Source organism: Ambystoma mexicanum, chromosome 1p, assembly GCF_040938575.1.
Source record: "Ambystoma mexicanum isolate Mex_15411 chromosome 1p, UKY_AmexF1_1, whole genome shotgun sequence".
In the NCBI taxonomy this organism is placed as follows: domain Eukaryota; kingdom Metazoa; phylum Chordata; class Amphibia; order Caudata; family Ambystomatidae; genus Ambystoma; species Ambystoma mexicanum.
Window position 1 is genome coordinate 932,004,859 of NC_090921.1, and position 1,153,433 is coordinate 933,158,291.

The window sequence follows — 1,153,433 nt, forward strand, 5'->3', positions numbered from 1 at the left end:
GGAAGCGTTAAAGATATTAAATGAGGAAGGTCGAAAGCTTACTGGAGCAGGTGGTTCCTCAAGGTTTGCTGCAAGACTCGTCAGAAGAGAGGCGTCTTTTCTTAAAGAGTTTACATGACAAGTATGTTTTAAATGATCACTCAGTTGGTCGTGAGTAGGTTGTGCCAATTGGGTTGGAGCAACGGCAAAGATGTCGGGATTTGAAGGGGCGTTCTCGTTGGTTGACACAAGTATTAGTTCGTCGGACTGGTGTCCGATGTCCTTTGAGACTGAAGAGGAATTTTTTAGACATGATGGTGTTGCATGCAGTGTGTAGTTCGAGGTGACGTTTTTTCGCATCCATTTTACTGCGTCTAACAGGCCTTCTGTAAGTGTGTCATTTTGGCAGTGGTGTCTGGCGGCCAGGTCACCGAGCCGCTCTTGCCATCTTGTTGTCTGGTCAGCATTTTTCTCCATTTGGGTTTGGAGGAAGCCAGTAAAGCGGTCGAATTTGTCTACTTGTTTGACCAGAGTCTGAATCATCGCCCCTTGGTCAGATATTTGGCCTTGTAGAGTTTCATATAATTTGGTAAAAGGCGCCAATGCAACAGCAGATGCTGCAAGAACGTTGTTGTGAATTTGCATGATAGCTTCAGGTAGGATGCTTGCATGTAGGGTGTTTGCAGAAATGGCGTCTTGTTCATTCGAAGATGAAGTGGAACAATCCAAATGAAACTTCGAATTAATGGGAGACAAAATTCGAGGTAAGGTAGGTTGTAAAGTTTCGCCATAGGAAGACTTGTTTGTAGAAAATGGTGTGCTAGCTTGGGCAGATTGTTGATCGTGTAGAGGTGACGGATGTTGAAGGTTTGACTTTAGTTCTGCGATTCGTTGTAGGCGTCGTGCTCTAGCTAGCGAACTACATTCCAAGCCGAATGGCTTCTGAGTTGTTGCTGGTAAAGACAGAGTTGGATGGGGTCCATTCGGAGGTCTCAGCGTTGTTGGATCTTCGGGTGCTTGGCATGCATAGCTACTACAGTTGCCTTGACCCGGGTGCTCTATTGAGCGTTTTGCAGACATCACTGCCAAGTTAGTTGAAGGCAAAGAGATGCAAAGGCTTGATACTGATTTTGGGGGGTGTAAAATTTGAGACAGGTTTTTTGTTGAGACCGTTATCAGGGATTTCTCCAGTGTAGATGGAGCTATTGGGTCCACAGTATGTATGCAGGTTGAGGAGCGGAACGCTGCCTCATCATTTGGCAGATTTAAAAGCTCATCGTCGCTCACTGTAAAGTGCTGCCGGGGTTGGAAAGCTGGTGCGTCAGGCGCTGTAGGAACTAGATGATTCAAGAGATCACCAGTCGTGACCGAGATTAAGTGTGCTGCGGCTGCAGCTGTGCTCGACGTAGAATACGCTGTCATAGCAAGAGGAGCACTGGCAGACTGAACTGCCAGATTTTCGCCCTTGTTGTTGGTTGGTTGAAAAGGTAGCATGGTGACAACAGGGACGGGAGGAGAGGTAACTGACACGGAAGCTTCTGGAACGTCGTTGCTAGTAGCGTCGAGGGGATCTTGACTCAGTGGATGATCCAGTTGACCGTGCCTTCCCTGATGGATTTGCTTCACGGGTAAATTTACTGCAGTGACAGTGGCTAGGTTGGTGTTTAGGGCGTGATCGTCTGAACAGGAGCGCCTAGAAGGTCGCTCTTTATTTGTGCATTCGTGTCTCAAAGCTTCATGGCATGTATTAGGTGGTTGACAGACAGAGGGCTGTTCTGAGTGGACCTCGGATAGAGCTGCTGGTGGGGTGAGAGATGCAAGCAAGGCTCGGCCGGCAGTTTTGCTTACTTTTATGCTGGCTGATGATTTCATCCCTGTCCATGGGTTAAGCATGCGGCGATGTTGGAGAGTTTTCTTCCTAGTCTGAGGACCTTCAGCTGTTAGCGTCATCGGTGGTGGATGGTAGCCAAGCTGAGGTTGGTCCGCTGAGGCGCTGAAGCGTCAGTGCGGGTCCCGATGGACAGACGGGGTTCGCCGCGGGTCGGGATCAAAGAGGGAATACCTCCGCAGTCTCCCGGCCACTTACACGCCACCAGCGGACAACAGCCGTATAACAGCCAGTGGACTTATTTCCACCGGGCTTACAGCCACAAGGGTGGTAGCCTCCGGCCTTTCAAGTGTTGTCAAGTCACGTGATGCGGTCACGTGATGTAGGACACGCCTCCTCCAGGAAGCGTGTACAAAGTCCGTGCCTGTAGGAGCCTCAGGCGGCTCGTATTTCGGGTAAATAACCGAGTAGAAATGAGGGCTGAAAGCTGCTGCTGCACAGGTCACCGGCTCAAGAGTGTTTCCAGCAATAAACTCTCACAATGAGCGGGCGGCAGCCTCCGGCCTTTCAAGTGTTGTCAAGTCACGTGATGCGGTCACGTGATGTAGGACACGCCTCCTCCAGGAAGCGTGTACAAAGTCCGTGCCTGTAGGAGCCTCAGGCGGCTCGTATTTCGGGTAAATAACCGAGTAGAAATGAGGGCTGAAAGCTGCTGCTGCACAGGTCACCGGCTCGAGAGTGTTTCCAGCAATAAACTCTCACAATGAGCGGGCGGCAGCCTCCGGCCTTTCAAGTGTTGTCAAGTCACGTGATGCGGTCACGTGATGTAGGACACGCCTCCTCCAGGAAGCGTGTACAAAGTCCGTGCCTGTAGGAGCCTCAGGCGGCTCGTATTTCGGGTAAATAACCGAGTAGAAATGAGGGCTGAAAGCTGCTGCTGCACAGGTCACCGGCTCGAGAGTGTTTCCAGCAATAAACTCTCACAATGAGCGGGCGGCAGCCTCCGGCCTTTCAAGTGTTGTCAAGTCACGTGATGCGGTCACGTGATGTAGGACACGCCTCCTCCAGGAAGCGTGTACAAAGTCCGTGCCTGTAGGAGCCTCAGGCGGCTCGTATTTCGGGTAAATAACCGAGTAGAAATGAGGGCTGAAAGCTGCTGCTGCACAGGTCACCGGCTCGAGAGTGTTTCCAGCAATAAACATCATATTAAGAGATTAGTCTAATATGGTACAATAGTGTTTTTCTATTTTTGCTTCATGGTGATCCCTTGAGCACAGGGACATATCTGTCTATGTTGTGAAATCGCACGTGGTTCACACGATGACATCACTGTTGCTACTAATACCTTGCTTGAAAATGCTGGCTCCGCAAGCATGCGGTATGCCAGCACTCACACCAAACCTGAATGGAAAGGGACATAACCCTGATATAGTAGGTAACACTCTTGTGAATATAGATTGCACTGACATAACACCGTAGGACTTGTTATAGAAGCTTAATAGCACATTTCCTATTTTCAGGGAATCTGTTTCTGCATCTAATTTGGTTTTGGAATACTCAAGTTTGTTTTTGGGAACTTTGGTCCTAAGTGAGTATTAAGTGGAAATGTTGAGCTAATGGTCTTTTGGATAGCATCTCCAGCAGCTTTGACATCCTTGCCCCTGCCGTGAGGATCTGCAGGAAGCCTACTTCCAAGTGCAATAGTTGGTATGACTGTGACTTAGCCTTAATGACATGCAAATGCAAAGCCGTGGAACTGGCCAATCCTACTGCAATTTCCACCTCTCCTCTCCATTCTCAGGCCCTCTGCACAGCGTTGACCACACATTTCACAACCAAGACCCATGATATCCTGTTCTCTCTCTCCTTCACACCTCACACTCCAACCTGCATGCTGCCCCGCACCTGCCCCACCCTCCCCCCATAATCTACTCCTTTTCACCAATTACACTAGATGAGGTCACTAACACAATCTGCTCTATGGAAGTCTCCTCCAAACAGGTGCTTCAGTGCTCCTCTAGAAATATCAAGGACAGCATTGCCTCTCTCACTCCATCCATGGCTGAGTTCTATAACCACTCTTTTGCCACTGGCTCCTTCCCTTCACCCCTCAAGCACTCCCTCCTAAAAAAAGAAATCTGCTGACCCTTCTTGCATGGCTTACTACCATCATATCGCCACTAAAACCTTCTTGGGCAATCTCCTGGAGAAGTCATCTCCCAACTAATCCATCACACTGAATCTGCTGTTTCAGTATTTCTGTTTATAATTTTGCCTTGACTATCTATGGTTTACACATATTTTAAGTTTCAATAAATTAAGCATTTTTTGAATCTGTGACTGATAAAATGATCTATTTGTTTAAATAATTGGGAACTATTCATGACTACCGTTCACTGTTGTATTGATGAATCATTTCAAAAAATGGAATCTATGAATTTTAGAACCTGTATATTTATCCCATAGAGAGTACTGGGTGATGGGTGAAATGTTCTGTTCCCCAGCTCTCTGTGGGATATTGGGACACCCTAGAATTGTTGTTGTGTTCTGTATGTGTTGCATGAGGAAAAGAGTTTTGTTGGGGAGTCCAGTGAGGATAGTGCTTCTGTAGTGCATATTTGAGAAAACTAGCACCTACAATGGTGTACAGAATTCATTAGGGGAAATAATGTGTCATATCTTGCATATGAGGTGTAACTTTAAGTTGTATGTTTTGATGACAGTGACTATTTGGTGTTGCAGGATAGGTGGTGGATGATGGTGAAACTTAATCACCTGACTGGTGTCAAGAGAGATATATGTGGTTTGTACATGGTGAGTTCTTGAAGCAGTGGGGTGAAGTTAGTTACCTTTGGGCACATATGAGGAGATATTCTGTTTTGGATGAGTTTGCCAAAGTGGGTAGACGTCCAGATGGTGAACTCTGAGAGACCGTTTTTGGGGAGGTGTTGTTGTGATGGGGATATTTGGAAGTATATGTGTCTGTCTTCTGTATATTGGTGGAAATGGATTTTGTAGATGCTAAGAGTCATTGTGAGGGATTGAAGATATAGGTTGAAGAGCGGAAGACAGTGAGGATCCTTGAGGTGATGTCTGAATGATAAGGGTACATGGAGACAAAGGCTCTCAATACACATTTCACAGTACCCCACCCATAATTCCAGAAGGAAACTGGGAAACTGAACTACCGTTACCAGTGCCTGATATCCCAGTAATAACAGGTGCCAGCAATGGCGGTCATTCCCCATAGGACTCCAGGGGGGAACTGCAGGTATTTTCAGGTATTTCTGGCACTGGTAATATCAGTGCCGGAGATAACTGCTGTTTCATGCCAGTGGGGGCCTAACTTACTTCCAGCTCTTGGCTGAAGGTAAATCAGGTAACCCCTTCCAGACAAACATGTAGTTTTCTGGTGCAGGAAAAGTGACAGTCATGGAATTAGCACCACTTTTACCAGCACTTTTCCTACAGCACAACACGCAGTCTATGCTGTTACTGCAGAAGGAGCTAAACCATTCAAGAATGATGCCTCATAGTGCTGTCATGTTGTTTAGGATGTTCAGGAGGATGGTGTGGTTTATAGTGTTCAATGCTGGAGGGGGATCCAGTAGGACTAGAAGGGCTTTGTGTCCTTTGTCAATGATGTTGCAGAGGTCATCCTGGATGTGAAGAGTATCAGTCTTGGTACTGTGTCATTGGTGGAAAACTGATAGAAAAGGGATGAGTAGGATGTTAGTGGTGATGTGTTGTTGAGGTTGACTTGCAAAAAAGTATTTTAAGATTCTGGGGAAGCAATGCAGGATTGTGATAAGATGGTACTTCTCAGGGAGTATGGGGTTCAGGGATGGTTTCCTGAGGAAAGGAATATGTCACATGTTTGTGTTTGAAGGGATGGTGCCATGTGAAATACAGGTGTTGATATTGTATACCCAACATGAAGCCAGTTAGGCAGTGTAGTTATATGCATGCTGGGCTGAGCATGTTCATTCTAGACATGTGCTGGTTTCATATTGGCAATAAAGGTGTGTGAAGAATTGACTTCTGACACTGTTATTAATGACAACATGATATGGGTAATTCTATCTCTGATAGGGTGGTCTGCTTACAAGACTTCCCTTTCAATAAATTGCATGCCAAAAACATAGTTTGCACCTGTGCCCTGCTGCATTAGCATCCTGGCATGCAGTGTTCCCCGGTATCACAGAGCAGGTTCAGCAATCCAGGTGCACTCTTGACAGTGGAGTGACAGGAAAGTCACTTCAGCACAAATGTTGTATTTAAAGTCTGCATCTCTTTTCCAAAATGACATATTTATGGTGAATGACCATCTTGGTGACAGTTTAATCATTAAACATATGCCATAGATGAATTTGGTGTATGGTGGCTGGTACTTTATATCATTATTAAAGCTCTCTCTGATCAATATCATACATATGTCAACCCTGTGAGCCCAGGCCTGCCATGGACAGGCTGCATATAATCTACCTAGACTGGTTGTGTCTGCTGCACCCAGCAAGACCATAGCCAGTGGGGTCTGCATCTATTTTGCTTATTTGTGAGGTCAGGTAACAACTCTCTCCAGCTAGACAGCACCTCCGTAATAGCTGCCAATGGAATCAAAGGGCACACCCTAAACAAAAAAATCAGCCTCACATCAGGGTGTTGCTTACCAAAGATGGCTGGGTTAGTGTAGACAGAGGGAGCTCAGCACAGTTGGGTAAGAATGCTCCCTTCTTGTTTCTCCCTGTACCTCTTCTTCAATCCTTTTCCTTACAATTCCTTTAGCAAAAACACTTTGGGTATGATGCAACAAGACCACTTGTCACAAGGACAAAACAAAAAGAAGGCTTGTTTTTGTCTAGCTCCTTCCCCAGTAACAGCATAGACTTTGGAGTCTTGTGGTGTGGGAAAAGTGCTGGTGAAAGTGGCGCTAATTATTTGATGGTCACTTTGGCCTTTTCCTATAAAATAGGGGATCGCCCACATCTTCTTTGATTCACTTTTGGATCATCCAGGTCTCAAGACAGAATTAGTTTGTATCTATTTTGGGAGAGCTCATCTTTCCAAAGCCCTGAGCCATTGAGGTGAAGAAAAAAGTACTCCAAGGAAGAGGAAAGCTATGCTCCCTACCGACCCCATGGCTGCTCTTTCCACACTCTTACCTGCCATCAGACCTTGTAAGTCATGGAGGATATGCCCTCCCAGATGTCCCTGTCATTGTGTCATCAACACTGCCATTGACCCTCCCCTTGCCGTCACGTGACAGCGCTGTGCACCTCATTTGACTCTTCAAGTTACTTACGAATCAGGAAGTGCCTTCCCCACCCTGCCAGAGAAAACTGCTACTGCCACACTCTTACCTAACATCAGAACTTGCAGGTCCTGGAGGATCTGCTACCGGAGGTGCCCCAGTCATCGTGGCTTCATCACTGCCATTGGGCCTCTCCTGTGCCCACCAGTGATGGTGCTCTGAGCTTCATGTGACTCTTCTTGTGACTCAAGAAGTAGGAAGTGCCTTCCTCAGCCCACCAGAGAACAATTCTCTCTATCCCTTGTATATGCTGCCACTATTCACAAATCACAAGGTCTAACCCTTGATCACGCATTGATTGACATTGGTAGCAAGTCTTCAAAGACAGTATGAGTTACATAGCACTTTCACGTCTCTGTACACTCAATGGTTTATTCCTAGTTAACTTTAATTATTTAAATAATAATTATTTAGCATTTATATAGCGCTACGAACCCTCAGGTATCTGAACGTTGCTTAATATTACCCACGGTGTGTGCTGCTCATTTATGGACCTCGAAAGGATGAAAGGCTGAGTTTGGCCCTTCCGGGATTCGATCCTGCGTCGGCAGGCTCTGCACAGATGTCAAAGTGAGCACTCTACTCGCTGTGCTATCGGACTGGCTTTGATGCAAACAAAGTATACTAACTCATTCCTTACATCCTAGAATACAACATGCTATGTGCACTGTACATCCTCCACCTAGCTATGTATCCTGCACCTGAAAAAGGAAAACCTTTAAAAAGAAATTCAAACAGAACCTATACAAGATATCTCAGCAATATCGCTGAAAAAACTAAAAACTGATAGTCTACCAAATAATACAACCACAAAACTCTCTAGTCCAAAAACAACTGTACATCTATCACAAGAGAAAAAGACAAATGTCATTTCTCAAAATATAACTGCAGGCCCATTAAAAGATACACAATCAAAAAATGGTCGTCCAGTTAAATTCAAAAACACAAGTGGAGTAACTTGCTATGCAAAGGTAGAAATGTAGAAATCTCTTCCAAGTGCCACCTTTTGTACAAAACATTTAATTATATGGCTCCGACCAGTTGTGTTTACAAATCTTCCTCATTCATAGAAGTGCCACAAATAATCACAGTGTTTCAGGTATAAGGCAAGAATTAGACTACTTTGCAGAATGGACAAATTCACCTTAAACACACAGGAAGATCCATGACTATTTTTGATGTACTTATTACAAGTATTAGAAAACAAAAGCATCCCTCTATATGAAATCTTCTAGATTTCCTACACTTGGAAACATAGACTCTCTGCAAATGTTTCACAAGGACACATCCCTAATGAGCGATTTGTGTATGTATCCATACCAAATTTTGAATCCATTCCATTTCAGCAGCTTCTCCAAAATGCAAATCATAGCATATTATGCCTGTTTTGCAATTCAGACAATCGTTCCAGTCTTCAAATAAACTCATGTGGCCAATATGTCATACTAATACTTCTAATGAACAATGTAGACAGTATTAAAAATAACTGTAAACTCACTAACGTCAACCTTCATAACAGTAGGCATACTCTTCCACACTGGTGCCACAACCACTTCAGGCCACTATACTGCATATGTTAAAAAAAACTGGTGGTTGGTTTGAATGTAACGACACAACCGTTACTCCAAAATATCGGTTACCAGCATCTCTAACAAATGCCTGCTTAATATTTCTTCAACCCAAATTTGGCCACTAAACTAACAGTTAGAATACTCCAAAGGATATCTAACTACATATAAAATACCACAATAGTAATTCCAATATCCGAAAGAGTTAGAATACACCAACACGTATCTTACTACTTTAAAAATTCCTTTCATTCTTATACACTTTAAACATGCCATAACACTTATTGTTACTCCAATACTTCATCTAAAATCCAATATAGTTAGAATACGCTAACGGGTATCTAACTACTTTAAACATATCCGTACATAAAATACACTTCCGAAAAACGTTTTATCACACCCACACTCACAATATATATCAATGCTACCACACACATGTATTCTGTAACATGTATATTCTTTAAAATGTAGTCGAGTTTTTTTAATCCACTACTGATTTTTTTCCCAATGACCCAATGATTATTTGAAGTTAATACAACAATAGTGTAACACACACTAATGTTGTACCAAACATACTGTTTATGAGGGTCTAAAAAGTAAATGTATATGTACAATTGAATGCAAATTTTTTTAGAACAAATTGTACTGTTTTATTTACAGAAAATGAACCAGAGATTCCATCTTTATTTCCATATGCAACTAAGTATCTTGACCCAGTGTTATCTTTAATTTTTATCTTCTTCACCTACAGATTCCATCACCACTATACTGCAATCATAAATACCATATACACTTCCAATTATATCATCCCACCATATTACTAATACTGTATTCTCCCCCTAGAGCACCTAAAATTACTATACACATATTACTATAATGTTTGTAACCAGCTGTCAAGGGGTTCCCCCGTGACTCCCACGTACCTAATGTTTTGCTTTTTTTGGTCCAGGGTAGGTCTTCAGCCTGATGTCCAATCTGGTCCTATATAGGGCAATGTGGGAAAAAACACACGGAACCCAGGTTTTTTTCCCAACACCACATGGAAGGATCAAACATGGATTAGCGTGGTGCCAGGCAATGCGAGGCACTGATGTGGATGCCCCAAGAGAGCAGAAGAAAAAGAAAGAAGACAAAGAAAAAGAAGAAGGCAAAAGGGCACCCAACGGGGGTGCAACTTAAATGCAGAGAACTTCAGATATATGGAGGATATACCAACTTCACTGTACACGCATGGAAACGGGCTGCTGGTCCCACGCGCATGCGCACATGGCGAAAGATGGCAGCCTCCATGAACTGGGTAGCGTCGCGCGAGCCCCTGCGCTTGCCTGTCCCTGAGCTAGCCGGTCAAGTGGCACAGCGAGTAGAGCGCTCGCTTTGACATCTGTGCAGAGCCTGCTGACGCAGGTTCGAATCCCGGCGGGGCCAAACTCAGCCTTTCATCCTTCCGAGGTCGATAAATGAGCACCACACACCGTGGGTAATAATAGGCAGCGCTCAGATACCTGAGGGTTCGTAGCGCTATATAAATGCTAAATTATTATTATTATTATTATTATTATTCAGGTAAATCTCCAGAAGGGCATGGTGCGCTAAGCATGGTAACGACGCACCTTGACACCAGTAGCCAGATTCTTAGGTTCTCAATACAATCTACCAAGTAAGTACAGTACGCCTTAAAATAACAAGACTCACCCATAACCTCCCCAATTCCAATGACGTCCATTGACAACTTGTCATGTCCCAGGCCACAAACAGTGCCACGTGCACGACAGCAGCTGCACTGCTTTTTTTCACCTATCAAACGACTCCCTATTAACTTGGTCACACTCTACTCACTTTCCAGCCCCTCTGTCGAGCACAAAATGACCTTAAATGCATTCGCCAAACTCTTTCCCAATGCACTGACTGCGGATGACCGTGTTAATCTGCAAATCCAATATGGCGACCGTTTTAAAAATTCTTCTGCACCTCACATTTTTCACCATCCAATCACCGCAGGTTTTTGTTATTCATGGACAATCATGCCATAGCACTTATTTTTAATCCAATACTTCATTGAAAATCCAATAAAGTTACAGTACAGCAACGGGAATCTAGCTACTTTAAAAATATCCTTACTTACAAGACACTTCAAACACCTGTACTCACAGCATATACCAATGCTACCACACACATGCACTCTGTAACACGTATATTCTTTAAAATGTCATCTTTTTTTAAAATCCACTATGTACTTTTGTTTGCAATAACCCAGTGAAGTCCATGCTGACTTTTGTTTCTTTTAATGTTTTTTATTGAATAAAAGTTACATTTTAGCACTATTCTGGGATTGAGTGCTTTTGCTTCAAGCTGTATAGTGGGAGTGTGTTTTTTTGTTTATTTTGACATAAAAAGTGCACTTCACTGAGATACTGTGTAGTTTGTGAGAATTGTGAGGTTTTTATGGTTAGTTATGGTTAAGTTGCTGAACCCATAGGAAGAGCACTTTTTGGGGGGCTTATAACTTTGCTCCCCGTGGACGAATCCCCACCAAACTTTGCAAAAAAAGTATATGGCCCACTCTGAATTTTTTTCTTTTCAAAGTTTGGTGAGGTTTGGTCAAGGGGGGGCAAAGTTACAGAGGGGTCCCAAAATGTCTTTTTTTCCCATAGACTGAATGGAGAAAAAACTTTGCTCACGCCTACAGCCCAAACGCTGGATGGATTTTGGCCAAATTTGCGGAAGGAGCGGTGGCTTGTTCCCAAAAGCGTGCTTTTGTAAATTTGGTGGAAATCAGTCCAGTATTTTTTTAAAAAATGACCAAAAAGTAGGTCACAAAAAATGTGTGATATCTATGTCTGCTTCGCGGACACACTTCCCTGTTCGCTCCGCGGACAGGACACTGATTGGCTTAGAGGGCAACGTGGTGTCCATGGACATCGTACGTGCCTACTGATTGGATGGTCAAAAGCGTGAAGTGCGTCAGATTTTTATGAAACGCCCGCCATCTTGGATTTGCGGACTTCGGCCGCTGTCCACGGACATCACGGTAAAAACATATTAAACACAACATTGAAACTTATCAAAAAATCTCTGGGGAGGTGAGGGGTGATGAGGATGGGATGGGATATGGCTGCAGGAAGCACAAAACCAGGTTTTTTTTGCCACAAAAGTCTGCCAACGGTTCGGATGTTCGCGAACAGTCCTGTCCAGTTTGCGGACACCTCAGCATTACAGGGTTGGTGAAAATCAGTTCTTGCATGGCTTATAACATTAATGAAACTGCATGAAATTTTGCAATTTTATTCCTAACCTGATTCTGAATGAGTTTGTAAAGTTTGGTGGGATTCTGTCAAGTGGGGGCAAAATTAGAGGGGTGGTCCCAAAATAATGTAAAGGCTTATAAATGAGGTGCAATTTGACGATTCTACACTTATTTTGTCAAACTGATAATAGATCTAGATATTAATGTTTTCCCGAAGGTAGGTGGAATTTTGTCAAGGCGGTGCAAAATTAGAGGGGGGGTCCCAAAATAATGTAAAGGTTTATAAATGAGGTGCAATTTGATGATTCTATGCTTATTTTGGCAAACTGATCTAGATATAACTGTTTTTATGGTTAAGTTGCAGTAATAAAAACCTATGAAATTGTTAAAGGGACGTTATGGTTACAAGTAAAACCGAAAACCCCCTGAAATTCACCAGTTATGGTAAGCTAAGCAACCATAACTCGCGCCACCACCGTGCACTGCTAAGAATAACACCCATGACATCAAATATGAGATCACAAATATGATTGATGACATCACTGATGACCTCACATGTGCACTTAATTTTCATAGGAAGTCCCTACAAGGGGTTGTGAATGTAATGTTGGCAAAAAAGTGTCAGGGGTCATGTATAGGGAACCCATGAGTGGTCCTCGGGACCGTATCCCACCCAGTCCACCAGGTATTGCAGGCCACCCCTGAAGACACATGAGCCCAGTATGGCGCGTACCTCAAACACATCAGGAGAGGAGACAGAGACCGGAGCGGTAGGAGCAACCAGTCGGGTGGGACCCAAACAAGGCTTGATCAATTAGATATGGAAGACTGGGTGGATCCGCCAGGAGGAGGCAAGCGCCAGGCGTAGGGCCACCAGGTTCAGGATCTTGGAAACCCGATAAGGACCCACAAAACGAGGGAACAACTTGCGACAACCAGGGATATGCAAGTGGCGAGAGGAAAGCCAAACCCGATCCCCACCCGGTAGTTAGGGGCATCCACCCATTTTCTGTCGGCCGCTGTTTTCATGGACGCCTGTGCCTCGTGCAGATGGACTAGCGTCTGGGCATGGACTGAAACCAGATCACAAGCACAAGCCGTGGCCGCAGGGGTATTGGAGGAAGAGAAATCTGGAAAAGGAAGGGTACAGGGATGTTGACCATAGAGGGCGAAGAAGGGATAAAATCCAGTGGAGGAGTGTAGCGTGTTATTGTATGCGAATTCAGCAAGATGCAACAGATTGAGGCAAGTGTCTTGGAATTGGAGAGACAGACAACATAGATACTGCTCCAATGCCTGGTTAACCCTTTCTGTCTGTCCATCACTCTCTGGGTGGTAGGCGGAGAAAAATCGAGCATCGATGCCAAGTAGTCTGGTGAGGGCCTGCCAGAATCGGGACGTGAATTGCATTCCACGAACGGATACCAAGACATGGGTAACCCAAAAAGGCAAAACACGGACTTGAAGAATAGCTTGGCCAATATTGGAGCTGTGGGTATCTCTTTACATGGTATAAAGCGTGCCACCTTCGTATAGGAGTCAACCACCACCCAGATGGTGTCATAACCCCGAGTACGGGGTAGGTTGGTGATCAGATCCATTGAAACAAAATGCCAGGGTCTTGGGGGAATGGGGAGAGGTTGAAGAAGACCTAGAGGGTGACCCCTACGTGATTTACCCTGGGCACAAACAGAACAGGTGTTTACATAGTTCTCAGCATCGCGTTTCATGGTTGGCCACCAGCACCAACGTTTGAGTAGGTCTAGGGTACGTTGCTGTCCGGGATGACCGTTAATGGCAGCGTCATGGGACCAGTCTAGTGCCTGATTTTGTGTCTCAGTCGTGGGTAAATAGAGCTTCCATTGTACGAAAGGTAGCTCGTCTTGCATAACCGGATCCCAGTCTGCTACCGTGTGCGGATATTGAGAGACCCATTGACGTATGGTGGACAACATGCAACGCGATGGTGTACAGGAGCAAACATGCCCCTTTCCCAGTAGGGTATCAGGAAAAGACAGGAGGGCCTCCTCCCCAGGGGAGTGAGACAGGGCATCCGCCTTCCCGTGAACCTCTCCGGGTCTATGCTTAATCATAATTGAACTTCCGTGAGTGGTATGCCACGGGGTGCAGTCGGCCTGTAGTTGGACAAGGTTGTGAGAGCACAGCACCCAATGCGTACGAAGAAGCATCCGCTTCCAAGACAAATGGGAGCTCTGGATCAGGGTGTTGAAGCACTGGTGCTGTAGAGAACATTACCTTAAGGGAATCGAAAGCAGTTTTCTGTTCTGCGGACCAGGAATAAAAGACTAGAGGGCTGGTCAGGGCAGTGAGAGGGGCAACAATAGAAGAGAAACCAGCAATGAATCGCCGATAAAAATTGGCGAACCCCAAAATGATTGCAATTGTTTCAGGTTCGCTGGAACCGGCCAATCGCTGATCGCTCGGACTTTGGATTTATGCATGGACAGACCCCCAGGTGATATGTGAAACCCCAAGAACTCGACCTGACTGGTGTGGAAAAGACATTTTTCGGGTTTGGCAAACAACGCGAAACAAGGACAGCACTTCATTGACATGCATAATATGTTCTTCCAAAGAAGAGGAAAAGATAAATATGTCGTCTAAATAGACCACCACGTAGACGTTCAGGATGTCACTGAAAATGTCATCCATGAAATGTTGAAACGTGGCTGGGGCGTTGCAGAGGCCAAACGGCATCACTGTATATTCGAACAATCCCTGTTGAGAGCAAAAGGCCGTTTTCCACTCATCCTCACTATGCATGCAAATCAGGTTATACGCCCCCCGGAGGTCTAGTTTAGTGTTAATAGAAGCATGGGTGAGTTTATCTAGCAGCGTGGAGATGAGAGGGATGGGGTAACGTTTTTTTTACAGTGATGGAGTTCAGCCGCCTGTAGTCCACACAGGGACGGAGGTCCCCCTCTTTCTTCGGGACGAAGAAGATTGGCCTCGCCGCTGGCGAAGTCGAAGGGCGGATGTGGCCCGAATGTAAAGCCTGCTGAATGTATTACTGTAGGGCTCGTTCTTCTGCCTGTGTTAAAGAGTAGATCCGGCCTTTTGGAACCGGGGCCTCGGGGACCAGATCAATGGGGAAATCGTATGGTCTATGTGGAGGATGGCCTTCCGCTGAACCCTTGTCGAACATAGATTGAAAGTCATGGTACATCGAGGGGATTCCTGCCATGACCGCTCCTACCACATGTGGGCCCAAAGACACAGGATTATCCTCGAGGACCAAAGAAGCTACTGCCCCAAGAGCATTCGCCGGGTTGGAGATCAGAGGGGACTCTATTAGACAATAGTGTTGGCATTTCTCAGACTCAAAGAAAACCTGGCCTGTGCCCCAGTTGATTAAAGGGTTGTCCTTCTTTAACCATGGAATGCCTGGGATAATCCCAAACTGGGGAGTAGCAATGAGGTCAAAAGACAGAGTTTCCTTGTGAACTTCTTGGATTACGACCTCCAGCGGGGATGTTTGTTGCATAATTGGACCTGAAGCGAGAGACATCCCATCAACCGCCTGAACCGGCTCTGGATGTCTTTTGGATATCAGTGGTAGATTTAGCGAGTTGGCTAGTGCGATGTCTATGAAGCATCCTGTAGCCCTTGAATCAATCACTATGTGCACTGGATGCGTGTTGCCTGTGGTAGGATTCAATGAAGCCTGGACCACCAGGGCCGGACAGGACCAAAGGCAGGGTCGAAAGGGTTTTGTGAAGGACTCGCCCCAACCTCTGATCTCAAGGGCGAGTTTTCTGAAAATCCAGAGTCTTATTTTTTGGGCGACGGGGACACTCCTTAACGAAATGACCATTGAGACCGCAGTAAAAACAGGCATTGTCTGTTCTCCTACGTTCTCGTTCGGCCTGGGTGATGGGACTGCGTATCCCACCTATCTGCATGGGTTCACATGTAGGGTCCGGTGTGGGTGGTGGTAGGAGGTGTGACAACCCTGATTCCGCCCTGCGTTCGATCCATCTCGCGTCCAACTGTAATGCCAAGTCAACCAGGTTGGCATAGACGGCGGGGAGAGATGGTACAACTGACAATGCGTCTTTCATGGCGTTACACAGACCCCGATAAAACACTAATGCCTTTTTGTTTTCAGGCCAAGAGGTTTCAGCAGAGAGTTGGTTAAACTGAGTAATGTATTCTATGAGCGACTGTCTGCCCTGAGTAAGATCCAACAATTCCATATACCGGGACTGCGCCTTGTACCTAGTATCGAAAACCTTGGCCATTTCACTGACTAATAGATCAAAATCGTAAAGGACAGGGTGATCACTCTCTAACAGAGGGTTAGCCCAGGTGGCTGCCACACCTGATAAGTGGGAAAGCAGAAATGCAGCCTTTGTTACTGAGTCAGAGAATGCCTGAGGTCGACACAAAAAGTGGAGTTTACATTGCTTTAGAAAAGTGCGATACTTTCTGGGGTCTTCCTGGTATCTTTCGGGAGCAGCAAGAGGAAATGCCATTGGAATAACCACAGGGGCAGCTAATGTAGGGGGTGGCGTGGCAGGAGTCGGGTTCTGAGATAGGGAAGGATCCCCAAATTCAGAATCTGCAGGCAGAGGATGACGGGAGCTTTGTAGGGTGTCAAGGCGGTTATGTATAGCAGTAGTAGCGGCAGCCATGTCAGTCCTGAGTGCAGTGGTGGCGGCGGCCATGTCAGTCCTGAGTGTTGTAACTGCTTGCATTAGAGCAGTCACTGTCTGTCCTGACTTGATGGTCGTGTAGATAAATAATACCTCCGTCCCCAAGTACCACACGAGTAAGAGCAAAAACACTACTCGAGCAATCTTTGAGGCCACAGGTGTAGAGTGTCGTCAGCCTGGAACCGGGAACACCGGAAGAACCCCCTGACCACTGTAAGGCAATGAAGGGTTATGTTAAGCAGTGATAATTGGCAACAATGATAGGGACAGTAGTGACAATGCAGCAGCAGCTTACCTATAGTGGGCAGATGGGAAGCTGTAAGCGTAGGCAGGTAGTAACGCTGACAGCAGCAGCAGGCTGAGGTGTTCTGAAGGCACTCCGGGAGACACCTGAGTTCAGTTGGGAACAAGAACGTAATCCGTGATCAATCCAAAGCACAATCCGAGGTCAGGAGCAGAAAGTCAGAACTGGAGACAGGGAAATCCAAGTACCAAGTCCAGTATCCAAGCCAGTGGTGCATAATCCAGGTAGTCAGAGAGCGCGCCAAAATCCAGGTAGGGAAAATCCAAAAGACAGTCCAAGCAAACGTTCCGGGATCGAGGTAGTACGAGAATAACGAGAGTAAACAAAACGCCAAGCAGTTCTCTGTGAAGAAGCTGTGAAGCAATGTTTCTGCGTTTGCTTGCCCTTTTTCAAATACAAGCGTAGTCATGTGACGCGGTCACGTGACCACAGCTGCGTGTCACGTGGAACGCAATGCAGACAGGGATTGGTGTTGCAGGCGTCTTCGGGGCATGTGATATGTGGGTTTCCATACGCCCTTGTTTCGCGGCGGAGCGTGAAGGAGTCGCCATGGTAACCGCCACCGTGGAAAGGGGCGCAAAGACACTGGTCCACCAGCCGGGAAACCCCTCCGACTGTGCTGCTGCCGCTGTCGCTGCCGTTGGGATTGCATGTGGGAACGGGGACAGTAGCAGGTGAATGTGTGGGAGAACAAGGAACAGTAGTAGGTGAGTGATTGGACATGACATCAGTATTACAAGAAAACTTATCCATATGGTAGAACAATGGTTTTATACCACAGTAACACACAGTGGCTTGTTCTTCTTTGGATTGTAGCTGTTAATGGTCGGTTATAGGGGGGGGTCTCCCCCGGTGAGGTCCCGCTAGCCTCTGCCCTTGGTGAAAAGCTATTGTAAGGGATGTGCTAAGGTCACAGAATTTCAGCAATGGCGTAAACATGCCTTCTAATTCCAACCTCCATTTATTTTCTAATAGATCAAATTCCTTGTGTTTTCCTGTATCTTTTCATTAAGACACTATTGCTAAATTACTAGTCATGGATTTTGCTGGCTCTCTCATGTTCACGAAATAGCCATTGGCAAATACAAGAGGTTAAAGTGGATGTTCACAGAACAAAGCATTCTCTAAGCCTGAAGGCTGGTTCCCACCATCTTACTCCCACGCTCCCCTGTCCTCCGGTCATCGTTCTTCCCCTCCACACTCTCTTACCCCACTCAGCCTATTCTTTTAGCTGCAGCACAACTGCTGCCTGTCACTCCTCCCTCCATCCTGGGCTGCCATGGAAATGGAAGAGGGACTCAGCATGTAGCAACTCCTTCCATCTCCACAGCTGCCATCTTAAGTCAGTATTTTGTTTGAATTAATGGGTGGGGAGAAAGCTTCCAGTTTATTCCAACAAAGTAAATTGCTATTAGAACCCCAGGTTTCTGGAATGGAAACCTGAGACACTACTGGCAATAACACAAGATCCGGCAGTCCGGATCAGGTGGTAATGGCAACTGGGCCCATAGTTGAAGCCCTCACTGCTGCGCTCTGGCCTAAAACATGGGCTCATGGTGTTAGGCAGAATCATATGCAGTACAGTTTGGGAACACCACACACAATTAAGACTACAAGTGCAAGTAAAAATTCACATTTGGTACAAACCTGTACTACACAGTAAAGTGGTAGCGATGGCTGAGCAGCCAGACTTATCTCAAGAGTAAAGTGAGCAGTATCAGAGGTTACACAAAGGACAGCAATTGCTATGGTTCAAACAAACATTGACTCAAGGTTTCTGAGTAAAAGAATATACATGTATTTACACAATCATTTGTAAAACAGTTCACTAAGTAAAGCAGCAGAAAAATCACAATCTAAATATACTACACAACACCCAATCAATTCGGGACAAGTTAAGCTCAAAATGAAGTGTGAGCAAAATGGCACTCCGGCAATTTAAAAAGGGAGGGAAAGACAAGGTTATACAAAATTAAGCAGCACCAACAAGTAAGTAAGCAGGGCAATCTAGAATAGGCTTACTACAATGAAGATTCAAATCAATAGGCCTGGGCCAATGTTAATGACTCAGAGTCTTTGAAGAGGATCACACAGTTCAGAGTAGTTTGCGGTTAAGTCTTTGCCAAGAGTTTGAAACGAAGTTAGTTGGAAGAAAAGTTACTTAAAAGAGTAGAGAAGGACAAGCCCTCGGATTGGAGAAAGATTTAAAACACTTTCACCGTAGTCGGACGGAACGAACATCCGGGTTTCAACAGTACCTTAGAAAAAGAAGAATGCTGTAGCTGAGGCAGAAGTTCCTGGAAGATTCTGCAGGCTCACGGTTCCTGAAGCGACTGTCAGACTGACACCAAGGAGGGAGACTGGAGGGTCCTGCACTGCCCAGGGAAGAAAAAAGCAGCAGAGCAAAGCAACAAATAAAAGGTGTGCTCCTTAAAACCCAAACAGGGTCCGGTCCTCATGGCTATCCAGTTAGGAGATTTGGACCTGCAGTAGGGCTTCACCAGGAGGTTCAATAGTTGCAGCAGTCCTCTTCCTTCAGCTTCCCTTTGGTTCTCTCGATCCAGTGGTGACTCTGCCTTCCAAGTCCCAGAGACCTGTTTTTAATGCAGTGTTTTCCCCATTCACACAGGCTGCCTGTCAATCACACAGCATTGACAGGCATAGCCTATCAAACAAGAGTGTGACTTGGGTCTCCAAGGAGTCCCTGTGCAAGGGCCTAAAACCCCTCCTTCCCATCCTGTCTAGCTAGACTCTCAGGCACCTAAGGAGGGCCAAGGAAGGCGAACAAAGGAACCAAACCTGGTTTGGCTTGCAGAGTAAATCACGAGAAAGAACTTTACAAAAAGAAATGGCGAATAAACCCAGCTGGAACCAAATAAAAGTAAATGGGGTCCAGCGGATTAAAGTTCGAGACTACTAACTTAGCCTAAAACAGTACCAAGGCTATTTTCATAGACCGCGGTAGGAAAAATATGGTAGATACCACAGCCACATCTTAAAGAAAGGGGAACAAAATAATGTTCCATGAGAGACAGATAAAAAGGGTAACTATTAACCCTTTCCAGTACTCTATGTAAGATAGTTTGTACTAAGTCTGTGAATTTTAAAAAGACTAATAAAGTCAATGGCAACTTTACATGTTCTGGGAGACAGTAGTCCATCCCAGAAAATGGAGTTTAAAGTGGGAAGTCTGAAAAAGACAACCCTGTGTCACTGCACTAAAAGTGACGCATGACACACAGTAAAAAGATGCCTATGGAGTATGTGAGGCTCCACGGTCTATGAACACAAAAATGTTAAACACAGAGCAAAACACATGTAAGAGTGGGAAAAAAGGCTCACACTCTTACCGGGTGAAAAAAATAAATCCTAGAAATCCAGCAAAGCTGCTGAGGGACTCAGTAGGTAAGGGAAATTAGCCATTCTGGAAAAATCTCCCTAACACAGAGCCATTGCGCTGTGACACCTCCGGCTTTGGGCGTATAACAAATGCAATAAATAAAATTGCCACACAATCTGGCCCACCAGATCTGGTGTTTTTAGCATATTACAGTAACATCTGTGTAATTTATGTCTGGTCTGTAGTTTTCGAACAAAACACAAAAAAGCACTTTGGGTGAGTGATTTTGAGACCAATGGTCAAATGGCAAAACATCTCAACATTAATAGTAAAGTATGTTCCTTGGATTTGAGATGAAATCACACTTTTCTCTGTCGGTTCCAAGGTTTCAAAGCAATTGCCAAAAACCCATTAAGAATGATTGTTATAAGGTCAAAGGTCAACACTGATTGCCACTTGACTTAGATATCACATTCTTGGGATAGTACATACCAATACATTACTCATAGCTTCATATTTTTATCAATCACCTGAAGAGTTTTGAAAATATAACTAAAACTCATATTTAGAATCGCTATTCTGAGATAAAAAGTCAAATTAAATATCCACTCGGAATATCTACAACATTTATGAGAGCACATACCATAACCTTTACAGTGATACACCACTCATCCAAATGTAATGAATGGTTTCTGACAAATTACAAAACTCACTTTGCAAATGCTAATTTTAAGGTCAAAGGCCACATTTCTTACCCGTCTATGCCCTACTTGATGCATAGAAGACAAAGTACATGACATGACCATTCCAACGTCACCGCTCTTGTGTAAATGTTCTACATGGTAGCAGAAGAAAAACAAAACACATTTTTAGGTGAATGATTTAGAGGTCAAAGGTCAAATCATAAAGCATCTCAACCTACCTGTATCTTTTATACAAAGGAATGTACAATGGGTTTGAGATGACACCACATTTGTCTTTATCAAGCCCACAGTTACAAAGCAATTGCAAAACACACATTGAGAATGATAGTTCTGAATGTCAAAAGTCAACAATGATTTCCACTTCACTTAGATAGCCAATACATGTAATAATACATACCAATACATTAGTATTTCTTTTATTGGACCTTTGTATGACACCTATAAAAAAGTGTTTCCAGGCACCACAAGACAAGATGGTGAGGGGACATGAGAGTAAAAAAAGGAGAGGAACAAAGACGGTTGTATTGGCCTTGTGACAATTCTACCATGCAAGTGCATGACAAGGTGGTAAGTGCAGGGGGGGAGTGGAAAGGGAGAAGTGCAGGAGTGGGGTAACCCCAATGGTCGAGGTAGGCAAGTGTCTAGGCAGGCAACTGCAGCAAGTGCTAGGGGAAAAGAGGGGAGTGTGGTGGACAGGGAGGACCCAGTTGGGCTAGGGAAGGGGGCCTGATGGCAAGTGCTAACAAAGAATGCTAGGGGGACTTCTAGGGGGTTGCCTGGTCCCTGTATGACTCTGGAGGGACCAGGCCCCAGTCGCAGAAGCATATAGAGAGTTAGCAAGGGAGGGGGAGAGGGAAGAAAGAGGAGAAAACAAGTCTTGAGAAGTTTACGGAACTTAATAAGATGCGGCTCAAGTCTGAGCAGGGAGGGAGGCCGTTCCAGAGGGAGGAGCCAGCTGAGGAAAGAGATGTACCTCCCACTTTCTGCTTGGAGAAGCATTTGACCTGCTGAGCATTTTAGCCAGAAAACCAAAGGACTATGGGCGGGAGGTATTTAGGGGGGGAGAGCTGGATGTAAAGAGGTCTCAGGCCACAGGCAGCCTTGTGAGTGATGCAAAGGGTCTTGAATTTGATCCTTGCATTCCCGGGAGCCAGTGGAGAGATTTTAGGGCTTGAGAGATCCAGTCCCTGGGCTAGAGGCCAAGGATAAGTCTTGCAGTCCTATTCTGGATTAGTTGCAGGGGGCTAAAGGAGGAAAGAGGCAGGTTGGGAAAGAGGCTGTTGCAGTAGTCAAGCCTATAGAGAACCAGGGCTCTGGAGAAATTGAGCTTCTGGGGGAAGGTGAGGAAGGGTAGAATGCCCCTGAGGAGGTGCAGCTGAATAATTGACTTCTTGGCAAGGTCTGTGATGTTTGGAGAGAAAGGGAGCAAGGAGTCAAAGATGATCCCAGGGTTTTTAACCGCTCACAAGAGGGTGAGGGGAGAGGACCGAGGGAGTCTGGCCAGAGAGTGGGGGGGGCAAGGAGTAGGTGTCCCAATGAGAAGGATCTCAGTCTTACTGGCATGAAGGCAGATATCACTGGCAGAGCACCATGGCTGAGTAGCAGTTAGGCAGTCAGGTATGAGGGAGGAGAAGGAGTTAGAGGAAGGCAGCTTGAAAGAGAGCTGTGTGCCACCTGCGTAACACTGAAAATGAGGGGAGAAAGTGGAGATCAGGTGGGCCAGAGAGGCCAGGTAGATGTTCAAGAGCCAAGGGGACAGGATAGAGCCCTGAGAGATGCCACAGGTAGAGAGAGAGGTGGAAGAGAGAAAAGGCCCCATTTGCAGTTGGAAAGGTCTGTTTGAAAGGAAGGAGGTCAGCCATGCCAGTGCCCAGTCTGTTATGTATAGGGTATCATGGAGATGGTTTATGAGGATGGAGTGGTTGACTGTGTTAAAAGCACAAGAGAGATCAAGGAGGATCCAAACCGAGGGACTGTAACAGTCCAGGTTGGAAAGTAGGTCTTCACAGTTGTTCAGGAGAGCAGTTTCCATGCCCCTGGCAGCCCTAAAACTGGACTGGTAGTTATGGAGGCAGCCAGCCATTTCTGTGTGGAGGGTCAGTTGAGGGATTACCAGCTTCTCCATGAGTTTGCCCAAGAAAGGGTTGACAGGGATAGGGCAATAGTTAGTCGGGCAAGAAGGGTCAGCAGGCGGCTTTTTTAGGAGAGGGTGCACAAGACAGTCCTTGAGGGGCTGAGGGAAAGATCCGTTGGTAAATACGTGTTTGCAGTGGTCAGCCAGGGCTGGAGCAAGAGGGGCAATGTTGTTCTCGATGGTCCTGGAGGAGCAGGGGAACACCTGTTTAGAGGAGACTTTCTTGGAGCAGACATTGTGATGCTGGAAAGGTATCAGGTAATATTATCCCCATATATATGGTTGCTGTACATAATATCGCCGGGAAAAGGTTGTGGTGATATTATATGGGTGATCATATATATGGGGATAGGGGCAGCCAATAATGTCCCCACAAAAAACGGCAATTTTTCGGCAATATTTTTGCATGGCGATATTTTTGTGGGGACATTATTACATGGAACCGCTGGAAATGCATTAGAGGGACAGGGCCTCCCTGTCCTTGTCCTGTAGTCCTTTTTCATTTGTGTTCTGTATTGTTTTCTGCCCAGGAGTCCATGTGGGACTCCTGGCAGTGCAGCTCTTCCTGTTTCTGGTTTGATGTACAGACCCATGGGAAACCCTTATGGCACCCATGGGTGGAGGTACAACCCTGTGCCCCTAGTGTATGTTTTTGGGCACCTGTGGGTGGCCCACAGAGCAGGGTATGGGCTGGTGGCAGCTCGATGCTGAATTTGACAGGTGCTCTGAGTATCCTCCATTTTGGGATACCCAGGCCCTGCCATTGGAATCAGTTGATTCCTGATAGAAAACAAGATGTCTCCTGTGGCCTCCTGCTTTCTATTGCCTGTTACCTTGTTTTCCCAAAGTCCTGGGACGCCGTGACTCTGTCCCTTCCCCCTGACTGGCTGTTGGGTGGAAGTTCCATATATGGTGTTGTTGTGAAGTCCAGTCCAGACTGGCTGGAGCCTTCCCAGTGACTGTATGTTGTGGGTACACCCTGTGGGTGGGACCTGGGTGAATGGCGTGTGTGACCAGTATGCACTTCTTGTTGTGGCTGTCAGGTTTCTGGTATGAGAGACAAAGACTGAGACAGCCCTGCCCGTAACTGGCCTGAATGCAGTGTGTAGTGTTGAATGGCTGGCTACTTGTCCCAATCCACATTCCTTGTTGTGAGTGTCTGAGAGGGAGGAGGATGGCCTGAATGCACTGTGTGCCTGATTGGCTGACTGACTGCATGAATGCCCTTCTGTATGATTGGCTGCTGAGTGTGACCCAGCAGTGTGGATGAGAGACAGGATATTATATCTGGGGACCTCTCACCACTGGAAATTGTTCAGAAGCTGTGTCTACACTTAAAGAGTAACTGGAACTGCTGATCCTTGAAGCCCAGCTGGAAGAAGAAGACTTGCTGTTGCATTTGCTTCGACCTGATCTGAAAGCTGCCGAATTCGTCGAAGACTGATCCGAGAGAGGACCTGGTAAGGCGCCCTCTTCCCGTGCTCCGAGGGACCATCGATCACCGCTGACCTTTGCCGAAACTCCCTGGGAGCCAGGCCCTCAAAAGGCTGCCGACTGGAGACGGGACCGCCGAGGAGATCGAAGTGAAGCCCCCGGACTTCGCCGCCCTCAAAGTCCATTGCCGTCGACCAGGGTTCGCAGGTTTGTGTAACCGCTGGAGGCCCGTTGAAGTTTTGTGTTGCCCCAGAAGAGGGGACCACTTGACGCTGTGCCACCGACGACCAGAGCCGCCCGCTCCTTTGCCTAAGAACATTTGAATCGAAGGACTCCCTTGTCTGCACCGACGACCGCTTTGTCCTGCCGGAGAAAGTCAAGGCCGCTGACGCGCCGAGGAGAATCCGCCGGTGGGTTTCCCACCATCTGAAGGCCACAAAGACTTTGACAACTCAACGCCCTTGCCGGGCCACAGTTCTTCAGTAACTCTTTGCGGTCCTGAACAATCAATCGCCAAGGTGGCCCGCACACCTCATCCTCCCAGGACATCGCCGACAAGCACCGCCTGGATCGACGCCGTGGTCTCGGCACCCTCGAACTTCTCATCAACGCCGTCGACGCCAAGTTCACTTTCTTCGACGCCTCTCGACGATCCTTGACTCCTGCTTGAAAGGGGTTCACTCAAGAAGGATCCGTCGACGCTTCTTTGAAGAACTCTACTCCACCAGGTACATTGAGGGGGTCAAAACATTAAAGGAGAGAACAAGACTATTGAGCAATATATGGACTGGGCTTGTGCTATATATCTTTATTTTACAGGTTGCCCAGGTGGGGGGATCTCCACACAGAACTGTGTCTAGGTAGCTAGGCCAGTAGTCTGCCAATCGTGTCAACCATCTTGCTTTCCTTCCTATCTCTATTGCTGGTTTCCTTGTTATTTATCTGTGTGACATTCTAACAGTATAGTTGATGCACTTTAATGAGATCTGATAATATTGGTGGTACCACTTTAGAATTGTATATATTTGCCATTGTTGATTTCTGAGTACAAAGTGCATTATTGTGATAGTGTACATACCTTTGAATATTAATTATATAAAGACGGTGTTTTCAGTAATACAGTGTGTGGACATTCCTTTATGGGGGTTGGGGGACTACACTGTACTTAAGAACCAGCCTGCATCACCTCCTGAGAAGCTAGGCCTTGATTGCTCGTCCATTGCTACCTTATAGAGAATCTTGGCTGGGGTCCTCTGTGCCTCTCCTCTACCATATAGAGAGCAGAAGTACAGACCCCCCCTACAGTCTTTACAGACACCACTAGAGATCTCATCTGGCACAATAGGAGAAAAAGTATAGTATGGGGGAGGAGGGAGCCAAAAGAGGTAGGACAAGGGGCGAGTGGTGGGTTGTGAGCAGATGACGGAGAGGACATGTGTTAGAGAAAGAGAGATGGAAGTTAGCTAGACCAGAGTCAGAAGGAAACGCTAAAGAAGTGCGCAGAGGATGGATGAAGGAAGAGGCAAATGAAGCAACTGACGCACCTTCATCGGTCGAATAACAGAGAAGGAGACTGAGAGTGCTGGCAGAGGTGTCAGGGGATAAGTTAGGTCAAGGTTGGAAGAACAGAGAGAGTGGTCTGATCAGAAAAGAGGGGTAGTGAGAGGGTTAGAGAGTGGGAGGTCTGGTGAGATGAGAGCATCCATGGTGTGACCAGCAGAGTGGGTTGGGACAGAGGGAAGGATAGAGAGGGAAAGAGTGTTGCAAAGGTTGTGGAAGATAACAGTGGCCCCATCGAGAGAGTAAAGGTGGATATCAAAGTCCCAGAGGAAGATAGGCTTGGGGGAGGAGGCGAAAGGAGAGGATGACAGGTCAGCCCATTCTGAGAGAAAGAGGGAGGAAGGTCCGGGGGTTGAATAGATGGTAGCGAGAGTAAGCGAGAAAGTAGGTGAGACAGACAGCCTGCAGACTAGGCTTTCGAAGGATGAGTCAGTTTGAGTGGCGACGATGGAGTCAGGAACCCATTTAGGAAAGATCAGAGCCACTCCAGCCCCAGTCCAGGAGGGCATAGGATTGGACAGGATCTTGTAGCCATCAGGGAGAAAGTGTCAAAAGCAGTGACAGAGCTGGCCTTGAACCACGTCTCAGTGAGAGCAATGATGTAAAGGTCAAGGTCTTCTAGGAGGTAACAGATGTCAGAGGAATGTTTGATAGCGGAGCGAGGATTGAAGGTAGGTAAGTGAAGCTGGTTACCCCCTTTAAAATATTTGTGAGGGGGCACAGGGGTTGGCTGGTACCACTGGGGTACAGGATGGATGAGGGAAGGAGGAGTGGAAAGAGAGGCAGGGAAGTTGAAGAGAGAAAGAAGGTGTCTGTCATGAAGGCAGAGGTTGGGCTGAGAGCCCTGGGCCATGGTAGTGCCATTATGTCAGGATTGGCACTCTATTAAGAGTGGCACAGGACACCCAGAAAGGGTTTGGGTGGTTGTGCCAAATAAAGTGGACAGATAAGAACACACACATAGGAAAGGAAAGAGAACGAAGTGTAAGGAAGAGTAGCAAGGGAAAAGATACAGAATGAATACCCTCTTGGGGTGTATGCAGATATAGGAAAAGAGTATTCCACGAACCTTGGAAATACTCTAGCCTTCTGCACAGTTTTCTATAACAGAGGCCCACGCTGTTTGCTCATGACTTGGAACAGCAGCTCTGGGTGTCTGTAATGTAGAAACAGGACAAGGGAAGGGGCAGAGGTTGACTGAAGGGAACCAACAGACAAGCTCTGTACAAAAGGGTCTACAAACAGTACAAAAGAAGATACTACAGACAAATCCAGGAAAGGAGTTGATAGCAAACTAGCAGAAGGAAATGAAAGGAAAGTCGTGTAACAGGATAGGATAGCAGAGCACAGTAAGGAACAAGGTTGAAAGCTCAGAGGAGCAGGAAAGCAATGAGTAAGCCCACAGGGGTAGGACTGTAAGGTAGAATGTGGAAAGCCCGGTAGGACAAGGGCGGAGGCTGGAAGGCAGCAGAGCGTGATCGGCTGCAATGTGGAGGGCCCGGTAGAACAAGGGCGAAGGCTGGAAGGCAGCAGAGCGTGATCCGCTGCAATGTGGAGAGCCCGGCAGGGCAAGGGCGAAGGCTGGAAGGCAGCAGAGCGTGATCCGCTGCAATGTGGAGAGCCCGGCAGGGCAAGGGCGAAGGCTGGAAGGCAGCAGAGCGTGATCCGCTGCAATGTGGAGAGCCCGGCAGGGCAAGGGCGGAGACTGGAAGGCAGCAGAGCGTGATCAGCTGCAGTGGGGAGAGCCCAGAGGAGCAGGGCTGTGAGGCAGGGAGCCTGGAAGGCTATGGCTGGAGGCAGCAGGGTGGAGCAAGCAACAAGGCAGGGTCCAAGCAGGAGTGAAGGTAAGCAGCATACAAGATCCGTAGAAAGATGCAAAAGGTGGAGGAAGAACTCTCAGATGCAAGAGGCTGAGCCACTGCAGGCAGCAGCCTTTATACTGCCTGGCCCAGCACAGAGGCAGGCTAATTGGTTGCACCTGGCTAAGCACACCTGCAGGCAATCGGCCACCTCCCTTTCTGTTCCTGGGCTGGTGGAAGCAGGGCAAGTCCCTTGGGCTTCTGGGGGGTGTAGTTCCTTTGATAACCCATAGGAACAGCCAGGAACCGATGCTTGTAGCCAGGTGCATTATGGTATGCGTAGTTTGTTGGAAATAATAATTAAGCAGCAAAGTCTCGCAAATGGGAAATAAAGTTTCCAAAGTAAATATAGATGGATCCAAGAGTCTGTTGTAAATAAATGATAAACATATAGTCCAAATTGAGCGTAAATGGATGCGCCCATGGCGCAGGCATGACACAAATAGCACATCCCATCTGGTGCCAACAGTAATGGGTAAGAAAGAGAAAGGGGAGAGGAAAGAGACCATATGGAGGGTCCATAGGTTAGAAGAAGAATCAGCAAAGAGAATGTTGGTGACAGAGGAAACAATGATGTAGTTGTCTGCAATGGGCAGACCAGGGTTGGAACTCAGGAGTGCCTTTTTTAATTTCCAGACTTTGTGAAAGACAGAGGGAGCATAGGAGATGGAGAAGCCATAGGGCAGAGAAAGAGAGGGAGGGGGCAGCCAGAGAATAGCAGGGGAGAGGATCAACACTATGCAACAGTAGAATAACACCAGGTGGCGAAGCAGACAGAGATCAATGAGCATGCTGGAAAGTCCCAAATATACAATTCATTAACAAATTGGTAACACCTAAATTTAAATTTAGACAAAAGCACTTTTGATTTTAGCCAAAAGACTCAAAAGCAGAACAAAATTGTGGTGATACACCGTTGGAAGCACACCATAGAATAGAAGAGTAATAGGTCACATGTTTTCATTTTCTTTTTTCTTTCTTTGAAGTAAGGCATTTAAGAGAGCCATAGCAGTCAGTAAGGTACACACCAAGATGCATAGTATTGTTGGTACAGAGACATTAGGTGTTACAGAATGGGACAGGTAGGAAAGGAGCAGGCAGGAAATGGAGCTGATATAGAGGCCATAGAAGGTGGGTGGACCAGAGAGATCCAAGAATTGCTTACCAGGGCAAATTAAATCAAAGTTTATGTTCATGGACAGAGCTTGTGGATCACCAGAACAGTAGGAATCCCCTCAGAGTGATGCTGGAGAGGTTCTCCCTAGAGCTCCGGATAGGGCCAGACAGGTGCCTAGTGGTGGGCCTTTGTTTGTTTCAGCCTCCTGTTCCCCTGATTGGTCTAAAATGGCTGAGGGAGGCATATCGCTGCTACTGCAGGGCAGACTGGGGAGGCATTTGTGTGGCAAAGATCGTGTTGGCTATGTTGAAGTAGATGGGACACACATGATTCAGCAGCACAACTGGACTACTGAGATGGTGATGCAATCACAGTGTGGCCGAATTGCACAATGTGTGCACAAAACAAAAAATATAGCCAATTGGCCCCCGTAACTAATTAAAGTCAATGTTGCAAAAAGGTCGAAGGATCCGATTTTAAAATCAACCCAAGCCCATCTGGGCTCACCTGCTTCACACTTTTCTAAAACATTTAAAGAGTTGTCATAATATAACAAAAAGATCATATTTTCAATCCTTTTTCTGAGGTCAACGGTCAAAAGAAAAGCCCACTTTGACTATCGGCCCCATTGATGAATAGCACATACCATGACCATTGCGGTGATACCCCACACATCTAAATTAAATGAATGGTTGCTGAGAAATTACAAAAACACTTTGCTCATTCTAAGGTCAAAGGTCAAATATTCCCACTACACACTACTTGATGCCTAGAAGGCAGAGTACCTAACATGACCATTCCAATAACACCTCTCTTATATAAATGTGCTGAATGGTAGCTGAGTAACAATAAAAAAAACACTTTTGGGTGGGAGATTCTAAGGGCAAATGATAAAACCCAAGACCTTATCTGATCCATAAATTAAAAAAGCACAAATCAGGTCTTTCAAGGAGACATCTAACTTGTCTTAAACAATACCACGATTGTACATCAATTAACAAAGAAGCACTTTGCACTTTATTATTGTGAGGTCAAAGGTCAAATGTCATAACCTCTCAACCTATTCAACTGGATTATGGACAGCATGCCATTCATTTTCAAAAGACACCACAATTAAGACTAACAGATCTAGGGTTAGAAAGAGAAAATGCCAAACACGTTTCATGTAGTTTATTTTAAGGTCAGAGCTCAGTTATATAGACCATGTGACCCATTGGCTCACATACAGAGATAACACGTCTGAAAATTGTCTGATAGCTAAACATACACAGCAGAACAAATAATTTACTAGACCTTATTGAATTCCAGTTCTGCAATAGAGATTGTTGCAGGGAAAATAGTAAGGGAAATAAAAAAGGTTGGCCATTTTTAAAAGAATATAAGACTACCCAGGACACTGAAAACATTTATGTTTTCTTTGCATCATATTGCCACTAAGCAAAACCTGCTTTCTCTAATGATGCTTCTAAATTATTGTTCTTTTCCTTTTCCTTTTTTTAAAATAATATTTGTGGATTGGAAAACAAGTTTACATATGGCACTCATTGGATATTAAATACATAAAACAAAACATGAACATTCTGAATTGTATCTGAGCAGCAAACATAATATGCATGAAAGTTGGCCATCTACCTACAAGTTTTCTGAAAGTGCTACCTTTGTGGTCATTGATTTTATCTTATGCTTTTTGTAAAAAATGTGGAACACAAATTGTCACTTTAAAAAGAAACTAGCAATGGCAATGCACCTGATGTTGAGAGAGACTAATTTCCCAATGGGCTAGTGTGGCACCTCCTGGAACAACCATATTGTGCCATATTTTGCAAAGAATGTTCAGTTGTGCAACATTGGGTGCTGGTAAAATAAGATCAGCTGGGTGTTGTTGTCAACTAGAAAAAGTTGTGCCTTGCGTTGAAGTTGAAGGAGCTGTAGAAGAAGAGGAAGTTGGAGGTGATGATGTAAGAGGTGCCACAGATATATAAACAGCTGTAGAAGTATGACGACGAAGTGAACAAGCCCCATGCATTTTCACCTTGTGGTGTTCATGGGCCTTTTTTTATACTCATCATCCGCGTCATCCCAATGGACCCATACCAGATGATTTATTAATACACATGTGGCCAAACTCTGGGTAGTGATGGTTGATGGTCTTCGTCAGAGAAGCTTTTTGCAAAAGGTACACTCTACCTCTTCTACCTCTTTCAGTGAATTGTGCTCCTTTACCAGAATGAATCTCCAGTTTGTTTCATGCCACAGAGCTTCTTTCTTGGTGGCGATGGTTTTGGTACCCATACAATGTCATTGTCACTGCTGTCACTTCCGCCAGATATGATGGAAACAATCTAAGAAGGGAGAAAAATGTTAAAAAAGAAAAATGATAAGTCCAAAAGGACAATGCCACAAAATAGAAAATGTTTAAAAAAGAAAATAATACATTAAAACAAATAATTTACAAAGAGAACAAATCACAAGACAAGGGAAAGAGGTTTAGGAAAAAAGCAGGTAAATAACGATGGGAAAATAAGGAGTAATTAGCTAAAATTACTTGTAGTATAAGTGAACAACTGTATACTGACAAGGACCAAAAGCAATAACTTGAATGAAGAACTTTGACATGGGGTGCTGATTATTATTCAGAGCTATAAAACAAGCCAATAGGGCATCACGTTTTTTAGCTGTGTATTTGGGAATTGTAGCCACGCCCACGCAATCAGCAAGCATATTGAGTGACTTTGCTGACGCGGCTATATAAAACGTGTACCCACATGCCGTGGCACATGCCCTGATAAGTCAATTCCGCATGCGTAGATTTCATCATAGGGCTTTGGCATAGCCATGGGTAAAAAAACACAAAAACATTGTTGCACGTACCAACGGCTACAATAGGTCATCCAAGTGGAAGGATCGCTGCAGCTATGCAAAATGATTTGTAGATTAATATGTGAAGAGTAGTCCTTAAAAGGACTTTTTTGGGGTATGCTGTGTGTAGTATTTTTAGCACATTTGGAGTACTGCTTTGATGTTATGAAGAAACACTGCATTTCCTTCATTGGTTAGGTGTACTCCTTCATGGTTACAAAAATTGGTCATGCAGAAATAACTGTATGTTGTTGTTTGAAATACATAATTTGTTGTGGTCTGTCATGAAAGCCAAAACTACCTTATTAAAGTGTCTCTGTGACTTTTCAATTTTACAATTACATCTGATGGTCCATCTATACTGTTGCCTCTGAGACAGATTGGAAAAGATAAAGATGATGTGAAGAAAAGTTCCATTAATTCTTTCAAGTCTTGTTTCATCATTAAAGTAAGGGACACATGTCATACATTACCCAAACCATTCCCTCCAACATAAATGAGTATGATGTCTGGCTGCCCTGTACTTCTCAGATGGAACAATTTTGGAAATACTTGGTACCAACGCATTCCCCACAATCCAAACCATTTAAATGTAAAATCACTCAAACCTAGTTCCATGTTAATATTTAGTTTCTCATAAAAAGCTGTAACCAAAACAGCCAACTATCTCAAATAAGCCACACAGTATTAAAACCAGCCATGATATCTGCAGTCTTTCTCTGTTCGCAGCAACAACAAAAAATTACTCCTAGTTTGAATTTCTAGTAATTTGTAAGAATAGGGTATGTATGATGTCTGTGTTTCAGTGTTTGTAAGTGGTTGATGTTACTGTTGTAATGCTGTACTTGTCTGTGATAGGTTACAGTCAAAATGTGTCATCCATTTTAGTTGTTTGCTTACTAGATATAGTCCTCTTTTTGCAGTTTTGATTTTGGAAAGTATAAAAGCCACCATTTTGTGCAGTATTGTTCTTGTGATTGCAGAACTCACTCTGCACACATGCTTATAGTATGGAGGATGTGAGTAAAAATGTAAAGGTTTATATGAAGTGTTGTGTGTGTTAGTTACATTGACTCCTTAAGTGCCAAGGACGAGCCATCTCATCCTTGACATTACTTTAATGTTGCCAAGGACGAGATAGCTCGTCCTTTTAGTCACGTCACTTTATGTGATCTCTGCAAAGCAGGGCTCACACAAAAGTGTAATCCAACCCCCAGGCTATGTGAGGAGGAGGTTCCTCCTCATGGCCAGTGGTTTGGATTTCTTTCAGTTTCACGTTGGTGTGCGGATAAATCGGCCAATTCAACCGTGGGTAGGCAATTTTCACTGTAGTGGTGGCTCTGGAAAGAGCCTTTTTTTAAAGGTGCTTGTAAGCAAACAACTTTTGTTTTGTATTTTTTTGGGTGTTTTCCCTTCTTTTCCCCCTTACTGCCTTACATCAACCTCTGCAAAGCATCCCTTAGATTACAAAAGAAAATTGCATTTCCCAGGGTGGACAAAGAAAAGCAATTTGTGATGAAATAGTGCACACTAAGGGAATCAATGTTCTCATTGTTGAATACACATGCCTCTGTTAATGAGGCACCTTCTGGCATTCTGCTGGTGATAGAGGACATTGGAGTTGTTCCATAGTGCTCTAGAGGGTATTTTTGAGAAAACCACCTTTGCACTGGAAAAACTTGAAGCACTGATGTAACCCAAATACTGTCCTCCACAGTGCACCACTACAACATCAGGAGTACTGAAACTGGTCATGTCTCTGCAAAGTGCGAGCACTCCTTGCAAATTGCGGCCTGGCACACTGTAGCACAAACCCTGCACTCCTTGAAAACCAAGATTGACAGAAATGCCTCTTCCCTCTGTATACCTCTTGGTCACACACAAAGGAATCTCCCACTATCCATACACTAACTCTATGCATCTCTCCAACACCAGCCATATTCTCTACACAACCAACACAGCAATGAAAAAAAAGTGTTACCCTCTCTTCCTGTAAAGCATAATCTGAACACCTGATTGGATAATCCCCATAGTCCCATGTCCATGCCGAGCATGCTGAGAAGCCCCGAATGAGGCAAGCCCTGTCTGTGGACTACGGTGTTGTCTGCAGACCCCGTAACACAGGGGCGGCCCTTCCCTTTCCACTTCACTCTTTGCAGTACTCCCTCATTGGCTTCTGTTAAGCAGTTACACAACCATCCACCAATCACATCCAAGAACTCTGCATCTAACTCTGTCATCACAGTTCAACACTTTAGATGTACTGTTGAACACCTCCATCAAAAGTACTGCACAACTCTCCAAGATTTCTGCTTCCAGATTCATTCATTTATCCCGGGATGATAGCTCAGCGGCAGCGTGCTCGCCTTGGAAGCAAGACGACACGAAGCAACACAGGTTCGATCCCCGGGGCCGCGCTTAGAAACCGCTGGGTAAATACGCAACTAAGACAAGCGACTATGCAACTAAAAACAAAAAAAGATTTCCTGTAACAACGCCTCGATGCCCGCGGGCTGTGTGAGCGCTTTAAAAATGCAGAATAAATAAAAATAAAATTCATTCTGCATCCATCAACATAAACTACTGGTATGCATATATTGTGTAGTGTACATTTGCAACTCTTTTACGAATGCATATGAACAGGCTGCCTGCCTCTTACCCTGCATAACCTACTCAATGATCATACTCTCATTTGTCCCAGCTCCTGAAATCAAGTGGCAGTTATTTACAATGCTGTGTACTTTCAAAGTTTTCTTTTAATGCCCACTTGCATGACAGTTGAAAACCACATATTTTGATTTTAGCAGCATTCTCTGTCATTTTTTGTAAAAAGAAAAAGAATCCACATTGGGAATATTTGCACAGCAGGTTCATTTTCCAAATCCTATGTGAAACTTCAATGTTACCACGACATGCACGTTTGCCCATATCACCCATTCTAATGAGCAAACTGTTATTTTCTTCTTTCCTTCTTTCACTTTTACAACCACTTCTCCCACTGGCACGCCTGCTGTTAAATGCCCAGAATGCACACAGAAAATGATAATTGTATGTATGTTACCAAAGCATGACAAGTACATAGATTGCACAATAAAAAAAAAAACTGCTCTTACAACTACTAATTTCAGCACCATTTGAAGGAAAGCAAACAAATGCATGTGTACATTGGCAAAAGTGCTATCTGTAAATTCTGATAAATAAATGAAAGCAGCAGGAAAGGATTTCTGCAACATACTGCAATGGCACTTATGTAGCAAGCATCTATGTGTGGGAAAGTTAATAACATTCCACACACTAACATTCTTCTTTCTAATCTGTACATCTTTATGGGCTGCTGTCTTTTTATCACACCTACTAGGACTTGCACTACTCCATTTCCAATGAAGTAGTGCAACAACAACTCACACATGAAAATGTGCAGCCCCGTAGGGCATACTTATCACTGCACCACTGGCCCCATACCAACGATGCTGATGCTCCCAAGACCCCACTACTATGCAATGTTGTACAATTGCACACAGATTCTGACTAACATGTTTCAACACCTGACTTTCCCTGGCAACATCGCCTGTAATATCCTAGTGACACTGGGAAGCTTACTGCCAAACAAGGGTTAGTAATCTAGTGGCAATCTTTCTGCACCAACAGCAGTGTTACAACCGTATTCATAATCACGTGCAATGTTACTAACTTTTCCTCCCAACAAATCCTCCTACAATGTCAAATAATGTTTTCTACTAGTGCAATTATTGTACCATTAACACACATACCCACTAATTTCCTTCTTTTGCAATTGCAGTGAAGAACAGCCTCCTGAAAGACAAACATCTCTACTGGAAGAAAAAACCAAGAAGAAACCTACTCTTCACATCCAACAAAGTAAGTGCAGTACTGTAGTAGTATTCTTCCTGTTGCTCAGAAAGTGCAGTGTTGTTGTATTGTAGCCTACAAAATGATATCTGACCCAACAGCATTTGCATCACTTTTACTCATTGCACCTCAGCAGGTCCACTCTTTGTATTCTCATCTGAACACCAGTATCGTAACACCCACTAGTTTTGTGAAAACATTGTAATGTCCTTACTTATTCATGCACAGTACACTGTCATACACACTGAAGCAAACCTTTCACACATCAACACACACAGATACCAGTAGAACCCTCCCAACCAGAAGTAGCAGCCCATTTCACAATCAAACACCCCTCTATTTATGCCTACCCTGATATTCAGACATTCATGCACAGTGCATGCAAATATATTGCACAAATTTGAAACACACAATTTCCTTTTTTCTCCAACAGACAAAAGAGAATGCCTACCAAAAAGAAACTTTGTAGAAAACAACGTACAAATATAGCAGATAAAGCTAAAAGCATGCTAAATTGTCATCCGCCTCTAGCAGAGTTTGTATGACATGTTCAAACAAACAGCTAATACAGTCACTGATCAAAACTGAACCAGCTAGCAGGAAAAAAAGTGTGGCCCCTCTTCCAAAATGTAAAACTAAAAAGAAATGTATTAAGAAGAATACAACTACCAGTAGCGCTAGCGCTGCATCTACCAATGTTAACGTAGCCACAGATAAGCATTCCAAAAAAATGTATTTTACCAAAAATGTTCCACCGTATAGTACTTCAGAACCTTATAAAACAGCAGAGAAATCACACTCAACCCTTAAAATATACTGCAGAAAACTGATCCTGGAAGCTCTCATAGAAAGTGCAATGCTCCTCAAAAGGAAAATGTTTATATTAACCTTACACATCAAGTATTTCAAAAAATTGCTTGACTTTTTGCCTAATGTAGATGTGCAGAAACTATGGAATTATATTTTTTCGTATTTACTCCATATCATTAGGATATGTAACTGTTAACTACTTGCAAGAATCGAAATTAGAAAATGTTGAATCTGTGAAATATCTATTGCATATGGTGCTTTTTAAAAATTTTATATTTAAAATTCCCAGATTTGGTGGGACGTTTCATCTAGAAATAGTTTAATTTTACTTTTTGCTATTCTGCTGTAATGTATAACATACTGTGCTTGAGTTATGTAAATGTTACTATAACTGTGTTATTTTGTATAAATGTTTTGAAAGGTTGAATGTTTCAGCCAAATCAATAATAATATATATATATATATATATATATATATATATATATATATATATATATATATATATATATATATATATATATATATATTCATTTTAAACAGAATGAAACCACTAACAAAATGAATTAGTAAACTACAAAAAGTACTTTGCACCATGCGCAATATCAACACAGATACCTTTGCAAACTTCTGTGCGGGTGAGTGGATTCACACATCCAGCACCAAGCCATATTTCAATGAAGAGGCATACAAATAAGAGCAGAGAAATCAGTAGCCATACATAACAGTGACGAGGGTATGAAATGGTAAACAACAACATTATGGCAGAATAAACGCTCATTGAAAGAATATCCCCAACAGACTTACAATCAACGATCCATCCCATCTAAAAAAATCCCTGCACCTCAATGTGTAATATACATAAACAATCCTTTAAATCTTTACGGCAATTCCTCAATCACTATGGGAAGGCGAAAGAGAACATGAACATGAAAATGTTGGAAACCATGGACTCCGGTCCAGTGCACAAATACACAGGACTGCGAGGACATTCATTAGCCTGCATTTCCGGGCCTGCTTGCAGAAGCACCTTCCACCACATCACAATGTTAGCAAAACACCATTCCACTATATGGAATCTCGTCCAGAGACTGTACTATGCAAAAACTGGAGCATGTATATCATGTCCCCCTACATGGCACAGCAAAATAACTCCTGAAAGAAATAGACCACATCCAAAGCAAATATTTGGAAAGTGAAGAGCACTTACAAAATCCAGTACCTTTAGAAAAGAGTAGCAACAACCTCACAGATGCCAACCTTCTAATACACCCGTACAAAAAAGAAATAGCAAAGTGTAAAAGCACATCTGCTGAAGTACCAAACCAAGTATGTGTGTGTTGTCGCAGAACTTTTTGTACAAAGAGCACCAAAACTGCAGATATAGTGTACAAAATAGAAGACAATGAGGAATCCCAATGGTTCCAATTAGCTCTCTACCTTATAGCAGAAAACAAATATAAATGACTAACCCCTCAATACTTTGCACACACTGCACTACAAAGATTGATAATAACCAAATGCCTTCACAGGCTATCACTAATAACTTGGAAATGTTCCCACTTCCTAAACCACTCCAACAGCTTAATTTGTTTGAGAGCATTATAATTCAAACAGTACACCTATTTCAAGCTATAATACACCTCAATCTAAAACAGCCAAGTTGCCTCCTTCTGAAGTAGTAAAAGGCATTTGTGGCAAAGTAGTTTATTTGCCATTAGATCTTAAAGAAAATGCAGACACTCTGAATGTGCAACGGCCAATAGATCAATCTTTGATTATCCTAGTGAATGGTGAACCTACAAAAGACACACATCTGCCCAGACATTCCCCAAGACACAAGGTTAACCCAACAGTATGTCAAGATGTGTACTGTTTGCAAATACCATGTTGATCAATAACACATGACAGTGCACATGCTTACCTGCTGGCTGAGCTGGCATAACACGATTCCCTCATCACCTCCACCAGGAACTGTGCCTGCAAATGTTTGAGAGGATGGCCAGTGTCTGGCAGAGGGCATGGGGACTAGGGATGTGAAAGTGTGCAGGATGGACCTTCCATGGAGTGCAGTCACTGCGTTATTCTGTAGCACTGCAAAAACATAGGACAATGCATTACAACAGCCATATTTCACAATCATGCATACTGCACACATGCGTTAAGATTCACTCAACCCAATGCTACCTGCACATGCCCTCCTGTTCGCCACGATGCAACCATGGCAATTCATGTCACTGTGCATGGTTGGTTGTCCACACTGCATTCATCATGCCCCCGAGAGTGCAACTACACATCTCAAGGGAGCCCAAAATAACATGATTCCACATTGGAAAGCGCAAAACAAAAACACATGCCAACATCCAGCGGAATAGAAAAAACAACAAAAATGTGTCTATGACGAATCAAGTGGAACCAAATAAATAAAATAAACTCTTGCCATGGACAACAAGAAAAAGAAAATGTCCATCATGGATGGGGGTGGGAGAAGTCCACCCTGGAGTGGGGATGGTAGGGTACATGTAAATTGGACAAAAAGAAGAAAGAAAATACCCTGCATGGGCTCATGGACTTCAGGGCAATGGTAGTCCGGGAGGCTGGTATGTGCTGGGACCCCCATCCTGCTGTTGATCTGCAGGAGGACATGGTGTTGGAGCCACACCACACAGTGCCCAGGCCTGGTCTTCACTGGCCACGGACAGCCGTGACACAGTTGAATGCACCAGAACAGTGAGGTTGGTGACGTCTCCATGCATTTCCTCACTGGTGGCTGCAGTCTGTATGCATGCTCACCCGTGATGCATTGAGTTGCTCAGAGAGTGTCTGCCTGCAGCCATCCATCTCCTCATGGATCAGTGACCTGGTGGCTGAGAGGTCTTCATTGATAGCAGTCCTCATGGCGAACATTTTACAACTCAGGGCTTCAATGTGTGCTTGAAGATCAGCCCGTCAGCCCTTAATGATGGCCTCCATGTGCAGTCTGTTGGAGCGGCATGAGGACCGCATGATCTGCAACTGTTGCTCTACCTGGGCCGATCTACTCCCACTTGTCTCCCCAGCCTGCACACATCCCCCACATGTGCAGGGCCCACGGTGGCCAGATGCAAGGGACCATGCCAGTTGCTATGGTGCTCATGCCATTGGCTGCAGGTCTGCAACCCTTCCTTGGACATCAGCCCCAGGACTTGAAGCCAAATCTTGGGAGGGCGGCCTTGCAGCGTAACCACCGCAGACGGGGGGATGGTCACTGACTGGCCTTGTGAAGTCAACTGCCCCACTGTAGACTCACGACCACATATGATCCACTCATTGGGCCACTCACCTTTGCCCTCTTTGAGGTATGCACATCAGAGTCAGCATCAAAGCCATTTGAGTCAGAAGAGTCCGAAGAGTCTGCAGCATGACTCAGGATTGTCTGACGCACCATCAACCCTTCCTCCTCCACCTCCTCCTCTGCATCTGGTGGATCACCTATATTGATCCGTGTTCAAAGAGACAACAATGCACACATGCTTCAAGATGCAGTCTAACATCAAATGGCAGAACATGCACCCATCAGACATTGTTCATTCACACACTTTGTTCAGTAAGAAACATAATCATGGTTTTTGCTGACAAGTGACCCCCCCTACCCATCATGTCCATGCCAGCCGTGGACACATTAACATTCAACAGTGGGGTAAATGCAAAATGACGGGCCATTCAACTGTCAAGTCGCCACACATACCAGGGGAAAAGTAATTCACATGTGACATTTGAATGTCCAATGACATCTCATGGGAACAGCCAGGCATCTATGTCCACAGATAACACCACGGTCAACACATGACACACTAATCAGGTCTGGGACAGGGAACTGTATACAATGAGGACCTGCAGGAATGTGTTGAAAGGGGAAAAGGCCAGGAGTAAGTACAGCCGAAAGTGTGCCTTCTAGTCAATGTCCATGAAGTGCAGAAAGAGGGTGAGGGGATTGGCCCGATGGAATGGGCCCAGAGTGTGGGTGGGTATGAGGGAGCAGGCGTCACAATGAGTAGTCTTTCTGTGTCAGTGGCATTGTGCCACAATGGATGTGGTCTGTGGACACTTATGCAAATTCACTATTGGAACATGACAAGGTGCGTTAACAGACAGCTCAGATATGCATTGTGACAAGGAAAACCGTAGGAGAAGGTGAAAAATGGAACATGCAACTCTGCATGACATGGCGTGGAAGTAAACCTTTGTCTGCATGCACCTGTCTAACAGTGCAGAGTGACACACAACAAGAATGTAGCACTCAACAGTACATTGATGTGTCACATGGTGCACATGTACAGGGGAGTAACCTGTGGGGGATGTGTACTGTCAAACAAATGGCAGCCACAAGGGGTACTCCCAGTATGATGCCCATTTGACATGAGTCAGTATGTCACATGACATGCTTTACCCAGGGCTGTCATACAAATGCAGTCAGATGGGCCAATACACACATTATGTGGATGATGCATAACTGGCAAAACACAGGAGGCACAATGACAGACACCTGATGTGTCCTCATAAATCTCCAGGCCTCCTACCTGCTCAAGGAGGATGAATTGGCTCGTGACCTCTTCATGCAGTGTCAGATGCTCCTTCTCTGCTGGACCCCCTCCAGTTGCCAGTGCAAAGGACAGGTTGATCAGGTTGATACTCAGTTTGTGCTTGTTGTGATGGGTGAGATCATTCCAGTGCTTCTGAAACTGTTCAGGAGTGCACATCTCCACCCCTAAAATGTGTATCTTGTCCGTGACACTCTGCCAATGCCTCATACATTCTGCAGGTGTATGTGTTCTCCCCTCATCCAGGTACATGTCACAATGGTGATCGGTCATGTAGTCAATGAGGATCTGGAGCTCCTCATCAGTGAAGTTCTTCTTCCTCTATGGGCCAGTGTACTCTGCCGTGTCTTGGGGTTGAGCCTGTTCCTGCTGTGCAGGGCATCCCTTCCTGCCACGAGTGGCACAGGGTGATGGTGCTGCCTCTGTCTGGCTGGAACCACATTGGCATCCAGGTGCAAGGCCACCTGTAGATTGGGGCCTGCCATGTCCTCTTGGGGCCAGGGCAGATGTCTCCAAACTACACCCTTGACCCACTGGGGCTGGGACAGGTGTCTACACACCATGTCCCCCACCCCTTAGGGCTGGGGCAGATGTTTCATCACCACGTCCCCGACCCTGTCTGCCCACTTTCCCGCTTGGGGCCTTTCCCCTCATGTCACAGGTTTAAGGGATGAATGGCAAAATGAGTAAGGGAACAGTCTATGTGATGTGTGGCGTAGATGTGTGTTCCACAAATGCTCAAGTGTACCCCAAAGTGAAAAATATGTGGCACGCAATACACATTAGCACCCAAGAATTGAAAAAATGCATACAAAACCCCCCGAAAGCTTCTGATGATGGAAAAATAAGGTATGCAATATGCAGTGGCACCCAAAAACTGAAAAAGTGCATACGCGACACCCGGGAAGCTTCTGATAATGAAAAAAGAGGTACGTGTTATGCAGTGGCACCCACAAACAGAAAAAGTGTGCATGCGACAGACCCTGGCCTCAAAATGGGGATAGAAATTATGCACATAACCCCCCCAAAAGAAACATCACGCTACCTGAAGGGAATGGGTTGCATGGCAACCCAAAATACATGTAATCTTTGTTCTTTCACATGCACAGCCAGTGTTGCATTTCCACGTCCTTATGTATCCCCGACAATGCCATGAGCCGCGTAGAGATGTTGCGTGCAGCATGTGTCACGTAACTTGTGCACTGAGGGCCTTTATTATGTTTTCAGCTGACTTCGTAGTGATGCCACTCTCCTGCCTCCATGCCATTTGGCTTGTGTCTGATGACGACCTGCACCGCGTTGTGAGTGCCTTTTGTCCTGCCATTGTCTGTGCTCCTGTCTTTGGCCATGTGACCACCTCACCTGCTCTTCCAGACTCCCACCTCAGCATACCACCACCACTGCTCCATGGCTCATCTGCAGAACCACCTTAACCACCCACACTTGCCCCAGGGGTTACCATGTCTGCAGCATCTTCCTCAGACCACAGTGGCAGCCCCATGACAGCGAGGCAGAGGGTTGTCAATTTCAGCTACAAGGAAGATGGCATCCAGGTAGAGATGGTCCTGGAGGACTATGAAGCCCTCTTCGACACAACGAAGCAACACGGCAAGGAATGACATTGTCATATCTGTGAGGACATTAAGGCTGTTATCAACGCAGAGGGGTTGGCAGTCGGCTGTTTCAAGAGTGTCCACAAGTTCTGGGAGGACTTCAAATCCAGATCCACACCAAGGCCCGGCACACCTTGAAGTACAGTGCAACCCTGGAGGTGCACTGTACAAGCAGGTGCTGGTTCTCTGCAAACAACATGCAGGTCTTAGCCAGGTTCTACCGAGAGCTGCATGCCCAGGTCTGCGAGAGGCAACAACGTCTGAAGACTGCTGGTGAGTAGGCATGTGGTGTGTTGTGCATGTGCATGCATGTTTGTGTTTTCACCTTTGTGTTGGCTGCATGTGTTTTTCAGTGTTCAACAGCAGCATGCAGGACCTGGACAATGCACTCCATATGTGAGGTGTGATGTCTGTGGATTGGACATTTGCTGCTATTTGGAGTTTGTGTCATACAGTTAAGACAACAGTGCACATCCCATGTCAAAAGTGGACGAGATGTGCTTGGATGCCAACTATGCCGGATGAGTCTGTGGTGCACATGTCATGTGCATGCATGATGCCAATGATTTTCTGTCGTGTGACTGTGCATCCCCATGTGTGAAGGTAACGCTGCATTTGGATGTTTGGCTTTGTTACATTCCAGCCTTGCTTTTTCCGGGACTCTGATGTGATTGTTCATGGCGTTGCTTGTGCACTTGGAGTTAATGTGTGTGCATGCCATGTGAATGTGCCTGGGGCTATAGCATGCCAGAGTGTGGCTGTGCTATTGAGGCATGTAGGTGTTACATGCGCGCTGGATGGATTGTGATGGAAGCATGTTGGTTGTTGTGATTATATGGAGAGGTGCCCATATAGGTGTTTGCATGGTGTGAGAAACCTGAAGATATCTCAACCGCTAGATCCCAGAGATCTGTCAACCAGGTGGCCAGGACACGGCCATCGCTATTGGATCCAGTTCCTGGGGGTGGACCAGTGCGGCAGGATCACCTGGATGGGAGTCTTTGGGGAGTGAAAGTGGGACACCGAGGGTGAGATGAGGTGTCCCCTTCCTCATGACAGCATTTGCCCATCCTGCCCAGTAGGATATTAAGAAACTCACCCCCCCCTTTTCCGACACAGTTTCTCACACTGTGAGCAACAATGGACTAACACCAGAGCAATTTACCTGACATGTCCCTACTTAAAGGTCAGATAGAGTCAGGCAAGTACCGATAACTACAAACACCTGACTGCCCTTTCCCTTTCGCAAAGGGATAACAGGCGGAGCTCGAGAGTACACTTTGAGCAAGGCCGACTGCATGATGAAGCAGCTATTCTGGGACAGCAGTTAAAATGGAGGAGAAAGGCGGCGAGACCTGAAAGGAAGACAAGGAGGGAATTGCCCTTTACCTTTTCAACCCAGACCCGCAAAGCCTCAGAGAAAGGAAACGTAAGACAGAGATCGCAGTTGACGAATGGTGTGACGGATGTCAGCAGTACTTGGGACCCTCCCACACTGATAGCTAGGGCGGGGAGTAGCAGTTGCCATTGTAGTACCGTCCTTGACTCCAGCGGCAAAAGAAACCCCAACAAGTTCAGCACAGCCGTTGAGTTGAACGAGACTGATAGTGGACCGGACTGTGTTAGGCTCAAGGCTGCAGTGGCAATATTGCACTTGAAGAAAGAAGATCATAGACAGAGGTCTTTTGTGAGTGAATTTTGTACCAGAAACAGAGTGTGCCAGAGCAACATGGGTGCTCATCCGAAGGACTCTAGCTGGTACCCCTCTCCTGTAGAAACAGAATGTTTTGAGCAAAGCTTGTGGAAACTACAAATACCAAGAGGCCTTAGCGAAGGCCGACATGAGGTATCAAAGTGGTCATACGAGGGTCAAGCCAAATCCCTTCTACAGTCAAAAGTCTTTGACACTTTGTGGAAACTAAGTGAACTGTAATAAGTGGCAAATGTGAACCTGCCTGAGGGATGCCTGCGAATTGCAGTGAAAAGTAACACACCCAAAAACATTGTGACGACAAGCGTGAAGCTGACTGAGGGATGTTCACAGTGAAGTTGTTGGTCTGAGCCTGACTGAGGGAGGCTACCGTTGAGAGAAGGATCAGAGCTCAGCTGAGGGGGATCCAAGGGTGAAGAGAAATCGCCCAACATGAAGACTAACATTTGGCATATCAGGACCTATGAGGCAACAGACTTGGGCATAGAAGGCCCTGATATCGAGGAAAGGAACTGTACGCTCAGGCCCAAGACCCAGAGAGTGCTCAAGAGTCCCGTCTTGTCCCGTGCTAAAAACATGGGGAAGGGAGACCACGGCCTTAAAATCATGACTTTTCATTTTGTGAACACTCTTTCTTTTCTCGTGAACATTATCCAACACTATTTTGTAGCATAGCTGTAAGGATTGGCAGTAGTTTATTTTATTATAGGCCCTTTTTATTTGACTAGACTCCACTAGGACTGTAATATTATGATTTGATGGTTGTAGCTTGCTCCCATCTTAGATTTAGGTTTAGATTAGTGATTTATCACACCCATTTTACAGTTTAATAAACACCTTTAAACTGTGATCACTTGTGTCTGTCTTACTTTGATAACTTGCCTTCCTTACATAGGCCATATTGGGTGCAGTGCAATTATGGTTGGCTACTGGTGGACATGATTCCACTGTGTGTCTTTTCCAGAATGTGTCCACTGCAGTGTACTGGCACATCAGTGCTCCCATCAATGTTGTGTGTTTGCATCCTACCAGTTTACTCCCTGCCCACCCTTGTGCCCCTTTGTCAAGTCTGATATGGATGTGCATCAGTTTGCAGTTGTGTCATGTTCACTTTCCCATTGGTACATGTCATTCCTGTCTTAGTTTCTGTCTGTGCACTGCCCACATATAAAGGCCTTTATATGTGTATGTGTCATGACTGTGTTTTGCATCGTGCCTGGGTTGTTTTGTCTATTTGGATGTTGATTGCATATCCTTTTTGTGGGGTTGTGGATGTTGTTGGTTGTGCCTTTGACAAATCATGTTCCTGTGAATGCTTTTGCTGCTGCACCAGCTTCAACGCAGTATACTGATGTTGATATTCTGTGTCTCCTTTACCACAGTTGCTGCAGCTGATTAAGAGGGCAGAAGCGGTGCTGTGGAGCATGGATGCGGGGACCCTTGCACCAGACAAAGGCGCAGGCCCTAGCCACTCCCCTTTAAGAGCTCATCTTTAGGAAGCTGAGTTAGCGCCTGTTCCATCGGGTGTGGCTGGGGTAAGTCCATAGCAGAAGACACCCTGGAGGTATCCAGGTTGATGGAGGGGGAGGCGGAGGAGGTGGCCGTGGCAGCACAGCCCATGGGGCCAGGTTGGGTGTTGAGGAGGGAGTGTATGCTGCAACCCTGTCCCAGGGACATGAGGTTGTGCAGGCCACAAACAAGGTGTATGTGCAACATCCTGTACCTGGGCCATTAGATGCAGCACTACACGCCTTCCAGGATGCCTACACCCAGACCAGCATCCCATTACCGGCTGGTGTGTCCATCAGGGATCATGTGCTCCCGTGCTGGTGGGCCTGACAAGGCAGAATGCAGTCATGTGTGATGTTGGCCAGGATACTCATGACCTGCTTGGCCATCATCACAATGAGTTGAACTGCTTTGTGGACTTGCTGGCAGTAGGCCTGTTCCCTGGTGGACTCTGTGTTCTCTTCACTGCTGCAACCTCCTCCTCGACTTCCTCCTTTGTACACCAGTCATACTCTGGGGTGCCTTCCGGGCCACATTCCAGCACGGCCCCCTGTGCACCAGTCCCACTCCAACACCCTGTTTGGTGGATCTTATATCAACACTCAAAGTTGGAGTCACAGGTACAGCAGTTGAGGTGGTCACCATGCCTACCCAGGCACCAACAGGGGCACAGGTAATGGGGGGACAAGAGGGGCCTCACAGAAGTGCAGCTGCCTTACACCCCCGATGAACATCATCAGGTCATAGGGCGTACCAAAGCAGTGTGTACAGGGCTCAGCAGCACCAAGTGGCAACTAGGAAGTGGTGGAGTGTTGCAGGGCAGTCTACCCCAAGGAGGCAGGTGGCTACTTCGAGGCAGACAGACCATGTGGCAGCGCTTCATGCTATGACTTCCGTGTTCCGTAATTACGAGAGGGAGCTTCTGGCAGAGAGGTAGCGAGCAAGGGAAGCACTGTTGATGGTGATCAGGGCTGAGGTTGTGCTGTATTGAGCGAGGTGGCGGGCTGAGATCCTGGAGGCCATTTGCAGGGCTCTGCAGGACACAAAACTGCAGATGCTTTCCACCCTGAAAACCCTCCAGGAATCAACAGAGGCCGACATGATGGAGGAGGACGTGGCATGTGACTCAGCCCGGTTGACAGGTTGAGTGACAGTGGGGATGAGGACTAGCCCACTGCCTTTGTATATAGTTATTTACGTATAGGCTTCATTTTTTATTATTTTTTTTACTTTTGCCCCGTACTTTGGTGACTTTCCATCCCTTTTTATCATGTATATAGTTATTTAGGTATAGCGATCTTTTTATTTTTCATATTTTACCCCAGACTTCTTGGACCTTCATTCCCTGATTTAGTTGTATATAGTTGTGTTTAATAAAGGTCTTATATGGTTCCATTCCACGCTTCATGCAGTTCATCTATGTGTCTGCAACTTTCATTATTGATGTTTCACACAGTGCACCTCACCATTACAGGTCATGTGTATTGTGGAATGCATGTGTGTGATGTTGTTGCTGTGATGGTTGGGGGTAGATGCTTGCACATGTGTCTGATATGTGGCCGTGGGTCCATCAGACAACTGGGGGTTGCACAGAGTGTTTTGAATTACATGTACATGTGCAGCTTCACTATGTGTTTGGCGTCAGTATGGTTGGCGAGCAGGGTTCTGGTGTGTGTGAGATGATGTACATCCGGGTATGGTTGCATTGATGTGTGGATCTGTTTTGTATTTTGTATTTGACCGTGATTGTGGATGTAATGCCACATGTTCCTGTGTGTATTTGCACAGTTTCACATTGTTTTCATATCAGGGCCACTGTTGTTCATGTTTCCCCTTTGCACATGCTTGAGATTGTATATGTGCCTACACTCTTTTCACTGCATTGTGTAATTTGCATTGTGGTTGCTGCAGTGGGAGGTGGGCTCACTGTGGATGGGTGGCCTGGTCACGTCACTTGCACATTGGTTTATCATTTGTTGGGAAATTGGAAAAGTTCGATGTTCGCACGCCATACCACTGACTGGGTGGTGGACGTGTCATCATCATCATTTCTGTCACTTTCAGAAATTGCTACAAATGTTGCAATATTTATGGTAAATGGGATAAGTGTTACATTTAGGTTACTTTGTGTTATTTTGTGTAGAGGTGATACATTTCTAGATTTGCATACTTGCAGAAACTTAACGATAACACATTGTCACACAGAGGGCCCTTCCCCACTCAGGTGAAGCAGGCAATCAATATGTCCACCTGGAGTTTAGCTGTATGAATTGCGGTCATGAGAGTAGATCATTATAGGCATAAAATGCCCACATAATGGTATACATGTATGGGAAGTATTTTTCAAATTTGCTAAAAGATATTAAATATATGAGGTGTGGTTGCTCTGTGTATCATGGGTCTCCTTATTGTCGATTAATTCAAAGGGTGTTTTTGCAATCGTGGCGAAGGCCCGTCAGCAGTCAGGGAACAGGTTTCATAAGCTGGTCAACAGGGTGGCTGTGGTCAGGTTGCAGATGGCTCAAGTGCTGGAGGGCAAAGGGAAGATATGATCTCTGGTAAACAGGAGAGATTGTTGTAAGGGAGAGGCATTTGTTAAACATGTGTGGTTGTTTGAACAGGTGGCTACTCCCAGGACACTTGCTAAGATCAGTAATATACATTTCAGGAGAGCGATCATTTTGTCAGAGAGTGTGTGGAGCTCATGTGAATAAAAAAGGTCACTAGTCATAGAAATGGGACACTGGACAGTATTGCGCAATGCGGTTAGCATACACAAATAGGTCAAAAGGGAATCTACATGTCTTTCTCTCTCAGGTCCGTGTGCATCATTAATAGGAATTCTGTTATTGTGTAACTAAGAGGCAAGGCTGCCACCAAATATGGAGAGGTTTTTGTGAAGGGGTGTGTTGAAAATGTAAACCTTGTAATTATAGGTTTTTAGGGGATTGTGTTATAATGTCTGTGTCCAATGAACTGTGTGGGTTTTAGATTTCTCTGTAAAAGGCAACCAATCATGTTTTGGGGGATGCCTTTGTAACGGTACCTGGGAGAGTGTATTAACTGCTGCAAACTACATATAAAATGTGTTCTTTGTGTGGTTCAGGGAGACCAGGGTTAGTGTGACTGTTAGATTTCATCTAAGCTCCCGCCTGGCCGTTTGTACAATAAACCTGCATTATGGACAAAAGCTGCACTTACTAATTCTAGACGTGGGCCTAATTTGGGTAAATGGGTGGAGTTAAAGGTCCATGCATGCAGATTTCTGTGTCACTCCCATGTCATACGCCTACCAGCATGTGCAATCACACACTCCCTGATCTCATGTCCATGCCCCTAGAATGTAGTTGTGACCCATGTTTGCTCATTCTTTTTGCCAGCACACATTTCCTGTCTCAGTGAGTCATGCACTCTGACTGTCCTCCCACCACCTGCGCATGGGTCGGTCGTGTTGTGGTCCTTGACAGGGACTTTGCTACCCCTTCCAACCAGCTCACTTATGTTCAGGCTGTAACATGCATGGTGATTATTTGTGGATCTGGTCAATGTTTCTATGGTTTTACTTCTGTCCTCAGGTCACATTCAGTTGCTATGCTTTGGTGCCTTTGCAGTGACCCATGGCCAACATGCACATGCGACTTTGCATTGCATTCACTTCTCACATATGGATGGGGTGGCCACAATGTTGTTGGTGCAATATAGTGTGGTCTGGCTGGGGTGCTGCAGATTCAGGTCTGCCAGGGAGTGACAGTGGATGCTCCAGTCCAGGAATGATGTTTGGTGCTTCCTCTTGATTGTGTTGGTGGTGGACATGTTGGGGCTTAGATTCATGGTGATGTAACTCTCACCTGATATTCACGGGGACGCCACTCAGCCTGACTGGACCACTTGTAATCTCAAACTCCTCCCTTGAACTCTGTTCAGCCGAGGATTGGGTCTGAAATTCAGGAATTTCGGGTTTAATCTTACTGGCCCTCATTACGAGTTTGGCGGTAACCATGCCGATATTGGCGAAATCACTTTGGGGTCCGGGTCCTTGGAATGAGGACTTACCAGGCCATTCCGAGTTCGGAAGGCCCGGTAATTCCTCCCTCCAAGGACCCGGACACGGTCCTTCCCCATTCCCATTTCAGCCCCCATACGGCTGAATGGGAGAAGGAGCAAACAACGGGCCATTACGAGATGGCTGTTGTTTGCTCCCTCTTCCCCTCGCTGGACCCGGTAAGCACGCCTGGTTTTCCCAGGTGTGCTAACCGTGTCCCGCAAGGGGAACTCGTAATGCGGCGGTACGGAGTGAACGGCACCGGCACTTTTTACGGCGCCGTTCCCTCCGTACCGCCAGGGTCGTAATGAGGCCCACTGTCTCTTGCTGCTTGGATCCCACCTCTATTGTGGACCCAACTTTCCCCTTAGTTCTCTCCTCACCTTGCTTCCTTGTATGATGCGCTCTCCGTCCTGCTTCTCGGTGCAGGGGTGCGTTGTTGGTGTGGGCGTGCCACGACCTAGTTGCTTCACTGGTGCGGGCATAGAGTCCAGAGTGTCTCCAGTCCATCAAGGTAAGTTTGCTGGTTTTTGCAGTTTGTCCTTTTCTTTCCAATTGCCCCTGTTAATGTCTCTCCTTCTTCCTCTATGTGCAGGAAGAGCTCATTAGTGATGTTGTGCTGCTTGGGGCTAAGCACAAGATGGTAAGTGAAAGCGTGATGCGTGGCGCTATCTGCCTTTTCTTGTGCTGACCTGTTTTTCTCTCTTTCTTGCAGACCGCTGCAATGTCCCAGAATGAATGCTGGCTGAGAAAATAGTGAGCAGTGCGTAATGAGTAGCACGCGTCGCCTTCTTGACTTTTCGTGTGCTAATTTGTGTTTCCTCTCTTTTGCAGGTCGGTGTTATGGCCCGGAATGGATGTTGACCAAGAGTGACTCGAACCAAGGTAAGCATGCGATTGTTTTAGCTGTTTTTGGAATTGGAATATAAACTCTTACTAATGCTGTTTCGTTCTCTTCTTCTCAGGTTGCATCATTTTTGAAGTTCGGGGGGACGTCGCCGAAATGCGTGTTCTCTGGACCAAAAGAGCAATGGATGGCGAGCAGGATTCACTCACAGGTAAGTGTTATACTGATGGTGTTCTTGTTGTTTCAAGTACACGGCTCCGTGAAGGCAGGCGAAGATCCGAGCAGAACGTGGTGAGCGTCACGCTGCAAAGAGCAGAGTAACGCGAACTGTGTTTCTCTGCCCGGGCGTGGCTTATATAGCCCCCAGGTATCCCAGGTATCCCTAGGCCTGACCACACCTAAAACACTAGACCACATAGCACGGTTCATTGAACTGAGCTATGCGGGGGCATCCAAATTGTACAAAAGTCCATTGCCAAGTCCAGTTTTCAAGTCTTCCTCACTTTATATAAGAGCCAAAGGAGCCAGGATGACTCAAGGAGAGTCTTGGATGAGATGGCAAGGGCATTAAGCGCATGATGGAGGGTCGTAGCCTAGCCCCGATACCTTGCCTATTAGGGCCAGAGGCAGGGGTCATGACAGGTGAAGGCAGACCACAGAGGTGCAGGTGAGTTGCAGCCATGCTTGTTGTGTGGGAGACGGTCAGGGGGCTGGCTGTTGTAGTGTCAGAGGTGAGGGGGGCTGGTGAGTGGTGTCTGGACTTGAGGGGGATGCCTGGTGTAGTATCAGAGGTGAGGGGGACTGGTGGGTGGTGTATGGACCTGAGGGGGCTGCCTTGGGGTAGTGTCAGAGGTGAAGGCAGTGTGGGGAGGGGAATATACTGTCAGGGGGCTGACTAGGGTGGTTTCAGATGTGAGGGGGGCTGGTGGGTGGTGTCTGAACTTGAGGGGCTGCCTGGGGTAGTGTCGGAGGTGAGGGCACTGTGGGGGGGGAGGGGAGTGTACTGTCAGGGGGCTGGCTAGGGTTGTGTTGGAGGTGAAGGGCGCTTGTGGGTGGTGTCTGGACTTGAGCGAGCTGCCTGGGGGTAGTGTCAGAGGTGGGGGTGCTGGTGGGTGGTGTCTGGACTTGAGGGGTTGTTGTGCATAAGAGGTATATGCTGGCACATTGGGTGCCTAGGGTGTAGGTGGGTGGACTCGTAGTTTTGCATGGGTTCCGCATTGACTTACGAGGAAGTCCACGTGTTTTCACAGTGGTGCAGCCTTGACTTACGAGGATGGTGCGCTTTCGCAGGGTTGCAGTCTCGATTTACATGGAAGGTCGAGCGTTTTCGCATGGGTGCAGCCTCAATTTATGAGGAAGGCAGTGGCTTTTGCAGGGGCGCATCCTCGACTTACAAGGGAGCTATTGTGTTTTCGCAGAGGTGAGGCCTCGACTTACAAAGAAGTCCCGTGTTTTCACAGGGGTGCAGCCTCGACTTACAAGGGAGCTCTTGCGTTTTCTTAGGGTTGCCCCATTGACATACGAGGATGGCTGCGTGTTTTTCATTGGGTGCAGCCTCCACTTATGAGGAAGGCTGTGTGTTTTCGCAGGGGTGCTGGATGGTGGATCAGGGGTGGACACACAGGTTTGTGCTAAGATTGGGATATGGCTTCGTTTTTGGTTTGCTTCGGGCGTGGCATGGGCGTTCCTCGCACAACTCGTTTTAAATTGCGGGTCGGCTAGAAATGTGCGTTTGGATCCATGTATATGCAGATCGAGCACATTTACTTATGCATGCAGGCTCGCGCAGTCGTTCTCGGTGCACGGCTCTTGCAGGATTAATGCATTCTTTTCCATGGATCAGGGCATTCATTTTTACATGATCCTAGCTCAAGGACGCTCCTTTACGTATTCAGGACTCTGAGGGACAGAGACATCCCCTGTATTTGATCTACCTGTAGGTTTACAATGCATCTGGGCACACCAGCACATCGCGTTGGCTAAATGTGTTGATTTTGTAGAAGCTAAAACATCTGCAGGGTTTTAAAAGTTAAACGGTTTCTTTTAATTTAGGATTTTTTCTTGAACTTCACACTCCATATGTTCTAACAAGCTCTTTTGAGCTTAACCGTGTGAAATGGGACTGCTAAGTGACCGCGCAGTCACCCTTGAAATCGGAACCCGAGGGTGATCCCACAATTAACCAATGAGGCCGCCAGTCCCACTAATACAATTTCGCCCACAGATAAAATCCCATCTTTTTCATTATCTGGAAATGGTTTGACAAATGATTATGTCTCGCTAAAGCAGGGACAGTATAATGCTATCATCTTTAGCCGTGCCCTCAAGAGCCGGGCTCATTTGCAATTTGCTCAAAGCTTCAAAGTTCTCGTTTTGATGATGGCATTTAAAAATGTCCCACAGTTCATTAGCTGATTAACTTTGAGAGCTGAGCCTCTTCTGATGTATGTATAATTAAATGGACCTTAACATAAAATAATAACACATCTGCACGGATATGAGACGAATAAAAATGCATCTTGTGTTTCGGAATTGTCTTGGGTTATCCCCACACCAGGCATCAACGGAAGCACAACCACCATCCACAGTCCCCTTTCTATTCACAGTAGCGTTCCACAGTCTGCTTTCTATTCACAATAGCATTCCGTAGCAGGTCCTGGCTAGAGCAAGCGGGTGTCAGCAGCCTAGGGTGAGTGGAGCAAGTGCACTTCAATTGTTGGTGACAGTAACTGTGTGCTAACCTTCTAAATTCGCCACTGAAGGGATTGTCCATTTTTGTGTTGAATTATGATTGTGTTGACTCACACAAACTGAACACGTTTGTGCACGACTTTTGCAGGCCAGCCTCAAAACGGCATTTTCGCGAATATTCTAGGAACTTTTTTGAATTACATTTAGCATGCCGCCTCATTCGGTGGAGGAAGGTCGGGCATACTGCGAAGACAAATATATATATATATAAAAACATTGACCAGCTCGGTGGCCATTTTTCTATCCTCTCCTTATCTGCTAATGAACGGACCCGACTGTGATGAAAGAAAGGCAGAGATCTAAATGAGTTCTTCAAATAATAGAACGTTTTCAAATATATAATTAGTTTGATTAATCAGTTTTCTTATAATAGCCATTCCTCATTTTGTTCTGCTATAGTGTGCCTGCTAATGTCCAAAAGGATTTTTGACAAGGAAGTTATTGTTCGTTCATTCATGACCCGATCCGTGGTTTCTTCTGGAAGAAAAGAGAAAATACGGCGTATGCTGCACAGCTGGTGTTATTCCTTTTCCACTATTTTGAACACTTAATCAACCATTAAAGTTGTTTGATTTCTGTTAAAATTGCGGCTGTTAATGAATTGGTAGTGCGACAATCATTCCTATCGTATATCTGTTGAATGAGAGTTTGGTGCATCTACGTTGCACACAGTGGTGCCATCAAGGGGTGGCTAAGGGGGGGGCCACGGCCACTCTTATAAAGACGCTGCCCCCCCACACTTGCCCGCCTGCCTCTTAGTCAGTGAATGTGCCACCCAAGTAAACTCATCAGGCCACCCCTATGAAAAATGTCTGGGGGCGCCACTGGTTGCACATATCCTCCAACAGCGAACCACAGTCCACGGAACAGAATGGGGCCTGTCAGAAATGCACCCTTCCCGAATGCACCCTGTGCACCCCCCCGCCCCCCCACAGCTCTGTACCATATTTCATATTGCATGCCATAGTTTCCATAACGGCAAAACAATGTCAAACTCATTGATCGGTACTGAACATCTCAGTCATCTGAGCATGTACATCTTCCTTAGGGGAGATCTGTCATCTCTCTGTTATGCAGCTCACCGAGGAACTGTGCCTCTATCTGTTGGGAGTTTGGGCTTCTCACTCAGGAGAACTTGTGCATTGCGCTAATGGAAAGTTTTGCATATCACAAGACCCAGGAGTTTGTCACATTGATTGGATGAAGTCCTTCCCTACGCAGATCCTGTGCACCTGACCAAAGAGAGCATGTGTGTGTCATTGAGGGCAGCATGAACAACTCACAGCAGGATGAGGTTGGAGATCTTACTGTTTGAGGTACGTCGTTCTGAGCGGGCTTGACATTTAGGCATGCTCAATACCCTGAATGAGTCACTCTTTAAACATGTAGTTACCCAGGAATATTTGAGACTCACTCAATGAGGTGAATGTGGCTATCCCCCCCCCCCCCACCCTTACTGCAGAGCATCAGCATGGCACTTTCCCTTCGAGGAAAATCTGTTGTGCTATGGTAGACCCTCAAAAAATACAATGCTTTGTTTTGCATTGTTAGCATGGGAGGGCTAACCCACTCAGATAATAGTATCAGTGTCTAGAGCGCATGCACATTTTATTCTATTTCGAGCATTAATGTGAGGGAAATTCAAAAAAAGTTGAACATGCTGCACTGCCCGTTGGGATAGTGCAGCACGTTACAAGCCTTTGTGGTTAGCAGTCTTCCCTTCATTACTGTCTCTTGACACATAGTTGAACCCAATCCTTTTCCATACGTATTTCTGGAGCTGTTTCAAACATTGTGGGGGGTCTCAAAGCACCCACAATTCAAGTCTGTGTTTCCCTTAAACTAGTTTGCCCATGATGATTGTGCATCTCACAAGTAAGTTGTGCATCATAAGAATAACGTTTGCAAATCTGAAATCCCACTGTTGGTGCTTGCACTTTTCCTGAGATGGGGCTGTGCATCGGAAATCTCGATGTGGATGCTTGCACTTTTCCCAGAGAGGGGACTGTGCATCTGAAATCTCACTATGGGTTCTTGCATCTTTCCCTGAGAGGGGACTGTGCATCTGAAATCTCACAGAGGGGGCATGCACCTTTCCCTGAGAAGGGACTGTGAATCTGAAATCTCACTGTGGATGCTTGCACTTTTCCCTGAAAGGGAACTGTGCTTCTGAAATCTCACTGTGGGTGCTTAGACCTTTCCCCGAGAAGGGGACTGTGCATCTGAAATCTTACTGTGGGTGCTTGTATTTTTACCTGAGAGGGAAATGTGCTACTGAAATCTCACTGTGGGTGCTTGCACCTTTTCCTGAGAGGGGACTGTGCATCTGAGATCTCACTGTGGATGCTTGCACTTTTCCCTGAGAGGGGACTGCATCTGAAATCTCACTGTGGGGGCTTGTACCTTTCCCTGAGAGGAAATTGTTCATCTGAAATTTCATTGTGGATGCTTGCGCTTTTCCCCGAGATGGGACTGTGCATCTGAAATTACACTGTGGACGCTTCCACTTTTCCCTGAGAGGGAACTGTGCTTCTGAAATCTCACTGTGGGTGCTTAGACCTTTCCCAGAGAAGGGGACTGGGCATCTGAAATCTCACTGTGGGTGCTTGTATTTTTACCTGAGAGGGAAATGTGCTACTGAAATCTCTCAGTGGGTGCTTGCACCTTTTCCTGAGAGGGGACTGTGCATCTGAAATCTCACTGTGGATGCTTGCACTTTTCCCTGAGAGGGGACTGCATCTGAAATCTCACTGTGGGGGCTTGCACCTTTTCCTGAGAGGGGACTGTGCATCTGTAACCTCACGGTGGATGCTTGCACTTTTCCCTGACAGGTGACTATGCATTTGAAATCTCACTCAGGGTGCTTGGACTTTTCCCTAATAATGGACTGTGCATCTGAAATCTCACCTAGTTGCTTGAACTTTTCCCTGACAGTTGACTATGCATTTGAAATCTCACTCAGGGTGCTTGAACTTTTCCCTGAAAGGGGACTGTGCATCTGAAATCTCGCCTGGTTGCTTGCACTTTTCCCTGACATAAGACTGTGCATCTGATTCTAGATAGCTTGCAATTGTTTTGTTTTGGCTATTAGATGCTGCTGCTGAAGTGCCACCTAAAAGTCCAACTATTGTATTGGAGTACAGCTAGGGGGAAATGGCAATTAAGGAGCGACACAGAGCTTATAGGTGCTGTTTGGCTACTTACCCACCCATTAACTGACCATGGGCATGTTAATTCTGTTGTAATTCCCACACAATTTCGGCCCCTCTGCGCCCAACACACATCCTACTGGGATCTCGATGAGCTAGCTTTTCAAGCCGTGAAAACATCCTTTGCACCCAAACTGCCTGCATGTGTTATTTCAAATCAGTCTTCTGAGAGTTAATGGCTTAATTGGAGCTGTAAACAGGCTACTGCTGTAATAAGATGTCTTAAGCAGGTCGTCCTCCAGCCCCTTGATTTCCAATCAATGTGTGTGCCCTGCAAGAAAACAGTCATTGACTAAGCTAACACTTTTGGTTTGTTTTCGCGCATTTGCCAGTGATTACTATAATATGCCCAGGTACTTGGCATTTGCTAACATTAATGGTCAGTTTATTTTGGCAGTGCCTGGCAAATGCCTTTCCCCGGCCAAAACTGTTGTCATTGCCAATGCTTGTTAGGAGTGTCATTGGTTTTGGGTAGGGGGTTTAGTTTTCTCCCTAACTTTCTCCTTTAATTCTCCCCACTTCTCTCCTCATGTCTCCTTTCCTCTCCTCTCCACACTCCTCTCTCACCCTGAACACTCCCCACTGTACATCTTTCCTCTTTCCTTCTGTTATATCAATCGCCTTTTACTCTGAATGAAAGGTGGGACTTCTTTTGGGTATGTTCACACATGTAGGACGGTGTGTTATCAATGTTTTCATTTATCTGCTTTGGAGGCAGTTCTAGATGCATAAGCATCCCAACCTATCATCTCTGCAAGTTGATCCCACAATTTCCAAGAAATTACAACAACAAAAACTCGAGAGAATAATGCCTACCATTGCCAAATCACAATGATGAAATGTCTTTTAAAAATAAGAGAACGTGGGTGTGTATGCAACATGCATGACTCCGGGAATCATCTGTGAATGGTTGACGACATGAGCGTCAGTGGCAGAGAGTCTGAGAAATGTATTGATAAGAACAGTACTTATCCTAATTTTATTTTATTTTATTTATTACATTTATTACATTTGTTACTCGCCCAGACCCATGGGTATCACAGCGAAAATTCAATAAATTGAGGCATTTTTATACAATTACAGTTACCATCACACAGAACATATTTTAAGATACAAATAAATCATATGATCACAATTCTTATACTCAATTCAGTTGGTCAAAGTAGCAGGTCACGTATTATTTAACGCATTCAGTTAAGTTAGTATTTGTTAAATAACCAAGTTTTCAGATTTTTTTGAATCTTAGTGGGGAGTCCTCATTTTTGATACTACAGGGTAGTGCGTTCCAGTGCGAGGGGGTTAGGATTTTGAAGCTACCTAAATACAGTGTAAACGATACCAGGGATAAGATTGCGAATTAACTGTATAGAAGATAAAGCCAGCCAAAGAGACTTTTAATTCAGTAGCACTTTCTTGGGGGATAGGTAATTGTATATGTCTCTCTCTCTTAGCTCATGAATGTCACAATGTGCGGCTGCCATCTGCCTTTCTTCTCCTCTCTCTCCCTCCGTTATTTCTGCTAATCTTTAGTCTTATCTGCAGGTACAGCTCGTGGTTTTATCTGACAACACAGCACGGTTTTGCCTTTGCAACCGTTAGCACTGCTGGCCTCCTGTTGTCAATTCAAGGAAGGCTTTTCATATGGTTACAACTTCAAAGGGGCCCACCTTTTAGGACATTAATGGGAGTGGCTAAGACAATGGAGGATATGCAACATAAAGTGAACACGTGAGACTGTTCCATATGGTGGCAATGCTTAGCAGAACAAACTACCACTTGGCAAATATACTGCATAGCTGTTAGAGCCAGGGCAACAGCCTTTGCAACTACTATTAAGAGGTGGGGCCTCTAGATTTCCCACACTGTGCACTTTCAGGTTACCAGGGGAAGGAAGGACCTAAGCAGCCGGCATCCGGAGAGGATCTTTACCCCCAAACCTGCCCAGAGGGAGCAGATCTGAGGCAGGCGAGGTGGACAGTGTGATTTCATGTGTCGTGTAGAAATCAAATCAATACAGTGAAATAAAAGCAATTACTATGGGGACGCCACTGCTGATATCAGCGCCTTCAGAAGAGTGCGGGCACAAGGATGGGTGTGTCTTCCGTACGTGCTTTCTCCAGGCGATAGCCCTATACGGCTACAGTAAAAGCTTGTGCAGCAATGAAGTGTGGACAAATTGGCAAACACAAAGGGAGGAAGATGTGGACTGAAAATGAGAGAAGTTGAAGGAATACAAGGACATCACTGCATCACGGCCAATTCTGTTGAGAAATTGAATTAATAATAGTATGTAACATTGTGTACATAAGTGTTATTTATCGAATTTAGCATATTGTATGGGTTCTGCAAACCTGCTAACAATAATATTAATAATAATAGTGATAATAATAATACTATTATTATTAATAATACAATAATCATTTATAAACTAGGGTGATAACACTGCCATTGTCATTCAACTAGAGTAGGGCAGTCATTGAGATGATCAGGCTGGACTGTGTCCTGTAGTTTGATGGTTCACAGTTTATTGGGTATGATATTTTCTAATGTTTTTATTCAATGTACAGATCCATGCTAAGATCTTGATCCTGCAGCTTCACAACCGCAGCATGGATAATGAAATTGAAGGTCAGTACAGAGTTTTAGAAAGTAATGTCGCTATGGGCTTTGTGAAGGCCATTCATTTGCAAAAACCCTGAGAATGCTGCATCGCAGAGCCTGGCTCCCCAGTAATTTCCAGTCATCCTCACAGGCACATCTTCAGCAAAAGGCTTTGGGCGGTATCTGCCCAATTCATCTAAACCCATTCTATCTAATACCATTCCATCGAAATTTGTCCATCTTAAAAATGTCCATCTAATGCATGTTTTGGGGGTTAAAGGGTAAATTTTTGTTCAGGTGTACTTTAAAAAGTAAAAAACACGTTTTTTTTGTTTTTTTTGGGGGGGGGGCCAAAACAAGAGAAAAAAATTAAACGAAAATGCATTAGATGGACATTTTTTAGATGGAAATATTTCGGTGGCATGGCATTAGATGCAATGGTTTTAGATGAAATTACCACAAACCCTTAAAACATCATGACAAGTTCATCCCGTTCTAAATGATGTAACAGTAGATGTTATGTTATGTTCTGTTTCGTTATGTTATGTTCTTTCATTGTGTACCATAATCCACTGCCATGTGTATGTTCTACATGTGTGCTGCTGGATCTGAAAGAGAGGGGGTTGGTTTGATAAATTGAGAGGAGAAGGAAAAAGCAAGGTTGGGTGCTTTGTATTGCTGGTACCTGTCAAAATTACCCAGCGTTCTGCATGCACGGTAGCTTTTTAGATGTGATGTTGTTAGCAGCAATAAGGCTTTATGTCCAGGGAGGCAACTTCACGCTTTCATTGGCTGGGGCTTTGTGTGTCTGTTGGTGCTAGAGCTGTAGAGTTGTGTTATTTGGAGTAAGGGGGAGAGTAATTTGAAAGCCAGGTGTGGTTGGCTAATTTAAGTTTGCGGATGAAAGGCAAGGTTAAGAAATGGAGACTTAGTCAATAGTATGGGTTGCTGGTCATGCAGGATTTCCTTGTCAAGTGCAAGTGCATGCAATCATTATGGGTTGAGTTGTAGTGAGAGCTGTTGAGTTTCTTAATGATTGTAACAGACTGCTGTCCGATGTTTATTCTTTTTTCTTTTAAATAAGAAGGGGTGATGTAGGCTCAGTGTCTTATCTGCTCCTGAAGGGGTTGACATATTCTTGGCATTGATATGCGAAACTGGCACGGCATTTCCTCAGGTTAAATTTGACTCTGAGGGTTGGTTGGATAATAGGTGCTTCAGGGGTGGCTAATTCCCAGTGATTATGGATTGAAAAGGCAGTTCTTTAGATTTTTCTGACTTTCAAGTGGTCCTGTAATGTGTGGATTTACCCTGGTAAGTAGTGTGTGTTCACAATTTAGCCACACTATACGTCCTTGTGTATTACTCTTCAGATCATCCTGCTTATTAATAGCACAACATTTCTGGACCTTACATCTCCACTTGGTTGCTATTGCTTAAGACAAATTTTCCATCAGAGGAGAATCAAAGTTTCTGCAGGTGATTGATTAATGTGGGTTTTTTCCTCGCCTTGATGAAGCCTTGGGGAGGTGAGGAATGATGGCATAGGTAATGGATTTAAAGCAGGACCAGGTGTCTGTGTGTATTTGTGGTGGCACTGTTGTTTGCACACATACCTCTTTACTGATGGGACTCCATCTGAATTTTTACAGAGCGGTGTGGACCCGTCTTCTCAAAATTCTTCTCAAAATTAAAGGAGAGCTGGAGGAAATCAATCACTAAGAAGAAGGTATTTATTACCTTTTTGAGGCCCCCATAAAACATGATGTGTTGGTTCTAATTGATTTAGGTCATTAATAATTGTGAAACATGTCATCTGCAGTTTTTTAAGAGGATTTGGGCTTTGAACTATTTACAAAAGAAAAGAAGAAAGGAATGTTTTTAAAGCAATATCTTTTGTCTGGTTTATTACTTTCATCTGCATGCTGGAGGGCCATTTGTCTTTTTGGTTAACACTTTCGGTGACGTTAGTGGATCACTCCTGATGAATGTTCGTTATTAGATTTGTTATTTAACTAAAACATGTAGAGTATAAGACGGCATACATTAAATAAACGTCCGGACGAAGTTACATTTGCAGCATGGAAAAACCTTTGATTTAATCAACCATGTTTAACAGTACTGCAGATTCATAGACTTTGTGTACTGTTGCTTGGTAAGAGATCCGAAAGCAGCTGTCAAGTTTTTGAAGCTATTTTATTTTGCCTTCAAAAAGATTTTGCACAGATGAGTATTTTTAAACATTTACAAAACTTTCGATAAGCACGAAAGGTTATGTGGACAGATATTTCTTTCTTTGCGAAATACAAGTGAGTATCGTCCTCTTTTCTTGTGGAGGAACAATTTTCACAGTGATGCACGAGTATACAGTACAAGTAGGTGATGACAGAGGGTGTCAACAGTGTGCAGCCCAGGACCGTAATAGGTCCGGGGGTACTAGAACAAAAATAGTGAACACAACACTATTTTACAAACACATATACACAGGGGTTGTGCCACAGAACATCGACACGATGGTGTTTCGGCCAAGCTGGGCTGGGTTTAAGCCCGAAGTTGTAGTGGCCTTCATCAGGATGGTCTCTTAATAAAGGTTCTGTCCGTAAAGGAAATCGTCTGCTGTGGTGCAGCGGGGACGCTGTGCTGGAGTCCTGTTATGGTTGCTGGACTCTTGGAGACATGAGAGGACTCGTGTGAATCGGGTCACTTGGGCTACTTATTGGCGCCTTTTGGTCTCTGGGAGCGAGTCTTGTTGTGGACGTGTCTGCGCTCCTCGCGGTAATGGATGCATGTCTCCAAGAGTCCAGCGACCATCGCCTACTTGTACTGTATACTCGTGCATCACTGTGAAAATTGTTCCTCCACAAGAAAAGAGGATGATACTCACTTGTATTTCGCAAAGAAAGAAATATCTGTCCACATAACCTTTCGTGCTTATCGAAAGTTTTGTAAATGTTTAAAAATACTCATCTGTGCAAAATCTTTTTAAAGGCAAAATAAAATAGCTTCAAAAACTTGACAGCTGCTTTCGGATCTCTCATCCTGATTTCTATCTATTTACCTACAAATACCCTCCTGGGCATATCAGGACTCCACCAGGCACCCTTTAAATACTCCTGTTGCTTGGTAATCCTTTGATGGATTTGTTAGATGGAAGGACATACAGCTAGGAAATGTCTTGTAGTTGAAATAGATTTTTATAATCAAGGTGATTTAATGATATGCATTTTTTTATTAATTCATACATTTGTATCATTGATTTATATTTTGGATAATACATTTTTATTTGTCAACAAGAATTTCGATATAATTGATAAAATCATACACAAAAATAGACATGTCCATAGTGTGATCTTAAGTCATGGTAGTGACTTTAATTCTCCTACGGTGGAGGTTTGGTGTTTTGATTGTGTTAAGATGCTTTGAGTAACTGCACCATAGGGTTTTAAATCTTGGAATCCTCTTTTTGTTACTTAATAAATCCCCCTCCTTGACCTTGCAGGGCATTTCCTTTTTGGTCTAGTAGCCAGTTCATGCTCTTAGAGCTGGTTTTATTTGTTCCCTCCGTTGAGTCTGACTACTAGTCTAGACATTGCCATTTGGATCAGTTTTTGTCTTTTTGTGAGCTAGTCCTGCATACCTAGATATTGCTTTTGGCATAATCCAGTCTTGTGAGAACTAGAGAAATTGCAACAAGTGCTCTGTGTCGACAAGGTTAATAGTGCATAATCCAACCAACTGAATGTGTGCAGGTGATAAATGCATGTTTTGATTTTGGGTTCCAGAGTGCGGCCATTTTCCATTAGTATGCTGAGATTTCTGATCACTTTATATGTCATAGGGCAGTTACAAACATCGGGAATTCATGGTAGAGGTGTTTCTGTGGTGGCGTGAGGCAAGGATATCAATATTACTGTTTTGTCTGGATTGGGTTTTAGGTTAACTGGCATCCAATCACTTACTTGTTTGAGAAATTTGCTGAGGCTGGTGCTGGAGTTTTCCTCACTGTTCCTTTTGTTTATGACTTGAGTGTCATTGCATAGTTTTAACAAGGGAACCCCATATGTTTTTATGATCTTCATCAGTGGGGCTGTGTAGATGTTAAGGAGAAGTGGTGTGATTCTTGAGGAACTCCTCAAGTTATGGTCTGTGGGTTTGAGCTGAAAGGAGGAAGCCATTAATTTCTGCCAAGCCAGTTTGCAAGGATCTCATTCATTGTAAAGAGGTGCTATGCAGTGCCGTTTCTTGACATCATATGACTAATGTGCTCTGGTTGGCAATGTCAAAGGCTGCTGACCTGTAGAGGAGTATAAATGGTGAGGTGGTGTGTTGAGGTCCTCCCACGTGGACCCTTCTGCTGATTTGGTGCCTCTCACAGGTCTAGAATTGACAGTGATTCACTAGGTGATTAGATTCTATATGCTCCAAGTATTGGCTGTATACAGGATGTGAGTGGTATATGTTTGAGATGGGTCAGTAATTGGAAGGGTCTTCAGAGTTCCCAGCTGTGTTTGGTAGAAGCGATTTGACCTAGGCAGTTGTATATGCATTTTCTTTATTAGTTCTCCTATTATATCCTAAATTAAGGTTACTCAATGTATTGACCTCAGAATATTGAAGGGCTGAGGAATCTCTGACAGGTTCGACCTATGTACTTCAGGCTGAACTCGGATGTCTCTGCAAAAGCTTCAATCTTTCAGCGATCTCCACCTCATCTCGATTAAAGTCTCACTGGCTTGGTATGGCTTCCATGTTATACATGCCTTCTCCCACATTAGTACCAGGCGTGCAGGCGTGTGTGTGTCCACTGGATACACGTAACATGATTGGCTCGTTTCCGAGCCATACTATGGTGTAATCCCGTGGATGCACCTACGTGCCTGAGTTTGTTCCCGGCGGGGGGGCGTGGCAGCCTTAGCCAATGAAGAGGCTTGAAATGGGGCTATCCCTGCTCCAAGCCTCCCCAAGGCTGGGGGCTGCCTTTCCCCCGCGCCCCGGGGACTCGGGTAAGTTTTTTTTTTCCTCTGCTCCCCATCCTCCCAACCCCACTTACCTTCTTTTTTCTTGTTTTCTCAGGAGCGAACGTGCTGTGAACACTTCAGTTCCTAGCGCTTCCGCTCCCGATGGCCACCATGGAAAGGGAAAACAGACTACGTTTTCCCTTTCCCGGCGGCCATTTTATTTGACTTGACAGTGAGTGGAAAGATTGCATGTGTGTATGAAGGCCACGTGGCTGTTAAGGAGAGTACTTTGACGTCTCTTTGGTTGGTGACCATGCTCTGCATCTAGCTGCTGATTAGTACTGAGCCTCCCCATGTCGGTAAATCCTAGTTTTAAATCCCTGGCACTGGTACTGCTGTTTGTGGGGCTTGTCCTGATCCTATGGGGTTTCTGCTCATGATTTGGGGCTTGTCTGCAGTGTTAAACTCTGCATGTGGTTCCACTTCATTTCCTCTGCATTTGCTACATACAACTCAACTGTGAGACCTTTGCCAAAGCTCTTTTGGCATTCCCTCTTCTGGAAAGTATTTTGTAATGTTGCAAGGCCTGTATGGATTGAACAACTACCTGTGATTTCAATTGTTTTCAGTTTTGTTAGATGTCAGCACAACTGTGAGGCTTGTGCTGATGTGACTGGGGTAAAATGTGGCTGACACGATTGAGTTGTGTCACCCATGAACAGCACTTAGGCATGTCCATCTGTTATTTGCTGACAGATAGCCAGTTGGAGTCTGTGCCCCACATCTCTTTTTTATATTAGTGTGCTGTGAGGATCGGGATATGGGTTAGGCCTGCTGCCTATGCCTGGGCACCAAAAGAAGAACACAAGTCATGCCAACCCACTGCTCTAGTCCCTGAAAGAACGCCACATGGAGTTACACCTAGATGACAGTGAGAAGATGTCCTGAGTTTAAAGAGATTCCTGCACAGTTCCCCCTTTTGACAACATACTCTACTTCTGTAGGGCATAAGTAGAGAAGAAGAGAAGAGGCTGGCAATGACTGTTACTGGAGGGATAGAACAAGGTTAGCAATAGGTATCAACTGAAACATGTGATACCTTACATTCGAATAAAGAGCATTACTCATCCTTAAAAAAAAATTGAAACATGTCATACCTGTTGCTGAGAGACTTGCGAACATTTGTTTGTACACATTGCTGATATTGATGTTTATTTTGGAATTGAGTATTTCATCAGTTTTCTTGAAGCTGCACATTGTGGGAAAGCCAGACTTGCCTTGTTGCAATGCTTTGGTATAGGAAGACGCGATGGTATTTCAACTAAAGTGAGTGCCAAGTTTGCATGTTTGATAAACACCGTACTGCATGCAGTGTGTATTCTGTAAATTATTGCGGAAACCATGACACCTGACAGAAATGTACATTAAAAAATATTAAATGGGTCTTTTATATCGCGCTTCATGCCGGTGAGTGCGGGGCTGGTTATCGAACCCATGCTGCTAACTGTTGTCTTGCTTCCTTGACAAGCACGTTGCCAGCAACCTATCCTTCATGTCCTTCCACATTTAAATGTTGATTATTTACGGATAACCCAAAAAGAAGCCCTTGACCTGAAATGTTGTGCATGGCAGTGTGTGGTGTTATTTCCTTAAATGAATTATACTTTGGCACATATATAACATAAATGTTCATAGAAGGCAGGTGGAGTAATGGTAATACTTCTACAATATTGAATGTTCACCCTGAGTTGCAGGCCCACCACTAAATGTACCTAGGAAATAAAGGGGGTAATTCATAGAAATCAGCGCACAAGTGGCGCAGGGGTGCACTCATGGCCTGTTCCAATTCCCTGCGAGTTGCCTCGAGGCACTCAGTCTGCCTTAACGCCCGACGCATGGAGAACTCCGCCCTGACCATGGTGAGTCGCGCCTCTTCCGCCCGCCGCATACGCTGGCCCAACTACAGCCACACTGAAGACACTCCCATTCCAGGGTTCTCCTGCCCTCTGGCCGATGCCTGCCCCTCTGATGTTGATGGCCCCGAGCCATCATGTCTCCCACCTAGAGCCTGCTGCTGCTGTCAATGTGCCCTGTCCGATGATGCCTGCACATCCTCCATCTGCTGGTCTCCAGTTGTTGGCGTGTCCACCCCTGCTGGACCGCCGACTCCCGACTGTGGCAGGGATGGGATCTCCACCAAGCTGGCTGTGTTGGTCGGGCCAGGTCCACAGGGGGCCCTGGTGGAATCTGGGCCGGAAGACGGCAGGGAGAACGACTGGCACATAGTCTCCACAGAGGAGGCGAGGTCCGCCAGAGTGCGCAATACATGTAGGAACCCACCAACCAGGGCCCCTCCCAACAGTGCCACGTTGCCACTCAGCTCTTTGTGATGGCGTGTGTGCTCCCCCCAGGAAGCACGCACGTCATCACAAATGTCACGCGTGTGCAATGCGACACCAATCAGGACGGAGCCCATACAGTCATGGGACCCCTCGTCCGCAGGTAGGGGAAGAGCCAGATGACGTGGGCCTCCACCCTACCTGCGGACGGGCCTGGGACGGGGCATCCCTGCTCGTGCATGGTGGTGCAGTCACAGGGTCAGGGACAGCGACATGCACAGGCCCCTCCACGGTGACCTGTGCTGCCTCCTGACTCTGGCCCTGGACTGCACCACTTGCACCAGTGGTACTACCCCCACAAGGCCCCATGTGCGGCTCAGTAGCGGGCTCCTCCTCCTCTGTGGAGACCACCAACCTGGATGTCTCTGCACCGTCTTCTGCCATTGCAAGCTCCTGTGTAGGCTCACCCAGCCCTTCCACTACAGCTGTAGTGGCAGACGCGGCACCAGTCCCCTCGCTCCCGGGTGATGGCAATTCCTGGGAGGGTGGCTGGGCCTTGCATCACCGCCCGGTGGAGGCATCCCCATTGCTTGGCTCCACAGCACCGTCTCCGCCCTCTTCTTCACTCGACGCTGCATAGAGGGAGACATAGAACACAAGCATCAGGGCACTGTACAATAGTCCCCTAGACAGGAAGCAATAACACATGAGTGGCACAGTCAAAAGTCACGTCCATCCTGTCCCTCCAGAACACATGGGTCAAGCACGCAACACACATGCAGAAACAGGCACAGCGCATGCAATTAACATCAGCATCCATGTACAAGGCCCTCCATGGACATAAATGTTGCCTTCAAACTCACATGCATCATGGCTCATACTGATCCCATGCACACACATTACTGCAGGGTCATGCATCATGGCTCGTATACCATAGACACAATGGATACAACGGTGATCAGACTGCATGAGTGAACCTACACATCGTCACAGACATGTGTCATGCATCCATGGCGTTTCAAAATCACACACACGCTTCTCAGACACACAGACATGCACACCATACATGTACATGAGAGCAGCACCCATCTCTCACCTCCCACCCATGTCCAACAACAGGGACTGGCATGCGTTCATGTGTGCATTCCGCATGCAGCTCCCCATGTCTCATTGGAACACATGCACCATCCATGTGGTTCACGCATTACTGGTCTCACATGCATTACCATGATGTCCCGGCGCACACACATCCATACATGGCCTATGTTACACATACAGGCAAGTAGTTGACTACCAGCACACTGCAACATGCACTGTTTCACACAGCAATGCATGGCCACTTACCTCTCGACTCCAGATGGGCCTGCATCCTGAGGATCTGGTGGCGAAGCACTGGGCAAATGCGCTCCAGGACCCTCATCTGCTGATTGGTAAGCTGGCCCCGACACCCCACTGCATCTTCTGCCTCTAAGAGGTGCGGGGCCTTCCTGAGGGTCCTGGACTTGTAGTCCTCCCAGCGCTTCTGGACGTGTCTCAGGTCTCGGGGTGCCACCCCCTCCGCGTTGATGGCACCCACGATATCCGTCCAGATCCTCCTCCGTCCTTCCTTGTCGGCACGCGATGGTGTGAAGAGGGCATCATAATGCCCAGGACATGCTCCACCAGGACACCAGGACACCAACTTCCTTCTCACTGAAGCTGGTGGCCCTCTGCTTCTCTTGCTGGGGGTTGCCAGTGGTCTTGGATGGTGTTTGCCCTGACATGGCGACAGGCGTGGGTGGGCAACTGGGTCCTGAGGCTGGGCTGTGGAGCGATGGTATCCCAGTCGGGAGTCTCCTGTTCCAGCAGGGGTGGACACAGCAACTGGACCCCTGCAGATGGCTGACGTGCAGGCACCAAATAGCAGGGCACGTGGGCAGCAGGCAGGCAGCAGCAGATGGCAGGTGGGAGCGTGCTCGGGGCTCTTGAGGGCAGGAAAATGGGCTTTTGGGCAGGAGCGTGGTCTTGCGTGTGTTTTCGCGTGGCCAGCTTGATATGGAGTGATTTGGCACGTGAAAAAAAAGTGGACGTCAGCGTATAATTCGAGGAAAGGCCCTTAGCGCGTAAGCGCATCTGTGAGGTTACGCGCGCGGGCGTTTCCCACAACACGGGTGCATTGTGAATGAGCATGTGAGAATAATGCACATCAGCGTGCTATTGGTGGAAAGGGCCTTAGCGCGTAAGCACATCTGTGACGTGAGATGCGCGGGCGTTTCCCACAACACGGGTGCATTGTGAATGAGCACGTGAGAATAATGCACATCAGCGTGCTATTGGTGGAAAGGGCCTTAGCGCGTAAGCACATCTGTGACGTGAGACGCGCGGGCGTTTCCCACAACACGGGTGCATTGTGAATGAGCATGTGAGAATAATGCACGTCAGCGTGTAATTCGAGAAAAGGCCCTTAGCGCGTAAGCGCATCTGTGACGTGATGCGCACAGGCATTTCCCTCATCACGGGTTAAAGGTGAGCGGGTCCCGGCAGTTCGCTGTACGTGCCTTTCGTGGAGACCGACGTGTGTGTTGCTGCTACTTGTTGTTTCACGCACCATCACTACTTCACAGCTATCAAGGACGTATCTCTTCTTTTGGCGGGGGTATTTGCTACGTGTTTTTCATTATCACGCTAGTCTGACGGTGAGTCGCACACACTATTTTTCCCTTGCGGGTGCCCCTGTGTATCGCATACCCGTTTTCGAGGTCATAGTAGCCTGCGTGTCCCACGCGTACGTGTTTTTTGTGTCCCTGGGTGCAGCAGCACCTTGGGGGTTAATTCCACACACGTTGGATACCGGGGTGCATGCGCGGTTTTACTGCAGTATTAGGGTGCTTGAGAGTTGCGTGACCCGTCACTTCATCACGGGGTCACATACAGCCTTGCAGGTGCAGGGGTGCTTATAACATCTTGTATCCCACCCCCTTCCCCCAATTGCCCAGGACAATTGTGGTATACACCTCCTATTGGCACTTCTCCATCTGTGCTGGCACTACTCCATCTGTGCCATGGTTGGGAGGCTACCAAAGGTGAGGGGCGCCTCAGCTGGGTGTACTCCTTGTGGCGGGCGTGGTCAGGGACGTGGCAAGGGTGACCAGGGAGTAGGGGGACTCCAGGGTGTCCAGGGTGGCTGCAGAGGGGGAAGAGGCAGGGGTTCACCAGCTCGGGGCGATGTTGAGCCACGTGTTGCTGCAGTCATGACACCATCCCCTGCGGCTCCGGTAGATGCAGTTCTTGCATCTGGCACTGGCGCCCGTGTGACCCGGCAGTCTGTTTCATCAACTGCCACGGGTCCAAGGGTAGTGGTAGCTGCAGGTGCAGCTGTGGACACCACCACCCAGGCTCAGGGTCTGCCAGCGCAGGCTGCGTTGGCATTTGAAGAGTCACTGGAAGATTTCCAGCAGGTCAAGAGGAACACTGTAGGTGAACGCAGGGCTGCCCTGACCAAGACACGTGTCTCTGGGGCAGCAATGTCATCTGCTGCCCCGACCAGCCGGTTGTTGGCAAGTGCAGGGGCAGATGCAGCCAACAAAACCCCGGTTGTGAGTCTACCAACCAAGACAGTAGCGGTCAGTGACCCTGGCACAGCGGATGTTGCTGCGCAAGGTCCATTCCAGGGCACCCAGCTGCCACTGACGCAAGTCAGGCCTTCGGTCGTCCTTCAACCCGCCACTCCCTTGGTTCAATCCACCGGTCCCACTGGCCATACTGATCAGGGTGGCATTCGCCAGCCAGGGTCCACGCCACCATCCAAGTGGAGGACGGTTGCATCTGCAGCACAGGCTGGGACCCCAGACACAGCCACAGCCTCCTGCATGTCAAGGAAGAAGCCTTTCTGCAACCAGGAACTGGACTCCCTTGTGGACTACGTGCAAGCCCACAGACGTGACATGCTAGTGGGGCCGAATTGTCAAACTACGGCTGCCCATTGGAATACCCACTGGAAGCATGTCGCGGATAATGTGAGTGCATTCGGCCATGAGGTGCGTACAGCTGCCGAGTGCAAGAAGCATTGGCCACCACCTGAGGAGATCACCTCACTCCGCACGAGGCACTCATTGAGGAGTTCATACCACAAGAATCGGTCGAAGGAGTGGGAGAGATGCAGGACTTTGATGCCAAGTCCAGTGAGTGTTGTTGCCCTTCTGGCCCCCTTCCACTCCTCTAAGGCAGTGGTCGAAGTGCACACAAAGAAGTAGTGTAACTATGTTCCCTACTGGCCTGCACTGCTCCCCATCTCCACGCCCCCTCCCACACACAATACAAACCCCAAAAAACATAATCCTGCTGTTTAGGGGAACGCTCAGTGCAGTGCACTGAAAGTGAAAGTTTTAACTTCTTCCTACACTTTTGTTTTAAAACGAAACCGTTCCGGAATGGTTTCTTTTTAAAATAAAAGTATAGGAACAGTAAAACTTAAATAAAAGAAGTATTGGAGCACCGCTCCCGACCGCTCCCGCCCACTTCGACCTCTGCTCTAAGGTCATCATTGAAGTTTACTTGAATGGGACCATCTTGGTCCAAGGCCCTCAGGCCAACCTTCACCCCTTTCATCAAAGCTTTCCGTGCCTCATCAATTTCCTTTCTTCTCCTGCTGTCCCCTCCTCCCTTTCTCTGGCTACCTCACCTCCCTCTTCTGCCTCCAGCTTGGCTACCTTGCCTTCACCTTCTCTCTCTGCCCCCTCTCGGGCCCCTTCTACACCTCTGAAGGACGTACCTCTGAGCTGTACCCCTCCTCGGAAGTCCTTCAAGGATGGCAACCTTCTCCATATTGCCACTCTAAACTCTTGCTCTGCTGTCACACTCCTCTGATATCTGCCGCCTCCTGTAAGAACTTGACCTCGATTTCCTCGGTCTCACAGAGACATGGTTTCCGACCAGTTCTGTCACTAGCTTTGACACGCTCCTACCTCTTGGCTACAAGATCCTCTCCGCGCCAAGGCCCAACCGCCCTGGAGGGGGTGTAGCCCTGATCTTCCCCGAGTGGATTCCTGCCTCTGTCACTCCCACGCTGGTCTATTCCTCCTTTGAATGCCTCATCTGCAGGCTCTCTCTCTCCCCTAGCCATTCCCTTACTGTGGATACTATCTATCGGCCACCTGGTCAGATCTCCTCCTTCCTCTCTGAGTGGGTGGACCTCTCCTCCTCACTCCTGGCCTCAACCACTCAACTCCTCCTCCTTCTTGGAGACTTCAACATCCACCTGGATGCCCCCTGTCCTCCCTCTGGACTCTTTTGCGACCTTTGCGACTCTCTCTCACTCACTATTCTCCCCTCTGGCCCAACTCATTCTGCAGGACACACTCTGGATGTCCTGATCTCCTCAGACCTTCCCCTCTCTGTCCCTCTCTCCACCCCTCTCTCCTGGAGTGATCACTTTCTCCTCTCCTCCCACCTCACCCTCCCTACCCTCCACGCCAAGCCACCTCCAGCACTGCCACCAACCTTCTCGGTCATCTGACCCATGAAGCGCGTGTCAGTTGAGGCTTTCTCCGCCACATTCTCACCTCCTCCTCCCCCCTTGGCTGACTCTCACCCTGACACAGCCCTCTCAATGCTCCACTCTGCTATATCTGATACTCTTGATATCCTTTCCCCTGTCATGAGAATCCGCCTGAAGTCCAAAGCCAAGTGCAACTCATGGTATGACTCGGACCTCGTCACCCTAAAACGCAAGTACAGGCTGGCTGAGAGGAAATGGCATGCTTCGTGTTCATCCTCTGGCAAACTGGCCTGCCGTCTGCTCCAAAGACAATACCGGCTCTGTCCTAACCAAGAAGAGAGCCCATATCCAAGCCCACAACTCTGCTGAACTCTTAAAAATCTGCAAGGAACTGGCCAATCCTGCCGCCGTCTCTACCTTCTCTGTCCCCTCCCAGGCCCTCTGTATGGCACTGGCTTCTCACTTCAGTTCTAAAACTCAGGACATCCTGTCCTCTCTCTCCTCCTATCTCCCACCTCCCCCCACTCTCTGCTCCTCCCCTGGCCTCTCTGCAGCCACCTGACCTCCCTCCTTCTCTGCCTTTCCCCTGTTCTCCGCAGACAAGGTTTCTAGACAAGTCCGATCTATGAAAGTGTCATCGAAACAGGTTCACCCCTGTTCCTCCAAAACTATCAAGGACCACATTGACTCCCTGGCTCCTGCCCTGGCTGATTTCTGCAATCACTCCTTCACCACTGGAGTCTTCCCATCCCCCCTGAAGCACTCCATTTTGCACCCTCTTCTTAAGAAACCCTCTGCCGACCCCTCCTGCCCGGCTAACTATCGGCCAATCTCCATCACCCCCTTCCTGGGCAAGCTCCTGGAGAAACTGGCCATCTCCCAGCTCAATCTCAACACTGAATCTGTTGGTTGTCTTCATGACCATCAGTCTGGCTTCAGAGCTGCCAGAAGCACGGGAACTGCTCTCCTGAACATCCGTGAAGACCCGCTCTCAAACCTTGACTTTAACACCCCTTGTGTTCTCATATTACTTGATCTCTCCTCTGCCTTTGACACTGTCAACCATGCCATCCTGCTCAACCTTCTACATGATAACCTGGGTATCACTGGTCAGGCTCTGGCATGACTGACATCCTTCCACTCCGACCGACCCTCCCAGGTTCAGCTGGGGTCTTTTTCTCTCTGATATTTTTGTCTCTACCTGTGGTGTCCCACAGGGATCTAACCTCTCTCCCTGGTTGTTCAACCAATACCCGGCACTCCTTGCCCACCGCATTGCCACTCTCTGCCCCAACTTTCTGTGCTATGCAGACGATGCTCAGCTCATTTTCAGGCTACCCTCGGCCTCCGCCTCTCCTTCCCTCATCTCTGACTGTTTGTCTGGCATACAGGAGTGGTGTGCCGGCAATTACCTCTGCCTTAATGCCAGTAAGACTGAGATTCTGCTCATCGGCACATCCACTCCCTCCTTCCCAGCAGCTCTCTGGCTGGCCTCCCTTGGCCCTCTTCCCGCACCCACCTGCATGGCTAAAAACCCCGGGGTCATCTTCGATTCCACACTCTCCTTCTCTCCTCACATCTCTGATGTCTCTAAGAACTCTAATTACCAGCTGCACCTCCTCAGAGGTATTCTTCCTTTCCTCTCCTTCCCCCAGAAGCTCACTGTCTCCAGAGCCCTGGTTCTCTCTAAGCTGGACTATTGTAGCAGCCTCTATCTAAATCTGCCTGCTTCTACTCTCCGACCTCTGCAACTCATCCTTCTTGACCTCTCCGCTCTTCCTGTTCTAACTCCCTCAGCGTCAGTCGCTTCTCCAAGCAATGAGTTGGTGGTAGATCTCTCTCTTCGGCAGGGGCCTCCCTCTGGAACAGCCTTCCTGCCTCCATGAAACTTGAGAAGAACCATCTCCGGTTCCGGAAGCACCTCAAAACCTTCCTCTTTGCTTCTGCTTTCACTCCCCCTCTCCCCTGTTGATTCTCCTGAAAGATACTGCACTGGATACCTGGCCTCCCTTCTGATCTTGGGCCAGGCCCACCAGTTGCCCACCTGCACTGCCTCCCTGGCAACCCCTGCACCTGGGGGCTGTTTTTCTGTATCCTTACAGCCCCCCTTACCAGCACTTATGTTCTACACTTACCATACACTGCCACATGCTGGTCGTTTTATTTATCTTATTTTATTGTACTATCCCTTGTACTGCACTTCCCCCTCCTCTGCCCCCCGCACTTCTCCCTCTCCCCTTTCCCATGCACTTGCACGATCCGAATGTCACCTGGCCTTGTAGGATTGTTGTCCGTCTTCCCTTTGTTCCCCTTCCCTTGCCTCGTCGCGCGTTGAAACACTTGTGTATAGGCACGTTATGAATACCATATCATATCATATGTCCAGCCCATGTGTGTTTTGCCTGTGTGATGTGTTGTGCTTGACTGCCACTACATGCTATGTGTACATGGTTTTCATGTGCTAGTCATGCTATGCTTCACTGATGTGTACTTGCTGTGCAGGATGGTGGACATGTAGAGCAGACGGGGTCTGTCCTCATCACCACACGTGGACCCTACTCACATGTTAGTCACCCAGATGCCAGTCTGGTCCATGTTCCTGCTCTCTGGCCCTTCTGGATGTAGCCAGGGGTGGTATTCCTCTCAGCACTGGGACTATGTCATTGCATGACTGACATGCATGTGTCCTCTGCCTGCATGCTGGTACTCCAGGTAGGCATGCCCCCTGGCCCCTCCACCCCCCCTGCACCCCAATTACACCATTGCACTGTTGTGCATCATTTTGACATACTGCAATGGCCTATTCAAGCCTCCTGTGTACATGCTAACTTCCACCAGCCAACCTGCCAGACACATGCAGTGGGGTGCATCCTCTGCCCTTCATGCAGGGTGTATCACTTGGACTGTGCAGATGGCAGATGCTCTGCAGGGACATGAGTGCCCATTCATGCTCCATGTGCATTCCATGCATGCCCCTATGTGTCCTTGCCTCAATGATCATTGTAGTACGTGTCTTGTATGAGCAACATTTCATGGGATTTCTACAGCCATCCCATGCCCACTCTGGCCCTGTCCTGCATCACACACATGTTTAGGGTGTCACAGTCTGTGTGGGGCACAGTCCTCCCCCAGTTTCAGGCCCACTGACTGTGTCCAACTGGTGTAGTGGCTTTTGCACACTTGGGTGTACTACTGAGGGTTTGTCATGTGTCCTGCTTACTGTCCCGTCATCATCTGCTGTGTTGTCAGTTGACTCAGATGATGCCATTGATGCTAGTCAACACTGTCTGCCAATACACAGGTCTTTGCTCAGCCTTTTGCTACAAAGCAAGGCATCCCTGCGTTTTCACTGAGGGGGGGCTTTGCTTGTAGCCATACAACCCATTGCATACACATTGCACTTGATGTCTGAACTAGCCCTTCCACTGGCTTCACGATTTTTGATATGCATCATGAAGTACTTGTTCATGTAGATAGTGAGTAACATACACATGTTCTGCACTGCATCAACCCGCTTCTGAGCCGTGTAACACCGTTCTACATGCCTACTCGCTGATGCAATGTCAAATTGACCAGGCATGCATGGCAGGTTCTGTTTTGTGTGTGACATGTCTGCATCATGTGTTGGATGTCTGTGTGATGTCTATGTGTATGTGTGTCATGTGCTTCTGACATGTGTACTAATTTGTTTTTCTCTCCACTTTTCAGGTGATGACGCAATGGAGCCAGAGGATGGTGTTGTCATGCCAGGCACAGGGTTGTTATCACAACCACAACCCGACCAAGTGGGGGTCGTGGGGTGGTAGACCACGAGAACCCATGTGTGCTTCAGTCCATCTTGTCTTTGGCTGGCTATGAGTCCAGCCCAGATGACCACTCTAACAACCATGTTGAGTTTGACGTGCATCAGGTCCATACGTCAGGGGTGAGTGATTCTGATGTGGACACTTCTCCGTCCACGACACCTGCACTGAGGGGCCGGACAGTGGTGGGATCTCCGCCTGTGGTGGATCGGGATGCAGGGTTACCCTCCACACCAGTCGCTGATGTGCCTAGGGCATCACGTAGATGGGGGTATGTAGTCGTGAAGCTGCGGGCGGTGACAACCCAACGAGGACGCACGGTCCTTGGGTCCCGCAGGTGTCAAGCCCAGCAACGCGGTGGCCGCGCGCCACCGAGGTATAGTGAGTGGTAGCAAGACATGACTGCCAATTCAGAGCGTCAGGGGGCAGCACTTGATGACATCGCTGCGAGCATGGAACGTGTGGCCCAATCCGTGCTCCCCCCTGCTAGGCAGGTGCTTCTCCAGCGGTAGGCGGCGCAGTCCACGGCCCGCTTGCTCAGGCTGGGCATGGCGGCATCTGACAGGGCAGGCCATGCGGAAATTTTGTCTCTGCGTCAAGCAATTACTGCTCACGCAGAGGCACACATGGCCGCCGGCCCTGAGGGCTGAGTCTCAGTCCCTCAGATCCACTCTGGATGCCCTCTTGACATCCCAGGGGGTGCGGTCAGAGGAGAGGTTTGAGCAGCTTGAGCGTACCATCTCGGCTGAGCTACATGCTTGCCTGGAGGTGCATCGGTTGTCCAGCCAGACCACGCAGGAAGAACTCTGTGCTACACGTGTTACCTTGCAAGAGGAAGCACGTGTATCACTGGAGGTTCTGCATGCAGACCTGCGTGTCATTGCCGCACAGAACCAAGATCACCCGCCCGGCAGACTTGCTGCCGACGAGGGGCAAGCTGCGCCTAGGCGTGGTCAGGCTCCTGTGCCACATCGTCCTTTACAGGATGAGGCAGACTCGGACGACGGATTATCTTGCACACAGGTCGTGGTGTGCAGGCGTTGAGCCCATGGAGGTTTTTTTTTGTCTCAACATAATCCCATGTGGGTGTTGAGGTGCACCCTGTACCTCCCCCCTCCTGGGTGCCTCCCCCCCCAGGTCGTATGTGGCCATTTTTGATTTTTCCTTTTAGTTTAATTAGTTAATATTAACTATTTGATATTTTAATTAGGTAATGTAGGTTGTTCATTGTTAGTTTGATTAGTTAATATAGTTTAATATTGTTTGTCTATTGTGCATTCATGTGACAGTGTGGTGCTTTGTGGCTTTTGAAAGCATCCACTGTCTGTTCCAGTGGTGCCCTTCAAGCTTGTTTTGTGTATGTGTTTGCAGCTTGGGGTCCTGACTCACATAGGCCACTCCTGCTTCCCTTATGCATGGGCTCGCTAGGATGGGTCGATGTTACAAAATATTTCTCAAGGGCTTTGGACTTCATCAATTACTGTGGTCTTTCTGCTGCTGTTCTACTTGTGTTAACACCCCTAGTGGGGATTGGTTTTTCGTTTCATGCACCCCATGTCTGTAATGAATTTGGGTGAGTATGTAATTGATTTCTCCATTAATTGATGTGGATTGTGATGTATGTTATTTTCTTGCCTGTATATGTGCTTGATGCACTTCATGCCGTAGATAGTAGCCTGCAACCCTGGCCTGTCAAAGTGACACTGATGGTGGGAGGAGTTTGGATGTAGCTCTGTAACCTGGCCCAGTGACAACCAGCATGTAGACACACACAGGGAACTGTCAAGCCTTATTAATGTATTTCATGCCCTTTCTGCAGGAAGATGAGCCTCCAGACTACCTTTGCCAGCAGACTCAGTGGCGACTAATACAGAAACTGGGCACGTTCGGTGGTGCAAACGTGTTGATGTGTGCGCAAGCAGATGCACAGGGCTTGTGCTCAGACGTCCGACAGAAGCAGACGTGTTTCCAGGAGATCCTGGCAAGGTGAGCAACACAAGGGCCCACACCGCAGACTACCTTCCACCTGGCCACTTGAAAATGGATGCTAAGTGGCACCAGTGCTGTGGAGCTTTATCATGCGTTGTTGGAGAAGCACACAGTACAGCTGACATGCGTTGAGAGCCAAATGCCAAGTGCCTTTGCTAGTTGTCAGGGGCACATTCAGGGGCCATCAAACATATCCTCGAGTACCCCCTGCTCCATTGAAGCAGAGTAATTAGGGTAGTAGCGTTCCTGGCCAGAAACTGATAAAGCACACAGGGACAATCAGCGAGGCTCAGACTTGTGGTGAGTGCATGTCATTTGCAAATTGCCACGTGCACTACCTATTTAAATCTGCGGTGGCCAGAACGCAACTTGTACTGAAGTTGCACCTTGCTATATGCGTCTAGAAGCTCACCCAGGGACCATTGTATCATGTCTGATTCTTGACCCATTGTTCTTCCATTTCCCATGCGGGCACATGTGCCGGCATTACTGCATTAATAATAATAATAATAATTTGGCATTTATATAGCGCTACGAACCCTGAGGTATCTGAGCGCTGCTTATTATTACCCACGGTGTGTGGTGCTCATTTATCGACCTCGGAAGGATGAAGGGCTGAGTTTGGCCCTGCCGGGATTCGAACCTCCATTAGCAGGCTCTGCACGGATGTCAAAGCGAGTGCTCTACTCGCTGTGCCACTTGACCGGTGTACGGACGCATTGACAGTGTATGTACCATCGGTGGGCCAAGCTAACGTATGGGTACATAGCAGCAGACAGGGGTGTTTGTTTGTGGAGATGTCACTTACACATCCCCATCCATGCCCCAAAGTGTGTGTGTGTGTGTGTGTGTGTGTGTTGTAAACACACATTCAGATTAGTAACTCACGCTCTCTTTGCAGCATTGAAGTGCTCCTGTTACCGGACCTGAGAGTGGGCAGGCAGGAGGCCAGCACTCACCCCAGAAATAAGTGTCTCTTTGGCTTTCATTTGACTGATTTGGTACAATGTGCATGATGAACATGTTTTCTCTGATTGAGTATGTGTTTTTGTGATTAGTTGTATTTTGCCTACTTTACCTTGCAAATCCACATCCACTCTCCTGCCCCTCTTTCCGGTTATCCTGAATACCAATGCCTGTCCATGCAACATATCCCTGACCCTCCTTCCCCGGCGGGTTCTCAGAGGCCTGTGTTAGTTTGACCTTGCAGGCACCCAGACCACGGAGGGGGAGGTTGGTTCATGCCCCTTCTGCGCCTGGACACCGGAGCTGTGACAGTACCCATCAGTTGTTGCATCATCATTGTATGTTATGTACCATGAATGGTACCCATCCTGTTGAACCATTGTTCAACTGTGCTACATTGGTTGTTCTACCATTGTGCTTGTACATGTGCTTTGACATTTCCTGCTTCCTCAAGTCATCTACTGGAGACTCTTCCAGGGTTTTTTGGTGCCTACAGCCTTTTTCACTGGTTTGTGGGTTTGCCTACTTGGAGTTCTCTGTGATTTGGCATTTTTACCAGTCAAGGTGGCCTCTGAGGAGGCTGGACCATATTTACACGCAAGCTGGAACATGGAGCCCAAGGGGTAGGGTGATCCTGTAGCCAGGTAGACTTGAAGGAAGAAGGCTACATACCCCAGAGACAGATGTTCAGAAGGTCACAGTGATGTGTAAGTGTGGGCATTTTGTTGTTGGACAGTTGGCTTGGCCTACAATGTTTTGGGCACTCTGACATTGTAATTGTGGGGTACTATGTACATGATGTGTTGTGCTGCTCAATGCCTGTTCCTGTGTTGTCTTTACTTTTCAGGTGTCAGGGGATTGGTGTGGTTTGACATGCTGGGGTGTTCACATGGCCAATGTTCACATGTGATGTGTACAGGACACTGAAGGTCACTTGATTTCACATGCATATATTGAGTGCATGTCCCTAATGACACACAGTTGCACAATGATCCACCGCATGTACATCCACCCTTCCATGGCCACAGGTGCACACAGATTGCATTTTCAGGCCCACGGTGTCCATGCAGCACATGATCTATTGCCATTTGGGTACCCTGTACATGTGTCATTTGGTTCTAGATTTCATTAGTTTTTTTTCATGTGATGCTCAAGGTGTATCTGCAACACAATGGCTGCTCAAAGTGCTGTGTGCTGTGCAGTGTGTTGCAGGAGACACACACAGCACATGGGTTCGGGAGTTTGGATTTTGCCAGGCCCAATGTGCATGTGAACGGGCATTCAGTGTTGTGTTCATGCTACGACTGTTTGAAAGCATTTGTGTCTGACTGTGTATGTGTGGGAGGTTGTTGGTCAGTCATTTCATCTGATTCCATGTCAGGCATCATTGTCTCATGCCAGTTTTCATTTATGACATGTCTCTTTGTATATTATTGGTCATGTGTTTGTCTTTTGCTATTGCATGCCATGTCATGGTGTAGCAGACAAGGGTGATGTGGTCTGGGAGGGTTTGGGTGACATACCAGGGATTGTGATGGACTGTTTTGCAGGGGTGTGTGATACACACCTTGCATGTGTTCCTTTTGGTCACACAGGATTGGTTATTTTTAAGTAGCTAGGGATACACACAATGTGGCACTTCCGTGGGAACATTCTCAGGTTGGTAAGGTTGTGACAGTCTCTTTTTCATCATTGATTGTAACCTGGTATGTGCCAGGACTGTGTGCACTCCGCAGGGGTGGGAGTTTAGGTGAAAAATGTGGCCACAAGCTGGTTCCGGGCTGCCTCGCCATGTGCCCTGACCCCTCCCATGGACAGCGCCTGTGGTTGTGGATGTGGGGGCACCACCATGTCCACCGGTACCTCCCGCTGTGTTGCAACATTGTGCAGGACACATACTGCCACAATGATCCTGCACACTACTGGGGGTGCATATAGTAGCTGACCACTAGAGCGGTCAAGGGAGCGGAAGCGTGACTTGAGCACTCCGAATGTGCACTCCACTATGCCCCTGGTTGCAATATGGGCATCGTTGTATCTTAACTGGGGTGGTGGGTGGGGTTCCGGATTGGCGTCATCATGTGGTTGCTCAGAGGGTAGGCACTGTCCCCTGGGGAGGTGATAATAGTTGAGATTATTAGGGTTTGTGTATTTGTCTGTGTGTGACTTGCATGCATGTGCACAGGCATTTATACTCACCTAGGAGCCATGTGTCGCCATGCTGCCCAGCTTCCAGGGCCCGGCTCAGGGCAGACATTCTGTATATGAAACTGTCATGGGTGGAGCCAGGTAGGTTGCATAGACGGAGGTGGTGATTCCTTCCACATCGCATACAACCTGCACGTTGATGGAATGCCAGTGCTTGCGGTTTCGATAGATGTGCTAAGTGGCCCTAGGTGGACGTAGGGCCACATGGGTGCAATCTATGGCACCAAGCACTTTGGGGAAGTGTGCCACCCTGTATAAGTCCTGGACCAGGGCCTGCCTTTCCGCGGGTGTTCTGGGCATGTATATGTGCCTGCGTACTGAGGGGCGTACAGTGATGATTGCCAACACCTGGTGTAGGGAGCGTGACTGCGTGGCCTGTGAGACCCCCCCACTATGGCAGTGGTCCGCTGAAATGAACCAGTGGCCAAAAAATGCAGGACATTGAGCACCTTTTCCAAGGGGCTCAATGCTTTGGAGCACAGGGTGGGGGGAGTAAGGTAATCTTCCCACTCCCTGACGAGGTCTAGGATGATACGGGGTGGAAACCTATACCTGCCATAGACGTGGTCGTCAGGCATCCCAAAAAGGCTGGTCCGGTTAAAAAATGCAGGCCCTGGCTATTCTCCTCCTCCTGCGGTGTCCCACGATGAGTGCTGCAACAAATGGGGCATTTATCGTAGCTGTATACATGTGTTTGTTGTTTGCACGCACTTTTATACTGTGCGCGGGGACGCTTCTGCCTGCTTTCGGGTGGCGGACGTGTGGACGCCTATGTGCCTCTTTTGCCGTGCGCGGGTTTCCTGTATTCGAATGCATGAATACGGGTTGTTCGCGTGCGTGTGGGCGTTCCGTGCATTTCCCTGAAGTACTTCCCCACTTACGCCTTCTTTTTCATCCGTTGTTCCCCATTCCGCGTGTTACGCCCCGTGTCCCGCCCCCTTTTTGGTGTGTGCGCGGACGTTGTGCGCTTTCCCTGTGCGCGTCACATTCGGATGTTGCAATGACGTGTGCGCCCCTGTGCGCCACGCACAGGTTTGGCGCACATCCCGAGAAAAACACGCACAGGGACTTCCATGAATCGCACGCGTGTGCTTCCTTTTTCACACTTGCACCTGCTTGCGCTAGCTTGCGCCACTTTTTTCAGCACATGTTTGTTCCATGAATCGGCCCCTAAGAGTGCAGCGCATTCCACTAGTCTTTGACATGTGGTCTATAATAAGCAACACCTTTCCCTCTTGTCTCGGGGGGGAGGGGGGGGGGGTGAGGGCAATATCTGAAAGCTATAGCAGTGCCCCCTACCAGAGATCTAAAATACCTGGTACTGCCAACAAGTGGAAGCTTGTAATAGTTGACAAAATGTAAAATGTTGAATATGGAGGCTGGTCACATCCCTTACTAATGATGTTTGAAGCCTGGCAATATGTTATTAAGGGCATGTGGAGGGTTTGAATACATGGTACTGGGAGAATGTGGGGACTGGTGAAAATCAGTATTGTCCGCGTGTGACTGTTGGCAATAGATGATGCTGGGAATACGTGGCATATGGAAATACTTGACACTTCAGAAATATGAATGCTGTTAATACCTGCTGCTGGAAGAAGGTATGGGATGGAATCACTATTTATCGAGAAAGCATAAATGGTCACATTATCTCAAAGCAGGTGTAGGTAGAGGATGCCAAAAATTGGCAGTGGATGGCAATCATTGTTAAAGGTGGCAAGTGAAGCGCCCGAATGTGGAGGTTATCCATAACTGGAAAATTGTCTGTCATTACCTGTTGCAAGGGTGACTAAAGAAAACTGAACGGTAATGGCTGAAAAAATGTTTACTAATCATAACCACTGGCCATATTCTAGGCAGCCTTCCAGACCATTGTTCTTTATGTTGCAAAGATGTTATAAAAAGAGAAACGCCATATGCACATCGGGCTTAGATCCCACACCAAAAGGGGCAGTGAAATCTGAAATCACACGTTCAATACCCTCTGCACGAGACCACAAGCAACCCAACATATGTTTTAGATACATTGCCCCTTTTCAGTGAGGTGTAGCTTGGGTTTCTAGGGACAACGGCTCGGGCCCACCTCTGTGCATGCTCATCCCACTGGCTGTAACTTTAATCAAAGCTGAAGAGTGATGACTGAAATGTTTTCAATTAATCATAAGCAATGGCAATGCTCTCGGAAACGGTCCAGGCCATTGTTGTCAGGCTGCCAATCCATCTCAGCAGGTGAAAGGCCATAGGCAAATCAAGCTTTGTCTCAACCAAAAAGTGTTAGTGCAACCAGAACTGCTTAGTCCTATCACTTCTGTAACCAATCACCACAGGCATCTCCAGATATGTTTCAGGCTAGTTGTACATTTTCAGTGAGGTGTAGCTTGGGTCTCTAGGCTCAGTAGAACCTATGTCTTGACATACTCATGCCAATCGTGGTGACTTTAAACAAAACTGAAGGGTCATGGATAAAATAAATCACATTGTGTATTGTTCTGGGCAACTGTGCAGGCTATTTTTCCACCTGTCAAGCCGTTAAAGCAGGAAAAATACCATTATCAAATCATGCTTGGGCCAACTAAAAAAGTGTCAGTCCACCCTGAACTGCTAGGTCCCATACCTTCTGCATGGGACCACAAGCAACCTGGGTGGGATCATGCCTGCCTTTCACCTATTATATTGGAATGTCAGGATGAAAAATGATGGTCTGGAGGACCACCAAGAGCAATTACCATTGGTTATGATTAAATCATAACCTTCCAGCTTTCAACCTTCAGTTTAGTGTAACCTTTTGCAAGAACCATATGTGGCTACCAATGCCCTATAATTATGACATATGTATGTTGATATTTCTTGGTTCTGAAATATGTATGTGATGCATGATGTTCCCTGTTACAGGTAGGCATTTTAGAGGCTGGTACAGGCTGGTAAAACTTGTAACTTGGAATTTGTGGATGTTGTCAAAAATAGTTACTTGCGGAATTTGGATGCTACCATTTTGTGCCACTTAGGGCATTGCGATTATAACTATCATGTTACTGGATTATGGCATGCTGATGATATCAATGCATTTTACTTGGGATATTGGGTGGCTAGCAATGACTGCCGGTAAAGACACACATAAGCTAGCAACGCCTCTTATTGGGGCATTCTGACATGTGTAATCTGGAAATTCCATCCTACCGTAGAACTGCGAATGTTAATACTAAAAATGTCTGTTAGCACTGTGCTTGTGGGAGCTGGCAATGCCAGTTATTGGAAACACGAAGGACTGATCTCAATATTAGTCCAGGTTGAGGGTTCCATGTCACTGTTAGAACAATCACATGACATACTCTGTGAGCACAATCACATCACATGTGGACAGTGGGTTCTTTAGCAAAGACATTACTTGTCTCCCTCAATCCTGGTGAAACTCTTAATGTTTGCAGAAATTAATGTGAGAGAGAAGCCCTGTGGGTCAGGACATATTACCATTAGATGTTTCCAATATACAGGCTTCGAAAACAATCCCACTTGCATGGCAACAACCAGAGAATATACTACTTTGGACGATTTGGTTGCTCAACATCTACAGTTTTGACTAGTGATCTATGGCACAGGTTAATGATGACTTCTCAACTGTCATTATTAATTGTGCTGGTAAAAATGTTAATCGTTATCTTCACTGAGATCACCAAAGTCACTGAGCAAGGAATCGTGGATTTAAATAATGTGTATTAATGCAAAATCAATCAATTGAATTAAGGGGTACCAGAATTGTGACTGTGTTTTGTGCATGGTTTTTACTTTTAATTTGTTATTTTCTTGATTTGTCTAGTTGTTTTTAAACATTTTTTATTGACAAGTGATGTGTTGATTTTCTGTTTATGAATTGTTATAAGATTGTGTAAATGTACAACTTGTATAATTGACACAATACAAAATAAAAAAAATAAAAAATAAGCCAATTAGACTTCTTTATAATGTTTATAGTCTAAAGGGCCTAGAGATAAATACAATCATAATTCAATGTCCTAAAATCCCCAGATGTTGGAACCTTAAAATGTCAAACATAGAGAGGCAAAACTCCAAGAAGTCAAGTTTTTAAATCTACGGTATGCGGATATACATTAGAGGCACATGGGTTAATCAAATTACTAAAACTTAAACTTAACTTTGTGTCAGATTTCTTGTCAATAAAATTCTTTATTCCATGAAGGCACACCCTCGAACTTAACATTCCATAGTAAACAATCCCACCACACAATTCTGGCACAAGAAAACAACTGTATTTGGAGTTAACACTCTAGTTTATTTAAATGAAAAATTGCACTCAAAGGCGGTTGCCTATGTTTAGGCTGGAAAATTCAACAACAATACCATATCACAGAAAGTCTGTCTACAAAAAGAAACTGCTTGTCAAAATTCTGACTACTTTACACACAGAGAGACACCTGATACTATGTATCTAAATATGTATCTCCAAATAGCTCGACACATTTGTGGGCAGTGCAATGTAGCTTATGATGACATTGCAACTAGTTGGCTAGTGTATTAAAGCTTTCTATTCCACTTTGGAAAATGTTTGTTTGTTTTATTTGCTTATATAGCTCACCAAACCCAAAGGTATCTGGGCACATTTATTATTGTACAACATAGTTACAAAAATATATACACGGTGCAGTATGTTAAGCAATCATGTACACAGCAGCAACTAGTTACATAGAGGTATACAAAAAATATAGTGCTATACAGAAAAATGTACATGGTGAGGAAATATACAAGATTTACAGATGCATAGCATGGCAACGGACAGGCTTGTAAAAGGTCTGGGTGATCAAGGGAGAAGCAGCTAGCCTAGGCTGTGGCGTGGTGAAAGGGTGGCAGGGTCAAGGAGTCACTGGGTTACGTGGGAATCTTAAGTTTGATAGCGAGAGTAGCCATGTTTTTACTTTATTCTGGAATCGCCGGAAAGCAAAAAGGTTGTTAGTTAGATTATGAGAACAGCCATGTTTTTTCTTTGTTCCGGAAAGAGAGGAGAATGGGATCTGTCCTTGGTGCAAGTGGCAGTTTGTTCCATGACTTGGCCGCGAGCACCAGAGAGCTGGATCCTCCCGCTTTGTCGAGTTTGAATTTTGGAATGTTTAGACAGTGGGCGTACTTAGATCTGGTGGGTCCGATGGACTCTTTCCTAAAGAATGTGTCCAAAAGATACTTTGGGGCTGAATTATGTAGGCACTTATGAGAACTCATGAGAGTTCTAAAGGTGATCCTATGGTGGACCGGGAGCCAGTAGGTGTTGCGTCGGATTTGTGAAATGTGGGTGGAGCGCGGAACATTTAAGGCGGTTCTGGGAGTGTTGTTTTGCAATACTTGCAGCTTGTGAAGGTTCCTCTGGTGGGTGCCCAGGTAGGTGGTATTACAATAGTCCAGTTTGGACAGTATGAGGGCTCTCGCAAGGATGATGCAATTGTTGGTGGACAAAAATGGTCTGCAGGCGTTTATCAGTTTTGATGTGTAGGCCGTTGAGGATGAGGTAGCGCTGATTTGCCTTTGAAGAGATAAGGTGGAATGTAGATAAAATCCTAGGGTTTTTGCTCCTTTGTCTACTTTGATGAGGTTGCCATCAATACTGAAAGCAGCATATTTGGGCCCTAGCTTGTTGAGTCTTCATTTTGATCCAATGAGTAGGAGCTTGGTTATATCATTGTTAAGACATAAGCCCTGTTTGGCCATCCATGCCTGGATTTTACTGTAGATTTCATTAAGGATTTTAAAGTCTGATTGATAGCCGCCTGATAAAGTGATACGTATTTGCGTATCATCTACATAGTTCATATATGATATGCCAAGATCATCAAGATGGTCAAACAGGAGCTTGGTGAAAATATTGTAAAGGGTAGGGGAGACACAAGCTCCTTGTGGGACTCCAGATGTGATGGAGGAGGGATCAGCAGAGGCGGTGGGGGAGAAGACCCTCATAGATCTGTCCAAAAGGAAGGAGTTAACCCATGCTGCAGCTTCGGCTGAGAAGGAGGCAGCTGTGGTAAGATGGTTAGTTAAGATGTTATGGTCGACCAATGCATTACACTTTCTTTTTGGATTGAAAATTACTTGAAATGTGGTCTCCAATGGTGAATAATAAGTTATTTGTTTATATAATACACAGATGCAAACTTGGATTAGACAACGGTGATGTGTTGCTGCACAGAAATGAACTATTGTAACATGATGATATTAGATTAAGAGATGTGTGGTAAAAATAGTGGGGACACAAAATGATAATGTGTAATGTCATTTTGATATGATTATAGATGATGTAATATACATTTGTAAAGTTTTTTTGATGAAACTCAACAAATAAATTTAAATAAAAATACATTTCACAGCCTTAGCATTTTGTAAAGCACATGGAGCTCCATACTTGTATAGACAGCCACCTCTAAGCGCCAGTCGCTCTGATTCAGTTGGTCTCAATTTTCATGAATCTTCCCCAAAACATGAATATAAAGTAGCTGGAAAAATGTGTTTTTAACAATGTTTTTGAGTAAGAACCATATCGCCACCTAGGATGTGTATAATTCTCAGGTCTGCTTGCTTACTCTTTATTGGTCTCAATTATGGGGAAACACTAATATAAAAGCTTGTTAAAAGTGCAAAATACATTCCAGGAGCAACTATTATGTCTACCTTTTAACTATGCCTAATATCCCCTTTGCCTTGAAAATGTATACAGTAGCATTGAGTATGATGCCCAATTAAGACCACTTCATTGTTGGGCAACGTCCCATTTTATTTATTATTGTGAGGCCCTAAAGGAGGTAATAAGAAAGCCAGAAGGAATTCTTCAGGAACGGGTGAACTATTTAAATTGGTTTTATGTTGCTAAAATCTTAATAGTTTGTGTCTCAACCTGATGAGACCAATGGTAATCTCAATAAACTAGGCATGTAAATGCTGGTCTTATGATGATATCCTGTCCCCGTGCTCTGAGATACCCTGAGCTAAAGTCATCTGTGGAACATGAGAAGTACATTTATCAGATTGAACCATTTTATGTCAAATGGTTGTATGTGAAATGTTGCCCATGCACCTTATTGCTTGCCTCTGTAACTTGAAATTGGCAGTAGCGAGAAGAGCTGACCAATGTGGCTTTTGCAGCCATCGATGCATAGGGAACAACATTTACTCATACATTGTCTATTATATGGAAGTCTACATTTTAAATTGCTCCAGCCCTTGTTTCAGAACTCTGGACTTGTTAAGGCTGCATATGTAGTTACATTTTGCAAATTGACTGTGCCTCCCAATGTGCTCTCAGGAGTATCGCAATATCTATATGGCTCGTGGGGGAGGCAGAAGAAATGTGTTGAGGTTGCATTATGAAGGGCAAGGCCATATTCAAATTGGGTTATAAGCTGCATGGCACTAGCATTATATTTCTTTTATGGATATATTGAATGTTTTTTTTATTAGCTTGCTCTTTTTTCAATTGTTATACTGCATGTGTATTGTGAATGGATATTGTATTGGTGGTTTTGTGTTTTTCAACCAAAATAAGCCAAAACGTAAATTATAGATTGACTGAATGCAAATTGTTGTAGGAGTTTCTTCAATTAGAACATTTGACATAAACATACTAAGGCAAAACAAAAGAGGGGATGGCTTAATGGTTTAGAATGCATATTAACCTCTGCATTGCTCTGGGCAATCTTCCAGACCATTGGTCTTCACCTGCCAAAGCTTTACAAAAGGGGAAAGACCATGTGCAAATCAGTCTCTGTCCCACCAAGAAAGAGCTTGGCAAAATAACTCATGCCACTCCACCAGAACACCACTCAAACTCTGCTGCAACAAACACTAAACAGCCACACACATTTCTATAGCCAACCTATCACTCCAATCCACCACCATTAGTACAGAGAAACTATTCAACATTGTCAAATCCTTCTCCAAACTTTCATCCACAACTTCCACACCCCAATCCACTGCAGTAGGTGACTCCCTCATGGACTACTTCATCTCCAAAATACAAAGAATTAGGCAAGCTGTTCCCTCTGCGCTCACACTCCCAGCCCCGCTTACAAATGATCCAACACAGGAGTCACCTTCAACCCCATCAACACACACCCTCATCACCCTTCCAATCAAAATAAAACCTGAACACTTCCTGCATGATGCATGCCTCCTAAGATTGCATCCAATTCCATCACCACCCTCACTCCCCACTGGTTCAATATCATCAACTTTTGTCTCTCACATGGTACTATCCCCTCTGCTCCTAAAACAGAACAAATGTCCACCCTGCCCAAAATCCATTTCTTGACCCCCACACTCCTTGAAAATTACACTATCCTGCCATGTTTCACCAGAATCATGGAATGCTTTATTACTACCCAACTGCAACAATACATCATACTACTCAACCCCTTCAAATCTGGCTTTTTACCTGGACATATCACTGAGACTGCTACACTTCACATCCTCCATGACCTCCACAACATCACTGAAAAGGGACACACAGCACTACTTGTACTTGCCTTTCACACCATCAACCACACCATTCGATGCAACATCCTCTTCCACTGGATGAAACTCTCAGGCACCATTTTCATTCACCTACTTCATTACTGACAGGCCACTCTTTGTCTCCATGCCCCCATTTCCATCTGATCCCACCCCGGTCAAATATGTGGTGCTGCAATGCCCCTCTCTGTTTACAAACCTCTTCAATCTATATGTTGAATCTCTTGGACAGACACTCAGAAAACACAACAACCATTCCCACCAATAGACAACATACAAATATACTTCCAGATCTCATACCCTCACAACTCTACATCATAAAAGCTGTATTTCCACCATCACCGCCCGGTTGGCCACCCACCTCTCAATCTCAGAAAAACGGAATACCTCATTTACCCCACCCAGATAAAAAAAAACAAATACCCTGCTGGATAAAAGAACTACACAAAGGGCCCACACATATTCCTCTTCACACCTGTCAAACCCTTTGGCTACAACACAGACCCCCACACCTTTTGTTCACACACCATATTGCTGCTGTTAGCAAAACATGCAATATACAACTACACTTCCTATGACAAATCAGACATATTCTTTCTCCTGATGACTTTCGCACCACAGTCCAAGCAATGGTTTTGTCCAAGCTGGACTACGGTGATGCTCTCATGACTGCATTCCCCAGCAGCACACTTTCCCAACTACAAGACATACAAAACTCAGCACCCAGACTCATCTTCCATCTCCCAAAGCATTCACACACCCCTCAAGCTCTCACACAGCTCCATGGGCTCCCTGTAACAAAAATAATTGATTTCAAAGGAATCTCTATTTTTTTCCAAGCCATCCACCCCAAAATTCCATCTTACCTTGATGACAACATCGAACCCATTACCCACACAAACACAAGACAAGCAAGCCAGTATCTCCTACATTGCATTCTGCAAACGAATTTGAATACAACATCAAGCATTTACCCATTGAGCAATCAGAGCATGGGTTGCCATTCCCCTTCACATCTGCACTGCACTCTCCAGCACCGTTTTCAGAAAGAGCCTTAAAACATACTTGTTTTCCTACACATAATCCAGCCAATCCATCTCCTCTGCTAACACTTGTCTATCCTAATATTTCTATTCTATCGTGAAAACATTTTGTAACTTATGGTTTACCTCCCACCTTGTTAACCTAGGAGCAATGGACAATAATAGTCTCACTGCCTATCTGAGCTATAAAATGCATACAGACAACATGTTGCAGCCATCAGAAGAGGATTGGAGGACATGCCCCTTTTGTCCAGCAAGACACTTTGCAAGGTCTTCATATTGCAGGACAAAGAACAACAGCATCTTGACACCTTTCTCTCTCTGCAATAAAGCTGTGTCCCATGGAAAATCTGTAACCAAGTTGGATACCATATCTCTGAGATGCTGTTTTATGCAGTACCTTGGAGGTTCTGTAGGAAAAACACATACAACTTCTACTGCAACCATATCACAAGTAGCCAGTCATCATGCCATCTCCAATCCATTCTTGGGACCGCAGGTGATGTGTGCTGCTATTCTGTCAAAAGTGACAAGGTCAGTGATCTGACCTGTCAAGAGGGGTTAGATACCCTTCCCAACATAGGGTGGAAGTCCTACTAGTGTTTTCAAAAGTGCCCGTCCTGACACACAGGCTGAATGTGGGTGTTTGAATTGTGCCAGTCCCTGTAATTTATACTTGTGTTTTAATGACTGAAATCAGTCCCACATTTTCGCGCCTCATAAATGCTTCTGAGTTTCCCTCCTTGTGTCCATTAGACTGTGTCATCCAGAAGTACTGGCAGTGGAGTATCAAGCATGCAACCCAACAGGGAAAAAGACAATGAGTAACTATGAACCAGCGGAGCAGTCCACACATCAGACCAGCGATTCCAAAACTCCACTTGAGAAGGACTTTGGCATTTCTTTACCTTCATAAGGCACACAGAGCAGACGGTGTACAAAGCTAGCATCAAAGGTGCTTCGCAGGACATGAACTACACTCCTATTCATACCTTTGGCAGGACCAGGAGACATCCCCTTATCAGACCGACATGGCAGAAGCTTTGATCAGCCCTCATATGAACTCCGACTTTGATGATAGTGTCATTACCAAATACTGGTGGAACCACGTATGAGGAGAGGGTGGGGCTTAAACCCACTATGTGTTTACCTACCTGGGGAAAAATAAAGCCAGTGGTTGGCTTGGGGAACCAGCTGAGGGAGAGAACCAATGGAGAGACAAAAAGGTGCAGAAGAAACAGGAAGGTTGGTTCAGTGAGGTTATCAGAGTATAAAGGGTAGCAAAAGACAGAGGAAGGATGGTGCAAAAGAGAGCATGTAAACAGATTACCAGAATGTGCAAGGTGTGGCATTGGTTGGTGGGGGAACGTTGTCATTCGGTGTAAGTATCTTTTCTAAGTGTGTGAGTGAGGCTAATAGAGGGAGAGTAAAGGTTGACTGAGAGTGAGTGTAAGGAGGCAATTTGGTGAAAACACATTAACCCCTACTCCCACTGCTGGATTGTTCTGTGGAAGAGGCGTCACTGGAGGTTGACAAACATGCATAACGACTAGTCGGACTATGCTTCCATTTCCCATGACTGCTCAGGAACATGGTCACCGAGCAGCAAGCCTTTATTGGCATACCCTGATTTACTATTTTATTGGACTGTTGCATATTACAGTGCATTCCTGATCCCTCACAGATTGTTACTCTAGCAGGTTATAGTTATTCAGGCCTTTAACGAGGTAGATGCCAAATGGGCACAGGGTAGCGATGCCCCTGTCTCATCTGGACACCTGTGTCTACCTTGTAACTTCTGAATGAGCAGGCACTTGTGAAGTGGCCTTATTTTCTTGCTTTTCCTGAGACAGATGCTGAGGGAGCACCTCTGTCTCCTCCATTGTTGCCCTTCTGCATTCTCCTGTTCCGCCACCTGCACGCTCTTCTAGTTTATCTCTTGGCACCCACAGCTGCACCTTCTCCATGCATAAACATTATCTCCTCCTGTATTCCAAATGTGGTTAAGACAGTGCCCACCCATAACTCTAGTGTATCCACAATTGAAATGCCCTTCTCTTGCATTAAGTGAACTACTGCCTCCCATCCCTCGCCTATAGATATGTACTACCTGAGGCATAAGGACCCTCTGCACATACCCTGCCTGAAACACCGTCTCTACCATCTCCTCCGGCTGCATTTGCAAACCCTCTGTTGTCAGCCCTGCTCCCTCTTCTGACCCCCCCAAACGCCACAAGTGACAGGGACACACACTTGATTCTCATCTCACCTTCTCTCCTGTTCCCAAACCATCCCTCAAATGAGTCTCTTTCCTCTGGCAAAATATGATCTGGCTGTGGAAATGTGTTCCCTACAGGGCTCACAACCTCAGGGTGTGCACACTAATCCCCAAAGACCGGCACATGGCAATTGCCATCTTTATGCAGTGAGAAGTCAACCTCCTCTTTCTATTTCAATGCATGCTCCTCTAAAAACAAATCTCTGCATGCGTCATGCCTCTCATTGCTCTCTTAGGAAGGATTAACATTAGATAATAACAGCAAAGACAAGTGACATACCCACTGGCGTAACAGGGGTGCCTGCACCTCGGGGGGGGTGCGGGGACCCCTGCGCACGGCCACATGTTCTGGAACATTTTTTTTTTTTTTTACATTTTCTTTTTTAATTCACTCTGCATTTCTAAAGAAATGATTTCTGTAAAAGAAATAATTTCTTTATGAAGGCAGAGTGAATACAACAAGTCTGTTGGCTGCCCCTACCCCATGACATGAAGACCCTAGGCTGGAGGCCTCCATGTAATGGGGTGGGGAAGCCCTATGACTTCAAAAATAAATAGTTTATTTTTGAAGTCACTATGCCTTCATAAAGAAATATTTCCATTATGTTTCAGTCCTTAACAAAAGAATTTCTTTATGAAGTCAGAGTGACTTCAAATAGAAACAATGGGCCTTATTACGAGCATGGTGGTAGCTGTGCCTGTATGGCAGGCACGGCTACCGCCCTGCTCGCTACCGGCACAGCCTTTCGCGATTGGGCAATAACCGGCCCATTACGAGATAAATGGGCTGGTAATTGCCCATTCGCCGGTGGCGGGATTGCCGGGCTCCCAATCCCCATTCTGCCCTATTCCTGCTAAGTGTAATTACCTAGCTAGACTGCCAGTCTAGCCATTTCTTACTGCGGCACTGTATATTTTTCTGGGCATCTATAATAAAATGATATGTTATGATATGATATGTCATATATAACGCATCTGTACACAAGTGTTTTTAGGCACGACAAGATAAGGGAAGGAAAACTGAGGGAGGACAAGAAAAAAGGATTTTACTAAGCCTTGTGTCATTCAGGTCTTGCAAGTGCGAGAACGAGAAGTGCAAGAACGAGAAGTGCAAGGGGAAAGGGAGGAGGGAAGTGCAAGGGAGAGGGGAGGCAGCAACAGGAACATTTTGAGCTGCTTGCAGAGCTTCAGGTGGTCCGGCTCAAGTTTGGGAGGGTCAGGGAGACCATTTCAGAGGGAGGCACCTGCAGGGGAGAAGGATCTACCCACCCCACTCTCTTCCTGGGGAAGCATCTAACCCTTAGGGCTCGAGAAGGAAGATATTTTGGAAGATAGCGTTGGATGTAGTGCGGATCCCAGCCCCAGAAAGCCTTGTGGACAATGAAAAGGGTCTTGAACTTGATCGTGCAGCCACTGAGAGCCAGTTGAGAGATTTCATGGCTGGAGAGATACAGTCCCTGGGCTTGAGGCCAAGGATAAGTCTTACAGTCCTGTTCTGGATTAGTTGCAGAGGGCAGGGAGTAGAGGAAGGCAGTTTGAGAAGGTGGCTGTTGCAGTAGTCCACCCTAGAGAGAACCAGAGCTCTGGAGACAGTGAGCTTCTGCGGGAAAGTGAAAAATGGAAGAGTCCCTTTGAGGAGGTGCAGCTGGTAGTGGGACTTCTTGGTGACATCTGAGATGCGCGGAATGAAAGAGAGAGTTGAGTTGAAGATGACAACAGGAATGAGCGAGAGAGGAGAATAGGCTGAGGGGAGCCTGAAGGAAAGCTGAGTGTTATCCGCATAACACTGTAAGTTAGAGGAGAAGGTAGAGATCAGGTGGGTCAAAGGGGCCAAGTAGAGGTTGAAAAACCAGGGAGAGAACGCTACATGTAGAGAGAGGTGGCAGAGTGAAAGGGGCCAAGTTGGACCTGGGAGGGGCGGTCCAAGATGAAGGAGGTCAGCCACTCCAGGGCCTGATCCATGATACCCAGGTTCTCACAGAGTCAATTGATCAGGATGGTGTGGTTGACTGTGTCGAAAGCAAGAGGAAAGTTCCAGGATGATGAGGACATAAGGAATGCTGGAATCAAGGTTAGAGATCAGATCTTCACAGGTGTTCAGGAAAGCAGCTTCTGTGCCTCTGGGAGCTCTTAAGCCAGACTGATGGTCATGGAGCCAACCAGCAGATTCAGTGTGGAGAGTAAGCTGGCAGTTGGCCAGCTTTTCCAAGAGTTTGGGAGAAGGGAAAGTTCCAGTGGCAAAAGAATGATTACAGAAATTGGCCAAGGCTATATCAAGGGTGTCAAAGTGGTCCTTAATGGTTCTGGAGGAGCAGGCGAGCACCTGTTTCGCCGACACTTCCATAGATGGGACTTGTCTAGAAACCTTGTCAGGTGTTAGAGAGAAAGAGGAGAAAGGAGGAGGAGAGGGAGAGATGCCCAGAGGGGGCCGAGGGAGGACGAGGGAGAGGAAGAGGAGATAGTGGAAGCGAGAGGCCAAAGCTGAACAGAGGGCCTGTTGAGGGAACAGGAGAGTTAGAAACTTCAACAGGACTGGCCAGTTCCTTGCAGATTTTAAAGAGTTTGGCTGTGTTGTTAGAGGCCGCAGAGACGCAGGCTTGAATGTGTGCTCTCTTCTTGATGAGTCTTATTGCTTTGACTGCCATTTTGGTACAACCATTTTAGGCATGTCTTAATGTGGCCTGGCATGCTTTACTGTAATGTTATTATGTGTCTACACTGGTCTACATTGTGCAGCCAGTTGGACATGTTTTCATTGTGGCATGGCATTTTTAATAGTAAAGCATTGATGTTCATGTGCACTGTTGGTGACTTGCATGTATTGGATTGCTGTTACCCTACACAACAATAGCAAACACAGTGGCTTTTTAGCCAATTTTTCTGAGAAAGTGTGCTGTATATTGCATTAAAACACATATTTATATCTTTCTCCTAGTGAAGTGTGTGGCATACCCCTTCAGCAGCACGCTTGTGCGTATTGCGCTAGCATGGTAATCTAGGACGGCCCAGAGTGTGGTGCTACTCGTGATTTGTTGCCGAGTTGGGGGGCCCCCTCAACATGGCTTGCAGGGGGGCTCCCAGGCCTTGTTACACCACTGGACATACCAGTGCAAGCAAATTGACAAATTGGACACACAAAGAAACGTGAAATAAAGCATGAAGGGTACTCTGGTTCACAAACAGGAAGGTTTATTTGTGTTATCGCAAACAAGATGAAAAGTAGTTTTAATTGTGTTTAAACATTATTGCCGAGGCAAGGTAATGGAAACTAATGGCAACATCGCACTAGTCTTACTAAGAAAAAAACATAGCAGCACATTTTATTTGAAAACTTAAATTGGCCGAAGGGGACGGCTTATGAGAGACACAGTCTCAGTCAGCAAAACGAGCTGGGTGTAGATCTGTCTTCGGCTGGGGCCTCCGCCTGGAACAGCCTCCCTGCCACTCTGAAACTTGAGGAGAACCATCTCCAGTTCCGGAAGCACCTCAAGACCTTCCTCTTTGCTTCTGCCTTTGCCCCCCTCTCCCCTGCTGATTCTACTCTCCCTCGGCACCATGCACCTGGCCACCCTCTTTCCTCCGGGCCCAGGTACCTGCTCCTCTTGCCACCCGCACGCACAGCCTCCGGGTCACTCCTTGCACTGGGGTCTGTATCTGTACCCATACAGCCCCCATCCTCTTGTATTTTTTTTTCTTCCTGCTCTTATCAGATCTACCCAGCCTGCTGCCTTAAACCCAGCACCGCCACTTGTGGCTACACTCCCTCTGTTTATTGCCTTTTTATTTATTAATTTATTTATTATTATTTATGTTTTTTTTTCCTCCTTGCTCCACACTCTCCTTTTTGTTCCCCCTTCCATGCACTTCTCCCTCTCCCCCATGCACTTGTGTGTTCTCAGTGTCACTGGGCCTAGTAAGATCGTTGTTTTTGTTTCTCCTCTGTTCCCCTTCCCTTGCCTTGTCACGATCTGAAACACTTGTGTATGAGCACGATAGAAATAAAGTATCAATATCAATATGTGTGCACTTAACAGGTCCCCTTTAGGCAATTTTCATAATGTCACTGAAGAGTGCAAATGAGAAGTGAAATGAGACGATGGAAGGCTCTTTACACTTCTTTTTTCGCTATGCAGTGAAAATAGAGTAAACGTTGTGCACCATGTATGCATGGCAGGCAGCCTTTACAATGATTTCTTACGGAATCCGCCTGATGCAGGTGAATTCCATAGGAAATCATCTGGCTTCACGTCAGCATGAAAATCTGATGCTGGGGTAAAACCAAGTTGCAAACGTAACTCCTGTTATGCCCCCATCCTCTGCCTTCAAAAACAATGAAAATCGTAAATGGGGGCCTTTAGACAGGAGTAAGTCCTATCCTTAGCCCCTCCATTTATGCTGCGGGGATATTATAAGGAATGCAGTAGGGAAAAGGTTTCCTTTAAAGGTCGGGGTTACTCAAAAAGGGAAAAGGGAGTGCTTTTGTTAGGAGGCAAAACGAGAGGAAAAAAAAGGGAGGGTAAATAATAAACACACACACAGACATAAAGATGAACTCGAGATCAAAACACGCTAACATCTAATACCCTTGCAAAAAGGTTTGCCGCTATGAAACACAGGTTGTGGGAATGCCGTGTACTCTTCTGCCCTAAAAGCCTGACATAACCCACAAAGAGAAAGTGATCTGGTCTAGGGCTCACCCCCCTTCCCCACCCCAGAATACACCACGTAGCACAAGCAGATCTCTGACTGGCCTGCTGCACAGCACCCCGTGCCTCAACCCGCCGGATTGTTTAGGCAGCATGTTCGACTGGCAGCACCCGGTTGAGCTGCCATAGGAACTCAAGCTACCAAAGGATGCACATGGGTGAGTCAAAAGCATGGCCGGGCTGAGGTTTGCCCAGACTTACGCCGTAAGAATCTGACATATGATAAGAACATTGCACATTACAATTGGGGTCTCCTACTCCTTAAGCGTTAAAGATAGGGGCACTTGTGGGGGACACTGCAGGCTGTGTAGTCATTGTTTCTGGAGCACCTGAGACAAAAGACGCTGGGGCAGCATTCAATACAGATGTGTGACGAGATTCAACGCTGACCACCCTGCTAACCTCACCAATGTGGTTCAGTTCAACTGTATTCCAATGTCTTATGCTCTTTACCATTCCTCTGACCCACGTGTTCCATGGATGCATCCTGTGAGGCACGAGACTGTGCTTTAGGTTGTAAAAAGACGTATATTTCTGTAAGTTTATATTGAATCTTTGCATGCGCATAGTGGTGTATTTGATTCGATTTCATTTTAAGCATTTGCGCACAGACAATGCACAGCATCCTAACTTTCCCACATGGAGCACAATGAATCCTTTCCTAGCATGAATGGACCTGCAGTGGAACATAAACCTGTAAAAGCAAAAGCTTTGTTGTTAAAAATGAGCAGCCATAGGCGCAGCTGCCATAGTTCCTGTGCTCATATTATGATGCATGGTGTTGCTGCTGCCTGTGCTGTTCCTGGCTGCCGCACAGATGGAGGCTTTCTGCAGACAGTTACAGGGTGCAACCTGCCCCATTGCTTTTAGCATTCACAAGTCATCTCTTGCATTAGCCCATACATGACACATGAGCTCAGGCTCCTAATTCAGTCAAGGACAGTCCAGGCATCAAATGTGTCATTGATCCCCAAGTGATGCGCACAGTGACTACAAAGCAGCTGCCTAGGTATGCAGAACAATGCAGAAAAAAACCTGTCTAAAATGACGATTTCTCCACATGCATAACATATTGATTAGGTGCCTTCAAAATGGGACTTTAGGTGTATCGCAGATGGTGCGGAAGTGACAGGCAGGAGGGATGAAGCGCGGTGTTTCTTCGCCTTGCCATGGTCCTGTGCTTCTTGAATGTGAAGCGGGTTCATTAGTGTGCAGTGAGAGGCATGGCTCTTTTGACATTATAATTGTCTTGCTCCGGTTGCCTTTCTTCTATGTCTTCAGTAAAAGCCAAGAGCAAGATCAAACTCTATTTTTCCTTTGTCCATGCTCCTTATGGTAATATTATATGGAAGAAAGGCCCCAACGCTGCATCATTTGAATGATAAAGTCATTGAATATCCCTGAAGATTTTATCGGCCTCATAAATCAGTGCCTGGGACAATCCCTCCCTGTGTCTTTCAATTGCCGGCATTTAGCATGGAGGCGCACACTGTACTCTCTTCCCCATCGAAAACTGTAATATTACAAGAGAACTGTGAGCAATGCATTAAGCAATGAGTGCCTGAAGTTGCCCATTGCTGCCCATTAAAGTTCCCTGGCCTTCCCTCTGGGCCAGCATGGCAAAGGGGCAGAGCGTGATGGTATGTATGAAGCAGAGCGATCACTCCGGAGCAGCAGACATAGAATGTATGTATTTATTTCAGTCTTTGTAGGGCACGACATGCCCGTAGGCCTCAGAGTGCAGCATGGACGATACAGAGGAGGCGATTAATGGCCAAGAGAGCTCTATTCAGGTTGATTATAAAGCAGGGTCTTCTTCACGAATTTCCTAAAGGCAGATAGTGAATGGGTGGCTTTAATGCTTCCGGGCAAAGCGCCCATTCGCGTGGTGCGTTACATTTGAGCTGGTAAGCCTGCCCCCCCCCCCCCCCACACACCTCCCAAGTGCAGAATTATAGAAGAGCTACAATTGTGCCACTGTGGACAACCGAGCTTTTATGGTATCAACTGAGATTGGAAAGTCACAAAGCACTCCTACCACATGCGCTGCAGGCACATGGGAGCATAGGAACCATGCATGCCACTGCTGCAACTCCATGAAGCCCCAAAAACTGTGACTCCAGTGACAAAGGCCCATCAGTAAGAATCGTGGATAGAATTTGATGTCCCTGAAGGCTCCAAAATGTCATGCGTTCCTTGATGCAGGATTCGGAGTGGCTGCGCAGAGGGCCTCTCATTACCCCAGTCCACCCCTAGCCTCATGTGTTCCACATATTCCAGATACTGACCCAGCTTAGTGGCAAAAGCACCCTGGGGAAATGACCAACAGATTGCAGGAAGAAAGAGGACATTGGGCCTCATTATGAGTATGCCGGTCCAGTAAGAACGGTGTCAGTAATTTACCAGCACCTTTGTTACCGGACCGGCATACTCCGAGTTCTACAGGTGGGAGCCTTTCCGCCCGCAAGGTCTAACCAGGCGGGCAGAACGGCACACGCCCGCAGACTGACGGTCTTCCGTCCTCCACCATTCCCATTGAGTCCAATGGGACTCGAATGGGAATGGGGAGTAATTTTTTTCCAGCACCCGGCAATGGGGAATTATCGGGACCGCCAGGGCTGTAATGCCTCGGTAAGTCCCCATTGCCGGGCACTGGAAAAAATTACTCCGGGGACATAATGAGGCCCATTGTCAGCCACACTAGAATAACACACAAAGAAGCAATGTTGAGCTACTGCAGAGCAGGGGTCCAGTCATAAAAATAAAAGTGGGGGGACTCATCACAAACACAGTGAGATTTGACGTCACCAGAAATGTGCATATAATGGTCAAATATGCACATTTAATTGACTTGGCTTTGCATAACCACCCAAATTCCACAGGACAAATGGTATTTGCCTTTCATAAAATCAACGCACACAAAACCAAGAGAGGATATGTTCTTCAAATAGTGTTTTTGCAAACGTTAAAAAGGTGTGCATGTATTAAACACCAAGAACCAATACAAATGTTTTCCATGGAAAATGCAATACCGAAATGGGACATTTCACCTTTAGTTGTCATTTTTCATCAGATTATATAGTGCAATGGTGAAGTGGCTGGCCTGCAAACCTGCAAAGACTGTGGTTCGATCCCTGAGGTTGGCTTTAATTCATACATTCAAAGAAGACATTCAATGTTTCTAATTTTAGCTGGGGAGGGGACTGAGTCCACCCTCTGAAAGAAGTAGGTGGACTCTGTGTACCCTGAACTTGAATCCTGCTTATACGAGCAGCATCTGCTTTTTGCAAAGGGAGCAGTACAGAAAGTAGTTGATCTGTAGTCCTGGCATGGTAGGAATGCTAGCTCATGCTAACTGTTAGCTATATGAATCGGCCAAACAGTCAACGGGAGTTTCACATTCTATGCCCCTGTAGATGCAGAGCATGTGAAACCAGCATAGCACCATGGCCGTTTGACACGGCACGTCTTCAAACTGCAGTACACCCAGGTGTCGATTTCTTAGTTCCGATGGATTTTGGCTAACCACACAATATACACACAGCATGTATACTTAGGCCCTTGGCAACCCTTTGCCAGTAGCTTGGCAGATATGAGAGAGGTCTGTTCAGGTAAGAGTGTGTAGCAGGAGTACAGGAGGAGAGGTATGCATAGCATGGTGTTAGGGCGCGCAGTAGGGAAGGTGGTAGAGTGAGGCAGAAGTAGTGAGAAAGGCGATTAGAGGAGGGAAACAAGAAAGAGGGGTGATCCAGGAGAGCGGTGGCATTAGACACGGAAGAGGTATAAGTAGAAGCCACAAGAGGAAAGGTGGCAGAAATAAAAGGAGGACATGTAGATAACAGATCATATGCTGAAGAAAAAGCAGCAGGCCTGGGAACAGAGGAGAACAGTTGAAGCTAGAGGTGGAGGTGGGAAACAGTGGAGTGGAGTTGAAAAAAGTAAAGACAAGACCAGAGGGTTAAGTGTAACAAATAAGACAACAAGGAGGGGAGGTGAGGCCACAACAGTGAGGGAGATTTCTTCAGTGGAATAAGGGAAGGACTGAGGCCAACAACCCTAAAGAAACACTTCCTCATTTTCTGAATTTACATTAATAAATGTTAATGTAACAATTCATTTCCTGCGAGAACTATGAAGTTTTCAGACTGCACAATAATACAGCTCATTCATTTTGTTTTTGTTTTTACTGTGCATATATCCTTCTCCATGGAAAAGCACCAAACAGCATGCATTTCCATCTGTGTTTACCGAATTGCTTTATAATGTTAATTGGGGCAATTAACTGGTTGCTGGGCTTTTCTTAATAGAACAGTTAGACTGTTATATATGTTATTTCCCAATGCAGTACTTTACGGATAGAAATAGACCTAATGTGTGTATATGCACATTGAACCTCTGTATTTTTCTGCATTCTGTTTTTTTTTACTTTTATGTAAAACCTAATGTGGCATTTTACCTGCTTCATGTACTTTTCCATCTCTTCTCTGCCTTCAAGCCAACCCCATTAGCCTGCTGATCTATATCCCCATATTGTCTCCACATGCGGCCATTTGCATTTTAAAATGACTGCACACTTTGTTGTGTGTTTCTTAAAATGAGCACCAATTTTACCGGTTTATTACTGAACACATCTTGCTGAGTGCTTTTAAAATGAACAACTAATTTTACTGGCTGCTATTGAAACACAAAACTTTCATCTACACACCTTTTGCAATGGGCTGCTTTTAAAACACTGCCAGCATTTAACCACATTCTGTTGCTCCCCTTGGAAACACTGCTATCTATACACATATGATATTATTTGTATGTGTAATGCAATATATCCCTACAACCCCTGTCTGGTTTCAGTCACTCCCGCACACACATACCTGTGGGACACACTACCTTATTATTCAGTCTTCATTGTGCCTAGGTCTGAGTGTACAACAGTGAGTGGTCAACCTCTGTAAACATGGTGGATGCATATATGAGTGACACATGTCAATGCAGTATTAATTCCTCCAGCAGCCTATTTCGACAGCAGCCCTTGTTTTTTTTTTATTTAGTTACATGGTTTGGGTCATGACCTTGTCAAAAGCGAGCATGGACCCCTCTCAAGCTAGACAGGTGGGCTTCCGGGGCCTTGGCAGAGCCTGTCCTACTGCAGAGGTGTTGTGTGGGAGTTGAGAGGGTCCCCATTCCCTGACTCCCCTGTACGTTATATCACATGAAAGAATATTGGTCCTAGTTGCCCGAGTCCAATACTTATCAGCACCTGTTCTGGCAAGATCTCCAGTCTCTTCCTTGCAGGGATATCATTTACAGATGTGCCCCAGCAGCAGAAAGGAAGACCCAGTACAAAGCGGCTTAAACAGATGAGCTGCCACAAAACACCCACCACCACCCAATGCCCAAGCCACAAGATCTCTGAGCTGCAACCCACCAGGACACATCAAAGCACTTGCAAAGAGTAAGGGACAGGTTTGCAGAGTGCAGGAAGGCAGCAAGAGAAAAATAGTTTCCCAATGCTACAAAGAAAACAATGCCATAAACCAAGGGGAGAGCAGGGCTTAGGAGACTATATGAAACCCATGACATGCATTCCCAACCCCTTCAGAAAACACAGCAGAGGAATAGCCCATCAGTGCAGGTGAATGGGGGAGAGGGTGAGCAGTGGGTGCCAGAAGACCTAATAGAGCAGCGTAGGCAGGAATGTAAAAGCTCCTAATGGCCGGAGCTGAATGAAAGGTGTTTGGGTGAGGTCAGGAATGGAGTTAGTGGATCAAGTTGGGCAGTGGTGGAGAGTGGACAGTGGAGAGGTGTGCTGAGGAGACTGTAGCTGTGTTGTGAGAGTATGCAGGTAAGGTATTGTGTAAGAGAGAATGGTACCAATTGGATAGTGTTGATTGTAGTGGGTGTGAGAGAGCGGCATACAGAAGTAGTAGGGGCAACGGTAGCTGGGCCAACCCTCACCTTCTTGAAACATTTTTGCTTGAATTTCTATAAAGCACAGAAGCACATACATGTGGATTCCTGATGCCATCTGTGACATTGTCATAATCTGAAACCCAGCTAGTTTGCTATCAGAACATTTCTCCAGTGATGCTGGTACAATTGTTTACAACCATTGGAGACATCTCTATGTACCTCATTTTGAACAACTGACATTCATCCAAACTAATGAACCTGATATCCCAGTATCCTCTGTCTGGAAGAAGGCAGGTGAGCCAGGGAAATAGTGTCGGCTGATGGTTACTGCCATTTCCCTTATACTACTAGTAGACTACGCTCTTATAAGGATATGGTACGGTGATGGTGAAGATGACTGAGATGATCAGAATTAACAATGTTAATGAAGTACCAGAGTGTGATGTACAAAGTATGTTACATTTCGCATTTCTATGGTCGTAAAGCAGCACAGGGTATGTGAGGAATATCTCTGTTTGAAAATACAACTCGAAGTACTGAGACACTCGCACTACTTAGAGTGTCCATCTGTGCCTCTGGGTTGGCCAGGTTTTTGTTTGTTTTTAGGGACTGATTCGGCACCCCTTTTGATAACAATGGGACCCTGCCTCAGCCTCATGTGTTCTGCACTTTTTCAAATGCCAGTTATATGTTCAGAATATCCTATTAACAAAGAGTATTTGGTTAGAGAAAAGCTAAAATAATTTCTCTCTAAATCTCTGTTTTAAGTACCCTCATTGGCACTGATGTGATTTTACTCAGTGTGGTTGTAGTGATTGGAGGTGGCTGCGGACAGGGAGATCTGTCTCCCTGGCATGTGCACTGTGCTTCAGAAAAGGGCTGTTGCCAGTCCTAGGAAGACTTGGTTTGGTTTAATCCCAAGCCTGTAAAAACCCTAGCAATTGGAGATTATAAATTAAATGTATATCATCTGATGCCAAACAGATATAATTTTAATTTTATTTTCAAACTCAAAACCTATAAGAGCATAACAAATTCACCGTGCACTGCTAAGACTAACACCCAAGACATCAAAGATGACATCACAAATGTCATTTATGACATCACTGATGACATCACATGTCTGACTCCCAATGTTTTCCTTTGCTGACATATCTAGGCCAGTAACAGTCAGGAACTAAACATTCATATACTCATAATTCATATTCAAGTACTACATTTGTAGAGTTATACTTCAAATATGTTCTTAGAATAATTCACTTGGGGTTCACTCACAGCATATGAAACATATAAATAGGGGAAAATACAGATTTGGAAAACAGCAATGCTTTGTGTGTATAAAGATAATCAGTTAGGTTATCAACACTTTCTTATAGTTCAGCCTTTTTTTAATTACTTTGCTTTCCTGGATATGCTCATATTTGTATACATTCTATGCACACTACTCTCCTTAGGGTCCAGTCTTAGTATATGATAGTTATACATAACAAAGTAGTAGCTTTGAAGCAGAGCGTTCATTTCTGTGTATAAAGTTAAGCAGTTGGGGTATGAAGATTGGCTGGTAATACTGTTATTTACTTCGTTTTTCCTATATATGCTCATATTTGTATGTGTTTTTATTTGTGTTTTGTTTCGAATAATGCAATTATGTAGTAAGTGGGTTTAATTAGCTCGTTATTAAATGTTGCACAGTAGACACAACTGTAATAAAAAGCATTTATCATTTTACTATTCAACATGGTAAGATTAAAAATATTGCACATCCATCATGTATGTTGCACTCAATGTCTATTTTTCTACATGAGTAGCTTAGTATACTGGAAAGAACCTGACAATAGAATGTTATTCGTATCAATGCATTACTTAATGCACTACGTACCTCATGATATTTATTCCAATAATCCTTCACACTTTTGTATCAACAATACTATAAGATTCCCTTGTACAGACTTTTCATGAAAAGTAAATGCACAAGTGATGTCATCAGTGATTTCATCAATGATATTTGTGATTTTATCTTTGATGTCCTGGGTGTTAGTCTTAGCAGTGCACGGAGGTGGCGTGAGTTATGGTTGCTTAGTGTGTCATCACTGGTGAATTTAAAGGGTTTTTAACAAAGTTTTTTTTCACTGAATTTCATAGGTTTGTAGTAGCGCAACTTAACCATAACGTCCCTTTAACAAAGTTTTTTTCACTGAATATAGATATAAATAATGTAAATGCTATAAATGTTTACTAAGACTCCCTTGCTTACATACATATAATATAGAAAATACTGAACCCCCTGCCCCGCTAGTAATTTTGATGTCCGCGGACCACGCGCATGTCCGTGGACTGGCGCGGTCACCATCAACACTATCCAAAAACTCAGGGGGTATCTTACATTATTGTATCATACAATAAAAACACCAAACATGTTCAAAAAGCACCACATAAATACATTTAATTTAATAATGAATATGAAGTGGAAACTCTATATGTAAGACACCAACCATCCACTGACATAGTGTTTCTAATATAATGGAATATACCAAAACAAAATAAATATGCCTCCAACAGAATTACCTCACAGAAACTCTGCAGCAAAAAACAAGAGCATACCTACACAGCAGTAACACCAAAAGTTTGTAAGAAACTACGAAGTACACCATATTTATTTCATATAATTATACACTTTCAGTATTACGTACACTAAAACTAATTTTTTTTTTTTTACACAGAAATGTCCAGTACCTTGAACGGCTGGAAGAAAAATTCCCACAAGATGAAATGAGTGAAGACAGTGATACTAATGGTAGACACAACATTTCTCTATATAAGCCATTTAATAACCATTACTTTATGTGTAGTTAACACATTTTTTTTTTAACAGACCATACAGACAATAAGTGTAATATACAAAAAGACATTAGAAGATCCTCTGAAATGAATGGAACTAAAAATGGATATGTTAATGAATAATTTAAATCTTCTAAAACAGTTTATTGAGGACCACATTCAATAAAAGATTAAATATCACTGACCCACATGTACCTGTTCCCCACTCCATGTCCCAGCCAACTATCCCCAAACCCTCCCCAGCAAATACAACGTTACAATGAGATTTTTTATCCCTTCCTCCCCTCCCATACATCATGTCCAAACCCCTAATTCCCCTGTTTTTATTTGTTTCTGCTTCCCACTCTTTCGTAATTTTTCTACTGTTAAACAATAATAACATTTTAAGTGTTTTCTTAGTATATGCCTGTGTCTTAATTTTTTTTAAAAGGTAGTATGTAGTGTCCTAGATGTCCGCAATTAACAAAAATGGGGGTGTCCTAAGGACACTGTAGGTGTCCGTAATGTTCATAATAAAAATGGTGCTCTCCGTAGAACACACAAGTGTCCGTCTGTCCGCAATTAACCAAAAGGAGGGTGTCCTATGGACAATATACCTGTTCGTACTGTTCGTTATAAAAATGTAGGTGTCCTTATAACACACAAGATGTTCGCCTGTCTGCAATCACTCAAAATGGGGGTGTTTTAAGAACACCCCCCCTGTTCGAAATGTCCGCAACCAGAATTAATATATCCGTAGAACACATATTCCGTCCTCCTGTCTGCAAAGTTTTGATGCACATTTATTTTATTCGGGGACTTCAACACTGTTCGTAGAACACATGCACACCACACCCATGGTCCTACAAACATTGCCGCCTGTCCATAACTGTCACCCGCACGTGTGTCGCACTTTTAATTAGTTCAGGGACCCAAACACTGTCAGAAGAACACCCGCGCCCATGCGCACAACCATCCCTGCACATTTGGTGTCCTGTGGACAGGCGTCCCATTCATGAACGTGTCCGCGATGTCATCATGTGACCGCACCCACGCTGAACGTGTGTCCTGATTTGCGGACACTGTCCAGGCCTACGAACATTTAAAAAGTGCTTTATTGAGCAATCCAAGGTAATTTACAGTAAAAGTTCACCATTGCACATGTCCCAGACAATGTTCCTGCCGATCTACATACTTTTTGGAACTTTTGAGCCCTTTCTTGGTGTTTGATGTGTCCGCGACCAGCGCGGATCTCCGTGAAGCACGCTCCTGCACCCTTATAAAAGGCACACCCCAGAGCCGATCCTCATTCTGCTTTTGGATTTCCAAGATTTACAACAGGACAATTGTGCAGGTTCCTGGTTATTAACCTTCAGGATGGCATCCCAAATTGCTTCTGCTGCTACTGCCTCGGCATCAGCACCCCCACTCCCTTCACCACCACCACGTCGCCAAGGGCCTTCAGAGGGGAACAGGCGTGAAGATGCAGAGGAGAGGGATGAAGAGTGTCAAGATCTCTGAACTTAAGGGAGAGTGGGTTTCAATCCTCTCTCCCGAACCACAGAAGCCGAATGGATCGACCCCTCCCACCGTGGTTGGCACGGGCGCCTGACTTTAGAATTACAGGTAGCCACATGGCAGCCAATGGGGGGAAGACGGAGTTAGGGAAAGGGGATGGATAAATAAAGGAAAGGAAGGGAAAACAAGACCTATACAAAATAAGAACACCTATTACTCCTGCAACCTGACCTGACTCCTGAATTCACGTAACCTTACAAAACCTTGTGCGTATACAAAGAAAACCATTTGCATTAGAGAACATGCCTTGTCAATATTGTGTGCATAACCTTGTCCCACCCAGATACTTCATAATTCATGAAACAATATCTCTCTTGCATTCAGCAAAATTAGCTTCACAAAGATGGGGGCATCATTTGTATTTTACAAATCACTGTCTCAGACCAGCGTAAACATAACTGCATTGAAAGTCAGAGATTCCCAAAATCCCCGCCGTATCTCTGCAAGTCACTAAACTTAACACAACTTAACTTTATGGCCCGGGGAGTCATCCGTGACTGACCCGGACCTGAAGAGAATGAGGCAATAAACAAGTTTTCACCGCCGCAGCCCAGCAAGTAAAATAAACATAGGCACCACTTAGCTTTATGGCCCGGGGAGTCAACCGTGACAGACCCGGACCTGCAGAGAATAAGGCAGTAATCAAGTCTTCATCGCCGTAGCCCAGGAATCAAGATTTCACACGGCATAGCAAGCGTGATTCCTTCACGCCTTCTCAGCCTTCTGCTTTGCTCCTGCCTGCTGCCGTCGCCGCCGCCGCCCGTGCTCTCCATTCATTAATCAACAGCACTGAAGCATGGGCGAGCGGCCGTTATGAAGACCCGCACTAATTGCAGATCACTAGCAGCTGTGACCTAACGGCCCCCTGAAACTACAATGCCTACTGGGAAGTGTAGTTTCTCCGTACCTGCTTTCGTTTGCTCCACAATCCTTTATTTCTGACATTACCTCCCCTTCCAGGGCTCTTCCCAGGACCTGCCTTTTCTGGATACTTTGCATGAAACATTCTTACCAGACGAGGTGCATGTACTGCACTAGCAGGTTCCCAGGAACAATCTTCCAATCCATATCCAGTCCACTGGATGAGGTACCATAACACTTGTCTTCTTCTTTTTGAATCCAAAATCTTCTTTACTTCATATTCAACATGATCCTTTTTGTGAATGGCAGGTGGTCTCCTCATGCGTGTTCCAGGTGCTGCAGGTTTAAGGAGACACACATGGAATACCGGGTGAATTTTCAGAGATTTAGGTAAGTCTAATTTCACTGCAACCTCAGACACAATCTTTACTATTTCATAAGGTCCAATGTATTTAGGAGCAAATTTTCGAGATCCTACCAGCGACAAGTTGCGTGTGGATAGCCACACCTTATTTCCCACCTTGTACTGAGGAGCCCCCCTTCTCTTTTTGTCTGCATACATTTTATATTGATGTTTTGCATATTCAAGATTATCCTGCGCCTTTTGTCTGATGTTTAGAATTAATTGCCTTCTGTCTTGCAGTACTGGAAGGTTTTCAATCTCTGGTAACTGTTCTGGCAACATTTCCTGTATCTGCCCATATAAGCACTCATTGGGGGACATTCCCAAGGATGCATGTTCAGCATTGTTATATGTGAATTCAGCTAACCATATTGCCCGAACCCACGACTCCATACCATCATGTAAATAACAACGCAGGTATTGTTCAAGCGTCTGATTAACTCTTTCAGTTTGTCCATCCGTCTGAGGATGATAACTAGTGGACAAAGCACAATCAATTCCCAACATCTGACAGAAAGCGCGCCAAAACTTGGATGTGAATTGTGGTCCTCTATCAGAAACAATAGTACGTGGTAGCCCATGCAGGCGGACCACATGCTGTAAGAACAATTCCGCCAATTTCCCTGCTCCTGGAATTCCTTTACAGGGCACAAAGTGAGCTTGTTTAGACAAATAATCCACTATCACCCATATTGTGTCGTACTGATCATCTGGTGGTAAGTCTGTAATAAAGTCCATTGATATGTGTGTCCAGATTTTAGTGGGAGTGGGCAATGGTTTAAGTAACCCTGCCTTTTTTGTATGATCAGATTTACTTCGTACACATGTTTCACATTCCTGCACATATTTGATCACCTGTTGTCTCAAATTCGGCCACCAAAAGTATTTTTCCACTAGAGTCTGTGTCTTTTTACTCCCTGAATGACCAGCCAAAGGGGAGTTGTGGCACCAATGCAAAGCCTTCTTTTGGAGTTCCAAAGTGGGCAAATACAATCTTCCATCATAGTAAGGAAGATTCCCTTTAAATGTTTCCAAAGGGTTACTCATTCCCCAACTTAGATTCTTTTGATTCTGCATTGCTTGTTTCACTTGTGTCATCAATTTAGAAATTACTGCCCCTACCACTTTCTCTGCAGGGATTATGGACTTTGTTTCCGATACCGGGTTGTCCAGGTTTTGTTGACGGGATAAGGCATCTGCCTTACCATTTCTTTTTCCTGGCCGAAAAGTCACCACGAAATCAAACTCATTGAAAAATTGAGACCACCGTAATTGTCTTGGGCTCAATGTGTGGGCAGTTTTAAAGTACTGTAGATTCTTATGATCTGTCACAACCAACACCTGATGTTTAGCTCCCAGTAGATAATGTCTCCATTCCAGGAAAGCAGCTCTGATAGCTAATAGTTCTTTATCTGTAATGGAATAATTTTGTTCGCATGGAGTAAGTTTTCGTGAATAATACGCTACTGGGTGCCAACTTCCTTCTGAATCTTTCTGCGATAACACCGCCCCTATAGCCACATTGGACGCATCGGTTTCCACTTGAAACATCTTATCCGTGTCTGGGTGTCGCAACACTGGAGCTGATGTAAATGCCGTCTTTAATTCCTGAAAAGCTTTTTCTGCATCCTCATTCCAACAAAAACTGGTTGCCTTTCTTAATAGTCGTGTTATAGGGGCTACGACCTGAGAGAAATTAGAAATGAATCGTCTGTAAAAATTGGCGAAACCCAAAAAAGACTGAATATCTTTGACACACTGGGGTTTGGGCCAATCCAAAACTGCCTGTACTTTGTTTTTGTCCATAATTATACCCTCTGGGGTCAATATGAAGCCCAAAAACTCCACTCTTTTCACATGAAAGGCACATTTTTCCAATTTCACATATAACTGATGTTCTTGTAATTTCTTTAACACTGCCCGTACATGACTCACATGTTGCTCTTGTGAATTTGAGTAAATTAGAATGTCATCAATGTATACAATAACAAAAATGTCCAAAAACTCACTCAAAACTTCCTGCATAAAAAATTGAAATGCTGCAGGAGCGTTACACAAACCAAAAGGCATCACCAAATACTCAAACAATCCAAACTTAGTTCGAAATGCAGTTTTCCACTCATCCCCTGCTTTGACCCGAATCAAATGATATGCCCCACGTAAATCAAGCTTGGTGTAAATCACCGCTGTCTTCACTTGGTCCAACAATCCAGAAATTAAAGGGAGTGGGTATCTGTTTTTAACTGTCACCTTATTTAATGCACGATAATCAATGCATGTTCTCAAGGTACCCTCTTTTTTAGGCACAAAAAACAATGGGGATGAAACGGGTGATGTAGAATGTCTAATAAACCCTTTCTTTAACATATCATCCAGATACTCTCTCAAATGTTGATTTTCAGTTTCCGTTAATGCATATATTCTACTACATGGTAGCTTAGCCCCAGGTTCCAACTCTATGACACAGTCGTATGGTCTATGGGGGGGTAGTTGTTCCGCTCCTCCTTTATCAAACACATTCACATACTCTTGATATTGCCCTGGAACCTGTGCTCCCACCGCCCCCACTACTTGTGCTGCTGGTGGTTGATCTGCCAAAAACAATGCAGGGCTCACTTCTTCTTCAATGTGACCCATACATTCCGTACTTTCAAAAAATATCTCTCTAGCTACCCAATCAATTCTTGGATTATGCTGAGTTAACCAAGGAATTCCTAAAATAAGACCGAACTGGGGAGCTGCTATGAGATCTAGTATGATATCCTCCACATGGCCAGACTGACACCTCATTTCTAGGGTTTGAGTTTGCTGACAAATGGGTCCCGAAATTAAAGGTGACCCATCCACCGACTGTACCCCTTCCACTTGAGTCTTTTCTCTCAAAGGCAACCCTAGTCTTTTGGCCAAATCAATGTCAATAAAATTTCCAGTAGCCCCTGAATCTATCATGGCTGACACCATCTGTTTATTACAGGCAAAAATCAAAGTTACTAGTATATACAAGTGAGAATTACCTTTTCTTGAAGTATTTGCTACCCACGTGGGGAACTTTTCTACCACTGAGCCCGACACCTTTGTTCCCCCTAAGGCCGGCCCACTCCTTTTCCCGACTCGACCTTGCTCTTATCTCCATTCCCTACCTTCTTAGGAGTATTTGGACAAGTACGGATATAGTGTCCTGGCTGGCCACAATACAAGCATAAATTATTAGCCTTTCTCTGTTCCTTTTCTGTGGTCGATAATGGTCCCCTAACTCCTCCAATCTGCATAGGTTCCCCTTCACTGTTTCTGTTCACCCTACCTCTATCCAATCGTACAAAAGGTACCACCTCGGATTTTTTCCTATCTCCCTTTCGCTCATTCATTCTATGATCCAACCTTAATGCTAAATCAATCATAGCTGTACATGTGTTGGGTTGAGGCTCCACCTGTGCCATGGCGTCCTTTAGTTCTTCCTTCAATCCTTGATAGAATAGAACAGTTCGTTTATTCTCTGGCCAATCTGTTTCGATTATCAGTCTATTAAAGTGGGTCACATACGAAACTAGATCTCTGGTACCCTGTTTTAAAGCCAATAACTCCTTGTCTTGCGCCAATGACACTTCCCTTCGATCAAATAATCTACCGAATTCAGCCTGGAAATTATCCCAATTATACAATAATTGATCATCTTTTTGTACCAAAGGCATCGCCCAAGCAGCTGCATCTCCTGTTAGGTATGAAATCACAAAGGCAGTTCTTGCTTGAGTAGTCTCAAAGGCTGATGGTTTACACAAAAAATGTAATCTACACTGGGTCAAGAACGTCATGTATTTTTTTGGATCCCCAGAAAATCTTTCCGGTGGTGCTAACGGCACACTACTGGGTGCTTGAACCACCACAGTGGGCGTTCTACTTGTAGACGACCCTGCTTCCTCCAATGGTGTCCCTTGTGCTACCAATCCTTGCACTTGATTCTTCAACGTACTAGATTCCTGCCTTACATGTATCAATTCCACCTGAATATCTTGTAGTACCTTTAACACTTCTGCTAAAGAAGGAGGGTTATCCATTTGGCCTGGGTGGTTCAGTACTCCCGAATTCGGGGGCTGTTGATTCTGTCAAGATCTCTGAACTTAAGGGAGAGTGGGTTTCAATCCTCTCTCCCGAACCACAGAAGCCGAATGGATCGACCCCTCCCACCGTGGTTGGCACGGGCGCCTGACTTTAGAATTACAGGTAGCCACGTGGCAGCCAATGGGGGGAAGACGGAGTTAGGGAAAGGGGATGGATAAATAAAGGAAAGGAAGGGAAAACAAGACCTATACAAAATAAGAACACCTATTACTCCTGCAACCTGACCTGACTCCTGAATTCACGTAACCTTACAAAACCTTGTGCGTATACAAAGAAAACCATTTGCATTAGAGAACATGCCTTGTCAATATTGTGTGCATAACCTTGTCCCACCCAGATACTTCATAATTCATGAAACAATATCTCTCTTGCATTCAGCAAAATTAGCTTCACAAAGATGGGGGCATCATTTGTATTTTACAAATCACTGTCTCAGACCAGCGTAAACATAACTGCATTGAAAGTCAGAGATTCCCAAAATCCCCGCCGTATCTCTGCAAGTCACTAAACTTAACACAACTTAACTTTATGGCCCGGGGAGTCATCCGTGACTGACCCGGACCTGAAGAGAATGAGGCAATAAACAAGTTTTCACCGCCGCAGCCCAGCAAGTAAAATAAACATAGGCACCACTTAGCTTTATGGCCCGGGGAGTCAACCGTGACAGACCCGGACCTGCAGAGAATAAGGCAGTAATCAAGTCTTCATCGCCGTAGCCCAGGAATCAAGATTTCACACGGCATAGCAAGCGTGATTCCTTCACGCCTTCTCAGCCTTCTGCTTTGCTCCTGCCTGCTGCCGTCGCCGCCGCCGCCCGTGCTCTCCATTCATTAATCAACAGCACTGAAGCATGGGCGAGCGGCCGTTATGAAGACCCGCACTAATTGCAGATCACTAGCAGCTGTGACCTAACGGCCCCCTGAAACTACAATGCCTACTGGGAAGTGTAGTTTCTCCGTACCTGCTTTCGTTTGCTCCACAATCCTTTATTTCTGACAAAGAGGATGAAGAGGATGAGGTAGTGGAAGTCCCTACTACTAGCACTCATTGTGAGTCTTGGGTGTGGCGGTTATTTACCACTGTTGATCAAAAGGCAAAAGCTGATGCGAGCAAGGTGATCTGCACTCAGTGCCGCATGGTGCTCAGTCGTGGTAAGCCTGGTTTGTATAGCTATTGTACTACATCAATGAAGCGACACCTAAAGTCGTTACACGATGGGGCTATTCATAAGGTTGGACCTTGCAATAAATGTAGTAGGTTGAGTTCCAATGCAGCATCCTCCGTTTCCGCTCCTGTCACCACAAAAGATACTCCTGTGGGACAGCGCATCCCTCTAGCTGCCTCACAGGCCATCCATGATGCAGTTAACCCTTACCTATCGAAGGTCACAATATTGTGCATGTACTTCGACGCAGTACTCTGCAGGGGGGTAACCTTCAGAGTGCTTTCGAGATTGCGGCAAGGAACATCAGAAGGTTTGCAAACTACCTCTATAAAGTCCACCCTACATCTTCCTCTCTCCACCTGCCCTTTCTTATCCCTGTGGTTTGTGTCCCTTCCTTACACTTCTTTCCCCTCCTTTCCTTGTGTGTCGTGTTTTTAAAAAATCCAAAAAATATAAAACAACAAAAAAAAACAAAGGTTCTTTTCAGAGCCACCTTTCACTGTTTAAAAATAGAAGTGACAAATAGTGCAGGGCCCTGTGCATTTTTTAAAAATCTGTGGACAGTCTGCGTACATCTAAAATTTTGGGGCACTGCCCTATCAGAACCATTGCACTTGTCTGTAGGGGGAAGTGGTGGCTCTGAAAAGAGCCTTTTTTGTGTTTTTTTTCTTGTGTTTCAAAAACTTCAAATGGTCCACAAATGAATTGCTGTCATTCCAAAAAAGGTTGTAATGCATTTTGTATATTTTGCAGAAAAATCTGATTGCCGGCATGAGTAAGATGTACTCCATCTCTGCGAAAAATGTGTCTGCTACAAAACATAATGTTTTCATTCTGAAAAGAGGACATACCAACATCTCTCGAAAAGGCACAAACAGCCTTTTTAACATTGCACTTTGCTTTCTCCATTTGTGGGCCAAATTTAAAAGAATGCAAAAACATTTGTCTCTGCACAATACGGGATAAAATTACTCTGGAGTTTGGAGACATGTCCATGGCTTTCACAAGTCCTTCTTTCATTGCAAATTGCAAAGATATTCCAGACACATGTCCTACACAGTTCCCTCCTAAGTGAATAATATTAATAATGTCTGGGTGACGCTGTGTCACCAAAGAACCACAGAGAGGTACCAAATCCACCCACTTCATTCGACGCATTCCATGCCAGGGAACTTCCACACAAGAGAATCCAAGATGTGCAGCCACTACACAGCGATCTGCATGCACCTCCAACCAATTTATCCAAGAATCTCCCAAAATCCAGTCAATCCGCTTTCTGAAACACTCAGCCATAGCTATCTGCTCTTTTCTCAGGAAAAAGACCTACTGACAAACTCTCTCCTTACAGAACACACCCAGTAAACCTTCTTAACCAATCCCTTGCTCTGCTCAGTCTCATTTGCATGCCTCTCAACCCCAAAATCCCCGTATGTAATACACGTTATCCGCAGACAACCGCGGTGTCCGCAGACAGTTTTATAAAGGTAGCGGGCGCCCCTCTCTCGCAAGAACAGACATAACCTGTTCAGTGGTTATTAACCACGAGAGTTCGCAGCCACTGCTTTTACTCACTGTGCCTTTCACAGATGGGAAATATCCATTTGCATATCAGTCTTTGTCCTGCCCAGGGGCAGTCCAGCACCGAAATACAATGGCAACTCCAATCTGAACGAGAGTACCACCAGCAACCCCATACACGTGTTTCACCCTTGTTGGGGATCATCAGTGAGGTGAAGCTGATGCCTCTCTAAGCACAGTGTCCGCAGACAGATCAAAAAATCCGAACATGCGTGAAACTTTAAATAGTGTGCCCCATTGCCCCTTTGAGGTTGGCTCTGAAAAGAGCCTTTTTTGTTTTTTTTTGCAGATGCTTCAGAAACACCTTTTATTTAGTATTTTTATTTTATTTTTCCTCCAAATAGCTTTTTCAAAGCAACCCTTATATTCCAAAACAGCATGGCATATCCCATAAAAGCTAAAGAAATGCCGTTTTCTTTAAAATAAACAACATAACCAGAATCAATGTTCTCATTATAACAAAACAACGTATCAGCTATAAGCATGAAAGCAAACATGCCTTGGTTGATTACACACCTAGCAATATTTTGCTGAGGACAAAAAACAAAACAATTGTCCCATACAGCCCTAGGTAACAAAGCAGAAAAACTAACCTTGGCATTTGGAAGGACTTTCATGATTGCATGAACCAAGTTTTGCAGATTATGCAACAAAGTAGGGGCACTGACATAGACCAAATGCACAGCACCACAGTGCAGGACAACTACATCTGGACTATTGAACCAAGCCATATCATGACAAACTTCCAGAATTGCCTGCAAATGAAAAGCAGGCACAGTACTCCACACCACCTCCACTCCTTTTACATCAAAATTATTTGCCACATTCCTACATTTAGCATAGTGCTCCAGACTATCAACAAACATATCTCCGAGTAACAACACCCTGACTTTCTCCACCTCTGCCATCTTCACTACACACAGCCTCTTTCAACAGAAACCACAACCTCAGCATCTGATTGGCTGATCCCTACAGTCCCTTTTCCATGCTGGATTTGCTGAGAAAGCCTGCATGTGGCACTCCCTATCCGCGGACAACCGCAGGGACCGCGGGGCACGTAACATGGGGCAGCCCTTCTACTCTTTCCACTTCACTTTCTGCACCATTCCCTCATTGGCTACTGTTAAGCAGTCACAAAATCATCCACCAATCACATCCAGGAAATCTACATCTAACTCTTATCATCACAGATCAGCACTTTAGATGTATGATTGATCACTCTCAGTACAATTTTCCTGTGACTGCAAAGGACCTACAGCAACAACTACTATAAAACTCCCCAAGACTTCTACTTGCAGATTCATGCACATCTACATACATGAACACAGACTACAGGTATGCATATGTTCTACACAGTGCATGTATAGCTCTTCTAGGAATACAATAAATCCCGGGAGCATAGACACGAAGCAACACAGGTTCGATCCGCGGGTCTGTGCTTAGAAACCTCTGGGTGTTAAGTGCGTTATAAATACGCAACTAAGATAAAATATTTACACAACTAAAAAACAAACAATTCCTGTAACAGTGCCTCGATGCCCGCATCGATGCCCTGTGTGAGCGCTTTAAAAATGTAAAAGAAAATAAATAAAAATATAAACAGAGTAACTGCCACTTACCCTGTAAAAACTGTTAAATGAATTTACTGTCATTTGTCCCATCTGTTATGATGAAGTGTCAATTGCAAACCTTTCTGCTCTCCAAATTTGTGTTTGCACACACACCTATGTAAAGAATGTTTTTTTCATATTATAAGATGGGAGAAATAACAGTCTAATTATGAAAACAAAAGTGCTATAAACACACATATTCACTAACTTCTTTCTTTTACAATTGCAGGGAAGACCACTCTCCTGAAAAGCAGCAGCGTCTGAAGTACGAACAAAGACTTAGAAGAAACCTACTCTATCCATACAAAAAAGTAAGTACAATGCTAACATAATGTTCTAACTGTTATTCAAACACACTAGCATTTTAGTATTGTAGAACAAACGAGTGTATTAACCCTTTACCATTAGATGTAGTATTAGTGCTTCCCCTTACCAGTTCCATACTTTATATTGTCATCTGAAGCCCAGTATAGTAACACACAAATACAAATACTAGCCTTCCCAAATTGATGTAGCTGCCCATTGCACAACCACACACCTCCACAATCATCCTTACCATCATACTCAGACACTCATGAAGAAAGCATGCATACACTGCACAACAGCTGTAACCACACTTTCTTTTTTTCTCCAACAGACCCCAAAGCATGCCTACCAAAAGCAACTCCATAGAAAGGAACACAGATGTAGAGCAAATCAAAATAAGTGTCCAAAATAAGCATCCATCTCTAGCAGATTTTGTACAAAAAGTTCAAACAAAACAGCTAATACAGTCATTAAGCGAAACAAAACAAGCTTCCTGTACAGAAACGTTCCCTCCTCTATCAAAATGTAAAACAAAACAGAAAGTGATTAACAAGACTTCAGCTACCACTACTGCTAACAGTGCATCTATACATCTTGATGTAGTGGCAAGTAAGCCTACCAAAAAAAATATTTTACAAAAAATATTCCGCCACAGAGTCCTTCAGAACCTTATAAAAACAGGAGAGAAATCATGTACAACCCTTAAAACCTACCATAGAAAATTAATCCTAGAAGCTCTCAAAGACAGTGCAATCCTTCTCAAAAGGAAGTTATTTATTTTAATTTTAAACAGAATGAAACCACTAACAAAACTAACTACTAAACTACAAAAAAAAATATCAATAAACGGAATATCAACAAAACTAGCTTCTTAAACATCTGTCGAGGTGAATGGAGTCGCACCACGACCACAGAACCATATTTTAATGAAGAAGCATATAAACAAAAGCAAACAAACCCGATTGCCATACATAGCAGTGGACAAGTGTATGAAAACTTAACAACACTATTATGAAACGAGAAACTCTGCTCACAAAAATATCCCCAGAAAACTCAGAATCACCTCTCCATTCTACTGAACCAAAACACCTAGTCTACAAATGGCCGTGCACATCAATGTTTAACATTGCCAAAAAATCTTTTCAAAGATTTTTTGGCAATGTTACACATTGATGTGCACGGCCATTTGTAGACTGGGTGTTTTGGTTCAAAGATTTTTGGGCAATGTTAAACATTGATGTGCACGGCCATTTGTAGACTGGGTGTTTTGGTTCAGTAGAATGGAGAGGTGATACTGCAATATCTAAAAAACAACAATGAATACTACAAAGAAATTAAAATTGAAGAAAACCTGAGAGAAACCATTGAAATAATTCAAGACTCACCAGAAACTTGTCAATTTGAACTTCTAAATCCTGCTACAGAATCCAATATTTTAGACCATTTTACAATTCATCCTTTACACTCTAAAGGCACTGTAGAAGATGCACTGGAAACGCACCAAATGTGACAAGCCAAAGGATCTCCAATCAGCATATGGGAACAAAGTATAGAAGCATACGCCTTTCCTTTACTCTTTCTTACTGGAAAAGGAGGAAGGTACGATGATAGACCCACACAGATAACAGCACTAGAATATCGCTCTTTACGAATGTATTCTGACGACCCCAGATTCAGACAAAACGTGGAATACATATTCCACCTTCTCTTTGAAAGTGATCTGGCAACTCTATGCTACAGAGTTGCACACACATTAAAATCAGGTACCCATTTTCAAAATATGTCAGCTGTGCAATTATTACAAAAAGTGCATTAAAAAAATGAGGTTTTACAGTCAAGTATTACAAATATTTTAGCAAACATGCGTGGTACTAAAGAATACTGGTTCCGACATCACAGAGATGTACGCTGTATGACAAGAAACCTTGGCCCACCCACTTGGTTGGTTACATTAAGTTGTGCAGAAAAGGCATGGGAAGATTTACAAGATTTCCTACGCATAACAAACAAAAATAAAACAAACATAGATATAAAAATACCACGAGAACTCTGCTCTCTAGATCCTGTAAATGTATCAATATATTTCCATCATCGATTCATTTCTATGCTACACTTTATTTGTAGTAAGACTGTGCCTCCCCTCGGAGAAGTTCAACACTTCTTTTGGAGAAAAGAATACCAAGCCATAGGAGCACCCCACATCCACATGCTATTATGGATTAAAGATGCTCTTAAATTTGTTCTGATCAGTGTTGGCACTGTTTTGCAGTTCATCCAAAAATATGTCACTTGTGAAATCCTTTCACAAACAACACATAGTGACCTTCATGCACACATTTTACAATTTCAAAGACACAAATGTGGGAATTATTTTTGTTGTAAATATAAAAAAAAGGGAAATACTACACCAAATGCCGCTTTGGTTTCCCTAGACTAGTTTCAGCAACAGGTCAAGTAAACAACTTCATGTCTTCAGTCAGACATAGTGTCGAAGGTAATTCACCTAAGAACACATATTACATAAAAAGAACAGAAGAATCAAAATACATCCATGATTACAATGTGATCATTGCCCTCCTATGGAATGCAAACATAGATGCGTAGTACATTGCAGACAATTCCACTGCAGTTTCATGATATGTCACAGCCTACTTAACCAAAGCAGAGAAAACAGAGCTTCAGGACCTCTGGGATGACATATCATCTGACAAAACCCTATCACAAAAATTGTACAGCTTAGGCATAAAATGCTCTCTCATAGAGAATGTGGCTGCTATGAAGCTGCAGACTGTTTAACCGGTACTGCCTTGTATGGAAACTCTGACAATATAGTATCGCTAAGTCTTGGTCCTGCTAAATCTAGAAAAAGAGTTCTCAAATCATATGAGGCCATAGAAACAATAACCAAAAATGATCCCAACAGCCAATACATTTTGAAAAACAATTTAGTAGACACATACTAGCCAAACATGAGTACCACTTTGGAAACCATGTGTCCCTACCACTTAGCCCAAAGCTTCACATAAAAAATAATGTTAAACCAGATGAAAAGAAAGGTAGATACAGCGTTGTAAATTGTGACGGCATTTTAGTGAAACTTACCAAACGCAGCTTAATTAATCATATCAAATTGTCATTAACAACTCCTCAACATAATGAACTGTATTACATGTCCCTGCTACAACTTTTTAAACCATGGAGAAACGAAGAAGAGTTACTGGATGCATATGACTCCTTTGAAGACACTTTCAAAGCAAATGAAAGCACTATAACAGACGTGAACTGTTAGAACCACTTGGACAGCCACTAATAAGCAAATGAGGCAGAATTAGCCATGATAGAAGTAGAAAATACTATGTGTCAGTATGAACAAGCTACAGAAGACTTTGCTGTACTGAAATCACAACTGAACAAGGAGCAGTGTAGCATTTGCCAATATATAATAAAACAAATTGAACATGGTGTGGAACATGAAAATAAAAAAAATTTACCTGCCAATAGGCTGGTTCAGGCAAAACATTCTTAATCAAAATCATCAGCAAGTTCCTTCAACAATTGACAAACAACAAACTATCATCTATTTAACTGCCTCCACAGGTTTAGCTGCCTACAGCTGTAGGCAGTGTCACTTTACACTGATTACTACTCCATCCAGTTGCCAGGTTCTGCTAGACAGATTGAGTGTGGAAGGATGAATGTTCCCTATGTGATTGGTTGGGCCTTAACTTTATTGTTCAGAGTGATTAGAGTTTCCCTGGCCAAGATGGAGGTTCTCAGCTGTCTCTCAGATTGGATGGGGGTGAATGAAAGGCAGGATCCAAACATTCTAAACTGTCTTTCATTGTCAGCAGCCCAGCTGATGGGACATTTGTCAATAGCTCCAGTGAACTTCAATCTGGATTGGGCCTTTACAGTTTATCTTGGATTTAGGAATTACAGGAAGAAGTCAGGAGATCCAACAACCTTGTCTTCAGGAAAAGAAAGCTAAGTTGTTTTACTTTAATTTGGAACTAAGTATGAGAAAACCATTTTATTATAGTTCATATTTTCAATTGAAAAAGGTTAAGAAACTTTGGTTAAGAAAACTTCAGTTTGAATAATAGTATTCATAACAGTGGCGCTTAGTATATTCAGTCACTAAAGGGAGGAAGGTTTTGCCTAAATTTACTTTCTCCATTCAAATCCATTTAGAGAGAAGGAACCTGCACGTTCTGTTGCTAGGCGACCGTTCCTTCAGAGCAACTGATTACAGAGACGCTTTTCGTATAGTGAACAGTTTGGGCACGTGCCTTTCTGAGAACTCAATATACGATTAATCAATTCGCTGGTTAGATGTCTTACACTGAAGGCACAAGTGTCAGTGTGTTAAGGGAAGATTGCTGTGTTTGCGCGTTATTTCAGTTTGTTCATCTGATCGTTTTGTATGTTTAAATTTGAGACATCAGACTTGTTGGGTGCTTCCATGTATGACTTTTGCAGTTGCGGTTAGTTACGGAAGTAAACCCTAATAACTTATCCGTCGCATACTAATCTACTAATACTCTTTTACATACGGGCGTGTGCAGAGAAAAGACTGCCTGGAGCTTGTGGAGAGCATGCACTGTAAGAACAGAGAATTGGAATGTTACAAGCATGCGCAGAAGAGGATTTTATTATCAGCACGTCAAGCCTTCTTTAAAAATCTCAGCCACATGCACAGAAGCGTGAATTTACTAGTCAGGTACATTTAAAGGGAGTTTCTTCGTGTTAAATGAACAGAAGAGATTTACAAAGGAGTGCAATCTTCAGATGAAGATTGAACTAATTATTCCAGTGAATCTCTTTAAAGCTAAACTCCAATAATCCAGGCTTCTTATTTAGAAGGGATAATTGAGTGAAAAGACAAGTCAATTGCTTCATGGAGTTCAAGCATAGCAGTAAGAGACGTTATTCCTGTTACTAACTCCAATGTAGAAAACTCCTCTAGGCAATCAGAAGAGGAGAGTCAGATATGATGTTTTAATGTATTAATGGTGTGAGATGATAAGAAGAGTGAAAAGTAAGAAGAAAAGGTTAGTGATCCAGAATTGTGATTTCTTTTTTTCTTCAATAGGTTGTGAGTTCAGCAAGGGATTCCTGACCTGACATTTATTATTTTGTCCCATTTCCCCCTTTCCCTTGGGGTTACACCCAGTTTAGCTGTTCACATTCAGTTTGGAGGACTGCATCTCTGGGGGATTGTGGGGGTTCAGCAGCTTCCGCAGACAAAACCATACGATATGCAAGCCTGACACCAGTAGAACACCAAAACAAATTAGACTATTACAAACTTTCTACAGAAACTGCAATGGAACTACGGAGAGTTTTCAAACAAATGAAAATGCTGCTAATAGATGAGATGAGCATGGTCTCCAACCTAATGTTGGCTTTGATTCCCCTCAGATTACAAGAGGTCCTCAAAACAGACTACAAAGAGCTCTTTGGAGGAAAACACATTATTGTTTTCGGAGATCTTCTTCAATTGACACCAGTGAAAGCTGAACCTATTTTTAAAACCTTAGGGCACAAACTGTGCCGTAAAACTCTTGGCAGCATAGGAAATGTCAACAGTTGGAACATTTCCAATACAGAGAATTAACAGAAAACATGTGCCAGTTTGCAGACCTCACGTACGTCAACATTTTAAAAAGTGTTAGAGTTGGTCTGCTATTTCAAGAAGCACAATCAATATTAAAAACCAGGCACATCCATGCACTCTATGGCCATAATTCATGTGCTACTGATGTCATGGAACGATTAGCACAGAAAAATGTCAATTGTATGTCCTTGATTCCAACTCTTGGAAGCTGTTCAAAATTCAATGAAACAATGTTGAAAAAAGAAATGCAACCAATAATTGAAATTTACTCCACAGATAAATTGCACGTACATGGTATGACCCTACCCATGTGTCAACAAGCCACAAAAAGACTAAATACCCTAGAATAATCTATATCCAACACAGCTGGTTTGGAGAAAATATTAAAATTATCTTTATACTGTAGAGTAATGCTTAAATGTAACCTTGACGTGGAGCAAGGACTAGTTAATGGAGCACTTGGTACAGTTGTTGGCTTTCGAACATACCCATGTGACAACAACATTACATTTATCAATATTCTCTTTGACAAACCATCAGAAGTTAAAAGGATAGGACGCTCAACAGCCCGCTTCCTTCTTTTCAAAGACATGTATGTACGCAGGGAACAATCTTCACAATTTTCACTAACTGATTCACAAATCACAAGGTCTCACCATAGATAAAGCATTAATAGATATTGGTAGCACAGTCTTTAAAGAAGGCATGAGCTATGTAGTACTATCACGCTTACATACACTTGACAGGCTATTTCTAATCAACTTTGATGCAAGTAAAGTAAATGCAGATATTCCTTGCATTCTAGAATACAATAGGCTATGTTCACTCTACACACCCATCTAAAAACCTATCCTGTCTCACAGAAAGCAAAACGTTGTAAAAGAAAACTACTTCAAACTTAAATGATACAGGATATCACTATAAATCCTCCAAAGAAAAAAAAAACTAATACTTTATCAAGTACCACAACCAAAGAAGAATCTACTGGTCAAAATAACTCAACTACTTCTTCAAAGAAGCAACACACACTCCGATCAAATGACTTTGACACAGAACTGTCAGGTCCATTCAAATTTTCAAATATAACTGCTGTAAATTGCTACGCAAATGTAGCAATAAATATTCTATTCCAATTGCCACCAATTATTGAGAACATTTACTTACACAGTACAGACCAATTGTGTTTGCAAATGTTAGTCCTTCATAGAAATGCAACCAACAATCCTGACAACACTTACAGTGTTCATGGAATAAGACAAGAATTGGACTACTGTGCTGGAATTGTCAAATTCACTATAAACTCACAAGAAGATCCACAAAAATGTCTAATGTACTTTCTACAAATACTGGAAAACAAAAACATACCTATAAATTAAATCTTACAGATTTCATAGATGTGGCAACATACATGCACTCTCTGCAGCCTTGTGGCACAGGAAGAAGTCCCTAATGAACGCTTTGTGTATGTATCAATACCTAACTGTCCATTCCATTTCAGCAACTTGTACAAAATGCAAACCATGGCAGATTATGTACTACCTGCAATTCAGATAATCGCTCCACCTTACAAATACAGACAAATAGTAAATATGTAATACTAATGCTTTTACATTACAATGCAGATGGTACCAAAAACAACTGTAAACTGACTGGATTCACACATGGTGAAGTATTACTTGGTGAGAAAACCTTCACAACAATAGGTATAATCTACCACACAGGAACCACAACCAATGCAGGTAACTACACTGCATAAATAAAAAAGAATTGTGGAGGGTTTGACTGTAATGATAGTGCCATTACTCTAAAGCAGAGATTACCAGCAAATCTTTTAAACGCTTACTTAATATTCTTAAAACCAAAATTTTATACATAATCTGTGTGTGAACATAAGCAAAACTTCAACTTCAAAACTGTGCACAGTTAGAATACACCAACATGTATCTAACTGCCCCAAGATTCTGCAACAAGCAAACAGATAAATAAATACCACTAAAATGTAACAAGAAATACACAATTAGAATACGCCAACAGATATCTAACTGCCCCAAGATTCTGCAACAAGCAAACAGATTTATAAATACTACTAAAATCAAACAACAAATATACAGTTAGAATAGGCCAACAGGTATCTAACTGCCCCAAAAAATCTATAACGACCCAACAGATAGATGAATAACATAAAAGTAGAAATAAACAATTAGAATATGCCAACAGGTATCTAATTGCCCCAAAAATCTGCAACAAGTCAACAGATAGAAGATTAGCAAGAAACCAGAAATAAACAGAAAAACAATGAAAGAAATATATTGTACCCCAACATAGATGTTTTTTTATTTTTAATCCAGCATGGATTTTATTTCGCACAGACTCAATGATTTAGAAAAGAAACACAGAAACTGAGCACATTGCGCAGTACTCTGGTTTGAACTATAGTACTTGGAAAGTAATAAATATGAGGGTAAAAAAAATACAGATATGTCTATTATGAAATGCAATAACTCATTATGAACTAGCTACTCTAACATATGATCTTTTCTTTTATCACAGAGATCGAAAAAGTATTTCTGGTCCAGTTACCCATGTCATGAAAAAAGTGCATACAACCACAAAAAACTCAACCAGTAAGTATAAAATAAATAGACTCACAAACACTGCAGTCCTTGTTACAAACTCTCCATTCTTAACTGCATAGCCTAGCCAAAACTTCACATACAAACTCTACAAATGAAACAGTACACAAACTTTTGGGTTGTGGATATTTGATGGGTGTTTGATTCGGCCATGCACCCAAGACTCTAGGCCCTGGCCACAACCACCACAGCATAACACACCTATGCTACCAAACATTTTGACTGTGGTATGTGGGCTACTTATAGGGAATAGTAATTACAATCAATGCTCTACTAACAACCCAAAACCAAATTCATGCTAAAATAAAATAGCAGTAGTGCATTTATTATGTCCGCTGACATCCGTGAAGACTGTGGACATGACAAACACATCAGGGGCACCTGACCCATCTCTTACTTCCCAACCCTCCCCAAGCACTCCTGCACAACAACCCACTCCCCAAAAATGGATTTTGCCTATGTTGCCACGCTGTTGGCGGATCCAAGATGGCGGGCGTATCTAAACAATGTGACACACCTCACGCAACACTCCAGCCAATCAGCGGACGTGTTGCGTGTGCGCAGCCATGACGCAAGCTGATTAGCCAATCAGTGTCCTGTCCGCAGAGCGAACAGGGAAGTGTGTCCGCAGAGCGTACCTAGATATCACCAATTTTTTTGCCTTACGTGTTGGTCATTTAAAAAGAAAATACTGGACGGATTTACACCAAATTAACGAGCACGCTTTCGGGACTAAGCCACCGCTCCTGGTGGAAATCCGTCCAGCGGGTTGAGCTGTAGGCATGCGCAAGTTTTTTTTTCCCATTACGTCTATGGGATAAAAGACATTTTGGGACCCCCCTTATAGCGTTGCCCCCCCCAGACCAAACCTCACCAAAATTTGCAAAAAAATTCAGAGTCGGCCATATACTTTTTTTTTGCAAATTTTAGTGAGGATTCATCCAGGGGGAGAGAAGTTATAAGCCGCCCAAAAAGTGCTCTTCCTATGGGATTAGCAACTTAACCATAACTCCACAGCCACTACCGTGGCTGTGTTTTATATATATATATAAAAACGGAGAGAAAAAAACGCACTCCACGTGTGAGATCAAGAAGTCCCAAAAAATTAATAACCAGACAATCGAGTGGAGTAAACAACACAAGTTTAATATATGGTAAACATTTTTAACAAAATGGACAAAACACACAGCAAAACAAAACAGGATGCCAGAACAGTGTCCTGAATGACGCGCTTTGCGCTACACACAGCGCTTGCTCACGTTATATTACACAGCCCAAAAAGTGCACTTCCTATGGGATTAGCAACTTAACAATAACTACACAGCCATCCGATACTAGGTGCACTACCTTGGCCAGAGCCCTCATCCTGTCTCGCTTGGACTATTGCAACGGCCTCTATCTTAGGTCAACTAAAGCTACCATTAGAAAACTCGAAATTCTACAAGATAATGCCCTCAGGGTGGCATTGGGCATCTCTAGAATAGAGACCACATAACTGAGAGTAGCCGACAGAATAACTGGCTGCCAACCATGGATAAAATCCACCTAAAAACCCTGTCACTCACCCACAAAACCCTTAATAATGCTACGCCTTCCTACCTGGTCAACATATTCCATAGACAGATCTCGCTGAGACCCACTAGAACAGTTTACAAAGACTGCCTTGCTATCCCTAATTTCAATCGCTCTACTATTGGTGGCAACAGCTTCCCGGTGAAAGCAGCTAAATTGTGGGACTCCCTACCCCACACATTAAGAACTGACCTTCCCTACCAAAACTTTAGGACCAACACTATCCTGTGGTTGAAAGTGAATGCTCACTAAATGTAGTGCTGATTGAAGTGACTGCTCATCAAACCTGTATATTGTGCTATTGTAAATATGTTGTATTTGATTTTCCTGTATATACCCTTTTACTAAATACCTGTATGTATGTAAATATTAATTCTGTGTATCTAAGCTTCGCATATTCTTGTATCTGCTGCGCACTGTTACCTTTTGGGTATGTTTGTGCATTATAAATAATAAACAAACTCTTTGGGCGGCTTTTAACTTTGCTCCCCCTGGACGAATCCTCACCAAACTTTGCAAAAAAAGTATATGGCCCACTCTTCATTTTTTACAAAGTTTGGTGATGTTTGGTCCAGGGGGGGCAAAGTTATAGGTGGGGTCCCAAAACTTCATTTTTTCCCATAGACTGAATGGGGAAAAAACTTTGCGCACACCTACAGCCCAAATCGCTGGATGAATTTTCACCAAATTTGCAGCAGTAACAGCGGCTTCGTCCTGTCCAGTAAAATCTGTCCAGTAGTTTTTTTTTAAAATGACTAAAAAGTAAGTCACAACAAATTAGTGATATCTATGTCCGTTCCGCGGACTCACGGACTCACTTCCCTGCTCGCTCCGCGGACAGGACACCGATTGGGTAATCGACTTGCATCATTTCCGCGGACAGACGACTTGTTCGCTGATTGGTTGGGATGAACCGTGAGATGCGTCGGATTGTTTCAATGCGCCCGCCATCTGGGATCCATGTTTGGTGTCTGCGGACATTGCGGTAAAAACATATTAAAAAACACAACATTGCACTTGTCAAACTTATCAAATAATCTTTGGGGAGGTGAGGGGTGATGAGGATGGGATATGGCTGCAAGAAGCAAAAAACAGGTGTTTTTTTGTCGCAAAACTCACACGGTACATTTGAAGGTGTTCCACAATATGTGCCTAAAGTACAGGCGAAAGAGATTGCATTTTGGCATTCAAGGGATGGAGATGTATAATCATGGAATTGTGGACTTGTAAACAGAGATTGTTGCTTCTGCAGTCTGCAACCCCAACCTTACCTTGTGGTATTACAGAGTAATACTACATTCCGAATGCCCATTCCTCTATATTGTTTATATTGGTTGCCCAATATTTATTAATATTAAATATAAGCAATTTCAGGTAATTGTACACTCTTAATTAAAATGTTTGATGTTTATAAATTGATGTGCTGGTACTACACTCAGAGCGTGGCAAATAGAGGGCTAATGTGTCTGTGTTAAAATGTAATTAAAATAATGGATAGTGCCCCCTGGAGCCTGGCACCTCAGACAGCCACCTGCAGTGCCTGATGGACGTGGATAAGAATAACAGTTCTCATGGATGCGGTGAGGAAAGTTGCTGCAAAGTAAGAATGTATGTTGATTGTGAGTGAAGGTCACCAGCTTTGAATTTTTGTTTGCAAGCTAAGGAAGCCCACGCATCGGACACACAGTATAAGGTTCAATTGTTTTTTGACCTTGAGAGAAAGGGACCATTCCGAAAGGAATTGAATGAAAGGAGGTTTGTAATAATGAAAATATGATAAGGTTATGCATTCCAAAAGTGGGTAAGGAACATATAAATTCAGTTTATGAAGAATCGCTGGTGCGAACGCACTGAGCGTTACGGTCTGAGTTATGCCAAGAGAATGGAAATGGTGAATATAATGTAAGTTTGATTTTCGACTATTGTATACCGGAACAAGCATGAACTTATTATTATCTGAAAATTATTTCTGGGTTACATTCTATTTGTTTGTTCTGTGTGGCTTATTGCAATGAAACGCAAGTACAACCTTTGTGTGTAGTGGTCTTTTTAACGTGCTTATGGGGAGTCCAGCATTGAGGTTCATGTAGACCACCACTCGGTTCCCCCAAGTTCAACGCTTATATTTCATTAAAATGTCATGTATGACCATCTCGAATTGTGCACCACTTTCCACGTTTTCTCTCTGTTGAGATTGTTTCATGTCTATGCTAATCTTTAGTTTAAACTCTATGACAAATTAATAAGTCAATAGACAAATTGTTATAAAGATCGGGTAGTGACACACATTTCTGTTATGTTTTCGAAACAGATACATTCTGCGATTGTCATAGATTCCAGATGCCAACTGACAGGTTCTTCAACTGGCAGCTAAACATAGTGGTGAACAACTGGATCACAGTAACTCTTTTTTGGGACGATAGCCAAGGACCCATATGCCCTTACGCAGTACTAGTGATTAGGAGCAACATAACATCCTTTACGGTGGTCAAGCCCCAAGTTGATGCAGACGCACTGGAATTCATTGTGCGACCCAATCGCTTCTTTAACCGAAAACGAACACCTTGTGTACACAAAAAGAACAATGAGTGCCTCACGATAAATATTTTGGATCGCGAGCGAAGAAACAAATTTGCAATTTGATTGAATATGGCAATAGTCGGATGTTCTCGGAGCGTTTATTGTGAAATAAAAGTACTTTACAAATTGTACAGTGTTGTTGTTTTCTTTTAAAGTACGGTTTAATATTCCGAATTGTGATGTGCTGTGTTGTGAGTCGATGTGTGTTGATTTTCGGGTTCTGCGTCACATCACGTAGGTGATGACTGGGTGCGTTTGGCTACGCTGCCAAGTAACATCACAGAGAAAGGCGGAGAATATAACTAGATTTGGTGATGTCAGGCTCAGGGGTGGGTCATAAGATTTAGTGACGTCAGGGCAGTTTACCTTAGGCAATCATTCCATCAAATTCTCAAGATTTTAATCAAAGACGCTTTGATGAAACCTAACTCCCTTCCTCCCCTCATGATTATTGTACACAAATACCTAATTCTGCCATTTATGTTTCCCATTCTGATACCTCATCCCTTTCTTGAAGAAAGATATATCTTGCACTATAAATGTATATCGTTATGTAAAATTTCCTATTTTTTTTTAAACTCCCATTCTGATTCCACGGACAGTGCGACTATCCGGGGTGTCCACACTCAAAATGAAGGTGCCCCTGGACAGGTGCGATGTCCGGACATGTCCAGTTTCACATGTTGCACTTTTAATTAGTCCGCGGACACCTCGCCTGTTCCATGGACACCCAGCCTATACACCACGTGATTCCCAACGGAAGGGTGTCTGCGCACTGCGGACATCATCATGTGACCGTACCCGTGCAACGTGACAAGGTGTCCATGAACGGTGTTCATGGCCGTAGATAGTTTAAAAGTGCATTTCCAGCCAATCTAGGGTGTTTCAAGCAGAAACATTACAATTCCACAGCTCCCAGACCCATTCTTGGTTGATCTGGCAACTTTTAACAACTTTTCAAGGCCTTTTTGCGACTTGGTATACTGCAGACAGTAGGACTGCTTGTGGATGGTTCCTCTAAAGGGACCCACCCATTACTCTTCCTCACTCTCAAACTGGCTATCCAGGAGAGAGCACCTGCTTTACTGCTGTACAGATTTGTTTTGCAGAAGTTGTTGGGGACAATGTCATCTGTTACAGCCATCACTTCTTCCTAGCCACCCCCATCACCACCACCATCATCATCTCGAGGGTCAGGAGAGGGAAACAGGTGTGGTAATACAGAAGAGGAGGATCAAGAGGAAGAGGACGATGAGGTGGAGGAAGACACTGTCGCCAGTACCCGGAGTGAGTCCTGGGTGTGGCAATTTTTCACAACCGTTGTATATGTCCGAAAGGCTTGTGCAAGCAAGTTTCGATGCACCGAGGGCAAAGTTGTACTCAGTCACGGGAAACCTTACTTGTATTCCTACAGACTGCATCCATGAGGCACCACACCAAATCGACTAACCTGACTGCTCTGAGAAAGGCAATACTTATATTAGCTAAGAGTAGGTTGACTTCCTCCAACCCATCATCTTCAACTGCTCCTGTTACCAAAGTGGATACTCCTTTGGGGCAGAGAATCCCAGTGGCGGCTTCACACGCCATAGAGAACACTGTTGACCATTACATTTCAAGGGTCACAGTACTATGTATGTACTGTGAAGCACTGATTTGTAGGGGGGAGCAGTTTCGAAGTGTTTTTGAGGATGTGGTCAGGAGCATGAGAAACACTGCTGCCGACCTGATTAAGGCCTGCCCAACATCTTCCTCTCTCCACCTGTTGCTTTGTCCCTTCAATATTGAAAAATATCACTGTTTTGGGCCCACCCTCCACCCTTTATAACAGGAGGTTCCACCCCTAAACCACTTTTGCTCTCCCCGTGCCATTAACATGCATACACAAACCCACCCTAACCACACAGACACATTCACAAACAAACAGAAACACACACTTACTCGCCCAACTGCCCCCTCCCTTCCATGCAAAAAGTTTTCCACCTCGATCCACACAAACACTTACCTCCTCCTCCACCCTCTCCCCTTCATACTACAAACATTCCCCCTCACCATTCGCACAGACACCCAGAGAACACTTAGCTCTCATGCCGGTAACTTTCATCTTTCCCTGCCCAGCTTCGTCTGTCAGCCCTTGTGCGCCCTAGTGTGCATCTGGGGCATGACAGTTCTTATTTCTGAAAAAATAAAATAAGCCCTTTTCACTGAAGACCCTAAACCGTTGGTGCTACAGACAGGGGGATAGATAGAGGACTGATGTATGCATTTTGGTGAGTGCTATGACATGATTTAAGCAACCAGTGAAGGAAATCAGAAAGCGGGTGTTTGAAAAGCGCTCATGATTTCATGCCAGCAAACTGCTGATAACCACAGTTGCGTGCAGTATGCTCTGATTGCTGTATGCACATGATTGGAACTATCAGTGATGGAAAAAAGTAGGAGCCTGTTTGTTTAAGAAGCCCTCGAGATTTTGCACTAGTGAAGCACTGATAAGCGTAGTTGCATGCAGTTGAGTGAGGAGAGTGAGCACTGTAACTCTGCAAAGCTGCCAACGAAGATCTGGTGAGTCCCCTAAAATGTATAATCTAAGGAGTAGAAGAGTTTCTGATGAACCGCAAGCAGGGGGATTTGTGTCACCTACAGTTCGTACTTCGTCCTGTGCCAGACTTTCTCCTAGTAAAATCTCTCAACCAGCTCCACAGGTGGAGCACGATATGGCTAATCAGAGTGATGGGAGCGGCTATATCGACGTTTGTTCTTTGGATTATACCCTGACTTCTACGAACATGAAAAGAAAAATAACAGACTTCTTTGCATGTTATGTAGACATCACCACGCGAACGTGGTGATGTGTAATGTGTAATAAACACTGCGACGCACTTCAGATAACGGAAGGGCAGTCCCAAGCTAACTCAGAACCCATGTAGAGATATGTTTTATGCTGCGCGCCGGCTCTGGGCCCCCCTACAATATGGGCTGTAATGCCGTTAACAAGCTAACGCAGCCGAGGAGCGGGATCGCAGACCAGGCACCAACAGTTACACAAAAAATAAAAATCATCGACACAGAACACGGTTCACAGGACAGCACTAGCACAGCCGCGCATGTGCACCACACTGGAGAACACATCAGTCAGCAAGCCAGGCCCAATGCACTGAGGTAGAACAGGCATCCACAAGGCAAACAAGTAAGGAAGACAACCCAAGAGAGAAACACTACACTGAACACAGAGAACCACACATCAACGAGGTGAGTGAAAATAAAAAGGAAGATCTGCCATGATCAAGGAGTGGCCATCTACCCCACATAAATCAAGATGGCTGCCATCCCAGGTCCAACCACTCCTGCCAGACTGGCACCAACATTCAACTCAAATCTCACACCACATATACAAGGACATCTGGGAATGCCCATTGCCCCTTTTGACCCATACCTAGAACCATCATCTATAGGACCCTGGTGTGCACTATGGATACAGAAGTTTGAAATGTCCATGAACTGCAAAGAAATTACCACATCAAAAAAGATGCAGTCTCACCCGTTGTTAAATGTTGGAGACAAGACGCTACATATTTTCAACTCCTTCCCACGTGCATCTGACACGGATGCCAAAAATGCCGCAACTCAACCCAGATTATGACATTTTCAACTTTTGCACAACAGTCCAAAGCGAGGTAGAAACGCATACCACACCTGGCTGGTATCAGATGCCAAATGAGTTAATGGAATGTACTCAGAGAAACTGAGGAGAATTATACTAAGCAAAAAAGGAATTCCCCTATGCCACATCCTGGCACATGGTGATCAGAGAGAACTGTTGCATGTACGTGCCACCCACATGAACATGTCGCTTCAAAGACTACAGCTGTCACCAGCTCCAATGGATGCAGCAATTACAGATGGACCACCACCATGAGGAGATGACCATGGCCCCACCCGCACTTCTGAAGGGCGAACCAGAATCTCTGGCTCCAACAACTACGGCTGGTGTGGTGGGGAAACAACACAGTAAGCAAAACTGCCAAGCACAGGGTACAAAGTGCAGCACTTGTGGTAGTCTTGATCACTGCACAAAAGTCTGCTGATGTTTGGGTAACCCCACAGGCCAACACCCTACCATTGGGAAAAGGACACCCAGGGACAAGCAGCAAGCAAAAGCACAGCAGGTCGAGGCTGAAAACAACTCCTCATAAGCAGTCGGAAGATGAAGACAGAAGGGCAATGGTGGTGATTGCAGCTCACCAGATCAAGAAGAAGAAAGGAAAAATACACTTAATCTCTGCAATAGTGCCAGATGACCAGAAAGCAAATAAAAAGAAGAAAAGGCTGAGCTGCAACATTCAAGTGGGGGAACAGGAGGTTACTATGATAATCTAATTGTGGTAACTTGTGCCTGCCACTCACTTCCTGTCTGCGTGCTCTCGTTTCGTCTGTCCCCCCCTCCCTCCTACTCCATGGTGCTCTCTGTCTCGCCTATCTTCTCTAACTGCTTCTCCATTGACTATCCTGCTCTCCTCACTAAATCTGGTAGGAAAAAGTTTAAAAAGGACATCCTTGTCTCCAATCCAGGCCTCCCTATCTCTGACACCTACACTAGTGCCTGCTCTAAGGAAACTCTCACTGACATCCTCTTTTTCGTGCCTTCGCCTGACCTATGGACCCTTCATATGGTCTCTGTGCTCTCTCCTTTCTCCTCCTCTCCCATTAATGGTGGCACCCGTTGGGATGTCCTCTTGGCCCCCTTCCGCTCCTCTAAGGCCATCATTAATGTCTACGCTAATGGGACCATCTTGGTCCAAGGCCCTCAGGCCAACCTTCACCTCTTTGATAGACGCTTCCCACACCTCATCAACTTCCTCTCCTCTCCTGCTGTCCCCCCTCCTCTATCCTTGGCTACCTTGCCTCTACCCTCCCTCCCTGCCCCCTCTCATGCTCCTTCTTCACCTCCTTCTTCAACACCTCCGCAGGGCGTACCTCTGATCTGTACCCCTCCCCGGAAGTTCTTCAAGGATGGCAACCTTCTCCACATTGCCACATCTCGCTCTGCCATCAAGCACTCCTCTGATATCTGTCACCTTCTTGAGGAACTGGACCTCAACGTCCTCTGTCTCACTGAGACATGGTTCACAGCCAGCTCTGCCACCAGCTTTGACACACTCCTACCTGACGGTTACAAGATCCTCTCCATGCCCAGGCATAACCGTGCAGGGGGTGGTGTTGCCCTTATCTTCCCTGAGTGGATTCCTGCCACTGTCACTCCTACGCAGACCTACTCCTCTTTTGAATGTCTTGTCTGCCGACTCTCTCTCTATCCTAGCCATTCCCTTACCGTGGCTACTATCTATCGGCCACCTGGTCAAATTTCCTCCTTCCTCTCTGAGTGGGCTGCCCTCTCCTCCTCACTCCTGTCCTCAACCACTCAACTCCTCTTACTTGGCGACTTCAACATCCACCTTGATGCCTCCAGTCCCCCCACTGGTCTCTTTCGTGACCTCTGCGACTCTCTCTCACTCTCTATTCTCCCGTCTGGGCCTACTCACTCTGCTGGGCACACTCTTGATGCTCTGATCTCTTCTGACCTTCCCCTCTCCGTCCCTCTCTCCACTCCTCTCTCCTGGAGTGATCACTTTCTCCTATCCTCCCACCTCACCCTCCCTACTCCACAGGCAAAGCCACCCTCTTCACTGCCACCCACCTTCTCGGTCATCTGACCCATGAAGCGTGTGTCAGTTGAGGCTTTCGCTGCTACCTTCTCGCCCCCCCCCCCTGCCCCTTCGGCTGACTCCCACCCTGACACAGCCCTCTCCTTGCTCCACTCTGCTATATCTGTTACTCTTGATATCCTTGCCCCCGTCATGAGAATCCGCCTGAAGCCCAAAGCCAAATGTAACTCCTGGTATGACTCGGATCTCGTCTCCCTAAAACGCAAGTGCAGGGTTGCAGAGAGGAAATGGCGTGCTTCATGTTCATCCTCTGACAAACTGGCCTGCCGCCTGCTCCAAAGGCAGTACCGGCTCTCCGTTCTCACCAAGAAGAGAGCCCTTATCCAAGCCCGCATCTCTGCGGCATCTAACAACTCCGCCGAACTCTTTAAAATCTGCAAGGAGCTGGCCAACCCTGTTGCAGTCTCTACCTCTCCTGTCCCCTCCCAGGCCCTCTGCACTGCACTGGCCTCTCACTTCATCTCTAAAACTCAGGACATCCTGTCCTCGTCTCCTCCTTTCACCTCCCTCCCTCCCTTCCCGGCTCTGCCTCTGGCCCTTCTGCAGTCACCCCTCCTCCCTCTTTCTCTGCCTTTCCACTTTTCTCTGCTGACGAGGTTTCCAGACAAGTCCGATCTATGAAAGTCTCGTCTAAACAGGTTCACCCCTGTTCCTCCAAAACTATCAAGGACAACATCGACTCCCTGGCTCCTGCCCTGGCTGACTTTTGCAACCACTCCTTCGCCTCTGGAGTCTTCCCTTCCCCCCTCAAGCACTCCCTTGTGCACCTTCTTCTCAAGAAACCCTCTTCCGACCCCTCCTGCCCGGCTAACTATCGCCCTATCTCCATCACTCCCTTCCTGGGCAAGCTCCTGGAGAAACTGGCCATCTCCCAGCTTAACCTCCATGCTGAATCTGTTGGTAGTCTTCATGACCATCAATCTGGCTTCAGAGCTGCCAGAAGCACGGAAACTGCTCTCCTGAACATCCGTGAAGACCTGCTCTTGAACCTCGATTCCAACACTCCGTGTGTTCTCATTCTGCTCGATCTCTCCTCTGCCTTTGACACTGTCAACCATGCCATCCTGCTCAACCGTCTCCGTGAAAACCTGGGTATCACTGGTCAGGCTCTGGCGTGGCTGACCCCTTTCCTTTCAAATCGACCCTCCCAGGTCCAACTGGGGTCCTTCCTCTCCGACATCTTTTTCTCCACCTGTGGTGTCCCCCAGGGATCTAATCTCTCTCCCTGGCTGTTCAACCAGTATCTGGCACTCCTTGCCCACCGCATCGCCGCTCTCTGCCCTAATTTCCAGTGCTATGCGGACGATACCCAGCTCATTTTCAGGCTACCCTCAGCCTCCCCCTCTCCTTCCCTCATCTCTGACTGTCTGTCTGCTATCCAGGAATGGTGTGCCGCCAATGACCTCTGCCTTAATGCCAGTAAGACTGAGATTCTACTCATCGTTACACCCACTCCCTCCTTCCCTGCAGCTCTCTGGCCTGCCTCCCTTGGCCCCCTCCCTGCTCCTACCTGCAAGGCAAAAAACCTTGGGGTCATCTTCGACTCCACACTCTCCTTCTCTCCTCATATTTCTGACGTCGCTAAGAAGTCACACTACCAGCTGCACCTCCTCAGAGGGATTCTTCCCTTTCTCTCCTTCCCCAGAAGCTCACTGTCTCCCGAGCCCTGGTTCTCTCGAAGCTGGATTACTGTAACAGCCTCTATCTTAATCTGCCTGCCTCCACTCTCCGCCCTCTGCAACTCATCCAGAACAGAACTGTGAGACTTGTCCTTGGCCTCAAGCCCAGGGACCGTATCTCTCCAGGACTGAAATCTCTACACTGGCTCCCAGTGGCTGCGAGGATAAAGTTCAAAACCCTCTGCATTGTCCACAAGGCCTTCTGGCGCCTGGGTCCTAAATACCTTCAACTCTCTCTTCCCAAATATCTTCCTTCCCGAGCCCTTCGCTCATCCGCCTCCAACTCCCTCAGGGTCAGCCGCTTCTCGAAGCAACGAGCTGGGGGTAGATCTCTCTCCGCGGCAGGGGCCTCCCTCTGGAACAGCCTCCCTGCCTCCCTGAAACTTGAGGAGAACCATCCCCGGTTCCGGAAGCACCTCAAAACCTTCCTCTTTGCTTCTGCTTTCTCTCTCCCTCTCCCCTGCTGAACAGCTAATATCCTTCACTGAAACTGCACTGATTCTGCAACTGGACCACTCTTAACGGCCTCGGTCCTGGGCCCAGCCACTCTCCACTTGCACTGATGCACTGGAACCCCTCTGCACTGCGGGACTGTCTCTGTATCCCTACAGCCCCCCCCTTTCCCAGCACTTGTTCTGCACTTACCTTGCACTTGCCACCAGCTGTCCCTATTTATTTATTACTTTACGCCACTTACCTTGTACTGCACTTCCGCCCTCCCCTTCCCCTTGCACTTTTCCCCCTCCCACACCCCTGCACTTGCGCGATCTGAATGACACCTGGCCTAGTAGGATCGTTGTCTGTCTCCCCTTGTTCCTCCCCTCCCTGCCTCGTCGCGCCTTGAAACACCTGTGTAAAGGCGCGTTACAAATGCCATATCATATCATATCATAATCGACACTAGAACTTCTGTAAACGTAAGCCCCTCAACACCCTACGTGCAATGAAGCCCCAACCAACACTGAAGGCAACTAACACATGGCTTTATGTGTATGGCAGCAGGAAACCTCTCCCAGCGGTTGGGTGAATTTGAACCACACTCAGCAGGAGTGGGGGACGAAAGATCCAATCAAACATATACTTTGTATACATAGGCATCAAATGCCTACTCAATTAGGACTCAGCAGACGAACTAGGACTGATCAGGTTCATCTGTGAGATCTAAAACTACAACGAAATCCTCAATCTCCTGTCAAATTAACTTAAGCCATTTGAGGGGATTGGGTGTCTGACACGCAAGGTGATCAAACTACATATAGACCCAACTATACAGCCGCAAGCAGTACAACACTGTAGAACACCTTCCCACATGCGGGACCTAGTAGCCAAAGAACTACGTGACCTGGAGAATGCAGGAATAATAGCGGAGGTGACAGTACTCACAGAAAAGGGTCTCCCCAATGGTAGTAACAAAGAAACCAAAGCAACCAGGGAAAATCAGAATAGTCATAGACATTAGTCTTCCCAATGTGGCCATCATCCGGGAGAAACATATCACTCCAACACTTGATTAAATAATCGCAGACCTCACAGTGTGCAAAGTATTCACCAAAATAGTCCTAAAGGCAGGCTATCATCAGCTCAAGCTACACAAAGACTTGAGATATATAACCACATTTTTGACGCACCTAGAGCTGAGGAGATACAAGCGATTACATTTTGGAATACCATCTTCTGCAGCAAAGGTTTTCCAACAAACCATACACACCATTCTGTAAGACCTCCCTGAGTGCTCAATGACAGTGATGACATCCTGGTACATGCCAAAGACAAGGAAGAGCACATGGCTAACTTGGCAGCAGTCTTCAACATGTTGGAGAAAACCGGTTTGGTCATTCACAAGGAGAAATGTGAGTACTTTAGGGAGGAACTAACATTTTTCAGATATGTATTTAACAGCAAGGGCATGTCAGCAGACCCACTCAACGTGGCTGATATCTATGGAGCTACGCCACCTACGACACCCACAGAAGTCCACAATGTTTTGGGGATGGCCACATACTGCAGGAGGTTTATCAAAAACAGAAGAAGATCTACTGAATAAAGGATTTGGATTTGTACCTACTACGAACTATGACGGGTTTAAATTAAGAACAGAAATACATCAGTTATTTCGCAAAATCCATCTGAAACAGTATTTCTATGACAAATCTTAAGATATGGAAAAGAACAACAGTGGTCTTAAGAACCCTTCGAGTTTTTGTCCACCATCAACAAGTTTGACACCTGAAGCACTAGTCTTTGAGAAAAGAGTGCTGACAGAACTGAAACTGTTAGAAAAAAACAACATCCCCACGCACCAGTTTCAAAGCTTATCACGAGTAGAACGTACAGCTTTGCAACAACTGAAAGACAGCGCCCAAATAGTAGTGTGTAAAGCAGATAAAGCCGGAGCAATAGTGTTATTAGATAGTGATGCTTACATTGCAGAATGCGAACGACAACTAGAAGATAAAACCTTCTACAAGAAAACTCAAGAAGATCTGACACCGCGATTAAAGACAATTATAGAAGTAAAAATCAAAAAAGTGCTTGCAAGAGGCTGGATATGTAAACAAGAACATTAATATTTACTTGCAAAAGTTCCGACCATACCACAGTTCTACATCTTACCTAAAATTCACAAGTCATTATCCAACCCACCAGGGTGCCCTATTGTGTTCGGTTTAGATTCACTTTTAGAACCTTTGTTAAAATGTGCAGACACCTACCTCAAACCATTTGTACGAGAAATGTACTCTTACATTCAGGATACCACTGAGATCATAACACTGATAGAGAACTATACATTTGACGGCAAAACACAAATGCTAGTCGGTCTCCATATTGTATCTTTATACACATGTATTCTGCAGGATCTAACTTTAGTAGTGCTAGAAGATGTTCTCCTGACTAAAAGAACTACAGGTGAATGCCCCAATAGTTTTATTTTATGGTGCGCTTCCATGTCTCTGAAAGAAAATAATTTCAGCTTCAACAAACAACTGTTCCACCAAATCCATGGGACAGCCATGGGTTCCTCGGTAGCCCCGTCGGCAGCTAATTTATTTGTAGAACATTTTGATAAGAGTGTTATCTATGACCTCTCCAATCCATTTTTGTCACATCTATAAATTTGGAGGAGGTTCATAGACAACATCTTATTAATTTGGGATGGAAGTGCTCTAGAATTCGAGACTTTCTTGAATTGGCTTAATGGACAGAACAAATTCCTGCAATTTACAGCCACAACGAGTGTGACCGAAATTAACTTTCTCGATTTAACTATCTGGGCTGACACCACCGACAGTACACTCAAAGTGAAACCTTATCATACAGCCACATATCGCAATTCCTTACTTCAATTTGATCGTTGCCATCCGAGACATACAAGAGAAAATCTACATGTAGGACAATTTTTCAGACTAAAGCGGAACAGTTTATACCAACACGTTTGAACAAGAAGCAGCAGTTCTAGGTGCCAAACTAACAGTGAGAGGCAACCCAAAAAAGATCGTAAAGATAGCCTGGAAGCGCAAGGATAAACGGCAGAGAAGATCTATTAGAGTACAGAACAAAACCTAAGACTGAAGATCAAATAGGTTTTGTGAGTACCTTCAACCCCCTTTCTAATAAAGTGAATGCCATTATAAAACGGAATTGGCACATACTAAGCAGTGGTGAATGCCCCCTTAAACGCCCGTTATGTGCATTTAAAAGATACCCTAATATTAAGGCTCTTGTGACCAGGAATGACATCGCTCTGAAACAAGTTCAAAAGACACTCACAGAATCTTGGGGTATGAGTAAACCAATGGGGCATACACCATCCGGCACGTGCAGCTGCTGTGCGAGTACGAAACACACCAAAGAGGTTGATCTGGGCTTGAAGAAACCGTGGCTGCAACGTCAATTTACAAACTGCAATTCGAAAATGGTAATCTGTCATTTGGTGCCCTTGCCAAAGAATGTATATTGGTATGACAGAAAGAAAAGTTAAGCAGAGAATTATTGAGTATAAAAGCTGTATACGTAACCAGAATCTAACAGCTCCAATGGAAGGCCATTTTTTAGCCATGGGCCATACACCAGAGTCACTCACGTGGAGTGTACTCGCACAGCTGAACTCAACAGAAGATTCATCAGTCAATAGGAAGAAATTATTTAATCATGAACAAAGGCTAATTTACCTGAGTAACTCGGTAGAGACCAGTTTAAATGAATTAATAGATTGGAAATCTTTATAAGTCAGCATGAGCCCAGTGAGTGTATTCTCTAGGGAAATATTACAAACATAGAGCCACACTGCACGATCTGCTTGTTAGTAATTTTGCAGTACAGTACTACCCTAATACACCACCACTTTTCAAAGATTTCCATGATAAACTAGGTACCTTAATATGTAGCTGTGCAGCAGAGAGTAGGGCTGCAGTATGTACCACCTCCGAATTGGGTACAGGGTGGCAAATGACACAGCGAAAAAGCTTATTAATTTGGCTCCAACGGAACAATGATATAAAATTCAGGCATACAAACAACAACTTACTGTGGACACATCAACTGGATAATGCAGTGTTAAACATATTATAATTTCGTGTGTGGCAGTTGCACTACACGGTAAGGATTTCTCTGTTTTATGTAATGGAGGCACTTTAGGTGCGCAACACGAACCATGAAGCACATTCTAGCCGTTCACAGAGTTGACAGGTCACAGAGTTTCACTTCCGGTTTCTAGTGTAGATCCCAATGCGTCTTCTCATAGGAAAGCACCACAGCGGACCTGACCGCGAGTACAGCAGATATAGAGAAAGCCAGTAGCTCATGTAGACCGCCTTCTTTTTTAAAGAGGTAAGGAATTGCATGGCAGATACGCCCGAATGCATAAAATCTAGAGGCCTTTGAAAATGACTGCAGTGTAAAGATACAGAGCTTTCTTAGTTGCTGTAATAATGGAAAGTAGGCTCACTTCGCACCCGTACGTGTTTAGAGCCACTTTGGCTGCAATGCACGATTGTATAGGTGTTAGCTCCTGAAGTGGTTTACTGTGCAGAGTATCCATCAATCATAATGTACATACTTAAAAACACCTATTTGTTAAAGCGACCCAGAGAGTTTACATGAAATGTCTCTCTTCATTTAAAAAAAAAAAAAAAAAAAGACGGTTTAGATCCATGTCCCCTGTTCTTTTTAAACAGCTGCCTTAGAAGTCCAACAAGTGCGACATTGCAGCAGAATAAAACAGAAGCCGAATTCCTTTGTGCGTGCACAGCAAGACTGGTAGCAAGGCAATTCCATGGCAAGTCCACAATGAACAACAACAGTGCACGTTAATGGTAAGAGTTTGGTAAATGTATGAAAGCACATGAATTAATGCGAGTCGTACTAAAGTTAAGCACTCGATGGTGTAACACCAGTAAACCGGTGGGAGAAGAAAATGTAAGCCCGATTGTCGGGCTTAATTAGTAGTTCTTGTGCAATCCACTGTTTTAGAAGTATATAGTGCAACTGACATTTTTAAAAACAAGGGGACCTAGTGTATTTGATCTTCAGTAGGTTTTATCTAGATTCTAACACAGACAAGGTTTAGTACTCAGTCCAAGCTTTTTTGAGGTCTGCAACTTCGGTCCTACAAAAATGTTTTTAGAGAATTTACACTAAACAAGTTGTGCTAATGATACACCATTTGCGTTTTGAAGCAATCCCCTGAAGAATTTCCCTTTACAAGATCTAGAGGTTTCGGGAATGAAACATGTTGAGATAAGGATACTGTGTGATTGTTGGCACGTGAATAACAGAGCATTTAAAGCTTATAGTCATCTAAATATACTAAGTAATCCTATTAATTAAAAAAAGGATTAAGTACTAGACTGCTGAATATTACTTCTGTATAGCTCTGCTAGTAATGGAAGTTGCTTTTTTTCTGATTTGGATAGTGGTGTTTTAATGTGTTGTCATGCCAATGTGCATTGTCTTTTTCTATGGTTTTTGCAATAATGATTTTTTGGAAATTTGTATTTAAGTTAGAGCTGGAATTCAAGTTGGAGGTTTAATTGTGCCCACTTTTTTCCTAAAAAAATATTTTTCTCTTTCTTTGTCGTTTTGTACTGTTCTTTGCTTTGATTGATTTTGTGTTTTAACTTTTATAAAAAGATTGTAAACCTATTTCAGGTTATGTGAATTTTAAGAACAGGATGAAATTTGATACAACAAAATTAAACAAAATATATATATATATATATCGTTTTTCGAAACTGATGGGTACAATTCTGTACTATGTTGTCTGATGTGATGTTGCATATCCTCATGGTGGTAGTGTGAGAAATTTCTCATCGGAAAGGGGAACTAAAGAGAGGTGACAGGACCAATGTGTAAATTCCAAGTGTGTGTGAGGGGCATGGTCTTGTCCTCTGTTCCAAAAAAACCCAGTCCTAATTATGTTTGAAGGTTATCAACAACCTGGCCACAATTTCACAGCCACTGTGGGACCTAACCAATTGAGGCACACATTGGGAGTGGGACAAGGCTTGTCAAGAAGCATTCAACAGCATTAAAAACTCACTATCAGCCAGTACAAAAATGACCTACTATGACACCCACTTGCACACAAAACTGTACATGGACCAAAGCCATGTGGGCTTGGGGGCAGTGCTGGTTCAAAACACCAAATGGGAGACATGCGACCAGTGTCATACACATCCAGAGCCCTCACCCCCAGAGAACAATGGTACTCACAAATCAAAAAAGAAGCCATCACCATCCTGTGGGGGTTCATACATTTTCATCTATACCTGAATGGGTGGAAATTCAAAACTGTTATGGACCACAAACGACTAATCCCCATCTATACCTGAATGGGTGGAAATTCAAAACTGTTATGGACCACAAACGACTAATCCCTATCTTTACAGACTCAGCACCACACCCACCAGCATTATTTGGAAAATATTTACTTCAACTGCAACAGTAGGAATTTGACCTTGAGTACAAACCGGGAGCAGGCAGCCCCGCAGGTTTTCGATCCAGACCCCCAGACTAGCCGATGCTAACAGACCAGCCCAAAAACAAAAAGAGACACATCCAGTCATCCCTCCGCCAGATCCAGCGGGCCAGCACCACAGCCAGTACTGCCGGAGGACGGAGACGGAGCCTCTAGACAAGGTAAGTGACCATGCAGGTTAATAAGGAGCTGTTGGGTGTACAGTGAAACTTTGTATGTACATTTGTGTTTGTTCAATTAAAGGGAAAGAAGAGAAATGTTATGTATACGTCACCACGGGAACGTGGTGACGAGTAATAAACACAGCAAAACACCTCTGATAACGGAAGGGCAGTCACGGGCTAACTCAGGACCTGTGTAGATGTATATTTTATGCTGCCCCATTTTGGGTGATCTGCCAAATGAACTTTGTGTTGATGTACCAAGGGGGCAGCAGCAAGGGAAAAGTTGCACGGACTCAGGTGAGACCAGATTTTGGGGGGAAATTAGGCTGAATGCAGGCTTTGGAAATGAGAAAGCGCTGGTAATAAATCAAGTCTGGGCTCCTTTGACTCGCTTTCTAATAAACCAGCAATCTTTGAATCCCAACCCCAAGACACTCATGTGCTTTATTGGATTCCTCCTCTTCTGGATCTACAGGGTATTCCCAGCAGCCTATGGTGACTCAGGAACATCATTCTCCTACTTTGTCTGCTTTAAACTTTGGTCATCATTCTCTAGTTAAGGTGTTTGATAAAATAAAAGAAGAAGTTAAAATGAATGCAAAGCAATTAAATGAAGTTCAAAGCAAACTTGATAATGTTGTGGAACAAACTAAGTGGAGAGTTATGAATCAGATCTGCACTTAGGAAAGATTACCAGTGCGCCTGATTGAACTCTATGAAACCCCTGATGCCCCACCTTCAATGGTAGTCTTGGAAGAGTTTCAGAGTTTAGCAGCCCTTCCTTGTGCCAACGACGAGGAACAAGTTTCCGTCATAGTTCTATCAGAGGTTACTACCAACAAAAATGTGAATGATGGTACAACTAGGAAGAAGGCCTGAAAGCTAAAAAGAAATCATGAAAAAGAAACAGTGCATGCAAATTAACAAGAGATTTTTATGAAAATGTATTAGATCTCTAAATATCCAAGAGCCAGACATTTCTATGGATCAGACCCTAGCACCATCCTGCCCCCAGTGGTAAACCCGGCAGGGAAACATCTTGCTCCAGTTTTTGCTAAATTTGCGTGAAGAAACGCACTAATGTAAAGAAAGTAATAGAGATTGGAACTAACATTGCTGCAAAGGAGCAAATCCCAGACTCGCCAATGAGGTCTCTGCTCGTTTGCAGGCCAGTTTGTAATAGCGTATCAGTTCAAACATTACCTCTATGAGGAGCTCAAATAAATGACAAATTAGATGCCTCATCCACAGTGATGGTTTGGGGAAAGGAAGGCGAGTATGTAGGATGCCTTGTGAAGACTGGGCAGCGGTCTGTCTCAGGGTCACTTTTCTCTTCTGAGCCAAAGGCCCTGTAATGTGTTACTCTTCAAATATACCAGGATCTACCTGCCATGAGAAATGAATTTCCTCGCATGAGCGGTATATATAACCCGCCAGTCCTCACTCTGAATATTTTTCCGGCGGACAAAGGATTGAATAATTCCAGGCTAATTTTGAAATCAATGTTTCCACAAGAGGACGACATCACCCTGAACCATAGCACAATTCTTGCTGTAATGCTTGACGACATCCCCTCACTGCGATTAATTACCATGAGCGATATTGAATCAGTGGATTTTTTGGAAGATCCCAGGACTGATGTGGCTTTTGACATTCCATCCAAACAGGTTCAAAATGATATTCTTTCTTTGGTGGATGGGTTTAGACTCAGAGGCTTTGACATACATGTATTGGATAAATATAGGCAAATGACTGTCATTATATGGGATGATGGGATGGTGCAGGATATAGAACAGGGTAAACTTATAGTTGCATGTTGTTTCGTTCAGACTCAGTCTAGATCAGTCACCATGACCACGTTGGACTATTTAAACTTCGAATAGGTCAGCGTTTCACAGGTAGCAGGGAAGCACCAAGGCTTTTAGCATATTTTCGTGGAACTCCAGAGATGGTAAACACCTATTACAGAATGTTTTTTTATGTGCCACCTTCACTAAGGGGGAGATTATTCTGCTTCAGGAAACCTTTTTTTACAGATTTTGTTTCCATAGATCGCTACCGGATTGCTGCTAGCAGCTAAAATTACCTGGGCACTGAATATGAGGGTGGTGGATGATTCAATGCGAGGTGGGTTAGCAATTCATGTTGAAATTCAATAAAGTTGAAAACATTGATTTTATGATAATTAATGTATATTGTAACTATGCAGATTTTCCAAAAGAAAAATATATCTGGATAATATTGATAAAGTTTTATTGGACTGGCATTGCGAAGTTGGATTATATTTGATGATGTCATCACTCCTTCCCCAGGGGGAACCTCTCTCCCTGTGGCCAAGGGATGGCAACCATTACTAGATCCTGGCCCTGGTGACGGTTACATTAGGGAGGACCACATAGGGGTAGGTGACCCTCGGAAGAGTGATGCATCATCGGATGAGGCATGGCATCCCCATTTTCCTTTTAGGGACCCCTCCATTCTGCATGCCTTGATGGCATATTGTGCTATTTCCCTTCAACCATCCACAAGATCTATTGGTAACACCTTCCAATACTCTAAACAAAAAAACAAAAACTTCCTACAATTCCCATACATCTAGAAATACTGGGATAAGGAGGCTAAATGGTGTACTGCCGATCACCAGAGACAATAAGCAGCAGATACGCTCTAGTAGTTGTGAGCATATGATATGTGCCAGGACATTTAAAAGCTCTACCCAGCATGGAGTGGGAGAACCCTACCTGGGAAAGCTGAGCTCTCTCCGTTTTGATCGAGAAACAGTGAGAACATTAAGATGACCGTGGAGCCAGCAGGCCCAGTGGAAAGGCAGGAGACAGAGGACTACACAAACCAGTTCACTCTCCGGAGAACGCGAGAGCGAAGGAAGAAGAAATGTACTAGTAGCCACAGGAACATGGAAGCAGCCTCACTCCCATCCGAACCCAGTGCGAGATCCCAGGGGAAAGCGTGAGCTGCAAATGTCGTAGAAGCTGTTTGGTTAAGCTGGGGAGGCCACGGGGTGGAGAGAGAGAGAATGGGACACTGGGGTGCTTCGGCAATGCTGTCAAAGAAAGACAAACGTTTATTAAGTAAATGAGAAGGAATATGAAATCCAATCTTAACTGAAAAGGGTTTACAGAACAAATGTGAGTGAGAGTACAAAGTAAATCAGAAGAATGTGAGAGAAAAGCAAGTTTGAAACTGTATAAGTGAACCAGATGAAAAGCTTTGGCAGGAGAGTAAACCAGGCGAAAGCAAGTTTGCAATTGTATAAAGTAAATCAGATGAAAAGCCCTGGCAAGAGAGTAAGCCAGGCAAAAGCAAGTTTTCAATTGTATAAAGTTGCGGTTGCATTTTTATGAAGTAAATCAGATGAAAAGCCCTGGCAGGAGAGTAACCTAGGCCTAAGCTAGTTTTGAATTGTATAAAGTCAAGTTTGCAATTTAATTAAGTACATAAGATGATAGCCCTGGCAGGAGAGTAATCCAGGTGAAAGCACGTTTTCAATTGTATAAATTCAAGTTTGCAATTATATTAATTAAATCAGATTAAAAGTCCTGGCAGGAGAGTAAACCAGGCAGAAGCAAGTTTTCAATTGTATAAAGTCAAGTTTGCAATTTAATTAAGTACATAAGATGATAGCCCTGGCAGGAGAGTAATCCATGTGTATGGGGTTGCTGTGGTACTCTTGTTCAGAGGAGAATTGCCTAGCATTTCGGTGCTGGACTGCCCCTGGGCAGGACAAAGACTGATATGTGGGGAAATTTCTTTTCTGTGAAAAGAACAGTGAGCTAAAGACTTGGTTGAGACTCTCCCAGGGGCCATCCACCCAAGAACAAGTCAATGGGCTGTGTTCGTGCTGGTAGAGAGTTTCCCAGACCCCCCTCTGTTTTGCCAGGTGAAAGCACGTTTTCAATTGTATAAATTCAAGTTTGCAATTATATTAATTAAATCAGATTAAAAGTCCTGGCAGGAGAGTAAACCAGGCAGAAGCAAGTTTGCAATTGTATAAAGTAAATTAGATGAAGACCCCTAACAGGAGAATAAACCAGGCAAAAGTAAATCTGCAGGTGCGTGGAGTAAATCACATGAAAAGCCCTTGCAAGAAAATATACCAGGCAAATTCAAACTCTCAAGCCTACAAAGTAAATCCTATAACAAGTCCTGGCAGGAACGTAGACCAGGCCAACGTTAGGTTTTGCAAGTGTGCAAACCGAATCATATAAAGACGGTCTGGCAGGGGAATAAAACAGGCAAAGCCAATTCTGAGAGTAAAGTTGAACAAAGTGGAAAAAAACCTGGCAGGGGAGTACACCAGGCATCCAACAAGGATGGGACTTACATCCAAGTTGGTCTTTATACTTAGTTGAACACAGAGCCCTAAGGAAGATGCATGCCCCTATGAGTTTATTGTGTCTTGAATAGAAACCTCACGAAAAGGTGTTTTGCCCTTTATCCATTTGGGAACATTTGTGTTGGAGGTATACATTTCTTTTGAACTCGAACATTTGGGCACTTACACGACCACATACATTACCCATCACATATTTCAGCTGTTTTGTAGAATTTGAGGGTAATGACAGGATTTTGGATACAGGAGATTTTGCTTTGGACATCTTGACACTGTTTAGTTTTGCTTAAGGTAGGCAAATACCTTCTTGAGTAGGGATAGTGAGGCCTTTTCCAACTGCCTTTTGCTTTGGATATATGTGTATAGCCAAATCCATTAGCTCACTGTATCCGCTTATCATTCCCGACTCCTCACAAAAGGTAAAGCAGAGTTTACTATTGTTGCAGTTGATATTCATGCAGAGTGCTTACAAAAAGTGGGAGTTGGTAAGTCTAGAAAGGCTCCTTAACAAAGGAGTCACGATCAGCACAAGAGAATGATATGATATGATATGGCATTGATAACGTTCCTATACACAAGTGTATATAGGATAAGGCTTGGATCAGTTTTAAAACATTTGAATTTAAAAATGTTGCACTGAAATATTGAAGGGGATCTAAATGGTTGCCATACTTGTCATCTTGGGCGCCTCCAGTCGAGAATCGACAACATATACATATATATATATGTATCTGAAAAATTGTTTAAAGTCTGCTGTTTTTGTGTTTGTGATAGGACTCCTAGTGACCATCAGATTTTGTCGACAGATTTTAATGGGATTAGTATTCAGATGCAAGGTGGAGTGGTTCCTTCTATTTTGGTCTCTGGGGGAAGAAATAGATTAATTTGGACCACTAATTTAGTCACAAGGTTTAACAAAATAAATTGAAATAAACTACAATGTGAAAGCATGCACTTCCGGAATGCTATATGCACACTGCATCTGTTTCTGTTTTGTGCAAAAAGCTCATTAATATATCAGAAATGTTGTCCTTGCAAAAATTGAAAAGGCCATGGGGCCGATTCATGGAATAATTGTGCGCTGAAATCGGTGGCGCAAGCAAGGAAAATCCAGCGCAAGTGTGCAAATCGCATGCAAGCGATTCATGGAAGTCTGTGTGCATGTTTTTCCTAAGAGCTGCGCCGAAACCGTGTGTGGCGCACACGTCACTTCAACATCCCGAACGTTATGCGGGACATGCACATTTAAATCTCACAATGTTTAGCGCACGCACTAAAAAGGGGGCGGAACACACGGAATGGGGAACAACGTGTGAAAATGAGGGCGTAACTTGGGAAGTAACTGCTGGGAAATAAATGGAACACGCACACGAACAACACGTATTCCTGGAATCAAAGAGGGGAAACCCGCGCACACCAAAAGACACGCACAGGCGTAAACGCGTCCCCCACATGAAGGCAGGCAGAAGTGGCACAGAGCAGTATAAAAGTGCGCACAAACATCAAACACGCATATACAGCTACGATGAATGTCCCATTTCTCGCAGCAGTGATCGTGGGCACCGCATGAGGAGGAGAATAGCCAGGCCCTGCATTTTTTTTGCCCAGGACCAGCCTTTTTGGGATGCCTGATGACGAGGTCTCTGGCATGTATAGGTTTCCACCTCATATCATCCTAGACCTGGTCAATGAGTGGAAAGATGACCTCACATCACACACCTCGTGCTCCCAAGCACTAAGCACCTTGGAAAGGCTGCTCAATGTCCTGCAATTTTTGGCCACTGGGTCTTTTCAGCAGACAACTGCCATAGTTGGGGGTGTCTCACAGCCCACGCAGTCACGCTGCCTACACCAGGTGTTGGCAATCATGACTGTGCGCCCCTCAGTCCGCAGGCACATATACATGCCTAGAAAACCTGCAGAAAGACAGGCAGTGGTCCAGGACTTTTGCAGGGTGGCACACTTCCCCAAAGTGCTTGGTGCCATAGATTGCACCCAGGTGGCCCTACGTCCACCTAGGGCCACTGAGAACATCTACCGCAACCGCAAGCACTGGCATTCCATCAACGTACAGGTTGCATGCGATGCCCATGGAATCATCACCTCTGTCTATGCAAACTATCCTGGGTCTACCCATGACAGTTTCATATGCAGAATGTCCGCCCTGAGATGGGACCTGGAAGCTGGGAAGCATGGCAATACATGGCTCATTGGTGAGTAGAAATGTCTGTTCACATGCATGCATGTCACACACAGACGAATACACAAACCCAACTAATGACAACCATCATCACCTCCCTAGGGGACGGTGCCTACCCTCTGAGCACCCACATGATGACGCCAATACGGAACCCCATCACACCACCACAGGTAAGATACAAGGCAGCCCATATTGCAACCAGGGCCATAGTGGAGCGCACATTCGGAGTGCTCAAGTCACGCGCCCGCTCCCTTGACCGCTCTTGCGGGCAGCTACTATATGCACCCCCAGTAGTGTGCAGGATCATTGTGGCAGCATGTGTCCCGCACAATGGTGCAACACGGCTGGGCTTACCGGTGGACATGGTGGTGACCCCACATCCCCAACCACACGCACAGGTGATGCTCATGGGAGGGGAAAGGGCACATGGCGAGGCAGCCCGGACCCAGCTTGTGGCCCCATTTTTCACCTAAACTCCCACCCCTGCGTAGTGCACACAGTACTGGCACATACCAGGTGACAATAGATGATGACAAAGAGACAGTCAACTGTCACAACCTTACTACCCTGAGAATGTTTCCACAGAAGTGCAACATTGTGTGCATCCATAGCTACTTAAACATAACCAAACTGGTGTGACCAAAAGGAACACAAGCAAAGTGCATATCAAACAACCCCCCCCTGCAAAACAGGCCATGAAAATCACTGGTATGTCACCCAAACCCTCACAACCCCCATGACCCCTGTCCTCCATGCCATGCCATGCCATGGCATGCAACAGCTAAACAGCCAACCAAATGCAAAAAACATGACACTATCATCATTAAGTGCAACATGAGAAATGTAAACAGGCACGAGACATTTACACCTGACATGGAACCTGATAAACTCACTTGGCAAAAATCTACCACACATACAAAGGGGGTCATCATGAGTAAGGCGGTACGCCATAGACGGTGCCGGTACATCACTGGCACTGTCCATACTGTACCGCCATATTACGAGTAACCGTGACGGGTGGCAGGCTATGTGGTGGTCACCAGAGCTGCAGCTACCACTACCGGTGGGCCTGTGTCAGCACATGTTACTGACTGTCAGGTCGCAAGGGTGCCAGGGTCGGATGCAACAGCAGCATCACCTGGAGCCGCAGGGGATGGTGGCATGGCTGCACCAGCACGTGGCTGGACATACTGCCCTTGTGGTGCAGCCCTGCCTCTTCCCGCTCTGCAGCCACCCTGGCCTCCATGTACTCCCTGGTCACCCCGGCCACATGCCTGACCACTGCCAACACTGGCAGGATGCCCAGCTGAGCCCCCCTTAACCTTTGGTGGCCTCCCAACCATGGCACGGATGTACTAATGACAATGGGAGGTGCACTGAACAATTGTCCTGGGCAATTCGGGTGAAGGGGGTAGGGTACATGATGGTAGACGCACCCCTTTGTTCCTGCAAGGCTGCCTGTGGACTATGGGGATGAATGATGGGTCACGCAATGCTCAGGCACCCCAAAAATACAAGAAAAACATATAAGCAACCCCTGTAGTTCACGTGTGTGTAAAAAAAACCTCACACAGTACGCTCTGGCACCCAGGAACACAAAAAAGCATACGAGATTAACATGTGGGCTACTATGACCTCAATAAATGGGGTACGTGACAAACAAGGGCACCCGCAGTGGGAAAAATAGCATGCAATAGCATGTGCGATGCACCGTCTGCCTTGCGTGGAAAGGAAATACGCATAGGCACTGTAACCGCTGCGAAGTAATCGCATGTGAACCCCAAAGTAGGAAAAATACACACATCGGTCTCCACGGAAAACACGTACAGTGAGCTACAGACCCGCGTGGACCATTAACATGTGCAGAGGGAAACGCCTGCACGCGTTACATTACTTACGCACTTGCACGCTGAGGGCCTTTCCTCGATTTTCGTGTGTGGATTCACTCTGCATCAAGCTGGCCATGCGACAACACACGGAAGACCACACTCCTGCCCAGAAGCCATTTTCCTGCCCCGCAGAACCCCAAGCAGCCTCCCACGAGCCATCTGCTGCTGCCTGCCTGCCTGCTGCCCACGTGCCCTGCTATTTGGTGCCTGCACATCAGCCATCTGCAGGGGTCCAGTTGCTGCGACCACTCCTGCTGAAACAGAAGACTCCCGACTGCTGTTCCATCGCTCCACAGAAAAGCCCCAGGACCCAGTTGCCCACCCACACTTGCCTTGGGGGTTGCCATGTTGGGGCAAACACGATCTGAGACCACTGGCAGCCCCCAGCCAGAGAGGCAGAGGCTTCTCAACCACAGAAGTTGGCATCCGGGTGGAGCAAGTCCTGGGGCATTATGATGCCCTGTTCAGATGACCATGCGCGCCGACAAGGATAGGCGGAAGAGGACCTGGTCAGACATCGTGGTTGCCATCAACATGGAGGGAGTGGTAACCCACGACTTGTAACACATCCAGAAGCATTGGGAGGACTTCAGGTCCAGGACCCTCATGAAGACCCGGCTCCTCTTGCGTGCAGCGGATGCAGGGGGCGCCAGGTCCAACTTACCATCGACCAGATGAGGGTCCTGGAACGCATCAACCCAGTGCTTCACCACCCGGTCCTAGAGAGGCAGACCCGCCTGGAGTCGAGCAGTGAGTGTCTGGGCTATCCCATGCCAGGAAAAAACAACAGGGTAAATTAAAGCTCAAAGAGCCGGAGTGGCAACTGCCTTCCCACAGTGCATGTTGAGGTGTGGCAGGAGTGTGCAGCTTGGACATATGTCTGACATGGCCCATGTTTGGATGTGTGTGTGCAGGGACATGCCCGTGCTGCATGTGAGTCCAGTCTTTTGTGATGCATATCAATGGTGTATGTGTTAAAATGCATGATGTCCAACTGCATGTGGAGATGCACACATGTTTGCATTTCTGTGTATGTAGTGTGCTATGGTTGGGGTGTGACACATGGATGCTGGTCCCACCTTCATGTGTGTGCACAGTGTACATGTGCGTGTGTGTGTGTTTGGCATGTGTCTGACTGTGAGACGCCATGGATGCATGTGACCCGGACATGTGGGTACCTGATTGGCAGATGTGACTTAGTTGCCGATGATTGCACTGTGACAGGAGGTGGAGATGTACAGATGCATGTCTGTCTGGTGGCGTGGGTGCATGTGATCGGCACTCCCCATGTTGCTTGTGACGGCATGCCAACCTTTGGTTGTTCATGCAGTTACGTGTGTATGGATGCTGATGCCTGTTGCACAAAACCAGTTTATTTTTGTATGTGTGTGGGTTGAAATGATATGAGTGTTGGGGAGTCTGATGCCATCTGTGATGTCTGACACTGCCACTCATGTTCGACTGTCATGTGTGTATCAGACCATTGTACAGTGCCCTGATGCCGAGGGAAGGTCTAAGAGACGGAGGTTGGAGGTGGACTCCTCAGCAGCAGAAGGGGGAGCTAAGCCCCTGCAATGGCCTATGGAGAAAGACGGCACAGGGTCATCCAGGTTGGTGGGGGTTTGGTTGAGGAGGAGGCCGTGACAGCCCCACGCACAGGGTCTGGAAGGAGGGATTCCACTGGTGCTAGTGGTGCAGTCCAGGGGCAGGGACAGGAGGCAGCATAGGCCGCCTCAGAGGTGCCTGTGTGTAATCCTGTCTCCGATCCTCTGACTGCATTATCTGGTACCAGCAGGGATGCCTTCGTCCAGACCTGTTTTCAGGGAGGGGATGCGTGAAGAACAACTGGCCTTCCTCTCTCTGCAGACGTGGTAATCCTTGACCGGGTTGAGCCTGTCCAAGCTGGGTTGGCATTGCATGCACGTGGTATTCGGGATGATGTGCAGGGTTCTCATCAGGATAATGCACGTCATTTCGAATACCTGTTTGGGTGCGTTGACATACTAGGACAGGTCGTCTGCACTGGGTTCCTCGTGTGCTGGAGGGTGTTGCGACCCCCTCCTCTACTGAACCCCCTATGCACCAGTCGTCCACCGTGCCGTCTTCCTGCCCAAGTATCACCTGGGCTCATTGTGGAGCCGTGTTAGGGAGAATTCTCTGTTTAGGCTGAATTTCCTAACCTAGTGAGTCCCCCAGCAGCTTTGCTGGATTTCTGGAGTTTGTTTTTTTCCATCCTGCCAAGAGTGAGACTCTTTTCTCCCACTCTTGGACATGTAGGTGCGTAATTCCTTTGAAATGTCAATGTGTTCGATGGGCTATGGGGTCTTTTAGTCCATAGGGTCTCATATGTTTTTCTATGTGTGTTACACCGCACCCTACGTGCCGTAACACTGGGGCGTCCTAGCGGACCTCCACCATAGACTCCATACCCGGGGGCTGACAACTGTCTCCCCGGGTATGTAAAGTCACCATTGGCTTTACTAGACCTAAATTTACTAACAGAACTAGTACAAACCATCTTATTTTGGACGTACTAGTAGGGGTAATTCGATTACTCCTAGGTCTGTTACTCGAGGGGGCACTGTCCCGTCCCCCCTCGTCGAGTTTTGGCTGGTGGCAGTGGAAACTACTTGTTATGTTAGACCCCGAACATAACCCTATGGGATTCGTCCCATTGTTAGAGATTGATACTTTTTCTCGTTAATCTCTAACGTACCACCGGTCTACCTATCTTAAATAAGTTTATCGGATGGTATTTTCTGCCAGAACTCGGTTTTTAAAATGGCGTCTGTGTTCGTCTCTGTGACTCCTAAACCAAAGGTTGAGCCCTTTGTTCCACTTTTGGCGGGCCTCTGTACAGAGACCCTCCAAAGTGGTGCCATTCTGTCTAGGTTACCACACGGGTGTGGGAGGGGGTTTAGGCACCCTGCACCGAGTTGCCTTGCCAACTCCGGTCGCACTGTGGTGTGATTGGCCCAAGTGGTGAGCCTCCCCGCTCACCACTTAGCATGTGTTGATTGACAGCTAGGCTGAATGAATGGGGGTTTTCTGCATAAAAGCAGGGCTTTTGGGACTGGATCTTCAGAAGTCGCCACAGGACCTAAGAATCCGACGAGGGTAACGCTGAGCCGACCTGCAACGACGACACCTCCGGTGGAGCCCTGCAGAACCGACTCACCACTTCCCGACGACAGAGGAGATCTCCCTGCCGGAGAGTCTCTTCCGCTGACTGGTGGGAACAACCTGTCCCCTTTGCTTTTTCTACGCCTCAGGACGCGGTGGTCGAATTGCCCGTGCAGAGCACCCCGGCAACCGGATAGCCACTACCCCTGTACCACGACCAAAAGGTGGTGCCTTGTGACGGAGCACTCCGCGGCTGGTCTCTTCCCTAGTGGTGCACCTGACTTCACTTTTCTTCGACGACGAGATCATCTCTACTCTTGGCAAAGACCCGACGTGCATCCACCACCAGGAACAACTGCCCCCGCCGGAGCTGTCTCTCCACAACAAGGTACCGTGTCCGCCTGGCTTCCCTTTCGATCGGTTCGAGTGAGGTGTCTTAATCCTCGCCTTTCCGTTGGGTCGCCTCCAAGCTTTTTCTAGCGTGTTGTTCTGAACTGTTTCAATCTGCCGATAACAATTTGCTACAAAGACTCGAACGCATCTCCACTAGAGACTTTTTGGGACATATCGCCTTGCCCCTCTGCGAGTGGGCCTGGCCTCTGAACTTTATGATATATTGTGGTTCTTGCCTTCCTGCCTTGCATTTTATCCGTGAAGTATTGAACTGTGTTGATTTCGTAACCTGCCTATTTTTCTCGCCCGTCCTAACTAATATTAGAGTGCCATCTAGGTTGAGGTATACACCTCTGTCTGAAAATAAGTGATACGGTAGAACCTAGACTTGTCGAAATATTGTTAGGGGGATTGATCGTTTTTTTCTTCGTAGAGTAATTGTAATTGAATTGTTTGCTGTGATAGTGCCATAGTGTTTTCCATAGATGTTCCGTTATAAATAAATACCTTAATATCTTTACACTGAAGCCTTGTTGCGTGTTTGCTTGTCTTACTGTGAAGAATTGTCCTAGATTGTATACTCCACATACTGCTCAACTCTTCTTGAGGGAAGTCTGACTGCTCAGCCACAGCTACCAAGTGAATCTGTGTGGTACAGACTGCTCCCAAGTGGGTTCACCGCCAAACACCTGTAGTCCTAAATCTTTTGCAGTGGTCCCAGAGGGAACTGCACAGGTTTCCGCCTAACAGCCGTGATGTGCCAACTCCAGCAAACTTCTCCTCACTCCTTCTGGTGTAACAATGCAACTCCCCCCTCTGAACCTGTTTCCCATCAAACTCAACTCTTCTCTTAATTCCCACCAGGTCTCAAACCTCTTTTCAAGAGCCTCCTTGTCAGGCCTCCCATCCACAGTCCACTGCTTAATAAGTTTAAAATCTTGATCTACAAGCTCTGCCTGATTCCACTCCTCACAGTCCACACTTACTAGCTTGGAAACAACACACTCTTCACAATCCTGAGATTGTGCTAGTTGACCCTGTTCCACAGGCAATCTTGGCAGACAATCTGCCACCAAATTATTTTTTCCCGGCAGATAGCTAACATCAAAATTGTACAACTGAAGACCGAGACCCCACCTGCTTATCCTTGGAGATCCCACAGCCCATCAGCCACTATCAAACAACTGTACCAAAGGTTTGTGGTCTGACCACACGATAAACCTTCTTCCCCAGAGAAAGTATTTAAAATGATTGACAGCCCAGAACATGGCCAATGCTTCACACTCTATTACCAAATAATTCTCCTCAGCTCCGCTGAGGGTCCTGGAGGCAAATGATATAATTCTCTCAACCTTATTGGTATCCTACTGTATTAACGTAGCCCCTAAACCTAACATACTGGCATCAACCACTAGTACGGTGCAGTCATTGGCATCAAATTTCCCAATGGACGGAGCTCATACAATTCCTTGTTTAATCTTTTTAAATGCTTCCTCACATTGCGTGGACCACTGAAACTTCACTCCTTTTTTTAATAAAGCCCTTATAGGAGTGGAAATGCTAGCAAAATCTTTCACAAACTCGTGGTAATACTCTGCTAACCCAAGGAATGACCTAACTTGATCCTTATCAGAAGGACCTGGAGCTCTCTCAATGGCATCCACGAGACTCAACTTGGGTTTGATACCTTGACTCGACACAACATGACCTAGGTACTCAACAATATCTACTGACAGTTTACATTTGCTCCTCCTTACTGTTAGTCCAGCCTCACCCAACCTTGACTGTACAACTCTCAACAGCGTGTCATGTTCCTCACTAGACTCTGCATATACTAAGATATCATCTTGGAAAATTATCACATTCGGAACACTTGCGACAAGTCAATTACTGAAAAGTTATTTGCCTTGCTCAACGTAGCCAGCTTCTCACTGATTATAGCTAGGGGATGACGTTCTACCAGAATGATCTTATTAAGTTCCCTCAAGTCCACACATAGGGCCTCATCACGACTTCAGCGGTAACCCTTAAATCCGGCGGTAGCGCTATTATCGCCGTATTTAAGGGTCCGCCGAATCAGGGCTTCGGCTGATTTCGCCCCAGCTCTGAGCTGGGGGGAAATCCGCCGAAAATTCGCGCTATTACCGCCGGCGGGAAATCCGCCGGCGGTATTAGCGCGAAGATTCCCCATTGAGCCCAATGGGGAATGGTGCATTCCCGAATGGGCTCAGTGGGGAATGGGGACTTACATTACCACCGAACTCGTGATCCGGCGCTTTTAGCGCTGGGGAGTTCGGCGGTAGGGCTAATACCGCCCGCGCTAATAGCGTTACCGTTACCGCCCAAGTCGTGATGAGGCCCGTAGTCTTATGTCCCCACTGGATTTTGTACCTATGACAACTGGCGACAACCACTCTGATCCTTCCATCCTATCTATGATGCCCCTCTGGAGTAAAGCTTCAATCTCCTCTTTAACTTTGTCTTTGAGATTCTGTGGAACTAGACTTACTTTATGTACTTTTGGGACAGCACTTTTCTTTAAAGATAAATGTGTTCAAGACCAAGGCATTAGTACTCGAAGCAGGGCCCGACATTAGAGATCTAATTGGGGCTATCAGGGAACACATTGGCAGTAGTATGTGAAATTAAAAATCTGGGATTTAAAATGAGTGTGCATCAAAATAAATTGGCACTAATTGCTTATTTAAAATCAAAAGCCCAGAGGTTTTTTTTACAAATGAAAAACACAGGAGTGGATGGCTGGAAGGTTTAGAATTATTCTTAACCTCTGACATTACTCTGGGCAACCCTCCAGACCACTGTTCTTTGCCTGCCAAGCCATTACAGAAGGGTAAAGACAATATGTAAATCAAGCTTGGTCCCACCCCAAAAGGGGCAGTCCAGACCAAACTGCTTTGCTTTGCATCTCAGACATGTTTCAGCCGTGTTGGGCCTCATCAGTAGGAGTAAGTTGGGTATCTGGGCCCAGCAGGCACAGGACCCACATCTGGGCATACTCGCTCCACTCAGGGCGACCATAGCAAAACACAAGAGGGGATGGCTGGAAGGTTTAGAATGCATCTTAAACTCTGGCATTGCTCTGGGCCACCCTCCAGACCATTGTTCTTAACCTGCCAAGCCATTACAGAAGCACTTCCAGAGGTGAATCAGAACATGTACTCTGTTTCCTGTTCTTAAATTCTATGTGGGTAACATTTTTCCGACCATCATATATGGTCTTGATAGCTACCATTTACTCTCAGAACTCGACCTAGATTTTTTTTAGAAGGGTTTATGTGGAGAGGAGTGTTGGCCATGCCGCTAGCTACATAAATGACGATTTTACACTTTGAACTAGGAATTGCATCCTTGAATTTAAAAGTATTATTGAGGCGTATTATGGTGTGTAAAAGAAAATCATGTTTCTCCCTTTGCAGTCTCTTTATGAGGAGGCTAAGATGTATAATTCTTATCTTAATGAGTGCTCTGTCATGCTTGAATCAAGGGGATGCTTGAATCAAGGGGTTTCGATTTTACAGAATTTGAAATGAATTCAGCAGCTAATAAAAAGTCCTTGTAGTGGCAAGTCTGGTGCACGACTGCACAGATTTGAGCAAACTAGAGCAATGCAAGCTCAAGTAAAATGTTGGCCACTATAACGCTGTATCTCAAAAATGTTCCATCATAGCTCTTTGCTAGGTCGATTCTTAGTTTTGGTTTAAACATTTTTTATGGACGACGGGGTCTTGCTAGCCTATCCCCTTGTGTCGTTATTGTTTAACTGAACATGCAACCATCAGCCATTTAGTACTGGAATACAAAGCTTGGAAAAACGTGCGTTCTTTATACTTTGCAAGTTCTGTGGCTGATATGAGGTTAGATCCTTGGAGAATGATGTGGGAGACATTGTTTGAAGCTACCTCATTGCCACTTTTTAATGCACTGATCCAGTTTTTATGACAAGCCAGTTTCATAAAGATGTAGGTTTTAGATGGTTTATGTAGATTCCTGAGATGACTATAATGAATTTTGTTTTTTCTGGAAATGCCATTTGAGATTGATTGATTAATTGATTCATTGTTTTAAGAATGTGTAAAGTTTTTTATATATAAAACCATGTGACGCAAATAAATACATAATTTAAAAAAAGACAATCAGGGTATCATATCAATTATTCGGAAGATTAATTCTAATATGAGTTGTAGAGGGCATAAAATGACAAACTTGAATTTACTAAGCCTTGGGTGGTAAACAGTACCTAATTAATAGAAGAATATCTTACAAGTATTTGTGCACTGAAACAATTTTGATAACATCACAATTCGGTCTGACTTGTCAGAATGAGTTTGAACAGATTTTAGAGAGGCAACCCTTCCTGTGGATCAGTCAGTGCTACACTATTCAGCAAATAGTCTCCTTGTCCCTGGACACCAAGTGTTAATGTGGGTATACCTGTGGCAGAACATTTTAGTTGAATCTGTAAGAGTTGGAGTTCAAGCTAGCAGGCCATAGTGTTTTGGTTGCTTTCCTGGAATCCTTTTTCAGGTGGTACTTGATGGATACTTCACATACTTAGGACCCCGAGTGTCAATGCCTGGAAGCCCTGTGGGGTTGTGTTTGTTGGTAGCATAATTGGTAATAACTAGCAACACTTGAGGGATGGTCTGGGCGGATACAGCATGCCCTGGTGTCCTACAAAATCATTGCGAATGGGGCATACTTGCAGCAATGCTAGACTTTGATATTCATGTTGTGGCCTAAACACAAACTTTTATACAAGCTTGGGTCACACCACTACTAAAAAATCTTTACTCAGGATCCAGAGCATTGTGTCCGTTACCAGTCTATTAGTAACTCTCCTTTTTTACAGAAAATATTTGATCGATTTGCTGCAACTTCTGGAGGATTGTCAATCTGCCTTTACACAGGTAGAAGCGCTGAGATGGCACTGTTGGATATTCCAAATGTACTTCTTCAGAATCTGGTTCGGGGTCATGTAGGCGTTCTGATGCGGCTGTACCTTTCAGTGGGGTTTGACACTATAGTTCATGTATTGCTCTGCTGACGTTTTGAGATAGTGTCCTTAGTTTCCAAAAACTCAGTAAAACAGGCTTACTTCTTTTCTGAGCAACCGAACATCATGAGTAAAAGTAGATTTTTTCAGGTCATATACCGAAGTGTGGTTTATGGTATTCCACAGAGTTCCTGTATTTCGCTCATTCTTTTTAACATTTACGTGAAACTTTTAGATGGCTTATTAAAGAAATTAGGCATTAGGCCTCATTACGAGTTTGCCAGTTCGGTAACAACGGTGCTGGTAAGCTACCAGCACCGTTGTTACCGGACAGGCAAACTACGAGGTCTGCTCGCGGTTGCCCATTTGGCAGACCTAGCAGGAGGACCGGCACCCGCAGGCAGACCATTCACAAATGTTGCCGGTGCATCTGGCAAGGCTACCGCCGGACTTGTAATGAGGCCCATTGTCTTGAGAATTTTTGCAGATGACACACACGTTATTTACTGCTGGGGTGGACATGCCTATTCTAATATTGCACAAATAAAAATGTATTTCAGAGGCATAGAACAATGGATGGAACAGCAATGGCTTGGTCGGAATCAGAGTGAAACAGAGATTCTCCTGGTAGCCGCTCCAGCCATTTTGACTAAATCATTGGAAGATGTGCTCAGGTATTACTTGTAAGAGGATTCAATTCAACACTACAGCTAAGTCAACGCCTAGTCTATAATACTGAATGAAAACCCTTATTGATATATCTTTATGTCCAGTTCATGCGTTCTGGATGACTACCCCTATATAACACCCCTCTCTTGGAATCCCCCTGACCCCACTGAGCCAAGAAGTAGTTCTGTTTTGCAAGTTAAAAGGTTTATTTGATAATTTAAACAATATATATTATATCACGCTTTATAATAAATTAATAATTGAATAGCACACTTAATCTGATATGATAAAGATTAACAACGGAGAATCTGGCACTAACACGCTTCTCTATAATCAATAAGGAGTTGACATGAAATGGATAAGGTAGCACAGTGGTAAATAGGTACAGAAGTATAATGTGGTAGAGAATGCTTTACAGGGTTCAAGGAAATGCAAGGTTGAATGAATGAAATGCAGTATAGAAATACTCAATATGATTTCAACAAAACAATGTAATCACTTTTCTCTGGCAATCCCCTCCCCCCCTTGATGCAAGGCAAGGAAATGGAAGGAAAACACACAGTTCTCAGAAATGCAATCAAATGTGATTCAGTTCACCCCAGCAAGCTTAGACTACAGAAGTTTGAAAACACAGGCCCAAATTGCTTTGATATGTGCTGGCAATGAATTAAAAAATATGCTAAAATGCTTTTAATTCCCTTTCAGAGGTTCAGGGTGAGTGGTATCTAGTTAATATTAGCTCAGGCTCACTCTTGCAATGATGCAGGGATAGTTAGCAGGTTAAACGAATTTCTGGGAAATGGAAGGCAAGCAGCAGCTGATTTTACATGTGGAGAAATTTGCAAATCGCGGTAAAATTCGCGGATGCCTGTTCCACGATTGCGGTAAAACTATAAGGGGTAGGAAGGTGGTTCTTGGTGCGATTCAAAGCTAAGATTCCAAGCTTTCAAATGAAAGTTACTGCAAGTCTCTAGCACAAACGGTTGCGGAGATATGAGCGATTGAATAAAGGTCGTTTCGTTTTTCAGATTTGAAATTTTAAAAGCTCAAAAAGACAAGTGCAGCTTGCAACTAGAAAATGACAAGTGACAGCTATGCAAATGACAGGTGACAGTTAGGAGACAGTTCTACTTAGATTAAGCTAGATTGAATTAGATGAATTTAAACTAAGAGCTTTGGTTTGGTACTGTTTGGCGGTACTCACAAGAGATTTTAAACAGGAAGGCGGCTTTGTCACGATCTGGTCAACAGGTCTGGACTTCGGACGGTCTCTGGGCACAGCGTCTGGTCTCTGGAACTGCTCACAGCATCGGGGTCAGCACTCTGGATACAATGGCTTGGTCTCTGCTAGGCACCGGTTCTCTGGGTCGAGTCCTGCCTTCTCTTTGGATATTTCTGTCACCGGGTTCTTGCAAAAGTTCTTGGCAAAATTCAGACGGCGTCAGCCGGCTGTCTGAAGAGTTCAGTTGCAAAAATATTTTTAGGCCTGCTGACAAATACTCTTGCTGGCAGTGACCTTTTTGGTTAAGGTTCTGAAGTCTCTGTTTATCTTGGAGTCTAAGTGTTGGCTCTTTGAAATTTGATGGAGGTAAGTATGGATTTTTCCGGCAGAGCTTCCAGCGGCAGATGGAATTGAAGGTCCCTATCTGTCCTGTCTGTCTGCTTTTATGTGTTTAGAATGTGGGTGTGTTCTAGCATCACTGACCCTACCTCTCTCTCAGCTTCTAATTGGTCAAACTTCCATTTCTCATTTGATTGGGGAAGGAAGTGTGTGTCAGCGTGATGTCATTTTATGGCTTGCAGAGAGTCCACTCCTCCTGTCAACTTACACACAAATCTAGATTTGAAACAAATACATATTTGCAGAGGTACATATTGTTTTAAAATCATATGCACCCATCATGCATTACAGGAGGTATACCCTGTTCAAACTCTGCTCTTCCTGGGAGCTTGCATTCAGAAACGGCACATATTTCACTTTTTAACTGATTTTGCAATTTCTGACATTGACCCAACTTTACATACATGTGCGCAGGGAGTATGGACATTAACTGATGAAGTTTCAGATTTTTAACATGCATACATTTAGAGTAATATCCACTTTTCCGCTGACACCCCCCTGAACATACCACCGGTTCTAAAAACCTCTTAAACTGTGGGCAGAAAAATCACAAGAATTATGGTATCATTTATAAAATTTTCACATGTCCGCTCTATGAATGATCCATCTTTTTAAAGTTATGTTCTGGCTCCAAAGGGGTGTGGTTTACCCTCAGCACAAGGTTGAATTTCTGGTTTTTCCAGTTCTGCCAAGCCAGCTTGCTCTCACAGGCAGTGCCCCTCCCAGCTTCTGCCAAGAGGAAGCTACATTTTACGACCGCTGTAATAAAACCTTTGCATGAGTCAAGACAGGCTTTGTTCAGAGCTCCTGTAGAGCACAGGTAATTCAATTATCAGATAGATGGCATATCCTTAGTGTGAGCAGCAAAAGGGCAGCTAGGCCTGGGAACACAGCTGTGACTCAAGTTTCACTCCTGATGGGGGTAGTTGCCAGGCAGAATTCAGTTCCTTCAGCCATTTTTTTAGCTACATGTCATTTCTGTTCCCCAGTTTCTGCATTCAAATAAACTAAACATTTTTACATATGCAGCTAGAATGCTGATTCTAAGTTTAAAACTATGACATTTAAACAATTGCAACCTACGTGACACTCAAAAGTAGGTCACTCATTTCTCTTAAACCTTGAGATTTTTAATGTCTTTCAGTCCAAATTTACTTAAACTGTTGAAATCCCCAGCTCAGCCAGTCTTGTTATAAACCTTCAAGTCACTTCAGAATATAGCTTTACATTGGATCCACCTCTTAAAATGTCTTTCTTTGGCATGTTTTGGGTTCATTTATTCAGTTTTCTACAAAAAAGTAAAATCTGGTGTTGTTTTAAAACGCCGGCTTTTGGATAGTGGTGAGTACTGGTACTGCACCCCTTTTTGGGATTTAAGAAAATGAATTCTCCACAGTTATGGGTTTGCTTTTGGCAATCAGCATTGCCATTCCCAATGGTTTCAGACTACTGTGTGGGTAGTCCAATGGTGGTTTTAGGCAGTGTCCTTCTGTGCCCATAACATCGGCAAAAATGAGTGGCAGCCTATTCTTCATGCATTTCCCTGTGCATTTTCTGGGAAGCTCTGGCCATCATGATGTTTTCCATGTCAGTATGGTAAATACATCCCACAAGCCCCCCTCTTGCGATGGCCATTCTATTTCACGAATGGGACTCGCAAGACCTGGGATGTTTCCTCATCTTCTTCCAATAGATGGCACAGTTCAGCATCTTTTCCTCCATCCGGTACTGATCGATCGGTTCTCCTCGCCGGTCCTGATGGGAAGATTGGGCGGTACCCCGGGCCCGTTGCGTCTCTGCTCGCGGTCTCCGGATCGTCCTCCTTGGTCATTCTCCATGGTTTCATCTCTCCTAGGATGATAAAGCAAAAGCGGCAATACCTACTCATAGACGTTTTTCCACCACTGTTGAGATAGTGGGGCAGCATATGCATTTCATCATAACAAAACATTACATTCTTATTTTGAAAAAAAAAAACAGTATAACTAAGAGACAGTTTCATGCAAATCACAATATTTTAGAGACTAGATGTGGTATGTTTTATGGTTGGAACTGAATTAGTCTGAGACAGTACCTGCTAGGATTCCAGAGGATTCCTCCAGTTGTTGCAGAGCGTGCCTGGGATGGCAACACTTCAACTGGTTTATGTGTACCCACTTGTCTTCCCCCGCTGCCAAAGGACCTTTGGGGATGTGGATTTTGTAGGCCAGAGGGGAGATCTTGTCGATGATCTCCAAGGGTCCTTTCCATGTAGGCAAACATTTTCGCTGCTTGGCCTGGTTCCTTTGGAAGTTGTATAGATAGACCCGGTCTCCCACCTGATATTCCTTCCTGGAAGTTTTCAGGTCATAATGGGTCTTCATGCTATCAGCTGATCTTTCTAGATTCCGCTGAGCATAAGCAAAAGCATGTTGGAGGTGTTTCCTTAAATTCTCTACATACTCATGAGTAGTGGAGGCATTTATCAGTGTCTGCTCTTGGGTCCTGTAGAGCAAATGCTGAGGAAGCACCATCTTGCGCCCAGTCATCAACTCAAATGGTGACATTTTGGTTGCAGATGAAGGGGTAGATCTGATGGCCATTAGGACCAGAGGTAATCTGATATCCCAACTTGGCCCAGAATCTGCCACAAACTTCTTTAATATGCTCACAACTGTCCGGTTATATCTCTCTACTGCCCCAGAAGAAGCTGGTCTATAAGCAATATGCAGCTTTCTCTTGACCCCCAGTATCTCCCACATCTTTGTCATTACTTCACTGGTGAAGTGGCTACCTCTGTCTGACTCAATCCTTTGAGGTAGACCAAAACGGGAAAAGATGTGGTTAATCATCAAGGCAGCTGCCGTTTCTGCCTTGCAGTTTGGGGCTGGGAGACATTCCACCCACTTGGTAAACAAGCATGTCACAGTCAACATGTACTTATTCCCCCTAGCCGAGCGAATCACAGGGCCTACAAAGTCAATTTGTAAATCTGACCATGGCAGTGTCATCCCCCTCTTTTGGAGAGGCGCGCGGTGTGTGAGGGATGATGGCTGAAATTGTGCACACACGAGACACCCCTTCAAGTATTGGTCGAGGTCCTGCCCCATGTGTGGCCAGTATGCAACCTCTCTTAAGATTTCCAGTGTTGTGTGAAACCCCCTATGACCGGCGGTGGCCGCATCATGGGCGTGACTTAACATCAGGCTTCGGAATGAGGTAGGAACCACCCACTGATCGTGGCCAGCTTTGGATTTCCTTACCAACAAACCGTCTTGGATTCGGAACATTTTTGGACATTTCATCAACACTCTTAGGTCCTCTTTCCCAATGTAATCGGTATCCGTCAGGGGAAAGTTCTCAGGGTCCTCAAGGTGTTGGTAAAACTTACCAATAATTGGATCCCCCTTCTGAGCTGTAATCAAATCAGCATCAGGGGTCTCCTTACTCCATTGTGCAATTGAAAGGTCGTTGTGAGCATTTGTCTGGGACCTAGTGATAGCAGTGACCTGGATTTCCCCCAACAGGGACTCAATCTCAATTAGATCCCCTTGGATGGCCCCGGTTTTGGCCAGCTGATCAGCTAAGTCATTTCCAGTTTTGTCTGGTCCCTCTACTTTGGAATGACCCTTGATCTTTTTCCAATAGATGGTCATCTCATTCGAGGTGACCAGATCATCAATGTTTTGGATCAACTTCCCATGTTTCAAGGGTTTGTTGTTAGCACATAACATGCCTCTGGTTTTCCAATTAACCAGGTGCTCCACGAACCCGTTCCGTACATAATCCGAATCTGTGATTATGACCAGTTCGTGGAGTTGATGCTGGACAGCAGTGAGGATGGCCTGATGCACAGCCATCAATTCTGCCACCTGACTACTTCGGGGACCAATTCTGTATCCAGCGGAGGGTTCTGGGGACTCATTCACCCATGCATTCCCTACGCCGGCCACCAGTTCTTTCTCCCCGTTGTTGTCAACATGGTAAGAGCATCCATACACATAGACAGTGGGCATTCCCTCACACTTGTCCTCTTCAAAGACTTTGTGTGGGGAATTAAGGTATGCCTCCATGTTGTCCTTGATTTTTAGACTTTCGTCCTCGAGACAGTTTTCTCTGGCACAATCATGCAAGTCAGCCAGACCTTGCGCGAGGGGACTCTTCTTGTTTTGGCCATATCTGACCTCCACAGGAAAGCCTTGCATTGACAGAATCCAGGAAGTAATTCGGGAATTACTCACATTTCCGGCCCGGATTCTGTCACTTTGGAGATATTGCAGAGGCTGGTGTGGAGTCTCCACTATGATGTGTTCCCCCTGGATAAACGGGCGGTAATTCTTCAATGCCCACACCGTTGCCAGGAGTGCCTTCTCACAATAGTTGAATTTTTCCTCCACAGAGGATAAAGTTTTGCTCGCATAGGAGATTACTTTATTGACCTTGTCATGCTTTTGGTATAATACTGCCGTCAAGCACGTATTAGAGAACCCCGTCTCCAGGAAGAACTCCTTGTTTCTGACAGGGTACGCTAGGCAAGGCGCTTGTGAGAGGCTTCTTTTGAGTTGTTTTACTGCATCGGCTTGTTCTGGACCCCATTCCCACTTGACCCCCCCCTTCAGGAGATGAATCAGGGGTCTGGTGATCTCTGCGTAGCCCTCAATGAACTTTCTGCTGTAATTAGTCAGTCCAAGGAGGCTCCTTAGTTCCCGCAGAGTTGTGGGGTCTTTCAGTTTCTGAAGTGCTTCCACTTTCTTTTCCTGGGGACAGAGGCCCTGAGCAGTAATCTCATGCCCCAAGAAATTAACACGGGTTCTACACCACTGTGCTTTCTGAAAGGAAAGTTTTGCTCCGGCGGCCCTCAACTGTGTCAGAACATAACGGATCTCCGCTATGTGTTCCTCCACAGATGAACTTTTGATGAGGACATCATCTACATAAGCCAGGTTACCCCTCGCACCCAGGTCGGGCATGGCCTTATGTAGGAAAATGTTGAATTCATTGCCGGAGTTGAGGTATCCGAAGGGAGTCCGGGTCCATGTGTACTGCTGGCCCCCAAAGGTAAAAGCCAGTTTGTATTGGTCCTCCCTGCTGACAGGCACGGTCCAGTATCCATTGGTCAGGTCTATTGCAGTGAATACCTGTGACCCCTGAATCTGGGCCAGCCCTTGGTCAATGTAGGGCAGAGGCCATCGGGAAGTATGGACCCGTTTGTTGAGCTCCCTAAGGTCGGCGCAGAGTCTCCACTGGCCGTTTGGCTTCAATATTCCCAGCACCGGATTATTGAAGGTGCTGTGGACTGGACGGATTATTCCCCGGGACTCAAGGTTCTTAATTATTTCAGTAAGGGACTCCATTGATGCGAGAGGCAAGCGATATTGCTTCACAAACACAGGAGTCATGCCAGGGTCCGTGGGGATTGTTGTTGTGTGGATGTCGGTGCGACCACAGTCATATGAGTCTACCGCAAAGAGATCTTGGAAATCCAAGAAAACTTGTTTCAACTTTTGCTTTTGTTCCAGAGTCACACAGGCATCAGCTAGGTTGACTCTCTCTTCCACCATCTGCCTGAAGCCTGGAAAGACTTCTGGTTTGGCTATTTCAGCGGCCTCCTCCAGCTGGGTGGAGAAGTCCCTGGTCAGAGTGCTGATTTGGACTGGAGGCTTCAGGTGGGAAAGGCAGCCCTCATGGACCTGGAAAATCACCTCATCCCTCCTGAAGTCACAAGTCACATCTTCCTTACCATAGGGGCAGGAAGTGTACACCAGGAAGTTCCCCCCATGCCGGGTAAAAATCCTGTCTGGTGTTGTATGGTCCTCACTGTCACTGTCAAAACAGTCCTTGGGGATTGGTCCTAACAGTTCATTACCAAGATCAATGGAGAAATGTCGGTCATCAACCGCCATTCCAATAATGGTGCCTGCGGCTAGAATAATACTCTTTAAGTCGCTGTTATCCACCTCTATTGGAATGGTGTCATGTTCTATGTTGACTAATGGTGTTGGGTTTACCCCCAACCCTTGCTGTTGGAGAGATGCATTTAGATGTATGTAAGCATCAGGGTTTTTCAACTCTTGTCCCCTTTTAACTTTCACTTCCAGGGAGAATTGTCGGGTCCTTTCTGGGATGGTGACTTCCTCTTTAACCTGAATTTCAACTGCATAAGGTAGCAATTGAGCTGACCTAAATGCTTTTTCTGGATCATCAAAGCCCATGGGATTATCCGCTAATCGGGACCAAGCTTTGAAGTTTATTAGGTCCAAACTAATGGCAAAGCGATTGAGAATGTCACTGCCTAAGTAAAAGGCGGCAGTGACGTCTCGCACGACCCAACAATTATGGACTATGCTCTTGTTGCCAATGGAGATTTTGAGCATACACCTGCTTGGCAGGAGATGTTTGAAATTAGGTGCTTCCAGGTCCATTTCCCATTTGTCTATCAGTTTGAAGGTGGGAATGGCTGGATCCTTTGGGAGTTGGCGAAACATGGCTTCGCTGATGAAGCTCTTACCGTTGTTCACACACACTCGAGCGAGAACAGAGTACTTCCTATCATTTAACTGAAGAGGGATGAACAACTGCTCTCCAATTTGCTGAATATCAGCCAGGCTCTGAGCTGATTTCACATCTTCCTGGACTATAGAAGTGGTAGTTTCTGATTGTGGATTAGTAAAGAATTTCAGGGTGTTTCCTTCCAGCGTGGAATACCACCTTAAACTGGAAGGAAGGTTGATTTTCAGAAACAGAGAGGACCCTGCATCACCAGTCTGTTGTCCTACTGCTATTACTGTCACGTCTGGAATTTGGCTATTCTGGAAGTGAAATTCTACTTGGTCAGATTTTTGTTCAACCATGTGGCAGGTGCCGTTTAAACTAACATGGTTGACACTCTGTTTTAATTTTATTGGTCGGCTAGTCTGGGTCCAGAGGACCTTGTTTACGCAATCTATTAGGGGTGACAACCTTCTCAGGAGGTCATTCCCTAGTAAACAAGGGGTGCCCTCTGGGGTCACTACTATGACCGGGTGTTTCAACTTATGTCGCCCGATCTTTATGTCCAAGTCTGCAGTCCCCTCAACGGGAATTTCCTTCCCGTCAAAGTTCTGGAGTTGTCCAGGAAGAGAGGTGAGAGGAATTTGGTAATTCCCTCCCCTTCCTGCATTCAGTTCGTCAAAGGCCCTTCTGGACAGAAGGGTAGCTTGAGATCCAGTGTCCACCAGTGCCGAGATTGTACCCTGCCCCTGTACTTGTACCGGGGCATAATATCTTCCCTCCTTCTCCTCAAGGGGGCACAGGTAATGTACATTTTTGGACAACTGGTGGGCTAACTTTCTGGTTTTGGACATTGCTAGCGAAGAGATTTGGGCAGAATTCTGTGGAGAGTCTTGGGAATCTGAAAGAAAAATTTGGCATCTGGAGATCAGAGCCATTGTGGGTTCCCCTGGTTCCAGTTCTGGGCCGCCCCCCCCCTTTTTGGAGGCAGTCACCAGGATGGGTTTGAACCAGGGGATTTTCTTGCTGTGGGTTCTGGGATGAGATGGTGGGCGGCGGTAGCTCAGTCTCCACATCTCCCCAGTCTGGATTTGCATCCCTAGGGACCCATTTTTCTTTGGGAGGAGTTCCCCCCTCTCTGAAGGAGAAGATCCTTTTCCCCGGATCCTCTGAGGATCCCTCTCCCTCAAATTGGAAGACCTGTACCTCCTCCTCAAACTGAGTCTGTTTGGGTCTTTTGTTTCTCCTATCCCCCCTCTGCTCCTTAGGAGGCAGACTTTCAGGGGCAAGAGATTTTGTTTCCGGTTCCTGGGTTTCCAGGGGCTGTTTACAAGTGAGTAAGGAAGCTTCCTCCAAGGCTTTACACCCCCCTTCCCTTTGTGCCTCCTCCCTGGGAACCGGTGAGTTATCGGGGTGCTGCCCCCGTCATTGTTCTGGAGTACCAGGTCCAGAGTTTGGGGCATTCTGTTCCGGCATGCCCATCTGGGGGTTCTGCTGCACCCTCAGTATTTGACCCAGATCCCGTGCCATATTTTGGACCTGGCGCTCTAACTGGGAAACCCGCTCAGGCTGATACGGGGCCCTGTTTTCTCCCCTGGGCTGATCCCGGGAAGGGTAGCTGTCCCTCCTCTGGTAATACCCCGGGTTGGGAAGATTTGGGTACCCCTCCACCCTTGGCCTCCCCTCTCCCGGATTCAGTGGTCTGGGCTCAGGGAATTGGGGAAAGAAGAATGGATGGTTTTGGGGCTGAAAGTCGGGTGGATATCTGGGGAAAAAGTTCTGCCCAGGGTTTGGTAAATTTCTGCCCTCCTGTGGGAAGTTTGGAGGGAAGTTCCCTGGGTTAGGTGCTTGGCTGGATCCCCCCCCTTGGGCTGGAGGAGTCCACACATAACCCAGGATGGGTCGATTTCCCTTGTAACGGGGACTTACATAATCAGGAGAGCGAGGGACCCCATTTGTGGGGCTGCCTCCTTGGCTCCCTGTCTGTGACTGACCCGAGGACCTCCTGGGCCTAGCATTATTAGGTGCAGGTAGGTTTTTAGGCCCCCCCATCTCCAAATCCAAAACGGGGGTGACCTTTACCTCTGCCACCTTGGCAGCAGCAGGGGTGCTGTTGGCTTTGGGGTTTTTCTGGGCATTACTTTTGCTATCTACCGGTTTCTGCACCTCATAGATCCGGGTAGCCTGTTCAATGACCCAGTCTAAGGATCTTTTCTCGTGAAAGTCCCTCACGAGCTGGGTCATGATGTATTTGGGCAAGGCATGAAAAAATGTATTAACGAATTCTCGACTGTCTGTGCGCACCCTTCTGGTGGTCTGCGCAAAAGCACGCTTTAACTCCTGCACAAATTCTTGTGGGGCCTGATCCTCCCCACATTGCAAATTGTAGGCCGCCTTGCGAGCCTCTTGAGGATTTCTGTGAACAGAAAAATGTTTCAAGATGGCCGCCTTATAGGTGGACCATCTTAAATGATTTTGGTCCTCCAGCCCCGCAAAGAAACTGGAGTATTCCGGGGAGAAGGTCCACTTTACATATTGAATACAGCTTTGGCTGTCCTTCAAATGGAAAGTCTCCATCATTTGTTCAAACAACTCTAAGTGCTCCCAAACAGAATACTTAGCGTTCTTATGGTAAGGCGTGATGACGCTCCTGATCGCCTTAATCTGCTTTAAGGGGTCCTTCAGCAAGGCCCTTTTTGCCTTATTGGCCTTTTTGGTTCGGGTAACCCTTGTCCATTCGTCCTCGGACTCAGAGGCACTGCTCCCAGAGGTTCCCGTCTGTTCTTCCAGGTTTTCCCGGATTCTGCGAGCCTGGGAATGGCTGGCAGAATGTGGGGACCTGGTCTCCTGTGTCCTGCGCAGTTCAGAGGAGTCTTCAGATTCCTCCTTGCTGCCAGGATTTGATGGGTACCCCCTCCACTGACCTAACTGGGCAGAGGTTTTCAGGATGCCCTTAATGGGCCTACTCTCCTGGGGTTCCCCACTGAACTGTACTGTACTTGGGTGCCCATACCCGGATGCCCACCCCTCCATTCCTGAGTGGTACTGGCCTATGAGCCCCATACTCTTAGCTGGATAGTAATCTGCCATCCCTGTGGCCCTGTGCTCATGTGCGCCAGGGGACATGGGGGTGGTAGAGTCCAGGGACTGGGGGAGATGAAGGCCCCTGGTGTTAGGGCTCCTGCGGTTATGGTCAGGAGTCTCTCTTTCCCAGCGGACCTCATCTCTATCCGCCCCTGCTCCCTGTTGCAATGCAAGAGCCTGCATTTGTGCTTTCAGTTCCTCTGTTAAGGCCTTACTCGACTCTATCAGTTTCTCCTGCATCGCTACCTGTTGCTGGAGCCTCTCATTGTGCTGGCAGAGAGCCTCATTTTCCCTCTGTACTTCCTGGTTGGTCCTGGAGAACTGGGCCAGTCTTTGCTGCAGGAGGGTTACCTCCTGAGCTGTGTCCCTATTGGCCTGCTCCTTTCTTGCTAGAGCATCCTCCACCCTCCTGGTGTGCTCTAGCAAGTTCTGGTGTTCTTTTTGGAGGTCACCCAGTCCCTGGTGGGCCAGGTGATTTTCTTCCATTTTTCTTTTTAAATGGCAGACTTCCTGGCCTAAGGTATCCCTTTCCTGACTAAGAGCCTGCATCTGTGCCGCCAGGTCGTCCCTTTGCCTTTGGAAGGCACCAGCATTCTGGCGCTCCTGATCAAACTCTGCCTGGGTATCCAGGTCTTTCAGAATTAGTTTGTTGCTCTCTGCCTTCACTCTATCTAGGTGGCCTTGCAGGGTGACTACCTGCTCAGCACATACCCTGTTGAAGTCCAGTTGTTGCTCCAGCTTTTTCTGGTTTTGCAGTAGGGAGTCCAAACCTTCTTGGTATTCCTTCTGCAAGGCCAGAAATCTGGTATCCTGTTCTTCCTTTTCCTGTTGCAGCACATCCATATCCTTCTTTATTTTAATGATGTGCTGCCTACTATCATCTTCTGACTCCTGGCTCCTCTGCAGCCTCTGCTCAGAAGAGACCAGGTCAGATTGGACCTTCTCTAACGCCATCTGTTGCCTATTTGCCAGATTTTGGCTTTCAGCACATCTATCCTGCATGTCTCCCATATATAGGTACAGGTATGCCGCTATCCTAACAATCTTGTCGTGTTCATCTTTGGCCTTAGGAGCCATATATAGTTCACTCAGGGCCACATGTAATGGACCCTGATCTCTCCATAAGTCTGACCCTGTTTCAGTGACCTGTCGCGTGATGGCCTGCAACCAGGCATCCTGGCCCTGTTCGGTCCATTCACCTCTCACAAATAGCTTATGCAAGAGGTGCTCTCTGGCTATTTTCATATCTACCAAGGTCGTCATTCTAGAGATTGGTCTCTGTCCTGATTTACAGAAGTTAGTATTTTATTTTTGCAGAACAGAACTTTTCTTGGAGTGTCTCTTTTGAGGAATGCTTTACAGCGTAACACAGCGTGGTGATCAGACCGGATATGTGTATCTGGTCAGCTGGCACACTGTATTAATCTGCACAAGTGGTATTCTAACCCAGAATCCCGGATACGAGCCCCCACTTTGTAAGAGGATTCAATTCAACACTACAGCTAAGTCAACGCCTAGTCTATAATACTGAATGAAAACCCTTATTGATATATCTTTATGTCCAGTTCATGCGTTCTGGATGACTACCCCTATATAACACCCCTCTCTTGGAATCCCCCTGACCCCACTGAGCCAAGAAGTAGTTCTGTTTTGCAAGTTAAAAGGTTTATTTGATAATTTAAACAATATATATTATATCACGCTTTATAATAAATTAATAATTGAATAGCACACTTAATCTGATATGATAAAGATTAACAACGGAGAATCTGGCACTAACACGCTTCTCTATAATCAATAAGGAGTTGACATGAAATGGATAAGGTAGCACAGTGGTAAATAGGTACAGAAGTATAATGTGGTAGAGAATGCTTTACAGGGTTCAAGGAAATGCAAGGTTGAATGAATGAAATGCAGTATAGAAATACTCAATATGATTTCAACAAAACAATGTAATCACTTTTCTCTGGCAATCCCCTCCCCCCCTTGATGCAAGGCAAGGAAATGGAAGGAAAACACACAGTTCTCAGAAATGCAATCAAATGTGATTCAGTTCACCCCAGCAAGCTTAGACTACAGAAGTTTGAAAACACAGGCCCAAATTGCTTTGATATGTGCTGGCAATGAATTAAAAAATATGCTAAAATGCTTTTAATTCCCTTTCAGAGGTTCAGGGTGAGTGGTATCTAGTTAATATTAGCTCAGGCTCACTCTTGCAATGATGCAGGGATAGTTAGCAGGTTAAACGAATTTCTGGCAAATGGAAGGCAAGCAGCAGCTGATTTTACATGTGGAGAAATTTGCAAATCGCGGTAAAATTCGCGGATGCCTGTTCCGCGATTGCGGTAAAACTATAAGGGGTAGGAAGGTGGTTCTTGGTGCGATTCAGAGCTAAGATTCTAAGCTTTCAAATGAAAGTTACTGCAAGTCTCTAGCACAAACGGTTGCGGAGATATGAGCGATTGAATAAAGGTCGTTTTTCAGATTTGAAATTTTAAAAGCTCAAAAAGACAAGTGCAGCTTGCAACTAGAAAATGACAAGTGACAGCTATGCAAATGACAGGTGACAGTTAGGAGACAGTTCTACTTAGATTAAGCTAGATTGAATTAGATGAATTTAAACTAAGAGCTTTGGTTTGGTACTGTTTGGCGGTACTCACAAGAGATTTTAAACAGGAAGGCGGCTTTGTCACGATCTGGTCAACAGGTCTGGACTTCGGACGGTCTCTGGGCACAGCGTCTGGTCTCTGGAACTGCTCACAGCATCGGGGTCAGCACTCTGGATACAATGGCTTGGTCTCTGCTAGGCACCGGTTCACTGGGTCGAGTCCTGCCTTCTCTTTGGATATTTCTGTCACCGGGTTCTTGCAAAAGTTCTTGGCAAAATTCAGACGGCGTCAGCCGGCTGTCTGAAGAGTTCAGTTGCAAAAATATTTTTAGGCCTGCTGACAAATACTCTTGCTGGCAGTGACCTTTTTGGTTAAGGTTCTGAAGTCTCTGTTTATCTTGGAGTCTAAGTGTTGGCTCTTTGAAATTTGATGGAGGTAAGTATGGATTTTTCCGGCAGAGCTTCCAGCGGCAGATGGAATTGAAGGTCCCTATCTGTCCTGTCTGTCTGCTTTTATGTGTTTAGAATGTGGGTGTGTTCTAGCATCACTGACCCTACCTCTCTCTCAGCTTCTAATTGGTCAAACTTCCATTTCTCATTTGATTGGGGAAGGAAGTGTGTGTCAGCGGGATGTCATTTTATGGCTTGCAGAGAGTCCACTCCTCCTGTCAACTTACACACAAATCTAGATTTGAAACAAATACATATTTGCAGAGGTACATATTGTTTTAAAATCATATGCACCCATCATGCATTACAGGAGGTATACCCTGTTCAAACTCTGCTCTTCCTGGGAGCTTGCATTCAGAAGCGGCACATATTTCACTTTTTAACTGATTTTGCAATTTCTGACATTGACCCAACTTTACATACATGTGCGCAGGGAGTATGGACATTAACTGATGAAGTTTCAGATTTTTAACATGCATACATTTAGAGTAATATCCACTTTTCCGCTGACACCCCCCTGAACATACCACCGGTTCTAAAAACCTCTTAACTGTGGGCAGAAAAATCACAAGAATTATGGTATCATTTATAAAATTTTCACATGTCCGCTCTATGAATGATCCATCTTTTTAAAGTTATGTTCTGGCTCCAAAGGGGTGTGGTTTACCCTCAGCACAAGGTTGAATTTCTGGTTTTTCCAGTTCTGCCAAGCCAGCTTGCTCTCACAGGCAGTGCCCCTCCCAGCTTCTGCCAAGAGGAAGCTACATTTTACGACCGCTGTAATAAAACCTTTGCATGAGTCAAGACAGACTTTGTTCAGAGCTCCTGTAGAGCACAGGTAATTCAATTATCAGATAGATGGCATATCCTTAGTGTGAGCAGCAAAAGGGCAGCTAGGCCTGGGAACACAGCTGTGACTCAAGTTTCACTCCTGATGGGGGTAGTTGCCAGGCAGAATTCAGTTCCTTCAGCCATTTTTTTAGCTACATGTCATTTCTGTTCCCCAGTTTCTGCATTCAAATAAACTAAACATTTTTACATATGCAGCTAGAATGCTGATTCTAAGTTTAAAACTATGACATTTAAACAATTGCAACCTACGTGACACTCAAAAGTAGGTCACTCATTTCTCTTAAACCTTGAGATTTTTAATGTCTTTCAGTCCAAATTTACTTAAACTGTTGAAATCCCCAGCTCAGCCAGTCTTGTTATAAACCTTCAAGTCACTTCAGAATATAGCTTTACATTGGATCCACCTCTTAAAATGTCTTTCTTTGGCATGTTTTGGGTTCATTTATTCAGTTTTCTACAAAAAAGTAAAATCTGGTGTTGTTTTAAAACGCCGGCTTTTGGATAGTGGTGAGTACTGGTACTGCACCCCTTTTTGGGATTTAAGAAAATGAATTCTCCACAGTTATGGGTTTGCTTTTGGCAATCAGCATTGCCATTCCCAATGGTTTCAGACTACTGTGTGGGTAGTCCAATGGTGGTTTTAGGCAGTGTCCTTCTGTGCCCATAACATCGGCAAAAATGAGTGGCAGCCTATTCTTCATGCATTTCCCTGTGCATTTTCTGGGAAGCTCTGGCCATCATGATGTTTTCCATGTCAGTACTGCACAGTTTTGAGGTATGGCTCGGATGCATGGGTAAATACATCCCACATACTCTTACCTGTTAAAGCCCAGACTAAAATCAAAATGCTTAGCATGACTCTAGAATCCTCTCGTTCTATGCTTCCTGGCATAAATCAACTTCTGAAAAAAATACCCATTTAGATTAATTGGACCCCTTCTCTCTGAACAACATCCTGCCACGAAAGCAGGTGTGATCATGGGCCTGCATGTCTGAGTCTTCTATTTACCTATTGAAGATTTAGCAGAACACTGTGTATGGGATTGTCATGAATGTGTCAGGATTCTCACATATCTCCCTACACTTGGTCCTTTGCATTGGCTACCCATTAGGAGCAGAGTCTCAGTCAAGCTATTATATTACAAAGCAGGGGAGTTGCTAGGTCTGGAAAAGACCCGGGGCTATGCCGATGTCGGAACTGGTGGGACTGGGGGCTAGCTAGTCTTTTGGCTGTAGCTCCTGAGATTGTACCCGGGGCTACAACCAAAAGATCAGGGGCTATAACCCCCTTAGCCCCCCCCTAGCAATGCCCCTGTTACAAAGCCCTCTTTGGGTTCAAACCCGAATATCTAAAACATTTGTTGAAGTGTCAACACACAACTACATGTACACATAACATTTTAAGCACTCAAGGAATTTTGGTAGATCCAGTGAAGTCATTGTGGCTAAATTGTAGAACTCCCTCCCTGTTACTCTGAGTGGGAAGGACACATGTGTCTCTCTGAGAAAACTGAAACCATACCTTGTTCCTTTATATTTTTTTATAACATTTTTCTTTCCAGGGTGTTGAGTCTGTTTTGGAGGTGCAGTTAGGTACCTCTGGGTCATAGTGCCTTTGTGATACCAATATCAACAATAATATTAATAAAGAGCTCAGAAGGAGCAGTCACAGGTGTTAAAAATGGTATAGATATAGGATTGTTGTAGGCCTTGTCATAGAAATTAGTATGCAGTGTATTACAATTTCATAATTGATTATGTACCAATTTAACTTCAGGCATTCATAATTCATGGCACATACAAAGCTACACAATGCAGCTGTTGATTCCTGTTCCCTGCAACTTATAATGGGTGAAGTAAGGGGGATAGTGCTTAGGCACTGCACAGAGATGAACGAAGGTGGGTGAGAAGCAATGTGCCTTAACGCTCCCATTTCTTCATTCAACATCTGAAGAGGAGATAGTCCCTTGTGACATGGTACATTACTCAACGGACAAGTTCAGCGTTGTGCCCCACTTCCAGGCCTTGGACATATAATCTCTCTGCCATAGCAAACCTTCCTGGGTTGCTTGATTTTGGGGCTCCTTCGATTAATTTACTTCAAGGACAAATACCGTTTAGTTTGCGTCAATGGTGCTATAGCTGCACTAGAAGATGGAACTTCCTTCTTGACTTTATTTCCTCTTTAGTGTGGAAGGTTGGACCATAGCCTCCTTCAATAGTTACTTCCTCTTGAGACTTATCTTTTCTTTTAGATCACTTAATAGCCTCATTGAGTGTGAACTTGGGATCCGTAGATAGGAAGGTACTCTAATTTCTGAGGCAGTGCGGCGTTATAGGAATTATCACATTGGCCTTCACCATAACACCAATCATTTATTTAAGGGAGACAAGGGAACAATTAGACCTTGACTTGCATTTGGACATCTTAGGGAGTGCCACTAAGTGTGATTAAATATGACTAACTAAAGATGAATTATTAAAATAAAATAAAATAATGAATTACATACAAAATAATATTAAAAATTGCTGAAAGCAAAAATCCTCCAAAGTGCATTATAGCTCAGGGTATTGAGCCAGAGACTGAGGACACTCCTGTGGCTGGATAGCTTTGTTCAAGTCCATCATCCATGCCTAGTAACATATTCGAGTCTGTTCACAAGTTGAGACATTGAAGACTATTGAATATTGTTGCAAATTGTTTTAATCGTGGAAATCCAGTGAAGTATTACTGACTCATAGGTGCCCACTCATCGCAGATAAGAAAACTCCAACAAGTACAAAACAAAGCCGCAAGTCTCCTCCCAGCCCTAGGTCCAAGAGATCACATCACCTCTGTTCTCTGTGTCCTTCACTGGCTTCCGATCAGGCGATTATCTTCCTTCAAGGCAATGTCACCACCCTTTGAGCTGTATACAACAACAAAACTTGAATACCTGCCTCATAAATGTATATGCTACTGGCCTAAAAGAAACCTCAGATCAATCTCTGCACTTCTTCTCGTCATTCCAATGACAAACTCAACCCACACGGGTGTTTTCTCCTTCACAGCCCACGCACCCACCACCTGGAACTCCTTCCCATTAAGAATCAGCAGCATAGAGGAATGCCTCACCTTCAGAAAGGCTCTCAAAACCTGGCTCTTCCCATCAGCACCCTCCCAGACTTAACCTGGATCGAACTTATGTGCAAACTATTGCCCTCCCCCTCTCGGGGAAATCGGGCACACGTGAAGAGGCTAGGTGGGACATGGCTCTTCTTAACCAGGGCTTTACGAAACACTCTGCATGACTAAATCGAACTATGCTTCAGTCTTTCTTCATCCCGACCCTCATACACTGCGTCCCAAGGAATACAGCTGTGCCCCACCAGTGGTTCGCATGCACAACCAAAAATATATGTGATACACACAGTTTACTACACCCACCCTAAACATACATCACCATCGGCCTGTGTGGCACCTCCACTAGAATACAGCTGAGTGTCAAGGAAAATTCAGTCCAACCATTCACATAGCCTAAATCTTATGAACCCTCTGACTCTTTGACATTGGCCATAGCACCGTCCGCTCACACGGAAATGACTGGCTGCTGTTAGGGACCCAGCCACTCCCTATCTACCTACCTCTTTATGGCTATAAATGCAGACGTGCATTTTACAACTCCTTTCATCACTTCTCAATCCCAAAGGGGATTCATCCTCGCAGCACTTCAAGGTATTACAATGGCAGTAGGCGCTATACAAATACCAAATAACAAAACTTAACTCAGGCCTTCAGTAATGTAGGATTACAGCAACAATTTGACGACTTATCAGGCAATATGAAAAAAAGCTGTTAAAAAACAAGAGCACTGAAACGGCGACGGAAAATACATTTCACGACATTGCTAAAAAAAAAAGTAAATATTGTAATAACTCTTCCACTGCTTTAAAGTCTGCTCAAGCCAGCACGCAATATGGAATAGACACCAGAGGCAAACTACTAATTCCCGCTGCAGGCCACTTTCTGGACAGCCTGAAGTTGTCTGGGGTAGCCAGTAGGAGGCCACCACTTTCCCTTGTTCCCGATTGCTGCTGTCCTCTATGGAGAGATGTTGCCTTCAGTGCCTCTCAGCTGCCCAACTCTGCCACAACTGCAAACTGCTGCTGTGCTGGCATTGCCATGAGGGCCACTGGTTTGCGAAAATGGTTCTGGGGGGATAGCTTGTGGGTGTGTAAAGTGCCTCAGGAATGAGCAACATCCTGGCAAGTTGGTGTGTTGCTTGCACCCTAAGCCACACTGGCTTGACCAGAAGGCTGTCCTGCAGGAAAACATTATAGGGGCTGTGTCAAGCACAGTGCTGCAGGAAAGAGTGGCATACTGATCACTGGTATCTACAACCGCTGGCACCATTTGTTACAAGGGCCACTGCTGGCATGTAAGAAGTCATTGCTTGAGGTGTGGCCAGCAAGCAGGCAAAGTGGAGCACGGAACAGTGGCTTCCTGTCTCCACAACTTCTGGCAGCCTTAGCCACAAGAAATATCTGTGGCAGCCTGACCAGCAGGCTGGAAAAGTGCTGCAGAAAAGAGAGACATCTGAACAGTGCTCCACCTGTAGGTGCGGGGAGGGGGGGGGGTTGCTCCTGTTTCTAAGCCTGATCCTCCCTGATGTTTGATTACTTTTCCAGTCCCTCACTTCTTCCTCACTAGCAATTCTGAAGTCCTCTGAGCTGGAGATACCTCTATTCACAAATAAACCTGCCTGCTATTCTGTGCTTTCACTCCCCCCCCCCACTCGCTCCATGCTCTAGCACAATGCTCTTTCCCAGCTGTTTCACTTTTCTCTGGCCTACCTGGAGAACAGGCCCAACCTAAATGGGCTGGAGGAACAGCAGTTTATCCTGTTTTTTTTTTCTTCCTGCTGTGAGTCCTCGTGCTGTAGGGCAAACTAAAAATTGCGAGTAGACGGCGAAAGCAATTGTTCCACTCCACCCCCACACACAAAGGCGAAAAAACTGTAATCCTGTCCTTCCTCTACCCAAGAAATACCTTCTTCTGCAGAAGCTACAAATTGTTAAATTACCCTTTGCTCCACCCCTCTGATGAAGCAACACAATAACTCTATGACGATGCAGGCAAAACAATCAATGAAGGCAGAAGTTCAGGGATGTCATTTAGGGGTCGCCAGAGGTCGCAACTCTGACCTCTGAGGTCTCCCTTGCAACCTCTGTGGTCTCCCTTGCGACCTCTAAAAAAAAAAGAAGAAAACATGTATTTATTTATTTATTTATTGGGAATGCAAGCTCTTGGGCTGAGACCCACTGACCCTAAATAAGAAAGAATAGGAATACCAAATAATGTGTCTTTCTGGAATTCTATACAATAATTGCTAGACTCATTAAAGGTTTATTTCAGGCACACTTCAGGGGATGAGTCAGTCTGTTCTTAAACGCCTCAACTCAGCCTTTTATCCTTCTGAGGTCGATAAATGAGTACCAACACAGGTTGGGTGATACTGGGTGTATATTTTTTCTATATAAAGCGTTTAGGCGTAAGTGCTATATAATAACACATCATTATCATTTGGTCATGAACGTCTGCTTGCATTCACAGTAATTTGGTAATATGGGCCTATACACACTGATCTTAACGATACACATGGCGATCCATTCTTGTATGAAATGTACATCACATTATAGTGAGATTGTAACCATATTTTTCTTTGTCTACAATGCTATGTGATGCCACTTCCTATTTTGTCAATGGGTGAAAGGTTGTGTTCCATCGCTACCCGCTATCACTTTGGGGTGGGGTCAAATGACATCACTTCCTGTGATGTCATCAGGGGGTCAAGGGTCGTGTGATGTCACTCCCGCTACCCCTTGCATTTTGGTGAAATACGTCCCTGGGCAGAACATGATAAAACACAATATAAAGGTGGCAATACCCTTTATTTCTATGGGCAAATCACAGTATTAATTCGGGCAAAACAAAATATAAATGGTGCATCAACCCCTTCTTCTGAACAGCTTCTTCAGAAATGTAACATCCTTGGGTGACAGTACTCCCTCCTGAAATTCACTGCCTCCACACTCCCTTCAAAGTTGTAAAAGAGCTTTTGTTCAAATTAATACTGATGATCTGTTCTACGGAACAAATGCTTTGATCCCCACACCTTACTTCCATGTGTATGTATTGATATGTTTCAATCACTTCAGCATCTAGTGGCAGGCTCCCAATAGGCCATGGGCCTCCCTCCCATTCCTTAGCAAGAAATCATCTCCTGGTCGCATGGAATGCCCCAATAAGGAGATGCTCCCATCTCTTTGCTATTCTTTTTATGTCTCTTGTTGGTCTAGTTGGTTGGTCTAGTTGGAGTGACCTTCCCAATGCGTTAGTTCCTTCCCCACCCCCACCTCTATTCTGGCAAAGCCCAGCTCAATTCCTCTAGTGACTTTGTTTGGGGGAGAATGGCTGGTGAAGGCAAGCTGGGACGAGGAAGAGAGGACATGGAGGTAATGGCACTATGGCATTCCCGCCATTTTGAACGAGTCAAATGCTCTGATGCAACAGTTCCAACCCGGCTGACCGGCTTTGGTGGCCTGGCATGAGATCTAAAAAGCGCATCCGATTATATTGTTCACGTAGCTTTCTTTTTGCAGGATTTCTGTCATGTGTTCTTCTTTTTTCGTTTTCATCATTTTTACTGAAACTTAATTCAGCGCAGAATGCGAAGGATATAAAGCAGTCACTGTCGCAAATACAAACCATGAAAACACTCCATAAAAGTGATCAACAACTTCAATGTTAAACCATAAATAACTGCCAAACGTGCTGTCTCTTGCTCTGATGCAAATATCAGAGAGCTGCATTTTGGAGTGGGGAAAGGAGTGGCGAAGATTAGGTGGACGTAAAAAAGTGGAGCCGATGGGATCCAGTATTCACGAATGTATTGAATAATCTCTCAGACGCCTTATACTCTGATGGCCTGATTCATGGAAATGTGTGGAGAAATCCCACCAGGGCTGCATGCCCAGAAGGACACTTTGCAAGCCTATCCACAGAATAAACAATGTGCGCCCCGTGTATTCATGGAATCGTTCACGCAAAGTAACCGTATTCACAAGTCAGGGCCGGAATGCCCCTGACACGCCCACACACAAAGCAAAAACAGCCAGAATAGCTACCATTGCGTGCTCCCATGGGTGCAAATTCATGCACCCTTCAAACAGTGCTTGGGGTCCCAATTGCGCAGGCCTGCATCTCGGGGACCCTGCGAAGGGTCCCCAGTAACTGTATGCGGCACCCCGACAACATGCATATACAAAATCGTAACTCGGTAATTAATCGGAAAATCTGCGTACGAGCCCCTGTAAACCGTTCCTGCACCCTGCTAAACTGAGTATGCGTACTCCTAAGTTACATCGGAACCTCGGTAGAGTACACACCCCCCGAAATCCGACATGCAACCCCGCATCTGTGATGCAAATACTATGCGCAAGTGTACTTTCACCTGCCTTTCGGTGGCGGATAGAATGAAGGACTTGCTTGGCCATTTCACGGCCGAGAGGTTATGCAATAGAATCCATGAATATGACTCATGCCGCGCAATTGTTGGTATGCGAGGGACAGCCTGCAGGATGTCCCTCAGAATGCCCATTTTTTAACAATTTCTTCCGACCCCCTTCCCAACCCTCTGCGTAAGCCACGCACACCATCTTCATGGAATCTCACACACGGCCATCGATGGCTCGCAGAGACGTGCCGAGCCTGTCGAAATCCATGCAAGTCCAAGAAAAGTGCTGTGCTATCCATTCCCTGAATTGGCGAACAGAGATTTACGTGCAGAATGGCACACAAGTACCCTATTTTCCACACAAATAAATCCATGAATCGGCCTCTAAGGGTATTTGATTCATGGATTTTTTTTGCACGGTGCAAAGTGACTTTTCACAGGTGCAAAGTTACTTTGCACTGCCAATAATTGTTGTTTTGCACCAGTGAAAAGTCACTTTGCACTGTGCAAAAAATACCATGTAAAGGGCCCAAAGGGCCTGATTCATGGAATTGTTTGCATGGATCCAAAGTGATTTTGCACAGACTTTGCTCTGAAAAAATGCACTTTGCACAGTTTCTTGAATCATGATTTGTATTAGCAGTTCAAAGTCACTTTGACCGTGCACAAAATTGCATGAATCGGACCTCGAAGGAGAAAAGAAACACACATATCACAAATCCCAGATTGGAAACGTGCATGCTAAAAGACATTTTGATTATATATGCTTCATCTCGAGCCCACACGATGAGACATAACAAGAACTATATTTTGATGCCAGCTAAAAGCAGGGGATTTCACATCGAACACGTGTTAAGATGGCCTTCTTTGTGCTTCTTCAATGTCACAGAGAGATGGCGAGTGCGACCTAACAAACTGAGAGAGATGGACTTTTCTGCCATTGGCTGTGTAGCCTGACTGTGATTCCACTGTGCCTCTTGCAACAACAGGAAAAAACACTTGTCAGGGGTTCTCATTGGCTTCTGAGCTGGCGGATCTGTTGCCATAGCTTCCAAATGTCACTTTCAAAATGCTTGCACATTGTTTGGAAAATAATGAAATTCAAAGTTCACACATTGAAAAACTAATTTTCTTTTTGATGCAAAGCAGCTGCTCTCGGCTGAAGTAATGCAATTCAGAACGGGTACAGAGGAGAAAAACAAAACTTCCAAGCCTTGCGAGGTCATCTTCGGGTTTCATCCTTTCCCCATTTTGCATTTTAAGGATAATGAGGAGGAATCCATTGGATGCCATTTCGGATGTATGTAATTCGCCAGGTTTTGCCTCACAATCTTCTTTGTTCCGATGCAGACATTCACAAGTGTAAGCTCTAATGAATGCATAGCTGGAAAACGCATTTTAAACTCCCACTGTTCTTTGCCTTGTGTTAGCAATGAGTCATTAGGGGCCTGAATGGAATTTCTCTTCATGTACAGCGTGCACGTTGATATAAATCGCCCCATGCTTACACACAGTGACAGCATATCCTCATGTGCTGCCGGAGACATAATTGCACAGGAAATAGACAAGTGGAAGGCCGTGAGAGATGCTCCCACGTCAGAATGTATATATTGTGTTTCTGGATAATGTACCCCTATGGTCTGTATTTCAGTCCCCTTTGGTGTTGTGAAACGTCTTCTATATATTGCGGGCTTAATGGCCCCTGTGGCAGGTAAAACTGGCCAATAAACTCGCGCAGAGAAACAAGAGGCGAGTGGAAACATTGTTGCAGCTCCGAACCCATTATGCTCAGATCTGAAGCAAAGCCTTCCTTAAGGAAAGAATCACATGCAAGGATAGCTGCAATGAAGAGCAGAAAGGGAGCGCCATCACAAAGTACATGGCCCGCTCTAGATTACTATGGTGTTACCGTTATGGGCACTGTGGCAGAGCCGGGTTGGGAGGAGGCTGTTAAGGAGGGTGCCCGGTTTGCCCCCATGTTGACTCTCTCAGGGCTGGTGGGGCGCGAGCGCTCCACTCAGAGAGTGTTCAACCGACGTGTGCTGTCTCACGCCCCTGCTGCAGCCAGGCAGCCTTCATGATTACTTAGTCTACTTGCATTGCAGCATCCGTACAGTTATAAAACGGCTTATATGTTCTTCAGTGCTCTTCGCACGAGCAATCTTCATTCCACACATGAAAGGTTACTCCATTCGTTAATTCGTCATCAGATTCCCTAAGGTCTATACGCTTGCTTCTTTGACCATTCTTCTTGGTGCGTGCTCTTCACCTCATGTGATGCCATCCATCTTCTCTTCTGTTCCCCTTTACACATCTTCAGGGATCTCTCTTAAGAGACCGTCTACTCTCCATGGGTACATTTGATAGGGCTTTCTCAATGGATACCTTTATCACTGCGTCATTGTGCATGTCGCAATTTCCGCCTTCCAACATATAGGCAGAATTGAGGCAGGACTTCTGGTAGAGGCATTTGGCTCCTCCTCTACACTGCCCAGGAAAATATGGAGAGGGGCATCATCAAACAGAGACATTAACATAGCCAGAAGAAAACTGAACGGGAAAGTAGAAAAAGGTTGCATAACCAGGGGGTTGAACTTTATCAGACACAGGAGCATAGTTTCCTCTGACCCGGATCATTTCTATAAAGACAGAACCTTCCTGTCAGTAAAAGGGATGGAATTTTTCCACACAGGGATTTTGAACATGTTTGAACTCAGGTATGGCGGCATGGGCCTGGAAGGAAGCTGCCAGGAGGCTCAGGAGTGATCACCAGTCAATATACAGTTCCCAAAAGCACAGACTTGGGAGCCCACGCTGGGGTTTACCTGGTGAGCAAAGAAGGGCAACTTCCAGGTCCCGGGCCAAGTGATCAAAAGTACAGAACTATAATAATATTGCATACCTGTTTGCAGGGAAATAAACACAATACTCCTGTTTTAGGTCATTCGTATTTTAATAAAAAGCCACTGCCTTTTTATTGCAAACACAAACAAGAGTCTGCATATTTTTTATTGTATATGATGTATGATTTCCAGGTCCCATAAGGTTAGCAGTTTCACAGCTTAAAGTCCCATAGCTGCTGGCTGAACACATCCCTCCGAACAGTCTGCTCTGAGTGCCAGTCTCTTGCCCTTGGTGGACTGGATACAGGAGCACCTACAAGCCACTCACTCATACATGCAACATACTCCATTTCAAGCAGGAAATGCCTGTCCAGTGTTAGGTTAATGTATACACCATTGCACGCAGTCACATTCCCAAAGGCATAGATTCTGCATTGTCATAAACCTCTATAATGGGCGAGCACGTTTAATATGGTATGAAATGTTATGATGTGACATTTATAATGCGCCAGCACACCAGTGCTACTAGGTGCAACAAGACAAGGAGGGGAAAGCAAAGAGGGATAAAATAGCGATCTTACAAGGCTTTGTGTCATTCAGATTGCGCAAGTCGGAAGTGGCTGCGTTAGGTAGTGCAGCTTGATTTTCCGCCTACTGAGTAGGTTTCTTTTAGTCCCTAGTGTCGGAGCTGCAAGTGTTTCGGCGTGCTTTCCTGCAAGCAGTGCGGGGTTGTTCTGAGTTGCGGCAGTGTCAGCAGCGGGACACTTGGAGCCCTGCGATTCATCTCGGCTCAAAGTCCTGGAAGACGTAGTGATTTCAGAGGTGTGCAGAGCACCTTCCCACGCGTTTAGCTGTTTTATCGCGTTTTACTGCGTGGGCGGCTTAGGCGTTGCAACATGAGTAAGACTTTTCTAGAGCCCCACATGTGTTTCTGATTTTTTTGGGGTGACTCCTAGTAGAGTGCGCCGGGTTTTCCTTTTCGAGATTCCCTTAAGATTGTGGCTATGCCAGTCACTAGACTGCAATCCGTGTCATGCAAAGACATAGACACTGTCCGCTCTTTAGAAGCGGAATTGGACTCACCTCCACAGCCATCTGTAAATCAGATGAACGCGGTGGAGGACGTGGGTTACTCGCCATATTTTTCATCCTCACCTACAATGGGCCTTCAAAGGAGAGACTTATGTTTCTTGGAAGTGCTAGCATTAAGCGTTAGAGGACGTCAGATGCTCCAAAAGGAACAGAGCATCCTCTTTGAGCAGCTAGGTAACAACAAATAGTTCAACAGTGACATTACCAATAGTCCTAGTGTTACTCCCCGGCCATCTTGTGCTTCTCCTGTACTGCCACACCTTTCTGACATGCCACCTGCACTGGTGTCTCTGTGTGTACAAATAATTAATAAGACCCCAGTAACTCCCAGTTGTGGGACAGATACACCTTTGGCTCCCTTTAACTGCAGAGCCTGTAAGGACCAGTTACTGAATGATCTAGGGGTATGCCCTAATATGGAGGACTTCATATCTTGGGTCAAGGTAGTTGGGAGGAATTACAAACAGATGCAATAGAGACTATTTACCTGGGAGGTCTTGAGGCAGGGAATTAAGCATTTTTCAGGCCAAAATTAACAGGGCTCAAGTCCTATAAAATGGGGCATGGGGACAGGAGGAAGGCTCTATAATATATGCAGAGGCGCAGAGTACATGGGGCAGAAAGGCGTTGGAGTGAGCAGCACTTTTTCTCTTTGCAGTGCTCATCTAAATAGCTGGTTGTGGCAGGATTCTTTCTTTCTCCTCTCCTGCTGGGTTCGGGCTTGGTATAGTTTTGGCATGCATCGTGCAAAATTAGCAACAACTAACTTTAAAATTGGAAACAAGCCTCATTAATGGACCACCTGCCCTTTGTAGGGGCTGTGGGCAGGCCAAATCTGCTTTGCAGGTGCGGGAGTAGCAGGGGGTATTATAGCAGAATGCTGCAAAGACAACTCAGCCAGTTAGGTGACTATTGCTGAGATGTTATACATTTAGACCTTCCTCTAAATTATATAGCGTTTTTCTTTTCCTGTTGCCAAATGTGCAGTAAAATGTGTTGTGTAGAAGCATCAGACTTCTGTTTAACTAACCTCCCTTGCAATGCATACTGCTCTGTCCCAGCCTACAAGGCACCAATCTCTCTCTCAGTCTCTAGTAACAGTTATGTTTTATGTTTGGCTCGGCTCCCCTCTGAAGCGAACACTTCTTCCACACAGCCCAGAGACAAGGCTAAGAAAGGTGCTAAATTGTAACTTAATTCTGGTAAAAAGAAAAACTTAAACTGATACATTTGTAATATCTTTCCAGTAGATTGAAGTTCAAACCATCCATCCAGGGAGGGCTGTGCAGTGTGCTGCCAGTCCAAACTAATGCACAATGGGCATATCCATCCCTTAAAAGGACGGCACTGACTATTTTAAACTGTGGGATTTATTTACACTTGCGGACGAAAACATCTTGCTCATCAAGATATCAGCCCTATGATGATGAATTTTTCAGCTAATAGTCTGGGGTGGGGTAACGAAAGATGTAAGCCTTAAACTGCACCATGAGTCGGGCAGCAGCACATGATGTACTTTAAAAAATGAAGTGACTGGAGTCTGTTAACGTGTTCTGATTCAGCCTAACTGTCCTGCCTTAGGCTCGGCACACGGACAACGACTCAATAATGAATTTAACATTCTGTTTAACTCATCACTTTATTAGAGAGAGACAACAATCTTGTTGCAGTTCAACTTGAATCATTGGTAAGTTAGATGTGTAAACCTCATTGAAACATGCATTGTCCAAGCAGTTGATTATGCTGAAATTGTGGCACTCTCAGAGGTACTGACTGCGGCCGATTGCATAATTGTTAATTATTTGGTATTCATAAACCGCAAACCTAGCGCAGCAGTGTTCCATGGGCAAATGTATGTTGAAATTGTTCTTTCTTGCCTTGCTGGTGGATCCGATAACTAAATCTCTAGATTTAATTGTCAAATTCAAATAACATTTTAGTTGGACCTTCCCTCCATAACAAATGTCTACTGTGTAACAGTTTATAGATATGGCGTATACGGTAAGGTTTTATAATTGAAGTATATATATATAAGGTAAAACACCCTGCCAGTTTTGCCTTGAATATGAAGCATCCCAAATAGCAATTTGCAGACAGTGAAGGAGGAAAATAATCTATAAAAAATGAACAGCCTGGGCTGTTTATATAACCACACAGTTTGGACCATTATAGATTTGTACTAAGGCCTGTGTCTGGGTTGGATTATTAATGTGAATGTATTTGTTTTTTCTGTGGAATTGTATATCATATGTTGATGTGTAGTGATTTGTAGGTGGTGTTACATTTTTTGCAATATCTGTTTTAATATATTCATTTTATAATAAAATTGTATTCATAACTTCGAAACTGATCTGGTGTATGATATCATTGGGGAGAGGATGAAAGCCACCAACATTTGTTGTTTGTAGTGTTTGGTTTTTTTCTCCTCTTTATATATATCGGTGAAAAAACTTTGTTAAAGGGACGTTATGGTTAAGTTGCGCTGCTAAAAACCAATGAAATTCAGTGAAAAAACGTTGTTGTCCTGGGTGTTAGGCTTAGCAGTGCATGGTGGTGGCGCAAGTTATGGTTGCTTAGCTTACCATAACTGGCGAATTTCAAGGGTTTTTCGGTTTTACTTGGAACCATAACGTCCGAATAACAAAGTTTTTTCACTGAATTTGAAAGGTTTTTAGCAGCGCAACTTAACCATAACGTCCCTTTAACAAAGTTTTTTTCACTGAATTTCATAGGTTTTTAGTAGCGCAACTTAACCATAACGTCCCTTTAACAACGTTTTTTTCACTGAATTTCATAGTTTTTTAGTAGCACAACTTAACAATAATGACTTTGACTTTATATACATGTCATATGGAACTGACTAGATCTCTTCTTATGAACTTGATGTCCGCGAACTTATTTAATGTTCGCGGACATGTTCTGAGAACAGTACCACCACCTAAAAACCCTGGGGAGGTATGTGTAATAGTTATATCATAACATAGGAACATTTAACAAATTCACAAAGCAGCACACATACAAAGTATATGTAATAATACTTAAAAAATGTTACCCATATATGTAACACACTAACCATTCATGTAAATACAATATGTTTTAAAAAGGAATATACCAAAAGAAGATAAAGTGGCTTCCACCATAATTACCTCACAGGCGCTCCACAACCAACAGCAAGACCAGACGTATACACTACTGATTACATATCTCACCAGACATAGTAAGTGCACTTCTTTTTACTCATATATTTATAAACTTTCTATATTAGAAAAAAAAAAACATATTACTTTTTTGTTTTCTCACAGAAATGTGTAGTACTCTCGACTGGCTAGAGGAGCATTTCCCACGAGAGGAAATGTTAGAAAATAGTCCACCTAATGGTACACACTTTACTATATAAACCAATTAATAAATATTATTTTGTATACATTTAACATATACATTTTTTTTTTATTACAGACCATACAAAAATTCCAAGCATCTCACAACAACAATCAGAGGATATCACTCTACAGCAGATTCATCAAAAAATGGACGACCTTATGCAACATTTTATGGATTTGAAAAACTTTGTGGAAAATTATGTGAAACCCCCAACAGCACACCATTGTCCAACCTGCAATTGTCCCCCCTCACCCTATCCCACGCAGTTAACCCCAAACCCTGTCTGTGGACCAGAGCGTTTCGATGAGATTTACTTCCCTTCTTCACCGGATCCCAGTTATCTAGAAATCCCTAATTCACCTGTTTTTGTTTCCGTTTCTGCCCCACCTTCCCAGTCATAATTGTATATATATATGAAATAAAGTTACTTTTCTTATATTGTGTTGTAATTACTTTCAGTTCCTTGTAATAAAACCAATTTAGGTGTCCACAGACACCGCGGTTGTTCGGAAATGTTCGTAAAGAAACGAAAATGTAACTGTCCTGAGGACACTACATCTGTCCGTAATGTTCTCATGCAAGTTCAAAATGTTCTAAGAACACTCGTAGTGTCCTGAAATGTTCGTAAAGAAACAAAAATTAAAGTGTTCTAAAGAACACTATATCTGTCCGTAATGTTCGCTATCAACTTAAAACTGTCCTAAGAACACAATTGGTGTCCTGAAATGTTCGTAAATAAACAAAAATGATGTGTCCTGAACAACAGTACAACTGTTCGTAGTGTTCGCTACCCAATTGAAAGTGTTCTTAGAACACAATTGGTGTCCTGAAATGTTCGTACATAAACTAAATTACACGTGTCCTGAAGAACACTATATCTGTCCTTACTGTTCGCTACCAAGTTTAAACTGTTCTAAGAACACACGCGGTGTCCTGAAATGTTCGTTTCACGTGTGACGCACTTTTAATTACTTCAGAACCCGAACAGTGTCCGTAGGACATCAATGCGCATGCGCTAACCAATCTCTGTGCACTTGGTGTCCTGCGGACAGGCGCTTCCTTCGCAGACTAGTTCGCAAACAGATCATATGACCGCGCCAACGCTCATCGTGTGTCCTGAAATGCGGACACTGTTCGTGTCCCCGAACAATTTAAAAGTACATTTTCAGTTAATCCATAATATTTTTCAATAAAATCTCACCATGCCACAAGTCCCACATAGCAATCTTGAGTTTCTATATACCTTTTGAAACTTTCCGATCCTTTTTTTGTGTTTGATCTGTCCACGCACAGTGCGCATGTCCGCGGACCGCGCACAAGCACCCCTATAAAAGACCACGCCCAAGAGCTTATTCCCATTGTGTTTCTGGCTATTCTTCAGAACACAGTGATTTTTGCTGCCACCTACTGACTACACCATCATCGACATGGCATCCTTGGCTGCTGAACTGCCACTTGGTGCTGCACCTGCTTCAGCACCACCACCACCCCCTACACCACCACCACCTCCCCAAGGGCCTGAAGAGGGGAACAGGACTGAGGATGCGGAGGAGGAAGAAGAGGATGATGAGAATGAGGTAGAGGAAATCCCTACTACCCGCACTAGGCGTGAGTCTTGGGTGTGGCGGTTATTTACCATTCATGGGAATGGTCCTAAGGCTCGTGCGAACCATGTTACCTGCAATGAGTGCAAAATGATACTCAGTCGCGGGAAGCACGGTAACTACAGCTTTGGGACCACTACTATGAAGCGACACCTGAGGTCATTTCACTCTGGGGCTATTCGTAGGGTTGTACCTTGCGAAGAACGTAGCAGGTTGATTTCCTCTACTTCATCCTCTGTTTCTGATCCTGTCACCACAAGGACCACCTCTGTGGGACAGCGTCTTTCTCAAGCTGCCTCACATGCCATACAGAATGCTGATGACCCTTACCTTTTGAGGGTCACAGTTGTATGTATGTACTGTGACACAGTACTCTGCAGGGGGGAGCGACTTCGGAGTGCTTTTGAGACTATCGTCTCAGAGCACGAGAAGACCTGCTCACTACCCAAATAAAACCCACTCTACATCTTCCTCTCTCAGCTCGCCCTTTCTTATCCCTGTGGTTGGTGTCCCCCCCTTTACCCTCCTTTACCCTCTTCTCCTAGTGTGTCGTGTCTGAAAAACCAAAAAAAATACAAAATTACAAAAATCAAAAAAAAATAAGGCTCTTTTCAGAGCCGCCTTTCCCAGTTAAAAAATAGAAGTGAAAATAAATGAAGCAGGGCTCTTTGTAATTTTTAGAAGTCTGCGGACAGTTCGCGAACATTAAAAAAATTGGGTTACTACTCCATCACAAACATTGTAATTTTCTCTGGAAAGAAGTGGTGGCTCTGAAAAGAGCCTTTGGGTGTGTTTGTAAGTCAAAAATTGTAAATACTTAACATCTACATCGTTGTTGTAATTCCAAAAAAGGTCGCAATGCATATTGTACATTTCTCAGAAAAATCTGATTGCCAGCATAAGTAAGATGGACTCCATCTCTGCGAAAAATGTATGTACTACAAAACATAATATTTTCATTGTGAAAAGAAGACATGCCAAAATCTCTTAGAAAGCCACAAACAGCCTTATTAACATTGCGCCTTGCTTTTGCCATTTGTGGACCAAATGAAGAAGAACGAAGCCACATTTGTCTCTGCGCAATCCGTGAAAATATCACTTCAGAATTAGGAAACATGTCCATAACCTTCCTCAGTCCTTCTTTCATAGCAAATTGCAAAAAAATTCCAGTCACATGTCCTAAACTGTTCCCTCCACAATGAATTACAATTATGTATGGATGTTGCTCTGTCTCCAAAGTAGCACAGAGAGGTAGCAAGTCCAACCACTTCATTCCACATACTCCATGCCAGTGTACTTCCACATGTGGGAATCCAAGATCTACAGCTACGCCACAGCTTTCTGCATGTACCTTCAACCAATGTATCCACGAATCCCCTAAAATCCAAACAATATGTTTTCTGAAACACACAGCCATAGCTATCTTTTGTTCTCTCAGCAAAAAGAGTATCTGAGAAAATCTCTCCTGGCACAACACACCCACCAAACTTTCCTGACCAATCCCTTTCAGTGCTTATTCTCATTTGCATGACTTCTGTACCCAAAAATCCCCGGATGTAACTCCTGATGTCCGAGAACTACCGCCATGTCCGCGGACATATCGTAACATGAACAGCCCTTCTACCATTTCCACTACACTCTCACTGCCATTCCCTCATTGGATGTACCTCAAAAATCACATGACCATGCACCAATCACATTCAAGACCTCTACATCTAACTGCATCATCATAGATCAGCACTACAAATGTACTCTGAATCTCTCTGAGTACAAGTGTCATATCATTGGCAAGCAGCATCTACCACAAATACTGTACAAGTCTTCAAGATTTCTACTTGCAGCTCCATGCATATCCATATGCATGACCACAAACTTCAGGTATGCATATTTTCTGTATAGTAGATGACATAGCTCTCAACCATTTTTGTTTTACAGGCGGGTGAAATCAACCGATTTTGTTTTTGGCGGGTGAGACGCCCATTGGAATGAATGGGCGTGCAGGAGGCTTGGCGGGTCAGTCTGCCCTTTACAAGGCGTGTGACACCCGCCAAAAGCGTGTGAGTTGAGAACTATGGTAGATGAACACATTTTCAAACAGACTTTTACCTTGTAAAATCTGTAAAATGAATTTACTGTACTTTTTTCAATTTCCTAAAATCAACTATCACTTATACATCTTTATACTTTTTACTTTCTTTATACACACACACTCAAATCATGTTAAACTAACATTTTTTAAATGAAATATATAGACTACATATATTCAAACAAAATTGCATGCAAACACAATCTATGTTTAAACCTTTATAAAAAATACTTATACAATTTCATATTTTTTGTTTTTATTTATTTATTTACTTAATTACTTTAAATTAGACATGACATTGAGGCGCTATTACCTAGAACAGTTTACTTACAGAAATAGTGGTATTCACTAATATATTATAAATTTCACAAGACATAGTAAAGATATTTTATTTTTGCTACAGTTAGTCATTCAATACAATTTGTTCATTAAGAACATATCATATGTACTGAACTGATGCAATGTATCTTATGTAAATAAATTAGTTTAATGGTTTTACAGAAGGCACTGAGGATTTCAATTAAAAAAATCAATATCTAAATTAAAAACAGTGCTATATACAAACAAAGTTACTAATTTGAAGCTTTTACAGTTGCAGTGAAGACCAGTTTCCTGAAAAGAAGCAGCCGAATTCGAAGAAGAAAGACAAACTAAGAAGTTACCTGTTAATTTTAAAAAAAAGTAAGGAAAATATCACCATAATATTTATATTATTAATCAAATATACTATAACATTAATACGAGCTATTTTGGTTTCTTAAAATAGAGATTTTGTACCATTTTGTCCAAAAATTTCCATGTCTTAAACAGCGATTTACAACCAGAATGGCCCACAAATTTCTATTTTTGGACACACAAATTAGCCAACTGAACCACTACAATTTTCATATTATAGAACAAACAACTGTTTTAATTGTATACATTAGATTTACTATTTGTACTTTTCCACACCACTAGCTTACTTTTTTTTTTTTCATCTGAACCCCAGTTTAGTAACACATAAATTCAAGAATACCTATCCCTACTAGTTTTAGTTCCCAATGCACAATCACACACCATTACATACATCTTTATCATCTTACTCAAACACTCATGCACACAGCACACATACATTCCAGAACACCCCAACCCATATCTTCTTTATTTTGTTCAACAGACCCTAAAGAATGCCTACCAAAAGACAACTCCGTAGAAAGCAACGCAAAATTAGAGCAAATGAAAATAAAGGTGTCCAACATAAGCATCCATCTCTAGCAGAATTTGTAAAAAAAGTTAAAACAAAACAGCTAATACAATCATTTAGTGAAACACAAGAAGTTTCAAGTACAACAACTTCGCTTCCTCTATCAAAATGTAAATCAAACCAAAAAACAATTAACAGAAAATCAGCTATCAGTACAGATAAAACTACTTCTTCAAATTTTAATATAGTGCAAAGTAAGCATACCAAGAAAAGTATTTTAGCCAAAACATACCGTCACAAAGTCCTTCAAAATCTTATAAAAACAGGAGAGAAATCAGGTTCAAAGCTTAAAACCTATCGTAGGAAATTAATCTTAGAAGCATTGATGGACAGTGCAATTCTTCTCAAAAGAAATGTATTTATTTTACTGTTAAACAAAATGAAACCACTAACAAAACTAATAACTAAATTACAAAAAAGACTTCTCAATAAGCGAAATGTCAGCAGAAAGAACTTCTTCAGTATCTGCGGAGGTGAATGGAATCACACTACGAGCACAGAACCATATTTTAATGAAGAAGCATACAAACTAAAGCAAACAAATACAATTGCCATAAATAACAGTGGTCAAGGTTATGAAAAAGTGAATAATACCATAATGGAACAAGAAGTACTCCTTACAAAAATATGCCCTGAAAACTTAGAATTACCCCTCCATTCAACTGAATCAGAACGTCTAGTGTACAAATGGCCATGCACGTCAATGTGTAACATTCCCAAACAATGTTTCAAATCTTTACACCAATTCCTCAATAAATATGTAAAAAGCAAAGACAAAATCAAAATTAAATTACTGCAAAATATAGATACCTGTCCAGTGCGCAAGTACACAGGACTACAAGGACATTCATTGGCCTGCATTACAGGACCTACTTGTAAAACCACTTTCCATGATATCAAAAGGATATCAACACATCATTCAACTATAAGAAATCTAGTCTATAAACTGTACTATGCTAAAAGTCCTGCTTTAGCACTAGCAAAGTTAAATAACATCCTTCTACATGGTACAGCAAAAGACCTACTTGAAGAAATTCACTATATCCAGAAAAAATATTTTGGAAGTGAAAGCCATTTACAGAATGAAATAGCTTTAAACCAATTAAGCAACAATTCTACACATGGCAACCTTTTGCTAAACACATACAAAAAAGAAATACTAAAATTTAAAAGTACATCAGCTGAAGTACCAAACCATATATGTGTATGTTGCCGTAGAATTTTTTATAAAAGTAACACAATAACTGTGGACCTATCATACAAAATAGAAGACAATGAAGATTCTAAATGGTTTGAATTAGCTCTCTACCTTCTAGCAGAAAACAAATATGAAATAACTGAGCCCTTAATACTTTGCAGTTATTGCACTACAAAACTTGACAACAACCAAACTCCTTCACGTTCTATCACAAATAATTTGGAATTATACCCAGTACCAAAACCTCTACAACAACTTAATTTATATGAGAGCATCATAATTCAAACAGTACACCCATTTCAAGCAATAATACGCCTTCAACCAAAAACAGCAAAATTACCTCCCTCTGAATTGGTAAAAGGCATTTGTGGAAAAGTAGTTTATTTACCATTAAATCTAAAAGAAAATGTGCATACTCTAGGAGTGCAACGTCCAATGCAGCAATCTTTAATTATATTAGTAAATGGAGTACCTACAAAAGACAAAAAAATATGGCAACAGCTGGTAGATTTATATAAAGTTAGACAAGCCTTCCAATATCTTAAAGAGAATAATGAATATTACAAAGAAATTAATATTGAAGAAAACTTGAAAGATACAACTGAAATAATTCAAGAAACACAAGAAGCTGGTCAATTTGAGCTACTAGATCCTGCTACAATATCAAATACTTTAGACCATTATACAATTCATCCTTTGCACTGTAATGACACCGTACAAGATGTACTAGAAACTTACCAAATGCGTCAAACAAAAGGATCGCCAATCAGTATATGGGAAAAAAGTATAGAAGCACGTGCTTTTCCTCTACTCTTTCCTACTGGCAAAGGAGGAAGGTATGATGATAGACCTATTCAAATATCAGCTTCAGAATACCGCTCATTACGGATGTATTCTGAAGATCCCAGATTTAGACAAAATGTGGAATACATATTCCACCTACTCTTTGAAAGTGAACTAGCAACTTTATGTTACGGAGTTGCACACATATTAAAATCAGGATCACACTTTCAAAATATGACAGCTACACAATTATTAGAGAAAGTGCAACAAAAGGATGAGGTTTTACAATCAAATATTACAGATCTATTAGCAAATATGCGTGGTACTAAAGAGTACTGGTTTCGACGTCATGGAGATGTACGTTGTATGATCAGAAACCTTGGCCCACCCACTTGGTTTGTTACATTAAGTTGTGCAGAATATGCATGGGAAGATGTACATGATTTCCTACGCATATCAAATAAAAACAAAACAAACATAGATATTCTAACACCTGGAGAACTTTGTTCTTTGGATCCTGTTAATGTTTCAAGATATTTTCACCATCGCTTCATTGCTATGCTACATTTTATTTGTAATAAAACTGTTCCTCCCCTTGGAGAAGTGCAACACTTCTTTTGGAGAAAAGAATACCAAGCCAGAGGAGCACCACATATCCACATGCTTTTATGGATTAAAGATGCTCCTAAATTTGGTCAAGACAGTGATGCCACTGTTTTACAGTTTATTGAAAAATATGTCACTTGTGAAATTCCATCAGAAGCCACAAATAGTGATCTTCGTGCACAAATTTTACAATTTCAAAGACACAAATGTGGAAAATATTGTCGCAAATACAAAAACAAAGGCAAATACTACACCAAATGCCGATTTGGTTTCCCTAGACCAGTTACAAATACAGGTCAAGTAAACAACCTCATGTCTTCAGTTAGACATACTGTTAAAGGAAAGTCACCTAAATATACATATTACATAAAAAGAAGAAGAAAAATATATCAATGATTATAATGCAATCATTGCCCACTTATGGAATGCAAACATAGATGTGCAGTACATTGCAGACAATTTTACTGCAGTTGCACGATGTGTCACAGCATACTTAACTAAAGCAGAAAAGACAGAGCTCCAAGACCTCTGGAATGACCTGTCATCAGATAAAACAGTATCTCAGAAATTATACAGCTTGGGCATAAAAATGCTCACCCATAGAGAATGTGGATCTTATGAAGCAGCTGATCGTTTAACTGGTACTTCATTGTATGGTAAATCTGAAAATATAGTATGGCTAAGTCTTGGTCCAGCTAAATCTAGAAAAATAGTTCTAAAATCATAGGAAGATATAGAAACAATAGCCAAACATGATCCCAACAGCCAAGACATTTTAAAAAACAATTTATTGGACACATACTACCCAAACAGAAGTAATACTTTGGAAAACATGTGTCTATGCCAAATAGCCCAAAACTACACATACAAAAATAATATGAAACCCGATGAAAAAAAGGTAAATACAGAGTGACAGACTGTGAAGGCAGCTTAGTTAAACTCACTAAACCAAATTTAATTAATCATATCAAATTGTCATTGAAGACTCCTCAACATAAAGAAGTATATTACATGTCCCTGCTACAACTCTTCAAACCATGGAGAAAAGAAGAACAATTACTAGATAACTATGACTCATATGAGGATGCTTTCAAAGCAAATGAAAGCACTATAACTGATGTAAACTTTACACAGTACAAAACAATGTTGCACAATGAACAGCAACATGAAGAAGAACTCCAAGCCCAACTAGATAAGGATACTCCTGACAGTAGTCAACCTTCTGTAACAGGAAGCCAAGAACCACTGGGAGAACCACTAATAACAAATGAGGCAGAATTAGCTATGATAGAAGTAGAAAACACCATGTGTCAGTATGAAGATAAGGAAGACTTAACTATGCTACAATCAAAACTAAACAATGAGCAAAGTAGCATTTTTCAAGAAGTAACAAAACAAATTGCACATGGTGTAAAACATGAAAATAAAGAATGTTCCTGCCATAATTATAAACCTATACTACTGTACGTCAGTGGTGAAGCTGGTTCTGGCAAAACATTCCTAATCAAAATCATTAGTAAGTTCCTTCAACAAGTGACAAACAACAAACTGTCAGCTGTTGTCACTGCCCCCACAGGTTTAGCTGCCTACAACATAGGTGGTGTTACATGCGCCAATCTGCAGATCTAACTTATGCCAACATTTTAAAAAGTTTGAGAGTTGGTATACTTTCTAAAGAAGCAGAAGCAACATTGAAAACCCGGCACATTAATGCACTTTATGGCGATAATGCATGTGCTACAGATGTTATGGAACAATTAGCCCACAAAAATGTCAATTGTATGGTCTTAATGCCAACTCTTGCAAGCTGTTTCAAATTCAATGAAATCATGCTAAGTAAAGAAATGCAACCAATAATGGAAATTAGCGCCACAGACAAACTAGATGTGCATGGTATGACACTACCCATGTGTGACCAAGCCACACAACTAAATAATTTAGAAAAATAAATCTCAAACACAGCAGGCTTAGAAAAGATGTTAAAATTATCCTTAAATTGCAGAGTAATGCTTAAACGTAACCACGTTTCACTGCGCTGTACGCGGTCGACTGCGAATACAAGATGGCGGGCGCCACAGAAAATCTGACGCACTCCATGCCCCTCGCCGTCCAATCAGCGAACACGTTGCATGTCCGCGGACATGACGCAAGGCCATGGGCCAATCGGGGTGCTGTCCGCGGAGCGAACAGGGAAGTCCGTCCGCGAAGCGAACGCAGATATCACTAATTTTTTTGCCTTACATTTTGGTCATTTTTAAAAAAACTACTGGACAGATTTACACCAAATTTACAAAAGCACGCTTTTGGGACCAGGCCGCCGCTCCTGCCGCAAATTTGGTGTAAATCCGTCCAGCGGTTCGGGCTGTAGCCGTGCGCAAATTTTTTTCCCATTCAGTCTATGGGGAAAAAAAAAGTTTTGGGACCCCCCCTATAACTTTCCCCCCCTGGACGAATCCTCACTAAACTTTGCAAAACAATTCAGAGTGACCCAACTACTTTTTTTGCAAAGTTTGGTGAGGATCCGTCCAGGGAGAGCGAAGTTATAAGCCGCCCAAAAAGTGCTCTTCCTATGGAAACAGCGAGTTAACCATAACTACATGGCCACTACCGTGGCCATGTAATGAGTAGTATTGTCATCCAGACAGTAGAGAAAAGGGATCTGTATGCCCTATTACAGAAAAACGTGGGTTGTTTAACCTGTTTATATCTGGTTGTATTCCAAAAACACGGCTCTGCTTTTATGCAAGACAGTCTTTTTAGTTTGAACTACTTGGTGGTGTCACCTATTAGGCAAATCTATTGCGTTATAGTACAGCGTGTGAGAAATGGCATATGAGGAGGGACACAAAGCTTGTAGGTGTTGCTTGATTATTTACCCACCCATTGACTGTCCTAAGCCATGTGTATCCCTACAGACATTCCCACCCACTTCCTGGCCAGCTCCCCCAAAGCACACCCTCCTCGGATCTCTTTGAGGCAGCTTTATCAGTCCTTATCATCAAATATTGTGCTCAGAGTGCCTGCAAGCGTTTTTTTCAAAGCAGTCTTCTGAGAGTTAATGACTTCATTGGAGCTGTAAATCAACCATTTCCATTGTTCATAATTAACATATGTTACACAAAACATTTTTGAATTACCTCCCCTATTTACATGTGTCCTCGTTTGACAGAACAAAACGTGCTTATATTTGTCTGTAGAATGTACCGTTGTCATTTCATAGGAGGAATGCCTTTGTCAATGAAAAACCTCCATATTACCTTTTGACGCATTGTCTTTTCTTGTGAACCCACTCAGTATTATTTGCAGTCTTACACTGAAAGGCGTTCTTGTATTTGCAGCTGGGGGGATATAACGCAACAATCTTACTCTTGTAGCTTAACATATGTCTACACGGATTCACATTTTTGTAAAAGTACATTATATGATGTGCACTTTTCAATTCATCTTTTAAAACAGTATTGTTGAAAGCACACATGGGATCAGGAGGGGAAAGGGGTATAGATCAATGGGTCATGAAGATTTGCCATCCTGGAGACTGGAGAGATGGTTTGTCGGAACTGGCCCTGTGTTGATTTTATTAACATTTGAAGACCTTCTAAATTGCTTGCTGTCACTGCCTGAAAACCTAACCGGTATGATGGCCCTAATTCAATCTGTACTTTAAGGAAATTCTGCTGTACAGCCACTTTGCACTGCCTGACCTAGCCCAATCCCCTTGCCCTGACATCAATGGAACCTGCGCTCACAGTGGGAGGCATAGGTAAGTAGGTGCCCTTATGTTTTGAAAATAATCAGAAGTATAAGTATTCCTCGGAGATTCATTCCTTGTGGCCAGAAAAATAATCCTCATCTGTAGCTTCTGAATTAAAATCCTATAGCTAGTTTCGATAACCGTGAAATCATTCATGAAAACAATGTGTTGCACTGCATTCCACAGTCAGATGTTTTGAAGCAAAAGTTGTAAAGGCCGATCATAAACAACAATTCTACTGACTACAGCTGAGATGTGTGCTCAAGTGCATGAATTACGGTCTGTTTTCAAATCTCGGCAGCACTCACTTAACGAAAGTGTGTGCTCCTGAGCAAATTGTTTTTATTTTACTGAGGCTGATCTGCCAGCATTGGAAGTGTCTAATATGCACTCAGATCACACTGCTAGATATTAAAAGAATCCACTCATTCATGTAGTGGACATCACAGAGTTTGTCTTTTGGATTACTTATGGAAACGTATTTTAATGCAACTTCCCTTGATCACTTCGAGCATTTGACATTATGTCCTGTGACAGCACTACATATGCAAATGAGACTCCCCCCACCACCCCTCAGCACACTTTGTGGGACTGTGTGCCCTCCCCCTAGTCTCTGGGAAGCATCAACACTCTGGGATTGGGAGGAAAACGCCCCTGGCTTCTTTGTGAGCTGGCAGGAGCAGCAGACTGGCCACAGAAGATGTTTAATTTCTCTTTATCTCTGCTATGGCACCTGCTTCTTCAGCCTGTTCTTGAAAAGCCAACGTGCCACTGTAAGTCGGGCTTAGTGAGTTGGATAAGTGGGGGGACTGAGGGATCCAGACCGTGAATGTGATCACCTTCAGGCTTGGACTGGTCTATAGGACAATAGGACAATGCCCGTAGTGCAGGTCTGATATGCTAGCTTGGGCACATGTTTGGGTTCAAAGCGGGGCAGTTTGTTTCGTCAAAGTAGACCAGTCTCATACGTTACTGCATTGTGCTCTTGTAGCTTTGACCAGTTTTATAGAATACATATTGTTTTAAAACGCTCTAGTTACAACATATTATACCAAAGCACTTCCCCCTGGTTGATACTCAGTCCGTTATGAAATGAACGAATCGCCATTTGCAACTGTGGACACTTTTTCATTGGTTTCCTAGACACTTTTAGGCCCCAGTCTGACCCTGACGACTTGGTTTCCACTAATGCTACAAAACGTTCCTGGCCATTTAAAAATGCACATCTTAAGCCATTGTGAACATGTCACATCATCTGGGACGCGTACATTTAGGGTACCACCATTTTCAATGTAGGACTGCCTTAGTATCCTGCACAGGATAAAGAATCGGCGGGCAAGTTGACATGCCTCCCAGTCTCTCTTGGGCAGAAGCAATCTGGTTGTTAAAATATTTCGTTTCGCTTTGTATGATCTCAGATTACCATACTGTTTTAGTGTTTTTCTAGCTGTGATTATTTCTTAGTATGGGTTTAGGTACTATTTATTTTTCCATCTTCCATTCTTTAATCTTTATCAAATATACTTTTGAACATTGCCTCGTTTGCAATGTCCTAGAAACTACATTGAACGAAATCCAAAGAGCTTTTTATTAAACAGGGAATTTAAACCCTAAAAGACTGTCTCCACAGCTTGACCAATGGATACATGTTTCCATTGGCAAACTAATTAAGTGTTAAGGTCTCAGCGTGAAGTGCGATGGATGTCTTTAGAAGTAATGTGGGGTCAGAAAACGTGTGCAGTATGTTTTTACTGTATATTGATAGCACTACTGTTCACTATGGTTTGGGACTGTATTAAAATATACTGCATGTGATCAGTACTACACAGATAGAAGGTGGAATATTATGCAAAACACTTGGTATGTCCTCAACGTTCGGCATCCATCAAAAAATGTGTAGGTAAATTCTTTTTTGCCTTAAACCATGATGCTCCACCTAGGGCCGAGAGGATAGCTCAGGGGCAACCCGTTTGCCTTGGAGCGTAGGTTCGAATCTGGTGTCCTACCAGTGCTTAATTTGTGGGGGTGGTTGCCGGTGCCCAACAGCGGCACTCTTTTATGGGGACCGGAACATGACTGGGGCATGTGCAATTACTTTGTTTGTTCAGTTTCCAAAGTTCCAAGATCATAAATCATTCCGAGTCTGCTCTGCGGCTCTGCTTGCAGTTTCAGGCTATGGCTGGCTGCTGGGCCAGGAGTATAGCAACAAACAGCCAATGGAAACCAACATTCTGTTGTTACTATGCAGTATTTGATACATTCTGTATAGTAACACAGAATGTACAGTTTTCATTGGCTGTTCATCTGAGTCTCCAGCCAGTGAAATGACATGATGACGTGTGGGGGTGGATCACGTGGGTCTGTTCTTAATGCCGAGGCAGGCCACCTTCACCTCACGAGGCACACTTGCTTTGTTAAGGCGTGGCGTGACTCGTGAGGAAAGAAAGCCTGCCCCTGCACGTGTGGTCCCGTGTGTGGCCCACTTGCAGGCAGCTTAAGAAGGCCTGGCTGGCTAGCTTAGTGTGCGGTGTAAATTCAACTCAACTCAGTAACGTAACGGTAAGTACTAAGCCCCCTCACCCCCCAACTTTGATTGCGGCCAGCCGGTGTGGTACGCTGTGGTGACTGGCGCGTGCAGGAGGCAGGCAGCTGCTTGCCTGCTCCTCTCGTCGTGTGCCCACGGCCGCCGCAGGCTCAGGATTTGACCCAAGCTGGCAGGCAGGCCGGGGGCAATGCGAGCGTAGCGGTGTTATGGCTGCTGCTCTTAGCATAGTCCTAGCAGCGGGATGGTACGGCAGCTGGGTGTGTGCGAATGTTTTCTGGGCTTGCCGATGGGCCTGCCCTGCTCAAAAGGTGGCTCGGCAGGCAGGTGCGACGAAGGGTTAAACATTAGTTACACCCTGGGTGATGGTGAGGCGGCCGCGGGTGTTATTTGGATAACCTGTGACATCTGCTTTCCGGGAGAATTAATTAGGCTAGCGCGTTAGCCGCGTTAATTTAAAGCCATGTTGTGAATTGGCCGTACATGGGCAGTTGGGCATGGCTGGCGCAGCCGCGCGTTGCATTTGATTATTTATGTTATTGTAAAGTTGATGGCTAGTTGCGCATGGGATATCAGTAGCTCAACGTGTAGAGCATCAGTCTATCAGAAACCACATGCAGGGTTCGAGCTACCTATCATCAGGCATGTCGCATTTGACCTCCGGGACGCATGCCTTTTCAGTGTTCTGAAAATGTTTTATAAAAAGTGCACCGTTGGGTTTAGCCCCTTTCCCCCCACATATGTATCTTGACAATTATCTGTTGGCAGTTAAGCTCAGCTGTGCATTTTCTCCATGCTGCAGCAGCCATTGCAGGATTAAACTTGGAATCAAACTTCTTTTTTTTTTTTTTTTTTTTTTTTGCAGGCCGATCGCCATACTGGCTACTAGTGGCCATGAACAAGACAGGCGTTTTAATTAAGCTCTCTAGCAAAAGGAAACAAATAATGTTATGGGACTGCAGTCTAGCATTGCAAATTAATTAATATTAACGCATTAATATCTGTCACCTCGATTAAGGTCATATGGGAAATGGGCGCCATAACCGTAGTTTCTTTCGAATTCAATCGTGCATGGGGTTTGTTATTACAATCACTGTAGTGATGGCCGGGACACTTTAAGTTACGATGTTTCATTCAGATGGCTTTGGGCCTGCTCCCATTTTTCACTCAGTGTTAAAGATCCCTTCTTGGGTAGGATTACATGCGCGCGACAGAGAGGCATGTAGAGTTTGTTCCCGGCATCACCATGTCTTCGTGTGATTTATTCACGCTTGTTTTCCCCAGCTGGTGTGGTTGCCTAAGTGGGGGTGGGGAGCACGCCAGCATAGCACTATGTGGATGGACACCAAGCCGCACTTGTTTTAAGACCATTTAGCCATATGGATTACGCCAGGCGGGTTATTGCCAGGAATTGGAATGAGAGGGGTTTATGTGCTGCGTTACAATACATGCTTGGATTGTGATTTGCTTCGCTTGTAGTTCCATCCAATGCGGTGCACAGGAACAACAATTTTATTTGACACAAGTTTTTGTGCTTAAGGGGCTCCGGCTGGTAAAATAGCTCAGTGAGTTGGGCGCCCGCTGTGCCAATAGGGACGTGCCATGTCTGTCACAGGTCCAAACAGGAATTGCTTTACGGGGTGGCCCAGTTATGGCAACAGCGTGTGTGTGTGACGAAATTAGTTTTAAGAGGTGGTTTTTATCACGGTCCGTTCTACCGACACTGCGAGGGAGGTATATTAGGGGTTCAATCAGAAACCTCCTATTTATTGTCTCGGTCTGCTTAAAGAGAGGCGCATTTGAAGGGGGATGGCAGTAGGGCTCCATGCCTGCAAGTTAGGTGGCTACCCTACCGTTCACGTCATTATGCAAGCAAATATATACAAACAATAATAGCACTAACTGGCCATTTTGTGTTATCTCTTGTCAGGTGCCACTAATTCGACCAGGCCATTATTAAACATGGTGATGGTATATATCAGTGGTTCAGACGTTCATCTTGGTATGTGGCTTTCTTTTTAATGTGTGGTGGATGTGAGCCGGCATCAATGACGCATTAATATTTTCAGAAAAAATGAAAATGAAGCAGTTGAACATGTCACCCAGTGCAATTCATCCCCATCATCCACAATATTGTCTTGTGCACAGTGCAGTTTAGCACCAGTGGAGCAGAATAGCCAAAAAATGCAATGCAGCACTGCATTCTTCATTTGTGAGTTTGTGACACTGGTGCAGTTGCCCTAATTTGGCCCCCTGCCGGTAATGATCAGAAAGGCCAGAAGGGGGGACTCAAATAGGCACCGGGACTTAAAATGCCTTTTTAAACACAATGAACGATTTATCGATAGCAACATTTACTTCATGGAACACCGAATAATGTTCAGTTTGTGCATTTTGGATGCCAGTGGCACGTTTGAATAGTTAATCTGTATAATTCACCAATACATATAATAATGTACACCTTAATTCATAGCAACTGAGATTTTAGTTTGGGGAAAGTGCGTGTTTAATGTTGCTTTTTCATGCACACTGAGCAAGTGAAATTGGTCAATACTGCCGACAGCACGTTGCACTAACACTAAGTGATGAAACATGCCCACGGTAGCATACAAAAGAGACCCCCATTTCCCTGTTGGACCAGGCCTTTGGGCATTACCTTATTAACATTTGGGACAGTTGAGTCTGTGGGTGGGGGTGAGGAGGAGCAGGCGTTGCTAAAGCAGGGATTGAGGGGGCTATAACCCCACTCTTTTGCCTCTGGCATTTTTTGGCACTCTTTTGCCTCTGGGGTTGCCGGAATGCTGGAACCACTACACCTACCATAACAAGTGTTTTCCAACTTTAAAGCATTATACTTTCTCAACCCATGTGCGCCCTTCCCCATCCATCCCACTACTAGCCTATGCCAGCAGTTGCTCATGCAACATGTGACATGAAGCAGCAGCAGTGTGATGGGAGGGTGGTGGGCCAATCTAGGTCTAGCACTGAACTGGTGCGGGCGGCGCACCCGCACTGCCGCCTGCGCCGCGCCCGGTATTATAGGGCCAATATTTTTTGGGGACCGGCACTTAATTTTTTACAAATTAAGCACTGTGTCCTACATAGAGACTGTCGGTGTCGACAGCCTTATGAAGGGTACATTAATTAATTGCATGATTTCCTGCATTTGAAGGGTATGCAGTCATTATATGCCTATTCCTTTAGCCCTGTGTGTGATTGGGCAAATGCAATGGTAGGAAGAGTTTGCAGGCATTCTAATTCACTTTCTGTGTTAACAAATTTCATGCACATTGAAATGGCTACAAAAACATAGAGCCTGATTGCAACAACCCCAGAGCAAGAGCCAATGCTCAAAGTGGTCATTTGATCACATATGCCCAGCCAGTGTCATGAAATAAACCCTCCCCTGTAACAACGCCTCCACCTGAAGATTTTATTCTGAAATAAAGTCCCCACCCCTAGGAGAATTTATTCTGAAATGGAAACTCACCCTGTGAAATAAATTCTCCCCCATGGCAAGAAATTAATTTCCTCTCATCTTGAACCGTTCAGCATCTGACATTTGTTTAAACTGAGTCTCCACTCTTCTAGGGAGGGTTTTGGAAAAGTCGAGTCAGGCGAGGGAAGTCTCTGTTTTGAAATATTGTTGAGCATTGACCTTGATGGGGAGGGAGTCTGAATCAGAATAAAGTCTACCCCTTGAAGGGGAGAGAAAATAACCAAAAAGGGTGAAAATATTGTTTTTTTTTCAAAAAATGCCAATAAAATGATGTACAAAGAAGCATGTGTTTTTTTTCCTTGTAACAGGTAGGAACAAATGGTTTGCTGTGCTGAATTTCCTAATTTCCTGGCTTTCAAAAACAGGTTGAGTGGAAAAGAAAAAAATATATTTTAATGTGGTTATCAACCGTTTTGTGAGTGGTAGGGGATTTTGGCCATTTTTGAAAAATTGGACATGCGTGGTCGGAATGGAAGAAAATGGTAGGAAAGTCGAATTGGGGGACAGAAAGGCATACATTTCTGAAAAGTAGACAAAAGTCCAAGTTTAGGAAGGGGTGATTTGCACAGGTCAGGCAACAACTAGGTAGGGGAAAATTCCATAGTTTGGGGAAAAAGCAGGAAAATGACCGAAAAAAGGTATGTGGTGGACATATTTGGCTTGGTACGGCAATGGCTCCTATGAATTTTGAGAAAAACAATGCTCCGCTACATTCCCCCCGACTATTGCAGTTAGGAAATCACACATTTCTTGAAGTGTTTCACAAAACAAGCATTACCACAAGCCAAAAACTGAACCAGGGTACACAGGAGTTTTATGCTTATGGCCTGAACAGACTAATTTAGCATGTGTAAATCAGGAAAACCAATGTGGTGAGGAATGGCAAGCATACATTTTTCTAAGAGCACAGGCAGAACTTTTCAAGGTTAGGTGACTTGTGCAGGTTACAAAAGTGCATAGTGCATATAGCAGCGACTAAATGTAGGGCACATTTGGGAAATTAAAGGATTCTGTGATAAAGGGCACCAGCAAATGGGTCAAAAAATTATAAAAACCATGCAAACACAACAAATGTCATACCTTCCCGCATTCCCACAGATGTCCCGACGAAAATGGTACCTCACATGTGTGCGTGCAGCTACCTGGGCACCAAGGAGAAAGCCTAAAACACGGCTAACTCCAAGTCTTTTCCGACAGCAGAATTTGTGGAATTCTGTTCAAGCGCACACCATACAGATATGGGCCTAGGTTGTCCAAGCAACCAAGAAAAACAGGGAACCCCATGCATTTCTGAAAAGAGGACACCTGTGGGAATCCGCAGAGGTCTGCCTTGCGCAAATCGGCCCAGAATTTATTATCCAGAAACCCTGGCAAATTCCGAAATGTGCAGAGAAAAAAACAATATCTGCATTTTTCACTCGGCTCACCCACTGAATCATGCCGCCAACAACACATGGCCTACCTTCCGGCGTTCCCACACTTATACAGACGAAAATGGTACCTTACATGTGTGGATGCACCTACCTGGGCGCAAAGGGGAAAGCCAAAAATGCAGCTAACCCCAATTCTTTTCCGACAGCTGAATTTCAGAATTTTTTCAGAAGCGCACACCATACAGATCTAGGCCTAAGGTGTCCAAGCCACCAAGGAAAACAGAGAAACCCATACATTTCCAAAAAGAGGACACCCATGGGAATCGGTAGAGGTCTGACTTGCGCAAATCGGCCCAGAATCTATTACCCAGAATCCCAGGCAAAGTCTGAAATGTGGTGGAAAAACACCATATTCCGCACATTTCACTCGGCTCACCCACCGAAACATGCCTTCAACAATACATGGCCTACCTTCCCGCATTTCCACACGTGTCCTGATGAAAACGGTACCTCACATGTGTGGGTGCACCTACCTGGGCACAAAGGGGAAAGCCTAAAACACGGCTAAACCCAAGTCTTTTCCGACAGCTGAATTTCAGGATTTTTTCAGAAGCGCACACCATACAGATATGGGCCTAGGGTGTCCAAGCCACCAAGGAAAACAGGGAACCCCATGCATTTCTGAAATGAAGACACCTGTGGGAATCCGCAGAGGTCTGACTTGCACAAATCTACCCAGAATATATTACCCAGAAACCCCTGCAAAGTCCGAAATGTGGCTGAAAAATCCCATATTCCGCTCATTTAGCTCGGCTCAGCTACCGAAACACACCTCCAACAACACATGGCCTACCTTCCGGCGTTTCCACACGTGTCCTGATAAAAACAGTACCTCACATGTGTGGGTGCACCTACCGGGGGGCGCAAAGGGCAAAGCTGAAAACACGGGTAACCCCAACTCTTTTCGCACAGCAGGATTGCAGGATTTTGACTCATGTGCACACCATAAAGATTTGGGCCTAGGGTGTCCAAGCCACCAACGAAAACTGGGAACCCCATGCATTTCTGAAAAGAGGAGCGGCCCAGAATTTATTGCTGTGTACCATTTTCATTTTTTTGCCTTATTTACCCAACTCCCCTTGGCACAGATGGGCACAATAGTGTGCTATTCTGCCCACAGGGTGCCCTAAACCTACTGTCCCACCCATTGGGGGACCTGTTTGACATTTTGTGGTGGCCCTCTCCCCCCTCACTCCAAATAGGTGGGGGGGTGCTTCATGCAGGCCTCCCTGGGCCTCCTACGAACAACTACATGAGGTACACCCCCCTCCATTTGGGGTTGGGGGGGAGGACCACCAAAAAATGTGGGACAGGCCCCCCAGTGGGTTGGGCAATAAGGTTTGGGCACCCTAGGGGCAGATTGGCACACCAATGTGGCCATCTGCGCCAAGGCAAGTTTGGTAAACAAAGAAAAACATTGAAAATGGCAGGCTGCACTTTAGGGGGGCTGAGGGGCACCCTAAACCGCAGGGGAATTCTGTAATGTGAAGGGGGTGCACCTCGCCACCCCCCCAATGAAGGGGTGGGGCATCTCATGTAGCCCTCCCTGGGGGCATATAAGGGGTCCCTGGGGTCAGGTGTCCCTTCCTAGGAGCAGATATCTGCCCCCAGGGAGGGCTGCATGACATTGGCCCACTCCTTTGTGTGTGGGGGTCAAGGGGGCCACCACCCCTTTCCATTAGAAAATTCCCTGGCGGTTTGGGGTGCCCCACAGCCCCACCTAGAATGCTGTCTAACATTTTCACTTTTTTCCTTTTTAACCCAACTCCCCTTGGCGCAGATGGGCACAATAGTGTGCCATTCTGCCCCCAGGGTGCCCAAAACCTACTGCTCCACCCATTGGGGGCCTGTCCGACATTTTGTGGTGGCCTTCTCCCCCCTCATCCCAAATGGGTGGGGGGGCACCTCATGCAGGCCTCCCTGGGCCTCCTACAAACAGCTGTGTGAGGTACACACCCCCTCCATTTGGGGTGCGGGGGAGAGGGCAACCAAAAAATGTGGGACAGGCCCCCCAGTATGTGGGGCAGTAAGGTTTGGGCACCCTGGGGCAGATTGGCACACCAATGTGCCCATCTTCGCCAAGGTAAGATTGTTAAACAAAGAAAAACACAGAAAATTGTAGGCTGCACTTTACAGGGGGCTGAGGGACACCCTAAACCACAGGGGAATTTTGAAATGTAAAAGGGGGTGCACCTCTCCATCCCCACCCCAAATGGAGGGGCAAGTCATCTCATGTAGTGATCCCGGAGTGCAGATAAGGGGAACCTGTCATGCACTCCTCCCTGGGGTCAGGTGTCCCTTCCTAGGAGCAGATATCTGCCCCAGGAAGGGCTGCATGACATGGCCCCCACTCCATTTTGGGTGGGGGGGCAGAGGCCCACCATCCCTTCCCATTACCAAATTCCCTGGTGCTTTGGGGTGCCTCACAGCCCCCCTAAAATGCTGTCTACCATTTTCACTTTTTTGCTTTGTTTACCCAACTCCCATTTGCACAGATGGCACATAGTGTGCCATTCTGCTCCAGGGCGCAATAAACCTACTGTTCCACCCAATGGAGGGCCTGTCCAACATTTTGTGGTGGCCCTCTCCCCCCTCACCCCAAATGAGTGGGGGGGGTCTCATTCAGGCCTCCGTGTTCCTCCTACGAACGTTTGGTTCCCCTTTTTTTTCTTCATTTGTCCCCTTCCCTGGGGGCAGATGATCACTCATCTGCCCCAGGGGTCTTCATACCTGCGTCCCCATGCTTTGGGGCCTCTGGGGGGAGGGGGCCGCTTACCTAGTAAGCAGCCACCCCTCTCCCCACATTGAAAAATCATCCCTGGTGGTCTAGTGGCATTGCTAGCCACGGATCGAGCACCCTGCGCCCGATCCGTGACGGGCAATGCTGTCACACAAGATGTTGTTGGAAAGGGGAGAATCTCCCCTTTCCAATGACACCTGCCTCAACCTCTGGCTTGAAATACAGCCGGAGATCGAGGCAGAGCAAGGTGGACACTAACCTTGTGTTTTCACCGCAGCAGCCGAAAATGGCTGCCGCAGTGAAAATACTTTCAGTTTCATGTCAGCGTGCATTACGCACGCCGACGTGAAACTGAAGGTAATCCAGCCCCCGTGCAGTGAGTGGGGACCTCCCCCTCACATAGCCTAGGGGTTGGATCACACAAAGCAATGTGCCAAAAAGGGCAAGGTATCTCGTCCTTGGCAACATGGAGGTAATGTCAAGGACGAGATACCTCGTCCTTTCCACTTAAGGGGTTAATGGGGAGACTCTCTATCAGAATACACTCTCCCCCATAATGGGGGAGACTGTATCAGAATAACCTCTACCCCTTGAAGAAGGGACCCTGTATTAGAATATAGCGAGTTAAAATAGTCTGAATGTGAAAAGATGATAGCAATGATCACAGAGACTCTATGTGGGAAGGTCAGGTAGGCAAAGATGCGGTGGAGAATGTGCACGTGTAGGTAACAGCTCTTTGTCACAGAATTGATGTGATTTGATAGGGTCAAGTCCATGTTCTTAATGCATACAAGGTTTTTTACTGTGTTGGAGGTGGAAGGGGGTGGGCCTAGAGAGAGTGGGAAGAGGGTTGTCTTACCGCAGAGTATGATGTCAGTTTTTCCTGGATTGAATAGGAGGTGGGTGGTAGTCACCCAGTGTTCGATATCTGTGAGACACGATGTAAGATCGAAGGAGGTGGCAAAGGGGTCCTTTGGAATTTAGAACATGATGTGGGTGCCTGCGTAGTTGTAGCAAGTAAGGCTGCGGGATCAAATGAGTTCTGTGAAGGGCGCAGGTAAAGGTTAAAGAGCAGAGGGGATAGAGAAGCAGCCTGCAGCACTCCATGGGCAACTGATGAGGAGTAGAGGAAAAAGGAGGCATGGGTATTATTTGGGATCTGTCGGAGAGGAAGGAGAATATCCACTTCAGGGCTGCTTCCCTGATGCTGAGAGAGTGGAGCCTATCCATCAGAGTCGGGTGTTCAATGATGTCGAAGGCTGCCGAGAGGTCGAGACAAATTAGGGCTGTTCAGACTTCCAACTCTGTGTGTATTTTAAAAGAAACCGTCCCAGATGTATACTAGTCATGATTCAGTTCCTCTTAAGGGTATGAAACTAGATTGGGCGGGGTTGATGATCTAGTTGGATTCTGAGAAATGGCATAATTATGAGTAAACTGTTTCATTGATTTGTTTAGCTATAAATCAGTTGTTAGTGATAGGTCTGTAGTTGGTCGTAAAAAAAGGGGTTGAGTGAGGGCGTTTTGAGCAGTGGCTTGATGTAGGAAGCTTTGAATTGACAGTTGATTTTGGGATGTCCCCTACGCAGGTGGAGGTTGGGATTTATTTTAGAAGAGTTTTGGAGGATGCCAGGGGATCATGAGGCATGGTTGTTAGTAGTTTTTAACATTCGGGGTGGGAGAGTGGAGTGAATTAAAAGAACAGCGGGAGGATGGCAGGCTGTTCAGGTGTCACTGTCGAGACCACCGGGAAGGGAGGGGTTAGTGCTGCTATTTTATTTCTTGGGCTATGTTGGGTTATGTTGTGGAGGTAGTCTCAGAAGGAGTCAAATAGGGTTTGGGTGTGGATGGGGGTGGTGGTGGTGCTGTAGAATAATGCTGTTTAAACTTTGCTTCTTTCTCATTTGGGAAGCCGTGAACTTGTAGCACTGTATCCACAGAATGTCTGAGTTGGCAATGCCTTTCCCAAGCTCTGCAAAATGGCTTCTATGATGTTATATTTGAGATAATACCTGCATCGAAATACAAACTATTGATGTCAAGTGTATGGAACTGATTTCCCTTAAAGGGAAAGGCATCTTTTTGTATACTGGAGCTTTGGGTCTGCTCGGAAAGAGAGCTTCAGTGTCTCTCAATTGTGGATAAGGTGTGTTACTGTTTCCCTGCATGATCTAACAAGGGATTTGGGATGGCTGAGGGTCTTAAAGCTTGCCTGCCTTAATTGGCTTGTGCAGTGAGCAGAATACAAGCCTCCATGATTAGCTTGTAATGAGACAACGAGAGTAGTTCCCTGCCCTGTGACAAGGATTAAGGCAGGGTAGTGAGGGGGCCATCCCCTTCCTGCAACTGGTCCATGTAAGTCACCAGCTTGGTGGGAAACCGAGCCAGAGAGGGGACTTTGTTATATGCCCCAGAATCCTGGACTCTGAAAGGCTGAAAAGAACTGGCATTTCCTCCAAAGCTCCAGCTCTTGATCTCTGGTGTAACGACAAACTGCTTCACAGCTTAAACATCTGAGCTACGTCTGTTGGCAGCAGGAACAATGCTTAAGGGCAGTGTGACAGCTTGCAGTATTCAGATTGGGAGTGGATTTTGTATGTCACCTCTTATCAGTGATTGGGTTGATTGTGAGACAATGATCAACATTCAGCCTCTATGACCTATAAGAAGCCCACTTCACATGACTAGAAATGTGTGTCACTTATTCCATTTGTATGCACAAATACTCAGAAAATGATGAGAAATGGAACTATAAGTTGCTGTAAGGCAGTGGTCTTCAAACTTTTTTGGCCAGGGCCCCCCTGAGCAAAATTTGGGCAGGTCGGGACCCCCCAGAAATGCCAAATGGACAGTATATATTGCGCGCCGTCACCTGCTCCCATCAAAGTCGCTGGGCTCCCTCATCCCACTCCTACCCAGTCGCTGGTCTCTCCCCACCCCATCACACACCCAGGGCTCTCCCCACTCTGCTCCCATCACTATCCCATGGTTCCCGCCCATTGTGCTCCCACCATAGTCCCTCGGTTCCCCCATCCCGTTCCCAACACAGTCTGAGGGCCAGTGGCGGCTGGTGAATCTTTTTTAAGTGGAGGGGCATTAAGGGGAGGTTCGGGGGGGTTTCCCCCTGTGAATTTTTTTTTAAATAATAGGTTAAAATGTTGCATTGTAGAGCATACTTTTAACAAAAAATGGGTAAATAGCCAAACAGTTTGCAATTGTTGCTGGGAGTCCAGGGGGCAGGCATTGATATTTTATTTCTATCGCGCTCGTACACAAGTGTTTCAGAGCGTGACAAGGCAAGGGAGGGGAACAGAGGAGAATAAAACAGCGATCTTACTAGGCCCAGTGACATTGAGAACGCGCAAGTGTGAGGGGAAAAGTGCATGGAAGGGGGGAGAAGTGGAAAGTGCGAAGCAGAGGAGAAACAGATAAATAACAATAAATAAATAATAAAGGCAACAAACAGTGGTAGTGCAGCCAGCAATTTGCAAGTGCTACGTTTAAGGCAGCAGACAGGGTAGGTCTGATAAGTGCAGGAAGAAAGATGGTTCTTCTCAAGTTTTAGAGTGGCAGGGCGCTGTTCCAGAGGGAGGCCCCAGCCGAAGACGGAGATCTACCCCAGCTCGTTTCTTTGATAAACGACTGACCCTGAGGGAGTTGGAGGTAGAGGAGTGAAGAGCTCGAGAGGGGAGGTATTTGCGGAGGAATAGCTGAAGGTATTTTGGACCGAGGCCCCAGAAAGCCTTGTGGACAAGGCAGAGGGTTTTGAATGATAGATGTCCGGTAAAAAGATACCATCCCTGTCCCCTGGGCCCCACTGGTCCTAACACAATGAACATGATTATGTGTGTATGCAAGGCGCTGCACATTCATACAGCAATCACTCTATCATTCACATGAGCATCCATCACCATACACTCACTCATAACGCATCCATACACATGTTTAAATAAAAACAATGAACATAAACGTACCTTCTGCATTGGCCTGTGTGTGGGTGCTGCTCCAGCTGCTCTGCCCGTATGTGCGAGGAGGCGCAGGAGCTCCCCCTCGGACATACAGACATGCAGTGCCCCAGCCAGCATTTCCAATGAGCTATGCAATGCTGGCGAAGCAAAACGCCCCAGCACTTGCATGGCTCAGTGAGCATGTGCGGCTGGGGAACTAAACTGAACTGTCAAAGGGAAACAGTGTTTCCCTTTGACAGTTCAGCCAGCCCAGGAGCACTCCATTAGCTGGATAAAGCAGCTGAGGGAGTGCTCACTGTTTCACTGGGCTGGCTCCTTAGCTCCTCCATAATGGGTGAGGGGCCACTATGCAGTTAGTAATGTTGACCATTGTTGCTGAATATATCACAATTTACTTACATTTTAACACAAAGCACCCCTTTGGGTACTATTGAAACAGTGGGCTTCATAACTACTCTGGCGGTAGCTGTGCCGGTAAAACCGGCACGGCTGCCACTGGAGTTGCATCCGGGTCTGGCACCCGCGAATGGGCAATTACTAGGTCATGCCGAGTTAGGCGGACATGATAATTGCCCTTTCGAAGGTGCCGGTAGATCCCCATTCCCATTTGAGCCCCATATGGCTCAAATGGGAAGGGGGAGCTCGGATGCACCGGCACCGTTAATAACGGTGCTGGTGCATCCGACGAGCTGAGGTCAGACCTGGCGGGGGCTGTCAAGCACCCACGAGCACAACTCTTACTATGGCGGAACGGTAGCAACGGTGCCGGTAGCTTACCAGCACCGTTGTTACTGGTCCGCCATAGTAGTAATGAGGCCCAGTCTGTGACTAAAGGAATGAATATCCATTTACAACTGTGGGCCACTTTTTCATTGTTGCCTGAGACAGTTTCATGCTTCAGCCCGCCCATGTGGGCCACCCCTGCCCATTTCTTCCAATCTAAAAAAAAAATAAAATCTTTTTTCATGCTGAGCTCTCAGTGCCCCCCTGGGATGCACCCGCGGACCCCTAGGGGGTCGCGACCCACAGTTTGAATACCACTGCTAAGGTAATAATGGGATGTGAGTTAATTTTGAGAAAATTAGGCCTTCATTTAGCGAAGAAAGTGAATCCATTTTAAATAATGTGAATGCAGGCAAAAGAAAAGAAATAGATTTGCAATTTGACAATGTATTTATTCCCACATTTTGAAACTACTGTACAAGATTAGGGTTGCTTCCAGACTAGCACTGTTAATTCTTAATTTTCAATTGTTTAAGTTGTGTACAGCTGGAAATGTTGTCATGAGGGATTGGTTTTGGCCTTGGATGTTGGATGAAATAGACAGGCATAATACAATGTTTTCACCAAGCCTTTATTCGACAACCTCAACTATCTGGGTGTCATCTATACTAATTATGCGGATGACACCCAGATACTCATAGCTATCACTGGAGACTATGACACTGATACCAAGGTACTGAATGACATCTACAGCTTCATCCAAGCTTGGATGGCTAAACACAGACATTGTCTCAATGATGAGAAAACCAAGCTTCTCCTCCTTGGCTCTAAGCGCAAACTAAATAAACTTAACAAACAATTAGACTTCTAAATGTAGATGGCAACTCTATCAAGGTCTCTAAGGATGTCAAAACCCTTGGCATCTACATTGACTCATCCCTAAACCTATCTAGGCAGGTTAATGTGTCGGCCTCTGCAACAGCATACACATGCAAGCTAATTACAGCCTGCAGACCATTCCACTCCACTCCCAACTGCATCTCCATTGCTAGAGCACTAGCACTCTCCAAGTTAGACTACTGTAACGCACTCCATCTCGGAACCAGTCAACAGTACATGAAAAAGCTGCAAGTTCTCCAAAACAATGCTATCGGGGCAGCTCTGAATATCCCTCGATTACAACATATATCTGAGGTAAAACGTAATCTGAATTGATTAAGCTAAGGATTACCTTCAAAACACTTTCACTTACCCACAAATGCCTTGCTAACTCAGCACCAAGCTACCTGACTAAGAAATTCTCACGAAATACATCAGATCACCCGTCGAGATCAGTGCAGGCACATTGCCTCAAAATCCTGAGCTTCAAGCTTCAAAAGGCGGGAGGTAGTATCTTCCCCATCCTCGCAGCCAAATTATGGAACACTTTTCCTCTACCACTTAGATCTGAACTCGCCTACCACCCTTTCAGGAGAGATGCCAAAATGTGGCTACTCGCACAAGAATTTTAGTTTAGTTTAGTTAAATTTCTTTTTTTATACTGCGCACTGAACCCTGGGGTAACTGGGTGCATATGAATTAGATGAGGTTACAGCATAGTATAAACATACAGTATAATAACAGTAAGTGCAGTTGACCGGGTTACATGGTGGTCAAGAGGAAGACATAGAATAGAAGTACAATAATTAGTGTGTCAGACAGTGGTGGAGTTCTTGTTGGCAAGCCAGGACTTCGCATTTGCTCTGAAGGTCCAGAAGGATGGTTCTTCTCTAAGGTTCAGGGGTGTAGCGTTCTATTGTTTGGCGGCTAGGACCGGGAAGCTGGAGCCGCCTGCTCTTTTTAGGGACAATTTGGGGATGGATAGGCGGTGAGAGTACAATATTCTGGTGGGTCTGGTTGAAGTGTGTTTGTTGAAATTGTCTGCCAAGTATTTGGGGGCGGCATGAGATAGGCATTTGTGAACAATGACGAGGGATCTCAGGGTGATTCTGTCTCGTACAGGGAGCCAGTGGGCATCTTGTCTGAAGCTGGTGATATGCGAGTGACATGGGATACTCAGAGCCGCTCTGAGGGCATTATTCTGCAGTACCTAAAGTTTGTTCAAATTGCGTTCTGAGGTGCCCAGAAAGAGAGTGTTGCAGTAGTTTATTTTTGAGAGCACTAGTGCTCTGGCTAGTGTAATGCAGCTGGAAGGTGAGAGGAAGAGTTTGCAGGCATTGATGAGCTTATTTGTATAAGCTGTGGAGGAGGCTGTAGCGTTCACCTGTTTTTTTAGCAAGACTGTGGAATCTAGATAGACCCCTAGAGTTTTAATTTCTTTGGCCACAGTGGTTAGGCTACTGTCTATGTTGATAGAAGCGTAACAGGGGTCCAATTTGTATAGCCGTGGTTGGGAGCCGACGAGAAGGAGCTCTGTTTTCTCGTCATTGAGGCATAGGCCATGTTCTACCATCCAGGCTTGGATCTCCAGGTAAAGGTTGTTTATCCGTTTGGAGTCCTCTTCATAGCAACCTGATAGGGAGATTAGAACCTTTGGTATCATCAGCATAATTTGTGTATGTGACACCCAGGTTATCAAGGCGGTCAAACAATAGCTTTGCGAAGATATTGTATAAGGTCGGCGAGACGCACACGCCTTGTGGATTACCACAGAGGATGGGGATGGGATGGGCTGAGTCCCGCGGTGAGAAGACCTGGGTGGTCTGGTCGGTTAGGAAGGATTAGACCCAGGCGGTCGCTTGGCTAGAGAAGGCAGCTGAGGCCATTAGATGTTCCGTGAGGATCTGATGGTCGACGAGGTCAAATGCTGCTGAGAGTGCAAGCAACATGAGAATGGCTAAATTGCCCTTATCCTTTGCCTCGTCCATCTGGATTTTTAAGTCCAAGAGGTGCTGTTTCTGTTCCATGCCTTGGTCTGAAGCCCGATTGCCTAAGGCCCAGGAGGTTGTTCTCTTCCAGGTGCTTGTGGATTTGGAGTTAGGCACCTCTGTCTAAAATCTTTAGGATGTATGACACGGTGGTAATTGGCCTGTAGTTGGTTGGGTTGTTGGGGTCTAGGTTCATTTTTTTTAGAAGGGGCATGACCCCAGCCTCCTTGAGGCTACTAGGGACTGAGCTTGTATTGAAGGAGGTGTTGATCAGGGCTGTTATGAAAGGGGCCAGATTGTTGGCACCCTCCAGGATGATGGGAGCTGAGCAGGAGTCCCCTTGGCATCTGGAGGGTTTGATGCCTTTAATGATGCTTTCCACTTCTTTCGTTGACACCGGGGTGAAAGAGAAGGGGAGGCATGTTGGAGTTTTAGAGGTGGGTGGCGGGTTTGCTTTTTTGGCTAGGCTGAGTATTTTCTGTTCAGTTCTGGAATGTAGCATGGAAATGTTGTCTGCCAAGGCTTTCTGGATCCTCTCACACCAGTCTGTATCTTTCACACAGGTTTCTGAGGGTGTGGTGGGGGACTCAAGTTCACTGAGGATGGTGGAGTGCTCTTTAGTTTTAGATTTGGCGTTCTCAATTCTGTTGTCATAAGTCTCTTTTTTGGCCCTAAGGATAGAGGTTTTGTAGGTGGTGGCTGCTACCATGAAAAGTGTTTTGTTGGCCTGGTAGTGTGTTTTTCTCCAGGTGGCTTCTGTCGCCTGTTTGGCGTTCGAAGGATTTTAAGCTCTGGGGTGAACTGTTTGTTCAAGTGGGCTGCTGGTTTGGCTTTGGTGAGTTTGATAGGCGCGATAATGTCTACTGCTGATTCCAATGTTTTATTATAGAGGGCAGCAAGTTTATCCACATCTAGGTTGGAATAGTTTGCAGGAGCAAGGATGTTGTGGATTAGAGGGTGAAGGCTTTGCAAGGTGATGTTGTGGTTATTCCTGGTGAGTGTTTGCAGGATAGTAGCCGGGATATTTGGTTGTGTCCTTCCTTTGGAAGGAGAAGGAGATGGCCTGGTGGTCAGACCAGGTGATAGGTTCATTTTTGAGGCTGCAAGTGGAGCATTTGTGCTCTGCCAGCCAGTCCAAAGTTCTACCTTTGTTGTGTGTTGGGGCTGGGATCCTGTGCTTGAACCCTAGTTGGGAGATAGCGTTTTCCAGAGATAGAGCATTGGCGTCATTAGGATCGCCGAGGCACAGGTTGAAGTCCCTTAGGAGGATGACTTGAGATCCTGTTTTGGTATTAGTGGTCAGAAGGCCTGATATTTCTTCCTCAAATGAGGAGATGGGGCCTGGAGGTCTATATATGAGGTGCATAAGGATGGTTTGAGTAGCGGACAGTTGATGTTTAACAGACAGGAGTTCAGAGGACCGGAAGCTGGACGGAGAGGTCATTCTAAGGCCAAGGGATGTTTTGGCGATAAAGGCTATGCCTCCTCCTTTACCTGAGTTCCTGTCATTCCTTAGAATTGAATAGCCTTCTGGGATGGTGAAAGATAGATATGGGCCTGCTGCAGCCAGGTTTCAGTGATAGCCAGGAAGAGCAGGTCATTGGTGGATATGAAGTCTACGATGTCTAGCACATGGGAAACCAATGATCAAGCATTGATGAGAGCGCCTTTGATCAAGGGGTGTTCAATTGTGCCAGTGGGGGCTTTTTGGGTGTTGTCCAAGATTTGTGAAGAGCTGGCTTGTGCTTGGTTGTGTTGAGAATGAAGGGGGAGCTTTTTGATGGGGGGACCAGTGGGGTAAGAACCGGTAGCCGAGTCTCAGGTTTCTGTCCTTTACTGGGCATGGGTTCCAAGGTGTGGGGGGAGCAGCAAATCGGCAGATTGGCTGGTTGAGTAGTTTATTATTGACATACCCCATAGTTCTGGTATTTGAGAAACATTGGGGCAGAGGAGATTGAGGTAGAGGATTTGTGAGGAGGGATGTGTTGTTGGGGTTGAGTAGGTAGAAAGTTGCTGTCAAGGTGAGAGTGGTTAAGTAGAGGTTTGCCATGAACAGACTATTTGGGTTTGGGGTTCACTGGTGATAGTTCTGTCACAGTAGGCTAGTATGGATAGGCACAGTTGGCTATCTTCAGGAACATAGGCTTGTATAGTTTAGTCACGATGTATAGTGTAGATACAGCAGGTTGGTTCAGTTGGAGAGAATAGGCTGGGTCAAAAATAGGCACAATGGACTACAACCAGCTAGTTCAAGATAGGCACAGTGGGCTGTACAATAGGCACAGTGGGCTGCAGAATAGGCACAGTGAGCTACAAAATAGGAACAGTGGGCTGCAAAATAGGCACCGTGGGCTGCAACGGGCTAGTTCAAAGTGGGCACAGTAGGCTACAAAAGGCTAGTTCAAAAATAGGCACAGTGGGCTGCAGGATAGGCACAGTGGGCTGCAGAATAGGCACAGTGGGCTACAAAATGGGTACAGTGGGCTGCAGCAGGCTAGTTCAAAGAAGGCACAGTGGGCTGCATAATAGGTACAGTGGGCTGCAACAGGCTAGTTCAAAGTGGGCACAGTGGGCTACAATAGGCTAGTTCAAAAATAGGCACAGTGGGCTGCAGAATAGGCACAGTGGGTTGCAGTATAGGCACAGTGGACTACAACACAGGCACAGCGGTCTGCAGTATAGACACAGTGGGGTGCAGAATAGGCACAGTGGGCTGCAGAATAGGCAAGGTGGGCTACAAAACAGGTACAGTGGGCTGCAGAATAGGCACAGTGGGCTGCAGAATAGGCAAGATGGGCTACAAAACAGGTACAGTGGGCTGCAGAATAGGCACAGTGTGCTGCAGAATAGGCACAGTGGGCTGCAAAACAGGTACAGTGGGCTGCAGAATAGGCACAGTGGGCTGCAGAATAGGCACACTGGGCTACAAAGCAGGCACAGTGGGATACAATGGGCTGGTTCAAAATAGACACCAAAGGCTGGAATTGTCAGGCACAGTGGGCAGATTAATTGAGGATACAGTGGGATGATACCGGAACAGTGGGCAGATTAATTGAGGATACAGTGGGATGATACCGTAGTGGCCTGAGGGTTTGGCACAATTTAAGGCATGAGATGCGCAGGGAGTAGCACGTGGAATACGTGCATAAAGTCATATGGGTAGAGAAGGGGACCATAATCATACATTACAATAGAGTTGGTGAAAATACTATGTATTGGTGGGGGGCATCCTTGTAGTCATGTAAATTACTTAAAGTGTGTCCAAACTTGCAAGTAGGCGTGGATGCATCTGACGGTCATGGAAGCAGATTGATAGTTTTTTGCAATGGAGCGATATATGGAGGAGCCTCTCACCACGGTGAACAGGGGCAAACAGGGCTGTGGTCTTATAATGGCCTTTGGGTGGCGTCTGGCTCTTCCGCCTGCTGGAGGATGTTTGCACTTAAAGTAGAAAGCAAACAAATGTTGCCTAGTATTGAGGAGGACGCTCAGCCTCGCTTTCAGGCTGCATCGTGCCCGACATTTTGTTTTTGCTAATGTCGCCGCGTGCGGCCCTGAGGGGCAAAGAGGGCCAGAGAATGCACAGACCTGTACCAGAGGGGGTGCAGGATGGTGCCCAGGTAGTGCGGGGGCAAGATTTCCTGGATTTATCCATGTGTTGGGCGGAGCGCCGCCGTGTTGCAGGAGCTTGCAGGGCTGGCAATGTGAATCCGCTGGTCCTGGTCTGGTCGTTGTGGTCTGTAGTGGGGAGGCTCCTGCCCTCTCCATGCCAAGGGAGGAGTGTTGGGCAAACAGGGCTGTGGCCTTATAATGGTCTTGGGGTGGCCGCCGGCTTTTCTGCCTCCCGGCGGATGTTTGCGCTTAAATTAGAAAGCAGACAAATGTTGCCTAGCAACGAGGAGGACGCTCGGCCTCGCTTTCAGGCCGCATCGTGCCCGACATTTTGTTTTTGCTAATGTCGCCATGTGCGGTCCTGAGGGGCAAAGAGGGCCAGAGAAGGCACAGACCTGTACAGGAGAGGCGGCAGGATGGTGCCCAGGTAGGGCGGGGCAAGATTTCCTGGATTTATCTGTGTATTGGGCAGAGTGCCGCCATGTTGTAGGGGCATGCAGGGCTGGCGATGTGGATTTGCTAGTCCTGGTCTGGTCGTCCTGGTCTGTAGGGGGGGCTCCTGCCCTCTCAACGCCGTGGGAGGAGACACCCAAACCTCACAACCTCTACCCTCGGTTGTCCTAGGCATGTAGTTATTTAAGAAATGTCACTGTAATTATATTCACATTTTGTAAACACTGTGAACTTTTATTACACCCAAATGTATATTATTGTGTGTATATTATTGTATATTGCATATCATTATTCTTGTCACTGTGCCTTCTGTAACTTGTCTATGTAAGAAATGCACCCAGATGCCCTTGGGCTTGGAGCGCTATACATATAAACAAAATACAAATAGAAATTGTGCTAATTGGAAAAGATGAACCTCCTTGATGAGGTCATAGTAATATTCTTCTTAGTGCATTGAAAGTAATGGGATGAAAAAAATATAAGGAGATGTTGATTTAGGGGATGGTGGAACACGGTCTAGGATTCCGTGGGAACCTTTATATTCTTCTTGTGTGTCTTCACCTGAAGTGCTGCTATTAATGATTTGACAAAGTAACATCACCCTAGATCAAGGCGCATGCTTGTTTTGCGCAGCAAGAAATTAAGTCACAAACCTTAACTTTGCTTTTCTTTCAGAGGTTTGGAAACAGGATTTCAGGGAGGCCCTCATATCAACTAGATTGTCATACAGTGTTTGTAATGCATTCAACCCAAAAAGCATTTATAATTATCCTATTTTCAATACATTACTAAATTCTGTGTGTGTTTGTGGACAAGTCAAACTCTTCCAGCTTAACTTGTCCATGAGACAACCATAAGCTGCAGAATATTTCCTCACAATTCAGGTAGATACCTTTAAATTCAGAGTTAATTGTCCTCCAGCCAAAGAGGCGAGTAAGGTGCATACCAAAAGTAACACAAGTGTGGCATTCAAAAATAAGTTCGTTTTAGATGGTTGGCCATTCCTCAGATTCATTGTCTATGTCAAAATATGGCTTTTTCAGTCTATAGATCCTGCATACGAGTGAAGAGGAAAACCTGGAAAGGAAAATAAACATACATTTTTTTTAATGTAGTGCCAATTTACATGGGAAACTGTTCCAAAGCTCTTGGCAACAGATGTTAAAATGACCAATTAATATTACCCCATTGTGGTACTTATTTCCCATTTGAATGAAGTGCGGTGAGTCAAAAGAAGGGGACTGACTCACGTTGGTCATTTATAATTGTTTTATTTTAAATAATAAGAAAAATGCCCAACTCGCCATACTACTAGGGGAATGTTCCCTACTGTGAGAAACCAGAGGGTGTCTCACCCGCTAGTTTCCGGGCATCTCTCTCTCAGGTAGCCAGGACAGAGCCATCCCCTTTGGATCTAGACCCTGGGGGGGACAAGTGCAGAAGGATCACCTGGGTGAGGGGTCTTTGGGAAGTGGCGGAGAGGCAATCTATGGTGAGACGCAGTGTTCCCCCTATTTTGTTTATCCACCCTATCCTATGTTTTAGTATCCTCTGAGGTCCCAACTCCCACCCCTTTTTATGCAAACACTGGGCCAAAGAAGAGGGTGTCTGAGAGTCATACCATTAAATCTCACACATCGTACTGGGCATGTCCGAGGTTGTGATAGGCTTAAGGGGAACATTTAGGTATACTTTCTATGGAGGATAGGATTGTGGTTGGCTCTCTAAGGTCAGGTGGACAGCTATGTCCACCCCTAGTGCAAGTCATCTTCGCTGTCATGAAATACACAATATTTCATTGTCTTTCAAACTATAGGGCTCTTTGCTACGTGGCCATCTACAATTGGTTGGGAATATTCCACTCCCTAGAAGCATGCAAGCTGGTACCCTAGGTGCTGGCCGGTTGGACTTGACAATTCCTCCCCACACAATTAGCCCAACATCCATCATTACTCCTGCTGTCTGCCATTGCATTAGTTCTTTGAACTCGGTCTTACAAGTATCACTGTGCCTGAGAATAGAAGGGTGTGTGAGCATGGTCTTATCTTCACGTCTCGATGTAGCTTGCCCAAAGTCTATTTCTTTTTTCTTTTGTTTTTATTGTTTTATTGGTTAATCACGTTTTCAACCTTTAACATATACCAAATTAAGTCTGCTAAACTTTAGTCTTTAGTCAATTAGTCAATTATGCTATTAGTCTCTCCACCATTAGGGCCTTTGACTGCAGACTTCAGACCTCTATGTCCATCAACAGGGATTGTACACATTTTTATGCGTCAATGGTCTGCCCAATTTTGTCCACTGGTAATAGTCTCTCCCAGTATTATTCTTCCTGGGTCAAGTCACACAACACAACATAGCCCCCCATAGCGTTTCTCTTCGTTCCCTCAGATAAGGACAATTCAGCATCAAATGTCTGATAGTTTCTAGGGAATCCAGATCTTTGCAGAAACAACAACTTGCATCTTGTATTTTAATCTGTTTTCTGATTAGCTGCACCTCTCTCTCTTTCGGGCAGAATATTTAAGTCTATTTTTCATCTTGACCGTGTTTTGAGCTCCTTCTTCATATTTAACACTATTAAATGAATAAGACCTGGTGCTTCTATTGTTTTTCCATTACACCTCAACAGAAGCTTGTCTCACTTCTCACGTTCATTGTATCTTCTCGAGTAGATAAGCAGTTTCTAGGCTGCCCCAACCCTTGACACCGGGGCACACAACCTTTCTTGATTCTTCCCTCGTTGTCAGCTGTTTTCTTCTACTGCACCACACTTTCAGCTCTTCTATTCAAGGGGGCATAGTTTGCTAAAATGCGTTGTGGAGCATCCAGATTCTATACATATAATGGCAGCACTGCCTGACGTCTATTCACGACATATAGCCAGTCTTATGATTACTGAGTCTACTTGCATTTCAGCATCTGTACAATAATAAAATGATTTGCATTTTCTTCAGTGTTTACATTTCGCACGTGAAATGTTACTCATCTCTTTACTTCACGATCAGATTCTATAAGGTCTATATACTCTCTTTATTGGCATCTCTTCTTGGTGCATAATTTCTGCTTCATGTGAAGTCACCAGTCTTGTCTTTCATTCATCTTCACACTTCTTCCGTAATCTCCTATAAAAGACTGTCATTTCTCTGCGGGTACATCATATAGGGCTTTCTCAATGGATACCATGTTTTGAGGACTCTTCGCAGTATAGGGACCATTATTTGCATTGTGCTTGTCACATTTTCCAGTTTCCAACATATAGGCAATATGGGGGCGGGACTTCCGGTAGAGGCCCTTGACTCCTCCTCTACACTCCCCCTCTGGTTGATTAATCGACCACTCTCTCATCAGTCATCACATCTGGACACCCTCATCTGAAAAAAGTGCTTCTTCAGAGTCCATATCTTCATTACTCTCCTCAGAGATCCTGCTGATTGTACATGTTCATCAACACTCCAGGTCATGAGACTACATTGTCCATTCGGGCTGCAGTAGATCATCTTCTGACATACTTCTTGTGATTTCTTGGATAAAGGAACTTTGTCCCCTCAGGTGCTAGAATACTTGCTTCTATATACGTTTTGATTTCTTCATCTGTCAGCCCTTTGGGTCCAAACCCTGACTCCACATCGATCATGATCCTCATTCCTACTGCTTTCTTTACTGTCTTCTTGCACTGTGTGATTATTATTCTGATCACACAGAATCCAGACATGATCATCACCAATAATTCTGCAAGGAACTTGAAGATATTTGCCATCCATTGTGGAAGGCATGAGAAGATTGATGTAAAGCAGCTGTCTTCTGCAATATTTGCTACTTCATCTTACATCTTAATGTGCAAGTTCGTCAGCATCCTTATGACCTCTGTCAAGGTCCCAGTCTTTTCATCATGAGAAGGTATGAATGTGAATCAAGATTCTCTGATTTTGGCTCAAACTCCTCCATCCATAGCTGTAATCATGTCCAGGACTGATCTATTCTGAAGAGTCATCAGTCTCATGGCTCTCAATTCTTCCTTGATAGCATTGAATCCCTTTATGGTAGTGTTGATCGTCTGCAGGAGCTCCCATCTGGTAATCTGTAATCATTTGGCATTCGCCATCGTCTGGGTCCCTGGCATGAAGATTGTCGCAAATACTGCTGAAGTCTGACTGAACATCCTTTGTTCATACGGAATAGAATTAAAGGTTTCTATTGATTTAGCAGAAAAGTATTTCTCCTTTTTGTTTGATCAAGAAATTCAACTGATCTCCTCTTTCTCAGGTGAGCATCTGCTTTTGGAAACTCCCCAATGTTCAGGATTCTTTGGAATCACCAATGCTGGAACATGGACAATCACTATAGAACACAGCCTCCACCAGTGCTTGGGCAACTTCATGTAGGCTCTGGATCCACAGGCCCAGTAGTGGTCAATTATCACTACTGTTCCACCCTTCATTCCTGGTAAATCGAGAATACCACTGTACTGTTGATTCCTCCCAAACTTTCTTGTGCTATTGTTTCTGAAACATAGTTCTGTGCTGGCTAGAGGCACTATCTGCAGCAGGCCTCCTTTATCATCAACCCATGCCAGCAATTTTGCAATCTTTGACCGATGCTGTTTGCATTCTTTCTCTGCAGTTTTTATAGCTTGTTCATAGCATCCTGTAAGTGCTAATGCCTTACTTACAATCAGGTCTTCCTCCCATCCATCTGGAGAAAGCACCATTCCCTTTACTTGAAGCTTCCCTCTCTCCTTGCATTTGTATTTCTTCATCATTTTATCTTTGACAATTGACAATTGAGCTTTCTGTTTATTTCCGATCTAACTCCTGCGCCATTCATTCCCGGCTTTTCATATCTTATCACATGATCTTTGGTGTGTGCTCTCACTCTTGTCTTCGAATCTTCCACATAATCATCTTCTTCTGGAGCTGTACACGTGGTTACTCATACAAAGGATGTTGTTCAACCCTGGAACTGACCTCTCGCATGGCAGAGTGCAAGGTGCATCAGGCAATGAGCTTTCTGGGTTTCTACTTCTATAGCTATGAATATCTTGGAATTCCCCATAGTATAAGGTAGGAGAGTACAAACATAGCACTCTCCTAGATGTCCTTTTCCCACCTCGTCCATGTGCTGATACCACATGTTATTTCCCAAATGTGCTGTACTGTCTAGATAATTATTTAACTCATAATCACCTTCACTTGTGCTTCTCCTGTGTCTCCCTCTTGCAAGGAGCATGTGTGCATAATGCTCATGAAGTACATCCATAAGAGTCCTTCCTACAGGGGACTCATAGGAACACTTGTCAGAGAAATGGGGGACCTTATATGTGTCACTGGTGTAGGGATAATCACAAATGGCCTTGGTCTCCTTGCAACAGGTAATTCTGCATAAGTCACTGGAGCGGGAAGAATCAAAGGGACTCTTCTTTTTTTGGACCAATGAAGTAGACAATATGGACTAGCCAAATTAGAAAGCCAATGATAAATGCTGAGCATGCATATATTATGCACCAATACATCAAACCCCACCATTTTTACTCCCCACAAGTCGTTGAGTTTGCTTACTTTCTGAAGCTGTATGACTGCCATCATTCCTCATTGTACCTGTGTACTGCTTTAAGGAAGAAAAAAAACTATTTAATCAGGCAACTCTGTTAGATGGTCAGCTAGCTGCAACATTTGCTCAACTATTGCCATAAGCAGCCTCCTGATCGCAGGGGCATTTTTAGGATTGTGCAGAAAAACACATATATTGGTACTGTGCCCAATAAGAGCATGAGTAGCTTGCAAAATAAAAACAAAAAAACACAGAGAAGGAGCCTATGGACATCGACATCAGATAAGATCATGGAGCTAACCAAAGAGAAACTCAGTGAGGAATGAATCGGAGAAACTGCTCCCTTTTCCAGTCGTCGAACTCGAAGCCTAGATTTGGCAAGTCAACTCTTTCTAAAGTCCAAGTCAAAGATTCCTGTGATTCTAGAACTTTGCTTACCACGCCTGCTATAATATCTATAAAGAGTGTCTGGGTGAGCCACAGTCCAAATGTGTATCCATGCATGTCTTTCTTGGACTTTTACTGCTGAAGGAGTAACATTCTCAAAAAGAAAGGGACCACTAAAAGGGGGCTTTTGCCCCTTCCTTGTGAAGTTGTGCACTAGGAATGCATCTCCCACAAACAGTCTAGGTACAGGAAGTAGTTCTTGAAGTCTGGTTGCTGAATGGTCTTCATCTGTGTCCTGAGATTGAAACCCCTTGTGCTTGAGTTGATCTGAAATGACAGAGATACTAGCAGTCATACATGTCAAATAAGTATCTAACTAATTTCCTAACAATTCTGCAGTCTTCTGGGCATCGCTTCTGCTCCTCGATGGAGGAGACAAGGGTGTTCTTATTTGCCTCCCTGTCACTATCTCGTGGGATGTGAGATGGTGGTCTGACCCAGGCTGATTCCTTAATGCATATAATGCAAGGGGCAGGCAATGCCGCCATCCCTTCTTTAGTGACAATTTGAGTTTAGCAATTCTCTCTTTGAGAAGACCGTTGAGTCTCTAACATTTACCGTTCACTTGCCGGTGACAAGCAGAAGAAAACATGTGTTTTATACTAAGCAATAAGCGAATATGTTCAAATACTTCATTAACAAAATGGGGCCCATTGTCGGATCTCAGCACCTCGCATACACCCCATCTGGGAAAGACTTCCAGGGCTAAAAACTTCACTGCACAAGTGGCATCAGGGTGTGTACAATGACCTGCTTCGATCCACCTAGAAAACGGACACACCACCACTATCATATACCTGTTTCCACTACATACTTGCAGCATATCAACATAGTGAATATGTAAATGCTGAAAAGGACCATTCGGTCAAGGAATCACTCCTCCAATTGTTCCTACAATTGTTCACAGTGTGTGCCCTTCTGTAAACTTTTGACATACAATGCAATTTACTACAAAAAATGCAAAGTGTTCTAAATGGATCAGTACAAACCAGTCCTCTGCAATAGTTGCTGCAAGGCTTTCCCTAGTTACATCTGCAGGGTAGTGCATTTGTTCAAGCGCTACCCTTAACAAGGCTACAGGCATCACTGGCTTTCCAGTGATGTCCTGTCGCCACAATGCTTCAGAGGGGGATAAAGAACACCACCTTTGTTTCCACAATTCTTGCTCTTCCTGTGGAGCACTGCCTTGAATCTCTAACAACTATGTTCTGGACAAATGATTAAACCCTCCATTTACAATCACAGGTGTGACTACTTTCTCCTTTACATCTGGAGTATCAAAACCTGAAATATCTATTGAATATGCAACCCTTTTGGCCTCTTCATCTGCGACTTTGTTCCTGCAGAGTTTGCTTAGTATGTGCTTAGTATGTGCCGCGCATTTAACTATTGCGATGGCTACTGAGAGTTGTAGTGCCTTGATAAGCCTGTCTAATAATGCTACGTGTTGCACTGGAGTGCCGTCCGCTCTGAGGTAGCCCCTCCTTTTCCAATGTGCTAGCCTTGTGTGCACTGTTGTCGTCACATAGGCGGAGTCACTGTACACCGTCACTCCCTGCCCTGCATGTTTCTCAAGTGCGACAATAAGAGCGACTAATTCTGCTGCTTGTGCTGAAATGTGAGACAGTACTCTGTGTCTTACCACAGCCGAACCTGAATGCCTTTCCCCATCAGTTTGATACATTTTTGAAGACCAGTCACTAAAGAGAACCTCCCCTCCTGCTATTGCATTCTCCTTTAAGCGAGGACTATCATTGTAGAACCCCTCGTAGTTATAGTACTCACCCACCTGCTCACCCTCTGCCACAGGCTCGGCTACAAATGCGGCAGGGTTCACTATTTTACACCTGACTATTTAGATTTCTGGATTCGATATAGCTACCTCATATGCGGAAGCCCTTTGAGATGTCAATGTACCCTTAGGTTTCTCCAAAATGGCAAGAAAAGCATGTTCAACAAATAACGTCATAGAACACCCCATCACAATGCTGGTGGACTTCTTAATGGTGAACGTGGCTGCTGACAGTGATTGTTCACAGGGAAAGTGTCCTTTCTATAATCCCACCATAATATGCCAGAGGTTTGTACCCTAGTGTAGTCCTCTGTGTAAGCACTGATGTCATAACTGTCCCATTTGTGTGCGAAAATAAAAAGGACTCCTCAGAATAGTTGGGAATTGCTAAAACTGGAGCTGTACAGATTGCTTTGTTGAATTCTTCAAACCCTCCATCCATTTCCTCAGTCCATTCTATTTTTTCCTTGTTCACTTGTGCTTTCCTTAGAGCCTGCAAAAGGGGTCTTGTATATGATCTATAATCAAATACCCATGTTCTAACATAGTGGCACAATCCCAAAAACTGCTGCATTTGTTTTATCGTGTGCGGTTTTGCTGTTTTCATAATCGCCTCAGCTCTTTCAGCTGTAACTTTCTTCCCTTCATGTGAGATTAAGTGACCTATATACAACACTTATTCTTGACAATATTTCAAGTACTCCTTGTCCACTTTATATCCCTTGTCTGCTAGAATAATCATTAACAGAATTGAATCTTGCCTGCAGTCATCTGCTGTTGTGCTATGAACTAAAATGTCATCTACGTACTGCAGCACAACACTTTGCATGTCAATATTGCTTAGGTCCATCTGCAGGACCCTATTAAAGATCAATGGAAATTCACAGTACCCTTTGGGCAAACAAGTGTGTTAAGCTTAGTCTGACGAAATGTAAATGACGTAAGGTCTTGATAATCCTTATGCAACGGAATTGAGAAAAATTAATTTTTTAAGTCAATCACTGTGAAATATCGTGCCACTGTGGGGATAATATATAGTATTGTCGCCATATTCGGAACTAAAGGAAACTCTGCGTCTACAATCTTGTTAATTGGTCTCATGTCCAGAATTAGTCTCCACCTTTCCAACCCCCTTTCGATTTTTTTCACAGGGTACACTGTGGTATTAGCAGGTGACTCTGACATCACTAAGACACCCTGTTCCATCAGGGCTGATATAGTCTTAAAGATACCCTCATCCATCTCTTGATACATTGGGTACTGCCTTGCACCAGGTAAAATTGTTCCTGGCTTCAGCTTAATCTTAACCTCCCTTACCCCTTTCAATAGGCCTACGTCATAGGGGCCTGTAGACCACAAAGAGTTTGCCACTTTTTCCAATTCTTCATCAAAAAATGAAGTGTGCTGTTGCACTATCACCATTTGCTGTGGGATTTCCCTTTTCTCTATTGTGATCCATATGTAATACTCATCTCGAATATTATCTCTGAACATATCCTTGTCAATGACATCAGCCAATCTCTACCCTTCCCCAATAGCAATTACTTTTCTCCATGGCTTGCCCTCGTCATCAGTTCCTTCGAGCATCGCCAGTCCCCCTCACACTATGCAGTTAACCCTAGGGGAATAGTCTGTCCCCCCCTCTTCATCCATAGGTATCTGTGGCCTGAACAAAAACTCATCAGATATTCTCATAATCTTTCCCAAGAGGCTGGGTATCCACGTCAACAAAATGTGCAAACAATGAAGAAAGACTTCTGGCTCTAATGGCATTCCTTGCAGAGCCATTTGCCCTCTAAACGCCAATATAAATCTGCCCACGTTCAGATAATGTATCCCCAGAGTGGAACACACTATGCCTTTATCAGTAAAAGAAATTGTTATATTTAGGTTCATCATTACATCTCAGCTCAGAATATTAACCAGTGTCTGCCTTGAATACAATAAAAGAACAGACATGTCACACTCTCCTATAGAGACTGGTAATTCATCAGTAAAAGGAACTCTGCTTGTAGCTCCAGAGAAACCTTGCACATTCATGGCATTTCCTGACAATGGGGGTCATTCCGAGGTTGGAGGTAAGGGATTACCGGCGCCTGTAAGGGCACCAATGGCGGTAATCCCTTACCTCCGTATTCCGAGTTCCCTTTGCGGGTCCCTCTTTACCTCCTGCTTTTAGCAGGAGTAAATTACGGGACCCGCAAAGTGACCTTGGAGTAAATTACGGCACCGTAATTTACGGTGCCGTAATTACCTCCTTCCCCATTCCCATTGAGCCCTATGGGGGCAGAAATGGGGATGGGGAAGGGCTATGGTGAATGGGGAATTACTGGTCCATCCAACCTTGGAATGGACCGGTAATTACTCCATTCACCATGCCGGTATTCCATGGAGTAAATAGCTCCATGGTTGCCAACCATGGAGCTATTTACTCCATGGTGTAGTCCTAACTCGGAATGAGGGCCAATGGATGTTTGCCCTCTTGTGTACATCTACTAAAAAAGAAAAAGATGTGCCTCCTATGGTAACATCAACCCTTGGTTTCTCTTGGTGGTCTGGTGTCACTGATAGTACTGAACACATCAAGTCGCCTTGTGAGCTGTCCTATTGTGGATACATACTTTTCCCCTTACCTGTAAAATGGCTTCCTCCCACCATAGTGACACCACCTACTCTAGGTGTCAAGCATAGTCCTATGTTTGCATTCTGCTGTATCTGCATGGTTCTATTATGCAGGACTGACAGGAAGAAACTCGATAATCAGATGGGGGGGAGCATAAGTCAAACATACATAATATTTCTGTTAAATCCCTGGTCGCCCAACATTTCAATGAACAAAAATACACAATTGCGCAGATACAATTTGTTTTTCTGAAACACGTTACACTACCAAGGAGAGGGGGCAACCTGAATAGGTTACTCCAACAAAGAGAAATCTATTGGATCGAGACACTTGACACGATGCAGCCCCATGGAATAAAGATGGAATGGGATTTAAATTGTTATCTTTGAGTGATATACAGGGTTGACAATTATTACTCACATTTTAGAATATGCATTTGATGTCTTCGAAAAGTGAAAAACATGTATTTCAAAGGGTCTTGTATTTAATCTATGTCGTAACTTTCAATGAATAATCTGATGATGTATTGAATGACCACCATCTGTGGAGTATATGCCCATTTTAACAATGAATTGAGCAACCCACCATGAGTTATGCCACAGCAGAAGATTTATTCATGTCCAGTTCTAGAATCAAAATCGTTGTAAGTAGGCATGAACTGTGAAATCTGCTAACATGAATTGTAAGAAATGAATCCACCTGAATATCTGAATGACTAATAGATTAACCATACAATTATTAAATCAATGTATATAGATTGGTTACATCCCAAAAAACATATACTTCACAAGTGCAGGGAACATAATAAAAAGGTTCCCCTTTTATAACACAGAGTGACACAATAGTAATCGTCATTTATTGTGATGTCTGTGAATAGCCACACCCCTAAAATTGCGTCTACACATAGCCACAAGAGAAACTAGAGTTGTACCATAAATGCAGACAAATCACGGGGTTGCTTAGCAATGCATTGATGCTTAGCCCGAATGGAGATTGTCCCGTGTGGCCGCGAGGCGGGGCTCACTAAGCTGGGCTGAATGAAAGGTATGTTAAGATCTAATCCTTTAACATGAACACAATAAGTGCAGAATTAGTAAATGCATCACTGATAAGCAACTATCATTTTACATACAGAGAGGACCTTGCGAATGGAATATAAGTTTCCGATTGACTTGTTTGCTAACCGCCGCCAAGGGTGACGCTGAGATGTTGCAAAACAACACGGCAAGGAGATAGGGAACACAAAGAAAAATCCTGTACCCTAAGGTAGGAACCAATAATAGTTTATTGCCTGAATAAAAGGGTTGAAAGCGATATATTTTGATATAAATAGCACTTGAATGAATACAAAATATATATACTAACAATATGCCATTGCCCTCACAACACAGTCAAGAAAAAGGGAACACAAGTTAAAAGTCCTGCCCTGAAAGGTAGGAACTACCAACAATCTATTGTTTTGGCAAAATGGTTTAGACTGTTAAATGAAACATCAACAGTATATCATGAATATATGACTGACATAGATAACTCATTTCAGCCATTCAAGAATCTCCTGGTATCATTTGATTCCACAAGAATTATAAAACACCTAGCGACCAGCAGGATACCAGTTAGGTGAGTTTATACTACCCTTATATATGAACACGTAATTCCACATTGAAATGCATGGGTCTCACAGAGTGACCCAGCGCCTAAACAGCGCTGTGTCCCTTTGGAGACCCAAATATTTAACTATAACATCACGAGTAATACAATGTTATCCTTATCAACAGAAATTGGACTTTCTCTGACTATTAAAGAAGAGCCTCATCAAGAGGCTGTCCACTGATTCAAAGGTTAGTGCATGGGAGCATTGAGAATTGATGTAATTTAGTTGGAAACTTCAAGAGATAATTAAGATAATTCTTAATCAATCTCTATTTTATTTTTCTAGAAAAACATTAAAAACCTGATATCTATACCTGAAGAAGGGTAAAGGAGGCCCGAAATGCATAGTCTAAGGATAGGATACACTAATCTGAGTGTTCTCAGTGTAACCCACCAATCACTCCTATCAAGATATCTGGATAAACAAAAAAATCATGATGACAGCTTGCTTTTTGATATATATGTGAATGTAAAAGTAACTACTTTGTTGGTATTTCTCTATAATTTATTTCACATATTTATTTGTTTATTTAATTTGGAAAAAAAAGCTTTTTAGAGTTGTAAATAACAATGTATAAATAAATTCTAGAATACAAGAAATTGAAACTTAATTACATGAAAAGATTGAAAATGTACAATGATATTGTGATAAGTGTGCACCTGTTTGCCCCCCCGTTGTTTTCGTGGGACCCCATTTCTTCATTACTTTCCGGCTTCAGGTAGCACAGTGCAAACAGGGAGAACCTGAAAATCATTAACTATTCATGCTATCAAGTATTTACCACAATCAATCTGGAAAAACTAGTGAGTGCACCTCTACAATCTAACAATTTTGCATGCTGTGACTGCCCTTGCAGTGGATTCAATGGTAATTGCTGTGGTTGCAATGCCTGTTGCATTTGCGGTGCTTGTGCATGATACACTGTCTGATCTTGGGCAAACCCAGCCCTATTTTGTGAGCTATATGCTGGAGGATAATCTGTCCGCCTCTTGAGATTTGCCCATTCTGTTCATATTGTTGGCTTCCACATGTTCGCACGATGTTCCCTTTCATTCCACATGTCCAACATATAGGAGAGGCTCTTCTGACTAGCTACACCTTGCCCATTCTGATTGTCATTCTGTATATTCTGAAACCTGCCTTGGTTATTTTGAAAACCACCCCTTTCTCTGTAGCCTATTGCTCTGCCTTGCAGTATGAACCCATTTCCTCCTTTATCCATCTGGCGTTGATTATTTGCCTGGGATGTACCCACTGCTTGCTGCTTTCCCAATCCTTCTTTACTTATCAGTATCGCCCCTTCTATGGTGTACTTTGACAATTTCTTCTGAACTAACTTGGCTTCCGCAAGTTTTCTAGCATCTTCATTCTTCTTATTTTTCTCTTGTAACCATCGGCAGTGATGCGTGATAGTCAACTGTATCCCTGCCCATGGCTTTGCTTCCATTCCCTCTAGTTTCTTGATCTTTCTCTGTACCTGCTCTGATGATCCCTGACACAGAATGTGGTAAAATGCTGCCACTGATTTCTCCCACGGCTCCCTTGTTTCAAGAGTCCAGCGTTCCTGAATACTTTAAATGTAAGCAAGCAGATCTTCATCGTCTTTCATCTTATGTGCGATAATTGACCCATATCTGATGTATCAGGATACTGTACCCTAAGTGTCTTTCAGACATCTGCTCTACAATTAATAAATGGTGCTCTGTCATGTGCTGTGTTCTGCACCGTGACACTTGAGTAGCCTGTTCTTGTCCAAATGTCATCAGCCCTTGCCCCAAGAATGGCTGCTAGGAGACCCGTAATGTCCCCTATTGCCAGAGTATTTCCTCCTGTCATCTTTTCTAGCTCATAAATCCATTTCTCTGCACCCTCCGTAACGTGGGAAGTTTACGACTTAAATTATCCTTATCCATTTGTGGCCAGGGAATATACTGCGGTCTGGCCCCTCCTTTCTCCAATAAATGGAATTGTGTGAACCCAAATCCGCAATCGGCTCCCATCGTCTGCCTATGCACAGTAGGGAGAATGGTTCCCGATCACCTTCTGTCTGGCAATGGCTCCAGCCTGCTCACATGTGGTGGTGACTCTCCCTTGTTACTATGTGACCATCCTTTAAGGTGCTCTGGATATGCTATAGAAGCTGCATACTATCCTTAAGCTGCTCTAGATCAGACCATCTCAGTTCCTCATGGGACCGCATGCACTTTCTCCCTCCTCCACACAGAAGGTTTCTCTCTCTTCGCCTGACACATCTGGTCCCCAGCTAGTATGGTTTTCATCCTCATCACCCTTGTTTAAAGTCAGCCTATCTAAAGACAAGGCTCTATGCTCGAGACTGAATGGGTCGCTTTCCTCGCTTCGTGATTGAAGGACCAGGGATTGTTCTCCCATCGCTCCAATCCGCTCCTTTCTCTTTAGTCTTGATAGACTTTATCGATTCTCTCCCGATGCTCCCTATGCCATAATTCTCTTCTAGGGTTATCCTAGATGGTCTTGCCATTGCTCCCTGTTATGGGAGGAACTTCTCTATATGGCCCCATGATAATACTGGACTCTGTTCTATTAACTCTTTCTGAATGCGATCAATATTGTGCTCCCTGTATCTTCATTTCCACTCTGTTTATTTATCTAATTCTCTTTGCTTTCTCGCCTCGTGTCTAACCCTTTTCTCTTCTTGTCTTCTCTCTTCCCTTCTTTCATTCTCTCTACACTCTTCTTCTTCCCTTCTTCTTTGCATTCTTTTATCCCTTAATGTATCTGCTTCCTCCTCTTCTCTCTTCTTTTCTTGACTATCTGGTTCTTAAATTGCTATCTGCCTGTTGTCATACTTTCGAGGCTCCTCTGCCCTTTCTTCTTTCTTTTGCTGTTCCTCTTGATACATCTGTTCTCGTTTTTCTCATTTTGTTCCCTTATGCTCATCTTCTTTTAATCTTTTCTCTTTTTCCCTGTCTTTCCTATCCTGTTTGTCTTGATCTTTCCTTTGCCTAACTTCCTTGATACTTTTCCCATCCAGTTTGAGCAATATCTTTCCACCCATCCATTCATTCTATATGAGTGTTACCTCGTCAGCTTTATCCTTTTCTCCTTTCCATCTTTTAATCTCTCATTCTATGTCTGCATATTTGTTTGTTCACTTTTCTCCTCTTTGTCTTGCAAGACCATAAAGATCTCTGCCTTTCTTTTACTCTCTTCTGGACTATCGTCACTGCTATAAGTGGGTGGTTCATATATCGGATTACTCTATCCTGTCACCACTTTTAATTCCTTTAATGGATATAATACCACATCTTCTGTACTATTGCCGTACTTCCGACAAGGTAAGGGGAGCAGAAGGCTTAACACCTTCCTCCCTAGACTGATTAAGCATCCAATCCTCAGGAGGTGGATCTTCCCGCTTCTCCTGGTATATTTTCCAGACTCTAAAATAGCTAACCATTTTTCCAATTTCTTCCCTGTCTACGTAGCGCGTAAGTATGTGGTTATGTGTTGTAAAATCACCTTTGACAGCGATCCCCCTTGTGGCAATGGCATGAACATTTTATCTGCTGTGCCCTTTACCCACTCCCCACTATACTGTCTGAGCTTAGGTGTGTGTTTTGGCAGCGTCTTGCACAAATGTATTAGTGGAATTATCCCCCATTGTGACAAGTCTCTATTGTCTGTCAGTACTTACCATTAGTTACACAGATACGTTTCAGAAAGACATCAAATATAAGCGCACTACAACCTTGCCACTCAAAGCTTCTACTTCTCAATTATCTGAATCTGTCTATTCAGTCGGCGCTGACAATGACCTTATGATATGATATGATATGATATTACATTTGTAACGCGCCTATACACAAGTGTTTCAAGGCGCGACGAGGCAGGGAGGGGGGAACAAGGGGAAGACAGACAACGATCCTACTAGGCCAGGTGTCATTCAGACCGCACAAGTGCAGGGGTAGGGGGAAGGGAAAAGTGCAAGGGGAAGGGGAGGGGGGAAGTGCAGTGCAAGTAAGTAGAATAAGTAAATAAATAGGGCCAGCTGGTGGCAAGTGCAAGGTAAGTGCAGACAAGTGCTGGGAAAGGGGGGGCTGTAGGGATACAGAGACAGTCCCTCAGTGCAGGGGTTGCCAGGGAGGCAGTGCAAGAGGAGAGTGGCTGGGACCAGGACCGAGGTCGGTGAGAGTAGCCCAGTTGCAGATTCAGTGCAGATTCAGTCGAGACTTTAGCAGGGGAGAGGGAGAGAGAAAGCAGAAGCAAAGAGGAAGGTTTTGAGGTGCTTCCGGATTCTCCTCAAGTTTCAGGGAGGCAGGAAGGCTGTTCCAGAGGGAGGCCCCTGCCACGGCGAGAGATCGACCCCCGACTCGTTGCTTCGAGAAGCGGCTGACCCTGAGGGAGTTGGAGATGGATGAGCGTAGGGCTCGGGAAGGAAGATATTTAGGAAGTGCGAGTTGAAGGTATTTAGGCCCCAGGCCCCAGAAGGCCTTGTGGACAATGCAGAGGGTTTTGAACTTAATCCTCGCAGCCACTGGGAGCCTGTGTAGAGATTTCAGTCCTGGAGAGATACGGTCCCTGGGCTTGAGGCCAAGGACAAGTCTCGCAGTTCTGTTCTGGATGAGTTGCAGGGGGCGGAAAGTGGAGGCAGGCAGATTAAGATAGAGGCTGTTACAGTAGTCCAGCTTCGAGAGAACCAGGGCTCGGGAGACAGTGAGCTTCTGGGGGAAGGAGAGGAAGGGAAGAATACCTCTGAGGAGGTGCAGCTGGTAGTGTGACTTCTTAGAGACGTCAGATATATGAGGAGAGAAGGAGAGTGTGGAGTCGAAGATGACCCTGAGGTTTTTTGCCTTGCAGGTAGGAGCAGGAGGGGGGCCAAGCGAGGATGGCCAGAGAGCTACAGGGAAGGAGGGAGTGGGTGTGCCGATGAGTAGAATCTCAGTCTTACTAGCATTAAGGCAGAGGTCATTGGCAGCACACCATTCCTGGATGGCAGACAGACAGTCAGAGATGAGGGAAGGAAAGGAGGAGGCCGAGGGTAGCCTGAAAATGAGCTGGGTGTCGTCCGCATAGCACTGAAAGTAGGGGCAGAGAGCGGCGATGCGGTGGGCAAGGAGTGCCAGATACTGGTTGAACAGCCAGGGAGAGAGATTAGATCCCTGGGGAACACCACAGGTGGAGAAAAAGATGTCAGAGAGGAAGGACCCAAGTTGGACCTGGGAGGGTCGATTGGAAAGGAAAGAGGTCAGCCACACCAGAGCCTGACCAGTGATACCCAGGTCATCACAGAGACGGTTGAGCAGGATGGCATGGTTGACAGTGTCAAAGGCAGAAGAGAGATCGAGCACAATGAGAACACACAGAGTGTTGGAGTCGAGGTTCAAGAGCAGGTCCTCACGGATGTTCAGGAGAGCAGTTTCCGTGCTTCTGGCCGCTCTGAAGCCAGATTGATGGTCATGGAGACTACCAACAGTTTCAGCATGGCGGTTAAGCTGGGAGATGGCCAGTTTCTCCAGGAGCTTGCCTAGGAAGGGAGTGATGGAGATTGGGCGATAGTTAACCGGGCAGGAGGGGTCGGAGGAGGGTTTCTTAAGAAGAGGGTGCACAAGGGAGTGCTTGAGGGGGGATGGGAAGACTCCAGAGGCGAAGGAGTGGTTGCAAAAGTCAGCCAGGGCAGGAGCCAGGGAGTCGATGTGGTCCTTGATAGTTTTGGAGGAACAGGGGTGAACCTGTTTAGACGAGACTTTCATAGATCGGACCTGTCTGGAAACCTCGTCAGCAGAAAAAAGTGGAAAGGCAGAGAAGGAGGGAGGAGGGGTGGCTGCAGAAGGGCCAGAGGAAGAGTCGGGAAGAGAGGGAGGCAGGTGATAGGAGGAGAGTGAGTACAGGATGTCCTGAGTTTTTGAGATGAAGTGAGAGGCCAGTGCAGTGCAGAGGGCCTGGGAGGGGACAGGAGAGGTAGAGACTGCAGCAGGGTTGGCAAGCTCCTTGCAGATTTTAAAGAGTTCAGCCAAGTTGTTGGATCCCGCAGAGATGCGGGCTTGGATAAGGGCTCTCTTTTTGGTGAGAACAGAGAGACGGTATTGCCTTTGGAGCAGGCGGCAGGCCAGTTTATCAGAAGATGAACATGAAGCACGCCATTTCCTCTCAGCCACTCTGCACTTGCGTTTTAGGGTGACGAGATCCGAGTCATACCAGGAGTTACATTTGGCTTTGGGCTTCAGGCGGATTCTCATGACAGGGGCAAGGATATCAAGAGTATCAGATATAGCAGAGTGGAGCATGGAGAGGGCTGTGTCAGGGTGGGAGTCAGCCGAAGGGGTAGCGGGGGGCGAGAAGGTGGCAGCGAAAGCCTCAACTGACACGCGCTTCATGGGTCGGATGACCGAGAAGGTGGGTGGCAATGATGAGGGTGGCTTTACCTGTGGGGGAGGGTGAGGTGGGAGGTTAGGAGAAAGTGATCACTCCAGGAGAGAGGAGTGGAGAGAGGGACAGAGAGGGGAAGGTCAGAAGAGATCAGAGCATCAAGAGTGTGCCCTGCAGAATGAGTAGGCTCAGACGGGAGAATAGAGAGCGAGAGAGAGTCGCAGAGGTCACGAAAGAGTCCAGTGGGGGGACAGGAGGCATCAAGGTGGATGTTGAAGTCACCAAGAAAGAGGAGTTGTGTGGTTGAGGACAGGAGTGAGGAGGAGAGGTCAGCCCACTCAGAGAGGAAGGAGGAAATTTGACCAGGTGGCCGATAGATAGTAGCCACAGCAAGGGAATGGCTAGGAGAGAGAGAGAGTCGGTAGACAAGACATTCAAAAGAGGAGTAGGTCTGCGTAGGAGTGACAGTGGCAGGAATCCGCTCAGGGAAGATAAGGGCAACACCCCCGCCTGCACGGTTGGGCCTGGGCACGGAGAAGATCTTGTAACCGCCAGGTAGGAGTGTGTCAAAGCTGGTGACAGAGCTGTCTGTGAACCATGTCTCGGTGAGACCGAGGACGTCAAGGTCCAGTTCCTCAAGAAGGCGACAGATATCAGAGGAATGCTTGATGGCAGAGCGAGAGTTAAGAGTGGCAATGTGGAGAAGGTTGCCAGCCTTGAAGGACTTCCGGGGGGGGTACAGATCAGAGGTACGCCCTGCGGAGGTGTAGAAGAAGGAGGTGAAGAAGGAGCACGAGAGGGGGCAGGGAGGGAGGGTAGAGGGAAGGTAGCCGAGGACAGAGGAGGGGGGACAGCGGGAGAGGAAAGGAAGTTGATGAGGCGAGGGAAGCGTCTATCAAAGAGGTGAAGGTTGGCCTGAGGACCTTGGACCAAGACGGTTCCATTTGCATAGATTAATGATGGCCTTAGAGGAGCAGAAGGGGGCCAGGAGGACATCCCAGCGGGTGCCACCATTAATGGGAGAAGAGGAGAAAGGAGAGAGCACAGAGACCATATGAAGGGTCCATAGGTCAGGCGAAGGCACAAAAAAGAGGATGTCAGTAAGAGTTTCCTTGGAGCAGGCACTGGTATAGGTGTCAGCGATAGGGAGGCCTGGGTTGGAGACCAGGATGTCCTTTTTAAACTTTTTCCTACCAGATTTAGTGAGGAGAGCAGGATAGTCGGAGAAGCAGTTAGAGAAGATAGGCGAGATAGAGAGCACCATGGAGTAGGAGGGGGTGGGGGGGGGAGACAGAACGATGCGAGAGCCCGCAGACAGGAATATAGCGGCAGGCACAGGTTTACCACAGTTCAGAACAACAACAGTAATGCGTATTAGGTACACAGTGGAGAGCCCACCTAAGTTTGAGAATCCTGCGAGGGGAGAAAAACCCTAGTTTACCACATTTCAGAAACAACAACAGTAATGCGTATTAGGTACACAGTGGAGAGCCCACCTAAGTTTGAGAATCCTGCGAGGGGAGAAAAACCCTATTTTACCACATTTCGGAAACAACAGTAATGCGTATTAGGTACACAGTGGAGAGCCCACCTAAGTTTGAGAATCCTGCGAGGGGAGAAAAACCCTAGTTTACCACATTTCAGAAACAACAACAGTAATGCGTATTAGGTACACAGTGGAGAGCCCACCTAAGTTTGAGAATCCTGCGAGGGGAGAAAAACCCTAGTTTACCACATTTCAGAAACAACAACAGTAATGCGTATTAGGTACACAGTGGAGAGCCCACCTAAGTTTGAGAATCCTGCGAGGGGAGAAAAACCCTAGTTTACCACAACTGTTGGACACAGTGAGGTGAAGACAACCAATGCGAATGTAGTGACCCGGTGTAGGTGGGGTGGGCTAGGAGAAGGTGGAGATAGCAAGTGATGCTGGCGCCTGGCGTCCCCTGCGGACACCTGCAGACACACAGGGAGCCGCAACTGTAGGAGTCGCCCTTGGCCTAGGGGCCTTTAGCCGCAGGGGGCTGCCGGGCAGAGGGCTGCCCAGGAGAGAATGGTTAAAGGAAGAGGAAGGGGAGGGGGGGAGTGGGCGGACAGGGAGGCGGGAGGGAGAGGAGGACCAGGAAGTGGGAGGGGAGGGGAGAGCAGGCACAACAACGCGCTCAGAGCGCGGATGCAAAAGGCATCGAATGAGAAAAAAAAAAAAAAAACACTTCTTACTCACGGAGGCCCGCTAGGGCCAGGCAGGGCTTCCAAGGCCTATCCTCCAGCAGGGCTACCGGCGTCCGCTCTCCCACTCTCAGCTCAACAAAGAAGCGAGCAGGGGGAGCGGGCGTCGAGTAGCCCAGAACGGAGGCAGCCGGACAGCCAATCAGAGGGGGGGGGGTGGGCGGGCAGGGAGGCGGGAGGGAGAGGAGGACCAGGAAGTGGGAGGGGAGGGGAGAGCAGGCACAACAATGCGCTCAGAGCGCGGATGCAAAAGGCATCGAATGAGAAAAAAAAAAAAACACTTCTTACTCACGGAGGCCCGCTAGGGCCAGGCAGGGCTTCCAAGGCCTAACCTCCAGCAGGGCTACCGGCGTCCGCTCTCCCACGCTCAGCTCAACAAAGAAGCGAGCAGGGGGAGCGGGCGTCGAGTAGCCCAGAAGGGAGGCAGCCGGACAGCCAATCAGAGGGGGGGGTGGGCGGGCAGGGGGGCGGGAGGGAGAGGAGGACCAGGAAGTGGGAGGGGAGGGGAGAGCAGGCACAACAACGCGCTCAGAGCGCGGATGCAAAAGGCATCGAATGAGAAAAAAAAAAGAAAAACAAAACACTTCTTACTCACTTACTTGAGTAGATAACAACTTGTATCTCTTCTACAACCTCACAGTTTGCTTCTGTTGCTCTTTGACACCTCTTTCCAATTACAAAATACACAAACAGACAAACTAGTCATTAGTATTTTACACATATTCACCATGGTACTCCTTTTCTCCTAGCCCCTAAAATACCCTGATTGGAGTTTGAGTCATTTCCTGTTTATGTGCTGCCTAATTACCCCTTGGGGTTTTGGAATTACTTCTTCTAGACCTGACTTGTGGTAAGAACTGGGCTCTTTAATGCTCCTCGTTATATATCGCTAACGTTCCTTGTTACTTTTCTCTGTTACCAAAATCCCGTCCCCACATTTTGCATTCCCCTTAGTCTACTCACCATTTGCTCTTCAGCTCTAGGCATAGGTATCCACTCCCCTCCTCCAATCGACCACGGTCGGCTTCAGTCCGCTCGGCACCAGTGGAAACCAGGAGGGATTTTGTCAAAGAGGAACCCGTACCACCTGTCTCGATTTTCTTGCAAGAGTTCTATATCGGCAGCTCTCCACAGGAAACTTTGCAATATTGCGGCTAAATGGCAGAGGTTATTCGATTATCAGAAAATCTCGAGACTTACTAATCGATGGATCTTATTGAACCATCCTCCCTCTGCTACCACGTGAACCTGAAGGCCCTTTCAGAGAGGTGACTCTATGGGATGGATGGGGATGCAGATCTTACTCTTACACCGATAATGAGACCGACTCAGGAAGTTGGCAAAACATAACTGCTTTAAATTGCAATTGTCTAAAACAGGGAGTACAGCGGGTGTCAACAGACGTCCCACAGCATATGTCTCAAAGCATTTAATAAAAAACATTACTTTTATAGCAAAAATGTGTCATACGTGAAGTCATACTACATGGCAAAATAATAAAACCTACTTGAGGTTGTGATAGGCTTAAGGGGAACATCTAGGTATACTTTCTATGGGGGATATGATCGTGGTTGGCTCTCTAAAGTCAGGTGGACAGCTATGCCCACTCCTAGTGCATGTCATCTTCGCTGACATGAACTACACGACGTTTCATTGACCTTCAAACTATAGGGCTCTTTGCTCGTGGCCCTCTACAATTGGTTGGCACGTTTGTGCCCTTCTGGGATATTCCCCTCGCTAACAGCATGCAAGCTGGTACCGCAGATGCTGGAGGGTTGGACTTGACCATTCCTCCCCACCCAATTAGCACAACATCCATCATCACTCCTGCTATCTGCCATTCAATTAGTTCTTTGAACTCAGCCTTACAAGTATCACTGTGCCTGAGAATAGAAGGGAGTGTGAGCAGTTTCTTGGCTGCCCCAACCCTTGACGCTGGGCCAGACAACCTTTCTCAAATCTTCCCTCGTTGTCAGCTGTTTTCTTCGACTGCACCACACTTTCAGCCCTTCTGTTCATGGGGTCCTAGTTTGCTAAAATATGTGGAACATCCAGATTCAATACACATATTTATAATGGTGGCACCACCTGCAGTATATTCACTATGTATAGCCAGCCTTATGATTACTTAGTCTATTAGTGTTTCAGCATCTGTACAGTTATAAAATTACTTGCATTTTCTTCAGTGTTTTCCGCACCTGCAATCTTCATTTCACAGGTGAAATTTTGCTCATTTCTTTACTTTGCCATCAGATTCCATAAGGTCTATATATTCTCTTTATTGGCATCTCTTGTTGGTGTGTCATTTCTGCTTTATGTGATGTCAGCACTCTTTCATTCATCTTCACACTTCTTCCGGAATCTCCTTTAAAAGACTGTCATTTCTATGTGGGTACATCATACAGGGCTTTCTCATTGGATACCTTGTTTCTAGGACTCTTTGTCGTATAGGTACCATTATTGGCGTTGTGCATGTCGCATTTTCCGGTTTCCAACATATAGGCAATGTGGGGACGGGACTTCCAGTAGAGGCACTTAGCTCCTCCTTTTAAAACACTCTGAGCAAAGCATAAAACAAGTACAAGCAGGGCTTCCGGGACAAAGGCAAACCTACGTGAGCAGAGCGACTATATGACGAGAGCAGCAGGTCAAGAGCCCCAGGAGTTCCCTACTGGAGATTGTTGCCTCAGAGAGGCCGTGAAAGACACATGGAGAGGGCCAGATCCCACAAGTGAAGACTGCATTCTGTTACAAGGATGCCAGCAACCCCCCAGGGTGAACGGCAGAGTTGGGGAGGCTAGGCCAATCCTGTGGTACTACCCTTGACTCATGAATTGGGAATGGCAAAACCAAGAAGGGCCCACACAGCCAGTGAGTTGGTAAGCCACCTGACAGACCAGTGTTTCAACGTTTTAAATAGCAAAACTTTATCGCAGATGAAGGCTACACGTGTGTGAATGAAACCCCAGAAAATGCAGACCTGTGAATGAACTTTGAAGTAAAAGGCAGCAACAAAATCAGCGATACCTAGTAACGGAGTGGACCGATGAAAGGAAGTAGCCCACTCGAAAGACTTGGTGAAAGGGAAATTGTTGAAAGCAAAAAATCAAATTAACACCAATAGTAAAATAAAGAAGTTTAACTCCTAGAGAACAGCAGAGAGATAGTTGAACTGTAAACTTTCAGTTGAAGTGGTCCTGCAGTGGTCTGTAAAGAAAGCCATGCACATTCGAAAGCCTTTGACATCTGAAAGTGGTCCGAGACCTACAGAGCGAGACCCAAAGTTAAATGCACTTGCCAAAAAGAGCACCTTTGCAAGTTTGTGTTGAACTTCATTGTGAGACGTCTGAGCTCCACAGAGGGAGACCTAGGATGAACTGTATCATGAGAGGTCTGAGCTGACAGAGGGGGGCCTACAAGAACTGTGTGGTGAAAGGTCTGAGCCCGACAGAGGGTGACCTTTGTGAACTTTTTGGTCGAAACATTATTCTGAAAGTCAAGAAAAGAGACTTTAACATGGAAGACCAGACAGGCCTCGATCCAAGTTTTGGAACTGTTTATTGTATTGGAAACCGAGCCAGAGTGGCTCATCCTACCTACAGGGGCATCCTTAGTTCGTGAGGTCTAACGTGGGGAGGAGAGCTGGATCAACCACATCTATTCATTTGAACACTGATTGTTCTTTTTGCATACAATTCTCCTATTTACACTTTTTTGTACAGGAGATAGGGCAGGCATTAGGTTTTTGTTACCATTGGCCATTTTGATTTGATGGACTCCACTAGGACTATGTTATTTATTGTTTGATGGTCAAGACTACTCCCATCTTAGTTATAGGGCAATGTAGGAGTTTCTCCAACCCCAACAATTTCAATAAAGGTTTTACAAATTGTACCCATTATGTCAGTTTCATACTAGTGATACCATGCCTCCCCTAAACCACCCAACCAAACTAACTAAGGGTGCTCATCTGTCATCAAAAGGCCAAAAACATTTCCGAAGTCCAAAACCTACTTCTATCTGACCCTACCACTAAAGCTAATAACTAAAGTTTGCCAAAATATATATCTTCTGGCGCCTTGCCTTTGGCCGTATGTCCTGGAGATTTATTTCAGGATTTTTCCTATTACAACAAGTCTGATTTTGCCACTAACTGGACAGAAGTTAGTGGAAATTATTTATCCTGGTTCACAATGGCCCTCATTAGGACCCAGGCGGTAAGGGGTTTACGCCGGCGTAAACCATGGCGTACCTTACCGCCTGAGTACGAGTTCCCTTAGCGCCATGGTGATTTTAACGCCTGCTTTTAGCAGGCGTTAAAATCCATGGCGCTAAGGGACCTTGTTGTTAATTACGCCACCGTAATTTACGGTGGCGTAATTAACGCCTTCCCCACTCCCATTATGCCCTATGGGGCCAGGAATGGGAATGGGGAAGGGTAAATGGGGATTGGGGACTTACCGCCCCGCCAACCTCGGAATGGGGCGGTAAGTCCGCCAACCCCCATGGCGGAGTTGGCAGCTTAGCGCCATGGACCATGGTGCAAATTGCACCATGGTCCTCCGCCAAGGTCGTAATGAGGGCCAATGTCTTTTTCATGAGCTGCTGCGGTTTGTGCTATATTTTCATAGGGTGGCTCTACTGGAGTGTGCTAGACCTATCAATGTTTTTCTTACTGTGTTTTTGGATGTAGTCTTTTACATTGCTTTCTCTGTATATTAGTTCTTTAGACTTGTTATACTTGACTCTCTTTTCAGTTGGGGTTTGGTATACCCTTCACGATTGTGTGGCACCACCCATCATGTGGCCTCTCTACTTGTTTCCCCTTTTCCTGTCTTTGATTTTCAAGATTGATAATTGAACTTACATCAAAGTGGTTTTCAATGGCTTCCATTCCTAATTATACTTTCTAGCTTTTTAGCTGTTTCCCAATCAATATATTTGTGCTTTCTTAATGATTCACAGTCAATGTAGGGGATGAGCCTCTTTGGGATATCCTAGCCCCTCGGTTCATGCTTTCTCACTGTACTCCAATCAATATTGGTAAAACTCTCTTTGGTGTTGTCCAATAGGTATGGTCAGGCTTTCTCAGTGCTTCACAATCAAAATTGATTATAACTCTCCTTGGTATCGTCCAATATGTATGCTCAGGCCTTCTCAAGGCTTCACATTTTATATTGCCGACAACTGTCCTGGGTATCGCCCAATACATTTGCTCAGGCTTTCTCCATGCCCCTGTAATCACTATTGCAACTTTGGCTACTTCCTTCCTTTTCTCTGTTACACCCACCTCAGTACCTTTACTTGTGGTGGGTGGATTTTTGAGGCTTGGCATTGGACTACTTGGAATCCTCGACTCTCCGTCTCCTTTCTCTTGACTCCCCTGTGGAACCGTTCTCAGCATCTCAGTGGGTCTGTGTGTTCGGCATAGGTTTGAGGATGGGAGGGTTCGTACCTCCAGTTCCTTCTGCTTTGGGCATTGTTAATCAGGCACTGGGCCCACCACAACCTGTCCATAGGATGGTTTCCATGACTTCGTCATGACAGCAGTCACCAACTGTTATCTATGCCGGCCCTCCACCGTCCTTCTCAGGCACTCTCTCTTTCACAGGATGCTGCGGGCTCTGTGGCTCAACACTTCTCTGCCCCACCAGGATGTCGCTATGTCAGAGGGCTTTCCCTGCATATGGCTCTCTCTCTCTCTTCTCGATTGGTTTGTCTCTGTTACATAGAAGTTCACATTCAAAGGGGCGTAACATTTTTCTTCAGGTGTTGTATTTGATCCAGCATTGCCTGAAGCCAAACAAAAGGAAGCACATTACTTGTGATTTAAGGCAATCCCATATAGGCAGACAGGGTTGCTTGAATAGGGAGTTGCATGTGGGAAAGAGAGTCCTTCTCCCCTTGATGTGAGTCACTCCCAGTGAGGTCCCACATGTCTAGGCCCCTAGAGAGGGTCTTGCAGAGTGAACTCACCTCCCTAGCCTCAAAGGGGGTTACTCACCCCTGGGGAGAAGGGCCAACACTCTTGATTCATCATAGTAGCCTGAAAGAAATGCAAACAAACATCAGTGTGCAACTCCTCTACATCAGCGTTGTGTGGTTATGCTATCCTGTTCCCTTCACATGTCACATTTGAGTTTTTAACTACCCTTATTTGCCGACTTTTGCATGTGGATGTCTCTCCCCTGAATACGCAAGCAGTGTGGGTTTGATTAGTTCCCCTACTTGACCTGCAGTATAGCAAGTGGCAGCTCATCCATAATATAGTATATGTATAGTAAATAATTGGTGGGGCTGGGGTAAGGGCATAAGTTATGGTAGGGTGTGGTGAGGAGGGGTGCATTTCACAGCAATCTGTAATTATACATACAGCCAACAGATGTCACTCCCCACTTGCACTATTTCTCCTTTCCCCCTAATGCTGTCCCTCCTCCTCCTCTTTTGATGTCCTTTCAGACCTTTGCTTGGCCCCTCATCCCCCCTTGCTCTGTCCATCCTCCCCACCGCTTGCCCCGATTCTCCTTCCCCCTTGTGCTGTTGCTCCGTCCCCATGTGCTATTGCCCCTATCTACTCTTGCCTGGTCTCTCATCCCTCCTTTGCGCTGTCCGTCCTCCCACCCTTGCACTTTCCCTCCTAGCCCTCTTGTGCTGACCCTTCTCACCCCCCTTGTGCTGGCCACCCTCCCCCATGCACTGTCCCTTCTCTCCCTGTGATCTCCCTCACCCCTTGCACTGTTGCATCAGCCCCTTGCACACACTCTCCTCTTTGTGCTGTCCTTCCTTCCTCCTTGTGCTGTCCCTTCTTCCTCCCTTGTGCTGTTGCTCCTCCCACATGTGCTGTCACTCCTCCAAACTTGCACTGTCGCTCCGCTCCTGATGTTCTGTTGCTACTCCCACCTTGTGCTGTCACTCCTTCCCCCTTGTGTTGTCACTTCTTCCCTCGTTAGTGCTGTCGCTCCGCCCACCTTTGCGCTGTCACTCCACCCATCTTTGCAATCTTGATCAGTCCCCTTTTGCTGTTGCTCTGCCCCATTTGTGCTGTCACTCCTCCCCATTTGTGCTATCACTCCTTCATCCAAATATTGTAAAATTGCTCCTGTGTACTGTTTGTAGCCTATCTTCCATCGATTGGATTTGTTTATTGTTCCTGTGATGCCATTTATTTCTTATTCCTCCCCACACCTTGCTTCTCTCACCCATCAGCTTTGCCCTTAATTCCCTTTCCCTTCCAAGCTGTCAACCTCTCTGGGCTGTCGTTTCCCATTCTTTTCCACCTTGCTAAATGTTTAATGGTATAAACAACTACAAAAGTCAGAACTATCCGGTTTGCCAATGCTTGTTTTGCTGGGCATCTGTGTTACAGCAAGCATGATGTGTATATCTATGTAGCTAGATTGGCATTTTGGTGCAGCCAGTCTGGTTTTTTATTACTGTGGCATGATGTTTCAACTCGACATTATGATACAGCAAACCTGAGTGTCATTACATGGCTAGACTGGCATTTTGCTGTAGCCAGTTTCTGCATGTTTTAGTATTGTGGCATGGCATTTTTAATGGTCGAGCCTACAGGAGCATATTGTGATGTGGGCATAGTGCCCTATATTGCCAGAACTAGCATGGACATGTTTTCTTAAAGTATCGTTACTGATATTATGCACAAAGCAAACATGAATATGTTGATGTATGTGAATACTGGGGATGAAGCCACACGGCCACCCCTTGATTGGTAAAGGGTCCCTCCCAAAGCTCGCACTGCTGGTGACTTGCATCCTTTTGTTTTTTTCATGAGGTACCCTACAAAATCAATTGCAGTCTGCCTGCCTTTTCAACTAATTCTTCACCCTTGAGGGATTGGTTCAGGGTTCCTCCTAAAGCTCAGTCACTGCTGCATGTTTGTTGTTGTAAATATGTACACCCCTCCAATAAAGAAATTCACCAGCCACCACTGAGTATAACACTACATTTATGGCACTGTCAAGCAGGAAAATGTAAGCATACTGTTATTTCACAGCAGTACAATGCCTGGGGAGAGTTGCCAATGGCACCACATCTGGTCATTAAGACAGGTCTGTGGCATGTGATAAATTGTAAAAGCAAACCAAACTTGGTTGTTGCGTTAATTTACTGTTCCATGAAAATACTGTTGGACTGCTAAACTTGCACAAATATCCATTGCGCTGAAATCATAGTGCCCATGGCCAATTCAAATTGTCGTGAAGTTTGGCCATGGGCACTATGATTTCAGCGCACCGGGTATTTGTGCAAGTATATCAGTCCAAGTGTATTTCAAAATTGGCTTGAAGTTGCAGTGCTCCTGCTGTATATATAAAAAAAAATCAATTAAAAAAGAAAACTGCCATCAATGACTCTGTAAAACCCTTGCCAAAGCTAGGTTTATGCTCAGTAAATCAATACAAACAAATAAATACAATGAATGCTGGGAGAAGAGCTTGGATCATTAGGAGTATAATGTTAACATAAAATAAACCATACCTGAGGTCACTGCTGGACTGTTTTTGTATTTGCAGAATTCATAATGTTTGTCACAAAATCAGCTCAATGGACTAAGCTCCAGCTTGGTATAACAACATGGCACGATACCCAGGTTTGAATCCTACATCAGACATTTTAAGACAATGCTGTTGATAAATGCACAACAATGAAAAATCCTGCTGTTGAACACGGATGCTGGGGGTAGAGAATTCATTTCACAGGGAGCACAAAAGTATTTCTTTTGTCCCTGGGAGAGAATTCATTCTTAAATGAAATCGCCAGGAGTGGGGGGGGTGGTGGGGTGGTATGTGCAGGGGCAGATATATTGCAGTACATTCCAGTGACCTAGACCCAAGAGGTGATGACTGCAGTTTCTGGGAATACGACATATCTAAATAAATAATGACTGCAAAAGTCATATTGGTTATTTTTGCATGTATTTGTTCTTTCAAGATGCATGCAAAATATGTATATTTAAGCAATAAGCCCCGAGCAGTGGGGGCATTACCACTTCAGGTAATGCTCCGTGGCCCATAGTTACAGGCCCGAGTGAAGCGAGGGCTTTAACAAAGGCCCCTGGCCATTACCTGTTGTGGTAATGCCCAGCTTGCGAGTGGCTTATTGCTATTACTACCCAGCCTGCAAGACTGAGGCAGTAGGAGCATTTTGTTCTGGTCCGAAACGCTACGCTGATTCGGAACAGAAAAAAAAAATTCAAAAAAATGGCAGCCGGGCACTGGAAAACAGAGTCCATTTTTATTTTCCATGGCCATTCAAAATGAATGGAAACATGTAATCAAACAAAATGGCTGCCATTCAAAGGAAGAAGGGACTATGAGTAGTCTCTTCTCCCTTTCAATGGCTGCCATTCAAAACAAAGGGAAAATGTATACACAGAAAATGGCCTCCATGAAAAGGAGAGAAGTGGCTACGTGTAGTCCCTTCTTCCTTTCCATGACGGCCTGTCGTGGATCGGGAGCAGACACGCTGGGGACAGAAGTTTTTTCGGAGTGAGTGCGCTCCCGAAATGGACCATAAAGAAGGTAAGTGGGGTTGGGAGGGGATTGTTTGAATTGGGTGAGGGGTTGTGGGGGGAGGGAAAACACTTACCTCGATCCCCGGCAGGGGAGGATGGCAGCCTCCAGCCGTGTGGTGGCTCAGAGCGGGTATTACCCCATTCCGAGCCTCCTCATTGGCTGAGTGGTTGGCACCACCTCCTTGCCGGGTAATGAAAGGAAAGGAACATTGGCAGAGGGATTCCCGGTCGGGTAATGCCCCGGCGAGGGCCAATCAGATTGCATGTTACAATCTGCAATCTGATTGTCCTTCGCTGGGTACTAATTAAAAATGTGAAGTAATCATTGTTTGGAATTTTCACAGCTATGGACATACCAATATACACATTGCAGGACTAGAGTTTATCTTAACTAAGAAAGGACACAACCACTGCAATACAGAAAGGTTACACTCACTGTGAACATATAAAAGGGCACCCCCACTGCAGTAGAAAATGGTGTCATTTACTACAAGCAGGACAGGTACATGCAGGGACATCATTTGGGGGTCACCAGGGGTCGCAGCTTGTGGGTTTTGGCCAGAGTCATGTGGCTCTTTGTTTCTGGGGTGGCTGGCTTTCTTGTTCAGGCCTCTTAAAAAAAGGGGGTTCCACAAGTGTAATACTTTGAGCAGTGACCCTAATTAAGAAGGAATAGGGATAACAAATAATTAGTCTTTCTGGAATTCTATACAATAATTGGTAGAGTCATTTAAAGGTTTATTTCAGGCACACTTCAAGGGTTGAGTCACTAATTTATTCTGTTTGTTAACACCTCAAATTCTCAATGCTGATAAAAACTTCCAAAAAGCATTTAGAGTAGAATAAGCATCAATTTCACAGTATGCATTTTTCCTTTCGCAAGTTGCAGTTGTAGTATGTTTTTTTCCGCCGCTGTCTTTGTTATGCTCATCACAAGACATTCCACCTCGGTGTCCTCGGTCACTTGACAAAATCCTTGTGTCTAAAAGCTTGTGTGCAGTGTGGAAACGTTTGACCATAGCACATAAAGTGGCTCTTGATTTCATTATGCCACAATTAATGCTTTGTTGTAATATGTCTATCTCTCCTATCTCCCTGGCATGCTGTTCAGGATGTTTGTTTGCATGTATGAGGTAAAAAGTGCCCAGCGTATGGGATACCATGTGAGTGCGCTGCCTTCCTTGCGCTACTCTAAATTCTGTAATTATGAACTCTCCCAATGGTATGTATTTTGCCAATATCTGAAGCATGAAAAGTAGAACTACCCAGGCTTGACATGTAGCCAACTTTGCACCAGACCTACGGATTAACTTGCCTGCTGTTATTTCTCAGTTACCAGTTTAATTATCGGCTACAGAGAGTAATTTGCTTTCTGTCTTCGAGAACATTCAGACATGTAATTGCTCCTTTTACTATAGCCGGTAAGATATCTCAGTGGGTTGAGCGTTCATTGCTGCAATGTGTGTGTGATCTGTAGGTTCCAATCCCGGCAAGGCCAACTCTGCCTTTCATCCTTCTAAGGTTGATAAATGAGTATCAACACAGGTTGGGTGATATTGTATGTATATTTGTTCTATATAAAGTGCTTAAGCTTAAGTGCTAAATGATAACACATCATTATTATGTGGCCTTGGACGTCTGCTTGCATTCACAGTAATTTGGTAACATGGACCTATTCACACTGATACTAAGGATACATTTGGCGATTCATTCTTGTATGAACTGTAGATCGCAATACAGTGATATTATTGTTAGGGAGAATTCTCTGTTTAGGCTGAATTTCCTAACCTAGTGAGTCCCCCAGCAGCTTTGCTGGATTTCTGGAGTTTGTTTTTTTCCATCCTGCCAAGAGTGAGACTCTTTTCTCCCCCTCTTGGACATGTATGTGTGTATAATTCCTTTGAAATGTCAATGTGTTTGATGGGCTATGGGGTCTTTTACTCCATAGGGTCTCATATGTTTTTCTATGTGTGTTACACCGCACCCTACGTGCCGTAACACGGGGGCGCCCTAAGGGGTCCCCCACCATAGACTCCATACCCGGGGACTGACTACTGTCTCCCCGGGCATGTAAAGTCACCATTGGCTTTACTAGACCTAAATTTACTAACAGGACTAGTACAAACCATCTTATTCTGGACGTACTAGTAGGGGTAATTCGATTACTCGTGGATCTGTTACTCGAGGGGGCACTGTCCCGTCCCCCCTCGTCGAGTTTTGGCTGGTGGCAGCGGAAACTACTTGTTGTGTTCGACCCCGAGCACAACCCTATGGGATTCATCCCATTGTTGGAGATTGACCCTTTTTCTCGTTAATCTCTAACGTACCACCGATCTACTTGCCTTAAATAAGTTTATCGAGTGGTATTTTCTGCCAGAACTCGGTTTGTAAAATGGCGTCTGTGTTCGTCTCTGTGACTCCTAAACCAAAGGTTGAGCCCTTTGTTCCACTTTTGGCAGGCCTCTGTACAGAGACCCTCCAAAGTGGTGCCATTCTGTCTGGGTTACCACAGGGGTGTGGGAGGGGGTTTAGGCACCCTGGACCGAGTTGCCTTGCCAACTCCGGTCGCACTCTGGAGTGATTGGCCCAAGTGGTGAGCGTTCCCGCACACCACTTAGCATGTGTTGATTGACAGCTAGGCTGAATGAATGGGGGTTTACTGCATAAAAGCAGGGCTTTTGGGACTGGATCTTCAGAAGTCGCCACAGGACCTAAAAATCCGACGAGGGTAACGCTGAGCCGACCTGCACGACGACACCTCCGGTGGAGCCCTGCGGAACCGACTCACCACCTGCCGGAGAGTCTCTTCCCCTGACTGGTGGGAACAACCAGTCCCCTTTGCTTTTTATTCGCCTCAGGACGCGGTGGTCGAATTGCCCGTGCAGAAGCACCCCGGCAACCGGATAGCCACTACCCCTGAACCGCAACCAAAAGGTGTGGTGCCTTGTGACGGAGCACTCCGCGGCTGGTCTCTTCCCTGGTGGTGCACTGGACTTCATTTCCTTCGACGACAAGATCATCTCTACTCTTAGCAAAGACCCGACGTGCATCCACCACCAGGACAACTGCCCCGAGAGGGGGCAGGGAGGGAGGGAGGGTAGAGGGAAGGTAGCCGAGGACAGAGGAGGGGGGACAGCGGGAGAGGAAAGGAAGTTGATGAGGCGAGGGAAGCGTCTATCAAAGAGGTGAAGGTTGGCCTGAGGACCTTGGACCAAGACGGTTCCATTTGCATAGATTAATGATGGCCTTAGAGGAGCAGAAGGGGGCCAGGAGGACATCCCAGCGGGTGCCACCATTAATGGGAGAAGAGGAGAAAGGAGAGAGCACAGAGACCATATGAAGGGTCCATAGGTCAGGCGAAGGCACAAAAAAGAGGATGTCAGTAAGAGTTTCCTTGGAGCAGGCACTGGTATAGGTGTCAGCGATAGGGAGGCCTGGGTTGGAGACCAGGATGTCCTTTTTAAACTTTTTCCTACCAGATTTAGTGAGGAGAGCAGGATAGTCGATGGAGAAGCAGTTAGAGAAGATAGGCGAGATAGAGAGCACCATGGAGTAGGAGGGGGTGGGGGGGGAGACAGAACGATGCGAGAGCCCGCAGACAGGAATATAGCGGCAGGCACAGGTTTACCACAGTTCAGAACAACAACAGTAATGCGTATTAGGTACACAGTGGAGAGCCCACCTAAGTTTGAGAATCCTGCGAGGGGAGAAAAACCCTAGTTTACCACATTTCAGAAACAACAACAGTAATGCGTATTAGGTACACAGTGGAGAGCCCACCTAAGTTTGAGAATCCTGCGAGGGGAGAAAAACCCTAGTTTACCACATTTCGGAAACAACAGTAATGCGTATTAGGTACACAGTGGAGAGCCCACCTAAGTTTGAGAATCCTGCGAGGGGAGAAAAACCCTAGTTTACCACATTTCAGAAACAACAACAGTAATGCGTATTAGGTACACAGTGGAGAGCCCACCTAAGTTTGAGAATCCTGCGAGGGGAGAAAAACCCTAGTTTACCACATTTCAGAAACAACAACAGTAATGCGTATTAGGTACACAGTGGAGAGCCCACCTAAGTTTGAGAATCCTGCGAGGGGAGAAAAACCCTAGTTTACCACAACTGTTGGACACAGTGAGGTGAAGACAACCAATGCGAATGTAGTGACCCGGTGTAGGTGGGGTGGGCCAGGAGAAGGTGGAGATAGCAAGTGATGCTGGCGCCTGGCGTCCCCTGCGGACACCTGCAGACACACAGGGAGCCGCAACTGTAGGAGTCGCCCTTGGCCTAGGGGCCTTTAGCCGCAGGGGGCTGCCGGGCAGAGGGCTGCCCAGGAGAGAATGGTTAAAGGAAGAGGAAGGGGAGGGGGGGAGTGGGCGGACAGGGAGGCGGGAGGGAGAGGAGGACCAGGAAGTGGGAGGGGAGGGGAGAGCAGGCACAACAACGCGCTCAGAGCGCGGATGCAAAAGGCATCGAATGAGAAAAAAAAACACTTCTTACTCACGGAGGCCCGCTAGGGCCAGGCAGGGCTTCCAAGGCCTATCCTCCAGCAGGGCTACCGGCGTCCGCTCTCCCACTCTCAGCTTAACAAAGAAGCGAGCAGGGGGAGCGGGCGTCGAGTAGCCCAGAAGGGAGGCAGCCGGACAGCCAATCAGAGGGGGGGGGTGGGCGGGCAGGGAGGCGGGAGGGAGAGGAGGACCAGGAAGTGGGAGGGGAGGGGAGAGCAGGCACAACAATGCGCTCAGAGCGCGGATGCAAAAGGCATCGAATGAGAAAAAAAAAAAAACACTTCTTACTCACGGAGGCCCGCTAGGGCCAGGCAGGGCTTCCAAGGCCTAACCTCCAGCAGGGCTACCGGCGTCCGCTCTCCCACGCTCAGCTCAACAAAGAAGCGAGCAGGGGGAGCGGGCGTCGAGTAGCCCAGAAGGGAGGCAGCCGGACAGCCAATCAGAGGGGGGGGTGGGCGGGCAGGGGGGCGGGAGGGAGAGGAGGACCAGGAAGTGGGAGGGGAGGGGAGAGCAGGCACAACAACGCGCTCAGAGCGCGGATGCAAAAGGCATCGAATGAGAAAAAAAAAAGAAAAACAAAACACTTCTTACTCACTTACTTGAGTAGATAACAACTTGTATCTCTTCTACAACCTCACAGTTTGCTTCTGTTGCTCTTTGACACCTCTTTCCAATTACAAAATACACAAACAGACAAACTAGTCATTAGTATTTTACACATATTCACCATGGTACTCCTTTTCTCCTAGCCCCTAAAATACCCTGATTGGAGTTTGAGTCATTTCCTGTTTATGTGCTGCCTAATTACCCCTTGGGGTTTTGGAATTACTTCTTCTAGACCTGACTTGTGGTAAGAACTGGGCTCTTTAATGCTCCTCGTTATATATCGCTAACGTTCCTTGTTACTTTTCTCTGTTACCAAAATCCCGTCCCCACATTTTGCATTCCCCTTAGTCTACTCACCATTTGCTCTTCAGCTCTAGGCATAGGTATCCACTCCCCTCCTCCAATCGACCACGGTCGGCTTCAGTCCGCTCGGCACCAGTGGAAACCAGGAGGGATTTTGTCAAAGAGGAACCCGTACCACCTGTCTCGATTTTCTTGCAAGAGTTCTATATCGGCAGCTCTCCACAGGAAACTTTGCAATATTGCGGCTAAATGGCAGAGGTTATTCGATTATCAGAAAATCTCGAGACTTACTAATCGATGGATCTTATTGAACCATCCTCCCTCTGCTACCACGTGAACCTGAAGGCCCTTTCAGAGAGGTGACTCTATGGGATGGATGGGGATGCAGATCTTACTCTTACACCGATAATGAGACCGACTCAGGAAGTTGGCAAAACATAACTGCTTTAAATTGCAATTGTCTAAACAGGGAGTACAGCGGGTGTCAACAGACGTCCCACAGCATATGTCTCAAAGCATTTAATAAAAAACATTACTTTTATAGCAAAAATGTGTCATACGTGAAGTCATACTACATGGCAAAATAATAAAACCTACTTGAGGTTGTGATAGGCTTAAGGGGAACATCTAGGTATACTTTCTATGGGGGATATGATCGTGGTTGGCTCTCTAAAGTCAGGTGGACAGCTATGCCCACTCCTAGTGCATGTCATCTTCGCTGACATGAACTACACAACGTTTCATTGACCTTCAAACTATAGGGCTCTTTGCTCGTGGCCCTCTACAATTGGTTGGCACGTTTGTGCCCTTCTGGGATATTCCCCTCGCTAACAGCATGCAAGCTGGTACCGCAGATGCTGGAGGGTTGGACTTGACCATTCCTCCCCACCCAATTAGCACAACATCCATCATCACTCCTGCTATCTGCCATTCAATTAGTTCTTTGAACTCAGCCTTACAAGTATCACTGTGCCTGAGAATAGAAGGGAGTGTGAGCAGTTTCTTGGCTGCCCCAACCCTTGACGCTGGGCCAGACAACCTTTCTCAAATCTTCCCTCGTTGTCAGCTGTTTTCTTCGACTGCACCACACTTTCAGCCCTTCTGTTCATGGGGTCCTAGTTTGCTAAAATATGTGGAACATCCAGATTCAATACACATATTTATAATGGTGGCACCACCTGCAGTATATTCACTATGTATAGCCAGCCTTATGATTACTTAGTCTATTAGTGTTTCAGCATCTGTACAGTTATAAAATTACTTGCATTTTCTTCAGTGTTTTCCGCACCTGCAATCTTCATTTCACAGGTGAAATTTTGCTCATTTCTTTACTTTGCCATCAGATTCCATAAGGTCTATATATTCTCTTTATTGGCATCTCTTGTTGGTGTGTCATTTCTGCTTTATGTGATGTCAGCACTCTTTCATTCATCTTCACACTTCTTCCGGAATCTCCTTTAAAAGACTGTCATTTCTATGTGGGTACATCATACAGGGCTTTCTCATTGGATACCTTGTTTCTAGGACTCTTTGTCGTATAGGTACCATTATTGGCGTTGTGCATGTCGCATTTTCCGGTTTCCAACATATAGGCAATGTGGGGACGGGACTTCCAGTAGAGGCACTTGGCTCCTCCTTTTAAAACACTCTGAGCAAAGCATAAAACAAGTACAAGCAGGGCTTCCGGGACAAAGGCAAACCTACGTGAGCAGAGCGACTATATGACGAGAGCAGCAGGTCAAGAGCCCCAGGAGTTCCCTACTGGAGATTGTTGCCTCAGAGAGGCCGTGAAAGACACATGGAGAGGGCCAGATCCCACAAGTGAAGACTGCATTCTGTTACAAGGATGCCAGCAACCCCCCAGGGTGAACGGCAGAGTTGGGGAGGCTAGGCCAATCCTGTGGTACTACCCTTGACTCATGAATTGGGAATGGCAAAACCAAGAAGGGCCCACACAGCCAGTGAGTTGGTAAGCCACCTGACAGACCAGTGTTTCAACGTTTTAAATAGCAAAACTTTATCGCAGATGAAGGCTACACGTGTGTGAATGAAACCCCAGAAAATGCAGACCTGTGAATGAACTTTGAAGTAAAAGGCAGCAACAAAATCAGTGATACCTAGTAACGGAGTGGACCGATGAAAGGAAGTAGCCCACTCGAAAGACTTGGTGAAAGGGAAATTGTTGAAAGCAAAAAATCAAATTAACACCAATAGTAAAATAAAGAAGTTTAACTCCTAGAGAACAGCAGAGAGATAGTTGAACTGTAAACTTTCAGTTGAAGTGGTCCTGCAGTGGTCTGTAAAGAAAGCCATGCACATTCGAAAGCCTTTGACATCTGAAAGTGGTCCGAGACCTACAGAGCGAGACCCAAAGTTAAATACACTTGCCAAAAAGAGCACCTTTGCAAGTTTGTGTTGAACTTCATTGTGAGACGTCTGAGCTCCACAGAGGGAGACCTAGGATGAACTGTATCATGAGAGGTCTGAGCTGACAGAGGGGGGCCTACAAGAACTGTGTGGTGAAAGGTCTGAGCCCGACAGAGGGTGACCTTTGTGAACTTTTTGGTCGAAACATTATTCTGAAAGTCAAGAAAAGAGACTTTAACATGGAAGACCAGACAGGCCTCGATCCAAGTTTTGGAACTGTTTATTGTATTGGAAACCGAGCCAGAGTGGCTCATCCTACCTACAGGGGCATCCTTAGTTCGTGAGGTCTAACGTGGGGAGGAGAGCTGGATCAACCACATCTATTCATTTGAACACTGATTGTTCTTTTTGCATACAATTCTCCTATTTACACTTTTTTGTACAGGAGATAGGGCAGGCATTAGGTTTTTGTTACCATTGGCCATTTTGATTTGATGGACTCCACTAGGACTATGTTATTTATTGTTTGATGGTCAAGACTACTCCCATCTTAGTTATAGGGCAATGTAGGAGTTTCTCCAACCCCAACAATTTCAATAAAGGTTTTACAAATTGTACCCATTATGTCAGTTTCATACTAGTGATACCATGCCTCCCCTAAACCACCCAACCAAACTAACTAAGGGTGCTCATCTGTCATCAAAAGGCCAAAAACATTTCCGAAGTCCAAAACCTACTTCTATCTGACCCTACCACTAAAGCTAATAACTAAAGTTTGCCAAAATATATATCTTCTGGCGCCTTGCCTTTGGCCGTATGTCCTGGAGATTTATTTCAGGATTTTTCCTATTACAACAAGTCTGATTTTGCCACTAACTGGACAGAAGTTAGTGGAAATTATTTATCCTGGTTCACAATGGCCCTCATTAGGACCCAGGCGGTAAGGGGTTTACGCCGGCGTAAACCATGGCGTACCTTACCGCCTGAGTACGAGTTCCCTTAGCGCCATGGTGATTTTAACGCCTGCTTTTAGCAGGCGTTAAAATCCATGGCGCTAAGGGACCTTGTTGTTAATTACGCCACCGTAATTTACGGTGGCGTAATTAACGCCTTCCCCACTCCCATTATGCCCTATGGGGCCAGGAATGGGAATGGGGAAGGGTAAATGGGGATTGGGGACTTACCGCCCCGCCAACCTCGGAATGGGGCGGTAAGTCCGCCAACCCCCATGGCGGAGTTGGCAGCTTAGCGCCATGGACCATGGTGCAAATTGCACCATGGTCCTCCGCCAAGGTCGTAATGAGGGCCAATGTCTTTTTCATGAGCTGCTGCGGTTTGTGCTATATTTTCATAGGGTGGCTCTACTGGAGTGTGCTAGACCTATCAATGTTTTTCTTACTGTGTTTTTGGATGTAGTCTTTTACATTGCTTTCTCTGTATATTAGTTCTTTAGACTTGTTATACTTGACTCTCTTTTCAGTTGGGGTTTGGTATACCCTTCACGATTGTGTGGCACCACCCATCATGTGGCCTCTCTACTTGTTTCCCCTTTTCCTGTCTTTGATTTTCAAGATTGATAATTGAACTTACATCAAAGTGGTTTTCAATGGCTTCCATTCCTAATTATACTTTCTAGCTTTTTAGCTGTTTCCCAATCAATATATTTGTGCTTTCTTAATGATTCACAGTCAATGTAGGGGATGAGCCTCTTTGGGATATCCTAGCCCCTCGGTTCATGCTTTCTCACTGTACTCCAATCAATATTGGTAAAACTCTCTTTGGTGTTGTCCAATAGGTATGGTCAGGCTTTCTCAGTGCTTCACAATCAAAATTGATTATAACTCTCCTTGGTATCGTCCAATATGTATGCTCAGGCCTTCTCAAGGCTTCACATTTTATATTGCCGACAACTGTCCTGGGTATCGCCCAATACATTTGCTCAGGCTTTCTCCATGCCCCTGTAATCACTATTGCAACTTTGGCTACTTCCTTCCTTTTCTCTGTTACACCCACCTCAGTACCTTTACTTGTGGTGGGTGGATTTTTGAGGCTTGGCATTGGACTACTTGGAATCCTCGACTCTCCGTCTCCTTTCTCTTGACTCCCCTGTGGAACCGTTCTCAGCATCTCAGTGGGTCTGTGTGTTCGGCATAGGTTTGAGGATGGGAGGGTTCGTACCTCCAGTTCCTTCTGCTTTGGGCATTGTTAATCAGGCACTGGGCCCACCACAACCTGTCCATAGGATGGTTTCCATGACTTCGTCATGACAGCAGTCACCAACTGTTATCTATGCCGGCCCTCCACCGTCCTTCTCTGGCACTCTCTCTTTCACAGGATGCTGCGGGCTCTGTGGCTCAACACTTCTCTGCCCCACCAGGATGTCGCTATGTCAGAGGGCTTTCCCTGCATATGGCTCTCTCTCTCTCTTCTCGATTGGTTTGTCTCTGTTACATAGAAGTTCACATTCAAAGGGGCGTAACATTTTTCTTCAGGTGTTGTATTTGATCCAGCATTGCCTGAAGCCAAACAAAAGGAAGCACATTACTTGTGATTTAAGGCAATCCCATATAGGCAGACAGGGTTGCTTGAATAGGGAGTTGCATGTGGGAAAGAGAGTCCTTCTCCCCTTGATGTGAGTCACTCCCAGTGAGGTCCCACATGTCTAGGCCCCTAGAGAGGGTCTTGCAGAGTGAACTCACCTCCCTAGCCTCAAAGGGGGTTACTCACCCCTGGGGAGAAGGGCCAACACTCTTGATTCATCATAGTAGCCTGAAAGAAATGCAAACAAACATCAGTGTGCAACTCCTCTACATCAGTGTTGTGTGGTTATGCTATCCTGTTCCCTTCACATGTCACATTTGAGTTTTTAACTACCCTTATTTGCCGACTTTTGCATGTGGATGTCTCTCCCCTGAATACGCAAGCAGTGTGGGTTTGATTAGTTCCCCTACTTGACCTGCAGTATAGCAAGTGGCAGCTCATCCATAATATAGTATATGTATAGTAAATAATTGGTGGGGCTGGGGTAAGGGCATAAGTTATGGTAGGGTGTGGTGAGGAGGGGTGCATTTCACAGCAATCTGTAATTATACATACAGCCAACAGATGTCACTCCCCACTTGCACTATTTCTCCTTTCCCCCTAATGCTGTCCCTCCTCCTCCTCTTTTGATGTCCTTTCAGACCTTTGCTTGGCCCCTCATCCCCCCTTGCTCTGTCCATCCTCCCCACCGCTTGCCCCGATTCTCCTTCCCCCTTGTGCTGTTGCTCCGTCCCCATGTGCTATTGCCCCTATCTACTCTTGCCTGGTCTCTCATCCCTCCTTTGCGCTGTCCGTCCTCCCACCCTTGCACTTTCCCTCCTAGCCCTCTTGTGCTGACCCTTCTCACCCCCCTTGTGCTGGCCACCCTCCCCCATGCACTGTCCCTTCTCTCCCTGTGATCTCCCTCACCCCTTGCACTGTTGCATCGGCCCCTTGCACACACTCTCCTCTTTGTGCTGTCCCTCCTTCCACCTTGCACAATCTCTCCTCCCATCGCTTCTCCATATCCCTTGCACTCACTCCTTTGCACTTGGGCTAGTGCTTCATCCCCCTTATGCTATTGTGTCTTTACCCCTTACCCTGTCCCTCCTCCCTCCCTTGCACTCTCTCTCATCCTTCACTTGTACTGTCTTTCCTCCCACTCTTACACTGTCACATCTCCCTCCCTTGCACTACCCCTTCTCCCTCCATTGCACTGTGCCTCCTCACCCCTTTTCAATGGCCCTCACCCCCTTGTGCTGTTCCTGCTACCCTTGCACTGTTCTTCTCCCTCTTGTGTTGTCCCTCCTTCCCCTTTACACTGTCCCTCTTCTTCCCCTTGCAATGTCCTTCTTCCTTGTGCTGTCCCTCCTTCCCCTTTGCACTGTCACTTATCTCCCCATTGTGCTGTCCTTCCTTCCTCCTTGTGCTGTCCCTTCTTCCTCCCTTGTGCTGTTGCTCCTCCCACATGTGCTGTCACTCCTCCAAACTTGCACTGTCGCTCCGCTCCTGATGTTCTGTTGCTACTCCCACCTTGTGCTGTCACTCCTTCCCCCTTGTGTTGTCACTTCTTCCCTCGTTAGTGCTGTCGCTCCACCCACCTTTGCGCTGTCACTCCACCCATCTTTGCAATCTTGATCAGTCCCCTTTTGCTGTTGCTCTGCCCCATTTGTGCTGTCACTCCTCCCCATTTGTGCTATCACTCCTTCATCCAAATATTGTAAAATTGCTCCTGTGTACTGTTTGTAGCCTATCTTCCATCGATTGGATTTGTTTATTGTTCCTGTGATGCCATTTATTTCTTATTCCTCCCCACACCTTGCTTCTCTCACCCATCAGCTTTGCCCTTAATTCCCTTTCCCTTCCAAGCTGTCAACCTCTCTGGGCTGTCGTTTCCCATTCTTTTCCACCTTGCTAAATGTTTAATGGTATAAACAACTACAAAAGTCAAAACTATCCGGTTTGCCAATGCTTGTTTTGCTGGGCATCTGTGTTACAGCAAGCATGATGTGTATATCTATGTAGCTAGATTGGCATTTTGGTGCAGCCAGTCTGGTTTTTTATTACTGTGGCATGATGTTTCAACTCGACATTATGATACAGCAAACCTGAGTGTCATTACATGGCTAGACTGGCATTTTGCTGTAGCCAGTTTCTGCATGTTTTAGTATTGTGGCATGGCATTTTTAATGGTCGAGCCTACAGGAGCATATTGTGATGTGGGCATAGTGCCCTATATTGCCAGAACTAGCATGGACATGTTTTCTTAAAGTATCGTTACTGATATTATGCACAAAGCAAACATGAATATGTTGATGTATGTGAATACTGGGGATGAAGCCACACGGCCACCCCTTGATTGGTAAAGGGTCCCTCCCAAAGCTCGCACTGCTGGTGACTTGCATCCTTTTGTTTTTTTCATGAGGTACCCTACAAAATCAATTGCAGTCTGCCTGCCTTTTCAACTAATTCTTCACCCTTGAGGGATTGGTTCAGGGTTCCTCCTAAAGCTCAGTCACTGCTGCATGTTTGTTGTTGTAAATATGTACACCCCTCCAATAAAGAAATTCACCAGCCACCACTGAGTATAACACTACATTTATGGCACTGTCAAGCAGGAAAATGTAAGCATACTGTTATTTCACAGCAGTACAATGCCTGGGGAGAGTTGCCAATGGCACCACATCTGGTCATTAAGACAGGTCTGTGGCATGTGATAAATTGTAAAAGCAAACCAAACTTGGTTGTTGCGTTAATTTACTGTTCCATGAAAATACTGTTGGACTGCTAAACTTGCACAAATATCCATTGCGCTGAAATCATAGTGCCCATGGCCAATTCAAATTGTCGTGAAGTTTGGCCATGGGCACTATGATTTCAGCGCACCGGGTATTTGTGCAAGTATATCAGTCCAAGTGTATTTCAAAATTGGCTTGAAGTTGCAGTGCTCCTGCTGTATATATAAAAAAAAATCAATTAAAAAAGAAAACTGCCATCAATGACTCTGTAAAACCCTTGCCAAAGCTAGGTTTATGCTCAGTAAATCAATACAAACAAATAAATACAATGAATGCTGGGAGAAGAGCTTGGATCATTAGGAGTATAATGTTAACATAAAATAAACCATACCTGAGGTCACTGCTGGACTGTTTTTGTATTTGCAGAATTCATAATGTTTGTCACAAAATCAGCTCAATGGACTAAGCTCCAGCTTGGTATAACAACATGGCACGATACCCAGGTTTGAATCCTACATCAGACATTTTAAGACAATGCTGTTGATAAATGCACAACAATGAAAAATCCTGCTGTTGAACACGGATGCTGGGGGTAGAGAATTCATTTCACAGGGAGCACAAAAGTATTTCTTTTGTCCCTGGGAGAGAATTCATTCTTAAATGAAATCGCCAGGAGTGGGGGGGTGGTGGGGTGGTATGTGCAGGGGCAGATATATTGCAGTAAATTCCAGTGACCTAGACCCAAGAGGTGATGACTGCAGTTTCTGGGAATACGACATATCTAAATAAATAATGACTGCAAAAGTCATATTGGTTATTTTTGCATGTATTTGTTCTTTCAAGATGCATGCAAAATATGTATATTTAAGCAATAAGCCCCGAGCAGTGGGGGCATTACCACTTCAGGTAATGCTCCGTGGCCCATAGTTACAGGCCCGAGTGAAGCGAGGGCTTTAACAAAGGCCCCTGGCCATTACCTGTTGTGGTAATGCCCCGCTTGCGAGTGGCTTATTGCTATTACTACCCGGCCTGCAAGACTGAGGCAGTAGGAGCATTTTGTTCTGTTCCGAAACGCTACGCTGATTCGGAACAGAAAAAAAAAATTCAAAAAAATGGCAGCCGGGCACTGGAAAACAGAGTCCATTTTTATTTTCCATGGCCATTCAAAATGAATGGAAACATGTAATCAAACAAAATGGCTGCCATTCAAAGGAAGAAGGGACTATGAGTAGTCTCTTCTCCCTTTCAATGGCTGCCATTCAAAACAAAGGGAAAATGTATACACAGAAAATGGCCTCCATGAAAAGGAGAGAAGTGGCTACGTGTAGTCCCTTCTTCCTTTCCATGACGGCCTGTCGTGGATCGGGAGCAGACACGCTGGGGACAGAAGTTTTTTCGGAGTGAGTGCGCTCCCGAAATGGACCATAAAGAAGGTAAGTGGGGTTGGGAGGGGATTGTTTGAATTGGGTGAGGGGTTGTGGGGGGAGGGAAAACACTTACCTCGATCCCCGGCAGGGGAGGATGGCAGCCTCCAGCCGTGTGGTGGCTCAGAGCGGGTATTACCCCATTCCGAGCCTCCTCATTGGCTGAGTGGTTGGCACCACCTCCTTGCCGGGTAATGAAAGGAAAGGAACATTGGCAGAGGGATTCCCGGTCGGGTAATGCCCCGGCGAGGGCCAATCAGATTGCATGTTACAATCTGCAATCTGATTGTCCTTCGCTGGGTACTAATTAAAAATGTGAAGTAATCATTGTTTGGAATTTTCACAGCTATGGACATACCAATATACACATTGCAGGACTAGAGTTTATCTTAACTAAGAAAGGACACAACCACTGCAATACAGAAAGGTTACACTCACTGTGAACATATAAAAGGGCACCCCCACTGCAGTAGAAAATGGTGTCATTTACTACAAGCAGGACAGGTACATGCAGGGACATCATTTGGGGGTCACCAGGGGTCGCAGCTTGTGGGTTTTGGCCAGAGTCATGTGGCTCTTTGTTTCTGGGGTGGCTGGCTTTCTTGTTCAGGCCTCTTAAAAAAAGGGGGTTCCACAAGTGTAATACTTTGAGCAGTGACCCTAATTAAGAAGGAATAGGGATAACAAATAATTAGTCTTTCTGGAATTCTATACAATAATTGGTAGAGTCATTTAAAGGTTTATTTCAGGCACACTTCAAGGGTTGAGTCACTAATTTATTCTGTTTGTTAACACCTCAAATTCTCAATGCTGATAAAAACTTCCAAAAAGCATTTAGAGTAGAATAAGCATCAATTTCACAGTATGCATTTTTCCTTTCGCAAGTTGCAGTTGTAGTATGTTTTTTTCCGCCGCTGTCTTTGTTATGCTCATCACAAGACATTCCACCTCGGTGTCCTCGGTCACTTGACAAAATCCTTGTGTCTAAAAGCTTGTGTGCAGTGTGGAAACGTTTGACCATAGCACATAAAGTGGCTCTTGATTTCATTATGCCACAATTAATGCTTTGTTGTAATATGTCTATCTCTCCTATCTCCCTGGCATGCTGTTCAGGATGTTTGTTTGCATGTATGAGGTAAAAAGTGCCCAGCGTATGGGATACCATGTGAGTGCGCTGCCTTCCTTGCGCTACTCTAAATTCTGTAATTATGAACTCTCCCAATGGTATGCATTTTGCCAATATCTGAAGCATGAAAAGTAGATCTACCCAGGCTTGACATGTGGCCAACTTTGCACCAGACCTACGGATTAACTTGCCTGCTGTTATTTCTCAGTTACCAGTTTAATTATCGGCTACAGAGAGTAATTTGCTTTCTGTCTTCGAGAACATTCAGACATGTAATTGCTCCTTTTACTATAGCCGGTAAGATATCTCAGTGGGTTGAGCGTTCATTGCTGCAATGTGTGTGTGATCTGTAGGTTCCAATCCCGGCAAGGCCAACTCTGCCTTTCATCCTTCTAAGGTTGATAAATGAGTATCAACACAGGTTGGGTGATATTGTATGTATATTTGTTCTATATAAAGTGCTTAAGCTTAAGTGCTAAATGATAACACATCATTATTATGTGGCCTTGGACGTCTGCTTGCATTCACAGTAATTTGGTAACATGGACCTATTCACACTGATACTAAGGATACATTTGGCGATTCATTCTTGTATGAACTGTAGATCGCAATACAGTGATATTATTGTTAGGGAGAATTCTCTGTTTAGGCTGAATTTCCTAACCTAGTGAGTCCCCCAGCAGCTTTGCTGGATTTCTGGAGTTTGTTTTTTTCCATCCTGCCAAGAGTGAGACTCTTTTCTCCCCCTCTTGGACATGTATGTGTGTATAATTCCTTTGAAATGTCAATGTGTTTGATGGGCTATGGGGTCTTTTACTCCATAGGGTCTCATATGTTTTTCTATGTGTGTTACACCGCACCCTACGTGCCGTAACACGGGGGCGCCCTAAGGGGTCCCCCACCATAGACTCCATACCCGGGGACTGACTACTGTCTCCCCGGGCATGTAAAGTCACCATTGGCTTTACTAGACCTAAATTTACTAACAGGACTAGTACAAACCATCTTATTCTGGACGTACTAGTAGGGGTAATTCGATTACTCCTGGATCTGTTACTCGAGGGGGCACTGTCCCGTCCCCCCTCGTCGAGTTTTGGCTGGTGGCAGCGGAAACTACTTGTTGTGTTCGACCCCGAGCACAACCCTATGGGATTCATCCCATTGTTGGAGATTGACCCTTTTTCTCGTTAATCTCTAACGTACCACCGATCTACTTGCCTTAAATAAGTTTATCGAGTGGTATTTTCTGCCAGAACTCGGTTTGTAAAATGGCGTCTGTGTTCGTCTCTGTGACTCCTAAACCAAAGGTTGAGCCCTTTGTTCCACTTTTGGCAGGCCTCTGTACAGAGACCCTCCAAAGTGGTGCCATTCTGTCTGGGTTGCCACAGGGGTGTGGGAGGGGGTTTAGGCACCCTGGACCGAGTTGCCTTGCCAACTCCGGTCGCACTCTGGAGTGATTGGCCCAAGTGGTGAGCGTTCCCGCACACCACTTAGCATGTGTTGATTGACAGCTAGGCTGAATGAATGGGGGTTTTCTGCATAAAAGCAGGGCTTTTGGGACTGGATCTTCAGAAGTCGCCACAGGACCTAAAAATCCGACGAGGGTAACGCTGAGCCGACCTGCACGACGACACCTCCGGTGGAGCCCTGCGGAACCGACTCACCACCTGCCGGAGAGTCTCTTCCCCTGACTGGTGGGAACAACCAGTCCCCTTTGCTTTTTATTCGCCTCAGGACGCGGTGGTCGAATTGCCCGTGCAGAAGCACCCCGGCAACCGGATAGCCACTACCCCTGAACCGCAACCAAAAGGTGTGGTGCCTTGTGACGGAGCACTCCGCGGCTGGTCTCTTCCCTGGTGGTGCACTGGACTTCATTTCCTTCGACGACAAGATCATCTCTACTCTTAGCAAAGACCCGACGTGCATCCACCACCAGGACAACTGCCCCCGCCGGAGCTGCCCTCCACAACAAGGTACCGTGTCCGCCTGGCTTCCCTTTCGATCGGTTCGAGTGAGGTGTCTTAATCCTCTCCGTTCCGTTGGGTCGCCTCCAAGCTTTTCTTATTCGTTGTTCTGAACTGGTTCAATCCACCGATAACAATTTGCAATACAGACTTGAATGCATCTACACTAGAGACTTTTTCGGACATCGCGCCTTGCCTCTCTCCGAGCGGGCCTGGCCTCTGAACTTTACGATCTATTGTGATTATTGCCTTCCTGCCTTGCATTTTCTCCGATAGGAACGAACTGTGTTGATTTCGTAACGTGCCTATCTTTTTCTCTCCCGTCCTAACTAATATTCGAGTGTCATCTAGGTTGAGGTATACACCTCTGTCTGAAAATAAGTGGTACCAGTAGAACCTAGAGTTGTCGATATCGCTAGGGGGATTGATTATCTATTTCGTAGAGTAATTGTGTTTGATTTGTTTGCCGTAATTTGCCATAGTGTTTTACATAGACATTTTGTTATAAATAAATACCTTAATATCTTTACACTAAGCCTCGTTGCGTGTTTGCTTGTCTTGCTGTGAAGAATTGCCCTATTTTGTATACTGTACATACTGCTCAACTTTTCTTGAGAGAAGTCTGACTGCTGAGCCACAGCTACCACGTGAATCTGTGTGGTGCAGACTGCTACCAAGTGGGTTAACCGCCAACGCCTGTAGTCCTAAATCTTTTGCAGTGGTCCCAGAGGGAACTGCACAGGTTTCCGCTTAACAATTATGACCATGTTTTTCGTAGTGTACTTAGGCACAATGCAATGCGATGTCACTTCCTGTTTTGTCAAGTGGTGAAAGGTCGTGCTCCATCACTTCAGGGTGGGGTCAAATGACATCACTTCATCAGATGTCAAGAGAGATCAAGGGTCATGTGATGTCGATTCTCCTACACCTGGCATTTTGGTGAAATGACGTGCCTGGGTAAAAGTGCACTTAATAAAGGAGTGCTGTAAGGCAAGCCACAATCATAGCTCTCAACTCACACGCTTTTGGCGGGTGTCACCCGCCTTGTAAAGGGCTGAATCACCCGCCAATCCTCCTGCACGCCCATTCATTCCAATGGGTGTCTCACCCGCCAAAAACAAAACCGGGTGATTTCATCCGCCTAGGCAGCACAAATGGTTGAGAGCTATGCCACAATGCATTACTAATGGAAGGATACCCTCAAAAAGACAGAATTCCAGCACTGTAATACCAAATGTTGACCCTCACCACAGGACTGAAAAAAGTCTAATACACAGAGAGACAACCCTCGGTTCCGACTGAAAGCTACTTAGCATATGAATGGGTTTCCCTGTGCATTTAGCAAAAGAAAGCCCTTCACTAACACCTAAGAGGACTACATACGGTCGTACACCGAACACATGATCCTCCACTGAAAGACATCATCTCCACCTTGAGAAACCATGCTGACGTTCAGTGTGAAACTCACTTTTAAAATGGTATCTTGTTTGCGCTGTTAGTGATAGCTTACTGTAAAATAAGAATAGAAAAGCTGTATTAGTTGCAACGTGCAGGCGCTTCTGCTACTCGCTTTCATGTTTTTTTTTTGCACATCGCTTCAATCCTTTAAAAGCACCTATTTTAATATTTTAAAATATTTATATTGATTATATTTTTAGCTTCTAAATTTTGATCTTGTGCAGTTCAGTGATCTGTGTCATGAAACGAGGCCTCTGTACCTCTGTTTGCTGCCTATATTCTCCCTAGTGCATTGTGCTAGACTCCATTCCCCAGTAGCCTTTGCAGCCCGTCGCCGTACTTAATTTGTTTGAGGCGCGTCAGTGCCGGCGCATCAGTGGTAAGCTAGTCTTCACTAGTCCTCGCATCCTTGTGCTGGCACTGGCGACATCCCTGCTTATGGTAAGAGTTCCTGAGATAAAATAGCCCCCGAAGGTCAATTTTATAGTAATGTTAACCGTGCACCTTTGCAAACCACAATGATTATCAGAATGGTGCTGGATATCTTCAAAATTATGCAAAACAAGTATGACACTTTGAAAATGGCCATGCTTAATACAAGGTTCTTGGATGTTAAGGACTATGGGCCTCATTATGAATGTGGTGGAAAGGCAACAACAACGCCGGTAGTGCTACCGGCGCCATTGTTACCTCTCCGCCACATTACGAGTTCTGCTTGCCGGTGCCGGACTGCACGCCTGGTCTGACCAGGTGTGCAGACCGGCACCCACGAGCAGAAGTCATGATTGCACCAGCACCGTTATTAACGATGCTGGTGCAACCATGCTCCCGCCCTATGGGGCAGAATGGGGATCGGGAGGCCAGCCATACCGGCACACGCGAATGGGCAATTACCGGCCCATTCATCTCGTAATGGGCCGGTAATGGCCCATTCACGGTTGCCAGGCCGGTAGCGAGTTTGGCGGTAGCCGTGCCCGTATTAAGGTAATGAGGCCCTATGTCTTAGATCAATACAAAGATAGTATCTTCCCTACAGAAACATGGTTGCAGGACTGCAGCGGACCAAGCATATATTTGGCCACCCACCCAGGTTACACTCTATTTGTTGATGACAGGTGGTCTGGCAGGGGTGGAGGGGTGGCTTGTCAGGCATGAGAGGACTTCAGCTTTTTCAAGTTCCTATTAAATTTTGAGGCTGTGAAATTATTGTCCTGAAGACCACACCTAGTCCTCAAAACTGTGTCAATATAGTGTTGCTTTATCATCTGCCATGTGATACACCCATTTTTTACATGGAGATCTCTGGTTTTGGGCTTCCCTTTATAAGCCCAACAATTCCACGTTGGTGTTGGGGGACTTTAATAGATGGTTAAATAATCCACAGGATATAGAGGCCTGTCATTTGGAGCAACTCTTCGTGGATATTGAGTTTGTGTTTCTTAGTAAAGAGCCGACTCATAACCTAGGAAATACCCTAGACTGGGTCATTTCTAGAAACCTGTCACTCGGCTTGCCCTGTATTCAACCTTGTATTTGGTCTGATCATTTTATGATAAACTTCTCCATGACACTGCCATGCCCTCCAACTATGTGTTTGAATATTGGCAAAATGGTGACCAGTAGGAATTACAACAAAGTAAATGAAACTGGACCTAAACAGTGCTTGGTGGAAATAATGACAGCCACCTCCGATGGTGCTTCTCCCCATTTTTTAGTGACCAGATACAAGGAAGTGATATTGAATTACTTGGACAAGGTTGCACCAGCGAGAAGCAAGCATCGTCATGAAGTGTCTAATGAAATGAAATGGTTCACGCCAGCCTTATCTGCTCGTAAGAAAGAAAAAAGGAAAGCAGAAAGGTTATGGCACAAAGATCAGATGCAAGCACATAAACAGACCTTGAAGTCTCTAGACAAGCTGTATCACCTGACTGTTTTGCAAGCAAACACCTGTTTTTTTTTACCATCAGATACAGACTGCTGAAAACAACTCTAAGAAATTGTTTGATATTCTGAGAGAATTAGACAAGACAAAATCTTGGCTGCCCATTCCCAAATCAGAGAACGCATAGCCAACTCCATACCAGTCCTTTGTACCAATGATACATTTGAAATCAATCAGAAGCCACGTTCTATTTTCTCCTTTAAACCAATCTCTGTAGTTGTTCTTGCCAAGTTGTTAAGTAACATGAAACCTACAACCTGTGAAGGGGAAACTCTTCATGCGAAAATAATCTTGGAACATCTTAGCCTTTTCTTGCCTTTTCTGGTATGCTTTGTCAATGCTACTTTCAGAGATAGTTGCATACCTGATTCACCTAAAAAAGTGTCAGTAAGCCCACTGCAAAAAAACAGGTCTGAATCAGAATGTCTATGTTAACTATAGGCCTATAATGAATGTACTGTTCCTCATGAAGGTGGTAGACAAGGAGGCCACCTCACAATTGCAAGAACATTTGGAAAAATTAGAAAGTCTGCATTCCAGACAATCAGGTGGTAGATCCCATCATGGCACTGAAAGTGCTATGTTGGATCTACAGAGTGAAATGCTAAAGAACATAGACAATAGTAAGGCCAGCTTGTTGATGCTGCTGTACCGATCCACGGCTTTCGATCTTGTGGATCATTGGAAGCTAGTGGATCATCTAAAAAATATTGCTGGCTGCTCTGAGAGCACAGCCCTTTGGATTGAATCATTAGTACATAATAGAATGTACACTATTATCTGGGGTGAGGCTAGATCTAAGCCACAGAAGCTGCGATATGGTGTTCCACAGGGTGCTTGCCTGTCACTGGCGCTCTTTAATATTTTCTGTCATCCCTTGTGCGATCTTCTCAACTCTCTGGGAGCGAGTTTCTCTAACTACGCTGATGATACTCAGATGGTCATCAATCTCAGTGGTTATTATGAAGAAGACAGGGACCTTATCACCAGAATTTACAACAGCATTCAGAGTTGGATGGCAAACAATAATATGTGCCTCAACGCAGCCAAAACAGAACTACTAATTTTTGGCTTCACTCAAGCGCATACCAAATTGAGTATTTGAGTAATCAACCCACCAATGTTTCGCTAAAGTTAAGACAATTGCAGTTGTTCTAGAAACCTCACAAAGTCCAGAAGCTCAAGTTCAACATACCATATATAAGGCACAATACTGTAAGACTACTCAGATAGTTAAACCCTTGGTCTCAGAGACAATCTGCACCACCATAGTTAGGGCTTTAATTATGCCGCGCATTGATTACTGCAGTGCTCTCCTGGTTGACGCTGGCAGGGGCTGTTGGAAAGGCTACACATTTTGCAGAACGATGCTGTGCGCATTATTAAAGGGGTCTCTAGAAGAGAACACATTACTGAGCACCGCAAAGGCCTGCATTGGCTTTCAGTGACAGCCAGGGTTCGCATATGGCCAGGTGCCCAGCTATCTTAAGGACGCAATTAGAGTCCAATGCCCCACGAGAGTGACTAGATCTAGTGATATGGTCTGCCTGGCTGTTCCGAAGAGCAAATGTGTAAAGGGTCTGGGTAAATCTTTTCTGGCAGGTGGCAGCTCTGTGGAATGGTCTCCCTAAAGACCTAGCTGTAGAAGAAAACCATCTGGCATTCAGGAAAAGACTGAAGACTGAAGAATTTCTGTGTTACTTTTTCTTCTCTGCTTCTGCGTCCTGATGCCTGCAGGCTTTCGGCGCATTATAAATGTGAAAAGAAATAAATAAATTATGTCAGAAGTGGGATATGGCTCATCTGAGACAAGTTGGGGATCCCATCAGATCAGAGACCAATACCCTTCAAAAACCAGTTCCCTAACCAACATAAATTGTAAGGAAACAAACACAACCTCCCTCCATAATCCAAGACCCTTCTCTACTGAAGGTATTCAGTCTCACAAAGGTTCCACCTTTTAAATGGGGGTCATTTCCCATCCCTTGAAACCACAGGCAATTTCCCCCGAGAGGAAGGACTTAGAAGGCAATGCCTATTACCTATTTTGCACCAAAGATTGCTGGATACCAGGCAAGGACAAGATGATAATAAACTTACAAATAGAACATCCTCCTAACTGGGCTCTCTGTGTTTTAGCCTACTACCCCTGAAAGTTGAAAACCTTACCTCTCCTCTCCTGTGGGGTGGAATTGAAATGTATTACTTTAAATGTCACTCTTGCTCCGATAGAAATACATTGAGGAGAAAAAGCAGGGAGATTACTATTTGAAACTCCATGGTATCCATATATTGAGAGATGCAAGATAGAACAAAGAAATGATCAGCCCCCTAAAAATGTATTTTGCCATCTGGAGGAAAAGGACATGGTGAAACCTTTTTTGGAATATCAAACCTAGGTACCCTTTAAGCAACACCCTTGTTTATCATAATATACCTTCCCAATACCACGGAAAAAACAAAAAGCTTAACAAAAGGAAAACTCTATATTTCCCCAGGGAAACAAGAAAGGAAAGAATAATTCCCTGAATGTGTAAACCTTTTTTCAGGTGAGGAGGAATCTCCCAGTTTAGAAAACTGCTTGTTCTGCGGAAATTGGGTACATGTCATGGAGCTTTGCCCTAAGAACCTTGAGGATGAGAAAATGTATGCCCACAAGAACACTTGAAAAGGAAAGCAAATCATTCCTCTACTTCCCCCAAAAAAGTTATACTCCAAAGTTTTATACAGTCCCCATAACACTGCCAGAGGATAATACCTATAATCAGGTTGAGAGTTATGCCATCCCAACAGTCCCCTCAGAGAATGAAAACTTTTGAAAACCAGATCTCGGGACACCCTCCGTAATCATTTCAAATGGAGACATTTTAGTTGCAGAAGATGGTATAGACCTAATAGCCATCAGGACAAGTAGTAATCGAATGTCCCAATTCGGTCCAGAGTCTGCCATAAACTTATTTAAGATGCTCACAATTATTTTGTTGTATCTCTCTACCCCCCAACCACCTGTTCAAGGCCAGGCACTAGGCAATGTGGAGTTTGCTTTTTATCCCTAGAATCTCTGACATCTTTGCCATCACCTTGCTTGCAAAATAAAATTCCTTGGTCAAAAAATATCCTTTGCCGGAGGCAGCATGGAAAATTATGTGGTTGATCCTTAATGCAGCAGCTGTCTCTGCCTTATAATTTGGGACAGGAAGAAATTCTACCCACTTTGTAAACACGCATGCTACAGTCAACATGTACTTGTTATATCTATAGGAGTGAATCACTGGCCCGATGAAATCAACTTACAAATCTGACCCAGGCAATTTCATTACCCTATTTTGTAGGGGAGCTTGGTGTGTGGGGGAATTTGGCTGAAATTGTGTACACACAAGACACTCCTTTAGATATGTTGAAGCCCTGGCCCATTTATGGTCAGTATGGAAACTCTCGCAAGATATCTAATGACTTTTAAAACCCCCTATGACTGGCAGTGGCCCCATCCTGGGCTTGATTCATCATCAGGATTCAGAATGTGATAGGTACCACCCACTGGTCACATCCATATAGGATCTCCGTACCAACAAATCGTCTTGGATTTGAAACATTTTTCCAAAATGTTATCAACACCCGGAGATCCTCTTTACAATCTTTATAATCCGATTCAGTTGGAGCAAAATTCTTGGGGTCTTCAATGTGTTGACAGAATTTTCTGATAATAGAGTCCTCTTTTTGTGCAGTGATCAAATCTGCATCCCAGGTGTCTTTACTCCACTGAGCAGTTGTGAGTTCACTGTTGGCACAAGTTTGAGACCTGGTCAAAGCTGTGACTTGGATTTCACCTAGCAAGGATTCCATATCTATGAAATCCCCCTACAGAGACTCAGATTTAGCCAACTGGTCCCAAAGGTCGTTCCCAGTGTTATCCAGACCCTCTATTTTGGAATGACCCCTAATCTTTTTCCAATAGATGGTCATCTCAATGAAGGTCACCAGGTCATCAATAGACTGGACCAGTTTTCCATGTCATAATGGTTTATTATTAGCATACAGCATGCCTCTATTCTTCCAGTTGATCAAGTGTTCCTCAAACCCATTCCTGACATAGTCAGTGATTGTCACCAGCTCTTTGAGTTGGTGGTGTACTGCAGTGAGGATGGTTTGATGTACGGCCATCAACTGCCACCTGACTACTTTGGAGTCCTATTTTGTAACCAGCAGAGTGTTCAGGGGTATCATGAACCCAGGCATTCCCAATGACAGCCACTAGCTCTTTTTTCCCTATCATTGCCAACATGGTAGGAGCACCTGTCCACATAAACTGTGTATATGCCCTAAAAAGTGTCTTCTACATAGACCTTGTTTACCCCTGTCAAAGTCTGTCGTACCTCCCCATTCCCTCTCCTCACCTGAATATTCTTCTAAGATGTCCAATACCCTTTTTCTTTCAGTTCCTTTCAGTTTCTTTCATCTTTCTTCCCTTTTTCTCATGCAAGTAAGGGCGAGCTCCCTCAGAGGCCACCTTGACCTGCAGGGAAACAGCATCAGGGGGGACCCCAAGGAGCAAGCCCCCAAAAATGTCCAGGGAAAAAGCACATGTGGCAAAAAATAAACCTGGGTGGGACAACAGTTCTGGGTTGACAGCAGAGGCAGTGCTTTTGATGTTTGAATTCTTAAGAACCAGAAGAGAAAGGTAGCTTCCCTCTTCCCACATTAGAGATTCCTCCAAAGTTCACCCCTGAAACACAGTGGCAAGGGAATGGTCTGCAGTCCTTTGACAGAAGTGAATACAGCCCTACCAAAATCTCCCTTAAGAATCTTGTTGCAGGTGTAGGATCCACAAGATACAGAACACAGGGAGTTGATAGTAGGAAGGTCAAGAATTGAATGATGGTGCAGAGGTGAGTATGAGTACGAAGAACAGGAACCTCGAAGAAAGAACGGATAGACGGAACCAACAGGAAAAAGGTGAGAAATGGGCCATTTTAGAGACTAGGTCAACAACCACTAGGATAGTGTTGAACCCTTGACAGGGAGGCAGAACTGTGATGAAATTGAGGGTGTGTGCCAAGGTGCAGGTGGAATTTCCAGGGTTTGAAGAAGGCTCGCAGGTCTTTGCTTCTGGGATTTATTCAGTACACAAATGCCACATGGCAGGATAAACTGCGTAATGTCCTTTCGCCAGGTCGGCCACCAATATTTTCTTTTCACCTTGGCTAGGGTTGTGGCAATTCCTGGATGTCCTTCTATCAGGGGGTCGTGATAACCAGAAATGACTTGTTCTTGTAGTGCCTTATTCGGTAGATATAAACGCCCTCTGAAATACAGGAGTTGGTTCTTTGTTGTGTAATGTTCACCTTGAGTGGTCCAGTCTTGTAGAGCCTCAGTGTTCATTAGGAGCCAAATTTCCTTTTGGAGTTCGTCCAGAGATAACGTTGTTGTAAGTCCTAGTAGTTTGTCACCTGGAATAATGGCCACCGGGTCTGGGGTTGAACATGCGTTATCATCAATACCCACGCGGGATAGGACGTCGGCTTTTCAGTTCTGGACTCCAGATCGGTACGTGATTATGTAATCGTATTCTGCAAAGAATAAAGCCCATCGGAGTTGACGGGATGATTGAGCCTTTGCCGTCTTGAGGTATTGTAGGTTGCGATGGTCGGTGATTACTGTGATGGTATGTCTGGCACCTAGGAGGTAATGCCGCCAAGCCTGAAAGGCTGCTTTGATCGCTACGAGTTCCTTCTCTGTTATTGCATAGTAAAGTTCAGGTGTAGTCAATTTTCACGACCAAAAGGTCACGGGTGTAACTGGCCTGTTTCAGGATCCCTTTGGAAAAGAACAGCCCCCATTGCCATGCTGGAGGCATCTGTTTCCACTACATATGGGAGATCCGGGCACTGGTGTCATAGCACCGGGGTTGAGGTAAATCTTTTCTTGAGTTCCTGGAAGGCCTTCTCTGCCTCTTCTGTCCATTGGAACAGTTGTTTTTTCGTAATAAAGAAGTGATCGGGTGCACAATCTGGGAAAAACCAGAGATGAATTGGTGATAAACGTGTGCAAAGCCGAGCATACTTTTGACACCTTTGACTGAAGACGGTGATGGCCAGCTAAGGATGGCGTCTACTTTGTGCATATACATCCGGACGCCTCAGGGAGTGAGGACAAAAGCAAGGAACTAGACTTCGGTGACATGGAAGGAACATTTTTCAAGTTTACAATATAGCTGGTGCTTTCGAGAGTTTTGCAAGGACGGAGCGAACGTGCCTGACATTGTCCTGTTTAGAAGAGGAGTACACCAAGATGTCGTTGATGTAAACTAGGGCACATACGTCGATCAATTCCCATAGTACATCGTTCATGAAGTACTGGAATACGGCGGGAGCATTGCAAAGCCCAAAGGGCATCACTTGATATTCGTACAGCCCATACTTAGTACGAAAGGCGGTCTTCCATTCGTCTCTTTTGTTTACATGCACAAGATGGTGTGCCCCCCTGAGGTCCAATTTAGTGTAAATCTGGGCATCCTTGACCTGGTTCAGCAGTTCTGGTATAAGTGGTAGAGGATAACGTTTTTTAACTGTTACTTGGTTTAGTGCGCGGTAGTCGATCCACATTCTCAAGTCCCCCTCCTTCTTGGGTACAAAGAATAGGGGCGAGGCTGACGAGTATTTGGACGGGTGCATAAAACCGTTTGCCAGGTATTGGTCCGGATATGATTTCAAGTGGAGATTTTCAGGTTCAGTGAGTGCATAAATTCGACTACATGGGATTTGTGCACCAGGTACGAGGTCGATCTGACAGTCATATGCCCTGTGAGGGGGTAAAGTATTAGCCTGTTCTTCTTGGAAAACGTCTTGGAAATCGTGGTATTCGCTTGGTAGTGTAATTGTTACACCTAGTACCAACGCCTCTTTATCTTGGACAGGTGTCTCTGGGTCAGACAATGGCATTTCCACTTGGTAGTACGCATGAGCACACTCATTGAGAAGGCTAATTTCTTGGCTCGTCAGTCGATGTTAAGATTGTGAGCCACCAACCACGGCATCCCTAGAATCACTGGGAACTGAGGGGCATTTATAAGGTCGAAGGCAATGGCTTCCCGATGTCCGTCTTGGCACAGAAGGGTCAATTCTCCTGTGCATTGAGTTACAGGACCAGAAGCTATCTCCGTGCCGCCGACAGTGGTGACCTTCTCAGGTGTCATTTTCTGACAGAGGGGAAGACCCATCCTTGTTGCCAGGCATTGGTCTATGAAGTTACCAATGGCTCAGCTGTCTATGTGTGGCTCCACAGCATGCATCTGAGATGATTTTTGGTGACTGATCAAAATCACAGGCAGGGCAAGGTGTGAGGTCTGTGGCTCTTTTCCTTTGCTCGACAAACGGACCTCTACGCTTGCCGGGCTTGGACGTTTTCCGACTCTTGTTCTCCTCCTTCTTTCTCTGTAGCTCCAACTGTTCTCCTAGGGGGTTTTACAGGACATTCTCTGAGGAAGTGACCTGATTGCCCGCGATACAGGTATAATTGCTGTTGTCTCTTTCGGCATTGGTTAATAGGCTCCATACCCCCCTAATTTGCATGGGTTCCGAAGTGTTTTCTGATGAACGCGAACTGTTCTCCTTTGAGAGTACATACACAGTCCGATTCTCCATTCTGGCTTGATCTGTCCTTCGATCTTGCAGCCTGTGGTCTAGCTGCACCACTAGGTTGATGAACTCTGCACAGTCTTGTGGTGGGTTTACCACCTGAGCTAGGACATCTTTCAATTTCCCCTGTAATCCTTGATGGAATAACATCGTTCGTTTCTCCTCAGGCCACCCAGTTTCAACAACTTGGCTAGTTGGTCAATATCTGATGTTTCTATGATGCCCAGGTGGATATTTTTATTGAGGCTTCACATTCTGTTATGCTCACCTGGTATCTACGGGGCGCCACACGATATTGGATGGAGGTCTAAGCACTATCCCGGACCCCTCTCTGCTTGGTTATGTGCCAGATGTTGTGTAGCGCCTATAACAGGAGAATGGAGGGTTAAGATCACTACACTGGCTCCCAGTGGCTGCGAGGATTAAGTTCAAACCCTCTGCATTGTCCACAAGGCCTTCTGGGGCCTTGTGCCAAAATATCTTCAACTCTCTCTTCCTAAATATCTTCCTTGTCGAGCTCTTCGCTCATCCACCTCCAACTACCTCAGGGTCAGCCGCTTCTCCAAGCAACGAGCTGGGGGTATATCTCTCTCCGCAGGAGGGGCCTCCCTCTGGAACAGCCTTCCTGCCTCCCTGAAACTTGAGGAGAACCATCTCCGGTTCCGGAAGCACCTCAAAACCTTCCTCTTTGCCTCTGCTTTCTCTCCCTCTCTCCCCTGCTAAAATCACTGAACCTGCACTGAATCTGCAACTGGGCCACTCACCGATCTCGATCCTTGGCCCAGCCACTCTTCCCTGCACTGCCTACCTGCACTACGGGACTTTCTCTGTATCCTACAGCCCCTTCTCCTGGCACTTACCTTGCACTTGCCACCAGCTGGCCCTATTATTTATCTTGTATTCTACTAACCATGTACTGCACTTTCCTTGCACTTGCCACCAGCTGGCCCTATTATTTATCTTGTATTCTACTAACCATGTACTGCACTTTCCCCTCTCCCCTTCCCCTTGCACTTTTCCTAGTCCCCGCTACCCTTGCACTTGCGCGATCTGAATGACACCTGGCCTAGTAGGATCGTTGTCTGTCTCCCCTTGTCCCCCCCGCCTCGTCGCGCCTTGAAACACTTGTGTATAGGCGCGTTACAAATGCCATATCATATCATATCATATCATATCATATCATAACAAGTCTGTTAAAAGTGGCGATATATGTTAACAAATCTTGGCTGCCTTGGCGGAGGGACAGAAGTTCTTTATCCAGAGCTTGGCCCTGGGTATGTCTGGCGAACAGCTTCTCCATCTCCTGTTGAAACCCCCTGAAATCCTGCAGGAGTGGGTCATCCTGGGTTACTAACGGTATGGACTAATCCATGGCACTGCCACTCAGATATGACAGAATGAAGGCATCCCGAGACTGATCGTTAGGAAAGGCTCCGGGTCTACAAAGAAAATGGAGGCAGCACTGGTTCATGAATACTGCATATTTTCTTGGGTCGCCCGTAAAACGCTCCGGTGGGGCCAAAGGAACTGCCCCAGGGAGGGCCACCGGCACTGGATTGACGGATGTGGCTGGAACCGACTGAATACTTCCTGGCAACGGAGCCTGCCCAGCCTGTGTTTGGAGAAATGTCTGGCTAATTCATCAGTGAGGTCCTTGGTGACAATCAACTCCCTCCTAAGGGCGGGGGTTTCTTGCCGGGCGGAGTGCACCTCAGCCCGTAATTCTCCCAGTAACTGGGCTAGTTGGTCAGTATCTGATGTTTCTATGACGCCCAGGTGGATATTTTAATTGAGGCTTCACTTTCTGTTATGCTCACCTGGTATCTACGGGGCGCCACACGATACTGGATGGAGGTCTAAGCGCTATCCCGGACCCCTCTCTGCTTGGTTATGTGCCAGATGTTGGGTAGCGCCTATAACAAGAGAATGGAGGGTTAAGATACTGGTTCTGTGATGGGTGGACTTCCACCTCCCTCTGGTCCAAATCCCCTCGCTTGGGGTTATTGCTCATCTTAGGTTTTTGTGCGTTGAACTCTCTGTCCTGCGTCTCTGTGCTGGGCACGTGGTTGGTGTGGGCGTTCCCTGGACCTAGTTGATTCACTGGTCCGTGTGCCCTTATGTCGGGTCCAGACCGGCTGTGACTCCGACTCTGCTTGCTGTCTTCCAGGTGAGTTATAATGTCTTTTCCGTCTTTATTCTATCTTTCTTTCCCTCCGTTTTCTCTGTCTTCTCAGCATCTTGCTCCACTACGCTGTTCCCTAACAATGTCTCTTTTTGTTTTCACAGGGATGGTTGCGATCTCGGCGTTGCCACGCCGATGGCAAAGACCACGGTGAGTTATTGATGCGGGGAGCGCTGCGCTGTTTATTGGTGTTAATTTCTAACATGTGTTCTTTTCTCTTCTTTGTACAGGTTGCGGTGGTGTTCCAGAGTGATAAGCGATTGAAGCGCTGCTTGCCCAGATAAGTGCTTTGTTAATGCTGACCTTGTTCCTTCTCCCTTGCAGGTTGTGATGAAACCCGGATATGGCGAGGTAAGAGAAGCGCAGGGTGCTGCCAGGACTCGCTGCTTGCCCAGATAAGAATTGTTATTAATGCTGTCCTTGTTTCTTTACCTTTGCAGGTTGCGGCAAACTCCGGAGAAGGGCGAGGTAAGTGAAGCGCAGGATGGATTCAAGGCCGGTTACTTCACAGGTAAGTGTTCTTGCTCGCTAATGCTGTTCTTGTTCTTCCAGGTTATTAATGGAATCTGGATCTAGGGCTTCAGGATCGGGCCACCGGAGAAGCAGATGAGAAGGAGCTGGACACACTGAGCATTACGCTGCAGGAGTGCAGAATAACGCAAAGCGTGTTCTGCTGTTTCGGTGTGGTTTAAATAGCCTAGGTAAAGTAGTTCCAGGCCAAGTAGTTCCAGGCCCAGCCACACTCAAAACACTAGACCGCATGGCTTGGTTCTAAAGAACTGAGCTGTGTAATAGGCCTCCATGTTGGATTAAGGTCCAAAACTGGTATTGCTTTATTCCTGATAATGAGCCTGGCGCCAAAGCCACCAGGACTGACTCCATGTATGTTTCTGATGGAGTTTTAAGGCCCTTGGGGCCGGTGTGAAGGGCTTTAGCCCCACTGCTGCCAGGGGGCTGTTATACTTGAGGGGGTCACGGGCATGGATCGTGACAGTTCTTTGCCCAAGTGACATATATGAAGTTTCCAGTCGCTCCACAGTCCAGCATGGCATGTGTCTTGAGACTCTGTTGAGAGGAAACCTTCAACTGTATCAAAAACACCATTAAACGATTGTCTTCTTCTTCTTCTAGTGATCTGGTGTGGTCACAGGGGTTGGTGCACAGCTCCCCGATACCTCTACTGCATAGGTACTGGGTTGAGCGTTTCCCTGGCACTTAAGTAGAACCACTGGGCAGGAACTGCGTTGATGTTTAGTAGACCCCCAGTAGGCACACAGACCTTTCTCCCTTCTTCTTCTCTCATCAAGGACAACGGTCCTCTAGTAGCCCCTATCTGCATAGGCTTGTCCGACGCTCCACGATTTCTTCGGTTGGGTGAGAAGGTAGTTAACGGGGAATAGTACCTTCCTCTTCTTCTTTCCTTCTTCCTTTCATTGCACCGATATTCGATCTGGAGGGCAGCTGTGGCGAGCTCTTCTAAAGGGTTGGGTCTGGGCATTCTTGCCAACTCATCCTTGATCTCCTCATGCAGTCCTCTTTCGAAACAGCGTCTCTTGTGCTGAATCGGACCATCCTGATTGTGCAGAATAATGTTGGAATTGTGAAACATAAGTCTGAACATCTTGTGTTCCTTGTCTGATATCCACCGTTGCTTCAAATGACGAACATTGCACCTCAGGCCGATCAAAACGGCTTTTGAAGTTTTGTACAAACTGCAGATAATTAGTAATCAAAGGGTCTGTGTTAGTGACCAAAGGGGTTGCCCAAGCAAGTGCATTTCCTATTAAGTTAACTACCACAAAGCCAACCTTGGATCTGTCCATTTCATAGGTATTTGGTCGAAAGGAAAAGTATAATTGGCAGGCATCCAGGAATTCTTTAATTTGTTTTGGGTTACCATCATACTTCCCATAGGGAAATGGAAGAGAGGGGAGATCGCCTCGGGTGTCTTCTCGAAGGGCTACTTGTTGACTCAGTACAGCGTTCTGATCCTTAAGTGTCTGTACTTCCAAACGAAGGCCCTGAATGGCATTAGCTAACTCCTGGTACTGTTCCAGGGAAGCCATGGGAATTGTCGGGTGTTGTATACTGTCAAAGTCTGTGGTACCTCCTGGTTCCCTTTCCTCACCTGAATCTTCTTCTAAGATGTCCAATACCTTTTGCTTTCAGTTCCTTTTAGTTTCTTTCATCTTTCTTTCCTCTTTCTCAAGCAAGCAAGGGCGAGCTCCATCGTAGACCACCTTGACTTGCAGGGTAACAGGATCAGGGGTACCCCAAGGAGCAAGCCCCCAAAAATGTCAAGGGAAAAGCCAATGTGGCAGAAAACACCCTGGGTGTGACAACAGTTCTGGGTTTACAGCAGAGGTGATGCTTTTGATGTTTGAATTTTTAAGGACCAGGAGAGAAAGGTAGCTTCCCTCTTCCCACAGTAGAGATTCCTCCAAAGTTCACCCCTGAAACACAGTGGCAAGGGAATGATCTACGGTGCTTTGACAGAATTGAATACAGCCGTGCCAAACCTCCCTTAAGAATCTTATCGCAGGTTTAGGATCCACAATATACAGGACACAGAGAGTTGATGACAGGAAGGTCAAGAATTGAATGAGAGTGCGCAGGTGAGTACGAAGAACAGCTACCTCCAACAAGAAGAACGGATAGACGGAACCAACAGGAATAAGGCGAGATCGCTACAAAACATGATATCTAATCCCTGTAAAGAAGATGACAGGAAACATAGGAACTGGAGTCAAGTATGTCACAGGTAAGAAAAAATAGGGATAGATAGAGATGGCGCAAGCACTGTGATGAAAGTAGAAATGAGTAGATAGCTAGAGTCTGCGACTGGAAAGAATGAATAACCCAGAAAGAAGTCAGGTAGAAGATAGACAGAACCCGGAAGTACCGCAAAGCCGGTACACACACGAAACAAAAATAAAAAATGCACAGGTAGCAATCGAAGGAACAGAAAGCAACAGGTCAGGGAATGAGAACTGAAGTAGATGAAGTAGTGAAGCGGACAGAGAAAAGCAGAGTAATTTTAAGCAAGCGAGTTGAAGCAAAACGCTAGCATGAACAAGACTCACAAGCAATGATCGTCCTTATACGGGTACAACGCAAAGCCTATCCGGAAGTAACCGACTATAAACTTGCGGTGGTCATTTTAGGGGTAAACTAGACCACTGCAGCCGGTTAGAGCAAACAATACCCCCCAGCCTCCACTGATGCCAACGCTTCCGGGGACGAAGTGTGACAACACCTCCATATTGTCTTTGGCTATTAGACTCTCATGCTTGAGAAAGTTTTCTTGAGCACAATTTTGCAAGTCCACCAATCGTTGCGCAAGAGGGCATTTCTTGTTTTGGCCATATCGCCACATGAAAGCCTTGCATGGTTCGAATGCAGGAAATTATTCTGGAATTACTTATATTGCCAGCCCTGATTCTGTCACAATGTAAGTACTGCAGGGGTTGGTAAAGAGTCTCTATGATGATGTGCTCCCCCTGGATAAACGGGCGGTATTTTTTGCAATGCCCATACCATTGCCAGGAGTGCCTTTTTGCAATTGTTGAATTTTTCCACCACAGAGGGCCAAGTTTTGATCGCATAAGAGATAACTTTGTTGACCTTGTCGTACTTTTGGTAAAATACCGCTGTCAGGCAGGTATCTGAAAACCCAGTCTCCAAGAAGAACTCCTTATTCTTAATGGGGTAAGCCAAACAAGGAACTTGAGAAAGGCTTCTTTTTAGTTGTTTAACTTTCTCGGATTGCTCCAGACCACACTCCTGCTTGACTCCTGCCTTTTATAAATGGACCAAGAATCGAGTTACATCTGCGTAGTCTTCAATGAACTTTCGACTATAATTAGTGAGTCCAAGAAGGATTCTCAATTCTTGCAGACTAATAGGGTCTTTTAATTTCAATAAGGCTTCTACTTCCTTCACCTGGGGCGCGAGGCCCTCAAGGATGACTTTGTGTCCTAAAAAGTTCACTCAAGTCTTACACCACTGTGCCTTCTGAAAGGACAGTTTTGCTCTGGTTTTGTGCAACTGGTCCAGAACACAGCACATTTCTGAAATATTTTCTTCCACAGTTGAGCTCTTGATCACTACATCATACACATAGGACACGTTTTCTCTTTCACCCAACTAGGGCATGGCCTAATGAAAGAATACATTGAACTCATTTCCGCAGTTTATTCATTACCACATTTAGTGCTGTCCCCCAAAGGTAAAGGCAAACATGTATTGGTCTTCCCTGCTCACAGGTACCGGCCAGTAACCGTTAGTCAATCACTGGCTGTATTAGTTTTTTTTTAAAAATGTATTGTGCATTTAGTGACATAAATTGACTTTTTACACATTTGTTTTTTTTTATCAAGTCATGTTACAAATTGTTCAAATCCTGAATTACATTTATATTAATCATTTTCTAAAAAGAAATTCATAGTAACATTATAAAAACATTTTTCTTATAATAACACAAGTAGAACAATCCTACAACATTCATTTCTTATTCTTAATGTATTATAGACAAAGAGATATACATTTTAATTTGTTAGTAAAGCAATAGACTGTGAGACTCCCTTTCCTGATGTTAATCTATGCCAAAAGTCCTGTGTTGTGATCCATGCAATATCGTGTGCATATGTTGAAAGAAAAATCCTCTCAGGGTTAGAGTGGATGAACTAGAGATCAATATGTGATGTATATGTTGAGGATATCCCTCTCCACTAAGGTTACATTCATCCATAGTGGGATCAGATTTGTTCCAAATTCATTCTGTCTCTTTAGTTTTTACCAGACCCAATCGAAATCGCAACAACTAATTTCGCCACTTGGTATTTGGAAACCTTCTGATGTATGGTAACACGTACAAACTGGGTTTCTCGCACAAGGGAACATTTTTATTGCTTTTTAAGTTACTAATTAATGCTCTAGTCTTATTCCAATCTGAGCGCATTAGTGCTTGTTTCACTTTCTCCGGATTTTCCATTAAGTTTGCTGAAGTTCATTCATATTGTGATAGAATGTTTTGAGCGTCATCATGTAAATTACTAAGAAAATTATTTATTTGACTGTTCAAACATTTTTGTTTATCTTCATACAAGGATCGATCTGGTGGTACTAAGATCAATCTTTGAATAGTTAATCTTTTCCAGTAATGATGAAATTGTAAAGAATATAGACTGAGTTGTGTCGTAACTTAGTGATTGGTAAGTATCGTGGTAAGTTTAGTGTTTTTACCCACAATCGACCTTCCAGGTGATCCCAATTGATGTTACGTGAGTGTGGAGTGCACTCCATTCCATATAACAAAGCAGGTATAATCTTTCCCTTATATAATTTACTTAGAGGTATTAAGGAGAAACAGCAATATGTATTTAGTCGTTTTTTCAATTGACATACACATTGCTGTATTTTCCTTTCTAACTCTTGGGTCAGATCTTGTAACAATGGCTTTGATCTAAGATTTCCCAAGTATTTCACATGTTTGACAATCAGAATTGCTTGGTGTATTATGTGCCATTTTGCCATCTGGGACCTATTATTTGGTTTTCCAAGAATAATTATATTTCATTTTGTTGGGTTGATTTTTAGGTTGTTTATTATAACATGTTCTTCCATAGCTAAGAGAAGGTGTTTAAAACCTATTGGGGTGTTATCTATTAATGCTACATTGTCTCCGTAAGCAAGAAATTAACTTTATAGTTTCTGTTTATAGGAGATGCAAATATATAGTTTTCGAAGAAGGGAACCAAATCAGCAAGATACAAATTAAACAGTAATGCTGCTTAGAGACACCCTTGTAGGTTCAATCTAACTCGAATCAAAGTCTCACTCTGTAGTGCTATCATTATTTGTAATAGGCCTTCTGGAATATTCCAAGCTTTTAATTTTTGCCTTAGTTTAGTCCTATTCACTAAATCGAAGAAAGGACATGTAAGTTGGAAGGGATTGTCTTATTTGACTTTGGGCTTGTAGGATGTTTATCACCAACCCATTTAAAATGGTGGATAACCCTTTTTTAAATCCCACTTGAAATTTGGATAGGATTTGATATTTTGTAGCCCAATTCTGCAGTTCCTGAAGAACAAGCTTACAATCGCAATCTTTAAGAGCAATTAAGCGATAATTTGCAGGGTCAGATATGTTACCCTTTTTGTCAATAGGAATAGCTATGGCTTGTTTCCAGGAGTTTGGTATTGCTTTGCTTGTTATAATTTTCTTAAATAGTTTCATGAGAATTGTAGACCAAGTATGAGGGTCTAATCTGAATATCTGTTTTTTTAAACCATTAGGTCCAGCGGCACAAGATTTGGAGGCAGTCCTTATAAAGTTCAAAATGTCTTCTTTTTCAAATTGCAAGGTCCACTCAATTAGTTTATCAATATAAGAGCAGTCTAATGAACCCTTAGTTGTTTGGATTTCATAATAGGTCTCCCATACAGCTGATGGAAGGTTGCATATGTGTTGTATACTTTGGGATTTGTTTTGATTATTTATTCATGGGCAAAAGTGTTTTTTGTTTCTGATGGCAATACAGTTTTTAGCATGTTCTGGCCATCATTAATCTTCTGCATCAGTCGATGTCAACGTGACCAATATTTATAGCTGTTATTTAATTTAGTGCTCTCAATATTCAGAGAGATTATATTACTTTTCTTTTTTTTAACTCTCTCAGATTCCTGCATAATTTTGTTTTTGTATATAAGTTTGTTGGTCAAAGGTGTTTGTATGGTATTTTGTTTGTGCATTTTTTTAGTTTGTGGTGGATTTAGTTCCCACCAAAATTCTACTCATGATCATTGTGCACCTAATGTATCTATTCTCTCTTTTGGCCCTTGTAAAAGTATGTTTTTCAATTTATTATTAAGCTGTTGACCTTCATTTGCAAAGCCAACTATTCAGTTTCCTTTTAAGTTCAGGTAAAGTTTGGGGTTGTAAGTCGCTTTATTTGTGTATTTTTCTAGAGAGAAAGTGATTTGTAATGATTATGATCGCTTTGTCTCCAGGTGAGGACTCCAAACCATTTGCCCCGATAGAATAGTTCTGGAGATACAACTATATAGTCTATTGTAGATGATTTATTTTTATTTGACCAGGTTTTTGCAGGGGGACTTTCAAAGCTAGTATTACTATTAATTATATGTAGATTCCACATATTAAATAATTGCTCCCATAATTCACCATTATGATTGCTGATTGTGGATTTGGAGAGTAGTCTTGCTGCTGGTACACAACATGCATTGAAGTCCACTCCTATGAAAATTAAGTCATTTGTGAACTTAATATTTCTCTCAGTTAAGATGACATAGATCTTCAAGGAAAGGTGACAGTGTGTGAGATGCACAATTCCAATATATGTCAAATATTAAAAGCCCTTTATATCCACTTGATGTTACATCTAGACACAATATCCCTTGTATTTCATTACTAATGCATTCAACATTATAAGCTGTTATATTTTTCACTGAACTCAACAAACCACCTGATGAACGCCCAAGCAAGGTTCCAACAGCTAATTGAGAAAGAATTGAAAAACCATCAAGATGCAATTCTGTCATCAGCCACGTTTCCTGAAATAGTACAATATCATAGGGCCTCATTACATGGTAGGCGGTAGGGGATTACCGGCACCAGTAAGGGCAACGGTGCCGGTAATCTGCTACTGCCCTACTACGAGGTCCCTCAGCGGGTCCCGTCCTTAACGTGTGGTCAGATCACACATTAAGGAAGGGACCCGCTGAGGGACTTCAGAGCAAATAACGGTACCGCTAATAGCGGTACTGTTATTAGCTCTTTCCCCAATCCCATTGAGCCCTATGGGGGCTCGAATGGGAAAGGGGAATGGCAATTGGCATGGGAATTTACCGGGTCCTCAAGGGTCTGAATGACCCGGTAAGTCCCCATACCGCCTACCCGGACTCAGAAGGTGGTAGGGGGTAGCCATGGCGCTAATTGCGCCATGGTTACCTCCTACCGTGTAATGAGGCCCACAGTCTTTAAATACTATTTCAGCAATGTCATTATGCTGGAACGATAAGGGGCCTTGAGTATTCCAGCTCAGTAGTTTTATACAGTCTGAGGTCTGCAGCTGAGAATCCATCTTCGTCAGTCGTTGGATTACTTGTGTTATGATGTCTGTGTGAAGAGATAGTAATTGATAACTTTTTTTGTTTGAATGAATCACAGGTATTCCTTTTCAATGATAATTTCCAACTCTTTTACTTGTTTTTCTTTTTTGGATTTTTCTTTGTGATATATCTCAATACAAATAGAACTTGGATTTCCTCTTTGTTCATATTGCTCTGGGAAAATGTTAAATATCTCAATTCCTACTTGCTTAAATTCTTTAGAACATGCCATAAGGGCATGGGCCTCATAGGTTGTTTTCAGGATTAGTTCTGCAATGTATGTTGTTTTTTTCATATGGAAAGGACAGTCTCTCTATGTCATCTGAAGAGAAGAGGTACAGATCTGGAATTCTTTGTGTGTATGTAATGATGTTGCTTCTTTTTGGGGCTTTTTGTTTTTTTGTTTGATTAATTGTTCTTAAACACACTTTATGAGCTGCAAACAGTTTCTTCTTGATAGCAGCTTCACTGCTTGACTCAGTTGGAGGAAGATCGTGTGACATTGATTAGCACAGCAGGGACGCGGGCAAGAAATAAGAATAATATACCCTCCACATCTTTATGTGACTGGGCTTCAAATCCTTGTTGCAAGGTGACCAAACCCCTAAATGACAAAAAACGTGTGTACCTTGTGCTGGAGGCCATATTTATAGGGAAAGGGTATGTGAGGACCCTGAGGGCGTCTTCCTTCTCCCCATCATCCTCTTCTCAGGTGACATGGAAGGGCCATCGCTCTTAGATCATGACGCTGGGTGTGGAGATGTGAGGGAGTATCTTCTGGGTAGGGGAGACTTGGGGAATGGTAGTGGGAAGTCCTTGGGTGAGACGCAGTAGTCTCCATTTCCATTCCATGATTAACCCTCAGTCCCAGCTGCATTTATGGTACATTGTTACCTTTTTACCTCTGGCCTCGATAACACCCGAAGACATATATGGGGGTCATTCCGAGCATGGAGGTAAGCCAAAAACCATGCCAGTAATGATTTACCGGCATTGTTTACCGCTACATGCTATTCTGACCCCTCAGACTGCTAATTACGGCACCGTAAACTACAATGCCGTAATTATCGGTCTTGGGTCGTGCAAGCGTCCCACAATGCCGAAATTAGCGGCATGGCGTAAACCGGAGCTCATTGCAAGTAAGGAGCACACGTAAATAACGGCCTCCTCAAGCCCGTAAAGTACCTTACCGGCATGAAGTACATACAGGCATCTCAGAGAAGGAGTAAAGAACCCTGAGCAGTGGTTCCCAGAGCCACAGGTGCACACAATCAGCACAGGTGGAGGCAATGGAGTCTGCCACAGCAGAAAAGGAACACACCCACACACCACACCCCTCCCACACCAAGATGACACCAATAGAACCAGCAAGGGCACAACCACAAAAACCTCAGCACCAATACCAGGCCCCCCCTTTGAGGAGACACAGTGGGAGAAGGAGGGGGAGACAGGCCCTGCATGCAGCACCAGTGCAGCCTCCGTCACCACCCCAGCAGCCCCCATGCACACGCAGCATGTCCGGCCACTCAAGGAAAACCCTTAGCAGATAGACACCCCTGACCACCTTGACTGTGACATCGTCACCACCATATTTGGCCTGAGACATAACGAGATAAGCGAGCAGCATACAAATATACACTGCTAACCTGGCACAAGTGACGGTGTTGCCTGTGCCCCACACCCATGCCACAGGCACCTACCAGCACACAGTGGTGCCCATGCATGGCATGTCACAACCGTCCATTACACGGACACACAAACAAGTGTGTTTCACCTCCCCAAGCACACAAGGGCCTACCAATCCCCATCTTGGACCACCCGGAGATACACTACAGTAAAGCTGGACCTCATGCATATGGAGGCATGCCAAATGACATTGGTGACCCTGACAGCACCCACGTGTCGTATGTGGACCAGCATGGCATGCAGGTGGCGGACAGCAACTGTAAAACAATACCACTCCCCTACCTGCAGATGGAATGCAACGCAATCAAGAACCGCACACATGGGTGGGCCCGACATCAAAGAAATACACGTGACTCAAAGGGCCAGCAGGTCACCACACTACCATGCCACATGGTGCAACATGCAGGATGACGTGCCTGGCTGCCTGTTGAGTCGTTTGACTGTGTCATGCAAGTGCATTGGTGCCATGAGGTGGGTGCCTGCATGAACCAACTGGGTTGAAATGATGAAGCCATCGTACGATGTTCACTCCAACAACCAACCTGCAACAGAACCAGTGCAACGGCACATGAGACAGATTACCACATCGATGGAATAAGCACTCACAATACACTACATCTCCACCATCTGACAAGGGCAAATCTCACTACACTTGCACCACTCATTGGCGGCCACCACAACTGTAAGCGCATATAGGAAGACACACTGCATATGCACAATGTGGCTGCCCCCAGCATGGCACCACATCGGAGACCCATCCCTGGGAGTGGATTGAACTAAGGGCAGCAGGGATACCACACCACGTCACCGGCATGGCACACCCATAGGAGTGTTGGGATTCACCATAGTATGTATCAGAGCAGGATGATGACCATGAGCCAGTGACTACAGCCATCACACCCAAATACGATTCTACACAGTACACATCACCACATGGATCTAACATCAGGACAGCAGCATGCATCAACGGAACATGTACCACGAGATGTCCATGCCATCGTTCACGGACCATCTTGAAGACGAAACCCCCCACAGCATTACATTGTATTGGACACATATTGTGTCCATGAATGTGCGGAATTCATCCATGGACATGTGCATATGGCCATCAGTGAAACCCTGCCATGTCAGCCAAGTTCAGTTCTCCACCATGACAGTTCAAACACTCACCTTATTTGGCTAGACATGCAGCTGTTGGTGGCTGTCCCTTGACACCTTGGTACATGACCCCTGTCAGTAACCCACAGAACAGGCCCAGGGAGCACTAAAACACTGGCCATACCTGTGCATGCATGTAGATGAAGCAGTCACCTGGCTTGCGTAAGGCACATATGAGTTGGCGAAGCAGGACTGGTGGGTGACCCATCCACTACTATCTGGTGTCCAAAAACCCCATGTCATATGTGTAGCTGAACAAAATGTGCATCCCTACCATTGCGCCTCTCTCCCCTGACATGGTACTGCTACTACCACATCACGATGTGGTGAAGGTGGAGGAGGAAGTGGCAAGAAAACATCATGGAAGCAGTGCACTTGAGGGACATGTAATGTGCCAAAAAAAGAGTGGACAAGATGTCCAGAACACAAGTCAGCAGAGGGTGGCATAACATGGGCACACAGGGCACAGGATGTGTGTATACTTGTACACCATGCACTGTCAGACGTCATTATACACATGCTCAATGATGAATGTCCACAAGGGTTGAACTTTGCAACACCAATAGTGTATTGTGAAAAAGGTATTAGTGAGAACATTATCTGCAGCCCCCCCCCCCAATTACACAACAAACCATCACCCCCCTAAACCCCAACACCACAACAAACCCCCATCCCCCAACCTCCTCCCCCCAACTCCACAACAAACCCCCACCCCCCTCCCCCCAGCTCCACAGCAGTGGTCCCATGTAGGACGTAAAGGCCACATGTGGCAGCAATGACTATTGTTTCTTGCTCCCCTGGCCCGGGGAGGCATATCCCTGCGCTGCATGGAATGCCAAGTGCGTCTTGCTGGGCTGCCTTGTGTGGCCTCACTGGATGCGGGCGTGTCCGCCTGCTCTGGCTGGGCATTAGAATGGCCTGCCTCAAGGGCATTGGCTATGCGGCCAAGGATGTGACACAGACGGGTTGTGCTGTCAGTGACAGGGTCACACAACTCGGTGCAGTTGGTGAGTGCCTGCCGCATTTCCCTTACTCCATCATGCCATTGAACCCTGGCCTGGCGGTTGTCCTAAATGAACTCCGTTATGAGGTCTGCCAGCTGATTCACTCGACTGTGCCGAATGATGGAAAACCATTGCTGAAACCACTTGCCCTTGCATGCTCGGGCGAGGGCTGTACGGGTGGACTTGGGACATCATCATCATACCCCTGCGGGTCTATTTGAGGACTACAGACAGGTGTTGGTGCATATCCACAGTCACTACATGAGGCCAGGGGTACAATGCAGGACTCCGGGGTGTGGACTGTGTGTTGGCCCTCCTCCTCGGACGCCCCACAGATGGGTGACGGGCTGTCCACACACTTGTCAGGGCCGGTAGCAGCAGCCTCCCCAGAGATGCTCGACTGTGCCGATGTTGTGGTTGGCATTGTGGCTGGCACCAATGCTGGGATGGATTGTGGTAGGGCAGCATCCAGTTGCCTTTCTGGAGCCGGGGGGGCTGTTCTTTTTGGTGCAGGGATTCGCCTGACCCTGCCACTACCCATGGCGGTGCTTGGCCCGCTTGATTGTGGCTCGGCGCTGTCATGGTCAGTGCCTGTGGGGGTAGAAGAGAGGGACAACATGAGTGATTGTAAGATGTCCTATTTGCATACATGGCTGCATTCACATTTCAGTCAATTGCGGTTTGTGGCCTTTTGGGTGTAGCTACAGCAGTGGTACATGTGCATGAGTATGTCATGTACGCATGTTTGGGAGTGACTCATCATGGCCTGGTTATGTGCAATTTGGCTGGCACAATGCCGAGCCGGCTGCACAGTTTGCATGATGGGATGTGCAAGTTAATGCACTGTGGTTGATGTGCGTTATGTACTCGCACTTGGCCCTGGATTGCGTGGGACTTGCCACTGCATTAGTTGGATGGGGGGATGAGTTGGATGGGGGGAGGGCAACACGAGAAGGTGCCTTCGATGGCCCTTGGGGCAGTTTGAATCATGCAATGGACATTGGCAGGGTACACTGTGGACACTCACCTCCTTCGGCAGAAGTCATTGCCCCGCACTCCATGTTCCCCATGCCCTCGATCGATTCTGTGCCAATCAGAGCCGCACATTTCTCCTCTCACGGCTCTAATTGCACAGGGGTACTTGGACCGCCTCCCGTCTACATGGCCTGACTCCGGTTGCTGGAGAGGAAACCCTGCACCTGCACCCGCAGGTCATCCCACCGCTTGCAGCAGTCCATGGGGGTGCGGGGGGTGTTGCCTACAGCGCTCACCCTCTGGGCAAGTTCAGCCCAGATGTTCTTTTTGCGGAGGATAGTCTCCCTCCGCATGTCGTTGCTGAAAACGACATCTGCATGCTCAGCCAGGAAGTTCACCATGCCCTGGAGATCCTCTGGGCTGAATCTCCTCTTGCGGATGCGGTCTGCAGCCTTCTTTGGAGCTTTCGGCATGTTGGTAGTGGTCTGGTCCTTTTCCGAACTTTAGTTTTCTCCCAAGGGTGCTGGCGGATGAGGATGGCAATGGATTGTGTTTTTAAAGATGGCCGCCGCTCTCCTTCCCGTTCCTGTGCGATGACGTAATTTCCGGTCCCTTTTTTTGCGGTGACCGTAATTTACGGTATCCGTAAATTACGGTCACCGTTATGTACTGACGCTACTGCTTCCAAGGCGGTGTTGTTATTTACGTGTCGCAGCATGCCAGTAGGGGGTTTGCGGGTCGTTTAGCGGCAGGCCGCTCGGTTCTTTTCCGGCATGGTGAAAAGCACGTGTCCGTGAGGTCGGAATGGGCCGCAATTAGCGGTCTGACGCCAGGGCGGTGTTGTACTTTACGCCATGCCGGAAAATACCGGTACTTACCTCCGATCTTGGAATGAGGGCCAAATTCAATTTAGGAACACTAGGAAAATGGTGAAAAGAAGAGGTCCACAGGTGACAAATGCATCCCCCTTTTTCTTGTGAGAACCAACCCCTGCCTTTATTGGCTGTTGCAAACCATTTCCCCTCATTTCCCCTGATTCATATCATTATAGTACTGGGACCAGGAAGAGGTGACTAGTAGTAGTGCACACCAACATGTCATTTCACTACTCTAGTACTGAGACGAGGAAGAGGCCTACACACTGTGCTAAGGGTCACCCATGTCCAGAATACTCCACTAACTATGGTCAGGCAATTGGGCCTGATGACTCACACCTGCAACCTGTCAAATGGCATCGAAGTCAGAAATTGCATTAACTTGACGGAAATCTATGCAAAACCTCCAGGACCGGTACTTTAAGAAGGCGTGATAATATTTGCTTGCAACATTTTGTTTACTTCCTCAACCCCTATCTGTTTACTGGCCTCCGGGAGTCTATACGGTTTTAAATGAACCACCTTTCCCTTTGATTCTTCCAGTTATTTTCTGAAAATACATCAGGGAATGACGCAACTACATCTTTTAGATCTTCTTGTTTTTGCATAGATAGTTCTGGAGGAATTAGGTCAAGGTTGTCCATATCTTTTGGAACCAAACAAGATAGTACTTTGGCATGGGTGGTGGATGGGTTCTCTTTCCAGTCTTTTAAGGGATTGATGTGAAATAAATGCACCTTTTTTTTTCTGTCCAGTTGGGCTACTTTATAAGTGCAGGATCCCATTTGTTCTAATATTTCATAGGGCCCATGCCACTTAGAAACACGCTTGTTTTCTGAGGTGGGTAATAGGACCAGTTCTTTATATCAATGGAAGGTGATCTTAAGTTTACTTTTCTGGTCGTAATGGGATTTTTGTTGGCTGTGGGCTTTTATCATATGAGTGCAGGCTACATCTGGAACAAGTCTAATATGTTCGAGCATTCGGGTAGCTGTTTGCGAGATGGGAATGGATGCTTCTTCTCATTCTTCCCAGGTTTCCTGGAGCATTACCAGGACATCTTTGGGCTCTCTGCCATAATGTAGTTCAAACAGGGAAAATCCTATAGTAGCCTGTAGGGTTTTCCTCACTGCAAATAGTACCCGCAGGTTAATTTGGTCCCAGTCTTTCCCGTCCTTGTCTACCTTTTTTCTCAGAATTAATGTCAGGGATTTGTTGAATCTTTCTACTTTGCCATGCTTTGGAGATGTTACTCAGAAGTTCGTAAGGTGGTAACATGGAGTTGCTCTTCGACTTCGGCCATAAGCTTGCTCATAAAATGTGGTTGATAGGATAGTATTTTCTTGGGAAAGCCGACCCTGGAGAAATACAGTAGGAGGGGTTTAAGGATTTGATGTACATTATTATTTTGCATTGGGAAGGCTTTGGGGTATCTAGTTGCATAATCAACTATAACGAGGATGTATTTATTGCCTAGTCTGGATGTTTCTAGAGGTCCAATAATGTCCATCCCAATTCGTGAAAAAGGCACTTCTATGACGGGTAAAGGATTCAGTGGGGCAGGTAATGGAATGTGTGTGCCTGTTTTTTCACATATTTCACACGTCTGATTAAAGGTCTTTTAATCTGCTGGGATACCTGGCCAATAAAACTTCCCACTAATATGTGCATGGGTTTTGGATTTTCCTAAGTGGCCCCTGCTAAAATGGGAATGTGCAATCAACTGTACCACCTTTCGGTGGGTCTTGGGAATTACCAATTGTGTCTTTACTAATCCTTCTGTAGATGTATCCCTTCTGTACAACAATCCCTGCTTTAGGAAGAAAAAGGGGCTCCCTTTCTCTATACCTTCTGCTTCCAGTATAGCTTGTAAAAAAGCATCAGCGTGATCTGGATCATTTTGCTGGGCGAAGGCTAGGTCAGGATTGATGGTAATTTCTTCTCCCTGCTTTTCTTCAATGTTATAGGGTTTATCAGCTTCCCCAAAGCCCAATCTACCTCTTCCTGTTTTGTCTGGTTCATTTTCTTCAAACTGAGGGAACAGCACCCTTTCCAAAATTCCTTGGCCAATTTGATCCCCATGATGTACTTCAAATGGGATTTCACCATTACTCTATAAGAAAAAACTTTATGTCTCCCCAGAAGTCTGGTTTGATGATGCCTGCTAAAACCTCTATACCGAACGTACACGCCAGGCCATATTTTGGGGCTAACCTTATGTAATACCCCAGAGGATGTTTCAAAACCAGATCGGTAGGAATCATTCCTATTCCCACAGGAGGGATGACAGGTTCCCTACTGCTACAGATATTGAAACCTATTGATTCTTTTGTGGCAACAGAGGGGTTGGAAGCTCGATGACTATGTTTTTAAAATTTTAGGGTTCCCCAATTTGTTTCAATTGAGTCAGATCCCTACTTCAGACACCATATGTAAGGAATTCATTGTGGCAACAGTAAAGTCACACACGTGATCACAGTTCAAGGGTGTTTATTAAACTGTATAAAAGGGTGAGAAAAACACCTAATTTAATACTAAATCTAAGATGGGAGCAAGCTATGACCATCAAATAATAACAAGGCAGCCATAGTGGTGTATTGTCAAATAAAAAGTGCTTATACAAAAAAACCTATTGCCAATCCTTACCGCTAAGTTACAAAATAGTGTGGGATAATGTTCATCAGAAAAGAAAGAAGTCTTCTCAAAATAATAAGTCTGGGTGGTATGGCTGGGGTCTCCATTCCCCATGTTTTTAGCACTGGACAAGGCAGGACTCAAATGTTCCTTCAATAAATCTTCACGGAGCGATTACTCTTCACCTCAGGATCCCCCTCTGCTGGGCTCCGAGCCCTCATACAATATGGGCCTCCCTCCGTCGGGTTCACTACGGCCTTTCATTCACAATGTAACATTCAAGAGTCTCAATGTCATTTTAAACAACCATTCACTGTGGACAACCTTCAGCCGGGGTTCACAGGTGTATTACTATTCACCCCAATTCGAAAATGTAGCACTCAGCCGGGTTCACGTTTGCCAAATACACAGTTCACTTTGCTTTCTCACAATGCAGGATTCACTTCCCTTTGCTCTCTTTCTTGTCAATGAGTCAGAGACTTTTGATTGTAAAAGGTGTTTGACTCAACCCTTGTATGACCCTCTCACAATCCTCACCTGAAGAGGGCAATTTGTCGTCCTTTCGGGAGGTCTTGCCCTTGTCCTGAAGACGCTCCTTGTAGAGGTAGGCCCTATCCTCTGTGGCCGCTACGCGACCTATGATTCTATAACAGATAGTTTGCTGTGGCAGTAAGGGGGGTTAGTGTCTAGAAGTAGAGGGACAAGCAATGTGGCATAAAAACCCTTGTAATGTGAAGTCATTATCTGCTGTGGTATTGTCTGAATTGATAGTGAGTCCAGTCTGTGTAATCTGAAAGTAGCTGATTCTTGATAAACTTCGGAGAAGGTAAGAAGCCAGAATGGCAGTAAGGCAAGGATTATGGTAGCGAGAGCCAAAGCCCTAGACAGAGAGAATCTAGAGGGCAATTCTCGAGGTATGTTACAGCCAGAGGAATGTTCAGGCGAGATGAATCTTGTTATGGTAAAAACTAGCTGGGATTAGCAGCAGGTGATATTCCCAACAAGCGTAGTCCAGGGAGGAGTAGCAGGTAATATTTTCTAGATGCGTGATCCCAAGGAGTGACCCACACAGGGTTCGAGAACTACCGACACTAACGTGCAGACACAGGGAATGCTACAATTGCATTGCACATAGGATGACACACAGGAAAGTCAGAATGCCCGCCGTGGTCAAAAGAAAAAAAGGCAGGGTGGCCCGCAGTAAAGACTCACCAGACAGAGGGCTACGCTGGCAAAAGTTCCAGAGCGCAGAAAAGTTGCTACCAAGTAGCGACGAATGCTACAGGGTAGCCAGGGGAAAAAAAAACGGAGAAAGGAAAGGCAGAATGCACAGAATAGATAAAGGGCCTAGCGTGGCTTAGCGTATTAGCCGAGGGCTATCCCATTTCCCGGCGGTGGCCATCTTAGAAAGGACTAGACCGCTGAGGTCTGGAACGTCATGGCACTCCCGTATGTGGTTTGATCTCACTGAAAGGAAATACTCGGCCTGCGGCACCAGCCTCTTCATAGTGACCACCGCAGAATTGTGACATACCCCTCTGACTTCTCACGCCAGCCTCTCTTAGGGCCTCCTGGTACTTGTAGTTTCAACCATTGTCCATTGTCTTTCATGGTGTAAAAATGTGTTTGTGTCAGAAAAGGGAGGGTAGAGCTTCTACATATCCTACGGGTTAGGATGGGGAACAGCTGTTAATGGGAAGAGGGTACCACATCTCAACCTTTGGTGTCCCACTTCCACTCCCAAAGGCCCGCCATCCAGATGATCCTCCCCCACTGATCCACCCCCAGGAACTTGATCCAATAGCCATGGGGTATCCTGGCTACCTGTACGACAGTTCTCGGGAGACTAGTGGGTGAGACACCTTCAGGTTTATCACAATACCCACTTATTTGAAATTACTATACCTTTAATCAGTGTTAAGAGAGATATAGGAGGTTTCAAACTCGCCTGAGCTCAACCCACATTCTTTGACTATATGGCAGTTAATTAGTAAAAAAACTAAGAATCTACTTGGTCTGACCTTCCAATCAATAGCAGAAAGATTTTAAATCAAACAGGTCCCCACAAGACTGGTTTGGTTGGACAAGTTTACTTATATAGAGTATTTATCAGTTTTGTGCTCAGGAAAGGAGATCAAGGCTTCTGGATACTCAGGGGGAGACACAGGGACTTGGATAGACAGCTTCTCTAGGTTCAATCATGGAGACCTCCAGAATCCATCCCTTCATTTGCCTCTCCATGTTCCCTCCAGATTTTAGTCTTCCTTCTAGTCTCATCCACCTCCCAGACAATGTTGTTACTCCAGCAATTATTTGCAGCAGTTTCCAATCAGATGGTTTCAGACAGCTCTCGCTTTTTCCGATTGTGCGTCTCCTCATACATCTTTAACTGCTCTCCCAGAATGTTCATAAACAAGGCCTAACCGCTTCTCTTTTGATTGGTTCCTATATTTACTAAGCTACATTCTTAGGAGTTTATCACTGCACCACCTTGAATTATCATTTTGAACAATTTTACAGTTGCTGCAAAATGTACAATGTAGCCTTGTTTTTCAATTTACAAAAAAGCATCATAAAATATATACGTCTGAATTTGTCTGACCGTGCTGGACTAATGAAATGTGTCTGTCATCAGCACAATGTTGCAAGTTCAAATGGCAGTTTTTAAAATGTATTCAACAAATATAAAAGTTATTAACGCAAGATTTCCTATACAGATATCTAATTCAATAAGCTATCTATCCGAATATCCACTTTGCAACATTTTCTGGGAAGCTATCATCACATTTCAGCTTACAACTTCAATTCCCAAGGTCACATTCTTATGAGAGTTGGATCATTGGATGGCGCTATCCATGATATATTCATAGATATTTGAATGATGTCTGTGTGAGTTATGGGTATTAAGAAAATGGCCAAATTATGATCCTCCATACAATCCTACATAGAAATAATGACATGCATATTTTAATGTCAATTGCACATCATATTTATTTTCTTAAAACGTAGACATTGAATCATTTACATTCTTTTCCCAGGGCTAATGCCCATTTCGGTCCTTATCTTCGTTGAGCAGAGGTTAAAACTCTGCCCCCTTACTCATGTGGCGGTCTCTGTAACATGTCAGTTGTCAATGTAAGACCACAGACTTCACCAGGAATTACATTTTATTTCTCTGTATTTTTAAGAGTTCATGTTTTCACAGTGGTCATCTGTTCACCTCATAAAACTTTAGTCTGGCACACACCCTGTCCCTTTCTTGGCTCTGTGAGTGTCAAAGAAATTCTTAGATAAACAGAAGAACAGAGCTTGACCTTGCATCTGACTGGGGAAGGTGAGCAGTTGCAGGCCTTTGAATCTCATGAGAAAAATGTCTTTTGGGCTAAATACAACTTTTCTTCATGCACAGAAAACTGGTATTTTTGAATATTGCAATTCCATACACTTGAGGCGTGCTTTAATATCTCGCTTCAGGCCATCAATGTACAACTTCCCATTATAATATACATTTGAATAGTTCAGGCTAGGGAGTTTCCTCTGTAAACAGTTGCTTTTACCCCTAACTGCCAAATGTATTCATTTCTATGGCAGCTTTCTCTTTGAGAAAAATGCATTTCAGCGTCTCAATAGCCTGTTAAGACAGTAGGCCTCATTCCTTTTCAGTGTTGTCATTCACACACAGGACACACTTAAATGAATTCTTCCCTTTTCTGACAACACTGTTAGGGTATTTGGCAGTGTTGAAATGTCCATGCTGGCCTTTTGGTCTGTCAGTCAACAGAGTCCCTGTCGCGCAATACAACACTCTCTATCAATAAATCAATCAATCCATCAATCAATCAATCAGTGTGCTTTCAAATTACAGGAAATTACTTCTGCATTTTTAGGCCCCATTCAGCCAGACACAGTTTCCTTTTGTCTTGGGCCTGAACCTACCCCACAACAATGAACCCTAAATATGGGTACTGTGGACCTGTGGTTGTGGTGTAGAGGCATGGAAGTCCATGGCAGATGAGTTGATGACAGAGCTCGACAGCAGATCCAGAGGGAAACAGTCTATGGAGGAAAACCAGACACGGCAGTACTAGTGACCAGATGCCAGTGACATACTATTAGGCAGCAGTAGATGGGGAGGTATAGAGGCAAGAAATGGCTGAAGGAAGTAAGATATGGTATGAGGCAGAAGGTTCAGCAAGGCACAATGTCTCCACTCTATGTACCAGGCAGTATTGATGGAATCAGAGGAAGGGCTCTATGCATGTAAATTCGGCACCGCACTCAGTGCTCCTATGCGCGCAACTCTGTATATGACGTGACTTTGTGCCCTACTTGCATGCACAAAGGCAGAGACATTTAGGGAGTACTCTGCAGAGCTCCTGGCATGTGCGGAACATTTAGGGGGTACACCACAACGTTTCTGGCATGTGCAGAGGCAGCCATATTAAGGGGGTACACCACAGAGTCATCTCGGGGTCATCTTCGACTCCACACTCTCCTTCTCTCCTAACATATCCGACGTCTCTAAGAAGTCACACTACCAGCTCCACCTCCTCCGAGGTATCCTTCCTTTCCTCTCCTTCCCCCAGAAGCTCACTGTCTCTAGAGCCCTGGTTCTCTCGAAGCTGGACTACTGTAACAGCCTCTATCTAAATCTGCCTGCCTCTACTCTCTGCCCTTTGCAACTCATCCAGAACACGACTGCGAGACTTGTCCTTGGCCTCAAGCCCAGGGACCGTATCTCTCCAGGACTGAAATCACTACATTGGCTCCCAGTGACTGCGAGGATCAAGTTCAAAACCCTCTGCATTGTCCACAAGGCCTTCTGGGGCCTTGGGCCAAAATACCTTTAACTCTCTCTTCCTAAATATATTCCTTCTCGAGCTCTTCGCTCATCCGCCTCCAACGCCCTCAGGATCAGCCGCTTCTCCAAACAACGAGTTGGGGGCAGATCTCTCTCCGCTGCAGGGGCCTCCCTCTGGAACAGCCTTCCTGCCTCCCTGAAACTTGAGGAGAACCATCTCTGGTTCCGGAAGCACCTCAAAACCTTCCTCTTTGCCTCCGCTTTCTCTCCCCCTCATCCCTACTAAACTTCTAAAACTGCACTGAATCTGCAACTGGGCCACTCACCGTTCTCGGTCCTTGGCCCAGCCACTCTCCCCTGCACTGCCTCCCTGGCTACCCCCTGCACTGCGGGACTGTGTCTGTATCCCTACAGCTCCCTTCCCAGCACTTGTCTGCACTTATCTCGCACTTGCCACTAGCTGGCCCTTGTTATTTTTACTGTATGCTATTAACCATGTACTGCACTCTCCCCTCTCCACTTCCCCCTTGCACTTTCCCTTCCCCTCTACCCTTGCACTTGCGCGATCTGAATGACACCTGGGCTAGAAGGATCGTTGTCTGTCTCCCCTTGTTCCCCCCGCCTCGTCGCGCCTTGAAACACTTGTGTATAGGCGCGTTACAAATGCCATATGATATCATATCATATCAGAGTCTTTGACATGTACAGAGGTGGAGACATTTAGGGGGTACATTGTGGATTTTACACAGAGATTTGTGGTTCCCTTGCCAAGAACGCCACTTGCAGCATGACAGGGAGTGCTCCGCAAAGGGGGAGAGAACGAGGATGGGGACAAGGGCAGAAGAAGGAAGCAACTGCTAAATGAGGTGGTAATCCTAGAGGTTCCCCTGTACCATAAAGATTCACTAGGGGCAGGAGGGTACAGCCTGCAGAACAGGAATAGGTAGCGCCCCATGAAGAGGCATGGGTGAAGGAGAAGGTTCAAGCAAGGAAGAGGTGCTTCACAGATAAGGAGCTGACAGTCCTCACTGATCACCTTAATGAACACCATGATGACCTGTAAACTTGGGCTTGCAGCACCCTTCCTGTGACCCAGAAGTAAAGGATTTTGCAGGAGGTCACAGATCACATAAATGTCTGTGGGGTGGAAAGGTGCACTGCAGAAGAGGTCCACAAGAGGATGAGGGACCTTATTTGATGGACCAAGCAGAAGCTCATCAGCACTTTGACCTCTGCCCTGGCTACTTGAGGTGCATCACCACATGTGACTCCAAGAAGAGGTCTCCAGTGGACACATTAGATGTGAACAGTTGGATGGCGTGGGATTCATGTACATCTATGCAGCCTCATCAGGTAGGTGCCATGTGTGCATGCCACGTATGTCTTCATCATCAAATGATATGCTGTTCAATGTTGCGGTACAGTTGTCCGTCGGTACTTCTGACCCATCCATGAGTACTAAAGTAATGCTTCCAGGCCCACTTCCATCACATGTTGTGCATCCTACAAGGGGGATGTTTGAACACTGTGTGCGATTGACATCGATCTTATAGCACACATGAGTTTATTCATTTTTTTTTACTACAACAATACACCTTGTGATGAAGTTCCCTTGAAAGACCAAAGAAATATTGAGGCTTAGTACCACAAAATGAAATACGCCAGTCACGGGTCGAAAAGATACAAGTATTTTTTATTACTGTACAGTTTCAAACCAAACAAAGAGCTGTCTGGCTCCCAACACCTCGCAGTGTGTACCAGCAGACACAGTGAGGGGTGAGAGTGCTGGACATCTTAACATGGACACTTTTATACTGTTTTTCAAAACATGTCAAGCCCTTCTCCGAACTAATAAGTTACATGCTAGGGTGTGTACCCAGTTCACAATTCTATTACAATATTGTACAACAGATTTAACAAGTTTGCATGTCCATGAAGTTACAATGGTGATATTGGTTCTCTGATCCACAGTAAGCCTTGTTTCAAGAATCGCTACAATGCAGTTCAGCAAAAACACACAATCTGGGTTTGTTCTACATTGTCTCGTTGCTTATATGAGGATGAGGCTTGTGAGCATAGACAACACTTGGATTGCAGTTCATACGAGTCACAAGGTTTCTTTGGATAGAACACACAGTCTGCTCTCGGTCTGCCTAAACATTAACAAAACTCAAAGGTCGTTCAGCTCAGCTGCAAGTTGAAAACACAGACCACCATTTTAGGACACAAAGCAGGAGTTGAAATCAAAATGGCGAATGAGTCTTAAAATGGCGGCGAAGTTGATCAAAAATTGAAACATTTCAGATGCGGTTTTATGTGCAACACAAATGGGCTTAGGCCAATATTCATAATAAGGCGGTATTATACGAATACACTTTAACAAATCCTCCTTTTGGCATAAGCCAAGAGCATTACTCAACCATTCGCTTTACTCAAAACCCCATACGTCAATGTCCGTACATCCTGAATCACATTCTTCAGAAATATCAATCGCCATAACTTCCTCGATAGTGCTATCTTTCATTACAAAAGCGTTTGCAGTTTTCTTGGGCACATGTACTTTTGGTCCTAATGTACCTATCGTTTGTGCACAACATCCTCCATACATTGAACATATGGCAGGAAGACATTGTACACAACAACAACAAAACAGTAGAATACCAAGAGCTATCATTAGGACTGTAAAGTGTTTCCAACCCCACGTTCATATTAAGTCCCAGAACCAAGCGATAAGATTCCAATTTCCCTCTGGGACATGTACTTCCGTACTCAAGGTATGTCGATTTTGTATTGCCTTAAATATGGTAGGGCAGGAGTCAGGGTCGAAAACACAGCACGCAGATCCCACCAATCTACATACCCCACCACGCTCAGCTAGCATGATGTCTAACACCATCCTATTTTGAAGGGCCACTAATCTAAAGGCCTTTTGCTCTAGCGTCATGTTGTACAGTATATCAGTGGTTCTATTGATGGTTTTCTCCAATACCCTTGCTTGTCTTCTAATATACTCAGAATTTATTATTTTTCCCCAAAATGGCACAACGGATTTTGCTACATCACCCAAGACTTGTGAAGGAGTATCACCATTCTTATCCTGCCTTGGACAAGCTCTAGAGACCTCAGAATTGGTAGCCACATATACTCCTGGTAAAAAAATATCCAAATAACAAGTACCCTGGCAATCTCTAGGTAACCAAGATTAAGCTTCATTGCCACAGACAAAGTAAAAAGGGTCGCCTACATACAAAGGTATTTCCTCACTGGTTAGATCCGCAATGTTAGTACAACCCTCGAAAGTACCCATTGGCTGAGAACCACCCCTTTGTATACAGAAGGAAACAGAGTTGGGGCTATGATTAATAGTATAGGAAGGAAGCATGGCATCCCGGTTGCCTACGGGAGCCATCTTAAAAGAAATCAATGACTGGAAAGGTCTAGAGAGTCTATCGGAAGGCCTAGTAGAAGCAACATTAAGTTCGCTCCTATTTTCAAAGAGGGAACATCCCAAAGGTGTTAGGACTTGTTTCTCGAATTCATTCAGATTAGTCCCATCGAAGTTCCCAGAAACACTATTGTTCCAACGGCCAAAGAAAAGTGCCCTTAGTGAAGCATAGCATGTGGTAGTTAAAGGAAGAGGATGAATATACCAACCCAATCCCTTTTCCCCATGTTGTGGCAAGTGTGAACACAACTATCAATTCACTCTGTTTAGAATCGCATGGGACGCATTCATGATCCATAGAAGAGTTTTATTATGATAACCCTGTCTATGTTGGGAGTCTCAAGGAGGAAGTGTGTGCAGATGCACGAAAGGTGGAGACACAGTGGAAATAACTTCAGTAGGTAACAAAATCTCAAGGGGACGCACCCCTTCCGAGTACCAGAACCCAAGCAAAAATACAATTGTTAGGCAGACCAGTACTGTGATTAGAAAACAATGGGTCCTCAAGGACCATGATCTTTGATGAACAGACTCTTTGTCGGCCACAAGACTAATAGCTTGTTCCGTTCAAGTAGATTTAGGAAGGGACATTGTTTCTCAGAGTTCATTTAGAAGCCTATCCATTAGGCTCTTTTAGTTCATCCATCGGTGGCTCTGGCCACGTGGCCTATCTTGCTTGAAGGTAACTTTGCTGGTCCCTTCCTCTTATTTACACTTCAGTAAAAGAGTGGCTGGATCAACAATGATTCCTTGGGGGCACAGCCGATGCTGTGCTGTAAGTCTGGTGTCTCGGACGCAGATCGTTCCTCCAGACTCCAGGTGCGATGTGAAATGCGAACAGAGTGTCATCGCTTCCTGATGGAAGTGGTGAAGAAGAAGAAATATTGCTCAACGATGCAGAAAGATCCAAAGAAAAACTTGAAGGAAAAGCAGCAGTCTCCCGGGCTCAGGAAGGGTTTCCTGGACACCCTTGGTGTCGGTTAGAACTGATTTGTGATGCGTATCAGAGTGAACAATCTCCTTCTCGTCCCCTTCATCGTGGGGCAGAGGAAAAGCTATCTTCTTGATGTGCATTGCCTGGATCCAGTGTCGTTTTCCTTCTACTTGTACAACGGTCTGTGTGGCCAATAGGACTTGAAACAGTCCTTTCCAGCGAGGTGCGAGACAGGATGCTCTTTCAAATCCCTTGATGAGCACCCAGTCGGCGGATTGGAGTCGATGACCTTACGCCTCATATTTAACTCGAAGGGCTTCTCGCACCTGTTGGTAAATCAAATACAAGTTCTGAGTTAAATGGTCACAGTACTCAGAAAGGAGCAAGTGCTCTACATCTTTCAGCTGCTTAGGTTTAGGTACATTCCAAATAGTGGCTGGTCTCCCCATGATTATTTCATTGGGAGAGAGCCCAGTTTTCGTTTGTGGGGTCATCCGCATGGACAATAGAGCTATCGGTAAGGCATCTGGCCATTTCAAATTGTTACTGGCACAAATTGTTGCCATTTGGTTCTTCAATATACCCTTATGGCATTCTACAAGTCCGGCACTCTGAGCGTGTCTGGCCGAATAGAACCGTTTATCGATCAGTAATCCTGTGCATACTTGCAGGATAACAGCAGCGATAAAATATGGACCATTGTCCGACCAAATGACCCTCGGCAAACCAAACCTAGGAAAATATTCCTTCAGCATGGTTTTCGCCATCATCCTTGCTGTGGTATCTTTTAAAGGGAAAGCTTCGACCCATTTGCTAAAAGCACAAATGTCTTCCAGAACATATTTGTAATTCTGACAATGCTCCATTTCAATGGAATCAAAGTGTATAACCTCAAAGGCAGAGAGGGGGGACCAAAACTACCCCTCAGTGTCAATGTACCCTTCCCCACATTATGCTGTAAGCATACCATGCAATTTTGGACTAATCGCTCAGCAGTTTTCAAGTTATTTACATTCACCCAGACAGGTTCTAACAGTTTACAAATCTTTCTAGCACATACATGAGTTGGACCATGAGCCATCGCAACCAGAGCGGTGACATAAGCATTGGGTAGCATCCATCTTTGCTTTGTATTATCTACCCAACAACCTTCATCGTCTAAACTTGCTAAACCCTGAGCCCATTTCTTAAGCTCTTCTTCAGTGGCATCCTCCTGAATGTTTTTTATACAATCAATGCTTCATCCATTATACAAATGTTAGTGACTTCTTTTGTTATATACATTTCGGAATGCAAATCGGTGGCAGTCTGTTTGGCTGTCCTGTCAGCAAAAGCTGACAGGACAGCCAAACATCATCTGTTACTTTCTGGTGTGCTGCACGCTTCATTATTGCTAGTTAAGTAGGAAGCGCAAGTGCTGAGAGTAGCCGAACTATCAAAGTACCATGTTGTATCTTAGTTCCATGTGAGGTCAAGGAGCCTCTCTGCCCATAAGATGTGAAACACCCCAAAAGCATACTTACTGCCTGTAAATATATTCACACTAAGCCCTTCGGAAAGTTCACAAGCTTGAGTCAATGCAATAATCTCCGCGGCCTGCGCAGAGTTATGCAGAATTCTTTTGGTCTCCACAATAGTGCTTAATGTAGTGATGGCATCAGCAGCAGTGGATGTACCATTCAGAAGATTGAAGCAGGAGCCATCGCAAAACAGCTGCCCTTGTGGATCTTTTAACGGTGTATCATTTAAGTCAATTCTGCCTTTAGTTTCTTGCTCTGTGGTATAAAGGCAGTCAGGCGATATCTTGTCATTACAAGCAATTTCTTGCAGAAGAGGCAATAGTTCGGCCGGATTTAATGATGCAACATCTCTTAATTAGGATATGCGGTGCAAATAGAATCAGCATGTATCTTGTTAATCGTGCTGATGTGAGATGTTGCGTTTGCGTTCTGTTTAATAGATTGTCTAGAGAGTGAGGTACCATCACGGTTAACGAGTGACCCAGAACATTACCCTCACTTTGTTTTACCGATGCAGTGGCAGCAGCAACAGCTCTCAAACATCTCGGCAAAGCACTTGCAACAGGGTCAAGCATGGAGGAAAAATAACTGCACCGTATATTCTTCCCTCCATGTTCCTGCGTTAACACAGCCAAAGCACATCCATCACATTCATGCACATACAAAACAAAGGCCTTATCATAATTTGTGTGCCCAAAACCGGTGCTGAACACAACGCAGCCTTGAGCAGATCAAAAGCTTTCTGGCAATCCAAGTTCCATGGTAAAGGCAAAGAAATGCCCTTCTTTGTCAATGCCAACATTGGTTTTATCATTAATGAAGAATTAGGGATCCACTGTCTACAATACGAAGCCATGCCTATCAAGGCTCTGACCTCTTTCTGTGTATTTGGGACAGACATGCTAGAGATGCTTTTTATACATTCAGGTGTCAATCTTCTCCCCTCCTTTGACAGGAGATAGCCTAAATAGGTGACCTCCTGTCGACAGTATTGCCATTTTTTTCAATGACGCCTTATGCCCATGCTCTGCTAAATGAATAGGCAGCAACACAGTGCCCTGCTTGCAACTAAAAGAAGATCGTCAACATACTGCAACAACGTACATGTGGAAGGCAACTCCAGTATATCGAGCTGTTCCTTCAAAGCTATACTGTAAATGCTTGGACTCTCAGTGTACCCTTGTAGCACATGAGTGAATGTAAACGAACATCCCCCTAGGGTAAACATGAACAAATATCTACTGTCAACATGTACAGGAATACTAAAGAAAGCATTCTTTATATCCACAACACTAAAATGATTAGCTGAAGCTGGAATCATTGTTAATATTGTAGTCACATCAGGCACAATTGGAAATTGTGGAGCAACAATCTTATTGATAGCATGTAAATCAATAATAAAACGGAAAGGAATCGCATTATCCCCTTTCTTATACACCGGTAGAATCAGACTATTGCACAAACTTCCTGCAATTTCCTCAATCTCTCCTCGAAGTACAAAATCAGAAACTATACTCTTTAAAGCTTGCTCACCATCAACTGAAATCTTATACTGTGGGATACATGTTAGTTTAACACCTGGTTTCAACACAATTTTAACAAGTTCAATTTGTAAAATACCAACGTCATTATCATCAATTGCCCATAAATATGCCGGAACTTTATCCAATTCAGTCGGTAAAGGCCGATTCAAGAATTGTGAAGGAGAAATTTGCTGAGGTGAAATTGTCAAATGCAGTCCATCCAGAGAACAATACATTACTGCATTCAATTATTTCAACAGATTCAACGCCAACAAATTTTCGCCACAATTCATCGTCAAAAGAAATGGACATGAATCAGTGATTGGCCCCAGTGAAATCGGTACCAGCTGAGAAACTGGACTAACCACTGGCGTACCGGAGAACCCAACTGAAATGTTGTTCTGCCCTGACACTGGAATATCTGGAACCCACGAATGATCAACGGAACACTGCTGTGCTTCTGTATCTATCAAAAATAGATGCCTCCTATTCCCCACCTTCATTTCTACATAGGGCCCTTTCAGATCGACGGGTATATGTACTGGTTCCAGACTCTGCTTCGGGCTGTCCTAACAGAACAGTATATAGTAAAATGCAAGATCTTCAGAAAGATAAATAGTTGAAGTATTATCAAAAATGTTCCCATTATTTGTACTATTCTGCTGACTATCCTGTGGGAACGACTGTTGATTCTGAGCGAACTGACTTCTATCAGGACCCCCTATCTCAGGACGGCCTCTGGATCATCTACCCAAGGTACCATATGTGTTATTCGATCTCTGCTGAAGGATCGGGCATTGTGCTCACCAATGACCTTCTTGTCTGCAATAAGCACATTGGTTTATGTGTACAGGACCCACCTGCGCATTACTCTGTGGAGCAATCTGTCCTCTAAACTGTGTATTCCCACCTCTAGTTCCTCTTACTATTTGCTGCAATAATACTTTGGTTTTCAAGTCTCCCTTCTTCTTTTCTATCCTCTCTTTTTCATTATCAACCCTATTTTCATAATACTGAGCCATGTGCAATACTTCAAACTGTGATTTTGTTTGCCAGGTGCTTTCGGAAGTCATAATTTGTGATTGGATATCAGGCAACAATCCACACACAAATTTGTCCAGAAACAGCCTTTTTCCTGCCTCATTACTTAAGTCCTGACCGCTAAAATCTGAAAAAACTTGTTCGAACCTATCAAAAAATTTGGTAGCGCCCTCAGATTTTCCTTGGATGCAAGCTGTAAGCTTGTTCAAACTATTGTTCTCTCTGGAACCAAAGTCTTCAATTTAGTTACTCTTCTGTATGGCAGTGTCAATATCACCTGTGGCGGCTTCTCACCAGTTTTCCTATCTCCATCTATCTGTACCAAGTTAAGCCATGTGTCACCCAGTCCTGCCAGATCATCTATAGTTCTAATCTGTTTCCATAAATCAGCCGGTAGGATCACAGTGAACAACAAGTCTATATCTCCCAGCGTGAAAACTGACGAATGCAAGACAGATTCAATTTTTTTATGAAATCCTGTTGGATTTTTCCTAATATCTGGAATCGCCTGTCTAATGGTATTCACTTCCTGTCTAGAAAATGGGACGTGAACAAACTGTCAAACATAATGAGCTTCAATAGAAGCGGCTGATGCGCCTGTAGCGGTATTAGCTGGAATCTCTACTTTCGGAACAAATGTCGGAGGAAGCTCCCTCATTGGCAATTGAGTAGTAGGCAATTCTGAACGTTCATTAAGAAATTGGGATAAATCGAGTGACAAAGCAGTTAAAGCATTATCGGGTGAAAATGCTCTCTCATAAATGACCATCAAATCTGTGGGACAACAAACATTTTTCTTCATACACTCATCCTCCAGGTACTCTACCATTACCTGTAACACTTTCCTTTGCATATCTGAAGTATACTGACTAAACGTGTCATATACTTCCATGGGAGATATTGAAACATCCGAAATCCATCTAAGCACGTCTCTTGTGCAAATTACGTGTCTCTTCACTCATTGGTTTACAAGAGGGAAGAAATTGTTTTTGCACATACACAGCATTCAATCAATCACCATCCATATCATCATTATGTAACCGATCTAACTCCCTCTTAAACTCAAAAACCCTCTCAACATGTCCATATACTTTTTTCTGCAGTGTCCCTTGAGTAAACTAAGAAATTCAAATCCCTCAACCCTGTGGGACATCCATGTCCGTCAAATCACTCCACATTTCGGCCAAATGCATTCCCATCCCTTTTATCAAAATATTCTGTTGGTGAATACTTTCTTGGTCCGAAATTGCAGCTAAGACAGCTGATATTTCACCTTCCTTTATACATCTCTTAGCTCAGGCATACAATTCTCTTTTTCTAGCTTTTGATACTGTACGATTAGTCACTACTTTTGGATCGGCAGTCACCCCTTCAATCGCTACAAGGTGAGCAGGACCACTTGGAAAAGAAAGTTCAGATAAATCTTGTACAAGGGGTAGTTGAGACACTACCGCTGGCGTTAAAGACGGAATTACTGGAGCAGCGACTGTTGGTAAGGGCGGAGATGCAGAAGGGGGAACAACAACAGGAAGAGGAGCAACAACTGGAGGAGGAGGAACCCCGGGAGGAGCAGGAGCAACAACGGGAGGAGGTGCAACTGCGGGAAGAGGTAAAACAACAGGGAGAGTCACATAAGGAGGTGGTGCAGTGGCAACAGTCCTACACTCATTTAAAAGCTTATCAATTAGCTCGTCTGAGGTATGAAAATCCTGAGACGGATATATTTTCTGTACCTCAAGTTGAAAAGCCATATCCATACATCCAATAGATTCCGACTGTTTTTGTTGATCATACACTAATGCTTTTTCAGAGTTAGACATATGTCGACATGTGTGTTTCTCTTTACTCTTGAGTTGCTGCTCATACAAAGGGGCACCCTTTTTCTCACTCTCTGATCCTGGTCTGATAGCCGCATCTTCTTTTCAGCGAGGAGACATCAATCTTGAGGGTCCCTATTTGGGCGCCATCTGAAAGACCAAAGAAATATCGAGGCTTAGTACCAGAAAAAGGAAATACGCCAATCACGGGTTGAAAAGATACAAGTATCTTTTATTAGTGTACATTTTCAAAGAAAACAGATAGCTATCTGGCTCCCAACACCTTGCAGTGTGTACCAAAGACACAGCTAGGGGTGAGAGTGCTGGACATCTTAACACAACACTTTTATACAGTTTTTCAAACATTGTCCAGCCCCTCTCCGAACTAATCAGTTACATGCTAGGTTTTGTACCCAGTTCACACTCAGCATTACAATATTGTACGATGGATTTAACAAGTTTACATGTCCATGAAGTTACAATGGTGATATTGGTTGTCTGATCCACAGTAAGCCTTGTTTCAAGAATCGCTACAATGCAGTTCAGCAAAAACACACAATCTGGGTTTGTTCTAAATTGTCTCGCTGTTTATATGAGTATGCGGCTTGTGAGTCACAAGTTTCTTTGCATAGAACAAACAGTCTGCTCTCGGTCAGCTTAAACATTAACAACAATCAAAGGTCATTCGGCTCAGCTGCAATACAGTTTAACACCCTTGCGGGACTTCTATCTAGTAGCCGTGAGCCAAGAAACTCAGGGGGCTGGATTCTCAGAAAAACAGATAATAGGAAAGAACTTTTCCCACAATTCCCCAGAGAAACAAAACCAAAACCTGCACTGGATCAGGGAAGCAGAATGAGTTGCTAGAAAAACAGTAAACATGGAAAACCATCCATCCCCTTCTTTCAAGACAGAGAAGTGACCAGAAAACCATTCACTGAACCGAAATTTGAAGATCACACAAGACAAACCACCCTCAGAGGGAATGGATCAAGTAGGTTAAGTTGTCCCTTCAAAGCACAGTAAGCCCTAACAAAACCTCTCAAGGACAGGGGGACACTAGGAGAAACAGAAACACCCCTAGAGATCCCTTTACCCTCTTAACTGCGCAACAGCAGTACAGCATGCCGTCTGTCATACAAGCTGCCTCCTCAGCTTTTGCCTGCATACATAATTTCAAAATGGCCACCAGGTTTTTATTTTTAATAGAATCAGCCCATCCCTCCAAGCTTCAATCTGAATACCAGGAAGTGCGAGAGACCAGCAAATCCCAACACTCACACCCTTTAATCTCACAGCTGCCGACTATTAGCCCTAATTCCAATCAGGGGGAGTGGGGTTGTTTCTATATAAGCACATCATCACAGTCCAGTGGGGAGTTGACAGGAGCAGGCAGCTCTGGTTTGGAAAAGGTTGTAAGAGAAAGACTGCTGCACGGGAGCCGTGCCTCCGAGATGTTGAAGATTGGAGACAGGTGACGGCCAGAGAGAGAAGCTGCAGAAGGAGCAGCCGGAGAAAGGAAAAGGTGATCCTTTGATACCAGAGAGGAACGTTTGGAGATTTATAGGTGAGGCAATCCCAGGAGGGGTTTCCAATACCAATACTTGAAGTAGAGGAAAAAGGGGCTGAGGCAATCCCAGGAGAAGCTTGTAAGCCAGTACCTGAACTAGAGGAAAGAAGTGGTGAAGCAAAGTGGTGTAGCAAACCGAGGAGGGGCTTGTAGGCCAGTACACAAAGTAGAGGAAAGAAGGGGCAATGAGGGGGTTGTAACCCAGTACTCAAAATAGAGGACAGAAGGGTGGAAGAAAAACCCAGATTGGATTCTAAGTTAATATGGGTAACAGAAGAAAACATGGAAGAAGTAAACCCATGAGATGGTTGGAAATCAGTAGTACGAACAGGGAACAGAAAGGGGGAAGGAAACCCCAGAGTGGATTTAAAGAGGGAAGAAGGAATAACACACACAGGGCAAGGAAAACCCATAGTGAAGATAAAAAGGGAAATAGGAACAATACAAAAGGAGGAAATACAATTTGAAGTGGAGTTGTAGGATGGAATAATATTAGAAAGTTGGCAAGAGAAAGTAATGCACAAAGTGGAGCAGGAGGCACTGACTTAAGGCCAAAGGAGTAGTAAAAGACCTTGACAAATCATCAGGAGTAGGGCGTAGCTGAAAGTGAGGAAATTGAGAGTGATATAAATTCACTTGACCAGAGGGAAGAAGATATTTTAAGGGTTGATTTGCTTTGGGGAATAAAACCGTAAAGAAAAGAGGTCAAAAGTATAGTAAAATACTGAAAAGAGATGTAAGGACGAGAGAAAAACTAGGTATTTAGAAGTAGGAGGTTCCAGAGTGCCAGATCAGGCCCTAGGTAGGTTTTTTCTAGGGTCTAGTGCAGAATAGTCCTTTTTCCTCTCTCCTTGCTGTCCCCAACAAGATCACTAAATCACTGCCAAACATTAAGGACTGGTTTAGTCTTGGGGTACAGGCCCCTGGAAATCCTTCAACAAGGCTCAGAGGAGCAGAAGAAACATTTTCAACATATTGGACTCTGGAGTGAGGTATCTTCCCTGAGACATTTGGAAACAGTAGCTGAGATCAGACAGTTTGAACTTGCATCCTGACATTGAGAATACCATTGTAAGAAACACTGAAGAAGGTATTTTGACTGGTAAAGATCCTGTTTACATTTCAGTTGTCCATCCTCTACACACAATCCCTGATAAACTTAGTTAGCTTTGAGTACAGATCTTGGTGTACTTCTTGCTCCCAAACGTCCAGTTTATGACAACCTGTATGTGGCAATGGCCTGCAAAACACATGTCACTGACACACTCACAGTGTCATGCATGTGGATAGTGCGTTGTGAATACAAGTCTGACTCACATGGGGAAAGTCAGCAAGCAGTGGGTGACATCAAAGTTATCCATTTACTGGCCCTTGCGACCAGTGGGCATGTATGACTGACATTGTCGGTGAAAAGTCACATGAGGGTGTGGTTCCAGGCAGGAATTGCAGTGGTTGGCCATGAGATGTTTGTGTGATGTTCATTCCACATTGGGAGTGTTGATTGTTCAGTGTTCATGCAAGTACACACTAGTCATCTCCATGTTGCACTCTCCTCACAAATAGTTGATATACATGTGTGCGTGGGTAACCACAAATCTGGCCTTGGGAAATGTGGCTAAGAGGGTGATGGGGATTTCAAGTACACTAATGTCTGCAAGTAGGTTTGTTGAGCACAAATAAAAGTGATACTGCCATATGCTGCACGTTGGCATGGTTGGTGTAGAGAGGGGCTCTGCAATTAGGCACGGACTTCCATTCATCTACTGTTAGGCCTTCCATTCCCACCCATGTCTGTCTGTATGGATGTATGGTCGCCCACTCCCCCAGTCCGTGGCTTGATACAGGGCCTGTTATGCAGTGGCATGATTGCACAGAGAAGTGAATGTCAGTTACCTTTTCCCATTCACATTTCAGAGTGCCCAGTTTCAATGTGTGATGTATGCGTGACTGGCCATGTTGTGTCTGTGTTCATTGGAATTCACATTTGCATGTTCAGTCAGATAGGTAGGTCTCGGAATATTGTTGACAGACTTGTGCAAGTGAGGATGCAGCAAATAAGGAGGTGGAGCAGGAGGAGGCAGAGTTGGGTGAGGCACACAACCATCCACCAATGCAGCCCAGGGTGCTGTGCATGGTGAGAATCCCCTCATGTTGCATGCCATCATCAGCAGGCCTGCCGACTTTTCAGATGATGCTGCCAAATCCAATGTGGAGTGATAAATATCAATGGGTTTCCAATGACAGAATATGTGCTATGTTTGTGTGGGCTCAGGCCCCTCTATGGTGGAACCACCACAAAGCCAGAAAAAGCAAATGTTTTTGAAAATAACGTTTGGGTTTGCTTGTTTACTTGAAAAACATCCTTAGATTGTGTATTCCTTGGATAACAATAAAGCACAGAAAATTAAATATGAGAGAACACAGTGAGACGTCGTCTCAAAATGGCAGTCCTTGTGAGGTAGCCCACCGATTGTTGTGTTAGGTGAGGAGACGTTTCGATCTTTCCTCGCCTTTGTCAGGACAATGGTTTGTCAGTGAACCCTGTGTAAACGCGTTGTCTATGTTTAAAATCTTACTAAAATATATTCTTACCAAAGGTCTTGAGCTTCATGAATCATTCCTGTAGGCACACTAACCTTGGGCTGTATGTCGCGTGCAGTCCACGCTCAATATCAGATACTTTGTACTGAATACACTAGCTTCTCAGTGTGTCGGGAGAGGGACCAAGTTTCCTTTCTGTTTTAGGCAGAGTTGCAACACAGGATTGTGTATATAGTTGGTGCTAATTTTAACCTCTTATACTGTCAAGAGACATATATGTGTGTGTGTTCTTACCCACCTGGAGGTTCATTCAAGTGTTCTTAATTGTGGTGGGTGCTGGGTCTGGACATTCTGGTTAAAGAGAAATCCAGTACAGCAAATGTGCTCAGTCTATCCACAACGTGAAGTGGAACCTATTTGTAAAAGCTGTGTAGTTGTAGTGAATATTGTTTTGGATTCTTAAACAATCAAAACTAGAAAGAATTCCTGGTGTAGTCACCAGGAGGAGACATCTTACCCGAACTTTGTAGGGCCACTTCGCATCAATTTTGGGAAGGTGGTGGGGCTGGAGCTTCTCCAATGCAGCGTGCATTTGTTACTTTAAAAGGAAAAATTGGTTGTATTGTTTAAATCAGAGTGCAGGAGGATATGTATTGCGCTGGTTTTTAAACATGATGTTTGTATCATGGAGTGGAATGTAATAACGGGGTAAAGATTACCTCTGTTCTATTTCAGCATCTGTTCATGGTAAGTGCTCTGTACGAGCATGCATCTCTGGTTACTGTGGGATGTAACCATGGCACCCAAGGTGTAATAACCAGACGCATTGCTACGTGCGTGAATGCAGACAACGTAGCACACCAAAACACTAGACTGCACTTGCAATGCGTCATGGCCTGATGCTATGTGTCAGACAGTATGTGGATTAACATGCCCTTAGCTGCCATCAGGGAACTGACACATTTGAGGTACACCAGTATATGCATGCATGAACCCTGACTGCAGTAAACATACTGAGGGACCCTGTGGAGTGAGTGGTAGGGTCCCTGGAATTTCTTATGAGTCCTATGTAAGGCACTTATGCTAACTCATTGGTGTCTAGGATCAGAGTGGCAGTGCATGTGGACTTCATTATCAGGTCAATCAATACATTACAGTTAAAAAGTGCTTATACCCAGTACATTGTTGCCATATCTTCATACAACATATTTGTGCACAAGAACCCCATCTGTTTGTGTATCTCTGAGACAAATGAACTATATTAAGGTGCCTCTGCATTCTAAATTACTTCTGGATGGAGCGCTCATGCGGGCTGACAAACCGTTAAGGATGATAAAGGGACAATATATGAAAGCACTATATATTAGGGCAAGACTGTGTGGTTTGAATGTACCCATACCTTGCAAGATATATTCACAAAATATTGTTGATCATATTAGAAATGTAGGCCATGGGTCGAGGGTTCATCAAAAGGTAAGTCTTAATTGAAACCTATTGCAAGTGATTTCATTGTGTAGATCTGCCATAGTTCCTTATGTGCCAAAGAATCTGCCACATTAGGTCCTGCCTGTGCCACATCGACCACCTACCATGCGATGTCATCAGGTGTGTGTCTCTGTTGAATAAAATGACCCACCATCAATCCTTCCAATTTTTACACCTAATCCGAGATCTGTGTTCAGTTATTCTCTTGTGTACAGGCCTGCTTGTTTGACCGATGTATGACTTTCCACACATGGCAGAGAGCAGTTTATTTGATACATGATATGTGCCTGATTTGCAGACACATGGTGGGGTCCTGATAGCACTTTTTACATAACAGATGTTTTCTGTGCATGCATGCACACTCACTTGTCTAATTGGCGATGCTGGAGAGCAATGTATTTGATACATGATATATGTCTGATTTGCAGACATATAATGTGTACCTGATAGCACATTGTACTTGTTCCCATAGGTTCTACACTGAATACAGTGACACGGACACGCAACTCTCCATACAGCTCCAATTTGTATTTTTTGTACTTGTTGAGTGTGCTGGCTACTTGCACCCTTTGAAGGTAGGATTAGTTAGTCCACCACACATGATCTAGTACAGTGTTTCAGGAGACTTTAATCACTGTTTTACTTTGCAGACAGCTGGCGCTGAAGTCATACATTTAATGGATATTTCCAAGAATAGGGGATCTCCACCCTATGAAGATTGGACTGGGCTACTACACAATAAAGTAGGAAGCCACTCCATCGGTTGATTCATTAATATCTGTCGAGATGCAGTTATATGTCCTCCTCTAAGAAATACGTCACCTCCCTTTTTTGTTCCCCTTGTAGACACATTACACATTTGACTGTGTACTCTAGAAATTATATTTCGTCCTGATGAAGGACGCATACTTGTGACACTGCAGTGGGTGAAGAGACAGCCGAAACACACTGTGTCAACCTTTATGTACAGCTACCACCAGCACTACTTAAGATAGGGCAGGTTCTACACAACAAAGAAAAGGAATTGAAATAAGACACTGTAAAATACCAGTGTCTGTATTATGTGTCTAAAACAGATGTGTTGTTATTTTGTACAAATACAATGTGATGGCCCTGTTTGTGGCCAATGAATGTGTATAAATGAATTGTATGTAAATGTATTGTAAATTAAGAGAAATAATAAAACAGATGTTTTTTATGAGAAATTAAAAAGTTCCATGATACTGTTTGAAAAAGACTAAAAGAGGGGAGTGTGATACAATAGCCTTGGCGATTTTCTGTTTGCTTATCGCTTTCCACGCAGGCATTGTATTCAGTACATTTCTTTACTCTTTTGCAATTTGAGAAGTGTTTGCATTTCCACATTTTTCCATGAACTTCAAATGATTTGCACTTGACAGTTAATGTACATACTGTACACGAGCCGCAAGTGTGGTGGCCCACAATTTCCCTGAGGTTCCAAAGTGTTTTCTTTTGTGGTGTTTTTTGCAATTGGGAGTGGGTAAGGTACTCTTTTAAGTTTTTCACTCTATTAAGTGGCATGCGTGGGAAAGGTTCATTTGGAAGAACCAGACGAACCAGTGGCCAAAATGTTTACATCCACCTTTGAATTTGTGTGGTGTTGGGACAACACATAGGCCCTCATTGCGACCTTGGCGGAGAACCATGGTGCTATTAGCACCATGGTCCATGGCGCTAAGTTGCCAACTCCGCCATGGTGGTTGGCGGACTTACTGCCCCATTCCGACCTTGGCGGGGCGGTAAGTCCCCAATCCCCATTTACCCTTCCCCATTCCCATTTTTGCCCCATAGGGCATAATGGGAGTGGGGAAGGCGTTAATTACGCCACCGTAAATTACGGTGGCGTAATTAACAACAAGGTCCCTTAGCGCCATGGATTTTAACACCTGCTAAAAGCAGGTGTTATATCCGCCATGGCGCTAAGGGAACTCGTACTCAGGCGGTAAGGGTCGGCGAAGTTTACGCCGGCGTAAACCCCTTACCGCCTGGGTCGTAATGAGGGCCATAGTGACTCATGTCATCTTTCCTTCCTCACTGGAATGTTCATGGGGCTGCAATAATGTTTCACATGGTGTGAAGCGAGCACTTTTGCGTGATTTGAAAATGATCTTAGTAGGTTATCCCGTTGCTTTAAGGGTCTGATCTAATTTGCCTGCGTGAATGTAGAAGTCATCCAGATTGGTGCAATTGCATCTCAACCGCAGGTATTGGCCTAGGATAGATTATCTTTGATTGTTTTTAGATTTTTAGATGAAAACTACTGTAGTGTAATAATGTGTTGCGATCAGTTGTTTTTTTATATAAGCAGCACATTAGCTTGCCTTGTCGGTTAAAAATGGTAACATCTAAAAAGTGAATTTCTTGGGGATCCTGAGTAATCATGAACTCAATGTTGTTGTTACATTGATTGATCCACGTGTGGAAGTTTAAGAGTGACTGTGTTGAATCATTCCATATAAAGATGACATCATCAATAAACCAATACCATTTTCTGATTTGATGTTTAAATGGGTTGACGTTGTCATACTCAAATTTCTCCTCAAACTATGCCATGTAAAGTGTACCAAGGCGGGTGGAAAAGCCACTCCCATAGCCGTGCTGCATTTTTGCATGTAGAACACCTTGTCAAATACAAAGATGTTTTTGGTCAGGGCTATATCCAGTAGATCTAGAATAAATTCTGCTGGTACCTGAAATATTGTAACAGGTCTGGTCAAAAAATCCCTGGCACATTCAATAGCATCTTATGGGGGAGTGCTCCTATAGAGTGATTTGATGTCCATAATTACAAGCAGATCGCTACTAGGAACAAAGAATTCACCCTCAAAACATTGAATTGGTTGCATTGAGTCCCACAAAAAAGATGCAGTTTTGGCACTGATAGGTTTTAGAAAATAGTCAATACATTTACAAATAGGTTCTAATTTTGAGCCGCAGCCTGAAACAATGGGTCTCCCTGGTGGGTGGCCCTAGTCTTTATATAATCTGATGTAGAGGACATACTGAGGGACATGGTGGAGGGTCTTCCACTGAGTAGTTTGGATGCCATGGAGGTCCTTGAATACCTTGATGCTGCTCAGTCTGAGTAGGAGAGCCAGGAGACCCTGTACCCTGTATCAATAGTAGCTTCAGTGTCTGAATGATTGCCTTTGCCCATAATGGAGCCAGCAGCAGAAGCCAATGGCCAGCCGATAACAGTACACTCATTGCATCAAGCCCAGCTATTTGGAATCCCACTTGGTAGGCCCCACACATGTGTTGGATATGTGCCTGCCAGACACTCAGAGTGGGAGGAGCAGTTTCTGTGTGGAAGTTCCCAACAGGGTGAGTTCCTGCAGATGATAGCCAGGGACATCCATTGCCTGCCAGAAAATGCCATCTCCTCAAATGCTGCACATATTGCCAAACTCCTCCTATCACGGCAAGAGAGGAGAGATAGCATGCAACAACTGAGGCAGACAATTCACGATGATGGTTTGGCTTTAAGACAATCCCTGCATGATGGGTTGTTGACCATCAAGGAACCACCAGTGGCACGAGATGGCACCGTGAGGGAAACACTGTATGCCAAGATGTTGCCTCAAGGGAATCCCAACGTCAAGGAGCAGAATCCTGGTGTAAATGCCTGCAGGTGGATATTCTGGCAGTAAGCGAATCCGGCCATCAAGTCACAGAATCCCACAGTAAATGCCTGCAGGAGCCGATGTTGACCTTAAGTGAGTCCCACAATCAAGACATGGATTCCTTAAGGCAATATCTGCATGATGAAATGTTTGCCACCAGGGAAAACCTCCGCCAAGAGATAGATTCCTTGAGACGATCACTCAACATGCAGTTGGAGACGTCAAGGATCACCATGCATGATGACTCTTTGTCCACTCGCAACATACATCAACAGGATCCTGTAGCTATTTGGGCCCTCATGCATGCATCCGTCTCATGAGTGGCCGCAATCAATGAGGACCAGGCTTTTGCATTGCATGGTCAGATTGCACCATCCCAGGATCCACCACAGGATAGGGGTTCCAGTTGAACCACACAAGTGATGCCATTGCCATGCCCGCACAAACCCCTCCTAGTTGGATATGTTGTTGTACCTTTTGACTATATTTACCCTCATCCAAGATGGACTGTATTTGATTTAATCCCCCATCCAAGGTGGACTGTATTTGATTTGTGTCCTCATCCAGGGTGGACTGTAGTCTTTATTTATGTCCTCCACCAGGTGGACTGTATTATTTTTGGATCCTCATGTCAGAGCTGTTGTGCTCATGAGGGCAGTGAGTCAACAGCTCATGGTAGTGGGGACAATTTCGGATTGGGTCTCAGGACATGCAGCCATGCTCTGTGGAGTCAACTGTCCTGGTGTTGTGGACTGCTACAGCCTCCCACATATGATATGATGAGTCATTTATAATGCGCCTGTACACAAGTGTTTCTAGTTGTGACAGTACAATGGAGGGAAGGCAAAGGGAGGAAAAAACAACGATTGTGCTAAGCATTGTGTCATTCAGATTGTGCAAGTTCACATACAGATGAACATTCCATTCAACATCAATGTGTATATGTGCAGTCTGTCAGACATTCTCCTTTAGCTAGTCCAAACAAATGCCTGATGTTATTCAAGGTATGTTGCCTCATCTAGTCCCCACGCTCTCTGAGAGGAACCTCAGCACCCTATTTTCACCTGAGTCCCCATTCCCTCAGATGGACACTGGCCCTCCTAGCACCAATGCGGAGGCCCAGGGTTAGGTGGATGTGGTGAGGTATTCAAAGCACCACAGATGTACCACCATGTAAGGTTGTGCACTGTCATTCATTTGCATGGATGGTGACATATGCATCCCTATTGTGGCATGATGTGGCACACATAGGGTTTGCATGGATGATGTGATTTGATGATGATGGTCACTGTTACTGAAGATGTGAGTTGTCATACATACATACATACATAATTGTGTGTGTGCATGTCTCCTTGATCAGCTATGCATATGCTTTGGATTGCTGTATGCACATCTGCAACTTGCTGCTTGGAGTCAGTCTCCTTGGGATGTCCCTGTGCACATATTTTTGGTGAGGGCTGATGCAGTTGCTTCATTTTTCGTGTAGCATTACATTTGCACTCCTGTCATGTCAGCTTTGCATTCCATCTCCAGACATGCGTCATTTTGAGTAGCCTCTCTGTGATCAGGTGTGAACTGGCGTATTGGGTACTCTGTTTCATTCATGGTAGGACTTTGCACCCTGTGCCTCTTTTGTGTGGTGTTTCCACATTTTCTCATGGGAATAAGGTTGGCCTTGTAGTAGAAGTGTGATATGGGTCCAGTTTGAATATTGTTTCTCAGGCTACTTTTGGCCCCCAGTGTCACAGAGAAATCTCACACAAGTGCTAAATTCCCTCTACCTTAGAGCCCTCCAGCTCTTTTGCTATATTTTGGGGCTTTGAACTTTTCATTTTCAATGTGTTTTACTTTTGTGTCCTTTGGTTATGGAGTTTTAAAACAACTCCAGTGGCATCATCTTTTTCTGTGAGTCACACAGCTCCTTCAGTGCAGTGGCACAAAGGTGTCTTTCAGACTCCCCAAGGTTTAAATGCCTTGACTGGGACTGGCTACTGCCTCCCAGGGCAAATAAAGTTAAATTGACTTTACTAGTCTCTTTAAATGTACTGAGCCAGCACACCCTATCTTACCTTCCCCTGAGTCAAAACACTCATGTAACAGTAAAATGTTACCTTTTCCTATTTTAAATGGCTGGTGGCAGTGGTTTAGATCAACTACCATGAGCTTTCGCGACCGCTAACAACGGTAGCTCAAAATCTGGGGTAGCCATGTTTTTCAATATGGCACCCCAGAGCTATCTGTAAAAACAGACTCTGGTCATCTTTTTTCGCCATTTCTTTTAGGAAAAGTCCTTATTGTGTGTAACTCTGCGCGCCAAACCAGGTTTGCTCCCTTTGTTCATGCCGTTTGGCAGGCTTCTGTGCTGAAGCCCTCCTCTGGTGCCAGAGTGTCTGTTGTGGACAGAGGGAGGTGCCCTAAACTCCTTGTGCTTTGTTTCCTAGGAGACCTGAATGCACTCTGGCGTGATTGGCTGGCTGACTGTCCAGCAAGGACAGCCACCCTGCTGGGAGATTGACAGCCAGGCTGAATGAATGGGGGAACATTGTTTTAAAAGCGGGTCTCTGGGACTTGGAAAGCAGAGTCGACCACTGGAACGAAAGAACCAAAGACGAGCTGGAGGAAGAAGACTGCTGCAACTCCTGGACGACCGGTGAAGCCCTGCTGCAGGTCTGAATTGCCTGAAACTCCAATCGACAGAGAATCTCTTCAAGGTTAACTTCTTCCCTTGAGTTTGGTGGGAACAACAAACTCCAAGCCACCTGGACACCGTACTATTCTGGTCGAATTTTCTTCAGAGTGCTGTTGAAAACTGGATAGCCACAGGGAAGGAAACCAGAGGGACTTTAAGGCACTTAAACCTTAAACCGACGTCTAGCTACAGCTTTTGGCCTCTTCCCTGGGCAGTGCAGGAGCCTCCCGACATCCTTCTTGTTCCCACGACTGAAGCACAGGAACAGCCAGATCTCCTCGAACATCCAGGAACACCAGCCTCAGTTACAGCTTTCTTCATTTAAAAAGGTACTGTGAAAATTGTGGTCTGGAAATCTTTTCGGCCATCGAGAAAGTGTGTGAAACTTTCCTCAACTGAGAAGGCTTGTCCTTCCCTAACCATGTGTCAAACTTTTCTCCTAGCCAAATCCTTTAAAAATCTGTGGCAAAGACGTAACCGTTACTTACTGCAAGTGATTCTGCCTAACACCCAGTCCACCCCTGTCCATGTTTCATGGGCATGCTAATCATCTGACTGTCATGATCCACATAGGTGGATGATCCAGTTGACACATATGATCTGCATGATGTTTGTAGTATTGCTGGTGAGTTGCATGTGTCGGAGGCTGACATGTCTTTCTCATGTGTCATGTGTAATGTTGCTGATGTGTTCCCATTGATGTGGTCAAGGCCTGTTGATGGAGAGGGGTGTGTCACCTTTCTTTTCTTTTTACCTGTTTGTGGTTGGCTACTTTTCTTTCTGGAATTCCTGGAGGGCATCTTCATGACTGGAGAACGGACATGGTGAGGCAGAACAAACACTGATATGTTTGGGATATTTCTCCTCTCTGAAAGATCGTGAGCTAAAGAATCTGGGCAAGGCTCTAGCAACCAGGACTAATGTTACTTTGCGCTGCACAAAACATTTTGTAAATGATGACCTCTATGTCTGCACTATTAAACCTAGTTATTGCAATTGATTCTGCAAAAACAGAAATGCAGTCTTTGTCACTGTATTTTCAGGATTGGCAAAAATAATATTATACCGCTCGATTACAGTTGAAAGTTGCAGGCACCAGTTTTACAATTTCTTGGATAATACAACAGAAAATGTGGAAATGCCTAGTGTTCAGGGAATCAGAGATATTACACCAACAACATGAACTTTTGGGAAATTAAAAGGATTATCTGAGGTCAATTTGCTTTTCACTGATCGATAAAGAAGTTGGCGTGCTCATTGACAGATTTCCCACAAGCAGCTGGCATTGCCCGGTGCAAGTGGTTGCTAAGTGAATGGCTGAGGAAATTGTTCCATTTATTACCATTTTTGTTAATAAATCGTTAGATCAAGGGTCAGTATCTCAGATGCTCAAATACACGATACTAACACCTTTATTAAAAAAGAAATAATAATCTGGACCCTTTGGTCCTCAGAACTATCGCCCCATTGCTGGCCTTCCTTGGCCAGGAAATGTTCTGGAAAAAGTGGTGACCCAACAACTGCAGGCCTTTGTTGAAGAAGAATCAATTTTAGATTCCTTGCCGTCTGGGTTCCGTCCAAAATTTGGCACAGAGACAGCTTTGCTGGTGGTCTATGATGAACTGTTGAGGGTGGCTGATCAGGGCACGCTTTCACTTTTGGTGATGCTTGACCTGTCATCCGCCTTCTATACAGTTAATCATTCTATCCTTCTAGACCGATTGAGGTCGGTCGGTAGAGTATCAGAGCACGCCATCCGTGATTTAGCTCCTTTTTTGAGAATTGCCAACAATGCATAAGACTGGGAGGCTCTACTTCAGATCCCAGCAATATGGGATGTGACGTCCCACAGGGGTCGTTGTTATCACTGTTTCTCTTTAACTTGTATATTCGACTTTTGATGGAAATCCTGAGATGTCACGGAATGAGTTTCCAATCTTATGCAGATGACACTCAGATTTTCATTACAATTAATAATGTCGAAGAAACCTTTGCCAGGATCAGTGAATGCCTCCAGGAGATCAGTGAGTGGATGGCTTCTAATGCCGCAAATACAGAATTTATCTTGTTTGATCCTGAACATCTTCCCACTACCACAGCCAATTCCCAATTCATTGGGAGTTAAACCTACATTTTCTGCCGAAGTAAACAAAACCTAAGCTGCATCTGGCAGAACAATCTGGCCTGTGAAAGCCAGGTTGGAGCTAAGGTGAAAGCAATCTTCTACTCCCTTTCTTCAGCAGACTTGTCCGTATATTCCAGAAGAGGATCATGCTTTAGGGTGGGAGCACTCACAAATGCCCATTTGGATTACTGCAACAGCCAATTGATGGGCATCTGAAAAAAAACAACTTTATAGGCTTCGAAAGGCCCAGAATGCAGCAGTCAGGCTGGTCTGTGGGCCGGACAAAACTTCTCATGTCTCTCCCTCACGTTGATTACTCCTTTGGTTAGCGGTTGAGGATCACATTAAGATCAAGGTGGCATGTCTGTTGTTTAAGTGTTTGAACAACCTAGCACCTGATTACTTGAAGGATAAGTTCAAGCAATATCAGCCCCCCAGATGTCTACATTCAAGGGACCAGGCTATGCTGGTTAGTCCTCCATCCACATTCGTATCAAGAGGGGACAGAAGATTTGCATTGTTTGGCCCTAGACTCTGGAATAGTATACCTAGGGAAATGAGGACCCTTGATTCACTCTTCAAGTTCCTTAAGGCCCTAAAAAAGGTTCTTGTTTAAATAAACTCTAAGCCATCTTCGGGTCTGTTGAGAATTGTTTGGCCCCTAGGATTGGATGCAGGGTATCTATACAATTCTGGTAACTATTTTTTTTTATGCCATCTGCGCCATTATACAGTTTAGTCCGTTTCGAGCACGTTATAAATTCTTCAAAAATCTAATCAAAATCAAGACGCAATGTTGAACCCGAATCAAAAGAACTGCAAAATACTCACTGATTTGCATAGCACTGATCTTGATTGCACGTCATTTAGAAATACATCCAGCAATGATTCGTGATGTACTGAAACAATGAGGCATGCATGCAAATGCATGTACTACTGCCAAAATGAGTCAAAGCTGTGAGGTCAATACTGAATTTTCAAGTAAGGACATGTTCAGTAGCAGGAGCATGCTCTTCATTGAGGAGAGTGCACGTGTGATTAGCAGTTGAAATGGCAATGTACTGTGTTTAAATGTTAGAATGCCTTCGTTGTATTATTCTTCCTGAATGCAATGTGAAGTTTTCTCCTCCCAAACCTTCAAAAAGAACCCTGCGATTTAAATAACTAAGTTAATTTACAACATGCCGGTGCAAATCAGGATACTTTTACATTATGCGGACAATAAAAACAAAAGTACTCCCACAGCGGAAATCTAAAATCGGCACCCATTAAAACAATAACGGAGCCATAGCGCAATCCGCTACGTTACTACAAACGGTGCGGTTGTCTCCCAACCTGGGCCCAGACACACTATTGCATCGTTACCCTTATTAAAACTGCACACTGCTTCAAGAATACCAGGGGGAGTCAGGTCTCTGTGATGCACCGCAACTGCCAGCGTTAACGATAGCCACAGGATGGCACAATGACACGACGTCATCATACATCATTCATAAGATACGCAAAGGCATAGAGATGTGCACTATGATTACCTCAAAGTACAATCCATGCTCAATGAGCAATTCACCACGAGGGACTTTGTGACACCTAAAGAACTATATCTACACTGATCATCATAAAATGGCTTCCTAGAACCCTTTCCCGTTGTCACCTTCCTATTTTACAGTTCAATGAAATAGTACAGTGGGGGGGGGGAAGAATGATATTTTCCAGCTGCTGTAATCCATCAAAGCCTGGGAGAATACGTCCTTTTTTTTCAAGGCTGCCAGCCCACAATATAGCTGGTGATTGTTAGAAAAAGAATAGAAAATATCAATTGGGTTCTTGGCAAGTTAAGCAGTTTTAGAAAAGCCCACATAATGGGCCATTGCTTCTCTCACTACTGGCCTATTGTATTGGGGAACAAAAATGTTGAGCAAACATTTCAAGGGTATTATGTAAAGGAAGCATCTTTGAAAGAAGGGAGCAACCACCGAGCTATATTCTTTTGGAAGTAGATAAAAGGATGTGACCCTGTGGAAAAACAGCTATGAAATGGCTCCCATCTATAGCTATTGAATCGAATCCACATGCACAATTTAATAAAAAAGAAGAATACCGCAGATAAAAAGATCATTCACTGAAGCATAAGTCGGATGCCAGTACAGTTTTGTACAATATCCTGACCTGCTGCTAAACAGTGGAATATCAATAATCCTTTTTGATATTTCTTTCAGGACGTGGCTTGAAAGGAACAAAGGCATTCCAATTCCAAGTGAACTCCACTCACATTGGACCACATAGTGTTGCCAGTGTATGTAACTGTCGCAATGTCTGCTGTGTGATGACTTTGCCCATAACTTGCTATAAAGTAGTGAGAGACGAGAAGCAGTGCTCAACATATCGAAAAAGGTTAATTCGTGCTCGCCGCCATTGTGAATGCTCCATTCCTTTTTGCTGTGCTTCCAAAAATAAAATCTTCCATTGCCGTTTCTCATCTAATGTGCTCTGGGTATGAATTTCAACCTATTATAATGTTCTACTAAACAGCAACTCTTTATCTATGAAAACAACACTTTTGTATTTTAAGTACACCTCTGGAACGCAGATCCTAAAACGCATGTAATGATGTGTTAATTAAAAGAACCCATATTGTTCGGTTTTAATGCATGATGAGTTCCCTTAATGTTTCGACAAGTTTTCTGATGTTCATAATATAATACATTTGAAACGTTGGTTAAAATGTTGTTAGGCCCTTCTCGGCTGTTCTGCTGTAGCTGATCATACATACCTTAAGTTTTATTTTTAATGCAAGAATGCCAATTGAGGAAGCTACAACGAATACAGAATGTAGGGCAAGACTTCTCCTTAAACTCACCAGAAGAGGCCAGATCACACCACTCTATATTGGGTGCCAATCAAAAAAGGAATCTTCTTCAAAACGCTCTGCATAACACCTATAGCGATTCACGGCCAAGGAGCAGAATTTATACAAGAGAAAATCACCATCTGCAAACTAGCATGAACACTAAGATCCAGCAACGACATCCGCCTCAAACCAAAACTATACTCAAAGCAAAAACTTAGAGGAACAGCATTTTCCAGCATAGCAGCAAAACTTTGGAACTAAATTCCGGAGGAAATACGAACAACAAAGGACCACCTCAATTTCAGGAAACTTTTAAAAACATGTCTCTTTAACAACCCAAGATGAAGAAAACATGTTAGAACTGTCCACAAACCCACTAACAATCCTCAAATGCTCTGCTTACTCACCCTAAAACACAGAACTATATACAACAAATGTCTTACACAACAAAACACAAGACCATCACTAACTGCAATAAATGACACGCACCACACAACACCAAACAAGAAACTAAGCAAACCCATACTACACACACCCTCACACTTAGCACAACATAACTACCACCAAATACTGCAAACAAGCACACAGTGACCGGTTTCTCTGAACTGCAGCTACCAACAGCACATCAAAGCGCTTGCGCTTTCCTCTTTGGATCCCACTAACAAAGATCCTCTCCCACCCTCTTTCCTTTTCAGATCCATCAGAGTGCCAAGAAACCACGTAACTGGCAGCAGTGCACAGTACAAGAGCAAATAACATAACATAAATACACCTTTATGCAATAGTGATGTGCTGGAGTGGAGACATACTGCATGCTTGGGTATCCTGGCAGGGCATCCAGAAGAAAGCATAACCTCTCGAGGGTGAAGAATTCAAGTCATTGAAACATTTTACAGTGCACTGCAAGGTTTGCATGTGTCCACCACATCCCTCCCTATATTAGAGGAGCACATATTGTTGCTTCAATTAGACTTGGATATAACAGTCCACTCGTGGTGGGTAGGTGCAAGAACAGAAGGCGGTAGGAGTCAGTAATGATGATAGAGGAAGAGGAAGAAACAGAGAAAGAGAGAATGAGAGATAGAGGGGGACGAGAGAGAAAGAGTGAGAAGGAGAGAGAAAGAGGGGCTAATGTAATTCAAGATGAATTGGTGTGGAGGTTAGGCAAGATAATCCTACTAGTGGGGTTAATGTTTTTTGTGTTTACTGCCTGTTGATTCTATGCTATGCTTGGAGGGGGCAGCTGCAGAGAATGCATTTATTGGGTCACCAATGATGTATTTCCTGTCTTCAGTACTTTTGATGGTGTTTGGGATAAACCCTTTTCAGCTTGGTCGGAATGTACTGTGGTATTGGTGGCTCAGTGTCAGTCTGGTTCTACTGGCAGTATAGTAAGCTTTGATCTTGGGTTTTCATATTTATTTAGTAAGATGAACATTTCGAAAAAAGGACACAAATCTTGGCAGCATGCGCCACGTTTGGGGCAGGGTTCATGCCCACCGTAGAAACACTACCATGCATAGACTTGCATCACATATTTTGAATAGGTTAAAGTAATTGGATATATTTATGAACTATTACATTGTCCCCTGATTGCAACAACATTGGCATCACCTTTTTTGTTGCAGGTCAGCATGGGTTACTCTGGGTTCTCCAGTCCAAGTTGTCTTGCATATGAGGAATTTTTAAGCAAAAGTTTGAATTTATGAAGAATTTGGGAAAGGATGGAACAAGTTCAATCCAGTGTGGAGGCAGTAACTGCTTGATTGCTGTGGCAAAAGAATGGATGTTCCTCATAATGTGTAATTGTCATGCTGGAAATGCATTGGAGGGACAGGGCCTCCATGTCCTTGTCCTGTACTCCCTTATCATGTGTGTTCTGTGTTGTTTTCTACATAGTAGTCTATGTGGGACTCCTGGTAGTTCTGATTTTCCTCTTTTTGGTTGTGGTGAACAGAGACCCTTGGGATACCCTTATGGCACCCATGAGTGGGGGGACCAACCCTGTGCCACTAGTGTATGTTTTTGGGCACCTGTGGGTGGCCCACAGAGCAGGGTGTGAGCTGGTGGCAGCTCCATGCTGAATTTGACAGGTGCTCTGAGTATCCTCCATTTTGGGATACACAGGCCCTGCCATAGGAATCAGCGGATTCCTGATAGGAGACAAGATGGCCCCTGTGGCCTGTTGGTTTCTATGACCTGTTACCTTATATTCCTAAAGTCCTGGGACGCCCTGACCTTGTCCCTTCCCCTGACTGGCTGTTGGGTGGAAGAGCCATATATGGTATTGTAGCGAAGTCCAGGCAAGACTGGCTGGAGACTTCCCAATGACTGTATGTTGTGTGTACACCCTTGGGATGGGAACTGGGTGAATGGCGTGTGTGCCCAATATGCATTCCATGTTATGGGTGTCTGGTATCTGTATGTGTGTGACACAGAGAATGAGACAGCCCTGCCTGAAACTGACATGAATGCAGTGTGGTGTGCTGAAAGGCTGGATGTGTGATCCAATCCACATTCCTTGATTTTGGTGTCTGGGTGGAAGAGAATGGCCTGAATCAATGTGAGCCTGATTGCCTGCCTGCCTGCATGAATGCCCTTCTGACAGGTTGGCTGACAGAGCTTGGCTCAGCAGTATGAATGAGGGACAGATTATATCTGGGGACCTCTCACTTACCACTTTTTTTCAAATGCTGAAGTTGAAACTTGAAGCTACTTATCTTTGAAGCCCATCTCGAAGAAGGAGGTTTGCTGCTGCTCTCCGTCGACAAGGGAACATCGTGCAGAAGCTGATCTTCATCAAGATACTCTGGACATAAGTCCCAAAAGGTTTTCAACCGGAGACGGGATCTGCAGAGAAACATTGAAGTAAAAGCACCAGGACATTGAGGCTGTTGACGTTGTTCACCGCCGACCGGGGTTCGGAGGATTTCTGTGACCGCCGGTAGCCCATTGAGTTGTGTTGTCCAAAAGTGGGGACAGCTTGACGTTGTGCTGCTCGACCACCAGAGCCGCACCACTCCTTCATTGCCTAAGAACATTTCAACCAAGGGCTCCCTTGCCATCACCGTCGACTGCTTTGTCCTGCTAGAGAAAGTTGCTGTTGCCGACGACCAAGGATAATCCGCCAGTGGGGTTCCCTCCACCTGAGTCCACAAAGACGCAGGCGAGTGAAGATCTAGCCGTGGTCAAATCCTGAGCATCGTCACTGACACTGACAGCCGCTGCTGGGCCTACGCTCATCACTGAGTCCTCTTTGCGGCACCGAACTCTATCATCGAAGTGCAGCGCATGCCTCGTCTACGCAGGACGCTCACGATCGATAGTCGACAAACACAGCAAAATTTGAAGCTGCTGTCCTGATGATAGTGTTCACCATTTCTTTATGGCATCTCTATGACAGTGGCTCCTGCTTTAAAGGGAGTCCACTTACAAGAAACCAGTCAACGAGCCGTCGATGAAACTCTGCTAAACCTAGGTACATAGGGGGAGTAGAACATTTTTGACCAGGAAACAAGACTATTTAAGAATGAATGGACAGGGGATGTTAATACACTTTATTACAGGTTGCCCAGGTGGGGGTATCCTCACACAGAACTGTGTCTTAGTAGCAAGAGAACCATTGTGTCATTGTTTAACCTAATGTGCCTTCCTTCCTATGTCCTATGCTGATACACATTGCTGCTTGATTTGTATGCCATTAGAAACTATCAGCAGTTGGTGCATTTTAAAGCACTCAATAGTTAAGATTGGTACCACATAGACGTTGTATATATTTGTCAAATTAGATTTGCCAAAGAACAAAGTGTGTTATTAATTGTATATATATATATATATATATATATATATATATATATATAGAACCTTATATTTATATAAAGAACTGTGTTAGCACATAACATAGTGTGTGACATTCCTTTGTGTGGGGCTTGCGGACTACACTGTACTAAAGAACCAGCCTGCATCAGCTCCTGAGAGCTTAAGCCTTGGTTGCTCATCCATACTACCATAAAGATAATCTTGACTGGGGTGCCCTGTGGGCAGGAGTACAGATAACCCCCTCCAGTCTTTACAGTAATGCACAGTGTCTTTTGCATGATGCTCATGAATGGTGAGCACACATTGCACAACTTTAGAATTAGATTTCGTCATTCACAATTATTTTGTCTTGTGAATACGGCAGCATTTGTGCAAATAAGGTTGAGTGGTTACTGGGCAAAATAATCTGATTGAGTTCTGGATTTCTGGTGTACATCCTTCAGCAAACATTTTATTCATTATTGTGACTTCTTCTACTGTTCGGTATTTTCACAAGTCTAAAATACAACATGCACACCTGTGTAGAAGGGTTAATTACAAGAGGAAGGTAATTTATTTACCTTCCTCTTGTAAAGTAGAGTAGAGTGCTCGCTTTGACATCCGTGCAGAGCTTGCTAATGCAGGTTTGAATCCCGGCATGGCCAAACTCAGCCTTTCATCCTTCCGAGGTCGATAAATGAGCGCCACACAACGTGGGTAATAATAAGCAGCGCTCAGATACCAGAGGGTTCGTAGCGCTATATAAATGTGAAATTATTAAATTATTATTATTACTTAACATCAACTAGGGTTGCAGGGGAGAGAGGAGCAACAATGGCACAAGGAAGATTATTAAATAAGGAAGATAAGAGACCTAAGCTTAAGAACCCTTGTGTCCACTGCATACCACTGTACTGAAAACAGTCATACATAACAGTGTAGATCATTTTTTAAGAATAGGTTATAAGAGACAGAAGTGTCAAAATACAACATATTTAATCAAACAAAATATAATCAGAGGTCACGTTGAGAGCTCTATGCGTTGCGGGGTACACTCTTCGTCAGGTGCAAGTATTAAACATCATCATTCCAGAATCCTATATTCATCATATACAAAATGAGCAACATTTTGAAAAGAATATATAATCTTTAGATCACTCAGCTGAGCTAAGTTCACAATAAGTACACAGTTGGCTATGTTAAAATAACATTCTCCCATGGTAAAGAGTTGTCATTCACCTGGATGATGTCAGGTTCAAAGACCAGATTTCTAATGGACTCATTGGGCCTCATTACGACCCAGGTGTTAACCATGGCACTATTAGCGCCATGGTTGACGCCGGTAACTTACCGATTCCGCCATGGTGAATGGCAGAATTACCGCCCCATTCCAAGGTTGGCGTGGCGGTAATTCCCCATTCACCCTTGGCCCTTCCCCATTCCCATTTTTGCCCCCATAGGGCTCAATGGAAATGGGGAAGGCGGTAATTACGGTACTGCAAACTGCGGTACCGTAATTACCTCCAAGGTCCCTTTGCGGGTCCCGTCCTTAACGGCTGGTAAAACCAGCAGTTAAGTGAGGACGCGCAAAGGGACCTCGGAATTGGGTGGTAAGGGATTACCAGCACCAGTGCCCTTACTGGTACCGGTAATCCCTTACCGCCCGGGTCGTAATGAGGCCCATAGTAGTAAGTATGCATACCCTCCACTCACAGGGGATGCAAGTCCTATAATTCGAACTGGAGAACAAGATAAACAATCATATAAGGGGATTTAAAATCTATCTTACATGAAAAGGAGTCTAAACTATATGAATCTTCATAGTGCAAATGTAAGAGGCATTAGGCCTTACCTCCTTTAGAAGGGCCTCCAGCCACGGGCAGTATTTAGTGTGGTTATCTTGTCAACATGGTTGAGAGTCCTTAGCAGGAATATCAGCTCAATGTATCTGTATCAAAGTATACAGAAAAGAGGTGTAATGTATGTAGAAATAAGGACCCAGATGTACTATAAGACCAGTTACCTCCTATCCAGTGGGAAAGGCTCACCTGGAACTCAAGATCAGTGTAGGACAGCAGGGGTAAAGACCTTCATCAGAAGTGTGTGCTTGGTGTATCTGTATCAATACGAGATACAGAGAGAGGATGTACTATTTGTAAAGATAGCACAGGACCTAACGATCGCCAACAAAAAAATGTAAAACCGATAACATCATGGACCTGATTCATGGAACATTTTCCTGTGGGATTGCGCCATTATAAAAGACATCCATGAATCAGGCTCCATATCTTTTGGGGGGGGGGAGGCTCACCTCAAGCTCAGGATCAGTCAAAGACAGCCAGCATCTGGCTGCGTGGGACCCGGCATGTCTAAAATGTCCACCATTAATACTGCATGCCTTGTGATGTCATCATGCTGCTGTGTGATGACGTCAGATGTAAACAGTGTGGCGCGTAAGAATACCACTTCAGGAGCAGTCTGGTCTACTATTGTATGGGTAGGTATCAGACAAGTGTATATATAAAGGCTAACTTACGTCAACAAATAGCCACATTTCCAGTGAATAATTGCGTGTAATGACAATAAACATAAGAGTTGTATTGTAGTGCTCTCCAAATACACTAAAATCATCTTCCAGAAGATGCCCTCCAGCATGTTCCACAATGATTTAGGTAAAGTCAGGGCAACTTCCACACCATAGGTTAGGGGTAGTACTACTTTCATCTTATAGAACTGAAAAATTGGTAAAAATGAAAATGCATCAAACCTATTATGAACCATCAGACCCTGCGCTATGCGGCTTGAGATTCTGCTTTGAGGCGCAACGCTGAAACATTAAAAGAATCCCTTGGGTTTCTACTAAAACTAAAATGCAATATTGGTATTTTTCCACAATGGAGACCCAGGACACATGTATTCTCCACCTAAACCGAGTCCCCTTCTTCATTTTACCAGATTTCAGGGTTAGAATATTACATCTAAGCACATTTTTATTTAATTTGTTTTCGTGGGTGTAGCTCTGCAGTGTGCCTACTTGTCTTTGCAGACCTACCCGTGTTTGGTCTAGAAGGACCAAATCATTTGTGTAAAGCAACCAGAATTGTGGGGGAAAGTATTGGACAGGCTCTTTTTTATTTTTAAAATTGGAGATATAGAGGCTAAAGAAAGAAGTAATCAAGGATTACTTGCAAGCAATCATCATTACCTCCACTCCTCTTCTGCAACCAACAAGTCCTCCTCCCAGTACCTCCACTAATCTATACCCCAGCACCTTACATTGAGGCTGCATCCACAAGTCCTCTGTCATCCAAGTACCTTCACTTATCTGTGCTCCAACACCCTACATTAAGGCAGCACCCATGAGTTCTTGATCGTCCCAGTACCTCCACTTATCAGTGACCTAAAACCCTCCATTAAAGCAGTACCCACAAGTAACCTGTTGTCCCAGTACCTACATAAATCTGCACCCCAACATCCTACTTCAAGACAGCACCCACATGCTCTCCCTTGTCCCAGTACCTCTACTAATCTGTGCCCCCAAATTCATATCACTCTATTCCCACTCCTCTTGCACACAGTACTTGTACCAACAAGGTGCAACATCACAATAATGCACGCCAAATAATCATCACCCCTAAACCCACTCTTTCTCTTTCTTTGCATAGAACTGACACCAGGAGTTGGATCAAATGTTAAATGTCTGAGTAAATTCCCATTGAATCAACGTGCTTGCAGGGGTGTATGATGATTCCCCAGTCCACCTTAATAGACCACATTTACTCCCACATAATTTGCCATCAACATACTCTTGACAACAGCTCAGTGCCCCTTGCACTTAGGAACACAACAATCAGCCTCCCACAGATGTACTAATCTTGTTGGATGCTGCACAGACTGAATTGCATGCTTTCACACATGCATGACCTGTTGTGAAAAGGGTACAGTGGCCTACCCAACAGTAATGGATACCCACACCCATTCCCTGTCACTACAGAGTGATGAACAGCCTTGTGGGCCTTGCTCAGTATGATGGTGATGTTAGCCTTACAATCGTAGAACATGCAACAGCACTTGCCAGCTATGCATCCATGGCTCAGTTTACTTTGGAGTACCTACCTTTCTCAACTCGTATGGCTTGTGTCTTCCATGAACTACACGTGGCAGACATCCTATTCCAGCATGATCACTTCGAAGCAGTGCTGGGGATTCCAAGACCATCATCTATTCCTCAGCTGCACAACAACAGCCAACCATATTGTTTGTGCAGCTACACTTTGGTCTCTTGGTGCTCAGGTGACCTAATCATCATGTGAAGTGGGTAGCCCAGTGAATCAAAGTGATACCACATTCCTTTTCATCACCCCAAATGCCAATAAGCTTTATCCGTTGTGGAAGTGTGATCACATCCACATGGACAAGCAGATGCCACAGGGACACCTAAACTGCTGTGGCAGCATAATGAAACACTACGGAGAAGAATCTGAAATGTGGAGAAGTGAACGGGCAGATGCAAAAGAGCTGACTCCAGATACCTCAAATATTCCTGCACTGGAGGGCATCTGAACACTTCAACAAATGAGTACCCATCCTCAACAAGAGACCCACAACCTCATCATAAAAATACCTCTTTTCTGCGAATGTCTCCCCACATCACCACCAGTAGACACACAATCTATAACATACTCAACCAACACTGATACACCAAAAGCAAACATGCCATGCCCCTGCACCATAAATGGCATCATCCAACCATACCTTGCTATCCCCACCCTAGTTATGGTCCCTTCCCTACTTGTGAAACACAAGTCCACATGGCCATGTGGGCAAGTCGATCAAGGTAATGCCACCATGCCAACCTCAAATAACCCACAGCATGACTGAACACCCATGATAACATTTATAAAGGAAGTGCCATGCCAACCACAGCATACATGGTTGACACATGCAGTCACGCCATGTGCATTATTGATCATCATGTCTGAACGGCAAAACCCAGAAGTAGCTAAGCCACAGATGTGTTTGGTAAACACATAACACACATGCAATTCCATGGATGCCATGGTGGTAGCTGGCATGGAGGACTCACTTAAGGTTGACTGGAGCACAGATAATGTGAAGGAGGAGGGGACCATTGCAATAACCTGTCTAGAGAGGACACTGAAAAACAGTGCTTTTGGGTGGCACATCTGGCCCTACAACAGCTCATGAGTTGCTTGCACAGCATCATAGACAGATGCCTGCTGCCTCATTCCATCCACCAGAAGTGGCAGCACTGCATCCCGGATGGCCTCATCAGCCAGAAGTGCAGGCTGTGTCTGGGTGGAGGCATCACCAAAGGTGGGTAATGCAGCAGCATGTGAACTTGGACAGGATATTGTGCAGACCCCTCCATGGTAGACTGTGCAGCCTCCTGTCTTAGGGCCAGGTGTGTAGCCTACACATCCTCCTCGGCACCCCCACCTGACACCATGGGCAGGCATGCATTGGCCTCCTCCTCCATGAACCCAGACACCTCCAATGTGGTCTCCATGACTTGGGGCCCCTGTGTGGTAAGGTCACCAGCACCACCCTGTCCTTCTGCTGCTGAGGTGTACACCACAACGATGGGATCCTGGGACTCCACCTCAGCAGCATTGCCATCTGAATTGGATGCTCCCCCAGGCACATTGTCCTCAGAGGAGGTGAATACAACTGGGTATTTGTTTGCACCTGTGTTTGGAGACCTTGCCCTGGAATGCAGCTCCACAGCACAGTGTGTACCCTCTTCTACAGCCTCTGAATCTGTGGAAAAGGGAACAAAGGACATAGGTATCAGTCATAAGTGGCAATGCATGTGTACTCTCCCCAATTGTATTAGTATCATGTTATCAGCATAAGGCAACAAACAACAGACTCAAACACACAGGCCCATGCTCAGAAATAAATTGTAAATAATCCAGTCTCATAACTGAAGACAAAATGACAGGTCACATTGATGAGACATGCACATGTAAACATAACACATGTATGTCTGGCTACATACACATGACGACAACTCACTTCACATCACAATCACAGTGAAGTAGTGACCCAAGTGCTTCCTGCAGGCAGGGTTCCTGACCACATGTGGCCATCTGCACAACTCCATTCAACCCCAATCTAGCAACATGAACCCCTGACAGTACAACATGAAAGTATGCAGCACACACGTAAAACTGTTGCTGAGGATCAAGCAGCAATGCTCTTGCTCCCAAAACGAACACATTTCATGATTTCATGCATGTATGACCCCTCATTCTGTGGCCTGTTAGGTCCCAATGTTGATATTGGTCGTCAAAGGCACTATATTGCAATGAGCACACATTCATATACATGTGTCAGTCTTAGCTACTGAGCGTAGATGATGAAATCATGATACACAATTGAACAACCAATAGAGCAGTGTGCATGAATGCACCTCACATGTGCTATAAAGGATAACAATTTGGTAACTAAGACACAACATGCCCTCAATATCTAAATCTGGCAATTGTTCTTGTCAGAGACCTTGCTGTCAGCATCTCACAGTTCATGCACACGAGTATACATTGTCACCAAGAGCTGACTGAGTTAATTCCTACACCTGTCCACTTCACAACGTCAGCATGAGGCTGCATGCAGTTAATAATTGTGCAAAACACTTGCCATAAAAAAACACTAACTTGCTCAAGTCATGCATACCCATGCAGGACATACTACATCTGTGGATATGATAACACTGTGAGTACTCATTAGCAGCTTGGATACTTGCCTGCAGGTCAAGGACCTAGGCATGCACCGCTGGGTTGATCCGCTCCAGGATCCGGAGCTGTAGGGGTGACACCCAATGGCAGCCTGCAGAGTGCACCTCCAAGGAGGAACCTGCCTGAAGGGCGACCTTGGCCATTGCCTGGATCTGGATTCTAGGGTCATCCCAGCGTTTCTTTGTGTGGTTCACTGTATGGACTGCCACCCCTTCCGCGTTGATGGCAGGTGTGATGTCCACTCAGATCTTTTGATGGCTGCTTCTGTAGAACAAAGAAGGCATCATATTTTGCCAAGGCTGTTTACCCAGGATGCCAACTTCTGCAGCTGAGAAGTTAACAGCCCTCAGCCTCATCTTGGGGGTACTGGTTGTTTGTGCAGACATGGTGCACCTGTGGCTGGTGGTTTGATGCTTGGCTCTGAAAACCCGTACTGTGGAACTGTGGTGGTGGTATAGATGTGTGGAAGTCTTTATATGGCCGACTAAGTGATCACAGTAACTGACAGGAGAGCAACAGGAGAACAGGCTATGAAGTGTGGTGAGCGAGAAGAAGGATACCGACTCTCAGAGGACATGATATACTCTTTTAATTAAAGTAAAGGTAGAATGCCAAACTTTCCCTATAACTATGGGTGGTCCCTGCCTATATTACTAACCAAGGTGCAGTCGTGAATGTACAAAGAAAGAAGTCTGCAGTCCAAAACTACCCTAACTGATCGTACCTCCAAGAGAAATCTGACCTAAGTCAGGAAAATGACTCCTTTCTCATGAGGTTACTGCTAGTGCAAGTGCTTAATGTACAATCCACAAATAGTCTCTTGTGTCTTCTTGCATTTATTTATTTAATTCCCCAAGTACGCTGTTACACATTTTCTCTTCACTTTGAATCCCTTTTGGCTCTCTCTTAGCCAGTTTAAAGTTTTGATTGTAGATCTGGTTGTACCCTTTTCCTGAGGTAATGTTTTTCCTGGGCTTTTACATTTAGGTTATAACAATTCCACTATTCCTGGATCACTAAGGTTTGTATCTGGATTAGGTCTGTAGGCTCGTAGCCCTGTCTTTACCTCTCTTTGTTACTATATTGTTCTTATGCAGGATAGTGCTTTGTATTACCCCTTCGCCAGGATACTTTATCCCACTGTTTCTCTCTCGTATAATCCAGCTTCTTATCAACCTTTTCTTATGGATCGCAATCTTCGTATCTACTTGTTTTCCAAGTTAAATCTGTTTCATATCTTTTACTGCTACAAGATAACTTTGTGTATTAATGATTTTCTCTTGATTCGCAAAATTTGTATCCATTTACCTTCAAAGCTTACTCTGTTTCATTTCTTCTACTGGAACAGGTTAACCATGTGTTATGATGATTTTCTCTTGATTCAATATCTTTGTATCAGTTTGCCTTCAAAGTTAACTCTGTTTCATATCTTCTACTGTGACGAGTTAGCTGTGTGTTATAAGGATTCTCTCTTCATCCAAAATATATGTATCTCTTTGCCTTCGAAACAAACTCTCATATCTTCTGCAGTGACAAATGAGCTGTGCGAAAAACGAATTCTCTTGAATCTCCCCACATCGCCCATTCTACCGGTTATCTTCTTTCTTGAAGGAGAATGTTGTTGGAGGGTTTCAGTCTCTGGGTCTCTTTTTCTTTCTCGCTCTCTCTGTATCGTGGATGCCGTCTTCTCCCCGGCGTTCGCATCTTTGGTCTCTCTCTCTCTCCTCTCTGAGTCCCTGTGCTTGCCTGCACTCATGGGCACACTACAGTCCTCTGTTGTTAGCAATCTCTGCAAGGTTGTTCGAACATGCAGTCTACCACAGATGAATCTCTTTGGTCTCACCACCACCTCCAGTTGGGCTTAGGTTTCTGACCTGTCGGCTTCTCGGGTCTCAGGACTGCTGTAGCTTTGGCGTCCTGTGTAGCAGCTGCAAGGAAGTTTGAAACTCACAGGTTTCCTTATTTTCATTCTTGTGTGGTGTTGTGCAGCTTGGAACCTCCAACTGCCTGTGTCTAGGATCCTCTCTCTCGTTCCCTGCTTCTCTCCCGTCCCTGTTTGGATGAACGCGTTTTAAAATATTTGTCCCAGTAAAGTGGGGGTCTGGATTTAAAGGGAAACAACCTTTTCTCACAAGGTAACAATATACCTTAGGAGTTTCTTCATCCCAATCTTAACAGTTCATATTTCCTTGTGTTTTTAAAGATCCCATGTAGGCCATGGTATGTCCAGCTGGCGGGAGTGCCTACTGGGAACAGGCGTCCTTGTCCCCTAAGGGGGAGTCTCTCCCGGTGAGATTCCACTTGCCTCTACCGCCAGAGAGGGTATTGCAGAGCAGGCTCACCTCCCTAGCCTCACAGGGGAAGCTCCACCTTTGGAAGAAGGGACAAATTCCCTTGATTCTCCAGGAAATAGTGCAGTACCACTATGAGCCACAGACTGTGCCCTAAACCCACATGACAGCCATAGGACATACTCAATTGGAGATAATTTTCAAACAAAAGGTGCACAAGAAACAGAAAAGCATGAATATACCAGAATGCCAAGACATGCAGCACATCGCACAAAGAGAGGGCACAAGGTGGTACTGAATATTAAAATATCAATGTATTCATGATAAACTATGTACAAAAATAAAATGGATAAAAAATTATCCTTATGGAATAAATAAAATTAACAAAAGGAAACCTACAACTACAGAACTATGTACAAGAGTCAGTGGGCCAGTCTACTGAAATCTCTGACAATGGCTCAGCCAAGGCTGAGTCCCCTTCTACATCTGCCTCTTGCAGATAGGCCTCCATTGTTTCCCGGAGGGCTTGCAGGGCCTCCCTCAACTTTGACTCTTTCTCGTCCACTGCCCAGTAAGACGCCTCCAGGATGGCAGCCCACGCCCGTGCCAACCTCTCTGCAGCTTTAGCCCAGGCTCTAGCAATTTCTGCCTCATGGCCTGCTGCCTCTCCTCGTTGTGCTGTTTCACAAATTCCACTCGGGAAGACGCTAGGGACTGCAGGTGCCATCATGCCTCCTGCCTCACTTGCACCCTGTGTGCACCTTCTTGCCTCCTCCTGCAAGCTATGCCATCAAGGATTTGCTTCATCACCAAAAACATCTCCTGCCTGGCATTGTGTCTATGGTACAGGTACCCCCTTTGACTGAATGACAGCATGCATTGGCGGAGTACAGCACCTGCACTGCCATCAATTGGATGGTATTCCTCTATAGCCTGTTCCCCTGTATGTCCTGGGCAGGATCTGTGGCCACCTCATCTTACACTTTACAGACTTGCACCTCTACCAGGTCCACAGGCACATGCAGGCTCCCCAATGGTGGTGAGGTTGACTGGGGTACAGATGAAGGGGCCATTGAAGTGGCCTGTCCAGAAAGGCCACCTCCAAGCAGTGCTTTTGCTAGTTGGGACTAGAGGTGGCCCAACTGACCATGATGCTGTTCAAACAGCACATCAGTCGCATGAACTGCATCACAGCGAGACACCTTCCGCATCAAGCTACCTGCCACGACCCATGACCCAGAACCCCACTGGCATGGTCACATGCCAGGTAGGACCAGGACTCAGGGTTCATTTGGGGCCCCAAGGGCCTTGAATTATCATCATAGACTCTCCTGGAGTCAGTCCTGGCGCCTTTGGTGCCAGGCTCATGTTCAGATTTTTGGACTTTACCTTGAAGGGACTACTTTTCCTGTGAAGGCCTGCAGCCAACATGGAGGCACCCATACAGTCTAGTTCCTAGGAATCAGACTGTGCGGTGCAGTGTTTTAGGGTGTGGTAGCCTGGACTACTTTACCTGGACTACTTTACAGAGGGCTATATAAACCGCACCCAAGATACAGAATGTGCTTCACGTTATTCTGCAGCGAGCAACGTGAAACTCATCGTGTTCAGAGACCAGCACCCAGCGATCCTTGAATAGCGAACCTGCAGAGGAGACAAAAGAACATCATTAACAGTCTCTGCTTACCTGCAACTTTCCATCTGTCGTTTCCTGCTGCTCGCGGTCTTCCATCCAGTTGGCAGCATCATCAGGACACCACGCTCGCACCGGAACGAAGCACCTGGAGGGAGAGAGAAAGAAGGACAACGTTAAACAGGTCACTCACAGCATTTGCGGCAGTAATCACAAAATCCTCACCTGGCTGGGCATTTCTTGACTGGTTCCGCTCCGGAAATCTTCACACGCCCAGAAAAACCATTGCGACCTGAAAAGGAATAAAGAATACAGGTTAGCAAGAAAAGACATTACCGCACCGCACTTCGCGCTTAACCTACCATCCATCATACGCTCCTGCGTCCATCATCCTGGCAGGAGCCTGATCCAAGTAGCACACCCACCGAACCTCCGTGCACCTAAGAGAAAACAAACAAGAAAAGACATTATTGGCAAGAAAGGAAAGCAAGGACATTTAAAGACTGCTATAACCAGATTTACCTCCTTAAAGACACTTGAATGGGTTAGCACCAGTGAAGTTAACTCGGTCGCTTCAACCCGCAGAAGACTACGCGCCCCTGCACAGAAGGCAGGATGGAGAGCACGCCAGATATTATAACAAGGTGAGGAGTAGGCCATCAGGTCGAGTCCAGGGGGCTGGTGGGAGGAAACAAAGTCTGTTCCTAAGCCGAGTCCTCCTGTGTTTTCAGACCCGACCGCCACAGAAGGCAGAATTGGGAACGTCCAGGGTGAATCCGGCAACCAGGGCATAAGGGCGTCCCCGTGGATACCAGGTGAGCGTAACTCCACCCAGCAGTAGTCGCAGCACTGCATCATGGATGGCCTCATTGGCCAGAAGTTTGGGTTCTGTCTGGGTGGAGGCATCAGTGAAGGTGGGTAGTGCTGCTGCAGATGGCCCTGCGATAGGAGGGTGTGCTGCCCTCTTCATGGCAGACTGTTCAGCCTCCTGTGTCAGGGCCAGCTTGGCAGCCTGCACATTCCCCCAAGTACCCCCACCCGACACCGTTAGCAGGCTTACAATGGCCTCCTCCTCTTTCATAAACCCTGAAACCTCCAATGAAGTCTCCATGTCTTGGGGCCCCTGTGTGGTTATGTCACCTCTACCCTACCCCTCTGCTGCTGAGGTGTTCACCACGAAGATGGGATCTAAGGGATCCTCCTCAGCAGCAGTGCCATTAGAATGTGATGCTCCCCCAGGCAAATCACTCTCCGAGGAGGTGGATGAAAGTGGGCATGCCTGGGGTCTGCGCTTGCGTCTGGAGTCCTTGGCCCTGAGTTGCAACTGCACAGCACAGGTTGCACCCACTTCTTCAGCTGCTGCAACTGTGGAAAAGGGAAGATATAACATAGGAATCAATCATAAGTGCCAATGCATCTGATCTCCCTTCAACTGTATCAGTAGCATGAAGTCATCATAACTCAAAAAGCAATTGCCTAACACACACAGGGCCTCATTACACGGTAGGCGGTGAACCATGGTGCAATTAGCGCCATGGTTCATACCGGTAAAATACCGGCACCGCCTTGGTGGAAAGGGGAATTACCGCCCCATTCCAATGTTGGAGGGGCGGTAATACCCCCTTCCACCATTGCCCTTCCCCATTCCCATTTTTGCCCCATAGGGCATAATGGGAATGGTGAAGGCGCTAATTATGACACCGCAAATTACGGTACCGTAATTAGCTCCCTGGGTCCCTTTGCGGGTTGGTTTTTAACGCCTGCAAAAAGCAGGCGTTAAAATCCCCAACTCGCAAAGGGACCTCGTAGTAAGGCGGTAAGGATTTACCGGTACCGGTAAAATACCGGTACCGGTAAACCCTTACCGCCTACCGTGTAATGAGGCCCACAGGTTCATGCTTTGAAATCAGAATGAATCCAGTCACATAGGTCAAAGGAAAAGGACAAGTCACAATGCTGAAACATGTAAGCATAGCACATTGACGTGCGTACAGATGCACATGACAACAACTCATTTCTGTCGAGGAGTTCCCCCCTTCTCACCTGAGTCCGATCTTTGCTGGATTTCTTGGTCGATGCCTTCTTGCGGACGGATTGGGTCTTGAATAAGGCTGCACAAGTCTCTTCCGACTCCAGCTTGCGTTCAAAGTTCCAGGATGCAACGATCCAGGAATCCAGGAAATGAAGAAAGTGCACTACTTAGCACACGAGTCCAGGAAGTAAGAAAGAAAGGAGAGGGACTAGGAATGGAGATAGTAGGGACAGAATCAGGGAAGCAATACCGCGAGCTACGGAGCACACGTATGGTCGCTATTTCGCAATAGCATTGAGACGCACGGAGCCACGGGGGGCGTGGTCTATTAATAGAACTTGCTACGTCCAACGTGTAGAGCGAGGATAGTGTTTCACGCTGGAGGGCCATGTTGGGAGTACCAGAGAGTGCAAGCCCCGTTGAGACAAGGACCAGGAAGTCCAAAAGGGGCGCGTTCTGCAGGTCATGACAATTTCACATGCCAATAGCAATGAAGCATTGACCCAAGTCTATCCTGCAGGCACGGCCCTGGAAAGGGCACGTGGCCACATGTGTTCGTAGTATCATAGTCACATCTCCATCCAACAACCTCTTGTGACATGCACCCCTAACAGTCCAGAATGCAAGCATGCAACACGCCCATTAATCCATCCTGAGGATCAACCAGCAATGCAGTCTGTCTGGTAGGTGAATGATCCAAAATTCAAACGATAAAAAACTATTCCCAGTAGGCCTAATAATTGATGCACCATTTGCAAGATAAACATATTTTTATTACATGCAGAAAGTATCTGATGGTCCTGTAGAACGGAACCAACACAGAGCTCCCCACACTCAAAGGAGTTAAAATGGAAAACCACAAATTAACAAAACTATGCATAATAAAGATTACAGCATGATCCAAAACTCTCCATTGGCTAGCACCTATATACAATTCTAATTATTCCCTATAGTCCATTACTTGAGGAGAACCATCTCTGGTTCTGGAAGCACCTGAAGATCATCCTTGTTACTTCTGCCTTCGCTCTTCCTCTCTCCTGCTGATCTGTCTGCTTCAGCACTGTGCACCTGTTTACCCTCTGATTCTACCACCTGGCAACACTTGCTCTTGGGCCTGTATCTGTAACCCCACAGTCCCCTTGCCTGCACTTATCAGACAACCTTTGTCTGTGCTTTAAACTTTGCTCTTGCCACCTTGCTGGCTGCACTACCAGTTGTTGTTTTTATCCCCTGCTCAGCATTTTCCACTTCTCCCCTCTTCCTTGAACTTTCCCCCTTCCCTCTCCCCTGCTATTGCATGTTCTCAATGTCACTCGGCCTAGTTAGATTGTTGTTTTGTCCTCTCTTGTTCCCCCTCCCTTGCCTTGTCGTGCTCCGAAACACTTGTGTATGAGCGCGATACAAATAAAATATCATGTCATATGATATGATATGATATCATATCATACCCTATTGGTCACCCATTATCTAAAACACATTCCCTTAACATGTGACATACTACATCATCACTATGAAACTCAAACGTTGATTTACAACCAGGTATATTGTTGCGAGTAAATGTTCCAAACCACCATGTGATGCACACCCCTCTGTCGGAGCCTGAACAAAATGTGAATAGCGAGGTCGACTCTGTTTGGCTAATACAATGGCTACCTCATTATAGAAGATATTGTGGCATGCACAGCCAGCTCCTCCCCCTTGTAGATAGATGCATTGGAATCACTTCTGTTCCTCCCAACCCAGATCATGGTACAGCCCTAGCACTTCTCCCCCTTATTTCTCTGGGAACCCAGGTGCCCGTCAATGACATAATCAGGGCACCACTCTTGTGTTTGAATTTTGTGTATTTATTGATCCCTAGAGTGCAGCACCTGCAGTTCAATAAGGATGAGCACTCTTCGGTTGAGGGCAGTAGCTGTCATGATGTCTACCCCCGGGCATCCGGATCAAGCCCATCAGCCCCGGGAGCAGGCATCCAGATATTTAATAAAACCCCAGCAGCCCCGGCTGGGGGCTGTCTGGGTTCAGTCCTGGCGCCTTAGGAGCCAGGCTCATAACAGAAATCAGTCCTGGCGCCGTAGTCGCCAGGCTCATAGACTTTACTTACCTCATGCACACCATGCTGCAAATGAATCCAAGCCAACGTGAGGCCTGGATGGGACTATTTTACTACAGGGACTATTTTTTACTCGGGTGTGGTTCTAGGGACTTCTTACCTGGAACTACTTTGGAGGCTATTTAAACCACACCCGAAAAGCAGCACATGCTTTGCGTTATTCTGCATCCAGCAGCGTAACGCTCACCGTGGCTGCAGTCAGCATCCAGTCTTCTGCCACGCCCGTCTCGAATCCAGAGCTCCTAGCAATAGAACAAAGAAGAAGGAAAGGTTAGAATACAGATATTATTTCTTTCCTTACCTGAATTCCGGATCCATCACGTAGTTGAACTTGAAAAGGACATTATTCTACATGCGTCGCATCACCAGCTGCAGCGCCGTGCCATACTCACCAGTCCTCACAGCATTTTTCGATCCGGCGCAGCCTCCATCATTTTCTTCGCTGAATTCCACCATATAGGGGATAAAAGAAACATAAGGTGAGCCGAGAGAGCCAACAAATACAACCTCTCCACCATAGACTTACCTGATCAACAACCAGAGGCATTATTCTGTAACAAACCGCAACTTCTTACGCCGCACCTGTAAGGAGAGAGAAACCAGCAATTTAAATACACGCATCTTTTACCGGACAGTGTTGGGTAATACAGACTCTTACCTGAACACCATCAGCTGCCACAAGACAATCTTCCCTTAGATCCAGCTGCAACACAAGAAAGGAATGTACAAGAGTGAACATCGGACATATTGAACTCTTTGAACTTTATACTTGCGGGTTCTCGCATGGAACCTCGGAGTCAATATTCATCTGGAACTCTTCCAACACCTTCAAACCAGTGAAGTAACTGGTATCTACACGTCCCTGCATTCTACGCAGGATGGAGAGCTCATCATTTAAAAACATAAGGTGAGCTTACTGAAAGTGAATATCGGTGGTGATTAGTGGGGATAACAGTGGGGTGCCATTACTAGAATCCACGGGTGGCTAAATCCCTTTCTCCACTTGCAGGAGAATACTTCTACGGGTCAAGCAGATGAGATTAGGCGGTCCAGTCCAGTCGATCATATCTGCACTAGGCTTCACGTTGGAGGAGGTCGCAGCTGTCCGGGTCCGATCGACGCCCCTGTGGGAGCCAGGTGAGCGTAACAGTAGTGCTGTTAATCGTCACCAGGCCTTTTGCCATCTAAGAACCCCATTCCCTGCAAACATGAATTCAACCGTCAAAGGGTGCATCTCCACCCTTGCTCCGTGGACTTAACATTCCTTTCCCAGCTCTTCTGAGCTGTGCAGCTGCAGTCAATTAACTGTTGAACACAGCGTGGCTGCATGCGTCCTTGGTAGCATACCCTTTTTTTCTGGGGGGTGGTAGAGGAACTCATCTCTGTATCAATTGGACAAAGCCACATTTCCACATTACCCCTATGTCTCTCACTTTCACAAACACATCCTATAACAAGCCCTAAAATTCAACATGGGGGAACTCCTGGAACCTTAGTCCCTAGATCTCACCTTTAGTGCAATACTCCTCTGACTCCATCTCACACTACTTTCTATGTCGGCTGCCTACCAGCACATCTCTTGAAACATAACATTGTATACTATGTCTAATGCAAAATATCTCACCCTATCTTTAACCTCTGCATCCACACCATGGATAGATTGTTGCTCCTTCTCTATTGCTATCCACCAGCCACCAGCTGATATGTTTTGCACAGTTTAAATCTCTTTGTCTGCTTGGGACATTGCACTTGCATCCCAACAGTCGCCACTTTAGTTAATACTCCATTAATTAACCAAGTAGCTACCCATCTTCTATAAGCATCATCTTTGGGCACCTGCACTTTACACACGTGATGGAAACTTTCCCGCATCCGGTCATATCCTTCAGGAGTATGTGTAATAAAGCAACATCCCCCATCTCCTGCCAAATCTACCCAATGTTCCACATAATTTTCTGGATCAGGTCAGGGTAAGACAATGTTCCAGGCCTGTTCTATTAGTGCCATCCTGTGCCCTATTTAACCATTCCACTTATCTGTCTGTGTGTACGTATTTTTTGTGAGGGGAGATGCTTTAACTGTTGTTATAGATACCAACATCATCATCACACTCTTAGGCAGTGTCTTGGAGCAGCACCATAGGAACAAGGAACAAGAATTACAAGAAAAAATACCAGCATAGGAACAAGAACCTTTACCGCTATCCCTAACCAAGATGGGGTCCATGAAATCATTGAATTGAACCAGTCTTCAGCACTCACTTCAGCTTCTTTTTCGATGGCAATCTACAATTTGTGACGGGCCCCTTCACCATGGGTTAAAGATGTATTGTCCGCATCATTTGGGTGTGTGTATGTGTAGCATGAAGCTCCTATCTTTTTGCACACACCCATTGCCACGGCTGTAAGTAATTCCAGAACATACCGGTTCTGGAGGGTCATGAGACGATTAGCCTGCAATTGCATTTTTTCTGACTTGAGACCCTGCTCTGTCTGGTTTGCTATTTGAAGCATTTCCCACCTGGTTATCTGCACCCACTTAGCATTGGCTGTAGTTTGGATACCAGGCACAAGGAGGGAGGTAAAAAATGCTTCTGTCTTTGTGAAAAGACAGAATTTTTCTTGGATCGATTTGAGCTTGTCAGGGGATTCTTGGGATCAATAGTTCAATCTATTTTGTTGTCAGGCTTTTAGTGAGGGATGAGAACGCTGATAGGAAGGGGGTTAAGTTGCAACTAGGGGTGGCACATTTATGACAGTCAAATGCAATGTAAGGCACTATGAGAAGGGACAATAGCATGGTGGTGATTGAACAGACACTCTCCAGGATGGGGGCAATGTGGAGACAAGCATATTGTCTATTAATGCAGATGATCTATTAGTCAGATCGGGAATAAACAAAGCATTATTGCACCTTTCATTTGTACCTACAAGTATAGTGCAATGTCCTCTGAAGCAAAAGAAGAAGTTGGCAGTAATTGTACCTTAGCAGGCTTTTCATTCAGTTCCATCCAGGTAAGATTTGACACATAGGTGCTTCATGTTTAATAACATTTCTGGTTTATGAGTGCCAATGCATCCTCAATGCATCCTCCGAGAACCTCAGTAGATGCAAAGCTGCACAGTTCACGTGTCCTTTAACCCGTCTGTAGTTGGAGAACAGTGCATCTTCCAATTTCAGTGATGACCTTATTTGACATTGTGCATGTTCTTTATTCTTGACACACTCACTTCCATCTCTGTACTTTATGACTGTCTGGACCATGTGTCTTTGAAACAAGCTTCATATCTGCAAAGGGCCAGGTGCAATAAACGTTGGGCCATAAGAGGTGGCATTTCTTGCTGGATAAACAGTTTGGGGGTGCCTGTTGGATGGTGTAGTATGGCACAAACATAGCAGCTCTCATTTGACTTAGCTCTTTCCACCTCCCTCATGTGGTTGTACCACATATTTTCTGTTTCGGGGTGATGCACATCCAGAACTATATCTAAGAATCCCCCCCCTTATATTCAATATATTCAATTTAATGTTCTGTTTCCCTTTTATTTCTTGCCATCCCTATACCTAATATGTCTGTGTCATTGTCATTAACTTGACCCCCTTTAATATGCACAAACCATACAAACCATATAAAATAACCTACAAGAAAGGAAAGAAGAAGACAGAAACAGAAGCATGCTATGCACAACAATATATACATTGCACTATTTCTTAATGTTGAAAGCAGTGGGGAAAATTAAGACATAGGGCCTGATCACGACTTTGGCGGTAGGGCTAATACCACCAGCGGTAATACCGCCGGTGGTGTTAGCCCTACCGCCGAACTCCCCGGCGCTAATAGCGCCGGATCAAGAGTTCGGCGGTAATGTAATTCCCCATTGAGCCCATTCGGGAATGCCCCATTCCCCATTGGGCTCAATGGGGAAAATTTGCGCTCTTACCACCGGCAGATTTCCCGCCGGCGGTAATAGCGTGAATTTTCAGCAGATTTACCCCCAGCCAAGAGCTGGGGCGAAATCTGCCGAAGTCCTGATTTGGCGGACCCTTAAAATCCGGCGGTAATAGCGCGGCCGCTGGATTTAAGTGTTACCGCCAAAGTCGTGATCAGGCCCATAGTGTCATGGTGCCCGCGCGGGCACAATTGTTGCAAACATGACACTAAAAAGGTAAGTACATTTCTTCAGTGTAATGAGTTACTGTCACCTGTGACAGGGTGTTCTTTTCCCAAGACTGAGATGTAGGCTGTGGGGTTTGCTGCTGTATATACACCTGTGCAGGGTTTTGGACTTGGGTCCTGCATTTGCTAGTGTAGAGGTGTTGGATACTGATACTGATACTGCAGTGGTTGTCTAGGGTAAGGCACTTTTGGCGGTCATGGGGGGTCAGGGGGACTTCATCTGAACTAACTGTGCTTCAGCCTTCTGTGCCTGCTCTGCTGTTTCCTTTTCCTGCTCCGGTCTTTGCTGGCAATGATGCACTATTTTTGCCTTTTGCACATCTTTGGAAGGCTCCCTTTCATAACATGTAATCAGATATTGCTATATTCTTGTCCCAGGTTTTCCCTATCTCAGCGCTCCACATTTCTTGAATCTGGTTTATATACAATGCAGAGTCTTCATCTAACTTCATGGTATGGGCCATAATCGAATTGATGTCTGGTGTGTCTGGGTATACTGACATTAATGTGTTCCACATTCTCATTTGACAGTCTTTAAACAGTGTTCTATCATGATTGTTGCTATGTATCTGTACCCCTGGATACACCACTTTCCCTCAAAGGGCATCTGCCTGTTCTCCTAGCAGCACAGCAAATAGACTTTTCATGTCCCCAACTGCCAATTCCTGCAGTCTGCTTTTCTAATGCACATATCCATTTACCTGCCCCCGCTGTGAGTAAGGCTAATACTTTCATTAAATTGTTTCTGTCCATGTCTGGCAAGGGCACACATTGTACTCTCCCCTGTCCATTGTGTAGTAACGGAAGTTGTGTTCCCACCCATTTAGCCTGTGCGGTTCTCCCTCCTCTCTTGACTTTTGTTACAACCTTTCAATCTGGGTGTGCTCTAAGCTTTGGCTCCCATAGGCTCTCTACCATCGGAATGGGTACTTGTTGTATAGCATCCTCCTCATTCTCCCCCTGCTCTCCGTATGATGCCCACTCATATTACTCCTCTGCAATCTATGCCTCACAATCCATTAGAATCGAGTCATAATCGACGCTGACAGCAAAGGATGGATGCTCGTTGCTTGCCACTACTTGCACGTCCTTCATCACTCTGCTATTGTTTCAAAACAGAATATCACCTGCTATCCATTCATCTGCATGTATCGTCACTTTCTGCCCCTCCCTCTGCTATTACAATGCCCGTATTAGCTTAGCTGTTGTCCAATGGGGTGCCGTTTTGAATTCTCTCTGTGCCCTATTTTCTACTTCCATAACCAATGGGTCTTGAGTAGCATTAGCCACTGAAGTCCTTGCGGCATTCACGCTAGCTATGGGAGCTATCTGCCTTGGTGCTGGTTGGGGTACATACTGGGGGTTGGTATAACCTGCTGCAGGTTGCATGAGGAAACACCTGTATGGGGCAGGCTGTGGGGAGGACACTGGGTATAGGCAATACCACCCTTTGTTATTTGTGTTCCTCCAGAACATCTTATAAATCTTCGACCATTCTCCATAGTTTGAGGATGCCCTGATTACTTTTCAACGTTCTTCCTTTATACTTCACTGACAGATATGTATACATATGTCCCAACACATCCTTGTTATTCAAACCCTCTTTGGACCATGGCTTGTACATTCCCGCCTTTGGTATCCACAACCCAATGACAATGGTATTTGAGAATCTTTCCCTTGTACTGTGGAAGCACGGAACACATATATTCAAGTGGGGAACTCATAACTCGTCCCACTTCTTTCCTTACCAAAACAGTGTTCTACAATCCCTTGTTCACCTTCCCAATGCTGTGCACCCTCTGAGCATCACCTCCCAATATTCCCTCAACCAAAACCACTGCACCTTGTCCCTTCCCGTTCAAACACACACTCACCACCACACACCTTATTCATACAACTGGGCAACCATCGGCCCATACCACAACAATTCTATATACAAATTAAACCACAATTTATACCAAACACATTGTAAAAAAAAAATACACTTATTTACACAATGGTATAGAACCTTCCTCTGTCTCTTTGTCTCTAAGTATCATCAGAATTTCACAACAGAGGGTGAGACATGATACATTCACATGATTGAAAGTTGAAAGGAATCGCCATGTGTTAACCCTAAATTCTATGACCTCCAATTCGGGCAACTGTTGCATAAACAAGCAATCGTGGCTGTTGATATGGATGCTGCCTTAAATGTTGATATGTTTTTATGGTTATTCGAACCAACAGATAATTGGCCTTAACTATTCACAGGGCATCCAAATTCAATGTTTGACCACTGAGTGAAACTGGAAGTGCATGACAAACAAATTGGCAGACATTATTTTCAATTCATAAGGCTCAATATTCTTGAGACAGACATTATTGGTGTTCCTTCTAAGATTCAAGTTAATATGCAGTCCAATCACTTTAAGATTCTCTTGGAAGAACACATCCATATATACACATCCTATCAGATCTAACTTGGTTTCTGGCTGAGTACATGGCCCTTTTGATAAAGTCTTCATTCTTGCCATTCAGAGCTGTAGATTAATGAAATCCTCCCTTGTCCTTAGAAAGCAGATTGGCAGTGTGTTGAGTATCTAGGGCATCATTACTGAGTTTTACATGAGATCTGTAAGCACATATAATTGCTAGAATGGGATATCAGATAGCCACTGAGCATCAAATCCACGTGATGGTACAGGCTATCTCTTGGGTAGGCTATGGGTAACACCCAGGCCCTGTCCGCTATATATTTCCGATCTGAGTTTGTGATTTTGCATGCTAGTTATGGGCTGTTGATAAAGTCATGCTATATAAAGAGGACTGTTGTTGTGTGAGTGTGGCCAAAGGAAAGACTTCCTAAAACTACTGGTTTTCTGTGCTCATTTGTGCAAGGGGATATCGGGAAAATATCAAGTTCGGACCTGGCCCTTTTTCAACATACAATATGCAAATGCCATGTTTTAGGAGATATTCTCCCCATTCAGTTCCCTGGATTCATGAAATCCCCCCTGCCCTTATAGAACAGACGGGCAGTATTTTGAGTATCTAGGGCATCATTGCTGTTCTTCAGAAACAGCACTATATAAGATATGCAAGCAGACTTGACTTATCGGCCGCATTTGATAATGTTGACCACTCCATTCTGCTCTCCAGTCTCTCTCATCTTGGTCTACGGGGATCTGTTTTTAAATGGTTTCATTCCTATCTATCAACTGCAATTTTTCTGTTACTTGGCTGACCAGTCCTCCCAGGTTCTCTCACTTTCTCGTGAAGTGACTGAAGGTTCTGTACTCATTCTTCTCCTTTTCTCTTGAAACCTCTCGAAATGGATCCATAATTTCTTCCTTTAGTTTCTCCTATCATCTTAACACAGACGAGTCACAGATTTGTCTATCCTTCTTATCCATCTCAAACTGTGGCCACTCTTCGCTCTCAGCCTGCCTACGTTCTATCCAATCCAGAATGTCTTCCCATTATCTGCCTCTCAATCCATCAAAAACGGAAGTTCCTTTTTTTCTTGCCTCTACCATTTCTCCTCCCCTTCTCCCTTCTGCCTTCTCCCTTCTGTCTCCTTCCCACTCACTATTTCTAGCTCTAACAGCAATCTCTGAGTCATTTCTGACTCCTCGCTCTCTTTTTCATCCCACATCCTCTCTATTTCTCATTCCTGCTGATTTCAATTATCTAACATTTGTAGAGCCCACTGGTTCTTACCCTTTCATGCATCCTGACTCCTTATTTCATCCTTAGTCTTCTATCACCTGTTTTGTTGTTCAAGTTTATTACTTGGTCGCCTGGCTAACCATCTTTACAAACTTCTGCAATCTACCATTCTACTATCCGAGTCATCTGTACCCTATTTCCCTATTCGTCTTTCTCCACTGCTTTGCACTTTCTCTGGTGGCTGACTTTCAAAGCCCAATTTCTGTTCTCCTTTATTTGTTTGGCATTCACATGTCTCTTCGGACATGCACCCCCCTTCCTCTCCTCTTTGGTCTCCTTTTACTCTCCCTCCCGTTCCCTTCGGTCTCAGTCGCTTTTCTCTTAGTTGTTCCTCGTCCACCCTGTGCTTCTGATCCTTCTCTCCTCTTGACTCAAAGCACTGGAATGCCCTCCCTCTGTCTTTTTGTTCTCTGTCATCTCCCTCCCTCTTCAAAACTCTACTGAAAGAGCTCCTGCTCTCGAACTGATGTGTATACTTATCTAGTCTCATTTTTTGTGAAGAGCTCAGGTGATATGCTCTATGTAAATGAACTAAAATACAAATACACATACATTCTTTAATGGCCAGCCCCATCTTTTGCAAATTCTTTTTGACTGTGGCAATACCCATGTTTTCCTTATTTTAAAGGATGTTGCGGGTCCTTGATGGGGCATCGTTTTTTTTCTCTTACGTAGACCCGTGCTGAACAGTCTGTTGCAAAACCTATTGAACTATTTCATTTATATAAGGAGACGAGTCTATCATGTCAGTCACAATGTTCTTAGCTGCAGCCATGACACATGGTTTGGTCATCGCAAACTGCCATTTCAAGAATGTCATGGCTATTCGGAATATGTTTTTAAATATACCTTCCAAATCGGATCTGTAGAGAATGGATGCACTGTGGAATGTATGCATGCCGTGACCTGCTTGGACCATGTAATAATCCCTGTAATGTGGTGGATCCCTGTAGCTTTTCATCACTACCATGATCAACAGTCAACATTCTTACAAGGACGCAGATGTTTTGTGAGCACCTTTCCAGAATTGAATGTGAAGGGAGCTGCCTGATCATCCGTTATCACAATGTAGATGGTATCATAATAGTGTTTACAAATGGTCACATAGTCCCTTTTAATATACTGAATATTCACAATGTACAATCCCATTGTTGGAACCGTTGATTGACATTTGTCTGATAAGGAGCACGTCATCCACGCTCTGTGATTCTACAATGTCACAGCACAGAAAAAGAGCATATCATTCACTCTTAACATGCATTCAAGCTTTATCATGTAGATCAGAGCTGTATGTGTTCTGCACAGTTCCTAAAAACATAAAATAGTTTTCTGGTGCAACTGAGTTTGGTATCAGGATAAGGTGATTCAATAAATGTGTTCATTTGATATCTCAATTGATTTGTACGTTTTTATGTGTCTTAAAGGTTGCAGCATCTTGTTGATGCTGTTTGTGACTTTGGATACGCTCTATTAATACCTCTGAGTGAGTGCCCCCTGAAGCATTTCTGCAGGATTTGTATGGCTGATTGTAAATGTGTCTTTGATTCTCATAAAAGTGTTCCATAAAAGTGTTCCATGTACGGCAATACCGGACTTCATAGAGCACAGTTTACCAGGGGCTTGGTCTAATGATTTATCCAGTGGTTTGGAGGTCTGTCAATAGAGGCATTTGATGGTAAAGTCACATAAAAAGACTTATTGTACATGCTCTCCTTTGTCACAACACATATGTTGTTTATTAGACAAGCCAAAATCCAGATATCATAGAGGCCTTCCATCTGTTCGCATTCACCAAATACTCGCTCTTAGATGTCCTTCTGCCCATTGCAGTAATCTTCTCAATGCTGTTTATTCTATTTCATTATTTCATGTATTTTCTTCAATTCCTCTTAATAAAATACCTTTTAAGGTTTTGTCAATACAGTCCTTCAGATGCTTGATGGGTAAACTCTTCTTGACATCTACTTTATGTACTATTAAAATCTCTAACCAACTTGTTTGCTGGTATCACTTGGTAAACAAGACTGAGGGCCTCATTACGGGTTTGGCGGTAGCCCTGCCTCAAAAACCGGGTCCGGGTTCCCTGAATGGGGAATTACTGGGCCGTTCCAAGTTTGAAGGGCCCGGTAATTCCTCACTCAGGGAACCCGGGCCCGGAACTTCCCCATTCCCATTCGATCCCCCATAGGGCTCAATGGGAATGGGAGAGGGAGCTAACAACGGGCCGATTACGACCGGCCTGTTGTTAGTTCCCTGGTTCCCTCACGGGACCCGGTAACAACGCCTGGTTTTACCAGGCGTCCTTACCGAGTCCCGCGAGGGGACCTCGTAATCAGGCAGAATGGGAATAACGGGTCCGCACCCATTAGTGGACCCCGTTAACCCATTCCGTCTGACTTGTAATGATGCCCTGACTCTTTTGGGATCCTCATGTAGTCACCTTTTTTAAAACTAAATGTTAGGCTTTATCAAGAGGCATCTTGCTGAGTAAACCCTCTGCCATACCATCAACATATTATCGGTCTCAATTGCTGGGGGAGAATTATGATAGACCTATAGTATTTAGTAGTGTACATCTTTACAAACCCATGCAGAGTGCATGTGTTTTGCAGGTATTCCGTCTGCTAAAATGAGGCCATAATATGCTTTTTAATGTTACATTAAAACGCTCAACTATAGGTGACTGGATATCTGTGTGAATAAGACTGTGTGTTATATGTTACATTTATTGTATCAAGACCCTAAATGGCGTATTGAAAAACTGTTTACCATCGTCAGTCTATATAATTACAGTACGCAAACTTGTTTGAAAATGACTTTGAAAGCATTAGTCACAGCAGTCCTCGTCTTATCTTTCATAATCTCTGCAAAGGAGTACTTGGATAGGATGTTGGAAGTTCATCTGTACATATTTACAACTATCGTAATACTGTGCTATTTTGGGGGGTAATCTCCTCGAATTGGTTTTTGGAAAGTGTAAGAATTCCCCGATAACCACTTGTCAAAGATGGCTTAAAAAACACTCCAACACCCAGAGAAGCTTAAAGAGTTTTAAAAAAAATATTTAGCTGGGCGCTTGGGCGGACTCTCGCTTTCTCGTCTATTTACATGATGTTTCACACTAATCCCTGGGTTAGTATATAGAGACTATTGACCCCTACTCTCAAGTCTCTAGATTGCTTTTAATGAGAAACTAAAAGCAAATGTCTTCTCTATCTTCTGTAATTTCCCTCTGGGACTTTCCAAGCTAGTCTTACACTATCAATGTCATTAGTAACTAAAATAGATGAGGGTGTGAGTCTTCCAGACATTCTGCCCATCTCCTTTCTCTCATGCCCTTATGTTGCTCTCCCTATCTCTGATTGCTGTTCCCCTTTCACTACACTCCACAATCCAACTCCACCCGCCATCTCCCTTTTTCCTGCCTAGTCTTCCCCTGCTGTCCCTCCAATGGCACTCTCTTCTTCTACTACATGTCTCCACCCTTTGGTATAATAATTCCCTCCTCCAGACTAGTTTCCCCTTCTTCACACCACTACACCCACCTCAACACTACTAATCCCTCTTTCACACTACTACTCCACCCCATCATCTACTCAGCCACGCTCTTTCACAATCACTTTCCACTCACTCACTACTCTCTCTATAACATTCTCACACGCTCACGTTGCATGCACCCTCGCAACACTGTCCACTTGCTCTGACCAACCAAACATCACCTTTTACCCAATTAACCTCCACACACTATCCTTCCGCCTGTTGGTCTCTTGTTCTGCCACATCCTCCTTATTTGACTTCTCAAACAACCCACTATATACTGTTCCATGTTGGCCCTTTTGTTGTCCCCTTCTCCCTCCCATTTAGTTACTGGCACTGGCTAATCTGGTCCTGTCCTACATCACCTGGAGATGTTACAATCACTGGAAGTTAAACATAGCAGATTAGTCCTGCCCTTTTATGCTGCACGTGGCTGCTAGGGTGCAACAGTGGTGTAGAGCGTCCCAGTGTGTGTTAGGCAGCCATGATGCAGCAATCACCAAGATAAGTGGAGTTTTACTAGGCGAACATCCCTCCATGCCAATTCTTTGATGGAGTAAGTCTATTGCAGCTGCACGACTAAACTGTGCGTCAGTGCTGGGGAGTGGTGCATGGTGCCTCAGGTGACAACGTAAGCTCCACATTTCTTCATCTGCCGGCTCACCCCTTTTGCTGGTTCGGGGGCACATTTTATTGTAGGAATCTAGCGTGTGGCGCAAATGGGTTGCATTCAAGTGGGTGTTCCCTCCATACTGCTGCTGCTTCATCAGTCACGTTGCTCAGAAAGTCAAATAACATTAAGCCAGCATTTTTGTCAAGTGGTATAGGGTTTCGCACATTGGTACTACACATATGTAAACTGGGACTTTGGGAGGGGACAGGAATTATGGCCCTCTCAACTGCCAGTTTCCTGCTCTGTGGTAGGACCGACCCTGACTTCCAACCTAGTACCCCTTCCCACCCCAAGCTGAGAGGAGTTCCTAGCCTCTTGATGACAAGGTCAGATACCTTGTCTCACACTTGATCATATTCTCTCTTTTGATTTTCTTACCAATGGCCCCTGCAGCTTTCTGTAGCTACTCACACGCTTGTAATCATAGGAGTTTTTGTTAAGAGCGTATCCGACATGCTCCGCTTTCCAGCACTATATCCACACGAAACATGTAAAACGTAAACTTGTTCTAATTTTATTAATTTTGTTTTCAGAAGAAGTTTACTTTGCATTTTGTAGGAATCAGGGTAAGTGTTTGTGCTAAATGGCACACCACATTTTTGACAGTTTTATAAAATGTCTTGCACTCACACCTCTTGAAGGCCTGACTACATAATATTCTAGTCACATTCAGCAGATTGTACAATTGGTTCTGGTACAACACATGTCTATTACAACCTAAAACAAAAATGGTGCAATCGATCCGGTGACATTTCTAGTCCTATATACAGTTGCAGCACCAACTAATGCATAGCTTGTTCATACCTAGCCGAGTAACCATCCGTTACCGGTCCGTAGACCCTGCTTTCAGATACATCCACGTACTTAACAGTTCTCCAAATTCGGAAAGTCTGTGTTCTTAAGAGATACTTTTCTTTAATGAGAAGACACATGACCTTGAAAACACAATACAGAGTGGCTTTTCACTTTTAGAAACACTATTTTTCTTCTAAAAATAATGAGGACATTCGTTCATTCAATGCCTGAAACATTATACATTAGCTTTCTGGGTTTTAAACATCTGTTACACACCTTGTAAGTGCATAATAATCAGCCTATTGTTCATTTAACAATCCCTCCACCATTGCCCTTAGTTCATGGCTACATCTCGGGTGTTGGTTTTCAATATTATAGATCAGATGCCTTGCACTCTGTATCTCTCTCAAGATCCTTCTTATAGTGTTAACCATAGTGTGATTCAACACCAAACTAAGTATGCTATAAACAACATTCAGCATCTAAAAGACTATACCAAGATCTAACATGTAATATATGTTTCTAATAGTATGCCCCATATTTGAGTTATTGAGATATTCATACACATCTTGCTGCTGATCCTGGTAATGAAGGCCGTGGCCATAACAGAGACAAATTACCTTCTGCCATGCATGATTAAAAGTGTGAGTAGAGGCTAACACGTCTAATCAGCCCTCATGAACCAAAAAGGTTAGAGAGGCTATGTTAAGTTTTTTACCTCCTTCACCTTTTGTGGGAACATGGGCCAAGGGAAGGCTATGCTCTCAAGAAGGTTGTGAATGTGATTCAGTAGCAACCCATAAGGGAGGTATAACTGTCCAAAATAACGGAATGTTCAATCAAGGTACTAAACAAATATATATACTTTGATTAAACACACCATAAGCAATAATAACAAAATTGAACCCACTACACAAAGCCCACCCCTGAGGAAAGAGCACAGAACAAGCAAAGATAGCAGCATGCAGCACTCTGGGTAGTGAATCATGGGACAAGGCAATACATAACCACAGAGTTCTTCAAAGGTTATGTTCTTGGGTGCACAAAGGGGTCACAGTAACATAACCAGGACCCACACATGCACTGAGGGGGCAGTCCTGTAACACTTACCAATTCATGATGGAGACAAAAAAACAGATTACTCTACCAATGGCAGAAAACATAAAATCAACCGCTTCATAAACTGCAATTCCAAATTTGCAGTGATTGCAATCAAATGTATTGCCCACACATGGTATATAGGCAGTACAATCCTTAAGTTAAAGTCAAGAATCCAAGAACATAGAAGATCATTTAAGAATAAAGACAATAAATGCTGCGGTTACCAGTCCCATCTCCAGCACTTCCAACGTGCTACTACCCCATTGATGCCTACCTGGCCATGGGCAATGGCCTAATAAAGGTAAGCCCCACTGTACCTGCTACAGCAATGTTGGAACATCGGCTCAGCTTCAATATAACCACCGCAGCCTCTTAAGCGCTTCCTCGGTCCCATGCTGTGGATTTCCCGCCTCTGCAATGGACCGATTGGACAGTAACATTCATTTTTTATGCAGATACAAGGAGCCGGCAGGCGAAGCCGGCCATCCCCAAAGGGCCACCTCTAAGTGGCATGATGGCTCCTGTCTGGGCCTATCAGGGCCGGGATGGCTGCCCGAAGAAAATATGCTTCTAAGGTATGGGCCCACACTCCCCTTTGATTGTATGGCTACTCTCTTCTGGCCCCAAAACCTCCTGCACTACTTCTCAATCCCACCCACCACCTTCAGATCACCTTGCTCCTTTCTACATCGGTGCAGTATTGCTCCAGTATCCAACCCTGCACCTACAGGCCTTCCAAAAGAAAACCTGGTCACACCAGCTTTGCGGTGCATCTGTGCGGCATACCTTGGGTCTTCCAGACTGGCATGCCTTACAACCCGCACTGTCCCCACAAGTGAGGAATCCTCACCTGTGGTCATGCATGAGCATGTCCATCTTACCTATTGTCAGTTGAACAGCGTACGTATCAGAGATACCCTTTATCTTTATATATAAAACGGAAGGTATGTATGTGTGTATGTTTGTCTGGCTATACAAATACACCCCGTTGAACCCACGTCTACCAAATTCTGCATAGATTCCTCTTTTGTCTGGGGCAAGATCGTAGTGTATGTTTGGATGCAAAAATCTTATATGGGAAAAAAAAACATTGATGTGTGTCTGTATGTTAGTCTGGTTATACAAATCCACACCGTTGAACCCATTGCTACAACATTTTGCATGGAATCCTCATTTGTCTGGGGCAAGATTGTAGTCTATGTTTGGATGCAAAAAATTCACTAGGCAGACACCCTCATTTACTGATGCTCACCCCGATTCACTACAATAGGTACTAGAAGGAGGGAACATTTGGAAAAGTGTCTGAAGCAAATCCAAACATGTAATAGCAGTGACTCCCCAGATTTTGACTCTAAGCAACCTGCCTTGCAGCCACGCACCCACCACCCCTGCTAACACTATCACTGCCTACTCACCAGCCACTATTGCATTGCCTACACAGAACCCCTTGAGTTCCTCTATGCTGCCTCAAGCTATGGCCGCAAACAACAGCCAAGCCCCTAATAGCCTACTACAGCTAATCCACAAAGCTAGGCCACAAACCAGCACCATGGACAGTGTCTCCAGCCACAATCTGATCACCACTATCATGCCTAGCCTGCCCAACATGCTGAAAAAACACCAGGACTACACCTCCAGCACCACTCCACCTATCATGGTCCCAGATGCACAATACCCAAGCAACCCTCCCAACCTCACACCTGACTGCACTCCCATTACTGAACATCCACAAGAATGGCACTCCCAGCCACAGACTACCCAACATTAGCGAGCGCCTAACTAACTCTTCACCCCCTCATTAAAATAAGCTCTAGTGAATGCTAGGTCTGTTCCTGTCCTACCTTGGACATCTCAAACATCATCACATCCAATAATTGCAACCTACTAGCCATTTCCAGAAACATGGCTACATGCCATCTCTGGCCCATCACTATCCATTGCCTTTCTGCCTGAATATACCATCCTTCAAAAAGATAGACAGGATTCTAGTGGTCGGGGAGTAGCACTAATATTAAGAGAGACTCTCCCCATTAGAGAAATCTGCACCTCGACAATATCCAGTGGAGAGATACTTACGAACAAACTTGAAGAGGATATGATGCACGTCCTTTCCCTTTGCACAAAACAGACATCCAAGACCCTACTCCTTGGGACCTCAATCTAGGCCTCAACGACAAGGCTGACACCCACACTTTAGCTAGCTCCCTTACTGCACTGGGCTTTATCAATGAATCCTAGTCATATGCATACCAAAGGTTGTATCTGCATTGCTCCTGGACTGACCACAACAAAATCTCATTCACCATACCTACTTCAATCCCCTCACCAACATATGCTATGCCTTTGCCATCCATATTAACTTAGAATTCTCGTAACGTAACTAAAGATCGCATTCTGCCAATGCTGACCAAGTTGCTTTCTCCCCAGCCATCTCTATGCGGCCTTCCTTGTAGATATTTACAACAAAACCCTCAAGTTTGCAGTCGACAACATTGCTCCCTTCACCCAACACAAATCAAAACCTGCCATGCACCTCACGGTGTGGTTCACCGCCAACATCAAATCCAATGCCTGTGCTTGAAAAAACATGAGGCTGAAACTAAATAGAGGAAAACCCTGTCCAAACCCAACACAGCCTGCGTTGCCTCCATAGCGAGAGAAGATGAAAAAGCCATATTTCAGGCAAAAAGCACCACTTAAAACACAATGATTTCCAATGCCAAATTGTGCACCCGTGAGCTCTTCCCAATTTTCAGAGAGCTGGAATCTTGCATTCCTCCACCCACCAACAGCACCAAGGATGTTACCTGGTGCACTAACATCCAAAATGCTCTCCTAGATAAAATCGACACTCTCCGGAAAAATAGTGTACTAGAAAAAATGCCCTCAGCAGTAACACATCACTTCCACAAAATACCCCTCTACTGGTCAACCCGCTGGACCTACCTCAATCTCACTTCAAACCATTCTCAGAAGCTGAGGTCACCCTGTTGATGAAAGGCCTCAAACCCTCCCGCTGCCAAGGGGATGTGTGCCCTGCCTCTGTCATTAAGGACTGCACTGTAGCCCTCTCTCCTTTCATCACTACCCTTATCAGTGCCTCTTTCGCTGGCTGCTCTCTGCCAACCAGCCTGAAGGAAGCTTGGGTTCTCCAACTGCTGATAAAACCTACCTTAGACCCTGCCATCCCTACCAACTACCACTCAATAACCACTGTTCCCTTTCTCCTCAAAATCTTGGATCGGCCAGCTTATCTGTAGATCCAAATATACCTCAAATTTAACGAAACCCTTGGATTACATCAATCTGGCTTCCGGCCTGGCCATGCTGCTGGATTAAAAAAAACTATTGCATGAGATCAAAGATGCAGGCAATCCAGCACTTCTTCTCCTGCTAGACTTATCTGCAGCCTTAGCCCTTGTGGACCACCATATTCTGTGCCAGCACCTTGCTCTGTACCCCGAGGCTTGTGCATTTCCCCATCAATCTACAACCTATTCACTAAACCTTTATTCAATCTCCTGGATGAACTGGGCATCTCCTACACCCACTACATGGATGACACACGGATCCTCCTCCCTCTAACCAGAAACTACACTACTGACTCTGACACACTCCACGCAGTTTACCAAACCGTCTGGCTTGGATGGCCTCTCATTTCTTCTGCTTCAATACCAACAAACCAGAAATTCTCCTGGTCAGCTCTTAAGCCTTAGTCAGCAAGCTAGACTAAGCTTACAGTACTTTCAAAATGGATGGCATCTCTATTCCAGTTTCCATCATTGTTACGACCTTGGGCATCCACCTAGTTGCCACATTGTCACTTACATGTCAAGTCAATTCCATTGCTTCCTCAGCTGCACACACCACAAAGTTAATTAATACCAGTAGACCATTTCCTTGCACTGACAGCTACCTCACTATCGCATGGGCACTTATTGGATCCAGACTTGATTATTGTAATGCCCTTTTGCTGGTACCTTGTAAAGACTGGAGGGGGTATCTGTACTCCTGCTCTCTATATGACTGAGTAGAAGCACAGAGCACCCCAGCCAAGATTCTCTATATGGTAACTTTCGATGAACATTCAAGCCTTAAGCTCTCAGGAGGTGATGCAAGCTGGTTCTTAAGTACAGTGTAGTCCCCAACCCCCCACAAAGGAATGTCCACACACTACGTTATTGATAACAAAGTTCTTTATATATATAAGATTCAAGTCATATACACACACAATAACACACTATGTGCTCAGGCAATACTATAATGTTAAATATGTACAATATTTTTGTGGTACTACAATTCACTCTTGACTCCTTTAAAATGCACCAACTGCTGACAGTTGTAATGACATACAAGTATAATAGCAATGTGAACCAACACCAGACATAGGATAAAAACAAGTAGGGTTAAACAATAGGCAGAATACTTTATCCCTACCACAATACACAGTTCTGTGTGAAGATCCCCCCACCTGGACAACCTGTAAATAAGATATATTGACAAGCCCAGTCCATATATCTTTTATCAGAGTCTTGTTCCCTTCTAAAAATGTTCTACTACCTCAATGTACCTGGTTTAGCAGAGTACATTGACGGATCGTCGACAGATCCTTCTTGAGTGAACTCCCTTTAAGGCAGGAGCCACAGATCGAGATTCCTCAAAGAAACAGGTGAACTATGTTGTCGAGACGGCAGCTTTGGCCTTCGCGGTGCACCTTGATGCAGATAGTTTGTTGCTGCAAAGAGTCAATGAAGAACGTAGGCCCAGCAAGGGCATCGGGTCATCGGCGGTTGGTGTCGGCGATCGGGACTCGACCACGGCTCGCTTTTGGATCTTCGTCAGCGTCTTTGTGGACTTTGAATGGCGGAAAACCCACCAGTGGATTCTCCTCAGTTCTTCAGCGAGCTTGACTTTCTCCGGCAGGACAAAGCAGTCGACGGTGATGAGCAAGGGAGTCCTTGATTTTCTCAAAGTGTCTTAGGAAATGGAGCTTTGCGGCTCCGGTCGACGAGGTTACAACGGTCCTCCAGACCTCAATCAAAGGTGGCAGTCGTCAATGGCCTTATTCCTCAGCGGTCTCTGTCTCCGGTCGGCAGCCTTTCAATGACTGACTTCCAGGGAACCTTGGTGAAGGTTAGCTGGTGCACGATGTTCCCTCGTGGCTCGGGAAGCGGTGTCCTAGCCAGATCTTCTCTTGGATCAGTTCTTGGAGACACGACAGCTTTTGGATTGTGACAAAGGAAATCAGCAGCAATGCCTTCTTCTTACAGCTGGGCTTCAAGGATAAGCATCAAGTTCCGACTTCAGCTTCTGAACAATTCCAGTAAGTGAGAGGTCCCAGATATACTGTTCTGTCTCTCATTCACACTGCTGAGCCAGGCTCAGGCAGCCAATCATTTAGAAGGGCATTCAGCAGGCAGGCAGCCAATCAGGTTCATAGTGCATTCAGGCCATTCCTCTCCATCCAGACACTCACAACAAGGAATGTGGATTGGGACAAGCACCCAGCCATTCAGCACTCCAGACTGCATTCATACCGGTTTCAGGCAGGGCTGTCTCAGTCATTGTGTCACACACCAGAAACCAGACGCCCATAACATGAAATGTATATTGGGCACACACTCCATTCACCCATGTCCCTACCAAGGGCGTACCCACAACATAGAGTCACTGGGAAGGCTCCAGCCAGTCTGGCCTGGACTTCCCCACAATACCATATATGGTTTTTCCACCAAAGAACCAGTCAGGGGAAGGGACAAAGTCAGGGCTTCCCAGGACTTTGGGAAAACAAGGTAAGAGGCAATAGAAAGCAAGAGGCCACAGGGGCCATCTTGCTCCTATAAGGAATCAACTGATTCCAATGGCAGGGGTTGGTTATCCCAAAATGGAGAATACTCAGAGCACCTGTAAAATTCAGCATGGAGCTGCCACCAGCCTATACCCTGCTCTGTGGGCCACACACAGGTGCCAAAATACATTCAATAGGGGTACAGGGTTTTACCCCCACCCATGGCTGCCATAAGGGTATTCCAAGGGTCTCTTCACCAAACCAAAAAGAGGAAGAGCTGCTCTGCCAGGAGTCCCACATGGACTTCTGTGTAGAAAATAACACAGAACACACGTGATAAAAGGAGTACAGGACAAGGACATGGAGGCCCTGTCCCTCCAATGTATTTCCAGCATCGCTCACCTCCACACGTAACATCAACAAACTCCAGGTTATTCAGAACAATGCACTTAAGGCTGCCCTAAATATCCCGAGGCACAAGCACATCTTGGCTGCTAGAAGAAACGCTCAATGGTTATTGTGAGTTCATTATCTATGAAACGTTAGCCATCACCCACAAATGCCCATCTAACTCCACCCAAACTTACCTTACCTACATGATACCATTTGTCAGAACAATGCAGACCAATGCATCCACACCTATTTGAGTACACTTATCAAGACACATTTTATATTTAGTCTTTTCAACACTTATATCAAGCCCTTAACTATATCAATAAAGATTATCCACATCATTACAATTTTCTTCATTCTTTTTCAACAAAAATGTCTTTGTGAATGTTACCATAATTACTCTATCTATATTTAGCCCTTCCAGAACCGATATTGAATCTACAAGTATACCAATAATGATTATTGACATCATTATCTTGAACCACAATCCACTATATTTTTCCACCCAAAATGTCAGATATCAGTGCTTATAATTAACACATTTGTTTTCCATAACAACAGACATGAAAAAATAGCCGCTGTGTGCATGTCATCATGTTTGTAGTCACGCAGTGATGTTACCGTAATGCAACATTAATAGCAGCCATTTTTTTTAAATAAAAAAATAGCAGCCATTTTGAAATGTTTACATTTTCGTGAATGTAAGTAGCGCAGAAGAAGCACCAATCCATGAAATAGGGAGACAATCTGCTTCATCCAGCAACCAAACTTAAATGCATCATTACTTTTTTAACCTTTGCCATTAAAATCAGGCCATCAATGACTTTGAGATAGATATTAAGATTACTACCCTCTTTTTATCTTTATCATTCACAGATACTGCATTTGGAACTGCTTAATTCAATGATATTTTAGAACATTCGATGAGTATACCAACCGACACTTCAAGGTCAGTCCAAAAATTAGCCTTAAACATTACTCACATTCACATCATCAGTGTACATCTCATTTCACATTTGTAATACACTGTTACTATATACATTTTCTGACAGTCCTGTCACTTTATTACATGCATTCACATCATGATCAAGATAATTAGCATGTCCAAACACATGTTGAGGAATTGATCACCTGAGGAATTAAATGAGGAATTGATAACATGTGGAATCAGTTGAGGAAATCATCTTATAAGGAGCGAGTTAGATTAAGTGGAATGTATTGCATGAAAAATTAATTTCCTTAAAAATTAGTAATTAACCACAAGAATTGGACCACATGAGGAATTTTAAAAGGATTTCATCTCATAAGGAATTAATTACTTTAAAAAAATGAGCAACTGATTATGGGAAATTCAGAAATTAAGTACATGAGAAATGAATTACATAAAAAGGAACAGACTACAGCCCATAAGGGGATCGTTTTCAAATATGAAATTTTAAGAATCTCACTTCTACAGAATTTGACTAATTCAGCAATGTTTGAGAACAATTACATTTACTAATGGAACCTAAGGACGAAGACCTGTTGGAATGTTTGCTCCAATTGTATAAATAACTCATACTTGAAAGATGTTTTGAATAATAACTACATTTGTTAGAATGTCTTTGTAAGGATATTTAAAAATATTGGTAGTAAAGCACACAAGCAACCACACTTATTTTTGTTCTCTTTGTGGGAAATAGTGTAGGAATCTCCAGTAGCTAAAGTGTAGCAATTACAACCAGACTAAGTTCTAAACAAGTAGCGCAAAAGTAAGAATTATTTTCATACAACTTTAAATATTATAGCAGTCAATTCTCCCTTGTTGTGGTTCTTGCAGGTTAAACAACATTGAACCATGCTTCGGACTATTGTGCAAGTGGTTCATGCCAAGTTTGGGTACGTTGAGTCATCGTGATCCGAGCAGTGATCTGGCATCAAGTCGGGTTGAAAGTGGTGGCTCAGGGTGGTTTAAAGGTGGTGTTGAAGTGATGCAGGTTAGAAAGCTCTCCTGGATCAGTCTGGTTTCAAGCCAGTCTGAGATGTGTAGTAACCACTGGGTAGGGTCAGCGAATGACATTCCTGTGGTTCGAATCAAGGTCTGCAAAGGATTGAATTGGTGATCCTGATGCTCCAGTGTGTGGTTCGACAAAGTACCAGTTAGAGGTTGAGCTGGTGTGAGGCATTTGGTAACTGTTGGTTCTATCAAGCCAGTGACACTGCAGCACCTCGAGTCAGGGGATCGGGTGGAATCGAGTTGGTTCACACCGCAAGTATGCTGGTTCAAAGAGTTCAGTTAATTGACAAAGGCAGCACCAGTGTGTCCTATGGTTCGAAATGCAATGAACCCAGTTTGAAAACAGTTATATCAGTTTGAAGTGATGAAGACAGGGTTCCTGTGTCTCTTGGCTCTCATGAGGCTGTGAATCCAAATCCAGGGATTCAAGGATTTAAGGAGCAGATTAATCCTTGTTCTCAGGCTCCCAGACACAGGGGAGGCTGACACTCAAATGCAGGTGTATTTCAACACAGTGTGGACCTGGGTACCATTGTGTGTGACAGAGAGGCAGTTTAAACCCCAATGTGCCTTGGTGATGGTTAGGGGCAGAGCGTGTCTCTTCACCTCACTGGCGGAGGACTTTAGAATTATCAACAACAAAGGCCCAGGTAATTCTTCCTTAAGTGTTTGGCCAAAAGTGAATCAAAAAAGGATTGGGGGACCCTTTTTCTAAAGACAAAGGTCAGCAGGTAATTGGACTAATGCAAGCTTGCATTAAGGATCCCATTTGTGTTCTTGAAACAAATGGAATTTGCTTACCGATAACACAACTAAAGTGCATTGTGCTACAGGAATGGTGGGGACAGGAAGGAAAGATAGAGGCATCCAGAAACAAGGCTGTGTAACCGTCCTCCTGCTGTAAGGAGCGCCATCTGTCTACACAAATCCCATCCCCTTACCTTCTCAATAGAATCAAGTGCCCTTTTGGTATGCATCACCCGGGTGTGAGGGCACTCTTTTTGTGAATGGATGTGCCCTTTGATTTCTGTTTCCATGACAGCTACCAGTGGAGAGGCTCTCTCTCTGCAGAGGGTGTTATCTTTCCTCACAAAGGAACAAAGAGAGGCAACTCCATAGGGCTACAGTCTTGCTGGCAGCAGCAAGGACACCCTGGCTGGGGAAACACACATAAACCTTTCACAGCTAAACTGAGCTCACATGGCTGACACATTTGTTCTCAAATTGCCATGGCTTGGTTAATTATGAAAGTTGCTAGCCACTATACCATAAACTCAGGTATGGCTGATATTTACAGCTGAAAGTATCACCAGGATAGCAATCTCGTAGAGATGCAGTTTCTGGAACAGAGGTGCATATTTTGACAGATTTGGCAGTTCATGCAGCTGTACCATGGGCATCTCAACAACAGTGTCTTGTGGGTTTCTTGCTGAATCTCACATTCCACAGTGTATATAGTCACCTCGCTTTCCCATTAAAGATGACCTCGCCGGGCTGGTATACTGATTGACAATATCTATTGCTCTGTCGGTTTAGAAATAAAGGCATGCATTCAAAAGATAAACTCTCCTACACCTTTCCCACACATGCCACTGGTGTCTCCAGTGAAGGAAGCTTATTGGTCTCTGGACATGTCCAGGCATGCTTGTTGGGGCTGCAGCTGTTCAGACAAGTAGGGACGGCCCATGCTGCTCATCAGCGCAGCAGCTGTTTGGACCGGTGGGGACTGCCCGCTTGCATTTGAATGACATACCACACCATGCAGGGATGGGTTGAGGCCACAATATAATATGTCTTAAGGTGATAAAATATCCTTGATAAAAACAATTAAAAAGCAAATAAAACAATAAATAATATTAAATTATAAAATAAAAACGTATTAAAAATCAAGAAGGAATACAAAAAATAGATATGTTCAAAAAGGAATCAAAAACAAATTAAGAAGGGGGTGGGGGGTTGTCATGACATATGTCAGCCAGCCCCTCGGGAGCATTTGCCACTTTGACAAAATGTTTACTGATATACTACAGACCTTCATTCTTTCAAGATGGACACAGTGACTTGCATTACAACACTTTGAAGCCTGAGGAATTAGAGCTGATGTACTTCATGACAAAATGTTTAGATATTGTAGAAATAAAACAAAAAGAGCACTTATGTTATTCACAAGTTAATCAAGCATTTCACATGCATGACTGCACATGCATTTATTTAACTATTTTGAAGTCTTATGTAGCATATTCTTGGGGCATTTGCAGGTGCTTGTGGCACATGATGTTAACATGTGCACATGTGGGGTTTTACATTACCATGTTGTGACTGTGCAATGTGTATATGATGTGATTATTGACACGTTTCACGCTACACAGACACAACCAATTTCCTTTGCGAATGCATGTGTTACCTATGAATACCGTTGTTTTGTTCTTGATTACGTTTTTGCTGCTTGATGAAATTTCAAGTTGAATGAAGCAATTGTAATTGTTTTATGCACGTGCAAAATGGAAAAATTAACTCGAGTGTTATTTGAAAAATTAGAAATCTGTTCAGTACTGCATAATTGAGTTTCATTCCGTGCCTCTGCGTGTGCGCACTGCCCCGTACACACATACATCTTTGCGACGGGATGCCATGCGTTATTACAATTGACTGTACACATTGCACCTCTGGCAATGTGCGTCAATGAACGTCAATGGCTAAATAACAGAAAGTCTTCATTGGATATATTAAATCTGTTTAGGGGCGCTGTGTACTTTTATCACAGACTGCTTTCCTTTGGTGCTTGTCAGATCTCAAGTCATATAAACACGTTGTTGCCGTTCTTTCAAATTTGAAACCTCTAACTTTATTAGGCACAACAGGGCTCTTTTCTAAAGCCTTCGATTAAATTAGGTACCAACGCCATTTGATGTTTCCCTGCAAGGGAGAGCAGCACGCTCACGGCGAGTCGAGGCAGAGCTCCTGGACTGAAGTGTACATTCTGAACTGGATGGCTCGGATCATGTTCGCCAAACTTTGTTTATTGGTCTGTCATTGTCTTTTTTTAACTTCAAAGGCCTTTTTAAAAATAGGCCTCCAGTCTCACTCCTTCGCCAAGTGTAAATATTAATTCTGCGTGCTTAGAGAGTCCGTTAGCAGGGCCCCGTGGCCTACTGGTGCGCGTTGTCCCTGTGGCATTTGTTCAAGAACTAGTCTGTAATTAATGAACAAAAATGCTGAGGCTAAATGTAGCCTTTTTACTTCATACGTTTCTACCTATTAGATATTGAAACCAATGTAGGACACTAGCTTCCACTGTTCAAAAACCACACTTGTGTTGCAAATTATTATTGAAGTGGTAACATGCATTTTGAACGGGGATAGCACAAGGGCAACGTGCTGGTCTTGGAAGCAAAACCAAGCAGAGCAAGAGGGGTTCGAATCTCGTATCTGCGCTTAGAAACCCAACTCAGATATTTAGCACGTTATAAAGAAAATTTAAAAAATGACTTTCTGTGTTATTTTGTTCAATTGGTAGGGTGATATCAGACATGGTGGTACATGGCACTGGGTGAAATGTTCTGCTTATGTGCATTTTGGTTTTATATATGTATAGTAAACAAGAGCACAAATAGACTACGCATTTAAACAAAACATGACGTTTGTCTGGACACATATATTTCATCAACAAATGCATCCTAAATCTGGAAAGAAATGTCTTTCTGCAATGCTCTTGCCGCCCAGCCGACGTAGATGATACAACCAGTGCAGTCGACAAAGTCATAATTCATATTTTTACTTTTTGCAATTAACATGATCTGCTTCGAGGACATTTGCTTCACTTTTACTTTACCAACAAGTGCCGAACTGAAATCAAAGCCATCTGTTACACAATTTGACAGTGGTTGCTAGGTAACGGTTCAATGTCAAAAACAGGAGGTGTCAAAAATGATATGGTAAGAACGTAAATTACTGCGAAAAAAAACCCTTAATTTCAATAAAAAACATCAGAATCACTCGAACATTTTAATACTTAAGATACGCAGATTCAGGCAGGCCCCACTCAATCTTGGAGCATTAGCCTCAGCGATTAAATACACCCAACTACCATTGGTGTAGGCAAGCCCATGTGACCACCCGTTGTCTTCTCTTCATTCACACTCCAGGGCGTCCAGGCAATGACGCAGTGATGCAAAGGAAATTTGGAAAAGCTTTGCACCTGTTAGCCTGCTACCTGGGCCACCATCCTTTCACTTTTCCAAAGATGGTACAATCTCTTTAAAGGGACTCTTCTGGACTGTTTCACTGTAATCACCACGTATTTGTTTCAAGTAAGATGCACTTCTATTTGTAATTTGCTGCTTTGTAGTCCCACATTTGTGGGTTGGATAATAGGTGCCTTTTATTTGCAAGTTCATGAATAGAGGCCCATTATTTCTAATTTTGTCGTGAATGACCCTGCATCTGCATTGTGGTCATTGAGCCACCCTGTAGCTCGACATCAGATGATGTCAAACCTGCTGGCCAATCACTACTTGACCACCACCTCAATATCACCACACATCCATTCTCATATTCCTTCCTTTTCATCCTTCTCCTTCAATTCATCTCCCCCCTATTCCCTTCCCCACTTGTCATTCCCAACACCCACAGACAACAACCTTGCAAACTAACCATCATCTAACCTTACATATACGCTTCACAGCCCGTGTTTAAATGTATTCACTGCTTCCTCCTCCGTTGATGCTATAACTCTTGGGTTATAGATAACCCAGGCTATGTGTAGGACAACATCCTTTCTATCCAACCTCATAGCTTGTGATCATGGGTAAGATATGCCACCAAACTCCTTCGAGACATGATCTTCACTATTTCTTGTAGTAAAGGCCTCCTGCCTTCCTAACTGCTTTTACCTTGACCTTGATCTCCTTGACTCCCTTGCTCCATCATCTTGAAAATTGACTGTGTCCTGTCATACCAATCTCTGAGCATGCTCCATAATCTGCCTGCTCCTGCCAAAAGCAACTCTCTTGACCTCTGTGATGAATTGAGCCCTGGACTTTTTGATTTTTATTAAATAATGAAATGATGCAGGTAATTCCATCTCTGGAAGAGAAATCTGCGGATCAGATTCCTCTTTCATAAGGTCCATGCCAAAAGTGTACTGTATACTTGTGCCTTGCTACATCAGTATCCTGATGAGAAGCACCTGCTCTACTAGAGGCACAGAGAAGGTTCAGAGGTCACAGATGCACTTGTGACAGCTGCAGTGACACCAAAGTCTCTCCAGCACAGGGGCTGCATTTAAAATATGCACCCAGGATCCACCACACACTACATATCCCTGACGATGTTGTCCTGGTGGCACATCAAACTGTACATATAAGCCATACATGAGGCATGGTTGCCAGCATCTTTCAGGGTTCTCCCTGCCACATTAAATAGATTTTGCACATATGTCAGCCCTGTGGGCCCAGTTCTGCTGTGGAAGGATTGTGTGTATTCCTCCCAGACATGAGCCGCCCCTCTCCACTGACAGGACTAGCCATGGGGGATTGCTTCTCTGTGTTCCTTATTAAGCCCAGGTAACACCCTTTCTCCCAGGGCAGCCACTCTACAGGGCGCTGGCATGGGAACAGAAAGCAAGAGGCACACCCATTCAAGGGTGACATTAGTCACCTCCTTGAAGACCTTGATCTTGCTATCCTTGCACTCACTGAGATCTGTTTCAAGGCCAGCTCTGTCACTTGTTTTGACATTTTTCTCACTGAGGGTTACAAGATCATGTCCAATCCCATGCCCTCCCAACCTGGTGGGGTAGCTCTGATCTTCCTTGAGTGGGTTTCTGCCTCCATCAACCCCACTCTAACCTACTCATTCTTTGAAAGCCTAGTCTGCAGGCTGTCTGTCTCACCTACTTTCTCTCTTACTCTCGCTACCATCTACAGACCCCCGGACCACCCTCCCTCTTCCTCCCAGAATGGGCTGACTTGTCATCCTCTCTTCTTGCCTCCTCCCCAAATGTATTCTCCTTGAGGACTTGAATATCCATCTCGAACCTCCTGATATGGCTGCTGTTTTCTTCCATGACCTCTGTGACACTCTTTCACTCACTATCCATCCCTCTGGACCAACCCACTCTGCTGGACACACCTTGGATGCTCTCATCTCAACAGACATCCCTCTTTCCAATTCTCGCTGTACCCCTCTCTGCTGGTCTGACCACTCAGCCACTTTGTCTCGGGAGGATATCTCAGGGGAAACGAGCTCGCTTTGGAAGCAAAATGACATAGAGAAACACAGGTTTGATCCCTGTGTCCGTGCTTAGAAGCCTCTGGGTATTAAGCGCGTTATAAACAACCTATCATATTATATCACTCTCTCCTCTCTTACCACCTGACCTTCCCTGTCCCCGGATGCCTCTGCCGTACTGCCAGTCTCCTTCTGCATCATTCGACCAATCAAGCGTGTGTCAGTCACTGCATTTGCCTCTTTCTTCATACCTCCTCTTCCACTTCAACAGACTCTCCTTCTGACTTGGTTCTAGCTAACCTCCATCTCTCTATCTGTAACACTCTGGGCATCCTTGCCCCCATCATGAAGATTCATGTGGAGCCTGCCTCCAAAAGCAACTCTTGGTATGACTCTAACTTGGTCACTTTGAAGCACAAGTGCAAAGCTACAGAGTGGAAGGGGCAGGCATCCAGCTCATCCTCTGACAAACTGGTCTGCTGCCTACTTCTAAGGCAATACCGCCTCTCCATCTGCTCCAAGATGAAGGTTAATGTCCAAGCCCACATCTTTGGAGACACCAATAACACATCTGAACTCTTTAAAATCTGCAAGGAACTGTCCACCGGTCCTGCTTCAGGGCAGCCAGAGGCACGGACACTTCTCTCCTGAACACCTGTGAAGAGAAGACCTACTCTCTAAACTCCCTCTGTTTTGATTATCCTCGATCTTCTGCTTTTGACACAGTCAACCACTCCATCCTCATAAACAGTCTCCATGATACCTTGGGCATTATGGACAAAACACTGGTGTGGGTGTCCTCCTTCCTTTCAAACAGACCTTGCCAAGTGCAAATGGGTCCTTTTGTCTCCTCCACCTCACTTTCTACCGGTGGCATCCCCCAGGGCTCTATTTGACTGCAATGGTTCTTCACCATCTACCTGGCCCATCTGGTCATCTGGATCTCCACTTTCTCCCCTCATTTCCAGTGTTATACAGATGACACACAGCTCTCTTTCCAGCTTCCTTCCCGTACCTCCTCCTCTTTCTCCTCCTCCCTCATACTGGAATGCCTGACTGCTATTCAGGCAGTATGCTCTGCCAATGATGACAGTAAGACAGAGATATTTCTCATTGGGACACCTGTTCCTCACTCCCCTCCCCACTCTCTGGCCAGTCTCCCTGGGTCCTCTTCTCCTCACAACACTTGTGAGGCAAAAAACCTTGGGAATCATCTTTGACTCCTCTCTCTCTTTCTCTCCTCGTATCATGGACCTTTGCCAAGAAGTCCAATTTTCAGTTGCATCTCCTCAGGCATTCTACCTTTCCTCACCTTCCCCCAGAAGCTCAACACCTCCTGAGACCTGGTTCTCTCTAGGATTGACTACAGCAACAACCTCTTCCTCAACCTGCCTCTGTCTCCCCTTTGGCCCCTTCAACCAATCCAGAATAGGACTGCAAGACTTTTCCTTCACTTCAAGCCCATGGACTGCAGCTCTACAGCCCTAAAATCTCTCTACTGGCTCCCGTTGACCACACGGATCAAATCCAAGACCCTTTGCATCATCCACAAGGCTGGCTGGTGCCTGGTAGCTCTTTACATCCCTCCCTAAATACCGCTCGGCCAGAGTCCTTCATGATTTCTGGCACCAAATCTCTTCAGGTCAAACGTTTCTCCAAGCAGAGCATGGGAGGTCGATTCCTTTCCTTGGTTGGCTCCTCCCTCTGGAACGGCCTCCCTCCCACCCTCAGACTTGAGCCTGATCTTCTTAAATTCTGGAAACATTTCAAGACTTCCCTTTTCTCCTCTTCCTTCCCTCTCTCGCTCCCATGCTAACTCTCCATCTGCCACTGTGATTGGGGCCTGGTCCCTTCAGAGTCTTACAGGGGCCAGAGCACCCACTACCAGTCCCCCCAGCATCCTTTCCCAGCACTTGCCCTACGGGCTCCCTTTCCCGGGCTAGTCCAACCTGGTCATCCATGTCCACCACACTCATCCCCCCTCCCCCACTTACAGTTCTCACTCAACCTCCTCCCCCTTGCCACCTTGTCATGCACTTGTATTATGGCACCTGGAAACACCTGTGTATAGGCATCATACAAGTGTCCAATAAATAAAATTAAATAAATAAAGAGCCAAGCCTCACACCAGGGGGCTACATTTCTAAGCTCATTGATCCTGTTGAAAAGTGAGGGGGTGCAGTTAAGATGAGCCTTAGAGGCACACAGTTTTGGGAGGGTCCTGCCATCTTGACTCTCTCTGACTTACTTTCTCTTTCCTGTTTCATCCACTTCCTCTGTAGCAAAGTGCTTTGGGTGTGACATCATAAGGGCAAAGTCCACACATTTCAAGAGCAGGGTTTGTACCCCTAAAGCAGGCTAGCTTTAGCCCAATCACCCGGGGACTTTTACCTATAAAAGAAGGGGGTTACCACCACTTTTTAGAATCATCCGGAATCATCTTGAACCATTCTGAAGATTTATTTGCACCCTGCTGGGAAAGCAGTCCTCTCTAAATTCCTCCAGTTGTGTGGTGAAGGCGGAGATCCAAGGCAGAGACCAGCTCTGTGCCCTAACCATCCCAAGGGACCATTCAGGTTGATTTGTTGCTTGTACAGGACCTACCTGCCTCTCTGCCAGCCACAGCAGTTCCGAGGACCTCACCATGTTGGAAGACCCCTGCAGTTGTGTGCCAGCCACACCCCTGTTTGGGAGCACGAGAAAAAGGGCTCATCTTGTCCCTGATCCCCTGGCTTCAGACTCACGGCACCCTCAGAGCAAAAGCAGCCAGGATCCTACAGTTTTTTGCCATTGAACTGCATTGACTGTGTTTTAACTAACTAAATAAGTCCATATATAGTGCACACTAACCCAGAGGTTTCAGGGAGCTCAAATAACATAAACAAACAGAAAACAATAAGGAGTTGCTAGTGCAACTGTATGGACTGAGTATGACAGTAATTCTAGAATGTCATTTGGTAGAATTAAATGTTCAGTTGGAAGCCAAAAAGAAATGTTTTGAGACACATCCTGAACTGCTGAATGGTAGCACATTCTTTTATTTTTAGGGCAATTGACTTCCAAATGAGTGGAGCCCATGCATTAAAGCTTGACCCTCCAAGCTTTTTCAGGATAGTGCGTGGTTGAATCTGTAGCATTTGGTCATTTGATCCATTGTGACATGGATTTTTAAATTCTTGATGCAAGGTAGTCTGGTGCTTCACCTGTGAGGCATTTGAATACGAGGACTGACCCTTTGAAGTTGATACATTGCTCTATGGAGAGCCAGTGTAGCTTTCTTCGATATTCCTTGATGTGGGTTTGACGTCTAAGCCCACAGACGGCTCGGACTGCGCCATTCTGAAGGACCTGAAGTCTCCTAATGTTGCCTTTAGATGTTCCTAATAGGAGACTGTTACAATAGTCTAACTTTGTATTGACTATAGCTGCCGCAATCAGGGCTCTATTTAGTTCGTATAGATAAGGACGAATTTGCCACAGTAGGTGTATAAAATATGAACAGGATGATTTGACATATGATACGTGTTTTTGGAAGGAGAGGTGGGAGTCACAAAACACTTCCAAAGTGTTTACAGAATCAGACACTGGGATAGAATTTCCATTTATGACGAAGGCCTTGTATCATGTATCTAGATTCTTCAGTCTGTAGAGGGTGCTGACAATGAGCACCTCTGTCTTTTTTCATTGAGTGCCAGCAAATTGAGGGCCATCCATTTCTGATTGCCCCAGAAATGTTATTGATCTTGGCCAGATCCTCCTCATAGATCCCAGATTGTTTAAAAACTATCTGGGTGTTGTCGGCATAGTTGGCGAACTTCACACCAAGAGATTGAAGGTGGTCACACAGGCATTTAATGTATATATTAAATAGCAGAGGGTATAAGCATGATCCCTGGGGAACAGCACATGTTACTGATATTTTCTGTGATTGTGATGTTCCCATGGCTACACATGCTAATCTAAGGCCAGGAAAAGATTTTAGCCAAGACACTGGCGCAGGGGAGCATCGACCTATATTTTTTTCGTCTGTCTGCCAATAGGTCGTGATCGACCAAATCAAATACTGTAGACAAATACAGCAAGAGCAGCAGGGCAGAGCTTCCCTCTTCAATAATCTCTGTAATATTTGTTTTTAAATCCAACAGGGCTGTTTTGGTCCCAAGGTTCACTCGAAACCTGGATTGCTCTTTTGCCAAAATGTTATTTGTCTCGACAAAAGCTTGAACTTGTGAGTAAGCCATCTTGTTGAGAATTTTTAATATAAAAGGCACATTTGTTATGGGACGGTAATTTTCAAGAACCAAATGATGAAGGTTATCCTTTTTTAGCAGGGGTGTGATCCATGCTTCCTTAATGGCTCCAGGCACACTTGCCTCTGCAAAAGAGCGATTTACAAGCTCTGTAATCCAAGGAGCTGGTGTGCATGCAAATTCCTTAAAGAGAGTGGATGTCAAAATGTCGCCCTTAAAAGATGTTGGCTTAAGCTTCTCTGTGACTTCCAATACCTCTTGTTCAGAGATTTTTGTGAATAAGAAAAGATTAGTATTCTGAGAAGGATTATCCATATTTATGATGTCTATGTCCTCTTCTAAAAGCTGTGAATTGAACATTTTCTTGATGCGTATTTGGTGCTGTTGAGTATTCTGATAGAAACTGTCTGAAATATTCTGATACCAGCCATCATCTACGAATAAATCAGGGTTTTATTGTAGGGCCTTTAAGTTCTCTAAGGACCGAGAAGAGTTCTTTAGATTTCAAAGGAGCTCTTTGTATTCTAGTATTAAGAGTTGAACGTTTTGCTTAGAAAATTGCGTCCTTATGCACCTTAACTGAAAGTTTGTAATCTATCAGTGTGAGGGGGGACGGATGACTTCTCTATCTGCGCTCAGATTTCCTCTTTTTCTTTTTGGCCAATGTTATTTCTGTAGAAAATCATTGTTTGTGTCCCTTTTGTTTCCTAAACTTAGTTGGGTGAAGAGGGACAAGGGAGTCAAAAGCTTTGTTAGTAGCTGCCCTAATGATGGCAAATTCTTCTAGGGGTAGCCTACCAACCAATGACGGTAATAATGGATTTATAGTAGATTGAAAAGCTTTCAAGGTAACATGTTTTAAATTGCACAATACGCTAGGTAAAATTGTTTCTCTAGGCATATTACAAAGATGTAATGACATATTAAAGTGAAGCAAAGAGTGGTCGGACCAGGGACACTTCTCGATATGGCGCAAGGCTAAAGTTTGATTTTTGGAAAGTATCCAGACAAGTATGTTTGCTGTATGTTAAGAACTGTTCAGCACATTTGAACCAGCAGGACCCTCCACTGTTTACCTTTGCTCTCTCCCAATCTTCACACAGCATGGTGCAGTGCTGCCAAACAACCAAGAACTTCAAAGAAGGTACTACTGACTGCTAACTGCCCCCTTGTCCACTTTTGGGCCCTGGAGAATGGATAGGTCACGTTGAACCCTTTTGGCTCACAAGTACATATCCTTTTTCAAGAAAATTGTTGCTTTTACTTACCTTTCATCCCTGATTCATTACCCAGAATGCTGCATCTACTATCTTTGCCTATTCTGTGATTTTTACTCAGTGTTGGGTTTTGTGTAGTGTTTTTCTAGTTAGTTATTTTATATCATAAGGTGCTTAATTAAAGCGTATATATTTTTTATTGAACCTTAATTGGGCATTCCTTTATTTTAGACTGTTATACTTCGCTATTTGGGTTTGTAGTGGACCACATTCACAACCCTTTTAAGAGTATACCTCGACCCACGTTGTAACAAAAGGCGAAGAAAGTATATCTCTTGACTGTGCCTATTTTACATTTATCATTGTGTTGGCTCTTGGTGTGTACAAGTGTGAAGGCTGAAGAGGCATTTTAGTCTCTAATGATCCTTGTCACAACCTTATCTTCCTATCTTCCTTTCTTGCCACAGCTTGCTTCACTATTCACCTCTTCTTATTTCAACATTCTTTCACCCATTTCTACATCTCTGTTCCTCCTCCTCACCCCCTCCTCCTTTATCTCCAAAGTGTGTTGAAGCAGGACTCTCTTGCTTCCTACCAAGTCAAGGTAATTTCCTTTCTCCAAGATCTGTCTCCCCTTCAAGTCCTCCCCCATTCAACAATCCTCTGATATCTTTAACCCTGTCTCTTAATGCCACATTTAAAAACAACGATCCCACCGATACCTGTACTCTCTCTTCCCATCACCTCCAGCCGTAGATTACTCTCAAGATGTGCCAGTTTAAGACTAGTATATGACTTCACCTTCACTGGTGGCACAAATCCTGCACCCTTACAATCTTTACTGTATGCAAGAAGGGCCCTCTGACCTATACTACAGCTCTGGATGCCACCAAGTCAAAGAATGTTCTTTACCAACCTCATTTCCTCCCTCTGCTCCCATCCCTGCAACATCCTCTCTACACTCTAAGCCATGCTAGCCCCACCAGGGTCGTAAGCTATTTCCTATTTTCTCTCAGCTGATTTTTATGGGTGCAGGATCGCCCCACAAATAACTGGACTGTGGTAAGGGCATACCGTGTTGAGTGGGTTCACCATGCCCTATGGGATTACCACAGGTTTAACAAAGGGTTCAACCCCACCTTGGGACAAAAGGCAGGGCTTGTGTCCCAGCACGCAATCTTGATGCTTAAGACTTGGAAAAGAGTTTAACCAACCACTCAGGTTTTGAGCCATTCCAAAACCGAACATGTTTGAGGGCATATATTGCATGTAGCTTGCTATCTGCTTCCTGGGTGGGATTTGTTTGACTGCTGAGAGAGAGGTGGTCAGGACGGACTCTCAAATGGGTGGTTTTGGAGGAATTTCTGAGTTCTTTTGCTAGTTTTAGGAGAATTATGAAGGGATTTGGAGGGGTTTCTTAGTTGTTTTTAGCATGTGCAGTATTTGTTGAGCCCGTGTGTTTGCTACTGCTTCCAATTCATTATAACATTTGCAATATATTTCCACAGTGCCATACGTGAAACAGTCAAATTACATAAAAATGGTAAGCTTATAATGCAATGGTTTGAACGTGTGTTGATTTCCCAGTGCTTTAAATACGTACAGTGTCTTTAATGGCTGTGGCCAAACCCCAGGTACAGTTGCTTTACCTGCAGTGCCAGTAAGGCATGGACACAGGACCCAGGACATGGGTATTCTGTGTTATCAGTGAACCAAGAACGTGCTAACAGTTTATGCTCCAAGTACAATGACTCTGTCCATACTACCTGAATTGAATGGGTGTATGGCATGACCTTTTGTTCTGTGCACTTGTTCACAGTGCCTGCCGGACACAGCATGTGACACTGCTCGAGAGTGCAGTGTCCCAAGCTACAGTGAACAAAGCACATGGCCTACAGCCTCTATCTGGGAAATGGTGCCTATAGCACAGTACCTGTGCTGGGGCATGTCCTGCTTCTGTGTCCAGGCAAAGTGTCCATCCGCTCAGGATTGAATCCAGTCAACTATTAGCAGTGAAAGCTGAGAATCATTTATGCTAGATATTGATAAATGCAGTGAATCCGGTAAATAAGGCTGCTCTGCAGTCTTTGGTTGACTGAATGTGAACCAGCATGATCCAGGTGAATGGCCAACCTCCACATTATTTGGTTGCTGCCCCCCAAGTCCCTTACAGCTTCTGGCCCATGGTTGTTCATTGCAAGACGCCTCAGGTATATATGAAATGAAATGAATCTCCCTATTTCAAAGTTTTTTAAATTTAATGTATTTATATATTTATATAGCACTGGAGCCAGCAGGAATCAGGGCTCATTAAGACAAGAGATATGGCCAGAATCATAATTCAAACAAGACAGTCTTAAATTGTTTCCTACATTTCAGGGGATATTTTATAATACGTAAGGTGGCTGGAAGTTTATTCCATTCCTGGGCGCCTTGTACTGGCAATGAACAGCCGTTCCCTTTAACCCACTTACTCTTGAGGCAGATCAGCCTCATGGTATCGGTAGACCGAGCAATTCTGGTGGACTTTTGCACGGATATACATTCTTTAATATACTGAGGGGCTTGACCACGAGACATTTGTGAACATAAGTAAGGGCTTTAAAGCAGATTCTGGCTTTCACAGGGAGCCATTGTAGTTCCCTTCTGTATACCGAGATGGTTTATGCCAGTGTATGTTCTTCACTATCTGAACTGCATCATTTTGCAGCACTTGGAGTTTACTTACGCAGCCCTTATTTGTACCGACCAATAAGGCACTACAATAATACATTCTGGGCATTATAATAGCGCAAAATATCACAGCCAACATATTGGGCCTGAAGTTTGTCATGGGCCTTCGGGGAGCCAAAGTTCAAAAGCTTGGTTTTGTTTCTATTCAGGCAGATGCCATTGAGTGTCACCCAACTCTTTATTGCACCATAAACTGTGGAGATTCTTTCTTTATCTTTTTCATAGTTACCACTGAGCTCCGTAATGAGCTGAGTGTCGTTCGCATAGTTGGTAAAATGGACTTCAAGGGAATGCAAGAGGTTGCATAGTGGACATCAAAATACGTTGAACAGGGCAGGGGAGCTACAAGCCCCCTGCGGAACTCGGCACTCAAGTATTTCAGACCCAGAGATCACATCTACCCAAACAATCCTCGTCCTTCGGTTAGTGAGTACAGATCTGAGCCAACAGGTCGCAACCTTCGAGCAGTTGCCCACACTACTCAGTCTTACCAAGAGTTTTTCGTGATCCACAAGATCAAAGGCTGCTGATGGATCCAATAAAATCTGCAGCCCTGAATAACTTTTATCCACACTCTTAAGCATTTCAGTTTGAAGATCTAGAAGTGCACTTTCTGTACCATGAAATGCTCTAAAAGCTGACTGCCTGACATGTAAAATATTAGTTTTTCCAAATGTTGCTGCAGCTGCACAGTGGCTAACTTGTACACAATCTTTAAAAGAAATGGCACAATCTTTAAAAGAAATGGCACATTTGTTATGGGTCTGTAGTTTGTATATGATTTGTGATCTAGGCCAGGCTTTTTAATGAGAGGTGTTAATGACACATTCTTTTTTAGAATGTCTGCTACTACATTCCTTTCAAAGGAGGCATACACAAAACAAGTAAAAAAAGGTACAAATATTTCACTAATATCCCGGATAATCTTAGATGAAAGTATTTCTCAATAGCAAGTGGTAGGTCTCACGATATTCAGGGTTGCTATCATAGTGTGAGAGACGGGTTCAAATGAGAACATTAGTTTTTCCTGTTGAGTTATAGTTTCTATACTCTCTACAGTACCCGCATGAGTTGATTTTCTTAAGTTATTTCTAATATTATTCTGTGCTACTGTTGAATGGGTTCACAATCCTTTGTCTGCGGGGCAAAGGTGTCAAGTAGTGCCTTAGGCTTCTTGAGATCTCTCAAGATTTCAAAATGTTTTTTACAATCATGTTTGGCTTTGGCTATTTCATTATCGTAGTAGCCTTTTTTTTGCTAAGATGATTTCTTTACGATAGTGTTTCTGTAGGGATTTCCAAGCATTTGTATTTTCCACTGACTGCTCTTTTACGCAAATCCTTTCTGCTCTTCTTTTTTCTTGCTTCTGACTGTTCAGGGCTGTGGTGAACCACTCTTGCCCATTTGCTCTTTCTCTGAGTATTTTCTTTCTCACTGGTGCTGCTTGATCTATAAGGTCAGTAAAGGACCTTTCATGTTCAGCTACCAGCAACTGTAGGCTGTCATTCTCTGAGGAGTTGATCATAATCTTGTTCAAGCAGCTTTTCTGGTCAATGCTACACATATTATAGTTTCTACTGGTCACTTTCTTTAGAGCATTTATCCTATTCTCATGTGTAGGAAGAGAGAAATTAAAAGGCACAAAGAAGTGGTCAGACCAGATACAGGGGACTACCAGTAAAGGACTTAGGTTGACATTTTTAGTAATATAATAACCCAGTCCAATGTGTTGCATAGATGATGAGCAGGGTCTTTACTATGTATGATGAAGTCATGACTTTTAAGAAGTTGTTCTAATCAGTGGCATCAGGGTCTTGAGAATTCCCAATCAATCTGTTAAAATAACCCAATACCAATATGGCACTATTGGGTTTATTTAGGGAAGTCATGATACTTATAAATTCATCAAAAAAAACCTGCCATATCTCGTGGTGGCTGATACACCAGAACCAGGTTCAGGCAGTTGTTGGGTGTAGGTGTGATCTTAATAAGAATAATCTCGCAACTACTACATGTGATATGTGAGCTAAAGAATTTAAGTACATTTTTAACTAGGATTCCAGATCTGCCTCATTTGCCAGATTCCCTATTTTGTCAAAATAATCTGTAGCCATCGGGTATAGCTAAGTTAATATTCGGACCATTTGACTCACTGAGCCATGTTTCTGTCTGGCACATAACATCTATATTTTGATCCACAACATGATCGCATACCTTCGGGAATGCCTATCTAATGATCTAGTATTCAAAAGTGTTGTCCTAATATGGGTCTTGCATTTACCACTTCAATCATCCCTAGACAGAGTATGATGTTTGTTTGATGCCACCACCGGATCCTCCAGAAGATATGTGGGGCTCTTATCTGTAACAGCGTAAACAGTAGGTTTCGCATCCCTGCTCCCTTGGGGTGCTGAGGTACATAGGCTGGCCACTGACTGGCCAAGTTCAAATGTTGCCTGCATACTCCTAGGCTTACCAGCGGTACAACAATCCAGGCTCTAATCCGTTCCACAGTGGCATGTCCTAGGGGCGGTGGGAGTCAGCGTTGGCTGGTCCTACGCAGACTTATGCAGACTTGCTTAGTCCTGACGCGCCTGACCTAAGCAATTATTTCCTCACAGCCTACAATCCCGATGGGACTTGTAGTTCTAAGTAGGCGTGCGGGCTAGGAATGTTACCCACTCTAACACGGTTTTGGGGGTTTCAAATTTGGCAAAAATGCAGTTAATAACAACACACAGGTATAACATTGCCAGGAAACAACTTTAGAAGATCTTTAAAAAAATATATTGAGTCAGCATAAAAACAATTTTTAATAACAATGAATAAAACTTGATCATGAGATAAAGCCAAAGTAGATTAGACTGTCGAGGTGCAAAGAATAATTACAAACTGTTGGCTATACCGCGCGCTGGGCAAGCAAGTCTCTTTAAGTACACGCAGAGTTGCTTAGCCATGACGCACCGGTGCTGACGCGCCTGACCCAAGCAATTATCTCCATGCATCCTCCAATCCCGATGGGACTTGTAGTTCTAAGTATGCATATGGGCTCGGAACGTTACCCGCTCTAACACGGTTTTGGGGGTTTAAAATGCGGTGAAGGCACAGTTAATAACAACACAGAGCTATAAAAATGCTAGGAAACGAATTTAGAATATTTTTATAAAAAATATATCGAGTCAACCTAAAAACAAATCTTAATAACAGTCAATAAAACTTGATCATGAGATGAAGCCTAAGTAGATTAGAATGTCGAGGTGGAAAGAATAATTACAAATTGTTGGCTATGTGTAGGGGAACATAAGAAAGTTATTTTTGATGCCATTTAGTGGGCTTAAGCATGGCTTTGACTCTGCTACATGCAAGAGCTGTCAGAATACTGCTGCTATTGAATTACTAATAATTTATGAGTTTAAGAAAGCTAACTACATTGTCATCTGGCAGAGGACTGAAACCTCTGGGTCAATAGTATGCCCTATCACTTGGATCAGGGAGAACTGTACAATACCCAGCAGGAGGTGACCTCTGAGCTAATGGAAATCTTAATGCATCCACATCAAACTAGGACATGTGAACTCCTTGCAATGGTAAAATAAAACTCCCATGAAACTGCAGCAAAGCCCATAAAGGTCCTGGTGGAAGATAATGTCAGTTGATATGGGCAGAGTGGATTTTCTGATACTGCACATGCCAGAATACTGTGAAGATTTCAAGTGCCCTTATTGAGTGAGGTGGACCATCTGCTCTAGCCGTGTTGAACAGGCGGTTGACATGAAGAAACGTGTTGGTGAATGTTGAAATTCCTAAATATAGTTTGACAGAAAATGGGCCTAGGCAGTCGAGTAGTTTTACCGTGGTCACAATTTCTCTGGAATGTTATGATGAATGCAACAAATATTACATGCATTGGAGAAACTATGGCTTTTACTCTAGGATATTTTACTAGTCTCTTTTTTCCAATAGTGTCCCTAAAACAGAACAAGAAACTGCTATCAAGTATTGCTAGTCATGTGTCCGTTTGCCAACTGTTGCAAGATTTACAAGTTATGCTTTATTATATAAAACAGTTGACAATCATTTTCCAACCCAAGTGATCTTTTATATTAACACTTGTAAATATTCCTCACTCCCATATCCTGTCACATTTACATTAACCTTCTTCCTGCACAATTTTCCTACCACATCTCTTTGTTTTCTATAATTTCTCACCTCTGGCTTGGGAGGATAGCTCAGCGGCAAAGTGCTCGCCTTGGAAGCAAGACGACACAGAGCAACACAGATTCAATCCCCGGGTCCGCGCTCAGAAACCTCTGGGTATTAAGTGTGTTATAAATAACCTATGATATATCTCCTTTGCTTGTAAAGGATTACAACAACTCTACGACTGAATTGTTTCCTCCTCTTGTGTTGAGGATAATGTGTATACTATCTGACTGTCAGGAACCATATTACTCATTCGCATGAGCAATACATTGGCAAACCATTATTTTCTGGGCAGGACTTATTTAATTTACTAAACATAAGGGAAACACTATTAAAACAGGTGCCTAAAACACAGGATTCATACGCTAAAGAAAGACTGATGTGATCTAAATTAGATAAGGTGTTCATGTCATGCAACATCTCTAAATGGATAGACTCGATATGTGTCTTGCTCATATGGTCCCTCGTGGCTCCTGTCACCTCTCTACCCTACTGGGTTGTGTTTCCCAGTCAATTGCAGTGCTGCTAGTGTTCTCTCGTCTCAATTCTTTGACCAGATGCTGCATGTCTCCTTGCGCCTGCTTGCATGGGATGGTTGTCAGTGCCCCATAGCTCATATTCCTGGGTGTTTCTTCCCCTGGTCCCCTGAACTGGTTTTGGGTCCCTTCTCCCCCTCTTCTCTTTCCTTCCTCTCCCACACCCATGTTAGTATTGTTGCTTTCTAGAGTTGAAACTAATCTTTGAACACACTTGTTTGTTTTCCCTACCGATATAATTCCATCACTTCTTCAATAGCTAAAGCCCAGAAAGGGTTTACTACCATCGCTATGTTTCTTTAGTAAAGTCTTTTTCTCAAACCACATTTTCTCTGCTGTCATGAATACATTTAAAAAATGACTATGGTGTTTGTAATAAACATTAGCCTGAATGCACAATACACAAGTTTCACTCCGTCTGCCTTGATATAGACGAAAGGGCCAACATGGTACTTCTTATCCAAGATCACTAAGATCCATATGACCCTCACCACCCTTCTCTCACTCATACTGCTTCATTCTCCTAACAGCACTCACTACTTTACTTTCATACTTTCACTCCCTCTATGTTACTTTTCCCATTTAGAGGGTTCCCATTCTTTTAAGTACCAACCAGGTGGACCTCTCCTCTTTACCGCTCAAACCATCAAACAAGTGGTATTCAGCAGGATCACCAGTTGCTTGAAAGCTAACATGTCAACCCTCTCAAATCTGAGTTTCTTAAATCACTTTAAGAAATCACTTAAATCACTTAAATCACTTTAAGATCTCCTCTATCTCATCCTACTTAACCTCTCTGCAGCCTTTTCCATGATCGATCATCCCTCTCTCTGTTTGTGTCTAATTTTGGGTTACAGCACAGTACACTTTCCTAGACTACCTTTTACTTCTCTGATTGCTTCTTCTCTATTTCCTCTACCAGTAAGAGTAAACCAAGGTTCTGTCTCTGCCAAACTGCTCTTTGTCCTCTCTACATATTCCCTTGGCAAACTCACCTTCTCCCAGTTCGCTCTGCTAGCTATGCTCAAGCCTTCTTCTCTTTTCCTGTCTCCACCCCTTACCAGTTTCTTTTGGTATTTGTCTTTACGTCGTTTCATATGATAGTGCATTCCCTGCATGGATATTTCTATCTTCTACCAATCTTGCCATTGTTCCCTTCATTTTACCTCTCTCCTCAATCTCTCTGTCACTTGCCCACCCCGTGCATAGTCTCACTTATACTCCTTTTCCTCCCAAGTCTGGAATTCACTACCCCTAATAAAAACAAATGAGCAATCATTTATTTAAGTCTGTCGTCAAACTCCATCTCTTACACCTTGAAAGAACTGCCACATTATCCAGGATTCTTCCTGCCCCCATAAACCCTCCCTCTCGGAATTACATTATATACATCATGAAATCACCCCGGAGATACTGCTCTCTGTTTTGCATCTTCGATTCAAATGTTGCATTTAGATATTATCACCTGATTCTTTGAGCATTGCACTACATTTTGTTGTAAAACGACCATGCCCTGAATTGCCCTGGTTACTGCACGTATCTGTCATGACTTTGCCTCTCCATAATCCTCCCTGGAGAATACATAGTCATATTGTTGTCTTTACTTTCCATTTGCAAGACTTTGGAAACTTCTTATTTAATTCCTCAAACTGCATGTCCCATAATGCACCTTGTGGCAGTTCCCAGTCCCTGACTATTCCTATGCAGAAGTCTTAGAACTACGATCCCCAGAAGCCTTATAGTTCAGTGCAATTATCACTTTCCCAGGACCAGAAAGAGAGGAGGCGAATTACCATCAAATGTGCTGCTCCAGGTGCTTCTAATTAGCCTGCTTCAGCACAGGGCATCTCAGTATTTAAGCAGCTGCCTGCAGGAGCACAGGGCTCTTGCATTGAGCTCACTTCCAGCCCTTTGTTGCCTTGATCCTTAGATTTCTGCTGTGTCCTGTTGTTTCCAGAACCTGCTCCTGTTCCAGAGCCTTGTGCTCCCTGCCTTGCAGCCCTGCTACTCTGTCTTCACACCCCTGCCTTTTGCCCTGCACCTCTGTGCTTCCTATACTGCAGCCCTGCTCCCTTGCTTGCAGTCCTATATTCGCTGTCTACAGCCCCTTGCTCTCTAACACTAATTATCTTGTTCCCTACCTGCGGTTACTTGTTCTGTGCCCATTTTATCCTACTTCAGAGCTCCAGTTTCCTTGTTATCAGTCTTCCATCCTGCCCATGTTATGACAATTCAGAGCTCCAGTTTCCTTGTTATCAGTCTTCTATCCTGCCCTTGTTATCCCACTTCAGAGCAACAGACTCATTGTTTTCTCTTTGCAGTCCTACTCTTATTATTTCATTACAGAGTGTTCCTTGTTACCAGTCTGCAGTTTCCAGTCTCCTTACCCCTGCAATTAGATTGGGGTTTTCTTGCTTTTCTTCTCTCTTCTTCAGGTTCTCTGTCCTGAAGCTTGCTCTCTTTGACTTCCTTGGATATTTCTGTTACAGTTCTTGTCTTCATTTGTACCATGTGTAATTCCTTTGTTCAGAGTTTGGCTGCTGGGTGTCCAGCCCGCAATCTCTGCCCCTTTCCTTTGTTGCGTTTCAGTATTGTACCGTGTGTCATTGTTAACGGTGTGCTGGTTCCTGTTTCAGGAGGCAGTCAATGTTCAGTTCCTGCTGGACCCGTACAGGCTTCAGTCTTGTGAGTACTGTTACCTTGTTTGTGTCTTAGGGCCCAGACACAGACACCCACTACTGTTGCTCCTTTCCATGAACATTCAGAGTGGGCCCTGTAATAGTAACCTGCTCAGAAGGCTGGAGTTTCCCTGGTTCTGTAGAAAACTCTTACCCCATTCTCTGTGCAGCCCAAGAGGGAACCTGACGTGTTTGTTTTACTTGTACTCCCTGCCCCTTACTGTTTCTGGTCACTGTCTCTGTTACCTATCCTTTCTTGTCTGCAAGACTCCTTGAACTCCTGCTTCTTGTGTACTGTTCTCCCTTTGGCATTGCGGGCATGCCTATACCTGTAAGCCCTTGTGACAGTATCTCTGTACCTATTTCTTGTCAAAATACCATATCCTTAATAAAAACACATTCAAAATATAAATACAAATGAGACAATTGCAAAGCTGCACAACTTTAAGATCTACATCAAAATCAAACCCCAGTTCCCCTTAACTAATTTTGCTTTCAAATGTGACAGGTATCAGTTTAAGCAAATGAGGGTGCATTATGAAGAAACTCAGTACCAAGAATAAATCAATGATGGTCCAACATACCTTCACTCCTCTTTGTATTGTACTCTAAAGGGGGGAGCTAGTGAAATTGATAAATCCATGCATAATTATATATCTCCACCAATAGGTACTCCCAAATGGCCTTTCGTTGTTGATGACATGCTAGAGTTTGAGTCATATGGTGGAATCATTCACTATTTATGAATTTTCTTATGAGTGAGAATTGCCCTTGTCTTAATTCAGAAAAACAAAATCTAAAGGTAAACAGACACCAATGGAATGTCTAGTTTACCAGTGCCACTAATTCTAGTTGTGGCATGCATTTCTTTAAAAAATGTAGACTGACTAAGAGTAAAACAAGGTACATGGAAATTCTACTGTCTAAATAGAAGTATTGTCTGACAAATAAATCAGGGATGTACAACCTGCAGCCTCACAGATGTTTTGGACACTGTGGGCCTGATCACGACTTTGGCGGTAACGCCGGCGGTATTACCATCGGCTGTATTAGCCCTACCGCCGAACTCCCCGGCGCTAATAGCGCCGGATCACGAGTTCAGCGGTAATGTTAATCCCCATTCCCCATTTAGCCCATTCGGGAATGCCCCATTCCCCATTGGGCTCAATGGGGAATTTTCATGCTCTCACCGCCGGCAGATTTCCCGGCGGCGGTAATAGCGCAAATTTTCAGCGGATTTCCCCCAGGCTCAGAGCTGGGCGAAATCCGCCAAAGTCCTGATTTGGCAGACCCTTAAATCCGGCGGTAATAGCGCTACTGCCGGATTTAAGGGTTACTGCCAAAGTCGTGATGAGGCCCTGTGTCTCCCATGATCCCTCTCCATTGGCTTTGCTGGTTAGGCCTGGTAGGATGTGTAGTTCAAATGGTCTTGAGAGCCACATGTTGCAGACATCTAATGTAGCCACTAGTAACAAGGAATCATCTACAATGAATGTCCCGTTAGCACAGTTAATTGTATTTCTCAAAGTCTATGTGGCCAATTCCCAAAGAGGACACACTGAGTAACTTTTATTTACACTTTATTTAATCCTACAGCAATGTTGTGGTATTATTATGATTATTTACTTAGCGTACACCTAGCTTTGGGAAGCAATGGAGTACTTTACAACCATGGTGGAAGAGCACAATGAGAGAAACAGAGTAACAAGGGAACAGTGATTTTGCAGCAACTGAGTGGGAGGACAGACAATTTGGCAGCAAGGGATCTACAAGCAACCAGCAGAGGGAACAGTGGGCATCAGATCATCCAATCTCAGGTAGGGTGTGGCATTGAAGATATGTAGACATTGGTTTTAACATTCCTTGATCAGGAGAGGCTTGAGCTCTTTCCCGAACTGTAGAAGCGAGGTGTCAAGTCTGATGTTGAGTCGTAGATTCCAAACTCTTGGCTCATAGAGAAAAAAAGCCTGTCTTCTGGTTCTTTCCTTCCTCCACCGGCGAATTACAAGTCTACCTTTGTCCTGACTTCTTGTGGATGAAAGGCCTGCAGAGAGTCTGAGTTTCTCTGTGAGGTTCCTTGGGAACTTTAGAGTGACACCCTTGTAGATGATACAGCAGGATTGGGAGATGATCCAGGCTCGCAGTGGGAGAAAGTGCAGTTTATTAGTGGTTGGAGTGATGTGGTCAAACATGCAGAGTCCTTTGATGAGTCATGCTGCAGCATGCAGGGCACATTTCAGGTCTCCCAGTGTAGTCAGGGGTCCTTCTATAATGGCATTACCCCCATTCAGGTGGGAGAGGGCCAAGGCCTGGACAGCTGTACTAATTTTGATTTCTGGAATGAAGGACTTGATTTTCCGCTGCTGAGAACTTTGGCAGCAAGATGTTTGTGTCTTCCACTCCATGTGCTGATTAAAGGAGAGGTGTCTGTTGATGTCGAACACAAGAGACTTGTCACAGTTTGGCAGCTGGGCTATGAAGCCCTTGGTGTGCATAACAGAGGGCCAGCTCTGGATTTCAGGGTGGTTGGTGTTGTTGCCCTGCAGTAGGAATTCAGTCTTGGAGGGGTTTATTTTCAGATAAGCACTGGACATCCACGGCTAAATCAATTTGAAGATGGTCTTCAGCTTTTGGATGTCTTCAGTGACGGAATTCTTGAGATACAGCTGCATGTCAACTGTATGTTGGTGGATGCGGATGTTGTGTAGAGAGTGAAGGTTTCCAAGCAGTTCCATGTAAAGAATGAAGATCATAGGGGAAACAATGGATCCTTGCAGGATTCCAGAGGTGATGGTAAAAGTTGGGGATCTGGGGGAATACAATTGTATGAACTGTTAGCGACTAGCAAGGTAGGATTTGAGCCAGCTGAGGACTATCTCGCTGGTCCCCATGCAGAGATGTAGATGGTCTGTGATTGTCGCGTGGTCTACTGTGTCGAATGCTATTAGCAAAAGAAGTTCTAATGGGAAATTCTAACTTACACCTGACTTACTGTAGGTACATTGATAAGTCAGCTATAAGTCATATTTACTCAGGATAGCTTATTTTGTGAACATCACAGTCCTCTACAGGGGTAAGGCAAGGGTAAATTAGAGTTACACAGTTTAGAACCATTGTGAAAAGGTCCCTATGTACTCGCCATTGTTTTGAGTAGAAATCCTTTGCAGCTATCTGTACAGCATTCCTGTATCGACATTGTATGCAGGATGTGTTCACAGACCTAGCAGTGAAAAAAGGCGAGCAACTGTATTTCTTGTTATGCAACTGAGCACATGCCACCGCACTGAATTTATTTATAGGAGCCAATTTGCATCTCCAAAGACATTTCAAAACAGTTTCTGTGAAATTAGTTGGTGGTTCAGATGAAAAAGCAGTGTACCATATGTGTAATTAAGTGAAACTGCCGGTCTGACTTTTCTCGGCTTTTTGTGGTAAATGCATACACTTTTGCAAGTGTTTAATAAGGACTGAGGATCATTCTAAAACAATGTAATTGAGAGTCTTTTAAAAAGGCCACTAACTCATGGAAAAGAACAAAAAAGGACGTTTATTTAACGATCTGGAAAATATTGATTATTTATGGGTGTAATGTTCTTAATGCATGTGTGTGTTTGGTACAAAGTGCTGAGTTTAATCTCAGCTCCCGTGATTTATAGGCTCGTGCGATGTGTTCAACTAAACAATATTGACATCACGTTCGTATAAATTACTTCATGCCAAACTTATTTAAGCACTGTTTTTTGTTAATGTTGTTATTGTCGAGTGTCATGGTCCTTCAACTCGGTGGCAAATAATACATTTTTTCATTTTTTGTTTTGTTTTCATTTATGTTTAAAGAGTGGAGACCGCACGCAGGGTGGCATTCAGTGATGCTTCTGAGCTGCAAAATGGCGCACTTTTCGATCCTTCTATTTAGTTAACCCTGATTTGCTGCTACGGTGCCACAGCTAAAGCAAGGTATGCAATTGGCCATACTACTGGAGATTGTGGATATCAAGCACCAGGTGGGATCTCATGAATATACAAGGCACGACCTTTAACTTAGAGGATCACTGGGAGCTATGTCACATGACAGGTGACGTCAGCGATATAAAGGGCTATTTTAGTTTCAAACTCTGTATGTCAATTAGGAAGCTGATTTAATAATCCAAGAGTGTCATCATTATACCACTGGTAAATAGTGCATAATCTGCACTATTCACTTTAAGTCTTTGTTGCATACTCATACACACAAAAAAAAAAGGAATAAGGTGGCGCACAGCTGAGAAGAGGGGGTTGGTGGGGAGCTGCATGATATGGGGAATGGTAGAATTTAAGCTGAGCAAGACCACTTTGGACCCTCTTACAGTTAAATGAGTATCTTGTATTTGCTTTGCTCATGTTCTGTAAAAGTCTATAAGTCATAAACCTCTCCAGTACTGGTAAACACTAGTAAGAGGACTTCCAAATGGAGCAGTGCATATCCGTACCCTTTTGCATGCCCATTGAGAAGATTTGAGAGCAATTAAGGAAACTCGGCCTTTAATATTCACAAGTTCAAAACATGCACACCTTCAACAACTACTATTTCAGCACAAAGAGATGATTGTGTGATTGGCACTGCTGAATGATCCGTATTATTATTGACAGAGAATCCACATGCAGGACCTGATGTACATGATGTGGCAGCTTGTGTGTACTGAGGCATGTCCTAAGGTGAGTCGGGCACCATTTTCAAAAGTCAATGTTGCAGAAGAGGCAATACTTCTGTGGGGTGTGCAAAGCTCTTTAGTTGTTCACACGGGTGATGCTTAACGCGTTCTATTTAAGGCCCTGAGAATCCATAACCCACCCATTCAATATTGCTAATAATGAACAAGGAAAGACAACCAGACCACAGAAACAAATCCATCTGCCAAATTCAAAGGCACCCAGGGTGGCATTGAGACAACTTTTCCACCCTTCTATTTCGATAGAGCTAAATTGCTGCTATGTTGCCACAGCTAAAGATTGCGGACATCAAGCAGTAGGTGGCATCTTATGAATTGACAAGGCATGACCTTTGACTCGGAGGACGTCACAGGGAGTTATGTCACATTGACAGGTGACAATCCGCGATATAATGGCTATTTTAGTTTCAAGCTCTTTCTGTCAACTAGGAAGCTTATTTAATAATCCAAGGATGTCACCATTACACCACTGGTAAATAGTGCACAATCTGCACTATTTACGTTGTGTCTTTGTTGAATACTCGTAGATGTATGCCCCACCAGTAGGTCTATTGTGAATATGGTTGAATATTTTATTTATCTAATGATGCTATGCTATGCATGCATCTTTGATTCACCCTTTGTCACAATCTGTCAAAACCAAACAATCCAACCAAAGGTGCAAAACAAAAATCGTGTTTTCATGATCGAACAGTATATAAAGCTAAGCAGGGTAAGTAAATGACAGTACACAGATGGTTAATTGTTGACCTATATAATGACCATACACAAAATAAAGTTGTGTTAGGAAAGATTTCCCTCCATTGATTTCTATGTGACACCCTTACAATTTGCTTGTTTGGAAACCTATCCTTACTCTATGGAGGTAAGTGAATCCTTCTGCTTCACTTCCCTTGCCTGTTTTGTTCATTCTTACATAGAAACTAACTAGTCCCTTAGACGGTATCCAGTGAGATAATCGCTGGAAATAACATCAAGGGGACCATGATATGTTTTTTTAAAGTCACTATCCAACACTTTCCCCAAATATTCTATGACTGGAGTTTGTTGGTATAATTGCACCAGTCCTAAAATATACTGAGAGAGTAAGTCCCGATTTGCAAAGCGTTTTTCAATGGGATTGCATCATTGTAAAACACTTTTGTAAATCAGGCCCTATGTCTCCCTTCATGAATTCTTGTATTGTTACAATTGACCAAATCACAGTTCTATCCTTATATCTTTTTCATATAATAGCTTTTGTTTACTTTTACAATGTACGAGTTTTCTTAGCTCGATTGTGTGCACTTGCCTGTTGTATCCAGTGGGGTGAGGTCCAGTGTCACCTTATTATGGCCGTTCCACAATGTGTTAGCAATATTGTTCTTTGGCCTTCTTCCTGCATTCCCAAGTCAGGAATTCCCTATATGGAAATCCCTTTGCTGGCAAAAGTTGCCACTTTTGAGGGCTAAGGGACGTTGTTTGTGTGTGCCAGAGATGGGGGCTGGGACTTTCTAGTCCCAAGCCACATCTCTGGTGCCAGATAGACTGCTGTTGTTGGGGATGTGACTAATGCCTTTCCATGGTGGGATTGCCAATGGCTGTTTGAATGGTGCAGGTCCTTACCATTGTTAGGCTTGGGCTTGGTCCCAGCCTGAATCTTGGATAAAAGGAGGAATTCTGTGACTGTTTGGCAGCCCATCATTAGAACCAAGATTTCTATGAAGAAGAGCAGCCTGCTGACAACCTGAAGATGACCCCTGCAGCTGATGAGCATCAACTCCAGTGTTGTGCCCGTCAAGCCCTGCTCCTCTGTCCTGATCTCACATAGATCAATAGGTGGACTGACCAACTCTCTCCTGTGCTACCTCGCTGCAGTTGTTACTGTTCTGAGCAGATCCTTGGAACTTTGCAGATCTCGACAAGTCACCTGCACCTTCATTTTCTGCCATCTCACACCAAAGGAAAGCTGTGCTGGATCTGTTCCTGTGCTTGTTGTCAATGTAAAATCATATCTAGCTGTCTGACCATTGTGACGGTGGTTACAACAATCCTACTTCAATCCCATCAGGTGTCCTGAGGCGTTCTGCTCCATAGATGTCCTCATCTTTTCTTGTTTGGGTCTTCTACTGGAAGCTGTCTGGAACCGATTCCTGTGGACTGTAACTGACTGAAACTAAAGTCTGATAACGAAAGAGACTTATGCACCCACAACCTCTTGGCCTTCCTTTATCAGGCATAGTGCTGAGAATTGTGTCACCAAATGGATTCTGGAACACCTGCATTGGTCCTTGGAAAAATCAGAGTCAGTGGGCTGTGTTAACATACCTATGCCTGTCCCTGCCTGTCCTCCATAAGGTTACCTCAGTGTAAAGTCCTAACTCACTCTTATCTGACCTTTGATGGTGCATCCTGTGTTCAGGAGCCTTCCCAAGGCCTATCCTAGATGGTTGGCTTGCCTTGAGTACTTACCTGAACTAACTTGAACTTATATCTAGCTTCAGAACCTTTCATTAATCATAACCACTAGCACTACACATCTCCATATAAACCCACCTGATCATGTATATGCTTTGGAACTGATGACATTTGAAGACAAGGCACCATACCATCTTAGGGTTGATGTATACGAAATAGGGGAGCTGTTTTGTGTTGATTCTAAGAGTGTTTACTATCCTTATGCATCAGAGCTACCTGTGTTTTACTGGTCATTGTATCAAATGTGAATCTATCTTTCTAACGGATGAATACATATCTCTGTTTTGTATGGGGTTTTCTGTGACAATATTTACCAAGTATTTTTATCTGCTTAGTGTGTAAACTAAAAACCTAATAAATAATTGTACTTTCATAGATTTAGCTGTCTAACTGGAATTAATGGTGTTGCTCTGTGTGAACACATTGTAGCCCTAGACCACTCTCAAATAATTTCTGAGACTGAGCCTTGACCGCTCTGCAACCTCACCTTGATTGGGTTTGGCTAACCTCTCAGTGTCTTTCCTGTTTACCATATTAAGGTGGCCTCCCAAAATTCACCCATCATAGCTGATTTTGGAAATCCATCTTAACATGACTTTGAAGACCTGAAATTTGAAACTCTTTGTTCACAGGTATCATATAACCATGCTGCATCTCACAATCATGTGCACCCTGCATTGCACATTTGTGCTACAGATTAACTATTTGTAGCTATTTTTCACATTTAAAGATGGATTGATAAATTGGAGCACAGTTTCTACAGCAATTCAAGAGCATGTGCTACCCCATGCAACCCAAGAATTACTTCCATGTGTTAAAAGCACACACATTGCCCATGCTTAAATGCCTCACCCCTTCAACGAATGCTTCATAACATGGCTGATCACTTGGGATATTTTGTACACTTGCGTGAATATCCTCCCATACGTAGCCCTGTAATGACCCGGATACACATTACAAAAAATGAGAAATGGTCCTCCTATAGACTCTTTAGAGACTCGGCGCCTGATTCTGAGCTTGTGATAAAATGTGTGCCGAAATACAATTGTCTCCCCTCCAGTTTCCAGCACCATCATTCTGAGGTGGGTGGAAATATTTGAGGGGCGATGTTGTGCTTTCCAGCAGTAAAAACTGCTAAAATCAAATGTTGTGGGGGAAACGTGCTCCAGTGACATTGCAAGCATTTCTTAATAGACTGCTACTTTTATAGTTTAAAAAGGTTTTCTTAAACTTTCATTAAACTAGAAAAGTTGTGCTGCAGTAAAAGAAATTGTGTATAAAGGGAACAAGTGTGCAGTGGAGTTTAATGGCACCTCAAAGGTACAGAGGCTGGCCTGCCTCCAGAAGGGGCATTAGAGGGACAGCGTACATAGCAGGCGGCCCCTAAAGGTCACTCCTCCCAGTGTCAGCCAACACCTCACCTCCTCCTGCCCCCTGTAGGTGGAAGTCGGCGTCCCCAGGTCTGACACATCTGGTTTCAGGCCCAGGGGAACGCTCATAAGGCGGGGGGTGCGTAGGGTTGGCCACTTTTTCCTGCCGCCCCCACCACTTGAAGTCATCTCTTGTCGAGGAAGGAGTTTCTGTGGTGTTCCGGTCGAGGTCGGCATTGTAGTTTTGTCATGGGAATGTATTGTCAATTGGGTAAATATGTGGTTGAACCTGTCTGGCAGCGCAAGCGGGTCAAGACCTCCTTTGTTCAGGGCCCGTGCTAGTTTCGGCGGGCCATGGTTTTGAACGTGAGGGCGGATGGGCAGAGCGGTGTGCATCACAGTAGTGTTTTCTTTGTTCCCTCCGAGTCTGCCATGCCACGGAAGGTTTGCAACATACCTACTTGTCCTACAATGGGTTTTGAATGGTGTACTCTTGCACAGGTAATGCATTGAGTTGTGATTTTCAAAATGGTTTTGTTTTGAGACGGCCGCTGCGCGGCAATCACATCCGAATGTTTTGTTTTTCAACAGCCTCTGCGCTGTACTCCTGCCACCCAACACATGTAATGCATTGTTTTGCGAGTTTCAAAATGGTTTCGCACCCGAGTGTTTTTATTTCTCTATGCCACTGTGCTGCATTTGGAGTGCAAATTAAATATATTAGTCCTTCAAACTCACCCCGCCATTTCAGCTATTTTTCTTTGAAAACTGCCACCGCGCAGAAATGTTTTAAAATGTATGATTATTCCATATGGGTTTCACTGTGTGGATTAATGAGGTGTTTTCCCCAGGCTAGTAACTTTGTTGTGCGCTGCTTGGTTATGAGTTTTCTTACGCTGTTCATTCCAAGGTTGCCGTGGCCTAATGTTTCCTTGAGTACGGCTCTAGTCCTGCTGCACGTTTTTAAATAAATGTTCTTTGGGGTTCCTGATGCAGTGGCATGTGTAGTTAGATTGTCACAGACTACGGGCATATTTGATGTGGGTAAAATGTATTATGCATTTGTATGGTGCACAGCAATTTTGGTAATGGCGTGCATAATGTGCCGGTTTATTTGCGGTGATGTTAGCCTCTCGATATGGAGGTTTTGCTTTGTGTTGCAAGTGAGGATTTCAATGTAAATTGTGGGCGGTTTTAAGCAGCATGCGGCAGTTTGCATTGCCAGCATTTGCCAAAAATGCATGCTGTCAGTGGTGGGATGGAATTTAGAGCAGTACAATGGTGAGGAATGCAGGTTTCACTTCCCCGCTTACCAAAGCGGGTTAGAAAAATGAATTAGATTGATTTACTGGAAGCCTCGTGTGAAGGGAAATGTATTTGTTTGCTGGGTGTGGCTGTGAAAAGTATGACGTGTTTAAGCAGGGATTATTCCGACTGAGGGCTCGATTCTCAACTGGGTGGTAATTGCCGAAAATGTTGTAGAAAGGGCTAATGACATTTTCTGTAATTACACCCTATTCTAAAGGTGGCGCAATATTCCGAAGTCAGAATGATTGCATCACTTTAGGAATATGGGTGCCGGTTGCTAGAAAGGGCTGGAAACTGACATAGCAACCGGCACTCTTGTTAATCATCCAATAAAAAGGGCTGGAAACCGACCTAGCAACCGGCACTCTTGTTAATCATCCAATATCGCAAGCGCTCGAAATTGGCGCTGAACTACGGCACACAATTTGTGCCATATGGAGGAGTGCCATAAGAAACAGTTCTTTTTGTGTGTGAGGTGGGTGAGATGTTTGCTACCATACTTGCCAACATGTGTGCCCGAAGAGATGTATACTTTTGTTGCCACCACTGGAGCAATCTTGCACATGTTGAAATGTATAAAATGTATAACTTATTTACCTAACTTCACGAAATTTCACAGAGCTGGTAGGCAACGTTTGCCACTGCTCTGTAGTAGCAGCATGGCCATGACATATTTATTCCTGCACAAAAATGCATTAAAATGCAGTAAAACCGGTAGGCTGCCACAGCCGTCACTCCACTTGCAGGGCTCCAGGCAGCACATGCTTTTGTTTTGATTGTCGGCAGCAGTTTCGTTAAACAACTATTTCCTCGTTATTTAGCGAAACTGCTGCCGAGAATCTTCATCCGCCTGTTTCCAAAGGAAACAGGTGGATATTAACGAAAGCACTGTTGTGCTTTCCGATGACGCCCAGGCCCCCTTCAGAATAGCAGTGGTGCCTGGGCGTCACAAAATGGCGCAGTGAATTGTGCGATTTAGCACGTTCACTGCGCCATGTTGAGAATCGGGCCTTCAATGTGCAATTTGATGGCGCACACACAGCATGTAATGTCTGCGAGTTGCTAGTGGACTATGGAAACTAGGATCTGGGATTGGGTTTCTTGCAGGTGGTTGGGCTTGCAGACATCAGATTGTATTTTAGGCATTACTGGCACAGGGCGCTGCGGTGCAAGCAGCGAATGCAGGTGCCAGTTAGCGGGGGGCTACGGGGTGAGCACTCCAAGGGGATGACAGAGATCTGACCAAGGGTGTAAAATACGGGAACTACTTTGGCCGGTGGCACAAGGTGGGGAGATGACTACCGTAGGATGGGGCCCATTCAAGCTGCAATACCAGTACGGCTTCTGGGCATATTACAGGTACTGGTCAAGTTAGAGGTCATACGATCACACAGCAGGTCAACACTGATTAAGGTGAAATTGAGGATTTCCGGTAAGGCAGAGTACACATTGTAAAGCACAAGGACAGCAGAGGAATAGAAGTGTGCTACGGAGTGTTTGGTTGGGGCTTGGGGTACATCAGGACGTGGAGTGGGGCATACATGGCCACTGGGGCCACGCATTTCCATATTTATATGTATTTCTAAAATAGTAAATATGTAAAACACGAAAACGAGAGATATGTTAAAAGACATGGTTTAGGCGTGCATTTCATTCACTTCATGGCCAAAGGTCCCCTGTATGACAGACTGGAGGATTTTAGACATTCCACGATTATAGTGCCTATTTTCAGGTGATTCGGCAAGGCGTCAAATGCTGGAGTAGTGCACGTGTGGAGTTAAAAGATCACATTACTTGTCCTCTGGACCCGAGTGGGCATCCTGATTGCGGGAAGACACAGGAGATATCCCCAAATCATAAAGTTATGATGTCTGAGGTTGCTCCAGTTGCTCAAGGTGTGGGTAATTGGTGGAATTTAGTTCCAAATTTCCTTGAATAGAATATAAAGTTAGATAAAGTTATATAGATCTGTCATAACAATTTAAATATAGGTTAACTTGGATATGGTGGTGTACTATACATGGAGCAAAATATTTACATCCATGCTCACTTGTATTCACACCTGCATGCGCTACGTTGAAACGGATGCATTTGCTTGAAGTCCCAGGTGTGATGTTGATTGGCTTGTCTGACCTGCGAGCAGGCCCTGGGCACGACACATAATCTTTGTTTAATTTTCTTTTGTTGAATTCAATACATGTTTGCTTCATTTTGGCTTCACAAACCCGTTGTGTGCTAGTCCTGTGCAGTTTGAATAATAGTGCACCGCAGTGGTTGTGAAATCATTACTTGAGGTACCACACATGCCTGTGCGCATGGGGGTTGCACTGTGGGGCGTGCGATGGATGTAAAACAATGATTTTTTCACGCTGGCTGGAGTTGAGTGGGTAAGCATCCCCCTGATTTCGAGTGCTCGGGCAGGTTTACTGAGGGACCACGTGTGCTGTGCTAGTAAGAAAGCTCAGGGAGATTAGCACAGGCACCTGCCAATTGAATTGTGTTGGTATTTCTACTCGGATGGAGATTATGGGCCTCACTACAAGGGTGGAGGTAATGAAAATAGCATATAGAGAAACAGAAAGAGTCAACAGCTGCCCCTGTTCAACCACGCAAAAATGGTAGGTATGAAGAGCAGCAGGCTAGGTTTAACAAATGCTAGCTGTAGGTGGTCACAGAAAGGGCTGGAGAAATTTGAGGAAGATAATTCAATGTAATCATAAGTTTAGACACACATCTAAAATCTGTAGGTCCATAAACAAAAAAATGGACCTTAAAAAGCACATGTATGCCCTAGCGGGCAACAAGGAAATTTCAAATGTTTACACTCCACATTCAAGTGAGGGGTAGTAGCATAGATATATTGTGCAAATTCATATACTACTTTCAAAATAGTAGTATGCTATTGTTGTCGACACATAAACTGGTAGGTGTTTCTGGTTCAGGATATTGGCAGCCTTCACCGAGAGCTAGAAATTAGCAGATGCGGGGAAAGGTCCAAACTGTCATCAGGACGTGGTCACTTGTTGTCCAAACAGTATGAACGTCTAGGGAAACAGATGACAAATGGCAGAGTGTGTGTCAGGGAAGGGTGACCGCACAGTAATGGGCTGTGAGAAGGAGCTGCATAAAGAAAGCCTACCTTTGTAATGTCATCAGTGAATTTGAGGTTATTAGGTTCAGCCTGTTGATAGTACTGGCAGAGGAGCAGTGGATCAGTAGGGGTGTGGTATCTACAGGAAGGGGTACTGACAGGGTTACCTAGAAATCTAATGTTGATTCATAATATGTTTAGATAGATTGGTTGCGGAATAACGTGGCTCTGGCTATAATTGACCAAGGCCAGAGACGGTGGCTGGAGTTGTAACGGTAGGTAAGTAGAAACCGGAGTGTCTGGATGAGTAGAGAGAATATGAAGAATATATGAAGAACCTAGGCTAGTGGAGCACTGCTGAAATGCTTGTGCTCGCCGTGATTGGGTTGCTGCTATTAGGGATGGTATATATGGGCTAGCAAAGCGCATTTAGGATAATTAGATTGGTGGGTGCAGTGTGAGCACTTATACAAGGCCTACTATGTAGTGCACAGTATGATGGCAAACACTGGTGAATTGTCCATGTCTGAAGGGTAAGTGCCTCGGATTACACAGTGAGTCTAAAATACAGGCATGTTAGGGCTCGTGGCAACGGGGTGAGTCAAAGACTAAACTTTTCTTTTTTTAGTGTCTTACCTAGTAGCGAGGATCCTTGTAACTCAGATCGGTTCCCAGGCGTCTGGAGCTGAGCGATGGTGTAGCAGGCTGTATTACGGCTAAAATGGCAGTGATAAGACCACTGCGCGTGCATTGTGAATACCAGTAGCTGAGACACCATAAAAGAGACTGGTGCACATGCGCAGTTGAGGATAGCATGAATTGAAAAGTATTTCATTGAGATGAGCTGGGGACGTACACTGACGCCGGCTAGACCCAGTAATGAATGAGTCATTGCGCATATGCGGTAAATGCAATGCTAACTCGGAATTCGTGGTTGGTGTAGCTGTCAGTTGAAAGAGAATGTTTAAGGCAGGAGATGGGCAAAATGTGCATAAAAATGTGGGTCGTTGCGCTCACCAAAGGGATCTGAATTGTACGGCTAGTGACACAAATACCACATTGTTGAATATAGAATTGGAAAAACATATCTGGTGACAATGGAGCTTATCTTGGAAGTGCATTCTTCCATTCAGGATACACAAAACCTGTTGTACATAATTGAGGGCGCACATTGTTAATACACACAAACTGTTGTACATAATTCAGGATGTGACATTTGAAAGCTCAACAAAGGGGGCCAAATGGTGTTTCTACACATATGCCGTAGTGATTGGCACGGCTGGCGCCGGTTGTTGTTGCTGCATGTGTTGCAATATGGGGGTCAGGACCTGCGAGATGGCCCCCAAACTGTCATGCATCATGACCACAGAGGCATTTATGTTGGCAGTGTTCCCTGCAATGGCCTGAGCGATCTATCGCCTCTCCGTCTGCCACATATTGGTGAACGAGTTCAAGCATGGAGTCCTGCATTGCCTCCACCCGTGATAGCCGTGCCTCAAAGTCAGTGGGAGCAGCAGAGGTTGAGGGTGCTGTGGCTGAGTATGCAATTGCAGGGCTAGCCTCGGGGGTGGTGCTGAGGTCGGAACTGTGCAGTGCAGGATCTGCAATGGGGCTGGAGAGTGTGGCCTGAGTTTGGGTTGGGGGGTGCACGGGGACTTGTGGTTTGTGGACATGCCACATGGATTGCGCCTTCTTTGTCCACATACTCCTCCGCTCCTATGTCAATGTCACTCAGTGGGGCTGTGGCTGCTGCCTCACCCACGGAACTTGTTGCAGCAGAATGAGTGCCACTTGCCTCCCCTTCCACTGTTGTAGGCAGCTCTGTGCTTGCAGAGTCATCTGCAGCTGTGGGGCCCTCAAGTGCCAGCATGGCCTGTGCACTCGCCCTGGCTTGTACTGTGGGCCGTGATGCTGCTCCGGAGGTGGTTTTGCCAGTGCCAGGTGGTTTTTACCGGGACGTGGATGCCCTTGTGACTGGGTCTTGACTGCCATCTTCTCCATCGGTGCCTGGGGGGGGGTAGAAGAGATGCAGGGCATCAGTGATGGTGTTACAAGCCAGATGCATTAGATGGTGTTGAGTTTTTCATTTCTTATGCATTCATATCTTATAGGTGTGCCATACAGGGTAGTTTGAAGGGGGGCATTTTGGCATTAACTGTGACGACTCAATTTGGCAATGCTGCATGCTATGTGGCATGCCGTTGTATTGGGGTTTGTGTGTTTGTTATTGTTATTGTTATTTTGCATTTATATAGCGCCTTATATACCATTGGTATGGTCTGAAGGCGCTGGTAGGTTGAACGCCCTTGGGAACCGAAGTTCATATCAGTAGAGACAGTAGAGAGAGTCAAAAGGGTGCGTATGGGCACCGGGTATGTGTGCAGCTCGTGCGGTAACCGTGTAATAGCTGCATTCTAGCGGTAGGTGTGCTGGTTGAGAGGTCAGGAGTATGTGTTCGTTCTGGCAGGATTTATCCAGAGTGGATGTGGCTGTGTTAGGCCTGAGGAGAACGCCTGGCTGGGGGGTGTGTTACCAGCAGTGATTACTTGGAATGCTGTGGAGAGTGTTGGTATGAGAACAGTTATATCGAATGGTGTCATAGTATCACTGTGTTCTAGTTGACTGGTGATGTAAGGGGAGATAAGCGTGGTGGTGCGATAAGGTGGATTATATACCTTTTCAGATATTCTCTGCATTCCAAATCATACTATACACATCGCGTGCTCCAGTCCGTTCCATGCACTCCTATCCACTCCATGCATCCCAGTCTGTTCCATATATTTCGGTCACGCATTCATGCATTCTGCCTTGCCGCGTGCGTTCGAGTTCGTTCTGTGCGCTATATTTCGCCATGCGTACGCCAGTCATTCTGGGTTAAATGCTCTTTAAGCGTTATCTGCGTTCCAAACTATACTTTATATGTTACGCAATTCTATGCGCTTCAGTCCGGTCAATGCCCCCCTATCCACTTTTGTTTGCCCCTCGCGTGCACTCTTGTTGGCCTCAAGCATGTACCCACTCACCCGCTCTACCCATCAACCCCTCTATCCCCTCAACCCCTCTACCCCTTCAACCCCTCTACGCACTCACCCTTTCTACGCACTCACCCCTTCTGCGCACTCACCCCTTCTGCGCACTCACCCCTTCTGCGCACTCATCCCTTCTTCACATTCTTCACTTCTATGCCCTCAACCTCTCTACGCATTCTTCCTCTCTACGCGCTCAACCCCTCTACCCAATTAAACCCCCTTTACACACTCATCCCCATTACGCACTCATCCCTCTATGCATTCATCCCTTCTACGCACTTATCTGATCCCCGCACTCACTTGCTCCCCGCACTCATCTGCTCCCTGCACTCATTTGCTCCCTGCACTCATCTGTTTTAAGCACTCGTGTCTTTCACACATTCAACATCAGTATCCTGTCCTATATATTCATCTCTACACTCATCTGTTCTATACCTTCATCCGTTCTGTACACTCATTCACTCTGTACACTCATTCACTCTGTACACATATCCACTCTATACACTTATCCACTCTATACACTTATCCACTCACATGTTCTATCTACTCATCATCTTTGTCCATTCAACCACTCTGTACACTTATCCACTCATACGCTCTAACACTCATCCGCTTTATCCACTCATCCACTCTATTCACTCATCTGCTCTATCGACTCATCCGCTCAATCCACTCATTCTCTCATCTGTTCTATCCACTTGTCCGTTCTATCCTCTCATCCACTCATTCTCTCATCCGTTCTATCCACTTGTCCGTTCTATCCTCTCATCCACTCTATTCACTCATCCGCCCTATCCATTCATCTGCCTTATCCACTAATTCTCTCATCCGTTCTATCCACTTGTCCGTTCTATCCTCACACCCGCTCTATGCACTCACTCCCTCTACGCACTCACCCCTCTACGCATTCACCCCCTCTAACACTCATCCACTCTACGCACTTACCCCCTCTACGCACTCACCCCCTCTACGCACTCACCTCCTCTATGCACTCACCCCCTCTGCGCACTCACCCCTTCGACGCACTCACCCCCACAACCCACTCACCCCCTCGACGCACTCATCCCCTTGACGCACTCACCCCCTCTAGGAACTCCCCCCTCTATACACTCATCCCCTCTACGCACTTACCCCCTCTACGCACTCACCCCCTCTACGCACTCACCTCCTCTATGCACTCACCCCCTCTGCGCACTCACCCCTTCGACGCACTCACCCCCACAACGCACTCACCCCCTCAACGCACTCATCCCCTTGACGCACTCACCCCCTCTAGGAACTCCCCCCTCTAAGCACTCACCCCCTCTACACACTCACCCTCTCTACGCACTCACCCCCTCTACACACTCACTCCCTCTACGCACTCACCCACTCTACGCACTCACCCCCTCTATGCACTCACACCCTCTATGCACTCATCCCCTCTATGCACTAATTCCTTCTACGCACTCATCCCTTCTACGTACTTATCCTCTACGCATTCTTCCTCTCTACGCACTCATCCCTCTACACGATTCAACCCCCTTTACTCACTCATCCCCACTACGCACTCATCCCTCTATGCATTCATCCCTTCTATGCACTTATCTGATCTCCGTGCTCATTTGCTCCTCAGGCTCACCTGCTCCTCATAGTCATCTGCTTTAAGGTCTTGTGCCTTTCACGCATTCAGCAGCGATATTCTGTCTTATATGTTCATCTCTACACTCATCTGTTCTATACTTTTATACATTCTGTACAGTCATTCACTTTGTACACTTATCCACTCATACGCTCTATCTACTCATACGCTTTATCCACTCATCCAGTCTGTACACTTATCCACTCATACGTTCTAACACTCCTCCACTTTATCCACTCATTCACTCTAGTCACTCATCTGCCCTATCCACTCATCCACCTTATCCACTCATTCTCTCATCTGTTCTATCCACTTGTCAGTTCTATCCTCTCATCCACACTATTTGCTCTTCCGCTCTATCCATTCATTCGCCCTATCCACTCATTCTATCATCTGTTCTATCCTCTCATCCACTCTTTTTGCTCATCCGCTCTATCCATTTATCCGCCCTATCCACTCATTCTCTCATCCGTTCAATCCTCTCTTCCACTCTATACACTCCTCCGCTCTATACACACCTCCGCTCTATACGCTCCTCCGCTCTGTACACTCCTCCGCTCTATACACTCCTCCGCTCTATACACTCCTCCGTTCTATACACTCCTCTGCTCTATACGCTCCTCCGCTTTATACATTCGCTAGGTCTACACACTCTTCACACTACGATATTCATGCGTTGTCCATATTGATGTGCTCTACGTACTCATCAGGTTCACATACTCGTCTTTTTGACACACTTATCCCGTATACGCTCATCCGTTCTGGACATTCATCTGTTTTACACACTTCTGCATTCTACTCACTTCCCTGTATTATGCGCTCATCCGCTCTACACGCTTGTCCATTTTACACATCCAGCCGCTCTACACACTCATCCACTCAACATGTTCATCCATTCCATGCACTCATCCTGTCTACATATTCATTTGATTCCCACATTCATTCAGACTATATAGTTATCTGTTCTAAGTAATTCATCTATGCCATTCACTTTGTTTACTCCGCATGCATTCTATCCATTTTGGGAGTTTAAATCTCTTTCCTGTTCCCGTATGATTAACTCTTATTAACCATTTCACTGCTTTGATGTACTTTATTACTTTAATTCTGTTTGCCCTTCTAGATTACATTGGGGGTCGTTAGCTGTCAGTTTCTCACATCAGGAGGTTTGATGGATTGGTGTCATTGAATTGCTGTTGGTCTGTTTGGGCTAGTTTGGTACAGGTTGGTTTTTAGGGGAAGAGCCAGGTTTTCAGCAGTTTGCGGAAAGCCATTAAATCCTCAGTCTGGCGGATGTGGGGTGGGAGTGAGCTCCATAGCGTGGGGGCCAAGGCTGAGAAGGATGATCCGCCTAACCTATTTGAGTTTGTCTTCGGAATGACTAGGAGGCCGGCTGAGCTTGATCTTAAGGTGCGTGGGGGGTTGTAGGGTTTTAGCTTTTCTTGAAGATATTGAGGTCCGGTTTTATGCAGTGCTCGATGGGAGATGCACAAGGTTTTGAAAGTCACCCTGTGGGCTAATGGAAGCCAGTGCAGCGTCTTAAGGGCTGGGGAGATGTGGTCTCTTGGGCCAAACGTAAGAAGCAATTTGGCTGCCGCGTTTTGTGCCCTTTGGAGTTTATTCAGTTGGTACGCGTGGACTCTGAGGTATTGGGGGTTTGCGTAGTCCGGTCTTGATATAACGATTGATTGGACCGCGGGGAGTCTGTTGGGAAAGGAGAGATATGGAAAGATGCGCCTAAGGGTTTTAAGGTGGTAGTGGCAGGACTTTGAGACGTTCTTGACTTGGCGTGAGAGTGTTAGGTCAGAGTCAAGGGTGCATCCAAGATTTTTCACCGAGCTGGAGGGGGTCGGAGACTTGCCCATGGCGGATAGCCAGGGTAGTGGTTGTGGGAGAAGTTCCAGGTTGCCACACACCATGATTTCCGTTTTGGAGGGGTTTAACAGGAGGTGGCTTTGGGTCATCCAGAGTTCTATGTCAAGGAGGCAGGAGGCCACGTCAGGTCTGCAGTTGGGTTTTGAGTTCAGGAGTTTTAAAATTAGTTGAGTGTCGTCGGCGTAGTTGTAGCACAGGATGTTCTGCAAACAAATTATTGGTGGGAGGGTGATTAAGTAGAGATTGAACAGGAGGGCGGAAAGGCACGCTCCTTGTGGGGCTCCCGTGTCGACTAGTCGGGCTTGGGAGGTATAGTATGAGAGTATCGTTATTTGGTACCGATCCTTGAGGAATGAAGCTATCCATTTGACAGCGGTTCCATGAATTCTTAGGGAGTGGAGGCGGTCTAGGAGGATTGAGTGATTGATTGTGTCGAAAGCGGCGGATAGGTCAAGAAGGATTAGTGCCGCGCATCCCGCGGAGTCTGCAGTCATTTTGAGGTCATCCCAAATTGAGGTTAGGGTGGTTTCAGTTCCGTGACGGGCTCTGAAACCTGATTGAGCGGGGTCTAGGAGATTGTTGGCTTCAACAAATGCATTTAGTTGGGAGTAGGCAGTTCGGTCAATGAGTTTGGCAAGGAATCTGGTGTTTGAGATGGGGCGGTAGTTTTTGGGCTCGAGAGGGTCGAGCAAAGGTTTTTTAATTAGAGGTTTGACATAAGCCATTTTGAATGCGTCGGGAAAGATACCAGAGGAAAGGGAAGTATTCATGATTGATCTTGCGTGTTCACCTGCGCAGGTTGGAAGCGAACATTTCTTTGACGGTTGTGGCAGGGCAACGGTCCAGTGGCAAGCCAGATGGTTTGCGGGCAGATAGAAGCTTGTGAAATTGCTCTGGTGGTATTGGACTAAAGGATTCAAACGTTGGTTGCGTAATGGTTGCATCTGGTGGGGTGGCCGGTATGGGGGGAGAATTGCTTGGAGGATGTAAGAGAGCTAGGTTGGTGGCAAGAGTATTTGTTCTTTCGAGAGCCGTGGAGAAGTGGAGGAAGAGTGAGTCGCACAGTGATTGTGAGGAAGTCGGGACGGTCGTGTTGCAGGCCGGATGGGTGAATTCGGAGATGATTTTGTGGAGTTCTTTGCTTGGGTTTTTGCAGTTTTGGATTCAGGAGTTGTAGTGGGCTTTTTTTGCTTTCCGGATTCTGGCCTTGTACTTATAAAGGTGTCGGGTCAAGGTGGCCCTATTGACCTGGGTTTTGTCTTTCTGCCATTTGCGTTCTAGGTATTTATATAGTTGTTTAGTGATCTTCAACTCAGGAGTGAACCATCTGGGGAAGAGGCCGCGGCGGGTTGATGGTTTGCAAGGGGGTGTGAGCCGCGTCAGAGATGTATTGAGCCATTGAGCCATTGAGCCATAAGTCAAAAGCGTCTGGGGTTAGGTGTTTGTTCAGTAGGCAGGTAGGTGGTGGAGACTGGAGGAGTGTGTTGGCTAGGTCCGGGACGATTATTAGTTTTTTCCAGCATTTTGCGTAGATTCGGAGGTTCAGATTCGAGCACGGGAAGGCGGTCGGGTGAGTGAATGTGAATGAGAGAATGAAGTGATCGGACCAGAGGATAGGGGTTGGGGGTTTTAAATGAATCAGGGTGTTGGAGCTAAATATGGCATCAAGAGTGTGTCCTTTGTAGTGAGTCGGCCGTTTGTGTGGGGTTGGAGGTTAATTGCGCCCAAACCGTCGACCAGAGAGTTTGTCATAGGGTTGGTGGGGATGTCGAGCCATATGTTGAAGTCTCCAAGAAGGGTGAGATTGAGGTGGTTTAGTTGAAGGGTGGCAATAGAGTCGCAGAGGATGTTTGCAAAATGTCTATCATAGCCGGGGGTTCTGTAGATTATTAAGAAGGTGTGTGAGAGCGACGGGGAGAGGGATAGTCTAACAAGGAGAGATTTGCAGGAAGGAATGGAAGGTTGGTTGTCGATGATTGAGGCGTGGACGAGAGACTTGAAGACAAATGCTATTCCTCCTCCTCTAGAAGGGCGGTTCAGTGGGATGAGGGAGTATTCCGGTGAGAAGGCTTCACTGGTGATTGGGGTGAAGTAGTCCGAGAACCAAGTTTCGGTGATGAAAACCAGATCTGGTTTGTCCGAGGTGAGGAGGTCAAAGATGTAGTATCTGTTTTTGATACGGAACGGGCATTAAATAAGATGCAGTTCACATCGGGAGGGGAGGTTGGTCTTGGAGCAGGGGCGGAAGGTGGTGGTGGCTGGGGGAGAGGAAGCTGGGGAGCGAGAGGGGTAGGGTGGGAGACGATCGATGGGAATAGTGGGCGAGCAGCGGAGTTGGCAGGTTTCGGGCGGGGATGGGTGGTTGTGTGAGTTGGGAAGCTTGCGATTGGCTCTGGGATTTGAAGGTATGGAGTGGGTGCTTAGGACTTTCGGTTGTAGAATGGTCCCTGTGTGTTGGCTGTCTGTTGGTAATGGGATTGGCACTCAGCATGCATTTCAGTGTGGCAGGGTTTGGGCTTCCATCTGGACATGGATATGTTGATGTGTGTGTGATGGGAGATGCATTGCCTTGCCTAGGCTCTATTCCACATCACTTGTGCTACGTCATGGTTTGCCCTACTGGGGTTTGCAGGGTCACTCACCTCCATCTCCAGATGTTGCGGCACCCGTCTCCATCTCCCCGAAGCCCTCGATCGACTCCATCTGGATAGTAGCGCTGCATGTCTCCTCCCAGCGCATTAGTTTGACCGGGGAGTGAACACCCCCACCTGTGGCCATGGCCTTGCGACGATTGCTGGGCAGGATGTTGCGTACCCTGAGGTGGAGGTCATCCCAATTTTTCTTGCAGTCTTCAACTGTGCATGGGGGGTGCCGACTGCAGACACCTTGCGGGCTACCTCCTCCCATATGTCATTCTTCCTCTGCTGCGCCTCCCTTTTGAGGTTATGGGTGTTGATCTCATCAACATGGGCAGCAAGGGTGTATCATCAGAGAAATGCTTCTTGTTCAGGCAGGGGTTGGTTTTTTAGGGTTGCCTTAGACATGTTCTTTTCAATGGCCCTGGTCTCTCCTATGCAACACTTGTGGTTTGGGAGGATTGCAATGGATTGTGTTTTTAAAGATGGCCACCGGTGCATATCCCGTTCCAACATAATGACGTTACTTCCAGGTCCAGTATTACAAGCCCGGTATTTACATGGTGTTATTACCAGGTCGGTATTAAGGGGTGTGTCCTAGGCGGAGGTGGTATCGGCGGGTCCCGTGATGCCGCTATCAGGGGGTTGGAAGGCCTTTAGCGGCATGGCGGTATGGCCATTACCGGCATGGGGGTTCGCGCGTGCTCGCGCACTTTTAATCAGCCACTATTAGCGGCGTCAAACGAGCATGGTTCGCTACTTCCTCCATGCTGGTAATGACCCTGTTTTTAGCGCACTTCTTGTAATGAGGCCCCATGTCTTTCATCCAGTTCGCATAACTTGAAGTGATTTACTGCACTTCAACATTCCACGAGTTGCAGCGGGTGATTTTTTAACTCGAGTACTGTACATGTTTGCAGCAAATATGCGAGAGCACAGCAATGCAGCCCCCACAAAAAAAGGAGTGTTCAAGTGGCTCTACCCAAAGAAAATGTTTAAAATAATGTTTTAAAATGGTGCAATAGTGAAGATCTACTTATGCTCAGGTTTTGATTAATGTTTTGATGGTCTGGTATATGTTCTTATCCAGTGTAACTTGAAGGACTCTTACTGAAGCTAATACCAGAGTGTTCTGTAATGGAAACCTTTTTTTTTGTTGATGCTGGATTTTTTTGCATATGTCCATTTTGCTTTCTCTGTTTCATGTTGATGACATTAATGTGTATTATGGAGGAGCATTAACAGAGGGATACTCTGTGTGATTTTTTTTAGGGGTCTTCTTTGTGCATGTTTTTACTGTTATTATTTAGGTAGCTATTCTATTGATGGTCATTATACTAAATGTTATTGTGTCACCTATATTGTCTGCTTTCACTTTCCGAGAGTTGTACGGAAACGTGATGAAATATATCCTGCAGGGAAGTGGATAGGGTATATATTATTTAGTTATTACTAGATTATGATACGCTGCATACATTGGGTTCCATCTGGGTATGCGATTTCCAACTAAGTGCAATTGGGAATTCTCACGGGGGGAACATAGAATTAACTTTCATACTTGCTTGGATGATCTTATAGCTGGTTATTAGTTCTTTTAGAATAGGGTTGCTTGAACTGCTGAGATAGGGGTCATGGGGTTGGGGATCTTCTCCAGGGGATACTGATTCGAATGAATGACTTCACAACATCAGGGGGAAATGATATGCGGATAGATATTGTAGGGAAAATGTGATCTATCTGCTTGTAGGTAACAAGAGTACTGTGTAATAGATACTTAAGGTGGCCAGTTAGTACTTAATAGGTTATTACATGTACGGAATGAGTGCTGGGTAGGGAGTTACTTATTAATATAATGAAGTGTATAGTTCTGTAGATAAAGATATAAGGGGGTGGTTTGATGTATATTAGTGGGTGATGTTTTAGCAAATGTATGGGTGTTATTTTAGACTTGTTTTGTAAACTTGCTGGTAGCTTGACTAGTTTTGGTCGCAGATTATCTCGCTCGTATATTCATTGATTGTTATAATACTTTTAGTTAGCCATACATTTTTGTTTCTAACATTGGAGGGATTACAGTAACACGTGTATTTGTAGTGTATATGGCGGGTACAACCTTGGAGGGATTGGGTTGGAATGTGGGTGGTACAGAGATGGTTGATACTCATTGGGCCTCATTATGGGTTAGGCGTAGCCTTGCCTGTAACAAAGGCACGGCTGCCGCCGAACCCATGATTTTACCGGCACCCGCGAATGGGCAATTACCAGGTTATGCTGAATTTGGCAGACCCGGTAATTGCCCATTTGCGGGTGCCGGCAATAAGGGACTCCGCATCCCCATTCGGCCCCGTAGGGCTGAATGGGAATGGGGAGCTTGGATGCACCGGTACTGTTCATAACGGTGCCGGTGCACCTACGAGTTGTGCTCACGGTTGCCGCACTGCCCACCAGGTCAGACCTGGTGGCCGAGCGAGACCCGTGAGCACAACTCGTAGTATGGCGGTACAGTAGCAACGGTGCCAGTAGCAATACCAGCGCTGTTGTTGCCTTACAGCCATACTTATAATACGGCCCTTTTTCTCCTGGAAGATCTTTTGAGGATTGTATCTTATTGCTTTCTTTTGCTTTGTGATTCAATGTTTTGTCTCGTGTATGTGTGGTTTGTATATTTCTCTTGATGTTGTGTGTTTACATTGCCAACTCGCTCAGTATTATTTTGCTGACATTTAAGGATTCTGATGTTTTTCCTTACAGACTGATGGCCTATGTTTTCGAGATAAGTGTTATATCACTTATATGTGAAGGATGGGGTGGTATTATGACTGCCATATTGTTAAACTATGTGTTACTGAATATTTGGGATAGGTTGAGATGGGTGTGAATGACTTGACCATAGTAACATGGAATGTTAAGGACTTGAATTGTCCTAGGAAAAGAAGGAAAGTGAGGGCGAGATTATGGAGGGCTAAGGCTGATATAGTGCTTTTACAAGAAATATATTTGGCGGATGAGACTAGGCAAAAGGCTGACTAACTCTAGGTATAATAAAGATCTGTCTAATTGTTACTCTACCAATTCCAGGGCGGGGTAAATATTTTATTAAGCAGAGGTTTACAATATAAGATTGCAAAAGTGGTGATGGATGGAGATGGCCGTATGATTTTTGCGGATGTAATATACATTGGGAAATTGATCACCTTAGGATGCATTTATGGACCATGCTCGTCTGCTAAGGGCTTCTTTGAGGATATGTCAAAGCTTTTGTGTGAAATGCATGGTGAGACAATTATCTTGGGGGGAGATTTTAACTGTGTTCGCAATCACAAATTAGATTAAAATTAGTTTGTGTAGATATACTAATGTGAGCACTTGTATGGAGTTTGATTTTTTTCTTGAAAAAGTTGGCTTGGTTGATATATGGAGGGAGCTACATCCTTCAGAGAAGGAATTCACATTCTTTTCTCCAGTGCACGATTTTTTCTCTACACTTGACTATATATTGATCACAAAAACATTAATGGATAAAACTCTTGATGTCAATATTAGGGCAAGGGAAATCTCTGATCACGCGCTGGTTGATTTTTGTTTACAGATGGATATAAAGGCTCCATCCTTTATTAAAGACAGGGATATCGGAGGAGAAGGATGTAATAGAAGGACTGCTGTCTAATATGACCCCATTTTTGGAGATTAAAGAGGGTTCTGCTGGTCAAGGGATTGTATGGGACAGCTTTAAGGCAACGATTAGAGGTCATATGATTGATTGGACTTCTCAATTTAGGAAGAAATCCATGAATGATCTGAGTATGTTTGGAAGCAAAACTGTCAGAATTGGGGAGAGCTAAGGATAGGTCTGAGATGATTCTTCTTTGGGAAAATCGAGCAAATGTACCAACTTGATGGCAGAACAGGGTTTATTTTTCATACGACAAAGGTATTGGGAAGCTGGTGATAAAAATGGATGATTATTGGTGAATAGATTGAAGGATATGAATGGGAGATATGTTTTTTAGGGAATTGAAGATGAAAATAATCAGTTGGTGTGGAAGAATACTGAGATTTGTGAAAGCTTTAGGAATTATTATAAAACCTTATATATTGAAGGAGAATCAGTCTCACAGCAAGATCTGGAGAGCCTATTTGACCATACTGTTATTAAGAAACTATCATCAGATGGCAATAGGGTGTTGGAAGCAGATATTGAAATTGATGAGGTTTTATTACCAATCGGGCAACTCCAGTTGGGAAAATATCTGAGTTTGGACGGTTTGCCTGTGGAGTTTTATGGGAAATGTGATAGTTTTTTAGCCCCAATTTTATGTAAGCTATTTAATTCATTTTTACGAGGGGAGGGTCTGTGCCAATAAATGAATGAGGCCATGATTACATTAATACCAAAAGAAGGGAGACACAATAAAAAGTATAAGAATTATAGACATTTATCTTTGTTAAATGCAGATATCAAACTTTTAAACAAAATAATAGCAAATAGACTGACTGGTTGTATTGGGAAAATAATTCTTGAATCTCAGATGGGGTTCATAAAGGATAGGTTCGCATATGATAAAATCAGGACCTTAATAGACATAGTAAGTCTTCACCGTAATGAACCTGTCAATGCCACTTTAGTCTTTATGGCTGCTTTATGGCTGCTGAGAAGGCATTTGACAGAGTAAACTGGGATTTTCTGAAATTTACAATGGAGAAAATGGGTTTTGGTAGTAGATTTGTGGGGATGGTTCATTGTCTACAGAACTCTGCTAGGGCACGTGTCTGGGTTAATAATGAATTGTCGGATGCATTTGATCTTGCTAGAGGAACGAGACAAGGCTGTGCTCTATCACCATTTCTATTTAACATTGCTTTGGAATCATTGGTGACCCTGATATGGAATGATCAGAGGATCAGTGGCCTGAATTTTGAGGCAACTGAAGTAAACGTGATTTCTTATGCTGATGATATGGTGGTGGTACTCTCGGATCCTGGAAGAGGCAGTGTTGTTCTTAAAGAATTCCTTGAAAGGGTGGGTAGGTTTTCTGGTTATAAGATCAACTGGGATAAGACCGAGGTGTTCCCGCTTTCGACGGCTGTAGCAAGGGGGGATTTTTCTAAATGGAATTGAAGGTGGTCTGAGACACATGTAAAATATTTGGGAATCTTCCTTATTAAGGACATACAAAAGATGGTTACATTTAATGTGACTAAGTTGATAGAAATTCTTAGAAGAGAAATTAGAAAATGGTCAAGGTTAGATTTAGGGATCTGAGCAAATATTAATACAATTAAAATGTCACTCTTACCAAAGGTTTTATTTATAATGCAATCGATACCCCTTAACTTTTCAAAGATCTTACTAAAGGAAATTGATCAGGTTTTTCAAGATTTTCTCTGGGGAGAGAAAAAGGCTCCTAAGATTCTGTTAAGTATTTCAATCAGGCGATACACCCTGCCTAGTATGCAGCGCACAGCTGAAATGCTTATGTTATTATATATATATAATTTCAATATTCTGAGTGATATACCAATCATATTACACCCCTTCTCAAATACCCCAGTTCACGCTGGACCAGGAATTAGGCTGGTTGGTAAAGGTAATATTTATTTATTTATTTAAAATTTAAATCAAACATATACTTTTAATAGGGAGCAGCAATCACCAATGTGGTGACAAAAACATATAGGAAGGTATATAATGCATTTAAATTCATGCATTAGCAACACAGAATATACAACACTAGAGGAAAAGAACACTTTTGGCTTGTTTGGAAAGATAGTACTTAAGTTAGGATATTCCTCAACCCACAAATAAACAATTCTAAACAGATATAAGTAAACAGCAGGTAATCAGTAATAAGGAAGAGAACATAGAATTCAAATCCAACCTTCCCTGTCCAAACAAGAGAGAAAAAGGAATTTGAAATCTTACACTTTAAAATGACATTCGGAAATGGCTGGGTAAAACAATGAATGTGTGAAAAAATCCTTAAATCAGTACAAATCTCTATGGGATCAACATTGGAAAGATACTAACAATCATGAGATATAGTTTGAGCAAAAGTAAACACTTTGAATCTGAATGGAAGGTTCAAAATAATTTAGAATGAAAATCACACATGTAAAACTTTGCACAATTGTGGATTCCCGCCTAAAATTAACCAAATAGTTTTTAAGAAAAACAGGTGAAATACACTGATGTGGAGTGTTGTATTTGGGTTAGGTTGTAGCTATAGGTCTTAGGTATAATCCAGAGTTCACATGAAGTCTCTACCTATTAAATTGAGGAGGATATGCAAGGTTGAATGAGAGGCGTTTTTAGAAAAATCGGGTAGTGAAAACAGAAAAGAAACTCAGTTTGGACAAGAAAATATTTACTATAGTTTTACTCTATGCTAAAACATTCTGGCCAGATTACCAAGGAGGGACACAGAAAGCTCTAGAGTTGATTCATGACTTCAATGCCAGATCCCCAGTGTCCACTCCGGTGCAACCAGTCAGATCACTTGAAGTAGGATTGATAGTTTAAGATTTACACAAGATAAAAATGACTAAAGAAATAGCGTTTAGCCAGATAAATCAAAGACAGGATTGCAATAAGGATTCTGACAAAGTTACAAGTTATTAAGGTAAGGATGGAATGGTTTAGAGACTGGGATGAGACAAGGCAAGGCAAGGTATGCTATGGTTTTCTATGATTCCTATTAATACATACAGTCCACTTTAATTTAGGATTTTGGACCGTCAAGGGTTCTGGTCATCACACGGATTGGGTCTAACTAAGGATAGCTGAGCAAATCGGGTGGGACAGGATCATCTAGCCGTTCTGGTCACCGGACTGCACTGGACTGGACTTGCTGGTTACCGGAGACTGGAGATCAGTGGGATGGCGAGTTTGCAGCAGGTATGCAAGTAGTAGTAGCAAGCCAAACTGGATCATGATGCTTCCCTTGGGTTTTTGGGATTTTTAGAATTTGAGGCCTAGCTGAAAAAGGGTTCAGCAATGCATAGGGCTTGGCTTTGTAATAAAATCTGGAATCAGGAACAAGCTAGATGAAGAAATCAGGAACAGGACGCCACACATCAAAATCAGGAAGAAGTCAGGAATCAGTGTGTGTGTGTGCTGTCAGGTTCCCTTATTTATCATGCCAAATTACATCACTACAGTATATGGCAGGGGCCAGCTTACTACCCACACCCATAATGCTAGGATTGGGCAAGAGCATAGTTTCTGCATTGTTCTTCACTGATTGGATCACAGAAAAGGATGTCATGTTTATGGGATGATTTTTACAATGACTAGAAACCTCCCCTAGCTACTGGAACCAAAATCTCATTTTACCACAAATACATATTTATACAGTTATAACCTCTGAGAAAATCAGATACATCTGGTACATATTTTATGGGTCATATTTCAATCCAAACCCCGAGTCTGCGGGACCTGGTTTTGCCTTTCTGCTACATTTTGGCAATTTTATCCATGAAAGATTTGGCCTAAAATTTCCCAACTTTGTACACAGATGCGCATTTACCCCTGGGACGTGTGTACAAAATGTTATTCTCGCAATATCAATACTTTCCCCACAATCTGTTATGCTTTACAACTTATGTTCCTTATGCAGTAATGAGTTCTACCAAGTTTTCAAAGAAAGAGCATAACATTAGATTTAAACTACAAACTTTTCATATTTTTCCTCATTCTTGCTGCCAAGTTAAGTGTCTTGAAAGTTCAGTTACAAAATAGGCTTTTTAAAACCAAAAGAAAGTCTATTGTCACTTCATCCATTTTTTTCTTTTCCCCAACTGCAAGCAAATGTCAATTCCTTTGAAGCAGGATGAGGGGCCTCTCTCTTGATTGAAGTTTACTGCCCCTCACACTTAACAGGTGAGAGTCTTAGCCTGCTATTGTTCCAGCCTGGACCAAAGATGAATGTCTGATGACAACTTGAGAAGTCCTTTTGTCCTGGATATTTAAAGCCTTCAAGCTAGCAATTAGCCTTTCCTGTGATAGAAGTGTATGATGTGTCACCCTTTCTCAGGGCTAGCAACTGGCAGAACACTTTATTTCTTTTTTTTTATATAGTTGCCAACTCAGCCTGGGTTTTAGCTTTGATTTTCTCCTTTTAACTCTTGACTTTAAACCTATAGAATTAAAACAGTTTATAGGAGTATTTTTAACAGTAACAAATCCTTTTAGATTTCTAAATAATCAAGCCGTCACACAATAATGTACTTTTAAATAGGCGATTTTCCCCTCTCGGTCAGGAAAAAGAACATTTTACTATTTCATTAAATCTGGTTTTCATCTCCAGCAAATATACACTTTCTGCAGCTATAGTTCTTTTCTTGAGTGCTGGAGTTGTTTTGCAGCATAGATACAGTTACAGATAAGTATTTAGAGTCTTTCTCTGGACAGCTGATTCTTGATACTGTTGCAAAGAAAATAGCTGTGTTTCCCCGTGTAAAATGAAAACAAAGCCCCGGGTTGATTTTCAAGGATACATTTGACAGGAGATGTCAATCAAATGAGGCCCGGTTCCTCTGAGACAATGACCCTGAGCATTGCAGGGCCTTTTTAATCACAGTGGTTCATTGTCGAATTGATGAATTTAGCGCCAAGCAGCACTTTTAAAGTTGAGAAAGTGTCATTTTAAAGAGGCATTTTGGGTTTTCAGCACAATGATGCTGCCTCTTTCACTTCACTTCATGTTAAATGTTGCAGAGCACACTGGCCCATTCCTGCAGTGAGTACTCTGTTTCCCCCCACCTGAAATGTGGGTGGCAGGGTGGTGCAGCCATTTTCTGGTTGTTACAAAAAACGCAGTTTAGAGATCTTGGTGCGCACAGGAGTCAGCGCTTCCATTTTGTGCTGTTTCTTGCACCAATGCAGTAAAGTGATGTAGCATAGCACAGATGAGTGGGTCAAAATATCCCACAATTCCAAAGTTTATTTTACCACAAGACACTAAAGAGGGGGGTTACTACAGGGGTTTTATTCTGATGAAGGTGGCCCTATGTGTGACAGCGGGGACAGAACAGGAACAGATCTGGGTGGAAATTGAGAGAGATGCTTTATTAAAATTTCGATTGGATAGTATTTTTTCAATGGAAAAACTACCTAAAGGGTCTGTTAAATTACCAACTGTTAAGCTGACTAAAAAGTTGATGACATGGTGGCTACTTAATTTTAGTGGGAATATGCTTTTAAATCTTAAATCGTCAATTTGGCATAACCCTGCGTTGCAGATGGGGAACAAAACTCTGTACTGGCGAAACTGGATTTCAATGGGGATTTTGTCATTAGGGGATTTGATGCATGATGGATGCTTGATGTCCTTTGAGGAGCTTCAAAGGCTTTTCCATTTGTGTGGGAGTGAAAGGAGTGGGTTGGGGAATTAGAACGTCTCTTGACCTAGGTTTTTGGTTTGTTATCTGCACCATTGGAGAAAGAACCTGCAGGATGGACCATATTTTGTTTTTTGTCGCGTAGAGTTTCTACGTACTTAAAACTCATGCAACAGGATGATTCAGTGTTAGAATCATGGAGTAATCTAAAACTAAAATGGGAAGTGGACTTAGGTTTCATTATCACTGATGAAGTTTGGAGGCATGCGTGGCGGATTGGGCACAGCAGTAAACTGGATCTCAAACTTCGACTTATTCACCAATTTGAGACGATTGTACCTGAACGTATGTGTAAATTAGAATTAGTAGCTGATGATATTTGTTGGGGATGTGGAAAAAAGAAGGGGTTGTAACTCCATTTGCTGTGGTATTGCCCCAGAGTCTAACCTTTTGGTGTGAGGTGTTAGACAGACTGGATGTTATTATGTCTATCACATTCCCAAGAGGACCGTTACAGGTCTTACTGTTAGCAAGTAGTGGACGTTGTTGAACGGCTCAGCTGTATGGGTCTTGGATAGATAGAATCTTAGTAATAGCGGTGAAACAGATATTGAAAGTGTGGAAATCCAGGAAGAAACCTCAAGTTGAGGATTGGATTAATGATATTCTGACATTATCTGATTTTGAGATAGTTATGTTTCAGAGGAAGGGTAAGGAGGACGTTTATTGGATCTTATGGAACCCTTTTATTGATTTGTATGGTAGTGGAACATCAGAATGAATAACTCATTGATCTAAGTGATCAGGTAATGGCAAAGATGAGGTATAGTAATTGTTGTTTGCGTGTAAGTTTGTTTTCTGTTCTTTTTTCTTTTGTCTAAATCTTTGGAAATATGGACCATTTTTTTATATTTTTTAGTTGTTTAATGTTCTTAAGATTTGTTATTATTGTCCCAATAGGTATGCTTTAGTCAGTTTGTGAATAACATTTTGGGACCCGATTGACATTTAATATATCTATATTCTTAGGTGGACAATTTCTTTTTAAGGATATGTTTACTTTGTATTGTAATTTCTCGCATATACTTGTTTGAAAATGACAAATAAAGACGTTAAAAAAAGGTGTATTTTACTATACTTTCTGTGAGTAATAAGGTAAAGAGACACTGGGCCTCATTATAACTATTGCGGAATGGGTTAACGGCCGCCACTAATGGTGGCAGCGCCGTTAAACCCATTACGCAATATTACGAGTCCCCCTCACGGGACCCGATCTGGAAGTCTGGTTTTACCAGACGTCCATAGCGGATCCCACGAGGGGACCAGGGAGCTAACAACGGGCTGGTCGTAATCTGCCCGTTGTTAGCTCCCACACCCATTCCCATTGAGCCATATGGGTATATAAAACATGATCATACTGTATGTGCCAATACATGCTATGAATTCTGCATCAATATACGCCAGTAATACAAAATAAGGAACTCGAAAGCCAGTAAAAAAATGCTATGACCCAAAAGAAGGTACATTAAGATTGGCTATACCAACATTGGCCAGTGTTCCACAAAATAAGAGTTATGTTTATGCCATGACACACTTAGAATATATCGCCAGACTGAGCTACCAAGATAAGCCCATCTAGCCCATTGAAGACAGAGGTCCAAATGTGGCCCTCATTGCCCCCACCCGACTCGCAGCCCAAAGGCAGACAAATGACAGATGCACATCACTTCTAGGCCCTTAATCACCATCACTGATGTATCACAGATGTGAGAAACATTACTCAGATAACCCTTTAAACCATACCCACCTGACAACATGGAGGAGATAGAGTTGTCTTCAATTGAACAAATTGACTGACTACAACCTCGAAACTGATGACATCATCACTGACATTATGACGTAGGTGCACGTAGACATGAAGCATATAGTCAAACACATACAAAGATACATGAACACCGATTAGTTTATGAATGCTAGACATGAAACAGATGCTTATGATTCACAGAGATAAAGGACTGACACAAACACACATATCCTTTGCTAAGCAGAAACAATAAGATGCCAAGAATACATATATCCTTTTTGCACATGCTTAAATGTGACTAACACAGAATGCCAAAAGAACAAAGATGGAGGCCATAGGTGCACTGAAGTGAATGGGAAAGATGAGACAGACTTCAAAACATGGAAAGGCTGACAGCCTGTTTCAGCTATAGGAAGACATGCAGAGCTTCCAGCGCGGATACAGTGCACGGCCTAGTCAAGGACAAGCAGAGATGGAAAGTTTCCAGTTCATCAAGTTGACAAGGCACCTGCAAGGAATATACCTTAAGATCCTCACAATTGCAAGCAGGAGAACTCAATTTCTTGGTCCCTACACACGTGACCTGGATGAGCAGGTCAATGCTTATTCACTCTGGGTAGATGGAGGGAAGCTGTTCCAATCGAACCAAAGGTGGAAAGATACAATTACTACACAGGTTAAAAACTGGATGTACTTTCTCAGGGCCTAAGCGATCAGAGATGACAACATAATGGGAAAACACAGCACCTTTGTGATTATTCCCATCACCTTGAAAAATTTCATTCAGCCTGGTAGCTGTCCAAGGTCCCAAGGACCAGAGCTCTGGAAACGACATGATGTTCTAATGTGATCCCTGTCAATATGTTTGATAATAATGTTGGTGCACTTTGCCATATGGTTGAGTCTTCCATTCTTGTGGCTTGGGTTGTGTTGAGGCTCAGGTATCCTCTTGCTGGTAATCGGGGTAGCTGCTAAGAGCGCCCCTACCGCTCCTTTACACCTTCTTGCAAGGGACCAAAGTCCACACAGGCGAAGATCGTGCAGGCTAAGGGTGCAGAGCTGTATGCCGCATGTGCGCGAGATGCTGCCCGACTGTCACCGGCTTACACTTCTGCTACACAAGCTTAACTTCTGGTGACGATCCACTTATCATCCAGGGACCAAAGCACACACAGGCAAAGCCTGTGCAGACTAAGTGTGCAGTGTTGTGCACTTCAAGTGCATGAGACGCTGCCCGACTGACATCGGTCTACACTTTTGCAATGCAGACTTAACTTCCGGTGACAATCTGCTTATCATCCAGGGACTGAAGCCCACACAGGTGAATCCTGCGCATGCTAAGGGTGCGTTGTGTGCAGCAGGTGCGCAAGATGCTGCCTGAGCATCATCGGCCTACAAGCTGCCACACAGGCATAACTTCCAGTGATGATCCACTTACATGGGCGAAGCCCGCGAAGGCTTAGGGCGTGGTGTTGTGCACCATAGGTGCACGAGACGTTGTCCAACCCTCTTCAGCCTACACTTCCACCATGCAGACATAACTTCCGGTGACAATCTGCCTATCATCCAGGGACTGAAGCCCACACAGGCAAATCCTGTGCAGGCTAAGGGCCTGGTGTTGTGCACCACAGGTGTTATGTGCCGAGACATGACACCTCAAAGACTTTGCAAACACGAAATCTGAGTACTGCTCCATCTCCCACCTTGGACTACTTTTGCCTGCAACTTCCCTGCCTCTTCAATTTGTGAATCATCTGCACGGGTTTTGCTGCCAGGTGAGTTCTGTGTGCACTTTGCAATTCCTGTTCTGTTTCTCTCTCCTTGGCTCCATGGTGCTCTCCATCTCCCCTATCTATTCTAACTGCTACTCTATCACCTATCCTACCCCTCTCTCAAAGCCTGGAACGTAAATGTTTAAGAAAGCTCTCCTTGTCTGCAACCCAGGCCTGCCCATTGCTGACACCTACATTAATGCTTCCTCTAGACACACTATCACTGACATCCTCTTTGGCGTCCCCTTTCAGGACCTATGAACTCCCCATGTGATCTCAATCCTCTCCCCTTTCTCCTGCTAACCCATTAATGGTGGTACCAGGTGGGAAGTTCTCTTGGCACAGTTCTCATTCTCTAGGTCTATCATTAATGTCTATTTGAATGGCACTGTCATGGCCCAGGACTCTCATTCCAATCCCCTCCTTCGTATTTGTATTTATTTGTATTTATTAAATTTATAGAGCGCTTTAATCCAAAGCGCTTACGTGATAGGTGTCTGTCGTCGTATATTAATTTCATCCCTTCTACTGACACTCCTCCTTCTGCCTTCCCCTTGGCCTCCTCACCATCTCAATCAGGTGTACCCCCTCCCAGGAACCCCCTCAGAAAGCATTCAAAGGCGGCAACCAGCTTTACCTAGCTACCTTCAATGCTTACTCTGCTGTTTAACACTCTTTCGACATCTGTCTCTTTCTTGAAGACTTTGACTTCAAAATTCTCACCCATAACTAGATGTGACTCAATGCCAGCTTTGCCACTGCTCTTGGCACTCTTCTTCCCGAGGGCTACAAGATCCTCTCCAAGGCCAGGCCCAACCGGCCTGCAGGTGGAGTGGCCCTGACCTTACCTGAATGGGTCCCTGCTACAATCATTCCCACCCAATCCTACTCTTCCTTCGAATGCCTCGTCTGCAGGCTTGCTGTCTCTCCTACCTTCTTGCTTATTCATGCCACCATCTACAGGCTGCCCGGCCCGGTCTCCCTTTTCCTTTCTGAATAATCCAACCTCACATCTTCTCTCTTGACCTTTGCTTCTAAGCTTCTCCTTCTCAGAGATGTCAAAATTCATCTTGACTCTCCTGAAGTGTCCACCTTCTTACTGTTCCAGCACCTCTTTGACTCTCTTTCTCTCACCATTTTTCACTCCGGTCCATTCTTCTCAGCCGGGCACACTTTGGATGCACTCATCACAGCAGACAGCCCTATCTCTAAACCTCTCACTAATCCGCTCTCCTGGTCTGAACATACTCTCCTCTCCTCTCACCTGGAGATCCTAGGCTCCCTGGCTATGCCTCTACCCGCACTGCCAGTCTCCTTCTGTGTCATTCGACCAATGAAGCTAGTATCAGTTGCTGCTTTTGCTGCCACTTTCGTCCCTCCTTTCACCCCTACTATTGACGCTTCTGACAACACAGTCCTTACTAACCTTCACCTCTCCATCTCCATCACCCTTGACACCCTTGCCCCTGTCATGAGTATCTGCATTAATTCTGCCTCCACATTTAACAGCTTGTATGATTCTGACCTAGCTTCACTGAAATGCAAGTGCAGAGTTGCTGAACGGAAATGGTAGGCATCATGTACATCCACTGACAAACTGGCCTGTCGCCTGCTCCAAAGGCAGTACCGTCCCTCCATCCACTCCAAGAAGAGGGCCTGTATCGAAGCCTTTATCTCTGGGGCCACAACAATACAGCTCAACTGTTTAGAATCTGTATGGAACTCGCCAATCCTCCTGCAGTCTACTCTTCTCCTCTTCTATTTCAAGCACTCTGTACTGCACTGGCCTCCCATTTCACTACAAAATCTGAAGACATTGTGGCATTACTCTCCTCTACTCCCCTCCCTATACCCCCACCTGCTCTCATGCCTCCCTTGGCCACCCTCTCTGCCTCTAAATTTCTTTCCTCCTTCTCACCCATAGCACTGGAAGAGGTCTCTAAAGTTTGATGCTCTATGAAAGTCTCCTCCAAACAGGTGCTGCTCTGCTCCTTCAGACCTATCACAGACAACATTTCCACTCTTGCTTCTTTCTTGACTGATTTCTGCAATCACTCTTTTGCCAATGGCTCTTTTCCACCACCCCTCAAGTACTCCCTTGTGCACCCTCTCCAAAACAATGTGTCTGCCGACTCTCCCTGCCCAGCTAACTATCACCCTATCTCCACCACCCCTTTCCTGGCCAAAATCTTTGAGAATTTGGTCATCTCCCAACTAATCCACCACACTGGCTCTTTTGACTGTCTCCATGACCACCAGTTTGGCTTCAGAGCCTCAAGAGGCACGGAAATGCTCTCCTGAACACCAGTGAAAAGCTGCTCTAAAACCTTGATTCCAACTCTCCTTCCATTTTCATTCTCCTTGATCTTTCCTCTGGCTTTGACATGTTCAGTCATACCACTCTCATAAATTGTCTGACCTTCCTATCTAATCGACCATCCCAGGTGCAACTGGGCCCTTTCCTCTACTCCACTTCATTCTCTTCCTGTTGTGTCCCTCACAGCTCTATCATATCACTGTGGCTTTTCAACATCTACCTTTCCCCTTAGGCACACTTGATCCCCTCCTTCTCTCCTCACTTGCAGTGTTATGCTGTTGATGCACAACTCTCCTTCAAGCTTCCTGTCAGCCCCCTGGGGCTGAACCTCCCACAACTCCGACTTTCCCTCTTCCTCCTCCTCCTCACCTGACAAATAGTCCAGAACTGAAGAAATCTGCGGTCGGCGGGCTCGATAATCCTGCTTCTTCTTCTTCTCTTTTTTTTCTGAGTAAGAGTCTCTCTCCCGGAAGGAAGCCACAGTGCTATGCTGTTAACTAGCTCTGCCTGCGGAATGCGGACTCCAAGGATGCCGTGGACAGGGCCGAGGAGAGTGCCCTTTCGCTGCCCAACTGCTGACACAACGCTGACCAGAACTTAGAGATGTATTGGCTGCCTCTGTCAGAAGTGATCTTATCAGTGAGGCTGTGGAGACGAAATATATCCCTAAGAAACACACTAGCCATCTCAGCCACAGTGGGCAATCCGAGAAGAGGAGAGAAATGTGCCAGTTTGGACATGGAATCGATGGTCACCATGATGCAGGTACAGGCTTGAGAAACCGGCAAGTCCACTATGAAATCAGTGGAGATATGGCTCCACGGACGCAGGGGTACTGAACCCTGTTCGAGTAAACCCAAAGGTTTGGTGGTACGATATTTACTGCTATTACAGATGTTGCAGGATTGTATAAATTTCTTGACCTCAGCTTGAATCCCTGGCCAATAGAAATATCTCTTAATCAGTTCCACCGTGTTGGATTGTCCTCTATGGCCGGCCGTCTTGTGATCATGGCACCACTTCACAACCTGATGTCGGAGGGCGGAAGAGGGTATGAAGAGTCGATGATCGTGAAACAAGAGTCCGTCTTTTTCCATGAATCTTTCCTTTACTTCACTGTGTTCAGACAGAACGGTAGCTTCTTTAACTTACTGGAGGAAACTGGCCGCCTGGGTGAACACCCGATTCCTGGGAAAGAGTCTTTCTGGTGGCTGAAGTCTGGAACCTTCCGACACCTCCTTCCGGGATAATGCGTCTGCTAGTAGATTCTGGGAACCAGGGATATAGGTAATCCGAAAATCATACTGGGCAAAGAAATGTGCCCATCGGGCCTGGCGAGAATTGACACAATCCATGTTCTGGAGCACCTGCAGATTTTTGTGGTCGGTGCGGATGGTGAATGGACAACTACCTCCTTGTAGTGGATGCCTCCATTCTTCACATGCCAGTTTCATGGCCAGAAGCTCTCGCTCGATCACAGAGTAGTTCTGTTGACTCGGGGTGAGGGTCCGTGACAAATAAGCAATGGGGTGTTCTTCCCCGTCCTGTTCATGCAGTAATATGGCACCTATCGCAGCTGCCGAAGCATCTGTCACAAGTATGAATGGTTTACTTTGGTCTGGATGGCGCAAAATGGGAGCTTTGCAAAACAGTTCCTTTAGATGAATGAAATTCTCTTCTGCCTTGGAATCCCAACAAAATGGCAGGGAAGTTTTCTTTAATAGACGAGAATTGGGTAGCACTGCCTCAGAGAAAGAGGGAATGAAGTGTCTGTAAAAATTCGCCACTCCAAGGAATTTCTGTACTTCCTTGACTGATCTGGGAGAATGCCAACTCAGGATCGCCTCCACCTTAGTCTTATCCATGAGGATACCCTGGGGAGACAGAACGTATCCTAGATAAGGTACTGAGCTGACCCCAAACTCGCATTTCTCTCTCTTTACCAAGAGTTTGTGTTCCTTAAGCCGATTCAGAACTTCAGTAAGATTAATCTGATGTTGCTCAGGGTCCTTAGAAAATATCAAGATATCATCCAAATAGACAATAACAGACACAAACATGAGATCCGAGAATATCCGGTCCATGAACCTCTGAAAAACTGCAGGTGCGTTGACCAGCCCAAACGGCATCACATGGTACTCAAATAATCCAAATAGAGTACGGAAAGCCGTTTTCCACTCGTCACCAGCATGGATCCGTAATAGATGGTAAGCACTCCGAAGGTCCAATTTGGTGAAGATCTTAGCTCCTTGGACTGCCTCCAAAATGTCTGTGATGAGGGGCACGGGATAGCGATCCCTGATGGTAACTTTATTTAATCCTCTATAGTCAATACATGGTCGAAGATCTAGGGAATCTTTTTTCGGAATAAAGAACAATGGGGCTCCCGCTGGGGATTTTGATGGGCGGATAAGTCCGTTTTGCAAATTATCATCCAGGTAGGATCTGAGAGCCTTCTTTTCAGATTGAGATAATGAGAACATTCGACCAAAGGGGACTAAAGCATTGGGTAGAAGATCAATTGAACAGTCCTCCGCCTGTGTGAACGTAATTCAAGGACGTTCCTTTCTGCAAATACCGTCTCATAGGATGAGAGGTCCATTGGAAGGGAGGGTACACCAATCGTGCTTACAGGCGGGGCAGTATGTGCCGTGGCCTCCATAAAAAGTAGGTCTTTTAAACATGCCTTTTGACAAAACCCGAATCAAAACTGATACTGTTAGTAGACCAGTTGATTTGGGGGTTATGTTTGCGTAACCATGTGATCCCTAAGATGAGAGGAAAATGTGCAGCACAAATAATGTCAAACTGAATTGATTCAGAATGCTGTTGAATGGACATCTGTAAGTATTCGGTGGTCTGCGTGATGGGTCCAGAGCTAAGTGGACTACTGTCCACTCCTTCCACCTTCTGGTCTTCTTTCCGGTTGATTCTGCATAGGCCAACCTTGTCTGCCCAAATGGTATCTACAAAATTGCCGGCTGCCCCGCAGTCCAATAGGGCCAAGGCATCAATCTTCTGTTGATCAATCATTAGTAGTACTATGAGCACCATGAGTCGTGAATCCTCCAACTGACTAGTGGGACCCACGGATAAGGACACATAGGGACTGGCAAAGTTCCCTGGGATTCCCGTCACCGGGACCGAGGGTTCTCGTTTCCCGACTTTCGGGATGGAATCTCTGTGCAGTTCTTTATCTGATGTTGGTCAGAACCACAATATGCACATAACCCCAAATCTCTCCGTCTCTTCCTTTCTTCCAAGGACAATGAAGGACGAGTAGTACCGATCTGCATCGGTTCATCTGGGCGTGGAGGAGCTGTGGTGGAGGAAGGAGGAAAACTTGTAGAGAAAGTCGGGTTACGATTCTTCCGTCTTTCCAGTCTTCGCTCATGAATCCAATGCTCAATCTGGACGGCTGCTGCCAACCATTCGGGGAAAGAGGCTGGTCGAGGAGATCTGGCTAATTCGTCCTTAATGTCTTCTCGTAGACCCCTTCGGAATATGACAAACTGAGCTTGCTCTTGCCATCCAGCTTCAATGGCCAGTCGATTGAAGATGGAAATGTAAGTGAGTACATCTGTCTGGCCTTGGCGCACATCTAACAGATCCTCACCTGCTGAAAAGGTTAGTTCGGGCCTCTCAAAGTTCTGTTTCAGCCTTGCAATAAAGGCCTCATAATCTTGCAGTACCGGATCGGCCCCCACCACTAACGGGGTGGCCCAGGCTAAGGCATTTCCGGCCATATTGGAAATCATTAAGCCCACCTGGGCATGACCGGTGGGAAAAGTGTTGGGCCGAAATGCGAAATGGATGCTGCAAGCCTCCAAAAATTCTTTTAATTTCTTGGGTGTGCCGTCGTACTTCCCTGAAGGTAAAGCCATGGGTGGCAAATCTACCGATCTGGGTTCCCGGGCAGTTATTAGTTGTTTCAACACATTGTTTTTAGTCCTCAATGTCTGTACCTCTACAGAAATGTTGCGTACCTCTGCTGAGAGGCTTTGTACCGCGTATGCTGTTAACTAGCACCGCCTGTGGCCCCTCTCCCGAAAGGGACGAGAAGGGGAAAAAGCCCGCAGGGCACAAAAAACCCCAACTGTAGGTAAGCAGTAGCTGATGTCCATTCTGGAGGATGTAGAGTGGAATGCGGACTCCAAGGATGCCGTGGACAGGGCCAGGAGCCAACGGAGTGTTGACACCAGGTAAGGGAACCAACCAAAAGCTCCGGAGAGCAAACGGGGAAAGAGGTATGGAAACCAAGCGCGGAAGTACGGGAACAGAGCGAGGGAAAGAGGCGGGGTAGGGACCCCAGAGAGAGAGAAAGTATTTCGTAGCGGTGCCTAGAGGAGGCAGTACCCAGAGAGAAAGCACAGGAAAAGAGATAAACTAGCGTTGTAGCAACCGAGAGAGAGCAGCCGCAGGGAGGCTGACCGAAGCGGGTTGCAACGCACAGTGAACAGGGAGGGCGTGGCTAATAAGCCTCCCTGTCCGCTGTTGCCACAACGGTAGACCGCTGCCGTCAACGTCAGCGAAACGTGACAGTCAATTCAATGGCGGCCTGCAAGCCGCAATCTGGACCACAGGGTCCACAGAAGGCGGCGGCGCGTGACACTTCCCTCCACCACCAGCTCTTTTCCCTCTCTCATTCCTGACTGCCTGGCCACTATTCAGGCATGGTGCATGGCTAACGATCTCTGTCTTAATGGCACTAAGACTGAGATCCATCTCATATGGACCCCTGCTCCCAGCGTCCCCCAAATTCTCTGGCCACCCTCCTTGTGCCCTCTCCCATCATAATTCCGTGAGGCTAAAAACCTTGGTGCCTTTTTCGACTCCTCTCACTCGTTCTCCCCTCACATCACAGACCTTGCAAGAAGGTCCACATTCAACTGCACCTCCTCAGAGGCATTCTCTCCTTCCTCACCTTTCCCCAAAAACTGAATGGGATTCTTATGAGTCCGGCGGTAGCCGTGCTGTAAAAACGGCATGGCTGCCACCAGAGTAATGTTTTTTCCAGTGCCTGGGAATGGGGTTTTACCGGGGCATTATGGCCCCAGTAGTCCCGGTAAATTGCCCATTGCCGGGTGCCGGAAAATATGACTAAACATTCCCATTCGAGTCCCATTGGACTCAATGGGAATGGGAAGGACGGATGCACCAGCACCATTCATAAATGCATCCATCAATATCTGCGAGCGGGTGCCTTTCCGCCTGCCAGGTCAGACCTGGTGGGCGGAAATGCACCCGCTCGCAGAACTCATAGTTTGCCGGTCTGGAAACAAGGGTACCGGCAAGCTTACCGGCACTGTTGTTTCCAGACCGGCAACCTTGTAATGCCTCCCGATGTCTCCAGAGGTCTGGTTCTCTCTAGGCTGGACTACTGTAACAGCTTCTTCCTCAATCTGCCTCTTTCCTATCTTTGCCCCCTTCAACTAATCCAGAACAGGGCTGTTATACCTATCCCCGGACTCAAGCCCAGGGACTGTATCCATCCAGACTTAAAATCTCTCCAGTTGCTTCCGGTGGCTGCAAAGATCAAATTCAACACTGTCTGCATTATCCACAAGGCCTTGAGGCCTGGGAGCCAGCTACATCTAACTCTCTCTCCCTAAGTACCTTCCTGCTAGAGCCCCTTGGTCTTTTAGCTCTAACTCTCTGCAGATCAGATGCTTTTCCAAACAGAGAATAAGGGAGTAGATCTCTCTCCTCCGCAGGTGCCTCGCACTGAAATGGCCTCCTTGCCCCTCTCAGATTTGAGCCGGACCACCTTAAGTTCCAGAAGCTTCTGGACCTTCCTTTTCTCTTCTTCCTTCCCTCTCCCCTCCACTGCTAATGTCCCTGCCTGCCTCTTGAAAGGCTGACTAGTTCCTTTTAGATTCTACAGGGTAGCACCCCCCTAGAATAGTCTACCCCTGCACTTGGTCTCCCCTGAAACCCTCATCCTGCACTTGCCCTCCGGCCCCTCCCCAGCATTAGCCTGACTGGCCCTGCACCCCTGTAGCCCTCAAGCCCCTTTGCACTTAGCTTGTGGACCTACCTTCCCTGCACTCTCTGCTTTCCCCTGGCTCTATTCACCTGGCCTCCCCTGGCACTCGCATTTTCTCGTGTGCCTTTCTGCCCTGACTGGGACCCCCCTCCCCTACACTTCTTGTTACTGCACTTGCACGATCTGAATCTCACAAGGCCTAGTAGGACCGTTGTTTTGTCCTCTGTGTTTGACCCCACTTGTCTTGTTGCACATTGTGTATTAGGCCCATTATAAATACCCAATACATAAATACATTTATTTTGACTATGCACAACAAGATAAGGATCTGAGTTGCAGACACTGAATGCAATCCCTGACCTCACAAGCATTATCAGACATCTTCTTACCAAGCAACCCGTTTTCTCTCACCACAATAAGATGTCTCACACATTGTGCAGCAACTGTAAGTACTAATACTCCTAGGTTAAGCCAAATAGGGAAAGATACATGCACCTCTCTCACAGACAGTGTATCATATGCAAGGACTGTACAACCAGACGCAACTTCTTGCTTCTTTCTACCCCCTCTGAATTCATGAAAGGCAGATGGAAAGACTGCACAACAAAATCGTTTTAAAAGAAATAATAAGGATGAGAAGTGTTGACAATGAATATGTGTGAACTAATATCAATTTGCTCCATGGTCTTCATCTGCTGTTCATTTGAGATTGACCCATCGCATTGATGAACATTTTCTTTTTAAATGATGTTCTCTAGCTAAAAGACTTGCAGAGTCCATCCTGGTATGCTGCATGATATACTACTGATGGGTATATCCAACACCACCCTTGGAGTAACTTTATATCACCCAAGTAATACTGGCCATAAGGTAATTCGATGTAGCGGTTAAGGTCTAAAAAGATTTACCCTTATGCCACCACTCAAAAAGCAATTTAGTAGATAAAATAAAGAATTGACTATGAATGTAGAATCAAGAGCAACATTGTGGAATATGTTCTCCTGTCTCTGACAACTGATTTATTGAGACAATGTAATAATTAATTTAAGGACTATGTGTTTCAATTTTAATACTTGTTTATTTTACATTGTATATATATTCGGTGATTAAGATGAAATAATCAATATACAATGGTGTTTAATATTTTCTAAATATGTATTTCAGTCTCTTTTGGAATCATAACATAGGCTGATAGGGTCATAGTCATGGAGTAATGACCCATCACCAATGTAGGGAATGTTTATTATCCAAAGTGATAATTACCCCCCCTGAGGTCATGGTTTAACTGCGGAGAGCTTGACATGATGATGCATTAGATGTCATATAAAAGTAAACAATTTCTCTATAACAAGTCCCCGCCTTTTACCATGTTATAGCTTTCTCTTTGGTGTGTTAAATAGGAATTGCAGCAAAAAAATGTCCCCACAGAGTGGACGTGTCTTGTTCAAAGAAATATTGCCTAGAACTTGAATTTGTTTTCCTTTTTTGCTTTTGAAGTCAAAATGTTCAGAATGCAAGTAACATAATGATTGACTGCACTTTGAGTATTCTGATTGGCTGAGAGGGGGGAAGTCATGATCTCAATCTGCTAATTAAATTATTGTTTGTGTTATCAATATCTGGGTATATACATGTCTGATTCCCACTTTTTAAATAATTCTGATTTGCAGTTACACAGACTGATATTTAATTTGAAACTTTGCAACCAACAAGTCCTTTCTCGTGTCACAAACATATATAAAAAATATCGTGCACCAATATGCATCCACTAACTATAATCTACTTCAACCTCCAAAGAATTAGAACAATTCCCCTCTGCAAGCAATTCATGTTTTGGCTGCCCACAAAAGGATGGCATGCTCAGTACATGACAATGATTTCCAATTCCATAGTCAACGACTCTATACAAAAATGTCAGCTTTTGACTGTACTACTAACTATTCGTGGATTAAACAATGTGAGGAGGACCCACTCAACTCACTTTCAGACAGTGTTTCAGATGGGTGGACTGTTGAAAAATGCTGTGTGTTTTCAGAGTTGTAACTGCAACTTTGCAATCAATAAGTGTTTGCAATCAATACGTGTTTTTTTCTAACCAAGAAATACGTGGCATACAGATTGATAGGCACTGATTATTATCTCTTCCTTTCACCAAAGAATTATAGGATACCTCCTAAAACAAGTATTTTGTCTGGTCACAAAATATGGCACACTCTACTATAGGCACTGTATTCCACCTTTGACCTCAAATGCAATATACGTTTTTTTCTACACAAGCAACAGCTGAATGCAATCCTTGCCTTCAATATATTCTGCGATTGTTTTATTCACAGCTTTATTGCACACCAATAAAGGTAATCGCCTGCCGTTATGCATGCAATTATGGGTTGTTGTTCTCCTATCTGACAAGCATGCTTTTAAACCATGAATACTTGCCCCTGAGATTATCATGTTCTTAATTCTGGTACCCGCTTGATGGATGGCACATGTGCTGCAAACTCATTTACAGCAACCAAATGCAATCTCCTAAAATCACTCAATAATAAAATGCCAATGTTTACACAACCAACAAGTATTGTGTCTGGCCTCAAAAGATTGTGGACTCTCTTACCTGCATCCAAATAATTATGGGATGATCTTCTCCTCACTCTCACAATACATTTCATCCGTGTTTAATGCCTATGCTTGACTATTTGCACAAGTGTTGTACAAATCACCTGGCGTGCATTTGTCTAACAAGAGACATACCAAAATCAAACCATCCAGGCTCTTTTTGTTCTACTGTAACCCAGACAACTGATAATGCTATTGGACATTTCAGATTATGGCTGAACTTGCTTGCTCAGAATTAGTGTCTGGGGGAAGTATTTGTTTTTACCAAGAATTATGTTATATGAGCAACATTAAAATAAATTAAGTAAAACATCCTTTGGCAACAGAAATGTTCACAATCTCCAACCAATGAGAGCAAAACAAAGGAAAACGATTTACATTATTTAATCTTGAAAATATGCGCTAGACAGATTTCGGCTTTCTTTGCAAGAAATCTTCATGTGCAGTATGCAATGATTGAGCTCAACTGCCAGCATTTTTCTGCTGTGTTTGGTTGATGTCGCTCATTTGTTTGCCTAAAAATTGCCATCTGAATGTTTATAAAACTACCAATGTATGTGCTACGCTATTTTGGTGCCATTCTATTTGCTGATCACATTTCTTCAGAAGGAAAACTGGAAAGTGACAGAACTATCTCTTTTATTTGTTTAATATACTGTAGTCAACATCAAGGAAGACAGAGTGCTCAATATAAATGAACCATTTATTCGATGCTGCCAAACTTTAAATGTATATCCAATGTTGCTTAGATGACAGAACAGCACCTGGATATATCTACGTCAAAAATAATTCAGTGTGTAATAGAGTTTCAGATTGCATTCTGTGCCATCAAGTGCTGGATGCTTGAATCTTGAAATAATATAGAGATAAAAGGCTAACATGTTCCTACCCTATGCTAGAAATAGATCATGTAACCTTCTGGATGAAGGCATTATTTGACTCAAACGTGAGCAATGTATAATTTTTGCAAACACACCTGCAATGAAATCTAAAGAGGAAATGATTTAAAGCCCTTCCAGCTTTAACCCCCATTGATATATTAATTGTAGCATACGTCAGTGATATTACACGGCCTGCAGTATATATTACACAGCCTGCGGTAGAACCCTTGTAGTTATGGTTAAGTTGCTCAACTCATAGGAAGAGCACTTTTTGGGCGGCTTATAACTTTGCTTGCCCTGGACAAATCCTTGCCAAAAAAAGTATATGGCCAGAATTATTTTGGCAGGTTTGATGAGGTTTCGTTAAGGGGGGCAAGTTATAGGGGGTTCCCAACATTTTTTTTTCCATAGACATAATGGAAAAAAATGTTGCTCGCGCCTACAAGCCAAACCGCTGGATGGATTTTCACCAAATTTACCTCAGTAGCGGAGGTTTAGTCCCATAAGCATGCTTTTGTAAATTGGGTGTAAATCCGCCCAGTAGTTTTTTGAAAAAAAAAAACAAAAAGTAGGCCCTACAATGTGTCATATTCGGGTTCGGTCTGCGGACCCATGACCCTGATTGGTCCGCAGACAGGCATCCGATTGGCCAGGAGGGTGCTGTGATGTCGGACATGCCCACTGATTGGATGGTGAAAAGCGTGAAGTACGTCAGATTTTTGGAAACACTCGCCATGTTGGATTTGCAGACATCCGCCAGTCTCCGCGGACACCGCAGCAAAATCATATAAAAAAAAACACAACATTGCACTTGCCAAACCGATCGAACAATCTCTGGCGAGGTGAGGGGTGATGAGGATGGGATGGGATATGGCTATAAGAAGCCAAAAAACAGGTGTTTTTCCACCCTCGAAGTCCTCGAACAGTCTGGATGTTCGGGGGAAGTCCTATGATGTTCAAGGACACCTAACATGTTCGGGGATATCTATGCCTATTTCTACATTACAGGGTTGGTGAAAAGCAGTGCTTGGATGGGTTATAACTCTGGAGCCACTCAATGGAACTGCATGAAATTTGGAATTCCATTCTAGACCTGATTCTGAATGGTTTCCCAAAGTTGGTGGGATTCTGTCACAAGGGGGCAAAATTAGAGGGGGTCCGAAAATATTGTAAATGTGGTGCCATTTGATGAATCTACACAAAAGTTTGCCAACTGATTTTAAATTGAGATATAAATGTTTTTGTAATGTTTGGTGGGATTTTCTCAAGAGGGGGCTAAATTAGAAGGGGGTCTCAACATATTTAGATGGCTTATAACTTTGTTGCTGTTTGACGAATCTGGACAAAAGTGTTTAGAAAGATTATAGACCCAACCATGAATGTTTGTGTAAAATCTGAATGGATCTTGTCAAGTTCGGGGCTAAGTTATATGACTATTGTATGCACATACATGTTGACACTTTTGAAACATAAAACATGGGCAGCTTTCAAGCAAACCTGTGTAAGGAGTATTGGCAAGGACCTTAAAGCATGGTTTTGCAAATGTGCCCATGTTTTATTTTGTGACAAGTGTCATAATGTAGGTACACAAAATAGTGATATACCTTTTGTGACTGAGATATAGCATGAGGCCATGGACAGTGGCCAGATTTTCCAGATCATGTGAACGACAATATGGCTACTGGCCATGACCACAAGAGACAACAAATGGGGTTAGGGTGGCCATATCCACCTGGGACCGGCTATTTGGTAAACTTATTCGAAAGTGAGATAGGTTTGCTAGGGAAAAATAATGTGCTTGTGGTAGTATGGTCGTAGGGTTCTCTCTTCACCTTCTGCAGGCTGCCATGGAAAAGGAAGAGGGGGTCTGTACAGAGCCCTGCCTTCCCTTTCCATGGTGGCATCTTGTAAAAGGAGGTTCCTTCCTACAATGGGACACCGCAGGTGTCCCACTGTAGGAAGAAAAACATTTTTTTGCGGCCCGGGTTTCCGCTTTGGGAACCAGGGGTGCTAATGGCCTTTATCCTACATTTCAGGGCGTGGAATGGAGGATAATGGTCCGGAATACTGGTTATTTTTTAAAATGTTTTTTTATTTATAATGCGCCGAAGCCCGCAGGCATCAGGTCACACACAGACACACTTCGCTTGGGCCGATAACCGGGGCTGCCGGGCCATTATACCCTGTTCGAATCCCTGGAACGAGGGATGAACGCCACATTATTCCCATTAGCATAACACAAAATGCTAATGGAAATGTTGGAAAAACGTATTGAGTCTATGTAATTTACTGAGATATGTAAAGTAGATGTAGTCTATAAGATTTTGTTTAGTTCTATTTTTGAACCTTGAAAGGTGGTTACTAAAAGAGCCTTTCTTTTGTTGTTTCAATTTTTTTTTTGAAGGAGTGGTTAGAACATAAGGTGAAAAGGGAAATTAGGGAAGATGCACCAAGCAGGAGGGGCCGGTGGACAGGGGAAGATGTTGCGCTTTTGTTACTTCTAAGTTAGTGGGCAGTGTTTCTCATGCTCCTTGATTACAGCTTCAAAAGCAATGCAAATTTGCTTCCCCCTGTAGAGTGGTGTGTTGCAGTTTATACAGAGGACTGTTGTCTTCGAAGATATGGATCAACAGCCTCTTTTAGTGCTTGCAAAGTAGCCGGTGGGATTTTGTTGAACTAGGCTATGTGGTTGCAGTATTGTTTGAGGAAGATGATATTGAGGAAGACAGCCTACTACTTGCTAAGACAGGAACAATCTTTCTGAGAGCATTGCAGTGGTTGGATTTGGTGTGGCAGCGCATGGAGGTGGTTCCCATTGGAGTATTTTCCAGGTATTCTGCGACTGAGCACAAAGTTGCACTCAGTGCATTTCACTTTTGTAGGTTTAGCGTTTGTGACATTCCCAACAGTGGTCAAGAACGGCCACACCTATGATTCCCTCTGGGTGCTAGAGGTAGGCACTTCCTCTACCTCAACTTCTTGGTTCTCTTCATTGTCTTTGGAAATACTGCACTTTTTTGTTGTGTGGGTCCTCCAGCTGGTGGTGGTGGTGGCTCTTGGGGAGGAGGGATGGCAACAGGTTTTGGTACTATTCTTCCAGGTATGTGCTTTGTACTAGATTGTTAATGGATAAAGAGTAAGTTTAGGTGTAGGAGCTGTGAAAGGGTATATTTTGAGCTTGAAAGCTCCTAGAACAGTAGAAAATGCAGTTCCGAACTGTACTTGAATCAAGGACCCAAACACAAAGTGCAAACACGTTCATGGACAGGTCATCATGCTGCGTGCAAGCACATCGTCACGTGGCACTCTACAGAAGGTCCGCCATGACGTCAGATGTTCGCAGATGTCGACGGATGCAAAAACTGCGGAAAAAATTTGCAAAAAGTGTATAGAAGTGTTAAAAATTATGCTAGAAGGTGGGAGATGGCAGAGTTTTAAGGTGAAACTTTGTAAATTGGACCAAAAATATTGCTATATGGGGTAAGTATGGTATTAGTAAGTTGTAGGAAAATAGCACGCAGTGGTAAAAACCCATGAAATTCTCTGAAAAAACTTTGTTAAAGGTTCATTATGGTTAAAATGCTTTAATAAAAACCTTTGAAATTCAATTAAAAAACTTTACATCACAAATGTCATTAATGACATCACAGATGACATCACACATCTGGCCCACTTGTTTTTGTTCACTGAAATATCTATGCCAGGTGGTTTTGTTCACTGGCAGTCAGAATATTAAAATTCAAAAGGGGCTGTATATCTAGACATGAACCTTGCATTATGTTCGTAAAGTACTGTCCTTAGGGTTTGGTCTCAGCTCATGGTGCACATACATGAGGCACTAGGCAAGCCTCAAACATCTGTACATATGAAGATAAACGTTAATGCTATTAACATTTCTGATGATGCTGTTTGTCTTCCTTACTTTAGTTTACCTGTATATGCCTCTGATTTCTATGCATTGAGGGTCTTCATATGTATTGTTTGTACTAGCACAAGTGTGTAGTAATTCTTGAATTGTTAGCTAGTGATTACATGTTTAACATTACACAATCACCCCTGACATCTTGTTACCAACATTATGAGCACAACCCCTTGTCGGGGCTTTGCATCAAAAACTAATTTCACATGTGATGTCATCAGTGATGTCATCAATGACATGTGTGATGCCATCTTTGATGTACTGTGTATTAGTCTTAGCAGTGCACGGTGGTGGCGCAAGTTATGGTTGCTTAGCTTACCATAACTGGCGAATTTCTGAGGTTTTTCGGTTTTACTTGTAACCAAAAGTTTTCATGCACAGCCTCCACACAAGATTGTCATTATAATGTTTGCAGAAAAATGTCAGAGATCTTTGAAAGAACTATCATTCAGCAAATACTTCATTAAGCCCTGCATTGCTATAAACACCATTGCATTACTGAGTTCTTTCCAGTACATGAACACACTCATGTACCCACGTAGGTATTCTTGCAGCATGCACCATAGCGGTGCAATATTCAAACCTTCCATGTTGGATAGTAAAATGATGAATGCTTTCAGTTTTGGATAGTCTGAAAAATGTAATAAGTACCTAACAATGCCACCTACTGCATAATTGTTCTACTACACACAAACCATAACAAGACTACAATGCATACAACTACGAGTATGTGCAGGGAAAGTAAAGTAAGCAAAAAACCAGCACTATTACCAGACAGTGTTCATAACCTCACTGATTAACTTAATGCACGGACATGATTGCTGTGTTTCAGGCTTCGTTCTTCTCCTTTGTATATTTATCATATGATGTGCCTGCATTCTAAGGAAAGCAGTGTAACAACATATGAGAAAGGTAACATCTACAAACATAGTACCTTTTGCATGTTTAGTTGCTGGCTGTTAGTGAAGAAAACCATCTGCCCTACATATGTCAGTGCACAAAAAAAGAGGGATTCAAAACTGTGATGTAATCAGTGATGTCATCAATGACATTTGTGATGTCTTCTTTGATGCCCTGGGTGTTAGTTTTAGCAGTGCACATTGGTGACGCGAGTTATGGTTGCTTAGCTTACCATAACTGGCAAATTTCAGGTTTCTTTCTGTTTTACTTGGAACTAATTTTTTTCACTGAATTTCATAGGGTTTTAGTAACGCAACTTAACCATAACGTCCCTTCAAAAAAGTTTTTTTCACTGAATTTCATAGGTTTTTAGTAGTGCAGCTTAACCATGACGTCCCTTTAACAAAGTTGTTTTCACTGAATATAGATTAGGATAATGGAAATGTGATAAATGTTTACTAAGACTCCCTTACCTTACATTTATATAACAAAGAAAATACTAAACCCCTTGTCCTGCTAGTGATTTTGATGTCCGCGGACCATGCACATGTCCGCGGATGGACGTGGTCACCATCAGCACTATCCAAAAACTCAGGGGGTATCTTACATTATTGTCTCCTACAATAAAAACACCAAACATGTTCAAAAAGCATCACATACATACATTACATTTAATAATAAATAAGAAGTGGAAACCGTATATGAAAGACACCAAACATCCACTAAAGTAGTACTTGCAATATAATGGAATATACCAAAACAAAATAAATATGCCTCCAACTGAATGACTTCACAGAAACTGCACAGCAAGAAGCAAGAGCATACTTACACAGCAATAACAGCAAACGTTGGTAAAAAACTAGTAAGTACACTACATTTATTTTATAGAATTATACATTTTCTGTATTAGGTACACTAAAACTAATATATATTTTGTTTAAACACAGAAATGCCCAGTACTTTGGAATGGCTGGAAGAAAATTTCCCATGACATGAAATGAGTGAAGAGAGTGATAATAATGGTAGATAAAACATTTATCTATACAAACCAATTAATAACCATTACGTTATGTGTACTTAACACATTTTTTTAACAGACCAGACAACCAATACAAATAATATACCAAATGAGATATTAGAAGATCCTCTGAAATGAATGGAACTAAAAATTGATGTGTTAATGCAACACTTCACTCAACTAAAAGACTGTGTTGTGGACCACATTAAAGAAAACATTAAATACCACTGACCCGCATGTACCTGTTCCCCCTATCCATGTCCCAGCCAACTATCCCCAAACCCTCCCCACCAACAAAAATGGTACAATGAGACTTCCATCCTTTCCTCCCCTCCCATACATTATGTCCAAACACCTAATTCCCCTGTGTTGTTTCAGTTTCTGCTTCCCCCTCTCTCTCCTAATTTTTCTACTGTTAAACAATAATAACATTGTAAGTGTGTTCTTAGTATATGCCTGTGTCTTATTTTATTTTTTCAAAGGCAGCTAGGGTGTCCGTGGACAGCACAGCTGTCCGGGATGTCTTCAATTAACCAATATGACGGTGTCCTAAGGACACTATACTTGTTTGTACGGTCCATAACTAAAATGGAGGTGTTCTTAGAACACACAAGATGTCCGCTTGTCTGCAATGAACCCAAAAGGGGGTGTCCTAAGGACAATATACCTGTTTGTACTGTTCGTAATTGAAATAAAGATGTCCTCAGAACAGACAAGATGTCCGCTTGTCTGCAATTAACCCAAATGGAGGTTTCCAAAGGACAATATACCTATCCGTACGGTTCGTAATTAAAATGGAGCTGTCCTTAGAACACACAAGATGTCCGCCTGTCCGCAATCAGCCAAAATGGGGTGTCCTAAGAACTTCCCCACTGTTTTTAATGTCCACTACCAGAATGAAAATATCCGTAGAACACATATACCGTCCGCCTGTCCGCAAAGTTTTCATGCACATTTATTTTATTCGGGGACTCCAACATTGTTCATAGAACACCTGCGCACATGTGCATCACACACTTGGGTCTTAAGAACATTGCGCCTCTCCGCAACTGTCTGCCGCATGTGTGTTGCACTTTTAATTAATTCGAGGACCCGAACACTGTCCAGAGAACACCCACGCGCAGGCACACACCTGTCCCTGCGGACAGCCGTCCCATATGCGAACGTGTCCACAACGTCATCATGTGACCACACACACGCTGAGTGTGTGTCTGTTTTGCGGACACTGTCCAGGCACCCGACCATTTAAAAAGTTTTTTTGGAGCAATCCAAGGTATTTTACAGTAAAATTTCACGATTGCACATGTCCCAGACGAATCTAAGTGATCTGGCCATGGATGAATTTACCGCTGCTGGAATGTTCACATGAGAAAGGTGCGAACTACCAAAAGTTTGCACCTTTCTCATGCGAACACACATACATACCCACACACACAACACACCCATAACACACCCCCATCCACACCCTCAACACACCCCCACCCACACCACCAACATAAACATACCCTACTTACCTTCTTCTTCACGCTGGTTTCCTGCAGCGCCGGTTCCCTTTCACTTCTGTGATCGGGAACCTGTGCCGCATGGTCCTTTACTTTTCTTTTCTTTTTTCTGTGGGGGCTGCAGGGGTTTCCCCCGCAACCCCCACTCACTATACTATAAAGTATAGTGAGCAGGGTGTTGCAGGGTCACCCCCACAGCCCCGCAGTCTTTTTTTATATACTTACCTATAATGCTACCACCAAAGGTTCAAACTTTTGGTGGTTCGAACCTTTGGTGGTCGCATTTTTTGGACTTTTAGTCCATGCAAACTTTTGGATGCGGTCCGTTCCACTGCATCCATCCCAGACAATGTCCCTGCTGATCTACATACTTTTTGGAACTTTTTTTAGCCCATTCTTAGATGTTCGGGGATGGCGCGGGTGCCTGCGAAGCATGCCCCAGTACCCCTCTTAAAGGACACAGCACAGAGATGATCCTCATTCTGCTTTTGGATTTCCAAGATTTACAACAGGACAATTGTGCAGGTTGCTGTTCTTGGTTCCTGGTTCCTAGTTCCTTGTGATTAACCTTCCAGATGGTATCCCAAATTGCTTCTGCTGCTACTGCCACCGCATCAGCACCCCCACCTCCTCCCCCACCACCACGTCCCCAAGGGCCTGCAGAGGGGAACAGGCGTGAGGATGCAGAGGAGATGGATGAAGAGGATGAAGAGGATGAGGTAGTGGAAGTCCCTACTACTAGCACTCATCGTGAGTCTTGGGTGTGGCGGTTATTTAACACTGTTGATGGAGAGTCAAAAGCACATGCGAACAAGGTGATCTGCACTGAGTGCCGCATGAGTCGTGGCAAGCCTGGTTCATATAGATTTGGTACTACATTAATGAAGCAACACCTAAAGACATTCCACGGTTGGGCTGTTCATAAGATTCTACCTTGCAATAAACGTAGTAGGTTGTGTTCCTCTGCAGCATCCTCCTTTTCCGCTCCTGTCACCACAAAAGACACTCCTGCGGGACAGGCCATTCATGATGCTGTTGACCCTCACTATTTTGCGGGTCACAATATTGTGCATGTACTGTGACGCAGTGCTCTGCAGGGGGAGAACCTTCGGACTACTTTACAGACTGCGGTAAAGCAGCATGAGAAGGTCTGTGACCTACCTGAATAAGTCCCACCCTACATCTTCCTCTCTGCACCTGACCTTTCTTATCTCCAGGGTTGGTGTCCCCTCCTTACCCTCCTTTCCCCTCCTTTCCTTCTGTTTCATGTAATAAAAAAAATCAAAAATATTAAACAATAAAAACAATATAAAAAAAGGCTCTTTTCAGAGCCACCTTTCACAGTTTAATAATAGAAGTGACAAATAAATAATGCAGGGCCCTGTGCATTTTTTCGCAGACTTTTATTTTTTGGTGGTGCTGCCCTCTGAGATCCATTGCACTTTTCTATGGGAGGAAATGGTGGCTCTGAAAAGAGCCTTTTTGTGGGTTTTTTCGCAGAAAAATCTGATTGCCGGCATAAGTAAGATGTACTCCATCTCTGCGAAAAATGTGTGTGGTACAAAACATAATGCTTTCATTCGGAAAAGAGGACATACCAACATCTCTCAAAAAGGCACAAACAGCCTTGTTAACATTGCGCCAAGCTTTCTCCATTTGTGGACCCGCAGCCACATTTGTCTCTGCGCAATACAGGAAATAATTACTCTGGAAAGTCCTTCTTTCATTGCAAATTGCAAAGAGATTCCAGACACATGTCCTAAACTGTTCCCTCCCCAATGAATAATAATAATGTCTGGATGACGATGTGTCACCAAAGAAGCACAGCGAGGTACCAAATCCACCCACTTCATTCCACACATTCCATTCCAGTGCACTTCCACATGAGAGAATCCAAGATGTGCAGCCACTCCACAGCGATCTGCATGCACCGCCAACCAATTTATCCACGAATCTCCCAAAATCCAAACAATCTGCTTTCTGAAACACACAGCCATAGCTATCTGCTCTTCCCTCAGGAAAAATACCTACTGACAAACTCTCTCTTACACAACACACCCAGTAAACCTTATTGAGCAATCCCTTGCTTTGCTCATTCTCATTTGCATGCCTCTCAACCCCCAAAATTTCTGCATGTAATACACACTGTCCGAGGACAACCGTGCTGTCCGTGGACAAATCGAAAAATCTGAGCATGGGGGATGACAATTTAAATAGCGTGCCCCATTTCCTCTTTGTGGTTGCTCTGAAAAGAGCCTTTTTTTAAATATTCTTTGCAGATGCTTCAGAAACACCTTTTATTTTGTATTTTGTTCTTTTTTTTCTTATTTTCCTCCACAAATCTTCACATTAGCTTCTCCAAAGCAACCCTTATGTTCCTAAACAGCATGACATTTCCCATAACATATAAATGCCATCTTCTTAAAAATAAACAACATTACCAGAATCAATGTTCTCATTATTACAAAAGAACAAACCAGCTCTAAGCATGAGAGCAAACATGCCTCGGTTGATTGCACACCCAGCAATATTTTGCTGAGGACAAAAAACAGAGCCATTGCCCCATACTGCTCTAGGTAACAAAGCAAAAAAAAATAACCTTGAAATTCGGAAGGACTTTCATGATTGCCTGAACCAAGTTTTGCAGATCTTGCAACAAAGTAGGGGTACTGACATAGCCCAAATGCACAGCACCACAGTGTAGGACAAGTACATGTGGACTATGAAACCTAGCCATACCCTGACAAACTTTTAGAATTGCCTGCAAATTCAAATGAAGTACAGTGCTCCACACCACATCCATTCCTTTTGTGTCAAAATGGTTAGCCACATTCTTACATTTAGCATACTGCTCCAAAGCATTCACAAACGTATCTCCAGCCACCAACACTCTGACTTTCTGCACCTCTGCCATCTTCACTACACACAGCCTCCCTCAATACGAAGCAGAACGCCAACACCTGATTGGCTAATCCTCAAAATACACTCCAACGTCATGCTCGGAAACCCCAGATGTGGCATGTCCTGTTTGCGAACAACCGCACGGTCCACGGAGCGCGTAAGTAACACTGGGGCAGCCTATTACGCTCACCTGATATCCCTGGGGGCGTCTGGAAGGCTCTGAGATCTGGAACCCTGGATGCGTAGTTCCCCAGTGCTGAATGATGAATCTGCAATTACAGAATGGAGGATTTGTGATAACAGTCTCTAATGAGTGAATCTCCCACCTCCCTCTGACCGATTCACTTCCCACTGGGTTCTTTTCTCACCTTAGTTATTTGTAGGGTGAGCTATCCGCCCTGCGCTTCTTGCGCAGGGGCACTTGACGTTTGTTGGCGAGCTGCCTGAGTTGCTTCACTAGGGCAGTATGCCTTCCTTGGGCCCTGTCCTGCTGTGACCCCGAATCTGCTGGTAGGCAGGTAGGTTTGTTAATTGTAAGTCTTTGTTCTGCTTATGGTGGGAATTTGTTAATGTCTTTATCTCCTTCTTTTCGTGTGCGAAGGTCTTGATGCTGGCGTGCCAGATGGAGTGGCACGTTTCTAGGTAAGAGAAAGCGCAAAGCACAGCGCCTTTATTGTCTTTTGAAGCTAACCTGTGTTTTCTTCTTCTTCTCCTCACAGGCCGCTGTGGTGCTGTGAGTGGATGAGAGCGCAATGAAAAACAGGCCCCCGGAATCCGTTAAGGTAGTACAGCTCTGTGCGCTTGTTTAATATTAAAAGCCAACTTGAATATGTCTCTTTTAATTTGCAGATTTTGCTGTGGTGCTCTGGATGGAAGCGTGGCGTAGTGCGATGCAATTCAGGTAAGACTGATGGAATTCGATGTTTTGGAAGCGCGCGTTCTAATATTGTTTTTCCCTTTCTCATTATTGCAGGTTGCAATGCTCGAACAGCAGCTGTGGTAGCGGTTTGCCGGAAGTCCTTAAGCTTTTACTCACAGGTGAGTGATGTTTCTTCTTCTCTCAGTTTCCACAGATTGCATCCCAGTTGAGATGCTGAGTGCTGGATGGTGTTTTCTCAGGTAAGACAGAATAATATTGTTCTTGTTCTTGCAGGATTACAGGAAGGTGCTGAGGACCAGGAGTTGGACATGGTGCGCGTCACACTGCTGGTTGCAGAATAACACAAAGCATGTTCTGCAGTCAAGGTGTGGTTTATATAGCCCAGGTAAAGTAGTACCAGGGAAAGTATTTCCAGGCGTACCACACCCGAAACACTAGACCGCATGGCTTAGTTCTTAGAACTAGACTGTGATGTTGCTTCCATGTTGGATTTAAAGGCCCATGTACATAAATGGGACCAAGTTTGAACAGCCCTTCCTTCCTACATATGAGCCTGGTGCCAAAGGAACCAGGACTGGCTCCAGGTGACCTTTTGCTGTGGTTTTAAGGCCCTCAGGTTTCTGTTGGGAGCCTGCTTGTGGCACAACGTGTGCCCCCTCACAGTGGTCATGACAGCGCCCTTCTCCACTTTCCTCTGCACTCTCTGCACCACTTCCTCATTGGCTACTGTTAAGCAGTAACACAATCATCCACCAATCACATCCAAGAACTCTACATCTAACTCTGTCATCACAGATCAGCACTTTAGATGTACTATTTATCACTCTCGGTACAATTTGGCTGTGACTGCAAAGGACCTACAGCAACAACTACTATAAAACTCCCCAAGCTTTCTACTTGTAGATTCATGCACATCCACATGCATGAACACAGACTACAGGTATGAATATTTTCTACACAGTACATGTACACCTCTTCTAGGAATACAATACATCCCTGAAGCAATGTGCACGCATCCATCTCTAGCGTATTTTGTACAAAAAGTTCAAACAAAACAAGCTTCCAGTACAAAAACTTTCCCTCTATCAAAATGTAATAAGAAACAGAAAGTGATTACAAGACTTCAGCTACCACTACTGCTAACGCTGCACCTATAAATCTTGATGTAGTTGCAAGTAAGCATACCAAAGAAAATGTTTTACAAAAAATGTTCTGCCACAACAGGAGAAAAATCATGCACAACCCTTAAAACCTACTGTAGAAATATAATCCTAGAAGGTCTCATAGACAGTGCAATCCTTCTCAAAAGATTATTTTTTTAGTTGTAAACAGGATGAAACCACTAACAAAACTAACTACAAAACTACAAAAAAGACTTCTCAATAAACAGAATATCAACAAAAATAGCTTCTTAAACATCTGTGGGGGTGAATGGAGTCACACCACGACCACAGAACCATATTTTAATGAAGATGCATATAAACAAAAGCAAACAAACCCAATTGCCATACATAGCAGTGGACAAGGGTATGAAAAACTTAATAACACCATTATGGAACAAGAAACTCTGCTCACAAAAATATCCACAGAAATCTCTTCCCCATTCTACTGAACCAAAGCGTCCAGTCTACAAATGGCCGTACACATCAATGTGTAATATTGCCAAAAATCTTTCAAATCTTTACGCAAGTTTCTCAATCAGTTTGTAAAAAGCAAAGACACATTCAAAATGAAACTACTACAAAATATGGATGCCTGTCCAGTGCGCAAATATACAGGACTATAAGGACACTCATTAGCCTGCATTTCAGTACCTATTTGCAAAAGCACCTTCCATCATATCAAAATGATATCAACACATCATTCAACTATAAGAATTCTGGTCCAAAAACTCTACTATGCTAAAAGTCCTGCTTTAGCACTAGCCAATTTAAATAACAAACTTCTACATGGTACATCCAAACAACTACTCGAAGAAATAGAGCATATCCAGAGAAAATATTTTGCAATAGATGTACAACACACTAGCAACTACTATACAAATAGCAACCTTCTATTAAACACATAAAAAAAGAAATACTAAAGTTTAAAAGTACCTCAGCTGAATTACCAAACCATGTGTGTGTGTGTTTCCAAAGGAATTCTTATAAAAGTACCACAAAAACGATAGACATAACATACAAAATAGAAGACAATGAAGAGACAATGAAGATTCCAAATGGTTCCAATTAGCTCTCTACCTTATAGCAGAAAAAAAATACGACATTACTGACCCCGTAATACTTTGGAATTACTGCATTGCAAAACTTGACAACAACCAAACACCTTCACGTGCTATCACAAATAACTAGGAATTATTCCGACTACCAAAACCCCTGCAACAACTACATTTATATGAGAGCATCATAATTCAAACAGTGCACCCATTTCAAGCAATAATACGCCTTCAACCAAAAACAGCAAAATTACCTCCCTCTGAATTAGTGAAAGGCATTTGTGGCAAAGTAGTTTATTTACCATTAGATCTCAAAGAAAATGTACACACTCTAGGAGTGCAAAGGCCAATAGATCAATCTTTAATTGTCTTAGTAAATGGCGTACCTACAAAAGACAAAAGAATTTGGCAACAACTTGTCGATTTACATAAAGTTAGACAAGCCCTGCAATATCTAAAAAACAACAATGAATACTACAAAGACATTAGTATTGAAGAAAACCTGAGAGAAACCATTGAAATAATTGAAGAGTCACCAGAAACTGGTCAATTTGAACTTCTAAATCCTGCTACAGAATCCAATATTTTAGACTATTATACAATTCATCCTTCACACTCTAAAGGCAGATAACAGCATCCGAATATCACTCTCTATGAATGTATTCTGATGACCCCAGATTCAGACAAAACGTGGAATACATATTCCACCTTCACTTTGAAAGTGAACTAGCAACTCTATGCTACGGAGTTGCACAGACATTAAAATCAGGTACCCATTTTCAAAATATGTCAGCTACGCAATTATTACAAAATGTGCAAGAAAAAGATGAGGTTTTACAGTCAAGTATTACAAATCTTTTAGCAAACATGCGTGGCACAAAAGAATACTGGCTCCGACGTCACGGAGATGTACGCTGTATGATAAGAAACCTTGGCCCACCCACTTGGTTTGTTACATTAAATTGTGCAGAATATGAATGGGAAGTTTTACACTATTTCCTACGCATAGCAAACAAAAATAAAACAAACATAGATATAAAAACACCAGGAGCGCTCTGCTCTCTAGATCCTGTAAATGTATCAAGATATTTCCATCATCGCTTCATTGCTATGCCTCTTCTTTGGGAGAAAAGAGTACCAAGCCAGAGGAGCACCACATATCCACATGCTATTTTGGATTAAAGATGCTCCTAAATTTGGTCAGGACAGTGATGCGACTGTTTTGCAGTTTATCCAAAAATATGTCACTTGTGAAATCCCTTCACAAACAACACATAGTTACCTTCATGCATAACATGTACAATTTCAAAGACACAAATGTGGGAAATATTGTTGACGCAAATATAAATAAAAAAGGGAAATACTACACCAAATTTCGCTTTGGTTTCCCTAGACCAGTTTCAGCAACAGGTCAAGTAAACAACTTCATGTCTTCAGTCAGTGTTAAAGGTAAATCAACTAAGAACACATATTACATAAAAAGAACAGAATAATCAACCCTGTGACCTATCCAAGACCCTTTTTGTTGCCTACCATTGCACCCTGTGACCTATCCGAGACCCTTTTGGTCACCTACCATTGCACCCTATGACCTATCCGAGACCCTTTGGTAGCTTGCCACTGTATCCTGGTACCTATTTAAGACCCTTTGGTCGCTTCCCTTGCACGTTGCTAACTACTCTAAGTCATGCATTTTAGTTCATATTGTGATACTTGAATCTAGGTGAACCCATCTGCACTCTGCACACTTAGATTCTACTACTACTAGGCACCAGACTACTACAGGCCAACCTACCAACAAACACCGTTATGACATCTCCCATGTCTGACACACCTATAGGTTACTTAGCTATACTCTCTACACTTTCTGCCTCAGGCATTACGGTAGCCCCCCACCGCAATCTGCCTACAGAAAGGGAACCAACCAGAAAGATGTGCACACAGCTACCACCCCAACAGCCTGCTCCCTTTACCCAGACCCAACTGAATCAGGCTTGTCCTACCGGACTAAGGAACCTTAGACTAGGCACTATACTACCCAAACAACCTGCTCCCTTACCCAGAACCCAACCGAATCAGGCTTGTCCTACCGGACTAAGGAACCTTAGACTAGGCACTAGACTTCCCAAACCACCATGTGCGCACCCACCTCACAGCCACCCTAAGGAGGAGCTAATACACACCAGGCGAAACACGCACAAAAGGAAACCTAGCTGCAATCAAATAACCTGTACCAAATCTTCTGAAACCTTGCCCAACAAAGTCCACATTAGCAATAACACTAAAATAACACAAAACCTCAAGGGAGGTCTCATCAACGCTAGAGCCCATGCCTCTGAAATTGCTGACATCATCACCTGTAACCAACTTGACTTCCTAGCAGTTACTGAAACATGGCTACACAGAGCTGCTGGCCCTGCCCTTATGATAGCCATACCCCCAAACTTTACCATCTTCAGAAGAGATAGGGAAACTTCCAAAGGAGGAGGCATAGCTCTTATCTGCAGAGCCAACCTCTCCATCAAAGAAATAGACAGCATTACTATGCCGTCAGCTGAACTACTCTCCCTAAAACTAGAAATCTCGGCCTCACGTACTATCATGGTACACGTTATCTACAGACCCCCCTGGTCCACTAGGCACCTTTGAAGAAGACTTAACCACCCTCTTAAACACTAATGCCAAACTGGGAACACAAATCATTCTACTAGGTGATTTTAACTTAGGCTATAAGGACCTAAAAGACTCCAATGCCTCCACTAGAGCCAACACTATTGTGGAAGCAGGCTTCACTATACGGAATAACAGCCCCACACTCTCTAAAGCCCGCACATTGGACTGGGTCAGCGACATCAACTGCGTTTCCCTCATAACGACAATGGAACCTTGCACATGGACTGATCACTATCTAATTTCATTGACCATTTCAGACCTCCACCAACCTTAATCTACTAAACCTCATACTCCTCCTGCCCTCACCCGCTGCAAAAAAAATATAACACTTTCGAATCTTCTCCCCCTGATCCAACCTATCACTAATCACTTTAGCCTGATCTCCAACCCTAATGATCTAGATGACCTGTACAATAACACCATAAACTCGGCGATTGACGCCATTGCGCCGCTGAAACTCACCAAATCTAAACCTATTGCCCATTTTAAAACCTGGTTCAATCCACGCTAAAAGCCCTACGCAAAGAGAAACGACACGCAGAAGCCGGCTGGAGAAAAAACCCTTCTCCCCATAACAAAAACCTCCTCAATGCCCTTACTAACAGCTACAAAAAACAAATCATTCAGGCAAAAAAAGAGACCTTTAATGACAGAATCAAAAAAGCAAATTCGAATACCAGGGAAATCTTCTCCATTCTGAGAGAATTAGAATCCCCAATTGCACTCAAAGGCTCTTGTACCAAAGACAACGCATGGTGCACAAACATTCAAAAGGCCTTATACAACAAAATCACAATGTTACAAGACAAAATATTAGCCAAAAAATCCGCCCTCCACAACATTGCACTCTCCACGCAAGAAACCATCCTTCAGGAATTTGCCGCCAACCAAACTAAACCCCCTAACCAATTTAGTTTTAGAGCCATTTCTATTGCGGAAACTAAGAACATCATCATGTATCTTAAACCGTCTTGATGCCTTGGTGACACCTGTCCAGCCCCAATTATTAAAGAGGCTACACATGAACTAGCACCCTTCGTCACATCATTTATCAACTCATCATTCAAATCATGCTCCGTGCCAACCAACCTTAAAGTGGCCTGGATATTACCTCTCTTAAAAAAAGCAAACCTGGACCCCCATGTCCCAACGAACTATAGGCCCATAACAACTGTCCCGTTCCTCCTCAAAATCTTAGATAAAGCTGCATATTTACAGATCCAATCTTATTTGGAAATCAACAATCTACTAGGAACAAGACAATCAGGATTTAGACCGAGACATGGAACCGAAACGGCTCTCCTTGATCTTAAAAACCAACTAGACGAGCGCAAAGATAGAGGAAACAACGCTATTCTCCTACTCCTAGACCTATCAGCTGCCTTCGACCTGGTAGATCACAAGGTACTCTGTAATCACCTCAAATCGGCGGCCAACTTCTCCACAAAAGCCACGGCATGGATAAACTCATTCTTGGACCAGAGAACCATAGGAGTCTGCTCGCCTACAGCAGCAGCGGATTCAGTCCCCATCACCTGTGGAGTCCCTCAAGGGTCATGTGTTTCCCCCACTTTGTACAATATTTTTGATATATTGGACAAATTAGGCGTTTCATATACCAACTGCGCTGATGATACCCAGATTCTTATCCCAATCCAGGGTAACTATGAAAAGGACACCAGCCTCATAAATAAAATCTACCAAATCATCCAAACCTGGATGGCCACACATGGCCTATGTCTTAACGACGACAAGACCAAGCTCTTAATCATCGGGTCTACCAGTAAACTTAACATATTACCCCATCTGTACAATTCCATCATGATTGATGGCATCAAAATCAAGGTAGCCAAGGAAGTTAAAACCTTAGGATTCTACTTAGACTCAGCTCTCACCCTTGACAAGCAAGTAAATGCGACAGCCTCAGCAACCAATTACACCTGCAAACTTATTCATGCCTGTAAACCATACCTATCCACAGACAGCTGTACCACCATAGCCCGAGCCTTCATCCTCTCCAAATTAGATTACTGCAATGCACTGTACCGAGGCACCAGTAAACATAACATCAACAAACTCCAAACCCTGCAGAACAATTCCCTTAGAACAGCCCTAGTTATTCCCAAAGGGCAACACATATCTGTCCATAGAAGAGCCATCAACTGGCTGGACATCAATGACCATATCAAATGTAAAACTCTGAACATTACACACAATTATCTGAACAACAAAGCACCTGCATACCTCACAGAAAAATTCACAAAGTACACTTCTGAACGACCCATCAGAAAGGCCCTCTCAAACAGCATCAACATCCCCAACTTTAAGCTGAAAAGAACTGGTGGGTACAGCTTCCCAGTTCTAGCAGCTCATCTCTGGAACTCCATCCCAGACACACTCAGAGCCAACCCTTCCTTCCATGTGTTCAAAGCTAATGTCAAACTCTGGCTTCACACCAACGACTGCTAAATGCCTCAACTGTATCTAATACTCTGTACATTTATTGTAAAATACTTGAAATTGAAACATATCCTACATGTAAGTCATCTGACATTTTAACATAGGAAATGCTTGATATATGATCCTGTAACATAACAAATGTAACATATTTATGTACCTGCAACTTAAGATTTTATTTTTTTGCAAGTGACCAGTTGCTTAACGGCCAGGTGCGCTCTATAAATAAATAAACAATACAAACAATAAAATACAACAATGATTACAATGCAATCATTACCCTCCTATGGAATGCAAACATAGATGTGCAGTACATTGCAGACAATTCCACTGCAGTTGCATGATATGTCACAGCCTACTTAACCAAAGCAGAGAAAACAGAGCTTCAGGACCTCTGGGATGACATATCATCTGTCAAAACACTATCACAGAAATTGTACGGTTTAGGCATAAAAATGCTCTCTCATAGAGAATGTGGCTGCTATGAAGCTGCAGACCGTTTAACCGGTACTGCCTTTTATGGGAAATCTGACAATATAGTATGGCTAAGTGTTGGTCCTGCTAAATCTAGAAAAAGAGTTCTCAAATCATATGAGGACATAGAAACAATAGCCAAAAATGATCCCTACAGCCAAGACATTTTGAAAAACAATTTACTAGACGCATACTACCCAAACAGGAGTACCACTTTGGAAACCATGTGTCTCTACCATGTAGCCCAAAACTTCACATACAAAAATAATGTTAAACCAGATGAAAAGAAAGGTAGATACAGAGTGGTAAATTGTGAAGGCAGCTTAGTGAAACTCACCAAATGCAGCTTCATTAATTATATCAAATTTTCATTAAAAACTCCTCAACATAAAGAACTGTATTACATGTCCCTGCTACAACTTTTTAAACCATGGAGAAAAGAAGAAGAGTTACTGGGCACACATGACTCCTATGAAGACGCTTTCAAAGCAAATGAAAGCACTATAACAGACGTAAACTTTACACAGTACCAAACAATGTTGCACAATGAACAGCAACATGAAGAAGAACTCCAGGCCCAACTACAAGTGGACACTCCCGACAGTAGTCAACCTTCTGTAACAGAGTGCCATGAACCACTTGGACAGCCACTAATAGCAAATTAGGCAGAATTAGCAATGATAGAAGTAGAAAACACCATGCGTCAGTATGAACAAGCTATAGAAGACTTTGCTGTACTAAAATCACAACGGAACAATGAGCAGCGTAGCATTTTCCAAGAAATAACAAAAAAATTGATCATGGTGTGGAACATGAAAATAAAAACGGTACCTGCCAAGACTGCATACCTATACTGCTGTACTTGAGTAGTGAAGCTGGTTCAGGAAAAACATTCTTAATCAAAATCATCAGCAAGTTCCTTCAGGAATTGATAAACAACAAACTGTCAGCTGTTGTAACTGCCCCCACAAGTTTAGATGTCTACACCATAGGCGGTGTCACTTTACATGATTACTACTCCTTCCAGTAGAACACCAAAATAAATTAGACTATTACAAACTTTCCACAGAAGCTGCAATGGAACTACGCAGAGTTTTCAAACAAAAGAAAATGCTTCTAGTAGATGAGGTTAGCATGGTCTCCAACCTGATGTTGGCTTTGATTCACCTCAGATTACAAGAGATCCTCCAAACAGACTACGAACAGCTTTTTGGAGGAAAACAAATTATTGTTTTCAGAGATCTTCTTCAATTGACACCAGTAAAAGCTGAAACTATTTTTAAAATCTTAGGGCACAAACTGTGCCATAAAACTCTTGGCAGCATAGGCAATGTCAACCTTTGGCAACATTTCCAATACAGAGAATTAACGGAAAACATGTGCCAGTCTGCAGACCAACATTTTAAACAATATTAGAGTTGGTGTACTATCTCAAGAACCACAAGCAATATTAAAAACCAGGCACATCCATGCATTCTATGGCCATAACTTATGTGCTACTGATGTCATGGAGCAATTAGCACACAGAAATGTCAATTGCATGTCCTTGATGCCAACTCTTGCAAGCTGTTCAAAATTCAATGAAACAATGCTGAAAAAAGAAATACAACCAATAATTGAAATTTGCTCCACAGATAAACTGGACATACATGGTATGGCACTACCCATGTGTCAACAAGCCACAACAAGACTAAATACCCTAGAAAACTCTATCTCCAACACAGCTGGTTTGAAGAAAATATTAAAATTATCTTTAAACTGTAGAGTAATGCTTAAACGTAACCTTGACGTGGAGCAAGGACTAGTTAATGGAGCACTTGGTACAGGTGTTGGCTTTCAAACATACCCACGTGACAACAACATTCTATTTTTCTATATTCTCTTTGACAATCTATCAGAAGTTAAAAGGATAGGATGCTCAACAGCCTGCTTCCTTCTTTTCAAAGACATGTTTGTACACAGAGAACAATTTTCACTAACTCTAGCATATGCAGTTACCATTCACAAATCACTAGGTCTTACCCTAGATAAAGCATTAATAGATATTGGTAGCACAGTCTTTAAAGAAGGCATGAGCTATGTAGCACTATCACGCTTACATACACTTGACAGGCTATTTCTAATCAACTTTGATGTAAGTAAAGTAAATGCAGATATTCCTCGCATTCTAGAATACAATAAGCTGCGTTCACTCCACAACCCCATCTAAAAACCTACCCTGTTCCACAAAAAGCAAAACGTTGTTAAAGAAAATTACTTCAAACTGAAACGATACAGGATATGACTACAATTGCTCCAAAGGAAAAAAAAAGAAGAATCTACTGGTCAAAGTAACTCAACTACCTCTTCAAAGAAGCAACACACTCTGAACAAATGACTTTGACACAGAACTGTCAGGTCCATTCAAATATAACTGATTTAAATTGCTATGCAAATGTAGCAATAAATATTCTATTCCAATTGCCACCAATTATTGAGAACATTTACTTGCACAGTACAGACAAATTGTGTTTGCAAATGTTAGTCCTTCATAGAAATGCAACCAACAATCCTGACAACACTTACAGTGTTCATGGAATAAAACAAGAATTGGACTACTGTGCTGGAATAGTCAAATTCACTATAAACTCACAAGAAGATCCACAAGAACTTCTAATGTACTTACTACAAGTACTGGAAAACAAAACTACCTGCAATTCAGATAATCGCTCCACCTTACAAATACAGACACATAGTAAATACTTAATAGTAATGCTTTTAGGTTACAATGCAGATGGTACCAAAAACAACTGTAAGCTGACTGGATTCAGACATGGTCAAGTATCACTTGGTAAGAAAACCTTCACAACAATAGGTACAATCTACCACACTGGAGCCACAACCAATGCAGGTCACTACACTGCATATATAAAAAAGAATTGTGTATGGTCCGAAAGTAATTATAGTACCATTACTCTAAAGCAGATATTGCCAGAAAATCCTGTAAACGCTTACTTAATATTCTTAAAACCAAAATTGAATACATAATCTGTGTATGAACATAAGCAAAACTTCAACTTCAAAACTGTGCACAGAGTACGCCAACATGTATCTAACTGCCTCAAGATTCTGCAACAAGCAAACAGATAAATAAATACCAATAAAATGTAACAAGAAATACACAGTTAGAATATGCCAACAGGTATCTAACTACCCCAAGAATCTGCACCAAGCAAACAGATAAATAAATATCACTAAAATCAAACAAGGAATATACAGTTAGAATACGCCAAAAGGTATCTAACTGCCCCCAAAAAACCTGCCACAAGCAAACAAAAAAAAAACGAATACTACTAAAATCAAACAAGAAATAAACAATTAGAATACGCCAACAGGTATCTAATTGCCCCAAAAATCTGCAACAAGCCAACAGATAGAAGATTAGCAAGAAACAACAAATAAACAGTAACATAATGAAAGAAATATATTGTACCACAGCATAGAAGGTTTTGTTTAAATCCTCCATGGATTTTTTTTTTCCCACAGATCCAATGATTTAGAAAACAAACATAGAAATTGATAAAATTGCACAGTACACTGGTTTGAACTATAGTACTTGAAAAGTACTAAAAATGAGGGTCAAGCAAATACAGAAATGTCTATTATGCAATGCAATAACTCATTATGAACTACCTGCTCTAACATATGATCTTTTCTTTTATCACAGAGATCGAACAAGTATGTCTGGTCCAGTTACCCATGTCATGAAAAAACTGCATACAACCACAAAAAACTCAACCAGTAAGTATACAATAAATAGACTTAGAAACACCACAGTCCTTTCTTACAAACTCTACAATCTTAACTGCATACCCTAGCCAAAACTTCACATACAAACTCTACAAATGAAACAGTACACAAACTTTTGGGTTGTGGATATGTGATGGTTGTTTGATTCTATGGGTGTGTTATGCTGCCAAGACTCTAGGCCCTGGCCACAACCACCGCAGCATAACTCACTTATACTACCAAACATTTTGACTGTGGTATGTGGGCTGCTTATAGGGGATTATAATTACAATCAATCCTCTACTAACAACCCAAAACCAACATCATACTAAAGTAAAATATCTTGTAGTGCATTTATTATGTCCACTTATAGGGGATATTAATTACAATCAGTCCACTACTAACAACCCAAAACGAACATCATACTAAAGTAAAATAGCTAGTAGTGCATTTATTATGTCCGCGGACATCCGTGAAGACCGTGGACATGGCAAACACATCAGGGCACCTAACACCTAAACAAATACAGTATTTGACCCGTCTCTTACGCCCCAACCCTCCCCAAGCATTTCTGCACACCAACACACTTCGCAAAATTGCATGTTGCCTCTGTTCACCGCCACGCTGTTGGCGGATCCAAGATGGCGGGCGCATCAAAACAATGTGATGCACCTCACGCCTCACTCCAGCCAATCGGCGGACACGTCACGTGTCCGTGGACATGATGCAAGCCGATCAGACAATCTGTGTCCTGTCCACGGAGCGAACAGGGAAGTGTGTCCGGGGAGCAGACATAGATATCAGCAATATTTTTGCCTTAAGTTTTGCCCATTTAAAAAAAAAACTACTGGATGGATTTACACCAAATTAACAAAAGCACGCTTTCGGGACTAAGCTGCCACTCCTGCCTCAAATTTGATGGAAATCCATCCAGCTGTTTGAGTTGTAGGCGTGAGCAAAGTTTTTTCCCATTATGTCTATGTGAAAAAAATAAATTTTGGGACCCCCCTATAACTTTTACCCCCCAGACCAAACCTCACCAACATTTGCAAACAAAATTCAAAGTGGGCCATATACTTTTTCTGAAAAGTTTGGTGAGGATTCTTCCAGGGGCAGCAAAGTTATAAGCCGCCCAAAAAGTGCTCTTCCTGTGGGATTAGCAGCTTAACTATAACTACACAGCCACTACCGTGGGCTACCCATGGTCTTCAACACAATACTTGCCAGTGGCCACAGCATTGTCTGTGCTGACTGCATATTCTAACATATTAACGGACACTAGCTATAGACTTTAGGCATGTCCACTGACAACAGCTTTCAACTTTGCCCACTGTATATTTAAAAACAGAGATGGCCTACTAGACATGGATTTTAAACATGTGCATTGGTAACCGATCACTAGCTATGGCATTTGGGTGTGGCCAGTGACCACAGCCTTTCTCATTGCCTAGTCCATGGCCTAAATTGTTATTAAGGTAATCAAATGTTTCATGAGCTAACTTAAAAATGATGTAATGTCAAATTTCATTGTTGATGTAATTAGTTGTATACAGTGTAGTGTTGCCACCAGTGATGGAATCAGTAATGTGATTTGTAATGTCATCAGTGTTCTCATGCAACGTGTAATTAGTTATGTCATCAGTGATGTGATCTGTGATGTCACAGGCTGCAAAACATGGGGTGCGAAGTTAAGATGGCTTTAGCTGAATTTCAGGGGTTTGTTGTGTTAGGTACTCACCTTAACGTCCCTGCAACTAAAGTTTTTTTTTCCTTGAATTTCAAGGGTTTTGTTATTCCATACATAATTGCCATCATTAATACACACAAAAATGTGCTCATGAAAACGATGTATCATGTCTACAAATTAAACTAAAAAGAAATTGTGCAACCTAACTTTTTAAAGTGCTTACTTTTATAGGTAATTTTGATGCATAAAAGTTATTAAAGTGTTACTGTACCTGTGTACAAAGACTACACTTAATATATCTTAAAATAAATCTGTACAAGACTACTTCCCATATATATATCTACACAAGCTAAAATAACAGAAAATGAGAACGTGCAAAGCACATGACAAAGGTATAGGAAGAAGACATGTAAAAAAAAGAATGGATAAATCAAGGTACTTCTTTCAAAAGGTCCGAAGGCTTTCAAAGAAGTTCATCCACCAAGAGACAAAAAGCAATGAAAGAAAACAAGAACGAGCTGCTTAGGAGAGGGATACAACCACTGTTACACGATATAGTGAACCATAATGTGTTTTCTGTGTGTGCGGGTACACCCAACTGCAATGACGTGTTTGTACCTACATTATTGACCAATCGCCTAAATCAACAAGGTGACATGCTTGCACTTACCCACATCGAGGAAAGGCCCAATCACTTTGAAAGCTGCATTGATGCATCTATGCAGCTTTGCACCTGTTTGTAACAGGTAATCGGATCATGTAACAATTTTTGTGTTTACACTATATTTTGTATGTGTTCATTTTTCTATTGTTATCCAAGTCAACAGTTTAAAGTACAATTAGTAATCGACAAGGAATAATCTGATTGTTGCAAACAATCCGATTGGACCTTATTGGGTTGTTAGCATCCTGACAAGGTACCGGTCACCACTACATCCCTTGGTGTTTTTTCTGTGAGTGGCTGCCATGGAAAGAGGGAAGGGTCTACACGTACTCCCTTCTCCTTTTGCATAGCGGCTATTTTATTTCTTTGTTTTCTATCTTTTTAATGGCCATCATCGAAAGAGAGAAGACACTATATGTAGTCCCTTCTCCCTATCCGTGGTGACCATCATCTTTATTTAGTGTTTTATTTTACTCTTTTAAATGGCTGCTATTGAAAGGATTAAAGTACTTCATATCCCATTCCATGGCAGACATCTTTTTTGTTTTTCCTTTTTTCCATTGAGAAATATCAGAGTGTCTACAACTGAATAAAGACACTATTAGTACACCGGGTTGAAGTGGACGAAGACTTCCGGAAGATACATTGCAACAGAAAGAAAAGATCCTGGGAAGGCCTCTCCCTCATGCAAATGGTACTTCTGGAGATAGGAGAAGCGCATCTGTAGACACTTCATGAAAATCCTCCTCTCTAAACATCAATAGCATTTGTAATTACTCTTAAAATAGAGTGTTACAGTGCTGCCAGTGTTTGAAGACTCTGGCTGTTCCTAGAATCACCTTTAATGGGTGGAGGTTAATTCTGGAAAACCACCACTCACAGCTACAGTGAAAATATGAGACCACCTATAAGTCAAAAAAAGGCTGCAGCCCAGTACAGCTCAGTCTTGTGCAATTTCCAATATGCATCATCCCAGAAGACATGCAACAAAATAATAAAATGACAAAATAACAACTCCAAAATGACAATGCCACAATAAATGTGAACCTCTCTAGCATTTCTAATGTCTCTTCATATAGAGTGTTCCAGTGCTACCAGACTTTGAAGACTCTGGCTGTTGCTAGCAGCACCTTTGATGGGTGGAGTTTGACGATGCACAACCACCGTTGGCAGCTAAAGTGAAGATATAAGACCACATATAAGCCAGACAATCCTGCATGCCAGACCATCTTGAGCAATTTCAATACAAATCATTCACATCAGCCCAGAAGAAGCACACCATATGATTTATCATGAATGATGTTCTCAAGCTTTCTGACAGAACATTAGAATAGCCATATCTTAGTGTTTTGTTCAACAATGTTAGATATGTTCAAAGGTCCAACTGGTAAGGAAAACATAAAATAACAAAATGTACAACTCTAAAAAGACAATGCACAAAAAAATGAAGCCTCCTCTGTGAAGCTCTCTATTATTTTTATGTCTCGTCAAAAAGGGTTTTTCCAGTGTCCAGGTGTTTGAAGACTATGGCTGTTGCTGGCAGCAGTATCATTAATTGGTGGAGGTTGATTCTGCTCAACCACCACTCACAGAAATAGTAAAGATATAACACCACATATAAGCCAAAAAAGTCTGCAACACAGTATGGGCCAGATCATCTCATGCAATTTCTAATCCACATCAATTACATCATCCCAGGAGACTTGCACCAGATGATTTATCATGATTGAAATTCCCAAGCTTTCTGGCAGAACATTAGAAGGACATGTCTTAGTGTATTCTCAAACAATGTTAGACATATTAACATTTCCAACGGGTGACGATGAAAATATAAAATAAAAACACTACAACCCTAGAAAGGCAACTCCACAAACAATTAAGCCTTTTCTTTGAACTGCTCGAGCAAATATAATGACTCTTCATATAGATTGTTCAAGTGTTCCAGTGTTTGGCTATTGCTAGCAGCACATTTAATGGGTATAGATTAATTATGCACAACCACATTATAAGACCACATATAAGCCAAAAAAGGCTGCAGCCCAGTATGGGTCAGACCATCGCGTTCAATTTCCAATATGCATCATCCCAGATTATTCACACCAGATGAGATATCATGATTTATGTTCCCAAGCTTTCTGATGAAACATTGGAAGGGGCACGTATTAGTGTTTTCTTGCACAATGTTAGAAATGTTCAAATGTCCAACTATTAAGGACAACATAAAATAACAAAACTGACAACTCTAAATAACAATACTGCATACAATGACGCTGCCTGTCTCATCCTCTCTAGCATTTCTGGTAACTGTTCAAATAGAGTGTTCCAATGCTGCAGATGTGTGAAGACTCTAGCTGTTGTTAGCAGCACCTTTAATAGGTGGATGTTGATTATACACATCCACTACTCACAGCTACAGTCAAGATATAAAACCACAAATAAGCCAAAAAAGGCTTCAGCCCAGTATGGCCCAGTCGATCGCATTCAATTTCCAATACGCACCATCCACATCATCTCAGAAAACTTCCACCACATGATTTATCATAATTGATGTTCCCAGGCTTTCTGACAGAACATTAGAAGGGCCACATCTTTGTGTTTTCTTTCACTATGTTTGACATATTCAGATGTCCAACTGGTGATGAAAATATAAAATAACAAACATGACAACTATAAAAAGACAATGCCAGAAAAATTGAAGCTGCCTCTCTGAATCTCTCTAGCATTTCTAATAACTCTTCAAATAAAGTGTTCCAATGCTGCAAATATTAGCAAAAAAGACCTTGCAATGGCCATGTCTTAATGTTTTCTCGCACAATTCACTGAGGTATTTCAAGTACAGGTGCTGTCCACCATCCTTGCCCTAAAACCTACTAATTGTAAAGCGGATACCTGTCCCACACACTTAGTTAAACTGTGACCCACCCACATCATCACTGAATTCATTAACTCATACTTCACCACCAACATTGTTCCAGCAAACATCAAAGGAGCGTGTATCACCCCTCTCCTCAAAAAACCCATACTTGACTCACTCATTACTATAAACTATCGACCTATTACCACAGTCCCTTTCCTTTTGAAGATAATAGATTCTGCAGCATACTCACAAATCCAATTCTTCCTTGAGCTCAACGACCATGTTGCCTCCCGAAAATCACGTTTCTGCCCCAAACACAGCTTGGAAACCACCCTTCTGGACCTAAAAGTCCAAATGGACAGTCTACGTGACTCCAGAAATCTAAACATTCTACTGCTTCTAGATTTGTCTGTGGCATTAAAACTAGCTGACCATTAAAGACTTCTCACCTGAAGCCACATCCTGGATCCTGTCCTTCCTATCTGATCATACCATCAGAGTCTTCATCAGCAAAGAGACAGCCGACCCCATCCCTGTGCCGCTTGGAGTCCCCCAAAGCTCCTGCCTCTCACCCACACTATATAATACTTATATTAAACCCCTCTTTGACCTTGTATACTCAATGGGTATCACGTACACAAGCTTTGCTGATGACACTCTGTCTAAATGATGACAAAATGGAGCTCTTCATTGTGGGCTCCCCCTCTAGACTAAAAGCACTTGACAGCAGCTACTCTTCCATCTGCATTGATGGCATAGCCATCCCAGTCCTCAAACAGGTGAAAACACTGGGAGTTTACCTGGATGCCCCGCTGTCAATGTTCAAACAGATTAACGTGCTCTCCTCCTCCACAGCCGAATCCTCCAGACTCATATGTCTGAGTAGACAATTCCTATCACCTGATAACTGCCTGACACTTGCACAAGCACCAATACTATCCAAAGTGGACTATTGCAATGCACTCCTTTTGCGAATATCAGCCTCTAACCTATCCAAACTGCAGCATCTACAAAACAAAGCCCTTTGAGCTGTGCTTGGACTAAAACGCAGCAACCACATCTCTGCCACCAGATGCAATTCCTACTGTTTGCCCAGCAAAGCTCGGATTGTCTTAAAAACACTTACACTGGTTCACAAATTCATCTACAATAAAGAACAGCTTTACCTAAATGACTGAATCACTAGGAAAACATTTAGTCGCACCCTTAGATCCAGCACCAGCCTCTCTCTTGTCAATCCCTGTTACAAAAGTAAAAGGGCAAGAAGCGCCAGCTTTGCAGTTTCTGCTCTCACCCTCTGGAACTCTCTACCCTCTTCCATGAGAAATGAACAATCCTACAACAAATTAAAAAAAAATAGTCAAAAACTGGCTTTTTGATCAATACGACTAACCTCTGTTTTGCTATTACTGTATCACTGTATGACTACTCGCCGATTCACTTACTGCCTGTACCAAATGCTCTGATACCCCTGAGTTTGGGCATTACACAAATGCCATAAATAAATGAATAAATACATGATGTGCACTGACCATCCTGCACCTCCCTTTTAAAGCATGGCCTATAATCTGTACACAGGAATCTACTGTAAAAAGCAGCACTACTGCTGCTATTCTCCAACCAAATACAGACACTATTACTACTGCAGCATAATGAGCCAAAGTCCTAATAGCAATAAGCGCAAAGCCAAGAGGGCATTCCTAGCCCTCACGTTGGTCGGACCTGTAACTATGAGCATGCAAAATATTCACCTTATAAGCCAGTGTGACCTTTAAACTTGTATTCACAGCTGCCACTATTTCTGTATCAAGAAGCAGTAGAGTTACAATAACATTAAAACAAAATCATTGTGTTTCCTGTTTTAACCAACTGTTGCACATAGAAACATCTAATACACCATCCCAACCTCTAATTTCTGTACTAACATTCGATAACTAAGCATATTATGCACGTGCATTTATTAGGGCAATTTGAACAGAACATCCATTCAATTTCTATTTTACATAATAACAGTTTGCACAACTAATTCCGATCTTCTTTATGGATATATATTTAAAAATAAAACCAATCACAGATATTTTTCATGAAATTAAACACTAGGTTTCACAAAACAGTAAGCAAATGAAGACAATGCATTTCTCTTATAGATAACCACGCAGTAACACACTTCAGCAAACCAAATCTTTTTTAAAGCACACACATTTTCAAATCACCCAAGAGCAAAAACAGATCTTTTCAAAAGAAAAACATGTTCATATCACCCCAAAAAGCTCTTTAACATCATTCTTTTATTTTGAGTGCAGGAAGTATACTTAATGATTCTATCATGCACCTCACTGAAATTCATTTCATTTCCTAATAAACAATATCCAACAATTATTCCCACCCATTTTCTACATATACAGTAGGACCACTTCATTGTTAACAAATACAGTAAAAAAAAAAAAACAAGAACCCCATTATCAACATATTATCAAATAAAACTTTGAACAAAACAATGGCAAACCACTGATTAAAGGCGATCAAATTTTAAAATAAGTAACGTAAACTGCACAGTGTGAGTTCTGCAGTCAAAAGGAGAAAAGTAGACAAAATGGGGAGTTTCATACTTTCCAAAATCAAAATCAGAAAAAAAGAACTATATTCTAAGAAAACAAATAAAATGGCCAACACAAATTCACTGCAACCTATCACAAAGAAGTACACATTTACAACATTAACACCAGCCAATTAGAAACACTGAAACAAACACAAAACCCTGCACAGCATCACAAGTAGCCACGGATATTCAATGCAGCTACAAAACGTACTTGTAACCGCGGCTAGATATACATTTTCTACAAACTAAAAACCAAGCTGAGCCAACCTTCAAAACTTCAAATAAGACAAGACAACACCTAAGCATACAAAATAACACACAAAGTAAAATGATTATTGCACAGAAAATGTATATTTATATATGCAGCTATAAATATAACCGTGCCTACAAACGCAACCAATAAAAAGACAAAAAGCGTTGACGTGACTACGCACATGGTTTTCTATACACGCGGTTATGGAACACCCATATATTAGCGTTTTACTGATAACTGTGGCTATTCACAAAAACTACAACTTAAAAAAATGTATTTCCACTCCACCAAACTACATACAAATGTCCCTAACAAATGTCCCTAACACACATATCAGACCCGCTCCACCCCACCTGCCCCACCCCGGTCCTCCTCCAAACCCCTGGTCTCTCCCAAGCCCCCAAATCACTCAATGCATCTATCATGCCACTCCACCAAAAATGTTGGATAGCCGCGGCTACCACATGTCCACAAACACACAACGTGCCACTTGCCACATTATAGCCCCGTGGGTAGCAGCACTGCGCACTGTGTGGCTGCTGGATAGCCGCCATCAACCAATTATAAACTTGAAAATACACACATCATACATACCCTACACATACACTTGAAATTCAAACATAATTTTCCTGGAAACGGAGAAAGACTGCAGATATCATGACTGGTTTGAAAACTATGTGGCTAATTGGAGACTGGTGGCCATTTATTTTGGTTGCTGGCTTTTTGTGAGAAACTAAATATTACCATGGACCTAGGTTTGGAGATTTTACAATAAAATGGTTTGGATTGCGGGGAATGTGTTTTCATTATGAAAAGATGTCATGCCAACATCCCGCAAAAGGCACAAGCAACTTTGTTCACATTGTGCCTTGATGTCTCAATTTGTGGAAGAAATAAATTCAAACACATCCACATGTGTCTCTGAGCTATCCAAGAAGAAATTATTTTCGGATGTGAAAATAGTTCCATCAACATTCCAAATGTATCCTTCATTGCAAACTGTAATGATATTCCAGTTACTGTTGCCTCCACAGTGAATTACAATGATGTCCTGATGCTTCAAGTGAAACACATTTTCACAAAACAGGAATGGAATTCTGCTCACTTCATTGCTTGAACTCCATACCATGAAACTTGAAATTCATCAAATCCAAGATTCTCTGACAATCCACAGTGCTCAGATTACACCTTCAGCCAATGGATCCAAGAGTCTACCAGAATCCATAAACTCGGCTTCCTCAAAGACATAGCCGTAGCCATCTTCAGTGGACTCACCAAACAAAACTCCTACTGCCATCTCTTGCTGCCACGAAACCTGATTGGTTGATCCCCCGGTGTCTGCAGACATCCATGACTGTTTGTGGTCTCCACAGTCCCCTTTCCATGCCAGACCCGGATTGCATGTGCAATGTAGGCCATCACCCGCGGTGACCGCTGACACCGTAGCACAGGGCTGCCCTTTTTTTACTTTTAAGTTTGGAACACTCTCTCAGTGGCTGCTTTCCAACAGTCACACATCCATCCACCAACCAAATCCAAAAACCCTACATGTAACCCTGTCATCTCAGCTTGACACTTCAGTTGTACTCTTGAACTCTCAGAGTGCATGTCTCCTGTTACTCACAGCCACCTGCATCCGAACCTACTTTACATCTCTCCAAGATGTCCATTTGCAGATTCAACACCATCTGCATCTAACAAGACATAATACAGGTATGCCTATATTTTTTGAAGTTTTGTTTCAATTCTTTTACAAATGTATATAGACAGGGTTCTTGCCACTTACCTTTTTATATTCTTCTCAATAAGCATATTCTCTTTTTTAACCGCTCTAGCAAATGCCATGTTTTGCAGCATTCAGCACCTGCTCACATTAAGTGGCAGTTACTTACAATGCTGTGCATTTAAAAATGTTTCTTTTTAGCAGCATGTTCATGAAATTTATAAAATACATATGTGCATTTATAGCAGCACTGTGTTTATGAATTAAAGGAAAAGAAGATCGAAAAGATGTGTTGACCATTTTTAAGTGGCTCTTGGTGTGTGCCAGTTTAATATGTTGGCAGCCCATGAATACTTGCCAAAATGACTCAGTCCAAACTATAGCAACTCATCAAGCCTTGGTTTCTTTCTTTGCATTCTGTGACTTGTAATACCACGTCTTCCACAACCCTGACTAAAAGTCCCAGAATGCCAAATAAATGTGACAATGCTTGGATTGCAAGATCAAAAAGTGTCACATTTATATTAAAAGAACAATGGAACATGCAGCATGTTTACAAATATTTATTTTTAGGAACATTTTCACTAAAGTTAGGAAATGCATTTATAGATTTACAGAAGCACTGCGTATACTGCTTTTGTAAAACAATAAAAGCAGTTGCAAAACTTTTGCACAGCATTTTTAAGTACCACAAGTGTATGGAAGTTTTTGACAGTACATGCATACTTGCTGACATGACCCATTCCAATCTGTAGGTGCTTATACAGTCCTAGATTCTTCTATGTATTCTGGGCATTGTAGTCAACGTTTTCTAAATGAAAAAGTGCAACTACAACTCCCAGAATGCAAAGAAAAAAAAACAAGACTTCATAAGCACCTACATATTGCTATGGACAATGTTGGCAAGTATACATGTACTGCCAACATATTAAACTTCCAAACACCAACTGCCACTTAAAAATGTGCTCCAAATTGTTTCAATCTACTTTTCTTTTCTTTTTGAAAAAGTTACACATGGTGCTGCTATACATGCACGTGTGTTTTCTTTTTAAATTGTATGGAAATGCTTGTAAAAACAAATATTTTTAAAGGGTCAGCATTTTCCATTTTTCATTCCATACAAATCTCATACTTTCCAACTGCACTCATTAAATCCATTACTCTACCAACATCCTCCACCTGCTCACAAATATGTGTGTACCACCAAAGTATTTATATACAACATTGTCAATTACATATAAAGTACTCTTCTTTCCCAACCTCTACTATAACACACCAACCACTGCTGCAACAACAATCCACCATTGCATTACCACTAGGTCACAGTTTCATATTCTTTAAAATCACTGCAACATATTACAAATACATTACACCACAAACACAGCACTTCTATGAAAATCAGCAGCACCCAGATAACCTAGATATGCACCTTCCTCTCACACCCATCTTTGCCCTAATCCTTTCACTATATATTAGCCTTCAGTATTCTTTTCAAATCAATATTTACTTCACTCTTACTCATTATGTTCCAACATTCACACTCTTTCTATTCCCATCTAAACACCACCATTATAACAACCACTGTTTTCCTCAAAACATTACAATGTCCCAATTTATTCAATCACTTCACGGCTCCATTACTCTCTAACGCAAGCCCATCACACCTGCACAGACTCTTACTCTTACAACCTTCTCAACTATACCTATTATCCCACTACGCAATCACACATCACTCTCTTCATCTCTACAACCACACCCACACACCCATCCCCAATACATGAACATACATTCCACAACTTTCAAACCCAAACTTTCTTCTTTCCCCAACAGACAGAACAGAATTCCTACTAAAAAGCAAATCCATAGAAAACAAAGACAACATTGAGCAGATAAGAATAAAAGCAAGTCATGTAGTCATCCACCTCTAAAACAATGTATAGAAAACATTAAAATAAAACAGCTAGTAACCTCACTCAGCAGAACTAAACCAGCAACCACTTAAAGAAGTACAGGCCCTCTTCCCAAAATTAAAAGTACAAAAATGTATGTACAAACTAAAGCAGACCTTCGATTGAACCTAACACCATATCTACCAATGTTAACGTGGCTGCAGTAAATCATTACAAAAAATCATTTTACAAAAAATATTCCACCTTACAGTTCCTCACAATCTTATGAAGACAACTGAAAAGTAATGATCTACCCTTAAAAATTACCACAGGAAGAGTAATCCTAAAAGTTCTAATTGACAGCACTTTTCTACTAAACAGAACATTGTTTATATCAATTGTAAACAGAAATAAACCACTAACTAAATGAATCAACAAGACATGAAAAGAATTTCTAAACATGTGCAATGTCAATAAAGATACCTTTTCAGAATTCTGTGAAGGTGAATGGATTCACACAGGCAGCACAGAACCATATTTCAATGATGAGGCTTATAAACAAGAACACAACAGCCAAATTGCCATAGACAGTAATGGCTGAGGGTATGACATGGTAGGAGACACCATTCTGGCAAAAGAATCCCTTGTAGAAAATATTTTATAACTTTAAATGAAATATTTCTTTCACACAACAAACCGTCCAGTGTATAATTGGACATGCAGTTCAATGTGTAATATATGCCAACAATCCTTTAAATCTTTACAACAATTCCTCAATTACTATGTGAAACTAAAGGACAAAACTATCATTAAAACTTTACAAACCATGGACTCTTGTCCAGTGCACAGCCACAAAGGACTTCAAGGACATTCATTAGCCTGAATCTCAGGACTTGCTTGCAAAAACAACTTCCACCACATCAAAATTTTAGTAACACAAAATTCTGCTCTATGGAATCTTGTGCATGGACTATACTATGCAAAAAGTCATGTAATAGAACTCAAACATTTAAATAACATTCTCATACATGGAGCATGAGAAATAAAGCACATCCAAAGTAAATACTTTAGAACTGAAGTTGACTTAGAAAATTAAGCAGTTGCAGAAATCATTAGCAAAAACCTCACAAACACCAACCTCCTAACACACAAATAACAAAAAAGAAATAGCTAAGTTTCAAAACACATCTGCTGAAATACCAGACCAAGTATGTGTCTGTTGTTGCAGAACTTGTTATAAAAAGAACACAAACATAGGAGATATGGCCTACAAAGTAGAGGACAATGAGTAATCACAGCGGCTTCAATTAGCTTTATATATAACAGCAGTACAAAGCTTGACAATAACCAAATGCCATCACATGCTATGACTGATAACTTAAAAATAGTTGCACTTCCAAAGGATCCCCAACAATGTAACTTGTGTGAGAGGAGCTTAATTCAAACAAACACTCATTTGAATCTACAATATGCCTTCAACCAAAGAGCCACATTGACTCCATCTGAGTTACTAACAGACATCTGTGGCAAAGTAGTATATTTGCCATTAGATCTTAAAGAAAATGTAGAAGCTCTAGCATTACAAAAGTCAATAGATCAATCTTTAATTCTACTTGTTAATGGTGTACTAATAAAAGTCAAACAAATTTGGCAACAACTAGTCAACTTAAACAAAGTTAGACAAACCCTACAATATCTGAAAGAAAACAATAAATACTACAGTGATCTATACATAGAGGAAAACTTAAGGGAAACCCAACAAATAATTTAGTTTTCACCAGCAACTGGTCAATTTGAGCATGTAGATTCTATTTCTGCGCCAACATTTAAGAGCAGTGTACAATTCATCCACTTCACTCCAAAGACACAATTGAAGATTCATTAGAAACATTTCAAACGCGTCAAGCCAAAGGATCCCCCAATGAGGATATGAGAAAAAAGTGTAGATGCACATTCTTTTCCTCTACTCTTTCTTACAGGAAAAAGGATAAAGATATGATGAAAGATCCATACAAATTAGAGCATCGCAATATCACTCTTTACAAATGTATTCTGAAGACCCCAGATTCAGACGAAATGTATAATACATTTTCCACCTGCTGTTCGGAAGTGAACTAGCAACTCTATGTTATGGAGTTGCACACACATTAAAAACAGAACCTAATGTTTTAAACACGTAAACTACCCAGCTGCTTCAAAAGATGGAATAGATATAAAAACACTAGGAGAACTCTGTTCTCTTGACCATGTCAGTGTCTCAAGGTACTATCACCATTGCTTCTTTGTCATGCTGTACTTCATATGTAATAAAACTACCCCTCTGCTTGGAGTAGTGCAACACCTCTTTTGGAGAAAAGAATATCAATCCAGTGGATCACCAAACCTCCAGATGCTTTTGTGGATAAAAGATGCTCCCAAATGTTTCCATGAAAGTGAATCCACTTTTTTATAGTTAATTGAAAAATGCATTACATGCAAAATACCTTCAAAAACCACACACACAATGACCTACGTACCCAAATCTTTAATTTCCCAAAACATGATAGAAATAAAAACAAAGGTAAATACTATACCAAATGTCACTTTGGCTTCCCTAGACCAGTTTGCAAAAAGGACAAGTAAATAGCTTGATGTCTTCTTTTAGACACAGTGTAAAACGCAAATCCCATAAAAACACTAAAACATCAAAAGGGATGAAGCATCCAAGTACATCAATGATTACAATGCAATTGTTGCCCTCTTGTTGAATGGAAACATGGACATACAGTACATTGCAGACAATTCCACAGCAGTTGCAAGACATTTCACAGCCTATTTTACCAAAGCTGAGAAAACACAGCTAAAAGACCTCTGGAATGACATATAATCTGACAAATCAATGTCACAAAAATGGTACAGCTTCAATATACAAATGCTCTCCACAGAGAATGAGGGTGCTACAAAGCTGCAGAATGTTTCACAGACACATCCTTATATGGCAAATCTGAACTCATTGGGCCTCATTACGCAGTAGGCAGTAGCCATGGCGTTATTAGCGCCATGGCTACCCCCTTACCACATTCCGGGTCGGGGTTCCCGAAATAGGGACTTACCGGGTCATTCCAACCTTGGAGGACCCGGTAAATCCCCATTCCGGGAACCATTCCCCATTCCCATTCGAGCCCCCATAGGGCTCAATGGGGATGGAGCTAACAATGGTACCTCAATTTGCTGTACCGTTATTAGCTCTGAAGTCCCTTAACGGTCCCTTCCATAATGCCTGGTAAAACCAGGGGTTAAGGAAGGGACCCTGCTAAGGGACCTCGGAATAAGGTGGTAAAGGATTGCCCTTGCTGGTGCCGGTAATCCCTTACCGCCTACTACGTATATGGGTGAAACACATCTGTTCCTAATGTCATGGAACAATTACCTCTTCAAAATACAAAATGCAGGTCCTTAATGCCAACCACTGCAAGCTGTAGTCAATCCAATGAGACAATGTTAAAAAAAGAAATATAATCCATACTACACATCAGCTCCACAGACAAACTAGAAGTGAATGGCATGACCCTCCATATGTGTCAGCAATCAACAGCACTACTAAATAGCTTAGAAAAATGCATCTCCAACACAGCTGAATCTAAACTGCAGAACAATTTTAAAACATAACCTTGATGTAGAACAAGGTTTAATGAATGGAGCAATTGGTACAATTGTTGCCTTCCAAACATATCCATATGACAACAACATTCAGTTTGTCAAAATCCACTTTGACAAACTTGCAGAAGTTAAAACCAATTGGCCGCACAATATCACGTTTCCTTCTTTTCAAAGACATGTATGTACGCTGAGAACAATTCTCTCTATATCTTGCATATGCTGTCACTATTCACAAATCGCAAGGTCTAACCCTAGATCATGCATTGATTGACATTGACAGCATAGTCTTTAAAGAAGGTATGAATTACATACCAATCTCACATCTGTATACACTCAATGGTCTATTCCTAGTTAGCTTTGATGCAAACAAAGACAACACTGACATTCCTTGCTTCCTATAATAAAACAGGCTACTTGCGCTGTACACCCCATCTAGATATGTACCTTGTACTTCAAAAAGAAAACCTTTAAAAAGAAAAGTAATACAAACAGAATCTATAACAGATCTCCTAACAATACCGCTAAAGAAACAATGACCAACTGCTTCTCCATCAAATAATAAAACCACAAAACTGTCTAGTACAAACTCAACTTCATGTCCATCAGAAGACAAAGAGACAACTATCTCTTCTCAAAAAGGCCTATCAAAGGATGCAGAGCCAACATCTCTCTGGCAATTTATTTAAATTCAGCACCACAACTAGAGTACATGTGTATGCAAATGTAATAATCAGTCTTCGCTTCCAATTGCCACCAATTGTTCACAACATTTAATTCAATGGTTCAGATCAGTTGTGTTCGCAAATGCTCGTCCTTTATAGAAATGCCACAAATAATCCTGACAGCAGATTCAGTGTATCAGGTATAAGGCAAGAATTGGACTACTGTACTGTAAATGTTATTATTTACCACAAACACACAGGAAGGTCCACAAGAATTCCTAATGTACTTAATAGAAGTACTGGAAACCAAAAACATCTCTATAAATGATATTTTCCAGATTTCAAATACTTGGAAACATACATGTACTCTCTTCAATCATGTTTCACAAGAGCACATCCCAATAAACAATGTGTGTGTGTATCCACACCAAATTGTGAATCCATTCCATTTCACTTGCTTCTGCAGAACGCAAATCAGGTCATATTATTCCCTTTTCGCAATTCAGACAATCGTTCCAGCATATAAATAAACTCACATAGCCAATACGTCATAATAATGCTTCTAAGGTAAAAATAACTGTAAGCTCACTAGCTTTAAACACGGGCAAGCATCTCTTGGCAAGACAATATTCACAACAGTAGGCATAGTATAGCGCACTGGTGCCACAACCATTTGAGGCACTATACCGCATATATACAAATAGAAGTGGTTGGTTTGAATGTAACCACGCCTCAGTGACTCCAAACCATAGTTTACCAACAAATCTAACAAATTGCCAACTTAATATTCCTTGAACCGAATTGTACTCACTAAACTGTAGCACAATAAACAATTAGAGTACACCAACAGTTATCTAACTACATCCATAATACTACAATAGTACTTTTAAACTATAGTTAGAATATGCCAACATGTATCTAATTACTTTAAACATTCCCTGAATTACAACACATTTCAAGCAAACATACTATTACACTTACACTCACATGAATATAATCATTTTTTAAAATCCTTTATGGATTTTCTTTCTCCTAATGAACCTGATTATTTCATGTCAATATAAAAACTGTCTAGCACATATTAATGTTGTACCAAACATAGTTCATCGAATGCACTGTTTATAGGGGTAAAAAAAAAGTAGATGTATATGTACAATTGTATGTAATTAAAACTATCCTGCTTAACAAATTATACTGTTTTATTTCACAGAAAAAGAACCAGAGATTCCAGTTGTATTACTTTATGCAACCATAACCATGTATAAACAAATTCATATCACATAAGCACTATCCTCAATTGTACTATGATCATAAATGCCATATACACTTCAATTATATCATTCTACCATATTAAAAATACTCTATACTCCCACTACATAACCTATAATTACTATACTTATATTACTTTACAACCACCACAATAGAAGTAAACCATTCAACAAGTGCATACAATACACCTTCAAATAACAAAACTTGCCCTGAACTACCTGCAATTGAAATGATGTCAGTGGACACCAACATTGGTGTCACCAACATTGACTGCATACTCGGCAGCACCTGCATGCCCTTTTTTTTCACCTATAAAAACAGCTTCATAGATCTTTTTTTCACTCCCCCACACTTTCCCGGCCATATTTCGGCCACCAAATAACCCGAATGTGTTTTCCAAACTGCTTGTTCACAGCGTTGTCCATGTACTACTGCGGTGTCCGCGGACTTAGCGGCACCTGCATGCCCTTTATTCACCTATAAAAACAGCTACATATCATCTTCTTTGCACTCCACTACCCTTTTGAGCCCCTCTTTTGGCTACCAAAAAAGCCCCAAGAGCGGCTGTTCAAGGATACAACATGGCGACTGTTTAAAAAAATATGACACACCTCACACACCTCACGCTTTTGAGAATCCAATTAGCGGGTGTGTCTCATGTCTGCAGACATCATGCCACCCCCTCATTGATCCAGAGGGTAGTGAGTCCGTGAACCAGACTCAGAAATCACTAATTATTCTTGACTTACATTTTGGCCATTAAAAAAAAAAAAAAAATACTGAACGGATTTACACCAAATTTAAAAAAGCACACTTATGGACCAAGCGCCGCACCTGGTGCAAATTTGGTAAAAATCCATCCAGCGGTTTGGCCTGTAGGCACAAGCACATTTTCTTTTCCATTGTGACTATGAGGATTTGATACATTTTGGGACCCCTCTATAACTTTAGCCCCTTAATGAAACCACACCAAGCAGAATTGTTCTGAGTGGGCCATATACCTTTTTTTGCAAATGTTCGTGAGTATTCGTCCAGGCAAGGCAAAGTTGTAATGCACCCAAAAGGTTCTCTTTCTATGAGTTGGGCAAGTTAACAATAACTACAGGGCCGCTACTGCAGGCCCTGATATATATAAAACCTTTGTTAAAGGGACGTTATGATTAAGTTGTGCTACTAAAAACCTATGAAATTCAGTGAAAAAACTTTGTTAAAGGGACGTTATGGTTCCAAGTAAAACCGAAAAACCCGTGTAATTCAGCAGTTATGGTAAGCTAAGCAACCATAACTCGCGCCACCACCGTGCACTGCTAAGACTAACACCCAGGACATCAAAGATGACATCACAAAAGTCATTGATGACATCACATGTCTGGCTCCCCCTTTTTTCCTTTACTGACATATCTAGGCCACTAGGTTTTCTTCAGTAACAGTCAGGAATTAAAAGTGGAAAAGGTAGTATATTTGTAGACTTATCCTTCAAGTATGTTCTTACAATAATTCCCTTAGGGTCCAGTCCTATCATATGAAACATAAACATAGGGGAAGACACAAGCTTGAAAGACAGCAATCCTTTCTGTGCATTAAAATAATCAGTAGAGTTGTCAGCACTTTCTGATAGTTCTGTTGTTTTTTTATTACTGTACTTTCCCTGTATATGTTCCTATTTTTATATCTTGTATTCACACTACTTTCCTTAGAGTCCAGGCACATCATGTGATATATATATATATATATATATATATATATATATATATATATATATATATATATATATATATATATACATAGGGTAAGTAGCAGGTTTGAAACAGAGCAATCATTTCTCTGCATAAAGGTAATAAACACTTTTTGCTACTACTGATGTTTTTTTTTCTTACTTCAATTTCCTTGCATATACTCATATTTGTATGTGGTGTTGTCTCTTTGTGTTTTGTCTATAATAATGCAATTATGTAGTAAGTGGGTTTTATTATCTACTTATCACATGTTTCACAGTATGCAAAAGTCTAATAAGAAAACAATTATCATTTCACTATTCAACATGGCAAGTTTATGAATATTGCACCTCCATCATGTATGCTGCACACAATGCCTATGTTTCTACATGAACACCTTAGTATACTGGATGGATGAATTAGCACTTGATATTTATTCCAATAATCCTTGACACTTTATTTAATTAAAATTACAATAAGAAACCCTTGTACAGACTTTTCATGAAAGATAAATGCACATGTGATGTCATCAGTGATGTCATCAATGACATTTGTGATGTCATCTTTGATATCCTGGGTGTTAGTCTTAGCAGTGCACGGTGGTGGCGCGAGTTATGGTTGCTTAGCTTACCAGAATCGGTGCATTTCAAGGGTTTTTCGGTTTTACTTGGAACCATAACGTCCCTTTAACAAAGTTTTTTCACTGAATTTCATAGGTTTTTAGAAGCACAACTTTACCATAACGTCCCTTTAACAAAGTTTTTTCACTGAATTTCATAGGTTTTTAGTAGCATAACTTAACCATAACGTCCCTTTTACAAAGTTTTTTTCACTGAATTTCATAGGTTTTTAGTAGCACAACTTAGCCATAACGTCCCTTTAACAAAGTTTTTTCACTGAATTTCATAGGTTTTTAGTAGCACGACTTAACCATAACATCCCTTTAACAAAGTTTTTTCACTGAATTTCATAGGTTTTTAGTAGCAAAGCTTAACAATAGTAGCTTTGACTTTATGAACATGTAATATGGAACATACTGAACCACTTCTACTGAATGTAATGTCCGCGAACATTTTTGATGTCCACGGACATATTCGGACAACAGTACCACTACCTAAAAAGTCTGGGGGGTATGTTTAATTGTTATATTACAACATGATAACATTTAAAAAAATTCACAAAGAGGTACACATACATATTATATGTAGTAATACATAAGAAATGTAACCCATATATGTACTGCACTAACCATTCATTTAAATACAATATATTCTAAAATGGAATATACCAAGAGAAGATAAATAGGCTTCCAACATAATTACCTCACAGACACTCCACAACTAAGACCAAGACCAGACCTACAGAGTACTCAGAACATATCTTACCTGAAATAGTAAGTGTACATCATTTTACTCATATCTTTATAAACTTTCTGTATTAGATTTAAAAAAAAAATATTATATATTTTTTTTTTCTCACAGAAATGTCTAGTACTCTGGAATGGCTAGAGGAGCCCTTCCCACATGACGAAATGTCAGAAAATAGTGAAGCTCATGGTACACACTTTACAATATAAACCATTTAATTATTATTATTTTATATATATTTAACATATATATTTATTTTTGTACAGAGCATACCAAAATAGAAAATATGTCTGAAGAAACTGTTATGGAAAACACGCTTGACATCTTAAAAGAAAAAATTGATTTATTATTGAGCAATTTTAATAATTTGAAACCTTTTGTTGAGGATCATTTTAAAACAAAATCCTCATACCATTGTCCCACATGTACTTGTCCCCCCTCACCATATCCCAGTCAATTATCCCCAAACCCTCTCCATAATCCAAAACGTTTTGATGAGACTTCATCCCTTCTTCACCTGATACCAATCATGTTGAAACCCCTAATTCTCCTGTTTTTGTTTCTGTTTCTGCCTCATCTTCTCTGTCATAAATTATTAATATATGTGAAATAAAGTTAAATTTTTATATTGTGTTGTAATTACTTCCCATTTTTTTTTTTTTTTAAACAATGTAGATGTCCGCAGACAGCGCCGGTGTTCGTGAATGTTCGTAAATAAACGAAAATGGAGACGTCCTGAAGAACACTATACCTGTCTGTACTGTTCGCTAGCAAGTTGAAACTGTTCTAAGAACACAAGCGGTGTCCTGAAATGTTCGTAATTAAATGAAAATGGAGGTGTCCTAAAGAACACTATACCTGTCCGTACTGTTCGCTAGCAAGTTGAAACTGTTATAAGAACACAAGCGGTGTCCTGAAATGTTCGTAATTAAGTGAAAATGGAGGTGTCCTAAAGAACACTATACCTGTCCGTACTGTTCGCTAGCAAGTTCAAACTGTTCTAAGAACCCAATTGGTGTCCTGAAATGTTCGTAATTAAACGAAAATGGAGGTGTCCTAAAGAACACTATACCTGTCTGTAATGTTCGCTAGCAAGTTGAACTGTTCTAAGAACGCAATTGATGTCCTGAAAAGTTTGTAATCAATAGAAAATGGAAGTGTCCTAAAGAACACTATATCTGTACGTAGTGTTCGATAGCAAGTTTAGACTGTTCTAGAACATACGCGATGTCCAGAAATGTTTGTTTGATGTGTGACACACTTTTAATTAATTCAGGACCCAAACACTGTCCGTAGAACATCAACGCGCATGCGCAAACCAATGTCCGTGCATTTGGTGTCCTGCGGACAGGAGCTTTCCTCGCGGACCTGTTCGCGAAGGGATTATGTGACCACGCCCATGCTGATCGCGTGTTCTGAATCCCCGTGTCCCCGAACAATTTAAAAGTACATTTTCGAGTAATCCACAATATTTTTCCATAAAAACTCATCATGGCACAAGTCCCACATAGTAATCCTGAGTTTCTACATATCTTTTGAAACTTTTTGAACCCTTTTTTGTGTTCGATCTGTCCGGACAGCGCGCATATCCGCGAACCACATACAAGCACCCCTATAAAAGACCACGCCCTAGAGCTTATTCTCATTGTGTTTCTGGCTATTCTTCAGAGCACAGCTATTTCTCCATCAACTTCCTGATTACACCATCGAGATGGCATCCCTGGCTGCAGAACTGCCAGCTGGTGTTGCACCTGCTTCAGCACCACCCCCACCCCATCCACCACCACCACCTTCCCAAGGGCCTGAAGAGGGGAACAGGAGTGAGGATGCAGAGGAGGAAGAAGAGGATGATGAGAATGAGGTAGAGGAAATCCCTACTACCCGCACTAGACGTGAGTCTTGGGTGTGGCGGTTATTTTCCATTTATGGGAATGGTCCTAAGGCTTGTGAGAACCGTGTTATCTGCAATGAGTGCAAAATGATACTGAGTCGCGGGAAGCACGGTTAGTACAGCTTTGGGACCACGACCATGAAGCAACATCTGAGGTCATTTCACTGTGGGGCTATTTGCAAGGTTGTACCTTGCGAAGAATGTAGTGGTTTGATTTCCTCTACTTCATCCTCCGTTTCTGAACCTGTCACCACAAGGACCACCTCTGTGGGGCAGCGTCTTCCTCATGCTGCCTCACAGGCCATACAGAATTCTGATGACCCTTACCTTTCGAGGATCACAGTTGTATATATGTACTGTGACACAGTACTCTGCAGGGGGGAGTGCTTTTGAGACTATCGTTTCAGAGCATGAGAAGACCTGCTCACTACCCAAATAAAACCCACTCTACATCTTCCTCTCTCAGCTCGCCCTTTCTTATCCCTGTGGTTGGTGTCCCCCCTTTACCCTCCTTTCCCCTCCTCTCCTAGTGTGTCGTGTATAAAAAAACAAAAAAAAATCCAAAATTACAAAAATTAAAAAAAATAAGGCTCTTTTCAGAGCCACCTTTCACAGTTAAAAAATAGAAGTGAAGACAAATGTAGCAGGGCCCTTTGTATTTCTTAAAAGTCCGCGGACAGTTTGCGAACATTAAAAAAATTGGGGTGCTACCCTATTGTTACCATTGCATTTTTCTCTGGGAGGAAGTGGTGGCTCTGAAAAGAGCCTTTGTGAGGTGTTTGTATGTCAAAAATTATAAATACTTAACACCTACTTCAAAATGGATGCTGTATTTCTAAAAAAGGTTGCAATGCATTTTGTACATTTCTCAGAAAAATCTGATTGCCAGCCATCTCTGCGAAAAATGTATGTACTATGAAACAGAATATTTTCATTGTGAAAAGAGGACATGCCAAAATCTCTTAGAAATGCACAAACAGCCTTATTAACATTGTGCCTTGCTTTTTCCATTTGTGGACCAAATGAAGAAGAACAAAGCCACATTTGTCCCTGCGCAATCTGTGAAAATATTACTTGAGTATTAGGAAACATGTCCATGACTTTCCCAAGTCCTTCTTTCATAGCAAATTGCAAAGAAATAATTCCAGACACATGTCCTAAACTGTTCCCTCCACAATGAATTACAATTATGTCTGGATGTTGCTTTGTTTCCAAAGTAGCACAGAGAGGTAGCAAGTCCAACCACTTAATTTCACGTACTCCATACCAGTGTACTTCCACATGTGGAAATCCAAGATCTACAGCTACTCCACAGCTTTCTGCATGCACCTTCAACCAATGTATCCACGAATCTCCCAAAATCCAAATAATCTGTTTTCTGAAACACACAGCCATAGCTATCTGTTGTTCTCTCAGCAAAAAGAGTATGTGAGAAACTCTCTCCTGGCACAGCACACCCACTAAACTTTCCTGACCAATCCCTTTCACTGCTCATTCTCATTTGCATGACTTCTGAACCCAAAAATCCCCGGATGTAACTCCTGATGTCCGCGAACTACCGCCATGTCCGTGGACATATCGTAACATAAACCGCCCTTCTACCATTTCCATTTCATTCTCTGTGCCATTCCCTCATTGGATGTAGCTAAGAAATCACATGACCATGCACCAATCACATTCAAGACCTCTAAATCTAACTGCATCATCATAGATCAGCACTGCAAATGTACTGTGAATCTCTCTGAGTACAAGTGTCATATCATTGGCAAGCACCATCTACAAGAAATACTGTACAGGTCTCCAAGATTTCTACTTGCAGCTCCATGCATATCCATATGCATGAACACAAACTGCAGGTATGCATATTTTCTGAACAGTACATGAACACATTTTCAAACTGACTTTTAGCTTGTGTAATCTGTAAAATGAAACTACTGTCTTTTTTCCAATTTCCTAAAATCAACTATCACTTATAAACCTTTATACTATTTACTTACTTTATACACACACTACCAAATCATGTTAAATTAACATTTTTGAAATGAAATTTAAAGACTACATATATTCAAACAAAATTGCATACATGCACACTCTATGTTCAAATCTCAAAAAATAATACTTATACAATTACATTTTTGTATTTATTTATTTATTTGATTACTTTAATTTAAGCATGACATTAAGGCACTATTACCTAGAACAGCTTAGTTACAGAAATGGTGGTATTCAGTTGTACATTATGAATTTCACAAGACATACTAAAGATATTTTGTTTGTTACAGTTACTCATTGCAATACAATTTGTTCATTAAGAACATATCATATGCATTGAACTGGTGCGAAGTATCTTATGTGAATAAGATAGTTTCAATGGTTTTAAGGAAGGCGCTGAGGATTTCAATTCAAAAAATCAATATCTAAATTAAAGCCAATGCTATATACAAACAAAATTACTAATTTGTTTCTTTTACAATTGTAGTGAAGACCATTCCCCTGAAAAGAAGCAGCCAAATTTCAAAGAATTAAACTGCTCATTTTAGAAAAAAGTCAGTAGAATATCACCATAATATTTGTATTATTACTCAAACATACTGTAAAGTCAATTCATGCTATTTCTGTGCCTATAAATAGAGATTGTGCACTATTCTGTCCAAAAATCCCCATGTTTTAAACAGCGATTTACAGACAGAATGGTGCACAAATTCCTACTTTTGGACACACAAATTACCCAACTCAACCGCTACAATTTTCATATTATAGGACAAACAACTGTTGTTATTGTATACATTACACTAGCTTATTTTTTTCTGTCATCTGAAACTGAGTTTAGTAACATATTAATTGAAGAATACACATCCCTACTAGTTGTAGTTCCCAATGCACAATCAGACACCATTGCATACATCATCTTACTCAAACACTCATGCACACAGCACACATACATTGCAGAACACCCCAACCCATACCTTTTTTATTTTTTTCAACAGACCCTAAAGAATACCTACCAAAAGTCAAGTCCATAGAAAGCAACGCAGAAGTAGAGCAAACGAAAATAAGTGTCCAACATAAGCATCTATCTCTAGCAGAATTTGTAAAAAAAGTTGAAACAAAACAGCTAATACAGTCATTTAGTGAAACACAAGAAGTTTGAAGTACAAAAACTTTGCCTCCTCTATCAAAATGTGAAACAAACCAAAAAACAATTAACAGAAAATCAGCTATCACTACAGATAAAACTACTTCTTTATATTTTAATATAGTGCAAAGTAAGCATACCAAGAAACGTATTTTAGCCAAAATGTTCTGTCACAAAGTCCTTCCAAATCTTATAAAAACAGGAGAGAAATCAGGTTTAATGCTTAAAACCTATCGTAGGAAATTAATTTTAGAAGTGTTGATAGATAGTACAATTCTTCTCAAAAGAAAATTTCTTCATTAAAGTATGGCAACCTTTTGCTAAACACATACAAAAAAGAAATACTAAAATTTAAAAGTACGTCAGCTGAAGTACCAAACCATGTATGTGTGTGTTGCTGCAGAACTTTTTATAAAAGTAACACGAAAGCTGTAGACCTATCATAGAAAATAGAAGACAATGATGATTCTAAATGGTTTGAATTAGCTCTCTACCTTGTGGCAGAAAACAAATATGAAATAAGTGACCCCTTAATACTTTGCAGTTACTGCACTACAAAACTTGACAACAACCAAACTCCTTCACGTGCTATCACAAATAATTTGGAATTATACCCACTACCAAAACCCCTACAACAACCTAATTTATATGAGAGCATCATAATTCAAACAGTACACCCATTTCAAGCAATAATACGCCTTCAACCAAAAACAGCAAAATTACCTCCCTCTGAATTGGTAAAAGGCATTCGTGGAAAAGTAGTTTATTTACCATTAGATCTAAAAGAAAATGTGCATACTCTAGGAGTGCAACTTCCAATGCAGCAATATTTAATTATCTTAGTAAATGGAGCTTCTACAAAAGACAAAAAAATATGGCAACAGTTGGTAGATTTACATAAAGTTAGACAAGCCTTACAATATCTTAAAGAGAATAATGAATATTACAAAGAAATTAATATTGAAGAAAACTTGAAAGTTACAAGTGAAATAATTCAAGAAACACAAGAAGCTGGTCAATTTGAGCTACTAGATCCTTCTACAATATCAAATACTTTAGACCATTATACAATTCATCCATTGCACTCTAATGACAACATAGAAGATGCACTGGAAACATACCAAATGCGTCAAACAAAAGGATCACCAATCAGCATATGGGAAAAAAGTATAGAAGCACGTGCTTTTCCTCTACTCTTTCCTACTGGCAAAGGAGGAAGTTATGATGATAGACCTGTTCAAATATCAGCTTCAGAATACCGCTCATTACGGATGTATTCTGAAGATCCCAGATTTAGAAAACATGTGGAATACATATTCAACCTACTCTTTGAAAGTGAACTAGCAACTTCATGTTACGGAGTTGCACACATATTAAAATCAGGATCACACTTTCAAAATATGACAGCTACACAATTATTACAAAAAGTGCAACAAAAGGATGAGATTTTACAATCAAATATTACAAATCCATTAGCAAATATGCGTGGTACTAAAGAGTACTGGTTTCGATGTCATGGAGATGTACGTTGTATGATCAGAAACCTTGGCCCACCCACTTGGGTTGTTACATTAAGTTGAGCAGAATATGCATGGCGAGATTTACATGATTTCCTACGCATATCAAATAAAAACAAAACAAACATAGATATTCTAACACCAGGAGAACTTTGTTCTTTGGATCCTGTTAATGTTTCAAGATATTTTCACCATTGCTTCATTGCTATGCTACATTTTATTTGTAATAAAACTGTTCCTCCCCTTGGAGAAGTGCAACACTTCTTTTGGAGAAAAAATACCAAGCCAGAGGAGCACCACATATCCACATGCTTTTATGGATTAAAGATGCTCCTAAATTTGGTCAAGACAGTGATGCCACTGTTTTACAGTTTATTGAAAAATATGTCACTTGTGAAATTCCATCAGAATCCACAAATAGTGATCTTCATGTACACATTTTACAATTTCAAAGACATAAATGTGGCAAATATTGTCGTAGCAAATACAAAAACAAAGGAAAATACTACACCAAATGTCGATTTGGTTTCCCTAGACCAGTTACAAATACAGGTCAAGTGAACAACCTCATGTCTTCAGTTAGACATAGTGTTAGAGGTAAGCCACCTAAACATACATATTACATAAAAAGAAAAGAAGAATAAAAATATATCAAAGATTATAATGCAATCATTGCCCACTTATGGAATGAAAACATAGATGTGCAGTACATTGCAGACAATTCTACTGCAATTGCACGATATGTCACAGCATACTTAACCAAAGCAGAAAAGACAGAGCTCCAAGACCTCTGGAATGACCTGTCATCAGATAAAACAGTGTCTCAGAAATTATACAGCCTGGGCATAAAAATGCTCTCCCATAGAGAATGTGGATCATATGAAGCAGCTGATCGTTTAACTGGCACTGCATTGTATGGTAAATCTGAAAATATAGTATGGCTAAGTCTTGGTCCAGCTAAATCTAGAAAAAGAGTTCTAAAAACATACAAAGATATAGAAACAATAGCCAAACATGATCCCAACAGCCAAGACATTTTAAAAAACAATTTATTAGACACATACTACCCAAACAGAAGTAATACTTTGGAAACCATGTGTCTATACCACCAAAACTACACATGCAAAAATAATATAAAACCTGATGAAAAAAAAGGTAAATACAGAGTGACAAACTGTGAAGGCAGCTTAATTAAACTCACTAAACCAAGTTTAATTAATCATATCAAATTGTCATTGAAGACTCCTCAACATAAAGAAATATATTACATTTCCCTGCTACAACTCTTTAAACCATGGAGAAAAGAAGAAGAAATACTACAAAACTATGACTCATATTAAGATGCTTTCAAAGCAAACGAAAGCACTATAACTGATGTAAACTTTACACAATACAAAACAATGTTGCACAATGAACAGCAACATGAAGAAGAACTCCAGGCCCAACTAGATAAAGACACTCCTGACAGTAGTCAACCTTCTGTAACAGGAAGCCAAGAACCACTTGGAGAACCACTAATAATAAATGAGGCAGAATTAGCTATGATAGAAGTAGAAAACACCATGTGTCAGTATGAAGATAAAGACGACTTAACTATACTACAATCAAAACTAAACAACGAACAACATAGCATTTTTGAAGAAGTAACAAAACAAATTGCACATGGTGTACAACATGAAAATAAAGAATGTTCCTGCCATAATTATAAACCTATACTACTGTACGTCAGTGGTGAAGCTGGTTCTGGCAAAACATCAGTATATTCCTTCAACAATTGGCAAACAACAAACTGTCAGCTGTTGTCACTGCCCCCACAGGTTTAGCTGCCTACAACATAGGTGGTGTCACTTTACACTGATTACTACTATTGCCAGTAGAACACCAGAACAAATTAGACTATTACAAACTTTCTGCAAAAGCTACAATGGAACTACGCAGAGTATTGAAACAAATGAAAATGCTACTAATTGATGAAGTGAGCATGGTCTCCAACCTAATGTTGGCTTTGATTCACCTCAGATTACAAGAAGTACTCAAAACAAACTATGAAGAGCTCTTTGCAGGAAAACACATTATTGTTTTCGGAGATCTTCTTCAATTGACACCAGTAAAAGGTGAGCCTATTTTTAAAACATTAGGACACAAACTCTGCCGTAAAACTGTTGGCAGCATTGGAAATGTCAACCTTTGGCAACATTTCCAATACAGAGAATTAACAGAAAACATGCGGCAATCTGCAGATCTCACTTATGCCAACATCTTAAAAAGTATTGGTATACTCTCTAAAGAAGCAGAAACAATATTGAAAACCCGGCAAATTAATGCACTTTATGGCAATAATGCATGTGCTACAGATGTTATCGAACAATTAGCCCACAGAAATGTCAATTGTATGGCCTTAATGCCAACTCTTGCAAGCTGTTTCAGATTCAATGAAATAATGTTAAGTAAAGAAATGCAACCAATAATGGACATTAGCGCCACAGACGAACTAGATGTACATGGTATGACACTACCTATGTGTGACCAAGCCACAACAAGACTAAATAGTTTAGAAAAATCAATCTCAAACACAGCAGGCTTAGAAAGGATATTAAAATTATCCTTAAATTGCAGAGTAATGCTTAAACTTAACCTTGACGTGGACCAAGGACTAGTTAATGGAGCACTGGGTACAGTTGTTGGCTTTCAAACATACCCACGTGACAACAAAATTCAGTTTGTCAATATACTCTTTGACAAACTTTCAGAAGTTAAAAAGATAGGATGCTCAACAGCTCGATTCCTTCTCTTCAAAGACATGTATGTACGCAGAGAACAATTTTCTCTAACTCTTGCATACGCAGTCACGATTCATAAATCACAAGGTCTTACCCTAGACAAAGCAATGATAGATATTGGTAACACAGTCTTTAAAGAAGGCATGAGCTACGTAGCACTATCACGCTTACGTACACTTGACGGTCTATTTCTAATCAACTTTGATGCAAGTAAAATAAACGCTGATATTCCTTGCATTTTAGGTTACAATAGACTTCGCTCACTATACACTCCCGATCTAAACACATATTCTGTTCCACAAAATGTAAAACGATATAAAAGAAAAATAAATCAAACAGAAAAGCAACAGGATGTCACTGCAAATCCTCCAAAGAGAGCAAAAGAAAGTAATACTTCATCAAGTACCACAAGCAAAAAAGAATCAATTAGGGAAAGTAAACCAGGTACTTCTTGAAAGAAGGAAGACAAACTCCAAAAAAAGCAGTCAGATACAGAACTACCTGGTCCATTTAAACTCTCAATTACCACCAATTGTTGACATCATTTACTTACACAGTACAGACCCATTCTGTATGCAAATGTTAGTACTTCACAGAAATGCAGCAAACAATCCTGACAACACGTATAGTGTTTATGGAATAAGACAACAATTGGACTACTGTGCTGGAATGGTGAAATTCACTATAAACTCACAGGAAGATCCACAAGAATTTCTAATTTACTTACTACAAGTACTGGAAAACAAAAACATACCTATGAATGAAATCTTCCAGATTTCATACATGTGGAAACATGCATGCACTCTCTGCAACAATGTGACACAAGAAGAAATCCCCAATGAACGCTTTGTATATATATCAATACCTAATTGTGAATCCATTCCATTTCAGCAACTTGTACAAAATGCAAACCATGGTAGATTATTTTCTACCTGCAATTCAGATAATCGCTCCACGTTAGTAATACAAACACATAGTAAATACATAATACTAATGCTTCTATGTTAAAATGCAGATGGTACCAAAAACAACTGCAAGCTGACTAGATTCACACATGGTCAAATATCACTTGGTAAGAAAACCTTCACAACAATAGGTATAATCTACCACGCAGGAGCCACAACCAATTCAGGGCACTACACTGCATATATAAAAAAAGAAATGTGGATGGTTTCAATGTAATGATAGTACCATTACTCTAAAGCAGAGATTACCAGCAAATCTTACAAACGCTTATTTAATGTTCTTAAAACCAAAATTTGATAACTAAACTGTACTTAAACCTCAAATAAACTTGTAGTAAAAAATATAAACTGTTAGAATATTCCAAAAGCTATCTAACTGCCCAAAGATTCTACAAAAATTAATCACATACATGAATACCACTAAATTAGAGCAAAAAATAGACAATTAGAATACGCCAATTGGTATCTAACTGTCCCAAAATTTAACAATATCCAAACTGATAAATCAATACCACTAAAATATATCAAAAAATAGACAGTTAGAATACGCCAATTGGTATCTAACTGTCCCAAAATTTAACAATATCCAAACAGATAAATCAATACCACTAAAATATATAATAAAATAGACAGTTAGAATACGCCTACTGGTATCTAACTGCTCCAAAATTTCATAATATCCGAACAAATAAATAATATGTTTCTGCTCCAAAAAAATGCATCAACCCAATGTATAAAGCATTAGCCAGAAACAACAAATGAACACTGAAAAAAAAAAAAATAAACTGTAGCATAACAGAAAAAGTTTTTTTTTTTTTAATCCAACATGGATTTTTTTTTCTCCCACAGTCCCAATGATTTTAGCAATGAACACAGACACTAAGCAAAGTGCACTGTACTCTGGTTTGTAATCTACTAAATATGAGGGTCCAAAAAAAAAATGTTGATTATACAATGTAAAAAGTCATTACAAAATACTAATACTAACATTGTCACAATCACACTAACTGGAAGGAAGAGAGATCGACACGGAAGCCGAATTAACTTGACCCTCCCACCGTGGTTGGCACAGGCGCCTGATTTAGAAAACAGGTCATCACGTGGCAGCCAATGGGGGGAAGAGGGGTTAGGGAGAGGTTGTGGATAGGGAGGGGAAGTTAGAAACACCGGAAAGAGGGTAAGGAAACTCCTAATGTGGATGGGCCTGGGGAAACACCAGGAAAAACCCTACTCTATCTAACATAGAATGAACAGAAATACCACCTGCACTATTAACATGTACCTGATTCCTGAATAGCACACCTTAGTACGTGTACTGAATCCTGCTCTGACATATCATGCTCACAACACATAAGCAAGCAATATGACCACACATAAGGGAAAGCTTCCCAAAATGATTAGACAATACACATGGCCCTTCGGGCAGCGTTAGCAACATACAACATAAATGAATTTCCCTTAGTTCCTGGCACTAGTGAAATGTCGTTGTCCATATGCAGTACTTCCTGCATTAACCCAACACAAGATTTGCAAAGTTCTTGTAACATACGAGTAACAACCACACTTTGTTTTTTCCCACTGATTGAATTCAAAGAGATGAGGGCGTTACTTCAGGACAACCCCTACGAACATTTCAGGACAACACGTGAGTTCTTAGAACACACCCCCATTTTGTTTATTTACGAACATTTCAGGACACCGAGACAGTTCTTAGAACACTTTCAACTTGCCATCGAACAATACGGACAGCGTCTTCAGGACACCCCCTACGAACATTTCAGGACACCGCAAGAGTTCTTAGAACACTTCAGGACAACCCGTGTGTTCTTAGAACACACCCCCATTTTGTTTATGTGCGAACATTTCAGGACAACGCTGGAGTTCTTAGAACACTTTCAACTTGACAACGAACAATACGGACAGCGTCCTCAGAACACCCCCATTTTGTTTATTTGTGAACAATTCAAGACACCCAGAGTGTTCTTAGAATACTTTCAACTCGCCATCGAACAATACGGACAGCGTCTTCAGGACACCCCCTACGAACATTTCAGGACAACGCGAGAGTACTTAGAACACTTTCAACTTGACAATGAACAATACGGACAGCGTCATCAGAACACCCCCATTTTGTTTATTTGCAAACATTTCAGGACACCCAGAGTGTTCTTAGAATACTTTCAACTTGCCATCGAACAATACGGACAGCGTCTTCAGGACACCCCCTACGAACATTTCAGGACAACGCGAGAGTACTTAGAACACTTTCAACTTGCCACAGAACAATACGGACAGAGTCATCAGAACACCCCCATTTTGTTTATTTGAGAACATTTCCGGACACCCCGAGTGTTCTTAGAACACATTCAACTTGCCACAGAACAATACGGACAGCTTCCCCAGAACACCCCATTTTGTTTATTTGCGAACATTTCAGGACACCCCGAGTGTTCTTAGAACACATTCAACTTGCCACAGAACAATACGGACAGTGTCCCCAGAACACCCCCATTTTGTTTATTTGCGAACATTTCAGGACACCGCGAGCGTTCTTAGAACAGTTTCAGCTTGCTTGCGAACAAAACGGACACATATTGAGTCCTCAGAACACCCCCCATTCAGTTTATTTAGAACATTTCAGAACACCCGTGATGTCCGCAGACAAATCGAACACAAAAAGAACATCTACCACATAAAAAAGCACAACATTTAACCTATCTCATACCCTTCCATCCTCCCCAAACACTTCTACACCAACACACTCTACTAAATACACATTTTGAACAAACTTTCACCGCGCTGTCCGCGGACATCCGTGAATCCAAGATAGCGGGTGCTATCGAAAATCTGTCGCGCTTCACGCTTAACACCGTCCAATCAGCGAACACGTCGCATGTCCACAGACATCACACAAGCCGATTGGCCAATCAGGACACTGTCCGCGGAGCGAACAGGGAAGTGTGTCCGCGGACCGAACACAGATATCACTATTTTTTTTTCCTACTTTTTGGTCATTTTAAAAAAAACTACTGGATGGATTTTCACCAAATTTGCAAAAGCATGCTTTCGGGACCAAGCCGCTGCTCCTGGTCTAAATTTGGTGAAAATCCGTCCAGCAGTTTGGGCTGTAGGCGCGAGCAAAAATTGTTTCCCATTCAGTCTATGGGAAAAAAAGAAATTTAGGGATCCCCCTATAAATTCCCCCCCCACGACGAATCCTCACCAAACTTTGCAAAAATTCAGAGTGGGCCATATACTTTTTTTGCAAAGTTTGGTGTGGATTCGCCCAGGGGGAGCGAAGTTATAAGCCGCCCAAAAAGTGCCCTTCCTATTGAAACAGCAACTTAACCATAAATACATGGCCACTACCGTGGCCATGTAATATATATATATATATATATATATATATATATATATATATCGCGCCACCACCATGTATTGCTAAGACTAACACACAGGACATCAAAGATGGCATCACAAATCACTGATGACATCACAACATCACATGTGAAATTAATTTTGATAAAAAGTCCCTATAAGGGGTTGTGTTTATAATGTTTGTAACAAGATGTCAGGTTTGATTGAGTAATGTTAAACATGTAAAAACTAGATAACAATTCAAGACTTACTACACACTGGTGCTAGTACAGACAATACATATGAAGACCAACAATGCATACAAATCAGAGGCAAATACAGGGAAACTAAAGTAAGGAAGAAAGAAACAGCATTATCAGAAAATGTTAATAGCATTTAAGTTTATCTTCATGTATACAAATGAATTGTGTGTTTGAGGCCTGCCTATTGCCCATGTATGTGCACCATGAGCTGAGACAAAACCCTAAGGAAAGTACTTGAAGAACACATGACACTAGATATACTGCACCTTTTGAATTGTAATATTCTAACTGCCAGTGAACAAAACCACCTGGCCTAGATAGGTCAGTGAACAAAAACAAGTGGGTCAGATATGTGATGTCATCAGTGATATTATCAATGACATTTGTGATGTCATCATTGATGTCCTGGATGTTAGTCTTAGCAGTGCACGGTGGTGGTGCAAGTTATGGTTGCTTATCTTACCCTAACTGGTGATTTTCTGAGGTTTTTTGGTTTTACTTGTAACCATAACATCCCATTAACAAAGTTTTTTCATTGAATTTCATAGGTTTTTATTTGTGCAACTTAAACATAACGTCCCTTTAATAAAGTTTTGTCAGTGAATCTTATTGGTTTTAGTTGGTGCAACTTAACCGTAATGTCTCTTTAACAAAGCTTTTCTCAGAGAATTTCATAGGGTTTTACACCATTTTTGTCCAGTTTACAAAATGTGACCTTTAAACTCTGCCATTTCCCACCTTCTAGCATCATTTTTAACACTTATATATTTTTCCACTGTTTTTGCTTCTGTCAACCTCTGCAAATGTTTGACGTCATTGCGGACCTTCCAGACAATGCCAAGTGACCATGCGCTCGTGCGCGGCATGATGACGTCTCCAAGAACGTGTTTGCACTTCGCGTTCGGGTTGTTGCTTCGAGAAAAGTTTGGAAATGCATTTACTACTGGATAGGAACTTTCAAGGTCAAAAAGTGCCCTTGAACAGCTACTACACCCATTCTTACTCATTATACATTAACAATCTAGTACAAAGCACATACTTGGAAGAATAATAGCAAAATTTCTATTTATCTTAAAGGTGGCATCAGCTATTGCCATCTCTCCTCCCCAAGAGCCACCACCACTCAGTGAGATACACTGAGTGCAGCTTTGTACTCAGTCATGGACTACCTTGACATTACTCCTACAGGACAACCATCATGAGCCGCCACACCAAATCCAACCACCGCAATTCTCTCAGAAAGATTGTTCCTTTCTTAGGAAGTAGTAGGCAGTCTTTCTTCACATCATCTTCCTCAACCAATACTGTAACCACACAGCCTACTTCTGTGGGACACAAAATCCCACCAGCTTCCTTGCTAGCATTAAAATTGGCTGTTGATCCATATCTTTGGAAGACAACAGTCCTCTGTATATGCTGAAACACACCACTCTGCGGGGGAAGCAATTTAGAAGTGCTTTTGAAGCTGTAATCAAGGAGCATGAGAAACACAAATAAATAAATAAATAACAAGGGCTCCGGACCATTATCCTCCATTTCAGGCCCTGCTATGAGGGATAAAGGCCATTAGCACTCCTGGTTCCCAAAGCGGCAACCCGGGGTGTTGAAAAATAGATTTTTCTTCCTACAGTGGGACGCCTGCTTATTACCATATTACCATATTATCACAACCATATTACCACAAGCTCATCTATGTTCCCTCTTCCCTTTCATGGCAGCTTGGTGAAGGTGAAGACAGAACCCTATGACCATATTACCACAAGCAATTGTTTTCCCTTTCAAACCTATCCCACACTCAAATAACTCTATCCAAATAGCCGGTCCCAGGTGAACATGGCCACTTTAACCCATTTTTCGTCCTTCGCGGTCATGTCCAGTAGCCAGATTGTCTGGGTCATGACCTTATAACATGACCCAGACAATCTGGCCAATGCCAATGGCCACAGGCTATACCTTAGTCACCAAATTTATATCACTATTTTGTTGTTCCTACATTATGACACTTGTCAAAAAATAAAACATGGGGACATTTGCAAAACCATGCTTTCAGGTCCTTATCAATTCTCCTTACATGAGTTTGCTTGAAATCCGCCCATGTTTGATTTTTTCAAAAGTGTCAAAATGTATGTACATACAATAGTCATATAACTTAACCCCCAATTGACAAAATCCATTCAGTCTTTACACAAACATTCAAGGTTGGGTCTATAATCTTTCTGAAAACGTTTGTCCACGTTTGTCAAATGGCAACAAAGTTATAAGCCATCTAACAATGTTGAGAGCCCCCTCTAATTTACCCCCCTCTTGAGAAAATCCCACCAAACATTTATTTCTGGATTTAAAATCGTTTTACAAACTTTTGTGCAGATTCGTCGAATGGCACCACATGTATAAGCCTTTTACATTAGTGTGGGACCCCCGCTAATTTTGCCCCCACTTGACAGAATCCCACCAAACTTTGCAAATACATTTATATCCTGATCTAAAATTGTTTTGCAAACTTTTGTGCAGATTCACCAAAAGGCACCACATGTATAAGCCTTTACATTATTATGGGATCGCCCCTCTAATTTTGCTCCCTCTTCACAGAATCCCACCAGACCTTGTAAAATCCTTCAGAACCAGGTCTAGAATAGACGTGCAGTTTCATTGTTTGGTGCCACAGTTATAAGTCATCCAAGAATTGTTTTTCACCAACCCCATAAGTGTCTGTGAACTTCACAGGACTGTTTGCGAACATCCGGACCATTTGCAGAATTTTACAGTGAAAAACACTGTTTTATTGGCTTCTTATGGCCATATCCCTTCCCATCTTGAGAGATTGTTTGATAAGTTTGACAAGTGCAATGTTGTGTTTTTTATATGTTTTTACCGTGATGTCTGCGCACACCGGTGGATGTCCGCGAATCCAACATGCCGGGCGTTTCCAAAAATCTGACGCACTTCACGCTTTTCACCATCCAATCAGTGGGTAGTCGCCTGAGGAGCTACCCGCAAATTGATGCATTACTCACGTACACCCCTCATACACCACCATCTTCCTTGACCTAAACAAATATATCATATTTTCTGCTTTTCACTCCCCCAAACTTTCCATCCCCTCTTTCACCCACTCGATCCTGCAAACCATGTTTTGCAACCCCTTCCGGCGTGGCAAAATTGCTGCAGTGCTCACGTACACCAGTCACACACCACCGTCTTCTTCGACCTAAACAAATATATCATATTTTCCATTATTCACTCCCCCAAACTTATCATCCCCTCTTTCATCCACCCGATCCTGCAAACCATGTTTTGCAACCCCTTCCAGCCCAGCACCATGCCCTGGTATACCCTGCCACAGACATCACGTCATCTTCTAGGCCAATCGGTTTTATTTGTGACCATAACGTCCCTTTAACAATGTTTTTTCATTGAATTTCATAGGTTTTTATTAGTACAACTTAACCATAACGTCCCTTCAACAAAGTGTTTTTCGGTGAACATATATATATTACACGGCCCGCGTTAACGGCCGTATAGTTATGGTTAAGTTGCTAAACCCATAGGAAGACCACTTTTTGGGCGCCTTATAACTTTGCTCCCCCTGGAGGAATCCTCACCAAACTTTGCAAAAAAAGTATATGGCCCGCACTGAATGTATTAAGCAAATTTGGTGAGGTTTCACGCAGGGGAGGGCAACGTTTTAGGGGGTCCCAAACATTTTTTTTCCAGGCTAAATGGGCAAAAACTTTGCACACAGCTACAGCCTAAGTGGCTGGATGAATTTTAACTACATTTTCAGCTGGAGCGGGGGCTTGGGCCCGAAAGCATGCTTTTGTGTGTTTGGTGGAAATCCGACCAGTACCTTTGTTGCAAAGAACTGAAATGTACCTCTCAAACTCATTTCCCTGTTCGCTCCACAGACAAAAGTCTCTTTGGCTTGCAGTATGCTTTGATGTGGGCAAATATTGGACGTGGCTGGTGGTTGGCTGGTGGGAAGCGTGCTGTGCGTCAAAATGTTTGAGCAACACTGCCAGGGTATACCAGGGCATGGTGCTGGGCTGGAAGGGGTTGCAAAACATGGTTTGCAGGATCGGGTGGATGAAAGAGGGGATGATAAGTTTGGGGGAGTGAATAACGGAAAATATGATATATTTGTTTAGGTCGAAGAAGACAGTGGTGTGTGACTGGTGCACATGAGCACTGCAGCAATTTTGCCACGCCGGAAGGGGTTGCAAAACATGGTTTGCAGGATTGAGTGGGTGAAAGAGGGGATGGAAAGTTTGGGGGAGTGAAAAGCAGAAAATATGATATATTTGTTTAGGTCAAAGAAGACGGTGGTGTATGAGGGGTGTACGCGAGTAATGCATCAATTTGCGGGTAGCTCACAGGCGACTACCTTCTGTGTTGACTGCATGGATGCTCCCTTGGGAATGGGGAGTGCATTGCAGATGATGCAAAGAAATTGAGAATGGGTTGTGCTGTGGGCTAGGGGTGCTGGTGGGTATCTTGACTTTATGGGTTCCCATTGTGTTGTGGTGGTGGGTAGGGGTGTCGGTGGCTGTGGTACATTTGTAAAGTATGGTGTGTGGCCACATGTTCCTGTGCATGCCTCCATTGCCTTACAGTGGTTGTGGGCAAGGTCTAGGCTTTTGGGTGCATGGGCGGAGGCCGTAGGCCTCCACATGTATTCAAGAGCCTAGGGCTTGGGTACAGCCTTGCTTCAGGGTCCGCAGTAAGACATTGCCACATGAAAGGATTTTTTTAACATCACACGTTTGCAATATGGACCATTTACGCAGCTATTCACATATTCTTCATTGGCGGGTAGCTGCACAGGCGACTATCATTTTTTGGTGAGTACAGGTGGACTCCATTGGGGATGGGGAGTGCATTGGAGACAAGATAAGGATATTTCCAGTCTGTGTACTATGTTATGTTGTGCCAGCAATGCCCCTACTGCCTTGTGTGCATGGTTAGGGCCCTTGGACCTAACATTCTGGCCACTGGTTGGAAGTAGGTTTCAGAATATTGCCTTGTTTGGGTCCGTTACTATACCCATACGTACCTGTAGTCAGGAATGCTACGTGGCCACATATTCCCATGCATGGCTTTATTGCCTTGTGGTGGGTGTTCCCAAAGACTAGGCTCTATGGTGCATGGGTGGAGGCCACCGACCTCCACATGTACCCAAGAGCCTAGGCATTGGGCATAACACATGCAATGCAATGTGGTCATGTATAGGACCACTGTGCTATTGGTTTTTGCATTGCACACATATGTATAAAGAGTGCATTCCCTTTGCCTTAGCTCATTTGGATAAGTTATTATACCCATACCTTCTTACATCCCACAGACTTTTAAGTATGTAAGTGTCCTAAGGTATTCACATTTACAGAATCATTGTGGAGGACATGTTAGACTTCCTACAGCAGCAGTGGTGAGACATGCCACTATTTGCCTGTGTAATGGTGTGGCCATGAACAGAGCCTTGCTTCAGGGATTGTAGTAAGACATTGGGACATGAAAGGATTTTTTTATCATCACACTTTTGCAATATGGACCATTTACGCAGCTATTCACATATAATTCATTGTCGGGTAGCTACTCAGGCGACTAACTTCAGAGCCCATTGCGGATGGGGAGAGTATTGCAGATGATATTGGGATATTTCCATTCAGTGTATTATGTTGTGTTGGGAGTGGCAAGCCCCTCCTGCTTTGTGTGCATGGCTAGGGCCCTTGGAACTAACAGTCTGGCCACTGGTTGGAAGTAGGTTTCAGAATTTTGCCTTTGTTAGTATACTGATATGTAACTCCAGCATACATGCTTGGAAGTATTCATCTCTCCTGTGGGTGGTCACCATTACAGAATGGGAATGGAGGACATTTTGCAATTGGTACACTACCAGAGGTGGCGTGCAGTGCCTGCACTTGCATGTGGTCTACGTCATTGGACTTGTTGCCGTTCACAGACTGACATGGCACCATTTCAGTTTGATATGGTGTGCCCCTGAGTTACTAAGCATCACCCATTTAACGTATGGATAATGTCAGACCGACCCACATACATTTGTACATTTGCACCGGACAAAACCATCTACACCGTTAAGTCCCGCTATATACAGGACAGCAGGCAATCTGACTATTAGCTTTCTTTTGTGTACTTGTTGAGATGGCCAATGAAAGCGGTTGGCGTTCCTATTGTGTGCAATTCTAAAGTGTGCATCGCTTCCATTACATATACATGTGGGCGCAGCAGTCACTGGCATATCTGACTTTAGTTGTGGGGAGTCATTGCTCATGACGTGCACTCTAGGTACTTTCGTAACGTGCCTCCCAAGTGTGGCACACTCTGTCATGTGAGTACCTAGCTCTGGAAAGGAACAACATAAACAAAAGCAAAAGCAGACATGCGCACACAGAGCATACGGTTTTAGAACATTCTCATACTTTACAAACAACGCTGTGAATTGTTGCAAGAGCTTTATCTTACTACAGAATGATCCCAAGAATGTGTAAGGTGGCTGCAAACACCACACTTTTATTTTGCAAACAAAATCCAGTGTTCAATGCCGTTTCTGCACTTCTGTACTTCTTTTGTCATATGGCAAAGTGGAAAAAGTATTAATTTATGGTCCTTGGTGGGCTGTGTGAAAGAAGGCATTTTCTTTGCAAGTTAGACAAGGTAGCAGCTGATACTCTGTGATGCCTTACATCATAAACGTTTGCAGGTTGGTCATAGATGCCCATACCGTTTGGCCCTCTATAACAACGACGGAAAACACATCGCTTATGGTAATCTTGCTATGTACGATCCACCACCTGTCTGTTGGAATGTGGAAGGTGTGACACGCGCAGTATGGTGCAGTAAATCTGAGAAGAAACAGGAGTAAGAATAGATGCAAGTAGCTGTTATTAGTGGCAGCGTACAGGACAATAGTTTGCGGGAAGGATGTCATAATAGGTGGCTGCCTCATGGACCCTGCTCTGTGTGTTATTGACTAGCGTCATATGTTAACCCACTGTCTTGCTCTCTGCTTTGTACGTGATACTGTCCTTGGACGGCTCCACACAACTGAAATGTCTTTGAAACGTTGCCACCAGACACTCCTTGCATGTGTTTCCTTTTCATAAAAAATTACAGTGCTGGCGAGTGTTGGGTCCCATCAGGTTGCAGGAGAATGCAGAAGCTGTTTTACTAAAAAAATGCAACATTGAAATGTGACCTGTCAATGTTTGTGTGCCGGTTGACTGCTGCGTGCACCTCTGGCCGTTATTACTTTCAATACAATGAGGGTGCGTAGAACTGGTAATTGTTTGAAAGGGCATAGTAAGGGCAAAACAGGGAAAGTAGCCCTGCACGAGTGAGCATAAGATGTGCTGTTTCACTGCACGAATTGAGTTCCCTTTCTGTCTTGTCCTTTATGTCTGGATTTGCTAGGGCTGGGAAAGAATGGCAAGAAAATGAAGTACAATCACAGTTGCAATGTACAGGGAATGGTGGAGACATGGCACTGGAGACATGGCACTGTAACACTGTGATTACTGCTGTCACATACCTCCGTACAATGCACACAGAGAAAGTGTTCGGTAAAGTAAATTCATAATTATGCATACAGAACTGCAGCCTAATACATTTTAATCCTAATACACATGTGATATAAAGTTGTACTAACATAGCTTCAACAAATTCCATGCTTGTATTGGGTGGACGACAAATTGCAGTATACAGCGTATTGAATAGTTGCAATGGTGCACATGGGCAAAGCAACTGCACTGTAAATTATGTTTCCTTTCTTCCTACAATTCCATACAACGTCTGCCCTTGGAGCTAATTATGCTTCCCACTCAAGGGTGTTTTACAATGAGCATTTGGCCTGTTGAAGGAGAGGTATGTAAGGTTTCGCTTTCCGTAGATGAGGCTGGAAGAAAAAAGGATCCAGGTGGCAACATGCATTTCCAAAAGTTGGTAGTGTCATTACAGTGAAGTTAGTACGACGTATAAGGAGAGATGATGGTGTCTTAAACATGCTGCATTGAATGCCCAGATGGCAACATACATAACATTTGCATTTACAGTACCTAAGGAACATTTATATATGCAGTGTGTTATAAGGCAAAGGTGGATGGCAATGGTGGACAATGGCAGACTGTGTGTGCGCTGGATCAGCATATGTGGGTGGCTGGGCCATCGTACGCAGTTTGGTGTCTTGCAGCTTTGGGGCTGTCATTGATCAAAGAAAAGGAATTACTTCATACCTCCTTCAAACATTGTAAGGAGGGTATGGTGTTCAAATAGTGTTTTCATTACACATTAAGAAAAGGAATCAGAAGTTTGAAAGTTTTAGGAGTAACGCAGTGTTTTCAATATGGCTGCGAGCTATGTACCATGTGCTCCAGTGAAATCTGTGTTGTATACCTTCTTTTGAAATGGTGTACATATCAATGAAGATGACCTAATGCCCTAAACGGTGTTAGTGGAATGTGAGGAGGCAAATGTTGCAGCAGTTAGGACAGTTACGTAAGACATATGGATGCATTGTTCGGTTTGGATTGTTTTGATTGTGCAGATTATCGGGCAGGTTACTGTACTGTTGTGTATTCAGTCTGTCTACTTATTATAGGCTTAGGTGAGCAGTGTACATAGGAAGCAGGTTATCTATTGTGTGAAAGAAATGCCAGGCAATGTCAAATGCAGTGGCTAAGGGGTAGGTGGCTGTGTTATTTGTGGGGTTTCTGGTACATGGATAGATGTTTTGTATCCAAGGTTGTACAGTGCAGCGTTAGTTGTGGGCAGAGTCTACAATACTGAGTGCATGGCTGGAGCTCATACACTGTACTGGGTATAGTAAAGCGTGTAGGGCGTAGGCACAAGATGCATAGTGGAATATAGGTGTACATTGCAAATTGTGGCATTGCTATGTGCATTGCAGAAATAAGTGCACACATTGCAATGTGGACATTGCAGAGAAGTATGATACCAATAATGTCATACTTATTGTTTGGATTGGGGAGGGCCTGTGCTGTTTTTTGTGTGTGGAAAGTAAAACGTAGTTGCTCAATTATCTGTGGGAAAAGAGAACAGAAAATGTTAGAGCAGGTATTTTGTTTCTTTGATGAACACAACATTGCATATATTGATTTACTTTGTGGACCCTCATAACTCGTACTTCATAAGTACTATGCTTTGAACCAGTGTACTGTGCAATGTGCACAGTTCCTGTGTTTCTTTGCATAATCATTGAGTCTGTGGAGGGAAAAAAATCCATTCTGGATTAAAAAAAAAAAAATTGTTTTGCTGCTATGGTGCACAATGAATTACAATAATGTTTGCAGTGGTTATAGCAATTTTTGAGGTGTACTCTTGAAGTAGGAGGAAATCTAATTGTTTACAATTTCTGGCCTATACATGTTGGTCGGATGGGTGGCATTGTATATCAGTTGGTGTTTTGTAAATGTTTACACTGTTTCTTTATGCATTTGGTTTCTGCTGGTGTTTTCCAAGTATTGTGGCATTGTACTGTACTACTACAGAATTGTGATGGTACTTGTTGGCGTACTGTAACTGCTCATACTTTGGAAGTGTTTGAGGATATGTTTGTAGCACAGTTTTAGTAGTATTCTGGTTGCAGTTAGATACCAGGTGGGGTATTCTTATTGTTTACAGTGTCCCATTCATATAGAGTATGTTTACAAGCTTGTGCATTCCTGTTGCTACTTTAACATCTGTGTACATTCTGAAGTGGTGGTGTACTACTATGGGTTTACGTAGTGATAGTTCCATATGTATTGCATTTGTATGCGTAATTAGAAATGCTTTGTTGTCCGCAAGATCTTCTTTATTATTTAAGACTTCTTCATGATAATAATATGGTTTGCCTAAAGCTTGACTCACAAGGCAATATGACTGCACAAGTGGAACAGAATCGAGGGGTTAAACAGGGTTGTGTTACTGAACCAACTCTATACAATCTTTTTGTTTATGACCCCCCCGAAGCGATTTTTGAGGTCCATAACTGTCCTCCTCGTATAGGGGCTGATAGATGCCCAGTACTTGCATACGCAGACGATCTTATCATTCTTGATCACACATTTGGTGGTCTGCGACGATCTGCGGAAGCACTTTGGTTATATAGTAAGAGGAACGAGCTGATAATCAATTTGGAAAAGACCAAAGTGATGTTTTTTTCCAGTAAAAAGATTGCTCGTATAAGACTTGAAGTACAAGAATCTGTAGTATTATATACATCTTCCTATAGATATTTGGGCATTGAGTTTGAGATGACCAACGACTATTTTCTCTGCATTCAAGCTCGGAAAATTAGAGCAGCTCAAATCACGGCTCTGGTTTATCGTTTCACTTTGACCCATGGGGAATTTAGCATATGGGTGTCACGACTATTGTTTCGGCAGGTTTTTACCCCTATGATGATTTATGGCCTTGAGGCCTTTCAGAAAATTGATCTCAAGCGGCTACAGGTGGTGGAGGGTACATTTTGGAAAAAAGTGTTGAGCCTCCCTAACTGTATCCCGATGGCCATCATCAGACTTGAACTGGGGTTGTAATCTCTGAAATCAATGGTGCTCAAGTGAGGGACAGAACTTTTCCTGAAGCTCGACAGTACCTCTTGTAACCAACTGCTGGTCTCTTTGTGGCAAGAACTGTGTATGGAACCCAAGTGGTCGCTCTTAAAATCCAGTATTGAACATTTTCTGTACACTATAAACTGGTTAAATTTTCCCCAGCAGTTAAATCTGCTTTGTCAAGGAAAATTGACTCAGCCAACTGGATAGATAACTATGCTCACCTAGAACAACTAAACACATCAATTTGTGAAGCACATTCTTTTTACACACAAAAAGCCCCAACAATATTTAAATTTATGTCCAGGTATTATACTCAGAAGATTTATATTACTTATTAGGATTAATTATCTGCCAGTTCTGGAAAACACTGGAGTAATAAGTAAACAAACTGGTGAGGAGCGATGCTGTAGATTATGTGAGGACAAAGAAACAATTGAGTCAGGGCAACACGTGTTGACCTGCTGCCCGAGAATGATAAACACCTACAAAAGACATTATGGGAAGTATGTACATAATATAGAGCATATAAAGGAGGAAATATTCTGGTGGCGGAATTTGAATTCCACAAATTTGAAATGCTTAATAGCAATGTATAATGTGTGGTTAGTGATTGAGAGACGATTAGGTATTTCTATCTGACACAACTGTAATGCTTGGGAATTATTCTTGTGTATAGAAAGAGGCTTAGGCAGTTGAATGTAGAATGGATATTCATGGGTGCACATAGGATAATGTTTCATGGTATATTTTATTGTATTTATTGTATCTTAGTTATTATGATATGGTTTTAGTAAGTATTATGAGTATTAATTCTGAATATTTAAATGGTTTTCTGTTATTAGAATATGTTTATATAATATGTAATCATGTGAAAAGTTTACTTATAAACTGTAACACATTAATACATTATTATTATTATTATTATTATTATTATTATTATTATTATTATTATTATTATTATTTGTATGCGTATTCTTAGAGAGGCGGTGACTCATTTGCGTACTTGGTGGTTTCAAAGGTTACTTAGGATAGTTTTGAACCCTCATACTTAGTACCTTCCCTTTTAAGTATCAGGTGGAAAATACTGCTACTTGTCTGAGTGTACTCATTGGGTTCATTGGGGATAAAATTGTCCAACACACACTGTAATGCATTTCTTGAATACTTGCTGTATGCTAAATTGCTTTAGGTCCACAGTGTGGAAGGTAATTCTTTTTTGTGCAATTACGAATGTACTGGTGGGTGCAGGGGAGTAGGGTATAGCAGGTTTGTACATCAATTACTACATTTTGGCTTCAAGAAGATAAATAAGGCATTTGCAAGATGTGCAGGTAATCTCTGCTTTGGAATGATGGAAGTATCATTGCAATCCCACGAAGACCATTGCTTTCTAATGTATGTAGTATAGTGGCCAGCATTGGTTGTGTCGCCTGTGTGGTAGATTATGGTTACTGTTGTCATGGTTTTCTTGCCAAGTGATACCTGCCCATGTGTGAATGCAGTCAGTTTGCAGTTGTGTTTGGTTCCATCTGCATTGTATCTTAAGAGCATTACAATTACATATTGACTATGTGAGTGTATATGTAGTGTCGAACGATTATCAGAATTGCACGACGTACACAAAATGCTATGGTTGCCATTTTGCACCAGTTGCTGAAATGGAATGGAGTCACAGTTAGGTATTGATACTTACACAACATATTCTTTAGGGACTTGTTCCTGAATGGCATGGTTGCAGAGACTGCATGCATGTTTCTACATGTAGGAAATATGAAAGATTTAATTTATGAGTATGTTTTTCCTTTCCAGTATTTGTAGTAAGTACATTCAAAATTCCTGTGTATCTTCTTGTCTGTTTAATGTGAATTTCACCATTCCTGCACAGTAGTGCAATTCTTGCCTTACTCCTGAGACACTGTGAATGTTGTCAGGATTAATTCCTGCATTTCTGTGAAGGACGAGCATTTGTAAACACAACTAGTCTGAACCATTTAAATAAATGTTTTCCACAATTGCTGGCATTTGGAATAGAACATTCATTGTTACATTTGCATTGCAATTAACACCTGTTTTATTGGAAAATTTGAATGTGTCAGGCACTTCTGTTTGAAGAGGTATTTTTGTGTGTGGATGTGGGTATGTCTTGTCTTTTTTAGTCCTTTTGTCTGTGCTTTTGGAAGTTGGTGGAGTATGAGCTGATTTCAGTTTCTTTGGTGGTACTGTTGGCAAATCATTAAGAACTGCTGATTGAATGAGCTTTCTTTTGAAACCTTTTTAGTTTCTGAGGAACAGTGTACATGTTCAGATGGGGTGTGCTAAGTGCACGTAGTCTATTGTACTCTATGATGAAAGGAATGTCTGCGCTGACTGCAGTTTAATCAGAATTCACTAGATATAGGCCTTCAAATTTACATAGCCATGACAGTGCTACGTAACTCGTGCCTTCTTTAAAGACTGTGCTGCCAATATCAATCAATGCTTGTTCTAAGGTTAGACCTTGTGATTTATGAATAGCTACTGCATAAGCTAGCGACAGAGAAAACTGTTCTCTGCATACATACATGTCTTTGAAAAGAAGGAATGGCGCCCTTGTGCGTCCCTTTTTTTTAACTTCTGAAAGTTTGTCAAAGTGGATGTTGACAAACTGAATGCTGTTGTTCAGTGGGTATGTCTTGAAGCCAACAACTGTAACAAGTGCTCCAGTAACTTAATCTTGCTCTATGTCAAGGTTACGCTTTAGCAGTACTCTACAGTTCACACATAATGTTAAAACTTTCTCGAAACCAGCTGTGTTGGAGATAGAGTTTTCTAAGGAATTAAGTCGTGCTATGGCTTGTTGACACATAAGTATTGTCATACTGTGTACGTCCAGTTTGTCTGTGGCGTGAATTTCCACTAGTGGTTGTTTTTGTTTTTTGTAAATAGACTACTTTCCCACAAATCCCTCTCATTAATTTGGTGGGAGGCAGTTTTCCGTTGAAGTCATATTATTGCTTGAAATGGGTGCACTGTTTTGGATTATAATGCTCTCATACTAATCAAGCTGCTGCTGTGAGTTTGGCAGTGGAAATACTTCCAAATTATTACTGATTGCCAGTGAAGGCATTTGGTTATTGACAAGTTTTGTAGTGCAGTATGTGTACAATATGGAGGTGTTAGTAATTTCATATGTGTTTTCAGCTGTAAGGTACAGAGCTAATTGAAACCATTGGGATTCCTCATTGTCTTCTGTTTTCTTCATTATATCTATAGTTTTGATGATCTTTGTATAGAAAGTTCTACGACAACACACACATACTTGGTTTGGCATTTCAGCAGATGTGCTTTTGAACTTTTGTATTTCTTTTTTGTATGTGTGGCATAAAAAGTTGACATCTGCAATGTTGTCAGTACTGTTGTCTGAAAATGCTGGAGTTTGTAAGTGCTCTTCAGTTCTACAATATTTCCTTTGGAGTTGCGCTATTTCTTTGAGACTTGTTTGTCTGTACCATGTAGGAGAATATCATTTAAATGCTGCAGTGTTAAAGCTGGACTTTTTACATAGTAGAGTTTGTAAAATAGAGTTCTGACAGTTGAATGGTCTGTTGCTAACATTTTGATACGGTGGAAGGTGCTTTTGCAAGCAGGTCCAGAAATACTGGCTAAGGAATGTCCTTGGACCTCATTACGAGGTTGGTGGTAGTCATGGCGCTATTTGCGCCATGACTACCACCAATAACGGTACCGTGTCCAGATTGGTGAAATGGGGATTTACCGGTCCAGTCCGACCTTGGCAGGACCGGTAAGTCCCCATTCACCAAACCATTCCCCATTGGGGAGGGCGCAAATAACATGCCAGCGAATGCCAAGTCCGTTATTTGCGCCCAGGTCCCTTAACGGGTCCCCTCCTTAACACCTGGTCAGACTAAAGGACCTCGTAGTAGGGCAGTAAGGGATTACTGTCACCGGTCTCCTTACCGGTGTCCAGTATCCCTTACCCCCCTACTCGTAATGAGGCCCCTTGTATTCCTGTGTAGTTGCACACTGGACAGAATTCCATAGTTTGTAGTATTTTCATTTTTCTTTTCTTGTTGCCTTTCACATAGTGATTGCGGAACTGCTACAAAGATTTGATTAACCATTGGCGAACATTACACATTGATGGGCAAGGCCATTTGTAGGTGAGGTGTTTGGGTTTCCTAGTCCATTATGGTATTGTATATCTTTTCATACCCTCGTCCACTCCGATGTAAGGCAATTTGGTTTGTTTGCTCTTGTATGATTCTTCATTGACGTGTGGCTCTGTGTTGGAGGTGTGACTCCATTCACCTGTACATGTGTGGTCAAAGGTATCTATGCTGATATTGCATTTGTTTCAACGTACTGCTTGTAATTTACCAATTAATTCTGTTAGCGGTTTAATTCTGTTTAAAATGACTATAAACTATTTCTGTTTCACGATAATTGCATTGTCTGCAAGAGCTTCTGGGGTTATTTCCTGCTGTAAGTTTTGAGGGTTGAGCTTGATTTCTCCCCTCTATTTATAAGGTTCTGAAGGACTCTGTGGTGGAACATTTTTTGTAAAAGAAATGTTTTGGAATGCTTGCTTGTGTTGACATTAGCATTTGTACGTGGTCTGTTAGTAGTAGTGGGAGTTGCACTCTTTAGTGTTTTTCTTTTCATTGTCATATTTTGACAGATGACTGTATCAGCTCTTCTCTTTCAACTTTCTGTAGAAGTTGTGCTTGAAGTGGATGGCAACTTTCTATGCTTTTAGGTTGCGTGGCTCTATTTCTGCGTACCTTTCTACAGAGTTGTAGTTTGGTAGGCATTGTGTAGAAGCTGTTGGAGAAGAAAGGGAAGTGTAGCTGTTCAGAGTTTCACATGTATATGTGTGCAATGTGCATGAGTGATTCAATATGAGGGTAGGCATATAAATGGCATTGTGTCACTGGGCCTCATTACAAGATTGCCGGTCTCTGAACTATGATACCGGTAATGGTACTGGTAAGCTTGCCGGTACCATAGTTCCTGGACCGGCAAACTATGAGTTGTGCTTGTGGGTGCCTTTCTGCCCGGACCTCGTGGGCAGAGCGGCACCCATGGGCACAGCATGCTGTATGCATCGGCACCATTGAAGAATGGTGCCGGTGCATGCGGCTTCCCCATTCCCATTGAGCCCTATGGGTCTCAAATGGGAATGGTGAAGAATTTTTTCTGGTACCCTGGAATGGGCAATTACTGGGTCCCACAAGGTTGTACCCCGGTAATTGCCCATTGCAGGGTGCCGGCAGGGTCGTAATGAGGCCCACTGTGTATTGGCCTCTAACTTTCGGTTGGGGACAGTATCTTACTATGTGGGGATTTGTCTAATGGTGGCAATATAATAAACACTGAGCTTGTTGACGTGGCATGAGTAACAATGAAGTACATACTGGTGGGTTGCCGCAAATATATATTTTACAATACAAGGATAGTGCCCTCTCCCAGTAAGACGTAAAACACTATGATGGTATTGTACTTTGGTGCTTGGAGTGAGTAGGTTTATTGCAGGTTGTATTTTGAAGTGCACATGCTAGTGCTTTTAGGAGAGAGGTGGGTACTGCACCTGTACTTGAAGATGGTAAGGATGTTGGCTAATGGATGACATAGTCATTGAAATTGTATACATTCTTTAAAAGCATAGGGGATGTATTGGCAGGAAGAGAAAATGTGTGTGTATAAATGGGTGGCTTACTATATGAATGGGGACTTGGGAGCATAAGCATGTTTGTTGAAGGGATAGGTGGGTTATTTGCAAGTATATTGGATGATGTCCTATTTAGCAAGTGTGTGTATTAGTGTTAGACTAATCACTTTGAGAATGGAGTACTTCTTATTGTGGAAGGATGACAAAACTTTTTGGAAATATGAAATATGTACAGACTGCAAAGCAGAATATTTTTCTGTGTGCATTTGCATGTACTTTTGTACATATTTATGCTTGCTACAGAGTGGAGCCATTGTTTCCGTTGTTTAATTTCATTATGCGCATTTATGAATATTACTGTTGTCAATGCACACATAAACATTTTTCTTTTTCAAGAAATGTTGCAAACTATAAAGTGTGAAAGGAAAGTGGAAGGAAACAGTTATTCATGCAATGTATGGACTTGGCTTAGTTTGGTGGGATACACTGATTGATCCTTTTCTGTGCGATTGTTAGAAAATTTCATATAAGGTGCGTTAATGGGGGAAAGCATCGTAAAAGTGACGGAACGAAAGAACAGAGTAACCGTTTCTATCTAAAATTGGCTGCTATGGGCAAATGCCAACTTTGCCAGCACATACCACTGTAGGAGCCATTTCATGGTAGGTGATGGGACAAATAACGGTATGCATTTATAGTATGTTTTGGATATTCTGTGGCAAGTACCGTGTTCCGAAGGACGTATAACACATTTGCAAATGTACTGTACAAAAAATAGTTATGCCTGCAGGGCATTCTGCTGGGTGGCAATGCCGATAAATGTGGATGCACAACTTGTAGATCATTTTACATTACATTCCAGTGCAGGTGCTTTTATTCACTGGACACTTAAATTCTACGTGTTTAATGGTAAGTATGGACTGTTGAACAGCGATTACAGCGTTAGATGCAGAATTCTTGGATGTAATTGGTGGATGTGTCTGTGACCGTTTAACAGTAGCCAATGAGGGTGTGCTGGAAACATAGTACTGGAAAGGGAAGAAAGACTGCCGCTGTTTTACTGGGGTGTGGCCTCGCGGTAGTTGGGAAAGCGCACATGCACTTGATGTGCTTCTTAATATGCTTGTATGCTTGCCATGGAAATGGGGCTACAATCAGGTAGTCCCATTTCCACGCTGTCAGTGAACCACAAGTGAATTACTGTAAGAACATATTTGAAGCATAAGTCTACAAATATAGTACTCTTTGAATGTTTAGTTCCTGACTGTTACTGGCATAGATATGTCAGTAAAGGAAAAAAGAGGGGTCCAGACGTGTGATGTCATCAGTGATGTCATCAATGACATTTGTGATGTCACTTTGATGTCATGGGTGTTAGTCTTAGCAAAAACAAAGAGGTGATGGCTGGAAGGTTTAGACTTAATCTTAACCACTGGCAATGCTCTGGGCAACCCTCCAGACCACCGTTCTTCGCCTGCCAAGCCATTACAGAAGGGAAAGACCATATGCAAACCAGGCTTGGCCCCACCCCAAAATGGGCAGTCCAGCTCGAACTGCTAGGCCACATCCCTTCTGCACAAGACCACAAGCATCCCCAAACATGTTTCGCCCTTGTTGGGGCTCATCAGTGAGGAGTAGCTTGGGTCTCTAGGCCCAGCAGGCACGGGACCCACGTCTGGGCATACCCGTCCCACTCGGGGTGACATAGCAAAAACAAAGAGGTGATGGCTGGAAGGTTTAGACTTAATCTTAACCACTGGCAATGCTCTGGGCAACCCTCCAGACCACCGTTCTTCGCCTGCCAAGCCATTACAGAAGGGAAAGACCATATGCAAATCAGGCTAGGCCCCACCCCAAAATGGGCAGTCCAGCCCGAACTGCTAGGCCACATCCCTTCTGCACAAGACCACAAGCATCCCCAAACATGTTTCACCCTTGTTGGGGCTCATCAGTGAGGAGTAGCTTGGGTCTCTAGGCCCAGCAGGCACGGGACCCACGTCTGGGCATACCCGTCCCACTCGGGGTGACATAGCAAAAACAAAGAGGTGATGGCTGGAAGGTTTAGACTTAATCTTAACCACTGGCAATGCTCTGGGCAACCCTCCAGACCACCGTTCTTCGCCTGCCAAGCCATTACAGAAGGGAAAGACCATATGCAAATCAGGCTTGGCCCCACCCCAAAATGGGCAGTCCAGCCCGAACTGCTAGGCCGCATCCCTTCTGCGTTTTTTGCGTTGTCACCCCGAGTGGGACGGGTATGCCCAGACGTGGGTCCCGTGCCTGCTGGGCCTAGAGACCCAAGCTACTCCTCACTGATGAGCCCCAACAAGGATGAAACATGTTTGGGGATGCTTGTGGTCTCGTGCAGAAGGGATGTGACCTAGCAGTTTGGGCTGGACTGCCCCTTTTGGGGTGGGGCCATGCCTGATTTGCAGATGGTCTTTCCCCTTCTGTAATGGCTTGGCAGGCGAAGAACGATGGTCTGGAGGGTTGCCCCGAGCAATGCCAGTGGTTAAGATTCAGTCTAAACCTTCCAGCCATCACCCCTTTGTTTATGGGTGTTAGTCTTAGCAGTGCACGGTGGTGGCGTGAGTTATGGTTGCTTAGCTTACCATAACTGGCGAATTACAGGTGTTTTTAGGTTTTACTTGGAACCATAACGTTCCTTTAACAAAGTTTTTATAGTGAATTTCATAGGTTTTTAGTAGCGCAACTTAATCATAACGTCCCTCTAACAATGTTTTTTACTAAACTTCATAGGTTTTTAGTAGCGCAACTTGGCCATATCGTCTTTTTAACAAAGTTTTTTTACTGAATATACATTTTCATAGTGTGAATTTGATAGATGTTTACTAGGATTCCCTTACTTTATATACATGTAACAAAGAACATACTGAACCCCCTGCTAATGATGTTGATGTCCGCGGAGTGTGCGTATGTCCGCAAATGGCCACGGACAACATCAACACTACCCAAACACTCAGGGGGTATTTTAAATTGTTCTAGCATACCATATAAACACTGCACAAGTTCAAAAAGCAGCACATAAACACATTATATATAATAATAATTAAGAAGTGGAACCTATTTATCTAACACATCAATCATCCATTTAAATACTCCATGCACTAGAATGGAATATACCAAAACAAAAAAGATATGCTTCCAACATAATTACCTCACAGAAACTGCGCAGCTAGGAGCAACAGGAGACCTACACAACAGTAAGAATCCAACTTACCAGAAACTAGTAAGTAAACTTTATTTTTCTTATATATTTCTAAACATTTTGTATTAGGTACACTAAAATAAATATATTTTTGTTTTTTACACAGAAATGTCCAGTACTTTTGAATAGCTTGAGGAACATTTCCCATGTGAGGAAATGTCTGAAGACAGTGATACTAATGGTAGACACTTCTCTTCATAAGCAAATTAATAATCATTACTTTATGTGCACTTAAAATATATATATTTTTCTAACAGACCATACGAAAATAATACACCAAAAGACACATTGGAAAAATGGACATGCTCATGGAAAATTTCAATCTTTGGAAACATTTTGTGGAGGACCACATAAAAGAAAAAAATAAATACCATTGTCCCACATGTACCTTTTCCCCCTCTCCATGTCCCAGTCAACTATCCCCAAACCTTCAACACCAAGATACACGTTATGATGAGACTTCCATCCCTTCATCCCCTCCTATCCATCCTCTCCAAACCCCTAATACCTCCCCTGTATCAGTTTATGCTTCCCCCTCTCTTTCATAAGTTGTGTATCTGTATATAATTAAAAAAAAAGTATTATGTGTCTTTTACTTCAATCCTTTGTGTCTTATTTTTTTAAAAAGTCAGTTGGGGTGTCATGCGGACAGCGCGCCTGTCCGGAATGTTCGTAATCAGCCAAAATGGGGGTGTCCTAAGGACACTATACCTGTCTGTACCGTTCACAAGCACAATGAAACTGTCCTAAGAACACACACGGTGTCTGGGATGTCCGTAATTAAACAAAATTGAGGTGTCCTAAGGACACTATACCTGTCTGTACAGTCTGTAGAACATCTATGCACATGCACACTACACCCATAACTCCTGCGAACATCGTGCCTGTCCGTAACTGTCCGTCTCACTTGTGTCACACTTTTAATTTGTTGAGGACCTGAACACTGACCGTAGAACACCCACGCGCATGCACATGACCGTTCCCGTGCATTTGGTGTCCTGCGGACACCCGTTCCCTTTGCAGACGTGTTCCCAACGTCATCACGTGACCGCACCCACGCTGAGCGTGTGTCCTGATTTGCAGACACTGTCCGGTTCCCCAACATTTTAAAAGAACTTTTTCAGACAAATCAAATTATTTTACAGTAATACTTCACCATTGCACATGTGCCATACAATGGGCCTCATTACGATCCAGGCGGTAAGGGGTTTACGGCAGCGTAAACAGCGCCGACCCTTAACGCCTGATTCCGAGGTCCCTTAGCGCCATGGAGGTTTTAACACCTGCTTTTAGCAGGTGTTAAAATCCATGGCGCTAAGGGACCATGGAGTTAATTACACCACCGTAATTTACGGTGGCGTAATTAACGCCTTCCCCACTCCCATTATGCCCTATGGGGCAAAATGGGAATGGGGAAGGGAAAATGGGAAAATGGGGATTTACCGCCCCGCCAAGGTTGGAATGGGGCGGTAAATCCGCCAACCACCATGGGGTAAATGTAGTTTACGCCATGGTGGTAAAGTCACGGCCCAGGCGGTAACTTACCGCCTGGGTCGTAATGTGGCCCAATGACCCTGGCTTTCCACATACTTTTTGGAACCTTTTTGGGTGTGTTAGATCTGTCCACGAAGCACACCCCTCCACCCCTATGAAAGGCCAAACCCCAGAGCTGATCTTCATTGTGCTTCTGGCTATTGCAGATTGACTTTTGATGCCTTTGCTGCTCTTGCTGAGATTATCTCATCAACCCTGATGTCATCCATGGCTGCTGTTGCTACATCTGCCTCAGTGCGACCCCCAAACCCTCCACCACCACCACCTCCCCAAGGACCTGCAGAGGGGAACAGGCGTGAGGATGTAGAGGATGAGGATGAAGAGGATGAAGAGGATGAGGTAGAGGAACGCCCTAATACCAGCACTCGCCGGGAGTCGTGGGCGTGTCGGTTGTTTACCATTCATGGTAACGTACCAAAAGCATGTGCGAACAAGGTCACCTGCAACCAGTGCAAAATGGTGCTGAGTCGTGGGAGACGTGGTTCGTACAGCTTTAGTACGACATCCATGAAGCGACACCTGAAGCGGGCCGTTCGCAAGGTTGTACCTTGTGATGAACGTAGTAGGTTGTGTTCCTCTACCACATGCTCCGTTTCCGCTCCTCTCACCACAAGAGACACTCCTGTGGAAGAGCGCATCCCTCCAGCTGCCTCACAGGCCATTCATGATGATGTTGACCCTTACCTTTTGAGGGTCACAATATTGTGTATGTACTGCGACGCAGTACTCTGCAGGGAGGAGACTCTTCGAAGTGCTTTTGAGACTGCAGTCACAGAGTACCAGAAGACCTGCTACCTACCTAAGTAAGGCCCACCCTACATCTTCCTCTCTCCACCTGCCCTTTCATATCCCTGTGGTTGGTGTCCCTTCATTACCCTCCTTTCCCCTCCTCTCCTAGTGTGTCATGTGTAAAAAACCCCAAAAAATATAAAAGATCAAAAATGTAAAACAAAGGTTCTTTTCAGAGCCGCCTTTCACAGTTTAAAAATAGAAGTGGCAAATAAACAGTGCAGGGCCCTGTGCATTTTTTAGAAGTTTGCGGATAGTTCTAGGATATAACGTTTTAGGGTGCTGCCCTAGCAAAACCAATGCATTTTTCTCTGGGAGGAAGTGGTGGCTCTGAAAATAGCCTTTTGGTGGTGTTTTTGTGTGTTTGGAAAACTTGACATTGTCAACATCTACTGCAAAATAGATGACTGTAATTCCAAAAACGGTTGCAATGCATTTTGTACATTTCTAAAAAAAATCTGATTGCCAGCATAAGTAGGATGGACTCCATCTCTGCGAAAAAAATGTATGTGCTTGAAACATAATATTTTCATTGTGAAAAGAGGACATGCCAACATCTCTTATAAAGGCACAAACAGCCTTATTGACATTGCACCTCGCTTTCTCCATTTGTTGACCAAATGAAGACGAATGCAGCCACATTTGTCTTTGCGCAATACGAGAAAAAATGACATGGGAATTTGGAAACATGTCCAGGACCTTCCAAGTCTTTCTTTCATTGCAAATTTGAAAAGAAATTCCAGACACATGTCCTAAACTGTTCCCCCACAATAAATTATAATTATGTCTGGATGATGCCCTGTCTCCAAAGTAGCACAGAGAGGTACCAAGTCCAGCCACTTCATTCTACACACTCCATGCCAGTGCACTTCCACATGAGGGAATCCAAGATCTGCAGCAACTCCACAGTGTTCTGTATGAACCTCCAACCAATGTATCCATGAATCTCCCAAAATCCAGATAATCTATTTTCGGAAACACACAGCCATAGCTATCTGTTCTTCTCTCGGGAAAAAGACATTTTGACAAACTCTCTCCTTGCACAACACACCCAGTAAACTTTACTGACCAATCCCTAGCTCTGCTCATTCTCATTTGCATGCCTCTCCACCCCAAAACCCCTGTATGTGATACATGCTGCATGTGGACTACCGTCATGTCCGCAGATATATCGAAAACCTGAGCGTGGTGAATGTAAAATTAAATAGTGTGCCCCATTTCCCCTTTGCGGTTGGCTCTGAAAAGAGCTGTTTTTTTGGGGTTTTTTTGCAGATGCTTGACAGACACCTGTTATTTTGTATTTTTTTTGGGGGGGGGGGTTCTTCTTACTTACTACTAAAATCTTCACATAACCTTCTCCAAAGCAACCCTAATATTCCAAAACAGCATAGAATTTCCCAAAAAAGATAAGGAAATGCCATCTTCTTTAAAATAAACAGCATTACTGGAATCAATATTCTCATTATTACAGAAAAATATACCAGCTCTAAGCATGAAAGCACACATGCCTCGGTTGATTGCACACCAACCAATGTTTTGCTAAGGACAAAAAACAGAACTATTGTCCCATATTGCCCTAGGTAGTAATCCAGAAATAAATACTTTGGCATTTGGAAGGATGTTCATTACTGTTTGAACCAAGTGTTCCAAATCTGCCAACAAAGTAGGGGCACTGATGTAGCCCAAATGGAAAGCACCATAGTGCAAAACTACCAGATGCGGACAGCACACCCTGCCCATATCTTCACAAACTTGTACAATTCCCTGTACATTGCAATCAGGCACAGTGCTCCACACCACCTCCACTCCTTTAACATCGAATGTTTTTGCCACATGCTTGAATTGAGCATACTGCTGTAAAGCATGCACTAACATATCTAAAAGCACCAACACCCTGACTTTCTCCACCTCTGCCATCTTCACTACACAGTCTCTTTCAACACAAATCCACAACCTCAACATCTGATTGGTCGATCCCTACAGTCCCCTTTAGATGCTGGATTTGCTGGAAAACACCAGATGTGGCACGCCCTGCCCATGGACAGCTGCGGTGTCCGCACAGCGCAAAACTTTTAGCCAGCCCTTCTACCCTTTCCACATCACACTTGGTGCCATTCCCTCATTGGATACAGCTAAGCAGTCACACAACTATTCACCATTCACATCCAAGACCTCTACATCTAACTCCATCATCAGAGTTCCACACTTCAAATGTTCTGTTGATCACTCTGAGTACAAGTCTCATATCATTGGAAAGCACCTACTACAAAAACTACTCTACAAGTCTCCAAGATTTCTACTTACAACTGCATGCATATCCACAATCATGAATACAAACTACAGGTATGCACATCTTATTCACAGTACATGTACAACATTTATGAATGCCACTAACACTTATTGCAATTTTTCCCATCTACTATAATCAACTGTCACTTCCAAACCTGTCTACTATCTACAACACAGCTTTAAAAAAACAAGTGAATTTCATACACTAAAAATTCTACTCATTTGCAAACCATGTTGAACTAACATATTGTAAATAAAATATAAAAGCTGCACATAGTCAAATGAAATGCATGCATACACTATGTTCAGATATCAAACAAGAATACTACTACAAAAACATAAAAATCAATGTCTAAATTAACATCAGTGCTATAAACACACAAAATGACTAACTTCTTTCTTTTACAATTGCAGTGAAGACTGCGCTCCTGAAAATAAACAGGGATTAGCAGGCAGAATGGCACACAAATCCCCATTTTGTGGAACACAAATAACATAACTCAACCCCTAGAATATTAGTTTTACAAAACAAAGAACTGTTTTAATGTTATACCATTAGATTTACTATTAATGCTTCTCCTCACCACTAGCTCAGTTTCTACTGTCATCTGAACCGCAGTATAGTAACACACAAATAGAAGAATAGCCTTCCTAACTCATTTTAGCTGCCCAATGCACAATCCACATGCATCTTTACCATCATACCCAGATACTCAATCACACAGCACACATACATTGCAGAACGGCCCAACCCATACCTTCTTTTTTTTTTCAACATACCCCAAAGAATGCCTACCAAAAAGCAAGTCCGTAGAAAGCAATGCAGAAATAGAGCAAATGAAAATAAGTGTCCAAAATAAGCATCCATCTCTAGCAGAGTTTGTACAAAAAGTTCAAACAAAACAGCAAATAGAGTCATTTAGCGAAACAAAACAAGCTTCCAGTACAGAAACTTTGCCTCCTCTATCAAACTGTAAAACGAAACAGAAAATGATTAACAAGAATTCATCTACCACTAGTGCTAAAACTTCTCCTATAAATCTTGATATACTATCAAATAACCATATCAAAAAAAGTATTTTAGCAAATATGTTCCGCGACAGAGTCCTTCAGAATCTTATAAAAACAGGAGACAAATCATGCACAACCCTTAAAACCTACTGTAGAAAAGTCATCTTAGAAGCTTTGATAGACAGTGCAATCCTTCTCAAAAGAAAGTTATTTATTTTAGTGTTAAACAGAATGAAACCACTAACAAAACTAACTACTAAAATACAAAAAAGACTTCTCAGTAAAAGTAATGTCAACAAAAATAACTTCTTTAATATCTGTGGAGGTGAATGAAGTCACACCACGAACACAGAACCATATTTTAATAAAGAAGCATACAAACAAAATCAAACAAACACAATTGCCATACCTGGCAGTGGAAGAAGGTTATGAAAACTTAATAATACCATAATGCAACAAGAAATACTGCTTACAAAAATATCCCCAGAAAACTCAGAATTACTTCTCCATTCGACTGAACCAGAACGTCCAGTATACAAATGGCCATGCATGTCAATGTATAACATTCCCAAAAAATCTTTCAAATCTTTACGCCAGTTCCTCAATCAGTATGTGAAAGGCAAAGACAAAATCAAAATGAAACTGCTACAAAATATGGATACCTGTCCAGTGCGCAAGTACACAGGACTACAAGGACCTTCATTAGCCTGCATTTCAGGACCTATTTGCAAAAGCACCTTCCATCATATCAACATGATATCAACACATCATTCAAATATAAGAAATCTAGTATATAAAGTGTACTATCCTATAAGTCCTGCTTTAGCACTAGCCAATTTAAATAACAATCTTCTACATGGTACAGCCAACGACCTACTCGAAGAAATCAACCATATCCAGAAAAAACATTTTAGAAGTGAAAGCCACTTACAGAATGCAATATCTTTACAACAGACTAGCAACAATTCTACGCATGGCAACCTTCTACTACACACACATACAAAAAAGAAATACTAAAATGTAAAAGTACATCCGCTGAAGAACCAAACCATGTGTATGTGTGTGTTGCCGCAGAACTTTTTATAAAAGTAACACAAAGACTATAGACGTAACATACAAAATAGAAGAAAATGAAGATTCCAAATGGTTTGAATTAGCTCTCTACCTTATAGAAGAAAACAAATACGAAATAACTGACCCCTTAATAATTTGCAGTTACTGCACTACAAAACTGGACAACAACCAAACTCCTTCACGTGCTATCACAAATAACTTGGAAGTATTCCCACTACCAAAACCCCTCCACCAACTCAATTTATATGAGAGCATCATAATTCAAACAGTGCACCCATTTCAAGCAATAATACACCTTCAACCAAAAACAGCTAAATTACCTCCCTCTGAATTGGTGAAAGATATTTGTGGCAAAGTAGTTTATTTACCATTAGATCTAAAAGAAAATGTGCACACTCAGGGAGTGAAATGTCCTATAGAGCAATCTTTAATTGTCTTAGTAAATGGTACATAAAGGCAAATGAAATAAGAATAAACGTCAACAAAATTAAAATCATGGTGTTCTCAAATGCTGGCGGGAAAAGGAAACATAAATTCACCTGGGTGGTGGGTTCCGGGAAAATAGAAATGTGCAGGGTCTATTTTCTATTTGGGAGTCCCAATTAATTCTAATGTGAATGTAAAACTCTGGATGGAGGGACTTAGATTAACATGTATAAGATTAGTCATTCAGACAAGAATGATACAAAAGAGATTTGGAAAATTCACTCTGGCTTCAATAATGCACTTTTATAAACAGAAACAAACTCCTATGTATGGAGCTGATATTTGTCCCAGGCCTCCCAATAGGATTTAGGTATTTGATGGAGGGACTTGTCTGGAGGAGAGTACTCAGTCTCCAAAAATGTCTTCCAATAGCCCTCATCAGGTTTGAAATGGGTATACAGTATTTGCATTCTATGGTCAGGTGGAGTTTGGTCTGCCTGTATCTGAAATGTACAGAGGGAGACAATCTCCCCCGCTTTGGAATCTTAAGAAATTAGATTAAAAATTGATGGGACAGGATTTTGGATCCCTGGAAAGGGACCTGTAGAGAATGGCTGAAACCTGGCAAGGCTAAGAACAAGATAAAGCGGTTGACTGGATAGATACCCTAACAAAAAGAAGCTTATACAGACTACCGCTGAACCTGGAGCAAGAGCATAGATTGACAAATAAACTCCCTAGGTATCTTATAAAATGTCCAAGTCTCAGACATTGGGATCTCGTTATGCGGCTGAGATTGAACATTCTGCCGACTAGAGAGGTCCTTTGCATGAGAAGGCAACTTGAACACAATGGGGGTCATTACGAGGTAGGAGGTAACCATGCCGCTATTAGCGGCATGGCTACCTCCTTACTGGGTACCGGGTCCAGGTTCCTTGAATGAGGAATTACCGGGCCATTCCGACCTTGGAGTGCCCGGTAATTCCTCATTCAAGGAACCCATCACCATTCCCATTTGAGCCCCTATAGGGCTCAATGGGAATGGGGTGGGTGCTAACAACGGGCCCGTTGTTAGCACCCAGGTCTGCTCGCGGCACCCGCTATGGACGCCTGTTTTTACCAGGGGTCCTTATCGGGTCCCGCAAGCAGAACTCGTAATTAGGCGGTAAGGGGTTAATGGCTCCGGCAATATCCCCTCTTGAAGATTTTGCATGAGGCAGGATAAGATGGAAACAATACAACATCCTAACAGATCACAATGGTTTGGATGTAATGAGAGGGAAATAGATAAGTGGGGTTCTTACTTGTTGCAAAAACTTTAACATTAGAGGAGTGGTGGGAAATGTTTATAATTGTGGAAAGTAATTCAATGATATTGGCTGCAATGCAATTTTTTGAAGAAGCATTGGCAATTTAGATTGTATTATGATGTGCTGTGATGGTTGTACCGATAATGGAGTACTGCAAAGAAATGTTGCAACAGTAATTTTTTTAAAGCTTTTTTATTGAATATTGGTATTTAACGGAATGTAATTATGAAAGGTTTGAAATAAACCAACCATATTAAATAAAAATAATACAAAATTAAGGCTGACTTACTATATTTATTTGTGTTTACAAGGAAGTTTGTGTGTGTGAGAGTGTGTGTGTGTGTGTATGTGCGTGTGTGCAAGTGTGTGTGTGAGTGCATGCATGGGTGTCTGTTTGAATGTGGTTGTGTTTTTGATTATATGTGTATCTGTTAAGTATATGAGGATGGATGCATCTGTATCCATGCACCTGTGCAACTATAAATGTGTATATCTTGCTGATTTCTGCCTTTTCTTCCTCACATGAGAGTGCCCTGGACAAGACAATGAAAAACTATCCCAGTCTAAACTTGTAGACAAGTATTTTACATTTTTATGTGCATGTTTGCCATCTGTGCCTGAAATTCAGGACCACAAATAGTTGAACAGCCATTACTTTAACCACCATATAGTAACATCCATAAGTGATAATAATGGTGCTGTTAAACACCTGTTGTGATGAACTGGCCAGAGATCAAGAAATTATATACAGCATGTGAGAAGCAGTTGTTCAGGGGTCTGCAACCTGCAATGCTCCTGACTCCCATAATCCCTCACCCTTGACTCTGCTGGCTATGGCTGGTGGGATTCGTAGTCCAAAACATCTGGAGAGCCAGAGTTTGCAGACCCATGTGTTATATTGAGCATTTCTGATTTACATTTAATCTAACTGCACCACAGCTTGTATATAGTTGAACGTGTACATTGCATGGTGGCATATTTTACTATCAAGTGTGGGGAGTTAGGTATGTGGGTTTGAAGGGTGACCATTTTTATGAGACTGAATGATCAGAAGGATGGAGCATCTTTGGGCCCATTTAACCACGCAACCAGGACTAAAGAGGTGTTAGTGACACAATGTACCTGTGTGAGTTGCACTTATCACCCTGTATTGTGTGATAGCGAGGGCAATCTCTAATAAGATGTGACCCCGTACTTGCTCATCGACAAGGAATTGTGATTTACTGCTGAGGATTATAACAGACAAATATTGTATGCGCCACATCAATGTCAACATGATCATACAGAGTCACAGAATCTGTCATTTAAATGTGTTGATCGCCTGTGGGTGGGATGATATTATGACTGTCGCCTAGGCTCTTCTCCTTACTCACCGACTGTAGTGGCCCACATCCTGGCGTATTTGCAACATTGTTTAATTAACACAAGTCGATAACCCGATCAGCACAGATTTCGAGCAGGCCTTGCAGACCTTTTTCTAAATTTCAGACAGGCTGGATTCTGAGGAACGTCATTCTTTCAATTTTTGTTTTTACATATTACAGCCCCCTGGCCTTGCCAGTCGGTCCACCCATGGACTTTGTTACTGATGATGATAGTTTGACTTGATCCTACGACATACTAGAGAAGCCAAAAACATGGAGGAGACTTGTTAAATAAGTCACAACTTCCAAACATGGACGAGTGCTGATGCAGGGCCCAAACATACATGCACAGCTGCATTGGAGAGCTGATATATTACTCTTCAGAAAAGCATTCACTTAGGAAGACTAACAATTACTGGTGATGAAAAATCATCAAAACAACAGGTGTAAATGGCATAGACGGCCAACGTGTCCAAACTCACCAGTTTTCTCCCTACCTGCAAGCCCTCTATGTGGTACAAACCCATTCTGTTTCAAATGTCAAAGCCCTGTGTTCACTAAGTAATAGTGACGAACACAGATTTGGACATGGTTCCCAGTGATCATATGGCTGTGAACAGGGACGTCATTTCACCAAAATGCCAGGGGTAGCAGAAGTGACATCACACAACCCTTGACCTCCAATGATATCACAAAAAGTGATTTGACCCCACCCCGAAGTGACATCACAGGAGGCAATGGCACACAACATTTCACCCCTTGCCAAAACGGGACTTGGCATCACATAGCATTGTTTCTAAGTACACTACAAAAAAATATGATTACAATATCACTGTAATGTGAAATACATGTCATACAAGAATGGATCACCATATTTATCGTTAATATCAGTGTGTATTACCAAATTACTATTAATGCAAGCAGACGTCCAAGGCGAAATCATAATGATGCATTATTACTAAGAACTTTTGCTTAAGCACTTTATAGAACTAATGTACATACAATATCACCCAACCTGTGTTGGTTCTCATGTATCGAAGGATGAAAGGCTGAGTTGGCCTTGCTGGGATTCAAACTGACAACCCGCAGATCAGATACACACCCATCACAGCAGAGAGCATTCAACCCATTGAGCTAACTTACCGGCTACAGTAAAATTAGCAATTACATGCCTGAATGTTCTCAAAGTCAGAAAGCAAATTACTCTCTGTAGTGGTTACAATTAAACTGGTAACTGTGAATGGGAAAACAAGCTCATCTGCAGGTCTGGTGCACATTTAGCCACATGTCAAGCTTGCATGGATCTACTTTTCAGGCTTCAGAGGTTGGCAAAATACGTACAATTCGGAGGTTTCATTAACTCATACATGCAAACATCCTGAACAGCATGCCAGGGAGATAGGAAAAATATAGGGTCACTGTTACATTTGTGGAAACCCCCCTTTTTTTTAAGAGGCCTGAACACGAATCCAGCCACTCCAGAAACAAAGAGCCACATCGTACTGGCCAGAGCCCAATAGCTTTGGTTTGTAAAAATGTAACAATAATAAAAATAAAATTGAAAAAATGTGTTTTACATTTTCTTTTAGGGGTATCAAAGTCTGGCTACCCCCAAATGACGTCCCTGGCTGTGAAGGCATTAAACTATCAAAACACTTCAAATGTGATGAATCTGAAAGATCCAAACGTGCTGCAAGGTAGACAAAATACAGAATAAACTTAGTGAATCAATGACCTTAAATAAACAAATAGCATTCATTTGAGATGGTTACATTTCTGGCATGTGCACTTTATTCATGATTTCTATTTGTAAAACTGTTCACCATTACAAGTATTGGAAAATCCAAAATTGTTGGCTTTCGCTGATTTGATATGATATAACGCGCCTATACACAAGTGTTTCAAGGCGTGACGAGGTTAAGGATGGGGGAATAGAGGGAGGACAGAGACAACGATCTTACTAGGCCAAGTGACATTGAGATCGCACAAGTGCAGGGGTGGGGGGAGAGGGTAGTGCTGTACAGTGGATCAAAATAATAACAAGAAGTGCGGCAAGCAGGTGGCAGGTGGAAGAGTAAGTGCAGACAGCAGGTGTCCAAAAGTGCTGGTAGGGGGACTGTAGGGTTACAGATACAGACCCAAGTGCAAGGGTTGCCGGGAGGCAGTGCAGCTGTGCAACTGGATGGGTAGAGACCTGGGCCAGAAATTAGAGTGTAGCCATGTGACAGGTGCAATACCAGACAGGAAATCAGCAGGCTGGTGGAAGAGAGAAGGCAGAGGCAAAGTGGAAGGTCTTGAGGTGCTTCCGGAACCACAGATGGTTCTTCTCAAGTTTTAGAGTGGCAGGGAGGCTGTTCCAGAGAGAGGCCCCAGCCGAAGAAAGAGATCTACCAGCAATTCATTGCTTGGAGAAGCGACTGACCCTGAGGGAGTTGGAGGCGGAGGAGCAAATAGCTTGAGTAGGAAGGTATTTACAAAGAGAGAGTTGGAGGTATTGAAGAACCAGGCCCCAGAAGGCCTTTTGGACAATGTAGAGGGTCTTGAACTTAATCCTTGCAGCCACTGGGAGCCAATGCAGAGATTTCAGTGCTGGAGAGATATGATCCCAGGACTTGAGGCCAAGGACAAGTCTTGCAGGATGAGTTCCAGAGGGCGGAGAGTAGAAGCAGTCAGATTTAGAAAGAGGCTGTTTCAGTAGTACAACTTAGAGAGAACCGGAGCTCTAGAGACAGTGAGCTTCTGGGGTAAGCCAGGTGACAAGTGCAGTACCAGGCAGGAAATCAGCAGGCTAGAGGAAGAGAGAAGGCAGAGGCAAAGTGGAAGGTCTTGAGGTGCTCCGGAACCATACATGGTTCTTCTCGAGTTTTGGGCAATGTAGTCCAGCTTAGAGAGAACCAGACAGTGAGCTTCTGGGGGAAGCAGAGGAAAGGAAGAATACCTCTAAGGAGGTGCAGTTGGTAGTTTGACTTCTAAGAGATGTCAGAGATGTTAGGAGAAAAGGAGAATGTGTAGTTGAAGATGACCCCATATGTTCTTAGCCTCGCAGGTTGGAGCAGGAAGAGGGCCAAGGAAGCCTGGCCAAAGAGTGACAGGAAAGGAGGGTGCAGGTGTGCCAATGAGGAGAATCTCCATCTTACTGGCATTAAGGCAGCGATCATTGGCGGCACACCACTCCTGTATAGCAGACAGACAGTCAGAGATGATCGAAGGAAAAGAGGTGGCAGAGGGGAGCCTGAAAACGAGCTGAGTGTCATCCGCATAGCACTGAAAGTTGGAGCAGAGAGCGGCAATGTGGTGGATGAGAGGTGCCAGGTATTGGTTGAACAGCCAGAGAGAGAGATTAGACCCCTGGGGAACACCACAGGTAGAGAGTGAGATAGAGAAAAGGAAGTACCCAAGTGGGACCTGGGAGGGTCAATCAGAGAGGATCTAGGTCAGCCAGGCCAGGGCCTGATCAGTGATACCCAGGTTATCACGGAGACAATTGAGCAGGATGGCATAGTTGACCGTGTCAAAGGCAGAAGCGGACAGATGGGAGAATAGAATCAAGGTTAGAAAGCAGGTCTTCATGGATGTTCAGGAAAGTTGTTTTCGTGCTACTGTGAAGCCAGACTGATGGCCATGGAAACAACCAGCAGATTCAGTGTGAAGATTAAGCTGGGAGATGGGCAGCCTTTACATGAGTTTGCCAAGGAAAGGAGTTATGGAGAGCGGGCGATAGTTAGCCGGGCAGGAGGGGTCGGCTGAGGTTTTCTTGAGAAGAGGGTGCACACTAGAGTACTTCAGGGGGAAGGGAAGGCTCCAGTGGCGAAGGAGTCATTGCAGAAGTCAGCCAGGGCAGGAGCAAGTTGTAAATGTGGTCCTTGATGGTTTTGGAGATGGACTTCTCTAGAAACCTCTTCAGGGGAGAACAGAGGAAAGGAAGAGAATGAGGGAGAAGATGTGGCCACAGGGGGGCTGCAGGCAGATGAGAGAGTAGAGGGAGGAGGAGAGGACAAGAGGGTGGACAGGATGTCCTGGGTTTTAGAGATGAAATAAATGAGAAGTCAGGACTGTGCAGAGGGCCTTGGATGGACATGAGAGGTAGAGACTGTTGCAGAATTGACCAGCTCCTTGCAGATTTTAAAGAGTTAGGCCGAGTTGTTAGAGGCTGCAGCAACATGGGATTGGATGTGGGCTCTCTTAGTGCGGACAGACAGCTGGTATTGCCTTTGGAATAGGTGGCAGGCCAGTTGGTCAGAGGATGTGCAAGAAGCTGGCCATTTCCTCTCAGCCACCCTGCACTTGGTTTTTAGGGTGAGGAGGTCAGAGTCATACCAGGAAATTTTAATCAAGTCATTTATTACATGATGAAAATGTAAACAGTGACCAAGGGACTGTGATTGAAACTAAGAGACTGGGACTAAGAGGCTGAGAAGGTTATTCAGTCTTACAGACTGAGACAGAAATGGAGACAGATTGAGACAGAGGAATGTCGAGCCTGAGAGAAGGAAACACATAGATGAGGAGATTGGAGACTTGGTATAGGGAATACAGAGACACAGAGGCTTGATGGAAAGATCAGGACTCATATTGAGAGACTGACACTGGGAGACTAATGTTGAGAAGATGACAGAGATACTATCACTGAGGCAACGGCACTGAGACACTGAAACAGACCAACAAACTAAGACATGGAGACAGCGACACTGACTGACACACTGAGACACTGACTCCCAAACACTCTGGCAATAAGACACTGACAATGAGTAAGACACTGTGACCGAGACTCCAAGTGTTACAAACAGACATGGCACATTGCAGTCCAGCACCACCAATCAGTCTGCTGGAAGGGGGCACGCTGAATCATTTTGTTGAAAATCCCTCAACGGTTTTCACGATGGACAACACAGAAAATGACTAGTAGTATGTCCGCGGGTGCATGCCAATTAATTCTTCTTCTTCTTAATACCCTTTGTCTTCTCTTGTTACCTGTAAAATTGTTTTCCCCACAGGGTAATTCTAAATCGCAACCACATGCACCAACACTAAAACGAGAGGACACACCTACCTTATGGGAAAGTACGATGTTTTATAAAAACGTTCTTATGCAGAGCAAGTTAGTGGGCCACTGCACAAGACAGCTTCCGGCACTGTCTCCATGGCCGCTCGTCCTTGCGTATTACAGATATACGCAAGAAGCACAAACAATCCTTGATCTAAGTGAAATCCACTATCATCTTAAGTATGCATCTGCTTAAATTGCAGAAATGACCCAGTACATAATCCAATTTTCAGAGGCCACAACTGACCTTTTCATAACCATTTATCATAACGTGCACGCAGAATCAATCCTGGCAATTAGCCTAAACTAAGTTTCTCTCAGACCCCTGAAAGGAAATACTTGTTCATTTATTACCACATGAATTAAGGCATACATTAATTTACTCTATTCTCACCTAAATGGCTTCTAATTGCCTCGGCACAGACTCGGGAGACCGCATTGTTTTCATTGACGTTTGGATAAAACAGACCTGGAAGCTGAGCGGGTTACAGAAATGATGAGCATTCTTGTTAGGCTGTGATTCGTTGTTCTTCGACTTAACAAATGGGTAGGATATGTATTAATTTGTCAAGCCTTCACAAAGCTTCTAAATAAACCATAGAACTGAAGGAAACGCCATCCATCTTGCGATTACAATTCAGCGCCTGTATGCGCCGTCATTAAAGCTGCATGCAAAGTTAAATTGTTTTCCTTTCCCATTTATTTTGTGCTAAGATAGACAGACATCTTAACCTTGTAACGGCGAGAAAAGCTTCACTGCAGTGATTTTTAAGCGTCTTAAAATTGCGCTCTGTGCCTGCTTTTGTTAAAAAATATTCTGGGGACTTCTTTTGTGTGATCTTCATTTGAGAATACGTGAAACGTTGCCCTTACATCAGTTGCGATGGCTGCCTTTCAAAAAGGAGCATTAACCACAGGTTTCCTAACAACAAAAACACAATACAATTCTGCATAAAATAGGCATTGTGGGGACGTTGTGGTGGAGCTATTAGGACACAATTAAAGATTCATGATCATAACCCAATATGCTGCATAGTGAAATGCAAAAAAGATATACTGAGAGGTTATATATCATGATTTGAGATGCATTCATTATATACTAACATGTTTATGCTGCATGCTGATATCTATGTGTTTCATACTTTGATGTCTATACATTATATTGTGATGAATATATTATATATGTAAATATATATACTGTGCACCTCAACACATATTTTTCATACCGAAGTTTAGATTCAGCATATTGAGATGTACATTTGTATATTTAGAAATATATAAGCACGTATACTTCACACTGAGATACATGCATTGTATACAGAGATGACTAAATACTGATATTGAGATACATAAAATACGTTATCTACATTGTACACTGAAATGCATTATATTTTGAGATGCAACTACGTTATTTTGAGATACCTACTTTGTATACTGAGGTGTATATAGAGGTGCATATAGAGTATATGGATATGCGTACATTATACAATGAAATATATACAAGTGCACTGAGATAGTTTTCATAGCATACTGAGATGTAGGTACTGCACATTGAGATGCATAATAGTACATACGGAAATGTGTACAGTGGTGGTTGAAATGCATTCATTACATAACAAGCAATATATATATATATATATTATAAGGTGAGATGTTCATAGAACACTCTAATAAATCATATGCACAACATACTACTGTTACACCTTGGCATTCTCCCTACACTATACAGAACAGGAGCCTGGCAACAGCTGCCTTATGAGGAACGTTGGTGCAGCCCTACGCACCTCTTGACGGAGTGCTTAGTAACCAAGACCTTTTTCCATTGAAGATATAGGAAGATAAGATTCCCTTTGGAAGTCATTGGTTCTGATCAGACATGGGCATTTTTGTATTCAGGAAGATGTTTGGTGCTTACCTAAACAATGTATTATATCTGGAATGAAGCAGACAGATTATTGAAAACAGTTTAACATCAATGGATGATTGATACATTGAAAAAAATCTGTTATCAATGATATTGGTTTGATATATTATGATCGATTTTTAGAAAACCTGATGAAATGTGAGTGTTCACTTTTAGGACCTGAACATTTTTTTTTAATTTATGTGAGTGCTCTTTTTAGGACTTGATGAAATGTTTTTATTCTTTCTTAAACAATGTGTGTATATGTTTCTCTTTTACATAGTGTCGAAGGTAACATTTTAATAAAAACATCAAATAAATGCAAAATGATATAATGAGAAATTCTTTGTGCTGTATATTGAGGAAGGAGCTATCAGGCCTTTGATCAGATTGTGTGTGTGTGTGTTCATACGTGTGCGTGTGTGTGTGTGTGTATTCATTCTGATCATATTATTTTTGGTCTTCATATTCCCAGTGTATTGTTAATTCTTATAATCAGTTTAACATAATTTAGGTGCATGATGCATACTTTGTTCTGCATATTCAACTTCCCTAACGCATTGTTATTGTCACTTGTAGTCCTTGCATATTGTAACCACATACTGCACTTTCGTATTCAGGGTGTGTTGTTTGTAGATGACATTAGTGTTCCAGCATTGTTTGTGAATGTACCTGTGTGTATGTGTACTTCTGTGTGACCATGTGTGTGTGTGTGTGTTTATGTGTGTGTGTGTGTGTGTGTTTGTAAATGCATGAATAATCAGCATATGCAATGTTTTCTTTATAGCACGGGTGAACTGTGCATGTCATCATTATAGAAGCATTTTTCTAGTTTTAAAAGGTGAATATCCCTCATTTGGCCATGTATTCTATGTTCATATTGTACATATTGTATACTTTTGCTGGACATATGTACATTGCCTGTAGTGCCCCTTTTTTCTGTATGCATTTTAATGAATATTGTGCTTAGTGCATTTTGGGTGTATACTATATGTGTATTCAGAGCACATTATTGTGTATGGTGTATGTGTGTGTGAGATGCAAGAAATGCCTCAATGAGGGACAGGGCCTCATTGAGGGACAAGGCCTCCTATCCTTGTCCTACCACTTCTGTATGTGTGTGTTTTCTCTATGTTTCTGCTACTGAGGTCCAGACTGGTCCTTTGGCAGTGCAGCTCTTCATTTTATCTTTTGGTGAACAACATCCATGGGATACCCCTAAAACACCCATGCGTGTGCGTACTTCCTTGTACCCTTATTTGTGTTTTGGCACCTGTGTGTTGCCTACAGAGCAGGATATGGGCTGGCTACATTCTGACTTGGCAATGCTTCTGAGCGTCCTCCATTTATGGGACATCCAGGCCCTGCAAAGGAATCAATGGATTCCTGATAGAAGGCAATATGGCACTTGTGACCTCTTGGTTTCTATTGCCTTTTACCTTGTTTCCCAAAGTCCTGGGAAGCCCTGACTCTGTCCCTTCCTCCTGAATGGCTGTTGGGTGGAAACATCACATATGGACCTTTAGGGGTACGACCCCCTGTCTGAATTGCCAGCACGGTGCAAATGTAATTAAGGGCAATAGTATCAGACATCCCCATTCTGGTAAACCGATTTGGCTTAAACATTCATGCATGTGTGATGCAATGAATGTTATTTATGGCTTGACATGTCCTTGCGGCTTTTACTATGTGGGTATGACCACTAGGAAGGCCAAGACACACTGGATGGAGCACAAATCAAACATCCGTACCAATAGCCAGAAATCACCAGTATCGGTACACTTTGCAGAAGCCCGGCATACATCGCCACAACTGAAATGTGTCATACTAAAATAAGTAAAATTGGGCTCAAGGGGTGGAGACATTGTAAGGAAGCTCCAACAAAGAGAAAAACTGTGGATTGAACTACTGGATTGTCTCAGTCCAAGGGGTGTGAACTTTGAGTTCGATTTGATGTGTTTCGTTTAGCAAGACCTGGTATTTAGGTCAATGTGCTTTTCGTTGAAAGTCTCTTGATTGAACAGGTCTTAGACTGTAAGCTGAACAGACATCGGCAAGGGCTCAGACTATAAGCAGAACTGGCTTTGGTAATGTCATCTGATGAGCAAAATGACAAGCTGTTAACAACCTTTAGAATGTGAACGCCATGGATTCCCTGCTTTTGGGGTTCCAATTGCAGCAAAACAAAGAAGCAGATATCGGTCTATGTCTATGATCTACATCTTTATGTTATCACAAAACTGATGATTCCTGAAACCACAAGACAAAGTGAGACTGTGTATTGGGGTACCTTGCTTTGGTTACTTCATATAAAAAAATGAATCCCATACTGTCAAAAAGGCAACAGGAATACATGGACATTGTTTCAATGTGAAAGAAGCATTGGTGCTTATGCATTAACTTGGTGGCCATGGGGGCCTCAGCAGACTTTGATCTGCACTCCCCCTATGCCCACCACCATGAAGTCCTCATTGTGAATCTAGTGGACCCTCTGTTCCAACTCCATGTGTCACTTACTCATTTGTAACTAGTGCCTCTGTGTCCCCCCGACATGCATGTAATGTCGATAGTTTGACATAAATTGGTTTGAGAATAGTGCCCTAATGCTCGCTTTACATACACGTATTTCTGATGGATTAGCACATCTGTGCCACTAACGGACCATACACTTCTTAGACCGTGACTCCACATCGCCCCCACAAATATGGCGGCCATCGGCACTCACGCGCATGCGCAAGGTTGCCATGGCAACCAACATAAACATGGGAAAGGCAGCCCTGCGCTTCTGCGTCGGACGGCTAGTTCCCTATCTGCAATGCGAGGTAAGTGATTGCCTCATTGCCCCCCCACGTCACCCCCTTTCAGGTGAACTTCGAGTTTAGCACTCGTCATAATTTAATGATTGATAGTGTGATTATAGGTTTAGACACGCCAGTGTCTTTGCTTTTAATATGGCTCTAAGCCCATGTGAGAAGTGCTGCAACTCCTTTTAAATGTGGCACAACGTTACAGGTTTAGACACGTCGGGGACTCTTTTCCCGACATGGCTGTAAGCCTGAGTGGGAAGCTCTGTATCCCCTTTAAATGTTTGGACAAGACACGCTTATCATACCAGACATATTTCTTTTGTGCTGAAAGTGATAGATTTTAAGCAGTTTCAAATGAGTGTTGTATTTGACATTTTCCATGCTTGACACATGGCTTACATAGTAACTGACGGTTGCATAGCCATTGGTCATATCACATTGGCTGTATGCATCTATACCATCTGTTGGTCGATTTTCATTGAATAAAGATGCAAATGTCATTTAAGTACATTCTGATCTTAGGAACGCCCTGATGTTAGTTAACATATATGGGTAGCCTGAGGTAGTAATGGTGTCCTACACGTACGCCAGATTAGATTGGAGGCCACAGGGGCCAGATGTTAAATTAACAGCTAGGCTATTTTCCAAATTTAAACCTTAAACTCAATCCTTTCCTTCCTATAGGGCACCTGGTACCCGACTGTCTGACCTAAATCTGTACCCGGACTCATGATTATGAAGATGTTCTTTTTCTTCTTTTTTTGTAAATTTGCACCGAGTGATTCTTATTTTGAGCAACTTTTGAAAGTGGTGTACAGGGTTTTCTGTAACAAGTGTAAAGGGTCATCTTGACTCATTGCTTTATATTCCATGTTATACTTTTCTGGATTAAAAATACTTTTGTTACGCATTGGTGCACCTCTTTGAAGGTATATACAGCTAAGCTACTGGCCAAGTGCCAGTTTTCTTTTGTACTACTAGAAAATATCCACTCTCTTTTTTATCGTAACGCTTGTTGAGTATTTGTTTAGTATTTGTCTTTAAAAAATAACTAAGGCACAGTCTATACTCCCCTCTATGTCTCACCATTGGGACTACCGGGTAGATAGGCTTCTAAGTGGCACCTGGGATATTTTCCCACTTAGAGTGCATATGGGGCTATCGTGTGGCAACACACGGTTCCGTTCTTCCATACCCCTAAAACACCCATGGGTGTGCATACTCCCTTGTACCCCTTATGTGTGTTTTGGCACTTGTGTGTTGCCTACAGAGCAGGATATGGGCTGGTGGACGCTACATTTTGACTTGGCAATGGCTCTGAGTGTCCTCCATTTTTGGGACACTCAGGCCCTGGAAAGGAATCAATGGATTCCTGATAGAAGGCAATATGGCACTTGTGACCTCTTGGTTTTTATTGCCTTTTACCTTGTTTCCCAAAGTCCTGGGAAGCCCTGACTCTGTACCTTCCTCCTGAATGGCTGTTGGATGGAAACACCACATATGGATCTGGGTTGCCTCCTGTCAGACTGACTGGAGCCTTCCCAGGTGTTGTGTGTTCTGGTTACACAAAGGGGTGGGACCTGTGTGAATGGAGTTGGGCGTCAACTCACATTCTCTGTTGTGGGAGTCTGCTTTCTGTGTGTGTGACACAATGAATGAGACAGCCTTGACTGAAACCCACATGAATCAAATGTGGTGTGCAGAAATTCTGGGCACTTGCCCCAATTCACATTATTTTTTATGGGTGTCTGGGTGGAGTGAATGGCCTCAATGCCTGTGAGCCTGATTGTATGCCTTCCTTCATGAATGCCCTTCTGCATGATTAGCTGACTGAGCCTGGCTCAGCCAGAGTAAATGGGGAACAGATGTGCATATCTGGGGACCTCACACTTACCAATTTGTTCAGAAGCTAAAGTCGAAGCTGAAGCAAGAAGAAGCTGTCCCTTGAAGCCCAGCTGGAAAAGAAGTCTGCTGCTGCATTTCGTCAATGTAATCCGAAAGCTGTTGTTTCTCTTAAGGACTGATCCAGAGAGTACCTGCAAAGGCGACGTCACTCCAAGCTATGAGGGACCATTGTACAAAGCTGCTGTTCTTCATTAAGATATACCGGATTCCAGTCCTGTGTGCCTGCCGTCCAGAGAAAGGGTCTTCGAAGTCCAGAAGAGGAGTCCCAGACATCTTGAGCCAGAGAAGTCTGTTGGTGTCGCCTAGGGTCCATAGGTGTGTTTTGTGACTGCTGGATGCCATTACAGTCTACCATCCAGAAGAGGGAGTACCGTGGCATAGTGCTGATGGACACCCGGACCTGCAAAAGTCTCAAACTGTCTAAGAACATTTCAAGGGACATCCTCACTATCATCACACTTTCTCCCATCTGAGAGAGTCCAGAGTTGCTGAGTGCCAAGGAAGTTCCGTTGGTGGGTCTCCCACTAGCAGAAGCTAATTAAGACATCCCAAGGGTCCAGACTTGGGGGGGGGTCTGAGGTTTACTCCAGTTGTCAAGTCCAGGTCACCTGAAGCCATCCAGATGTCTGTGCTGCAGCACTGAAGAACTGAAAGTTGAAAACTCCCAATATACCGAAACACGAAACACGACACCAAAGGTGGCCTAGGCACCCGTCACCACTCAAAGTCATTGATGGGTCCCACGGGTGTTACTTTCATCTGCCAAGCCTTTAAAGAGCCCACAGCAAGTTTTATATTCACAGGATTTCTACAGTCAGAGAAATTGTCGACCAAAGCAGAGCACCGTGAAGAGCCAAACTGCTGTACTTCAGAGAGACTTTGGTTCCTTTTTATTCTTGAACGCAGCATCTCAGTGGCTCCTTTTTCCATCCTCAGAGGGAATCATTGAGTAAAGCCAAGAAACTCTGCCACTTCGCTTGTCTAGGCACCAAAGGTACTGTGATGAGTAAGAGCCTCTACTAACCTCAGGAGTCAGCCAGGGGTCCCAGATTTGTCTTGGATACTGTTCTCCTGTGGCCTCTCAGGTACACTGGGGTAGTAGAACCTTTTAAAAGAAAGCACAAGGTTATTGAACATTATTGGACTTGGCAGTAAAAGACAGCATAATTACTGACTAACTTTTCCCTTACAGTCTGGCTAGGTGGGGGGTCCTCACTCAGAATAATGTGTCTAGTCTAAATTAAGCATTCCGTGACTGTTAATAACTAACCTGCCTTTCTTTGTTATTCTATACTGTTATACCTAACTTAAGAATCCAGCTGCCTTTTTAAAACTGTCTGTATTGGATATAAGTAATGTGTGGTACCACATAGAGTGCATATATTTACCATTCTTGGAATAGGTAGTACTAGTACAAAGTTGTATTATTTACATATATATTTGGTAAAGGTTAAAGGTAGCAGACCTTATTTTAACCCTCATATCATATATCATATCATATCATATCATTTTATTCAAAGAAGCTGTTTTATCACCTGACATAGTATGTGGACATTCCTTTGTAGGGGCTTTGGGGAACCACTGTACTTAAGAACCTACCTGCATCACCCCCTGAAAGCCTAAGCCTGGCTTTTCATCCATACTACCAAATTGAGAGCCTTGCTGGGGTGTTCTGTACCTTTTCCCTACCATGTAGGGAGTAGAAGTACAGATAGCCCCTCCAGTCATTACAGTGTGCATCTGTGTGTCTGTGGATGGTGTGCTTATGGGGCATGTGCATATGTATAGTTTCTGTCATGATCACACAGAATAGGGACACAAGGGAGGTTTGGACAGACTTGGTGCATAACTGGTGTTTACATATTATGGTGAGCAGAGAGTCAGTCAGTCCCAACCTGCACCTTCACCCGGTTGTGCTACGGGAGCCTGATTGCCCCTTCCAAGATGGCTGCTAGGGTGGGATACAAGTTCAAAACCAATATGGCCACCAGATGTCCTTCTTACCCTCTCCAGCTTCAGCAGGCCAGACTATCGTGAAGGGTCCAGGGCTATAAATACACACCCTGGGCCATCTTCCATGCTTCACGTTCATTCTGTAAACCTCTAGTCAGTCTAACACTTACTGCAGCATGCTTCTGAGCTTCACTCACCTGCAATCTGAATCTTTATCTCCAGCTCCCATCCGACACCTGAAAGACAAGGAAGCACGTCCATTAGTTTTCATCATGGGAAAAATGGCATCATAAACCCAGCGCAGCTTGCTTACCTGTGCTTGCTCCTCGGTCACAGGGAAGGCTCAGCAATCTGCATGATCAAGGGGAAAAGAAAGACTCAAGTGAGAAAGTAAGATTCACACCTAGCCCTGCCGGCACGCAGCGCAAAGGAAAGATATTTAGAAGGCACTGCGCTTGGAGAGACTGTTAAGGATTTTAAAGATGTAGCACGCTCTAGACCAGGACTCATTCTACCGGCCAGGGATGCGCGCACAATAAAAACGCTTAAGTTTCCTACATTCAGATTCTGTTTTTGAGAAGGCAGCCAACCCGTTTAACACCCCACTTAACGTACACCCCGTGTCGCAACTGACCATGAACCAGGCTGGTGTGTAATAATGAAATATGTATTTATTTTAAATTTTGAATAAAAATCAAACACATTCAATATAGGGCAGCAATCACCAGTGTGGTGATCATTACACAGTAAAATTATAGGATACACTTAGTTGAATCTACTAACATCAGATACACAATGCACAAATGAATGAAAGCAAGATTACTTTTTGGGTAGTATTTTCAAATGGCACAACAGTTAGGCATTGCCTCTGCAACACTCCCTCAAACCCCTGTTAACCAAGTTTTGTGTGGGTGGAGAGGAGTCACAAGAAGTCAGGTATACTAGGCAAATATCGGATTGAAAATCTGGCCTACCACCCCTGAATAGGAGGCCAAAATCAGATTGAGAACCCTGAAAAATGACCAAAATGGCACTTGGAATTACCGAATGGTTATTTCACATGTGCGGTTGAATGAATAAGACAAAAATGTGTGTGGCTGTACTGAAGTTGCAAGAAAACTCACAAGCTACAAGGCAAGGTACTAAACAACATGCAAACAGGTTAGAAAATCGACTTTGGGAAGGAAAACAGTGCAGCAAGAATCACAAGTGGCAAAATTGCAATTTCTTACTTTTCACGGCTTTAGAACAAGCAAACAACTTCAGAAATGAGCTAAACAGAGTCAAAAATCGGTTTTGCTGAAGTACACAGGCACATAACAGGTATGATACTAAAGTAAAAGGGTGACTCTGGATGGGTGACAGTATGGGATTCTTAAACGGAAGGGAAAAATAGGATTTTACACAGGAAACTATTTCACGGGTAACTTGGTTTTGTTAGCAAAATGATTGATTCTACTGCAACTATATTTTAGTGGCTAGATATTTTTAAAGAAAGCCACGGTACGCAAGGAGGTAAATTTGCAAGGTTAACCTATCCACGACGCGTTCATCTCTATGGCAAATTAATGAATGTATTTAAAATAGTGCTAAGGATTTACACAATGGACTGAAATGATATGGAAAGAATTGCGCTAACACATGGAGACTAAAGGACAGGATACACAGAGGATTCTGACAATTTTAAGAAGTTACTAGGATACTTATAGGATTTCTTATAGAGTTTCTTATAGGGTTGGACAAATGGCAATGTAACAGAATGGTGTATGCAGCTTTTAGATATTGAGGAGGGGTGATACTTACAAGAAGCACTTGAATTGGGTAGTTTGGGCAGCTAACCAGGTCTCTGGACAGTGGGAGAAGGGTCTGTTCGCAGCGGTGGGGCTCTCCTCTAGGGACACAGTGAGGCAACCCGGGTCTGTTCTCAGTGGACAGCAGGTGCATCAGCTGAGCAAAGACAAGTATGGTCACAGGATTCTCCCAAAGGGGTTTGCAGCCTTTCATCCTTTCTCCCTGAATTATTGGGATTTTTGTAGGGTTTAATTCTGGATAGGTCATTCTGCCTGGATAGGAAGTTCTGGATCAGCCCTTGGCCTGGCATTGGAGTCTTGCAGGGTGAATGTGGAATGCCTGGATCTCTGATTATTGATTTTGAATGTCTGATTCTTGAATGCCTGTTTCTTGAAAAGTCCTGACTCTCCCTAAACTTCCTACTTTTATAAACCAGATGACATTTAGAGTATTTTTACTATGTGGGCAGAAATAAGCTCGACCTACCTCTAAGATTGGATAGGGCAGACTATGGATGTCGCTGCCTCCCTGTAAGCAGATTGGACCCAGGGAAGTGATATCAGTTTTAGTGTGGGTGTTTTCATGATGTGCTTTGTTCTACCACAGTTACTTTTGCCAAAATCAGTTATGAAACAAAACACTTATACTTATAATTCTTATCCTCCTGATAATCACATAGGCAGACCACATATTTTAATAGGAATATGCCGTTCCAACTCCCCTAAAGTTTGTGCAATGCTGTTCTGTCCTTCTGGCAATCTTTTGCCATTTCTATGCAAAACATTTCCCCTAAAAAACTACAAATGGACATATTTTCATCAACTTTCATAACAGTGTCATGTATGCTTTTTCCAGAAATGTCTCTTTACTGTCGTTCGCATCCCCAATTACTAGGAAGACCCACACAGTCTTAATTTAATGTTACACAATTTACATTACAACCGTCATAATTTCACATTACTGCTTCTTTGGGTTACTGAAATAAATACTTTAATATAAAAAAGACTTTTAAATCAAATGGATGGCATCTTTCACTGGAAGGTGGTCCTTAACATTTCCACAGTCAGCCTGCCTCCTCTGTGTCAGTTCTGGGCAGCAGGGTTACCATAGCTCCCTTTGATTCTGGCAGATGCAGCTGAGGAGAGGTGTCACAAGGAATTCACACATTTCTGTGAAGTGCTGATGCCCTTTGATCCATTGTCCCTTGCTGGGGAATTGCCAGTCAGTCTGACAAGGTTGGGAATTCTCACAACTTGGCTCTTTCATAGTTTGTGAAGGGGATTCCTTTCCTAGGATGGTTTATTGCCTTTGAATTTCCTACCCAGGCCCCTCCATTCTGCTGTTTTCAAACACATTTTATTTTTTTTCCTTGCTTTCTTTCACAGAAACCAAGTTTTTGGTAAATAACTATATTATATACACTTAAACAACCCCAGATCCAACAATAACATACTGTTTCTGTGCGAGTATCTGGGATGATTTCGCATTTTCAGCTTTAAAAAGTATTATTTCACTGACTTTGCAAAACAAATGTACATATGCTCACTTTACAAGGGGGATTTCACCAGATGCAGTTTCTTTAACACACAGTTTCAGAAAAGCCTTGACACATCAGAGCAGTTTCAGGGCACAGAAAGATGCTGGAAATGTTGTTCTTTGTAATTGATGCATGGCCAGGGAGAAAAGCTTTCTTTTTGTAGTCCTCTGCATGGGTTACTGTGTTGCCAATGTGGGTCATGCGGCCTGAAATGGATTTCTTTGCTCTTCACAGATTTTGCCTGACACAACATGCCATTCAGTGAAGAATGCCACCATTTGCTGGTGTAAAACCTGAATATGGATGAACATGGCTGTGTTTTACTAAAACCCAAAAGTTTTTTTACATAGCACATTTTTCTTTGGTAGTTTGAAGTTTTTGCAAATCCCAGCACTGCAGTGCTGAGCCAGGCTGCCTTTGAATCATCTTTTTGGATTCCCATGAAGAACATAACTGCAGCCATTCTCAGGGTGTCTGTGCTCCATCTCGCCCCATATGTGCACAGCAGACACAGCGCAGCCATGGTTTCTGTAACCGTTAAAAATGCAGTTTTGATGCAAAGGAATTTGTGTTCAGCTTCACAGCGCAGCCATTATTTCTGCAACTGCTAACATGCAGTTTTGTGAGACAGGGATTTCTGTTGGGCTGGTAAATGCACCCCAACAGAATTCCCCCCCCTGCTTTGCTGGGACTTCTTGTTGAGGGAGAGTAGGGCAAAGTGGGGTTCATCTAGTGGAGTTGTTCTTTCATCAGGGAGCGATAAACCAAGATCTTCCTTCTGTCTTTCTCTTTCATCAAGGAGTGGTACACCCAGATCTTCCTTCTGTCTTTCGTTGGAGAGTGTAAAGTGACACCCCCTTTCCTTCCTTCCCCTTCCAGATCCCTAGGGAGGTCCACATCATTCTATGAGGGAATGGAATTAGTAATCTAATAGGAGATATATAAAAACAGGTTTTAGAATCGTTCACTGACAGTCTTCCCGCATGGTTGACATTGGTGGGACAACGCATATATTTAAATTTATCAGGGTACTTGAACAATATCAGCAAACAAATTACTTAACAATGCAAAGAGAGGATTGACATTTTACACCATAGTTTCATTACATATTTTTGCAATAACACTAAAGAAAAGATCTCCCTGTTAGATATATATACCTATGGACCTACCTAGTCCCTTCTACATTTTCTTCTTCTTTCTTCTCATTCTCCAGGTGTCTCCTCTATTTGACTTTCCTTTGGCTCCTCAATCAGCTGAAACGTGTGTTTGGGGTGACAACTTTTTAACTGATTAATGTGGACCCATTTATCTTCTGAGAGCTCTCCTTTGGGGATGTGTATTCTGTAGGCGATAGGGGAAATTTTGACTACAATTTCAAAGGGACCGTGCCAGGAGGGGAGAAATTTCCGCTCCTTAGTCTGGTTCCTCTGAAAATTGTACAAGTAGACCCTTTCTCCTAATTGGTATTCCTGTTTGGTTGTTTTTAAATTATATTGAGTTTTCATCCCCTCTGCCGATTTCTCCAGATTCCGCTGAGTGTATGCAAAAGCATGCTGAAGGTGTTTTCTTAGATTCTCAACATATTCATGTGTTGTGGAGGTGTTTATCAGTGTCTGCTCTTGTGATCTATAGAGAAGATGCTGAGGTAGCACCATTTTTTTAGTCATTAGCTCAAATGGAGACATTTTGGTCGCAGAAGATGGTGTAGATCTGATGGCCATCAGCACAAGCGGTAACCGGATGTCCCAACTTGTCCCAGAATCTGCCACAAACTTTTTTTATAATGCTCACAATGGTTTTATTGTACCTCTCAACTCACCCACTAGAGGACATGCGGAATGCAATATAAAGTTTCCTTTTTACCCCAAGTATCTCCCACATCTTTGTAATCACTTCGCTGGTGAAATTACTTCCTCGGTCTGACTCAATCCTTTGGGGAAGGCCAAAACGCAAGAAGATGTTGTTGATCATCAGGGCAGCTGCTGTTTCTGCCTTGCAATTTGGGACCGGGAGACATTCCACCGATTTGGTAAACAAGCATGTTACTGTTAACATGTACTTGTTCCCACTAGAGAAGCGAATCACGGGCCTGATGAAATCTATTTGTAAATCTGACCAAGGCAGTGTTATCCCCTCTTCTGGAGGGTAGCTCGGTGTGTGTGAATTTAGCTGAAATTGTGCACACACAAGACACCCCTTCAAATATTGGTCAAGGTCCTGCCCCATGTGTGGCCACTATGCAACCTCCCGCAAGATTTCTAGAGTAGTATGAAACCCCCGATGACCAGCTGTGGCCGTGTTATGGGCGTGACTTAGCATCAGGCTTCAGAATGAGGTAGGTAACACCCACTGGTCACATCCAGAGATGGATCTCCTTACCAACAGACCGTCTTGGATTCTGAATATTTTGGGGTACTTCATCAACACCATGAGGTCCTCCTTCCAAATGTAATTGGTTTCTGTCAGAGGAAAGTTCACAAGGTCCTCAATCTGTTTGTAAAATTTCCCAATAATATGATCCCCTTTTTGTGGCGTGATTAAATCAGCATCTGGGGTCTTCTTAGTCCACTGTACAGATGAGGGTCCATTGTGAACATTTGTCTGGATCTGGTGACAGCAGTGAGCTGGATTTCCCTCAACAGTGACTTGATCTCAAGGAGCTCACCCTGGATGGCTCAGGTTTTGGCAAGATGATCAGCCAGGTTATTTCAAGTTTTGTCTGGCCCCTCTATCTTGGAATGACCGTTAATCTTTTTCTGATAGATGGTCATACCATTAGCAGTGACCAGATCATCAATATTTTGTATGTGATTGCCATGTTTAAGTGGTTTGTAATTTGCACACAGCATGCCTCTGGTTCTCCAATTGATCAGGTGCTCCTCAAACCCGTTCCTGACATAATCTGAATCAGTGATTATGACCAGTTCGTGGAGTCGGTTTTTCACTGCAGTGAGGATGGCCTGGTGAACTGCCATCAACTCCACCTCAAGACTACTGCGGGGACCGATCTTGTACCCAGTGGACGGCCTCAGGCATTCCCAACGTTGGCCACCAGTTCCTTTTCCCTGTTGTTGTCAACATGGTAGGAGCACCCGTCCACATAAACTGTGGGCGATCCCCTCGCATTTGTATTCTTCATAGACTTTGTGCGGGGAGTTCAGGTACGCCTCCATGTTGTCTTGGGATTTGAGACTTTTGTGCTCGAGCAAGTTTTCTCTAGCACAATCATGCAAGTCAGCCAGACCTTGTGCAAGGGGACTCTTCTTGATTTGGCCATATCTGACCTCCACAGGAAAATCTTGCATGGACAGAATCCAGGAAGTAATTCTGGAACTACTCACATTTCCAGCCCTGATTCTGTCACTTTGGCGGTATTGCAAAGGCTGGTGTTGAGTCTCCACTATTATGTGCTCCCCCTGGATGAACGGATGGTCATTTTTCAATGCCCACACCGTTGCCAGGAGTGCCTTCTCACAATCATTGAATTTTTCCTTCACAGAGGATAAAGTCTTACTTGCATAGGAGATGACTTTATTGACCTTGTCATGCTTTTGGTATAATACTGCTGTCAAGCATGTATTCAAGAACCCTGTCTCCAAGAAGAACTGCTTGTTTTTGACAGGGTAAACTAGACAAGGCACTTGTGAGAGACTTCTTTTGAGTTGTTTTACTGCCTCAGCTTGTTCTGGACCCCACTCCCACTTGACCCCCCCTTCAACAGATAGACCAGGGGTCTTGTGACCTCTGTGTAATCCTCAATGAACTTCCTGATGTAATTATTCAGTCCAAGGAGGCTTCTTAGCTCACGCAAAGATGTGGGGTCTTTCAGTTTTAGTGGTGCTTCCACTTTCTTCGCCTGGGGACAGAAACCCTCAGGGGTTATGCCATGTCCCAAGAAGTTGACATGGGATGTGCACCACTGTACCTTCTGGAAGGACAGATTTTCTCCAGCAACCCTCAACTGGGTCAGAACATAGTGGATTTCCGCTGCATTTTCCTCTACATTTGAGCTTTTAATCAAGACATCATCCACATAGGCCAGGTTACCCCTTTCATCTAAGTCGGGCATGGCCTTCAGTAGGAAGATGTTGAATTTGTTGCCGGAGTTTATGTATCTGAAGGGAGTCTGGGACCATGTGTACTGCTGCCAACCGAAGGTAAAGGCCAGCGTGTACTGGTCATCTGTACTGACAGGCACAGTCCAGAATCCATTTGTCAGGTCAATGGTGGTGTACACCTTTGACCCCTCGATCTGAGCCAGCCCATCATGAATGTAGGGAAGATGCCATCGGGACATGTGGACCCGTTTGTTCTGCTCCCTAAGGTCTGCGCAAAGTCTCCATTGGCGATTTGGTTTTAAAATCCCCAGTACCAGATTATTAAAGGTGCTGTGGACTGGACAAATTACCCCACAGGACTCCAGTTTTTTGATAATTTCTGTCAGGGACTCCATAGACGCGAGAGGATGCAGTATTGCTTCACGAATACAGGAGTCATTCTAGGGTCTGTGGGACTTGAGATAGTATGTATCTCGGTGCGACCATAGTGTTACGAGTCAACAGCAAAAATATCTTTAAAATCTAAGAACACCTGTTTCAACTTTTGCTTTTGTTCCTCAGTCTCACAGGCATCAGCGAGGTTGACCCGCTCTTCAACTATCTGCCTGAAGCCTGGAAAGACTTTGGGTTTCGCGATCTCAGCGGCCTCCTCCAGCTGTGTGGAGAGGTCCCTGGTGAGGGTGTTGACCTGGACGGAGGGTTTCATGTAGGAGAGGCAGTCATTGTGGACCTGGAAGATCACCTCATCCTTTGTGATGTCACAGGTCACCTCTTACCCCCCGATGGGGGCAGGAAGAGTACACCAGGAAATTCCCCCCTTGCCGGTTGAAGATCCTTTCTGGTGGTATGTCATTGTCATTGTCATAGCAGTCATTGGGGATTGGTCCTATCAGTAAATTTCACAAGTCCATGGAAAAATGCTGCTCATCAACTGCCATTCCAATAATGGTGCCTGCGCCCAGAGTGATACTCCTAAGGTCACTGTTACCACTATTGGAATGGTGTCGTGTTCTATATTAATCAATGGGGTTGGGTTTAATCTCAACCTCTGCTGTTGGAGATTGGCATTGAGTTGTACATATGCGTCTGGATTTTGTAGTTTCTGTCCTCTCTTAATTCATAAGTCAAGTGGGAATTGTCGGGTCCGTCCTGAGATGCTGACCTCTCCAATTTGAACTTCAACAGCATACAGCAGCAATTGAGCTGACTGAAATGCCTTTTCAGAATCATCAAAGCCCATGGGGCTCAGCTGGGACCAGGCCTTGTAATTTATAAGGTCCAAATTAATTGCAAACTGATTGAGAATGTCACTGCCTAAATAGAATGCAGCAGGGACATCTCCCACAACCCAACAATTGTGCTCTATGCTTTTGTCACCTATGGAAATTTTGAGCATACACCGGCTAGGCAGGAGATGTTTGCAATTGGGAGTTTGCAGGCGCATTTCCCACTTATCAATGAATTTAAATGTGGGAATGGTTGAATCTTTTGAGAGTTTTCTGAACAGTGCTGATGAAGAACTTACCGTTATTCAGGCACACACTAGTGAGAACAGGCTCCCACTCCTCATTTAACTTAATAGGGAGGAACAGCTGTTCTCTTAATTTCTGAATGTCAATGTCAGCTAAACTTTGAGCTGGTTTTTCATCACTTTTGACTATAGAATTTGGATTTCCAGATTGGGAATTGGAATAAAATGTCAAGGTATTTCCTTCCAGTGTGGATTGCCACTTGAAACTGGAAGGACGGTTGAATTTCAAGAATGGACATGAGTTCCCATCATCAGTTTGTTTTCCTACAACAATTACTGTAATGTCAGGTATTAGATTATTTTGGAAATGAAACTCAGTCTGCTCAGATTTTAGGGCAGTCATGTGCCATTTAAACTAACATGGTTGACACTTTGTTTTAATTTTAATTTTTTAATTCTGGATTTCTCCTGGAAGAGGGGTGAGAGGGATCTGGTGTCTCTCCGTCTTCTTGAATTTAGCTGCTCAAAGGCCCTTTGATAGAAGAGTGGATTGGGATCCAGTGTCCACCAGTGCTGGAAATGCACATTGCCTTTGCACTCGGACGAGGGTGTAGAATCTACATTCTTTCTCCTCCAATTGGCAAAGGTAATGGGTATTTTGGGCAAGCTGGGCAGTCAATTTCTTTATTTTGGACTCCAACATGGTGGAGTTTTGAACAGTTTCCTGTGATGGAGTCTGGAAATATGTAACACAAATTTGGCATCCTGAAATAGGTGGGATTTTGTAATCCCCTTTTTCCCCTAGCTCTATGCTGCCCCCTTTCACCTGGTGGCAGTTACTAGTACCAATTTGTGGGGAGGATCCTTCCATTCATATTTTGTTCTCTGGATGACAATTCTGGGGTTCAGGGATGGGTGATTCTGAATTAATCCCCACACCTACCCAGTCTAGGTTCTGGTCTCTTGGGACCCATTTTTCTTTGCGAGGAATTCCCCCGTCCCAGAATGAGAAGAGTTTATTCCCAGACACTGACTTCCTCCACAAAATGGGTCATTTTGGTTTCTTTGTTTCTCCTACCCACCCTCGGTTCCCTGGGTTACAGATTTCCAGGGGCAAGAGAGTTTAGTTCTAGTTCTGGGTGTCCAGGGGATTTTCACGGGTGAGGAAGGAAGCTTCCTCTAGGGCTTTGCACCTCACTTCCTCTTGTTCCTCCTCCTCTGGAACCAGTGGGTTGTCTGGGTTCTCTCCCCATCATTGTTCCAGGATACCAGACCCGTGGTTTGAGGAGTCCTGAGCTGCTGTTTTCATTGGAGGGTTCTGCTGAGCCCTCAACATGCGACTCAGATTCTGAGTGAGGTTCTGGACCTGGCCCTCCAGTTGGGACACCCGCACCGGCTGGTACGGATGTCTTTGATCAAACCTAAGTTGTTCTCGGGAAGTGTAACTATCCTTTCTCCTGGAGTAACCTGGGTGTGGGGGATTCGCTTGGTAACCCACCACCGCTGGCCTCCCCTCTCCCAGATTGGGTGGTCTGGACTCCTGGAAGCAGGGAGAGAAAGGAAGGTTGTCCTGTAGGTTGGGGTTTGGAAGGTACAGAGGTAAGAAACTTAACCCAGGATTTGGAGGATTACTGCCCTCCTGAGGGAAGTTGGGAGGGAATTGTCCTGGGGCAGTACTCACCTTGTTGTATCCCCCCTTGAGCCGGGGGAGTCCATACGTACCCCAAGATAGGTCTGTTGCCCTTATAGCTGGGACTGATATAATTAGCAGAGTTAGAGGTCACATTGGTGGGATTAGCCACTTGACTACCACCTGCTGCTGATTGATCAGAAGGCCTTCTTTGCCTCTGATTTGGCTGATTTTGAGAAGTTGTATTTTTAGGCCCCCCCATTTCTAGGTCCAGAATGGGGGCAACCTTCACCTCCGCCACCTTAGCAGCAGCGGGAGTGTTGGTTGGTTTGGGGTTTTTTGTTTGCTTTTTGCTTTCTGCAGGTAATTGGACCTCATAGATCCGGGTAACCTGCTCTATTACTCAGTCCAGGGTTCTGTTGTCATGAAAATACCTTACCAGCTGTGTCATTATATATTTTGGGAGCGCGTAAACATAGGTGGTTATAAATTCTCTACTATTCGTGCGCACCCAACTGGTAGTTTGCGCTAAGGCGCGTTTTATTTCCTGCACACATTTTCCTCTCCGCACTGCAGGTTGTAGGCCGCTTTGCGAGCCTCCTGGGGGTTCCTGTGGGCGGAAAAGTGCTTCAAGATGGCTGCCTTATACGTCGACCACCTTGAATGGTTCTGGTCTTCCAGCCCCACAAAGAAGCGGGAGTACTCCGGAGAGGACGTCCATTTGGTATAGTCTATGCAATTCTGGTTATTTTCGAGGGTAAAAGAGTCCATCATCTGTTCATATAGCTCCATATGCTCCCAGACAGAATATTTAGCATTTTTGTGATATAGGGTAATGAAATTCCTAATAATCTGCTTAATGTTTTTTTTTTCTCCAGAGCTCTCTTTTGTTTATTGGCCTTCTTTTGCCGCTTTACCTGAGTCCATTTGCCCTCAGATTCAGAACCGCTACTATTTGAGGTGCCCTCTTTATCATCTAGGCGCTCCCTGATTCTTTGAGCTTGTGAGTTTCTCTCAAAATGGTCGGACCTAGTTCATTCTCCCCTGTTGTACCTTGGGCTCTCGGGGTCACTCCCCTTGGACTCCCTCTTTTGCACAGTAGAGTGGTCTTCTGAATCCTCTCTGCTTCCAGGGTTGGTAGAGAATCCCCCCACTGCCCTGATTGGGTGGAGGTTTTTAGAATGCTCTTTTGGGCTCTCAATTCATGCACTTTTTGTTCTGTAAAGCGAACCAAATGGTCCCTTTGTAGATAATGCTTCTGTAGGTATATCTCCCTGAGTTTCTCCTCATAGGAGTCTTCCTGATCAGATATATCAGCCATCATATTTTGGAATCTGTACAGGGATGCCTGTTCATCAATTTCTGATGGTCAGTGGCCTGCCTTTTCTATCATGCCGGGCCTACTAGAGTCTGGCTGCCTCATGATTCCCAGTTCTTGTGAACCGGTGTACATGAATTTAGCAGTACCTGGTGTACACAAAGTGGTAAATGGTTTTAAGGCCCTTGACACAGAGGGCATCAAACTGTGATCAGGGGTGGCCCTGTCCCTCTCTACTTGTTCAGGGTCCCGCAAGTTGGGATTCAGCCTAGCATACTCTTTTTCTAACAGCTCAAGTTTCTCGCTCTCAATCCCTATTTTCTCATGTTTTACCTTGAGTTTGTTCAGTTTCTGGAGGTCTAACTCTCTTTTCTGTAGATCTGTTTTTAGGTTGCACACTTCCTGACATAGGGCATCTTTTTCGTGATGCAGGGCGCCCCTCTGTTCAACCAGGTCATCCTGCTGCTGTTTGATAGTACATAATGTCTGGCGTTCTTGGTCAAGTTCTGTTTGGAAGTGGAGTTCTTAAATGATTAATGTATTACTCTACTCTTCCAATTTCTCAACGTGTTTTAGTAAAGTGGTTATCTGCTCTGAACAGGCTCTGTTATATTTTAGTTGTTGATTCAATATCTGTTGACTCAACCTTTTCCTGACACTCCACTTTTAATTGTGCCTCTTGTTCGGATTTATTTTATTGTTGTACAGCCAAGTTCTCTTTTTACTGTTTGATGTAGTTTTAGATTTTAGATCAATCATGTGCCATTTAAACTAACATGGCTGACACTTTGTTTTAATTTTATTGGCGGGCTTAATTCCCGTCAAAGTTCTGAAGTTCTCCTGGAAGAGGGGTCAGAGGGATCTGGTGTCTCTCCCTCTTCCTGAATTTAGCTGCTCAAAGGCCGTTTGACAGAAGAGTGGATTGGGATCCAGTGTCCACCAGTGCTGGAAATGCACATTTCCTTTGTACTCGGACGAGGGTGTAGAATCTACCTTCTTTTTCCTCCAATGGGCAAAGGTAATGGGCATTTTGGGCAAGCTGGGCAGTCAATTTATTTATTTTGGACTCCGACATGTTGGGGTTTTGAACAGTTTCCTGTGCCGGAGTCTGGAAATATGTAACATAAATTTGGCATCCTGAAATAGGTGGGATTTTGTAATCCCTTTTTTCCCTTAGCTGTGTGCTGCCCCCTTTCACCTGGTGGCAGTTACTAGTACCAATTTGTAGGGAGGATCCCTCCATTAATATTTTGTTCTCTGGATGACAATTCTGGGGTTCAGGGATGGGTGATTCTGAATTAATCCCCACACCTAGCCAGTCTAGGTTCTGGTCTCTTGGGACACATTTTTCTTTGCGAGGAATTCCTCCGTCCCTGAAGGAGAATAGTTTATTCCCAGACACTGACTTCCTCCACAAAATGGGTCATTTTGGTTTCTTTGTTTCTCCTACCCACCCTCGGTTTCCTGGGTTGCAGATTTCCGGGGGCAAGAGATTTTAGTTCTAGTTCTGGGTGTCCAGGGGCTTTTCACGTGTGAGGAAGGAAGCTTCCTCTTAGGCTTAGCACCCCACTTTCTCCTGTTCCTCCTCCTCTGGAACCATTGGGTTCTCTTGGTTCTCTCCCCATCATTGTTCCAGGGTACCAGACCGTTGGTTTGAGGGGTTCTGAGCTGCTGTGTTCATTGGAGGGTTCTGCTGAGCCCTCAACATGCGACTCAGATTCTGAGTGAGGTTCTGGACCTGGCGCTCCAGTTGGGACACCCGTTCTGGCTGGTACGGGTGTCTTTGATCAAACCTAAGTTGTTCTCGGGAAGTGTAACTATCCCTTCACCTGGAGTAACCTGGGTGTGGGGGATTCCCTTGGTAACCCTCCACCGCTGGCCTCCCCTCTCCCAGATTGGGTGGTCTGGACTCCTGAAAGCATGGAGAGAAAGGAAGGTTGTCCTGTAGGTTGGGGTTTGGAAGGTACAGATGGAAGAAACTTAACCCAGGATTTGGAGGATTACTGCCCTCCTGAGGGAAGTTGGGAGGGAATTGTCCTGGGGCAGTACTCACCTTGTTGTATTCCCCCTTGAGCCGGGGGAGTCCATACATACCCCAAGATAGGTCTGTTGCCCTTATAGCTGGGACTGATATAATTAGCAGAGTTAGAGGTCACATTGGTGGCATTACCCACTTGACTACCACCTGCTGCTGATTGATCAGAAGACCTTCTTTGCCTCTGATTTGGCTGATTTTGAGAAGTTGTATTTTTAGGCCGCCCATTTCTAGGTCCAGAATGGGGGCAACCTTCAACTCTGCCACCTTAGCAGCAGCGGGAGTGTTGGTTGGTTTGGGGTTTTTTGTTTGCTTTTTGCTTTCTGCAGGTTATTGGACCTCATAGATCCGGGTAACCTACTCTATTACCCAGTCCAGGGTTCTATTGTCATGAAAATACCTTACCAGATGTGTCATTATATATTTTGGGAGCGTGTAAACATAGGTGGTTATAAATTCTCTACTATTCGTGCGCACCCACCTGGTAGTTTTCGCTAAGGGGCGTTTTATTTCCTGCACAGATTTTCCTCTCCGCACTGCAGGTTGTAGGCCGCTTTGCGAGCCTCCTGGGGGTTTCTGTGGGCGGAAAAGTGCTTCAAGATGGCCGCCTTATAGGTGGGCCACCTTGAATGGTTCTGGTCTTCCAGCCCCACAAAGAAGCGGGAGTACTCCGGAGAGAACGTCCATTTGGTATAGTCTATGCAATTCTGGTTATTTTCGAGGTTAAAAGAGTCCATTATCTGTTCATATAGCTCCATATGCTCCCAGACAGAATATTTAGCATTTTTGTGATACACGGTCATGAAATTCCTAATAATCTGCTTAATGTTTTTTTTCTCCAGAGCTCTCTTTTGTTTATTGGCCTTCTTTTGCCGCTTTACCTGAGTCCGTTTGCCCTCAGACACAGAATTGCTACTATTTGAGGTGCCCTCTTTATCTTCTAGGTGCTCCCTGATTCTTTGAGCTTGTGAGTTTCTCTCAAAATGGTCGGACCTAGTTCCTTCTCCCCTGTTGTATCTTGGGCTCTCGGGGTCACTCCCCTTGGACTCCCTCTTTTGCACAGTAGAGTGGTCTTCTCACTCCTCTCTGCTTCCAGGGTTGGTGGAGAATCCCCCTACTGCCCTGATTTGGTGGAGGTTTTTAGAATGCTCTTTTGGGGTCTCAATTCATGCACTTTTTGTTCTGTGAAGCGAACCAAATGGTCCCTTTGTAGATAATGCTTCTGTAGGTATAGCTCCCTGAGTTTCTCCTCATAGGAGTCTTCCTGATCAGATATATCAGCCATCATATTTTGGAATCTGTACAGGGATGCCCGTTCATCAATTTCTGATGGGCGTTGGCCTGCCTTTTCTATCATGCCGGGCCTACTAGAGTCTGGCTGCCTCATGATTCCCGGTTCTTGTGAACCGGTGTACATGAATTTAGCAGTACCTGGTGTATACAAGGTGGTAAATGATTTTAAGGCCCTTGGTACAGAGGGCATCAAACTGTGATCAGGGGTGGCCCTGTCCCCCTCTACTTGTTCAGGGTCCCGCAAGTTGGGATTCAGCCTAGCATACTGTTTTTCTAACAGCTCAAGTTTCTCCCTCTCAGTCCCTATTTTCTCATGTGCTACCTTGAGTTTGTTCAGTTTCTGGAGGTCTAAGTCTCTTTTCTGTAGATCTGTTTTTAGGTTGCACACTTCCTGACATAGGGTATCTTTTTCGTGATATAGGGCACCCCTCTGTACAGCCATGTCATCCTGCTGCTGTTTGATAGTACATAATGTCTGGCGTTCTTGGTCAAGTTCTGTTTGGAAGTGGAGTTCTTAAATGATTAATGTATTACTCGACTCTTCCAATTTCTCAACGTGTTTTAGTAAAGTGGTTATCTGCTCTGAACAGGCTCTGTTATATTTTAGTTGTTGATTCAATATCGGTTGACTCAACCTTTTCCTGACACTCCACTTTTAATTGTGCATCTTGTTCGGATGTATTTTGTTGTTGTACAGCCAAGTTCTCTTATAACTGTATGATGTAGTTTTCCAATTCTGCCTCAGTATCTTGGCTCTTTTACAAAATCTCTTCAACTATTTTTAATTCAGTCTGGATTTGGATTGAGAACTCAGACTGGTTTTGTGCAAGGGTACTATTTTCTTCATATTTCTTCTCCATAACCCCCATGTGGAGATATATGTAGCCTGTGAGTCAGACCCTTTTTTAATTTGCTCCTCTTTAATACTGGGAATCATGTACAATTTGCTCAAGGCTTGATTTAACAGGCCACCGTCCCGCCACACATCCATGGTCATGGAGGTGACCTCTTGCATCATGCTGGACAGCCAAGCTTCCTGTTCCTGCTCCACCCACTCTCCTCTAATGAATATTTTGTGCAGAAGGTGCTGCCTAGCAATGTTTATCTCCACTCTGGTCATTATGAAGAGTGTTCTTCCTTTATTAAATTATTTATATACAGGTAAACCTGTGTTCTGTTGCCTTTTTTGCCTAGTTCAGGGTTGAGTTTACTTTATTTTTACACACAGGCCTGATACTTAGGTTCTATGTTTTGGGATGGCGCTTTTACAGTGTAATACTGTTTTCTAACCCCCGGATGTATCACTACTTTTTCAGGGTTAGCCTGCTGTGTTAAACTGTCACAGGTGGAAACACTATCTCAATCCCGGAAACGAGCCCCCACTATGTTAGGGATGCTAAAGATGTGGCACACTCCAGACAGGAGTCCTTCTACTGCCTGGGATGCGGCACACAATAAAAACAATTTTAAGTTCATTACATTCAGATTCAGTTTTTGAGAAGGCAGCCAATCCGTCTCACACCCCCCTTAACGTACATCCTGTGTCGCAATGGACCATGAACCAGGCCGGTGTGTAATAATTAAATATATATATATTTTTAATGTTGAATACAAATCAAACACATTCAATATAGGCCAACAATCACCAGTGTGGTGATAATTACATAGTAAAATGATAGGATCCACTTAGTTTAACCTTCTAACATCAGATACACAGTGCACAAATGAATGAAAGCAAGATTACTTTTTGGGTTGTATTTTCAAATGGCACCACAGTTAGGCATTCCCCCTCAACACTCCAATGAACCATTGTTAACCAAGGTTTTTGGAGAGGAGTAGCAAGGAATCAGGTATACTAGGCAACAATCAGATTTAAAATCCAACCTACCACAAATGAATGTGAGGCCAAAATCAGATTGAGAACCCTTGAAAAATGAGCCAAATAGCACTCGGAATTATCGAATGGTTATTTCACATGTGCGGTTGAATGGATAAGACAAGAATATGTGTGACTGTACTAAAAAAGCAAGACAACTTACAAGCTACAAGGCAAGGTACTAAACAACATGCAGGCAGGTTAGAAAATCGACTTTGGGAAGGAACAACAGTGCAGCAAGAATCACTTGTGGCAAAATTGCAATTTCTTAGTTTTCAGAATTCAGAATTGAGCTAAACAGACAGAGTCGAAAATAGTTTTTGCTAAAGTACACAGGCACATAACAGGTGTTATATTAAAACACTTTGGACTGGGTGGCAGTATATGATTCGTAAAGGGAAGAGAAAAATCAGATTTTACACGAGAAACAATTTCACAGGCAACTTGGCTTTGTTAGCAAAATGATTGGTTCTACTGCAACTATATTTTAGTGGCTAGATATTTTTAAAGAAAGACACGGTAGGCGAGGAGGTTAATTTGCAAGGTTAACCTATCCATGCCGCGTTCATCTCTATAGGAAATTAATTAAAATAGTGCTAAGGACTTACTCAATGACTGAAATGATTTGGAAAGAATTTTGCTAACGCATGGAGACTAAAGGACAGGATACACAGAGGATTCTGACAATTTCAAGACATTACTAGGATACTTATAGGATTTCTTATAGTGCTTCTTATAGGGGTGGGGAAATGGCAAGGTAACAGAATGGTGTATGCATCTTTTAGATATTGGGGAGGGGTGATACTTACAAGAAGCACTTGAATTGGGTAGTTTGGGCAGCTAACCATGTCTCTGGGCAGCGGGACAAGGTTCTGGTCACTGCGGAGCGGTGGGGCTCCCCTCTAGAGACACAACGAGGCAACCAGAGTCTGGTCTCAGTGGACAATGGATGCACCAGCTGGGCAAAGACAGGTCTGGTCATGGAATTCTCCCAAAGGGGTCCACACCCTTTCCTCCTTTCTCCCTGAATTATTGGGATTTTTGTAGGGTTTAATTCTGGATAGGTGTTTCTAACTGGGTAGGAGGTTCTGGATCTGGATCAGATACCCCTGGCCTGGCACTGGAGTCTTGCAGGGTGAATTTGGAATGTCTGGAGCTCTGGATGTTGATTTTTGAATGTCTGATTCTTGAATGCCGGTTTCTTGAAAAGTCCTGACTCTCCCTAAGGTTCCTCCTTTTTATAAACCAGATGTTATCAGAGGATTTTTACTATGTGGGCAGAAATAAGCAGGACCAACCTCTAAGATCAGATAGGGCAGGCTGTGGATGTCGCCACCTCAATGTAAGCAGATTGGACCCAGGGAAGTGACATCAGTTTTATTGTGTTTTTTTTATGATGTGTTTTGTTCTACCACAGTTACTTTTGCCAAAATCAGATATGAAACAAAACACTTATATTAATTGTTATTCTCCTGAAAATCACATAGGCAGACCCCATATTTTACAAGGAATATGTTGTTCCAAATCCCAAGTTTGTGCGATGTTGTTTTGTCCTTCTGGCAATCTTTTGCCATTTCTATGGAAAACATTTCCAAAATAAATCTACAAATGGAGAAACAGAAGCCTATTAATGTCGGGCATATTTCCATCAACTTTCATAACTGTGTCATGTATGCTTTTTCCAGAAATGTCTCTTTACTGTCGTTCAAGTGCCCTGCATGCTAGGAAGACCCACATGGTCTTATTTTAATGGTACACAATTTACATTAAAATGGTCATAATTTCATATCACTGCTTCTTCAGGTTACTGAAATAAATGCTTTAAAATAAAAAGTATTTTAAATCAAATGGATGGCATCTGTCACTGTAGGGTGGTCCTTAACATTTGTCACAGCCAGCCTGCCTCCTCTGTGTCAGTTCTGGGAGGCAGGGTTACCATAGCACCTTTTGATTCTGGCAGGTGTCACAAGGAATTCACACTTTTCTGTGAAGTGCTGATTCCCTTTGGTCCATTGTCCCTTGCTGGGGAAATGACAGTCAGTCTGACGAGGTCGCAAATTCTCACACTTTGGCCTTTTCATAGTTTGTCGAGGAGATTCCTTTCACAGGAAGCTTTATTGCCTTTGAATTTCCTGCCAGGCCCCTTTATTCTGATGTTTTCAAACACACTTATTTGTCTTCCTTACTTTCTTTCACAGAAAGCAAGTATTTAGTAAATAAATATAATATACACTTAAACCACTCCAGTTCCACCTATAGCATACTGTTTCTGTGCGAGTATCTGGGATGGTTTCACATTTTCAGCTTTAAAAGTTATTATTTCACTGCCTTTGCCAAACGAATTTACACATGCTCACTTTACATGGAGATTTCACCAGATGCAGTGTCTTTAACACACATTTTTGGAAAAGCCTTGACAGATCAGATCAGTTTCAGGGCAGGAAAGATGCTGGAAATATTGTTCTTCGTAATTGACGCATGGCCAGGGAGAAAATAATTATTTTTGAAGTCCTCTGCATGGGTTACTTTGTTGCCAGACTGAAGGCGGGTTGTGCGGCCTGAAATGGATTTCTCTGCTCTTCACAGATTTTGCTTGACACAACATGCCATTCAGTGAAGAATGGCCCCTGTTTGCTGGTGTACAACCTGAACATGGATGAACATGGCTGTGTTTTACTAAAACCCAAACCAACTGTGTGATGTCCAAAAATGAAGACAGCACCAGTGCATAGTCGTTTTACATAGCACATTTTCGTTGGCAGCTTGAAGTTTATGCAAATCCCAGCACTGCAGCGTAAAGCCAGGATGCCTTTGAGTTCCACTTTTTGGATTCCCATGAAGAACATAACTGCAGCCATTCTCTGGGGTGTCTGTGCTCCATCTCGCCCCATATGTACACAGCAGACACAGTGCAGTCATTATTTCTGTAACTGCTAAAATGCAGTTTTGTGAGGCAGGAATTTCTGTTGGGCTAGTAAATGTACCCTACAAGACAGTCAGAAATGTTGTATAACAGAACACTGTATTAGCCGTGCTCCACGAGCATTTAAAGACTAAAGGCCCGTTGCCCCGAGCACTTGGCGAGTCACAACTGGCCTGGACCCACACACCAGTTAAGTAACTGGCCTGTGCATTCTTTTCTTCATTTGCACACCTCTGTGCAGCAGCAATCCACAAGGTGAGTCCAGCCCCCCCTCTAGGCTGTGTCAAGGGAAATAGAGGGGGTGGTTCATGAGGGGAGAAGGAAGGGCACCCAAGTGATATCTTGTTTGGCTCTAGCCCTTAGGTCCTGCCACGCAGTCCAGTCCATCCATCCTGGGGAATCCAGAATACCTAGAGGGGCTGCCCATTCACACAACACAACTTCTCACCTCTCCAACCACACAGTATACAGGGTTATTAACACCACACTCTGCTGCTGTGGGGAAGGTGTGGTGCAGAGCATTCAACCACAGCCCCAGAGAGCCGGAGGCTTCCGCAGGACTTCAGGGAAGCGTTACAGATTCTTAGTGTTTTGTCAGCATTGCGCATTGGGTTTACTGATCATATTGTATGTGCAAACAGACATTCCAAATCTATTTTTGGTAGTGGTTGTGTGTATCTGTTTTGTGAATCTGAATGTATATGCACATTTTGCAGACTTTTACATTTCTTTACACGGTACACTCTGGAATTACTACACAGGTGTGAGTTATAGATACATTTTCGTGTTGTCCCTGTGTGCTGTCTTTATGTATTACTTTGAGTGTGGGCTTTCTGATGGGAGTGTGTGTGTGCGTGCGTGCCTGTGTGCATGCATGCGTGAGTGTGTGAGAGAGAGAGACATGGCCAAGGGATCAACAGGCAACTAAAGACTGAGCTGCTGTTTCCTTTGTTTATGTATACTTGTCTTTAGGAGAGATGGAAGGAAATACAGCTAAAGGGAAAAGTTAAAGAGGAAGAATGTGTTTTTTTTCTGCTGCTGAGTTACCTGAAATGCCTGATGTCTGTGTTTGGAGAAGCTGAGCTCCTGCAGTTACTTAAAAGCATCAGAAGCGGTACATTTTCTGATGAGAGTGGTAAGGTTATATTTAACCTTTAGAAAGGTCTTTGAAAGTAGAAAAAATAGAGACATTATATGCAAATTTAGTATGTGCACATATAAATCCAGAATGCATTTGCTGTGAATTGCACATAATATTGGAAATATAAAATTGGTACACGTATGGCAACACCAACGACAGAGTTTTAAACTAAGTTGCAGAGAAAATGGTGGAAGGGGGAGTTTGAAGAAAAATTATAGAATATTTTAAAAGATAGTCATTACTCATGCAAAAAGAAAAGTACATCTTCTCTGTATTTTTCTATGGCACATACAGTCCTGCTGGATCTGGGTGACTGAGAGTCTCAAATTAAACAACAAAGAAAACAGACTACAGCAGAGATGAGAGGATCACGGATACCAAATGCATGTTTTATTCTTCTTGTTTTCAATTGGAAAGGCCATTTAACAGCTTGTTCTTCAGAATGTGTGTGCTTATGACAAGGTGATCGCTATGGGCAGCATGTGGTGTGGCATGTAGCAGAGCGCAAGGGTGTGCAGCTCTCAGGCTACTCCGAATTAGGGCTTGTACTAGTTAAAACAGCTTGCATTTGTAACAGACTGTTTGACTGAGCGACCCTGGCAGAGTGCTAATTAAGCATAATAGACCTAGCCCAAGGGTTGTACTGGGAGTTAAGGGCCCTGAATACAGAATAAAGGCCTGAGCACAGCAATGGTATTTAACAGGATTTACAGGACCATAACACCAGATACAGCTTAAGGGCCTGGTATATAATACATATGTCCATTTAAACAAATGAGATTAATTAGATTAGGGAGAGTGCCGCTGTGGCAGCCATGCCACCAGCACAGCGACCCTGGGGAAACTGCAAGGCTTCACTCATTGGCCAATTTCCAGGCTCACATAGCTCCAAAATTGGCCAATGGGGGAGTTCCACATCACTATCCTGGGATCTGTTGAACATTATTGCTTCATTAAAAGTCTTTTCACTGGCTGCCCTAAGCCAATAACAGGCCCTGTGTGATGATTAGTGACTGCTCAGCTATCTGATGGCTAATGTCACTTGTACTCAGAGACAGCTTTATAATAGGGCAAAAGGGGCACGTGCCCAAGGCCCCCATCTCTTTGGGAGCAGAAGGCTGCCTGATCTAAAGAAGTCAGTTCTGATTGCTCACAAATCTTAAATCTTAAATAGCACATGCAAGGAAATGCCATAGCTTGACACTGAGTCTCTAAACCGATTTCTTGCCTGTTGTTGACACGAAATTTCTGCTTTGATCAATGAATACTGTGATATGCATAGTTTGTGTGTTCACTGCAGCATAACCCACCTTTCAGTGGGAATTGTACTGATTGAAATGCATATCAATACATTTGAGTGTCCCCATGTTTCAGAAGATACCTCAGTGTGTAACGCACTAACATTGAGATTTGTGTTCATATGCATGATCACAGTAAGAAATTCCAGCAAAGCCAACTCACCCTTTCCTATGTCAGAAGCTGATAACCCGACATGCATAGATACTTTCTTTTGTAGCACAAAAGGTGCTATTATCACCAATGTACAATCGCCAGATAACAGTTGCAATAAAAGCAAACATAGCATCAGTATGGTGAAGGACTAGAAATCTGCTCGTTCAGGTGGGGCTATAAGGGGGAATTTGCAATGCCTAGGCAATTACAAGAATCAAGTGTTAGTCCAAGGAGGTGATTAATCATGACTGTGGAACCAAAGCATGCATACATATATCCTGGCTTCGCCAGCAGACTATAACATGGTAGTGTGCTGCCTTCTATGAGAAGGTTTGCCTTCTCACATACTGGTGGCTTTGTTGATTTTTACTTTATCCAGCCCATTTGAAGGGATTCCAGACAGAAAAGGATGGACGAGATATTACTGGCCACTAGAAAGCACATTTTGAGGACTGCTTATTTGAAACAATAACATGTTTCTTTTCTGTACAATTCAAAGGGTTTTCTGCGCATCACAAATAACATTCCCGAATCCATCTGTTGGGTGCATTTAAAGATTTCAAATACAAAAAAGAAAGCCAAATGAAATATTTCAAGATCACATCAATTTGTACTTTGCTTGATGGCAGAGAGAATTAAGATAGCACCCCGTGAAAACTTTGTCCCTCTTATAATCTCTGGAAAGGGACACCTTCCTTATGGCTTCTGTGTAGCTTCTAATCTGTATCCACTATCTATGCTGTGGTATGTGTATAGCTTTTGCCTTGCTTACACATGGTCTCCTCCCTCCATGCTTGTGCACGCCTGCATTCTGTGAGGCTGCTAATCTGAGGCCTCTTTCTATTCTGGGTTATGTGCACCCTTTTCATATGATCTGTGTCCTGCATTTATACTACAGCTTGTATACATTGCTCATGGCTGCTATTAATAACGTTTCCTGCACCTATGCTAGAACACAAATACCCTCGTTGTGAACTGCTAATTTTGCCCTTGAAATGCATCAAGAATGAAGAAGGTAAAGGTACTAAAAATGAGTACCCAGGTGTATTTGATCACTGCAAGGCAGCATATCAAGCTATGTCTTGCAAGCCTGATGGGCGGTCATGCAACCACATATTCTGGATCCCTTAATGTATTTGTTTCAATGGTAGAGGGCCGAAATATGTTCGTGCTTGGGCCCCAAAAGTGTTTAAGATGGGCCTGTTATACCAGAAGTGTGAAGTATTCCGAAATCATTCTCAACCCTTTTATTTTAAAATTCTATCAATAATGTTTCTATAATCTTGAAAACACTTCACAATATGTTCCTTGAAAACACAATTGAATATGTTTGAGTAAATTGTTACCTTACAAATGCTGTTCTGCATACAAGGCTTATGCGTTAAAATGAGCAATGTTGCAAACTTGCGAGGAGTATCATGTCTAGATACATATAATAGTGAAGCAAGGGCTTGATTCAGAAAGGATTACTTTCCAAGTATGTGTGCCACATACACAGATCAATGCATTTTTCGATTGGGTTGATTCCAGAAGCTCAAATGTCTTTATGAACGCAGATTTGACCACTCACAAAATGTTGTATTTTAGAATGGTGTGACACTGAAAGGTGCATTGCACAATACATCCTGCAAGAAGCATGAGATGCTGGATGAGGTCACTTTGCAGCTCTATCCCCTGCATCTGGCCTGCCTTGTCACAGGTGAGAAACAAGGAAAAGTATTTTCTGGTTCTCTACTCTAATGTAATAGCTACAGTGGCTTAGAATGAGCATTTCAAATTTGGGTTTACATTTCAATCCTCGAAATAAAAGTGGAAATATAAAAAAAAAACAAGCATTGGCAAAGCCAATAATTTTGGTATTTGGAATTGTTATTACATTTTACATTCATAGGTAAGAATACAGTAAATGCTGTGGCTCTGCTTATCCAGACATTCCAAACATGTCTTTTCGCAAGCTAGGGTTTTCAGACAAAATAACCTTAGTGGTAAACATACAAGACAGACTTCTCTTCAAAGAAGTGTACAGAAGACTTTTAAACATGTGCATGATTAATGTTACATGTCAGCAAACACTAACATGTAGACATGTATGGAGCATTTCAGGAAGGTTGTCTGATGTTACAGAGTGGTGGGGTAGGGCGGTGTAAATTGGTGGTGGTGTAGAAAGATGGTTTGGAGTGGTGCTATGGAGTTTTGGTGTGCAGGTGTGGAGTGGTGGTGTGGAGTACTAGTGAACACAATGGGTTGTGGCAGTGGACTGTGTGGAGGTGTAGGGGTGGGAGGGTGTAGGGATGTGAAGGTGTGTTAGTTTATAGTAGTGTTGTAGGGGTGTAGTGGGCATGTATAGAGCGGGGGTGTAGATTTTGAGGTGTGATGTTTGTATTAGGTCTCGTATAGTGTGGAGTGGTGTGAAGTGGTATTGTGGAATGGAGGTGGAGGTGACTTGGTGTAGTTTAGAGTGTGTAGCGTGGTAGTATGGAGGTGTAGAGGTGTGGTGGTGTGGTATAGAGTGGTGTGGATTGGTGGTGTGAGGGTATGTATAGGAGTGTGGTGGTCTGGTGGTGTTGTGTACAGTGGAGGAGTGTGGAGATGCGCGTTGATGTGGACTGGTGGCTTCGGATGGGAGGGTGGAAGGAAATAGCTGACAGTGAGACAACTGAAAAATGACAAACAGTGCACCACCAGACGGCTCTTTTGCATACCAAGAGCAAGAGGTGGTGTGTTCTCTGGACTCGAAACATGATGCCCCACAAATTACTGCAAGCTGAATATTTCTCTGGGTCTGTCCTAGTGCTTTCTTAGTGTGCAAGCCTCTTCAGGGAAATTGCACATCTGGTGTGTAATCAATTTGAGGGATAAAGACTATTTTGTCTTCAATTTGGAAATTTGTGGGTATTCTGCTGCTGCTCCTTGACACTTTTTGAAATACAAACACTATCCTGTGCTTTACGGATGCCTTTGTTTGTGGCTTAACTTCTTACCTCACTCTTTGTGATACCATGACCACTGGTAAGGGCAATCAGAAGGCTCTGACTATTACCAATGAGTTAACCTCTTCCTCGACCAACCTTAAAAGACCAAAAAGTGACTCGCCTCTACCGCTCTCCCCTGCTGACCCAGCCATTTGGGCTATCATACAGAAAATAAGAGCATTAAAACCCTTCATCGAAACTACACATCAGAAACTACAGCAACTTTATGGTAGGTGGAAGGGGTTTGAAAACAGAATGGATGAGATGGAAAAGAGGGTTAGCTTTGTTGAGGATGTTTCCCCAGGGGTGGTGCTGCTGGAAAAAACAGTTGAATATCTCCCAAGTCATAATGAAGAGTTGGCAAACAGAATCAGATACAATAATCTGCATATGTCTGGCCTACTGGAGGGGGGTGAGGGATCTGACCCTATTGCATTTCTTCAGAAGATGCTGCCAGCCCTGCTTCACTGCCCACTGGACATTTCACTTAACATTCAGCGTGCCCATCGCATTGGCCCTGTAAGAAATCCTCCATCCTCTCACCCTACCCGTACGCTCATATTCTACTTGCTCGAATACACACGGCTCCAGCTCATAATCTCTAAGAGCAAAGAAAAAAATGCACTCAGATGCACGGAAGTAGAGTCCATATCTTGCAAGATGTGGCGAAGATAATTTTATATATTTATGTATTTATTTAAACATTTATATAGCGTGCATAACCCAGAGATAACTAGGTGCTTGAAATTGATTTGATTTATTTGTAGAGCGCGCCTTGCCCAAAGGCATCTGGGCGCATATCTTAAGATACAATTGCACAAGAACAAAGATACAGATGTACATATTTACAGACAGCAAAAAACACAGATATTATATTGCAGTTTACAGATGAATCAGCAGGGCATAGTTACAGTTACCCTTATGCAAGGAGAGTATATGTAGCGTAAGAAGCTAGACATCACGGGACACCAGCCAGATCTTATCTATGTGTTTAAAGGAGTAGAACGATGGCTCAGTCCTAATGAGGTTGGCCATAGAGTTTCAAAGTTTAGCAGCGAGGACAGGTAAGCTCACTCCGCTTGCATTTTTTGAGCTTATATCGTGGTATGTTGAGGCTATGCAATTGGGCAGATCTCAGGGGCCATGTTGAGGAGTGGTGAGTAAATCGGTTTGCCAAGTAGGCCGGGGCCTGGTTGTTCACACATTTATGTGTGAGGGTGAGGGTTTTAAGATAAATTCTTTGGGACACCGATAGCCAGTGAAGGCTTTGTCTAGTGTCCAAAATGTGTTAAGATCTAGGAAAGTTGAGGGCAGCCCTGATGGCATTGTTTTGAATAACCTGAAGTTTTCTTATGTTGCGTTGACTAATCCCTAGGTAAAGTGCATTGCAGTAGTCTAGTTTAGACATAACCAAGATCCTGGCAATCGTAATGCAGTTGGGTGTGGTAAGGAACGGGCGGCAGGCTGAGATCAATTTGCAGGTGTATGCTGAAGCTGCAATGACAGCGTTGGTTTGGTGTTGTTAGAGACCTTGATAGTGTTACCTTCAATGTTAAAGGCTCTGAAGTCTGGGTCCAGTTTATTAATCCGATTCTGTGAGCCAAGGATGAGGAGCTCTGTCTTGTCATCGTTAAGACACAGCTTGTGTTGGGCCATCCAAGCCTGTGTGACTTGATAAACCTTATTAAGGGCTTTAGCGTCAATAATGTGGTCACCCATGATCGGAATGAGTATCTGGTGTCATCAGCATAGCTAGTGTATGTAAGATCCAGATTGTCAAGTATGTCAAATAATGGCATGATATTTGTGGGACCGCAATAGGACTGGTGAAGGGTCAACCGCAGTGGAGGGGAAGAAGACCCTCATGAATCTGTTATTCAAGAGCGATCTGATCCAGGTGGTGGCTTTGTCTGAAAAATGAGCAGCAGTTTCGAGGTGTTGACAGACAATGTGGTGGTTGACAAGGTCAGATGCCGCTGATAAATCAAGGAGAAGTAGCATGGCTAATTTTAATTGTCTTTAAGGTCCCCAATTTGTGTCTTAAGGTCTATAAGTGCAGTCTAGGTTCCGTGCCTAGGGTGGAAACCGGATTGTTTTAGGCCAAGGAGATGGTTAGATTCCAGGTAATCCTGTATCTGCAGGTAAGCCGCATGATCTAAGATCTTAAGTATGAAGGGGACTGTGGGGATGGGCCTGTAGTTAGTTGGTATGCTGGCATCCAATGTTGTTTTTTTACAAAGGGGAATGACCCAGGCGTCCTTGAGATTGTCAGGGACAATGCCAGTGTTGAAAGAGGAATTGATAAGAGCAGTGATGAAAGGGGCTAGTTAGTGAGCAGCATCCTTGATGACAGGGGCAGGACAAGTATCACCCTGACAGTGGGAGGGTTTGAGTTTGCTGATGATACTTTCAACTTCTGGAATATTAGTGGTGAGAAGTGAATGGTGCCTGGATGTGCACTGACAAGGTAGTTGAAGGATTACGTAATATGGTGTTTTGAAGGCAGTTTTTTTTTATTATTGATTTTTGACTGGAGCATAGCTATCTTGTCTAACAGTTATTTTTGGATGTTAGAACACTAAGCGCTGTCTTTGCTAAATGTGTCAGGAGAGGAGGAGGGCGATTCTAATTCCTTCAGGATTTTGAAAAGCTCCTTAATAATAGATTCGGCTTGTGTTATGCATATGTTGTATGTCTGTTTTTTAGCTTGGAGAATGGCTTCCTTGTAGTTGAGAGTAGCAACGACTAGGTGTCTTGGTTAGCGATGAAAGGGAGGCTTTTCCAGCGGGTTTCAGCCATGCGTTTTTCTTTACAAAGCGGTCTCAGTTGTGGTGTGAACCAGGAATTGAGGTGTGCATGTTGTTTAGGTTTCCTGAGTATGGGGGGCTATAGTATTAATAGCCTTGAGCATAGTGCAGTTGTATACATCCACGAGGGTAGTAGGGTCTGTACATGATCGTGCGATTTTATTAAACGTGAGCAGTATGATGGGGAGAAGTTTGTCCCGAGTGATATCCTTTTTGTTTCTTGTGGATATGGCGGGTGCAATGTCCTGTTTAGTATGTGAATTATTGGCTAGGATATTGAAGGTGATAATATGGTGGTCTGACCACGCACAAGAAGTGTTCTGTTCTATATTAATGTTGCAGTTAAGGTCAGCTACCCAATCAAGGGGGTAATTCATAGAATTCAGCGCACAAGTGGCGCACGCGGCTGGCACACAGAGTGCGCGTGCGAATCCCTGCGCCAGCCGCGAGTGCTAAAATCCATTTCTGCGCACAGCGTATTCATGGATTCCAGCCACCAAAACCAGCCGTGGTGCACAGTGGCGCAGCGACCCTGCAGCAGCGCCAGTTACACCCCCAAGAACGCCTCTCGCACAGAGAAAAGCCATCAATATACCCAATCCAGCGCAAAGGGCTGCGCTAACCCTGTACCAGCACGGCAAGCGGGCTACGTGTATCACTGGGGTGCGCGGGAAGTACCTCACGCGATTGGCCCCGTGCGAGTAGGGTACGCGTATTTCAGGGGTGCGTGGGAAGTTCCACACTGAATTTCCGCAGGGTACGCGTATCTCAGGGGTGCGCTGGAAGTGCCACACGCGATTTCAGCAGGGTACGTGTATTTCGGGGTGCAGGGCAAGATTCACACGCGATCTCAGCAGGGTACGTGTATTTCAGGGGTGCGCGGAAATTTCCACACGCGATTGGGCCCGTGCGAGCAGGGTACGCGTATCTCAGGGGTGCGCGGGAAGTGCCACACGCAATTTCAGCAGGGTACGTATATTTCAGGGTGCGGGGCAAGTTTCACACGCAATCTCAGCAGGGTACGTATATTTCAGGGGTGCGCGGGAATTTCCACACGCGATTGGGCCGCAGGGTACGCGTATCTCAGGGGTGCGCGGGAAGTGCCACACGCGATTTCAGCAGGGTATGTGTATTTCAGGGGTTTGTGGGAAATTCCACGCGCGATTGGGCCCGTGCGAGTACGGTACGCGTATCTCAGGGGTGCGCGGGAAGTGCCACACGCGATTGCAGCAGGGTACGTGTATTTCAGGGGTGCGCGGAAATTTCCACACGCGATTTCATCATGGTACGTGTATTTTGGGGTGCGGGGGAAGTTTCACACGCGACATCAGCAGGGCACGTGTATTTCAGGGGTGCGCGGGAAGTTCCACATGCGATCTCATCAGGGTACGTGTATTTCGTGGTGCGGGGGAAGTTTCACACGCAACATCAGCAGGGTACGTGTATTCCAGGGGTGCGCGGGAAGTTCCACACGCGATTCCATCAGGGTACGTGTATTCCAGCGGTGCGCGGGAAGTTCCACACGCGATTGGGCACGTGCGAGCAGGGTACGCGCATTTCAGGGATGCGCGGGAAGTTCCACACGCGATTCCATCAGGGTACGTGTATTACAGGGGTGCGCGGGGAGCAGCACACGTGAATTGCATGTGTTTGTCCTCCCAGGTGTTCCCTCTACACCCTCCACGGCCCCTGCAGGTGGCTCACACCACAGGGGCCTACCCTGCACATGTCCTGCAGGCACACCATCCACAATGGCCATGACCTCCAGCCAACCCACATGTCAACTTGCACTACTGCCCACCAACGCATGTCCCCCTGCACCCCCACCCCCCAGCCACCAGGGGCAGCCTCCACCAGGCCCCCACCCATGTCTCGCACCACCCCCACCCCCCCAGCAGTGCAGGGGCAGCCTCCACCAGGCCCCCACCCATGTCTCCCAGCACCTCCACCCCCCAGCCACCAGGGGCAGCCTCCACCAGGCCCCCACCCATGTCTCCCACCACCCCCACCCCCCAGCCACCATGGGCAGCCTCCACCATGCCCCCACCCATGTCTCCCACCACCCCCACCCCCCAGCAGTGCAGCGGCAGCCTCCACCAGGCCCCCACCCATGTCTCCCAGCACCCCCACCCCCCAGCCACCAGGGGCAGCCTCCACCAGGCCCCCACCCATGTCTTCCACCATCCCCACCCCCCAGTCACCAGGGGCGGCCTCCACCAGGCCCCCACCCATGTCTCCCACCACCCCCACCCCCCAGCACTGTGGGGCACCTGCCAGCAGGCCCCCACCCATGTCCAACTCATGTTCCCCAGCCAACATGTCATCACAATCTAGATCCCTGGTCCCTATGGTCAGCCTCCAAATGCAAAACACCCATCCGAGTATTGCATCCACCCACTCATAATTTGCAATTACATCACAGAACACCAATTGCAAGTTCCGAAACAAACACATTTCCCTCACATACACCCAATGGGTGTCAGTGAATCTCAAAACCCATATCATGAAATGCATGAAACCAATGAGATACCACACATTGAAGTTCACCAAAAAGAAATATGTATTAAAGGAAACATAAATAGAATCAAAAATGAAGAAACAGAAATGTGAATGTACAAAAATTAAAAGAGGCATGTCCGTGAAAAAAAGCAAAAAATAAAATTCCAAAGTAATGTTGTCCAAAGCCAATGTCCACAAAACAAAATCCAATGGGAAATAAAAAAGAAAGCCATTGATCCATGGTTAAAATGTGAAAAAAAAATACAATCCAACAGTGAACTATGTACATGGAAACAAGCGAGGGTCCATTATCCCAACAAAAGAAAGGAAACCTATCTAACTACACTAACTAATAAAAAAAAATATATACAAAAATGTGGCCAATGTCCGAAAGGTCCAAATAAAATCAAAACAAAAATGAAACCTAACACTACCTACATAACTATGTACAAGGGCAGCGGGCTAGTTTCACGGCTCACTTGTGGATGTCCCGGGCCAGGGCATCATCGAACTCCTCCTCAATGTGCCGGAGGCGGTCCTCCTCCTTGGCCCCGAGGGTCCGCAGGGCCGTCGACGTGTCCACCTCCAAACCCCTGCGGATTGCCTCGAGGCACTCGGCCCGCCTCAGGGCCCTCCGCATGGAGTTCTCCGCCCTGAACATTGTGAGCCGTGCCTCTTCCGCCCGCTGCCGCTCCGCATCTATGGCGTGGCCCAACCGCTGCCACACGGAAGACACTCTCTGTCCTGGGTCCTCCTGCCCTCCGGCCGATGCCTGCCCCTCCGATGTTGAAGGCCCCGAGCCTTCATGGCTCCCACCACGTTGCTGCTGCTGCTGTGCCTCTGCCCGTGCACTGCCTCCTGCTGCCTGCACATCCTCCGCCGGCTGGGGTGCAGTCGTAGATGTGGCCACCCCTGCTGGACTTCCGACTCCCGACTGTGGCAGGGATGCCTCCTCCACCAGCCTGGCCGCACCGTCAGAGGCAGCTCCACAGGGCACCCAGGTGACTGATGGGTGGGAAGATGGCACGGAGGACGACTGGCGCGTAGGGGGTCCAGTTGAGGAGGGGGTCGTAGCAAGCCCCATCAGATGGAGGAATCCGGCCTGGGTGACCTGTCCCAGCAGGCTGACGTGGTCAACGAGCCATTCGAGATGACGTGCAGTCTCCTCATGAAAAGACTGCAGGTCACCTCGCATGGCCCGTTGACGCAACGCCACACCAGCCAGGACAGGCTCAACCCGGACCCGGATAGCCACGTCCGCAGGCAGAGGAAGGCCAGTTGACGTGAGCTCATCCCCTGCCTGGAAATGGGTCTGGACGTAGGCATCCATGCTGGTGCAAGATGATGCAGGGACAGGATTGCACACAGGCACCTCCGCGGCGGCCTGTGCTACCTCCTGTCCCTGGTCCTGCACTGCACCACTAGCACCAGTGGGATCCCCACCTCCAGACCCCGTCTCTGGTGCTTGCACGGCCTCCTCCTCCACCAAACCCCCCACCAACCTGGATGACTCCGTGACATCTTCCCCTGTTGGGCCCTGTGGGGTCCCAGCTGCCCCTTCTGCTGCCGAGGAGTCCAACTCCAACCTCCGCCTCTTGGACCTCCCCCTGCAGCTGCGGCCTGGGATGCGGCACCGGACTCCTCACTCCCCGACGAGATCACAACATGGGAGGGGAGCCGGGCCTTGCGTCTCCGGCTGGCGGTAGGATCCCCGCCGCTGTGCTCCACAGCACCTTCTCCGCCCTCTTCATCAGTTGACGCTGCAGACAGGGAGAAACAAAACACAGGCATCAGGGCACTGTACAATGGACACATACACATATTACAGTTGTACATGAGTGGCATTGGCACACCTCAGACATGTCATCACAATCCCCAACACACATGTCATTTCAACTCGCACACATGAGCCATACCACAGCCATATCGCAACTGCCAGCACCATCCATACACATACAACAGCATGAGCAGCCAAAGGTGAGCCAGACATCACATGCAACACAGGAAGTGCACCACACATGTACACACACCACCACACTTGCATGCATGTGTACACCTCTGCCAAGTGTCGCAGTGTTCAGACGGGCATCCATGTCACATCTGCCAATCAGGCTTCCACATACCGCTGTCACACGCATCCATGTTGCATCACTGTTGCACCCTTGTCAAATACACACACATGCACATGTACACAGTGCTGATACATGCAGCCGAAAACAACATGTATGCGACTTACATACACATTCATCCAAACATGTGTGCCCACACAACTGCATTTGGCATGCAAGCCTACACACACAAGCACCATCCATGTCTCACACATTCCAGCCCTCGCATGTGTTAGCCCACGGCCCTGTACACCCCCACCCATACTCCACCCCATACAAACAGATGTGCTACCTGCACACTACTGAATAATCACCACACGCACTGCTCACAATCAGGATGCATGTACACTTACCGCTCGACTCCAGACGGATCTGCCTCTCAAGGACCTGGACGTCGAGCGCTGGGGATATGCGTTCCAAGACCCTCATCTGTTCTTCCGACAAGTGGCCCCGGCGCCCCTTGGCATCCGCTGCCTTCAAGAGGCGCCGGGCCTTGTTCAGGGTCCTGGACCTGAAGTCCTCCCAGCGCTTCTTGACATGTTGTAAGTTGCGGACTGCCACCCCCTCCGCGTTGATGGCAGTCACGATGTCAGTCCAGATCTGAGTCCGTCCTTCCTTGTCGGCGCGGGAACTTCCGAAGAGGGCATCATACTGCCCCAGGACTTGCTCCACCAGGACACCAACTTTGGTGGCACTGAAGCTGGTGCCCCTCTGCCTCTCTGGCCGGGGGTTGTCAGTGGTCTCAGATGGTGTTTGCCCCGACATGACAACCCCAGAGGCAGGAGTGGGTGGGCAACTGGGTCCTGGGGCTGGCTGGGCTGTGGAGCGATGGAATCCCAGTCGGGAGTCTTCGGTTCCAGCAGGGGTGGTCACAGCAACAGCACCCCTGGCTGATGTGCAGGCAGCAAATGGCAGGGCATGTGGGCAGCAGGCAGTCAGGCAGCAGCAGATGGCAGGTGGGAGCGTGCTCGGAGGGGCAGTAGTTCGGCCTTCTGGGCAGGAGCGTGGTCTTCCGTGTGCTTACGCGTGGCCAGCTTGATACGGAGTGATTTGGCACGTGAAAAATCTGCACGTCAGCGTGTAATTCGAGGAAAGGCCCTTAGCGTGTAAGCGCGTCTGCACGCATACGCATTTTCATTGGACAGAAGGCCCCTCAAGCGCAAGCGCCCCTGTGACGTGACGCGTACAATCGTGCATGGGCATTTCAGCGCGCGTGAAAAACTGCACGTCCGCGTGTAATACGAGGAAAGGGCCCATGCGCGTAAACGCGTGTGGAAAACTGCACGTCCGCGTGCAATACGAGGAAAGGGCCCATGCGTGTTATTCGTATTATTCGTGTTACTGGGTGCCACCGCGTACTGCGGGAGGTTGAATCCATGCACGTAGGCTGCAGGGTTGCGTGCACGGTTTTACTGCAGTTTTGGGGTGCCTGAGCATTGCATGATCCGTCACTACATCACCGGGGTCACATACAGCCTTGCAGGTGCAGGGGGGCTGTTAACATCTTGCTTCCCACCCCCTTCACCCCAATTGCCCAGGTCAATTGTGGTGTACACCTCCCATTGGCACCACTCCATCTGTGCCAGCACTACTACATCTGTGCCATGGTTGGGAGGCCACCAAAGATGAGGGGCGCCTCAGCTGGGCGTCCTCCTCGTGGCGGGTGTGGTCGGGGACGTGGCCATGGTGACCAGGGAGTAGGGGGACTCCAGGGTGTCCAGGGCAGCCACAGAGGGGGAAGAGGCAGGGGTGCGCCACTTGAGCACAATGTTGTGCCATGTGTCGGTGCAGCCATGCCACCACCCCCTGTGGTTCCGGGGGATGCAGCTCCTGCATCTGGCACTGGCACCCGTATGAATCGGCAGTCCGTTCCATCGACTGCCACGGGCCCAAGGGTAGCGGTAACTGCAGGTTCAGCTGTGGACACCGCCACCCTGGCTCAGGGTCTACCAGCGCAGGCTGCGTTGGCACTTGAAGAGCCCTTGGTAGATCTCCAACAGGCCAGGGGGGAAACCATAGGGGCACACCGGGCTGCTCAGACCAAGACACATGTCCCTGGGGCAGTCATGTCATCTGCTGCCCCGAACAGCCGGGTGTTGGCAAGTGCAGGGGCAGATCCACCCAACAGCACCCCGGTTGTGAGTCTGCCAACCAGGACCGTTGCGGTCAATGACCCTGCCACAGCTGATGTTGCTGCGCAGGATCCATTAGTGGGCAGGCCTTTGGTCATCCCTCCACCTGCCACTCCCTTGGCTCAATCCACCGAACCCACTGGCCATACTGGTCAGGGCGGCATTAGCCAGCCAGGGTCTGCGCCACAGTCCAAGAGGAGGAAGGTTGCACCTGCAGCACAGGCTGGGACCCCACACACAGCCACAACCTCCTGCACGTCGAGGAAGAAGCCTTTCTGTAAGCAGGAACTGGACTTCTTCGTGGACTACATGCGGGGCCACAGCCGTGACATGCTAGTGGGTGCCAATAGTCAGACTACGGCTGCATAACGTGACACCCACTGGAAGCATGTTGCGGAACATGTCAGTTCATTCGGCCATGAGGTGCGCACGGCGCAGGAGTGCAAAAAGCGTTGGAATGACATCAAGCGCAGCACTAAGGCTAAGCGTGCTTCAAATTACAACTTGACTCTGGTGACTGGCGGTGGGCCTGCACCAGAGGAGGAAGAACTCACTCCGCATGAGGCTCTCGTTGTGGAGTTCATAACAACCTGAATTGGTCGAAGGTGTGGGAGAGATGCTGGACTTTGATGCCCAGTCCAGTGAGTGTTGATGCGTGTTTGTTGAGGACGTGTGTGTTTCACTTGTGGGATGTGTTGTGCATGATTGCTGCTACATGTGACGTGTACATGGTTCTGATGTGTAAGTAATGCAATGCTTCCGTCATGCATGTCTCCTCTGCCTGCATGCGGGACTCCATGTGGGCATGCTCCCTTGCCCCTCCTCTGCCAGTCTGCACCCCAGTTCCACCTTTGCACTGGTCTGCTTCAATCTTGCCAATGTGTACTTTCTTGTTCATGTGTCCTGTGTAGATGCTAACTTCCAGCGTAGAAACTGCCAGACATATGCCGTGTGGTACAGCCTTAGTACTCGATGCAGGGTATCTCACTTGTACTGTGCATGGGTCAGATGTCCCGCAGGGACATGAGTGCCCATTCATGCTCCATGTGCATTGCACGCATGCCTCTATGTGTCCTTGACTGGATGATCACTGTAATATGAGTCCTTGGTTACATACATTGCCTGCCATCTCATCGGCCTCCCCATGTCAACTGTGGCTCAGTCCTGCGTTTCACACATGTTTAGGCTCTGACAATCTGTGTGGCTCAAAGGCCTCAGCCTGTTCAATGGCCAATGACTCTGTCCAACTCTTGTTGTGTCTTCTTCACACGTGGGCGGCCTCTGGAGTTTTCATCATGTGTCCTGCCCACTGTCCCAGCATCATTTGCAGTGTTGTAATTTGAATCACATGAATCTGTTGATGCCAGTCAACACTGCCTGTCAATACACAGGTGTATGGTCAGTCTTTTGATACCATGCTAGGCATCCCTGCTTTGGTACTGGGGTGGATGGGTGCTTGGCTTCTAGACATGGTACACATTGAATGCACAATGCACGTGATGTGTGATTTTGACATTGCACTGCCTTCACATTTCCTAGCACACACCATGGAGTGCTTGTACATGTAGGTAGTGAGTGGCGTACACATTTTCTGCACTGCATAGACCCACTTCCATGGAAACTGTCACCTTTCAACAGGTCTGATCACAGAAGCTATTCAAAGTAGACCCAGCATGCATGCCAGGTCATATGTTGTGTGTCACATGTCTGCCGGATGCCTTTGCTGTCGGTGTGTGTGTGTGTCGTGTGCTTCTGACATGTGTAGTGACCTTTTTCTCTCTATTTTTCAGGTGATGACGCAATGGAGGCGGAGGATGGTGTTGTCATGCCAGGCACAGGGTTGGTAACACCACATCAACCCGGCACTAGTGGGGGTTGTGGGGTGGTAGGCCACGAAAAACCCCAAGTGCTGCAGTCCATCTTGTCTCTGGCTGCCTATGAGTCCAGCCTTGATGACGACTCATACGTCCATGTTGAGTTGGATGAGCATCAAGTCCATGTGTCAGGGGTGAGTGATTCTGATGTGGACACTGCTCTGTCTGCGACACCTGCGGCACTGAGGGATCAGACAGTCTTGGTTCCTCCACCCGTGGTGGATCGGGACGCAGGGTCACCCTCCACACCAGTCACTGATGTGCCTGGGACATCACGTCGACGGGGGCATGTAGTCGTGCAGCTGCAGGCGGTGCCAACACAGCGAGGACCCCCGGTCCTTGGGTCCTGCAGGGGTCAAGCGCGGCAACGCGGTCGCCGCGCGCAACCGCTGTATACTGAGTGGGAGCAAGACATGACTGCCAATTCCGAAAGGCAGGGGGCAGCAATGGAGAACATCGCTGAGAGCATGGAGCGTGTGGCCCAATCTGTGCTCCCCCCTGCTAGGCAGGTGCTTCTCCAGCAGCAGGCGGCACGGTCCACGGCCCGCTCACTCAGGCTGGGCATGGCGGCCTCAGACAGGGCACGCCAGGCTGAAATGTCGTCTCTGCGTCAAGCAATTGCTGCTCACGCAGAGGCGCACATGGATGCCCTGAGGGAGGAGTATGCTTCCCTCAGATCCACTCTGGGTGTCCTTATGATGTCCCAGAGGCAGCAGGCAGAGGAGAGGTTTTCACAGCTTGAGCGTACCATCTCGGCTGAGCTACAGGCTTGCCGGGAGGTGCAGCGGTTGTCCAGCCAGGCCTTGCAGGAGGAACTCCGTGTTACACGTGCTACCTTGCAAGAGGAAGCACGTGTATCACGTGAGGTTCTGCATGTAGACCTATGTCACATCGCCACACAGAACCAGGCTCACCCGTCTGGCAGACTTGCTGCCGACGAGGAGCAAGCTGCGGCTAGGCGTGGCCAGGCTACTGTGCCACGTCCTCCTTTACAGGATGAGCCAGACTCGAACGACCATCTATCTCCCACATAGGTCCGGCTGTGCAGGCGTTGAGCCCATGGAGGATTTTTTTTTTGGCTCAGCATCATCGCATGTGGATGTTGAGCAGCACCCTGTACCTCCCCCCTCCTGGGTGCCTCCCCTCCCCCCCGGGTCGTATGTGGCTATTTTTGATTTTTCTTTTAGTTTAGTTAGTTAAGTTTCTGTTTGATAGTTATTTTAAATAGGTAATGTAGGTTTTCCATTGTTAGTGTAATTAGTTAATAGTTGAGTTAGTTTAAAATTGCTAGTCTATTGTGCTTTCATGTGACGGTGCGGTGCTTTGTGGCTTTTGAAGGCATCCACTGTCTGTTCCAGCTGGGCCCTTCATGGTTGTCTTGTGTATGTGTTTGCTGCTTGGGGTCCTTGACTCACATATGCCACTCCTGCCTCCCTTATCCATGGGCTCGCAAGGATGGTTCGGTGTTGCAGAATATTACCCAAGGGCTTTGGACTGTCATATCTGTGGCAGGTCTGGTGCTGTGTGACTTGTGTTGACACCCCTAGTGGGGATGATTTAGGTGTCATTGTCCACTGTTCAGCTTTTGCTAGATGGGGTGTGTCATGATTAATGTGTACATTGATTGCTATGCATTGTGTAGTATGTTTCATATCTTTCCTGTACACGTGCTTGTTGCAATTCATGCTGTAGATAGTGTTCCACACTTTGGATGTGAAAGACGGACTGATGGTGTGATTTGTGATGTGACTCTCTGACATGGTCAAGTAATGAGATGCCTGATGAGACACACACATATGACTTTGAAGCATTAATCATGTGTTTCATGCCCTTTCTGCAGGGGGATGAGCCTCCAGAGCACCTTTGCCAGCAGACATGGCCCATTGGACGACGGAATTCCGGACCCGTTTGTTGGTGCCCACATGCACATGTGTGCACAAGCAGAGGCACAGTGATTGCAGACCCACATCCTAGAACTGCTGACATGTTCCAAGGAACTCCAGGCAAGGTGAGCATCACAGGGGGGCCATGACACAGCAAAGCTTGCACCAGGCGAGTTGCACATGCAGGCTTAGTCACAGCACTGAGTTTGAGCTTAGACGAATATTGGTGTTGAAGCACACAATGCAGCTCAGATGTGTTTGTGGACTGATGGCTGTTGATAGTAGGGTTGTCAGGGACACATGCAGGGGCAGTGGCACATACCCTCCGGTACACCAAGGTCCATTGAGGCACTTGTATCAACCATGTAGTCTTCCGAGACATGGAAAGGGGCAGCTCACAGGGACATACAGCAAGGGACATACTCAGGTGCAGTGCATGTCTTTTCCACATACTTTATGATAAATGCACTGCCAACTTTGTTTCGGTCATGGTGGTACGCAACTTGCTCTGTAGTCATGGCTTGCTATATGGGTCTGTCTGCTTACCCAGGGAACATTGCATGTTGTATGAATTGTGACACATTGGTGTTCCATTTGCCACACACCCACCAGCGGCTGACTTACTGCATTGACTGTGTATGACCCGTCACAGGGGTGATGTTATATATGGGTACGAAGCATCGACCCCAGATTGTCTGTTTGTAGAGTAGTTTGTTGCTATGGGGCATGTTTGGTGTTGTGTTTTTGTGTAATTGGCACGTACAGGTTGTTGACTGTGGCTCTCTTTGCAGCATTGCAGTGCTCCTGTAACCGGACCTGAGAGTGCGCAGGCAGGAGGCCAGCACTCAAAACCAGAGCTAAGTGTCTTGTTGTTTTTCTTTCGATCTGCTCTGCATAGGCTTGCTGGGGAGTGTACTGATGCATGGATGTATGTGTGGTTCAATTTGGTATGTTTTTTCTCCCTAATCACCCGTGATCCTATGCAATTTTGAAACCTGTACCCTCTACCCGGTGTTCCTGCTTCCCGTACCTATCCAAGCAACGTTCCCTGACCCTCTTTCCCCACTGGGGTTGCGGATGCCTGTGTAAGCCCCGAACTTGCAGGCGCCAAAACCCTAGAGGGGGTGGTTGGTTCGTACCACTCCTGAGCCTGGACTACAGAAGGCCATGACAATGATATCCAAGTTTGTTTGGATTGTGTATGTGTTCATGCAGGTTGTACATTTTTGTGCATTCCCTAGTTTCATGTGTCATTCCTCCTCCCCTCTCCTGCCACTCATTCCAGTCATCCAGTGTGTCAACACCTGTCCCGACTGCATATCCCTGAACCTCCTTCCCCACCAGGGTCTCAGGGGCCTGTGTGAGTTTGACCTTGCAGGCACCCGGGACATGGTGGGGGTGGTTGTTTCGTGACACTCCCGCGCCTGTACAGGGGACCTGTGACAGTACACATCCATTCATGGTGCATCATCCTATGTCATGTACCACACATGTCTCACATCCTGTCGTGACATTGTTTTGCTGTGCTACCTTGGTTGTTGCATCATTGTGGTAGTACTTGGCCTTTGTGAGGTACTGCTACATCAAGTCATCTACTGGAGGGTGTTCGGGTTCGTTTTTATGCCTTGGATTTTGTGATTTTGGAAATAAGTGTGGATTCTGAGGGTTCAGGCATCTTTTTACACACAAGGTGGGAGATGGTGACGAAGGGTAAAGGTGATCCTGTGGCCAGGTGGAATTGAGGGTTGGAGGCTCCATGACCCAGGTGCAGTTGTTCAGTGGGTCATGGTCATTTGTGAGGGAGGGGGGGGGTTGTTGTTGATAGTTGCCTTGTCCTGCAGTGTGATGGGAACTCTGACATAGTAATGGTGGTATCCTATGTACATGTTGTGTTCTGCTGATCAATGCCTGTTCATGTGTTGTGTTTTCCTTTCAGGTGCGAGGGGATAGTTGTGCTTTGACATGCTGGGGTGTACACATGGTGGATGTTCACATGTGATGTGTAGGAAACACTGATGGTCACTTGAGTGGACATGCATATGTGGAGTGCATGTCCTTGCAGAACCACACACTTGCACTCTGATGCACTACATGTACTCCCACCCTTGCATATCCACGTGTACACTGTTTGCCTTCTGGTGCCCACTGTGTCCCTGCAGCACATGTTCTGTGACCGATTATGGATCCAGTACATGCCTAATTTGATGTTTGATGTGGTCTGTCACTTAGATGTGATGCTCAGGGTGTGCATCACACAAAATGGCTGTTCACTGTGCTGTGCGCTGAGCAGTGTGATGCAGGAGTAGGACACTGCACACATGAGCTGCAGTGTTGATTTTGCAAAGCATAATGTGCATGTAGACAGGCATTCATTGTTATGTTACGTCTACGACTGCTGTAATGCATTTGGAAATGACTTATTTTGGGTGGGAGATTTTGTTGGTCTGTCATTTCATCTGATTCCGGGTCAGGCATCATTGTCCGATGCCACTGTACATTTAGGATATGGCAATGTGTACCTTATCGTTACTGTGTTGGTGTATGGGTATTGCTTGTCATGTCATGTTGATGTTTGGGAGGGTTTGAGTGACATGACAGTGATGGCCATGGCCTGTTTTGCAGGTGTGTGTGATGCACACCTAGCATGTCCGGGTCATCCGCTTCTCAGAGCAACTAGCTGGGGGTAGATTTCTCTCAGCAGCAGGGCCCTCCCCCTGCAACAGACTTCCTGCCTGACTTGAACTTGAGGGGAACCATCTCCAGTTCTGGAAGCACCTCAAGACCTTCCTCGTTGCTTCTGCTTACTCTCTGCCTCTCCCTTGCAGAATTCTTCACTGGAACTGCACAGGATCTGCAACTGGGCCACTCTCACCGACCTCAGTCCCTGGCCCAGCCACTCTCCACTTGCACTGCCTCCCTAGCAACCCCTGCACTGCAGTACTGTCTCTATATCCCTACAGCCCTCCCTTCCCAGCACTTGTCTGCACTTACCTTTTCAGTTGCCACCAGCCGACCTATGTATTATTTATTTGGGCTACTTCCCCTGTACTGGACTCCCCCCCACCCTTCCCCTTGCACTTTTCCCTTCCCCCTACCCCTGCACTTGCACGATCTCAATGACACTTGGCCTAGTAGTACCGTTGTCTGTCTTCCCTTGTTCCCCCCTCCCTGCCTCATTGCGCCTTGAAATACTTGTGTATGGCCCATATCATGTCATATGTCATATGTGTGCCTTTTGGTCACACAGGATAGCTTGTGTTTAAGTAGCTAGGGATGCAGACGATGTGGCACTTCCATGGCAACTATCTCAGGGTGGTAGGGTTGTGACAGTTGACTGTCTCTTTGTCATCATCGATTGTCACCTGATATGTGCCAGGTCTGTGTGCACTCCGCAGGGGTGGGAGTTTAGGTGAAAAATGTGGCCACAAGCTGGGTCCAGGCTTCCTCGCCACGTGCCCTGTCCCCTCCCATGGGCAGCGCCTGTGCCTGTGGTTGGGGATGTGGGGGCACCACCATGTCCACCGGGACGCCCTGCCGTGTTGCAACATTGTGCAGGACACATGCTGCCACAATGACCCTGCACACTACTGGTGGTGCATAGAGAAGTTGTCCACCAGAGCGGTCAAGGGAGCGGAAACGTGACTTGAGCACTCCGAATGTGCGCTCCACTATGCCCCTGGTTGCAATATGGGCGGCGTTGTATCTTACCTGGGGTGGTGTGGTGGGGTTCCGGATTGGCGTCATCATGTGTTTGCTCAGAGGGTAGGCACTGTCCCCTGGGGAGGTGATAATAGTTGAGATTATTAGGGTTTGGATATTTGTCTGTGTGTGACTTGCATGCATGTGCAAGGGCATTTGTACTGACCTAGGAGCCATGTGTCGCCATGCTGCCCAGCTTCCAGGGCCCGGCTCAGGGTGGACATTCTGTATATGAAACTGTCATGGGTGGAGCCAGGGTAGTTTGCATAGACAGAGGTGATGATTCCCTTTGCATCACATACCACCTGTACATTGATGGAATGCCAGTGCTTGCGGTTTCGGTAGATGTACTCAATGGCCCTAGGTGGACGTAGGGCCACATGGGTGCAATCTATGGCACCGAGCACTTTGGGGAAGTGTGCCACCCTGAAAAAATCCAGGACAACGGCCTGCCTTTCTGCGGGTGCTCTGGGCATGTATATGTGCCTGCGGACTGAGAGGCGCGCTGTCATGATTGCCAGTACCTGGTGTAGGCAGCGTGACTGCGTGGCCTGTGAGACCCCACCCACTATGGCAGTGGTCCGCTGAAATGACCCAGTGGCCAAAAAATGCAGGACATTGAGCAGCTTCTCCAAGGGGCTCAATGCTTGGGAGCAAAGGGTGGGGGATGTGAGGTCATCTTCCCACTCCCTGACCAGGTCTAGGATGATATGGGGTGGAAACCTATACCTGCCGTAGACCTGGTCGTCAGGCATCCCAAAAAGGCTTGTCCGTGGTGCGAAAATGCGTGCCCTGGCTATTCTCCTCCTCCTGCGGTGTCCCACGATCAGTGCAGCGACAAATGGGGCATTCATCGTAGCTGTATATACGCGTTTGTTGTTTGCGCACACTTTTAGGCTGTGTGCGGGGACGCCTCCGCCTGCCTTCGTGTGGGCGGACGCATTGACGCCTGTGCACGTCTTTTGCCGTGTGCGGGTTTCCCGTATTCGGATACGTGGTAAGACTGTACGTCCGAGTGTCATTGCGTGTGATCAGAGGGGAGTGAGCGTACACGCGATTGGCCTGGGTACGTGTGTTTCAGGGTGCACGGGAAGTTCCACACACGATTAGCCGGGGTACGTGTGTTCCGGGGTGCCGGGAACTTTCACACGCGATTGGTGGAAATCCACGTGTGTTCTGTCATCACGTGCAATGAGGGAAACACCCGCACGCGTCACGTCACAGACGCGCTCACGCGCTAAGGGCATTTGGTCCAATGAAATCGCATATGCGTGCTGCCGTGCATATGCGCTAAGGGCCTTTCCTTGTATTACACGCAGATGTGCAGTTTTCCACGCGCGCTTACGCGCATGGGCCCTTTCCTCGTATTACACGCGGACGTGCAGTTCTTCACGCGCGCTGAAATTCCCATGCACGTCTGTACGCGTCACGTCACAGGGGCGCTTGCGCTTGAGGGGCCTTCTGTCCAATGAAAATGCATATGCGTGCAGACGCGCTTACGCGCTAAGGGCCTTTCCTCGAATTACACGCTGACGTGCAGATTTTTCACGTGCCAAATCACTCCGTATCAAGCTGGCCACGCGTAAGCACACGGAAGACCACGCTCCTGCCCAGAAGGCTGAACTACTGCCCCCCAGAGCCCTGAGCACGCTCCCACCTGCCATCTGCTGCTGCCTGACTGTCTGCTGCCCACGTGCCCTGCCATTTGCTGCCTGCACATCAGCCAGGGGTGCTGTTGCTGTGACCACCCCTGCTGGAACCGAAGACTCCCGACTGGGATTCCATCGCTCCACAGCCCAGCCCCAGGACCCAGTTGCCCACCCACTCCTGCCTCTGGGGTTGTCATGTCAGGGCAAACACCATCTGAGACCACTGACAACCCCCGGCCAGAGAGGCAGAGGGGCACCAGCTTCAGTGCCACCGAAGTTGGTGTCCTGGTGGAGCAAGTCCTGGGGCAGTATGATGCCCTCTTCGGAAGTTCCCGCGCCGACAAGGAAGGACGGACTCGGATCTGGACTGACATTGTGACTGCCATCAACGCGGAGGGGGTGGCAGTCCGCGACTTACAACATGTCAAGAAGCGCTGGGAGGACTTCAGGTCCAGGACCCTGAACAAGGCCCGGCACCTCTTGAAGGCAGCGGATGCCAAGGGGCGCCGGGGCCACTTGTCGGAAGAACAGATGAGGGTCCTGGAACGCATATCCCCAGCGGTCCACGTCCAGGTCCTTGAGAGGCAGACCCGTCTGGAGTCGAGCGGTAAGTGTACATGCATCCTGATTGTGAGCAGTGCGTGTGGTGATTATTCAGTAGTGTGCAGGTAGCACATCTGTTTGTATGTGGTGGAGTATGGGTGGGGGTGTACAGGGCCGTGGGGCTAACACATGCGAGGGCTGGAATGTGTGAGACATGGATGGTGCTTGTGTGTGTAGGCTTGCATGCCAAATGCAGTTGTGTGGGCACACATGTTTGGATGAATGTGTATGTAAGTAGACATGTCCGTGATGTCACGCATGTATGTTGTTTTCGGCTGCATGTATCAGCACTGTGTACATGTGCATGTGTGTGTATTTGACAAGGGTGCAACTGTGATGCAACATGGATGCGTGTGACAGCGGTATGTGGAAGCCTGATTGGCAGATGTGACATGGATGCCCGTCTGAACACTGCGACACTTGGCAGAGGTGTACACATGCATGCAAGTGTGGTGGTATGTGTACATGTGTGGTGCACTTCCTGTGTTGCATGTGATGTCTGGCTCACCTTTGGCTGCTCATGCTGTTGTATGTGTATGGATGGTGCTGGCAGTTGCGATATGGCTGTGGTAAGCTCATGTGTGCGAGTTGAAATGACATGTGTGTTGGGGATTGTGATGACATGTCTGAGGTTTGCCAATGCCACTCATGTACAACTGTCATGTGTGTATGTGTCCATTGTACAGTGCCCTGATGCCTGTGTTTTGTTTCTCCCTGTCTGCAGCGTCAACTGATGAAGAGGGAGGAAAAGGTGCTGTGGAGCACAGTGGCGGGGATCCCACCGCCAGCCGAAGACGCAAGGCCCGGCTCCCCTTCCATGTTGTGATCTCGTCGGGGAGTGAGGAGTCTGGTGCCGCATCCCAGGCCGCAGCTGCCGGGGGGAGGTCCAAGAGGCGGAGGTTGGAGTTGGACTCCTCGGCAGCAGAAGGAGCAGCTGGGACCCCACAAGGCCCAACAGGGGAAGATGGCACGGAGTCATCCAGGTTGGTGGGGGGTTTGGTGGAGGAGGAGGCCGTGCAAGCACCAGAGATGGGGTCTGGAGGTGGGGATCCCACTGGTGCTAGTGGTGCAGTGCAGGACCAGGGACAGGACACAGCACAGGCCGCCGCGGAGGTGCCTGTGTGCAATCCTGTCCCTGATCCTGTCCCTGCATCATCTTGCACCAGCAGGGATGCCTACGTCCAGACCCGTTTTCATGCAGGGGATGAGCTCACGTCAACTGGCCTTCCTCTGCCTGCGGACGTGGCTATCCGGGTCCGGGTTGAGCCTGTCCTGGCTGGTGTGGCGTTGCGTCAACGGGCCATGCGAGGTGACCTGCAGTCTTTTCATGAGGAGACTGCACGTCACCTCGAATGGCTCGTTGACCACGTCAGCCTGCTGGGACAGGTCACCCAGGCCGGATTCCTCCGTCTGATGGGGCTTGCTACGACCCCCTCCTCAACTGGACCCCCTACGCGCCAGTCGTCCTCCGTGCAATCTTCCCACCCATCAGTCACCTGGGTGCCCTGTGGAGCTGCCTCTGACGGTGCGGCCAGGCTGGTGGAGGAGTCATCCCTGCCACAGTCGGGAGTCGGACGTCCAGCAGGGGTGGCCACATCTACAACTGCACCCCAGCCGGCGGAGGATGTGCAGGCAGCAGGAGGCAGTGCACGGGCAGAGGCACAGCAGCAGCAGCAACGTGGTGGGAGCCATGAAGGCTCGGGGCCTTCAACATCGGAGGGGCAGGCATCGGCCGGAGGGCAGGAGGACCCAGGACAGAGAGTGTCTTCCGTGTGGCAGCGGTTGGGCCACGCCATAGATGCGGAGCGGCAGCGGGCGGAAGAGGCACGGCTCACAATGGTCAGGGCGGAGAACTCCATGCGGAGGGCCCTGAGGCGGGCCGAGTGCCTCGAGGCAATCCGCAGGGGTTTGGAGGTGGACACGTCGACGGCCCTGCGGACCCTCGGGGCCATGGAGAAGGACCGCCTCCGGGACATTGAGGAGGAGTTCGATGATGCCCTAGCCCGGGACATCCACAAGTGAGCCGTGAAACTAGCCCGCTGCCCTTGTACATAGTTATGTAGGTAGTGTTAGGTTTCATTTTTGTTTTGATTTTATTTGGACCTTTCGGACATTGGCCACATTTTTGTATATAGTTTTTTTTATTAGTTAGTGTAGTTAGATAGGTTTCCTTTCTTTTGTTGGGATAATGGACCCTGGCTTGTTCCCATGTACATAGTTCACTGTTGGATTGTATTTTTTTTCACATTTTAACCATGGATCAATGGCTTTCTTTTTTATTTCCCATTGGATTTTGTTTTGTGGACATTGACTTTGGACAACATTACTTTGGAATTTATTTTTGGTTTTGCTTTTTTTCACGGACATGCTTCTTTTAATTTTTGTACATTCACATTTCTGTTTCTTCATTTTTGATTCTATTTATGTTTCCTTTAATACATATTTCTTTTTGGTGAACTTCAATGTGTGGTATCTCATTGGTTTCATGCATTTCATGATATGGGTTTTGAGATTGACTGACACCCATTGGGTGTATGTGAGGGAAATGTGTTTGTTTCGGAACTTGCAATTGGTGTTCTGTGATGTAATTGCAAATTTTGAGTGGGTGGATGCAATACTCGGGTGGGTGTTTTGCATTTGGAGGCTGACCATAGGGACCAGGGATCTAGATTGTGATGACATGTTGGCTGGGGAACATGAGTTGGACATGGGTGGGGGCCTGCTGGCAGGTGCCCCACAGTGCTGGAGGGTGGGGGTGGTGGGAGACATGGGTGGGGGCCTGGTGGTGGGTGCCCCTGCACTGCTGGGGGGTGGGGTGCTGGGAGACATGGGTGGGGGCCTGGTGGAGGCTGCCCCTGGTGGCTGGGGGGTGGGGGTGCTGGGAGACATGGGTGGGGGCCTGGTGGTGGGTGCCCCTGCACTGCTGGGGGGTGGGGGGGTGGGAGACATGGGTGGGGGCCTGGTGGAGGCTGCCCCTGGTGGCTGGGGGGTGGGGGTTGTGGGGAACATGAGTTGGACATGGGTGGGGGCCTGCTGGCAGGTGCCCCACAGTGCTAGGGGGTGGGGGTGCTGGGAGACATGGGTGGGGGCCTGGTGGAGGCTGCCCCTGGTGGCTGGGGGGTGGGGATGCTGGGAGACATGGGTGGGGGCCTGGTGGAGGCTGCCCCTGCACTGCTGGGGGGTGGGGGTGCTGGGAGACATGGGTGGGGGCCTGGTGGTAGGTGCCCCACAGTGCTAGGGGGTGGGGGTGGTGGGAGACATGGGTGGGGGCCTGGTGGAGGCTGCCCCGGTGACTGGGGGGTGGGGGTGGTGGGAGACATGGGTGGGGGCCTGGTGGAGGCTGCCCCTGGTGGCTGGGGGGTGGGGGTGCTGGGAGACATGGGTGGGGGCCTGGTGGTGGGTGCCCCTGCACTGCTGGGGGGTGTGGGTGCTGGGAGACATGGGTGGGGGCCTGGTGGAGGCTGCCCCTGGTGGCTGTGGGGTGGGGGTGCTGGGAGACATGGGTGGGGGCCTGGTGGAGGGTGCCCCTGGTGGCTGGGGGTGCAGGGGGACATGCGTTGGTGGGCAGTAGTGCAAGTTGACATGTGGGTTGGCTGGGGGCATAGCCATGGTGGATGGGGTGCCTGCAGGACATGTGCAGGGTAGGCCCATGTGGTGTGAGCCACCTGCAGGGGCCGTGGATGGTGTAGAGGGAACACCTGAGAGGACCCACATGTGCAATTCATGTGTGCTGCTCCCCGCGCACCCCTGTAATACACGTACCCTGATGAGATTGCGTGTGGAACTTCCCACGCACCCCTGTAATACACGTACCCTGATGGAATTGCGTGTGGAACTTCCCGCGCACCCCTGGAATACACGTACCCTGCTGATGTTGCGTGTGATACTTCCCCCGCACCCTGAAATACACGTACCCTGATGAGATCGCGTGTGTAACTTCCCGCAAACCCCCGAAATACACATACCCTGATGAGATTGCGTGTGTAACTACCCACGCACCCCCGAAATACACGTACCCTGATGTGATCGCGTGTGTAACTTCCCGCGCACCCCCGAAATACCCATACCCTGCTCAATCGCGTGTGTAACTTCCCGCGCACCCCCGAAATACACATACCCCGCTCAATCGCGTGTGTAACTTCCTGCGCACCCCCAAAATACACGTACCCCGCTCAATCGCATGTGTAACTTCCTGCGCACCCCCGAAATACACGTACCCCGCTCAATCGCGTGTGTAACTTCCCGTGCACCCCCGAAATACACGTAGCCCGCTCAATCGCGTGTGTAACTTCCCACGCACCCCCGATGTACACGTAGCCCGCTCAATCGCGTGTGTGACTTCCCGAGCACCCCCGAAATACACGTGGCCCGCTCGCACAGGCCCAATTGCTGTATGTTGCCACTTTTGTGATGCGCTGGGACTCTACCGCCTGCCTTCGTGTGGCGGACGTGTTTCAGCTTGTGCGTGTCTTTGGCTGTGCGTGGCTTTGCCCTATTCGATTCCATGAATACGTGTGGTTCGAGTGCGTGTGGGCGTTCCGTCTGCTTCCCTGCAGTACATCCCCAGTTACGCCCTTATTTTCGCGCGTTGTTCCCCATTCCGCGCGTTACGCCCCGTGTCCCGCCCACTTTCTGGTGTATGCGCCGAGGTTGTGCGCTTTCACTGTGCGCGTCGCGCACGCCTTTCGGGATGTTGCAGTGACTTGTGCGCCATGCACGGGTTTGGCGCACATCCCGAGGTGAACACGCGCAGGGACTTCCATGAATCGCACGCGTGCGCCTGTTTTTTTGCGCTTGCGCCTGCTTGCGCCTGCGTGCGCGAAGATTTTCAGCGCACGTTTGTTCCATGAATCGGCCCCCAAGTGTCTGGCCTTTATTATGAGTAGGTTCACATACTCAGTGTGTGAAGCCTAGATTAGAGAGTGCTTGCGATTTCCAATGCAGGCTGGTCATTCAGGTCAAGAAATCCAAGGTTAAGGTCGCCAAGTAAGATGATTTGGGAATTTGTTTTAATTTTTTCTAGTAGGATGGATGTTCGATCCTCATTGAAGGTGTTGAGAGGGCCTGGTGGTCTGTATAGGTGATGCAAGGTAGCTGTTTTTTTAGGAGAGATAGCGAGTTTGACAGATAATCATTCAGCTGACTGAATTTGTTAGTTATATGTAATTTTGATGTTGACAGTGTCTTTGTGTATAAAGGCGAAACAACTGCCTTTAGTCTTGCCTGAGTTACGGTCGCATCTGATAATAGAATATCATTTGGGTAGAGCGAGGGAGAGGAGTGGGCCAGGTGCAGCATGAAGCCATGTACAGTAATAGCAATGAAGTCGAGGTCATGGGTAGTAATAGGATCTGCAATGTAAAGTGCATGGGCCGGGAGGGACCTACCGTTAATGAGAGCACCCATGATCTTTGTTTCTTTGAGGGTATTTTTTCTGACTGGTGGTAGCGTGGGCATAGAAGGTGGAACAGGTTCCTCTGTTGGGTGCGATATGCACATTTGGCAGGATGTAAGTTGAAATCTGGACCTGAGTCTAGAGTTTCTAATGAGACCAGAGCATGGTAGGTTAGGTGTGGGTTTGGCAGCAAAGTGTTGTAACCATAGGGACGGTGAGTTAAGATACGGGTTGGATACTAGGTCAGAAGAAGTGAGCGGAGAGTTGGGAGTTAATTTAGGCGTGGGAGGTAAGGGTGCGTTGAGGGAGGGGGTACTGAGGTACTCAAACATTTTATGAGCTGTGTGGCAGTGTGGCAAAGGTAAATTATACCTGGATGTCTTCGTGATGGCATAACGGTGGAGAAGTCTGCAGTGCGGTACAAATTTAGGACCTTGAGCATGTGGATTCTCCAGTAAAGTAAGAAGACAGAAGGCAATGAGGTGCAACAGCATCCGCATGCTGAGCAAGTATGAGAGCAGATGTGTAAAATGCAGCGGTTAAGAGGCTAGACCCACAGGCATGGTACTAATAGGTTAGGCCCAAGGGCACATTCAATAAGGACAATAGGCCAGTCCTATATGCATAGGCACAGTAATTAATAGGCTAGTCTCACAAGGCACCATCAATAAGGACAGTAGGCTAGCCCCATATGCATAGACACAGTAACTAATAGGCTAGTCTCACAAGGCACCATCAATAAGGGCAGTTGGCTCGTCCCATATGCATAGACACAGTAATTAATAGGTTAGTCTCACAATGTACCATCACTAAAGACAGTAGGCTAGTCCTATATGCATAGACACAGTAATCAATAGGCTAGTCTCACAAGGCACCATCAATAAGGGCAGTACGCTAGCCCCATATGCAAAGACACAGTAATTAATAGGCTAGTCTCACAAGGCATCATCAATAGTAGGCTAGTCCTCTTATGCAAAGAGTCCCATATGCAAAGAAACTTAAGAGACTGGTTACAAGCATACAATTCAACTTATTCAACAGTGCTTAGTTAACAGATACAAGATACATTACATGCATGAGGTTACAGTCTTAACTTATGTTTGCGTCATGGAAAGCCTAAAATTATCATACATGATTATATAAAGTTAATAAACTTTGCAAACATTTAGTACAAATTTGTTAACCTGACTATCCTAAATTATTTAGTTTTGTTCTGTCTATATTGTCTTATGTTTGCTGTGGATTCCAGTGCTCAGTGATAGTTAAAGGGAGTCTTGATTGAAAAGCAGAGTTTTAAGGCCTTTTTACAGAATGACCATAAGGATTTATCAGTCCTTAAGGTTACAGGGAAGGTGTTCCACAGTTTGGCCACGATCACTTGGATGCTGGCGCCGCCCGCTTTCTGTCTCCTGAATCTCGGTGTAGAGAATAAACTGGCGTAGAAGGCCCAGGTGGTTCTGCTAGATTGGGTTTTTGCAACTTGATTACTGAGGTATGCTGGCGCATTGTTGGAGAGGCATTTATGCGTGAGTGAAAGGATTTTGAATTTTATTCTGCCTCATACGCAGAGCCCGTTAATGTGGCGTCTGGTTGATGAGATATGTTCATGTTTAGCTATATCAAGTGTTGCTCTAATTGCATTATTTTGCAATATTTTGCACAACTTGGAGTTTACTAATTTTTCTGGTATTGGAGCCTGCAAAAAGTTGCAATAGTCAATTCCGAAGAGGAGTAACACGCTGACCAACGTAATGCAATTGTCCACAGAGTGGAAAGGTCTGATAGCTGTGATTAATTTGGATGTGTATGCTGCAGAAGAGACAATGGTATTAACCTGTCTTGTTAGGGTAAGTGTTGAGTCAATGTACACACCTTGTGTTTTTATCTCCTTGGTGACATTAATAGTGTTGCCATCAATGTTGAAGGATTTATAGGATTGTGGTAATTTACTTAGTTTGGATTTGCTCCCAAACGTAGAAAGGAATTTCTGTCATTTCACCCTGCTTTGAAAAAACTTAATGTGAGGTGTGGGCTATATCATCTTTCTCTTTTAAAGTCACCCACGATGGGCGCACTGCAGTTTATGATGACCCAGACTTTATTCACTCCATAAAATCTGATGGCATGGATATGTTGCTCCCTTTGAGTTCTTCTTCTTCAGGATCCTGACTTGTCTTCAGTGGTTTAGTTTTATGCATTATATGTATTGCTGTTATTGCTGTTATTAATCTTGCCTTATCTCTCCAGTGGGTTGAGCGCATTTTCCTTTCGGGGGCTGTCTCTGTTTTTTTTTTTACGGCCCTGTAGGTGTCACCTACTCCTATTGCTTTTTTTCCTTTTTTCTCCCTCGTACCCCAGCCTGATCCTACATGAGGTTGTTTACATTGGTGTGTTTTGCTGCCTGGATTAGTGGCCTTATTCTCCTTTTAGTCAAAGCATTTAATATGTGGTCAAGCTTCCCTTTCCCCTGCCCTTATCCTCATGTGGCTTCTTTTTGTTTTTGTCTCTGCTCACATGTCATCCTGTTTATGCTTGCATGTCATTGATTCAGGATTTATATTTACTGTACTTATTTTTCTGAATTGCTCATATACTTTACTGCCTATTGGTCCATATTTTGCTATCAGTATCTTTTAATGTATTGCAATGGTTTTTAAAGGTATATAACTTGGACCATCAAATGATGGAATAACCCAATTAAAAGATATAAAGTCATCTCCTATCTTAATAAACTCAAACCATTGGTGGCTTATATACAGGAAACCCATTTGTCAATTGCTGAAGCCATGAAACTTAAATCTTTCTGTATCAAAGATGTTAACGCCAGCCCTGCTCTGGGCAAGAAGGGTGGTGTCGCCATACTTATCAGCAAAAATTTGTCTTTCAAAATCTTGGGTCAGGATGTTTATGCTAATGGGCGATGGGCTTGGGTCAAGCTTCTGATTGACTCCGACTTGGTTTCCATATTGAACATCTACTGTCCCACCATGCCTGATCCTGGTTTCTGGGACTCCATTAAGCATATCATTCTCAGTCCCAGTCTTACTAACCTTATTCTATGTGGAGATGTTAACCAGGTGTTGTATCGCTTCTTAGACAGGAAATCTAAGTGTATTTTTAAAAGCTCCAAGTCCTACAAAGCCTTTAAGCGATGTCTATCAAAACTAGCCTAATTGACGCATGGAGACTTTCCCAACCAACTCACCTAGAGTACTTGTTTTACTCATCACCCCCCATGACACTCTTTCATTTGTATTTTGTTTATTTATATTGCGCACCCTGCCCAAGGGCATCAGGGCGCATGTTTAGGATGCAGTTACAAGTAACAGTAATAGGTACATTACATTTATACATATCTACAATGACGATAAGACATTTGAACGGAGAACAGAACAGAACAATGTACAATATATACAGTGTGCAGACAGTTTACTGCTAAGAGTTGCCTAGTTTACAGTGGGGTGGCCAGGGCATCCTGTTCATAAAGCCACAGTTTGGTTTTATTTTTGAAGGACTGGAAGGCAGGAACATTTCTGAGAGCATTTGGTAGAGAGTTCCACAGCTTGGCCGCCAGAACTGGGAAGCTCGTGCCTTTGGCTGTCTGCATCTTGAAACTGGGAATGGTTAGGGTGTAAACCTGTGCCGAGTGCAGTGGTCTGGTTGCAGTGTGTTGTGTAAAGCGTGTTGATAAGTAGGCAGGTGCTGCGTTATGCAGGGTTTTGTGTGTTAGGGTGAGTGGTTTGAGGGGAATGCAGTGAGTAATGGGTAACCAATGCAAGTTGCGTCTAGTGGATGAGATGCGGCAGCGCCTGAGGACATTGAGAGCTGCCCTTATAGCATTGTTCTGCATGACTTGGAGTTTATCAAGATTTCTTTGGCTCGTCCCTACATGTAGGGCGTTACAATAATCCATTTTGGACATGATGAGGGTTCTAGCAAGAATTAAACAGTTGCCCGTTGTCAAAAAGGGATGGCACGCTGTGATCAGTTTACAGGTATAGGCAGACGTTGAGGTAACTGAATTAGTTTGTCTGTTGAGAGAAAGGGTGGAGTCTAGGTAAATACCAAGGGCCTCATTAGGACCCAGGCGGTAAGGGGTTTACGCCGGCGTAAACCATGCCGACCCTTACCGCCTGAGTACGAGTACCCTTAGCGCCATGGTGATTTTAACGCCTGCTTTTAGCAGGCGTTAAAATCCATGGCGCTAAGGGTCCTTGTTGTTAATTACGCCACCGTAATTTACGGTGGCGTAATTAACGCCTTCCCCACTCCCATTATGCCCTATGGGGCCAGAAATGGGAATGGGGAAGGGTAAATGGGGATTGGGGACTTACCGCCCCGCCAAGGTCGGAATGGGGCGGTAAGTCCGCCAACCACCATGGCGGAGTTGGCAGCTTAGCGCCATGGACCATGGTGCTAATAGCGCCATGGTCCTCCGCCAAGGTCCTAATGAGGGCCCAAGTGTTTTGATAACATTAGTGACTTTAATAACGTTGCCATCGATAATGAAAGATTTGTATTTGGAGTCTAGTTTAGCAAGTTTGGACTGAGAGCCTAGAATGAGTAACTCAGTTTTTTCATCATTGAGGCATAGCCTGTGATGAGCCATCCAGGCCTGGATGACGGTGTAGACTGCATTTAGTGCTTTGACATCAGTTACTAATTGCCAGTGATAGGGATGAGTATATTTTACATTTTATTTAAAGCGCTCACACAGCCCGCGGGCATCGAGGCACTGTTACATGAATTGTTTGTTTTCTTAGTTGCGTAATTGTTTTTTTTTGTCTTAGTTACATATTTATAACGCGCTTAAACACCCAGAGGTTTCTAAGCGTGGACCCGGGGATCGAACCTGTGTTTGATCTGGGTGTCATCCACGTAATTGGTGTAGGAGACCCCCAGATAGTCAGCTGCAGCTAGGGGGGAGAAGACCCTCATGGATATGTTTGCAAGGAAAGAGCTGATCCAGGATATTGCTGTGTCCGAGAAGTGAGCAGCAATCTTGAGATGATGGCAGAGGATTTGATGATCAACCAAATCAAAGGCCGCTGAGAGATCTAGGAGGAGCAAAAGTGCTTTTTGCCTTTGTCTTTCAGGTCCTCGATTTGGTTTTTCAGATCAATCAGGGCAGTCTCCGTGCCGTGTCTGGGACGGAAACCAGATTTGTGTAAGCCCTAATAAGTTGTTGGTATCAAGATAGTCCTGGATTTGGAGATTTTGAGTAGGTAAGGCACTGTGGTGATGGGCCTGTAGTTAGCCGGGTTGCTAGGATCTAGGTTAGGTTTTTTGATAAGAGGTATGACCCAAGCATCTTTAAGGTTATCCGGTAGAGAGTCCGATTTGAAGGAGGCATTAATGAAGGTGGTAATGAAAGGGGCAAGGTCATGTGCAGCTTCCTTTATAATCGGAGCAGGGCAAGCATCTCCTTGGCAATTGGAAGGCTTGAGCTTCCGGATGATATTTTCAACTTCCTTAATGGAAAGGGGGGTGAAGCTAAAAGGTTTGAAGGAGTGCTTGGATGGGGGAGTTTTATAAGATGAGGGGTAACCCGTCGAGTCTGAGAGGTGGCTTTTTTTAGAATTAATTTTGGCGTGTAGCAAGGCAATTTTGTCTAATAGTGCCTTTTGGATGTTAGAGCACCACTCAGCGTCAGGGGTGCAAGTGACAAGAGGGGCAACTGGAGACTCAAGTTCCTTGAGGATCTTAAAGAGTTCCTTGGTGTTTGATTGTGCTTGTATAATCCTATTGTTATACACTTCTTTTTTAGCTGATAGGATAGCTTCTTTGTATGTAAGGGAAGTTGTGGTGAGGATGTTTTTATTGGCAAGCGAGGGTAAGCTTTTCAAATGGGCCTCAGATTTTCTTTTTTCTTTGCGCAGTTCACGAAGGTGAGGGGTATACCAGGAATTAAGGTGGTTGCGAGGTTTTTGTTTGTGCAGTTTAAGAGGGGCAATAGTGTTAAGAGCTTTTAACATAACACGGTTGTAGGTATCTACTAGGACAGTAGGGTCAGAGCACGTAGATGTAGCAGCGTTCAATAAGGGTAGGAAAAGTGGGAGTAATTTCTCAGCCGAGATATCCTTCTTGTTGCGAGTATAGGTAGGTGGGGCAAGGTCAGGTTTGTAAATAGGTGGGCTGGAATTGATGGAGAGTAAAATTATGTGGTGGTCAGACCAAGCACATGGAGAGAGAGTGGTTATGTTGAGCACACAGTTCATCTCAGAGACCCAGTCAAGGGTGCGCCCATTGATGTGGATGGGTTCTCTAATATGTTGGGTAAGGCCGAAGTCAGTCAGAGCACTGGCCAAGCCAGTGGCTTTAGCATCATTAGTGTCTATGTATCCTAAGTTAAAATCACCCAATAATATGACTTGAGAATTAGGCTTGGTGCTGATAGCTAGTATAGAGGAGATGTCCTCCACAAAGGAGGAGGTGGGTCCCGGTGGCCTGTATATGAGATGCACTGACGCAGTGTGATTGGGTGAGATCGTTATTTTGACATTGCCTTGATTACATCTTTTTTTCAAAATCTCTCACAAGCACCATTATTGACTCTACTATTTCTAAAATGATCATCTCTGACCATGCCCCAGTTTGCACCACCTTTAACCTTACAGACAAAAAAAAATGTCCTCTAGATGGAGATTCAACAATAGCCTCCTACAAGACAAAAATGTTATCCAGTGACACCTCAGTAGCCAATAACTGGGATACCTTCAAAGCAATGCTAAGTCGTCATATTATCGCTTGTTCTTGCAGGAAAAAAAAGTTTCATAAAAAACATCTTGATGCACCTTCAGCTTTCTGACGCTGAAAATCAATTCTCTCGGTCCCCCTCTGACACTAATCTTCGTCTTGTCCTTTCTTTGCACTTTCAAATTAATAAGGAACTCACAGAGTTGGCCTCTGGCGCGCTATTAAAATTGAAGACCAACATTTATCAGACATCTAACAAAGCCGGTAAATCGCTTACCTCATATCTCAAGACAAAAAAGAAAAAACCTTTATCTCACACATTAAAGATAATTCTGGCATCAACATTAACAATCCCACTGACATTTTGAACAGCTTTAAGCAATTTTATTGTGATCTATATACCCCTGAGATATCACTCTGCTGCCAGCATAGACTCCTTTCTCAATGGTATAAGTAGACTTTCATATCCCCGGACTGACCTTACCCATATAGAGGGAAAGATTACCCTTCACAAAATCAACTGCTCCGTCAAGGTGTTGTGCAGAGGGAAGGCCCCTGGTTCTGATGGATTCTCTGTTCAATTTTTCAATCATTTTGACTGCCCCCTCACTCCTAGGTTCAAGGCATTATATTCACACTTTGCATCTCAGAAATGCTCTTCCGGATCGTTCTCTGAGGTGTTACTCATTCTATTCTCCAAAGCTGATAAAGACGAATCTCCCTTATCAACACTTGAAAGCAAGATTTTTGCCAAGGTTCTTGCTAACATAATTGAATCATCTCTGTGAACGTGAGACTACTGCTTGATGCCTTGTATATTGTCTGAAAGGATAAAAAAACAAACATGGTTATTCAGCTATATGATATGATATGATATAATATGATAGTTTATTTATAAAGCGCCTATACACAATGTGTTTCAAAGCGCTTATAGCGCTGGATGCTGAAAAAGCCTTTGATTGGTCTAACTGGGATGTCATGTTTCAATCTCTCTGATGGCACGGTTGTGGTGAAAAGGTCATCTTCCTTATTAAACCTCTCTACTCATGTCCCACATCTTCCATTTGCATAAATGGCCAATCCTCACTCTTCCTCCCTTTCGAAGAGGAATGCGGCAGGGATGTCCCTTGTCCCCCTTTCTTTACATTTTATCTTTAGATCCCCTGTTAGAGCTTATAAGATCTGATAGTAACATCCCTGGGATTTTGTCTGGGAAATACAGTACTAAGATTGTTGCGTATGTGGATGATATTCTTATCCTCATAAAGATCCCAAATAGCATCTTCCGCATCTTTTGGATAGATTGCATCAGTTTGCCTTAATATCTGGTTACAAATTCAATAAGGATAAGTCTGAGATATTAACTCATAACTCCTTTTGTGTCAGACATGATTTGGATTCATATGGGTTCAAGTGTTATCATGACTCAATTAAATACCTTGGCCTCCTCTTTGCTTACTCTATGCATGATACAATTCAACTCAATTTGGAACTATTAGTCAACAGACTTAGAGAACTAACATCTATGTGATCATCTCTTTACCTGTCCTGGCGGGGTCACCTCTAGACCATTAAAATTATGCTGTCCCCTATTATTTTGTATCATTTGCAACTGTTTCCGGTCCCTTTGCCATCCATGCTTTTCAAGTCCATTAACACGATCCTCCTTAATTTCTTATGGGGATCTGGGAGTGTAAAAGGATTGCTATTAACAAGCTGAAAGGCCCATATGATATGGGGGTTAGGTTCCTGGATTTTAAATTGTATCATACAGCCTTTCTTCTCCAACAGTCCTGTTGCTGGTTTGCCCCTCCTGGTTCCCCTGACTCTCCATCCTGGTGCATGCAAGAGAAACAACTGACCTGTCCATGTGATATCTCTGACATAATTTACATTTTGGCAACTTCTCTGCGACATGCTTGGATCCCATTAAGGCTTCTATCTCCACACTTTCTTTACCCCACATCAAATCCCCACCTCAAGAGCTTTCTCAGTTCCTGTGGCACATCAAATCTATCACTATCAATGTAAGAGCATTTTATCACAAGTCCTGGTTAGCTAAAGGCATCTGATGTATCCATCAGATTGTTAATGGTAGCTCCATTCTCTCATTCCAACAGCTCAGAAGTATGTTCCCCATGCCTATTTCGGATTTGAATTGTTTTGAATAATTTGATCAATGCGTGTTTAGACGCATTTCTACGTGTTTCTAATACCATTCTTATCCCTGATGCCTCTAAACTCTTGCTCCTAACCACGGCTTCCGATACTAGAGCCACCATATTTTACAGTGTATTGATTAATATAGACCATCCTACCACTATATGGCCTGTTCAATTGAATTGGGAGACTGACTATAGTCTTGACTTGGATGATCATATGTGGTCTCAACTGTTTATCAGAATCCGGGCCATCTTCACCTCTGCCAACATCACACAAAATTGGTACTTCTTTATACATAGAGCCTTTATTACCCCCTTGAAATTGTCTAACTCTATGATTAGTGCAGACAGCAAGTTTTGGTCGGGTAGGGGTGCACATGCTTCATACAAATATGTTTTATGATTGTCCCTTTGTATTCAAGTTCTAGCAAGAAGTATGGAGATTTCGTAAACTAATCTTTAATGTCAATATTCCTATATCGTTTTTTGAATGTTTTCCTGGGTAGCCTTGCTCCAAAGACAACATTTTACAGGCTTCTGTCACTCTTTATGATCTCTTCATTGCTCTAGCCCTAAAGCTTATTACAGCCAATTGGAAACACTTGCAAAATACTTCCATTAAGGGATGGTGGAACAACAAATGCCACGTGCAGAGAGTTGAACATTGGATGGCCACCTAAATTGATGCTATACCCAGGTACACTGACATATGGGCTAATTTCATTTGCTATCTGGACCACTTTAACATGTGCGCTCATGGCTCTTGAGCTGTTTTACAGCCTTTCTCATTTACACTGCTATTACTGTACCAACTATTCCTTTATAATGGGGATCTTGGACCCGTTGTTTGTAAATTAATGAATTCAGGTATTACATTTCTGAGCGTCCCTCTCTCCTTCCTCTTTCCCTATGTGTCTCGTTGATCTCCCTGTCTGTTCCCCTGCCTATCCTTTATTCAAGTATTCATTTCAACATGCAGATAATGTAACTTACTGTTTGCTGCTTGTTTGCGGCAAACTCCCTTGTTTTTTGCGGACCATTGATTGTTCGGTATTACTGTCTCCATCCAGATTACGTTCATTATGGTTTTTTATTATCATCTGCATTGTTATTATATTGCTCTCAATTTTTTATAATCTCAATAAAGATTATTAAACATGAAAGAGAAGCCTTCCTTTGCATGCCTGATCCATTCAGGAACTCGATCCAAATCTGTGCTGTAACATCTTGCAGCTACAGGACTCTGCTGCTGAAATGGAATCCATGAGCCACCACTTCACAATATTTCAGTGTTCCAAAAAAGGCTTTAAATAGCCTTAAATAGCATGTTTTCAACTCTAGCAATACACAGACCCCATTACCCTGAGCAGGGTTTGCAATGTTACAAAGTCAATGGGGGCTATGCTGCCCAAGACATTGAGTTCTAACGTTGTCCCCCTTCAGTGTTACATTCAGTTATACACATGTCTGGGGGTCTGCAATCCTGTCCAGCTTACAAAACAAGACTACTGCTGATTTTGTATTTTCTATCATGACCTATTTTTTCCTGTCTTCTCGCCCCCACCATAAAGGTCTATGCTAGCGTCTGTGGTTATGCATTCCAACATATTAATCTGCAGAATGTTTACAGCTGTACTAGCTATCAGCCCTTTATTTTATACATTTCATTTTATTTTTACATTTGTATAACGCACTTAACCCTTTGAGCGTCTAAGCGCTTATTGCATCAAAGTAAGTTGCATGCAGTTAGCAGGAAGTGCACTTGTAATGAGAACGGCTTGGAATGCTACTGACATTTAGCAAGAAGCGTTCTACCACTGAAATAGGAAGGTTTTCAATTTCTTGAGGAACACTGTGTAGGAGGGCTCCAATCTCAAGGCATGGGCAAGGAAGTTCCACAGCATAGCCACAGAGACGGGGAATCATGGAATCTAGGAATACACATGCAGTTGGCATAGGCAAATTGAGTGGGACTGGCTGTGGCTGCTCTGGACACGCTCTCTGTCAGATAGCCCGGGGCGGTGTTGTCAAGGCAGCGGTGGGCGATGGCAGAGAGTGATTGCTTCCCTAGCTCCCTGGATGCTCCCTGTTCTGTCACTCTTCTCTGGAAGGAGTTGGTCCGCTATAATCATTGGTGTCCATGAAACCCTGCACGTTGTGCCTCAGCAGACACGAAAGAACATTGCATCTACCACATTCTGATTGCCTGGGACATGTTGAGCTATGAGCAAACAATATCTGAAATCTCTTTTGCACAATATTTTGCCATCTTCCCTTCTTTTTTAATCCCTTTCTAGAAGGGCATGTTGATCAGGCAGCACACTCCTGAGCCATTTTCCTTTTGTTGCACTATTACACTGATTTTTCTTACCCTGATGAAGTGTTGTGCTAGTAGACTTTCTATCAATACATATCTTGTAGTCACTTCCTTGCCCTCAGAGGAGTGAAGGGGCCAGTTGGCTCTGCTTGACCTAATAATTAGATGTAATTGTATCCCGGGCAAAACCTGTCAAAAAGGTGATTGATACCTTGAAATCACTAGTGGCCATCATCCTGGTGCAGCAAAACTTCTGAAAGGTCCTCACCCACGAATATCCCAGTGCCTTATAGATGACATATTACATTCTGAGTCTTGTGCATTAGCTGAGATAAGTGATGGGCTTGGCATCGGCCTATTCATTTACTAGATTATACTCATATTTGTGCTTGCGTAGGCCCTTTTGATCCCTTAGTCACTGAGTGGCAGGTATTTGTACACATGTTATTTCAATGCTATATTGGCCACAGGTGCTACCAGAATTCTTCTGCATTACTACCCAAGACATTTGTCCACTAAACACAGTCATCTGTGATCCCAGTCTTGAACTGCCCCAACTATCTACCATTTCTGGTGGAACTAACCTTTTTCCATTATATACAGTGCATTATCCTTTGAATCTGTTCTAGGTGTGACCAATAGCATTTAAATGTGTTTCAACTGTGAAGGCATTTAACATTTAGAAAACATGTTTGTTTGACTCCAGTTCGCACATGTTTGCTCAAAATGTGGCTCTTGCTAGCTGTTGGAATCAAGCTTGCCACACTCTTTATATTCCAAATAGGCTCTCCATTGCTTCAAGTAATTACTGACCTTGCAACCTATAATTATTTTATTTTATATATTTATTTTTTACATTTGTAAAGCACCGAAGCCCAAGGGCATCAGGGCGCTGTTGCAAACCGGTTACACTGGATTAGCAGAGACAGTAAACACTGGGGCATGCGTCCAAAATCATACAGTCATAGACGAATGCTGAGGCGCCAAGGTTAATTCTTGTCTGTGATTTGGGACTTGTGAGCAGTGGGGTAACATTAGGCGAAAAAAGCCAAGGATTTAGGGTCTTCTGGAAAGGCCGTTAGGCAGTTTCTGCTCTAATTTCTGGAGGGACACAGTTCCTATGTTTGGCTGTGACTGATGGGGAACACGTCCTTCCTCCTCTTAAATGTTTCACCTTTGGTATTGTTAGACAGTTTGCATGGGTTGTTCTTACTGGTCCGTTTGACATGGATCTTTCAATCTTCCTCGATAGGTATTGAGGAGCAGTGTTGGATAGGCATTTGTGAGTGATGGATAATTTTTTTAATTTTTTTTTTTCCTGAATGAGTTGCCAGTGAGCTTATTTATGGTCTCTGTTAGAAATGTTCATGGCAGCGCAGAGAACATCATTTTGGATTACTTGTAATCTATCCAAGTTTTGTTTTGATGTTCCAGTGAGGAGGACATTGCAATAGTCAAGTCTTGCTGGTGATGGTCAGGCAGCTTGGGGGTGAAGTGTCTAGCGGAATTGATGAGTTTAGTTTTGTACGCAGCCGAGGAGGCGATTGCGTTTACTTGTTTGGTGAAAGAGAGGGTAGCGTCCAAGTGAACCACTAAGGTTTTTACAATGGAGGATACTGCAATCTGGAAACCCTCTATGGTAAAATGGGTACATTTGCTGCTGTTTCTTGAGCCGGGCAGGGGAGCTCACTACGAGAATCTCTGTCTTATCATCGTTCTGGGATCAGTGGTTGGCCACCATCCAGGTTTGTATGGTCGCATAGATTTTGTTGATGGTGAGTGAGTTGTCCAGGTTGGATCCAAATAAGGCTAGGATGATTAGTGTGTCGTCGGTGTAGTTGGTGTAGGAAACGCCAATGGAGTCTAACAGGTCGAACAAGGGTTTGATGAAGATATTGTATAGTGAGGGGGAGACACAGGATCCTTGTGGGATGCCACAGGGTAACTGGATAGGGGAGCACTTGCCGTGTCATAGAAGACTCTCATGGAACTGTTGGTCAGGAAGGAATCTATCCATGAGGCAGCTTTAACAGAGTAGTTTGCTGCAGTTGTAAGATGATGGCATAATGGGTTATGGTCAACCAGGTGAAAGGCAGCCAATCGTTCTAAGAGGAGAAGAAGCACCGGATTACCTTCAAGATTATTTTAGAGTGTTAGGGACTAGGTTGGATGAGAAGGATGCATTGATAAATCTAGTTATTAATGGGACTACAGTCACAGAACATTCTTTGATGGTTGTGGCAGGGCACACGTTTCCTTTGCATCTCAAGGGTTTAAGGGTTTTGAGGATATTTGCTGTTTCTAGTTTTGTTACATTTCTAAATTTGAAGACTGTGGTGGCGTGATTTGTCCTAATGTGGGTGGGCAGTTCTGTAAAACTAGCTGATGTATGTTTCTTACCAATTATTTTCTGTAGGGAGGTTATTTCTGCACGCATAGCTTTCTGGATGCTGATGCACCAAGTTTCATCCTTGATGATGGTGCTTGGCGGTGAGGACGGGGTCTCTAATTCTCTAAGGATTTTGAAAAGATCTTGCGATTTGGAATTGACATTGGCTATCCTTTGGTTGTAGGATGATGCTTTCGCCTCTATGATAGCAAGTTTACATTAATTGACTATGCTAGTAAAGGTGGATTTGGGGCGGTGAGTAGGGTCTTTCTTCCATGTGATTTCCGCTTGTCTTTTTTTTGGATCATAACAATGATAGGACAGGAGAGAACTAGGAGTTAACATGGCTTATAAGTTTAGCCTTTCTTGGGAGTAGAGGAGCTACCATGTTTACTGTGTTGGTCAGGGTTGTTGAATAATGGTTAGCAAGGAGTACTGGGTGTGATGAGTCTGCGTAGTCTGAGGCTAGGGGTTTAAGGGGGTGATGGAATCTTTGTTGATGTTTCTCTAGCTTTGGTTGAGTATGGGTTGTAGGCTCTGAGTAGTTGGTGGTAGTTGTTTCTGCAGGTGGAGTGAGAAGCGAAGGATGTGATGGTCCGGACACTCTGGTACTTTATGATCCAGTATAGCCTTGGCACTGTGGTGTGTCTATTCTGGCAGTTTGTCCAAGAATAATACTTTGCACAATGGCGGAGAGGGGGGATTCTAACTCGGGCTGGACAAAACGTCTACCAGTGAATCGAAAAAAGTTTGCACTGGAATCTGCTGCCGCCCATTCCGCGTAATCAGCATTATGATTCCGCAGCAACTGAAATTTCACCAGCAATGACATTTGACCGTTTTTGAGTGGTTTCGTGCAGAGTGCCAGGGATGCACAGAAGCACAGAAGCAGCAAGACTATTCTGTTTTCACTCTTGCGCCGTATTACGAAACCACATGTGTTTAATTCACATGTTGGTTTCATGCTGTGCGATCCATGCTAGTTTCGTGCAGTGACAAGAGAAACTTTATGCGGTTGTTTCATCACCGTGCTAGTTTTGCACACCAACATGAGCAACTTTGCATGCTTTTTTAAAATGTGTGCTAAATTCTCATAGCAACACGAGACACTTTGCGTGGTTCTTTAAAAACCGCTTTAGTTTCGCACAGCGACACAAGATATTTTGCATGTTTTTTTTCCATACATGCTAGATTCACACAAAGACACCATAAACATTGAGCAGCTCTTTTAGATTTGGAAGAGTGTAGACATTTTGGAGGAAATCTATGGGCGTGGCAGAATAGCAGAACAGGGCGAAGTGGATCAAAATCTAACAGATTTCATTTTCACAGCTGTTCTAACCACCAGCGAATTTTAGGCTAATTAAGCTACATCATGGTGAACCCAAACATGGTGACCAAAGGGTGTACTTGTTGTAGGATCTTTCAGCACTCAAAACAACATTCTACTGTAAACCACTTCCCCCATTGTCCTTCAATACTTATCGTTGCTGGGTATCAACTGTCCCTGAAATTACATGCCTGCGACAATTAAGCACATGTTTGTAACAAGCACATGTTTGTTACTGCGCTGGTAATACTTTGTTGTCAGCTGCAGTTCAACATTATGTTTATGGTTGAAGGCATTAAAGCATTAGAAGATTGCAAGATTATGTACGAACTACCACATGTACAAACTACCAAATTACCACACGCATTTGTTGAAAATGATGACAGAGGCATTGCAACTTCAGTGTAAGCATGCAAACAAATATTACACATTATTAAAATAACAATCTCAATATGCATAACCCTCATTTTGTTGCAAACATTTACAGGCAATTCAGAGTTGTACCATGTCTGTTGTGTGATTGAGTATTAACTCTCTGAACAATTTATCTTTAGCAATTCATATCTCCTTTTTTGTGTTCTAAATGTTACCATATTTTCACATTTTCATTAGTTTTCACCAGATTTAAACGGAAAAACAGACGTTCAGCACACTATGTGGGTTTTCGAAATCTTCTTCAGTACGGCAGTTCATATTTATTTTTATTTCCCACATACACTGATATTTTTTCCACTTTTAAGATTGCAAAATGATGCTCTAGTTGTGATCCAATCAGTTCATAATAAAGCTCGCTTTACTTTGACTTGGTTTGTAATCCAGATCTCACTTTTCAAAGTTCTGAAGAATTTGGTCAGCGTCTCTTTGTAATTTAGACAAAAATTCACTTGTGTGTGAGATTATGTGATCTCTTATGTTCTCATGCAAAGAGTGCTTACATTACTCTAACATAGATTGGTAAATGAGTAATACTTTCAAATAAAACTATGATTGGAGTGAATTGAGTCCTAATTCATATCTGAAACGTGATAAAGGGAGAGCCATTGTAAGTGATAAGGTATTTTTCCATATTCGACCTTTCAAAATTGCCCTGTTAAATTTGCAGGCACTGTGATTAATTTCCATTCCGTACAGTATTGCTGGTATGATTTTCACTTAATAGAACTTTAACTGAGGTAACAGTGAGAATCTAAATAATGACTTCAATAGTTTTTTTAGTTGGAGTATGTATTGTGTGGTTTTTGACTCTAGTTCATCAGTCAGATCTTTAGCGACTGGTTTGTTCTAAGATTAAAGGCTAGTTATTGTATCTGTTTTATAACGGGCAGGATGTGGTTGTTCAAACACCATTTAGCTGCTTTTCTTCATTATGTTAGATTTTGAAGGATTAATTGTTAGCTCATTTGCACAAGCATGCTGTTCCATGGCCTCTATTAGATGTTGTAATCCAACAGGATTGTGATCAATCAAGGCTATGTTATCTGCATACACTAGAAAGTGGACAGGACTTTTACCTATATTAGGGCATACATGGGTATGTGCTAGCAAGAAATCTGCCAAGTCTGCTAGGTAAAGATTAAAAAGGAATGCAGCTAATCTACAACCCTGTCTTAACCCATTGACAGTGGATATTTCAGGTGAAGTTCTCCTTTCAGATTTAAGCTAACTTGAGAGGTGGTATGTTGATGGAGAACTATTATAATAGCAAGCAAGCATTCTGGGATGCCCATGTCCGGGGTTTGGCCCACAATTTAGCCCTATTCACTAAGTCTAAGGCTTTTGTGAGGTCAATCAGGGCAATATATTTTGGTTTTAGTTTATTGCATGCACTTTGGTCTTTTAGGGTGTAAAGAATCATGCCATTAAGTGTAGTAGAGAGTCCCTTTTGGAATCCTGTTTGTTGTCTAGAAAGGATTTGTCTGCACTCAGTCCAAATCTCTAGATCTTTGAGCACTAGGCCTGAGAAAATCGTGCTGTCACAATCTAGAAGGGCTATAGGACGGTAGTTTGTATGGTCCATTCTATCTCCCTTTATAGTAATAGGAATGTCAATGGATCATCTCCAAGATTAGGGTAGCGATTTACTTTGCATAATATTTTCAAAGAGATTGTGTACATTTCTTGACCAAGTTGTTATATCAGATTTTAAAATCATATTCGTTAAGCCATTGGGGGTGGTGGCCCGAGATCTCCATGATTTAATAATGAGACACTCGATTTCATCTTTGGATATGGTGAGGGCCCAGTTGGTTTAGTCCTTACCAACAGTTAGGTCCAAGGTTGATGTTTTAGGGGTCTCACTGAAAACCTTTACCCATGCGCTGCTTGAGATTGTGGAAGATTGTTGCATTCCTTGAGATAGAGTTTGGCCATTGATTATCAGCCAGAAATGTCTTAATTTTGTTGGTAATAAGACCTGAAGCATGACTTGGCTATCATGGATATTATGTGTTATTCTCTGGGTTTGTGACCAGTGTTGATTTTTGTTGCTTAGTTTTTTCTTTTTATCTATCAAGATTTTTTTATCTAGACCTTCTTTTTTGAGTGCTTGTATGATTTTATTTAGCTGTTTTTTCAATGTAGGTTTCGTCATCAAAAGAATGCGAATAGGATTTGTATTTTAAAGTCTTTTTCACTTGCAGACAAACTAGATCCCATAGGAATTCGACATAGTTACCAGGGGTACATAAATTGTTTATTTCGGCTTCAGAGCCATGTTCTACTATATGTCTTAATTTGGAGTTACATTTCTTGCCTTGCTTTGTGAAGCTTACTACCTGTTCCCTTCGGTGGACACTTTGAGGCTGTGAGAATACACATTATTGATAGGAAAGCTTTCAAGAAAGAAGCGGGCCAGTAAAGACCTATGCTCACTTTGTTTCATATGTACAACTTTAAACTGTGTATAGTTATGAAAAAGTTCTGCTGATACTGGAATATAATCAATTGTGGACTCAGCCTTTCCATTTGATCATGTAGAGGTAGGGACCAGATCATTTCACATATTGCCAATAAGAATCATGAAATTCAAGTTGGAGAAAAGAGTATCCCACAATTCTCCATTGGATCTATTAATGATAGATTTCAATGATTGTCTAACAATGGGGGAACAATATGCATTAAAATCCCCTCCTAGTGTAATAGGATAATTACCAAAGGTGACGTATACTTCAGTGAGAATGGTAGAAAGGTTGTCAAGAAATGACAAAATACCCATGTGGATCGGGTTCCAATAAATGTTAATTAAAATCATGCCTCTTAAAGTTTCTTCCCATCTCACAACACATCTTACAACAAGAATTCCAGGGATATCACGGTGTATTCAACTAATGTCTCGTCATATGCTGTTTCCAATGGCTACATGCATCCAGGTGGTCTGCCTCCATTTAGACATGTGGCGGGTTGACTTATCATTGTAAATCCATTGACTTGTACATTTTGCATAAGGCATGTTTCTTGAAAGAGTACAAGATCTTGGTCATTAAAAATCATTTTGCTTGTTTCATTGTCCCTGTAGGATGATGGACCTCTTGTATTCCAGCTTAAGATTGAGAGTTCTTTTTTTCCCTACAGCAAATCCTCATTGACGTTTAGCCTTTGTAAGACGTCTGTCAGAATGTCTGGGAGGAGGGTCCATAGCTTCAATTTCTCCTTGTTTGAAGTGATTTTGCAGGCAGCCTGCAAAGTGGTGTCTGTAGAAACTGGGGTTGTAGTCTGATTAAGACATTTTTTGTGTGCACCTATTGCTGTAACATTGCATCTGATGTTTGATCCTACTGACAGTGTTGGAGGTAAACTGTCAAACACTTTGATACCCAATCTTCACAATTCTCCAGCACACATTAATGAAGCATTCAATCCTCCACTTGTCTTTAGAATTAGTTCCACTGTGTATGTACATTTTTCATATGGGAAGGAAATGCGTTCAATGTCTTTGCTTGAGAATAGGTATAAGTCTGGCACTTTTTTGGTGAACAAGAGAATGTTACTGCCGTTGAGTGCTTTATGTCCCATTTCCTGTCAAATGACTCATTATTGATTCTCTGCCCCTGTTCTATAAATCTCATAATAACGTTTCTATCCACTACAACTGCCCTGTCAATTCTAACCAACCGGGAGAAAGCTTAGTTCTTGGCTCCCTACCCTTGAGTGACACAAAGGGAGACACCTTAGTGGTGGAAGGAGGAGTAGTTAGATAACTCCACATCATGTGATTTAATAAACCCGTATGCATGGCAAGCTGAATACCTCCCTTGATATACCTGTTGACCCTCTTAACCAATCCATTTGCCCTTGGATGATAAAGCGCTGTTCTAATTTGTTTAATGCCTTATCCCTCTAAGAATTTCCTCATAAACTGGGAAACAAATTGCACACCATTGTCAGAAACTAATTCAGAAGGACAACCCTCCCTGAGGAAAACTCTTTCTAAGAAAGAAACCAATTCTGTAGCCGTCACTTCCCTAGTGTCTTCCCACTCCACCCATTTGGGATGAAAATCACCAAGAACAAAAATGTATTTGAATCCATCTACTAAACCCGCCACGGGTCCCAAAATATCCACAGGCAGTTTCTGCCATAGTTGAGCTGGCACAGAATTAGGAATCAAAGGTACTTCTCGCACAACCTTATTTTTTATCACTCAGTTGACATGCATTACACTGTTTTACAAATTCTTCAGCCATTCTATCCATCCTGGGCCACCAGTGACTATGTCTCACTATCATCTTCTTAGCTCCCTCACCCAGATGGCAGTTGTTAGGGAGAATTCTCTGTTTAGGCTGAATTTCCTAACCTAGTGAGTCCCCCAGCGGCTTTGCTGGATTTCTGGAGTTTGTTTTTTCCATCCTGCCAAGAGTGAGACACTTTTCCTCCCACTGTTGGACATGTATGTGTGTAATTCCTTTGAATGTCAATGTGTTCTATGGGCTATGGGGTCTTTTACTCCATAGGGTCTCATATGTTTTTCTATGTGTGTTACACCGCACCCTACGTTTCGTAACACTGGGGCGTCCTAGCGGACCTCCACCATAGACTCCATACCCGGGCACTGACTACTGTCTCGCCGGGCATGTAAAGTCACCATTGGCTTTACTAGACCTAAATTTACTAACAGAACTAGTACAAACCATCTTATTGTGGACGTACTAGTAGGGGTAATTCGATTACTCCTGGATCTATTACTCGAGGGGGCACTGTCCCGTCCCCCCTCGTCGAGTTTTGGCTGGTGGCAGTGGAAACTACTTGTTATGTTCGACCCCGGACATAACCCTATGGGATTCGTCCCATTGTTGGAGATTGATACTTTTTCTCGTTAATCTCTAACGACCACCGATCTACTTATCTTAAATAAGTTTATCGGATGGTATTTTCTGCCAGAACTCGGTTTTTAAAATGGCGTCTGTGTTCGTCTCTGTGACTCCTAAACCAAAGGTTGAGCCCTTTGTTCCACTTTTGGCGGGCCTCTGTACAGAGGCCCTCCAAAGTGGTGCCATTCTGTCTGGGTTACCACAGGGGTGTGGGAGGGGGTTTAGGTACCCTGGACCGAGTTGCCTTGCCAACTCCGGTCACACTCTGGAGTGATTGGCCCAAGTGGTGAGCCTCCCCCCTCACCACTTAGCATGTGTTGATTGACAGCTAGGCTGAATGAATGGGGGTTTTCTGCATAAAAGCAGGGCTTTTGGGACTGGATCTTCAGAAGTCGCCACAGGACCTAAGAATCCGACGAGGGTAACGCTGAGCCGACCTGCAACGACGACACCTCCGGTGGAGCCCTGCTGAACCGACTCACCACTTCCCGACGACAGAGGAGATCTCCCTGCAGGAGAGTCTCTTCCCCTGACTGGTGGGAACAACCAGTCCCCTTTGCTTTTTCTACGCCTCAGGACGCGGTGGTCGAATTGCCCGTGCAGAGCACCCCGGCAACCGGATAGCCACTACCCCTGTACCACGACCAAAAGGTGGTGCCTTGTGACGGAGCACTCCGCGGCTGGTCTCTTCCCTGGTGGTGCACCTGACTTCACTTTTCTTCGACGACGAGATCATCTCTACTCTTGGCAAAGACCCGACGTGCATCCACCACCAGGAACAACTGCCCCCGCCGGAGCTGTCTCTCCACAACAAGGTACCGTGTCCGCCTGGCTTCCCATTCGATCGGTTCGAGTGAGGTGTCTTAATCCTCGCCTTTCCGTTGGGTCGCCTCCAAGCTTTTTCTAGCGTGTTGTTCTGAACTGTTTCAATCTGCCGATAACAATTTGCTACAAAGACTCGAACGCATCTCCACTAGAGACTTTTTGGGACATATCGCCTTGCCCCTCTGCGAGTGGGCCTGGCCTCTGAACTTTATGATATATTGTGGTTCTTGCCTTCCTGCCTTGCATTTTATCCGTGAAGTATTGAACTGTGTTGATTTCGTAACCTGCCTATTTTTCTCGCCCGTCCGAACTAATATTAGAGTGCCATCTAGGTTGAGGTATACACCTCTGTCTGAAAATAAGTGATACCGGTAGAACCTAGACTTGTCGAAATATTGTTAGGGGGATTGATCGTTTTCTTCTTCGTAGAGTAATTGTAATTGAATTGTTTGCCGTGATAGTGCCATAGTGTTTTCCATAGATGTTCCGTTATAAATAAATACCTTAATATCTTTACACTGAAGCCTTGTTGCGTGTTTGCTTGTCTTACTGTGAAGAATTGTCCTAGATTGTATACTCCACATACTGCTCAACTCTTCTTGAGGGAAGTCTGACTGCTCAGCCACAGCTACCAAGTGAATCTGTGTGGTACAGACTGCTCCCAAGTGGGTTCACCGCAAAACACCTGTAGTCCTAAATCTTTTACAGTGGTCCCAGAGGGAACTGCACAGGTTTCCGCCTAACAGCCGTGATGTGCCAACTCCAGCAAACTTCTCCTCACTCCTTCTGGTGTAACAATGCAACTCCCCCCTCTGAACCTGTTTCCCATCAAACTCAACTCTTCTCTTAATTCCCACCAGGTCTCAAACCTCTTTTCAAGAGCCTCCTTGTCAGGCCTCCCATCCACAGTCCACTGCTTAATAAGTTTAAAATCTTGATCTACAAGCTCTGCCTGATTCCACTCCTCACAGTCCACACTTACTAGCTTGGCAACAACACACTCTTCACAATCCTGAGATTGTGCTAGTTGACCCTGTTCCACAGGCAATCTTGGCAGACAATCTGCCACCAAATTATTTTTTCCCGGCAGATAGCTAACATCAAAATTGTACAACTGAAGACCGAGACCACACCTGCTTATCCTTGGAGATCCCACAGCCCATCAGCCACTATCAAACAACTGTACCAAAGGTTTGTGGTCTGACCACACGATAAACCTTCTTCCCCAGAGAAAGTATTTAAAATGATTGACAGCCCAGAACATGGCCAATGCTTCACACTCTATTACAAAATAATTCTCCTCAGCTCCGCTGAGGGTCCTGGAGGCAAATGATATAATTCTCTCAACCTTATTGGTATCCTACTGTATTAACGTAGCTCCTAAACCTAACATACTGGCATCAACCACTAGTACGGTGCAGTCATTGGCATCAAATTTCCCAATGGACGGAGCTCATACAATTCCTTGTTTAATCTTTTTAAATGCTTCCTCACATTGCGTGGACCACTGAAACTTCACTCCTTTTTTTAATAAAGCCCTTATAGGAGTGGAAATGCTAGCAAAATCTTTCACAAACTCGTGGTAATACTCTGCTAACCCAAGGAATGACCTAACTTGATCCTTATCAGAAGGACCTGGAGCTCTCTCAGTGGCATCCACGAGACTCAACTTGGGTTTGATACCTTGACTCGACACAACATGACCTAGGTACTCAACAATATCTACTGACAGTTTACATTTGCTCCTCCTTACTGTTAGTCCAGCCTCACCCAACCTTGACTGTACAACTCTCAACAGCTTGTCATGTTCCTCACTAGACTCTGCATATACTAAGATATCATCTTGGAAAATTATCACATTCGGAACACTTGCGACAAGTCAATTACTGAAAAGTTATTTGCCTTGCTCAACGTAGCCAGCTTCTCACTGATTATAGCTAGGGGATGACGTTCTACCAGAATGATCTTATTAAGTTCCCTCAAGTCCACACATAGGGCCTCATCACGACTTCGGCGGTAACCCTTAAATCCGGCGGTAGCGCTATTATCGCCATATTTAAGGGTCCGCCGAATCAGGGCTTCGGCTGATTTCGCCCCAGCTCTGAGCTGGGGGGAAATCCGCCGAAAATTCGCGCTATTACCGCCGGCGGGAAATCCGCCGGCGGTATTAGCGCGAAGATTCCCCATTGAGCCCAATGGGGAATGGTGCATTCCCGAATGGGCTCAGTGGGGAATGAGGACTTACATTACCACCGAACTCGTGATCCGGCGCTATTAGCGCTGGGGAGTTCGGCGGTAGGGCTAATACCGCCCGCGCTAATAACGTTACCGTTACCGCCCAAGTCGTGATGAGGCCCGTAGTCTTATGTCCCCACTGGATTTTGTACCTATGACAACTGGCGACAACCACTCTGATCCTTCCATCCTATCTATGATGCCCCTCTGGAGTAAAGCTTCAATCTCCTCTTTAACTTTGTCTTTGAGATTCTGTGGAACTAGACTTACTTTATGTACTTTTGGGACAGCACTTTTCTTTAACTTGATTTCATGCTCAAAGCTTCTCAATCTCCTTAGGTCCTCTGTAAACACATTTGGGAACTCCTTTTCCCACTGGTCTCTCACTTCTGCAATGGTGACCGGGAACTCAACATTGGCTTGTATTTGTATCCCCAGCTTCTTCAGCTCGCTCCATCCTAACAGTGATGATCCTTCTCTGGTAACTAATATTTCAGCTTCGCAGCTCCTTCCCTGAAACTTGATAGGAGCAGGACCCTTTCCTAGTACATTTATCTTGCACTTTAGACAATTGACATTCCGGGCAGGACAAAACATATTTGAAGAAACATGTCGATTACTGCCACACTTAAAGCACTTTAAACTTTTCCCAGTGTTAAACTTCTTGCCACTTCTGACTGCTGCAACTTAATTGACTTGTTTGTCTGGCTTCATACTCGCCATATACCTGGACATTTCTTTCATACCTCTCGCTACTTCTACTGCTTGTTCAAGAGATAAGTCCTTTTCTTGCACCCTACTGTTGTTTGTGCAGCGTACGAGCTGATCACGAATGAGTGAATCTGCCAAAGGTCCAAATTCACACAAGTGGCTCAGGGTCCGAAGAGCGGCAATAAATGTGTCAACGGGTTCTTGAAGCTCTTGGCCCCTTGAAAAGAACGTATGCCTCTCGAAGGTGACGTTCTTCCTTGGCTCAAAAAGCAATTGTAGTTTCCTGATCGCTACTGAAAACTGATCTTCATACCCTTGTCCTACCTCTGAAGATTCTGATAAGCCATCAAAGACACTGCGTCCATCATTTCTCATATTGTGCAATAATTCAGCCTCCTTCCCGGCTGGGACAAACTTATCCCCCCCTGTAGCAATCAAGTAAGTGTCAAATAACTTCTTCCATCTGTCCAATCTGATGAATGGTGTATCAGGTTCTGACAGAAAAGGTGGAGGGGGAGACATGCTGGCAGCCGCCATTCTTACTTGTTGAACGCAATATATTTAACCTGTGATAATTCAGGTTACTGCTGCAATGTTGCACTCTGTATGTAACTTCACTCAGTGTTTCCTTGTTGTGGTCCCTGTGTTAAGTACACTGTCCTTCTAATTAAGATACTTCTCAGATTGGGCCTTTTTCCTTAATGTGAATGCAATCAGGAAGTCTAAGTGCCCCTCAGCTGCAACAAGCTGGCTTTGGGGCCCCTGGCCAGAACTTTCTCCTGGGAAGACATACTGTCCCCTTCCACACTCACAGCCAGAGCAGAAAAATCCCAACAAAAAGTAATTGCCCCTCACTACCAGGCTTTACGGTAGGAGGAGGCTGCTTGGGCCCAAAAAGTGGGTGGGGCGATATTCGCCGCTTGAAACCGAATGAAAGGAGCTAGCAACAGTGTTACCGTGCTCCGTTGGCCGATGCGACGCCCAGGGGAAGGGCGGAGTGGCTTATCTGTGGTCAGCGGCACGCCAGTTTGCACCACACAGGGTCCTTTAGCAGTGAGCCTGCTCTCTTGAATGGCCCCTGGCACCTCAAATGCAGCCGTCGCAACCTCTCCTTTATGACCCTCTTGTTGGCTCCCTGCCGACCCAGGCTCCATGGTTGGAGCAGCAGTGTCAACGTGTGGCGGGCCTGCCTCGGCACCTCGTCGCCAATGTGAAGAATTACTGCAATGCAGAAAGATATGTTAGGTAAGTCTTTATTAAAGCGGGCCCACCAGAACTGTGATGCCCAACTGTCAACTCTTGAATCCCGCGTTCTAGCCTCACGAGCCCCACAGAACTTTCAACGTAACTCGTGAAACTGGAATACGAGCGCATATAAATAAAACTCTGATCATTACACTGTACTTAAGCCTAACAAAGAGGACTCACAGCTACCAACTTCTTTGTATAGCTTCAATAAAATTACCGAGTACATATGTACTTATTTTTTCAAAGATCCAAACACATTGACAAGGGAATTGAGTACAAAGCTTAGTGCTGTCAGAGTGGTTTCTTGTGGTAGCTGCATTAAAGTTTGAGATTGTGGAGGAATGTTACACTGCTGTGTTGAATGCGGTCTCTCTCTTATATTTGTATTCACACTGAAGGGGGCAAACTGAATATTTTGCAGTGTCTTTGGGATAGGGAGGACTTGTCCACCATCAGTATGATAAGTTAGCCTCTCACAGGGATGCTGTGTGTTTCTTTGAGTTTCTCTTCAAATGCGTCTACTCGCATGGGGAGATGAACTGTGACTCCTTCAACAGCAGGGCATTGTTGTATTGTTCCAATTACACTTGATAGATTACTTAATGTATCTAGTTTCCACGATGTTTGTTTTCATCCTGCCAGATTGGAAATTGGACTTTTCATAGCTGTTGTTGAAATTGTATATTTCAAATTATGATCTGTGGATTCTTTCACCAGGTGACTGGGTACAGGGGAGATTTCAAGCAATGGAGGTCTTTCAACGGCTGAATCACAGTATTCGTCTAAAACAGTTGAGATAGTCATGTGTGAGACAGCCACTGTGTTTGGAGGTGGGAAGAATTTAGACACAGTGCTTTGCATATTTTGTATCTCACAGTTTGGGTCAAATTCTGGCACTCTAAGATCGTCTTTCATTGAGGCACTTCTTAAAATGTACATGGTGAGTGTTATAAAGGAGTTTGGTCAGGATGTTTGACCACTGATGTTGCCGCATAAGATTTTGAGGGTCACATACGTGTGTTTATTTCTACAATAGTTCTGAAGATTCACAAAGTACGCTCTGTGATTGTTGTCAGTTACCCAATAGAGGGGGGGTTTGGGGTTTTGAGGTTTCGAGGTTACTCCAGTTCTAAAAATGTGCTAGCTGTGAGTTGTGCGGCGAGTTGTGCTGGCTGAGCCTTGTTCAAGCAGAGCCCTCCTACTCTCCGACAAACATGGCAAACACAGCCAACACACTTGCAGCACTCCACTGCACTACACTTGTGCTGGCAATTTTATGGCTGGTTCCACTTTCACAAAGGCAGTTGAAGAAAGACTTTGGTCCATGTGCACACCCACAGTAAGAAAAAGAACCTCCTTGCAGTCACAGCCAACACACTCGCAGCACTCTGCTGCACTTTGTTTGTGCTGGCGATTTTATGGCTGGGTCCGCCTTCACAAAGGCAATAGATGAAAGACTTCGGTCCATGTGCAAACCCACATTAATAAAAAGAACCTCCTCGCAGCCACAGCCAACACACTCGCAGCACTCTGCTGCACTTCGCTTGTGCTGACAATTTTATGGCTGTCTCCACCTTCACAAAGGAAATTGAAGGAAGTCTTCGGTTCGTGTGCCCACCCAGAGTCAGAAAAAGAAACCCCTCACAGCCAAAGCCATCACACTTGCAGCACTCCAATTCTGTGCAACCACATAGTTGTCCTATACACACTCAGGTTGTTAAGGCATACTGTTAACTCTAATCTCTATAGGCAAACGCTGCACACCATTGTAAAAATCATTACAGACCAGTCTTCGTTGCTTAATACATGTCAGACCTTCACTCCATTGTTAACATACTGCTTGTCCCTCTAATTTAACGTAAGATAGCTCAAACACATTCCTCTTTACCTTATTAAAATATGATGGGGATATTTGGGTTGTTTATACGGTATCCAAATGCATATGACCATCATACTGCCCCATTCCGTACCAATGCAGTGAATTCCCTTACTTGAACCCCCAAAACACTACAGTCACACAGTGCACGTCTATAGATATTGAGGCCATTTTCCGGCAATGTCTGCCTTTTCCCTTTTTAGTCTATCCCCATTCCAGAACTGTTTAAGTTATTGTGATAAACTTTGTCTTAATGGTATTTCATTTCGCTCAGTATTCTTCATGTGAGTAGATACATCAACCATTATGCAACAAGATGCGCAAACTTTGGTGGCTGGCGATCTACAAGGTATGTAGTTAACAGTGCCTAATGGGCACCAGGAGTGGCGTTCAAGAGTAGGAGCTATCGGGTGAGTGAAGGACGTATGACAGGGTGGTGTAGCTTTTGCTGAAATAGTAGGTTATGTCAATAACAATATCATGATCAAGGTGACAAGCAACCAAACGAAAGTGCCAGGACTGTTAGTGCTACCCAAAGCAGCAACCACACAGGCAATCCATGAGGAACTCTGCAATTTGGTTTGAAACAGTCCTGCACAACTAAAGCTGTGGCATTGATCAGGGAACCTTTGATGTGAAGATTGTCTGATTGAGGACCATCCTGAAAATGGCCAAGATGAGAGTAAGTGTACAATGTTCACACACCATGTTCTCAAGCAGTACTCTGATCACAAACGAAAGAGTTTGCTCTGATACTGGCCTGTGGTTGCTTCTCTGACATCAGATCAAAAGACGTCCTTAAGTGCTATTGACCAGCCAGCCATATATTTGGGTTGACCAGCTAAATGAGATATCCTGAGTGCACTGCTGGAGCGAAGGGCTGTAGATCAGCCTTTCTGTCATGCACACGGAGAGAGGACTAGAAGATCTTTCCTGACTACAGTCACCATTGGTGACTGGCCCCATAGCCCGATCAGAAACAAATGAAGGATCTCTGCACACCAAAACAGAATGAAAACAATTGATTTCAAAGCCAAATCCGGATGGGTCGAATTAATGTAAAATCCCTGGGCATTGGCTCAAATGTAGGAAGTTCATTTAACTTAACAAATGATGTCTTTTCAGCATTGCCAGTTGCTTTAACAATCCAATTTACTAGATCCCTAGACCCCTACGCTCTTTCCCCCATACCTGGGCTGGTGTCCAAAGCATCTCTGTCCGAAACTTATATCTATGAAAGATTCCAGGCAGCCAAAGACTTCTGTTAATCGGCATCCGTATTCAGAAAATATTTCAACAATTACTTTGCACCTAGCCCTGACACTTCCTGCTCCCAATTTTTTTTTTTTTGATTCTTGCCATCAATTCGTAATGAACTTATTATTACTGTGCACTATCGGAAATTGTACCTGCTGGAGTTCTAAATTAAGTGGCACAATTTGGATGAAAAAGTAAGAAACACGGAAGCTGCTCACAGAAATGAACGGACATTGAGTTATGTTTAAAAATGATACTGTGTTGATGGGGGGATTGTGCATCCATGCTAATTATCTGTTACATCAAAAAAGAAAAGATTTACAATACAAAGGATGATAAAGAGGTATTAATACATAATACAGAAGTGAAAATCTATCTTCACTACAGCATTATTAGGGAATTAAGATAAACATTACAGTTGGAGTGGTATTCTGTAGTAATGTGCTGGTGCCAGTGGAACGCTGTGGTGTGGAATGTTTGGGGTGGAATGTTTATCGGGTTTGAGTGCAGGTGTTCTAGGTGTTCTAGGTGGACAGTTGAGAGTGAGCTGGACAGGAGTGGATGGGCCAGGGCCTCTTCCCTGTGCATTAGGTGTACATCCGGGCACAATAAACCTTACTTACAACTTACCGGCGGTCCTGCTTGATACATGGTGGAAGGACCCCACCTTGGTTACTTCACTGGCGACGAGGATGATTTTTTGGGCCAGGAGCGGCTGTGGGGGAGCAGCGCAAGGCAGAACAGGCACTGCCCCCGAAAAGGTTTCCCATCCATCCGGTCTGGGCAGAGCAGGAAGAACTGTGTGGGGCGTTGTGAGTCCTGTGGATGGGGGGCCCAGAAGAAACTGTGTGGGGTATTGTGAGTTCTGTGGCTGGGCGGTGTAGGACAAGTATTACTATGTGGACACAGCATCCGTGAGGTCCTCTGTCCGTTGAGGAAGCAATTGCCGTAGGAGGTGTCAGAGGACTGTTTCCTGGAGCGCCGCTAGTAAGCTGTGGGACAGGTGGCTCATTAGTGGTGCCTAAGGGGGCATACAGTCAGCATGTCGTTTGGCAGAGAGGTTTCGAGGGACAGAGATGTCCTTTTGTCCGGTGGTGGGGGTGAAGTGATGACATCACCAATGCTGGATAGAATGTGACAGCTGCGTCTGGTGTAACAGAACGTGACCCTGGAACGCAGCGTGAGCTCCACTGAGTATATGAGACACAGAGTGCGTGCTGTGGATATGGAATGCAAAGTGTGCTCTGTATGAGACTCGGCTGATGTTGGCGATCTTGTGCGCAGGCACCATTTGGAAATGCCCTTTATCGCAATGGTGGATGGTGACATAAGAAGGGATGTGAGAGGGCTGAAGGGGCGGCAGTCGGCCATCCTTGAGCCGTCATTTACAGAATGTGGCCCAAGTCAAGTAATAAAGAGGCGTTGTGTCTCTGGGGGGGGTCTCTGACAAGGGGAGATGGCCTATCTGTACGGTGGGTGAGCTGTGGAACGAAGAGTTTTCTGAATGGTGCTGCGGTTCCGTAGACAATTGAAGAGAACTGTATCCAGATCCCTGGGAGCTTTATGCACAGCTTATAGCAATCACTTTATCTGAAGACTGAAGCAGGTTAGGTGTCTGCTGAAGGCCGGTAAACTTTGTGTCGTGGCATTGGTGTTGTGACCTTGGGGTTAGTGTTCCCTTAGGGGGATTGGTCATGGGCTGATATATGTTTGGGCCATTTCTTTTGTGTGAATGTGTACGTTGTGGCCTGTGGTTGCAGGGGTTCACTCCTTTGTTGGACTTCCCTTGTTGTTTTGGTTTAACAATGCATTTGACCTTCCGCATTGTTTACTGATTAACCATGTTTTTCTTTCAGGAGGGGCATTTCTCTACATGGGGGACATGTGGATCATTTACCTTTTTGGACGTGCGGGTGTGGTTGGTTCAGGAAAATGCAGAATGTTCACAATTTTGTTCACATTTGGTGCACTTAAAAGTGTTCCTGCATCCATGTTATTTGTTCATCTACTGTTTGTTTTGTGATTGTAATTGTGTTGTTTTCCCTTTGTGTTGCCGATGTGGATGGAGGGAGTTGGGAGAGTGTATGAATATTAGTTAGTCATGGCTGTGTCTTGTGCATGGCGTTGTTGTGGAGTGGGTAAGTTGAGGTGTTTTGACTGTTGGTTACAGTCATGGTGTGTGGTGTGTGGTGAATATAGTGTGTTGAGCATAGACTGTTGGTTATAGTCAGGTGTTTTAAACTGTTGGTTACAGCTAGAGCCGGCATATTGGGGCTGTTGGTTATAGCCGGTATTCTTATCTGTTGGTCACAGTTGGAGTGTAGGATGTGGTGATTGTAGGCTGTTGGTTACAGCCAGTGTTTGACTGTCGGTTTTGGTCGGGGAGGTCATGTGTGGTATTATAGGTGTTATCTGTTGTTGTGGTGGTCGACATGTTATGTTGGCATATTCTCACTGATAGGCATTATTATCTTCTGTGTCCGGTGCAAGGCATGGGTTTTCTAGGTTGCAATGTTTGCAAATGTGTTGTGTGCTGTGGAGGTGTGCAGCAAATTTAGCAATTGGTGTTCATGATCTGCGTCTCTGCGCCATATTTCCATTGAGCAAAAATGCTTTTTGTAAAAGAATGTTCAACGTAAGCACATGCTTTTCCTTTTTCCATAAATACTCTGGGGATAATTTTTGACTTTCAAAAAGAAGCGTATTTTTAGAAGTACCATGTTCTGAGGTACAAATTCTTCTAACCAAACTTTCAAGGTCCCAGTTCCCTCTCAATTCAGTGTGCTTTTCCTGATTTCAAATTTCTGCATTTAGAACATCAGTTTACCTAAGGACTTTCACAGCACTTTGGCATTTTAGGGTACGTTAGTGTGACAAGACAGTAACATAACCTTGTCAAGAGGGGATGAAACCCCCTATCATCCACAGGTGGGTGGCCTACAAGGGAGCGATTCAGAGCCAGTCCTACCCCTGAGGTGGACGGTGGTTGTTGTGGGAGCCCCAATTCCTGTCCCCACCCTTGTGTCAGCATGTTTCCATGCACACCACTGTTATCTCAAGCCTTAACTCAATATTACTTGCCAGTGTCTATCTGCTGGTTTGAGAAACCCAGCATTTGCCCCAGAAAGCAAGAAAAACCATCAAAGCAAAAACCAAGGGAAGAGAAGAGAATGGAGTCACTGTCAAACCACTACAGTGATTGGCTGTAGAGAGCGAAAGAGAGAGAGAGAGAGAAAGATAGAGAGAGTGTGTGAGAGAGAGAGAGAGAGAGAGAGAGAGATCCACAAAGAAGAAGGGAAGCTGTGCCCCAGACCTGGCTGTGATCCACAATGTGGAGAGAGAAAGGGGCATGGACATATATTGCCTCAATGGCAGACTAGAGGACCTTGTGGAGCTGACGAGCAACACCGTCAAGATTGTGCAACAATACACAACCCTCCTAGACCACTGGAGACAAAAAGGGGAGAATTACCCACCCTCTACAAGAACTTACCTTAGGGAGGCACGGAACAAGGTCACAGAACACTATCACATGCACTTTCCTTCCTGGGCCGCCATCTCCATTACGAGGGGAGTACTTCAAAGTTATTATTCTTACTCATCCTTTGTCATTCCCAAGGCTCCATTCCTCATCAGCCAAGCCTGTGGATGTTGGCCACATGCCTCTCTTCTTCACCAATTTAGCAAGAAATTTGAAAAGTGTCCTCGACTCTTACCTCTCTACCCAAATAATTCTTCTTGTTCTTTCACTGTGCCCCACACTGCTCATGTGCATCGGGATATTGCTGACCTTGCCCTTTCCTCCTGGTGGGTCTTTTGAAGTGGTTCTAGTTCCACAGGCGTAATCGCATAACTGTCACCATGGACAAAAAAGCTGTCTGTGATAGGGGTTTCATTACAGGTTGTATCTGTCAACAGCTCAACTAGTTTTTCCATTAATGTATTTATTTATTTGTTAATTGTTTTGTAAAAATGTCAACCTTGCACCCTTTCTATGTGATACAATCCACAAATGCTGAATGTGATCAGTGTTTCACCACAGCTTGTACATTTCTACAGTTCAAATCGGTTTCCTATGTATTCATTTATTTACATGAATTGGCTTGTAAACATGTAGACCTTCCACCATTTCTATGTGATACAATCCTCAAAAGACCTCATGAAAATGGCATGATCCAACTCGCAAAATATTTCCATACAATGATCTCATCCAAAAAATTTCAGAATGTAATAAAATGACATTAAATACAGACCTACTAAATATGTTTTGGTGGATATTGATTACAACTGGATTTTTTATATAAAGATGTTTTTCGACATTACGAGCACATCAATGCATAACTGTTTTTTTTATATAAAAATGTTTCGACATTACGAGCACATCAATGCATGGAGAAAAACAACATTTACAAATAGGCCTTGCATTATTTGTTGTACTTGCAAAAATGTATTTGTTGGTAATAAATTACTACAAATATTATGTTAATTTTAGCAATGAATCTACGGGGAACTTTGAAATTGGGGAAATTAACTTCCATAATTCACTTATCTTAAGTGAACCAGTATTGGTACATAAAATAACATAAATTCTAAAACAGTCATACATTTATCACATCCTTCCATAATGTCCTCACTATCCTGGATGCACCTTTCCACATGCAAATGTCAGTTTCTATTACAGTGCATACATATTTTGCTTTTGGGCAAATTTAATATTAAGGTAAAATGCTATACTTTTTTTTTTTAAATATGATTTTTATTGTCATTTTTAGGTTATTACACCAAGCATTTCACTGCAAATCAAATGCATACTCTTAATAAACATTTCAACAATAACCCTTTAAACCCCCACACCCCTCTCCCCCCCCCCCATAGCCGATGATCGAAAGTCAATTCCAGAATTATCTTGCAGGTCCACAAGGATCATTTACGGGTTCGAGCTGTCGAATAGTTCTGTGCACACTTGGTCTTGGGCTCAACTTGGTAACTACCCCGGGGGGGGGGGGACATGCCCTGTTTGGTGAGTACCTCTGGTGTCCCCAACCCCGTCATGTCCAGAGGCTCAGGCAAGGCCACAGGTCAGGGATTCACCCCTCAGATCGGGCGCTCGTATTTTTAAAAAAAGGGGAACCAGAGTTCCTCAATATTGGCTCTAGATTCATCTAGGACATGCGTTAGGAACTCCATGTCATATATTGCCCGAACGTTAGTAACCCATGACCTATTCTCGTGTAACTTCACCCCATTATGGACAGCAGTTAAGAGAGACATGGAGAGGTGGGCGGCAGCAGGATGGCACCACTTAACCTGATCAAAATGATAGTACTCCCCAAATTCCTCTTCCTTTTTCAGATGCTCCCCACCCAGGTGCCTAAAGTCTTCTTTGGTTCAATGAAGTGTACCATGCTCAGATTTCTCTGGGTGGGAAAGGAACATAGAATCTCCTATGATGTCCTAACAAGACTGAAGGAGGAGGGAGGGGTGGGGTTCCCAGATTTCGACACATACTATAGGGCATCCCAGTTGAGGATCCTTGTTGATCACTTTAACCCCAGGACGGAGAAGCAGTGGGTGGCCCTGGACAATAGACTCATTGCCCCAGTCACACTTGATGAAGAGCTATGGGTCCCAAGAGCACGCATTCCCAGGCGGGCACTTGACCACCCGGTGCTGGGAGTCCTCTGGTCTATCTGGAAGGAGGGGAGTTACTTCAGATGGCTCACAACCTGGCCCTCCCCGTTGAGCTGCATTTGGGCTTCGCCATTCCTGGCTAAAATAGCACAACCGGCCGCATACCAGAGCTGGTACGAAGCGGGCCTTGTTAGAGCTTGCCATTTGTGGGTGGGGGGGTCCTTCATGCCCCTTCTGAATCTCGAGGAGGCTTTGGGTTTGGATAAATTGACGACATTCCGCTACCTCAAACTCAAGGGAGTTCTCTCAGAACCCTCATGGGGAGATACCCTCAGGAGGGACCTAACGGACTTCGAGAAAATGATCATCTCCACTCGGGGCTCCAGTGGGGTGATATCCTGCTTATACAAACTCCTCTTGTTCTCGATACCGAGGGACCCCCCCCTGCACGGACACAATGGGAAAAGGACCTGGGTGTGGCAATAGATGACAAGAGGTGGACCAAGATGTGCATCCGAGCCCACTGCTCAACTACCTCCCCCCAGTATAGACATCAAGTGCTAAAGGTCCTACACAGATGGCACTACTCCCCACAGAGAATATCTAGAAAGATCCCGGGCTACGACCTTCACTGTTGGAAATGTCAGAACACAGTGGGTGATTACATGCACATGTGGTGGTCCTGCCCTAGGGTGCAGATGTATTGGGGAGAGGTCCTGTCCTGGATCAGGGGGGGGGATGGAATCAATAGACCCCGATACCCTTGGTTGCTCCTCTTTGGGATCGAGGTGGGGGACGACCAGGAGGACACCCAGGGTCACATGCTCCAGGTTATGCTTGTGGCGGCTAGGAGCTGCCTGGCCCAAAAATGTTATACTTTTAAGCATAACGCAAGCATAAAGTGACGTGAGAGCTAATTCCATATATAGCAATTGAATTGAAGTAGACCGCAATAAAAATAGTACAAATGTCCATGTTCGGCTGTACATTCTGTTTAACCAAAGACTTGAAGAATCGATTTTTCATTCCAATCCATAAATGATTACCAGGGCCAATGTATGTATCATACATGGTTCTCATTGGCATCATAAAGTAGCCCCCATATTTAACATTACATCTCTTGGTGTTTGCCATTAAACGTACATTTTTCAATTGTAAGCACTGATAAACCATATACTATATTTTCTTACTACTAAACAAAAACAAAAAAAACAAGATAGACATCCTCAACTACTTTCTCTGGAGCTCTCTTCTATACATACCAGTAAAGGAAGAGCTTGATTACATTTTTGTGTAAAGCACTTCACTGTGGATTTCTTTACAATTATATCTAAATGATTAGCACCCAGGTATTCCTCTCTTACACTCAAATAACACTGCTAACCATTATGAGAATAGGAGAGCCAAGCTATCCTTTTGTAGGCAGAACATTCTTCCACTTATCCCCCACATTTCCCATTGTCTGCCAAATATAGGTTCGATAACATGGTGGCCGAAACTCAGCCTTCATTAAGCCTAGGTTCTCTTTTATTGGTTTGTGAAAGAGACCAGTTTAAATAAAATCAAATTCTTACCACACTATTGTTGTGAAGCAGAATGATTAACTTATGCAGACCATCTGGAAGTGTCTATTTGGTTCGTTTTCACCAGAGTAGTTGTCAATTTAATAATAATAATAGTAATTTAGCATTTAAATATCTCTACGAAACCCTCAGGTATCTGAGCGCTGCTTATATATGACCCACGGTGTGTGTTGCTCATTTATCGACCTTGGAAGGATGAAAGGCTGAGTTTTGGCCCTGCCGGGATTCGAACCTGCATCAGCAGGCTCTGCACAGATGTCAAAGTGAGTGCCTCACTCGCTGTGCTATCGAACCTGCTTTATTGAATGTGAATATTAAGTTCAACTAGGAAGCAAAGATTGGGGACTTATTAGAGGTCAAGGATGTATGTTTCATACGATGCAAAATGAATGCATTCACATTTGTTCTGAGACGCTTTATTGCCCTGGGTGGTGTGGTACTTCTACTTGGGGGGCAGTGGGTCTCCCTCTCCTCTGTCTCATGCTCCTGTACTCTGCACACCATGAAGCAGTCACATCTCTATCTCCATTCACAGGTAACAGATTAAACTGTCCTCCTCAGGGTTCCGCATCAAGAACCAGCTCATCACCAGAGAAATAAGGTCATCTTCTGAGGCAGCAGCTAAGTCCATAAGCTCTTTATTCAGTTACATAGATGATCAGGTTTCATAAGAACATCAGCTAATAATTATTAAGAGCAAAGATCTGCAGGAGAGCACACTGTCTCCCACCACCCAGGCTACATATCTCCAACTGCCTGGAATTGAACTCTCACACAAACACAAACATTCCATGCACTCACAGAACATTCTCTCATGACATCGCAACATCCATTCAGGAAGGGAGACAAGATATAACACACCTCCCTTCCTTCAACATACCACAAGGAAACACCAAGACAAGAGCAGGACAAAACATGCACCGCCCCTATGCATTTTAGCAGGCATATATTGTGTGGGTCAGAGGTACACAACTGGCTGGGCACCCTGTCTAAATCTTCCTATAAGTGTGATGGTACTGTGTTGTCAAGGAGCAGGGTGTGTGGATCTGTGTTCCAGTTTCAAATATAATTTTGTCCTTGTCTTCAGTCTCTTTGAAACAGCCGTTCATCAGATGTATACCTCAATTGCTCTGCTGGTTCAATGCATAAAACTGCGCCATTCAAGACCCTCCTCATTCGGAATGGACAGGATTACAATGTCTGCACTGGTGATTACTGATTGCAAATACATCTTGATAGTGGTCCCTGGCAGCCACTCATGCTGGACATCTGTTTGAAAGAGGGAGGGTGAAACTAGATAACTAGAGTGTCCATTGCCCCTATAGATAACTACAGATGGTCTTGTATTTCTAACATTTCTTACATGTCTGCGTCTGGCACCATAATAACATGACAGATATATGTGGTGTTATTTTGGTACATTCAAATCATGTAAAAAAGCAGATCATGATATTGTCATCTGGACTAGCGCTACATCTACCAGCTAGTCCCATACACCTTGCAGGTTGTTGGCTATACACATTATGGCATCACACACAGAAATTTAGAGCGCTGGAATTACCTGTACCGATTCAAAAAATTCCCAAACAAATCCAAATAATTCCAATATGGCTTTTAAAACATGGAAGAACATCGTTGGGGTGCCTGTCCATTGAGTGTGGCCACCTTTAGTTATCTATAGGGGCAATGGACACTCTAGTTATCACCTCCTTGTCTTTGTCATCATATGAATAAATATCACTATGTCACTGCTTGTCAGTCTCTCACATTCGGTGTGACTGTTCAGGCATATATCATGCGGCAAAAACACTGAAAAGTAGACCGCTGTATCAAACAACATTTATATCTACAGCCATTTAGATGAATCAAAATTCCATTGAATTACATCTATTTATGTTGACATGGTGTGAGCCCTCGAAAGCATGATCAGATAAATGCGGTTATTGTATAAATCATGACTTGAGCCATCGAAAACTGTACCAGCAAACACCTTGCGGCAAAAACACTGAAAAGCAATCCTCTGTATCAAACAACATTTATATCCGCAGATATATAGATGAATCTAAATTCAATTGAATTACATCTATTTATGCAGACATGGTGTAAGTGCATGATTGCATGATCAGATAAATGCGGTTATTGTATAAATTACGACTTGAGCCATAGAAAACTTTTAACTAATAACAGGTGACATGAGCATTCCAAGATGGCCGCCCCTGTTGCTAACTAGATAGAATGAGGCTGGCGCTACCGACCACGCCCCCATGTGACGTACACAGAACATAGTAGTCTCGCGCTGGTGTGAACACACAGCGTTCCAAACAGCGAGCCACTGGCTTTTCAATCAGAGCCAGCAGAATCACTCGGAGGTAAGTGCTGTGTACAAGGGGAGTTTAATAATATAAGAGGGTTACGAACATCGGACCTGCAGTGAGCTAAGGGCACAGTTGTGGACTCACTTAGAAAACTGCTGCAATCAGGTGATACAAGGTTCTCCTATATATTTTTACAGACTTTGAAGAGCCCTGTATAAGACACGTGATTTCATACGTATGCTGTATGCTCACCAGCATTCCCCCAGCCTTCAAACAACACAGCAGCTGGCACCAGGTAGGTGCCTTCAGCATTACCATGAGCAATGCATTGAACTAGCTATTAGAGTGATTACTAGACACAGGAATAAGGAGTGGGAGCCTGGTTTCTGCCCAACACACCCCTTCACTCTTCTCTTTCCCCCCCTTTTCTATCCAGAGAATGTGCCTCTAAGAAGAATGAGGCAGTGTAATGTCTTTTGATAATACATATAAAAATTGTTTGCATGCTCAACAACATGGCTGCAATTCTGTACATAATGGCACATGCCGACAGATTTAAGCATTGGAGGCATTAATCCCCAGCCCCAGCTTTTACATTGTTTGTCTCCCTACAGGGGTCAGAGGTGTTCGCCTTATCTGCCAATACAGATATATGCCAGAGTAAAGCCAATATTGAAAATAAATCAGTCCTGAAGAAGATGGCACAATCCATGATTGCCATTGAAACCGGTTGACCAAATTGGCCATAAGTGTTCTCATGACCAACACAATATCCTATGAACAAACCCGGGATATGGTATAGGAACAGTTGTACTCACTCTTCGTGAGCACATTTTTAGGGTGTCCTGAGTGAGCAGGACTTTTCAAACTAGCCAATCCAAGTAGACCACCTTCTTTTTTGGAGCCTCTGGCCTGGAGTGTGAATAAAACATTTAGACAAAATCCCCGGGCAGTAAGTATACTTTGTATAAATAGAAAAGCGACAAGATCTAATAATCAGTCTTGTCCTGACATTGATTGATTGGTTCTCCTTGGGCTTTTATCACATATCATTTTTTACTCTGTTACAATGAACGAGAACAGTAGCGATGAGGGACAGTGTTTCCTATTATATAGACGGCGCACCACCGCCCACCTAGGGAAAGGCACTACTAACAGGGTCAGGGTTTTCTTACTTTAGGGCCAGCCAGCACGTTGTATTACCCTTGTTGTGTTTGGACGAATGTGACAGATTGTCAAAGTTAATCACTTCTTTGATGAACCATTTTGTTGTGTTACAAATCTGTGAAGATAACGGTATGGGAAACAAAATATTTTTCTTGAGGTTTGTAACCTTTACCCAGATGTTGCAAGAAAGTTGACTATAGTACATTACCGTTGGCTGTTACAGGAGAAGGATAAAAAGAAAAACGATGCTAGGAAATTTGAGGAAACCAAGTTATTTCTGAAAAAATGTCAAAATATGCCATAGAGGGGGCAGTATTTACAAGTGGAGAAGGACTGGGAATACAATAAGCAGTGGGTACATCACAGGCAAATAATCAGCACCAGATGGGCCAAGGAGGGAATGTACTTGTGCCACAAAGCAGAGGAATGGGAAATAGAGGAATAGATGGTTTTTCAGAATAATCAAAGTGGTTTTCAGAATATACAGAATGAGAGTCAGAATATACAAGGAAGGTTTAAACCAGGGGGGACTAGTTAGGTTGGGTCCTCCTGTTTATTGGATATGTGGGGTGACAGGGCATGTTGCACACACATGCGGGAGCCAAGGATATTTACAAAATGGAAGATGCGAAAGAGGGGGGACAGCTTATCCTCCAGCATATAGCTCACAAGCTAGGGAAGTGTTTGCCCACGATCAGACATGAGGCCTCATCATGAGTTGGGCGGTAACCCTTAAATCCGCGGTAATGCTATTACCGCCACATTTAAGGGTCTGCCGGATCACAAGTACAAATACCGCTGCAGCTATTACAGCCAGCGCAAGTAAAGCCGGCTGTAATAGCGATGGCAGTAAAAGTGCCGGCACCTCATCGTGCTATTAAAGAGCCATCCCAAGTCTGGCGTAGGTGCTATTAGTGCCAGAAAACCAGCGGAAAATCAGCCGAAAATACCCCTACCCAAATGCTGGAGATAAAAGACCACAGGAGACAGCAAAAAGTGCCCAGGTGAAACCAATGCAAATCAGAGGCCTACAAAGGACCCACCCATGCACGACACACACTTCCAAACACCATGCTGCCATTTGGAACCAGAAGCCCTGACATGGGCATCTACCTGCTGCGCCTGGAGCTACAGAGGCCAATCAACCAGGCCAGAGCCCTGGGAGTACATGGGGTGGTGGGGATGAGGAGGAGGAGGACAGTATCACCAGCAAGGCGGACAGCCATCCCCAGGGTCATGCCAACACCCTGGGCCCTGACTGATGGGCAGTTGGTGACCGAGTATAGGCTGGAGATGGCAACCATCACACAGTTTCTGGACACAATCCAGGCAGACATAGGCAGCTGTATGGCTATCAGCACTGCATTGCCCCCTCTCGTGTAGCTTGTGTCCGTGCCATGATACCTTGGGACTGGTAGCTACCAACACACCGTTGGCATGATGCATGCCATGGCCCAGTCCACCCTCCAGTGCCGTGCTGGGACAGATGCTGGATGCACTGCTGCTCCATGTCAATGAGAACATTGCATTGGCAGCCACAGATGCACAGGTGAAACAGCTGAAGGGCCAGTGCCATGCCATTGGACAAGACATGAACGTCATAGCAGCCGTGGACTGCACACATGTACCACTAGTAGCAGCCAGGTTACATGATGTAGTGTACAGAAAACATAGGATTTACCATTCCATGAATGTGCAGATGACATGTAGACCTGATCTTACCCTCAGCCACTGCTGTGCCCGCTATCCAGGATACACCCATGACTCCATGAACCAGCGCAATAGTACCCTGCCACCGTACATGAAAAGGCACCGAGCCCTCAACACATGGATGCTGGGTGAGTACAAATGAAGTCTGAAATGCATGTCAAATGACTTCTGATGGGGGTGGAGACACACAGTGAAATCCATGAATACCAGCAGAAGACATAGGCAGCACTAGCACAGCAACTTTCCCATGAATGCCCCCTGCACAATAACCCTTGGACACATGGAACACATCAGAACACAGCCAGTCTGTATGGCAAAGACACGTGGGAGCACAGTCAGATATGGAAGGCCAATTACCACAATGCATCCTGTGTGTGTCGCACCCTGACACACCATAGACATCCCACCCTGGCCACCCGACATTCATGGCAATGGCGCCCGAAAGTAGGCACATCCACAACACAACACACAAGTTGCTCGATCCACGACAATGTACATCCCTGAAACAATGAGTCCTGATTGGTCAATCACATGCCAGGATTAGTGTAGATAATAGTGTAAATCGGCAAACGAAACACCACCATGTTTCCAATGACACATGGCCGAACAACATGTTGCATGCACATGCAGATGCAAGGGTCCCCTCATCCAGCGACAAGGAACAGACCTGATACATCTAGACACAGGTGTGGTGCTAACAGTAAGTAGTCCATTGATAATAATCTGATGCTGCCCCTTGCACACCAAACACCACAATGGAAGTGACCATATGACAAGTAGTGCACATGTACCACATGAGTGTGATACACATGAAGACTCACACATACATTGAAACGCAGCTGCATGTCACCCTCAGACCATGCATGTCCTGCAAGAAGCAGTGTGCATGGCAATTTAGCAATGTCAATAGCCGGACCTCTTCAACACAAACTTGATTCTGCTGCCAATGTCACTGATTACTGAGCCTTGTGCACCCACTGAACCAAACTTGTCCTCATACCTACATTCCCTCCCCTGCAGGTGATTCATGATGTCCCCAGTGCATATGGCACTTGACCCCTGTGCACCATCCACACACTCAAGCTGAGCGGGCATACAACATTGCGCATTGACCTACACGTATATGCGTTGCGGGTGCATTAGTACTGCTAAAGGCACGCTATTGGTGCCTATACCGTACAAGAGGGGTATTGACATTTGCACCTTGAAATATCTGCAAACTTGTCCTAACATGTGCCATGCTGCACAACATTTTCTGTTTCAGGAATGTGCCACTGCCCCCCAATGCCGATGTGCAGCCACCTGGGGATGGAGGTCAAGATGATTATGTGCCGGAAGCTGGTACACATGTACACAGGAATGGGGTAGGGGAGGGGAGGTTGGCCAGACAGGGCTTGATTGATAATTGACTCAGATACGGTTGATGGGTACATGTAACACATATCCCCTGTACATTAAAGAGCACATGATCACAATCATGAATGTCCATGCTCTGTATGATTTTGGAACGTGATTTATTAAATGTTTGACAATCCCCTCTCCCCCAGTGAACTCCCCAGCACACAATCCCCCCACCCTCCTAGTGAACTCCTCTGCACACAATCCCCACACCCCCCAGTGAACTCCCCAGCACACAATCCCCCCACCCCCCTAGTGAACTCCCCAGCACACAATCCCCCTTCCCCCAGGTGAACTCCCCAAAACAGTGCAGGTAGGTGCATGTTCTCAGGGCCCACAGAAACTGTGCCATGTCCATCTATGAAGGTCGCGGGCATGTTCCAAGTCCAGGCCCCTCTGGTGAGTGGGCTCTCATGTGGCACATTGAACGGTACCTAGGTGAAGGCTCCAGGGACCCCTCTGTGGGCATAGTAGAGGTCAATGGGATGGCTCCGGTGACCTGCAGTTGCTGGTGGAGAAGGTTGTTAGATTCCCTTGTCTGCTCTGCATGCACAGATAGTCCCTTGCAAAACTCCTGTACCCTTTTCCCAAAACCTGTCAGGGCCGTGGTGCATCCCTCCACCACTTTCAGGGTCCATGCATTGTCTTGGGTCATGAACGTAGTGGCATCAGGTATGGCTCCGCTGATGGCCTTGATGTGGCGGCTATGCACTTTTGCCATTGACTCTATTTTCACCTGTTTCGCCACAATTACATCCAGACGTGCCATCACGGCAGCTCCCGTGATCAATGGTACTTCAGGTGTTGAGTGGACCGGGCTGACAGCTATGCTTTGCCTGGAAGGGGTGCTGTAAGGGGACATGTTGGCAGCTTGGACGGGGCTGCTGCGGTCTGAGTGCCTATCCTCTGGGGTACCAAATGATGGTGTATCAATGTTAGGCTCTGGTGTGCGGAAACGACGCACACGCACATGTGGGGTGTGTGCATCCTGTACAACTGGCTCTGGGCTTCCCTGAGGTGTGGCAATTCCTTTGGTGTCACTGTGTCTGGGTGAGGTCAACACTTCAGGTTGTCGCGCAGCTGTTGCTCTCTGTCCCTCATCAAGCTCAGACCCACTGGTGGCTCCATCTACATCCAGTGTTTGCATGATGGCTTGGGGTGAATGAGGCACTGTCCCCCTGTGGCCTTGTGGATGCTGCAGCCGTCTGGTTGGGCTAATGTGTGGTGACGTGGGATGGGTCCAGGATCGTGTTGTTTCCAGGCGGCCCCTTTGCTGGATGGTGGTGCTGGAAGAAGCGAGCTGCCTCGGGCGCAGTGATGTAGTAGCCTCCTCACCGTCTTCGTCGGCCTGTGGTGATCGCTGTGTCCCTGTGGGGTACATAGGGTGTGGTATGAGTTCAGGGCAGCCTAGATAAGTATCATGCATATCATGCCACATAGTGGGTTTGTAGACAGTATCAATCATGCATTGCACTTGCATTTTGTTCACTCCCCATGTTGTGATTGGTGGAACGTGTCACTGTGGAGGGACACTGCATGGACATGTTTGCGTGTCATGTTCACATGCCTGCTGGGGATGCACGGTGCCCATATTGCTGTTTTTTTTTTCATGCACTCACACATCATGTAGCTGTGCCATGGCCATGGATGTCTGTCCCTTGGCCCTTATATTGATGCAGTGCACGTACAAGGGAGTGTAGGGGGCGCTACTGTACGGTGTTACAAGGGGTCATTTATGGGTGTCTACATTGCATGCACATTCATTCACTCAGGGTCTGTATGTGTGGCCCTTACAGGTTCATGCATTTTTAGGGTGTGGCTCACCTGCAGCCTGCTCGGTACCAGTGCCAGCCTCCACTCCTCCGACTCCCTCTATGGTGCCCATGTCGATGACTGTAGCCATCTTCTGCTCCCAGGGTGTGAGCTTGGGTGGTGGTGGTGCAGGCCCTCCTCCAGTCCCCATGCTTGCACTCCTGTGTTGGGATAGTATGCCACATACTCTGACACGCAACTCATTACCCGCTTGCGGCAGTCCTCCACATCCTGGGGCAGGCGCCCCACTGCAGGCACCCTCTGGCTGATTTCCCACCAGATCTGCACTCGATGCTGCACACTTATCTTGTGCTGCAGTGCACCATATTACTCTTCATGGTGGGTAAATGCCTCCTCCACAAGTATGGCTAGCTCCTGGTCACTGAATTTGCGTTTCCTGACCCTGTCCAGGTTTGAGTTGCCCCTGGTGCGCTCCTGAGACATTTTTCAGTCTTCACTGGGGTGGATGGCTTGCAGGGGCTGTAATATTCGGCAGATTGTGATTTCCAAAATGGCCACTGCATTATTTCCCGTTCCGGCGGTGACACGTCTCCCGTGCGCTAATAGTGCTGCGTCTCGGCGGTAGCATACGGTGCGCTGGATTTACGGGTTCCTGGCCAATTTCTACGCCAAGCGCAATTTGCGCTAATGCCATGTCCCTCCTGTGTGTGTGCACGCGACCTCGTGATCTGGCGGGCTTTCTGCCAGGGAGCTTGGTGTTAGGGCAAATAGAGCTCAGCGGGAAATCTGCCGGAATACAGTCAGACTTGTGATAAGGCTAATTGTATCAGACACAAGCGCTGAGAGTGCACCAGGTACAGCAGCTAGAGCAAGTGCACATGAATTATCTTAAGGGGCAGTTGTAATGAGCCCCCAAGCAGATTTATTGATATGTACATACAGAACAGATATTGACATTGACACCCAGAATAGGAGGTGCCACAGGAACAGGGGTATGCATGCACCCACAATAGAATAGCTCACAGGATGATTTGATGCATTCAGAATTTCCAGTGATATTAGAGCTGCAAGAGGAGCCAAGGGTTAATATGATGGTAAGAGGCAAAACCTTTGCTTTATTAGTAGATACTGGGACTGCACATCCATGAACAAAGGAGGAAAGGTGTCCAATGGTGGGAATTGCCATGGTTGATCAGGGTTTTTTTTTAGCTATTGGGTGAGTTCCTTTTTGTTGATGAATTACCAGTCTCTGTGGGAGAGTGAGACATGACTGATCCTTTGTTATATTTGTGATAGACACCAGTTAATACTTTGGGAAGGGATTTAATGACAAATCTTAACATGATGATTGTATTTATTGACCAAGGAATAGTGTGTTCCGCTCTTGGAATACACTATTTAAATGCAGCAAATGTAAACTGGCATTCACAGCGCAAATGGCTCTGTGAGATCTTTCAGTGGAGCCAGAGGTTTTTCTTATCATGGGGTGAGCATTTTATTAACATGGCTACCTGGCTTAGTGCGGAAGATTGTGAGGATACCTGGTGAGATTTTGCTCAGACAATAGAGATCTAGGGACAAAGACAGGGGACAGATAATCCATCTAGAGTTGAAAGCAGCCATAGTACAAAGAAAAATAGAAATTGTCGAAGGAATGGACAATGAGAGTTGACCATGGAGGACAGTAATATCTCTCAGGGAAGGGTCTAGGTTGATTGACATCACTGTTGATGACATATTTAGAAAGCACTCAACAGATGGTGAAGTGGTGTTTTTCTAATGAGCATCACACACTAAAAGAGAAAAGGGAAATCTTATAGAATGTGGCAATGATGCAGCAGCGCTCAATATATTTTCAGGAAGACTTGGAGAGAGTTCAAAATGTCCTGTTGAACACAGGCCCTTATGACATGGGTCTAGTGAAATGGATAGGGGAACAAAATGAAAGTACACACATGGAAGGGATTATAATATGAAAAATATGAGGATTTGTGTTGTAATTAGGATAATTAATGTAAGATAATTGTAAATAGAAATGGATAAAGGGATAAGAGTGAGAAGCTCAAAACTAAAAGATTGATGACAATTCAGGGGGTGAAATAAATAAATCAATAAAAAATACAAAATGAATGAATGGATATTAAAGCAGCGAAAAGCACAAGTGGATAAAATATCTAGATTTATAAATAATGAGCACAATGGATGGTGCTGGATATAATTGAGTAGTGTAGTGTATTTTGATGAAGAAGTTCAAAAAGGATATCTTGGCCTCTAACCCTGGTCTTCCTATCGCCAACACCTACTCCAATACTTCCGCCAGAAAGACCCTCACCGACATCCTCTTTGTCGTTCCTTCGACAGATCTATGGACTCCTCATATGGTCTCTGTGCTCTGCCCTATCGCCTCCTCTCTCATCAATGGTAGCACTCGCTGGGAAGTTCTCATGGCTTCCTTCGACTCCTCTAAAGTCATCATTAATGTCTACCTAAATGGCATTGTCATAGTGCAAGGCCCTCAGGCCAATCTCCTCCTCTTTGATAGGCGCTTCCCTCGCCTCATGAATTTCTTCTCATCTCCTGCTGTCCCCTCCTCTCCCCTCTTTGGCTACCATGCCCTCTCTCTCCTCCTCCTCCTCTGCCCCTACTAGGGCTCTTTCTCCTACACAGAGCATACCTCTGATCTGTACCCCTCCCTGGAAGGTCTTTACAGCTGCAACCTTCTTCATATTGCCACTTTCAACTCTCGCTCTGCTGTCAAACACTCCTCTTACATCTGCCACCTCCTTGAAGAGCTAGACCTTGATGTCCTTGGTCTCACTGAGACATGGTTCATGGACAGCTCTGTCACAAGCTTTGACACTCTCCTCCCTGATGGCTACAAGATCCTCTCAGCACCCAGATCCTCCCGGTCCGGTGGGGGGGTAGCCCTGATTTTTCCTGAGTGGATTCCTGCCTCTATCATTCCCACTCAGACCTACTCCTCTTTTGAATGCCTGGTCTGTAGGCTTTCTCTCTCGCCTACCCTTTCTCTTACTGTGGTTACCATCTACCGGCCTCCTGGTCAAATCACCTCATTTCTCCCTGAGTGGGCAGACCTCTCCTCCTCCCTCATGTCCGCTACCACTCAACTCCTCCTCCTCGGTGGCCTCAATATACATTTAGACTCTCCTTGCTCCTCTGCACTCTTCCGTGACCTCTGCGACTCCCTCTCCCTGTCCAGCCTCCCCTCTGGCCCGACTCACTCTGCAGTGCATACACTCGATGTCTTGATCTCCTCTGACATCCCCCTCTCCATCCCTCTGACCTCTCCTCTCTCCTGGAGCGATCACTCCTTCTCATCTCTCCCTCTCTTCCCCAAAACCAAGCCTACCCCCACACTGCCACCTACCTTCTCGGACATCCGGGCCATGAAACATGTGTCAGTTGAGGCTTTTGCCGCCACTTTCTTTCCCCCCCTCCATCTTTGGCTGTCTCACATCCTGACACAGCCCTGTATCTGCTCTACTCTTCAATTTCTGATATGCTTGATGCTCTTGCCCCTGTCACGAGGATCTGTTTGAAGTCCAAAGCCCAGTGCAATTCTTGGTATGACTCCGACCTTGCTACACTTAAAGGTAAGTGTAGGGTGGCTGAGAGGAAATGGAGGACTTCCTGTTCATCCTCTGACAAACTGGCCTGTCTCCTGCTACAAAGGCAATACCGACTCTCTATCCTCACCAAGAAGAGAGTCCACATTCAAGCTTGTGTCTCTGCGGCATCTAACAACTCGGCTGAACTCTTTAAATCTGAAAGGAGCTGGCCAACCTTGCTGCAGTCTCTACCCCTCCTGTTTCATCCCAGGCTCTTTGCAATGCCCTTGCCTCTCACTTAATTTAAAAAACCCAGGATATCCTGTCCACCCTCTCCACCCATATCCCTCCTCTCCCCTCTCCATCTGTGCTTGGTGACCCTCCTTTAGCCACCTCCCACCATCCTTCTCATCCTTTCATCTTTTCTCCCCTGAAGAGGTTGCTAGACAAGTACGATCTATGAAAGCCTCGTCAAAACAGGTTCATCCCTGTTCCTCTAAAACCATCAAGGACCACATTGACACTCTCGCTCCGGCCCTTGCTGATTTTTGCAACCACTCCTTTGCCTCTGGATCCTTCCCCTCCACCCTGAAGCACTCCTTTGTGCATCCTCTTCTCAAGAAACCCACAGCTGATCCTTCTTGTCCAGCTAACTATCGCCCAATTTCCATTACTCCCTTTCTGGGCAAACTCCTGGAAAAGTTGGCCATCTCTCAGCTTAACCTTCATTCCAATTCTGTTGGCTGTCTCCATGACCACCAGTCTGGCTTCACAGCTGCCAGAAGCACGGAAACTGCTCTCCTGAACATCCATGAAGATCTGCTCTCCAACCTGGACTCTAACATTCCCTCTTTCCTCATCCTCCTCGATCTCTCTTCTGCCTTCGACACGGTCAACCATACCATCCTGCTCAACCGTCTCTGTGAAAACCTGGGTATCACTGATAAGGCTCTGGCCTGGCTGACCTCTTTCCTCTCAGATCGACCCTCCCAGGTCCAAATTGGGTCCTTCCATTCATCTATCTTCCTCTATACCTGTGGTGTTCCCCAGGGGTCTAACCTCTCGACCTGGCTTTTCAACCAATACCTGGCAACTCTCGCCGACTGCATTGCCACATTCTGCTCAAATTTCCAGTGCTACTCTGATGACACTCAACTCATTTTCAGGCTTCCCTCTGCCACCTCCTCTCCCTCTCTCATCTCTGATTGCCTAACTGCCATTCAAGATTTGTGTGCCGTTAATGATCTTTGTCTGAATGCCAGCAAGGCAAAGATCGTCCTCATCTGCACACCTTCACCATCCTTTCCCCTCACTGTCTGTCTGGCCTCCCTTGGCCCTCCTCCTACCCCCACCTGCAAGGCTAAGAGCCTCAGGGTCATCTTTGACTCCACCCTTTCCTTCTCTGCCCACATCTGTAAGGTCTCTAAAAAGTCAAATTTCCTACTGCACCTCCTCAGAGGTACTCTGCCTTTCCTCTCCTTCCCTCTGAAGCTCATGGTATCCTAAGCTCTGGTTCTCTCTATGTTGGACTATTGTAACAGCCTCTTTCTAAATCTACCTGCCTCTACTCTCTGCCCTCTGCAACTAATCCAGAACAGGACTGCGAGACTTGTCCTTGGCCTCAAGCCCTGGGATCGTATCTCTCCAGCCCTGAAATCTCTCCATTGGCTCCCAGTGGGTGCAAGGATTAAATTCAAAAACCTCTGCATTGTCCACAAGACTTTCTGGGGCCTGGGTCCAAAATACCTTCAGCTATCCCTCTGCAAATATCTCCCCTCTTGAGCTCTTTGCTCCTCTAATTCCAACTCCCTCAGGGTCAGTCGTTTTTCAAAGAAACAAGCTTGGGGTAGATCTCTGTCTTCAGCTGGGGCCTCCCTGCCAATCTAAAACTTGATGAGGACCATCTCCAGTTCTGGAAGCACCTCAAGACTTTAATCTTTTATTCTGCCTTCGCTCTCCCTCTCCACTGCTGATCTGTTCTCTCTTGGCACCGTGCACCTGGCCACCCTCTGTCCTCTGGGCCCAGGTACCTGCTCACCCTGCCACCCTCCCACACTGTCTCTGGACCACCCCTTGCACTGGGGTCTGTATCTGTACCCATACAGCCCCCACTTTTCTTCCTGCACTTATCAGACTTACCCTATCTGCTGCCTTAAACCTAGCACTTGCACATTGCTGGCTGCACTACCTCTGTTTGTTGCCTTTATTATTTATTTATTGTTATTTATCTGTTTCTCCTCTGCTTCGCAATTTCCACTTCTCCCCCCTTCCATGCACGTTTCCCCTCCCCCTGTCCCATGCACTTGCGCGTTCTCAATGTCACTGGGTCTCGTAAGATCGCTGTTTTGTTCTTCCCTGTTCCCCTCCCTTGCCTTGTCACGCTCTGAAACACTTGTGTACGAGCGTGATAGAAATAAAATATCAATATCAATATCAATATGATTAATGAAGGGCCAAAGGGGTATGGATGGCCAAGAGTGATCTGATAATATAAGAGTACACCGTTAATAGAACTATACCAAAGCAACATATGAGAGTAAGTAACCAAAACATTGTTTGTTTGTATATGATGATGTTGATTTATGTTTTACGGATGAAAATTATTGTTATTTTTTGAGCACGGGAGGAATGTCTAGTTGGCCTTAGCAGAGTATACCAATGTAACGGGAAGAAACATTATATTATGATGAAGGTAAGTATTAAGTGGACAAGTAGTGAAGCAAAAAGTGAGTACCAGTTGACACAGCAAGTGTGTGAACAAACTATTGATCATTATTCAGACTAAGAGGACGCTGTGAGTACAGAAGAAAGACAGTAAGGGATACCGTCTTTTAAATAGATAGCATTTTTCCCAAGAAAGGTGCAAACAAGTGTGAGCATAGAATAGCATATGATATGCAAGTATGGCCAGATCTACCAACAGGAATGAAGAAGTCTTTGGATAGAAGGTGGAATAACCTTTTTGTAATTCTGGTAACAGCGAAATGCCAAATAGGTGCATTTGGCAAATGCATAAAGTTTTGAGGATAGGTAAAACAATATATGCCTATATGTTACACTTGCATACATTTAATAGGAGCAGTGCTGGGTTCCGAATAACAGGGGTAGGCAAGAATAGTGTAGGTAGGGTGACAAAAATGTCAATTGTGACTCAACATAATAAACACAGCAAAGAAAGAAGACTGTGGTCCCACACCATCAGAAGGAGGACTTCAAAAGCACAGATAACATTTTCAGCATGGTAGAAAAAACTAAAGAGAGACAGGTCTAAATACTACATAAAGACAGATCATTTAAGTACACCAACCAAATTTTCATTTGCAGAAAAGCAAGCCTATAATTGAGTGGGCTGAAAGGGTCAAGAGATGACCTCAGTAAACATTTTTGATCAAAAGAAAAGAGCAAAGGTCCACCTTGAGGAAATAATTGATGGATTTGTCAGCTAAAACATGACTGTACATCTATTTTGGTTTTCTACAGAGAGCAGGACCGACACCAGCATCCTCTTCTTCAGTTACTGATGCATCAAGAAGAAAGAAGGGGAGCAATTGAAGAAAATACCTTTTTCCAACAAAATGTTTTTTAATTTGTTATGTTGTCTGTTTTTGTTGTTTATTATTTTATCATAAAGATGGAGACTGCATGACACTTTGGTTTGAGAATGTCAACCACAGAGGAAATGTTTCCTTTAGTGCACTATGCAGTTGTGGGAAGAAAAGAAGGCCCATGAAAAATAGGGCAATGTCAGAAAAAACAAAAAACAAAATGTGTATATTTTATGACCTCAGATCATAGTCAAGTCCCAGTATCAGCCAGTATGTATAAAGTATAAAATGACACCACGATGTGCAAAAGGAGAGAAAGAAGCAGCCATCCTATTATATTATAAAAAAAGAGACAATGCATTAGAGATTGTTTAGGAGGCAGGAGTGTTTAAAGGAAACACATAGATATTTTAAGGGTTGGGTTTGAGGTGGCAGTACTGACGATAAAGATACACTTATTTTTCAAGAAACTCATTCAGTTTTTTATTACAGATGGACGAGAGATACCTACACACCCGGTGATGGCAACTGATCCTGCGAGCAGGGAGAAAAACACAGTATGAAAATGGTTTTGAGGGACCCAGCCAGATGCTCAGTTACAACGGCTTTTGAATCTTTCTCCCTATGAGACTTCCTCATCCATGTGTTCCCCACAAACAATGAAATGCCCCCCTTTTTCTGATGTTGAATCAGAAAGACTGAGAGTTCAAATACTCTGTCATGTAAAAAATAAAACATAAAAATAAAAATAAAAAATAAAAAAGGGCTGGCCTACGAATCAAGAGCCTGTGAACCTGCTGCAAAGCAGCTCCAAGGATAAATTCAAATAAATGGAATAAAAATCAAGAAGGTCCTTGGACGCGGAATAAGCCAAAATAAGATGAATCGTGTAGAAGGTGTGTCAATGGAAGAAAAATGAAAAAAATAAAATCATTAAAGTGTGCATGGGCAGAGAGCGGGTAACAATGAAATGTCGTGCGGTGGGAGAAAGGAAAAAGTGTACAGTGAAAGTTGCACATGGACAAAATCGGAGGAAAATTGGCTGTTGGATTCCCTCAAGGAATGATTTCTCTTGATTCTCATGGTGGCCAAATTTGTCTGTTGCGTATGTTATGTTTATATTTAACTGGGTAATGGGGATGGGGTCCAGATAGGAGCAAATACAGTTGTTCTTGGGGATACACGCATATAAGTTCAAAGAGGGTGAAACATTGCAATGGTCTTTTAGTAAAAGGAGATACATATATTTTCACTGTTGGTTCCATAGAAATGTTTTTATGATACCTCCGATGCTGAGATAAATCACCACATAGGGGAGGTGACTGAAACAGGGATGTATAGGTACACTTTATATGGTGGAGGGTGGACACTGAGTGAAGTGGTCGTGTATTGAACAGTCATTTAATACAGACCAGAGGGGGGAGTGTATAAGAGGTACTTGACCACTCCCCCCTCAAACTGAACACAGAAAACATGATAAGCTGACCAATGGTTCCAGTATTGCAAAAATCTGAATTATCTTTTTTTTTAAGATAAAAGGATTCATGTGGGGTGACATATATTTTTGGGGTCAGAATGACTCATGAATTTAAGGGTGCCTCCGGTATTACATGCACATCATGAATATGTAAACATTTATTCTGGAAACAAAATAGAAAATTAGTTATGCTGAAAAGTATATTGACCTACTGTTTGGTAACGAGGCTGAACAGGGTGAGATATATTCTAAAATGGATGCCAAATACAAGATTGCATCGTGAGACCAGGTGTGCAAAGCCCTTACTCTTTGGAAGCAGTTCACTGTAGATAAGCACGTCTGGGATGGTATATTTAAAAATGTTTGTAAGAAAAGCAGGCAATGATTGATAGTAAATCAGATAAAGGCATGGGAAAGCTACCAACTAGACAGAACAGCTGCTTACTGGCAGCAATTAAAATGAGCTCATGAAGTTTTCACATTATGAGCTGCCAATTAAATTTGGTAGGACCTTGAGAAGCAGATAAGGATTGGTTCTTGGCAGGAGTTGAATGATATGTAATTATGTTTAGCTGAGTCTAAAATAAACTTAACAGTCTATGTGTCAGTCAGTCAGTGCTCACCAAAATGAACTAATGTGGGCTTTGTGAGTGAGAGACAAGCCACCCGATCAAAGGATAGGGAGGGATTTCCTATGACTGAAGGGACCAATCAGAAATGTATCCTGAATTTGCATGAACACATTGTGTCATTAAAAAAGGCCACAAGCTGATTGCAGCAGCTTGGTGTGCCTTCCAGCGTGTCTTTTTGAATCTGTATTAAAGTTGAGTGTGAACCTGTACCTGGGCGTCAAAAGCTGATGAAGTGCAGAGGATCCCGTTTTACATAGCTTTAACACCACATTTTGAACCAAGGTAGCCCCAGCCTCCCAATGGTAAGGATATTCACTGATTCCATGTGTTTATAACAACACCCAATATAATGATTAATAACGAAAAAAGTTGATTTATTTTGTAATTTTATTTCGGGGGTTCCCCTCCTAAGCCCCCCATTTCTACAGCCTTTTTACCCTCCCCCCAACTAACCCACCCCTTTTCATTCCTTACCCCACCCCATACATACTATTATTAAAAAATTATTCTGGTGTTGTTTAAAATGTTTGTCGTTTTTTTATTTTAAAAAATGCCCCTGGCTGGAATGTGGATTGACAATCCCATCCCTCACATGCAGCCAGATGCTCACAACTCCGCTTTGCATGGGAAACTTGAGGATTTGCCCAGGAAACTGGTTACCATACATGCAGTTTCCTGACCTGAGAAGGCAGGAAGAAGGCCAAAGGACAAAACAGCCAAAGGATAGGGAAGAAAAGGTATCCCATTGCCATGTGGGTACATAGTACTTGAAATGGCATTTTCTTTTAAAATGCATAGGTGCTCATTATAAAAATGAAAATCAGCAGTCCTTCTTTGACACATTGAAATATTCATACACACAGTACAGCAAGTTGAGCACTCCTTCTGACATCTGAGCGCAGCCTGCTGATGCAGGTTCAAATCTCGGCAGAGCCAACTCAGACTTCCATTCTTCTGAGGTCGATAAATTGAGTACCACACTATAGGATAATACTATCAACTGTTATTTCAGTGCTTAGATACCCCGGGTTTGTAGCTGTGTATTAAAAACAGATATTACTATTATTCACTTAGAGGTCTGAAGGGTAAAAGAAAAGGGATACAAAAGGCCAACCTGCACCAGTAGACTAAGAAGCTGACCAGTGCCCCAAAAACTGAGCAAAGAAAGTAAAGCAAAAACGCTTTGCTTACCTTCAAAACTCAGGACAGGAGAAACATCAGAGCAACAAGATGTGGGTTCCAATGATGTCAATCAGAGAAAAGTCATTAAAAGTAGATTGTTCTTCACATTGTAGCAGCACCAGCTTCAGGAGAAGCCTGCTCCTGGGTGAGCCAAGATTGTTCCTTGCCCTCTTGCCTTGCTGCCAATTCCTATTCCAGCAAATCGGCCCTCAGATGGTTGACTGGCTCCAATTCATGCCACCCATTCTCTAGAGACTATTGGCATCCCCCAATATAGGGCCAAAACATAAGCAAGTCTCCATGGCTGACAGTCTCTGCATGATGTCTGTCAGGAGACCGCCAACTCGACAGCACTTGCATTTGGTATAGGAAGTGGGCGGGTATGGTGGATGACTGATGCGCTCTACGGAGCACCCAATGGTCCCAGTAGGAGGTCCAACAGACTCTGTACCTGGCTTAGAAAGAGATGGCTCCAATCGAGAGGTGGTGATCTCCTTCACCACCACCAGATTGTTCCGGCCCTCAGCTGTGGGATATCAGATGGGGACCCAGTGAGTGTCTGGAGTTGTAAAATTGTATGATTTTGATTTTGATTTTGCATATTTCATGTGCACACCAAGCAGACTAAACTGCATTCGGGCGCAGATGTTAACTAAGATTCAACCTTTGACTGAGAGAAAGCTGTTTTGACCCATACCTCTTTGGCTCACTTAAATAAGAAGGCTTTTAGTGCATTTCTAAAACCTTCTAACGATGGGCATGACCGGATTGCAATTGGTAACTGGTTCCATATCTTTGGGCCAAACACAGAAAACCTCCTGTCCCCCTTCGAGTTAAGCCAGGGGTTTACCCATCAATAGTTTGTCTCCAGACCGGAGATCTCTAGTTGGCTGATAGCGGTGGAGTCTAGCGCTCAGGTATTTTGGAGCGAAATTATAGAAACATCTATACATAAGTCACACCACCTTAAAATTAACACAGTCCTCCACCATGAGCAAATAAAGAGCAGTACGTGATGCTGAGACATGGTCCCTTTTCCCAAGATGGGCAATTAGTCTACCTGCCGCATTCTATACCCTCTGGAGTCTCATCATCTGTTTTGCTGGGATCCCTGTCATCAGACTGTTGCAGTAGTCAAGATGAGAATTGATCAATGCCCCTATGACCACTGAGTGGTCTTCAGTTGCCACAAAGGGGAGCATGCTCCTAAGCATACTCAGGGAGTGGTACACAGCCTTTACTTTGGCCCCAAACTGGGCTTCACTGTCCAGGTTTTCCTGCCATATGCATCTAAGATTTCTCACGTTCCCTGAAAACTGAAGTTCTTCACCCAGAATCTGCGGTGTTATATTTTGTTCTTCACCTCTCCTTTTTTTCCCTGGTCCAAATAGTATTACCTCTGTTTAAGCTGCGTTAAGCTGTAGCTGGTTACATGCTATCCATCTTTTAATGTCTTGCATTCACAGGTCAATCCTTTCAAATGCCTCAGACATGTTCTCTGTCTCCACATACATCTGAGTATCGTCAGCGTAGGAGTGGAATCTTAGTCCATGTTTCCTCAGTATATCAAATAGTGGGTGAATGCATAGATTAAAAATCAATGGTGAGAGTGCCGAGCCCTGTGGGACTCCGCATCTCAACCATAGTAGCTCTGAGAGGAAGGCTCCTAATGTCACCTGCTGGGTCCTATCCTGCAGGAAAGAGCCAAACCAGTCCACCACTACTTTCGAGGCTCTTCCAATTTTTCCAATATGTTGAAGAATTATCTTATGATCAATCGTATCGAAAGACGCAGAAAGGTCCAGCATAAACAATATTGTGGAGCCTCCCCTATCTGCTATTGTAACAATGTCCGAGTCACCATGGACATGTAACTGTTACCTACTGCTGGAGGAAGGCTGGGGCAAGCTGGACAAGCTGAACAGTTTGTTAGTTGGTGGTGGGAGAGTGTCCACTGTTCCTTCAAATTCCTTTCCTTGTCCATGGCCACATTGGCTTGCACACTCCACTGTGTCTTCCCCATCGCCAACATCTTTCTCCATATTCTCTTTCTCAACGATATCATCCGGGTCCTCTGGTTTTAAGGGAAAAGTGTCACTATAGGAGGTTCAAGGAAAAATGTGAGCATGATACAAATGCATAACACACATGCATGCATCCTAATGGTGTCCACTCTATAACCTCCAATTGATAATCACATGATGAAGTATTTGTGATTCATTGAAAATTGTAATGGGTATAGTCATTGCAGGGTGCTTCCATAATGTGGTCTTGTGATGTGTGTGGAGCCCCAGAACATGAATGTATAGAATCCATGTGTGTGTAATAGGAGCATGTAGACCACTGTCTCTAGATGCATTTTTCTGTATGCATTTGTTGACATTATTTCATCAGATGCACCCACAAATTAGCCATGAAATTACGTATTGGCAGATGCCTTTGGCGCTAAACAGTCCTGAATATATGACACTATTCCACTGGCATACTCCTCTCCTTTTTTTCTTTGAGGTGAATTATTCCTGAATTCGGTGTACATGCCAGATAGGTGTTGAGTTACATCTGCACGAACATGTATACATGGCTCATCCATGCTTTCTTTGTTCTACACGGTGGTAAACATCCTGTGCTTGAGATTTCTGGCGCTATTATTGTACAAGAAGTCTCACTTAGGGAGAAATTACCCTGGTTTCCTGTATTATCCTTCTGATTTCATCTGGTGCCAAAACAGGGGGTTCTCTGGTAAAACATAAGGTTTCTCACAATTGAAATTGCCTGATTGCAGATAGCCTGTGGTTCACCACATGTTGAGGGCAAATGGGAAGTGGAAATAGCATTCCCTTTCCATACCCCTCTTTTCCAAAATGCACAGCAATGCCTTGATCCATAAACAAATGGGTTTAGATTGGTTAACACATTTATATTTGCCTTTGGAATCCTATTGTAGCAGCAACCTAAGTGTCATCTTCATGCAAAGCTGCAATGATTGAATCAATCATTCCCTTTTCTTTGCTTCCATGTGACATTCAATAGGCGACCTTTTCTTTCTCTCTCCCTTCCACTCCAACTGCCAACTCTTTGTCATCAAAAAGACTTCTAATTTTGCTCGGCAACCTCACGCCACTTCAAGCAAGGGGGGCGAGTATTGTGCAGGAAAGCGATGGCATGATTTCACTGGATGCCAAAACAAAGATATGATGGCTGGAAGGTTTAGACTGGATCTTAACCTTTGGCATTGCTCTGGGCAACCCTCCAGATTATTGTTCATCACCTGCCAAGCCATTACAGAAGGGGAAAGACCATATGCAAATCATGCATGGTCCCACCCCAAAAGGGGCAATCCAGCCCGGACTGCTAGATGACATCCCTTCTACGCAAGACCACACGCATGGGCAGACAAACTCCAACTTTCTGATGATCAAAATTGCAACTTGGTAGTTTTGTACCTTGTAAATATCAGGTTCTTTATTTTACAAAATAGTAAATCAATGTGAATTTTCAAACAAATAGACAAACACATATATACATATTACTTATATGCGTACTACAAAAAATATGTATAAGATTTAAAACATATACCGGAAAACATGATTGGTTCCTATTATGGAAAATGCCAAAAATAAATGATAAATCAAGGAAAGCACAATTAGTTCTAACTTTGCAGTCTCTATTCTGACATTTCAGCCCTTGCTATCTAACTAGTGTTTAGAATGGCCACAAGAAGGCCAAAGAAAAACGTAATCATGAAATAGGGGTCTACATATAGCACAGCTGTCTATGTTGTAACTGTGTAGCCACACTGCTGTGTTCCAAAAAATGCTTCACAGGGGGCTATACATTTCAGCGGCTAAATATTCATGCTCTGCCTTTCTCAGGACCAAACAGTATAGGGCGACCCCTGACGACCAAAAGATAAAAAGGATTTATAAAATATGATCAATGTGAGTATTAATTAACTAAGTGAAACCACTGTGATCTTATCTGAAATATGCACCTTATGCCCAGAGGAAAGTTTCCAGTGAGTCCTCCACAGAAAGCAAAAAAATGTACACCATTACCGTGAATACACCTTAGCCCATGTGTGGTTTCTCTAAATAGTCGGTGAGAATACACCCTGCTCAGTGCACTCTCCCTCTTGTATTTGAGGTGTACTTCTCTGTTGAAGGGAGTGACCTAGGACTCTCTTGCCATGTACATCATAAACAGGGTGATGTACCCAATGTGGGATTTTAAGCTATTTCCTTAGGACATCATCTGGATGTCCAGGGCAAAGGGTTGACATAGCTAAGGGTTCTTGCTATTATCTTTTCCCTTTTTTCATTCTGTGTTACCCATTAGCCTCTTTTTGCCACTGCTTGCCACAAAAGATGCCTCATGCAAAGCAGACAAACAACATTCAAATTAATCTCCAACAGAACACTCCACAAAAACAGCTAACTGCAAACACCTGCATTCCTCTCACTTGCCACTCTGCACCTGCTCAGATACATGAAATCAATGAACTAATTTGCACACACTTCCCAGATATACTCTTCCTTAAGAAACATGTTACGAACCCCACCACATGCCTATAATTCTTGACATGCTCACCCTGCAATATCTCATCCACCACAGAGATTGTCCACACAAATAAGATAGTGGCATTGTCATCATATGTAAAGAGTCACTCACACTTAGCATCCCGACACACCACCATACATATCCTTTGAAGCACTTGCTCTCACCTGCTCTCCTCCATAACAGCCACAGCTCACACTTCTCTGCCTTTTTTGCCACCTCCAAAACACAATCCCAACTTCCTCACCGACTGGACTGACTTCACACCTAACAACCACTGCTCCCTCTGCATCAATATTTACCTTGCTGACTTCAGCCCTGGTAGTTCCTATGCAGACAGCAACCCCATACTAAATAGTTTCCTCAATCAACGCACCCCCTATCACCTCAAACAATTCATCACTTACCCCACACACACACCCTGGACATTTTGATTTCAAGCAGAAATCCTATGTCCAGGTAAAATCGAACATGGGTGTTATGGTCAGACAACTTTGATATCTCATTCATTTTACTCTACTGCACAAAATCCCCCACCTGCCACACATGCTGCTCGCCTTCCCCCAGCCAAACATACCAAACACACTACAGACATAGCATAAGCATCACCCTTACCACACCCTCCTCCGCACATGCAGATCCCTCCACTCTCCTCAACAATTACAACACCAGCATTACTTTGGCACTAGACAACATGGCCCTGTTAAAATCAACCAAAATCATGCAGCCACCACCATAAACCACGGTTCTTTATCTCCCACCTCTCCATCAAGCAGGAAGCCTGATGGTTAGAAAGAGCCTGGCAGTTAACCCAATCCCCGTCATTAGAACAACTCTCAAACTCTGCCGCAACAAATACAAAATAGTCATACGCAATGCCAAATCCAACCAATACCTCCAAGAACACAAATCTGCCACAATCTTACACAGAAACTGTTCTTCCATGTAAAATCACTCTCCAAAACACCATCCACACTGCAATCCACTGCAGTATGCAATTCCTGAATGGACTACTTCAACTCCAAAATACACAATACCAGGGAAGCCCTCCCCTATGCTCCCCCACACCCACCCTAGCTCTGAAACAATCCAACACATGGGACAACTTTCACCCCATCAACACAGACACCCTCTTCACTCTTACTACCAAAACAAAACCTGCACACTGCACACTGCCTAGATGATGCATGCCCACCTAAAGCCACATCGAATTGCATCACCCCCCTCGCTCCCCACTGGCTCAATATAATCAATTCTTGTCTCTTTCATGGTACTATCCCCTATGTTCTCAGAACTGGACATACCTCATCCCTCCTCAAAAAAACATCTCTCAACCCCACATTTCCCAAAAATGTCCTCCCCATCACTAGCCTTTCATAAATTGTCAGAACCATGGAAAATGTTGTCACTACCCAACTGTAAAAGCACATAACCAGAAACAAACCCCTTCAAATTTAGCTTTTCACCTATACACAGCACTGAGACTGCTACAATACACATCCTCTATGACCTCCATGACATCACTGATAAAGAACACACAGCACTACTCATACTCCTCGACCACTCCGCAGCTTTCAACACCATAGACCATACCATTCAAACAGGGTCCTCAAATGGTTCAGCTCATTCCTTATTGAAAGTACAAACTTTGTCTCCAAGACCACTTTTCAATTTGCCAGCACCCTGGTCAAGTACGGAGTCCACAATGCTTCTTCCTGTCTCCACTCTTCTTCAACCTATATGTTGTATCCCTTGGACGGACCTTTAACAAACTCAATATCCATTTCCACCAGTATGCAGATGACACACAAATGTACTTGCAAATCTCATCCCCTCCCATCTCCACATCCTAAAAAGCTGCCTCTCCGCCATCACTAACTGGATAGTCACCCACTTCCTCAAGCTCAACCCTTTCAAAACAGAATACTGCCTCTTCTGCCCACCCCAGCCACAAACCCAAACCCACCCCCTGTATCAAAAAACTTACCACTGACAACCCACACATATTCCTCTCCACACCTGTCAAATCCCTTGGCTTCACCATCAACCTCAAATGTTCCTTCATACACGTCTTAGCTGCTGTTAACAAAACATGAACTCTACAGCAACACCTCATAGGAAAGATCAGACACATCCTTCCTGCTGATGACTTCTGTGTTGACTTTCACGCACTGGTTCTCTCCAAGCTGGACTATAGCAACTCTCTCTTTGCATTATCAGGTAATATTAACCCCATAAATAATGTTGCCATACATATAGTCGTCGGGAAATGGCATAAGTGACATTCTTTATGGTGATAATTTATGGGGATGTCCCCTGCTCGCTTAAAAAAAATATGGTGGTTGCAGGGCTGTCCCCCGTAGGTTCCATATGGTAATAAAGCCACAAAAAACTGCACCATTCTTGTATGGTGACATTTCTGCTGGGATATTAACGCATGGAACCCTCTTTCCATGCTGGGGAGATGTTCTCCCCAGCAGCACCCTTGCCCTCCCTGCAAGACATACAAATCACAGCGGACAGACTCATCCTCCACCTACCAACACATTCACACATTACACCAACTCTTGCCCAGCTCCACTGGCTTCCCATACCCAAAAACAATGCCTACAAAGAACTGTGCATTGATTTCAAAACCATCCACCACAAAACCCCATTTTACCATCATGACAAACTCAAACCCTTGACTAACACAAATATCAGACAAGCTTAACAGAATCTTCTATACATTCCACTGTGATATGATATAATATGATATGACATTTTTAGCACGCCTATACACACTTGTTTCAAGGTGCAACGATGCAAGGGAGGTGAACAAAGGGAGGACAGGACCATGATCTTACTAGGCCCAGTGACATTGAGATTTTGCAAGTGCAGGGGAGTGGGAGGGGGAAAAGTGCCACGGGAAGGGGAGGAGGAGCAAATGCTGTACAAGGATCAAAACATCGAAAAACAGGCCAGCAGGTGGTAGTTCAGGGTGGCAGTGCAGGGGTTGAGTGCAGACAGCAAGTGTTAGAAAGTACAGGTTGCATATACAGCCCCAAGTGCAGGGATGCCTGGAGGCTGTTCAGGTGTGCAACTGGGAGGGAAGGGACCTGTGATCGAGGTTCAGAGGGTAGCCAGATAACTAGTGCAGTATCAGACAGGACATCAGCAGGAACACCCTACTTCTTCACATGTTCACTGCACCCTCCATCACCACTTTCAGAAAGTGTCTCAATACATGCATGCATTCCAACACACACCCCACCCCTCCATTTCCCCTGCCAAAAATTGTATATCCTAATATTTCTTTCCTATCCTGAAAACATTTAGTAACTTCTGTTTCACCTCCCACCTTTTTAACATTTGAACCTTGTAATGTGCTCCAAGATCCTAATGTCAGGGTCGGCGCTGAACACAAATTCTAACAAAATAAATCACATATATTACTGTATGATATTTGGTTGTCCTGGGTTCATTGTATGTGGGCAATGTAACAAAATGGACATTGAACGTACACTTACATGTGACTTTCATGCAACATTTGATATATTAGCTCCTATGTGTACATGCTACATTGTCCTGTCTCTTCATGGTTGGAGTTTCTACGTGATTCCATTGTTAGTGACTCCCACCTGGACAATCTGATTAAACCTGGGGGTTCCACTAATCCAGGTCGCCGGGGGCAGCAGTACTCGGGGGCAGGAGGCTGCTGTTATCAGGAGAGCTGAGTGCTTCACTGGTGGATGCAGTGGGCTGCACTGGACAGTGGAGAGGGTGCTTCACTTTTTGGGGCAGTGGGATGAACTGATCAGGGGGGTGGCCTCTGGGTATGGTTTATCCATCACACTCTGGAGTACACCACAGCACATCCTTCTACTATTTCAATCTTACATGGCTACCCAAGATAAAGTTAGAATTCCGCCTCGAAAAACAGATGTGACAAAATGGCTACTGCTTTTCATGATTACAGGGATGAGTAGAGAAAGCAGCTACTCAGCACCACAATACTACTAATCCAGCAGTGATCCCAAGCATACAGTTGAAACAGGCATAGCCTAACAGGTATACTTCCTATGCTGCTTTTGGTATCATGGGATGAGGGAAGACTTTATACTTCAGGAGGGATGTGAGCTAGTACAGAAGCAATCCAATACATAACAATACAGTGGTACCAAAATAAAGGAATCTCCAACTAAGTTTCTATAAACATAGGACCATTAATTAAACTAAGAAATTAGGCACACAGCTGACAAATATCGAGCTGGCCCAACCTTGCAAAGGAAAACGCAGAGAAAGCTAATTTTAAAATAAATGGATACCATGTGTTTTGAAGAGAGGGGTGATCAGACAAAGATATCAGCAAAATAAATGTAAAAGTTATTAATGAAGGAGAAAATGTTAGAAGGCTTTGCATGGTGAAATACTGAAATCACCAAAAAGGCCTTGGCATTGGGGGGAAAACCGTCTGGTTGCTCGCCGCCCCACTTTAGGGAATGGAAACATGCAATACGTGGAAAAAATTGTACTTGACCCTGAGTGGATAAAAAAGGAAATCTTTAGGCAACAGTGTGTTAGTGGGAGGATTACCTCATTAAACATTGCATTGTACAACATCTGGCAACTGGCTGAACCCAAATTGACGGTACTCATTAAACCACCCTAAATATTATGAATATTAAACAAGGCACTGTCCCCATTTGGCATCTGGTTTAAATAAATATAAAGTAAAACAAACCAACTAAAACAAAATAAATCAAAATGAGTGCAAGCCTTGATAGAGTGTGGGAATGTTGTCAATACTTTTGTAACTCAAACAAAGAGGGTAGATTCTGTGTTGGTATGCCAACATTGTGGAAAATTGTGTAAAACGACTAAGTATTGCTGAAATATACAACAGATGACAAACTGCAGGTTTTGATGATTTGTTTTAGGATTTTATATAAACATGAAACATAGTGTGACATGTATTAATAGGAAAGCATGAAATGAAATGGATATGCAATGATATTCTTATTTTTATGTTTTTTGAATGTTTTGTATAGTTGATTTATTGTGAATTATTTTCAAATATTTTATGTGAAACGTTGAGCATGAACTAAACACATTAAGATACATACAAATAAAGGATTCTAAAATAAATGTAGTCAAGGGGATTGAATGTCAACAGGGTCCTTAAGGCGCATCAGGAGCACAGAGCCTCTTCAAATGCATTTAGTGTCTTGTATTTGGGGTTCTACAGAGTAGACCTGTGCTTCAAGGCACTTACCGCAGTTGAGCTGGTGTCAAGAGAGTCAACTCTTGTTTTGAAAATGGTGAGTCAGTGTCGAGAATGTCAAGGCAAAGGCTCCCAGTGGATCAAGACAGCATTTCAAGTGTTTCAAGTTGATGTCTTCCAGGTGGTCAAGACAGCAGAAGAGTTGGCAGCGCGATGATGCTTCTATTGGGTCAAGTTGTCAGTCAAGATGCAGTGAGACAGCAGGTTCCACAAAGTTGAGTCGTGGACTGAGTTAGTTTGAGATGATGCTTCCATTGGATCAAGTTGGCAGTTAGGATGTATCTGTTGTTTTCAAAGAGTTGAGCCGCTGATCGGGTTGAGTGAAGGCAATTCACTTCCATGGGTCGTGTGAATGTCTGGGCAGTTCGAAAGGCAGATATGCGGTTCAAAGTACTTTGAGTGCCAAATGCAGCACTGCTGGTCCTTTAGCTGCTCATAGTCAGTACAGCATGGTTCGGCAGGTCCAGTAAGTATCTCAAAGAAGTAAACAGGCTTTGGGCTGCATTCTAGGCTTTGAGCTTACTGTGATGCCTTAAAAGGGTTTCAGGGCCAAGGTCAGGACTTTCATCTACCCTTCCAACCCACAAAGGTTTCTAGAGATCAGTTGCATGTTGATATCAGCTGATTTCTGAGGATCCTCCCAGAGAAGGTTCCTCTGCCCTGAAGGAAGGTGTATTTGGGGCTCTACAGAGTAGATCCGCGTTCTAGGCACTTACTGCAGTTCATCCGGTGTCAAGACAGTCAACTTTTGCTTTCAAAATGGTGAGTCAGTGTTGAGAATGTCAAGGCAAAGACTCCCAGTGGATCAAGACAGCATTTCAGGTGTTTCAAGTTGATGTCTTCCAGTAGGTCGAGAGAGCAGTAGATTTGGCAGTGGGATGATGCTTCTGTTGGGTCAAGTTGTCAGTCAAGATGCAGTGAGTCAGCAGCTTCCACACAGTTGAGTCATGGACTGAGTTAGGTTGAGATGATGCTTCCATTGGATCAACTCGGCAGTTGGGATACGTAAGAGTTGAGCCGGTAATCGGTTTGAGTGAAGGCAATTCACTTTACTGGGTTGCGTTGCTGTCTCGGCAGCCTGAAAATCAGGTATGCGGTTCAAAGTACTTTGAGTGCTAAATGCAGCACTGCTGGTCCTGTTGCTGCTCAAAGTCAGTACAACATGGTTTGGTATGTCAAGTAAGTATATCAAAGAAGTAAACAGACTTTGGGCTGCATTCTGGGCTTTGAACATACTGTGATGCCTTGAAAGGATTTCAGGGCATGGTCAGGTCTTTCATCTACTCTTCCAACCCACAAAGGTTCCTCTGCCCTGAAGGAAGGTGTCAACCCTCCACATGGGTATCTAAGATAGGCTTCCTGGGTGGGACCCAACCTGCTTGTTGTTGGTACACCAAGGCCAGAGAGCTAATACATGCCAAGTCCTGTCATGAATGGTTCACTGATCACTATGCTAACAATAAACTGACAGCCAATACTTGTCACTGTATAATTGTGTAATCACAGTAACCACCATGTCACAGCTACATATGGTTTATTGCTGGATATTATTCTGCTACTAGGCAGATGGGGTAAAACATTATCATATTGTGACCCATAAGCACATACACCGGTCTGTTGGAAATGTGTGTTTCAGCAGCTGTGTGAGGAATGCACATGTGACCTTTTAACCTGCCCCACTACCACTGCAGGGCAGCTGCTGTGGGATGTCAGGAGATGGTGACAGCAAAATTGAAATAGAACATTATGAAAGTAGTGTCCATTTAGCAGGTGTCACTTTCAGAAACAGCATAAACAGCAACATTTAATGCTAAAAATAAAAAAAGCTAAGGATTTTTCACCCTCACAGATGACATTCTATGACAGCCTTGTAAGGCAGAAATTGTCAAGAATGAAAGGCATACCCCTCACCTGTATGCTGACATAAGTGTAACTGTGATCCCGAGCACAGTATATGCTAGGATGAAAAGGAGCCCTAGTGACTTGTGTTTTGTTCCTGTTCTTCCCATGTTTTTGTGCAAATAAGTACATTCTAATTATTTACCTTCAATACATTTTACTTTTAATGTGTTCCTTTGCAACGCTCTGGGTATTGGTAAGATATTAAGAAGGAAATAGGATCCATGGGCTTGCTCAGTTGAGTTTTCAAATTTAAGCTTTACATCTTTCCCCTCAGATCACTCAGTTTGTGGCAGACTAGTAGTTTGTGGATTAATAGTTTTATTTGTTTGACAATAATATGAGTATTCCAGTTGTTCATTTTTCTTCACCTCATTGAGATCCAGGAGATTAATTTGGCAAGGCATTTGAATGTCTTTCTTCATGACTGGGGAACTCTTTTAGATATGTGTTTACCCCAGTTGGGCATTCAAAATATATCTTCTGGATTCTTCTTTCGTCGCATGTTATGTAGGTGCTTTTTCACATATAGAAATACTGTCTGAAACATGGCATAAGTGAATAGGGTTCAAGGAAGGCACAACTAGGTGACCTCCCTTTTCTAGGCATTTTTCCTTCATGTTATATTTCACTCCTCTTTTATTCCTTCCATCTTCTGCCTACCCTTGCATACCCTGCAGTGGTCTGTTTCATTCAGCGCATGTACAAATTAGAGTAAATTATACACTAATAAAAGCATAAATATGTATTTATGAGGTTTAGGATATCTTCTAAAAGGTGTAGAAAGCCTCCTTTGTGAATGCTGGTGAAGATGGTGTACTGCAAAGGTAAAGAAAACACTGTATGGGTGAGTATGGTAGGATTGGTGTTTGGACTCAATGGTGGGTGTTCCTTGTTTAGCAGTCTATGGGCCTCATTACGAGTTTGGCAATAGTCGTGCTCTTAACAAGTGCACGGCTACTGCCAAACTCACTACCGACACCAGCACTTACAAATGGGCCATTACCGGCCCATTACGAGATGAATGGGCCGGTAATTGCCCATTTGCGGGTGCTGGTGTGGGCGGGCCCATAGGGCAGAATGAGGGTGGGGTGCATGGTTGCACCGGCACCGTTTATAACAGTACCATTGCAATCACAAGTTCTTCTCGCGGTTGCCGCTCTGCACGCCTGGTGTGACCAGGCGTGCAGAGCGGCACCCGCGAGCAGAACTCGTAATGTGACGGTACGGTAACAAGGGCGCCGGTAGCTCTGCCGCGCTGTTGTTGCCTTACCACCACATTCGTAATGAGGCCCTATGAGTTAATAATGTGGTGATAGGGCATAGGCCAGATACCAGGGCAAGATCACTGCTTTACCAAGAGATGTTCAAATACATGCATTGCTAAACTGAATTTGTAGGTTTAGAGCAACTTGACAAAATCGTATGAAATTGAGAATAGGTTTTTCACATCACTGCTATATGACCTTGCTGCAACCCCGCTGAGCCCGCTCCACTGATTTTGGAGTCATCGGAACTGATGGTCGGATTCACCTAAAATCAATCCTCCTGAAGACTTGAAGATAATTTGTATTGGGATTTATTAAAGGAGGTGTTTGCCTTGTTTAGAGAGAAATAATTTCTTTGTTTTAACCATCCAGATTGGTTTACCCACAGTGTAAGGCTTTAGCCCAAACTATGTACTGGAATCGGTACAATGGCTTGAATATTGACAAAACTACAAATCTCAAGACTGGATTATCTGTCAATTATAACCACTTTTTGCTTTGAACTATATTTGGAGAAAATGTCTACATATACATTGTTTGTTTGTTTGTTTGTTTGTTTATACACACTGTATTTTAAAATCAGATTGCAATTACTTCCAATATTAATGGTGTTGGGCAAATAGAAGGGAGCAAGTGACTTTGGCCGCCAGCCTAGCTCCTGTGATCTTCAGCATATGGAGACAATGACCCATTTCGTGATTCTTTGTCCATACTCTCAGAAGCTAAGGAGAAGCTGGCTTGTTCAAAGCTATAAACAATATAATATCTGAACTCGTTGAGTGGCCTATGCCTTGTCTAGCTGCTCTCAGGGTGTGGTGGTTCAATTAGCAGTTAACATTGTACATACGGAGGGCTTAGTTATGCAGAAGGAGAACTCTCTCATCCGCATTATGTTTTCCAGCTCGGAGATCGATTGTATTCTTTCATGTATATATTGTATTGTTACTGGATTTTCTAAAATAAATAAGACTGAAAGAACAAAAAGAAAATGGTTGAGTTTGTATATATTAAATAGCTATTGTATTTAAATTATAGAATTGAGTTTCACACTGTTAATTAGCAATAATCAGAAATGAAATACAGGGATGTAAATTATGAACTATGTATATCAATATGTTTTTGTGTGTTTTGTACTGGTGTTGTCCTTGAGCCAATAACAGCGTGCACAAATGGTGTTCATCTCTACTTCAAGTTGCGGACCTATGCCTGATAAATGGTCTTCTATCAGAAGACCATGCTTTGGGTTGGTACACTTTGCAAACACTCCTTTAATTATGGCACTTGTTTAGTTCAGTGAACAAATTGGAACCAAGACTCCCACAAGTGCTTTTGAATGTAATATGTGAGTAGGGGTATATTTTTCCTAGTTTAACAAGCCAGTAGGATACCATAAAAAGTGCTGCACACACTCTGCAGTGCACACTCTGGTTGTTCTCATCTCCTCAGACCTCCCCCTCTCTGTCCCCCTCACTACTCCTCTCTCCTGGGGTGATCACTTTCTCCTTTCCTCCCATCTCTCCCTCTCTAACCCTCAGGCCAAGACAACTCCAGCACTGCCACCTACCTTCTCTGTCATCCGACCTATGACACGTGTGTCAATTGAGGCTTTCACTGTCACTTTCTCTGGCCCTCCTCCTCCTCTGACTGACTCACATCCTGACACAGTCCTTTCCATGCTCCACTCTTCTATCTCTGATACTCTTGATGTTCTTGCCCCTGTCATGATGATACGCTTGAAGCCCAAAGCCAAGTGCAACTCCTGGTATGACTCTGACCTTGTCACCTGTAAACACAAGTGCAGGGTGGCTGAGAGGAAATGGCTAGCTTCTTGCGCATCTTCTGACAAAATGGCCTGCCGCCTGTTCCAAAGGCAATACCGGCTCTCTGTCTGAGCCGGTTCATAGTGATAATATCGAAAACCAAAATCTCGAAAACCAAAATCTCGAATACAAAAGGCCGAAAAATAAAATATCGAATTTTTTTTTCAATGTGTTTTTTTTTTAAATGGGGGGGTTCCCCCCCAACCCCCCTTTTTTTTCATTTTTTTTTTATTTTACCCCTTTTTTTTACTTACCTGACCCCAAAAACATATATAAATAAATAAATAAAAAATTCGATATTTTTTTTTTCGGTATTTTTTTTTTCGGTCTTTTTGTATTCGATATTTTGGTTTCGAGATTTTGACTGACTACCGTCTGAGCCCATATCCAAGCCTGTATCTCTGCGGCATCTAACAACTCGGATGAACTCTTTCAAATCTGCAAGGAGCTGGACAATCCTGCTGCAGTCTCTGCCTCTCCTGTCCCCTCCCAGGTCCTCTGCACGGCAATAGCTTATCATTTCATCTCTAAAACCCAGGACATCCTGTCAACCCTCTCGTCCTCTCTTCCTCCTCCCTCTGCTCTCTCCTCTACCTCCCCTCCCTCTTTCTCTTCCTTTTCTCTGTTCTCCCCTGACAAGGTTTCCAGACAGGTCTGATCTATGAAAGTCTTGTCAAAACAGGTTCTTCCCGTTTCTTCCAAAACCATCAAGGACCACATTGACACCCTCACTCCTGCCCTGGCTGACTTCTGCAACCACTCCATCACCACTGGAGCCTTCCCTTGCCCCCGAAGCACTCTCTTATGAGCCTCTACTCAAGAAACCCTCAGCCGACCCCTCCTGCCTGGCTAACTATCGTCCGATCTCTATCACTCCTTTCCTGGGCAAACTCCTGGAAAAGCTGGCCCTCTCCCAGCTTAATCTTCACACTAAATCTGTTGGTTGTCTCCATGACCATAAGTCTGGCTTCAGAGCAGCCAGAAGCAAGGGCACTGCTCTCCTGAAAATCCATGAAGTTCTGCTCTCTGATCTCCCCTCTGTCCTCATCTTACTCACCTCACTTCTGCCTTTGACACGAACAACCAGGCCATCCTGCTGAATCATCTCTGTAATAACCTGGGTATCACCGATCAGGCCCTGGCCTGGCTGACCTCGTTCCGTTCTAGACGACCCTCCCAGGTCCAACTTGGGTCCTTCCTTTCCTCTAACTCACTCTCTACCTGTGGTGTTCCCCGGGGGGTCTATTCTCTCTCCCTGGCTTCTTAACCAATACCTGGCACCTCTCGCTCACTGCGTTACCACTCTCTGCTCCAACTTTCAATGCTATGCGGATGACACTGTTTCAGGCTGTACTTTGCCACCTCTTCCCCTTCTCTCATCTCTGACTGTCTGTCTGCTATCCAAGAGTGGTGTGCCACCAGCGATCTCTGCCTTTATGCCAGTAAGTCAGAGATTCCCCTCATTGGCACACCTGCACCCTCCTTTCCTGTGACTCTGTGGCCGGCCTCCCTTAGCCCTCTTCCTGCTCCCACCCTTGAGGCTAAGAACCTCTGGGTCATCTTCGACTCTACACTCTCCTTTTCTTCTCACATCTCTGACGTCTCTAAGAAGTCAAACTACCAACTTCACCTCCTCAGAGGTATTCTTCCTTTCCTCTCCTTCAACCAAAAGCTCACTCTCTCTAAAGCGCGGGTTCTCTCTAGGGTGGACTACTTCAATAGCCTCTTCCTAAATCTGCCTGCTTCTACTTTCCCCCCTTTGCGATTCATCCAAAACAGGACTGTGTGACTTGTCCTTGGCCTCAAACCCAGGGATCGTATCTCTGCAGCACTGAAATCTCTGCATTAGCTCCCAGTGGCTGACAGTATTTAGTTCAAGACCCTCTGCATTGCCCACAAGGTCTTCGGGGGCCTGGGTCCTCAATACCTCCAACTCTCTCTTCGTAAATACCTTCCTACTCGAGCTCCTCACTCATACACCTCCAAATCCCTCAAGGTCAGTCACTTCTCCAAGCAACAAGTTGGTGGTAGATCTCTTTCTTCAGCTGGGGCCTCCATCTGGAACAGCCTCCCTGCCTCTATGAAACTTGAGGAGAACCATCTCCTGTTCCGGAAGCACCTCAAGACCTTCCTCTTTGCTTCTGCCTTCTCTCTTTGTCTACCCTGCTGATTTCCTGTCTGATACTGCACTGGTCACCAGGCTACCCTCTTATTTTGGGCCCATGACCCTGGCCACCCAGCTGCTCACCCGCACACCATCCCGGCAACCCTTGCACTTGGCTCTGTATCTGTTACCCGACAGTCCATCTATCTGCACTTTTGAATGCCTGCTGTCTGCACTTACCCTTGCACCTGCCACCTGCTGGCCGCACTTCTTGTTATTGTTTTGATCCCATGTACAGCACTGCCCCCCTCCCCTTTCCCCTGGCACTTTCTCCCTCCCTCCTCCCCTGCACTTGCGCAATCTCATTTTCACTTGGCCTAGTAAGATTGTTGTCGCTGTCTTCCATCTGTTCCCCGTTCCTTGTCTCATCGCGCCTTGATACACTTGTGAATAGGCATGTTACAAATGCCATTTCATATCATATCATTGCATGCATTGCAGCCGCTAAGTGTTGATAATTTGCTATTCAAATGAACAAAGCAGGAGCCTCACGATTACCACGTTCAATAAATTAGAAAAATACTGTAGAAATGTTGGAATGTTTCAATCAACCTGTTTTCAAGAACATCTTGAGATGTTCTCAAATTGTTTTGCCCATCACACAAATGATTTAGAACAGACCTTTGTGGAAAATCAGCCAGCCCAATACAACATTTTAAAAAAGTGGTGTCCTCAGTTTATACCTGTATAGGACATGAGAGGTTTGTGATTGGAGTAGGCTTGTAATCTTTCAGCGAACCTATCAGAATTCTCTCCAAAATTGACTAAACGTTTTTTTGGGAGACCCCCTTAAGTGTGATTTCCATCTAGATTTTTTTATGTACCAGTCAGTAATTTAGCTGATCATTAGATGTCATCAGAATGGTCCTTAAACTGTTTGTGTTATGGCCCAGACCTATGACAGAGAGATAGGGATGGGCACAGTCTGCTTATCATTTCACCTCCAGTTAAAAACTTAACACAGTCAGATCATTGGTACTGAAAGGCTATTTTTTTCACAATATGAATGCATTAATCCTAATCTGTTATAAATGATTTCCCATCTTGCTCATGCTTCCATATACATCACCTCCAGAAAAGTTGGACCCTTTTCTAATTGTGTGACACCCAGCGATGAGCAGGAGGCTATTCTGCCTTTTGAAGTTTACAACCTTGTTCCGAAATACACTGCCTCTAGTTGATACCATTTCTAACGGTGCTTCCTTGGTCCCGCAGGTTAGGTTCCCTCCCCCGAGGCCTTTGGTTGCACCAGTTAATTCTAGCGTCAATCCTTCGGTGTCAGCTAGTAACACCACTTGCAAGACTGCTGTTAGCACTTCAGCTCAGACGGATCGTGGAGTTGCCAGTGCCCCACGCTCGGACACTGGGGCTAGCTCCCCGGGGGAGGCAATTGTGCCATGTCCCATTGATTTGGCTGGTGGGGCTCGGGAATACCTTCTATTGCCTAGCAAGGCCGCAATTAAGGCTCTTTTTATCGAAATCCTTCTCTGTGATGACAACGGAAAGTTTTTTAACCGGTCACGGTTGCTGGATCTATTCCATTGTGTCATTTCACTTTGATTTATTCACAGTAGTGGTATTAAAACCATGGATATCTGTGAAAAGACCTGTAATGCTACATCTGTGGTGTTTTTATTTCCCAATGATACTATGGCATATATAGTAGAACAAAGCGATTCCTTCAAAAGGTTGGGCTCTGAGTGTACTTCCATCAAAGTATGCATGAGATACCAGCCTCAGGGCGTACATGCTACTGCTCTGGAACCCCGTTGTGTGCAGCTATCTCCACCTACCTTGCCTCCTGGAGCAGGAGCAGAGGGTGTTGCGTCAGGGGAAGAGATGCATTGGGCATGGTTTGCCAGGATTGTATCTTTTAGGGGGCCTCCGGGCTTTTCAGCTTTGGATAACCCATGTTGGGCCTGGTTGCTCAGTTGGAACACCTGTGGGTCTTTGCACCTATTGGAAGAAGGTGGCCTTATGACAGAACTCGACTCATGTGTTATGGTGGCAATTCAGGAGACGGTTGGTATTTTACCTTCAAGCCTGCCCTGCAGAGCCCCCCAAGAGCGCTAAAGAGAGGTGGCGTCTTGTTGGACGTAACGAATCGCCTGCGTTTGGTGGCTCTACCTACTGGTTCCACTAATATTCTTATGGGAAGGATTTCTTTTCCATCTGAAACTGACCCCAATGGAGGTTGCAAGTTTGCAGTTATTAATGTTAATGTCTACGACCCTCCTTATAAGAGGCCACATGACTTGGTGGTACTTGAGATGGAAACTTTGATCGGCAACTTGACCCACAGCATCCTGTGCATTGTATGCAGGGACTTCAACTCACAAAACCCGAGTGCTCTCAACATGCTCATCGTGAGGACATGTATTCATCTTCTTTCGGAGATGCTGGCCCACTGTCTAGTTTTTGTAAGAAGGGCCTTGAATGGGCTAGTTTATTTTACGCAACTGGGTTCTCTATGACCAATGGTGCTTTCCACTCCGATTCTCCACCACAATGCACTCCCTATGGGCCTAGGTTCTGTAGGATTTTGGATTAGACTTTATGACCGACGCTTCTCATCTGATTAGCGATATGGGCATTCTGCAATGCCTTGAAAGCTATCACATGCCTCTTGTGAGGACCCTGGAGCAAATCATAAGGATACGTCTCCTGGAAAGTGTGGAGGACCTATGGGTTGATTCCACCTTAAACCGTATAACTTGGAGCTATCGAAGGCTGAGGCCTCGGCCTGCTTTCATCTGGCATTGGCCTCCCTCGTGGAACGATGTGCATCCATGCACACAGGGTTTGCAGCTATTGTCACTAGTGTCATCATCAGAGATTTTGGAGAGACTATTGTGACTTCTATGTCTTCTATTTTTATTAAGAAAGTCATGCTTACTACGAGGGCAATCCATTCTTCGTCCTCCCACCGCCACCCCTTTAATAGATTGATAGTATCTAAGTGGAGATATATGCACAGAGAAATGCATGCCCTGGTGGGTATAGAGCTAGACCTTGCCGAATACACTCTAAGAATAAAGTAAAATACCTATACCGTAAATGGTTAAAACAACATTCGTATACCTCTCAGTGCTCGCGATGGTGGGGTTTGGTGGAGTTGGCTTCCGTTCATAACACACGGGAATTCTGGAGGGTATTACATGGGTATTCCTCTTCAACCTATGATATCTTGAGTGTACCGGAGGAAGCCTGGGTTGAGTTAATCTCCAGCACCCTTGGAGGTGGTGAATCGCCATTACCCAAACTGGTTCCACTAGCAGTAAGACAGAATTATTTATATAATTATAATGATATCTTGAGGCTAATCGGCAGCAACAAATCTTCGAGGACTCCCGGCCCAGATCGCATTTGCAGCACTGTGATTAAGATTTACGCTGAATGGTGGGCTATTACGTTGGATTGGCTCTTCCATTGGATTGCCGAATTCCAACTTATTCTCTGTTCCTGGAGAGAGAGTATTATTGTTCCCATCTGGAAGAGGGACAATCGCCTTAATCTTGGCAATTATCGCCTCCAAGCCGTCCTGGATGCTTCATCTAAAATCTTTGCTCGTCTCCTGTTGAGTGAATGACGGACCTGGGCAGACGCTTCCAAGCTTATTCTGTTGAATCAGTCGGTCTTCCAGGGGGGTTTGAGCACCACGACAAATTGCTTTGGCTTGTCAACCTTTATCCAACAGGCATGGCTTATTAGACAATGCCCCATTTATGCAGCGTTAATTTATCACAGTGCCGCTTTCGACTGCGTCAATAGAAACAAGCTATGCCGGAAGCCGTCTGATTGGAACATCCCGGCAGGATTACTATACATGATTATTTCCCTTCATATGAACACAAGGGTTAAAGTTAGGTTGGACCAATCGGGCAGGACATCTTACTGGATTCCCCCGGATTGTGGGTTGAAACAGGGGTTGTTCTTTTATGCCTGGGGAATTTCCCCTTACAGTGGATGGGTTACGTAGCTGACATTGGGCCTCATTACACGGTAGGCGGTAACCATGGCGCTATTAGCGCCATGGTTGCTGCCGGTACCGTACCGAGTCCGCCATGGTGAATGGTGGAATTACCGCCACATTCCAGTTGAGTGGGGGCGGTAATTCCCCATTCACCATGGCACTTCCAAATTCCCATTTGAGCCCCCATAGGGCTCAAAGGGAATGGGGAAGGCGGCAAATATGGTACCGCAAATTGCGGTACTGTGATTGCCTCCAAGGTCCCTTTGCGGGCCCGTTCCTTAACGGCTGGTAAAACCAGCCATTGAGGTCAGTTCACGCAAAGGGACCTCGTAGTAAGGCAGTAGGGGATTACCGGCACCGGTGCCCTTACCAGTTCTGGTAATCCCCTACCGCGTTCCGTGTATTGGCCCTCATTACGATACTGGCGCTAAACCATGGCGCTATTAGCACCATGGTTGGTGCCGGTATCGTAACGAGTACGCCAATGTTCAATGGGGAATTACCACCCCATTCCAAGGTTGGCGGGGAGGGTAATTCCCCATTGAACATTGGCCCTTCCCCATTCCCATTTTTGCCCCATAGGGCTCAATGGGACTGGGGAAGGTGCTAAGTATGGTACTGCAAATCGCGGTACCGTACTTAGCACCAATGTCCCTTTGCGGGTCCCTACTTTAATGGCTGGTCTAGACCAGCCGTTCAGGTCGGGCCCCGCAAAGGGACCTCGTAGTAAGGCGCTAATGGGTTACCGGCGCCGCAGCCTTTTACGGTGCCGATAACCCACTAGCGCTACGGTCGTTATGAGGCAAATTGTCTTGCTGGACCTAACTCCATCCAGCTTAAAGGCGTCTCTTGAATTGCTAGAAATGTTTTTGGATATCCACTCCCTTATTATTAACATCAACAAAAAAAAGATAATGGTATTCCTTCCTCCTGGACGGAACAAGACCATTGTACCTTGGCACCTCGATGGAAATCGAGTCGAGGTAGTCAAGGAATATAAATACCTTGGAATATCTTTGATGATAGACTAAGTGCCAGCCACTTGGACTATGTTAAGTTAAAGTGTTCACAGGTACTTGGGAGTCTTGGGGAACTCGCTCGTACAGGAGGGGGATCCTCAGTTGGAATTTTGGCTCAGTTATATCTGGCCAAGATCCTCCCAGTTATTATGTATGCTCTGAATGTTGGTTCCTTGGTAACCTTACGGGGATGGCCAAACTGGAGGCTTCATTGCTTAAGAGACTATTTCGACACCCGATACAGACGCCGGTAAGGGCAGTTCTACTTGAATTAGGTATCGACTCCTGCTTGGGTAAGTTTCAATTGACTTGCTTAACCATCTACTGGAAACTTGCCAATGCTCAGGTTGCCACCCTGAATTTTCTTATCTTTGATGCTGTTCAGGTCAAGGCAATGTTTATGCAGGATAGTGTTCTTATATTGCTGCTGCTGCTACCAGATGGTTGGCTTTGTCCCAGGGTGTTCTATTGAGCTGGTCACCTCTGCACTTTAAGGATACTCTATGAGGTACTGTTTATAGAGGTTATCACGAGTAGTCTATAGTCAATCTTGCATCAAAAGCAAATAGTGGGCTCTTCATTGAGTGCATACTTACTCAGGAGCATTCCACCTATTACATCAGACAGTTTGTGGGTAATTCTCTGGTCTGGGATTACCTCAAGACGGCTTTGTGGTTATAACCAATTAGAGACAGTCAAACACATGTTAACCAACTGCAAATCCTTCATTGACTTGAGGTCAAAGGCTGCCATTGTAGCTGGGTTGCCTTCTGCTATTCATGAGGAGGCTGTATGGGCTCTGATAATGGGAAGGAACAACGAGTCCTGCATTTTTTAAAAAAAAACTATATTTTGGAAGAAAATGTTGTGGGTATTTTAGAGGTTTTTAACTTTTACTGGATTATTTATGGGTTGGATGGAGTTGTGGGCCGGATTGGGTTCTATTGTGTTGAAAAGCTGTTGTTTGTGTCGCTTTTAATAAAAAGAAAAAAACATTTAAAAATAATTTTTGCCAATTCTGAGTTTTTAAGTTAATTATGTGTTACTGGAAACATGTTTCTAAGACATGGGGGGTCATTATGAGTTAGGGGGTAACCATGCCGCTATTAGCGGCATGGCTACCCCCTTACCAGGTACCGGGTCCAGGTTCCTTAAATGAGGAATTACCAGGCCATTCCAACTTTGGAGGACCCGGTAATTCCTCATTTGAGGAATCCGGACCCGGTATCTCCCCATTCCCATTCGAGCCCCCATAGGGCTCAATGGGAATGGGGAGGGTGCTTACAACAGGCCCATTAATAACGGGCCTGTTGTTAGCACCCTGGTCTGCTCACGGTAAAACCAGGTGCCCTTAGCGGGTTCCTGCGAGCAGACTCGTAATGAGGCGTTAATGGGTTGACAGCGCCGGCACATTTACCAGCAACGTTAACCCCTTAACGCCTAACTCATAATGACCCCCACGGTCTTATAGTGGCCTCTCTCAAAAGTGATGAATGTGTCAAAAATGTCCGAATGGGATAGTTGTACATGTACATGTGTCAATCTTTGCACAGCATAGACAGCACATTGTAAGGAATTTGGAGCATGGCTTGCTGGTGAGCCACTGTGTCTTTGGGGTACCCTGTTATGTCTCCATAACCCATGCTTATCTTTTCTGTTCTGCTTTCATGTAAGGCTGGCCTATGTATACTTGACTATGGGATTATGGATGTGTTGGTTGTGTAGTGATCATAAAAGGGACAGTCTCCTTGATGTATTAATGTCATTGTTTATCTGAGCTACTGTAGCGACAAAGAGATTAAGAGAAAGAGAAACAGAAAGAGAAAGAGAGAGAAAGAGAAAGTTTGTGTGTGTATGTGTGTTTGGAGCCAACATACATACTCAATATTTCATCTGTATTATTCTACCTGAAAGAGCATGTTTTGTGCACTTTATCTACATCAAGGTACACGAGGTACCGAACCCCTTCCAAGATGGCTGACTGATTTTTGCCTGCAGCCCTCTTTGTCTAACCAGGCCCCCAGCTGCAGACACTGCCTTCTGCCGATTGGCTACCGAGCCTACTACCATTCCCATTGGACGCCGGCAGGCGAAGCCGGCCCACTCCCTCCAAGGCCCAAGGGAAACAAGGCCATCGCCTGTTTCATGCCTGTTTATGCTGTGACTGCCATCTGCCAGACCCCCTGGCCCTTACACCCTGGCTCCTCCTAAAGGTAACATCTTTATCCCACCTCAGCTGCTGCACTGCACTGGATGATAGCATACTATTCACGTGTTATTAAGGATACTTGACTCATATGCTTAAACTATTGAACCGGTTATATACCGGTGACCGATTGTCACCTGAAATTGTATTCTTTGCTGTTTTGATTGCTCTCCCTTAGCTTCCAGTTTCCAGTCATGCGTTCCACTTCCCCTACCATGGCCACACAATTGGCCTCATTACGAGGTTGGAGGTAGTCATGGCGCTATTAGCACCATGACTACCTCCAATACCGGTACCGAGTCCGCCCTCGTTCAATGGGGACTTACCAGTCTATTCCGACCTCTGCGGGACCGGCAAGTCCCCATTGAAAAAGCCATTCCCCATTCCCATTTCAGCCCCCCTAGGGCTCAATGGGAAGGCGCTAATAACGGTACCGCAAGTTGCGATAAAACCAGGCGATAAGGAAGGGACCCGCTAAGGAACCTCGGAATAGGGCGCAAAGGGATTACCGGCACCAATGTCCTTAACGGTGCCCGGTATCCGTTTGCGCCCACCTCGTAATGAGGACCAATAAGTCCTTATTCACTGTCACATGCACACGCACAGCCCTTCCTCCTATCAGTTCTAGTTTTCACTATACTCCCAAGTGTACCCTGCAACCTGCTGATATTGCTACATGCCTTATCACTACCTGCTACTACCTACAATGGAAGATTAATCCCGCTCCCGCGCACCATCTACTAGCCATATCCCTTCCAATTGCTTTCAAGCTGTTAGCCACTAAGTAGCCCACTCCTCTGTGCCGCTGCTCCCACCGCCTGCTAATGCGTTGCCAAGCTACCCATAATAACAAAGTTGATCTCAACGCGCAGAACTCATCTCAGGTACTCACTTGCACTGCCCACTGCAGCAAAACTGCACATTGTGTGAGAAACTGTCTCTGTAACTACCTGATTGTCCAACAGTTTGCCTCTGCAAATCTTCTCTGACCACGGTAGCAAAGTCGCATCTAGATTGTTTGAGAACTTGTTTTAGCAACTAGCCACTGCCAATCCATTGTTGCCCTTAGTAGCAAAGTCGCATTTAGACTGTCCGAGAATTTGCTTCAGTCACTAGCCACTGCTAATCTACTTCTGCCTATAGTAGCAAAGCCTGTTGAAAACTGTTAAGGCTCATATACTTGGTACTCATTTTCATAGCTTGCTCTGGCTGTCATGTTTAGCCTTGCCTAGCCTTACCTCTTAGCACTCAAATCACTCATATGAATACACTATGCATCTGCAACTACTCTACACTGTTCTACTCAGAACCATCCTCTGCTTGATCACCTTACCAGACCCCAACATGTCCCAGTCCCAGAACCAATTGTCACATGTTTGTGCACTTCCTAAGCATGTTGGCATGGCCACCAAACCCTGCAGCCTCCAACAGAGAAACCACAAACTTCGCGCCAGACTCCCAAGAATCCATGATCCCGGAACTAATGCCCAACCTACCTTTAATCACCCAAGGGACGGTCAGACTACACCCAATAACTTGCCATACAAAGTTACCAATGGCCAACACCCAGAGATCACACTTCCCTCTCAAACTGCCCACACAAAGCTCAGCCGTTATCTGTCCAACCTACCCAAATTGGCATAAAAGGCGCACTAATAAATGCCCGCTCAATGGTAGCCCATGCCCAGACATAGCAGACTTTAATCCATAATGAAAACATTGACCTCCTTGCCATCACCGAATCCTGGCTTCACCCTGCAGCAGGTCCCGCAATCATGGTAGCCACCCCGGACAACTATGCTCTTATAAGATTAGATCGCACCACCTCCAGAGGTGGGGGTCTTGCTCTAATTGTTAAGGACAACCTAACACTAAGACTTTCCACATCCCATATTACAAACTCCTGTGAATCCCTCACTGCCTAACTTACCATTTCGAACAATCAAACTATCACCATCCACCTGATATACTGACCACTAGGCCCTCTAGGTTCCTTTGAGGAAGACCTCATGAATTTACTATCTGACAACTTAATAAATGCATCACAATGCCTTATTTTAGGAGACTTCAACCTTGGATTCAGTGATCCGCTAGACCCTAACGGTTCACAGATTAAAAACTCCCTGGAGGAACTAGGATTCACCCAAAGGATTACAGAACCCACTCATATCAAAGGAAGGACCCTCGACTGGGTTGCCGAACATAATTGCCCTACTACTATCACTTCCATAATGCCTCACCCCTGGTACGACCACTGTCTGATTTCCTTCACGCTAGAAGACACACCTCCCATAAATACTAGCAGCATAGCACCTGCTGTTCCTACCAGAAACAAAAGAAATATTACTCCTGAAAATCTTATACCACTCATCCTTCCTACACTGAATTCTATCCCAGACCAGACTGACCCATCCACTATGGTAGAAATGTACAACAAACCGATGCTCGCATCCTTAGATGTCATTGAACCTTTGAAGGTCAGAAAGAGCAAACCGCGCCAACACCTAAACACTTGGTTCACGCCTCATCTGAAAGCAATTAGACTAGAGAAACGTCTAAGTGAAAAAATCTGGAGATCAGACCCATCTGACCTCAAAAAAATAATTTGAACAAACTTGCCACCCTCTACAGAAAAGAAATTATCTTAGCTAAACAAACCTCGTATAACTCCCGAATCTCCTAAGCCAAATCAAACACCAAAGAATTGTTCGCCATCATTAAAGAGGTAGAATCCCCCATCCAAGTTCCCGATTCCTGCCTTAAGGACAAAAGTTGGTACACAAGCATACAAAATGCCAACTCTCCAGATGAAGATTAACAATAAAAAAGAAACCCATATGGCCTCTCAGACTGGTATCAACGCTACCACTCCTAAGAATGTCACACATTTATCTTAGATAAAATGGCATACTTCCAGATACAAAAATACTTAGAAACCAACTCCCTACTAGGAATCAGGCAATCTGGCTTCCGACCCCAACACGGGGCAGAAACAGCCCTACTAGACCTTAAGTCACAGATTGATGAACTCCGGGATGAAGGGAAATCAGCCCTCCTTCTACTCCTGGATCTATCAGCTGCCTTTGACCTGGTCGACCACACAGTCCTATGCAGCCACCTGAACTCAGCAGCCCACTTCTCCAAAGAAGCCATAGCATGGATACAATCTTTCCTAACCAACAGGACTATGAGAGTCTTCTCTCCTACGGCAGCAGCTAACACCATCCTAACTTGCGGAGTGCCCCAGGGATCTTGGCTCTCACCCACCCTCTATAATATCTTTACCAAGCCCCTCTTCGATAATCTGGACCTTCTGGGTGTCACCTACACAAACTATGCAGATGACACACAGATTCTCCTACCGCTTACCGGTGATTACGACAAGGATTTGGCCTTGGTGAACACGATATATCTCATCATCCAGGCATGGATGGCCACCCACGGTCTATGCCTGAATGATGACAAAACAGAGATCATCATCCTGGGCACTCCCTCGACCCTCAAAAAACTCAGCCCCAAATACTCAGCATTTAACATAGACAATAACATTATTACCTTCACCAAAGAGGTCAAAACTCTGGGCTTCTACTTGGACTCCACTCTCTCCTTCAACAAGCAGGTCAATGCCTTGGCCTCGGCCACGGCATATACATGCAAGTTGATTAGAGCTGGCAAGGCCTTCCTGTCACAGGACAGCTGCATCACCTTAGCCAGAGCCCTCATCTTATCCAGGCTGGACTACTGCAATGCTCTATACATAGGAGCCAATAAATAAACCATCAAAAAAATCCAACTCCTACAAAATAACGCGCTGAGGGCAGCCTTAGGTATCCCTAAGAAAAATCATATTTCAAACACCAGAAGAGCCAACAACTGGCTCTCCACCCACGATAAAATAAAACTAAAAACTGCATCCCTCACCCACAAATGCTTGAACAATGCAGCACCCTGCTACCTTTGTGACAGATTCACCTTTAAGCCCACCACAAGAATCACCAGACTCGCCAGCACCAACTACCTCTGGGTCCCCAGATACAAACGCGCCAAAATCAGAGGCAACAGCTTCCAGGTCAAGGCAGCACTCCTCTGGAATTCACTACCATCCCCTCTAAGAACCGATCAAACCTATCACAAGTTCTGCCATAGCATCACTACTTGGCTCAAAGATGCCGACATATAGGCACATACCCGCTACCTTGCCTGCTACCCTCTACACAGTCCAGGCACCAGCAGCACCAACTAACTACCTTGTAAATGTATGCATGTAATGTACCTGCCTTTATATATCACAACCTGAGTGTACCAACATGTAACCAAATGGCACTTGCACACAAATGTATTTTCATGTTGTAACCAAGCTTTGAATATCCTTATGCCTTGCGCCTGAATACCCTTGGGTCCAGAGCGCACTACAAATAATAAACTAAACTAAACTAAACAAACATTATACCACCACCCCAGACCACTAAGACCCCCCATGCACCTCTGACCCCTAGCTTCTATTTTCACAAAGTTTCTGTCAAAGAAGTCGAAAAAGTCATCCTTACCTTGAAACCATCTAATTGTCATGGTGACTTATGTCCAGCCCAAATCAAAAAAGACGCTGCCTGTGAACTCTCCCCATTCATCACCAAACTTATAAATGCCTCATTCACATCAGGCATCATACCTAGAAACCTCAAACACTCCTGGCTCCTCCCCCTCCTTAAAAAACAAACCCTCAAGCCTTGTATCCCCACTAACTACCGCCCCATAACCACAGTGCCATTCCTATTGAAATTCTTGGATAAAGTGGCTTATCTACAAATCCAGCATCATCTAGAACAGAACCACCTCCTAGGAGTGCACCAGTCTGGCTTCAGACCTCAGCATTTCACTGAGACCGCACTCATAGACCTCAAGGAACAAATAGACACACTGAGAGAGAAAGGCAGGACAGCACTTTTGTTACTCCTTGATCTCTCAGCCGCGTTTGATTTGCTAGATCACTCTATACTTTACAACCACCTGATCTCTGCGGCCCGCTTCTCTCAGGAGATAGTCGCCTGGATCCAGTCTTTCCTTGATAACAGGACAATGCAAGCCTTCTCTCCTCTAGCAGCTGTGGACCCCGTACCCATATCATGCGGTGTACCTCAAGGCTCTTGCATATCTCCTACCTTGTACAACATCTTCACAAAGCCCCTTTTCGATGATCTAGATGGTCTGGGTATCACCTACACTATTTATGCCGATGATACACAGATCCTCATTCCGTTGACGGGAGATTATGACAAGGATTTGGCCTTTGTGAACAGAGTTTACCTCATCATCCAGGCATGGATGGCCTCTCATGGTCTATGCCTGAATGATGACAAAACGGAACTCCCCATTCTAGGTACCCCATCCAACATCAAAAAACTAGGGCCCAATTACGTATCCTTCATAAATGACAACACTAACATTACTGTGGCTAAGGTAGTTAAAACTCTTGGCTTCTACATAGATTCTACGCTCACCTTTGGTAAACAAGTGAACGCTATGTCCTCAGCTACATCCTATACCTGCAAGTTGATCAGGCCAGCTAAGCCTTTCCTCTCACCTAACAACCGCATTACTCTAGCGAGAGCCCTAATCCTATCCAAGTTGGATTACTGTAATGCTCTATATATAGGCAAAAACCTCTGCCCACTTATAGACAATATCTGTACCCCTACAAACTACGCCAACCTAGATGCAGAGAAACTCGCTGACCTCTACAACAAAACGTTAGAATCATCAATAGACACCATCGCCCCACTCAAACTCACCAAAGCCAAACCGGCAGCTCATATGAACAAATGGTTCACACCAGAGCTAAAAATCCTCCGAAACTCCAAACGAGCCGCAGAAGCCACCTGGAGAAAAATGCCCAACCTCTCCAACAAAACTCAACTCTCGATAGCAGCCACCACCTACAAAACTGCTATCCTTAAGGCCAAAAAAGAGACATATGATAACAGAATTGAGAACGCCAAATCCAAAACAAAAGAGCTCTTCAATATCCTTAGGGAACTCGAATCCCCCCCCACTCTGGCTGAAACCTGCGTGAAAGATGCAGACTGGTGTGAGAGGATTCAAAAAGCCCTTGCAGACAAAATCACCATGTTACAATCCAAAATCGAACAGAAAAAGCTCAGCCTATCCAAAAAAACAAACCACCCTCCGCCCACCACCCCCAAAACACCTACTTGCCCCCCCTTCTCCTTCTCACCAGTTTCCACTAAAGAAGTGGAAAGCATCATTAAGGGCCTCAAGCCCTCTAGATGCCAAGGGGACTCATGCCCAGCTCCCATCATCCAAGAAGGCGCCAACACTCTGGCCCCCTTCATAACAGCCCTCATCAATGCATCCTTCAAATCAAGCTCAGTGCCCAGTAGCCTCAAGGAGGCCTGGGTCATGCCACTTCTAAAAAAACCTAATCTAGACCCCAATAACCCAACTAATTACAGGCCAATCACCACCGTTCCCTACATCCTAAAGATCCTAGACAGAGTGGCCTACCTGCAAATACAGAAGCACCTGGAAGACAACAACCTCCTGGGTCTCAGACAATCCGGCTTCAGGCCAAGGCATGGAACAGAGTCAGCCCTACTGGACCTAAAAATCCAGATGGACGAGGCAAAGGACAAGGGTAATCTAGCCATTCTCCTACTGCTAGATCTATCAGCTGCCTTCGACCTCGTCGACCATCAGATCCTCACAGAACATCTGATGACCTCAGCGGCCTTCTCTAACCAGGCGACTGCCTGGATCCAGTCCTTCCTAACCAACCGAACCACCCGAGTCTTCTCCCCAGGGGCATCAGCACTCCCTGTCCCCATCACCTGCGGCGTTCCTCAAGGCTCGTGCGTCTCGCCGACCCTATACAATATCTTCACAAAGCTATTGTTTGACCGCCTAGATAATCTAGGTGTCACTTACACAAACTATGCTGACGATACCCAGGTTCTCATCACCCTATCAGGGTGCTACGACGAGGACTCCACCAAAATCAACAACCTTTATTTAGAGATCCAAGCCTGGATGGCAGAGCACGGCCTATGCCTCAACGATGAGAAAACTGAGCTCCTCATTGTCGGCTCCCAACCCCGGCTAAACAAACTAGACCCCCGTTACGCGTCCTTCAACATAGACGGTAACCTAATCACAGTAGCCAAAGAAATTAAAACCCTTGGGGTTTATCTAGACTCTACTCTCTCGCTCAAAAGACAGGTGAACGCAACTGCCTCTTCAACCGCTTACACCAATAAGCTCATCAACGCCTGCAAACCTTTCCTATCACCTTCTAGCTGCATTACACTAGCCAGAGCGTTAGTGCTCTCAAAAATTGACTACTGCAACACCCTCTTTCTTGGCTCATCAGAACACAACCTGAACAAACTACAGGTACTTCAAAATAATGCCATCAGAGCAGCCCTCAGTATCCCACGAAACGCCCACATCTCCAGCTTCAGACAAGATGCTCACTGGCTCCCAGTACGAGACAGAATCTCCCTCAGATCCCTCGTCATCGTCCATAAATGCCGCTCTAACGACGCACCCAAATACCTGGCAGACAAGTTCCACAATCACACCTCAACTAGACCAACTAGAACTCCATACACACACTGCCTCTCTGTTCCCAAATTCTCCCTAAAAAAAGCAGGCGGCGCCAGCTTCCCGGGCCTAGCTGCCAAACTATGGAATGCTTTGCCACCATACCTTAGAGCAGAACCCTCATTTTGGACTTTTAGAGCCAAAACAAAAACATGGCTTTCCAACAAAAATGCCGTTTAATGCACTTTCTCTCTGCTTGCCTTTGTTGACCACCTGTAACCCGGTCTACTAAGCCGTTGTTGTTTTTTCACAATCTGTACTGTATATTTTTGCCATGCTGTAACTGTTTTTAAGTCTCCGGCGCCCAGCTACCCCAGGGTTCGGTGCGCGGTACAAATAAATAAACTAAACTAAACTAAACTAAACTAGGCAGTAACAAATACACACCGTCCAAAATAATGCCCTGAGAGCTGCCCTAAGTCTCCTAAAAAATGCCCATATTTCTGACCTCAGGAGATCCGTCAACTGGCTCTCTACGAAAGATAAAATCCTCCTCAAAACTGCATCTTTGAATCATAAATGTCTCAACCAAGCAGCCCCACAATACCTCACAGCCAGATTCACCAGATAAACAGCCTCGCGTTCCCTAAGAAAAACTAACTCTAACCTACTATTAGTATCCAGATTTAAGTTTACCAAATCCAGAGGGAGTAGCTTCCCTGTCAAAGCAGCACAATATTGGAATTCCCTCCCCCCTGCCTTAAGGGAAGATTTACCTTACTCACAATTCAGATCTAGTCTCATTCACTGGCTAAAGGAACATGTCGTCTGACCCTACCTTACCTGCAATCTTCCTAATACTTATTGTATATATGTGACTTACTGTTTTTCATTATATGTATATGTATATGCCTCATACTTATTCTTGGTTTTTACTGTTTACACTTGCCTGTTGTTCATGCTTACAACATTGTAACCCTAGCTGTACTCATTCCTGTGCTATATGTAACTTTAACAACCCTCTTTATGCCTACGCGCCCACATACATCCGGGTCAGGTGCGCAATACAAATAATAAAAACAAACAAACAAACAAACAACACATTGCCGCCTGTTCAAGTAGATCTCCCATTTTACAGCTTACATCAAACTTTTGTAAGGAGTGTGAGGAAAAAAAAAATTGACAGGATTTGGAAATGTTGGTAAATAAGGTAGGATCTAGGGCTATGGGAGAGCGAAAGACTAAAGCAAAGTAAACTAGAGAAGACAAGAGAAAGCATGTATTGAATGGGGCTGCACTCCGGGACATGACGTGGCACTACTGCGCTTGCCGCATCTTGCTCATAGTTTTTTTTCTGTTTTTAATCTGAACCTTTGTAAAATGTAGGGCAAATTGGTGCTATTCGTATTCAATAAACTATGAAAACTTATATGGAAGATAAAGTTATTAGAGTTGTGTCGGGTACGCAGACCCTCTATGAAGCTGTAGTAAATCATCTCGGATGGCGAGCTCCATCTGCTTCATTCCCCACACCATCTGTGCAGTTGCAATATTTGCAATGCTAGACATTTCTCCAGCATAGTGCATGCCTCCATCTGTTGACTTCTGACTTCATGAGTCTCATCAGGGTAAATCAGTCTGCAGAAGTCACAGTTAATGAACAGAGGAGTCTTGTTCAAAACGTAATCTTTGCTTCACAAATCTCTAAAAATAAGCTTCGTAGCTACATGCGGGGGCAAGATTGCATACAACTCAAACTCATGGAGCAAGGGGCTCTTAGAAGCTGTTTCCGAATGCTGCGCAAATTGGGCCACAGTTACACTTGTAAAGTCTATCAGCAAAGTTGAGAACATTGCTGTAATATTCAATGTGAGAAACATTATATTTATAGAGCATTCTTACACTTCAGACAGGACATGCTAAGAATGCACACAAAAATGACTCCAATTTTGTCTTTTTGCTACTTCGCTTTGAAGAGAAATATGTTGCACCTTTTGATTAGCAAGCATAAGCTTTACTGCTATTCAGAAATCGGGACGTTGTGGTTATACAATCGAAAGAAAGTTCAGTAAAGGAACTTCGAAAAAACCGAAACCTGCGTTTACGACGTCCTCATGTCAATTTGAACTTGTGTCAATGACAACGAATGGACTGACAGTCAACAGTACCCAGTACTGGATTACAACATTGTGCCTTCTACAAACATATTGAATTAGGTAAAGGCATGAGGGTAATCAAACGCGGTTCAACACACACAAATACACATATGAACCAAAGTTCTACTTAGGAACAATCCTTAGGCTTCAGAGATGATGTCAAGAAACAAGATATTGCATCTGCCGAGTAGGAGAATTTCAATATTCACAGGCCAGAGACATGATCTGCAGGTGCAAGATTGGGTTTAGATTCCAAAGGCCCCACAGAGAAAAGTAAGGGTTATTTATTCCGACTGCAAATAGTATGGAAACATAATAGAAAGTCCTTACTCGGGGAAACAGGCCACAGAAAGGTGAAACATTTTATGCTGCGATTTCAAGAGCAGCGCCAGGAACCATGTACTATGACGTAAATGCAAGGACACTCCCAGAAAACTGCCACAAGAGTAAGGTAAACCCAGGACCATTTTAAGGGATTTTGGTGCCAGGGATAAAGAAACATCTGGGGCCCCACTTGAATCATAAGAAGATAAGGGATTCAGAATCTCTAGTCACCCTATACATCCCCCCTCACAATCACTTCTTAAAGCTTGACCTTGTATCCCAGAAGCAATTAAAGTAGGCATTGGTGCCCGTGTATTTAACCTCCTCCTTCATCCTTGCTGGAATCAAACTAGTAAACAAATGGAATTGCAAGAGCTAGTTTAGCATTCCATGTTTAGGGTACATGTGTTTTAGTATAAGTGCAGAGCACATTTTAGCAAAACGATCCACAAGGAAGGTATACGTGATGTAGTATAGATGCAAGGCACAGATCAATAGTTGTATGATAAAGGCACACACACCACAGGATTATGACACACATATTAGCAGCCTTTAAGAATGTAAAATTGCACACGCTTGGATATGGAAGACCGAATGCAAGCAAAAAGAAAAGCACACAATCAAGGTTGTCCAACTTCAGGACTTAACGGGTTACAAACCTGAACAGTTTTAAGGATACCCTTCATTAATAGTGATGAGAAAAAAATGTGAATGCATTTAGAATCATTGTATGCACATTTATCTCAGAAATATTAACGAGGGCTATCCTAAAAATCCAACATGGTTCCTGCCCTCGAGGCCTGGATTTGGTCTAACCTGGCATAGATAGTGCAACAGATTTAAAAGCTACCAGGAAGGTGGTCACAACAGAACATAGACTCAGATTAGAAGTGGGACATCGTTTTCAAGTAGTGTTGCTATTAGTGAGAAGAGAAAAAAAGGGATCTTGTGTTGTGCAGTTGATCTTTGGTCACTATTATCATATATGAAGTAACACAGTAGGCAGTTACCCAATGACTGTGGCTTTTTTGAAGAACATTAGCTTAGAACTGAATCACTCTTTGTTGCAGGCAATTTTGAAATAGAATATGTAGGGGATGGAAATTTGGACAGGCTGAGCACCATGAGACTAATTGTGTTTCCCAGGGTGCTACAGTTTGGTTAAGAGGTAAATTTGGAATTTGAGCTCAGTTTGCAATTTCTGCACTTGACCTCATTCTTTCCCAGTTCTTGTGCTACAGCACAGTGCAATTAAATGTTTGGCTGGAATGAACTTAAGTATACCCTGTTCTACGGACCTGACTTGGAAAGTGCCCACATCAGATAAAGGTTCCATCATGACTAACAAAGGAACTTTTCAGAAACATGCTATGCAAAAGGAGAATCCGTGTAGCCTTATGTTCTCCATCATCAAGGAAATTATAAAAGTACCAGAGTAAACATGATGCATGCCTACAAAATCTCATCTGGATTTCACTACTCTATTGTAACGTTTTAAATACACCCAAACACAGACTTGCAGATTATGTTTCATGATATGAAGAAGAGCATTTGAATGTTGTATAAAGAACTAACTTTTTTTTGTCAAATAAGCAGGCCTTAAAGTAAGTTATCCAGACACCTGTACCATTTGATTTGCTCTTTACTGCCTACAAACACTTCAAGTACCTACTTGAAAAAAGCAGGCTATGGCTAAACATTGCTATGAGAATGTGAGAAGGCAAACCATTTCACAGAAGACAGCACAGTACTAAGCACTGAGATCCGTTTATTTTCCCAGGATCAATGTATCGTCCTGTGGAAAAGCCAGGTTACAGGTCTCAAAACATTGATTACAGAGAACTACTTTCAGCCCCTCTTTCCACATAGTTTCTGTGTGGCTAATTATAGAGGGATATAACCTCACATGTAGAAAATAGTATGTATGAGCTCCTGCATTGTGATACATTCATGGAATAGTAACAGCTCTTACATACCAAGAATTTGAGCACTTTATAAAGGTTCAAGCTACTTTCATACTTTCCAGAAAAATGATCTTCTTGCTTCCTTTCCTGAATTCATGAAACGCAGCTACAGGAGTCCTTGGCATAGACTAGAGAACACTTCAACAAATAATCAGGAGATTCAGTGGAGTCTAGACAACCAATACTTTCAGGAATTAGTCTAATGTGTCAATCAAAGCCATGGGATTTAGAGTGATTGGCCGAAGTCCAATATCTCCTTTGGCCAGCCCCTAGAGGCTCCCACCTCTGAGCAAATCCATGAGGATGATCATTTCCAGGGTACCTCATCATTTCCTCCCACCGCCATACCTCAGCCTCCAGTGGGATGACGGGTGCCTTCTTGCTGAGGGATAAGATACTCTTCTAATAATAGGTAATCCTGGCCACAGAAAGCAATTAACAGTGCCCATGGCCCCACCTCTCAGTTCAATAACGTGCACAAGCCAAAACCCTAGCAGAAAATTCCTCCAATGCTACGCCAAATACATTCCCACCAAATCCTTGGCAGACCTATCCCATCCCTCAGGAAACCACTTCGGAGGCTTACCTGATTTTAGCCACTTGGTTGGCCCATGTCCCTGAGTGATTGAAAGGAAGGCCCATGCAATCAAAATATCTCACTGAAGTAGAGAGACCCATTTATGCAAAGATCTCCTGCCAGTCTATTGCCGACACCCTCCACCCACAATGATCACACGCATCTTTGACATTTTGAAGGTTACATTCTTTTAACACAGCAGACCTTACAGCGACCTAGAAGGTGATGTGTGAAATGTACAGTTCTTGAGCATATGGCATCATCAGCAAAAAGCAGTGCTGGGCAATCCATGTGTGCGTTATTGGGAGAGTTAACCTGGACATTCCATGTTTTTTCACATCAATCAGGAAAGAGTTGAGCAAAACTGAGAACAGCACACATCCTTGCCTTACTCCCCCTCTACACGAATTGGTGCTGTTTTCACTCCTTTTTTATGGACTTCTTTATTAATTTGGTGTCGAATTTTCTAAAGCATTAGAATGCCTGGGTCCATGCATATGGCCCCAAGAGAGATCCATAATGTTCCAGTTTCCGCAGGATCAAAATACATCTTTAAATCTTGAAGGGTAGATCTAGATAGCATTTATTGAATAATACATATTTATAAATTGATCTTTTTCCAGCAGAGGCACTGTTGTACCGTGACAGTTCATTAACAAACCCTAGACTGATCTGTAAGAATTGTATTCTCCCTGTACAGCCAATATTGAATACGTCCATGCATCACCATAGTAAACAACCTTAGAGTTGAATCTAAAAATGCAATGGGCAACTACATGCTGGGTACATTCTGTCACCGTTTTTCACATAGACATGATACAAGTTTCCCACCTTGACTCAAAAATCTACTAAGTTTCCAAACGTGAATTGAAAATGTGCAACAAAACTGGAACCCACTTCAGCACATTTTAGGTAAATATTTTGAGAGGTAGTGAATCAGAACTTGCTGCACTTCTCTGATACAAGAGGCTCTACTACCTGCCTCAATCTGAACGGAGGGAAGAGACCAGTGTTTGCTTTCCCAGCCAACGCAAAGGAAGAATGTCGAGAGAGAGAGGCCTCCATGACACTAATTACATGGAGCAAAAATAAGACACCCACATCTTATGATTTAAGAATGACTTGATGGGTGGAGAGTAAGTAGTATGTAATATCCCCAGTTACGAATCTCTGGGAAAAATAGGCAATGTTCAGCCTTCTGTTGGACTACCCTGTGCTTTCTCTTTTTTGTTGTTGCCACACTTAACTTACAGCATCCTCTTCATGTGGAACACCAAGCTTATTAAATTATTTTATTCTGTGTAGACTTGGTGGCACTAGAGTGTGAATCTAACCGCAGTTCGCTGCCCACTTGTCTGTAAGAACTTCCCAAGTTCGAGTGATTGTCTACAAGGTATAGGCAAAAAATCCCATAAAATGGTTCTTTGCACTCTGGAATACTCTCTAAGAAAGAGGAATACATGTGTGATGCTGGAAACGCATCAGAGGGACAGGGCCTCTGTATCCTTGTCCTTTACTGCTTTTTATCGAGTGTTTTGTTGTGTTTTCCACGCAGGAGTTCATGTGGGACTCCTGGGAGTGCAGCTCTCTCTTTTGGTTTGGTGTACAGACCCATGGGATACCCTTATGGCACACATGGGTGGGGGTACAACCCTGTGCACCTAGTGTATGTTTTTGGGCACTTGTGTGTGGCCCACAGAGGAGAGTACGGGCTGGTGGCAGCTCCGTGCTGAATTGACTGGTGCCCTGAAGTGTCCTCCATTTTGGGATGCCCAGGCCCTGTCATTGGAATCGGTAGATTCCTGATGGAGACAAGATGGCCCCCATGGCCTCTTGCCACCCATCGCCTGTTACCTTGATCTTCCCGAAGTTCCAGGAAGCCCTGACTCTGTCCCTTCCCTCTGACTGGCTGTTGGGTGGAGGTTCCATATATGGTAGTGTGGGTAAGTGCCGACCAGACTGGCTGGAGCCTTCCCAAAGACTGCATGTTGTGTGGCTGGGACCTGGGTGAATGGAGTGTGTGACGAATAAGCATTCTTGTTGTGGATGTCTAGTTTCTGTGTTTGACACAATGACTGCGACGGCCCTGCCCGAAACTGGTATGAATGCAGTGTGGAGTGTTGAATGGCTGGGTACTTGTCCCAATACATATAACTTGTTGTGAATGCTGGAGAGAAGTGAATGACCTGAATGCACTATGCACTTGATTGGCTGCCTGCCTGCATGAATGCCCTTCGCAGTGATTGGATGCTTAAGTGTCAAACAGCAGAATGAATGGGAGATCAACAGTATATCTGGGGACCTCTCAGTGTTCAGGTGTGTTCAGAAGCTGAAGTCCACTATGAAGAGTAACTGGAGTAAAGCTGAAGCTTGACCTTGAAGCCCTGCTGGAAAAGAAGAATTGCAGTTGCTCTTTTTCATCAATCTGAAAGCTGCTGTGTCTCTAATAATAATAGTAATAATAATTTCACATTTATATAGCGCTACGAACCCTCAGGTATCTGAGCGCTAGTTATTATTACCCACAGTGTGTGGTGCTCATTTATCAACCTCGGAAGGATGAAAGCTGAGTTTGGCCCTGCCAGGATTCAAACCTGCGTTAGCAAGCTCTGCACAATGTCAAAGCGACTGCTCTACTCACTGTGCCACTTGACCAGCTAAGGACTGACCCAGAGAGGACCTGATAAGGCGCCCTCTTCCCGAGCTACGAGGGACCATCGTGCAACAGCTGATCTTTACCAAAGCTCCCTGGTAGACAGACCTATGAAAAGCTGCCGACCGTAGACAGGGACTGCTGTGGAATCCGAAGGAGAAGCTCCTAGACTGTTGTCCACCACCGGCGACGACCGCCGTTCCACGACCTGAGCTGCCCTGCTCCCATTGCCTAAGTACATTTCGATTCACGGACACGCTCGTCCGCACCACTGCCCGCCTTATCCTGCTGGAGAAGACCAGGCCGTCAACGCACCGAGGAGCATCTGCCAATGGGTTTCCCGCCACCCAAAGACCACAGAGACGTCGACGACTCAACGCCCATGCTGGGCGACAGTTCTTCAAACTCTTTGGGGTCCAGAACTATCCACACAGAGGTGCCCCGCACGCCTCTTCCTTGCAGGACATTTACGGTTCCCCGTCAACAAGCACTGCTAGGAAAGAAGCTGCCACTTCACCACCGTAGTTCACCCTGTTCTTCGCCGGACGTTCAATGACCCGTGACTCCTGCCTTAAAGGGAGGGCACTCAAGAATGGCCGTCGATTCCCTGACGAGGAACGCTACAACGCCAGGTACTTTGGGGTTGCTGAACTACTGGAAATTCTCTTGAGAATAATATATGGACTGGGCTTGTGATATATCTTTATTCTACAGGTTGGCCAGGTGGGGGGATCTCCACACAGAACTGTGTCTAGTGCTAGGGGCCAGTATTCTGCCAATTGTTCTAACCAACGGCTTTCCTCTTATATCTATTGTTGGTTTCCTTTAAGAACGTATTTGTGTGACATTCAACCGTACAGTTGATGCACTTTAAAGAGATCTAATAGTAATTGTGGTACCACGAAGAACTGTATATTTGCCATTATACATAACTGAGTACAAAGTGAGTTATCATGATATTGTACATAACCTTGAATATTAATTATATAAAGACTGTGTTTTAACTAATACAGTGTGCAGACATTCCTTTGTGGGTGCTTGGGGACTACACTGTACTTAAGAACCAGCCTGCATCACTTCCTGAGAAGCTAGGCCTTGATTGCTCAACCACGTACCAATAACAGAGCATCTTGGCTGGGGTCCTCTGTGCCTCTCCACTATTATATAGAGATCAGAAGTACGGACACCCCCCTCCGGTCTTTACACTGGTGGCAGCGATGGGATGCTTATTGTTTTAAGAATCAGTGTATAACCGTGCCACTTACAAAATATCTGCACTTTGTTAAATTGAGGATTAGTTGTGTACAAGATAACTGCATTACAAGCAATGGAGTCTATTGCAAATGGTAGATTGACTAGGATGAGCTTAGAGGCTCTCCAGAGTGCTCGTGAAGCCAGGGAGTTAGGCTCTGTGGATAAGTCTAGGGCTGAGCTGATAGCTGCCCTGGTGGACTACCAGAATGATGGTGAAACTCTTGAAGGGGGGATACAACCAATGAGGACTCTGCCCCTGGGGTTGTTGCTGAATCTGTCTCTGGGAATGCCACCATTCCTGCTGCCTCTGTTCCAAACCCCAGCAATTCCGTGGAACTTGAGTTATTAAGGATGAAATTGGCCTTTGAATACCGCAAGTTGGAAATAGAATCTGAACTTAAGAAAGAGGAGCTGGCACAGCAAGTGGAACTCAAGAATAGGGATCTTGAACTCAAAGACAAGGACACTGAGTGTCAGCGAATCCAGTTAGAGAAAGCTCGAGTGGAGACTTCAGCTAAACCAGTCGAGAGTGTCAGGTCCCCAGCAACCAAGTTTATGAAAGATTTGGTTGTTGTGTATGCAGAGGTTTCTGATATCCTCCAATGGATTGAAGCTTTTGAGATGGCATGTTCAATTCATGATGTTGATAAGAGATTTTGGGCTAAGTGTTTGTTAAGCAGAGTGCCTCAAACTAGATATGACTGTATTCTGAAGCTGAATGTGGAAGAAAGGAGTCAGTATGAGTGCATGAAGTCTGCTCTGATTGCCAAGTTTGGCAAGACATCTACCCAATACCTTAAAAGGTTCAGGGATTTTAAGAAACGAGAGAATGTGTCTTGGATTGACTGGGTGAGTGCTGCGCACATGAACATGATGGGGTGGATTGATGGTTACAAAGTGAAAATGTTTGTTGAATTGTCCCACCTTTTGTTTTTTGAGCATTTATTGGAAGCCTGTTCACCGGAGCTGCGTCAGTATGTTGCTGACCAGAACATTTTGGACCCCTTTAAACCGGCTAGGTTGACTCCCAGCGAGTGTCCTCTAAGGACTCCAGTGGGAAGGACAAGGAAAAAGAAAAGGGGACCTCTCAGAAAGCTGAGAATTCGGGTAAAGCAAAACCTTCCTCTCCTAAGACCCAGAAACCTAGTGGGGATAAGTCTGTTGTGGGTGGGAGTAAGAGTAGTGGTCCGCCTGCTGCAAAGCAGGGTCTCAGTGGTTCCAGTACCGTACCCTGGACTCCTGGCACTTGTTGGGATTGTGGAGCTCTGGATCACCGAAGGAGTGATCCCAAGTGTAAGGGTAAGGCAATTGGCGTCCAGGCTGTCAGCCTGGTCTACCCCTACTCGGTACCTGAGGTGGAGGCCACTGTCCTCCACTCCTCTACTGGTATCACCTTTGGTGTTCCCGTAGAGATTTCCTTAGTGTCCCTTGGGGCCTGGGACCAGTACGCAGAAGTACTGGCAACTATCCCACAGAACACTCATAGGTTTTTGAGAAGTGTCCTCTTGAATGGCCAGCCTTCTACTGGTTTGAGAGACACTGGGGCAAGCATGACAGTGGTGGACAGGACCCTGCTCAAGCCAGAGGACTATGTAGGTGCTCCTCTGAGGGCCACCAGGTTAGCTGGTGGGCCTTCCAAATTATCGCCTGTAGCCTTAGTCAACATTACGATTGGAGACAAGACAGCAAAGGTTCCGGTCCTGGTTCAGGACAACGTGCCTGTGAACATATAGTTAGGAAACAATTCGGTCGAGTTGGGGATGATCATAGATGGTCTACCCATGGCTGCTGTGGTGGTCACCCAATCGCAGGTCACACAGGGTCCGGCTGCGAGCCTGGTACTCTCGCCAACGGGGAAACCCAAGGCACGAAGGAAGCTGAAGAGTAGGAAGGCCACCTCTGTCTAGGGAGCTCCTGCTCTTCCTGCTGTTCGGACAGCACCCATTGGGATCCAGGCTCTGGATGGGCTGGGTCCAGTGGTGAACCCCATCTCAACTCCTCTGGGAGAAGAGCCAGAAAACTTACCTGTGGGAGAGGTACTCAACCCGGAGGACCACCCCAAGCTTCAATGCTTGTTAGTTGAAGGGGGACCCTCCGGCGGACTTCTGTGAGGGACATAGAGAGTGCCACTCTCTTGAGGGTCTGAGGAAACAGGCCCTGTCCGAGGCACAAGGAGAAGTTGCTACGACATTCCGAATTTATTGGGAGGGTGAGCTCCTTGTTAGTGAGTCCATTAAGCCTGCGCCTGGTGCCCTCAAGAGGTTGGTGGTACCCCAGGTTTACAGACCCTTCCTGCTGCAGTTGGCGCATGAGGTGCCCTTAGATTGTCATCTTGGCACCAAGAAGACTAAGCAGAGGCTCTCTGCCCATTTCTACTGGCCTGGATAGGAGTAGAAGTGGAGTCCCACTGCAGGACCTGCCCAACTTGTCAGTTGTCTGGCAAGACTGGAGGCAGTGTCATTGCCCCGCTGCAGCCATTGCCAGTGGTTGGCACACCATTTGAGAGGGTGGGTATCAACATTGTCGGTCTCCTTGACCCTCCCACTTGAGGTGGACATCGGTTCATCGGGTCTTGGTTGATCATGCCACCAGGTACCCGAGGCTATACCCCTTTGGAGTGTTACTGCCAAGGTGGTTGCCAGGGCTCTCCTGGGCATTTTCACCCATGTTGGATTCCCTAAGGAGGTTGTCTCTGACAGAGGATCCAACTTCATGTCTAGTTACATGAACACCATGTGGAAAGAGTGTGGGGGTAACCTACAAGTTCTCCACCTCTTATTATCCCCAGACCAATGGTCTGGTTGAGAGATTTAATAAAACTCTCAAGGGCATGCTAGGCGCTTTGGAAGAGCCCCTAAGGAGCAAATGGGATCTCCTCCTGCCATGCCTGCTTTTCGCTTACAGAGAGGTGCCTCAAGAGGGTGTTGGTTTCAGCCCCTTTGAGTTACTCTTTGGACATCCTGTGAGGGGGCCCCTTGCCTTGATCAGAGAAGGTTGGGAGGCCACCTCTCCAGGGCCAGCCAAGCAAGTGGGGGACTATGTTTTAGGCCTCAGACGGAGGATGACACAGATGATGGGTCAGGCAACAGCAAATCTCAAGGCCAGCCAGGAATTGAATAAGTAAGTGGACTGGACTCCGGGACAGGAAATCCTTGTGATGGAGCCTACCAAGCCTAGAGCTTTGCAATACAAGTGGTCTGGACCCTTGAGGATCATCTCCAAGATGGGCGAAGTCAATTATCTGGTTGACATGGGAGTCCCTGGGGTAGCCCCTCAGGTATTCCATGTTAACAGGCTCAAGCTTTTCCACAGGCGAGCAGAAGTCTCGTGTCTCGTGCTAGCTTCAGAACAAGAAGAGGATGAGAGTGAGCCCATTACTGACTTGCTGCATAGCAACCATCAGGATGGCTCAGTGGAGGGAGTACATCTCTCTCCAGATCTGACGACAGAGCAGCAGAAGGCCTTCCGGGCTTTGCTCCGGCAGTATGCCTCTCTGTTTTCACTAACACAGGCCTTACACCGTGGTGTAGGCACACAATTGACACTGGTGACAGTATGCCTGTCAAAAGCAGGTTCTACCGTATTTCAGATACCATTAAGAACCACATCCAGGCTGAGGTCGCCAAGATGTTGGATCTTAGTGTTATTGAACCCTCAACCAGTCCCTCGTCCAGTCCCATAGTCCATGTCCCTAAGGCAAGTTCCCAGGCAGGTACCATGGATTGGAGGTTCTGTGGGGACTACACAGGAGTCAATGCCATCACCAAAACTGACGCGCACCCATTGCCCAGGGCTGATGAGCTTGTGGACACTATAGGTGCTGCCAAATTTGTGAGCACCTTTGACCTTACCTCAGGCTATTGGTAAATAGTTCTGACGGACCATCCCAAGGAAAAGACAGCGTTCTCAACACCTGAGGGACTCTACCAGTTTAGGGTCATGTCTTTTGGGTTGAAGAATGCCCCTGCCACCTTCCAGAGATTGGTCAATCATGTACTCAGTGGGCTGGAGGCCTTTTGTGTGGCCTATTTAGACGACATTGCCGTCTACAGTTCCACCTGGGAAGAGCATTTGACACATCTGGATAAGGTGTGGCAGGCCTTGAAAAGGGCTTACCTCACTATCAAGGCCACCAAGTGCCTGATAGCTCAGAGGAAAGTTACATATGTTCGTCATGAGGTAGGAGGCAGTCAAATCTAACCTCTCCCCAGTAAAGTACAGGATGTACATGACTGAGAGACTCCCACTACTCAAACTCAGTTGAGAGCCTTTTTGGGTCTAAATGGCTATTATTGCAATTTTATGGCATACTATGAACCATAGCTGCACCCCTGACAGCTCTGACTTCACCCAAACAGCCTAGGAAGGTTAATTGGACTGAAGACTGTCAGAGGGCCTTTAATGGCTTAAAAGAAAGTCTGTGTAGATTTTTCTTTTCCACATCCTCCGGACAAAATTCCCTTTGCTTAAATTAGGGACTGCAATGTATCATGGCAATGTGATGCATACACGAGTCACCTCAGGATCTTCTCTTGAGAAAATGTTTCTTTTTGCTTGTTCCTCACTATTGCTTGTTCCCCAGGACATTTTCTTAGGGTTATTTCTGACACTGGCATGGACCTGAAGCACATTACTTTCCATTAATGGTCTATCGTCACATGCCTCTGACCAGCTCTCTCCTCGAACGCTCGAAGAAGTAGTAATAGTCGGGGTTTGCATTGCATTTGCATCTCGGGCACCCTTCATTTGCCAACACTCTGGATAGTATTTGCCTTTGGTAGGACTTCCAAAATCTCATCTGTATATAAGGATGGATGTATTTATTTATGTATGTATGCCTGCATGTAAAGTATTTCCAAGCCACAAACCTAAAAGAGAAGTAATGGAGCACTGTACATATCAGATGTACCCAGGGGGTTACACATAAAGGAGCAAGTGTAGATGCAGATCTGGAATGGATAGTGGGCGCAGGGGGTGGGGCGAGCGTTAGGGGGGAGAATTATGGTTGAATTGAGTGATTAGTATTTAATTAGATGCTCTTTGAAGAGTGGGGTCTTCAGGTTCTTCTTCCTAAAGTGTAAAATGGAAGGGGGCCTGCCATATCTTTGTTCCTAATATTCTCCAGACCTAGGGTACATAGCAAGTGGAAAAGGACTGTTTCCTATTGTAATGGCTTTGTTTCCAGCCTGGTGATGTTGTGCTTACAAGGGGTCTGTTGGCTTTCAGAGATGATGATTTTTCTTGGCCAGGTGTTTTGGCTATAACTGCTTTATAGATGATTGAGGATGGGGTGATCTGGCTAAGTTTTCTTCGTCCTTTGATGATGTGGCTGCGCCCTACTGGAGTGCTTTCATGGAGGGGAATGTAGCATATGGGACTCTGGCGAGTAGAAACTTTTTCAAACGTATGCTGTTTTACAATTTCTTTTTTTATCTTTTTCTTAGAGATCCCATTTTGGTTTCTCTTGGTTTTTGCTCTTCAATATTTTTCTCTGTCTGGTCCCTGATTGACCGACAGGAAATGCCATTTGTCGTTTGCCCTATATCTGTGTTGGACAAAGCCAAAGTGCTAGATGTGGAGACTGCATTAGTTCATTGTCTAATAACCCTATTGAACACTGGATTTTGGAGTTAAAATAGTTGTTAACCCGTTTTTCTTGTGATGTAATGTGGCCTCTGGGAGGTGTACTACCCATGCACTTTGAAACACATTGTGTATAGGCGCTATATAAATACACCATTATATAATATCATATCATGCACTCTAAGCCACTAGAAATGTCAAGTTCCATTTTGGCCCTGCTATCATTTGTAATGTGTTTGAAAAATCAAATTACTCCGGATAAACTTTTACCCTGGTGGAGAAAAACATTGCCAAAGTCTGCTCCCAAAAAATCCGACTCACAGAGATTCGAGATTTCTGGTGTTTTCTCTAACTCCCATTCCGGGCATAGGGCCTCATTACACGGAAGGCGGTGAGCCATGGCGCTATTAGCGCCATGGCTCATGCCGGTAAAATACCGGCACCGCCTTGGCGGAAAGGGGATTTACCGCCCCATTCCAAGGTTGGAGGGGCGGTAAATCCCCCTTCCGCCATTGCCCTTCCCCATTCCCATTTCTGCCCCATAGGGCTCTATGGGAATGGGGAAGGCGCTAATTACGGCACCGCAATTTTGCGGTGCCGTAATTAGCACCAAGGTCCCTTAGCGGGTTGGTTTTTAACGCCTGCAAAAAGCAGGTGTTAAAGCACCAACCCGCTAAGGGACCTCGTAGTAAGGCGGTAATGGTTAACGGTCACCGCAAATCAGGGAGAAGTCCATTTGTAAGTGGTTCATAGGGAAATCGTTGGTCACTAGTGTTGACTCTTTGATCTACTTGGGTGCCCCTGTGAATGTGAGATCTTCATTGAATAATAGTTGTGTCTGCCTTAATGATTTAACATTGAAACTAACCATGCAACTAAAAACGACTGATGGAAAGCTTGGGAATGTTTCTCTGAAACCAGTTATTAGATATTATGAGGCTAACATTATTCCCAAGCTTCTGTATGATATCGAGACATTCCCTTTTGATATTCTAGACCACCTGATTAACCTGGAGGGAAGAATCTGGAAACGTGTATACATTCACTGATAAACTTTCCAGTAGCAGCAATTTGATATGAGTTAGGATTAGTTAGGATTAGTCTTTCTAAAATCAAGAGCATTTTGAATGATTTTTTGTCCGGTAGGCGATTCTTTATTTGTAGATTTCAATAGAGTCCTATCAAGGAAAATACCAACTGCCCCAGCGGTCAGACAAAATTGCATGCTCGCTCACTTTCTATTTAAAATATATATATGATTGATATCGAGGATGCCTTGTGTTCTGCTTCTCTTATCTCTGCTAAAATGCAGAATTAGCGTTATCATTGGCTATGGAGATCATTTTTTTCAGTTCGATGCCATTAAAATTGTTCTTCAATGCTTGATTACCTGTTTTGTATCATAAATGGAAGATCACGTGTTAATTGTGAATTCTACAAAATAAAAAATAACAATTTACCGCCTTCCGTGTAATGAGGCCCATAGACTTACATAGGCTCACAGATGACTTGATCTTGCTCTCCTCTTTAAGCCTCTTCTCCATGTGTATTTTAAAAACAGTGCCCGCAGGTGATTAAAACCATCTGAGGAGAGTAGGGCTTCTCCTGTGCAGTTCTCAGTGTCCTAAAAATAAATCAGTTACCCTTTTTCGCTGAGACTAACACCAGGGGCTGGAAAAAACCGCAGGTCTAACCTTGCAAAGTGCAAGTAGGACGCATCTGGACGTATGTATAACCCCCACTGCCCAACCACCAGTTAGGCTCCAACTCTTGTGATGATGGGGATGAGAACAGTGACGTGCAAGGCCACGCCCCCACCTGTTCCCAAATGAGAGCAAACAAATAGAATAAGAACACTAGAATAGTGTCATTTTGTGTATACCATCACCCTTGTGCAGAATGTAGCACAAGTAGGATAACAGTTTTCTGCCACACTGTAGGGAGCTAGTTTACCACATTATAGGGAGGGTTGGGTTGCTGAATACAAAGAGAGGGAATGTAGTAAATGGTGGAATGCACAGTTAGGTACAGTGTATACATATATAAAACAGCATTATAAGAGAAGCTCATTTGTTTTCCTTTGCAAGGCCCTGCACAGCATATGGTTAAGAAAGTACAGAATTGAAGTTTAAGTAGTTTAATAGGGATTTGTGTTGGTCAATGATGGTGTCCAGATGACTGAAAGTGGTAAGGACGAGAGAAAGGGAGGATAGCTAAAACTGCACGAATAAGCCTTTCTTATGTTTCCAGTTCAGATAAGCAATAATTAAGTTAGTTTTGTTGCTAGCAGACAGAAAAAAAAAGTTTCAATTGCCAGTTGCACACAGAAAGATTGCCAATAATACACTAGCAAGATATGCCCACGGCTCCTCCAATGGTGAAAGCACTTGAATGCATGCATGAAGAACACATTAACATTTTGAATAAATTGAAGGCAAAACGTCTCATACACTGGCCTCACAATACAATGAATACACTGTGCATCATGATCCAATTAGATCAAACACTTGTAAACAGCAGTATGTGTCATGTGTCATGGAGGACAGGATGAGCTGTCCAAGGTTGAGCAAACGGTTCGGGAGGTTGGGGACCGGCATAAAAAGATGATATGGAATGGAGTTTTTGACATTTTTTTGGAAAGAGCAGTGTTTCAATCTCTCCTTTCCCACCCAAAGATAATTGGACTGTTTTGGATAAGTGCAACACCCAAGACCACATCAATTACAGGCACCAGTATTGAAAACATGTCAGCATGTTGTGGTGCCAAACAACTAGAGCATGGTCTGATGATGCCCGAAAAATGACATCTTGCATAGTAGGAGGGACCCTGCACAGGCTCAAAGATAATGGATATCCAATTAGAAGAAGTAATGTACAGAACAATATAGGTGATTTATTTTAACAACCAATGGTAGCTTGTGAATACTTTTTTAAAATTAATATGATGATGTAATCTGTTTAGTTTATAACCCCCGGGTTACCAGGAAGCAATTAAGAATGTCTGTGGATCTTCTATTTTGGTTGCTGTGGATGGTTGGGAGCTTGTTTACACTTGGATTCCCCAACGAAATCTCCAGTGTCCTCAGGCGGTCGAAGACTTCTAGACGCACCCATTGGGCAGTGGTGTTGGCCAGTTGAGACCGGAATACAGGCACAAATTAGGAGGTAGCAGGCACCAAGTTGTATGAGAGTCCTGCCCGATCTCGCAGGCAGCATGCTGGGCCAGGGGAAGTGATTGCAGTTGATGGAGGTTTGACATCGGAGGACCTCAGGGATCTAAGAACTTGAGTATACCTGTGCCCTAAGAATGATAGCTGTGTAAATATGTATGTTTTGTTGTTTGTTTATGTGTTGAGACCAAGAAGAAGAGGACAAAGAAATATATCTGGTGAACTAGGGAGTAATATCCCGTTGATGTGACAAAGAGAGACCACATGGTTGTAGAAGTAGAAATGATAAGGAGATATTTAAGAAGAGGATACCCCTATTATATTAAGGGAAGACAGAATTGCGTAGTTTTAGTATTGTGAAGAAGAGAGAATATTCCCTGAGGGGGAAGGGCATGCAGTGTAAAATAGGATGCCCCCATATATGATAAGAAGACCTGGTTATATAGCAGTGGTGTTTTTTGTATAGTTGTGTTTGTTGTATTTTCGATTTTGTGTGAGGAGAGTTAAGGATTGTGATGATGTATTGATGTGGTTGAAAGGGTGTGAGTCGGTCTGGAATTGTGTTTAAAGTGCATTTTGTGTTATATAATCAAAGGTGGGAAGGCAATTTGAATAAGGGGAAAGGGGAATAAGCTGATGAACACTGCTGGAACAGTGTTGATAAATTAAATTGATAAGTAGATTATATCATTGTGTATGATGGATACCCCAGTGGCACATGTGCAAATCACTCCCCCAATATTGGGAGAAAATTGCAACGTGTCTTGCAGAATGGATACATAAAACAGCAGGTAACATGTTTAGGCCATGGCCTGTGTAAATCATCCTATTCTGACCATCATACTCTAAAACTAACCTAAAGGTGTAAAGGGTTCTGTCTCCTGATTTCTCAAAGTGCTCAAAGGCTCAAATGCAACCCAAAAGTTCAAATCCAGTTAAAAGGTTTCCAATGGACAATAGTGACAGTTCCAGGAAATGGCTCCCTTACCCAGATTAATTGTACCAATATAATAATTTTAAAAATAAAGAAAAATCAAGTTCCTCAGAATCCAAGAAGCTCACTCTCTCCCTTGGTGTATTCATAATTCTCAAAGAAACAGCTCCCTTCGCCAGGGGTTCTCTTCACCTTTAATCTATCTGTTCTCCTGCTTGAGCGAGGACCTAGTACTGCGCTCGCTCTTCACCACTTTCCATCTTGGTGCCATCTTTTCTTCCTGCCCCATATTGTGCTTTTTGTGACTGAAATTGTGTTTTGCCTTGTCTGAGTGCTGTGCGCTCTGTCCTTTGTCCAGTGTTCTTCCGGGTTGTGCTCCGTCCCATAGTCCCACACCCGCATCAATTAAGACCTTGGCCTACTTAGATGAGTCCTTCTGGACAGCCCATGGCAGCCCCCTGCAGTTAAGAGCCCCAAGGCAAAGGGTGGTTCCTGAAGCAGTTCCTGATGGAGTTTGCCAGTGTCAGTCTGGGAAGCAGGAAGCTTGCAGCCATCAACCTGATGTGACTTACCAGGTAGGGTGTCAAGATGCCAAAACTCACTGCACCTCACCTAACTGACAGACTCCTCCTCCCCTAACAACACTCACACCACACAGAGGCCTCCTGATAAATTGCATGGTTTAGCCTCCCACCTCTCCCCTGTACAGGCACATCCTTGGCACTAATGCTGTGTTGAAAATGAGGCCTTTTGTCCTCTATTTAGGAAAGTTGAATCTAGATGTTCTGCATTGCTGCTATGTTGAAAACCAGGCCTTTTTACCTCTATGCAGGAAAGTTGAATCTGGTGTGCTTTGGTAACTGTGGTACTGCAAACTGTGTCTCATTTGGTTCTCACACTCTTCTGCTCCCCCTCCCGGTTGGGAGCTCCAGCATACTATTGAGTGTACCTACCTGGCCCATCTGTGTGGCCCTTACTGTGTGAATCCCCTCTCTGCACATCCTTTGTGGAGTTGTCTGTGCGTCCCGCCTCACTTCAGGCCCTCCTCCGACGATGCCTCCAAGCACCCTCTATGGTGCTTGCTGTTTCCCCTATCTTCTCCAACTGCTACTCTATCTCCTATTCTGTCCCTCTCACTAAGTCTGGAAGGAAGAAGTTCAAGAGGGACATCCTGGTCTCCAACCCAGCCCTCCCAAACACTGATGCCCACATTTGTACATCCTCCAGACCGACTCTTACCAACATCCTCTTTGTCATTCCATCTCTAGACCTATTTACTTCTCGTATGGTTTCTGCTCTCTCTCCCTTTTCCTCTCTCCCATTAATGGTGGCACTTCCATGCCTCCAACACCACCTTTAATGTGTAGTTGAATGGCACTGTCTTGGTCCAGGGCACTCAGCTGAATTTCCTCCTTTTGGATAGGCCCTTCCAGCATCTTATCAACTTCCTTCCTTCTCCTGCTACTCCTATCAGCACCTCTCTGGCTCATCCACCACCTTCATCTTCCACCACCTTTCTGGCACCCTCCTCATCCTCTCTGGCTACTCTGCTATCTCCTTCTTCATCCTCTGTGCACTCTTGGGCCCCTCTACCACTTCTGCAGGGGGTACCTCAAGCCTGTACCGCTCATCAAAAGTCTTCCAAATGTGGCAACCTGCTCCACGTCGCTACTCTCAACTCTCACTCTGCTAGCCTCTGACATCTGTCATCTCCTTGAAGAATCGGACCTGGATGTCCTTGCTCTCACTGAGACATGGTTCACGGCCAGCACTCTCACAGGTTTTGACACTCTCCTCCCTGACGGCTACAAGATCCTCTCTGAACCTAGAACCAAGAACCAACCATCCCAGAGATGGAGTAGCTCTGATCTTTCCAGAGTCAATCCCTGCTTCTGTCATTCCTATGCAGGCCTATTCTTCCTTTGAATGCCTTGTCTGCAGTCTTTCTATCTCTCCTGGCCTCTCTCTGACTGTGGCCACCATCTACAGGTCGCCTGGCCAGGTCACCCTCTTCCTTTCAGAGTGGACAGACATCTCTTCTTCTCTCCTTCCCTCTACCTCACAACTTCTCCTCCTCAGAGACCTCAACATCCATCTGGGTGCCTGAAATACCTCCTAAGGGCTCTTCTGCAATGTCTGCAACAATCTCTCACTTACTATTCTGCCGAAACACTCTGGATGTTCTGATCTTCTCAGACAACCCCCTCTCTAATCCTCTCACCACTCCTCTCTCTTGACTAATCATTTTCTGCTCCCCTATCACCTGAAGCTCTCTATCCCTAAGGTGCAGCAGACCCGAACACTGCCTCCTAACTTCTTGGTGATCCAGTCGATGAAGCGGGTGGCAGTGGAGGCCTTTTCCGCTACGTTCTGTCCTCCTCCTACGCCTGCGGCTAACTCACACTTTGACACAGACCACTCTAACCTGCATCTTTCTATCTCTAACACTCTGGATGTCCTTGCCCCTGTCATGAGACTCCGCCTGATGCCTGCCTCCAAGTGCAACTCTTGGTATGACTCTGACCTCGCCACCATGAAATGTAAGTGTCGGGTGGCTCAGAGGAAGTGGGGGAAGAGGGCGCATCCTCTGACAAATGGGCCTACTGCATGCTCCAAAGGCAATACAGACTCTCTGTCTGGTCCAAGAAGAGAGCCACATCCAAGCCAACATCTCTGTATCCTCTAACAACACAGCCACACTCTTCAAAATCTGCAAGGAGCTGGCCAATCCTACTGCAGTTGCCACCTCTCCCGTTCCCTCCCAGGCCCCCTGCACGGCTCTGGTTTCTCACTTCACTACTAAAGCTCAGGACAGCCTGTCCTCGCTCTCCTTTTCCTCTCCCTCTACCTCTCCCGGCCCCCCTCTGGTGGCCTCTCCCTCTCCTCCTCTTTTCTCCTCTTTCTCTCCGATCACACCCAGCGATGTTTCTAGACAAGTCCGATCTATGAAAGTGTCATCCAATCAGGAGCCCCCGGCTCCTCCAGAACCATCAAGGACCACATTGTCACCCTCGCTCCAGCCTTGGCTGACTTTGGCAATCACTTTTTTGCCACTGGAACTTTCTCCTCCTCCCCCAAAGCACTCCTTGTGCACCCCCTCCTGAAAAAATCTTCTGCCGATCCTTCATGTCTGGCAAACTGTTTCCTGATGTCTATTGCTTCTTTCCTGGGAAATCTCTTGGAAAAGCTTGCCATCTCCCAGCTTACTCTCCACACTGAATCTGTTGGTTGTCTCCATGACCATCAGTCTATCTTCAGAGCAGCCAGAGGCATGGAACCTGCTCTCCTGAACACCTGTGAAGATCTGCTCACTAATCTCGACTCTAGCCTTCCTTCTGTCCTCATCCTCCTTGATCTTTCCTCTGCTTTCAACATGTCCAATCATGCCATCCTGATCAATTGTCTCCATGTGAACCTGGGCATCATGGATCAAGCCCTGGCTTGGTTGACCTCCTTCTTTTTAGACCGACCCTCCCAGGTCCAACTTGGGTCCTTCCTCTCCACCACCACTCTCTCCACATGTGGTGTTCCTCAGGGCTCTAACCTCTCACTCTGGATTTTCAATGTATACTTTTCCCCCTTGGCCCACCTCATCTCTACTTTCTCCTCTAACTTTCAGTGCTATGTGGATGACACTCAGCTCTCCTTCAGGTTCCCTTCACCCTCTTCTCCTGCTCATTCCTGACTGTCTATTTGTGATTCAGGAGTGGTGCATCTCCAACGATCTCTGCCTCAATGCCAGTAAGACCGAGATCCTTCTCATTGGGACCCCTGCTACCGCTTTCCCTCTTCCACTCTGGCTACCCTCCTTGGGACCTCTTCCTGCATCCTCCTGTGAGGCAAAAAACCTTGGTTTCATCTTCGACTCCACTCTCTCCTTCTCTCCTCACATAACAAGCCTTGTTAAGAAGCCTCACTACCAGCTGCACCTCCTCAGAGACATTCTTCCTTTTCTCACTTTCCCCCAGAAGCTCACTGTCTCCAGAGCCCTGGTTCGTGCTACGCTGCACTACTGCAATAGCCTATTTCTTAATCTGCCTTCCTCTACTCTCCGCCCTCTGCAACAAATCCAGAACATGACTTCAAGACTTGTCCTTGGGCTCAAGCCCACGGATCGTATCTCTCCGGCCCTGAAATCTTTCCACTGGCTCCCGGTGGCTGCAAGGATCAAGTTCAAGAACCACTGCATCATCCACAAGGCTTTCTAGGGCCAGAGCCCACACTACATCAAACTCTCTCTCCCTAAACACTTTCCTTCTAGAGCCCTTTGCTCAGCCACCTCCAACTCTCTGAGGGCCAGACGCTTCTCCAGGCAGGGAGTGGATGGTAGATCTCTCTCCCCTGCAGGCACCTTCCTCTGAAATGGCCTCCCTGTCTTCTCAAACTTAAGCTGGACCACCTGAGGTTCCAGAAGCAGCTAAAGACCTTCCATGTCACTTCTGCTCTCTCTCTCGCCCTCCTCTTCAGACCTACCTCTCAGCTGCCCTTCCTAGTTGCTTGGCTACCCTCAGAATCTCAATGGGCACCAAGCTACTCCACAACCAGTATGCCATGCACTACCTCAGGCCCTACCGCACACTTGGGGTTGTTTCTGTAACGCTACAGTGCCCTGCCTCCTTTCACTTACCCAGAGCTGTGCTGCCCTGACTGCACTTACTTAGAGAAATGCCGACCTGGTTGCACTTCCCCTTCCCTTCCCCCTGGCACTTCCCCTTTCCCTCTACACCCTGACCCAAGCCCTCGTAAGATTGTTTGTTTTGTCCTCCCTCTGTCTTCCCTACCTTGTCTTGTCGCACCTAGAAACATTTGTTTACAGGTGCGTTATAAATGACACATCATGTCACATCACTATTTAAAGTACCGGTACCAGATTCATAAGTTATCTGGTATCTTCCTTGCCAGACTTTTCTCACACATTTATAATAGTTCATAATCTTAAGGGCATTGGTCTTCCTTGAGGTTCTCTCTTTCCACTTTTACAATAGTTCATACAACAGTTCACACTCATAAGGGTATGGACCTTCCTTGATATTTTCGAAAACATGTGGGGCTTTGCTTTGTTTTGCAGTGCTTGTTAAATGTAACTGGTTTGTTGTGGACTGATGCACTTAGTCGGTGCCTAAGTTATCCCCATACCTCAAAGTTATTTGAAGAAATTGACCTGGCACCTCTGGTTGGCACATGATTCATAAGTCCCTTAAAAAGATTCAAGCAAAAGTCAGTAATTGACTGAACCACAGATGTCTTTTTATTTGTTTTCTTCATTTAAAGTGCCATTGGCACATGCCCATTTTGCAGACACGTGTTTCGACCGAACCTCAGTCTTTCTCTAGGCTGGGCTTGTGTTCTTGCGGATTACCTGTTGTTTCATGCCTCGCTCGCTTTGGTTCTCTCATCTCTGTTTCACTCCAACGGAGCAGCATACACTTGTAGGTAACTCAATAACTTGTTTTCCCTGGGTTTACCGGTTACTTTCAATGTTTCTTCTCTTCCACCTGCTTCAAACTGTTGGCTCTGTGTGTGCCCAGCTAAGCGATGCACGGTCTCTATGTTGCCTTTCATGGTTCCCGCATCTCTCTTCCCTTGAGCTGTCAACCGCCAGAAACTGTGGTTCTCTTTTCCCATTTTAGGTTGCCTTCACGCTGTTTGCCACAGCGTGTTTCCCCTCAGTGTGATAATCAATGTTGGTACGAGTTGCGAAGCAGCCCGGCATCGACAGCTCTATCCTTTCCTTCTCCTTCTCACTTTCAGCTGTGTCAGGCATGCATTTAAACTTCCTGGCATGATTATACATTTTTCAACAAATAGATTGCTGCATTGGTCACCTGGTCTTAGTGATGTTCATTGCTTTGTTGTTCTTTCTTGTCTCAGTGGCCAAGGGATCATTTCTTGCATGACTTTGAGGAAGTGGATATTGAACTTCATTGGGAGTGATCATCCCTGCTCCCTTCCTCTTCCTCATCCCAGTTGTCAACATACTATTCTTAGTGGGATGTTGAGAGGCATCCACAGTAGATCTACCAAGAGGTTAGGTAAGAGTGTGACAATATGCACATGGAATAGAGGGAACATCCCTGAAAGGAAAGGGGCGGTATGTGGTTTCCTCCAATGCTACCCTATCATCTACCCGAGGTTCGCCTCCAAGCAGGTGTTCCTCCCTCATATAGCCACCCCCAGGGTCAGGATCGGGTAGCAGCTGCCATCTCCTGGCCACATAGGGGAAGACTACCTCAGGGAAAGAAGTGAGGACATTGCCATCACAAAGGATACCAAAGATGCATTTGATGATTTTCAGGGTAACGACCAGCAGGAAAATGAGGAAAGGCTGCACAGGGACTGTAAGAAGAGCATCATTATATAGAGATAGGTTTCGATGCTTGCCACGCTGTATGGCTGTGGACACAGGGAAAAAAGTAAAGAACGAACCCACAAGCACACAGCTTTCCTTGATAAAGAAGGGGATGGATTGGCTCAGTACATCCCGCGGCCCCAGACAGATAAGGATAATTTAATAACTAAGCTGCCATCCTTTACAATAGGGGAAAGAAAGTGAATTCATGAACTGGAAAAGAGAATCGCAGGAAAAACTACAGCTCTGGGGGACATATAGAGTTTATTCACTTCAATAGTGGGAGACCAGACAGATGAGTTGTGGGAAAGGGCAGGATATGCAGATGTAACATCAAACAGTAATCAGTACGATGGATTGCTATTTAATATTTGTAGGGTGAACATGTGGAAGGCATTAAGAGAAATGTACCCAGATACATCAGAGTGGCATAATGACATTGAAAAAAAAAACATATGAGAATCCTGCATAGTACATTGAGGAGATGAACGAAAAGTGGCAGTTAGAAACAAGAGAGGGAAGAGACACAAATATTTTTGTGTTTTGTCACATCGAATCCCAAGGTCTTCCTGACAGAGCAAGTAAGCAAGCTCAATTGCAAAAGGGAGTAGATGTAGAGATGAAAACATGGCCCCAAAAAAATTGCATATTGTTAATTTGTGTAAATTGAAACAGGAAAAGGAATGGAAGAAAGTAGAAGACGGTGAGTGAGGAGGCAAAATTAGTGCAAACGAATTTGTTGAGAATAGCAGTAGAGGGAGCAGAGATTACAAAGATAGGAGAGGAGCAATATAAGCAGGGTGTCAAGCAGGCAGGCAGGACCAATGGGATTTAATGGAGGAATAAGATAACACATGTATTATCCCGGAGGGAGAGGGAACTCACAAAGGGGACAGGGAGGAGGATTTGGGCAAGCATATGGAGGAGAAATTGATGTGGTAGAGGTAGATTTGGTTGCTGTGGGTATTTTGGCAGACCATGTTGGACATGTGGGATGATAGGATATTATGCAAGAGGATGCAGAAGTAGAAGGATGGACCGATTATGGATTGGTGCCTCAGGGTCAAAGAGGAATGGAAGCACATTGTTCACCCACATACCCTCCACAGCAGCAGACACAGTATTCTTATGATGCATCACAAGCACAGCAGATGCCATATGCCCCGACAAATGTTTTTGATTATCCAAAGCAACAGACACAGCCTCAAGTTCAATGACAGCAACCAAATTCTTTAAAAGCACAAGCACAGCAGACAACACAACAGTGCAACACAAATTTGATACCAGCAGGTGTTGTACCACATTTGGGGGGGCCCATTTATGGGAGGGAATCCCTTTTTACCTAAAGGCAGAAGCAAGTATTCAAAATAGAACATCCCAGGTAGGGCTCTGGCGTATCGAGTACTAAAGTAACTCCAGAACCATAAGAGGAACCAAGGGTGCAAGTGGGGATAGGTATTAGGACATTTTCTTTCTTAGTAGAAACAGGAGTGACTAGGTCCTGCATCACAAAGGGAGAATTACTGTTGTCAGACATGAATATGGACGCACGGGGATTTTCTGGGGCTTTGTTAACGGTTCTTTTTTTACAGAAAATGTACCAGTTATAATTGGGGCTTGTACACTGTCAGTACTTTTGCTATGGTTAGGAAGCACACCAGTGAATATCTAAAGAAGAGATTTGATGTGCAAACGGAACATGACCATTTTGTTTACAGAGAAGGTCATAGTGTATTCCACACCAGGTATTCATTTTGTGTATGCCAAAACATTAATTCAAGCAATTTTTTGCCAGAGTGTTATAAGAAGAGTGCCACTTAATGCATATTTGTTCTACTATGGAGTAAAGGTATTGTTACGATGGGTCCGCAGAATAAATGACAATGGGCCTCATTCCGACTCAGGCGTTAAGGGGTTTACAGCGCCGTAAACGGCGCCGACCCTTAACGCCTGATTACAAGGTTCCCTTTGCGGGATGGCTGTTTAACGCCTGCTTTTTGCAGGCGTTAAAAGCCATGCCGCAAAGGGACCTTGGCGATAATTACGGCACCGTAATTTACGGTGCCGTAATTATCGCCTTTCCCCATTCCCATTATGCCCTATGGGGCAAAAATGGGAATGGGGAAGGGGCCATTGGTGAATGGGGAATTACCGCCCCACTCACCTTGGAATGGGGCGGTAATTCTGCCATCCACCATGGCGGAATTGCAACCTTAGCGGCATGGACCATGGTGCTAATAGCACCATGGTCCTCCGCCAAGGTTGTAATGAGGCCCAATGTGTCGCAGTTTAACGTGGGACAAATATTATAGTGCATGTAGAAGCAGCAGTGATGAGGAAGGGCAGAGGGATTTTGCATGCAATAGATGAAGAAGGCAATGACAGGCCAGTCAGTCCTAGCTATTTACCCAGCGCTGCAACTGACCGACATTACTGATGAACTGTTGTTCCAAGATGAGGATAATGATGGTGAGTACATTTTCAGACAAGATTCCCATGCCAATTGAACATAGAATACAGAGATCTCCCCCAGAGAATAATATTAGCAATAAGGTATCACCACAACGTTTCATAGATTTTGAGGGAGTGCCGAAAGAATTATGGACCAGTAATCCCCATGATGTAGGTCTTCTTAAAAGCATAGGGCCGGTTAAAATTACATTGAAGAAGGATGCAATGTTACCCTGAGTAAGCATATATCCCATGTCGAGAGAGGCAAACTATGGAATATATGAGACAATAGCTGTCCTGCTACAGCAAGGCATAATAGTACCATCAGAATCCACATATAACATGGATGTGTACACAGTGAAAAAAGCAAAGGCGTGGTCATTGGGATTCATACAAGATTAACACTCATTGAATAATATTGTGGAAGCAGAGTTCCCCATTGTTTCTAATCCAGCCACAATTTTGTGTAACATACCCAGTATTGCCACCATTTTTACAGTCATTGATTTTTAAAAAAACACCTTTTTCATTCCATTGCATCCAGACTTACAATACCTCACTGTGTTGACTTATAGGAGGGGAACATTTCCAGCACATACGTTTACCACTGGGGTACTGTGAATCCGCTAGTGTGTTTAACAGAGTTTTACTGATAGATATGGCAAACATACAGACCACAGTGATACAATATGTTGATTATCTGTTGGTGTGTAGCACCACAGAAAAGCAATGTGGGGAAGACTTAGTGATTCTCTCATCCTTATTGGCAGAAAAGGGATACAAAGTTGACAAAGAAACGGTACACTATTGTCAGAAAGAGGCAATTTATTTGGGACAGGTAATATCAGCAGAAGGAAGGAAGTTGACACTGTAAAGGGCAGGAGCACGCCCCTCCCAGCCACATTGAAGGAAATGCAACAGTTTCTGGGACTGTGCAAATTCTGCCAATCATGGGTTTTTGACTATACTACATATATCAGACCCATGTTGCAAGCGTTAAACGAGACACAGAAAGAGAAAGGAGTACTTAGATGAACAAGCATTTCATTAATTGAAAAATGCCCCAGTATGAGCACTATGAGATGTTCTTGTCTTCCCATTCAAATGGGATGTGTTGGCAGCTGCCTCACACAGAAATATTTGATGTGGTAAAAGCCCCTAGCATATTGCAGTGGATTGTTAGATCCAGTGATGAAGGGACACTTCCCATGTGAGCAAGCACTGACTACAGTTGCCTTTGCTTTTGAGAAATCTGAGACAATAATGATGGGCTGTGCAGTGACCGTGAATGTGGAGGATGCCCTGCTTGCAATTTTGCAGAAACCAAAAAACATGCTCACTACACAGCGAGTGTTAGGCTATGAGGTGATCATATCTAACCCTTCAATTAAGGTTGTAATATGCTGCACTGTGAATCCAGCAACCTTTATCGCTGAACCGGTATGATGACATACCCCAGGTTAAAGAAAATAAACTTAAGGGGGAGAGTGTGCATTCACTGGCGATTCATCGACGATCGATCAGAGCACAGAATTACGATGCACAGGTGCATCAGTTGTAAATAGTGAGGATGGAAATGTCGAGGTAGTAGCGAGAATGAGATTGTCTCCACACTTCTCTGCCAAGCAGCGGGGCTAGTGGCATTAATAACAGTCTGACAGTTGTACGCTGACAGGTGATGATCTACTCTGGTTCAGCATATGTGACCTCCACCGTAGATTCAGGATTGTCCCACTGGAAACGAAGGGGGTTCCAGCGATCAGATGGGATTCCAGTGCAGCATGCCACATTGTTGTCCAAATTGATTGATGCACTCTCACTGCCTACATCAGTGGCAGTCATGAAGAGCTCTGCCCACTCTAATGGTACAGATTTCACAGCACATGGCAATGATGCAGCAGATACAGCAGCCAATGAGGCAGCATATTTAACAGAAATGTTACAGTTAGTAATATGAACAATGATGTGTAGGTACATCAGAAGGAAACATCTGATGCATTACCCCTGACACAGATCATATGTATTCATTTATTGGGTATTTATAATGTGCCTACACAGCCAATGGTGTTTCAGGGTGCCTAAAGACTAGGAAGGGGGAGGTAGAGGGAAGAAAAAACAAAACAATATCATTCCTACTAGGTCTGGAGACATTCAGCTCATGCAAGTGCCAATGCAGGGGGGAGGAGAGGAGGTGAAGGTTGGGGGGAACAGTGAGGAAGATAAACAATAACGTTCCTATTAGGTAATGAGACAATTTGAAGTGTGCCAGTGCAGTAACAGAAAAGAGGGGAGAGGGTGGAGGAGGGGAAGTGTAGGTTGGGGAAGAACAGGGAAGAAGACACACAATAACATTCCTACTAGGCCATGAGACAATTTGGAGCGTGCAAGTGCAGTAACAGAAATGAAGGGAGGGGGGTGTAGGTTCGGGGAGAACATTGAAGAAGACACAACATAACTTTCCTACTAGGTTGTGAAACAATTCAAAGCATGCAAGTGCAGTGACAGAAATGAGGGTAGAGGAGTAGGAGGGGAAGTGTAGTTTGGGAGGAACAGGGAACAAGACATACAAAAACTACAAAGACATGCATCACAGGAAGAGCAGTAAGTGTGGACTAATAGGGGCTGCTCATTGTCCCCTACTGACTTGATGTGGTGGCAAAATATAATGGGACAGACTGTAATGCTGTTAGAATTATTGACAGTAGCATTAGAACAGCTACACTATCCTGCTCATGCATCCAGAAAATATATTGCTGCAGAGTTGCATGAGCAGTGGCTCATCTCCAATTTGCATTAGTATGTTCAAAATGTTATTGTTAACTATGCAGTCTGTCAGCAATTTACTGTGGGGAATACATTTAGGACAGTGAAGGCAATATTACCTCTCCATATTGATTACGTTGATAGACACAGCGATGTAACGGCTATCAGTATATGATTGTTGTGGTTTGTCCCTTTTCATGCTGAATAGAGGCAGGTCAGTGCGCTCATCCAGATGCAAAATAAGCATTCCAATTCCTCATCTGTTAGGTGTTTCCCCCCTGGGAAGTGTTGTATGATCCGATAATGGACAGCTTTGCAAATGACTTGTTTAAAGAAATGTTCACCTTATTGGACATAAAGCATAAGTTATGCTGTGTCTGTCACTCAGGCAAACAGCGTAGCAGCACACCTCAATGGCATGCTAAAAGAGTGCATTGCTGTTGCGCACTAAACTCTGCAAAAATGTATTCTATTCTTTGCCACTGGCTCTTTTTGCATCATGCAATCAGCTAGGTTCAGATGACCACCTCACTCCATACGAACTGGTTATTGGCAAAATGATTAATTTTCCCCATGTTTCTGCATGTAGTAAGTTTGATGTCCAGAGCAATGCCATTATTTTGGCCGATGAGTATCATGCATGTTTGACTACCATCACTGATGCTCTGAAGTTTATTTCTTTATTTACTTATTTAGACATTTGTTAAGCACACTTATTCCAGAGGCATCTAGGCACTGGCATACAAAAGCAAAATGTTTGCAGTAGAAGTCTTAGGTTGCTTACGAGTTACAGCAGTGAAATCATTCAACATCAAAAGTACATAGTTACATTATGCTCCGCCAGCTGAAGCTGCGACAGGGGAGACCAGGCACAGTGACCAGAAGTGAGGGAGAAGACTAGGGCACAACAGCCCAGATACCACTGGCTCTACAGCTATATCCTGGTGGCAGGGTGCTGATGAGAAACTTTGTCATAAAGTGGGATGCCCTACTTTTTTGGGGACCATACCTTGTACAGTGACCTACTGAATCGGATGTGAATATAAAAGGAAGAAGAGGATGGCCCCACCTCGAAGACATCAAGAAGAGCAACAACAGCACCCCTCCGTACAATGACCAGGAGCAAGAAGAAAAGGACGTGGACCCCTGATCAGTTTGAACTTTTTAAATGTTGTCTAGCCAGCAATGCACACAGACTTTTATTTTTCTGCTCCATTTTTTGTGAGAAGTATTTTTTAAGTACAGAATTGTCATGGATAATAGTGGGTGAAGTCATGTTTCTGTTTTGTTTCTCTTTCAATTGGTTAGAATAAAGTAGGTATATTAGAAAAGAAGAAGTAAAATAAGATGCCTTGCAGAAATAACGGCTGGACTAGTGGAAGAAACTGTTGCATTTCTGAACAGTTAGTGCCTTGCTTATTGGAGACAGTATGCTAATTTGAGCATATGGGTTGATGTTAACAGAGAGCCTGTGCGCATACAAAGAATGATGACACCATTGTTATGTTTTAGAAATAACTGTACAGTACATATAGGGAAAAATACAGGATGTAAATGAATTATGGATTTGGCAGGTATGCAATTGGGCACCGCAGTATTGATGGACCAGTATTGGTCCTGTGGCCACGAGCATTCATGCACCTCCCGCTATGGTGGAACAGTAATAGTTGTTTTACCACCGGCATTCACCAGCGCTTGTAGTGTCCAAGAACCACGTTGGGCCAAATAACGAACATCCAGCAATAATGGATGTGGCCAACAAGAAGGGGGCTAACAGGGAGTTGAGCCTACAAAGGAGTAAGAGATAGAGGTATTTCTCTCAAGATTCTGAAGACGGATTAGCAGCAACATCGGCAAGATACAGGCTGTTCAGTAAGGCAGCAGTGTTTTTGCATCCCTGCTGGCCCAGGGGGTACCTAGACCTCCTAACGGCTATGGTGGGAGGAGTGTGTGCAAAAATGGGGGCAAGTTGCTGCACCTTAAAACCTGTAAATTACAAACAGAATGGCAGTTTAACAGAAGCTATATCTGCCTTGCACACCCTGCATACAACTATGAAAAAAGAAAGTACTAAAGTAGTAGATGAGGAGTGGTATCATTGGATGTTCTCATGGGTACCTACCTGGTTGGGTAAAATATGTAAAGTTGTAGTGCCTCTTTTGTTGTTGCTACTAGTAAGCATGTGCATCCTAATAATTGGATATTGAAAAGTAGTAAAAAAAGGGTAAGGAAGAGAGTAACATGATGTCCTTTGCCATTGTTACTATAGAAGGTACTGCTGGCCTGGTGCATACTGATACACCGACAGATACAATACTTGTCCCAGATGAAAGTAGGATGGTTCCGATAGAGAGACCAGTTGCACAACCTGGAATTAAGTTTACAACACCTTTTGATCGCGAGAACTATACACAACACTGGGTAGATTGTGATGCCGATGGTGACTGTTGATTCATGGCTTGTGGACCAGAAGAATATGTGAGAAATGGAGGTAGCTTGTTTGTTTGTTTATTTATTTGGTAATGTGCACCAAACCCTTTGGTAGCTGGGCGCAACAGTTACAAGTATACTTAAAGCGTATTAACAACATTGTAAGGTTACAGTCATAACACTTATACATACAGGAAAGTGTGAAAGTGCAATAGTCAATACAGTTAGTTATTACCATAGATAATTGAGGCGATAGAGGAGTAGTCAGGTAATCACATGTGCATAACAGTATAACAAGATAGGCAGATGTTAGTTGTCATTGGCTCTAAGCCAGTTTAACATATTGCATCTAAATCTGAGGTATGGCTGTTCCATTCTAAAGGCTAAGGGGAGCATGTTCCAGGCTAAAGCTGCTTTGACTGGGAAGCTGGCTCTGCCAGATTTGGAGAGTTTAAATCTAGGGATTTCTAAGCACTGGGAATTCGATGATCTCGTGGGGCGAGTGGAAGTTTTTCTGGTCATTCTGTCTTCGAGATAGGGGGGTGCTGCATTGTTCATGTTCAGGCATTTAAAGGTGAGGGAGACAGGATTGAGAAGATCCTGTCACTGACTCTTCTGATGTTAGAGATGTGCTCTCTGCTGGGTATGTTCAGAGCTGCTATGAGGTCATTATTTTGTAAAGGTTGGTTGCATTTTATCTAACATGTATTTGTTAGCCCCTATGTAAAGAGCATTGCAGAAGTCTAATTTGGACATTATTAATGCATTGGCAAGTGTGATGCAGCTAGCTTTGGAAAGGAAGGGTCTACAGGCCCTAATGAGTTTGCAAGTGTTGACAGTAGAGGATGCCATGGCACTAACTTGTTTTTTTTTTAGTGTTAATGTGGAGTCAAGGTAAAAACCTAGTGTTTTCACCTCAGTTACTACTTTGATTACGTTGCCGTCAATATTGAATGAGGCATAACTGGGGCTAGGTTTTTTTAGGTTAGTGTCCGAGCCCAGAATCAGGATCTCCGTTTTATCGTCATTCAGGCAGAGGCCATGTGATGCCATCAATGCCTGAATGAGGGGGTATATCTTGTTTGCCAGTGTCTACGTCAAAATTGCCCGAAAGGGGTATGAGGATCTGGGTTTCGTCTGCATAATTAGTGTAGGTGACACCCAGTCTGCCAATTTGTCAAAGAGTGGCTTAGTAAAGATGTTATACATAGTCGTTGACACACATAATCCCTGTGGAACACCACAGGTGATTTGGATTGGGTCTGCGGATGCTGATGGGATTGTACCCAGGCTATGGCATCACTCGAGAAATGGGCAGCTGACGCTAGGTGTTTGCATAATACTGCATGATCCACCAGGTCAAATGCTGCCGATACATCGAGGAGGAGTAGCATAGCTGTTTTACCTTTATCCTTCAACTCGTCGATTTGAGTGTTTAACTCAATTAATGCTGTTTCAGTGCCATGTTGTGATCTGAATCCGGATTGGCGGATGTTTAGTAGGTGGTTCGTTTCAAGATAGTTCTGGATTTGGAGATAAGCTACTGTGTCAATTATTTTGAGGAGGAAGGGAACTGTGGTAACAGATCTGTAGTTTGTCAGGATAGATGGGTCTAATGTCTGTTTCTTCAGTAACGCTAGAACCCAGGATTCTTTGAGGTTTTTTGGCACAGTGCTAGTCTTCAAAGAGTCATTAATTAGTTTGGAGATTAACAGTGCTAAATCTCTCACTGCTTCCTTAATTATTTGTGCTGGGCAACTGTCACCCTGGCAGTTTGAGGGCTTCAGAGAGAGGATGACTTTTTCAGTTTCCGGTATAGAGATCTTGGTGAATCTAAAGAGTGTGTCAGTACTTGGTGTTACAATGGGTGGGGTAGATTGTGTTTCTGTGAGAGCAGTGAAGCTATTTTGTTGGCTATTTTAGTCTGTAGAGTGGCTATTTTATTGGCTAGAACATTTTGGATGCTAGTACACCATTGCTTATCTTTAGTGACATTGTCTGTAGGTGGAACGGGGTTTTCCATTTTGCGGAGGATGGTGAATAACTCCTTAGTGTTAGAGTTGGCCTTGCAAATTCTGTCATTGAAAGTATTCCTTTTGGTGAGGATTATTTATTTTGTTTACATATTGACAAAATTAGTTAGGATGACTTTGTTCTCGATTGTAAGGGAATGTCGCCATATAGCTTGGAGTTTTCTTTTCTGAGGTCATAGTTCTTTGAGCTGAGGGGTGAACCAGGTGTTGAGGTGGGTTTTCTGTTTACTTTTACGCAGTTTGACAGGTGTAATAATGTCGAGGGCCATGGTCATAGTATTGTTAAAGGTCTCTACTAGCACGTTAGGGTCGGAGTTGTTATTGAGAGAGGAGAGGGTGGATAGGAGGTGAGGAAGTAGTTTTTCAACTGTGATATATTTTTTTACTTCTGTTAGGGACGGCGGGTGCCATATCTATGGTAGTCATCTTTTGTAGCTCTATTGGAGAGGAGAAGCCATCTTGAGAGGGCTCTGGAGAGCTTGAATACCTAAAGATGAGTTTGATAAAATGGCAGGGAAAGGACTTTTGTCTGACCAGAGGGGAGAAGGTGATGGTTGAGATAAGACCAGTGATGTGTAAGGCCCTGCCCCGCCTGTTCTCAAATGAGAAGGAACTTATAGAATAAGAAAACTAGAATAAAGGTTTCGTTTTGTGTATGCCATTGCCATGTAGAATCTAACACAAGTAGGATAAAGTTAGATTTGCCACACGGTAGTGAGCTATTTTGCCACAATATAGTTAGGGTTAGGTTGCTGAATACACAGAGAGGGAATTTCCTAAGTGGTGATATGCATAGTTAGGTAGGGTACATATAAATCAGCATTATAAATGGCAAGAGAAGCTCTATTTTCCCTTTGCAAGGCCCTACACAGCACATGGTTAAGAAAGTATAGCATTGCAGTTTAAATAGTTTAAAAGGGCTTTTTGTTGCTCCATGATGGTGTCCAGACGACTGAAAGTGCCAAGGCAGAGAGGAAGGGAGGATAACTGAAACTGCACAAATAGGACTTTCTTATGGTTCCAATTTAGATAAGTAACAATTAAGATCGTTTTGTTGCTAACAGACAGAAATACATATGTTTGGATTGCCAGGTGCATGCAAGAATATTGCCAATGACACACTAGCAAGGTATTCCCATGGCACCTCTAATGGTGAAAGCAGTTCAACGCGCACAGAAGAACACATTGACAGGTTGAATACATTGAAGGCAAAAGTTCTCATACACTGGACTCACACTACAAACTGTGCGTCATGACCCAATTAGATCAAACACCTGCAAGCAGTAGTATGTGTCAGAATGGAGTACAGGATGAGATGTTCAAGGTTGAGCAAACTGTTTGGGAGATTGGGACTCAGTGTGAAAGTTTAGATGGGAGTGAGTTTAGTATTTTTTTGGCCAGGGCAATGTTTTGATCTCTCCTGGTGTAGATAGATCTAATACCCACGGCCACATCAGTAATGGGCACCAGTATTGCAACAATGTCAGCATGTTGTGGTGCTAACCAATTGGAGTATGGTACGATGATGCCCGAGACATGCCCATCTTGCATAATAGGAGGGACCCTGTTTAGACTCAAAAGTAATGATTATCTAACTAGAAGAAGCGATGTACAGAACAATATCAGTGATTTATTTTTTACGACCAATGGCAGTGTGTGAATATTGTGTTTTTTCATGAATATGAATGTAATTTGTTTATTGTATAACCCATGGTTTACAAGGAAGTAATTGAGTACCTCTGTGGACCTTCTACCAGCTGAATGTTGTAAATAAACTGCTTTCTTCATGCTGCTTGGTCTGCTCTATTATTTTGGTTGGTGTGGATGAATGGGAGTTCATTTACAATCTTGTAAAAGGCACTTCAATGTCCTACTACTGCCCTTTATTTTTTCAAAGTTGCCTAGGTTGTTTTCTAAACACCCATTGCCTGCCAACAATAGGATTGACTCCGACGCTCCCCAACTTCCTCTCTAGCAGAATCCCCCAATGATATGGAGGGTGGGCTGACTGGCTGGCTAAATAACCAGAATGTGTGCTATGGGGACCAACACATTCATCATCAACCTCTTTTAAGATCTTGATAGACCCCCTGAACATTTTCTCATGCAGTAAAATACAGGATTACATGATAGCAGGATTAAAGGAGACCCAAACATCCTCTAGAGTTCTTCCCTCCCAAGTACCAAGAAGTAGAATCTTGAGGGCCTTGCAAGCGTGATGGACATATGCAGGTGGCCTCAAGTGCATGGAGCTCAATATGTAGGGCAGAAAAAATGGAACAGCAGGCTAAACAATGTCAACCATTGGAAGTCAGAATATGTGTGCAGCTGCTCCCGCTGCTAAAGCTTGTCACTACTTGTTCCTGTGCCATGTTGAGGAGAGATCAGTTGAGATTATAAAATGTTTTTAAACTATCCAACTATCATGAAAACACAAACATCTCTAGGGTTGACTCAACCCTTTATCCTGACAACGTTGATAAATGCAATACTCTTAAATTTAAAAATAACACCTGTTATTGCAGAGCTTTGCAGAGGGAAGAATAAGGCATGAAGCTCTATATAAGAGACACATTATTATTGTTATCAGTAGTATTAGTAGTAGTAGAAGCAGTACTAGTAGTAGTAATATTATATATTGTCTAACTTGTGTCCCTTTTATTGTATTAATTGTATACATCCATTTCATCATTCAAAATGTTTCAAATGTCCCTACTTCTCTTCTGTTTCTATTGGAGTGTACCATTTAGAAAAAAGTCTGTTTAAGCCGTGTCTAATTTGTCTGGTTTTTATTTTCTTCAGCTTTAGTTTTAAGGTGATTCCAGGATTGTTTGGGATCTCAGATACCTGCTGACCTACAGAGATTCATCTCTTGTGGGGCCAGGTTCACTTTTACACTCCTGTTTATCATATAGACTGAACTCTCAGACCTTGCCCATGGTGTCATTGGCCCTCATTCCGAGTTTGGAGGTAAGTACCGTCCCTTACCGGCATGGCGCAAATAGCGTGTCCGAGCTGGCAGTAACCCGCTAAAAGCACACTATTACGAGTTCGCGGGCACGAGCTTTGCGCCATGATGGTAAGGGACCTAGCGCCATGCCGCAAAAGGCCCCGAAAAACCCCCTACCGGCATGATTCGCATTGTAGACAACACTACCGCCATAGACCAATGCGGCATTAGCGGTGACTGTAAATAGCGGTGACCGTTAGTTACGGTCACAGTTAAATTGCGGAACTGGAAATAGCATCATCACACAGGAACAGGAAGGAGCACGGCGGCCATCTTTAAAAACACAATCCATTGCAATCTTCATCACACAAGGCCCCTGGCACACTGGTGACCTACCGGAAAGTTCCTACAACCACCCAGGAATGCCCAAAGCACCAAAGAAGGGAGCTGCCCGCCTCCGAAAGGAGCGGTTCAGCCCAGATGAGCTACAAATGCTTGTGGATACCCTACACGAGCATGCTGGGACTGTGTTTAGCAGCAGCATGCGGAGGGAGGCGGTGCTGAAAAAAAAAGAAATCTGGGTACTAGTATGCCAGAAGGTGAGCGCAGTGGGCAATACCCCCCACACCATAAAGGATTGCCGCAAAAGATGGGATGACCTGCGGCTGAGGGTGAAGAGCATCCTTTCTGCGAACTGAAACCAGGGCTTGGAGACCGGGGGAGGACCAAGTTTGCCAATATAACTCATGCTGTGGGAGGAGACATGTGCGGCCATGATAGAGGCTGAATCCATTGAATGGGTCGGAGAAATGGAGTGTGGCGCCACGTCATCCGCTGATGGAGTTGAGTGTCCAAAGTAAATACTGCTAAGGCAAATGTGATGAAAGTCACTGCTAACATCTGGCCAAAGAGTGATGCCATGGTCCGCCACACACACCCCCCTGTAAATCATGCCGAAGCAAGTGGGACCCAAGCCAGTGTCTGGTGCAAGGCCGTAACGTACATGACACATACCACACAAAGTTGCTAATTCCATAAGGCACACAGGGATGTTGATATAAACAGTGTGCATGTTAGACAGCACAGTACCTGGCCAACATGAGTGACACCGACATATGCATGCATTTTCCACCCATGCATGGAATGACGTGCCGTTCCCTATACAAATGCCGATTACCCACAATTGTCTGAATGTGCAATTGTAGCCATGTATGAATGCTGGCTATCCAAACATCACTCATGCCATCCCTCTCTTCCACCCCCACAGGCAGTGAGCATGACAGTGAGGAGCAAGACGGCAACCGTCCCAGAACATCCAGAGGCCAAGGCAGGGGCCACCGTGTCCCAGCGACATAGACACCACTGGGACGTACACCACCAGCACCAGCAAGGCCCGTGGAGGGTGCACCACCCTCACACCTCCCTGCACTGCCTGCAGACACCTGCCGAACGCCACGGTCCGAGGAGTGCAGTGTGGCCGGGGAGGTGGCAGCCACGGCCCCCCTCGAAGTTCAGGACAGCCCCAATGACATCTGGGGAACAACTCCCAGGTATCCTTCAGTGACTCTGGTGAGAACGACACACTGGACCAGTCTGGCCAAGAACAGACACTGGGACATGGCAGTCCCGTGTACAGTCCAGTTGAGGAAGCGCTGGCAGGACATTTCAGCCTGATCCCCAGCCGGGCCACTGCCTCAACCGCTGGTGCACAGATAATGGAATGTGTGCAGGACAATCACCAGGCCAGGGAGGAGTGGCGTGCTGATTTGAGGGCACTGGGCCAGACAAGAACTGAAAACACTAACCGCCTCTGCGAGGTGCTCGGCCGCATAGCCGATGCTTTGGAGGCTGCTCATCCAGGCCAACACCCACAGCATGAGGACACACCGTCTACGAGTAACTCTACCCAGACCAGCCTGCTCCGTCTGTCGCTCCGTGCACAGTGCCGACTGGACATGCCTCCCCCTGGCTCCGGGAGCGCAGAGTAACTATACTGGCAGCCTCATGTGGGCTACGTGGACCCTATGGGACGAGTGTGGGGTTGTTGTGGTGGGAGGGGGAGGAAGGGGAAGGTGTGTTGGGGAGTTGTGGGGGGAGGGGGTGAGGGTGTGTGGGTGGGTTGTGGGGGGAAGCGGAGGGGTGGTGAGGGTGTGTGGGGGAGCTGCGGGGGGAATGTGAGGGGGTGAGGGTGGTGGAGGGTTTGTTTTTCACGTTCATATTTTAAATTTTAATAACCCGGTTGTGTTACAAAAAAATAACCAGAGTGGACATTCATCATTGCACATGTGTCATTTAATATTGCACAGTGCATAGTGCACATGTATCCCCACACCCAGTGCCCTGTGTCCTAACATTATGTCACCCTCTGCTGACTTATGTGTCAGAAATATTGTGTGATCAATGACTGCCGCACAGCACGTCCCTCCTGTGCATCGGCACCGTGATGATGTCCTGCCACATCTTCCTCCTCTCCTTCATCATCATCAGATGGTAGCAATTCCATGTCAGGGTGCAGGGGCACGTTCCGACGGATTCACATATTGTGCAGCATTACACATGCCATGGTGCTCTTGACCACCATCTCATGGCTGTAGAGGATTGCCCGACCCAACCGGCTGAGGCAGCGAAATCGTGCCTTCAACAGGCCAAAGGTCTGCTCAATTACCACACGGGTACGGGTATGGGAACGATTGTAGTCCTCCTCGTGCCTGTTCTGTGGGTTTCAGACAGGGGCCATGAGCCACAACTTCAAGGGATAGCCACCATCACCTGCATGAGAGGGAAATGAAGGTAAATGTTCGCACATTCATGTTGGACAACAGTACTAGTCTCACATGGCAGCAGGTAATTTGTGCCTACACACACATGTCCCTGGATGCATTGACCCCATTTCTGGCCGCGCTATGTGTCCTGTGCAATGGACTAATGGTGTGGGTTGCATCTACAAGATGGGTCATGGTGTGCACTGACATCTTGTTGCACGTGCATCGTATATGCATACAGCAGTGTTGGTGTAAAATCAGTGATGAGTTGTGTTCTGTGGGATTTGGTAGTAGGGAGCGTTGGCTGTAGTCAGTTCTATATTGGGCATTCTGCACTGATCAGTTCCATGGTGTCATGCAGCACTCCTATGGGTGTGCCGAACCTGTGACACACTGTTGTATCCCTGGTTGACGCAGTTCGATGCACTCCCAGGGATGAACGTCCTGTTTGGTGATATGCTGGAGGTGTGTGAGGGCCGCTGATGAGTGGTGCATGTGTTGTGGGATGTGGGATGTGGGCTGGTTACCTGTTAGTCATGTAGTGATAGGTGTCGGCCTTACTTCATCACTATGGGATTTGGTTGTCATGTACCATTTCAGTTGCTTTGGGGCACAGTGTTGGGTGATGTGCACATCGTGCACTGAGATCAACATTCCCAGACAGGTGGAGTATGCATCCCCCCTTCCCTGCCAGGTGGAGTATGCCTCCCCCCTTCCCAGCCAGATGGAGTATGCATCCCCCCCTTCCCAGCCAGGTGGAGTATGCACCCCCCTTCCCAGCCAGGTGGAGTATGCATCCCCCCTCTTCCCAGCCAGGTGGAGTATGTATCCCCCCTTCCCAGCCAGGTGGAGTATGCATCCACCCTTTCCCAGCCAGGTGGAGTATGCATCCCCCCCTTGTCAGCCAGGTGAAGTATGCATCCCCCCTTCCCAGCCAGGTGGAGTGTGCACCCCCCCACTTCACACCCGGTTAGAGTATGCAGCCACCCACCTCACAACCCGATGCACTGCCATGGTCCAGTCAGGCAACTCACCAAGCAGCCAGGCACGTCGTCCGGCATGTCGCTCCATGTAGCGTGGTAGTGTGGAGTTCCACAGTACCAAAGAGTCATGAGTTGATCCCGGAACTCGGGCACAGCAACGTGTGATGATCTTGCTGGCGTTGCATACCATTTGCACATTGATGGAGTGGTATTGCCTGCGGATGCGATACACCACCTCCATGCAGGGCTTTAAGTGGGGTAAGAAATCGAGGGGGGGCCCTCATTTGGGGGCGTGGCCTAAAAAGTACGCAAATCGTAGGGTATACACACAAATATATATAAATGTTATATATTTGTGTGCGTACCTTACTATGGTTTGTGTACTATGCAAGCCATCTTTTCTAAACATAGAAATATGTAACATATTTCTACATTTATAAAAGATGGCTTGCAAAGTACACAAACCATATTAAGGTACGCACACAAATATATAACATTTACATATATTTGTGTGCATACCCTACGGTTTGACTAGTTTTCAGGCCATCTTTTTTAAACATTTCGGGTTTATAAAAGATGGCTTTGAAAGTACACAATAAAGCTTTGACTACAGACAAAATAGTCCGTCGGCAAAGCTTTATAAAAGATGGATTGAAATGTGTACATTCAAAGCTATCTTTTATAAACCTCGAAATATGTCAAGAAATCCCCAGGTTCGCCTTTAAAGGCGACCTGGGGAAACAAAGGGACAGTAACTGCCTCTGGTGACCTCTCGCGCGAGGGGTCACCAGACGCAGTTACTATGACTGACGGAAGTGGCAGCCAGTCACAGCGTCGCAGTGACTGGCTGTCACTACAGTCGGCTCGCCTGACAGGCCCCGGCCCACTTTAAGCACTGCCTCCATGGCATGCGGGACCACCAACTCCACGTGGGTGCAGTCGAGGGCACCTACACAATTTGGCATGCCTGCCAGGGCATGGAAGGCAACTTTTGTATTAAATATCTCCTGGGGTGTTCGTGGTAGGGATATGTAGTCCCTTGTGTGCTTGAGGAGGGCATCCAGCACTTGGTTCAGTATCTGTGAAAATAAGGTTTGTGATATGCCATGCATGTGCCCCACTGTGTGCTGGTAGGTGTTTGTGGCAAGGAAGTGGAGCACAGACACTACCTTCAGTAGAGGGGGGATGGCGGTGCGTATTTCTATGAGGCTCACTATGTTGTTGTGTATCAAGTCCACTATGGTGGTGATGGTGTCACGGTCAAGTCGGTACAGGGTGTGGATCTGCTCAGGTGTTAGGTTGAAGGGGTGGCTCTGATGCGAGGGATTGGGGGCTGCCGGCATGGTAATGGTGGCTGCACTGGTGGGGCATGCTGGGCCTGTCTCACCCCCTTCTCCTCCTGCATCTACTCTGTGGTGGTGGCTGTTGTTGTTGTTGTTGCTGAGGCATTGCAAGCAGGTCCTCCAGCTCCAGTAATGCTACTACTATTGATATCATCTTGGTGTGGGAAGGGATGTGGTGTGTGGGTGTGCTCCTTTTGTACTGACCCTGACTCCATTGCCTCCACTTGTGCTGATTGTGTGCACCTGTGGCACTTGGAAACACTGCTCAGGGTTCTTAACGCCTGGTCGGCGATTCCGGTATTTACACCATGCCGGTAAACACTTGTTCGGCCTTCAGGAGGCTGTTATTTGCATGTCCGCATCACTTGTGATCATCTCTGGTTCATGGCATGCCGCTAATGACGGCATGGTGTGTCGCGCGCGTGCGCCCAGACCGCTATTTACGGCATCGTTAAGTACAATGCCGTAAATAGTGGTGTGGTTGGTCATAATAGCCCGTAGCGGTAAGCAATGCCGGTAATCCTTTACCGGCATCGTTTTTCCCTTAGCTCCAAACTCGGAATGAGGGCCATTATGTGCAAAGACATTCACACACAAAAAAACAATAACATCCTGCATTCTGGTATTACAATAATATGATGAAAACTAAAAGGAAACATTAAATGACAAATAAAAACTTCTAGCAACTAAGGTTTAGATAGAAAAAATGATTAATGATATTTCTGGAGTCCATCATTCAATAACTGTGCTGATGATCACAACAACTGCAATTTGTGAAGTCTGCACTCCGAGTGTCCAACATGTATCATTGTCATTACATTCGAAATGGTTCAATTTCATCATCACCTACTTTATTCCCCTTCAATTGTTCATTCTGAAGAAGGTAATGAATCAGGGGAAGAGCATGACCAATAGCATATCAGATAGTTTGTACTGCTTGTCCATGATCTTTACTCGTCTCAGTACATGGTGAAGATGGATCAGGGATTCACTCAGTATTTGCATTGTAACTTAACAGAACCACCTGAATTGCCATGCCTTTCAGTGCATGCTAGCAGATAATATGTGTATATCTCTGCTGTGGACATATGGATATATGGATAGCAGGTCTTCAATGTTGGCACCACAATGACTATGGTGACTGTCATTGCCTCATAGTTTTTCACAGATTGTGTCAGGTTCCTGCTGTTGCATGGCATCTGAGCCCAATCTTTGAAAATTGAGTTATTCCACTATCATTGTTAAGGTGTGATTCCCAGTGGCTTTTAAAGATTGCATGTGTACTTTCATTTGGGGTCCCCACCAGGACTGTCCATGCTGTCATGTTCAGAATGTGTGGATGTGACTAACAGGCTTAGAATCTATCTTTCTGAGCCTTTGCCCCACACCCACACATCAGAATGTGGGTTATGAGCCGGCTGGAAATCAGATATTTTGGATTGATATATGCATGATACAACATAGAGCATAATCTTGATATTGCAGCCAAGATATAAACACACTGCCATGTCGTGGGCAGTTCTTCATATATGGATTAACTATTTGAGTAATTTACCAAGGCAATATCATCACCTGAGTTCAAACCTTTGCCAAAGGAAGCACCAGATAAATCTCTAAATTATGATTTTTTTAATGAATGTCTGGCATGGCACCAACTGCCTTCTCTTTGGAATCAGAGGCTCTAAGAAGATGCCATGATTATGTGCTTGTTGGACACTTGACTTTGTGTAAATGGTAAGATTTGAACCAACATTATGCATTAAGTTATAATAGTAATACAAGAGTACACTACACTAAACTTGTGAAGTTTGCTCCATGTCAAAGGTGGATCATGCAGTACCAAGCCTGAATAGTTATTGCAGTGTACAATAAGACTGCCAATTCTGGGGCACACATTGTTGGAGGGTGCACTACCGTGTTAGGGATTGTGGGCGTTTTCATAAATAAGGTGCAATTATTTTTAAAAGTGAACATACACCTGTCCAAGTTCCTGAGTTCTTGTAAATAGCATGTAGGACTCTTCGATGGATTGTGGTATACAATTCATATCTCACATGAATCAAGCTATATGTGATGCAGTCGAAATGAACATCCAATCATTTATCAGTTTTCACCATTAACTTGATGGGCAAACAGGGAGCTAAATCAGGTTTGTGTGCAATAGCGTTGTTACTTGACAAAATGGAGATTACAAGAATGGAATGTCTGGGTGAAGGTTCATTCTACAATGAACAACAAAACACTACAAAGACCTAACAACATTTTGAACAGTGTAGTTTCCATCTGTACTCTCTCTACTATCGTGCATAGGTTCTCATTGTTTCTAATCTCCACCCCTACCTACAAATGTCTCATAAGACAGTTCAGAACTACTAATTCAAAGCAGACCCTGCCACCCAATAGAAACTGCAATAGAAAACTTCAGATCAATCATCATTTGAAATCAGGCATGATCTCCACCTTTGAAGAAACAATCTTCCCTGGACGCAGAATCAGGATACCATTGTATGCTGATGACACATATGTATATGTGGTGGTCTATAGGAGAGGGGATTTTTTCCACCCCTTTTGAATTGTCCCAATATCCTCCAAACAAGGAAACTCCAGCTGCAATCCAGTGCGTCAAAATCTGAAGTTAATCTATTCAGTGCTGGGAAGAGGCAATATCTACAGAACATCCAGGTGCCTCCTTTATTTATTTCAATTTTCCAATGTCCCCCAAACCACAAATAAGCCCTGTGGTTTGTAACAGTTTTTTTCAAGTAAAACTATTCAAAAAGTGATGCCATTGTTGACCTTACACGAGTGGTTGGCTCTTTGGTTAACTCTTTCTTATACTATGAAAACCATTTACATTCCAAAACCCTCTCTTATTCCACTGATAAATTGCACAATGTGCCCACCTGACTCATCCACAGTTTCCAGCAGAGGCACTATATCTCTAAAGCCCAATGGTCCAAACACTGGCTTAAGGTTGGTGACAGATTCAATTTAAATTGTATTTTTTTGCCTTCAAAGGTCCTCATAATCTGGCCACATAGCCTGCATCCCTTCACGCCTCATGAGAAGTTATTTTCAGGTGCTTCTGAGTTCTCCATATTTGAAAATACTTTCTAGCCAGTGAAGCCGTTTTGTGGTTCAGGCATCCAACCCATGGAATATTCTGGCCACACAGATCCAAAAGCTTAGCTGACTCAAATGATTCAGGAAACAGGCTACACCCTTTTATTTCCACTAGCATCTCAAAGCCAAGCTCTGAAAACCTTCCAGTTTGTGGTGCACTATATACATGCCCGTAATCAATCACCAACTGCCTTGTAGTGTGTGAATGAGGGGGATGGGCCCTGCACAACAGGGAAGGGGTACTTGGTAGTTGTACTGGAAATGTTATGTTATGTTAAATCTACTTGTAAAGCGCACGGTCGCCCGAAGGTATCATGGCGCTAAGGTGAGGAGGTCAATCCAGACACCAAGGAGAACCTAAAAGAGGTGAGTTTCCATGGCCTTTCTTAAAGCTAGATAGTTAGGGATTTTCTTTATAGTTCTAGGAAGATTATTCCACAGCTCTGCCGCTGCCACATAGAAGACACGTCCTCCGATCTGGGCACGTTTGTATATGGGTTTCGTTAACAAGTCAGCAGAAGCTGAGCGCAGTGGGCGATGGGGAGCATAAGGCAAATTTTTCGCCTGGAGATATTCAACCCCTTAGCCATGAACGGCACAGTGAACAATGCATAGTGCCTTGAAGTTAATTTGTTGAGTCACCGGGAGCCATTGCAAGGCTTGGAGAACTGAGGATATATGGGCACCATAAGGAGAGCCAGTAGAAACCTGGGTGGCCAAACTTTGGAGTTGTTGCAGCCAATGAGAGACAGGGAGGAGCCTTGCGGTACTCCACAGCTGAGGTGGCAGCGGACAGAAGAAAAAGGAGGCATAGTGAGGGTGTGAGTGCGGTCCGCCAGGAACGAGGTGAACCAGGTTAGTACCTGCCCAGATATTCCCATTTGGGCAAGGCGGGACAGCAGAATGGGGGGGTCGACAAGTCGAAGGCTGCTGAAAGATCTAACAAAATCAGAGCACCCACTCCACCTGCATCCACCAGCCTGGCCATATCATCCTGGACGGCGACCAGAACACTCTCTGTGCACCTACCTGAAACCCAGATTGGGCAGAATTGAAAAAGCATGAAGATTCAAGGAATGTGGAGAGAAGAAGTGATACCAGTGATTCCAGCAGTTTAGAGAAAAAGGGGAGACGAGACATAGGGTGGAAATTGGACAGGGTTGGGGGATAAAGGGAGGGTTTCTTCAGAAGAGGGATCACTCTAGCCGCCTTCAGTTCCTGAGGCACCGACCCAGATTGGCAGTAATTATTGACGGCTACCGTGATTTCTGTGAGAAGGTCCGGGGGTCGTCTGTTTCATCACTGCCAGCGGGACAGCATCTGAGGGAGAGCACAATTTGATTTTAGAAATAGTCATCAATACTGATTCTTTCGTGAACATAGGGAATGCAGACCAGGCTGTGGGGTTAACAGAAGCCACAGCAGGTGGAGGGTATTTTTCCCCAGATGCAGAAATGGCTAGTGACGTGGAGATGTTCTGACGAATAGTATTAATTTTGGCAACAAAATACGGGGATAGAGCATAGCATAATTCCGGAGAAGGGGTGACTATGGGAGTATGTTTTTGGGACAATACCAGTGAGTTCACTGCCGCAAAAAGAGCTTTGGATTGGCCCAGAGATGACTCGATTTTTTCGGCAATATAAGTGTGAGTGGCATGGGTAACATTAGGTTCAATTAAAAGTTTCATGAAACTGTGGGTCCAATCAGGAGTCAGCAGTATATGTATAGGGAAGTTATAATGCTATCATAATAGCCTGGGGTTTTTCAGGGGGAACTGCAATGCCACATTGGAAAATTCTGGGGATAATGTGAGTGCCACAGGAAAAGAAACACAGAATAGAGGCAGTTGATGTTAACATCATACAATTCACTCTAACTTGGTGACTTCCGAACACCACAAAGGGCAGATTACAACATGTGGTTCCTTGATGGCTAATTTCTACTCTATGTTATGGATGGCATTAGAGGATGGTGGTCGATTTATTGCCGGCCATGTTTAGTATTTATTGTTTAAAAAATGGCTGCAATTGCACGTGCAAAAGGGCATGCTGATACTCTGTATCTAGGAAACTGGTGCAGCAGGTTACAGGAGACTTTAGCACTGTGTATCAGGTAACCAGATTTCAAAAGTAGGAACGTTTTCTTTTATAATGAACAAATGAAATTGCTCCTACCCCAACGCCAGTTTTCTGTACTACTCATTTTACAGATAAATGCAACAGTCAACCTATAGACTGTGACCACAACCCCCGTTCCAACTAAAGGCATCCTTTAGTGGTGAGTCTCTATTATCAATACCCTCTAAAAATCAGTGCTGTGAATAGGGATTTTGTAGAAATAAGAGTGGGCTCCATTGATAGTATCACATATCTCTCGAGGTGCAAGAAATAATTTATATGAAGCATAATCCAATGTGGCTGCACTAATAGACACTAAATGGTGAGTGCTGATTAGACCAACTAAGCCAGCCTATATAGATATCAAGGTTGCTACACTGTAATAACATTGATTTTGGCATTGCTGAGGGTAAAACATCTCTTTCTTTGTTTTTAAGAATAAACCGGAGGGCTGTGGCTTGCATTTTCTGATGCTATGGAAGTTTGTAAGCGACTCTAGGTATAAAGAGTTATGCTATATATTGGGTCCTGATGAAAGTGTAAGACAAGTAATGAAACACCACTGAAACTGGTCGACCATTGCCTAGTTCATTATTTATAGGCACCCAGAAAACGGTTTTTAAATTGTAACTGTTTACAAATGAGCAGATATGCAGGTGGAAATACATTCATTTTAACTTCCTGCTGTGCTCACATCCTAGTACCTACTGGGTATTTAACCCTGCAGAAATCCCCATTGTGGTGTATAATGTAGTGTGATCAATCTGGGCTTAGATAAGATTTTAGGTTCAGTTTTCTCCTACTATCCCCTCCCCCTGTATAAGCGGCACACCAGCAGATGCTCGGGTTAGTCACAGCAGAAGGGATATTTAGTGGATGTTGGAGGGTGAGAATAGAGAGATTGATTCATTATAATTGTATAAGTAAGAATTGAAACCTGAACTTTCTTCTGTAATAAACGTTGTGGGCCTGTGGCTCAAGTCTGGCGACCTTTGTAGGGTCCTATTTGTTTTTTGTGCTGTTCTTTGAGAAACACGAGTGACACGGGGAAAGTCCATGTGAGTGGCATATTGTGAGTCAGAGCGCAATGAGGCATGGTACTTGGTAGTTGAGAGGCAAAGGGCCTCATTACGAGAATGGAGGTAGCCATGGAGCTTCTAGCTCCATGGCTGCCTCCGTTCCGGGATCCATTACCGGGTTCCTGCAATGGGGACTTACCGGGTTACTCCGACATAGGAGGAACCGGTAATTCCTCCTTGCAGGAACCCATCCCCATTCCCATTTGAGCCCCCATAGGGCTCAATGGGAATGGGGAGGGAGGTAATAACGGACATATTACATCTGGCCCGTTATTGCCTCCCTCTTCCCTTCGCGGGACCCGGAAAGCACGCCTGGTTTTACCAGGCATGCAATCCGGGTCCCGTGATGGGAAGCTCATAATCGGTGCCGGTCCCGTACTGGCCCCCTTCATTACGGGAGCGCCAGCCTTATAATGAGGCCCAGTGTGTATGAAATGTGACAAATCAGAGGAGGTAATGCATGGCATGTGGCAGCTCTGAGGGGACATTGAAGGGACACGAGGCAATTCAAGGGTGATAGAAAGTGGCATGGGATAGTTATTAGGAAATGTGAGTGAAATATGACAAATCAGAAGTGCTACAGCATTGTGTCCTGGGATAGTTCTAGAATGTGACATGGCTCTTTTGTGAGGTCAAGTGGATAATTCAGGGGGCACTGATGCAAAATGAAGGACCTGCAGAGAAAAAGGTGTCATTGGTCCACTTAATGGGCTAGTTTTGATTCAATACACTTTTGTGGGATATGTGAGGGTTATTGTGCAATTCAAATGACAATGAGATGTGACATGGTATGGCTGTGGAGCAATGTGAATGGCAAATAACAAATCTAGTGGAAATGGTACACAGCTTTGGGAAGTTATTGGGACATGTGATTGACAATTCACAGGTGATGAGATGTGACATGGGGAAGATTGGGCAAAGTGAGAGTGAAGTGGGTCAATTCAGTGGTAAATGAAAGTGATATAGGGCAATTCGGAGGCAACATGATGTGCTATGGGGCAGTTTGGTGCCAATGCTGGTGGTATGGGGACACTTGGGGGCAATGAGAGTTGGAATTGGGGCAGCTCAGTAGTAATATAAGTGATATTCGAGAGAAAGTCAGGGGGCAATAGAGCATTGCAAAGCATGGGGCAGTTCTGGAGCCATGTGAGCAAAATGTGACAAAGGGATTTTGCATGGGTCCTGCAAACAATGTGCATCGCATTGGGTTATCCAGGGAGCAAAATGATTTGGCAGGAGGCAGTCATGGGGTTAGTGTGAGTGGCATGAAGAGTAATTGACATGGTAATGTGGCATGGCCTGGGTAAACTCTGTGGTTCATTGAGCCTCATTACGACTCAGGCGGTAAGGGGTTAACGGTGCCGTAAAAGGTGGCAGCGCCGTTAACCCCTTACTGCCTAATTACGAGGTCCCTTTTGCGGGTCCCTACCTTAACGGCTGGTTTTACCAACCGTTAAGGATTGGACCCGCAAAGGGACCTTGGAGCTAATTACGGTACCGCAATTTGCGGTACCGTAACTACCGCTTTCCCCATTTCCATTGAGCCCTATAGGGGCAAAAATGGGAATGGGGAAGGGCCAATGGTGAATGGGGAATTACCGCCCTGCCAACCTTGGAATGGGGTGGTAATTCCGCCATTCACCATAGCGGAATCGTAATGAGGCCCAATGAGTTAAATGGGTCAATCTTGGGGGCTTTGGAAATTGCATTGGGAGGATCTGGGGTACTCTGTGTACCATGGGGCAAATCAAGTGACAATGTTGCGCCATCTACCATTTCTATGGCCAATTGAGCAACATGGGGACATTGGAAGGTAAATGGAAGGTTGCACGTGACACGTAGTAAGTGGAATGTTGTATGTGGCAGCTTAACATTGTGTTATGGGTGGGCCCTATTGTCACCCCCTTGATATATGATATCATATGGCATTTGCAACACACCTGTACACAAAGTGTTTCAAGGTGCCAGAATGCATTAATTATCACGTACTCTAAATGTATGCACACTTTAGTGTGCATGATAGTGGGATGTGGGGGGGCGCTTGCAAGTACCATCTGGCTAATATTCACTCCCTCAGCCATTAACCCCCCTCATCAGCCTCCAGCCGCGACATGTTGGGGTGCAGGCTGGATACAAAATGAGTCCAACTGCTGCTCTCATTGTGCCTCTTTCCCACTGTGTTCTGCACACTGAGCACATGCCGGCCTCCTGGACCCTCTGCATCTTGCTTGAGCAACATGGATGGCCTGCTTCTTGCATGATCCCTTCCCTACTTCCTGTCTGTAGCCAACCCCCACCACCAACCCAAACCGCAACTGCCTTATCCATTCTTTAGGAGGAAGCAGCTATTGTGTAGACATTTCTAGTGTGGTTCATTGCAGCCAGATGGGTTGGGGGGAAGAAGACGGTGGTGGTGAGTCCAGGCGTTGTGGGTGCTCTTATAATTGCAGATACTAGAAAATCTCACCTGGAAAATGTTGCAGTGGAGGTCATTCATTTTTCATGACCCCTAAAAAGCATTCCCAACATATTATGGGACTCATGTTATTTACTGTTCTAATCTCCAACCCTAGAGTATTTGGAGAAAGAGATTGATTTTAGTCAAAGTGCAAATTGGAAAAAACCTCGCCCCTTGACAACATTTTTCAAGGTGAGATTCTCACAGGAGACTGAACATACTTGCTGAAATTCCACCTGGGTAGATAATATATTGAAAAGAGCAACTCACAGCTGAGACAGTCTACCGATCAGCAGTGGGAATCAGTTGAATTAAAGTAGATTCCCCTGGGTCAAATAACTGAACTGCTTAGGATTGAAAATTATACCAATAATACTGCCCTCTCAAGGTCAATGGGCCTCATTACACGGTAGGCAGTAGCTCAATGGGAATGGGGAAGGAGCTAATAACGGTAACGCAATTTGCGGTACCGTTATTAGCTCTGAAGTCCCTTAGCGGGTCCCTTCCATAACGCCTGGTAAACTTAGGGGAGGGTCCCACTAAGGGACCTCGTAGTAGGGCGGTAAGGGATTACCGGCACCGGTGCACTTACCGGTGCCGGTAATCGCTTACTGCCTACCGTGTAATGAGGTCCAATGTCAATTGATATATTTTCTGTGCTTATATACTACATGTAAATCTAATGCTCTTTTAAGACACTTTGGTTGAAAAGAGTGACTGAGGCGTGAGTGGATGTGGTAATAGTGGAATAGGCAAATGCAGAATGTACATCATTTCTAAACAATAAGCAGGGCTGTCACAGTGTTTGGTGAGGGCTGGGGAAAACATTTAGGGAGGCTGTTTTTCTAGTTTTTACACTTCACTAGCACTGAGGATATCAGATGTAAAAAAAAAACTCTCCCTTTGAGTTTATATCTAGAGGGCATACATATTAATTTATTTATTATTATTGTACTTAGTCAATTTGACTTTTTACAAACACAATATATAAACATAAAACACGTATTCGGTACTTTAATGCAGACTTTCCCATATTACTTATGATGACTAAGGGAAGAAATACTAGTAGGCAGCAATTATACTGTATGGTACCAAACCCTATGCAGTGCAATATGGACAAGATTCTCATATGTGCACGTGTAGAGTGTACTTAATATAGGACACTCGGTAAACGTATGTTTAGATGTTTCCAAACAAACACAATTCTCACACACTCAACAATGTCTACCCTCCAGTGATATTTTCATTTGCTGACCCAGAATGTATAACAGCAGGAGTTTGTTTGGGGCTCAGAGTGATGTGAAATTGTGGGCTTTTGTAGACATGTACCACGTTTGTTACATTGCTCAAACCTTTTAGTGTAGCAATGTGTTCATAATTTCTGTTCCAATAAAATAGATCGAATTTGGCTCTAAATGATACTTTTAAGCTTTGATAACCACCCCTGGTTTTCCAATTTGGGTACCAGCTAATCACTTGTAAGGTAGACATCAGGAGATCGTCAAACGGGTCTCTGTTCGAGTGTCCACTTTCTCCCGCAATTTGCCCCCAAGATTTTCAAAACAGGGCACACCAGTTTCATCTTAGCCATCAAATGAAGTTCATCTCCCTTCCTTTCAACCTGTCATCCCAGCGAAATCAAACGCAGCTCCAGGCGAACGACCTCCATGGGAGCAGAAGGTCTCAATCGAGACAATTTAGCCATCTCAAATCCTTCATCTTCAGTGCCTCAAGACCGTATAAAACAGCCAGACAGAAGCATTGCTTATAAAGGACTAGTATGCACTTGAGGGAGTATCCTGCCATCTAATGGGCAAAACTATTAGTTGGGTCAGTAGTGCCGCTTTCCTCTTCCTATTTACAATAATATAAGAATAATTGGGCATTGCACTAATTTCCAGCCCAAAATAAGGATAGTGGTCAAAGTATGGCACATCACCCAAAGAGGACTCGAGCTTCACCCTGTTTAACTTCTTCCCAGATTTTAAAAGGGTCTTGGTTTTTTCTATATTAATCTCAAGGTCATTCTTCTTTGATTAACTAGCCAGAGAATTCAACATAGATTTACAACCACTGAGAGTATAGTCCAATATGACAAGGTTGTCCGCTTAAAACATACTCGTGACTCTCGTTTGTCCAATCCTGAGCAGACAGTTGGAGGCGGTCAACATCCTTTCCCTAAGGTCAAAAATGTACATGTTAAATAGCAGGGGAGCTGGCACACAACCCTGCTTGACTCCCCTGCTAAGCTTCACCGATGAGGACAGACCTCCATCATTATCCAGCCGAACTCGAGCTCCTGTCGCTTCGTGAAGCTTCTTGGTTATGTCCAAAAGCCATCCTGGGCACCCCATAGAAACAATTTTTCTCCAGAGCTTAGCTCTGATCACAAGGTCAAAGGCTGACCTGAAATCTACAAATCTTATGTATAAGGGAGGGGCATCTTTGTGTGTAGCCCCTTAAATAAGACAGTCAAGGAGGCGAATATTTTGCATGGTTGACGAGCCTGGCCGGAAACGTGTCTGTAAATCATACATGATATTCTCAGCCATAACACAGGCCTTAATATCCCTTAATACAAAGCCTGCAAACAACTTGCCAGTCAGGTCCAACATGGAGAACAGCCTTTCATTTCCAGCCTTGTCCTGTCCCCCTTTTTGGAGACAGAAACAAGAACAGACTGCCTCCGTGTGGAGGAAATGGCACGCTCATAGCATACCTTGTCAAATAGATCCTTCAATGGGACTGGGGAAGGCAGTAATTACGGTAGCGCAAATTGCAGTACCGTAATTACCTCGGAAGTCCCTTTGCGGGTCCCTACTTTAACAACTGGTCCAGACCAGCCGTTAAGGTCGGGAGCCGCAAAGGGACCTCGTAATCAGGCGTTAAGGGTTTAACAGCGCTGACACCTTTTACGGCGCCGTTAAACCCTTAACGCCAGGGTCGTAATGACCCCCATTGTGTGTTTAGCACAGAACTCTTCCGGTTACCAGTCAATTGGTCGAAAACATTTGGTCGACAGGACAACTGGTCGACACCATTTGGTCGAATGCCAAATGGTCGAATATTTTTTTTTTTTTTTACCCCTTTTTTGTTTTTTTTTCTTTTTTTTTTTTTTCCCCACACGAAAACCCACAAAACACATATATAAAAAAAAAAAAATTTCGACCATTTGGCATTCGACCAAATGGTGTCGACCAAATTGCAGTCGACCAGTTTGCTGTCGACCAATTGACTGGACACCAACTCATCCAGTGCCACAACCACCGTCGTTATTGATTCTTGATTTTGATAATCTCACTGTGTAGCTGGGGACCAGGGGAAATAGACTTTTTCAGGTCTCTAATCTCTCCACCCATGTTGCGTTTGGAATTACGGATAACAATGTCGAATGGTTTTCCTGTTCCTTTTCCCACCGTCAGTCTCAGACTAATAGATGCCACATCAGTATTGAGAACACTAAACAAATTCTCCATCTTATTCGAACTGAGGCTAGATGTGTTTGCCAACCAGCCCTCCCAATATTATTTATGGCTGACATAACTATCAATATTAGCTTCATTCCACTGAATTTGATTATCAGAGTGGCTTGGAACAAGGCCAGTAGAATGTGACTTAGAGAGTGTCTTCACAGGGAGCTGTAATGTTAGACTTAATAGGGCATGATCGCTGTGGGCATTCCAAGCTATCTCTAGAGCCAACACATATTCTAAGATAGCATTGCTGCCAAAGAAGTAGTCCAAAGTTCCCCGTTTTTGGCCAGTCCTCCAAGTCCATGGACCAGACCTGTCCCCTCTAGCTCACCCGTTTAATAGTACCAGTTGCCATTCCTTAAGGAAATCGGCCCATAAGCAACCTTGAGCATTAGCATTTTGCTATAATAGCTTAGACCCTGGGTGCAAATTTTCAAAAGGGGAGCAGTGATTACCATCCAAACAATGCACATTTAAATAACCTCCTAAAAGGATCAGTTTGTGTTCTGCACCTCCTCCCCATTCTACACATATTTCATCAATATATTTACAAATTTCATTTGTGTTGGATCCACTGGCGGGTCATACACATTTATTTACAGCATGTTTTACTGCTTCCCTCCATCTGAAAGTTGATTTCAACAACCATGACATGATATGATATGACATGATATAATGTGGCATTTATAACGCACCTGTACACAAGTGTTTCTAGGTGCGACAAGACAAGGAGGGGGAAATAAGGGAGGACAAAATAATGATCTTACTAGGCCTTGTGTTGTTCAGATGGTACAAGTGCGTACAAGAGGGAAGGGCAGAAGTGCCTGTCGGGAGGTGAAGGCGAAAGTGCAGTTCACTCACAAGTGCAGCCAGCGGGTGGCTCATAAGTGCAGAGAGGAGGGACTGTAGGGTTTCAGATACAGACCCTTAAGTGGTGCGGAGCCCGGAGGCAGTGCGAGGGCAAATGCACATGCAGGAACCTGGGTCTGAGTTCAGAGATGACCAGATGAGCAGTGCGTAGAGCAGTCAGGTGCATCAGTAGGCAGAGGAAGAGAGAAAGCGGAAGCGAAAAGGAAGGTGTTGAATTGCTTCTGGAACCAGAGGAGGTTCTGCTCAAGTTTGAGAGAGGCAGGGAGGCTTCTCCATAGGGAGGCCCCCAGCCGAGGAGATAGTTCTGCCCCAAACCCTCTGCTTGGAGAAGCATCTGACCCACCAGAGAGTAGGAAGTAGATGAGCGGAGAGCTCGAGAAGGAATATGTTTTGGAAGAGAAATTTGGAGGTAGAGCAGTCCCAGGCCCCAGAAAGCCTTGTGGGCAGTGTAGAGGGTCTTGAAGTTGTTACTTACAGCCACTGGGAGCCAGTGAAGAGATTTCAGAGCGGGAGAGATACGATCCCTGGGCTTGAGGCCAAGACAAGTCATACAGTCCTGTTCTGGATAAGTTGTAAAGGTCGAAGAGTAGAGGCACCAATATTTAGAAAAAAGTGTTATAATAACCAACCTAGAGAGGACCAGAGCTCTGGAGACAGTGAGCTTCTAGGGGAAAATGAAAAAAGGATGAATACCTCAACAGGAGAGGGCCCAGAGTGGGTGGCCAGAGAGAGAGAGAGAGAGAGAGAGAGAGAGAGAGGGGAAAGGAGGGAGCAGGTGTGCTAACGAGGACAATCTCAGTTTTACTGGCATTAAGGCAGAGATCATTGTGTAGAGATGTGCTGGGAACATGCTCAGAATGTTGTCAGTGGTCTCTGTCCCACAAGCCCTGTTTCCTTTTGAGTGTGGGGTCACGAGGCAGAGACAACGGACAGCGAAGTGAAGAAAGTGCTGTTGGTCTCCGGGCGGGCTTGCTTTAATAAAGCCTAATTAGGCTCTTACCCATCGCCTCTGTGAGTTTCTTCAATTGGCGACGAGGATGGGTTAAGGGCAAGGCTTGCAGGCCCATGGCGAAGTGGAGCGGTGAACGGGATGGACAATCGTGAAGCCGGTGCCAAGCAGAGTGGCTCTACAACGGTTTTCCCTACAGGGGCAGGGAAGGCCGGCCGCACTGCGAGTGACTGTCTCTTGCTGTCATCGCGGCGGAAGCCCCGGAAAGAAACACCACGTCTGGTGCGGTCGGCCGCAAGCCCCCCCGCCAACGCAGCTAATCTTCAGCAACAGGATAAGGGTGACGAGACAGGGGAAGACGCAACACCACTATTTAATGCTCTCTTACCCTCATCATCAGCTCCAGGCAGATGGGAGGGGCGTCTCAGCAACACACCAGCTGATTGGACACATAGACTAACTAGCAATTGGAGGCTAGATTAGAGAAAGCAAGGAGCTCAGCAAAGGGGAAAATAAACTCGCACCATAAGGAAAGGACACGGCAAGAGGGACAATTAAACCCGTAGGAGTTGTCAAATAATCAGGAAAGAGAACAGACACAGTTCAGGACTACAGTAAAATGCAAGACAGCAGGTGGATTTATGCACATTTATGAGAGGCAGAGTATAAGATATGACAGCAGCCCAGTGAATAAAGTGTTAGCAACAGGATTTTGTCGCAATCAAAATTAATCTGTCATTGGGGTCTGAACTAAAAGTTATACACATTGGCAAGGGGCTGCAGAGACACAGAAATAATGGCAGCAGCAAGCATGGCACCACCCCCACCCTTCTTACCTGAACCGGGCACACCAATTATCAGATGGGATCGGTGAAAAAAACTGTTTGATACGCATCTGGTGGCCATTGTTGGGGAGAAATTCGTGCCTGCCCGAAAAGAAGCAATGTTGCTACACAATCTAGGAGCTTAAGGCCGCAGTGTGTACGATGGTCTGAAAGATGCTCCCCAGGAGGGTCAAGGTGACACAAATCAATATAGCGTGGCTGAAAGGAAGCTCTCAGCACATTTCGAACAAAAGGAAAATACCACATTTGAGAGACACAAGTTTTTCCAGAGGGCTCAAGAACCACAAGAACTGGTGCAGAATTCCATCGCAGCCCTAAGGACACTGAGTCACACCTGCTATTTTGGACAAATCACTGACTCGCTCATACGTGACCAACTGGTCAGGTGCACAAACAGTGCCAAAATACAAGAGAGATTGCTTTCCAAGGATCTTCCATTAGAATTGGCTGTGGAGGTGGCAAGGAGTATGGAGCAGACGTGTAAATACATGTCAACAATGAGTGGAGACACACCTGGGGGCGAAGTTGCAGCAATAAAAGGCTCAAGAAAACCAGGCACGAAGAGAGAAGTCAAGTGTTTTAAATGTGGTAGCAATCGGCACATTTCTTCAAGTATGTTTTGTTCGGCCAGAAATATTAATTGTCTGAAGTGTAAAAAGAGAGGACTTTTCACAAGAGTCTGCCGGGAATCTGGACTAGTAGAGAATGTGGAAATTGGGTGGAGACCGCCTGAGCAAGAGGCGAGCTCTGTAGTTCTGCAGAACTATCAAGGGAAGCATGTGCTGGAAGTTGCAGACGTGTCTTCTAAAGGAAACAAGCCAACAGATGTATTTTTGGTTGAAGGGAGAGTAGTCACGATGAAAGTTGATAGCTGTTTGCCGTAGAAACTTATATCAAGAAAGACTTTTGAGGGGTGCGTGCAAGGAAGAATAGAGCAACTGAGTGAGAACAAGATTGAACCATACGCTTATGGAAATGTTAAAATAGAGGTTCTGGGAACATTTCAAGTGTCCATAAAAGATAAAGGTCAAAGCCATGAAGAAGATGCCTATGTCACTCAGGAGGGGTCATCGCTTTTAGGCTGGGGTAAGCAGCGGAAATTAGGTATAAGAATACAAGCTAGTGCTGAACAACCCATCACTGTCGCTGAAGTGAAGGACAAATGGGAACAGCAATTTCCAAAGGTATTTACAGAAGAATTGGGAATGTTGAAGGTGTTTTTTGCATCATATCATTCTCAGGAACGAAGCAAACCCTAGAGTACAAAAAGTCAAACCAATACCGCACAATCTAAGTGCCAAAGAGAAACAGGAGATTGAAAACCTGTTACAAAGAGGGATAATCGAAAGAATGGAGAGTTATGAATGGTTATCTCCGGTGGTAGTGGCAGCTAAATCGAATGGAGAGATAAGACTATGTGTGGACCTGCGGGATTTGAACAGAAACATTTTAGTTGACACTCTGCCCATCATTGGAAAAAAATTGTCAACCTTGAATGGTGATACTTATTTTTGGTAATAGACTTATCTCAGGCCTACTACCAAGTGCCACTAACTAGGGCAAGTCAACATTTGACAGCATTTGTAACCACGTTGGGAACTTGCAAATATTGCAGGATGCTGTTCGGCCTGGCGTCAGCGGCAGCCGTTTTCCAAAGAGTGATGGAGACAATAATGGAAGGAGTGTGCAACATTGTAATATTTCAGGGTGACATGTTGATTTATGCTAATTCAGAGAAGGAGCACAATGAGATCCTTAGACAAGCATTGAGAAGTTTTAGTGATGCTGGTTTGACTGTGCATAGGAGCAAGAGCAAAATTAGAGTTGAGAGTGTGGAATATTTTGGACACGTGATAGATAGTGAAGGTGCGAAACCGAAAGAAAGTTTGGTGGAGGTTATCAAGAGTGCACCGCGGCCAAAAGATAAAGATCAAGTGAGATCATTTCTTGGGTTGGCGGAATACTATCACAAGTTTGTTAGAGATTTTGCAGTAATATCCATGCCTCTCGGATGCTTACTAAAAAAAGAGGTTACATTTTCGTGGAGTGTAGAGTGTGAAGAAGCATTTGGGAAGATTAAGAAAGATCTGAGTTTGATTGAAGGGAAGTTGAGAAGAGGGCAATTTTGTGTGCCACCAGAGAATCTTAGGAGTGTCTTGGTAGAATTGGCGCATCAAGGACATCCGGGTGATGGAGCGATGAGATTGAAGTTGAGACAAAGCTATTGGTGGCCAGGAATGAACAAGATGGTTGAAAGTTGTGTAAAGAATTGTATGACAGTCAAGTGACAAGTGCAAGGTAGTGCGAGAAACACCCATGATTCCTAATACTGTTCCAAATCAGCCCTGGGTTAAGTTGGCAGTAGATATTATGGGCCCCATTGCTGGCTTGTAGGATGGGTTTAGATTTTTGTTTGTGTTGGTGGATTTTCACTCCAAGTGGGAGGAATGGGAAACGGTCAGAGAAGTGACTGCCAAAGACTTGATTTTGTTTTTGGAGAAAATTCTCCTCAAAGAAGGTGTTCCTACTGAGTTAGTATCTGATAATGGAGTGTAATTTGTGTCAGAGGTTGATGAGGACATTTCTGGTTAACTATGGCATAGTACATAATAGGACGGCATTGTATAACCCAAGAGCCAATGGGTTGGTAGAAAGAGTGAATAGGTATTTGAAAGGGGGAATCCAAATGGCAATGAGAATGAGGCAACCATGGAGAGAGGTGCTTAATCATGTGACCTGGAGTTATGTGACTACGCCTCACTCAGTAACGGGAGTTTCACCTTTTGTTTCTCTCAAAGGAAGAGAACATGGGACAAAACTTTGCCCATGATGGTTAGGCATGGCAAAATCAGTTGAGGTGGACAGAAAGGAGATTATGAGACTGGTTGGACAATGACAGGAAAGGAATAAAGAACAGTTCGATAGAAGGGAAGGAGTGAAAGTGCGAGAGTGGAGTGTGGGGGAATCTTCTGTATATAAAGAATCCCAGATATATGAACAAGTGTATTGAAAGCAGGTTTATTGGTCCCAAGAAGATTGTTGCTGTAAGGGATGGTGTTGTCATCCTTGAGGGTGGCGAAGTATGGTTTAAAGGCAGGTTAGCAAGGTCCACTGAATTGCAGGGGTTGGAGGAGGATGACCAACAGGAGAAAGAGAGACGGAGGGATGTGCAGAGGAATGGAGAGGAGTCTGGCACAAAGGACAGAGTGGTTACTCAGAGAAGGAGAGTTACTAGAGACCCCGCCTGGTTAGGAGATTATATATATTAATTATATTTAGATTATAATTGTTAGTTATGTTGATGTGTAATTCATATTTTCTGCTATGGTGACATTTTCTTTATTATATATTATAGATCATTTTTCACTAAATGTATTGTTTGTTTTCCTTGAGGGGGAAGATATGTAGGGATGTGCTGGGAACATGCTCAGAACGTTTTCAGTGGTCACTGTTCCATGAGCCCTGTTTCCTCTTGAGTGCAGGGTCGCGAGGTAGAGACAACGGACAGCGAAGTGAAGAAAGTGCTGTCGGGCTCCGGGCGGGCTTGCATTAATAAAGCCTGATTAGACCCTTACCCATCGCCTCTGTGAGTTTCTTCACATTGGTTTGCACACCATTCCTGAATTGCGGCCAGACAGTCTGGTATGAGAGAAGAAGCACAGGTGGCTGAGGGGAGCCGGAAAGAGAGCTGAATGTCATCCACATAACATTGGAAATTGGATCAGAAAGTAGCGATGCGGAGAGCAAGTTGTTCCAAGTAGTGGAGCAAGAGCCAGGGAGAGAGGTTAGACCCCTGGGGAACACCACAAGTAGAGAGTGAGATATAAGACTGTAAATACCCCAGTTGGACCTGAAACGGTCAGTCGGTGAAAAAGGAGGTCAACCAGGCCAGGGCCTGATCAGTAATACCAAGGTTGTTCCAGAAATGATTGAGCAGGATGGCATGGTTGACTATGTCAAAAGCAGAGGATAGATCAAGGAGAATGAGAACAGAAGGGAGATTAGAGTCAAGATTGGGGAGCAAGTCTTCACGGGTGCTCAGGAGAGCAGTTTCTATGCTTCTGGCAGCTCTGAAGCCAGGCTGGTGGTCATGGAAGCAACCAACAGATTCATTATGTAAATTAAGATGGGAGATGGCCAGCTTTTCCAAGAGTTTTCCCAGGAAAGGAGGGATGGAGATTGGGCGATAGATAGAGAGGAAGGATCAGACGAGGGCTTTTTTAGAAGGGGATGCACAAGAGAGTGCTTTAGGGGGAGGGGAAAGTTCCAGTGTCAAAGTAGTGAATGCATAAATAGGCCAAGGCTGGAGCACATGTGTTTTGATGTGGTCCTTTCATTGTTCTGGATGAGCAGGGGAGAACCTGCTTTGATGAAACTTTCATAGATCGGACTTGTTTAGAAACATTGCCAGGGGTGAACAGGGGAAAGGAGGAGAAAGGAGGATTGTCATTTGTATTAACCAGTATCATGTCCAACCCCGTGGTATGCCTAACACCAATGAACAGACCCCCATATGGTCTTCCTTGAGGGCCCTTTTTTCCAAGGTCTGATGTATTACAAAACTTTCAATGTAGACCTCATCCAACAGGCATGTCTCTTGACACATGATAATATCATACTCCAAAGGTAAGGACAGTGAACCTGCTTCTGAAAATAAATGGCAGTATCCTCTAGTATTCCAGCAAAGAATCTTTAGACCCCACTTAGAAAAGTGACACTGTTGTGGGAGGAAGCTCTTCAGCCATTTCGACCTCAGATGATTTACAGCTTGCATGGGTGCTTGCACTGGTGTCATGCTCTTTACCTCAGCCATCCTGTTTTGTTCATTCATGCATTTATCACAAGAATTAGAGGGCAATGAGTCATGAACTTTAGTGTCAAGTTCATAGCCCAATGAGCCAAAAGGTGACTTATGTAGACATTTCATTGCAGCTGTGTCCAGTAGGCAACAGTGAAGACAAGTTATTTTCCGACCATTTACATTTAGCTGTTCTATGAATTCAAAATCCAAGGTATAAAAGGATCCTTAACATAGGTATTTTAGTCAAAAGTCTTAGTACTTTTACGCGATTGAGGTGTTTAGCACCTCGGTGTGGTTTCACAAGGATGATGGACAGAATTAATGGATCCAAGGAGGAAGGGCTGTATAGCAATCCGGCTGGGGCTTTGTGTCCCAGGTGAGCTAGAAGTAACGACGGGTTCCACGCATCCAACTACCTGCTCCGTATTGCTCACCTGTACATCAGTGGCAACAATTGTGGGCATAGCAATGGGAGGCTGCGTGGTCATAGTCCCTGCTGCTGGTACTGGGATTGCCTCCTGGGCTAGCCAGCTTGTAAGAGTCCCCACACTTATTTATTTTCTTTCCTTCCTGCCAGTCTCCCTTCTCCTCTGCTTCTTGGATATTTTTGCTAATACTGCTGTTGTAGAATTTAGAGGAGCTTCTGCCAAGTCCACCTCCGATGTCAGTGTTAAGGAGCCGAGATTTTCCATTTCTTCCATTCTTTCCTTTTAGCAACATCGCTCTCTCTGGGTTGTGTAAGGGAGAGGTGAAGCCTCTGCATCACCAGAGCACCAGAGCAGATGGGGTCATCTTTCCAGTAGCTGCACACAAAATGTGGAACTCCTTCCCCATGCATATCAGAAACTAGCCCTCCCATCAACACTTCAAGAGTCTCATCAAACCTTGGCTCTTCAACCAGTTTTAACAACAAGTCTGCTCCAGATCATGGAACTCCATACTCCCCTGTCTCACCCTGCTTCCCGCCCTGTCTAAGTTACACTGCCTTCTTTATTTCTCTTTTTGTCTAATAACCATGCTTTGCTTTGAACTGAGACATCTCAGCTCTCTTACCGTAACCATTTACTGTAACATTGTAATTTTCTCTGCAACCAATTAAGCCTGTACCCTGTCTAAGTTACACTGCCTTCTTTATTTCTCTTTTTGTCTAATAACCATGCTTTGCTTTGAACTGAGACATCTCAGCTCTCTTACCGTAACCATTTACTGTAACATTGTAATTTTCTCTGCAACCAATTAAGCCTGTACCTTGTAACTTACGCCGTGATACCTCCGGGATTGGGCATGTAACAAATGCAAAAAATAAATAAATAACACATCCACTGTTACACCGGAGCTTTGTGTGGGAGTATCACTAATACTAGCCACAGCATTACAGTTGATCACACTCTCAGCGGGCATAGGTGTTTGAGTTTCAGCCACCTCGTTTTGCTGAAGAAGCAATGTCAGACGCAGCACCATTGCACCTTGTTGTTTTAGATCTTCATGGACACGACCACAGAGTTTTAGCAGGGTGTTCACAGCTAAGTGCATTGCAACGTTGTTAAGGTCCACTACAATGCTCCCAATACTACTGTTCACCAATACGCTATGGTCCACATTCTCCACTTCTTTAGGAATTTGGTCTGTATCTGTGGCAGGGAATAGGTTTGGAGTCAAAGACATCTGGGTGGTGTGCTCAATATATTGAAGTAATGCGGTAGGAGAAGAAGGGGGAGAAAAGCACCAAAGGTGCATCCCCATTTGAGGGTACAACACCATGTAGGTCACAGGTAGATTGAATGGCCCCTTGTAGGGAATAACAGAGGGTCATCAAGGAGTATTATTGTAAATCTCAACCACTGAGCAGTTTCTACTGCTAATAAGCTCATCTTCAGTTATGGCAGTTAACGGTTCAAAACTGGTCAATGGTGGTAATCTGTTTTCATTTTGCATACTGCCTGCTGGTAATTTTAGTCATTTTGATGAGTCTGATGTAAAGTATGATGCTTAGGCATGGAGTATTTGTTGAGTAAGTCCCACCTCCAATGAATGCCAGCAAAAAAAGACTCTCCAGGAATAGCGTGTACACAAAACACTGAACACAGTCTGCAGTGTTCCGCTTAGGCACACAGTATTTGTTGAGTAAGTGCAGCCTCCAATGAATGCCAGCAAAAAAGGACTCTCCAGGAATACTGTGTCTACAAAACTCTCGACACACTCCACCCTCTGGATGCAGCTGGGCTAAATTAAAATTGGTGGAAATGTAAAAACATTAAAGGGGGATTGCACAAGGGCCGGGGTGAGGGCGGAAGTTGAAGGAGGGGGTGAAGTTCCAAGGGGTCGAAGGTGGCAATTTAGCTGAGCTCAAAGGAAATGTTCAAAATAATAGTTTAAGAATGGTGCAATTTCTTTCATGATGCTTCTTTCCAAACATCCACTGTGCATCAATTCCATATTAAATCTGTTCCATCACAGTGGTGCACCCAAAATACTCTTGTTAATGCAGTGATTTATAGTACGTTAAGGGATCCATAGACACGCTGTACAGTAGAAGGCTTCCAGGTTTGCCCAGAAAGTTGAGAGACCTTTGCTGGGATGTTATATATTAAAAACTGGTTGTTAATCATATGACTTTTTGCAATTCCTTATAAAAAAAACAAGTGTAAAATGAGTTGGATCAGGGCGTGGGTTGGGCTGGTTCCTTGCTTATATTCAGGGCAGAGGTGGGAGTATGTCTGCCCCGTTAGTGAAAATCAAAAGTTGGCAGCCATGAACCAACAGATTAATTTCCTAATAACTGCTGTCGGCACAGCAGAAGCATTTATTTGTGAATTAGCAGTTTGACAAGCATATAACATCTTTATAAATATAACCTGTGAGAAAACACAAAGGAACGAGCACAAAAAGTATAGGGTATTTGTGTGCTGGTCCGACAAAAAAAGAAACACATTTCAATAAAAACTAGTGAATGCAAGTTTAAGTAGCATTTCTGAGTTTGGAAATTATTTTTTTTTTCTTTGAAAGTATAAGATGCAAATTTGGAAAACAATAGTGAGCCCAGTATGTTGAAAGCCTGTTTTTAACAGTGCTGGCTCCCACCCCAGTGATAGTCATGGCCCATTGATTCCATGATGTCACTTTCAGACCAGAAGAAAGAAAACAGGCTGAACAAATAGAAACTGAAAATGATGGCTGAGGAAAGGACTAGGGGAGAGGAGCTTAGAGCAGACTAGATCACTGAGCCCCCAGCTTACCTGGGCAAATCTGGGTCCTTGGTAAAGCCTTATCAGGGCTGTGGGAGACTGGGTCTGAGATCTAGAGAGACATCAGATGCCTTATCTCAGACGCTGCAAGAGCCGGCTCATTGACCAGTGGTGCATGTAGCATCAAAAAGACATGCAGGATAAATCTGCAGATTGAACACACTGAAAATCTTTCAACAATCATGTAATAGTCACCCAACATATGTAATCTTAGACTGGAATCTAGGGTCCATGAACCTACTTTGTACGCTTGAGTCAGATAGAATCTGGGCACTGTAAGGAACTCATGGTGGCAACAGTAAAGACAGGCACAAGTGATCACAGTTCAAGGGAGTTTATTGAACCTTATAATGGGTGAGATGAATGCCTAATCTAAACCTAAATCTAAGATGGGAGCAAGATAGGACCATCTAGATCCTAGTGGTATCTTGTCAAATAAAAAGGGCCTATACTAAAAAATGTATTGCCAATCCTTACTACTACTTATAAAAAAAATGTGTGGGACAATGTTCACCAGAAAAGAAAGAAGTGTTCACAAAAATGATAAGTCAGGATGGTATGGCCTGGTCTCCCTTCCTCACATTTGAAGCAAAGGACAAGGCAGGACCTCTCGAGCACAGCACACCACTGGGCCTCGACAGCACGATGTTCACAGTTCAGTTTCACAATATCAAAACCCCTTCAGAGGCTAATTCCCTTTCCTGCAGAAGTCTCTTGCGGGTTTACCGATTCAAAGTAATAAACCAACAAATGTTCTCTCAGTAATCTTGCACCCTGGGCAATTGTTCTTTGCCCGGATTTCACAATGACAAACAAACACAAGTTATTTGAGCTCTTCGCCCCTGGGATCTCCCTCTGTCGGGCTTGAATCCTCCTTACAAAACGGGCCTCCCTCTGTCGGGTTCACCATGGCCTTTCTTCAACACAGTTCATATATTCTCAATACAGTTCATGCAGTGCTAAGTTTTCTCATAAAGCAGGGTTTCTTTCTCCTTAGCTTTCTTAAGGCATCCATCTGTCGGGATCACACTTGCCAATTATCACAGTTCACAATCATAGCGGACCCTTCATAGCGGGGTTCCCTTCCCCTAGCTTTCTTCTGGCAACAGGTGAGAAACTTTCGATTGTATAAGGGATTTGACCTGAACTTTATTGGACCACTCTGGCGTCTCATGCCACCCTTTCCTCAGGCCTTCTGGTTGTTGTAGTTTCACAAACAGGTCCCGGTCAGAGCCTTTCAAATGAGCACCCACATGGTGCCGGACCCCTCTGCACCTGGACCTCAACTGGGTTTTCTTCAAAGTTCAAACATACACATAAGACCTTTCCTCTTGCGTTCAAAATGTTGCTACTCGCAACCTTGGGCTTAAAACAGTTTGGTTTGATATCAACTGCTTCCAACTCACCGGCTGTGTTGAACCCGTTGGCTTCTTTGTTTTCTGGGGTCAAGGATAGTACCACAGTAGCCAGCTTGCCTCTATGGCTCTGTTATCAAGGCGGGAGGCCCCCGTGTACCATTTAACTCTGTTGTGTCACACGCCAGCTGTAAATCCCAGTCTTACCTTTTCCCTTCTGGAAGATTTGCGGGTCTGAGTTGAAAAGGGCAATGGGAATTCCCCTTCGTCATCCTTCCTGATTGCACCACTTTTCTTCTTCCTTTGTACTGCCGGTTAGGTGTAGCTGTCTCCTCGTGCGTTCGGCCCTGCTCGAAGTGTGCTTTCGTGCTCCATCTTTTATCCCTGTGGAGACGGTAAAGGGAAGTCATGTGTGCGTGGTTATTGTCAATTGCCTGACTCTGCCTGACCCAAGTACTGGGACATGTCAGGTAAACTGCTCTTTTGTTAGTCCGTTATCTGTTATCATGTAAGAACGCGTTTGTGTGGGAAAAGGGGGGTGGAGCTTTTAAATATCCTATGGGTTAGGATGGAGAAAAGGTGTTACAGGGAAGGGGATACTGCATCTCAACCCTCGCTGTCCCACTTCCACTCCCCGAAGACCCCTTGCCCAGATAATCCTCCCCCACTGGTCCACCCCCAGGAACTGGATCCAATAGCAATGGCTGTCTCCTGGCTACCTAGATGGCAGAAATCTGGGGACCAGCTCAAAGCACATTGATGCTAGTCTGAGCTGCAGTAGGACATTTCCATCACAATACCCCTGCTGGAAGCCTCGATTATTTCACGTGTGTTTTGGCTTTCTCTAATGGGCTGTTATATTTGTGAAGGTACAGCTGGCTGGTAGTGTTTGTGTATATGGGTCAGACAGACTGCATACCGCAGACCCAGAGATTCTTATTTATAATTAAACTTGATTTGTTTGTTTCTGAGGCCTATCATTTTGGGCAAAAATGCTTCATGTCTTGCTGTTACTGTGGTGTAAATGTTTCTGTATCCAGGAAGAATTGTTGGTATGACATCATTTTTATGGATGACTCCTGACTCCTCCTGCTTCTGAGCACTGTAAAAAGAAGTCTTATTACTACTAAATGTATTACTACTTAATGTATCAACCTCAGAAGGACAAAGGACTGCTTCATCCATGCTTTAATATGAACTTGAGAAGTGCATGGTGGCACATGCCAGAGTTAATATTTTAACCCGCTGAGCAACCCAGTTGCGACACTGTATGCTGTTTAATCGCATCTGCTGGCTAAATATAATTTGATATAAGTGCCTATGTTTGTAAAGTGTTTTGGTGAAAGTGCTGTGTAAGTAATGGATGATTGGGCTTAGAATAATATCATAGTATTTAACTAGAGTAGCTTTTAGTGTGATTTTTGTAACTCTTATTTAGCTTCAGACATGCCTGTATAAAAAATCACATTCTTTTCTCCCTTGAGATGTATGTCAATCTTATGTTATGCTGCCATGTCTGAAGCTGAACCATACTGGGTTGTGAATGCATTGGCAGTAAGATGATGGAGCCTCACACAGCTTGCTGAGAACAAAACGTAGAGTCATATCAATTCACAAATTGTGTTTTAGACTTTGTTAATGTTATCAGGGTATCCAAAACAAATCTCACCATGGAGAATGTTGCCACGGGGGCAATCTGTCTAGTCAAATTTACAACCTGACTAAAATCAAACACTATCTCTAAATGTCAATAAATAATGTAAATAACACCAGCCCTAGAAGATGCTGGTAAGACATTTTAGGAGTCAGGAAAATAATATGGCCTCTATGATGACATTTCCCCAGTGACATTTTCACTTAAACCCACATTTCCAAAACTTTCCAAAGGAATTGCTTTGTTAGAAAAATGCATGATGATAGATCAAGATGGAGATTGGCAATGTATTCTGATCCCAAACTAGCCCACATACATCTCTTCCCCCAAAATAGTCCACATAAATCCCCTCCTCTTAGTATATTAGAGTCAGAGTCATGGCAATAGATACTACTCTGTCCAAAACAACGATCTCCCCCACAAAGCAGCCATACCAGCAACTGCAAGGATCAATCTCTTCAAAGCCATCTCTAAAGTGATCTTCTGCAAACTTGTCAAGGAGATAAACAAAGCTGACTCACCAGTGTACCACTGACTGCCAGTTATACACATATGCCTCTGTTCGCTCATCCGCCTCCAACTCCCTCAGGGTCAGTCGCTTCTCCAAGCAACGAGTTGGTGGTAGATCTCTCTCTTCAGCAGGGGCCTCCCTCTGGAACAGCCTTCCTGCCTCCCTGAAATTTGAGGAGAACCATCTCCGGTTCCGGAAGCACCTCAAAACCTTGCTCTTTGCCTCTGCTTTCTCTCCCTCTCCCCTGCTGAATTCCTGGCTGAATCTGCACTGGTTACCTGTCCACCCTTTCTGATCTCGGGCCCAGGCCCCGCCAGTTACGCACCTGCACTGCCTCCCTGGCAATCCCTGGGACTGTTTTTCTGTATCCCTACAGTCCCCCTACCAGCACTTGTGTCTGCACTTACCTCGCACTTGCCACCATCTGGCCGTTTTATTATCTTATTTATTCTACTATCCCATGTACTGCACTTTCCCCTCTCTCCTCCCCCACGTACTTTCTCTCTCCCTCCTTCCCATGCACTTGCGCAATTTGAAAGACACCTGGCCTAGTAAGATCGTTGTCTGTCCACCCTTGTTCCCCCTCCCTTGCCTCGTTGCACCTTGAAACACTTGTGTATAGGCACATTATAAATGCCATATCATATCATATCATATCATAGATATGGTTACAAAGGGATTTCATGCCTGTCTCTTCCACATACTCAAAATCTTCTCACTGGAAACTGCACGGGTCCCAAGAGTTTTCAAGACTGGTGTTAAACCACAACTCGAAAGTGTATCTGGGAAGCCAGAGGACCTCACAAACTACCCACCAATGTTCAGTACAAAATTGCCATCTGTAATCATTGAAACCTACATGTACTATCAAATCCTGCAAAATGTGAGTCTAATGCAGGACCACCCACATGCAGGTTTAGAGCAATGAGAGGAACGGAATGTGAACTGCTTTCCACCTGGGATGATCTTAAAACCAATATGGGTGCCAACCTCAGCTCTGCCTTTATAGTGCTAGCCACCCCGGCAGCTTTGCCATCATTAACTGCATTGCGTGCCTGGGAGAAGGTGAACTAAGCAACACTGCACTACAATGTTTGAGACCTTTCATCACAGACAGAGCAAAACTAACTCTCTCGGTTCAGACTCCAGCAGCACAACATGTGGCGTACCACAAGGATCACGCCTGTCACCCCTGGGTATCAATGTACTTATTTTGTAATTACAAATCAATGCACTGGTAAAGACATTATTGAACTACTCATGCTTAGTTAGGGCCATTGCTCTCCTTTCCACATAGGGCACCGGCCGTCACATCTTTGGTACTCTCTAGAATTGACTATGCAAAAAGTATATAATTTGGCATGCCTCACTAGTGTCCTAAAATACTTTAAAGCATCCAGCACACAGCTTCATCAGAGCCTCGACAGGCACTAACACATCACACCAGCTCTAAGATCACACCACTAGCAACCATGAAGGAAATCATTACATTGAATCACTCTGCAGAGCCCACTGATCCCCTAAACGAAAGGTAGCTGAGTTTATCCAACAGAAGAGCCAGCTGTAACAGTATGCTAGATATTACACAATATGTGAAAGAAACATCCTGGCAAAAAAATGGAATTCCATCACAAAAGGAGTCTGCATAATCAAGCATTGTTTGTCTGGATTGTGTATGTACTGAGATAGCTATCACACTATGGGCCTCATTACGACCCTGGCGGTAAGGGGTTAGCGCCAGCGTTAGCTGCGCCGACCCCTTACCGCCAATTACGAGTTCCCTTTCCGCCATGGCGGTTTTTACACCTGCTTTTAGCGGGTGTAAAAAACCATGGCGGTAAGGGAACTTGGTGTTAATTACGCCACCGTAATTTACGGTGGCGTAATTAACGCCTTCCCCACTCCCATTATGCCCTATGGGGCAAAAATGGGAATGGGGAAGGGTAAATGGGGATTGGGGATTTACCGCCCCGCCAAGGTCGGAATGGGGCGGTAAATCCCCTTACCGCCATGGCGTTAACGTAGTTAGCACCATGGCGGTAAAGTCACGGCCCTGGCGGTAACTTACCGCCAGGGTCGTAATGAGGCCCTATGTGTTTACCAATGCACCTAGCATACACTCCAAACTGCCTACTTGATCCGCTGCTAACTCCACACTCACTCCTTCATTCCAATATGCCCTAAGGAACGAGGCATATACCAACTACACCACCTGCTGCCCATCAGATACCGCAAATCACACCTCAAACAACTAAACATTGCACCTATAGTTCCAACTTACATACCACCTCTGGCCAATGCACCCTAGCACCATGAGCACAAGAGGTACCCATAAGGACACCAATGCATCTGTGCCCCATACGAGTTACACCAGAAAAGTATCACTTAGGCGCAGATCTGCACACAAACTCAAGGCACGTTCAGGCTTCACACATCAACACAACAACAGAGCTATATTGCTTTTCACCCACTTCCCCATGTAGCTAATCCCCTCCCATTCCAAAACATATGGAGAGCATACAAATGGCAGTAGTATGCAATATAAATTTCAGTACCATGACATAACATAACATGAAATGACATGACAACATTTGAGAAGACATTTGCAGACATATTCCTGTTGTTCCCTGGGGGTAGGATACAGGTAAAGCTAAGTCAACCCGGATGCTTAGGCTCCGTCTCTTCCACAATTTTGGAACATAATGGCATGTTTGGCTCCTTCCCAATAGGGACTTCTCTAGGAACAAAGAACTCTGATTATTTCTACAAAAGTGAGAGGACACTCCAATTGGAGACATTCACTTGGATTCTGGTGAGAGGTTTGGATGCTCCAAGCCACCTGCTGTTATTCACCATAGAATATGTGGCAACCCTTCACTGTATGGGATACCTTCGGGAGTCTTTTATCCGTTCAAAGTCAGCTTTCTAAGGGGTGAAAACAGCAGATCAGAGGAGACTGAGTGAGTGACCCTTTTCCAACCGCCCTCTAACACACAAGGAACAGCACACCGGCTGAGGAGTCCCTTTTACTGAAGGTGCCTGAGCACACGTAATCCCACGGATAGTGAATAATAGAGTTCCAGGCATGTGTCTTTCTCTTGAGTAGACCAAGAGCATCCAAGTCTCAGATGCATTATCACTGGCACTGGCTGTTGCTCAGAAGGAGAAAAAGACTTGGAGCTATTTATGCGTTATCATGCCACATCAAGCTTTCATGTACACACCTGCTGACAGAGCCCTCAAGAAGCTTCATCCCGTCAAACCAACAGATCAAGCAATCAGCTTCTGAGAAGTAGCTTCTTCCATGAGTCCATCATACCACCTTGCCAAATTGAAGATACCAGACCGCAAATACAGCTTTCCCCAAATTGTGTTTCTGTTTGAGACAGTCAGACCAATGTGAAGCCATGAAAATGCAACTCAAACCTGTATGCTGCACATGGAATGCCTGCTCAATATTGGTTAACTAAAGAAGAGAGCATGTTGACTAGCTGTCCTTTCCCAAGTCTTCAATGGACCCTGATCTTGGTCTTTCATTAAGTCCAAAAGGACTGTTAGGGTCCTGATGTACCAATCACCACTGTGATGGGGAGCACATGTGGCTGGTAATTGCCTTCTATCCTGAGACAAGGTCTGTGGACCATTACCTGCCCTGTTATCACCCCTGAGAAGGGGTTGATATATATTTGAACCCCAGGGTTTTCCTGGTATGCAACTGATGTTCTTGTTTTTTTTTTATTGGAGATTGGCTCCAGGCATATTCCACAAGCCAAATCTTCTGTATAAAAAAAAGATGGCTTCTGCCATAGTAAAAGGGACAGAGTCCCTTTTCTATTCCCATGCGGCAGCAGGCAGAGGAGCACCAGGGCAGGAGCAAAAAGCATGTGGAATTTGTGTGGGTGTGAGGGAAGGGTGGGTATGTGAGGAGGCAGCAGGCAGAGGCTCCCTGTTGCCTCCCCACTAGGGAGATGGCACCACCCGGCGAAGGGCCTTGGGTGGCTGGTAAATCTGGGTGCTACACAGTGTGTTCTTGCCTGCTTTTCTAGCCTCCTGATCGCCTTAGCTCCCTTGACCGGGTGCAAATCCCATATTTTAGCCCGAGATATTTAATTGACTAATTCATTTTGTGTTTCAATATATTCTTCCAAGTATTTCCATACTTTTGGTATCCTTTCTCTAATACAACCCCCAGTTTACTTGCCTGCCTGTAATTATAGATTCAACCTTCTTTGCCTTTGCATTTTCCCTTGCAGGAATGTTCAATAAGTGTGTATAGAAAACCAAGTGTTTATTTATTTATTTTTTATTTTTATTTATGTTTGCATTTATTACAGCGCCCAAACCCTCCGGCATCTAGGCGCTAGTTACATTGAGGGAAAAAGCAGAAGGGGGAGGGACGTTTAGTCCAGACTGTCAGTTGTTCAGAGCTTTGTTTTGGATATTACTTGAAATACTTTTATTACGTTTACTTATATTTCAATAATGACCATAGTGTTCCCTAGTGCACTACTTTTACTTGTTTTAATTGCCTCAGTTAAATGCCTCTGAGCCGAGTTGAGTGCACATTTCCGCATACTAAGCTGTAGACTTTGACTCCCAACGTGTACTATTTCTGGCCAGAAAAGGGTTTTATTTCTTACCACAATGTCCACTGTGTTTTCACTTTGTTTTCCTTTCCCCGCCGATGCTGGATTTACTCTCCCTTCCACTCGTGTATCCTCTCCATTCCCTGTCACTGGGATCTCCCTGATCTGATTAGCCATGTTCTGTAGAAGCCTTCACGATTGTGCTAAAGAGGGGACCCCTCAAACCTGCAGCGGCATCGCCCCCCTCCCCAGCCCCCCATCCCGCAGCCTGCACCTGTGCAGATTCGTAAAAGTATGCAAATAATTGCGATGTTAGTTGTAATATCCTCATCCCAGTTATGATTAATGTGTGTCCTTCTTCCCTCCTTAAGTGGCTGTATGTCCTGATTACACTGTCCTTTCAATGTAAAGGGACTTCCGCAACCCTTGCGCAACCCTTAGAAGTATGAGGCATCTGTGATGTTCTCATTATTATGTGGCTGCCCTGTTCTTGGTTTGAGATATTTGTTATAATGCCTTACTTAACAGTAAAAGTATGAGTATTGGAATATGGAAATATTCTTTTGTTGTGTATTGGTATTTCTATAACACCATACATTACAACAGAAATCAACGGTAAGGGATGGGAGAGTGGAAGGCAACCGAACACTGGAGCGGGCCTTCACAGCTAAGCCTGTAGGCTGAATGGAGTCCACGAAGAAGCAAGAAGGGTAGTAGATGGAGAGAGGGTTCAGAGTGCGGACAGGAGCAAATATGCTTAAGCTTAATAAGCAGTCACGAGTTGGGAAGATGGCTGGCATATGAAACAGTTTGGGCCGAAAACATATATACTCAATTATTTGAAACCTGTTCAGGAAGATGAAAAGTGTTGGCAGACATATCATTAGTATCTGCTAAGACAAAAACTCAAAGGGGTCTACTGGTCTGGGGTCTGCATGTAGGGTGAACTTTTAGTGGAATATTGTGAGGGTCTAAGGAATGTGAGCACGTTGCAAGATATTGCTGCCAATGGACAACAAGTAAGCCCCGGCTTTCAATCATATTATTCATGGATCTGTGTGTGTGTGTGTGTGTGTGTGTTAGGCAGGTGCACACGCACACATGCATGCATAGTGTGTAATGTGATGTAAATATGCATCAAATAACGCGGCAGTGCGCTGTCTGGGTGAGTACCAGTGACATATTCTTCACCTCATTACCTGGGTCTGAGCTACATAAAACCCCCACAAAAGAATACACCGGCCCCTTATCCATGTATTTTCTTACAGGGCACGTATCGCAAATTCAGTGAAATGCACACAACACTTTGAATTGCTTTCAGACACTGATATAACAGGGACCACCCATGGCAATTGCATATATATTTGCATTGTGAATAATGTACGTGCATAATTCGATACATCTGGGTTACATGTATGTATCTTTAAAATGCGTGATCATGTATATGAAATGTGTTTTCGTCAAGGCTAATGATCAGTTCTGGTTCTTGGGATTACAACCTACCTTTTGTTCCGTGGCATTGGGCTCTGTCCGGCATCGAAGTGAGCTATGTTTTCGATCTGAAGTTTGAGGGTGATTTATGAACCGTACCTGCGAACAGCTGTTTTCCGGGTGCGTTTTTCTCTCGATATGACTGTACTCCTGGTAATGCAGGATACGGTCCGGTAATTGCGGGCAAGGATAAGGACGTGCGGCGCTACTGTATATGGTAATTGATCGCTTGCAATGGTGGCAGGGCGGCATACATCTACTGGGAGAGACGTCCTTTAGCAGGGACTCGGCGAGCTGTGCGGCGCAGCTGATAAGTGAACTCGGAATGACCCTCACTGTGTTTTCAAGAGGAACCGCGTTCATCATATTTATCGTTGGCGCTTTGCTTTGCCGCCATGCTTTTACTGAGATGGAACATTCTGCGCCTCTGCCGCCCGGCCCGCTGTATATTTCCTCTTATGCCACTCTCCTCTTCGCTATAGCTGGCTCCCACTTCCCGCTGTCCACACAGTGGAACCAGCCAGGGTCCATTGGAGTCATTCCAGAATTTCAGACATTGGCAGCAGCATTTGCTGGGGTTTAGCTAAATCACTTTCCAAAAGGCTGCAAGTCACCAAAAAGTCAGATCCAGTGGCGCATATGAGGAATCTGCATGGCACATATATATACACGATTCATTTCAGTAGATCCGTTATCAATATCTGTTGGTCATAGTTCAGAAATGTAAGCCATCGCCACAGCATTTGGGGAGTAGTTTGAGGCTGGTACAGCGGAAGGATTGTGGATTGGTTTTAGTTAGGTTTGACACATATTAGATGCTTACATATAGCAACATGGAACGCATCAAATGTACTACTGCTGCAGATGCCGAGGTTATAAGTAGGGTATAGGTAGGGCAGAATCTTTGGCCCGGTGTTTAGTTGATGCATTCAGAATTATGAATGGCAGTGAGGTGCGGGAAGAAATTAAGCAGGTGAAAGATGGATTCAGAACGGTATTGTGGTACAAGCGAGGTCAGCGTGTTAACATGGACGAAGTACCGCCATATTGGAAGGTAAGGCCTGGTAGACTTTGAACAGAATAGAATGCACACCGTGATATGGAGCTGCAGCTAGGTGTAGCTCGGCTCCAAAAACAAATCCCCTTTTCCGTTCCCAAGGATAGAAGCCAAGTTCAGAAGCACCCGGAGTGCATGGATAACCGATAATTGTATACAGCTGCAGAGCTTCAATATGGTGGGAACAGAATGTGAGCTGTGGGGAGAGCTGGTAGGGAAGTGCCTTGTGAAGTGAAAATTCATGAGAACAGGGCTTAGGTTTAGTTATGCCAATGGGTAAGGTGAAGATATAGAGCAATGCTGCCCTCCCAAATGAGTGGTCATCCCATATGAATTACATGTAGACAACCAACCAAAAGCAAATTCAGCCCTGGAATTCATATTTAAGACTGGTGCCTCAGTCACATCATTACTGAGCAGCTGGGGTTCAAAGGAGATAAGGGATAGCCATGTCTGGAACGTTCCTTGATTTGGATACAAGGAGCAGAGGTGATGCCAATAAATCCAGTACAAGGTTGGGGAGGCAACTTGTGTGCACCAGAGTGTCTGGTATACAGAGAAAGCCTTCAGTCTTATCACAGCAGAGTTGGTCTGACCAGTTTACTTTGACTGCATCTGGAACCGAGCAGTGTACATCACATGAGAGTCTTAATGTATTAATATTTTAATAAGGGGAAGCTACCAATCCTGTACCTTTATTAGCAAGTGACGATGTAGGAGACCATGGGTACAGAGGAATGGGTTTACATTACATATGGCCAATCAGTCCAGGAACTATACAGGAACTTTAGTATGTTATTTAGGTGGCAGACAATACTGGTGGAGGGATTATATTGTATCTCATTATTATGTTAGTATTGTTAATTATGGCTTATCAGACTTTAAAAGATGTAACCCTTTGAAAAAATCAGAGAGCTCTGTGTCAGTTCTGGTCTGTATGAGACCTTTCTGCAAGTAATAAACCTTGTTTTCCCTTGCACTTTCTGTGCGGTTTTTGGGTACTTCCCTTTCAGGCTCGATACCATCATCCTTCTGAGGTGTATACTGTAAGTACATTCATTTACGTTATAGGAACAGTAATCATTACAGCGCTGAGCAGAGGGGGAAATTGGCAGAAAGCACTATACAAAAACTTCTCTCAATTATTCTTAATATGCCGCTGGATTTTGCTATTTGTTTTCTTGACACGAGCAATAGAATGTATGATTTAATTTAATACTGGCATGGACAGAACTATTCACTGTGAAGCAGTCTTTTGAAACCTCACCTGGCTGATTCTCTCTGATGGTCTGCCACCTACATAGATACACGTGATGTCATGCTCAGATCTGTACCTCGCCTCGCCTCCTATACACTTTCAAACAATGGGAAAGTTCACACTGTCTTGGCATGTGCATGTTTACTTACCCATTACAAATTGCAATACATGTTTTGATCTATATGGCTCCCACCAGACCAGAAATAACTGGAGTTAGTACTGGGTCCTCCATTTGTGTGCTTATAGGGTTCATTTCAAAACCTTGTGCACCGCCCATCATTCATACCCTGGATGAAATTTCAACACTGCACTCCTTCCTAACACTAAAGTCCAGCAATGCGGCACTAGTACTAGTACCCAAAGTCAACAAGAAATGGCAAGGAGGATCTTCTTTTGCAATTCGAGCCACAAAACTGTGGCACACCCTACCCAGTCCTCTCTGCCTGGAGAACCACCTGACTTTCGGAAAAGAGCTCAAGACTTGACTTTTCAACCAAATACACTGAAAGAAATGAAAAATAACAGCAACTGACCCAAATCTGTTCACTAGAAACATGGGATAATTTACCACAGCCATGTTCTGAAACTCTTGGCATTTCCATCTGAGGGAAACCAATCTGACTCATGGAACCATCCCCGCATGACAATGGTTTGTACCTTTAATCTCAGTGAAATCTACCAGCAAAGCCAGGAAGTGACAACACCCTCACCCCCTCTCAATCGCTCCCACCACTCAACTAACTCTTCACTTCTAAAAGCTTGCATCCGTACACCTCCCACATTCCTACAGACAAGCTCCTAGGTCTTGTGTATTTAACATAATCAGACCCTATCCATCTTCTTTCAACAATGATGCTGTTAGTTTTTGCACTATGCACAGTCAGGGTGCTGCCCATATGTCTAACCTTCCCGGTTGTTTACAACTACAAACACCATACAGATGTTCATATCGACACACAGGTAACAGGTACATCCAACCAGCATCCATCAACACAAAAGGTTTCTGCATCTGCCTTCCCGCTATCCGAATAACACACCCTCTTTCTTACAGAGCCATATGCAGCAAGGCCAACATTATTGGCAGAAGGGCGCTATATAAGATCACTTTAAATAACATTACATTATATGCTATCGCTGCAGCTGAAGCTGTTTTAAGACAGTTTGGTAGAAAAGTGTCACTAAGAAGTGACTGAGTCCCGCAATAGTGTTGCAGGCAGATACAGGAAGTACATCATTTCTAAGCCCTAAGCAGGGTTGTCAAGGGTTTGGTGAGACCTGAGACAAAATATTTGGTGAGGCATGTTGTTATTGTTTATATTGTGCGAGCAGGCCTGCCAATAGGAGACAAAAAAACTCCTCCTTTGAGTTTATGTCTCGAGGTCACATACATGTTGATTAGGCTCTCTGGGCACAGCTGAGCTAAGCTAAAATCCAGCTGTTGGTCCATTGCAGTTACCATGACAAGATTTACTGTGTTCATCTGGAGACTGAACACACTGAAACCTGGTTCTGTCATTATCTCGAAAACTAAAGGCCACACCAAAAAAAAGACTGATTCGTATCGCCGATTGTGGGTGCCCTTTAATATTCAAAATACTTGAATTCCTCTCCCTGCGCCCTTTGAAATTGGGGGTTTTACCCCCGAATCCCCTTTCTTTCATCCTCTCCCCCGCCCCAACCCTACCTCATAATCAGACACATCTTTTCCCCAGCACTCCCTTTTATACAAAAACACTCAGAAACGCACACACACAGACACACTCCTTCCCCAGCCCCCTCTCCTCCATAAACACTGTCCCCTTTCATACACACACGCACGCAAACACACATTTACCTGTAACCCGTCCTTCCCTGCCCATCTCGGTCAGCCTGTAAACCCCTGCGTGCAGCAGTGTGTGGCAGGGGCTTGACAGTTAAGATTTGAAAAGACGGCTCTGAGTGTTCTCAGAGCCGTCTTTTGAAATCGGTCTTTCTCATTTTCGGGTAGATCAAATGGACTTTTTGACCTAATACCGAAAAAATTGCTAAGTCGTGTCATGGTCGCCAAACAATTTCCATCTTACACCAGTATCTAGTGTCATAAACCTACCTTTTACACTCTAGTCAGATGGAAACTGTGCAGATTTCCTGCTAATGTGAGCTGCAGTATGACATTTCCATCACAATGCGCCCTGCCAGACGCCTCCCTTATTTATTACCGGTTTTGGCTTTCACTAATGTGCTATATTTACAAGGTACATCTGCAGAGTAGTGTTTGCATATGGCAGGCTGAATGCCAGACCCAGACTCAGAACTTCATATTTAGCGTCAACTTTATTGTTTTATTTTCTGAAGTCTATCATGTTGTGCAAACATACTCCAGGTTTCCATTTCCCGTATCCAAGTCGAATAGTTTGACATAGATCACTTCTGACTCCTCCTGCTCCGAAGCACTGTAAAAATATGTGTTATCAATTCAAAATGTGACACTACATCATTTATCAACCACGGATTAAGGGCAGATTCAACCTTGCTGACATATGAGCTTGGAGTGTGCAGGCTGTAACAAGTGAGAGTTGCGCCTTTAACTTGCTGAGCTATCCAATGGCGGCACTGTATATTTCGTAAAGTGCTTTGGCGAAAGCGCTATCGAAGTAATTAATTGGTATGAATCAATAATATTACCATCAATGCATCCAAGCACATGCTCAGAGAATTGCATTTAACCAGTGTTGATTTTAGTGTGACTTTTGTGACTCTAATTCAACGTCCAGTCATGCTGATATAGAAATCATATTCCACTGTTTCTTTGCTTCTTTGAGATATGTGTGAGTCTTATGTTATACTGACATATATGAAGCTGAATGAAGCTGAATGAGGGGTTCCATGTGAACATCTTTCCTGGTAGGCAATTTATTATATATTCAATTCTTAACAGCATTCTCAACATATTCTAGCACTGGTGATATTTACTATTCTAAGCTACAGTCCTAGACAATTTGGGGGGAATGCTTTATTTTTGTCAGGATGCAAATCGTTCGTAAATATCACCCGCTGGCGACAATTTCCATGGCAAGAATTGTTGTGGGTATCCTGATAACGTTAACAAAGTCTAAACTACAATTTGTAGATTGCTATTATTCTGCTTTTTGTTCCCAGCAAGCTGTGTAAAGGCACCATGCTCTCACTACCAACACATTCATAACACAGACCGGTTCCATATGAAACTCTCGCCTAGAAAACATCACCAAGGATGAAGGTATGTTTTCCTAACTCCTAAAAATACTTCCCATCATATTCTACGACTGGTGTAATTTACAATTGTAAACTCCAGTTCTTGACTTTTTGGGGAAAGTGCTTGATTTTAGTCAGGTTATGTATGAATGAAAGCAAACATCACAGCGTGGTGCCATTTTTGATGGCAAGAGTTTCACTGGATAGTCGACATTTCATATTGTTTTGCATAAACTACATATCACATAATGAACCTATTGTTGGGTTGAAAGACCTCGATTTTTAACTATAATATCTTGGAAGATACCATATCTAGAAGTCGAATGGGGGCGCTTGCCTTTTCTTTTTAATATTTCAGAGCGGGAGGATGCAGATTACTAATAGGTGTGGCATTCCAGGTGAGCTATTCAGCCTGTTTTAGCCCGGGAACTGTCCGTATTTAATTAGCTGGCTGCAAGAGCTTTTTATTCTTGCATTGTGTGTTTCCATACCCTCTCATGTTGGACTGTGATTTCCTGATAAACCCTGCTGCTGATCAATGGTGTTTCCAAAACCATCTGCACTTGCAGTCCTCGGTGGCCTGCCTTCAGCCACTTCCTTTTACCCCTAAAATATCTTAGCTTCCTGCCATGAAGCATTCTTTCCCTACGGCCTCATTCCCTTCACGCTCCTAATTTTTTGGGGAAAATGTGCATTTATATAAACTCTAAATAGCTGTTTGTTTTTAGCAAACACATTGAGTCTGCAGGGGACTCGAGTGGACACCGATTATTTTGGTTCTCGATAACAGCAACCTAGTCTCAGGACTGCTACACACTCCTCTGCACCTCACTACAATCTAGCATAGTAATACACAACCCATTGTGGAACTATCAGTAGGTGTGCACCCATACACTATGTTTTCCTCATTCCCTTTGCTGCCTCCTGCAGTCCCTTTGCTTCCTATCTGCAGTCCTTCATATTTTAGTCCATGATTTCAGTCCGTAGTTCCAGTCCAAGTCTTCAGTTCCATCCATAGTAGCCTTGTTCTAAGACCATACTAGGGTTGCTAATGATCTTGCTCTCTGGTTGCTGTCTTGAAAGTTTACTTAGATAGCCTTCCTGATATTTTCCTGGATCTGTATGTGAAAGCTTGTTTTTCTGATCTTGCCCTCACTTGTGTTTATAATGGCCTAGGAGTTTCTCTATTGGATTGCCAGCAGCCAATCTCTGTCCCTTTCCTTTGTTGCATTTCTTTATGTTCCATTATGTCATATTTGTTATCTGTGTGCTGGTCACTGTTTTAGAAATCAATACTTGCTTTTTCTTTTTGGACTTCTGTGTCATTGTCTAGTGAATTGTGTCTCCGTATTTGTGCTTTAGAGTAAAGAAACAAAAGTGCATTCCTGCTGCTCCTTCTCATGCATACTCATAGAGAGGCACTCTAATAGCATGATTCACAAAAAGCTAGACATTCCCCAGACATTATAGGACAGCCTTCAGTCATGCTATGGGAATATAATGTTTGCCTTTGCTGCATTGCTAGCCCTGTTATGTTCACTGTCTTTGTTGTTAGACTATACTTATAGCCGAACTTTGCATTTGTGCAGGAATCAACTCCTTATTGCCTCTGAAAATATGTTTGTTCTATGTGAAAATCTCTCCTTGGCAAGCACTTCATGCAGGCATCTGTATTTAGGACTAGTGTCATATGCCAATATGCTCCCCCCTCCAATAGCCATTCACTCGCATCAGACTCCCTTCCCCAACCCATTTGCATTAACACTGCCTATCATACTCTACCTTACATTCTACTGTGTAAGGCCCGTACTCAACCAGACCATGGACCTGATACCACACCTTTACCATCATAACACTATAACGATGCCCACCATCTCTCACTATATCAACCCATAACTTAATAACCCAGCCTTATGGCTCCAACACTTTGCCTCCAGACCCACTCTGAACCAGCCTTGCCCTTTCACCACGAGAAACGCTAGACTTGGCTCACGACTCACTCACGCCTCTCACCACCATGTGCGACATAATAAACACCTTCAGACTACCGTCAGGACCACACCCTTGCCACTTTCACCCACATCCCAATCCAACCTCCCTGATACCAGCATCATCAAGGGAGCGTTAATTAATGTCAGTTCCCAATCGAACCTCCCTGATACCAGCATCATCAAGGGAGCGTTAATCAATGTCAGATCTCTCACTGCACACGCACTAGAAGTGGCTGACCTCATCCTTACCCACGGCCTTGACTTCATGGCCATCACTGAAACCTGGCTTCACGCAGCCTCTGGGCCTTTACTCTCTCTTGCCATCCCTGCAGGTTACAACATTATCAGACATAATCGGAACACAAATCAGTCCAAAGGTGGTGGCATTGCTATCATCCATAAAAATTCCCTAAACTTCCACCTCTCCTATGTGCACCAAATCCCTTCTATGGAAGCACTAACAGCCAAACTAGCCTTCAACCCTAACCACACCATCACATTTCATCTATTCTGCCGGCCACAAGGGCCGCTATCCACTTTCGCTGAGGACCTCTCCAACATCCTCACACATAACACTAAAACTAACTCCCAAATCACGGTACTAGGTGACTTTAACCTTAGCCTTTCCGACCCCAATGACACTGCTGCCCTGACTATCGACAACATGCTCACAAATGCAGGCTTTACGCAGCACATTAACAGACCCACATACTCCAAGGGCAGAATCCTTGATTGGTTAGCTGACCACAACTGCCCGATCAATGTCATATCCAACCAACCCTGTGCGTGGACTGACCACAACTTAATTACCTTTAAGATCCTGGCCAAATCTATCAGCCTCACTCCAACTGTTGCACCTGCTATTGCCACACGTAATAAACGTGACATAACCTGTGACAGGCTTCTCCCTCTCATCCTACCAGTCCTCAATGATCAGGTACTCACATGCTCTGACCGCACTGCCCGGGTTGACACCTTTAACCACGCAATGCTAAAAGCCCTAGACCTCATCGCCCTATCTAAACTGAGAAAACCTAAACCTCAAGCTCAACTCTTGGTTCACATCCCAGGTTAGAATTTTGCGCAAAGAAAAACAAATTTCGGAATCACACTGGAAAAGCAACCGTAGCTAATAAATCCTGCCTCTTCCTTGCTACCCTAAATTATAAGGAAGGCAAAAAAGACACTTACAACAAACGTATCGAGCAAGCCAAATCCAACAACAAAGAATTGTTCAGAATCCTAAAAGAACTTGAAACTCCTGTCACTGCACCAGATCCTTGCATAAAAGATAGTACTTGGTGCACTAAAATCCAAGAGGCTCTCCTTAGCAAGATTGCATCTCTCCAAATCAAAATTAATAATAAACAAACTAGCCTACAATCTAACCTGCAACCTTATCCTCTTCCAATTATAAACAACTCCATCCCAGACTCTCTGACTCCGTTCAGCTTTTCTCCACTTTCCATTACTGAAGTGGAAAAGATCATCAGCAGCCTTAAACCATCTAATTACCAGGGTGATCCCTGCCCGGCGCCTATCATCAAGGAATTAGCTCATGACCTAGCTCCATTCATCACCACGCTCATTAATTCCTCCTTCAGCTCTGGGATCGTACCTGACAACCTGAAGGATGCTTGGGTAATACTTCTCTTGAAAAAACTAACATTGGACGCCAGCATACCCACCAATTACAGGCCTATTACCACGTTCCCGTTTCTACTAAAAATCCTTGACCGAGCCGCATACCTACAAATTCAATATTACCTTGAATCCAACAAACTCTTGGGACTAAGGCAATATGGGTTTCGGCCGCGCCACGGCACTGAAACTGCCCTTATCGATCTTAAAACACAGATCGAAGACCTAAAAGACAAGGGCAAACTCTCTCTTCTACTCCTCCTTGACCTCTCTGCGGCCTTTGATCTCGTCAGTCACCAAATACAAAGTCATCACCTCAAATCAGCTGCACACTTCTCTGACAAAGCCACAGCCTGGATTAGCTCTTTCTTGGGCAATAGATTGATGCGTGTCTTTTCTCCACTAGCAGCTGCCCAGTCTTCACCTGTCACCTGCCGTGTGCCGCAAGGATCTTGTGTACTCCACGTTGTATAACGTGTTCACAAAACCTCTATTCAATATCTTGGACTATCTTGGTGTCACCTACACCATTTATGCTGATGACACCCAAATACTAATCCCAATCTCAGGTGACTACTTAGCCGACTCCCTCTCCGTTAATGCCATATACCAAGTCATCCAAGCTTGGATGGCGCAACACGGACTTTGTCTAAATGATGAAAAGACAGAGCTCCTCATTCTTGGCTCACCCCAAAAACTTACCAAACGTGACCCTGCGTTCAATTCCTTCACCATTGATGGCAATACTATCTTAACTGCCAAGGACACCAAAACTCTAGGGATTTATATCAACTCTACCCTATCCTTGGCTAGACAAACCAATGCAGTCTCCTCCACAGCTGCATATACCTGCAAGCTTATCACAGCTACCCGCCCTTTTCTCTCCTCATCCAATTGCGTTACTCTGGCCGGGACCCTTGTGCTGTCCACAATTGATTATTGTAATGCACTCTACCTGGTCACCAACCGTTGTAACTTAAATAAGTTACAAATTGTCCACAATAATGCTGTTAGAGTAGCCCTTAATATCTCCAGGCGCCAACACATTTCTGACACCAGACGCAACATACAATGGCTCTCAGTCCCAAAACTCTTGCCCTTACTCACAAATGCCTTTACAACCAAGCACCTTGCTACCTGGCCAACAGATTTGCCCTTCACAACTCCATCAGACCCCGTAGAATGGCTCAAACCAACTGCCTTGTTATTCCACGTTTCAAACTTCAAAGATCAAATGGAACCAGCTTCCCAGTAATGGCAGCTAAATTATGGAACACGCTCCCTAAAACGCTAAGAGCAGAGCCTTCTTTCCTTAGATTCAAACACTTAGCCAAAGCGTGGCTGTCCGCCCAAGACCCCTAACTATGATGTTCACTGTGTAACTGCCTTGTATATATCTGTAACCTTGTAAATAATAATTTGCTTTGTCTGCCTACTGTTATTATACATCTGTAACTCCTGTAATTATTGCTCTGTCTGCCTTATCATGTAGTAACTAAGTGATGCGCCCGGTTGCCCCTGGGCCTGGTGCACTATACAAATAAACTAAACTAAAATAGTTAAATAAATAAATAAATAAAGGCACTGTATTCCGTGAGTTGTATTTTATCCACTCTTTGGATTAGGTGGTCCCACTACCCACTTAGGCTACCAAAATATATCAGGGCAGGTGCAAGAGTTTTTTCCACCTTAGGCGAAAGGTAATTTTGCCGCAACACTGCCAACTCCATTTGACCTGACTATGCAATCCTCTCATGCCAAATGTGCCCTGACCACTTCACATGCATGTCTTGCTCACCATGTTCACAAACTGCAGTTTCTTCATACTGTTTTAGATGTTTGTATAACAAGGTCAAATTAAATCACTCTGTCTTACACACACAATACATAACATACATGCTGGATTAGGACCTATGACCAGCTGAGTAAGGATTAGTAATACAAATAAGCAGAATCACAAAATATCTGTGGTAACAGTAGGATTGAAAATAAGGTCCCTCAGACATCCCCTTCAAACAATTTCCCAACCCCACACACACACATTTGTGTGTGCATCTGTGAGGCAGTGTCCTGGGCTGTTGTGAGCCACTTGAATTACATAGCGCAGGAGTCTATTTAAAAGTTGTTGGAAGGAGGCTGTCGCTTCCATCTACCAACACCAATGGCTCTCGACAAGCACCCCATATTCAGAGATGGAACTACCACTGTCTTTTTTTGCAGTATCTCTGCTTCTTTCCGGCCTCCGCCTGCATCTATTGAGCATACAACAAAGAGAGTGGCAGAAACTGATGCTCAAGTCACTGAAAGTGAGAGGGTGTTAGTGGCTGCCAGAAGCTTTTCTACCACCACTGCTAGCTCTGGGTTTCTGCAGCCCCCTCCCATCCTGTTCCAAGGTATAATCAATTGCAGATAAATCCTCTTTGCTTGACAGCACTTGCAGGTGAGTGGGAGAATTAATTTGGGGTCCCAGGGATGGATAGGAGAACAGAAGTCTTAGGGAGAACTCTCAGAAATGTGCTAATTCCCTTCTACCTTAGAGACCCCCAGCTCTCTTTGCTGTACATTTTGGACTTTTAATTTTATCTTGGAGAGAGTGAGACTTCTTTCCCATACTCTCATGTATTTTTCTGTGATTTGGACTATGTCTCTTTTGACTTTGGAGTCTGAAAAATGCCATAGGCATCATCTTTACATTGTGACACAGAGCACCTTCAGTGCACTGGCACAGGGACATCTCTTAGATTTCCCAGAGGTTTAAATACCTTCTGTCGATGAAACTACTGTTTCCAAGAGCAGTGAAGTGAAAGTGACTTTACTCACATTTTGTAACTTTCTCGACCCAGCACACACTATCTTACCATAGGGTGCTGGGGGTGTTACTTAGTATCCCCTTTATCTAGTTTCTCATGTAACATTTGTTTGTTACCCTTTCTACAATTAGTGGCTGGTGGCAGTGGTTTACATTTTCCTACAATTGTGTGTTTCTACCGCCGGCTGCAATTGCAGCTGCAGTAAAGCACCCATGGGTGTCCATTTTGTCAATATGGCCCGATCTTCCTTTTTTTAGCCATTTCTTGTTGGAAAGGTCTTTCTTGAAATTTACTCTGTATGCCAAATCAGGTTTGGTCTCTTTGTTCATTTTGTCTTTGACGGGATTCACTGGTGAAGCCTGCCTCTTGTTCCAGTGTGTCTGGCAGGGCAGGAAGCGAGGGAGGTGCCCAAATCTCCCTGTGCTTAATCCCAATTGGTTACAGGAATGCACAAAAAGGTGATTGCCTGGTTGGCTGTCCTTGGAGGACAACCACCCTGCTGTGTGAGTGACAGTTAGGCTGCAAATTAATGGGAGAAACCTGCATAAAAGGCAAGGCGTTTGGCTTGGTAGGCAGACCACTGGATGAAGGAATCAGAATAAGAACATGGAAGAGACACTTTTGGCAACTCCTGGACCGTTGGCTTACCTGGTGAAGCCCTGCTGCATTGCTGAAGCTCTGAATTTGCCTCAACTAGAGAAGCCCTGCAACGGACGACGTCTCCCCTTGGGTTGGTGGGACCAATCAACCCCAAAGCAAACTTGTCTGGACATCCTCTCAGAGCTGGCTGTACTTCCATTGCTGCTGCAGGAACCTATTGCCTGGCAGAGGAGCACCAGAATCGAGTGTCTCATTTTTAAGTCAGACCTGAGCTACAGGAATATCCTCTGGACTCTCATGAAGCAGGACTCACAAAGCCTGAGCCACCTCAACTGAGTGCTGGACCCCAGATGTGAGGAACGTCCATGTAGATATCCGAGTACCGCACTGGTGCTATTTGCAAGAGCCGCGAGAAGCTGAGGCCCAGGAACAACACGATCTGCAGACCTACTCAGGAACAGAAGTCATCTGGTACCACTTTCTTCAAACCAAAGGTAGTGTAAAACTAAAGGGACTTCACTCTTGTTGTGTAGCCGTGCTTCCTCTCAGTTGAGACTTGTCTTGGTTGCTTTTGCAGAGTTGCTTGCAGATTTGCCCCTCACAAGCCTCCCATTGTGTGGCCCTACAGTGATTTTGTTTTCTACAAAGACTTCTAAAACATTGTGCAACACCTTTTTACCAACCTGCAAGAAGTGATTCAGCTCCCTTAGACATTTGCTCAGTTAACATTGGCTGTCATGACTCCCTAAAAGACTCTTCTTACCTCTGACTTCGTGCTTTAACTATCCATCAGGAAAGGGTTAATTTACCTTGCATTGGATGGTTCAAAAAGTACTTACCTACATAAGAATATTTGTTAACCATTGTTTTATTCCCTAAAACCTTTTCTTTGACACCAAACTCAGTATTGCTCTGAAAGTGCCAGTGATGTATCAATGTCCACAGTGTCCTAGTATTTAAGTCACCTCAGGTTTTAGGAAGTATCAGTGTGCCATCCCGAATGGGTATCTACTGATGTATTGGAACTGAGAGTAAGTGTGTATCTGGATACTTGTTACTGCGAATTTCTGTGTGATAACACTACAGCTCGCATTGACCCCCTCTTGAGATAAGCCTGGCTGCTCAGTTACTCTACCAACTTGTGTAGTACATGCTTATATCAAAGGTTGGGTTAACTAGTGCCAAGAAGACAAGGCTGGTTCAGTATCCCACAGGGTAGTGAATCCAATCTTGTCTAATAAGGAGTGAGCCAGCACCCACCATCCCCATACAGTACACAGCCAACTGGAGGAGATAAAAGATCAGATGTTTTGGTGCCAGAGTATCAATACCCGTAACTTAAGTCTGCTCATGTCCTTGTTTAGGATATGGACTGCAGTGGTAAAGCGCTGGAGTTCTGACATCTAAAGTCATATGGGGGCTCCACTGAGTACAGGGAGAGCCTCGATTTACTGCTGCTGATTAGGGAAGTTGGTTGCATAGTAATCTTCCCATTAGCTATATTATACAACGATGTTGTATTGCTGAAAATGTGTTTGCTGCCTAGTGACCTAATCTATGCACCACTATAGTTAACTGTATCCTTCCCATATCTACTCCCGCCCCCCGATTATGACACATACTCTGCCATGCACAGGAGGCACATTCGCCCACATAGGCAATGGCCTTTTTGGCCTGGGCTGTCCACGCCACCACCAACTTCTGGTGTTTGAGGGAATCCACCTGGTCCACATTCTTTAACCAGGCTGATGACCGCCAACAGACTGCCAATAGGTACAGATAAAAAAAAGGGCAGATGCAGATGTAGAGAAACCTCTCCTTCCACCAGGTGTTCTAAATGTTTTTATGTAATCCCATCGCCTGTTTTTATTGCAGCAAAAACTCATTGAATTTTTTTTTATGTGGGGGTAACCCACCAAACCCCTCTTCCTACCTATTTACAATCTAGTCCCCACACCTCTACACCTTAGATCCCTTAACCCACCCCCACCCCATCATTTTCAAGGGTTTTTTCAGTATAAAATCAGTGGCAAAAAAATGCCCCGAAAAAAAAAAAAAACGTGCGATGAATGGACGTCGTACCGTTCTAAATAGGGGCTTTAGTGCACTGTGCAGCTAGAAGTTTTAAACAAATTTACTGGCCCAAGGTTCTTTAAAATGTCCTGTTTCTCACAAATTGCCCAAAAATGTTTCTCCTGTTACTACTCACTTTGCTGTGTGAAGCCATTAATTATGTTTCATTAATATGTGCCTCACAGTTCCCTTAACTGACTAAACAGGTACAGTACTGGCACAAACAGTGCATATTTCATTGACATACAGAAAAGACAAAACATGCAGCAGAAGTTGAAACATTCCTGAATAAAGGAAAGGTACAATATGGGTATCAGTGTAATTGACCCTCGCACAAAGAACAGGTACCGCACTGAAAGGTTCCTCTACACATCGGACGGATGCATAATGGTCCACAACACTGCAAGCTCCTATCACACACCAAACATGTACAGCCTGGAAAGCAGCAGGTCCAAATTCCCTCAAAGTCACATAAAGGTCAAAGTAATAGCTCCCAGCATTGTAACCATACTGAACTATGCATTAAATGGTATACAATGGCTTCTCAAATTAAGGGTCTGGGGAGTGCAGGGGTTCCCCTATATCCCTTCTAAGTCACACCTCCATCCCGCACCCCCACGTCCCCACACCCAGGCTTCCCTTATCCTACATGTACATATACATTTAAAGGTGCATGTGATTGGATAATTTCGAAAAAAAGAACACATGCAGGGTGGAATAGGGGCAGGGATGAGAGGGTATGGGGGACCAGGCAACTCAAAGAAAACAAAATGAAAAAAAAAAACAGTCGGCCAAGAAGAGTTTAAGTAGAAGACCACAAGGTAAAGGTGGGTGATGTAATCACAAAGAACCACATTCTTTGTACCCTCACATGTAAAGGGAATATTTATGTGTTTATTTAATTGTTTTTATATAACGTGCCTAATAGCGTACCTGAGTTTGGTTTCTAAGCGTGATCCGGCATTCAAACCTCTGTTGCTTTTTGTGGTCTTGCTTCCTAGACCAGCGCGTTGCCCCTGTGCTATCCTCCGTTCACTCAAACCAACTATAGCGTGAGTTATCTCCTGGTGATACTTCTATAATACTCTTAGTATTTGTAGTACTTTCTCCATAACATGTAACCCTTCCACCCCCAGTGTCGCACTAAACGAATGAAAAGTAGCTACTGTAGGGAGAGAGGGATAATACTCACCTTGTGTCTTCAGTAGACTGTAAACCACAGTAGTCAGGAGGAATAGCCATTCCACGTCAAGACTAGTGGCTTCCTGTCACGCAAGTGTAAAGCTACCGTATGCAACCTGATCGGCATGTGCTGGATGGCACCACACAAAACAATGCCTACCTACCAATGTCTGAAATGCCATTCAACCATGTGCATACATGTTGCAATCGGCAGGGAAAGGATGCATTGAAGGATTTAGAGTCTTCATGTTAGACTCGGTCCCTGGACGTCAACAGAATACAAGAGGATGTGAAGGAGAGTTATTATGCTATCTTATATATGCATATTTCTGCTCTCTGGAAATATAAGAGCTTTTCCATATTGATGTTGTACATCCAGGGCTCTAAATGTGCAGGCACCCCTAGCCATAGGCTGGTGATAATTATCTGTTGGGAAGTAAGAAAAGAGGGGCTGAGTGTATGTTGATAATTGAGGGGTGAAAGAATATATGATTGCCAAGTAGCTTGCCACTTATAACGTGTAACCCTAGAAAAACCATCTGTATAGCAGTTGGTACTGTGAAACATAGCACTGCCCACTTGGGTAGAACACATCTTGGAAATCCCTTGAAACCTCACCTAAAAAAAGCAGAGAGGGGTCGAAAACCCTTCCAACTGGAACCAATGACCTCATTATTCTGCGGGAAAAAGACGCAATCGAGTGATAATTGAAGTGAATGATGAAAATGTAAAACCCATTAAAAGCTCTCTAAATAAAAGGCAAAATGATGAGTCTGCCAACCTATTCTTCTGGAAAGAAAAAGAAAACTACTTTTAGTGGGAGTGGTACAACTGGTTCCACAGAAGGGAAATATTGTTGCACCCTATTTGTTCTAGAAAATACGTGGTTAGCGTGAGCCTAAACACTTTAGAAAGGCAACATCCTGGTAGAGATGATACTGAGAGCTGCGCCTAGCAGGTTGGTTAACAAGTGCACCTTGTGTTCCAATTGTATGTCCATTGACAGGGGCATGGGTGGAAACAGTTCAGAAAGGCAATGGAAATTCAACTAAGAGGTTTGGCAAAGTGTAAAGGCAACCCTCGAAATGAAAATGTACAGCGGCTGGTGACCTTACCACAACATTCCGTGTAGACAAAAGAGTAAAATATTGACACTGGTTTAGCACACTGTTATGAGGCTATTAGTCCAGCCATGCCAGTGCCGTGGGCAATTTGGACGAACATCACAAGAAAAAAAAACAATAGTTTGTCAAAACCACCATACCAAGGAAAAATAATGTAGGAAGCAGGTTTCAATCTTCTTCAGAGAGGAGCGAGCAGCTCAACAACTGTAGATCCCCACTTTTGTATACTAAGCCATTGTATTCAAAGCTAAACCAACATTAATATTTGCTAACACCAATGCAATGGAATACGTAGTCCCTCCCTTAAATCCACTGTGGGCAAACAATCATGATGTCAAGATGGGGCAGGGAGGTGGGGAGAATAAACGTGTACACATACCCCCTTACCTTAGGATCCAGAGGACTTAAAATATTACAGTAAACACCCAGCTGACAAAGGGTGGAAATATGGAGAAATATGCAACAACGCAGGTTGATGGTGACAGGCTACGTGAGAAACCCAGAATATCCCTGAGACCAGATTAGAGAATATCAACCCTCTAGTCGGTGCTCGGTGCAAGCAGCACAATGAGGGGGCCGGGAAGGAAAAATGGCTCTATCTCTTTCCAGTGATTGCCTCTGTATGCCGAGCAGGTAGAAGTGAAATCCCAGGGAAAAAAAATGTATATAACACTGACCCTGTACGGGAGAGTCTACAACTGTCCAATGCAGTACGACAAAATACAACTCTCTAAGGTATTCCAGCCATGTGCAAGCTGGGCAGAGATCGCTGCCTGAAAAGAAGGAAAAATATAATACTGTCTCTTTAAGGGAATTCACAAGCACTCAAAGAGCAGGCAGAGAGCATATACACCCTGGGCAAACTATGACGCTTAATGAAAGAGAACCCCTACTGGTGGTGCCCTTGGGTCCAACCACACACCTGCCCCCAGTAGGAGCAACAAGCATCAAAAAGGAATGCGCACACATTGATTATACATCAGATGCCAGAAGGCACACTTGGTTAAGACATTCCTATTACGGCAAGAGCAAAAACACCACTAACTTACAAAAGACGATTTAGAAATAACATTGGCTTCCCCTTATAAGCACAGAGCTAGCTAAGAGAGATACTGGGGGATGAGTGTTTTAGATGGGGAGCGACAGGTAGTAGTTGGGAATGATAATAGGGACTAGCACAGTCAATGAGTGGATAAAATCTAAAGAATTGTTGGGAAGGGAGCAAACCCGTCCCACCCACAAAGTGCTTTAGAGTGAGGCGAATCCCATTGGAAGAACTCTAATGATAAAGGGTAGGGGAGCATCTTTTAGGCCCCCACATAATCATAATAGTGTACATAATTCAGATGCTTAGACATAGTGCGCGTATATAAGTAGACGCCATTTTGTAGCCAGAGTCGAACCACGAGGCCTGCATGGCCATGCAGTATTTAGTGTGTTAGATACAGGCCGCAAGCCTGAAGGAGAAATCTGAATAGGCCCAAGCACTGATGAGAGAGGCCCACACTGCTAGCTTTCACAGAAACCTTCCATTGTTCTAAAATTGTTTCCAATATGTGTGTTCTATAAAGAATGTGCCCTGCAAGGCCACGAGATAGTGCTGGGCACCATGGTATATGTGTTATCCCACATAGACCAGAGCAGGCCTCCGACCCCCCACTCAGCCAACCACGAGTTATAGCCCATACAACTGCCCCGGTGCCAAGATACCAGGTGAACCCAGGCCACCGACCATAAACCAATCCACCATAAAACATCTAAGAGCATGGTCGTCCCAGCTTTATTTTATAATGACATGAATTTGTAATGCGAGGTACAGGGAGTGATAAATTATAGTTCAAAAGCGACGGTGGACGCCGAGAGATGCGATTGAGATGAGTGAAGGATGTGTGGGTCAGTACGACCTCACGACTCCCACTGTGCCAGTCTTTGAGCATGCCATGTGCCGTGTATAATGATAGACTATCACTATTGACACATGTAGCTAATTGCTCCTTGGTCCTTGGTTCCCTGGAGACGATGAGCCCAGCAGACCCCAGGTGAGGGAAGACGGACGGACTGGGCTGGGACCAATGGCCTGGCATCCCCTATGGAGCAGGTCGGCCATGTATAGGGTTGCACCAACCAGCAATGGGGAAATTCATCATATGCAACGACGAAGCCTATGACGCTGTATTTCTTTTTACGCTTCTGCTTCCACCCCTTTTACTCAGAAAGTTCCATGGCAGCAGAGTTCTTTGCTGACACACCTATTTTTTGTAGAAATAATACTTGTTATCCTTGCAAGAGTTTTTTGGGCCTTTTTTCTCTAGTGGGTTGTATTTTTTCTGGTGTGTGCGTTTAGGGGCTTACCTTCACAATTCCCACAACATGTGGCTCCCCCTTCACATCTCTCTCATAGCTTCACGTTGCATGCTAATTGTTGCAGCTTAGGCTTAGTTTTTTTCTTTCCCATTTGAAATTCAGGAAAACTACAAGTCCGAGAATTCCGAGCAAAAACAGGGTTGTATGGCTTTCTCATGCATGATCACAGGAAACCTGAGAGCTCTGTGATTACTGCCTCCCTGCCAGGAGAGTTAAACATTTGAGCTTGGCCTGCAATGTTATCAGTCAGGTGAAACGTACATCAAGAATGTATTTTGATTTGGGTCTGTCTGCAAACCAATAGCTGGGGTAGTCTATTGTTATTTCCCCATCAGCCCCCCTCCCCCGCTACTGTCTCTAAAAGAGGGTAAAATTAAAATAAAAGGATTTACTGTAAATATTTCAGGAAATGTCATGGGAAATGTCACGATATGACATGTGCATTTTCTTACACAAACTAGGAATGGAGCATTACATTGTAAAATAGTCAGGGATATGAACATGTTTAACATGTTAATGCTGACACTGTGCAAACGTCCCAGTTAGCACAGGAACAACCCTCATTCCAAATGAATAATTCTCTTTTGAAAATCAATATCATGATGGCTTTTCTTATCCATCATCCACAACAATAATTATCAAAGATATTCATATAACAAAGGTCACACATGAATAATACATTTTGATATCTCATTGAATACATCTTATTTATTGAGTATCAAAGTGATGGCCACTTAATAAATGGTTATATGTAAAGAATACATTCATGCTATAAAACATACTGACGGTGTGCTATGGACACCGCTGGTCTAAAGCTGCCCATAAGCAATCATAAATCAGGAATTCTTGTACCCAGAAAGCATGTCTGGATCAGCACATTTTACAGGCAGGTGCCTTATATATTTAGTCAAAGGAAATCACATGGCTTTGGATTGTCAGATAAAACTGTTGGTTTTATCAATGAAGGTATAGATATAAGTCAAGAGGCTAAAGGTACACTTGGTACCTTTAACCAAGTGTAAAGGTACACTTGGTTAAGACATTTTTATTACATAAGTAGCACATTTTACAACTGCAATTAAACCACTAACACTCAGCAAACAAATCAGAAATAAGACTGACAAGCCAGTTTGATGATACTGCTTGATTAAGATAGCTCAAAGAGACCCCTGAAGGGAGTATTTTAAGCAGGCAGGAAGTGCCTGAAGTACATTTAAGCAGTGGAGTGCTTACCTGTTGCATAGCGGATTTGCCTGCTTCCAGTATGGGATTTTTCTCATGTGGATGTAGGTACTCGCCGGCCTCTAATCATGAGATTGGGACTACTGGGAGCTGTTTTATTTCTGACAGCAACATCCTCAGAGTGATGTGCACGGAATAGGAAGAGGTTGGTCATTAAAATCTTTGGACGTCAAAGCTCTTCAGAATGGCATTTCGGCAAAGGTGTGGGTGAATGGGGGGTTTTCTACGTCATTTCCGTTGTTTAGAGGCACTCGCCAAAGTTGCCCCTTGTCGCCACTGTTATTTAATTTAGTATTGGAGCCCCTGTTGGCATATATATATGTCAGATGAGATGTATCAGAGGGTTTGCAGTGGGAGAAGGGGAAGTAAAGGCTCTGGCTTATCCGGATGATGTGGTGGTCGTCTTGAATGACCCTGTTGTAGGGGGTCAACTATTAAGGGAGGTCTTTGAAGAGGTGAGTAAGCTATCTGGGTATCGGATCAACTGGGATAAGACGGTGGTATTTCCGGTGAGGGCTTCACCTGGATGTGAACAGCTGCTGGGGTGGGATTGTAAATGGGAATATTCTAGTGTGAAATATTTGGGTATTCATATTACTCAAGATTTTGGAAAGTTAGTAAGTTATAATGTGGATAAAATCATTGAGGTTCTTAGGCGGGATATTATGAGATGGGGACGTGTTAATCTGACTCTTCGGGGCAAAATCAATGCTATTAAAATGATTTTGCTGCCAAAGATTCTGTATGTTGTTCAATCTCTGCCTTTACATTTTACAAAGGGAGCATTGGCACATGTAGATAGATTGTTTCAGGATTTTTTGTGGGGATTTGGGAAGAGAGCCAAGATTCCCCGATACATTATGGTCAGGAAAGTTAAAGATGGGGGATTTGGGTACCCGGTATTGAAAAACTACTGTAGTGGTTTTTTGTTAAACAAGTGTCTAATTACACTGGTGTAGACCTGAACCGGGTACTGTAGTGGGTACAAATTGAGATGCAGCGGTTTTTGCCTTATGATATTAAAGGTTTGTTTTCTTTTGGAAAGTTGCCTAAGAAGGTACGGTGTTTGAAATCGGTGTTAGCTACCAAAGAAGCGTTGTCGTCATGGATTATAGGTACTGGTCGGGGACTATATCTTTATGAAGAGGCTTCACTTTGGCATAATCCTGGTCTGCAGTATAATAATAAGGTACTGACTTGGAAGAGTTGGATTCAGAGGGGAGTTTTGATTATTGGCGATGTGTGGAATGATGCTGGTGTGGTACCTTTTGGGAGTTTAGTTGAGAAATTTGGTTTGAGGGACAGGGAATTGAGAAGATATGAAATTTTGGTAGCTTTACTCTTGGAACGGAGAGAAATGTTGGATGCTTCATTCTTGAAAAAGCCAGAGAATTTTGATATATTTGAAATGGGATTTCAAAAAGTGTCTACATTTGTGCAGTTTATGCAACTGGATGGGCAATGGTTGGACTCGTGGGAAAAGTTGAGGTTATCGTGGACGGAGGAGTTGGGCAGGGAACTCACATTGAAAGAATGGGATAAGATTTGGAGAGTGCCGACGACAGCCAAAGTGGATTTGCAATTACGCTATATACATCAAAGGATATTGGGCAGAATATATTGGACTCCAACACGTATGTGCAAATTGGGTTTAGTTGATGATGATTTGTGTTGGGGTTGTGGAAAAGAACAGGGTACTCTGTTACATATGTTGTGGCATTGTGAAAGAGTGGTGAGATTTTGGAGGGAGGTTATTGACAGGATTGATCAGGTCTGGGACATTATTTACCCACACAATCCCTTAGCAGTTATATTCCTGTCGTATGTTGGTGGGTGTAATGTAAGTTGGGTGATATTGTGCGGGGTGCGTAAAGTTTTGTTGGTGGCGGTTAAACAAGTGTTGAAGGTCTGGAAGACACGAAAAAAGCCGACAGTGGAGGAGTGGATTATGGATGTTAGAGCTTTATCAAGATTTGAAAAAACTATGTTTAGTAAACAAAACAAGGCAGAACTTTAAAATGAAATGTGGGAGAGTTTTAATGACCTTTATGGATAATGCTAGGTTGAATTATAGAGTGGAGTGAAATGGTTTACTTTCAGGTACTTTACATATAGGGGGGGGGGAATTGTGTTGTTTATGTGGTTGTTTTGTGTAGTCTTGTTTGTCTGTTGTTATTTGTTTGATATATCTGGTTTGGTTTTAAGTTAATTTTACAGTTTGATATGGTGGGATATGGGGTTATGGTATGAAATTCTGCTGTATTGCTTCCTATTGCAGTTCAATGACTTATGATGATGATACTGCTTGTTGAATATTGTTGAAAATGAGAAATAAAGAGTTGAAAAAAAAAATATTCTTTAAAATCTTTGGGCGTCATCCTTATGTCCTTCAAGTAAGTTCACTTTCTGACAGTCCTTTACTGCTCTGTTTAAAAGCCAGATGGAAGGCATATCTTCTCTCTTGTTTTGTCTATTAGATGTATATGTACCCCTTAAGAAGTAAAACTCAAATGATTAATACTTCATCTAATGAGCCGTTCACAACAATTCAACTCAAAATGGCCCAGCTCTTCTCCCTGCATCTCCCCACAAGGTTTCTGTACCATCAGCAAGTAGGCTGGTGTCGTATAAAGACAAAGATTTTTCAAATGTGCCTACTAAAATGACATCATTTTTTTCAACCTATATCTAAGGAGGCGGTGCCTACAGCAGATATGGAGATTTCTTCTGCATCCGGTGATAACGTCATGGGTGAAAGAAGACTCTCGGTCTCTGATACAGATCTTCTTAATCCAAACACCAGCCAGAGAGTGTCTACTTAAATAATCCTCCCGCTTTTACCGAGGGGCTGGATAATGATAGTGAATGTTCATGCATTTCTGCCTCTATTACCCATCAAAGAAGTTATCTCAGTTCTGTTTTTAGACAATCACAATGTGGGAATATTAACTCTTCTGCCTTTAAACCATTTAATTGTGTTTTGTCCTCTTTTTTGTGACTTTATATGAAAATGTACACATAGATGTGAAACAGCACAAGTCTCAACCAGAGATAATTTAAAAAAACTTTGATAAAACTATGAAATGTGTCAATGGGCCTCATTCCGAGTTCGGAGGTAACCACGCCGCTATTTGGGGCATGGCTGCCTCCGAACTCATCCAAACTCCGGCCTGGTGAATGGAATAATTACAGGTCAATTCTGAGGTCGGAGGGACCAGTAATTCCCCATTCACCAGGGCCATTCCCCATTCCCATTTGAGCCCCCATAGGGCTCAATGTACCGTAAATTATGGTACCGTTATTGACCCCGGAGTCCCTTTGCGGTCCCGTCCTTAACGCCTGCTAAAAGCAGCTAAAAGCAGGCGTTAAGGAAGGGCCCACAAAGGGAACTCCTAGTAGGGCGGTAAGGGTTTAACGGCACCGGTCTCGTTACCGGTGACCGTTAACCCTTACTGCCCTACTCGGAATGAGGCCCAATATGAGCCTAAATAGGTATGGGAATATGGGTACCTCAGGATCATAACTGTGTGTCAATGACACTAGAGCGGTACCTCCTAGTAGAATATACTACCATTCTACTAAACTTACTGTATGTGGGTGGACGGTACCACAAAGTATCATCATAGAGCCCTGTCTCTCAAAGTAATTTTGATCTACTTGACGGCAACATGATTATCAACTAAGAGATCAGACAAGTAACCCCTTGCATTATGTCTAAGGTGCCCAAACCGGTCCAGTCTAGTTCTAAAATACAGGACACAGGTTCCATTTGCAATCGGTTCAGCCGGTTTAACAATGGTGGTGCAGGAGCCCTAATATCTACCCTACTTATCATGATTAAAGATGGCTGAACAGCAAATACCATATCATGGCCGTCTTTATGATATGATATGGTATTTGTAACGCGCCTATACACGAGTGTTTCAAGGCGCGACGAGGCAGGGAGGGGGGGAAACAAGGGGAAGACAGACAAACGATCCTACTAGGCCAGGTGTCATTCAGATCGCGCAAGTGCAGAGGTAAGGGGAAAAGGAGAAGTGCAGGGGGAGGAGGTGGGGGGGAAAGTGCAATACAAGGTAAGTAGCGTAATAAAATAATAAATAATAAATAAAAGGGCCAGCTGGTGGCAAGTGCGAGGTAAGTGCAGAGCAGGTGCTGGGAAGGGGGCTGTAGGGATGCAGTGACAGTCCCGCAGTGCAGGGGGAGCCAGGGAGGCAGTGCAAGTGGAGAGTGGCTGGGCCCTGGGCCGAGGTCACAGAGTGGCCCAGATGCAGGTTAAGTGCAGACTTCGGAGGGGAGTTAAGCAGGTTTAGCAGGGGAGAGGGAGAGAGAAGGCAGAAGCGAAGAGGAAGGTTTTGAGGTGCTTCCGGAACCGGAGATGGTTCTCCTCAAGTTTCAGGGAAGCAGGAAGGCTGTTCCAGAGGGAGGCCCCTGCTGCGGAGAGAGATCTGCCCCCAGCTCGTTGCTTCGAGAAGCGGCTGACCATGAGGGAGTTGGAGACGGATGAGCGAAGGGCTCGTGAAGGCAGATATTTAGGAAGAGAGAGTTGAAGGTATTGTGGCCCCAGGCCCCAGAAGGCCTTGTGGACAATGCAGAGGGTTTTGAACTTAATCCTCGCAGCCACTGGGAGCCAGTGAAGAGATTTCAGTCCTGGAGAGATACGGTCCCTGGGCTTGAGGCCAAGGACAAGTCTCGCAGTTCTGTTCTGGATAAGTTGCAGAGGGCGGAGAGTGGAGGCAGGCAGATTAAGATAGAGGCTATTACAGTAGTCCAGCCTTGAGAGAACCAGGGCTCGGGAGACAGTGAGCTTCTGGGGGAAGGAGAGGAAGGGAAGAATACCTCTAAGGAGGTGCAGCTGGTAATGTGACTTCTTAGAGACGTCGGAAATATGAGGAGAGAAGGAGAGTGTGGAGTCGAAGATGACCCCGAGGTTTTTAGCTTTGCAGGTAGTGGCAGGAAGGGGGCCAAGGGAGGCCGGCCAGAGAGCTGCAGGAAAGGAGGGAGTGGGTGTGCCGATGAGTAGAATCTCAGTCTTACTGGCGTTAAGGCAGAGGTCATTGGCGGCACACCATTCCTGGATAGCAGACAGACAGTCGGAGATGAGGGAAGGAGAGGAGGAGGCCGAGGGTAGCCTGAAAATGAGCTGGGTATCGTCCGCATAGCACTGAAAGTGGGGGCAGAGAGCGGCGATGCGGTGGGAAAGGAGTGCCAGATACTGATTGAAAAGCCAGGGAGAGAGGTTGGATCCCTGGGGGACACCACAGGTGGAGAAAAAGATGTCAGAGAGGAAGGAGCCCATTTGGACCTGGGAGGGTCGACCAGAAAGGAAAGAGGTCAGCCATGCCAGAGCCTGACCAGTGATACCCAGGTTATCACGGAGACGGTTGAGCAGGATGGCATGGTTGACAGTGTCAAAGGCAGAGGAGAGATCGAGCAGAATGAGAACACAGGGAGTGTTGGAATCGAGGTTCAGGAGCAGGTCCTCACGGATGTTCAGGAGAGCAGTTTCCGTGCTTCTGGCCGCTCTGAAGCCGGATTGATGGTCATGAAGATTACCAACATATTCAGCATGGAGGTTAAGCTGGGAGATGGCCAATTTCTCCAGGAGCTTGCCCAGGAAGGGAGTAATGGAGATTGGGCGATAGTTGGCCGGGCAGGAGGGGTCAGAAGAGGGTTTCTTGAGGAGGGGGTGCACAAGGGAGTGCTTGAGGGGGGATGGGAAGACTCCAGAGGCGAATGAGTGGTTGCAAAAGTCAGCCAGGGCAGGAGCCAGGGAGTCGATGTGGTCCTTGATGGTTTTGGAGGAACAGGGGTGAACCTGTTTAGACGAGGTTTTCATAGATCGGACTTGTCTGGAAACCTCATCAGCAGAAAAAGGTGGAAAAGCAGAGAAGGAGGGCGGAGGGGCGGCTGCAGGAGAGCAAGAGGAAGAGCAGGGAAGAGAGGGAGGGAGGAGAGAGGAGGAGAGCGAGGACAGGATGTCCTGAGTTTTTGAGATGAAGTGCGAGGCCAGTGCAGTGCAGAGGGCCTGGGAGGGGACAGGAGAGGTAGAGACTGCAGCAGGGTTGGCCAGCTCCTTGCAGATTTTAAAGAGTTCGGCCGAGTTGTTAGATGCCTCAGAGATGCGGGCTTTGACCCCAAAATAAGAGCAGAGAGCCCCTTTTAGAACAATAAATGGTTTTGCAACTTTAGATATATAAGCACGTCCCTCCTTCAAAGAATAAGGTTCATTCGGCCCAACAATAGACAAACAAGCCTCTTGGTTAATGCGTACTGGACCTTCAGTGAGCTAAGTGCATTAGCACTTTGCAAGAATGGAATTATTTAGACGATTATAGGTTAGACCTGGTCACAATGTATATAGCCTCTAAAATCGTTTATGAAGTTATTCGTAAGGAATCAACTATATTGTGGGGCGTGGCTTGGCGGCCATGGTGTAGGCTGCATCTCTACTCTGCTCCATGATCCAGTAACAGATCCTGAGATGCGCGAGCTGCCTGGTGGAGGATCGTGACTTCAAAATAGCAACACAGATATATGAGAGCGACAGGAAAAATTAGAAAGCACCCGCAAGAAAAAGTATCCAGGCGGACGGAAGATCTGATACTTTGTTGCACGAACCACAGAGACAACAACAAGAACAAGATGGCGGCGTATGAATAACAAAGGGACCCGCGCTGATGTGCAATGCAGAAGCAAAACTGGTAACTGAAAGAAGCAAGACACATCGGCGGACAAATTGGGAAGCGTGCTGTGGAATGGTGGCAATCTACATTGGCATACATGCACATGAGGACAGAGGCGGCGGCACCCAGAAGTGAGCGGAGACCGCTGAATAAAAAGCAACACGGCTGGCAAGTGTGAGGAGACGGGCAGCCGTGCGCAAGTGCGGGGAGCGGCGGCCCCAGCTCCCTCGCGACTTCTGAGAGACACCGGGTGGCCCCGCATAAACGGTAAGGACACCCGCTGCTCCAGCAGAGTGTTGAGGCTTGGGAACTGCGAGCCGAGGTCACCGGGGCTTGCGGTCTGTCAGCTGAGAATGCAGCACTGACAACACGAAGGACGATGCGAGATGCACAGCACGCCACAGCGGGTGCGTTATAGGATCATGAGGCACCCTGCATAAGCACACGGGTAGCAAAAGGTGGCGACCAGGCCTGGGCAAAGTGCACGGAAGGGACACAACATAAATAGGGTAGCGCAGGGCTGCCTGCACACGTGCAAAGTCCTGCAAATCAATCAATAAGTACGGAGGGCAGTGTGATTGCTGAGAGTTAGGGGCAAATGGTTGTGGACCCTCTACCCCCTCAAGACTGGCAAACAAGGAGAACTACCACAGGGAAAGGCAGAGAGGCACATGACCCCTCGCCCTGGAACGTTGGGCATAGGGAAGAGGTTGAAAGTTATGATCCATAATAGGTGAGCTGGATAATGGAGCAATAAAGTTGGACAATTGAATGAATAAGCCTGGGACCAACAAGTGAGTGAAAACCTGGAGCAGAAGGGGAGATGTAGAGAAGGCGCAGGCTGAGGCATAATATACAAAATAGCAGCTGTAGACAAGGGGCTGAGACACAGTCTGGGACACTACACATGGTGGAGCATTGGAACTCACATTGCCAGGTGGAAACATTGGATAGAGTACAGCAACTAGCCCCTGCAGGGGACAGGCCCCAGGGCACGGAAAGAGTGGAGTAATGGCGGCAAGGGGCGGTAAAGCCAAAAGTAAGCAACCCATGATAGACATCTTTGCAAAGTCGCAGGAATCCCCCACCGCCCCGACGGAGGGGAGCATGCCCCGGCAGGACAGCAAAGTCCTAGCAGCCATGACAGAACTGAAAGCCTCATGGGGGATAGAGATGGCGGACATGAGCACTGCACTGGAGAACAAAATAGATGCTGTGGGGATTTAGGTCAACTTGCTGAGACAAGATGTAAGAGCTCTGGCGGAACGGACGAGTTGCTTAGAAAGTGCGGTGAAGATGAACACAGACACGAGCGTGAATAATGCCAAGGAAGTCCACGTATTGAGGCAACAGGTGGCTAACTTGGAGAACCGGGCAGAGGAGGCGGAAGGAGGGCGTGGCGCATCAACGTACGAGAGGTCGGGCTCCAGGAGCATGAAGAGAGACAAGACCCCACAAATTATGTGGAGACCATGTTTTTGCAGGAGATAGGAGCTGACAAGCTTTCACAAGGATTTGCAATAGAACGTGCACATAGGGCGCTGATTAGAAGACCACAACCCGGCGCCCCTCCCAGAGCAATCATAGCAAATATTTTAAACTACAGAGACCGAGAGAAGATATTGGAATTCTTTCGGTAAGGAGGAATGATAAAGAGAGGATCTGCAACCATCACTGCATACCCCGATTACATCATGCAAGTGCAAAGACAGCGGTATAGCTATGTAGCGATAAAGAGGAGACTGCGCGCAGCTGAATACAAATACATGCTGTTATATCCTGCGAGGGTCAAGATCTTCCACAAGGGCAAAGCAATGTTTTTTCATACCCCTGAGGAGGCGACAACATGGCTGGATGCAAATGGCTGTCTGGAACGAGATGAGGAGCAAGTTCAGGGAGAACACGATAAGTGACTATAATGTTATGTAGACCGGTGGGATGTAGGAGGGAGAGAGTAAAGTTGAAACAGAATGGAGACACATATTAGGTTCGCGAGCTGCGAAACGTATGACACATGGACATGTTGGACTAGAATATAACCTGTGCAATGCAAGACGGGTAGCGATAGAGGCACCTGTACTAATATATTGACTTGAGCTATGGGCAGGAGCGGGCTTAACCTCAAGCGACAGAATAGTTGGATTACCATGAGATCCGTGTAATGCAAGACGGGCACCGATTAGAGCGCTGAAGTTGATATATACAGTTGGAGCTATAAGTTGGAGAAGGTCTACCCCCAAGTAGTAGTATAGTTAGGTCACCATTAGGGTGATTTTTCCCTGCTGTGCTGTAAGTACGGCTTTTGCTGGAACAGGGCTAGATGCGGGAGCGCCTGAGATCCAGGGATGGAGCTGGGCATCAGTTTTGGGGCGGTGGGGATGGGGTGGAGTGCAGTGGATGTTGGGGCAGGGGGGGAGGGACAAGGGAGGAGAGATGGAGCTGGGGAGGTTGAGGGGTTTAAAGTTGGGAAGGGTTTGGAAAGGGGGGCAGTTTGGGAAACAGTTGAGGGTGTGCAGTGGTTTGTTGTAGTTGGGGAGTATGGGCAGTTGAGGGGTGAGCCTACACCTCAGGAAAAACTATGTGAAAAATGGGAGACCTTAAGATAGTTATTTGGAATGTCAGGGGGCTCAACAGCTATTTGAAAAGAAACAAGGTTATGATGTACCTGCGCAGACAGAAAGTGGACATAGCCTTTTCACAAGAAACACATTTAACACAGGAAAAATTGGAAGTGCTACGGAAGAAGTGGAAGGGGATGGTAGTAGGGGCAACATACTCAGCATATGCAAGAGTGTTAATCACGTGGGTGGCCCCGCAAGTCCCTTTCCAACTGTTGCATTCTGCAGCGGAGTCAGATGGCAGGACGGTGGTAATGAAAGGGCTAGTGGAAAATAGAGAGATATGTATTGTAAACACTTATGCCCTGAATCAGGACACATCTGCGTACTTTAGGACCCTGTAAGGTAAACTCAGTGGTGGGGTGGGGGGGCTGTGTTTTGGGGGGGTGATTGTAATTGTGTGTTAAACACCAAAATGGATAGATCAGACACTAAGGTAGATAGACCCACTCCGGCTGCCAAGACAATGCAGTCATTATTGGCAGATTTTGGGATGGACGATGCATGGAGGTCACGCTATCCACAGGATAGACAATATTCACACTATGCGGCCCCTCAGGGCCTATATACTAGACTAGACTATGTGTTTGTCACACATGAACTACTGACTGAAATAACGCAGGCAGAATACAAAGCAAGAGTCCTCTCAGACCACTCGCCACTGATGTTAGTGTGGCAATACCGACCCCCGAGGGGAAGGATACCCACATGGCGTATGCGTGCAGAGGCGCTGAAAGACAGGGAGGATATGCGAGAGGAAATAATAAGCTATTTTGAGATAAATACTGGCAGTGTTAAGACAGCGGGCACACTCTGGGAAGCCTTCAAGGTGGTGGTGAGGGGGATTGCCATAGCCAAGTCTAGGGGACTGCAGAATGGGATGCTGGCTGAGTTGCAGGAAGTTGAAACGGAGCTAGAAAGGGTGTTGGAAAGGGGTAGTAATACTAAGGAAGACATGGATAACAGAAAAGTGCAGTATACTGGGAAACATTATGCAACCTCAACTATAAAAAGTATATAGAGAGACAACATGCAGGAGGGGATAAACCAGGGAGAGTCCTGGCATGGCTATATAAAAATGAGACCCCTAGGCCCCCAATTTGAATGATAGTGAAAGAAGATGGGAGCATAGCAGACACACAAGAGGGGGTTAATCAGGAATGTGCAGAGTATTACAGATGCCTGTATGGGGATGAGACGAGAAGCAACAGTGAAGAGATAGGAAATACATTGGAAGACATAGGACTACCACAGATAAGTACAGAGGAGAGGGAGGAGTTAGATGCCCCGATCACCCTAGAGGAACTAGAAGAGGTAGTGAGGCAACTGCCCACGTGCAAAACCCCGGGAACCGATGGACTCCCAAGCAAATTCTATAAGGCATATAAAACAGAGGTACTCCTCCCGCTGCTGGAGATGCTTAACGAAGCATATGAAGCTGGGAAATTACCGGAATTCTTACGTGAATCAGTAATTATACCACTTCCCAAACCCAATAAGCCTGGTAGCGACTGTGCCTCTTACAGGCCCTTGTCGATGTTAAACCGAGACAGTAAAATTTGAACAGCGGTCTTGGCAAATAGACTGAAAAGGTCATTAATAAGTTAATACATCCCGATCAGACAGGATATGTCCCGAGCAGAAACATCTCAAATAACCTTAGACGACTCCACCGAGTCATTGAGCATGCTAATGGGGATGCAGGCGAGATGGCGAGAGTATCATTAGATGCGATCAAAGCTTTTGACTCGGTCAAATGGCCCTGGCTAACTGCAGCCCTAGCCAATTATGGCATGGAACCGGGATACCTAGAGTGAAAACAGGAGCTGTGGTTTCTGAAAGATGGCAACTCACCAGAGCCACCAGACAGGGATGCCCCTGGTCCCCCATGCTGTATATCCTAGCCTTAGAACCCCTGGCGATTTACTTAAGGCAACAATATGATGCAATAGGCATTGTAGTTGGGGAGACACCACATCTAATTTCATTGTATGCAGATGACATGTTACTGTATTTGCACTACCCAGAAGAGAACCTCCAATATATCCTGGAGGTGATGGATAGGTTTGTGGAACTATCAGGCATAACTGTGAACCCAAGTAAGTCCTGTATGTTCCCGTTGGGTAGGTATAGAGGGCTCCCGTTAGAGCATTTGCCGATCCTACAGATACCGTGGGAGGTTACCTCATTCAGATATCTTGGGGTGGATATATATCACATGGTAGAAGCTGAACATAAGCATAACACGGAGAGAACAGTTAAGAAATTGGAGAGTAGCATGAAGTTTTGGGTGAAGCTCCCCTTGGCAATGATGGGACGAGGGGCGATGCTCAAGATGGTGGCGCGGCCCAGATTGTTGCATTGCTTTGCGAACATCTCATACTCAATACCCAGGAAATTTTTTGCTAGGCCTGGTGGCATATGCAGGGAATTCTTATGGCACGGGATGAGGAACAGAGTAGCCCTGTGGAAATTACAAAATCCATACGAGAAAGGAGGCATTAAATTACAAACTGGGAAGTCTATTATGTAGCAAGCCAATTACAATACATAGCTAAATGGCTCTGATGAGCCTACCTTAGAACACAGGCGGTTTCAGAGGGACTGTGCCCCATACTTCCGACAAGAGATGATATGGTTGACTAAATCGGAGTTGGAAGGCCGTCTGAGGATGATGAGCCTTGGGTGGGGGATGTGGCGAAGAGCGTTCCAGTTAATGGAAAAGCCATCCCCGTGCTCCCCACAGATCCCATTGGTCACAGTGGTGGGAAAAGAAAAGCAACAAAGGTTAATGATTAGGAAGCACTGGGAACCGGTGGTGATAGCAAAGATGAGGGATGTATGGCAGGAGGGGAAGATACTGGAATTTGAGGAGCTGGAGGAACTAATGGGGTTGCATGTGGGGCAATATATTACGTATCACGGGGTGGTGCAACGAATTAAAGATACCTGGTCGGAAATGGCACTGGCGGAGGAACCGGACATCGCTATAGATACGATATATGATATAGCAGAAAGTGGGCACAAAACATCTAGATTATATGAGATGATAATGTCCCAAGCGGGCAAGGAGGTGGTGCAACTTAGACTGGACTGGGAAGAAGAAGTAGGGGTCCCGATGAGCAACGGAATGTGGGAGAGAGCACAAGGATATCATAAAAAAGTATCGAGAAATGCCAGGTTACAGCAGATACAATTGTATATAACTCACAGGGCATACCTGACGCCTCAAAAGATAGCTAAATTTACATCAAGTGTGCCCTAAATCTAATGAAGAAAATGCAGAAATGGTGCATATGTTTTGGGTGTGCCCATTGATAGAGAGATACTGGGGAGAAATAGCTCAGAAAATGGGAGACAAGGGGATCCATATGAAGGTGGATACTGCATGGGCTTGTTTGATAGGAGGGTTTCCCAGACCATGTAAGCTTAAATAATGTAAGCAAACTGAAAGATCTAGCGTATGTCCTAGCGAAGAGAAGAATTGCGATGTGTTGGAAGGCATGTCGTAGACCAAAAAGGGAAATGTGGTGGAAGTATCTGCAGAAGTGGGCGGAGGCAGAAACTGTGGTATGGCAGGAAACGTGTACAGGGGAGATAGAAGAAGAAGCCGGAACCCTATTGGGTTGGAGGCAACTGTTTGCTGACTTATTTGGGCCCTCATATGATGAACCAAGTGATAGAGACCTGATGAGTTCTGTCGAAGAGGAATCCCCGCCGCAAGAGGCAGAGACTGGAAAGGGGAGATACAGTGGGCTTGAATATAACAATGTATGTTTATTTGTGATTGACACTATGAATCCACTGTAAGTTTGGTTGAGTTGTTATTTTTGAATAAAATCAATAAAAATTGTTTTTTTAAAAAAAAAACTATATTGAGGCAGATGGGTTATAATATCATCCCGTTAAGTCCTGTGTTGAACAACCTTTGAGTAAAGTATTTAATGCCAAGGTGGATTTGCTTCCAAGTGAGATTGTAGTTTCCTTCGAGGAGGGGTCCCTACAAGGCCGCTCAATTCAGCTGGTACCTTCAGATCAACCTATCAACCACATGAACAAAGATTGGTCTGAGTTTTGTAGTGCTTTGAATAACATATGTCCCTGTACAAATACATTGCAGCAGGATCGTTAGTGAGGAGGTACATTTAATTTCCTGGAATTTGCAAGGAAATAGTCATTTATTCACTATTCCTGCCTTAAGCCTCTCTTTGTTAAGCCACAATATTATATCACTCCAGGAAACTGGCTAATGGAGCAACCCCTTCTAGATGGTTATATCATCTTTTTTCAGGCAGCTAATAAGGGTTGGTGTGTCATCCATTGGGTGGTCTTCTGATGGCTGCAAAGTCCCATTTGGTAAAGATGCCCCACACTGAAGATTACTTCCAGAACGGTGCCATAGGTGCAATTGTAGACATCCTGATTGATGGTGAAACTACAAATTTGTTAATTGTTAACATTTATTGGATGCAGGAATTTGTAATCTAACAGAGTTTCTAACCACATTGGATGTTTCATTCGGAACTGCTCAGAGGACATTGAGAATGGTCAACTTATAGTAGCAGTAGTCTTTAACTCTATGTGCTCCAACCTAGTGACAGTGACCATAATAATGATCTCTATGTGCCTTTGGTATGTCTACTGTGAAGGATTCATATGGTTTGCAATGGTATTCAATTCTAGGTTCTTCATCTAAGACTGTAAAATGCTAATGTAATTGGGGATATCCCTATGCAGTCTACATGGAAACGAGGACAGTCCGAATCGACTTTGGACTATGTCTAAGTAGACTAAAGTTTATCTCATCATGGTAAATCCGTTGTGGTTGCTAATACTCTTTTAACAGATCATTCCATGTTGAAATCCAAATTTGAGGTGGTTACTAAGAAGGTTGACAATGTGGTTGAGGCCCTATTAGTAGTCAATAATGGTAAAAAAAGGGTAAAGTGGACCAATTATCAGATTGTTAATTTCACTGATTTAGTTAATTGTATTTGGGAAAAAAGTTCTTTCGAATGGAATTATTTACATTCCAAAATGATATGTTTCATCCTTTTATAGAGGGAGCACTTCATAAGATAAGATTTTTTTCTCCTGGTTCACAAACATCTGCATCAACTTGATTCACTCTTTGCTGAGAGGAAGAATCAGCTGAGATGATTGATTAGAGCTATACAAAAAGTAACTGGGATATTAATGTTAAGGTGTCTGCAATAAAGAAAAGGGGGAATCAGTCTTATAAGTACTGGGTGAAAGGCCAATGCAGTATACTTTTCCTAAAAGATTGTGAAAGAATGTTGCAAATCCTCGGTCAAAAGAATTTCTCTAACCTTTGGCAAATTATTAACAATATGAAGAATTGCCAAGAAATAGGGCAGGTTAATCCCATCTCTGAAATCATGTGGGTACAGCACTTCAAGGGTATATATAAAAAGGAGGTTTCTCCACTTGCTCCAGCATTCTATACTAACATTGATACAGTAGGGTGGTCCTTTAATATTACCCAGGAAGATATTTTAAATGTAGTATTAGTATTGAATTCCACTAGAGTGGACTGTCCAAATAAACTGTCCAATTAGATTTTCAAGGCGCAGAGAGGAGTAGGCTGATATTTGGACACTCCTGTTCAGACAAACCTGCCGGGTTATTTCCTATTGTAATACCTAACTTTAAATGGGGTGACTGTAATAGCCCTGTTTAGATAAGATTGTAATATTTGTGATAAATCTTCCTGACCTGTGTCAACCCCAGAACCTTTTGCTTGGACGTGGTAACTGTTTTACCGTGTCCCTAAGTGAGTGGGAATCATTTTCCCCAGTCACCTAGTCTTTTACTCTTTTTATGGGTGACCTGTTTATGTCTCTCCATAATGTATGATTGGAGTTATAGTTTCCTATAACATTTGGGTTTAGGCTGGATTGCCCCTTTGGGATTCCATGTACATTTCTCTTTAATGTAGTTCAGTGAACTTCTGCTCCCAAGGGGTCAAGAGGGATTTTCATTACCTTTACATTCAATATAGTGAGCCAGCACAACTCCACCTTATGTGGAGTGCTGGGGGATACAATGTATCCCCTTTCTTACTTACCTGGCAATATTTGTGTTACAAATGCAAGTTTACTTGAATGGCTGGTGGCATCGGTTTTACCTTAGTGACTTTGTAGTCTTATTACTTACAGGCTGTTTAATCAGCTTCGGTAATGCACAGAAGGGCCATCATTCTGCTAGAATGGTGAGCTCCTTCTTTTTTTGCCATTTCTCATTTATTTGTTGTTTCTGATGTCTTCCCCTGCCATTCTAGGTAGGAACTACCTCAGTGTAAGTTGTGTCTTCATCAGAAATACTTTGTATTCCACAGCCAGGTGCCAGAGTGTCTCAGAAATGCAGGCAGCGCTGGAGGAGTCCTAAAATCTGCAGCCCTTTGTCTTTCACCTTGCCTGAAAGGAACCCTGTCCCAATGGGGGGTGGCTGTTCTGACTGGACAGCCAGACCATCACTTTATGTAAACTGCAGGGAGACATTGCAGAAGTTGTGCTGTAGTTCCTGATACATACTCCAAACCAGAGAGCTGCTGACAAGTCGACCACTGGAGCTAAATCCAAAGAGTAAGATGAAAAAAAAGATGTCTGTACTAATTTCCAATGACCAGGGGGAATGCTGTGAAACTGGAGTCTGATGCAACCTTTCATTCCAATCAATCTTGGGGTCCCTAATGTGACAACTGTTACCCTACCCAGAAACTAGTGAGATCCACCAGACCCAAGAAGATCTGCATTTTCAGCCATCAAACAATGTGCCAAGTCCTTGTTGGGCTGCAAACCACCAATAACCTGGGATCTCAAGTTTGAGTTAGGTGCATGGTCTTCCAAAGTCTGAATCCATCCAAAACTGTGGTGGACTCCTGCTAGATGTGCAGAGACATGATATAAGTCCCTGAAGTCCCCTCACCAGAGTGCAGGACCAAGCGAGTGAAGAGAATCCTACCGGCGATATTCGTTCTTTATCTGGCTGCTGTAAAAAGGCAACAAATCCATAGAGCCATGAGAATCCATGAAGAAAACATTGCTGTGAGCCTCCTCTGTTGACTGCTGCTGCACGTTCCCAACCACTGTCCAGTTCTTTCATCCACAGACCAAGAATCTACGGACCAGGTCCTGTGCTGCTGCATCCTTAAGGCATCCACCCTGAAGCTCTGCCTTTCTCCTAAGATGCTATGTAGGCTTGGGTAATACTTAACTTAGGTTTGGTGTGAATCCTGTGAGTGTGAGTGCGTGATTCATGTGGATAGGAGTTTGCCCATACCACCAGGACAGGCCTAATGCTGCAACACATATAGGGAGCCTTCTATGAAGTCCCTGAACACTTTAACTAAATCTGAAAGTGAATACATACTTGTTGAAGAAGATCTCCTATGGAACTGTGAGTTTCCTGCAACTGAACCCTATCTCAATCTGCCTACAGGTGACAACAAGACCTCTAGGGTCCCTCTTCTGCCTCTGAGAGAACTCATGCAATAGACTAGGGAAGGAATGGGTAAGAAAATGATTCTGCCTTGAAAGTATAACAAGTGTAAAGGTACTTACTTGATAAAGAAGTGAGTGTGCTAACTGTATATTTGTAAAAGAAGAAGTCACAAAGTGTCATTAAGTTTGTGCTCACATTTGAGTTGCAATCTGCTCCTCTGAGAAGCGTATATGTTGCTTTACTAACTTTGAATAGTGATTTCCCCTTCTAAAATGTAATATATGTTGGCACTGTGTTATCATTGCTTAACTGAAGGAGTGTAAAATCTTACCAATAAGGTTTACCTGCCTTTAATAAAATTGTGTCATTTTTAAAGTGTATCATAGGGGTTGCTTTCCCTGGTCTGCTTTATACAGTCCTAAATCAGTCTTTTAGTTAATACTTATTTTTGAGTTGCTGGTCACTCCTGTTCAATGTATATAGGCCTTACTCACCTTGATTAGCTGATGCTCTTCTAAACTTGTAACCCTGGGTAGTGCTTCCCTGAATTGCTTTGGTGCTATTCTAAAATATGTTTATAAAGTTCCTACTTACCTTAGAAACTGTATTATACACTTCTTAAAAGTATTTGGGTATCACTAGCTATTAGATAGAATATAGTTATGCGCCAATAGGTCAATGACTTAATTTGAAATGCATTGTGTTGTTCTTTAGGTGTAATTGGATTTTGATTTTGGCTTGTGGATGGTCGACTCACATGGGAGACAGGCCCCCGACCATCCTTAGGGCTTTGGCCTGGCTGCGGTGCAGGTTTTACCTCCAGGGAGAGATGGGGATCTTGCCGGGGCTCCCTGGGACTTCCGCTGGACTTGGGGACAGTTGACCCATATGAGAGACATGTGCTTAATGCTTGAGGCAGCACCCCGACTGTCCTGTAGCTCTGGCATTGCCGCATTACAGCTTTTCCTTGTGGGGAGGGACAGGAACCCTGCCATGGATCCGCATGACTGCTGCTGGACTGGGAGTGCAACAACCCCGGACAACCTGAAGTGCTGGCCATGCCATGTTACATCTTTTCCCTCGTGGGAGAGATGGTGACCCTATCGGGGCTACCTGGGATTGCTGCTGAAATTGTGGACAGTGGTCCCTCATGGGAGACATGTGCCCATTTCCAGGGGCAGCACTCCCGCCATCCTGGAGCTGTGGCTGGGCTGTGTTACAACTTTTCCCTTCAGGGAGGGATCAGGACCCTGCTGGGCCCCCTGGGACCATGGCTGGACTTGTGGACTGTTGACCCACATTGGAAACAGTTGCCCAAGACAGGGGCACGACCCCTGGCCATACAGGAGCTCTTTCTGTACTGCATTACAGCTTTTTCCTCCAGGGAGGGATGGTGACCCTGTGGAGCTCCCTGGGACTTCCGCTGGACTTGGGGATGGTCTACCAGCATGGGAGACAGGCACGCAAGGCTCGGGACATCACCCTCAGCCATCCTAGAGCTTTGGTTGGGCTGCATTACAGCTTTTCCCTCCGGGGAGGTATGGGGACCCTGCTGGGGCTCCCTTGGATCTTCGCTGGACTTGTGAACGGTCGACTATCATGGGGGACAGATGTCCAAGGGCAGGGGCAGCACCCCCGGACATTCTGGAGCTCTGGCTGCACTGCATTACAGATTTAACTCCAGGGAGGGATGGGGAGCCTGCCAGAGCTCCCTGGAACCATTGCTGGATTTGGGGACAGTCAACCCACATGGGAGACAGGAACGCAAGCCCAGAGGCAGCACCCCCAGACATCCTGGAGCTGTGGCTGGGCTGCATTACAGCTTCTCCCTACGGGAGGGATGGGAACCCTGCCAGGTCTCCCTGAAACCGCCTCTCAACTTGGAGATGGTCGGCCAACATGGGAGACAGACGCTCAAGAACAGGGACATGAACCCCAGCAGTACTAGAGCTCTGGCTGGGCTGCGTAACAGCTTTTCCATCCAGGAGGGGATGGGGACCCTGCCAGGGTTCACTGGGACTGCTGCTGCATTGTGGACAGTCGACCCACATTGAAGACAGGGGCGTAAGGCCAAGGGCAGCACACCCGGATGTCCTGGAGCTCTGGATGGGCTGTGCTACAGCTTTTCCCTCCAGGGAGGGATGGGACCTTGCCGGGAGATCCCTGGGACCACCACTGGACTTGGGAATTGTCAACCCACATGGAAGTCAGGTGCCCAAGGCCAGGGGCAGCAACCCCAACCATCCTGAGCACTAGCTGGGTTTCATTAATGCTTTTACATCCAGGGAGAGATGGGGACCCTGCAGGGGATCCCGGGGTTCCTTGTTTTCCTTGGTGGCTGTGACACCTGTGAGATTGGCATCATGGAAGGATGCACAGACAACACATTAAAAATATAACAAAAAGCTTATATTAATGAAAATGGCAGGTCGGAGTAAGGCCCAACTTGCCCTATATTAAGGTGTGATTTCCCTTCCTAAAGGAACTGAAGAAGGTTTGTGTCAAATAAGTCTAACTAAAAATTCGGTCTGGTTCCAAAACCTATACTTGCCCTAACAACTAAAACAGAACAATAGGTTGGGATGTCAACTATTAACTAATACTGAGCTTTTTCCAGCTTGGGCTTACACTTCAGCTTCTCTTCTCCCAATGTCAATAAGTTCTTTGCAATGTTCAATTCACCTTCTTTTAAACTTTGAGCAATACAGTTATACACTTTTGCAAAGGGCAAAAGGCCCTTCCCCAAGTTCAATACAGTTTAAGGGTAAAATGCCTCAGAGTTCCCTTCCCCAAGATCAATATAACAAGATGACACAAAAAGAAGTATATTGGAGCTACGGTTCCATAGTTCAAAAGTTATTTGCAACTTAGGGCTCCCTTTCCCAAGTCTGGTATACACCAATGGTTGGTTTCTTTCTTTGACAACAGCAAACGTCCTTGTTAGCATATAAGGGTTCGCTAATCATTGCACAGTTTTAGACCACACACTCCACCCATTACAGGTCACGCAACCAGGAACCAGTCATTCACTTTCACGAGTTCTTAATTAAATGGAATGTACTCCTCTGGTCAATGCGCAGTTTTAGACCACACGGTCCACCCATTACAGTTCGCACAACCAGGAACATCCTGGTTTCCTAACGTAGTTCAATATTCAGTCAAACAAGTATTTCCTCAAATGCAGTTCCTTGACTTTCACATACCCGTTTCTCAACCTTGACTTCAGCTTTGTACTCAGGATCTTTCATCCGCCTTAACTTTCTATTGACTTGCAGTTAATTGTGCCATAGTACAACAAGGTCCTTCTTTCCTTACACTTTAATTCAGTGGTTACCAGTCATTTGGTCGAAAACCAAATGATCGAATGCCATTTGGTCAAATGCCAAATGGTCAAAAAAATGGTTGTTTTTTTTTACCAACTGAAACGAAAAAAAAATAAATAAATAAATAAATAAAAAAATTCGACCTTTTTTTTTCCGACCAATTGGTATTCGACCAAATGGTCATTCGATCTTTTATTTTCGACAATTTTTCGACAATCTTTTATTTTGCCTATTCCATTCAGTTCAATATTCAATATAAACCTTTTTGATTATATCCTCTTATTATTTAATTCGGTATTCCAAAAATGCTGCTTTGCTTGTTTCATTCAATTCGATATTTAATAAACACCACTTTGCTTGTTTCTGCCAAATCGGTATTCAATTAACAGTACTGTGCTTCTTCCATTCAGTTCGGTATTCAATATGAACAATTTTGCTCCTTTCATTCAGTTCAGTATTCGTTATAAGCAACTTTGTTTTTTTAATTCAGTTCAGTAGTCAATGGATGTAACTTTGTTGCTTTCATTCATTACGGTATTCAATAAGGACAACTTTGCTGCTTTACATAGTCCGCTATTACATGTACGGTCTTTCCGAGTTCACTGGCAAGTATAAGTGTCTCAGACACTTACCCGGACCCTGCTGCTTCTCGTAACACTTTTTTACCTCTTTGTGGGAAAGCCTGATCACCAGGCACTTCAAACCACCTGCTCTGGTTCTCGTGCGCACTGTGACCCTCGCTCTGTGGCAGGACCTGCTGCTCACCTTTCCTTTTGATGGGCTTTCCATCCTGCACCGTCACTCCAGCAGGACTCCCAGGATTTCTGTCGGCTTTCCTGTGCTTCGGCCTCCCTATCTCCTGCAAGGCTGCTTCTGCTGTGTCTTTCTCTTTCATGGTTTCCCCTTACTGCAGCAGAATTCCACCTCTTATGCACCTGTGATCCAGTGATGGGCTGTAGGTGTTCTTCATTTAGGAATGCCTGGCTCTCATTACAAAGACGTCCCTGACCTCTCATCTTTTTCATGCCAATACCAAAGTGGTGAGAGTACCTGTTGTCTATTACTCTCAGTTGCCTCTTCCTGGTCTCAGTACCCTTAGGTACCCCAAGAGGGGAAACAGGGGAACTGCCTTATAATAACCAATAAAGGTTGGGCGTGTGTTAAGCTGGTTGTCAAGAGGGTGAGGGGGATACCATGTTTCACTTAAAGGGATTTCACTCTCACTTCCCAAGGAACCTCTACCCAGGTGATCCTCCTTCATTTCTCTATCCCCAGGGTCAGGATCCAATAGCAATGGTATTTCCCTGGTCACCTGCATAGAGGATCCAATGGGACTAGGAGTGAGAATACCCTCAGGTTTCTCACACACCTGTACGGGGGTGCTAATTCAGCACCAGATAGGGGGACGCACCTACCACCTTCAAGAGTAAAGGAGGTGGATGATGGGGCACCTTCTAGGGGGGGAAAACTTGAGTACAACAAAACCCACAGTCATACTATAAAAGAAGACCTCATTGGGATGGGTGAGGGTAGGGATGTATCGTGTGTACCATCAGCCCAAGGATCTGTATATGATTAGCACAAGATGGGGGAAAATAATTTAACACATTAGGCAGTGAAACCCCCAGGCTGGGCCAGCCCAGGAACCCCCAATCTGAAACACATGACCAACACTCTGGGGGCCAGTGAGGAAGGAGACAGAGTTCAAGCTGCATGTCACAGGCATATTGAAGCAGCTAGGACAACCCTGAGTGATGTAATTACAGGGCAGTCAGCCAATCCAGCAGTCACACATGGTAGAGGGGAAAGTAATCTGAGACAGTGAACCAGTCACATAGCCACCAGTGCCTGCCGGCAAGTGGCTGTAGGAAAAGGACACTGGCCGGAGTGGCGTTCCTGGGAGAACCGATCAGATGGTAAGTCACTGTGTTCCTGGGAGGTGGCCAGCCTTCAGAATATCCACCACAGGGTTTGCAAAGGCCATTATCTAACAGGTATTGTGTGTATGTCTCCCTTCCCACCATTCTCAATGGTGCTGACCAATGGCAGTGTAATGAAGTTCTGGCGGTCAGCACAAATGTTATTTTACTGATTGGAAATTGTTCGAGGGTGGGCTGAGAATCGATGTGGCACCACATGTTGAGGTGAAGTGTTAGGATACTGTTGAACTGTTTTCACCAATCAAACTTCACTAACATGCTTCCTGACTAAGGATATGATGTAGAATAGCCAATGAAACGTTTGGGAAACATTGAAAATATGAACATACTAAATTGCAAGTGTTTTAAAGGGTTTTAAAGGGTCTTGAAGGCACTCAGATGTCGGCTCTCATCGATCAGTTCAATTCCACTGTTCTGTTTGATTTATGCTAACCAAGCTGTGTGCTCCATTTTGAGTACATATTTATTTTTATGGTGTGATCAGATGACCCCTGAGTACATTTTTGGTGGTCACAACGAGATACTCAGTCCTCCCAGTTAGCCGAGGGTATCCAGGCCGCCACCCCTGGGGGCACGTGTCTGGCGACCACAGACCTGATCAATACTCATCACAGAAGAGGCCCGGTAGATGCCTAGTTCATGTAGGTCAGCCTAGTCCCAAGACCCGCCCCGTGCTCAGTGGGAGTGGTGAGCTTGTGCTGGAGGCTCAATGCCAAGGCGACTCGAGGGTCGAGGGTCTATAGGATGTGAGAATAATCATGCAAGAAGGCACTGCAAAGTGGTGCATGCCCACGGGGGAGGGAAGGTTAGATTTTTATGGTGTTTAGGATGCATCCTCAAGGAGGAAGGATGATTGGTCGTAGTAGTATAAAAATGAGTGTGTGCCACCCAACATGGAGTGAACGTAAGTGTGAGCACACCTGCGTTAGAGCAGGAGTGGTGCACAGTGTGTGGCATACCCCGTTAGACAGGAGTTGCACATAGTACTGATGATTGTATAGTTGCATTGTTAAGGAGGTGTCTTCTCAACATAACTCAATGAAAGCCCTTTCAGAGCCAAAATTGTGCAGACAGCAAAAAGGTGTATTTTTTCTTGAGCTGGCTGGGAGCAGTTACCCTATGACACAAATGTCAGCACGGCAAGGACTCAGAGCTTGTCCATTCTCGAACACGCTTTTATAGAAAATAAAGCATTGCCCAATAATGCAAAGAGCTCATATTATGCTAATTAGCATGACTTCTTTTTTGTAGCACTCTCATGTGCCTTCATTGCAAACTCTATCTCACTCTTGCTCTCCCATGCCTGTTTCTTTTCTTACCATCATTTCTCTCCCTCTCCTTGCTCAATCACTTTCCCATTTTCCCCTTCTGACATACTTCCTTGCCATCTTATTGTTACAAATTCTATGAAAATTAACTTTGTGCTTTTGCTCTTCCTTTTTGATAATGTACTGACACATCTAAGAGCCCTTCCAGTTATTGCAATCATGTTTATGCTACTTAATACAAGGGTGTGAGGCACCTCCCTATGCTCATTCGTTGTATGTTGGAAAGCCATTGGGCAAGGCACCTTTCCCTCTCCCAAATTACTTTGCAATAAAGTGCCTGAACTTTTGAAAATGTTTTCTTTCCATTGCCCAACCTGCCTTGCTTCCTTATATGTGTGACTACCCTTTGCACACTTATAATATATGCCTTTCAAAAATGCTCCATCTATTACTAATGAAGGTACCTACAGTGTTTAAATGGGATTAGGAATCGGGTAGTGGGGGCTCTGATGTGTGCTAATATAATGTCTACAATCAGGTCCTAAAAAACGTACCTGCATACCTCCACAAAATCCCAAATAACTAATAAAACCTTACAATGGGAAGTGGCTTGTGTAATTTAAGAAAAATTATCGAATGAGACCAATTTAATTCATATATGGGTAAGGAATGGGGACAAATTTGAGTGTGAAAAAATGTGCTCCAAATCTGCTTAATCATACATACCTTTTTGCCTAAACAAAAATACTCAAAAATATAGACCCTTACCAAATAAAAAAACAGGGGTCCATATACCCTACACTCCCATACATATCAATCAAAGATGCCCCAGGGGCACCATATCAACATAACACATAACAAACTATCAAATCTCTTTCTTTCACTTTAAAAGCATCCCATCTTTAATTCCTTCAGCGGGTGTTGTTAAATCAAACTAAAACCCACATCCTCTACTCAAAAAAACACAATTGTTACTGATATATCTCATAAGAAAAATTAAATTCAATTGAATGAGTCCTGACACTAAAATACTTTTTCAATGAGAGTGAACTGAGCCCCTGCTTCACTTGAAGCTCTGTATTAAAAATAGATGTTTTCAAAATATATCACCACAAACAGTCTAATATTTTCTCTACTGACAACGTCAGTCCAAAATCACTTTACTACTATATACAACATATTGCTTTATTCTAGAAAAAATAAAAATAAATGTACATATCTTAAAAACCTATTTTTGCTCAAAGATCTACAATTTGCAAGCACACATATATATCATATCTAACCTTAATCATTCTTATCTCTTATAGTCCAAACCCTATATTTTTCCAATCTATTTTTCCCATATGTACTATTAGGTCCCTCAAATAACACCTGCTAAAAGAAATGGATATTTTATTTTTATAGCCCCTTTTCCTCTTATATTAACAGAATATCTATGCCAACCACTCTTTACCTCATTAAAAGGTCAAATATCTGCTTTGACGCACCCTCTCTGTGTCATTCCCATTATGTATATTTGTTCTCAAACCACTATTTCAAAACTTTTAATCTCATTCTCACATCCAAATTATCAACCAATATATACCAGTTTAAAGCAAAATGCATTTCCTTCATATAGCATTTCGGATTATTACAGTCTATTTTAGCTTCTACTCGCATCTGGAAGCCAATGGCTCCTAAAAAACACTGCCCTCAACTTAAACTCCACTACTTAATGTATACTACATTGTAAATGCGATACCTAGTTCATCTTCCTTCCTGGGACCTTTTTAAAATAATTAGTTTCTTCAAATCCATGCCTCCTGCCTCTGCAATGTGAGACACTAAACACTCATCACCATACTGACTGAGCTATCCCAGGCTCAGCCCCAGTTCTCATTTGAGGAATGCAGCCTGCTCTGTGAAAAAACCAAGAACCTTTGAATTAGCAGCCTGCAAACAAAAACAGAAATGCCATCTCTGTCTTTTATTTCCTTTCCCAAAGTCCTTCTTTGAAGCCTGCCAACATGGCAATGTTATCTCTGCCTCTGTCAGATGACTATACATTTTCAAAATACAATGGAGGTCATTATAACCTTGGCAGTAGTGGGTTAACGGGCCGGTAGAGCTGCCGGCCCCGGTACCCTCTACCGCCTCATTATGAGTTCCGCTCGCGGAACCCGCTAAGGACGCCTGGTAAAACCAGGCGTCCTTAGCGGGTCCCGCGAGCGGTCCAACATGCTAACAACGGGTCCGTTATTAACGGACCCATTGTTAGCATGCTCCCCATTCCCATTGAGCCCTATGGGGCTCAAATGGGGATGGGTTCCAGGAATGGAGAAATACCGGGCCCTCCAAGATCGGAATGGCCCGGCATTTCCCCATTCCAGGAACCTGGAGCCGGTACCCGGAATGGAGATAGTCATGCCGCAAATGAGCTCCAATGACTTTTAGCACAAAGAAAACAATGGGGTCATTACTAAGTTGGAGGTAATGGAACAATGATGCTGGTAAAGGATTACCATCATCGCATACCGCTCCGGCCTATTCCGACCTAAGATCCCGCTATTAGAGACACTGTTAATAATGGTGCCTCTAATAGCGGCATGGGCGCAGGCACGGGGCCCATCATGCCGGCAAAAACGGCATGCCGCTAATGGGAGGAAATCACAAGTCAGGCAGACATGCAAATACCGGCATCATGAAGGCGCTAATAGGGGTTACCGGCATGCCAGTAATACCGGCACCTTGAACCAACCATTAAATGCTATGTGCAGTGTTCCCAACTGCCACATGTGCACACAATCAGCACAGCAGGAGGCAATGGAGCCTGAGCCAGCACAAAAGGAGCACACTCATACACCACACCCCTTCCCACACCAAGATGATTCCAATAGTAGTAGCAATACTGGGGATGGAGGACATGCTTGCATTGCTACACCAGCAACAACAGCAACAGCAGGCACCACAGAGGAGATGCAGGAGAAGGAGGGTGAGACAGTCCCAGCATGCCCCACCAGTGCAGCCAGCAGTACCACGCTGGCAGCACCCAGTCCCTCACTTCAGAGCCAGTCCATTCAACCTAACACCTGAGCAGATCCACGCCCTGTACTGTCTGGACTGGGACATCATCACCACCATCAGGGATATGATACACAACGACATTGTCAGCCTCATTGAAATACGCACTGCCAGCCTCCCTTTACTGAAGGTAGTGTCGGTGCTCCACTTCCTTGCCACAGGCACCTACCAGCACACAGTGGGGCACATGCATGGCATATCAAAAACATGGATTCCGCTCCTTGATACAAAAGTTGGCTTCCATGCACTTGCAGGCATGCCAAATTGTATAGGTGCCCTCGACTGCACGCACGTGGAGTTGGTGGTTCCGCATGCCATGAGGTGCTGTACCGCAACCGCAAGCAATACCACTCCATCAATGTGCAGATGGTATGTGACACCAGCAAGATCATCACACATTGTTGTGCCCAATATCCCGAATCAACTCATGACTCTATGGTCCTGCGGAACTCCACGCTACAATGCTACATGGAGCGACATGCTGGACGACGTGCCTGGCTGCTTGGTAAGTTTCATGACAGGCACATGACACTGAAATGGGGGGAGAGATGCACACACCACCATGGTGTCAATGTTGATGTGACAGCACGATGTGCACATCACAAAACACTGTGCCCCAAAGCATCCCAAACAGAACATGACACCCAAATCCCATAGGAATGAAGTAAGGTCGACACCTATCACAACATGACAAACAGTAAATCACCCCACATCCCACAACATGTGCATCAATCATCAGCGGACCTCACCCTCCGTAACACCATCCAGCAACATGCTGTGAATATGCCCTATGTTGCTGTCTCCAGCAAATCACCACACAGGACAAGCATCCATGGGAATGCATTGAACAAAACCACCAAGGGAATCCACTGTCTGTCACAGGGCTGCCACAACCACAGGAATGCAGCATTTCACCATTGGAAAAATCAGCACTGAATGCCTTAAATTGCAGAGCCTACTGCCAACGCTCCCAGTCAGAAAATCCTACAGAACACAACACATCACAAAATAGACACAAACACAGCTGTATGCGTACACAGTGCATGAGCAACAAGACGGCAGTGCACACCGTGTATCATCTTGAAGATGCAACCCACACCATTAGTCCATGACACAGGACACATTGAGGGCCTAAAAATGGCGTGCATACAACTAGGGACATGTGCATGTGACCAACGATAATCTGCAGGCATGTGTGACTGGTGCAGCTGTCCATCATGATGCGACTGATTTACACCTTTTATTGCCTCCCATGCAGGTGACAGTGGCTATCCCTTGAAGCCGTGGCTCCTCACCCCTGTCTGAAACCCACAGAACTGGCACGAGGAGGACTACAATCGTTCCCACACCCGTACCCGTGTGGTCATTGAGCAGACCTTTTGGCCTGTTGAAGGCACGGTTTTGCTGCCTTAGCCGGTCAGGTGGGGCACTATTCTACAGGCATGAGAAGGTGGCCAAGATCATCATGGCATGTGTCATGCTGCACAACATGTGTATCCGAAGGAACGTGCCCCTGCCCCCTGCATTGAACTGCTACCACCTGGTGATGATGAAGGGGATGAAGAAGATATGGCTGCACATCATCGTGGTGCCGATGTACAGGAGGGATTTGCTGTGCGTCACTCAGTGATTGCACAATATTTCAGACACACATGGCTGCAGAGGGTGACATGATAGTTTGACACAGGGCACTGGGTGTGGGAGTACATGTACACTATGCACTGTATATGAATAAATGACAAATGCGCAATAATGAATGTCCACTCAAGATATTTTTTTCACACATCGGGTGTATTGAAATGTACAATGAAGATGAAAGTGCACTACCCCTCCACCACCCTCACCCCCCTCTCTCTCTCCCCACAACACCCCCACACACCCTCAGCCCCCTCCCCTTCACCCCACAACTCCCCCACACATGTCCAAACAAGTGTCTATTGCCTTCATCAGGCTGGCCAGTCTACTTCCTGCCACTCCCTGCACCTGGTGGCGGTATGTCCGGGTGGTGCAGGGTGTGCGCCAACCTACGTAGTGGGCTAGTCTGTGTGGAGCTCGAGGATGATGGGGTGGCCACCTGCTCCATTTGGGGGGCCGTACGCTCAGCATCCATTGCATCAGCAATGCAGCTGAGGACCTGCCGCAGGGCTGATACCTCCTTGCACAGTCTACTTGTGCTATTGGCAATGATCTTGCCCAGAGAGGCAGTGTTTTTTTGCCACTCCTGCCTTGCTTTTGCATGGTCAGTTACAAATTGTCGCATCAGGGCAGGTCAGCTCCTCCTGAAGCTGCAAAGCTTGCCCTGCCTCCTACACCCCCGCCGGTACACCTGTGGAAGTGGAGGGGGCTTGTACCTCATGCACAATTTCAATTGGGTCCCCCATGGGACTCATGGCCCCTTGGTCGTACTCCCCCCCCAGACTGCTCTGGGGTGGTGCCGTGGTTGGAGTCTACCGATGTGAGCTGGGGGGGATGGTGCTGGACTTGGTGTGCCAGGCAGGTCTGAGGAGTCATCCTCCCCGGGCACCCACAGCTGTTCCTGCGCCTCGTCCTCAGCCAGGGGTGCTGTAGCCTCACCGACAGAACTGTTCTCTGCTTACAGGACAGGTTCAAATGTGTCCTGTGCCAGTGTGACTGGTGTTGTGGGTTCAGTGTCGATGTCCCTTGGCGGCACCAGTGCCGTGGCATCCGGAGGTGGTTTCCTCTGCGGTGCATGCCGAGGATTGTGTTGGGCTGTAGAGGTGGAAGGCCTGTTGCCCTCATCCCGGGCCCTCTTCCAGGGTGTGGTCGGCTGTGGGGGTGAGTCCCGGGCCTCGCTGTCATGATCTGAGCTTGTGGGGGAGAGGAACGGCATGAGTGATGGTTTGAGAAGCATCATGCGTACATTTGTATAATTGCTCATCTACACAATAGAGAGTAATAGGCAGTGGAGTTTGGATGATCACATTGCTTGCTATATGGGTGGGTAAAGCAGGCATCCATCTGGGCGACTCATGTTGGGGCAGACGTATGCTATGTGACATGCATTTTTGCTGTGGCCTGCCTGCAGTGTGACTTATGCCATTAATATCTTAGTGTGGTTTGTGTAAGGTATGGCATTGCCTTGCTGCAGGCATCTGCGTGTGTCTGTGCTGCGTACAACAACTAGGCTGGGAATGTGTGTGTATTGGGCCATAGCTTGCCTCTTTAGACAGACATATTGGTGGACTTGTTGGAATTGAAATAATATTATGCCTCCTATCGCAGTAATTGAATGTGTATTGGCCTACGCCAAGTTGTCTAAAATATCATGTGAATAGACTCCGCGGTAAGGTCTTGACCTTAGCGAAAGTGATGTAAGTCGCCATCTTGGATTTAGCCGCCATTTTAGGTTCTCTTGTAATCTGGAAGTCACCCTGAACATCAAAATGGAGGCTGAATGACATTCTGAGTGAGATTCTGGCCGTTGTGACCTCCGCACACACGAATAATTAATATGCCTGCAGGCCACTTGTCGGGGTCGCGAACTAAGACCTTGTCCTATTGCTGACCTATGTGTAAATGTACAACTATATCAGCGAAACTGATCAAAATGCATAAATTATAGGATTCACCTGGCAAGGAACCCTAGGCCTGATCCCAAGAATGGTTAACCCGCGAGAGGGTTGGCCAAGGGCTGAACAAATCATATAAAAGACCCAAGTATTCCAATGTACGGTCTCTCTACTAATGCATCAAACCCTTGTTTAAGTTCGTTACGTTACTTTGAGAGCTGAATAGCTATCCGTTTGTCAATTGACTTTGGTAACTGTTGTAGCTTTTAAATAAAGCACTTGTATGTCCTTTGTAACCTGTGTTGGTGTGTTTCTTTTGGGCTTCCCAGCCTCATATCAATTTTATGTTTTCACAGACTAACATCAGACTCTGCATTACAGTGTTTTCTTAGGACACCCACCTCCTCCCGCCGATGGGGTGGGACCACACTCCATGTCCCCCATGCCTTCAATGGCCTCTATGCCGATCAGGCTGGACCATATCTCCTCCCACCGGGACAGCTTCATCGGAGAGCTTTCTCCTCTGCCAGTTGCCATGGCCTGGCTCCTGTTTGCTGAGGGAATGTTGCGGACTCGCAGGCGCAAGTCATCCCACCTCTTCCTGCAGTCCTTAGTTGTGCAAGGGGTGTTGCCAACCGCGCTGACTTTTTCTGCCACTAGTGCCCAGATCTCCTTCTTTCTGATATCAGCCTCCCTCTTGAGGCTCTGGGCAAACACGACATCAGCATTCTCTGCCAGGGTCTCCGTAAGCATGGTTAGCTTGTCTTCATTAAATCACTCCTTGCGCTTGCGGGAGGCGCCCTTTTTCACAGCCTTGGGCATTGTATTGTTGTTGTGGATTGCATTTGGCACACAGCAATATACTACAGGTCCTGGCTGCTGAGGATAGCAACGGATTGTGTTTTTAAAGATGCCGCCGTGCTCTTTCCCGTTCCTGTGCGATGACGCTACTTCCGGTTCTGCTTATTTACAGTCACCGTTATTAGCGGTCACCGCTGATAGCAGTGACCGGTAATGCCGGCTTGATTCATGCCGGTAGTGCAATCTGCGCTTTACATGATGCCACTAAGGGCCATTTTCTGGACTTTAGCCACATGCCAGTAATGCTGTTACCGGCATGGCACAAAGCTCGTGCCCGCGAAGTCGTAATAGTCCTCTGTTAACGGGCTCTTACCTACACGGTCACAGTATTTGCTCCATGCCGGTAAGGACAGTTACTTACCTCCAAACTCTCTCTATACATTACAAATGAACACAAATAAACCCCAAAATAAAACGTGCACAATACGGCCTCTTCTCCCATTTCCTGTGATGGAGGTAACTCATCACTCAAATCCATCCTCTTTGCAGATTTGAAATGTGTCCATCTCAAGTCTTACTTGAGGAAAACTCTTCACAAATATTCACCCCTTCAGAGCAGACAACACATAACCATCCAAATTACTTAATACAGGTAACCTATCCTTAAACAAATCTTTTTTACACCTTCCCGTTTATGTATATACAATGCACCGGCTGGTTTTCCTTTACACCCACTATATATTTTATACAATGCAATTTTTCACTTTTGTTCTGTGTTAACTGCACAATTTCATACTTTACCCAACATTTCACTTCTGTGCTGCAGGGCAAGGAAAAGGACACACCACCAGACATCTGCCCATCTAGGTTCCTGTACCCTCCTCACTCTGCAGTGCCGTACATCATCGCAAATCATCAGAACAACACTTTGGGCTCTTGTTGCTTTTAATCTGTAACAGATTCAAAAGTGTTGCTTCATGGTCAGCCATATGTTGAGGAGGTGTCTTTTCAAAGTTACTCAATAAAAGCCCTTTCAGAGACAGAATTGTGCACAAAACATTTGAACACAAATGAGTCTGTATGAATGGAGTCTGAAGTGAAATCACCTTCTCTGTTGTGGGTGTCTGTTTTCTGTGTGTGTGACACAATGAATGAGACAGCCCTGACTGAAACTGACATGAATGCAGTGTTGTGTGCTGAAATGTTGGGTTCTTGCCCAATCCAAATTCTTTGTTATGGGTGTCTGTGTGGAGTGAATGGTCTGAATGCCTTTGAGCCCAATTGGCTGCCTGCCTGCTTGAATGCCCTTCTGCGTGATTTGCTGACTGAAAGTGGCTCAGCCAGAGTGAATGGGGAATACATGTGTATATCTGGGGACTTCTCACTTACAAAAAGTTCCAAACTGCCTAAGAACATTTCAAGGGACATTCTTTTCCATCATCACGGACCACTTTTCCCGCCAGAGAGAATCCAGAGTCGCTGAGTGCAGAGAAAGGTCCATCAGTGGGTTTCCCACCACCAGAAGCTAATGAAGACGCCCTGAGGGTCCAGACTTAGTGAAGGTCTGTGGTCAAGTCCAGATTGCCAGAAGCAGTCCAGAGGTCCATACTGTGGCTGCAGCACCGAAGAACCAAAAGTCAGAAAAGCTCGATATTCCGAAACTGAACACCAAAATTGACCCATGCACATATCACCATCAGAGGTCAGAAAAGGGTCCCATGCATCTTACTCTCATCTGCCAAGCCTTTAAGGAACCCACAGCAAGTTTCATCTTCACAGGACTTCCACAGTTGGAGAAATTGTTGACCAAATGAGAACACAGCAAAGAGTAAAACCTCTGCACTTCAGACAGTCTTTGGTTCCAATTTACTCGTGGACTGAGCATCCTAGTGGCTCCTTCTTCCAAGGGGGGGGTCCATCCTCAGAGGGAATCAGTGAGTGAAACTGAGAAACTCTGTCACGTTTTCTGCCATGGCACCAAAGGTACTATGATGAGGAAGAGCATCTTCTAGCCTCAGGAGTCGTCCAGGGGTCCCAGATTCGTCTTGGATCATATTGTCCCGTGGCCTCTCAGGTACATTTGGGTGGTAGAACTTTTTAAAAGAAAGCAGGTTATTGAACATTATTCGAATGGGCTTTAAAAGACAAGATAAGTTACTGCCTAAATGTTCCTTACAGGTTGCCCAGATGGGGGATTGTCACACAGAATTGTATATCTAGCCTAAAGAAAGCATTCTGCCACTGTTCACAACTAACTTGCCTTTCTTCCCTATTCTATGCTGATGCACCTCACTTAAGAATTCACATGCCTATTTAAAACTGTCTGCAGTTAGTGCAGCTACTACTGAATGTAAGTATTGTGAGTATTGTGTGGTACCACATAGTGTGTATATATTTGCTATTCTTTGAATACGTATTCCAGTACAGTGTGTTATTATTTATATGTGTATACTTGTAGGGATAGAAACCTTATTTAATATAAAATAGCTGTGTTATCACCTAACATAGTGTGTGGACATTCCTTTGTGGGGTTTTGAGGAAACACTGTACTTAAGAACCAGCCTGCATCACCTCCTCAAAGCTTAAGCCTGGTTGCTCGTCCATTGCTACCAAATTGAGAGCCATGGCTGGTGGGTTCTGTGCCTTCACCCTACGATATAGAAGGCAGAAGTACAGATACCCACCTACAGGATTTGCACTGGTGGTACAGTGTCACTGGTTTTAAGTCACATGGCTTCTTCACGAGTTGGGCATTAGCCCTTAACTGCAATGGTAACAGAATTTGCACTGCCAATACCGTTCTGCTGGATCATGACTCAGCGCAAATAGCACTGGATGCAAAATGGACCGGCGCTATTACAAGCGGCGCTATTACAGCTGGCGCTATCACAGCAGGCATTAACAGCGCCGTCAATAACAAAGCACTATTACCGCCATATCACAAGTCCATGTTCAGTGGTATCAGCGGTGAAAACCGGTGCTAATACAGCTGAGATTTTCCTCCAGCTGGAGTTAAATTAACACAGGTGCCAGAAATGAAGGCATAGGTGCACCCAATGCCCTCCAGAGGGCTACATAAGGCACACCCCTACCCCAAACACTGTTTCCAACACCATGCTGCCATTACTGGCTGCAAGATGGGACAGGCAGCTGCTCATGCTGCACCTGCAATTAGAGATGCAGGTCAACCAGGCCAGAGCACAGGGAGTACAGGTTGAGGAGAGGCCAAGCAAGGCATGCACTCATCCCAAGGGTCAGGCCTTCACCCTGGACCCTCACTGACACCCAGTTGGTGACCCTGTACAGCCTAAACATCCAGATCATAACCAAGCTGCTCAGTACAATAGAGGACAACCTAGGGAGCAGGATAAACATCTGGACAGCTGTGCCTCCACTGCTGAAGCTCTCCTGTGGCACGCGCATCAGCAAATTGCACTGCCCGTCACCCCAGCCCAGGTAAATGCCATGAAGGCAAAGTTCTATGCGATAAATGACACAAAGCATGTCCTGACAAGCAAACCCCAGGCCCAATGTCTGAGTACTGTACAAGGTAGACACACCTTGACGGACATGCAGCTCAACACATACATCATCATTGTAAACCACAGACATGACTACAGGTACCACAATGCACCATGCATGGCCCTAAGCAATACCAAACAAATGTCAACATTGCCTTGCCCAACTGCAGACCTGCTAGTGCCACAGCCATGTACACCCACCCTGCAATGTTGCCCAACTGCCCCCAAGATCAGTATGGAAGGCTGATGGCAAACCCTGCATGCCACAAGCAAGAGAGAAATACACAAGCCCAAGGCTGCCTACATGAACGCATGTCACCATCAGACACATTACAGAGCAACAACAGCAATGTCACAGGGTGAATGTGAAGCTGAAAGAATGTATAATACCAGTGACACAGCATGCTGAGATATTGTAGATACACATGCCATGTGATGAGTCCCTATATGCATGCACATGATGTCCATTGCCCTGATACAAAATTTTAGACCACCATTTCACATTTCACAGTGACTGTTGTGCTGTTGTGTGTGCCTCTCCCCATGCAGGTGACTCTGGATATCCGCAGCTGACCTGGCTGTTGACCCCTGTGCATGATGTGTGAACACCCCATGACATGTCATATATCCAAGAACACAGCAGGACCTGTGTGTGCATTGAGCTGACCTTTGGACTCCTGAAGGCACGTTTCCGCTGCCTAGATCGCACAGGCAGAGCCTTTATGTATGCTCCAGAAAAAGTAGGACAGATTGTGCTTGCATGTGCTATGTTGCACAACATTTGTGTAAGGTGGAATGTACACCTACCGCCTGACATGGACAAACCACCCACAGAGGATGATGATGCAGTGCCTGAGGCAGGTGCCAGACCAGGCAATGTCAGCAATGATGTGAGAGAAGGGAGACTGGATTGCCAGGCACTGATTGACAATTTCTTTTGAATAATTTCCCTTGTAAATCATACACCACTGTGTGACTGTCACATTTGTAAATAAACTCCACAATGACACAATGAATGTCCTTGCATTGATGTAGTTCAACTGTTTTATTCTAACCATGTGCCCAAATTATCCCCCTCCACCGATTCCCCAGCACACTATACCCCCTCCCACCACCAACTCCCCAGCACACTATCCGCCTCCTACCACCAACTTCCCAGCACACTATCCCCCCTCCCACCACCAACTCCCCAGCAACTATCCCCTTCCCATCACCAACTCCCCAGCACACTATCCCCCTCCCTCCTCCAAATCCCCAGCACACTATCTTCCTCCGTCCATCACCAACTTCCCAGCACACTATCCCTCCACCCTCTGCCCCTCCCACCACCAACTCCCCAGCACACGAACCCCTCTCCCCCCTCCCACCACAACTCCATGGCCTGGCCACACAGGGTGATTGATATCACAGCATTATTTCAATGTCCTATACTCCCCCTCTCGTGCAACCAGTGATTTGGATCGCAGATGGTGCAGGTACTGCCGACTTGCCAGGCTCTGCTGGGTGTCCCCTGTTGGTGTGCTGAAACTAGAAAGAATGGACCCATGCCCCAGGAGATGTTGGCGTACCCGCTTGTTGCTTTGACGGGTGGCCTTCCATCATCTCACGGACTCTCTGGCCAAAATGTCGTCAGTGCTGACATACTGGCAGTCATCACTCTGTGTCCTAGCATTGTTCGGCGCAATCCTGCATGTGGCCCCTGGATGCTGTCATGTATGGCCTGCATGTGTCCTGTGTGGGTGCGCTCAATGGCCTCAATTTCCCTCTGTCTCTGTTCCATGTCCCCCAGCCTCTGCAGCGCCATGCCAAGGGTGGCTGAAGGCTGCGTCGGAGAGGGTCTGCAGGTGTATGGATTCTGCAGTTTCGGGGTGGGCTTGCAGGCGTTATGGTAGTCTGCCAGCAGAGACTGCGACCAGGGGCCATTGGCACTTCCATCTGTGATGTTACACGGCTGTTGTCCCCCGGTGGCTTCACGGTCACTCCGGTAGGTTGTGTATCCTATGTGTTGGTGCCTGCAGCTGCGGGTGTCTCTGCAGCTGCCATGGCCATGCTACTGGTTGGCTTGGTCCTGCTTTGATGTGGTGTGACGCTGTGGGACATCGGCCTGTGTGCCACTTTGCTGGGTGTTGGTGGTGGTGGCTGTACTGGCGGGTCCTGTTAGCTGGGATGCCCCACTCCCAGATGGGCCTGCCTCTGCCATTGCTTGAGTGCCTGTAGGGGACATAGGAGATGTCATCAGGTTTCATTCACTTGCGTGCTTTTGCATGCAAGGCATTCATTACATGGTGCTGAGTAGGATCCCCAGACTATTTGGGTGATTTACATGGTTGGTCAGGGGTGTTTGCATGTGGGTTCACAATGATGGGGAAGGGTGCAGATATGGATGTGTGTCACATGGCCAGTTGGTATTTGGCATGTGTGTGTGGATGGCATGGTTTACATGATGGGGTAGGCGTTGTCTGGCATGCATAATTTGGGTCCCCATGCACACATATCCCCTCCACGGGTGCCACTGTAATTGGGAGGGCTTGCTACATGGCACTGGTAGGTCACTATGGGGCACTGCTGTGCTGCCAGCATGGCTGTGTTGTACAGGACACTTGGTTGGGTCCCTTGGCTCCCATACCCGCTGTTGTGACTCACAGGGGTGGCCTTGGTGCGGTGGCACATGGCTGCTGTAGATGGTAGCTGAAGTGGCACCCACTTGATTCACCCTGTCGCCATGGCCCGCTCATGGGTCTGTCCACTGGGGTATCTTGTGCTAGCCTGTCATTGATGCATGCAAATGTGCTGAGGGTTTAGGGGCTTGACTTACCTCCTGCCTCCAGGCTGCTGGCACCCACCTTTGCACCTCCAGCTCCCTCGATTGCCTCCATGTCCAACACTGTGTTGTATTTCTTCTCCCATGTGGTGAGGACCAGTGGCTCCACAGTTCCTCAGCCGGTATCCATACTCTCCTGCCTGTGTTTGGGCAGCAGTCCACGCACCCTGACCCTCGGGTCTTTCCAGTGCTTCCTGCAGTCCTCCCTATCACAGCGTACACTGGCAACCGCTGATACCTTCTGGCTTATGGCATGCCAGATGGCGGTCCTTCGCTTGCCTGATGTTTTCCGCTGACTTGCAATTCATCATGGTGTGTAACCACCTCATCTGCAAGCACCACCAACTCGCCCTCACAGATTGTGGTTTTTCGTAGCAGATCTTGGGCACCCTTGCCTTGCACACTCAACTGGGACATTTTGACTTGTTTGCAGGTCTTGATGGCTACAGGAAGTGGAGATATTTGATGGATTGTGTTTTTCAAAATGGCCACCGCAATACTTCCCATTCTGGCGGAGCGTCAATTTCTGCCCACGCTATTGGCACGAGTGTCTGTGACAGAAGTGCTATAAGCATTGTTTTTTTGGGCCTGAGCCCTTATTTTGGTGCAATTTCAGCCTGCGCTAAGAGCATTACTGAGTTGGGGGTGCATTCATACCAGGCTGTGATGCAGTGCTAATACCACCTCACAACACGGTGGTAATACTATTTCAGCTCAGCGCTAATTGCGCCCGTGATGAGACGCACAGTGTTTAACCTAGCTACTACAAAATATCCACACTTCTTTTTTGATATAGAGTTCTATCAGTGTATACTGATAACTGCACTACAAACAATGAAAACTATTGCAAATGGTAAATTGACTAGGATGTGCTTAGAGGCTCTCCAGAGTGCTTGTGAAGTGAGAGAAATAGATTCTGAAGATACGTATCTAGGGCAGAACTTATCACTTCTAAGTTATAGATACTCATGTTGAAGATGAGGAGGCTCTGATGTGGACCTTTTCCTTGGGGAAGACACAGTTGTTACCAATGGGATTGCCACTGAAGGCACCCCCATGCACGCTCACACCAGAGAAAATACAGCCTGCTAGGGAAAAAGTCCCAAGACACATTTGCAAGGAAAAAAAGTATTTATTTCTACAAAATAGAAATGCATCAGCAAAGAACTCTGCTGCCGCTGAATGTTCTGAGCTCCGTAGGTATGTGCAGCACAATATAAGCACAAAAGATGTCACTAATGACGTCATGACATGTAGTACAATTCTATAATATGGGTTGGAGGTGTCCTATACGTGTAGGGCCTGCTTCATTTGGGATGCCAGGCCATTGGTCAGTCTTCATCTGTCCATTTCCTTCCATGTGGGTGCTGCTGGGCTTGTCACCCGAGCTGAAGTTGGCCTAACAATGAATATGCTACTAGCACAAACAATATTTTTTTTATCTCTGTAACAAGCACCTGGAAGATACAGGGATGAGCTCGTGGGGAGAGCAGAGGTCACACTAACTCACACAATTTAGTCGCTATCAGACAGATCAGCAACTGCCACGGTCCTCAACCTTTATTTTTGTCTATAATTTGTTGCCACCCTGCACCTCTGCACAAATCACGTGACCCAGTTGTGAAGACGCGATAGCCTTGCATTATGGTCTTAGTGATCGATCAAGGGTGTAAATGTTTTATGGTTGGTGGTCTGGGTTTGGATGGTCTTGTGGAATGCAGGGGTCTCAGGATAAAAGCACTGTAAAGCTGTGTTTCTTATGGGGGATCATTGGGGGCATGAGGTGCTTGCTATCTCTTCCGGGGAATGGTACTGCCAAGAGATGCTCTGCACACTTCTCATGAACTTGGAGGGCGCATTCTTCCCACGGCTTGAGGGCCTGCAACTCTTAGAACAATGATGGATCTTTTAGACTCTGTGAGACCTGGCTGGAGTGGGGGTGGTGTTCGCGCTCAAGCAATGTATCTAATATTAACACACAAAGTGCTGTTCACCATGCTTGGGCCCAAATTCCAAGACGGCTGCCATTCACCAAGATGGCATTCGCACCTACATAAAGCTTCTGATGCATGCACTAAGGTGATTGTACACCCTCCTCTATGTGCGCCCCCTGCTCACTGTCCCTGGATGTCCTCTCTTAGAGTTTATTTCTCATTCAGTATCACCTAGTTGAGTGGGAATACCCTCTCTACTTCCCAAAATTCCCCTCTTTTTGTGAATACTAAATGAACAAACTCCCCGGCTGTGTCAGTGGTGGCTAAGTTCCAATATATATATTCTCCTCCCCCCTCCGCACCCTCTCTAACCTTTCACTTTCTAGCAATGGTGGCAACCCGTCCTTTGGAACCCATGCTCTGCAAACATCTTGCAAGCTTATCCCAAGTAGGCGCATTCTTCTGGGGTGCATGTCATGTAAATACAACCCTCATCCCCAGCTAAATCAACCTAGTGCCCTGTGTAATTCTTGGGGCCAGGTGGGGGTGTGGAGAGTGTGCAGCGGGGGTGTAACAGATGATAAATCTCTATCATGCAGGGTTTGTTTGGATTTTTTTGTAGAGAAGGAGCCATGTACCCCCACCTCAACCACGTCACCCATATTCCCTTTATGTTGGGAGCCATAGTATGAGACACGTGTGGTACCAGTAAGAATACCAATAACAAAGAAAATCCTGGAAGCAAGGTTCCCATTGAGAAAACCATACCTGCACATGAGAAAATACGATGGCCATTTGAATGAAATCCCGGAAGAAGCAGAGCAAATGAATGACTAAGACGAATGGTGATGTCATGCAGAGTCGAGCTGACATACATAAAAGAGATGCAGAGACAAGAGACTGAAGATATTCTATAAGCCATCGAGAGAGTATCAAGGATAGGTGACACCTTGAGACCAAGGTGAAGAAGCTTATGCCACAGAAATGATGAAGATATCAAGCTGTTTTACACATGTACTGATGCAGAGAAATGCAAGCAGACAAAGTATTCTTGAGGCTAGCTTTATAGTGAATAGATTGCACATTGCGCCAATATATACATATATGCATGAGTGGGTAAATGATGGATGTTTCCACTATGTGTTATAGCAGAGCTGGACTAAAAAAGGAAGGCCTCATTTTCAGTGTGTCGCAGTAAGAAAACAAATTAATTGAAAGTGAATCTCAGAAAGGCAAGGTTGGATGAGCCATAAAGCCAAGCCAAGAAGCCAAGGCCTTATCAGGCTGGAGTGAGCTGACATAGGATACAAAAGGGTGTGCAAGAACAAACTCCTGTTCAGAAACCATGAACAAAACAAGGAAGACGTCAGAGTTCTATTAGAAAATATTATTTTTAATACACTAAAGGCTTGACATCATGGTCTACAGTCATGTGGACAGATGAAGTTGGACGAACAGGACTATCAGACCTACGCATGAGGGAAGAGCATGCCTTCACTCCCCTAAATTCTCCAGAGCTAAGAACACTCCAAAGGACAAGTTCGAATTCCTAATTGCCAGCAGACCACTGAGGTGATGATTGAAGGATATGCTAATTGGTGGGAAACTCTGTTTTAGACAAGTTTACCAGCACCTAGAGGTCCAGTCGGGTGCTGCTAGACCTAGGTGGAAAAGTACTGATGAAGGTTAGAGTGCCAATCAATTGTAGGGGACCACGTACTTAAGGGTCCTATAGTTTGTAGAGCAAATGGGCCGTTGTGTATTTAGTGACGTTCATAGTGGCCATTTTAAAAGGGAAGGCTTAGTTGCCCCACCTGATGTTATGAAACCAATTACTTTCATTTACTGTCCCATACTAGTATAGTACGTATACTTAGACAGTACGTAGGTTAACATCATCAATGATGATTCTTTGATATAAAAAATGGCTTTTTTGTAATGGATTGAGAGAATTTGCGCTGAGACGTACGTTGATGTTCTTTGTACTCCCTGTTTTAGATAATTGATAATAAAACAGTTATCCTTTTTGCCAACTACCTGAGTCGTTTTGATTATCGAGAGGATAGCTCAGGGGAAACATGCCAACCTTGGAAGCAAGACAACACAAAGCAACACAGGTTCGATCCATGGGTCTGCACTTAGAAACCTCTGGGTATTAGGTGTTTATAAATAACCAATCATATCATATCATATCATATCATAGAGTAAGGTCTGCATCCCTATTCATCTCCAGGGTAGTGCTACTCATCTTAAAAGGCTGGAGATCACCCAGTTCATTTTGTCTGGTTACCGCTTTCTGTGGTACAGCAAAGTGCTTTGAGTGCTACCCCAATTGAGACCATCATCATTGCCCTATGGGGCACTGCTTTGGAATAACACTGGATTCCCATTTGCCACGTGCAAAAGGTGACCAAAATAAAGACCATGACGGGCATCAGCACTTTCACAATCGCTCCCAGCCGGGACAGAGCCAATGAGAAGGTCAGATTGAACCAGTGTCCATCCTGTATGCAAGCTTCTTTCTTCATGCACAATGACAGAGAGACGTTTTCAGCATCTTTATGAGGAATGAATGTGCAGCAGGAGTCCCATATTTTATTGCACGCACCTCCCTCCATGGCAGTAAGCATATTGAGGATGTAACGGTTCTGCTTCTTCATTAGCCTCAAGACTCAGAGCTCTAGTTTTATGACGTTGAACCCTTGCTCTGTGTAGTTAGCCAGCTGTATCAGTTCCCAGCTGACGATTTGCAGCTATTTAGCATTGGATGCACCTTACACAGCAGATAGTAACAATGAGGCAAAAAATGTCTCTGCTTTGCTGAAGAGCCTGCACTTGTCCGGTATTTCCATCGAGCAAGCTTGATGAGTCTTTGGACATATAGGTTCATCTCTTTTTCCTTCGCACTGTCACAGATTTCTCTTTCCCAGGGAGCTTGTGGAACTCTGGTGCTGTCAAAGGGCTTCTTGATTCTTCTTCCGAGGCCTGAACGGAGGTAGGGGCAACATTCTCTGTTGGCCCACCTTGCAGATGTAATTCTGGGGTTACAAGTAGGGCTGAGTGCAGTGTGGCCAGTGAACAATAGCCCCTCCATGATGGTGGGAGGTGCAAGTACGCTTGTTGACCGCACACCCAATAGTAATCCATCACTGCTGCTGTGACTTTCTTGAGATCAGGAATGAGCAACGTATGTTGGCCACTACAGATATTGTTCCAGCACTATAGAAGCAAAGTTCATATGTTTCTTCTCTGACCACTTTCAATGGCTTCTCCATTGCTTCAATCCAGGTTAGTTTCGTGATTGGATTAGTGCAGAACGGTGCACACGCTCCTTCCACCGGGCCATAAACTCTTCTTTGTATCCTATTAGACTTTCTTCCATGCAGCTTACCGTTGTTTCTTGCCATTTATTGCTTGTGTATTTCAGTCCTTGTATCACCAGGCAGGGTCGTTTTAGGCATGTGCTTCCTTTTGGATTTTTGTTGCATTGCAGGCAATATGGATCCACAAGTTTGAGTCTCACATTGTGTGCCTGGAAAGTACCCCTGAACCTACATAGTGGAAGATGTACAAGGCATTGTGCAGCTAAAATTGGTATTTCCTGTTGCACTAGGAACTTTGGTGCCCTTGACACATGCGGTATGAATGAACACACATAACAGCTGCCATTCACTTTGTTCCTCCCCACGGAGCTCATATCTGTGTACTAGCTATTAGACAGTTCTGGGTGATGCACATCTTCTATGGTGCCGAGACCAAGCTTGTAGTAGACACCATACTTCACCCCCCGTGCTTGGCTCCTTGTATGTTTGGGGGTACCCATCTATACTTTAATGACACTACTAATATTATTTACATCAGTAAGGTTTATGTTATAGAAAGCCTTGTGAAATTTTAAAAACAGTACGCACATAGCAATATATTCTTTAAAAGTGCTGCTGCATTGTTTGAAGGTGCCTTTCGAACGTCAGACAGGTGGATGCAATAACACAACCCCTTTACTTTCACTGCAAGAGGAGTACAATAAACCACCTCAACTGGTCAATTGAATTTGGTGCTGTTCCACCTGCGGACAACGGACCGCACATAGACAAATTCTCCTGGCAGCAGTGACTGAGTGAGTGGGGAATCAGTCGTGGAGTCAGCTTTGGCACCTGGCATGTCTTCTGATTGGGGCGGTGCAATCTGTCAGGAAAAATATTTGAGTTCTTGTGTTAGAGTTGTTAAATAGTCTTTGAACTTGTCACCTAAAACAGCTGATGTCCTATGCGCGTCTGATGCTCTCCTAATGGGGGATATTGGTGTGTCAATGGGACAACCAGTTACCACTTCATGGGGTGACAAATGGTGGTCCTTGCTAGGCTGTGTTTGCAAACTATAGAGTGCCAGTGGTAAGCAATGCACCCAATTTTTCTTCAACGTGGTACAAAGCTTAGACAGCTTACTTTTGAGGAGGCAGGTGATCCTCTTCACAACTCTGTTGGCCTGGGGGTGATAAATCGTACACAGCTGGTGTTCATTGGCAAGTAGTGCAGTAATCTGCTTAAACAATTCATTTTTTAAAGTATGTGCCATTATCTGATCATGATACATCTGGGGAACACTTCGCGGGCCAGACATTTTGCAGCACATTTGGCATCCGGATGTTCACAAGGACCTGCCTCCACCCAACGGGAAAAGGGGCAGACAACACCGATCAGGTTCCGACACCCGCTACACTTCTCACCCATGTCTGTGTAGTTGGTATGCAACTCGCAGCACTCAATGTCATGACTGTGCTGAAACTTTGTCATGTGGTGCATCTAATAACCATACTTGTCAAGTGTTCCTGGATTTTTTTTTAATGAACCAATCCTCTTGTATATCAGCAGCAATGTGGTGTTTTGAGCTGTGGGATGAGGGATGGAGCTTGATCAAATGCTTTAATTAACAGTTTGTGTTGTTTTACCTTTATATTCTTGCCACCACAACAGATCAGTCGGGGATTGTGTGCATCCCCTTTTTACCCACAGCTGCTTTTCTTCTTCTTGATCCTCCCTTCTAATTCAATAATTTGTGCTATGGGCAGGGCACTGAATGAGACAGGTGGGTGGTCAGTGGTGGTGGTTGTGACAAAATACTCTTCCACAGTTGGTACTGGGAGATATGCTGCTATTTTGACTGCGGTATCTGCAGCAGCATTTCCGAGTGACACTTTGTCTGTGTTGTTGGTATGGGCGGCGAATTTAACAACAACCACTACAGAAGGCTGTGACAGTGCGAAAAGTATCTTATCTAGTAACGCTCCATGCTGTACTGGGGACCCATACGAAAGCCCCTCCTTTTCTACCTTGAAAGACTAGCGTGCACTGTTGTAGTGACGTTTGACGAATCAGAATAAATTGTCACATGACATCCTTGTGATGATTGTATCGCTTCTATGAGCACAATGAGCTCTGCTGCATGTGCTGAGTAGTGCATTGGAAGTCTTTTTAGAATCAATGGAGGTCATTACAACCTTGGAGGTAGCCATGCCACTATTTGCGGCATGGCTACCCCCATTCCGGTTAACAGGTCCGGGTTCCTGGAATGGGGAAATATCGGGCCATTCTGACCTTGGAGGGCCCGGTGTTTCCCCATTCCAGGAACCGATCCCCATTCCCATTCGAGCCCCCATAGGGCTTAATGGGAATGGGGAGCATGCTAACAATGTTGTTAGCATGCTGGACAGCTCGGGGGACCCACTAAGGATGCATGGTAAAACCAGGCGTCCTTAGCGGGTCCCACAAGCGCAACTCGTAATGAGGCGGTAGGGGGTTAACAGGGCCGGCAGGTCTACTGGTCCTGTTAACCCCCTACCACCAAGGTCGTAATGACCTCCAATGTCTCATATTCACCATCCACTAGGCACACAACTGCTGCACCAGTATGTCTGAGACCCGAGTCTTGGTCAATTGTCGCTGAACCATTAACACAGAGGACCCCCCATCGAGTAGTCTGCCCTTTGCCATGGGAAAGTCATCCTCCTCGTATGTTTCACAGTCGTGTCTGGCCAAATCCTCATCAGTGCATATTTCGGAATGTCATGGGGTTCACTGTTTTACAATGCACAATATGAATATTGAGTTGGAGAGAATGATTTTGTAGGCAGATGGTCTTTGGCTAGTCAGGGTAGATTTCATTCTTTCTAAAATGGCAAAGAAGGCATTTTTCATGTAGAGTATAATTGAACAGCATGTCACAATGGTGGAACTTTTCTCAAAAGCAAATGACACAGTTGCAAGTGCCTGTTCGCAAGCGAACTGTCCTTGCATCACTGAATCTAACATGCCACTCTAATAGGCCAATGGCTTGTGGCCCATTGTGATTTTCTATGTTAGCATGGCAGTCATGAAATGTCCGTTTGAGTGTGAGAATAGGTAAAATTCCTATGTATAATCTGGGGTTGCTTACACAGGGGCAGTTGAAATCTCTTTTTTGAGCTCATTGAAATTCTGCAACATGTCTCCAGTTAATACTATTTTGTTGTCAGTCTTTTGTACCTCTTTGAGACTCTGTAAGAGTGGCCTGGTATATGCAGTGTAATCAAGTATCCATGCCCTGCAGTAATTGAACAACCCTAGGCATTTTGCATTTCTTTTACTGTCATGGGCTGAGGGTGGCACGCACAGAGGCAGCACAGTCAGATATTATTCTTTTGCCATGTGCTGATATTAGCTGACTTATATATAACACTTCTTGCAGACAGTATTGCAGTTTTGCCCTGTCAATCTTGTACCCCTTGTGAACCAGAAGCTGCAAGAGTGTAATTGAGTCTTGTCGGCAGTGTTGCATACCAGCAGGTTTAGGCAAAATCCACGTACCTGATGATTGTGCTGGACTTCTTTTAGGGGGCGCAGATCCCAAATCATTCTCCAGTTGCCACCCAGTGCCTTTTTTTACAGGGTAGATAGCCGTGTTGCATGGGGAGGTAGATGGTACAAGGGTACAATTATCCATTGGTTTAGTAGTGGACTGATGGTGTCCTTAATTCCCTCATTGGCATCCCTGGAAAGTGGGTATTGTTTCACTTGGGGTAGTACTGCTCCTGGTTTCAGTGTTAGGTGTACTGGGGTCACTCCCTGTAGGAGTCCTACATTCTAGGGGGTTGTTGTCCACAGTCTTTTGGGCACCTGTTCCAAGTCTGCCTCAAAGAACTGTGGTGGGGCCGTAATGGCCTTCTTGGGACATTGGTCTGTTCTGTACTGCACCATTATTTTGCAGGGGCTGCACATTGCTCGCACAATTTCTCCATTATCTGGCACCCATCCTAGGCAGTCCCTATCACAACAATTATTTTTGCCGAGACAACCAATCCTTATAAATCTATGCAAAGTATTGTACCTGCTGCCAATTCTGGGGACACAACAGGGCAAAAAATGAATTCAGTGGGCACTTGTCAACCCTCTTTGCCAATCTTAGGCACCGCCTCCACAAGCACAGTGATTACATACACAAACATGTCAGGATCTATGGGAATAACACGAACCACAACCTCTCCTCCCATTGCATGAATTATAAACATAGCTCATATTGAGCTTGCTGAGCAAATTCCTGCCCAACACGTTCTCTGGGGAACTTTGAGAGTACAGTAGAGAGGCCCATACCACCTTCCCGCTATTTTGATGTCAACCTCTTTAGTTTATGGAACAATAGTGAAAGCCCCAGAGAAGCACTGTGTGCCAAGAGTGTGGCCAGATAGTGGGAAATCTCCCTCACTGATACATTATTTAGTGGCACTGGTATCAACCATAAAAATGAAATGTGTGTTTCCGATCTCTGCACCCACCAAGGGTTCCACATCAGGGCAGACGGTCACAGATAGAACTGGGCATGCAATCGCTCTCTGTGGGCTGTCCTAATATGGGTATTTGTTCAACTCTGGGAAAGTGAAAGGGTTGTTTGCCATCACTCTCACCCCTCTGTATGGCACTATGGTGCCATTTGGTACTTTGTTGCCTGTGTGCATGTTGATGTTTCCATGTTGGGGCATCATTTGTTGTGGGTGCTGCTGTTGAAAGTACTGCTGTTGCCGGTGCCGTTGCTGGGGTTGTGCCCCCGTGTTGAGGTGGTTGCTTTGTATATGCTTGGTGTATTTCAAAGAGTATGGATGTCATTCTTGGTGTCGGCATCTGTTGTGTAGTCTGCGGTGGTTGGTGATAATTATTGCATGTGTTGTATCCAAGCCCTGGCCTGCTTCTAAATTCTCTTGAAAAAATGACCCCACTTCCCACAGTTCCAACACTGTGAGGAACCCATACCCGACCCTCTCGGTCCCATACCTCCAAAGCCCCCATCTCCACCCTAAATCCTCCCTCCCATGAGCTGACCTCCTTGCTTCCACTCCTGGGTAGGGTGCTGCTGTCCATCTCCCCAGTGCACTTGTCTTCCTTCTGGCCAAAACACAGCTATTCGGATGTCCACAGACCCCAGTGCGCTCCCTGTCACCTCTGTCTGTGCAGCTATCTTAGCCAGCTTCCTCTGTACCAATTTTCCCTCATTTGCCAGCAACTGCTGTGGCAAGAAGGGTGCCCCACACCTGTGCTTTGATGTTGTTAAACGGTGTGACGTCATGTGCATCGTCGTCCAACCTTACTCCGGGGTATCCTGCTTTAATCCACACATCCCCAGCCTTCTCACACACTATAGCCACTAATACAGTTTTCATATCACCTACAGCAAGGGATATACCCGCAGTCTCTTTTTCAAATGCGTAGATCAATTTCCCCACCCCCACTGTTAATGGTGGGAGCACTTTGATCAAATTATTCTTGTCCATCTGCGCCCAGGGTGCTACTTGTGCATCAAAGGCATCTATAAGCCCACTCGCTTCCCTTGCTTTCTTCCGGCACTTCCCTTTTTCCTTGCTACTGCCATCCAGCCAAACCTTCTTAGCCTCTCTTCCCACAAACTTTCCACTCAAGGTGTTATTTCCAGTGCCTGTTTTGCTTGCTCCTCACAGTCATCCTCAAAATCCTCCACTGTACTTCCCCCATCCTCACCCGGATCTCTACCTAAGCCTCTGTCGAACCTTAGAGTTCCGTAACCTGTGCAGTGTGCTCATTCATCTTCTTTATTCTCTATATGCACATCCTTTATGGTCTTATGTCCGATCTGAACTAAATGTATGCCTCCCTCCAATCTTCTAGTATACTCACCTTTGCCTCGCTCTGTGCTGTTCGCAGTCACTCTAGCTCTGCTCATGCCAACTATAGTGCCCCTTCTTTTTCCCTCTGTCCATCACACTCCTGAGGTGGAGCGGTTGCCAGAGTGGGTATATATGGGGGTGGTGGGAACGTGGCCTGGGTGGACTTATAGGTTAGGTTAGTGTAACCCATTGCTGGGAGCACTGCCAATTGATATATCCCTTTGTTATCAGTCCTTGTCCCACCTATTTCTGCTTGCTTGTCTCCCTCATGGGTGTTCTGTGCCCCTCCCTCATTGGAGTTTTCCACGTCCTCAATCATTTTCCATAAGTCTAACATTTCCTATCTGTTCTGTATCTGTTTACCCTTGTACTTTGCTGCTAGGAATGTGGCCTTATGCTCCAGAATCCCCTTATTATGGGTGCAATGCTCTGGCTTGAGCAAAGGAATCCCGCTCATGTTGATGTTACCCACTGTTTGTGGTACTTCTCTATCTTCTCCTGGTACAAGGGCAAGGCTTTATACATTTACTGTAAAAGGGTTGCCCCCCTATTGCAGCAATGTATGCGCTGTAAAGCATCCCTATGCTTCTACTCGCGCGCTGTGCATGCTGCAGATATCACAACCAAAAATCACTTTGGTGTTCCCCCCTCCCCTTCAGCCCATGTCACTTGCACTCCCCTTACCCTCACACACACCCACTCTCACACTCCACGCACTCAAAACACGCCACTATTTACACAACAACCCTCCTTGGGCCTCCACCTTGGTATGGATGGTATGGATGGTAATTCCAAGAGGTGCTCTGCTTCCTTCTCATGAACTTGCAGGGTAAATTCTTCCCAGGGTGCGAGGACCTGCAACCCTCAGAACAATTGAGGATCTTTTAGACTCTGTGAGTCCTGGCTGGGGACTCACAATGTTGTTCACTGTGCTTGTGCCTACATTTTAAGATGGCTGCCATTCACCAAGATGGCATTTGTGCCCACCTCTAACATATAGCTTGTAATGTATCCACTAAGGTGATCATGCACACTCCTCTATGTGCACCTCCTGCCCCCTGCTCCCTGGATATGCTCTCTTAGCATTTATTTCTCATTCGGTATTGCCTATGGGACCGGCAGACCCTCCGTTCTTCCCAAGACCACCTCTTCTGCTTCTTCTATTCCAAAGTGCAGCATTGCTCTTCAGGGGGTGCACTGAAAATTAAACTTTTAAAATTGGAGCTACAGAGAGAGCAGTTACCCTTCCAATACAAGAAACCCAAGACAGGAGCTGAGTTAAAGAAAGAGGAATTGGCACAGCAAGTGATACTCAAAGCCAAAAATACAGAAGACCAAAGAATCCTGCTGGAGAAAGCTAGGGTGGAGACTTCAGCAAAAGCACTTGAGAGCGTCAGGTCCCCAGACACCATGTTTATGAAAGATTTAGTTGGTATGTATGTGGAGGGTTCTGATATTCTGATATCCCCCAATGAATAGTAGCATTTGAGATGGCTTGTGGTATCCATGATGTTGACCATAGAGATTGGGCTAAGTGTTAAGCAGAGTACCTGCAGACTGGTTATTACTGTATTCTGAAACTGAGTGTGGAAGAAAGAAGCCATTAGGAGTGCATGAAATATGCTTTGGTTGCCAAGTTTAGCAAGACACCTACCCAGTATCTTAAGTGGTTGAGGGATTATAAGAAGAGAACAAATATGTCTTGGGTTGATTGGGTGAGTTCTGCTGACATGAATATAATGGGATGGTTTAATGGTAACAAAGTGATGTCTTTTGTTCAATTGTCTCATCTTCTGTTTTCTTAACGTTTTTCTGAGGCTTGTTCACCAGAGCTGCGTCAGTACATGGCTGACCAGAATATCTTGGATCCCTTTAAGTTGGCCAAGTTGGCTGATAAGTGGGTCTCCTACAGGGTGTCCCCTAAGGATCCCAGTGGGAAGGCCAAGGACAAAGAGAAAGGGACCCTCAGCAGGGGGAGGAGTCCAAGAAGCAGCCACATCCTAATAAAAGTAAACATTCTCCCTCTAAGGTTGGAACATCTAGTGGGATAAGTCTCATGGGGGTAGGAGTAAGAGTAGTGGTGCTCTTGCTGTAAAGCAGGCTCCCAATGGATCCAGTTCAGTCCCTTGCATTCCAGGCACCTGTTGGGACTGTGGGGCCTTGGACGACAGAAAGGGTGACCCCAACTGTAAAGGTAAGGCACTTGGTGTCTAGGTTGTCAACCTGACCTACCCTTACTCTATGCCTTGGTGCTCCTGTAGAGATGTCCTTAGTGTCCCTTGGGGTCTGGGACCAGCACTCAGAGGTAATGGCTACCATGCCACAGAACACTAGAATGTTTTTGAGAAGTGTCCTCATAAGTGGCCATGAACAACAACAAAATGGACCAATGGCTAGAGGATGACAGATCATATTCCTTTATCGTTTTACATATATCAATAAATGTCTGGTTCCAACTTGGTCTTTAATTTTTATTCCAATCAAAATCAGTTTAAAAAAATGAAATCACATATTACATAATACATCTTCAAATAAAATTCAGTGCATTCATATCCAGCTCACAACACTCATCCCTACCATTCATTCATTCATTCATTCATTCATTCATTCATTCATTCATTCATTCATTCATTCATTCATTCACAGTCTCTCTACCAGCATTTTACTTAATACATATACAAATGACCCACTGCACTTGGTCACCATAAACAATATCCAATGTAAACAATATTGGATTGCCTCTGCCTGTTCTCAGGTGATTTAATCTGTATACAATTATTTCAACAGATATGATGGTCGACACGTGTTTCGGTTGTCAATAAAGGACTTCAAAAATCATGTCCATTTACTAAAGCAACCTTCGTCAGGACAAAAAGAGGAAACTCAGTAGGTCCCATTTCAAATTGTAGGGTGAACCACACCTCCTAAAAAATATAATAAAACCTATTGTAAATTCTGTCATACTGTCATCCCCTCTTATTTTCATAACACTATGAATGTGACACTACATGATTCTTAATAGTAATCATTTTATCTGAACTCACCTCCATCTTTCAGTTATGGCGTAAGAGCAGATATGGTGGATAAATCCTTATCGCACTTGCACGTGTATCCCAATAAATATGGACCCACCTACAAGGATGCAATATGAGTGGCCCCATTAAATAAGGCTTTTACTTGAAATACTCTTAGTTCTATCTCAATCGCAAAAACTCTTTGTAACAACGACATACTCACTTCTGTAGTGGAAGAAATGCCTTTAGTCGCCTTCCAGTAAGCAAAATAAAATCGGCTATTCACCCAGCTGACATCTGTGGTTAGTGTCGCCTAAAACATAACAAGAGACATTTTAATGAGAGAGTAGTAGAGGTAGTCGTCAGCATCATCCATTCAGGTTCATATGCCAGTTGATCTCCGAAATGCATTGGACCTTTAATGATTCTGAAAGTGCATCAGACAACGGGTCGATTCATGGAAATAATGTGCGCTGAAATTTTCGGCGCAAGCGTGCAAATCGCAGTGCCAGTGCGAAAATCGCAGCGAAACCCGCGCACAGCGATTCATGGAAGTCTGTGTGCGAGGAAATTCCAGGATCTGCGCCAAAATACTGCGTGGCGCACGCTGGCGCACACATCTTCAAACCGCGTGTGCTAAGCGCACAGCGACAGCGCACATAGCGCGGCGCACACAACAAAAGTAGGCGTAACACGGGGCGTGACACGCGGAATGGGGAACAACGCGTGAAAATGTGGCCGTCACGGGGGAAGTACAGGAGGCAAGTGCGTGGAACGCCCACACGCTCGCCTACAACACATATTCATGGAATCGAATAGGGCAAACCAGCGCACGGGCAAAGATGCGCACAGGCCTAAACACGTCTGCCACACGAAGGCAGGCGGTAGCGTCCCTGGGCATGAAAGTAATGTGCGCTAACAAAAACGACGTATACACAGCCATGATGAATGTCCCATACTGTGGCCCTCTAGGACAAATGACTAGCAAAGGGGTACGCGACAAACACTGACACCCGTTGTGTGAAAAATGGCATGTGCTTGTATTTCGGGGGTGCGCAGGAAGTTTCACACGCGATAGGCCTTGGGCGAGCGGGGTACGTGTATTTCAGGGGTTCGCGTGAAGTTTCACACGCGATAGGCCTTGGGTGAGCGGGGTACGTGTATTTCAGGGGTTCGCGTGAAGTTTCACACGCGATTGGCCTTGGGAGAGCGGGGTACGTGTAAATCTGGGGTGCGCAGGAAGTTTCACACGTAATTAGCCTGGGTACGTGTATTTCAGGGGTGCGCGGGAAGTTTCACACACGATTTTGCTGCCAGAGCGGGGAACGTATATTTCGGGGGTGCACAGGGAGTCCTACACGTGAATTGGCAGTGTGGGTCCCCCCAGGTGTCCCCTCTACCCCCCTCCATGACCCCTGCAGGCAGCCCACACCACAGGGGACTACCCTGCATCCATGGTCATGTCCCGCAGGCAGCCCATCCACCATGGGCATGCCCCCCAGCCAAGGCACATGTCACCTTGCAATATGATCAACAACTCATGTCCCCCTGCACCCCCACCCCCCAGCAGTGCAGGGGCACCTGCCAGCAGGCCCCCACTCATGTCCCGCAGCACGCCCACCTCGCAGCAGTCAGGGGCACCTGCCAGCAGGCCCCCACTCATGTCCACCAGGATCCCCACCCCCAGCTGTCAGGGGCACCTGCCAGCAGGCCCCCACTCATATCCCACTCATGTCCCCCTGCACCCCACCCCCCAGCAGTGCAGGGCACCTGCCAGCAGGCCCCCACTCATGTCCCACTCATGTACCCCTGCACCCCCACCCCCCAGCAGTGCAGGGCACCTGCCAGCAGGCCCCTACTCATGTCCCCCAGCACCCCCACCCCCCAGCAGTCAGGGTCACCTGCCAGCAGGCCCCCACTCATGTCCCCTTGCACCCCCACCCCCCAGCAGTCAGGGGCACCTGCCAGCCAGCCCCCACTCATGTCCCCTTGCACCCCCACCCCCCAGCAGTCAGGGGCCACTGCCAGCAGGCCCCCACTCATGTCCCACTCATGTCCCCCTGCACCCCCACCCCCCAGGCAGTGCAGGGCACCTGCCAGCAGGCCCCCACTCATGTCCCACTCATGTCCCCCTGCACCCTCACCCCCCAGCAGTCAGGGGCACCTGCCAGCAGGCCCGCACTCATGTCCCACTCATTTCTCCCTGCACCCCCACCCCCCAGCAGTCAGGGGCCCCTGCCAGCAGGCCCCCACTCATGTCTCACTCATGTCCCCCTGCACCCCCACCCCCCAGCAGTCAGCGGCACCTGCCAGCAGGTCCCCACTCATGTCCCACTTATGTCCCCCTGCACCCCCAGCCCCAGCAGTCAGGGGCCCCTGCCAGCAGGCCCCCACTCATGTCCCACTCATGTCCCCCTGCGCCCTCACCCCCCAGCAGTGCAGGACACCTGCCAGCAGGCCCCCACTCATGTCCCCTTGCACCCCCACCCCCCAGCAGGCAGGGGCCCCTACCAGCAGGCCCCCACTCATGTCCCACGCATGTCTCCCTGCACCCCCACCCCACAGCAGTGCAGGGCACTGGCCAGCAGGCCCCCACTCATGTCCCCCAGCACCCGCACCCCCCAGCATTCAGGGGCCCCTGCCAGCAGGCCCCCACTCATGTCCCACTCATATCCCCCTACACCCCCACCCCCCAGCAGTGCAGAGCACCTGCCAGCAGGCCCCCACTCATGTCCCACTCATGTCCCCCTGCACCCCCACCCCCAGCAGTCAGGGACACCTGCCAGCAGGCCCCCACTCATGTCCCACTCATGTCCCCCTGCACCCCCAGCCCCCATCAGTGCAGGGCACCTGCCAGCAGGCCCCCACTCATGTCCCCCAGCACACCCACCCCCCAGCAGTCAGGGGCACCTGCCAGCAGGCCCCCACTCATGTCTCCCAGCACCCCCAACCCCCAGCAGTCAGGGGCCCCTGCCAGCAGGCCCCCACTCATGTCCCACTCATGTCGCCCTGCAGCCCCACCCCCAGCAGCCAGGGGCACCTGCCAGTAGGCCCCCACTCATGTCCCACTCATGTCCCCCTGCACCCCAACCCCCAGCAGTCAGGGGCCCCTGCCAGCAGGCCCCCACTCATGTCCCACTCATGTCGCCCTGCAGCCCCACCCCCCAGCAGCCAGGGGCACCTGCCAGCAGGCCCCCACTCATGTCCCACTCATGTCCCCCTGCACCCCCACCCCCAGCAGTCAGGGGCACCTGCCAGCAGGCCCCCACTCATGTCCCACTCATGTCCCCCTGCACCCCCACCCCCAGCAGTCAGGGGCACCTGCCAGCAGGCCCCCACTCATGTCCCACTCATGTCCCCCTGGACCCCCATCCCCCAGCAGTCAGGGGCACCTGCCAGCAGGCCCCCACTCATGTCCCACTCATGTCCCCCTGCATCCCCACACCCCAGCAGTCAGGGGCACCTGCCAGCAGGCCCCCACTCATGTCCCACTCATGTCCCCCTGGACCCCCACCCCCCAGCAGTCAGGGGCCCCTGCCAGCAGGCCCCCACTCATGTCCCCCTGCACTCCCACCCCCCAGCAGTGCAGGGCACCTGCCAGCAGGCCCCCACTCATGTCCCACTCATGTCCCCCTGCACCCCCACCCCCAGCAGTGCAGGGCACCTGCCAGCAGGCCCCCACCTATGTCCCCCAGCACCCCCACCCCCCAGCAGTCAGGGGCACCTGCCAGCAGGCCCCCACTCATGTCCACCAGCACCCCCACCCCCCCAGCAGTCAGGGGCACCTGCCAGCAGGAACCCACTCATGTCCCACTCATGTCCCCCTTCACCCCACCCCCCCAGCAGTCAGGGGCGCCTGCCAGCAGGCCCCCACTCATATCCCACTCATGTCCCCCTGCACCCCACCCCCCAGCAGTCAGGGGCACCTGCCAGCAGGCCCCCACTCATGTCCCACTCATGTTCCCCTGCAACCCACCCCCCAGCAGTCAGGGGTACCTGCCAGCAGGCCCCCACTCATGTCCCAATCATGTCCCCCTGCACCCCCACCCCCCAGCAGTGCAGGGCACCTGCCAGCAGGACCCCACTCATGTCCCCCAGCACCTCCACCCCCCAGCAGTCAGGGGCACCTGCCAGCAGGCCCTCACTCATGTCCCCCAGCACCCCCACCCCCCAGCAGTCAGGGGCACCTGCCAGCAGGCCCCCACTCATGTCCCCTTGCACCCCCACCCCCCAGCAGTCAGGGGCCCCTGCCAACAGGCCCCCACTCATGTCCCCTTGCACCCCCACCCCCCAGCAGTCAGGGGCCACTGCCAGCAGGCCCCCACTCATGTCCCACTCATGTCCCCCTGCACCCCCACCCCCCAGCAGTGCAGGACACCTGCCAGCAGGCCCCCACTCATGTCCCAATCATGTCCCCCTGCACCCCCACCCCCCAGCAGTGCAGGGTACCTGCCAGCAGGCCCCCACTCATGTCCCCCAGCACCCCACCCCCCAGCAGTCGGGGGCACCTGCCAGCAGGCCCCCACTCATGTCCCCCAGCACCCCCACCCCCCAGCAGTCAGGGGCACCTGCCAGCAGGCCCCCACTCATGTCCCCTTGCACCCCCAGCAGTCAGGGGCCACTGCCAGCAGGCCCCCACTCATGTCCCCCTGCACCCCCACCCCCCAGCAGTCAGGGGCACCTGCCAGCAGGCCCCCACTCATGTCCCACTCATGTCCCCCTGCACCCCCTCCTCCCAGTAGGCAGGGGCACCTGCCATCAGGCCCCCACTCATGTCCCCTTGCACCCCCACCCCCAGCAGTCAGGGGCCCCTGCCAGCAGGCCCCCACTTATGTCCCATTGCACCCCTACCCCCCAGCAGTCAGGGGCCCCTGCCAGCAGGCCCCCACTCATGTCCCACTCATGTCCCCCTGCACCCCCACCCCCCAGCAGTCAGGGGCACCTGCCAGCAGGCCCCCACTCATGTCCCACTCATGTCCCCCTGCACCCCCACCCCCCAGCAGTCAGGGGCACCTGCCAGCAGGCACCCACTCATGTCCCACTCATGTCCCCCTGCACCCCCACCCCCAGCAGTGAAATGGCGATTCCATGACACAAACCAAAAGTCAACTATGTACATCAACACATGTCCGCCACACGAAGGCAGGCGGTAGCGTCCCTGCGCATTAAAAAAATGTGCGCTATCAAAAAGCACGTATATACAGCTCTGATGAATTTCCCATACTGTGGCCCTCTAGGACAAATGACGTGCAAAGGGGTACGCGACAAACACGGGGCTGCGTGAAGTTTTACACGTGATTGGGACTGTGCGAGCGGGGTACGTGTAAATCTGGGGTTAGCAGGGAAGTACAGGAGGCAAATGCGCAGAACGCCCACACGCACGCACCAAAAAAGACGCGCTAATCCGGAAACACATACGCCAGCAGGAAGCAGGCGTACGTGGACCCGCGCACCATATAAGTGCACGCAAACAACAAGCAAGCTCAGACGCCAAGATGAGCATACCATTCCTAGCAGCAGTGGTCGTGGGATACCGCAGGAGGAGGAGGAGGATAGTCAGGCCCAGAATGTTCACACCCAGAACCAGCCTTTTTGGCATGCCTGATAACCAGTTGTATGGGAGTTACAGGTTTTCACCTCACATAATATTCGACCTGGTCAGTGAGTGGGAGGATGACCTCACATCACCCACCCTCTGCTCCCAAGCACTCAGCCCCCTGGAGAATCTCTTCAATGTACTGCACTTTTTGGCCACCGGATCATTTCAGCGGAAAAGTGCCATAGTGGGGGGGGGGTGTCACAGGCCACACAGTCACGCTGCCTACACCATGTCTCGGCCATCATAACTGCACGCCCATCAGTGCGCAGGCACATATACCTGCCCAGAACACCTGCAGAAAGGCAGGCTGTCGTCCAGGATTTCTACAGGGTGGCACAATTCCCCAAAGTCCTAGATGCCATTGATTGCACCCATGTGGCCCTACGTCCACCTAGGGCATCAGAGCACATCTATAGAAACCACAAGCACTGGCATTCCATCAACGTGCAGGTAGTATGTGATGCTAAGGGAATCATCAGCTCAGTATATGCCAACTATCCAGGGTCCACTCACAACAGTTTTATTTACAGAATGTCAACCCTAAACCGGGACCTAAAAGCTGGGCGGCATGGCGATACATGGCTGCTCGGTGAGTATAAATGCCACAGCACATGCATGCATGTCGGATACTGAGTAATGTCACAACCCCACTAATGATACCCATCACCACCTCCCCAGGGGACAGTGCCTACCCTCTGAGCACCCACATGATGATGCCAATTCGGAACCCCACCACGCCACCCGAGGTAAGATACAACACAGCCCATATTGCAACCCGGGGCATAGTGGAGTGCACATTCGGAGTGCTCAAGTCATGCTTTCGCTCCCTTGACCGTTCTGGTGGGCAGCTGTTATATGCTCCCCAGTAGTGTGGAGGATCATAGTGGCAGCATGTGTCCTGCACAACGTTGCAACAAGCCGGGGCATGCCAGTGGACATGGTGGTGCGCCCACATCCCCAACCACATGCACGCCCGCTGCGAGTGGGAGGGGAAAGGGCACGGGGTGAGGCAGCCCGAACACAGCTGGTGGCTAATTACTTCACTTAGAATCACACCCCTGTGGAGTGCACACAGCCCTGCCACATACCAGCTGACAATCCATGATGATGACATGAGGGACAGTCAACTGTCAAAACCATACCATCCTGAGATTGGTCACCTGGAAGTGTCACAATGTGTGCATCCCTACCTACAGAAACACCACCAATGCTGTGTCATCAAAAGACACATATGCTGCTAAATGCATGACCCCCTTGCAAAATACAACACAAGAACAGTGCCATGTCACCCAACCCCTCCCCAGCACTGCCACCCAACACACCATGACATGTTATGCTATGCGAGAGCAAACAAAGCAATCCCAAAAACCTGACACAAGTGTCACAAAGTACAGTGTCCCTAATGGAAACTGGCCACACACAATATGCTCCTAGTAATGTTGAACTAACAACACACATGACCAAATACTTACCAACTAAACAATGCATCTAGACAAGTTCAAACATTTCTAAAACATGACAGTACTAAGTTAAAGTAGTCGCAGTCATACAACCTGAATATGCCACCACATCGCCCCCTTCAAACTGTAGTCTTGCAGCCTTCAAAACTGGTCTGTGTACTGCATACAACATGAACTCCATCTCCAAAGTAGCCGGCCTTGTGAAGACATGCGGAATGAACCTGCAAATTCAGAGGGAGACATGGAAGCAAAATCATACATTAATACACCATGCAGTGTACAATACAACAACAATATACACAAGGAATGTCTACACAGTATTGACTACAGACTGCCCACACAGCTCATGGGAGCCCAACGTCACTGTTTACATCACTGTCACTTGGTCACTTCCTTTGCAAGCCCATGGAAACAGGAAGCAGGAGGGGTGTGTGTCTCACAAACCCAAGCATCTAACCCAAACTCAGGACAAGCCTACATGTGCCGAGCCGGAATACAGTGGATGCCCACGGGAGCCACACAAGGCAACACACGGTCAACATGTTTTTCAAAAATCAAAAATCAAAAATCAAAAATCAAAAATCAAAAATCAAAAATCAAAAATGGCCATTAGAGGGCCGGGGGGGGGCTGCCACCCAGGAAGTCCGAGGACAGGGTGCGCACCAACAGCCACCTGTGTGGATGTTGGGGAAAAAAAGCACCTCCATTGGCTCATGGCCTGTGCGGCTATTCCAAGTGGGAGAACTGCTGCCGTCGCTCTCATGACCCTCTGCTGCTGCATCAGGAGGTGGTGGTGCAATGGGAGGCAGCCCACGCAAAGCCCTGGTATGGTCCTCCATGGCAGCAAGCATGCGGGTGTGGAAGGTCTCGTTCTGGAGGATTATATTGCGGAGATCCCCATGCAACACCTGACGTGATGCCCGGATCTCCTCCCGAGTTGCCCGCATCTCAGCTGAGAGCGTACTTGTGAGGTGCTCCAGCCGCTGTTCTGCCCTAAAATTAGCGGAAGTCTCAAGCTCAAGAAGAGTCTGCCTGAGGTTATGGAGTTCTTCACTCAGGGCTTCCCTGTGGGCCTGGGACTCTATTGAGATGGCGCAGAGTCTCCAGTGCCGCCCGTCCGTCCCTGTTGGACGCCAACATGTCTTCCGTGTGTGATTGGCAAATGGAGTCTGTTGCCTGCTCTAGTTGCTCCATCTGCCTTTCAGGGGGGATAATGGAAGTGGCCACCCTCTCGATTGCCTGAGCCATCATTTCAACTGATGCTGCCTGTTGGGTTGCCATAGCGTACATGGAGTTCTCCCATATGCTATTGCCTGGTGGCATACGGCCTCCGCGTCGACGGGCACCACACCTGTTTGGGGCAAGGCGATGTGCACCTTGCTGTGCTGGCACCGCCTGAGGCTGCAGGACTGCATTCCCCCTCTGATCTGCTGGCCCAGGAACAGGATCAGATGCTGTGGAGTGTGACCCTGCACCCGTAACCGCCAAAGGCGCCTCTACCAACACTGACATCCCCATAGAGAGATCTACCCCTAGTGCAGGTGGGTTGGACAGAACAGAATCCCTGCCAGAAACACTTACCTGTGAGGGCACATAGGTCTCATCATCCGAATCAGCACCTGAATAGAGGTCTGGGGAGGTGCACGCAGAGACACCCCTGGAAAGTATGGTCTGCAGGAGGATTGGGTTCTCACCCACCACCACACCACGTCCCCCGCTGGTGCCCGGTCATGCCTGGGATTCCTCATGGGTCTGCACCATCTCCTCAACCTCAACAGCATCAAGTGCATCATCCCCTGCAAAAACATGAAAGAGAAACAATGGAAACAGGCATTAGCACCATAGCACACAAATAGGCCTGTCAAGCTACAGAACCAGTACATGATTCACACATGTCCCACATGACTATAACCCTCCCATGCCTGCACTGTCACTGAGTAGTAAGGGGAGGCAAAAGGCAGACACTGATGACACCAATATTGGAGAGCAACACATTTGCTGCATGCTGGGTAGCACTGCCATCACACATTGGCCTGTGAGTGGCATGTCCAATACACATACATGACACATGGCAGCACACAGATGGCATTTAGCATAGCCATGGTACATTTGAAAAGTACAGCCATATGTCAGTGATTGAGTACTGTCACCCATCCATGTGAGATGGACATGATGACATGAAAAATGCTGCATACTGTGACTAAGTACACATGTGCCACTCACTGCAACACATGCAAGGTACAAGAATACAGTAATAGTTGTCTGATCTATTTTTCGTCACATTGACATCACAGGAAACATCTGTCATTTTCCACATGCAAACAGGCACTCATCTAAACATTTGTGCTGGCCAATACTCCATCAGCCTGAATGGTCTCATTGTGTACATAACCAGGTAAAGCATTGCCCCAGTGTGGCCAGTAAAAAATGACCGAAGCATATCACATATGTCACAATATGGTTGATAAATGTCTAGCAAAAAAGGGGAGAGTGGAAAATATTATCCTGAATGCACACTTACAAATTCTGACCAATGTAGTTGCAGGATGGCAGTACAAGGTCAACTGCACAATTGTGGACCTAATAGGATATTGTGGGCAGAAGGGATGCAGTTATAGCCAAATACAAGGCACATGATCCCATGTGAGGAAGGAAATGGGTGACCCATAACACTCTGGAGTACACACCCTCACCTGGCACACAATCAGAACCCGTCACCCAAAATACATACACATGCACTACACACACACGCATGGGCACTCACCGAACAATGCTTCGTAATCAGGTAGTTCTCTCACACCTCGGATCTGTTCCTCTGTGACGAAGGTCCCAGCAACAGACTCATCTTCATTGAGTTTGTTGTCCTCTTGTGGAGACCCAGCACCAATCACCAGAGTAGCGGCATGATTTGAGGCCAGCTTCTTCTTTGCTCTGCGTTTCAGGTCGTTCCACCGCTTGTAGCAATCACCAGCTGAGCGCCTCAGAAATCCAAGGGCACTTATGCGGTCTGCGATGATCTGCCAGTGTGCCTGACGTTGACCAGGTGTGTTCTTGCACCCTGCAGTCAACAGCATTTCGTGGCTATGTGCCGACACGTAGCCCACAAGTACATCAAGTTCCGAATCATTGAACCAAGGCTTCCTTGAGGTACCGGAGTGTGTAGCTGTGCCTGGGGTCTCAGCCTGTTGTGCCAGAGCACCCTTCTTCCTCTTTTTAGAAGGTGGAGCGGAGCCAGAGTGGCTAACGCTGCTCTGGTCAGTAGGGGCAGAAACACCGGTGGACTGGGTAGTTGGAGTGTGCGAATGCACAATGACCATAGGACTTGGTGCAGGCATTGTCTGAAGTGTGATGTTGGCAGGGGGAACATCAGTATTATGGACCAGGACCGAGACTGTCCTGGCTGGGAGAGTCAGAGCTGGTGTGGATGGAGCTGCAGCTGCCCCTGCAGCCTCCCCATCCTGCTTACTTGGGGTAGCAGATGACAGAGCTGCCCCAGATCCACGTGGCTTGGTGCCAACAACTTGCACCGCCACACGTGGCTTAGACTTGCTGACCTGGAAGTCAGCCAGGGAATCATCCTGTGCCAGATCAGGTGCCACAATGGCCTGATCCAACAAGGGCTGAGCTGGGATGGTTTCAGCCACGTTTCCCTCAACAATGGGGGGGGGGCATGGGTGTTCCTGATTGGTCCTCCACACATGGGGGTATAGGGGCACCCTGCAAACCTCTTGAAGGTCGGCCACCTTTGCCTCCCTTACCGCATGTTTGCCTCCCAACCATTGCACTGATGTTGTTGTGTGTGTGGTGGTAAGAGCAGTAAACTATTGTCCTGGGCAATTGGGGGTCAAAGGGGTAGGGTACTAGATGTAATTCATACCCTGGTGCTCTAACAAGGCTGTCTGTGACCCCTGGGGGAAGATGACGGGTCACGTAATGCACAGGCAGCCCAAAAACAAAAATAAACGTGCATGCAACCCCTCGTAGACCACGTGCGTGGAAAAATGAACCCGCACTATGCTGTGGCATCCAGAAACACAAAAATAAGCGTACGCGTAATACACGCAGCCTACAATGACCTCTGAAGGGGAGTGCGACACACGGGGCAAGCACAGTTACTAAGTACGTGCGGAAATCACCGTCTGCCTGGAATAAGAACGTGAAAAATACGTGCGTGTGTGCGTTGGCAACACCCCCGCCAAAAGAAGAATTGTACGCTGTCTGAGGAGACAGGACAAAAGGAGAAGTGAACACTGTTTGAGGAAATAGGCCCAAAAAAAGTAGAAAAATGAAAGCTGTCAGAGGTAACAGGGAGTACGAACTTGAAACGCTGTGTAGTACTCTCGTGTGAACCGACAAGAAGTACAGAATTCACCCACTCGCTCTCCACGAAAAGCACGTACAAGAAAATGGCGTTCTACACGTACCTTTTAAACCGGCCCACACGTACATGTCACTTACGCTTGTATGCGTCCTTTCCTCCAATTACAAGCGCTGACACTCGGACGTGCAGCTTTTCCACGTGTGCTCTGTCATCACGTGCTATGAGGGAAAAACCTGCGCGTGTCACGTCACAGACACGCTTACGCGCTAAGTGGCTTTGGTCCAATAAAATCGCATACGTGCGCTGACGCGCTTAAGCGCTAAGGGCCTTTCCTCGAATTACACGCTGACGTGCAAGATTTTCACGTGCCAAATCACTCCGTATCAAGCTGGCCACGCGTTCACACACGGAAGACCACGCTCCTGCCCAGAAGGCCGAATGACTGCCCCCCAGAACCCCAAGCATGCTCCCACTTGCCATCTGCTGCTGCCAGATTGCCTGCTGCCCACGTGCCCTGCCATTTGCTGCCTCCACATCAGCCAGGGGTGCTGTTGCTGTGACCACCCCTGCTGGAACCGAAGACTCCCGACTGCTATTCCATCACTCCACAGCCAAGCCCCAGGACCCAGTTGCCCACCCACACCTGCCTCTGGGGTTGCCATGTCAGGCACTACACCATCTGGCACCACTGGCAACCCCAGGCCAGAGAGTCAGAGGGGCACCAGCTTCACTGCCACCGAAGTTGGTGTCCTGGTGGAGCAAGTCCTGGGGCAGTATGATGCCCTCTTCAGAAGTTTGCGCGCCGACAAGGAAGGACGGACTCAGATCTGGACGGACATCGTGACTGCCATCAACGCGGAGGGGGTGGCAGTCCGCGACTTCCAACATGTCAAGAAGCGCTGGGAGGACTTCAGGTCCAGGACCCTCAAGAAGGCCCGGCGCCTCTTGAAGGCAGCGAATGCTAAGGGGCGACGGGGCCACGTGTCGGAACATCAGATGAGGGTCCTGGAATGCATATGCCCAGTGCTCCACATCCAGGTCCTTGAGAGGCAGATCCGTCTGGAGTCGAGCGGTAAGTGTGCATGCATACTGATTGGAAGCTGTGCGTGTGGTGGTGTGCCAGTAGTGTGCAGGTTGTACATGTGGTTTTGTAGGGCCATGTATGGATGTGTATGTACAGGGCTGTGAGGCTGACACATGCAAGCCCTTTCATGTGTGAGACACATGGATGGTGTATATGTGGGTAAGCATGCAGGACAAATGCAGATGTGTGAGCACACATGTTTGGATTACTGTGTATGTAAATTGACATGGTTGTGGTGTCACACATGGATGTTGGTTTCCAGCTGCATGTATCTGCACCGTGTACATGTGCATGTGTGTGTATTTGACAAGGGTGCAACAGTGATGCAACATGGATGAATGTGAGACTGATATGTAGAAGACTGATTGCCAGATGTGACATGGATGCCAATCTCATCACTGCGACAGTTGGCGGAGGTGTACACATGCATGTAAGTGTGGTGGCGTGTGTGCATGTCTAGTGCACTCCCTGTGTTTCATGTGATGTCTGGCTCACCTTTGGCTGCTCATGCTGTTGTATGTGTATGGATGGTGCTGGCTGTTGCGATATGGCTGTGGAATAGCTCATGTGTGTGAGTTGCAATGACATGTGTGTTGGGTATTGTGATGCCATGTCTGAAGTTTGACAATGCCACTCATGTACAGCTGTCATGTGTGTATGAGTCCATTGTACAGTGCCCTGATGCCTGTCTCCTATCTCTCCCTGTCTGCAGCGTCAACTGATGAAGAGGGCGGATAAGGTGCTTTGGAGCACAGCGGCAGGGATCGCACCGCCAGCCGGAGATGCAAGGCCCGGCTCCCCTCCCAGGTTGTCATCTCGTTGGGGACTGAGGAGTCCGGTGCCGCGTCCCAGGTCGCAAGTGCCGAGGGGAGGTCCAAGAGCAGATGTTGGAGTTGGACTCCTCGGCAGCCGAAAGGGCAGCGGAGACCCCACAGTGCCCGACGGAGGAAGATGGCATAGAGTCATCCAGGTTGGTAGGGGGGTTTGGTGGAGGAGGAGGCCGTGCAAGGGACAGAGACGGGGTCTGGAGGTGGGGATTCCACTGGTGCTAGTGGTGCAGTGCAGGGGCAGGGACAGGAGGCAGCAGAGGCCGCCGCGGAGGTGCCTGTGTGTAATCCTGTCCCCGATCCTGTGACTGAATCATCTTGCACCAGCAGGGATACCTACGTCCAGACCCGTTCTCAGGGAGGGGATTGGCTTACACCAACTGGCCTTCCTCTCCCTGTGGATGTGGCTATCCGGCACCGGGTTGAGTCTGTCCTGGGTGGGGTGGTGTTGCGTCAACGTGCCATGCGAGCTGACCTGCAGTCTTTTCATGAGGAGACTGCACGTCTGCTCGCATGGCTCGTTGACCGCGTTGACCCACTGGGACAGCTCACCAGGGCTGGATTCCTCTGTTTTCTGGACCTTGTTCCGACCCCCTCCTCAACTGAACCCCCTATGCGCCAGTCGTCCTCCGTGCCATCTTCCCACCTATGTGCCACCCTGCGGCCAGGCTGGTGGAGGACACATCCCTGCCACAGTCGGGAGTCGGACGTCCAGCAGGGGTGGCCACCTCAACAACTGCACCCCAGCTGGAGGAGGATGTGCAGGCAGCAGGAGCCAGGGCACAGGCAGCGGCACAGCAGCAGCAGCAACAAGGTGGGAGCCATGATGGCTCGGGGCCTTCATCATCGGAGGGGCAGGTATCTGCCGAAGGGCAGGAGGTCCCTGGACGGGAAGTGTCTTCTGTGTGGCAGCGGTTGGGCCATGCGATAGATGCGGAGCAGCAGCGGGCGGAAGAGGCACGGCTCACGATGTTCAGGGCGGAGAACTCCATGCATAGGGCCCTGAGAAGGGCCGAGTGCCTCGAGGCCATTCGCAGGGACCTGGAGATCCAGATGTCATCGTCCCTGCGAACCCTCGGGGCCATGGAAGAGGACCGCCTCTGAGACATCGAGCAGGAGTTCGATGAGGCTCTGGCCCGGGACATCAACAAGTGAGCTGTTGGACTTGCCCGCTGCCCTTGTAAATAGTTAGTTAGTTAGTATTAGGTTTCGTTTTGTTTTTTCTTTATTTTGGACCGCTTGTACAATGGACCACATTTTTGTATATAGTTTTTTTTATTAGGTAGTAGTTTTTGGTAGGTTTAATTTCTTAAGTAGGGCTCATGGACCCTGGATTCTTCAATTGTACATAGTTCTACATTGGATTCATCTTTTTAAATATTTTTTTTGTGTTCACCATGGAGCAATGGTTTTTACTTTTTATTTTCCCTTGGATTTGATTTTTTGAACTCTGACTTTGGACAACATTTCTTTTTGGATTTCTTTTGCTTATGTTTTCTTGATTTTCATAATTTATCAGACATGGACCATTTCTTTTGTTATTCCCATTGTTGTGTGTTTAATTTGATTTACGTTCATGTTATCTTTAATATATACTTTTTTATACTTCCATTTGTGGTATCATCTCATTGGTTTCATGCATGTCATGATATGGGTTTTGACATTCACTTGCACCCATTGTGTGTGTGTGACGGACATGTGTTCATTTACATACTTGCCATTGGGGTTGTATCATGTAATTGGCATTTCTATTTGGGTGGATGCAATACTTGGGTGGGTCTTTGGCATGTGGAGGCTGGCCATAAGGGCCAGGGATCTCGATTGTGATGACGTGTTGGCTGGGGGACATGAGTGGGGGCCTGCTGGCAGGTGCCCCTGACTGCTGGGGGGTGGGGTGCAGGGGGACATGAGTGGGACATGAGTGGGACATGAGTGGGGGCCTGCTGGCAGGTGCCCCTGACTGCTGGGGGGTGGGGGTGCAGGGGGACATGATTGGGACATGAGTGGGGGCCTGCTGGCAGGTGCCCCTGACTGCTGGGGGGTGGGTGTGCAAGGGGACATGAGTGGGGGCCTGCTGGCAGGTGCCCCTGACTGCTGGGGGGTGGGGGTGCATGAGAGATGTGGGGGACCTGCTGGCAGGTGCCCTGCACTGCTGGGGGGTGGGGGTGCAAGGGGACATGAGTGGGACATGAGTGGGGGCCTGCTGGCAGGTGCCCCTGACTGCTGGGGGGTGGGTGTGCAAGGGGACATGAGTGGGGGCCTGCTGGCAGGTGCCCCTGACTGCTGGGGGGTGGGGGTGCAGGGGACATGTGTAGGGGCCTGCTGGCAGGTGCCCTGCACTGCTGGGGGGTGGGGGTGCAAGGGGACATGAGTGGGACATGAGTGGGGGCCTGCAGGCAGGTGCCCTGCACTGCTGGTGGGTGAGGGTGCTGGGGGACATGAGTGAGGGCCTGCTGGCAAGTGCCCTGCACTGCTGCGGGGTGGGGGTGCAAGGGGACATGAGTGGTGGCCTGCTGGCAGGTGCCCTGCACTGCTTGGGGGGTGAGAGTGCAAGGGGACATGAGTGGGGGCCTGCTGGCAGGTGTCCTGCACTGTTTGGGGGTGGGGGTGCTGGGGGACATGAGTGGGGGCCTGCTGGCAGGTGCCCTGCACTGCTGGGGGGTACGGGTGCAAGGGGGTAATGTGTTGGTGATCACTAGTGCAAGGTGACATGTGGCTTGGCTAGGGGGGCATGCCCATGGTGGATGGGCTGCCTGCGGGACATGACCAGGGGTGCAGGGTAGTCCCCTGTGGTTTGGTCTGCCTGCAGAGGCCGTGGAGGGTGTAGAGGGAACACCTGGGTGGTGTACCCTGCTGAAATCGCGTGTGGAACTTCCCGCGCACCCCAGTAATACACGTACCCTGCTGAAATCACGTGTTAAACTTCCCCGCACCCCAGAAATACACGTACCCTGCTGAAATCGCGTGTGGAACTTCCCACACACCCAGTAATACACGTATCCTGCTGAAATTGCGTGTTAAACTTCCCGCGCACCCCAGTAATACACGTACCCTGCTGAAATCACGTGTGGAACTTCCCGCACATCCCAGTAATACACATACCCTGCTGTAATCGCATGTTAAACTTCCCTGCACCCCAGAAATACACATACCCTGCTGAAATCGCGTGTGGAACTTCCCGCGCACCCCAGTAATACACGTACCCTGCTGAAATCGCGTGTTAAACTTACCCGCACCCCAGAAATACACGTACCCTACTGAAATTGCGTGTGGAACTTCCCGCGCACCCCTGTAATACACGTACCCTGCTGTAATCGAGTGTTAAACTTCCCCGCACCCCAGAAATACACACACCCTGCTGAAATTGCGTGTGGAACTTCCCGCAGACCCCTGTAATACACGTACCCTGCTGTAATCGCGTGTTAAACTTCCCTGCACCGCAGAAATACACATACCCTGCTGAAATCGCGTGTGGCACTTCCCGCGCACCCCAGTAATACACGTTCACCGCTCGGCGTTTGCTGTTTGGCAGCCCTGTATACTGGTCCAGGGTTAGCGCCACCCTTTGTGCTGAATTGGGAATTTTGATGGCTTTTCCTTGCGCAAGGGTGTTCTTGGGGGCGTAACTGGCGCTGCTGCAGGGTCGCAGCGCCACTCTGTGCCACGGCTGGTTTTAGAGGCTAAAATCCATGAATATGCTGTGCGCGGATATCGATTTAAGCGCACGCGCTGGCGCAGACATTCGCAAGCGCACACTGTGCGCCAGCCGCGTGCGCCACTTTTGTGCGAAATTCTATGAATTACCCTGTTAGTATAATCTATCATCTACAGACTAGCAGCTCCTTGTGGAGAGCAGCATGCAAGCGTCTGGTTAACTGTGTGCATTCCACCCAGTTTACTTCTACATTGTTACTTTTGATCCTGGTGTCCTAGGATGTTTTTTTCCAGACAGCTCCTTTAAAATTATTTTGAATCACAGTCATGTTGTTTTCGCGAAAATTCAAGCAGATTTAATACAAAAGTGGTGCAAACCTTTCTCTCTTCACATAACTTAAAGGTTCTCCACCTCCTACCATTCTCAGGAAAATGATCTGGTGGAGAGATTTAATAAGACTATTTAGGGCATGTTAGGTGCTTTGAAGAGCTCCTTAGGAGGAAATGGGATCTCCTTCTATGAAACCTGCTGCTTACTTACGGAGAGGTGGCTCAAGAGGCTGTTGTTTACAGTCCCTTTGAGCTCACCTTTGGACATCCAGTGAGGAGCCCCTTGCCTTAGTACGATAAGGTTTGGAAGCCAGCCCTCCTGGTCCTACCAAGAAAGTGGGGGACTATGTGTTAGGCCTCAGTAGGAGGATGGCACAGATCATGAGGCAGGCAACAACAAATCTTAAGGCAAGCCAAGAATTGAACAATTAGGAGGACCCTCCCTTCTAATTCAATAATTTGGCCTATGGGCAGGGCACTGAATGAGACAGGTGGGTGGTCAGTGGTGGGGGTTGTGACAAAATACTCTTCCACAGTTGGTACTGGGAGATATGCTGCTATTTTGACTGTGGTGTCTGCGGCAGCATTTCCGAGTGACACTTCGTCTGTGTTGTTGGTATGGGCAGCGCATTTAACAACCGCCACTACAGAAGGCTGTGACAGTGCGAAAAGTATCTTATCTAGTAACGCTGCATGCAGTACTGGGGACCCATCCAAAAGCCCCTCCTTTTCTACCTTGAAAGACCAGCGTGCACGGTTGTAGTGACATATGACGAATCAGCATAAACGGTCACATGATATCCTTGTAATGATTGTATCGCTTCTATGAGCACAATGAGCTCTGCTGCATGTGCTGAGTAGTGCATTGGAAGTCTTTTTAGAATCAATGGAGGTCATTACGACCTTGGAGGTAGCCATGCCGCTATTTGCGGCATGGCTACCCCATTCCCGTTACCGGGTCCGGGTTCCTGGATTTGGGAAATACTGGGCCATTCTGACCTTGGAGGGCCCGGTATTTCCCCATTCCAGGGACCCATCCCCATTCGAGCAGCCATAGGGCTTAATGGGAATGGGGAGCATGCTAACAATGTTGTTAGCATGCTGGACAGCTCGCGGGACCCACTAAGGATGCCTGGTAAAACCAGGCGTCCTTAGCGGGTCCCACGAACGCAACTCGTAATGAGGCGGTAGGGGGTTAACAGGGCCGGCAGCTCTACTTGTCCTGTTAGCCCCCTACCGCCAAGGTAGTAATGAACTCCAATGTCTCATATTAACCATCAACTAGGCACACAACTGCTGCACCAGTACATCTGAAACCCGAGTCTTGGTCAATTGTCGCTGAACCATTAACACAGAGGACCCCCCCTCAAGTAGTCTGTCCTTTGCCATGGGAAAGTCATCCTCCTCCTCCTCATATGTTTCACAGTCATGTCTGGCCAAATCCTCATCGGTGCATATTTCGGAATGTCGTAGGGTTCACTGTCTTACAATGCACAATACGAATAGTCAGGGTAGATTTCAATCTTTCTAAAATGGCAAAGAAGGCATTTTTCAGGTAGAGTATAATTGAACAGCCTGTCACAATGGTGGAATTTTTCTCAAAAGCAAATGACACAGTTGCAAGTGCCTGTTCACAAGCGAACTGTCCTTGCATCACTGAATCTAATGTGCCACTCTAATAGGCCAATGGCTTGTGGCCCATTGTGCTTTTCTATGTTAGCATGGCAGTCATGAGATGTCCGTTTGGGTGTGAGAATAGGTAGAATTCCTATGTATAATCTGGGATTGCTTACACAGGGGCAGTTGAAATCACCTTTTTGAGCTCATTACAATTCAGCAACATGTCTCCAGTTCATACTATTTTGTTGTCAGTCTTTTGTACCTCATTGAGACTCTGTAAGAGTGGCCTGGTTGATGCTTTGCAATCAAGTATCCATGCCCTGCAGTTATTGAACAACCCTAGGAACTTTGCATTTCTTTAACTGTCATGGGCTGAGGACAGCACGCACAGAGGCAGCACAGTCAGGTATTATTCTTTTGCCATGTGCTGATATTAGCTACCCTATATATAACACTTCTTGCAGACAGTATTGGAGTTTTGCCCTGTCAATCTTGTACCCCTTGTGAATCAGAAGCTGCAAGAGTGTAATTGAGTCTTGTCTGCAGTGTTGCATACCAGCAGGTTTAGGCAAAATCCACGTACTAGTTGATTGTGTTGGACTTCTTTTAGGGGGTGCAGATCCTGAATCATTCTCCAGTTGCCACCCTGTGCCTTTTTTACAGGGTAGGTAGCCGTGTTGCATGGGGAGGTAGATGGTACAATTATCCATTGGTTTAGTAGTGCACTGAAGGTGTCCTTAATTCCCTCTTTGGCGTACCTGGAAAGTGGGTATTGTTTAACTTGGGGTAGAAATGCTCCTGGTTTCAGTGTTATGTGTACTGGGGTCACTCCCTGTAGGAGTCCTACATTCTAGGGGGTTGTTGTCCACAGTCTTTTGGGCACCTGTTCCAAGTCTGCCTCAAAGAACTGTGGTGGAGCCGTAATGGCCTTCTTGGCACAGTGGTCCGTCCTTTACTGCACCATAATTTCGCAGGCGCTACACATTGCTAGCACAATTTCTCCATTACCTGACACCCATCCTGGGCAGTCCCTATCACAATAATTACTTTTGCCGAGACAACCAGTCCTTGTAAATCTATGCACAGTATTGTACCTGCCGCCAATTCTGGGGACACAACAGGGCAAAACATGAAATCAGTGGGCACTTGTCAACCCCCTTTGCCAATCTGAGGCACAGCCTCCACAAGCACAGTGATTACATACACAAACATGTCAGGGTCTATGGGAATAACACACCCCACAACCTCTCCTCCCATTGCATGGATTATAAACACAGCTCATATTGAGCTTGCTGAGCAAATTCCTGCCCAACAAGCTCTCTGGGGAACTTTGAGAGTACAGTAGGGGGGCCCGTACCACCTTCCCCCTATGTTGATGTCAACCTCTTTAGTGTATGGAACCATAGTGAAAACCCCAGAGAAGCACTGTGTGCCAAGAGTGTGGCCAGATAGTGGGAAATCTCCCAAACTGATACATGATTTAGTGGCACCTGTATTAACCATAAAAATTAAATCTTTGTTTCCGATCTCTGCACCCACCAAGGGTTCTGCATCAGGGCAGACTGTCACAGATAGAACTGGGCATGCAATCGCTCTCTGTTGGCTGTCCTAATCTGGGTATTTGTTCAACTCTGGGAACGTGAAAGGGTTGTTAGCCATCACTCTCACACCTATGTATGGCACTATGGTGCCATTTGGTACTTGTGGTTGCCTGTGTGCAAGTTGCTGTTTCCATGTTGTGTCATCATTTGTTGTGGGTGCTGCTGTTATGTGTACTGCTTTGCGGGTGCTGTTGCTGGGGTTGTGCCCCCAGGCGTTGAGGTGGGAGCTGTGTGTATGCTGTGTTTATTTCAAAGAGTATGGATGTCATTCTTGGTGTCGGTATCTGTTGTGTAGTCTGCAGTGGTTGGTGATAATTATTGTATGTGTGGTATCGGAGCCCTGGCCTGCTTCTAAATTCTCTTGAAAAAATGTCCCCACTTCCCACAGTTCCAACACTGTGAGGAACCCATTCCTGACCCTCTCGGTCCCATACCTCCAAAGCCCCCACCTCCCCCCTAAATCCTCCCCTCCCACGGTTCTGACATCCTTGCTTCCACTCCTGGGTGGAATACTGCTGTCCACCTCCAGAGTGCCCTTGTCTTCCTTCTGGTCAAAACACAGTATTCGGATGTCCACAGACCCCAGCGCGCTCCCTGTCACCTCTGTCTGTGCAGCTATTTTAGCCAGCTTTCTCTTTACCAATTTTCCCTCATTTGCCGGGAACTGCTTTGGCAAGAAGGGTGCCCCACACCTGTGCTTTGATGTTGTTAAACTGTGTACCGTCATGTGCATCGTCGTCCAACCTTTCTCCGGGGTATCCTGCTTTAATCCACACATCCCCAGCCTTCTCACCCACTATAGCCACTAATAAAGTTTTCATATCACCTACAGAAAGGGGTATACCCGCAGTCTCTTTTTCAAATGCGTAGATCCATTTCCCCACCCCTACTGTTAATGGTGGGAGCACTTTGATCAAACTATTCTTGTCCATCTGCGCCCAGGGTGCTATGCCCCTTGTGCAGCAAAGGCATCTGTAAGCCCACTCTCTTCCCTTCCTTTCTTCCGGCACTTCCCCTTTTCCTTGCTACTGCCATCCAGCCAAACCTTCTTACCCTCTCTTCCCACAAACTTTCCACTCAAGGTGTTATTTCTAGTGCCTGTTTCACTTGCTTCTCACAGTCATCCTCAAACTCATCCACTGTACTCCCCCCATCCTCACCTGGATCTCTACCTAAGCCTCTGTCGGACCTTACAGACCCGTAACCTGTGCTGTGGGCTCATTCGTCTTCTTTATTCTCTATATGCACATCCTTTATGGGCTTATGTCCAATCTGAACAAAATGTACGCCTGCCTCCAATCTTCTAGTATACTCACCTTTGCCTCATTCTGTACTGTTCGCAGTCACTCTAGCTCTGCCCATGCCGACTATAGTGCCCCTTCTTTTTCCCTCTGTCCATCACACTCCTGAGGTGGAGCGGTTGCCAGAGTGGTTATAAATGAGGGTGGTGGGACCGTGGCCCGGGTGGACTCATAGGTTAGGTTAGTGTAACCCGTTGCTGGGAGCACTGCCAATTGATATACCCCTTTGTAATCGGTCCTTGTCCCACCCACTCCTTCTTGCTTGTCTCCCCTGTGGGTGTTCCATGCCCTCCTTCATTGGATTCTTACATGTCCTCAATCATTTTCCATAAGTCTAACATTTCCTTTCTGTTCTGTAACTGTTTACCCTTGTACGTTGCTGCTAGGAATGCAGCCTTATGCTCCAGAATCCCCTTATTATGGGTGCACTGCTCTGGATTGAGCAAAGGAATCCCCCCTCGTGTTGATGTTACCCACTGTTTGTGGTACTTCTCTATCTTCTCCTGGTACAAGGGCAAGGCTTTATACATTTACTGTAAAGGGGTCGCCCCTCCTATTGCAGCGATGTATGCGCTGTAAAGCATCCCTTTGCTTCTAATCGCGTGCTGTGCACGCTGCAGATATCACAACCAAAAATCACTTTGGAGATCCCTCCTCCCCTTCATCCCATGTTACTTTCACTCCCCTTACCCTCTCACACACCCACTCTCACACTCCACTCACTCAAAACACACCACTATTTACACAACGACCCTCCTTGGGCCTCCACCTTGGTATGGATGGTAATTCCAAGAGGTTCTCTGCTCCCTTCTCATGAACTTGCAGGGAAAATTCTTCCCAGGGTGGGAGGACCTGCAACCCTTAGAACAATTGAGGATCTTTTAGACTCTGTGACACCTGGCTGGGGTCGGGGTGGTGTTCAAGCTCATGCAATGGATCCAATACTAACGCACACAATGCTGTTCGCTGTGCTTGTGCCTACATTTTAAGATGCCTGCCATTCACCAAGATGGCATTTTTACCCACATCTACCATATAGCTTGTAATGTAATCACTAAGGTGATCATGCACCCTCCTCTATCTGAACCTCCTGCCCCCTGCTCCCTGGATATGCTCTCTTAGAATTTATTTCTCATTCAGTATTGTCTATGGGCTGGGAAGACCCTCTCTTCTTCCCAAGACCACCTATCCTGCTACTTCTATTCCAAAGCGCAGCATTTCTCTTCTGTGGGTGCACTGAAACTTAAACTTTTAAAATTGGAGATACAGAGAGAACAGTTACCCTTCCAATACAAGAAACTCAAGACAGGAGCTGAGTTAAAGAAAAAGGAATTGGCACAGCAAGTGATACTCGAAGACAAAACTACAGAAGGCCAAAGAATCCTGCTAGAGAAAGCTAGGGTGTAGACTTCAGCAAAAGCACTTGAGAGCGTCAGGTCCCCAGACACCATGTTTTTGAAAGATTTAGTTGGTATGTATGTGGAGGGTTCTGATATTCTGATATCCCCCAATGGATAGTAGCATTTGAGATGGCTTGTGGTATCCATGATGTTGACCATAGAGATTGAGCTAAGTGTTTGTTAAGTAGAGTACCTGCAGACTGGTTATTACTGTATTCTGAAACTGAGTGTGGAAGAAAGAAGCCATTAGGAGTGCATGCAACATGCTTTGGTTGCCAAGTTTAGCAAGACACCTGCCCAGTACCTTAAGTGGTTCAGGGATTATAAGAAGAGAACGAGTATGTCTTGGGTTGATTGGGTGAGCGCTGCTGACATGAATATGATTGGATGGTTAAATGGTAAAACAGTTAAGCCTTTTGTTCAATTGTCTCACCTTCTGTTTTCTTAACATTTTTCTGAGGCTTGTTTACCAGAGCTCCGTCAGTACATGGGTGACCAGAATATCTTGGATCTCTTTAAGTTGGCCAAGTTGGCTGATAAGTGGGTCTGCCACATGGTGTCCCCTAAGGATCCCAGTGGGAAGGCCAAGGACAAAGAGAATGGGACCCTCAGAAGGAGGAGGAGTCCAAGAAGCAGCCACATCTTAAGAAAACTAAACATTCCCCCTCTAAGATCCAAAGATCTAGTGGGATAAGTCTCATGGGGGTAGAGTAGTGGTGCTCCTGCTGCAAAGCAGGCTCCCAGTGGATCCAGTTCAGTCCCTTGCATTCCAGGCACCTGTTGGGACTGTGGGTCCTTGGACCACAGAAAGGGTGACCCCAACTGTAAAGATAAGGCACTTGGTGTCTAGGTTGTCAACCTGACCTACCCTTACTCTATGCCTTGGTGCTCCTGTAGAGATTTCCTTAGTGTCCCTTGGGGCCTGGGACCAGCACTCAGAGGTAATGGCTACTATGCCACAGAACACTAGAAGGTCTTTGAGAAGTGTCCTCATAAGTCGTCATGAACAACAACAAAATGGACCAATGGATAGAGGATGACAGATCATATTCATTTATCGTTTTACATATATCAATAAATGTCTCGTTCCAACTTGGTCTTTAATTTTTATACCAATCAAAATCAGTTTAAAAAAATGAAATCACATATTACATAATACATCTTCAAATAAAATTCAGTGCATTCATATTCGGCTCACAACACTCATCCCTACCATTCATACATTCACAGTCTCTCTACCAGCATTTTACTTAATACATATACAAATGACCCACTGCACTTGGTCACCATAAACAATATTCAATGTAAACAATATTGGATTCCCTCTGCTTGTTCTCAGGTGATTTAATCTGTATTCAATTATTTCAACAGATATGATGGTCGACACGTGTTTCGGTTGTCAATAAAGGACTTCAAAAGTCATGTCCATTTAGTAAAGCAACCTTCGTCAGGACAAAAACAGGAAACTCAGTAGGTCCCATTTCACATTGTAGGGTGAACCACACCTCCTAATAAAAATATAATAAAACCTTTTGTAAATTCTGTCATACTGTCATCCCCTCTTATTTTCATAACACTATGAGTGTGACACTACATGATTGTTAATAGTAATAATTTTATCTGAACCCACCTCCGTCTTTCAGTTATGGCGTAAGAGCAGATATGGTGGATAAATCCTTATCGCACTTGCACGTGTATCCAAATGAATATGGACCCACCTACAAGGATACAATATGAGTGGCCCCATCAAATAAGGCTTTTACTTGAAATACACTTAGTTCAATCTCAATTGCAAAAACTCTTTGTAACAACCACATACTCACTTCTAAAGTGCAAGAAACGCCTTTAGTCGCCTTCCAGTAAGAAAAATAAAATTGGCTATTCACCCAGCCGACATCTGTGGTTAGACTCTTTAGGGCATGTTAGGTGCTTTGAAGAGCTCCTCATGAGGAAATGGAATCTCCTCCTACGAAGCCTGCTGCTTACTTATGGAGAAGTGGCACAAGAGGGTGTTGTTTACAGTCCCTTTGAGCTCACATTTGGACATCCAGTGAGGGGCCCCTTGGCTTAGTACGATAAGGGTTGGAAGCCAGCCATCCAGGTCCTACCAAGCAGGTGGGGGACTATGTGTTAGGCCTCAGTAGGAGGATGGCCAGGCAACAACAATTCTTAAGGCAAGCCAAGAATTGAACAAGTGAATTGGACTCCTTGCCAGCAGATCCTTGTGATGGGGCCTTCCAAGCCACAAGCTTTGCAGATAAGTGGACTGGACCCTTCAGGATAATATCCAAGATGGGTGAGGTCAACTATTTGGTTGACATGGGTATTCATGGGGTAGCCCTCAAGTCCTCCATGTCAACAGGCTCAAGCCTTTTCACATTAGAGGAGAAGTCTCATGCCTCTTGATGTCTTGCTAGCTTCAGAGCAAGAAGAGGATTAGAGTGAGCCCCTTCCTGATTTGCTGCATAGGAACCCTTAGGATGGATCAGTGGAGAGAGTGCACATCTCTCCAGATCTGATACCATGGCAGCAGAGGACCTGCAGTTCTTTGCTCCAGAAGTATGCCACTCTGTTCTCACTGACACCAGGCCTCACCCCATGGTGTAGGCTTGATATTGACACGGGGGACAGTGCATCTGTCAAAAGAAGATGCTACATGATGTCAGGCACTGTTAAGAACCACATCCAGGCGGAGATCACCAAGATGTTGGTATTATTGAACCTTCAACCAGCCCATGGTCAAGCCCAGTGGTCCTTGTCCCAAAGGCAAGTTCTCAAGCAGGTACCAAGGATTGAATGTCCTGTGTGGACTACAGAGGAGTCAATGCAGTCACCAAGAAAGATAAACAACCATTGCCCAGGGCTGAAGAGCTTGTGGACAAGATAGGTACTGCCAGGTTTGTGAGCACCTTAGACCTCAAATCAGGCTATTGGCACATAGCTCTGACTGACCAGTCCAAGATAAAAAAGGCTTTCATTACACCAGTAGGCCTTTACCAGTTTAGGGTTATGCATTTTGGGTTGAAGAATTCCCCTGCCACCTTCCAAATGTTAGTCAATGATGCTGGCAGCGGGCTGGAGGCCTTCTGTGTGGCTTTCCTGGATGACATTGTTGTCTCCAGTTCCAACTGGGAAGAACATTTGACACACTTGCATGAGGTACTGCAGGCAATGAAAAGGTTCAACCTCACTATCAAGGCAACCAAATGCCAGATAGCCCACGGGATGGTTACCTAACTTGGTCATGAGGTCAGAGGGGGTCACATCCTACCACTTCCTAGAAAAGTACAAGCTGTACAGAACTGGGAGACTCCCTCTGCTCAAACCCAGGGGATAGACTTTTTGGGCCTCACTGGGTAGTACTGAAACATTTTGGAACTTGCAAGGCATTCTGGGTAATACATTGTAGACTGACACATGCAAGTGAGACCGTTTCAGATTCCCAAGGGTGTCTTCTTTTCAGAAATCCATGGGATTCCATGTTTTCCTTGCTGGCCGCAACACCCCAGGCCCAAACCTGTGGATTGTCCAGAAGGCCAAAAACACTATAAATTTTGTCTCCGCAGGACGATCGGTATACCAGTGGTTTAGCCTTTTCCCTTTGCTCCAATGTGAGTGCACCCACACATATGAGGTACTGTTTTCATCTGGAAACCTGTGGGAACGTGTGAAGGTAGGACAAGTGTTGTTGCACTCATGTTTTGGTGGTTTACTAATGGCAAAAGTCTCAAAATTGTGTTTTTTCACATACATTTTGATTGTTGCTGGGTATTCAGGTTAATAAATTGAACCGTGAAACATGCAAGCGAGACCTCTGTGGATTCCTACGGGTGTCTTTTTTTCAGAAATGCATGGTTTTCCCTGTTTTCCTTGGTGGCTGCGACACCCCAGGCCCAAATCTGTGGGTTGTGCAGAAGGCCAAAAACACTATAAATATCATCTCCCCAGAGCGTCTGGTGTACCAGTGGTTTAGCCTTTTCCCTTAGAGCCCAGGTCAGTGCACTCACACATGCAAGGTAGTCTTTTCATTGGGACACCTGTGGGAACGTGGGAAAGTAGGACATGTGTTAATGCATGCATATTTTCTGTGGTTTCCTGGTGCCAAATATCCCAAAATTGTGTTTTTTTCCTTACGTTTTGGATGTTGCTGGGCATTCTGGGTAATAAATTGTAGCGTGACACATGCAAGTGCGACCTCTTTGGATTCCCATGGGTGTCTTCTTTTCAAAAATGCATGGGTTTCTCTGCGACACCCCTGGCCCAAATTTGTTAGTTGTCGAGAAGGCCAAAAACACTATACATACCTCCCTAGAGCGTACGCTGTACCAGTGGTTTAGTCTTTTCCCTTTGCAGCCAGGTCACTGCACCCACACATGTGAGGTGTAGTTTTCATTGCAACATCTGTGGGAATGTGTGGAGGTAGGTCAGTGTTGTTGCACGCATGTTTGGGTGGTTTCATGGTCACAAATGTCACAAAAAAATGTGTTTTTTATACTACATTTTGGAACTTGCAAGGAATTCTGGGTAATACATTGTAGCGTGACACGTGCAAGTGAGACCTTTTCAGATTCCCACAGGTGTCTTCTTTTCAGATATGCATGGAGTTCCATGCTTTCTTGGTGGCTGGAACACCCCAGGCCCATACCTCTGGGTTGTCCAGAAGGCCAAAAACACTATAGATTTCTCCCCAGAGCGCTTGATGTACCAGTGGTTTAGCCTTTTCCCTTTGCGCCCAGATCAGTGCACTCAAACGTGTAAGGTACCATTTTCATTTGGACACCTGTGGGAACGTGGGAAGGTAGGACATGTGTTGTTGCATGCATGTTTTCAGTGGTTTCCTGGTGGCAAATATCTAAAAATTGCTTTTTTTTCATACGTAATACATTGTAACGTGACACATGCAAGTGAGACCTCTTTAGATTCCCATGGGTGTCTTTTTTCAGAAATGCATGGGTTTCCCTGTTTTCCTTGGTGGCTACGACACCCCAGACCCAAATCTGTGGGTTGTCCTGAAGGCCAAAAACTCTATAAATATCCTCTCCCCAAAGTGTTCAGTGTACTAGTGGTTTCGCTTTTCCCTTTGCGCCCAGGTCAGTGCACTCAAACATGTAAGGTACCATTTTCATTGGGACACCTGTGGGAATGTGGGAAGATGGAATGTGTGTTGTTTCATACATGTTTTCGTGGTTTCCTTGTGGAAGATGTCTATAAATTGTATTTTTTCCCTACATTTTGGGCATTGCAAGGCGTTCTGGTGAATAAATTGTAGCGCGACAAACACATGTGAGACCTCTTTGGATTATTATTGGTGTCTTTTTTTCAGAAATGCATGGGTATCCCTGTTTCCTTTGGTGGCTGCGACACCCCACGCCCAAATCTGTGGGTTGTCCAGAAGGCAAAAGACACTATAAATATCATCTTTCCAGAGCGTTCGGTGTACCAGTAGTTTAGCCATTTCCCTTTGCGCCCAGGTTAGTGCACTCACACATGTAAGGTATCATTTTCATTGGAACACCTTTGGGAACGTGGGAAGGTAGGACATGTGTTGTTGCATGTATGTTTTTGGTGGTTTCCTGGTGGCAAATGTCTAAAAAGTGTGTTTTTGTCCTACATTTCGGACATTGCAAGGCATTCTGGGGAATACATTGTAGCGCTACACACATACGTGAGACTGGTTTGGATTCTTATGGGTCTCTTATTTTTATAAATGCATGGGTTCCCTGTTTTCCTTTGTGGCTGCAACACCTCAGGCAGAAAACTCTGGGTTGTACAGAAGGCCAAATACACTATAAATATCATCTCCCCGGGGTGTTTATTGTACCAGTGGTTTAGCCTTGTCCCTTTGCGCCCAGGTCAGTGCACCCACACATATGAGGTACCGTTTTCACCGGGACACCTGTGGGAACGTCGGAAGGTAGGACATGTTATGTTGAACATGTGTTTCAGTGGTTTCCTGGAGGCAAATGTTTCAAAATTGTGTTTTTCTTGCTACATTTTGGAACTTGCAAGGCATTCCGTGTAATAAATTGTAGCGCGAGACACCCAAGTGAGAACTATTTGGATTCCTATGGGTATCTACTTTTAAGAAATGCATGGGTTCCATGTTTTCCTTGGTGGCTGCAACACAGTGATGCTGGAAATGCATCGGAGGGACAGGGCCTCCGTATCCTTGTCCTTTACTGCTTTTATCATGTGTTCTGTCGTGTTTTCCACACAGGAGTTCATGTGGGACTCCTGGCGGTGCAGCACTCTCTCTTTTGGTTTGGTGAACAGACCCATGGGATACCCTTATGGCACCCATGGGTAGGTGTGCAATCCTGTGCCACTAGTGTATCTTTTTGGGCACCTGTGTGTGACCCACAGAGCAGGGTACGGGCTGGTGGCAGCCCTGTGCTGAAATGACTGGTGCCCTGAGCGTCCTCCATTTTGGGATGACCAGGCCCTGTCATTGGAATCAGTAGATTCCGTATGGAGAAAAAATGGCCCCCATGGCCTCTTGCCATCCATCACCTGTTACCTTGATCTTCCCGAAGTCCCGGGAAGCCCTGCCTCTGTCCCTTCCCCCTGACTGGCTGTTGGGTGGAAGTTCCATATATGGTAGTGTGGGAAAGTGCCGACCAGACTGGCTGGAGCCTTCCCAACGACCGTATGTTGTGGGTACGCCTGTGGGTGGGACCTGGGTGAATGGAGGGGTGACGAATATGCATTCTATGTTGTGGCTGTCTAGTATCTGGTGGTTGACACAATGGTTGAGACAGCCCTGCCCGAAACCGGTATGAATGCAGCTTGGAGTGTTGAATGGCTTGGTACTTGTCCCAATACACATAACTTGTTGTGAGTGTCTGGAGATAAGTGAATGGCCTGAATGCCCTGTGTGCCTGATTGGCTGCCTACCTGCATGAATGACTGTAGTCATGATTCGATGCTTGAGTGTGACACAGCGGAATGAATGGGAGATCATCAGTATATCTGGGGACCTCTCAATGCTAGGAATCGTGTTCAGAAGCAGAAGTCCACTACAAGGGGTAACTGGAGTAAATGAAGCTTGACCCTGAAGCCCTGCTGGACAAGAAGAATTGCTGTTGCTCTCCTTCACAATCTGAAAGCTGCTGTGCTTCAAGAACTGACCCAGAGAGGACCTGGTAAGGCGCCCTCTTCCCGAGCTACGAGGGACCATTGTGCACAGCTGATCTTTGCCTAAGCTCCCTGGTAGACAGACATTTGACAGGCTGCCGACCCGATACGGCGACTGCTGCGGAACTCCAAGGAGAAGTGCCCGGACTGTTTTCCGCCACTGTTGACGACCGCCGTCGCCGACTGGAGCCGCTGTGCTCCCGTTGCCTAACAACTTCATTGATCCAAGGACGCTCTCATCCGCATCGTCGCCGCTTTATCCTGCTGGAGAAGTCCTGTACGTCGACGCGCTGAGGAGCATCCACCGGTGGGCTTCCTGCCACCCAAAGACCACAGAGACGCCGACGACTCGACGCCCTTGCTGGGCCACAGTTCTTCAACTCTTTGTGGTCCAGAACTATCGACACTGGGGTGCCCCGCACGCCTCTTCCTGGCAGGACGTTTACGCTTCCCCATCAACGAGCACCACTAGGTACAACGCGGCCACTTCACCGTTGTAGCTCGACCTGTTCTCCGTCAGACTTTCGACGACCCGTGACTCCTGCCTGAAAGGGAGGACACTAAAGAAGTGTTGTCGATTTCCCCGACGAGGAACGCTGCAACGCCAAGGTATTTTGGGGTTGCAGAACTATTGGAAAGTCTAGTGTGAACAATATATGGATTGGGCGTGCATAATTCTTCTACAGGTTGCCCAGGTGGGGGGATCTTCACACAGAACTGTGTCTAGGTAGTAGAGTCAGTATTCTGCCTATTGCTCAACCATCTTGCTTTCCTTCCTCTCTCTACTGTTAGTTTCCTTTTTTTTATCTGTGTGTCATTCTGACCGTATGCACATTAATAAGATCTAATAACGTTAGTGGTACCACTTTAGAATTGAACATATTTACCATTTTTGATTTTCAGAGAACAAAGTGAGTTATCGTGATTGTGTATGTGACCTTGAATATTAATTATATAAAGACTGTGTTTTAACCAATACAGTGTGTGGACATTCCTTCGTGGCTGCTTCGGGACTAAACTGTACTTAAGAACCAGCTCACATCACCTCCTGAGAAACTAGGCCTTGATTGCTCATGCATTGCTACCATAATAGAGAATCTTGGCAGGGGTCTCTGTGTCTCCCCTCTACCATATAGAGAGCGGAAGTGCAGTCCCCCCTCTGGTCTTTACAAACACCCCAAGGCCAAATCTATGGGTTGTCCAGAAGGCCAAAAAGACTATAAATATCATCTCCCCGGGTCGTTCGGTATAACAGTGGTTTAGCCTTTTCCCTTTGCACCCAGGTCAGTGCTTCCACACTTGTGAGGTACTGTTTTCATTAGAACGACTCTGGGAAAATGGGAGGGTAGGACATGTGCAATTGCATGCTTGTTTCAGTGGTTTCCAAATGTCTCAAAATTGTGTTTTCTTCCCTAAATTGTGGACATTGCTGAGCATCTGGGTAATACATTGTAGCGCAAAACATGCAAGTGAGACTTCTTTGGATTGCCACAGGTGTCTTCTTTTTATAAACGCATGGGTTTCCCTGTTTTCCTTGGTGGCTGCAACAAGCCAGGCCCAAATCTGTGGGTTGTCCAGAAGCCCAAATCCAGATTTCCCCAGGGTGCTCAGTGTGCCAGTGGTTTAGCCTTTTCCCTTTGTGACCAGGACAGTGCACCCACACATATGTGAAACCATTTTCATCGGGACACCTGTGAGAACATGGGAAGGTAGGACTTGTATTGTTGCACGCGTGATTCGATGGTTTCCTGGTGGCAAATGTTTCAAAATTGTGTTTTTTTTCCCTACATTTTGGACACATGCAAGTGAGACCTCTTTGGATTCCTAAGGGTGTCTTCTTTTTAGAAATGCGTCAGGTTCCCTGTTTTCCTTGGTGGCTGCAACACCCCAGGCTCAAATCTGTGGGTGTTACAGAAGGCCAAAATCACTACAAATATCATCTCACAGGGTGTTTGTTGTACCAGTGGTTTAGCCTTTTCACTTTGCGCCCAGGTCAGTGCATCCACACATGTGAGGTATCGTTTTCATTGAGACTTTTGTGGGAACGTGGGAAGCTAGGACATTCGGGGTAGTAAATGATGGTGTGACATACCCAAGTTAGACCTCAGTGGATTCCCACTGGTGTCTTCTTTGCAGAAATGGATGGGGTTCCCTGTTTTACTTAGTGGCTGGGACACAGTAGGCCCGAATACAGGGGCCAGATTACAGAAACATTGCACCGGTGCAAGTGCAAAGTTTGCACAGTATTTGCACTAGAGCAAAGTTTGCCCTATTTCTAAAACACTGGGACACATAAAAAAAGCATTGCACCTCGACAAGTGCAGTTTGGCATATTAAAAGCACCAGGGCTAAAATTGCCCTAGTGCTAAAAAGATACATTTTTGATGCATTACCATACCATTCTGCATTAGCACAATGTCAAAATTTGCTGTGGTGCAGAAATGTTGTAAAAATGCATCTTTTTTGCACTAGGACCATTTTTTCCCCTTTAATATGCCAAACTGCACTTGTCGAGGTGCAGTCTATTTTTATTGTGTTTTTTTAAAAATAGGGCAAACTTTTCCCTAGTTCTAATACCGTGCAAACATTGCACTTGCACCAGTGCAAAGTTTCTGTAATCTGGCCCCGGGGGCCAGATCCAGTCTTTCCCAGGGCATTTTGTGTATCACTGGTTTAGCCTTTTCCCTTTGTGCCCAGGTAAGTGCACCCACACGTGTGAGATACTGTTCACCCAGACACCTTTGGGAATGTGGTAAGGTAGGAAATGTGTTGTTTTCTCTTGGTTGTGACATTTTCATAAGTGTTCCTATTGCGGGTTGTTATACAACCCTATAATTTGCCAAATGTGCCCTACATTTAGTTGCTGCTTTATACATGTTTCTGTTTAGTGACCTGTACAAGTCACAAAACAGATCTGCCTGTGATCTTTCAAAAAATATATGCTTGGCAATACTAAGTACATCAGTTTAGTCGGTTAGCATAAAAATACTGTGTACCATGGCTTGGTTGTGGCTTGTGGTATTGCTTGTTATTTTAAACCTTATGAAAAATGTATGATTTTATGACTAGAATAGTCGGGAAATTGTAGCGGTGCATGATTTTTCTCAATATTCATGGAAGCCATTACATTACTAGTGCAAACAGGTCCACTGTTTTTTTTGTCACTTTTCCATTTTTTTTCACAATTATTGGAATTTGGGTACATAGTTTTTGCCTGACCTCCACAAATGACCCCTTTCTGAACTTGAAATGTATCTACTTTTCAGAAATGTATGCCTTTCTGTGTTCCCAATGAGCTTTCCTACTGTTATCTTCTGTTCATTGCAAGCATGTCCTATTCAATAAAAAAGGGGAAAAATCGCCTACCTCCCACAAAACTGAATTTACACTTATTAAATAAATATATAGCCTGTTTTTGAAAGCTTGGAAAGTGGCGAATTCAGAACGGCAAACCTTTTGTTCCTAGCGCTTTTGAGAAAGAAACATAGGCTTCTTTGTGCATCATTTTATTGGCATTTTCTTAAAAAACACAAAAAAAGTTGTGACTTTTTTGCTATTTTCTCAAACCCCCCCTACAGCTAACCACATTTGGACAGGACATCACTTATAACAAAAATGTTACAAGGGATTAAATGCTGATATACCGAAATGTCCAAAAAAGGACTCAGCACTGGGAGTGAAAACCCTCATCAGTTAAGGGTTTAATGGCAAGGGCAAATTGGAAATATTTGTCCCTGATGCGTAAGATCCTAATTAATCAGAACAAATCTCTTTATTGTGATATGGAACTTTAATTAGAGAGGATAAGGTGAAAACCTTTTCTAGTTTTTTGGGATTTTTGTTCCAATTTATTGAAGGGCAAACACTGTAAATTGGTGGATATAATTTGGAACATGTTAACTATTAAAGGTAAACTGTATCAAGAAGATTGGAGATTGACTCTTGAGAGACTGCACAGTTATGCTCCCCTAGCAAATTTAAATTGGGAACCTAAGAAGTAGCCTTTCTTCTTGTTAGGGAGAATTCTCATTCTGTGGCTAATTTCCCTTACCTAAGTGAGTCCCCCAGGAGCTTTGCTGGATTTCTGGAGTTTATGTTTTCCAATTGGTGAGAGTGTGAGCCTTTTTCCCACTCTTACCAGTGTTTTGCCATGTGTATTTCGAATGTTTGTGTGATCTTGGGCTCTGGAGCACACCACTCCATGACCAGAGTACTCAGGCGTTAAGGGTTTAAAGGCGCCGACACCTTTTACGGCGCCGTTAGACCCTTAACGCCAGGGTTGTATTGAGGCCCTAAATGTTAAAAGAGAAAAACAAAGCTCAGAGAGGCACAGACAAAAAAGGATAGGAATTAACCCTTTCCAGTACTCCATGTAAGATGGGATGTACTAGGTATGTAGTTTTACATGACTACATAAAGTTAATGGCAACTTTACAGGTTTCAGGGGGACAATAGTCAACCCCAGAACAATGGAGTCAGAGGGAAGTCTCAAAGACGACCCTGTGTTACTGCACTGAAGGTGCTGTGTAACACACACAAGAAGTGGGGCTCATGGAGTGGTGTGCTCCAGAGCCCAAGATCACACAAACAGTCGAAATACACATGGTAAAACACTAGTAAGAGTGGGAAAAAGGCTCCCACTCTCACCAAGTGGAAAAAATAAACTCCAGAAATCCAGCAAAGCTGCTGGGGGACTCACTAGGTGAGGGAAATTAGCCATAGAATGAGAATTCTTCCTAACACTCTCCCCCCAGACTAAGGGACAGGAGGATTTAATCCTCTCCTGGATGGATCTCATACCTCTAGTTGGTTATAAACATCCTAGAGAGACCATGAGCATTTTGGTGGTGACTTCCTGCTCTGTGCTCCATGGTAAAATCACATCCTTCCAGGCAGATTGACCATCTGAGTAGTTTGGGGTTTATCCCTTTCATTTGCATCAGCCATCTCAAGGGTTGGTGGTCAGTCTGGATAATGAAGGTAGATCCATACAAGTATGGTCTAAACTTCTTCAGTGACCTGCACCTATACCTACATTAGAAGATTCTGTTTGGGCAATGAAGGGTTGGTGGTAGTCAGGAGCACTTAGGACTGGTGCTTGACAAAGGGCTTTCTTCAGACCTTCAAAGGCTTGATTGCACTCCTCATTCCAGCTGACCTTTTTAGGGAATTTGGGAGAGGAGATGACATTCAAGGGAGAAGCTATGGCCCCATAGTTCTCTACGACGTTCCTGTAATACCTAGTGAGACCTAAGAAGGCTCTCACTTGGGTTTGAGTACTAGGGGTGGCCCAGTTCTGTACAGCTTGTACTTTGCTAGGCAATGGCATTATTCCACCTCCTCCTACCTCATGTCCAAGGTAGACCACTGTGCTCTGACCAATTTGGCATTTACTTGCTTTTATGGTCACATGGGCCTGTTCAAGAGCCTGCAAAACATGACCTAGGTGATCAATATGTTCTTTCCATGTAGGGCTGAACACTGCAATGTCATCCAAGTATTGCCATGCAGAAGTCCTCCATCCCATTCAGAACTTGATTGACCATCGTCTGAAATAAAGCAGGTGCATTCTTTATTCAAAAGGCATTACCTTGAATTGGTAGAGGCTAGCTGGGGTGGATAATGCAGTTTTCTCCTTGGCATGGTCTGTCAGGGCTATTTGCCAATAGCCTGACATTAGGTCAAATGTGCTGAGGTACTTGGCTGCACCAAGTTTGTCCACCAGCTCATCTGTCCTAGTCAAAGGATGGGCATCAGTCTCGGTGAGTGCATTTAGAGCTCTATAGTCCACGCAGAATCTCAACTCCTTGGATCCTGCCTTCGGTACAAGCACAACTGTGCTAGACCAGGGACTAGTAGAGGGTACTATAACCCTGAGATCAAGCATCTTGTTGACCTCATTCCTTATATAGGTTCTTACATTGTCTGACATCCTGTACCCCCTGCTTTTCACGGGCAAACAGTCACCAGTGAGGATATCATGCTGGACCCAATGAGTCAAGCCTGGTGAGAGTGAGAACAGGGAGGCAAACTGATTTAACAGTAATTTGCACTCATCCTGCTGGTTAGATGTGAGATTGGAAGAAAGATTAACTCCTTCCACTTGCTCATCTAAAGGTAAGCCTCTGAGGAGGTCAGGTAGAGGTTCACTCTCCTCCTCCTCCTGAGCTGAAGCTCGGTGCAATGCTCCTATGTCAGGTCTAGAGACATAAGCCTGTAACGGGTTGGTGTGAAAGACTCTAGGAGCCTCCTTAGGATTGCCTAAGTCCACCAGATAGTTCACCTCTCCAGGTTTACCCACAACTTTGAAGGGTCCTATCCATTTGTCCTGTAAGGCCCTCTGCCTTGTAGGTACCATAACAAGAACAAGCTGGTCTTGAGTAAACTCAACCATGTTAGCCTTCTGGTCATGCCAATGCTTGATGCAGTAGACAATTTGTACTTGATTTCAACTCATAGTCCAGCATTCACAATGATATGTGGTGTGTTGAGTGCTTTTTAGAAAACAGAGCCGAAGTCTTCAAAGTACAATATGCTTTACGCGTTTGGGGGCAAATAGAACCCATTCTTCAGAAGATGTCTACTAGACTTGTCTTTTACGGTATATCTGTGTCAACAGTAAATAGATAAAAATATTGTTGTATTAATCATCATGATATATAGTAATCCCTGTCTGTCATGACTGGATATTTCCTTATGTATAATCACCTGTTAATGTCTTTGCCTGTTCTTAATTTAAGATTCGAGTTCCATCTTAATTTGCATATTCATATCAATCCTAAAAAAAATAATAAAAGAGACTATAAGTCCCAATCGTAAAAGGGAGTATGGGTATTGAATATAGACAACCACGTTTGTATTCTCAGACGTGTAAATTAAAAAGAAGATACCAGTAATTACCTGATCTGCAGTTCGTAGGCAGAGGTGTATATGATCTACCACATTATTTATGCTCTGTAATCCTGTAGTGGGTCTTATCGGCACATTCAGAAGCGTGAAGGGCCCTGTGGATGGAAAGAAGTTCCTCTGAGGCTATTCTTACAAGTTGTATATAGCGCTATAGAGTCATTCTATATAGCGAATATATATATCATAATAGCCCATGTATCAATAGGTATAGTACCCCCTGGGAGTATCAAAAAAAGTCATTAAATCCATATTGTTCAATGCATATATATAGCTGCTAGCTTACCCGTGTATGCAAATCGTTCTCTCCTGTTAGTAGTGATTCAAGTAAGTGTGCACTTCCAAAGGATGTGCAACTCCAAAAGATAGTATCCTTGGATGTCGATGGAGTATCAAAGTATGGCGTCAGACAGCTATTTAATGGCATACCTGCCATGATATACAAATATATAATGCCCCGTTAGTCAGGGATTTTTATCTATTTACTGTTGACACAGATATACTGAAAAAGACAAGTCTAGTAGACATCTTCTGAAGAAGGGGTTCTATTTGCCCCGAAACGCGTAAAGCATATTGTACTTTGAAGACTTCGGCTCTGTTTTCTAAAAAGCACTCAACACACCGCATATCATTGTGAATGCTGGACTATGAGTTGAAATCAAGTACACATTGTCTACTGCAAGACACATGAATTGTAAACGGAAGGATTTGGTTGTTTAGACTATGAAAAAATAGTTACTACTCGTACTATGCACTGTAAAAAACAGTTTACTTTATGTCAAATGTGTTTGTTATGAATTTATTCAAATTGAATGTTGAATTATTGTTTGTCCTAATAAACTCATATTTGGGTAGAGTACTTACGGATGACAAGATCATCCCTTTATAAAGTTTTTCTTTGAAACTACATAAGAGAATTTGGTTGTTTTTCCAACTATAGGGTGTGCAGGGTACGGGAGTGCTCCACAAGTTTGTGGATACCTGCTGTTCTCACATAGTTTTGTGTCGTTGAAATGATGACAATATTTATCACTGATTCTGTATGGTTGTTTTTTTCCTATTCATATCAGACATGTTGAAACGTTTTGTAACCATAAACAATTAAAATAATAATAATAATAATGTAGGCATGGAGGGGCAGATGCTGGGTGGGAATGGCCCTGGGAAAGCGTATGACCAATAGCAGTCATGGGTGGGTAAACAACCAAACACCTACAATCTGTGTATCCCTCCTTTCATGCCATCTCCTTTGTAGCAGTATACCAATGTGATCCTTTTAATTAAGAGGGAACGCTAAAATGCCACTTAATAGCCAAAACTAAAAATTGAGTAGTTTCTGCTGTGATGAGCAGCAAAGAAGAGGAAAGACAACACATTTCTTAGACTCATACGTTCTGTGGGATTTGCGACGATCAGATGTGGAAAGGTCATGGGCCTGCCTCAATGAGGGATTCCATTTCAAATTTCTTTGCTGAAATGTTAAAGCTGCTCATACACGTTTTGTAAAGAATATGGTCCTTGATTATAGGTTTGCCGATCTGGAAACAACGGTACCGGAAAGCTAGCCGGTATTGTTGTTTCCGGACCGGCAAACTACAAGTTCTGCGAGCGGGTGCCTTTCAGCCCACCAGGTCTGACCTGGCGGGCGGAACGGCACCTGCGCGCAGAACTCGACGGATGGACCGGCACCATTCAACAATGGTGCCGGTGCATCCGGCCTCCCCATTCCTAATGAGTCTAATGGGACTCAAATGAATGGGGAGTATTATTTTCGGGCGTCCGAGAATGGGCAATTACTGGGTCCCCTGGGGCTGTAATGCCCCAGTAATTGCCCATTCCAAGGCGTTGGAAAATTCATGACTCCGGCATCAGCCTTGCTGGTATTTACGGGCACGGCTGCCGCCAGGGTCATAATGACCCCCATTTCATTTGCTGCTGAGTGATTAGATAAAGCGGATGACATCAATTTTGGATATAGAATCAGAGGACAGAATCTACCGAACCTGCACTGCCCTCAAACTAATCGCCGACCTACAGCTCAGATGTGCATATTTGCCTTGTCATTTAGTCACATGATTTGCATTCTCTGCTATATGCTGTAGCTTGCTTTCTCAAGCCTTTAGATATACGTGTGTTTACTCAATTCTTACACTGTTTATTGGATTCATTTGGCCAGTCAGCAGGAGCTAGACGTTGTTGATGTCCTTCATTATTATATCTGACCTTTTGCTTGCAGTTGCTACGCCATCACTTAGATTAAATTGCTGCCACTTTTTCCACATACTACACACACTGTGCTACAAACCACCTCCGGCATTTCTTTTCAAATCAATATACTCGGTAGTTCGCTTTCTTGATTAAAGTTGTAACGAAACACATTGTATTCAAAGCAGTGTGTTTTAATCTCTGGAATTCACCTTTGAATATGGGACAGTTATTTGCAGGCGGGACGCCCGTGGCCCTTGACACATCCCCTGTGTCGTTAAATATTACAGCCTATGAACGCTGACGTCCCTTGTAAAATGAATGTAGTCGCGTTGACCCTCGTAAGGCAGTTACAGCATTAGAGGTAAGAAAAACAACCATGTGTGATGCTTCACACCGTGTCTCTCTGAAGGCTTAGGGAAAAGAAAAGCTAATAAAAACGTCAGACTTAATATTATTTGTTCCCAAACCCTTGAGACTTTTAAATGATCATATTATATTTGACCCACAGTTTAAGTGATACCTGGAAAACAAAACTATTGTAGTATTCACAGCTGGGACATAATATTGTGCTTTGCTACCAGATGAAATTGTATTTCTTGCGAAAATGAGCGTGCAGGCTGCCAAAATCAGTGCCCTGTGGATTACAGAGATCCAAATAATACAATAAGAGTTTTTTCACTTGGACATCAAAACATACATTTTGCTAGATGTTTTAATACTCTTGAAGCAAATTGCAAATACAATTTGTGCTTTAAACTGAGTAGTAGATGCCCTGCGTTCTGTCAAATGGCATACTGCAGTTTAACCATAGTAGTGATCAAATGCAGATTAAAACATGGAAATATAGCTCTCTGCATACTTTTTTACACCCCAGTTTGATATTGGAAAGCACATTCACTTCTCAAAGTTGGTTTTTACTGTTCCTGTGTGTGAGTAATTGCCATCTGGCTATGGTGTACTTCCCTAGCTTTTTTGATATTTATTAAATAATAAAATAAAACAGGTAATTCCATTTCTGAAAGGGAAATCTGCTAATATTTTTCGTTCATAAGCTTCATGCTAAAAGCATAGTGTGTAATTGTGCCCTGCTGCATAACTACCCTGATTCGCCACACCTGCTCTACCAGTGGCACAGAGCGGGTTCAGAGGACACAGGTGCCCTCTTGACTTCTGCAGTGACATCCAAGTCTCTGCAGCACAGGGGCTTCATTTAACATATGCACCCCTGTTCCAAAAACTGCATAACACACGATCCTATAGTGGGGGCATGATAAACTGTAAAAATAAGTCATACCTGAGTTAGGGTATGGTGGTCACCGTCTCTCAGAGATATCCCAGCCAACATTAAACTGATACTGCACATGCGTCAGCCCTGTGGGCCCAGTTCAGCTATGGAATGATTATTTGTATTCCTCCAACACAAGTCCTAGACCTGCCCACTGTCAGGAATGTAGCCTTAGGGGATTGCTTCTCTTTGTTCCTTTGTAAGGGCAGGTAACACAAACAGAAACACAGGACTCACTACGAGGTACTGCATTTCTAAAGTCCTTTGTACTTACAGAGAAGGGTGGGGTCGGGGATAGGAGTATTCAAGGAACTCTGTTCAAAGGAAGGAGCTTCCACCATCTTAAATCTCTCTGTATTTCTCTTTTCTGTCCCTTCCACTTCCTCTGCAGCTAAGAACGTTGGTTGTGACATCAGATGGGTAAACTCGACACATTTAAAGAGCAAAGATTATACCCCTAAAGCAGGCTAGCTTTAGTCCAATCACCTGGACACTTAAGGCTGTAAAAGACAGAGTCTCCCAGTCCCAACACTTCTTTGAATCATCCCTGGGACTTCCATCCTGAAGAAGATTCTGTAGTTGTGAGGCGAATACACAATGAAGAAAAGACTGATTACCCCTCTCTTCATGCATTTCAGTTGGGTTACTGTACCACTGTTTAGCCTTTCAACAATTCTGGTTATTCACATTATCACCAGATCCAGTTTTTTGACACAAATAATGTATTTAATACTTTTAAACACAAGTAAAACCAATTCATACTGTTGTAAAAAATATTTTTCAAAGTGGGGTTAGTACGTGACTTAGGTCCTTGTGTGACATATACAAAACTTCTCGGAATTAGTCATATAGGATAACAAATGACAAACGTAAGCAGTTGTATGATTGTAACATACTTTTTTGTGGTTCATTTTTAGAAATCAAAACAACAAATGTAAGTCACAAACAATCAGTTTCTGTACACAAGAACTTCAATATAGTCTCCAAATTAGTGAGGCTGGTTAATGCCTCGTAGATAGTCTACATATGTTTCGGACACTCTTTTTATTGGCCAGTATCTCTAGCGCCTTTTTTAATGCTTTTTGTTGGGCCTTCTTCAGGACGGAAAGATTTCTTTATTTTGAGAATCAATCACTGGAACCCCCACTGGAACCCCCTTGGGTATCTCTGTGTTTTTCATACTGATTATCAAGAACATTCGGACTTGAGCATCTTTGTCAAGCGTGCTTGCTCCTATCTTGGCTATGCAGATGTCTTGCTAGTCTTATTTGCCTGCTATTGCAGGTACACTTTTCATCACACCATCTAGTGTGCTTGTTCCCAATCGCAGTTCCCTCATTTACTGTCTTCTTATTTTTCAAGTCTTCGTTTTCAAATATTACATTTTCTAGGTCCTGCCTCATCTGCTTTAATCCACAGTTTGCGTAATGTTGAGGTAAAGGCAGGTGTTCCAAAGCAGATGTGACTTCTGTCCCTTAACCAACCCCAGGGACAATTTGGGTGAACTCTGCTGCTGGAAAATAAACCTGCCTCTCTGCCAGCCATCCTGTTGCCTAGGACCTCACTATGTTGCAAGCCAGCCTCCTCCATCTTTGAGAGCCAGACAAGAGGGCGGACATTGGCCCTTGAGACCCTGGAGTAGGACTCCTAGCACCTGGAAGCCTGACCAGCCAAACCCCATGTTGTGGACGACAACCCACTTTCTGCCATGATTTGTGCATGCTCAATGCCAACCAATGTTGCAGGACCCTTCAACACTGTCCTTTGGCGTCCATTGTTCTCAGAGCCGCCGACCGCAAGTCGATCCTGTTTGCCGCCACACCACACCACACCACACCAGCTGGAGAACGTTTTTAGCTTTTGGCTCAAACCACAAATTACTACTGCTGTGCCTTGCTCGACCCACCATCCGAAAACACCAGCTTCTTCACTGCAGCTCCTGTGAGTCGATCTACCATACTCTGGTAATCCCCGAACAGCAACCTCTGAGCCTCCACATCGAACTGGCTTGCCTGCAATCTTGGTACCAGCTTGACTGACATTGATCCTCAACTGCTCAACCGCACCTGCTAACCACCCGTAACTCACAGCTCGAGTAGATGTGTTGAGCACTGCAGCTCCTTTCCCTTCGACTCTGACTCTACACCAGCTTGCGCCTGGGCCATCGCTGCTGCCACATCTGTGACCAGAGCCGACACATTGGGTGACACTGAGAAACCTGATTCGATGCCGTTGAACCACCAAGACCTTTGCGAATGTATTATTGACTAGTAACAACCCCCCCCCAGTAAATCTTTGGATTCTAGAGACTGGATAGGTCATTTTAATTCCTTTTACAACCTCAAGAACACATCCTTTGAACACCATGGTCTTTGATTGCCTTTTCTCCTTCTGTATCATTTCCCAGAGTACTGCATCTATTCTAGCTTTGCATATTCTGTGTCCTTTCTACGGGGCTGTGCTTTGGGCAGTTTTTTCTAGTTAGGTATTATTGTAAATGGTGTATTTGATTAAAATATATATTTGATTGGACATTCCTTTATTTTGGACTGTTTTGCTTTGCTGTTTGGGTTTCTACTGAACCACATTTACACCCCTTTGGATAGTATGTAGCCTTCCCTCAGCCCACGTTACCACAAAATGCAAAGAAGGTATATGTTATCTGATGTTATGTTATGATGATTTATATTGTGCACCACTGTCATTTGGACGGTCTCCAGGTGCTCACGTAGTTCTGTAAGAAAGGTCGGTGGGGCTGGTTAGTGAGGGAAGAGGGCTAGGATAGAGGCTGTGCTTTTTTCTTTTGATGCTAACAGAGCCATGAGAAACTGGCATCTGTGTGTGTTTTCTGAGTGTGCTTTGCTGTGTGTACTGGGCTTGTTATGTCTGGAGGTGTGATGTCATGTGTCCAGGTTTTTTTTGTCTGCAACTATGTGGTGTCGCATGGTTTGAGGTGGGTGGGTGGTTTGCATGTTTTTGGTGTGTAGTTGTTCTGGCCCTATTAAGCATGCTAGTACTTGAGAGGTATGTGGGTGAGGAACAAAGGAGGGGGTGGTTATGTGGTTTCTGTTTGGTGTTTGGCTCTGGGTGTGATTTGCAGCCCATCTCCTGTCTGCTCCTACACTCCCTTGCAAAATGTCCCCATTTCCCACAACTCCAGCATTTAAAGGGACCCATACCTGCTCCTTGAAGTCCAATACCTCAGAATCCCCCTCTACTCCCTCTGTACTCGCACCTCCCACGCTGTTGACCTACTTGCTGCCACTCCTGGTAGGGGTGCTGTGGTCCACTTCCCCATTGCCCTTGTCCTCCTCCTGGCCAAAATACCACTATTCTCACCTCTGGAGGTGCTGAGGTCTGCTCTGCCACCTCTGTTTGTGCACTTGCTGATGCCGGCCCTTCAAATGCTATTTTTGCTAACTTTTTCTGTACTAGTTTCACTTCCTCAGCCTGCAGCCTCTGCACCATTTCCTTTTCTCACTCCTTTATCCTCTTACAATGATGTATTATTATTGTTTGAATCTTAACCCATCCTATTGCATCAATGCCCACTATTTTGTCTAGCGCCTTCTGAACTTCCTTGGATAAACCCCTTTTAATGATGAAATAACAAAGAGCAACTGATCGGTCCCACTGGTCCCCCGTCTCCTCACGCCACATCTCCTGAACCTTAATAATGTACTGCTTAGGGTCCTCAGCGTCCCCCATGGTGTATCTTGCTTTAACCCACATGTCCCCAGCTTGGCCCCCACTATTGCAACAAGCAAACTTTTCATATTCCCACAGCCAAGGGAATCCCTACTGTCTGTTTTTAGAATGCTAATAGCACCTTGGTCCACCGCCGTCCGTGTAATGAGGCCCTAGGGGCCTGCGTTCCCAGGGAGAGACTGAAGGCTCCTAACTTGGAAAAGGTACATACACTTTGAGGCCGCTGTGGTGGTGAACTGGCGCAGTATAAAAACTCAATAATAATAATAATAATTACTGCCAACAGCAAAGGTACCCTAGTTTGGCAGGGTATTAGGCACACTTGTAATGAGGCAGTTTGTTTTTGTTGACTCTATTGAATATGATGATCTCTGAAAGACCGGTTTGTCCACCAGCAGTGTGCGAATCCAAATAAATCAGAATTACCACCTGTGTGTTTGTTCCGATAACAGTCTCGCGTTTCACCAAAGCAGAGAAGGGGCCCAGGGGTAAACACTAGTTTTGACTTGGCTTTGAAATACATTATTAAACACAGGGCTAGAAGACTCCGTACAGTGTCAGAAGCAGATGTCCACTCTACTTTCAGAGAACTGGGAACAGCATCCTTCATTTAAATGATCTACCATAAGAACTAGGGTTCATGTAAAAACGTGAGCCACAGAATTATCAGCATTTGCTTTCAGATACATCAGACAATTAACAATTTCTAGATCTGCCTATTACTTCCCTTTTCAGGTCTGTACACTAGGGGAACTAGTATAAATCCTTATTGTGATTTATATTGCATATTTCTTGCTTTCTTGGTGTTACCAGTGTTTGGCTGGGTGATATCCATTTCTCCGCAAATAGTTCAGACTATCCCCATTCGTTTCCATGAAATCATTCACTTGATGATAGAACTCACAGACAGAAACATTAGTTGATGCTCAAGCGACCTCCATGTGTGCCAGCTCATCTTGTGAAGAGTGGATAATATTAAAACACAAAACTGAAAGGAGGTTAGGGGGACATGCATTATATAGAGCTTGTTAGGAAGTCATTTGACCTAGGCGCCATCTTCTGAGCACGGAAAAAAAGGAGACGATCATGGAGATATTCAAAGAAAAAGTTTTTTACGTACAGACACGAGCAATGCTTATAATAATGGAAGCATTGACAGTGTATTTAAAACAGTGAACTTCAGCCACGGAACGGGACATTACTTCCCTCTCCCTGCATCTCAACGGGAATTACAGGAGACCCTGGAGACAAGGGGATCCGAGCACCACCACCAGAGGCTACTGGCTGCGGGCCACACAGTCCCATCTGGGGATTAATGGGATCAGGGAACACGACTCCGCTGTATAAACTAATAACAACAGAGCAGTCCCGAGCTAAGCTCAGTAAATAGAAATCACAGCACGCCGGCCCCAAAGCAATGAAGTATCACTCAGTCCAGAAGCAATAAAGAGTGCGGGGAGAAGTTTCATCCCGTGATTGCGTCAGGCGTGTTGTTCCATATATGCAGGCAGCAGCAGCACCCCACACCTGGGCTGTGTCTCTGTGCTGCTGCTGCTGCTCACAAGGAATCGGGATGGGATGCATATATGGACCAACATGCCTGAGTCGACCTCGCCCCAAACACAGACACTACATTTACTTACCTAATATTGTGTGCATGCATCCATCCACTCCACTCGCTCGGCGCTTCTCCTGTTTTATGGTGGGGGCTGACAACAACGCCAGCAGCCAGCACCAAACCAAGCTATGAGTGCTCGCGCGCACATAGCCTGAGGGCACACGTGCGCCCAGGGGCCAGGGGAAGTGAAAAGCAACCAACAAATGTTGCTAATTGCTAATGTATTAATTGCTGCTGACGTGCCCTGCCTGAGGGCAGAGGCTGCAGCCTGAAGCAGTGCTCAGTGCTCACTGCTCCAAACGGCATCAAAATCAAGGCCTGGCTACTGGTGCATGTGGCCCAGCCTGGCCTGGCTTGCAGCAGGACTCAGAGCACTGCTGCGCAGCGCCCCCTAGAGGATGGCTGATGTCAGGCAGCCGCATGAGCTGACTGACACAAAGACCGGCCCTGCACTTCACTTGCTCCCAGACAGGCTGGCATCTCTCCAAGGTCTTCCACCCTCGTTCTGGGCTATAATTTCATCCCTCCCTGCACCTCGCAGCACAAATCACGTGACCTGGGAGTGAAGGCAGGAATGCCCTGCTTTCTGATATTTTTCATCGATCGAGGGTCCAGCAGTTTTATGATCAGTGGCCGGTACGTTGGATGCTATAACTTATGGGACTGGTGGGGGTCAGAGGCCCATGCTCTCCTTCTCGTGAGATTGCATCATACCAGGATGCTCAGCCCTCCTCACCTGGTCTTGCAGATTGCATTTTTCCCAAGGCATGAAGGTTGGCAACATTTTAGGACAATTAAGGGTTTATGGATTTGTGTAGCTCTGGCATTTCTCATCAGTGCCAGCGATACAACCTATTCTTGCTCATGTCCGTGGCCTAGGCCTGGGATGATGGCTGCTGTGCTGCGTTTAAGCTTTGTGTTCCAATATGGCTGCTAATATCTAAGATGGTTGCTATTCATGCATGTGCACTGCACCTACAAAACATGCAATAAAGTAATTGTGTTGAAGCCTTTAAGGGCAGCACCCCCCGCCACCTCTATGGTCTCTTACATTACTGGTGACGGCCTTTGCCCTATTCGGAAGCGTTTCGGGTTGCGGGAAGATCATGTCCCCTTACCAAAATACTCCTGCAGGGCAGAAGTCGATTAGTCGCACTGTGCAAAGTATGTGAGAATAATGTGAATTTTGCACGTATGCTTTCGTCCACTGTGTTATTCACATGGTTGTTGTTTGAAATGCTTCTGACAAAAATTCAAATGTACTGCGTGGCAAATGGGTATTTTGAGCGAATGCATCTGAGGGATGTTTTACCCCACACATTTCTATCGAGGCTCCCCATTCTTATCTCACATGCCAGTCTAGCAGTATTTTCACCAAATAGTGCTACTTTTTTTTACGGTGTTCCTACAAAGAGAGCCTCTTGACGGAGATGTTTTTAGTACTTCACAATGCAAGTGTCCAGGAATTGTATACAACTAATTTGGGATGGAGAATTGGAAATGGTTTATCTACTGAAGGTCATTATTGCTGGGTAGAGTTCACAGTTTGTCCCGTTGCAAATATGATATATTTAAGCAGCCCGCTGATCTAGCTGTCATCACTGCGTCATTGAAACTGTAGTATAGCTTTTCCTGTTATGAATTCAGCCCTGCAAATGCGAGAACACTTTGAGCATTTCAGACTGGACACAGGCCTCCACGAAAGACGGAGAAATATTGGAGATCAAGTTGAGCAGTAGAACAGTAGCTTGCTCATCGCTCTGCCATAACCGTCTCCTTGCTAAGAATGGGGATGCCACCGATCCCCCAACATAATGGGCCTCATTACGACCCTGGCGCTGACGGAATGAAGGTGGCCAGTATGGGGCCGACCCCCTTCATTCCGTCAGGGCCGATTACGAGGTTCCCTTTGTGGGATCCGGATAAGATGCCTGGTAAAACCAGACGTTGTTTCCTGGTCCAGCGAGGGGAAGAGGGAGGTAACAACGGGACACTTGTAATGTGCCCGTTGTTACCTCCATCCCCATTCCCACTGAGCCCTATGAGGGCTCAAATGGGAATGGGGGATGGTTCCTGCAAGGAAGAATTACAGGGTTCTCCTATGTCGGAATTACCCGGTTATTCCTCATTGCAGGAACCCGGTTTGGAGGCAGCCATGGAGCTAATAGCTACCTCCAAACCCGTTATGAGGCCCATTGTGTTTTTCTCGATCGCTGTTGCTCAAACCTCACCCAATGCTTCACATTCAGTCAATTCTTCTTCCCTGAGGCCAACGCCCGTTTTTCTTTTCTTTCTGTGCACTGTGTAAAGCGGATCTCTAAAAGGCTTGGTTCTGGATAGGTGCATGTTGTTTAATGAAATATGAAAATTACTTGCTGTCCCCTCCAGTTAAGAAGCTGTTGGTAGGATATATAGCTTGTTCCCGTAATTTGCATAAGTAAATAGGTGGTGAGCAGGAGACCTCTTACAAGAAACGATTGGATAACAAGTAAGGAGTCTGCTGCCTCCGTGTGGCCATCCGCAGAAGTACCAAATCACTATCGTCAATGAGGCTCATTAACAGCCGCATAGTGCCAGATACCACCCTTTTAAAAACATGTTCTCAAGGATTCAGGTAAGTGCATTATTTATGCATGTAGAATAGATCTACTCGCAATTGGCTGGAGGCAGGTGTAGACAGGCATGGCATTCCACCTTTTTTTGGTGTGTAATTACTTAAACCGAGGTTTTAACTGTCTCAGGTTTCCTACGATTAGCTGAGTTCCTAGATCGCCCACCGCGTGACACTCTTGGAGAAGGACGGGGTCAGTAAAGGCAATAGCTGTAGAAATCTCCTAAACCCCTATGAAGAAACACTAGGTTAGATTTCATGCACAACACAGGGAAAGGCAGACAAGGGCATGGTCTTTTAGTGATTGTATGGTATCTATATAAAAATCGAATCGGTCCCATTACACCAACAGTTTTGTATTTTTATATAAAATTCGAGGGCAAAACAATACACACTATAACAATTGTGATTTCTTAAAAAAAATATATAGACTTCTATAAGATGCACTTCATAATATAAAATATATCTACAAAATCCTTACTTGAAAGACACATTGACCAGGAGCTGTCGCAAGGCCCACTTGGCTGTAGCAGTTCTTTTAAAGTGCTGCTCTTTCTTTGATGGTGATTTTAGGGAAGCAGCATGGAGGAGGCACAACGATTTTTTTAGCTGGGCCACGTCTGCCAGAAGAAGCTCAGCACATTAGCATCAGTGTGGGGGGCCCTAAAGGCAGTCCTTGCCGGGCCTCGAATGCAGAAGCGGCACAGCATTAATTGCAGCAACAGGTGGCCCGGTAAAGTCTTTGATTAAGTTTGGGCGTGCCTATGCAGGGGTGGGCCAGGCAACAGTCACTCGGCACTCCTCTTCCTTGCTGAGGGCTGCCACATAATAAAAGGCAGCCTATTCAGTGGCAATGAAGTTGGGGCGCTCCCTGTCCCCACGAAGAGCACCAAGCAGTAAGCTGGGCTACAGGGGTGACAGTTACTGTGGCACATCCTTTGTTAATGAGACACTGCATTTGTGAAAATCCAGAGTGCCCCCTCCTGGCCATTGGCACCAATGACAGGATCAACCAGGTTCTGTTTTTAGAGGTGCTGAGCGAAGCGCCGTGTTCGACCATCCAGAGTGAGGGTTTAGCTTAATCCACCCTTCAGGGTTCTACACTGTGTTTATATTTGATGGGTCCTTGCATTGGCACACACACAGGAGGACCATTCCACATTAAAAAGCCTTAGGTGCCTTAAAAGCCACTTTTGAGGGTCAGGGGCTAAGTGCTCTCCTCTTTGAACTATCCTCGGCCAGAGGATATCTTTGGACTGATTAATGAATTGATCCAAACATGGATTTTTTAGGTTTAATGGTCGTCAGTTGTTGGGAACTTCACATTTGGACCCCTGCTGAGTTATACTTTAGTTTTATAGCAGACCTGCTCTCCCTGGTGGAAAGAAGTAGAGCAGCCAGAGCATCATTCAGGGTTGTACAGAGTCAAGGTCCCTATATACCAATGGCGATAAGGGCAAGGTCTTCTATGCTACATCCAGCAAAGCAGTAGCAATGGAAGGAGACTCAAGATACTTCTCAGGACCTACAGATGAAGGAACCCATACTAGTGTCTGATCAATAAAAGGGTTTATAAAAGGGTTTATTCAGACATCAAACTGATTGCCCTCAGCAATGGGGTCTTCACTAGCTTCTAGGTGACCATCAGTTGGCTCCCTATCTCAGTAACTTGAGGAGTTTTTGGGGATTGAACCAAAAAAAGGTCTTCCTCTTCTGGCATGTCAGTGCAGAGTCTCTGCTCTCTGTTCATGGCTGATGCCTCTTCTGTCCTACATTCAATACAGTTCAGAGGAATCATAACTGCAGCACTAGGCAATGTAACATTTGGTCTCAAGCTTTGCTTCCTTGCAAAGAACTCCACCCTTCTGCGCTAGTGTTTTCCAGTCATTCAGCATTTCAGCCTGCTCTGGATCTTGGGAGACATCTCGGGGCATGTCTGCTCCCATTTTCTTAGCTTTCAGGACTGGAGCAAGACCAGGGTCCAATAGTTGGGACAAACAGATCTCATTTCGGGTCATAGTTTGTAGATCAGATACCTTCAGACTGGTGATGTTGCAGTAAACATCTGGGTGAACCTTGGCTTGGGAACCCAGGCAGTCCATACCCTAGCTCTATCTGGCTTCTGATGATTTGCAGCCTAGCAGATAGCTCTGACACCTGCTGAAGACAACTCCTTCTACAAGGTGGATCTAGCTGTATCGGATGACGGGGCATGAGGCCTCTAAAAGATGGCATTGATGTTAGTGCGCAATGCAGCAAATAAGGTTTGCAAAGGTTAGAGAACTCCTGTCCCCTGTCACTAGCTTATCAAAAAGACAAACAATTGAGGATACCTTTGTATCAAATTCATGTCAAATTTGACATTATTTCAAACAGAAACTGCTTTGTATGCACATAGCAGACATGTGTTACACAATTTGTTTATCATAAAATCTTTTATTACATTAGTAGATGGTGACCCAACGCATTTCGAGATAACTCTCTTCATCACGGGTCTTCAAGTAATGATTGATCCAAGGAATGATCAATGAAAGTAATTAATTTCTTCAAAGAAAAGCATATTTCCAAACCTTGTAATTGATAGAATTCCACGATGATAATTCAATATAAGGACATGTTCCTAATAGGTGAAACACCAAGTGTCAAACAAAATTAAATAGGCACACATGGCATGCATACATATCTCATGAGATGCCCAGTGAGCTTACACAGATCATAAGTAAATGTCAAAGACAGCCAGAGCAATCATTAGTATCACCAAATGTTTTCAGAAATTTTCCCAAGAATGTCAGTACGCAATCTGGCCCTCAGTCCACAGTGTGATACCATCAACAAATGTTTGTTTATTTATTTATTTATCTCAGCATTTATCACAGCACACAAAACCCTGAGGTATCTAGACGCTAGTTACAGAAAGTGCATATATAGTACATGTAGGTGCAGGTATACGGACTGGGAAAGCTACTCCTCATGTTACGTGAGCTACATCAGGTTGCAAACAGAGGTCATATTAGGTGCAGATATACAGACTGGGAAAGCTACTCCTCATGTTACATGGAGCTACATCAGTTTGCACACAAAGGTCGGAGTAGGTGCAGATATACAGACTGGGAAAGCTACTAATCATGTTACAGGGAGATACATCAGGTTGCATAAGAACACAGGGAACTTTTTTGGAAGAATCACTCTTTGACCTACGCGACTTAAGATCTGTTCACCATTTTGGTGGTGTTGCAATGGTGAGTGCAGGAAGAACGGAGACACTGAGTTCCCCCACTCCGATTGTAACAATAATCAAAGAAACTGCACACATCTGTTTACTGCGCCACAATTAGATTTAAAAGACTTGAACTTGTTCCCATGTTGAAATTTTTTTTATTGATAGCCCTTTTTATGATGACACGTGTTTCGGCACATTCCCTGTGCCCTCCTCAGATCAGGGCAATGTCTATTTTGGTGAGTGCAAGTGATGCAACACAATTATATAATAAAGGATGAACATAATGTCCAAACGTAACAATTACAGCGAAAGCCCCAATTAGGGCCACACAAAAATATTATAAAGTCATATGTTTGGCACAGTTCACATAAAAATAAAAGAAACAAATGAGACATCCATTTTATGATAAATCAGATCACATCCCGTGACATTACATGAAGGCCATATAATGTTCTTCATTATATGGACATATAACATCCCATGTGGCTAGATAGTATGTGGACAGTCCACATACAGGATACGGACAGTCCACATACTATCTCACCACATGGGATGTTAAGGCCCTCTATATGTCCATTGGACATGATCTTGCCCTCGACACTGTCGACTACATTTTTAAGGAAGAATCAGCATCACATTTCCCGTTCGTTTGCATGTTAAAAGAAATGCTCATGGCCACCCTAGATAACAGCATTTTTACCTTCAACAACATCTTTTTCAAACAGAAACGGGGGGTAGCCATGGGGGTTAAATATGCACCCGCATTAGCAAACCTGGTAATGGGCATGTTTGAGGACCTGCTAATCTATACTACAGAGACTTATAACAGACACGTCATCAAATGGACTCGATACATTGATGACGTTTTTCTTGTATGGAGCGGGACACCACAAGAACTGGAAGCCTTCAGACTTCAAATCAACAATAATAAGCTAGGCATTGAATTCACAGGAACTTGCAGTAAGACAGAGATTAATTTCTTGGATCTGAATGTCTATGTTTCAGGGGAACATCTTAAAACCAGAACATACCGGAAAGAGACGGAAGTAAATTCCACACTATATGCCACCAGTTGCCACCATGAACCGGTTATCAGGAACATCCCAAAAGGGGAGTACATCAGGGCAAGGAGAAACAGTAAAGAACTATCGCATTTTTATGAAGAATGTGAAATATTGTCAAGGTGATTCCAAGCCTGGGGCTATTCAAGAAAGAGCATTGAAACTGTGCATAATAAAGCACAAAAAATACCAATAATACAGACCTTGACACAACGGACTAAACCCATTCCATCTGACAAGGTGCAATTTATTACCACATACTGTGCAGATAAGCATGTAATCAAGAAATCTCTTAGAAAATATTGGCATTTACTTAAGTTGGACCCCCATATTGGGGCACTTATACATGACTACCCGTTGATGATCTACAGACGAGCCAAAACCCTGAAACAGAGTCTCAGCCCGTCACTACTACCGGAAGAAAGAAAGGAGGCAACTGTGACCTGGCTAAAAGAATTGAGCCAGGTTTTAGAAAATGTGGCACCTGTACAATGTGCAAACATGCTACACCTATGACAGACGTCTTTAAAGCAGACAATGGACATCAAATCAGGACACGAGAACAGATAAATTGCAAAAGTAAACATGTCATATATGCAATCATCTGCACTTGCAGGAAAATCTACATTGGTAGTACGATTCGTGAACTTCGCTTCAGGATCAAAGAACACCTGGCAGTGATCGGAAGCCAGGACAAGAATCTGCCTCTAGCTGACCATTGGCAGCGCACCCACCAGACGGACAATAAGCAACATATCAAATTTATTGGTTTAAAAAAAGTGACACTGGGGCGCAGAGGAGGCAATCAGGAACTGTTGCTACGCCAGGAGGAGGCCAAACTCATTAATTTCTTCAGATGTGTGGAAACCGGCCTCAACACAGACAATGAAATGTCATATTTCCTATGACTTCTGTAGACTGCATTATGCATTGAATAGATCGCCAAGGGAACGTTTTAGCACTAAGAATAATGATGTAACGATGCAAATTGGGAATAATGTCTTATGTACAAGAGTGTATGCGTTCAATAATGGAAACTGGTAACTGGAAATAATCTGTTTTCAAATATGGTAAATGCACCCATAATTCTTTCATCCGAATAGGACACATACTTGTAATCTAGATAAAATCGTTACGACACATCTAAACCATTGTTTCGATTACGTTTCACGTAGGAACACACGTGCCTCCCAAAGAGCCAGCAACACTCTCATTATTATATGAGGAACGCTAGACTCAGTGGTATGAAATAGTCTACATGGCATTTGCATGACTGCCCTGACTCTTGAGCCGCACAAGACTACATCTCCCAGAATACATCTGGAAGAGCTAACACTCCTCTGGGAGCTGTTCCAGATAAGTTGCATATGGATTAACCTTGTCGCATTAGTAATAATCGAGACACTGTAATCAGGTCATGAAATGAGACAATTGATTTCTTAAATTACCATGGGAACGTATTTTTGTAGGACCTAAGTATTCTCGCTACACGTACGTACCTACTGGAAATAATAATGTTCTTTGCCCCTAAACATGGCCGACAGCTTTTACAAGACGGAAATAGAGGTAGGACCACTAGTATTACCATAGCAACATCCTATATACAAAGGAGACCGTATGGCAACTCCCATCTTGGAAACCTGACGCGTGATGCATGAATCTTGAAATTTTCAGGTAAGCCCTAGGGGGCTGTCTAGTCCACCCAGCAGCGCACCAATTAGCTAAGGGTCCGCACTGCAGACGGCAATAGATCCCCCCCTCACTCCTTATCTTCACCGCTGCGTATAACACCAATACGCTGCCACACGGGTGAAACCGCATGACTTTTTTTCTTATCCTTATCGCTGTACATACGCTAACAAAAGAATGCCTAAGACAGAGCTCTGTCACACGGATTGAAATAACATGCATACATTTGAGGTAATTTAACACACCACAAAACAAGTTTGTCGGAGCATCGCGGAAATGAATTCATAGGCGGCTAGGGGTAATCAATGCAAGACTTTAACTAACATGCACTAGAATGCAATCGTGCTCACGGACTGGTCACAATACATATTTCTAAACTAATTGACTGAAATGTAATAGCGCACATGGATCTATTCATGCACAAAATAGACCTTTCTGTCTTACCTCTATTTTTTAGAAGACGTACAGAGTCTGATGGGACTTATTTAATAACCACGTTAATTTGCAGCTGACAAATCAGTCGATGGGTAAGCTTGTTTTACCCACTTGGGGTTTCATCAATAACATACTCAATGCAACCCCTCAGATTTACTTATTATATATTTTTTTTAATTTTGGTTTTCTTTTCTCTTTTTTCTCCTCTTTAAACTTTCAAATACCCTTCACCCCCACCTCCACCCTCTTCCAATGAAATTTTGACGACCGAATGGTATGTTTTAATCACAATTGTCCTTGACTCACACAACCGTTATCTGATTTGAGCTGTCTATTGAATTCTATATGGCCTTCATGTAATGTCACGGGATGTGATCTGATTTATAATAAAACGGATGTCTCATTTGTTTCTTTTATTTTTATGTGAACTGTGCCAAACATATTACTTTATAATATTTTTGTGTGGCCCTAATTGGGGCTTTCGCTGTAATTGTTACGTTTGGACATTATGTTCATCCTTTATTATATAATTTTGTTGCATCACTTGCACTCACCAAAATAGACATTTCCTGATCTGAGGAAGGCACAGGAAATGTGCCAAAACATGTGTCATCATAAAAAGGGCTATCAATAAATTGTTTTTCAACATGGGAACAAGTTCAAGTCTTTTAAATCTAATCGTGGCGCAGTAAACAGATGTGTGCAGTTTCTATGATTATTGTTACATCAGGTTGCATACAAAGGTTGTAGTAGTTGCAGGCATACAGACTGGGAAAGCTTCCCCTCATGTTACGGGGAGCTACATCAGCTGGCATACAAAGGTCATATTAGGTACAGATACCAGACTGGAAAAGCTATTTCTCATGTTATGGGGAGCTACATCAGGTTGCATAGAAGCGACATGGTGAGTACAGGTATTTTTTTAAAAATGTTATTGAAAAACCTACAGTTTTAACATACGTAAAAAACATTTGTTTCAATTCCACAAACATAACTCAATAGGCTCTTACAAAACCGATAGCTCTTCACGTCAGAAAAAGAAACTAAGTGAGCAAAAGCAAAGATAAAGACACATTAGCCAGTTCATAGATAACATGCGGAAAGTCAATTCTATCCCAGTTCATTACCTCCAAAACACAGAATAGAAGCTTGACTTCATTACTCAAAGCGGGCATTTCAGTAGTGCATCAAGATAGTTCACAATTGCACCAATATGTTTAACATTTGCACCAGATGAAATCTTAAGCCACCAAGCGAACATGTAATTATCTGAAGGAGCAAATTGACTCAGGTGTACAGAACGCAAGGCATTAGTTTTCTCACACTCGATAACTAAGTGTTTCAGTGATTCGACTGCCAAGGAACAGAAGCTGCATAGATTTTCTTTTGCCAGTTTATCTTTTCTTTGCCAGAGAATCTCCTTAGATTTCAAGATTTTCAGTAGAAACCTGAGGAATTGCTCACGGTAATAGCGAGATGGAGAATGCATTAAATAATGCGACTGGAAATGTAACTTTTTTTGACCAATGCCTGGCCAATTTGTTGAGGATAGTTTTTCCTGTTTGTCGATGTTGATGATCCAAGCCCAAGATTCAATTTTCTTTTTTGCATGTTGTGGTCTTGTGGAAAGATCAAACTCAGAGATTCCCACGGCATTGACCTAGGCTTGTACTCTGAGACGCCACATGTCTAATAAAGTAACATTATGGTCAGAATAGGTTTTGTTGAATATTCGATAAGCGGGCATTGGATTTCCAACAGACATTTTTTGCATTAATGTGATTGATTTCCAGATCACATGACTATACAAGGAGTTCAGTGATAATTCATCTTGTAAAGATATCATTGAAACGTATTGAGGTAGGTGGAGAACATAGCGCCAAAAATGCCCTTCTAAAGAGTTCCGAATATGCTCACTGATGTTCCAGCTGACCTCAGCTCCAAAAGTTAATATAGGAACTACCTTTTGAAAGTAGAACGTCAGGCCCGGGGATAAAGAACATTTGCCATAGCTTTTGTTTATTTTTGCCGCTTGGAAGGCAAGACTCATGGTTTTTAGTTTCAGATCTTTCACCCATTGGTGTTCACAGATGGAGTTGTTAAACTGCACACCCAAGTATCTTATAGAGTCAACAGTGTCAAGGAACTGGTCACCTACAGCCCACCTGAACACCTTGGCCTTTTTACCTGAGACAGTGCCAATTGCCACAATTTTTGTTTTTTCTGTGTTAATTGTGAGCTCATTGATCAATAGGTACTCATATAAAGAGCTGAGCAACCGTTGGAGACCAATTTGAGTTCTATCAATTTGAGATCATCCGCGTAGGCAATACAACTTACTGGAACTTGGTTGATATTTGGAGGAAAACAGTGGACATGTCCAAGATGATCAGTGAATCCGCCAAGAATAATTTGAACAAATCTGCGGCAAGTGGGGCACCCCTGCTTTACACCCCTTGCCGTTTGGATAGAATCGGACAGTTCGCCATTTCTATTTAGACGTACCCGGATTGAGGTATTCAAGTGAAGAGCTATTATTGGATCAAGGATATTTGGTGGACAATTCCATTCTCTTAATTTGTTCCAGAGCAGGCCTCTAGTTATGCAATTGAAGGCCTGCTTCATGTCAATAAATGCTAGGCAGATGTTATGCCTGGCTTTCTGAGCTTCAAATTTCAGGATTGTGAGAATCAAAAGGTTGACATCGACGCCCACACCTTTTGTGAAGCCAGTTTGCCATATGTCAGGAATACCAGCTAAATGTACCCATTGAACAAGCTTCAAGCGAAGCTGAAAGCCAAAGATCTTCCCGATTGTATCTAGGAGAGCAATCGGTCGGTAGTTATCCGGGCAATCCCAGCTACCTTTCTTATGGATGAGAACTATAATGGCTGTTAACCATGACACAGGTAGACATTTTTGCAAGGCAATACTGGCAAATAATTGTTCAATAAAGATGGCCCAGACTGATAAATTCTCTTTGAGTATCACATTGCTAATCAGGCCAGGGCCAGCAGCACGGAGTTCTTTAGACTCTTAATTGCTAGTTCAATTTCTTTGAGCGGGGTGTCAACAGCCCAAGAACCATGACTTGCAACCGAGTAACACTCAAAGGAGTTAATTGGACTGACAAAAACACCAGAGAAATATCTGGACCATCTATCACCCTAGATGGTGTTTTGAGGTGTTGTTGAGCGGTCAGTTGTGCCCATGTTTAATATCTGCCAAATTTCCCAAGTGTTCTTGGTGATTATAAGCTTCATCATCAGCTCAGCACGATCTTGTTCGATGATAGCTTTGTGTGAGGTTACCCAATTCCAAATAATGGCTCTTCTAACTCTCACAGCATCTGGTACCATGCTCTTTGGTGAATTCTTTTTTATGAGGCGTAATTCTTTACGCAAAGATTTTTTTTTCTTGTGCATGATTAGACTGAACACATGGTTATGTTGGGTATGGTTTTGACCCTGAGCCTTAGACAATCTGATGGTCAAGCAATAGTGAGGGGTAACGCCATTCAATAAGCCAGTAAATCTGTCAGTCAGGCGGCTGATCTGTGGTGCATTTATGCGAAGACGATTACCCGCACTACTAGATTCAACTGGAAGATTGTATACTTGACCAGAGCTAAAGGTATCTAATAGGCAGTTGAGTTTTAAGAGGTTGTGGTCGCTATTGGTCATGTTTTGGATTTGAAGGCTTAAAAGCTTCAACTCAAAGTTCCTTGAAACCCAAAAATAATCGATGATGCTGTGTTGGTGCTCGCGGTGCCAGGTTGGCTGGGCAGGGATATCACCACTGACAGCACCATTTAACATAACGCAGTCACGCGATTTCATTGCGTCGGCCCACATTTGCCCTCTGGCCACCACATCCTTTAATGGACGTCGCTTATAACAATTAGTTGACTGATCAAATTGAAACCAAGAACAGTTGAAGTCCCCACAACAGATAATTGTTAGGTTGTTACATAGCATCATTGCATCATCTATTAAGTTACATACAGTATTAACAAAAACCTTTGCACTCATTTTTGCAGGGTTCCAATAGCTGTTGACAATAAGATGTTTTATTGTCGCTAGATTGGAGTTCATAGTATGCATGAGGATTCCTTGGACATAAGGGTTAGGATTTTAGCAGATCGGAGATGACCAATTTTGAGTGATGCGAGTCATTATTAGTAGCCCAGCGCTTGGTCTTCCTTGAGCATTTTTGACCGCGGGGTTTACTGACATGGTGAAACCATCTCTCCAAGGGGAGTCCAATAAACACGTCTCCTGCAGGCAAATTGTGAAGACTTGATCTAGGGAGACCTCCGAGTTATTAAACAAGTGTTTAAATTCACGGGTGTTCCATGATAGAATAAAGTTTTGCATTTCCGAGGAGATCAATCATGGCTAGGCCTGTGCATAAGGTCTGTTGGGATTTTCTCAGCTTACATTTGAGCTTTCAAGGCAATTCTGAGTTTGGGCAGTGTGCGTAAGAGACCGTACATGCGACACATCAGAACTCTTCCTGGCCTTCTACCTAAGGTCAGCAGAGTCAGGGGAACGAGTTACAATTGCTTTCGTAAATTCCAAGGAAATGTCAAAGCCTAAGAACAATAGATCGTCAGCAGCTTTAAGAATCGTATTATGAACCCCTGATGAATCAATGTGAAGCAGAACTGAATCGCAGCATCGCTCCGTAGCGTATTCAATGATTTTGGTATCATCTGAGGTAATCGAGCGAAGGGGTGGAATACACTTGAACAGCTTCAACACATTACCTCTGATGAGGTTCAGCTCTTTATCATCGCTGTGGATGTTCTGGAACCTTAATTTACAGCTATGCCCAGCCTGAGAAGTTGACTTTGAAACATGAACTCGAGATTTAAAGTGTGAGTTGTTTACGTTGATTCAAAGTGAGTTTTGGATTCAGACTCGGAACAGTTAGAGTTGTGGTCGGCGGCCGGCCACTGTCTGCTCCGGAATTAGGTAAGCACTTGGCATGGTCATTAGATGGAACAGGACCATTAGTGCCTTTAGCTTTACTGTTGGTATGTATGGAGGCTGAGATTGTATTAACAACAGGCATCTGGGAGCAGTCGTCATCATCAGAACAAGGACACTTGTTCTGATGATGACAAGTGCTTTCAGAGGTTGCATGGTGCCATCCGGCACTTTAGAGCGGGCACTTCCGCCAGTGCCAGTGTTGCATACAAAAAGCCCCAGTCTTGGGGGGGTCGTCAGGTTCCTTATGAATTTTTTTGTGTTTGAGTGACGCGAGGTGCTGGATTTATTTTTGTAGGGTCTTGTAGCTGGAACACACTTTGCTTCTTAGACGGCACCATCAATTTTACTGAGGGAACTGCAATCATTGCTTTCGGAGATATACCGACGTTACCTGATTTTGCAGGACCTACAAAGATGCCAAATGAGGCACATTGCGGTGCTTGTGGGTCCAGTTGAGGCTGACATTTGGGAGGCTTTTCGTGCTCAGTGGTGAAAGCCAGTAATTCTGAAGTGGGCAGATTTTTATTAAACTTGGGTAAAGATTGAGCCACAACACTATTGGAACGTGGTGGCAAGTCAGGCACGACTAGGTCAGTACTTGGCGATGGTTGAGGTTCTCCTCATGGCACACTCAGTACATCACTTGGGCTGAGTGTCTCAGCGGAATTTGTATTTGATGAATTCACAATAGGGGGTCTTTGAACGCCCAGTTTGACTATGTTTTCTTTAATCATTGTTTTGTGCTGGCACCCACATGAGGCATCTACTGAATTGGTTTGCTTCCTCATCCATTTGACTGCATCTAGCAAACCAGAGGTCAAGCAGTCATTTTGACAGTGATGACGTGCCGGCAGATTGGCAAGCCGAAGTTGCCATTGCATCATCGATTCAGCTTCGGTCTGCATTTGTTGTTTCAAAAATTGGGTGATGTTATCAAAGTGGTCCATTTTGGTGGTTAAGGTCATCAAGATGGCAGCCTGATCATGGATAGATTTGTTCAATGCTTCATAAAATTTAACAAAAGGAATCCTTGCTTGTTATGATGCTGCGAGAATGTTGTTATGTATTTGAATGGCGGCCGCAACTGAGAGGCTTGATTTTGTAGAAGGAGTCGTAGGACAGTCAACACTCAGACTCGCTCGACGTGATGAATCTCTATGAGGAGTTTGCATATTTGAAAGGTTGACTGTGTCAGGAATCGATCGCATTTTTTTTGAGGAATTTCCGGCTTCAGAAGATAGAGGCAAACTTGCCATTTTCCGAGTTTGCAAGGATTTCTCAGCGGGGCGGTAAGAAGACACTTTCTGAGGCATGGAAGCAAGTGAAGCAGCCAAGGCAAGTTTCACAATTGGTTGCGACGAAGGACCTGCGGCAGTTCTAACAGGGGATATCAGAGGCACGTTATTGGGTGCCGGCAGGTTGAAGACTTCTGAGTTGGAACATGTAACTGCAGATTTCGAAGCTGTGGTTGTTGGTTCCATTAAGTCGCAGACAGCCTGGGGCTTTTCCATAGTAATATGGGTGGCTTTGGGAGCCGAGTCGGACAAACAGTTATTTGAGATCACAGCAACATGTCTCAATGCCGGTAAAGTTGAGGAAGTTCCATTGAGGTCAACTGATTCGGACTGTGCGACGTCCTCGATGACCTGTGAGACACTCATAATCTCGGCGTCCGTAATATCGAACGGAGAGAAGTAAATGTCTGGTGAATCTGTATTCACCGGTGAGTCTTGTGAGTCTCGTGGAATCAAGGTATGCTCCTGCACCGACACTGAGATAGGTACAAGAGTTGACAACAGCAGCAGCGCAGGTGGGCGAGCAACCACTGGGGCCTAGGAGGTGTCACTCGTGTCCACTAAACAGTCAGTAACATTTGAGGGGAGTGGTGCGGCATGGACCATGGAACCTGCAAATGCGGGCTGCGAAGGCGGCTGAGATGCGGCTTCGGGCTGCTCAGACCAGGCTGACTCCAATGAAGTAGCAAGAGTATTTTGTGTCGGGGTGTCGGGCCGATTGATTAACTTGCTTACCTTGCTTGCCTTGCTGCCCGACAAGCCGGATAAGTTTTAAAGCGGCTCAGCAGTCCCTGGATTCAGCATCTGTCGATGCTGGAGAGACTTGTGGCCGGTCTGGGGTCCGGGAGGGGGCTAGCCTTAGGGGAATAAAGACATTATGTCCACAAGAGCACAGTCAGACTCGGACAGACTAGGCAGACTGGGCAGACTGGACTCACTGCCGGACTCCAAGCCGCGCGAGAAAGGTGCTTTAAGCTCCAGAAGCAGTAGCAGTCACAGTAGCAGTAGCAGTAGAGACAGGACTGGAGGACTGAAGGGTCTGAAAGATTACAGCAGCTCCACTACAGAAAACACAGTGGACTGGGCTATCTGGATTCACTGCCGGACTCCGCCCATGTCTGATTTAAGGAGTACAGAGTACAGAGGTAGCAGCGTGCTCTCCAACACTTGGAAGAATACTTGGGATAAAGGTGTCTTAAACAAACCACAATTTGCACAAGTTGCACAAGTTGTTGCAATTGCACGTGTAATCAAATGAACTCTTCCAAACACACAGCCACAACCACAAGAAAAAAGGCCTTCACTGGCCACCACTCAAAAGTGTGCACAAAGGCACTTGCGGAATCAAAGGGGATCAAAGGGGATTTTACCCCCCACACAAACGCAGTCTCCCACAATTCTCACACCTGAGCGTGTGCAAGGTTCAGGGTTCAGGGTTCAGGGACAGGGACAGCTAGTAGACAGCTAGTAGAAAGACAAGCTTACCGCGCCAGGGATCTTTATGTCAGACACTTGCCTGTTTTGCCACTCGTTGCTCGCCCCCACACTGGACTAGATCTATGGTGGGTCTCCAAGGGGCCACTTGATCTGCTTAATCCGCTTCTCCCTCCATGCTATACCATAACACGGGGGGACGCGGACGCGGAAACTCGCTGGTGGACACGTATAGTCAGCGTTCCACGCTTCGCTCCTGCACACTCGATCTCACTCGTCCGACAAAGGAAAGGATCTACAGACGTGCAGTTGCGTCAAGCCGCACCTCAAAGAAAGCAGGAAACAAGAACAAGAGGCCGCTTCCGACACAACAAAACTTTGTCAGTAGAAGAACGTGGGAACATATGCAGATACAATGTAGAATGTAGGTTATGGCAGTTTTTGCAGTCATTTTTTGCGACGGGTAACGTGATCTAGAACCTGGAGGTTGAAACGAAGTGGTTCAGTGTGGAAGAGTGGTGGGCAGTGGAGGCAAAGGATATGACTGTGAACAGGTGAGGATACAGCCCAGGGTTACAGCAACAGACAACAATAGAGACAAGCAGATATAGTGGCACAGTCTGACAAAGCCTCACCTAAAGGTGCAAGGGACTCCCGCATCTTCTGTCTTTAGACCAGGTAAAAGGGTAGGCATGGTCGAGTGGGGATACGGCAAATAGAAGAATGGGCAGCGGTAGTGAAAGAAGAGGGAGCGGAAGCACGTGAAGTAATTTAGGCTCAGCGGAACGAGCGATATGCCCTGGAGTGCTTACAAGATTGAGTTGGAAAACTGTAGGGCTCGGAATATATTGAGCGGGGACTGTTCCTCCATGCTATGATAGGCTTGGACAGGGCCTTTTGTGTGGGCCTTTCCTGAGGGCCGACTTTCCACGCCTGCTAGCTTGTAGTTGGCTACAAGTGGGGTTGGGTAGCCAATCAGGAGCTTTGTTGACTCCTCATCACTATGGCGACCAAGTCCTCAGAGGCACTCCAGTGCCGAGGATGATGGCGGGCATTAGTGAATGTTTAATGAAAACATTGGGGTCAATGGGGCTTCAAGCACATACTGGAAATTGCTGCATAGTGAGGCATGATGCATTCAAATATAAGTGCTCATGCAGTATTTAAAGATGCACAGAGCTGCTGTGATCAAGTAAAAGCGCATTTGCAAAAAGGAGGGATAATAATGCACACAAGCCCAGAAAGGGCTTACCTCATCAAGGGTGCAGCCGGCTGGCCCCAGGGAGATGGTTGTCGCTGTAGGTGAGATAGAGCTGCAGGCGACCTCGACACCGTGGAGGCAGCAAGTACAAAGTTGTACCTTTGCAGATGTCAATCATGTGGGGGATTTGGCCACATCGAATTCTGTTTAGATGTCCAGAAGAATCAATCTTCTTATTCCATAGAGTTACACTAGAGTGGAATATGGAAATAGTTTTACTCCAGATAACGCCAATAAAGTGTCTGGACTATGCAATGTTAGTGGTTTCAACTCACCTCAGAATCGCAAGGTGTAAAATAATCTTAATGGGTAGGGATCCGTCTTCTCTCTGTGGACATTCCCTGATTTGTAAAATTAGCATAGCAAAATAGAATAGACTAAAAAAGAACATGAAAGCATATGGAAGTGCTTACCCTAATGACAGCGCTGTAAATGTGGAATGCTAATGGATATCCCAATGTAGTCATCTGTCACAACGAACGTTCATCTGTAATAACATAGAACGTGCATCCAGTTAATGTACAATCCAGTGAGTGGAAAGTATTCTGTATGCATTTCAAGAAAGTAAAGTACCCCAGTCAAGGCTAACCTATAGCGACTTCTTCCTTGGGAAAGTCTACATGTGTCCAGCAGCGTCCGCGGAAGGGACCGCTGCTAGAAAGGCTGCTATGTTATCGCTTCTAGGAAGAGTTGGATGACGTCACACCGTAATGATGGCCATAACGTCTTGAATTTCAAGAAAGCCGCAGAATATAACCATGCAGTTTCAAAGATTTTGCGCAGAGAAAATTCTGTAAAAAGAAATAAAGAAAGTGTGTAATGCTCCCACATAAAAAGTAGTCACATCTTTATTAACAAGTGGGTAGGCATCTTTATATTCAAAAACTTCCAGGAGCTATTCAGTGAGCTGGCTACTCCCTCTCCATGCCAGTAAGTGAAAGAGTTAAATAGTGAAATCCCATATGGAACAGTCACATGGTACTAAAACAGTGAATCAATCTCTAGAGTTTATAAATGGCAGGCGCCAACAAGCTAGCAAAAGGGCTCCCAACCCATCCTGGTAAGCACCAATAGATGGTCTCCTAATGTAAAAATGTATGTTATACCGAAATATAGGGTTTTCCATGTGGACCCTTACTCAATGATGTGGCGTGGAGGTAAAGGAAGGTCAAATGTTAAGGTTAAAAGGTCAAGGTACATCAAATATGTAACTGTGTGGGACGATGTTTTCAAAGTTCCCAAATCTGGAGATTCGGTATGTGATAGTACAGTCCTTCCGGCATGTGAGTCTTACTTATTAGTCTGTCATTTAAGTCTGACAATTTCAAGGAGTGCAGAACAGATAATAGAAAAACAAAGGTTCTAGACCTGCCCCCCCTCCCACTCCCCACTGCTCTATCTCAAAAGAGTGTGCAGTATAATGTAGCCCGGTCATGTCAAATTTACAATCAACATGGTACAAAAAAGGAATTCAACAACAAGATTTGTATAGACATCGCACCAAGGAGGTCTATACATTTCCATGTAAACAGGTGCCTGATCCAAGTGGTAATCTATTAAGTAGCCGAGTGATCATTGGGCTCTGGACGTGGCCAAGAAATTTGGAAAAAGAGGTATCTCTTTTGGGAAATTCCAGAAGTAAGTCCAGGGAAATGGCATTGCTCCTGTCACCTTATCAGAAGAAGGTTATGGTTTTATTTCAAATTGATTTCAGAACAAAAGGTTTCAGGGGAATGTTGCCTGGTGTATGATTTGAGAAAGTTATGCAGCGCTGGTAAAACTATTGATTTTTGGATGGAAGCAAATGTTCATCATATTTTTCTCTTCCAGTCACTTTTTAGCCTCTTTGGCCCTTTAGAATGGTTCCCTGCACATTCTTATGCTGGTATCGCAGGTTCTAGATTGCTTAATAGAGGTGCATCATTTTCATTTTATTTTGCTGCCATTTGATTTGAACTGGTCCCTTAACATATTCACAGCACTGCTGTCCCCCTGGCAGTGAGCTGTGTTCAGTACCAATATTATTTAATCCGTCTCGTGATGATTGATTCATTCCGGATGCCTATTTTCAGGCCTATCGAGCTATTTTACCCTCACAGAGCACCAATGCCGTCTTTTAAACCTTTTCAAGTCTTTTTTCACTTCAACACAGGACCGGTCTTTTATAGGGACTTGAATCTGGACATATAAAAGCAAAGGAGTTCATCCCATGGCTTGAGTTTCCATGTTTTATGATTGCCCTTATTTCCTAGTTGAGCGGCAGTGGATTTGACAAGAAATTTTAAAGAAAAATAGAGGGCAAGACTGCCACACAGTTTCATTATCATTTTTGAGGCTTTTACTATGGACTCGGGAGTCATACCTTCTTCAACTCTAGCAGGTGAGTGGGATGTGGGGGACATCAATTTCATGATTACTGTCCCCAATATCTTGAGACATAATCTCCAGTGTAACCTTATCATTGATCACTGTTCTAGAGGAGTCTTCCCAGCCAATTGCCTAATTATGACAGATCTAAGTCTGATCACTTGAGCCAACTTTCACCATTCTTTACAAATGACCAGGTTTGGAAGCCTAGCAGTTTCCTAGCTGGCGGAATCTAACAGCAAGCCAGTTGGCTTTACAGTGTTTATGTTTCATTTGTGATTGACTCTAGTGCTAATCCTGCTAGACAACACTAGTTTAATTGCTGATTTAATTTGGCATGGGATTACGAAGAAGTGTACATCATAGGGCTGATTCATGGAACAAATGTGCGCCGAAATCCGTGGCGCAAGTTGGCGCAAGCGTGAAAAAGCAAGCGCACGTGCACGCGTGTGGTTCATGGAAGGCCCTGCGCGTGTTTTCCCCGGCATCTGCGCCAAATCCATGGGTGGCGCACACAACATTGCAACATCCAGAACGCTGTGCGCGACGCGCACAGCAAAAGTGCACAATGTCAGCGCACACACCAAAAAGGGAGCGGAACACGTGGAATGGGGAACAACGCGTGAAAAAGAAGGCGTAACTGGGGAGTACTGCAGGGAAATACACGGAACGCCCACACGCATGCGGACAAGACATATTCATGGAATCGAATACGGGAAACCCGTGCACGCCAAAGGACACGCACTGGCGTAAACACATCTGCCACACCAAGGCAGGCGGAAGCGTCCGGGCGCAGTATAAAACAAACAACAAACACACAGCTACGATGAATGCCCCATTTGTCGCAGCACTGATCGTGGGACACCGCAGGAGGAGGAGGAGAATAGCCAGGCCCCGCATTGTTTTGACCAGGACCAGCCTTTTTGGGATGCCTGATGACCAGGTTTATGGGAGGTATAGGTTTCCACCTCGTATCATCCTAGACCTGGTCACTGAGTGGGAGGATGACCTCACATCACCCACCTTGTGCTCCCAAAAACTAAGCCCCTTGGAAAAGGTGCTCAATGTCCTGCATTTTTTGGCCACTGGGTCATTTCAGCGGACAACTGCCATAGTTGGGGATGTCTCACAGGCCATGCAGTCATGCTGCCTACACCAGATGTTGGCAATAATGACTGCGCGCCCCTCGGTCCGCAGGCACATATACATGCCCAGAACACCCGTAGAAAGGCAGGCCGTGGTCCTGGACTTTTACAGAGTGGCGCACTTCCCCAAAGTGAATGGTGCCATAGATTGCACACCTGTGGCCCTACGTCCACCTAGGGCCACTGAGCACCACTATCGAAACCGCAAGCACTGGCATTCCATCAACATACAGGTTGTATGCGATGTCAAGGGAATCATTACCTCTGTCTATGCAAACTATCCTGAGTCTAACCGTGACAGTTTCATATACAGAATGTCCGCCCTGAACCGGGCCCTGGACGCTGGGAAGCATGTCGACACATGGCTCCTTGGTGTGTACAAATGCATGTGCACATGCAAGCATGTCACACACAGACAAATACACAAACCCAGTTAATCACAACCATTATCACTTCCCCAGGGGACAGTGCCTACCCTCTGAGCAACCACATGATGATGCCAATACGGAACCCCACCACACCACCCCAGGTAAGATACAATGCTGCCCATATTGCAACCAGGGGCATAGTGGAGTGCACATTCGGAGTGCTGAAGTCACGCTTACGCTCCCTTGACCGCTCTGGTGGGCAGCTACTATATGCACCCCCAGTAGTGTGCAGGATCATTGTGGCAGCATGTGTCCTGCACAATGTTGCAACACGGCAGGGCGTACCGGAGGACATGGTGGTGCCCCCACATCCCCAACCACAGGCACAGGCGCTGCCCATGGAAGAGGAAAGGGCATGTGGCGAGGCAGCCAGGACCCAGTTTGTGGCCACATTTTCACCTAAAATCCCACCCCTGCGGAGTGCACACAGGCCTGGCACATACCAGGTGACAATTGATGATGACAAAGAGACAGTCAACTGTCACAACCCTACCACCCAGAAAATGGTGCCCCGGAAGTGCCACATTGTGTGCATCCCTAGCTACTTAAACATAACCAATCCAGTGTGACCAAAAGGAACACATGCAAGGTGTACATCACACCACCCCCCTGCAAAACAGGCCATGACAATCACTGGTATGTCACCCAAACCCTCCCAACCCACATCACCCTTGTCTGCCACACCATGACATGTTATGCAACACCAAAAAACCAAACCAAAAGCCCAACACATGACCAATTAGATACAAAGTGACATGTGATAAATGGAAACAGGCCTGAGACAATCACACCTGACATGGAATCAGGTCAAATGACTGACCAACAACCCCCCCCCACATACAAAGTCATACTCAAATTCATGCCACCATCGGTACCATCAACAAAAGTCAGAATGCCTGTTGGTATGCACATTGTCCAAGCCAAATCTGCAAATCCCTAACCCGTGTGCTGTGTGTGTCTCCTGCAACACACCGCTCAGTACACAGCACAGTGAGCAGCCATTCTGTTGGGGATACACCTTGAGCATCATATAAAAAGGACAAGCAACATAAATAACCCATTGACGCATGTACACGATCCCCAAATGGTAAGTGATCATGCGCTGCAGGGACACAGCATGCCAGAGAAGGCAATCTGTGTGCACGTGTGGGCATGGAAGGGTGGATGTATGTGTGATGGAGCATTGTGTAAGTGTGTTTATCAGTAGGGACATGCATGCAATACATGCATGTGAAATCAAGTGACCTTCAGTGTCCTGTACACATCATATGTGAACATTGCCCATGTGCACACCCCAGTATGTCAAACCACAACAATCCCCTGACACCTGAAAAGTAAAGCCAACACAGGAAGAGCCATTGACCAGCAAAACACATCATGTACATAGTACCCCACAATGACAATGTCAGAGAGTGCCCAAACACGGTAGCCCAAGGGTACTGTCCGACAACAAAAGCCCCTCCCTCATTTACTCATCACCATGACCTTCAGACGAACTGTGTCTGGGATCCGTTGGCTTCTTCCTTCTAGTCTACCTGGCTTTAGGATCCCCCTACCCCTTGATTTCCTCGTTCTACCCTGCGTGGAAATAGGGTCCAGCCCCCTCGGAGGCTACCTTGACTGGTAAAAATACCAAATCGCAGAGAACTCCAAGGAGCCAAACCTGGGAAAAAGCCTGTAGCCCACAAAAAACCCTGGAAGAGGCTCCAGTGGAGGACTTGATGTTGCTGACTAGGGCCCACCAGATGTCCAAGCAGAATGACAGAAGAACTACCAAGGTAGCACAGTTGAAGAATGGATCAACAGGATGAGTAGCATTTTCATTACACAATAATCGGTGAGGATACAACAACTGATGGGTAATGTCACAGCTCCGGTCTCTAGGCGCAGGAGTGGCACAAACCAACCACCCCCTCTGCTGTCTGGGAGTCTGCAAGGTCAAACTTACACCGGCCTCCAAGACCTCGGCGGGGAAAGAGGGTCAGGGATCCGTTGTTTGGATAGGCATCAGTATTCAGGATAAACAGAAAGAGGGACAGGAGAGGGGAGGTGGATGGGCAAGGGAAAGTAGGCAAAAGAAAAAATCCTACTATTGACAATTACACATACTCAATCAGAGAAACCATGTTCCTCATGCACATTGTACAAAATGGCTCAAAGCCGAGACAAAGAGAGACTTATCTCTGGGGTGAGTGCTGGCCTCCTGCCTGCGCACTCTCAGGTCTGGTAGGAGCAGCAGTTCAATTCTGCAAAGAGAGTGTGAGTTACTATTCTGTGTGTGTTTTCCCCACACATATAACACCATTCATGCCTCAAACTTAGTGACTCCTCCCCAAACAAGCACTCTTGTCTGCTGCTTCATTCGTATCCTCTTGCTTTCACCCCCGTGATGGTTCATACACTGTTAATGCATTATGGCAGCCACATGTGGCCCCGCAGTAAATGGAAGACCATGTGGTAAGAATCACACATGATAGAATGGTCCTTGGGTGAGCTTCTAGACGCGTGTGGCGAGGTGCGACTTCAGTACAAGTTGCGTTCTGCCAGCCGTGGATTTCTATAGTTAGCGCATGTGGCAATTTTCATATGCTAATGATATGCACTGCAATTGAGTTTGTGTGGTGCTGGGTGCCCCCCTTACGCTGTATTAGTTTGTGTCTAGGAACGCTACTGCGCCAATAACTAAGCCTCTATGGAGCAGGGTGGACTCGAGGATATGGCTGACACCCCCCGTGTGTGCCCCTGACAACTGGGAAAGCTTCTTGGAATTTTTTCCTCAGCATGGCTTAGCTGTACTGTGTGCATCTTCCCCAATGCAGGGCCAGCCTCCCCAGCACTGGCGCAACTTAGCTTGCATGTGTGAGGGGCCTGGAGGAAGGTCGGCTGGGGCATGGCCCCTCGTGCTGCTCACCTTGCTTGGAGCTTCTGTCGGATGTCTGAGCACAAGACCCGTGCTTCTGCTTGCAAACGCATTCGCACGTATGCCCCACCCAACGTGGCAAGGGTTTACTAGTTCTTGGACCAGTGTCTGCTGGCAAAGGTAGTCTGGATGCTCCTTTTCCTGCAGAAAGGGCATAAAAGGCATCAATAAGTATTGAAAGTTTACAGTGTGTGTCTTCATGCTGGTTGTTAATCGGCCATGTCTGAGACCTACATCCCACCTCCTCCCACACAACCCCAGGTTCTGTACCCTGACAGGTAGAGCTGGAACTTGAGTCGAAAATAACCATGGAGGCTGGCACAACAGGATGGTTGCTCTGAAACCCAATCATTCATAGATAGTGTGAACAAAGAAAGGCAGAGACAGCAGAAGTCTTGAAAAGCACAGAGAATGTGAGATAGCCGGAAACAGCTGACAGCAAGTCAAGAGCCACAACAGTCGAATAGCATTGATAAAAGCCAACAGCCAACATAAAGGCATGGATGTAATAGATGAAAGACAGGAGGAGTGACAGAAACATGCTGTTGAACAGAATTCTACAGAGGCAAACCTAGCTAGTGTAAGAGTATGTGGAAATAACAGCCCGACAGACAGGCAGACAGATCTGCATCAAGGACAGTAGCAGGAAAAAGAACAGGGACTAAAGGCACCAGAGTGTGAAAAACAAGTTAAAGTGCAGTAGTCCAGTAGGAAAACTGTGCCCTCAGGCAGCATCAAAGTCTAAGAAGAAAGACAGACACAATGTGCCGTCCAAAGAGAACAGAGTTTAGTAGTAGTATAGGCAGACATCTCAGGTGAGGACTAGACCGTGAATTGTGCCTCTTGGGTCACATTCCTAATGCCTCCTTCTTTGCCACAATCCCCAGGGGCTGTACTCAACATGCACCAACTTGACATTGGCAACATCCGGCCCCCTCCCACCATCAGTGTGACTCTGACAGACAAAGGGTGCAGGCTACTGTATACAGCATGGTGTGCATCAAGCCCATCTACTGGCAAGAAAATAACATACATCACAATCAACATCAATAAATGGACATTTCAATAATGTACTCACAAAAAATTGATTGCAGACATGCCGTGGAGAAAACATCCATAATCCCCACTAGGGGTGTTAACACAAGTATTACAGCAGCAGACAGGCCACAGATATGCCAAAAGTCTAATGCCCTTGCGTAAATGGTTGTAACACCGAACCATCCTTGCGAGCCCATGGATAGGGGAAGCAGGAGTGGCATATGTGATTCAGGACCCCAAACTGCAAACACATACACGAGACAAGCTTGAAGGGCCCAGCTGGAACAGACAGTGGATGCTTTCAAAAGCCACAAAGCACCACACTGTCACATGAATGCACAATAGACAAGCAATTTTAAACTATATTAAATAATTAAACTAACTATAAAAATCAAAAATGGCTACATACGACCCGGGGGGGAAAGCACCCAGGAGGGGGGAGGTACAGGGTGCACCTCAACACCCACATGCGATGATGTTGAGATAAAAAAAATCTCCATGGGCTCAACGCGGGCACGGCCCGACCTATGTGGGAGATAAGTCGTCGTCCTCCTCACCCTCTGACTCAAAAGGTGGACATGGCACAGTACCCTGACCACGCCTATGCGCAGCTTGCCTCTCGTCAGCAGCTAGTCGCGGGATCAGTGAGCCTGGTTCTGTGCGTGCGATGACACGGAGGTCAGCATGCAGAACCTCACGTGATACGTGTGCTTCCTCTTGCGAGGTAACACGTGTAACACAGAGTTCTTCCTGCACGGCCTGGCATGACATCTGGAGCACCTTCCGGCAAGCATGTAGCTCAGCTGAGATGATATTCTCAAGCTGCTCCAACCTCTCCTCTGTCTGCTGCCTCTGGGACATCACAAGCACACCCAGAGTAGATCAGAGGGAAGCATGGTCTTCCCTCAGGGCCTCCCTGTGTGCCTCTGCGTGAGCAGCAAGTGCTTGACGCAGATACACCATTTCAGCCCGGCGTGCCCTGTCTGAGGCCTTCATGCCCAGCCTGAGCGAGTGGGCCATGGACTGTGCTACCCGCTGCTGGAGATCCACCCGCCTAGCAGGGGGGAGCACGGATTGGACCACACGTTCCATGCTCTGAGCGATATTATCAATTGCTGCCCTCTGTTGTTCGGAATTGGCAACCATGGCTTGCTCCCACTCAGTATACCCCGGTGGTGCACGGCCACCGCGTTGCTGGGCTTGACACCCGTGGGGCCCAAGGAGTCGCAGTCCTTGGGTTGGCACCACCTGTTGCTGCAGGACTACATTCCTCCATTGACGTGATGCCTCTGGCACATTAGCAACTGGTGTGGAGTGTGACTGTGCGTCCCGATCCACCACTGGTGGAGGTCCCACCACTGTCTGGCTCCTCAGTGCAGGTGTTGTGGACACATCACATCATAACCACTCACCGTTGACAATGGACATGACGCGCCTCTAACTCAGCATTGTCGTCAGAGTGATCATCCGGGCTAGACTCATTGCCAGCCCTAGACACGATGGTCTGGAGCACAAGTGGGTTCTCGTGGCCTACCACACCACGACCCCCACTTGTGCCGGGTTGCTGGTGTGATAGCAACCCTGTGTCTGGAATGACATCACCATCCTCTTCCTCCATTGCGTCATCATCTGAAAAGTGGAAAAAACAAACATGAGTACACATGTCAGAAGCACATAACCCACACACACATAGACATCACATGGGCAGCCAACACATGACGCAGACATGTCACACACAAATGAGAATCTGGCATGCATCCAGTGGCATTGATATGCAAACACATCCCAAAAGCAGAAATGGATGTGTCTAAATAGCAAAGCCTACACAAGTACAAAATGTAGTATATTACCTCCATCACACACCACCTCTGTCAGGCACATATCACAGACAGAAATGACAGATGGCAACAAAGAGATGGCACATACCATAAGCATTTCTGAACTGCTAAATGCCCACACCTGCAAGTGTATCCAAACACATAATGACACATGTATATGCATGTACACATGCATCACTAAACCATCATCATCAATATACCTTCATGCATCTGCAGATCAGGTTGTACCGGGCGTCATGGACCATGTAGACATAGTGAATGTCCCGAGCAAAGTGAGGGCCATCAACCAGGCATGAGGGACCATAACGCCCAGTACGGTCCAAGCTGCAGGCCATGAAGCCTCCAGAACACCCCTCAGGGCCTGATTAAGCACATTGTGGTATGGATGTGTCCTATTCCATTATTCTGTGTGTAAATTCATCATGGCCAGGCACCACCACATTAGCTAATTGGGCGTGGGTGTACACACGCTGCACAACAGTGCACCTTCAGGATTTTGCCAGTTGAACATAATGGGTGCAATGCTGAAATCTCACCAGCATTAACGTCAATCAACTACATATTAGTCAGTCAACCAAAAAGCTGCGGAAGACACATGTGTAAATGAACACTTTCACACACACATAAGTGAGTAGCTGCAATGTTGCACTACACAACGTAGAAGCTGCTTGCATATGTACATGTGAAAGTGTGCAAAAATACCCCTTTCCCCATACACCTGTATTGTGAACCTGAACAGCATCCAATACAGCAAAGCAAGCAGCTACAATGCTGCTTGCTTTGATGTATCTGAAAGTGTACACATACACATGTGAAGGCAGCTCCACAGTCATTACAACCCGATTGGCAGGCTACAATCAATCTGCGCTGTAAACCCGTTGCTATAGGCCGCAGATTGACCAATCAACTTTGCTAAACACCCACTAGGGTGTTCCAATACTGAGTACATGTGTCACAGGATGCACCTGTGCCTGTGGCATTCCTGACAGTGAAGGGATGAAAATCTGACCATACATGCCAGGCCACTTTGACATTGCAGCAGTGAGTAGGCATGTAGAACGGTGTAACATGGCTCAGAAGTGGGTTGATGCAGTGCAGAACATGTGTATGTTACCCACTATCTACATGAATAAGTACATTATGATGTCAATCAATAAACATGAAAACAGTGTAAGGGCAAGTTCAGGCATCACGCGCAATGTGCATGCAATGGGTTGAAAATGCATTAAATCCTTAGTGAAAATGCACAGAGGCATTGCATGGCAGTAAAAGGGTGACCAGAGAACTGTGTGTTGGCAGTCAGTGTTGACTGGCGTCAATTGCATCATCTGAGTCAACTGACAACACAGCAGATGAGAATGGTATAGTAAGCAGGACACATGATGAACCCTCAGTAGTACACCCATGTGTGCAGAAGCCACTACACCAGTTGAACAGAGTCAGGGGGCCTGAAACAGCAGGAGGTCCGTGCCCCACACAGACTGTGACACCCTAAACATGTGCGTGATGCAGGACTGAGCCAGAATGGGCATGGAATTGATGATCAAATGCCATCAAATGTATGTCATCCTGTACACGTACTACAATGATCATCCGGGCAAGAACACATGGGGCATGGATGGAATGCACATGGAGCATGAATGGGCACTCATGTCCCTGCGGAGCATCTGCCATCTGCACAGTCCGAGTGAGACACCCTGCATCAAGGACAAAGGATGTACCCCACTGTATGTGTCTGGCAGGTTGGCAAGGGGAAGTGTGCATGTGCACAGGAGCATTGAACAGGCCATTGCAGTACTCCAACATGATACCCACCAGTCCCACGGTGAAATTGGGGTGCAGGGGGTGGAGGGGCAAGGGAGCATGCCTATGTGGAGTACCCACATGCAGGCAGAACCCACATGCACGTCAGTCATGACTAGCATGTGAGCAGGGTGCAGGTGTGGTGATGAGGACAGTCCCTGTCTGCTCTACATGTCCAGCATGCTGCACAGCAGGCACGCATCAGTGAAGCATTGCATGACTCTCACATGAGAACCATGTACACATAGCATGTAGTGGCAGTCAAGCACAACACATCACACAAGCAAACCACACATGGTCTGTACAAACACGCGACAACACTCACTGGACGGGGCATCAAAGTCCTGAATCTTTCCCACTTCTTCGTACAATTCTGGCGGTATGAACACCGCAGCGACTGACTCGTGCAAAGTGCGATCTTCCTCCTCAGGTGGTGGCCCACTGCCAGTCACTCGAGTCATGTTGCAATTAGAGGCACGCTTTAGCTTAGCAGAGTGTCAGAGGTCATCCCAACGCTTTTTGCACACCTGAGCTGTGCGCACCTCATGGCCAATTGCACTGACACCCTCCACAACATGCTTCCAGTGGGACAAATGCTGGGCAGCCGTAGTGTCACAATTCAGGCCCACTAGCATATCACGGTCGTGTCCCGACACGTAGTCCACAAGGAAGTCCAGTTCCTGCTAGCAGAAAGGCTTCTTCCTCGACGTGCCGGAGGCCGGAGCTGAGTCTGGGGTCCCAGCCTCTGCTGCAGATACAACCTTCCTCCTCTTGGACAATGGACCGAACCCTGACTGGCAAATGCCGCCCTGACCAGTATGGGCAGTGGCGATGGTGGATTGAACTGAGGGAGTGGCAGATGGAACAAGGACGGAAGCCCTGACTTGCGTCAGTGGCTGCTGCGTGCCCTTGACTTGACCCTGCGCAGCAACATGTGCTGTGCCCAGGTCATTGACCGGGATTGTCCTGGAAGGTAGACTCACAGCCGGGGTGGTGTCGGCTGCATCTGCCCATGCAATTGCCAACACCCGGCTGCCCGGGGCAGCAGATGACAAAACTGCCCCAGGGACATGTGCCTCGGTCAGGGCAGCCCTGTGTGCACTTACTTTGTGCCTCCTGACCTCCTGAAAATCATCCTGGACTCTTCAGGTGCCAGCGCAAGATGCGCTGGCCGACCCTGAGGTTGGGTGGTGATGTCCACAGCTGCACCTGCAGCGTCCACTACCCTTGGGCCCATGGCAGTCGATGAAACAGACTTCCGGGTCACATGGGCGCTAGTGCCAGATGCAAGAGCTGCATCTCCCGGAACCACAGGGGGTGGTGGCATGACTGCACCAACACGTGGCACAACATTGTGCCGAAGTGGTGCACCCCTGCCTCTTCCTCCTCTGCAGACACCCTGGACACCCTGGAGTCCCCCTACTCCCTGATCACCCCGGCCACGTCCCTGGCCATGCCTGCCACATGGAGTATACGCCCAGCTGAGGCGCCCCTCACCTTTCGTGGCCTCCCAACCATGGCACAGAGGAAGAAGTGCAGGCACAGATGTAGTAGTGCCAATGGGAGGTGTACACGACAATTGTCCTGGGCAATTGGGGTGAAGGGGGTGGGATACCCCTGTGCACCTGCAAGGCTGTATGTGACCCCGGTGATAATGTGACAGGTCACGCAATGCTCAGGCACCCCAAAACTGCAGTAAAACCATGCACGCAACCCCCGGTAGCCCACATGTGTGGAATTAACCTCCCACAGTACGCGCTGGCACCCAGGGACACAATAAACAGGTACATGAGGGACATGCAGGCTACTATGACCTTGAAAATGGGTACGCAATACACATCGGGACCCGCAGTGGGAAAAATAGGGTGCGCGACTCACCGTCTGACTAGCGTGATAATGAAAAACACGCGTAGCCAATAACCCCCCACAAGAAGAGCTACGTCCTTGATCCATGTGAAGTTGTGATGATGCGCGAAACAACCAGAAGTAGCAAAACACGTCGGTCTCCACGAAAGGCACGTACAGTGAACAGCTGGCACCACTCACCATTAAGCCGTGCTGAGGGAAACACCCGCGCGCATCACGTCACTTACGCGCTTAGGCCCTTTCCTCGAATTACACGCATTAACACTCAGACATGCTGTTTTTTCACGCGCAGAATCACCATGCACCCGTGACGAGGGAAACACCCGTGCGTATCACGTCACATACGCGCTAAGGGCCTTTCCTCAAATTACACACTGACGAGCTGTGTTTTCATGTGCCAAATCACTCCGTATCAAGCTGGCCACGTGACAACACACGGAAGACCACGCTCCTACCCAGAAGGCCATTTTCCTGCTCCCCATAGCCCCAACCAGATTCCAACCTGCCATCTGCTGCTGCCTGCCTGCCTGCTGGCCATGTGCCCTGCCATTTGGTGCCTGCACGTCAGCCATCTGCAGGGGTCCAGTTGCTGTGACCACCCCTGCTGGAACAGAAGACTCCCGACTGAAGTTCCATCGCTCCACAGCCCAGCCCCAGGACACAGTTGTCCACCCAAACCTGTCTCATGGGTTGCCATGTCGGGGGAAACACCATCAGACACCACTGGCAACCCCTAGGCAGAGAGGCAGAGGGCTGCCAGCTTCTCATCAGGAGAGGCTGGCATCCTGGTGGACAAGTCCTGGGGCATTATGATGCACTCTACGGAAGATGACGCGCCAAAAAGGATGGATGGGAGAGGATCTGGCTGGACATCATGGTTGCCATCAATACGAAGGGGGTGGCAACCCGCAACATACAACATGTCCGTAAGCGCTGGGAGGACTTCAGGTCCAGGACCCTCCAGAAGGCCCAGCGCCTCTTGGGAGCAGCGCATGCAGTGAGGTGCCAGGAACACCTTACCACCAACGACATGAGGGTCCTGGGACGTATTAACCCAGCGCTTCACCGCCAGGTCCTTGAGAGGGAGTCCGGTCCGGAGTCGAGCGGTAAGTGTCCATGCATACTTATTGGATGCAGTGCATGTTTAGGTGTGCAAGGAGTGTGCAGCTTGGACATATGTCTGAAAAGGCCCATATATGGATGTGTATGTGCAGGGATATGACCATGCTGCATGTGAGTCCTGTCATGAGTGATGCACGTCAATGGTGTATGTGTTCCAAAGCATGATGCACAACTGCATGTGGAGATGCACACATGTTGGTATTTATTTGTATGTACTATGGCATGGTTGGGGTGTGACACATGGATGTTGGTTACACCTTCATGTATGTGCATGGCATACATATGCATGTGTGGGTTGCACATGTGCAACAGTGATGGAACATGGATGCATGTGACATGGACATGTATGAACCCGATTGGCAGATGTGACATAGTTGCCAATGATTGTACTTTGACAGGTAGTGGAGATGTACAGATGCATGTCTGTCTGTTGGTGTGTGTGCATGTGTTGGGCACTCCCCATGTTGCTTGTGACGTCATGCCAACCTTTGGATGTTCATGCTGTTGTGTGCGTATGGATGCTGCTGCCTGCTGCACGATTCCAGTCAAATTCTGCATGCGTGCGGGTTCAAATGATATGAGTGTTGTGGAGTGTGATGGCATCTGTGAAGTTTGACACTGCCCCTCATGTGCAAGTTTGACATGTGTATCCGACCATTGTACAGTGCCCTGATGCCTGTGTTCTGTCTCTCCCTGTCTGCAGCGTCGACTGATGAAGACGGCGGAGACTCTGCTGTGGAGCACGAGGCAGGGATCCCACCGCCAGCCGAAGACGTAAGGCCCAGCTCTCCTCCACGTTGTCATCTCTTCCGGGAGTGAGGAGTCTGGTGCCACGTCCATGGCCACAGCTGCTGAAGGAAGGTCCAAGAGGCGGAGGTTGGAGGTGGACTCCTCGGCAGCAGTAGGGGCAGCTGAGCCCCCACAAGGGCCTATGGAGGAAGATGGCACAGAGTCATCCAGGTTGGTGGGGAGTTTGGTTGAGGAGGAGGCAGTGGAAGGCCCACGCACGGGGCCTGGAGGGGGACATTCCGCTGGTGCTAGTGGTGCAGTCCATGGGCAGGGACAGCAGGCAGCACAGGCCGCCGCGGAGGTGCCTGTGTGTAATCCTGTCCCCGATCCTGTGACTGCATCATCCTGCACCAGCAGGGATGCCTTCGTCCAGACCTGTTTTCAGGGAGGGTATGCATGAACAACAACTGGCCTTCCTCTCCCTGCAGACCTGGCAATCTGGGACCGGGTTGAGTCTGTCCTAGTTTGGGTGGTGTTGCGTCAACGTGGTATTCAGGATGACATGCAGGGTTCTCGTGAGGACAATGCACGTCATTTTGAATACCTCATTGACCGTGTCGGCCTACTAGGACAGGTCACCCAGGCTGGGTTCCTCCGTGTGCTGGATCTTCTAGTGACCTCCTCCTCAACTGAACCCCCTATGCGCCAGTCGTCCTCTGTGCCATCTTCTTGACCAAGTATCACCTGGGCACCCTGTGGAGCTGCCCCTGACTCAGTGGCCAGGCTCGTGGAGGACACATCCCTGCCACAGTCAGGAGTCGGAGGTCCATCAGGGGTGGCCACCCCAACAACTGGACCCCAGCAAGAGGAGGACATGCAGGCATCGACCAGCAGGGGACATGCACTGCAGCAGCAGGCTCAGGGTGAGAGCCATAATGGCTCGGGGCCTTCAACATCACAGTGGCAGGCATCGGCCAGAGGGCAGGAAGACCCTGGATTGGGAGTGTCTTCCGTGTGGCAGCAGCGGCGGGTGGAGGAGGCACGGCTCACTATGGTCAGGGTGGAGAACTCCATGCGCAGGGCATTGAGGCGGGCTGAGTGCCTCGAGGCCAGGGAAGAGGCCTGCCTCCGAGACATCGAGATGGAGTTTGATGATGCCCTGGACCGGAACAGCAACAAGTGAGCCATTGGACTTGCGCGCCGCCATTGAACATAGTTCATTAGTGTTAGGTTTCCTTTGTTTTTTCTTTTATTTTGGAGTTCATGGATATTGCTCCACTTTATATATATAGTTATTTATTCATAGGACTTTTTTATAGGTTTCCTTTTGTTTGTGGATCATGGACCATTTGGACTTCCATTGCATATAGTTGCAGATCAATGGTTTTCTTTTATTTGGATTATTGATTTCTTATTGACATTGGCAATGGACCACTTTTTTATTCAACATGACGTTTATTTATTTTTTTCATTGGATTACCATTTTTTTGGTTTATATCTGTCATTGTATATTGATTTTCAAGTTGAATTCCTCTATGTTACTTCATTATGTTTTTAATACATTTAACTTCATGATTTTTTGTGTTCTATCATTGGTTTCGTGCATGTCTCAATGAACATTGCCTCAGTCATGTGTTGCCACTGTGTGCCTCTGTTGTGCATTTATGCATGGGCATGGTAGTTCTTTTAAGACTGCCATGCCATGGGTAATTTGGGAGTGGGTGCTGTGGATGGTTTCATGCTTGTACTGGGGGGCAAGGGGGATTTGGTTTGGCATTATGGCCATGGGTCTGTTTTGTTAGGACATGTTGTTTGGTGGGCCAAGTGTCAGGGCCTGCTGGCAGGTACCCGTCAATGGGGGTGGGTGGGGGTGTGGGGGGACATAGTGGGTGGGAGTGGGGGGACATGAGTCGGGGCCTGCTGGCAGGTGCCTGTCAATAGGGGTGGGTGGGGGTTTGGGGGGACATAAATCGGGGCCTGCTGGCAGGTGCCTATCAATGGGGGTGGGTAGAGGTGTGGGGGGACATGAGTCGGGGCCTACTGGCAGGTGCCCGTCAATGGGGGTGGGTGGGGGTGTGGGGGGGCATGAGTCAGGGCCTGCTGGCAGGTGCCCGTCAATGGGGATGGGTGGGGGTGTGTGGGGGACATAAGTCAGAGGCCTGCTGGCAGGTGCCTGTCAATGGGGGCGGGTGGGGGTGTGGGGGGACATAAATCGGGGCCTGCTGGCAGGTGCCCGTCAATGGGGGTGGGTGGGGGACATGTGTCGGTGCTCCCGAGTGAGTGCATGGTACCATGTGGGCTTCCTGCAGGGCATGGGCAGGGGTGTAGGGTAGTCGCCTGTGGTGTGGGCTGCCTGCGATTCGCCCTTGTGGTTCGAGGGCAGAGGACTAGTCATGGGGCCCAAACCCCTAAGGAGGGACAGCTTAGGCCTCACCTGGTCCTTGGTGACCTCTCTTAAGGCAAAGTTTTCACTAAGTGCAGGGTGTGCACACCGCTGCAGAATGCGGCCTTACAACATGTCTGATGTAGCGCCAATTTTCTTTCACTCCTCCAGCCCAAGAAGAAAAAGAAACTTGCTGTGAATAGCTCTGTCTAAAGCCTTGTGAAAACCTTTAACTTAGTACCATATGCAGCTGTCACTATGAATAAACTGTGGATAAGGCAGTCTGCGTTTTCTGCACCTAGAGTAACATTAAAACAACACCCTCCACTGATGTGTAAACAACATTATTTATAATACAACTAGCTGTCCCCGGCCACGCGTTGCTGTGGCTCAGTCTGCCTCTGGCAGTTCTCCAAGTTGAGGCAGTTTAATTTTCCCGGTGGCGCAACATATTCCTTTCATTTCTCCATTCAATTTCAGAGCCTTGCAATAAGGACACACTTCAGTCATGGTGACGATGAGAACATGTGGGCTCAAACTAAAATCATCAGCTAGGTTGTACCGGAATGCAAGGCGATTGTAATCGCGTGATTGCTGAGCACGGAGTCGTGTTTGACGCTGACCTGCTGTTTCTCATTGACATCTTTTAGCAACTCTCAGCCTGACGCGTTCTATTGAGAACGAAGCAGATTTGAAGCTGCAGAACGCGATTGCGGTGCTCGCAACCGTGCATCCTAAAGTCTGGCTGCATGTCACTCTGCTGCTTCCTCGGCACGTATTTGAGCCATTCTAAATTGGAAACATTGAAACGGAATCATAAAATAGCGTGTGTTGCTTTTACACTCAACAGATGGCGCTGTTTTTCAGAAAAAGCATGTTTTTACCTGTCACAGGTGTCACATCTATGTATAGTAGGTATATAAAAACATGTGCCTATTCGAATGCAACGTTGTGTCAAAATTTCAAAGCAATCAGTGAACTTTCAGAGATATAAGATTTTGAACAAACGAACATTTACATTTTTATTTATATAGATAGATAATGTACTCTTGTTATTAACACCAAAACGGCGTACTTACAGTGGGTGACTATTGGCAGAATCTGTATATATGTGGGGTACCATATATCTGTAAAGAACAATATAAAGCATTAGTAGCCGGCACATGCGGCGCACCGGGAATCTAACATGGTGATTGGCTCTTTTCCGAGCCATACCACATGGTATTCCCTTGTACGCCGTGCGTGCCGGGTACTCTGTTCCCGGCGAGGGGCATGGCATCCCTCAGCCAATGAGGAGGCTCAAAATGGGGCAATGCCCGCTCCGAGCCTCCCCATGGCTGGAGGCTAACTTCACCCCTGCCGGGGACTCAGGTAAAAATTTTTTTTTCCTCCCTCCCCTCCCCACCCCACTTACCTTTTATCCCTTGGTCTCCGGCAGAGGCTTCCATCGTCCCCTGCCACAGCCACAGTACTTTTTTCTTTTTTCCCCCTTCCCCCTCCCAACCCCACTTACCTTCGTTTTTCTTCTTTTCTTGGGAGCGAACGCGCTGGAAACACTTTTGCTCCAAGCATGTCTGCTCCCGATGGCCACCATGGAAAGGGAAAACGGACTACATTTTTCCTTTCCCAGTGGCCATTTTTTTCACTTTTTTTCTGTTTTGAAATGCAGCAGCATTTCTAAACAGAAAAAATGCCATTAGTACCCCGGTCTAATGGCCGGGGTACTAATGGCAATAAGACTCTCGGCGGCGGGCCAATACCACCCACAGTAATGCCCCCGGGGCTTCGTTAATGCTGTAACTATGGCCCCTGGGGCATTACCTGGGGCGGCATTGGCCCGCCGCCTCAGGTCTTATTGCCACAATGTCTCACTAATGTGCATGTATTTGTATTTGTATTCTGTTTATTTGTAAAGCACACCAAGCCCACAGGCATCTGGGTGCATTTCTTAGGTTCACAAAGTTACATATTTGCATTACATGATTGCATATATACATTATACATTGATTACATATTGCACAGGATTTACAATATGCGGTTGAATAAAGGCAATGAGGCATTAAATAGTTTTACATTAAATCTATGTACACGGTGCACAATGGATTACGCATGTGCAGGGCAAAGCGTCTAGGGTCGGTGAGCTAATGTTTTTGCACTAGTAGCCAGATTTTGACTTTGCTTCTAAAGGAGTGATAGGAGGGATCAGATCTGAGTGAGATCGGTAATGTATTCCACAGCTTAGCGGCAAGTACGGGGAAGATACTACTCCCAACCTTCTGAAGTTTAAACCTCGGGATCTTGAGGCAATGAGCTTGTGCAGCTCTGATGGGTCGGTCAGAAATGTTACGTGAAAATAGATTGTACAAGTAACTCGATGCGAGGTTCCCAAGGCATTTGTGCGTGAGAGACAGTGATTTAAAGGCACGTCTTGGTTTGACAGTTGAGGCTCTGTCTAGTTTCCGAAATGTGTTGGGCTCTGGGGATATTCGGAGCTGCCCTGATGGCATTGTTTTGTAGTACTTGTAGCTTGTTAGTGTTCCGTCGGCTGGTCCCTAGGTAGAGTGCATTGCAGTACTCGATTTTCTACAGGACTAGAGCTCTAGCTATGGTGGTGCAATTGTTGGTGGATAGAAATGGTCTGCATGCAGTGATTAGTTTGCACGGTTATGCCGTTGATGATGTTATTGTGTTTGTTTGTCTGGCTAGGGTTAGAGTGGAGTCTAAGTGCATGCCAAGAGTTTTTACGTCTTTCGAGACCTTGATGGGGTTGTCATCTATGATGAAGGAGTCAAAGCTGGCATCTAGCTTACTGAGTCAGTGTTGTGATCCGAGGAGGAGTAGATCGGTCTTATCGTCGTTCAGACAGAACCCATGTTGCACCATCCAGACCTGAATGACCAGGTAAATGTCATTGAGTGCTTTGGAGTCATGGAGTCAACTATGTGGTCGCCGGTGATGGGGATGAGTATTTGAGTGTAATCTGCATAATTTGTGTAGGTGACACCCAAATGGTCAAGGTCATCAAATAGGGGCTTTGTAAACACATTGTAAAGGGAGCCTTAGGGGACTTTGCACATGACTGGAGCTGGTTCGGCAGAGGATGATGGCGAGAAAACCCTCATTGATCTGTTCTCCAGCAATGATTGGAACAAGGAAGTAGCTTTGTCTGAAAAGTGTGCTGCAGAGATAAGATGGTTACATAGGACTTGGTGATTGACCAAGTCGATTGCAGCCGACAAATCAAGCAGTAGGTGGAGAGCGAGTTTGCCATTGTCGTTTAGTTCTTCAATTTGAGTTTTCAGGTCAATCAGGGCTTTCTCCGTCCCTGCCTTGGTCTAAAGCCTGATTGCCTGAGGTAGAGGAGGTTGTTGGTTACTAAGTGCTCCTGGATGTACAGGTATGCTGTTCCATCCAGGATTTTCAAAAGAGAGGGGACCATGGTCATGGGCCTGTAATTGGTAGGGATACTGGGATCTAATGAAGGTTTCTTGAATGACGGGAGAACCCAGGTATCTTTTAGATTGTTGGGGACTGTGCTTGTATTAAAAGAGGTGTTGATTATGGATGTGATAAAAGGAGACAGTTCTTTGGTTGCCTCCTTGATGATGGGGGCTGGGCAGGTGTCTTCCTGGCAATTGGATGGTTTACGTTTAAGTATTATGGATTCTACATCTTGAGATCAAAATGGGGAGAAGTTGAATAGCTTTCTGGTATTCTGGGATGAGGTTTGTATGGTGATTTGTGGTGAGGTGAATGAGAGACTAGTTTTTTTGGATTCAATTTTAATCTTTTCATAGTGATTTTACCCAGGAGTGCTTTTTGAATGTTGGGGCACCACATGATGTCTTTGGTGCAGATGTTTGGGGGAGTTGACGGGGATTCCAATTCTTTGAGTTTATTAAACAGTTCTTTAGTACTCGACATGGCTTGGATAATCTGGTTGTTGTACGTCTCTTTTTTGGCTTGTAGGATTGCCTCCTTGCAATTGAGGGATGCTATCAGAAGATTGTCCTTATTGGTTGCTGTGGAGAGGCTATTCCAGAGGGCCGCAGCATTTCTTTTCTTCTTACGTAAGGATCTGAGGTGCGGCGTAAACCATGAGTTGAGATGCACGCATTGTTTTGGCTTGCGCAGTTTAAGTGGGGTGATGGTATTGATGGCCTTGAGGAGGGTTTGGTTATGATTTGCCCACTAGCGCAGTGGGGTCTGTTTGTGATTCAGTAGGGCTGTTGAAGATAGGTAGGATAAGTGGAAGCAGTTTCTCAAATGTTATGTCTCCGTTGTTCCTTGTACACTTCGGGGGAGAGAGGTTCTGCTTAGGGCACTGGTTATTGTATTTGATAGTGAATGAGATCAGATGGTGGTCTGACCAGATCTACGGCATGCTAGATAGGACGTTGATGTTGCAGTTGAGGTCTGACAACCAATCTACCTTTGATGTGGGTGGATTGAAGTATGCAATGAGAGAAGCCCAATTCCGTTATCATGTTGGCGATGTCTAGGGCTATAGCATCCTTAGTGTCTTGGAAGCCGAGGTTGAGGTTGCCCAATAGAATGATTTGAGAACTTAACTTAGTTTTAGCTGAAAGAAGGGTAGTAATACCTTCTTCGGATGTAGATACTGGCCCTGGTGGCCTATAAATAAGGTGCATAGTGAGTGTTTGGGTGGTTGAGAGATGGATCTTGATGGACAGTAGTTCTGCTGAGGGGAGGGGTTGGCCAGATAACGGTCTGAGTCCTAAGGAGGTTTTGGAAATTAAGGTGACACCCCCACTTTTGGTTTGGTTAGAATCTCTGTCACATTTGATAATGGAATACTCATTGAGGATGGTGAGAGATAGAGAGGGCCCAGCTGCAGCATGTAGCCAGGTCTCTGTGATAGCTAAGAAGTCAAGGTCTTGTGTTATAATGTAGTCTGCAATGTCTAGTGCGTGGGCAGGGAGTTATTTGGCATTCATTCAAGCGCCCTTGATGGGAGTGATGGTCTTCTCAAGACTATGCTTATTGTTGGGAGGCGTGGTGATTTCCCAAGGTGAGTTGCCTTTGATAGATTCCTGGGGAGGTACGCTGGTTTGATTGTGTTAGTCTGATGTTTGGTCAAAGTGGTGGTTTTGGACGCTGATGGGGTTGGTAGGAATCTGGTGTCTAGTCTTTCATTCCTATATTTCAATGCGCATGGTATATTTGGTGTAGGTTTCATGGTGAATTGTTTGAGCCAAAGGGCAGATGAGTCTAGGTAGGGTTTATGCGGTAATGATGTGATGCTGCGTGTAGTTTTGGAAGCAGGGTGTAGACAGGGGCGCAGAAAAGCTGACGGAGGATACTGTCTGATGATTGGAGTTAACTGATCATGGTCAAGGTGGTGCAGATGATGTTAGGCATGTTATTAGCAATACAGGTGGGCTGTGAGGAATGGTTGCTGGGATTATTCATGGCCAGTCAAGCTAGACCCTCTGCCTCAGCTCATAAGCTTCAGATCCCACTGCTTTACTGAACTGGGGGGCTAAAAAGCCTGGTAAGAACCTGTGTGCAACACTAGGGCATCTAGCAGTCCCAATTAGCTTTATAAAGCAATCGGGCTCGTGTGTTACAGTGGCAGATTCAACGTGCCTGCCCCTCAGAATGAAGGGGAAGCTGCTATGTTGGTGGAGGAAGGAGCTAGCAACCACTATGCCCCTCGATGCATACCACTGGACATTAGTGCAACATGTAGTGTAGTTCAAACGTGACGCTAAACTGACTTTGTGTCGCCCCGTTGCTATGTAACTGGGCAAACAATTGCAGTGTGACCGCCAGCTGAAAATGTGGACAGGAAGTTGCATATTGACACAGGGTGACCGCGATGTTATCTGTCACCCAACAGTTAAAATCGGCAGTTTAGGCGGTACAAAAAAAAATGGACTTCAATATTGGCTAGTGATTTGTGATGTATTTTGCCTAATTCAGTGTTTACTTCTTTTCATTACTTTTATTATTTTAATCATTTATATTGTTTACATTCTTTACTTTGTGACATTCTCTGTTTCCTTTTGCCCATTGGTCAATTATGATATTTTTTTTATATATGAATAATTAAATGTGATGTCATTTTCTTTAAAGGTTTTTTATAAACCAATAAAAAAAATAAAAAAAATGCCACATCCCAAAGTAATGTTGTATAAACTCACCTCTGCAAAGTCTGCTTGTAAAAAGCCTTGTGCACCAGCAGTCTGGCTGGGAGGCTCTGCAGAGGTATTAATGGTTTAGTTTCCGGTCATCTCCAATAGAGATAAACCAGGGACTACTGGGACATACAGACAAATGTGGGGGCCATTTTAGCATGGCAAGCATACAGGTATGGCCACGCAAATCAAAGGGATAATGAGCTGTGTCCCCGTGACCATGTCCAGAAACGGGGGTTTGCCTCAAAGATATAAACATGCGAGAGATCCGCAATGTTGTTATAATTATTGACTGCAAAGGTTTGCAACAAATGATGTCATTAAGGCCAGTCAAGTCGGACCATAATCTAAAAATCAATTTCTGCTCTCTATTGAGATGAAGTGCATGCATATTGCCTTGACGGGCTGGGCAGATGACTTTCTCAAAGACAGTCAATACAAAATCATTTTCGGAATGTCCATTGCGGACAAAATGCTCCACCGTAGGTTCTGTGAGCTTTCTAGTGGATATGCATGATTTGTGCTCAGCCATCCTTGTTTTGACAGGCGTGTTGGTCATACACACATACCTGAGACCACAGGGACATGTGATCAGATAAACAACATTGGCACAGTTACAATTAGTAAATTGGATCTGGCGCCAAGGTCTCCTCAGGCCCAGCTCGATGTTTAATGACCTTTTTAGCATCCTGAATCACCAAAGCAGCGGGATCTGTAGCCTATGAGCTGAGGCAGAGGGTCTACCTTAACTATACATGCATGTTAGTGAGACATTGCTTTATATAGTCTTCACAGATATATGGTACGCCGCGTGGATATGGGTTCTGGCAATAGTTGCCCACTGTAAGTACGCCGTGTTGGGATTAAAAACAAGAGTAAATTATTGTATTACAAATAATGTTGTTTACACAGACACTGTAGGGTGTTGTTTTAACATTACTCTAGGTGCAGAAAACGCAGACTGCCTCGTCCACTGTAATGAAGGCGGCAGCATGCAAGTACCTTGTTATTGATTTATAGAATATGGTTGGACTTGCCCCAAGTGATATAGTAATACTAGCAGCCTAGAAGACTGGCCTGATGAAGATGGCCATGATATTAATAAGTCATTGAAACTGGTCGGTTTATACAGTCTGGGAAACTAGTTCTTAAGCAATACAAACTAGATTGTCCTTTTTGGAGGGAAAGGGATCTCTCCTTGTTTTATGTCTTCATGATATATGTTAGGGAGAATTCTCAAAAGTGTTGTAATTCCCTTCACCTTAGAGACCCCCAGCAAATGTGCTGGATTTTGAGGACTTGATTTTTTTACCTGGAAATAGTCTGAGCCTTTTTTCCCACTCTTTCATGTGTTTTGATATATGTTTTACACTTGTGTTCTTTGAATATGGGGTTTTAGATAACTCCATTGGCATCATCTGTTCATGTGTGTAACACAGCACCTTCAGTGCAGTGTCACAGGGATGTCTTTGAGACTTCCCAAAGGTTTACATACCTTCTCTGGGATAAACTACTGATTCCCAGAGAATGTAAATTGAAATTAACTTTACTAGTCTTTCCAAATTCATAGACCCAGCACACACCATTTTACAATGGAGTGCTGGAGGGGTTCCATAGTATCCCCTGTGTCTAAATACTCATGTAGCAGTCAACTGCTACCCTTTCCTATCAAAAAGGCTGGTGGCAGTGGTTTTACAATGAACTACCATGATTTTTCCCTATCGGCGAACACCGGTAGCTAAAAATCGCGGCAGCCATGTTTTTCAAGATGGCGCCTTAAGCCCCTTTGTTTTGTTGGGTGTCCTGACCCACGTTTGGACTATTATGCTGCAACATTTAGGGTTGTGGGCTCGGAAAATCCAAGATGGTGGAAAAGCCCACATTTGTGCCAGGATCCAGGAAAACCGCACAGTTTTTGCGCACACCAAAATGGTCGCCGAACCTACCACCCACCAGTGCGAGCGTGATGGGCCAGGAGTGCCATGAGTGGAATGCGTGCCAAAGGAAAAATAGCAGTGCCTGTTAGCTCAAAAAGCGCTTTGAAATCACCTTTGTTTCTCTGAAATGCAAGCTAAAAATGCCTATTTTAAACATTGCAAGATATTCAAAAATCTCAATGAACACCAGCAGACATTTGGCAGAATGTAGTCTTGTGTGCATACAAAATTTGGAAAGAGAAAGAGCCTAAAATAATGTTCATAATGAAACTGGCTGAGCTGTGGATGTCAGCAGCCTAAGTTAAATTGGACTGAAAGACACTAAAATCTAAATGTTTAAAATAAATGAGTGACCTACTGTTGAGTGTCACATAGTTTGCAACTGTTAAATGTCATAGTTTTGAACTTAGAATCAGCGTTCTAGCTGCATGTGAAAAAAAGTTTGATTTGAATGAAGAAAAACTGGGAACAAAAGTGACATTTGGCTGAAAGCTGGCTTGAAGAGAGTGAATTCTGCCCGGCAACTACCCACGACAGGAATTGAAACTTGCTCAGCCACTCTTCCCAGGCCTGGCTGCATTCTGCTGCCCCCACCAAAAGGAGATGACACCTCCCTGATTGAATCAGGGGAGTAGCAGCTGGGGACTGCAGGAAACAGAACAATGAGCCTTCCTTGGCTCAGGCAAATGTTAAATTAGGGGGGGTCGTAAATGGCTTCCACTTGAGAGAAACTGGGAGGGGCAGTGCCTCTGTGAGCAAATTGAGTTGGAGGAAGTGGACAAACCAGAAATTCCACCATGTGCTTTGGGAAACCACACCGCTCTGGGCCAGAGCATAATTTTAAAAGGATGGATAATTCATAGTACGGACTTGTCAACATTATATAATCAATATCATTATTCTTGTGATTTTTCTGTGCACATTTTAAGAGGTGTTAGGACTCTGTACCATGTTCTGAGGCAAAACCCCATGAATTATGGAGATTGCAGACACGGGGTTCACGCTAGAAAATGAAAATTTACTGGAATATGTGTAGAAAGGCGGTGTACATCTGTGTAATTTGTGGTACAAATCCAATATTGGTAAACCATCTAAATTCTAAACATCAGAATTGGAACAGAGACCTACCCGAAGTAATATATGATATGTACATGTAATGTCAACCACTTGTGTATTTGGGAAATATGTTTAGTTATGAAAATGATTTTCTAAGGTAAAAGCAAAGGGGAGTGTTCTTTCTTTGGATCCATAAACATGACACATGATGACATAGGATGACTGACTGCTCCCTTCTCAAATCAGGTCAAAGAGAAATCCTTGACCTATCAAATCATGAGTGGGTTGGGCATAGAAAGTTAGCATCCACACCCATTTTCAAAAGACATAAAAAGAGCCACTGGGAGCAGGACAGGGACATTCATTTTCCAACCTTCAACTGAATTCCTGCGCAGCACGCTGACTGAGAACTCCAGACCCAGAACTCCAGAGATCCAGACTAACTCCAGAACAAAAACTTCAAAGAGCTGAACTCTTCAGCAGGCCTCAAAATCTTTTGCAAACTACTCAACCACTGGGCTGTGCGGTTTGCTGCTTGCTAAGAGTCCTGTGTATCCAGAACAGAACCAGTACCCAGAAAGCAGTGCGGTATCCAGAATCCACTTGATCCAGACCAGCAGAACCAGAGACCCCGCCAGGCCGCTGTGAACAGAACCGGTGCCTGATTGACCCACCAAGCAGAGAGAACCGCAGCTAAATTTGTTGAGCAGATCCATGACGAGGCCATTCCTTTCAAATTTATAGTGTGAGATCCCAGCTAGAACTGTGCAGAAACCATCTCTTAGCTTAAAATAATCTGATTCAAAACATTTGAACCTGTTTAGAACTGCATCATAAGAAATCGTGTGTTCCTCCTATTCAAACCTTTCAAAGCGCATCTGTCATTCCGAAACTGTAATTTCATTTCTGAAAAACGACCTTTACAAAATCGTCTGTATCTTTGGAACCGTGCATCCTAGGGACGAAATTCCATTCTTTCCAACAAGCCTAAAACCGACTTGCTACTCCTTATAGCGCCCCCGTAATTGCGCTCGACGCACTCGAAAAAAAGTGCAGCGATTCACATTTTGCTTCATTTCAACCACGTGTAGAAAGATCTGTCCTTTGCTTCCATTACTGAAAGCCGTTTTCAACCTGATAATCCCTCATTAATCATTGTTAGTGTGGACCTGAACTGATTTAAAGTATCACTCACTCACCCTGAACCTCTAGAGGGAATTAAAATCAATTTTACCATATTTCACTCCTTTGCAAATCACCTGAAAGTATTTTGCCGGTGTTTCAAAATCATCCCTGGTGCTATAAGCTTGCTAGGGGGGAACTGAATTCGTATTGTACTGTGATTGTATTCCTGAATACTGTGTGTGTTACTTCTATCTCCTTACATTGCATAGGGGGGGTGAATTGCCACAAGGGGAAAAGTGAACATATTATCTCTTGTGAAACCATATCAGTTTATTTCTGTACTGCATTTTATTCATCTTTGCATCTCCTTGAACCATATAAAGCATTCTCTGCTACCTTACTCCTCTGTTCCTATTCATAAGTATCCAAGAACTGTGCTTCAGTAGGATTACCTATTGCTGATTACTGCTCATATTCACAAGTGTGCTATCAATTATCAATTTATTTATAAAAGTGTGATATATATATATTGTGTGATTTTCAAATAAACCTTTTAATTTGCAAAAACAAACCTACTTCTTGGCTCAGTGGGGTCAGGGGGATTCTAAGAGAGGGGTGTTATATAAGGGTTGTCATCCAGAGTAAACAAACTGGACATAAAAATACATCAATAAGGGTTTCCATCAGCATCCCAGACTAGGCATTGACTTAGCTGTAGTGTTGAATTGAAGCCGCTTACAGTTTAAACAGGTCCAGTCTTCTTTTTTTGCCGTTTCATTTTGGAAAGGTCCTTCTAGAGTTTGTCTCTGCGCGCCAAACCAGGTTTGGTCCCTTTATTCATGTGCCTTTGGCGGGCTTCAGGATTGAATACCGCCTCTGGAGTCTGAGTGTCTAGGGTGGGCAGGAAGTGAGGAAGGTGCCCAAAACTCACTGTGCTTAGTCTCCTAGGAGACCCAAACACACTCTGGCGTGATTGGCTGGCTGACTGTCTGGCAAGGGCAGCCACCCTGCTGGGTGAGTGGCAGCTAGGCTGAAATGAAAGGGAGATAACTGTTTAAAAGGTGAGTCTCTTGGACTGGAAAGCAGTGTCGACCACTGGAACGATAGAAACGAAGAAGAGGTGGAAGAGGACAGCTGCTGCAACTCCTGGTCTGTTGGTTTGCCCGGTGTAGCCCTGCTGCAGGTCTGAATTGCCAAACTCCATTCGACAGAGAAGCTCCTTCAAGGACAGCTTCTTCCTTTGAGTTGGTGGGACCAATCAACTCGTAAGACACCTGGATACCATTCTCAAGGCTGGTTAGGATTAACCAGGGAGCGGGACACCAGCTTGTGTTCCTGAATCTACAGCTACTGGAACTGAAGTGACTCCATCTAGTTTGATTTCTTGAATGATCCCATATAGTGCAGGAGTCCCCCAATGTCCTCCCTCTTGTCCCCACAACTGAGGCTCAGGAACAGTGAGATCTGCAGGAACTGCCAGGAATCAACGACTTCAGCAGCATTTGTTTCTTCAAATTAAGGTACTGTGCTAACCCAATTGAGAGAATGCCACTCTCGAGATGAAAGTTTGTGAAACTTTCCAACTTGCAGGCCTAATCAGCTTGTGACCCTACATATGATTCTTTTTCACCTAAACTAATTCTGAGAACTTTTGTAAAGATTTTACCGTTTGATACCAGAACTGCTCTTTCCTATCCAGAACACTAGCCCATTGACTTTGGCCTAGGCCTATTGAATTGAATTGAACTCTTCTGGTGAACTGAAACTATTTGCACTATCTAACAAGTTTATGGGATCTAGTCTACTTACCTTGTCCCTTTTTGCTCACTGCTAAGTAATTGAACTGCTATTTTGCTCCTACTTCAGGGGAGTTCAAACTATCTCAAATCTTCGAGTTTTGTATTGAAGTATATTAGTTTATGATTTTAAGTTGCCTCATTTAAGTGAAATGTTTGATAAATGATTGTGTAATCAATTAATAAGTGTTTTACCAAGAAACCATTGAATGTCTACTTGAACCACTGTGATTGAAGGACCTCTGTGTAACCTCTTGTACTGCTCACATTCACTCTTGAGATAAGCCTGGCTTCTCAGCCCTGCTACCACTAAACTGTGTAGTACAGATGTATACCAAAGGTTGGTTTTGCTTACACCTGCAGTCCTAATTGTATGTGGTGGTCCCAGAGGGTACTGGATGCAATTCTGCCTAACAAGATATTGTGCCTTCGATCTAATACACGTTGGGTGGCACATGATGTTTAATGAATAGCATGGCATTATCCAGGGGGAATAGAATTGTTGAATACCATTCCTGAGACATTCACACACATGGTGCTTCTACTTTTTGAGCATTTTGTTGTTTGTCCTATGGCCCTTTCCTTAAGGCCAAGGTTTTTACATATAATGACACTCTTAATTTTAGGAATGTGTGGTCTTTGCAATATGGACCAGGACGTGTTAACAACTTTCTGTGATTTCATCCACAACGAAGAACGTTTACCTCCTTATTCTATCCTTTCATAGATAAGCAGTGCACCACAGTTCCCTAAGATTAGAGGAGGGGGCTTAGGGACAGATAGAGGTGTGTTCTGTCCCTGTTTTTTGTTCAATCCCTCTCTTTGGGATTGGCTGTCCTGGTCCATTACAGTAATCATGAGTGTACTCATTCTGTGTAATCATTCTAATTTCAATCACATGATTTGTGCCTCATTAAAAATATTCTGAATGTGAATCATAGGATCACATTCAGACCAGCTGAAAAAGGCAGTTATTTGGCCACAATGAATTCCACGAATATGGTAATTACTACCACTGTCAGCTCAATGATTCGACCACAAACATTAGGATTCAGGTGCAGAGATACAAGAAAATAAATGAATTAGTCAGAAAACAAAACAATATTTGACTGCCAACAACCCTGCGACAATAGGAAAAAAACAACAGCTGCCACCTGGCTGCTTTATGAGTGATATGATTCTTTTATTTATTTGTTAAGGAATTTTCTCTGACATTTTGTGACCATCAGCTAAGATGGAGACATTTATAGCACCACTGTGTGTTTATTTTGGAATTTCTGGTGAATAGTATAGGAGAAAAGAGTGCGTTTTCGCTTTACGTTATATGCTTAGAATAGGTGTGGGGGAACACCTTCCAGGATGCATGGCATGCATTTGAAGAAACGCATACACCAACTGCAAGTACAAAAAATATTGCTATCACCTCATAATCATAATTGGCCTGATGATATTCATCGTATTAGTAATATATTACTATTTAACTTATCAATTGTTTATATATATATATATATATATATATATATATATATATATATATATTGCTTTCCTTCACCTGATCTTCTGATATCAATACGAAGATAAGGCAATAATGTATTCTTTAAAAATAGGAAAGTTCCTTCAGTGCTTAGAGGCCAGTTGAAATGTGACTGACGAATATAGATGCTCACTATATAAATAACACTCTACCTAGTGCCTTCTATGGTAGCTATGTGTTATAATACTCAGTGCAGGGTGACCAGCCCTTCTGACAGAAGCCCATGGTCGATGTGTTGTTATTCTGCTGATTACAAGAAATGGAACAATACCAACAGGTAGAGACGGCCCTCTATAACCCACATGTGAAAGCCATCCATCATACGTGTCAACTCTGATTGTCTCCTTGAGTTTCACGGGAAGCATGATTGGGTTATCATTAATGCAATATGGTAGCACAGCTGAGGACAGAAGGCCACCACCGGCATCTACACGATGGAAGATGGATCACAGAAGGACACTATCAAGAGCAATTGCCTGAACAGAATCTGCCGTGACTACTCGCGCACCACTGTTTCTTTCATTACGTTGACCTTCTACTTTCACTATGAAACGATTGGTGACTCTCCCAAAGCCCTCGCTAATCCATTGTGATGAATGGCCTCTGAAGGGAGCTCACCAAATTTAGACTGCTCAGCAAGCCAGCTTCCAAACACATACTAAATGAAGTCACAAATCATAATTTCCATTGACCCTGTTCTCCCTTATTCAAGACAGCACTACACCACCCCAAAAAAGATTTTCCATAATAACTTACTAGAAAGTCTTAATTCTGTTAAAGACACAGAGGCAAGCATTATGCTTCTCTTCCTTTATTAAATAATTAAAGAAAGCGCTCAGCAGCAAGATATTTTGTCTTCCTTTTGTGAACATAAAAAATGTAACAATACATTTAACAATGAAATAAGGTAAAATGTCCAAAGAGTCTGTAAAAATAACGCAAACTACATTTCCCAGGGGTCTGAGGAAAGTTCAGTGTAGGGTCACCAGTATCCTCCAATGAATGGCCTAGTCACCACATAAACAGTCTTGAATATGATGCACTTCCTCTTTCGAAGCTGCGAACTTGACTGATAGAAGGTTCGGAACTGAAGACAACTCGAAATGGTAGATAAAACTGTTCCAAGAATTAGGTGGATTTTTCGGCAGACACTGTTACGAGAGAGAAATAATTACAGTTAGTTCATGTATATTACATCCCTATATCCGTTGAGAAATACGTTGCGTTATCTGAAAAAACTGTCATGCATTCAAAATCATGTAAATTATCAATATAGATACATAATCTCTGAACAGGGTACATTTTAATTTCTTGCCGGGTGGGATAATGCTCGCCTCCTTGTCTTTAATAGAATTAAGACTTTCTAGTAAGTTATTATGGAAAATCTTTATAGACCAGAGGTTCCCATTATGCTCGTTTAAAGCTTACTTACCACAATAGGTGCCGGCTGTTCTACCGGTTTTAGGTAGAATTGCTTGAATACCGATTTGCTTGCCCAGTCCCCCATTTTCATGATATCTTCCAGCCGGATCCCGACTTGGAAAGCTTTAGAGGCCATAGCTCCTCTCATGGAGTGGGCTCCGAAGTGCAAGATATCTATGCCTGCTTGGGTCAAAGTCCACCGCACCCAGCGTGCTAGGGTTGGGGTGGAAACTGCTTTATGCGGCTTATGCAAGGCTATTAAAAGTTGTCCGTCAGCCGTGGTTCTGAGGGGAGCCGTGACCTCTTTGTAAACCTTAAGGCATCTGACTAGGCAGAGCTTGGCTGTTCTCCGAAGGCAGGATAAGAAATCACTCTTGAGTTGCACTTCGTCCTTCTATGTATGTGGAACACTATGCCATCGGGGGAGAAGGTTCTGCCTGCTAGATCGAGGGCTCTGACATCAGAAACCCTCCTGCAGGAGACGAGACAGAGCAGTGTAGTGAGTTTGCCGGATAAGGCAGTACGGGATAATTGCTCATTATCTGGCCAGGATAGAAACAGGTTCAACACTTTGTTGACGTCCAATAGTTTACCGTAACGGGACGGGGGCGGAGCTGAGAGTCTGTCGCCCTTAAGTAACCTGCAGACTAGTTGATGCTCACCTGCTGGAGTTCCCTCTATGGGGTCGTGGCCTGCTCGAATAGCAGAACGATATGCGTTAACCGTTCTGTAGGCTAGACCCCTTTCCACTAAGGATGCCAGAAAATTCAGAATTTCCTCTGTAGGTGCTGAAACTGGATGTAAGCCTTTGTCTTGGCACCAGCTCCTCCAGGCCTTCCATGAGTTAGAGTATCTTTTGAGAGTGGCCGGGGCCCAACTCTCCTCGATGAGGCTGACTGCCATGTGAGACATGCCTGGAACTCTCCACCTAGACCTGAAATCCTCCAAGATGCTAGGACCAGAAATCCTTGAAGGAGAAGACAGTGCTGACGCCTCACAAGATCCAGCAGCAGATCTGGAAATTGGGGTACAAGGATTGGAAAATCCGAAGAAAGTTCCAGAAGAACTGGATACCAGGTCTGAGAGGTCCAGAGCGGGGCTACAAGAACCAATTCCGTTTGTTCCTGACAGGCCTTTGCCAGGGTCCTCGCAATCATGTTGAAGGGGGGAAAGGCATAGTGCACCCCTTTGTTCCAATGCTGGAGGAAAGCATCTGTTGCAGTCACTGCTGGATCTGGATTGCAGCTGAAAAACACTGGTAGCTGAGTGTTCAGGCGTGAGGCAAACAGGTCTTTGGACATGGGACCCGAGACCTGCTGAATTTGAAGGAAGACTTCCCTGTCGAGCTTCCCGTTGCTGTAATCGACTGCATGCCGGGAGTACCAATCTGCCACTACATTTGTAAGGCCCGGTAGATACTCTGCTGTTACTGAAATCCGACGCTCTAGACAGTAATGCCAAAAATATTTGGCCAGTTCTGCTAGGGGCCGAGATTTGGTGCCCCCCAAATGATTGATGTATCTTACCGCAGAAATGTTGTCCATCTTCAGGAAGATACAACAGCTCACTCTGTCTTTGGTAAAAGAGCGTACTGCGAAGGAACTGGCTAAGAGCTCTAGGAAATTTATATGCATTCCGAGCTCCTGCGGTGACCATGTCCCTCCTGTGGCCACCAGACTGCATCTTGCTCCCCAGCCGGAATGGCTGGCGTCTGACTCTATCACTATGTCTGGGGCAGAACCGAAGATCGCCCGGCCGTTCCAGCCCTCCATATGCATGAGCCACCAGTTGAGTTCCATTCTCGCTTCTGGTGATAGAGTCAGTCACGGTAAATAAGAGAGACCATGTCTTAGATGCAATCCCTTCATCCTCTGCAAATCTCGATAGTGTAGAGGTCCAGGAAAAATAGCTTGGATGGAGGAGGTGAGAAGTCTTATCACCCTTGCTAGGTCTTGCAGAGATATATCATTCCTCTGCAGGAGTCTGCGGATCTCCCGTTTGGTGGAGTGAATCTTGGCCACCGGAAGACGGAGTTGAGCCACTTCAGTGTCAACGACGAATCCTAAAAACTCTAGGTTTTTGGATGCGTGAAGGAAAGATTTCTCCCAATTTATGAGGAATCCGAGACTGTGAAGTAGGTCTAAGGCCAGCTTGGTCGGCTGCTCTGCTAGGTCTTGTGATTGCACCATGGAGATAATATCATCCAAGTATATTATCAGTCTGACGCCTTGTTCTCTTAGATGTGCCACCACTGGCCTCAGGAGCTTGGAGAAGGCCCAAGGAGCTGAAGAAATACTGAAAGGTAGGCTCGTGAATTCCCAGTCTCGGTGTTTCCAGGAGAATCTTAGGTAGTTTATGTGATCTTGATGTATGAGCACCGCAAGGTACGCATCCTTCAGATCCAGGCGCTTAAGCCAGTCATTGGGTCTCAAGAGGTCCCTGAGCATGTGAATACCCCCCATTTTGAAGTGCCGGTAAACAATAAAATCGTTGAGCGCCTTGAGGTTTATGACTGGATGCACTTTCTGTTTCCTGCGTACCAGAAATATGGGGCTGAAAAAAAAAACCTGGACTTGTGCAGGGACGAATCGCTTGTTTCAATGCTAAAGTCTGAATTTCCTTGTCTAGCGCTACCTCATCCTCTTTGGACATTGTGATCAGAATGGGAGGACCTGTCTGAAAAGGTTGTGCAAAAAGTTCCAGGCGCATGCCGCGAACTGCGTCCCTGACCCAAGTGTCCCCAGGTAAGGAATCCCATGCATGCGCAAAAAGAGCTAGCCGCCCTCCTATAAGCGTTAATGGCACGGGCGCTGCAATAGGCAGACTGACCTGTGGGCAGTTGCTGTGCTGGGTAGCGGGCGGCTCTTCTCCAGCCACGCCCTCTTCCTCGCCCCCTCGAAGGGAAGAAGGTGTCTGCACGATCCTGCCAGGCCTGATGGTCCCTGGATTGCTGAGGTCTTTGATCAATAGAGTATCAGCTGGACGAGCGACCTCTACCTCGAACGGCCCAGGTGAAAATCTTTGCAGAGAAAACTCTTTTGATTGATGATTGCGCTTTGTCAAGTGCAGTAAAAGTGCCCACAAATTTAGTCATTTCCTTGACAAAGGAGTCACCAAATCGTAGACCTTGAGCAGCAGCTCCTGACTCAGTGTCTGCTAACTCAGAGAGCTTGGCATCGATCTTATAAAGGATGCCCTTGCGGCGCTCCGCTGAAATGGCGCAGATGGCATTGCCCAGCAAACAAATGGCTCTCTGAGCCCAGTCTGAAAGTATCACTGGGTCAACAGGATTACCAGTGGCTATGGCTGCTTCAGCCATGTCCATCGTTTTAGCTAGTGGGCCGATGATGTCCAGCACCTTATCTTGGCAGGACTTCCAGGCACGACCAATGCCTTTCTTGGGTCTTTGACATTCTTCCCCAGGAAAGTAATCATCTTGGAATCCAATTCCGGTGTCAGGGGTATCTTGTCTAGGATTCCCGGTCGTGGGCATTCTGCTCTGAGCCTTGCTCGGACTTCTTTATCTAAAGGCTTGCGCAGCCTGTCTTTAATATATTCTGTTGTCCTTAAAGATGGCTCCCAGTCGGAAGATCTGGGGTGCACTCGGTCTTCTGGGGAAAACATCTCCTTGGAAGAAGAAAGGTCATCGACTGTCTTCTTAGGTACGGGGCCTGCCAGGATCCCTGAAGTAGTGGGTTGTGACCCTATAGTTTGAGTATCTTCATGGGAAGAAGCGGGAGACAAACTGTTGTAATAACAACTTTCTTGATCAAAGCCCTGTTGGTACCCCTCCGGGCTAGACAGCACTACACCACCCCAATTCTTAGTAAAGCAACCATATTTTGGACTTGTCTCGAAAACGGTATTTTCTGATGTATTTTCTTAAAGTATTTTTGTCTGTAGGATGGTATTGTTTCTTTCATCGCTTTCCTTATTCATCAAGATAAGGCATGTATGAGAGATGTCTTACCTCTGTGGTCCCCTACGATAACACAGTCAGTGGCCAAAGGTCTAAACTAACACGCAGAACAATATTACATTTTTAACTGAATTTTTTCATTTTTAAAATAACAAAAGGAAACATAAGACAGTTTAGACACAATACAATGGGCTGGCAAGAACCAAGAAAGCTATTTCGTAGCAAATATATGGAAAAAAATGTTTCTAATGTTAGTGTGTGTGTGTATAAATGGCCCAGGCTCGCTACCTGCAGCGACATTTATATGTTTAAATCACTGTGCATAATCACTGCAATGCAAGCCGAGTGTCTTGCCCGACGAGGGGTCTCAGACAAACTATTTTTCAGTGGTCTCCATCCTTTAGACTTCCAGACGTTTTGTAGTACAACACCCATAAGCCAAAGCCTGCGTAGTCAATAGTGGGGGGGCTATTGTGGGTAGGAAGGTAAGTAAGTGGGTGTCATGTTCTTAAACATCTTGAGAGCCACGGGTTGCAGACGCTACTAAATTTGCTATATAGACCCGGGCAATAGTTGTTGGGAGGAGCTGACAGTTATTTTGTCCCAGTGATCAGTCCACAGTCCTTGAGTCGTTCACACACATTTCCAGTGATAAGTGAGTACAAATCACTCAGGCTGGTGGTGTTGCTGTGAGCAGTGGGCAGCTTGGGCACATAAAATAGTGGAGTACAGTTATAATGTGTTCATTTTTCCAGAAGCAAGTTATCACGATTGGCTGATGCTAAAGATGAGTGACGTGCCTTGCAGTGTGCAATGTAACATCCAGTCTCCTGTTCCCGAGACGACAATTGTAGTGATGGTGACAGGTGGCAAAAAAGGAGCAAGTGTATGCTTTGTGTCACATTCTGTGGTTACACCACATTTGATTATTTTATTTGTGCATTTATTGTAGTGCGCCAAGCCCTCAGGCATCTGGGCGCTAGTTACATTTTACAGTCATGTGTAGGTGTAGCATGGCTGGTACTACATGGCAAAGTTAAGTAAGCAGGTGAGTCTTTAGGTTTTTTCTGAAGAGTTGGTAAGAAGTCTCCTAGCGTAGGTGAATCGGGAGGTTGCTCCAGTGGTTGGCCATGACAGCAGGGAAGCTGGAGCCACCTGGTCATTTCCATCTAACTCTGACAGTCAGTGGTCGTTGGCTGTGTGAGGATCTGAGTGGTCTAGTAGGTGAATATGTTTTGATCCTTTGGACGAGGTAGGTGGGAGCTTTATTCGCTAGACTGTGTGCAACTGTGAGAATTTTACATTTAATCCTTTCATGGACCGAGAGCCAATGGACTGACCGCCTTACCTCGGCTATGTGGTCAGATTTGCTCAATCTCATGGCTGTTTTGGAGAGCATTGTTTTGAATGACCTGATGCATGCTCAGGTTTTTGTCTGAGATTCCACAAAGTAGGGCATTGCAATAGTCTAGCTTGGACATCACAAGAGCCCAGGCAACTGCGAGGCGGTTGGTGGGGGATAAAAAAGGCCGGCTTGCCCATATGAGTTTTGTCTTGAAGGCTGTTGAAGAGATGATGTTGCTGATTTGGTGGGTCATGTTGAGCGATGCATCCAGATAGATGCCCAGTGTTTTCATTTTGGGTTGTTAGCATTTCCTGATTTAAAATGATCATACTTATATACAGCACGTTTTGGACACAGGCACCATTATGGATGAACGTATCAGACAGCAACTGTACGCGAGAACACACTTGCATGCAAAGATTGCCTGTAATGGTGGTGATTTCAATAAACTGTTGTAGAGGAGGGGCCAAATACCCCTACTAAAAGCTCCGCCCCCATGTTGCCTACATGCTACATGTTAGGAACCGGAAATTGTAACATGTGCAGTACCAGTTAGGATGCCTATACCACAAATATTTCTTGAGAGAAGGTATCCATTGAGAAAATCTTTGTGAAGGAGAATTCAAGAAAGGCTGGCTGGCCCAGCACCAAGAGTCGAGGCCATCGTGAGCCTGGTTGTCTGCCAAGAAGCTACATGAACGTGAGAAAGAAACAAACTTCTGTTTGAGGTGGAATGAAAAAACACTGAAGGCACCAAGAGTTCAACATTTAATATTATTATATGCAACAAGAGCTCGAAAACATTGTCTCCAGTCACATGAGCAGATCGAAATAGACTGCGGGCCGAGCTACAGCAAAACCAGAAGATAAGTCCATGCCCCACTCCCGTTTATTCTCAGGCACAGAGAGTTTCTGCAAGGCCAAGTTCAAAGCCTAATTGAATAGCAGACCGCAGGAGTGATGATAGCTGTTGGACTAATTGGGTGGGGAGGCATGACCAGGCCAAACCACTCCCAGCACCTGGGGTAACCAGCCTGCATGCTGCTAGCAAGTGAAATATTCCAGAAGGGTACGAGAGAGTGAACCAATGATAGAGGGCCATGTATCAAAGAGCCCTATAGTTTGTATAACCAATAGGACATTGAGTATTTTGTGACGATGAAGATGACTTGCATCAGAGGAGGGCTTAGTTGTCCACCTGATCTTAGAGAGCCAATCACAACACCCATCAGTATGGAACGTAAACCTAGATGTTCCCTTTAAGCCAATCACATCCCCAAGTAGGTTTTTGTAGTTTTCAACGTAGTGTGACGTCAATGATGATGAATTTTTACTGTAGAAGAATGTTTTTTCATGCAACACGTTGAGAGACTTGAGAAAACGTCCGTTGATGACCGTTTTATTCAATGTTTTAGATCATTGTTAATAAAACAGTACTAAGTTTTGCCAAACTTCCTGGTCAGTTTGATTATTGATGTATGAGTAAGTTCTGCTTCCCCATCCATTTATAAATATTGCTACCTCGTCTTAAAGGGTCCCAGGTCCCGGTGTTCATGTGGTATCAGAGGTAAGATGGTTAATTATCCATTGACCCAGTAGGCTTTTAAGGGTCTCGGAATATCGAATCTCCGCCGCCATTTAGCTGGATCACCGCAAGGCTTCTTGTGGATAATGGCCGAAAACGTTCTTGCAAGACATAAAGAAATAGGTGGGACCGTTCCCTCTTTCACAAAATCTCCTCCTGATTTCTGCAGGGAGCTGAGCGGACTGAAGGCGATGGTGGCTGCTTGAGGAGGAGACGATCCCGATGGTCAGGAGCTGAAAAGCAAATGGTGAGTAGATTGAGAAAGGTGGCAAAAAATGAATGAGCATTGAGTGGGGAAAGTGATAATGGGAAGAAAGTAACAGAGGGTTGATGGGGTACTTAGTTAATGACGACGAGCATCACATAGGGGTATTTAGTTAATGACGAAGAGTGACACGTAAAGGTGTAATGACAAGGAGCGTCATAGATTTAACCCATAATCCTACGTTCAAGGAATGTCTAGAAGAAGTTATTTCAAAATCCAAGTGGATAAATAGGTGACAAGTGAACAAGGTTTGATAAAGGGGATAACTTACACTCCCATCGGAGTAAATTTAGGTGTAAGGATAGCAGCAAGGAACGCTGAGCATAAATATATGTTGGGGCCGGCCAGTTTGTCTGTTTGTGTATTGTATATATTTTATGTACAGTGGAAACAATGAGATGTCAAAGAGCGACAAATGATAGATGGTGTTCAAATGTTGAGAGGAAATGATTTATTTATTTAGTCATTGAGGGTATTGACTGAATATGTAGATTGTAGGAAAGTGAGACATAGAGGTTTGGAGCAGCGACGATTGGTGCACGCTCATATTTCATTTTTTTTCTGATAGTTTTTTTTTTTGTAAAAGAAATTGACAGTTGATTTGAGACTTGTCATAATGGAGAATGTTACTCTGCTCATGCACCTATACAAACAGCTGCCAAAACATGCACCCAAGCTTACGCAATATAGTGCAGAATGGGTTAAGGGCACGGCAGATAAAATGTTCATGCCATGGCCACAAGGGGGATCATTGTCAAAAACATTTGTGCAACACATCACCACGTACATGCAGGTTGCATACACATTAAAGAAATTGGAGAAAAGGTTAGCTAGCCTTGGAAAATGTATCAGGAGGAACAAGAAGACCCGCCTTTGAAGACCGGATGCTTAACCAGTTTGAAGAGTGTGGTGTTGAGCCTTCTGACTCCCCTACCATGCCTGAAGTAAATGGTGATAGTACAAAAGATGAAGGATTGCATCCAATAAGGGAGCTTAAAGTAGCGACAGGATACAGTAACCCGATACATGAACCGCCTGCTTAAAGCAGTAACGAAAGCCTAGAAAGAACTCCAGAAAAGGACGTCGTCTCTAAAGTCCTACAGGACAAAGAGAAAAATGAACGACCGAATTTGACTCTAGATATAGAATGGGAAATTAAGAGATGGAAAGGAGAAAAAGACAAAGCTGATGAGATAGCGCTCATACAGAACTAATGTATCGGTAGTTAGATAGTGCTCAAACCTGATGGGAAGAGCATAGAGGAAGTAAGGCAAGGGGAAGATCAAGATGAGCAAGATAAAAAAAGACAGGGAACGAGAAAAACAAATGAAAGAAGATGAGTGTAAAGGAATTAATAGACAAAGACGAGAACAGATATATCAGGAAGAACAGTTAAGAAAGGAAGACAGCAGAAGGGCAAAAAAAATATGACAACAGGCAAAGAGCAATCGAAGAATGAGATAGACTAGAGAAGATGAGAAAATACAGAAATTAAGAGATAAAAGAATGAAAGACGCAGAGATGAAGAGGTGCGTAGGGAAAATGAGAGGCGAGAAGCGAAAAGACAGGAAGAAGAAAGGGTTAGGGAGGAAGCAAAGAAACAAAGGGCATTTGATGAGGAAATGGAATGAAAAAGAAGACAGAGGACACGCAACATTGATCAAGTCGAGAAGGAATTAATGGAACTGAGTCCAGTAGTATTATGGGAAAACATAGAGGAGTTTCTACCATTGCAAGAAGCGATGCCAGAACCCTCCAGACTAAACCTAGAGGAGAATTTTGAGATAGGAAATATAAAATATCAGAGACAGAATTAAGAAAGCTTATCAAGAGACGAGGACCAAGAGTTTGTTTTGTTTGTTTATTTATTTATAATGTGCACCAGACCCGAGTGTATCAGGGCGCAGGAGACAATTTGATACAAGAATACTTTCAGCTTAGGTTACATAGGATAGATAAGAATACAGCAGATCCCAAATGGGTGACAATAATTTGCAAATCAGTAGGTGAATTTTATACATAAGTGAACACAAAAGGCATAATTACATAACTTGCAGTGTGAATAAATAATATAAGTAGAAAAAAGGAAAAGGTCTGTAGAGAAATGTTATGGTGCCTCCCCTGTCATCCATCAAGCACAGACCATGGGTTGCCAGCCATGATTGAATGTTGAGGTACATTTTATTTACTAAGCCCACATCCTTGTTGTAGTCCCCAGTAAGCGGCATCAGGGTCCAGGTGTCGTCTGCATAGTTAGTGTAGGTGACACCCAGACGGTCCAGCTTATCGAATAAGAGCTTAGTAAATATATTATACAGTGTGGGTGAAACACAGGATCCCTGCGGCACACCACATGTTATGGGAATAGATTCTGCCGCCGCAGAAGACATAGAAGACTCTCATAGTCCTGTTGCTCAAGAATGATTGGATCCAGACTACGGCTTCTTTTGCGAAGTGGGCAGCAGAGTCGAGGTGGTTGCACAGTATTTTATGGTCTACCAAATCAAAGGCTGCAGATAGATCGAGGAGGAGTAGTAAGGCGGCTCTCCCCTTATCCTTGAGTTTGTTAATCTGTGTTTTGAGATCGATTAGCACCGTTTCAGTACCGTGTTGGGGTCTAAAGCCAGATTGGTGGAGTCCAAAGAGCTGATTGGACTCTAAGTAATCCTGAATCTGGAGATAGGGCACCCGGTCCAATATTTTAAGTAAAAAGGTACAGTCGTGATAGGCCTGTAGTTGGTAGGGATGGATGGATTTAACAATTGATTTTTTTTTTCAAACATGTTTTAATTGGTTTTTGAAACAAGCATGTTGTACATTATGTCATGTGCAATTAAGGTATTTCAATCGGTACAGACTCGCTTGAGAACACAAATCAACAAAACACACATAAAACATAAACAATAACAGTAGGTCAGTGAGGAAGGTCTAGCTGCATGGGGAGGTCGAAGTTTGGTGGGGGTGAACGTTTTGGGGCCCCTCGTCGGAATCCGAACTCCTGGAGGTGGATCTTGCTTCAGGAACCTGCTGGAGGAGGGGAGAAGGCATCCCTTAGTTCAAGGCTATCTCTGTTCCGACGCTATTGTGCTAGCAGGGGCAGACCTGACCAGCTCGGTGTCCCCGGCTGCTCTTCCGTGTTTTATTTCAGTCATATTTATCCATCCAGCGTAGGAAGGGCGGCTGTCGGGTCAGGCCAGGGTATGTTTGTGCGTAATCCAAGAAGGGAGACCAAGTGTGGAAGAATTTGTCTCTGTTCCCAAACCTGAGGGCAGTGATTTTTTCTGCCGCTATTATGTCCCAACATTTAGTCCACCACATTTGGACCGACGGTCCCTCTGGGTTTTTCCAGAGCCTTGCCACTGAAATCTTGGCCGCAGTCAGCAGGTGGGAGCAAAGTTCTGCTCTGTGGCCTGATCGAGGGAATTGGCCCTCGCCGCTTGCTCCGAGCAGTATGATCCCTGGGTCCCATGGGATTGCTAATCCCGTGATCGTATTGATTTGTTCTAACACTGCTTTCCAAAATTGCGTCGCCTTGGGGCATGTCCAGAGCAGATGGTATAATGTGCCTTTGTCCGGGCAGCCTCTCCAGCACGTTGATGGGATCGCCGGGTTGCATTTATTGAGAGATTCAGGGGTTCGGTACCACCTGTAGCATACCTTGAATGCCCCCTCCTTATTGGACACACATTTCGAGCTTCTATTTGCTCTAGTCCAGATCTGGTCCCATTCCTCCGGCTCAATGGGTCTCCCAATGTCTCTCTCCCATTTGAGCATGTATGGTTCCTTGTGGGATGGGTCGGTTCTGTCTAGGATCTTATCGAGGGTGGAGATCTTGCCCTTAGGGGGGGTGATGCGAGGGTCTGCTCCAGGGCTGTTAGGTCTCTGCTTCCCAGATTTTCATGCTCCTGTTTGAGAGCCAGTGCCTAAGATGGGTGTATCTGAACCTCTCGTTTTCAGGAACCTTGAATTTCGCCTTACAGGCCTCGAAGTCCAAGGGATTTCCCTCCTCGAAGAAGTCTTGCACCTTCTCCAATACTCCCTCCCTCCACCTCGCGAAGTCCTTAGGGATGGTGCCCAGTGAAAACTCCGGGTTCCTCCAGATCGGGGTGAGTTGGCATGTAGTGCTGCGGATTCTCCATAGCCGCGCCACCTTCTTCCAGTTCACCACAGTGTTTTCGGTTGCTGAGAGAGGCCTCCCATCCGGACAGTCGATGGAGCGATTCATATGCGGTAATGAGGTTATCGGGACTGGGCTCCAGGCCTCCTCCAGGTCAAGCCAGCGGGGTTTCGGTGTGGCAGGGGGCCAGGCGAATGCGTGCGAGTGCTGGGCAGCTAGGATATATCTGGCCACGTCGGGTGCTCCCAATCCTCCCACCGTCCGTCCCCGTAGCATGAGTTTCCTTGGGATCCGTCGCTGTTTTCCTTCCCAGATGTATCTCATTATGCCCCTTTGTAGTTTCTGTACAGCTTGCTTCGGGATAGCCGTTGGTAGGGCAGAACAGTGGTAAAGCAATCTTGGGATGAGGTTCATTTTCAGAGCCGTTATTCTTCCGAACCAGGAAATCTCCTGTTTCTGCCAGCATCGTAGATCACTTTTGAATTCTTTGAACAGTGGGGGAAAGTTAGCTTTATATAGTTTGCTGGGTGTGCTAGGCAGTTGGACCCCTAGGTATGCAAGATGCTTTACGGTCCAGGGAATGAGGTATTCGTTTGCCATGTCTGTGATCAGGGTTCGAGGTAGGTTGATGCCCAGCGCCGATGACTTGGGAAGATTGACCTTGAACCCTGATGCTTCCCTGAATTCTTTCAGTTCGATCCACAGCGCTTTCATGGATTCCCTGGGCCCAGTTAATGTTAAGAGTACATCGTCGGCGTAAAAGGCGGCATTGTATACTTGGGCTTTGATCGCCAGGCCCTGGATTGCATTGTTTTGCCGTACTCTGCTTGCAAACGGCTCCATGGAGAGGGCAAAGATCAGTGGGGAAAGGGGAGATCCTTGCCTTGTGCCTCTCGAAATTTGGATTGCGTCGGATCTGGTTCCGTTAATTCTGAGCCTGGTGGATGGGTGCTGATAGTTAGCTAGTGTCCATTTTATGAACTTGGGGCCGAAGCCAAAGTGCCTTAATGTTTTTTGTATGTAGCCCCAATCTAGCCTGTCAAAAGCTTTGTGACAGTCGAGCGAGAGCACCATCAACTCCTGACCCTTCCTGCTGGCTGATTCGATGACATTTATGGTTCTTCTTATATTGTCGTGAGTGCGACAGCCGGGGATGAACCCGGTTTGGTCTGGGTGTATGATGTCCGGGAGTAAGGGCGCCAGCCTGTTCGCCAGAGTTTTAGCAAAGATTTTGGCGTCGTAATTCAGCAGCGTTATGGGCCTGTACGAGTCGCAGAGGCGTGGATCCCTGCCTGGTTTCACGAGCAGCACAGTAAGCGACTCTTCCATTGATGGGGTGGTCATCCCCGACGAAAGAAAGGAGTTGAAGAGGGCCGACAGCTGGGGGGCGAATATGTAAGAGAAATTTTTATAGAATGGAGCTGTGAGCCCGTCCGGACCAGGCGATGAGTTTTTCAATTTTGCTATAACCTCGCTCACCTCTTCCGTCGAGATAGGGGCCTCTAGGGCTGCCAATTGAGAGTGTGGGTCGCACGGCTGTATCCCGGCTAGGTATTTGGAATGTGCGTCTGCTGCCGTGGGAGCACCCAACATGATCACTCTATGATGCACAGTCATAATGTCTATTTTCTCTGGGTTGGCGAAGCGCAGCGTTTCCTGGGCTTCCTGGAGACATTGGATGGTGTTCCGGGAGTGCAGCTTTTGTGGGCCAGGAGGCAGTTTGCTTTGTTGCTGTGCACATAGTAGAATTGTTTGGGGTATGTGAGTGCTCTGGCCGCCTTGTCTGCTAGGTGCATTTCTAGAGAACGTTTTGCTTTCTGGAGCGTGCGGCTTGCTTTCCTGTTCTGAGCCTGCTTCAGGATGCGTTCCGCTTCGAACACCTTCGCTTCGAGTTTGTCCTGCTGTAGTTTGCGTAGGCGTCGTAGCCTGGCCGTACAATCGTTAGCCGTGCCCCTGATCACCGGTTTCATGGCATCCCAGATCATGGAAATCGATGTGTTTTTGGTGGTGTTTTCCTTGAAGTAGTTCTTGAGGGCTTCTGCCATTTCCGTTCTGATCGCCATGTCTGCCAAGATCTGGTCGTGCAGTTTCCATTGTCGCTGGGTTGGCTCGGGGAAGCTCTGTACTCTCAATTTCATTATGACCGGGGCATGGTCCAAAAGGGCTCTGTGTCCTATTTGGATGGTTTCAACACAGGGGACTAGAGATCTGGATAGGAGCAGCAGATCGATCCTTGAATGCCCCAGATGGGCATGGGAGAAGAATGTGTAATCTCTAGCCCCCGTGTTGGCCCATCTCCAAACATCTATGGAGTCAGTTTTCCTCAGGAATTTTGCCATGGCGAGAGCTTTGCCGAAGTCCTCCTTGGCTGGGGGAAGTGTTTTATCCAGATTAGGGTCTGGAGTCAGGTTGAAATCGCCCCCTTTGAGCAGCTGACCTTTGATTGTTTTTTAAGGAGCGGGAGGTCCCAAGACTCCTTCAGATTGCTGGGGATAGTACCTGATGCAAAAGAGGCGTTGATTAACTTAGTTATGAATGGTGAGAGGTCTCTTCCCGCATTTTTTATGATTTGGGCTGGGCACTTGTCTCCTTGACAGTTTGAGGGTTTTAATGAAAGGATAATTTTTTCAAACTCGAGAATTGATATTTTTGAGAAACGAAACATTGTGTTTAGTTTAATGGGGTCCGTTGGGGTACTGACAGGTCTATCTGAGTTGGGTAGGTGTGCTTTTTTATTTAGCAATCTTATGTTGGAGACGGGTGATCTTACTAGATAATGCATCCTGAATATAAGAACACCAAAGTGTGTCCTTCAGATTATTATCAGTTGGTGGAATAGGGGTTTCCAATGTTTTTAAAATTACAAAGAGTTCCTTTGTGCTTGAGTTAGCTTGAAGAATCCTCTTGTTGTACGTATCCTGTTTGGAGAGTATTATTTCTTTCTTATATAATGCCGATATATTGGACAGGTAGTTCTGTTTTCATCATAGGGTTGGTGTCTCCAGGTAGCTTCACACTTTCTTTTTTCTGCTCTCAATGTTTTGAGGTGCGGGGTAAACCGGGAGTTCAGAGGACCTCTTGTTTTACCTTTCCTCATTTTTAATGGGGCAATCATGTCTAAGGCTTTAGTCATGGTATTGTTGTATTCATTAACTAGTGTGGCAGGGTCACTAGCATCAGGCAATGAGTTATGGGTGGTTACTATGAGTGGTATGAATGTGTCTGCTGTAATGTTTTTTTATTCCTAGTGCGGGTAGGTGGGACAACTGGGTTGTTATTAAGAGTGAGACTTAACCACGAGAGTAAAGGAGAGGAGGTAGTGGTCTGTCCAGAATTGGGGTGTTATAGAGATGATGGAGGCTTCACAGTTCAGGTCAGCCACCAAATCTAAAATTCTACCTTTTTTGTGAGTGGGCAGGGTTACTCTTTGGGTGAAGCCCAATTCAGAGAGTATGTTAGAAATTGCTGTAGTTTGCGTGTCGCTAGGGTCATTGAAGCCCAGGTTAAGGTCCCCCAAAAGTAGTATTTGAGATGCTGTTTTCATGTTGTCAGATAAGATTATGGAGATATCCTCCTTGAATGCTCCAATGGGGCCTGGCAGTCTATAGATGAGATGGATAGTAAGCATTTGGGAGTCTGATATAGGGAGCTTAGCAGTAAGTGATTCACACGATTTAATGTCTAATGAAGGGACTAGTCTCTTATCTAGGTTGGATTTAGCTTTGAAAGCTATTCCTCCACCTCTAGAGTTGACTCTAGCTGCTCTGAGTATGGAGTAGTTGTTGGGAACTGCGAGCAGGAGGGCAGGGCCTGCTGCTGGGTGCAGCCAAGACTCCATTATGGCTTGGAAGTCATAGTCTTCAGCACTAATTGAAGTCGGCTACCTCAGTGGGGTGAAACACCAGAGATTTGCCATTAATTAGGGCGCCCTTGATGTCAGGGGCATTAATACTGGGGGCACGGTTTCGGGGTTTGCTCTGGCTAGTTACTTTAACAGATAGCGAGTTGGAAGGTTGGCTCAAAGGTTGTTTGATGAAGGTGGGGTTTCTAGGTATTTATTTTTATTCTTGGAAATATGTTTGTGAGATGGGCAGTCTCTTTGCTGGTATCGGTTGGTATAGGTTCTGATAGGTGGTTCATAGATTATGGGTAATATTGAGCAAAGTCTAGCGTTACATGATGGTGTCAGGCATGGTAGGTTAGTTTTGATTAAGTGTTGGATGGGGCTGTGACACATGGGTGATCGAGTATCAGAAACGCCAGAATGGTTGTACTTAGGTTGGTAAGTGGTATCTGTCGTGGTCCCTATGGTGTGATGGGTGGGCTTACTGTACTGGCAGTTAAGTTTCCACTGGGGTGGTGGGAAGGTAGGTAAGAGATCCATAGTAAATGTTCTGATATTTTCCAGCATGGGGTCTGGTGCTGTTGTGTTGCTATGTCCTGTAGTGTTAGCCAAGTGTCCTAGTAGCAGTAGGGTCCACAGTAAGTATGGTTGGAAGGATGTGGAGCCGTACATAATGCATTGAGGATGAACCTATGTGAGGTATTATAAGGGTGGAAGTTGGATTAGCTCCAACCAATGTAGTTAGGTGCGTAGCGCTGCTTAAGGCATGTACAGAAATTAAATGCATCACCATTAATAAGGCAATAATAAGGCCCTTAATGCAATTTAGCGTAGCAGCAGAAATAAGGCACTTAATGTAGTTTTTGTGTGCAATAGGGTGGAGGCCTGTCGTGTAGGTAAGGCACACAGTCTGGAGGGGGGCACGTGATGCCGTATGAACACACCAAACAAAATAGGGCACTTAGTGTAATTTAAACACAGCTAGCAAAATAAGCATTTAGAGTGCATTAAATACAATAGCAAAAATGAGGCACTTAATACAATTTCAACGCGCAATGGGGAGATAGGCCTGTCGTGTGGGTAGAGAGCACAATCTGGAATGGGACATGTAATTCAGTATAGGTACATCAAGCAAAAGATGAGGCACTTCATGAAATTTAAACACAGCTAACAAATTAGTAACTAAGTATGGTTAAAACACAACAGCAAAAATAAGGTATTTAATACAGTTTCAGCATGCAATGGGGTGATAGGCCCATAATGTAGTTTGAGTGCACAAGGGGTGTGGAGGGTAATATTGTGTGCACAGAATTTGGGAAGATAAGCATATAAGGGGATACGGTAACACAGATATGATGTGAGGGGCAAAGTGCTGTTTGAACCCCTGCCATGAGAGGCATCAAAGGACAGAAGCTGTATGCAGGACCGTGCATCACGGGACAAAGTTTGGCGTGAATGTTAATATAGTGCAGGCGCTGTACGGTATGTTGCTCTGGAGTCAGTGGAGGAAGTTCTTTTATAGCAGGGAAGGCTTACAGTGATTGTAGCAAAGGCTTACAGAAGGGGTAGAGCCAATTGGGCAAGACAAAGCCATACCTTGTTGTAACAGCTCCTCAAAAGGCGTTGCGGCATGGCTTCACATGAGTGAATTGAGAAACAAAGGGAAAGAAGATCAATTTGAAATTGCGTAGTAATGAGGCAAGGAGGGAGGTCTGTTTAGTCTCAAACATAGAGCCCTGTCTTTGGATAGGCTGACTCTAAACAGAGACGAGAAAGAGGACAGCCATACTAGTTGGGGACAAGACATGTAAGACAAAGAAAGGAAACCTTCTCTGAGGATCAGGGAGTTAGTGCATGCAGTCCTGAGGAATATTTTCAGACAGACTAGGAAGTAAGGTGGTAGGATTGAGACCAGACTAAAGAAAGGACGCCAGAGTGACCTAAAAGACGATCTCAAAGTGAGAGGGGGGAATCGCCACCATATGTAATCAGACTGAGGTCATTACCTTGAAGAAGGTGATCAGGAACCATTGTCCCTACTATGGATAGGCAGATGATGGGAGCCAATTGCGATTTTGGGATTTCTCAATTCCCCTTGTTAGAAAAGGACGGGCCAGACCACAGTATATCCCCTGGCCCCAGATGGATAAAGACAATTTAAAATGCAAATTACCCATCTTAACAGTGGGGATGGGAAAATGGATCTATGAATTGGAAAAAATGACAGAAGGAAATACTTTAGCTACAGGGGACATTAAGGGTCTTGTAGCAGCTATCCTTGGGGAAAGGGCTAACAACATTTGGACGAGAGCAGGATACTCAAGTGTCACAGCACAGAACACAGTGCAGGATGGATCGCTGTTTAATCATTGCAGAGCAGCAGTCTGGAAAGCGCTTAGAGTACAATATCCGGATACGTCAGATATGGTGCAATTATGGCACGTAAAATGCAGGACGGTGAAGATTACGCTGATTTTCAGGAACAGTGGTCTTTGGAAACTTGAGACCCTTGGGGGAAATCAAAACCTGTATTTTATCATATTCTGCATCAGGGATTGCCAGAACAGGAACAGAGACAGCTCAAGAAGCTGGTAGGTATGGAAGCAAAGCCATGGCCAGAAATGCAACTGTCCATTGCAGCACCATTGCCGTTTGTTGCAAAAGAAAAATCGAAAGAGGGAAGACGTTAGGAAGCTCGAGGAAGCTAAGCTAGTTCAGAAGAAACTGTGGAAATATGCTATATAAGGAGCCATGTTAACCAGCGGAGAGGGGCTGGGGACACAGCAAGTAGCAGGGGTGCTGCAGGTGAATAATCAGTGGCAGTTGGGTCAAGGAGGGAATGGATTTATGCTTAGAGGCAGGGGAGGCTTCCAAAGAAGGGGAGGCTTTCAGAATAATCAGGGAAACTTTCAGAATAACCAAGGTGGTTTTCAGAATGTGCAGAATGATAATCAAGGCATGCAGGGAGGGCAATTTAGAAGAATCCCTCCTGTGCGTTGGACATGTGGAAGACAGGGCACATTGCCTGAACATGTGGGAGCCAATGGTATGTACAGAATGGCCAATTCTCAAGAGGGGGGACAGCTTATCCTCCAGCATATAGCCTACAAAATAGGGATGGGTTTGCCCAAGATCAGACAGTGTATCAAGCACAAGTACCGCAACCAAAATAGGCTTTGCAGCCACAGCAAGCACCATTGAATCCACAAAAAAAGGTCATTACAGCACGCACCCATGCAGATACAGCAGAGTGCAAACACAGGACATTTATTGACTCCTAGAGTAGGGGGTGTCACTGTCACGGGAGATAATACTTTTACAGGCATGGGAATAAGCATGCCTCCCACAATAGGACAGCTCACAGGGTCACTCGATTTGTTCAGTACTATCAGTGATGCCAAATCTTCAAGAGGAACCAAGGGTTGATGTTACCATAGAAGGTCAATCCTTTTCTTTCTTAGTAGACACTGGGGTATCTCGCTCATGTATGTGGGAGGGACAATTTTCACTGTAGGAAATGCCATGAATGCTTAAGGGTTCTCTGGAGCTACAAGTAGAGTTCCTTTCACTGAGAAATGACCGTCCTGATGAGGGAGTGTGATATATCTGTCCCATTGTTGTATTCAAGACAAACACCAGTTAATATTCTGGGCCAAGATTTAATGACAAAGCTAAATATGAAAGTATGGACTATGGACTATTACGCAGGCCTATTGAAGGGGGTGGGAGAGGTCAAGATAAAGTTGAAAACCAGGAGCAATTTTGCCTCGAGCAAGGCAGTATCCCATGTCTCAAGAGGCAGAGAAGGGTATTTTTAAGACTATATCAGCCATGATGAATACACGCATCTTGGTGACGTCAGAATCACCATGTAATACTGCAGTGTATCCGATAAAAAAAATCAAAGGACGGGTGATGATGTTTAATTCAGGACATGAGACCGATAAACCAGATTGTTGAAGTAGAGTTTTCTCTAGTTCTGAATCCTGTTCTGAATCCTGCGACAATTTTATGCAGTATTATGCAGTATTCCCCAGACGTACAATATTTTACAGTGATTGACTTCAAGAATACATCATTTACGTTCCATCAGACTAAGCTGAAAAGCACACGTTTGCCCCAAGGTTATTGTGAGTCTCCATCGATCTTTAATAGGGTCCAGCAGATGGACTTAAGCAATATTGAGTTGACAAGTGTTGTGCTGCAATACGTAGACGATAGCTCAACAGAGGAAGAGTGTAGACAAGACTCAGTTCAGCTAATGATTATTTTAGCAGAGAAAGGATACAAAGTGGATAAGGAGAAATTGCAGCATTGTCAGGAAGAGGTGTTATACACAGGACAGTTAATTTTGCATGAATGAAAGAAAGTTACACCTGAAAGAGCTGAGGCATTCTTGAAAACATCAAAACCACACACGATAAAGCAAATACAGTTTCTGGGACTGTGTAATTATGTCTGAGCATGGGTATTTGATTATAGTACATAAACAAGACCCCTTTTCCAGGCCCTGAAAAAAGCACAAGTGAATCAGGAAAAGATTGAATGGACTGAGGAGATGGAAAAAGGTTTTGATGAATTGAAAAAAGCAATTTGTACAGCTCCAGTTTTAGGGATTCACAATTTTTCTGAGGAGTTCTTTTTGTTTTCACACACAAATGGAACAGTAATGACAGCAGCACTCACACAGAGGACCACATTAGGATACAAACCCTTAGCATATTATAGTGGCAATTTTTACCCACTCAACCTGTGTTATGCTATATTACTTTGCTGCATTGGGGCAAGAAACAGCAAAATGGCCACGCTGACTCCTGTGCGCGCCACAATCTCTAAACTGCATTTTTTCAACAACCAGAAAATGGCTGCATCCCCTTTCCACAAACGTTTCAGGTGGGGTGGACAGATTACTCACTGCAGGAATGTGCCAGTGTGCTCTGCAACATTTAACATGGAGTGAAGTGAAAGAGGCAGCATTACTTTGCTGAAAACCCAAAATGCCTCTTTAAAATTACAATTTTTCAACCTTAAAAGTGCTTCTTGGCGCTAAATCCATTCATTTACCATGGACCACTGTGATTAAAAAAGGCCCTGCAATGCCCGGGATCATTCATTAGGCCTCAGAGGAACCGGGCCTCATTTGAATGACAGCTCCTGTCAAAAGTATCCTTAAAGAATCACCCAGGGGTTTTGTTTTCATTTTACATGGGAAACACGTCTATTTTCTTTGCAACAGTATCAAGAATCAGCTGTTCAGAGAAAGACTCTAAATAGATGCTTGATAAATGTATCCATGCTGCAAAACAACTCCAGCACTCAAGAAAAGAACTATAGCTGCAGAAAGTGAGTATTTCCTGGAGATGAAAACCAAATTGAAAGAAATAGTAAAATGTGCTTTTTCTGACTGAAGAGAGAAAATCGCCTATTTAAAAGTACATTGTTGTGTAAAGGCCTGTTTATTTAGAAATGTTGTTGGTAAAATTACATGTATAAACTGTTCTGATTCCACAGGTTTAAATCAAAATGTTAAAACTCATAGGCTAAGTTCATGAACTATATAAAAAAAACTTGCTCTGCTAGTTGCTAGCCCTGAGAAAGGGTGACACCTCATAAACTTCTGGGGCAGGAAAGCTGTGGGATGTTTTAAGTCACTTCTGCTCTGCTATGCTGCAGCACTGTGTTATGAGGGTGCCAGAAATAGAAAAATGCCTGCGGAACACTTGTGCGCGCCAAAAACCCTGAAATTGCACTTTTCAATGCCCAAAAAGATGGCTGTCCAATCTGCCATGCATATTGTCAGTGGTGGAACAGAGATCTCACTCCTGAAATATGTCACTGGACTCCACAACAAGTGGAAATGGAGTACAGAAGGAAAAAGTAGTGTTTTGCTAAATGAAACCTCAAAATCTTGCTTTAAATCCCTTTGTTTTTGTTGCTGAAACTGCAGAATGCTGGTACAAAACACCCTCAAACATCCAAATTCTTGCTGGGTGCTTCACTTCACTTAGTCTAAGAAATCATTGTGCACTTGCAAGGTCCTGAAATGCTGAAAGCATAGAGGGATTTCCACAGCAAAAGTGGCCTGTCTGTGGATGTCAAAAAACATCTCTGTGCAGCATCGGGCTGCTGGAATGTCAGCTGTCCAGAGCCTGCCTGATTAAACTTTAAACTTGTATAAACTGAAATCAAATGTTTGCAATCTAAGAGGCCTGTTACTGAGAGTAACCATCTTGTAATTGTTTTGATCCCATGGTTTAAAATCTTGAATCAGAATTCTAGCTGCTATTTTGAAATCACAAGTTTGTTTTAAGCTAAGGGAAAATGCAACAGAATTAACAATTAAATCAAGCCTGGCTAAAAGCTACCAAACTGGAATATCAGGTTTCTCCACAGAAGGATGGCCTTTCCCCCACCAGGAAATAACACTCAAGCAGTAATTCTAGGGTTTGGAAAGAACTTGGTCTACAGAGGCAAAAGGGAACAATGAACAGCTGCTGCTAAGGAAATGTGGGGTGTGAGGCCCGTCGTAAATGGCCTCTGCCAAGAGCAAACAGGGAGGAGACTGCGTCTGGATTCCAGGGAGAGACCAAGGGGTGGAGTTAAAACAACCATCTGTGGCTGAACCTTTACAAAGAACATTTTCTTAAAATAATTATAATTTGCCAGTGAAAAAATATAAATATAAAAATAACAGATTTGCAAATCTAAATTCTGGCTGCACGTTTCAAGAGTAGGCAGAATCGTGTGACATGTTCTGGAAAGAAATGGCAGAAAATGTGATTTTACACAAAATGTATTTTCGCTAGAAGTCTGAAACGTTATACACTTATGCCCATGTTAAACACGCAAACTTGTAGAAATTTGCTTATAATTTGAACATTGTGTTCCTGTTGAAAAGGGCAAAATTTGGTGAAAAGCCGAGACAAGATCCCACAGCTACGGGGTTTTGAGGGATAGCTGCTATATAACATATGTAATCTGTACATGTGATTCTTATAGAGGTTCCACATGTGTAAATATGTCTGGTGCCAAAAGTAGATTTTGTGGTTAAGGGGCTAGGGGTGGATTCTCTGTCTCATAAAATCACACCATAAAGGTGACACACTGTTTCTCTCCTCGTATCAAGGCAGAGGGGAGACTCTGACCCAATCTCCTGCCAAAGGGGCGATCTTAGGATAAACCAGCCCACACACCCCTTCATCATAGCATAAATAGAGACAGCTCACCACTCAAAAGGACAGACAGATTCGCTCACTATCCTGATACTGGCGGAACACCCTGCTGCTGAACTCCACATCTTCCCTGCTCCAGACTCCAGACACTTGGCAAAGCAGAAACCCATTGCATAACTGAACCATTTTCAGCTAGGCCTCAAATTCCAGACCAGATCCCATTCCTTGACCAGAATCTTGATGGATGTCATGATGCCCACTCCCGGGGAGCCGGTTCAAGCCCTGAGTCCCCAAAAGCGGACATCCAGTCCCCAAGGAAGGACCCAGCAACCCCATATATGGGCCCTTTGGACAGTGTCCTGGCGCCTATGCCGCCAGGCTCATAAAAGACATCAGTCCTGGCGCCATAGGCGCCAGGCTCATTATGGGAGAGCTTGGGTGCACTTACCTGATGCAGACCATGCTGCAGGATCCCGGCCTCCTTGAGGCCTGAAAGGAACTACTTTACCTGTGGGACTAATTTACCATCCGGGCGTGGTCGGGGAAGGATACATACCTGATTGGAGGAAGGATACATACCTGGAACTTCTTCCAAGGCTATTTAAACCCCACCCGAACAGCCACACGTGCTTCGCGTTGTTCTGCATCTAGCAGCTGGACGCTCACCGTGTCTGCTCCTGCATCCTGACTTCTGCCATGGCTGCCAGCATCCTGGATCACCTGCAAAGGAAGAGAAGAAGAGAACAGAAGAAGGAAAAGTCCTTACCTGCTAAATCCGCATCCCGGAGACATCTCGCCGACAATCCTGAAAAGGAAGACTTTTATTTAAAAGCTCATTGCGTCGATCGCTGCAGCGCCGCATTCCACTCACCTTTACAGGGCGCCTCCATGTTCAGCAGCGATCATCCAGATTTGCAGTCACGCCCCAGCGCCTAGGGAGGAAAAGACCAGAACAAAAGGTGAGAGAGAGAAGGGAATAAGGAAAGCTAAATCTCCATGTTAAGACTTACCTGTTGATTCATTCCCTCTTCATTTCGGGTCCGCGCCGCATCCTGGCATTTCCGGACCCCAGCCCCTAAGGGGAAAAAGAGACATCAGCCTTAATGACCGAATGAAAAGACATTACCAAGAAACGCTCATTAAAGACTTACCTGATTTCTACAAGGATTTCACCTCTCATCTCGGGTCGGTGCCTGTTCCCCGGCATTCTGTACCCCGGCCCCTATGGGGAAAAAGACACTGGCATTGGTAGATTAATGCATGGACACAAGGGGAACCTCTTATCAAAAAACATACCTGGAAGTCAAGCAAGTTTGGTTCTCACCAATCCGAAAATCCAGTGAAGTAACTGGATACCAACGCGCCCCTGCATCAGAAGCAGGATGGAGAGCTTGTCCTTCCAGACCCTAAGGTGAGATGCTACGAGGAATCACAGAAGGGTTTCGAGGAGGGTGAGAAGGAAAAGTGGGAGGCTGATTGCATTACCCCGCAGACAGTTAATCCCCTATTTTCGCCTACAGAAGGATACTTCTGCGAGCCAGACAAGCCAGATTTGGGGGCCCGGTCCAGTCCGTCTTCCGAACCCTGTGCATCACCTTAGAAGAGGTCACAGCAGCGCGAACCAGGCCAGCGCCTCCGTGGAAGTCAGGTGAGCATTACAATGGACCAGAATCCTGACAGTTCTGTTTAAAAAACATATCTAGTGAGTATCTATAGATAAAACTGTGTCACTAGCACATGTATCTTGCTCAATTAATCCATATCTTGTATTCAGAACCTGCATTGTAGGAGTATAGTTTGAATTGTCTGAACCCTCTATCCAACCCCTCCTATCTTCCTCCTGTACTAGTATTGCTAAAACTATCTCTGCACTGATCTTTTCTCATCTGAAGAAGGCGAGTCCTCTGCAGGCAGTGATTCTGATCAAGTGGCTGTGTTCCTGTGTGGTATTCGTTGTATTCATAGTCATCCTCTAGTGTAAGAAATCCTTTGTCCTTTTAAAAGTGCATTCCTGTTTCCCATTATTGCGTCTATCTCCAAATAAAATTCAACCTCTGCTTGTAGCTAACATCCACAGCTTTAAGTCGCATCTAAAACCGCATCCCAAATCCATACGGTTCTCCCGTTATCGCCATTATCACACAGTGAAAAGTTTGCCACAAATGTCATTTTAGGGAAATTCTGACACATGTACAACAGCTTTTGATTGCATCCGACTTGATTTTTAAGATTTCAAATTGTTTCTTGGTATTAAATCATTGATTGTGTTTGTGTGCAACTATCCAAACTGGCTCCCATAAGAATGTATAGTAATTACAGCAATTTTGACCATATTTAGTGTTTTTGCCCAGTCCATTCTAAGAGAACTTTAAAAGCCATTCTGACAGCTTGATAGTCAATTCCGTGTTTCTCTTGTGTTTGCTGGGGGAAAGTGGGATTGATATTCTGTGTGAATTTTGCCATTCCTGAAAACCTGTTCTCTCCTCCTATCTCTTTACATTGCCTATTGGGGGTTGAGGGGTGTGCAGGGGGGGACCTTTAACCACAGTGCTATTTGATCTGAACACACACACAAAAGTATCATTTCTGTGCTGAATTGTTTTGCTCACTATTACTCCTGGTGCATAAAGAAATTATTCTGTGTTACATCACCCCAATCGTGATTATTGTGTACCCATTAAAACATAGTGTGATTAAATTGTAAATACATAAATAAATATTTTAACTTTGCAAACCAGCCTGATTCCTGTTTCAGTGTGACCAGGAGGTGGAGGGGGGGTTCCAGGAGAGGGGCATGATATGAGTGCTACATCGTTCAGAATAAAGAACTTTTAGACAAAAATAAATATGGATTTCAGTTGTACATTACATGCTAGGCGTTGGCTTGGGTGTGTGCCGGATTGAAATCAGTTACAGCTTAGGGGCTCGTCATGAGATCCTGAATTAGACATACCACTTGTGACAGTCTAACACAGCGTGCTAACTGACGGGGTACATACACCTTGGGCTACCACACTGTGCTACACTGTAAAATCACCCTTCAATAGAAATACTCAGAGGAGTTGCAAAAGTAAAATAACCCTGAGATAAGTCAGAAGGAAATTAATATTTCCAGAATGGCGACCTTAGTGGAAATCAATATGGCAAAGAACACCCACTGCACAAATTGTTTGTCAGGGGGAATGGGTAGAGCAGGATGAGAATGTCTGGCTGCAGGAAATCAAACAACAAATCACTACCTTAGAATTAGATACATGGCAGGACCCGGGTCCATTACACAAGGCACTTAGTGAATTGTACATGGCCCCAAAAGTAAAAGAAGAGCAATGTAAAATTGCCAAAATATGGGCTTACCTATACCTCCACATTGGAGTAATACAGGAAGAATATGCCGTAAACTTAGATCTGGCAAAGAGGCAAGTACAATCCCTGGAGAAAACCCAAACTGATTTGGACTCTGCAGAGAAAAGGCTACAAAAGAGCAAAGAATCAGAGAAAGAAACCAGACAGTACCTGATAAAATTAAAGCAAGATCTGGATCTCCTGCAGCAAGAGAAAGTAGAGCATGATACCAAATTACTGACACTGCAAAAAGAGTATCAAGAAAGGTTGAATTTGCTGCAGCAGAGCCAACAAAAGCTGGAACAGCAAGTAAATTATAATAGAGCCTGCGCAGGGCATATATTAGGAAAGATAGTCCAGCCCAAGCGGGGGGATCCAACCAGACACATGGAAACCCAGGAAACTTCCCTCCTCACTTTCCCCAGGAGGGAGTAATCCCCCAAATGCCGGACCAAACTTCTTTCCCCGGTACCCGCCAAACTTCAACCCCCAAAACAACCCTTCTTTCTTTCCCCACTTTCCTGAGCCCAGACAGCCCAATCTGGGAGAGGGGAGGCCAAGGGTGGAGGGGTACCCAAACTTTCCTAACCAGGGTATTATGTGAGAAGGGATAGTTACCCTTCCCGAGATCAACCCAGGGTAGACCTGAGGACCCCATACCAGCCAGAGCGGGTGTCCCAACTAGAGCGCCAGGTCCAGAACATGACACAGGATCTGGGTCGCATGCTGATGGCTCAACAGAACCCTCAGATGAGCATGGTGCCTCAGAATTCCTCAAATCCAGGATCTGGTGCTCCAGAACAATGACGGGGAAGAACCGCGACAACCCACCGGTTCCCAGGGAGGAGGTTAAAGGGGAACGGGGGTATGAAGCCTTAGAGGAAACTTCCTTCCCCACTTTTGAAAAGCCCCTGGGAACCCAGGAACCAGAACCAAAATCTCCTGCCCCCGAAAGTCTGCAACCCAAGGAACAGAGGGTGGGGAGGAGAAATAAAGAGCCTAAAAAGGCCCATTTTGTAGAGGAGGTGCAAATCTTCCAGTTTGAAGGAGAGGGGTCCTCAGAGGATTCTGGGAAAAGGATTTTCTCCTTCAGGGATGGGGGAACTCCTCCCAAAGAAAAATGGGTCACAAAAGATCCAAATCCAGACTGGGTAGATGTGGGGACTGAGTTAAAACCGCCCATCATCAAACCCCAGAATGACTAGCACGAGAATCCCCTTGTTCAAACCCATTCTGGTGACTGCCTCCAAAAATGGGGGGGCAACCCAGAATCAGAACCAGGGGAACCCAATATTTCCTCCATATGTAGCTGTCACCTTTTTCTTACAGGTTCCCATGATCCCAAACAGAATCCTGCCCAAATCACCTCTCTGTCAGTATCCAAAGCAAGAAAATTAACCCACCAATTGGCCAAAAATGTGCATTATCTTTGCCCCTTTGAGGAAAAGGATGGATGATGTTATGCCCCGGTCCAAATACAAGGGCAATGTACAATTTTGGCACTGGTGGACACTGGATCCCAAGCTACCCTTCTGTCAAAAAGGGCCTTAGAACAACTAAATTCGAGAAGGGAAGAGAAATACCAAATTCCTCTCACCCCTCTTCCTGGACAACTTCAGAACTTTGATGGGAAGGACATTCCTGTCGAGGGGACTGGAGATTTAGACATTTAAATTGGGTGACACAAGGTGAAGCACCCGGTCATAGTTGTGACTCCAGAGGGCACACCTTGTTTACTAGGGAATGACATCCTGCATAGATTGTCTCCCCTCATAGATTGTGCAAACAAGGTCCTCTGGACGCAGACTAACCGACCAATAAAATTGAAACAGAGTATCAACCATGTTAGTTTAAATGGCACATGCCACATGGTTGAACAAAAACCTGACCAAATTGAGTTCCACTTCCAGAATAATCAAATCCCAGACGTGACTGTAATTGCAGTACGACAACAAACTGGTGATGGGGAGTCCTCTCTATTTCTGAAGATCAGCATTCCTTCCAGTCTAAGGTGGCATTCCACACTGGAAGGAAACACTCTGAAATTCTATATCAATTCACAATCAGAAAATCCCATTCCTATAGTCCAAAAAGATGAGAAAATAGCTCAAAGATTGGCTGATATTCAGAAAATTGGAGAGCAATTGCTCATCCCTATTCAATTAAATGAGGGGAAGGACTTTGTTCTCGTCCGAGTGTGTGTGAACAACGGTAACAGTGTCATCAGCGAGGCCATGTTCTGCAAACTCCCAAAAGATCCAGCCATTCCCACATTTAAACTGTTAGACAAATGGGAAATGGACCTGGAAACACCCAATTCCAAACATCTCCTGTATAGCAGGTGTATGCTCAAAATTTTCATAGGCAGCAAGAGCATAGTCCATAATTGTTGGGTCGTGCGAGATGTCTCTGCTGTATTTTATTTAGGCAGTGACATTCTCAATCGCTTTGCCATTAGTTTGGACCTAATGAACTTCAAAGTCTGGTCCCGATTAGCAGGTAATCCCATCGATTTTGATGACCCAGAGAAAGCATTTCGGTCAGCTAAACTGCTGCCATATGCAGTTCAAATTCAGATTGGAGAGGAAGTCACCATCCCAGAACGGACCCGACAATTCTCACTGGAAGTAAAAAATTAAGAGAGGACAGAAACTGAAAAATCCTGACGCCTATGTCCATCTTAATGCTCATTTTCAACAGCAAGGGTTGGGGTAAACCCAACACCACTAGTCAACATAGAACACAACACCATTCCAATAGAGGTGGATAACAGCGACCTAAAGAGTATCACTCTGGGCGCAGGCACCATTATTGGAATGGCAGTTGATGACCAACATTTTTTCCATATATTTAGGTAATGAACTGTTAGGACCCATCGCCAAGGACTGTTTTGGCAGTGATAGTGACAATGACACAACACCAGACAGGATCTTCACCCGGCATGGGGGGAATTTCCTGGTGTACTCTTCCTGCCCTTATGGTAAGGAAGATGTGAACTGTGACTTCAAGAGGGATGAGGTGATCTTTCAAGTCCATAAGGACTGCCTTCCCCACCTGAAGCCATTAGTCCAAATCAGCACTTTGACCAGGGACTTCTCCACTCAGCTGGAGGAGGCTGCTGAGATAGCCAAACCGGAAGTCTTTCCAGGCTTCAGGCAGATGGTTGAAGAGAGAGTCAACCTAGTTGATGCCTGCAAGACTCTGGAGCAAAAGCAAAAATTTAAACACGTTTTCTTAGATTTTCAAGATATCTTTGCGGAGGACTCATATGACTGTGGTCACACCGACATCCACACAACAACAATTCCCACGGACCCTGGCATGACTCCAGTGTTTGTGAAACAATATGGCTTGCCTCTCGCATCAATGGAGTCCCTTACTTAACTAATTAAGAACCTTGATTCCCAGGGGATAATTCATCCAGTCCACAGCACCTTCAATAATCCGGTGCTGGGGATTTTGAACAATGTTCTAGTCAAAGGGCTCAACTGTGGAGGAACACATAGCAGAGATCCGTTATGTCCTGACACAGTTGAGGGCTGCCAGAGCAAAACTCTCTTTCCAAAAGGCACAGTGGTGCAGAACCTGTGTCAATTTCTTGGGGCATGAGATAACTCCCCAGGGTCTCTGTCCCCAGGAAAAGAAAGTAGAATCACTACAGAAAATAAAAGACCCCACAACTCTGCAGGAACTAAGGAGCCTCCTTGGACTAACTAACTACAGCAGAAAGTTCATTGAGGACTATGCAGAGATTACAAGACTCCTGATCTCTCTGTTGAAGGGGTGGTCAAGTGAGAGTGGGGTCCAGAACAAGCAAGACAGTAAGACAACTCAAAAGAAGCCTCTCACAAGCACCTTGCCTAGCTTACCCTGTCAAAAACAAGGAGTTCTTCTTGGATACAGGGTTCTCAAATACTTGCTTCACTGCAATATTATAACAAAAGTATGACAAGGTCAATAAAGTAATCTCCTCTGTGAGTAAGACGTTATCCTCTGTGGATGAACAATTCAACGATTGTGAGAAGGCACTCCTGGCAATGGTGTGGGCATTGAAGAATTACCGCCCGTTTATCCAGGGGGAACACATCATAGTGGAGACTCCACACCAACCTTTGCAATATCTTCAGAGTGACAGAATCCGGGCCGGAAATGAGAGTAATTCCCAAATTACTTCCTGGATTCTGTCAATGCAAGGCTTTCCTGTCGAGGTCAGATATGGCCAAAACAAGAAGAGTCCCCTCACGCAAGGTCTGGCTGACTTGCATGATTGAGCCAGAGAAAACTGTCTTGAGGACGAAAGTCTTAAAATCAAGGACAACATGGAGGCCTACCTTAATTCCCCCCACAAAGTCTATGAAGAAGACCAGATAAAACCTATGATAAACCCATGATAAAAGAGCGTAGTCCTCTTTTCTTCTGGCCAGTTGATTTGGGCTATGAGATGATTGAAGGTCGCAATGTAGGTCAACAGATCTTGATTCCCCTGTCTGAGTGACAACAATTTGTTGTCCAGAGCTTGTCCTTGAATATGTCGGGCAAACAATTTCTCCATCTCATGCTGAAAATCCCCAAAGTTCCAAAGTAAAGGATCGTCTTGAGTTACCAATGTTATTGACCAGTTCGCCGCATTGCCTCCTAGATATGAGAGTACGAATGCAACTATTGCTTGATCATTAGGAAAGGCTCCAGGTCTACATAAGAAATGAAGGCGGCATTGGTTCATGAATATGGCAAACTTATTTGGATCGCCGAAGAAACGTTAGGGGCTAGAGGCACAGGTCCCTGGAAGAACCACCTGAATCGGTGCTGCTTGCTGTGGCGTGGAAGAGTGGACTATTCCAGGTAAGGGAACCTGTCCTGCTTGTGCCTGTACCATCTGTCTTGCCAAATCATCAGTCCTTTCTCAAGTTACAATAAAATCCCTCCTTAATGCACAGGTCTCCTGCCTTGAAGCATGTACTTCAGCCTGTAAGTCCCCCAGTAATTGGGACAATTGGTCTGTCTCAGAAGTTTCCATAATGCCCAGGCAGAGAGTTGTTGAGGCTTTGCGTTCTGTTACGCTCACCTGGTCTCTGCGGAGGCATTGGGGCACGGTTGCAGCCCTCCCAGGAATTCGATCACCCCCATCAAATCTCTCCTCCTGCGGATAGTCTGTGGACTGCAACAATTAGTGACTCTGCTCCTGCGCGGATTTGAGAAAATGTGAGTGCGCTGCTCAGGGACTATGGTATCTCTCAAACCCTTCTACCCAAGGTACGATTTTGGTGGGCACGTACCGGCCCATAAGGTCCACCTGGTAATTATTGATGATGAGCTCTCCGTCCTGCTACTTCTGGCAGGGGGGCTAGTTCATGGGATCTAGTTACTTCACTGATCCCTGGTGAGTAACAGTCCAGTCCAGCTGTGACTATTCTTCTGTTGATTGGTAGTCTTTCTCAATGTATCTTGCCTTTTCCTCTTTCCGTTTTCTATCCTGTAATATTGCTCTTGATTTTGTAGTTATTTCCTGAATAAGGTTTTCTCTTCTGTTTTCTTCCCAATAGCTGGAATTGTGGCTCAGCAGCAGCTGTGGAGCTGCAGAACGTGGCCGGGAGAAAGATAGATGAAACTGCAATGTGCGACAACAGGTGAGTGATGGTTTAAGGTAAAGCGTTTGATGAGATGGGACTGTGACCTTAAACTCAATGTCTTTTTAATGTCTAACCTTGCTTTTCACGTTTTCTTGCAGGTGCTGCTGTCGCGGACAAATCACGTAGTGTTGCGGTGCCAAGAAGAAGATTTCAACGTCCCTGAACTCTTGAAGGTGAGCTTTGGTGTCAAGATGAATCTTTCAGCGCTGCAGAAGGTTTGAAGGTGAGCTGCGGTGCCAAGATGAAGAGTTTGGCAATCAGAAAGATTTGAAGGTGAGCTGTGGTGCTAGGATGAAGAGTTTGTCGGTCCGGAAGATGTGAAGAAGATGTGCACAGATGAGAGCAGATTCCTCAGATGGTAAGTATGGAGGCAGTAAGCAGGGTTTCCAAGGTAAGTTCAAATCCCATGCGGCGGTGAGGATTACGCTGCATGGATGTGCAGAATAATGCGAAGTGTCTGCCTCTTGGATTGGAGCAGCTTAAATAGCTGTGAGCATGGGCACGCCCACTAGGCTTGGCTTGCCTGCCACAACCTGCCACTCCTAGCGAGTCAGCACGTGCAAGGCATCCCAATAAATAGCAGCCCCACCCAAGAGTACACGCAGGTCTGCTTTAAGTGATAAAAGTGCCCATGTTAAATGCACCTTGAACCCAGAATGAGGTGCTATGCTAACAATAAAAGCATTTTGTCCCCAATGAAATGGTTCTTGTTGTCGGTTATTTATGAGCCTGGCTCCAAAGGCACCAGGACTGTGTCCATCCAGGCTTTATCTGTGTCCTTGGCCCGATGACCATGACAGTGCAGGATTAGCATGTTGAAAGAGGTGGGGTTACCTCTGAGCGGACAGCCCTCCAGTGTAACATGCGCCATTATTGGACAGACGGATTAAGGCACTACAACTCTCAGTAGTCATTGCAATAGTTAAGTGTGCAGCACATACTAAGAGAGCTGACTTTATTTCATGCATAAACCAAGCCGCAGACGAAAAGGCCAAAAGGGTTGCACATTCATCTGATATTTTTAGTTTTGATGTCCTGATGTGAAAGAGAAAATGGTTGTAATAATGGTTGTGAATGAAGGGTTTAATCATTTATCACAAACGCAATTGATGGAAATTCTAGGTGGAGCTCCACAGGAAGAGAAAGAACTGTGGACACGGAGGAGGTATTCTTTATCCCCTTCCAAAGCACTGTGTTGATAAAACAGCATTGTAAATCAGTGATGCATGTAGGGTGGTCTTAAAACAGCTAGACTACCCTGCACATGTCACTAGGGAGAGCCTTGCAGCAACCATTGCAGAGGACTGGTTTGTACCAAACCTGTTTGAACATGTTGCTTTTTATGTAGTAAATTGCATTGCATGTGAAACGTTTACTTCTGGGCATATGCTGCAAACAGTCAGAGGAGTAATATCTTCGACCAAATGTACCTTTTCAGTATTTACATATTAACTATGTTGATATGCTGCAGGTTTGAAATGGATACAGGTAAATGATAGTGGTAGTGGGCCTGTTCTTGAGATGGACTGAAGCCAGTCTATGCACACATCAAGATGCCACTTGAGCTGCAAAGTTTTTAGTCCAAGAAGTATTTCCTAGATGGGGAGTGTGTGATGTGCTGAGATCAGAAATGGACCTCATTTTGTGAATGGGACATTCTAACAGATTAGCCTATCGCTTAGTATAAAACATACGTTTTCTTCTGCTTACCACCTGCAAGTGAACGGCATATGTGAAAGACTCAACGGTCTTCTCAAGGATATCAAAACTGAGATTGACACTGAAGAAGGGGTGGCTGCATTTCTTGCTGGTTGCACTATATGCATTGAGAAATCAGCCCGACTCTGACCACCACCTCACACCCCACAAACAAGTTACAGGGAGGCAGAAGAGAACACCTCTAACTCCTCCATAGAGGACAAGGAGTGATGCCCAGAGAACAGCAGAATTGTTAGGAAATGAGTTGCGTGCATATTTAACATGCATGACCGCCAGAATCTCTGTCATTTCAGATCAACTCAAGTGGAAGGGGCCTCGGTCACCGAACACAGATGAAGACAATACAGCAATTGAACTAAAAAGCTATGTGTTCATAACCTATTTACCGGAGACTCAGTTCTAGTAAGGAACGTCACAAGAAAGTGGCACAAGCCCAGATTTAGTGGCCCTTTTGTTGTGGAAGATATTACTCCTTCAGCAGTTAAAATCCAAGGGAGACAAGTTTAGATTCACCTGGGAGATGTGAAAGTCTACACTGGAGAGGCCGACAAACGCCCAACCCATCCGGAAGCAAGTCAAGAAGAAGTTCAGCATGTCTTGTGTGGAATCTGTTTACCCATGCCAATATACACCACTAAACCCCTTTGCCAATGGAGAAAGAAAACTGCCAAAAATTGAATTGAGGCAATAACCGTTGTTCTCGCCAAATCTGCAAAACTGTGCATGGTTCATAAACCACAAAGGAGCTGCACACCCTGTCACACACAGGCAAAGATGATGTAAAAACAGGAATCACTGCTGTCACTTGTCACCTGTCACCGGTGACATGCCAAAGAAGGGCTAAAATCCAAAAAATGCCCTTAAAAATTCAGTCATTTTCCCAGTGTATTATCGAAAGGAACGGTGAGCTGAAATCAAAGATTCTCCAGGCATTCAGAGGAATCCAGGCCTCACTGAATGACAGCTGCATCAGAAAATTAGCTGTCAAACCCAGTTTAAAAGGGTTTCTGTTTCCTGATTAAGATTGCAAAATCCGCCTATTTAAAATATGTTTGTGAAGGGCTAAATATTTTAAAAAAATTGCTACAGGAAGGCTAATGGCTGCTTAATGGTTCCTGAATAAGGAAAACAAAGAGAGCCTCAGACATTCATCTCTGGCTGAGCCAAGAACAATGGCAAGCTGCCCAATGGATCTCTACAGGGGACATTCCCTCTCCAGGAAGGTGACACACCTCCCTGCTCAAAGGACTGGACAGCTGCTGCCTGGGAAGGGGAGGTTACAAAGGAGAACTTTGATGTAAAATACTTACTTGTGATTAAAGTTCTAAACCCTTTCACTGTGCAACTAAAAGAAGGATAAATCTGAAAAGTGGTAGACATTAACCTAATTTTGGGTTCTTGATTTGAAGATATTGATGAAACCTTTACCATTTAAGGAACCAAAGTTATGAAAAAATTCTTATTGTAGCAGAACGATTAATGTTGCAAACTTAAGATTGTATGCACATGGTCCACTGATAAGCACCCAGAGATGTACCGAATTAGAAATCATTCATCCAAACTGTTATGGTTAAAATTGATAAAAATCCGTAGAATGAGAAAGACAGCTCGCACAAAGATGGGGATAGATTGCGAATATAGAAAATCAGATATGAAATGTATGTGTCCAATTTTATTAGGGTACATAATTGTAGAAATGTACATGTGTGCAAAAGTTATGTTTTGGTAAAAATCAATGTGGGAGTTCCTAAATCCCATTGTAAAAATGACAGCTCTGTTCTGACTGCCAACCAAAGCAAAGCACGTGCCTGCAGCCACTCACAGACATGGGGGCGTGTTCTTAAATCCCGCCCACACCATAAACTTGGGGATGGTATTTCATAGTATAAAGATAGGAACTTCATAACATGTAAGACACTCTGCTTCCAGAACCCATCCACATTTCCACGCAGCACCTTGTTCCAGAACTCTTCATCTTGTAGCTGACTCCAGACTTCTTTGAAGTTTCAGATTTCCTTGCAGAATCTAGACTTTAGCATTGCTGAACTCTTGCTAGCTAGACCCAAATTCAAACATCCAAAACTTAAAAGAATAATTCTGATACAGCTTGGCTTGCTACCATTAAGGCTTGTCCGCTGAAACTTGCATCCTGTAATCTGATGTGTCCAGTGACCAGAAGGGCCCATCCAAATCCAGTCTTAGGTGCAGTCCAAAATTAACCAGTACCGCGCCGCTGATCCAATCGCTCCAGAAGTGCCCTACCTCCGGTAGACCTGACCTGATCCAATGACCAGAGCTGACGGTCCAATATAATTACAAAGAACTGTAAGTATTAATAGGAAGCACAGTGACCCGTAGTATATCTGCATTGTATCATCCCAATCTCAATCCATCCCACATTTAAATTCAGAACCCTATTATCGTTAGAATCCTTCTTGCACTGATTTTTCTCATGTGTTACAAAACGAATTCAATTGCTTTGCTTATTTTATGAATTGTCTTGTCATTGTTAGGTGATTTCTGTCCCATATATATACACGGTAGTGGCCCTGTAGTTATGGTTAAGTTGCTGTTTCCATAGGAAGAGCACTTTTTGGGTGGCTTATAACTCTGCTCCACCTGGCCGAATCCTCACCAAACTTTGCAAAAAAAAGTATATGGGCTACTCTGAATTATGTTGCCAAGTTTGGTGATGTTTGGTCCAGGGGGGAAAAGTTATAGGGGGTCCCAAAACATCCTTTTTACCCATAGACTGAATGGGGGAAAAACTTTGCGCACTCCTACAGTCCAAACCGCTGGACGGATTTTCACCAAATTTGCAGCAGGAGCTTGGTTCCAAAAGCACGCTTTTGTAAATTTGGTGACAATCTGTCCAGTAGTTTTCTTTAAAATGACCACAAAGTATGTCTCAAAAAATGTGTGATATCTATGTCCGCTCCATGGTCACACTTCCCTGTTCGCTCCGCGGACAAGATAATGATTGGGCAATGGGCTCGCGTCATTAACGCGGATATGCGACATGTCCGCCGATTGGCTGGCGTGAGGCGTGATGTGCGTCAGATTGTTTGAATGCGCCCAACATCTTGGATCCGCCGAAAATGCTTTGGGGAGTGTTTTGGTGTATCAGAGTGCTTGGGGAGCCTTAGAGAGTAAGAGATGGGTGAAATACTGTATTTGTTTAGGCGGCATTTGCAAATGATGTATTCGCCATGGCCGCGCTGTCCGACGGCCATGCACCCAAGAACAAAGTTATAAGTACTGAAGTTATAAGCCACCATGGGTTTCATATACTGCAGTGGTTGTGGGCAGGACCTTGAGTCTTGCTTGCATGGCCAAAGGCCATGCACCAAAAACCAAAGTTATAAGTACTGAAGTTATAAGGCACTATGCGTGTGATATGTAAGAGATGGGTGAAATACTGTATTTGTTTAGGCGGCAGGTGCTAATGATGTATTCGCCATGGCTGCGCTGTCCGGGATGTTTGTAATTACTGAAAATGAGGGGTCTCATAAGGATAGTATTTCCATCTGTGCTATGTGAAGGCAACTTGAAACTGTTCTAAGGACATGCGTGGTGTCAGCGGTCATTAAAATTGAGTAAATGCCGCAGTTAAAATTTTGATTCTATGGGTGTGGTACTGAGTTATAAGCCACCATGGGTATGGTATGCTGCGGTGGTTGTGGCCAGGGACTAGAGCTTTGGGTACATGGGCGTAGGCCATAGGCCGTAGGCCATACACCAAAGACTCTAGGCCCTGGCCACAACCACCGCAGCATATCACACCCATAGATCACATACATAGAATCGAATATCTATGGTCATACACCCAAGACTGTAGGCCCTGGCCACAACCACCACAGCATATCAAAGCAATAGATACACTCATAGTATCGAATATCTATTAGGTGGTTGTGGGGAGCGCCTGGAGTCGGCCATGCACCCAAGACCAAATTTATAAGTAGTGAAGTTATAAACCACAATGGACGTTATAAGCCACAATGGGGGTGATATGCTGTGGTGGTTGTGGCCAGGACCTAGAGTCTTGGGTGCATGGCCAAAGGCCATGCACCCACTAGAACAAAGTTATAAGCAGTGAAGTTATAAGCCACCATGGGTTTAATATACTGTGGTGGTTGTGGGCAGGACCTGGAATCTTGGGTGCATATCACACCCATAGATCACATCCATAGATTCGAATATCTACGGCCATACATCCAAGACTGTAGGCCCTGGCCACAACCACTGCAGCATATCACAGCAATAGATACACCCGCAGTAACAAATATCTATTAGGTGGTTGTGAGGAGCGCCTAATTCATAAGTAGTGAAGTTATAAGCCACAATGGAAGTTATGAGCCACAATGGGTGTGATATGCTCCGGTGGTTGTGGCCAGGAAATAGAGTCTTGGGTGCATGGCCAAAGGGCATGCACCCAAGAACAAAGTTATAAGTATTGAAGTTATAAGCCACCATGGGTTTGATATACTGCAGTGGTTGTGGGCAGGACCTGGAGTCTTGGGTGCACGGCCGAAGGCCATGCACCCAAAACCGAAGTTATAAGTACTGAAGTTATAAGCCACTATGGGTGTGATATGCTATAAGGAGTAAAATTATAATCCACCATGGGTTTCATATACTGCGATGGTTGTGGGCAGGGCGTAGAGTTTTGGGTGCATGGCCACATGCCATGCACACAAGACCAAAATTGTAAGTACTAAAGTTATTAGCTACAATGGGTGTGATATGTTGCAGTGGTTTTGGCCAGGACCTACAGTCTTGGATGAATGGCTGAAGGCCGTAGGCCGTAGGCTATACACCCAATACTCTAGGCCCTGACCACAACCACTGCACCATATTGCAGCCATATATCACATGTATAGATTTGAATATGTATGACATGTTTGAAAATATACTTACTGTTTCATTTGTTGAGATTCAATATTTTTTTTACATGACTTTAGTGCTTGGAGGAAACATTCTTTTTCAATTTCTGTGATAAAAGAAAACAGCATCTTAGTGCATGTATTTTAGCTTTTTTCGACCCTCATATTTAGTTTACAAACCAGTGTACTGTGCATTTTGCTCAGTTTCTGTGTTTGTTTTTCAAATCATTGGGTCTGGGGAAAAAAAATCCTTGTCAGATTAAAAAAAAGTCTTTTTTTGTTATGCTACACACTATTTGTTTCCTTTGAGTGTTCACTTGTTGTTTCTGGTTAATGTTCTATTTGTTGGCTTGTTGCACATTTTTGAAGCAGTTAGATACCTGTCGGCGAATTCTAACAGTCTATTTTTTGTTACAATTCAGTGCCATTCATTTATCGGTGTGGTTGTTATACAATCTTGGGCCAGTTAGATACCTGTTGGCATATTCTAACTGTTTATAGTCTTTTAATTGCATTTTTGTTAATGTTAAAGTACAGATTAGTTATTCAATTTTGCCTTTAAGAAGATTAAATAAGCGTTTGTAAGATTTGCTGGTAATCTCTGCTTTAGAGTAATGCTACTATCATTACATTTGAACCATCCACATTTATTTTCAATATATGCAGTGTAGTGACCTGCATTGTTTGTGGCTCCTGCGTGGTAGATTATACCTATTATTGTGAAGGTTTTCTTACCAAGTGACAATTGACCGTGGGTGAATCCAGTCAGCTCGCAGTTGTTTTTGGTACCATCTGCATTGTAACGTAGAAGCATTAGTATTACGTAGTTACTATGTGTTTGTATCAGTAAGGTGGATCGATTATCTGATTTGCAGATAGTACATAATCTGCAATGGTTTGCATTTTGTACAAGTTGCTGAAATGGAATGGATTCACAATTAGGTATGGATACATACACAAATCACTCATTCATTGTAGTGAGTACATTAGACATTCTTGTGGAGCTTCATGTGAGTTTAAAGTGAACCTCACCATTCCAGCACAGTAGTCCAATTCTTGTCTTATTCCATGAACACTATACGTGTTGTCAGGATTGTTTGTTGCGTTTCTATGAAGGACTAACATTTGCAAGCACAATTGGTCTGTACTGTGTAAATAAACATTGTTAACAATTGGTGGCAATTGTATTGAATATTCATTGCTACATTTGCATAGCAACTTACAGCAGTTACATTTGAAAATTTGAATGAACCAGATAGTTCTGTGTCTGAGTGATTTTTTTCTGAGTTTGTGTTCCTTCTTTGAAGAAGTACCTGATTTACTTTCACTAATAGGTTCTTCTTTGGTTGTGGTAATTGATGAAGTATTAGCTTCTTTTACTCTCTTTGAAGGTTTTGCAGTTAGATCCTGTTGTATTTCTGTTTGAATTAGCTTTCCTTTACAACATTTTCCTTTTTGTGGAACAGGATATGATTTCAGATGGGGGATGTACAGTGAACGTAGTCTATTGTATTCTTAAATGCAAGGAATATCAGCGTTCACTTTACTTGCATCAAAGTTGATTAGAAATAGACCATCAAGTGTACATAAGCGTGATAGTGCTATGTAGCTCGTGCCTTCTTTAAAGACTGTGTTCCCAATATCCATCAATGCTTTGTCTAGGGTAAGACCTTGGGATTTATGAATGGTGACTGCATATGCAAGAGTTAGAGAAAATGTTTCTCTACGTACATACATGTCTTTGAAGAGAAGGAATCGAGCTGTTGAGCGCCCTATCCTTTTCACTTTTGAAAGTTTGTCAAAGAGAATATTGACAAACTGAATGTTGTTCTCAAGTGGGTATGTTTGAAAGCCAACAACTGTACCCAGTGCCCCATTAACTAGTCCTTGCTCCATGTCAAGGTTACGTTTAAGCATTACTCTAAAATGTAAGGATCATTTTTATATTTTTTCCAACCCAGCTGTGTTGGAGATTGAATTTTCTAAGGTATTTAATTTTGTTGTGGCTTGCTGACACATGTGTAGTGTCATACCATGTACGTCCAGTTTGTCTGTGGAACAAATTCCAATTATTGGTTGCATTTCTTTTTTTAGCATTGTTTCATTGAATTTGGAACAGCGCACAAGAGTTGGCATTAAGGCCATACAATTGACAGTTTTGTGAGCTAATTGTTCCATAACATCAGTAGCACATGCGTTATCGCCATAAAGTGCATCCATGTGCCAGGTTTTCAATATTGCTTGTGCTTCTTGAGATAGTACACCAACTCTAATACTTTTTAAAATCTTGGCGTAAGTGAGGTCTGCAGATTGATGCAAGTTTTCTGTTAATTCTCTGTATTGGAAATGTTGCCAAAGGTTGACATTTCCTATGCTGCCAACAGTTTTCCGGCAGGGTTTTTGTCCTAAGGTTTTAAAAATAGGTTCACCTTTCACTGGTGTCAATTGCAGAAGATCTGCGAAAACAATAATGTGTTTTCCTGCAAAGAGTTCTTCGTAGTTTGTTTTAAGTACTTCTTGCAATCTGAGGTGAATCAAAGCCAACATTAGGTTGGAAACCATGCTCACTTCATCTATTAGTAGCATTTTCATTTGTATTAATATTCTGCGTAGTTCCATTGCAGCTTCTGTAGAAAGTTTGTAATAGTCTAATTTGATTTGGTGTTCTACTGGAAGGAGTAGTAATCGGTGGAAAGTAACACCACCTATGTTGTAGGCAGCTAAAAAGTTGTAGCAGGGACATGTAATATAGTTCTTTCTGTTGAGGAGTTTTTAATGACAATTTGACATGATTAATTAAGTTTCGTTTGGTAAGTTTCACTAAGCTGCCTTCACAATCTGTCACTCTATAGCTACCTTTTTTTCATCAGGTTTTATATTATTTTTCTATGCAAAGTTTTGGGCTATGTGGTATAGACACATGGTTTCCAAAGTGTTACTCCTGTTCGGGTAGTATGTGTCTAGTAAATTGTTTTTCAAAATGTCTTGGCTGTTGGGATCATTTTTGGCTATTGTTTCTATGTCCTCATATGATTTGAAAACTCTTTTTCTAGATTTAGCAGGAGCAAGACTTAGCCATATTATATTTTCAGATTTTCCATACAAAGCAGTACCGGTTAAATGATCCGCAGCTTCGTAGGTGCCACATTCTCTGTGAGAGAGCATTTTTATGCCTAGCCTGTACAATTTCGGAGATAGTGTTTTGTCTGATGATAGGTCATTCCAGAGGTCTTGAAGCTCTGTTTTTTCTGCTTATGTTAAGTAGGCTGTACCATGACGTGCAACTGCTGTGGAATTGTGTGCAATGTACTGCACATCTATGTTTGCATTCCATAAGAGGACAATGATTGAATTGTAATCATTGATATATTTTGATTCTTCTGTTCTTTTTATGTAATACGTGTTCTTAGGTGATTTACCTTTAACACTATGTAGAACTGAAGACATGAAGTTGTTCGTTTCACATGTTTCTGTAACTGGTCTAGGGACACCAAAGCGGCACTTGGTGTAGTATTTTCCTTTGTTTTTGTATTTGCAACGACAATATTTGCCACATTTGTGTCTTTGAAATTGTACAATTTGTCCATGAAGGTCACTATGTGTCGTGTGTGAAGGGATTTCACAAGTGACATATTTTTGGACGAACTGCAAAACAGTCGCATCACTGTCCTGACCAAATTTAGGTGCACCTTTAATCCATAAAAGCGTGTGGATATGTGGCGCTCCTCTGGCTTGGTATTCTTTTCTCCAAAAGAAGCCTTGCACTTCTCCGAGGGGAGGAGCAGTTTTATTACAAATATAGTGTAGCATAGCAATGAAACGATAGTGGAAATATCTTGCAACATTAACAGGATCCAGAGAGCAAAGATCTCCAGGTGTTAGCATATCTATGTTGGTTTTGTTGTTGTTTGATATGTGTAGGAAATCATGTAAATCTCCCCATGCATATTCTGCACAACTTAATGTAAGAAACCAAGTGGGTGGTCCAAGGTTTCTGATCATACAACGTACATCTCTGTGACGTCGGAACCAGTATTCTTTCGTACCACGCATGTTTGCAAACAGATTAGTTATGCTTGATTGTAAAATGTCATCTTTTTCTTGCACTTTTTGTATTAATTCCAGAGCTGACATATTTTGAAAGTGGGTTCCAGATTTCAAAATGTGTGCAACTCCGTAACAGAGGGTTGCTAGTTCACTTTCAAGAGTAGGTGGAATTTGTCTAAATCTGGGATCTTCAGAATACATTAGATTATGATGCTCTCATACAAATTGAGTTGTTGCAGGGGTTTTGGTAGTGGGAATAATCCCAAGTTATTTGTGATAGCACATGAAGGAGTTTGGTTGTTGTCATGTTTTGTAGTGCAGTAACTACAACATATTAAGGGTTCACTTAATTCATATTTGTTTTCTGCTAAAAGGTAGAGAGCTAATTAAAACCATTTGGAATATTCATTGTCTTCTATTTTGTATGTTACGTCTATAGTTTTTGTGTTACTTTTGTAAAAGGTTCTGCAGCAACACACACACACATAGATTGGTACTTCAGCGGATGTACTTTTAAATTTTCGTATTTCTTTTTTGTATGTGTGTAATAGAAGGTTGCCATGTGCACAATTGTTGCTAGTCTGTTCTAAAGCTATTGCATTTTGTAAGTGGCTTTCACTTCCAAAATATTTTCTCTGGATACGGTCGATTTCTTCTTGTAGGTATTTGGGTGTACCATGTAGAAGAGTGTTATATACATTGGCTAGTTCCAAAGCAGGACTTTTAGCATAGTACAGTTTATACACTAGATTTCTTACATTTGAATGATGTGTTGATATCATTTTGATATCATGGAAGATGCTTTTGCAAATAGGTCCTGCAATGCAGGCTAATGAATGTCCTTGTAGTCCTGTGTATTTGCGCACTGGACAGGTATCCATATTTTGCAGCACTTTCATTTTGATTTTGTCTTTACCTTTCACATACTGATTGAGGAACTGGTGTAAAGATTTGAAAGATTTGTTGGGAATGTTACACATTGACGTGCACGGCCTTTTGTATACTGGACGTTCACGTTCAGTCGAATGTAGAGGTAATTATGAGTTTTCTGGGGATACTTTTGTAAGCAGTGTTTCTTGTTCCATGATGATATTATTGATTTTTTCATATCCTCGTCCACTGCTATGGATGGCAATTGTTTTGTTTGTATGCTTCTTCATTATAATATCATTCTGTGGTCGTGGTGTGACTCCATTCACCTCCACAGATATTTAAGAAGTTATTTATTTGACATTCCCTTAATTCAGAAGTTTCTTTTGTAGTTTAGTACTTACTTTTGTTAGTGGTTTCAGCCTGTTTAAAATTAAAATAAATAACTTCCTTTTCAGAAGGATTGCACTGTCTACGAGAGCTTCTAGGATTAATTTTCTACGGTAGGTTTTAAGGGTTGTGGATGATTTCGCTCCTGTTCTTATTAGATTCTGAAGGACTCTGTGGCGTAACGTTTTTGCTTAAATACTTTTTAGTATGGTTTCTTGCTACTATATGAGGATTTATAGGAGCAGTGTTAGCAGTAGTGGTAGCCGAATTCCTGTTAAGCATGTTCTGTTTGGTTTCACATTTTGATAGAGGAGGCAAAGTTTCTGTAGTTGAAGCTTCTTTTGTTTCGCTAAATCACGGAATTAGCTGTTTTGTTTTAACGTTTTGTACAAAGTCTCGTAGAGATGGATGCTTATTTTGGACACTTTTATTTTCATTTGCTCTATATCTGCGTTGCTTTCTACAGACTTGCTTTTTGGTAGGCATTCTTTGGGGTCTGTTAAAAAAAAAAGAAGGGATCGGTTGGTCTATTTTACAATGCGTGTGTGCTGTGTGCAGGCATGTATGAGTTTGATAGGGAAGTTGTTTGTGGTGGTGTGTGAATCTGAATTGGGCAGTTACAATGAGTTGGGAAGGCTATTTTTCTGTTTGTATGTTACTACTGGTTCAGATGAGAGTAGAAAGTGAGCTAGTATTGAGGAGAAGCATTAATAGTAAACGTAATGGTATACAATTAAAACAGTTATTTGTTTTGTAGTACAAACATTCTAAGGCTTGAGTATGTTATTTGTGTTCTAAAACAATGGGGATTTGTGTGCCATTCTGCCTGTCAATCTCTGTTTAGTAAATGGGGATTTGTGGGCAGAATGGTTCAGAAATCGATGTTTTTTTGTTTTACATTAATGAATCACACAGTTTCTTTGAGGAACAGTAAAAATATGAAGGTTGTATTCTACTTACTTTTTTTTTGGTGGAATGAGCAGGTTGCTTCGGATATGTTGTTTGTAGTTTAGATGCTGTTGATTTTCAGGAGAGTGGTCCTCACTGCAATTGTAAAAGGAAGAAGTTAGTAATGTTGTGTGTTTATTGCACTGATGTTAATGTGCACGTTAACTTTTACGTTTTCATGGTAGTATTCTCGTTTGATATCTGAACATAGTGTATGCACGCATTTTATTTGACTATGCGCAGCCTTTATATGTTATTTGCAGTATGTTAGTTCAACCAGCTTCGCAAATGAGTACAATCTTAAGGTCATGAAATTCACTTGTTGTTTAGCTGCTGTGTTGTAGATAGCAGAGAGGTTTGGAAGTGATAGTTCATTATAGTAGATGGGAAAAATTGGAATAATTTCATATTATACCTAGACATGCGAACGATCGGGGGCACCTGAGAGCGAGATTTCACCATAGCAATCAGGTACGTTTATGTTACTCATACGATCCCAATGGGATTAGTATTAAATTAGGTGGGAAAAACAAAAAAAAGTGACTTTTTTATTGAAAAATCGAGTTTCGTGCGTAAATCACTTTAGGTTGGCATGTATGTATAGGTTATGGGGGAGTTAGTACAACGTAGTGCGATTTTTCAATGAAAAATTGGGAGTCTCACGCTTAAAGCAGGAGTTTTGGTATGTATGTATTGGCTATGCAGATTTAATGGCATTACTTTGTTTATATGGATTTATAACTGTTGTGCATGTACTCTGAATAAAATATGCATACCTGTACTTTGTAATCATGCATGTGCATATGCATGGGGCTGTAAGTAGAAATCTTGGAGACTTGCACAGAAGTTTTTGTAGTGGGTGCTTTCCAATAATATGAGACTTGTATTCAGAGTGATCAACAGTATATTTGAAGTGTGGAACTCTGATGATGGAGTTAGATGTAGAGGTCTTGGATGTGATTGGTGGATGGTTGTGTGACTGCTTAGCTATGTCCAATGAGGGAATGGATTTGCAAGTGATGTGTAAAGGGTAGAAGGGCTGGCTAAGAGTTACGTACTGATCGGACACTGCGCCTGTCCGTGGGTAGGGCGTGCCACATACGAAGTTTTACAGCAAATACAGCATGGAAAGGAGACTGTAGGCATCAGCCAATCAGATGTTGACGTTGTTGATTTGTGTAGAAAGAGAGTGTGTATAGTGAAGATGGCAGAGGTGGAGACGTCAAGGTGTTGGTGCTCGGAGATATGTTTGTCCATGGATTACAGCACTATTCTCAATGCAGACATGTGGCAAAAAATGTCGATGTCAGAGGAGTGGAGGTGGTGTGGAGCGCTGTGACTGACTGCAATGTAGAGGCAATTCTCCAAGTTTGCAGAGATATGCGTAGGATGAACAGTCTCCATGTGGTGGTTTTGCACTATGGTGCTTTCCATTTGGGATATGTGAGTTCCCCTACTTTGTTGGAAGATTTGGAACAGTGGTTCAAGCAGTAATCAACATCTTTCCAACTGCGAACGTAATTTTTTCTGGATTACTTCCTAGAGCAAAATGGGAGAACAGTTCAGTTTTTTGTCGTGATCAAAGCATTGCTAGGTGTGCAATTAATCGAGGAATGCGTGCTTTCATGCAAAGAGCTGGTATGTTTTTCTGTAGTCACGAGAACATTGTTTCGAGTAGTGCAGATTATTTCAAAGCAGATGATGTCTCTTTATCTTTTTTAGGAAATGTCATGTTTTTTAGGAATGTAAGGATTGCTTTGGACCAGGTTATGTGAAGATTTTAGGAGTAAACTAAGAAGAATAAACCCCCCAAAAAATACAAAATAACAGGTGTCTGCAAAAAAAACCAAAAAAACGGCTCTTTTCAGAGCCCACCTTAAAGGGGAAATGGGGACTACTATATAAATGTACATTCGCCACGCTCAGATCTTCTATATGTCCACGGAGATGGCGGTAGTCTGTGGACAGCGGGTATTACATACAGGGATTCTGAGGTGGAGAGGCATGCAAATACGAATGAGCAGAGCTGGAGATTGGTCAGTAAAGTTTAGTGGGTGTGTTGTGTACGGAGAGATTTAGTGAGGACGTCTTTTTCCTGACAGGAGAACAGACAGCTATGGCTGTGTGTGCTCGAAAACAGATTATCTGGATTTTGGGAGACTCATGGATACATTGGTTGAGGGTGCATGCAGAAAGTTGTGGCATATCTGCAGATCTTGGATTCCCTCATGTGGAAGTGCACTGGTATGGAGTGTGTGGAATGAAGTGGCTGGACTTGGTACCTCTCTGTTATACTTTACAGACAGAGCGTCATCCTGACGTAATTATAATTCATTGTCGAGGGAACAGTTTAGGACATGTGTCCGGAATTTCTTTGCAATTTGCAATGAAGGATGGAGTTTTGAAGGTCATGGACATGTTTCCAAATTTCCAAGTAATTTTTTCACGTATTGTGCAAAGACAAATGTGGCTGCCTTCTTCTTCATTTGATCTACAAATGGAGAAAGCAAGGCACAGTGTGAATAAGACTGTTTGTGCCTTTCTAAGAGATGTTGGCATGTCGTCTTTCCACAATGAAAATATTATGTTTCGTAGCACATTCATTTTGCGCAGAGATGGTGTCCATCTTACATATGCTGGCAATCAGATTTTTATTTGAAATGTTCAAAATGCATTGCAACCTTTTTTGGAAGAATAGTCATCTATTTTGCATTACATGTTGACTAATCCAAGTTCTTGAAACACACACACAAAATACCACCAAAAGGCTCTTTTCAGTGCCACCACTTACGCCCAGAGAAAAGTGCTTTGGTTTTGCAAGGGTTGCACCCCAAAATTTTATCTGTCCTAGGACTGTCCGCAGACTTTTAAAAAAATGCACGGGGACTGCACCCTTTACTTGATAGTTCTATTTTTAAACTGAGAAAGGCGGCTCTGAAAAGAGCCTTTTTAAAAACTTTTTGTTGTTTTATATATTTTTTGTGGCTTTTTCCACACCCGACACACTAAGAATGGAGGGGAAACGAGGGTAAGGAAGGGACAGCAACCACGGGGATAAGAAAGAGCAGGTGTAGAGAGGAAGATTTAGGGGGGTGTTATTTAGGTAGGTAGCAGCTCTTCTGGTTCTCCTTGACCGTAGTCACGAAAGCACTTCAAAGACTCTCCCCCCTGCAGAGTACTGCGTCACAGTACATACACAATATAGTGACCCTCAAAAGGTAGGGGTCAACAGCATCGCGAATGGCCTGCGAAGCAGCTGGAGGGATGCGCTCTCCCACAGGAGTGTCTCTTGTGGTGGGAGCATTGGAAATGGAGGATGCTGCAGAGGAACTCAACCTACTACATTCTTTACATCGTACAATTTTGCAAATGTCCGCACCCTGGAACGAAGTTAGGTGTCACTTCATGGATGCTTTCGGTATGTTACCATGAACGGTAAATATCCGCCACACCCACGACTCCCGGCGAGTGCTGGTAGTAGGGAGTATCTCGACCTCATTCTCTTCATCCTCTTCATCCTCATTCTCTACATCCTCACGCGTATTCCCCTCTGCAGGCCCTTGGGGAGGTGGTGGAGGTGGAGGGTTTAGGGGTGGTGCTGATGCTGATGTCAGAACAGCAGTCATGGATGCCATTAGTGTTGGTGAGGTAATCTCCGCTAGAGCACTAAAGGCAGCAAAAGTCAATCTCCATTAGCCAGAAGTATAATGAAGGTGAGCTCTGGGGTGTGGCCTTTTATACGGGTGGAGGGGTGCTCCTCGTGACCATATCGATCACTGAAAAGCGATCAAAAATGTACAAAAAACATGGGGAAACCTAGGGCTATTGTCTGGGACATGTGAAAGGGTGTTTTTTAGCTGTAAATACTTTGGATATTCTGCAGAAGTTCTGTAAAAATGTTGGGGAAGCAGACAAAGTGCGCAAATTAGGACACACACTCAGCTTGGGTGCAGTCACATGATGACATCGTGAACACGCCCGCAAAGGGAATGGGTGTCCGCAGGACATCAAATGCACAGGAATAGTCATTTGCATGCACGCGGGTGTTCTACGGACAGTGTTCGGGTCCTGAAACTAATTAAAAGTACGACACAAGTGAGACAGACAGTTATGGACAGGTGCGATGTTCGCTGAATTTACGGGTATGGTGCGCATGTGCGTAGATGTTCTGCAGACTGTACCGACAAGTATAGTGTCCTTAGGACACCTCCATTTTGTTTGACTACGGACATTGCGGCCACCGCGTCTGTTCTACGGACATTTCCATCTTGGTTGCGACCGCTACCGAGAGGTATAGTGTCCTTAGGACACTCCCATTTTGTTGATTTACGGACATTCCGGACAGCTGGTGTGTTCTAAGAACAGTCTCATCTTGGTTGCGAATGGTACGTATAGGTGTAGTGTCTTTGAGTCATCCATACATCGTTAATTACGGACAGGCCGCGGCCATTTTAACTATTTTTTTTTTTTTAATTAGACACAAACAATTTCATTACAACTAACATAACATTTATTTCATTATACACATATACAGCATTTAAGAAAGAGAGGGGGAAGCAGAAACTGAAACAAATATAGGGGAATTAGGGTTTTCCAGAGGATGGTTGTTAGGGGGTGAAGGGATGGAAATTTCATCGAAACGTTTATGTTGTTCGTGAGGGTTTGAGGATAGTTCACTGGGACATGGAGAGGCGGGACAGGTACAGGTAGTACAGTGGCTTCTAATTTTTCCTTTGACATGCTCCTCCACAAATTGCCTCAAACCATTGAAATTATCTTTCAGCATGTCCACTTCCTGTTCTATGCGTTGCGAGGTGTCTTGCATTGTGTCTTTTGGTGGCATTTCTTCAATCTTTGCATGATCTGTGAAAAATAAATATATATATATATTAAGTACACATAAAGTATTGACCATTAATTTGCTTATGCAGAGAAGTGTACCATTATTATCGATATCTTCCGACATTTTGTCACGCAGAAAATTCTCCTCGAGCCAATCCAAAGTACTGCACATTAATGTATGAAAAATACAAATACATTAATTGTTCTGTACCTCATACAAAAAGTATACAACTATATAAGAAAAATGAAGTTTACTTACTAGTTTCTGGTAATTTGTATTTGTTGTGTTGTGTTTGTGTACTGTCGCTCCTAGCTCTGCAGTTTCTGTGAGGAAATTATGTTGGAGGCATATCTTTTAAGTAATCCATTTCATTACATATGGTATTTAAATGGATGGTTGATGTGTTAGACGTGTAGGTTGCACTGCTTATTCATTATTACTTACAATGTGTTTACATGCTGCTTTTTAAACTTGTTCAGTTTTTCTATGGTATGATAGAGTGTTTGGGTAGTGTTGATGTCGTCCTGGCCCGTCTGCAGACATATGCACAGTCTGAGGCCTTCACAAATCTTTAGCGCGGGGGTTCAGTATGTTCTATGTTATATGTATATAACGTAAGGGAATTCTAGTAAACATCTCCCAAATTCACACGATGCAAGTGTATATTCAGTAAAAAAAACTAAAGGGATGTTATGGTTAAGTGGAGCTACAAAAAACCTATGAAATTCAGTAAAAAACATTGTTAAAGGGACGTTATGGTTAAGTTGCGCTACTAAAAACCTATGAAAGTCAGTAAAAATACTTTGTTAAAGGGACGTTATGGTTCCAAGTAAAACCGAAAAAACCCTTGAAATTCGCCAGTTATAGTAAGCTAAGCAACCATAACTCACGCCATCACTGTGCACTGCTATGACTAACACCCAGGACATCAAAGATGACATCACAAATGTCATTGATGACATCACTGATGACATCATTTGTGCATTTATTTTCATTAAAAGTCTGTACAAGGGATTCTTATATTAATGTTGATCAAAAAGTGTGAACGGTTATTGGAATCAAATTCATGAGGTAAGTAGTACATTAAGTAATGCATTGCTACAAATACCATTCTATTATCAGGTTCTTTCCAGTATACTAAGCTACTCATGTAGACACATAGGCATTGTGTGCAACATAGATGTTTGATGTGCAATATTATTAATCTTTCCATGTTCAATAGTAAAATAATACATGCTTCTTATTACAGTTTTGTCTACTGGGCAACATTATGGGGGTAATTCATAGAATTCGGCGCACAAGTGGCGCACGCGGCTGGTGCACAGAGTGTGCGTGCGGCAGTCTGCGCCAGCCGCGTGCACCAAAACCCATTTAGGCGCACAGCGTATTCATGGAATTACACATCCATAATCAGCTGTGGCTCAGAGTGGCGCAGCGACCCTGCAGCAGCGCCAGTTATGCCTCCAACCCCGCCCCCAAAGAAATCTCACAAATCCAGTACCAGGCGCAAAGGCCAGTGCACCAGCATACAGCCCCCCAACCATGAAAACCCGTGCAAAACTCCCCGAACACGCCCAGGATACACGTACGCCGCTCACGCTAGGCCAATAGCGTGTAAAACTCCCCACGCATGCCCGGAAATACATGTACCCCGCTCGCGCTAGGCCAATAGCGTGTAAAACTCCACACGCACCCCTCGGAATACACGTCCCCCAGTCGCGCAAGGCCAATAGCGTGTAAAACTCCATGCGCACCCCTCAGAATACACGTCCCCCACTCGCGCAAGGCCAATAGCGTGTAAAACTCCATGCGCACCCCTCGGAATACACGTACCCCGCTCGCGCCAGGTAATTTGCATGGAAAATGTCACCCCTGTGGTGTGGGCTGCCTGTGGGGTATGGGGAGGGTGGATGTGGTGCCTGTGGGGCAAGAGGAGGGTGGATGGGCTGCCTGTGGGGCATGGGGAGGGTGGGTGGGCTGTCTGTGGCGTATGGCGAGGGTGGATGGTCTGCCTGTGGGGCATGGGGAGGGTGGATGGGCTGCCTGTGGGGCATGGGGAGGGTGGATGGGCAGACTGGGCGAATTTCGCGGGTGCGCAGGAAGTGTCACATGCGCGAGCAGGGTATGTGTATTTGTGGGGTATGCAGGAAGTTTGACATGCGATAGGCCCTGTGCGAGCATGGTACGTGTATTTGTGGGGTATGCAGGGAGTTTCATACGCGATAGGCCCTGTGCGAGCAGGGTACGTGTATTTGGGGGGTACTCGGGGAGTTTCACACGCGATAGGCCCTGTGAGAGCAGGGTACATGTATTTGTGGGGTACGCGGATAGTTTCACACGCGATAGGCCCTGTGCGAGCAGGGTACGTGTATTTGGGGGTACGCGTGGAGTTTCACACGCGATAGGGCCTGTGCGAGCAGGGTACATGTATTTGGGGGTACGCGGGGACTTTCACATGCGATAGGGCCTGTGCGAGCAGGGAACGTGTATTTGGGGGGTACGCAGGGAGTTTCACACGTGATAGGCCTTGTGCAAGCAGGGTATGTGTATTTGTGGGGAACACGGGGAGTTTCACACGCAAAAGGCCTAGCGCGAGCAGGGTACGTATATTTGTGGGGTAAGCAGGGAGTTTCACATGCGATAGGCCTTGGGCGATCAGGGTACGTCTATTTGGGGGGCATGGGGGGAGTTTCACACGCGACAGGCCCTGTGCGAGCGGAGTACATGTATCCTGGGGGTGCGTGGGAAGTTATACACGCTATAGGCCTTGGGCAGCGGGGTACATGTATAGTGAGGGGTGTGCATGGAGTTCCACATGCAATTTTGCTGGGCGAGCAGGGTACTTGTATTCCTGGGGAGCCCCAACGCGAATTGGCAGTGTCTGTCCTCCAGGGGAGCCCTCTCCCCCCTCCCAAGGGCCTGCAGGCAGCCCACAACACAGGGGACTACCCTGCACCCCTGCCCATGCCCCGCAGGCAGCCCATCAACCCTGGCCATGCCCGCCAGCCAGCCCACATGTCACCATGTACAAGTGAGCACCGACACATGTCCCCCTGCACCCCCACCCACCCAGCAGTGACAGGCACCTGCCAGCAGGCCCCGACTCATTTCCCCCCCACCCACTCACCCACCCAGCAGTGACGGGCACCTGCCAGCAGGCCCAGACTCATGTCCCCCACCCACTCACCCACCCAGCAGTGACGGGCACCTGTCAGCAGGCCCCAACTCATGTCCCCCAACCCACTCACCCACCCAGCAGTGATGGGCAACTGCCAGCAGGCCCCGACTCATGTCCCCCCACCCACTCACCCACTCAGCAGTGACGGGCACCTGCCAGCAGGCCCCGACTCATGTCGGGCACCTGCCAGCAGGCCCCGACTCATGTCCCCCTGCACCCCCACCCACCCAGCAGTGATGGGCACCTGCCAGCAGGCTCCAACTCATGTCCCCCCCACACACTCACCCACCCAGCAGTGCCGGGCACCTGCCAGCAGGCCCTGACTCATGTCCCCCCAACACGTCATCATGATCCACAATCATGGCCCTCATGGCCACCCAAATCCCACCGCACGCCACCCCTGCCCAAAGAACCAACCAAGTATTACATACACCCCACATTGAAATGGCCATTACATGATACAACCCAAATGGCATGTATGTACATCAACACATGTCCGTCACACACACACAATGGGTGCCAGTGAATGTGAAAACCCACATCGTGACATGCATGAAACCAATGAGAGAATACCACACATTGAAGTGTGTAACTAAAATGTATTCAACACAAAATGCTGTGAATCAAATGAAAACACACAATAATGGAAATATGAAATAAAATGCTGCATGTTCCAAAATGCGATAAAATATGAAATCAGAATCCAAAAAAATCCAAATGAACATGTGTCCAAAGTCTCAGTCCAACAAAGCAAATCCAAAGGGAAAGGAATAAGCAAAATCCATCGCACCATGGTGAAGAATAAATTAAAATAATGATGATAAATCCACTGTTCAACTATATACAAATAACAAATCCAGGATCCATGAGCCCAACGATATAAATGAAACCTACCAAAAAGCCTACCCAATAAATAACTATATACAAAAATGTGGGGCATAGTCCATGCACCCCAAATGAAAGAAAAAAGAAAGGAAACTTAACACTAATGAACTATATACAATGGCGGCGGGCAAGTCCAACGGCTCACTTGTTGATGTCCTGGGACAGGGCATCATCGAACTCCTGTTCAATGTCCTGGAGGCGGGCCTGTTCACTGGCCCCAAGGTCTTGCAGGGATAACGCCATGTTCACCTCCAAATCCGTGCGAATTCCCTCGAGGCACTCAGCCCGCCTCAGCACCCTGTGCATGGAGTTCTCTGCCCTGACCATAGTGAGCCATGCCTCTTCCACCCGCCGCCGCTCCGCATCTATGGCCTGGCCCAACCGCTGCCACACGAAAGACACTCCCAATCCAGGGTCCTCCTGCCCTCTGGCCGATGCCTGCCCCTCTGATGTTGATGCCCCCGAGCCATCATCGCTCCCACCTTGAGCCTGCTGTTGCCGTGCATGTCCCCTGCTTTGTGATGCCTGCATGTCCTCCTCCTGCTGGGGTCCAGTTGTTGTTGTGGCCACCCCTGCTGGACCTCAGATTCCCAACTGTGGCAGGGATGTGTCCTCCACCAGCCTGGCCGCTGGGTCAGGGCCAGCTTCACAGGGTGCCCGGGTGACACTTGGGCAGGAAGATGTCACAGAGGACGACTGGCGCATAGGGGGTTCAGTTGAGGAGGGGGTCGGTAGAAGCTCCAGCACACAGAGAAACCCAGCACCGGTGATCCCTCCTAACCGGTCGACGTGGTCTTCGAGGCAATCGAAATGATGTGCCTTGTTCTCACGAGAACCCTGTACGTCACCCTGAATGTCATGAACACACAACACCACCCCAGCCAGGACAGGCTGAACATGGTCCCGGATTGCCACATTCGCAGGGAGAGGAAGGCCAGTTGTTGTGCGGCTATCCCCTCCCTGAAAATGGGTCTGGACGAAGGCATTCCTGCTGGCGCCGGATGATGCAGTCACAGGATCGGGGACAGGATTACACACAGGCACCTCCACGGTGGCCTGTGCTGCCTCCTGTCTCTGCCCCTGGACTGCACCACTGGCACCAGTGGAACCCCCCTCCAGGCCCCGTGTGTGTGACTTCCACAGCCTCCTCCTCAACCAAACCCCGACCAACCTGGATGACTCTGTGCCATCTTCAACCGTAGGCCCCTGTGGGGTCTCAGCTGACCATTCTGCTGCCGAGGAGTCCACCTCCGACCTCCACCTTTTGGACCTACCCCTGGCAGCTGTGGCCGCAGACGCAGCACCAGACTCCTCACTCCCTGAAGAGATGTCAACCTGGGAGGGGAGCTGGGCCTTGCGTCTCCGGCTGGTGGTGGGATCCCTGCCGCTATGCTCCACAGCACCGTCTCCACCCTCTTCATCAGTTGATGCTGCAAACAGGGAGAGACAGAACACAGGCATCAGGGCAATGTACAATGGTCTGATACACACATGACAGTTGCAGATGAGTGGCAGTCGCAAACTTCAGACATGGCATCACACACCCCAACACACATGTCATTTCAACTCACACACATGTGCAAAACAACAGGAATGTTGCACCAGGCAGCACCATCCATACACAAACAATAGCATGAGTAGCTGAAGGTGAGCCTGACGTCACATGCAACACAGGGAGTGCAGAACACATGCACACATGCCACCACACATACATGCATTTGTACATCTCCACCACCTGTCACAGTGATAACATCGTCATCCAAGTCACATCTGGAAATCAGCCTCCTACATGTCAGTGTCACATGCATCCATGGTGTATCACAGTTGCATGCTTGTCATATACACACACATGCACATGTACATAGTGCAGATACATGCAGGTGGAACAAGCATCCATGTGTGCACCACAACCATGCCACAGAACATACACAGAAATTCAAAAATGTGTGCACCCACACCTGCATTTGGCCAGCATGCTTACCAACACATACACCATCGATGTGTCTCACACATGAGAGGACTCGCATGTGGCAGGCTAACGACCCATTACATACGCACCCATACATGGTCCTACAAAGACATATGTGCAACCTGCACACTCCTGCCACACCTAAAAATGCACAGCGTCCAATCACTACGCATGTACACTTACCGCTCAACTCCAGACAGGTCTTCCTCTCAAGGTCCTGGATGTGGAGCGCTGGCCGTATACGTTCCAGGACCCTCATCTGGTTGTTGGTTAGGCGGGCCTTGTTGAGGATCCTGGACCTGAAGTCCTCCCAGCGCTTCCGGACGTGTTTGATGTCGCGGGCTGCCACCTCCTCCATGTTGATGGCAGCCACAATGTCCATCCAGATCCTCTTCCATCCTTCAAAGTCGGCGCGTGAACTTCCAAAGAGGGCATCATACTGCACCAGGACTTGCTCCACCAGGATACCAACTTCATTGGCACTGAAGCTGGTAGCCCTCTGCCTCCCCGCTGCGGGGTTGCCACTGGTGCCAGATGGTGTTGTGTCTGACATGGCAACCCCCGAGGCAGGTGTGGGTGGGCAACTAGGTCCTGGGGCTGGGCTGTGGAACAATGGCATCCCAGTCGGGAGTCTTCTGTTCCAGCAGGGGCGGTCACAGCAACTGGATCCCTGCAGATGGCTGATGTGCAGCCACTAAAGAGCAGGGCAGGTGTTTTGCAGGCAGGCAGGCAGCAACAGATGTCAGGTGGGGGCGTGCTCAGGGCTCTGGGGGGGCAGGAAAATGGCCTTCTGGGCAGGAGCGTGGTCTTCCTTGTTTTGTTGCGTGGCCAGGTAGATACGGAGTGATTTGGCACGTGAAAAAAGTGCACGTCAGCGTGTAATTAGAGGAAAGGCCCTTAGCGCGTAAGCACGTCTGTGACGTGACGCACGCGGGCGTTTCCTTCAGCACGGGTTTAAGGTGAGCGGGTCCTGGCAGTTCGCTGTACGTGCCTTTCGTGGAGACTGACGTGTGTGTTGCTACTTCGTGTTGTTTTGCGCACCATCGCTACTTCACAGCAGATCAAGGACGTATCTCTTCTTTTGGTGGGGGTATTTTTCATTATCACGCTAGTCTGATGGTGATTTGCATATGCTATTTTTCCCACTGCGGGTGCTCCTGTGTATCGCGTACCCATTTTCGAGGTCATAGTAGCCTGTGTGTCCCACGCGTACGTGTTTTTCGTGTCCCTGGGTGCCACCACGTACTGCGGGAGGTTAATTCTATACAACGGGGGCTACCGGGGTGCGTACACGGTTTTACTGCAGTTTTGGGGTGCCTGAGTGTTGTGTGGCCCATCAATTCATCACCAGGGTCACATACAGCCTTGCAGGTGAAGGGGTGCTTATAACATCTTGTATCCCACCCCATTCAGCCTAATTGCCCAGGACAATTGTCGTGTACACCTCCCATTGGAACTTCTCCATCTGTGCCGGCACTACTCCATCTGCGCCATGGTTGGGAGGCCACCAAAGGTGAGGGGCGCCTCAGCTGGTCGTATTCCTCGTGGCTTGCGTGGTCAGGGATGTGGCCGCGGTGACCAGGGAGTAGGGGGACTCCAGGGTGTCCAGGGTGGCTGCAGAGGGGGAAGAGGCAGGAGTGGGCCAGCTCGGGATGATGTTCTGCCACATGTTGGCACAGTCATGCCACCACTCCCTGCAGCTCCAGGAGATGCAGTTCTTGCATGTGGCACTGGCGCCCGTGTGACCCGGCAGTTCGTTTCATCGACTGCCACGGGCCCAAGGGTAGTGGTAGCTGCAGGTGCAGCTGTGGACACCATCACCCAAGCTCAGGGTCGGCCAGTGCAGGCTGCGTTGGCAATTGAAGTGTCCATGGAATATTTCCAGAAGGTCAGGAGGAACACCGTAGGTGCACGCAGGGCTGCCCTGACCGAGACACGTGTCCCTGGGGCAGTAATGTCATCTGCTGCCCCGACCAGCCAAGTGTTGGCAAGTGCAGGGGCAGATGCAGCCAACAACACCCCGGTTGTGAGTCTACCAACCAGGACAGTTGCGGTCAATGACCCTGGCACAGCGGATGTTGCTGTGCAGGGTCCATTCCAGGGCACCCAGCAGCCACTGACGCAAGTCAGGCCTTCGGTCGTCCTTCCAGCTGCCACTCCCTTGGTTCAATCCACTGGTGTCACTGGCCATACTGATCAGGGCGGCATTCGCCAGCCAGGGTCCGCACCACTATCCAAGAGGAGGAAGGTTGCATCTGCAGCACAGGCTGGGACCCAAGACACAGCCACGGCCTCCTGCATGTCAAGGAAGAAGCCTTTCTGTGCGCAGGAACTGGATTCCCTTGTGGACTACGTGCGGGGCCACAGACGTGACATGCTAGTGGGGCCGAATTGTCAAACTACGGCTGCCCATCGGAATACCCACTGGAAGCATGTTGTGGATTATGTGAGTGCATTCGGTCATGAGGTGCGCACAGGTCCCGAGTGCAAGAAGCATTGGGTTGACCTCAAAAGCAGCGCTAAGGCCAAGCGTGCCTCTAATTACAGCATGACTGTGGTGACTAGTGGTGGGCCACCACCTGAGGAGGATGACCTCACTCCGCACGAGTCACTCGTTGCGGAGTTCATATCAGCAGAATTGGTCAAAGGAGTGGGAGAGATGCAGGACTTTGATGCCCCGTCCAGTGAGTGTTGTTGCGTGTATGTCCAGCCCATGTGTAGTTTGGCTGTTTGATGTATTGTGCTTGACTGCCACTACATGCTATGTGTACATGGTTCTCATGTGCTAGTCATGCAATGCTTCACTGATGCGTGCTTGCTGTGCAGGATGGTGGACATGTAGAGCAGACGGGGACTATCCTCATCACCACACTTGCACCCTACTCACATGCTAGTTACCCAGATGCCCATCCGGTCCATGTTCCAGCTCACTGGCCCTTCTGCATGTAGCCAGGGGTGTCTTTCCTCTGAGCACTGGGACTATGTCATTGCATGACTGACGTGCATGTGTCCTCTGCCCGCATGCGGGTACTCCATGTATGCATGCCCCCTTGCCCCTCCACCCCCCCTGTACCGCAATTACACCATTGCACTCATGTGCATCATTTTAGCGTACTGCAATGGCCTGTTCAAGCCTCCTGTGTACATGCTAACTTCCACCAGCCAACCTGTCAGACACATGCATTGGGGTACATCCTTTGCCCTTCATGCAGGGTGTCTCACTTGGACTGTGCAGATGGCAGATGCTCCGCAGGGACATGAGTGCCCATTCATGCTCTGTGTGCATTCCATGCATGCCCCTATGTGTCCTTGACTGGATGATGATTGTAGTACATGTCCAGGATGATCAACATTTCATGGCATTTCTTCGGCCATCCCATGCCCACTCTGGCCCAGTCCTGCGTCAGGACATCTGACAAGGAATGATGTGAGCAGAAAACCAGCTAAACAGAAAACCCTACCTCAACAATGGGGGTTTCAAGATCTAACGGGACATGCCCAATGCGGCAAATGTACGTACTGTCCGTTAACATTTAGAAGTACAGCTGTCGATATCGGTTTAAACACCCCGTGGCGACAAAACCATTTTACTAAGTGCAAGTCCAATATGGTAGTCGATGCAATATGGTGCCCGTGTAAAAAAATCTACGTGGGTAAAACAGATAGGAAGATTAGAATCCGGATTGGCGAACACAAGAGCTGCATTAGAAATAAAAACACATAATGCCCCTTTAGTAGAGCATTGGATCGAACAGCAACACTCAGTCGATGACCTAACATGGACTATCCTTTGGATTAGACAGCAATAAAGATAAAAGGCAATTGCTAATTAAAGAGCAACAACACATTTTTCTGACCAACAGTACGATCACAGGTTTGAACGAAAAAATCGACTGGTGGGCGCGCTGATGTTCCAATGCCCGTGCTGTTTGAACTAAATGGATCAATTAAGGCCTTATGGAACCATCACCCTATACCATCGTAGTTCATTTCGTGCGAGAGAGCGCAGTTCACCAGCAAGGATAATGGGAATCTCTATTCATACTCTAAAAAGCGGACACATCTTGGATTCATACTCGGCAGCATCCCGCCTGAGCGAAGAGTTAATCATCCGAAATGGGCGGTCTCTCCCAGTGCAAATAATACGCATGCACGAGAGTGGAACGCAAGCTTATCAACTCCAGGATATGTGTGTAACAAACCGAAGTGATTCATGCCGCAAGAAGGGAGAGCAGATATACTTCTACAGGAAGGAGAGCTGTGATCCTGAATCTAACGGTGAGAAATCGTTGGGATAGACGAACGTTAGGACTTTTGTAAACTGGAAGTGAATGTTCTCCCTCTAGCAAATGTAGATCCTTTGGCCTGACCGGCACATAGCGAGGAAATGATTAGAACCCCACCAGGGGGGTGTAGTGCCTCACACTTATAAAACCGTTATATATCCTTACAAATGCCGACAAGGCAATGCACTAACGTACTGTTTAAGCATGGGGAAGTGAAGAATGATACTACAGATAGTAATGTGATAATAGACGGCATGACGGCTACGCATTGATGAACTTGGTTACTTCAACTGTATTCTTCAGCTCATGTAACTTGTGCACCTAACCAGTTTGAATGACTAGGAATGGGATGTTTTTACTTTCTTCTCTCTCTAGCGACTTTTTGGGCACTTCTAAGACCGGACCAAATTAAAGGCGAGACTCTGATAGTTGTTGAAGTAGAAAGAAACACTGTCATGTCAGCTGCCTGATACTAAACAAACACTTTTGGATAAGATGTGACGAGATTAACACACAAAAAATGTACAGGAGGACCTGCAAATAGGCATCTAAATGATCCCTCTTCCGTGAGCTTCTCTCTCTTTTTTTCTCTTTCCAGCACTCTGGGAAATTCCTCCCTGAGAGCTGCAGAACCACTCTCCTATCTCCGGCCACCGCGAGTTAACGCAGAACTTTACGAACACGAAACACTTGATCACCGTTGCATTGAACGGTGAGTGATTTTCTATGATGTCCTCAGCCTTATTGGAACTTCTTTAGATACCTTTAAGGGTGAGAAAGCACATTAGCTTTGAGCTCGACTAAAATTGATTTAGGATTAGGGTGAACTGCATAATATGCAGGTTGGTTTGGGTTTGTTCTGTCTAGATAACGACTGTTGGACTTTAAGCTATGATTCCTGTTAACAATCAGCAGTTGTCACCGAGCAGCACTAAATAGGTTACTGATGCCCCTATTTTTCTGCTTCTGGATAGGTGGAGATTCTTTTTCTGGGTCGGATGACCTACTAGGGGATTAATACCCCGTGGAGTAAGAAAACAACTACCACTCCCACAACAACGCAGCAAAGGAAATGATCCACATTGGATAATTGTTTGAACTTTTAAAATAATTGCAATTGTACTGATATGTGATGCATACCGAAAACTAACCCCCAGATATAAGCCCCGGAAGAATTTCCGAGTATTAGACACAAGACACCAAGAGCGGAATGAAACATGTCGGGCACTTTTTTGTGGTTGTGAAATGAGACGATGAAAGTGAGTGGAGCATGAATGAATGGAATGAGATTGAGTGAATTGTGTTAAGTGAGGTATGGCCTAGTGTGAACACCAGCAGAGCCAGCACAAGACACTTTAGTGAACAAGCATCTTAATGAATATGTGTACCTGTTCAGAGGGGATAATACATGCATTGATGTCAGCGAATGTGTCACTTTTATTTTCTTTGAATAATATGAAATTGACACTTTAAAAACTGTGAGCTTTTTTAAAATTTTGTATGCATTTGAGAAATAAAATATGAATATTTTTCTAGAAACTTGCTGCTATGCAATGGTTCATTTAGTACTAGGAGTAGAGATGGTCCTTTAATAGAACCCACCTTCCACACAGAAGTATCCTCGAACCACAAGCTTTGTGTTTCAAAACAGTAAGGGTTAATCCCTTTATTCTCAGGGTATGCTTGTGGTTGACATCCCTGAATCTCTTTTTGTTTGAGCCAGTCCTGCGTCATACACATGTTTAGGGTGTCACAGTCTGTGTGGGGCACAGTCCTCCCCCAGTTTCAGGCCCACTGAATCTGTCCCACTGGTGTAGTGGCTTTTGCACACATGGGTGTACTACTGAGGGTTCGTCATGTGTCCTGCTTACTGTCCCATCATCATCTGCTGTGTTGTCAGTTGACTCAGATGATGCCATTGATGTGTTTGCAGCTTGGGGTCCTGACTCACATAGGCCACTCCTGCTTCCCTTATCCATGGGCTCGCTAGGAGGGTTCGGTGTAACAAAATATTACACAAGGGCTTTGGACTTTCCTCATAACTGTGGCCTGTCTGCTGCTGTACTACTTGTGTTAATACCCCTAGTGGGGATTGGTTGCGTTTTATGCACCCCATGTCTGTGATCAATTTGGGTAAGTATGTGATTGATGTCTCCATTAATTGATGTGGATTGTGATGCATGTTATTTTCTTGCCTGTCAAAGTGACACTGATGGTGGGAGGAGTTTGGATGTAGGTCTGTGACCTGGAACAGTGACAACCAGCATGAAGAAATACACACAGGGAACTTTCCTGCCTTATTAATTTATTTTGTGCCCTTTCTGCAGGAAGATGAGCCTCCAGACTACCTTTGCCAGCAGACACATGGACGAGTAATCCAGAAAACTGGCCACGTTCAGTGGTGCAGACGTGTGGATGTGTGCGCAAGCAGAAGCACAGGGCTTGTGCGAAGAGGTCCGACAGAAGCAGACGTGTTCCCAGGAGCTCCAGACAAGGTGAGCAGCACAAGGGCCCACACCGCAGCCAACCTTCCACCAGGCCACTTGCACATGCATGCTAAGTAGCACCAGTGCTGGGGAGCTTTGCCAGGCATTGTTGGAGAAGCACACAGTACAGCTGACATGCGTTGAGGGCCAAATGCCAAGTGGCTTTACAAGTTGTCAGGGGCACACGCAGGGACCATCAAACATATCCTGGAGTACCCCCTGCTCCATTGAAGCAGAGTTATTAGGGTAGTAGCATTCCTAGCCAGATACTGATACAGCGCACAGGGACACCCAGCGAGGCACAGTCTTGTGGGCAATGCATGTCATTTGCATTTGCAAATTGCCAGGTGCACTACCTATTGAAATCTCTGGCTGCCCGAACACAACTTGTACTGAAGTTGCACCTTGCTATAGGCGTCTAGCAGCTCACCCAGGGACCATTGTATCATGTGTGATTCTTGACCCATTGGTCTTCCATTTCCCACGTGGCCACAAGCGCCTGCCTTACTGCATTGACTGTGTATGAACCATCTGTGGGCCAAGCTAACATATGGGTACAAAGCAGCAGACAGGGGTGTTTGTTTGTGTAGAAGTCACTTACTTTGGGACATGGATGGGGTTATGTGTGTGTGTGTTGTAAACACACATTCAGATTAGTAACTCATGCTCTCTTTGCAGCATTGAAGTGCTCCTGTTACCGGACCTGAAAGTGCGCAGGCAGGAGGCCAGCACTCACCCCAGAGATAAGTCTCTCTTTGGCTTGCATTTGACTAATTTGGTACAATCTGCATGATGAACATGTTATCTCTAATTGAGTATGTGTTTTTGTGAATAGTTGTATTTTGCCTACTTTCCCTTGCAAATCCACATCCCCTCTCCTGTCCTACTTTCCGGTTATCCTGAATACCAATGCCTGTCCATGCCACACATCCCTGACCCTCCTTCCCCGCCTGGGTCTCAGAGGCCTGTGTAAGTTTGACCTTGCAGGCGCCTAGACCACGGCGGGGGTGGTTGGTTCGTGCCACTCCTGCTCCTGCACACTGGAGCTGTGACACTACCCATCAGTTGTTGCATCCTCATTGGGTGTTATGTACCGTAAATGCTACCCATCCTGTTGGACCATTGTTCAACTGTGCTACCTTGGTTGTTCTATCATTGTGCTTGTACATGTGCTTTGACATTTCCTGCTACTTCAAGTCATCTACTGAGACACTTCCAGGGTTTTTTGGTGCCTACATCCTTTTTCCCTGGTTTGTTGGTTTGCCTACTTGTAGTTCTCTTCGATTTGGTATTTTGACCAGTCAAAGTGGCCTCTGAGGGGGCTGGACCCTATTTACACGCAAGCTGGAACATGGAGACCAAGGGGTGGGGTAATCCTGTAGCCAGGTAGACTTGAAGGAAGAAGGCTACATACCCCATGGACAGTTGTTCAGAAGGTCACGGTGATGTGTAAGGGAGGGCCTTTTATTGTTGGACAGTTGGCTTGGGCTACAGTGTTTTGGGCACTCTGACATTGTAATTGTGGGGTACTATGTACATGATGTGTTGTGCTGGTCAATACCTGTTCCTGTGTTGTCTTTACTTTTCAGGTGTCAGGGGAATGGTGTGGTTTGACATGCTGGGGTGTTCACATGGCCAATGTTCACATGTAATGTGTACAGGAAACTGAGGGTCACTTGATTTCACATGCATTTATTAAGTGCATGTCCCTAATGACACACACAGTTGCAAAATGATCCACCACACGTACAACCACCCTTCCATGGCCACAGGTGCACACAGATTGCATTCTCAGGCCCGCTGTTCCCATGCAGCACATGATCTATTACCATTTGGGTATCCTGTACATGCGTTATTTGGTTATAGATTTGATTAGTCTTTTTCATGTGATGCTCAAGGTGTATCTGCAACACAATGTCTGCTCAAAGTGCTGTGTGCTGAGCAGTGTGTTGCAGGAGACTCACACAGCGGACGGGTTTGGGAGTCGGGATTTTGCCATGCCCAATGTGCATGTGAACGGGCATACAGTGTTGTGTTCATGGTAGGACTGGTGGATAGCATTTGTGTCTGACTTTGTATGTGTGGGAGGTTGTTGGTCAGTCATTTCATCTGATTCTATGTCAGGCATCATTGTCTCATGCCAGTTTTCATTTATGACATGTCACTTCATATCCTATTGGTCATGTGTGGGGCTTTTGCTATTGCATGCCATGTCATGGTGTGGCAGACAAGGGTGATGTGGTTTGGGAGGGTTTGGGTGACATACCAGGGATTGTGATGGCCTGTTTTGCAGGGGGGGTATGATACACACCTTGTATGTGTTCCTTTTGGTCACACAGGATTGGTTATGTTTAGGTAGCTAGGGATGCACACAATGTAGCACTTCCGTGGCAACATTCTCAGGGTGGTAAGGTTGTGACAGTTGACTGTCTCTTTGTCATCATCGATTGTCACCTGGTATGTGCCAGGACTGTGTGCACTACGCAGGGGTGGGAGTTTAGGTGAAGAATGTGGCCACAAGCTGGATCTGGGCTGCCTCACCACGTGCCCTGTCCCCTCCCATGGGCAGCACCTGTGCCTGTGGATGGGGATGAGGGGGCACCACCAAGTTCACCAGTACCTCCTGCCGTGTTGCAACATTGTGCAGGACACATGCTGCCACAATGATCCTGCACACTACTGGGGGTGCATATAGTAGCTGCCCACCAGATTGGTCAAGGGAGCGGAAGCTTGACTTGAGCACTCCGAATGTGCGCTCCACTATGCCCCTGGTTGCAATATGGGCATCATTGTATCTTACCTGGGGTGGTGTGGAGGGGTTCCGGATTGGCGTCATCAAGTGGTTGCTCAGAGGGTAGGCACTGTCCCCTGGGGAGGTGATAATAGTTGAGATTATTAGGGTTTGGGTATTTGTCTGTGTGTGACATGCATGCATGTGCACAGGCATTTGTACTCACCTAGGAGCCATGTGTCACCATGCTGCCCAGCTTCCAGGGCCCGGCTAAGGGCGGACATTCGGTATATGAAACTGTCATGGGTTTCGATGGATGTGCTCAGTGGCCCTACGTGGATCTATGGCACCGAGCACTTTGGGGAAGTATGCCACCCTGTAAAAGTCCTGGACCACGGCCTGCCTTTCTGCCGGTGTTCTGGGCATGTATATGTGCCTACGGACTGAGGGGCGTGCAGTGATGATTGCCAACACCTGGTGTAGGCATTGTGACTGTGTGGCCTGTGAGACCCCCCCACTATGGCAGTTGTCCGCTGAAATGACCCAGTGGTAAAAAAATGCAGGACATTCAGCACCTTTTCCAAGGGCTCAATGCTTGGGAGCACAGGGTGGGGGATGTAAGGTCATCTTCCCACTCCCTGACGAGGTCTAGGATGATGCGAGGTGGAAACCTATACCTGCCATAGACGTGGTCATCAGGCATCCCAAAAAGGCTGGCGCAGGGAAAAAAAATGCAGGCCCTGGCTATTCTCCTCCTCCTGCGGTGTCCCACGATCAGTGCTGCGACAAATGGGGCATTCATTGTAGCTGTATATACGTGTTTGTTGTTTGTGCGCACTTTTATACTGTGCGCGGAGACGCTTCCGCCTGCCTTCATGTGGCAGTCGTGTTGACGCCCATGCGCGTCTTTTGCCGTGCGTGGGTTTCCCGTATTTGAATCCATGAATAAGGGTTATTCGCGGGCGTGTGGGCGTTCCTTGTATTTCCCTGCAGTACTTCCCTAGTTTCGCCTTCTTTTTCACACGTTGTTCCCCATTCCACGTGTTACGCCCAGTGTCCCGCACCCTTTTTGGTGTGTGTGCGGACATTGTGCGCTTTCCCTGTGCGTGTCGTGGATGGCGTTCAGGATGTTGCAATGAAGTCTGCGCCCATGTGCGCCACGCATGGGTTTGGCGCACATCCCGAGGAAAATACGCACAGGGACTTCCATGAATCACACACGTGCGCGTGCGCCTGTTTTTTCACGCTTGCGCCAGCCTGCGCCAAGATTTACAGCACACGTTTGTTCCATGAATCGGCCCCTTAATAACTAGCTAATAAAACCCACTTACTACATAATTGCATTATTCAAAATGAAACACAAATAACAACAACACATACAAATATGAGCATACAGGAAAAATGAAGTATACAACAGTATTAGCAGCCAATCTTCATACCCCAACTGATGAAAATTATACACATAAATGATCGCTGTGCTTCAAACCTATTAATTCGCTATGTATAACTATTATATAATTGTGACTGGACCCTAAGGAGAGTAGTGTACATACAATGTATAAGAATATGGGCATATCTAGGAAAGAAAAGTAATTTAAAAAAGCCAGAACTATAAGAAAGTGTTGATAACCTTTCTGATTATCTTTATACACACAAAGCATTGTTGTTTTCCAAATCTGTGTTTTCCCATATGCATAAGTTTCATATGCTGTGAGTGAAACCCAAGTGAATTACTGTAAGAACATATTTGAAGTGTAACTCTACAAATATAGTACTTGAATAGAAATAATGAGTTTATGATTTTTTTGTTTCTGACTGTTACCGGTCTAGATATATCAGTAAAGGAAAAAAGAGGGAGCCAGACATGTGACATCATCAGTGATGTCATCAATGAAATGTGTGATGTCATCTTTGATGTCCTGTGTGTTAGTCATAGCAGTGCACAGCGGTGGCACGAGTTATGGTTGCTTAGCTTACCATAACTGGCGAATTTCAAGGGTTCTTTGGTTTTACTTGGGACCATAACGTCCCTTTAACAACGTTTTTTTACTGAATTTCATAGGTTTTTAGTAGCGCAACTTAACCATAACGTCCCTTTAACAAAGTTTTTTTACTGAATATTTATATATATTAAACTTATGTGTGAGTTGAATATTAAATGAATAAATACATTTTACCTTTACAAACTAGCCTGATTCCTGGTTCAGTGTGACATGGCGGTATTTTGAGACGGGTGTGATTTGAGTGGTATATCATTCAGAATATTGAATTTATAGATACAAATAAATAGGGGTTTCATTGCACACTACATGCTAGGTGAGACCTGGGTGTGTCCCTGATTGAAATCCCTTACAGCTTGGGGGCTCATGCCGCGATTCTGAATTTGAGATACCACCTGTCAGAGTCTAACACAGCATACTAGCCTGCAGGGTACAGACACCTTGCTGAGTTGGGGTACTGGGCAACACTGTACAAGCACCTCTCAAAAGAAGTACTCCAAAAATCGGCCTGTTTGCAAAAGTAAATTAACCCTGAAATAAGCCATAGGAAATTGATATTTCTGAAATGGTGACCCCAGTAGAGATTAATAATGCTAAGGAACACTTCCTGCACAAACTGTTTGTCAGGAGTGAGTGGCCCGAACAGGATGAACAGGTATGGCTACAGGAAATAAAAGAACAAGCCACTGCCATAGACCTAAATACATGGCAGACAAGGGTCCATGAAACCAAGCACTTAGCAAACAGTACATGGCCCCAAAAATAAAGGAGGAGCAGTGTAAAATTGCCAAAATAGCGGCCTACCTGTACCTACACATAGGAATAATAAAGGAAAAACATGCAGACAATATAGTTCAGGCAAAGAAGCAAGGGGAAACACTGCAGAAAATCCAAACTAATCTGGACTCTGCAGCGCAAAGGCTCCAGAAGAGCCAAGAACAGAGGCTAGGCAGTATTTTACCAAACTAAAAGAAGATTTGGCCCTCCTTCAGCAAGAGAAGGCAGAGCAAGATACCACATTACAGACACTGCAAGATGAGTGTCAGGAAACAGGTGGCCATCATACAGGACCAGATAGACAAATTAAAAGAGGAAAACAATAAATTAATTGTTAAAGATTTAGAATCTCAAGCAGAATTTGATGAGGAGCACCAGAAATGTAGTGCATTTAAAACACAGAGGGACGACCTGGCTGCACAGAGGGGCACTCTAGGTCAGGAGAAGGGTGCCTTAGGCCAGGAAGTCAGCCAATTAAAAACTAAGTCAGAGGAAAGAAACTGGCCCTTCAGAAGTTTAGTGAAGTTAAAACTGAATATGAGAAACTACTAGAGCACACCAGGCGGGTGGAAGATGCTCTGGAAAAGAACACTCAGACCAATAATGACAAAACTCAGGAGGTGAGTCTCCTGCAGAAAAAATTGGCCCAGTATTTCCAATCCAGGCAGGAAGCACAGAGAGACAATGAGGCTCTCTGTGAAAAGAATGATAGGCTCCACAAACAGATAGCCATGCAAGAGCAAATCATTGAGACCAGAAAGGCCTTAATAGAGGAGCAAAAGGGTCAGATGTTAGCATGTCACCAGGGAAAAGGGGCAGAAAGAGATTATTTAGGAAGGGACAGAGAAACCCCTGAGCGTAACATCAGGACCCCTGTCATCAGGAACTCTAACGCCTTCAGTACCATGGACTCTGCCGCCTTCATGTCCACTGGCTCATATGAACCAAGGGCCACTGGGACGATAGACTTCAGTAGGATTAGCAACATGGGACTAATAGATCAGCGCCTCAAGAAATGGATGGGCGGGCAGCTCTGTACAGATTCCCAAATGTTAGGGCTAGCCTCTCTGATCAGGAAGACTCCAGTGAGTGGAGAATCAGGGAACTGGATCCTCAAAAATACTGCCTACCAAAGGATCAGTCTGTAAAATTTGATGGGGAACTCCATGAAAGTTGGCCTACAAAGGGTATCTTAAAGACCTCTTTCCAGCTAGAGCAGTGGGGGGGTACTCAGCCAATCCTGGGAGCAAGGGAGAGTCAGAAGACTCTTCTGAGCACCGCAGGTCTCAAGAAACTAGGCCCCCACATTCTGCTAGCCATTCCCAAGCTTGCAGAATCAGGGAGAGCCAAGAAGATCAGATAGCCACCTCCTATAGCAGTGCCTCTGAGTCAGAGGATGAGTGAACACGGGTGACTAAGACTAAAAAGGCCAACAAAATTAAGAGGGCTCTGCTGAAAGATCCCCTGAAACAGATCAAGGCCAAAAGGTGCATCATAACTCCCTATCATAAAATTTCCAAGTATTCAGTTTGGGAGCACCTCGAGTTATACGAGCAAATGATGGATACTTTCCATTTGAAACAAAGCCAGTGTTGCATTCAATATGTTAAATGGACATTTTCCCCTGAAAACTCCAGCTTCTTTGCGGGAATGGAGGATCAGAAGCACTCAAGATGGCCCACCTATAGGGTGGACATCTTAAAACATTTTTCTATACATGGGAACCCCCAAAAGGCCCACAAGTCTGCCTACAATCTGCAATGTGGGGAAGGCCAGGCCCCACAAGAATGTGTGCAAGAATTAAAACATGCCTTTGCACAGACCACCAGGAGGGTTCACACAGACAGTAGGGAGTTCATTAATACCTTCTTTCATGCACTCCCTAAATACATCATGACCCAGCTGGTGAGGGACTTTCACAAGAAGAGATCACTAGACTGGGTCATTGAACAGGCGACTCGTATTTATGAAGTGCAGAAAATGGTAGAGAATCAAAAATACAAATAAAACCCCCAAACCAACTAACACCCCTGCTGCTGGTAAGGTGGTGGAGGTGAAGGTTGCCCCCATTTTAGATCTGGAGATGGGGGGGCCTAAAAATATTCCTGTGCATAATCCTCCGAACCAAAGGCCCAGAAGGTTCTCGAGCCAATCCCAGATGGGTAGCCAGGGAGGTAATCCAACAAATGGGACCCCTAACTCCCCTGATTATATCAACCCCCATTACAAGGGCAACAGACCCATCCTGGCCTATGTGTGGACTCCCCAGCCCAAGGGGGGGGGATCCAACCAGGTAGCTGCCAACCCAGGAAACGTCCCTCCTTACTTTCCCCAGGAGGGCAGTAATCCCCCAAATGCTTGGTAGAGCTTCTTTCCTCTGTACCCGCCAAACTGCAACCCCCAAAACAACCCTACTTTCTTTCCCCACTTTCCTGAGCCCAGACAGCCCAATCCGGGAGAGGGGAAGCCAAGAGTGGTGGGTTACCAGAATTATCCCAACCAAGGGTATTATGGGACAAGGGACAGTTACCCTTCCCGTGATCCACCTAGGATGGACCAGAGACCCCCTTACCAGCCAGAGCGGGTGTCCAACTGGAGCGCCAGGTCCAGAACTTGTCACAGGATCTAGGTCGCATGTTGAGGGCTCAGCAGAACCATCAGAGGAGCATGGTGGCCCAGAACCCCTCAAATCAAGGGTCTGGTACTTCAGAGCAATGATGGGGAGAGAACCCTAACAAACCCACTGGTTCCAAGGGAGGAGGCACAGGGGGAAGGCGGTGTAAAGCCTTAGAGGAAGCTTCCTTCCCCACTTGTGAAAAGCCCCTGGAAACCCAGGAGCCAGAACCAAAATCTCCTGTTCCCGAAAGTCTGCAACCTAAGGAACAGAGGGAGGGTAGAAGAAATAAAGGGCCTAAAAAGACCCATTTTGTGGAGAAGGTTAGAGTCTTCCAATTTGAAGGAGAGGGGTCCTCAGAGGACTCTGGGAAAAGGATTGTCTCCTTCAGGGATGGGGGAACTCCTCCCAAAGAAAATAGGTCCTAATCAAGACTGGGTTAATGTGGGGACTAAGTTAAAACCGCCCATCATTGGACCCCAGAATGACCAGCCAGAAAATCACCTTGCCCAAACCAATTCTGGTGACTGCCTGCCAAAAGGGGGTGGGACAGCCCAGAATCAGATTCAGGGGAGCACAAAACTCCCCCAATATCCAACTGTCCTCTTTTTTTGGCAGATTCCCAAGCTCCCACACAGGATCATGCCCAAACCTATTCTGGGGACTGCCTCCAAAAAGGGGGGGCGGCCCAGAATCAGAGAAAGAAAAGTCCCTAGCTCCCCAAGGCAGTTCTGGGGATTGTCTCCAAAAAGAGGGGGCAGCCCCGAATCAGAAAGAGAGGAGCCCGAGACTCCTCAAATCACTGAGTGTGAAACTGTTGGTTCAGATTCCCAAACCACCCAACTTCATTCTGGGGATCGCCTCCTAGAAGGGGGGGCAGTCCAGAACCAGCACAAGAGGAATCCCAATACTCACCAACCATTTCTGGTGACTGCCTCCAGAAAGGGGGGGGGGGCAGCCCAAAACCAGAACAAAGGGAGCCCGAAAAATCCCCAAATAGTGGTGTGTCAAAACTCTTTGTCAGATTCCACAACCCCAACACCGTCTCTTGGCCCAACTACACCAGTGTCAGAGTCAGGAATAAGTCAATTGCCCATCCAGTTTACCAAGAACACCCATTACCTTTGTCCATTGGAGGAGAAGAAGGTAGATTCTACGCCTCCATCCAAGTGCAAGGGCAATGTGCAATTCCAGCACTGGTGGACACTGAATCCCAAGCAACTTTGCTGTCAAATAAGATCTTTGAGCAGGAAGGGGGGACAGATAACAAATTCCTCTCACCCCTCTTCCTGGACAGCTCCAGAACTTTGACAGGAAGGAAATTCCTGTTGAAGGGTCTGCAGAACTGGAAATTAAAATTGGGCGACACAAAATGAAGCATCCGGTCATAGTCATGGTGCCAGAGGGAACCCCCTGTCTATTATGGAATGACATCCTCATAGGCTGTCTCCCCTAATAGTTTGTGTGAATAAGGTGCTCTGGACCCAGACTCACAGGCCAATTAAATTAAAACAAAGTGTCAACCATGTTAGTCTGAAGGGCACATGTCACATGGTTGAACAAAAACCGGACCAAATTAAGCTCTACCTTAAAAACAATGACATACCCGACATCACCATCATAGCTGTCGGACAACAAACTGGTGATGGGAACTCCTTTCCATTTCTGCAAATCAACCTTCCTTCCAGTCTCAAGTGGCTTTCCACCCTGGAAGGAGATACATTGAAATTGTATAATAATGTACAATCAGAAAATCCCACGCCCATAGCCAAAATTGATATCAAACCAGCACAAAACTTATATGGCATTCTGTAGAAGGGTGAACAGCTCTTCCTCCTGATTCAGCTAAATGACGGGAAGGAGTCTGTCCTCGCCTGAATTGACTTGAATAGCGAAGAAAGCTTCATCAGCAAAGTATTATTAAAAAAACTCCCAAAAGACCAGACCCAACACGCCATAGATTCAGTGCAGCCATGCTACAGGACCTGGAAATGCCCCGCTCCAAACATCCTCTGCTTAGCAGTTGCCTGATCAAAATTTCTAGGGATGACAAAAGCATAGTACACTTTCCGCCTTTTATATGAGCAGTCACCTCCTCAACCAACTGGAGAGTAATTTGGACCCCAGTTATTGCCAAGCCCAGACCCAACTGGAGAGTAAATCTCAGGGTCCTGCAGACCTAAAGAAAGCCTTCTGGTCAGCACTAGTGCTACGGTAGGAAATTGAATTTTCACGTTGGAGCAGAGGTCACCATCCCAGGCCTCACCTACAGAATCCACCGTCCCAGAGGTAACTTGCTGGCTGAAAGACAAGTGGATCCACATAAACCACCATACTTTGCGGCAAATAGAAGAGCCTACCGGAAACCCAGAGGGGGAAAATCTGGAGATCTGAAAAAAATGATGAAATGTTCATTGAGTACGTACAAGGAAAGAGTGTTAAGACCATTATTAAATATAGGCAGGGAATATTGTCAATTGCTATTAAATGCAGGTATCCGCCCCACTACACCCCCCGGGGAACCGTAGTGGAGAATTTTCCATAACCGTGCTATGTTCTGTTTTCTAGTACTGGAACTAAAATCCACCCAATCACCAAGGAGGACATCCTAGGGGACTGGGGGGAAAACCCCAAGAGATCCGGTGTGTCGCTCCACACTTCCAACCAGAACCGGCGAGGAGAGCGTGTCGCATCAATCACTGATGAGATAAGCAACCAGATTTGTTAACATGGACAGAATGAAAAATAATCCCACGTGCCCGACACCCCCACAACTGGATGTCACGCTGGAGTGAGGTGGGGATGTGTGGAATATGTTTACCCATGCCAATGTACCCCACTGCACCCCTTTGCCAATGGGGAAAGAAAACTGCCAAAAATGGAGGCAATAACCCCTGTGCACGCCAAATCTGCAAAACTCATGCATGGTTCATAAACCACAAAAGAGCTGCACACCCTGCCACACACAGGCAAAGGTGGTGTAAAAACAGGAGTCACTGCTGTCACCTATCACCTGTCATCAGTCACCTGCCACAGAAGGGCTCAAATCCGAAAATGCCCTTAAAAATTCAGTCATTTTCACAGTGTATTATTGAAAGGAAAAGTGAGCTAAATCAAAGATTCTCCAGGCAGTCAGAGGAATCCAGGCCTCACTGACTGACAGCTCCATCAGAAAATTTGCTGTCAAACCCAGTTTAAAAGTGTTTCTGTTTCCTGATTAAAATTGTACAATCTGCCTATTGAAAGCATGTTTGTGAAGGGCTAATTTGTTTAAAATGTCCAAATCCCTTATAAACGGTGCTTATATTTTATATGTGAATTGAAAAGACTTTAATTTAAAGGAACCCAGTCTGGAGCTAATCCACTATTTAATTCTCATCTGACAGCCCAGCCTGGGAAAGAGTCACATTTCAGCTTGACACTCAATTGCTACAGGAAGCCTAATGGCTGCTTAATGGTTCCCGCATAACGAAAACAAAGAGAGCCTCAGACATTCATCTCTGGCTGAGCCAAGAACAATGGCAAGCTTCTACAGGGGACCACCCCTCTCCAGGAAGGGGACACACCTCCCTGATCAAAGGACTGGACAGCTGCTGCCTGGGAAGGGGACGTTACAAAGGAGAACTTTGATGTCAAATCCTTATTTGTGAGTAAAGTGTAAAACTCTTTAACTGTGCAACTGAAAGAAGGATACATCTGAAAAGTGGTAGACATTAACCTAATTTTGGGTTCTTGATTTGAAGACACTGATGAAACCTATACCATTTAAGGAACCAAAGTTATGAAAACATTTTTATTGTAGCAGAAGGATTAATGTTGCAAACATAAGATTGTATGTACATGGTCCACTGATAAGCACCCAGAGATGTACCAAATTAGAAATCATTGATCCAAACTGTTATGGTTAAAATTGATCAAAATCCATAGAATGAGAACAGCTCGCACCAAGATGGGGATTGAATGTGAATATAGACAATCACATATGAAATGTATGTGTCCGATTTTATTAGGGTACATAATTGTAGAAATGTACATGTCTGCAAAAGTTATGTTTTGGGAAAAAATCAATGTGGGTGTTCCTAAATCCCATTGTAAAGATGACAGCTCTGTTCTGAGTGCCAAACAAAACAAAGCACGTGCCTGCAGCCACTCACAGCCGTGGGGGCGTGTTTTTTAATCCCGCCCACACCATAAACTTGGGGATTGCATTGATAGTATAAAGATAGGAACTTCACAATACATAGGACTCTCTGCTTCTAGAACCCATCCAGATTTTCACGCAGCACCTTGTTCCACCTTGTTCTCTCGTCTGAAAAGTAAATGCACATGTGAAGTCATCAGTGATGTCATCTTTGATGTCCTGGGTGTTAGTGTTAGCAGTGCACATTGGTGCGGGCAGTTATGGTTGCTTAGCCTACCATAACTGTCGAATTTCAGGGGTTTTTCGATTGCACTTTGAACCATAATGTCACGTTTGTAAAGTTTTTTTAGTAAATTTCACAGGTTGTTAGTAGTGCAACTTAACCATAACGTCCCTCTAACAAAACACACCCGATGTCTACGTTGCTAATAATGCATCACTTACTACATATATCTAGTACTACACACAAAACATAAATAGACTACAATGCATACAAAGATGGAGAGTAAAGTAAGCATACAAGAGGCAGTATCATTAGCAACTGTGTATAATCAACATGATTGGATTCACGCACAAAAATGATTGCTGTGTTTCAGACCTGCTTCTTCCACTGTATATGTACATCAAACGCTGTGATTAAGTTCTAAAGAAAGTAGTGTAAGAACATGTGAGAATATCAGCATTAATAAATGTAATACCTTTTGAAAGTGAAGTTTCTGACTGTCAGTAAATAAACCGACCTGGCCTAGATATGGCAGTGAACAAAAACGAAGGGGCTACACATGTGATGTCATCGGTGATGTCATCAATGACATTTGTGATGTCATCTTTGATGTCATGGGTGTTAGTGTTAGCAGTGCACATTGGTGCGGGCAGTTATGGTTGCTTAGCCTACCATAACTGTCGAATTTCAGGGGTTTTTTGATTGCACTTTGAACCATAATGTCACGTTTGTAAAGTTTTTTTAGTAAATTTCACAGGTTGTTAGTAGTGCAACTTAACCATAACGTCCCTCTAACAAAACACACCCGATGTCCTAAAATGTTCGTCAATGGATGAAATGTGGGTGTCCTGAGGACGCTGTCCGTGTTGTTCGCTGGCAATATAAAAGTGTTCTTAGAACATATTATGTGTCCTGGGACGTTCATAAATAAACAAAATGGGTGTATCTTGAGGACGCTATCCCTGTCCGTACTGTTCGCAGGCAAGTTGAAACTGTTCTAAGAACACAGGCTGTGTCCTAAAATGTTCGTAAAGAAACAAAATGGGAGTGTCCTGAGGACGCAATGCCTGTTTGTATTGTTCGCAGGCAAGTTGAAACTGTTCTAAGAACACAGGCTTTGTTCTAAAATGTTCGTAAAGAAACAAAATGGAAGTGTCCTTAGGACGTTCTGCCTGTCTGTATTGTTCGCAGGCAAGTTGAAACTGTTCTAAGAACACAAGCTATGTCCAAAATGTTCGTAAAGAAACAAAATGGAAGTGTCCTTAGGACGCTATGCCTGTCCATAATGTTCGCAGGCAAGTTGAAACTGTTCGTAGAACACACGCGGTGTCCTGAAATGTTCGTCAATGGACAAAATGTGGGTGTCCTGACGACGCTGTCCATATTGTTCGCTGGCAAGATGAAAGTGTTCTTAGAACATATTATGTGTTCTGGGATGTTCGTAAATAAACAAAATGGGGGTGTCCTGAGGATGCTATGCCTGTCCGTATTGTTCGCAGGCAAGTTGAAATTGTTCTAAGAACACAGGCTGTGTCCTAAAATGTTCATAAAGAAACAAAATGGGAGTGTCCTGAGGACACTCTGCCTGTCCGTATTATTCGCAGGCAACTTGAAACTGTTCTAAGAACACACACGGTGTCCTGAATTGTTCGTCAATGGACGAAATGTGGGTGTCCTGAGGAAGCTGTCCGTATTGTTCGCTAGCAAGATGAAAGTGTTCTTAGAACACAGTATGTGTCCTGGGGTGTTCGTAAATAAACAAAATGTGGGTGCCCTGAGGACGCTATGCCTGTCCGTACTGTTCGCAGACAAGTTGAAACTGTTCTAAGAACACACGCGGTGTTCTGAAATGTTCGTCAATGGACAAAATGTGGGTGTCCTGAGGACGCTGTCCGTATTGTTCGCTGGCAAGATGAAAGTGTTCTTAGAACATAGTATGTGTCCTGGGGTATTCGTAAATAAACAAAATGTGGGTGTCCTGAGGATGCTATGCCTGTCCGTACTGTTCGCAGACAAGTTGAAACTGTTCTAAGAACAAGCACCTGTCCGTAACTGTTCATTTCACTTGTGACGCACTTTTAATCACTCCAGGAACCGAACAGTGTCCGTCGAACACCAACGCGCATGCGCAAAATAGTTTCAATGCATTTGGTGTCCTGCGGACACCCGCTCCCTTCGTGGACATGTTCGCGAAGCTATCATGTGACCACTCCCACGATCAGCGTATGTTCTGATTGTGAACACTGTTCATGTCCCTGAACAATTTAAAACTACATTTTCAAGTAATCTATAATATTTTCCAACAAAAACTCACCATAGAACAAGTCCCACATAATCATCCTGAGTTTCTACATACTTTTTGTGACTTTTTGAAACATTTTTTCTGTTCGATCTGTGCGCGGACAGCACGCATGTCCGTGAACCGCGCACAAGCACCCCTATAAAATACCACACCTTAGAGCACATTCTCATTGTGATTCTGGCTATCCTACAGAGCACAGCAAATTTTCCTGCCAATTTGCAGATTTTCAACGCCAATCTGATGGCTTCCGTGGCTCCACTACTGCCACCTGGTGCTGCATCTGCGTCAGCACCACCCGCACACCCTCCTCAGTGAGGATGCAGAGGAGGAAGAATAGGATGATGAGAATGAGGTAGTGGAAGTCCCTACTACCAGCACTCGTCGTGAATCTTGGGTGTGGCGGTTATTTACCATTCGTGGTAATGGTCCTAAGGCGCGTGCAAACCAAGTCACCTGCAATGAGTGCAAAATGGTATTCAGTCGCGGGAGGCATGGTTCATACAGCTTTGGGACAACTACCATGAAGCGACACCTAAAGTCATTCCACTCGGGGGCCGTTTGCAAAGTTGTATCTTGCGAGGAGCGTAGCAGGTTGACTTCCTCTACTTCATCCACAGTTTCCGATCCTGTCACCACAAGGTACACTCCTGTGGGACAGCGTATTCCTCAAGCTGCCTCACAGGCCATACGCAATGCTGATGACACCTTACCTTTCGATGGTCACAGTTGTGTGTATGACTGCAACGCAGTACTGTGCAGGCGGGAGAGACTTTGTAGTGCTTTTGAGGCTATCGTTTCAGAGCACGAAAAATTCTGCTCACTACCCAAGTGAAACCCACTCTACATCTTCCTCTCTCAGCTCGCCCTTTCTTATCCCCGTGGTTGGTGTCCCCCTTACCCTCCTTTCCCCTCCTCTCCTAGTGTGTCTTGTATAAAAAAACAAAAAAAATGTAAAACAACAAAAATCCCAAAAAATAAGGCTCTTTTCAGAGCTGCCTTTTACAGTTAAAAAATAGAAGTGAAAGGACTCTGTATTTTTTAGAAGTACGCGGACAGTACGTGGACATCTAAAATTTTGAGGTGCTACCCTATCATAACCATTGCAGTTTAATCTGGAAGAAAGTGGTGGCTCTGAAAAGAGCCTTTTGGTGGTGTTTATTTGTGTTTGAAAAATTTGAAATGCTCAACACCAACCATAAAATTGATGCTGTAATTCCAAAAAGGGTTGCAATGCATTTTGTGCATATCTCAAAAAAATCTGATTGCCAGCATAAGTAAAATGGACTCCATCTCTGCAAAAAATGTATGTACTACGAAACACAATATTTTCATTGTGAAAAGAGGACATGCCAAAATCTCTTAGAAAGGCACACACAGCCTTATTGACATTGCGCCTTGCTTTCTCCATTTGTGGACCAAATGAAGAAGAACGAAGCCACATTTGTCTCTGCGCAATCCGTGAAAAATTTACTTGAGAATTTGGAAACATGTCCATGACCTTCCCAAGTCCTTCTTTCATTGCAAATTGCAAAGAAATTCCAGACACATGTCCTAAACTGTTCCCGCCACAATGAATTACAATTATGCCTGGATGTTGCTCTGTCTCCAAGGTATCACAGAGAGGTAGCAAGTCCAACCACTTCATTCCACGTACTCCATGCCAGTGCACTTTCATTGTGGGAATCCAAGATCTACAGCTACTCCACAGCTTTCTGCATGCACCTTCAACCAATGTACACACGAGTCTCGCAAAATCCAAACAATCTCTTTTTTGAAACACACAGCCATAGCTATCGCTTCTTCTCTCAGCAAAAAGAGTATCTGAGAAACTCTGTCCTGGCACAACACACCCACTAAACTTTCCTGACCAATCCCTTTCTCTGCTCATTCTCATTTGCATGGCTCCCCATCCCAAAAATCCCCGGATGTAACACCCGATGTCCGCGAACTACCGCCATGTCCGCGGACATATCATAACATGAACAGTCCTTCTACCATTTCCTTTTCACTTTCTGTGCCATTCGCTCATTGGATATAGCTAAGAAGTCACATGAACATCTACCAATCACATCCAAGACCTCTACATCTAACTGCATCATCATCATAGATCACCACTTTAAATGTACTGTTAATCTCTCTGATTACAAGTGTCATATCATTGGAAAGCACCTTCTACAAGAAATACTGTACAAGTCTCCAAGATTTCTACTTTCAGCTGCATGCATATCCATATGCATGAACACAAACTACAGGTATGCATATTTTCTATATAGTACATATAGTACATGTACAATTTTTTAACAGATTAACTGACGTTTAGGTGGTATAATCTATAAAATGAATTTACTGTCATTTTTTCCATCTCCTAAAATCAACTCTGACTTCCAAACCTATCTGCTATTTAATTTATTTTTACACACCCATTTTCAAAGCATGTTAAACTAACATATTTAAAGTACAATATGAAGAGTTAACATGCTCAAACAAAATTGCATGCACACCGTATGTTCAAAAATCAAACAACAATACTTGTACAAAAATGTAAACATTTATTTACTTATATTTATATACTGCACAAGCAGCCCATGGCATTGAGGCGCTGTTACTTACAAGAGCTTGGTTACAGAAATAGTGGTATTCAGTGTAACATTATGAATTCCACAAGGCATACAAATGATATTTTGGTTGGTACAGTTAGTCATTACAATACAGTTCATGCATTAAGAACATATGATATGTATTCAACTGGTGCGATGCATCTTATGTGAATAAGATAGTTTTCATGATTTTGAGGAAGGCGCTGAGGGTCAATGTCAATTAAAAAAGTCAATGTCTAAATAAAAAACAATGCTATATACAAACAACATTCCTTATTTCTTTTCTTTACAATTGCAGTGAAGACCATTCTCCTGAAAAGAAGCAGCCGAATTTGAAGTACAAAGGACATCTAAGAAGAAACCTGCTCATTTAAAAAAAAAAAAGCAAGTTGAATACCACCATATTATTTGTACTATTGTTCAAACACACTGTAATGTTAATTCATGCTATTTCTGTGTCTAAAATAGAGATTGTGCACCATTCTGTCTACAAATCCCCATTTCTTAAACAGAGATTTACAGGCAGAATAATGCACCATTTCTTAGTTTCAACACACAAATAACCCAACTCAACCCCTAGAATTTTCATATTATAGAACAAACAACTGTTTTAATTGTATACCATTAGATTTACTATTTCTACTTCTCCACACCGCCAGCTTACTTTCTACTATAATCTGAACCCCAGTTTAGTAGCACATAAATTCAAGAATAGCCATCCCAACTAGTTGTAGTTGCACAATCACACACCATTACATATATCTTTATTATCTTACTCACACACTCATGCAAACAGCACACATACATTAAGAACACCCAGCCCATAGCTTCTTTATTTTTGTCAACAGACCATAAAGAATGCCTACCAAAAATCAAGTCTGTAGAAAGCAACGCACAGAGAAAATGAAAATAGAAGTGTTCAAAACAAGCATCCATCTCTAGCATAATTTGTAAAAAAAAAGTTAAAAAAACAGCTAATACAGTCATTTACTGAAACAAAACAAGCTTCTAGTACAGAAACTTTGCCACCTCTATCAAAATGTAAAACAAACCACAAAAGGAATTAACAAAAAATCAGCTACCATTACAGATGAAACTGCTCCTATAAATCTTGATATAGTGCAAACTAAGCATACCAAAAAAAGTATTTTAGCAAAAATGTTCCGTCACAGAGTCCTGCAAAATCTTATAAAAACAGGAGAGAAATCAAACTCAACCCTTAAAACCTATCGTAGGAAATTAATCTTAGAAGAGTTGATAGACAGTGCAATCCTTCTCAAAAGAAACTTATTTATTTTAGTGTTAAACAAAATGAAACCACTAACAAAACTAATGACTAAATTACAAAAAAAGACTTCTCAATAAACAAAATGTCAACAGAAATAACTTCTTAAGTATCTGTGGAGGTGAATGGAGTCACACTACGAGCACAGAACCATACTTTAATGAAGAATCATACAAACAAAAGCAAACAAATACAATTGCCATACATAGCAGTGGACGAGGCTATGAAAAAGTTAATAATACCATAATGGAACAAGAAATACTACTTACAAAAATATCCCCAGAAAACTTAGAATTACCTCTCCATTCAACTGAAAAAGAACGTCTAGTTATCAAATGGCCATGCACGTCAATGTGTAACATTCCCAAAGAATCTTTCAAGTCTTTACGCCAATTCCTCAATCAATATGTGAAAGGCAAAGACAAAATGAAAATTAAACTACTGCAAAATATGGATACCTGTCCAGTGCGCAAGTACACAGGACCACAAGGACATTCATTGGCCTGCATTTCAGGACCTACTTGCAAAACCACCTTCCATTATATCAAAATGATATCAACACATCATTCAACTATAAGAAATGTAGTCTATAAACTGTACTATGCTAAAAGACCTGCTTTAGCACTAGCCAATTTAAATAACATTCTTCTACATGGTACAGAAAAAGATGTACTTGAAGAAATCAACTACATCCAGAAAAACTATTTTTGCAAGTGAAATCCACTTACAGAATGAAATAGCTTTAAAGCAAATTAGCAACAATTCTATGCTGGCAACCTTCTACTACACAAATACAGAAAGAAATACTGAAATTTAAATGTACATCTGCTGAAATACCCAACCATGTGTGTGTATGTTGCCGTAGAACTTTCTATAAAAGTAAAACAAAAACTGTAGACCTAACATATAAAATAGAAAACAATGAAGATTCTAAATGGTTTGAATTAGCTCTCTACCTTATAGCAGACAACAAATATGAAATAACTGACCCCTTAATACTTATACAAAACTTGACAACAACCAAACTCCTTCATGTGCTATCACAAATAATTTGGAATTATATCCACTACCAAAACCCCTACAAAAACTCAATTTATATGAGAGCATCATAATTCAAACAGTGCACCCCTTTCAAGCAATAATACGCCTTCAACCAAAAACATCAAAATTACCTCCCTCTGAATTAGTGAAAGATATTCGTGGAAAAGTAGTGTATTTACCATTTGATCTAAAAGAAAATGTGCACACTCTAGGAGTGCAACGTCCAATGGAGCAATGTTTAATTATCTTAGTAAATGGTGTACCTACAAAAGACAAAAGAAATTGGCAACAACTGGTAGATTTACATAACGTTAGACAAGCTTTGCAATATCTAAAAGACAATAATGATTGCTACAAATAAATTAATATTGAAGAAAACTTGAAGGATACCACTGAAATAATTCAAGAGACACAAGAAGCTGGTCAATTTGAGCTCCTAGATCCCGCTACAATATCCAAGACTTTCGACCATTATACAATTCACCCATTGCATTCAAATGACACCATAGAAGATGCACTAGAAACCAAATGCGTCAAACAAAAGGGTCACCAATCAGCATATGGGAAAAAAGTATAGAAGCACAAACTTTTCATCTACTTTTTCCTGCTGGCAAAGGAGGAAGGTACGATGATAGACCTATTCAAATAACAGCATCAGAATATCGCTCATTACGGATGTATTCTGAAGATCCCAGATTTCGACAAAATGTGGAATACATATTCCACCTACTCTTTGAAAGTGAACTAGCAACTTTATGTTACGGAGTTGCACACACATTGAAATCTGGATCCCACTTTCAAAATATGTCAGCTACACAATTATTACAAAAAGTTCAACAAAAAGATGAGGTTTTACAATCAAATATTACAAATCTATTAGCAAATATGCGTGGTATTAAAGAATACTGGTTTTGACGTCACAGAGATGTACGATGTATGATAAGAAACCTTGACCCACCCACTTGGTTTGTTACATTAAGTTGTGCAGAATATGCATGGGAAGATTTACATGATTTCCTAGGCATATCAAACAAAAACAAAACAAACATAGATATACTAACACCTGGAGAACTTTGTTCTCTAGATCCTATTAATATTTAAAGATATTTTCACCATCACTTCATTGCTATGCTACACTTTATTTGTAATAAAACTGCTCCTCCCCTTGGAGAAGTGCAACACTTCTTTTGGAGAAAAGAATACCAAGCCACAGGAGCACCACATATCCACATGCTTTTATGGATTAAAGATGCTCCTAAATTTGGTGAAGACAGTGGCGCCACTGTTTTACAGTTTATTGAAAAATATGTCACTTGTCAAATTCCATCAGAAGCAACAAATAGTGATCTCCAAGCACAAATTTTACAATTTCAAAGACACAAATGTGACAAATATTGTCATCGCAAATATAAAAACAAAGGGAAATACTACACCAAATGCCACTTTGGTTTCCCTAGACCGGTTACAAAAACAGGTCAAGTGAACAGCTTCATGTCTTCAGTTAGACATAGTGTTAAAGGCAAATAACTGAAAATACATATTACATAAAAAGAACAGAAGAAGAAAAATATATCAATGATTACAATGCAATCATTGCCCACTTATGGAATGCAAACATAGATGTGCAGTACATGGCAGACAATTCCACTGCAGTTGCACAAAATGTTACAGCATACTTAACCAAAGCTGAAAAAACAGAGCTACAAGACCTCCGGGATGACCTGTCATCAGACAAAACACTGTCTCAAAAATGATATAGCTTGGGCATAAAAATGCTCTCCCATAGAGAATGTGGCTCCTATGAAGCAGCAGATCGTTTAACTGGTACTGCATTGTATGGAAAATCTGAAAATATAGTATGGCTAAGTCTTGGTCCTGCTAAATCTAGAAAAAGAGTTCTAAAATCATACGAAGATATAGAAACAATAGCCAAACATGATCCCAACAGCCAAGACATTTTAAAAAACAATTTGCTGGACACATACTACCCAAATAGAAGTACCACTTTGGAATCCATGGAGGTCATTACAACCCCGGCGTTAAGGGTTAACGACGGCGTTAACCCTTAACACCGGATTCCCACTTTAACGCCTGCTTTTGGCAGGCGTTAAAGTCCATGGCGCTAACCCGCCATGGTGCTAATTACGCCGCCGTAATTTACAGCGGCGTAATTAGCGCCTTCCCCACTCCCATTATGCCCTATGGGGCAAAAATGGGAATGGGGAAGGGAAAATGGGAAATGGGGATTTACCGCCCCACTCACCTTGGAATGGGGCGGTAAATCCGCCATCCACCATGGTGTAAACGTAGTTTACACCATGGTGGTAAAGTTGGTGCACTTAGCACCAAGGTTGTAATGACCTCCCATGTGTCTATACCACAGAGCCCAAAACTTCACATACAAAAATAATATAAAACTCGATGACAAAAAAGGTAAATACAGAGTGTCAAATTGTTAAGGCAGCTTTGTAAAACTCACCAAACCAAATTTAATTAATCATGTCATTAAAGACACCTCAACATAATGAACTATATTACATGTCCCTGCTACAACACTTTAAACCATGGAGAAAAGAAGAATAAATACTAGATAACTATGACTCCTATGAAGACACTTTCAAAGCATATGAAAGCACTATAACTGATGTAAAGTTTACACAGTACAAAACAATGTTGCACAATGAACAGCAGCACGAAGAAGAACTGCAGGCCCAACTAGATAAGGACACTCCTGACAGAAGTCAACCTTCTGTAACAGGAAGCCAAGAACCACTGGGAGAGCCACTAATAACAAATGAGGCAGAATTAGCTATGACAGAAGTAGAAAACACCATGTGTCAGTATGAAGATAAAGAAGACTTAACTATACTACAATCAAAACTAAACAATGAACAACGTAGCATTATTGAAGAAGTAACAAAATAAATTGCACATGGTGTACAACATGAAAACAAAGAATGCACCTGCCAAAATTACAAACCTATACTACTATACGTCAGTGGTGAAGCTGGTTCTGGCAAAACATTCTTAATCAAAATCATCAGTAAATTCCTTCAACAATTGACAAACAACAAACTGTCAGCTGTTGTCACTGCCCCCACAGGTTTAACTGCCTACAACATAGGCGGTGTCACTTTACACCAATTACTACTCCTGCCAGTAGAACACCAAATCAAATGAGACTATTACAAACTTTCTACAGAAGCTGCAATGGAACTACGCAGAGTATGAAAACAAATGAAAATGCTACTAATAGATGAAGTGAGCATGGTCTCCAACCTAATGTTGGCCTTGATTCACCTCAGATTACAAGAGGTACTCAAAACAAACTACGAAGAGCTCTTTGGAGGAAAACACATTATTGTCAACCTTTGGCAACATTTCCAATACAGAGAATTAACACAAAATATGCAGTAATCTGCAGATCTCCCTTATGCCAACATCTTAAAAAGTATTAGAGTTGGTATATTATCTCAAGAAGCACAAACAATATTGAAAACCCGGCACATTCATGCACTTTATGGCCATAATGCATGTGCTACGGATGTTATGGAACAATTATCCCACAAAAATGTAAATTGTATGGCCTTAATGCCAACTCTTGCAAGCTGTTTCAAATTCAATGAAACAATGTCAAAAAAAGAAATGCAACCAATAATTGAAATTAGTGCCACAGACAAACTATACATACATGGTATGACAATACCCATGTGTGAACAAGCCACAACGAGACTAAATAGTTCAGAAAATTCAATCTCCAACATAGCTGGATTGGAAAAAATATTAAAATTATCCTTAAATTGCAGAGTAATGCCTAAACATAACCTTGACGTGGATCAAGGACTAGTTAATGGAGCACTGGGTACAGTTGTTGGCTTTCAAACATACCCATGTGACAACAACATTCAGTTTGTCAATATTCTCTTTGACAAACTTTCAGAAGTGAAAAGGATAGGACGCTCAACAGCTCGATTCCTTCTCTTCAAAGACATGTATGTACGAAGAGAACAATTTTCTCTAATTCTTGCATATGCAGTCACCATTCATAAATCACAAGGTCTTACCCTAGACAAAGGATTGATAGACATTGGTAACACAGTCTTTAAAGAAGGCATGAGCTACGTAGCACTATCACGCTTACGTACACTTGATGGTCTATTTCTAATGAACTTTGATGCAAGTAAAGTAAACGCTGATATTTCTTGCATTTTAGAATACAATAGACTGTGTTTACTATACACCACTCATCTAAAAACATATCCTATTCCACAAAAAGTAAAATGTTCAAAAAGAAAACTAAATCAAACAGAAATGCAACAGGATGTCACTGTAAATCCTCCAAAGAGATTAAAAGAAACTAATAGTTCATCAAGCACCACAAACAAAAAAGAACCTATTAGGGAAAGTAAACCAGGTACTTCTTCAAAAAGGAAGACAAACTCCAAAAAAAAGCACTCAGATACAGAACTATATGGTCCATTTAAACTTTCAAATGTAAATTGTGTAAGTTGTTACGCAAATGTAGCAATGAATATTCTATTTCAATTACCACCAATAGTTAACAACATTTACTTACACATTACAGACCAATTGTGTTTGCAAATGTTAGTACTTCATAGAAACGCAACAAACAATCCTGACAACACGTATAGTGTTTATGGAATAAGACAACAATTGGACTACTGTGCTGGAATGGTGAAATTCACTATAAACTCAAAGGAAGATCAACAAGAATTTCTAATGTACTTACTACAAGTACTGGAAAACAAAAACATAGCTATAAACGAAATCTTCCAGATTTCATACATGTGGAAAGATACATGCACTCTGTGCAACAATGTGACACAAGAACAAATCCCCAATGAGCGCTTTGTGTATATATCAATACCTAATTGTGAATCCATTCCATTTCAGCAACTTGTACAAAATGCAAACCATGGTAGATTATGTACAACCTGAAATTCAGATAGTCGCTCCACCTTACTAATACAAACACATAGTAAATACGTAATACTAATGATTCTACGTTACAATGCAAATGGTACCAAAAACAACTGCAAGCTGACTGGATTCACACATGGTCAAGTATCACTTGGTAAAAAAACCTTCACAATAATAGGTATAATCTACCACGCAGGAGCCACAACCAATGCAGGTCACTATACTGCATATATAAAAAAGAATTTGTGGATGGTTTGAATATAATGATAGTACCATTACTCGAAAGCAGAGATCACCTGCAAATCTTACAAACGCTTATTTAATCTTCTTAAAACCAAAATGTATTAACTAAACTGTACTTAAACATTAACTAAACTTTTATTAGAAAACTATAAACTGTTACAATATGCCAACAGCCATATAACTGCCCCATGATTCTACAAAAACTAAACAGATAAATACATACCACTAAATTATATAAAAAAATTGACAGTTAGAATACGCCAACTGGTATCTAACTACCCCAAGATTTTCAATAACCAAACATATAAATCAATACCACTACATTATTACAAAATAGACAGTTAGAATACGCCAAATGGTATCTAACTAACCCAAAATATTACAATATCCAAATAAATAAATCAATACAACTTCATTATAACAGAAAATAGACTGTTGGAATATGTCAACAGGTATCTTACTGCTCCAAAAATCTGCAACAAGCCAATATATAAATAATTAGACAGAAACAAGTGAACACTGAAAACAAACAAACAAATAGACTGTAGCATAACAAAAAAAAGTTTTTTTTTAAATCCAACATGGATTTTTTTTTCTCACAGACCCAATGATTTTAGCAACAAACACAGAAACTGAGCGAATTGCACAGTACACTGGTTTGTAATCTGCTAAATATGAGGGTAAAAAAAAAAGTTTGTTATTATTCAATGTTATAAATTGTTACAAAATACCAATACTAACATGAACTTTTCTTTTGTCACAGAAATAAACAAGAAATACATGTACTACAGTTACTAAACCAAACAGTAAGTATATTATATTAAGTAAACCATCACAGCAAATCACACCCATAGTGACTTATAGCTTTGCTGCCTATAAATGTGATCTTGCCCATGCACCCAAGACTATAGACCCTGCCCACAATCACCACAGCATATCACACATATAGTGGCTTATAACTTTGCTGCTTATAAATTTGTTCTTTGATCCAAAAGTTATAAGCCACTATGGGTGTGATATGCTGCAGTAGTTTCTTGGGTTTTGGGTGCATGGCCATATGGCCATGCTCCCAAGACTCTATGCCCTGGCCACAACCACCGCAGCATATCACACCTATAGAGTCAAACATTTTAACTATACCATATGGACACTTTTAATGTCAGCGGACATCATGAGTGTTCTTAGAACAGTTTCAACTTTGCTGCTATAAATTTGATCTTGTCCATGCACCCAAAACTACAGGCCCTGCCCACAACCACCACAGCATATCACACCCATAGTGGCTTATAACCTTGTTGCTTATAAATGTGTTCTTCGATCCCAAAGTTATAAACCACTATAGGTGTGATATGCTGCAGTAGTTGTGGCCAGGGCATAGATTCTTGGGTGCATGGCCATATGGCTATGCACCATCGCAGCATATCACACCCATAGAATCAAACATTTCAACTATGCCATATGGACACTTTTAATGTCTGCGGACATCATGAGTGTCCTTAGAACAGTTTCAACTTGCCTACGAACAGTACAGACAGACATAGCATCCTCAGGACACTTTGAACATGCTTGCGAACCTGTGTTCTTAGAACAATTTGAAATTGCCTGCGAACAGAACGGACAGGTACACCGTCCTCAGGACACCCCCATTTTATTTATTGACGAACATCCCAGGACACATGATGTGTTCTTAGAACACTTTCAGCTTGCTTGCGAACAATACGGACATGAGTAGTGTCCTCAGAACACCCCCATTCAATTTATTTAGAACATTTTAGAACATCTGCGTTGTCCGCGGACAAAGCAAACACAACAGGGGGGTCTACCACCTAAATAAATAAAACATTTAACCCATTTCTTACTCCCCCACCCTCCCCAAACACTTTCACACAACAAGACACTGTACTAAATAGTATTTTTCAACAAAGTTTCACTGTGCTCTCCGCGGACGTCCGCGAATCCCAGAAGGCAGGCGTTCCCGAAAATCTGATGATTTCACGCTCTTTACCATCCAATCAACGAACACGTTGCATGGCCAATCAGGACACTGTCCGTGGACCGAACAGGGAAGTGTGTCAGCAGACCGAACATAGATATCACTAATTTTTTTGTGACCTACTTTGTGGTCATTTTTCTAAAAACTACTGGATGGATTTTCACCAAATTTGCAAAAGCTCGCTTTTGGGACCAAGCTGCTGCTCCTGGTCCAAATTTGTTGAAATCCGTCCAGCGGTTTGGGCTGTATGTGCATATGCCAACGTACTGGGGGTACTTCTAAAGGAAGTAGCAGACCTGCAGGACTTTGTTTTTGGGACTTGTGTTGTGCACAGGTGCCACAGGTTACGATGAACTGGACAATGTCCTTTCGCCAAGTTGGCCAACAGTAATTTTTCTTTATTTTAGCTTGGGTTTTGGCTATTCCCGGATGCCCTTTTACTAATGAATTGTGATAGTTGGCGATGATTTGATTCTGTAATTTCTATCCGGGATGTACAATCGTTCTTCTTGGTAGTATGGAAGGTTGTCCACGATCGTATACCGGTCTCCCTTCCATATCCATTCCTGTTGCGCTGGTGGACTCATCAAGTGCTGCAGGTCAGATTTTAAGTTGTCTAAAGTGGTGGTTGCAACAATCATGCCTTGGATTCGTCCTTCAGGGATGATGGCCATGGGGTCTGGTGTAGTGAATGCCTCTTCTCCCTCACTCATGCGAGACAGTGCATCCACTTTTCCATTGCGTACTCCGGGTCTGTAGGTGATGATGAAGTCGTATTCCACAAAGAAGAGAGCTCAGCGAAGCTGGCTGGATGATTGCGCTTTAGCGGTCTTCAGATATTGTAGATTGTGATGATCTGTGACAACGGTGATGGTATGTCTAGCTCCAAGAAGATAATGTCCCCAGGCTTTGAATGCTGTCTTAATTGCTAGCAGTTCTTTATCAGTGATTGCATACTTCGATTCAGGGGTTGAAAACCTGTGAGACCAGAATGCCACGGGATGCAACTGATCTGTTTTGGGGTCTCGTTGTGACATAACTGCTCCAATTGCTATGTTGGAAGCAACAGTTTTGACCAGGTATGGTAGTTCTGGTCGGGGATGCCGTAGAATTGGTGCTGTGGTAAATGCTTGTTTTAGTTCCTGGAAGGCATTCTCTGCCTCTGCAGACCAATTAAAGTGTTTACTTTTCTATAGTAAAGAGGTGATTGGGTGGACGATCTGGGAGAACCCGGGAATGAAATGGCGATAAAAGTTGGCGAACCCGAGTACACTCTGTACTCCCTTTATGGATGTCGGTGAGGGCCAGTTAAAGATATTGTCTACGTTGCACTTTTCCATGCGTATGCCCCGTGGTGTGAGAATAAAGCCGAGGAATTCTACCTCTGTCACATGAAAGAAGCATTTCTCCAATTTGGCATATAGCCGATGTTGCCACAGTTTCTCCAAAACTGCCGGACATGGTTGACGTGGTCCTCCTTGGTGGTCGAATAGATAAGAATGTCATCAATATAGGCAAGAGTGCAGACATCCAACAGTTTGCAGGAGCACATCATTCATGAAAAATGGGAATGCCGCCAGGGCATTACATAGTCCAAAGGGCATAACCTCATATTCATAAAGGTCATATTTCGTGCGAAAGGCCGTCTTCCACCATCTCCTTTTTTGACTCTTACTAGATGGTAGGCCCCTCGTAAGTCTAGTTTTGTATATATCTGAGTGTTTTTGACTTGATCAAAGAGCTCGGGGATAAGCGGTAACAGGTACTGTTTTTTTACCGTGATCTGGTTAAGTGCTCTGTAGTCAATGCAAGTTCTCAGTTCTCCCCCCTTTTTAGTCACAAAAAGAGGGGCGAATATGCAGGGGACGAACGAATGAAGTCATTTGCCAGATACTGATCGAGGTAGGTTTTTAGATGCTGGCTTTCCTGTTCTGTTAGGGTGTAAATCTGGCTGCAGGGAACTTGAGCTCCAGGTACCAGATCAATTTGGCAGTTATACAGTCTGTGCGGAGGTAGGGTGTTTGCTTGCTCTTTTTGAAAGACATCTTGGTAATCCAGATATTCAGGTGATAGTGAACTGGTGAAGCCCAGTATGGTTTCTACTTCGACGAACCTGGGGAGGTAAGACATTTCATGAGAATCCCTTGCTATAACAGGTGTCGGCACAGTCTTGGGGAAAGGGCAGAACCCGTTTACGCCAGTCAATCCTGGGATTGTGGGTCTCCAGCCAGGGCATTCCCAATATCATCTGAAACTGAGGAGCGCCAATGAGATCGAAGGTGATGTCCTCTTGGTGACCATCCTGACACAGAAGCGTGACCTTCTCGGTGTAATGCGTCACTGGGCCAGATGATAGCTGAGATCCATCAACTGCTGTGACGTTTTCAGAAACCTGTTCCTGTCGGAGAGGAAGGCCTATCCGGCCAGATCTTGGTCCATGTAATTTCCCACAGCCCCACTGCCAATGTATGCCTCCAAGGCATGTATTTTCAACAGTTGCTTGTGATTTACTAGGAGCACAGGGATGTCTAGATGTGAAGTCTGTATAGGTTTCCTTTTCACTGCTCGACAAGTGGACCCCTATGCCTGCCGGGCGTTGGAGTTTCCCCGAGTCCTGTTCTTCTTCTTCACCTTTGTCAGTTGCTCCAACTGCTTTCCTGGGTGGTTTCACCGGGCATTCTCAGAGATAGTGACCTGCCTTACCACAGTACAAACAAAGCTGCTGCTGTCTCCTTTTCTCCATTTCTGCCTTGGTGAGTGGACTCCGCAAGCCTCTGATTTGCATTGGCTCGGACTGATCGTGTGATTTGGTTTGTTTCTCACGGGGTCGCACGTAGACCGACTGCCCCTCGGCCTTGGCCCGATCCATCTTCCGATCCTGCAATCTGTGATCGAGCTGCACTGTCAGGTCAATGCATTCAGCACATCTTTCCGGGGGATTACTACTTGGGCTAATACGTCCTTAAATTCACCTCGCAAGCCTCGGTAAAAGAGCATAGTTCTTTTCTCCTCTGGCCAGTTAGTTTGTGCTATCAGACGATTGAAGGAAGTGATATATGTTAGTAAGTCTTGATTACCCTGCCGTAGTGATAACAGTTCATTATCCAGACCCCGCCCTTGAGTATGCCATGCAAATAGTTTCTCCATTTCACGCTGGAAACCTCCGAAGTCTCGAAGCAGAGGATCATCCTGGTTTACCAAGGGTATTGACCAGTCCACTGCACTACCTCCCAAATATGAGAGTACAACTGCCCCTCTCGCTTGATCGTTGGGGAATGCCACAGGTCTGCACAAAGAATGTAGGCGACATTGATTCATAAAGAGGGCGTACTTATTTGGATCGCCTGTGAAGCATTTTGGTGGGGCCAGGCAAACCCCCCTGGAAGAACCACCTGTACTGGCATGGGCTGTGGAGGCGTGGCAGGAGGGGCATACTGCAGCAGTGGGACCTGTCCTGCCTGTGCCTAGAGCATTTTCCTTGCTAGTTCATCTGTCCCCTCCCAGTTCACAATTAGATCCCTCCATAGGGCATTGGTTTCCTGTCTTGAGGCATTAACTTCAGCCCATAACTCTCCCAATAATCAGGCCAACTGGTCTGTTTCAGAAGTTTCCATAATGCCCAGGCAGAGATTTCGAAGAGGCTTTGCATTCTGTTACGCTCACCTGGAATCTGCGGAAGCATTGGGGCACGGTTGCAGCCCTCCCGGGGGGAGGTTGCTCGGCTCCGACTTTGCCCTCCTTGCTTACGTGGTGACTGGTGGTAATAGGTGAGGCTGCTTGGGACTGCTCCTGTGTGGAGAATAGGGGGCATGAGCATGTCAGGTTGTGCACCTGATCCCCTTCCATACCCCTACTCCCAAACCGTGATACATGCGGGATGCGCTGTCCCTGGAAATCTCACCTGTTGATTCGTTTTGGCGAGCACTCCTTCCTACTGCTTCTGGCAGGGCCGCTTGTATGTTCTGGACCGAGTTCCTTCACAGTCCCTTGCACGTGGTAGTGCAATCCTGTTGCGAATAAGCCACTATACTTCAGGTAAGTGTTCCTGTTTGCCTTTGTCTTTCCTCGTCTGTTTTTGTTGTATTGTAAAGTTTGCTGTCTTGTATTGCTGTCCGTTCCACTTTTGATGTTTGCTCTTTTGCTTTCTTCCCTTGCAGGTGATGTTGCCGGCCCGGCAGAAGCTGCAGGTGGCAGCTGGAGGCAATGAGAAACAAAGCCGCAGTGGTACAGTAGCTGGTGAGTTGTTAACCAGGGGGCACGCAGGGTACAAATGCAGCGCAGCCCTAGGACGGGTGTTGTAACCTTGTCTTTCTTCTTCTTCACAGGGTCCGAGTTTGTGGATGCGGAGTACATTGCTGCGGCGTCAAGGATCAAGATCACTGGATGTTAGGAGATGAGTCTGCAGATGAAGTGATGAAGCACCGGTTTCCTGGAGGTGAGTATGCAGGAGAACTTCTGGTTTCAAAGGTAAGTAAACTGGTCCAAGCGGCGGTGAGCGTCACGTTGCATGCGAGTGCAAAATAACGCGAAGCACCGGCCTTAAGGATGGAGCAGCTTATATAGCTGAGCTTCTGAAGCCACGCCCACAATGGTCAGCCTGCCTGCCACACCCTGCCACACCTGATCAGTCAGCTCATGAAGACCAGGCCCAGGGAGCCATACCCTGATGAGTCAGCATATGAAGATGTTCTCTGGAATAAAGGCTTTCAGCTCCTGGAAAGATCTTGTAAAATAAAAGCACTCCTGTGCTGAAATAAAGTGTTCCTGCTCACATCTCTATATGAGCCTGGCACCAAAGGCGCCAGGACTGAGTCCAGCCAGGGCCCTTGTGTTTATGGGTCCCAAAAGGACATAAGTGAGTTAAGTGACCCATTGCCCCATCACTAGATGGTGTGGTTGTTGTGTTCTGGGGCCTGTGGCCATGACAGCTGCCCAGAGATTGGGGAGGACTATGCTCTATAGTGATTGCTCATGTTCCAGTATTGGTGATTCCAAAGAGTGACCTGAACATTGGCGAGTTTCCAAAAGCAGATGCTCCCCTGAGGAAGAAGAGATTAGCTTAAATTCTTTAATCGAATGAAGAGAGAAAACTATTTCTCAGCCAAATCATTAGAGGCCTTTGAATCTATTCCATTGTGAACACAGATTGTTCAGCAAGACTGCTCCAGTTTTTACTATTATCTTGATGCCTGGGATCCAGACGATGGCAAATGTCAATTGGTTGCAAATTACCAGATGGGAGCTTCTGCAGACGATCAACACCACCAAAGGGATTTAATGCTATCAAGGAAGAGCTAAGAGCCATTTGCCTGATGACTATTCAGAACAGATATATTTTGGATATGATTACAGCTATGGATGGAGGTGTTTGTGCCAAAATTGGAGAATCATGTTGCATATGCATACCTTCACACAACGACAAAATGGCACCTTGCGGGAGGGCATAACGATGCTGACAAATGTACATGTCAAGATGGAAGATGAAGTGGAAGATATTACTGATGACAGATGGTTTGTGTCAATTTTCTCATGGGTCCTACAGTGGATGGCAAGCATTTTCAAGTTCCAGGGAGCCCTGTTGGTGATGATCATGTTTGGATTCTGTGTGATGAGTTTATTAATAACACAATGCAAGAAGACAACGAAGAAAGCAGTAGGAATGAAGATTGTGATTGATGTTGAATGAGGATTTGAACCAAAAGAGCTGGCAGATGAAGAAATCAGAGACTACGTAAAGGCCATTATTCACGCACCTGAGGGAACAAAGTTCCTTTACCCGATGAACCACAAGAACTATGTGGGAAGATGGATCTACTGCAACCCAAATGGGCAATGCAGTCTTATGACCTGGAGTGTTGATGAGCATGTGAAATCAGCCGGATGCCTGAAAGGAGTTATAAAGATGTGGACTTCAAAGAAGCACTTCTTCAGACAAGGATGTCTAGATGTGAAGATTGATGAGAGAGCGGTCGATGAATCTCCCAGAGGGGAGAGTGTAGAGGAGGAACCAAATACCCTACTAAAAGCTCTGCCCCCATGTTGCCTATATGTACGGAACCAGAAATTGCGACATGTGCAGTACCGGTAAGGATGCCTATATAGCAAAGAATTCTTGAGACAAGGTATCCATTGAGAAAATGCTATATGCAATGACAAAGAAGTAATGGTCTTCTGGAAAGAGTCCTAGAAATATTATGAAAATGAACATGAAAGGACACTTGTGACATCATATGAAGCAGAAGTGATGAACCCAGAAAAGACACAAATGAAAAAGGAACATAAACATTCTATAAAGATACGAAGAGGAGGTGTCAGATTCAAGCAACATTTCAGGATCGAAATGGAGATTCTCATGCAAAGAAACACTGAAGAAATGCAAAGTCATTTTACACTTGTACAGATGCTGTAACGCAAGTAGACAAAGTAAATCTGAGGCTGGCTATGTAGTGAATAGATTGCGGTGATGCATCAATGTATATACATAGGAATGTATAGAATCTGGATGTTCCACAATGCACTCTAGCAAACTTGTAACCCGTGAATGGAAATGGCTTGAGTGTGGTGCAGTTGGAAAATAGCTGATGGCAAAGGAGTATTCAAGAAAGGCTGGCTGGCCCAGCACCAAGAGTCGGGGCCACTGTGAGCCTGGTTGTCTGTCAAGAAACTACATGAACATCAGAAAGAAACACACTTCTGTTTGGTGGAATGAAAAAACACTGAAGGCATCAAGAGTTCATCATTTAATAGTAGTATATGCAATGAAGAGCTCGAAGACATGGTCTCCAGTCACATGGTCAGATCGAAATAGACTGTGGGTAGAGCTACACTGTAACCAGGAGATAAGACCATGCCACACTCCTTTTTATTCTCAGGCACAGAGAGTTTGTGCAAGGCCAAGTTCAAAGCCTAATTGAATGGCAGACCGCAGGAGTGATAATAGATTTTGGGTTAATTGGGTGGGGAGGCATGACGAGGCCAAACCTCCCGAGCACCTGGGGTAACCAGCTTGCGTGCTGCTAGCAAGTGGTATATTCCAGAAGGGTACAAGAGTGCCAACCAATGATAGAGCACCACGTATCAAAGAGCCCTATAGTTTGTATAAACAAAAGATCGCCGTGCATTTTGCAATTATGAAGATGACTTGCACTAGAGGAGGGCTTAGATGTCGACCTGCTCTTAGAGACCCAATCACAACCCCCATCACTTTGGAACGTATACCCAGATGTTCCCTTTAAACCTATCACATCCCAAGCAGGTTTTTGTAGATTGCCATGTAGTGTGACGTCAATGATTAAACGTTTTTACTATATAAGAATGTTTTTTCATGCAACACGTTAAGAGACTTGAGGAACGTACATTGATATCCATTGTACTCCCTGTTTTAGATAATTGTTAATAAAACAGTACTAAGCTTTTTCAAACTTCCTGAGTCGATTTGATTATTGATGTATGAGTAAGTTCTGCATCCGCATCCATCTCTAAGTATTGCTACCTCGTGTTTTACATTCAGAATGGTTAGTAATAGTCTCCTAAATGAAACGTAAAGCATTGTGGTATGCTCCTTTGCACACTTTACAACAAAATCCAATATTTTAACCGACAATTTTAAAGTGTTTACAACTTGTTGATGCAAATCGTGCTAACTTTTGCAGCATTAGGGTTAAGTAAGTGCAAAATAAAAAGATCTTGCCCACGTACTGAAAATCAAAAGTCTGCACCCGCGGCTAATATAATCCATTCTTATATGTAGGTGCTTATCCACGCCTGTTTTTTCTTTGCATTCTGGGACTTGTAGTGTGTGTTTTATAATGGAAAAAACAGAACTACAAGTCCCACAATGCAAAGAAAAAACTAGAACCTGTTAAGCGTCTACAAAATGACGGGTGACGGTGAGTTAATATAAAATAAAATTACCACACATGTATTTATTCCATGCATACATGTTGTGGCACAATGCTGCCTGCCATATAAAAAAGCCATTCAAAGCTCCTTCACTTTTGTTTTGAAGGTCTGGTTTTAACTGGGAAAAATGACAGTGTGAAACTCAGTAATGCCGGATTGATAGTTAAAAAGAAATATTAAAGGTAGCTGAAAGAACCTCTTGAAGGATAGAGAAATACATGACGGTTGGCAAAATGAATGTAGGGCGCCTCAAACAATGAAGGTGAAACTGCACAGTGTATGAAGAGAAAGGGAATGGAAATGAATGCCCCGACATTACTGGAAACCCAACCGGAAGAAACGCGAGCCTTTCAAAATGTTGGCACATGATATTGAGGAGATTACTTTCCCCTGCTGATGCCCAGGCACACATCCAGCTGCGCACATTAAATTATGCAAGGTCTCGCATGCACACAGCTGAGTGTTAAAGGATCCTGTTCATTTAACGGGGGTGAAATTAAACTCCTTTAAGCAGCTAATAATTAATTGAGCAATTAGCTGCTACAAGTCCAGACTATATGGGGACATAGCTGTGCTTGTTTCAACCGGTTTCTATTTAGTAGCAGCCAATTATTTGTATTTCATTTCAGCATCACGGGTGTGTGTCTTTTTAATTGGATCTCGAAGAGAAAGTAAAGCAAATTCTTTCCACCCACCTTCACACCAGGTTCTCCACGTTGGACATGCTGGGGTCTTTAGGAGGTCATCTATTTCACAGGCGCAGACGTTTTAGTCATAATAAATACGAGCCAGCCAAAATGATATAAATTAAAATATTTTCATTGCAAAATGTTAGCCATGGCTTTAAAGTGCTAGCAATTTCAGCTCAGCAAAGAAAACGAATTCCATATCAAGTATGATGAAACATTGTTTGAGAGAAAGGCAAGCATGGTATTGGTTAATATTAGATTTAGTTTGCTATAATTATTGATGGCTCTGTCTCCATGCTCACAATGAAAGTTGTAGTGAGCGAAAGCACATTCATGGCACAAGGCCTCAATAGTGATGTTGAACGTACACTAAACGTTGCTAAGGTAAGTATGTGGTTTCTGTTTGGCTCTGCCCACTTCTGGTGCTGGGTGATGGCGAGGTTGGCTCAGCACCAGTTTTGGTGCGTGTTGTATTCTATCATTTGCTGCTGCTGGGTGGTGGTTGGAGGGGGGATGTGTTAGGCAGAATCACATGCAGTACCCTTTGGGAACACTACACACAATTAAGACTACAAGTGTAAGTACAATTTCACCTTTGGTACAAGCATATATTACACAGTAATATGGTAGCAGTGGCTGAGCAGCCAGATTTATCTCAAGAGTAAAGTGAGCAGTACAAGAGGTTACACAAAGGGTTAGCAATGACAGTGGTTCAAACAAACACTTACTCAAGGTTTCTTGGTAAAAGAATATACATTTATTTATTCAGTCCGTTGGAAAACATTCCACTAGTAAGTAAGAGCAGCTCAATATCACAATCGAATATACTACAATACAGAACCAATCAGTTTCTGAACAAGTTCAGCTCCCCTGAAGTGGGAGCAAAATAGCACTTCAGTTACTTTAAAAAGGGATAAAAAGACAAGGTTAAAAGAATTAAAACACAAACAATTTTCAGATGTAGGGCAAATAGTTTCTGTTCACTACAACCAGCAATTCAATTAAATAGACCTGGGCCAAAGTCAATGGTTCAGAGTCTTGGATAGGAGAGCACAGTTCTGGTAGTAAACGGTTAAGTCTTTGCCACGGTTTTTAGAAGTAAGACGAAAAGTTATATGTCGGTTTAGGGAAGGACGAGCCTTCAAAGTTGGGAAAGTTTCACAAACTTTCACAGCGGCAGAAAGGAGTTCTTGACTGCACTTGCACAGTGCCTTTTAAATGAAGAAGAGCTGTAGCTGAGGCAGTTGTTCCTGGCAGTTCCTGCAGATGTCGCTGTTCCTGAGCTTCAGTTGTGGGGACAAGAAATAGGGCGTCGGGAGGTTCCTGCACTGCCCTGGGAAGAGGCCACACGCTTGGCTAAATAAAGACCACAAACTGGTATCCTTCTCACTGACTATCCGGTTTTCAACAGCACTCTGAAGAAAATTCGACCATTATACAGATGATGTCCAAGTGACTTGCGAGTTGGTTCTTCCCACCAAACTCAATGGAAGAAGTTAACCTTGAAGGGCTTCTCTGTTGATGGAGTTTCAGGCAATTCAGACCTGCAGCAGGGCTTCACCGGGGGACCAGGAGTTGCAGACGTCGTCTTCCTTCAGCTAGTCTTCGGTTCATTCGTTCCAGTGGTTGACTCTGCTTTCCAAATCCCGGCTTTTAAACAGTTTTCCCCCATTCATTCCAGCCTAGCCGTCACTCACCCAGCAGCAGGGTGGCTGTCCTTGCCAGACAGCAAGCTGGCCAATCATGCCAGAGTGCATTCAGGTCTCCTAGGAGACTAAGCAAAGGGAGTTTTGGGCACCTCCCTCACATCCTGTCCACCCCAGACAATCAGGCGCCAGAGGAGGGCTTCAGCACTGAATCCCGCCAAAGGCCAATGAGCTAAGGGACCAAAGCTGGTTTGGCGTACAGTTAAACACAAGAAAGACCTTTCCTAAAAGAAACAGTGAAAAAAGTTGACCGGAGTCTGCTTTTACAGATAGGTCTTGGGAGATAGCTCCAATATTATTAAAATAAATTCTAGTATTCGCATAGAACAGGTATCCCTCTCCAAATGATGATCCAGCTCTATTATACTGAAATAATAGATCCAGTGCAATATGTCACAGTATTTATCACTGTTAATTTATTAATAATCATAAACATATATAAATTCTGTAGAAACCCTAAGATCACACCAAGTGGTTATGTCTAATGCATATAGATCACTAAATGTTTCATAAAACCACCATAGTGTGTGCTGGGTCTGTAAATTTAAAAAGACTAGTAAAGCCAATTTAACTTGACATGCTCTGGGAGACAGAAGTCAGTCCCAGAGAAGGTATTTAAACCTTGGGAATTCTGAAAGACATCCCTGTGCCACTGCACTGAAGGTGCTGTGTGACACACAAGAAAATGATGATGCCTATGGAGTTGTTTTAAAACTTCATATCCAAAGAACAAAAAATTAAAACACACATCAAAATACATGAAAGAGTGGGAAAAAGGCTCACACTCTTTCCAGGTAAAAATTAAAATCCTAGAAATCCGGCAAAAGTTGCTGGGAGTCTCAAAATGTAAGGGAAATTAGCACATTCTTGTGAACTGTCCCTAACAGCGTTTGCCTCAATATTTCTCCCTGACAGTTTTAGCTAAATCGGGTTCTGATGCTGGCCAGTTGAAGAAAAGAGAGAATGCTATGTGCTGCATTCAGTAGAGGCCGAATGTTGCCCTCAACTCTTCTGGTACAGGGTTGCTTGCTGGAACAGGCTTGGCTGGTTTAGTTTCTTGTGCTCTGGGGTTAAAGGCAGGAAGGTTGCTTGAGATTTTAAGAGCATTGCCCTTACCAATCATGCAATAGAGAAAAGGGATAATTTAGTCCAGCACCCAATTTGCAATTTTGATGCCAATTTCGATCAGCCATAAAAGTAACTTAAATGGTACACTGACCAACAGAAGAATGACACCCCTCACTATGCTCCTGGCAGTAAAGAAGGGATACCCAATGTTCATATTACATTTTTGTGTCACTCTATGTCTTGGGTCTAAAACCTGTGGTGGTCCAGATGTTATGGACTATGAGTACCATGATCACCCATTTCCTATACTGGCTAGGGCAGATGGGAGTTGAAGTCTAAAGATCTGGTGAGCCAAAGGATGCAGACCTCTGTTCTAAGTGGACGCCTGGCTACATTTGTCCATTTGACATGCTCAGGATGTTCAATTCTGTGTCACTGTTTCTGCACTTACCTTCCTATCACAATGCTTGCCATGAGAGACCTTTTCAAATGAGTGAATTGGAAAAAGAAAACATGGTGTATTGCTTTTAGAACTCAATTTTTACTCTAACTCATTTGTGTGCCTTTCCTAGCCATTGGACGGTAGAACATTTTGCATCTCCACTTTGCTTTCCTCCTCCATCCTGGAAGAGCACCCGGATTTATGTCCTCATGATATTTTCATCCAGACATAACGCCAAATAATTCCTATGGAACAACGCCTTGGTTTAGCACCTGCTAAAAACCAGGTGAATTTCGTTGGAATACATTATAAGACGTTGCTTGTAATGCATCTTTTACAATCAGCATTTATTCGTCCCAGCGGCACGAGATATCAAGTGGCGAAAAGTGTAAGTCCCCATTCCCATGGAGTCCCACAGGACTTCACGGGAATAGGGACACTGAAGCACCAGCACCGTTGTGTGGGTTTCATTTACCCATCCAGCAGAATTCCCCTCCATCACCAATCTGCACTTCAGCAGTTACCAGCAAAATGGCTGCACTGGCACTGACAAGCACTATCGCATTGCCTTAAAACTGTGTTTTGCTGTCACCAAAATAATGGCTGTGCTGTCTTTGTCAAGCACACATGGGGCAAGATGGAACCGAGAACACACCAAGAAAGGCTGCCAGTGTGTTTCCTGATGTGCGCCAAAGAAAACAATGAGAAGCAGTGCTGCTTTCCTGCTACCTCAAAATTTCCCTTTGAAAAAGGAAATATTTTATATTTAAAATGACGCCGCCCTGATGCCCTTTTTCAGTCCTGATCCAGTGAGACCCAGCTATGCCCAGCCATATTCACGTTTTGCTCCAGCTAAAGATAGCATTTCTCACTGAATCACCTGCTGTGTCAGGAAAAATCTGTGAAATCACAAACAACTTTACTCCAAGCCGTATGGAAAAACACTTCACTTTTTCTACAAAATATCCCAGATAAACTCTTCAAAAGAAACCCTATCTCTCTGTGCATATGTCAGTTTCAAGGGATCTTTATTTTGACAGATGCTTGTGCATTGGAAACATGACTGGGGCTTTGGAAAGATTCAGAAATTAACCATGTGTAAAAATTGTTGCTTTTTGCAAACAAGAACAATTTCTGTTTAAAAGTGTAATGTTGAATAAGGCCCTGTCCTTGCATAGAAATGTAAGGGGGGTTTTGCTTGAAAACATATATGGGATGTTCTATTTCAACAGACTTGCTTCTGATTCAGAAAAAATGAATACATAAATAAATAAATAAATAAATAAATAAATAAATAAATAAATAAATAAATGCATTTGCTGTACTGGGGAACCAGCAAAACAGGTTTCCTGCTTGGCTTCAAAGGACATTTGTTTGCTGGGAACAGGATTTGCCTTCCCCCAAAAGGGACCACCCCCTTGGAAACTCTGAATGGACCAAGAGGAAGCATATCACACGCTCATCAGACTTCGTGTCTGGGCTTGTGCATGTTATAATAGAGTTCCAGGATACTTAGGTGTGAAATTACAAATAACACCTCCCCTCAACTTCAACTGAGGGGCTTCAAAGCCAACTTCAGAGCAGACCTGGAAGTTATGCACTTATTTGGGAGACAATGCCGGCCATCTTGCTCAACAGACTATTTTAATTAATACACTTTAAGACTGTTATTTCTGCTATTGGACAACGCAGTAATGCAAGGGTTTTACAGTTTAAGTGCAATTTTTGTGGATTTAAATTAAAACGTAGTAGCCTTCACTAGCATATTGGGGATGAACATGATGGGAAATTCTATATTCTGAGGAAAGTGTATGTGATGCCACTTTGAAACTCAATACTAACATGCCTTATGATAATATGTACAACTGTATAAAGTTATAGAATTTTAGGCAACATATTTCTCACTGAAAATTACAAAAACATTATTAAAAGGATGAAACAATGTTGCACATACCTGGGAGTTGGACTGCCATGCTTTGTGTGAAATATGTAATCTGCCTATGTAAGTTTCAAAAGTGCCACAACTGTAAGAAAGGTGCATGTTTGTGCCATAACTGGTTTTAGCAAAAGTAACTGGAGGATGATCCTATACATTGTAAAAAACACATCATAAATCTGATGTCATGCCCCTGAAACCCAACCGGCTGACAGCAAGGTGGTAACAATCACCCACGACCAATCCAATTGTTAGAGTCATGCCCAGCCTAAGCCTGTCCTACTGTATAATCCTGTGATGTCATCCACCTTATAAAAAGGGGCAGCTCACAGAGACAAAGGACACAAATCTTCTGAATTGTCCAGCTCCTGTGCATCCTGCGTATCCAGACATTCCAGATTCACCCGGCAGATTCCAGACTCCACTGCCAGAAAAGGGATAGTTGATCCAGGCCCTTCTATCCAGGCAGAACCATCCTTTGGAACTGAAAACCCATACCAAAATCCCACTAACTCAGGGAGAAAGGGGAAAAAGCTGTGGTACCCTTTTTGAAGAGTATCCTGTGACGAAACCGGCTTTGTGCCTCACTACCTGCTTGCCACTGTACCATGACCAGATCTTCGCCCAGCTGTTTTCTGTTAGGAGAGCCGCCCCTGTGACCAGTGACCAGATATTGCCCCACTGTCCAGAAACTCGGTTGGCTGTCCCAAAATGTCAAACTCAAATGCTGATTGTGAATATTACCCCATTTCATAGCCACACATAGCCTACCCCAACTTGATACCTAGGGCCTCATTACAAGGTTGGAGGTAGCCATGGCTCTATCAGCGCCATGGCTGCCTCCAAACTCGTTCCAACTCCGCCCTGGTGAATGGAGCAAGTACCAGTCCATCCCAAGGTTGGTGGGACCGGTAATTCCCCATTCAACAGGGCCATTCCCCATTCCCATTTGAGCCCCCATAGGGCTCAATGGGAATGAGGAATGTACTAATAACAGTACCGCAAATAGCAGTACCGTTATTAGCTCTAGAGTCCCTTTGCGGGTCCCGTCCTTAACACCTGAAAAAAACAGGCATTAAGGAAAGACCCGCAAAGGAAACTCGTAGTAGGGCGGTAAGGGATTACCGGCACCAATGCCCTTACCGGTGCCAGTAATCCCTTACCGCCCACCTCGTAATGAGGCCCCTTGTCTTTGTTTTACCTTCTAAGTAATCCCATCCATAACCTGATAACTTGTAGAAGATATTCTGAATACTCTGTGTATTCTGTTCCTTGATTTTCTAGTGTTAGCACAATTCTTCCATTCATTTTGGTCTTGCATAAGTCCTTAGTCATATTTTGAATAATTTAATTAATTCCCACATAGAGCTGAACGTGGGGTGAAAAGGTTAACTTTGCAAATAAACCATGGAGCGTATTGTGTCTTTCTTTAACAATCTAGCCACTAAATCTACTTTAAGTGAAACTGATCCTTTCCTTTTCAAACCAATTTTCTCTTTTAACTGCTTTGATTTTAAAACTGAATTTCCTTTCACCTTGAAAATCTCATCCAGTTATTCAGCTAGAGTCACTCTTTCACTTTCCTACTATCCCTGTGATGTGCATCTATCACCCAGCCTAAAAACCGCATTCCGATTCTGTCTATTTCACCCTTTTTTCAAACCGTTTTGTACATTTAAACCTGTGTAATTTAGGAAATGCAAATTCTGACTTCACTGTGTTGTCATTTAAAAGTAGATTTTTGAATTGTATGCCCTTTGTTGGTACCTTGCTTTGTAGTTGCTAGTGTTATTACATCTCTGATACTGTGATAACTTATATTTACCTCATTTATTCCACAGCACATTTAGATAAATTATTTACCAATTCCAAGTGTTATTTATGCAATTGCAAAGGCTTTCAAGGCCGATTTTGCCTCCCATTTCGAGAGGGAAGGTTGGGGTTTGAGGGAGCATTGCAGGGGAAAATCTTAACTCGGGTGCTATCTACCCGAACAGTAAAATTGCTCCTATTCCTCTGTGCTTTGGATATGTTCTATTAGAAGGTCAACCAAGTGTATTTCATCCGTTTATATTGTAATTATCACCCCATTGGTGATTGCTGACAAATATTAAAATTGTGTGATTTTCTTTGAATTTAAAATAAATAAATATTACATTCCCGCTAACCGGCCTGGTTCATGGTCCATTGTGACCCGAGGTATTTATAAAAGGGGATGTGACGGGTTGGGTGCCAGCTCAATCTAAATAATAGGAAATCAAGAAAAAGTATTCTAATTTAGCGCTACATCCTAGGCTAAGGGCAAGAGTCCTGGTCCGGTGTGTGACACCCAATTAGAATCCTTAACAGTGGTAACGGTGCCGGTGCTTCTCTGACAACACTGCCTACAGGGGCAGTTGCGCCCGCCAGGTCAGACCTGCCAAGCACAATGGCCCAGGAAGGCAGAGTTGGAGTGTGGTGGTCTGGAAAGGGATCCGGTACAACGCGACGGGCAACCTCATTTCTGAGCTCGCCACAGTCGGAATGAGGCCCATTGTGATATATCTGGTGAGACTTTCCAACTATTGTCCGTTTTTATTTAGTGAGCGTGCTATCCATTTCACATTCACATACTTGGCAGTAAGGTTGAGGAAAAAGAGTGGACAGGAACGCTCAGCTGAGTTCTTGAAAGGTATTGTGAACCCCTTAAATGATAAATAAGCTTTGGCAAAATGAATAGATGTGGCTTTTGTGGTTGTGCATTTCATTTTACACTTATAGGCATGAATTTGTGCTGTCCCAGTAAAGAAGAATGAGCTCAGCTCAAAGAACATGAAAGCTGACGTGCTGGTCATTATCTGACACTTATTATTATGTTAGCATCAACTTGCTGATGAAATAAATCTAACATTTTAAATTAGGAGCTCAGGCTCCAAGCCTACAAATTACTCAGCCTAGTAAAAAGGCACTTAAAATAGTTTTGATCACTGTACTATGGCACTATCAGTGTTTGAACACACCATCAAATCCTAATCACACAGGTGCAAATGATGTGCAACTGAATGGTGAAAACCCTAAAAATATGCTTACTGTAGGACCAAACTATAGGCCTGCACCACCCAGAAATATAATGCAGACATACCTGATATAGGAGACCATGTGTAAGAAGGCATGTACTGCTTAATAACTTGATTGTTCTCATTAAGATAGTACATTGTGCTGTACCGAGACCTAGCATCACTTTACATGTCATTTTCATCCAAAGATTCAAGTAAACAAGCTTGATATAACTACAATAAAGGAAGATCCTAAAGAGTGACGACCAGATGCACATTTCGGCCTGAGAAACACTTGATCAGCATTGATGCCTTACCATTTACCTGTGAGAAAAATGAATCAGCTGATCTTCTCAGTTGTTTGCACATTACACACTTAATAATAGGGCTTAAGTTCCTTCCATGACGTTAATCCTCCCAAAAAGCTGGGCCTCCATTTGTAAAATGTTGAATTACCACACACACACACTTACATGCAAGCTTTCAGAATGGGGTAGGTGTAGCATAATAGTACAATTTCTGTACTTCATATCAAATGTTATGCTTTCTGAATACTGCTCCACTATAAACTGTCCATTCAACCGTTAATTCTTTCATAGACTTCTCTTGCGTTTTATCCATCCAGACCAGAACTACACTCACCCATGAAGGGAAAGATGTGAAAGTGATTTTTGACTCGATGAATAGGGAGTTGTTGTGGGACTCCCTGAGAACATTAGAGCGAAGGGAAGGGTATGTGGAGATACCACAGGAGCTTTCTAGTGCCTCAAGAACCAGGTATGGCTTGAATGGAAAACTGACAGAGAAAGGTTCTGTAGGAATACATCTCAGACTGGGGTGTGTGCTGGCCTCCACCAATTTTAGACTGTCCTGGAATGATTCTGAGGAGTTTATGGTTGGCCAGCAACTGGAAGTGCACGGACGAGGACCACACAGTGCTAATGTAGGTGTGGACCCTTAGCTCGCCCCCTTTACCAAAATTAGGCCCAGCTCTAGGATTAGTAAGTGCGCCTTTTGTCCATAAAGCAAGTCTATTGTACAGACAGCCAGGAGGTGGCTTAGATTACATCTAACAGTCACACTAACCCTGGTCTCCCTGAATCACACAAAGAACAGACATTATATAGAGTTTGCAACAGTTCATACACTCGAAGATACTGTTACAAAGGCATCCCCCAAACATGATTGGTTGCCGTTTACAGAGAAATCTAAAACCCGCACAATTCGTTGGACACAGACATTATAATCACAACATATAAATACAAGGTTTACATTTCCAACACACCCTTTAACAAAAACCTCTACATATTTGCTGACTTCTTTTCCTCTTAGTTACACAACAATAGAATTCCTATTAATGATGCACACAGAACTGCCCCAAAATACCTAAGCACATGAAGATGAGAGAAAGACATGTAGATTCCCTTTTGACCTATTCGTGTTTGCTAATCGCATTGCCAAAATCTGCCCGGTATCCAATCTTTTATGACTTCTACGTGACTGACCTTTCCTATTCAAATGAGTTCCACCCATTCTCTGACAGCACAATCTCTCTACTGAAATGTATTACTACTGATCTCCACAAGTGCCCTGGGAGAGTCCACATGTTCCAAACAACCCAGCAAGTTCACAAAATTCCTATCCCTTACAACAATAAGCTTTCCTGTTTACCAGACATCACATCTTCCCTTCGCCCCTCCAGCACTTGAGCCATCTGCATACTGACCACAGCCACTCTGCTGACCAACTTACAAAACCTGTTCCCTGACTGCTGATGGGGCCTTTGCAATCCTTTCCGATTGCAAAAAACACCCTTCTAATTAATCCACAATACGAAGACCCATTATACACAGAGCAACCACACCTCACATTTTACTAAATTTGAAAAATGCTTCCCATACATGTATAGCTTTGTTTGTGCATTGTTATACCTGTTACAATCTCCTCTCATGACCACCATTTATACAGCTAAACTCCACGTTAACATATTGATCACCCATTTCATGTGAGTGGGAAGGAGCCATCCGTGTGACAATATTTCAACGTTATGTTTCTGCACAAATGCAAATCTACATGCAAATCTCCAAATGTATTGCCTCTACAAAAAATGACACTAAGTAACCTAAATGTAACACGTATCCCATTTACCATAAATATTGTAATGTTTGTAGTAATTTGCAAAAGTGACAGAAGTGATGATGGTGATGTGTCTACCCCCCAGGTCAGTGCTATGGCGTGCGAAGTTCAAACTTTTCCAATTTCCCAACATTCCCCGCTTTAGTTAATCATTAACTAACAAACAGATTTACAAATCATCAATCTAACTATCTTTATGTAACACATCTTCACAACCGATTTCCTATACTCATCCGCTAGACAAGCCCAATTTGACTCATCAGTAGTTCTGCAATCTACCCATTTTTCTACATATTCACTCCAACATGGGTAAGGACGGAACCCCCCCTTTCAATCATTCCATAAATCAGTTTGAGTGCCCATGTGAAGATAATTGGTCCTTTAACTAGCCTTAGACGGGGCTACAAGAAACATGGCAGTCCTCCTAGGCATCTGAGTCGAGCAGCTTTGAAGACATAACTGACAAGAACAAAAAAGTACTAAAGAAAAAATCTAAACAGATGAAAGTACTCTAAGATTATGTTCATCCACAACGGCATGCAAGAGAAAAGAGTCCCAAAATGTATTGTCAGTAATTCCTGCCTCTCTCTCCATGTCCACCTCCAGATTTTGTAATTCAGTAATTTTTTGACCCAAAGTTCCGTTATCCAAGTCATTAGAAGGCACATATGTGCACCAGGTTCCGCCCAATTTATGGCACACGCCACCCTCCATAGCTTTTACGAGGTTCAAAATGTAGCGATTCTGCAGGGCTAAATTCTTCTTTGATGGAACTGAACGCTAACACAGAGGAATTGACAAATAATACCAATTCGTAACGTGTGGTTTGAAGACATTTTGCATTGACAGAGAATTGCACGCCTGGGGCCAAAAGAGAGGAGAAAAAAGTTTCAGTCCAGCTAAATAGTCGGAGATGATCAAATATGTTCCTTAGAGCCTCAGACGATGCTGCTGACAAATAGTTGGATTCTTTCGATCTCCTCAGAAAGTCTGTTTCTCCAGAGTCCTACAAAAGTTTGTAGATTATACATGTCCGATGACACAAGGAATTCAAGGGGCACTGGGGACAAAGGGGGCACAAATATGGACTCAGACAGTGTCAGGTGGCTCTGCAGAAACACAAGGATGGGCACATGAAAAGTGGTGATGCTGCATACACCTCTACAGGTAGGAGGTAATTGTTTGTACGAAAAGGGACCGCAGGACTACAATAAATCGATAATTGCTGCCTTACCTCCAGCTAAATCAGGAATACGCAGAGTGGTGCTGCAGTTTTGAGTTGTTTACACAGGCACTCTGCCATCACTCTTAAAACACAGAAGAAAACATATAAGTAACCAGATCTTAACAGGTTTCACAGGCTCCTTGAGCCATGTCAAGAAATTTGTCATGATGCCTACCCCCGGAGCACCAGGCCAGGCCCAGCACCCCCGGAAGCAGGCATTATGCCCTCGGGTAAAAGCCCAGCGGCCCCTTATAGGGGCTCTTTGGACTCAGTCCTGGTGCCTTTGGTGCCAGGCTCATGTTGGACATCAGTCCTGGCACCATAGGCGCCAGGCTCATAAAGGGAGGTGTTTTGTGCACTTACCTGATGATATGATATGATATGATATTTGTAACGCGCCTATACACAAGTGTTTCATGCTGCACGCTTCAGGCCTCCCTGAGACCTGAAAGGGACTATTTTTTCATAGGGACTGTTTTTTCACTCGGGCGTGGCCAGGGAAGGATACATACCTAGTTGGGGAAGGATACATACCTGGGACTTCTTTGGAGGCTATTTAAGCCACGCCCAGACAGCAGCTCATGCTTCGCGTTGTTCTGCTTCCTGCAGCTTAACGCTCACCGTGTCTGCTCCTGCTCCTGGACTCCAGCCACGCCCGCCTCGAACCTGGAAGACCTGCAAGGAAGGAAGAGAAGAGAAAGGTGAAAACCAAGGACTATTTCAAACTTCTTACCTGCATCCGGAATCTTCTCGCCAGCATCCCTGAAGAAAGACTTCCATTTAAAAGCATTGCGTTGCTCGCTGCAGCGCCACGCTTCACTCACCTGTCCTCGAGACATCTCCCGGCTCCATCGCGGCTGTCAGCATCGGACGCCACATCTCTGCACCTAGGGGAGAGAGGAAGAAACAAAAGGTGAGCAGAAGGAACACAGAAGGAAAGCCTGATTAACAGCCATAATACTTACCGGCTTTTCTTCCACATTTCGGGTCGGCGCCGCCATGTTGGCAGGTACCGTACCCCGGCCCCTATGGGGAAAGGACAAGAGACATTTCTGGGGAATGATAAGGACATTTAGAGGGATCGCCCTCATCACTACTCACCTCGGCAGTTTAACCCCTCGACGCATCGCCTTCATTCTGCACCTGAAATAAAGGACAGATCACAGGTTAGAAAGACAACATAAAGGGGGCCTCACTTGAACTTTGAACTTTCATACTTACGGCGCATCGCTCAGGAAAGTCAAGTGGATTTTGCCAGCGCCATTCTGAAAACCAGTGAAGTAACTGGACGAACACGCTCCCCTGCACCAGAAGCAGGATGGAGAGTTCATCCTTCCAAACCATAAGGTGAGCTTAAACCGGGGTTTGGAGGAAGTTAGAGAGGAACGAAGGGGGAAGGGGTAAAGGGGGGAGCTAGCACACTATTCTGCAGACTGTTAATCCCCTTTCTCATCTGCAGAAGGATATTCCTATCGGCCAGGCAAGCACGATTTGGAGGTCCTGTCCAATCGGTGTTCCGGGTCCTGCGCATCACGCTAGAAGAGGCCACAGCAATCCAGACTAGACCAGCGCCCCCGTGGGAACCAGGTGAGCGTTACAAAATTCACATATTTTCTCCACACATTTCCACATGCCAAATTAGTTTGTGTCTCGCCTTCTTCAAAGAGTCCCACAATTTCTCCAGCCTTGCAACTGATTACCCCTTGCTCCCATTTGTTGTTCATGATAATCAGACCATCATACATTCTTCAATACCCCCGTCCCATAGGCACATTGAACCAGGGCCCATTCCTCCAAATCCGTTAAACAACCCGACACCTCATGAAAATCCTGCCCTAACCCGTGGAAATCCTCTCATCGGTCTTGGTCCAGGTAGATACCTATCCGTCCATGCTTATCCCATTCCAGTGTCTGTTTGTCCTTGTTGTATCAACTGTCCATGCTGTCCCTCTATGGGACTGGTTAGCATTGCCCCCTCTAAACAAATCTTCACTATTTTTTTCTGGACCAGCCGGGCTTCGGCCTTTTTGTGCCTGGTCGGGGCTCCCCTTTTCCTTTTCCTGTCACTTCTTACAAAAATGCACAATGTGCACCTGTATCTCCTGCCAACTCTTTGCCTCTATCCTACAAGCTTGTCTAGGTCATGCTGTACTTTCCTAGGAAGTCCCTTTATCAACATATGGTAAGAAATTGTCACATTTCTGTCCCATGCTTCTCCCGTCTCTGCCCTCCACATCGTCTGAATCACCTGAATGTGGACAGTGGGATCCTCATCTAACTTCATTGTTTTTACCAAAATTGAATTTATGTATGGGGTATCTGGATATATTATCCTCAATGCTCCCCAAACTTGTGCTCTATAGTTATTGAAAACCATCTCCATTGTGGGTGTTCATGTCTAATTGAATTCCGGATATCCTGCTTTCTTCCACAACTCGTCTGCCCGTTCCCCTATCAAGGCTGTAAAAAGGTTTTTCATGTCCTCAATTGCCAACATGACACCAGATGTTTGTTTTTCTAGCACATAAATCCACTTCCCTGCCCCTTCAGTGAGCGAAGGAAGCATCTTCATTAAGTTATTCCGGTCCATGTGTGACCACAGGACATAACAGGCCCTCCCCTGACCTTTCTGGAGTAGTGGGTATTGAGTCCCTTTTGCCTTTAGTAGGGCTTCTCCTATATGTCCTTGCCCTTTCCCTACAGCCATGCAGTATCATGGTGCATCCGAATACCCCATGGTGTACTTTGCAAAGTCTTTACTAGAGCGGGAGGCCTCACCTCTACTGCTATTCTCTTTGCTCCTTGTCTGTCTCTCAGTCATCCTCCTCTTCCTCCTTTGTCCCTTCTATCACATCCCCAGATCCTTCTATGGGGATGAACACACTCTTGGTACTGCCACAGCAGACCGCCTCTCTTCCCCTTCATTCTAATTCCGTATTAGTAGCAATGCTTTACTTTTCCTTGTCCACACTTACTATCTTTATGACAGATTTATCTAGCCATATGAGAATCTGACCATGTCTCCATCTTCCTTTCTCCGCTTCCTATGTTTCCCTGTTTTCATCTTCCAGCTTTTTACTCCTATTCTGTTTTACCCATTACACTTCGCTATCTACTAACCTTGCCACTTCTTCCCGATTCTGTCGTTCTTGTCTTTCCACTACTCTCTGTAATATATCCTCTATCATGGGACCGGGGGTCAATTGACCACTTGCTGACTCTCCTTCATGCCTACTCCTTACAACCCTCTCTCACACTGGCTATTCTAGTCCCAAGGTTAATTCTGATTTATCCTTAAGATCGACTTTCTTCTTTCCTCTTCCATTCGAGGCCCGCCAACAACCTTTACTAAAGAAGGTGTTACCCTTCTGCTTCCCTCATACTCCTGTCTCTCGGAAATTGGATCTGATGGAGGTGTTACCCCTTACCATCTCGTAACCACCGGATTAGTCACTGGAGAATATGGAGGTTTGTATACCCTTCTGCAGGTGACAAAGGATAGTACCCATATGAGGGCAGTGCAGAAAAAATTCCTACACCTTCCATCCTCATCCCTTCTTCCATAGCCATGGCCTTATGGGCCTTCCTGCCCTTCTCATATAACTTCCATAGCTCCAAGATATTCATTTTATTGTCCAATTTCGACCCCTTATATTTGGTCCCTAAGAAAGTACGCAGATTTTCCATTATAACCTTATCATAGGACCCCTCACTAGGCCACGGTTTAGACATCTTGCCCTTCATTTCCATCAACCATTCCCGATGATATTTCAAAATGTTTATTTTATGTCCAGGGAGAATGTGACATAAATGCTTCAATGGAGATTCCATGTTTCAACAAAAATCCGCAAAAATCTCGAAAACCCAACCCGTAAACACAAACATTACTACCCAAAATTGTTTTCTGTCCCTTAAAAGATTTTCCCCATACTCACTCTCTGCACTCACTCCTTTATCATAACCGCCTCAATAACTAATTATTCCTTATCTGCCCACCAAAGACTACATCTTATTAAAACACACCAGCTCAAATAATTTCCATTGCTTTGAGATTTAAACTTCACTCGAGCATATAAGGAGCGCAATGTTTCCCACTACAACACTGCTGTATCTCTTCCTCTTTTCATCTGTGGCTATTTCTACTACAGAGCCATCTTCCCTGAAGCTACCAGAGGAGACCTACACTACGTGACACTAACCAAGAAACGTGAGGTGCTGTGTCCACCTGCGCAATTTGTACAAGTGAGGCCGTACCAAAATATACCTCAGAAATTTTTCTACGGGTGGTCTTACCATACGATGCCACCTCTCTCTAAATTGAGGGCTCCAGCCAACTAGACAAGCAACCTGAATGGTAGCGAAACTATCCCCATGAGTAGCACACTGCGCTGAAAGACTACACATCTAAAATAACAAACTAGATAATAATAAAAATGTAACAACATAAAACGATTCATACACTTCCTAAACACATTCACTCTTCATCCTGCTTAGTCCCTTCTAATCCCACAAACACATATCTTGTCTCTTGCCCTTCTTAAAATAAATATGAAAAACCCTGTTTCCTTTTTCTCCTACTATGCCTCACTTGGTTTACCTGAGAAAGATGCACTTACATGGACGTTGAAACCTAGAAGTGCTCCAAACTCATGCTCCCACAATTAGTTCTTCTTCACAGCTGGGCTGCGGAACCTCTGTCTCAGGAACCAGACAGGCCTCTTGGTGGTTGCAAACCGCTTCTTTTTCGGTATGAGCTGGTCCTTGAAGAGAAGGACCACAGTAAAGCTGGACAAACAGGAGACCTCCTATATTTGTGGAGAACCTAAGGCTCCTACTTTGCTCACCAAACTGTAGACGTGGACCTGTAGCTCTGTCCCTTTACCCAAATTAAGCCCAACTCTAGACGTAGTAAGTGCTCCTTTTGTCCATAAAACAAGTTTATTGTACAGACGGCCGGGAGGGAGCTTAGTTTACATCTCACAGTCACACTAACCCTGGTCTCCCTGAACCACACAAAGAACACACATTATACACAGTTTGCAACAGTTAATACACTCCCCCAGATACTGTTACAAAAGCAACCACCAACATGATTGGTTGACCTGTGCAGAGAAATCTAAAACTCACACAGTTCATTGGACGCAAACATTATAACACAATCCCCTAAAAACGTATAATTAAAAGGTTTACTTTCCAACACACCCCTTCGCAAAAACCTCTCCATATATGGTGCCAGCCTTGCCTCTTAGTTACACAACAACAGAATTCCTGTTACTGACGTACATGGACCTGCCCTAAAAATACCTAAGCACATGAAGACAAGAGAAAGACACGTAGATTCCATTTTGACATATTTGTGTTTGCTAATCGCATTGCTCAAATCTGTCTGGTGTCTGATTTTTTATGACTTATACGTGACTGACCTATCATATTCACATGAGTTCTGCCTACTCTCTGACAACCCAATTGCTCTCCTGAAATATATTACTACTGATCTCTGCAAGTGCCCTGGGAGAGGCCACCTGTTCTAAACAATCTTGCAAGTTCATAAAATGCCTATCCCTTACAACAATGAGCTTTCCTGTTTACCAGAGATCATATCTTCCCTTCGCCCTCCAGCACTTGAGTCATCTGCAAACTGACCGAAGCTTCTCCGTTGACCAACTTACAAAGCCACAATTGTAAAAACACCCTTTTAATTAATCCACAATACAAAGACCCATGATACACAGAGCAACCGAACCTCATGTTTTTTATATCTTTTATTAAAATTTGAAAAATAATTCCCATACATATGTACCTTTATGTGTTCATTTGTATACCCATTATGATCTCTTATAGCCGCCATACATAAAGTAACCCCACGTGTATATATTGATCGCCTGCTTCACCCTCCTTGTGACAATGTTTCATTGTCATGTTTCTTCATGCGTGCAAATCTACAAATGTATTGTCTCCACACAAAATAACATAAAGTAACCTAAATGTAACACGCATCCCATTTACCATGAATAATGTTATATGTGTAGCAATTTGCAAAAGTGACAGAAATGACGATGATGATGTGTCCAACTCCCAGTCAGTGGTATGGTGCACAAAGTCCAAACTTTTCCAATTTACCAACACTACTCACTTGCATGGAAATAGCAATGCATACGCTATTAGATGCCTTTTGTAATTACTGCACATGAAACACACTTCTCACTCACAAGAGAAAAGATGCATTGGCAATGCCAAACATTTAGACTTTTGTGTAGGCATGGGAAAGACACTTGCCAGCCATACCCATAGTGGTATTAACTGGCCATTGATGGTATTAGGTGAGAAAACAGTGCAAGTACCTGGCATCTAATAGCAGTGGCTGCTAAATGCCTAATGCATATACACAGCCAAAACGGTTGGCTTTGCAAATGCTTGTTTTTAGAAGGACTACAATGAAAGACACTCATAGTGCTTATACATCGAGTGGTAAGTGCAGACCTGGTTAAGACATTTCTGTTACACCAGTAGAGGGTTTACAACTCCAATTAAGCATTTAACTCTCAGGAGACTGCTTAAAACAAGCTGAAGAGTTCCCATGAGAAGGTGTTTTGGGTGGGGAGGGGCAGGAACTGGGTGTGAATGACCATAGGGATTTGCATAGCCATGGGCAGTAAATTGGTGGGCAAATAACAAAACAACACCTACAAACTGTGTGTCCCTCCTCGTGTAGCATTTCTCCCTCTCTGTACAATAATGCAATTATTTTGGCTTATAGGTGTCTCAATCAACACCTAATAGCTCAAAATATAAACCCAATAGTGGTGGGCCTAGCTGGATGCCCTCTTAGGAGGTACTGTGCACATGGTCGATTTTTAGTGGTGCTATCTCACTTTTACTACCAGCCCAACCTCTTTGATAATAAAACAGAGTGGGAAGTGCAAATGGACTGGAGTGAAAATTAATTGAGGGATAGGGACCAAAATGAATGACTGATGAAGGTAAAGAACTGTGACAAAGGAGTAAGACTCACACAATTGAATGACAATAGCAGTGACAAATAATTAGGACTGTTTCAAAGGACTGTGCTGAAAGAAATAGAAATTGACTTTGATGAAGGAGAAGGACTGTGATAAAGGTAGTCCGTGAATAAGAAGGAGGGCTGTGATGAAGGAGAAGGATTCTGACGAAGGACTGATCAAGAAGAAGGACATGGATGAAAGATTGAATGAAGGAGAAGAACTGTGATAAAGGTAGTCCGTGAATAAGAAGGAGGGCTGTGATGAAGGAGAAGGATTCTGACGAAGGACTGATCAAGAAGAAGGACATGGATGAAAGATTGAATGAAGGAGAAGAACTGTGAGGAAGAAGGAATCTGAGGAAAGGGAAGAACTATGACAAATGCAAAGAACTGTGTTAAAGGTCTGTGATACAAGAGAAAGACAGTGATGAAGGACTATGACAAAAGGGAACTATAAAATTCACTGTGACAATAGAGAAGTACTGATGATAAAGAATGATTTGGATGAAGTAGAAAGACTGTGATGAAGAAAAAGGACTGTATCAAAGAAGAAAGATTGTGAAGAAGTACTGATGAAGGGTAATGCCTGGAACGAAGGACTGATGCAGAAGAAGCACTGTGAGGAAGGAAGATTGACTGTGATGAAGGAAAATACTGACAATGGTCAATTACTATGACAAAAGAGAAGACATTTGATGAAAGTCTGTGACCAAGCATGATGAAGGACTGTGGTGATGGAGAAGGACTATGACTTAGGATTGTAAGGAAGGAACTGTGACAAATGGGAAGGACTGTGATAAATAATGTGATGAGGAAAAACACTTTGATAAAGGTAATGGACTGTGATGACGGAGAAGGAAAGTGTCAAAGGGCACTGACTGTTATTAAGAAGAAGGACTATGACAAAGAAGAAGGACTATGCTGAAGGAGAAAGTCTATGACAATGGAAAAGGACTGTGATGAAGAAAACGCACTGCGATGAACGACAACATACTGTGACAAAGGAGGTGAATTTTGATTAAGAAGGACTGTAAGTAGGGACTGTGATGAAGAAGGAATTTGATGAATGAGAATATTTGGACAAAATATTTGGACAAAAGAAACATACTATGATGAAGAAATGGGGAGATGATAACAGTGAAGCACTGTAATAACGGAAAAGTACAATGATGAAATAAAAGGACTGTCTTGAAGAAGAATCACTGTGAGTAAAGAGGCCTTTGAAGTTTGATATTCACTTTATCTAATGTCTGACGATGGAAAGGACTGTGATAAAGCACTGATGAAGGTGAAGGATTGTGATGAAGGACAGTGATGAAGGAGAAGCACTGATGAAGGACAAGGACTATGACAAAGGAGAACAGTGAGAAATAAAAAAAGATTAAGACAATGGAGAATATAAGTGATAATTGAGAAGGACTCTGATAAACAACTTTGTTGTAAAAGTATTGCGATAAAAGCAAAGAACTGTGACAAAAAAAAGGACTGTGACACATGAGGACTGTGATTTGGAATGACTATAATAAAGGAGTGCCATGACAACGGTCAGTGACAACAGACTTTGGTTGATGAAAGAGGACTGTGATGAAGATTAAGGACTATGAAGAAGGAGAGGAACCATGATGAAATAAGGAGTCTAAAAGGATAAGAACTATGATTTAGAATAAAAGAAATGTGAAGTGATGCATAGTGGAGCTATAGAGATCGAGAGATGGAAACTAACTGAGGGACTGTGCTTGAACAGTCAAACAAGGATGAAGGATAATTACTATTACAAAGATGAATGACTCCAACAAAGGATAAGAATTGCAGTGGTAGAGAAGTACTCAATGAAAGTCTGTGTTGAAGAGAAGAATGAAGACTGGAATGAATGACTGTGATGAATGAAATGGACTGATAAATGTGAAGGACAAGGACAGTGACAAAGAAAAAAAGGATCTTGGTGAAGGACTGTGAATTAAGAAATGGATTTAGATGAAGGTGCAGGTCTGTGATAAAGGTGGTGAAGGAGAAAGTCTGTCATGAAGGAAAGGGATAAGATTGTAACAAAGGACTGTTAAAGTATTGACAAAGGAGAAGGACTTTAAAAAATACTGTGACACATTACTTTGATGCAGAAGGAATGTGATGAATGAGAATATATGACACTGAAGCAGGACTGTGTTGAACGAGAAGGACTGTGACAAAGGATAGGACAGTTATGAATGGTTGTGACAAAGGAGGAAGACTGTGATGAAAGAAAAGTACATTGATGAAGGAGTGAGAGGAATTACAAAAATTGCTATAACTGAAAACTGTAGGACTGGACTGTAATGAAAGAGAATTGTGACCAAGGGATGTGACCAAGGACTGTTGTTATGGAGAAGGACTAGCCTGAAGGACTGATGAAGGAGAAGAGCTGTGAAAAATGATGGATAGAGAAACACTGTGAAAAAGGAAAATTACTGGGCCAAAGAGCTTAAGGTGGAGAATGACTATGATGATGGAGAAGGACTGAAGAAAGTAGAATGGCCATGAGAAAAATTATGGAGAAGGACTGTGAGAAAGGAGATGGTATGTGAAGAAATTCACTGACAAAGGGAAGGACTATGATGAATGAGGTTGAAGGACTGTGATGAAGGACTGTAGCAAAGGATAATCACTGTGATTAAGCATTGTGATGAAGGAGTACTGTGATGAAGAGGACTGTGACTAAGGACTGTGTGAAATGAGAAGGACTGTGACAGAGGGAAATGATTATGACAAATAAGAAAGGCTATGAAGTAAAGAAAGAGGAAGACTATGACAAACAACAAGGACTAGGATTAAGCGATAGGATTCTGAGAGAGGGCTGTGATGAAGGATTCAATGAAAGAGAATGACTGTGATAAAGGAGAATGGATGTGATGAAGGCCTGTGATCACATAAAATGACTGTGTGAAGGAGGACAACTGTGATTGAAAAGTAGTACTGTGATGAAGGAGGACTGTAATCACAGAAAACTACTTTGTTAAGAAAAAATGGACGGTGATGAAGTAGAAGTATTGTGATGAAGGAGAATGACTGTGATTGAGACGAGCTATAGGAAGGTGAAGACTTTGTGAAAGGAGAAGGTCACGGACAAAAGGCTTCTGAAGGAGAGGGCTGTTATTAAGGTCTGATGAAGGGCAACAACTATGAGAAAAGAGATAGACTGTGATGAGTAAGTACTTTCATGATGGTGAAGGAACGGATGAAAGAGAAGGATTGCCAAAGGAAAATTACCATGATAAATAAAAAGGACTGTAATGAAGGAGATGAGCTTTGATAAATGACTGCAAAAAGACAAGAATTGTGACAAAGTAGAAGGACTGGGCAAAAAGACTTCATAAAGGAAAGGACTGTGATATAGGACAATGACTTACAAAGGAGAAGAACTCCGAACAAGAAGCATTGTGACAAAAAAGTAATACTGTGATGAAGGTGAAGTACTGTGAAAAAGGCAAGGGAGAACTCTGATGGCAGACTGTAATGATGGAAACAGACTGAAAGGAAGAGGAATGAATATCGCAAAGGGGAATCACTATGGCAAAGAAGATCTGTAATGAAGGTAAAGAAGGACTGTGATGAAGGACAGTAACAAAGAAAACACAATGTTATGAAGGACTATGATGAAGTAGGTATGTAATAATAGAGGACTTTGATGAGTGATGGTGCTAAAGGAAAAGGGCTGTGATGAAGGATAAGCCCAACAATGGATGAGAAGGACAGTGATGGAGGAGAATGACTGTTATGAAGGATAATAATGAAAACAAAAGAGGAGGGGTATGATGGACAAGGTAAAGGACAAAGCAGAAGGACTGAGATGACAGACTGTGATGAAGAAGGGCTGTGATGGACTGTGACAAACATGAAGGATTGTGATGAAGGAGGACATAGCTGTGGGACTGTTGAAAGAGTAGGACTGTGATGAGGAAGAATTTATACAATGGAGTTATTTGATGAATTTTGAAGGATTGTGACAAAGAAGGAATATCATGAAAGAGAAGGATGGTGATGAAGTGGGAGTACTTTGATGAAGGACTGTGAATGGGATAGGTTGTGATAAATAGCAGATGAGGGACAAGAACTGTGAAAAAGGAGAACTGTGCCAAATGATCTGCGAAAGAGAAGGACTGTGGTGATGGAGAAGGTCTGATGAAGGAAAATGACTATTGTAGAGGACTTTGACAAAGGAGAAGTTCTGTGATGAAGAAGGGGTGTGATGGACTGTGACAAATATGAAGGATTGTGACGAAGGAGGACATGGCTGTGGGACTGTTGAATGAGTAGGACTGTGATGAGGAAGATTTTATACAATGGATGAATTTGATGAATTTGAAGGATTGTGACAAAGAAGGAATATCATGAAAGAGAAGGATGGTGATGAAGTGGGAAGACTGTGATGAAGGACTTTGAATGAGATGGGTTGTGATAAATAACAGATGAGGGACAAGAACTGTGAAAAAGGAGAACTGTGCCAAATGATCTGCGATAGAGAAGGACTGTGGTGATGGGGAAGGACTGATGAAGGAAAATGACTATTGTAGACGACTGTGACAAAGGAGAAGTACTGTGATGAAGAAGGGCTGTGATGGACTGTGACAAACAGGAAGGATTGTGATGAAGGCGGACATAGCTGTGGGACTGTTGAAAGAGTAGAACTGTGAAGAGTAAGATTTTATACAATAGAGGAATTTGATGAATTTGAAGGATTGTGACAAAGAAGGAATGTAATGAAAGAGAAGGATGGTGACAAAGTGGGAGGACTGTGATGAAGGACTGTGAATGGGATGGGTTGTGATAAATAACAGATGAGGGACAAGAACTGTGAAAAAGGAGAACTGTGCCAAATGATCTGCAATAGAGAAGGACTGTGGTGATGGAGAAGGACTGGTGAAGGGAAATGACTATTGTAGAGGACTGTGACAAAGGAGAGGTTCTGTGATGCAGAAGAAGTACTCTGAGTTCTGGGATGACAGAGGACTGTGATGAAGGAGAAGGTGTCTGCTGAAGGACTGAAAAAGCACATACACCGACAAAACCAAAGGGAATGTGATGAATGACTCTGATGAAAATAAAGGACTGTATTAAAGAAAAAAGGACTGTGAAGAAGAAGGACTGTATGAAGGAGGTAAAGGTGATAAAAGACAAGGACACTGACACAGAACTCAAGGAGAAGAAGGCTGTGATGATGGTCTGATGGAGAACAGCAACTATGACAAAGGAGAATGGTGGTGATGACTCTGATAAAGGAGAAGGAATGTGAGGAAGGAGAAGTGCCTTGATACACGACTGATGAAGGTCAACAAATTGTGGCAAAGCACTTATGCTGAAGAAGGATTGATAAAGCAGGACTTTGCAGAAGAAATCCTGGGACAAACAAGTATGTCTGTGATGAAGGAGAAGTACTCCCATAACTGGCTCCTGTTCCCTTCGCTGGAGGAAGAAGTCATTCTTCTTCGGGGGAATCAAAGTGGCAGTCTCCAAGTTCCCACATTGTTGTACTGGATACACCTAGGCCAAGCAGCCAATGCACACCAGCTGTTTTATGACTGTGTCACCTCACCAAACTGACACTAATGTAACATCCACATGCTATGGCTCTATAATTGTTTGATCCAGGTAGCCACCTTGGCATAGCCAGTCACAGCTAAAATATTCAGCTTTCCCACCCTCACCAGATGTCATGATGCCGGTTCAAGCCCTGCGTCCCCGAAAGCGGACATCCAGTCCCCAAGGAAGGACCCAGCAACCCCATATAGGGGCCCTTTGGACAGTGTCCTGGCGCCTATGGCGCCAGGCTCATAAAAGACATCAGTCCTAGCGCCATAGGCGCCAGGCTCATTATGGAAGTGCTTGGGTGCACTTACCTGATGCAGACCATGCTGCAGGATCCCGGCCTCCTTGAGGCCTGAAAGGAACTACTTTACCTGTGGGACTAATTTACCATCCGGGCGTGGTCAGGGAAGGATACATACCTGATTGGAGGAAGGATACATACCTGGGACTTCTTCCAAGGCTATTTAAACCCCACCCGAACAGCCACACATGCTTCGCATTGTTCTGCATCTAGCAGCTGGACGCTCACAGTGTCTGCTCCTGCATCCTGACTTCTGCCACTCCTGCCAGCATCCTGGATCACCTGCAAAGGAAGAGAAGAAGAGAACAGAAGAAGGAAAAGTCCTTACCTGCTAAATTCCGCATCCCCGAGACATCTCGCCGACAATCCTGAAAAGGAAGACTTTTATTTAAAAGCTCATCGCGTCGATCGCTGCAGTGCTGCATTCCACTCACCTTTACAGGGCGCCTCCATGTTCAGCAGCGATCATCCGGATTTGCAGTCACGCCCCAACGCCTAGGGAGAAAAAGACCAGAACAAAAGGTAAGATAGAGAAGGGAATAAGGAAAGCTAAATCTCCATGTTAAGACTTACCTGTTGATTCATTCCCTCTTCATTTCGGGTCCGCGCCGCATCCTGGCATTTCCGGACCCCGGCCCCTAAGGGGAAAAAAGACATCAGCGTTAATGAGCGAATGAAAAGACATTACCAAAAAACGCTCATTAAAGACTTACCTGATTTCTACAAGGATTTCACCTCTCATCTCGGGTCTGTGCCTGTTCCCCTGCATTCCGTACCCCGGCCCCTATGGGGAAAAAGACACTAGCATTAGTACATTAATGCATGGACACAAGGGGAACCTCTTATCAAAAAACCTACCTGGAAGCCAAGCAAGTTTGGTTCTCACCAATCCGAAAATCCAGTGAAGTAACTGGATACCAACGCGCCCCTGCATCAGAAGCAGGATGGAGAGCTTGTCCTTCCAGACCCTAAGGTGAGACGCTACGAGGAATCACAGAAGGGTTTCGAGGAGGGTGAGAGGGGAAAGTGGGAGGCTGATTGCATTACCCCGCAGACAGTTAATCCCCTATTTTCGCCTACAGAAGGATACTTCTGCGAGCCAGACAAGCCAGATTTGGGGGCCCGGTCCAGTCCGTCTTCCGAACCCTGCGCATCACCTTAGAAGAGGTCACAGCAGCGCGAACCAGGCCAGCGCCTCCGTGGGAGTCAGGTGAGCGTTACACCAGATGACAGCTTGACATACTATCAATTTAGATTTAGGGTCCGCCCCTACTTAACTCCTTAACCCCACTTACTAACCTGTGCACACTTGAGGTGTCAGTTCAGATGGAATCACCACGATGTGGCCAACCCCAGAGGAATAGGAACATCCCTAGATTGCACCTTGAGGCAAACTCAATGAAATCATGAGATGTACATAGGTGTATAGTTTAACAAAACTTTCTTTTGTTAAGATTTTAAAGAATTATTGGTTGCTTGTGGCCTTCGGAGTTCGGAAATCACTAGAGTTTTTCTCATCCTTATTGAGCTATAAGTTGTGCTGTTCTTCCAATCCCTGCTCATTGCTATCCTTTAGCTTCATGTTTTTTAACATGCTTTAAGAGTTCTAAATCCAGGTTTCAGCACATAATGTAACCAGATGAATAATTTGATATAGCTCTTGAAGACGTTTAAAGAGTTCTGATTAAAACATCTAGTATATTTCTTTAATCACACTCTTCCATTTGTACCATGTGACACATACCACCGCTCAGGGTCGTAATTCACCAAAATGCCAAGGGCAGAGGACGTGACATCACATGACCCTTGACCTCTGATGGCATCACAGGAAGTGATGTCATTTGACCCCACCCTGAAGTGCCATCTCAGGAAGCGATGGAACACAACCTTTCCCCCCTTGACAAAACAGGAAGTAGCATCGCATTGCATTTTTCCTAAGTACACAACAAAAATATGCCCCTCAGAAACCCTCTCATTGGCCTTGGACCAGGAACATACCTGTCCACCCAACCCTGCGTCATTCCAGTTCACTGTGTCCCTGTTGTCCCGATAGGCCCTCCTGTCCCTCCATAGAATTTGTAATTACTGTCCCTTGTAAACAAATCTTTGCCAGTTTCTTTTGAACAAGCTTCACCTCTGCTTTTTGTGCCTGCTCTACATTCTACCTCTCGTTTGCCTGTCTTCTCTTGCAAAAATGCACAATGTGTTGCTGAATTTCCGGCAAATTCTTGGACTCCATCCCAACCACTTTATCTAAATCGTGCTGGACTTCTTCAGGAAGTCCCTTCTTCAGCATGTGGTAAAGAATCACCATATTCTTGTCCCATGTTCTGCCCTTCGCATCTCCTGAATTAACTGAATTTTGCGGCAGGATCATCATCCAATTTCATTGTCTTATCTAAAATTGAATTGATATCAGGCGTATCGGGATACATATTCTGCAAGGCCGCCCATACCTGTGCCCTAAGATTATTAAAAGCTGGTCTATCATGGGTATTTGTAACCAACTGAACTCCCAGATACCCCAATCTCTTCCAAAGCTCGCCTGACCGCTCCCCTATCAGGGCCGTGAATAAGCTCTTCATGTTCTCTATATCCAACATGACACCGGCAGTGTGCTTCTTCAATGCATAAATCCAATTCCCTGCCCCTGGAGTGAGGTAAGGGCGTGTCTTCATTAAGTTATGTCAGTACATGTGTGACAATGGGACATAATACACCATTCCCAGACCCTCCTGGTGCAACGGAAACTGAGGTATGCCTGTTTTTACTGGGGCTTCTCCCATCTCTCCCCTACCACTTACTACAGCCATGTGAATACAATGGTGCTTCCTACGGCTCCATGGTGTGCTTTCTATTGCTGCTACTGGAGCAGGAGGTAGGGTGACTACACCCTGCTCTCCTAGCTCAACACACTGTTCCTCTCCTTCTTCATCATCTACTCTGGCTACTACATCCCCTGACCCTTCTGCAGGCATGGAAACATAATGAGCGCAACCATAGGATGCTGTCTTCCATCCTCCCTGCTCAGACCCTCTACCAGTGGCAACATCCGTGTTCTCCATATCCACCTCAACCATTCTGATAATCAAGTTGTTCAATTTAACAAGAACCTGACCATGTCTCCATGTTCCTTCTTCTACATCCCTTACCTGTCTTCTCACTTCCTCCTACTCTTCATGTCTTTGCCGCCGTAGCAGCCTCTTCCTCCGCTAACCTTAGCGCTTTCTTAATTTTTTCCAGTTCTTGTGCATCTAAAACTCTTCACAGCTTATCCTCTTTCCTCCACGAAGAGCCCTAATCTCTTCTTTCTTTCACATTTTCAATCCTTCCTCTGCTCTTCTGACTACCGACCACACTCTTTTTTGCTCCTCCACCCTTAATGTATCTGCTAACCTAGCAGTTAGGGGAGTTATCCACTTCCTGCTCCCAGTTTTTAACCTCTCTGCAGCCTTAACCATTCAAGGATTTATCCTTTCACTTTCCTCAAAATCCCAGTTCTTAGAAAGCGTAACAGATGGAGGCATTACCTGTGCCTATCTTGTAAACCCTGGAGTAGCTGCTGGGGAAAATAGTGGTATGAACTCAGGGTCTGTGTACCCTTCTACGGGCGATAAAGAATAGCACCCATATGAGGGCAGTGCAGGAGAAATTCCTGCACCTTCCTTTTTTGTCCCTCTCCCCACAATTTCAACATTATGGCCCTTTTTTCATACACTCCATAATTCCAAGAATTGTAACGACTTCTCTAACTTTGAGCCCTCCGATATCCCTGCATCATAGGATCCCCCCATAGGCCAAGAATGTATAATTGTCACCTTACTCTCCCGCAACATGCTCTATGATATTTTTAAATGTTAAACTTGTAGCCAGGCAACACATGGAATAAATGATTCAATGGAGTCTCTGTGCATCAACCCAAGTTATCAAAAAATGCTTTCACAAAACGATAACAAGCAAAACCTGTGGCACAAAGAAATGCTCACCCAAGAGCTCCCTTTTTACCCTTACCCAATTCCTAAACCCTACCCTATTTCCTTCCTGCTTAAATATTGACGCCATGGCCCCGTTGGCTTATTTTGTGATGACATTGATCATCTTCTTTCTGGTATTCATCCTCCTCCATCCCTTTAATATTTTTGAGTGACTTCAATCTTCACCTCTTGTCGACATACTACTCTCTCCCTCTTCTCTCATGTCTCGACTCTAATTTGTTTCACCCTCTCACTACGTCTCCATATCACAAATCTGGGTCCAGTCTTAATATTATTTTTACTTCATCCTTTTCTACCTCTCCCGTTTCCTCTATCCCAGTTTATCTTTCTGACCACTATCTTCTTTCTGTGTCACTGTTTCCTCAAGTTCCTTCACATTCTTCTATCTTCACCTCTGCATCATCATTCTACCAGTGTGATTTACGTACCTTTTACTCTTCACTCTTTACTTCCTCCTGTACATATGTCCTTCCTCCCCATTCCTCTTTTTCATCCCTAGCACCTGATGAGTTTGCCTCTACTCTTTCTTCATCTCTCTCTTCTTCTCTTGATTCACTTTACCCATTATCACCTTTCCATCCCACTCGCAAACCTTCCCGACCATGGATTTCACCCTATCTTTGATCTATGCGCCGGTTCCTCCGTTGTATTGAAAGACGCTGGCTCAAGACCAGCTTTACGGCGGATTATTCTTCATACTTTTCCTACCATGCTCTCTATGATGACTGTTTCTTCTCTGCTAAATGTCTCTACTTCTCTAATCTCCTATACAATCATTCTGTCCATCCTAGGCGTCTTTTCAAATTCTTTCTCATCTTCTGTCTCCTCCCACCCCCGACTACTCTGTTCATTCAACTCTGTCAGCCTCTGACTTCGCTCAATTTTTCTCCTCTAAGGTAGGTTTTTTCGTTCTGACATTGAAGTCTCAATTTCAGCCGAACCTATGACATCTTTCACTCCTATTTCCTCTGCCTCTATTTCCTGCTTTCAGCCAATCTCCTACGCTGACACTTCTCTTCTATGGCTAAAGCCCACCCCATTGCCTTTCCTACCGACCCCACCCCTTCTGCACTCATTCTCAAAGTTTACCCTCCTTTGGTGTCTTACCTCATCTCCTTCTTCAATATCTGTCTCACAAATACAACTTGTCCCATGTCTTTTAAGCATGCTTCCATAATCCCAATTTTAAAGAAACCTACCGCCAACCTACTACTCATTTCAAACTTTTGTCCTATATCCCTGCTACCCTTTCTCTCTAAATTACTTGAACAGTTCTACCTTGGTATCTAACTCTTCAATTCTCCCACAATGCCAGTCTTGTTTTGCCTTCGTAACTTCACAGAAACTGCTCTTCTTTCTGTTTTGGACTCACTACCTACTGCACACTATTCTAAACACTAATCTCTTCTTATTCATTTAGACCTATCAGCTGCGTTTGACACTGTTGACCGCTCCCTTCTACTGGCGTCTCTTTCTTCATTTGGTTTCACGGGCTCGGTCCTATCCTGGCTCAATCGTACCTGTCTCAAAGAACCTTTTTAGTTTCATGGGCTGGCGAATCATCTTTTTTTCTTGCCTGTGGCATTTTGCAAGGGTTCGTCTTGGGCCCTTTTCTATGCTCTCTTTACAATTGCCCTCTTGCTACAATTATTTCTTCCTTTGGTCTGTCACACCACTTTTATGCTGATGACACTCAACTGTTTCTTCCCTTTTCTTCTTTTTCTTCCGAGATTCTTTCTGCTTGTCTTTTGGCCATAAAATCGTGGATGTCTTCTCACTGTCTCATACTTAATGCTGGGAAAACTGAGGTTCTCTTTTTCCCCGCTAACACCCTTTCCCTTCCTCCTCATCTGTCCTTTATTTCTTTCCCTCCAACTCAGCTTCCAATCTTGTCTATGGTTCAAAATCTGGGGATCTATTTTGACTCTAGCCTATCCGTCTCTGATCACATTTCTCTAACTTTGCACACTTGTTGTTTTCACCTACAGAATATCCATCAAGCTCCTCCATTTCTCACTCTCAAACTTCAGAACTGTTGATTTCTTCTCAGATCATTTCCAGACTCTTTTACTCTTCTTCTGCTCTTTTTGGGCTCCCAATTTCTCTTCTTGCCCTCTAAAATCTAAAATTCTATTTGTCTCCTTTGTCTTCTTCCTTTCTGAGGCTCCATCTCTTCTTCCCTTGCTATTCTTGGCTGGCCGTCTTTTTACTCTAAACTCAAATTTAATTTTCTAATCCCTCTTCAAATCCCTCTATGGTCTTGCTCCTGACTATCTTTCTGTATTGGTATCTTTCTATAACCCTTTTGTTCTCTCCACTGTTCCTCTCAATGTCTCTTGGTGGTACCTTGCCCCCCGTGTGCTCAATCTCGTTTTTGTACTTTTACTCCTCTAGCTCCTCTTCCCTGGAACACTCTCCCCTACTCTCTTCATTCTAGCTCTGTGTACTCTTTATTTCATAAGTCATTGAAATGTTACCTTTTACAACATGTTTGATTAATTACTTCTTATTATTTTTGCTTATCTATTTATTGTACTGTTCTCAGTTCTCTGTACAGCACCTTGGCTTAAGGCGCTATATGAAATATAAATAGATAAAAATACAAATACAAAAGAATATCAAGGCCTACTTCAGAAAGGTATCTACGATTGGACATACCGTAACATACCACCCCACCTTCAGGTGAAGCGTCCAACCGACCAGACAAGAAAACTAAAGGGTATCAGGACAGGTCTTACACTGGGCATGCATGTTAAGGTACCCCCTCACACCTCTAAAATAACAAACTAGGTTAAAAGTATATACAGGGTACTTACAACACAGAACAGTTCAACCACTCTATTAAAATATCCACTTTGCCAATTCCCACAACCTCAACTAATTTCACACCACACACTCCCTCCAAGTCTACCCGTACCAAAAAAAAGACACAACCCCTTTTTTGATACTTATTTCCCCCTTGCTTTACAACCCAAATGTGTACTCACGTGAACCCGAGGTGCTCTCTTCTGCTTCACCAAGTCGTCCTACACAGCTAGGCCACGGCACCATGTCTCTGGGGAGCAGACAGACTTTTAACCAATCTGGTATCTGCTGACCTCTTATTCAACATGCACAGAGGACTGGTCCCTGTCATGCAGTGCCATAGCTGAGAGGTGTGGACAGAAGGCCCCAATGTCTCAAAATGCCTGGGTTCCTTCCCAGCTTGCCAAATGTTTAGATGGGCCTTTGGTCACCTCAACCCAAACAGAGCAACCACTTAAGACGTGAATACATGGTTGTACATGAAGCAAGTTTATTGTACAAAGCTCCAGCGAGCAGTTAGATGCTGTTGTCAGACCAAACTAATCTAAGTCTTAACAATAGCACATCATTTCACATCTTTTATACAGTTTTGCAACAGTTAAAAAACTCCCAAATACTTTATTGCAGTGCACCCCCAAACATGATTGGACAGAAACCTCTTCAAAGAAATCCCATCTTCTCACAATTCTTAACTTTCATTGGCCAGTCTTATTGTGATACTCATTTGCAGATCATATTCAGAGCATGCTTCTTCTTAGGATTCTGCTGTAGTAGGCCACAACGTCAGTACATGGTTAAACATTGGTATTGAAACATAATTCATTACTAGCAATAACTTGCCTAGGACCTTTAACTTAAAGTGTGATTGCAAATGGTTCAGGAAGGCCTGAATAAAGAGGATCTTTTTGGAACTAGTGATTGTGATCTGAACTACCCTAGACTCCTGGCGTTTCTGAACACATACTAATTTATGTGACCACTACTCCAGAACATACAGCCTCTGGTTTCAACCTGTAAAAACAATTGAACGCCAGACACTCTGGCCTCAAGCCCCATTTTTATTACCAGCCCAAACAAATGACCAACCACCACTATGTGACTTCAATACAATGAGTGAAATGACATCTGTTCCCTTGCGTAACTGTTAAATAATATAATTGGGCCTCATTTCAACTCTGGCGGTAGCCATGCCAGAGTTGTGACTTTTTCTGGTGCCTAGCTCCACAGAAAGACCAGGGGATTATGGCCCTGGTATTCCTGGAAGCCAGGCACCAGAAAAATGTAAATCACCATTCCCATTGAGTCCCATTGGACTCAATGGGAATGGGAATGACGGAAGGACCTGCACTGTTAATAACGGTGCCGGTGCTTCCCAGAAAATCTGCGGGCGGGGGCCGTCCCACCCGCCAGGTCAGACCTGGTGGGCTGGATGGCAGCCGCCTGCAGACTCGGAGTGTGCTGGTCCGGTAACAATGGTGCCGGTAGGTTTACCAGCACCATTGCTTCCAGACCGGCATGCTCGTAATGAGGCCCATTGTCCTGTTTGCAAGCTGACCTTCTTACTAGTTGACTTATTCTTCATTTCTTCAACGAAGGTCCCTGCTACTTAAAATTCACGTGCAGCAGTTAACCACAAAGGTTAACGTTACTGATTTACTCCTTTTCTGCCACCTGAAAACCTGAGAAAGTCATTTTAAAAGTCAAAATGCATGTTGCAAGAGAGCCCCAACTACCATGTTTTTTGCAAAGCACACTATCTTTACAGTGTGTTCATGTTGCATTTGCAGTTTTCATAGTGTATCATTCTGCGTGCATGAATATCTAACATGTAACATTCTAAACAACAGTGACACTAAAAGTAACATATCCCAACATTGCACCAAGTTTGCTGCCATCCCCTCCTTCATCAATACGGCACATGCAACATGAACCCCTCAGAATAATGGGGACCCTTCCTGACCACACCAACATTCCCCCTTTTAGTTAATACTTTAACTAACAAATCATAATCATCTTCCTGAGGAACAAACCCACAACCATCTTTGACATATGTCTCAATATAGGCATAATCCTCCAATGATTAACTCCAACTTGTTCTCCCACCATTACAGCCATCTACCCGCTGCTCCACAAAAGCATGAACATTTGGTGGGGGAAACAAGACAACTTCAGTTTGAGTACCCGTTAAATGCTAACTCGGAAGCATACATGAAGAGCAATAGTGCAGACCTTGTCACCTGGAGCCATTTGGCATTGGCCGGTGCTTGGGCGTCAGGTGCCAGCAGGGAGGCAAAAATGTTTTGGTGTGGCTGAACAGCCGATATCGATTAGGAGTGTCTGCTATATTGTGTGATGATGCTGCTGAGAGGTAGTTTCATCTTTTTCTGTTTTTCAATTGTTTGTGATTTTGGCAATCAAAAATAGTATTTGATTTGTCTATATACAGTAGTGACAGGGATGCATGGGGCACACAGGACAAAGGCGCATGCAACATGAACCCCTCACAATAATGGGGACCCTTCCTGACCACACCAACATTCCCCCTTTTAGTTTATACTTTAACTAACAAATCATAATCATCTTCCTGGGAAACAAACCCACAACCATCTTTGACATATATCTCAATAAAGGCATACTCCTCCAATGAATAACCCCAACTCGTTCGCCCACCATTACAGCAATCTACCCGCTGATCCACAAAAGCATGAACATTTGGTGGGGGAAACAAGACAACTTCAGTTTGAGTACCCGTTAAATGCTAACTCGGAAGCATACATGAAGAGCAATAGTTCAGACCTTGTCACCTGGAGCCATTTCGCATTGGCTGGTGCTTGGGCGTCAGGTGCCAGGAGGGAGGCAAAAACATTTTGGTGTGGCTAAACAGCCAATATGGATCAGGAGTGTCTGCTAAATCGTGTGATGATGCTGCTGAGAGGTAGTTTCACCTTTTCCTGTGTTTCAATTGTTTGTGATTTTCGCCATCAAAAATATTATTTGATTTGTCTATATGCAGTAGTGACAGGGATGCATGGGGTACACAGGACAAAGGGGGCACATATGCATGTTTGGGCATTGCATGGGGCTAAATGGGGTGCTTTTCAAGGATCACAAGGACAAGCACATGAAGGATAGAGCACATACCTCACCAAGCTGGAGGCAACTGTTACCAGCAACTGCATATACACATTCAGTCCACAGGTCCAAAGGTTTTCTAGAAGAGCAGCTGTCCCTCCAGCCAGATTCCCATTTGTGCCAACGGCCATCGTGCCATCACCCTTAAAACATAGAGAAAAATGGGTACGTGTCTGTATGTTAACAGGTTTTTCTGGCTTTTTGAACCACGTCAGATACCGCAAATGATTTCTCCATACTGTCCCACACTCTTTGTTTATTTGTGCCGTCCCTTGTTCTGATAACCCCCTTATTTCACCATCCTCTACAACTCTTTATTCCTTGCTCCCACCGATTTTTAGAAAAAATTGCTCCTTCCAATATCAATTGGACTCTTTGAATACACCTAATATTTTTGTGTTCTGCACCCTCGGCCCTTGAACAATCCTCATAACCTGGTATAATTGATGCCATAATTGACAGCCCTTTAAACTGCACTTGAACGCTGCACAGCGCTAAGTGCACTACAAGTAGCGCATCTACTACCATAATCATGATAAACACCTTAGGAACACCAGAAGTTGCAATATACTACTGATCTCTGTGTCCCCACCTTCCTTATATGGCTCTACCATACGTTGTCAACTGAAAAACCATGTGCATTCATTATGGGATCTAATTTATCATTATCATTATCAAAGAAATTGTTGTCAACATTTCTTCGTCCTCTTGACATATTCTCCTCAGACTTCACAAGATTAGACAATTTTGAGTTTACTATATACATACTGATTGTCATCTTCAGACGTGATGACCCAAAGACCAAAAAATACACTAAATCATTAATTGTTACACAATTTACAATCTTAAACATTTCTTTTCCTATACAGAATTATTTAAATTCCATGTCTCTATTTGCACCCCCCTTTCCACTGAAATGAATGGTGAATCCCTAGGGCACGCTTAACTTCTATGGCTGCTCATGTGCAGGTGGAGGGCTGCCAGTATCCCTTTGAGTTTCATTCAGGTGAATCCAACTTGTGTTGCCCTCCACCATCACAGCAGTCAGAGCCACATAGATCATCATTGTGTGGGCCATGGAAATGCTGTTCGTTCCAGCAACACACAAAGGTGTGAATGTAGATGCTGTCCCCAGGGAGAAGCTGTGTTTTGTGCTGATCGTTGGTAGACTCGCCACCATCTCCTGTTGTCTGTTGGTTAAACAGACACATCCTCTGATGGTATAATTTTAAAACTTATCGCTCATTCCATAAACTCCTCTCCTAGGACAGATGTGGACTTGTGTGTGTCTGATGGCATATGTGGAGGTGAGAGAGCTGTATGTAGCCTATTCACAGTCATGGTTTCTTAAGGGCTCAAGTGATGGTCCTTCGCTGGTTGGTTTCATATGTAAAATAAAGCCATTGGAAGGCAAACATACCATGATTTATTTAATTTTGCAAACAGTTTGGCTAACTGTATCTTAAGGACCCCATTAAGCCTCTCCATGAACCTGGTGGCCTGCAGGTGGAACATTGAGCATAGATGATTATGTATTCCTAGTAGCAAAGTGATGTCTGCTAACAAGGCATTAAAGAAGTGGGCTCCATTGTCAGATTTGCGAACTTTACAAAATACTCATCTCGGAATACCTCTCTCACAAGAAATATTGCTGCCGATTTAGCATCACGATGTACAAAGTGACCAACCTCAAGCCAATGGGAAAATGGTCAAGCCACAGGAATTGGATATCTGAAGTTACTGCACCTCATAACCATGTCCGCAAAATTGATGTGGAGCTTGTTGAATGGAACAGAGAGCCTGGGCAAGACCCTCCTCACTGACCACGTGGTATTTCCGAGATTGAACTCCTTTCACACTACATTATTCCATATGAATCTACTTACCTGTTCTTGCAAGTTAATGATAAACCAGTACTCCAGGAGCTCTTCTGGAATTTGTCATCGAGAAGTATGTGACAGGTAATGTAGTTGCTGTAGAGCCAAAAGAAGCAGTTCTACAGGCATTACAACCTTTGCCGTCAATTCCTGTGTCCAAAGCAAATCTGTGGCTGAGAGAACACTTCCTCTATTTTTCCAGAGCTCCTGTTCTTCTCTAGGGGCGTTCCCTTGCATTTCAATTAGCTGGAGTACTGGGACTGCGGTGTACAGGGCTGGTAACTGTACCTTTTGGGACACGGTTTACATTTTCTGGGAATCTGTCAAAGGAAAATACGCTGCTTTCATCATTGCCTTTTCTGCAGAATCATTTCTGAGAGTTATTGAATTAGTGCGGTCAGTATGGACAGCACACTTCACTAGACCTTTCTCTGCTGGCAAGGTTAATGCTTCAATTAGCCAGGATAGCAGCACAGCATGCTGGACACGGGACCCGTCAGACCTCCTAAACCCTCTTCTCTGCCATCTTGATAACTCAGAATGGACAGTGGAGGTGAAGAATAAAGAGTGACTGCCTTTCCATTACACATTTCTTGCACCTCTATAAGTGTCATCAGTTTTGGCACTTGTACAAAGTAATGATAAGGCAATTGTCTCTTTGGTTTGACCCAGTACTCTCATTCAACAGGAATATTAGACTAGGACAACATTTCAGACAACTAGAGCCTCAAATGGGGTGAAGTAAAAATTGCTCACATGCAGAAAATCAGGTTGGTGGCTATATAATGTAGCAATTACTGTCTACCGGTTTCAGTGGCATCTTGTGTGTAATGGCCACTTTCATCAGGACAGTCTTTTGGTGTTCGACAGCAGAATAGGTCTAGTCAGTACCTACCAAGTGTCGGAATCTAAAGAGATGGCGGATTAATACTTTACCACCTCCTTTGTGTATCTTGGGGCTGGAGCAGACGGGTGAACCTGTGTGTAAAAAACAAAATACACACCAGTCACCATTTGGCTGTTAACGGCCAATGCATGGCTTTTGAATAAGCAGTTCTGTTAATGCCATTAATTTCCTAAAAACACAATTGGTGGTGTGATAGTTCCCTCTATCACAAATGCAGATACAATGTCATATATTGCTACCTATGATCCACTCGTTTTTATGTCTATCCAAAACTTTTTCTGCTAGTTTGGGCATAAAATGTTTTCATGGTGGTACAAAAAATTACCGGATTTTACAATACATGTCATACCGTTTCGACCAGAAAAAGTTAAAACTAACCTGAAAATGGTTGTCCTTGTTATACCATATGTATCATCTAAGTTCAAAGATTGATGTCCCAGGTAGAAGGGTAGTGATCCATGCGCCTGATAGGAGATGGAGAGGGAGGGAGGGGGACAAGACAAAAGCAGGAAGCCATCACTTTTGTTAATGCAAAAATGTCTCTACACGAGGCATGTCAATATTCACACACCATAATGATGCTGTTGCCCCTCCAACCAGATCCCAGACCGTATAGTGCAAGCCTCATGCTGCATATCTAATTTACAGTACGGATACAGATACAAATGTAGTGGGCTTACCTTGCTGCTTCAACTTAAGCGGATGCGTCTTGGCTAACGTGTAGTTCACGGTGCCGGTGTAGAAGCCCATTGGTTAATGGATCGAGAGTCATGTGATGTCTACTGAATACGTCACGTGTTGTTTCAAAACATGCGGTCACGTGACCCGGAAGTCAGGCAGCTAGCTTCATAGTTAGAATGTTTCAGAATATTGGAGGTTCTGTTTTATACTCAGGTGTTCTCTTCAAAAAGGCATCAGTGATTAAATACAGTTGGACTCAATAAACGTAATTTTAATGAAGTCACGTATTGTTCAACCCGTGCGGTCACATGACCCGGAAGTCAGGTAATTGTCCTCATGATTCCAGTGTTTCGGAATAGTGGAATTTCTGTTTAGTAGACAATTATTCTAAAGGGCATCAGCAATTCAACTCGAAAAAACTCGATGGATATAATTTGAGGTGATTCTAGCTTAAGTTTTACCTATTTTATGCGGCCCATTGTTTAGAAATGACCTTAGCCCAGTATCCCATAAGGGCATAAAGTTAATGCCTAATCCTTAATTTTCACTATGTCTGAATCAATACACCAATGTGCAACTGGGTACATTTAGCAGGATCTATCACTAGAGGTTTCTTAATCAACCCATACAGTTCTTCAAGTGGTTATTGAGTGGTGATATTCAAGATACCTTCTAGCCAATATGTATTATATGTGTGCTACTCCGGCCAATTTTTATGTGTAGCCTGTTTTTACATATTTTGTGTATGTGAAGTGAAGTTCAAATCAACTTATGTTGCTCACCTATGGCCCCAACTGAGTTAGGGCTAACCTCCACAACTTCCCAGTAACTCAATTAATCATAGCTAACGTTTGCCATGGGATGCTCTTGTTGAGTTTAGTTTGATATGTTTTCAGCCGGAAGATCCATTTTTGCTCTCTTTTCAAGAGCAAGTTGACCATGTCTCCACCTCTTCTTGGGTAATTCACTTTTTCTATTATTGTCCATTTGATTTCATTGGCCTTATGTTTGTGTAGTTTGAAATGGTCGACTAGGGGTGTATTTTCCCATTGAGTTCTTATACATGAGAGATGTTCTTGTATGCGCTTTTTCACAGGTTTGATGGTCATTCCTATGTATATTTTATTTCATGGGCAGTTGATCATAGAGATTATGTTCGAGGTGTTGCAGTTTGTCAAAGACTGTTGTCACCATGGTGTTGTTAGTCCAAGATCCAGTGTTTGAGTTCTTTTTGTTAATGGACATACATTGCACTGGCCACATGCAGTGTGCCCAATCGCCGGTGCTGAGTTCCAAAGCGTGGTTTGTGTGGCTTCCTGAAGTGGCATATAGGAATGTATAAGAATGCCTCTAAAATGTTCCTCTTTTTGATGGCAAACTGTGATGTAGGGATAGTCACTGGGCCCATATTTAGAAGGGGCCATAGTTTGACAATTTCTCTCTTTATTTGGTTCACCTTATTGGAATAGCTGAATACTGCCGTGATTGTTTTCTCACCTATTGGACGTTCTTGCTGCTGCAATATGATGGCTCTTGGGATGTTTCTGGCCCTTTTTCTGGCCAGTTTGATTGTTTTTTTAGGGCATCCACGTTCCGATAATTTATTTGCCAGGATGCTCGCTTAAGTGTCATATTCTTGTAAACTCGAGCAATTACGCCTGTAGAGCAAACATGGTCCAACAGGCAAGTTTTCACGTAGACCTCTCAGGTGGAAACTTGGGTAGTCTAAAAGGGCATTGCAGTCTCTAGGTTTCCTAAAGACAGTTGTGGATAGTTGTCCCACATTTGCTTCAATTTCCACATCTAAGAAGTGTATAACCTCTTTCGAGATGCAGTGAGTAAATTTGAAGAAGGTGTTCTGAGAATTTAGCCAATTCAAGAATTCCATAAAGGAAGCTTCTGTCCCTGTGTAAACGGCCAAGATATCATTAATATATCTCGTCCATACAGAAACCTGTGATCTGAAAGGATTGGTTGGTGTGTAGATGTGTACCTCTTCGAATTCCACCATGTAGAGATTTGCCAGGGGAGGGGCAAACGTGGCTCCCATTGCCATCCCCGAGCATTGTTGGTAGAAGGTCTCTTTGTGTAAGAAGAAGTTCTGAGTTAGTGCCAGTTCTGCCATTTGCATAATTACTTCTATTGGAACTGCCAGTGGGGTCTCTAGCTCTTGTAGCACTTTTTCCACGATTTGCAAGGTAGCTGCTTGTGGAATGTTGGTATAGAGTGCTTCGATATCCAATGTCACCAAAAATTGTGTGGCTGGATCGAAGGTGACATTGTCGAGCATATTCAGAATGCTCATAGTGTCTTTTAGGTAGGGACGCTATTTCGAAATCTCTGGTCTGAGAAAGAAATCCACAAACTGTGATAGGGGCTCCAAGATGGATTCAATCCCTGCTACAATGGGTCTTCCCGGCGGGGGTGATGTGCCTTTGTGTACTTTAGGTAGTGAGTAAAACACTGGTAGTTTGGGGAATCTAGGGGTGAGAAACGCCGCCTCTTTGGCACTTATATAGCCCTCGCAGGCTTCTTCTTCCAAGATGTTAGCAATGGTCTGCCGTAGGGAGTGGGTGGGATCCCCCGTTAGGACTTTATAGAGATTCCGGTTATCAAGGAGTGTTGTTACCATTAGGTCATAGTCGCTTGAATTCATGATCACTATGGCCCCTCCTTTATCAGCTTGCTTGATGATCACCGCCGTGTTTTCGCTCAGGCCTCGGAGTGCCTCCCGTTCAAGTTTGGACAGATTTTGAAAGCTGGGTTTCTCTTCCCATTCTAGTTCTTCTAGTTTCTTAAAAATAGCTTTCTCAAATACAATCGATTCTGCAGACACTTTCGGTGGATAAAAGGTTGATTTAGGATGTAATCATGTGGTGTTATGGTATCTTCTCACATCTATACTTGGCCCTAGTTGTCCGAGCACACAATCCCTTGGTCATTAAAGTCATGTACAACCCAGTGGATGTTTGTACATCAAACCACTAATGCACCGATCTATTATCTGGCTACTTGTCTCTTCCAATACATACACATAGTGGAAGAGAGTTGTTGACTGGCATGATTTGAACAAGGCTGAATGTTTTACAACAAATAGAAGTTAATAGTTTATCTTCTTATCCTGTCCCCTTTTTTGTAGGCAGTACACCAGCGCAGCATAGGGTTAGACGTGATGGGAGGAAGGGACAGTTAGAATTTCACCATATCCTTTGCTGTCTTCCTCCACAGCCTTGTGATTGCTGATGTCTTTCACAGCAGTTCTCCTCTCTCTTGAAAATACCTCTGCCCTCAACCACAGTAGGTTTTATCCAAAAAACAGGTTGTTGTGTTCTCCTGTGTTTTTGGAAATCAGACACTGTAGGCTGTAACCAAATCATACTGCAGTTGTGTTTTGCCCTAACCTTTGTGTTACAAAGTATATAGAGTAGGGGCATCTCCCTGCTAACTCGCACCTTGCTCCCCCACACATTTTTCACAAGGGAACTGTCCCTGCATCACTAGGTCTAGGAGTCTGCTGTAATACACTTATGTCTTGTGGCCTAGCAATGTTTGCTGGGTTAGGCCTGCTGTCATCACCGCCTATTTGAAAGGGAAACAGAAAGAATGGCTACTTGTCGCCAGGACCGGAGCATTGACCAATGCAGCCTTGAGTTCCAAAAAGCAAGTCCCCATTTCCTCAGACCACTCTATCAAACCTTTTGTTTTCTGCGCTCCCTTTAGTCACATAACTAGAGCAATCAAAATTAGATGAACTACAATAGTTACAGAGCCACAAGAACTGCTGCATTGGTTTCACTGTTACTGGCTGAGGCATATTGTGAACTGTGGTTGCTCTCTCTGGTATTACCTTCATTCCTGCGGGCCATATTCCTTGCCCAGAGTAAACTACCTCTGTCTGACAGTACTGCAATTTTTCTTTATCCGCTTTGTACCCCTTCCCCGCATGCAGGGTGATGAGTGTATATAATCTCCTCAACACCACTCCTCTGAAGTTTCTGCAGAGTAATAAATCCCCCACGTACTGCATTACTGTACTGGACACATGTAAATTATCCAAATCCATCTGAGCCACCCTGTTAAAAAACACTGTAAGATTCACAGTACCCCTGGGGCAACCTTGTGTGCCCGAATCTCTGACCATGATATGTAAATGCGGTGAGGTACTGAGAATCGAGGTGTAAGGCAACAGAAAAAAATCATTTTTTTAAATCAATTACTGTGAAGTTGGTTGATCCAGGATGTTACAGAGAATGCTGACAGGATTCGGTACCACCAGAAATTCATCCTCAAAAATATAATTGAGGCGGCGCAAATCCTGGACCATCCTCCAACTGGATCTCTTCACCTTCTTCACAGGATAAATGGCCGTATTGCATGGGGACATAGAAGGATGTATTATGCCTTGCCTTAACAACACCAAAATGGTCTCATAAATCCCTTTGTCCGCTTCCTTAGACATGGAGTACTGCTCAACCCATGGTAATATCGCACCAGGTTTAAATTTTATGCTCACTGCTCCAGCACTCTTTTGCATCCCCACATCATGAGGATTGCTGGTCAACAAATGGTCCGGCACTTTTCCCAAATCCTCCTTCCAAAATGACAATGGCCCTCATTACGACCCTGGCGGAAAGTAACTGACCTGACCGCCATAGCGTAAATAGCGTTTCCGCCATTGCACGACGGAGTAAAGTGCGGCTAATTCTGACCCATCGGGCACGAGCACTACGCCATGGCGGAAGTGCAAAGTCCGCGATGGCGGAAATGTCCCCAAAACGCCCCTCACCGCCGTCATACGGCGCCCTAGGTGCAATTCCGCCACCCATCATAGCGGTCACTGTAATGAGCGGCAATCGGAAAATACGGTGACCGTAAATATACGGAAACGGAAGCAAAAACATGGTCCCGGAACGGGAAACAGCACGCCATACACCTATAAAATCAGAATTCCCACACAACCATTAAAAATACTACCCTGAGACACATCCCAACCCGTCATCCACCCTAGTGAAAACAATAACAATGGGAAAAGTAGCGAAAAAAGCGTGCGACCGCAAGCGGCAGGTCCACTTCTCCCGTGAGGAACTCACAGTGCTCACAGAGACCCTCCAGGAGAATGCTGCCGTCATCTTCTCGACGCAAATGACCAGGACGGCACTTGCGAACAAGAAGGTCATATGGGCCCTGGTGGCACAGCGGGTAAGTGCGGTGGGGACCGCACCCCGCAACCCACAGCAATGCAGAAAGCGATGGGACGACTTGCGGATACGCGTACGGAGCATACTATCCGCCAACCGTAACATTGCCACAGCTACCGGGGGAGGATCGCAATCACCCATCAAGTTGACCCCCCGGGAAGATATCTGTGCCTCCACCATTGGAATGGAGACTATAGAGGGAGTCGGAGGGATGGAGAAAGGAGTGCAGACATCCGAAGAATCAGGTAGGTGTCCCAAATAAAACAATGCTAAATCCACAATGTCCAATCATGTGAAGTACCATGTGTCCACATAGTGCAACAGAAACACATGTCCAGGAGAACGTCCACATACATTGGCCTGATAGCGCACTTTAAAAGTCACATTAAATACATAAATAATTAAAAATCCTAAAAACACCCTCTACACGTGCAGCAGGCACACCCTAACTGCAGGCTGCAAAACAACTGCATCCTCAATCCACACAAAAAGGAAACATCCTCCAAGGCCCTGACCCAAATCACCCTCAGGTACCACCCCAATGCATGTGATACATTACCATTCTAATTTCCACAGACCCATTAATAACGCTCGCCCTCCTTTACTCCACCACAGGGTCCGATTCAAACGACGAGCTCCAGGACACCCCTACCAGCACACCTGCAAAGAGGGCCAAGACCAACGGCCAAAGACCCTCCACCTCAGCTGCACGGATCAAGACACGGCAGCAGCACAAATCAAGTGGCAGCACACAGGAGGGGACTTCAACAGGCACCCCAGCAGCCAGCATGCCCACAACAGCACCACCACAGGTCCCCCCAATGGATGCCACAGAAGGCACTGCTTCTGGTGGCAGCAGCACCATAGGTGACAATGCATTAATGGCAGCATGCTCCGACACAGAAAACGGTGATGTCGATGTAGGATCCATCCATGACCTGTCTCAATCCCCCTGTTTGTTTCATCCCGTACACCATGAGGATACCACGCAGGTGCACCCACAAGACGACGACTGGCCATCCCCCACAAGCCCTGTGTCAAGGCAACATGAGGTGATCAGCCCCTCTGTGACACCACCGCAAATGGCCATGGCCCAGCAGAGGCAACAGTCCCTCGACCAGGTGATCGTGCAACAGCAGCAACTGGCCACGCTCCTCAAGGACCATGCTGATGAATGTGGGGGTACTAAGGCAGCCATAGAAACATCTACTGAGACACTTAGGGCAGAAATGGAGAGAAGTACAGAGACACTAAGGGCACAAATGGAGAGAAGCACTGAGAGCCTGAGAGTACAAATGGAGAGAAGCACCGAGAGCCTGAGAGGGGAACTGCATGCGACGTCCAAAGACGTATGTGCTGAACTTGCCGCTGTGTGCCGTGTGCTCACTGAGCTCTCACAAACCCTTAGGGACATGCATGGACGTGAGCAGGCAGAGACATCCTCCGTTGCAAGTTCCGTCCAGGGCAGCCCCCAACGTAGATCTGGGAGGAACCTGCGCTCCACAGGCAGGGGTGTCCCTGATACCCGGAGAGGGGGCTTGCAATAGCGTCTGCCCACTGATAATGAGCATCTTTGGACACTGGTGTTCGGGGGGGAGGTAGGAGGGTGGAGGGGGTGTGTTGGGCTTACTTGGGTGGCGGGTCGATGGGGTGTTTAACATAATTTCACATATGCTATAAACATTTCACAATCATCCAATGAGATGTGTGGACATTGATCTTTGTGTACGAGGCCATTATAGGCGTACAGTCCATATTGTGCATGTTCCAGACACACACAGTGCCACAAGTCCCGTGTCCATGTATCAGCCACCAGGCGTGAGTGCTAGAAGCATGAATCTATGATAATCTGATGAATTTCACGGCCCTCCTGTGCCTCGCGGACTCCTTGAGGTGCTGCCACATCCCCACCCTCATCATGACCATATTCAGGTGCTTGCAGTTCTGCGTCAGGGGGCATGGGCACATTTCTACGTACGCACATGTTGTGTAGCATGACACATGCCATGACCATCTTTGCAACCTTCTCATGGCGGTACAGGAGTGCCCCGCCAGACCTGCTGAGGCAGCGGAAACGACCCTTCAGTAGGCCGAATGCCTGTTCTATGACTACACGGGTACGTGAGTGGGCATGGTTGTAGTCCTCCTCATGCTGGTTCTGTGGGTTCCGGAGTGGTGTAAGGAGCCATCTCTTCAGTGGATACCCGGCATCACCTGTATGTGGACAATAAAGGATGTTTGTGGAATGACATTGCTACGTACGCATCCCCCCCTTCCTGCCAGGTCATTGCCGCATCACATACCCCACATTATCATGCATGAAATGAGACTCACCGAGTAGCCAGGATCTGTTCCCTGCGTGTCGCTCCATGTAGCGTGGTATTGTAGAGTTCCTCAAGACCATAGAATCATGGGTTGATCCAGGAAATCGGGCACAACAATGTGTAATGATCCTGTTGGAGTCACACACCATTTGTACATTAAGAGAATGATATTGTTTTCGGTTGCAGTACTGGGCCTCCATGGCATGTGGGACAACCAATTCCACATGGGTGCAGTCGATGGCACCAATGCAACCCGGTATGCCGGCAAGTGCATGGAATCCCACTTTTGTGTTCGTAATTTCCTGCTCCGAGCGTGGTAGAGAGATGTAGTCGTCTGCGTGCTTCAGGAGGGCATCGAGCACTTGCAATAGTGTCCATGACAACAGTGGCTGTGAAATGCCATGCAACTGTCCGACTGTGTGCTGGTAGGTGCCTGTGGCCAGGAAGTGGAGTACAGACACCACCTTCAGTAGGGGTGGGATGGCGGTTGGGCTATCTATCATGCTGACAAGGTCAGCGTGTGTCATGTCCACAATGGCGGTTATGGTGTCCCGGTCCAAACGGTAGAGGGTGTGGATCTGCTCATCAGTGAGGTTGAACGGATGTGCTCGGAGGCGTGGGATTGCGGGCTGCCTGCGTGGTGGTAGTGGCTGTGCTGGTGGGCCTTGCTGGCCCTGCCTTGCCCTCCTCCTCCTCCTGCGTCTCCTCTGTGCGGCCGGTTGTTGTAGTAGTTGGTGTTCGTCTTCTTCTTGAAGATGGAGTACTTACAGTGCTATCAGGTCCCCCAGGGCCAACATCGCTAGTCCTGCCGGTAGCATTTTGGAGTGGGTGTGGTTGTGGGAGGGGGTTGGGTGTGCAATTTATGTGTTTTCAGGCTGTATAGCCTCCACCTGTGGTGATTCACTCCACCTGTGCAAGCTGCAATCCCCTTTGGGCGAGCACGTCCCGCACACAACGCTGCAATTCGACGCATGGCATCTTGCTATTACAATCATGTATTTAATCCCGATGGCAGTGAAATATTGGTTCATATGTTCATTCTGCTATGGTCCCATTGTTTCACATACTATCTGTGCAGTCGCCAACAAACTTGTGAAGGGTCAGTGGAATGTAGTACTCGATTAACGGTGGACCCTCATGCAGCACTGTACCGCGGTTCACCGACGGGCGGGGCGTCCCATTTGTGAGTGAAGCCAGTTGCCATTTTCACACACTGCCGCACTACATGGATGGATTTGTGATTTCAAGCGGTCACAGATGCCTTTTCGACGTGATGTTGCAAATGAGGAATTCGAAGGACAGCGCTTTCGGTTTCCAGCTAGCGGCGAGGAGACGCCCACAGGTCTGACTGCAGATATAAAGTTCTATTGTTTAATGTCCTTGGGACAGGGGCCATGGCGAGAATGCAATGATTGATATGAATAGTATGGGATGCGCAATAGCGTAGTGGACGATAAGGCAGGACGTTCCCAAATACATGTTACTTCACAACACTAGAATTCCGGGCTGGAGCACAGTGGATTTTGCAGACTGCATTACGCACAGACTCAATGGAAATTTCACATGTTATGTGAGTAAATAATCAGACGTTTTCATACCGGGATGAGGGAATGATGTATGGATGCATGGACAGATGATTTAATAGAGAGTTTGCCATGTACATGGCTTTTTGGAATCTATCCACTTCCCCTGCGCTATGTGATGCAGGGCTGCCATAGTGGGACCATCGTCTATCTGCCCTTGTTGAACCCTCCCTGTCTCGACGCGCCTTCAAACACTTGTGTCTATGCACGTTACTAATCCCATCTAATGGATTCTGTTTTAACAGACGCATGCACACAAACACTCGTTTGTAATAGTGTTTTCACCTCGATTTATATAGTTATGATTTGCAAGTGATTTTTGGGTGGGAATAATCCTTTTGAGTGGGCTAGCATGCATATGGCTGTGGATTTAGTGTGATCATTGAAGTGAGTAATTCAAATGAAGTTCTGATGCCCATACTATTCTTTTTCATTTCATTTGGGTGACAGGTATCTCCTCCCCTTTTGCCGCTGCCATCTGTATGCCACTCCTGCAGATGGCTTTTACTCCCGACACCTGCTGCTTCGTGTTAATCAGTGGAGCACCATTACGATCTTATGGGACGATCGCCAATGGGCCACATGCCCTTACGCAGTACTAGTGGCTAGGAGCAACATATCGACCTTTCAGCTGGACTAGTGCCTACCTAATGGGACGGCCCTGCGGTTCAAGGCGCTTCCATGTTGCCTTTTTGAACGTGAATGTAGCCCCTGTGTACCATGAAGGAACAGGGCGTCACACAAGAAGAAGCTGGTCATTTATTACGGATGCAGCCCACAATAATGAAATATATTTTGGAGTTCATGACCTAATAGCTGTATGGGCTTGGTGATTTTGTTGTGCATTAAATTTTGATTATGATATTGACCGTGTAGCGTTATTCTTTGCAAGTAATGTAGCAAATTCCTATTTGTGGAGCGATGTATTGTGAGAAGATCTGCTTTGGGTTCCGGCTTCTGAGTATAGTTGCGTGGTACTGTACTGGGCGCGTTTGCCTACGAAGCCCAGTGAGGTCAGGGATAGGGGCTGCCATTATGACTGTTTTAATGATGTCATGCTCAGGGGCGGGGGATTAGCTTTTGTGTAACAGATGCCGGTCAGCCAGGTGGATTGGTGGAATGATGTGATTATCAGAATATGGCTGGTCACAGGTGCTTGTGTTTGCGTGCGTTTCTTGGAGGGAGACTGAGGTCATGTCCATTGGAATAGCTTCTGTATTCGTGCCATCTGTGCCCTGCAGCTCCCATTGGCCCCTCTTGAGATGAGCCTGGCTGCTCAGTCACTCTGCCAACTTGTGTGGTACATGCTTATGCTGATGGTTGGTTTGTTTACTGGCAGGAGTACAGGGCTGGTGCAGTCTCACTCAGGATACTGCTTTGAATGTTGCCTTACACTGGTGTCAAGCGATGGGGGGCCTGTTTTTGTTTGTCTCATATTTCAGTTCATGTTGCTGTACTTGAACCTTCACATGCCTGTGCTGCATCAGTACGGCAATGGTGCCATGGCAAATATGGATGGCCACTCCCAAGGCACTTGGAGCCCCTACATTCATTTGTTCGTTGGCATGCATGGGTGACTTGTACATTTCACTGGTTGCATTGTGTGACTTCATTGCACCTACGAGGAGTTGTGCAATGTGGCCAGGGAGTGGTGTACAGGCACTCAGTAGGGCCTTTTACGGTTGGTTCGCGATGCCGTACTTCTCACCATGGCGGAATGGTACTTTCCGCCATGCTTGATGGCGTTAGGTAAATGTCCGCTAGGGTCAGAATTTGCGTACCGTTGCGCCATGGTGGTAATTACGGTTTCGCATGGCGCGCGTGCGCGTACTTGGTGCAGTTAGCGTTGGCGTTCACTACGGTGTCGCTAATGGCATCGTACTTTACGGTGACGGGTCATAATCGCACCGAGCGCTATTGGATGGCGGTATTGCATTTCCGCCATCGTTTTTCGATTTCCGCCAGGGTCGTAATGAGGGCCAATGTATTTTTAACGGTAATATGATATGATATGATATGACATGTTATGGCATTTATAACGTGCCTATACACAAGTGTTTCAAGGCGTGATGCGGCAAGGGAGGGGGAACAAAGGGAAGACAGACAACAATCCTACTAGGCCATTTGTCATTCAGATTTTGCAAGTGCAGGGGAAGGGGGAAGGGGAAAAGTGTGAGGTGGGAGGGGGTGGGGACAGTGCAGTACATGGGATAAATAGAATAATACAACAACAAGAGAAGTACGTCCAGCTGGTGGCAAGTGCAAGGGTAAGTGCAGACATCATATGTCAGTGCTGGTGGGGGACTGTAGGGATACAGAAAACAGTCCCCCAGTGTGGGGGTTGCCATGGAGGCAGTACAGGTGTGCAACTGGCGGGGAGGGGACCTGGGCCTGAGATCAGAGGGTGGGCAGGTAACCAGTGCAGTTTCAGCCAGGAGTTCAGCAGGGGAGAGGAGGAGAGAAAGCAGAAGCAAAGAGGAAGGTTTTGAGGTGCTTCTAGAACTGAAGATGATTCTCCTCAAATTTTAGGGAGGCAGGGAGGCTGTTCCAGATGGAGACCCCAGCCGAAGAAAGAGATCTACCACCAACTCGTTGCTTGCAGAAGCGGCTGACCCTCAGGGAGTTGGAGGTGGATGAGCGAAGAGCTCGAGAAGGAAGATATTTAGGAAGAGAGAGTTGAAGGTATTAAGGCCTGCAGCCCCAGAAGGCCTTGTGGACAATGCAGAGGGTTTTGAACTTAATCCTAGCAGCCACTGGGAGCCAGTGCAGAGCTTTCAGTCCTGGAGAGATACAATCCCTGTGCTTGAGGCCAAGGACAAGTCTTGCAGTCCTGTTCTGGATGAGTTGCAGAGGGCGGAGACTAGAAACCGGCAGATTTAGAAAGAGGCTGTTGCAATAGTCAAGCCTAGAGAGAACCAGAGCTCTGGAAACTGTGAGCTTCCAGGGGAAGGAGAGGAAAGGAAGAATACCTCTGGGGAGGTGCAGCTGGTAGTGTGACTTCTTAGAGATGTCAGAGATGTGAGGAGAGAAGGAGAGGGTGTAGTCAAAGGTGGTTCTCCAATATCCCTGCATCATATGATCCCTCAATAGGCCACAAATGTATAATTTTCCCTTACTGTACCGCATCCATGCTCTATGATATTTTAAAATGTTCACCTTATAACCAGGCAACACATGGAACACATGATTCAATGGAGACTCCATACTCCAACCAAAGTTATCAAAAAAATTGTTTCACAAAAAGATACAGAGCCAAAACTGTGGCATGAAAACATTTTTGCCCAAGAGCTGCCTTTTTACTCTTACCAAATTCCTTAGTCACACTTCTCACTCTTTCAGCGTACTCGTCTATACCTCAATTACCTTTGTTCACTATTTATTCGAATTCTACTTCTCAATCAAATACAGAAGACAGCATCTTATCAAAAACACTCATCTGCCAATATTTCTGAGATATCCCCACCACTCGAGCGTAGGAGGGGTGGAATGCTTTCCACTACATCACCGATGCTCTCACCCTCTTCATCACTGGTATGATTTTCTCTACTAAAAAACGTGTTTTCCAGACTACAGGAAGTTTCCCTTCACTACTTCGACTGACCAAGAAAATCGAGGTGAAGGGCTCTGCTGGCCTGCCATTGTTCAGGGAGGGGGTATTGGGATTATTTTTCAACCATTTCCTCGTCTTTGGAGCAATCTACTTATTCCTCATTTGAATTTTCTTACAATATCTTTTCTAAACCCTATCCTATTTCCTTCCTGCTCTTCTATCAATCCCTTGGCCCTGTTGGCTCCTTTTGTGATAACATCTTCTTTCCTATATTCTTCCCTGCTCCGCCCCTCTAATGCTGTTGGGTGATTTCAATCTTCACCTCTTGTCAACACACTCCTCTCTCCCTCTTCTCTCAATAATTGACTTTAATTTTCTTCACCCTCTCTCTACGCCTCCACCTCACACTTCCGGTTCCTGTCTTGATCTTATTTTTACTTCGTCCTTTTCTGCCTCTCCTGTTTCCTCTCTTCCAGTGTACCTATCCGACCACTATCATCTTTCTGTGTCACTGTTTCCTCAAATTTCTTTATGTTCTTCTGTCTTCTCCTTTGCCTCATCATTCTATCGGTGTGATTTACGTAACTTTAACTCTTCACTCTTTACTTCCTTCTGTACCTCTGTCCTTCCACCCCATTCTTCTTTTCCATCCCTAACACCTGATGAGGCTGCCTCTACTCTTAATTTTTCTCTCTTGTCTTCTCTTGATTCACATTACCCCTTATCGCCTTTCCATCCCACTCACAAACCTTCCCAACAATGGCTTTTCCCCTATCTTTGCTATATGTGCCCTTTCCTCCGCCTTCTTGAAAGATTCTTGCTCAAGACCAACTCTAGCCAAACTTGGCCACCAGTCAGCAAAAACTGAACATAGTTAAGGAGGAGAAGGGGGTGGAGAGAAAAGAAAGGAGGTTAGCAGGAGAGAGAGCAGGAAGAAGAGAAAAGGAAGGTCTTGAGGAGTTTCCGGAATGTAAGGTGCTCCAGCTCAAGGCAGAGAGAGGCAGGGAGGCTGTTCCAGATGGAAGCACCTGCAAAGGATAAGGATGTACCCCCAAATCTCTGTTTGTGAAATCGGCTCACCTGCACAGAGTTGGTGGAGGACGAGCGGAGGACTCTAGAGGGAGAGTATTTAGGAAGAGAGTGTTGTAGATAGTGTGGGCCCCGGCCCCAGAAAGTCTTGTGGATTATGCAGAGGGTCTTGAACTTGATCCTTGCAGCCACGGGGAGCCAGTGGAGGGATTTCAGCCCCAGAGAGATGCAGTCCCGGAGCTTGAGGCCAAAGATAAGTCTCCTGGTTCTGTTCTCGGTGAGTTGTAGAGGACGGAGAGTAGAAGTAGAAAGATTGAGAAGGAGGGTGTTACGGTAGTCCAGCCTAGAGAGAACCTTGGCTCTCGAGGTGATGAGCCTCTGGGGGAAAGTGAGAAATGGTAGGTGACAGAGCCAAGGGATGAAGGCCAGTGAGAAAGTGGGAAAGTGCGATCAGGGATCCCAATGAGGATGATCTCTCTCTTATTGGCATTCAGGCATAGATCGTTAGCAGCACACCAAGCCTGAATTGCGGATAGACAGTCAGGGATAAGTGAGGAGGAGGAGGAGGATGAGGGTAGCCTGAAAGAGAGCTGTATGTCATCCGAATAACACTGAAAGTTAGAGGTAAAGGTAGAGATCCTGTTGCCCAAGGGGTCCTTGTAGATATTGAAGAAGCAGGGGGAAAGGTTAGATCCCTCGGGGACACCACATGTAGAGAGAGTGGTAGAGGAGAGAAAGGGCCCAAGTTCTAACTGGGAGGGCCAGTTAGAGAGAAAGGAGGCAAAACAATGCAGGGCCTGATCTGTGATGCCCAGGGTATCACAGAGACGGGTGATCAGGATGATGTGGCTACCATATCAAAAGCAAAAGAGAGGTCGAGAAGAATAAGCACAGAGGGCGAGATGGAGTCAAGATTTGACAGCAGGTCTTCACAGGTGTTCAGGATAGCAGTTTATGTGCCCCTGGATGCTCTAAACCAGACTGATGGCCAAAGAGACAACCAACAGATTCAGTATGGAGAGTAAGTTAGCAGTTTTGGAGATCAGCCGATAGTTTGTCGGTATGGACGGGTTAGTGGAGGGTTTTTTGAGCAGAGGATGCACAAGAGAGTGCTTGAGAGGATAGGGGAAATCTCCAGTGGTGAAACAGAGGTTGCAGGGGTCCGCCAGGGCTGGAGTGAGAATGTCAATATTTTCTTTGATGGTTGTGGAGGGGTAGGGGTCCACCTGTTTGGAGGCGGCTTTCATAAACCGGACTGGTCTAGAGTCCTCATCAGGTGTGACAGTGGAGAGGGAGGAGAGAAGAGGTGGAGCAGTGGGGGTGGCTGAGGTGGGCCCAAGAGATGTTTGTGTAGGGGTAGAGCAGAAGAGAGAGAGGACAGGATGCCTTGTGTTTAGGCGATGATGTGTGCGGCCAGGGCCAACCAAAAGGCCTCGGTGGCTGTAGTAGAGGATGCGGCTGTGGAACGGTTGGTCAGTTCTTTACAGACTTTTAAGAGTTTGGCAATGTTGTAAGACGCTGCAGAGATGCAGTCTTGAATGTAGACTCTATTCTTGGAACTGATGCAGAGTCTATATTGTCTTTGGATAAGGCAGCAGGCCGGTTTGTCAGAGGGTGTTCCTAAAGACCCCATTTCCATTCTGCTGCTCTGCACTTGCATTTAAGGGCAGCCAGATCGGAGTCGTACCAAGAGTTGCACCTTTTCACAGTTGGACCCTCATGATAGGGGCAAGAATGTCAAGAGTGTTGGAGATGGAACTTTGAAAGTTGGTGAGGGCTATATCAGGGTAGGAGTCAGCCACAGGAGTAGAAGGATGGGAGTAGGTGGAGGCAAAATCAGCTGCTGACACTGTTTTCATGGGTCAGATGACCTTGAAGGCAGGAGGTGGTGTAGGCTGTGCTATTGCTGAAGGAGAAGAGAGCTTCAAGTGAGAAGAGAGAAGAGAATGATCTGTCCATGAGAGTGAAGAAGTGAGAGGAATGGAGAGTGGGATGTCTGTGGTGATGAGAACATCCAAGGTGTGGCCAGCAGTGTGCGTTGGACCATAGGGTAGAATGGAAAGAGAAAGGGAATCACATAGGTTTTGGAAAGGTTCTGAAAAGTCAGGAGAGTCAAGATGGATGTTAAGATCCCCCAGAAGGAGGAGTTGGGAAGAGGAGGAGAGAAGCGGTCAGGGCAGCCCATTCTGAGATGAAGAGGCTGGACTGGCCCGGTGGCCGATAGAAGGTGGCCAGAGTAAGAGAGGCGATAGGTGAGAGAGAGAGCCTGCAGACCAAGCATTCAAAGGAGGAGAAGACTTGAGTGGGAATAATGGAAACAGGGATCCACTTTGGAAAGTTCAAAGCTACTCCACCCCCTGGCCTGTGTGGCCTGGACATGGAGAGGATCTTGTAACCTTCAGGGAAGAGTGTTTCAAAACTTGTGACAGAGCTGTCCTGAAAACCATGTCTCAGTAAGAGCAAGAGCATCAAGGTCCAGGAGTACCAGGAGGTGGCAGATGCCAGAGGAGTGCTTGACAGCAAAGTAAGAGTTTAGTGTGGTGACATGGAGCAGGTTGCACTTTTGAAGTACTTACTTGGGGGGATGCAGGGGACAGAGATCTCCCACGCAAGTGGCAAGAGTCCCGGAGAGATAGAGGTAGCAGGAGGCGGAGGAGGCAAGGGAGCTCCAGATACAGTGGCAGAGGGTGGCCAGGGAAGCAGGGTGGAGGAGGCTGACGAGGTTGTCAGTGTAGTGTGGGTAGGCAAGGGCACCTGTACAGTTGAGAGCGACAATGGGGAGTTGTGTGGTTGGTAGGAGGCAAGGTAGCCAGGGTGGGCATAGTTGGCAAGGGAGCCTGGGTGGCCATAGAGGCAGGCGGCAATTGAGCCTGTGAAGAGGAAAGAGGAAAGTTGATAAGGCGAGGAATGAGGCCTATCAAAATGTAAGAGGTTGAGTTGAGGCCCTTGTACTAGGATGGTACCATTTTGATAGACATTTATGATGGCCCTGGAGGTGGAAGAGGAGGCAAGAATGGCCTCCCAGCGGTTGACACCATTTATGTGTGAGGAAGAGTAAGGAGAGAGCAAAGCGGCCCTATGGGGAGTCCATAGGTCGGGAGAAAGAATGACAGAGAGTATGTCGGTGAGAGTCTCGCTGGTGGAAGCACTGATGTAGGTGTCAGCGATGGGAAGGCCTGGGTTGGAGGAAAATATGTCCTTCTTGAGTTTCTTTTTGCCAGACGCAGTGAGAGTTGAGGATAGGAGATGGAGATACAGTTAGAGCAGATTGGGGAGATAGAAAGTGCCATAGTGAGGGCACAGGTTGTCGTACACTTAACCCGGTAGAGCAATAGAGGTACGTGAGAGGAGGTAGGCAAGATGGGAGCAAGCACAAAGGGAGACACAGACAGGATATGGAAGAGACAATGGGAGATGTTGAGGGTAAGGGAACAGATAGCAGACCAGACAGAGAACAGAGGGGGTAGACCTGTCAACACATTCTCATTAAAAGCAGGATGTTAGCACAGCTAAAAACAATTTTAAACAGCAGCAAGACAATCAGTATGTGCAAACAGTAAAACACGATTTTAAACAGCAGCAAGACAATCAGGATGTTCACACAGGTAAATTTGATGTTAAACAGCAGCAAGACAATGAGGATGTACACACAGATAAATTCGATTTTAAACAGGAGCAAGACAATCAAGATGTGCACATGGCTAAATTTGATTTTAAACAGCAGCAAGACAATCAGGATGTGCACACAGCTACATTAGATTTTAACCAGCAGCAAGACAATCAGCATGTGCATATGCCTACATTCGATTTTAAACAGCAGAAAGACAATCAGGATGTGCACACGGCTAAATTCGATGTTCTTTTTATGTCAAACAGGTATGGCAGCACAACAGTACAAGGGTGTAGGCAGTGGAGGTGAAAGTCCAGGAAGGAAGTGGGTGTTAAGGTTTGGTGCTTTGAAACAAAAAGAGAAAAGAAAAGTGCCTTCTGAAGATATTTTATAGAGTTTGTCAGGAAAGGCACTAAATCCAAAGGATGATGCAAGGAGCAGAGAATTAGCCCCCACTTACGTGATAGCTGAGGGGGCGATCACATAGGCCAAGAACACCTGGATAAGGTCTCCAGTGACCAGGTGCATATTGAAGGGTCGCCAATAGTAGTGGGGCCCACATCAGCTAGTCAGGACTGGACAGGAACAGACAGGGCCTTATCAAAGGGCCTTTGGAGAATGGGCCAGCTTTCGCCTGCCGGCTGCTCTGTTTGGCTAAAGGTAGAAAGGCCAGCCAATCAGATTGCAGGCTGCTTCTGGGGATACAGTCTCTTCATGACAAAAGCTAGGGGTCCCATCTTGGAGAGATGCTTAAAACAGTAGGAAGTACTTGTGTGTGGCAAGGGGCTACACTGAAGGAACCGTGTAGCCCTTTGGGCAGGCTCTGTGCAAAGTGTTTGCCATTTAAAATTAAAACCACTTCTTCAGGCAAAATTTAGATGTGGTGCATGATCTGCAGTGGATTTTCCACACAAGAAAACAATGTGGGCATAGCCCAGGCAGCAACAAAGAGGTCAGAGAAGCTTCAAAGGCTGAAGTCCACCAGCGCTGCTCCAGCACCAACAGTTATTCAGATGGTGGTGGGAGCAAGAAAGGCTGAGCCTGCTTGACCTACAAAATTGATTGAGTTGTACAAATAATACCTTTTATTTCTTCTTACTGTGTATAGCTAATGATGAGTGGTACATTTTAGCATTTAACTGTTTTGAAGATTATATACAACTTTGAATAGTGATTTAACATTTAATACTTGGTATCTTTTTATTTATTTTATTTTGTTCAGATTTGTAGAGCACACGTCAGCCCCGGGGCATCGTGGCGCTTGTTACAGACAATGGGCCTCATTACACGGATGGCGGTAAGGATTTACCGGTACCGGTAAAATACCGGTACCGGTAAATCCTTACCGCCTTACTACAATGTCCCTTTGCGGGTTGAGGGATTTAATGCCTGCTTTTTGCAGGCGTTAAAAACCAACCCGCAAAGGGACCCAGGGAGCTAATTACGGTACCGCAATTTGCGGTACCGTAATTAGCGCCTTCCCCATTCCCATTGAGCCCCATGGGCCAAAAATGGGTATGGGGAAGGGCAATGGTGGAAGGGGGAATTACCGCCCTGCCAACCTTGGAATGGGGTGGTAATTCCCCTTTCCGCCAAGGCGGTGCCGGTATTTTACCGGCATGAACCATGCCGCTAATAGCGCCATGGTTCTCCGCCATCCGTGTAATGAGGCCCAATATCTTAGTTACATAGGATACAGTAATTCCTGAGAGTTTCCTAATTATTATGCAAGGTATGAGGTTTTTAGTTTCCTGCGAAAAATAGGGAGTGAGTTTTCCGCTCTAATTTCTGCAGGAAAAGCGTTCCAGGTCTTGGCTGCAATATAGGGGAAACTCCAAAACTCCAAAACTTTGGCTTTTTTGATGCGTGGGATGCAGATTAGGTTGGAGTATTGCGTCCTGGTGGGACGGGAGGAGGATGGTTTGAGGATGGTTTCTGATAGGTAGGACGGGGCGGAGAGAGAGAGGCATTTGTGAGTGAGGGTGAGGATTTTGAGAGTGATCCGCTCTTTGACCAGGAGCCTTTGGGCTGAGTGCCTAGCCTGGGTGATATGCTCTCTTCTTGGGATACTAAGAGCGGCCCGGAGAGCATTGTTCTGCGTGATTTGTAGTCTGTTTAGGTTTTTGGCTGATGTGCCTGCTAGCAGTGCATTGCAGTAGTCCAGTGTGGCTCCATTGGTTGCCCTCGCTATAGAGAGGCAGTTGGGTTTAGAGAGGTAGGGCTTGGTGGCATTTATAAGTTTGGTGGTGTGTGCAGATGCGCAAGTGATTGCGCTGACTTGTCTAGTCATAGATAGTGAACAGTCAAGGTGTACTCCCAATATCTTAACGGCTGTGGATACGGGGATGATGGAGTTGTCAATGGAGAAGTTAGCGTACAGTTTGTCAAGTTTGTCTAGGGTGTTCTGTTGACCTAATATCATGATTTCAGTCTTGTCTCCATTGAGGCAAAGGCCATTAACTGCCATCCATGCCTTGATGATGGAGTAGATTGTGTGGAGTGCCTTGGCGTCTTCGTTGTATGATCCTGAAAGGGGTAGAAGTACTTTTGTGTTGTCCGCGTAGTTCGTGTATGTGATGCCATATGAGTCAAGTTTGTCAAAGAGGGGCTTGGTGAACAAGTTATAGAGTGTGGATGCAGTGCATGATCCTTGAGGGACCCCACAGTGGATTGTCGTGGGAGTGGCGTTGGCGATGTCCGAGAAGATTTTCATGGCTCTTCCCTCTAGGAAGGAGGTGATCCAGAGGGCTGCTTCTTTCGAGAAGTTGGCTGAGTATGTGAGGTGTGAAGTGAGAGTCTTGTGATCAACCAGATCGAAAGCGGCTGAGAGATCTAAAAGGAGCAGAGGAGCAGGCTTGCCTTTGTCCATGATTTGAGTGACCTGACTCTTCAGATCTACCAAGGCTGTTTCTGTGCCATGTCCTTTCTGGAAGCCTGATTGCCTAGTCCCGAGGATGGAGTGGGTTTCCAGAAAGTGTTGGATTTGGCAGTGTGCGGCTTTGTCCAGTAATTTCGGCAGGAATGGCACCATGGTTATTGGTGTGTAGTTGTTTGGTTGTAAGGGGTCGAGAGTAGGTTTTTTTAGGTGAGGCCGGACCCAGGCCTCTTTGAGGTTAGCTGGGATGATGCCTGTTTTAAAGGATGCATTGATGAATGCCGTGAAGAGCGGCGCAAGGAACCACCAAGAGAATTGAGAGGAAGAGCAGAGAGAACGACTATTTTAATGTCCACTTTCTTGGTGGATGTTAAAATAGATGGATCATAAATTGCTTTTACAACTTCTGGATGAGATATAATTGGTTGGTGAAGTCCTTAAATTGATTCAACTTGTGGAATTTTCTAAAAAATTATGAGAAATATTGTGTATTGTGATTTTATGTGATGTTAATACATTAAAAAAAAATAATACATCTTTTTTGCTTGCCCATGCCGGTCTGTCTTGGGCACTTTTCTGTTCTCTCTTTACACTTCCCCTCTTGCTGCCGTTATTTCTTCCTTTGGTCTGTCACACCATTTTATGCTGATGATACTCACCATTTTCTTTCCTTTTCTTGCAGGATTCACCACACTCTTTCTGCTTCTTTTGGCCATCAAATCTGAGATGCCTTCTCACTATCTCAAAGTTAATGCTGTGAAAACTCAGCTTCTCTTTTTCCCCTGATAACACCCCTCCTCCTCCTCCATCCTTTATTTCTTTCCCTCCATTCAAGTTTCCAATCTTGTATATGGCTCAAATCTGGGGCTCTATCTCAACTCTAGCATATCCTTCTCTGATCACATTTCTGTAACTTCACGTGTTTGTCGCTTTCACCTACACAATATCCGTAAAGCTCATGCATTTCTCACTTTTCAAGCTTCAAAACTGCAGATTTCTTCTCTTGATCTTTTCCAGACTCTATTACTGTTCTTCTGCTCTTTCTGTGCTCCCACTTTCTCGTATTGCCACTCTAAAATCTGTTTTTAACTTTTCTATTCATCTCCCTTGTCGTCTTCCTTTCTGAGACGCCATCATTTCTTCCCTTGCTACTCTTGGCTGGCTATCTTTTCACTCTCAACTCAAATTACATTTTCTATGCCTCATCTTTAAATCCCTCTATGGTCTTGCTCGTGACTATCTTTCTGTCTTGGTATTTTTCTATACCCCTTCTCGTTCTCTCTGCTCTTCCTCTCAAATTTTCTTGGTGGTTCCTTGCCCCCTGTGTGCTTAATCAATGTTTGTACTTTTACTCTTCTAGCTCCTCTTCACTGGAACACCCTCCTCAACTCTCTTAGTTCTATCTCTATCTACTCTTTATTTCGTAAGTAATTGAAATTTCACCTTTTGCATCATGCTTGAATAATTACATTCTCATTATTTTTGCTTATCCATGTTATTGTACCATTCCCTGTTCTCTGTACAGCACCTTGGCTTAAGGCGCTATATAACATATAATTAAATACAAAAGAATGTCAAGGCCTACTTCAGAAAGGTATCTACAATTGGACATACCCTAAGATACCACCCCACCATCGGCTGAGGGTTCCAATCAGACAAGAATACTAGAGGGTATCAAGACCGGCCTTGAACTGTCCATGCATGCTAAGGTACTCCCTCACACCTCTAAAATACCAAACTAGTTAAAATGTATATAGAGGGGAATTGCAACACAAAACTGTTCATCCACTCTATTAAAACATCCACTTTGCCAACCCCTGCCAATCCCTGCAACCTTAACTAATTTCACACCCACACTCCAAATCTACCCTTACCAAAAAATAACCTAACTCAAAGAAACAACCACTTTTTTACCCTTATTTCCCCTTTGCTTTACAACCCAAACATGTACTCTTATGAACCTGAGGTGCTCCAATGTGGTGTCTCAACAATACCACATCATTTCACAACTTTTATACAGTTTTTCAACAGTTAAAACATTCCCAAATACTTCATTTCAGTCCACCCTAAACATGACTGAACAGCAACCTCTTCAAAGAAATCCTATTTTCTCAAAATTGTTCCATTTTCATTGGCCAGTCTTATCTTGATAGTAATCTTTGGATCATATTCAGAGCACGCTTCTTCTTAGGATTCATCTGTAGTAGGCCATGACATCAGTACATGGTTAAAAATTGGTATTGAAACATAATTAATTAGTAGCAATAACTGGACTAGGGCCTTTTACTTTAACCGTGATTGCACTTGGTCTGCTTACATATTTAGCAAATACGAGGAAGGCCTGAATAAACAGGATCGTCTTTGAACTACTGATTGTGATTTCAGACTCCTGGTGCTTCTGAATACATACTAATTTATGCGACCACTTCTGAAGACTTTAAAGCCTCTGGCTTTGACCTGTAAAAACAATTGACCGCCTGATACCCTGGCCTCAGGCCCCCATTTTTATTACCAACCCAAACAAATGACCAACCCTCTCTACGTGACTTCTTCCCATGCTTAACTGTTAAATCATAAACCTTGTCCTGCTTTCAAGCTGACATTCTTACAAGATGACTCAATCTTCTTTCCATCAATGAAGATACCTAAAATACGTGTGCAGCAGATACACATAATGGTTTATGTTACTGAGTTACTCATTTTCTGCTTTCTGAAAACCTGAGAAAGTCAGTTTAAAAGTCAAAATACATTTTGCAGGAGAGCCCCAACTACCATGTTTTTGCAAAGCACCCTGTGTGTAGTTTGTGTTCATGATGCATTTGAAGTTGTAATATTGTATCTTTCTATGTGTGTGAAGATCTAATATGTATACATTTGAAACAGCAGTGACACTAAAAGTAACATACCCCATCCATAATTAACTGCACTCAATACATATGAATTTGAAACATTGCGCCCGGTCCGCTGCCATCCCCCCATCATAAATACGGCGCACACAAAATGAAGCTCTCACAATCATGGAGACCCTTCCTGACCACCCCAGCACATACTCACATGCTCCATCACACTGGCAAGTCACAACTTGCGCTCCCCAGTCCCTGCCACACTCCCAACCATGCTTTCAACTCATTGTTTATGCTCTCCAAATTCCTGCATCTACAGTACTTCATTCTTTCTCTCTCTTGCTTCTCACATTGCTTCTCCCAGTCCATCACACTCTTCCCCCATTCTTTTTTCCCAATCTGCAGCTAGCTCCCACTGTCTGGCCCAATGCTTCCCTTCTGCTTCCTGGACCACCGCTCCCCTTCTTCCCCACCACTTACCCTCTGGCCACCACTCCCTCTGCTTTGTAGTCCACTACTCCCTCTCTTCTTCTGGTCCACCACTCCACCTTCAGGCCCACCGTTACTACTCAGGCCCGCCACTACCTCTCTGTTTTTTTGCATTCACTCCACCTCTGGCTGACCACTCCTTGTCTGGCCTAGTGCTCCCTCTTTAGTTTCTTAGCCGGTCCGATAGCACAGCGAGTAGAGCTCTTGCTTTGACATCTGTGCAGAGCTTTCTAACGCAAGTTCGCATCCCGCAGAGCCAAACTCAGCCTTTCATCCTTTCGATGTCAATAAATGAGCACCACACACCATGGGTAATAATAATCAGCACTCAGATACCTGAGGATTTGTAGCGCTATATAAATGCTAAATTATTATTATTATTATTATTATTATTATTACTGCTCCATCTCTGGCCCACCACTACCCTTCTTGCTGACCACTCCCTTTCTGCTTCCTAGCCCATAGCTCCCTCTCTGGCCTATCACTCCCACTTTGGCCCATTGTTCAACCCTCTGGCCCACCACTCCCCCTCTTTCTCCTTTTCTCACTCACATTGTACTATTTGATTTTTTTTATAAAAATGCAGATTGTGTATTTTTACAAAAAAAAGTTATGTTCATGGGTGTGTTAGCAAAAACTGCCACTTTCGCTTTTTTTCCCACACCAGCCAATTTTGGAGTATTTTAGCGATTGCTAATAAAATTGGGGTCTGGATAAAATTGGAATGGCTGGTTCTGTTCGTTGAGGCCATTCTACATTAGTTGTCTATCGTGCAGTGTTTCCATCGTTTTACTGAGTTCAAGAATTTTGGAAAGAACAAGACACAATATTGACACATATCTGATGCCTCTTGAAAAAAGTGTCTCTCTTGTCCATCGTGCAACAGTGGGTTTGGCTGACGTTCTGTTAATAGCTTGATATTCTGGGCAATGCAGGCTGGTGTCACTGAGACCCACATGGGACCTTTCAAATTAGATATTTACATGGGAGGGTGCATATCTGAAAAGCGTCTTACTGTGCCCACTAAAAATAACGGGTCATGTGAAATTGCAACTTCTCAAACTGTCGTCGCAAGAGAATAAACGCATGCTTGGCTTTATTTATATTGATAGATACCTTAGCAGATCTTAAAGTCTATAAACGCAGCCATTTTGAATAGGTAGGAAAAACAATGGAAAGAAATCCTTTGATAAATGTGAATATTGTTGCTATTTTAAAATATTTAAGATGGCTGAACTTCTATTCTGATCCTTTATGTAAACATACAAGTGGAGTTTTGGTTTTCCCAGTACTGTGGGACTATAGAATACCATCACATTGTTAGCTATATATCAAAGATAGGATAAGGTATTCACAGGCCTCACTATGGCATCCAAAGCTTTGTGGATTATAAGACTTTGTCTGATCGAGTGGGAATTTAAAATAGTTTGACATTTACTGATAAAGGTGGATTGCACTAGTTTTCCATGTCGGGAAATAAGGAAACACTGTTTTTGAGGATTATGTAGCGAATTGAAATGCTTTATGGGTACAAAACCTCCTCACTTGATGCAAGCCTTTTTTTGTATTGGCGCATTGTGACACTAACAGGGTAATTCATAGAATTTCGCAGAAAAGTGTCGCAAGCGGCTGGCGCAGAGTGTCCGCGTGCGATTGTGTGCGCCAGGCACGTGCGCTAAAACCGATTTCCGCGCACAGCGTATTCATGGATTTCATGCTCCCAAACCAGCCGTGGCGCAGAGTATCGCAGCGAGCCTGCAGCAGCGCCAGTAACGCCCCCAAGAACGCCCTCGCGCAAGGAAAAGCCATCAACATCGCTAAATCATCGCAAAGGACTGCGCGAACCCTGGACCAGTTTACAGGGCTGCCAAACAAGGAACGCAAAGCAGGCAACCTTCATATCAGGAGTACGCGGGAAGTTTTACACGCGATTAGCCAGGGTACGTGTATTACAGGGGTACGCGGGAAGTTCAACACGCGATTGTCCAGGGAACGTGTATTACAGGGGTATGCGTGAAGTCTTACATGCGATTTGGCAGGGTACGTGAATTACAGGGGTGCGTGGGAATTATCACACGTCATTTTGCTGGGTACGTGTATTACAGGGGTGCGTGGGAATTATCACACGCGATTAGGCTGGGTGGGTCCTCACAGGTGTTCCCTGTACACCCTCCACGGCCCCTGCAGGCAGCCCACAAAACAGGGGACTACCCTGCACACCTGCTCATGTCCCCCTGCACCCCCACCCCCCAGCCACCAGGGGCACCCACCACCAGGCCCCCACCCATGTCTCCTACCACCCCCACCCCCCAGCAGTGCAGGGGCAGCCTCCACCAGGCCCCCACCCATGTCTCCCACCACCCCCACACCCCAGCAGTGCAGGGGCATCCTCCACCAGGCCCCCACCCATGTCTCCCACCACCCCCACCCCCCAGCCACCAGGGGCACCCTCCACCAGGCCCCCACCCATGTCACCCACCACCCCCACCCCCCAGCACTGTGGGGCACCTGCCAGCAGGCCCCCACCCATGTCCAACCCATGTCTCCCACCACCCCCACCCACCAGCCACCAGGGGCACCCACCACCAGGCCCCCACCCATGTCTCCCACCACCCCCACCCCCCAGCCACCAGGGGCACCCTCCACCAGGCCCCCACCCATGTCTCCTACCACCCCCACCCCCCAGCACTGTGGGGCACCTGCCAGCAGGCCCCCACCCATATCCAACCCATGTCTCCCACCACCCCCACCCCCCAGCAGTGCAGGGGCATCCTCCACCAGGCCCCCACCCATGTCTCCCACCACCCCCACCCCCCAGCCACCAGGGGCACCCTCCACCAGGCCCCCACCCATGTCACCCACCACCCCCACCCCCCAGCACTGTGGGGCACCTGCCAGCAGGCCCCCACCCATGTCCAACCCATGTCTCCCACCACCCCCACCCCCCAGCACTGTGGGGCACCCTCCACCAGGCCCCCACCCATGTCACCCACCACCCCCACCCCCCAGCCACCAGGGGCACCCACCACCAGGCCCCCACCCATGTCTCCTACCACCCCCACCCCCCAGCGCTGTGGGGCACCTGCCAGCAGGCCCCCACCCATGTCCAACCCATGTCTCCCACCACCCCCACCCACCAGCCACCAGGGGCACCCACAACCAGGCCCCCACCCATGTCTCCTACCACCCCCACCCCCCAGCCACCAGGGGCACCCTCCACCAGGCCCCCACCCATGTCTCCTACCACCACCACCCCCCAGCGCTGTGGGGCACCTGCCAGCAGGCCCCCACCCATGTCCAACCCATGTCTCCCACCACCCCCACCCCCCAGCCACCAGGGGCACCCTCCACCAGGCCCCCACTCATGCCCAACTCATGTCTCCCACCACCCCCACCCCCCAGCCACCAGGGGCACCCTCCACCAGGCCCCCATTCATGCCCGACTCATGTCTCCCACCACCCCACCCACCAGCAGTGCAGGGGCAGCATCCACCAGGCCCCCACCCATGTCTCCCACCACCCCCACCCCCCAGCCACCAGGGGCACCCACCACCAGGCCCCCACCCATGTCTCCTACCACCCCCACCCCCCAGCGCTGTGGGGCACCTGCCAGCAGGCCCCCACCCATGTCCAACCCATGTCTCCCACCACCCCCACCCCCCAGCCACCAGGGGCACCCTCCACCAGGCCCCCACTCATGCCCAACTCATGTCTCCCACCACCCCCACCCCCCAGCCACCAGGGGCACCCTCCACCAGGCCCCCACTCATGCCCAACTCATGTCTCCCACCACCCCCACCCACCAGCCACCAGGGGCACCCTCCACCAGGCCCCCACCCATGTCTCCTACCACCCCCACCCCCCAGCGCTGTGGGGCACCTGCCAGCAGGCCCCCGCCCATGTCCAACTCATGTCTCCCACCACCCCCACCCCCCAGCCACCAGGGGCACCCTCCACCAGGCCCCCACTCATGCCCGACTCATGTCTCTCACCACCCCCACCCACCAGCAGTGCAGGGGCAGCCTCCACCAGGCCCCCACCCATGTCTCCCACCACCCCCACCCCCCCAGCCACCAGGGGCACCCACCACCAGGCCCCGACCCATGTCTCCTACCACCCCCACCCCCCTGCGCTGTGGGGCACCTGCCAGCAGGCCCCCACCCATGTCCAACCCATGTCTCCCACCACCCCCACCCCCCAGCCACCAGGGGCACCCTCCACCAGGCCCCGACTCATGCCCAACTCATGTCTCCCACCACCCCCACCCCCCAGCCACCAGGGGCACCCTCCACCAGGCCCCCACTCATGCCCAACTCATGTCTCCCACCACCCCCACCCACCAGCCACCAGGGGCACCCTCCACCAGGCCCCCACCCATGTCTCCTACCACCCCCACCCCCCAGCGCTGTGGGGCACCTGCCAGCAGGCCCCCACCCATGTCCAACCCATGTCTCCCACCACCCCCACCCCCCAGCCACCAGAGGCACCCTCCACCAGGCCCCCACTCATGCCCAACTCATGCCTCCCACCACCCCCAGCCACCAGGGGCACCCTCCACCAGGCCCCCACTCATGCCCGACTCATGTCTCCCACCACCCCACCCCCCAGCCACCAGGGGCATCCTCCACCAGGCCCCCACCCATGTCTCCCACCACCCCCACCCCCCAGCCACCAGGGGCATCCTCCACCAGGCCCCCACCCATGTCTCCTACCACCCCCACCCCCCAGCACTGTGGGGCACCTGCCAGCAGGCCCCCACCCATGTCCAACCCATGTCTCCCACCACCCCCACCCCCCAGCCACCAGGGGCACCCTCCACCAGGCCCCCACTCATGCCCAACTCATGTCTCCCACCACCCCCACCCCCCAGCCACCAGGGGCACCCTCCACCAGGCCCCCACTCATAAACCGACTCATGTCTCCCACCACCCCCACCCACCAGCAGTGCAGGGGCAGCCTCCACCAGGCCCCCACCCATGTCTCCCACCACCCCCACCCCCCACCCACCAGGGTCACCCTCCACCAGGCCCCCACCCATGTCACCCACCACCCCCACCCCCCAGCACTGTGGGGCACCTGCCAGCAGGCCCCCACCCATGTCCAACCCATGTCTCCCACCACCCCCACCCCCAGCACTGTGGGGCACCCTCCACCAGGCCCCCACCCATGTCACCCACCACCCCCACCCCCAGCCACCAGGGGCACCCACCACCAGGCCCCCACCCATTTCTCCTACCACCCCCACCCCCCAGCGCTGTGGGGCACCTGCCAGCAGGCCCCCACCCATGTCCAACCCATGTCTCCCACCACCCCCACCCACCAGCCACCAGGGGAACCCACCACCAGGCCCCCACCCATGTCTCCCACCACCCCCACCCCCCAGCCACCAGGGGCACCCTCCACCAGGCCCCCACCCATGTCTCCTACCACCACCACCCCCCAGCGCTGTGGGACACCTGCCAGCAGGCCCCCAGCCCATGTCCAACCCATGTCTCCCACCACCCCCACCCCCCAGCCACCAGGGGCACCCTCCACCAGGCCCCCACTCATGCCCAACTCATGTCTCCCACCACCCCCACCCCCCAGCCACCAGGGGCACCCTCCACAAGGCCCCCACTCATGCCCGACTCATGTCTCCCACCACCCCCACCCACTAGCAGTGCAGGGGCAGCCTCCACCAGGCCCCCACCCATGTCTGCCACCACCCCCACCCCCCAGCCACCAGGGGCACCCACCACCAGGCCCCCACCCATGTCTCCTACCACCCCCACCCCCCAGCGCTGTGGGGCACCTGCCAGCAGGCCCCCACCCATGTCCAACCCATGTCTCCCAGCACCCCCACCCCCCAGCCACCAGGGGCACCCTCCACCAGGCCCCCACTCATGCCCAACTCATGTCTCCCACCACCCCCCAGCCACCAGGGGCACCCTACACCAGGCCCCCACTCATGCCCAACTCATGTCTCCCACCACCCCCACCCACCAGCCACCAGGGGCACCCTCCACCAGGCCCCCACCCATGTCTCCTACCACCCCACCCCCCAGCGCTGTGGGGCACCTGCCAGCAGGCCCCCACCCATGTCCAACCCATGTCTCCCACCACCCCCACCCCCCACCCACCAGGGTCACCCTCCACCAGGCCCCCACCCATGTCACCCACCACCCCCACCCCCCAGCACTGTGGGGCACCTGCCAGCAGGCCCCCACCCATGTCCAACCCATGTCTCCCACCACCCCCACCCCCAGCACTGTGGGGCACCCTCCACCAGGCCCCCACCCATGTCACCCACCACCCCCACCCCCAGCCACCAGGGGCACCCACCACCAGGCCCCCACCCATGTCTCCTACCACCCCCACCCCCCAGCGCTGTGGGGCACCTGCCAGCAGGCCCCCACCCATGTCCAACCCATGTCTCCCACCACCCCCACCCACCAGCCACCAGGGGAACCCACCACCAGGCCCCCACCCATGTCTCCCACCACCCCCACCCCCCAGCCACCAGGGGCACCCTCCACCAGGCCCCCACCCATGTCTCCTACCACCACCACCCCCCAGCGCTGTGGGACACCTGCCAGCAGGCCCCCAACCCATGTCCAACCCATGTCTCCCACCACCCCCACCCCCCAGCCACCAGGGGCACCCTCCACCAGGCCCCCACTCATGCCCAACTCATGTCTCCCACCACCCCCGCCCCCCAGCCACCAGGGGCACCCTCCACAAGGCCCCCACTCATGCCCGACTCATGTCTCCCACCACCCCCACCCACTAGCAGTGCAGGGGCAGCCTCCACCAGGCCCCCACCCATGTCTGCCACCACCCCCACCCCCCAGCCACCAGGGGCACCCACCACCAGGCCCCCACCCATGTCTCCTACCTCCCCCACCCCCCAGCGCTGTGGGGCACCTGCCAGCAGGCCCCCACCCATGTCCAACCCATGTCTCCCACCACCCCCACCCCCCAGCCACCAGGGGCACCCTCCACCAGGCCCCCACTCATGCCCAACTCATGTCTCCCACCACCCCCCAGCCACCAGGGGCACCCTACACCAGGCCCCCACTCATGCCCAACTCATGTCTCCCACCACCCCCACCCACCAGCCACCAGGGGCACCCTCCACCAGGCCCCCACCCATGTCTCCTACCACCCCACCCCCCAGCGCTGTGGGGCACCTGCCAGCAGGCCCCCACCCATGTCCAACCCATGTCTCCCACCACCCCCACCCCCCAGCCACCAGGGGCACCCTCCACAAGGCCCCCACTCATGCCCAACTCATGTCTCCCACCACCCCCACCCCCCAGCCACCAGGGGCACCCTCCACCAGGCCCCCACTCATGCCCAACTCATGTCTCCCACCACCCCCCAGCCACCAGGGGCACCCTACACCAGGCCCCCACTCATGCCCAACTCATGTCTCCCAGCACCCCCACCCACCAGCCACCAGGGGCACCCTCCACCAGGCCCCCACCCATGTCTCCTACCACCCCACCCCCCAGCGCTGTGGGGCACCTGCCAGCAGGCCCCCACCCATGTCCAACCCATGTCTCCCACCACCCCCACCCCCCAGCCACCAGGGGCACCCTCCACAAGGCCCCCACTCATGCCCAACTCATGTCTCCCACCACCCCCACCCCCCAGCCACCAGGGGCACCCTCCACAAGGCCCCCACTCATGCCCGACTCATGTCTCCCACCACCCCCACCCACTAGCAGTGCAGGGGCAGCCTCCACCAGGCCCCCACCTATGTCTGCCACCACCCCCACCCCCCAGCCACCAGGGGCACCCACCACCAGGCCCCCACCCATGTTTCCTACCACCCCACCCCCCAGCGCTGTGGGGCACCTGCCAGCAGGCCCCCACCCATGTCCAACCCATGTCTCCCACCACCCCCACCCCCCAGCCACCAGGGGCACCCTCCACCAGGCCCTCACTCATGCCCAACTCATGTCTCCCACCACCCCCACCCCCCAGCCACCAGGGGCACCCTCCACCAGGCCCCCATTCATGCCCGACTCATGTCTCCCACCACCCCACCCACCAGCAGTGCAGGGGCAGCATCCACCAGGCCCCCACCCATGTCTCCCACCACCCCCACCCCCCAGCCACCAGGGGCACCCACCACCAGGCCCCCACCCATGTCTCCTACCACCCCCACCCCCCAGCGCTGTGGGGCACCTGCCAGCAGGCCCCCACCCATGTCCAACCCATGTCTCCCACCACCCCCACCCCCCAGCCACCAGGGGCACCCTCCACCAGGCCCCCACTCATGCCCAACTCATGTCTCCCACCACCCCCACCCCCCAGCCACCAGGGGCACCCTCCACCAGGCCCCCACTCATGCCCAACTCATGTCTCCCACCACCCCCACCCACCAGCCACAAGGGGCACCCTCCACCAGGCCCCCACCCATGTCTCCTACCACCCCCACCCCCCAGCGCTGTGGGGCACCTGCCAGCAGGCCCCCACCCATGTCCAACTCATGTCTCCCACCACCCCCACCCCCCAGCCACCAGGGGCACCCTCCACCAGGCCCCCACTCATGCCCGACTCATGTCTCTCACCACCCCCACCCACCAGCAGTGCAGGGGCAGCCTCCACCAGGCCCCGACCCATGTCTCCCACCACCCCCACCCCCCAGCCACCAGGGGCACCCACCACCAGGCCCCGACCCATGTCTCCTACCACCCCCACCCCCCTGCGCTGTGGGGCACCTGCCAGCAGGCCCCCACCCATGTCCAACCCATGTCTCCCACCACCCCCACCCCCCAGCCACCAGGGGCACCCTCCACCAGGCCCCGACTCATGCCCAACTCATGTCTCCCACCACCCCCACCCCCCAGCCACCAGGGGCACCCTCCACCAGGCCCCCACTCATGCCCAACTCATGTCTCCCACCACCCCCACCCACCAGCCACCAGGGGCACCCTCCACCAGGCCCCCACCCATGTCTCCTACCACCCCCACCCCCCAGCGCTGTGGGGCACCTGCCAGCAGGCCCCCACCCATGTCCAACCCATGTCTCCCACCACCCCCACCCCCCAGCCACCAGAGGCACCCTCCACCAGGCCCCCACTCATGCCCAACTCATGCCTCCCACCACCCCCAGCCACCAGGGGCACCCAGCACCAGGCCCCCACTCATGCCCGACTCATGTCTCCCACCACCCCCACCCCCCAGCCACCAGGGGCATCCTCCACCAGGCCCCCACCCATGTCTCCCACCACCCCCACCCCCCAGCCACCAGGGGCATCCTCCACCAGGCCCCCACCCATGTCTCCTACCACCCCCACCCCCCAGCACTGTGGGGCACCTGCCAGCAGGCCCCCACCCATGTCCAACCCATGTCTCCCACCACCCCCACCCCCCAGCCACCAGGGGCACCCTCCACCAGGCCCCCACTCATGCCCAACTCATGTCTCCCACCACCCCCACCCTCCAGCCACCAGGGGCACCCTCCACCAGGCCCCCACTCATAAACCGACTCATGTCTCCCACCACCCCCACCCACCAGCAGTGCAGGGGCAGCCTCCACCAGGCCCCCACCCATGTCTCCCACCACCCCCACCCCCCACCCACCAGGGTCACCCTCCACCAGGCCCCCACCCATGTCACCCACCACCCCCACCCCCCAGCACTGTGGGGCACCTGCCAGCAGGCCCCCACCCATGTCCAACCCATGTCTCCCACCACCCCCACCCCCAGCACTGTGGGGCACCCTCCACCAGGCCCCCACCCATGTCACCCACCACCCCCACCCCCAGCCACCAGGGGCACCCACCACCAGGCCCCCACCCATGTCTCCTACCACCCCCACCCCCCAGCGCTGTGGGGCACCTGCCAGCAGGCCCCCACCCATGTCCAACCCATGTCTCCCACCACCCCCACCCACCAGCCACCAGGGGAACCCACCACCAGGCCCCCACCCATGTCTCCCACCACCCCCACCCCCCAGCCACCAGGGGCACCCTCCACCAGGCCCCCACCCATGTCTCCTACCACCACCACCCCCCAGCGCTGTGGGACACCTGCCAGCAGGCCCCCAACCCATGTCCAACCCATGTCTCCCACCACCCCCACCCCCCAGCCACCAGGGGCACCCTCCACCAGGCCCCCACTCATGCCCAACTCATGTCTCCCACCACCCCCACCCCCCAGCCACCAGGGGCACCCTCCACAAGGCCCCCACTCATGCCCGACTCATGTCTCCCACCACCCCCACCCACTAGCAGTGCAGGGGCAGCCTCCACCAGGCCCCCACCCATGTCTGCCACCACCCCCACCCCCCAGCCACCAGGGGCACCCACCACCAGGCCCCCACCCATGTCTCCTACCACCCCCACCCCCCAGCGCTGTGGGGCACCTGCCAGGCAGGCCCCCACCCATGTCCAACCCATGTCTCCCACCACCCCCACCCCCCAGCCACCAGGGGCACCCTCCACCAGGCCCCCACTCATGCCCAACTCATGTCTCCCACCACCCCCCAGCCACCAGGGGCACCCTACACCAGGCCCCCACTCATGCCCAACTCATGTCTCCCACCACCCCCACCCACCAGCCACCAGGGGCACCCTCCACCAGGCCCCCACCCATGTCTCCTACCACCCCACCCCCCAGCGCTGTGGGGCACCTGCCAGCAGGCCCCCACCCATGTCCAACCCATGTCTCCCACCACCCCCACCCCCCAGCCACCAGGGGCACCCTCCACAAGGCCCCCACTCATGCCCAACTCATGTCTCCCACCACCCCCACCCCCCAGCCACCAGGGGCACCCTCCACAAGGCCCCAACTCATGCCCGACTCATGTCTCCCACCACCCCCACCCACTAGCAGTGCAGGGGCAGCCTCCACCAGGCCCCCACCTATGTCTGCCACCACCCCCACCCCCCAGCCACCAGGGGCACCCACCACCAGGCCCCCACCCATGTTTCCTACCACCCCACCCCCCAGCGCTGTGGGGCACCTGCCAGCAGGCCCCCACCCATGTCCAACCCATGTCTCCCACCACCCCCACCCCCCAGCCACCAGGGGCACCCTCCACCAGGCCCCCACTCATGCCCAACTCATGTCTCCCACCACCCCCACCCCCCAGCCACCAGGGGCACCCTCCACCAGGCCCCCATTCATGCCCGACTCATGTCTCCCACCACCCCACCCACCAGCAGTGCAGGGGCAGCATCCACCAGGCCCCCACCCATGTCTCCCACCACCCCCACCCCCCAGCCACCAGGGGCACCCACCACCAGGCCCCCACCCATGTCTCCTACCACCCCCACCCCCCAGCGCTGTGGGGCACCTGCCAGCAGGCCCCCACCCATGTCCAACCCATGTCTCCCACCACCCCCACCCCCCAGCCACCAGGGGCACCCTCCACCAGGCCCCCACTCATGCCCAACTCATGTCTCCCACCACCCCCACCCCCCAGCCACCAGGGGCACCCTCCACCAGGCCCCCACTCATGCCCAACTCATGTCTCCCACCACCCCCACCCACCAGCCACAAGGGGCACCCTCCACCAGGCCCCCACCCATGTCTCCTACCACCCCCACCCCCCAGCGCTGTGGGGCACCTGCCAGCAGGCCCCCACCCATGTCCAACTCATGTCTCCCACCACCCCCACCCCCCAGCCACCAGGGGCACCCTCCACCAGGCCCCCACTCATGCCCGACTCATGTCTCTCACCACCCCCACCCACCAGCAGTGCAGGGGCAGCCTCCACCAGGCCCCGACCCATGTCTCCCACCACCCCCACCCCCCAGCCACCAGGGGCACCCACCACCAGGCCCCGACCCATGTCTCCTACCACCCCCACCCCCCTGCGCTGTGGGGCACCTGCCAGCAGGCCCCCACCCATGTCCAACCCATGTCTCCCACCACCCCCACCCCCCAGCCACCAGGGGCACCCTCCACCAGGCCCCGACTCATGCCCAACTCATGTCTCCCACCACCCCCACCCCCCAGCCACCAGGGGCACCCTCCACCAGGCCCCCACTCATGCCCAACTCATGTCTCCCACCACCCCCACCCACCAGCCACCAGGGGCACCCTCCACCAGGCCCCCACCCATGTCTCCTACCACCCCCACCCCCCAGCGCTGTGGGGCACCTGCCAGCAGGCCCCCACCCATGTCCAACCCATGTCTCCCACCACCCCCACCCCCCAGCCACCAGAGGCACCCTCCACCAGGCCCCCACTCATGCCCAACTCATGCCTCCCACCACCCCCAGCCACCAGGGGCACCCTCCACCAGGCCCCCACTCATGCCCGACTCATGTCTCCCACCACCCCCACCCCCCAGCCACCAGGGGCATCCTCCACCAGGCCCCCACCCATGTCTCCCACCACCCCCACCCCCCAGCCACCAGGGGCATCCTCCACCAGGCCCCCACCCATGTCTCCTACCACCCCCACCCCCCAGCACTGTGGGGCACCTGCCAGCAGGCCCCCACCCATGTCCAACCCATGTCTCCCACCACCCCCACCCCCCAGCCACCAGGGGCACCCTCCACCAGGCCCCCACTCATGCCCAACTTATGTCTCCCACCACCCCCACCCTCCAGCCACCAGGGGCACCCTCCACCAGGCCCCCACTCATAAACCGACTCATGTCTCCCACCACCCCCACCCACCAGCAGTGCAGGGGCAGCCTCCACCAGGCCCCCACCCATGTCTCCCACCACCCCCACCCCCCACCCACCAGGGTCACCCTCCACCAGGCCCCCACCCATGTCACCCACCACCCCCACCCCCCAGCACTGTGGGGCACCTGCCAGCAGGCCCCCACCCATGTCCAACCCATGTCTCCCACCACCCCCACCCCCAGCACTGTGGGGCACCCTCCACCAGGCCCCCACCCATGTCACCCACCACCCCCACCCCCAGCCACCAGGGGCACCCACCACCAGGCCCCCACCCATGTCTCCTACCACCCCCACCCCCCAGCGCTGTGGGGCACCTGCCAGCAGGCCCCCACCCATGTCCAACCCATGTCTCCCACCACCCCCACCCACCAGCCACCAGGGGAACCCACCACCAGGCCCCCACCCATGTCTCCCACCACCCCCACCCCCCAGCCACCAGGGGCACCCTCCACCAGGCCCCCACCCATGTCTCCTACCACCACCACCCCCCAGCGCTGTGGGACACCTGCCAGCAGGCCCCCAACCCATGTCCAACCCATGTCTCCCACCACCCCCACCCCCCAGCCACCAGGGGCACCCTCCACCAGGCCCCCACTCATGCCCAACTCATGTCTTCCACCACCCACACCCCCCAGCCACCAGGGGCACCCTCCACAAGGCCCCCACTCATGCCCGACTCATGTCTCCCACCACCCCCGCCCACTAGCAGTGCAGGGGCAGCCTCCACCAGGCCCCCACCCATGTCTGCCACCACCCCCACCCCCCAGCCACCAGGGGCACCCACCACCAGGCCCCCACCCATGTCTCCTACCACCCCCACCCCCCAGCGCTGTGGGGCACCTGCCAGCAGGCCCCCACCCATGTCCAACCCATGTCTCCCACCACCCCCACCCCCCAGCCACCAGGGGCACCCTCCACCAGGCCCCCACTCATGCCCAACTCATGTCTCCCACCACCCCCCAGCCACCAGGGGCACCCTACACCAGGCCCCCACTCATGCCCAACTCATGTCTCCCACCACCCCCACCCACCAGCCACCAGGGGCACCCTCCACCAGGCCCCCACCCATGTCTCCTACCACCCCACCCCCCAGCGCTGTGGGGCACCTGCCAGCAGGCCCCCACCCATGTCCAACCCATGTCTCCCACCACCCCCACCCCCCAGCCACCAGGCGCACCCTCCACCAGGCCCCCACTCATGCCCAACTCATGTCTCCCACCACCCCCCAGCCACCAGGGGCACCCTACACCAGGCCCCCACTCATGCCCAACTCATGTCTCCCACCACCCCCACCCACCAGCCACCAGGGGCACCCTCCACGAGGCCCCCACCCATGTCTCCTACCACCCCACCCCCCAGCGCTGTGGGGCACCTGCCAGCAGGCCCCCACCCATGTCCAACCCATGTCTCCCACCACCCCCACCCCCCAGCCACCAGGGGCACCCTCCACTAGGCCCCCACTCATGCCCAACTCATGTCTCCCACCACCCCCACCCCCCAGCCACCAGGGGCACCCTCCACCAGGCCCCCACTCATGCCCGACTCATGTCTCCCACCACCCCCACCCCCCAGCCACCAGGGGCAGCCTCCACCAGGCCCCCACCCATGTCTCCCACCACCCCCACCCCCCAGCCACCAGAGGCACCCACCACCAGGCCCCCACCCATGTCTCCTACCACCCCCACCCCCCAGCACTGTGGGGCACCTGCCAGCAGGCCCCCACCCATGTCCAACCCATGTCTCCCACCACCCCCACCCCCCAGCCACCAGGGGCACCCTCCACCAGGCCCCCACTCATGCCCAACTCATGTCTCCCACCACCCCCACCCCCCAGCCACCAGGGGCACCCTCCACCAGGCCCCCACTCATGCCCAACTCATGTCTCCCACCACCCCCACCCACCAGCCACCAGGGGCACCCTCCACCAGGCCCCCACCCATGTCTCCTACCACCCCCACCCCCCCAGCGCTGTGGGGCACCTGCCAGCAGGCCCTCACCCATGTCCAACCCATGTCTCCCACCACCCCCAGCCACCATGGGCACCCTCCACCAGGCCCCCACTCATGCCCAACTCATGTCTCCCACCACCCCCACCCCCCAGCCACCAGGGGCACCCTCCACCAGGCCCCCACTCATGCCCGACTCATGTCTCCCACCACCCCCACCCCCCAGCCACCAGGGGCATCCTCCACCAGGCCCCCACCCATGTCTCCTACCACCCCCACCCCCCAGCACTGTGGGGCACCTGCCAGCAGGCCCCCACCCATGTCCAACCCATGTCTCCCAACACCCCCACCCCCAGCAGTGCAGGGGCATCCTCCACCAGGCCCCCACCCATGTCTCCCACCACCCCCACCCCCCAGCCACCAGGGGCACCCTCCACCAGGCCCCCACCCATGTCACCCACCACCCCCACCCCCCAGCACTGTGGCACACCTGCCAGCAGGCCCCCACCCATGTCCAACCCATGTCTCCCACCACCCCCACCCCCCAGCAGTGCAGGGGCAGCCTCCACCAGGCCACCACTCATGCCCGACTCATGTCTCCCACCACCCCCACCCCCCAGCCACCAGGGGCAGCCTCCACCAGGCCCCCACCCATGTCTCCCACCACCCCCACCCCCCAGCCACCAGGGGCACCCTCCACCAGGCCCCCACCCATGTCACCCACCACCCCCACCCCCCAGCAGTGCAGGGGCATCCTCCACCAGGCCCCCACCCATGTCTCCCACCACCCCCACCCCCCAGCAGTGCAGGGGCATCCTCCACCAGGCCCCCACCCATGTCTCCACCACCCCCACCCCCCAGCAGTGCAGGGGCACCCTCCACCAAACACCCCACCAACCTGGATGACTCCGTGCCATCTTCCCCCGTTGGGCCCTGTGGGGTCCCAGCTGCCCCTTCTGCTGCTGAGGAGTCCAACTCCGACCTCCGCCTCTTGGACCTCCCCTCGCCAGCTGCGGCCTGGGACGCCGCACCAGACTCCTCACTCCCCGACGAGATCACAACTTGGGATGGGATCTGGGCCTTGCGTCTTCGGCTGGTGGTGCGACCCCTGCCGCTGTGCTCCACAGCACCTTCTCCGCCCTCTTCATCAGTTGACGCTGCAGACAGGGAGAAAGAAAACACAGGCATCAGGGCACTGTAAAATGGACTCATACACACATGACAGTTATACATGAGTGGCATTGGTAAACCTCACACATGGCATCACAATCCCAACACACATGTCATTTCAACTTGCACACATGAGCCATACCACAGCCATAATGCAACAGCCAGCACCATCCATTCACATACAACAGCATGGGCAGCCAAAGGTCATCCACACATCACATGCAACATAGGGAGTACACTACACATGCACACACAACACCAAACCTGCATGCATGTGTACACCTCCGCCAACTGTCGCAGTGTCTCGATCGACATCCATGTCACACCTGACAATCATTCCTCCACATCCTGTGCCATGCAAGCCCACACACACAAGCACCATCCATGTGTCACACATGAGACCCCTCACATGTGTCACCCTCACAGCCCTGTACAACCCCCCTACTTGGCCACATAAAAATACATGTTCAACCTGCACACTCCTGGCACACCACCACACGCACAGCTTACAATCAGTATGCATGTACACTTACCGCTCGACTCCAGACGAGTCTGCTTCTCAAGGACCTGGATGTGGAGCGCTGGGGATATGCGTTCCAGGACACTCATCTTATCTTCCGACAAGTGGCACCGCCCGCCCCTTAGCATCTGGTGCCATCATGAGGCGCCGGGCCTTGTTGAGGGTCCTGGACCTGAAGTCCTCCCAGCGCTTCCTGACACGTTCGTAGTCGCGGACTGCCACCTCCTACGCATTGATGGCAGTCACGATGTCCATCCAGATCCGAGTCCGTCCTTCCTTGTCGGCGCGCAACCTTCCGAAGAGGGCATCATACTGCCCCAGGACATGCTCCACCAGGACACCAACTTCCCTGGCACTGAAGCTGGTGCCCCTCTGCCTCCTTGGCCGGGGGTTGCCACTGGTGCAGGATGTTGTAGTGCCCGACATGGCAACCCCAGAGGCAGGAGTGGGTGGGCAACTGGGTCCTGGGGCTGGGCTGTGGGGCGACGGAAAAGCAGTCGGGAGCCTTTGGTTCCAGCAGGGGTGGTCACAGCAACAGCACCCCTGGCTGATGTGCAGGGAGCAAATGGCAGGGCACGTGGGCAGCAGGCAGTCAGGCAGCAGCAGATGGCCGGTGGGAGCGTGCTCAGGGCTCTGGGGGGCAGTAACTTGGCCTCCTGGGCAGGAGCGTGGTCTTTCGTTTGTGAACGCGTGGACAGCTTGATACGGAGTGATTTTGCACGTGAAAATCCCACACGTCTGCGTGTAAATCGATGAAAGGCCCTTAGCGCGTAAACGCGTCACTAGCGTATGCGCGTCTATGAAGTCACGTGCACGCGTAGGAAAAAGTTGCGTGACACGTCCGAGTGTCACAGCGTGTTATTGGTGGAAATAGCCCTACACGCAGAAGTTACAAAGCGTGTAATTGGTGCAAATGGACCTACACGCAGAAGTGACAAAGCGTGTAATTGGTGGGAATGGGCCTAGCACGTACACGCCGCGTAAGTAACGCTGTACGTGTGGGCCTGCAAATAAGGTATGTGTAGCACACCAATTCCTTGTACGTGCTTTTCGTGGGGAGCGAGTGGGTGAATTCTGTACTTCTTGTCGTTTCACACGCGATTTACTTCACAGCGTTTCAAGTTCGTACTCCCTGTTACCTCTGACAGCTTTTTCTATTTTTTCTCTTGTACTGGTTTACCTGGGCCTGTTCCCTCAAACAGTGTTCCCTTCTACTGTTGTCCTGTCTCCTCAGACAGCGTACATATCTTCTTTTGGCGGGGGTGTTGCCAACCAAACGCGCTCATTTTTCACGCTCTTTTACCTGGCAGACGGTGAGTCACGCACGTATCTAACATCTGTGCTTGCCCCGTGTGTAGCCTACCCCTTCAGAGGTCATTCTAGGCTGCGTGTGACACGCATACGTTCATTCTTGTGTTACTGGGTGCCACAGCGTAGTGCAGGTTTTTCTTTCTGCACACGTGGTCTAGGAGGGGTTGCGTGCACATCATCTCCCTTTTTTGGGCCTCCTGTGCGTTGCGTGACCCGTCATCTTTCCCCAGGGGTTACATTCAGCCTTGCTAGAGCACTAGGGTACAATTACCATCTGGTACCCAACCCCTTTGACCCCCAATTGCCCAGGACAATAGTCTACATCCACTCCCATACGCACATTAACATCAGTGCCATGGCTGGGAGGCGAGGATTCCGTAAGGGTGGCAAAGGTGGAAGAGCCACAAGTGGTGGCCGTGGTGGATCCGGTAGGGGACGTGGTCGTAACTTGCAGGATGAGCCTGTCCCCCCATGTGTGGAGGACCAGTCAAGGGCACCCATAATCCCCCCCCCGTTGAGGCTGATGTGGCTGACACCATCCATGCTCAGCCCTTGTTGGACCAGCCCATTGTGGCACCAGACCTGGCTGACTCCATGGCTGACTTCCAGGTCAGCAGGGCTACGACACGTGCGCTGGTGCACGTTGATGCCATCATGCCACGTGGATCTGGGGCAGCAAGGTCATCTGCTGCCCCAAGTAGGCAGGGCGGAGAGGCTGCAGGGGCAGCTGCGGCTCCATCCACCCCAGCTCTCACACACCCAGCCAGGACAGTGTCGGTCCTAGTCCATCCTGCTGACATTCCCCCTGACACCATTACACTTGAGCCAATGCCTGCACCAACTCCCATGCTGAGTGTGCAATCCCACACACCTGATACAGAGCCCACCAGGGCTCCTGCCCCTAGTGTCCAGAGCGGCGCAGGACACTCAGGATCACCACCACCTTCCAAGCGGAAGAGGAAGAGTGCTCGTCCGGCACAGGCTGATGCCCCAGACACGGCTACACAGTCCGGCCCGTCGAGGAAGCCCAGCTTCACGGATGACGAACTGAATGCACTTGTCGAGTATGTGTCCGGACATGATAACGAGATGGTCATTGTTGCAGGATCCAAGCCCACACCTGCACAACGCCAGGCACACTGGCAGACCGTTGCGGACATCGTAAGTGCCCTTGGAATCGTGAGGCGCACAGCCAATGATTGCTATAAGCGCTGGAATGACCTAAAGCGCAGGGCAAAGAAGAAGCTGGCCTCAAGTCATGCCGCAACTCTAGTGACTGGAGGTGGGTCTCCAGTAGTAGACATGGAACTCACTCCAGATGAGTCAGTCGCTGGGACCTACGTCACGGAGGAACAGATCCAAGGCGTGGGAGATCTGCCTGATTACGAGGTATTGTCTGGTGAGTGCACATGTATGTGTGTGTCATCCATGTGCATGGTGTGTGTGTGAGGGCTTCTGTTTGTGTGCCAGGTGAGAGTGTGTGCGCCTGAGTCGTATGGGTCAGCCATGTGCTTCATGCAATACATCCTGCGCAGCTGCATTTGGCCATTGCAGTATCCCTTCTGCCAACAGTAGACATCTAGCCCAACAGCACGCCAGTTGCCCTTGAAGTGTCACCTTGCCACAACATTGTTGCTTATTTTTCTCTGTTCATTCAGACAGATTGTTTGCATTCCACCACTTATACTAGGCATTTCTCTGTCCTCTAGTCACATGTCTGGCATGGCTATGGTAAAGTGCAGTGACTTTGTTACCTGGATTTCATATGTTCACACATGTCCCTGTGCAATTGGACCATTTGGGACTGCCAGCTCCAGGTGAAAATCAGACCTGTTTGATTTAGAAAAGCTATTACATGCGGGAACTGGACTGAATGAATAAGTGCTACCCTCCTCTCCATCTTGCCTCAATAGCAATGGTACATGCCATCTGTGTGATGGCATGTGTGTGTCAGTTGGCAATCACAGGCCAATGTGTGATGCCACTGCCAGGCAGCATGCAGGAAATGTGTTCATCTTCCATCTTTGTGTCATCAGTGTGTGCCATTTGCCTGCCCTTCATACGCAGTGAGGGTGCATGCATGGGAGGGTCTTAGTCATGTGGGACATGTGTCAATCAAGTACTGGTTCTCTTGCTTCTCAGCCCTCATTGTGTGCCATGGTGCTAATGCCTGTTTCCATTTCTTTGTTATTATGTCTTTGCAGGGGAAGACACACCTGATACTGCTGGGGTTGTGGAGATGGTGCAGAGCCAGGAGGGGTCCGAGGGCCGACCAACCACCAGTGAGGGACGTGGTGTGCTGGTGGGTGAGAACCCACAAGTGCTGCAGGTCGTGCTCTCAAGGGGTGTCTCTGGCTGCACCTCCCCCGAGCTGTACTCAGCTGTTGATTCGGATGATGAGACCTACGTGCCGTCGCAGGTGAGTGTTCCAGGGAGGGATTCTGTTCTGTCCCACCCACCTGCACCAGGGTCAGAACCCTCAATGGGGATGTCAGTGTTGGCAGCTAGGCCTTTGGTGGTTACGGATGCAGGGTCACACTCCGCGACATCTGATCCTGTTCCTGGGCCAGCAGATCAGAAGGGGGAATGCAGTCCTGCAGCCTCAGGCAGTGCCGGCACAGCAAGGCGCAGTTCGCCTTGCCCCAGACAGGTGTGGTGGCCGTACGCCACCTGGCAATACCGCATGGGAGCAATCCATTTACGGTATGGCTACCCAACAGGCAGCATCATCCGAGATGATGGCTCAGGCCATGGATAGGGTGGCCACTTCCATTGTCCCCCCTGAAAGGCTGATGGAGCGACTAGAGCAGGCAACCGACTCCATCTGCCAGTCACACAGGGAGGACATGTTGGCGTCCAACAGGGACAGGCGGGCGGCACTGGCGACTCTGCAGGAGGCCATCTCCATAGAGTCCCAGGGCCACAGGGAAGCCCTGAGGCAGGAGCGCCATCAACTCGGGACGACTCTTGTTGAGCTTGAGGCTTCAACACACCAAAGGACAGAACAGCAGCTGGAGCATCTCACCCGTACGCTCTCAGCTGAGATGCAAGCAACAAGGGCGGAGGTCCGGGCATCCCGTGAGTTGTTGCATGGGGACCTCCGCACCCTCATCCTCCAGAACGAGACCTACCACACCCGCATGCTTGCAGCCATGGAGGAACAGAGTAGGGCCTTGCGTGGGCTGCCTCCCATAGTGCAACCACCTCCGGATGCAGCTGCACAGGGTGATAATAGCGACAGCAGTGATACTCCCACAACAGGGTAGCCGTGTGGGCCATGAGCCCATGGAGGTGTTTTTTTTCCCCAGGATCCACACAGGTGGGTTTTGGTGTGCACCCTGTCCTTGGACCTCCTGGGTGGCCTCCCCAACCCCCCCGGGCCCATTAATGGCCATTTTTGATTTTTTTTTATTTTTATTTTTATTTTTATTCTTATTTTTATTTTTATTTTTATTTTTATATTTTTCCCAATTTTTTTGGGACAATTTGTTGGCTTCCGTGGTTCCTGTGGGCATACGCTGCATTGTGGCTGGGCACATGCAGGCTTGTCATGTATTTGGTTCAGATGCCTGGGTTTGAGTCACACACACCCCTCCTGCTTCCCGTTTCCATGGGCTTGCAAAGGGTGTGCCCAAGTGACATTGAAGTACATGGTGACATTGGACTCCCACTACATGTGTGGGTAGTCTAGTCAATACTGTGTATACATTCCTAGTGCATATTGCTGTTCTGTTGTACACTGCATGTTGCATTGATGTGTAACTCATCATCTGTGTCTGCCTCCCAATTTGCAGGTCCCTTCCTCATGTCTACACAAGGCCCTCTAGTCTGGAGATGGGGTCCTTGTTGGCAGCAGTGCACCTACAACTCTACATGGCGCCAACACTGTACAGTTGGAAGTGGTGTGAGTGCAGGTATTTCCAGGTGGTGAGACTACTGATTTATTACATTAGTGAAGTCATGTTAATGGTAGTACCTGCTCAAGTTTGTTGTTGGTCCTGCATTACAGTGAGCATTTCAGGTGTAGCAAGTTTCAATTGGGGACACTGTACATCGTGACACTTGTCATGTTGTGGGGATTACTTTGTTTACCTGCACATAGCATGACATGGCACAGTGTGTTGTGTGGCGGTGCTGGGGATGGGTTGGGTGACATGGCACTGTCCTCTTGTTGCATTTAGCAAGTGGGTATTCATTTTAGCTGCTTGAATGTGTTTCTTCTCAAAACTGCATTGGTGGTGTGTGTGGGTAGGGATGCACACATTGTAACACTTCCAGGTGAACAATCTCAGGCTGATATGCTTTTCACGGTTGAATCTCCAGACATTCAGGATCAGTGTCAGGTTGAGTCATCATTGATTGTCAGATGGAATGTGCCAGGCCAGTGTGCACTCCACAGGGGTGTGATCACTATGTGAAGTAATTAGCCACTAGCTGTGTACGGGCTGCCTCCCCCCGTGCCCTTTCCCCTCCCATGCGCAGCGGCTGTGCATGTGGTTGGGGATGTGGGGCCACCACCATGTCCACGGCCAGGCCCCGGCGTGTTGCAACGTTGTGCAGGACACATGCTGCCACTATGATCCTGCACACTACTGGGGGAGCGTATAACAGCTGCCCGCCAGAACGGTCAAGGGAGCGAAAGCGTGACTTTAGCACTCCGAATGTGCGCTCCACTATGCCCCGGGTCGTAATGTGGGCTGTGTTATATCTTACCTCGGGTGGCGTGGTGTGGTTCCGAATTGGCGTCATCATGTGGGGGCTGAGAGGGTAGGCACTGTCCCCTGTGGAGGTGGTGATTGGTATCATTGGTGGGGTTGTGACCTTGCTCAGTATCCAACATGCATGCATGTGCAGTGGCATACATACTCACCAAGCAGCCATGTATCGCCATGCCGCCCAGCTTCTAGGTCCCGGCTTAGGGTGGACATTCGGTAAATGAAGCTGTCGTGGGTGGACCCGGGATAGTTGGCATATACTGAGGTGATGATTCCCTTGGCATTACATGCTACCTGCACGTTGATGGAATGCCAGTGCTTGCGGTTCCTATAGATGTGCTCAGATGCCCTGGGGGGACGTAGAGCCACATGGGTGCAGTCAATGGCACCTAGCACTTTGGGGAATCGTGCCACACCGTAAAAATCCAGGGTGGCAGGTATATGTGCCTGCGGACTGATGGGCGTGCAGTGATGATGTTCAAGACCTGGTGTAGGCAGCGTGACTGGGTGGCCTGTGACACCCCACCCACTATGGCACTTGTCCGCTGAAATGATCCAGTGGCTAAGAAGTGCAGTACATTGAGGACCTTCTCCAGGGGGCTGAGTGCTTGGGAGCACAGGGTGGGTGATGTGAGGTCATCCTCCCACTCACTCACCAGGTCCAGTATTATGTGTGGTGGAAACCTTTACCTCCCATACACCTGGTCATCAGGCATCCCGAAAAAGCTGGTTCTGGGTGTGAATATTCTGGCCCTGACTATCCTCCTCCTCCTCCTTTGGTAGCCCACTGCCACTGCTGCTAGGAACGGTATGTTCATCCTGGCGTCTGAGCTTGTTATTGTTAAAGTGCGCAAATTTATGCTTTGCGCGTGTTCTAGGCGTGTGACCCGCGCACCCCTGGAATCCAGTTCCCAGTCCAATAGCGTGTGGAAATTCCCACGCACCACGGGATACAGGTGCGCTGACGTACTTGCGTGTGTAAGTGCCCGCGCACCCCTGAAATACACGTACATAGGCCAATCGCATGTACGCGCACTTTTGTCCAATTACACGCGATGACACTCTGACGTGCAGTATTTCCACGTGTGCTCCGTCATCACGTGCTGAGTGGGGAACACCCGTGCGGGTCACGTCACAGACGCGCTTACGCGCTGAGGGACTCTGTTCCAATAGAATCGCGTATGCGTGCTGACGCGCTTACGTGCTAAGGGCCTTTCCTCGGATTTCACGCTGACGTGCAGGATTTTCACGTGCCAAATCACTCCGTATCAAGCTGGCCACGCGAAAACACACGGAAGACCACGCTCCTGCCCAGAAGGCCGAGTTACTGCCCCCCAGTGCCCCGAGCAGCCTCCCACGTGCCATCTGCTGCTGCCTGCCTGCCTGCCTACTGCCACCGTGCCCTGCCATTTGGTGCCTGCACATCAGCCATCTGCAGGGGTCCAGTTGCTGGGTCCACCCCTGCTGGAACTGAAGACTCCCGACTGGGATTACATCGCTCCACAGACCAGCCCCAGGACCCAGTTGCCCACCCACACCTCCCTCTGGGGTTGCCATGTCGGGCACTTCCACATCTGGCACCAGTGGCAACCCCAGGCCAGAGGGGCAGAGGGGCACCAGCTTCACTGCCACCGAAGTTGGTATCCTGGTGGAGCATGTCCTGGGGCAGTATGATGCCCTCTTTGGATCGTCCCGCGCCAGCAAGGAAGGGCGGGAGAGGATCTGGGCCGACTGTGTGGTTGCCATCAACGCGGAGGGGGTGGCAACCCGCAACGTCCAGAAGATCAAGAAGCGCTGGGAGGACTTGAGGTCCAGGACCCTTGTGAAGGCCCGGCGCCTCGTGGAGGGGGGCCGGGGCCGCATGAGTTCCATCCAGATGAGGGTCCTGGAACGCGTACGCCCAGCGCTCCACGCCCAGATCCTTGAGAGGGAGGCCCGTCTGGAGTTGAGCGGTAAGTGTCCAAGCATTACTGTGTGAGACAGGGCATGTTGCGGTGTGCTGGTTCTATGATACTTGCCTGTATGTGTGCCATAGGCCATGTATGCATGTATGTGTGCAGGGACATCATAGTAATGCATGTGCGACCAGTGATGTGTGACCCACATGGTTGTTGCATGTGTTCAAATGCCGCATGGGGAGCCCTATGCAGATTTTGAACATGAGAGCATGCCAGTCTCTGTACCTGGACATGGGTGGGGGTGAGGGATGGGTGCTGATGCCAGGTACATATATGGTAGCCATGTCTGTGTGCCTGACCTGCGTGTCTGTGACTTGTGCATGCCATGGATGCATGACACATGTGTGTGACAATGCACAGATTCAGTGAAGCAGCCAAATTACCCTTGTATCCGCTGTGTTTGGTGTGTTTGGGGCCAGATGGATGTGACTGAGGTGAAGTGTGTGCATGTGATAGGCATGAGCCATGATGCATGTGAGTTACATATCATTGAATGTTTCAAGAGTCCATTGGACATGCATGGAAATGTCCATGGCATGCACCATGCCTGTTACTGTGTGTGTTTTGCCTGGACTGACCCATGTGTTGTGGAGGGACATGATGGAAGTGTACTTTGACAGTGGTGCTCATCTGCTATTGCTTCCTGTCTAGGGGACCATTGTACAGTACCCTGATGCTTGTGTTCTTTGTCTCCCTCTACGCAGCGGCTAGTGAAGAAGAGGGCAGAGGCGGCGCTGTGGAGCAAGGCGGCGGGGATGCCCCCACGGCTGCAGCGGAAGGGGTGGGTGAGCCCCCACAGGGGCCTGCTACGGTGGGAGACGGTGAGGAGCCATCCAGGTTGGTGGTTTGCACAGAGGAGGAGGAGGCCGCCACTGGGGCACACATGGGGCCTGGTGGGGGCATCCCTGCTGGTGCAAGTGGTGCAGTCCAGGGCCAGTGGCAGGAGGCAGCACAGGTCACCGTGGAGGGGCCTGTGCATGTCGCTGTCCCTGACCCTGTGAGTGCACCACCATGCACCAGCAGGGATGCCCCGTCCCAGGCCCGTCCGCAGGTAGAGGGGATGTCCATGTCACCTGACTCCCCTCCACCTGCGGACGTGGGAACCCCTGGCCGTGTGGAGAAGGTCCTGATTGGGGTCGCGATGCGCACGGCTGTGATTCGTGATGCCGTGCATGCTTCCCGGGAGGAGCATGCACGTCATCACGAAGTGCACCGTGCCGACGTGGCCCAATTGGGATCTGCCATGTTCGGGGGTTTGCTGCATGTGTTGGCCAATCTGGCGGCCCTCTCCTCCTCTGTGCAGGCTATACACCAGTCGTTCTCCTTGCCGTCTTCCGGCCCAGATGCCACCAGAGCCCCCTGTGGACCTGCCCCGACCAATGCAGCCAGCTCGGTGGGGATACCATCCCTGCCACAGTTGGGAGTCGGAGGTCCAGCAGGGGTGGACAACACAGCAACTGGACCCCAGCAGATGGAAGATGTGACAGCATCATCGGGCAGGGCACGTGCACGACGGCGTCGGTGGTTTCCATCAGCCTGGATGCCGTCGTGCTGGCAGAGGCAGTGGCATCGGAGGCAGCAGCAGGCTCGACGTGGGAAGCATCATGGCTCGGGGCCATCAAGATCAGAGGGGCAGGCATCGGCCGGAGGGCAGGGCAACCCTGGGATGGTGGTGTCTTCCGTGTGGGAGCAGTTGGTCCAGCGGATAGGTGCGGAGCGGCAGCGGGCGGAAGAGGAGCGGCTCACCATGGTCAGGGCGGAGTTCTCCATGCGTCGGGCGTTGAGGCGGGCTGAGTGCCTCGAGGAAGCTCGCAGGGAGTTTGAGCTGAACATGGGGTTATCCCTGCGAGACCTCGGGGCCAGGACAGAGTCCCGCCTCCAGGACATCGACATGGAGTTCGATGATGCCCTGGCCAGCAACATCAAAGAGTGAGCCGCAGGACTTGCCCGCTGCCTTTGTATATAGGTATTTAGTTAGTTAGTGTTAGGTTTCCTTTATTCATTTTTATTTTTTTGGACCGCTCGGACAATGGCCACTTTTTTGTATATATTTTTTTCATTAGGTAGTAGTAGGTTTCATTGATGGTGTTGGGCTCATGGACCCTGGAATATTTGTGTATATAGTTTGCTTTTTGAAGAAACATTTTTTTTATTAATTATTGTGTTCACCATGAGGAAATGGTTTTTCATTATTTTCCTTCCACATGATATTGCTTTGGACAACATTTGTTTTTGGATTACTTTGTTTTTTTTATTTATACATTTGTTCTCGGACATGGACCATTTATTTTGTTATCCCCATTGTTGTATGTTTGATTTGTTTACTTATTTTTCATCTTTAATACATGTTTTTTTAACTTTCACTTGTGGTATTTTCTCATTGGTTTCATACATGTCATGATATGGGTTTTGACATTCACTTGCACCCATTGTGTATGTGTGTGTGACGGACATGTGTTCATTTCCATACTTGCCATTGGGGTTGTATCATGTAATTGCATTCACTATGTGAGTGGATGCAATCCTTGCCTGGGTGTTTGTGCTGGGTATGCTGCCCATTACTGCCATGATTGAGTATCGTCAGGACCTGGGGGCAGGGGGACATGTGTGGGTGCCTGGTGGAGGCTGCCCATGCACTGCTGGGGGGTGGGGGTGGTGGGAGACATGGGTGGGGGCCTGGTGGAGGATGCCCCTGCACTGCTGGGGGGTGGGGGTGGTGGGTGACATGGGTGGGGGCCTGGTGGAGGGTGCCCCACAGTGCTGGGGGGTGGGGGTGGTGGGAGACATGGGTTGGACATGGGTGGGGGCCTGCTGGCAGGTGCCCCACAGTGCTGGGGGGTGGGGGTGGTGGGAGACATGGTTGGGGGCCTGGTGGAGGATGCCCCTGCACTGCTGGGGGGTGGGGGTGGTGGGTGACATGGGTGGGGGCCTGGTGGAGGGTGCCCCTGGTGGCTGGGGGGTGGGGGTGGTGGGAGACATGGGTGGGGGCCTGGTGGAGGATGCCCCTGCACTGCTGGGGGGTGGGGGTGGTGGGAGACATGGGTGGGGGCCTGGTGGAGGATGCCCCTGCACTGCTGGGGGGTGGGGGTGGTGGGTGACATGGGTGGGGGCCTGGTGGAGGGTGCCCCTGGTGGCTGGGGGGTGGGGGTGGTGGGAGACATGGGTGTGGGCCTGCTGGCAGGTGCCCCACAGTGCTGGGGGGTGGGGGTGGTGGGAGACATGGGTGGGGGCCTGGTGGAGGCTGCCCCTGCACTGCTGGGGGGTGGGGGTGGTGGGAGACATGGGTGGGGGCCTGGTGGAGGATGCCCCTGCACTGCTGGGGGGTGTGGGTGGTGGGAGACATGGGTGGGGGCCTGCTGGCAGGTGCCCCACAGTGCTGGGGGGTGGGGGTGGTGGGAGACATGGGTGGGGGCCTGGTGGAGGGTGCCCCTGGTGGCTGGGGGGTGGGGGTGGTGGGAGACATGGATTGGACATGGGTGGGGGCCTGCTGGCAGGTGCCCCACAGTGCTGGGGGGTGGGGGTGGTGGGAGACATGGGTGGGGGCCTGGTGGAGGGTGCCCCTGGTGGCTGGGGGGTGGGGGTGGTGGGAGACATGGGTGGGGGCCTGCTGGCAGGTGCCCCACAGTGCTGGGGGTAGGGGTGGTGGGAGACATGGGTTGGACATGGGTGGGGGCCTGCTGGCAGGTGCCCCACAGTGCTGGGGGGTGGGGTGGTGGGAGACATGGGTGGGGGCCTGGTGGAGGATGCCCCTGCACTGCTGGGGGGTGGGAGTGGTGGGTGACATGGGTGGGGGCCTGGTGGAGGGTGCCCCTGGTGGCTGGGGGGTGGGGGTGGTGGGAGACATGGGTTGGACATGGGTGGGGGCCTGCTGGCAGGTGCCCCACAGTGCTGGGGGTGGGGGTGGTGGGAGACATGGGTGGGGGCCTGGTGGAGGGTGCCCCTGGTGGCTGGGGGGTGGGGGTGGTGGGAGACATGGGTGGGGGCCTGCTGGCAGGTGCCCCACAGTGCTGGGGGTGGTGGGAGACATGGGTTGGACATGGGTGGGGGCCTGCTGGCAGGTGCCCCACAGTACTGGGGGGTGGGGGTGGTGGGAGACATGGGTGGCGGCCTGGTGGAGGATGCCCCTGCACTGCTGGGGGGTGGGGGTGGTGGGTGACATGGGTGGGGGCCTGGTGGAGGGTGCCCCTGGTGGCTGGGGGGTGGGGGTGGTGGGAGACATGGGTGGGGGCCTGCTGGCAGGTGCCCCACAGTGCTGGGGGGTGGGGGTGGTGGGAGACATGGGTTGGACATGGGTGGGGGCCTGCTGGCAGGTGCCCCACAGTGCTGGGGGGTGGGGGTGGTGGGAGACATGGGTGGGGGCCTGGTGGAGGATGCCCCTGCACTGCTGGGGGGTGGGGGTGGTGGGTGACATGGGTGGGGGCCTGGTGGAGGGTGCCCCTGGTGGCTGGGGGGTGGGGGTGGTGGGAGACATGGGTGGGGGCCTGCTGGCAGGTGCCCCACAGTGCTGGGGGGTGGGGGTGGTGGGAGACATGGGTGGGGGCCTGGTGGAGGCTGCCCCTGCACTGCTGGGGGGTGGGGGTGGTGGGAGACATGGGTGGGGGCCTGGTGGAGGATGCCCCTGCACTGCTGGGGGGTGTGGGTGGTGGGAGACATGGGTGGGGGCCTGCTGGCAGGTGCCCCACAGTGCTGGGGGGTGGGGGTGGTGGGAGACATGGGTGGGGGCCTGGTGGAGGGTGCCCCTGGTGGCTGGGGGGTGGGGGTGGTGGGAGACATGGGTGGGGGCCTGGTGGAGGATGCCCCTGCACTGCTGGGGGCTGGGGGTGGTGGGAGACATGGGTTGGACATGGGTGGGGGCCTGCTGGCAGGTTCCCCACAGTGCTGGGGGGTGGGGGTGGTGGGAGACATGGGTGGGGGCCTGGTGGAGGGTGCCCCTGGTGGCTGGGGGGTGGGGGTGGTGGGAGACATGGGTGGGGGCCTGCTGGCAGGTGCCCCACAGTGCTGGGGGGTGGGGGTGGTGGGAGACATGGGTTGGACATGGGTGGGGGCCTGCTGGCAGGTGCCCCACAGTGCTGGGGGGTGGGGGTGGTGGGAGACATGGGTGGGGGCCTGGTGGAGGCTGCCCCTGCACTGCTGGGGGGTGGGGGTGGTGGGAGACATGGGTGGGGGCCTGGTGGAGGATGCCCCTGCACTGCTGGGGGGTGTGGGTGGTGGGAGACATGGGTGGGGGCCTGCTGGCAGGTGCCCCAAAGTGCTGGGGGGTGGGGATGGTGGGAGACATGGGTGGGAGCCTGGTGGAGGGTGCCCCTGGTGGCTGGGGGGTGGGGGTGGTGGGAGACATGGGTTGGACATGGGTGGTGGCCTGCTGGCAGGTGCCCCACAGTGCTGGGGGGTGGGGTGGTGGGAGACATGGGTGGGGGCCTGGTGGAGGGTGCCCCTGGTGGCTGGGGGGTGGGGGTGGTGGGTGACATGGGTGGGGGCCTGGTGGAGGGTGCCCCTGGTGGCTGGGGGGTGGGGGTGGTTGGAGACATGGGTGGGGGCCTGCTGGCAGGTGCCCCACAGTGCTGGGGGGTGGGGGTGGTGGGAGACATGGGTTGGACATGGGTGGGGGCCTGCTGGCAGGTGCCCACAGTGCTGGGGGGTGGGGGTGGTGGGAGACATGGGTGGCGGCCTGGTGGAGGATGCCCCTGCACTGCTGGGGGGTGGGGGTGGTGGGTGACATGGGTGAGGGCCTGGTGGAGGGTGCCCCTGGTGGCTGGGGGGTGGGGGTGGTGGGAGACATGGGTGGGGGCCTGCTGGCAGGTGCCCCACAGTGCTGGGGGTGGGGGTGGTGGGAGACATGGGTGGGGGCCTGGTGGAGGCTGCCCCTGCACTGCTGGGGGGTGGGGGTGGTGGGAGACATGGGTGGGGGCCTGGTGGAGGGTTACCCTGGTGGCTGGGGGGTGGGGGTGGTGGGTGACATGGGTTGGACATGGGTGGGGGCCTGCTGGCAGGTGCCCCACAGTGCTGGGGGTGGGGGTGGTGGGAGACAGGGGTGGGGGCCTGGTGGAGGATGCCCCTGCACTGCTGGGGGGTGGGGGTGGTGGGTGACATGGGTGGGGGCCTGGTGGAGGGTGCCCCTGGTGGCTGGGGGGTGGGGGTGGTGGGAGACATGGGTTGGACATGGGTGGGGGCCTGCTGGCAGGTGCCCCACAGTGCTGGGGGGTGGGGGTGGTGGGAGACATGGGTGGGTGCCTGGTGTAGGATGCCCCTGCACTGCTGGGGGGTGGGGGTGGTGGGTGACATGGGTGGGGGCCTGGTGGAGGGTGCCCCTGGTGGCTGGGGGGTGGGGGTGGTGGGTGACATGAGCAGGTGTGCAGGGTAGTCCCCTGTGGTGTGTGCTGCCTGCAGGGGCCGTGGAGGGTGTACAGGTAATACCTGGGAGCACACAGCCAAATCGCGTGTGGAACTTCCCGCGCACCCCTGCAATCCACGTACCCTGACAAATCGTGTGTGGTACTTCCCGCGCACCCCTGAAATCCACGTACACGGCCAAATCGCGTGTGGAACTTCCCGCGCACCCCTGAAATCCACGTACCCGGCCAAATCGCATGTGTCACTTCCCGCGCACCCCTGAAATCCACGTACCCTGACAAATCACGTGTGGTACTTCCCGCGCACCCCTGAAATCCACGTACACGGCCAAATCGCGTGTGGAACTTCCCGCGCACCCCTGCAATCCACGTACACTGACTAATCGCGTGTGGAACTTCCCGCACACCCCTGAAATCCACGTACCCGGCCAAATCGCGTGTGGAACTTCCCGCGCACCCCTGAAATCCACGTACCCGGCCAAATCGCGTGTGTAACTTCCCACGCACCCCTGAAATCCACGTACCCTGACAAATCGCGTGTGGTACTTCCCGCGCACCCCTGAAATCCACGTACACGGCCAAATCGCGTGTGTAACTTCCCGCGCACCCCTGCAATCCACGTACCCTGACTAATCGTGTGTGGAACTTCCCGCGAACCCCTGAAATCCACGTACCCGGCCAAATCGCGTGTGGAACTTCCCGCGCACCCCTGAAATCCACGTACCCGGCCAAATCGCGTGTGTAACTTCCCGCGCACCCCTGAAATCCACATACCCTGACAAATCGCGTGTGGTACTTCCCGCGCACCCCTGAAATCCACGTACACGGCCAAATCGCGTGTGTAACTTCCTGCGCACCCCTGCAATCCACGTACACTGACTAATCGCGTGTGGGACTTCCCGCGCACCCCTGAAATCCACGTACCTGGCCAAATCGCGTGTGGAATTTCCCGCGCACCCCTGAAATCCACGTACCCGGCCATATCGCGTGTGGAACTTCCCACGCACCCCTGAAATCCACGTACCCTGACAAATCGCGTGTGGTACTTCCCGCGCACCCCTGTAATCCACGTACCCGGCCAATTTGCGTGTCAGACTTCCCGCGCACCCCGGTATACACACACACTTTTTTTTCTGTCAGCGCGTGTCTGTGTTTGTGGGTACCCCTTTGCACGTCATTTGTTCTGGAGGGCCACAGTATTGGGCATTCATCATGGCTGTATATAGGTGCTATTTGTTGGCGCACCTTTTGGCGCACATTTCTTACAGGCGCAGAGACGCTACCGCCTGCTTTCTTGTGGCGGTCGTGTTTGTGCCTGTGCGCTGGTTTGAGCGTGCGCTTTTTTGCCCTATTCTATTCCATGAATACGTGTTGTAGGCAAGCGTGTGGGCGTTCCGCGCACTTGTACCCTGTGCTTCCCCCGTGACGCCCACATTTTGGCAAGTTGTTCCCCATTCCGAGTGTTAAGCCCCGTGTTCCGCCTACTTTTGTTGCGTGCGCCGCACTATGTGCGATTTTCGCTGTGGCCTGTGCGATTTTCGCTGTAACCTGGCGCACGCCGTTAGATGGCCTGTGCGCCAACGTGCGCCGTGCACTTTTGTATCGCACATCCGATGGTTTTCTCGCGTACGGCCTTCCATGAATCGATGTGCGCTGCTTTTCGTGCGATTTTCGCACTTGCACTGCGATTTTCGCTATTCCACTGCAATTCGCACGTTTTTGGCCACTTGCGCAGCGCTAATAATTCCATGAATCGGCTTGTAAGTCAAAAACAACACCTTTAACACTTGCAACATGTGATTCACACATGCGTGCTGCAAGCGTGCCCAAAAATGGTCACGGTTTTAGCCATTTTCCCCATCCCATAAGCTAAATTAGTGAACACATAAAGAGTAGCATTATATCAGAAGTGTGGAAGTGTAGGCTTGTATACAGTTTCCCTTTGGAAATGGACATAACCTGTCGTGCAGATCTGAATATGTGGTATATGTCGTTCCAGGGTGGAGAGAAGCTTCGGGTTTAATTCATGCAGGTCTCACCTTGCTGGTCTCCTTTTACGGGCCTGCAATCTTTGGATCTCCAGATGTTTTGGACTCCAACACCCATTAGCCCTCCCCAGAATAGTCAATGGCAAGCGAGCATGGGAGTTGTCCAAAATATCTGAGGAGACACAGGTTGCAGGCCCAAGGTGCATTCATTGTTGGGAGTAGGTTTGCATGGGTGTCAGGCTGCACCCTGCCAGAGCAGCAGATAACCGGTCATCTGGACAAGAAATATGTGCTGTAAAAAAGACTGCACTTCATTTTAGGGCTTTTCCGGTTCCCACATTATCTCATAATGATGGCCTCCTATTTGTATTACCATAGGTTAGGGGTGTGCAACTGATTTTGGCAAAGGGCCGAATGTACCCTACATGCTACCTATAGTGGCCGAAAAGTAAATGTGTCTGGGGAGGGGTGTTAGTCAGGGGGCCATGATAGGTTATTTTAAGCGCGCCTAATACCCAGAGGTTTCTAAGCGCGGACCTGGGGATCAAACCTGTGTTGCTACGTGTCATTTTCTTTCCAAGGCGAGCATGTTGCCGCTGAGCTATCCTCGAGAGACATTGGGTCTAGAGAATTATTCAACCCCAATATGAATTCAACACATTGCCCTGGTCTCCCCATTCCCCATCAATGGCATGGCCCTGGTTTTCTTATTCCCCACCAACCTGCATGGCCATGTTCCCGCTCTAACCCCCACCCACCAACTCGCAGATCCTATATCCCTTGAGCCCCCACCAAACATGATGGCGCTAGTCCCCCCTATGCCCTCTGACCCGCCACAAATGGAAAGGGCCCTGTCCCCTCACATTATCCTCCCAACCACCACCAAACAGCATGACCCTGCCTCCCCATTCCCTCCCACCTACCACCAATGGCATGACCCTGGTCCCCCATAACCCTCCCAAAACCCACCAATGACATGGCTCTGGTCCACACCCTATTCACCCCCACCAATGGCATGGCTGTAAACACCCCTAAGAACACCACCCCCCAAAATGGCATAGCCCTGGTCCCCCCAAACCATGCACATTGCATGGCCCAGAATCCCCCATCCAAACACTATTCTCCATGACCCCCACCTCCAACCAAACACTATGCCCTATGACCCTCACCCCAAACCAAACACTATGCCCCATGACCCCCAACCAAACACCATGCCTAATGACCTTCACCCCAACTAAACACTATGCACAATGACCTCCACCTCCCACCCAAACACTATGCCTCATAGCCCCTACCCCCAACTAAACACTATGTCCTCTGACACCCAACCCCCCAACAAAAGGCCATCCCCTTGGCCATCCCAACAAAAGGCCATCCCATGAACCCCACTCTCCCCCAACAAAGGGACAACCCCATGCCTCCCACTCCCTCAACAAAAGAAAATCTCCATCACACCCCCACTCACCGAACAAAAGTACATGCCCAAAACCCCCAACAAAACACCATTCCCATGACACCCACCACCCAACAAAATGGCATCCATATGCTTCCTCACCCCCCAAACAAAACACCATGAACCTCCCCCGAACTTGAATGCACTTATTTATGTAGCACTGGCGAGCAAGTAATTGGAGATGGAAAGTGGTGGTGTAATTGTAGATGGAAAGAGATGGTTGAAATGGAGATGTCAAGGGACGGGGTAAGTGCAGATGGAAAGGGTGGTGTAGATGTAGCAGGAAAGGGGAATGGAGAATGGAATGGATGGTGTGAATACAGATGGAAAGGGACGGTGTAAATGTACATGGAAAGGGGTGGTGTAAATGTAGATGGAAAGGGACGGTCTTGATGCAGATTGGCTTCTGTGTAAAGACCCTCATTAACAGTCCGGGTGCAATGTTGGAGCCAGTCCCAAATGAGCTCTAGGAACCACAAAAAGTGTGCTCTCAGCCAAGCCATTCATCAAGATGGCATTTACATTTTGTCAACATCGTTTTGCAGGCACAACTGTGTGTTTGGCTCTTAAAAGTGTATGTGAGAACATCTGTCTCTCAATGCACAAATCCCACCTAGCCCCAGTCACAGGTGTTCAGCATGCTCTTGTTGCCCAAGTTAAAAAAAAAAACATTGGCAAAACCAAAAACGTTGCCTGATGTGTAGACATTGGGATCATATCCGCCCCATACTCGGACCATCTATTCAGGAAGTACTGTCATGTGTCAAGTACTCACATGACATTCTCTGTTATTCACACCATGCGCCAAGTAAGGTAACTCTTGCCACTTGGACAAGGGTCCTACAAAAAAGAAGTTGTTGATTCTGGGTGGGTGAGCAGGAGCAGAGGAAGCAATGCTATCACGATGGACATGTATTATGTAATAAAATAGAGAAGCGTAATTATTTCTTGCAAGTAAGAAAAGAAAAAATACAAAAGAAGGAAAGTGAGGGAAACAATACAAATGTAAATCAAAGAGAAACTCCTTTTAATTAAGTATTCAACATTAGGAAACCTCCAACATTGCACCCGGACTTCAGGCATATTTATTTCAAAATTCGATTTGTTTTGTTTAAGGCTTACACACAACAAACCAAATTTTGAAGCTGTCTCTTCCATTGAGGGAAACAGAAGTGTCACCTTGTTGCCTTTCAACACTGGATCCTCCTCGTCAGAAACTTGCTTACAAAGAAGGATTCATTGCTACTCAGCGGCATTTCATATTTCAGCTCCCTGCTGAGTAGAAATTAATCCTTCTTTGTAAGCAAGTGGCTGACAGCTGGCTCGCTGTCTCATGATTATTTGCTTCTATTAACCTTATCTTTAACTCCATTTAGGCATTAATACCCAGTGTGGGAAACCAGAGGGTGTCTCACCCGCTAGTCCCGGGGATCTCTCTCTCAGGTGGACAGGGCACCGCCATCACCTTTTGGTCCAGACCCTGTGGGTGGGCCACTGCAGGAGGATCACCTGGGTGAGGGGTCTTCGGGGAGTGGGGGTGAAGAAGCCAATAGTGAGATGTGGTATTTCCCCCTTTTTTGTCCATCTAACCCATCCTATTTTTTAGGATTCTCTGAGATCCCAACTCACCCCCTTCCCCTTTTTACACAAACACTGGGCTTAAGAAGAAGGTGACTGAGAGTAACAAGACTAACTCTCATACATCGTACTGGACATGTCCTGTTAATCGGCAAGTACGAGCAGAACATCCGGGGCGAAGGCAAACCTACTGGAGAAGAGGACGGACCATGGGACGAGAGCAGCGGTTCAAAAACCCCAAGAGTTCCCTACTGGAGGTCATTGCCTCTGATAGGCCGCGAAAAACACGTGCAAAAGGGCAGATACCGCATCAGAAGGCGGCATTGTGTTTCAAGGACACTAGCGACCGTCCCGGGTGAACCGCAGAGTTGGGGAGGTGAGGCCAAGCCTGTGGTACTGAACATGACTTCTGAATTGAAAATCGCAAAAGCAAGAAAGAAACACACCCATTGGGTGATTTGGCAAATGACCTGAGAGACCAGTGTGTTAAAGAAAGTTTGAAGTGGCAACATTATATCCCAACTGAAGGCTGGACATGTGTGGATGATAAGCAAAGAAAGGCAGACCTGTGAATGAACTTCGAAGTAAGGACAGCTGCAAAATCAGTGATACTGAGTGACGGAGTGGTCCGGAGAAAGGAAGTAGCCCACTCGTAAGTCTCTGTGAAAGTTGCATTGTTTGTAACGACAAAGTGAATGACTGCAACAATTAAGTAAGCAAACTTAACTCCTAGAGAAGGGGAGAGTGAAAGCTGAACCTTGAAATTTTACTCAAAGGGTCCTGCAGAGGTCTGTAAATAAAGCCACACACATTCGAAAGTCTTTGGCATCCGAAAGTGATCTGAGCCTGGCTAAGGGAAACCCGAAGTAAAAAAAGCTTGGGGAAGAGAACGTTTAGTTGAACTTTGTTCTGAAGAGGTCTGAGCACGACAGAGGGGGGCCTATGTGAACCTTTTGTTGAAAAATTATTTGGAGGTCTGAAGAGAGAGACTTTAATCTGGAAGGGAAGGCGGGCTTCGATCAATGTTTTGGAACCATTTATTGTGTAGGAAACCCAAGCCAGTGTGTGTAATTCTGCCTACAGCTACCGTCTTACTCCGTGTGATCTAACATGAGGAGGAAAGCTGGTTCAGCTGCAGTTATTTTTTTGACACTGATTTTTCCTTTACATACATTTCTCTTTTATACACTTTTTGTACAAAAGATACGGCAAGCATTAGGTTTTGTTAGCATATGATATGATATGGCATTTATAACACGCCTACACACAAGTGCAGGCCATTTTGATTTGACGGACTCCACTAGGACTGTTTTGTTTATTTTTTGATGGTCGAGACTACTCCCATCTTAGTTATATGGCAAAGTAGGAGTTTTTCCAACCCAAGAAACTTTAATAAATGTTTTACAAATTGTACCAACTGTGACTTTGTCATACTTGTGATAACATGCCTCCCCTACACTGGCAAAGGTCAACTAGCTTGTAAAGAGCCAGCTCATTGGCCCTCTCCCAGGCCTTTCTTGCCCTACAAGGCTCCTAGCACTGCTGCATCATGGAGTTCATTCTGTGAGTGGGCATGGAAAGGGAGAAGGGACTTCATGTAGTCCCTTCACCCCTTCCATGGTGGGCATTTTGTTTGTTTAATTTTTTTTTTAACATTCATTTTAATGGTCACCATGGAAAGGGAGAAGGTACTATGTTGCTTTTTTTTCTCAAGTCGAGAAACGGTCACCGCCATTTCTCAACTCAAGAAAAACTGCTATTAGTACTCCAGTATGACGTGCCGGGTTACTAATAGCAATAGAAACCTCAGAGGGTTATATTGCCTAAATAGCTGGCATGGAAGGAGCGAAGGGACTACACGTAGTCCCTTCTCCTTTTCAATGGCGGGCACTCACGGAAAGAACTCCGGGACATGGCAGTGCAAGGAGCCTTGTCGGGCAGGTAAGGCACAGGCGAGGGCCAATGAGCTTGCCTTTTACAAGCTCAATGACCCTCGCCAGGTACTAATATTATGTATTCCCCTCAGGGGTGCCCCTGACTGCTTTCCATTCTAAGCAAAGGAGGGGGGCATACATTATAATGGAAATAAAGATAGGGTTAATAGCCGCACTAAAAGAGGTCCAGAGTTTTCTTCGTCCTGGGTAAACTGTTTACTTATGTAATGAAATGCAGCCCACTGCTTAAAGTGGGCCGTATCTCATTGCAAAAGTAAACACTGTTGTGGGCTGCAAATCGTGGGAAGGATGGCCGTATTTGGCCTACGGGCCATATGTTGGGAACCCTAGCTATAGAGGAAGTGGGGAAATAAAGAATTGTATAAGACCGTTCTTATTTCACATTTCAATAGCTTTCTCAATTTAAATATTTCCCAGACATCTATGTATTCAATATATTGCACTTTCAGGGCAGGCATGCGTTGATAAATCGTATAATGATATGATATGATATGGCATTTTGTAACGCGCCTATACCAGTGGTGGAAGTGGACGGGAACGGTTGGGAACGCTGCTCCTCTACTTTTGTAAATTAAGTTTTACTGTTCCTATACTTTTATTTTAAAAAGAAACTGTTCTGCAATGGCTTCATTTTAAAATACAAGCGTTAGGAATAAGAGGAATCTTGCACTTCATACAATTCGACCACTGGCCTATACACAAGTGTTTCATCAGTATTAATATACTATCAATGAAAGCCACATGTTGCTGGATTCTCTACGATGAATATACCTACAATAGAATCATGTTGTGAGACTTCAAAGGGTTTCCATGGGTCTCAGGATCTCCAGACAAAGAAAATGCAGACGCTACATGTATAAAGTTTCAGTAAACATGAGCTCCCTCTAACCTTATTTAATCTATGTGCCATACATATTTTATCAAGTAAAGCATGAAAATGCAGAAGTGTATGACATGTCTTGCTAGCACCTGATTCCCTAACAAGTTTAGATGAGTATGTATGCAAATGTTGCAAAAGTGTTTTCAGAGGCGTTGCTGGGGGAGGGCTGGGTGGCGGGTGTTAGGCAGAATTATATGCAGTACCCTTTGGGAACACCACACACAATTAAGACTACAAGCAACAGTACGAATTCACCTTTGGTACAAGCCTGTACTACACTGTTAAAGTGATAGCAGTAGCGGAGCAGCCAGACTTATCTCAAGAGTAAGTGAGCAGTATCAAATAGTTACACAAAGGACAGCAATTACTAAGATTCAGGCAAACACTGACTCAAGGTCTTCAAGTAAAGGAATATACATTTATTTCACTCTTCAGTTGTAGAACATTACACCATTACTCAATACACCACACCACTTCCCTTAAATTCCAGACATGTTAAGCTCACAAAATGAAGTGGGAGCAAATTGGCACTACAGCAATTTAAAAAGGGAGGGGAAGACAAAGTTAACAGAAATTGAACCACAACATCAGGTAAGTATTCAGGGCAATAGACCAAGAGGCACTACAGTGATAAAATCGGGTAGAAAAGGCTTAGGGTAAAAGTCAATAGGACAAAAGTCTTTTGCTCAAGATCACACGGTTCAGGGTAGTTCACAGTAAAGTTCGTGCCACGGGTTTCGGACGAGGTTGGGTGGTAGAAAAGTTAGTTTAAAAAGAAGAGATGAGCAAGCCCTCGAATTGGAGAAAGATTTCACACACTTTCCCCGCGGCTGAACGAAACGAGCAACCGGGTTTGCACAGTACCTTAAAACGGAGAGGAAGCTGTAGCTGAGGCAGACGTTCCTGGTAGTTCCTGCAGGCTCACGGTTCCTGAAGTGACTGTCAGATGACACGAAGTAGGAAGACTGGAGGGTCCTGCACTACTCAGGGAAGAAACCAGCAGCAGAGCAAAGCAACAAATAAAAGGTGTGCTCCTTAAAGCCCAAGCAGGGTCCGACCTTCCTATTTATCCGGCTCACTGTAGCTCTGTACAGCGAATTCGACCAGAGGAGGGGTCCTGTCTTGCAGTTTGGGCAAACTGGTTGTTCCCACCAGCTCAAGGGAAGAAGTTTCCTGGAGGATCTTCTCTGTCGGCGTATCCTGACGATTCGGACCTGCAGCAGGGCTTCACCGGGCGGTTCAGTCATTGAAGGGGTCCTCTTCTGTCAGCTTCTCATTGATTCTTGCGTTCCAGTGGTGACTCTGCCTTTCTAGTCCCAGAGACCTGCTTTGTATGCAATTTTCTCCCATTCGTACAGCCTGGCTATCAATCACACAGCAGGGTGCTGGCCTGGTAAGGCCAGTCCCCTTAGCCAATCAGACAAGAGTGCGACTTGGGTTACCAAGGGAGCCCATGGCAGAGTTCCAAATACACTTCCCTCACATCCTGCCTAGCCAGAATTTCAGGCACCTTAAGGAGGGCTTCTGTGCAGAAGCCTGCGAAAAGACAGCGAGCAAAGAAATCAACCCCGGTTTGGCGTGCAGAGAATAACACGAGAAAGACTTTAAGAAAACAAAATGGTGACTAAACCCAGCCGCAGCCAAAATAAAATGTATTTGGTCAAGTGGCTTTATGTTCGAGACAAATATAATATCCTAAAACAATACCATGGTTATATAAGATAACCGCAGTAGAAAAGTTAGGGTAGTTACCACTGCCACCAGCCAAGTCTTAATGTAAAGAGAGCGAAAAACTGCCCCATAAGACACAGGCAAAAAGGGATAGGAATTAACCCTTTGCAATACTCCATTTAAGATGGGGTGTACTGGGTCTGTAGTTTAAAGAGACTACATAAAGTTAATGGCAACTTTACATGTTTCTGGGAGACAGGAGTCAGTCCCAGAAAAATGGAGTCAGAGGGACATCGAAAAGACAACCCTGTGTTACTGCACTGAAGGTGCTGTCTAACACACACAAAAATTGTGCTCATGGAGTAGGTGAGGCTCCAGAGCCCACGATCACACAATGGTAAAAACACACACATCAAAACACATGTAAGAGTAGGAAAAAGGCTCACACTCTTACCAGGTGAAAAAATGAATCCTAGAAATCCAGCAAAGCTGCTGAGGGACTCATTAGGCAAGGGAAATTAGCCATTTATAAGAATTCTCCCTAACACTCGCCCCCCCAGACTAAGGGACAGGAGGATTTAATCAACTCCTGGATGAATCTCTACCTCTAGTGGGTTACAAACATCCTAGAGAGACCATCAGCATTTTGGTGGTGACATCCTGCTCTGTGCTCAATGGTGAAATCAAACCCGTGTAGGCAGATTCACAATCTCAGAGGTTTTGGGTTGTCCCCTTTCATTTGCATTAACCATCTCAAGGGTTGGTGGTCTGTCTGAATCACAAAGGTTGATCGATACAAGTATGGTCTAAACCTCTTCAGAGAGCACACAATGGCAAAACATTCACGCTCTATGGTTGCCCATCTTGTTTCTGGTTCTTTTAGTTTCCTACTAATGAAGCAAATGGGGTGCTCCCTACCTTTCTCATCCAGCTGACTAAGGACTGCACCTATACCTATATTGGAGGCATCTGTCTGCACAATGAAGGGTTGGTGATAATCAGGAGCTCTTAGGACTGGAGCTTGAAAAAGGGCTTTCTTCAGGTTTTCAAAGGCTTGATTGCACTCCGCATTCCATCTAACCTTTTTAGGCAATTTTGGAGACACAATCACATTCAAGGGAGAACCTATGGACCCATAGTTCTCTATGAAATTCCTGTTATACCCAGTGAGACATACGGAAGCTCTCACTTGGGTTTGAGTAGTAGGGGTGGCCCAGTGTTGCACAGCTTGTACTTTGCTGGGCAATGGCCTTGTCTCACCTCGTCTTACCTCATGACCAATTTAGACCACTTTACTCTGACAAATTTGACATTTGCTTGCCCTTATGGTCAGATGGGTCTGCCCAAGAGCCTGCAAAACATATCCGAGGTGATCAATATGTTCTTTCCATGTAGGGCTCAACACTGCAATGACATTCAAGTATGCCATGAAGAAGTCCTCCATCCCATTCAGAACTTGATTAACCAGCCTTTGAAATGTAGCAGGTGCATTCTTTAGTCCAAAAGGCATAACCTTAAACTGGTAGAGGCCTGCTGGTGTAGAAAAGACAGTTTTCTCCTTGGCATAGTCTGTCAGTGCTATTTGCCAATAGCCTGAGGTAACATCAAATGCACTGAGGTACTTGGCTGAACCAAGTCTATCCACCAGTTCATCTGTCCTTGGCAAAAGATGGACATCAGTCATAGTGACTGCATTTAGAGCTCTATAGTCCACACATAATCTCAACTCCTTGGATCCTGCCTTTGGTACTAGAACAATTGGACTAGACTATGGACTTGTAGATGGTTCTATAACCCTGAGATCAAGCATCTTGTTGACCTCTCCTTTGATGTGGGATCTCACATGCTTTGACATTCTGTAACCTATGTTTTTCACAGGTAAACAGTCACCAGTGAGAATATCATGCTGGCCTCAAGGGTCTGGAGTTAGTGCAAACACGGAGGCAAACTGATTCAACAGAACTTTGCACTCCTCCTGTTGTTCAGAAGTCAGTTGAGAAGAGAGATTAACTCCTTCTATTTATTCATCTAAAGGTTGGCCTTTGAGGAGGTCAGGTAGAGATTCACTCTCCTCTTCCTCGTGAGCTGAAGCTAGAAGCAAAGCTCCCACTTCTGGTCTTGAGACATAAGCCTTTAAACAGTTGGTGTGAAAGACTCTGGGAGCCTCCTTAGGTTTGCCTAAGTCCACCAAATAGTTCACCTCTCCAAGTTCGCCCACAACCTTGAAGGGTCCTATCCATTTGTCCTGCAAGGCCCTCTGCCTTGTTGGCACGATAAATAATACAAGCTGGTCTTGAGTAAACTCAACCATGCTGGCCTTCTGGTCATGCCAATGTTTGACCGGAGCCTGACCTGCTTTGAAGTTATCACTTGCTTCTTCCATCATGTGTGACATTCTCCTCTGGAGACCTATTACATAGTCAGTCACTCTGACTGGCTTGGGGGAAGGAGCACTCTCCAACCCCTCCTTGATCAGGGCCAATGGACCTCTTACTGGATGGCCATAGAGAAGTTCAAAGGGACTGTAACCAACTCCCTCCTGAGGGACTTCTCTATATGCAAAGAGAAGGCATGAGTAGCAGAAGGTCCAACTTTTTCTTAAGGGGTTCCTCTAAAGCACCTATCATGCTCTTCATAGTATGATTAAACCTATCTACCAGTCCATTTGTCTGTGGATGGTAGGCTGTAGAGAACTTGTAAGTGACACCACCATTTTTCCACATGGCTTGCATGTAGTGGGACATAAAGTTGGATCCCCTCTCGGATATCACTTCCTTAGGAAACACTACTCTGGTAAAAAGACCAAGTAGAGCCTTAGCCACAGCCTGGGCGGTAACAGTTCTCATAGGCAATGCTTCTGGGTATCTTGTAGCATGGTCTACTACAACCAGGATAAACCTGTTCCCTGAAGATGTTGGAGGGTCAAGGGGACCGACAATGTCAATGCTCACCCTCTCAAAATTAACTCCCACCACTGGGAGAGGCACCAGGGGTGCCACATTCTTGGCTCCACTCTTGCCAGAGGTTTGGCAGGTGTGACAGCTCCTACAGAATTTGTCGACTTCTGCACCCATTTTAGGCCAGTAGAAGTAGAGAGAGAGCATTTCCTTGGTCTTCTTGAAACTCAAGTGACCAGCCAAAGGTATCTCATGGGCCAACTGTAGGAACTGGAGTCTGTTAGCAAGGGGCACTACAATTCTTTTGCAGTCCCCAGGGGTAGACTCGGTCGGTTCACTGTAGAAGAGGCCATCTTCCCAGCTTAACCTGTGCTTTCCAGCTTCTTGCCCATCAAGTTGGTTAGCAGCCTGTTGTCAAAGACATTCAAGAGTAGGACACTCTCTATGTCCTTTGCTAAAGTCTGCCCTGTTGGGTCAACCTTCTGCCAGTAAAGACTGCAGCTCAGGATGTTCAACAGGGTCAAGATCTCGAACTAAGACAGTGTCTTCTTCCAGATCTGATTCTTCGGATACTGGCCCAACCACACAAGGTTGCACCGCACACTCAGACTCAGCAGGTGGAGTAGTCACAGGTTTGACTTTGGACAATCTTGGGGATGCCTTGTTGGTAGCACAGGGGTGCTGTCTGACTTTTTCCTGGAGGTCTTGGGTTTCCCCTTTGCCTCTGTTTCCTTTGAAATGGCAGTGAGCAACTCCCATGGAGTGGGATTGATAGTTTCCTCCATCAGCTCCTCTGGAGAGCCTCTCAAGGTTCTCTCCCTTGCAGACCTAATGAGATCCTGTTTCCTTTTACTGGGAGCCCTGGGGGTGCTTGACACAACTCCAAGAGTGTTCAGGTCATTACCCAACAGGACTCTCCCAGGCACTTCACTCTGCACACTAACAGGTATTTTGACAGTCATATCATTACACTGGATGAGAGCTGGTAACTGGGGAAGCATTTGCACAGGGCCTCAAGCTAACTTGGTGAGATGTTTGGGTGCCTTAGCAACATCCTCCACCCTGAAAAATGATTCATCCACCGTAGTTATGCTGGATCCAGTGTCTCTGATGGCAGGGGTTTCCTGACCATTCACAAGAACACTATCTTTATAATACTCTTTAGTAATATCTGGGATGGAATTATAGACATCTAAGTTCTGTTGTTCCCACAAGCCCAGGGACACTAAAGAAACACTAGTTGAGACTCTCGAGGGTTCATCAGCCAATAGGTGAAAGTTTCCACTTGCCATAGGTACTTCTTGTTCTGGGGAGAAGGCTAAGGTGACAGTATGGACCCCTGAAGGTTTGCCCTTACATCTGGGATCCCCTTTCACATGGTCAGTTGACCAACAAACATAACATTTCACAAAGGTTTTGATGAATGGAGGTTTGTTCTGACATCCATCTGGTTTGGGTCCAGATGGTGCACTAGCCTGATTTGGTTTCCCTTGTGGTTTACCCTTATGTTGCTGTTTGTGGCCCTCTTTTGGATTTGAGTTATTAGAATTCTCTTTGTTGTCTTTCTTTGGCTGTTTCCCCTCATTCTTTTTCTAAGTAGTCCCAGAATCCTTGTGAGTGGCCCTGTTGGCAACTGACAAGTCAGCAGCCTTAGCTAGCTTCTTTGGATCTATCTCCTTAGAATCAGCCAAGTGCTGTCTGAGCTCAGGAGAGCAGACATCAAAAATAGACTCCAACATAACAAGATTTCTAATTCCTTCATAAGTGTTCACTCTGTAACCCTTAATCCAACCATCAAAGTTTTTCAAACACTCTCATACCCAGGTAGCCCAATGGGTACCATCATGCATTTTGAGGGTCCTAAATCTCTTAAGGTACTGGGAAGGGGTCTTCCCAAATTTAGCAATTAAAGCTAGCTTCACACACTCATGATCCATCCTATCCACCTCCCACAACTCCAATACATCTGATGCAACAGGGGTAGCCTAGAGAAGAGCCAGGGAAGCAATTGATTCCCTGAGAGACCTTGAATCCCATGGTTATATTCAAACATCGCCAACCAATCCAAAATATCAAGCTTGACCTCATACATATCCACAGGGTCTCTTAGGACTGGAACACCTAGAAGACTCTGGTAGAGAAGCATTTTCAAGAGACAATCTTTTCATTTCTAGTTCATGATTCAACTCCATTTCACTGAGCTTAAGTTCTTGGTGTTTTTGTTCAGTTTGAGCGTTTAAACGTTTGAATTCCAGTTCAAGCCTCATTTTCTCTAGAGCAATAAATTCAGGACTGAGTGTAGGACCTGTGGGGGTCCCAGTGGACAAGGGTTGAGGTTGCTGAGCAGGCAAGGGGGCAGAGAGGCTTACATTCTTCATAGACACATCTCCCTCTTCCAACTCATCATTGACAGACATATTATCATCCTCAATACTTTCCAAATTTGCTAGAGAGGCAGGTACCCACTCCCTAGACTTGGATTCTTTAACAACTTTTCAATCAGTTCAGTCTTTTTGCCTTTGGCAGAGAGTTTCCTTACTTTACACATGTTTCTAAACAATCAGCAGTGTAACTCAGGAGGGTCTCCTGACTGTGGTTTTCCATATTAGACATGATTAATATTGCTATTGGTGATGTTAGCCTTGTGGTTATTTGATCCAAGGTAATAGCAGCACTCTAAGTGTAATTACTATACTTTGTTCCTCACCGCTGTACACCAGTGTTAGGCAGAATTATATGCAGTACCCTTGGGAACACCACACACAATTAAGACTACAAGTAACTGTACAAATTCACCTTTGGTACAAGCCTTTACTACACTGTTAAGTGGTAGCAGCAGCGGAGCAGCCAGGCTTATCTCAAGTGTAAGTGAGCAGTATCAAATAGGTACACAAAGGACAGCAATTACTATGATTCACGCAAGCACTGACTGAAGGTTTTCAAGTAAAAGAATATACATTTATTTGACTCTTCAGTTGTATAACATTACACCATTATAAGCAGTTTAAAAATCACTCTCTCAATACACCACACCACTTCCCTTAAATTCCAGACAGGTTAAGCTCACAAAATGAAGTGGGAGCAAAATGGCACTCCAGCAATTTAAAAAGGGGTGGGGAGACAAAGTTAACAGAAATTGAACCACACCATCAGGAAAATACTCAGGGCAATATAACAAGAGGAACCACAGTGATAGAATCAGGTATAAAAGGCTTAGGGCCAAAGACAATAGGACAGAAGTCTTTTGCTCAAGATCACACGGTTCAGGGTAGTTTGCAGTAAAGTTTGTGCCATGGGTTTCAGACGGGGTTGGGTGGTAGAAAAGTTAGTTTAAAAAGAAGAGAAGGACAATCCCTCGGATTGGAGAAAGAGGTCACACACTTTCCCCGCGGCTTAACGAAACGAGCAACCGGGTTTGCACAGTACCTTAAAACAGAGAGGAAGTTGTAGCTGAGGCGGACGTTCCTGGTAGTTCCTGCAGGCTCACAGTTCCTGAAATGACTGTCGGACTGACACGAAGTAGGAAGACTGGAGGGTCCTGCAATACCCAGGGAAGAAATCAGCAGCAGAGCAAAGCAACAAATAAAAGGTGCGCTCCTTAAAACCTAAGCAGGGTCTGACCTTCCTGGCTATCCGGCCCACTGTAGCTCTGTACAGTGAATTCGACCAGAGGAGCTGTCCTGACTTGCAGTTTGGGCGAACTGGTTGGTCCCACCAGCTCAAGGGAAGAAGTTTCCTGGAGGATCTTCTCTGTCGGCGGATTCTGATGATTCAGACCTGCAGCAGGGCTTCACCGGGCGGTTCAGTCATTGAAGGGGTCCTCTTCTGTCAGCTCCTCTTTGGTTCATGCGTTCCAGTGGCGACTCTGCCTTTCCAGTCCAAGAGACCTGCTTTTTATGCAGTTTTCCCCCATTCATACAGCCTGGCTGTCAATCACACAGCAGGTTGGCTGCTCTGGCAAGGCCAGTCCCCTTACCCAATCAGACAAGAGTGCGACTTGGGTTACCAAGGGAACCCATGACAGGGGTCCGAAGACCCCTCCCTCACATCCTGCCTACCCAGACTTTCAGGCGCCTTAAGGAGGGTTTCTGTGCAGAAGCCTGCGAAAAGACAGCAAACAAAGGAATCAACCCCGGTTTGGGACGCAGAGAAGAACAGGAGAACAACTTTCACAAAAAGAAATGGTGACTAAACCCACCCGGAGCCAAAATAGAATGTATTTCGTCAAGCAGGTTTATGTTCAAGGCTGATATAATAGCCTAAAACAATATCATGGTTATATAAGATAAACGTGGTAGAAAAGGTAGGGTAGTTGCCACCAGCCAAGTCTTAATGTAAAGGGAGCGAAAAACTGCCCCATAAGACACAGACAAAAAGTGATAGGAATTAACCCTTTCCAATACTCCATGTAAGATGGAGTGTACTGGTCTGTAGTTTAAAGAGACTACATACAGTTAATGGCAACTTTACATGTTTCTGGGAGACAGTAGTCAGTCCCAGAAAAATGGAGTCAGAAGGAAGTCTAAAAGACAACCCTGTGTTACTGCACTGAAGGTGCTGTGTAACACACACAAACATTGTTGTCATGGAGTAGGTGAGTCTCCAGAGCCCAAGATCACACAAATGGTAAAAACACACACAGCAAAACACATGTAAGAGTGGGAAAAAGGCTCAAACTCTTACCAGGTGAAAAGAATAAATCCTAGAAATCCAGCAAAGCTGCTGAGGGACTCATTAGGTAAGGGAAATTAGCCATTTATGAGAATTCTCCCTAACAGCCTGCAGCTATAGCCCCGGGCCTTTTGTTTGTAGCACTGAATAAATGCTCAGGGGCTATAACCAAAAGGCTAGCTAGCCCTGAGTCTCGAAAGTCCCAACATTAGCATAGCGTTGGATCATTCCCTGGGACATTCGCTAGTGGAAGCCAAATTCACACAGGGCATCTGAATGAGTGCATACTAGATTTGCTCGTTCAGATTCTCCCTTGCATGTTTGAACAAATAAAGTGGTGTTCCTGGGGATTTTAAAGTGCATCCCAAATTCACCAATGGGGTATTTTTCAAAGAACTCAGAAACGAGGGTCTTCCCCCTGTGCCTGTTCAGAACAGGTGCAGGAGGAGGCACACATCATGGCATGTTTATTTCTAACCTTCTCATGATTAATTTTTTAAGAGGTACAGACGCGTGCTACACCGTGGGTGACCCACTAGCATATACATCCCTGGGTGTCATACTAGCATTTATATCCCCCAAAAAGGGATGTACATGTTTTTTTCCCAGTCATTTCACATAGATGTGCCCTTTATTGGCACATCCTGAGGAAAAGCACTCCCAGCAACCACGTGGTTGAAGGGAACATGCCATACATGCTCCAGAAACTAATGTAGTTAAGGGGACAGGACAGCACATCTTTGCACTATGGTCTAGCCCCTCCAAACATGCTTGGGCACCGTGATGAATAAGCTGATGGGAGCATTTTGGAAAGCAGTGCACATGAAACAAGCCTCTCTGTGCTCTTTTAATTTGCTCTGCTTTGTGATAATCTGTCACTGTGCCTGTATTTATTGATTTTTTTTTAATTACCTGTTTTAATTGAAATGTAAACAATTTTTACAAGGGTATTCCCAAATGTCTCCCATCAACTCCTGAAGTCCACACAAGGTCCTAAGTCTTAATGTCTACTAAGCCACATCATGGGAGTGCCCGTTGGCTCCATTAGGTGGGTGTTAGACATTTTGATCGCTGGCCTTTTCTATGACGAGTCTGTCGAGTAGGCCAGTCTCCTGAAAAAAAAACAACCACTGCGATTACCCACGAGGTTTTGTCTCCACTCATTGCGATTAGCCACGAGGTTTTGTCTCCACTCATTAGCTGACTCCACGATTCATCTTCGTCATAGAACTGAAGATTTTTGAATAAGTTGCCCAGGTGGCGTGTGCGTGGCCCAATCAGGCCCCGACAACTCAGAAGGAGATGCTTTATGGTTTCTTTCGTTTCCTTCTGTGTACAGAAGCGGCAGTCTGTAGAGGCACTTAATTTCCACCTTGGGAGGGTCTCGTTTGTGTGTAGAATGTTCAAGCGGATCCGCATGAAGTTTTTTTGCAGTTTCCTGTCTGGGCATTTTGCCAAATATGGACGAACTACGTTAACTTTAGTAGTGTTATGTGGGAGGTCCGTTTTCGACTTAACCAGGTTTGCGTCTTCCAGCGTCTGAATCCAGTCGTGTTCAAGGATCCTTTTTTTTACCTGCCCTGGGTTCTGGATAAGCTCTGCTTCTGAGCTTCCGACCTTGCCCAGTAGGAGTCTGTTTTTGATAACCCAGTTTCGTAGCATTTTACAGGATCCTGCTTCAATTTCCTTGCGAATGCCCTTTAAGATGTAAGGTGGTTTATTGATTTATAAAGCACTTTCACCAAAGCACTGTACATGACTCATGCTTTTATATTTCCACATGCTAACCGGAACATATGCATTTGCAGCAAAGACTGCTATAAGGTTCACTTTCTCAAATGCACTCATTCAAAAACATGTGAGTGGACGACTGACCTGAGCCTGCCACCCAACGCGGGGTCAGTGAGCCAATGTATCTTCATGTGTGTGGAGGGGCTGGCTGTAGGTCAACTGATAATGTGGGCCTGCAAGGCAACATCTGATGATGCACTGGTCGAGGGCAAAGAGCCTTTGCACCTTCCTTCCCACAGATTCTTCGTGATCCCTTTAGGAGAGAAGAGTGATATGTATTAAAGGAAAACCTTTGATTGAAGCTGGCACAGTAGATTTTCATGACTTTTATTGTGTGTTTATTTTCATTATTCATTTTTAATTGTATGCGAGTGATAAAGAAAAGGCATTTTGAGAAATATATTCATAATTAAATGGCATAAAGCAGTATGTATCGAACATTCTACTTGGAATGCTCTCCTCTTAAATTCGGAGCTTCTCCAGAGTTTGTTTGTACCTTCTCAGAAGGTACTTTTGCAAATTATTCTTTGGCACTTCACCTCTCTTAACCACACAACATGATATGTACTATTCACTGAGGGCACATCTTAAATGTGCACATTCAGGGGCTAGTGCAGGGGTGTGTCTGTGCATGCCAACGCACATCCTGAATGTATAAAGCATTTGCTTTAAAATGCGCAGAAATCAAACACATTGGGTCTCATTATAAGGGTAGCGGTGATGATATGAACGGTGCCGGTAAGGCACCGGCACCCTTCATACCGCCCCGCCGATTTACGAGTTCTGCACGCAGGTACCTGACAGCTCGCCAGGTCTTACCTACCTGGTGGGCTGTGTGGCACCCGCGAGCATAACTCATAATGCTGCCGGGACCGTTATCACTGATGCTGGCGCATCCATGCTCCCCAACCCAACCCCATTCTGCCCTATGGGGCAGAATGGGGATCGGGAGCCCGGCAATACCGCCACCCGCGAATGTGCAAATACTGGCCCATTCATCTCGTACTGGCCCGGTTATTGCCCAATCGTGGGAGGCGGTGCCGGTAGCGGGCATGGCGGTAGCCGTGCCTGCCATACAGGCACGGCTACCGCCATGCTCGTAATGAGGCCCATTCTCAGTTTCATAGGGATGTTCAATACATGATAAGTGAACAGAGGTATGAAACACGGCTATAGAACTGGCATTTCTATCCCTGTTTCAATGCTGTTTAGTTTGTTATTATGGGGCACTGTTGGCATGGGAAGTGAATATAGAGACAGATGGGGGTGAGGAAACACAAAGCCTGTATTTCTTTTTGGAAGATTTAACCGCCCATTGACCATCTATGGTCATGCTAGAGCCTATGTTTATACCTTCCCAGTAACTGACCCCCTCACCCAATGAACACACCCATTGGGACTGAGTGAGCTCTGTGCTTTTAAGAGGATACTATTCATATTTAAAAGCTGTGGCGTAAATGCAGATGTAAATCAACTCCTGGCGTAATAAAAAAGTTCCATCCAAGTGTGCCTTTGCATTTATTACTTACGTGTTACTTGTACTTAAAAACAAGCATTGACAAAGCCAACAAATTTTACACTTGTAAAGGCATTAGTTGGGCATTTGCCAGGCACTGCCATAATGTTCACATGTACTAAAATGTGTTGCCAATTTATGGCCAGGTAGTACAATTATGGAAAGATTCTCTTCAGTAAAGTTACATGGGCTACCATCCTAATTCAGTTCCATTTTCTTAATTATGGCTCTGTGTACCAATGAAAGTTTTTCAAATGTATGTCCTGCTATTATGTTTGAAAGTGCATATAAGCAGCAGAAAATGGGAAAAGTCAGAACAGAAGACTTCAGCATACAGGTAGATTCAACCTGTCGTTTACACCAGTGCTACAGGCTTCTATTATGATTTGCTACTGTTCCCGTCAAGTGCACAGCAACCACATGGTGGCATTTAGAGTGAGTGTCACATGTTAAATCAGCCTGGCTATATGTTAACGTTCTGAGGTGAAACAACATGCATTTAAATGCTTATAAACAGGAGGATGTGAAACCGTGCTTGTTTTGCAATTTCATGACCAGGCAAAACCGCACTCGCCCTGCCTGTTATAGCTCCATGACTTGATTAATTAGTTGAACCTTCAGTAGGAACTGTCGGAAAAGAAAGGGAAGATATGACTTCATTACCATTTTCATAACAAGGATGACAACTCTGCATACATGGACCTCTTTTGCTGTTAAGACTCTATTAACAAGGGATATTGATTTAAGAAATGTTGAGTGTGGTGCAAAGTGACTATATGATTGGTTGGCATGACATATATTGGCCGGCTTAACATTGAGGGTCCTGATTGGTTGGCATTCTACTGACCAACCTTGGACAACTAACAGTTTGTCAAGACATGAGCCAGACAGGAGTAGTTGGAGAGAGGTCCACAATCTGCTTTCCTTTCAATTAAAAAAGGTACTATCCCTCATTCCTAGGCCATGAGCCAGGGACATCTCTTTGTATTTGGCTGTGTGTGGTGTGTCTTGTCTTGAGATACGTGCAAGGAGTAACACAGTTGTCCTATCTGTGTTTGTTGCTAATGAATAGACAGCGTTGTACAATTATAGGTCACATGTGATGGGATCGTGTTTGGAATTATTTCACTTGTGAGAGTGCTCTGGGAGTACACTGTTTGGCTGGCTGCAAGATTCTTATTCTCTCCCCACTTGGAGCTGAGCTAAACTCTACAATGTCACTGATAATGCCTTTGCAGATTTCTTCTTCAGCAACATTTGACTTCCAACATTTTAAAAAAGACTGCTGTTTTAACCTAATCTTGATCGAAATTTTGCCTAGACCTCGGAGCTGTATACAAGGCCCCAGTCATATGCACACGTGCGCATGCATTTGTGAGAGTGCACTGGGAGTGTACTGTTTGGCTGTTTAGCAGAGTAGCGGACTGTGGGCTAATGAAGAATATTTATTGTGAGAGGTCCTTATACTGGCCGGTAAGTCTGTTTCCCACTTGGTTACTTAATTAAAGACCACATGTCATATGCTTAAACTGTGAAAACAGCTATGACACGGCAGAAGGGAGGAGGGGCTCTGATCCTCAAGGTTCCAAGACTCAATCTTAATGACAAAGTGGAACAGCTGCTCCTACCTACACAAAATAGTGGCAACGGCAACTCCACGGCACATGAAGGATATATATACATACTTAAATAAAAAGGAGGTGGTAGGGGACAGTAACGTCGAAGTCAATTTACAACCCTCAAAGATTGCCCACTCCCACGCTTATATTGATTGCCCAGTTGACTAATTAATATCCAGTTAACCCCACCCAGCCTGTGTCATCACCAGAACCCCGCCCCCCTCAGTAAAGGAAAATTCTTACTCCAAGACCTTGCAGCAGATTGAGAATCCTCTGCAGGTCCATTTTACTCAGAACAATCTCACATTGCAGTCGCAAACAAATTTAACACGAGAGACTAATTCTCAGATGCTAAACCCAGAGAATGCTCTCATCGATCAAGATAGAGGGGCAGCTCTCCTTCATCTACTCCGGAAACAGCTCCATTAAATATACATGATCCGAGCAATTGTTTAAGGGAATGATAATGGATGTGACTATAGACCACATGGGAAAGAAATATGAGTGACTACCAACATCGAGAAAGGCAACTATTGGAATCCCCGACCCTGTACCTTGACACCCCAGACTCCTCGAGCAACTCTTCAGTTTCATTAATCCAGTTGTCCCCAAGAAGATCTTTTGGGATATCAAATCCGGTGACCTCTATGGTGGAATTAACACTGTCTGCAATCAGTATGACATTTATGACCTTGTCAAGCACTATGACTCATTAAATGGAAATACCTCAGCTCAGACGTCATTATTTTATACATTAATGACAAAGGTCTCGGGCCTAGAGGAGAAAATGTTCCATAAAGACATATCAGACGCAAAACCATCAGCCTCTGCACTTAGAGATCTACCTCAACCCCAGAGGTTTGCGTGCACCCAGAGAGAGTGTCACTGGCACGAGCCTTGATAGTAGAAGAAGGGTGTATTACACCCCCGCTCTTTCATTCATGAGGATCTGCTGGATATACCCATACATGAGTAGGGACTATTAGGGAACTTGGGGAGGGGACAGGCCCCATTACCTTGATCCTGGTGAAAGACTCAAAAGATTCAAGCCATCCCACCCAGTTATTTTAAATATATGCAAAAAAAGAATGTGCCTTGCAATCCTTTAAAACTGTCTAAAAAATAAAAGCACCCGGGTAGAACTCAAGGAATGGGCTCAAGGACATTTTTAAGAGCCCTACCAATCCCAGTAAGAGGTCAACAGATGTCCTCCTATGTAGGAAAAAATCGAGAGGTGGGAAAAGAAAAATGGCGACTAACCAGATGACGACTACTAATATGGAACACGTTTGCCTTGGGGAAGAGTACTTGATTCAGGTGACTGAAATCTCAAGTATTCTCCTGGTTGGAGACATGCTAGACCTAACGACCCATTCGGCAGAGGAAAACACAGACACATTGACAGTCATTATGCAATCCCACTTTGTTACACAATTGTGGGAAACCAACACAATCCAGTTAAATCTTTCAGGCGGGGGTCAGCTAGAAAGTACATCATTGTTTGAACCTGTGGGTCTGATAGCAGGGTGCAATCCACAGCAGAGGAGGTCAAGGTCATCTAAGTCTCAGCCTATGATTAACCCCATTCCAAGCCATGTCACTGACTTGGTAGGGGAGGAAAATGAAGATAAATATTGATATAAAAGATAAGATGAAGATAAAAACAAAGGTCAGATGGCCAACTTGCAAACATCTCAAGGGGCCATAGAAGACCATTTGTATGGCCTCCTGATGGGTTAAAACGAAGGGAGGCCCCAGTTTTGGAGAACATGTTGAAGGCCATAATGTAAACGAGTGTTGCTCCCTTCTTTTGGAACGCCTGACTTACTGCACCAATCCCTTGCTATTGAATAGATCTAATGTCTTGGGATTATCTGACATGATGTCTCCACTACGATCTATCCAATCAAGAGATATAGGTCAAGTTTGTTAATGAGTTTGTTAATGAGTATGGTTTACACAGAGCATCTTTGTATATTACATCTAGGATGAAAAGGGACATAATTATGGAGGTTGGTTCATTTTTCCGTCTTCTGGGCTATGTTATATTTGAAGTGAGTCAATGGGAAAAACAACAAGTGAGGCTCCTCTTGCCTCTGATTTTAATGAAAGATACCCCACAGTTGCAATATTTGCAGCTGAGGGTTTCTTATATCCAAGGTACTCAATTGGGAGAATGACAAATTCAATAAGTCCACACACAGCACAAGAAGCAGTGGGACACTGACTGGTCCTGGCTCCCATGGGTTTTAACAGGCAACATTGATATCATTAAGCCACAAAAGAGGGATTATCTACTACATATACAGATAGGGAGTTGGAACACTAGAGGACACACACATCTTTCAGAGAATGAGGATAACCCTCTAGGCTTCCTAGATGTGTTTTTTTTACAAGAGACATGGCTATTGGACGATTTAGTCCTGGATGGTTACTCTCTTACCCATGTAAGGGCCAGTAAAGGTACAGACTTAAATTAGGCCTATTGACAGCATGTAGAAACACTCTGGGTTTAGGGTTGTATCCATGGTTGTCCCCAAATGGATTCTCCCAATTAGCAAGTCTTTGTTGGACAGTGGAGAAAGGAGGCCCAGAGGCTTCACTGTGCCTGATTAATTTATAGTGGAGCCCTTTGGGGATAACTGTGGAGGCCTTTATGGAGGGAGTTGTCCTTTTATTGGATACTAGCTGGGGTACCTGATGTTACCTGTTTTCCTGATTGAGTGATGTCTAATGTGCCCTGGAGGATGTTGCTCTTGTCCTCTTGTTGGCAAGTCTTGCTTCAGTTTGCTCTGGTGTCTCATGTGCTCTGGAGGATGTTGCTCTTGTCCTCTGGTCGGAAAGCTGTGTTGCTGTTTGTTGTTGTGTTTCAGAAGCTCTTGATATTGATTTTCGCTTTGCAGCAGATGGAGCTTTTCCAAGTGATGTTCGTTTTTTGTGCAGCATGTTTCAGTCACCCAATGGCTTCAGCACATTTGAAAAAGCCTCCAAGAAAGATTGGTTTAATGTGCACTCTTCTTGATAATGAACTTCAGTAAACTGTAACCTTGCTATTTCCCATACTTGGAGTGGCTTGATAAAAAAATGTTTTATTACCTTTAAAAATGCTTTAATAAACACTTTCAAACAGTATACAGTAGTAATACATTTCATAAGAATAACCCACACATTGAACATTTTGCTTCAGACACTTTTCCAAATTGTGCCTCCTTCTAGTACCTATTGTAATGAATCAGGGTCAGCATCAGTAAACAAGGGAGTCTAGGGAGTACATTATTTGCATCCAAACATTGACTACAACCATGTGGATTTGTTTAGCCGGACAAACATATACACACACCCACACCCCTCCAAAAAATGTTTTGCATATACGATTTGTGCATCCAAACATAGACTGCGATATTTCCCCAGACAAAAGAGGAATCCATGCAACATTTGGTAGATGTGGGTTCAACGGTGTGGATTTTTATAGCCGGACAAACGAACACACATACATACATTTTGATTTATATGTAAAGATTTGTGTGTTGGGTCCCGAGATACAGAGGGTGGTGATAATGAGGGACCTGAATATTTGTTGTCTTTCTTACTCTGTTGGGCCTAAACAGACACAAACAAATGCCTGGATAACTTTAATGAAATCCAGAGGCCTTTTTATGGTAAATGGCACATTGAAAGGTGATATTCCTCTGCACACCACATGTTCTAGGGGTCAGTACTCACCAACACTCGATTATTTTATGTTTCAGGAAATGTATACGAGTGGATAGAGGACCTAGTGGTGATCTTACACAAAAAAGTGATCATGATCTGGTCACTACAACTTGGTCCCTTCTGATAATCCCAATGCCATGAGAGACACATGAATAAAATGTGATTGTGGGTACGGGGAAAAGTCATTTTCTTTGGTCTAATACATCCTTAGAGGCCTTATCAGTTCCAACACCACCCGAGTATATAAACCAGTTCTTAATGAAAGGAACTGGTATAAATCATCAGGAGGCTGCACATAATCACAAAAACAGTGCAGCAATATGGGCCTTGTTAAATTATAACAAGAACTCTAACCAGCTGACATGATAATGTGATTTGTTATTTATAAAGCGCTTAATGCACAGACCCGGGGATTGAACCTGTGTTGCTTGGTGTCATTTTGCTTCAAAGTCAAGCACTTTGCCACTGAGCTATCCTCCCGAGACAAATTGGTGCTCCAGGCAAACGTCATAGCTGGGGAGGTATGGGTCGCTCACTTTCAGTTGCTCATCTCTGCCCGGAATGGCGGTAGAGGGCAAAAATTAAACAGGGTGGAGTTCACTGGAAACTCCCATATGATCAAGTTGATATTAAATTGATCATATTAAAGTTGAGTAATTCACGAGCATCCCGCTCTAACATTGTGTTGAAATCGCACCCCAACGAATGAGGGACCTGAATATTTCTTGTCTTTCGTACTCTGTTGGGCCTAAACAGACACAAACAAATGGCTGGATAACTTTAATGAAATCCAGAGGCCTTTTTTTTATGGTAAATGGCACATTGAAAGGTGATATTCCTCTGCACACCACATTTTCTGGGGGTCAGTACTCACCAACACTCGATTATTTTATGTTTCAGGAAATGTATACGAGGGGATAGAGGACCTAGTGGTGATCTTACACAAAAAAGTGATCATGATCTGGTCACTACAACTTGGTCCCTTCTGATAATCCCAATGCCATGAGAGACACATGAATACAATGTGATTGTGGGTACGGGGAAAAGTCATTTTCTTTGGTCTAATACATCCGTGGAGGTCTGAAATAAGCAATTTTAGACAAATGGTAATCAGATCCAACGCCACCCGATTATATGAACCAGTTCTTAATGAAATGAACTGGTATAAATCATCAGGAGGCTGCACATAATCACAAAAACAGTGCAGCAATATGGGCCTTGTTAAATTATAATAAGAACTCTAACCAGCTGATATGATAATGTGATATGAAATGTTATTTATAACACGCTTAATACCCAGAGGTTTCTAAGCACAGACGCGCGGATCAAACCTGTGTTGCTTGGTGTTGTTTTGTTTCCAAGGTAAGCACTTTGCCGCTGAGCTATCCTCCCAAGACAAATTGGAGCTACGGGCAAACATCATAGCTGGGGATGTATGGGTCGCTCACTTTCAGTTGCTCAACTCTGCCCGGGATGGCGGTAGAGGGCAAAAATTAAACAGGGTGGAGTTCACTGGAAACTCCCCTATGATCAAGTTGATATTAAATTGATCATATTAAAGTCGAGTAATTCACGAGCATCCAGCTCTAACATTGTGTTGAAATCGCACCCCAACGAATGGGCAAAAATACTTGCAACTATGTTTAAGAACATCCTGGAGGACCGAAGGATTCAGAACATCTGGAGAATGACAGTGATAATACTGATGTTTGAGAAGGGGGCCCGAGGTGAGCCTGATAATTACCTGCCAAAAGCTCTCCTCGATGTTTCAGCAAAGAATTTTGCCATGCTGACCTTAAGGCAATTATTGGTCTCGGTGACAGAAATAGAAATATTCCAAATATTCCAGTCACGTTTTATTTGGGGACCTCACTAAATGTGGTGGGTTTATGGTTAATCAAGGAGCAAGGAGCAAGCAAACCATACAGGTCAACTAGTTTGCCTGGCATTTATTGATTTTAAACTCGTTTTTGACTAAGTTCATATATTTAAATCATGGACTAAACTTGAAAAATGTGCTTGCCCAACTCACCTGCTAATGATGATAAAGGATTTATACTTGGACACCTCTATGCAGGTTAGATTAAACCACAAAAGTCAACTTTCAAAATCGATCAGCCAGAGGACTAAAACAGGTTCACAATTAACATACACAAATCAAATGTGTTGATTTTTAAGCCAAAACCCAAGAAGAAAACAAACAAACTTAACTATGACTGTTTATAAATCTCCTTTATTGAGGGACCATGAATACAGATACCTATGTATCCCGATAAATGACAACGGGGTGGAAACCCCCTATAGAATACAGGGGCTGATACTACATACAAATGTTTAAAATGGTTTCCTATGACACATTGCTGAATTTTTATAAACAGAAAGTGGTCCGAACTATGAAGTATGGAGTGGAAGAAAATACATTCGGGGTGAGGGGGGGTGTTTGATTGGAATCAATTGAAGAGTCAATTTTGGAAGAATGTTTTTGGACTTTTGGGTGGGGTTTCCATCCAAATGATAGATTATGAGTTGATCCTAGTCTCCTTGTCGGTGATGGTAAAATGGAATTTTTTAGCTTTATTTAGAAAAATTATGATGGGCTGAGCAGATTCTATCCTTCCCTTCATAAAACCTCTAATAAAGGCTCTGCACGTATGGGCTGATGTCAGGATGGAAGGCGAAATGCCTGAATTGGTTAATTGTGACAAGTATATCACTTGAAACTTTAATTTCCAGGCCTGATAGTGAAAAAAAGAAATTGTGGAGTTTTGACTGGTGCATGACAATTGAAGAATGTCATAAATATGAAATCTTTAAGAATTATGTTTAGGAATCTAGGTCGTTGAATTGATTGCCCAAGTAGTTAAGTCGTTATCCATGTGATAACATTTGAAGAGGCTTTCTAAAACGTTGCTTAAACCTGTGGTTAACAAGTGAAATAAGTGGCACTAGACCAAAAGGACTGTGGGAATGAAAGAGCTGTCGTTTTTGTGCAATGGAGAAGGAAACACTAAGACACTTATGGGGTAATTCATAGAATTCAGCGCACAAGTGGCGCACGCGGCTGGCGCACAGTGGGCACGTGCGACAGTCTGTGCCAGCCGCGTGCGCCAAAATCCATTTCCACGTACAGCGTATTCATGGATTTTAACATCCATTACCAGCCGTGGTGCAGAGTGGTGCAGCGACCCTGCAGCAGCGCCAGTTACGCCCCCAACCCCTCCCCGTGCGCCATGTACAGCGCACAAATCCCGTACATGGCGCACAGGCCAGTGGACCAGAATACAGCCCCCCAACCATGAAAACACCTGTAAAACTCCCCGCGCACCCCTCCGAATACACGTACCCAGCTGCGCGGGGAGAATCACACGCGATTGGCCCTGTGCGAGAGGGGTACGTGTATTTCGGGGGTTTGTGTGGAGTTTCACACGCGATTGGCCCTGTGCGAGCGGGGTACATGTATTTCTGGGGTTCGCGGGGAGTTTCACACGCGGTTGGCCCTGTGCGAGCGGGGTATGTGTATTTCGGGGGTTCGCGGGGAGTTTCACACGCGGTTGGCCCTGTGCGAGCGGGGTATGTGTATTTCGGGGGTTCGCAGGGGGTTTCACACGCGATTGGCCCTGTGCGAGCAGGGTACGTGTATTTCGGGGGTTCGTGTGGAGTTTCACACGCGATTGGCCCTGTGCGAGTGGGGTACGTCTATTACTGGGGTTAGCTGGGAGTTTCACACGCGATTGGCCCTGTGCGAGCGGAGTATGTGTATTTCGGGGGTTCGCAGGGGGTTTCACACGCGATTGGCCCTGTGCGAGTGGGGTACGTGTATTTCGGGGGTTCATGGGGAGTTTCACACACGATTGGCCCTGTGCGAGCGGGGTACGTGTATTTCGGGGTTTCGCAGGGAGTTTCACATGCGATTGGCCCTGTACGAGCGGGGTACGTGTATTACTGGGGTTCTATTTCGGGGGTTCGCATGGAGTTTCACACGCGATTGGCCCTGTGCGAGCGGGGTACGTGTATTTTAGGGTTCACAGGGAGTTTCACACGCGATTGGCCCTGTGCGACCGGGGTACGTGTATCTCGGAGGTTTGCGGGGGGTTTCACACGTGATTGGCCCTGTGTGAGCAGGGTACGTGTATTTCGGGGGTTCGTGGGGAGTTTCACACGCGATTGGCCCTGTGCGAGCGGGGTACGTGTATTACTGGGGTTCGCAGGGAGTTTCACACGCGATTGGCCCTGTGCGAGCGGGGTACGTGTATTTCGGGGGTTTGCATGAAGTTTCACATACGATTGGCCCTGTGAAAGCGGGGTACATGTATTACTGGGGTTCGTGGGGAGTTCCACACGTGAATTGGCAGTGTGGGTACTCCCAGGTGTGCCCTCTACCCCCTCCCAGGCCCCTGCAGGCATCCCACACCACAGGGGACTACCCAGCACCCCTGGTCATGTCCCCCAGCACCCCCATCCACCCAGCATTGACAGGCACCTGCCAGCAGGCCCCGACTCATGTCCCCCAGAACCCCCACCCACCCAGCAGTGAGGGGCACCTGCCAGCAGGCCTAGACTCATGTCCCCCAGCACCCCCACCCACCCAGCAGTGAGGGGCACCTGCCAGCAGGCCCAACTCATGTCCCCCATCACCCCCACCCCCCAGCAGTGAGGGGCACCTGCCAGCAGGCCCCGACTCATGTCCCTAAGTACCCCCAACCCCCAGCAGTGAGGGGCACCTGCCAGCAGGTCCTGACTCATGTCCCCCAGCACCCCCACCCCCCAGCAGTGAGGGGCACCTGCCAGCAGGCCCCGTTTCATGTCCCCCAGCACCCCCACCCCCCAGCAGTGAGGGGCACCTGCCAGCAGGCCCCGACTCATGTCCCCCAGCACCCCCACACCCCAGCAGTGAGGGGCACCTGCCAGCAGGCCCAGACTCATGTCCCCCAGGACCCCCACCCCCCAGCAGTGAGGGGCACCTGCCAGCAGGCCCAGACTCATGTCCCCCAGCACCCCTACCCCCCAGCATTGAGGGGCACCTGTCAGCAGGCCCCGACTCATGTCCCCCAGCACCCCCACCCCCCAGCAGTGAGGGACACATGCCAGCAGGCCCAGACTCATGTCCCCCCCTACATGACATAAAGATGCACAATCATGGCCCACATCTCCACTAAAATACCACAGCACGCCACCCCAGTCTTGAGACGCAATGATTTCCCAATCCACCCCACACTGACATGCCTATCTCAAGACACAAACCAAAAGTCAACTATGTACATCAACACATGTCCGTCACACACACACACTGGTTGGCATTGATTGTGCAAACCCACATTTTTACATCCGTGAACTCAATGAGTGAATTACACACATGGAAGTAAAATATCAAAATGTATTATGGAGAAAAATAAAGCAATGAAATGAAAGCATAAAAAAATTGCAAACATGAAATGAAAAGCATGTCCAAAAGATGAGTACATGAAAAGTATAACCAATCCAAAGAAATCCAAAAGAAAAATAGTCCAAACTCTCCCTCCACCAAAGCAAATCCAAAGGAAACGTAAAAAGTAACATCCATTAATCCATGGTGAAATCCAAAGAAAAAGTTCCAATAAATCCATTGTCCAACTATGTACAATCAATTGTCAAGGGTCCATGAGACCAACGAAAGAACAGAAACCTATGAAAAAAACTACCTAATAACTAAAACTATATACAAATGTGTGGGGCAAAGGCCAAACACCCCAAAATAAAGGAAAACGAAAATGAAACCTAACACTAAAAACTATACAATACAATGGTGGCGGGCTAGTCCGACGGCTCACTTTCCGATTCCCAGCCCAGGGCATCATCGAACTCCTGCTCAATGTCCTGGAGGCGGTCCTCTTCCATGGCCCCGAGGGTTCGCAGGGACGATGCCATGTTGACCTCCAACTCCCTGCGAATTGCTTCGAGGCACTCGGCCCGCCTCAGTGCCCTCCGCATGGAGTTCTCCGCCCTGACCATTGTGAGCCGTTCCTCTTCCACCCGCCGCCGCTCTGCACCTATGGCCTGGCCCAACAGCTGCCACACGGAAGACACTTCCAATCCTGGGTCCTCCTGCCCTCTGGCCGATGCCTGCCCCTCGGATGTTGAAGGCCCTGAGCAATCATGGCTCCCACCTTGTTGCTGCTGCTGCTGTGCCTGTGCCCTGGCTCTTGCTGCCTGCACGAACTCCTCCGGCTGGGGTGCAGTTGTTGAGGTGGCCACCCCCGCTGGATGTCTGACTCCTGACTGTGGCAAGGATGTGTCCTCCACCAGCCTGGCCGCAGGGTCAGGGGCAGCTCCAAAGGGTAACCAGGTGATACATGGGTGGGAAGATGGCATGGAGGACGACTGGCACATAGGGGGTTCAGGTGAGGAGGGGGTCGGAATAAGGTCCAGCATACGGAGGAATCCAGCCCTAGTGACTCATCCCAGTAGGTCAACGCGGTCGACGAGGCATCCGAGATGACATGCAGTGTCTTCACGAAAACACTGCAGGTCACCTTGCATGCCCCGTTGACGCAACGCCATCCCAGACAGGACAGGCTCAACCCAGACCCGGATTGCCACGTCCGCAGGGAGAGGAAGGCCAGTTGTTGTGCGCTCATCCCCTCCCTGAAAACGGGTCTGGACGTAGGCATCCCTGCCGGTGCAGTATGATGCAGTCACAGGATCTGGCACAGGATTACACACAGGCACCTCCGTGGTGGCCTGTGCTGCCTCCTGTCCCTGCCCCTGCACTGCACCACTAGCACCAGTGGAATCCCCACCTCCAGACCCCGTGTGTGTCCCTTGCGCGGCCTCCTCCTCCACCAAACCCCCCACCAACCTGGATGACTCCATGCCATCTTCCTCCGTCGGACCCTGTGGGGTCTCAGCTGCCCCTTCTGCTGCCGAGGAGTCCACCTCTGACCTCTGCCTCTTGGACATACCCTCGGCAGCTGCGGCCTGGGACGTGGCACCAGACTCCTCACTCCCCGACAAGATGACAACCTGGGAGGGGAGCCGGGCCTTGCGTCTCCGGCTGGTGGTGCGATCCCTGCCGCTTTGCTCCACAGCACCCTCTCCGCCCTCTTCATCAGTTGACGCTGAAGACATGGAGAGATAGAACACAGGCATCAGGGCACTGTACAATGGACTGATACACACATGACAGTTGCACATGAGTGGCAGTGTAAAACTACAGACATGGCATCACACTCCCCAACACACATGTAATTTCAACTCACACACATGAGCAAATCAACAGGAATATGCACCAGGCAGCACCGTCCATACACAAACAACAGCACGAGCAGCCGAAGGTGAGCCTGACATCACATGAAACACAGGGAGTGCACAACACATGCACATATGCCACCAGACTGACATGCATCTGTACATCTCCACCACTGCAGTGATAATGTCACAATCCATGTCACATCTGGCAATCAGCCTCCTACATGTCAGTGTCACATGCATCCATGTTGCATCACAATTGCACACTTGTCACATACACACATGCACATGTACACAGTGCAGATACATGCAGCAGGAACCCCCATCCAAGTGTGACACCACAAACATGCCACAGTACATACACATCATTTTCACATGTGCGCACCCACACATGCATTTGGCCATCATGCTTGCCAACACATACACCATCGATGCGTCTCACACATGAGAGGAATCACATGTGGCTGGTTCACGTCCCTGTACATACGCATCCATACATGGCCCTACAAAGACATATGTTGAACCTGCACACTCCTGGCACACCACAACACGCACAGCGTCCAATCAGTAGGCATGTACACTTGCCGCTCGACTCCAGACAGGTCTGCCTCTCAAGGACCTGGACGTGGAGCACTGGGTGTATGCGTTCCAGGACCCTCATTTGGTGGTTGGACAGGTGGCCCTGGCACCCCTTGGCATCCGCTGCCTTCAAGAGGCGCCAGGCCTTGTCGAGGGTCCTGGACCTAAAGTCCTCCCAGCGCTTCCAGACGTATTGAATGTCGCGGACTGCCACCGCCTCCGCGTTGATGGCAGTCACGATGGCCATCCAGATCCTCTTCCGTCTTCATTGTCAGCGCGCGAACTTCCAAAGAGGGCATCATACTGCCCCAGGACATGCTCCACCAGGACACCAACTTCACTGGCACTGAAGCTAGTGGCCCTCTGCCTCTCTGGGTTGCCAGTGGTGCCAGATGGTGTAGACATGGCAACCCCAGAGGAAGGTTTGGGTGGGCAACTGGGTCCTGGGGCTGGGCTGTGGAGCAATGGTATCCCAGTTGGGAGTCTTCAGTTCCAGCAGGGGTGGTCACAGCAACTGCACCCCTGGCTGACGTACAGGCACCAAATAGCAGGGCATGTGGGCAGCAGGCAGGCAGCAGCAGATGGCAGGTGGGAGCGTGCTTGGCGTTCTGGGGGGCAGGAATATGGCCTTCTGGGCAGGAGCGTGGTCTAACGTGAGTTGTTGCGTGACCAGCTTGATACGGAATGATTTGGCACGTGAAAAAATTGCACGTCAGGAAAGGCCCTTAGCGCGTAAGCGCGCCTGTGACGTTACGCACGCGGGTGTTTCCCTCATGACGTGGGCATAGTGGTTCAGCATGTGAAAAAACTGCACGTCCGCATGTGAATACGTGGAATCCAAGGAAAGGGCCTATGCACGTAAGTGAAGAGATTTGCGCGGGTGTTTCCCTCATGACGTGGGCATAGTGGTTCAGCATGTGAAAAAACTGCACGTCCGTGTGTGAATACGTGGAATCCAATGAAAGGGCCTATGCACGTAAGTGAAGAGATGTGCGCGGGCGTTTCCCTCAGCACGGGTTAAAGATGAGCGGGGCCAGCAGTTCGCTGTACGTGCCTTTCGTGGAGACCGACATGTGTTGCTACTTCGTGTTGTTTCACGCGCCATCACAACTTCACAGCGGATCAAGGACGTATCTCTTCTTTTGGCGGGGGTATTGGCTATGCGTGTTTTTCATCATCACGCTAGTCTGACAGTGAGTTGCGCATTCTATTTTTCCCACTGCGGGTGCCCCTGTGTATCGCACCCATTTTAGAGGTCATAGTAGCCTGCGTGTCCCACGCGTACGCGTTTTTCATGTTACTGGGTGCCACCGCGTACTGCAGGAGGTTAATTCCATGCACGTAGCCTGCAGGGTTGCGTGCACGGTTTTACTGCAGTTTGGGGTGCCTGAGCGTTGCGTGACCCGTCACTACATCACTAGGGTCACATACAGCCTTGCAGGTGCAGGGGGGCTGTTAACATCTTGCATCCCACCCCCTTCACCCCAATTGCCCAGGACAATTGTGGTGTAGACCTCCCATTGGCACTCCTCCATCTGTGCCGGCACTACTCCATCTGTGACATGGTTGGGAGGCCACCAAAGATGAGGGGCGCCTCAGCTGGGCATCCTCCTCGTGGCGGGCGTGGTCAGGGACGTGGCCGGGGTGACCAGGGAGTAGGGGGACTCCAGGGTATCCAGGGTGGCCGCAGAGGGGGAAGAGGCAGGGGAGCGCCACTTGAGCACAATGTTGTGCCATGTGTCAGTGCAGTCATGCCACCACCCCCTGTAGTTCCGGGAGATGCAGCTTCTGCATCTGGCACTGGCGCCCGTGTGACCCGGCAGTCCGTTTCATCGACTGCCACGGGCCCAAGGGTAGTGGTAGCTGCAGGTGCAGCTGTGGACACCACCACCCAGGCTCAGGGTCTGCCAGTGCAGGCTGCGTTGGCACTTGAAGAGTCCTTGGAAGATTTCCAACAGGGCAGGAGGGAAACCGTAGGTGCAAACAGGGCTGCCCTGACTGAGACACGTGTCCCTGGGGCAGTAATGTCATCTGCTGCCCCAAACAGCCGGATGTTGGCAAGTGCAGGGGCAGATGCAGCCAACAACACCCCGGCTGTGAGTCTGCCAACCAGAACAGTCGCGGTCAATGACCCTGCCACAGCGGATGTTGCTGCGCAGGGTCCATTAGAGGGCACCCAGCTGCCACTGACGCAAGTCAGGCCTTTGGTCATCCCTCCACCTGCCAATCCCTTGGCTCAATCCACCGGTGACACTGGCTGTACAGATCAGGGCAGCATTTGCCATCCAGGGTCTGCGCCACAATCCAAGAGGAGGAAGGTTGCACCTGCAGCACAGGCTGGGACCCCACGCACAGCCACGACCTCCTGCATGTCGAGGAAGAAGCCTATCTGCAACCAGGAACTGGACTACGTCGTGGACTAAGTGCGGGACAACAGCCGTGAAATGCTAGTGGGGCCTAATTGTCAGACTATGGCTGCCCACCATGATACCCACTGGAAGCAAGTTGTGGAACATGTGAGTGCATTCGGCCATGAGGTGCGCACGGCGCAAGAATGCAAAAAGCGTTGGAATTACCTAAAACACAGCGCTAAGGCTAAGCATGCCTCAAATTACAATTTGACTCTGGTGACTTGCAGTGGGCCTGCACATGAGGAGGAAGACCTCACTCTGCATGAGTCACTTGTTGCGGAGACCATACCACTTGAATCGGTCGAAGGAGTGGGAGAGATGCCGGACTTTGATACCCAGTCCAGTGAGTGATGCTGCGTGTTTTTTGAGGACATGTGTGTTTTACTTGTGTGATGTGTTGTGCATGACTGCCACTACATGTCACCTGTACATGGTTTTGATGTGCAAGTAATGCAATGCTTCACTGATGCATGGCTGCTCTGCTGGATGGTGGACATGTGGCGCGGACGGGGACTGTCCGCATCACCACTATTGCACCCTACTCACATGCTGGTCACCAGGATGCCCCTCCGGTCCACGTTCCAGCTCACTGGCCCTTCTGTATGTAGCCTGGGGTGACCTTCCTCTCAGCCCAGAGACTATGGCATAGCATGACTGACGTGCATGTGTCCTCTGCATGCATGCAGGTACTCCATGTAGGCATGCTCCCTTGTCCCTCCACCCCCTCCTCTGCACCCCAATTCCACCTTTGTACTGGTCTGCTTCAATTTGTCCGTTGAGTACTTGCCTGTTTATGCGTCCTGTGTACATGCTAACTTCAACCGGCCAATCTGCCAGAAATATGCTGTGTGGTACATCCTTTGTACTTGATGCAGGGTGTCTCACTTGGACTGTGCAGAGGTCAGATGCCCCATAGGGACATGAGTGCCCATTCATGCTCCATGTGTATTCCACGCATGCCCCATATGTGTCCTTGACTGGATGAACATTGTAGTATGAGTCTAGGGTGACCTACATTGCATGGCATTTCATCAGCCTTCCCATGGCCACTCTGGCTCAGTCCTGCATCACACACATGTTTAGGGTGTGACAGTCTGTGTGGGTCACAGGCCTCAGCCTGTTTAATGGCCAATGACTCTGTCCAACTGGTGTAGTGTCTTCTTCACACATGGGTGTACTCCGGAGGTTGCATCATGTGTCCTGCTTACTGTCCCATCATCATTTGCTGTGTTGTCACTTGACTCACATGATACAGTTGATGCTAGTCAACACTGTCTGTCAATACACAGGTCTATGGTCATCCTTTTGATACCATGCAAGGCATCCCGGCATTTGCACTTGGGGGGAGGGGTGGTTTGCTTGTAGCCATTCTACCCATTGAATGCACATTGCACGTGATGCCTGAAGTTGACCATGCACTGCCTTCACATTTTCAGATACACATCATGAAGTACTTTTACATGTAGATAGTGAGTAATGTACAAATTTGCTGCACTGCATCGACCCACTTCTGAGCAATATGACACCATTCTACATGGCTAATCACAGAAGCAATGTCAAGTTGACCCAGCATGCATGGCAGGTTCTCTTTTGTGTGTGACATGTCTGCTTGATGTGTTTGGTGTCTGTGTGATGTCTGTGTGTGTGTGTGTTGTGTGCTTCTAACATGTGTAGTGACCTTTATTGTCTCTACTTTTCAGATGATGACGCAATGGAGCCAGAGGATGGTGTTGTCATGCCAGGCACAGGGTTGTTATCACTACAGCAACCCGGCACAAGTGGGGGTCGTGGGGTGGTAGGCCATGAAAACCCACATGTGCTACAGTCCATCTTGTCTCTGGCTGGCAATGAGTCCAGCCCTGATGACCACTCTGACGTCCATGTCGAGTTGGATGTGCATCAGGTCCATATGTTAGGGGTGAGTGATTCTGATGTGGGCACTCCTCTGTCCGGAACACCTGCACTGAGGGGTCAGACAGTGTTGGAACCTCCACCTGTGGTGGATCAGGACACAAGGTCAACCTCCACACCAGTCACTGATGTGCCTGGGACATTACGTCGACGGGGGCATGTAGTCGTGCAGCCGCGGGCGGTGCCAACACAACAAGGACACCCGGTCCTTGGGTCCCGCAGGAGTCAAGCCCAGCAATGAGGTTGCCGCGCGCAACCGCAGTATACTGAGTGGGAGCAAGACATGACTGCTAATTCTGAAAGCCAGGGGGCAGCAATGGAGAACATCGCTGTGAGCATGGAGCGTGTGGCCCAATCCATGCTCCCCCCTGCTAGGCAGGTGCTTCTCCAGCAGCAGGCGGCACGGTCCACGACCCACTCGCTCAGGCTGGGCATGGCGGCCTCAGACAGGGCACGCCAGGCTGAAATGGTGTCTCTGCGTCAAGCAATTGCTGCTCATGCAGAGGCACACATGGAGGCCCTGAGGGAGGCGTATGCTTCCTTCAGATCCACTCTGGGTGTCCTTCTGATGTCCCAGAGGGAGCGGTCAGAGGAGAGGTGTGCGCAGCTTGAGTGTACCATCTCGGCTGAGCTACATGCTTGCCGGGAGGTGCATCAGTTGTTCAGCCAAACCTTGCAGGAGGAACTCCGTGTTACACGTGCAACCTTGCAAGAGGAAGCACGTGTATCACAGGAGGTTCTGCATGCAGACCTACGTGTGATCGCCACACAGAACCAGGCTCACCCGTCCGGCAGGCTTGCCGCCGACGAGGGATGAGCTGTGGCTAGGCATGGTCAGGCTCCTGTGTCACGTCCTCCTTTCCAGGAAGAGCCAGACTCGGAACGACAATGTATCTCCCACATAGGTCGGGCTGTGCAGGCGTTGAGCCCATGGAGGTTTTTTTTTCCTCAACATCATCGCATGTGGGTGTTCAGCAGCACCCTGTACCCCCCCTTTCTGGCTCCCCCCCCCCCGGGTCGTACGTGGCCATTTTTGATTTTTCTTTTAGTTTTTTTAGTTTAGTTTCCATTTGATAGTTAGTTTAATTAGGTAATGGAGGTTATTCATTGTTAGTGCAATTAGTTAATATAGCTTAAAATTACTTGACTATTGTGCTTTCATGTGACGGTGTGGTTCTTTGTGGCTTTTGAAAGCATCCACTGTTTGTTCCAGCTGGGCCCTTCAAGTTTGTCTTGTGTATGTGTTTGCAGCTATGGGGTCCTGACTCACATATGCCACTCCTGCTTCCCTTATCCATGGGCTCGCAGCCTATTACACAAGGGCTTTGGACTGTCATATCTGGCATGTCTGCTGCTGTCCTACTTACTTGTGTTAACACCCCTAGTGGGGATAATAGGGGTGTTATTGACCACTGTTCTTCTTTTGCTAGATGGGGGGTTTCATGATTCATGTGTACATTATTTGCTATACATTTTGTAGTATGTTTCTTATCTTTATTGTACATGTGCTTGTTGCAATTCATGATGTAGATAGTGTGTACCACACTTTGCCTGTGAAATAAACGCACTGATGGTGTGATTTCTGATGTACGACTATGACATGGTCCAGTCATGAAATGCCTGAAGAGACACACACAGGTGATTTTAAAGCATTAATCATGTGTTTCATGCCCTTTCTGCAGGGGGATGAGCCTCCAGACCACCTTTGCCAGCAGACATGGCCCATTGGATGTCTGGAAGCTGGACACGTTTGGTGGTGCCGACATACTCATGTGTGCGCAAGCAGAGGCACAGGGATTGCACTCATACATCCAAAAAAAGCTGACATGTTTCAAGGGACTCCAGGCAAGGTGAGCAGCACAGGGGGGCAGCCAACCTTCCACCAGGCCAGTTGCACATGCATGCTTAGTAGCAGCACTGACGGTGAGCTTGGACAAATGTTGGTGTTGAAGCACACAATACAGCTGAGATGCGTTGGTGGACTAATGGCTAATTGATGGGAAAGTTGTCTGGGGCACCTGCAGGGGCAGTGGCACATACCGTCCGGTCAACCATGGTCCATTGAGGCAGTTGTATTGGCCATGTAGCGTTCCAAGACATGAAAAGAAGCAGCTCACAAGGAGAGACAGCGAGGGACAGACTTGTGTGCAGTGCATTTCTTTTCCATGTAGATTTTGCCACATGCACTAACTACTTTATTTCGGTTATGGTGGAACACGACTTGTTCTGAAGTCGTACCTTGCTATATGCGTCTG

General features: G+C 45.3%; 1 long non-coding RNA gene across 2 annotated transcripts; it reads left to right on the forward strand.

Moving 5' to 3' along the window:
- Window positions 1-142,585: 142,585 nt before the first annotated feature.
- Window positions 142,586-648,103, forward strand: LOC138582076 (uncharacterized). 2 transcript variants are annotated; one of them, XR_011304944.1, is made up of 5 exons: window positions 142,586-142,697; window positions 143,045-143,182; window positions 237,605-237,681; window positions 237,840-237,902; window positions 238,001-238,274. It is a non-coding gene; the product is annotated as an uncharacterized lncRNA (long non-coding RNA). The 2 variants fall into 2 exon arrangements; XR_011304945.1 differs by lacking the exons at window positions 237,605-237,681; window positions 237,840-237,902; window positions 238,001-238,274 and adding an exon at window positions 646,020-648,103.
- The last annotated feature ends 505,330 nt before the right edge of the window (window positions 648,104-1,153,433 follow it).